A 1,153,433-nucleotide genomic window follows, 5' to 3' on the forward strand; every position below is an offset into this window, starting at 1 on the left:
TGTTATGCTAGTTTTCTGTCTTACTAAATTAGGTGGCAGGAACAATGAAAACTGTGATATTACCCTTGACTAAAAGAATCAAAATGTGTGGAGACAGTGGAAACCGATGATGACTAGATAGATGTTATGAGAGGGTTAGTCATAAGAGAAACGGGTTAAGAAGGAATGATCTGAGTGAAAACAGCAAGAATAGTCAGGTAGATAGGCTTGCGGATTGGACTGGAGTGGCACCTTGGGGCTAGTATAGCAGAAACTACTTGGAAGGTTTGGACGCTGTTACTAAACTTTCTAGATCTGGGTTGTAAATATTATATAATGTTAAGAAGAATTTGCTTCTTAAAAATAAAATGTCATTAACCTTTTCTATTATTCTCTTTTAAGAAATCAACCTCTGTTCTCTTACTCTCCCATTTCCAAGTAAAATGTAAGAGAAAGAGACAGTAATTGAATACTTCCAAGATTAGGTAATATTTTATAGGTTATTGATTTTAGAGCTAAGCATCTGTTATAATATTTAACTAAATGTGTTATAAATAAAAAGGGTTCTTTTCAGATATTTTCAGGGGAAAGTGGTGGATTATTAAACCATAGCAAACTTTGGTAGCTTGCTTTTTCCTTAGTAGTCCTTATAATTCTTTGGCTCTTTCTCATTTTATAAACTCTCCCTGGGTTAAACTCTGTGGTTTCAACTATCATCTATATGAAGATGACTCTCACGTCTTTATCCCTAGCTCCCAAGTATCCACACATATTTTCAGCTGCCTATTGGATATTTCTTACTGGGAGTCTAATAGGCAACTCGGATTTAATTTAACCCAAATTTATTCTTACTCCCCTCTGCTCTCAGCCTGTACTTTCTCTCTTGTATGTATTATCTCATTTATTGACACCAGAGCCCTTTTAAAGAACTAAATCTGAATTGTCAGTAATCCTTGAGTCCTCCCCTCCCCACTTTATCTTACTTTACACATTCATTCATTCAAGGAGTCCTCAATTCTAGTTTATCTTTCAAATCTACCTCCATCTCTCTAGCCATGCTCCCATAACCCAGCCTTCATTGTCTCACTTGAACAATTACATTAGCTTTCTTATTCACATTTCTCCAGCCTCTCTCACATAGCATCTTTCCTTCATTCAGTTTCCGAAGCTTCTTTCTGCTTTAATTGAAATTTTAAAAGCCACATCGAGTCCAAGTAAGAAAGTTCTGTGTCAAAGAGTATGAATACTCAGAATATATTTCTAAATAGTATGAAACTTGCAGGTTCATACTTTTATTTTTTTTCTAATGCAGTAGGTACTTTTTAATGTTAATTTGCAGAGTGATTCTGAAATGCAAATTTTATCATATTATCTTGGGTGTAAAATTTTTTAATGTTTACCTGTTGAGTGTGGGATAAAATCCAAACACTTTATACTGGAGTAAGCAGATCCCAGACTCCTTACCTAACCTGCATTCTAACCAAACCAATTTTCAGATTATGAAATACAAGGAACTTTCTTGTGCATCTATACCTTTTTATTTTTAAAAATTTTTTATTGGAGTATAGTTAATTTACAACATTGCGTTACTTTTTGCCGTACAGCAAAGTGAATCAGTTATACATATACATATATCAACTCTTTTTTAGATTCTTTTCCCATATAGGTCATTACAGAGTATTGAGTAGAGTTCCCTGTGCTATACAGTAGGTCCTTATTAGTTATCTATTTTATATATAGTAGTGTGTATGTGTCAATCCCAATTTCCCAATTTTATACCTTTTTATATGTTCCTCTCCCTCTTTAGAATGGTTGATTTCCTTTCTTCCTGTCTTTATTTGCCTGGAAAATTACTTATCCTCCACTAATGTTCAAATTTTACCTCTCCTGTGAAGCTTTTCTCAAAACCTCCAGGTATCTTTAGTACTTTCATAGCACTTTTGATACAACTCATAGTCATTTATTTCACTGTTTTAAGGGTATTTGATCTAGTCTTCTTCTTGGCTGTGAGTTGTATGAAGAAAGAGACAAGGTTATTCATTTGGATTCACTGTTTCCAGTAGATAGGTGCTGGGTACATGCTTGTCAAATGAAGGATCTACAGTAAAAATGTTGTAAATGTAAGTAAAAAACACTTATCTCTTAACTTTGGATATACAAATTCAAAATTTCTTTAAGAAGCACCTTGTCTTCTGATACTCAGAACTAAAGGCACATTTATTCAGAGGTCACACTTAACTCTTGCCATACTGAATATAATAGTTACATTGTAGTTAGAATAATTTCAAACCAGTTTTCTGGTGAGCATTTCTTAAACCGTGATTTCACAACCATGATGTTTTTACAGCAATATTATAGGGAGAATTAAAGCCCAAAATATTTAATGTAAACACAAGATTAAACATTAAATCATTATCAATTCTAAACTAAAACAAAATAGACATTAAAATTTTTTACATAACACCTACAAGATGTGCAGTAAGTTCTTCAAGTTAAAAATATTTTTTGTTTGTTTTTTTGCGGCACGCGGGCCTTTTACTGTTGTGGCCTCTCCCGTTGCGGAGCACAGGCTCCGTAGCCACGGCTCACGGGCCTAACAGCTCCGCAGAATGTGGGATTTTCCCAGACCGGGGCACGAACCCGCATCCCCTGCATCCGCAAGCAGACTCTGAACCACTGCGCCACCAGGGAAGCCCAATACTTTTGCATATATATTGTTAAATACTACTATAGCTCTTCTAAATTCATAATAAGCTATTTTTTCTTACATAAAGCAAAAGTTATAGTTTGTCTGGATATGATCATGAGAAATCAGTTGAATATATTAGAGAAAGCTAATGAATCTTGATGATTGAATTAGGAAGAAGGCAATAGTGAGAAGGCTACACCAGAGAGGTGCTTTAAAAGAGATGCAGAATTCAACAGTGTAAGACCAAAAGAAGATGATAAACTAGAAACATGACTACTAAAGCAATTTGGATTTTGGTGTTGTTTTTTCAAAGAGAAAATAAAATATTTCAAATGTCTCAAGTGCAGCATTAAAAACAGTATTCATGTGTGGGTATAAATTCCTGACTAAAATGTTGTATTTAATTTTTTTTAGGGAAAGCAAAATTCTTTACTCAGACCTCATTTTGTTCACTGGAAGTCACTGTTTGGGTGCTTTCCTTAATCTGTCACCATTCCCTACTCTGGAATAAGATAAGGTACGAGCTGTTTTCTTTCCTTCCTTTGGTTTTATCTTTACAGAGCTTTAGACTGTTAAATAAAAACTACATAAAGCAGAAAAACATACTACGTATTTTAGACTCTGAAAAGTTAACTCTGGTGACAAAGTTAATAGTTTTTACTGAATTTTGATGAATTAACCCATTATTATGCTTATCAATAAAAAAAGGTTCACGGCAAAGCTACTGCCACTTTATTAATGAGAGTTTTAAAAGATCAGTATAGCATTTTCCATGGGTGAAAACACTAACAAAATTTAAAATATAATTAAAAGGTCAGGCTGTTTATGCAAATTTTTTTAAAATTTATTTATTTATTTATTTATTTTTGGCTGCGTTGGGTCTGTTGCTGCGCGCAGGCTTTCTCTAGTTGTGGCGAGTGGGGGCTACTCTTCATTGCGGTGCGCGAGCTTCTCATTGCGGTGGCTTCTCTTGTTGTGGAGCATGGGCTTCACTAGTTGTGGCTCACGGGCTTCACTAGTTGTGGCTCACAGGCTTAGTTGCTCTGCAGCATGTGAACCCATATCCCCTGCATTGGCAGTCGGATTCTTAACCACTGCTCCACCAGGGAAGTCAGTTTATGCAATTCTAATAGCCCATATTTATAGCAACTTATGTGTAAAAGAAGCACATAATTAGTAGTAATACTGGTTGAATTCTTTTTTTGGCACTAAAATGTCTCTATGGCTGCTATTAGATGAATTTTACTTATTGGATATTATTGCTATGATTAACAGATTTGACACCAGATGACAATATATGTCAGTATAATGTAATATTATAAAAGAACTGACTTACAGAGGTTTACAGTCTACCTTCTAGTACTCAATATTAAATGATTTGCTTCTAAGTGCCATCTCCTTGGATTCCATGGGCTGCATATTGAATGTCTATGACTATTCACATAATATTAATGAAATTAAATCTTTCAACAAGATGTAAGCATTTTGTCTAGTTCATAATGAATACATGCTCTATGTCCTGTGGAGATAGTACGTGTTCAAGAAGTATAATTTTAGAGTGAACAAACACATAAGTAAATATACCTATAGCTAAAATCTCCCTGAATCCATTGTCCTTCTATGCTTTGGACAATATGTTTCCACAAACCTTACAATGAGTAAGTGGCTAGACTACCATTATTTAGTTTATTAAACTAAAATTGTTTGGGCCTTTAAATTTTTAAATTTTAATACAGTTAGCTAACACCCAGCTCTTACCATTTTACTTCAAATAATCATTCTATCAGGGATTTTGAGGTACTTAGAAGATATTAAATAAGCTGACAGTACAACTGTCATTTAGCTACTGTATTCCTCCAAACATGTCACAAATCAAGGTATTACTTTTTGTTTTGTTTATAAAGGGTAATGGAAACAATTCTATTTTTTATTTTTAAAATGAAAAATCACCTCATATTAATTCACTGTAATCATTCTTCATTAAAATTTATCCTTTTTTAGATTATCAAAGTATATACAATTTTAATGTAAGATCAATCTATTTGTGCCAACTTCATCATTTTGTAATGTGCCTATTAGAGACTAATTTCAGCTTTCAATAAAAATGGAATTATTAAGAAATGGTTTACTGTTACATCTAGTGAGTAATTCATCATGGCCCTAGGTACTATTTTCTTTGGTTTTCCATCTTAGGTTATAATACTGAGACATTTCCACTTTTATATTTCTACTTGAATTGCTTCTGCTTAATGGTTGATAAGCTTATCATTGCTTTGTTGTGATCCCCCTAAGTTTCACCACCTATAGTAGAAAGAAAACCAATGTTAGTTTGCGTATTTTACTCATTTAGTTTTTAACATCGGTTTTTAAAGAATTCTCTTTTATGCTACACATTCTTCACAGGGCTGCCCTTAAGTGTTTTCTTTCAGTTTGCTTCCTGCAACGTAATTTTGACAGAATTGTCACACTATCCACACCTAATACATTGGTAGCCTTCTTAGCCTTCTACTTCGCTTTTTGGTAGACTAAACGGAACAGCTGCCACAACGAACTTAACAACAGGAAGTCATGTGATCTTTCTTTACACTCCTATCTTTCAGGACTGACTTGGCTCCCTCTGCTGGTTACTAATATAATTCCTTTCTTAGTTCAATAGGGTACATATTTGTATTGGTGAAATATTTGGGGTGAATAAGCTTTGGTTCAATAATTGAGTTCAAATTCTCATGTCAGTTCTCTAGAAAATTTTGTGTTTAGCTAAGGTTTTAATCAAACTAGGTCTTAAACATCTTATAATCAAAAAGGAGCTGGTATCATGTCTGAAAAAAACCTTTCATTACACCTTTCTGTAACCTCACCAACATTACAATACTGAAAGCTATACTGAAATAAGGTGAAATGGTAATGAAATGTTTAAATTTTTCAAAATGTCTAAATTTTATCAAAACATTTCAGTATAACATAATTCTCATTTTCTGTTTGGTAGGTAGTTTTCATCCCACTGATCATAGTATATTGCCTCCCTTTTAATTCTATCCACAATTCTCTCATTCTAAAATTTCCCCCTTTTAAATTCTGTGCACAGTTTTAAGTACATTTATTTAAATATACAGATGAGCTAGGTGGCAAATGAAAGTTAACTATTTACATAAAGTTAAGAAGTTATTATTTACTTTGGCTAGAGAGAAAAGCCTTATTGAAAGTTTGTTATTTTTCAGGAGGAGTTTCATTTTCAGGGAATAACTTGTTCCTGTGATAATCACTTTGTGAAGGTAGCAGTTTGCTTTACACTCCTATGACTAGTTAATATCTCTTTTGAGATTGAAGGGAAGGTGGGAAGAAACAGAAAAACATTTTTTGCCTTTTATTTATTATTTTGTTGTATTGGGCATCTGAGATTAGAAAATGTGCTACAACAAATCAGTAAGAAAATAGTTATGGACCTAAACACACCAAATTTAGCTCCACTAGGAAAATAATTCCTTCTCACAACTTCAACCAAATTTGATGTTTCCACTGATACATAGTTTATTACCTACCTCTTACCTTAAGATCACCTTTCTGTAACCAATATCAAACTTCTCTAAAATATCCTAGTGCCTCCTCTAAAATTCCTCACTATTTCATAGGCAATCAGAACTTTCTAGCATTTTTCTTTTTCATTTTCTAAGGGGGGAAGTAAAGGAAAATCTGAACGGTAGATAAAACACTACTTTTTCTGGCCTATACCCAGAATAAAAAGTATTTACAAGGTAACCCACACACATAAATGGAATGAATGTTTATAAATACAGACTTTACCATGTGTGATGTACTCTTAGATTTTTCTATTCTTTCTTCTATTTCAAATATAAAATGCTAGTGTCAACCCACTGAATTTATTTCATGACCCATAGTGGTACATGACCCAGTTTTAAAACACTGGTCTAGAGGAGGTGCTTTGAAATGTGCATCATAAGCACTCCCTTCATATCTATTTTAGATGTTAAGTTTTTAATGGATTTTGTATTTTTCCCTCATTGATAAAATCTTTTTTTAAAGTGTTGTTCCAGATTAGTTTAGTATTAAAATGCGTGTAGAGTTTAATTCTCTGGTTCACATTCAGCATATGCATAGGTTCCATTAAGATGAGGCTTTCATGATGATGTAATGACCCTAAATAATTTTATATTGAATTTATATTTCAGAAGTGCACTTTTTGAGGGCCCTACAGTAATGCAATGCACAGTGAAACTTGCAATGTAGTATAACACAGAACTAGTCACTTTGATCCAGGAACATAAGGCATAGCTACACAAAAATATAAACAACAATATAGGAAAGTCACAGGATTATAAATGGATAGCATGAATAATAAAATCTATGAATTTAGAGAAAATCCTTAATTAGAGGTGAGAAGGATTAATGAAAAGACAAAGCCTGTTCTCCAAGGCCAACATGAACGAAGTCATTCAGGGGAAAAACCATTCATTTCTATCATCTTAACAAAAATGGATAAGATATGTTGAATAACTTTCATAAACACTATCACAAATTTGATAAAGGTATTTACTTTGAGAACTTGAAACATTCACAGACTATTTGATATTCTTGTAGCTCACCCTCAAATCAACATCTATAATTAATACTTTGTCAAAGTTTAAGATAAAAATCATCCTAAAAGTAACTTTAGTTATCCGATATGTGAAATAATTTTGGTAGTTTGAAATAATCTACGAAACATATATACACTACATGTCTATTTTTTCAAAATGTGTTCCTGTAAGTTAATTTTATCACTAACAAATGATAAAACTGGTAGAAAAAATGAGAAGAAAATTATTTCCTAAAATTTTTTATTCCTATCATTTTATGGCAAATTGTATTTATCTTAAAGAAAAATATTTTCAATAAAAATAATTCATAATTTGCCAATTGTACCAATTCCTGTTGATGACATTCAGTAGTTAATACTTAAAATCCGTTTTAAAATATTTTATTAAATCTTTTGCAGTTTATTGATCAAGAATACATACGGGAATATCCAGGAATCTCCTTGGCAAATAAAATGAGTAGTGCAACTCAGTACTTAAAGCAAGGAGGCAATATTAGGTCAGATTAAAGGTTTACTGGGCTACCCTACAAACTAAGAATTGATACATCAATGATCTAACAATGAAACGTAAGCCCACCATAAATCAACTGATTTTGGACATAAAGGTTTTAAAATGTAAGAGCAAAATAAATAGATGGTGGTGAGGAAAATAATTATTAAGCAAAAAGACCCCCAAAAAACAAACACCAAGAAACAAAGCAATGAAATAGAGAAAACACTAAGATTATATGAATAGTCTACATAAGATCTCAACTTGGATGCTTAAATTTAGGCAAGCAAAACACTTGATTTAATGGAGAAATATCCTGATATGCATTGGAACAATTTCATTAATTCTATGATTTGGAAAAAAATTGGTATAAACTATATACAAGTTAAAACACTTAAAGGCAGGGACCCTGTCTATTTTTAATTCACTAATGTTTAGGAGTTGCCTACTGTAAAGCTAATTACAGCACCTAGTTAAATCCTTAATAAATAAATGAGGGAAGAAACTAAAAAATATCTAAAATTTTAAATTAAATGCTACAATAATGCCAAGACTTTCATTACCTGGACGTGCAAAATTATCAGCTTACCAGTAACATTTAAGGAAGTATATAAGAAGATAATGGTGCTTCTCTAAGCAAATTGAAATATTAATATTTTGAAAATGAACAAAAAACATTCTGAACCATCCATATATTAAAGCTATTCTTTAAGATTAAAAGGTACACTTATAATGAACAAACGGATTTACTAAAGTATCTAATTAATTGTATTAATGGTTATAAAATACCTTTTCTTGTCCAAAAATTCCATACATGAAATATGATTATTTGTAATATCACTGCCAAAGGCTTATAGCATGGTTGTTAGTTTCCTGGCATTTGTATTTTTATTTAAAAGCCCTGTTTATCCAACCACTAGAAAATAAAAGCTCTCAATTTGTTTCAGTTTTCAAAAATCATTTATCAATTAATTTATTGGTATACCTGGTGCTTATCATAAAGTAAGTAAATGTAAATGAACAGCAAACTAAGAGGTGAATTAAAATATCCACACTAAGCCTGACCTCAGCATTCACTGAACCTTTTCTTCAGAAGGAAACTGTAAAAATAAATCTCACTAGCGTTTGCTTTGCTTGACAGCATAATTCAGTAGTAACCGAAGTAGCCATATGTGGTCCTTTAAGCCTCAGAAACACAGCACCTTTTGAATCTTTGTGCCGGGCACACATTTTGTGCCCTATAGATACTTGTTGAGTGAACTTTTACAGTAGTGCTGGATTTGGGCTAAGCCAACCAAATTTTCAGACTTTAATTTAGTGATTAAATGATTAAACGATTTTGCAAGAAAGAGGACTGGATGAAGAACGCAGGTTGTTGTCATTCAGGAAGAGAGCAAAGCTAACTGCGCCAGTATGCATACGATCATATAATCCAATAATGCACTGTCCTCTAGCAAGCCCATTTACAGAAACCCCAAAACAAATAATTATCATAGTTTGTGGGCTTCTGGTGTTGTTGTGGACAGCTTTCAATGTCTAGAAGTAGTACCGTTTCCTAGAACTTTGTAATAAACTTGCATTTTTTTCCCTAGGTTTTTTTTTTTTTCCACAAATCTTTCATAAAGTTCTCTGTATTGTGTTAGTATATACATATGTAAGGGACAGAGTTCAGAAACTGGTGTATGTGTGGGTGGGGTCAGGGCCCTTACAATCGTCATTCATTCATTAACCAAATATTAAGCATCTACTGTGTGTCAGGAATTATTTTCTCTACAAAACAACAGTGGAGAAAAAAAAAAAAAACACCTCGCCCTCCTAGAGCTTACGTTATTCTATTGGTTAAAACAGATAACGAGATAAACATGTAAGATATGTAGAACGCCTGAAGGATAAAAATGGGGAAAAGAGACCGGGAACTTGCAGTTTAAAGAGTGGCCACGGAGCCCCCGAGGACACAGTTGAGCAAAATCCTTAAGGTGAGGCAGCAAACTGTGGTCCTTGGGGAAAGAGCCTGGCCGAAGGAAAAGCCAGGACAGACGCCCTGCCTGCAAGGCGGCCGAGGCAGCCTCCCCCGGCCCTACCGCGCGCACCGCCTTTAGGCCGCGGTCAAGGCTTTGGCTTTTACTCCCAGCTAAACAATGGCAGGGTCTAGAGTAAAGGAGTGACAAGATCTGATTTAGTCCTTCGAGTGATGTGAGGCAAAAGGAATAACCTGTGGGGAAAATTTTCCTATTTACTTTCAGCGTACCGGTACATATGCATATATAATTAACATACCATTTAAGTAAACTCATGAAAATATAACACAAATTTCGTCCCGTTTGAGTAAAATTCGCTTACCTATGCACTTTTTTACCTGAAGAATAGCCCCCTTTTAATGTACAGAAGTAAACTTAATAGTGACCTGTACGGTAAAGTTATTCACGTGTTTCAGTCAGACTACAGGAGGCTTGGAACTGTACACATAATCACATTTGTACTCCAGCCTTGGCCAGTACCTCACTGTTTCGAACGTAAAAGAAAACGAAGTCTGAAATCGGCTGGCCCCAGGCCCCCCCGCGGCCAGCACTCCGCCGGCTCTCCCCGCGTGCTCGGCTCCACCCACACCTAGAGGGGGGCGCGGACCGGCTCCTCGCTCGAACAGCGTCGCCTACAGGCCCTTCTCCCGACTGCTAGGCAAGAGCCAAAACCACCGGCAACAAAATGCAAGATCAGAAAAGACCACATATTTCCAGAAATATATGCATCACAAACATGGTTCCATTTCAATCCAGCTGAGAACCTTCGTCTCCTCCACGCGTTGCGTTCTCACTCTTCAGAAATAATGCAGAGACGGGCGTAAAATCTGGCCTCTCAAAAGGAGAGAAAGCTGTACAATACGATACATCCATCCACCCGGCTGCAGGGACACCATTTAAAAAATGCTCGGTCGCCGTCGGATCGCGGGCGTCCTCTACGTGGCCGCCCCGAGCTCGGCTCCCAATAGCTAAAGACGAGCAGTTGGGGCGGCGTGCGCGGGCTGCGAGACGGTCCGGGACTGAGCGCCCCCCACGCACGCGACCACCACCGAACTCGGGCCCCGCTCCGGTCGGCCTCCAGGAAAATAAAGACCGGGAAGACCCGGCTCGCCCGTGCCGCAGCGAAAACGCCGCTCCGCAGGATCGACACTAAAAGGCAACATCCACAGCCGCCCCGAGGAGAAGGGCTTAGAGGAGAGCCGCCGCCGCCTCGCTGCCGGCCGCCGCCCGGCCCCGGGTGCGGTGCGGAGCGGAGCGGGCCGTGCGGTGTGGCGCAGCCGAAGACGCGAGCTGAAGTGGCGGCGGCGGCGCGGCGGTGGCGGAAGTGGAGTGGGGAAGAGGGGGTGGTTGTTAGTGTTTGGCGCCGGCGGAGGGAGTCATTCCTGCAGCTGCACTTCCGGTCGGCATTTTGTTCTGAGAGGGAGAGACGAAACGAGAGAGACACACACACAGGGCTCCTTCCCCCCCCGCCCTCCCCCCCCTCCCTCCGTCGGTACCGACTCACCCGACACCACCAAGCCGCAGGGAGGGACGCCCCCGCCGACTGGAGGATTGGTTCCCGGGCCGGCGGCGATGCCCCCCCGGTAGCTCGGGCCCCCGGTCGGGTGTTTGTGAGTGTTTCTATGTGGGAGAAGGAGGAGGAGGAGGAAGAAGAAGCAGCGATTTGTCTTCTCGGCTGGTCTTCCCCCGGCTCTACATGTTCCCCGCACTGAGGAGACGGAAGAGGAGCCGTAGCCACCCCCCCTCCCGGCCCGGATTATAGTCTCTCGCCACAGCGGCCTCGGCCTCCCCTTGGATTCAGACGCCGATTCGCCCAGGTAAATTCCTGCTCTTTATTTCGGCGGCGGCGGCGGCGCCAGGTCCTCAGCGTCTCTCCTCCTCGCTCCCCTCCCCGCCGTTTCCTTAGCGGCCCCAGGTCTCCTCCACGGGCGAGTCTAGAGTTCGCTCCTCTCTGGTGGCAGCCGCCCTGGGTGGCGGTGGTTTGGTACCCTCTCCCGGCCGGCGCCGGTGGCGGGGACTGGGCTCCTGCCGGGCGGCCGGGGAGGCGTAGGCCCGGCGGAGAGTGCAGGCCGCGGGCCAGCGGAATCTACTTGAGCTCGGGGATTAGGAGAGCTTCGGGCTGAGCGGAGCTACTGCTGGTCGGTGACAGGCCTCGCTCGGGAGAAGAGCCGTAGCTAGTGAGGAGGCGGAAACAATACAACTAACAGCAAATGTGCCTTGACCGTCCCCATATTTACAACTTTCCTGGTCCGAGAGTGGGGAACGTCCCAGTGAAACAAACAACCCCCCTTCTTCCCCCTGTGACCCCATGAAGGGAGGAAGTAGTTTCAGTTAGTGAGGCAAATGTAAATACTCAGACACGGATCCAGTGGTAATTCTTTTCCTGTGTAAAACTTATTTGGACGTTGGAAAGTTAATAAAGACTCATTTTCTTTTTAAAAAGAATGAAGTCGTTCACATGAATATTTCATATAGGAACCCGTAGTGTGGTAGACACTGCATATGACCCCCACCCACGCAAAGAGCTTTTATGTTGCTGTTTGACAGTGTGTTGCACATGGACTTTTTATTCAAAGACAAGTATAAAGTACTTGACAGGTTTACTCTGCCACTTTATACTTGTGTGCGTTGTATAAGGACAGTTTTAAACGATTATACATAACACACTTAGGTACTTCCTGATCTAAACGTGTAGAAGCTTAAAAAAGATTTTTTAAATGTTCTGAGAATTATGCTGAGATACAGGTACAACCAATTTTCTTTAGAAGGATAGAAATTAAGTTATGTTTAAAATCCCTGGGAGGTTAAAAAAAAATGTAGAAGGTGCCATCCTTTCATGTCAGGGCAGATCTTGAGGTCCCAGGATTGTCATTGGCTGTTTGTGCCCATGATGTTTGACTGTGTAATGAGAGAGGTGTCATTTTAATAGGTCAAATGTATCTGTAAATGCGGGAGAAAAAGATCAGTTGTATCTTAAATTCTAGTTTACAAGTAAGTTAAGTGTTTAGGTCTTGCTTATGGAGGCGTTGGTAATGTAGGTTGGCATAAGGGAAAAACCAATTTAAAAGTCCTCAGCCATACAAGTTGCACAGAAAAATAAATGTACCTGGGTTAGACTGTTTTGATACTTTGTCTCATAGTCACTGAAAGAAAACTTTCATTGCTTAAAATGAAACAACACTGATCAAAAAAGTCCCTTGTTTTATTAGTGGGTGTTAACATTGGTTCGAATTTTTTGTGTCTCATTGAATTATTATTGTCATTGTAGAACAAGTAACTTTTCTGAAGGTTGTTTTTGAGTTTGGCCCTCTGCTTAAAATAAATTGTTCCACATTTCCTGCAAACGTATGGATAAATGTTAAAAAGAGTGAAGTTAATATAGCTGTCACGTACGAGGCATGTTTTTAATGCTATAAATCCGTGTAGTAGTCAGTAGCGTGTCCGTGATTTGTATTGGTCAGGGAGCAGTTTGAATTTTAAAAAGCCTGAAGCTCCTGCTGAGCCCCAATCCCGGCCTCCCTCCCTCCCACTAATCTCCCATTCCTGTCTTTGTGCTGCCTGCTCCTGTTAGACACTGTTTGCTACAGGGCCTCAGGCCTACACTGGGTGGGGGGCACGCGAATGGGGGCTGGGGAAGCGGGGTGGGGGGGCGGGGGGGCGGAGAATACAGAAGGTAGGAACAGTTCACTTCTTAAGCGGAGGATTTGGGGGTGGGAGGCGGGGTAAGGGCTTCAATGTAAATGTTTAAAAGGCTCTTATATGAACCCGCGATTGTCTTTACAACTTTTATTTAAATAAAATACTGAGACGTATGTCAAGGGGTGAGCATACTTCTAAAGGTAATGGAAAGAGGAGTGCTGCTTGCTTAGTTTTCATCAACAGGAACAACTTATCTTTAGCGTTTTATATAGTTAAAGGGAGCTTTCTTGCACAGATGTTTAAATCAGTATATTAGATATCTATTTATGTGACTGATTTTTTATTGTGACTTTGGAATTAAAGTGAGTTAGTTCTTATCAGACCTTATTTTCCTAATTCTACATATTTAGTAATCTGTAAGTAATATAGGTTGTGTGGTAGCTTTTGTTCAGATACCATAAATATTTCTTTAAATTACATTGAAAATATTTTTTGTTTAGTCCAAACCAATTAAATAGATTACTTTTAAAGGAGACATTGTGAAACTTGAGTAAAACCTAAACTTGAACCTTTACGTTTTTGATAACTTAGTTGGAAGGAATAATTTGTGTTTCCCTAGAGATTAGGAATAGTCTGCTGTACCTCTCCTGTATTGGTCAGGATAGTCACCAGTGACTAATCTTGTATTTCCATTTTTTTTTTAATTCAGCGAAAGGAAACAACTATAAGTGTTCCAGAAATCTTATAATGCTGGTTATATTATAGGATAAATATTTCATAATATACTTAGTGAAATTTCAACAGTATGGTTTATTGTTTCTTTTGAGTCTGCAGAGTTACCAGTAACATAATAATTACTTGAAAAGAAAGTAGTTTTGAAGTATATCATGAAAGTCTAGTAAATCAAATTAAAGTTGAATAGTAAATAATTACTTCTAGTGTTTTGAGATGAGTATATTGGATGCTTCCTTTTGAAAGCCATTCAACAAATTTGTTTACTAAAGTTATTCGAAAGCTTTTTGAACCTGTGCTACGGATCATTATAATACTGTCCACCTTAAGAAGAAAAGAGTTATCTTCGAAGACGGACTATTTCAGGTTCTCTTTGGGGATGAAAAGTGAAAGTTTTCAGTATGGTAGTAAGCCTAGTTTTGGTTTTCTGCATAATGATCATTATTAAATTTCAAAAATATTATGAGCAAAGCTGTACCAATTCAGACATGAAGTTTTCTTTATTTGGAGCCAGGCTACCCAACTCAAACATGCATTTTCTAAGGCTTCCTAAACTAATTTCATATTTAATTTTTTGGTACCAATTCATCATCAAACTGCTATAGAAACATTTGAACCCATCTGTGTTATATTTTGACATACTCTATTGTGGTATTTTTACTCTCCCAAAATAAGGTGTAAAAATTAATAATAAAGAGTAAATAAAAACTAAAGAGTTTGCGTTTTACAGTTTCATTTAACTTTCCGCACTCTGTTGCTTATTAGGAAAAGCATAATTTGTAAGTAATTCTGAAATTTTTAAAATAATGTAAGATTTCATTTTTATATAGAGTGACTGGGAAGACTGAGGTAAATAAAAATTCTTTTCATAGAAATGTAACTTCAATTCCGTTTATCACATTTATTTGCCATAAAATGAATAGGAAATTACTGACTAGGAACTTTATAGAAGTCTGGTAATTAAGTGTTTAGTTGACATCTTTAATATCCTGAGCATACTAAGTTGGCTTGGTGGTAATGTACGGTCGTATGTAGCTTTTAAAAATCATTTAAAAATATACTTTTTGAACAGTTTTTTTCTATTTTTAGCAGATGTCAATAATTATTCTCTGTATTTTTAAATTGGTCCTTTTTCAGGGTGACCTGAGTTCATTCATAAATATTCTCATTTCCTTGAAAGGTAAATGACCAGTGTGATTTCCATTTTTTGATGAAAAACTCAGAGGCCACATGATTTGTAGAGATTCATGTAGTGACTCAGTGAGAGATTAGGTATTCTCTGACTCTTAATAGTTTCCTATTAGATTGTGTTGCTTTAAGAAACCTGTGAGCTTTGGTCATGAAGCTAGGTAATTGCTCAGTGCTGACACTGATGCCATTTGTGATTTTTTTCAATTATCTGAGTCCAAGGTTCTTTTCTCATCTCCATAGAGAGATATGATACTTGTGTTTTAGTTGTATTTTCCTGGTATGAAAATAGTACTTTTACGTTAGAAATCTTGACCTTGTGTGTATATATTTGGTGTTCAGGTGGTTAAGTTTATTTACATATGTCCCTCTTCAGGAGTGTAAGTGAACTAACTGTATGTGTAGTAAATAATGACTCCTTAAAGTTTTATTCTTATTCTGTTTTTTAACTACTAGAGTGGAATATTAGTGTTTCTAATTGATTTAAATGCAATTTTAAACACCAAGTCTGCAGTCGGTTTTAATGAATTGAGTTTTGTCAGATTGCATTATGTTTTAAGGCAGATTTCTTTCTATTCCCAAAGTGATATTACTAGGAGCGATCATTTCTTGATACAGCATTGCCAGATAGGTAAGATTTTGAGGGGTTATTATTTGCCAGGAATTGTGTTAACGTGTGTATGACCCGCCAATATTATCTCATTTAATTCTTCTAACAGGCTTATGAAATAGAAACAATTATCATCCACAATTTACAGATGAAGAAACTGAGGCTGAAAATGTCAGAAAATTGTCTATTGTCTTATTAGTATGATCTGTCTGATTTATTTTTGTTCTTAAGGACTTAGGATTCCACATTTCTAGTTTTAGTAAATTCTTAATTATTATCCTTTAGTTGCTCAGTTGAATCAGTACTTAAAAGTTATGTAGTCAAGGAAATTATGTACTTTAGGCAAAGAACTAAAATAGAATCCAGACTATATATGCTATATATATTAACAATAATTTCAATAATTTTGAAGTCAGCACATCTTTACTGCCTTACATTTTAATTTTGAGTTTGTTAATCTGAATTTTTTTACTTCTTTTAAGTTTTTTTATATTGAGTTGAAACTGTCAAAACATCTTTTTAGAAAGGGAAAATTGAGCTTTAGAGTGATTTTATTCATAGAAATGTATATGACCAATTAGTATTGTAGTAGATGAATCTATAAATTAGTATGACTAGTACTTTAAAAAAATTCCAATATTTATATAGCCAAAGAATGTGGATCGTTTTGAAGTTCTCAGCTTGGGAAGTTGTGCACTTATTCCAGAGCTGTTGCCATTACATACACTCTTATGGGGATTCCTTTAGTGAATACCTTTATAGACCTTGAGCTAGTATTTTTTTCTCATCCTTAATGGCATACATTTATCTTCAGGGGTGAATTTGAATTTTAGAGACAGTAAAAAAGTAATTTAGAACTTAGTTTAGGACAGCTAAGTTTAAGATCTTTTTTGTGTCAGGCATTGTGTTGAGTGCCTTACATTTGCAATATGTAATATTATTGAGTGATTCCCATGTGCCAAAAACTGTGCCAGGAGCTTTACATGGATTTTTCTCAATTCTTCAAGGTATAGTGTGAGTTTGGTTATATTTATTACTCTAAGATATTTCAGAAAACTGAGATATAGAATGATTAAGTGACTAAGGTCACACAGCTAACAAGTGGAAGAAAGTGGAGAAAGGACTCCAGAGTTGATGCTTAACCCACCAACCTTAACTACTACACTGTTTATCATGATTACCTCCCAACTATCCAATGAGGTTAGTGATAATGTTCTCATTTTACAGACAAGGAAGTTGAAGCTCATCATGTTTAATAACCTGTCCAAGGTGGCAAATCTAGCAAGTGTTAGAGATAGGATCCCAACTCAAATATGTCTAATTCTAAAACTTCTATTCTTTCCATTCTACCACTCTTGTCTCTTCAAGATTTATAATACTTTTTTTTGTTTGTTTTTTTGATAAAAAGAGTAGGCTTGATTATCAAGTAGTGAGACTTGTTTTTCTTGTGTGGCTTATAAAGCTATCCTATGGCTTAAAAAGAGGAATTCTAAAGTTTTTTGGTCATTTATAGCTGATTCATTATCTGATTACATTCTTTTAAAACACACCTTGTTAACTTTACACTGTATAAAATATACAAAATGTTTCTATGTACAGATGTGTATTCAGATAGAATATTGATGTTAAATATAATGCATGCTGTATTTTTTGAAAGTGTGGAAAAGCCACTTTATTTTCATAATATTGTGATTCTTGAATTATTTTTTATAAAGACGTTAAGCATTAGAAAATATTCTCAAGAATACACTAAATTTTTAACATAATTAAAGTAGGTAAATTTTTTTTGCCATCTTACGTTTGTGTAACATTTAACATGATACAGCAAACTCTTAAAAATTTTCTTTTGTATGTATTTGCCTTTTGGCAGAAAGGAAAAACTTTAAAAAGATGGAAAAACATGGAATTAGCAACATCAATTAATTTATTTATTAAAATAATTTTGTGTACTTTTACCTCTCCTGAGAAATTCAGAAGCTGTGACATAATTTTGAAATACTGGATTCCTTTTCGTTAGAATGAACACATTTGGGTCACTTATACTCTCGATTCTTTAGTCTTATGCCAATAAAATGCATATGTACTTCATAAGTACTGTTTTTAAAAAATAGTCATTGATTCTAGATACCTTAAAAACTAACAGTGCTTGAAACACTAATGAATTATTAAAACTCAAACTATAGTTTACTGTAAAAATATTAATATTTATGATGGTATATTTAATTTTTTTATTTACAAACAGACAAGTCCTTGAAAATAGTCCTAGTAAGGAAATAGGAGTTTTTTCAACACTGAGTTTTCTCAACACTGCTACTTGGCAACCCTTTCAGGATTTTATTTTATTTGTTGTTTTGCTTGGTTTTTCCCTATATTTGCTATATTTTATTGTATTTGGTTTTTTTAAATTGAAGTATAGTTGATTTATAATATTATGTTAGTTTTAGGTGTACAGCATATTGATTCAGTATTTTTGCAGATTATATTCCATTATAGGTTATTATAAGATAATGGGTATAATTCCCATGCTATCCTGTATATCCTTGTTGCTTATCTATTTTAACCCTTTCAGGATTTTAAAATCTACTTTTAGTTTTCTTTGTCTGATAGGATTGCCAGTTTCTACCTAAAGAAATTGATGATCTGAGTATAGGCTATACATAATTTAGTTTTTCTTTGGTAATGACCAAATTGAAATTTTACATGGGTATATATTGGCCCTAACTCCCATTTAAAAAAAGTACTATTCTTAAAAAATTGTTGCACATAACATAATCTTTTTCCCAGGTTTCTGCCTATGTCTCAGAAAACTCTTAAGGTTGAAAGTTGAAATGTAATGGCCTAAAAGCTACTGCTATCATTTTTTTCCCTTTGAGAAAAGAATTAAGAATCCAGTATTCATGCTGTAACCTACTCCAGGCTATCCTGAAAGACATATATGCAATATGCTTTTAATTTAACTCTACTAATATTCTCTTTCCCTTTTCTTATGTATCTCTTTCTCTCTCTGTCAGTGTCCAATCTTTATCTCCCCCTCTAAGCAAATTTTTACACAGCTTGGTGAATATAGGTGGTATTGTTAATGTTAATGAAACCTAGAGCAGTTTAAAAGGCCTCAGATTCTGAGATCTTCATAAGTTCAAAATATTGCTGGTGAAAAAGCATTGACAGTAACTGTGAAAATGTATATTAGGGTAGCATTCTTTGTTCTGGAGGTGTGTTACTTCTCAAAACGTCAGCTCAAGGACCAGAAATTTTTTTTTTTTTTTTTTGCGGTACACGGGCCTCTCAATGTTGTGGCCTCTCCCATCGCGGAGCACAGGCTCCAGACGGGCAAGCTCAGCGGCCATGGCTCACGGGCCCAGCCGCTCCGCGGCATGTGGGATCTTCCCGGACCGGGGCACGAAACCATGTCTCCCGCATCGGCAGGCGGACTCTCAACCGCTGCACCACCAGGGAAGCCCTGAATTTTTTTAAAGTAAGGCTTATTGAGGTATAATTTACACTATAAAATTCACTATTGCCGGTGTACAGTTTGATGAGTTTTGGCAAACATTATCTTGCAACTGCTGCCTTAATCAAGACATACAGGGCTTCCCTGGTGGCGCAGTGGTTGAGAGTCCGCCTGCCGATGCGGGAGACATGGTTTCGTGCCCCGGTCCGGGAAGATCCCACATGCCGCGGAGCGGCTGGGCCCGTGAGCCATGGCCGCTGAGCTTGCCCGTCTGGAGCCTGTGCTCCGCGATGGGAGAGGCCACAGGAGTAAGAGGCCTGCGTACCGTAAAAAAAAAAAAAGAAAAAAGAAAGAAAAAGAAGACATATAATATTTCCATCATCCCCAAAAGTTCCCTTATATCCTTTTGTAATCAGTTTCCTACCCCTAGTCTAGCCCCTGTCAGCCAGATCTAATTTCTCTTGCTATAGTTGTGTATTTTCTAGAATGTCATGTAAATGGAATCATACTTATATAGGCTTCTGGGTCTGGTTTCTTTCACTTAGCATAAGGCTTTTGAGATCCATCCATGTGCTTGCCTGTATTAGTAGTTTGTTGGTATCTGAATTTTGAAATTGAATTTGATATACTCTTTAACTTTGATACTACCCTGTCAAAAATACTTTAAATGGTTTTAGATATTTGTCTCAGATTTTGCAGCTGCTTTATTATTGGGCATAATTTTACTTGCCCATGTTTACCTCTCAACTCCAAAAATCTTGTAATTTACATTACTGCTGAGTAGCATGCATTTATACTAGCTAATTCTGTTAGGTTAGATGCTCTACCAAGTAGGTAAAATAGACATTGCCCTCTTTTTCATCATAATTAAAATAGGTAGCATCGTGTATTTTAAACATACAGCACATAGAAACTGGAACAATGGTGCAGTGATAACTTATCCAGAAATTGAGTTTACACTTTAGTATAAAATTGCTGTTTATACTAAAAATAGAGCATAGGTTATAGTGAAGAACAGTCATTGCTTCTCCTCTAATGCTTAAAGTTATAGAGAAGTAGTGTTATTTCCTGAAAGTTGGGGCAGATAATGATGAAAAAGAGTTATTTTATTTGACCACCTATTTTGTTCCCCCTCCCTCCTCCCTTTTTGAAACCGCTTTCTCTCTTGGGTTCAAGGATATCAGTCTCTCATTTGTAGACTCTTTTTGCTAGCTGTTCCATCTCTGAGCACTCCTTAAATATTGGTATTCCCAAGGTGGTTCTCTTCCTATTGATTTAATCTATTCATTTGACTTTTTTTACATGCTGATGACTCACATAGCTATCTCCAGAATATAATTTTCTTCTGAGACAGATCCAGCTGTCTTACCAGGCACCTCCTGATGTCCCATAAATACTATAAATTCAAAAGTAGTGTAGAAATCTGAACTCATCTGTCAGTTCTTCCCTAACCTTATCCCTTCCCACTCAAAAAGGAAAAACTATTCTTAGAACTATGTGAAGTAGGTTAATGTTCCCATTATTAACTCAAGTTGCCTAAACTAGAATCTTGGTGATAATGCTTGACCCTTCTTCTTTAGTGTATCTCCAAACGAGTTGTTTACCCAGTTGTTTACCCATTCATAGCACCTCCTTGAATATCACTTGAATCCATCCCTCCTTTACAGTTTGATTCTGAGAGTGGGTGTGTACGTACAGCTTGTTGGATGGAATAACTTATAGCATTTTAAGAAAGATTTAGAAGTAATTGTGCAAGATGTATTTAGTGTTAGGATACTTTTTGCTCATATGCTTGGGCTCTGATATTTAAAATTAAGGTGTAACTTTCAGTACCTTTCATGTTTTATAGCTTAAATGTTAATGTCTTCTGTACCCATTTCCTATCTAAAATCCAGAACTTCTTACTTTAGAGCCCAGTGTATCAAGTAGAACAGTTTGAACTCAGTCTTCTTTCCATACCTTACTTTTAGAGCACTACATTTCATGGGTGTGTACATTCATTTAAATACTGCATGTTTATGTGTTCAGGGGCAGAGTCTGAATTGAGAAGAAAATGAGAAAGTAGGAGCAAAGTAAGGCTTTTTAATTGACTTTCCTGTACTGTGGAAGCAAGTTTACTTGAATAATATTTTCATTTTTATTGCAGGTAACAAAACTAAAGAAGCAAATGCAGTGGGGATATGATACTGTTCAGTTGCTAGGCATGCAAACTTTTTTTTTTTTTTGGTGGTACGCGGGCCTCTCACTGTTGTGGCCTCTCCTGTTGCGGAGCACAGGCTCTGGATGCGCAGGCTCAGCACCCATGGCTCACGGGCCTAGCCGCTTCGCGGCATGTGGGATCTTCCCGGACTGGGGCATGAACCTGTGTCCCCTACATTGGCAGGCGGACTCTCAACCACTGCGCCACCAGGGAAGCCCCCATGCAAACATTTTTAATGGCAAGTCACATATACCGTAGCTCTATTACTTGTTTGTGAGTTTGGAAGTTGTTGCTCATGGTTTTGTATAACTTGCAATGTTTCTTCCTTAGAATAAGAAGTTATCTCCTTATTCCCCAGTTTGAACAGAAGGGTAGGGTATGCTTAGAGTTACTGATTTAAATAACCCTAAGTATCTCTTGTGAAGGGTATCTTAAAATGTGATGCTACCTTGAAAAATGAAGTAAATATTTTCTTCACTGTATCTAGAATTTATAACTAAAGAAATAATAGGTGCTGTATTTTGTTCTAGTGCTAATTGCCATGTTTTTGAGAAAATGGGATCAATACAAAGGCTGTTTACAAAGACTGACGAAGAACCTTGCCTAGTTATTGAGTTGTGGTGGCTTGCACATAGTAAGCATTCAACGAATAGTTGCTGAATACATGAATTTGAATTATATTTTAGTTTTGAGATATAGGACTGATTGGAGTGACAGAAGATACGTGGGGCTTGCTAAATATAAAGCAAATTTGATAGAAGAAAGAGAACACTGAGCCCGTAAAAGGTAGGACAGCCTTTAAAGCAAAGAATTGTGTAATTTAACTACTTGTATTTGGATAATTAGGTTTGTTTAGCTGGATAAGAGGAAGATCTATGTACAGAGTGTTTTTGAATTCTTTCTATTCTTTTATTCCCACTCCAGTTTTGCTTCTGATTTGAAGTATTAGCTCTGGACTTCCATCTTCAGTGGTAAGGGACAATGTAATAGGCTCAGGGATAAAATGACCTGCATAATCCAGATATGCATATTAGGACATGGAGGTGTTGGTGGGAAAGGGAGAGAGATATTATAGTTCTTCAATCGTTTCCAATTATTCATGGTTTTAAGCTTATGTCAAAGTGCCATTGTCCTCAGTATTGAGATGAGGGGGCCTAAACATTAGAATTTAAAACGACTTAGAGATTACAACATGCTTGTTACTATGCTGCCTCAGTGTTGAGCCATGTTGCCACCTAAGCTAATTATCATATGGTTTTAGTGATTCTGTTTTCAACTAGACGATAGCCACCAAAATTTTAATGTTCTGTATAAAAATTTCATACTTCAGCAACCCTCCATTCCCTTAGTTTTCTTGGGAACCAGAACTACTTATAGTTTGCTGGTATGTTAGGTAAGGCTAAATTGTGGGATTTAGAGCTTAAAAAATTTTAAGAATCTCAAAGCTAAAGCTTTTCCCTCTTTTTTCCTTTAATTATAGAAGCAGTATGGAAAAAAACTACATGCTATTTGGAAAATAGGAAAAAAAATATAATCTCATTTTATGTTTTTCCCTACTAGGTTTATAATAAAAATATTTATATGAATGTAATTATGGTTAAATATGTATTTATGGTATAAATATGTACCTAGTCCTGTTTTCAGGTTTTATCATAAAGATATTCTTAATTTTTTATATAGTGTTCATAAATATTTAAAATGTTACCCAACATTTTGTCAGTGGATGAACCGTAATTTTCTTAGTATTCTACTTTGGACATTTTACTTGCTGGCACTTCTTTCTGTACGAAAATGAGGCAGTGGAACATCTTTATATGTACAGTTTTTTTCCTCCTTTGGGGACTTTATTCATTTAGAGTAGAATTCCGTTAGTGGTAGTTAGGCCAAAAGGTTTGAATCTTTCTGTGGCGCCTAATATGTATTTCCAAAAATAGTTTTACCCTTCCATAATCTTTATTTTCATTCGCGTCTTAATTCATTCAGTGAATTCATTTCTATCATATGATGCACCTTTCCTATTAAGATTATTCTTAGGTCATTTAAATGCTCATCTTCTCCACTGTTGTGGCTGTGGTCTCTTTTCAATATATTTTTGAACTTCTTCATAATAAAAATAATGGACTTTTCAAACTGGGTATATCATTTTGGAGGTATTATATAGTGAAATTAGCATAGAATCTAGTCTGAATTAGCTACTAGCCAAGTGACATTTAGACCAGTCGTTAAGCCCATTTCTTCAGCTGTAAACTGAAGGAGTTCTCAGGTTTTAGGATTTTTGTGGACTAATAAAAACAAAGCAAAGGGGAAAAAAAGGAATTTAGATAAATGAAAGAAGAGAGTAGGTAGATCCTAGAGATACAGTTATAGTTAAGGGATCATCAGTCTTTTATATGCAGAAAAGTAGTAGGTAGATTTTAGATTGGAACGTACGAAAAAGAAAAGTCAGTTTTTTGGTAGGTCCTATTACTTAGACTTAATATTTGAGATATGAAACATCTAGTGTGATGTGGACTTGGCTGTGATCTCACATTCATTCTCTTGTTCATCAAACATCAAGTGTTTCCTCTATCTCAGGAACTATAAGGCATTACAAGCGGTGAAATAAAATATTTCACTCTTGCCTTCAAGGATCTTATGGTCTAATAATAGATAAACAAAGAATTTGTTACAATATCAAGATTAACAAAGAGGATACAGTAGGAGCACTGAGGGGGATCACCTGATTTAGAGATGGTGTATAAAGTAAGTTTAGAAGGCCATTAATTAGACTTGGGAGTCTGGGGCAACAGTTTGATTTTGGAAACTGCAGATGCTTTGATTATTGGAGCATAGGGCTGGAAAAGGAGCGTGCCAAGAAGATTCGAAGCTACAGAGAGGGGCAGGGTCCACATTATGAAGGAATGTATATGCCTTTAAGAATTCTGGGGCTTCCCTGGTGGCGCAGTGGTTGAGAGTCCGCCTGCCGATGTAGGGCACACTGGTTCGTACCCAGGTCCGGGAGGATCCCACATGCCGCGGAGCGGCTGGGCCGGTGAGCCATGGCCGCTGAGCCTGTGCGTCCGGAGCCGGTGCTCCTCAAGGGGAGAGGCCACAACAGTGAGAGGCCCGCGTACCGCAAAAAAAAAAAGAATTCTGCATTGGCTTCTGAGTTGAGGATTGATTCTCAAGTCTCATATTTCTGGACCTTGAAGTATGAAAGTTCCATTCACTAAAGATCAGGAATATAAGAGAAAGTTATAAGAATTGGAAGATGGGGTTATAGAGGAAGGGAAGGAGCTGATATTACAGTTTTAGGCATGTCAGTGGGACATTCAGGTTTGTGATAGATATGAGAGTCTCAATACTTCAGAGCTGAGAAGACATTAGGCTTTTCTTTGGCAAAGTCATAATTATGAATTGGTCTATTAGAGAATTATTTTTATAAGGACATTTCTAAATCTATGTAGACTTTTAAAAATGATATGTAAAATTTAAGTTTAAAACCATGTTGAAATCCTAGAATTTCTTTTATTACCTTAACTGAGAATATCCAAGGCAATATTCAATTTATTATTATAGTTCTCGTATAGATATACAAATTAGAATTAGCATATACCTTTTATTTATTTATTTTTTTAAACATCTTTATTGGAGTATAATTGCTTTACAATGGTATGTTAGTTTCTGCTTTATAACAAAGTGAATCAGCTATATATATACATGTATCCCCATATCTCTTCCCTCTTGCGTCTCGTTCCCTCCCACCCTCCCTATCCCACCCCTCTAGGTGGTCACAAAGCACCGAGCTGATCTCCCTGTGCTATGCACCTGTGTCCCACTAGCTATCGTTTTTACATTTGGTAGTGTATACATGTCCATGCCACTCTCTCACTTCATCCCAGTTTACCCTTCCCCCTCCCCGTGTCGTCAAGTCCATTGTCTAGTAGGTCTGCATCTTGATTCCCATCCTACCCCAAGGCTCTTCATGACCTTTGTTTTTTTTTTTTTTAGATTCCATATATGTGTGTTAGCATACGATATTTGTTTTTCTCTTTCTGACTTACTAGCATATAGCTTTTAAAGCCAACGTAAGTTGAATAACTTTTGGATGCTTAATAAGAATACAGTCTACCAAACACTGTATCACTTTTCACATTTTGGATGGAATAGATATTAAAAAATTTAGTGACTTGGTCAAATTGTTGTAGATACTAATAGTTATTTGAAAATTTCTTTCAAGGCTGACCTAGAAGATCTCTCCAAACAGTCTTAAATCAGGGTTAAAAGTAGTATTAAAAAAAAAATCTTACTTGGTTTAAATTACCAGAAGATAATAATACCATTTCTTCTTATGGCTTTGTTTTCCAGTGTATTGACTATTACTGTGAACTTAGGATAACAAAATGAATGTTCTTGTATGACTATGTTCTATTGTATAATGCTGTTCCTAGGGCCTTCCTGGTGTGTTTATCCAACTTAATCTGAAGACTGCGTCTTTAGTTGGTTTTATACTAAATGCATACATATTATGAGATCTTTAGTGAGAACTATGTTGCTTTGCTCATGAGGGGATTGTCTTTACAGATATAATTTAAGGCCTGCTTTTAGAATAATTAAATAAAAAATGAAAAGCAGTAGCTTTTCAAAAGTATTATATGCAGGAATAATTTTGAAGGAATCAAACTGATTTATCAAAAATAATTTACCAGGTCAATATCAAAATGAAAATGAGTGCTTTCCTAGGATCTAAGTACATTTAAGTAAATGTACTTTCTGGGTTTTTTTTTTTTTTTGGATTAGAGAGGTGGCGTGTCAGAATCACCTAGGGAACTTTTTCAAACTATAACCCTTTTATGGAGATGTAAGGTAAGTTTTGTAAGTTTCTCTATTAGCTAGTTCCTTAGTAATCATTCCACAAGAATTAATTGAATAACTATTGTGCTCTCAGCAATGAATTCTAGGCATTTGATGCTAGGAATATTTTTCAGCCTCCCTCTCAAAGTTTACATGGCTACCTAAGAGATGCCTCTATTTTATTTATTTATTTTTTCTACTTCTATTTTATTTTTTTCTATTCTATAAAAATATCATCTGTGAGGCATAAAGGAGCAAAGAACCATGGTGAACAGAGTTATTAATGACTTAAAATTAAAAATAGAGGTAGAATGGAGAGGTGTGTTGAATTCTGAAGAATGGAGTGTAGTTGCTGGATATGAGAGAGAATGTAGTAAAATCGAGGAAAGAAGAGTAGCAAATACTACAAATGAATTTGGCAAAAGAATTAGTGAGAAAAATTGAAGTTAAAAACTCAAATACAAGTTAGCAACAATACTTAGAATAAAATAAAAAATGATTAACTGATGGATCTGTTTGTAATGGTGGCTTATGTTTAAAAAGTTTACTCAAAAGTCAAAGTGCCTGGGGCTTCCCTGGTGGCGCAGTGGTTGAGAGTCCGCCTGCCGATGCAGGAGACACGGCTTCGTGCCCTGGTCCGGGAGGATCCCACATGCCGCGGAGCGTCTGGGCCCGTGAGCCATGGCCGCTGGGCCTGTGCGTCCGGAGCCTGTGCTCCACAACGGGAGAGGCCACAACAGTGAGAAGCCCGCATACCGCAAAAAAAAAAAAAAAAAAGTCAAAGTGCCTTATTTTGTATATGTTGGATGTACACTCTTACAAAGTGATGTGTAAAATGCTTGGAACTGTGCTGTGCACTTACAGTAAGTCCTCAGCAAATAGTTTTTCTTTTTATTTGTTAACAGCTACCTTTCTAATTGGTGATTTGATTAAAAACATACTTGTCAAGTATATTTCTAAATAAAAGTCTGATAGTTTGTGACATAATAAATTATTAGGAAGGTATTGGATAAGAAACAAAAAGTTATCAAATCAACTCAAGTTCATCTGGTATTGAAATGTGATAGGTACTCCTTCACAACACAACTTGGCTATATACCCCAAATCAAGTGAAGTATCCCAAATAATAACTCTACTTATACAAGGAACTTGATTTAACTCATTCTGTTATCTCAAGTTAATTATGCCTCTAAAGGTATTGTACTGTACTGCTGTGTATGGCAGTATACATATTTATACAATATATACAAATATATCCACTATATTTTGATAGCTCATTTTGTATTTTCCAGCTTCACACCTTTTAGTCAAAACATTTACCTCCTTTTCTCTCCATTTCTCCAAATCCTGCCTTCTTTCTATCAAGATCTTAGGGGGTTTTGGTTAGTAATGGAGGGAGGTAGCATATTAGAGTCACCTGGGGTTTTTGTGGGTTTTTTTTTTTTTTTTTTCCCCAAAGCTTACATTTTCTCTCTTTGCTCTTGCCCCAATTCATGTGATCTCTTCCTTTTCTAATATATACCTGTGTGTAGGAGTTAGTAATGAAAGTTATATGCTGACTCATCACATTTTCATATTGTATATCAAGCTACGGCTTATTTTGTTTCATTTTCACATTATTTATATTATCAATCAGATTATAAACTCTTTGAGGGCAGGATCTACTTGTGGTACCTTATAAAGTGTTTTGCCTGGAGCAGGCTTTTAGCAAGTGTTTGCTGATTAAGTGGCTCATCTGAACTAGTTTGAAAAGGTTTGGAAACTATTTCACATTCTTAAAAACCATAAAATTCACTCTTAAAGTGTACAGTGGTAAAAATTCAGTGGTTTTTAGTATATTCACAAAGTTGTACAACCATCATCACTATCTAGTTCCAGAACATTTTCATCCCCCCGAAAAGAAACCCCATACCCATTAGCAGTCACACTCCATTCTTCCCACAGCCGGTGGCAACCACTATCTACTTTCTGTTGCTATGGATTTCCTTATTCATATAAGTGAAATCATACAGTGTGGCTTTTTTGTACCTGGCTGCTTTTACTTGGTCATCCATGTTGTAGCATGCATGAGTAGTTAACAGCTTTTTATGGCCAAATAATATTCCATTGTGTGGGTATACCACATTTTACTTAACCTTTTGTCAGTTGATGGACATTTGGGTTGTTTTCACCTTTTGGCTGTTATGAATAAAGCTTCTGTGTTTTCAGTTCCCCTGAGCAGATACAGAGGAATGGAATTTCTAGGTCATATGCTATAACTATATGTTTAACTCTTTGAGGAACTACTAGACTGTTTTCCAAAGAGGCTACACGGTTTTTACATTTCCATTAACACTGAGGTTTACACTTTCTTGGCATCCTCTCTAATACTTGCTATTGTCTGTTTGAGTATAGCCATCCTAGTGGGTGTGCAGTGGTATCTCATTGTGGCTATGATTTTATTTTGGGCATCTTTTCATGTGCTTTTTGGTCATTTATATATCTCTGGAGAAATGTTTATTCTAATCGTTTGCCCATTTTTAAGTTGGATTACCCATCTTTTTATTCTTAAATTATTAAAATTTTAATATATTCCGGATATGTGTCCCTTATCAGATGTATGATTTGCAAATATTTTCTCCCATTCTGTGGATTATCTTTCCACTTTCTTGGTAGCATCCTTTGAAGTGCAAAAGCTTTTCATTTTGTTGATGTCTGATTTATCTGTTTTATTCCTTTGGTTGCTTGTGCTTTTGATACCATGTTTAAGAAACCATTGCCTAATCCAAGATCATGAAGATTTACACCTGTTTTTAGTTTGGGCTCTTTAAGTCTGATCCATTTTGAGTCAATTTTTTGCATATGGTACGAGGTAGGGATCCAACTTCATTCTTCTACATGTGACTATCCAGTTGTGCCATTACAATACGTTGAAAAGACTGTTCTTTTCCCATTGAATGGTCTAGGCACCCTTGCCCCAGATTAATTTAATGTAAATATAAGAGTTTATTTTTGGACTCTCAATTTTATTCCATCAGTCTGTGTCTCTCCTTTTGCCAATATCAAGCTATTTTGATTACTGTAGCTTTGTAGTAAGGTTTGAAAATGAGAAGTATGAGTCCTCCAACTTTTTTCTTCTTCCAGATTGTTTTAGTATTGTGGACAGTGTACCAGTGTTGCACTTCTTTTGTTAAATGTGTTCCTAAGCATTTTATTCTTTTTGATGATATTGTAAATGGGATTATTTTCTTAACTTCATTTTTCAGATTGTTCATTGCTAGTGTATGGAAGTACAATTGATTTTTATATATTCATCTTGTATCTTGCAACCTTGGTGAACTCCTTTATTAGCTCTAACTTATACTTCTTTCTCTAGGGACAATTTACATTTGTTCAATATGGTTCATTCTGTTCTCCATTCTTCCAGACACTACATGCCAACAGTAGTTACAAGACAGAATTTTTCCTGTTGTCCAGTTCTGCTGATTTGTGGGCAGGAAAAAAACCACACAAACTTGTACATATATGGAAAGTAAGATTAGATAGCTCAGAAGAAAAATTATGGTCACATTATGTCAAAATTTTCATTTAGTGCTATCTGGCTATAGCATAGGATTAAAAATCGAGGAATTGTGGTCTAGAACTTAAAGCAGTGTGCTTTACCTGTAGTAAGGGCCATCTCAAATGTTTGTTGTGGGAATAAATAAATGCTTATTATAACGATGTGTATATATGGATGCAAAATAAATTCTGTTGGTTAGTAATTTCTAAAGTCTTTGTCTTCCACTGGTCAATAAGTGATTTTCATTAGTGCATCTGGAAAGCTTGAACCATACGGAGTGTGGGGTGGGGAGATAAAAAGACTAGGCAAAGAGGGTAAGAGTATTAGGGAAGAGGAAAAGAAGGTAAGAGAGAAGAGAGGCAAGGAGGCAAGATTAATAAGTTGACTTTTGTTAATACAAGCAATATGATATAAAAAATATATCTGCTGATTAGAAACAAAAAAAGACAAACAGTGATAGTGCATTATTATTCCTCAAATTCAAACTTCTGTTTTTTTAACCTGAGTCAGAATTGAACCTAAAATGGCAAGTACATATATAAAAAGATGTTCATCATCAGTGGCAATTAAGGAAATGAAGAGGTATACTCTAGTTAGCTTATGATGTGTTCTGTTGATCAACAAGGATTAATCAAATGCAAAAGTACCTTAAAATTGTTCTTATAAGTTTTAGCTTCCATTAACATTAATAATGTTCTTATCACTAACCTTTAGGTGTTGTAATACATATAAAAATGGGTAGCATAGTTCTTCCTGCTCTCCCTCCCCCTCTTTAAACAAACATTTATCAAAAAATTTCTATATATTATTCGTTGTCATATTTAACACTCTTAGAAAAAACCTCCTGGAGTAGATATTATTTGCATTTCCTGGTATGGAAATTGAAGCCTAGGAAGTCAAGGTTATACAGCTTACACAGGAGGAAGGAGAATTTGAACCCAAGTTTTTCTGCTTCTAAAGCCTAGTTTTGAAATCTTAACTACTATACAAATACTGCTTCTCCATTTCCTTCGAGGAGCCTACACTGAGGTTGATAATGTTATACATAATACTCCTTGGATCCTTAAATTATAAATAACTATTAAATAAGTTTTAAAGCAGAATTTTAAAGTTGAATTTTAATTTTACTTCAGAAAATCTCAAGTCTTTGCTTTGGAAATCAAATATAGTGTTTGCCCATTCTTTTAATGTTGCTGTATCCCTCAGTTTTTGTGGTTTCAAAAATTTCTTTAGTGTCCTCACTTTGGAAAGTTGGCTCTTAAAACTCATGGAGTCAGGCTTTGAGTCCAGAAGCTAATAGACTCAGTAAAAGAGGAAGTCCTGGGAGAGTTCCTTGAATAATTTTAGGATGAGAAGTTTAGCTTAAAGAGATGATGGGTAAAAGTTAAGAGAAAAAGAATTCTGAGTTTTCTCTGTTTTGAAAACTTCTGTTTTACCTTAGATCTTAACCAGAGTAAAAAAAAAAAAAATAAGTGTAATGTGGTTACCTTATAAGTACTTAAAAATTAATATGTATTATATTTCTTTTGGATTGAGCCTCTATGGAAGTTTTATATCATTTGCTTTTTTGTTACACCTTTCTTGAGGAATTCCTCATTCAGTGCACATCTTTGTTTTGAGTTTGGTTTTGTTGAGCTTTGAACAATAGGATTCTGTAGAATGAAATTTAGCTTAAAGAAATCATCCAGAACTTTGGATGGTGTTGTGCCCTTCTAAAAATGAATTTTTAGATAGGTTTAGATAGGTTTAAAATAACTGATAATCCTTCCAAAGGATTGCTTTCTAAATCTTGGGTCAGAGACATACATGTTTGGCTCCTGATTTTGTGAACTTTTTCAATTTTAAGCCTCAGTCACCCTTTCTATGATGATTTATTTTTTTCTTTCCTCTTTTTTCATCAATTACTGTAAGTCTCTTATTTCATGCTGTTGAGAACATCCCTTCCAATGCATATCAGCTTCTTATTTTTAATTCTTAGTTTTTTAGATTTTAGGCCCATAGTGAATTAATTAATATTTTTCTGTTATTCAATATTACTTCTTTTTAAAAAAATTTTTTTATTGGAGTATAGTTGCTTTACAGTGTTTCAATATTTTTTTTTAAGGAGATCTTTTTTTAAAATAAATTTATTTATTTTGGCTGTGTTGGGTTTTCGTTGCTGCGCGCGGGCTTTCTCTAGTTGCAGTGAGCAGGCGCTACTCTTGGTTGTGGTGCGTGGGCTTCTCATGGCAGTGGCTTCTCTTGTTGCGCAGCACGGGCTCTAGGCATGCAGGCTTCAGTAGTTGTGGTGCATGGGCTTAGTTGCTCCGTGGCATGTGGGATCTTCCCTGACCAGAGCTCAAACCCGTGTCCCCTGCATTAACAGGCAGATTCTTAACCACTGCACCACCAGGGAAGTCCAGTGTTACTTCTTAAGTACACTTATACGCAGAGTTTTAAGTCCTGCTACTAATAAAATCAATCCCAGATTGTATCATCAGAGACTATGACTGCTGATAGATTAGGTGTTATTTTTAGTACTCTTTTGGGGGGACATTGTGACAGACTAGGGGTACTTAGTGCCTTGGTTGATGACATTATTGCTTCCTATACTTTGTAGAACCTAGAAGGAGCGAAACAGAAAAGAGTTCTTTTCAGTTCCTTAATGATTTAGAAAACAGAAGAATTCTTTACTAAAACCTTTAATTGCCTTGTTCTTAGCAATGAGGATAATTAACAGTAAAAGCAATAATGGCTAATATTTATTGAGCTCGCTGTTTTGAATATTTTACTTGCATTATTTAATTCTCACTACAATCCTTTGAAGTATACATATAATATTATCCCCACTTTACAAATTAGGAAACTGATGCTTACAAAGAATGTGACTTGCCCAAAGGATAAGAGAGGGAAGGAAATCTCATGAGCAATTCAGAGTTGGCATAATTAAAATGAAAATGTGCTCTCCTAAGTTGAATTAGACTCTAAGCTCCCTGAGGTCGAGAACTTAATATCATGTTTATTGCTTTGTTTGTATTACCTAACACAGGATTTGAGTTTTGCACAAGTGCCAGGCGTGTGGTATATACTTAGTTTTTTAAAATGAATAAATGAGGTTGTGAGAGGCTGGTTCATTAGCCTTAGCCATGAGTCCTCTGATGGAATCCATACGAATCTCATTTGCATTGCATACTTGTTCTTTTTCTTTAGACTACCATTTTCCCTGTATCTGGCAGTGTACCTGGCACGATTCTGTTCATTTTTCAAGTTCCAACTAATTCCATCTTTTCTGTTACTCCTTCTTTTCTCTTTTAGGCAAGATTTGTTGTTCCATTCTTTATCTGCCCATTTTTTTCCCCTTTAGCCTTTATTATAATACCTATTATATCATATTGTAATTATCTTCTTCCCCTATCCTGGGAATCCGTATAGGTCAGGAGAAGGGTGGTGGTAGACTGTGTCTTATTCATCACAATTAAATTCAACAATGAGTATAGTTTCGGGCACTTTAGGTGCTCACTAAATGTTTGGGGCTGAATGATTTCATACAAACAAGCTAAAAGTAGACTTGTAGGTGAATGTTGAGGGACTTTATTTCAATGCTGTCCTCTCTGAATTACTGTCATTCGCTTTGTGACTTTAGATTTTGAAAAATCATTCCTCTAAACTGCTTTCTTTCAGAAATAATAATTGAGGAGATACTGTTACTAGGGCTTTCTAAGAAGTTCTCTGACGTCCTTACCCTTTGGGGAAAAAGCTTTAAGAAAGGAGGAAAAAAATTTAATAAAAGATGTGCTCATAGATAAGCCAAATATCTAGGAATGAACAAGTTATTTAAGAATTTGAGTATAGAAAGTATATTAGATTAAATTTTAGGATCCTTAAATACAGGGCATAAGTCAGAATTACATTTGTTCTTACACATTGCACATGGAATTGTTTATGAGGTTCAGTAGAGATAATAAGAATAGAAGTGCTTATAAATAGGATAGTGTTATATGTTAGTTTCTGCAAAAGGAATTTTATTAAAATATTAAGATACTGTAAATTAAATGATTCTTAGGAATTTTGTCAAAAACCATGTTAGTTACCTATTGCTGTATAACAAGTCACTCCAAAATTGCACAACTTAAGACAGTAAACACTTATTATCTCCCAATTCCTGGTTTAGCTGGGTGCCATGTAAACTCTGGGTATCTCCCAAAGCTACACTCCTCCTACAGTCAAGGCATCATTGGGGGCTGCCATCATTACAAGGCTCAACTAGCAGAGGATCTGCTTCCAAGCTTACTCACTTGGCTCTTGGTGGACTCAAGTTCCTCACTGGTTATGGGCTGGAGACTTCTGTTCCTTGTCATATGGACCTCTCTGTAGAGCAGCTCACAATACAGCAGCTGACTTCTCTTATAGTAAGAGAGGATTCTCCTAACAGAAGCAACAGTCTTTTTAATAATGTAACCTCAGAAGGACATGTTGTCACTTTTTCTGTTACTGATTTGTTAGAAGCAAATCACTAGGTTTAGCCCACACTCAAGACGAGGGAGTTACACAAGGGCATAAGTATTGGGACGATGGCATCATTGGGGCCCATCTTGGAGACTTCCTACCACAGTGCCCTATGGGATTACTATAAGGATTTGAGTATTGCAAAAGTTAAAAAATGCAACAAAAATAAGAACAGGTCGGGAATTCCCTGGTGGTCCAAGTGGTTAGGACTTGGGGCTTTCACTGCTGGGTCCCTGGTTCAATCCCTGGTTGGGGAACTAAGATCCTGCAAGACACATGGTGTGGCCAAGAAAAAGAAAAAAAAAAAGAACAAGTTGAGTTTTTTAAACATACTTTTAATGCATAAAGGATAAAGTGCTTAAAATTATTAGTCAAGATAAATATGTAGTTTGTCAGGAATCAGTTGGAAAGGTAATAAGGAGTGAATTTGAGTAATCTAACTTTAAAGACAGTATTACTACAAAGTGTGCCTTCGTGGAATAGGGTCTTTTTTTTTGCGCGGTATGCGGGCCCCTCACCGCTGTGGCCTTTCCCGCTGTGGAGCACAGGCTCCGGACGCGCAGGCTCAGCGGCCATGGCTCACGGGCCTAGCCGCTCCGCGGCTTGTGGGATCCTCCCGGACCGGGGCACAAGCCCGCGTCCCCTGCATTAGCAGGCGGACTCTCAACCACTGTGCCACCAGGGAAGCCCCTCTGTGTTGGTTCTGATATAGAAGTATTTCCCTGGTTGAAGGAAATCCACTAATGGAGGATTCTTATTTGAAGATATGAGACTTAATAGTGGGTGATTGAGCAGAAAAGCCTACAGTTTGCTTATAAGATCAGGGTTAGACTTGACTTTGGAATACCTTCTTAAATTTAGTTTTTCATGTACGAAAAGGGCAGTTTCCCTTGTGCTTTTTTTTCCTTTCCTAAATTAGTCTTAATGAGGAATATATGTGACATATAAAGAAAACTGAGAAAGGCAAATAGAGAAAATATTTTGAAGATACCTATTTCTGAATTATTTTCTGGTTTAATATATTTTCAATCAAAATTCAGTGAAGTGTTGGGGAAACTTGAAATAACATTTATGTAATTTATCTAAAAATAAGAAAAAATTGAAAACTATGAGTTAATAGGGAAGGGAAAACAGACAGGCTTTACCATATGTTATAGCATATTATCAAGTGACAATAGCTAAAACATCACTATACAATAAATCATGATAGGTAGGTCAGTGAAACAGAGCAACCCTGAAATAAATCCTACTATCAACTTATCTCTGCAAATTAAATATATAATCAGTATAATATGTAATATATAGTATATAATATATAATAAATATACATAAAATATGTAAAAGAATTGTGTATTTTTAGGTCTCCCAGAACAATTTTGAATAATGATAGTGATACTAATAATATTATGATATCTTGGGACTCTGTTTTAAGACTAGTTTTAAAAAGAATAATTTAATGTTAAGCATAATCTTGGGAGCTGTTTACATAATTTTTCCTCTGTTAAAATCACTGTGTTGTCTTTATTAGTCTTTCTATTAAGAATGACTTTTCTTTTTTCCTCTCAAACTACTAATGCAGTGGCTTTTTAAAATTTATTCTGCCTGTGTTCATTGAATTTATCAATGAAAATAACAGTCTTGGTGGCTCCGAGTCTTCAGTGCTGTCTACTCTGATTCCATCTCCACTAACCACTTTAAAAGTTATTCAGTAAATAACTTCTTTGGCAAAGTGAGATGTCCAGGAACCAAGGATCTACCTGATGCTGTTCCATTCAGCTCCAGGTCTTGCTCCAGTGGGAAATAGATTTATAATGTTAAAAGGATTCTGGGGCTTCCCTGGTGGCGCAGTGGTTGAGAATCCGCCTGCCGATGCAGGGGACACGGGTTCGTGCCCCGGTCTGGGAAGATCCCACATGCCGCGGAGCGGCTGGGCCCGTGAGCCATGGCCGCTGAGCCTGCGCGTCCGGAGCCTGTGCTCCGCAAGGGAGAGGCCACAACAGTGAGGCCCGCATACCACAAAAAAAAAAAAAAAAGGATTCTGGTTCTCAAAGTCCCACCCCCCAACTTACACCACAGAAAGATGCCCAGTATACATTATAAGGCTATATAGTTCATCACTGGTCTTAAAATGATCTTAGAAGCGGAAGCCAGTAGTCCTCTTAGGTAATCTTTCTTTTACTGTAGCCTCAGACCCAAGCTTTTCTCCTTTCCTTCATTTATTTATTTGTTTGTTTATATGAAACGTACCACTGTAACCTGAACAGATTTTGTTTTATTTATTGTTAGCTTAAATTTGTTCTTTGCAGAAGGAACTGAGGTGAAAATTTGATTACAATATATGGACTTTTCCTCTCTCCCTAATAATTTTCCTTAAATTAGCTACCTACATTGATTAAAAAAACCCAATTTTAATTGACTTTGTTGCAACCTGACTTTTTGTTTTGTCAGTATGTAGTTATCTTTCTCACTAAGTCTTAAATAGAAAGTATACTTAATACTTAGTGAGTTCCAAGTCTGAGTATCGGAGAAAAGGGCCCAAACTTGAAGAGTGCTAGATTTTGAATATTTTCTAGAACTTTAACCTTTATGTTCTTTGAGGGAATGATAGCTTATTAAGCACTGTATTGCTATGGGAAAACTGATCCACAAGAAATACAAATGAGTTTCAGAGTAGTGCCAAAACGCTGTGGTGTGTTTCTTTGCACAGGTAATGATTGTGGTAAACTATGGATTCCACCTGTCTTGGTGAGCCATTTCAGGTGTCTGCATTCTGAAGCAGTGATTTTCAAACTTTGCTACATATTACAGTCACCAGGAGGGTGACTTAAAATCCTGGTTCCCAGCCCATACTCCTAACAGTGAAATCAGTATGTACAGGAGTGGTACCCAAGGCATAAGTACTGTTTAGAGTTTTCCAAGTGACTCAAGTATGTAGCCAAGTTTAAGAAACACTCTTGAGAGATGCTCACTGAGCATCTTTTAAAATGCAGATTATGATTAAGTAAATCTGGAGTAGGCACCGAGAGTCTGCGTTTCTAACAAACTACCAACTGGTATGATACTCCTGGTCTGTATTCCACACGTAGAGTAGCAAGGTTCCAGAGTACTAAATTGCCCAGATAGACTTTAGTTGTTTTGACGTCTTTATTCAAAAAGTACTTTATTCTGTTCTTGGTCTCATAATTGCAAGATATTTTGTTAAGTGAGTCCCATATGCTTTTTCTCTTTTAAACTTCACAACACACCTGCAAGAGTGTAGTACATGTTCGTTATGAAAAATTCAGATAAGTGATGAGAAGAAAAATAAAATTAGGTAGCTACCAGAAATTAAAATCATACTTTTTTATAGCTTTGTCTAAGACTCCAGATAAAAGTTAGAACTTTAAGAAGCGTTTCATTATGTTGTCCCCCTTAGGTAAAGAAAACAAAATACTGTGGGAGCAATATGGCTAAAACTGAAATGCATTTGCTCATAAAAGACCAGAAAATATATGCCAAAATATAATGCAGTTACAGTACATTAGGGTGACAGAATTATAGGTACTTGCTCCTTTTATCTTCAGTCTAAAATATTTATAACATGCATATATTTACCTTCACAATAAAAAGAAAAAAAAACCTTAGACTTCTCAAAAATGCCTGTGAAGAACAGGCCTGACTAAATAATTGACAATTCATATGAAAATCACCAAGATTTCAATAGATGAGCAAAGAATAGGTACCTACTTTCTCCTAAAAGAAGTGCTTTAGAGCTGATTTCCAGTGCTGACAAGGTACAGCAAAACTAATGTATTCATTAATTTCTGGTGGCACTTTGCAGCCTTTTGAAAGGCAATATGGTTAATGCAAAGAAAGATTATATTTAATATAATGGCAATAAAATACAAAAGTACTGTACACACTCCAGCTGCCACTATGCAGAATGTTTACACGCTGAAAGACAATTTTTTGAAGTAAAAGCCCTGATTTGAGTGTAAAGAGATGAGACTGCAAAATGCTTTAATATTTACCAAAAAAATTATTTAATCTTGCAAACTGTCTCTTCAACTTAAAAAAATCAAGTATGTTTAAGTTAATTTTACATATGATAGCCTTCTGACTAGAGCGTGAACAAACCACATTTTATATATTATGGATGCTTAGGTTTTATTTGTTTTTATGTTTCTGGCCCTCTTCAGTCTATGTCCTATAGAAGTTTCCTAAATAATAAACCAATTTCCATCGAGATTTGTTTGTAAATTTCCTAATATTAAAGAGCCAACCTTTTATTGAAGGTTTTGTTGTATGTATGTATGTATTTATGGCTGCATTGGGTCTTCGCTGTGTGAGGACTCTCAAGTTGCGGCGAGCATGGGCTTACTCCTGGTTGTGGTGCGCGGGCTTCTCATTGCAGTGGCTTCTCTTGTTGTGGAGCACAGGCTCTAGGCGTGCAGGCTTCAGCAGTTGTGTCTTGCAGGCTCTAGTAGTTGTGGAGCATGGGCCCAGCCGCTGTGTGGCATGTGGGATCTTCCCGGACCAGGGCTTGAACCCCTGTCCCCTGCATTGGCAGATGGACTTCTAACCACTGCGTCTCCAGGGAATCCCCTAGTGAAAGTTTTTTGAGCTGACTTTGTATGTGGTACAGTTACTGTCCAGATACTGTGTAGGGAACACAGAATTAGGACCACAAAGAAATTAAGATTTTAAGAAATAAAAAAGTATTAAAGATATTGCTTCAGAAATGACTGAAGAACTTTGGGCATCTTAAAAAAAATAATCTCTAAGTTCTGGTTTCAGTTTCTTCTTTCCAGTATCCAAGGTTGCATCCAAAATAGTGCAGCCACTGACAAACATATACCTTAAATCTTGGAAAGCAAAAACAGAAATAATCTATTCCAGTAAGCCACAACAGTCAAAAGTTGAAGCAGGGAATTTCAGAAGTAATAAGTCAGATGCAGTTTCTTTAGAAACTTGAAGCCTTAACTAAGGAACTTGGTAAAGGAAAAGAAACTTATAATATTGCAGATAGTTCACAAAGCTCAAATTGTTACTGTGTCCCCACTTGAACCTCTTTGACTGTCTTTCCAGGCTTCTTAAACCTGAAATTGAGCAGCGTACCCCAACTGTATATTTCCCAACCACAGATTGGGTGAGTTCTGTTGGCATTTTGGGCAAGACATTCATTGTGCTGGACTGCTCTGTGTTTCAGTGTCTCACTCACTATTGCCAGATGCATCCCTCAGGTATTATGAATACCAAAAATGCTCTCACAGTTTTCTGTCGGTTGATGAGTGAGTACCACCTTCTGTTGAGAATTTATCAGTCTAGTCTCTAGAAGAATGCCAGTTAGCTCTTTTAAAAATAGATTAACTTAATGTTGTAGAGTTTAGATTGAAACTTCACATTGGACATGAGTGAAAAGGATTAGAGTTCAGTGTATTGGGAGGGATTTGGGTCTTCTTTTTTCATTCCAACAATTGATGGTTTAGAAATGCAGGAGAGGACTTGTTACAATCTTTTTGGAGGGTGATTTTGCACTATTGTGTCAGTCTAAATTTTAAATGTCCATTACTCACTAACACCACTTCGAGGAATCTGGCCAATAGAAATCTTGGAGGGCATAACAATTCATGTTTTAGGATGTGCATTTGCAGTATTGGTAATAGTGCAGTACAAATACACAGAAGTTGAAAAAAACAAACAATTAACCAACAACAAAAAAGCCCACCCAACTAAGTGGATATAAATAGCAGTTAAATAGTTCATAGTATATACTGTACATCTACTTTTTTTTTTAAAGGAAGTAGGACTCTATATAGTGGATAAATTGTTAACAAATACTATACCATTAAAGGAAAAAAACAAGTTCGAACAGTATGATTATTGCAGTCCCAGTTTTGCAATAAAATTGTGTGTGCATTCAAGTATATGTGAGGCCTGGCAGGTGATTTTTGATACTGTTTAAATGAATAAATTAAAAAGTAGAGCCAACCAATTGTAAAATAGATGGCTAGTGGGAAGCAGCTGCATAGCACAGGGAGAACAACTCTGTGCTTTGTGACCAACTAGAGGGGTGGGATAGGGAGGATGGGAGGGAGATGCAAGAGGGAAGAGATATGGGAACATATGTATATGTATAGCTGATTCACTTTGTTGTAAAGCAGAAACTAACACAACATTGTAAAGCAGTTATACTCCAATAAAGGTATTTAAAAAAAAAAAAAGTAGAACCAAGACTTTCAAAGGTTGAGAACGAGACAGTGTAATACTTTCTTTGTTCTAGCATACAGTTAGTTCCCCTATCATTTAACCTTCATTTCATCCTTTTCCTCCATTAGAGAACCCAATTTACATTCAATAGAAAAGCTTGCTTCTTGAATCTCTACATCAAAAGGCTTGAAAAAGATCTAGTAGCTAATGGGTCAGCACTTTCTTCATGGGCCCCCTAGGCTCAAAATTAGTTTTTGACTATTTCTATCTTTCCTTGTACCTCTTCTTCACGGGTCCAACCTGCAAAACATTGTTCTCATATGTACCTTTGTTCTTATTGCTTTTACCCTAGTTCATATTCTCATTACTTTATGTTTGGACTATTATAGTAGCCTATGAAATTGGTTTCCTTTCAGCTTCAGCCCATTCCATTTCCCTGCTAAGCAGTGACTTCTGAGCATATGATAGTCAGGATTAGTACTGTTATCTTAAATGTGCTTGCAGAAGCAGTCTTGTGTTGTGTATTTTCAGCTGTGCACAGGATACCCCAATAAAAAAATGTTGCTTTTGCAATTTGTACCTCTTTGCTCTGTAAAGAAATAAACTTTCATCTCACCTTTTTTAGTAGTGGGGAGAAAAGGTAAAAGAAAAGGGAGATATAGAAGCTGTTACTGGGCTTCCCTGGTGGCACAGTGGTTGAGAGTCCGCCTGCCGATGCAGGGGACACGGGTTCGCGCCCCGGTCCGGGAAGATCCCACATGCCGCGGAGCGGCTGGGCCCGTGAGCCATGGCCGCTGAGCCTGCGCGTCCGGAGCCTGTGCTCCGCAACGGGAGAGGCCACAACAGTGAGAGGCGCGCGTACCGGGGGGGGGGGGGGGGGGGGGGGGGGGGGGGGGGGGGGGGGGGGAGAAGCTGTTACTACTGTGTTTCAGTACCAGTGTTCTATCCCTAAATAATTATTATATAAGCTTATACACTAACTCAGTTCTTCCAGGAGGAAAGGATGTTATTATAACCAAGATTTAAAGTAGTTTTATTTATGGGAAGAGCTTGCATGGTGAATTGTGTTTTAGGATAGAAATACTATAGTGAATAAGCATGTCTGCTCTTTTAATATCTTTTAAAGTCTTGGTTTGCTTTATTCTTTTGATGTCATTCATCTTCCCTTTGAGAAATTCTTAGCTAAACTAAGAGGAAAAAAGGATTTTGTTATTTGATCTGTGTCTTGACTAACATTGTATGAAGACTGGAGAAATCTGGAGAAACTTGCTTAGAAATGGTCAGGTGTCCTTTTGAGAGCAGATTCTCATTTAGAGGGCAAAAGAACCTCAAGAGCTTTTCCCCAAATGACACTTAGCAGATTCTGAGATGGCATCCCATTTATTACCATTCTCCCTTGAGAATCGGTTTTAATGAGCCATTATTACTAAAATAATATGTCATATTCCTCATGCATGTAGGGGCAGAAAACTGATTTAGAATAGTTGCCTTAGAGAAAGTGAGTTGGCAATAATTATGATTATTTTCTTCACACTCGTGCCCAAACCTTTCATATTCTTCAAGGCTGCCAACTGCCACCTCTTCTAGGAAATCTTCCCTGACTTCCTTCCAGCCTTTCCCACTCAGAAATAATTTCTCCCTCCTCTGAACTTACTTGGATCTTATTTATGACCCTGGTAGTTTTCCGCCTACCTGTAATTGTATGTGTACCTTTTAAAAAAATCTATATTCTGTACTGGAAACTCTTGCTAGAGCAGGGTATATGTCTAACTTTTGTATTTCTCACAGTACTTAATACAATACCTTGCACATACTGTAGAGGCTAAGCACATATTTCCTGATCAAAGTATTTGTTGTGAAATTTACATAGAATAAAGTTCATGAACTTCAGATGTCATTGTTCTTCTATCTCCATGAAATGTCTTTTGCCCCAGAGGAAAATTATGGCAAAAATTATAAAGCTGATATCCAGTGACTAAAGTGAAGAGAGTGATGTAACTGAAAAAAGTACCAGTGCAAGTCAAGAAGTGTCTAGAAATGTAGATAGGCAATCAGCTTTGTAAATCTGTGTAGGTGATGTTGAGTTTGAACTCTTTTATGTTCCTTAAAGAGGAACCATCAAAAGGTTTTAAGAGGTGAGTCATTTGATCAAATTTGTGTTTTGAATACATTAAACTGTTACAGTGAGGAAGGTATATCTTAAGATGGTAGCTGGGACCCAGTTAGGCTATTGTAAGAGGTCTAGGAAAGAAAAAAATCCTAAAATTCTACAACAAAGGCAGTATAGTTCGATAGAAGAGAATGGATTTAAGAAATATAGATTAAATTGATAGGTCATCTTGGTGTCCTAGTTGATGTGGGTTAAGGCAGAGAGAAGTGTCTTGACTGGGCTTTAGAGGTTAGATGAAGTGCCGATATTTGAGTTAGAGAAGGAATATAGGAGGAAGGAGAGAGTAGCATTAAGTTTTGTGGCTGAGTTGAGTTTTGAACATGCTACTGTAAATTTGAATTGTCTGTAGGACAGCCAGTTGAAGATACCCAACAGTCCGTTGGTTATATAAGCCTCAGGCCTAGGGAGAGTCATCAGTGTGCAGTTTCAAAGTAAGAGTGGTTAATGTTTACCTGGAGAGTATGTATTCTAGAGTTTAAAAACCCATTTCTTCTTCAGTGCTTTCTATGATGACCCCACTAGCCAAGATTTGTTATGGTTTACTTCCTATATTTTTTTAATTATAAAAACACAATCTCTATTAACTTGACTCTAATCATGAGGAAAAAAAGCAAAGCAATTAAAATTAAGGAGACCTCTATGAAACAATTGACATTAGCTCTTCAAAATATCAGTGTCTTGAAAGATTAAAAATGGGAATTCCCTGGCAGTCTGGTGGTTAGGACTAGGTGCTCTCACTGACAGGGCCCCGGGTTTGATCCTTGATCCCTGCTCGGGGAACTAAGATCCTGCAAGCCACATGGCACGGCCTCCCCTCCAAAAAAAAGAAAGAAAGAAAGATTAAAAACATCGGTCAGGAAACGGTTCTGGGTTAAAGAAGACTAAAAGAGACAATGACCAAATATAATGTCACCCTTGGTTAATTGATTGAATGATCCTGGATTACCCCTTTAGGGGACATTATTGAGGTAATAGGGGAAATTTGAATACGGACTATATAGCAGATAATTTTATCAACATTAAATTTAAGTGTGATAATTTATTATTGTATAGGGGAATGTCCTTTTTCTTCGGGTGAAGTGTCATAGTGAAACTAAATCAAGTGGTTCAGCATACAAAAAAAGAGTGTACAGGTAAAAAGAAAGGTGTAAAACAAATTGGGTTTGTATTGTAAGAGTTCTTTTTACTTATGTGAAAGTGTATTTTCATAAAATTGTCTAGTTTTCCAATCTTCCATTGGCTCTTAAATATTTCAGCCATGAAATGATAAACAGGTCGTTTCTACTTGTAGCCCATTAACCAGAACCAGTTGTATGGCCCTACCTTATTGGTAAGGGTCTGGGACATGTGGACAGCACATGGATACTTGGTGAGCAATAAATGTCTCAAATTTTGTAGTTCACCTCAAGAAGTAGTGAGCGTCGATAGTCTTTAAACCTATGGATAATGGCCATTGTTGCCATAACTCTGCTTATTAAACTGTAGGAAAAGTTTGTATTACTTTTAGTGTCAGGAAGTAGCTTATTACTTTTATATTAACTATTTCTCACATAACCCATTTTTATGTATTACCTTCAAAACTGTATAGTAAATGTAAACTGAATTTGAGGGAAGTTTAGTAATTTGCCCAGTTACAGAGTATATCATTTGGAGAACTTGTGTTTTGAGATTTTTGCTTTCCATTTTATTTTATTTTTTAATTAATTAATTAATTTATGGCTGCGTAGGGTCGTCGTTGCTGCGCGCGGGCTTTCTCTAGTTGCAGAGAGTGGGGGCTACTCTTAGCTGTGGTGCGTGGGCTTCTCATTGCAGTGGCTTCTCTTGTTGCGGAGCACAGGCTCTAGGCATGTGGGCTTCAGTAGTGTGGCACGCGGCTCAGTAGTTGTGGCTCGCGGGCTCTAGAGCGCAGGCTCAGTAGTTGTGGTGCACGGGCTAGTTGCTCCTCGGCATGTGGCATCTTCCCGGACCAGGGCTCGAACCCGTGTGCCCTGCATTGGCAGGCAGATTCTTAACCACTGAGCCACCAGGGAAGTCCCTGCCATTTTTAATTTTAATGATAGCTACTTTTAAGTACTACTTTAACCTCAGACTTTTTTGAGATTTTCAAAAGGGGGTTTCCTCAGGTTTTATTTTTTATTTAAAAATTTGCATTATTTACATTTAAACTAGCATTAGGTAGTGTTTTTTCAATGTGGTCTATCAACCACTTGTATATAACCCTGTATATAATCTTTCCTTTATTCTTAGGCATTTAACTTGACATTTCTCAGAGGTAAACATTCTAATGTATTTCTGAACAAATATCCAAAATGTTTATCTTAAATGCATGAAAAGGCTACATAGATTAATTAAACCTATATAAACTTTAGTAACATATTTCCAAGGTATGGTTCAAAATTAATTTCTAATATTAAAATTTTGCATAGAACTACAAATAATAGAAAACTTCATTTTGAATATCTAACCTTAGGATGTTTGTTCTAAATCTATTACAAACAAAATCAGTTAACCAGACTCCTTGGTTGACTTGATCCCTATACATACATCTTTTTATCAAATTAGGTAAATTATAGGCCAAAGCTCACGTTAGGTGAAGTTCTGAGGTCAGTATGGGTTCAGTACAGTCTTTTTGCCTCAATAATTCTTTTTTAAAAAAATTTATTTTATTTATTTAATTTTGGCTGTGTTGGGTCTTCGTTGCTGTGCGCGGGCTTTCTCTAGTTGCGGCGAGCGGGGGCTACTCTTCATTGCGGTGCGCGGGTTTCTCATTGCGGTGTTTTCTCTTGTCGCAGAGCACAGGCTCTAGGCGCATGGGCTTCAGTAGTTGTGGCACACAGGCTCAGTAGTTGTGGCTTGTGGGCTCTAGGGCGCAGGCTCAGTAGTTGTGGTGCATGGACTTAGTTGCTCCGCGGCATGTGGGATCTTCCTGGACCAGGGCTCGAACCCATGTCCCCTGCATTGGCAGGCAGATTCTTAACCACGGTGCCACCAGGGAAGCCTTGACCCAGTAATTCTTGATGGGAGTTTTGTTCTCAAAACAATACCCTTGCGCTTCCCTGGTGGCGCAGTGGTTGAGTCCGCCTGCCGATGCAGGGGACACGGGTTCGTGCCCCAGTCCGGGAAGATCCCACATGCCACGGAGCGGCTGGGCCCGTGAGCCATGGCCGCTGAGCCTGCATGTCCAGAGCCTGTGCTCCGCAACAGAAGAGGCCACAACAGTGAGAGGCCCGCGTAACGCAAAAAAACCAAAAAACAATACCCTTATGAAAACACACTGGAGCTGTATCCTAACTGTAGAATCAAAGGGAGATAGTTATTTTAATATTAAGAATGTATTAAGGTTTATATGCTTGAAACAGTAACTTTCTTTACCTTTTGTTCATTCATAGTCAAAAGAAGATTTTTTAAAAATAGCCACTCCTGTTCATCATTCTCATTTAAGTAGTTTCTGACCTTTCTTTTGACATAGAAATATGGTATAAATCTTATCGCATGGTAGTTTGCGGTAACACATGCCTAAGGCTCTTCATGGCACACCTTCATCTTTTGTGGAAGTGATGCTAACTGAACACATCAGAAATTCCTTGCATTTGTATCAGACTCCCTAAGGATCCAACTGTTAGCGTATAAGTAAGTGAAATCATATTTCATCATTTATTATCATTGGTAGGACACAGACTAAAAAGAAATGCAGCTGGTATCCATTTCTGTACCCAGAGCATTATCTCCAGTGGAAAATACATGTGAAATGACTGCACTCAGTTGCAAATGAATTGACATTGTCATTTTATTTGTGGCAGTTTTCCTTTGTTTTTTCTCCAAACCATCTATTTCCTGAAGAAAAGGAAAATTAGTGAAATTTCTTCTCTCAGTATACTTTATCCAAGTTTGAAGTTTCCTAATAAAAGTAGATAATTGCCTTCTGGAAGGTACAAGTTCATTTTGATGTTTGAATTTGTTTTTCTGGTAAGTTAGACAGATGACCCCTATTTTCGAAGTTATTTACTAAAGTATTGCTTTAATTGAGAAGAAACTGACAGCTTTCTCTGAAACTTTCAAAAATACAAGTAAGCACCTCGCCAAAGTAAAGCCATCTCATTATTTTTGTATTGGACATGCCAAGGGTTTTTTTTGTTAATTAAAAAAAATTTATTTATTTAATTTATTTTTGGCTGCGTTGGGTGCTCATTGCTGCCCATGGGCTTTCTCTAGTTGCAGTGAGCGGGAGCTACTCTTCGTTGCGGTGCACGGGCTTCTCATTGCGGTGGCTTCTCTTGCTGCGGAGCATGGGCTCTAGGTGCACGGGCTTCAGTAGTTGTGGCATGCATGCTCAGTAGTTGTGGCTCATGGGCTCTAGAGCACAGGCTCAGTAGTTGTGGCACACGGCTTAGTTGCTCCGCAGCACGTGGGATTTTCCCAGACCAGGGCTCAAACCTGTGTCCCCTGCATTGGCAGGCAGATTCTTAACCACTGCGCCACCAGGGAAGCCCGTGCCAAGGTGTTTAATACCAGTGTTTCACTAGATGAAATTGTGGGACAGAATTGTTAACCTCCCTTCCCCCCAGGAGGGGACATATTTAACTCAAAAAGGGTAAAGTAGGAAAGATAAAACTTGAGAATCAAAGACAGTCCTTCCATATGTTAGTTGACAGTATCACATTGATATATTTATGTCTTGCATTTATCTTTATTTCTCTTTTCACCATGTGCTTCTGTGAACTTTATTTTCATCGTTATTTGAAAAGCATGATTTTGAACGTGTCTTGTGATGAAGTTTACAGTGCTTATTGCAATAGAAAAGGAGCTTTTGATTTTGTAGGGAAAGTATGTGGCAAGTACATGACTAGTAAAACAAAATATTTTCATTTGAAGTAAATTTGTTTACATAAGCAGAGAATTCACTACTTTTTTCCTAACACAGCAAATTGATCCATATGCATGATGAAAAATCCTCTGACATTGACATATAGATTCTCATTAATTGCAGTGTTCACAGGGATAGAATTTTTTTAAGTACCACACAAACCAGGTGTTTGGTAGCCATCAATACTGGGCTGAATCATTAAGCCAAGTACAGACTTTAACAGAACTATGTTGGTTATCTTCTAAAATTGTCCTTTAAAACTTGTTTTCAGATATTCTAGTTTATCTTATTAATTCAAAATGGATTGTGACAGGGAGTCCATATAGTGTAGTCTTTAATGACTTGGACCCTGAAGCCACATTTCCTGGTTTGAATCCCGGCTCTGCCACCTACTAATTATGAAACTTTGGATAAAATGGATTGTTATATTTGAAACTCACTAAAATTTCTCTTGTACATTTGATGTTAATATTAATATTCTTTTGCCATTTTCAGGATATAGGCTCTCATCAGTTTTAGCTGTTGCATCAGGTAGCCTTTTTGGAAGGGTTAGGGGATACAAATAACGGAAAAATATAAATATTGCACATTATGTCCCTGATTTCATAGGAAAAAAGAAGTAGTTAAAAAAAGAAAAAGCTTCACAAGTGACACAAATGCAAACATTTTCAAAGACTAGGAAGACATAAATAGATGATGGCAGAACTTGAAAGGCATTTAGGTTTGTGTCACTTGAGAAGCACTTGTTGCAAGCATCTAATCGATTTGTGCTGGAAGCATTTCAACAAATAGCCATTTTAAAGAAAAACATTGGGTAAATAATGGTACACAGATGATACTCAGATATGGTGAAGTCGTACAGGTAAACCTTGCATTAGAAGTGAACGTTTTAGGACGTATGTGACTCTCAACTTTTGATATTTGACTATGAAAGTTTAGAGTTGATACTTTAATTTTTTAGTAGGGTGAATTTGGGATTTATTGACTGATATTCTTTGGATAATAAAGAACACATTAATGTAGAACAAGAAACAAATGGTAATTATAAGACTTTCATATCTATTTTGAAGCATGGACACAGCACATTATGTTCTTTGGCTATTAAAATAGACTCATTTTATAATTGTTTTCCAGCAAAGAATAACTTTGCTTGTTGCCATGGCCACCACCACCATTGCATTCCTCATCTCAATGGCTTGGCTACCTTATATATTTTCTTTCTTCCCCCCGCCCCCCCCCATTTTCATTTATTTATTTATTTATTTATGGCTGCATTGGGTCTTTGTTGCTGTGTGCGGGCTTTCTCTAGTTGCGGTGAGCAGGGGCTACTCTTTGATGCAGTGCGTGGGCTTCTCATTGCAGTGGCTTATCTTATTGCAGAGCACGGGCTCTAGGCGCGCGGGCTTCAATAGTTGTGGCATGCGGGCTCAGTAGTTGTGGCTCGCAGTTGCTAGAGTGCAGGCTCAGTAGTTGTGGTGCACAGGCTTAGTTGCTCTGCGACATGTGGGATCTTCCCAGAGCAGGGCTCGAACCCGTGTCCCCTGAATTGGCGGGTGGATTCTTAAGCACTGAGCCACCAGGGAAGTCCCAAGCTACCTTATATATTTTCAATGGCATCTTTAACTTGTGTCTGGGATCTTATATATGTTTTTGTTAGTTTCCTGTTTTTCTTCAAAGACCACCTGAGCCTTTTCTCTCATCTTCAAGTACTTAGTTGACTAGTTTTAGCAACTTTTGAAAAAGCTTAAATCATATTTAATCTTAAGGTTTAACCATAATGTTTAAATCAAACTTTGAAGGTGTTTAAGTCATACCTAGACTCAGAAATAGAGATCTGTATTCCCCAGCCTCTTCTCAACTTGTGCCATAGGCACTTTACTCTCCATTCCAGTTCTTTGTTTTAACTACTGCAAAGTTATCTTTTGATTTTGTCATTGTGGGCCTATGTAAATTACATTTTACCATGGGTCAGGTAAAATTTCTATTGCTGCCCATTTCCTACCCTCTTGTTTTTTGCATATGACCTTGGATTTTGACCCATTTCTTAAAAATTGTAAGTGTAATTTCTTTATTGTAATTTCTGTACTTGTCTTTTACTGTAAATATGCCTGTTAGATTGATTTTTGAATAAGGAAAATCATGCTATTCATAGTGTAGGTTAAATCTCATTTTGAGGTTACCCAATTTGGGAGTATATTCTTAGAAAGAAATTTTTGAGTCTATTAAGAGCTACGTGTAAAAACTGGAGTTCAATTTTCCTTTGGCTGTTAGCGAGTGTTACACTTTTTAAACTAGGGTGAACTGTGGGAAGTATCAAGCACACTTCTCCTTTCTCTGGGCTTACTCTGGCTTTTTTTCTGTGGTATTTGGGACTACTACACAGTAAAATAAAACTTATATTGGTTTTATTCTAGAAAGTCCTGGATTTGACTTTCCTGCTTACTCATTTTATGAAGTTGGGCAAGTAACAGTCTCTCTGAGATTAATTTTTGTTTTTTTTGCTTTTCTAATATATCACTTAATTTATCTGAAAGGGTTGTTATGCCTAGAGTTGATAATTTTATGTATCATGGCAATTTTGTTGACAAGATAAATGAAATGTCAAAAAGCAGACCCTTGTAAATTGGTTTATCTTCTTTACCCTTCCTTTGATAAAGGGGATTTTAAAGAATGTGAGTGGTGACAGGGTAGGCAGTATGTTTGTAGATTTGAACTACCGCTTCTTTCCACCACCTTTCAGTACTTTTAGGTACTTCCCAGTAATATTTCTGTAGACAGAGTTAAAGAAAACATTTGAAAGAAAATATTTGTTATAACTAAACTGATTAAAGTTGGCTTCTGTGGGCCAGTGATGCTATTCTCTAAGTTGAGAGTATTTATTGATATCACTTAATTTGGTAACTGAGTTATTTTTACATTTTTAAAAAAGGTTTTGTTAAAAACTACTTATCAGGGTCATCTGCAGAAATTGACTGTATCTCTCTTGTATAGTTCTTTTTTCTGTGACCTGAAACATACGGTATTTGTTTATATTACTTTACAACTTAGGTATTTCTTATAAATACTTGTCCTGTGATAAAGCAGAAACTAACACACCATTGTAAAGTAATTATACTCCAATAAAGATGTTAAAAAAAATACTTGTCTTGTGAAAACTCATATCCAGGAGAAATCCTTTTCTTCAGGCACAGAAGTTACTTATAACTTAGCTCAGTCTTTTAACCTCTTTTGGCATTCTGTGTAAAGTCTGTGTTATATACCAGCTGTTTGGCTTGAATATGATACTAAGGGGATATTTATTAATAAGTGATAAAACCCAGCTAACACTGGTAGGTGTCAAAGTGTTCACTACTATTTGTAGAAACTTGAAATATGGTAGTATGTGAGAATTACAGATAGAGTCTTTTCAGTGTTTAGTCTTATGAAGTGTAAGGTGAGATCCAGTTTCGAGAGTGTTTTATTGATGACTAATTTCCATTCTAGAAGTTCCTAATGAAGGTGGTTAAGAATTTTGTTTGCAAGTTCCAAGTTGTCTGCATTCTAATAATTGTCCTATAGATGGCATTGTTATAATTTGTTTGCTCATGCCTTTGCTTTCCAAAGACATCCCTTATTTTCATCTGTAGGACTTTCTGATTTGTTAATGTTTGCTTAAGTGATTAATGAAACTAGATCAGATAATACAGAATTCTGTGAATATAGCTGTTAACTTTGGATAACAGCTATTTTTCTCCTGAACTAATATCTGAATTTTTAATCTTTTAAGTGTTAAAACAAGTTAGCACAGAATAGTATTGAATTAAAATTAAATAAAATTATTTTATTATAAATTATTAATAAAACATTTGAATAATGTGATTTTAAATGTTTCTTAAGGAAATTTTATATAAGTTCATATAGTTTCATAGTTGGTCAGCATTATAGAAGTTTTTTAAAAATTGTGTTAAGTGGTTAAGAGCATGGGTTTTATTTATTTTTGTGTGTGTGTGTGTTGAAAGTCTTTTTTTTTTTTTAACATCTTTATTTGAGTATAACTGTTTTACAATAGTATGTTAGTTTCTCCTTTACAACAAAGTGAATCAGTTATACATATACATATGTTCCCATATCTCTTCCCTCTTGCATCACCCTCCCTCCCACCCTCCCTATCCCACCCCTCTAGGTGGTCACAAAGCACAGATGTGAACTCCCTGTGCTATGCTGCAGCTTCCCACTAGCTATCTAATTTACATTTGGTAGTGTGTATATGTCCCTGCCACTCTCTCACATCGTCACAGCTTACCCTTCCCCCTCCCCATATCCTCAAGTCCAGGAGCATGGGCTTTAGATTTGAGTCCGTATCCTCACTCTGTCCCTTTTGGCTGTATGAATTTAAGCAAATTGGTTAACCTCTTTGAAAGAGTTTCAGTTTCTACAATAGTCTGCAAGCTTGGTAAGGGCAGGGACACTATATTGTCTTGTGTACAGTTGTATTCAGTGTCTGGCACCTAGTAGATACTCAATAAAGTTTTGATGATGAATAATACCTACATTGCAAGATTGCCATGAAAATTAAGTGATGCTATGAATATAAAGCAGCTAGTATCTTGCATAGGAGTTATTAGCTGCCGTTGTTATCAACAATAACAGAAAACTCCCAGTCTAGCTAATACATGAAATAGATTTTCTTAGATTCTCATCTCATGTTCTCTTTAAAGATTTTCTTTCCCCGTCCTCATCCCAGATGTTTACATTTTGCTTCAGTTTTCTATGATATTTCCCAGGGGCCTCTGCCAAAACCCCTTTCTTTGCTTACTTTCAGCACACCGGTATCTTTGTTAATGTAATTTTATATATCTTATATCCTTACTATCATCAGGTTAAGAGAGAATAACTACATTTTTTAAAGAAAAATATTTTACATTGTTATTAAGCAAGTTATTTTGTCTGTGTACACAGGTATTTCATAAATGTAAAGCGGAAAAGTTAGAACACTTTTTCTGCTATATCATCTCAAAACTATTAACAATGTTTACTATCTTCACTGATTTTTAGATACATTATCTCATTTAATCTTTAAAATAACTGTGAATTGGGTACTATTATCCTCACTTTATATTTGAGAAAACCTTTAAAGAGGCTAAGTAAATAATCCAAAGTCATTCACTGATAAGTGGCGGAATTATAATTAAAACTCTATTCTCGCCACTATTCCATGTGGTTTGAAGGCTATTTCTTATTGAGGCTGAGCTAAGAGAAAGTAGGTACATCCTTGTTTCCTGTTCTATGTTCATTTTCCCATGTTCCACTCATATTTCCTGCTTGCTTTCTTTGTTTTTTCCTTCTTTCCAAATAGACCAAGAACACAGTATTCCATACTCTATCTTCTAGATTTCTAGGTCATAAATTTGTTTTAATTTTCTACTTTGCTTATTTTGCTAGGTGTTCATTTATGAATATTTTCTTCTCATTCTCATATGCATTCCCAAGTCCAGTTCATTCAGTACCTTCCTCATCCCCTTATTCCTGTGAGAATAAACATCTTTCCTGACTTAATCCCTTTGGCTTTCTCCACAAAAATCTTCCACTTTTGAGCACTTATCAGATGCATCTTTGTTGACATTTTAGTAATCTGTTTTGCAAGTGAGAATTGTTTCTTTTTATTGAAATTAATTACTTGATGTTGATTTTAATTAACTACACTTTTTCTTCTGGAGATTTCACTTTTGTCAGTGACCAAAAGCCGCTTCTATAATTATCTATCATGTTCCCTTAGATTAACTGAAACTAGAATTGAGTTAGCCTTAAAATGCTTCTGTCAGTCTATGCCTTTCTTATGGTAGCATTGTACCTGGAAATTATAGTAGGTTCTGAATACTAGTAAAATGAATGTGACAATAATTCCAGCATTTTATGTTAGTTACATTTTAGAGAAAATATAATTTGGTTGCCTTGTAATTTGTTTTTTATTATTTGATTGCTATGTTATAGGTCTTATATATTATTTTATGCCTTTTTCTAATAGTAATAGTAATAATTTAAAGCTGACTTCCTGCACTTGCCATTCACCACTGGGGCCCATACTGTGCAAGGTGCTTTGTGTATGTTGTTTCTGATCCTCAGTGACCATGTAAGGTTGCGGCAACTATCCTAGCTTTCAGATAAAGAAATAGACCTCAACATAGTTAATTGACTTGCATAAGTAATATGTGTATTATATTTGTATTCTTTGGTGTTCATCCCCTCACGTTCACTAATGTACATGTCATTTTTAAATTACCATTATTTGGTTGTTAAATAAAGCAATTTTTAAAAAGACTTTTTAAAGAGGAGTCTTAGGTTTACAACAAAATTGAGAGGAAGCTACAGAGACTTACCCTTTTCCCCCACACATGTGTAGTCTTCCCTATTATCATCATCATTCACCAGAATGGTACTTTTCTTTTTTTTTTTTTAAACCAAGGATGAACCTACATTGACACATCATAATTACCCAAAGTCCATTGCTTACCTTAGGGTTCACTCTTAGTGTTATACATTCTAGAGGTTTGGACAAATGTATAATAATGTATACGTATCATTATAATATCACACTGAGTATTTTCACTGCCCTAAACATTTTCTGTGCTCTATTTATGTGTCTATCTCTTCCTCATCTCCCAGTCTCTAGCAGTCACTGATCTTTTTTATTTACTCCATTATTTCATCTTTTCCAGAATGTCATATATTTGGGATCATACCATCTGTAGCCTTTTCAGATTGGATTTTTTCAGTTAGTAATATGCATTTAAATTTCTTCCATGTCTTTTCATGGCTTAATAGTTCATTTCTTTTAGCACAAATAATATTTCATTGTCTGGATATACCAGTTTATCCATTTACCTATGGAAGGACATCTTGGTTGCTTCCAAGTTTTGGCAGTTAGGAATAAAAATGCTATAAACAACCATGTGCAGGTTTTTTATGTGGACATATGTTTTCACCTTTTTTGGGTAAATATGAAGGCGTGTGATTGCTGGATTGTATGGTAATAGTATGTTTAATTTTGTAAGAAATTGTCAAACTGTCTTCCAAAGTGGCTGTACTATTTTGCATTCCCCCTGCAGTAAATAAGAATTCCTATTGCTTCACATCCTCACCAGCATTTGATATTTCAGTGTTCTGGATTTTAACCTTTTTTTCAGGCATGCATCAAGTAATTTTTAAAAACCAGTTGGCTAGATAGCATTATAACAGTGGACTCTGCATTTTTATTCATTCATTATTCTCATTATTTCCTTATTTGTGTATCACTCCATTACCTTCTTCCTAGGGCAATAGTACTACTTTCTCTTAATCACATCATTTGTTTTCTAGATGGAAGTTACATCTTTATGCTTTGGTTGATTAAATATTTTTAAATGTTGAGAAGTTGCTTGTTTCTTTGTAATTTATAAATTGCTCATTGTACAAAATATTCTTTAAATATAAAATGAGATTATGGTCCTTTTGCTGGTTACAAAAACCTTAGCATATTTTATTACATATTGAAATTTGCTATCATAATCACAGAAAGTTAAAGTAGTTATATGTTGTCATTTAAGTTTTAAGGAGTAAAGTGGCAAATAAGTTTGAAATAGTACATATATTTGGTTTCCAGAAAAAAGGAAAAGAAAATATAGGTTTATTAAATTTCTTTGTTGATGATTTAATAAAAATGTTACTATTTCAGTTATCTCTTGCTGTAACAAAATACCCCAGAATTTAATGTGGCTTAAATTAACAGTCATTTTCTTATGTCTCAAGATTTTGTGGGTCACAGGTAGAGCTCAGAATTGTTCATGTGGTGTTGATGGAGATTACTTGGGAGGTGTTCAACTGACTGGTTTTTATGGTCCAAGATGGGCTCACCCAATGAGTGCTACTTTAGTGGAGATGGCCAGAAAGCTAAGCTCAGATGGGACATCAACCAGAGTACAGAATCACAGACATAGAATCATCAGCATGACTGATTCATGGTAGTCTGACATTTGACATGGTGGATCAGAGCTCCCAGGGAGTATAATAAAATGCTTGTGTGGAAGCTGTAAGGTTTCTTATAACTTAGCCTTGGGAGTCCCAGGTCATTTTTTGCCATATTTTATTTGTCATGAAAGTCACTAAGGTCAGGCCAGATTTAAAGGGAGGGATATTAGACTTCACCTCAATATGAGGTCTAGCAAAGAATCTGTGGCCATTTTTAGTCTGCTACAGTGAATCACACCAGTTATCTGAGATTACACAAATTCAAGTGAAAAATGAATTGGTGGTAGAGCGGGCAACTGGTTTCATGTATTTTCTACCATGAACATATTTAAACAATTATTGTTAGAGCAGCTGTAACTGAAGTTGATCTTTCCCTGGAACTCAAGCAAAATGTTTATTGGTTTGATTTGAAAGGAGATGGTTTTTTAACATAAGAACTATAAATCCTTTTCCCTATAAATGTGTGTATTCTCTCTCTAATATTTGCTTTGTAATTAACAGTATAAAGCCATACACTTTTATCTCACATGTCTTGAATTCAAGAAGTTAGCTGTATGGAATGTGAAGAAAGACAAAAGACAAAAATCCCCTGCTCCATTTCTTAGCTTTGAGCCAACATTATATCTTTTTCACCAATTTATATTAAACACTTAAATATTATAAATAATGTTTCCTAAAATAAGATGCAGGCTAGTATTTTACTGAGCGAAGAAAAGAGTATTAAAGCACATTTCTGGTTAAGAAATACTATAATTCCTATTCAAAACTTGTATATCATTTTAAAGATTCTGGTTTTTATCCTGAATGAGAAAGGAAGTTATTGAAGGTTTTTGATCAGAGAGGAGTGACATGATGTGACCTATATTTTAATAGAATATCTGGCTGCTGTGTCAAATTGACAAGGAGTGGCTAGGTTAGAAAAGACCAATTAGAAGCCTATGAGGGAGGAAGGCGGCTTGGAAATGGTTGAATTCCAGATATATTTTGAAGGTAGAGGCTCATGATCCAGAAGTGGGGTGAGAAAGATAGAAGTCAAGAATAATAAGATTTTTGGCCAAAGCAACTAGAATGAGTTGTCGTTAATCAAAATGGGGAATGTTGCAGAAGGAACTGGTAAGAATAACAATATAAGGAACTTGTTTTGAAAATATTCAAGTTGAAGATGGCTATTAGACATCCAAATGTAGATGTCAAATAGGTGGTTGGATAGACCAGTCTAGTGTTCAGGAGAGAAGTCCAAGCTAGAGTCATTAGCATATATAATGTTTAAAATCCTTGAGACAGGGAAATCATCAAGGGAAAGTAAAGAAAGAAGGTGGTTGTGGAGATGAAAACAATGGTTGGACTAAGGATATGAAAGAAAGTAAAAAAGGAAGGCAAGAATGGCAGTATAAATGCCAGACAGGGTTGAATATAAAGTTAAAGTACTAAATCAGGTAAAGAGACATTTGGGAAATCAGGCAAAAACTTTCCTGAACCCAGCAAATAGTTAAATATATAAAGCAAAAGATTTTTTGAAATGTAAATACAACCTGATAAAATACAATTGTACAGTGTATGTATGTATGTGTATATGTATAAAAAGATGGATAGATATGTATATATTATAGAGATTTAGTAAATTTTAATACTAGACAGATCTAGTAGACACAATAGGAAGATTAGAGGTATTAAATAGAGTAGGTAACAAGCTCAATAAAGAGATATACAGAGGTTCAAAAATTTTAAGTGGAAATCTCCCCATTAATCTCAGAGGAAACGTTCAAATTTTGCTATCTTTTACCTAATTCCATTTTTTATCTTATACTAAGAAATGACCCTTTAATTCCTTCCTCCATCAAATATTTATTAATGCCTATCACATGCTATGCTTGATCAGAATATAGTAACAAATAAGATGTACCCATTTTCTGGCCTCCTACAACTTGATGTCTAAGAAGGAATTAAACAACTAGTTACAGAAATGGTTATTTCATTACAGTTTTGACAGATGCTTTTGGGAAGAGCACAGAATACTTTAGAATGTGTTTAACAGCAGACATAATTTAAGTCCAGGAAAGATCATAGAATGCTTTCTTGAGGCAGTGACCAGAGTAGAAATAAGACAGCATCAGGGATTGGGGAAGTAGTTTATACTTGAAGGAGCAGGTAGCTTTCCAGGCTTCCGGTGAAGCAGGAAGAAGACTTTCTGGAACTAAAAGGCAATGTGGTTGCATCATATTGAAAGATAGAACGGGTTACATGGATATGAGCCTGAGGAAGGAGGCAAGAAGTAAATTTTAAAAATCAAAGCAATATTTGAATTCCTGAATTCAAACTAAATAATCAAACTTGAACCAAACTAAATAATCTGTCTACAGTCAAGTGGAGTTGCTGCTTTGGGCAATCTCCAGCTTGCCACTTCCTTCTCCCACTTTCTTCTCTTCATTCTCTCTTCCTTCTCCTTATCCATCTTTGCTTTCACTCATTTAGAGTGACTCCATGGTCACTGGGCATTTGAGTTTACAACCCCTACTTTAAATATTAGTACATTTAATATGCCTCAGGCATTAGGAGCTCTAAGCACAGATAACACAAGGAAAAGAGCTTTGCATGATCAGATAATCCTATTTTGATAGAAAATTAGAAAAAGCCTTTTTCAGAAGTTAGTTTAGATGCATATCATATATGTGTGTGGTAAAGTACTTAATAGGCCAACAGTTAAGCATAACACTTATTTAGCATGTATAACTGCCGGGTATTGTGATAGGCATTGGGAATATAAAAATAAATGTTAGCGTTTGTGCCATTCATAATTTAACATGAAACTCAGAATTTTGTAAATGCAAAAATAGAAATACTCCATAGATACAAGAGGTAGCATGAGATTACACAAACAAATCAATTTTAGAAGAATAACTCAGGCAGTGGTTTTAAAAAGTAGACAGAGCAGGATGGTCACTTTGGCACTATTGTAATTGGAGTTGCCCATGAAGATTTGTGTGAAGATGCCTGATAAATAAGTTATTGCGTATATAGTAACACCCCAAGTAAAAATTATTCGGAACGTATTAAAACTACTTTGTTGACAGTGCTACTTCCTGTCTACTGTAGAGATAACTATTGTACAGACAGAACTACAATAACGTTGTTGGAATCAAGTGATTAGGCCACTTACAGAGAGGCATTCTGAAAATCAGTGGTTTGGGCTTTAAAAACTTCCTCAGTCATGTCTTTCACTTCTTCCTTCTTTCATTCCTTTCCCTCCCGCCCCTCCTCCCCTTCTCCCTCCCACCCTTCCTCCTTCCTTTTTTTTTTTTTAACCTGTAATTGTCTTAAGTTTTCCCTGTCTACAACAGTTTGTAGTCTTCTGTGTGAAGCTAGCACCAGATATTACTACAATCACTAACTCTGTTGCAGTTTCCAGTCTTTCTTAGGATGCCCATCCTGACTAACTCCAGTTCTTTCCAACTTTGCTTTTGTCTCTTTCATGTTTTGAAAATACTATGGGAATTTATTCAGGAAGATGGACTCTATTGGGCAACAGATGCTTTCTTTATCTTTAGTTTGTCAAATTGTTAAAAAAATCGGTCCCTGTAACTTTATAGTATAAAGTTTTTTGAAAAATATTTAGAAAATGTGTTTAATGGGGGGGGGGGGCGATACCACCCCAAAGGGGCTGAAAATTGGTTGGCACGGGGGACTCTTAAACAGTTGAGAAACACTGGTTTATAACCAGTGGCTGTAAGTCACATTTGAAAGAGAACAAGTTTGATTAGGTAGGAGAAAGATTCTAACATCTGGAAGGAATTGGACAGCAAAAGCTGAATTTGAGAAGGAATATTTTACTTTACATTGAATTGCACTTCATCTTGGTAAAAGGTGATCCAAAGCCAAATCTATTTAATCATCTTAAACTACATAAAAGTATAGCATACTTCTAATGAAGCATATTGTAGAGTCATTGAATTCTAATGAAGCATATACTGCAACCTGATTTCCACCTTCCTGGTTTCTTATTAACACTGTCAACAATTGTTTTGGTGATTTTTCTGTGGCTCAAAAAACAAGCATTATTATTTGTAAGGTTAAGAGATTACTTACTGCTTTTACTTAAAAGCCAATGTTAGTATTATGGAAATATATTTTTGTTGTTGTTGTTGTTTGTTACCTAAATTTTTTTTCCCTACCTAAACACTGTCAACCTTTTGACGGAAAACTTTCAGTCTATCAGAAACATTATAATTTTCAATTATTTGTACAGTTTCTTCACATTCGTTTAAAAGCTCTGATTTTTAGGTAAGAATATCCAGGTTTATTTATTTAAATTTTATTTTATTTATTTATTTATACTGTGTTGGGTCTTCATTTCTGTGCGAGGGCTTTCTCTAGTTGTAGCAAGCGGGGGCCACTCTTCATTGCGGTGCGCGGGCCTCTCACTATCGATCATCGTTGAGGTGTGTGGGCTCTTCACTGTGGTGTGTGGGATCTTTAGTTGCAACATGCAGGATCTAGTTCCCTGACCAGGGATCGAACCTGGGCCCCCTGCATTGGGAGTGCTGAGTCTTAACCACTGGACCATCAGGGAAGTCCCTATTTTGAATCTCAGTTTCTCCAATTATTAAATAATGTAATTCTCTTCATGAGGATGTTTTGAGTACTAAATGAGATAATCAATATGTAGAAGGCTCTCTAAAGTTTCCTTCCTTGTTTGTAGAATACAAAAGGAACCAACAATTGGGGTTACAAGAGATTTGTTCATAGGGTGAAAAATTAATCATTTGCTTAGCTGTTGCCTAGATATTTTCCCTGTTGATTATTTTTTATAATCTTCTACCATTTTCTTCTTTCAGTAAAACCATGGTCAGTGTACAGAAAGAGCAGGAAAGTTAGGAGACCGGAAAAGATTGAGAAGCTTTACAATTAACTTCCAAAAGTGTGCTCTTGAATGTGTCATTTTATCTCTTTGCTCATATGTAAAACAAAGGGATTGGACTAGGTTATTTATAAAGATGCCTTCCTTCTCTTAAGTGTCAGTGATTCTATTCAAAGTAAGGTAATTGTATTGAATGTAACTGCCATCATAGGGTAAGTGAAATAGTCTTTACATGCACGTGACAGTGAACTTGCTTAAATAACATGATTGCTTTCCTATTCCTCACTAGAAGTTTTAGTCAAGTGCAGGTTAGAGCTAGTTAATGCCACCAAATCAGTGTCTGTATTTGAATTCCCAGAAGTTGTTAGTATATGACTAATATGTACAGTGTTTTTTAAAAAAATTATGTATCATTATCTTTTTAAAGAAAAAAAATATTGAACTATGGAAAAACATATATAGCCAGCTCAGGGAGAGTAATTTCTCCAGTTGCATTTTTACAACTTTACTGAGGTATAGTTTACATGATATAAAATTCACCTGTTGCAAATATACAATTTAATGGTTTTTAGTAAACATTTAGAGTTGTGCAGCCATCAACACAATCCAGTTTTAGGACTTGTCCATCACCACCAAAACACCCCACAAGCCGATCTGTGCTCAGTTCTCACTCCTATACCCCTTCCCCAGCTTCTGGCAACTACTTATCTACTTTCTGTTTTTATAAATTTTTCTGGACATTTCATCTAAAGGGACTCATACTATCCATGTAGTCTCTTGCACCTGGCTTCTTTCACTTAGCGTAAAATGTTTATGAGGTTCATCCATGGCATAGTGTGTATCAGTATTTTGTTCCTTTTTATTTCTGAATGATATTTCATTGTGTTCATGTACCATATTTTATTCTTTCACTAGTTGATAGACATGTGGATCATTTCCAGTTTTTGACTATTATGAATAATGTGTTTTTGAACATTCATGGGCAAGTCTTTTTGTGGGCATATGTTTTCACTTCTCTTAGGTTCCCAAGAATGGAATTGCTGGGTCATATAATAAATTAGTTTTTTAAGAAACTGCCGAACTGTGTGGCTGTACCTTCCTACCAGCAATGTATAGGGTTCTGATTTCTCCACATTCTCCAAACACTTGTTCTTTTTGATTATAACCAATTTAGTGGGTATGTTGTAGTATCTCATTGTGTTTAATTAGCATATTCCCAGTGACTAATAATGTTGAGCATATTTTTGTGCTTATAAGTCATTTATATGTCTTATTTGGTGAAATGTCTATTCAAGCAAGTCTTTTCTCTTTTTAGATTGTTGTCTTATTCAGTTGCGAGAGTTTATCTGTATTCTGATACAAGGGTATTGCCAGAAATATGACTTGCTTATTATTTTCTCCTAGTCTGTAGCTTGTCTTTTTCTTGTCTTGTCTTTCTTGTCTTTTAAAGTGCAAAAGTTTTTAACTTTAAGGAAGTCTAGTTTATCAGTTTTATCTTGTATTCGTCATACTTTTTTATCTAAGAACTCTTTGCCGAAACCAAGACTCAAAGATTTTCTCCTGTATTTTTCTTAAATGGTTTTATTGTTGTAGCTCATACATTTAGGTCTTTGATACATTTGAATTAATTTTTTGTGAGTGGTGTGAGGTAAGGGTTCTTTTTTTTTTGCAAGTGCTATGCAGTTATCCCAAAACCGTTTGTTGAAAGACTATTCTTTCTCTCATTGAATTATATTGGCAGTTTCGTGAAAATTCAATCAAACATAAATATAAGGATGTTTTTCTGGACTCGCATTCTCTTCATTCAATTATCCTTATACTGGGGGCTTCCCTGGTGGCGCAGTGGTTGAGAGTCCGCCTGCCGATGCAGGGGACACGGGTTTGTGCCCCGGTCCGGGAGGATCCTACGTGCCGCGGAGCGGCTGGGCCCGTGATCCATGGCCGCTGAGCCTGCGCGTCCGGAGCCTGTGCTCCGCAACGGGAGAGGCCACGGCAGTGAGAGGCCCGCGTACTGCAAAAAATAAACAACTCATTAATTATCCTTATACCAATATTACACTGTCTTGATTACTGTAGCTTCATACTACGTTTTGAAATTGGGTAGTAAAAGTCCTCCAACTTCCTTGTTCTTTTACAAATTGTTTTGGCTATTCTCGGTCCTTTGATTTCCCTATAAAATTAGGATCAGCTTATTTCTATTTTTTAAAAAGGCCAGATGGGATTCTGAAAAGGATTGTGTTGAATCTATAGATCAATTTGAGGAAGATTGCCATATTAACAATATTGAGTCTGTTGGTCCATAAGCATGAAATGTTTCTCTGTTTATTTAGGTCTTTTTCTTTGAGCAGTATTTTGTAACATTGTATAAATCTTATATTTCCTTCTTTTCACATTTTAAAAATTGAACTTTTAATTTTGTGATAATTGTAGATTCACATGCAGTTTTAAGAGATACTGCACGGAGACCCCTTGTACCCTTTACAGTTTCCCCCAATGGTAACAACTTGCAAAACTATAGTACAGTAAGTATCACAGTCAAGATGTTGAGATTAAAACAGTCAAGGTACAGAACATTTCTGACATCACAAGGATCCCTTTTATTGCCCTTACCTAACTCCCACCCCTGCCTTCTCCAACCCTGATCCTTCTTTTAAAGGTTTTTTTCCTAAATATTCTTTGTGGTGCTATTTTGAATGGAATTGTTTTCTTAATTTCATTTTCACGTATTTGCTAGAATATAGAAATGCAGATGATTTTTGTACTGTTATCTTATATCTTGTGACCTTGCTAAAAGCTTGTTTATTGGTTCTTTTTAATGGTTTCTTAGGATTTTCCATATGCAGGATAATGTCATCTGGTAATAACAGTTTATTCTCTTAATTTTTTAAATTTAATTTTTAAAGTTTCTTATTTTTTGACAACACTGCGCTGGCTAGAACCTACAGTACAACATTCAGTAGAAGTAGTAAGAACAGACATACTTCTTCTGTTATTCGGGGGAAAGCCTTCATTAAGTATGATGTTAGCTGTGGACTTTTCATAGGTATCCTTTAATAAATTGAAGAAGTTCTCTTCTATTTCTAGTTTTTTGAGCATTTTTTATAATGAATTGATATTGGAATTTGTCATATGCTTTTTTGCATCTTATTAAAATGATCATGTGGTTTTTGTTCTTTATTCTGTGAATATGATGTTTTACATTAATAGATTTTCAGATCATTAAACGTACCTTGCATTCTTACGATACATCTCACTGGGTGATAACATATAATCCATTTTAATATGTTGTTGAATTCAATTTGCTAATTTTTTAAGAAGGATTTTTGTATATATGTTAATGAGGGATATTGATCTATAGTTTTCTTGTGTTTATGTCTGGCTTTGGTATAAGGTAATAATGACCTCATAGAATGAGTTATTTCTTAAATATCTCAAAAGCTTCATCAGTTAAACCGTCTGTTCCTAGGCTTTTCTTAGTACGAAGATTTTTAATACGTAGTTCAGTGTCCTTAACTGTTATAGATCTATTCAGATTTTCTGTTTCTTGTAGTCAGTTCTGGTAGTTGTGTCTTTCTAGGTTTTTCTGCTTTTTAATGTAAGTGCTCTGATTTGTTGGTTTAAAGTTGTTTATCATATTCCATTGTGATCCTTTTCATTTCTATAGGGTCCATAGTGGTTTCTTCTTTTCCATTTCTGATTTTGGTAATTTGTATCTGCTGTTCTCTTATTTTATTTCTTTATCATTCTAAGGGTTTGTCGATTTTCTTGATTTTTTTTTATTTTTCAAAGAACCAACTTTTGAATTCATTGATGTTTCTCTTTTGTTTTTCTGGGTTTTGTTTCATTCATTTTTACTGTAATCTTTACTATTTTTTTTAAAAAAATAAATTTATTTATTTATTTATTTTTGGTTGCATTGGGGCCTTCGTTGATGTGAGCAGGCTTTCTCTAGTTGGGGTGAGCAGGGGCTACTCTTCGTTGTGATGCATGGGCTTCTCATTGCCGTGGCTTCTGTTGCAGAGCACGGGCTCTAGGAGTGCAGGCTTCAGTAGTTGTGGCACATGGGCTAAGTAGTTGTGGCCCACGGGCTCAGTAGTTGTGGCCCACGGGCTTAGTTGCTCCACAGCACATGGGATCTTCCTGGACCAGGGCTCTAACCCGTGTCCCCTTGCATTGACAGTCAGATTCTTAACCACTGCGCCACCAGGGAAGTACTACTATTTCTTCTTGCTTTGGATTTAATTTGCTTTTTTCTGGTTTCTTAAGGTATAGAAACTTACATTACTGATTTGAGACTGTTCTTTTCTGATATAGGCATTTGAATCTATAAATATTCCAATAAATACTGCTTTAATTGTATCCTATAAAGTTTGATGTATTGTATTTTCATTTTTATTCAGTTCAAAATATTTAATTTCCCTTCTGCTATCTTCTTTGACCCAGGAGTTTTCCCAGATTTATTTCTGTTACAGATTTTTAATTTTATTCTGTTATTATCAGGAAACATCCTTTTTATGATTCTAAATTTGTTTAGATTTGTTTGTGGCCCAGAATGTGGTCAGTTTTGGAGAATGTTCTATGTGTGCTTAAAAAGAATGTGTATTCTAAAAAAAAAAGAATGTGTATTCTGAACAGTCTTTGGGTGGAGTGTTTTATAAATATAAATTAGGTTAAGCTGGTTGATAGTGTTACTCAAGTCTTTGGCATCCTTGCTGATTTTCTCTCTAGTTCTGTTTGTTCATTCAGTTTCTTTCTGTCACTTTTTGCCTCAGGTGTTGGCAGCTCTGTTGTTAGGTATGAGTGAATACATTTGTAAATGTGATATCTTACTGATGTATTTATTAACTCTTTTATCATTATGAAATACTCCCTCTTTGTCTTTAGTACTGTTTATCTCAAAGTCTATCTCATCTGCTATTAATAATAGCCACTTGAGCTTTCTTATTGTTACTGTTGATATGGAATAAATTTTCCATTCTTTTACTTCCAACCTGTTTGTATCTTTGAATCTAAAATGTGTCTTTTGTGGAAGTAATGTCAGTTGGTCTGGGTAGTTTATCCATTATTTTAATGTCTTGCCTTTTGAGTGACATGTTCAGTCTATTCCCATTTAATGTAATTATTGATATGATTGGATTTATGCCTGCCATTCTTATCTTACTGCCTTCTTTTGTGATAAATATTATTCTAGGGTACCATTTAAATTCTTCCTTTTTTTTTTTTTGCCACTTTTACGAGTTGTTTTTTAGAGGTTGCTGTAGGGAATACAATATGCATCTCAACTTATCACAGTCTACCTTTATAGTTGAATTTTTATCCCAATAGAGTAGTGGAAAATGAAAGTTAAAACTAGATTTGTCTAGAATGGTAGTCGTAAAGTATTTTCTCAATATTCATACATTTTTTAATACAATGATGATTCTGTTTTTATTTCTTTTTTTGTTTTATTGTGTTTTTTATTTGTTTTGTGTTTTTATTTGTTTTAATTGAGGCATAGTTTAAGTTTCAGGTGCACAACATAGTGATTCACAATTTTTAAAGGTTATACTCCATTTATAGTTATTATAAAATATTGACTATATTCCTGTGCTGTACAATATGTCCTTATAGCTTATTTATTTTATACATAGTACTTTGTACCTCTTAATCCCCACCTCTATCTTGACTCTCTCCCCCTTCCCTTTCCCTACTGGTAACCACCAGTGTGTTTTCTATATCTGTGAATCTGCTTCTTTTTTGTTATATTCACAAGTTTATGTTTTAGATTCCACATGTAAGTGATATCATTATAGTATTTGTCTTCCTCTGTCTGACTTATTTCACTAAGCATAATACCCTCCAAGTCCATCCATGTTGTTGCAAATAGCAAAATATCCATTCATCCATATCTTGGCTGTTGTAAATAATGCTGCTGTGTACATTGAGGTGCCTATATCTTTTGAATTAATGTTTGTTTGCTTTGGATATATACCCAGAAGTGGAATTGCTTCATCATATGGTAGTTCTAGTTTTAGTTTTTTGAGGACGTTCCATACTGTTTTCCACAGTGGCTCCACCAATTTGCATTTCCACCAACTATAAACAAGAATGCTCTTTTCTCCACATCCTTGCCAGTGTTTGTTACTTATGGTCTTTTTTTTTTTTTTTTTTTTTTTTTGGCTGCATTGCATCTTTGTTGCTGCGTGTGGGCTTCCTCTAGTTGTGGCAAGAGGGGGGCTACTCTTCTTTGCGGTGCATGGGCTTCTCATTGTGGTGGCTTTTCTTGTTGCAGAGCACGGGCTCTAGGCATGCAGGCTTCAGTAGTTGTGGCACACAGGCTCTAGAGCACAGGCTCAGTAGTTGTGGCGCACGGGCTTAGTTGCTCCGCAGCATGTGGGATCTTCCCGGACTGGGGCTCAAACCCATGTCCCCTGCATTAGCAGGTGGATTCTTAACCATTGTGCCATCAGGGAAGTCCCCTACTTATGGTCTTTTTGATGATAGCCATTCTAACAGGTGTGAGGTGATATCTCATTGTGGTTTTGATTCAAATTTCTCTGATGATTAGTGATTTTGAGCATCTTTTCACATGCCTGTTAGTCATCTGTATGTCTTCTTTGGAAAAATGTTTATTCAGGTCTTCTCCCTATTTTGTTTATTTTATATTTCTAAGCTATGATATTGTTCTAGTGTGTTTTCCATGGTAGTTAACTATACCTGTCAGTATTTTTTTTTTTTTTTTTTTTTTTTTTTTTGGCTGCGCTGGGTCTTAGTTGTGGCATGTGAGCTCTTAGTTACGGCATACGGGATCTAGTTCCCTGACCAGGAATCAAACCTGGGCCCCCTGCATTGGGAGCACAAAGTCTTAAGCACTGGAACACCAGGGAAGTCCCATGTGTCAGTATTTAATAGAGTTTATATCTAGTTAAAGGTGGTATCAGAAGCTATATTGAGTTCTATTATTATGTGAGTTTCATAGTTACAATAAATTCCCAGTTTCCCCATTACAACAGCTGTAGTAATGATATTTCTCCACACTGTTGCTCCCCAAAAGTTTTGTAAATACTCAGCATTTTTGTTTCTTATGTAAAATAAGCAAGTTGGACTAGTAATTGTTAATTTTTCTTCTACCTTGAAAATTTTCTGATTCTATTTAGTCAAAAGATCTGTGGAAATTATAATATTTAATTTGAAACATTTGCATGGTGGTTTTTTAAAACTTACCCATTTTGGGGCTGATATCTGATCAGATAGCAGTAGAGACATTTCTGGGCTTTGGTTTTAGAGAACTTAATCTCTTAATTTCAAGAAGAAAAAAGAGGCTTGTAAATTTATGAGCCGTCGCATGCCGAAAGTAGAAGTTTGTTTTTAATATCAACTTAATGGTAATTTTTGATAAAGAATTTAATTTTTTAATATAGTAATTAAATCTAAGACTGAGCAGATTTTAGTTGTGGTTTCAGAAATCAATAGCGAAAATTACCAGAGTCCATTTAACTCAGCACGGATAAAATACCAAGTGGATTTGATTTTTTAACCCTCCTGTTCCCTCATCAGCTGTACAGCATTTATGTTTGATAAGTAAGACGTTAGTAATATTACTAGCTTCTTATGGAGCTGTTTGGGGCTTTATTCTAGATTTTCCCAAGGATTTGAAATTATCAGTTTGTATAAAAGTTCAACTCTGATTTTTCTATTCTCCTTAATAAGGTTATTGAAAGGGGGGAGGAGAATTTTAGAGTTTAACTGATAGGTTTCTCTTGAAATGTGTTTCCCTTTCCAATAAAAACAGATTTGAGGCTGCTAATACAAGCTTAAGATGTGAAGATCATTGTTTTAAGGTCATCTAATTATGTTCAGTTATGACTCCCTGATGTCATCACCTTATATATGAACTTGCTCAGCATCCATATTTCAAATTCTTTTTACCTTGTGTTTGATTCTGTAAGGCTTTGAGTTATTTGTCTAATTCATCTTCTAGCAGTTTCCCACTGTTTTCATTTCTGTTTAACCTGCTAACCATATGACCATCATTTTGTTAGGTATTGTGGGAAAATGGAAAAAAATTAATGAGACAAGATATTTGCCCTTAAGGAGCCAATGAAATGATTAGAGAGAGTATAGCTATGCATGGCCAGATCCTGAGTTGTATGCATGTAACACAGGAATTCATTAAAGGAAAAGATAATGAACTACAGTAGTGGAGGAAGATTTCAAGGAAGAGGAGCTTGAAGAATGGGTAGAAATGGTTGGGTATAGAAAGGAAAAAGAACAGTATTAGGAAATGTATTGGTGCAAGATTTGAGGATAAGCATGTTTTGGAAATAGTGAAAAGACCAATCTGTCAAGAATGGACAGTTTATGTTGGAATAAAGGAAAATATAATTGAAGAAAAAACTAAATTATGGAAAGATTAAATGTGAGGATAAAAGCTTTGGAATTAAGTTTGTAGATGTTTTTATTATAGTTAATTATGGAAATAAATAATAAAAACAGTTGTTTAAAGGCAATTCATTGCATACCTTTATGAAGGACAACTGAAAGTAGAAAAGTATGGAAGTTTAAAAAAAAGACTAGCTCGTTGGTAATCAGAATAATCCAGATGCCTGAGAATGAGATTTTTTTTAAATGAGGGTTAGAGTTTGGGTGGATTTTTTTGTTTGTTTGTTTTCTGTTTTTTTTTTTTTAATATTTTTATTCATTTATTTTTGGCTGCATTGGGTCTTCGTTGCTGTGTGCAGGCTTTCTCTAGTTGTGGAGAGCGGGGGTTGCTCAGCAGTTGTGGTGCAGGGGCTTAGCCACTCTGTAGCATGTGGGATCTTCCTGGGCCAGGGCTCGAACCCATGTCCCCCCCCATTGGCAGGCAGATTCTTAACCACTGCACCACCAGGGAAGTCCCTTCTGTTTTGTTTTGATGCTTATAACCCAAGAGTTTGGATTATTATGAATGGGAACAGTGATATAAATTATAAGATTACAGGAATTGATTTTCATTTTAGAAGTGTTATTTGAGGTTCTGACACTTTGAGGGAAATGATTGTTGAATGTCAGACATATTGACACATTGGTATTGTAAGAGTTTGAAGTGCCAATGAAGAATCATGAATGAATTCTCATATAATGAAGCCATACAGGTCTTTCAGAATCCCATGAAAGTAAATGAATTTAGAGGAAGTATACATAGAGTTGAGTAGCTAGACTTGAGAAATGATGAAAGATAGTAAACCATTGGAGACAGTGGAATCAGTGAAGAGTTAATCAGTAAGGTACAAGAGAGAAGGTAGGGTTACAGAAATCAAAGGATTAAATTATTGCAGGATGGAAAGACTTATTCACAAGCAAAGTCATCCCTTGGTATCCACAGGGGATTAGTTCCAGGACCCACCATGGATACTCAAGTCCCATAGTAGGCCCTCTGAGTCCACAGATTTGCATCTGTAGATTCAACCAACTGCAGATCGTGTAGTACTGTATGCACTTTTGAAAAAAAAATCCACTCTGTGAGTGTGCCCCCACAGTTCAAACCAGTGTTGTTCAAGGGTCAACTATACTGAATGTTTCAGTACTGTTTTTCTTTACCCTGATACCCCTGTTTCTCATCTTATACCTTAAATTCAAAGGTCAGTCATAGGAACCCTCTTGCACTGTTGGTGGGAATGTAAATTGATACAGCCACTATGGAGAACAGTATGGAGTTTCCTTAAAAAACTAAAAATAGGGGGCTCCCCTGGTGGCGCAGTGGTTGAGAGTCCACCTGCCGATGCATGGGACACGGGTTCGTGCCCCGGTCCGGGAGGATCCCACACGCCACGGAGCTGCTGGGCTCATGAGCCACGGCTGCTGAGCCTGCGTGTCCAGAGCCTATGCTCCGCAACAGGAGAGGCCAAAACAGTGAGAGGCCCATGTACCGCAAAAAAAAAAAAAAACCAACCTAAAAATAGAACTACCATACAACCCAGCAATCCCACTATTGGGCATATACCCTGAGAAAACCATAATTCAAAAAGAGTCATGTACCACAGTGTTCATTGCAGCTCTGTTTACAGTAGCCAGGACATGGAAGCAACCTGTCCATTGATAGATGAATGGATAAAGAAGATGTGGCACATATATACAATGGAATATTACTCAGCCATAAAATGAAATGAAATTGAGTTATTTGTAGTGAGGTGGATGGACCTAGAGTCTGTCATACAGAGTGAAGTAAGTCAGAAAGAAAAATACTGTATGCTAATACGTATATATGGAATCTAAAAAAAAAGAGAGAAAATCGTTCTGAAGAACCTAGGGGCAGGACAGGAGTAAAGATGCAGACGTAGAGAATGGACTTGAGGACACGGGCAGGGGGAAAGGTAAGCTGGGATGAGGTGAGGGGGTGGCATGGACATGTGTACACTACCAGCTGTAGAGTGGAGGGCAAGCGCGTGCGTAGTGCAGGGAGATTGGCTCCATGCTTTGTGACCACCTGGGGAGTGGGCTGGGGGGGTTGGGGGGGGAGATGCAGGAGGGAGGAGATGTGGGGATATATGTGTGTGTATAGCTGATCCACTTTGTTGTAGAGTGGGGGCTAGCGCACCATTGTGGAGCAGTTGTACTCCAATGGAGATGTGAAAAAAAATTAAAAAATAAAAGTAGGGCTTCCCTGGTCACGCAGTGGTTGAGAGTCCGCCTGCTGATGCAGGGAACACAGGTTTGTGCCCTGGTCCGGGAGGATCCCACGTGCTGCAGACCGGCTGGGCCCGTGAGCCATGGCCGCTGAGCCTGCGCGTCCGGAGCCTGTGCTCCACAACGGGAGAGGCCACAACAGTGAGAGGCCCGTGTACCACAAAAAAATAAATAAATAAATAAAAATAAATTTAAAATAAATAAATAAATAGTCAGTCATACTCGCTCCCTTGCATACATCTTCAGTTCCTTTGGCCTTCTCTGTCTTGGCAAAACTACAACTATGGTTAAATTTCACTCTTAACAGCTGAATAGAACTGGAGAAAAATAGTAAAACCATGATGACTGGGGTACTCTAAAATAATAACAACAACAGTATGCGCTCAGTGCTCTCAGCATTTGTACCACACTTATTTGATCCTTTCACTTTCCTAGGTGACTATTTCATAATTTCTCCCCGTCCTTAAAACCTTCAGCATTTTCTCCCTCACTTTAATTTTAGCTGATGAACTTACTTCCTGTAATAGTGAGAATATTGAAGCAATCATATGAGAGTTTTCGTAAGTACTTGGCATTGCATTTATTTATCTATCTACTTACCACTCTCTATACTATATATGCTATAGAGTACATGTATACTCTATTTTCTCTCTGTCACTATAGATGATGAACTGTCCAAGTTCCTAAATCCAGCCCTTCCACTGGGGTCTCACTCCCTCGCATACTCAAATATATCACACTCCTGTATTCTCCCCTTTCCTTTGTCATTTTTTTCCCTCTTGATCATTCATTTTCATGAGCATACAAACATAATGCTATATCTCTCATTTTAAACAAAAACTTCCTCTTTTCTTGACCCTCCTGCTACTGCTCAAAATCTCAGCTCCCCTTTATAGACATTTGTCTGTAATTTACTCTTATTCCTCTCCTCCTATTTTTTCTTAACCTATCGTAAACAAGTTTTTGCTGTTATATTCCTTTTCTTTCTAAATTGGTCTTCTCAGGGTTACCAGTAATTATCATGCTGCCAAGTCCAGTGGTCATTTCTCAGACTTCAGTAGTAAGTGACACAGTGGAAGATGTTCTTCACTTGACTTCCAAGACCATATTGTATTTGAATTGCTTTTAACACCACTGCCAAAATAAAACACACTAGGCAAGTTTCAGGATTTCTCTTCAATCTTTTCTGTCCTTAGAATATATCCCAGTGCATTAGTTTACCAGGGCTGCTATAATAAATTGCCACAAATTTGGTGGCTTGAAACAATAGGAATTTATTCTCTCACAGTTCTAGAGGCCAGAAGTCTAAAATTAGGGTGGTAGCATTCTCATTCTCCCTCCAAAGGCTCTGGGGAAGTATTCTTCCTTGCCTCTCTTCCAGCTTCTGGTGCCTCCAGCCATTGCTTGATTTGTGACTGTGTAACTCCAATCTCTGCCTTCATCTTCAGGTGGCGTTCTTTACTGTGTGTCAGTGTGTCTCCCAATTCTGTCTTTCATAAGGACACGTTCATCAGAATGTTCATCAGAACGTGTCCTTATGGGCCCTGATTTAGGGCCCACCCTAAATTCAGGATGATCTTATCTTGAGAGTCTTACATTCTTACGTTTGAAAGACCCTTTTCCCACATAAGGTCACATTCATTGGTTCCAGGTGGACATATTTTGGAGGAGGCCACAATTCTACCCACCATACCCAGTAATGGTTTACAGTAAGAGCACAGTGGTGAGAATTACTTGGATAAAATTTTTTTGTGTGTGATGATGTTATTATTTGATAGTATAGTTACGCTGCATGTGTTTGATTTTAGGGTTTGCTTTTTTATTCAGTGATTTAATATTGATTTTTGAATGTAACATTTACATGGTTCAAAAGTCAACACTGTATTAGGAAGGTATACTCAGAAGTCTTGCTACAATTCCATTTCCACCTTCCCTATGGATAATGATTTCATTACTTTCAAATTTATCTTTCCTGATTTCTTTTTATAATTAAACAATACCTATATATAGTCTCATTTCTTCTTTATTAGAGAAAGATTGTACTCTGTATATACTTATTTGGTACCTTGCTTTTTCCTCTTAGTTTATCCTGGGAATTACTCTGTCTTGGTTCATAGTTATCTCTCATTCTTTTTAACTGCTATATAATATTCCATGATGCGGATGTACTATGGTTTATTCAGTCAGTTTCCCATGCTTGGACATTAGAATGTTTCTAAATATATATATTGTAAACAGTGCTGTAATGAATAATGCATATATGTTCATATTTGTGGAGGGTCAATTTCTAGAAGTGAGATTACTGAGGCAAAAGTTTTTATAAATGCATCTGTAATTTTGTTAGATATGCTAAATTCAACTACATTTTGCATTCTTACCAGCAGTGTATGAGAGTGCCTGTTTCTCCACAGCCTCCACAATAGTGTCTTAAAATTTCTCATTTATCAGGTTGGCTAGAATTCAAAAACTTGCTTTCTCAGTGTAGTTTTAATTCACATTTCTCATATATTAAGAGTAAGGCTGAACATCTTTTTGTGTGTTTAAGAGCATTTTATAACTTTTCTATCGAAATGATGACAAATTGATTTTGAATACTGATTCCACATTTTAACTAATTATTATATTTTGGGCCAGTCATTTAAGTTTGTTCTCATCTTTAAAATGAAGATAATGAGACATATTCATTGGGTTATTATGAAGATCAAATGAAAAATAAAAGGAGAAGAAAAGCAACTGGCACAGTGCCCAGGACATACTAGCAAGTGGTAGATACAAAATTTTTTCTCTCTCTCTGTGCTGCAGAATATAGGGCATATACTGCCTACAGTTAAGCAGTCTAGTAAGTGTATGGGGCGGGGGGGGACTTTTCTGTAATGGAGAATTTGTGATGTGTTAAATACTATAGGCAATGTTGCCTAGAGTAAGATGTTTTATTAACTTTCTGGCTTTCAGACTCTGAAAATTGCAATAACATTTTGCATAATTTATAGTTAGTAGAAATTTGGCACCATGATCTGCTCACTCATCCATGTATTACAGCAGCATCAGAGTTTCTTTTTGTAGAAGATTCTAACCTGCCTGAGTTTTCCATGTAGAAGTGGGACATGTTTTGGGTAAACTTCTTAAACTTCATAATGTTATCTTCTCTTCATTTTCCTTGCCTTGATTGATTGATTGATTAAACATATATTGCTGCCCTTAGTAATACTTCGTGTTTGTATTCCACCATGTACTCTGGACCATCTCAATTTTTCAAAAGCCCAGTTCTGAGAAAATGTAATAATGGAGGACTGCTTAATGGTGATATTCTGTCATTCCGCTGAATATTTAAAATTTTACTCTTAGATTAAACCATACCATTAGAGATCTGTGTACTTGGATAGATTGCATTATTTTGGCCTCTTGTAGATTTGCTTTTAACTGAATTGTGCATTTAGGATGTGATTTTTTTTTAAAGACATTAAAAAAATTAACTCAAAACAGATTTTTGGTTTTTTTAGGAATGCTTTCAAGGACTTTCTCCATTATGTCATCCAGAATCTTCTTTATGAGGACTCACTGGTAAAATTTCTCTCAGATTACAGTATCTTAGAAAAGCTGTACTTCTCCTGAGCAACTGATTCACTTTTTACAGGCACTGTGTATTTTCTTCTTTGCCTTGCTAACTAGGAGGCTTAAGCCACATTTGAAGGCCAACTCTCAGAGTTTTGGAGAGCAATATACGGTGCTTTACTGTGTGCTATTTTTATTTCTTTTCTTTGTCTATTTATTTTCTTTATCCCAGTGTATCCTTTGCCTTGAATCCTTCACCTATTTCTTTTTCATCCTATGTATTCTTCTGGTAAACTGCCTCAAATCTTTGTGGAACAACGCAGGATGTGGTATCTATGTTTATGAATGAATGGGTATGTGCATATTATACCTTTAGTTGCCCAAGCTAGAAGCTGTAAGTTGTCCTAGATTTCCTCTCACTTACTCTCCACATCCAAGTTGTCACCAAATTTATCTCTTTTATCTCTGTATATCTATCCCTTCCTTGCTGTTACCTTGCTGTGTCTTGATTCAAGTCTCATTGCTTCATTATTTTCTACCTTATTGTTCTGCCTACCTTCTGGCACCTTCCTACAAGTCTGGCACCTTTTCCTCTTCCACAGTGCTGCTACAGAGCATGTTCTAATATCAGAATCTGTTCATATCATTTTCTTAATACAAAAATCTTCTATGACTGCCTGTATCAGTCAGTCATATTTGGACTCTTTAATCTAGCACATAAGGCTTTTTAATGATTTGACTTCTGTTTAAGCTTTCCTCAGTCCACATACTTGTCATGCAGTTTCACACCTATCTACCTTTGCACTTGCTTTTCCCTCTGCCCAGAACACCGTTCCCACTCTTCATCAATTCGTACCAAGCTTTGAAATTTCATTACAGGTGACATCTTCCTCAAAAGGTTTTCACTGTCTCCCAGCCCAGTAGTTACCAGTGTGGTCCCTGGATCAGTAGCATTTGCATCATCCTGGAAAATTATTAGAAATGCTAAATCCTTGAGTATTACTCAAGGCTTATTGAATTAGAAACTCTGGGCATGAGGCCCAGCAATCTGTGGTGCCCATTAGTTTTCAGATTTTAGCATGGATCAAAACACTGGGGGGGGGGCAGGTGCTTGTTAAAATATCAGCTTCCATTTCTGAAAAGTCTTGGGTTGGGTGGGTGTGATGCATTGTATTAATAGCCCCAGTTCTTCACCCGTCCCTGCATCCAAGCCCTTTCCCAAGTGACTGTGTAGTTCCTCCCACTCTTAAAGAGGCAGAGAATATTTCCTTGCCCCTTGACTTTGTGTTTGGTCACAGGCCATGCTTTGACCATTGGAATTAGTGGGTGTGGCATGACCAAAGGCTTGTAAAAGCATTTGTAGGATTGGGCTTGCACTTTTTGTGCCTCTGCCATGTCTGAAGACCAACATGTCCAGCCTGGCCCACTGGTTCTAGGAGGAGATTGAGAGACTATTGTTTTAAGCCACTGAGTTTTCTGTTGCGTATATACGTAGGAGTGAAATTGCAGGGCCTAGGGTAATCACCTAGCAGATAATGCCCCTTATCCAAAGTGGTTGTACCCATTTTATATACTCCCACCAGCATTGTATGAGCATTCCTGTTGTTTACTGTGCTGTCATTCCAACAGTTGATTAGTCTTTTTAATTTTTAGTGAATCTCATTATGGTTGTAATTTGCATTTTCCTAAAGACTAATAAAGTAAAGCACCTTTTCATATGGAAAGTTGATCCAGTTTTCCATATTATGATCTAAGCTCTGTGAGGGCATACAGGGATTGTTGTCTGTTTTGTTCACTGCTGTATCCCTAGCCACAACAGTGCATTGCACATTGTAGGCATTCGATAAATATTTGCTGAATAAACAGTGTAAGAGCAGAACTTGATGAACATTGAATTGAGAATTTGCTGACTTTAGCTAATGATTTATTCTGTGACCATATTCAGGATACCTAACATCACTAGGTCTTGGTTTTCTTGCCTGTGTAAAATACAAGAGTTTGTTATCCCTGAGATATTTTTTGCCTTTGAAATTGTATGATTATGGAATTTATGAATTGCTTTTCACATTTATATTATTTTGGGACCCATGCTTTTACATATTTATTTTCTCTTGATTCTCTGTTTTTCATTTAATGTGCTGGACCTACAAACGGTACACCAGTAGCAGAGAGCACAACTAGCACTGTATCTAAATATTATTCTCCACTAAATAGAATCAGAGCTCCTCCCTCAAGAAAGGGCTGGTTTCCACTACTGGGATAGGGAAAGTATGAGATGAAGTTGGAACATCTTGCACTGGAAAGTAAGGAATCTCTTAAAGAATGATAGGGCATAACAGAAGGACAAGGAAGTCAGCTTGAAGGAGCTGCCACTGTCCAAATCTGGGACAATTTGAGCGTCAAAATAAATTAATAATTATAGATTGTAACCCATTCAATAAATAAGTTCCCAGTCCATACTGATATGAATGAATGAATGAATGAATAGGGAGGAAGGGATGTTCCATTACAGTAGAATGTCAACAAATAAATATAAAATCATTAATGGTGTTAAAATTCAGGAGTAAAAGTTCAATGGGAATCAGATATTTAATAGCTTCTCTCAAAGTCTCCACTAATTGCTTATTAACTAACTGCAAAGGGTAACTTTATAGTGGAGAACATGTCCCACACCACATTAAAGTGACCAAAGTTAACATCACCAAATTAGCAAAACAGAGGTATCAGGTGCTTCCTGATATAATGCACTAAGAACCTCTATGGTATACCTACCAAAAACGCATCACCTGAATCCCAAATCTACAGATTCTACAAAACAAGTCAATAAATACAAAGAAAGTTCAGGGAAGTAATCTAGATCAAGAAGACTAAAAGTCATGACAACTAAAAGCTATATGTGATCCTGGATTGGTTCCTGAACCAGGGGGAACAAAACAGTTAAAATTATGGGACAATGGATAGAATAGGGACATTGGATTAGATATTGTTTTATAAATGTTAAATTTCCTGATTTTGTAAAAGAATGTTCTTGTTCTTAGGAAGGTACATACTTAAGTATTTAGAAGAATGGACTGTGATATCTCCAGCTTGCTCTCAAATAGTTCAGAGGGATACACACACACACAGTAGGGCAGGGAGGAGAGAGGGATTGTGAAAGTTAAAGCAGGTGGGGCAAAATGTAAGCAGTTGGTGAATCTGGGTAAAAGTTGTGGCAGTTTCTTGTACTTGTATAGCAATTTTGTGTAACTTTGTGTAAGTTTGAAATTATACCAAATTTTAAAGTTATCTCTTCAACCTAAAAAAACCTTAAAAAATTAAAAACCTTTAGGAAAAACTTTAAAAAACTTAATGCCTATAAATTGCTTTGCAAAGTTTCTAAATCAGCTAGTCTGAACTTTTAACTTGGTTCCATAATAAAAGCCTGCAAAGTGAATGAACTAGGGATTGTATAGAACACACAGATTATAATTGCTTTTTAATGATTTTTTATTTTGAAATAATTGTAGATTCATAGGAAGTTGCAAAAAAAAAGTATAGGGATATCATGTACACCCTTATTACACAGCCGTCCCCCAATAGTAACATTGTACCTTACTACAGTTTCAAAACCAGGAAATTGACATTTATACAATCCAGCAGTTTATTCAGATTTAGCCAGCTGTGCCTGTACTCTCTTTCTGTGAACTTTTATCATACATGTAGTTACATGTAACCACTACCGTACTCAACATACAGAACTGTTTCATCACCACAAGTACCACTTCCTTGTACTATCACTTCATAGCCACACACCTGCACTCCCCATCTCCAACTTCTGGCAACCACTAGTCTGCCCTTCATCTCTATAATGTTGGTATTTCAAGAATGTCCCATAAATGGAATCATACAGTATATATTGTTGAGATTGTCATTTTTCACTCAGTATAATTTCCTTGAGATCCATCCAAGTTGTTGTATGTATGAATAGTTTATTTTTATTGTTGAGTGGTATTCCATGGTATAGATTTATCACAGTTTGTTTAACCATTCATGCATTGAAGGTTATTTGGGTTTCCAGTTTTTGGCTATTACAGATAATGCTGCTATGAACATTGACGTGCAGGTTTTTGCGTGAACATAAGTTTTCATTTCATAAATACCCAAGAGTGTTTTTTGGTTTTACTTTTTGGTTTTTTTTCTTACTTAGCATTTAGGTTTATGTTTTAAAGTTTATTCTGAGGCAGTTATTTTCATGCTTTATTTGTGACAAACCATTGTTCCTTATAGTCTTTTAAATCCATGCCTAATTCTGTAAACACAGTGATTTGAATTCAAGTTAATAAGGACTAAATAGAGTCTGTGTGAAAACGGAGAAATGGATTCAAAAATTAAGCAACTGCAGTTGCTGTGTTCAGTAACTAAGATATGTATGTAAATGGCCAGTAGATTACATTTTTTTTTTTTAAGTGGCATGAATCGAAATAAAAAGCCCCTTGATCTGGCCCATCAGGCTAGGTATGATCTAATTTGTATGTACCTTTTCTCCTTAATCTTGTATCAGTCCATCATTATGTACAACCACATAATCTTTTTTTCCTTTGTACTAGGCTCTGGCGTTCTGTAGGGACTTTAACATGCTATTCACCCACCCCCCACCCTGTCCCCATTTCTTCTTCCCCTTTTTCCTATCTAACTCTTATTCATGAGACTTCCTTAATGAAGCATGGTTACTGCCCACCCTCCAATATAAACTTGTTACAGTCTTGTCTTTTCTCAAAGTGACCAATTCTTTTCATCTAGGAAAAGAGCAAGGACTCCAGAATGTTAAGATCAGGGACTCTGGAATCAGACCTTGGGCAAGTCACTTACCTTTATATGCCTCAGGTCTTATTATCTTAAATGAAATTAATAGTAGTACCTGTTTGATAGGATAAGGATTAACTGAATTAAAATATGTAAATATGAATGAACTAAATATAAATTAATATGAAATTAAATATGTAAATCCCTTAGAACAATTCCAGGCATATATTAGATGCTAAGTGTCATCCATTATTATTGTTGTGAAATTTATCACAATATGTAATTATATGTTACATGGTGATTATTCATAATATCACTCCTATTGGACTCTCTAAGCTCTTTGAGGGTATTAACCGGGTCTGGTTGTTTTTTTTTTTTTTTTTTTTGCGGTATGCGGGCCTCTCACTGTTGTGGCCTCTCCCATTGCGGAGCACAGGCTCCGGACGCGCAGGCCTAGCGGCCATGGCTCACGGGCTTAGTTGCTCCGCGGCATGTGGGATCTTCCTGGACCAGGGCACGAACCCGTGTCTCCTGCATCGGCAGGCGGATTCTCAACCACTGTGCCACCAGGGAAGCCCTGTTTTGTTTTTTTTAACCACATTATACTCAATACCCACCATCTGTCAGATCCTATTCTAGGTGTTAGGTGCTAAGTGCATAACAGTGAATACATAAAGACTTAATGTTTTAAAAATCAAGAAATCAGGTCATCAAGAAAAAGGAAAATGAGTCCCTTACAAATTTCATTATCTACTGATAGGCATACTTAATATTATCAGGTACTGGTAAAGAGAAGCTGAACTACTTCCTCAAGTCCAGGCAATTCAGTATTCTGATTGAAATTGTGTTTATTTCAAGTTTACTTTGCTTTTGTGTTTACGTGTAATAGTGACTTGTGTCAAAATATTATTTGAGAAACCAATCTTTCTATTTTTTAAAAAAACGTTAAAATTTAAAAATATATTTTATTTATTTATTTATTTATTTATTTTGGCTGAGTTGCGGCATGCATGCAGGATCTAGTTCCCCGACCAGGGATCGAACCCAGACCCCTTGCCTGGGGGGAGCATGGAGTCATACCCACTGGACCACCAGGGAAGTCCCAAACCTATCTTTTTACATCCCTCTTTTCTGCGTACCTTCCTCCTCCCCACCAATTTTATCTAGATTTCTTAAACAACTATAAAAGTCCTCTATAACACACAAAGTCATTTTATTCTGTATTACTGTTAACCTCTACCTTAGGATATAGTTGATGTTACATTTTTTTAAGTAAACTTTCATAGAAAGTTTACTTTTGTGTAACTCATCATTATATAAATCAGAACCTCCACTTAAAATTTAAAAATCCATTTTTCCTAATGAAACATTAGTCAGACTGATAATGAGAGAATTTAAATAACCAAAAATTGTTTTCATTTTATGTACAGAAAGGATATGGCATTTGATGTTATAAAAATCTGCATTTTATGATTAGTTCATTTTTCAAAAATATACATCCTTAATTTATATATTTATGTCCTATAAAGTGGCATAGTGGGAGGAACCTAGTGGAAATTATTTAAAAGGTTCCTGTAGGTAATGTGGATGAGAAATTGCTTTTTCCATTTATTATTTCTTTTCCTATAAATTGAACTATTTAAAATAATTTTGAAATTGAGCTCCTTAATAAGGAGTTGTTTGTTATTGGTTTTAATTGACTTTTTACAAGGTTATCTTCCCTGAAAAGTTACCCCAATATCTTTTCCACATTCATTAGTTATATTATATAATTATTATATTTGGGTCTCTTGAATTCTTTTACTGGTTTTTTAAAAATACCAATTACAGAAATAGAGTCGGAGGGAAACATGGTGTCTCGGTCCATTTAGGCTGTTATAACAGAATAGCATGGACTGGGTGGCTTATAAACAACAGAAATTTATTTCTTAACAATTCTGGATGCTGGGCAGTCCAAGGTCAAGTTCCCAGCAGATTCATTGTCTTGTGAGAGAGCCCCACTTCCTGGTTCATAGATGGCCGTGTTCTTGCTGTGTCCTCATATGGCGGAAGGGACAGAGGAGCTCTCTGAAGTCTCTCTCATGATGGCATTAATCCCATTTGTGAGAATTTGACCCTCATGACCTAATCACCTCCCATGGGCCCCACTTCCAAATACCATCACACTGGGGATTAGGGTTCAATATACGAATTGGCGGCGGTGGGGGACACAGACATTCACTTCATGGCACATGGTTTAGCAGTAATAGGTCTGATAAAGAAAAGGCTTTACTTAATCCTGACTTAAATAAGAGACAATGATATTTTGTACCCAACAAAAAATTTCCCTTAATTAAAAAAAATTTGGAAACTTAACACAACATTTAAAATCAACTACATTCCAGTAAAAATTTTAAAAAAAAGAAAAAGCAAGATACATATGAAAAAAAAGCTGTTTATTATGGAAAACTTTGTACGTTCAAGGTAAACAGAAGAGTATAATGAATGCCCAGTGTCCATCACTCAGCTTCCATAGTAATCAACATGCTGTCATTTTAATTTCATCTATACCTTCACCCATTCTCTAACCATTGCTAAATTATTATCATTATTACTTTTGCAGTATTTTGGAATTTGGTAATATTTAGATATATTAAAAAATAGAAATCTTGGATATACTCATGTAACCAATATCTCTCCATGATACAGAACATTTTGATCACACCAGAAAGTTTCTATATGCCTCTTTGTAATCAAATCCCACCACCACCATCATAAAGCATATATTTATAAGTTGGATTTCATCAAAATTCCAAAAGATATTAAGAGAATAAAAAGGCAAAGCAAAAGATGATAAAATATTTTCAAATAGTATCTAATAAAACTTTTATATAAAGCATATATATCATGCTCTCAGAAGTCAGCAATAAGATTGCCAACCTCTACTCTAGACCTGTACTTACTGGACATCAAAGCAGAGATGTTGAGTAGGTAGTTGGATATATGAGTGTAGTATATGGGGGAGAAGTCAAAGTAGGAGACAAATTTTAGAGTCATCAGCATACAGGTGCTATTTTAAAATCATGAGATCAGGGACTTCCCTCGTGGTGCAGTGGTTAAGAATCCGCTTGCCAATGCAGGGGACATGGGTTTGATCCCTGGTCCAGGAAGATCCCACATGCTGTGGAGGAACCAAGCCCGTGCGCCACAACAACTACTGAGTCCACCTGCCACAACCTGCGCCTAGATCCTGTGCTTTGCAACAAGAGAAGCCGCCACAATGAGGAGCCTGCACACCACAACAAAAGTAGCCTCTGCTCACTGCAACTAGAGAAAGCCCGCAGGCAGCAACAGAGACCCAACACAGCCATACATACATACATACATACATAATATAAATTTTAAAAAATGAATGAAAAAAATCATGAGATCAGATGAGATCAACAGCAGAGGTAGGACAGGAAGATGAGAAGGAACCAAAATAGGATTCAGGAGTGGCCTATGTCCTATGAGGAAAAACCAGAAGAGTATGTTGTTCTGGAAGACATAAGATTGATCAACTCTGTTGAATGCTAAGTGAAATCAGATGAGATATGAGGTTTATCCATCACGCTTAGCAATGTAGATGCATGCCATTACTAACCATGGCAAGACTTCTGGTGGAATGATAAGAATAAAAACACATACAGTGTGGTTTCAAGAGACAAAAGAATTAGAGATGAATATGGACAACTGAAGGAATTTTGCTGTGAAAGGAAACAAAATTAAGCAGTTGTTTGATGAAGGGTATAGGAGTCAAGGGTTTTGGTGTTTTTTCTTTGTGGGAATAGTAGGAGTTATCAACATATAGATGTTCATATGCTGATTGGAGTGATCCAATAAGAGGGAAAATTGATACAGGAAAGAGAAAAGAGTTGCTGGAAGTGACATCTTTGAATGGGTTAGGGCAGAAGAGGGATCATTAATGCACATTATGCATGAGTGATCATGATTTTTTTGCATATCTCCTGTGTGTACCCTTTCTCAGTTGTTCTTCTGGGAACTTTAAGTAATGATCTTAAACTGTTGAATTGGAAGAATTTCCTAAAGTACTTGAAACATATCCATTTATTCTCCTACTGAGTGTCTTAAAGAATTTATTGTTCCTAGGGAGTATGTCACGTAATGAGGATCAAAATAACCAGACAGAGGACCTGGATAGGCATTTTCCCAACGAAGACTTACAGATGGCCAACAGGCATGTGAAAAGATGTTTGACATCACTAATCATCAGGGAAGTGCAAATCAAAACCACAGTGAGATATCACCTCACACCTGTCAAAATGGCTACTTATCAAAAAGTCAACAAATAAGGGAACTCTCATGCACTGTTGGTGGGAATGTGCAGCCACTGTGGAAAACAGTATAGAGGTTCCTCAAAAAAATAAAACTAGAACTACCATACAATCCAACAGTTCCACTTCTGGGTATTTTTCTGAAGAAAACAAAAATGCTAATTTGAAAAGATACATGTACCCTATGTTCATCACATTATTTACAGTGTATGGAAGCAACCTAAGTGCCTATTGGTAGATGAATGGATAAAGAAGATGTGGTTATGTATGTGTGTGTGTGTTTATACACACACACACATTTTTTATGGCTGATGTCATTTGCAACAACATGGATGGACCTAGAGGGTATTATGCTAAGTGAAACAAGTCAGACAGATACCATATGATTTCATTTGTATGTGGAATCTAGAAAACAAAACATATGAACAAACATAAGAAAACAAAAACAGAGATACAGATACAGAGAACAAACAGGTAGTTGTCAGAGGGGAGAGAGGTGAGGGGATGAGTGAAATAGATGAGGAAGATTAAGAGGTACAAACTTCCAGTTACCAAATAGATGAGTCACAGTGATGAAATGTACAGTGTGGGGAATATAGTCAATAATAATGTAATATCTTTGTATGGTGACAGATGGTAACTAGACTTCCTGTGGTGGTCATTTGAAATGTATAGAAATATCAAATCATTATGTTGTGCACCAGGAACTAATAACAGAGTGTTATGGGTCAATTATACTTCAAAAACAAACAAACTAGTAGAGAAAGAGATCATATTTGTGGTTATCAGAAGCTGGAGTTGGGAGGTAGGAAACTGAATGAAGGTGGTCAAAAGGTACAAACTTCCAGTTGCAAGATAAATAAGTACTAAAGATGTAACGTGCAACGTGATAAACATGATTAACACTGATGTATGTTATATATGAAAGTTGTTAAGCGAGTAGATCCTAAGAGTTTTCATCACAGGGAAATTTTTTTTTTCCTTTTCTTTGTATCTGTATGAGATGATAGATGTTCACTAAACTTATTGCGGTAATTAAAAAAAAAATTTCCAAGTAGCCAGAGTGTTTTTTTTTTTTTTTTTTTTTCCGGTATGCGGGCCTCTCACCGTTGTGGCCTCTCCCGTTGCGGAGCACAGGCTCCGGACGCGCAGGCCTAGCGGCCATGGCTCACGGGCTTAGTTGCTCCGTGGCATGTGGGATCTTCCCATACCGGGGCACGAACCCGTGTCTCCTGCATCGGCAGGCGGATTCTCAACCACTGCGCCACCAGGGAAGCCCCAGAGTTTTTTTGAAAAGATTCTTAGGGCAGCCAATTTCCAAATAGCTAACAGGACCAAGATGGCTACTAAGACTATTACATATTTTTATCATTTAATATTAATGTAGAAGTCTTCATGTGTTCAGGCTTTTCTTATATTTTATATGCATCCAAAAATTTGCTTGTGTATGTTTAAACAAAAAGAATTACAGACTTAAGAATCTCTTGCTTTCTAGTGGTGTTGAATGATCAATTCAGAAGAATCTGGCCAATATATTTGATGCACTAGAAAAAAAAAGTGAATTAAAGATTTTTACAGTAGTTGAAAGTGTGCCCTCTTGTGGACTGTTCAGTAATTTTACATAAAAGCATTTTCTCTCATATTTTAGATTAAATTAATTGTGTATCATCAAGTGTGTAATGGTCAAAAGTTGTAGGTTAGACCTACATCCAAATGTTATAGTTCTTTAAGACCTCAGCCTCATTTAGAAAGAAATAAAATGACCATTGTTTGGTTTTTGCATTTCTAATACCATTGTATAGGAAATCATCTTGTGATATGAGAATCAGTCTTGGGCTTCCCTGGTGGCGCAGTGGTTAAGAATCCGCCTGTCAATGCAGGCGGATTTGGTTTTTGCATTTCTAATACCATTGTATAGGAAATCATCTTGTGATATGAGAATCAGTCTTGGGCTTCCCTGGTGGCGCAGTGGTTAAGAATCCGCCTGTCAATGTAGGGGACACGGGTTCAAGCCCTGGTCTGGGAAGATCCCACATGCCGCGGAGCAACTAAGCCCATGCGCCACAACTACTGAGCCTGTGCTCTAGAGACCATGAGCCACAACTACTGAAGCCTGCATGCCACAACTACTGAAGCCCACGTGCCTAGAGCCCATGCTCTGCAACATGAGAAGCCACTTGCAATGAGAGGTCTGCACACTGCAACAAAGAGTAGCCCCCACTCTCTGAAACTAGAGGAGAGCCCACGCGCACCAACGGACACCCAATGCAGCCAAAAATAAATAAATAAATTTATTTTTTTAAAAAAAGAATCAGTCTTAAATTATATTGAGATAGGCTCTTTCTTTTGCAGTGGAAAAGAATGTGAGAAATAAAATTTTTGGTGTGGATGTATAGTAGTAACCCAAATAACTCATAGTAGCACTTGGAAATTTCCTCCATGGCCTCTATATTTAAAAAAAAGAAAAAAAAAATTCCAGGGCTCAGGACTATTTTCCTTCTGATGAAGCTTGCAGTTTTGTGTATTTTATTATCATTAGACATCATGTAACTACTCTTCACCTCTGTAAGTCAGTTTAACTGTCATAATCAAGGGGGACCTTTTAAAATAATGTGAACTTTTGTTAAAGTCAGTTCAAATAAAAATGCATGTGAAATAAATTGATAAGAACAAGCAACAAGACTGATTAGAGAAATATATAAAGTTACACTAATTGGTTTACTTCTCAATGAACATACACATATTCTGTAAAGTGCTTTTGAGGCACCCTAAGTCTCAACCAGATTTACTTCTTAGTGACTTCTCTTTCTCTTCATAATAGTACTCAATAGTGTAAATATATCCTCCTTTTACATATTAAATATATTAAGATATAAAAACATTACTGAATACACGTTATTGGTATCCAGCATGGTGTCTGCAGAGAGCTCAGGATTCCAAAAGCAAAGCATGTGTTTAGAGAGAGCTTTAGAGCTTTGATTTATTTTGCATTTTTCTTATTTAATGGAAATAATTTAGAACTATAGAAAGGAGGAAATGTTTTAAAGAAGTGAAAATTTTTACAGACAGCTGATTGGGAACTGTTTGAGCTAGGATTTGAAGAAGGTCTTTTGGAAGTGTCTTTAAACAGAATGTGAAAAATTCATTCTTAAATAGTAGGCAGCAAAAAGGAATCTGGAGGTAGCTTGATAAAGTGAAAGGATTCTGCTGGAGAGGTGCCACTCTAGGGAGTCACTGTTACCTATTTAAAATAGTAAATAGTACAATATGTATTTACTTACTTATTTATCTAGCTACGAAGGATTTAAATGCCACCTATTTCCCAAAAGAATTTGAGACAGCTTATTCAGCTTATTCTATTAAATGTAATATAAACGGAGACAATAAAAATGTACTAGTTTTAAGCCCTCCGTCCCTACCAAAGAAAAAAGAAGGAAAAAAAGAAATTAACATTACTAAGGAAGAAAAGTGCTAATTAGCTAAATAGTCCACACATATAAAATGTTGGTTTATTCAAAATAATGTTATAATCATGTAAGACAACATGTAGTATAAAGAATACTGAACTAGAAATCCAAACATCTGTAGTCTTGACTAGGTCACTTACAAGCTGTGAGACCTTCAACAAACATCTAGCTTCCCTGAGGAGCATTTCCTTTACCTTTTATTGGTTTGTCTTTTCTGTCATAGCACTGTAGATATTTCCCAGTTTTATGTCCTGCAGATACGCTTGAGAATGTAAGGTTTGGTTAGAAACACCTGAGTTCACATATCAGCTCTGCTGTGTTCTGTGTAGCCATAGGCAAAACATTTAGGCTCTTAGCCTTATTTTTGCATCTCTGAAATAGAGATCATTTTCACAATCCTCTGACTTTGGTAATTAAGGAAATGTATGTGTTAATGTCTGGCATGTAAGAAGTGCTAAAAAAATTTCCACTACGAAAGTTACCTGGTCTCTTGCCTGTCTCATCTGTTATTATAATTTAACTGTTATCAGTCTTCTATGGATCACTTCCATATTTATAACTGTAGTTCTGACCTCTTTTGTCGATTCCAGAATTTCCAAGTTCCTACTTTAGACATCTCCAACAACTGGATGTTACTTTGGCATTTTAATCTGAATGAATCCAAAATCAGACCGTCATTATATTTCAATATTGCAGTGTTCTTTTTTTTTTTTTTTTTTTTTTTGCAGTACGCGGGCCTCACACTGTTGTGTGGCCTCTCCCGTTGCGGAGCACAGGCTCCGGACACGCAGGCTCAGCGGCCATGGCTCATGGGCCCAGCCGCTCCGCGGCATGTGGGATCTTCCCGGACAGGGGCACGAACCCGCGTCCCCTGCATCGGCAGGCGGACTCTCAACCACTGCGCCACCAGGGAAGCCCAATATTGCAGTATTCTTCCAACAACTTTCTGCCTCTATTTTCACTCTGTACCACCCCATCTTCCTTATCACTGTTATTTTAGTCGTACTAAGTTCATTTATATCAAGGATATTAAAAAATCAACATTTCATAACAAATACCTTTGCAGGGTCTAATTCATCTTTCTGGCCTTATGCTCTGGCCAAAGTGCTTATTAATGTACCCTGTATATTCTGTTAGTCTTTAACACCTAGCACAGGGTCTTCATACAGTAGATTCTTAACATAAGTTTCATAAATAATTATACAAATATACCAGAGAAATCTGTGTACATATAGCAGCACCTATTAGAAGGCTCATTTAATGTTTTTCATTTTAATACATATTTTATATCATTGTTTTTCTGATTTATAAAATAATTGTCTAATAGTTTTTTAAATCCAAGCAACACAGATATAAATATTACAAAAATGGGAATTCCCCAAAATACCAGAATACATCCCACCCCCTAACCATTGTTAATGGTTAAAAAAATATATTCTTAAAGAAACTTTTTTCATGCCTATTATTTGTGTAAAAATGTATTTTAAGCAAAAATGGGCTTTAACTGTACACATTGATATTATTTTCAATTGCAGTATCTATATGAGAAGCTAACATGCATCTTCTCATATAGATACAATTTTTAAAAAGGGGGCTTCCCGGGTGGCGCAGTGGTTGCGAGTCTGCCTGATGATACGGGAGACACGGGTTCGTGCCCCGGTCCGGGAAGGTCCCACATGCCGCGGAGCGGATGGGCCCGTGAGCCACGGCTGCTGAGCCTGTGCATCCGGAGCGTGTGCTCTGCAACAGGAGAGGCCACAACAGTGAGAGGCCCGCGTACCACAAAAAAAAAAAAAAAAAAAGAAGAAAAACGGGAAAAAATGTTTTTCTCCTTGTGCTGAGAACTCTTAGGATTTAGATTTATTCTCTTAACAACTTTCCTATATATCATACAACAGTATTAGCTATAGTCATCATGTTGTACATTACATCCCTATAATTATAACTGGAAATGTGAACCTTTTGACCACCTTCCTCCAATCTCACGAGCCCATCCTCCACCCCCGTGTCTGTTTACTACAACTTTCATCTCTTTTTCTGAGTTTTGTTGTGTTTGCATGCACGCGTGTGTGTGTTTGTGTGTGTGTGTGTGTGTTTAGATTCCACATATAAGTGAGATCATACAGTATTTGTCTTTCTCTGTCTGACAGATTTCACTTACCATAATGCCTTCAAGATCCATCCATGTTGTCACAAATGGTTCAGGTTTTAATTCAATTATTGTTTTTCCTTTTCTCCTCCTGGAAGATATACTCCCTTTATAACATTCCCATAGCCAGACTCAGATTTCAGAGGGTAGAGACTGTTGCCATCTTGTTAACCATTGCACTTTGCTTGGCTAGCATAGTGTCTGACACAGTGACACAGAATACATATTTTGGATGCATCGTCATGAAGGGCTCAATACTATAGAAGCACAGTGTGTTCTTTTGGCTACCATTTATAACTCAAGGAGTAGCTAGCTAGCTGTGTGGGTTTGGATGAACTACTGATCTAACCTAGTATGACATTTTGAGACTATTTTAACTATCAGGTAAAAGGAAAATGCTTTAGTTAGGTCCAAAAGAAGGTGACACATATTTTCTGGAGAGCAATACAAAGTACAGTTTAATGGAATTTCACTTATTAAATTAAGGCAGACTGAATGGCTGTTATGGGAAAAGTTACCAAATTGATATCTTATATTCAGCATACATTTATCTCATCGATGATATGCTCAGAAATGGAAGAAATAAGGGGTTTGTGCTTGACAATATTTAATAAAATGTTATTATATTACGCCAGTTTTGAGAAGTTATTAACTCAGCATAAAATGTATGAGGGTGTTAACTTATTCTTTATAATTTTTTATCAAAGACTGATTTTCTTCAACGTGAGTTTTGCTTACTGCTCTATAGTCCAATCAAGACGAAAGTAAGAGTACTTGAAGTACCATAAGATGTGAACAAAGTACAAAATAGACGTGATTATAAATTATCAAGTAAGGAGTCTGATTCCGTAAAGCCATAGTCGCCTTACTTTATATTTACACGGTATAGTTTACTGAATTAACATTCATTTAAATTTGATATTTCAGTTGAGCTATAAAATAATATTAGAAAAAGAATGAGACATATCTGATTTATGAAAATTTCTGAGATTATGTGACAAATCAAGAAGTTTCCTCATTAAATAAAACTGGAATATTAGTACCTCAGGTTTATATAAGAATTGAATGAGAGTACATTTTATGTGTTTATTACCAGTTTTTATTATATAGTAGGTCCTCAATAAATGATAGTTATCATTTCTACCAGTTTTTCGCCACTAAAAGAGTGCAATTGTTGAGACAGATTATACACATTTTGGGGATGTGGGGTACAAAGTGGCTGTCCAGGAAAGTTTATCTACCATCAGATTATGAGATTGCCTTTTATTCCAAATCCATTTCATTAGGAAATCATAAATTTTGAAGTAAAATTAAATGAGTGAAGGGCTAGCTTTAAAAATCTTGGCAAGTGCTTAGAAGTTCCCTCCAGATTCATTATAATGGGCTGAAATGGAAATTTACCAAAATATCTTCCACTAATTAACAATTATTAATTGTAGGTGAGCATGCCTAGGACTGTTACACATATTTGTAATACTATGGTGAAATATATACTGGATAATAATTTTTAGTAGGTCTTTCAGAAGTAGGGAGTACTTGTATTGAAAGACCCCTTTCCTTTATGTACCTGTGTTTCTCCTCTGCTCCTCCGGAAGTGTTTTTCCAGTTAGCAGTAACGTTGTTAACTTTCTGGATCACTTAACTTTGTGCCAGGTAGTATGTCAAGTGATTTACATGCATTATTTTATTTCATTCTCATTACCACTTAAGCAGTGGGCTACTTTCTTTACTCTTCCATTTCTTTAAATCAGCAACTTTCAAACTGCTTTGATTTGGTGACCCATCATTAGAAAGACATGTTACCTAGACTCTCAAAGCAATGTGCAGTGTAGCCTTACAGTTCTATTCTCTCCATCCCTCTCAGTATTGATCTCAACCCACTAAATTTATTTTACAATCTACTAATCAGTCACCATTCACAGATTTAAAATAAAGCACTGCCTTAAACGACAGTTCTAAAGCATTCATTATAACCTTTCCCATTTGGTTACCATTTCATTCTGGACACATTCTTCCCCAGAGATAATGACTTTCAGCTTCAGTTTTGGTAGTTTCATGAAAGACAGTGTACTTTCACAGAGGCAGGTGAACCAAACACTGCCCAATCCAGAGCCAGAAATGCCATGTCTAATTAGGAGTGTGTATATTCACTTTTAGAGTTCTAAGAATGTTGTTTTTTTGATGGTCTTTGGTCACCTTCTAGCATAAGGCAGCAACATTTCTATAGATTACTCATATTCATTAAAATCTATGACCTTAGCTAAAATTATGTCTGTTTCTACCAGAATCTTCTGTTCTTCAAAATCTTCGACTACATGAAATTGTCACAGTTCAGCAGTATGGTGTAAATATTTGTCAGTAGCCAAATACTTAATTCATAGTTAAAGCACCAAGCAAGCACTGTTGCTCCCCGCTTTTTCCCCGCTTACTCCCAGGTTTGAGTTGACATCAGAGTGTTTAGATGCCTTTATTATATTGACTGAGAAAAATATTAAGGTTAGATTTATTAATCTTCCAATTCACACGTGGTAACTAAATATGTAAATCTTTTTAGGCTAAAAAAACCTCCAGCCTAGGGTTGGGTCTACTTTACATGTTACTCATCTGAAATTTAGGAAAATAGAATAAAGTCAAATAGCCCACAACAGAATCCCCTAGCATGTTGTTCTTTACGGGTTCCTATTCTCTGAATTAAATACTTAAACACAGTCACTTGTTAATTAATCTGCTTGAATGAATATGGCAATTTACATGTTCAATAGTGAGTCATATATGAATAACAAGAGGTTTTGTGCTGTTCTATACATAATTTGCATTCAATGATTTTTTTTCCCCATCAGTTACTAATCATAAAATGGAACTTTCTTATTAACCTAAACTTAGAAAAACTGTATTGTGGTTTTTTTTGTTGTTGTTGTTTGTTTTTTGCAGTATGCAGGCCTCTCACTGTTGTGGCCTCTCCCATTGCGGAGCACAGGCTCCGCAGCCATGGCTCACGGGCCTAGCCTCTCCGTGACATGTGGGATCTTCCCAGACCGGGGCATGAACCTGCGTCCCCTGCATCGGCAGGCGGACTCAACCACTGCACCACCAGGGAAGCCCCTGTATTGTGTTTTGATGACTCTGTCAGCTTTTAAATTCTAACTGATTTTTTTAAGTGCTTGATGCAACTGTTAAATATGCAGTGCTTCTTTAAACTTCTTTAGTGATTATTAAATAATCAAATTAATTACTTCAAAGTGTAAAGTCCATCGTGTAGCAAAAGGAAAAATAGAGGATAGCCAGTAGTAATTATATCTTTCCTATACTATTTCCTGTGCCTTTTCCCTATAGTGGGTTTCTACTGTCAAGTTTTGTGTCAGTCATTCATCAAAGGAAAACAGTGTTTTTTCCTTAGCCAGCTACTAGAAAAGAATGTACATATAAAAGTCATTAAAGGAATAAAAAGAAAAAGAAATGATTACTGTTGATAAAAAGACAGGATAGTTGTTATCTTTAGAAGGAGCTAGATTGCTAAAGTGGTTCCATGGATGCTTACTTTTTAACTGTTAAACCATACATATATGTTTTAGGAACTTTTCTCAGTATATCTCATATTTATAATAAAAGTGAGGAAAAAGAAAGTTCTTAATTTTAACTACTTATATGCTTCTACTTTTTTAATGAAAAAACTTAAATTGTAAAGTTGCATTAAGATGTAGGAGTAAGGGGAGTTATTATTATTATATCATTACACTGTTTAGAAGTTTTTAATTCAAAAAACTTAGAGGTTCTCTTAAAAGTTAATGACTGGGCTTCCCTGGTGGCACAGTGGTTGAGGGTCCGCCTGCCGATGCAGGGGACACGGGTTCGTGCCCCAGTCCGGGAGGATCCCACATGCCGCAGAGTGGCTGGGCCCGTGAGCCATGGCCGCTGAGCCTGTGTGTCTGGAGCCTGTGCTCCGCAACGGGAGAGGCCACAACAGTGAGAGGCCCGCATATCGCAAAAAAAAAGTTAATGACTAGCAGGTATAACCTAAAAAAAAAAACCATTTAAACTGTTTAAACTAAAAATTACAATTCAGTTTTCTATTTTAGCACTAGGTCTTAGATAATTGATGTAGAGCAGACTTCTTTTGTTCGCTGTTTGTTTTATAAGGCTATGTAATAAAACAAATCTTTTAATAATGTGTACATTATTTACTAGTAAGGCAAGTTGAAGCTAAATTTTTATGTATTTATGATGTGGAAAAGAAAATAGTGCTTGACAAAATTGAGTATCCCTGTCCGGTAATATAGCCTACTAGTTACACAGACTCTTGAGCCAGATTGCTTGGGTTCTAATCTTTGCTCCACAAATTACTTGAAACTTCATGTAAATTAATTTCCTCATCAGTAAAATGCAGAAAATAATAATACCTACTTTAGTTGGTTGTTGTGAAGACTAAATGAGTTATTGTATACAAAGCACTTTGCAGTGTGTAACATAAAGTAAGTAGTATATGCATGATGGCTATTATTGTTATATAGCTTGAGCAAACAAGAAAAGCAGAAAATTTTATTTTTTAAGCACTTCCTTAGTAGTAATATATTTGACATATTGTTACAAATAATTGTCTGTTTTTTGTTGCAGTGTTTGGGAAATGGGAAGTAATGACAGCTGGCACCTGAACTAAGTACTTTCAAAGGCAGCACCATTCCAGAACTTCAGGATGAATGGGGATATGCCCCATGTCCCCATCACTACTCTTGCGGGGATTGCTAGTCTCACAGACCGTAAGTTTGGTTATTTTATCTAATTTATGTTCTACTCTGACATTGATTTTTAAAGAGACTATAACATTAATTATTTGCAGCGTCATAAATAACAAAATGTGTAAAGATTTTAGATTTTGAATGACACACAACATTATTTTCTTTGGTTTATTGGCATAAATGTGAAAGTAACAGAATTAGTGTAGTCAACTAATAATAGATAAGACCTTAATTTCTGTTTCATGCTAAGGACCCATTAAGAAATGGTAGTGTGTGTTTGTTTAAAGGTCTTATATGATAAAGGGATAAATGCAAAAGTAAGGATCAAAGAAGATGAAACAAAGCATTAAGAAAAATCAAAACCAAAGAAGCATGGGTTTGCATATAGGAACTATTACAGACTTTTAAAAAAGTTTATGGAAATGGTAACTGAAACTGCCCTTCAAAGAAGAAAATTTGATAGCCCAATATAATCTGATTTTTTTTTTTTTTTTTTTTGCGGTATGCGGGCCTCTCACTGTTGTGGCCTCTCCCGTTGCGGAGCGCAGGCTCAGTGGCCATGGCTCACGGGCCCAGCCGCTCCGCGGCATGTGGGATCTTCCTGGACTGGGGCACGAACCCGTGTCCCCTGCATCGGCAGGCGGACTCTCAACCACTGCACCACCAGGGAAGCCCTATAATCTGATTTCTTAGTGACATTTATTTTGGATGTCATGTTTAGTAATCTTTTGGAGTTTGTCATAGATGTCAAGAGCCTATTTTACCCTGAACATTTAAGTTTAAGAACACCTTCATTCTCTTGAGATTTAGTTAGTGTAGCATAATATTTTAGGGACTCATTCTTTTGGTAGGCAACTGTAATTCTTAGTCCTGGGTAGTGGTGCAAAAAGCTCCTCACAATGTTAGTCCTTATCCTACCTGAATAAAGGGAAAAAGAGATATGAGAGGGGAGGGTAGACCGTGAGGAGATGACATACTTTTCTTTGTATAGCAAGCATTATGCAAGATATGGGGCTTCAAGAAGCTATAAGAAAATAACTTCAAGAAATGTTTTCATCTGTTTTCCCCCAAATACTATTTTTTTCTGTTATTAGTTTCCAGCTGGTTTAAGTGGGGGTAAAATAGATAACAACCTACAGCTTTGTAGCAGGGCTAGTTTATAAAATCTGACATAACAAGAAAGTAGCCAGTAGGGTTAGAATAACTCAGGTAAGAAAGCTTTTTAAACAGTCTTTAGTTTTGGTTATCACTTTGTTATAGGTAAGGCATAAATTCATATAATATGTAGGAGTACAGAATCAAATATACTACCAGGAATTTCTTTTGGGGGGGGGGGGCTCTGCCTGTTATCTCAGCTGTACCTCATTTTAAAAATTTGCCCAATAAGCCCTACTTATTAAGTAATAATTTGTTTCCAGTGTTTTCATTAATAAAAACCCTGTTATTACTCATTGTGGCTGAGTGGCATGATAGTTATACTATATAGGTGATTAGAAATTACACCAAAAACAAAGACACTGTAGTTAACTTTCTTAACTATTAGTTCAGAAAAATGAACAAATTTCATTTATATGAAGACATTAAATAACTGAATTTAAACTACTGTAAAACATTTGTGCCCTTTTGTTTGCTGTCAGAATAAAATGAAGAGAGACTATTTAGTAATTTATAACTTAAAGCAAAATTCCTTAGATATTTTTCTTCCTTCAGAATCCTATTCTGTGGACGTTGTTCTCCTACCAAAGTGAGCTCTTTATTTTTGTATTTATTTAATCTTTTAAAAACACACATTACTTGTCTATCTAGTGAAGAGTCAGGTATTGTTACCTGGTTTATTTATTTGTTTCTGATAAATCTTATAACAGAAATAATTAATATAGTCTCAATTCTTGGAAATTACTTAGTTTTTAACCCTACTTTTTATACTCATTTATTAAATTAATAAAGATTTAAGACATGAAAAGTTAGCACAGAGTTTTATTCTTAGAGAGTAGTATGATCCATGATGGTCCAAAGGACGTCTGGGGAGTTTTAATAGAGTTGTTTGGGGTTTGTTGGGGGAGAGACAGAATGCCTTTAAATAAATTTGTCACATTTATATTTATAACTTTTTAATCCCCAAATACATTTAAACACTAAAGAGATTTCTTTCTGTCACTCAGTTTCTAATAATCTGATTTTATTCCCAATAGTCCTGAACCAGCTGCCTCTTCCATCCCCTTTACCTGCTACAACTACAAAGAGCCTTCTCTTTAATGCACGAATAGCAGAAGAGGTGAACTGTCTTTTGGCCTGTAGGGATGATAATTTGGTTTCACAGCTTGTCCATAGCCTCAACCAGGTATCAACAGATCACATGTAAGTACAATCTAAAATAAAATGAAAAGTTTTGGTCTTACTAAGAGAATCAGTATTCCTGGTTTTACTTTTATTTCAAAAACATTTTAACACATAGTTTATTTTAAATTATTTGAATATCCAAGTGAGAATATACCCTTACTGCGATGAGATATTAATGAGATTTAAATAGGCCATAGTTATTTTGAGACAGTAGCTCTGACCATGTAATTCTATGAGGATCTTTTTGATTCTTATAATAATCTTGGGATTCATCAAGACGGATCTGTGCAGAGGTCTAAAGTTGCTCACGAAGTTAACTCCCTTTTTCCTGGAATTGCTGGAGTAGTTAGAATTTCCAGGCACTAGGGACTTTAACGCTGGCTTTATTTGGAGTAGGCTTATATGCTTTTCATGTAAAGTATAACAAGAACTCAAAGATTAACTTCAAGGAAGGCTACTACTTACTACTAGTGAGGACTAGTTTTTTTCCAGGATTTATCGTACAATCTGAACATAGGTGTGTATTTTCACACACTAGACTTTTAAAATAATATGCACTTAAATTACATAGCTTATTTACAGAACTTTTGCACAAGTATACTTTTTTTTTTTTTTTTTTTTGCGGTACGTGGGCCTCTCACTGTTGTGGCCTCTCCCGCTGTGGAGCACAGGCTCCGGACACGCAGGCCCAACGGCCATGGCCCACGGGCCCAGCCGCTCCGCCGCATGCGGGAGCCTCCCAGACCGGGGCACAAACCCGTACCCCCTGCACCGGTAGGTGGACTCCCAAACACTGCGCCACCAGGGAAGCCCACACAAGTATACTTTTTAAAATTTACTTTTTACTACAAAAGCAGTATATACTTATAATATCTCAACACAAAAATGTAAAAAAGTTCACAACCCACTACTCAGCGGTACTCATGTGTCCTTCCATTCTTTTACTGTTGTTTAACTTAAAGTTCATTATTTAGGGGAATGAGGATAAAGCACATTATAATGGAGAGGTCTCTGCCATTAGCTGTAGCACATACTTTAGGGCCATTTTTAAAGCTGATGAATTTATGTGAAATACTAAATGTGAATTTTCTGATGAGAAACTGAGAAATGATTGGTTATGTCACTCCAGAAATTCAACAATGTCTAAATATTATATCACTTCTTATACATGTACATCCTTAATCAAAAGTTTTCACCACATATTTAAAGAGATAAGGGAAATAGCACATGTATAGTTATGATTTTTATATGGAGAGCTGCTTTAAGAGCTCCCAGAAATTAATTTTATCATTGTATACCATCTTTATGAATCTTACTAGATTTAATGAGTGGAACAGTGATGTGTAGAATATAAGAATTAAAATACTGCCTATATTTAATTTTTTAATCATTTACCTTCCGTAGTTGTGAACTTAATTTGCTACTTACTAATTGCAGCTATTCTTAACCACTTGCTTGGTTTTTTTTCCCCTGATGGCTTTATTTGAGAAGAGAATAAAGAGGGGAAAATTATGTAACCTTGGGTCTTGTCTTAACCAATGTGGCAACATTATTTCATTCAGAGGACATTCTCAAAAAGACAGATCCACTCACACTCAGATGTAAGGGAGAAAATATATTCCAAGCCCAAATATCAACTTCTGTGCATAATTATCACCTCTACCCTTCCATTATTTTGAATAGTTTAGAATAGACACTATTTTCTCCTTGAAACTAATATGAACATTCTTAAATAAACTTATAGCTCCATAAAATAATGTTTGGGGTTCTTTTTTTTCTGTTTAAAATAAAATGGGGGGGTAAGAAGTCCGTAGAAGAACTCTCCTCTGTCATTTTTTTGATAATTCTATTTCTTCTAAGATTAACGTCTTCAAAAATCCACGAAACTGTTAGACATGCTTGTGTAATTTATTTTTATACCATAAGTCTTCTTGATTTTCTGCCTCAGCGTTTTCTGAATTTCACTGGTGAATTCTTAATCATCCATCACTGTTTTAATGTTTTGTATTTATTTTTTCAATGCCAGAGAGTTGAAAGATAACCTTGGCAGTGATGATCCAGAAGGCGACATACCAGTCTTGTTGCAGGCCATCCTGGCGAGGAGTCCTAACGTTTTCAGGGAGAAAAGTATGCAGAACAGATATGTACAAAGTGGTGAGGTTTTTAATAATTGAATTTCATAGTATATATTTTTTTAATGTGTTCCATATTAGAACTTGTTTCACATGTAATTAAGTTCAGGTATGTCCTTTAACAAGCTAGCTTGTCATCTGTTAATGCCATGTTGATACCTTGAATGAAGCCAAGAATGAAAAGGAAACTAAATGGATGTTAACATTCTTGCAGTTTAATATGTAACTAAATTCCTTGGGAATTAGGCAAAGCTTAATATGTGGTTTGCTAGATATTTCAGACTTTATTAGTTCAGTCAGTGAGAGAGCTTTAGGAATTTTTTTTATTTAAAAAAATCATAGAATAGATATGAAAGGAGTCTTTTCATTTATCAAATAATAAATAAAAATATCTGCAGAGCTTCTCAACATGTAGTACATGTATAAATAATTATACCAGGTATTAGTTTTAGTATCGATGGTGACTATATTCCTGGTTATGTAGTAACTGGTATAACACTTCTGTTGCCTTAGCAATAGAAAAAGGTTTATAATAAGTATTACTATTAAGGAAAATTCTATTTATAGTAAGCATTAGAAAACCCATAAAAAATGTGATATCCAACACAGATATGATTTTTCTGTAGTAAAGAAGAACCTTTAAGTTAGGAGCATTGTTCTGGTCTGAAGCTTACTGAATTTGGCAAGCCCAAGTACTTGCTTCCCTCTCAAGATTAAAACAGTCAGAAGGGAATAGTTTAGAGAACCCTGGAACGTCTAGTTTATTTAATTGGTTACTTGTATTCAAGAATATTGCCACATGTATTGACAGTACCTCCATAAAGCTTGGCATTCCATTTCTTAGTTTTGTTTTTTAATAGTATTACTTTGTTGATTCTTTATATTTGTGTGTAAGTTGTGTTTTTAAAGCAAATGCATAGTTACTATCCATTTCCCAAAGTGAATCCAGGGAAATTTCCTTTCAGGAAATCAAAGGTGGGTATGCAGGGCAAGACTGTATCTTCATCAGAACTAGTAAGCTAGATGGCAGTAGTAGGAGACAGATAGGAATGGTGAAAGGAAAGCTAGAATTACACATACTCTGGAAAAGTGTTGGAATGAAAGAAAATATGGAGAGATTGTTGATTGGAAGAAAGGCTATAGGCATACCTCGTTTTATTGCACTTCGCTTTATTGCGCTACTCAGATATTGCCTGTTTTACAAATTGAATGTTTGTGGCAACCGCGCATTGAAGAAGTCTGTCAGTGCCATTTTTCCAGCCGCATTTTACTTTGTGTCTCTGTCACATTTTGTTAATTATCGCAATATTTGAAACTTTTAAATTATTATTGTATGTGTTCTGGTGATCTCTGATTGGTGATTTTTGAAGTTACTATTGTAATTGTTTGAGGGCACTAGGAACCGCACCCATGTAAGACTGTAATCAATAAATGTATGTTTTGGCAGGACTGGCAGTTCCCCTCTCCTTGGGCCTCCCTATTTTCTGAGACACAACAATATTGAAATGAGGCCAATTAATAACTCTACAATGGCCTCTTAAGTGTTCAAGTGAAAAGAACAGTCACATGTCTTTCACTTTAATCAAAAGCTAGAAATGCTTAAGCTTAGTGAGGAAGCCATGTCAAAAGCCAAGATAGGCCAAAAGCTAGGCTTCTTGTCCCATACAGCTACCTAGCAAAGGAAAAATTCTTGAAGGAAATGAAAAGTGCTATACCCCAGTGAACACTTGAATGTTAAGAAAGCTAAATAACCTTATTGCTGATATGGAGAAAGTTTTAGTGGTCTGGGTAGAGGATCAGACCCATCAGAGCATTCCCTTAAGCCAAAGCCTAATCCAGAGCAAGGCCCTAACTCTCTTCAATTCTCCGAAGGCTGAGAGAGGTGAGAAAGCTGCAGAAGAAAAATTTGAAGCTAGCAGAGATTGGTTTATGAGATTTAAGGAAAGAAGCTATCTCCATAACATAAAAGTACAAGGCAAAGCTGCAAGTGCTGATGTAGAAACTGCAGCAAGTTATCCAGAAGATCTAACTAAAATAATTAATGAAGGTGGTTGTGCTAAACAAAAGATGTTCAGTGTAGACAAAACAGTCTTCTATTGGAAGAAGATGCCACCTAGGACTTTCATGGCTGGAGAGGAGAGTCAATGCCTGGCTTCAAAGCTTCAAAGGACAGGCTGGCTCTCTTGCTAGGAACTAATACAGGTGGTGAATTTAGGTTGAAGTCAGTGCTCATTGACCATTCTGAAAATCCTAGGGCCTTTAAGAGTTATGCAAAATCAACTCTGCCTGTGCTCTATAAATGGAATAACAAACCTGGATGACAAACATGTTTGTTTATAACATGTTTTATTGAATACTTTAAGCCCACTGTTGAGACCTACTTCTCAGAAAAAAAGATTCCTTTCAAAATATTACTGCTCATTGACAGCACATCTGGTCATCCAGGAGCTCTGATAGAGATGTACAACAAAACTAATGTTGTTTTCATGCCTGCTAACACAACATCCATTCTGCAGCCCATGGATCAAGGAGTCATCTCAGCGTTCGAGTCTTATTATTTTAAGAAATACATTTCATGAGACTCTAGCTTCCATAGATAGTAACTCCTCTGATGGATCTGGACAAAGCAAATTGAAAACTTTCTGAAATGTTTCACCATTCTAGATGCCATTAAGAACATTCATGATTCATGGGAAGAGGTCAAAATATCAACATTCACAAGAGTTGGAAGAAGTTGATTCCAGTTCTCATGGATGACTTGTGAGGGGTACAAGACTCCAGTGGAGGAAGTAACTGCAGATGTGGTAGAAATAGCAAGAGAGCTAGAATTAGAAGTAAAACCTGAAGATGTGACTCAATTGCTGAAATCTCATGATTAAAATTTAATGGATGAGGAGTTGCTTCTTGTGGATGAGCAAAGAAAGTGGTTTCTTGAAGTGGAATCTACTTGTGGCTGAGATGCTATGAAGATTGTTAAAATGGCAACAAAGGATTTAGAATATTACATAAGCTTTAGTTGACAAAGTAGCAGCAGAGTTTGCGAGAATTGACTCCAATTTTGAAAGAAATTTTACTGTGGGTAAAATGGTGCCAAACAGCATTGCGTCCCACAGAGATATCATTCATGAAAGGAAAGAGTCAATCAATGCAGCAAACTTCATTGTTAATGCAGCAAACTTCATTGTTGTGTTATTTTAAGAAATTGCCAGAGCCTCCTCAACCTTCAGCAACCACCATCCTGATCAGTCATCAGCCACCAACATTGAGCAAGACCCTCCACCAGCAAAAAGATTACAACCTCACTGAGGGCTCAAACAATGGTTAGCATTTTTTAGCAATAAAGTATTTTTAAATTAAGGTATGTACATTGTTTTTTTAGACATAATGCTATTGTACACTTAATGGACTACAGTATAGTGTAAACATAACTTTTATATGCACTGGGAAACCACAGAAAATTCATGTAACTCCCTTTATTGTGATATTCGCTTTATTGCGGTGGTCTGGAACCGTATCTGCAATATCTCCGAGGTATGCCTGTAATAGGAAATAGAATAAGGGCATTCAGTATAGGATAATGTAAATAAATGTAAGATTGAATAAAGGAAGTCTTCCAAGGCTATGTATACTTCATTTTTATAACATATCTCTAATAAGAAACTTTGAGTATTCACCTTTCAGTCACATATTTTGTGGTTTTTACTATATATGCTTATTTTTTAGTCTGAAACATTGTTTCATTTCTCCATATCTTACTTTGTAAAAACAAACTAGCATTTAAAAATTGATTCATTGCATGTTGTGATTTTTTTTTTTCTAAACATTTTCCATTTGGCTTTAAAATTTTAAAAGGTGATTTTTGGTTGTTAAATATAAATGTGAGTCACACATTTGGAGAAAATTTAATAATGTGCAAATCACTTCGTTCATAGTTCTTTGGATCTCTGAGAGAATCAGAAAGGACTACTAGTATTTCATTGGCTTCTTTTATTTATAAAGCCACTGCCTCCAAACTAGTAATTCCAGCTTGTCACAGTGATGACTGTTAATTCAGGAAAAAATACTTTTTAATTCCCATCTCATGGAGTCTTGCCCCCGTTCTCTCTCAAAAAAAAAAAAAAAATCAGCAACAGTAGTTATAGTAATTAAATTATTAAGCCATGGAATATATGATTCAGTACTGAATTTGAGTTGGAAGAGAAAATTCGTAAATTAAAATTTAGACTACATAGAAAACACGCTATTAGTGTTAGACTTAGAGGTGCTCTCATCTCATTCAGCCACTGTTGTAGAGCTAGAATCCTTTCTGTAGTTCCTGGCAAATGAACATATAACTTCTGTTTGAATGTTTCTGGTGAAAGGCACTTTTCATATCAGCAGCAGGAAATGAAATTTGGGGAAATAATGTGATACTTGAAACTCGCAGAAAGATTGGCTATACATATCATAAGAAAGGTCAGAGTTAATCATAGATTTTTATCTTTGATTTTAGAGTGTCTAAGTAGCTGAATTTTTCTACATCTCCTGTATAACAAAATGCCACTTACGCAACAGTTGAAGGAACAATGTCTAACTTGAAAAGAAATGTGAGAATCTGAAAGCTCTTCTCACACTTTCATTCATTAAACACATATTCATTTAATCCTATTTTATGGCAAGAATTACTGTGGAAGAAAGAACAGGAGCATTCTGTTGTTTGTTAACAGACTTTCAGATGGTAATTTCAATACCTCAGACTTTGGGCCCCTAAGTAAAGTACTTTTTAAAACTTAGGTCCGAATCACAATGAAATAAATAGAGTTGTAAAATTAAGCTCCTAAGGTGGGAGATGTATGTAATAAAGTATTCCATGTAATAGAAAAACCATCCAAAAGCCTGTTGTAGACAGAAGTGTGTAGTATTTGGAAAGAGGTTAGATAAAGCAACTTCTGAAAGTTCTTTTCAATTCTAAGGCTAAATGATAGGACAATAAGTAAGCAAGTAAATTTAAAAACAAAAAATTGTATCTCTATCTCTGTCCCTGGATTAGTTACATGCTAAAAGGATGTTTTGGTAAAATTGGTTGTACTTGAAATTTATAGTTTCTGTATTTTGCTCTTCAAAATTAACATGTTGGTCAAAAAGAAAAGAACAGAAAGAACTTTTGAATGTTTGTGAAAGAATGATTGATTTAAATCACTTAAAGAATGCTTTACCATTGGAAGAAAATAACATGTTTTACCATTTTTGTATGTTGTGTAGGCATGATGATGTCTCAGTATAAACTTTCTCAGAATTCCATGCACAGTAGTCCTGCATCTTCCAATTATCAACAAACCACTATCTCACATAGCCCCTCCAGGTAATGTATATATTATTTTATTAAGTACTATTTTCTGTAGTGAATATGCTTGGGAATATACAGTGTATACATACATTTAGGTAATGGTGAATTACGTGTAGTTAAAAAGTTTAGATGCTTAGCCTTAAATAGTAACCTACTGGGCTTCCCTGGTGGCGCAGTGGTTGAGAATCCGCCTGCCGATGCAGGGGACACGGGTTCGAGCCCTGGTCCGGGAAGATCCCACATGCCGCGGAGCAGCTGGGCCCGTGAGCCATGGCCACTGAGCCTGCGCGTCCGGAGCCTGTGCTCCGCAACGGGAAAGGCCACAACAGTGAGAGGCCCGCGTACCGAAAAAAAAAAAAAAAATAGTAACCCACATGAATATTTGCCTTAAAATGTTATATGTGGAAATGCTCTAATATACTAATTTAAATAAATAGTAACTTAATTTCATACAAACAAAAGAATGTGTTAAAATAACCAGCGTGTTTGAGATAAATAAGAATATTCATTGAGTAGAATTTAGGGAGCATGTAAAATAAATGAATTACTCCAGTTTTTACGAACTGCTTAATATAACTCTTAGATTATGAATTGTGAATGATTTTTGTACATTATTTATTTTTCAGAATTTTGCCATGTACATTTATTTTATACAAATTAGAGTTTGGAGAATTTTATGACAGTGAAATATCAAGGAATATCATATTTATTTCATTTCCTGATATTGTTTATTTGGATTTTGGGTTTTAGCCGGTTTGTGCCACCACAGACAAGCTCTGGGAACAGATTTATGCCACAACAAAACAGCCCAGTGCCTAGTCCATATGCCCCACAAAGCCCTGCAGGATACATGCCATATTCCCATCCTTCAAGTTATACAACACATCCACAAATGCAGCAAGGTAAGAAAGTTTCTTGTTTATTTACAGGGAATGCCTCTAGTTCCCCGCAAATTCATTTTTTTCTTTTTATAAAAAACACAAATACTAAACTGTATACTTTTTTGTCAATTAACATTTCTTTTAAACTGTGGCTTATATTATTAAAAATATGTTACATTTATTACTTAGGAAGTCATTTGGGTGATAAAAAGATCAGTGTAATTTGACTCTTTGGATTACCTTATTATATTATACAACTGAGTATATCTAGTTATGAAATTAGGAACTGCTTTATTTAGCTGCGCTTCTTTACAGTAGCACTAAGTCAAAGAAGAATTACGTTTTAATTAATAAAGTATATGTAATGTGAGAATTTTAATATCAAGTAGATACAGTACTGGTAGAGGAAAATTAATAATCTTGGATTCAAAATTTTCTGGGATTAGATTACTAGTTCTCATTTGAAGTCAATTGTTGATAATATGTCTTTTTAAGATCATACTGTGTTGGGATCTATGTCATGGCTATTAAATAATGTATTTACTAGTATATTGTACTTTTTTAGAGAAATTTTGAAAAGTACAAAAGATAATATAACAGATATCTGTGTTTTTGTCCCTCATAATTAACAGCAAATTTTTAACATTCTCAGTCAGTCATTAGTTCCTGTTTGTATTCTTGGTTTTTTTATTATGCATGGATCAAAACATGCATAATATTTCTTTGCAATCATTTATAAACTTTTATCTTACAAACTTTTAACTTAGTGTCATCTATTAAAACAGCCAACTTCTGGTTTTCCAAAGCTAGATAATGAAATGGTAGGTTGAGCCTATTTTATACAGTAAGTCAAGGAAAAACTTGGAGACAAATCACACCTTTGGAATAGACACCTCCAAAATTATAGAATTTAGTGTGAGAGCTGAACAGAAGTATGCATGTATATGGGCTCTTGATACTTGTGAAATATTACTCTTCTACTCTGGTATGCCGAAGTTATGTGAAACATTTTAAATGTAATTAATAAGAGGGAAAATATTGAAAGGACACATTTGCTTCATACGGAAATATCCACATAAATATGTGTAGAAAAAAACAAATTTTTACTCTCAACACTGTTGTTGTTTTATAACAAGATAAACCCAGCTTTTTCAAAAGAATAAGTTGAAATCACAAAATGAAAAGAAAAATGTAGTTTGAGGGCCTGTTCAGTAATGAGTCATTTCTTAGAAATTCTCAGATACTTGAGAGACCAAAAATATTACTAGGGATTAGCCCCACACAGATACCAAAATTATTATAAATAAGAAAATTTAATGTGGTAAGGAACAAATAGATTGGTAAATGGGACAGAAGTGGGTGCAGAAATAAGGCAGATGTCTGTGGGAATTTAGAGTTTGTGAAAGGTAATATTTAAAAAACACTTTATATTATAAAAATTTTAACCATGCAGAAAAGTTGAAAGAATAGCACAGTGAACCATTTCACCAACAGGCATTCTGCCTCTCTGTCCTTAAATACATCTGCTAGGAAGTCAATTCTCCTTTATAAACACCATGTGTAATAATTTACCCTTAAAAAAATTAAGAACATTTCTGTAGTATCATCTGATACCATCTACATTGTTTTCACCAGTTCCCTCAAATATGTCTTTTATAACCTTTTTTCCCCCACATATGATCTAATCTAGTTTCTCACACATTGCATTTGGTTTTTACATCTCTTTTGACTCTTTAAATCTAAACAGTCCCATACCCTTTCCCCATGACAGTAATTTTTGTTTGTTTGAGGAGTCTGTGCTACTTTTGTTGTAGAATATCCCATATTCTAGACTTCACTGTTTCCTCATTCTGTTGTTTAATTTGCTTAGACACTTCCTATATTTCCTACTAACTGGAAGTTATCTTTAAAGTCTCTGTTAGTTTCTAGTTGTATATTTTTGGCAAGGGTACTAAATAAGTAATGTTGTACACTTGATATTGCATCACATCAGAGGGCATATAATGGCAAGTGGCTTCATTATTAGTGACATTTAGGTGATGACTACTCCATGTCTTCTTTTATAAGGAACATAATATTTCTTTGCAATCAGTGAGCAATCTGTCAGGTGATATTTTGAGATCATGTAACTGTCCTATTTCCTATTACTCTTTATCCTAAAGGGTTTACCATCCAATAATGATTCTCTTTTCATCAGTTTTTACACTGGTCATTGGAAAATGGTGATTTTCCAATTTTGTCATTCTAAAGATGGTATTTTGAATCAGTGTGTAATAATAGATTGTTTAATAAATCATGTTGGATTGGCTGGCTAGGCATTTTGAAATTTTATTTGGATTCCTAGATCATCTAGAGCAAAAATGTTCTAGATGGATGAACTATTTACGTTTGTATTTTACGTCATAAAATTATAAGAAGAAGGGGCTTCCCTGGTGGTGCAGTGGTTAAGAATCTGCCTGCCAATGCAGGGGACACGGGTTCGAGCCCTGGTCCAGGGAAGATCCCACATGCCGCGGAGCAACTAAGCCTGACACAACTACTGAGCCTGCGCTCTAGAGCCCGCGAGCCACAACTACTGAGCCCATGTGCCACAGCTACTGAGCCTGTGCTCTAGAGCCCGTGCTCTGCAACAAGAGAAGCCACCGCAGTGAGAAGCCTGCGCACTGCAACGAAGAGTAGCCCCCACTCTCCGCAGCTAGAGAAAGTCCGCACACAGCAAGGAAGACCCAATGCAGCCAAAAATAAATTAATTAATTTAAAAAGAAATTATAAGAAGAAAACATGGGGTAAATTTTGGGTACCATAGGGTCGAGAAGGCCTTGTTTCTAAGCAGGACTGGATTCTAGAAATGGAAAAAAAAAACCAGATTAATTATAAATTTCTGTGTAATAGAGAACAAATAAGGACAAGTAAATTTAGGGAAAATTTTTTTTCAATATTTATTACAAAGTATTTTAAATATGGCAAGATCTTATGCAGGTTGATAAGAATAAGACAAAAATAGACTAAAGAATTAAACAAACAATTTACTGAAAAAGAAAAGCAAAGTGGATACGGAAAGATTTAATACATACACGAAAGTACAGTCAACCTGGCTCACAATTAAGGAGATGCAAATCAAAATTAAATTGAAATAAAATTTTATATCTACCAGATTAGTAACATTTTATAGTGTGCAGGGAAATTTGAACTTCATACAGTCTTCATAGGGACATAAATTGATACAACCATTTTAGAGAGCAGTTTGACAATATCTGTTCCAGTTTAAAATACATATACCTCCTTCAGTTGTTAAAAATCTATCTCCCTTATAAGTAGGGGTGGGGATAAAAATGCTCAGGCAGTTTTATCTCAAGTTCTAGCAAGCATTCATAGAAAAGATAGTCTATTCTTACATGGATTAAAGACTAAGTGTGAAAAAACAAAACTATGAAACTCTTGAAAGAAAATACCAGAGAGTAATTTTTATGATTTTGTGTTAAGTAGGGAATCTGAATGTCCAATACACATGAAAAGATGCTTGGCTTCACTGTTAATTAAGGAAGGAAATGCTAATTAAAGTGGCTATCAGAGACATTTCCCATCTTCAAATTGACGAAAATCATTGGCAAGGATATAGAGCAGTATGAACACTTATCTACTACCAGTAGAGTGGACATAAATAATTTGGAAAGCTATTTGTTAATATTTAGTAAGGTTTAAAAACAGGAATATCCAGCAGTTGCACTCCTAGACACATTTGTAAAAAAATCATGTATATAAGCATATACATTACAGCATTGTTTATGATGGCAAAAATACTCAAGCAATCTAAACTACTAACAAGGGACTTCCCTGGTGGCACAGTGGTTAGGACTCCACACTCCCAATGCCGGAGGCCTGGGTTCAATCCCTGGTCCAGGAACTAGATCCCACATGCATACCACAGCTAAGAGTTTGCGTGCTGCAACTAAGAGTTTGCATGCCACAACTAAGGAGCCAGCAAGCTTCAACTACGGATCCCGCCTGCTGCAACTAAGACCTGGTGCAAACAAACAAATAAATAAATATTTTTTAAATAAAAAAATAAACTACTAACACAAGGATGGATAAAGTGTGTACATAATGTAGCAGAATATATGTAATTATTTATTCAAAGTAAATGAATTTTAAGCTACATATATAAAAATGGATACATTTCAACACAATATTGAATTAAAAAGCAAGTTATAGGGCTTCCCTGGTGGCGCAGTGGTTGAGGGTCCGCCTGCCGATGCGGGGGACGCGGGTTCGTGCCCTGGTCCGGGAGGATCCCACGTACCGCAGAGCTGCTGGGCCCGTGAGCCGTGGCCTCTGAGCCTGCGCGTCCGGAGCCTGTGCTCCGCAATGGGAGAGGCCACGGCGGTGAGAGGCCAGCGTACCAGAAAAAAAAAAAAAAAAAAAGCAAGTTATAGAAGGATATATATAATACATATACCATTTATACAAAGTTATAATGTGCAAAACAGTGCTATGTGTTATTTAAGAATATATTCATTTATAGCAAAGGTAAAAAGGTATTCATAGTTAGAGTGAACTCTAAATTCAGTATAGTGGTTACTTTTAGGTAATAAGGGGAAGGAAATAGAGGAGAGGAATATGCAGATACATGGAGAGCTTCAGCCATATCTAATGTCTTATTTCTTTTCAAATATCAATCTGAATGACTTGTGGCAAAGTGTTAAGATTTGATCAAGCTCTGGATAGTCAGCCAGCTCATTATATTAGTCTTTGTAATTTATGTATGCTAAAATACTACTTGCGAACAATTATTATCGTCCTGTAAGAATTTTAACAGTTTATTTTTATAAAGCTTTTTTAAAATTCTTATTAATTTCAGCATCGGTATCAAGTCCCATTGTTGCAGGTGGTTTGAGAAACCTACATGATAATAAAGTTTCTGGTTCGTTGTCTGGCAATTCTGCTAATCATCATGCTGATAATCCTAGACATGGCTCAAGTGACGACTACCTACACATGGTGCACAGGCTAAGTAGTGACGTATGTAATATATTAGTTATCATTAAGGTAATAAAATAGTTCTAATATTTGTCTCATAACCTAGTATTTCAGTTCTGTAATTTGAAGGATATCTACCTTTTATTGAGGATTATACTGGGTCTGAAAATCTAGCTGTACCTGTAGAGCAGGATTGGTAAACTGGCCAGTAGTCTGACCCATAAACTGAGACTGATTTTCACAGTTATAAAGAGTTTAAAAGAACAACAACAAAGAATGTTATGTGACAAACTGTATATGATCCATAAAGCCTAAAATATATACTGTCTGTCCCATTACAGAAAATGTTTGCCAACCTCTGGCCTAGAGGTTTAGGTCCTTAATGAAATATACTTCATTTTTAAATGTTTGCTCACACAAAGATGTCCTCTTAAATAATGAGCCTTTATTTATTAGTGCTTAGCTCTTTTTCCCTCTAAAACTTGTACAGAAATTTTTTCCCTGAAATTTAATGTTGCTTTAATGTTACTGAAATATTCCACATACTGGAAATCTGTCTTGTCATTGGTTTGGTGGTATTATCACATAAGTTACATGTATTTAAGTTTAACAAAGATAACAGAGTCTTGAGGACTCTGCCCTCAAGACATTTACATTTACAGCCTGGTGGGATGTTCAGAGCTCCTTTGGTAGAAAATAGCAAACAAAAATGGAGCATACTAGTAATACCAGTTTTCTTATTCATTGCTATGCTTAGGCTGTTGATTCTTTTGGATACAATTTCAATTCTTCTAAGATATACCACGAAGAAAACAGGAAAGTGCAGAAGAATTATGCTTTTGAATACCAACACTTTACCTGTCAGTAATTTATGTCTTTTATTGGTTCTCTTTAAGATTTCTATAAAGCCTCTTCTATCATTCAAGATATAAATGTTATACTCTATTCCTAGGATGGAGATTCTTCAACAATGAGGAATGCTGCATCTTTTCCCTTGAGGTCTCCACAGCCAGTATGTTCCCCTGCTGGAAGTGATGGAACTCCAAAAGGTATCATTGTAACTAAAATTTCCTTAAATTTTTCACATTTCAAGTTCAGTAAAGAATTCAGACTTCTTAATGCAGTTACCAAAAATTGTTCTCTATTGTTTTTTACTTATTGTAGAAAAAAATGAACCTGTACTTACTGATACTGTTTTCAGATATATACAGTATCATTCTTACTAATAATCCAGTGGTCTTTTCAAACCACAATCTTTTTCATCTTTCTTAAATATTTGAAATTACTGATCAGCTTTCCCCAATCTTCACCCTCCCCCACAAACTTATTTTTTATTGAATCCACCCATTTTCCTCCTCCTCTTTTCATTGGTTTTTTTTTTTCTTCTTCATTAGCTCTTTTCTCTGCTCTATCATTTCTCAAGATTTCTATCATTAGATTTTTAATCTTCCATTGTACTTTTTTCCTTGGCTATTTTACTCAGTTTTGGTCATAGCTTTTGTTACTTTTGTGAACAGGACTCCCAAATCAATGTCTTTTGCTTCCAGTCCTGTCTCCCAAGTTGTAATTTTTCATTTTCAGACAAAACCTCCTCATATCTAGCTGGTATTTCAAATTCATGTTCAAAATTATACTCACTGTTCTTTCTGCCATTCCTGTTTCTCTTAATGCTATTCCAAATCCGGAATTATCTTGAAAGTCTTCTCTTACTTCTTAGGTAGTCATTTATCAAAATCTGGCATGTTCTATGTTAATTACTTCACTAGATCTCTTACACCTACTTTCATTTCTGCGTATTAAAATCGTATTCATTCTTCAAATTCTAAGTTAAATGGGTGATCTTCTATGGACCCTTCCCTGGTTTCCCCAGGCCGATAGTTTCTGTTTTTTCTAATAACTTACCCTGTACTATATTATGGACATGAATTTTATTTTATTTATCTTCAAATTCCCAAAGAACCTTGTGTGGTCTTCTGTGTATAGTAGAGTCACAAAATTCTGAGTCCAAGTTTGAGCTATTTTTTAAAATACTTAAAACTAAGGTCTAATAATTGGAGTCTTCCAAGTTTGTTGGAAGAGAATATTGTATCCACTGTAAAGAAATAGCTTTTAATTAATTGCAATATAGCTGATAATAAATTTTATCTATCTGTGAGAAATTCTAATTATAGACGTCTAGAACATGGACTGGTCTGCCTCATTGTAAAGATTTTTTTCCCATAGATAATGTTCCAACTCTTTGATCAGGGATATTCTTCATGAGGTGAAAGTTGAACTTTTATGAGCCATTCTGATTCAATAATTAGAATTATGAGCCATTCTAATTCTATAATTCTGTGAATTTCCAGACATAGAAATAACCCAGTTTCTGAAAGAGAAAACAACTTCCAGAGTAACTCTATTTGTACTTCAGGTGTCAAAGTTAGTTACATATCTCACAAGTATTTTCAGAGTAAGAAATAATCAGAGTGCCAGGGAGGAATAACAGTGGGATAGCTGGTTGCTCTAGATAACCAGACCATTTTTCCTCTAACTGTTGAGGATGGATAGGTGAGTGAATGGATGAATGGATTGTTAGGTGGATAGATAACTTTAGATAGAAAGAGAAGAGAACTTTAGAACAGTTAACCTCACGAACACATTAGTCATCAGAAGCCTCTATTTCTGTTCGTGAGGTTGTTTTCCACCTAGTTTTGAAGGTTGAATCCATCTTCAATTAGCCTAGTTTAATTTTTAGATAAATTGTTGGAATTTAAAGTTTGCTCTAAAATATATATAATTTGACATGTAAACTTTAAATAAAAATTATGTGTTATGATGTGTAAGATGTTATGGAAAACCCGAACGAACATTTTTTGGCCAACCATATAAAAGCACTTTTAGCTTGACTGATTTTTATAATTTCCTATGGGTTTTAAAAATTTTTATAATCTAATTAAAAGAAATGTATATATTATTCAGATACAATTATACTTTTATTTCTGAAGCATATTGATGCAGTTTTTCCTCATTGACAGCTTGTTAACTAGGAAAAATTTTCCCATTCGATTAGCTTACTTTTAACACTTCCTTATATCGTATAGTGTTTAATTTAATGGGATCTGGGCGGAAGATATTTTATTTGCTGGACCTGCATATTTTTCTAATAAAAGGAGGATTAGCAAGCTGAAGAGAGTGTCTGAACGATGTTAAGTGGAGGGAGAAAGAGAAGACCACATAAAGGTATAAATTAATACTTTACCACCAATTTGTTAAGTAAGTGAAGACTGATCATTGTAATTTTTCCCACTTCCTTTTTCTTATATCATTAAATATTCCTGAGAGTGTACACCCTAGGATTAATCTTTTTATTTTTTTGTGATTTGACAGACTTATTTTTACTTTAGACACGTCAGTTTTCCTAGATAATAAGTGAGAGAATAGAGATTATCATACCCAAAATATTTATGTTGCATCTTTAGAAATAGTGAAGTCTTTTGCCATTTTCAAGCTAAGTATTTATATTTTTTACGTGAAAAAACAGAAATAATACTGGTCTGGAAGATGGAATACTCATATTTTAATTCAAACCTGGATCGTCTACCAGCAAGCTAAAAGACCATGGGGGACACATCTTTAGGCTTTTGTTTCATATTCTGTAAATAAGTAGCTTGGATGAGATAATTTAACATTTTTTCTAGTGGTACTGTATTGTCACTTACTTAATATGTCTATCACATTGTCTGAAAATGTAAAACTAGCACAACCGTTCATTCCTGTTGAATTGTTTTTCTAGGATCAAGACCACCTTTAATCCTACAGTCTCAGTCTCTACCTTGCTCATCACCTCGAGATGTTCCACCAGACATCTTGTTAGATTCTCCAGAAAGAAAACAAAAGAAGCAAAAGAAAATGAAATTAGGCAAGGATGAAAAAGACCAGAGTGAGAAAGCTGCAATGTATGATATCATTAGCTCTCCATCCAAGGACTCTACTAAACTTACATTAAGACTTTCTCGAGTAAGGTCTTCAGACATGGACCAGCAAGAGGATATGCTTTCTGGTATGGAAAATAGCAATGTTTCAGAAAATGATATTCCTTTTAATGTGCAGTACCCAGGACAGACTTCAAAAACACCCATTACTCCACAGGATGTAAACCGCCCACTAAATGCTGCTCAGTGTTTGTCGCAGCAAGAACAAACAGCATTCCTTCCAGCAAATCAAGTGCCTGTTTTACAGCAGAACACTTCAGTTGCTACAAAACAGCCCCAGACTTCTGTGGTACAGAATCAGCAACAGGTATCACAACAGGGACCTATATATGATGAAGTGGAATTGGATGCATTGGCTGAAATTGAGCGAATAGAGAGAGAATCGGCTATTGAAAGGGAGCGCTTTTCAAAAGAAGTTCAAGATAAAGGTAAAATAGTCTCATTACTACTACTTCATGCTCTTGGCAAATAATTAATTATAATGTCAAAAAAGTTGTTTAAAGTAACTCTTTTTTTTCTCATTATATTTTATAATTTTTAATGTTTCTCCTCAATTATGGTTTTATTCCTAAAATGCTCATCCCTCAGCAGTTAAAGTCTTAATTTCATTTTTTATCTAAAACCACTATCTGAGGTATGGTAATTCTGTATAACACATCTGTCACCTGTTATATACCAAGTGATTTTATCTGTGCTTGTCTACTAAAATGAACATTAGCATTTCTATATTACATGTGTTTTCCACAAGTTATGTTAATATAATTTTGCATCTTCACCTTTTTTCTATCAAAACAAGGTTAACCGCTATAGAATTATTTTGAATCAGTACATTTAAGAAGTTTGTGTGTATGTTTATTATGCAGTTAGATTTTTTCACTTAGTTTCTAATTCTGTCATCTCTTAATGTGAATTTTTTTTAAGTAAAAAAATTAGGAAAGAATTTTAAGTTAATATGAAATAGCAAACTTTAAGAATCAGGGATCTTTTGTTGGTGATTATGGTTAAGTGTTCTCTTTTGTCTCACTGCTGTATTAGGATGGATTTTCAAGACACCTGTTCTATGAGTTTATGGGCTTGCTTTTTGTGCTTTATAAAAAATTATAATCAAAGCAAGTTTTGTTAATTTCTTGATTATTTGGTGAACATTATGTATAAAATCTCTTAAATTTTTAGAGAGACTAATGAATCACTGGTTGAAATTAGTAATTTATGAATTTGATGTCTCTACAGTAGATGCATATACATATTTGACCATTCAACCAAAGAATACTTTAAGATTTAATTTTATAGTTAAATATTCTAGATTGATTTATAGTTCTTAGAGTCTCTATTTGGTCATTATAAAGCAAAACTTCTTGATGTTGACTAGAGCTCATTTTTATCTGTGATCTTGTTCATTATGTGACAGGATCATTTCTAGATAATTGTGTTCCTCTGCTAAGAAACATGCTGAAGATTCAGATTATGTTTCCTGTCTATCATTTGTCTCTTTTTAATGTTACTGGAAAAACAGACTGTATTTGGTAATTGTTGTACTACAGTGTTTGCTAAGTGCATAAATCACGGGTAGATGCAAATAAAGGGATTGCTAGAAATCTTCATTTTATTGGCTAGGGAACTGGTGTTCCCTAGCAAAAAAACTGGTGTTTTTTTGTTTTGTTTTTAACTAGCAAATCATGGACGTTAAAGATGAAATAAAGTGTTGCTTGCCCTTTTTCTCTTTGCTGAGTAGTGTGGGCTTTAGGAAATAACTATGGCTTCCAATATATATCTCTTCCTCTAACCTCTTATAAAAGTATATGCATGTCAAATGAAGAGAGCAGTATTATTCAGCTGCTCTCAATAATATTAACCTTTCCAAAATTCCTGAGTCCTGTGACAGTTTTTCAGAAAACATATATAATTGTAATTTCTTGACCAAGAAATATTAGTTGCCTTGAGAACTGAACTTTTGCATGACGTTTTAATCTGTTTTGGAAAATTATATTCTTTAAAAGGAGTATAATCTTTTTTTAATGACCTAATTGTTGGTAGGAACGAAAACAGAGGAAATGGTGAACTTCTTTTGTTACTTTTTTGAACTTTTACTGTATCATATTTGTTAAAACCGAAGTTTTTACTTTTAAAAACTGAATGGAAATAAGGATAGTAAATAATGCAAATTGCATGTTAGCAAACTTATTTTAGACTACTAACTTTTCTTTGGGAGATTAAAACAAAATCGACAAACAGCATACTGTTCTTCCTGACACTTGTTATGTATATTTTAATTTTAATTATCAGTTTTCTCTAATCTCTGATGGTGTGACTATAACAAAGATAATTGAAAAGTTGAGTGAGCAAAGTTGACTTGCAATTTTGAAACAATGTAATTTGACTTACAGAGGTATCTGGTTCTATAAAGATTTAAGGGAAAAGATGAACTATCTGATTTTCAGTTTGATTTAGATGGTTTTTCCCAAATTGGTTATGCTGATTTGGCTGACCTCATATTAGTGCTGTCATCTCTAACTTGTCTTCTGACAGCTTTATTTGAAAACCTTTGGAATTTTAGGTACCAGCTAACATTTGTATCTTGTCTTTTTTTTTTTTTTTTTTTTTTGCGGTTCGCGGGCCTCTCACTGCTGTGGCCTCTCCCGTTGCGGAGCACAGGCTCCAGACGCGCAGGCTCAGCAGCCACGGCTCACGGGCCCAGCCGCTCTGCGGCATGTGGGATCTTCCCAGACCGAGGCACGAACCCATGTCCCCTGCATCGGCAGGCGGACTCTCAACCACTGCGCCACCAGGGAAGCCCTCTTGTCATTTTATATTCAATTTCCGCACTGTATGATGAGATAGTGTTTTATATATAAGCAGTTATCTTGAGATTTTGGAAGATTAAAGGGTTGGTATGTTGCTCTAAGTTTGTAGGTGAGGTCATAAATAAAAGTAAAGTTTTCTGAAGTGGTAGTCTTACAGTCGGCCCTTGAGAGATGAAATACTTCTTTGAAATGAATTTATCACTAGTTACCACTACATTTTAGAACTACTGTATATTGTAAAATTGATATTTACTGTATTCTAAGGTTTGGCACTGAGTACTTTTTTATAACTATTTTATTTCTGGTAGCAAGGAGCAAACAAGACTACTTGTGTGGTATACATGTTTTTACTGAGTGCTCTGTTCTAGGTTCTGAGCTTGTTTCCCATTATATTCATTTGTTATGAATGAATGAAGCATTCCCCTCAGTAGACCAGAAATCAAAAACCTGTACCTTGTAAATAGATTAGAAAGTTTGGCAAACATGGTTGTTTGATGACTATGGAATTTAGGAAAGGAGATAGAATACTCTTAGAAATATTTTACATAGGCTGTGGTATAACCTAATACACCTCTGTTCACACACAGAAGACACTTTTCTGGCTGCTAGATATTTATGTTCCTTTGGCCTGTTCTCTCTTCTTTGGAGAGATTTATATACACTGATAGGTTAATTCTGTGCAACCTAATATTTTATAATATTCCTAAAGGACCTTCTTCTCAATCTTTTGCTCAAACTTTTAACATCTGTAATTACGTAAATTAATTTCAAAAGGCTCTTTTTCTTTGCTTCTGGGATGAGCTGTCATAGACATTAATATCTCCATGTGCTGAAAATTCCTGCTTTCTCTTGTTAAAGAGGGGGTTTCTTTGTTCATCTTTGCCTGTTTCATCTTTTCCCAAGGTCCACTTTCCATGTTAGCAAGTATAAGGAATGGTCTAGCTTCACTAATGTTTTTTATGATGTTAAAATATTCTTACACTGTAACCCTGATTAGAAGTAAATTATTATCTATTGTCATTTGGAATAAGAGACTGGGATTTGGGACAGGAATAGGACAATTAGTCACTTAGCCTGTACTGTGGTTTAGGGATGGGATGTTTTCATTTTTTATAATTGGCTATTGTGTGTACAATTGTTCTGCTTTTTGCTCTAAGTGTTTTCATTTATCACTTGTAGATTTAGGCAAGTGATATAGTTTGTTTCGTACAAGCACAATTGAGTTCACAATTTCTTTAAGGGCCAGATATTATTTTCAAAATATCAGCATCAAGATGACATGTGTTGTTGATCTTAAAATTATATCTTTTTGTATGCATTTTCTTCAGGAACACCTGTATTTTGATAGCTAATTTTATGGTTCCCAGTGCTTTAGAGGGCTTACAGGTAATAGTGTCCCAAATATTAAAATTATTCTTCATAGAGATGGCTTTCCATCATTAGGTGAAGATTATTATGTAATGAAGACTGATAACAAAAGTGAATAGACAAAACTGACCTGTGCAGATTCAGAGCCACTTTACAGGAATAAGTTTATGGTGGAACTGAATCAGATGAAGTGAATCAGAACCTGTGTGCTCTTAACATATCCAAGAGTCCTTGCATCAGTAATGGAATTTTTCCAGGTTTTACAGAAGAGGTGTAGTACCTTTCAATAGTTGAAAAATTAAAACTTCGTATTTAGCAATATTTTATGCATAGTAGAGAAAATTATAAGATATTCCCCAATTTTCATACATGACTCATGTGCAAATGCTTTTCATGTTTTTATTATAAGTAATCATAGCATCTATAAAGATAACTAAATCGAACGTGATAATTTCTTTGAAATTAAACTCTTTGCTAAATTTCCATTTTAATAATGAAAGGTAAATTAGAATGAGGTTAACGATCTATTAATTATTAAGCATTTTATAATCTTTTAAAATTTAGCCTTCAAGGTATTTTAATGTTCTTCTGAAAGACAGATTGTTCATATTAATAGAAGGATGAGCCACGGATCTCTTAAGAGAGATCTTCAGATGCCTGAGATCTATGTTATTAATAGTTCTTAAGTATGCTTAGGTTACCATTTTAATGACATTCATGAAGCATATTTCATTGAAAAATATAAAAATCTTAGATTATACTATTTAAATTTCTAGATCCTTAAAATATTTTTTCTAAATGCTTATAAAAGTTTAAGGGATAAGTATAAGGTTACAAAGCATCCTGTTTTTGAGGTAATAATTATTTGGTGTGCCCTTTGGCAAGATATAAAGATGATCTTGTGTGGCAGAACATTCAAAAGCAAAATTCTGTAAATTAGTGTTCTAAGTGCTTTTTTCTTAGGTATTGATTCAGAAAGCTTCATATAAGTTCTTACCAGGTTAGTTTTAACTAGGGAAAACAGTTTAATGATAATGTACTTTATTATTATCATCGTGTAGTTATTTTGCAAGTGGAGTATATGTGATGATAGATTTGACTTCTGAATTACTGAAAAAGCAGAATGGCTTATTCTTCAAAAACTTACTGGCAAATATCTGAAGAAAATTTTAGTAATATTTGATTAGATTGTAAGCTATAAGGGACTGTTACTTCTCACTTTCAAAACAAAATGATGAAACTTTGGTGTATAAAAGCATCATTACTATTAAAAACATTTTTTTCAGAACTTGGTTCCCTAATATTAAGGGGCTGGTTTTTAGTGGTCATTTTGACTTTTCACCTGTGATCTTTTCCTTAAATGATACTGTATCACATTAATGAATAGTATAAGAGAATCTAAAGATTCTCCTGAATAAAAAAAAAAGATTAAAAATAACTTTTAAAACAGCCAGGCAATTCAGCAAGTATCATTAAAGCAGGCAAAGTCTCAGGGTTCTATAATGTTATAGTTATATATCATGTTATGATTCCTAAGACTTAATTGGAAATTCAATTTATAGAAAATCACCTAGGAGCCTCTTGAGTCAAGTGGAATCATGCACAGAAATACATAGCTGTTAAAAATACCATGGCATTTTATTATAGTGGTAGATTTGTGTTTGTGTGTATTTTTGTCTTTAAATTGCACATAAATACTGTAAATAATTTCTTATTAAGCCAGTATATAGACCCCTAGATCTTTATGTTGAAGAGCTGAAGCATTTTTCTTCAGTTGAAGTTGCTTAAGAAAGATAGTGTTTATCTAAAAAGTTCTTATATGCTTCTCATTTTTATAATTATGTTTCCTTGTCTAAAGATACTTCTAACTGTGTGTTAGCTTTTAAATTCCATTTGTGCTGTTGACACCTTGAAGAATTTGAATTCTGGATCAAAGGTTAATAACAAACTATTAAATTCTTTTTTTTTTTTTTCTTACTCTCCTCATTTACTTTTCTTCCAGTGGCATGATTTCTATTTTCTTTTGAGTTTTATTCTTTTCCATTCTTTTCTTACGTGTGACAAAAGCACCCTGTTTTGTATGTTGGCAGATTTGGGGCTCTTTGTAGTTTTTATTCAGTTAGCAGTTTAAATGATCTTTATACTATACTCGCTAATATTTATTGAGGTACAGCAAGCATAAATGTTTCCTCAAACCTTGGTTTAAAAGTATTATGCCATTCGTGCCTACTATTTTATATATGCGTATTGACATTTGCATTCACCACATTTTTTAAAAATGTGACTTTAAAAAATAGTCAAAGTCCATATGGTTTTTAATAAGATAAGAATATATGTCTATTACTGATACTGAATATTTATCTTTGAATTTCAGATAAGCCTTTGAAAAAAAGAAAACAAGATTCTTACCCACAGGAGGCTGGGGGTGCTACAGGAGGTAATAGACCAGCTTCTCAGGAGACGGGTTCTACGGGAAATGGGTCAAGGCCAGCATTAATGGTTAGCATTGATCTTCATCAGGCAGGAAGAGTGGACTCTCAGGCCTCTGTAACTCAGGATTCAGACTCCATAAAAAAGCCTGAAGAAATCAAACAATGTAATGATGCACCTATTTCTGTTCTTCAGGAAGATATTATTGGAAATCTTAAATCTACACCAGAAAACCATCCTGAGACTCCTAAAAAAAAGTCTGATCCTGAGCTTTTAAAGAGTGAAGTGAAACAAAACGAAAGTAGATTGGCAGAGTCTAAACCAAATGAAAACAGATTGGTAGAGACAAAATCTAGTGAAAGTAAGATAGAAACTAAAATTGAGATACAAACAGAAGAACCTAAACAGAATGAGAGCAGAATGATCGAATCCAGACAAAATGAGAGCACCACAGCCGAGCCTAAACAGAATGAAAACAGAGTGTCTGACACAAAGTTAAATGACAACAAACAAAATAATGGCAGATCAGAAACAACAAAGTCAAGACCCGAAACCCCAAAGCAAAAGGGTGAAAGCCGACCTGAAACTCCAAAACAAAAGAGTGATGGGCATCCTGAAACCCCAAAACAAAAGGGTGATGGACGGCCTGAAACTCCAAAGCAGAAAGGTGAGGGCCGACCTGAAACTCCAAAGCAAAAAACTGAAGGTCGGCCTGAAACACCAAAACATAGGCATGAAAATAGGAGGGATTCTGGAAAGCCATCAACAGAGAAAAAACCTGAAGTGTCTAAACATAAACAGGACATTAAATCTGATTCACCTCGGTTAAAATCAGAAAGAGCTGAAACCTTAAAGCAGAGACCTGATGGGCGATCTATTTCTGAGTCACTAAGACGTGACCATGATAGTAAACAAAAGTCAGATGACAGGAGTGAATCTGAGCGACATCGGGGTGATCAGTCTAGGGTTCGAAGACCAGAAACATTGAGATCCTCTAGTAGAAATGAACATGGCATTAAATCAGATGGTTCAAAACCTGATAAAATAGAAAGAAAACACAGACATGAATCAGGTGACTCACGGGAAAGACCATCTTCTGGGGAGCAGAAAGCAAGACCTGACAGTCCTCGTGTTAAACAAGGAGATTCTAATAAATCAAGACCTGATAAGCCTGGTTTTAAATCACCAAATAGTAAAGATGACAAAAGGACAGAGGGTAACAAGAGTAAAGTAGACAGTAATAAAACACACCCTGACAATAAGGCAGAATTTCCAAGTTATTTGTTGGGGGGCAGGTCTGGTGCATTGAAAAATTTTGTCATTCCAAAAATCAAGAGGGATAAAGATGGCAATATTACTCAGGAGACAAAGAAAATGGAAATGAAAGGAGAGCAGAAAGACAAAGTAGAAAAAATGGGATTAGTTGAAGATCTAAATAAAGGAGCTAAGCCTGTAGTAGTCCTGCAAAAACTGTCTTTGGATGATGTTCAGAAACTTATTAAAGATAGAGAGGATAAATCAAGAAGTTCCCTTAAACCTATCAAGAATAAACCATCAAAGTCAAATAAAGGTAAGAATACTTACTCTGATGTCATCTGTGTTCTAGTGAGTTTTCTCTTAAGTTTTAGGGTTACTATGGATTAAAAAAAAATGGAAATTTACAAAAATTGAAACACTACTGCGTGGAAAAAGAACAATATAAAACAACAGTGAAATTATTTGCAGTAATATAGATAAAAAGTTCTCATTGAAATTTCTTTTTCTCCCACCCCTGCTACTCACCGTAGTCGTGATTTTTACTGTTGGTTCACAGAGAAGAGTTCCTTTTGCTGTTTAATTATTTCAGTATTTTTGGAAGTTGCTTGCTAATCAAGTGAATGACTCAAATGGATGACTGAAATAGATGTATTTAACAACTTTTTAAAGTTATTTTGACTGTAGAGAGAATCCATTCTCTATAATGAGGTAATAAATTGACTTGAGTTTTAATTTCTGAAGTCTCAGTAAAGCTATGTGGTATACAAAACTCAATATTATAAATACTTTTAAGAATATTAAGTGTCTCTTAATATTGTTTTCTCACAGACCTATCTCTGAGTTAATTACTGATGAATAGTTTGAATGTATATAGTTTAGAAAGTTATGTAAAAGGTTATTTCATCCTTTTGTGTAGGAGGTGATTAGTTATGAATGTTTTATTTTTTAAAATATGTAGTTTTGCCCTTTTCTATGGAAGAGTAATAGGGAACGGTAGTTACCACTTAAATTGGGTTAAATCATCAGTTTTAAAGGTTTTTTGGTATTTTTATTTGTTTGGGGGTTTTTTGTGGGTTTTTTTCTCGTGGTTCTGAGTTAAATTCTCTGGTTACATAAGTAGTATTGTTTCCAGGAGGAAAAGAAAGTCTTAAGTGCTGAGAATACAGTGGCAGTTTGTATAGAAAATATAATTTTGTGTTCTTTTGTATACTATTTTTTTATATATGTATATATAAAATTTAATGATGCTGTGTGGTAAGACCTGTTTAGCCCGTGCAATATAAATAGATTGGGATATAGTTTTTAAGGCAACAGAGGTGATAGTTTATTTGATTTTTAAATTCACATTCTGTGAAAGAAGTTCATTAAGAACTTAGATTTATACCTATTAACGAATACATGAAACTCTAGAGTTGTGATGTCCAATATGACAGTCACTAGCCTCTTTAGGCTATTAAGTTTAAACTATATACAATTTAAAATTTATATTCTCAGTAGCAACATTTGACAAGTTTACCTCATTAAGGCAGAGAGAGAACATTTGCATCATCACAGAAAGTTGTGTAACTGCACTTAATGTATTAGGAGATACAGAAGGTGTATTGGTTATTAGTTTTGTAAAATGCCGTTGTACCTTCTCTATCAAAAAAAGCTCGTTGAAAACATAGTATTACTACTAAGAACTCTATTCGAAGAAATAACATGTCACGACTAATCTGTTTTCATTCTTGTCTTCTCAAATGTTTACTTTCTCACTGTAAATTTATTTGGTTTTGTCTTCCAAAAATGAAAAAAGAGTGCCTCTGAATCACTAATATTTGTACTATTTTAGTGAAGCTTTCAGATTTTAAATTACGGCTGTCAGATCTATAAAAATTAATTAAGATTTTAGCTTTAATTAATAGTCTTTAGTATTTAACTTGAATGCATCTTTTCAGAATTGTTTAGGTAAAAGAGCTCGTTAGAATGTAGTGGCTTGCACTAGAATTGTTGTCTTTTAGATAAAGATTGTCTTTACTAATTTTCACTGAAAATTTGGGAGTGGGAGTGGCTTATATATATAAACTAAAAAGTATAAGTTATACAATTGTAGAAGAGTCAGATGGAAAGATGGAAAGTGGTACCCTCTTGTCCCCTTGATCTAGACCATCTTTTTCTCCCCTGCCCTCTGTCAGCTTATTTATGCCAGCCTTGCTTTTCTAAGCTCTGTTCTAACAAAGAATCCTTACAGCTGAATATCAAGAAATGAATATAGCTCCTAATTAGTAACTGCTGTATTATTTCTCCTGGTTTTTTTCCACATGTAATTTCATTGCTTGTGAATACAAAGTTTTTAGTACTAATCCAGTGTTTTTCCTAAATATACCTTTAACACAAACATATATACTTGATATGTTGATGTTAGTGAGTAACTAATTCTGGGTGTGTCTGCCTGTTAGAGTATGGTGTTTGTGTGTATGCATGTGCATGTATGTATATACACACATATATCAATATATATGCAACTATATTAAGTGAACCTTTTCATCAATGCTTAGGTTCATTTCAGGATCCCACGTAGATATCTTTTTGGCTTTATACCATAGAATTAATATCTGCTTTTCAGTAATGTACTAATTTTGGTTTTATTTTAGATCTCTGCTACTAAGTTAACAATAACAGAGGTATATAATTGTGGATTTTTAAAATTACATGCATAGGAAGGCCAGTTGTGGATTACTGACCCTTTGTAGTACACGTTACTTGGTATTTCCTTTGGAGAGTCACAGAAAATCACATATTCTGACATATTGGTGTTTTTCTAAGTAAAAACTGAATATTGCTGGGATACTTTTTTCTTGATTCTTGGGGCCAGAATTCTTGGTAGGTTTTCCTTTCTTGGAAGAGCCATACAATTTCACCTGATATCCATACTTAAAATAGCCATCCTTTAGGGTAATTTTAAATTCCTTGAATATGCTTTAAGCTGGTAAATTTTGAATGGTAGGGGTATAGGTTACTTATTTTTGTCTGTTGTGTGAACTTATTAAATGTAAAGTGACATAGTTACATTTAATTTTATTTCTGTGGGGATCTGTGTATGCCCTAGTACCTAGCATAATACCTAGTACATAAAAAGAGCACATTAAATGCCTGTTGAATGAATAGACTGTATTGCTACCATGTTAGAAAAGGCTTTTGTGTGCAGATTAAAATTGTGTATTTATCTTTTATGTTCCCACCTGTAGATCCTAGCTCAAAAGCTACATACTTTTCAGCTATTCCCTGAACTTTGTAATACCTCTTTACAACCTGTCAACTACTAGTTTTTGTTAAGCTCCAAAGGAGACCTACTCATATTCATGTCTGTTTAATTTATTCTTTACCTTTATTTTGCTCTATAGCTGTTACAAGATTGGCTCAGAATCCCTTCTGTTCTGATTTCCTGGGGCTGTTATCTTCCCAGTCTTTTTACCATCACCTTGTTTCTTCCTTGCCAAGGGGAAATGGGAGTGGAGAACCAACATAACCTTTGTAAAAACTTTAAATTTAAAAAAGTATCTTCTATCTATTAAAATATACTTCAAGCAGTATATTAAATGCCAAAAATAATGTCTTTATGGTTAAAATATTTTTACTCATAATACTATCCTAATATACCCTAGGGTACAGTATGTCTCCAAATTAAAATATAAACATACCATCTTTAAGTCTGGTCATGATCATCAACTAATTTGCAGTATGTGTTGCTAACAGTGTATTATTTGTAATTACACACTATAACAATTTGATTTTGTTTTTTTTTTTTTTTTTTACAATTCCTGAGTGTCTCAAAATACCTAAGCTTTATATCCAAGGAAATCACTTTTTCTTCTTCCTCCCCTTACGTCCTTCTTAATAGTGTATTGTTTTCCATCATTTGCACTTACTGCCTTCAAGAATATAACATACCATCTGTTATTTGAGATCATGGCCTTTAAACTAAAAAGTTATCTAACAACTCTAATAGTCAACAGTGTTTAAAATATAGTGCTCATTTGATTAGTTAATGATTGCAGTCATTATTAGAGGCAGTTATTTCACGTCAGTTACTACTGTAGTTAAATGTTGATCACTAAAATTAGTTTTTGCCTTTTATGTAGCATTCATATTTTATGTAGCATTGAATTGTGTGTAGGACTCTAGGCTTCGTAAGTCTGAGAGAAAGTACTGTTTCTGAGAGTGAATTTTTGGCATAGTTTATTAATTCCTAAATCGAGAAATTCTCAGTAAAGTAGTTATGATTATAATATTCAGAATCCTTAATTATGCTGCAGTAGAAATTTACTTTGGCTCATTTGAACAATATATAAAATATTTTTCTAAAAACATTAAACTTTTAGTTTCTGTAAAGACTCTATTATTAGTTATATCTTTAGGAAGTTTTTGGAGAATATTTATTACAGAAGTTGGCATAATACACACTTGGCTGTTGTGATCTTAGAGCAATATTTTGAAAAATTTTGTCCATGATTTCTATTTATAGAATTTCTCTGGTTCAAATATTACTTAGTAGATAATTGATATAAATATTGATTTAAAGAGATTCATTAAATAGAATTTTTTCATAAAAATTAAATGTATTAAAGTTTGCTAGCAGTGTTCTCTTTCCTTCCCATTCATCATCTCAGGCCAGCTAAGGACATAGCTTCTATAAGGTTTTCTTATCTGTAGAAATAGATATATGGTTGAAGGGTGAGAGAAAACAAATGATTAATTCTGAGAGAACCTGCTACTATTTATGAAGAAATACTCATTATTCCAACATACTGAATTCTCTCTCATTCTAAAAAACGTTGTTGAAGCCCACCCCTACAAGAGCGTGATACAGATATTAAGATAATGAATACCTACTTGATAACTGTAACATAGTATGGTATATCATAGTATTATATTAAATAGTTAATATATTTTAATATTCTATATAGTATAATATAGTATGTTATATCTAATACATATTATAATGTGTTGTAGTATATCGAATAGGTATTCATTATCTTAATATCTATCAAGTTCTCATATGGGGAGGTTTTCAGTAGTTTTTTTGAGAATTCAGTGTGTTAGAGTAATACATATTAGAGTTAACAGTATATGCTGTACTATACAATGATGTAATATGATACAATATAATATGAATTTTTTAATATGGATCCTCTTCTGCACCCACAAAAAAATAGCATTCTTTGACTACTAACGTGCTAACTTTTGACAATTCTCCGTTAAGTATAATGTATAACTACATTATACATTGTAGTTCAGAGAGCACTGGAATCAGAGCCTTCAACAAATTATAGCCTTTCAAAGCTCTGATTCAAAGTTCATTCACTTTTAAAATAGAGAAACCAATTTTTTTTCCTACTTTGTGCAGTTATGAAGACCAAAGTGAATCTTATAGTCAGAGCTAAAATTTGTCTAGTTTTTTTATATAAAGAAATGCAGTCATCCCTTTTTTTTTTTTTTTTTTTTTTTGTGGTACACGGGCCTCTCACTGTTGTGGGCTCTCCCATTGCGGAGCACAGGCTCCGGACGCGCAGGCTCAGCGGCCATGGCTCATGGGCCCAGCCGCTCCGCGGCATGTGGGATATTCCGGGACCGGGGCACGAACCCGTGACCCCTGCATGGGCAGGCGGATTCTCAACCACTGTGCCACCAGGGAAGCCCAGTCATCCCATTTTAAATTGAATTTATCTAATGAAGTAAGTTTTTAAGATAAGTCTCACTTGTGTATACATACTTTATATTCAGTGTATATCTGAAAACATTGCTGCCATCATTTATTTCATTCCAGTGTTATTGAGATAAAATTAACGTATTGTTTTAGTTTAAGGCATATAAAATAATGATTTGATATGCAGTCATCTATTGGTATCCACAGAGAGTTGGTTCCAGGACCCCTCACATATGCTTTCAGGTCCCTTATATAAAATGGTATCATACGGTCAACTCTTTGTATCCGCAGGTTCCCCATCCACAGATATGAAGGGCTGACTATATTTATTTATTGTGAAATGATTACCACAGTAAGTTTAGTTAACATCCATCATCTCATGCTGTACATTGCATTCCCAGAACTTATTTATCTTATAAACTGGAAGTTTTTACCTTTTGACTGCCTTTACCAATTTCATCCACCTCCTACAGATTGCAAAAATCAGTCTGTTCTTTGCTTCTGTGAATTCTGTTTTTGTTAGATTCTAGGTATAAGTGAGATCATACAGTATTTGTCTTTCTCTCTCTAACTTACTTATCTTAGCATAATGCCCTCAGAGTCCATCCATGTTGTTGCACATGGCAGGATTAACTTCTTTTTTTGGTTGAATAATATCCCATTGTGTATATATGCCACATTTTCTTTATTCACTCATCAATGAGCTAAACAACTTAGGTTATTTTCCCATGTCTTGGCTATTATAAATACTGCTACAATGAAAATGGGAGTGCAGATATCTTTGAGATAATGGTTCCATTTCCTTCAGATATATATAACCAAAAGTAGAATTGCCCAATCATATGGTAGTTCTATTTTTAATTTTTTAAGGAACCTCCATACTGTTTTCCATAATAGCTGCACCCATTTACATTCCCACCAACAGTGCATAAGGGTTCCCTTTTCTCCACATTCTCATCAACACTTATTTGTCATTTTCATAATAACCATTCTAACAGGTGTGAGGTGATATCTCATGGTTTTGGTTTTCATTTCCCTCATGATTAATGATATTGAGCACCTTTTCATACACTTGTTGGCCATCTGTATGTCTTCTTTGGAAAAATGTCTATTCAGATCCTCTGCCCATTTTTTAATTGGATTCTTTGGTTACTTTACATATTGAGTTGTATGAGTTCTTTATATCTTTTAGATATTAGCCCCTTATCAGATATTGGATTTGCATATATTTTCTCCTATTCAGTAGGTTGCCTTCTTGTTTTGTTGATGGTTTCCTTTGCTATGCAAAAGCTTTTTAGTTTGATGTAGTCCCATTTGTTTATTTTTGCTTTTGTTATCTTTGCTTTTGGTAAAAATCATTTCTAGAACCAATGTCAAGGAGCTTACCGCCTATGTTTTCTTCTAGGAATTTCATTGTTTTGGGTCTTATATTCAAGTCTTTAATCAATTTTGAGTTGACTTTTGTGTTTGGTGTAAGATAGCTGTCCAGTTTCATTTTTTTGCATGTGGCTGTCCAGTTTTTCCAACACCATTTAATGAAGTGACTATCATTTCCCATTGAATATTTTTGGTGCCTTTTTGGTAAATTAATTGACCATATACGCATGAGTTTATTTCTGGACTCTCTGTTCTCTTCCATTGATCTATGTCTCTGTTTTTATGCCAATACCATACCACTTTAATTGCTATAGCTTTGTAATATAGTTTGAAATCAGTAAGTGTGGTGCCCCCAGCTTTGTTCTTCTTTCTCAAGATTGCTTGACTCTTTGTCTGTTTTGTGGTTCTACACAAATTTTAGGATTGTTTGTTCTATTTCTCTGAAAAATGCCATTGGAATTTTGATGGGGATTGGATTGCATTGAATCTGTAGATTGCTTTGGGTGGTATGGACATTTTAACAATATTAATTCTTCCAGCCCATGAGGATGGAATATTTTTCCATTTATTTGTGTCTTCTTCAGTTTCTTTCATCAACTATGTCTTACAGTTTTCGGTATATACATCTTTCACCTCCTTGGTTAAGTTTATTCCTAGATACTTTATTGTTTTTGATGCAGTTATAAATGGAATTATCTTAATTTCTCTTTCTGATAGTTTATTGTTAGTGTATCAAAAAAGAACTGAATTTTGTATATTGAATTTGTATCCTGCAAATTTACTGAATTTGTTTATTAGTTCTATCAGTTGTGGTGCAGTCTTTAGGGTTTTCTGTGTGTAATAACATGTCATCTGCAAATAGTGACAGTTTTACTTCTTTCTTTCTGATTTGGATGCCTTTTATTTCTTTTTCTTGCCTAGTTGCTCTGTCTAGGACCTTCAGTACTATGTTGAATAAAAGTGGCAAGAGTGGCCATCCTTATCTTGTTCGTGATCTTAGAGTGAAAGCTTTCAGCTTTTCACCATTGAGTATAATGTTAGCTGTGGGCTTGTCATATGTGGCCTTTATAATGTTGATGTACATTCCCTCTGTACCCATTTTGTTGAGAGTTTTTATTGTGAATGGATGTAGAATTACGTCAAACGTTTTTTCTGCATCTATTGAGATAATCATGATTTTTATCCTCATTTTGTTAACGTGTATCATTGATTGATTTGTGGATATTGAACCTTCCTTGCATCCCTGCAATAAATCACATTTGATCATGATATGTGATCTTTTTATTGCTAATATTTTGTTGAGGACTTCTGGATCTCTGTTCATCAGGGATATTGCCCTGTAATTTTCTTTTCTTGTACAAGGTACCCTTGTCTGATTTTGGTATAGGGTAATGCTGGCTTTGTAAAATGAGCTTGGAGGTGTTACCTCCTCTTCTATTTTTAGAAGAGTTTGAGAAGAATTGGTGGTGGAATTCACCAGTGAAGTCTTATGTCCTGCAGTTTTCTTTGTTGGGAAGTTTTTGGGACCAGTCACCTAGTAATTGGTCTGTTCAGATTTTCCATGTCTTCATGATTTAATCTTGGTAGATTATATGTTTGTCAGAATTTATTCATTCTTCTAGGTTGTCCAATTGGTTGGTGTATAATTGTTCATAGTAGTCTCTTACAGTCCTTTGTATTTGTGTGGTATCAGTTGTAATGTCTCCCCTTTCATTTTTAATTTTATTTATTTGAGTCCTTTTTTTTCTTGGTAAGCATAGCTAAAGGCTTGTCTACTTTGTTTATCTTTTCAAAAATCCAAGTCTTACTTTCATTGATCTTTGCTATTCTCTTTTTAGTCTCATTTTTGTTTATTTCTGCCATGGTGTTTGTTATTTCCTTCCTTCTACTAACTTTGGGCTTAGTTTATTCTTCTTTTTCTACTTTATTCTTCTTTTTCTAGTTCCTTGAAGCAAGTCAGGTTGTGCTTCTGTCATTTCTTTTTCTCCCTGTGTGTATATATTAAGGAAAGGATCTTACGATCCCTGCTCCTAGTTTCTATATTAGGTAGTAGTAAATTGTCACTTACATAAAAAACTTCTAAAAAAAAAGTTTCCATTTGTAGTTCTTCCTCATGGTAACTTGACAATTGTACAATGTCAAAACTATGATGCTTAAAACAAGAGTTTTCTTAAAATCTTTTCTCGTGCATTCTTCATTTGTAACAGTGTTCTTTCAGTTGCTTTAAACCAACTCCTTGGTATTTTGTCTTCATTAAATAAACCAATTTGCAGTGGCCTAAACTGTGCAGAATATAACTATATAGTGACTGCACTTGCAGGGTGGTTGGCACTTTGTTTCATACTGAATAAAGTATAACAGGATATAAATTGGGGTTAGGCAAACTTCTTGTGGAAAGACCCAGATAGTAAAATATGTTAGGCTTTGTAGGCCACTTATCTCTAACATTGTAGTACGAAAGCAGGCAAAGACAATATGTAAATGATTGTGTGTCACTGTATTCTAATGAAACTTTATATACAAAAACAGGTGATGGGGCAAATTTGACTCACAGGCTTTAGTTTGCTGAACATAATATAAATATAAAATTGAAATTTTATATAGGTGCATCTGATAACTAGATTCCTTATTCTATAGCAAATGAGACTCAATTTGTATTTCATACTATCATTTGAGTATTAAAAAGACTGATCTAGAGTTTTGAATTATTTTCCTATTTTTTATCTAATATTTATAAATATAATATGAAATTAGTCAAATATAATATTTTTGCCAGGATATTTAATATTTGTGAGCACTTAGTTTTATATAGTAGAATTATATGTTATTAGTATATTAATATATAATTGATATATTAAATATAAACATATAACAAGTGTATACAGGCTGAAATTACCTTTATATATTTTATACTCATTGCATGTCAATTATGAAATCTTCTCTCCCATCTTTTCATTTTGTGGATAACTTCTCTATAATTATCAATATAGAACAACTAAAAACTGCTTTCAGGATTTAAAAAATTTCTTTTAAAATTTTAAAAGCTGGAAAAATTTCTTGAAAAATTTCACAAATTTGTTCTAATGATTACACTAATCATTCAATAAATATTTATGGCCATTTTCAACATTCCATGAGCTCTGCTAGATGATGCAACTGGAACACAAGTCTGACTTTATCAAGCTTATGATCTCATTGAGGATATGGGTAACTAAAGATACAGTGACTGTAATATTGTTAAGAAAAAAGGTGTATATGAATCCAGAGGAATAAGGAATCACATGTGTTTTTAGCACAAGGGCAGAAGGAAAAAGCACTACAAGTTGAGAGAAGTTAAACATTTGGCTAATTTAGAGTACAATGTGGAAGAAGTAAGGTAAGAGTAGATTAGTTAAAATTAAACATTGTTTTACAGCCATTAGTAGTAAAAACATAATCAGAAAATATGCCATTCCTAGGGTTGTTAGAAAATGTTTTTCTAGAATATTATAAAATAAATGTTGCTAAAATTCTCTACATATTCAACCTAATGTAATAGTAGTTAGTTGAATAGCTAATAAACATAGTTTAATACTTTATCAAATTGATTAAAATATTTAAATAACAAATATCAACAGTGAATTTTGTTGTCCTTGATTTCATATTTTCTGGTTTCTTCTTGATCTTAAACATGTTAAATAGTTAATATTATTTTGAGCTAAATATTCCTTTCTAAAGTTTGGCATGATAAGTATATAATAGTAACGTTACCACTTTTCGAAAATGGTTAAATTCATGGCATCTACTTACTTTTCTCCCGAGACATATTGAATATCTCTTAGAAGATTTCCTTTCTAATGTCTTTCCCTTCCAGTCCATCCCACAAATTACTGGTAGAGTAACATTTCTAAAGTACATTCTGATTCTGTCCCTCCTCAAAAAGACTGTAACTTCTAAACCCTGCCTACTTTATAGGCTTACCTACTTTTTCTCCCTATTGAATATGATGCTCTGTCCAGAGCAGACAGCTGGAATGCTCTAAAATGGCTACCAATTCCTAGTTCTTGTCCCCTGTTCTCCATCCACCACCTCACTCCACCTCATCTCTGTTGAAAACCCACCGTGTTCATGAAATACCTCCTAATCCCTCACAATTATTGACCTTTTTCTTGTTTCCATAAAACATAACTTTTATTTCTTTAGGAAAATTCATTTCTTAAGTTGGTATAATATTAGCATTCATTTCCTTCAACTCCTGTTAAAAATACCTTTTACAGAGGTACAATGTAGTATACCTATCATTTTGCATTGTTTTCTTTACATTTACTGTCTCTGTACTAACATTGTTCATAATTATGCTTAATATGATTTACTCTTCCACTGTGTTCCCCTATGGTTGGACATTTTGATATTACAATAGATAAAACTGATCTAAACATCTTTCTTCATAGAACCTTTTGTTATACAAATTTGCTTGGAATAAATTTCCAAAAATGGTATAAATGGATTGAAGGATTTGAACACCATTTGCTGTGTGTTATGTATTCTACACTGTTAGCAGAATCTGAGTGTACACATTTCAGCAAATTGCAAGCAGATCTACAGAACTCAGAAGGAAAGCATAGATCATTTTATATCATTTCGAACAGTCTTATGCATAGCAGTTAACTCCTAAAGGCATTGCCATGTAAAGCATAGTGGAAAACTTGATCTTTTCAATGATGATCATGAGTCAAGAAACTTGTCTTGTTAAAAAAAGATGCATAAAGTGCTTTTTTTAGAAAGGTTTACATAAAAAATAGAGTAATTTCTGAGTAATCCAAGGTTTTATTGTAACAGGGCTTCAAAAGTGTAGTATTGGCAACTTTTATATCAGACTTATAAATGTAGATAATTAAGTTCTGTGATACAAGGTAGTGAATATCCTATCAACATAAGGTTCTATCAACTTAAGGTAGTGAATATTCTATCAGCTTATAATGAGTAGAATCAATTTGATTTGAGTATCTTATTTAAATTATAGTATATTTTTCACTGAACCCATAGTTTAAGAAACAGTGGGCTGGGAATTCTCTGGCGGTCCTGTGGTTAGGACTCCACGCTTCTGTCGCAGGGGGCATGGGTTCAATCCCTGGTCAGGAAACTAAAATCCCCCAAGCCGCCTGGCATGGCCAAAAAAAAGAAAAAAAGAAACATTGCGTAGATTAAGTTAGAAGGACCTTTTCAATATGAATTGATTCCTGTTTTGAGAAACATGGCAACCATAAAGTTTCAAGGCTTTCAGACTTTTTTGATTGTGACCTAAGACAAATAAGATGCATGTTGTGACCTAATATGCACATACAAACACATAATCATAACACCTACCTTTACTACAGGCATAACACTATCATCTTCTCTTTCATTTTAAACACATTGCTAGTCAACACCTCCAAAACTGATTCCACAACTTGCATATGGGTCACAATCTGCAACTTGAAAAATTGCTGGCTAAAATTTAAAGGGAGACTTGCCAGTTCTTAGGTTACAGCCTTCTTTATATAGTGATTATATAATGATGATTTACATTAGTTTCAGTAGTATTTCTCAAAGACCATCAAGAAGAGAATAGCTTTGAATTTGACCCCAATGACTGCTCCATAGCCACAGATGAATAGTCTTTCTTTTTAAATTAAAAAAAAATATAATCCTGAACAAGCTTCTAGCTAATGCTTAGGATTTCTGCCTCTTTACCAAAATTATGACAACTTTAAACTTGATTATCTCGTTATACATCATTTCTTTTTATCCCGAACCATCACAAAAAAGCATACCTTTCAGTTGTTTCTTGACCCTTTTCTCTAGAGGGTGTAGTCTACCTGATCCTCTCTTTCCTTAAATTAAGACCACCTCTTCAGTTATAAACAGATCCCACCCCCTTATTATCCCAATGACTGTTAACATCTACTGTAGAAGATGTGAATTTCACTCCCCTCATTTTCACTCAACCAAGGAGCCTTAGCACCAAAAAGTAATATCTCCTTTCTCCTCGTTTGCTATTGCTCTTTCCAAATAATTGATAAAATACACATGTCAAAGTTGTTCGCTAAGGTCAGTGTTTTGTGACCTCAAAACTTTTATTCATCAATATTCAATGTCCCTACATTCACTTTGGATTTTGGTTCCTAGTGCACAGTCTTCCTCTTCACCCCTGTTCTGCGTCAGGTTAAGTAATCTTGGGGGTGCCTGTGGAAGGAACATTCACTGTTCTGGTCTCATAGTTAAACCCCACATTTTTTTGGCTTCTCTTCACGTTACCTCCCTTTGTTTCTGCCTCCCAAATGTTAACTTTTTTCAAGGCTGTGTCATCAGCATTTCATACTCTTTGAATGCACTTCCTATCAGTGGCTTCAAATAAAGAAGTTGACTTGCATTTAGAAACCATTTGCACCAAAAAATATGTGTCTTCAAACCATATTAACTTAGGATTCCAAGAGGGGCAGATTGACAGCCTGCACTTCTGAACTTTTTTTTTCTTTTTGCCCCTGATTGAAGTAAAATATCCATTTGTGCTGGGTTATTGGAAGGATTGCCACTGAACTGCATTATGCCTACTTAAGGTTTTTTTATGACTTACCAAATTTAGAGGTTTCTGTGAGTTTCTTGGTTTGTTTCGGAACACCACTGGCTTCCATTGTCTGAAGCTTCAGTCCTAAAGAGTTCATTGATTGAAGTGATTTATTTTAATCTCAGGGTTGTTTCCCCATTTTAAAAAACAGACAAAACACAGTGTTATCAAATCAGTGACTCTTTGGGACTTTTAAGTCTTTTGATGACTTCTGGTTTTAATAATCTGGTAAATGTGCTAGCTAGTATGAGTGATTTATACTGGAAAACCAAGGTTGCTAAAATGTAGCACATCTAGCATTAAATGTATTCTTTAGCTTTATTAGAGCCAGATAACAGAGATACACTGTATCCAATGGAATATAAATCTTACAGAAGTGTGGTGCCAAACAAAATTGTAACTAAATGGCATTATCCCTCAAGCCAGTAAGTTAAAATTTTGTGGTATTTCAAACAACCTGATTAAAGCATAAAGTAGCTGGGATGAGAGAAATGAGGTGAGAAAGATAATCATAAAGTATGAGCAATCTGAAGGTTTTAAGAACAAATAACTCAGCAAACAACAATAATCTCGAAAATCATCAATATATTAAGAGGTAGCCAGTTAAACACTGTATTTGCATTATTTAAAGGACTATTTCCTACCTAATTCAGGGAAAAGAACATAACCAGATATGTTCTAGGGATCATTTGCAGTACTCACATTTATTCATTTCTGTTGAAGCTGAGTCAGTTATCCAAACTTTCATGTATTAAAGACCCTGAGTGTGAGTATAGGAATGTCGAGCATTTTATTGCTTATCCTTTATAATCAAGGGACCTGGCTGAGTCAATTTATAAAGTGTTTTATGAAAAGGAAGAAATACAGAAAATACATAAAACTGTGGAAGAGATATTTCTATTCAAAATGAGGCAGTCCACTTTTGGAGGACAGTATACTGAGAGACATTAACCATTGCTGGATTTTTTTTTTTTTTTTAAGTTGGTCATCTTTAGAAGTGGAACAGTTGGTCTTTGAATTATACTGCCATAACTTTCAGAGTTGTACAGAGGTTAAAATGATGTACAGAATAGTAGAGCTCTTAAATCTGATAGTATTATTTTTAATTTTGGGAGTAAGAAATGGTAAACTACAATGAATAAACTTTGTTGCCTGCTTTATCAGATATAAGACATAAATTTTCTATATTTGGCTATTGTGCTGAATTTTTTTTTTTTAAAGAGAGAACAAAGAGAGCAGAGTCCTTGTTCTTGGGATATAATAAACCATTGTAAAGACAGTGCAAGTACCCATACATATCTTAACCCTTGATTATTTATTGTATATTTATCTGCAGAATAATTCTATGATATTTTATCAAGTCAGCATATCTTTGTGAATGGAAATTTAAGCAGAACATAACAATTAGGTAAATCTGCTTCTTAAAAAATAAATCTCATGATGAACTAAAAGCCAAATACTTTGGGTTATCCATATTTATAATAAGACCCCAAAAGGTTATGTTTCATGTAGTACAAAAAAGAATTTCCATTAAAAAAAAATTGGAACTGTCTTCATTTGTTAAAATATAGCAATTCTGAAATTATACAGGAAGTACGTCTGTAAGTGAACATAAATTGTGAACCAAAGAGTCAGAAATCATTTATTGACCATCTGTACATACATACTTAATATTATAGGTCATGTGGAAAGGGGAAGATACATACTAGAAGACGTGATCCTTCCACCAAAAAACCACATATTTAGTTAGAGGTGCTCAAAGCATTAGGGACTTCTAAATGAGATGAAGAGTGTGTTTACCTTGGGGGTTGAAGATACGATCCAAAGCTAAAGTTGATTTTTTACCTGTGCTAATATTCTAAAAAGTGGAGCTCACTGATAAGATACAGTTAAATTAAGAAAGACAGAACAAAGAAATGTAACATGATTTGAAAATGACACAGATAAGTTAAACTCAACATGAATATGTCACAATTCCAAGCAGTGACATCTTTGGAATATTACCAGTCACGAATGTTACATCTTTGTTGGGTAAAATTGTTGCTATGTATGTCCTTAGAAGAATAGAGGTTAACAGTTACTGAAATAACTCCTTCATGATGTTGAATAAAAGTTTCACCATGAATAAAAAAAGGATTATTCTTCATTTGAGATTAATAACTTATGTTTCATACTCTTAAATTATTAGTATTGTATATTCTTGAGGCTTTTAAATTGTCTTAATCGGTACTCATTTATTTTTGGAATGATTTATTTTTATTCTTTATTATCATTTGAATGTTATAGTCTTAATGTTGATTATAGTTATTAGTAGTTCCTGCTATAAACCACTAAGGTACTCTTTGCTCCCAGTTCTTAAAATTTAGCAGGTAAGACATCATTTTTATACTTCCACTCAGAGATTTGCATGGGTAAGTTTAAATCGTCATCTTTAGTAGTCATCAAGGACAAATTATCCTGAATAAATAACTTTTGCTAGTTCTACTTTATTTTTAAGCTCTCAACAGGATGTTAAGAATTTATTTCTTCATAGCAGCTGTTTGTGTGTTTGTGTATATGTGTGTAGGATTAAATAGTTAATATTATGTTAATAGTTCTAATTGTATTATGTTGATATATGTTTATCCTGTCTTTACTCTTTCATGGAAAAATATGAACTTATTTCATAACAGGCTTGAATTTACTCTTTTCAGTTATTGACATTTATATATTAAAGTATTGTTTTCCATTTATCTTGCCTTTCATGTTCCTGTTATGTTCAGTTAAATGCATATTTTGGTTTATCTGTTTGAGGAAATTTTCCATAACAGTAAAGGCATTACTGTGCCTCTCAAATAGACAGTGATGGAAAGCATATAAAACTCTTGTCCCAGCCACCACACACGGCCACCAAGATGATAGTGGATGAGAAGCAGGTGTTAAGTAGAAGAGAATGAGGTGATGTCTTCCAACTCTTCTCATCTGTACTGACGGATAGCATTGCTTTCAAACTAACTCCTCCAGACCTCTATAAAACAAATTTGGGTGCTATCAAGAATGTGAGATGTACCCCCAACTACAAATACACCTGATAATACAAGTGGATCTCTAGTATCAGAAAGTTTTTAGTCAGTACAAACAAATGAAGGCACTAATTGTAGCAAAAATTGATGATATAACTACCCTCCATTGCTATGATAATAAGTATATATTTTAAAAGTTGCTATATGATGATATATGTATTAAAAACTGCATTATCAGTTTAGGGTTAAGACTGCTACAGTTGTAAATATGAACGTGTTTTATTAAAATACAAAGGTGACTTAGGAAACTTACATAAATATTAATATTTCATTTTCATTGTACTTAATTTAGTTAAAATTTCCCTTTTATCTTCAGATTTATATTTTTTCTTACCTTTTATTAATAGGTAGTATAGATCAATCAGTGTTAAAAGAATTACCCCCCGAACTCCTGGCAGAAATTGAATCCACCATGCCACTTTGTGAACGTGTGAAAATGAATAAACGCAAGCGTAGCACAGTTAATGAAAAACCAAAATATGCTGAAATCAGTTCAGATGAAGATAATGATAGTGATGAAGCTTTTGAATGTAAGTATCATATAACTTTCTTATTGCTTTAGAATTAAAAAGCAGATATGTTTGTTTCATTTATAATTTTGGGGGTTTAGCAAGAGTATAGTGATCATAATTCTTAATAATATAGTATAGCAAGTTTTTTTCTTTATACTTAAAAATGTGTGAAAGATGAGATCAGTTGGCACCAAGAAAAAATTTTTAATGAGTTATAATTAGTGTCAGATAACACAGGTATGTCTCTATATGCATTTATCAAACATTTATTGAGCCTCTACTATATGCTAGGCAGTGAGAATAAAAATATAACAAATAGGATGTGGCCCCTATCTTTGAAGAGCCTTCAGTCTAATGGGGGAAATATGTAAACAATTGTAGTACAGTGAGAAGAGTGCAATGATAATAGTAAATCCAGGGTGCTGTGGGAGCACATTGGATTGGCATCAAAATTATACTGGGGTTCAGAGAACGCTTACTGGAAGAGGTGACACTTGAGTTGAGTCTTGAAGGACACGTAGGAGATAGCCAGATGAAGAATTATTTTAAACCATACTATCACTAAATTATGAATGGATTAGCCACATTGCCAATTATCTGTGTGGTTTGGACCTGGCTTCTCCTTTTTGCCCAGCTGTGTCCTGGAATTCCTCCCTTGTTTCACTGTTTTCCAGAGCTGGCTTCTTCACTACACAGCTACCTCTCTACAACACTGTGATCACCTGTCTTTGCACTAGACTTGCTATACCTCGCCTGTCTTCCTACTGGTCCACTGAAAAAGTTCTTCTCTTTTATCCCTATCTTCCTTCTACTGGAGCAAGAGAATTGAGCCTAGCCAAGAGGGGTCAGCAACCTTGTTTGACTTAAACGGCATTCAGTGGAAACAGACTATGGGAGATCTTCACTTGTGTGCCAACTGACTTAGTCATTATGACCAAAAGAAGTGGGAAGACTACCAGTGTGTTCTACCTTTTCCACCTAGTGTCCGTAGATTGAGGTGTGACAAGCAAAGGCAGGAAGGACAGATGCATGCTGCCATTTTAAAATGTATATCGCTGATGGAAGCCCTTCACCTCCAGAGTTTTTAACCTATGTTCATTTACTCTGATCTTCTCAAAATTGTGAGCTCTTGAGCTATGAGCAGTAGATTATGAATACTGAACAAATCTGAACAAAGTTTTAAAATTGAAATAAAATATGGCAAAATTAATCTGACATTTAATTATATGTATAATTGTTATAATTTGTATTATCATGAGATGTATTTACATGCAGTATATTTCAATGACTAAAGCTAATATTTTTATTATAATCAAACATTTTGTTTATACGGGAACATCCGATCTGGAAAGAGAGAGGAGAAAGGAGATCTGGTGTCCTAGAAACTCACTCCCCTTTATATACATGCCTCTGCTTCACTTTCCTTCCTTTCCCAAAGGGAATAAGTAAAAAGGAGTTCCTTAATTGCAGACTGATTTCAAATCACACTTCAACTCCAGTTAATTGAGAGTGGCTACCTGCATTATTAAGCTGATGAGAATTTTGTAGCTACCTCACAGTTAAGTAAAAAGGGTAGCATAATCAGAAAAGCCCACCAAATGTAAAATAGAGGAGAGAGCCACACATGCCTCATGTTTGTCCTCATTGCAACCTCTGTTCTTTGCTTTCTATGATGAGAGATATTGTCTCATCTTACAGGAGCACATAATTTCATCTTAAAAGCCATGGATCTATGCCCAAGAATATTGAAAGCTAATATTAGTTAGGGAACCTGAGCTTCAGCCCCTGCTAGGAAAAAGAGAAGTTTCTCTGGGTTTTTCAAGAGACCTTAGAATAGTTCCCTGGGTTGGGGGTGTTTATTTCTGTACAAGTAACTATAGAAAAATTGACTCTGAGGCCACTGAAATAAGTGATGAAAGAAGCTGACATAAACAACCAAATAGCCATTATACCACAACAAAAACAATGTAATAAAAATAGAGTACAATACAAAATGTAAAAATATTATGAGAACATAAGTAGCAAGCATTATCCTGATTTGAGGGGGAGAGACCTTTTTGAAACAAAATTTTATTGCAGTTTAATCAAACTGGTTTCCTAAAAATCTAAAACTACGCAAAGTGTTTTGTTGAAAGATAGGGGGAACTATTAAGGGTTAACTTTGAAAGTTGGGCCACAAAGATTTGGATAGTCATAGCACAATTACAAAGTCTCTGGGTTGCTGGGGAAGGAGGAGGGGAGATATAAGAAGCTAAAGAGACACAGAGGTGAAATTTGGAAAGGGTTAGGGTGGAAAACACCTAAGTCATACTTTACATACCTCTCTGTTGAATTCTTCCCCTGCTTCTTCCAGGGTAACAAGACATATAGAGAATGGACAGACTAGTCATAATGAATTGGGATCTTGATAGAACCTTATTGCAGCATACAGTGTATCATAGAAGTTGTGGGGTTTTTCCCCTTAATTTGCCATTCCTTTTTTTTCAAGTTGCTTAGTTTAATGAATGTGAAAAAAATTCTCCAAGACCTATAAAAATTACCACCGATACAGCATATTGTATGTACTTGCTAACTATAAGATTTTTAAAGCATTTTCTACTCATAGAATTAAAGGATTGAAATAGATTTCTTACGAAATTAATTAAAATTCAGAAAGACTAACTAGGTCATATTTGAGGTCATAGAATACTACTTTCTGAACAAGTTTGCTTGTTAGTTGTCATTCCTGAAAGTAGGTATTTCGGTACTTGTTGAAAAAACATTTAGTGAATGCTATACATAAACGACCTGTTTCTCTGACACATGCATACACACCTACTTTTATTAGTATATGAGACAACCCCTCACTAAGAGAATGTTCTGGGGCACACTAATCATAAAAGGGGGGAAATCCTGCCTCTCCTTCATATATTTCATAGTCAAATTTTTGCCTAATTATGAAGAAAATCACTGAAGATTTAAATACATCCATAGGTCCTCTTGCTATGCCAAACCTATGGCCACAAAAAAGAGGAAACAAAATATCTTTGCCATGCTGTCAGTAGATTCTTGAATAGGAATAGCTAGGGCAGCATATAAAGGTAAGATTAGCCAAGATATAGACATTGATTACCCACACAGAAGGACATCGGCATAAGCATAGAGTGCATGGGCCAAAGGTTGGCATCCTTAAATCTAAGCCAAGTGGGGAACTAGGGACTCAAGCAAGAGTTTTGTCTTAAATACTTGGGTATTGATCATAGTTAAGGATTCAGAATAAAAGTGAGTCACAAGAAAGCAAGGGAATCAGATTCAGATTAACAGACTAGAAAGTAATTCACTGTCAGCAACATGTGGTCACACACCCAGTGTATGATCCCAAGATGTAGAACATATCAGTTTCTCTATCCTGGTTTTAACGTGGTAGTGCTTATACTCTAGAGCAGGTATAGTAAATGTTTTTCACTTGTATTCCCTCCAGTTCTCACTGGACAGGCGTTTCTAATCAGTCTTTCTTGCTGAAATATGGTGCTTTGTCCCAGGGCTCAGAATTATTCTCAACATTATGCTCTAGGCAGCTACAACCAGTTGATCAGAGTTGATGTGTCAGATGAGATCTGTTTGCCAGTTCTGCCTAGAGGCTCCTGTCAGTACTGATGATTTTAGCAGAATGCTTATACCTCTGGAAGAATGGGGAAGGGATTGAAGGTAACATACATAAATATGCTTACCTAGCATGCATAAGCTTACAAGTTGTCTCCTTGGGTTTAAGCAAGTATATTGTTGGAGAACTGAATTCAATATGTGAGTATTTACAACTATACAGGTTTATTCTGTCTTTGTAGTTTGCGATGTTAGGTTATCAGAGTTTGTTGAATTTATAGCTGAGTTGTGGGCTTAACTTGGCTGTTAATTGACAGTATGCATGGTTACCCACATTCTGTAACACTTTCTCAAAAATTTACTTTTCCGGGCTTCCCTGGTGGCGCAGTGGTTGAGAATCCGCCTGCCGACGCAGGGGACACGGGTTCGTGCCCCGGTCCGGGAAGATCCCACGTGCCGCGGAGTGGCTGGGCCCGTGAGCCATGACCGCTGGGCCTGCACGTCCGGAGCCTGTGCTCCGCAATGGGAGAGGCCACAACAGTGAGAGGCCCACGTACCGCAAAAAACAAAAACAAAAATAAATCAAAACCCGATCCAAGAAAATAATCGCAAATTATTTAACATCCAATTCTTATCAAAATAAACAAGCAAATAAACCAACAAATAAACTTAAAAAAAAAAAAAAAAAAAAAAAAAAATTTACTTTTCCTCCAAACCCCACTCCCCATCAGCAATCCAAATGCTTAAAGGTGTTTCTGGTTTTTATCCAAATTCTAGATAAAGTTTGTTTTATATGTCTTAATTAACCCTGAAGTTTAGATATTATCTTTACTGACTCACTGAATACCTCTTTGAAATGATCACTGTGGTTTAGTTCCCAGAACTTTCCTATCTACATTTATTAGCAAACCCATTTCATGTAAAATTTTCTAAATAAATTTTCTAGATAAATGCTAAAATAAGTGATACCATTTCTGTACCATAATTCATATTTCTCCTTAAACAGAATGATTCAGAATTTCCTAGACCCACACAATGAAGATTTTTTCTTCCATGTAATTCATTTTTAAAGTACAAGTTTTAATAGTCTTTTAAATGAGGTAAATTATTTGTCATGGGGATTTGCTTCTAGCCTCTAGGAAACGACATAAAAAAGATGATGATAAAGCTTGGGAATATGAAGAGCGTGACAGAAGAAGCTCTGGGGATCATAGGAGAAGTGGCCATTCTCATGAAGGAAGAAGGAGTTCAGGTGGTCGTTATCGAAACCGAAGCCCGTCAGATTCTGACATGGAAGATTATTCTCCTCCTCCCAGCCTTAGTGAGGGTAATGCATCAGTGTCAACGGATTTCTTACATAAGCTGATTTTAAATTTAGGACTTTAACTTTGAAGAATTTTTCTACCTTTTTTATGAACTAATAACTAATTTTTAATCAAGACAAAAGTTTGGATTGGCAGTGATTATTGTTAAAGTATTTAATGTTCAGGAAGAAAGTAGAAACAAATACATATATTTTAAGTTGTAATTTCAGTATTTCTTTTTGTTCATTTTAGTTGCTAGAAAAATGAAGAAAAAAGAAAAACAGAAGAAGCGGAAAGCTTATGAACCAAAATTAACACCTGAAGGTAGCATTTTAGTTTGTCTTTATTCAGTCTTCAACTTCAGTTTTCTACTTGGAATGTGGATAATAAGTTTTCGGGTTTTTTTTCCTCTGTTCCAGAAATGATGGATTCTTCAACTTTTAAGAGATTCACAGCCTCAATAGAGAATATTTTGGATAATTTAGAAGATATGGATTTTACTGCATTTGGTAAAATCATTTAAAAATATTTGTTTACCTCTAAATATAAACTGAATTTAAGATATATTTATTTACCTATGTGTTAAGCTTTCTGCCAGTTACTGTAGTGGATACAGAGGCATGGTCTGTGCTCTTAAGAAACTTGAAACCTAGCTGTGGAGTCAAGTCTAATTTGTGTTATCAAGTAACTGAAAACTTTGGTATAAAAATCAAGTATTAAATTAGTTAAGTGTTGATAGTGTTTTTTTAAGAGTCCTGAGAGTGCAGCTACCACAGTAGGTTAGAGTAATTAGGGAAGCCTTTATGCAAATGAAACTTGAATGGGCCCTAGATAAGATGGGTACTAATATGAGCAAAGATGCAGAAATAGGAACATATTTAATTTATTCTAAAAGCCAATATTTATTAAATAATTACTGTTTGTCAGTAGTATGTTAAGTGCTAGAGGTGCAGAGATAAATACCCCAACCCCTGGCTTTAAGTAATACAGAATCTAATAAGGAAAACAAAATAGAAAAGCAATCAGAATACAATAGGATTAATGTAATATTACATTTACTGTAATATGTAAAGGTCATATCTGTAGATCTAAAGGTGTTAGACTTATAAAAGGAACACTGCTTACAGTGTTTAGAGCTACTCTCAACAATTTTATGCCACTTTCAGTAGATGCAAACTAATTTATACAAAAGCTAGATGGCGTACAATAATTCTGATATTAGTACATCTATTTGAAAATGCATTAAAAGGTATATTATCCTTTATTTTAAAAGTATTTGTTTTTGTGACAGTTACTTGCCTAAATGTCATTAATGCATTTCCCCATTATTTGAAATATCTATCTCATCATTTCTAAAACTTTCCAATTCTGTGCTGGAAAACTGTCTACCGTGTCATTTAAGATCCCAACAGGAAGTCATATGGCACTCTCAAATTAGGATAATTTGAGAAGGAGTTATTTACAAAGAGACTAATTACAAAGATGGGGGCAGAATACAGCCAAAACCCAGACTTGGAACTTTTACCATCCCTACACCCAAAGGAACAAGGGTAAAGTGAAATCAACAGAACTCAGTCAAAAGGAAAAGGAAAAAAAGTTGTAGAATAGGTTGCCGTGAAAAAAGAAGTAATCTTTTGGTCAGAGGACATAGGCGGCTTGAGCAGACCTTGCAAGGAAGGAGTCAGGGATATAAATACCCTGACCTCACTCTCCTTCTCTTTGATCTTCTGACAGGGCAACCCACTGGCTGAACCCAAACAGAAGCCAGAGGGCATGGGAGACTGTTGATGTAGTCCATACAGGTCAGCCTCCTGGGGCAGAGAGTTTGGTTGAGAAGGGTCATAAAGTAGTAAAGATAAGATATCTCATCTTCCCATCTTAGTCAGAGCTCTAATTTTAACCTGTCCCCTTTCATTCAGGGTTTGCTTGAGGTTTACAGATGTGTCCTAGGATGTTATTTTAGTTTGTTTATATCTGTTTGTATATCCAGAAATTATTAAGAAGTAAAGCTTACTATTTTGAGCTGTTTCTTTTACCTAAACTCTGTGTGTTTGGATTGGTTTTCAGGTGATGATGATGAAATTCCTCAGGAACTGCTGTTAGGAAAACATCAGCTTAACGAACTTGGCAGTGAATCTGCTAAAATTAAAGCAATGGGTATAATGGATAAGGTATCTACTAAAGTAAAATTTATAACTTTACTTAATTGAAATTAAAGTTTTAAAGGTAAATTTCAAAGTTTATATAAAGTAAGTAATGATGAAAAGAAAATTCATGGTTGCCTTCTGAGAGTATAACAGAATTATTTCTTTATTAAAAAAATAAATTTATGTATTGTATTTATTTATTTTTGGCTGCATTGGGTCTTCCTTGGGGTGTACAGGCTTCTCATTGCACTGGCTTCTCTTGTTGAGGAGCACGGGCTCTAGGTGCATGGGCCTCAGTAGTTGTGGCTCTCGGGCTCTAGAACGCAGGCTCAATAGTTGTGGTGCACGGGCTTAGTTGCTCCACAGCATGTGGGATCTTCCCAGACCAGAGATTGAACCTGTGTCCCCTGCATTGGCAGGAGGATTCTTAACCACTGTGCCACCAGGGAAGTCCCCAGAATTATTTCTTAGGAAACAAACAAACAAACAAACAAAAAACAACAAAGCTTGAATCAAAGAAATATTCTGCAATCATTCTAAAGAAAGTAATTTTTGCATTGAAAGAGTCACAGTCCTGGATTTTTGTCACTGTTTATTTTTTCATTGTCTCACATATTTAGATTATTTAAATTCAGAAATACACTAAATTTTTCTTTGACATTTCCTTTAGCCATTTACATCGGTGAAAGAGTAAAGCCACAGTTTTAACACATTAATTGTTGGGGTTTTTTTTAGTTTATTTATTGAAGTATAGTTGATTTACAGTGTGTTAATTTCTGCTGTACAGCAAAGTGATTCAGTTATACATCTATATATATTCTTTTTCAGATTCTTTTCCATTATAGTTTATCACAGGATATTGAATATAGTTCCCTGTGCTATACCTTGTTGTTTATCCATCCTATATATAATAGCTTGCATCTGCTAATCCCAAACTCCCAGTCCATCCCTTCCCCACTCCCCCACCCCCTGGGTAACCACAAGTCTGTTCTCTATGTCTGTTAACACATTAATTGTTAATAAGTACAGAACCTCATTGCTTTAGGCTTTATAATGACTTTCGTGAGTTGTCTTTCCTCTGAGCTCTCTGTTGCTGAGTAGTCTCATTACACTAATGGAATAGCAGAATATTTCTTCATTAATAATAACTTTAAACAATAGTGACAGCATCAAGGGCTAGCTTCCCATAATCTTTATGAGCTACCAGTCACCCCCTAAACCACTGCATGATTGCTATGCAAATATAATTTCAAGACAAATCCTCTCTCCTCCTCTTTTAATCAGGCTCCTCTTATTTAGAATTATCTACTCTAAGTCTTAAGTTTCTTAGTCTATAATGCAGAGATAATGATTTGTTCTCCAAGAATAGTAAAAGAATTAATAGAAGACTATATTTACCTGAAGAATTTATCCTCTCAACAAATTAAACTTATTTACTGCGTTTTAAAGTAGACTGGGAAATATTTTAATGTTTTTTCCAAAGTTAAGATATAATCACTTATTCATTTTATATTCATTTATATTAGTTTCAGGTGTACAAGGTAATAATTCAATATTTGTATGTACTGCAAAATGATCCAACAGTAAATCTAGTTAACATCACCATACATAGTTACAGTTTTTTTTCTTATGATGAGGCCTTTAAGTTCTATTCTCTTAGCAACTTGCAAATATAAACTGCAGTATTATTACGTATAGTCACTGTGCTGTACGTTATATTCCTAGGACTTACTTATAACTGGAAATTTGTACCTTTTGACCACCTTCACCAACTTCACCCACCCCCACTTCCCACCTTTAGCAACCACCAGTGTGTTCTTTATATCTATGAATTCTTTTTTTTTAGATTCTACGTATAGGTGAGATCATAATGGCATTTATCTTTCTCTGTCTGACTTACTTCTTTTAGCATAATGCCATCAAGGTCCATCCATGTTGTTGCAAATGGCAAGATTTCCTTTTTCATGGCTGAATACACACACACACACACACACACACACACACACACACACACACACACCACATTTTCATTATCCATTCATCTACCAGTGGACACTTTGGTTGCTTCCATGTCTTGGCTATTGTAAATAATGCTCTACTGAACATGGGGGTGCATATAGCTTATGAAGTTAGTGTTTTTGTTTTCTTCAGATATGTACCCAGAAGTGGAATTGTTTGATTTTATGGTAGTTCTATTTTTAATTTTTTGAGGAGCCTCCATACTGGTTTTCCATAGTGGCAGCACCAATTTACATTCCTACCAACAGTGCACAAAGGTTCCTTGAGTTTGGTTTTTAAAGCTATATAGACATATCACATAATTAACCAAGAATTAATGTACTATTAGTTCACATTACTATTACTGTGTGCAGTGAGGGATATGATGATTTCTTTTGTATACAGGAATATGGCTTCAGTTTTCTGAAGTGCCAGTGCCAATCTTAGGTTTTATTTCATAAGTTCTATAGTTATATGTAGCTAATATTTCTATTTCGAAAGGTGAATTTGCTGAATACTTTCAAAGCATGGACAGTTTACCAAAAGTCTCAGTAGTTTAATCTGTTGTGAAATTATCTAAAGCAATATTTGGGGGAAATTTTTTCTGTAAGCCAGCATACGAATAATCAAAATGTACTTAATGTCAAGTTATTCTATTGATGCTCCCATTTGACTCTTCTGGCTGATTCCAGTAAGAGTCCTAGCTGCATGATAAGAGTCTAAAAGGAGACCTGTTCAATCAAGGGAATGAGTAACAGTTGCTTCCTCTCAGAATCTCTAAATCAACTATTAATCTTTTAAATATAGAAAACATTATTTGTAAGAAATGAAACATATTTTAAAAATAAGAAAAATTTCTACCAAATAAAGCAGTGTTATCACATTTATAACTTTTATCATTCTCAGATTCAGGCTTCTGTAATTCAAAATATTACCTGGGATTTTAAGACACCCACTAAATAACATTGTGGTGTGGAAACCATGTTATAATTAATTCAACAGATGAAATGTTTTGAGAGTGTGTGTTTGTGCCTGTGTGTTCGTATGCATGTTCAGTGTCACTTTAATAAGAACAAGGGACTAGACATCAGAACAAATTCAGTCTTAACTAGCTATGTGGTAAGATTTGAGTTAGTAACATACATATGTGCCCATTCTGTTTGCTATCTGTCTTTCAAAAAAGTAAGTAATTAAGTTCTCTACATAATCAGATTTTAGTAGAGGATCTAAGTAGGAAAGTTTTATTTTTCCACTCTTTAAGAGAGGGTGTTAATGCTGTATATTCCATTGGCCAAAGGGAATAATTGTACAGAATAGTTCTTGAATAATTTATTACATTTACCAATGATTGATGAAAGAATTTATGCTTCCATTTTAGCTTTCCACTGACAAAACTGTGAAAGTCCTAAATATCTTGGAGAAGAATATTCAAGATGGGTCAAAGCTCTCCACTTTGTTAAATCATGTAAGTTTAAGATCCATGTTGTTAATTTTACCCTTTCTATTGTTAAGATGTAAAATTTTTCATATGGAACTTTGATTTTTAGGGAAAATTCCAAATTTCATTAATTTGAGCTTGTTACCACATTTACGAGTTCACATTTAGCCTTGCAATTAGAATTGGATTTTTAGCTGTGCTGTTTAAAATTAATGTTACACATTATCAATTCACAGCTTTGATATAAATAAGAATAGTAACAGATGCAAAATCATTCAATTCAAAAGACCATTCTTTAATCTTACATTATGCTCTTCCTTTTCTAAGTGGATGAGTATTTAAAATGTCTTTTCATTTATAAAATGTTAGTAGGTAGTAATTCTTTTCCTTGACCTTTCCTGGAGAAATAAATAGTTGGAAACCTTATGGTGATTTCCTAATGTATCCTAAAATATTAATCCTTACGTATTGTTTTTATATCTAGCTCAAATGGTTGTTGAAAGGATATTAAATAAATTCATGTAACCTGCTTAACAATGTCTGGCATATTATAAGTTCTCAATAAATGTTAACTGCAACTGTCGTTACATTTTAGTATGTTTTATCAAAAGCAGTGGCAATGTGGTATAATGGTTTATGAACTGGGATCTATCTACCTTCCTAGCATTATAGCAGACTTTCAAAATCATATGTACATTTGAATTGATCTTGGTGTCTAACATTAATGAATTCAAACACTAATGCTTATAGGAATTTAATGTAAGAGATAAGGATTTGGGTTTTTTTTTTTTTTTTTTTTTTTTTTTTTTTTTTTTTTGCGGTACGCGGGCCTCTCACTGCTGTGGCCTCTCCCGTTGCGGAGCACAGGCTCCGGACACGCAGGCCCAGCGGCCATGGCTCACGGGCCCAGCCGCTCCGCAGCACGTGGGATCTTCCCGGACCGGGGCATGAACCCATATCCCCTGCATCGGCAGGCGGACTCTGAACCACTGCGCCACCACGGAAGCCCTGGGAATGTTTTGAGTTAATGAAATTTCTTTATTTTTAAATGACTGATTACAAAAGTAATGTATTATAGAAAATTTTCAAAACGCAAAAAGCAGAAAGGTTCAATTTTCATCCAACAGTAATCACTGTTAACAGTTTTGGTAGATAATACTTCCATTTTCATATGTACATACATACTATATGTATTTAGCACGTGCACTGGATTATATGTCGTGAGGGAAATGTTCTTGATGTTTGCAGAAGCCACAGGAGTGCTAAGTGATCTACATGGAATTTAAAAATGTAGAGAAATAATCTCAGGTGGTATTTCTATGCTTTATTAAATGTATCCATATTTTTCCAATGCCCTTTTAAAATTAGTTTTTGAATCATAGAAACTAAGGGATTAGAGGACCTGTAGTGGCAATATACTACATTTTTAGCCTACAAGTTTTATTTAAAACACTTTGGCAAGAAATTGTGGTAAATATCAAGAATCTAGAGTTCTGGAGAACTGGCTGACTCAGTTTTAATGAAATTATTTTAATTCCTGAAAACCTTAGCACTATTTAGCGTGTTGCGTTTAAGCCTTAATGTTTGATATGAGTGATGAACCTCCTAAACTGACTCTTCGAAACAGCAATTTCAATATCAAAGAAAAGTTACTTTATTTTTTTAAGTAGGTATGTAAGTAGTAAAATGAAAGAAAGTTAGAGATTGAGTTTTTAGGCATTAGTGATTTAGAAAGCCCTTTTGTGTTTTACAAATATTATACTTTTATTTATTCCTTTTCCCAATGTTATAAGCTTTGAATAGCATGCATACACAAGTATACCTAGAACATAAAGTTGATATTTCATAACTAAGGATGTGATAGAGGAATTTTCACTTTAAAAGTAAGATTAAAAGCACTTTTTCCCAGTTGTAATGCAGGTTGCTGATGTATAAATTAAAATTTAGTCTGTCAGTTGTTGAATTATCTTAGAAAATAAATTATGTTTTCAGTAGTCTACATAATCACTTTTTAATCTCAGTTTGAAAAATACAGTATTGTTGGGCTTCCCCTATGGCGCAGTGGTTGAGAATTCACCTGCTGATGCAGGGGACACGGGTTCGTGCCCCAGTCTGGGAAGATCTGGCATGCCGCGGAGCGGCTGGGCCCATGAGCCATGGCCCGTGAGCCTGTGCATCCGGAGCCTGTGCTCCGCAACGGGAGAGGCCACCACAGTGAGAGGCCTGCGTACCCCCCCCCCCACACACACACACAAATACAGTATTGTTGAAAAACAGTTATTAGGAGTGATTGAGTCGATAACATTTTACTACTTTTAAATAAGGGTCTATCCTTTGTTGTTAATTTTTCTTTTGTTCTCACAAGAGCGAGCAGAACTAAAAAGCTTTAATATTATCATAATGTTTTTAATCCCAAACACAAAATGATCTATGTATAATTATGATCTTTAGCGAAAATCGTAGATTTGAATAAATTACACAGAAGATAAACATAACTATAAGTTTGTTATTGGAATGTCATTTAGTGGTGAAATTACGAGATAAGAGTACATTATGTTTGGAAACATTGAAACAAAAATCATACTTAATGTAATATAAGTATTTGTACTTCATTCCTGATATTCTTTAAATATACACACATCATAACTCTCACCAAGTTTACAACCGTGAAAATCAAATATATTATAATTTTTAAAAAATATTTTAACCTATAAATGTGTTTATTTCCATTTCATTAACAATGTACTGTTTTATAGAATAATGATACTGAAGAAGAAGAAAGGTTATGGAGAGACCTTATTATGGAGAGAGTGACAAAATCAGCAGATGCCTGTCTTACAACTATCAACATAATGACATCCCCTAACATGCCAAAAGCTGTATATATTGAGGATGTAATCGAAAGAGTTATACAGTACACTAAATTTCATTTGCAGAATACACTTTATCCTCAGTATGATCCTGTTTACAGATTAGATCCTCATGGAGGTTAGTTTGCCCTTTTATACTGATGGTTTTTTAGTATAATATCAAAATTACCTGTTATATAATTTTACCACGTCAGATGGGTCAGAATGCAATGACTTAAAATGGCACCAAAATTGTTTGATTATATAAATTGTAATAAACACTGGCTTACATTTGACCAGAATATAGAACTTGTTTTAATCCAGTACTTGTTCAGTAATAATTTCTTTAGCAACTATTTACATATAATAAGAGGTAATTTCTACTGGTCTGAGATTTTCCCAGATAATAGTAGCTTCTGGTTCCATTTATCATTTCTCCCAAATTTTACCCAAAATATTATCTACAAAATGGATTGATTAAAGATATATAATTCTTTCTCTTATTTAAAGAGAGGAGGGCAAACTTGGATCTTGAATATCTACCGTTAATTACCTGTTGTTTAATTATTACAAGTTAATTTCAAGGGAAATATAATCTTAATATCCTGCTCCAATCAGTGGAAAAAAATAGAAATAAAGTAATTCTTAAGATGCAAGAATTTAGTAGCCATTGAAATGTACCATGAATTATCTGTTATAAGAATTTTGACTTTCTAACTGAATATTCCCTAAAGAATAATTTTCTCTTTTAATAAATAGACAGCTTTATTTGCCAGGTTTTATTTTTATATAGGGAGGAAAAAGGTGTGTTCTTTTAATTCAGAAAGCAGTTTTATTACTTTTTAATAAACATTATTAAAAGTTGATATATTCCTTGTTTTGAATTTTTTTTCATTTTAGGAGGCTTATTAAGTTCAAAGGCAAAACGGGCTAAATGTTCTACCCATAAGCAGAGAGTAATAGTAATGCTTTATAATAAAGTTTGTGACATTGTTAGCAGCTTATCAGAACTACTAGAAATACAGCTTCTTACAGATACAACAATTCTTCAGGTAAGTTTTTTTCAAGTATTTTCCATATTTCTAGACCAAAAAAATGAGAATAAGGGATCTAATTGAGTTCAGTATAACCTTGCTCACTCAATAATAATACCAGCACTTTGTTAATTTTTTCCATTCAGAGTATTTTATATCTAAATGGAAGAAATAAGAGTCTAGGGAAGTTTTAAAAAGAAACATTTGGGGCAGAAGACAGGTGAATGTAGTATAAATTCTAAACTGTAAATTATTTGAAAGATAAATGATCATTTCCTTTAAAATATGTCAGGATACTTCTTCCAGAACTGTGAACTATTTTTTGTTTTTTACATTCCTATGACATTTATCAATCCAGAAGTTAGAAATCAGAGGAATGACAGCTGTGAATGAAGGTCTGGGCTAATTTGCTTGAGGGTGAAAGGGAACAAAAGGAAAAACTAGGTGCTGATTGATGAGGGAAAAGAAAATGCTCTCAGTGTTTTCCAGAAGTTTATGAATGCTTTGGGATTTAGTAAGGTAGAATGTTACTGAAATCTATTACAGATGTGTACTGATTACTGTCTTTGTCTGTGCAGGTATCATCAATGGGAATAACACCATTTTTTGTGGAAAATGTCAGTGAATTACAGTTGTGTGCCATTAAGTTAGTCACTGCAGTAAGTATAATCAGTTCACATTTTTAGTTATCTCTCAGAAAAATAACAGTGGTATTGTTCAATCCAAATGTGCAAAGACTAATGCAGATTTGAGTTTTCTGTGAGGACTATTTTAGTATGCCTTAGATTTCGAACACTTCTAAATATTTAAAAATATTTCAGTTAATAATTCCTTAATATTTACTATAAAATCAGTTATTTTAAATCATTTAAATCTTGGCTTACATTTCATACCCAAGATATCATATTCCTCTAGATGAAACTAGCATACTAGGACTTCTACAAGAATGTCATAATTAATGATAGAAAAGTTGAGCAAATTAAGTCATTCATCGAAGATGATGAAAACATTTTCATTCTAAATGGCAGATAATATTTTTATCACATGGTATAGTATCATTTTTGTTTATTTTCAAATAATTATAACAAACTTAATTTGGAATCTTATAATTACTAAATAGGTATTCTCAAGATATGAAAAACATAGACAGTTAATTTTGGAAGAAATTTTTACTTCACTTGCAAGATTACCTACCAGCAAGAGGAGCTTAAGGAACTTCAGGTAACTAACTATAGCAAAGTCCGAGTATAATGAAGAACTCTATTGTACAGTAGCCATTATATATTTATTCTTTATCATTTCTGTCTGATTTTTATTTTAATGATGAAATAAAAGAGAGGCAGCTCAGTCTCAGAACAGCGTGAAGAATACCTTAGGTGTGAGAAATAACAATGCACATTTTAGAGACTTAAAAGTTCAGTGATTCTCAAGTGTAAAGATCTGTGGCAAGGATTTTCAGTCTTGGCATTATTGACATTTTGGGCCAGATAATACTTTATTTGCAGTGCTGTCCTGTACATAGTAAGATGCTTAGCAGCATCCTTGACCTCTACCTAATAGATACCAAAAGAAACTCACCTTTTCAAATTACAATCACCAAAATTTTCACTAGACACTGGGAAATGTCCTCTGAAGGGCAAGATCATCCCTGGTTAAGAACCATTGGCCTGTGAGAAGAGCAATAGGAAATACGGCTCCAGAGTCAGAGGCAGTTCAAGGATTTTATAAGCCTTACGAAGGAACTTGAACTTAATCCTTTATACAGTAGTAAGTCATTACATAATATTTTTAAAAGAAAGCTGAAAAATTACTCTAACAAGTATAGAAAATAGACATGACAATTAAACGCTCTTAATCACTAAGCACAGAGTAACTAAGGAATGTTATCCACTGCTGTGGTCAGCATTATTGCCTTTGTTGGCATAGGTAATCATCATCATTTTCATAACTATCATTATAATATTCCTGGCTGATTAAATGTGTTGACCTAGCATATAGGGTTATATTTAGATTGCTTTGAAGGCCGTCTTCTGTAAAATAATTGTTTTTATCTTAATTTTTTAGACTGTGTATTGATAAACATCTATTGTCCATTAAAACCTGAAGAAAAGCTATCAACATCTAAAGGAATTCTTATGTTTTTAACTATCTTTTAAACAAAAAGATTTAAAATTTGATTTTTTATATTCTATGTCATAAAATATTCTTTAACATAGAATATTTTATATTCTGTGTCACTCATACTCTAACATATGATCAGGAGGTGACTATGTAGCAGATTTTAATAAGAAAATGAATACCAGAATGCCTGGGCATTGGGAAATACTGAAGACTTCTCATTTTAAAAATCATTTTGAAAAATATTGGTATTTTTTGTTATAATTTTTCAATCTGCTGTACATATGTAAAGTATAGAATTTTATATTAAATGCATTTTTCCTTTGACTATTTTAATTATCTATGCATAGGCATTTAGTTGGTTTTTTGATAAGTTAGAAATAATTAGACTTAAGGACACTATTATAAGCAGTAAAGACAATGCCTAGAAATATTGATAAAGGAAGCATCCTCAAACTTTCAGATCATAGATGACATGTAAAATGAAATTCTCTTCATACTCTGTAAGATTTAAATATTTTCTTCTCCATTAAAGGTTAAACAGTAGTGATATGGATGGAGAGCCTATGTATATTCAGATGGTTACAGCACTGGTTTTACAACTAATTCAGTGTGTGGTACACTTACCATCATCAGAGAAGGACTCTAATTCAGAAGAGGACTCAAATAAAAAAGTAAGGAATCATTTGTAAGTTTTATAGCTGTGTATTTTTGTAGGAGGAAGCAACTATATTCTCTGCCATTCCTATAAAACTGAAGTTCTTAATTAGGGCTTCATGACTGGGCTTACAGATCCTTGTAGAGCATTAAACTAAGTTTTAGGAGACTTGAGTTCTTGTCCTGACTATTATATCCACCAGTCATGAAACATACAAATCGTTTTAATCTGAGTTTGTTTCTTCAGCTATAAAATGGGAATGATAATACCTAACAAGCCTACTATTACAAGTTGTAAGACTCAAGTGAGATATTGAATGTGAAAGTGAATAATATTATAATTATAATATGTAGTATCTATAATCACATATAGTAAATAATCGTTAATATAATTAATGTTCATGCAGAAAATGAGTTTATGCCCTCACTATTGAGTAACTTATAGCTAAGATTTGCTTTTGGTTTTGTAGCTCTTACCCATCAACACTTAAAATTTTTCCAAGTTTTATAGTTTTACCTCAAAGTTCAAAAGAAAGAGGGATAATTTTATTTCCTAAATCTGTTACAGTTGTGGCTGTGTGTATAGTAATACATAATAAAGTGACTGGTTAATAAAGTATAAAATGAATATCAAAAATATTCATTTGATATTCCCTGTTGTTCTCCCCTTCTCCTAATCTCACTGTTCTCTTTTCAGTTTTTCTTTCCTTACCATTGGTGAATGTTTATCTTCATCCATTTATTTATTTATCTGTATAAATTTGATACAGAATTTTTAAATTTACATAAATGATACAGTGACATATTTACAACTAATTTTTTTCACTCACCATTGTTTTTAATACATGTAACTAAGCTAGATTCTTTTTGATTTAGGTTAAACACATCATATATGACATACAACAACTTGAAGCAAAAGTTTCTCTAGATATACTTAGAAATAGAATATTATATCATAGTGTACATGCACTTTTAACTTCACTGGAACTTGTCAGTTTTCTCACTAAAGTGGTGTTCTGGTTTACATTCTTACATTTTGATTTTGCCTAGTCTGGTTAGTATGAAATGATACCATGTTATATTTTGCATTTTTCTGGTTACTAGTGAACTTTTTCATATATTTATTCACTTTTGGGGTTTCCACAACTTTGAATTAACTATTTATATCCTGGTCTTTAAATTTCTAATGAAGGAGTTGAATTTTTTTAGTATTATACTCTAACATTCCATAAACTTTGAGCTTGCAATTTTTTTTGAAATTCTTTTTGTGTTGATATTTTCAATCAAAATTGTTCTGATCATGATAAACAACTGTTGATATTTTATTTGTTAAACACATTCGTCACTCTTAACATATTTTAATAAATAAAAATGAACTCTATCAATATTTTTATTTAGTTTTTATGAAGTATTGAAATATATTTAGTATGCTAATTGTAGCTTCTCTTTTTATATATAATAGTTAAGATTTTTAGTATTTAAATGTATTGCCCCTATATTCAGTAATAACATGGCAATAGCAACTGAAATAACTTGTATGTTGGTTATTTCTTATATCTGTATAAATTCATTTTTCTCAATCTAGGTTGACCAAGATGTTGTCATTACCAATTCTTATGAAACAGCCATGCGAACAGCCCAAAACTTCCTTTCCATCTTCCTTAAAAAGTGAGTAAAATTAACATAATCTGATTTTTATTTTCGCCATATAGAGAACAGTTCATTTATTTTATGTAAAAGATTAATCCAACTTCCTGCCATAATCTGAACCTTGACTATATCTCCCTGACCCCTGATTTCCTTGTCTTTAAAATGAGGAAATTAGAATATTAAAAATCTAAAATTTTACGAACTTGCTCATATGTTGAACTCCCGAAGTTAAAGTTCCTGATTGAAATTCTATAATTTTTTTTTCAGTGAATTTTGGGACTTTCTAATTGAATAGGAAACCTTGGGGAGAGAGGTTTCCTTAGCTTTCATAAGAATATATAGTAATCTCATAGAAAAACAGTGGTCATTATTTAAAATGTGTTACACTTGCCAGAAAATTACTTAATGTCAATAAATGAATTAATTAATTCCCTGTAGTAGGGGAAAAAATGAAGATTGAGAAACAGATTCATTTTAAACCATATTTTATTTAATGTACTCTCTTATACCATGTTTAGATATGAGAGAAGAGGAAAACTTAGTTAACAAAGTTTTAGTCATATTGGTGAACATGTCACCTAAATTCACAGCCTTTCCATTATTTATCTTTGAACAGATGTGGTAGTAAGCAAGGTGAAGAAGATTACAGACCACTATTTGAAAATTTTGTTCAAGACCTTCTTTCAACAGTCAATAAGCCTGAATGGCCAGCTGCTGAACTACTCCTTAGTTTGTTAGGGAGACTGTTGGTAAGAGTATAGCATTTAAAGATTATTAGATTACTAGAAGACAACATAATGAGGATATACTCTGATTCACAGATGATGAATTCTTTAAAAATGTGTAAGGAAATATGACCATTGCATCTCTATTTTTGCATGTGCATAACTGTACATACACAATGCTGTCAGTACCTTGTAGAAACTTTGAAATGTTGTGACTTTCGGTGCTTTCATTTCATTACATAAGATAACAGTGCTTTAATAAACTTTTTTTTGTTGTTGTTTTTTGTTTTGTTTTGTTTTGTTTGGAGGTATTGTTAGTTAAAAGCATCTCAACACTGAGTCATAAGTTATTGTAGTTAATTCATTTCAAAGCATGAAACTGATTAATGTGAACTCTGTCATCTTTAAGAGTATTTCTAAAAACATGACACGTTTTAGTCCTAATGTAATATTGTATTAGGGAAATGCAACGAAATACTATTGTGATTTTTCTCTTTATCTTTAGACTACATTTGGACTTGTGCAATTGTTACAAAGTTTTGGGGACCTTACTTTTTGTCAGCTGGAAAACTTAATACTATTCTGAAACCAAGATAATTTTTCATAGGCATCAGAATTCCAGCCTAACAAATTCTTACTCAGTAATAATCCCATTTTATAGAGTTTAGCCTACATTTAAAGAAAGTGACTGTGTTCTTAGGAAGGTTTAATTTTATATATATATATTTTTAATGAAAATGTTTAAAATTCCAGAAGCTCAAAGGCAATTACTGGGAGTTCCCTGGTGGCCTAGTGGTTAGGATCCTGGGCTTTCACTGCCGTGGCCTGGGTTCAGTCCCTGGTCAGGGAACTAAAATCCCATACGCTCTGGGGTGAAACCAAAAAAATAAAATAGAATAACATTTTTTAAAAAGTCAGTTACTTCGTGGAACAATATCACAGAAGAAAAGAGTGTTTAAATTTCAAATAATACAACATAGATTTGGAATTTATAAGTTGCTATTAAAAATAGTATAAATTGGTTAAATTAAAACAAAATTATTTTTCATGTATAGGTTCATCAATTCAGTAACAAGTCAACAGAGATGGCTTTAAGAGTGGCATCTCTTGATTACCTTGGAACTGTTGCTGCACGACTGAGGAAAGATGCTGTTACAAGCAAAATGGATCAAGGGTCTATAGAACGAATTTTAAAACAGGTATTGAGATAAAGAATTTGAATTTTGGGGATAAGTAATAGTTAAATACTTTTTAAAGATATTCTTATGTTAGTGTTGCATTTCATTTTGTAGATTCAGAATAAAATCTTACTTCTTAAAATGGGCTTTTTCAAACACTCCACTGAGAAAATTTATACCGTAGGGTGAATTATGTGTAACAGGAACTTTCAGATGATTTATATAATCCTTAATTTACTTTCTTTTTGTGAACTACTGTTACGAATGTATGATGCTGTTTTCTATTTGGTTTAACAATACCTTTTTTTTTTTTTTAAACTATGGATGAGATGGTAGTAATACTAAAAGTTACTTAAGAAAATTGATAGGTAAATAATCTCTAATCCTACCATGCACAGTGTTTTCATTTTCTTTCTACTCTTTTTTCTTTTTTTAAAGTCCATAACCATATCCATTGCTGGGCATGACAAATGCCTCTAATTTTTTTTTTCTTGTTACTATACTTTGTATTTTGAAATAATTTTAAACTTACAGAAAAGTTTTAAGAATAGTACAAAAAGCTCCCATTAATCTTTCACCCAGATCCCTTAGTGGTTGACATTTGCTTTATCATTCTTTTTCAAAATATACACGCATGTGTATCTGTATATGCATTTTTATTTTCTTCTGAACCATTTTGGGCAGACAGGATGCCCCCATGACCCCTGAATTTCAAAGTGTGATTCCCTGGACAAGCAGCACCAACTTTTACATCACCTAGGAACTTGTTAGAAATGCAAATTCTCAGGACTCTCTGGAACTACTGAATCAGAAGCTCTGGTGGTGGGGACAAGCAATCTGGTTTAACAGATCCTCCAGGTGATTCTGTTGAATGCTGAAGTTTGAGAACCACGCTTTGTGTATGTTTTCTACGAACAAGAACTCTCACTTAAATATCCACAGTACAGCTATGAAAAGCAAGAAATTACCATTAATATAATACTACCATTTAATGGAATATTACTATTCCTGTTGTATTTAACAGATGATCATTTGTTGCTGTCATTATTGTAGCACTCAAATTGAACTAGATTTGACCAGTGGGAGCCCCTTTAAACTGCCTTTTGTATCTTTTTGATATCTTCCAATCTTTCCTTGAGGACTTTGTGGCACAAGATGTTTCAGACTCATCTTTTACTTTCCTTTTGCCAGCCCTGGAATCAGCCATTTCTCCAAGTGTTGCTGATTCCTTTCATTGAAGAATGGTAACTAGGTGATTTTCAGTATTTCTGAGAGTAGACCTAGGACCTCTTATTTGCCACATACGTACACTGTAAAACTTGAGGGGAGTGATCCTTGGTAGATATTTTTATGACTCTTGACATACTTCCAAAAAGCTTTTGGAACTTTACAGTGTACTAGTGTACAGTTCTATGACTAATTTCTGAATGTGTCCATTTCACTATACTCCAAGGACATAGGATATTCTATTCTAATCTTTGTTTTCTACTTAGATATATTCTAAACCATATATTTGGCATTTCACATGGTAAACCAGAGAATAAGCTATAGACATTAATGTCAACTCAGAGTTAATTTCTGCTTCTGTATTGTTCTTGACAGAACCAAAGACTCAGTCCCTTTCTGATTCTAGATCAAATGCTCAGCTCAGATATACCTACTGTATATTTAATATCCTACATGAAATAAAGTACTATTTTATGTTAATTGCAAATAAAAATATTTCCCTTTCAGAATGTTTTTTTAAAATAATATCCCAAAGACACATTCAGACAATAATTAGTTTCCATTTACTAGATTAAAAGTTTGGAGTTATCTCTTACCAAACAGAAAACCAGTGCTAGGACCTTCCTACCTCTGAAGATTTACATACATGTTGTTCTAATAATTATTATGTCAGCTACTTACAATCTTCTTTAAAGAAAGTTAACATGTAGTTCATAAAAATAAAGGCAAACCTCAGCTATTAGTACACTTCAGCTATCTATGTTTTTCAAAAATAGTATTCTTCTGTTTCTTCCTGTACTTATATTTTTATTTTTATCATTTATCAGATTTTTCCCTCAGATTTGTGTATGCAACTGGATGATTTGTTAAAGAACATTAGTAATATCTTTTTTGTTACTACTTGTTTTATTTTGTAGGTTTCAGGAGGAGAAGATGAAATCCAACAGTTGCAAAAAGCATTGCTTGATTACTTGGATGAAAACACTGAGACTGATCCTTCACTAGTGGTAGGATTCTATTCTCCCCTTTTTTTTGGAGAGCTTATATGTTTCTTTCAAACTTGGTCTGCAAGAAAATTGAGAAGTGTTGTGAAGAGGAAAGTTGTATTGGAATCTTTATTTTTAAAACAGGGGTACATGATAGTCTAAACAGAAAAGACTGATTATGGATTGATTGTCTTAAATGGAATTCTGGTACAGATATTTTAGTTTACTAAAATTGTGTAAAATGGGAAATATTTGGAAATCTTTCCATAGGTTATCCTTGAGACCAAGTGAGATCATTTGTCCAGGTGTTGCATGAGATGATCTGTTAGCATATAAAAAGAATATTAGAATTTTATATGTATATTTATTTTTAACTATAATCCTTAATTCTTCTGTTTTTTTATATATTAGGTATCCAGAATATTAGTATAAGAAGTTTATATGTAAAATTTATACACTATATTGGGGCACTTTTAAATTTTTTTTTTAATTGATGGGATATGCATCTAAAGAGGTTGGAGATAACTAAGCTGTTCAGCCAACTACTGCAGGTTTTCAGTCTTTGTGGAAAGGAACAGATTATACAGTGATGTATGTCAGTTATTTCTCAATAAAAATGAAAAAAAAACAGGAACAGATTAAAAGGAACAGATTATAGGTGTGCCTTAGTGTTAATATATTTCAATAATAATTGGCTATGTTTTTTTTGAAGAAGTGAGGTGAAATTTTGAAAATAACTAGTCTTCTACCTTCAGCATTTTATCCATGTGTTCTAAACTTTCCTAGTTGACCCATCATCTCTAATTTTACTGACTCGTTGTGTGATACCGTCCTTAGTTAAGAAGTTGATAGTATTGTAAGACTTAATACAGTTGTGTTTATAAAATTATCTTTTGACGTCATTGATATAACTCTTAGGACAAAGTAAAATAATAAGTTTTCTATCATTTAGATATTCTTAATGTTCTAGCTTTCTTAAAATCTGTCTTTATCTGATGGAAGATTTTTAAAGTAAACCTTGATATTTGTATTCCTGATTGTGAACACTATCAGTAGGTTGGAAATTTTGTTACTAATTTCATCAAACTCAAATCTCACCAAATTTCTTTCCAGTTTTCTCGTAAATTCTATATAGCCCAGTGGTTCCGTGATACAACTCTGGAAACAGAAAAAGCAATGAAATCACAAAAAGATGAAGAATCATCTGAAGGAACACATCATGCAAAGGAAGTTGAGACAACAGGTCAAATTATGCATCGAGCTGAAAATCGGAAAAAGTTTCTTAGAAGCATTATCAAAACCACACCTTCTCAGTTCAGCACATTAAAGTAAGATCCAAAGAGAAAATGTCTTTACTTTTTCAGCTATCGCTTTGATATCTGTTTACCTACTTTACAAAAAAATTAAATAAATTACAATTTAATGACTTTCTGTTGCAGGATGAACTCTGATACTGTGGACTATGATGATGCTTGTTTGATTGTTCGATACTTGGCCTCTATGAGGCCGTTTGCCCAGAGCTTTGATATTTATTTGACACAGGTAAACTGGACCAGAATTCCTTATACAATGAAATTGATTTTTCTAATTCTGGTTACTTGTGTTTGAGTATGATGTCTGTTCATTGTTGAGAACAGATATTTTAAAAAATCATGAAAGTAACATTTGTTTCTGTGTTCCATATTTGTTAAAACATCTTTGTTCTGCATGCCTTTTACCTATTGATTCTTGTTTTACAGATAAATGGATATGTATCTGTATGGTACAGGTAGAGTGATGGTATATAGGTAGAGTGATTGATGTAATAAAAATATTCAATTCCAAGTTATTATTTAAATGATATTAAATATCCTTGATTAAAGTTACAGATAGGAAGGTTTCAGTGGGGCTACAGGTTCTTGCAGATGAAGCATAGCAATAAAAAACAGGTTTAATTGAGAATGCCAGGGTAAAGGAAAGTCCCTAAAGCATAGAATGTCTTACCATGTTTTAAGTTAAAGCTTTGGATCAGTAAGATAACAGATCTTTTACTCACTTATATAAAAATTAAAGGAAAATGAGTATGATATTTATTTTATTTTTTTTGCATGTTTTCTTTCTATATTTTGTTAAATGTTATGTGTTCTAAAATTGATGAAAATGTCAATATTTGCTTGGCAGATCCTTCGAGTTCTTGGTGAAAATGCAATTGCCGTTCGAACAAAAGCCATGAAGTGTTTGTCTGAGGTTGTTGCTGTAGACCCCAGTATTCTAGCAAGGGTAAAGAGGAGCACAGATGATTCTTTTTATTTGAGTTTTCTATTCAAATTAACATATTAGTTCTACTTAGTATAAATTATATTTTCTTTATTTTTCTTTAGCTGGATATGCAGCGAGGAGTTCATGGACGATTGATGGATAACTCCACTAGTGTCAGAGAAGCAGCAGTAGAACTACTAGGTCGATTTGTCCTTTGTCGACCTCAGCTTGCTGAGCAGTATTATGATATGCTGATTGAAAGAATATTGGTATGTTTGTTATGTCATTTTTATTGTAATTTATGAGTATAATTTTGCCTTCCTAATGTCACTTTTTAAAAATGTTAAGCTAGGACTTCCCTGCTGGTGCAGTGGTTGAGAATCCGCCTGCGGGTTCATGCCCCAGTCCAGGAAGATCCCACATGCCGCGGCACGGCTGGGCCCGTGAGCCATGGCCGCTGAGCCTGTGCGTCTGGAGCCTGTGCTCCGCAACAGGATAGGCCACAACAGTGAGAGGCCCGCGTACCGCAAAAAAAAAAAAAAAAAAATTTAAGCTAGAAATGTAGATATCAACTATGTATTTATATTACCTAATCTGTAAACTATAGCAACTTTCTAAAGAAGGACATATTTCAAGAGGAGGGCTGCTCAATATTGTAAAACAGATCATTGGCAAAAATTGGATTCCTTTTTCCAGTTACTCTTGCCTTTTGATTATGCCAGTTTACAATGAGTAAATGATAGGAGCTACATGGCATAGTTAAATATTTTGGACAGGAATCTAGAGTAATTATATATGTATGTATATAAACAGGAAGAATTGTTTCAGTGAGAACTAGGTATAGAACTTCGGTGTCTGACAGTATTTGGGGTCATTATGTATATTCGCATGTTTCCTTAAAGCTGAATTATGACAAGCTCAGATACCTGCAAGTTAAACAAGAAAGTCATTTGAGTCTTAAGACCAAACTTAAGAAACACTATTCTAAGATATTCTTTTCTTCTATGTCATTGAATTCTCTGGCCCTGAAGTATTTCCCTGGAAAATAAAAGGAAACATTGGCGTTACAAAATATCTGTAGAATTTTCATACCACCCACTGCAGACATATTGACTTCTTCTGTAACTCAACAGAGGTGTGTTAGGTACAGGATTAGGTATTTCTGAAATGACAAGAGTTTATTTTATCACCTTTAGCCCAGTATTAGAATACAATGGGACTGAGAGTTACAGATAATTTCATCTTCAACTAGCATAAAATCTGGATGGAAACAAAGAATTTTAAGGAAAGAGTGGAAGAATTTTTTCCATTTTAGTGCCTCACTCTTTTCAAGAGTGAAGGACAAACTCCTCAGGATTTTCAGATATAATGAACTCTGACACTGTCTACCTTAGTAATGTATCCTAAAATATTTTCACAATTGCTAAATTGCATAACGGAAATAATTGTACACAATAAGTGTTCAATGCTTTTTATTTATTTTAAAAATGCTTTAATTATGAAAATTTGTAAAGTTAAAGAAAAATAGTACAATGAACACCCAAGTATCCACCACAATATTTCAACTCTATTTTTTTATATATATAAATTTATTTATTTACTTTTGGCTGCATTGGGTCTTCGTTGCTACGCACAGGCTTTCTCTAGTTGTGGCAAGCGGGGGCTACTTTTCGTTGCGGTGCGCAGGCTTCTCATTGCAGTGGCTTCTCTCGTTGCAGAGCATGAGCTCTAGGCACACAGGCTTCAGTAGTTGCGGCACGCGGGCTCAGTAGTTGTGGCTCGTGGGATCTAGAGCACAGGCTCAGTAGTTGTGGCACATGGGCTTAGTTGCTCCGCAGCATGTGGGATCTTACTGGACCAGGGCTTGAAACTGTGTCCCTTGCTTTGGCAAGCGGATTCTTAACCAGTGCACCACCAGGGAAGTCCCTCATCTCTATTTTATTTAGAGTATTCTCTAGCTCTTATTCACACACATCCACCATGACATTGACTAATTTAAAAAGGCCAAGCCAGAGACTTCCCTGGCAGTCCAGTGGTTAAGACTTTGCCTTCCAATGCAGGGGTGCAAGTTCCATCCCTGATCAGGGAGCTAAGATCCCACATGCCTAGGGGCCATAAAACCAAAGATAAAACAGAAACAATATTGTAACAAATTCAATAAGGAATTTAAAAATGCTCCACATCAAAAAATCTTTTTAAAAAAGGAAAATATCATAAATAAATAAATAAATAAATAAAATGGCCAAGCCAGTATTGTTATTTCCTCATGGTTTTGTTTCATTTAATCTGTTCCTTTGTTTCTTATACTTACTATAAGTCATAATATAGTGACAATGGTTTGAAAGAGGTTAAACATTTTTGTTAAATATACTTCATATGCTGTTGAAGCGCCAGACACTGTCCTAAAAGTTTCATGTTTGTTATCCCATTTAATTTTGGCAAGCTTGTACTCTAGTCTTGTGTTCAGTGCTATTTTATATTTTTCCATGTATTAGATATTATATTTTGAAAGCAAAGGCAACATAATAAAATAACTTAAATTTATAGTAACATTAATAAAAGAGCATATAAAAAGGAAATATGTAGACCATGTTTATCATGTTAATAAGTATATATACTGCTTGTTGGTATTTTCTGATTTCATTTCATCAAATTTCACACACCTAAGCATCTCAATTTTTCTGACTTTAAAATACCTTTCTATTCCTAGGATACTGGTATCAGTGTCAGAAAAAGGGTAATAAAGATTCTAAGAGACATCTGTATTGAACAACCAACATTTCCAAAAATTACAGAAATGTGTGTAAAAATGATTCGCAGAGTGAATGATGAAGAGGGCATTAAGGTGAGATTAAAACGTTGACTACTTTAAAATTCATTTTTTAATTAATGTTTTAAATAATTTAAATGTTTATTTTATATAAATTTCTTTAATTTACATATATATAAACTTTACAAGTGAATCATCATTTTAGATTGTAAATTCAAGAAGAAGACATACTTAGATATTTTTATTTCTAGATCTTGCATTAATTAATAAAATCTGATCTTATCCAACCAATTTAGCAATTATAACATTTAATGTCATTGTAGAGATTGCATTGTATATAGGAAATTTATTATCAAATTAAATTTATTTTGATTTTCAAATGGTATGTGCTTGGTTTTCTAAATTAGTAAATACTTTGTTGAAAGTTTAATCCTGAGTTCATTAGTGAATTTACATATATGTGATTGTCCCTATATTTCTTTTCGGGGTTTTTTTCTTTTGTTTTTTAACAACTTGTCCCCCAAAAGTAGAAAAAATGTGTTTTTAGTTTGATTAAAAGCATTTGAATGTGTACTCTCCAGAAGTTCTATACTAGGCATCGTATTACCCATTTAAAATCATTGCCAAGTTGAAAAAGATTATAATTTTTGTAAGTTAATTGCTGATTAAAAAAAAACCTGAGGACATCATCCCAATAGTTTCTGGTAATTTGTGTTTTGTTTAGTTATTTATAGGTTTTTTTTAAAAAAAATATTTCTGTTTTGGGCTTTAATGAGAATTGGGGGTTAAGAATTTTGCCACATTCGTTGTAGTTACTTAGTTTGAAATTTTTCTTTCTTCTAGAAATTAGTAAATGAAACATTCCAAAAACTCTGGTTTACTCCAACTCCACACAATGATAAAGAAGCAATGACAAGGAAAATTTTAAATATCACTGATGTGGTAAGAAGGACTGGCACAAGGGTGGTCCCTGTGGATGCAAACCTCATTGAGGTCTGCCTTGTCTTACAAAGGGAGAGACAATGACAAGATATTTGGTTATTCTCTACTCCATCACTTCCTTTATATTTCTGGATGTACTCAAGGGATGCAAGTAAAATAAGAGTGTTGTTTTCACCTAGCCCCACTTTTTGGCATCCACTGAGTTAAGCGCTGATATTAAAATTCTCCAGATTCTTCAAGTGATTAAAAACTGAAAGGGAAAGGAGAAGTAGATAAAAAGATAACAATGGCAACCTGAAATGAGATAGTAATTTCTACCTTTTTCAGAAAACATGAGTTAAGATTAGTTTCATTATGTTTAATTATACACATAAGCTACAATTTTTCTTGACCCAGAATACTGTTCATTTTGAACATAAGAAATTTTATATTATGGATTACATGATCAACTCTGTTTCACTAATGTCTTTAAATCTTCTATCTAGAAGGAAAATAAGAAGCAAACATTTCCATTTTTATTGTTTTTAGACCTTACAGATTTTTCTGATAGTGTGTGATTCAATAATACCGTTCAGAATGTGTACCATTTTTAAAATTTCAATACAGTAAACTAATTTCTTGAATGTTTTCTAAGATATTTTTAGAATAAAGTTCTTTAACATGGTAAATTATTGGCTCACTGAAAAAACAGTTTACTCTAAAAATAATTTTTTTAATTTAGAACATTGGGCATTTATATACTTGAGGCTACAGCATAGCAAAAGTATATTTTAAAGTTAATTTCTAACTTTGATAGTTTCACCATATTTCTCCCCTTAGGTTGCAGCATGCAGAGATACTGGCTATGACTGGTTTGAGCAACTTCTTCAAAACGTGAGTTTTTGTAGACTTTATGATTTAAAAGAAGTTTTTCAGTTATTTTTTAAGTATATACTTTGTGGTAGGGAAAATTTATTTCAATATATTAGGTTGAATGTTTTGGTTAATATCCCTGTTTAATGAATTGTTCAATTGCTTGCTACAAGTAAGTTTTCTAAATCACTAATATTGATATTCTGTCTTCCCATCCTTCTAGATAATTTTTTTATCCCTTTAATCTAGATGATAGACATGAGATCTATAAATAGGTATATAGATTGCATTAAATATATATTTACATTATTTGACATGTTATAAAATATGTAGAATTTCCTATAGTAGTGCAGGATTAAACCACAATTAGTGTTCTTTAAAAATTTTATAAATTGAGGGGCTTCCCTGGTGGCGCAGTGGTTGAGAATCCGCCTGCCGATGCAGGGGACACGGGTTCGTGCCCCGGTCTGGGAAGATCCCACATGCCGCAGAGCAGCTGGGCCCGTGAGCCATGGCCACTGAGCCTGCGCGTCCGGAGCCTGTGCTCCGCAATGGGAGAGGCCACAACAGTGAGAGGCCCGCATACCGGAAAAAAAAAAAAAAAAAGTTTATAAATTGAAATATGAATCTTTTTATTTAAGAATTTTCAAATAGAAGTACCCATCATCCAGTTTCAAAAATTGTTAGCAGTTTCCTAATATCTTATTTATCTCTATCCCTCCCCCATCTCTTTATTTTTTTATTTATTTTTCTTTTGGCTGTAATACTTTTAAAGAAAATCCCATACTTTGTATCATTTCACCCATAAATACTTTAGTATTGATCTCTAACAGAAATGACTTTAAAAAAAATAACCAGAATATCTTTATCATCTATATCAAAATAAATATTAATAAAATTATTTCCTAATATTTAATACCTAGTCGATGTTCACATTTCCCTGATTGTCTCAAAAATGTATTTTTATAGTTGGTTTGCGGTTGCTTTGGTTGACATGGCTGTTAAGTCTTAGTCTATAATAGTCAACCCTTCACTCCTTTTTTCATGCCACTTACATGTTTTCCTGTGGAGTGTCCCACATTCTGGATTTCATAGACCTCTTCTTTCTGGTGTCATTTAAGTTGTTCCTCTGTCCACCATTTTTTTCTGTAAACTCTTAAGTTAGATCTAGAGGTTTACTAATACTGAAGTTCAGATTCAGGAGTATAGACAGAAATACTTCACAGGCAATGCTAAATATTATTGCCTCACATCAAGAGGCACATAATGTTTAGTTGTTACATTTTCAGTGATTTTGATTGCCTGGTACATCTATTATACAGTCTTTCAGGACTGGTTTTAAATGATCATTACCTAGATTCATTATTTTCATTAAGAGTTCCAAAATACTGATTTTTTTCTAGTTATTTTATTTATTCCATGTTAATTAGCAAGGATTCTTCTCCAAAGAGGAATTTTGTCCTAATATTTGGCTACTGTAAAATATAGTTTGTACAGGAAGGGCAGGTGAAATACTTTATTCTTTTCCATTACTTAATCAAGTTTCAGAATGAGTTTTCCTGTCAATATCAGTGTGAACTAAAAGATTTTTGTATCTTTGTATTTTAATTTATTGCAATCATAATTCTTTTTGAAGCTCAAATTGTCCTGTCTTTGCCCAGTGGTAGTCCCTTCAAATCAATCTTGTATCTTTTTGGTATAAACTCATTACTCTTTTGTAGCCTGATTACTTTCTGCCTCTACAAGATGCCCTAGACTCAACTTATACATTTTCTGTCCCAAACCTGAAATCAGCCATTTTTCCAAAGAGCCCTGAATCCCTTTGGTGGGAATAATCTGGGTGCTGTGGATGTTCATTGCTAACGGGTTATCATAGCTTTGGGCCTTTTCAGAAGATAGATCTAAAAGATACATATTTCTTAGAAAGAAAAAAATAAATCAAGAATTTATATTGCTATTTTAAGTTCAAATTTAAGATTTTGAGATTCTGCTTCTTTGATTTTATTATTTCCTTTAAGCTAAAATTATTATTTCCAAGGAAATGGACATAATTTCCTATTTGCTTTGCCCTACTATATTAACAGTAAGATTACTGGATACAGTTTAAGATTTTTTTTGCATTTCTTTTTATCTGTAGCTCACTAAACATACCATTAAAAGTCTATCATGAAGTAATTTTTTCTGATTATGTCAACAGTTTACTATCTGTTAAGTCTATTTGTTTACTTTTTAATTTTTAATAATACTTTTAGTAATAAAACTAGCAATATTTTTAACAATAAATCAAAATTATTTTATTGAGGCATAATTTACATGCAAAAGTATTCACCAATTTTAGGTGTACATTTTGATTAACTTTAATAATTATTTACAGTGATGTAAAGAATATCACTCTTAAAAGCTTCCTTGTGCCTCTTTATAGTTGATCCTCTCCCCTTGGTCCTTGGAAAACACTGATTCACTTTTTGTCACTACAGTTGTCCCTGTTTTAGAATTTCATATCAGTAGAATCATACAACATGTAGTCTTTTGTGTTTGACTTCTTTTAACTAGCAGAATGTTGCTGGTGTATTAATGTTTTATTCCTTTTTATTGCTGAGTAGTGTCAATAGTATGGATGTATCATAATTTATTCACAAATTTATGGACTTTGGGGTTGTTTTCAGTTTGGACTATTATGAATAATCCTACTGTGAATATTTGTGTGCAAGTTTTTGTGGGGATAGGTGTTTTCATTTCTCTTGGGTAAATTCCTGTGATCGTAATTGTTGGGTCATGCGGTGAGTGAGAAACTGCCAAGCTGTTTTTCCAAAATGGCTGAACCATTTTGCATTTCCACCAGCAATGTTCCAGTTGCTTCACATCCTCACCAGTACTTGGTATTGTCATTCTTTTTAACTTTAGCCCTCTGATAGTATGTAGTAATATGTTGCTTTTAAAAAATTTTTAAGATGCCTTTTTCAAGCATCCTCATGTTGTTTGCCTCTGTTATCCAGTCTGTAATATCTTGGACTCTCTTCATCAGTCATCTTCCATTTTATAATTTTACATGATATATTTGACATCCTTTCCCTCCTAAGTCAAATAATTAGCTCTATATTATAGAGCCTTATGACTGTCTTAGTTATATTTATGTCAGCCATTCCAAAGGGGGCATAATCATTCCTAGAAAGCTCTACAACAACGTTTCATGTGATAATTATAATAAATGTTTAAGTAAGAATTAAGTATAGCTATCAGAAATATCATTAGTTAGTATTAATAAAAAGAATCTAAGATAATATCCCTGTGTGTTATTAGCAAGTTGGAAGTAGAAAAGAGAATGCTAGATTTATAACCTCTAAGCAGTATTTTAATATTCTTTATATCTTTACTCTCTAGTCCTCTTTTAGTTCATTGCTTTCTGTTGCTCCCTATTCATTGCTTTCCTACTTTAGTTTCTGCCAACAATTTAGTTTACCAAAATGACATTGTGACTTTCTGATACAGTCATTAGACTAGCAGAGTTTAGTTTAATGAAATAAAGAAAACTAAAAAATATTTATATAAACACATCTGATGGAGATATAACTACTCTTAGCAGTTGTAACAACACTGTGCATAAATTTTAAGAGAAGCTGAGAAGGATACAAAGAAGGGACTGCTGGAATTGTTTGAAATTCTTGAATCAGTAATTAGCACTCTTACTGTTTCCACATGGATTCATGTACACACATTCCATTCTGTCCAATTTCAGATATTTCTCATTATTATTTTTATGTTGGGTCGGCTTTGTATAGATCAGTGATTCCCAATTCATGGAACATGATTTCCTAGGGAAACTTGAAGTAATACATGAAATAGCTTCATACTTACACAGGCATCAAACTCTGTCCACTAACTACATATACACATTTTGTAAATGTATGGAAATTCAAATCCCTTATAACTTAATGAATTCATAGCTTTTTTGTGATTTTTTTTTTCAGTAGTATGTGAAAGAAAAAGTTCTATCATGAAAGTCCTTACCTTTTTTATATTTCTAAAAAGTGGTTCAATTAATTTAAACCACTGTCATAGCCTATGGTGGGTACACAGAATTAATTTTACAGAGCTACTCATTGTCATCTCTTATGATCTAAGACTATAGCCTTCTTTTAGTTTACAAGAAAATGCAGACAATGAAAAAACTTGAATAAACTATATTTCATCTGTTCCTGGCCTTTGTAGTCCAAAACAAGATCTCCTTCTTGAAGTTTACAATCAAATACTCTTATTGCCATCAGTCAGTGAATGAATAGAGAAACCGATATATCCATACAATTTGGTAGTGCTCTACATCATAAAGGAACAGACTGCTGATACATACAGCAGCGTAGAAGGTTAATGAAAACACTGCAGAATGAAGGAAGCCTTACACAGAGGAGTACATACTCTGATTCCATTTATATGAAGTTCGAGGAGAGGCAAAACTAATCTGTGTTGGAAAAAATCAGAGGAGTGATTGCAGAGGGCTAGGGATTGACTCAGAAGGGACACGTATTAGTCATGTTTCTCCAGAGAAACAGAACCAACAAGATACTGAGAAAGGAAGACAGAGAAAAGATTTATTATAAGGAATTGGCTTATGTGATTATGGAGGCTCTTAAATCCCACAGTCTGCCGTCTGTAAACTGGAGACCCAGAAAAGCCCCTAGTATGTAGTTTAGTCTGTGTCCTAATGCCTGAACCACGGAAGCTGATAGTGTAAATCCCAGTCCAAATGTGGGAGGAGACCAATGTCCCAGCTCAAGTACTCAGAGAATGGTTGGATTCTCCCTTCCTTTACCTTCTGTTCTATTCAGCCCCACCCACATTGGAGAGGGCAGTCTCCTTTGCTGAGTTCACAAAGTTAAATGCTAATCTCATTTAGAACCACCTTTACTTACCAATACGTCTAGTAATAATGTTTAACCAGATAACTGGGCATCCCTTGGCCCAGTCAAGTTAACACTTAGAATTAACCATCATAGTTCTACCCTTTAACTTGGCACCCATACACATCTCCTTAAACCATACTAAACCTCCAAACAGATAATAGCAAGGTCATGATTCTACCTAACATGATACATCTATCATGCATGTAACCAAAAATGCACTAACCCCATCCCCAGAAGAAGTCCGTGAGTGATGTTTACTCTTCTTGATATCCCATAATTTAAGTACTGGGATGTCAGATTAACAACATTTAAATACTATGATATGAAGTTAGTACCCTTTATGTTACGTGATAAAGGAATAAGGGGGGGAAGAAAGATATTTTCTCACTTTCCTTCTCGATCTCTCTCTCCCTTTCCCTCGCCCCCACCTCTGTACACACAACACACACACACGCACGCACACACAAATGTACTCTTGACAAAATAAGTAGGAAATACTCGTGGCAATTAAAGTCCTTATTTCTATAACTGGTAATGTGATCACAGCTGGTATAATACTAAGAGATGGCCTAAGGGATCTCTTGTATTCCAGACATACTCTTCCGTACCTCCATTATAGAGTAGTACTCCAATTTCTTCTTGATAGTCAGGATCAATCACTCCATCCAGAACCCTAACTCCCTTCTTTGTTGTTGATTCAGAAGCATGAGGAGCACACAGTAGATGGGTGACTGTACTAACTTTCAGTTCAGTGGGATTATGGTTGTGTCTCCTGGTAGACGCATTCCCTCTCTAGAACCTCTCTCTAAGCCAGCAGAGCATAAAGTAGCTGGAACAGAAGCAAAAATTTTGCTAATGGGTCACTAGGGGTAATAGTGAGTGATGCCCCTCAAATTTCCACCTCTTGATTCCTGGACTAATCCTGGCTATGGACTAAACAGCACCATGTATTGGTGCTGATTCAGAGCAGCCTGCTGGAGAATCTTGCCTGAGCCACTGCAGGATATTGCCACCTATCTGGTGCTGTGACTGAATCTTTAAAGGGACATTCCACATTCTATCAAGTCAGCTGTTTCAGAATGGTCGGGAACATGAGCATGGGCTCGTTGCTGCACTTCTTTTGCTGTGAAGTGAGTTTCTTAATCAAAAGCAATGCTGTTTAGAGTACCATTTTGGTAGATAAGGTATTCTGTAAGTCCACAGGAGATAGTTTTGGTAGAAGCATTGAATGCAGGAAAGTCAAATCTGTATCCAGAGTGTCTATTCCAGTAAGAACAAAATGCTGCCGCTTCCATGATAGAGGCAGTCCAGTGAAATCAACCTGACACCAGGTAGCTGGCTGATCACCACAGGGAATCATTCCATATGAGGGATTCAGTGTTGGTCTCTACTGCTGGCAGGTTGGGTACGCAGTGGTAGCCATAGCCAGTGTGGCCTTGGTGAGTAGAAGTCCCATGTTGCTGAGCCTATACATGGCCTCCATCTCTGCCACCATGGATAGTTTGTTCATGAGCCCATTGGGTGATGACAGGAGTGGCTGGGGAAAGAGGCTGATATCCTCAGAGAAGGTATCTGCGGAACACATCATCCTATCCACTTGATTTTTAAAATCCGCTTCTTCTGAGGTCACCCTTTGGTGAACATTCATGCGGGATATAAATATTTTCATGGATTTTGCCCATTCAGATATGTCTCCACATGCCTCTTCCCCAGATTTCCTTATCACCAACTTTTCAATCATGTTCCTTCCAAGTCCCTGACCATCCAGCCAAACCATTGGCCATGACCCATGAATCAGTATATAATCACACATCTCGTCATTTCTCCTTCCAAGCAAAGTGAACAACCAGATGCACAGCTTCAAGTTCTGCCCAGTGGGAAAATTTCTCTTCACCACTGTCCTTCAGGGATGTCCCAGAAAGGAGTTGTATTGCTACAACTGTCCACTTTGGGGTGGTACCTGCATATTGTGCAGACCCATCTATAAACCAGGCCCAAGTCTTCTCTTCCTCTGTTAACTGACCCTAGGGTATTCCTCATGGTCAGCTGAGGCCATAGGTGCAAGCTGGGAGAGAGAAGGTAGTGTAGCAGGAGTGGGAACCACAGGCATTTAGGCCATTTTTTCAAGTGCCCTTCAGCCTGCTCTGACCTAATCATGTATATACCAGTTACATTTGATGATAGAGTACTGCTTTTCACACCCAACTTTATGGCTTGATGAGTCAGAAAATACCCAGTTCATGACAGCTCGGAATGCATGATAATTTGGTGGCCCATGGCTAGGCATTCAGTGTCTACTGAGGCCCAGTAGCACGCCAAGAGCTATTTCTATGGAGGATGGCAAGGCTTTGCTCCAAAATCCTAAGGGCCTATACTGCAGTTCACCTACGGGGGCTTGCCAAAGACTCCAGACAGCATCCCTGTCTTCTGTTAACACTTCAAGCACCACTGGATCTGCTAGATCGTATTGCCCAAGTGTCAAAGCAACTTGCACAGCAGCCTGGAACTATTCCAGAGCCTTTTCTTTTGTTCTGGGCCCCACTCAACACTAGCAGCTTCTTAGGTCACTCAGTAAATGGGCCAGAATAATATACCCAAATGAGGAATTTGTTGCCTCCAAAATTCAAAGAAACCCACTAGGTGTTGAGTCTTTTTTTTGGTTATAGGAGGGACCAGATGCAACATCTTATTCTTTACTTTACAGTGAATATCTCAACATACCCCACGCCACTAAGCCCCCAGGAATTTCTTGAAGTAAAAGACCTCTAAATTTTTGTTGGATTTATTTCCCACACTTTGACACGCACATCTTACCAATAAGTCTAGTGTAGTTGCTACTTTTTGCTTACTACACACAATCAACATAATGTCATCAATGTAATGGGTCAGTGTGATATCTTGTTGAAGGGAAAGATAATCAAGAACATGCAAACTAAATTATAATGTATGGCTAGAGAGTTAATATACTCCTGAGACAGGGCAGTGCGGTGTATTGCCGGCCTTGCCAGCTAAAAGTAAACTGCTTCTGGTGGGCCTTTGACAGGGATGAGAAAAAGGCATCTGCCAGATCAGTAGCTGTACACCAGATCCCAGGGGATGTGTTAATTTGCTCAAGCACTGATACGTCATCTGGTGCAGCAGCTGCAATGGAGTCCCGACCTGGTTAAGCTTATGCTGATTCACTGTCATTCTCTAGGATCCATCTGTCTTCTGCACAGGCCAAATAGGCAAGTTGAATAAGGATGTGGTTGGAATCACAACCCCTGCATCCTTCAAGTCTTTGGTGGTAGCACTAATCTCAGCAGTCCCTCCAGTGATACACTATTGTTTTTGATTTACTATTTTCCTAGGTAGAAGCAGTCCTAGTGGCTTCCAGTTGGCCTTTCCCACCACAATAGCCCTCACTCCATTGATCAAAGAACCAATGTGGGAATTCTGTCAGCCTGTTAATATATCTATTCTAATTTTGCATTCTGGAACTGGTGAAATAACCAGAGGATGGGTTTGGGGACCTACTGGACTCACTGTGAAACAGACCTGAGCTATACCTTCATTGATCATCTGACCTCCATAAGCTCCTACTCTGATTGGTGGGCCACAATGATGTTTTGGGTCTCCTGGAATTAGTTCAGAGCCAGTGTCTGGTAATCCCTAAAAGGTCTAATAATTTTTTTTCCCCAATGCACAGTTAACCTGGTAAAAGACTATAGGTTCCTCTGGGGAACGTTGGAGAAAGGATAAACAGTATAAATTTTCAGTAGTACATGGAACTCTTTCCTCAAGAGGATTCTTCAGGTCTTCCCTGGTGGCGCAGTGGTTGAGAGTCCGCCTGCCGATGCAGGGGACGCGGGTTTGTGCCCCGGTCCGGGAGGATCCCACCTGCCGCAGAGCGGCTGGGCCCGTGAGCCATGGCCTCTGAGCCTGCGCGTCCGGAGCCTGGGCTCCGCGACGGGAGAGGCCACAACAGTGAGAGGGCCCGCGTACCGGAAAAAAAGAGGATTCTTCAAAGAATTCTGTGGATTGAATGTTTGTGTCTCTCCAAAATACATAATGTTGAAACTTAATCCCTGGTGTGATGGTATTAGGAGATGGGGCCTTTGGAGGATAATTAGATCATGAGGGTGGGGCCCTCATGAATCAGATTAGTGTCCTTCTAAGAAGAGACATGAGAGAAATTACCTCTCTGCTCTCTGCTGTGTGAGGATACAACAAGAAGACAGCCATCTGCAGGCTAGGAAGAGAATCTTCACCAGAAACCAACCATACGTTGATCTTGCACTTCCCAACCTTCAGAACTTTGAGAAATAAATTCTATTGTTTAATCCACATAGTCTATGGTATTTGTTAAAGCAGCCCATACTAAGAAATTGGTATCAATAAGTGGGGTGCTGCTGAAATAAATACCTAAAAATGTGGAAGTGACTTCGGATTTGGGTAGTTGATAGACACCAGAAGATTTTTGAGGTGCGTACTAGAAAAAAACTGATACTGCTGTGAAGACATTTAAAGGCAATTCTGATGAGGGCTCAGAAAGAAAAGAGAAGAGCTATAGGGAAAGCTTCCTTCTCTCTAAAGCATATATATAATCATGTACAGAATGTTGGTAGAAATATGGATGGTTAAAAGCCATTCTGATGAGGTCTCATGCAAATGAGGAACATGCTATCAGTCAACAGAGAAAAGTGAGTCTTTGTTATAACGTGACAAAGAACTTGGCTAAATTGTGTTTCTGTTCTAGTGTTTTGTGAAAGGTAGACCTTCAAGTGATGAAATTGAATGTTTAGCTGAGGAGATTTCTAAGCAAAGTGTTGAAGGTGCAGCTTGATTTCTCCTGCCTGAGCTTACAGTCAAATACTGTCTCTTCTCTGTCTCCATCAGCCAGTGAATGGGTTAAAAAAAACCCTGATGTATCCATACAACTTAATAGTACACCATATCATAAAGGAACAAGCTATTGATACATATAGCGACATAGGTAAATAATAAAAACATGCAGAATGAAAGAAGCCTTACACAGAAGAGTACATATTATGATTCCACTTATATGAAGCTCTAGGAGAGGCTAAACTAATCTATATTGGAAAAAAATCAGAAGAGTGGTTGCAGGGGGCCAGGGATTGACTGGAAAGGAAAATGAGGGTACTTTCAGAGGTGATGGTAATAATCTATATCAGTGGTTCTAAAAGTTATCAAGATTACCTGTGACTTGTTAGAAGTGAAATTCTAAGGCTTTACCCCAGATTTAATTAATCCATAACTCTGAAGTAGGGGCCCACCTAAACAAAGTCTTCAGATGATTCTGATATAAGTTAAAGATGAAGAAAGACTGTCCTTTATCTTGATAGGGAGTTTGACTTATATAGGTGAATACACTTAACAAAACCGGGCAAGTATACACTGAAGATCTGTACATATTTCATGTAAATTTTATCTCAAAAGGAAAAAAGAGGAAATACACTGATGTCTACAGCTTACTTTGAAATGCATCAAAAAGATGGATAGAGATGTGTATATGTTTACATATGCACACATATATACATATATCTATGCGTGCATATCATGGGGCTGGTTTAACATCACACGTGTGTATGATTTAACATTAAACAAAAAATAATCATGTCAGGATACAGGAGAAATCATTGATAAAATTTGAATGATAACTTCTAGTAAACTAGGAATAAAATCTGACAGAATAAACTATAAAGCCTAAAATGAAAATCATGCAAAATGGAAAGATATTAAAAGATCTTATCAAAATCAAGAACAAAAAGTATTCATCAAACATGTCAAAGTGATTAAAAATATATATGGAAAAGTAAAGAGCTGAAAATAATTGTCACTTCTGAAAATGCAGGGACACTGATGTGCCTTAACAAATATCAGGACTTATTTTTAGAGATACAGTAATTAAGGTAGCATGGATTTTTCAATAAATGAGACTGGGCCAAGTGGCTATCCATAAGGATTTTTTTTTTTTAATTCTTCAGCTCAGCAGTCAATTCCATATAGATTAAAGGAAATCTTTAAAACTTACAGAAGAAAGTATATGTGTGAATATATTTTTGACCTTTCTTAGGGAAGAATTTCTTAAGTCACAAAAGCCATTAACCTGGAAAGATTGATAAATTTCACTGCCTTAAAATGAGGAACATTTATGAATCAAGAAAACACAAGTCACAAACTGGGAAAGATATTTGATACACATATAACTAACAAAAGATCATTGTTAAAAATATGTAAAGAACTCCTGTCCTGCAAACCAGTATAAGGCAGGAGTCCTGGTAGGAAAACAGGAGAAAGTCATGAATAGGCAGTTCATAGAGGAGATAGCACACATGGCCTATAAGGTATTCAGCCTCATAAGTAATATAGGAAATACAAATCAAGACCACGTTTTACACCCATTTGACTGGCAAAAGTTGAAGTTAGGTGATAACAAATGACGGAGGAAAAGATGGATTAAATAGCATCTCTTTAACACTGGGGCTGAGAAAATATTACAACAAAAGTTTTTAAATTTAGTATTATTTCATAAAGTTGAACATTTCATATATCCTGTGACCCAGTAGTTCCACGCCAAGGTATATACCCAAGAGAATCTTGCATATGTGCACCAGGAGACAAGAATGTTCATTATGCCACTAAAATTTTAATTAGCCTGTCTTCAGAAGAATGGATAAATGAATTGCAGTATAGACATACAACGGCCTGTCGTATAGCAGTGAAAATGAATAGTTTCATGCAACAACCTGGATTACAGTTAGTGGCATGTTGAGTGAAAAAGGCACATCCCAGTATGATACCTTTCAGAAAGTTGAAAATCCAGCAAAACTATAAACAGTATTTAGCTTAGACAATTTTTTTTTAAGCAAAGAAATGGTAAAATTCCTGATAAGTGGTACCTTGAAAGTTAAACAGGAAGATGGGATAAAGGTAGCAGCACACTGGGAAATATAAGTTATTGGAAATATTCTTGAATTAGGTTCATAGTGCATCATTATATTTATAAGTAAATAAATTAAAAGGGCACATACCAGTATTGGCAATGTCATGAACTGAAATTTATGATTAATACTTTTATGTATACTTGATGTCTTGGAGAGCAGAAAGAAAAAACAGGCGAGGAGATTGTTTTCTACTCCTGCCTGAAAAAGACCAGACTAGCATATAATTTTAATAGCTGCTTAAGGTTGAGTTATAGAGCAAGACAAGGAGAATTTGCTGTTCAGAGTTGTAACTGGGTAAATTGAAGTTCTCTTGCTTTATTTCTTTAAATTGGAGGGAGCAGGGGAAATGTGTGTGATATGTTATTCTGATTGCTGTCAGTTTAAATCATCCACGCATATTGTAGTGAAAGTTTAAACTTGTGCTGCCCCATACTAGCCACACATGTTTTTTCATTTAAATTAACTTGAATTTTTATTTACTTTTAATTCCTCAGTTATACTATCCACACTGCAAGTGTTTTGTACCTGCATGTGGCTTGTAGCAGCAATAATGGGCAGCACAGATATAGAACGTACCCATCATTGTAGAAAGTTACATTGGACAGCACTGGAACTCTTGACAGAAATTAAACATTTCAATTTCTTTAATAGCCCCAGAATTGTATTAGCTATTCTTTATTAATAAAACAGATATACCTTAGATGACCTTACCATTGACCTCTGATTATTATGAAAGATTGGATTGGTTTTATTTTTTGGCTATAGTTAGACTGATCTCTTTTCCTCATACCGTTATTTGTAACACTTTTCTAACATTGTTTATTAATAACTTGGTAAAAGATAACGCAGGAAAGAAATCCAGCCTTGTGTTTTATAATTGCGAATTATAAGGTGCAATTCAGATGTAGTTACAATTATTTTTAAAATGTAATTAACCCATAATATACTTTTTTGAGACATCAAAGAACTTGAAATAATAAGGAATGGAATTCTCATTCTTTAAAATCATTCAACTAACATTGAGTGGTATTCTTAAGGGAAGGTCACCGTTCTCATTTCTCTCATATTCTACCTTAGGTCCTACACATAGCAATTTAAATAACTTCATACTAAAATTGTTTGAAAGTATCTATAAATTATTGGTTTATAAGATATTTTAAAAATATTTGTTACATATTTTTGTTTATTAATTTGCATTTTCAGTATTAAATTGTTAATAACCAATTGAAAAGCTTATTACTTATGGACACATTTAATGCGTTTATATTATTATTGTCTAATGAATAATTATACTGGGATTTTTTTTTTTTTATATATATACATATATAGTTGTTGAAGTCTGAAGAGGATTCCTCATATAAACCTGTGAAGAAAGCTTGTACTCAACTTGTTGATAACCTAGTTGAGCACATTCTTAAATATGAGGAATCTCTAGCTGGTAAGACATTTTATATATTGGTCGTTAAGTTGATTTTATAAGATACTTTAAAATACTTTGGGCACATTTCTCATTTTTGCCTCTAGCTCTGCTTAGCCTAATAAACTACTTCATTTTTAAATGAAATCTGTTTTTTGTTTGGTGTTGAATCCTAGGTTATATTGTTATGGTTGAGTAATATTATCTAGAGCAGTACAGTAAAAGCATAGGAATTATCTCTTCCACATATCTTTCAATAGCACATAATTTTAGATGTCATAATGAATAGGAATTTTTAAAGTAAGTCCAGGAGCTAATATGTATTTAGCTAAATGCACTCATCCAAAAACTGTTCAGTATCTTTTAAATTATATAAAATTTTCTATCAAAATGAAATTGTTTTAATTATTATTAAAATGTTTTTAAAAGTTTTGTAGTATATACCTAATATCATTTATAATTATTATATAAAATGTGCTTAATCTTGACCTAGAAAGCTGTTAATATTTTTTTAATTGAGAAATTCCTTAAATATTTAATATTTTATATTATTTATCACACTATCAGTCACAAAATTGAAGTTAATGAAAATATAAATAATTACATAAAACTATAAAAGTCATAATTGATATCTATTGCTTAAAAGCACACAAGACTAACATTATTTCCCATCCCCTAACGTATGTTAATGAGGAACATAGTCAGCCTAAGTCAGTTTTCAGAATTGGGGGCCAGTTGCCTCTATACAGAGGTATCATTTATGGTAAAATTGTTGATATTCTTTATATTTTTATTGCAGTTTTTTTTCTTTATTTTTTTTTTCATTTTCCATGTTTATCTCTTTTTCTTTGTATATTTTGTTGTTTCCCTTACTTTTCCCTATCCTAGATTTTAAGGGTGATACTGTTGTCACTTAATGTTAAAAAGTTTCTAATCTCCTCTAAAAACTCCTGAGAACCAAGAAACATTTTATCTCCTAACTAGCAACATTTTCCTCTCACCTGAACAGCATTTTGTTTACTTTTCTAATATAGCACTGGTCCACCTTCTTATCATTTCTGTCTTCTAACATTCTTCGCTACCACAGCAGCATCTCTTTTTTTTCCCAGTACCCTTAAACACAGTATCACCTCAGCTAAATTGTCTTTGTCCTCCTTTGCTAATTTTCTTTCCCATACTCATTTCCATCCAGTTTTAGATATAATCAACACCATGTTTATTCTGAAAATTCCATCTCTAAATTTCCCAACTTTCATTCTACTTTTTAACTTCAGTCCTACTCCCCTCAGTGTAAAACTTGCCTTCCCTAGTGCAGCCTCCTTGTCCTTTATCCTTAATATATGTAATATTATATAACAAAGAAAAAATGAAATGCAGGAAGTCTAGCATCATAAGAAATGCTAATCTGTTGTATTCAGGCATGTACTGAATCTATTCAGGGGATAGTATTGAGTAATTTAAATAATATTCTGTATAATTTCCATTGCCTTGTCATATTTTAGTGTCTTATTTCTCTGTTTGTTTTTCCAGACTCTGACAATAAAGGTGTGAATTCTGGACGATTGGTAGCTTGCATAACCACTTTGTTCTTATTCAGCAAAATAAGACCCCAGCTCATGGTTAAACATGCCATGACTATGCAACCATATCTTACCACTAAATGTAGTGTAAGTATTAGAGCTGTCCTATTTTTCTCTTATATAAACCATGTAGTAAATATTTTAAATTTAGAATTCACATTGTGTCATCCACATTTTCACTGACAGATGACAGTCATTTTCACTGACAGATCAACTGGGTTATGTACTCAAATGTATGTTCTAATATTTGTGGCAAGTTATCTACACACATCATTTTTCTGATGTATTATAAATAAAGTTCAAGTCCCATTTCTTTGTGAACTCCTCAAGCTAAATCCTCAGTAATGCTTAATAAACGTTGTAATTATTGTTAGGACTTAAAAGGTGAATGAGACAGAGTTCCTGTCACTGAGAAATTTACTGTCTTTTGGATTCTGATTTTGCTTTTCATTTGTCATTTTTGATATATTTTATTTATTTTTATAACATATCAGTATATTGAATATGGAAGACCTAGGATCGTCAGAGATGCTAGGCTGTTATTTTAAGTTAATATTACACATACTATGTTTTCCTAAAATCAAATGTGAAGATTAAATATTACTTGAGTAAGATAATCTAGCAATTTAACATGACAGCATGGTGAGTTAAATGGCTTATTATAACACTAAATTTTAAAATACTCTAAAAACCTATAAAGGTAAATAGTTTTTTACTTACTATGCCCCATTGTTCCTAAGGAGTTAATTTGAACTGTTTACTAAATTTGTTTTGTTGCCATGGTCAGGTTTTTTGGCAATCTGAATTAACAAATTCTAGGTGAAAATCTTCAGGATGTCCAGAGAAATTTTAAAGACTGAGGAAAGTACCAGAAGATAAATGCATTAAAAACATTATATAAAACAATATATAGGGCTTCCCTGGTGGCACAGTGGTTAAGAATCCACCTGCCAGTGCAGGGGACATGGGTTCGAGTCCTGGTCCGGGAAGATCCCACATGCCGCGGAGCAACTAAGCCCGCGAGCCACAACTACTGAGCCTGCGTGCCTAGAGCCCATGCTTCGCAACAAGAGAAGCCACTGCAATGAGAAGCCCACACATCCAACGAAGAGTAGCCCCTGCTAGCCACAACTAAAGAAAGCTCGTGTGCAGCAACGAAGACCCAATGCAGTCAAAAATAAAATAAAATAAATAAATTTATTTTATATATATATATATATATATATATATTTCTTAAAACAACATTTAATCATTTAATTCTATGTTTAGGGCTTAGATCTTGGTGTTAGATCCAGAAGTAAATTGATTAATAAGTAATCTGTGGCTAATAATAATAGATAATATTTATTAAGCACAGTGCCAAACACTGTGAAGAATTTTGCATACATTATCTCATTTACATTGTGAAGTCGGTACCGTTATTATCTCAGTTTTACAGATAAGGGAACAAAAGCTTAGAGAATATAACTGACTTGCCCAGTGTCACACAGCTAACTGGTCCCAAAACTAGAATTCAACACCATGGCTTGCCTCTAGAATCTGAACTATAATGGAGCCTTTATAAATTGTCCTCGTTTCAGTCAATATTTTTTAAAGAAAGGTTACTTTGAAAACGTTTCGTATAATTTGTTATGCATATATACATATTTTTTTATATACACCAATATAAAGTTGTATATAAATAAGGCCATCTCATAAATATAATAGACACATTTTTAAATTGTTTTTGTTTTTTATATCCTACCACCATCTTTATTCCTCCTCTTCTCAAGATAAGCAATCTGGAATATCCTTCCACTTTATCCATGTTTCTATAATTGCAGGCACACATAGACACATATACAAATTGGTTGACCAGATTCTTTAAAAATCAGGTCATGTTATATTACATATCTGTTAGGCATTTTTACTAATCTCAAAACAACTGATATATGTTTAATTCATCCTTTTGAATGGCTACATATTATTCATCTTATGGACATCCTGTGATTTCTTTAACCATTTTCCATCTTGGCAGGTATTTATTTACATTGTTTCCTATTGATAGCCACTACAAACAATTCCTTAATAATCATTCGTATTCATATACTTTTAAATACTGGTGCTTTTTTTCCTTTGGGATAGATTCTGAAGAATTAACTTCCCAGATTGAAGGAATTTTTTTTAGTTTTGGTTTTGGTTTTGAATAGATCTTTCCAGATTGCTGGTGGACATGTTTCATAGCCTCTTTGGAAACCAGTAAATGACAGTCTGTGTCATTTTTGTACTCTTTGCCAGTCTAACAGGTGTAAAAGAATATAGTTCATTGTTGCTTCAGTTTCCCGTCCCTGATTTCTAAGAAGGTTGAGCATCTTTTTTATGATATTAACCAATTGGACTTGATTTTCTGTGATTTGACTGTTCTTATCATTTGCCCATTTTACCTTTGAATTGTGGACCTTTTTTTGAAAACTCTTTAAATGTTTGAGGTACTGAACTATCTTTATGTATATTTATTTCAAATATTTCTTATATTCTACAGCTCTTTTCCTTCATGATTTACATCTTCATTTAAATTTTCCTTCTAGAATTTAAGATACTTCATTTACTTGATTTTTCAAGCCAGTTATGTTTCAAAAATTTTTTACTACATATTTTAAAGTAAAGTTTTGGCAGTGATTCTCAAATGAATTTATCTTACTTGACAAAAACGAATTTATCCCTACACCCACTTTAACTCATCCCCTGTTGCTTAAAGGAGGTGGGAGTGGCAGATGGCAGGGAACAATAGGATATCTTATGTTACTTAGAAAAAAAAAATATTCATCTTAGCCTTAGCCTATTTTTTTATTTAATCCTGTGTGTATCCTGAAAGGAAGGATGAATGTAAGGTCAGAAAGTTTTTAACCAGTGAGGTAATAATAAGCTCAAAGAGTTCAAAATGAGTGTCAAAAACCTGTTGCTTAAGAGTAAGGAATGAGGGACTTCCCTGGTGGTCCAGTGGTAAAGAATCTGCCTTACAATTCAGGGGATGTGGGTTCAATCCCTGGTCAAGGAGCTAGTATCCCACATTGCCACAGGGCAACTAAGCCCACGTGCCACAACTACTGAGCCTGCTTGCCGCAAACTACAGAGCCCACACGCCACAACTACAGAGCCCACTCACCCTGGAATCTGTGCACTGCAACTAGAGAAGAGAAAACCTGCATACTACAGCTAGAGAGAAGCCCGTGCACCACAATGAAAGATCCCGCCTGACTCAACAAAGATCCTGCATGCTACAACTAAACTAAGACTTGATGCAGCCAAAAATGAATAAATAAAATAAATAAATAATAAATCCTTTTTAAAAAAGAATAAGGAATGATAACTTGGCTAGATTAAAAAACATACGTTAAAACCTTAGTCAAGAAAGAAAGAGGAAGGAAGGAAGGGAGAGAAGAGGAAAGGAAAGAAAGAACTAGTAACTTCAGTTGCCTATGGGCAGGGACACCACTGGGTGACTGGAAGACAGGGGTGGGAAAGAGACTTTACTGTAAATCCTTTAATACCTTTTTTTTTTTTTAAATCACTAGCTTTTACTTTATTTATTTTTAAGATGTTTTATTTGGCTGTGCCGCCTGGCATGTGGGATCTTAGTTCCCTGACCAGGGATCAAACCCGTGCCCCCTGCAGTGAAGTGCAGAGTCTTAACCACTGGACCGCTAAGGAAGTCCCCTTTGTTTTTTCGTTTCTTAATGTTCTACCTATTTTTTAAACCACTTAGTTTTTAATCAGCTTTAAAACTTTTAAAATTAAAAAAAATTGTAATATAATGTTTTAAATTTTAAAATAAAGGAGCCTTATACCTAGTTCTGGGATTCCACATTTTCATCTATCATAAGAAGGGTTAACACAGGGCTTCTCAACCTCAGCACTGTTGACAATTAGGGCCAGATTATTCTTTGTGGTCAAGAGCTATTCTGAGCATTGTAGGATTTTGGGCAGTATCCTTGGCCTCTATCCACCAGATGCCAGTAGCACCCCCGTGACCCTGTTGTGACAACCAAAAGTGTCTCCATATATTGCCAAATATCCATTGGGGGGAAAAGTCACCCTCAGTTGAGAACTACTGAGTTAACATACCCTAGTTTGAAAAATACTAATCTTGAAAACGATACCAGTCTTGGTAAAATACTCTGTTAGTTAAACACCATTGTTCAGAATTGACTATTAGTGCATTTTAGGAAGAAAAGAGTAACTGTACCATTGTGATTAAGTGACCCAAAGATCACATGGTAAGTTAGTGACAGAGCTAGAATCCAGGTTCCTGTCACTATCTGCTGCTCTTCCCTTCATTCTTTAAAGAAGTTCTTTTCTAATGTTATTTTTGAAAAAAAGCTTTATATAAATATACATATATATATAAATAATACCAAACCTCCCAACTACGTAAAGCTATATATAGTTTGTTTTCAGATTTTGTTTTTCATAAAGCACTAATTTTATCCTTATAGACACAAAATGATTTCATGGTTATCTGCAATGTTGCAAAAATCCTAGAGCTGGTTGTACCACTGATGGAGCATCCGAGTGAAACTTTCCTTGCCACTATTGAAGAAGATCTAATGAAGCTTATCATCAAATATGGCATGACTGTAAGCATTCACTTTACCATCTCTGTGTTGATCAGTATATAATTCACAAATGATAATCATGTGTTTTTACCTTTGTCTTTAACTTTTGTCTAAACAGTAACATTTTCTCTCTTTTAGGTAGTGCAACATTGTGTAAGCTGTCTTGGGGCAGTTGTAAATAAAGTGACACAAAATTTTAAATTTGTGTGGGCCTGTTTCAATAGATACTATGGTAAGTTCAGTGCCTGGGCTTTAAAATTATTCTGCTAGATCCTGCAGTGTATACAGTTCCTTTTTAACACATCTGATAAAAGGTAGTATCAAGGGAATTATAAGAGGTGTGATCGTCCTCTCCAGTCTACTCTCAGAAGCAATATTTTCTGGTATCTTTTATATTCCCTTAATAACCCAGTATGTGGGCTTCCCTGGTGGCGCAGTGGTTGAGAATCCGCCTGCCAATGCAGGGGACATGGGTTCGAGCCCTGGTCTGGGAAGATCCCACATGCCACGGAGCAACTGGGCACGTGAGCCACAATTACTGAGCCTGCGCATCTGGAGCCTGTGCTCTGCAACAAGAGAGGCTGTGATAGTGAGAGGCCCGTGCACAGCGATGAAGAGCAGAGGCCGCGATAGTGAGAGGCCCGTGCACAGCGATGAAGAGTGGCCCCCGCTTGCCACAACTAGAGAAAGCCCTTGCACAGAAACGAAGACCCAACACAGCCATAAGTAAATAAATAAATAAAATTTATTAAAAAAAACAACTCTCCCAGAGCAACCCTGTATTAAAAAAAAATTAAAATAAAAAATAACCCATTATGATTACTTCAGAAATTTATCTCCTCTTAAGTAAATGTTGGTAAGTTTTTTGCCTACTATGTAAAATAAAATTTAAATATCAGTTTTTTCTTACATTAATTCTTTTAGGCTCAATGGAATGCCCTTATATTTCTAGACGTTTAATACTTAGAACCATTAGTAAAATTTAATTTTAATTTATTAGCAGTAATTATTTGAACATAACAATTTAAGGATAGAGGGTTTGTTATAAATAAATATTACTTATTTTATTAGGTGCCATTTCAAAATTAAAAAGTCAGCACCAAGAGGACCCAAATAACACTTCACTGCTAACAAACAAACCAGCACTTCTTAGATCCCTTTTCACTGTTGGAGCACTATGTCGGCATTTTGATTTTGATCTGGAAGATTTTAAAGGCAACAGTAAGGTAAAGATCCTAAATTAATTATTTAGTATGCTTTAAAAACAGAACTGTGTGACCCTGGGCATTGAAAATGACTGTAATGACTCAGGATGAAGGCGGCATTAGGGTAGTCTGGTTTAATTCTGAAACAGTGCTACTCAAAATATGGTCCTCAGACTGGCTTCTGATCCATGAACTGTTCGTTACCGGTCCATAGTAAGATAAGTTTACACAAGTTATATCAGCTTTATGTTAGTAGGCACACTGTTTATGTCAGCAGCAGTTCATTTTTTTAACATTCTCAATGAATGCCACTGTTCGAAAATTCATGGATTTTTAAATGTATTGGTGAATTATTCTTTAGTAAAGTTCACATGTGGAAGTTCTCGTTTGCTTTTAGGGATTTTTTTCTTTTATAGTTGAAAACCGGTCTAAGTTAACTCTTCCTTATACACTTAAACATGTTTTTTTTTCCCCCCTTAGGTTAACATAAAGGATAAGGTACTTGAACTATTGATGTATTTCACAAAGCATTCAGATGAAGAAGTACAAACAAAAGCTATCATTGGTTTAGGTAAGATAAGTCTAAATTTCTTCATATTTTTTAGTTGTTTGAGAGGTTGAGCAAATTTTAAAATGTTGTGAATTTAAATTGTTGAGTTATTTAAGTACGTTTTTGTTTAAAGTAGGATCTGGTATCGCGAATATAAGTCTGGGGATTAAAACAACTGGGTTCCATTATTCGTTCATCCAGTGACTTCCTGGGTGACTGAGCAAGTCATGTAACTTCTATTTGTCAGTTTCCTCATTAGTAAAATAGAGATGACAATATATTCTTCTACCCCTAATTCATAGGGTTTCATAAAAACATTCATTAAAATACTTTAATAAAGAAATGTGATATAGAAGAATTTGTGCTGTTGAATATTTTTTTAATTGTTCTTTTTCTTTGCAAAGTTTTGTCATTATATGTGTCTTTTTCTTTGCAAAGTTTTGTCATTATATGTGTCTTTTTCTTTGCAAAGTTTTGTCACTATATGTTTTTGTCATTATATATTTGTCATTAAATGTGTCATTATATGTGTTATTATATTTCACTCTTCTAAAGTGAAAACAATGGGCAGTCTACCCAAACTTTTATTTATATAGAAGCACAGGGTAAACAACCCCACAGGAACAATTTGGATGTATACTTTTCCTGTATTATTGTTCAGGGATCATTGATATAATAAATATATGTCTTTGCAGAAGGTTAGGTCTTTGTGGCTTATCTGGAAAAATATTGGTATATGGGAGAAATATGAGAAGGATAGAATGAAAGTACCTGAATTGAATGCACTGTAAAAAAATTAGAAGAAGAGCACTCTCTCCAGGTTTTTGTGTTGTTTGTTTTGTTTTGTACGAGTACATGTAAAGCTACTCAGTAAGGTTAACAGCTTATTTAGAAATTTTATTTTGGCAGCATTAGCAAGGTTTATAATTTAATATACATGGACAGTTGCTGACATTTCCAAGTCACCCAAACTTCATTAAATGTTTACTGATTTCTTTAAATAAATTTAAATCCTAATATCTTATTCCTCCTTCATCTCTTTCAGAAAATTACATATAACAAATATAGTGAAAATGCAAATCATTTAGTAGAGAGTTATATTGATAGAGTATTATCTTTTAAGTCAAATGTATACCTTTGAATATTCAATCTGGACATATATTCTATAAAATGGACAAAACTAATAGTGTTACATCTAATTCAGAGAACAAAGAGTGTAAATTTTAACTTGCAGCACTATCCAGAAAATAGTGCCTTTAGACTAGTTAATAAAAGACATCTTGCCTGGGCCATAGTTATCCTGTGTCACCTTGGGCTAGTTATCTGATCACTGTAATGCTTTGAATTTAGTTTGTTATTTGGCATCCATAATACTTGCTATCATCAAGGATCTTCATTTTATCTCACATAAATAAGCATTTTGTACAAATAAACATGGACAATATTATTTTGCTGCTTATTAACTTGTGGTTGTAGAATTCAGCATTGTGGCTTCAATTATAATGACATATGAGAAATAAATAGAAGATTTTAAGCTTTATTTTAGAATTATTCCATTTCATCAAATGAATATATTTCAATATATATATTTTTAATAGCTCCATGGTAGTACCTTCTGCTAGGGACCTAAAAAATGTTTGCGGACATTACCTCTTAAATCCTGAAAATATCCCATTGAGGTAGGTGGGTGGTAAATATTATTGTCCCCATTTTACAGATGGAGAATTGAGGCACAGAGATATTATGTGACTCACCTAAGGTCACACTACAAGTCAGTGGTGGAGCCAGGAATAGAACCCAAGACTCCTGACTCCTAATCCACTCCCCTAGCCACTAGGCCCTGCTCCCTCCTCAAGGTTTCCTCTTGTGTGAAATTCTCCTTTGAAATGCAATTTCTTGTTTTTAATTCATGGGGAAAGAAGTACCTGCTCTAATACTTCTCTAGGTAAGGCCACCAGCATATTCTTCCAGTCATTTTAAGTTTTAATTTTTGAAATAAGGAGCTGTTTATATAATTTATCAACATTTTCATTAAATGTTATATTTAATTTTAATATGAATATATCAAGAGAATTTTTGTTTTCTCTCTTCTTTAGGATTTGCCTTTATTCAGCATCCAAGTCTAATGTTTGAGCAAGAGGTGAAAAATCTATACAATAATATTTTATCTGATAAAAACTCCTCAGTAAATTTAAAAATACAGGTGTTAAAAAACCTCCAGACCTACCTACAAGAAGAAGATACACGTATGCAGCAGGCAGATAGAGACTGTAAGTAAAAACATACTTTCAGAAATGCACAGTGTAGCTGCAGTTAGCGTACCCTATGACTCTTTAATCCAGATATCTAATAGATAAGTAATTTTAGGTAAAGGAGTTTAGTTAAAGAAGAATCCTTCATAAACTCCCTGAAGTAGTTTATAAAATTTAATATATGTGCAGACGTTAACATTTTGATGCAGGGAGAGAGATTATAGTTCTCATCAGGTTCTCAAAGGAGTCTCTTAACAGACCCCCCACCAAAAAAAAAAAAAAAAATTAAGAACCATTGGGCCAGCTATAACATTTTGTGCTTTTGGTTGTGGCCTAATTTAGAGTATTTAGTAAAGTTAATTTATGTTCTTAGTATGTTTACTTCCTTTTGTAGGGAAGAAGGTTGCAAAACAGGAAGATTTAAAAGAAATGGGTGATGTTTCCTCAGGGATGAGTAGTTCCATCATGCAGCTTTACCTCAAACAGGTGCTCGAGGCGTTTTTTCACACCCAATCAAGTGTACGCCACTTTGCCCTAAATGTCATTGCATTGACTCTAAACCAAGGTCTTATTCATCCAGTTCAGGTAAGTATGTTTTATAGCAGCGGCACTTAGCAAAAGAGCCAAATTTGTTGCCATTTGAAGACATGGTGATTAGAAAATAAGTAGTTCTTTATTCCTCTTAGTTGTTGATTTGTTTTTTGTCCCAGACTCTTAAGAATCCAAGTTTTAGTCCATCTTTTAGGTTGTCTTTACTATGCAAAAGTATGCAAAAGAATGTATGCAAAATACCCATATATTCATAACATCTCTATTAAACAAACTTCCAATTTATATTTGTAGAATACGTACTCCAAATTATTTCTTCTGAAATGATAGATATGTTTTAATTGACATTGACTCTTATCTCTAAGAACCAACCGTTTGTAATGTCAAATATGTAATGTAACTGGGGTTAAGAGTATAATCTGTCTTAAACAGGGTGGATTTTAGTCCACAGAAAAATAACCTATATAATCTGAACTCAGTTCCTTCATCTTTAATTGGAAGTAATATCAAGTACCCAACACATCAAAACACCATGTGTAGACTAGATGATGTACTCAAGACATATTAGTACTACGGGGGATTGGCAGCTAATTCTGATGTTGTAGTATTCACCATCTGACATGTTCAGGAGAGTGCCACAGGGGGCAGAAGTAAATTTGTTAGATAACCGAAGCCTGTACCCTCAAGATTTTTATTTTGGCTATGTTTTGTGGAACTTTTCTAAAATATGCTCTATGTTATGCTGTGTTCTTCCCTGTGTCCTGAAACAAAACACAGTAATGCATATTTAGCCTATTCTTCATGATTCAGGGCAAGATTACTTAATAAAGTATACAGTACTGTGTTGATACTCTTGAATTTTTTAGATATTTAGAGCTCTTTGCTGGTATTCTAAATGGTCTCACGTGGTTGTGCTTTTATTATCTTCTTTTTTTCAGCTTTTCTTTTAAATTTTACAATTATAAAAAAATTGCAAGAGTGGTACAATAAACTTCTTTATACTCTTCACCTATATTTCACCATTTAACATTTTGCCACATTTGCTTTCTCTCTCTCTCTTCATACGTACACTTTTTTCCAAATCATTTGATAGTAGTACACTTTTTTCCAAATCATTTGATAGTAAGTTTCAGATATCATGATTCTTTACCTCTAAACACTTCAGCGTGTATTTTTTTAAGAACAAGGACATTCTCTTACAAAATCATAATGCAGTCATCAAATTCAGGAAATTTAACATTGATAAAATATTATCTAATATATAGTTGATCTTCATATTTTGTAAGTTAAGCTAATAATATTCTTTGTGGACTTCTCCCCCCCACCCCACCCCAATTCAGGATTTAATTCATGATGACTCATTTCAGTTAGTGCTGTGTCTACTTTTTTAAAGTTGTTTTTTGTTTGTTGTTGTTTTTCTGACCTCCTCACCTCTATCTAATTCAGATTCACTTAACATAGTAGTGGTGTTTCCTGACTTTTAGAAGTGTACAGTGAGTATGGCTGTTACCAAATTACTAGCTATCCAACTGTCTGACCATTGAAGCCATATTTAAAATCAACTTTGTGAGAAAAAATTTATATTTTTCTAGTTTTGAGTATGGAAAATAAATTACTTTTTCCCCCTCTATTATCTTTACATAGAAAATTCAGTCAGGCTTGAAAAATTATTGAATTACACATTTGTAGTATATATCATAATCTTAAATGGATATTCTTAGTCTGGGAGCCCTTTAGTTTTAAAGAACCTTAAAACCACACTGAAATTGCTTAAATTTCACCACATCATTTTCTTGCTGATACTCCAGTGCTTTTTTGCTTTAAGGGAAAGATTTAAGGGAAGATTAATAGTTTTTAAAAAAACACTAAACCATGGCATTTATAGGAAGGCCTAAAAAGCTAAATTCATATGTCCCAGATATATAGCAAGTTTTAACATATGTCAAGATACATATAGAGCTTTTACTACGGTGATGTCTTATGAATTCTTTATTTTTATTTCCAGTGTGTACCATATTTAATTGCTATGGGCACAGACCCAGAACCAGCTATGCGGAACAAGGCTGATCAGCAGCTTGTGGAAATAGACAAAAAATATGCTGGATTTATTCATGTATGTATTTTTAAATTGTGCAACCTAAATTTAAACATCATTCTTTGGTAAACGATTTCTTTAGCAAATGTCCTGCTCAGATTCATATTAGAATAAAATATTTTGCTTAGGTAGTTACTTTTAAACATGCAACTAGGTTTGTCCCCCGGGGTGTTTACTCTAGTTTAAAATTAACTGTTAAGATTGATCTAGAGGTAACAGTACAGCATGCACGCTGGATAAAAATCAGGATGCATGGGTTCTAGTCCCTACTGTGTATCTTGGCAGTGATGGCTCTTCTGGGTCTCCATTTGTTTCTTCTATAAAATGAGCAGATTGCAGTAGATGATCTGCAGTATTCCTTCCAGCACTTGCATTCTAGGGTTTTTATTATTTTAAAGAAAACCAAATAATGAAGTTTGCCTCGAACTATAATGCTCAAAATTATATTTTCAATTTGACTCTTCTAATTTCTGTGACAAAAATAAGGCTTTTATTGATTTCAGATGAAAGCGGTGGCTGGTATGAAGATGTCTTACCAGGTACAACAGGCAATCAATACATGCCTAAAAGATCCTGTAAGAGGTTTCAGACAAGATGAGTCCTCTAGTGCTTTGTGTTCACACCTTTACTCCATGATCCGTGGAAACCGCCAACACAGACGAGCCTTTCTAATTTCTTTACTCAACCTGTTTGATGACACAGCAGTAAGTATTAAAAGCTTATTATTTTAAGAAAATAAGTGTTCTATAAATTTTATACCTAAAGTAGTCAACTTTTAATAGTCAATATTTTTAAAATATTACCATTTTAGTAAATAATAGAGGCTATCTTAAATGTGTTTATTTAGGTATATGTTCATTGCAAGGCATACAGTCAAAATTGAAAGGGAAATTTTGCATGAGAATAAACACAACGAGGGATAAAGTATAATTGTGTTTCCATACTGAGTGTCTTTGATAAACTTTGATAGCAATTCCTTTAAGCATACCTTTAAATAAGCTACATTACTAAACTATCACTTCCAGGGATAGATTACATAGATAGATAGATAGATAGATAGATAGATAGATAGATAGATAGATAGATAGATAGATAGATAGATAGATTACATAGATAGATAGATAGATAGATAGATTACATAGATAGATAGATAGATAGATGGATAGATGGATGGATGGATGGATGGATGAAGTGAAATTTCTGTTTCTGTCAGACTCGAATGCTGTTAGAGTAACTATTCTAGGGTTTTGGCTGCTAAGATCCATGGTTGTTCAACCTGACATCCTTTAATGAAGAGCCCACTTTTGTGTAATTACAATTTTGACCCTTTAGGGGGCTATTGCACAAGTTGCATTGGCCAGGACCATAAGGCAAGAAAATAAAACATCCTGTTCTTTAAGCTTATCTCTTAATTTTTTCATTCATTTTATATCAATATTTATTCAGTATCTGTTTGCGTTATGGTAGCATTGTGCTAGGAGATGAAGATAAAATAGTAAATGGGACAGATGTGGTATCTTTCCACGTAGAGCTTACCAATTAGTGTATTGTGTTAAGCTTTAAAAAGAAAAGAAAGAAATATATTTTTCTTATTTTAATCACTTGATAGCTTGACTTTGTTGCTGTTCCAACACCAGATTTTTTCAATAAAGTAAAATTAAAATTACCAGAATGTAGATGTCTTATTAGACCTCTTCTTTTTAAGTACAACATGAAATTTTTTGATATATTATCTAACAAATAAATATAACAAACTTCTATTTTAGAAATACTTGGACTATAATTCAGTCATCATCAGGGTTGTCATCAGTATTAAGCCTTCGTTGTGTGTAAGATATTTAGATAGGAGTACAAAATGGTATGATATAGTGTTCTATTCCTCATTGGATCTTACCTTCAGTTGGAGGGATAGAACACTAAATAAAGGAACTAACAGTTAAGATTAGCATAATCTGAGTCCCATGTGGTTTGTACCCATACTGCCCTAGTCTTTATCTCTTTTCTGAGCTTCATTCCTACGTGGTTTCATTGCCTGCTATATATCATTAGCTGGATGCTCTGTCACCTCAGCATGCGAAATGCTAAACTGGAAATCCAGCTCTCATAATACAGTGGATGTCAGAGGAGGAACAAATCACTGAAGGCCTAGGGGATAAGATGGATCTACTCTTAAGGCAGGGCAGGTGTAAAAACATGAATAAAGGTACAAAGATAAGAATGTGTGGGAGGGACTTCCCTGGTGGTCCAGTGGGTGGGACTCCATGCTCCCTATGCGGGGAACTGGATCCTGCATGCATGCCACAAGTAAGGATCCCACATGCTGCAACTAAGGATCCCTCTCATGCCGCAGCGAAGATCCCACATGCCACAACTAAGACTGGTGCAGCCAAAATAAATAAATTTTTTAAAATAAATATTTTTTTAAAAAAAAGAATGTGTTGGAAATAATGAATAGATGTTATTTAACTGGAGCAGCAAGATCATAATGAGGCATAGTTAATGGAGGATCTTGTAGACAGTGGAAAACTTGAAAACGTTAAGTTCAGTGATGAGGACAGGTAACAAAGAGCATTTTAGGAACACAGATTTTTTAGCACTGTTTTCACATAGAAGGTAATAAGGGATTGACCTGTTACAATGAAAATTGGAAACAAAAGAATGGACAGTAGGAAAGGAAAGAAGAAACGTTGTGAGGAAGGAATAAATTAAATGAGAGTCTGTGAGAATAGTCAAAGGATAACTGAAATATTTTTGTCCTAAGCACCTAAAAGAACAGAATGTTGCTAAAAGCAGTTTGAAAAGGAGTTGGTTTGAGAAGGAGATGGAAGCGGAATAGTCAAAGAGCTAGGAAGAGAAAACTAAGGAAGAAGGTTTCAGGAAGGAGAGGAGGGTGGGCTTGTCTGTATTTTTCCAACTTTAACATGTAGGTATTGATACATATTTAAAAATAAAAAATAACGTGGGGTTCTCATGAATACTAATAGCAAGTTCATTCCATCTGTCCTATGGGATTTTTGTTATTACTACTGCTGATACTGTATTTTATGTTGTTTGGACATCAGGATAGGAGATGGTAGGAAGGAGTGTTTTTTAATTGCCTATTTTTTCTTTTTTTTTTAAGCTATAAATTTTTTAAAGGAATTTAAATATTAACATCTTTCTGTTATATTCTGTATCATCATGTAAATGCTGAAAATCTCAGTTTGTTACTTCTTTTAAAGCAAACAACTAGTAGTAACCATAATTTGCCAGCATTAGAGTTTTTTTGGCGTGAAACTGTGGTAACACTGTCAGAATGACTCTGATATTCTAAATTATGTACACATAGGAAACTGACAATTGTTTTATGAGTACATGAACTTTGATTTTTTTTTAACCCACATATTAGTACTATAATTACCACTTACTTTTGAAGGCAGAATAGTAACTGTGTGTAACTGATCTCCATATGGGTTAAACGTTTAGAGGCACAATGACAAATAATTATGAATTCATATGTATACTTTCTGATGTGGTATGGATTTATCATAAAGATTCTATATACTCTATAAGAAAACTTCAGGGACTCCCACTTGGGTGCACTAAAAAAGCTCACCCCTTCCCTTCTTAAGGTACCATGGTTTAAGTCATTATGAAATCTCTTAAAATGGGTTTAAGATTATTCTGTAAAATCCTTTTCTGTTCCACCTCCTCCCTTCTTCTTCCTTCCCTCTCCCTCTCCCCAACTCTCTCTCATTCTGAAATATTAACTGAGGTGAAAGTGCCCTGTAATATTTTTTCTAAAAAGGCTTTTGTGATGGATTTCTAGATTATCCACTAAACATGTGTACCTTTTTTTCTAAAATTTACAGAAAACAGAAGTGAATATGCTGTTGTATATAGCAGACAATCTAGCCTGTTTTCCATACCAGACACAGGAAGAGCCGTTGTTTATAATGCATCATATAGACATTACACTCTCAGTTTCTGGTAGTAACCTACTGCAGTCATTCAAGGAGGTAAGTTACACACATTACTATTCTTAATCTTTCAAAGTACAGGCATGCTATTTTCACTGTTTTGTTTCTCATTGTTCTTTTTATTTTCATAGGTATATAAAATCTTTCTAAATAAACTTAACTGAAATCTGGGTAGTGCTTGAATTGGAGAGAGGAAGTGGGTTGCCATTTCATTTCCATTAAGAAAGATCTTAAAACCATTTCATTCCAGATTTAGGTGGAATTTATACACACACACATGTGCGTACACACACATACATACACACACACACACACACACACACACACACACACACACACGGATTGTTCTCTTGATAAGCCATCCCAATCCTACTTCTTTATTTATCTCACTTCAAGCATTGCCCTTAAGTGTTTGGTGTTCATTCATATATTTATTTAAACCCCATTTTAAAACACTTTGCTATTTTATAAATCTGGTAATGCTGTAGATAATAGTAGTACACTTGAAGAAATACAGAATAAATATAAGTAGCTTACTTACAAGTAAACACAAAATTTATATTATTGATTTCCTTATCCCTGAACTCCAGCATCATAATGGAGTTGGCATATTGTATGCCTAAAATCTTTACTAAATTTTTTGTTGTAAACTTTATATCTTTTCTTTCATGGTTTTTAAGAAGGAAATATAATTGGTTTCATTGTAAAAGCACCTGGTATAGCCCTGGGTACATAGTAGGTGCACTCAGTAATTTACATTCTTTGTAAATTAATTGGAGTATTTTCATGTACCTGATGATATAAGTATATATCTCATTTTGCAATATCGTAGTGCTCAAAACTCAGCCTGGTCAAACTCGTAAATCAGGGAGATCTTTTTAATACCTAAGGGTTGGAATTACAGAAGTATCTAAACCCTTGCTACTTGAAGTGTGGACCAAGACCAGTAGCACTGGCCGCACCTGAGAGCTTGTTAGACCTGCAGAACCTCAAGCCCCACCCTAGACCTGCTGAAACAGAGTTTACATTTTTAACAAAATCTCTAGTTGTTTAATATGCACATTAAAGTTTGAGAGGTTAATAATTTCCCAGGAACTTGATCCATCATGTTATTTTACTTCACTTACTGTTGTACATATACTTGTATCTGTTTCTCCTGTTTTATTTCTTAGCAGTTACATTTTGAATATTGCTTTGTAATCTGGTCTTTTCCACCTTGAAACCAGCTGACTTTGTTTCTTTTTAAAAGCTAACAGTTTCATAAAGTACAAAAAACCAGAATTTAAGTATTTAAGAAAAGTTGTACATTATCTTGCTGAAAAGTTCTTAAAAGTGAGAGTTTGATAGAAGCTGGGGGAATTCAAGCCTATTATATTTTCCCCAGTTAAATTATAATTACTTCTTTTCCTCTATAATGGCTTACCTGTATACCAAATTGTTACTTCTAAAACTAATTTATCTTTTTCATTACTATCTTATAAGAAAATTCTTTCCCTTTGAATGATATTTCAGAATGGTTTAGGGGGGTGGCACAGTGGTTGAAGGAGTGGATTTTATTTAGTCTTGGAACATAATTTTTTCCCCCAAGGGTTACGTCCCCAGTTATTTATGGAAAATCAGAGGGTTTCAGTGTATAAAATATTAATAGAAGGATACTTTAGAAGCTGTTAAATGGAGCATATGTATAGTTGTAGTGGTATTTTTGTTTTATTATTTTTCAGACAGAATAATTTCCTCTTTTTTTTCAGTCTATGGTAAAAGACAAAAGGAAAGAGAGAAAATCATCTCCTGGTAAGGAAAATGAGTCAAGCGAGAGTGAAGAAGAAGTCTCCAGGCCTCGGAAATCACGGAAACGTGTAGATTCAGATTCAGATTCAGATTCAGAAGATGATATAAATTCAGTGATGAAATGTTTGCCAGAAAATTCAGCTCCTTTAATTGAGTTTGCAAATGTCTCCCAGGGTATTTTATTGCTTCTGATGTTAAAACAACATTTGAAGAATCTCTGTGGATTTTCTGATAGGTAAGGTTGCATAAGCAGTGAGAGAAAAAACTTGCTGTGTTCAAATAATGAACAAATATTGAAACCCAGTTTTGATTGCATGCTGAATATTAAAAATGCTCTTTTTAAAAAAGGAGTTTGTTCCTTTTAATTGCTATATACTATTTTGTTGTATAATCTACCATAATTTGTCCGTTCTGTTACTGAAGAGAGGAAAACTATTCCTCTAATTGGAGATAATGCATTATAAATTATAAATTAGAGGACTTAAATCCTTAATATCCTTAAAAAGATATTAGAGAATTAGGCTAACCTTAAAAATAGATAACAAATTCAAGAGCTGTGGGGACTTCCCTGGTGGCGCAGTGGTTAAGAGTCTGCCTGCCAATGCAGGGGACATGGGTTCGAGCCCTGGTCTAGGAATATCCCACATGCCGCGTAGCAAGTAAGCCCAGTCCGTGCACTACAACTACTGAGCCTGCGCTCTAGAGCCCGCAAGCCACCACTGCTGAGCCCGCATGCCACAGTTGCTGAAGCCCACGCGCCTGGAGCCTGTGCTCTGCAACAAGAGAAACCACCACAATGATAAGCACGTGCACTGCAACGAAGAGTAGCCCCCGCTCACTCGTAGCTAGAGGAAGCCTGCGCGCAGCAATGAAGACCTAACGCAGCCAAAAATAAATAAATTTATAAAAAATAAAGAGAACTATGAATGAAGAATAGATGCCAACCAACTAGGCTAATTTCTAATAGTCTAGCAATCTTTAAAATACACTATCAAGTAAGATAGAAAAGTACTAGTAACTTAGAGTGCACTATAATTTTACCCATCGTCAGTCACTATAGGTATCTCTTTTCTGCCTGTACCCATGGAATTTTGGACATTTTTCACATTCATTGAAACCCTATGAAGTCACATGTGCATAGGGACAGATAATGAAATGAGTAAAGTAGACCTGGTAGGTCAGTGGCAAAATGAAAAGAACATGTTTCTTCTAAAAGGTTTAGATATTACTCAGATGTTCATCAGCTTGTTGCCATGGAAGAGAGTGGGAACAATGTGGCCAGAGCTTCCATCTTTTCAAGAGAAGCTAGCTAATCCAGATTTTAATGAGAACTATCTTGATGTTAAATATTGGCAGCCACAGGCATACCTTGTTTTATTGCACTTCGCAGATACTGCATTTTTTGAAAATTGAAGGTTTGTGGCAACCCTGCATCAAGCAAGTCTGTCGGCTCCATTTTTCCAACAACATTTGTTCACTTTTTGTCTCTGTGTCACATTTTGGTAATTGTTACAGTATTTAAATTTTTTATTCTTATATTTTGTAGTGACATTTGATGTTGCTATTACAAAAAGATTACAATTCACTGGAGGCTCAGATGATAGCATTTTTTTAGCAATAAAATATATTTAAATTAAGATATGTTTGTTGTTTTTAGGCATAATGCTGTCACACACTTAATAGACTGTAATATAGTGTAAACGTAACTTTTATACACATTGGGAAACAAAAAAATTCGTGTGGTTTGCTTTATTGCAATATTTGCTTTATCACGATGGTCTGGAACCAAACCCACGTCTCCAAGATACGCCTGTAATTCAGAATAATGTAAAATCTTAAATCCTTAATAAAGTCTTGGGGCAGTGCTAAGGAGTTGGAAAGATTTTGAAACAGAGTTGTTAATAGTGTGAAACAGGTTTGTAAGCAATAATTCTGGTCACTGTGTAGAGAATGAATAGTTGGGGCACAAAACAGTAGAAGGAGGTAAACCAGTTAGTATTGAGTAATTATATTAAAATTGTCCTACAGTCACAATCATGGTGCTAAAAAATAGACATGAGAAACTACTTTCATTTAAATGATGCCTCTATTCAAGACAAATACTGACAGAAACAAGAGAATATTATTCTTTTTAATCTTTGATTTTGTGTCTTCCCTCTTTAAAATTATATTTATTTTGTATACAATTTCACTGGTTAAAATCTGTATAACAAAAAGTTTAATTATAAGTAAATAAAATTTAACTAGAATCAATTTAAATGTAAATGCCTCAAAAATTTTTTTTAAGTTAATGGTTTTGTTTTCCCAAAACAGTAAAATTCAGAAATACTCTCCATCTGAATCTGCAAAAGTGTATGATAAAGCGATAAACCGAAAAACAGGAGTTCATTTTCATCCCAAACAAACACTGGACTTCCTGCGGAGTGATATGGCTAATTCCAAAATCACTGAAGATGTGAAGAGGAGTATAGTAAAACAGTATCTAGATGTGAGTAGTAAAACCAAAATATATTTCATTTTGATAATGGCTTTCTTAAAAAGTAAATTCTTTTGAGACAGCTACCTCCTTTCATTGAAGGTATGCTTCATGACCCATCACTCATTATTGTTTATGTAGTTTTAATGAGTTACTTTAAGCTTGTCCTTCCCATTTCACCCACTGTACTATAATTGTTTTTTCTTAGGAGATACCAGCCCACCACTAACTTTATTTTAGTGAAAAGCAAAGTTTTCAGGCAAGTTTTAGAGAAAAGCTGTGCCCATATATGTATTTTTTTAAATTCAGTGTATTACATGGTTTATATTTCATCAAAGGAAAAACCATGAAAAGTCATCCTCCTGCCCTCTTCAGCCATTCTATTCCTCTTCCTTCTGGAAACCAATATTACTACTTCTTCATGTATTCTTACAGAAGCAGTACGTGTGTGTGTGTGTGTGTGTGTGTGTGTGTATGTATGTATATCTGTTACATATAGACCCACCTAAGAAGTATGTGAGTCAGTATGTGAGTCTATAAATTGTGCTTTTAAAGTGTCTTTAAGAACAGGCAAATTCAGGGAATTCCCTGGTAGTCCAGTGGTTAGGACTCCGTGCTTTCACTGCCGAGAGCCCGGTTCAATCCCAGGTTGGGAACTAAGATCCCTCAAGCTGTGGTGTAGCCCCCTCGCAAAAAAAGGCAAATTCAGAGAGTCAGAAAATAGAACAGAAGTTACAGGGGGATGGGGGGCAGGAATGGGGAGTTGGGTGGGGTTTTTTTAGATTTTGTTTTAACTTTTTATTTGGTATTGGAGTATAGCCAATTAACAATGTTGTGATAGTTTCAGGTGCACAGCAAAGCAACTCAGCCATACATATACGTATATTCATTCTCCCCCATACTCCCCTCCCATCCAGGCTGCCACATAACATTGAGCAGAGTTCCCTGTGCTATACAGTAGGGCCTCGTTGGTTATCCTTTTTAAATATAGCAGTGTGTACATGTCAGTGCCAATCTCTCTAACTATCCATTCCCTCTACCCTTCCCCCGCAGTAGCCATAAGTTCATTCTCTGAGTCCATTTCTGTTTTGTAAATAAGCTCATTTGTACCATTTTTTTTTAGATTCCGCATAAAGCAACATCATATGATATTTCTCTTTCTCTGTCTGACTTCACTAAGTATGACAATCTCTAGGTCCATCCATGTTGCTGCAAATGGCATTATTTCATTCTTTTTTATGGCTGAGTAATATTTCACTGTATATATGTACCACATCTTGTTTATCCATTCCTCTGTTGATGGGCATTTAGGTTGCTTCCATGTCTTGGCTATTGTAAACAGTGCTGCAGTGAACATTGGGGTGCATGTATCCTTTCGGACCATGTTTTTCTCTGGGTATATGCCCAGGAGTGGGATTGCAGGGTCACATGGTAGCTCTATTTTTAGTTTTTTAAGGAACCTCCATACTGTTCTACATAGTGGTTGTACCAATTTACATTCCCACCAACAGTGTAAGAGGGTTCCCTTCTCTCCACACCATCTCCAGCATTGATTGTTTGTAGATTTTTTGATGATAACTGTTTTGACTGGTGTGAGGTGATATCTCATTGTAGTTTTGATTTGCATTTCTCTAATCATTAGCAGTGTTAAACACCCTTTCATGTGCCTCTTGGCCATCCATATGTCTTCCTTGGAAAACTGTCTAGGTTTTCTGCCCATTTTTTGATTGGGTTATTTGTTTTCATGATATTAAGCCACATGAGCTGTTTGTAAATTTTGGAGACTAATCCCTTGTCAGTCACATCATTTGCAAATATTTTCTCCCAGTCTGTGGGTTGTCTTTTCATTTTGTTTATGGTCTCCTTTGCTGTGCAAGAGCTTTTGAGTTTAATTCGGTCCCATTTATTTATTTTTGGTTTTTTTTCCATTACTCTGGGAGATGGATCAGAAAAGATGTTGTTGCAATTTATGTCAGAGAGTGTTCTGCCTGTGTTTTCCTCTAGGAGGATTTATAATATCCAGTCTCACATGTAGGTCTTTAATCCATTTTGAGTGTATTTTTGTGTATGGTGTTAAAGAATGATCTAATTTCATTTTTTTACATGTAGCTGTCCAGTTTTCCCAGCACCATTTGTTGAAGAGACTGTCTTTCCACCATTGTATAATCTTGCCTCCTTTGTCATAGATTAATAGACCATAGGTGGGTAGGTTTATTTCTGGGCTTTCTGTCCTGTTCCATTGATCTGTAGTTCTGTTTTTGTGCCAGTACCATACTGTTTTGATGACTAAAGCTTTGTAGTATAGTCTGAATTCAGGGACCCTGATTCCTCCAGCTCCATTTTTCTTTCTCAAGATTACTTTGGCTATTTGGGGTCTTTTGTTGTCTCCATACAAAGTTTAAGATATTTTGTTCTAGTTTTGTGAAAAATGCCATTGGTAATTTGATAAGGATTGCATTGAATCTGTAGATTGCCTTGGGTAATGTAGTCATTTTGACAATATTTATTCTTTCATTCAAAGAACATGATATATCTTTCCATTTGTGTCTTCTTTGATTTGTTTCATCAGCATGTTATGGTTTTCAGAGTACAGGTCTTTTGCCTCCTTAGGTAGATTTATTCCTAGGTATTTTATTCTCTTTCACGCAGTGGTAAATGGGATTGTTTCTTGAATTTCTCTTCCTGATCTTTCGTTGTTAGTGTATAGAAATGCAACATATTTCTGTGTATTAATTTTGCATCCTGCAACTTTACCAAATTCATTGATGAACTCTAGTAATTTTCTGATAGCATCTTTAGGATTTTATATGTATAGTATCATGTCATCTGCAAACAATGACGGTTTAACGTCTTCTTTTCCAATTTGGACTCCTTTTATTTCTTTTTCTTCTCCGATTTCCATAGCTAGGACTTCCAAAACTATGTTGAATAAAAGTGGTGAGAGTGGGCATCCTTGTCATGTTCCTGATCTTAGAGGAAATACTTTCAGCTTTTCACCATTGAGTATGATACTAGCTGTAGGTTTGTCTTATATGGCCTTTATTATGTTGAGGTAGGTTCCCTCTGTGCCCACTTCCTGGAGAGTTTTATCATAAATAGGTGTTGAATTTTGTCAAAAGCTTTTTCTGCATCTACTGAGATGATCATTTGGGGGTTTCTTAATATCTAGATTTATTTATTTATTTCTGGCTGTGTTGGGTTTTTGTTGCTGTGTGTGGGTTTTCTCTAGTTGCAGCAAGCAGGAGCTACTCTTCATTGCAGTGCACAGGCTTCTCATTGCTGTGGCTTCTCTTGTAGCAAAGCATGGGCTCTAGGCGCGGGGGCTCCAGCAGTTGTGGCATGTGAGCTTAGTTGCTCCGCAGCATGTGGGATCTTCCCAGACCAGGGCTCAAACCTGTGTCCCCTGCATTGGCAGGTGGATTTTTAACCACCGCACCACCAGGGAAGTCCTGATCATATGGTTTTTATTTGTCAGTTTGTTGATGTGGTGTATCACACCAATTGATATGCAGATATTGAAAACTCCTTGCATCCCTAGGATAAATCCCACTTGATCATGGTGTATGATCCTTTAATGTATTGTTGAATTCGAATTGCTAGTATTTTGTTGAGGATTTTTGCGTGTACGTTCATCAGTGATAGTGACCTGTAATTTTCTTTTTTAGTGGTATCTTTGTCTGATTTTGGTATCAGGGTGATAGTGGCCTCACAGAATGATTTTGGGAGTTGTCCTTCCTCTGCACTTTTTGGGAACAGTTTCAGAAGGATAGGTGTTAGCTATTCTCTAAATGTTTGATAGAATTCGCCTGTGAAGGCATCAGGGCTGGGACTTCCGTTTTTTGGGAGGTTTTTTGTTTTGTGGGTTTTTTTTTTTGGCTGCGTTGGGTCTTTGTTGCTGCACGTGGGCTTTCTCTAGTTGTAGCGAGGGGGGCTACTCTTCGCTGCAGTGCGCGGGCCTCTCACTGCAGTGGCCTCTCGTTGCAGAGCATGGACTGGCCCTAGGCATGCGGGCTTCAGTAGTTGTGGTACGTGGGCTCAGTAGTTGTAGCTCGCAGGTTCTAGAGCACAGGCTCAGCAGTTGTGGCGCATGGGCTTAGTTGCTCCACGGCATGTGGGATCTTCCCGGACCAGGGCTGGAACCCGTGTCCCCTGCATTGGCAGGTCGATTCTCAACCACTGCACCACCAGGGAAGCCCGGGAGTTTTTTAATTACAGTTTCAAATTCAGTGCTTGTAATTGATTCATATTTTCTAATTATTCCTGGTTCAGTATTGGGAGACTGTACCTTTCTAAGAATTTGTCAGTTCCTTCCAGGTTGTCTATTTTATTGGCATATAGTTGCATATAGTAATCTCATGATCCTTTGTATATCTGTGGTGTCTGCTGTAACTTCTCCTTTTTCATTTTTCATTTTATTGATTTGAGTCCTCTCCCTTTTTTTCTTGATGAGTCTGGCTAAAGGTTTATCAGTTTTGTTTATCTTTTCAAAGAACCAGCTTTTAGTTTCATTGATCTTTGCTCTTCTTTGTCTCTATTTCATTTGTTTCTGCTCTGATCTTTATGGTTTCTTTCCTTCTACTAACTTCTGGTTTTGTTTGTTCTTCTTTCTCTAGTTGCTTTATGTGTATGGTTAGGTTGTTTATTTGAGATTTTTCTTGTTTCCCGAAGTAAGGTTGTATTGCTATAAACTTTCCTCTTTGAACTGCTTTTGCTGTATCCCATTGGTTTCGGATTGTTGTGCTTTCATTTTCATTTGTCTCTAGATATTTTTTGATTTCCTCTTTGATTTCTTCAGTGAACCATTGGTTGTTCAGTAGCATATTGTTTAGCCTCCACGTATTTGTGTTTTTATAGTCTTTTTCTTGGAGTTTATTTCTAATCTCACAACGCTGTGGTCAGAAAAGATGCTTGATATGAGTTCAGTTTTCTTAAATTTACCAAGGCTCACTTTATGGCCCAGGATGTGGTCAGTCCTGGAGAATATTCCATGTGCACTTCAGAAGATGTGTATTCTTCTGCTTTTGGATGGGGTGCTCTATAAATATCAGTTAAGTCCATCTGGTCTAATGTGTCATTTAAGGCCTGTGTTTCCTTACTGATTTTATGTCTGGCTGATTGGTCTATTGATGAAAGTGGGGTGTTAAAAGTCCCCCACTATTATTGTGTTACTGTCGATTTCTCCCTTTATGGCTGTTAGTATTTGCCTTATATATTGTGGTGCTCCTAAGTTGGGTGCAGATATGTTTACAATTCTTACACCTTCTTCTTGGATTGATTCCTTGATTGTTATGTAGTGTCCTTCTTTGTCTCTTGTAACATTCTTTGTTTTAAAGTCTGTTTTGTCTGATATGAGTATTGCTACTGCAGCTTTCCTTTGATTTCCATTTGCACAGAATACCTTCTTCTATCCCCTCGCTTTCAGTCTGTATGTGTCCCTAGGTCTGAAGTGGGTCTCTTGTAGACAGCATATATATGTGTCTTGTTTTTGTATCCATTCAGTGAGCCTGTGTCTTTTGGTTGGTGCATTTAATCCATTTACATTTAAAGTAATTATTGGTATGTATGTTCCTTTTGCCATTTTCTTAATTGTTTTTGGTTTGATTCTGTAGGTCTTTCTTTCCTCTTTTGTTCTCTTGTGGTTTGATGACCATCTTTAGTGTTGTGTTTGGGTTGCTTTTTCTTTGTTGTGTGTGTATCTATTGTAGCTTTTGGGCTTGTTCCCATGAGGTTTTGATATAGCAGTCTGTATATGTACAAGATTGTTTTAAGTTGCTAATCTCTTACCCACCTAGAGGAGTTCCTTTAGCATTTGTTGCAAAGCTGGTCTGGTGTTGAATTCTCTTAGCTTTTGCTTGTCTGTAAAGCTTTTGATTTCTCTGTGGAATCTGAATGAGAGACTTGCTGGGTAGAGTATTCTTGGTTCTAGGTTCTTCCCTTTCATCACTTTAAATATATCGTGCCACTCCCTTCTGGCTTGCAGCGTTTCTGCTGAGAAATCAGCTCTTAACCTTATGGGAGTTCCCTTGTATTTTATTTGTCTTCCTTCCCTTTTTGCTTTTAATAATTTTTCTTTGTCTTTAATTTTTGTAAATTTGATTACTGTGTGTCTTGGAACATTTCTCCTTGGGCTTATCCTGCCTGTGACTCTGCACTTCCTGGACTTGGGTGGCTATTTCCTTTGCCATGTTAGGGAAGTTTTCAACTATAATCTCTTCAAATATTTTCTCTGGTCCTTTCTCTCTCTCTTCTCCTTCTGGGATCCCTATAATGCGAATGTTGTTGCATTTAATGTTGTCCCATAGATCTCTTAGGCTGTCTTCATTTCTTTACATTCTTTTTTCTTTATTCTGTTCCATGGCATTGATTTCCACCATTCTGTCTTCCAGGTCACTTATCCGTTCTTCTGCCTCAGTTATTCTGCTATTGATTCTATCTTGCATATTTTTCATTTCAGTTATTATATTCATCTTTATTTGTTCATTAATTCTTCTAGGTCTTTGTTAATCATTTCTTTCATCTTCTCGATCCTTGCCTCCATTCTTTTTCCAAAGTCGTGGATCATCTTCACTGTCATTATTCTGAATTTTTTTTCTGGAAGGTTGCCTATCTCCACTTCATTCAGTTGTTTTTCTCAGTTTTATCTTGTTCCTTCATCTGGGACATAATTCTCTTCCTTTTCATTTTGTCTCTCTTTCTGTGGTTGTGGTTTTCATTCCACAGGCTGCAGGATTGTAGTTCTTCTTGCATCTGCTGTCTCAGGAATGGGGGGAGAGTATTGAATGGGTACAGATTGAGTTTCTTTGGGAGATGATGAAAAAGTTTTTGAAATGACTGTGGTGATGATTGTGCAAGTGTGAATATACTTACTGTCAATGAATTAAACACTTTAAAATGGTAAATGTTATGTATATTTTACCAGAATAAAAATTTTTTAACATTTTAAAAATATTTTCGAGATTGTCCTAAAAAGTAAAAATAAAGTCTTTAATTTTAATCTGCTTTAAAGCTGGTAGTTGAACACAACTAATAATGATTTTTTTGACCAAGAATGTAATGTACACAATGATTTTCATATTATTCATAGACTGCAAACCTTGTACTCTAAATTTGACATTTAATTTAGTTCTTTAAAATTCTTCAACATTTTTTGTTTCCTGTTGTATCCTCTTATCTTGGTGGAGAACAGAAAATGGGGGGCAGAAATGTTTAAAAGTCTGTCAATAATTAGTAATCACTTGGCTGCTTGATAACTTGGATCAGGGTTCGCAACATCTGGCTTATGGGCCAAATCTGGCCAACTGCCTGTTTGTGTAAAATAAAGTTTTATTGCAACAGCCATGCCCATTCATTTTTTTTATTGCATTTTGGCCTGCAAAGCCAAAAATACTTACTATCTGGCTCTTTACAGAAAATGTTTGCCAGCCCCCAACTCGGACAATAGCTAAAGTCTGTTTCACCCACACCAAAACACTACCATGGAAAACATTTAGGAAAAAAATTTTAAATAAAGGAAAACATTTGGGAATTTGGCAGTCTTGTTTGAAAAAATTTACTTAAAATTCTAAATTAACATCTAATTTTTGTAGTTCAAACTTCTCATGGAACATCTGGACCCTGATGAAGAGGAAGAAGAAGGGGAGGTGTCAGCTAGCACAAATGCTCGGAACAAAGCAATTACCTCGCTGCTTGGAGGAGGCAGCCCTAAAAATAATGCAGCAGCAGAGACAGAAGATGATGAAAGTGATGGGGAGGATAGAGGAGGAGGCACTTCAGGGGTGAGGCGGAGGAGGAGTCAACGTATTTCGCAGCGTATTACGTAAAATGATTTTTATGTGCTTATATATGTCAGTCTATTAAATGTACACCAAGTAATGTAATACTTATGAGAGAAAACATTTTGTAGATAGAAATTCTCTACTTATCCATTTATACATCATTTTGTAGAAAGTTTAACATAAAAGACAATAAAAAAGAAAAAAACAGAAATGAGATTTATCCAGCATAAAGGGTTATTAATTTTTCTTTGGATTGTATTAATGTGTGTTATCCTTTTTTATTGTTGATAAGTTTTATGTAGCTTTATGGTTCATATGTATATATAATTTTATATATCAATAAGAGTAAAGACACGGGTACAAATTAAGAGTTACATGGTTTTACAAGTATATGTTAACCCCTTGGCGCTGGCGGTCACGGTGCGTCTCATTGCCGGCAATGGAAGTGTGCTGGGAAATCCCAACTCCCGGCGTCAAGGGATTAAAAGCAATAAAAACAATAATTTCACTAAAATTATTTTGTGTAACACTTGGTCTTTTTTCCCCCCTCCCAATGTTTTAGTCATTGAGAAGGTCAAAACGAAATTCAGACTCTACGGAGTTGGCAGCACAGATGAATGAAAGTGTTGACGTCATGGATGTCATCGCTATTTGCTGTCCAAAGTACAAAGATCGACCACAAATTGCAAGAGTAGTACAGAAAACCAGCAATGGCTTCAGTGTTCAGTGGATGGCAGGCTCCTACAGTGGCTCCTGGACTGAGGCTAAGCGCCGTGATGGCCGCAAACTGGTGCCTTGGGTAGACACTATTAAAGAGTCAGACATTATTTACAAAAAAATTGCTCTAACGAGTGCTAATAAGCTGACTAATAAAGTTGTTCAGACTTTACGATCCCTGTATGCCGCCAAGGACGGGACTTCCAGCTAATGAATTTGTACATGCAGCCAAATTTACAGGAGTTTTTTTTTAAAGGCAGAAAAACTTGAAATATCAACATTCTGGCAAAAAAAAAAAAAATCAGTTTTATGAAGAGTAAGAATGGAACCTGGGATGCAGGAACAAAAGAAGGAAATGTTGGGCAAAACATTTTTGTGGGAGCTCCCTTCGCTGTTGTGCAGCAGAAACAGATTCTCAGTTCATTTTTACTCCCACTGTATTATAGTTTAACAAAAATTGTTTATATCTTGGAAAAAAAAACTTTCTGTTTAAAAAATAAACAAGTGAATGTTGGAAATTAGTCTGTTAATGTTCTTAATAAAGTGTTCTTGGAGTTTAACCTAGCAGCGGATGGCTTTCTTTAGCTTAGCCCAGTTTCCAGGGAAGCATTGTTTTTTCCAGGCTGTAAAATGGCAGAATCTCCTGGATATATAATTTATTCTGTTGGAAAAAAAAAAAAAAAGCATGCAGTATCTATGACCTATCTACAGAAGGAGTTTTTGTAAATGTAGATTTTGATGTATTAGGTCACCCTGAAAACAATACAAGAAAAGGGATCCCCAGGCAATCTGGTGGAGCGAATACTGCAATAAATTTTTTTACTTCTCTTTGTTACTTGTCTGTTTCCATTTGAATTTCTTATTGTAAAGATCTGTTTAAATCCATTTATATTATTTTGCAGTCTTTTATGTAAAATTTATTATATCACTGGTTTTCAAAACAAAACATAAAATATTGTTTATACAGTTTGTATAGGCTGACTTCTGAATAATTGGTATCTATTATTTTCATTCCCATAAGAGGGTGTAAACAATTAATTCCAGGGTTTTATTGTATCCTGCAATATTTAGTATTAACTATATATGATTTAGCACTGTGCCAAACACATTTTCAAGAGTACATTTTGATATAAAAAGAAACTATAGTTTATTCCTTGTATGCTTCAATTTCTTTCTAGTAATGTCATGATGGTAATATTTATTTTTTAAACCTTGGGGAAAGGTAACAATCATGCTATTTTGGAAAACTAGCATTTCTCTTAGTTAAAATTGTGCCATGTGTTATTTTCAAAATAGAATTGAGATGACTATGACACTTCATAATAACATTACATTTTTCACAAGTTATTTTTTAATGCTGAAAAAGGAGTAATTTTACTAGTTGAGATGTTTACTCATTTTCTATTCTAAATGTTTTATACATCTTTTGGGAGCAGGTGTCGTTTATCTGTTACTACAGATGGGGAGGTGGGTATTTAATTAGTTGATTTGCATAGTTGATGCTCAGAAATAGTAATGCCTAAAATTTATAGGGGACGAGGTCTGTTTCAAAGTTAAGTCTTTTTAAAAATATGTACTATTTTTAAGTCAGCTTTTTAAATCTGACCTCTAGAATGTTAAGTTTTATGAAATTGGCCAATAAATGAAGATACTCAATTTGTGAGGAAGAGTGACATTGCCATAAAATACCTTTCTGTGAACACCTATTAAACCACTATGAAAATAACTTTACAGGATCCATTTCCTATGTGGAATTATTTCAGAACATTTTCTTGAAGGAAATGTTTTCTCATTCTTCTTTTTCTTCCACTTAATTGCATGTTTCCTCTTCCTTTTTACCATGAACTATGTGGGGACAAAACTATTATAGATTGGGTTTTTTTGCCTTTGGAGTTCGTCAGCAAAAGATTTGAGGTGGCTTTTGAAAACAACAATGATATATCAATAAGAGTAAAATACCAGTTAGGAAAAGTAGAGTGTAAAACCCAGCCTCTAGAGTTTTAAAGAATAGAGATGTGGGTAGAAAAGAAAAAAAGCCAGCCAGTTTTGAATGTTGACATTCAGTGATGCATGGTGTCTTTTTTTTTTTTTTAAAGGAACATTTATTTATTTGTTTGTTTTTGGCTGCGTTGGATCTTCGTTGCTGCGTGTGGGCTTTCTCAGTTGCAGCAAGTGGGGGCTACTCTTCATTGCAGTGCATGGACTTCTGATCGAGGTGGCTTTTCTTGTTGCGGAGCACAGGCTCTAGGCACGCGCACTTCAGTTGTGGCACGTGGGGTCTAGAAACAGGCTCAGTAGTTGTGGCACACGGGCTTAGTTGCTCCGCGGCATGTGGGATCTTCCAGGACCAGGGCTCAAACCTGTGTCTCCTGCATTGGCAGGTGGATTCTTAACCACTTCACCACCGGGGAAGTCTCCATGGTGTCTTTTAATTTTTACAAAAACTCTGCTAGTTCAATCTTTTTTCTCCATTTTATAGATAAGGAAAACTGAGGCTCAGCACGATTCAGTAATCTTTTAAATGTTATAATAGGGATTTAAATTGAGTTGGATTAATTGCGTCTCACTACGCTAAGTTAATTGAACATCAAGCATTAAAGGAGATGATCCTTTCTGAAAGTAAACCAGTTCTTAAAGGATCCTTGGAGTATGTACTTAGGGATCCTATTTAGAGTAATGCTTCTGTTAGCTTGGTTGGTCATAGATGAATTGCTGTCTTCAGGGATTTTCCATCTATTCTAAGCTCCAATATTTTAGCTATTAATATATTAATATTGATATAATTGATGAAACCCTTAAATATACAAACCAAGGTTTTCAAAAAGTAGATTTCTCAAATGTGATTTTAGGTCTTAACACTAAAGTAAGTTAAGGCCTTGGCAGTCAATTATACAAAATCAAAATTTTGAAGTGTATTGGAATTTACAAATTTCAATCTATAGTTTGTTGATAAGTAGTAAGCTGTACCATGTTTTATTGATTTGTATTGAAAAGAGGTTATATTTGAAATGAACATTTCTAAGTATGCTTTCACTTTTTATATTAATATGAAATTTAATATTTTCTTATTTAAATTATTTGTTATTATTTTGACGAATGGGTCGTTTTTTAAAAAAATCCATACCAAAATACAAATGCAGAAAATAGAATTTAGTTATCTCTAGGAGAAGAAATTCTGAACTTTTAGGGGAAAGTAGTATATGGCTTATTCTGTTAATATGTTGAATATTTGAATTGTTAGCAGGTAAACTGAAGCACACAGCAATTTTTAACAACTGTAGTCTATTTCATGAAGACAGGTAAGTCTTTTTTGGCCAACCCAATAGATTTCATGACCAGCAAGCAAATTTATCATACGTTCATTTAGAAAGTGAATTTAACCAGGAAGGTGTATGGTTCTCCCTCCTCCACACACCATTTTTAGTTGCATAAAGCACTCATCCTGATCCTGGTCCCTATCTTAATGTTCAGGTAGTCTGCATCTTTAGAAATATTGATATCAACTGGAATAAGATTACTTTTGCAAATATAAAATGCATCAGATTACCCATTTAAAATAACAATTTGAAACATTCGATAGTAATTTTTGCTCTACAAAAGTTCTGCTTGTTTGAATGTTTTGCCTTGCTCATTTTAAAACTATTTATGAAGTTTAACCCTTAGCTAATTTTTGTCATAGAAGATACTTATTACACAAATTGATTTTATTTATGTGAAGTTTTTTTAAATTCACTTGTCCTATTGATCCCATCTGAGAAACATTTGTGTGTAAATTTGGTATGATAGAAAGGTCACTGACCAAATTCCAGTTTGTATAGTTTATTGACCAAGTGGTCATAAAATCCTCATACATTTTGCATGACAACCAAGAAAAAACCACCAAACCACCCTTTTTAAGACTCTCATTGTGTATGGCTTCGTTGCTCATAGTGATGCCATATGCACACAATTTTGTTTTCTCATCAGAGTTTAACTATTTTAACTTTTTGTTAATGGAGCCACCATGTAATTACCACTCAGTTTCAATCAATTCTGAATTTCTGATCAAGCTTGTTTGCATTATACCCTATACACTTCTCTCCCTCATTTTTCTGAAACAAATCCCAGGCATCATATTATTTCATCTATAAAAATATCTTTAAATGTTAAATACTCCTTGACCTCAAGTATCCAGTAAGTGTTCATATTTTCACGTTCCTCAAAAAATGTCTTTTTTTAGTTTTTAATATGTATCTTCATCTGCCTTTTATTTGCAAATTTTTCATGAAGAAAGTCTTTGGATTCTTAAGAAAATAGTTAATTCTAAATAGAGGGATAACAGTTATTTTCTGGTTTGTAATCATTTTTCTTACCTGAATTTATTGTACATTTGAGAGTCATTGTCTCTCATCCAAACTCATGTATTTATTCTTGAGCATGGATAACTAGAACAGAGGTACCATTACAGAGGTAATGAAGTAAGGAGATAGGTCTAGTTTTCAGACAGATGGTGATAAACATCCTTTGAATTCTACTTGGCAAATGCCAAGCAGGCAATTGGAGATAAAGAACTGAAGTAAGGAAACAGAGGTTTAAATAGATAACAGAGGATACTCTAGGATTATAGTCCCTCTATTAGAAACTTTTGTGTTAATTATTGTTTGAAATAAGTGGACTACAAACTGTGATTATTTTTTACTCTATAGTTCATAGGCATTACAGTTTTTGCTGAATGGAATTTTGCCTCTGTGTTTGTATTTGTTACTTTTTTCAGTCATTGTTTAATCTCAGTCACTTAGACCCTTAGAAATGAGAAGTTATTTAGTGTTATTTTGTCAAGTAGTTCTAGGGTCTTTACCTTTGACATTAGCCTTTCTTCTGCTAAGACATGCCTGTAAGTTTGGCTTGATCATAACTTGCCTAGAATTATAATTTAGGCTTACCCTTATTAGATTCAGATTCTGAACTAAAGGAAAGGGGAAAGTAATTATAATCTAGGTTTGTCATAAAAGCTAAACCAACAGTGGATCTGCACATTCCATAGTTTTAAAAATACAGAATTACACAATATGAGGAATCTCAGAAATCCTTTAATCCAGATGTTTTAACCACTTTGTAATTCATGAACTTCTTTGAGAACCTAATGAAAACCATAACTCTCTCTCCTTAGAAAACTGAACAAATTTATATCCAGAATTGTGAATACAATTTCAAGGGATTTATGGTTACCCCACCCAGGTCTATGTATGAATGACCTGACTTGAAAATCTATGGATTACAAGTTAAGAGATCCTTTCTAATCCAAACCCTTCTTTTTAAGGTGAAGTTGAAGCTCCAAGAGGTGACTTGTTACCTATAAGCTACATACTTACTTAGAGCCAAGAGCAACCCTCCAGATGTTCTTAATAAGGAAGATTTCATCTGTCAGGTCATTCTTCAGTCACCCGTTGAGATCTGAATGAAGGCTACTTGATGACTAAATATAACTTTTGAGATGCCTATCATCCTGTTAGATAAACGGATATGGTAAAATGCAGTATGTATATATATATATATTTTTTAAATTTATTTTTTGGCTGCGTTGGGTCTTCGTTGCTGCGCCCGGGCTTTCTCTAATTGCGGTGAGCGGGGGCTAGTCTCTGTTGCTGTGCGCGGGCTTCTCATCACAGTGGCTTCTCTTGTTGCAGAGCACAGGCTCTAGGTGCACAGGCTTCAGTAGTTGTGGCTCGTGGGCTCTAGAGCGCAGGCTCAGTAGTTGTGGTGCATGGGCTTAGTTGCTCCGCGGCCTGTGGGATCTTCCTGGACCAGGGCTCGAACCCGTGTGCCCTGCATTGGCAGGTGGATTCTTAACCACTGTGCCACCAGGAAAGCCCAAAATTTAATATTTTATGTGTTCTATTTTTAATTATCTTTTACATTACCTGGCTTGATATAGAAGACTAAAACTTGGATTGATGAGAAGTCAGAAAACATAGTCTGAAGCCATTGTTTCTGAAATAAGTGTTACATGAAGTTTGGTAAATAAAATCATTTAGCCATGCTAAGTGAGAACTTGAAGTGTGAGCAGCACAAGGTGTGGGTAGGAAAGTATCGAAAAATGAAGTTACAGAACTAAGGAGACGTAAGTATAGAATTTGAGAATTTAAATGTGTAGGGAGTGGAAGGACCTTAAGCAAGGGATTACTGAAAGCTCACTCTGGCTGCTACTAGAGTATAGATTTAAGGGTGTCAAGAAGAGGATATTAATGCAATATAGTCTCAGGGATGGTTAGAGCCTGAACTAGGATAATGATGGTAAGTAGGGATAAAGAAGATTGGAGAGATTGCAGATGCATTTAGGAACTAAAAACAGCAAGACTTGACAGTTGACTGATAAGGTAAAAGACAGTTGTCTAGAATAGCTATCGGGTTTCTCTAGATGACTAGATTCAATTTTAAATATGTTGAAAGTGAGTGCCTATGGGATGTTCAAGTGATGTGCAGAAGGTGGGAACATGACACTTTCGGGGGGACGTTTGGTCAGGGGCTACATTTGGGACTCATCAGCCACATAAGCTGTAGTTACAGCAAGCAGTGCAGAGCCAAAGAACAACCTTGGAGGCTACTAACATTTAAGGTGCAGCAAGAAAAAATGCATTTGTGATGGAGGCAGGTGAAATGATTAGAAGAGTCTGGGAAGAATCCAGAACTAAGATATTAGAGAGTTTCAAGAAGGTAGAGAGCAGCACGTGAAATGCCACAGTAAGACAGACTGAAAAATGCTTGATCCCGCCATTCAGGATGTAAATGGTAAATTTTAGGGAGAGTTGTTTCAGGGAGGATGAGAGCAAAGCCAGATGTGGTTGAGTTGAGAAATAAATGAGAATCGGAGAGTGGCAAGGGTGGGAAGAGAGACAACAGAGTACTGAAATGCTGAGTAGTGAAGTTAGAGAGAAAAGCAGATAATAAAGGGCCTAAAAAGCCATATTTAAGAGTTTGGAAGGGCTTTCAACAGATTTAAAAATCCTCAGGGCTGTGGTTCAGAAAAAGCACTCACTGGCTACAATGTGGAGGATTGTAAAGATGCCAAACTGCATTATTTTTCCCAGGAGCGCTCAGCTGCACAGCAGGAGTGACTCATCAGTGAGCCAGGGGCGGGAGTTTGTTGGGGGTGTAGTTGAAGAGCTGGATTGAGAGAAAATGGAAGGATCAAAGTTCAGAGGTCTCCATGAAGTGGGAGAGCAAGTAGAATGAGAGTGGCAGAAGTGGAATAGCGGAGTCATCACGTCAGAGAGAGGAGTGTGTGGGGTTTCTGAGGTAGAGTGGTTCTGGAAACCAGGTAGGGAATGTGACCGTAGGAAGGAATGAATCAAGAGAACAGGTGGAGTTTGGTACTGCAGAGATGAAGGAATCACAGGCTACATTCTGCACTCCTTTCCTGAGCTTAAAGCATTGGATTCTACCTCTTTTTTTCCTGTCATACTGTTTGTCTTGGAGATCACTTGGTATTGACATTGGTTCATTATTTTTAGTTTTGGCAAATTCAGTCATTTTACAAGTATTTGCTGAGTACATACTATCAGCAACAAACTGTGCCGGACCTATTGGCAACAAGCTTGTGTTTCTAGTGGAAGAGATAGGAAATGAACCACAAAGTACACAATTATACAGTTTTTAAGTTACAGTTGAAATGAGTGCTTAAAAGGAAGAGTAACAAATCATGAGAGTATGTAGCACTAAAATAGTCTGGAGGGCTGGGGGAGACAAGAAAGGCTTCCTTCTCCAAGTGAAACTAATCCTGGGATAAAGCCTGACATGTAACATATATAATAGATAAGAAATAATGTTGGTTGAACCACTGATAAAAGGGAAAACTTCTTTTTTTTTTTTTTTTTTTTGTTCCCAGCAGTTCATTCCTTAGGGACATGATGGTTGAACTCTATAAACGTCTGAGGGAAAAAAAAATTAGATGAAAGAAGGGGATGCAAGAAGAATCCCAAATTGATGACATGGCATATGCAAAGGGCCTGAAGAAAAGCGCATATCACTTAAAGCTTTGCAGTTCCTGTGAATGGCAGAGAAAAAAGAGTAATGATGAAGGTGATGAAATAGATGGGCCAAATCATGCTTTTGTAGGCCATGTTAAGGATGTCCTATGAGCAATGGGGACCCATTAAGAAATTAAGATGGGTGGGAAGTAGAACAGGGATTTGCTTTTGTGAAGTCAGATTTGCATTTTTAATTATTTATTTTAAAATTTATTGTATCTTACTTTACTTTGGCTTTATTGGGTCTTCATTGCTGTGCACGGGCTTTCTCTCTAGTTGTGGAGAGCGGGGGCTACTCTTTGGTGCTGTACGAGAGCTTCTCATTGCGGTGGCTTCTCTTGTTGCAGAACCCAGGCTCTAGGCACACGGGCTTCAGTGGTTGCAGCATGCAGGCTCAGTAGTTGTGGTGCGCAGGCTCTAGGGTGCATGGGCTCAGCAGTTGTGTGGCTCGCGGGCTCTAGAGTGCAGGCTCTGTAGTTGTGGTGCACGGGCTCAGTCGCTCTGTGGCCTGTGGGATCTTCCCAGACCAGGGATTGAACCCGTGTCCCCTGAATTAGAAGGTGGATTCTTTACCACTGGACCACCAGGGAAGTCACCTATTGACTTTTTTATGATAGATACAGACTTGGCTCTTATAGTCTTTCCCTCTCCTCCCAGTATGGATATCACTATATTTAATAAGCATTTATAATATAAAACTATGTAAATATTGTTCGATCAGAGCTAAGTTTACTGTGAATACATTTATTGTATATTCTTGTTTTCCTTTTAGTGAAATTGCTTTGCTTTTTCACTTACATAATTTCTTCCCCTTGGTTTCTTCTCTCTATAATCTCTTTTAAAAAATATTTATTGGCTGTGTTGGGTCTTCGTTGCTGTGCGCAGGCTTTCTCTAGTTGCAGCGGGCAGGAGCTACTCTTCGTTGTGGTGCACGGGTTTCTCATCACAGTGGCTTCTCTTGTTGTGGAGCATGGGCTCTAGGTGGATGGGCTTCAGTAGTTGTGGCACGTGGACTCAGTAGTTGTGGCTTGCAGGTTCTAGAGCGTAGACTCAGTAGTTGTGGTGCATGGGCTTAGCTGCTCCGTGGCATGTGGGATCTTCCTGGACCAGGGATCGAACCGTGTCCCCAGAATTGGCAGGCAGATCCTTAACCACTGCACCACCAGGGAAGCCCCTCTCTATAATTTCTGTTAGTCAGATATTATTCTTCCTGGACTGATCTCCTCAGTTATGTTTTTTGCTCTTTCTTTTTTTTTTTTTTTGGTCTTTTGAGTCTATCTTTCAGAGTTTTTCAACTTTATCTTCTAACTCTATTAAAATTTTTATTTCAGCTATATTTTAAATTTCAAAGAGATTCTTCTTGTTCTCTGATTGCTCCTTTCATACAGTAACTTGTTTTATGAATGCAACATCTCATATCTATCTGTCAGATTAAAAAGTAGCATTCTCGCCATTTGGAGGCCTGAGCTGAAGCCACAGCCAATGCTTCACGTGTTCAGATTTAAGGAGGCTGATAAATCACATTCCTCACTCCTTGGAGTTCTGATTAGAATTATAAACTGAAGTCAGATACAGATAAAACTAACAGCTTTATTGTCAGTAGAGCCGGAATAGAGAACATATTGTAGCCTGGACTGGCAGCCACAGTCCAGCTTGCTGCCATTTGCCCCAAATCTAGAGACCCATCCATCTGCTGGTGGAGTGCTCTGCAAAACAAACATTTAATCTACTTAGCTTCCTGATGTAGCTGCCCCTCACTCTTCAAAAGCCAGGAGGGACAAAGAAACCACACATATACTTGGTGAATATGCATGTATACTCGTTTTTAAAATGGGAATCAGTTGATGTTGAACTCTTGCCACTCACCAATAAGAAATATGTCTTCTTTATTAACAGAAATATGAGAATAGGGCTTCCTCTGTCATTGCCTGAGCCTTCCAATTTGTTAGCTTTAAAAAAACCACTCGTTCTATTTCTTGCATGATCTTTTTGTCTGTTATTTTGCTCATTTAATTTTGACTCTCCCTTTCATGAAAAGGGCTTTCTCTTTGTGTCAAGTGACGCCTGTCCTTTCAGGGTTTTGAGCAAGGTACTAGAAAGTTTATTGAAGCTCTTTATTGAAGCTCTGAAAGTTTATAGGTGGATTTCATCTGGTGAGCTCCACCCTAGAGCAGTGGTTGGCAAACCTTTTCTCTAGAGTCAGAAAATAAGTATTTTAGGCTTTGCAAGTCACATGGTCTGTGTAGCAACTATGCAACTCTGCCACTGATGAGCAAAAGCAGCATAGATATCATGTGAATGGATGGGCAGGTTGTCTTTCAGTACAAATTTATTTACAAGAACAGAAAGCAGGCCAGATTTGCTGATCTCTGCTCTAAGGTAATCAGGTGGGAAGTTGGACTCCTGCCTCTGGCATAGCTACTGGGAGCTCTCTGCATAAGAGATACAGAGATGAGGAGTTGCAGCTGTTCTAAGACTTACACCATGATTGTCTCACTGGGTCCCTTTTTGTGCTTGTCAGCTCTGAGTCTTAAATTCACTGTTCATCACTATCCTCTTCTGCACAAATTCTATCATGGCTTCCTCACCCTCTTACACCTCCTATGACTTCTCTCCTCCAGTGATATCTCCTCTCCAGTTCTCTTCGTTTGTGTTGATTTATACATTTAAAAATTCTTTTATTATCCTCTCACTTAGGTCTTAGAGGGAATAAAAATAATTTGTCAAACGGTAAAATATTTTACCATTTTAAAATTCTTAACGCTGGTTATTTTAATTAGCTTGTTTTTACCTTTACTTTGAATATATTCTAAATACTTTTAAAATTAGTATCAGTTTTTAAAAATCCTACATAAAAATTTTCCCTTCAACTAGGCAACTCCTGCCATGGAAGTTGGCCCTAGGCCCCATATATATAGATTCATTCCTAACCTACACACCAACCTTAACAGGGATTCTTTCCTCTCAGATGTTCCCCAGATTCAGTATTTGTATGAAAAAATGAAAGCATTAGTTTCCACTAGGGTCACCTTAATGACAGAGTCACAGTCCAAATGCTGAACACACATGAATGGTCAGGGTGTAAGCAATGCTTAAAGGAAACTGGAGTTCTGGAGGGCTACCAATGTGACTTCTGCAAAATTCCTTTCTCTCAGATTTCCTCAGTAAGATCCAAGGTTTGATTTCTTACAGAAAAGCTAAACAGGACACAAAGCATGGTACATAATTATTTGAATTGTTGAGAAATAGAAAAGGGTATAAGCTATAATGGCATGGTACATAATTATTTAAATTGTTGAGAAATAGAAAAGGGTGTGAGCCATAATGGTTTTTCGTGAATTCATCAATCACTTGAGCATAACTTACTATAGGCTAGAAACAGTAGGAGCTGAAGTAGGAAAAGAAAGGCTGAAGTTGGTGTTTTTAAGCCAGGTCCATGGATATAATTTCTTGGCAGAAGCTTTGTGTTTGAGCTTCCTTTGCTAACGGATTCCAAACTCAGCCAGAATAAAGAACAGGACACTCAGATGTGGCTTTAGTTTAGATATACATGATACTAAATGCTGTGTAACATATTTTCTAATAAAAATGTGAGCAAAATAATATTGTTTTGAGAAATTGGGGAATCCTTTTGATAACTGGAGGTATTCCCAAGCATGGTTAAGTGCTTGAAATCTAGATATGGAAACTGCTTCTTTTAACCCTTGTCTGTTTGGAAGGTATGCAGTCTAGACCCTTCCTTGTAAGGACGTTTCCTGTGTCAGGCACACTACAAAACTGTCATACTGCAGTTTTCTGAAGACTAAAAGAACATATTCAAGCTAGAGGCTGGAGACTGCCTAGGACCATCAGTCTTCCGCTGACATGCTCTACCCTCCTTCACGCCTTATTTTCAGGTTTGCTGTACGAATGTAAAATTGACTGAGACCAAGAAAAGACTTCTACTTGCAGCTATGACAGAGTTACTGGCATGTGACTGACTAGCCTGCATGCCCTAACCATAAAATTGGACAAAACATGTGAGGCAACTGCCTTTAGACACTGGACAGCAGCATGCAGTGCGAGACGGTGATCCCCGAGGAAAGAGAAGCTCATGGGGTAAGTCTCATAAATGCTTGGCTCTCTCCTTTAAGGGTATTATCCCTACTCCAGCATAACGAGCTATGTCCAAGCAGACCACAGTGGTCCCACTGAGCTGACAAGGCAGAGATCAAAGTGCAGGGTAGTAGCAGTGGCCAGACTCTGCAAGGCACCCAAAGCATCCAGCTCTTTTTTCTTCCTCCAAGGCTTTTCACAATACAGGGCAGAGGACAAAAGAAGACCTGGCCCACGTGGAACATGTTTTACTTAGAAGTTCAGGATTAGTGGAAGGTGGCTGGTTCCTTTTCATTCCACAGCCAAGCCCTACACAATTTTAGGGTATCTTTTAAAATGGAGTTCATTATTGAGCGTCTCTGGTGATTGTGATTTTCTTCACTTCAGTGAAAGAATTTTTTTTTCTATCAGGTTTACCCAGCTAAGGTTGTTTCTTAAAACTCAGGGAGTAAAGGATGAGGCAAGACAGAAGATTTTTATTGAAAGAAGCTTAAATATTGTACAAGCTTGGCTTGAAAGGTAGTTTATTTCATCATTTAAAAAATTATACCTAAATAAGTCAAATGCAAAAACATATAACACATCTATAGTTAACCCCTTTCCCTGGAAGGCAAACTTATGGAGAAATGTTTACTTTTCCTCTTAAAATGTCTAATCAAGGTAATAATATGCCTGCAGGTGGTAAATTCACATTGCTTCTTTCATTGCTTCTCTCCCTTAAACCCACAAATCTTTCAGAACTACAACACTGAGTTGCTGGCCTTTGCGTGGAAGCAGAGTGACATTCAGGTCTTATAGGTCCAGGGCCCAGTGGACAGACGGGCTCTTGTCCTCCACACCGGCCACCATATCTTCGACGGCATCCCAGTCAAGCTTGCTGAGGATGCTGCCCGTGCTCTCAGACAAGCTGTCCGTGCCACCCACCCCAAGAGGAGGTGCTGGCTTTTCTTCAGTTGGTGATGAGTCCTGTCAAATTGAGAAAGACAGTAAGTTGTGGTCCTAGCCTGAGAAAAAAAATAATGGAACATGAACTAAATTTTCCAAAGATTCTAGAGCTGCTCATCCACCAAACACTGAAGGAAATATGAAGGGAACCAGGGCTGTGGTTGCCCAGCACATCTGGATTGGCAATGGGCTGAGCATCACCTGACACAACAAGATGCTGGCACCAGGTCTGAAGAGTGGACCAAAAAGATTTTTATATCTATAGTACAATGATCTGTTCTTACATTTTTGTTGTTGTGTCTTGTTTTTTGAGTCTTTTTTTTTTTAGGTTAAAAAGAAAATACAGTCAAGGAAAATTCTGAATGATAAATGCTGGAATACTAAGCCAAAAGTGTAGATGCTTTGAATCGCTACTTCAAACTGACCTAATAATCTTTCAGTATGTCTACATCCCACTAAATAAATAAACAACAAAAAAAACCCCTAAAGAACACAAGGAACCACTAGGCAAACTGGAACCTGGAACAACGTGTACCTGTAGAAGGGAACTGTGACTCTCATAGAGAATCGCACGGATGTCTGAAGGTACCATCCAGGGGCTCACCACAGTCTCCTCTCTCTCATACTCTAAACATACCTCCTTGGTTTGAGGTGCAAGACCAGCACTTGTGTGATTTTTTGTACACCGCAGACAGGGAGCATTAGACCCTTTCAAGGGAAAAGAACAATGCATACATTAGGACTGATTCATTTATAAGTTTGTTACTTACAGTGACTTTTATCATCAAACCCAAAGCAGTCACACCTTACCTAATATTTAAATCACAAGGTCTGGATATGGTTGGCTTTAGGGTTCTAACAATTCCTGTTCTGTCTGTGTGAGAGAAGAAAATTGAATTCTGGACACCTCCTTTGTTTTGTTTTACTTTTTATTTTATATTGGAGTACAGCTGATTAAAAATGTTGTGTTAGTTTCAGGTGTACAGCAAAGTGATTTAGTTATACATATACATGTATCTATTCTTTTTCTTTTCCCATTTAGGTTATTACAGAATATTCAGCAGAGTTCCCTGTGCTATAGTAGGTCCTTGTTGGTTATCTATTTTAAATATAGCAAGCGTGTACACGTCAATCCCAAACTCCCAATCTATCCCTCCCCCCGACCCTTCTCCCCTGGTAACCATAAGTTCGTTCTCTAAGTCCGTGAGTCTGTTTGTTTTGTAAGTAAGTTCATTTGTATCATATTTTTTAGATTCCACATATAAGCGCTATCATATGATATTTGTCTTTGTCTGTCGGATGTACTTTTTGCTCAGTATGATAATCTCCAGGTCCTTTCATGTTGCTGCAAATGGCATTATTTCATTCTTTTTAATGGCTGAGTAATATTCCATTGTATATATGTACCACATCTTCTTTATCCATTCTTCTGTTGATGGACATTTAGGTTGCTTCCATGTCTTGGCTATTGTAAACAGCACTGCAATGAACACTGTGGTACACATATCCTTTCAAACCATGGTGTTCTCCAGATATATGCCCAGGAGTGGGATTGCTGGATCATATTGTAGCTCAATTTTTAGATTTTTTAGTAACCTCCATACCATTCTCCATAGTGGCTATACGAATTTACATTCCCACCAACATTCCTTTTCTCCACACCCTCTCCAGCATTTATTGTTTGTAGACTTTTTGACAATGGCCATTTTCACTGGTGTGAGGTGATGTCTCATTGTAGTTTTGATTTGCAATTTTCTAATAATTAGCAATGTTGAGCATCTTTTCATGTGCCTCTTGGCCATCTGTATATCTTCTTTGGAGGAATGTCTATTTAGGTCTTCTGCCCACTTTTTGATTGGGTTTTTTTTTATATCAATGAGCTGCATGAGCTGTTTGTAAATTTTGGAGATTAATCCCTTGTTGGTCACATTGTTTGCAAAAATTTTCTCCCATTCTGTGGGTTGTCTTTTGGTTTGGTTTATGGTTTCTTTTGCTGTGCAAGTTTTTGAGTTTAATAAGGTCCCATTGGTTTATTTTTGTTTTTATTTCCATTACTCTAGGAGACAGATCAAAAAAGACATTGCTGTGATTCACCTCAGAGTGTTCTACCTATGTTTTCCTCTAAGAGTTTTATAGTATCTGGTCTTAATTTAGGTCTTTAATCCATTTTGAGTTTATTTTTGTGTATGGTGTTAGGGAGTGTTCTAATTTCATTTTTTTACATGTAGTTGTCCAGTTTTCCCAGCATCATTTATTGAAGAGATTGTCTTTTCCTCACTCTACAGTCTTGCCTCCTTTGTCATAGATTAATTGATTAGTGATGCTGAGCTTCCTTTCATGTGTTTGTTGGCAATCTGTATATCTTCTTTGGAGAAATGTCTGTTTAGGTCTTCTGCCCATTTTTGGATTGGGTTGTTTGTTTTTTTGTTATTGAGCTGCAGGAGCTGCTTGTAAATTTTGGAGATTAATCCTTTATCAGTTGCTTCATTTGCAAATATTTTCTCCCATTCTGAGGGTTGTCTTTTCGTCTTGTTTATGGTATCCTTTGCTGTGCAAAAGTTTTTAAGTTTCATTAGGTCCCATTTGTTTATTTTTGTTTTTATTTCAATTACTCTAGGAGGTGGGTCAGAAAAGAGTGTTATGTTTTCCTCTAAGATTTATAGTGTCCAGTCTTACATTTAGGTCATGAATCCATTTTGAGTTTATTTTTGTGTATGGTGTTAGGCAGTGTTCTAATTTCATTCTTATACATGTAGCTGTCCAGTTTTCCCAGCACCACTTATTGAAAAGACTGTCTTTTTTCTCCATTGTATATCTTTGCCTCCTTTGTCATAGATTAGTTGACCACAGGTGCGTGGGTTTATCTCTGGATTTTCTATACTGTTCCACTGATCTATATTTCTGTTTTTGTGCCAGTACCATACTGTTTTGATTACTGTAGCTTTGTAGTTTAGTCTGAAGTCAGGGAGCCTGATTCCTCCAACTCTGTTTTGCTTTCTCAAGATTGCTTTGGCTATTTGGGGTCATTTCTGGGTTTCCATATAAATTGTAAAATTTTCTGTTCTAGTTCTGTGAAAAATGCCATTGGTAATTTTATAGGGATTGCATTGAATCTGTAGATTGTCTTGGGTAGTACAGTCATTTTGACAATATTGATTCTTCCAATCCAAGAACATGGTATATCTTTCCATCTATTTGCATCATCTTTGCTTTCCTTTCATCAGCAACTTATAGTTTTCATAGTACAGATCTTTTTGCCTCCACAGGTAGGTTTATTCCTAGGTATTTTACTCTTTTTGATGTGATGGTAAATGGGATTGTTTCCTTGATTTCTCTAATTTTTCACTGCTACTGTGTAGGAATGCCAGAGATTTCTGTGCATTAATTTTGTATCCTGCAACTTTAGTAAATTCATTGATGAGATCTAGTAGTTTCCTGGTAGCATCTTTAGGATTTTGTATGTATAGTATCATGTCATCTGTGAACAGTGACAGTTTTATTTCTTCTTTTCCAATTTGCATTCCTTTTCTTTTTCTTCTCTGATTGCTAGAACTTCCAAAACTGTGTTGAATAAAAGTGGTGAGAGTGGACATCCTTGTCTTGTTCCTGATCTTAGAGGGAATTCTTTCAGCTTTTCACCACTTTGTGTGATGTTAGCTGTGGGTTTGTCATATATGGCCTTTATTATGTTGAGGTATGTTCCCTCAATGCCCACTTTCTGGAGAGTTTTTATCATAAATGGGTGTTGAATTTTGTCAAAAGCTTTTTCTGCATCTATTGAGATGATCATATAGTTTTTATTCTTCAATTTGTTGATATGGTGTAGCACACTGATTTGCAGATACTGAAAAATCCTCGCATCTTTCGAATAAATCCCACTTGACCATGGTATATGATCCTTTTAATGTACTGTTGGATTTGAGGTTTTTCGTTTGTTTTTTGTCTTATTTGGCTGCATTGGGTCTTAGTTGCGGCAGGCAGAATCTTCACTGCAGCATGCAGGATCTTTCTTTGTGGTGTGAGGGCTCTTCGTTGTGGTGTGCAGGCTTCTCTCTAGTTGTGGTGCATGGGCTCCAGAGAGTGTTGGCTCAGTAGCTGTGCTGCACGGGCTCACTAGTTGCAGCGTATGGGCCCAGAATGTGCAGGCTCAGAAGTTGCAGGGTGTGGGCTCTCTAGTTGTGGCGTGCGGGCTCTAGAGTGCAAGGACTCAGTAATGGTGGCACAGGGCTCTCTAGCGGCATGTGGGCTCTAGAGCATAAGGGCTCAGTAGTCGCCATGTATGGGCTTACTTGCCCTGTAGCATGTGGGATCTTAGTTCCCTGACCAGAGATTGAACCTGCGTCCCCTGCACTGGAAGGCAGATTCTTAATCACTGGATCACCAGGGAAGTCCCTGGATTTCGTTTGCTAGTATTCTGTTCAGGATTTTTGCGTCTGTATTCATCAGTGATATTGGCCTGTAATTTCTGTTCTGTGTATGAGTGGTATCTTTGTCTAGTTTTGGTATCAGGGTGACACTGGCCTCATAGAATTAGTTTGGGAATATTCCTTCATCTGCAATTTTTTGCAATAGTTTCAGAAGGACAGGCGTTAACTCGTCTCTGATTGTTTGATAGAATTCACCTGTGAAGCCATTTGGTCCTGGACTTTTGTGTGTTGGAAGTTTTTTAATTGCTGTTTCAATTTCGGTGCTTGTATTTGGTCTGTTCATATTTCCATTTCTTCCTGGTTCAGTTTTGGGAGATTGTACCATTCTAAGAATTTGTCCATTTTTTCTAGGTTGTGCATTTTATTGGCATAGAATTGCTTGTAGTAGTCCCTCTGTATTTCTGTGGTGTCTGCTCTAACTTCTTTTTCATTTCTAATTTTATTGATTTGAGCCCTCTTTTTTTCTTGATGAGTCTGGATAAAGGTTTATCAATTTTGTTTGTCTTCTCAAAGAACAAGCTTTTGGTTTCATTGATCTTTGCTATTGTTTTCTTTGTTTCTATTTATTTCTGCTCTGATTTTTATGATTTCTTTCCTTCTACTAACTTTCGGTTTTGTTTGTTCTTCTTTCTCTAGTTGCTTTAGGTGTAAGGTTAGGTTGTTTACTTGACATTTTTCTTGTTCATGAGGTAAGATTGTATTGCTATAAACTTCCCTCTCAGAACTGTGTCCCATAGGTTTTGGATCATTGTGCTTTCACTGTCATTTGTCTCCAGGTATTTTTTTATTTCCTCTTTGATTTCTTCAGTGATCCATGTTGTTTACTATTATATTGTTTAGCTTCCACATGTTTGTGTTTTTTACAGTTTTTTCCTTGTAGTTGATTCTAATCTTATAGCGTTGGGGTCAAAAAAGATGGTTGACATGATTTCAGTTTTCTTAAATTTACCAAGGCTCGCTTTGTGGCCCAGCATGTGACCAATCCTAGAGACTGTTCCATGTGCACTTGAGAAGAATGTGTATTCTGCTGCTTTTGGATGGAATGCTCTGTAAGTATCATCAATTACGTCCATCTGGTCTAATGTGTCATTTAAGGCCTCTGTTTCCCTATTAATTTTAGGTCTGGATGATCTGTCCATTGATGAAAGTGGGGTGTTAAAAGTCCCACACTATTATTGTGTTACTGTTGATTTCTCTTTTTATGGCTGTTAGCATTTGCCTTATATACTGAGGAGCTTCTATGTTGGGTGCATATATTTATAAGATCGTTATATCTTCTTCCTAGATTGATCCCTTGATCATTATGTAGTGTCCTTCTTTGTCTCTTGAAACAGTCTTTATTTTAAAGTCAATTTTGTCTTATATGAGTATTGCTACTCCAGCTTTCCTTTGATTTCCATTTGCCTGTAATACCTTTTTCTATCCCCTCACTTTCAGTCTGTATGTGTCCCTAGATCTGAAGTGCATCTCTTGTAAACAGCACATATATAGGTCTTGTTTTTGTATCTATTCAGCCAGTCTATATCTTTTGGTTGGAACATTTAATCCATTTATGTTTAAGGTAATTATTGATATGTATGTTCTTGTTGCCATTTTGTTAATTGTTGTTGTTGTTGTTGTTGTTGTTTTTTTTGCGGTACGCGGGCCTCTCACTGTTGTGGCCTCTCCCGTTGCAGAGCACAGGCTCCGGACGCGCTGGCTCAGCGGCCATGGCTCACGGGCCCAGCCGCTCCGCGGCATGTGGGATCTTCCCGGACCAGGGCACAAACCTGTGTCCCCTGCATCGGCGGGCGGATTCTCAACCACTGCACCACCGGGGAAGCCCTTGTTAATTGTTTTTGATTTGTTTTTGTAGGTCTTTTTTCTTCACTTACTTTTATGTTCTCTTTTGATTTGATGGACTACCTTTCATGTTGTGTTTGGATTCCTTTTTTCTTTTTTGTATATCTATTGTAGATTTTTGGTTTGTGATTACCAAGAGGTTTTGATACAGCAGTCTACATAAACAGGATAGTTTTAACTTGCTGGTCATTTAATTTCAAATTCATTTCCAATATCCTCCATTTGTACTCTCCTAACGATTGCTGCTTTTGATATCATACTTGTGTGTGGATGGTTTCCTACCTTTACTGTATGTTTGCCTTTACTGGTGAGCACTTCTATTCATAATTTTCTTGTTTCTATTTGTAGCCTTTTCTTTTCCACCTAGAGAACTTCCTTTAGCATTCGTTACAAAGCTGGTCTGACAGCACTGAATTCTCTTTTGCTTGTCTGTAAAGCTTTTGATTTCTCCATCGAATCTGAGTGAAAGCCTTGCTGGGTACAGTGTTCTTGGTTGAAGGTTCTTCCCTTTCATAATTTTAAATATATTGTGCAGCCCCCTTCTGGCCTGCATACTTTCTGCTGAGGAATCAGCTGACAACCTTTTGGGAATTCCCTTGTATATTATTTGTTGCTTTTCCCTTGTTGCTTTTAATATTTTTCCTTAGTCTTTAATTTTTGTCAATTTGATTACTATGTGTCTTAGCATGTTCCTCCTTGGGTTTATCCTGCCTGGGATTCTCTGGGCTTCCTTGGACTTGTATGACTGTTTCCTTTCCCATGTTAGGCAAGTTTTCAGCTATTATTTCTTCAAATATTTTCTCAGGTCCTTTCTCTCCCTCTCCTCCTTCTGGGACCCCTATAATGCGAATGTTGGTGCATTTATTGTTGTCCCAAAGGTCTCTTAGGCTCTCATCATTTCTTCACATTCTTTTTTCTTTATTCTATTCTGCAGCAGTGATTTCCAGCATTCTCTCTTCCAGCTCACTTATCCATTACTCTGTCTCAGTTATTCTGCTGCTGATTCCTTCCAGTGTATTTTTCATTTCAATTATTGTATTGTTCATCTCTGTCTGTTCTTTAGTTATTCTAGGTCTTTGTTAAACATTTCTTGTAACTTCTCGATCTGTGCCTCCATTCTTTTTCCAAGAACTTGGATAAACCTTTTCTATCATTACTCTGAATTCTTTCTCATGTAGATTGCCTGTCTCCACTTCACTTAATTGTTCTTCTGGGGTTTTATTTTGTTCCTTCATCTGGGACATATTCCTCTGCTGTCTCATTTTGTCTGACTTTCTGCGATGTGGTTTCTGTTCTGCAGGCTGCAGGGTGGTAGTTCTTGCTTCTTCTGTCTGCCCCCTGGTGGGTGATGCTAAGAGGCTTGTGCAGGCTTCCTGGTGGGAGGGACTGGTTCCTGACCACTGATGGGTGGAGCTGGGTCCTGTCGCTCAGGTGGGCAGGGCCATGTCACGGGGTGTGTTTCGTGGGTAGCCATGTGCTCAGGAAGACTTTAAGCAGCCTGTCTGCTAATGGGTGGGGTGGGGCTGTATCCATCCCTGTTGATTGTTTGGCCTGAGGCACCCCAGCACTGGAGCCTACAGGTTGTTGGGTGGGGCATGGTCTTGGTGACAAAATGGCAGCCTCCAGGAGTGCTCACACCAAAGAGTACTCCCCAGAACCACCACTGTGTCTTGTCACCACACTGAGCCACAGCTGCCCCACCACCACCTCTGCAGGAGACACTCCAATAGTAGGGCTGGCCCAGGCTCTTACGATGTCACTGCTTTCTTCCCTGGGTCCTGGTGCGCACAAGACCTTGTATGTACCCTCCAATAGAGGAGTTTCTGTTTCTCCCAGTCTTGTGGAATTCCAGCGATCAAACCCCACTAGCCTTCAAAGCCAGATTCTCTAGGGGCTCCTACTCTGGTTGCCAGACCCCCAGTCTGGGGAGCCTGACGTGGGGCTCAGAATTTTCACTGCTGTGGGAGAGCTTCTGTGGTATAATTATTTTCCATTTTGTGGGTCACCCAAATTTTGTGGGATTTGATTTTATCGCAATTGTGCCCCTCCTACTGTCTCACTGTGGCTTCTTTGGATGTAGGATATCCTTTATGGTAGGCTCCAGTGGGTTTTTTTTTTTTTTTTTTTGGTCTATGGTCATTCAGCAGTTGTTATTCTGATGCTTTCCTAAGAGGTGAGCTCACTTTCTTCTCTGTCATCTTGACTCCATCTCCTCTGGCCACCTCTTTTGATTTTAAAACTAATGGTAACCGAGATTGGTTCGAGATGGCAGAGTAGAAGGATGTGTGCTTATTCCCTCTTGCAAGAGCACAGGAATCACAACTAACTGAACAATCATTGACAGGAAGACACTGGAACTCACCAAAAAAGATAGCCTATATCCAAAGACAAAGGAGAAGGCGCAATGAGATGGTAGGAGAGGCGCAATCACAAAATCAAATCCCATAACCAGTGGGTGGGCAACTTACAAACTGGAGAACAATTATACCACAGAAGTCCACCCAGTGGAGTGAAGGTTCTAAGCCCCATGTCTGTCTTTCCAACCTGGGGGTCTGGCAACAGGAGGAGGAATTCCCAGAAAATCGACTTTGAAGTCTAGCGAGATTTGATTCCAGGATTTCAACAGGACTGGGGGAAACAGAGACTGCAATCCTGGAGGGCACACACTAGTGTGTGCACTAGGACCCAAGGGTAAGGAGCAGTGACCCCCTAGGAGACTGAATCAGACCTACCTGCTAGTGTTGGAGGGTCTCCTGCAGAGGCGGGGGACAGCTGTGGCTCACCGTGGGGACAAGGACACTGGCAACAGAAGTTCTTGGAAGTACTCCTTGGCATGAGCCCTCCTGGAGTCTGCCATTAGCCCCATTAAAGAGCCTGTAGGCTTCAGTGCTGGGTCACCTCAGGCCAAGCAACAGGCAGGGAACTCAGCCCCACCCATCAGCAGACAAGCATATTAAAATTTTACTGATCTCTGCCCAACAGAACAACACCCAGCTCTACCCACCACCAGTCCCTCCCATCAGGAAGCTTCCACAAGCCTCGGAGAGCAGAAGCAAAAAGAACTACAACCCTGCAGCCTGTGGAATGCAAACCACATTCACAGAAAGTTAAACAAAATGAAAAGGCAGAGGACTATGTACCAGATGAAAGAACAAGATAAAACTCCACCAGAAAAAGGACCAAATGAAATGGAGATAGGCCACCTTCCAGAAAAAGAATTCAGAATGATAGTGAAGATTATCCAGGACCTCAGAAAAAGAATGGAGGCAAAGATTGAGAAGATACAAGAAATGTTTAACAAAGACCTAGAAGAATTAAAGAACAAACACCTAGAAGAACTAAAGAAAAAACAAACAGATGAACAATACAATAACTGAAATGAAAACTACACTAGAAGGAATCAATAGCAGAATAACTGATGCAGAAGAATGGATAAGTGACCTGGAAGACAGAATGGTGGAATTCACTGTGGTGGAACAGAAAAAAGAATGAAAAGAGATAAAGACAGACTAAGAGACCTCTGGGACAACATTAAACTCACCAACATTCACATTATAGGGGTCCCAGAAGGAGAAGAGAGAGAGAAAGGACCAGAGAAAATATTTGAAGAGATTATAGTCAAAAAGTTCCCTAACATGGGAAAGGAAATATCCACTCAAGTCCAGGAACTGCAGAGAGTCCCAAGGAGAAACACGCCAAGACACACAGTAATCAAACTGACAAAAATTAGAGACAAAGAAAAATTATTAAAAGCAACAAGGGAAAAATGACAAATAACATACAAGGGTACTCCCATAAGGTTAACTGCTGATTTCTCAGCAGAAACTACAAGCCAGAAGGGAGTGGCATGATATATTTAAAGTGATGAAAGGGAAGAACCTACAACCAAGATTACTCTACCTGGCAAGGATCTCATTCAGATTTGAGGGAGAAATCAAAAGCTTTACAGACAAGCAAAAGCTAAGAGAATTCAGCATCACCAAACCAGCTCTACAACAAATGCTAAAGGAACTTCTCTAAGTGGGAAACACAAGAAAAGAAAAGGACCTACAAAAACAAACCCAAAACAATTAAGAAAATGGTATTAGGAACAAACATAATGATAATTACCTTAAAGGTGAATGGATTAAATGCTCCAACCAGAAGACACAGGCTCACTGAATGGATACAAAAACAAGACCCATATATATGCTGTCTACAAGAGACCCACTTCAGACGTAGGGACACATACAGACTGAAAGTGAGGGGATGGAAAAAGATATTCCATGTAAATGGAAATCAAAAGAAAGCTGGAGTAGCAATACTCATATCAGATAAAATACACTTTAAAATAAAGAATGGTACAAGAGACAAGGAAGGACACTATGTAATAGTCAAGGGATCAATCCAGGAAGAAGATATACAATTATAAGTATATGTGCACCCAACATAGGAGCACCTCAATACATAAGGCAAAATGCTAACAGCTATAAATGAGGAAATTGACAGTAACAGTAATAGTGGGGGACTTTAACACCTCACTTACACCAATGGACAGATCATCCAGATAGGAAATTAATAAGGAAACACAAGCTTTAAATGCCACAATAGACCAGACAGATTTAATTGATACTTACAGGACATTCCATCTGAAAACAGCAGATTACACTTTCGTTTTTTTATTTTTTATAAATTGATTTATTTTTTATTTTTGGCTGTGTTGGGTCTTCATTGCTGCACGCAGGCTTTGTCTAGTTGCAGAGAGTGGGGGCTACTCCTCGTTGAGGTGCACAGACTTCTCACTGCAGTGGCTTCTCTTTGTTGCGAAGCATGGCCTCTAGGCACACGGGCTTCAAAAGGTGTGAAACACGGGCTTCAGCCGTTGAGGCTTGTGGGCTATAGAGCACAGGCTCAGTAGTTGTGGCGCAAAGGCTTAGTTGCTCTGCGGCATGTGGGATCTTCCTGGACCAGGAATCAAACTGTGTCCCCTGCGTTGGCAGGCAGATTTTTAACCACTGTGCCACCAGGGAAGTCCCTACGCTTTCTTCTCAAGTGCACATGGAACATTCTACAGTATCGACCACATCTTGGGTAACAAATCAAGCCTTGGTAAATTTAAGAAAACTGAAATCATATCAAGCTTCTTTTCCGACCACAATGCTATGAGATTAGAAATAAATTACAGGGGAAAAACGTAAAAAAAACTAACACATGGAGGCTAAACAATACGTTACTAAATAACCAAGAGATCAGTAAAGAAATCAAAGAGGAAATCAAAAAATACCTAGAGACAAATGACAACGAAAACACCACGACCCAAAACATATGAGATGAAGCAAAGTTCTAAGAAGGAAGTTTATAGCAATACAATCCTACCTCAAGAAACAAAAATCTCAAGTAAACAATCTAACCTTACACCTAAAAGAACCAGAAAAACAAGAACAAACAAAACCCAAACTTAGTGGAAGGAAAGAAATCATAAAGATCAGGAGCAGAAATAAATGAAATAGAAACAAAGAAAACAGTAGCAAAGATCAATAAAACTAAAAGCTGGTTCTTTGAGAAGATAAAGAAAATTGATAAACCTTTAGTCAGACTCACCAAGGAAAAGAGGGAAAGGACTCAAATCAATAAAATTAGAAATGAAAAAGGAGAAGTTAGAATGGATACCACAGAAATACAAAGCATCATAAAAGACTACTACAAGCAACTCTATGCCAATAAAATGGACAACCTGGAAGAAATGGACAAATTCTTATAAAAGTATAATCTTACAAGACTGAACCAGGAAGAAATAGAAAATATGAACAGACCAATCACAAGTAATGAAATTGAAACTGTGATTAAAAATCTTCCAACAAATAGAGTCCAGGAGCTTCCCTGGTGGCTCAGTGGTTGAGAGTCTGTCTGCCTGCAGATGCAGGGGACACGGGTTCGTGCCCCAGTCCGGGAGGATCCCACATGCCACGGAGCGGCTAGGCCTGTGAGCCATGGCCACTGAGCCTGCACGTCCGGAGCCTGTGCTCCGCAACGGGAGAGACCACAATGGTGAGAGGTCCACATACCGCAAAAAAAAAACGCAGAAAGGCAAAAAAAGTCCAGGACCAAATGGCTTCACAGGTGAATTCTATCAAACATTTAGACAAGAGCTAACACCCATCTTTCTCAAACTCTTCCAAAAAATTGCAGAGGAAGGAACATTCCCAAACTCGTTCTATGAGGCTACCATCACCCTGATACCAAAACCAGACAAACAAATCACAAAGAAAGAAAATTACTGACCAATATCATTGCAGAATATAGATGTACAAATCCTCAACAAAGTACTAGCAGACAGAATCCAACAACACATTAAAAGGATCATACACCATAATCAGGTGGGATTTATCCTAGGGATGCAAGGGTTCCTCAGATCAATCAATGTGATACACCATATTAACAAATTAAAGAATAAAAAGCATATGATCATCTCAATAGATGCAGAAAAAGATGCTGACAAAATCCAACACCCTTTTATGATAAAAACTCTACAGAAAGTGGGCACAGAAGGAACCTACCTCAACATAATAAAGGCCATATATGACAAACCCACAGCAAATATCATTCTCAATGGTGAAAAACTGAAAGCATTTCCTCTAAGATCAGGAAGAAGACAAGGATGTCCACTCTCACCACTCTTATTCAACAGTTTTGGAAGTCCTAGCCACGGCAATCAGAGAAGAAAAAGAAATAAAGGGAATACAAATTGGAAAAGAAGTAAAGCTGTCACTGTTTGCAGATGACATGATACTATACACAGATAATCCTAAAGATGCCACCAGAAAACTACTATAGCTAATCAATGAATTTGGTAAAGTTGCAGGATATAAAATTAATGCACAGAAATCTCTGGCATTCCTATACACTAAAAATGAAAGATCAGAAAGAGAAATCAAGGAAACAATCCCATTCACCACTGCAACAAAAAGAATAAAATACCTAGGAATAAACCTACCTAAGGAGGTCAAAGACCTGTACTCAGAAAACTATAAGACACTGATGAAAGAAATCAAAGATGACACGAAAAGATGGAGAGATATACCATGTTCTTGGATTGGAAGAACTGATGTTGTGAAAATGACTATACTACCTAAAGCAATCTACAGATTCAATGCAATCCCTATCAAATTACCAATGACATTTTTTACAGAACTAGAACAAAAAGTCTTAAAATTTGTATGGATACACAAAAGACCCTGAATAGCCAAAGCAATTTTGAGGGAAGAAAACGCAGCTGGAAGAATGAGACTCCTTGACTTCAGACTCTACTACAAAACTACAGTAATCAAGACAGTATGTTACTGGCACAAAAACAGAAATATAGATCAATGGAACAGGATAGAAAGCCCAGAGATAAACCCACGCACCTATGGTCAACTAATCTATGACAAAGGAGGCAAAGGTATATATACAGTGGAGAAAAAACAGTCTCTTCAATAAGTGGTGCTGGGAAAACTGGGCAGCTACATGTGAAAGAATGAAATTAGAACACTTTCTAACACCATACACAAAAATAAATTCAAAATGGATTAAAGACCTAAATGTAAGACCGGACACTATAAAGCTCTCAGAGGAAAAACACAGGAAGAACACTCTTTGACATAAATCACAGCAAGATCTTTTTTGACCCACATCCTGGAGTAATGGAAATAAAAACAAAAATAAACAAATGGGACCTAATGAAACTTAAAAGCTTTTGTATAGCAAAGGAAACTACAAACAAGACAAAAAGACAAACCTCAGAATGGGAGAATACATTTGCAAACGAATCAGCGGACGAAGGATTCATCTCCAAAATATATAAACAGCTCATGCAGCTTAATATTAAAAAAACAAACCACCCAATCAAAAATGGGCAGAAGACCTAAATAGACATTTCTCCAAAGAAGACATACACATGGCCAAGAAGCACATGAAAAGCTGCTCAACATCACTAATTATTAGAGAAATGCAAATCAAAACTACAGTGAAGTATCACCTCACACCAGTTAGAATGGGCATCATCAGAAAATCTACAAACAACAAGTGCTGGAGAGGGTGTGGAGAAAAGGGAACCCTCTTGCACAGTTGGTGGGAATGTAAATTGATACAGCCACTATAAGAAGAGTATGGAGGTTCCTCAAAAAACTAAATATAGAATTACTATATGACCCAGCAATCCCACTACTGGGCATATACCCAGAGAAAACCATAATTCAAAAAGACACATGCACCCCGATGTTCATTGCAGCGCTATTTACAATAGCCAGGTCATGGAAGCAACCTAAATGCCCATCGACAGATGAATAGATAAAGAAGATGTGGTACATATATACAATGGAATGTCACTCAGCCATAAAAAAGAACAAAATTCGGTCATTTGTAGAGACATGGATGGACCGAGAGAGACTGTCATACAGAGGGAAGTAAGTCAGAAAGAGAAAAACAAATATCATATATTAACACATATATGTGGTATCTTGAAAAATGGTACAGATGAACTGGTTTGCAAGGCATAAACAGAGACACAGATGTAGACAACAAACGTATGGACACCAAGGGGAGAAAGCAGGGGGGTGGTGGTGGGATGAATTGGGAGATTGGGATTGACATATATACACTAATATGTATAAAATAACTAATAAAAAAGAAACAAAAACAAAACAAAACAAATTTAAAAAGCAACAGTAACTACTAGGACAAGAGTCCAGGGAGGAGAAGCCACAGAAAAAAAAAAAAAAGGAACTCTGGAGAAGTTCCAAGTTAAAAGCTGGATGAACTCAGAGAGCTGGGCCTTCCTTGCCTCTCTCTTATGGAGAGTCTTGTGGAAGCTTCACAGAAGTGATGTTCTCAGCATCACCACTCGCGCTTCACAGCTACAATCTGCCTTTGGGCACAGGCATCAAGGTAAGTGCAGTAGCCACACATTATGGCCCCCTTCCTCCTTACTGAATATCAGTATTTGCTGAAAAGAAACATTCATCCCAGCTCGCGCCCACAGGCAGCTTACCGCATCAGCCCATCGACAGTGCTTCTCTGCATGAGGCTTGGAGGAGCTGGCCCCACCTAACACACTTCATGTTCCAAAGCCAGTATTACAGCACATTCTACCCCTACCAGGTGACCTGAAGAAACACCCGAGATGGGTGTATATGTGGGGTATACGATGGGAAGTAAACTCAGGTCCCAACAAGCAGGCCTGTGGCTCCTTGAAGAGGGGAAGAAGAGGTAACAGAGTTCTAAGGTTTGGGCCACCTGGTCTTTCATCTCTCTACCAACCTCATGTGCTAAGGATACCTCCAAGAAATAAGCACCACCACCCCCGCCACCAAATAACAGCAGTACACATTTTGGCATTTACTATGGGCTATGCATGCTACCTACATTCAGTCCGTTGAATTATCAGAGAGCCCCAGGACCTGGTCATTGGTCTTCTTACACATCTACATCCTCCCTCGCTGACCTCATCTAGTTCCATAACTGGAAATACCTACATGCTGACAACTCTCAAACCTGTATCTCTAGCTTCATAGTGCAAACGGCCTTCTTGACACCTTGACTTGGATGTGCAATAAACATCCCAATCTTAACATGGCCAAAATCAAACTGTTAATTTCTGCCCTATTCTGGGAAATGCTCTATGTTCCAAATCGAATGACTTCCCCCCATTTTTATTATTATAACCCTAGTCCAAGGAATATCTCTGTGCTTGTCTGCTGCCTTCTGTTCTTTTTCTCCCACATGTTCTAAAGTGTAAATTATATTATCTCTCTGCTTATTTAATTCCCTCCAATGGAGTCCCACTGGATGCAGAGTAAAATCCAATCCAGGCAATCTAGCAAGATTGCCTCTGTAGCAGAGCTTTGAACTTGCTCTTCTCTCCACCTGGAACTGTTCTTTCTTATTGTTACATGACAACCCCCTTTCCAACATTCAGCATCTTCACTCCAATGACACCTTCTCAAAGAGACCTTCAAGGTCTCCCATATCTTATTTTTGTGCTACCGTCTGTGTTGTTCCTGACTAACAGTGCCTGTTAAATAGCAGGAGCTCAACAGACTGCTGCAGAATAAATACTCTTCATGAAAGTCCTGTGGGGAAAGAGTTACTATCCCCATTTTGCAAATGAGGAAGGGTGAGGCTTAGGGAAGTTATGTAATTTGCCCAAGATGAGAGAGATGATCTATGCCCAGAACCTGAGCTAATATGTTAACTTTCTGTTCTTTTGGATGAGGGAAGAATAGTAAGAATAGTACTTAGAGGGCTCTTTTGGATAATCTTCACATCTGTAAGTGATAAACAGGTCTATTTATCTGGATCCCCAAGGTAGCAGCTTTCCAATAGCTTGCTTCTTGGATTACAGAGAGAAGGGTGGCAGTACAAGAGGGCTTAGGGATTCTTTTGATTAGCCCCAAGGGTCTGAAACAGAGATAAGGTTAACATCATTCTGTAGCACCTGTGGTCACCACTTTAGAATCCAATGTGAGGACTGTGCTCTAGTTGAAAAAGGGCTTTTTTTCCTGCTATTTAAAGACACCACTGAGTATTTTGGGGTGTGACTGAAAGTTTCATATTAAAATAATTATTTCAGTAAATATTACTAAGGAACAATTTTTGAAAAACTGTGAAAGAAAAAATATCTATGAATGCACAATCGGAATGCACATGTGAACACACTGTTAAAAAAAAAAAACATCTGGTAAAACAGAAAAGGTTGAGACTGAGGATAAAAAGAAGAGAAACCAACAGGTAGTTAAGCAGTATTGTAACTACAAGGGTAGGCTGTCCCTCCAGAGTAGATGGAAACAACGGAGGCGGGGTGCTGAAGTTGTTCGTTCAAGTGTTCCAGGTATGATAAGAGATTAGCAAAGATTGTGACCATTAACTAATCCCACACCTATCTCTGCTGCAATTAATTTGGTATCTAATCTTTGCTACTCTTGTTTAGTCAAATGAACATAATTACTGCCATCTAGAAAGAATGACAGATCATCACCAAGTTGGCTGATACTAAGGTTAATAAGCCTACATTTTAGGGTAAACTTTTACCTACGGGGTATCTACAAACCTTGAGAGGCTATCACTGGCTTTCTCTCACCTTGCTTTACACAGGAATGGCTTTGTAATTTCCTTCGCTTCAGATCAAAGTGCATTTCTCTAGATTTATTTGGGATATCCAATTCTGAGATAAAAATACAATATGAAAAAAATTCTGTGAAACAGAGCATGTGCAAAGCTTCTCCAGGTGGGGTGTTCCTACCGCAACATGGCCAGGGGAAGCTTTCTAAGGTCAAAGGTAAGTGATATATCAAGAAGAAACCCCACAGTGGAAACTAGTGGACAAGTGCACCAGCTTCCCCTAAAGTAGCATCTTTCTCTGTAGGAGAGTGAATGCCGCCTCTTAGTTTCTTTATTGCCAAACAACTCTATAGAGCCTTGCCTGAGGAGTCTGAAACTGAACAGTAAACCTGAATCCATTAGCTCCACCTCCCCTAGAAGAAAACCCTGCTCTTCCTCTTGCCCAACCTGTGTCAGTTATTAGGCCACAGTCTAGACAAGCACCCAAGCTAGAAACCTGGAGTCAAACTCTCAGAGGCTGGATGGACACTGGACAATGAAAGAGATACTTCTCTTTGCCTTTATATGGGCAAGGCCTCATGCTAGGTCATAACTCACTTCAAGAACACAAAACCCTGAGTCTCTGGAGGCTTCATTAATACAATCCAAAGGTACATATAATTTCAGCTATTTTCAAGGTAACATTGTATTTGGGGGCATTTTATCTGTTAAAATAAACATTGCTCCATATTTGCTTTGAAAAGAATAAAAAGCTATGGGGTATTCTAAATTAGAAAACATCTTAACAAAAGATTAAAATGAGAGACTTTGAAAGAAAAAACTAGCCTGGGATTAGAAAATTAAAAGCACAGGAAATGATGCTTCTAGGACTCAAACTAATCCCAGTAACTGGAGGCTTGGGTTTTAATGCATACAATGGGGGAAGTATGGAAAGAACCAAGTAGAATTTCTAGAAGGTATAGCCATTGACATTAAAACTTGATAAATGAGTTAAATAGCAGATTAGACACAGCTGAAGAGAGATGTGATGTAAACAAAGAAGAATCTGCAAAGAAAGGAGACAGCAGTGGAGAGAGGAATAATAACAGGAACAGATTAATTCACATCTCTCATCATTTTTATGGTATATATGAATTAGTGTTTTCATCATTATTCCCATATTTAGTTCTTTAATTCCACAGATACCTCACTGGATTAAATGAGATCATGCACATAAGATGTTAATACAATGCTTGGCATCAAGTAAGTTCTCTATAACTGCTAGCTGTTCTTTCTATTGTTCTAAGGGGATTTGAGGAGGCCACTTGGCTTCTCTACACCTCAGCTTCCTCAGCTGTAAGATGGGGATAAGAGTTGCCCTGACTATCTACCAGCGTTGTTACAGACAGCTAATAGGAGGATGAATGTGAAACTGTTTTTTAAATTGTGGAGAGTAACAGCAGTTGAGGGGTGGGCTCGGGGAGATGCTGGGGACTAAGATAATGACGTATAATTTCCCTCTCTCTCCATAAGAGCAGAGCTAATTGGGCCAAACTTATGGGTCTGTGTGCTCCATGGCTATGTGATCACAGCACCTTCCTGAGTACTTGTTTTTATGTTCAGCACTGTGCTTATTAAGCCCATTACCACCACCTAGCCACACTCTTCATACTGAAATCCGTATCTGACATTTCTAAGAGTGATTTATGATTAAAAAATTTTTAGTATTAAGCTCAAGAACTTTCTAATCTTTATCCCATACCTTTTCGGATGGTAACTGGAGACTGCACAGCCTTTCTTACTGCCACTTTGACTACACCACCTTTCCTCTGTATGGTAAAAGTAGCAGTTCCTATAAAGACAGGTGAACTTCTTTAGCCTTCCATATGCACCTTTCATGTTGTAAGTTCTTTGAGGACAGAAATCTTCTGCTTAGTAGGGGCCCAATAAATGGTGGTTGATTTGAACCAAGAAAGCAAAACAAAAGTGCAGATGAAGGAAGGGAAAGTCCACTTTGAGACTTGGTATCCTTATAGCACAACCATAGACAGACCTTTCTCATATGGCAAATGTGCCCTGACAACATCTCTGGCAACTGGAAAAGCCAGGCGTATAAGCCTATTTCCAGTAAACACCTAGACAAAATGCGAAAAGAATGATCAACTAAGGTTTCTTAAATTCCAGGATTAGTAGCAACCATTTACTGTTTATGTTATGCAAAATGTTTTACTTATGATCCTCAACAGCTCTATGTGGTAGGGTTTAAAAAACATATCTGAGAGCACAAAGAAAGCGGCAGAGCTGGGCTATGAACCTAGGCCTGGATGATTTCAAAGGCTAGACCTATTATTTATGCTTAGAATGCCTCTCAGATACTTATCATATAGTCCTTATATATTGTTTTTGACAGAATTAAACACAAAACAAGCAAAAAAAGAAAGAAAACCCTTAAGTTTAACGGTTCGCGCGTGGGTCTGAAGAAGTTAGCCAAAAACTGTATACTGCTTTACAGAAGACAGATGGTTGGGACTTCCCTGGTGGCACAGTGGTTAAGAATCCACCTGCCAATGCAGGGGACATGGGTTCAAGCCCTGGTCCGGGAAGATCCCACATGCCGCGGAGCAACTAAGCCCGTGTGCCACAACTACTGAGCCTGCGCTCTGGAGCCTGCGCGCCACAACTACTGAGCCTGCATGCCTAGAGCCCGTGCTCCGCAACAAGAGAAGGCTCCGCAACAAGAGAAGCCACCGCAATAAGCCTGTGCACCACAACGAAGAGTAGCCCCTTCTCGCTGCAACTAGAGAAAGCCCATGCGTAGCAATGAAGACCCAATGCAGCCATAAATAAATAAATAAACCTTTGACTTAAGAGGTCCAGGAAGCTGAGTGACGGGTCAGCTCAGATAATAGTTAGGCATATGGTGTTCTATGACACAGTATAAATACTACAATACCTGCCCATTAATATTCTTGAACAATTAATTTATAAATAGCTATTTTTAAGCATAAAAGCTAAATAGCCTTTTTTCCCCATTTATCCAGTTATTCAATTATTTCATTTGTTCAGTGTGAAGGGGTAACACAAGATGTAGAGAGTGTTGCTACCCTCAACACATTTAGTCTATCCTGGGACATAACCAAGTTTATAAGTAACTACAACATAAGACCTGTTGCAGTAGTGCCTCAAGAGGGGCAGAAACATATGACTGAGGGTTCAGAGGACAAAAAAAATAACTATATTAGTTACCAATGCTACTATTTGTCTCTAATATTCACAACTACCATGAAAGTTAAGTATTAGTTTAAAAATGAAAATATGGATGTTAAAATTCATTACACTGGGTTGGAAGAGCTAAAGAATTAAAATTAGGGATGTCTTCCAAGACACGGAGGGGAGGCATTTAAGGTATAAGGGAAATTTTCGAGGCAGGAATGGGAGCACACAGCATGTGTCTGGAAAACAAGCCTGCAAGTACTATGGATCATCTGGATTATATGCGGAAAGGAGGCTAAGGAGACGGAAGGGGAGGACACCTTAAAGGCCAGGGAGAGGGTTTGGACTTATCTGTGTGGGGTACGGGTCACTGAGGACCTCTGAGTCCCTGGGCAGCAGGAGCACCTCGTCAAGCATAGCTCAGCAAGGACAGGTATGGGGACCAAAGAGGGCCAAGGCCTCAGCCCAGCCAAGTGCAAGGTAACAATACAGGCCTGATATTGGACAGGTCCAAGAAAAAGACATATTTCCACATAATCCAAAACTTTTCCATCTGACATTAAGAAACCATGATTCAAGTTTAAAATCTTTTCCAATTTTGGATATTTCTTTTATTTAATTTTGGTAAATGTATCAGGTATAAAATAAAATTTAAAAAATTTTTTAAATGGTTACTATTTTGAAATTCTAGTTTAAAAAAGAACAGTGTTTTCTTATTGTAATTCATCAATCAAAAGCAAGAGTTAACCAAACTATAAAGTTCCATCAGAAAGACTGCAATATATGGATACTTCAATTTTCTCAGTTAACGTGCATACTTAAAGTTCAGGTTCTAGGTGTGGAGGCTCTAGATCCAGACTGGGTTTAAATCTAGACTCTACCACTTCCTAGATATCTGATCTTAGGCAGTTATTTCAACTTTCTCTGCCTTGGCTTTCTCTTGTTTGAAATGGAAACACAATAGTACCTTTCTCACAGAGTTGTAATTCAAGTGCTTAAATGGAACCTGGCACATTAGTTATTATTATACATTCTTAGCTGTATATATGCATACTACATGTTAACTATGATTATACATTTTTAAACAAATAAGTATGTTTTACTTTAGTAATCAAAACCCAAATATGGCAAAATGAACTAAAGGAAGGCTAGTAATAAATAACAGATACTATATCTTCAAATGTGGAAAAGGATATTCAAAAAGGGTAAAAACGATACTATTTCAACCTGTGCCTGTTCTATTCTTACTCTATGATATATCCATCCTGAAATCTATCAGAACTTGATTTGTAAAAATGCCTACATCTTTAGCCACACAAAAGAAATAGATTCCCAAATAAGTCACATCACACAGAACTGACTGTTCAAATTCTATTACAAAAAGACCATTAGTTTCCAAAGATTCCTAGGGTCTTCTCATTTCAAAGCAATAGAACAAAATCCCAGTACTGCTAACTCTTTATCAATCCCTTGCATTCTGTTGAAATGGGAACTGCTTTTCATTAAGATTTACAACTTTTACTAATGAAAACACAACTTTGGAGACAAGAAAGAATAGGTCCAAACTACACAAGATTAAAAAAAAAGTTTTCAGTCTTACCACATGGCCAAGGTGAGCCTTGAGTTTGCCCCAAAAGTCTCCCCTTTTGGGTATAACTTGGTTTGATGGATATATATCTGACTTTTCCAGGTCTATGTATTGGAAAATTGTGATCATGTCGATTCTCTCTAAAGTAGAAATTACACAGTTATTATATTCCTAGAATCTTCTATCAGTGATAAACTACAATATTTCAAAACAGTAAATTCCAGCTCAAATTAATACATTCATTTTGTACCTCAGTGATGCATTCAGTGTATAATTCTCCTCATATCTCAAACTTCACTCACTTTTTTCCAAAGAAATTGTTTTTATCTCTTTATCCATTTCAAATACTCTATACATTTGGCAGTTATTTATGTATTAAATACCATGCATTATTCTAGTAAATATTCAAGGGGAGTCTCTGCTCTTTTGATTACACCCCAAATTACACACACAGAAGTAATCTGATTACGTCTAGCTTTGTGTCGGGTAGCATTTCCTCTAGGCTCTTAAGTTATGTGATTATGTTTACAATCCTAATCAATTATTTTGTCAAAGGTGGTAATTTTTAACAACACTATACTGGCAATTCATTTCCTCCTTATGGGTCATTAACAAATATAATTTTGTGTTTGTCTGCCATATATAAGAAACTTTACACTTGGGTACTTTTCTTTAGTATCTATGTTTAATTAATTCTTGCCTAATGAACTAATATCCAAACCTAATGCACGTCATTAATTTAAGAAGAAACATATAACAGTATCTACAATTGAATCAGCAATAACTGGGTGGGAAGAAGTGGTAAGCTGGTGATGACTATCTGTTTCTACAAGAATGGAGCTAAGGAGAGAAACAGGAGCAGTTAGGAGGCAAATTACAGAAGGAATTATTAACAAAAACTACAGAAAAGAAGAAAACAGGATTGAATGGATATAAAAATTGTACTAGGCATACAGAGGTGCTTTGTTATATCTTAATTACACATTTAATGCCATTTTTGTCTTTTTCCTTGGGGATTAAAACTAATGAAGCCCTCATAATTATGGCACCATTTTCACCTTCAATTTATTATCCTAATTCAGAACAAGTCCACTGAACTTGAGTCACAACAGCGCTTCACACTTATCACGCTTGACGTTATCTTGCCAAATGACATGCCAAACCTTGTCTTACCCTCGTGGAGAAAGGGAGCATTGCCTTCTGGGAATTTGAGCAGGTCTGGGTTTGTTAGGCAATGGTTTCTGTGCAGTTGCTGGAAGCTGTACTGATTCAGATAACAGTTCATTCATCAGACTGTATGTTTGTGAGATTCGACGACTATAGTGGTCAGATAGTAGCAATCTTTAGAGAAAGAATTAAACATTTAGTAAAAGAGTCACTTTCAGTTCATATTTCTAGAGGGAACATAGTGTTCAAAGACCACCTAGCATTTATTTTCTTCAATGCATTTCAATACAAATTCAAATTTCAGATTTCTGAAAACCATTAGGAGGTGTTATTAAAGGCATGTATAGTTATGGCCTTTGGGGTATTTTCAAAATGCACATACATATCGGGATTGGGAGAGGGAGGGGAATAGCAGAAATAAGGTATAAAAATTGAATGGAATAAATAATATTTGAAAGCAAATTCCGAAAAAGGCTATTGGAGTCTCATTATTTTCCTTGCAGTTAGCTCCCATAATTTTCTGTTTATCAACAAAAAAAGGGACTACTGTGCAAACCAGAATCCCAAGGCATTATCTACGGCCTTGAGTGAGCAAGCAAGAGAGAGAATGATCAGGGTGCAACCACCAAAATCACCTGTCTTTTTCGTGCTTCATCTTTTGTCTCAGCCTGATTTCCCTCGAAGTCATGTAAAACTGCACAAGAAATAACCAGTTAGTTCATTACTGTAGTTCAAATAATTAAACCATTATGACCCTTGGAAAACATGAAAATTCCACTAATATATTTTAATAGGAAGTTAAAACATGATTTTGCTATTTAGTAAACAGTACAAAACATGTCATATTTGATGAAGCTTCCTACCCCAGCACAAAATATGAAAACGTTAAATTAAAGCATCATGTAATTAAAATAAAATCCAATTTAATAAATGGAATGCAAAGTCTATTTTAGTAGTTAACTAATGTATTTTCTCAAAAGGAGAGATCCTTATCAGCTGCATTTAAAATGGAAAACAGGAACATTTTAAGGATGGAGACACCCATAATTTGTACTCTGTCTTATGATTAATCTCACCAAGAGCTTGGTTGATAAAAGCAGAAATGAGTCAGACATTTAAAACCATCACTTTAATGTTTTAAAATGTTTACCAGAAACCTACTATAGTGGGTTCATTGTGACTTGTAAACTCTTCAAAACTTATGCACCACGGGGTAAACTGGCCAACATCAGCTATATATGTCTTATTCCAGAACATTAAAAGTTACTGTTGAATTACTAATGAGGTTAAGTCCTTTCACATACAATTGTGTATATAAAAACATACACACAGAAGTGGATTCACTTTCTCAAGGTCCTATACAGTAAGTCAACAATAAATTTAAGGTCTTGGGCTTCCCTGGTGGAGCAGTGGTTGAGAGTCCGCCTGCCAATGCAGGGGACACGGGTTCGTGCCCCAGTCTGGGAAGATCCAACATGCTGTAGAGCGGCTGGGCCTGTGGGCCATGGCTGCTGAGCCTGAGCGTCTGGAGCCTGTGCTCCACAATGGGAGAGGCCACAACAGTGAGAGGCCCGCGTAACGCAAAAAAAAAAAAAAAAAAAAAAAAAAAAAAATTTAAGGTCTTATTGATTTCTGATAAAAATGAAAACGAAAATTTTAATTAACCCCTCACTAGTTCCATACCTTTACCCAAACAGAAGCTAAAAATAAATAATTATTTGTGATACTGAAGGAGATGTCACAAAGTCTATGAACAAAACAGTTCCAATGCCCTCAGAGTTCAGTTATTCTAAATTTGGATACAATTCTGACCACCTGGGGAATCTGCTTGGCTGACAGGGAGGGTGATATGCAAAATCGCCCTCCACGGGGTGGAAGAGCACATATATTCACACATACTGTAAGATTCTGGTCTTCGAGTAGCCCTGAAGGTCATTACCATGTCCCCAGAGCTATCAACAAAATGTCATCTAACATCAGCATGCTCTCTCCAGACATAGGTAAGTAAATTACACTCTTTAAATACTAGTTCACCTACTTTTGCACCATTTGGTGCTGAAATGTGACAACCTTATCTGGAAAATTCACTTACAGAATATGTTCCCCTCATGATGCTGAAAAAAGATGAAGTGCTATTATATTTTATTTCAGATGACAAAGTAAAAGATAAACTATAATCCAAGTGTAATCTAAATGTGAGTTTCACAGTTATGTAATCATCAAAGTAACATTGCTTTGTTTCACCTTCTGAAGAAAAACACTTCTGACCTGGCCATGGTGATGTCCATAGTCAGGGCTCAGGAAACGAATGTTGACAGTTTAAAGGACAGTTGAAACACACACACAGAAGTGCCACTGTTCTGTTGGTTCATAACTAGACCATACTTTAATACATATTTTTATACATAACTTACGGAGAGAAAATTGATTTTTTTTTTTTTTTTTTGCGGTACGCAGGCCTCTCACTGTTGTGGCCTCTCCCGTCACAGAGCCCAGGCTCTGGACACGCAGGCTCAGCGGTCATGGCTCACGGGCCCAGCTGCTCTGCGGCATGTGGGATCTTCCTGGACCGGGGCACGAACCCGTGTCCCCTGCATTGGCAGGCAGACTCTCAACCACTGCGCCACCGGGGAAGCCCGAGAAAATTGATTTTTAAAATAGCTTTACTACACACATAGTTGTTCAACTGCCACTGATTTTCACTGAAAATTAAGGGAGTGACTCCAGCTGGTCACCCAACCTCTCAACCTCTTCATTTGGTTAAAATGCTAGAGCCATAGGATTTCCCTGGCTGTCCAGTGGTTAAGACTCTGTGCTCCCAATGTAGAGGGCCCGGGTTCAATCCCTGCTCAGGGAATTCTATCCCACACACAGCAACTAAGAGCCCGCATGCCACAACTAAGACCTGGCACAGCCAAATAAATTAATTAATTAATAAAAAAAAAAATAAAATGCTAGAGCCATAATTAGCCTCGGGAGAAAAAATAGTCTAAGATAGTTCAACAGAACATGGTTTGTAGAATTCCCTGCTACATTTTGTTACGGTAATTTCTTAACTTTCCCAGACTTAAGTAAAATGCCGACTTTTCTATCAAACAAAAAAATGCATCCAAATTATGTTAATCCTTTTCTTGAATACTTGCCAGGAAAAAAAATTACACATATTCTGTGATAATTCCATTACCCGTGATGCTGCAGACTTACTGGGTTGCTCCTGGGGCAGAAAGGATGATGTTCTTGCCTTCTCTTTTCTGCTAGCTGATTTAAATACTCTGCCATTCTTTCTTTTCGTTTTCTTTTCATCCAGACTTGAATCTCTTTTCTCTCCTTCTCAGTTCTTTGTGGACGTCTACCAGAGGAATGCTGAATCCTAAGAAATTTAACCAGCAGGGCATCACTTGATGTTAAATTTGTTATGGAGATAAAAAGTATCACAACTAAATACTGCTTCTTTGGACAGATTCTGCCCCATCTTGAAGAGTCATACACTCATGATGTCTAATCAACTTGCTACAACCTGTCCCTTGAAATCCACTGACAATGATCTCAGGTCACTGACAGACTCTTCAGTCTTCATCTTACTGCACTTCTCTATAAATTTGGTACAACTGGCTTCTCCTTCCTGCTTTAAACTCTCTCTTACCTGGGTCTTTCTCTAACTCTCAAAACACGATGCAGCCTCTTAAATTGGTGCCTTTCTTCTCTGCTCACCATGAGATATTAACGTCTTTAAAGGTTCTGGTTTGGATTTCTTCACTTATAATCTATTTCTGGACTATTTCAATCACTTCCAAAACATACTACAGAGATGACTTCTAAACTGATGCTTCTCTGGATCTGGCCTCACGTTCGTGCCCAGGCCGCACCTCCCAAGGGCCGACCCGAGCTAACAACCAAGCATGGCAGGGATGTTGTGGCTGGCCCCAATCTACAGAGACAGGACTCCTCTGATGGGCGATTTTGGCATGATGTCTCACCACTGACCCAGCTGAAACACGCTTAGAGCTATACTATACTCTAGGATTGCTTACCCAACCCTCTCTCCTTCACAGGCAGGGGTCAGAACTGCTTTGGGGTCTGATGCCTCACCCCACTTCTGATTTTTCCCTTCACAGGCATTTCTCTCAGTAAATCTTTTGTACATCTAATCCCATCTTGGCTTCTACACAAAGAGTACTGAGAGTGGCCAAAAAGAACAGGTGCTGTAGATGGGGATTTGGGGCAGACTCATCACCAAATATGCGAAGAAGACACCATGCTAATTGGAAGATGGGTCATGGATACAGACGATGTGGCTGATACTGAACATCTGCTTTCCTCTGAGAGACTGGACTCTTTGTACATGCCAGGCAGAGGGTACCCTACCCAACCAGCCCCCAATGAATCAATAAGCCAAAAGGCGTATGTATTCCAAAGAAGCATTAGTAGAAGAGGCAGCCTTTATTCTATCAGGAACGAGTTCTGGGCCCAGGAAAGGCTACAAGGAAAAACATTTTAACCTAATGTTCCAAGGAAAAGCTATTTAAAATGTATTCTAAGGGTTCATATTTAGGGTAAAGTACTATGAAATAAATCATTAATCCTTCTAAGAAGAAACAGGATTAAATCTATGTTGTACTCAGGATGATGAGACCTTGGGAAAACTCAAAGGATATAGATGTGCTGTATTAGTTAAATAAACCAGTCTATATATTGGAGGAGGGGCAGGAATGACATACATATCACAAATTGTATTTACAAAGGAAAAAATCTATTTTAAGCTTTGAATTCGTTTCTTAAAAAATCAAAAAATTAGAAATCAATTAGAAATCAAATACAGGAAAAACAAACTGTAAAAAACATAAATACATGGAGGATAAACATTGCACTGCTAAATAACCAAGAGATCACTGAAGAAATCAAAAAAATTTAAAAGTACCTAGAAACAAATGACAATGAAAACACAATGATCCAAAACCTATGGATGCAGCAAAAGCAGTTCTAAGAGGGAAGTTTATAGCAATTCAAGCTCACCTCAAAAAACAAAAAAAACCTCAAATAAACAATCTAACCTTACACCTAAAGCAACTAGAAAAAGAAGAACAAAGAAAATCCAAAGTTAGTAGAAGGAAAGAAATCATAAATATCAGAGCAGAAATAAAAGAAATAGAAACAAAGAAAACAATAGCAAAGATCAATAAAACTAAAAGTTGGTTCTTAGAGAAGATAAACAAAATTTATAAACCTTTAGCCAGACTCATCAAGAAAAAAAGGGAGAGGACTCAAATCAATAAAACTAGAAATGAAAAAGGAGAGATTACAACTGACACTGCAGAAATACAAAGGATCATAAGGGACTACTACAAGCAACTGTATGCCAACAGAATGGACAACCTGGAAGAAATGGAAAAATTCTTGGAAAGGTATAACTTTCCCAGATTGAACCAGGAAGATGGCTCAACCAGGTAATGAAATTGAAACTGTAATTAAAAATCTTCCAGCAAACAAAAGTCCAGGAAGAGACAGCTTCACAGGAGAATTCTATCAAACATTTAGAAAAGAGTTTTAACACCTATCCTTCTCAAACTCTTGCAAAAAACTGCAGAGAAAGGAACACTCCCAAACTTGTTCTATGGGGCCACCATCACCCTGATACCAAAACCAGACAAAGATCACAAAAAAAGAAAATTAGAGACCAATATCACTGATGAACAAAGATGCAAAAAAATCCTCAACAAAATACTAGCAAACAGAATCCACCAACAGATTAAAAAGATCATACACCATGATGAAGTGGGATTTACCCCAGGGATGCAAGGACTCTGCAATATACACAAAACAATCAATGTGATACACCATATTAACAAATTAAAGAATAAAAACCATATGATCATCTCAGTAGATGCAGGAAAAGCTTTTGACAAAATTCAACACCCATTTATGATAAAAACTTTCCAGAAAGTGGGCACTGGGGGAACCTAACTCAACATAATACAGGCCATATACGATAAACCCACAGCAAACATCATTCTCAATGGTGAAAAACTGAAAGCATTTCCACTAAGATCAGGAACAAGACAAGGATGTCCACTCTCACCACTCTTATTCAACATACTATTGCAAGTTCTAGCCACAGCAATCAGAAAAGAAAAAGAAATAAAAGGAATACAAGTGGAAAAGAAGAAGTAAAACTGTCACTGTTTGCAGACGACATGATACTATACATAGAAAATCCTAAAGATGGCACCAGAAAACTACTGGAACTAATTAATGAATTTGGTAAGGTTGCAGGATACAACATTAATGCACAGAAATCTATGGCATTCCTATATACTAACAATGAAAGATCAGAAAGAGAAATTAAGGAAACAATCCCATTTACCATCACAACAAAAAGAATAAAATACCTTGGAATAAACCTACCTAAGGAGGCAAAAGACCTGTACTCAGAAAACTATAAAACACTGATGAAAAAAATCAAAGATGACATTAACAGATGGAGAGATATACCATGCTCCTGGATTGGAAGAATCAATGTTGTGAAAATGACTATACTGCCCAAAGCAATCTATAGGTTCAATGCAATCCCTATCAAATTACCAATGCCATTTTTCACAGAGCTAGTATGGAAGCACAAAAGACCCCAAATAGCCAAAGCAATATTGAGAAAGAAAAACGGAGCTGGAGGAATCAGGCTCCTGACTTCAGACTATACTACAAAGCTACAGTAATCAAGACAATATGGTACTGGCACAAAAACAGAAATACACATCAATGGAACAGGATAGAAAGCCCAGAGATAAACCCATGCACATATGGTCACCTTATCTTTGACAAAGGAGGCAAGAATATACATGGAGAAAAAACAGCCTTTTCAATAAGCGGTGCAGGGAAAACTGGACAGCTACATGGAAAAGAATGAAATTAGAACATTCCCTAACACCATACACAAAAATAAACTCAAAATGGATTAAAGACCTAAATGTAAAGCCAGATACTATAAAACTCTTAGAGGAAAACAGGCAGAACACTCTAGGACATAAATCACAGCAAGGTCCTTATTGACCCACCTCCTAGAGTAAAGAAAATAAAAACAAAAATAAACAAATGGGACCTAATGAAGCTTAAAAGCTTTTGCACAGCAAAGGCAACCATAAACAAGATGAAAAGACAACCCTCAGAATGGGAGAAAATATTTGCAAACTAATCAGCTGACAAGGATTAATCTCCAAAATATACAGCAGCTCATGTAGCTCAATATTTTAAAAAAACAACCCAATCCAAAGATGGTCAGAGAACCTAAATAGACATTTCTCCAAAGAAAATTTACAGATGGCAAACAAATACATGAAAAGATGCTCTCAACATCACTAATCATTAGAGAAATGCAAATTAAAACCACAGTGAGGTATCACCTCACACCAGTCAGAATGGCCATCATCAAAAAATCTAAAACAATAAATTCTGAAGAGGGTGTGGAGAAAAGGGAACCCTCCTGCACTGTTAGTGGGAGTGTAAATTCATACAGCCACCATGGAGAACAGTACAGAGGTTCCTTTAAAAACTACAAATAGAACTACCCTATGACCCAGCAGTCCCACTACTGGGCATATACCCTGAGAGAACCATAATTCAAAAAGAGTCACGGACCACAATGTTCATTGCAGCTCTATTTACAATAGCCAGGACATGGAAGCAACCTAAGTGTCCATCGACAGATAAATGGATAAAGAAGATGTGGCACATATATACAATGGAATATTACTCAGCCATAAAAAGGAACAAAACTGAGTTATCTGTAGTGAGGTGGATGGACCTAGAGTCTGTCATACAGAGTGAAGTAAGTCAGAAAAAGAAAAATGAACCGTATGCTAACGCATATATATGGAATCTAAGAAAGCGGTACTGATGAACCAAGTGGCAGGGCAGGAATAAAGATACAGATGTAGAGAATGGACTTGAGGACACAGTTGGGGAAGGAGAAGCTGGGATGAAGTGAGAGAGTAACACTGACATATACATGCTACCACACGTAAAACAGATAGCTAGTGGGAAGCTGCTGCATAGAACAGGGAGATCAGCTCGATGCTTTGTGACCACCTAGACAGGTGGGATAGGGAGGGTGGGAGGGAAGCTCAAGAGGGAGGGGATATGGGGATATATGTATACGTATAGCTGATTCACTTGTTGTACAGCAGAAACTAACACAACATTGTAAAGCAATTATATGTCAATAAAGAGGTAAAAAAAATCACATAAAATATGGTCAATTTTAAATATTCTTGAACTATAAACATTTTAAGCAGGTTAAAAATGAATTATTCAATGATTACCTGGAGATGCTCCTCGCCTGTTGTTCTGTTAAGCCAAGCTCTTCACTGGAAACTCCATCTTTTGTTATAAGGTCATTGATAATGTCTGCGATATCAGTCAGTTCACTCATCTGGAGTGGATCTACTGAAACACTTCATTCCCAAATGCAGTATGAGAGATATAAATCAGTATCTACAACTTAATTACATTAAGCAAAAATGAACATGTAAAACTATGCTCTCCAAGAGTATAAAGGAACACAAAAAATGATAAACATATAACTAATTTCCTTCTATTGCTTTAATTCCAGTAATCTTCGGTGGAAAAGCCTAATCATCAATAATTGATAACTTCATATGCACTCTCAAAGGAGCAAACATAAGGCCTAGGGCACAACTGGGACAACTAGAACAACCTGTCCTGCCTATTGAAATTTAATACATAAGTAGTAAAAGAAAATGTAGCAAATGTAAGCTACTGTATTCTAATTACCTATGCTGAACAGTAAGGGACACAATATAATAATCCTCAGTTTCTTAAAACCAGAGGCCCCACCCCAGGGCCACTACACTGCTACCAGTCCGTGGCCTGTTAGGAACAGGGCCACACAGCAGGAAGTGAGTGGTGGGTGAGCGAGAAGCTTCACCTGCTGCTTCCCACTGCTCGCATTACTACCTGAACAATACCCATCCCCCAGCCCTGACGTCTGTGGAAAAACTGTCTTCCAAGAAACTGGTCCCTGATGCCAAAAAGGTTGGGGACTGCTATCTTAAAACACCCCATTCCCAATGGGAATTACATTCCTTTAATCCACATAAAATATGTAGTGTAGAAGTTTACATACATATGAACAACAAAATTTCCAGAACACATAATTTATACCTAACTTTAAGTAAAACTGTGAATTAATTCTTAAGATATTTACCTCTCAAATAATTCATCACTGTTATTCACACCTTAAAAAAAAGAAACATTACTATTAATAAAAATTTCAGGTCAGTTATTTTTTCTATTTTCGATTATTAACCTGATCTAGAAATTATATATACAGAAACTGAAATATTTTTAAACCTCCATTTGGTAGTGAATATTGTCCCCTTTTTTTTTTTTGCAGTACGCGGGCCTCTCTCATTGCGGAGCACAGGCTCCAGACGCGAAGGCTCAGCAGCCATGGCTCACGGGACTAGCTCCGCAGCATGTGGGATCTTCCCGGACTGGGGCACGAACCCATGTCCCCTGCATCGGCAGGCGGACTCTCAACCACTGCGCCACCAGGGAGGCCCCTGTCCACATTTTTAAATTATTACTTTTCTATCCAGAGTACTCTGAATAATACATTTTAGGAGGTACAATCTTTCTTTGCTTCATACACAGTTTAGAATACTGGAGTGAGATTTACTAAAAAAAACAAAAACCAAAAACTTCTGATGATCTAAAAGGAATACTTTTGGGAAAATATCTAATTTAACTCCAAGAGCCTTTACTTGGAAGAATATGCCCCAAAGAATAATTTTTAAACCTTGTCCAATATTAACAACATGCCTTTAAAGCAAAACACTTGGTCTACTCAATTTTCTGTATGTTTAACCCTCAAAGAGAATTGAGTTAATACAGGGAAAAGTGTCCTGACACCTCTTGTCAAAAACACTTCCTTGGGGCTTCCCTGGTGGCGCAGTGGTTGAGAGTCCACCTGCCGATGCAGGGGACGTGGGTTCGTGCCCCAGTCCGGGAAGATCCCACATGCCGCAGAGCAGCTGGGCCTGTAAGCCATGGCCGCTGAGCCTGCGTGTCCAGAGCCTGTTGCTCCGCAGAGGGAGAGGCCACAACAGTGAGAGGCCTGCGTAACGCAAAAAAAAAAAAAAAAAAAAAAAAAAAAACACTTCCTTGTTAAGATTTTCTTATCCTAAGATAAATACACCCTGCCTCTAAGACTTAGAACATCTACATTTTTTTTTTTTTTTTTTTTTGGTTTAAGGCCCATGTTCATCATGTCCTTTATTATATCATCCATGCTTATGTTTTTAATATTAAAACAACTTTGCTTTCTTAAGCACATGTTATTTTGTTTGTTAATCCTCAAATCAAGAATTTTACATTATCTTTGCTCTCAGAGTCTGGTCATTTGCAAGTTATCCGATAATGGTGTACATATGTACATATAGGCTAACGAGATATAAAAGATCTGACTAAGAAATGAAATGGATTCCTTTCATCAAAAGGCAGAGAAGTGTTATATTCAAATAACTACTTTTAAAAGTAGTTACAGGGCTTCCCTGGTGGCGCAGTGGTTGAGAGCCCACCTGCCGATGCAGGGGACACGGGTTTGTGCCCCGGTCCGGGAAGATCCCACATGCCGCGGAGCGGCTGGGCCCGTGAGCCATGGCCGCTGGGCCTGTGCGTCTGGAGCCTGTGCTCCGCAACGGGAGAGGCCACAACAGTGAGAGGCCCGCGTACCGCAAAAAAAAAAAAAAAAAGTAGTTACATAGGAAGGTTCTATCCTTCATTTTCAAACCATTTTTGGAACTTTTTCTTTGGGACAGGCTTCACAATTTACTAAACACAATGGAGCAGCTTCATTCCTTGACAGTCACAATTCCTTTTTTAAAAAAATTCCAAACAGTGACACTCAGCCTGATCATCTACTTCACTTATCAGAAACACCTCTGAATAACTTACAGCTGTTAACAAAAATTAAATCCATTCTCAGTGACTCAATTATTTGGCATGGATAAGGACACTCAGAAGAATTTGCTAAGAAGTGAAAGTCAATTGCAAAAGAGTAAATTTGAGCTCTTTGTGAGCACTAGAAGTGAAGGAATGACTGTACATCTTTCCAAGAAGCCAACCTTGGAGAAGAAAACACCCATTTAGGGCATCTAAATTCTGCACTTCTAAAAGAATACTAATTAGGTTTCTTTTAAAATTTATAATTAAACATTGAATACTAGAGAAAAAACATTTTTATTTATCCATTTGACATGTGTTATGACATTTATTGACACTTCTCCTTGTTTTTTTCCTCTTGCCTTAGAGTTTAAGAAGCTATTACAATCCTGAATGAATCATCGCCTTAACCTGGTACTCTCAATTTCTCTTTTCCTAGTACTTTCTTTCCTCCTGCCTTTAAACATAAGAGTTTATATATATCCCCAACTCGAAATGATCTTTGACTTCATTTCATTTATCTCATTTCTATCTTCATTTTTCTCATTTCTTTTTACTGTCAAAATTCTTAAGTTGCCTATACTTACAGCTTCTTAAGCCTGTCTTCATCCCCAACCTGGCTTCTTCTACCCTTGATATTACACTGAAAGTCCTCAAGTCCTTAAAAAAACCTCAGTCTTCATTTTTTACTTTCTGGTGGCATGTGAAACTGTTAGCCACTCACTTTTTCTTGAAAATCCCTTTACCAGAGTCTGCTCATCCATTTCCCTCACTAAAGGCAGGGGCTCCCCTTGCTCTCTAATGGGTGGCATTTCACAGGTTGGTCCTCAGTTTTTCTCCTTTTTCCAACTTTCTTGCAGAAAACTGATGCACTCTCTAAGTCTTAACTATATAATTAGGTAAAGGGCTCTTACATCTCTTTTTTAAGCCTAAAGCTCTCAGCAAGCTCTACTTCCTTATCAAAAACTAGATCCTAAATATGACATGGCCCTGCATCACCTTAAATGCTACCTGTAGTCCGAAGGTGCTCTAGAGTTTGACGTGAAGACCTGGTGATATCCTTGCTCTTAGTCTGACAATGCTAACCAGCCATTCACGTTCTCCTTCCTTTCCAACCACTTAGTCAGTGAGTATCATCAGCTGCCTATTCAGAATGTCTCTTGTTTCTTCTCCTTTCCCACAACACTGCCCAGGCCCTCATCACTGCACAGGTCAGATTAATTTAACAGTTCACTAACTGACCTAGGCCTCCATCCTAGTCTTCCTCCTAACCTCCACTGCTCGGAATTTACCAATGATTCCCAAGTACAAAATGGAGTTCAGACTTCTCAGATACAGCTAGAACCCACTAAAGCCTCTTTAACCTCATTTCTCAATTCTCCCCCCACCCATAAGAGGGAAAAGGAAAGATACTGGTAACCAAGAACCTACAGAAATCAAACAGATTCTCAGTTAACTGCTCTCTATATAGTACTTAATCTTCTCAACAACTCTATGAAGTAAAAATGATTATCCCCATGTGATGATGACTGAAATACAAACAGAATCTAGAAAGTACTTAGAGAAAAAAATTACAAAGTTTAAACCAGCTTGTTAATAGCTTTTGTTTAAATAACAGTAATGTCATTTAAAAATAGCATTTCTTAACTGATTATATTAAGTTAACAATGGTAATAAAACATACTGTAAACATTCAGTAGAATCATCATTATTGACCATAAATATCTGAGGGCAAAAAAAATATTTAAAGCCACTGTTAGTGGTCCAACTGTGATATTTAGTATGCCCTGCTATTATATGACACAAAGTACTTGTTAGGATCAAGGAATAGCATTTTGAATTGCCAGCTCCAAATGAAATGGAATGAACAGTGGCACTGTACTTGTCTAAGGTGCAATATCCTCAACTGTAAATTGGGGATAATAATGGTAGCTACGTCACAGGTCAGGCTTACACCAGGGTCAATGCATGTAAAACAACAATGTCTGGCACATGGCAGAGGCTCAATAAATTACAGCTATTATTTTGTTTTCAAATCAAAACTCTCATAATTGACAGAGTTGGAATTTCTTAGTTTTTATAAAAATCAAATATTAAAGTGTTATAGTATAATATACCAGTATAATGGTATAATACTCCAGTTGCTATGTGTTTAACATTAATAAGTTACACAGAGATATGACACATGCTTGCAGTGTATCTTATGAAGGTGACAAGATGACGTAGCTCTTCATGTGAATGGCACAATTTTTAACATCCCTTCCCCAAAACTTATAAGTATTGCAAAATGGCTTCACGAATCCTTCACAACTATATTCCTAGTTAAGTACTCTTCAGTAAGAGTATTGGAAAATAAGAGTGAATGAAAAAAGTTAAGAACGATACCAGGAGAAGTCAAATTCTGGTCACTGGAAAGGCTGACAGCTGAATCGGCAGAAGGAAACACACAGGTTTTCTGACTAGGATGAGTTTCCGTAGTTACTGAAATCTGTTCGTTGTTCCTTTGATCTTCTTTATTCATATGAGTCAGGAAATGCCCTATCCATAGTATATATTACAATTAAAAGAAAACAGTAGAAAAAAATCACATGGGAAAGACATAGCACCTAGCTAACACTTCCACATGGCAACAGACACATTAGAAGTTTACAACATATTATTCTGATAGCTTTCTATTTACCCCATAATAAAATGATTTAATACAATGTTTAAAATTTAAACACCCTCATGGTTAAAAAAAAAACTATTAAAGTTACTATCAACTTCAGAAAACACATCAGATTGAGCTACAGTGGATAGGCCCATGCCCTGTTATAAAACAAAGAAGAAATGCTAAATTAAAAAACAAAACAGATTAATACACAACCAAGACCTGTAAATAAAGAAATCTTCTGGTGCCATAAAAGCAAAAGGAATTCAAAGTTGGGCAATAAATGGACAATGATGCTGGCATAGTCCACGGAGGAACAGGAGACATGGTTTCTGCAGACTGCAGTGAGGGGAACTGAGCTACCTTCCTATGGCTCAGAGTGCTGAAGGACAGTTCTGTCCATAAAATGCGGATAAGAGAGCTTCCCTGGTGGCGCAGTGGTTAAGAATCCGCCTTCCAACACCGGGGACGTGGGTTCAAACCCTGGTCTGGGAAGATCCCACATGCCATGCGGCAACTAAGCCCGTGCACCATAACTACTGAACCTGCGCTCTGGAGTCTGAGAGCCACAACTACTGAAGCCTGTGCGCCTAGAGCCCGTGCTCCACAACAAGAGAAGCCACTGCAATGAGAATCCCGCACACCACAATGAAGAGTGGCTCCCGCTCTCCGCAACTAGAGAAAAACCCACACGCATCAACAAAGACCCAATGCAGCCAAAAACAAATAAAAATTTTTTTTAATGCAGATAAGAAAAACTCTGCCCTAAAAAAGCAGCAAAGAGGGCTTCCCTGGTGGCGCAGTGGTTGAGAGTCTGCCTGCCGATGTAGGGGACACGGGTTCGTTCCCCAGTCTGGGAAGATCCCACATGCCGCGGAGCGGCTGGGCCCGTGAGCCATGGCCGCTAAGCCTGCACGTCCAGAGCCTGTGCTCCACAATGGGAGAGGCCACAACAGTGAGAGGCCCGCGTACCACAACAACAACAACAACAACAAAAAAGCAGCAAAGAAGTTTTCTATCTCCGTGGATAGTGGACGGGAGAAAAATAAAAGTCAACTCTGAGAAACAGAAACCCCTGTTTTGCTACAGGCAAATGTGGGATATGAATTTATACTATCTATGTAGTACAGCAACTCCAAGCCAAAAATATATATATAAAAACTTATCCCCATTTTTTTCTACTTCAGTAACAGCAAGAAGTAAATATAAAACCACTCCAAAGAAAAACATATACAACCTAGCAGAACCACCCACTGCAAAATAAGCTCATGATAAAAAATTAAAACTCACACAAAGAAACAAGCAACCCTGAGGACAGTATGTAGACAAAAAATAGTATACAGACATAAAATATTACTAAAATAATTAAACTGATGAAAGAAGGTATAGAAACCACAATAAAAGAACAGGACAGAGTACATCCAAAGAACAGATAGATTTGAAAAAGAAACAAAACTTCTAGACATGAAGAATGTAGTCACCAAAATTAAAATCCTACAGCAAAGAAGACACAGCAGAAGAGAGAATTTGTAAACTAAGAGAGATCTGAGGAAACATCCTGAGCACATCATTGAGAGATAAAAAAGTGGAAATGAAGAAGTGATTAAAAGACAAGAAATAGACTGAGAAGTTCCAACATATCTCTAACAAGTGTTTTAGAAAACAGAACAGAAAGAATGGGGAGGAAGCAATACTCCAAAAGAAACCAGATGAAAAATTCCCAGTGTTAAATCGGCAAATTAAAGAATGATTCCTCCCAGGCTGGTCCCCTGTCTTCCAAAGCCCCCTTCAGGCGGCGTGGGTCCTGGGGGCATAGGAGGGAGACCTGGGGAGATCAGGAGAGGCAGGTGGGAGAGGCCCTCCAGGACCAGAGGAGCAGGAGAGGAGAGGAGGGCATTTGCCCCACCCACTTGAGGCCAGGAAACCTGCTGGGCTCCCAGGTGAGGTCCCCCACCCTCTGAGAACAGGGGTGGGAGGCACATCTGGGCCCTTTCTGTTCCTGGAGCCTAAGCCCCACCCCCCTCACAGCCCCCAGGGCCTTTTCCAGCCCTGTGGGTCCTGAGCATTGGCCCCGCCCACCACCCAAACCTCACCCTTGCTTAGGACCCACCAAGGCCTTTTCCCTGGTTTTTTTTTTTTTTCCCCCCTCTTTTCCCTCCTTCTCTTTTTTACTATTGTGGTACTGTTGTACCTTCTGGTTGTTGATTCAACTGTATTTTTATTTTTATATTCTTTCTAACATATCTGTTAGTTTCCTAGTCTAATTTTATTTTTTACTTTGTTATTGTTCTCTCTTTTTTTTTTTTTGCCACCACATATGGCTTGTGGGATCTTGGTTCATGAGCGGGAGGTCAGGCTGAAGCTCCTGCGGTGGGAGCTCTGTGTCGGAACCACTGGACTAACAGATAACCTCAGACCCCAGGAAATATTCATTGGAGTGAAGTCTCACGGAGGTCCTCATCTCAGCACCAACACCCAGCTCTACCCAACAGCCTATAAACTCCAGTGTTGGAAGCCTCAGGCCAAACAACCAGTAAGACAGGAATATAATCCCACTTATTAAAAAAAAATGAGATGGCAAAAAAATATGTCACAGATGAAGGAGCAAGGTAAAAACCTACAACACCAAATAAATGAAGAGGAAATAGGCAATCTACCTGTAAAAGAATTCAGAGTAATGATAGTAAAGATGATCCAGAATCTGGAAGTAGAATGGAGGCACGGATTGAGAAAATACAAGAAATGTTTAACAGAGATTTAGGAGATCTAAAGAACAAACAGAGATGAACAACATAATAACTGAAATGAAAAACATATTAGAAGGAATCAATAAAAGAAAAACTGAGGCAGAAGAACGAATAAGTGAGCTGGAAGACAAAATGGTAGAAATAACTGCCGAGGAGCAGAATAAAGAAAAAAAAATGAAAATAATTGAAGACACCCTCAGAGACCTCTGGGACAACACTAAACGTACCCACATTCTAATTATAGGGGTCCCAGAAGAAGAAGAGAAAAAGAAAGGGTCTGAGAAAATATCTGAAGAGATTATGGTCAAAAACTTCCCTAACATGGGAAAGGAAATAGTCACCCAAGTCCAGGAAGCCCAGAGAGTCCCATACAGGATTAACCCTAGGAAAAACACAACAAGACACACATTACGCAAACTAACAAAAATTAAATTCAAAGAAAATGTATTAAAAGCAGCAAGGGAAAAACAAAAAATAAAATATAAAGGAATCCCTATAAAGTTATCAGCTGATTTTTCAGCAGAAACTCTGCAGGCCAGAAGGGAGTGGCAGAATATACTTAACGTGACAAAAGACAAAAACCTGCAACCAAGATTACTCTACACATTAAGGGTCTCATTCAGATTTGAGGGAGAAATCAAAACCTTTTCAGACAAGCAAAAGCTAAGAGAATTCGGCACCACAAAACCAGCTTTACAACAAATGCTTAAGAAACTTCTCCAGGCAGGAAACACAAGAGAAGAAAAAGACCCACAAAAACAAACCCAAAACAATTAAGAAAAAGGTAACAGGAAGATACATATGGATAATAACCTTGAATGTAAATGGATTAAATGCCTCAGCCAAAAGACACAGACTGGCTGAATGGATACAAAAACAAAACCCATATATATGCTGTCTACAAGAGACCCACTTCAGACCTAGGGACACCTATGGACTGAGGTGAAGGGATGGAAAAGATATGCCATACAAATGGAAATCAAAATAAAGCTGGAGTAGCAATACTCGTATCCAATAAAATAGACTTTAAAATAAAGACTATTACAAGAGACAAAGAAGAACACTACATAATGATCAAAAGGATCAATCCAAGAAGATATAACAATTATAAATGTTTAGGTACCCAAAATAGGAGCACCTCACTACATAAGGCAAATGCTAACAACCATGAAAGGAAAAATTGACAGTAACACAATAATAGAAGGGGACTTTAACACACCACTTAAACCATAACACACCACTTAAACCAATGGACAGATCACCCAAAAAAAAATAAATAAGGAGACACAAGCTTTAAGTGACACAAAAGACCAGATAGATTTAATTGATATTTATAGAACATTCTACCCCAAAGTGGCAGAATACACTTTCTTCTCAAGTGCACATGGAACATTCTCCAAGACAGATCACACCTTGGGTCACAAATCAAGCGTTGGTAAATTTAAGAAAATTGAAATCATATCAAGCATCTTTTCTGACCACAACGCTATGATATTGCAAATGAATTACAGGAAAAAAAACTGTAAAAAACACAAATATATGGAGCCTAAAGAGCACACTACTAAATAACCAAGAAATCACTGAAGAAAACAATGAAGAAATTAAAAAGTGCATAGAAACAAATGACAATGAAAACATGATGATCCAAAAACCAATGGAAGGCAACAAAAGCAGTTCCAAGAGGGAAGTTTATAGCAATTCAATCTCACCTCAAGAAACAAGAAGAATCTCAAATGAACAATCTAACCCTACACTTGAAACAACTAGAGAAAGAAGAACAAAGAAAACCCAAAGTCAGTAGAAGGAAAGAAATCATAAAAATCAGAGCAGAAATAAATGAAACAGAAACAAAGAAAACAACAGTAAAGATCAATAAAACTAAAAGCTGCTTCTCTGAGAAGATAAACAAAATTGATAAACCCTTATCCAGACTCATCAAGAAAAAAAGGGAGAGGACGCAAATGGATAAAATTAGAAATTAAAAAGGAGAAATCACAACAGACACCTCAGAAATACAAAGGAATATAAGAGACTACCAAAAACAACTGTATGTCAATAAAATGGACAATCATGAAGAAATGGACAAATTCTTGGAAAGCTACAATTTTCCAAGGCTGAACCAGGAAGAATTAGAAAATATAAATGGACCTATCATAAGTAATAAAATTGAAACCGTAATTTAAAATCTTCCAACAAACAAAAGTCCAGGACCAGATGGCTTCACAGGCAAATTCTATCAAACATTTACAGAAGAGTTAACACCAATCCTTCTCAAACTCTTGCAAAAAATTGCAGAGGAAGAAACACTCCCAAATTCATTCTATGAAGCCACCAACACCCTGATACCAAAACCAGAAAAAGATATCACAAAATAAGAAAATTATAGACCAATACCACTGATGAACATAGATGCAAAAATCCTGAACAAAACACTAGTAAACAGAATCCAACAGCACATTAAAAGGATCATACACCATGATCAAGTGGGATTTATCCCAGGGATATAAGGATTCTGCAATATATGCAAGTCAATCAATGTGATAACACCACATTAACAAATTAAGGAATAAAAACCATAAGATCATCTCAATAGATGCAGAAAAAGCTTTTGACAAAATTCAACACCCATTTATGATAAAAACTCTCCAGAAAGTGGGCACTGGGGGAACCTACCTCAACATAATAAAGGCCATATATGACAAACCCACAGCAAACATCATACTCAATGGTGAAAAACTGAAGGCATTTCCACTAAGATCAGGAACAAAACAAGGATTTCCCCTCTCACCACTTTTTTTCAATATAGTTTTGGAAGTCCTAGCTACGGCAATCAGAGAAGAAAAAGAAATAAGGGGAATACTAATTGGAAAAGAAGTAAAACTGTCATTGTTTGTGGATGACGTGATACTACACACAGAAAATCCTAAAGATGCCACCAGAAAACTACTAGAACTAATCAATGAATTTGGTAAGGTTGCAGGATACAACATTAATGCACAGAAATCTCTGGCATTCCTATACACCAACAACGAAAAATCAGAAAGAGAAATTAAGGAAACAATCACATTTACTATCACATCAAAAAGAATGAAATATCTAGGAATAAACCTGCCTAAGGAGGTGAAAGACTTGTACTCAGAAAACTATGGAACACTGATGAAAGAAATCAAAGACGAAATAAATAGATGGAGGGATATACCATGTTCTTGAATTGGAAGAATCAATATTGTGAAAATGACTATACTACCTAAAGAAATCTACAGATTCAATGCAATCCCTATCAAACTGCCAATGGCATTCTTCACAGAAATAGAACAAAAAATTTTACAATTCGTATGGAAACACAAAAGACCCCAAATAGTCAAAGCAATCTTGAGAAAGAAAAATGGAGTTGGAGGAATCAGGCTCCCTGACTTCAAACTATACCACAAAGCTACAGTAATCAAGACAGTATGGTACTGGCACAAAAAAAGAAATACAGATCAATGGTACAGGATAGAATGCCCAGAGATAAACCAATGCACATATGGTCACCTAATTTACGACAACGGAGGCAAGAAAATACAATGGAGAAAGGTCAGCCTCTTCAATAAGTGGCACTGGGAAAACTGGACAGCTACATGTAAAAGAATGATATTAGAATACTCCCTAACACCATACACAATAAACTCCAAATGGATTAAAGATCTAAATGTAAGACCAGACACTATAAAACTCTTAGAGGAAAACATAGGAAAAACACTCTTTGACATAAACCACAGCATGATTTTTTTGACCCACCTCTTAGAGTAACAGAAATAAAAACAAACAAAATAAAAAACAAATGGGACCTAATTAAGCTTAAAAGCTTTTGCACAGCAAAGGAAACCATAAACAAGACAAAAAACAACCCTCAGAATGGGAGAAAATATTTGCAAATGAAACAACAGAAAAAGGATTAATCTCCAAAATATACAAACAGCTCATGGAGATCAATACCAAAAAAAGAAACAATCTAAATAAAAAATGGGCAAAAGACCTAAATAGACATTTCACCAAGAAAGACATAGAGATAGCCAAGAGGCACATGGAAAGATTCTCAACATCATTAATTATTAGAGAAATGCAAATCAAAACTACAATGAGGTATCACCTCATGCCTGTCAGAATGGCTATTATCAAAAAGTCTAGAAACAATAAATGCTGGAAAGGGTGTGGTGAAAAGGGAACCCTCCTGCACTGTTGGTGGGAATGTAAATTGATACAACCACTATGGAAAACAGTATGGAGGGTCCTTAAAAAACTAAAAATAGAACTACCATATGACCCAGCAATCTCACTACTGGGCATATACCTTGAAAATACCATAATTAAAAAAGAGACATGTACCACAATGTTCAATGCAGCACTATTCACAATAGCTAGGACATGGAACCAACCTAAAGGTCCATCCACAGATGAATGGATAAAGAAGATGTGGCACATATATACAATGGAACATTATTCAGCCATAAACAGAAACAAAATTGAGTTATTTGTAGTAAGGTGGATGGACCTAGAGTCTGTCATACAAAGTGAAGTATGTCAGAAAGAGAAAAACAAATACCGTATTTTAATGCATATATATATGGAATCTAAAAAAAAAATGGTACTGATGAACCTAGTTTCAGGGCAGGAATAAAGATGTAGACATAGAGAATGGACTTGAGGACACATGGTGGGTGGGGGGAGTTGGGCAAAGTGAGAGTAGCATCGACATATATACACTACCGAATGTAAAATAGTTAGCTAGTGGGAAGCAGCAGCATAGCACAGGGAGATCAGCTCGGTGCTTTGCAATGACCTAGAGGGGTGGGATAGGGAGGATGCAAGGGAGGTTCAAGAGTGAGGGGATATGGGGACATATGTATGCATATGGCTGATTCGCTTTGGTGTACAACAGAAACTAACACAGTACTGTGAAGCAATTATACTCCAATAAGGATCTATTAAAAAGATAAAAGAATCATTCCTACTCCCATATAGTATAAATAAAAAGAAATATACACCTAGACAAAATGTATCAAAAATGCAAAAAAAACCAAACATAAAGAGGAAAATCTTAAAAGGAATCAGAGATTAAAAAAACCCAGCAATTAGACAGACAGCGCATCGGTATTATAAACTCAGCAATTAGAGATGTCAGTGGAAAATGGAATAATATCTTTAAAATGCTGAGGTAAAATAAGCATCAACCTAGAATTCTGTACTTGGCTATAAGCCATCACTCACAAATTGTAGTAAAACTAAAACTATTTTCAAAGACTGGGAGAATTTGCTACTAACGGACTCTAGTTGAAAGAACTAATAAAGGAAGGAAGAAGAGAACAATCCTCGAAGAAGTGGATGCAAGAAGCAATAATAGCACAGAATAGAAAATGCCAGAGTGCATCTCAGGCAATAAGGACAAGTATTATTTGATGAAACTTGTGTTGTGGTTTCATATATTTATTGTTTACATATGTACACTATTCAATTTACAACTTTTTTTTAAAGAGAAGCAACTGAGGGGAAAGAAACTGGCAAACATGCTGATAAATTCAAATTAGTATTTACTTAAAAAGTACAAGACAGTGAAGTGGTTAAGAATCCAACTGCCAATGCAAGGGACATGGGTTCGAGCCCTGGTCTGGGAAGATCCCACATGCCACAGAGCAACTAAGCCTGTTGCCACAACTACTGAGCCTGTGCTCTAGAGCCCACAAGCCACAACTACTGAGCCTGCAAGCCACAACTACTGAAGCCTGCATGCCTAGAGCCTATGCTCTGCAAGAAGAGAAGCCACCACAATGAGAAGCCTGCACACAGCAACAAAGAGTAGCCCCTGCTCGCCACAACTAGAGAAAGCCCGGGCACAGCAACAAAGACCCAACCTAGCCAAAAATAAATAAATTATAAACAAAAAAAAAAGTTTAACAACAACAACAGCAAAAATACAAGACAAAGGAGACTAAGTGGGTGGGTTAAAAACAAGGTAGAACAAAAATACTAGAAAACATTATCAGAGAAAATGTGAAAAGGCATATCAGTGTTAAAAGTCTAAAGTCCTTATATTGTTTGGGAGGTAAATACATTCATCTCAACACTCAACTCTGAATGTTGAAAACTGAAGAATAATCACTAAGAGATTAAAAATAGAATATATAATTTCTAAACAAATAGGGAAAGAGAGAATACAGAAAACTCAATACAAGAGAAGGAAAGAAAGGACAGAAAGTAAAGAAAAAATATGGAGTAAATAGGAAGCACAAAATAAGATAACAGAAATAAGCACAAATATATCAGTAATCACAATAAATGGAAACTGATTATACATGATGATTAAAACACAAATTATGTAATTATTTAAAAGAATGAAATCTAGCTATATGCTGGACACAGCTACAACATAATCACTCAGCTTGAAAGTAAAGGGATGTCTAATGTACAGGAAATACAGGGAACAGAGGAACATGTTAAATGACACCACAGAGATTCAATTAGCAAATTACAGACTCCAAAAAATACTCAAGGACAAACAACGAGGTTTCTTCAACAAATAAACTAGAAGGGAAAAAGAGAGATAAAGGAGTAACACAGAAGTTAAAGGAAACTTTTAAGCCATCAACCAACTGCCATGTATAGACCTTATCTGGACTCCAACTAGACCAAATAAACTATTTTTTTAAATGAGGCAACTGGCAATAGTTGAACACTAATTAGATACATGACAGTATCAATACTTTTTAAAAAAGAAATGACAATACTATTATTTTTTAAAAGGAGACCTTATCTTTTAGAGATACATATAAAATATTTATGGATAAAATAATGTGCTGTCTGGAATTTGCTTTAAAATAATTCAGGAAAAGGTAGGAAGAGTGGGTGGGATACATTAAACAGGATTGGTCATGAGTTTATAAATTGTTAAAGGTGATTGTTGGGTACATGAAGGTCAGTTATACTATTCTGACTGCTACTGAAATATGCTTGAAATTTTCCATTAAAATTTTTTTAAAAATAAAAAGTACTAAAAAAGATATACCAGGCAAAAGAAAGCAGGAATGGACATATTAATATTAGACAAAATTGACTTTTGAGTCTAAAAAGCATTACTGGGAATAAAGAGAGTCATTAATGATAAAAGGGACAAAATACAACAAAAATAATCATCATGAACTGTATTCATTTTATAGCATAGCCTCAACTACATAAAGAAACATTTAACAGAATTATAAAGAGAAATAAATAATTCCACAATCATTGTGGGTAATTTTTAATGCACCCTTCTGAACAGTATAATTCAGAAGTCTGACTATTACATATGTGTGTGTGACTACATATATGAATTGATTTATTTATTTGTTTGGCTGTGCTGGGTCTTAGCTGTGTATTTGTTGCCACGTGTGGGATCTTCGTTGAGGCATGCAAGATCTTTAGTTGCGACATGTAGGATCTTTAGTTGCAGCATGTGCGCTCTTAGTTGCAGCATGCGGGATCTAGTTCCCTGACCAGGGATTGAACCCGGGCCCCCTGCATTGGGAGTGCAGAGTCTTAACAACTGGACCATCAGGGAAGTCCCCACATATGAAATTTTATGTAGGATTTTATGTAGGAGATGTATGTGTGTATATACATAAACCAACATAAAACGCTTATTCTTTTGAAATAAACATAGAATATTTACAAAAACTGACTGTATATACTGAGGGAAATTTTAACAAATATCTAAGAATGACATTATTATACACTCATCTAAGCACAATACAATGAAAATGGAAATAAATTACAAAAATATAGCCCAAGCTCCATAATATTTGGAAGCTAAAAACTCCTTTTATGAGCTAAAGAAGAAACCTTAATATAAACTGCTAACTATTTCAATCTGAACACCACCAAAAGATGTAACATATCAACACTCTTATCTGGGTCCTTTCAGAAACATGTTCAGCCTCAAATGCATTTATTAGAAAAAAGAAAAAAAGAAAGAATGAAGTTAGGAAAAATCCAACAAGGTAAGGCCCCAAAAGCAGAAAAAATAATAAAGCTGAGAGTAGAAATTTATGAAAAAGAAAATTAAGAAACAATAGAGAGCATCAATGAACTAAAACCTGTTTTTTGGCAAAATGCATTAAACTGCTGATAAGACTCAATGAGAGAATGTAGATGTAAACAACTATACAGTAGAAATTTATTTAAATACCCTAATTACACTCATTCAATAAGAAATGAAAAAACTTAATTACTTCACTATTGCCACGTCATTTAACCTGAACCTCAAATTCTAGCTCAGCTGATGACCACAGACAAACAAGCACCTCAGCACAAAGCTCTGTGCGACCCTCAGCAGTGTGTGGCCATGGATGTGGAGTGACAGAAACTAAGGTCCAGCCCACAGTGTCCACCTCTGGTACAAACGCCAGGGGAGGGTATAGCATCGGGCTTCTCGGAAAAAACACTGGTCTGAGGTGGGAGCCCTCATCTAAAAATGAGGGGATGGATGGCTTCAGCTCCCATAAGAAAACTATTCCCAGTTCTGGCACACCAAAAAGAAATACTTATTCTTTCAAAGAAAGGCTTCAATCCCACCCCCGACCCCTCACAAACCTTCTTCAGGAATGTGAATGGGTTTTGAAGGCAATGTTTTTTCAGATTCGGGGCCAGAAGACAGCTCAATGTGATCTACAGGTTCAACCTGTAGAAAAACATACACAACAAAATAACTGCTATAAATTTTATGGTTTGATAATTTCAAAACATCATAAACGATTTTATGTAGGTTTTACACATTTGTATTAATGCAACAAATGAAAGAATAGGATTAAATCCAATATGAGCTAAATGGTGAGAACTGATGAAGAGGAGTAAATTTTTACTTATTTTGTATCTTAACCGATTTAACCTTTTAAGAGGTTCAGGAAAATTGCATCATAAATTTTAGAATGGGGAGGAATGATAACTACCATCTAGACAAAGCTTTTCTTTTTTTTACATAGTTCACCTTTCTTTTATTTACTTTTTATTGAAGTATAGTTGACTTACAATGTTATATTAGTTTCAGGTGTCTAACACAGTAATTCAATATTTTTATATACTACACACCATACAAAGTTATACAATATTATTGACTATTTTCCTTGTGCTGTACATTACATCACCATGACTTATTTTTTTTTAAATAAATGGTAGTTTGTACCTCTTAATCCCCTTTACCTATTCCGCCCATCTCCCATCCACCTCCCCTCTGGCAACCACTGGTTTGTTCTCTGTATCTATGAGTTTGTTTCTGTTTTATATGTTTATTTGTTTTGTGTTTTAGACAGTCTCTTCAACAAATGATGTTGGGAAAACTGGACAGCTACATTTAAAAGAATGAAACCATTTTCATAGACCAGTTTCTTACACCATACACAAAAATAAACTCAAACTGGATTAAAGACTTAAATATAAGACCTGAAATCATAAAACTCCTAGAAGAAAACAGGCAGTATGCTCTTTGACATTGGTCTTAGCGATATATTTTTTGGATCTGTCTCCCCAGGCAAGTGCAAGAAAGCAAAAATAAACAGAGACTACATCAAACTAAAAAGCTTTTGCACAGCGAAGGAAACCAACAATGAAACGGAAAGGCAACCTACAGACTGGGAGAAAATATTTGCAAATACTATCTCCAATAAGGGATTAATATCTAAATTATTTAAAGAACTCATACAACTCAATATCAAAAAAACAAACAATCCAACTTAAAAATGGGCAGAGGACATGAACAGACATTTTTTCAAAGACAAAATAGAGATGGCCAAGAGGCACATGAAAAGATGCTCAACAGGCACATGAAAAGATGCTCAACATCACTAATCATCAAGGAAATGCAAATCAAAACCACAATGAGGGCTTCCCTGGTGGCGCAGTGGTTGAGAGTCCACCGGCCGATGCAGGGGACACAGGTTCGTGCCCCCGTCTGGGAAGATCTCACATGCTGCGGAGCGGCTGGGCCCGTGAGCCACGGCCACTGAGCCTGCGCGTCTGGAGCCTACACTCGGCAACGGGAGAGGCCACAACAGTGAGAGACCCGCGTACCACAAAAAAAAAAAAAAAAAAAAAAAACCACAATGAGATATCACCTCATGCCAGAGAGAATGGCTATTATCAAAGAGACAAGCATTGACAAGGATGTGGAGAAAAGGGAACCCTTGTGCACTGCTGGTGGGAATGTAAATTAGTGTAGCCACTATGGAAAACAGTACAGAGTTCTTCAAAAAAAATAAAATAGATCTACTATACAATCTAGCAATTCCACTTTTGGGTATTTATCTGAAGAAAACAAAACCTTTTATTTTAAAGATGAGGGAATAAGGCCCAGAGAAATTCAGTGACTTGCAAATCCAGAACATGGACTTGAACCTGTATCTTTAAGGCATGTAGTCGGTGTGTCCACGGTGTCCCTCAGCCTCTTCCAGACCTACAAGCTGTTTTCTTAAACTAAAATGGGCAAGTCAAAATCTTTGTATTTATGTGTGCATTATAATAGGGTGAGAACATTTTAAGCCAATATGCCAAACCTTTCATTTAAATCAATTCTATTTCCTTCAAAGTAGTCACCTCGGAAGAATACAGAGTTTGATCAACCATTTCTAAAACTCTTCTTTTGAAATTGTCTCCCAAGCTTGTGCTACAATTACTAATAACTGTTCCATTAGTAAGTCTTTATTATATGAACATGATTTTATTTCTGTCAGAATCTAAAAATGAGAGCACAAAGACAGCCATTAAATAAAGTTATCAATTGCCTGCCATGCACCAAGCAAAAGACATAATTCCTACCTTCCAGTTTGGAAAGGCTTGGGCTGAGGGGACCTGTATCAGAATTTGCGGGAACTTTCAAAAAATACAAGTGTGTGACCTACGCCCTCCTCCTTGCAAAGTCACTCCCCTTCCTCTCTCTCCACCCCACCCCTTTCAATAGGGCTGGCACGTGTATTTTGAAAAAGCATACCAAGTGATCTTGACATGCACAGCTGTCCTTTTATCTAATGACCCAGATCTGTGGAAATTCTTGAAATTCCTCCTCTGGCTTGCTTTCTCCTGAGCCTCTTCCTTCCCTCAGATTGTTCCTTCTTAAGCTTTGTTGTTGAATCCCCATCCTTAAAAGTTAGTGTACCCACAGAATTCTGACCTTAACCCACTTTTTCCTTACTCAATATGCTCTCTCTGGGTGAGTGCCCTCACTATTATAATTTGAACTTTCTCCTAACTGATAACTCTAAAATCTGTACAATCACCCCGGATCTAGCTCTTGAGCTCCAGAAGTATCAATAGATGTCCAAATGCCTACTAATCTCACAGCACCTCAAATTTCACATGGCCCTCACTGAAATCTCTGTCTTACTCCCCTCCCAAAAGACATACACTTCCTCTACCCTAGTTTAGAAAATGACTCCAACATTCACCCAGGCTGGAAATCTGGACTCTACTGTGAATCTCTGCATTATTCTTCACCTTGCCACAGCCGCTCAACCTCCGAATCCTGCTACATCCTCCCTCCATCCCCAGTGCCAAAGTTCAGGTTATTATTATTTCTTGGCTTGGTACTATTCACCAGATCCCAAACACCAATCAATAGACCTGATATAGAGCTAACTGATTAAGAATCATTTATGAAACTTGTTAATAATACAGATTCCTGGGCTCTAACCCAGACCTACCTAAAATCAGAATTTCATAGGTATGGGGCCCATGAGTTTGCACTTCTGAAAAGTTCCCAAGTTGATTCTAACAAACAGCTAGCCTAGAACTACTGTGACCCAACCAATCTCCCTGTTCCTAGTCTTTTCCTCTCCATTCTACTCACCACATGGCTGCCAGAGTGTCTGATCATATCATTTCAGGGCTTAAAATTCTTCAGTGGCTCCCTATTGCCTGCTTATAGAATAAAATCCTACTCTCTTGGCACGGCAAACAACACTTGCCATCCTTCCCTATCTGCCCTACCTACCTCTCCTGCCAGGCAACTTAAAGCCCAGTCCCATCAACTTGCTACCTTCCGCTAACATTTATATAGTTCCCTAAATACTCTATGCCATTCTGCTTTTGCTCACGATGTTTTCATCACCCCTTGCTCATCAAACTGATGAATATCAATTCATTATCAGTTCAAGAATCACCTCTACGAAGCCTTCTCTGGTGCCATAGCTTCACTTACCTATACAGTCACATATGTACCTGTGTGTCCTTACAGCAACCTGTTCACATGTATTTTTGGTGTATACATCTATCTTCTTTTATTAGATTCTAAGCTCCTTGAGAGTAGGGACTATGCCTTATTTACTTTCCTATTCCCAGAACTTAGCACAGGGCCTAGCATGTGGTAGAAGGTTGATAAATGTTTGTTAAAGAAACGAATGATTCATGGGCTCTGGAGAGAGTGAACAAGCCAGGAACAAGACTAGATTCAGGTGTAAGTAACATATCTGGCTTTAGATACGCTTAATAAACTACAAGATAAGGGATTTTGAAAGTGATTCCTTGGAATATGGACTTCCAAGGACAACTCTGACACTCAACATTAATTTGGATGTAACAGATCTAAACCTGGATTAAAAACAAAAAGGAAAACTAATGAAACACCATAATGTCATTACTTAATAGTAGTCCTGAAACTAACACAACATTGCAAATCAACTACACTCCAATAAAAATTAAAAAAAAAAAAAACAGTAGTCCTACTTGATATATTTTTTTCAGTATAGTTTCACATATGTTTAACCTTAACCTTTTAATTGTTAAATGTTTGGATTAAAGAAATGCTATAAACCTAATAAATTTATCTTTTAAAATATCACCATCTTAGCAACCTGGAATATTTGTTAGACATGTCACTGATGGAATTCTTTTCGTGCAAACCAATTTGCATTTCTCAATATAAGGCTTTAACACATTCAAAATATTTTTACCATTTGTTCATTAACCTTTATTTTATATACATTTTATTTTCTAAAAAAAAAAGACAGGATGTTTGTGCAAAGTAAGTAATTAACGTTTGAGACTTCCTTTCTATTGGTCTACCATGATATACCAATATCATAAACATTAATCTCTTTATTCTGAATACTTTTTAAAGATACAGAAAACTTCTAAAGTAATCCCATTGTATAAAATATCTGAAAGAAACAGAATTTAAAATATAAGAACAACGTTTGTAAAGTTATAAAAATCTTGCCGAAGAAAATGATGCTCAGTTATGAGCAAAACCACATTCTGGTTTTGTAATTCATATATTTACTTTCCTGGTAGGAAGCAAGAGTTCACTTCTTAAAAGCTTAACATTTAAGTGATTCTCAACTGGGAGTGATTTTGTCCCCCAGGGCACATTTGGCAATGCCTGGAGACATTTTTAATTATTATAGCTGAGGGGAATGCTACTGACAGCTAGTGGGTCAAGACCAGGGATGCTACTAATTATCTTACAATGCATGGGACAAACTCCCACAACAAAGAAATATCTGGCCCAAATGTCAACAATGCTGAGGTTGAGAAACCCTAGGCTAAAGAAACCAAATTTCCAATTATTTTGAAAAATCAAGAGTCTAAAATTATATCACACTACAAATTTAACAAGTAGGAAACAAACAAAAAACTAAAATAAAGACAGCCTACCTTAATACAATGTTGTTCTAGCATGATGTGTCTCCGGTAATTCTGCTCTATGTTTTCAGCAATGTTCTGTATTGCTAATAGCTGTTCATCAATTCTCTGAAGCTTTGAAGTGAGATGCTCTAGCCGGCGAGCTGCAGAGCTTGGCGCAGGATGATTGGCAGAGACATCCTGTAGTAGTTCCCACAGCAGGTAATCTGCGGCATCTGACTTTGAGCTTGGTTCCTTGAATCGAAGATCTGGCTTCGGAGTATCTAAATATTAATAAAGGTAACATCAGAATTGACTGCAATTAAAACAGAAGTAGATGCTGATGATCTGAATTTTTGAAGACCTCATTTTAAGTCAATATAACATTCCCTTCCAAATCAGTTTTAACTTAATATACTTAGAAATACCGTTTCAGCTTCTTGACTTCTGAGATTTGTCTTTGTTGTGAGATAAGAATACATAACAGTGTTACCATTACCACAAAGTTCCATATATAATGCAATTTGAATGTTACTTTTATCTTCTGCTACAAAAATACACTTCATCAAAAAGCAACCTTACTACTTTTATGAGGGTTTTGGTTTTGTTTTGTTTTTTTTGTGCTACGCGGGCCTACGCGGGCCTCTCACTGTTGTGGCCTCTCCCATTGCGGAGCACAGGCTCCGGACGAGCAGGCTCAGCGGCCATGGCTCACGGGCCCAGCCGCTCCGCGGCATGTGGGATCTTCCCGGACCGGGGCATGAACCCGCGTCCCCTGCATCGGCAGGCGGATTCTCAACCACTGCGCCACCAGGGAAGCCCTTTTATGAGTTTTTAAAACTCTACTTGAAAACCAACAATGTCACACAGTAAAACCTAGGTCCAATGTTGGCCATTACTGCTTCTATGTGGGCTCTTAGGCAAACATTAAACCTCCCAAGACCTGTATCAAAGCCAATGACTGACTCTACTCTTTTTTTTTTTTTTTTTTTTTTTTTTTTTTTTTTGGTTTTTGTGGTACACGGACCTCTCACTGTTGTGGCCTCTCCCGTTGCGGAGCACAGGCTCCGGACGCACAGGCTCAGCGGCCATGGCTCACGGGCCCAGCAGCTCCGCGGCATGCGGGATCTTCCCGGACCGGGGCACGAACCCGCGTCCCCTGCATCGGAAGGCGGATTCTCAACCACTGCGCCACCAGGGAAGCCCTGACTCTACTCTTAAGCCCAACTGATTCTTTTTTTAAAAAAAACATCTTTATTGGAGTATAACTGCTTTACAATGGTGTGTTAGTTTCTGCTTTACAACAAAGTGAATCAGTTATACATATACATATAGCCCAACTGATTGTTGTCCCAAATTTGAAACACTTTTGGCTTCTGGGTCTTCTCCTCCCTATCTCGCTCTCCCTTCTCAGTTGTCGTCTTGGTCTTCCCTTCTGCCACCCACTCCTTTTACCCTTCAGTATTTCCAGGGCGCCAGTCTCAGCTCACGTCTCTTCTCACTCCATCCACCCTCTCTGGGTGAGGTCTCAGATGCACTGCTGACTCTCACATCCAAATGGCACTTTCTGAGCTCCAGCCCTTAAATCCATCTGTATCCTGGTCATCTCAGTTAGGTTGTCCCCAAAGCATACCAAACCAAACTCATCACTTCAGCCCTTTCACCTTGCTCCTTCCCCCTGATTCCCCAGCTCAGGGAGTAGCACTATCATTCACCCAGTTTCCCAAGCCAGAGGCCTGAGACACATTCGAGTTTCTTCCCTCCTTCAGTTCCAACATGACACCAAATATTGAGGATCCACGTACCAATCATCTCCTCATTCCTACTACCAGTGCTTAGCTGAAGCTTTCACAACCAATGGACCCCAAACAGTATCCTTATCTCTAACTTATTTTACTTCTCTCTAGCCCAACTTCCACACAGGCCCTAGAGAGATCTTTTAAAACACAAATCTGGTATTTTTCCTTTTCCACCTGAAATCCTTCAGCATTTCTCTAATGCCTTCACCTTAAAAGTTCAAAGGTCTCTGTATGAGAGACAATGGCATTGTCTTTCCTTGGTCTACCCATCCAGCTCACTTCTCGCTATTTCTTTAAAAAACAAGAATTCCAAGCACACCGAACTTTAATTTTCTCAAACTCTGCAAGCTCCATCAAACCTCTGAGTCATTGCACAACCTATTCTCTCCATCTGTATGCACCTTTCCCTCGCTAGATCCTACTTTTAAGATTCCATTTAGGTGGCTCTCACCTAAATAGCCCCAATCCCCCCCAGATATGGATTAGATGATACATTTCCCAACAGTCTCATCCTTATCACTGTAACTGCACTTACCATGCTGTATCATAATCATCTCTTTACTTCCCTGCCTTCCTTCCCCCTGTATATGAGCCCAAGGACACAGAGCCTGGTATTATTCTCTTCTTCAGTCCCAATATATTGTCCCTAACTTAGTGTTGAGTGAATAAAGAGTTGGTCAAATGAGGATTATGATGCCTGTCCTACCTAGCTCATAGAGGTTTTGTGAAGATCAAATTAGCTAACAAAATACTCTGAAAACCGTGAATTACTAAACAAATGTTAAGTAGTGATTATATTTTCAGTCCCAGTCTAAGGAGAAGCTTCCCATGAGAAGATAAAGGTAAATTCCAGTATTGGCAACGGCAACAATCTTTCCCTACCTGTTTTGGCCCTACCCTTTTTTTAGCTTGACGCTTACAGTACTTTGCCACCTATCCTTCTTATTTCTTGGCAGCCTGCAGTATCTCCCTTATTCACGCAGGAAAGAATCTGGCGTGCAGACTTCAAGTAGAAAATACAGCAAAAAGAGATGGATATACTCAAAATCTGGAATGGCCTACATACATAATGAAACTAGTTTCCCTTCCTATGGAGAAACTGTTCCACTCTCACTGACTAACTGAAAAAAGATCACCTAGGAGGTGATTTTAAATACTGAGTTCCACTTACCCTGCAATGCTCTCCCTCTCCCTAGCAAAGCTCTGCTTGCTGTTACTGATAGTATTCCTACTGGAGATGGTTTCTAAAATAGTAAGCTACTGTCATTCAAAATGGTGAGGTCTCACTAAAACAGAAATGTATTGTTTGTTTGGCTTTTGCTTTTGTTTTAAATACCTAAGAACCCTGTCCCTCCCTTCTCCCAGCCTTTTCTTATAAGACAAATCTCACTCAACTCTACTGTGACTATATTCTGAGTCTTTAAAGTATACTATGTATATACCATGATGGAATTTAATTTCAAAATATAAAACTCTTCCTTTTAAATTGCCGTTTTTAAGTTCTCTTTAGTAATAGTAAAAAGGTCCACTGACATATTTTCATGACTGATCTCCCCAGAGAAGGATCTTCCAAAAGGTTGAATATAGACTTGATCTCACTGATGGAGGAAATTAACCTGTAGCTTATAGTCCTTTAAAATGCTGTCCTAAGATATTCTGAGGTCACAGGGAGATCAGTCCCATTCTAGTTTGTCAGAATTTCAAATGTCAAGTTGGTGTGAAAATGAAGGGAAACTAACAGGGTACTTAAGTAGTCACAGGCATTTGGCTAGATGCAACCCTCATGACAACCCTATGAGGTTGTATCCTACAGAGATGCAAGTGAGGATCAGATAAAGTTAATTACCTGCAAAAAGTCTCCAAGCTATTAAGTAACAGGGCTGGGAAAAGCCAGGTCTGTTCTATTTGAATCTACTGATAAAAGCCAAGGTCTTTTCATTTCCCCACACACTTCCCCAGCCTGAAAGACTGTCAGCTTCATACATCCTCCCTCCACTACCCATGCACCTAGCAGTCCCATGGCAGGGGAGAGAGAGGGCAAAGCCTTCAAAATCTGAAATGCTGGCACTTATTGTATACACAGCTGTAACATACATGCTCTAACACATCCTAAGTTTAAGTTTCCCTGCTACCCATCCCTTCCCTGCTCCTCACATCTCCTGAGAGTCTGCTGTTGATGCACAATGAAAAGGCAGTGCTGGACTTTGCACCCAAGCAGCTGATGACCACAAGGCTAGGTCCATTCCTCCCAACAGGTGTGGAAGCCAGAAGAGACATTAGGTCTCTGCTGCAGGAAGTCTGATTACATACTAGATTAATCTAATGATTCGCAGCATGTAATAAGTTTAGGTTTTGGAGAAACATTCTTCTAAATCTTGCAAATATTTTATAATAATGCAACCTGATTTATGACTATAAAACTGAATATTTTACTAACAAAGTACTATTGGCTACCAAGCCTGTGTATTTTCTATGTGCTATTCTAGAACTTCCCACCTTCTAAAATATGAGAATTCCTTTTTAACACCAAAACACTCATGAAATTCCACAGGATATTTATTTTTAGCCTCATTAATTGAGAAAAGACATGTAGTTTCCTTGCACAATATCCCTGGGTCCCCGGCTTGGAACCATGACTCTATCTCATTTACCTATCTGCCCCTACTCTCCTTAGCAAGGGAAAACCCCTTTTTCTGGTTTCCTCTGCAATGAGCAAGTTTTAGTGCTTATTTCTAATATAAGGGTAATTCAGAGAAAGGGGAAAGTTATGCTATAAATCTAGGGCATTCACCTTTGTCCTGCTGTATGTCTGATGGTGGAGGTGAGGTGATGCAAGGCTCCTTCACTTCTGGAATGCCTGCTCTCCAGCTTCTTCCATCCAGACAGGTTGGAGACACTTTTGCAGGTTTAAAAAATAAATCCATGGTGGAATTGCCATATTCTATCAAGAATATGAAAGGCATAAAAAGATTGATTCTAAACTTATAAACGAGGTATTTAAAAGATTAATAGAACATTTCTAAATGTAAACATAAACATCTAAAATTACAGTGAATTTGGACTTCCCTGGTGGCACAGTGGTTGAGAATCTGCCTGCCAATGCAGGGGACATGGGCTCGAGCCCTGGTCCAGGAAGTTCCCACATGCCGCAGAGCAACTGAGCCCATGTGCAACAGCTACTTAGCCAGTGCTCAGAGCCTGCAAGCCACAACTACTGAGCCCACGTGCCACAACTGCTGAGGCCCAAGTGCCTGGAACCCATGCTCCGCAACGAGAGGCCACTGTAGTGAGAGGCCCGCACACTGCAACGAAGAGTCTCTCCCACTCGCTGCAACTAGAGGAGGTCCGTACGTAGCAACAAAGACCCAACACAGCCAAAAATAAATAAATAAATAAATAAATACGTTTATTAAAAAATAAATGAAATATAATTACAGTGGATTTGGAGGACAGCTAAGAGACATAAGTAGGGGTAACAATGCTATCTTAAAGAATTTTTCAAAATGTTTTAAATTTATTTTAAAAGTAGAAAAAATTATTACCTTGACTCTTAAAATTGTACAGTGGAAGAGCTTTAGTAACTGAAGCTGCCATGTAATGTAATTCTGCAGAAGATGGGACTTCTAGATGATCGCTTTGCTGTTTGATACTATTATCATCTGAAGGCTCTTCTCTAACAGGTAATTTGTGTAGATCATCAGCTTCAATGTCAATCACATTTATGTAAGTGTGTCCAATCTGAACCAAAACACACAAAATCAAAGAGGGTTACATTCCTTTTACTTATAGTATGGCCACTCTACCCTACCCCTGCCCCAAAAAGGTTTAATTCTCAAGGCAAGAAGAGCTTATATAAGCCTAACTTAGGGCAAGCTGCAGGAAGTATGTGTGATGGTCTTAGTTTACAGTATTTGGGGGCACAACATTTAAATTTTAAACTAATTTTTGACCTTTCCAACAAATCTACGTAGATGAGATTTTTTGCCTCATTTCACCTATACAACTGAATAATGCAGATGACCATAATAAAATTTAGCACAAAGGTATTATTAAAACTTTTTATTAAAACTTCCAAATTTAGTACCGTTTCACTTGCTGAAGGTGACAGAGGTTTCTCTGATATTTCAGTGGAAAGTCTGAGATTCAGATATACGTCTGGTGCCAAAAGTTGAGGAACATTCAAAGATTCATGTTCTAAAAATAAGAAAAATCAGGATAGTAAAAATATCTGTAAATAGCTCTATGTCATTAACTTGGTAAGAAAAAGTTAGCAACAAACAACATCAAAGACATTTGTTGAAGGGACTTCCCTGGTGGCACAGTGGTTAAGAATCCACCTGCCAATGCAGGGGACACGGGTTCAATCCCTGGTCCGGGAAGATCCCACATGGTGCGGAGCAACAAGCCCGTGCACCACAACTACTGAGCTTGTGCTCTAGAGTCCGCGAGCCACAACTACTGAGCATGCATACCACAACTACTGAAGCCCACGCACCCTAGAGCTTTCGTGCCACAACTACTGACTCCATGCGCTGCAGCTACTGACACCCGCGTGCTCTAGGGCCCGTGCTCTGCAACAAGAGAAGCCACCGCAGTGAGAAGCCTGCACACCACAACAAAAAGTAGCCCCTGCTCGCTGCAACTAGAGAAAGCCTGCGTGCAGCAAAGAAGACCCAAGGCAACCAAAAAAAAAAAAAAAAAGGATATTTGTTGAAAATCTAAGTAGAAGTTTCATAGGTATAAATAAATTAAAGCAAATTCTATTCTATTCTAAGGGCAAATTACTCTAGAATAATTCAGAATTGATGCATATTGACTACTGCTTTTCTCATATGAATGACTCACAAGAATAATGAAATATCTAAGTCATACCAAGAAAATGCTATAATTTCATTTTTCAGTTTTTTTGTCATTTTTGCTTGTTTAAAATTTCAATAAGACCAGGCTTTAGGAAATTAATCATAACTAATTTATTTTTTGTACTTTCAACACTGTTTCTTGTTGTTTGTTCACTTGTTTAACCAGTTTTATTGAGATGTAATTCACCTCCTTTAAAAATGTACAATTGGGCTTCCCTGGTGACGCAGTGGTTGAGAGTCCGCCTGCTGATGCTGGGGACACGGGTTCATGCCCCGGTCCGGGAAGATCCCACATGCCACGGAGCGGATGGGTCTGTGAGCCATGGCCACTGAGCCTGTGCGTCTGGGGCCTGTGCTCCACAACGGGAGAAGCCACAACAGTGACAGGCCCGCGTACCGAAAAAAAAAAAAAAAAAAAAAAAAGAGGAAAAATGTACAATTCAGTGGTTCTTAGTATATATAAAGACCATAGCTAAATTTTACCACTTAAAATGTTTAATATCTTAATTTTACAAAAGTCATTAGCTTCTTATTCAAAACAATATAGAAGCCTGTCACAATAAGTCAGCAGTCTAACTCTGTGCCTTTTGTCCTACAACTCTAATCTTATTTCCTAGCATTGTATTTTTAATAGAACATTACTTTCAAATTTCACAAGCAAAATATAACTCGTTGCAATACTGAGTACTAGAAACTTGGCACCAAGGCTTGAATTTAAACCACATGACAACCAAAAAACTAGAAAAAAAGGGCTTCCCTGGTGGCACAGTGGTTAAGAATTCACCTGCCAATGCAGGGGACACTGGTTCGAGCCCTGGTCCAGGAAGATCCCCCCATGCTATGGAACAACTAAGCCCATGTGCCACAACTGCTGAGCCTGTGCTCTAGAGCCCACAAGCCACAACTACTGAGCCCACGTGCTACAACAACTGAAGCCCACGTGTCTAGAGCCTGTGCTCTGCAACACGAGAAGCCGCCGCAATGAGAACCCGACACACTGTAACGAAGAGTAGCCCCTGCTTGCTGCAACTAGAGAAAGCCCGCATGCAGCAACAAAGATCCCATGCAGCCAAAAATAAATGAATAAAGTAAATAAATTTTTTAAAAAACTAGAAAAAAGGAAAGTGAAAATACTTAAATTATCATTCTATCTCTATTAAATCAATTGATTGGTTTAACTGCTTTTTTTTATGGGGGTTGGTAACTCCTGTTTCAGCCATCATGCAGACAAAATCTTTAACTAGTCACGGTGTTCTCAGAAAAAAAAAGAGAGAAATCACACCTGATGAGGAAGAAATGATTTGCTGATTTTTATGACATTCAGAAACAACTTCTTGAGAAGCAGCATCTTTATCTTGTAGTCAGTTAGGAGATTTGGGACAAAAAGAGAAAACAGAAAAAATATTTCACAAGCACAGAAAAAGTTAAATACACAAGTGCAGATTTTTATATATTGTGTATAAAACGTGGTAGAAAAGTAGACTGACAGCATAAGAATTTAATTTTTTAATTAATATAATTTTAGATTTTATTACTATTTATATCCTGGGCCTGATCACCTGAATGAATACCAAACTTCTAGCAAATAGACTGCTGACTTTAGAAGACTACAGACCAGTCAAGTACCTCCAAGGCTTTCTCAAAGATACATTTAAGAATGTTTCTCAAATGCACACTCACCATTTGCATCAAAAAAATCTTATTAAAAAAAACCCTGTACATGCTCAACCTCATTCAGAAAGAAATAAAAATTAAAATAAGAGTTAGAGGCCTTTTTCTTTAATCTACTAGATTAGTAAAGGATAAAAAAAGTTAGCTAAATCATAGTGATGAATGACAACAAAAAAGGCTCTATGAAAGAAGTTACTCACTGAAGCATCATTCATAGGAGAAAAATACTGGAAACCACCTAATACATTCATTCATTACATTAATGAAGAAGTCTGTCAGGCAAAATTCCAAATAATAGCTCCTCCAACATTTATTTCCTGTATTTTTGGACACAGTTACATATATTCTTCCCACACTAAACCCAATCTAGTCCTTCTCTTCTTAACTCAACTTCAGAAGCCACAGCTTCAGGCCTCTCAATCTTAGGCATGAAATTCTAGTAAAGTCAATTATGGCACAGAGAACCCAAATTCAAAATATTATTTCTACCAGGACTTCCCTGGCGGTCCAGTGGTTAAGACTCCGCTCTTCCAATGTAGCGGGTGCGGTTCAATCCTTAGTCAGGGAACTAAGATCCTACGTGCCGCATGGTGCAGCCAAATATAAAAAATTTTAGAATATATATATATATATTATTTCTGCTGATTTAGGATGTAGTCCATGGCATTTTTAAACAAATACCTATTACGTTTTAATAAAGTTATCATAAATTCAATTTAAAATTTAATTTTAGTTTAAAATTTGTAAAGTATATACCAGGGCTGGGGACAAGAAGCTGGGATGAGTAATATCACATAATTTTATTTATTTTTTAACTTAAATATTTATTTATTTATTTGGCTGCACTGGGTCTTAGTTGCGGCATGCAGAATCTTCATTGCCATGTGCGGGAACTTTAGTTACGGCATGTGGGATCTTTAGTTGCAGAATGAGGGATCTTTAGTTGTGGCATGCAGGATCTCTCAGTTGAGGCATTTGGGATCTAGTTCCATGACCAGGGATCGAACCCAGGCCCCCTGCGCTGGTAGTGTGGATTCTTAACCACTGGATCACCAGGGAAGTCCCTATCACATAATTTTTAATTCCCTTTAAATCACTGTTTTTACAAAAAAGTTGAGATATATTAAATATTGCAAAATGTAATGAATTTTAAAAATTAAAGTGAAATAGCATTTTACCTGGGTCTGTATTTGTACTTGCATCCTGACATTCTTTAACTTTCTTTTTTACAGAGGCCATGAAATGCAATCCAGCTGAAGTATTAACATCATCCTGGAGCTTTTCTTAAATATAACAAAACATTGGAAGCAATCATATTACCAGGAGCCCTGAAGCAGAGTACCTAACTCAAGGGAGGTGAGGAAGTCAGTGTCAAGATGTTACCAAAATGGACTTTCTGAGTGAAGTGGTATCTAAGTTGACCCTCACAGGCAGCTCAGTAGAATTAAAACCAAAATTGTGAAGGACTCTGTATGCCCAGGCTAGAAACCTATTCTTCTGGCTGATGAAGATCCAGTAGAAGTTGTTGAGCAGGGAAATGATATGGTCAGACTGACGTTCTAGAGAAACCACCCCAGCCAGTGTGTGGAAAATAAATTTGAGTGGATAAAATTAAAAGTAAGGCAATCAGATAGACGAGGCTGCTGCAGCAGTTCAAATAAGTACCTAGTAATGGAGAGGAATAGAGGAGAGAGGATACATTTAAGAATTACAACGATAGTAAAATAGGCAAGAACTGGCTACTGACTGGTTGAGAGGGGGAAGGGGAAAGCAGAACTCAGAATAATGTGTGTTTTGATGTTAAGTTGGTAGTGACACAAATGGAGATAGAGAACACAGAAGAACAAACCAGTTGGTAGGGAAGGGATAATGAATTCAGACTGCACATGCTGTACCTGAGGTAATTTCCACCCTGGAGGAAACATTCAGCAGGAAGTAGAATCAAAGTCCAAACACTATTATGGGAGTTTGGGTTTAGATGTGGATATTCCTGGGAGAGTACCCAGGGAGTCTAAGTAGAATAAAAGAGGATCAATGATAGTACTTGGTAGTATAATAAAAAATATTTATATTTGGTCTTTGTCCTTGGTTCCAGGAACAAAACTCCTTATACCCTTGGATTTTCCTGAGTGGTAGGAGTATGTTTTGTTATTCATGATGAGCCCCTTTTGATCATATCTGAGTTTAGGCTAATGACTCCTGGCAGGCCCCTAGATAGTTTCAGGATGGGTGCTGGTCACCAGAGGAACCAACTCTCAGCTCCACCTTACCCCCACCTCCATGGAAGGGAGAGCAGCTGGAGTTCAATCACCAATGGCCAATGATGTAATCAATCATGCCTATGTAATGAAATGTCAGTAAAAATCCTGAGACAACGAGGCTAAGGGGGCTTCTAGGTTGATGATTAAGTGGATGTGCTGGGTGTTGGTGCGCCCAGAAAGGGTGTGGGAGCTCTGTGTCCTCAAACCCCATACCTTGCCCTATGCATCTCTCCCATTTGGCTGTTCCTGAGTTGTAGCCTTTATAATGAAACTGTAACCACAAATAAAGTGCTTTTGTGAGTTCTAGAGTTGTTCTAGAGAATTAGTAAACCTGGTGGGGGGGGGTGTCATGGGAATTCCTGCATTTATATTTGACCAGACAAAAATGCAGGTGTTGGGGGACCCCATTTGCAGCTGGTGTCTAAAGGAAATAGGGAGTCTTTTGGGACAGATTCCTTAACCTCTGAGGTCTGTGCTAACTCTAGGTTATTAGTGTTAGAATGGAATTGAATTATAGGACACCCAGTAGATGTCACAGATTTGGAGAATTGTTGTTTGGAATGACACAATATACATTAACTGGAGTACTACGCAGTCATTTTAAATGACACTGTAGAAGAATATCCAGTAAAATGGGAAGATATATACCTTAATACTAGTATGTAAAAACAAGTAAGTTATAAACAAGTAGAGGAGGTATTCTTTATATATATATATATACACACATACACACACACACATATATATTTATAGATATATATGAGCAGGGATATTCAGAAAATAAACCCTAGAAGAATATTAACACTGGTTATCTCTAGACAGAAGGATTATGGGAGATTTTATATTGGTCTTATTTTCTACTTGCATTTTCTGAATTTTCTCCAGTGAATATGTACCACCTTTGTGAAGAGAAAGAATGTTATCAAGAATGAAAAAGAAAATGGTTTTAAGACAAGTGCGTGGAAAAGAAGAACACCAGACAGATTAAGAAGCTGAGAAACAGAAGCTAAGCAGGTCAGTGAGGAGACAACTGCTCAGCACGCAGAGGCCTGATGCTGGGTCGTGGCTCCAAGAAAGGGAGGGAGCACCAGGTCAAGGATTAAGTGAAGGAATGGGGTAACAGACATGAGGGATAAATCAGGGGTGACTTCCAAGGTAAAAATCTTGTCCAATCAAATGAGTGGTGATACCACTAATAGAAAAATGCCAGTTTAAAATGTGGACATGTTTTTTTTGTTTTTGCTTTGACCACGCCATGCAGCTTGTGGCATCTCAGTTCCCCAACTAGAAATTGAACCCGGGGCCACCACAGTGAAAGCCCAGAATCCTAACCACTAGGCCACCAAAGAACTCCCATGAATATGTAGAATTTAAGGGGAAAGTAGAAAAGAGAGGGAAGATGTATACTTGAATGTCACCAAAAAAATTTAAGAGCTGAAGTCATGAGAGTGAATGGTTGCAGAGGCACCAAGAGTGTTTGTGTGTATATATGTGAAAAATACTGAAGAGAAAGGCTTGGGGAACATGTACATTCAGTGGCAAGAAATGAATTGACCAATTCAAGAAAGAAAAGAATTTACTATCTATAAACAAGTTCTTTTTTCTGAACTGATTCCTTTACTTTAATGTACATGTATTTTCTATGATTAATTTGACTCCAGGTGTGTTCTCCAATAATTTCCTTTTAGGCCTTATATATCAATATCTTATTTGAGATTCTAATTAATTGCATTGCTCTACTATAGGGGTTGGTAAACTCTGTAAAGGGCCAGATGATAAGTATTTTAGGCTTTGTGAACCATATGGTCCCTTTTGCAACAAATGGAACCTGCTGCAATGCGAAAGCTGTCATAGACAATGTGTAAATAAATGGGCATGCCTGTGTTTCAATAAAACTTGATTCACAAAAGCAGGTGTAATCCAGATCTGGTCTGTGGGCCATATTTTGTCAACCACTGCTCTAACGGATAACACATCAAAACAAACACATACACACCATCCTGTCAAAGATAACATGAAAATAATTTGGTCTCATTTTTACCTACACATTTTTATTTTTTGTTTTATCTTTTTTTCATATATCATAACTAACATTTTAACAGTGCTTACAACATACAACACTTACATAAACATTTCCACTTTTCCCAGTATCCCTGGGAAGTGGGTAGGTATCTACATATTTTTAGAAAGCTGATTTCAACTCTGAATGGAGACGTGACATTAATCATGCATATACATACCAAAAGGAATGTCAAAGTCTTCCAAAGGCTGGGAACCATGATGTTCTTGTTGCTCCTAAATGAATCCCCAAATGATCAAGTTATGATTGACTCAAAGACAGACATTATTTTGAAAAAAAATATTCAATAGCTATGAGAAATGTTGATTTTTTTAGGTATAGTTTAAAATCCTTTAATTCTAGAAATATTTATTCTATCAAATTATTTACTCTATCAAAGTAACTCCACAAAGATGCTTACGAAATTCACAAGTCAAACAATAAAAAAGAGGAATACCAATTTAATGCAGTTACTAAACTACAACATGCAATTCTCTCCTGCAAGACTAGCTTTAACTCACAAATAATATCAAAACTGTTCATGGACTCAACATTTTACTAAGTGCCTCTAGACATGTTCTTGAGGACTTACTGAAAAAAGGGTGCTAAGATTCAAGTAAACAAAACTATTTCTGTTTATTTAAACTCTTGTTGCAAATACAGGTAAATAGTCACCAAATTTAGAAGGAATGTTTGCAAAGATCTGATATAAAATATAGGTTGCATAACAAACCTATGTTTGGGAAATCCTAGAGGCACCTAAAAGAGTTAGGTGGAACTATCATAGGAGAAACCCAAATAATATGATAATATGCATTAAGATGTCATAGAAAAAAGGCAGAGTGATTTCAAATATAAGTCACACAAGCAGATGCTCTAAACTACAGTTTTTGATTTACCAACAAGTTGCTTTTCACATTCACAACTGTTTGTCTACTGTTGCACAGAGGGATGCAGCAGAGATTTATGTGCTTAATGATGTTAAGGTTTTCCTAGTCACAATCAGAAGCTTCCAGCAATCAGACGACTAGATAAACCACAGACATTCCAAATTCTGTGTACATGCAGACGAGGGAAGAATGTATTATAGTTTTTCTATACCTTGGGTTTCATAACTATTTCTGAATCATTATCATTAATGATGAAATCCTCTGGTTGGAAAGTCACACTTGGTTTTCTCCTTAGTTTCTCTGATCTTTTTTCTTGCAGCTCTTTTTCAGCTCGTCGTCTTTGTCTATTAAAAACAATAGTATAAAATATATTTTTACTATTTTAGTAACATCAGTTTTTCATTTGTATCATGCTATACAGTGGGACAGTTATCAAAATTCTGTCAATAAATTATTTTCAGTGCCATTTAATTAAATTAGCAAGATATTCTGCTAGAATACAAGCAAATATAAGCAGAAGTCAGGGACCCATGAAAGTTATTTCTAGTTCCTCTACTACTGAACTGACTTTTCTGTGTTAGTCACTAGAGTCCCAGGTTAGAGTTACACCTTTTAGGTAATTTTCAAATTCTCTTTTCTGCAGATTCTAAGCTGGCCCCAGAAACCCTACTGGATACCTCCATTCACCTATCTGAAGAAGTTAGGCAAACTCAGTCACCTCAGCAAGGAGGAAATCCCAGCAAGGAGGAAGGAGAGCCCAAAAAGTTAAGGGGAAAACTTACTTTGAAGAGGGTTTACCTGGAAAAGATGGAAGGAAAGACCATTTCTGGAAAGAGAGCACTGGTAGTAGATTTTAGGGTCTGATAAATGTGAAATTTTTAAAGTATTTTCTAGACTAAGTAATAATCTACCAGTTAATACATGCTTTGAACATCCATTATGAGTAAAACATTATAAATGCTCTTCATTAGAAATCAGAGCCTTCCTTTTTACATGTGCATTTCTTAGTGCCCTGAAACAATTCACATCACTGCTTCCTGTAAGAGTCTGGAGGATATGGTAAGATGAATAACAATAAACGTTACTTCAGTGTATTGGACAGTACATGGAAGATTTCATGATATCAAATACTTGTGCTGCAAAAGATGACTGCTCATCCTGTTAGAGAAAAATGTAAAAAGAAACCTCTAGCCTATGAATGCCAGGAGAGAATTCCTTAATAAAATGTAAAAAATAATAGTATTTGTTTCTCACATTATACGAATTTTTCTCATCACGAGATGTGTTCAAATGCATGACACTTGACAAGGAAACTGAATATGCAATTGTGTCAGGCTGGGAGGGTGAACCAGATAACTTCCGTCTTATAACTATATTGTCACTAATAATAAACTTGCAGGTATGTTTGCAGGTATATGCTCAAATAAAATTTCACTTAAAACTTGCCTTTTTTTACTGTCCTTTCCTTGTCTCAATTCAGATGATTCTATTTTGACCTGTAGAAGCTGGAGGTGTCCAGGATTGCCTTGTTCAAATAAATTATGTGTTAATTTCTGTTGCATTTGTTTAAATGCAATAAGGTTTTCAAGTGGAATAAGTTGTGGGTTTTGGTACTATAAGAAAGAAACAAAGCATAGTAATTTAAAATTACAAACCTCAATTAGGCAATATGTTAATAAAAAATTGAGAAAAACATTGGTTTTAATTAAACTAAGACGTGCAAGAGATAGAACATATCAAAGAAAACAAAACTGATTTTGAATGGTAAGACGAGTATGCAGATCTTAAAGTACAAATGATTTTAGAAATCATTTCCTGAGAATTTCAACTGGGCATTTTATTTCAGAAATTATGTTAAAAGTCCTCATCTTCTTAATTTCTTTTTCATATTAAAAATCTTCCTTCTTAAAATTATAAATGAAGTTATATAATGTCTAGCTTTGATTTAAAATTCTTTGGAATAGGGAGGATGCACACGGGTGGAGATTATGGATGGACCAGATTAGCAATATGTTGATAACCACTGATGCTGGGTGATGGTAACTTGGGGGTTCATTATACTATTCTAATTAAAAATATTTCTTTAGAATCTTCCCAAAATGTCTACTTTTCCACTCCTTTAATCCTTTCTTTTTTGTTCATAATACATTCAGAAGAAAGGAAGGCACGTTAAGTACTTTTTCTAAGGAATGACCATTTCTTTTCCCAGCACCACTTTCAAATCTTAAAAGTGTACCAGAGAATGAATTACTCAATTACTCAACTATACTGACTTACAAAACTAGAACCTGAACAATCTTAATTTCATAAATCAAAGGTTACAACTTTAAAGATGATTTGGTAGGTTTATAAAGACTTAATCTTTGTGTTTAAAGTATTTTAAAAAGATACAATTTTTTAATATGTAAAACTACTCACAGGTCTGGGTCTAAATTTAACAATTTTAACCTGTGGTAGATTTGAAGGGAATCATATCACAATTGCTACAAACCCCAAACAAAGCTCTCTCTCTAGACAGACAGATACACACACACACACACACACACACACACACACACACACACACACGAACACTGGTCATTTTATTTTACTTATTTCTTCTCTGAGCAGACTCTCAGAAACATCTTTTTGAAAGAGTCGAGAAAACTCTGGTACTGATAAATGAAAAAGACCTAAAACCTTTAAGGTACTCCATTATTATTTTAAACCAAATTTTGTATGTTATTTTCAACAACAGAAGCATTATTTCTTTAAAAAGAAGTGTGTAAGAGCTTTTCATTGAGTGTATATTTATGGTATGAAAAAGGCAGGACTGTGCTTTTGTATCACTCTGCAAAAATCATTACCATATTTTCTTGCGATAGACATGAATGAAATAGTGATAGTCTTGGGTATTTGCTTTCTTCTGCTACAGTTCTAATAGGTATTGATGGAAATGTAACTGATGCTCTTGAGGCAGAGGAAAATACAGAAGGAGGTTTAAGTTGCAGGTGCAATAATGGAAGTCCAAAAGAATTCTGAGGAGATATCTCAAAGGGCCCTGGCTTAACATCAAACAGTTTTTCTGGTTTTATAAATGTTGCAGAGTCCTGCTGAGGTGTCAAGTTTTCTTGTCCAACATACTGATCCAAGTTCACATGCTTAGGGACTTCTGTAATTATTGTTTCTACCCATTTCTTCTCCTCAACTTCTTTTTTTATGGCTTCAGTATTATGCTGGCTCAAATTCAAATGGGACATTGAAGTAGTGTCCATTGCTCTCTTTGGCAAAGGAAGCTGGAAGAAATCAGATAATCCCCAAGCCACTCTTGGCTGTGGCGGAGGACTGAAGTGAACTTGAGGAACTCTTTCTGTATGGAAGGAAAGGGGCTTAAATTCAGGCTTGGGCTGAAATTGAAGCAAAGGAAAACCATCACCAGGTCTGAAAGTTTTTGCAGTGGGGATAAGTTCAGGTGTCTTCCGAATGGCAGAAGACGTGGACAAAAGGTGGAGGTGAGTATTTCCAGCAGGGGCTGGAGACAATGAAGTGGTTGGTAAGTTCTGAGATGCTGGAGTTAGTCCTCTATTCTGGGTTTGGCCTTCTAACTGACAAAAAGGAACACTCCTATGTGGAACATTCTGGAAGAGAAAAAAAATATTATGTAAGATTAAAATATATTACGAACTTCTACTTTTTAAATGATGTTCAATATGTTTTGGAGGAGGTGGAATATAATTACTAAATAAGTTATTTACTTAAATAACCAACAAATGAACTACTAGGACAACTTTAATGGTATTTTAAAACGCATTACCTGTAAATTTCCATTACTATTTCCATCAGATTGCACAATTTCTTTATGGCAGTGTGGGCTGTTCTTGCCAGGCTCTCCGGTGTACTCTCCCATGGGTTGTAGTTTAACGAAAAATCTCTCCTTCAGATTTCTACTGGTGTCTTCAACATCATTACTCCCTCTTGTGGGGTTTGATCCTTGGCTTCCCACCAAATGCACAGACTGAGACTGCTGTAGAAGTTGATGTATATCTGGGAGGTTAGCAAAGGATGATCCTACTATTTGCATGAGGCTCATGAAGTTGATCTGTTGTAGCTAGGATAAAATAAAAATTAAAGAAACATCTTAAAATATAATGAAAAGAACGCAAAGAAGCAACAATAATTATCTGAGTATTCCAGAATAGTCATACTTCCATCTTAGTATCTGCTGGACCCATAAATGCTGAATAGGAAGCAGAGCTGGGAGAGATTGTTTTTAAAAAGGAAAATAAGAATAGCTTCCTGTCCTCAAGGAGCTGTCAACTAAGAATATGAACTCCTAGTGAGACTTGGGACTATCTGTAAAGCAGTTTACATAAACATCCCTGGGATCATAAAGGAGTGCTCTGATGGAGTGGGTGAGGATAATTAGAGAATTCCTAAAATGGGTATGCTGTGACCAGGTTTTCAGCAAAGAAAAAAGCAGAGATTAGCAACAGGTGAAGAGAGAGGAATTCCTGTGGAAGGGATGACCCGAGTGAAAGGCAAAGGTATGCACTGTGGCTGACAAACCTTGAATGACAGAATCACCTGAGGAGCATTTAAAAAGTCCCAATGGCCAGGTCACACCCTATACCAACAAAATCAGAGTATCCAGGGGATGTGAGCCAGGATTAGTATTTTTTAAGATGACTAGGTGATTTCAATGTGCAGAAAAGCTTGGGAACCACTAGCATGTACACTGGCTTAGATGGAGCAGGAAATTTATAGCTAATGAGGAGAGGTTAGTACAGTGGTTCCCAAACTGTAGCACACACCAGAGCCACCTGCAGGACTTCTAAAAGCACTCTTTGTTGAGCCCCATCCCCAGAGTTTGATTCCAGTAGGTCTGGGATGGCAGCCTAAGAATTTCTGTTCCTAATATCTAAGTGATGCTATGCTAATGGTTCAGGGCCCACACTTTGAGAACCACTGGACTTCTGAGAGTATGGTGGGAAAAGAGGGAAGATAAAAGCTGTCCATGGGGGTCTTTCAAGCCCAACAGAGGAATTTGCACTTCTTAAAACAAGCCAATAAGGCAACACTGCGGGTTTTAAAAAAAATGTAGGTTCCCTTCAATTACAAAAGAAATATATGCTTATTACAGAAAAAAAAAAGGATACGAAAATAAAAATGATTCATAATCTTATTCCCAAAGAAAACTAGTATTAACATTTATTAATGTATATCCTTTCATTCTTCGTATTTTTATTATTTTTTATTTATTTATTTATTTATTTATTTATTCTTGGCTGCTTTGGGTCTTCGTTGTTGTGGGTTTTCTCTAGTTGCGGTGAGTGGGGACTACTCCTCATTGCGGTGTGCATGCTTCTCACTGTGGTGTCTTCTCTCGTTGCGTAGCATGGGCTCTAGGCACATGGGCTTCAGTAGTTGTGGCACATGGGCTCAGCAGTTGTGGCTCACAGGCTCCAGGGCACAGGCTCAGTAGTTGTGGTGCATGGGCTTAGTGGCTCTGCAGCATGCGGGATCTTCCCAGATCAGGGCTCGAACCCGTGTCCCCTGCATTGGCAGGCAGATTCCTAACCACTGCGCCACCAGGGAAGTTCCATTCTTTGTTTTTTGTTGGTTTTTTTTTTTGCAGTACGCGGGCCTCTCACTGTTGTGGCCTCTCCCGTTGCAGAGCACAGGCTCCGGACACACAGGCTCAGCGGCCACGGCTCATGGGCCCAGCCGCTCCGCGCCATGTGGGATCTTCCCGGACCAGGGCACGAACCCGTGTCCCCTGCATCGGCAGGCGGACTCTCAACCACTGAGGCACCAAGGAAGCCCCATGCTTTGTATTTTTAAAACATGATTGATATCATATAGTATAAAATTTGTGCCTGAAATTTACTGAAGATTTTAAAGCAGCAAAATAAGAGTATTAAAACAATATCTGGGGGAAAATGTCTCAGAAATGCATATATGAGACAATGGAAGTATGAAGTTCTAAGAACCTAAGGTTGGCTACTGCTATAGAAATAGCAAGTATCTGTACTGACATACAATGTGGGCAGAAGAGTCAAGAGGGCATAGTAAAACACTGGATATGCATAGTGAAAGAAGGTAAAGATGACTCTCTAAGACAGTGATTCTTAATCTTCTCCAGAATTATCTGGAGAATTTGTTAAATATACAGGGCAATGACCAGCAAAGTCCCTAGGTAATCCCAAAAACAAGTTTGACAAATGCTTCTAAAACTTTAAGCAGGTAAAATAGGTTATGCTAGTAAATAGAAAAGGGAAAGAAGAGACTCAGAAGAATAAGAATAAAATCAGTTTCAATAAGTTCCATGGGACAGTGGGACATGCTGAAAAAGTATTCTCATCAAGACCCATAATTCAAAGATTTTTTTTTTTAGTATAAACATCCCAGCAACAGCACATGGGGAGCAAGAGCACATGGGGAGCAAGAGCACATGGGGAGCTGTCACGGAGGGCATAGGTCTCTATTGGAGGAGGGGTGAGGGCAGGGCATGAGCAGGGGTATGGGCATGCTAGGAGGATGGGAACAGTCCTGGCTGCCCCACAGTGGGATGTGTGAGGGTCTCTGGCCAGGCCACAGTCCACATGGGAAGACACCAATCAGTCACAAAGTCACAGGAACGCCACACAAGCCTGGCTGTGGGCCCAGGCACCAAACAGGCGCATTCACTGTTAAACTATACAGGATGAGATATGAGTTAATTACAAAAGAGTCGTTTTTATTAAAATCTGTACACATATTTGAAAAACTCACAAAATTAGTGCCCAGAATTATCCATATAAAAATGGTATACCGCATCACATAAAAGGATATGAGGGCTTCCAGGTGGCGCAGTGCTTAAGAATCTGCCTGCCAGTGCAGGGGACATAGGTTCATCTGGTCCACGAAGATGCCACATGCCGCAGAGCAACTAAGCCCATGCACCACAACCACTGAGCCTGCGCTCTAGAGCCCACAAGCCACAACCACTGAGCCTGCATGCCATAGCTACTGAAGCCCATGCTCTGCAACAAGAGAAGCCACTGCAATGAGAAGCCCACACACTGCAATGAAGAGTAGCCCCTGCTCACTGCAACTAGAGAAAACCCATGCACAGCAAAGAAGACCCAATGCAGCGAAAAATAAAATAAATAAATAAAAAAGAAAATTATACGATTAAAAACAAAAAGGATATGAAAGTGAACGCAGAACACATGAAGAGAAGAAAAGATCTGAGGGAAATTAATGTTTAAGGAATAAAATAGAAAAGGGAAATATTTTAAAATTGTTGGTAGACAGAGGAACGGATAACCAGGTGATAAAAAGATGATTGAAGGCAAAGTGAACAATACTTTAAAATGCAGCTGACAATTTCAAACCAAGCCAACATTTGGTTTGGGGATGATAAATGTGATGTGACAGGCTGTGTTAGAAAATAAACTTTGGGCACCTTTGAGCAGGGGCCACTGGTCTGGTTTGATTATCCCCACCTCACTTTTGTGAGCAGCTCTGCATCCCCAAGAGCTCAGTAAAAAAAAAAGTCGTCATGGGAAGTAGGGAACTCAGCCTAGACTCTAGTCCCTAGAGTTAGGACTTCTGAATAACAAAGCAAGAGTGCCCGAAGCAGAGAAGCCCTGCAATTTAATTTTAACTTGTCCGTCTCTGGAAGTTTGTTCATATTTTAAAACCTTACATATATATCATGTGTAGACTTACTTGTTTATATGAAGATGTGCTTACCTGAACTAATTTAAACATTTCATCTTGGAGCATTTGCCTAACAGAATCGGAATAATGTGATAACTGAGCCCTGGGTTCATTTCTCTGGGTTGGCTGAGCTGTTGGCCCAGGTGTTTGTGAAGCAACAGTGACTCTGTTTGATACCAAAGGTGGAGCTGAGGAAGATTTATCTTTACATGCAGAGATCCGTGCACTATGTGGAAGCATATAAATAAAAAGCACACATTAATCAAGAAAGAAACAAATTAGATGTCTGTGAGCTGAGTATTTTGATCCTACTTTTTTATTCTACTTTAAAAGCTTTCTGGAAGTTTTCAGGAAATTTAAACCCTAAAGCCGATCTCACTCTATCCCTCAGCCCCCAGACACATTTGTCATCAGCACAGTTATTCATCCAAATGCTGTAATTAAGGGACATGTAATGTCTAGTCAGCCATGGTCCCCTCCCTATGGTGTTACAACCCAGGACAGTTCTCACGTTCATTTTACTTGCCTGGTCCCTATAGGCATCTGAGTTTGAGACCTGTGCCATCATTCTGATTAGGTGTACAGAGTACATAATTTGGCTTAGGAATATATTTCTTGGACTAAATTTAATGATCCGGAATGGATTTAAGAAAACTGTGGAAAGTATGGGTTAAAAAAATGTTTAATTCTAACATGGATAGAGCAAACTCCTGTCGTTCTTCATTAAATGTGAAACAACAGTATTGTGAACATTTCATTTCCAAACAGAGAATTGATATTAATAATTAAACCCTAACAAAAATGCTTATTTAGAAATAAAAGTTAAAAATCAAAGTTAAGTTTTGTTTTATAAAATGATTGTTTGGGGATGATTCCTTAAAACATAGAAGGGACTCAATGTTGTACAAGCAAATCAATTTTGTAACCTAAATTAGGGAACAGGCACTATCATGTCCAAATAAACTGATCATTGTCTCTAAAAAGAAAATAACACATTAAACTGTGTTTATATTTATTTGGATTTACATTCATTCCCTTTCAGCAATAACATTTGCCTTTTATCAAGTATCTCACATCCTCAATAACAAAACTATATTTGGGAAATCCATAAAAAACAGGCATTACAACTGACTTGCCTATTTTAAGACAACTTTATTGGCCTTTGCTTTCAACAAGCAACAAGGAGATAAATTCTAATACTGGAGAATTTTTTTAAAGCAAATTTGTGCTATATCATTCTCCTATTTCAACACGATTTGTAAACACTAAACACACTGTTCAACTTCTGTAAAATAAATTCAGAAGACAACTGGATGACTCTTTTCTATGAGAGAATTAGAAGCATTTCATATGCTATTAGAGATCTGCTAGAGGCTGAAAATGAGCAAGAACTACATCTTTCAATAATATATCCACTACTTCTTTTTTCCAGAAAAGACTTGTTCTAAAATAGTTCCTGCATGTCTTTAAAACACAACTGTTAGAGGAAAATCTTTTACTCTCTTAGTTTTTGGTCAAGATGTTAGTAATTATTTCAAAATGGTACAGTAGGCATCATTTCATTCTCTTATCTATTTGTAATTATATCAATATGGTGCAGTATGCAAAAATTCTCACCTAGAAACTTCTGAACTTGTATCTACACCAAATGAATGAGGAGTGATGTGTTCTGGATCTATAAAGCCTTCGATCATACTATAATTAAAGATTAATAATCAATTAGGAAGCAAGATATTCTTCGCATTATCTAAGGTCCAGGTGATCTAATGCTCCGCGATCTAAGAGTCTAAACATCCTCTAATCTTCTGTAATGCTTAGCTCATAATTACAATCTATTTACATCTGTCTCTATAGCAATAGTAACAGATTCAAACAAAAGCAAAGAATATGTCTGGATGGCTTCAATATACGACTTGAACACTATTAAATGCTTGGCAACAGAAATAATATAATCTAAAATGAGCGGAAATGAAGTTAGCTGGGACCTCAAATTTTACCTAGGAAGAAGCAGACACTTTGCTCAGGAACACTACGGAGCCCATCATCACATCTGAAACTGTAATGACTAGTTTTTTATTAATAGAAATATCTATATTACTTGTAAAGGCACAAGACATTAAACATATTTTTTTGTTAATTATCCACAGAAGACCCAAACAAAAAAGAAGAGAAAGAAAATCTAATTATGTTGTCTCTCTTATCTGAGGTAATTCTAAAATTCTAAAACATCAAAAATTCTAAAAATTAAGAAATCATGCCCTAACTGCAACAAATGAAAACTGCCTTCAGCTATCCTTGAAGCAATAATAAGTTAGCAAGCAGAGTATGTGTCCATCAAAGCCCTATGGACAGTGTGCAGTAATCATACCATAACAGTGAAAGATTATACATATATGACTCATAATGATTCTTTACGTGACCCACGAAAAGTGGAATTAGTATGGAAAGGGAGTACCCTAATTAGCAGCTGAATAAACTCTGGTCTATTCATAGCTATATTTTACTTTAAGGTTGATAGTGACAGGAGAACAAAAAGCATTTTAGACATCATTATTTATTCCACTCTACCAAGATTTAGAAGTATAGAATTTACTAAAAATCATCACTACCATTACTATTAAATTGAGGTTACAATTTCACTAGGAACACAGTATCACCATAAAATATATATTGTCAATGATGAGGAAAAAAAAAACCCCTCTTCATCAAGTGAATCCCAGATAAGCTTTGAAAGCTTTCCATACTTTTTCCCCCTTACCCTTTCTGTTCAGTTGATTTTTCCTCCATACATGTCTCTAACAGTTCTTCCCCTGGACACTGAACCTCTCCTGTGGAATGCTGTTAAAATTAATAGTACCCAAAAAAGAAAATAGGTGAAACAAACAGGTATTACTGTCTTAGGTATCTTGAGTTTCACATTAGCCATTCGCCTGGAATAAAAACTGTCTAAAAGCAAGTGTGAAACCAAACATTAAAATGTACTACCAGTCCTGCTCTGACTAGACCTTTATACTGTGATGCCTTTGGCTCATCACCCTGAGCCATTGAGCATATTAAACTACAAAGACAAATGATGTCACTAGAAATCATTTACAATGTATTTACAATGTATTTGTTAATTACACACACATCACTACATAAGTAAGTACAACTGACCTTTGAACAACACTGGTCTGAACTAAGGGGGTGTACTTATATGCAGATTTTTTTCAGTAAATACACTACACCAAGTGGGGTTGGTTGAATCCGTGCCAGGTCCTGGAACCAATCCTCCATGAATACTAAGGGATGAATGGATGAGGATTTTTTTACTGCATGGGGGTCAAAGCCCCTAACTGCCATGTTGTTCAAGGGCCAACTGTACGCTGTGAAAGCAACTAGAAAATCAGGGGAAAAAAAAATCCTTCTTAAAGGAATTGTTTCAATTAAAAAATAGAGATGTCTGTGTTCTACCTGGAAATCCAGAGTATAGAGTTTTGAGAAAACAAATAGTACATAAAAGTGCATGTATGTGTAAAAACTGCACACTATTGCTGAATTATACATTCTGAATATGGAACACTTGCATCACTCTTGATTAAATTAATTTACTACAGCAGTTTATGAAATTAACATTTCATTGCCTGAAATTATTAGACATCTAACTAATAATAGAATTTCAGTGAAAAAAAATGCTGCATGGCTACACTCTACAATCCACAGTACACTTTTAAGAGATAATAGCCTTGGTTGGATATATTGAATAAAACACTATAGTGTTACCATAGCATGATTTAAGTAACTTTATCCACTACTTATAGACTTACTTCTTCTAAATGCTGTGGTAAAGTCTGCATCTGCATGTAAGAGGTAATACTGGGACTTTCAACAATTGCAACAGATTCTTTGGCATGCTCTACACGGAAACAAGAAGGAAGAGAAAACTGACCTTTTGAAAAATAATTTTCGTTTTAGAATGTTCAGAAATATTATACGAAAACAAATATAATAGCAGAAACATTTTCTATCCTCCTTACAAAAATATCTTTAAACACCTTGAGACAACCCCTCTTCATCAAGTGAATCACAGGTGAGCCTTGAGAGGCCTCATATCAGTGTGTATAACTCCATATAAAGCTCTGACAGTTTCTGTTTTAAAGAAGATTGCCAAGGAAAGGTTCATAGAATTGGTTCACAGCAACGAGGAGACCCAGGCCCCAAAACTGTATATTCAGGTTATAAGTTAATATGCTTAACGCTTCATAAATATTAAATACTCTTTAAATATTTGGCTTTAGGCTATTATAAACATGCCAATTTAGATGTAAGACTAAGTTATCTCAGATAATCATTCACCAATATCAAATTAGTAAAGTCAAACAAAAAGATTAGCTAAATGAACTGACCTTCAAACTCTGATGGGTATATATCCATTTCCTCCTTTGTAAATGTTTCTACTTCTAAAAGATCCTCCTCAATATCTACAAATTCTTTTTCAGTATCATCAGTGACAGAAATAATCTCATCATTGGTTCCTTTTATTTTGGGATTTTTTACTTCAGTTGGCATTCTACTGACAAAAATGAAGCAGCTAAAATTATAACTCATTCTTGGGAACAAAGAGCTTGCTTTCAATTGATTCAGTTTATTGAAAAAGAACAAACTAAGCTTTCGTATTTATAAAGTCTTTGTTTTTTAACCATGTATGGTAAATACTAGAAGCTTAATAAAAGGTTGTTCAATGAGTAACTGAATGTACCATTTTTATTTACTCAAAGGATTAGAATAATTTCGACTTTTCTAAATTTGCCATTTTCACAAAGGAATCTTCCTGCTACCAAGGCTTCAGCTTTAGTATTCAAAGATACATTATTTGTAGTATTACTTAATATGTAAAAATGGATGAGATGATTAGTTCAACTTCCTCTGACACAGGAAATCAATGAACATAATAAAGGGATCTCTTGGGAAGAATTAGCTCCTCTCTTACAAGATATAAGCTAGACCAACACGTAAAGAAACAAAATTTGTAATGAACTGTTAAAGTAGTTCAGAAAGCACTCACTTACTGCTTCTCTAGTTCAAAGAAATGGTCATTCCTCTAACTTTCAAGGGTTCAATTCTCCTTTAAGCCCAAACACCATCAAACAAGGTATTTGAAAAGGAAGGTATAATCAGCAACTTACTTCAAGACACTTTGACAAGATTCATTTTGATCATTTCTTTCCTCAGTCCCACCTTCAGTGGATACAACAGAACAGCCAGCATCTGTTTTATAATCACTCTCTATATTGGGTCCATTCTGAGGCTCAGGGTAATTATTCTCTAGCACCTAAAACAAACCATTTATAGTACTTAATATTCATTACTGAATCCCTTACTTTTCATTTTTTTTTAGATTATTAATACTTTCTACAGAACTTCTCCTGATTAAGTCTCTTATTCATTTACCAAGTATTTACTGGATTTCTAATACTCAGTATTTGATGCTGAAGCAATGACTAAGTCTCTATTCCACCCAGAAAAAATAAGCTTGACTACCTAAACAGTATTCAAAAGAAATCAGCCTTACAAACTTGAAAGGTATATCACCAGTGTTTTCAGACCACAGAACAATAGCAATAAAAATGTAAAGTTGCTTTCATTTCACTCTCTTTAGTTATAAAGACATTTAGTAATTATTTCAAAATGACATAGTGGGCAAAAATATATGCAGCTAAAAATACAAGGGATGTGTCTCTTTTGTTTTACTTAGAAATTTAGGTATGCATCACCTAGAAACACTTAAAATTTTCAATGACAACAAATATCACAGTATCTTCTAAACTACCTTACAATAATAGAAACTGATCTCAGAAAAAGGAAAAAAAAAACACAAAAAGAAAACATAAAACAAAACAAAATTTCTTAAACCCAGAATAAACTAGTTTAAAATGAAGGCAATTCAAAATAGAACAAATGAAGAATTAAAAAGTGTGGAGGCGTGTTGACCAAGATGGCAACACAGGAGGCTCCTGAATTCTCCTCCTCTCACAGACACACTGAATGTACAACTACACACAGAAAATTACCACTGAAAGAAATCCAGAAATTCACTGAGTGACTCCTACACATCAGGGGGATAAGAAAATACACATTGAAACAGGTAGTTAAGGCTGAAACACAATCTGACCATAAATCCCAACCCTCGAACAGTACCCTACAAGTGGGAGGGAACTTCTAACTTCCAGCTTCTGAAAAGCAAAGGGTTTTGGACCCTACATTTAGTGCCCAAACTTTTAAGACTCCTACTTGAGAGTCAGGCCCCCAAAACACCTAGCTCTGAGAGCCAGAGTCTTGTATCCATGAAACCCACAAGACAAAGAAGCAGTTATTAACAAGTGCCTGAGCACTCCACTGCAGCTGTCCCCACAGGGCTTAGCACAGAGGGGCGGGCAAAAACAGCCATCTCCCAGTCTTCCCCTGGAATGAGTCCATCTGCATACCTTGTAAGCTGCTGCCTGGGGATCTCATGTCTGAGCACTCATCTAGGCCTGGCTACAGCCCTCCCCAGAGACCAGGGAAGCCAATGGACACCTCCTCTATCTTCTCTATCTAGCCTGCTCCAAGTCACCAGTATCTCCCTAGAAGGAGCCTGTACACACATATGTTGCCCCAGTTTTTGCAGCTGCTGACTGAGGGGGAGGTCCCTGGATCACCTGCCTCTGACAGCCAGTAGAGGCTTGTATTCACAAGTCCTACAGTACTGTAGCAAACAAAGAAGCAGTTCTTAGTGGGTGCAGGAATACCCACAATGGCTATACATGTGGGCCCAGACCACAGGGAACAGGCAAAAATACCCATCTACCAGTTACTTCCCAAGAAGGGCTTAACTACATACTTTGCCACATGCTGTCTGAGGGTCTGGCTTCCAATGAGGTTGCATCTGGTGCTAAATGCGATCTACCCCTTTGGGACACTGACAGGTCTTTGCATAACCTCAATTACTAGGAATCACTAAGAACAAAGGAGGCTTAGATAATCACAAAGGTTTCAGAGACAACCAAAAGCTCAGGCCAGGCTAATTGATGATGTTCATCTCCTACATAAGACCACTCTGTTCAGACTGGGCGATGTGGCTATTTTATCTAATGCTCAGAAACCAACAGAGAGACTCAAAGAAAATAAAGAAACAGAGGAATATGTTCCAAACAAATGAATAAGATAAATCTCCAGAAACAGATCTTAATGAAAGAGATAAGTGATTTACCTGATAGATATCTAAAATAACAATCACTGAGATGAGGGGAACAATGAATGAACAAAGTGACACTTTCAAGGAAGAGATAGAAAATACAAAAAAAGTACAAAACGTATATTAGAGCTGAAGAACACATTAGCTGAACTGAAAAAGTCACTGAAGGGATTCAGTAACAGACTAAATCAAGCAGAAAAAAGGACCAGAGAACTCAAAAATAGGGAACTGGAATCAAAGAAGCAAGAAGGAAGAAGAATAAAAGAGTGCAGATAACTTAAGGGACCAATATATGCATTACAGAGGTCCCAGAAAGAGAGAAAGGAGCAAAAAGCTTATTCAAAGAAATAATGGCTGAAAACTACTCAAACCTGGGGAAAGAAACAGACATCAGATCCAGAAAGCCCAGAGAGTTCAAAATAACATAAATCCAAAGAGACCTACAAAGAGACAAAAGTTAAAAACAAGGAGAGAATCTTAAAAGCAGCAAAAGAAAAACAATTTGTTACATGTAGAGGAACCCCTATGTTACCAGTAGATTTTTCAGCAGAAATTCTGTAGTCCAGAAGGGAATGGCATGATATATTAAAAGTGCTGAAAGAAAAAAACTGCCAACCAAGAATACTCTACCCAGCAAAGTTGTCCTTCAGAATTGAAGGAAAGATAGTTTTCCAGACAAGCAAAAGCTGAAGGAGTTCATGACCACTAAACCAGCCTGACAAGAAAAGTTAAAAAGAGTCCTTCAAGCTGAAACAATAGATGCTAATTAGTAGCAGAAAAAATCTGAAAGTATAAAACTCATTGGTAAAGGTAAATATATAGTTAAATTCAGAATATTCTACTGTTGTAATGGTGGTGGGTTAAACACTCATAACTCTACTATGAAGAATAAATCACAAAAGTATTAAAGATAACTATAACTACAATAATTTACTAATGGATACACAATGTAAAAAGATATAAATTGTTACATCAAAAATATAAAATGCAGGGAGAGGGGCAGTGTAATAAATATGCAGAGCTTTTGTATGCATTTGAAGTTAAGTTACCAGCTTAAAACAGACTATTACAAATATAACTTGTTTTAGTATAAGCCTCATGGTAACCACAAAGCAAAAGCCTATAGTAAATAAGCAAACAAAAAACCCACAAAAGATTTTTTAAAAGGAATCCAAGCATACCTCTACAGAAAATATTCAAATCTCAAAGAATAGAGCAAAGAGGAAGAGGGAGTTCCCTGGTGGCCTAGTGGTTAGGATCTGCACCATCACTACTGTGGCCTGGGTTCAATCCCTGGTCGGGAAAGAAAATGAGATCCTGTAAGCCGTGCGGCATGGCCAAAAAAAAAAAAAAAAAAAAAAATCAGCAAGAGAGGAAGAAAAGAACAAAGGAAATACAAAACAACCAGAAAACAATTAACAAAATGGCAGTATTAAGCCCATATATATCCATACATATCTATAAATGATTTAAAAGTAAATGGACTAAATTCTCCAATCAGAAGACATGGGGTAGTTGAACAGGTTTAAAAAAAGACCCAACTCTATACTGCCTACAAGAGACTCACTTCAGCTTTAAGGACACACACATACTGAAAGTGAAGAGATGGAAAAGTATTTTATGCAAGAAGAAACCAAAGGAAAACAGGGGTAGCTATATTTAGACAAAATGAACTTTAAGCCAAAGACTATAACAAGAGACAAAGAAGCTCATTATATAATGATAAAGGGGCCAATTCATCAAGAATATACAACATCAATTAATATTTATGCAGCCAACATAGAAGCCAACACAAAAATTAACTCAAAATGGATTAAAGACTTGAAAGTAAGGCCTGAAACCATAAAGCTCCTAGAAGAAAGGACAGGCAGTTAAGCTCCTTGATGATGATTTTTTGGATCTGACACCAAAAGCAAAGGAAACAAAAGCAAATTTGAATTATACCTCAATAAAACTGAAAAAACAGAACAAATTTAGATACTACTGGAATTCTCCAAATATTAAAAAAATCCATGTCCCAACTACTTTACCATATAGAAATTTGTTTGCCAAGAAATTCACCTCCATCTTTTTCTGGAATACAACAGCAAGTACTTAATCAAAAGATATTTACGAAAAAAATACTTGCCTTGCAAACAGTTTGGTTAAAAGAGCAGCCTTTTACTTGCCACTGGGTAGAGAAAAGAAAGAAGAGCCCATAAGCATTAATTTCACTACTGATATCTATCTGCCTTTCTAGGTTTGGTCCTCCAACCTCATCTGCCAGATAGTATAAGAAAAGATGATCCCCTAATACATACAATGAGACATCATTAATAAAAACTGGACAGCTGCCCAGTCCTACCTCATCTGAACAAAACCCTAAAACTTTAAAAGGAAGTAATAGAAATGTAATACCACTTGTAATATCACTTAAAATTATCTCCTTTCTCCTCCTCATTTTTTTTTTTTTTATTTTGGCCACGCCACACAGATTGCAGGATACATCAGTTTCCCGACCAGGGATTGAACCCAGGCCACGGCAGTGAAAGCCCCAAATCCTAACCACTAGACCACCAGGGAACTCTCTCTTTTTCTTTTTTATAAACACACATGAAACCTCAAAACCTCACAGACTCTCTAAAAGCACTTTAACCCTAATTTATCATTTTTTAAGAATTAAAGGAACCACTTTAAAAAATTAGGTGATACAGGTTATAATCAGCATTGTCATTAACTTTGTTACTTAGTGATTCTTTATTAGATAGGGAAAAATATAGTTTTAATCTAAAATGAGAATTCTCATTTGTATGTAATTAACAATTCAAGTATTTACCTTAATAATGGCATTTTTTGCCTTATATGTAGCAAAATAGGGTTGTTTCAAAAGCCACAATGATGTAAGAATGGCAGCTGTAGAGGTCTTTACACGAATGACGGTACTGTACTCACAGGATGACGCAGTGTGACCAAAATCACAGAGCAGTCTTCTATCAGACCATCTTATCATCCATTCCAACAGCCTTCTTATACTGCCAAATGTGTTATCTAGTGCTAGAGGAAGATCTTCTTGAGGGTTAATATCGTTGCATTGAATTGCTTTGAAAATACATCTTCTAGTTTCAATAGACTTGGGAGTGCAAAAACTATGGTTTGACCATCTCTGTATTAAAGTTTTCTCTGCATTGTCATCTTGTATTCTGTAAACTGACTTCTGTTTTAAACCAAACAACCCACTCTTCCCTTCATTTTTATTGACTTCATTCAAAGGGTTCTCTAAAAAAGGCCTGATCCCTTGATTAACCAGTACAGAAGCTGAAAGTGTCTGGTTTTCTGATTTTTCATACTCATATGACTCAGGAGCAACAACAAAGCAAGAGCCAGCTCTAAACACATTCTGGCTTTTGGTTTTGCCTTGACGTCGTTTTAATGTTGTATGTACATCAAAAAGTAAAGAATTAAGTTCATGTTCTCTAAGATGTCCAGAAAAGCTAGTTAGAAATGGAATGCCAGCATCCTTGGAACCAAGTAGGTCTCTTTCAAGAACATAACTCAAGAAGAGTTCAAGGAATTTAATATATTCATCATCGTCACGTTCAAATTCCCAAACACCTATTACAGGAAGTGCATTTTGTAACAACTTTTCATGATCTTCTTTTCTTTTAGGGTTTTCCTTCTGATTACATATTTTCTTTTTTCCATTGGGCTTACCAGTCAATGTTAATTCCATGTGATTTGCGGCATTTCTATAGCAAAATAAAATTTAAAAAGACAAAATTAAATCATTTAATCACTAAAAATGATCTTAGCATTGACAATAAAAATTCTCTCTGCTGGTTAAGTCATACCTCTTGTTTTTTAATGCCTTGATAACCTATCTTTCAAATAAGGGGCAAAGATCTCTAAGTATTCACTCGAGCTGAACATTCTGAGTCCAAAAAATATAACAGATTAATATCAAAAGGTAAATTTTATGTTAAAAAAGATTAAAATGTGTTCACAGAAATTTCACTATTAAAAAAACATGACTTTTTCTGGAAAAAAAAAAAAGGTCCTCTAACAGGTCAGAATTTAGAAATACTGTACAAAGTCAATAAAAAAATCACAAGCCACCAATACACATCATAGTTTACGGTTTTCTGTTTCTCTCTTGCATCTACCCCTTTCAGCTTCCTTGTATGATATGCAAAAAGCAGGACTGCCCTCAGGATTCTTTACCACACAAAAGTTGGGTATTTTTCTAAACACTTTCTGCTGCTATTAACCTGTTGGGCAGGCACCTAACTGCCAGCCATAATTACTTTTAAATCTGTTTCCTTTCAACATGGTTCTTAGGGCAGAACACAGATCCGTAGTTCCCTCAATAAAAGAAAGCTTCCAGTTAGGCACCTGGGCTAAAGCCACCATGTCTCTTCCTATTAAGAATGCAAAATAAGCAGCCTCCAAGATATTGCTGTGCTAACACTGAAGTTGTCTGGTGAAACAAGCACATCACTTATGATACTACCAGATACAGTTTAAGCAGATGTTTGAAGTAGATATTATTTCACTTAAGCAAGATTATGGTTGATTATATAGTCTTTCAGTCATGAGAAGGATAAACTGCATTGTACATACTGAATTATAAAGAAAAAAAATCTCCTTAAAGCAAAGTAACAGGTTTACTGATAAGCAAGAATTTCTCAACAATTTACAGACAAGCTTGAAAGATGAATGTGCAAAAAGAAAATAAAAAGATGAATTTGCAAGTTCCTTCCCTGGAAACTCTAAAAATAATATAGCTAACCAAATAATCCTGAACTATTTAAGTCTAAGATTGCTAAAAGAACTAAAAGTCCTCCAGTGAACTCTAGAATTTCATCTACTCATTTTATTTTATACCTTCAGGTGGCAAGATTATTTTGTATCTCAGTAATATTTTAAATGGATTTTCAAATGTACAGTCTCATCTTACACTCCTAACATTCTTGTGGGTATGGAGGGTGGTAATAATACAATCAGTGAGGCTGCTGGAAATAAAAATCAGGTCATCAGTTGCATGAAAATACTGAAAGTACTTTGTTCCCCAAGGAAGTGAATGCTTTCTATTACGAGATCTCAATTGTACCTTTGAGAGAAATGTATCCTACTTTTTTCTTCAGCCAACAAAGCTTCTGAGAAAGTATCAGCTGTATCTGCATCACTGTGGACCAGAGAATTTCCTGGTTCTGTGAGTGTGCTCCTGCTCAAACTAGTTCCCAAGGAAAACTTGTCAAAACCTAGAACCTCAGCTGGTTTTTCTTCTTCAGTTGGTTCCCATATATTCATCTCAAAAGAACCTATATTTCTCTGCACACGTTTCAGAGCTTTCACCCTCACTTTATGGATAGAATGCATGATAACAGTCATCATTTCCTGAGTTTGGGGACCTAGAAAGAAAAGAACAAAAGGCCTTAAAGTTCATTAAAATGTTTCAACTCAAGACATAAAGGGATCCAATTCTGGTCCCCCCTGGAAATATGAAATCTAACTGATGGCTAAGGCTTAGTTCTACAATCTTACAGATCATGCTTTTTTTCAATATCTGTTAGAAAGGTATGGTCCATATTTTTAAGGTAGAACAGCAGAAGCTAGAAAAGGTCCATTAAAGAACAATAAAAGTGACTCCGTAAAAAAGTATGCCCTGGGGCTTCCCTGGTGGCGCAGTGGTTGAGAGTCTGCCTGCCAATGAAGGGGACACAGGTTTGTGCCCCGGTCCGGGAAGATCCCACATGCCGCAGAGCAGCTGGACCCGTGAGCCATGGCCGCTGAGCCTGCGCGTCCGGAGCCTGTGCTCCACAACGGGAGAGGCCGCAACAGTGAGAGGCCCGCGTACCGGGGGAAAAAAAAAAAAAAATGTAAATTTTATATTATTTATATTTTACCACAATTTAAAAAAATTTTCACATGGTCATCTTGAATGCATAGTATAAAATAAGGAGAACAGGGCTTCCCTGGTGGCACAGTGGTTGAGAATCCGCCTGCCGATGCAGGGGACACAGGTTCGTGCCCCGGTCCGGAAAGATCCCACATGCCGCGGAGCGGCTGGGCCCGTGCGCCATGGCCGCTGAGCCTGCGCGTCTGGAGCCTGTGCTCCGCAACGGGAGAGGCCACAACAGTGAGAGGCCCGCGTACCACAAAAAAAATAAAAATAAAAAATAAATAAAAAATAAAAAATAAAATAAGGAGCATAAATAACCATAAAAGGAGAATACTAGTTTTCAATAAAATAACTGCATTATACAAAGCATTATATATTCATTTTATATATTTTATCTTGTTTGATCCTCTTTCAATACATATTCATAAAGAAGTATTAATATACTCATTTTACAAATAAGGAAAAGAGGCTCAGAGATACTGAGCAACTTGCCTACGGTCACACAGTTACTAACTGACAGAGCCATGACATGAAGTCAGCTTTATCTGGTTCCAAAGCAACAGAATTGGTGCTTCCAAAATGGGGAAGTGCTTCTGACTTCTCATACTCCTAACTCCAAAGAGAAATGCATAAAAACATAAGCACTAGAAAATAAATGCTTTCAAAACAAAATGAGAATCTTCAGCAATTTATCTATCAGATATCTAAGAAATGACAAATAATACCTTTCACAACATTGTGTCTGAGTCTCTGTTGAAGAGAGTGATATTTTTCTCTTAAAGGAACCCTTATGTCCTCAGGATTGGGAAATGCTTTCACAAAAATTTCTGCTACCTTCAGAAAAATTTAAAAATGAGTTTTATGAGCATCATTCTTAATTATAAATAAAATTAAAATTCTTTAAAGTCTATGATTCTGATTTTGTTTATTTTTACCTACATTTACATTACCTCTCTGATTGGTGGCAGTTCTCCAATGAGGCTCAAAATTAGATCCTGAATAAGTTCTTCAATATTAGAAAACCGAGAGAACGGTAGCATTCTACAAGCCCATTCCACGGCACTGAGACAGTGCTCAACCATACAAGAATCAAACTTCACTCCGAGGTCCTAAATGGATATTGAAAGATATCATTTCCTTTTCACTTTAGACGGATAGACTAGATTCTTCAATCAAGCAATAATTTCCCAAGTAATATTTATTTTTCTTATTCCTGTGTAATTGATACCTTTTTTCCCTCCACGTTTTCTCTTGCCTTCTGATATTGCCTGCAACTATAGGATAACTTATCACGGACGTGCAGCATCCAACACAAAGCACAAAGTTCTCTGAAGCAACCTAAATCAGGAATGGAAATATGAAAGAAGACTGTATGAGTATATACATTAATACTATAACAACTGTTGGTTATTTTTTTTCCAAAATAAATGTCTTTATACTGTTGATTATAAAAGAAACATGCTCATCCTCAATACTTTATATAAAAGTTGTGGAGATCCTTACAGAATTTTTACACATATTATTCCAAAATATTTCATACATGTCATACTCACATGAAAATATTAAAAACATTTCATAGAGTAAATAAGCTACTCTATTTATTGGTAGTTTACTTGCTTTAAACTTAGAGTATATTGTAGATATTTTTCAAAGCCAATACACATAGCTCTACTTAATACCATATTGTTAACTTATTTGGAAAATCACTTATTAATAGGCATTTAAGGGACTTCCTGGTGGCACAGTGGTTAAGAATCCGCCTGCCAATGCAGGGGACAAAGGTTCGAGCTCTGGTCCAGGAAGATTCCACATGCCGCAGAGCAACTAAGCCCATGCACCACAACTACTGAGCTTGTGCTCTAGAGTCCACGAGCCACAACTGCTGAGCCCACGTGCCACAACTGCTGAAGCTTGCGTGCCTAAAGCCTGTGCTTCACAACGAGAAGCCACCACAATGAGAAGCCCACGCACAGCAACGAAGACCCAACACAGCCAAAAATAAATAAATAAATAAATTTATTTTTAAAAAATAGGCATTTAAGTTAAAAATTTTTCAATATTAGAAATATAATTTCCTGGGGCTTCCCTGGTGGCGCAATAGTTGGGAATCCGTCTGCCAATGCAGGGGACACGGGTTCAAGCCTCGGTCTGGGAGGATCCCACATGCCGTGGAGCAACTAAGCCCGTGCGCCACAACTACTGAGCCTGCGCTCTAGAGCCCACGAGCCACAACTACTGAGCCTGCGAGCCACAAAAAATATATATATATATAATTTCCAATATAAAACAATTTTTAATTAAAATACAAGTACACAAAGATGTATAAAATCATACTCTGTGTATACAGTTTTGCAACTATCTCTTTTTTTTCACCTAATGTATCTTAGATATATTTCCTTTTTTTTTTCCTGGCCGCACCACGAGACACGCGGGCTCTTAGCTCCCCAACTAGGGATCAAACCTGTGCCCCCTGCCGTGGAAGCGCAGATTCTTGACCACTGGACCACCAGGTAAGTCCCTCAGATATATTTCCTTGGTGGCAACGTACACATATGGTCTTTTCATTATCAGCACAGTATTCTATTACAAGAAACTTCCCCGAATCAAATGTAAAATATATCATTACTAATATTTAGTCCTAATTTATAAGCAAGCAGCTCATTTTGGACAAACCTATTACTTTAATGGACACTTCATCAAGCTTGTGGTCTCCAGTTGCCCCAGGTCGAAAGAATGCTACACCTCCCTTACAGAAATTAAGTAATGACTGAGGGAAAGGACTCAATGAAGGAAGGGATCCTTTCATTCGAATCTGAAAGTAAAGAAAGAATATGTTAATTACCAGTCATATAAGTCAATTTTTAAGCAAACTATAAAGCAACAAACAAGGCAGGTAAGATAAACCATAAAGAGTGGAAAACACAGCATGGTTCCCATACTATGTAAGAAAATATCCCTGAAATCACTTGTACTTTCAGAAATTTAGCTCACAAATTTAATTCAACAAATTCACTAGGCTAAATCTCAAAGGAAAAAAAAAAGGTTCTAGCCAAATTAACCTCTCTTGTCACTCAGTTTTGCCTAAAAAGTTCTGTATAAAAAGAATTTAATGCTATTTGCCCTGACTTTTCCCAAAGGAATAGTAAAGAAAATAAACTTAAGTATCTAACTCTACCTATGTGCATTACCTAAATACTAATACAGAAAAAGGTATATCTACATACAAAACTTTTAAAAACTAATCTATAAGTGGACAGAATTATAAAGTCATCATTTGGCAACTCCTAATAAAAAAATGACTCTAGTCAAGATCATCAATAAATGCTAAATTATGTAAAAAATTGATGGGTTGATGGAGAATGTGATAGTGGGTGGAACATGACCCAAATTCATTGATCCATCTCACTATCATGAAAAGTGAAAGAAAAAAACGTATGTGCAACAGGATATGCTGCAGAGGGGAAGTATACAATACCACTTATGAAGGATTCAATTCTAAGAAAATGTTAAATTGAATTTAATCAAACCTGTCTACTTTGATGAGGATAGATTAATTACCAGCTTATAGAAAATAAAAAGAAAGAGGAACAACTTAAATGACACTAAATGAAAAAATGACAGACCAATCCAAAATATGGTTCAGGACCAACAACCTAATCTAACAAATCAAGACTAGAAAATAAAAGAAACTACTGTGTGTTAAAAGGAAACTGTGATAGAATAAAAGAAAAGGGGGACTTCCCTGGTCCCACAGTGGTTAAGAATCTGCCTGACAATGCAGGGAACACGGGTTCGAGCTCTGGTCCGGGAAGATCCCACATGCCGTGGAGCAACTAAGCCTGTGCACCACAACTACTGAGCCTGTGCTCTAGAGCCCGTGAACCACAACTACTGAGCCCATGTGCCACAAGTACTGAAGTCCACCCACCTAGAGCCCTGGCTCCACAACAAGAGAAGCCAACGCAATGAGTAGCAAGTGCACGGCAAAGAAGAGTAGCCTCCACCCGCCGCAACTAGAGAAAGCCTGCATGCAGCAACAAAGACCAAATGCAGCCAAAAACAAATAAATAAAAATAAATAAACTTATTTTTAAAAAAAGAATAAAAGAAAAGGGATCTAAGAGACATAAACCTGGGAAGAAAAGGATTAGCAGTAGGCTTGTAATCTATTTTCTCCCTCTACTATTCGCTTCCAGAAAGACATGATCTAGTCAAATCCCCTTGTAAGCAAGCTAAGGACAGACTTCTTGTCAAACAAATGAACGGTATTTACCAGACATACAGAGTCTGTCTAGGCTGGTTATTAGAAACAAATCTAGAATGTATGGATTTATGGAGTATGACCCCTGGAAAATGTTACACAAGCTGTATAATTAGAGAGATATAAAAAGGAGATGTTAAATAACTGAAATAGCTCCCTTTGGTGTCATGACATTTAAAAAAAAAAAAAAAAACAGGATGGGCTTCCCTGGTGGCGCAGTGGTTGAGAGTCCGCCTGCCGATGCAGGGGACACGGGTTCGTGCCCCAGTCCTGGAAGATCCCACATAGGCCCGTGAGCCATGGCCACTGAGGCTGCATGTCCGGAGCCTGCGCTCCACAACGGGAGAGGCCACAACAGTGAGAGGCCCGCGTACCACACACACAGGAAAAAACCAGGACACATTCTTCTGCAGTGAGAAAAGACTTGAGGCAGTGTATGCAATTCCAGAGTTCGCTACATTTCACCTGTATCTTTTGGCTACCTATATGCTTGCAATTATTGGTGCAGTTTGACGCATGGATGAAAAACGTGTCTACACAAAAACTTATACATAGGGGCTTCCCTGGTGGCACAGTGGTTAAGAATCCGCCTGCCAATGCAAGGGACACGGGTTCAATCCCTGGTCCAGGAAGAGCCCACATGCTGCAGAGCAACTAAGCCCATGCACCATAACTACTGAGCCTGTGCTCTAGAGCCCGTGAGCCACAATTACTGGAGGCCCACATGCCTAGAGCCCGTGCTCCACAATAAGAGAAGCCACCGCAATGAGAAGCCCGCACACCGCAACCAAGAGTAGCCCCCGCTCAACACAATTAGAGAAAGCCCACACGCAGCAACGAAGACCCAATGCATCAATCAATAAATACACTGCACACCCCCCAAAAAAACTTATACATAAATGTTCATAGCAGCATTACTCATAAGAGCTAAAAAGTGGAAGCAATCCAAATGTCCATCAATGGATGAATAGATAAACAAAATGTTATATATCCATACAATGGAATATTATTCAGCCACAGAAAGGAATAAAGTACTGACTCATGCTACAACATGAATGAACTTTATTTATTTATTTTTTTTTTTTTGCAGTACGCGGGCCTCTCATTGTTGTGGCCTCTCCGTCGTGGAGCACAGGCTCCGGACGCGCAGGCTCAGTGGCCATGGCTCACGGGCCCAGCTGCTCCGCGGCATGTGGGATCTTCCCAGACTGGGGCACGAACCCGCGACCCCTGCATCGGCAGGCGGACTCTCAACCACTGCGCCACCAGGGAAGCCCCATGAATGAACTTTAAAACCATTATGCTGGCTTCCCTGATGGTGCAGTGGTTGAGAGTCCACCTGCTGATGCAGGAGATACAGGTTCGTGCCCCAGTCCGGGAAGATCCCACATGCCGCAGAGCGGCTGGGCCCGTGAGCCATGGCCACTGAGCCTGCGCGTCCAGAGCCTGTGCTCTGCAATGGGAGAGGCCACAACAGTGAGAGGCCTGCGTGCCGCAAAAATAAAAATAAAAATAATAAAACCATTATGCTAAGTGAAAGAAGCCAGTCACGAAAGGCCACATATTGTATGATTTCACTTATATAAAATGTCTACAGTAGGCCAATTCGTAGAGACAGAAAGTAAATTAATGGTTGCCAGGGGCTGGGAAGAAAAGGAAATGGACATTACTATTAATGTGTTCCTTTTCTGAGGTGATGAAAATATTCTGGAATTAAACAGTGGTGATGGCTGCACAACTCTGTGAATATACTAAAAACCAAGGGATTGTACATTTTTAAAAGGTGAATTTTATGGAATGTAATTTATATATCAATTAAAAAATGGTAAAGAAATTCGCTAAAATAAAGATTCTGCATTATATTAGTTTCCTTTTACTACCCTAACAAATTACCAGAAATCTGATGGCTGAAACCAACACCCATTTAATATCACACAGTTTTTGTGGATCAGAAGTCTAGGTACAGCTCAGCTGGCTCTCTGCTTACAGTCTCACAAAGCCAATCAAAGTAACAGCAGGGCTGCCTTCTTTTTTAGAGATTCTAGGGGAAATTTATTTCCAGGCTCATTCAGGTTGTTGACAGAATTCCATTCCACATGGTTACAGGACTGAGGTCCCCCATTTCCTTACTGGCTATAGGCTGGGGAAACATTTTCAGTTTCTAAAAGCTGCCTTCATTCCTCAGATAATGGCCCTCTTCAAACCAGCAAGGTTGAACTGAGTCCTTATCACTCTTCTAATCCTCCCTTGTGCCTCATTTCTCCTGCCTTCCTTTTCCACATTTCACTTGCCTAGAGCCTGTGCTCCACAACAAGAGAAGCCACCGCAGTGAGTAGCCCGCGCACTGCAACGAAGAGTCGCCCCCGCTTACCGCAACTAGAGAAAGCCCGTGCACAGCAACGAAAACCCAATGCAGCCAAAAAGAAAAAATAAAGGAAACTGTTTTCTACAACAAGCAATTTTTAAAATAAAGTTTCTTATAACAAACACTCAGGCTCAACAGATCTTGAAGCTATTAAAAACAATCTTTCAATAATACAGGAAAACTCTCTGCCCTTCTTCGTAAACATCCTTAAAAACACCTTTGGGATAACAAGATACAGAATGAGTATAGTTTTAATAGTTTTAACTTGTATTTTTATGGTAGCTGTATGCAAATTTCACAAACCTTTCTCTCTTAAAAAAGGAAAATTTTCAAAAACAACTTGATAAACAACTTCTGTCTCTCTTAGGGTTTCTACTAAAAAAAAGTTGTAAACTTTCGTTACATTTAGTAATTTAGTCAAGGGCCAAATTTTAGATTTTGGGGGCTAATAATATTTAGCTCCACATTTTACAGAGAGACAGACAACAGAGGAATTGCAGCTGGGTAAGGGACATATAAGCAGATGTCCCATCTGGCGGCAGATCAGGTAAGAATGCAGCTATATCTCAGCTGAAGTCAGTGTAGAAGATGACAGCCCCAAAATCAAACTGAACTGCCCATCTCTGAAGACAGGAAGGGGGAGATTCTGACTGGGGGTGACTACTGCAAGGAAATACACCACCAAGAACTAACTTTCCACGGTTTGACACCACAGAAGCCCCCACAGAACAGAGATAATGTCTCAGGAAGAAGTGGGGTAAACCCTGAACTAAGCTCAAATTTTCAATGATTGTGGGAAAAGAAAGTAACGGGGGAAAAAAAAAAAGTAACTGAAATTACCTGGAATTAACTGACTAGGTTACACTTTCTATTGTCAGACCACATGGGACTAACACTGAGCTCCAGTTCAGAGTCCTTATCTTTCAGCAGAAAGAACTCGGTCTGTCCAGGTTTCGTACTATAAATAAGCCTGAAATTTATGGATTTATAGGGCAGGACTCCTTGGGAAAATATCACAATTATAAGTATTAATAAATATTAGTATATTTAAATTGTTTACCATACTGTTACCGAGTCTAAGCTCATACTGCTTGCTGCACTACAGGCCAATAATCGAGAAATGAGTTCTTGGGGCAAGGAATAACGAATTTATTTATTCAGAAAGCCAGGAAACCAAGAAGATGGTGGGCTCATGCCTCAAAGAACCATCTTGCCTGAGTTAGAATTCAGGTTCCTTTTATACTAAAAGGGGAGGGAGTAAAGTCAAACACTTCCTGGTTCCCATCAGCCTCTGGAGGGCATGTGTTAGTTTCTTCCTCCCTGCAGTCATTCACAGGTGGGCCTGGTCAGGATGTTTCCTGTTAGCTAAAAAGAGGTATTTTAGCTTAATGCTCATTACCAGGGAAGCAGGGTTCCCAAAGATGGGTCATTATGTATAATTTAAGGTTAGCAGCAACAACCCTTTAGTGATTAACTTGTAATAGAGTACAAAAGGTTCTTCCCTATTTCAATAGCACATAAGTGACTAGGACATCTCCATACCTTCTGCATGACTTTTCTTGCCCATCTCAACTGCAAGATGTACCACTGTGCTACAGGAAAAGAACACCGAGCTGCCCGGAAAAGCAAGAGAACACGTTGAAGGATACCAGACACCTTTTGGCGATTATCTTTTTCAGCTTTTAAAAGAAGATCATCACCATCTTCCTAAAAAAAAACAATAACAACAATTTTAGTAGCTAGTAAAACAGAAACTTAAAATGTTACAGTGAAAATAAAGATAGTGCTTCTCAACGTAGAATATCCCTGGACATTTATAAAGGAAGTTTTGAGTCATGGCCTCAGAGATTAACTATAGCTATTTCTAGTGTCAAGGAAACACTTCTCTCACCTCGAACAATGTAAAGGGATAAGTCGACCCTAATCCCAAGTCTTCTGCTACAACAGTTGAAGCCATCACCCCTGACTCCATGGGTGGAATGTTACAGAGAAAGTTCCTTTCAAAAAGAATGACTTTTCCCTTCCTCTTCCTGGAAAAATTCCATTATATTTCAATGTCACCTCCTCTGTAAAGCTCTCCCATTCTGTGCTACTATGACCCTTTGCTCAGACTTCCATTATAGCTTTCACTAATCTATTCTTGCTGATTTACGTATCTGTTTCCCACACTATTGAGAACTACCCAGGAGCAAAGGCCTTGTCATACAGTGTATAGAGTAAACTCCAATATGTGGCAGGATCCAAAAAATGTTTCTTGAATAAACACAATTCAAGTCAGTAGCTACAGATTAATTTCCCAGAGAATGAGATAATGTACTATAAACATTTGCTTCCCCAACCTTCTCCTACCATTGTCACTTCTTAAGAGTATTCAGTTTTTATTTGGGTACCTGCCCCTCTCCTACATAGCCAAATGATTCAAGGAGAGCTGATTCCATTTCCCTAGCTGCCAAGGAAGGCCCTAGTCAACTGCTAAGCAGTACCTTGTATTAACCCTAGCCAAGGTGTTTGATTAGAGGACAGGGAAGTGACCTCAGTCGGTCTTACAAGAGTAACTCTCAGTACTCTTGCTTGGAATGCTGGGAGAGAAATACTTTTACTGCTTTTCTTTCTCCCCTTCACACTCCCTTTGGACATGGACAAGGTATCCTTAGAAGCTACTGGCAGCCATCCTGCTCCCACAAAGGGAGCCAGCCTTAAACTGAAGCAGACACCTTAGAAAACAAACTAAAAGAAAGAGCCCAAGTCTTCAGTAACATAACTGGGCTTCTCAATTATGCCAGCCAATATTTACCAAGTTTTCTGTTACTTACAACCCAAGGGGTTCTAACTGATACAGAGGGACATTTAAGAGAAATCCTACCATTGAAGATTATTTTACTAAAAAATAATAAAATGAAGTACTACTAAGGATAGTTACCAAACTAATATCAGCATAGCATATCCAAAAATATCTTAAATGCTATTTCTAATTCCTAAACCAACATACTGAAGACTCAGATATGAGAGGAAAGAGGAATTACTGAGAAATACCACAGACTACTTATTCTTTCCATTTGTAATATATTACACCTGAAATATCAACAAATGAAATATTTTAACCTGAAACGTAACTTGAAATATAACAATGAGAATACAGCAAATAAGTCTAAAAAAAGAAAAAAGTTGCTAACTCTGAAAAAGTAGTAAAGAAAATACCAGAATCAATTTAAACTGCTAATTGAATATTAAAACAATTTAAATGTAAATAATTTACATTAACACTTTAAATTCTAAAACCAGCTATGTTATGATTTTCAATAAGAGCAGAGGAAAAAAGTTCCTGAGAGGAATACAGTATTGCTATTTATAAGACAGAACTATCAATTGAAAAGTGTAGGAGAAAAAAATGACATTTCAAATCAAAGAAAAATCAAACTAAGTCTTTCAGAAGAGGCACAGACAATGAGATGAATACAAGACTAAAATAATGTATGGCTTGGGACTTCCCTGGTGGCGCAGTGGTTAAGAATCCATCTGCCAATGCAGGGGACACGGGTTCAAGCCCTGGTCCCAAAAGATCCCACATGCCACAGAGCAACTAAGCCCATGTGCCACAACTACTGAGCCTGCACTCTAGAGCCTGCAAGCCGCAACTACTGAGCCCACATGCCACAACTACTGAAGCCTGCGTGCCTAGATCCTGTGCTCCGCAACAAGAGAAGCCACCGCAATGAGAAGCCCATGAACTGCTACGAAGAGTAGCCCCCGCTCGCCACAACTAGAGAAAGCCTGCAAGCAGCAACAAAGACCCAACACAGCCAAAAGTAAGTAATTAAAAATAATGTATGGCTTCTAAATTCTGACATTCTTTTTGCTACCCTAAACAAATGTTTATTTTTTAAAAATCTGGATACAGAGAAATATCTCTTAATTTTTTAATTTAAATAATCTTAACATTTATTGAATGCTTACTATGTGTCCTATGCCCTAAAGTACAAGCTTCTACAGGATATCTCATTTAATACTCTCAATAATGCTGTCAGAGGTACTATCATCATCTTCATTTTACAGATAAGGAAACTGAAACATCAGTTTAGTACATTGCCCAATATTACACAATAAATAAAGAGCAAAGCTGGAATCCAGAAGTTAGCTTCAGAGCCTGCATTTTTAACTTGATGATTATTATCAAGTTGATTATTTTAAAAATTGGACAAAATCAACTTTAAATTAATTAAAAGATTAAGCACTAAGCTTACTTCACTAATAATAGCTGGCTGAGGACAATATAAAGGAGGAGCTGGAAGATACAAGCCGACCGGCACTAAGCCCCACAGTCTCTGACTGAAGTCCTTGGCAGAGTTCATCAGAAGCTGAAATGTCTCTGAAAGAATATCCGCATCAGCCATAACTGCTGCTTTCAGTACTTCCTGCACAGAACCAAATAGCAGATCTGCATCTTCTTCTTCAATGGGATCTAGCAAATACAAAATTAGGTAAAGTAGTTAAAATTTATATTATACTTTTCATGCTATTTTGTAGGATAAAATTTCATATCTGAAAAAGCTGACTGCCAAAAATGAACATATTGGTTGACATGCAAAACACCCAAACTTCTAGACAGAAACTTAATAAAGATTCTCTTACTTTTAAGATTAAAGGTAATCACAGCACAAAGACTTTTCCAAAATTATACAAGACACTGTAATAACAATTATATAATAAAAATACTCTTGGGATATAGTCGTGACTCAAAAATAATAATAAAAGAAAAAAATATTAATGGGAAAAATAAAATGTCAAGAAAGACTCCAAAATAATATACAACATTACATGAAGGCAGTGAGAGAGTAATTATTTTCTTTTTCATAATAGTCCATCACAGTACTTTTATAATAAAAAGGACTTGTGAAGCTAAAAAAAAAACCCAGAAATATACAGAATAGTCATACAGTATGGCTTCAATTATATAAGTGTATGTATATATGGAGACATGTTCCAGAAGGCAAAATGCAGAGATGCAGGTGACAGAATTGGAGACTTATACACTTTTATATTAGGAAATATTTTAAGCATACTTTAAGGTATAGAATATAATATGAAAACACTCACACACTGACTTTTCATCCTTGTCTGATATTAACATGTTTCCTACATTCAATTTAGATTAAAAAAATGTTGCAAATACAGCTGAAATTCCTTAGGTACCAATCATATTTCACTTCCTCTCTCCAGAGGTAGTCACTATCCAGAATTTGGTGTGGCTCTATTGAAACTCCTATTAGACATATGTTGTATCTTCCACAACATTCTATACAAAGTTTAACTTCTCTTTCATATTTTCCAACTCTTTTCTTTATATCTATACATTTTTATCTCTCTCTCTATATATTTTTTGTGTGTGTATATATACAGAGATAGATCAAATTCATTTTCCAGTTCACTAACCATCCGCTGAGTTTTTTGGGGTTTTTTTTTGTTGTTGTTATTGTTTTTGTTTTTGTTTTGTGGTACGCGGGCCTCTCACTGTTGTGGCCTCTCCCGTTGCGGAGCAGAGGCTCCGGACGCACAGGCCCAGCGGCCACGGCCCACAGGCCCAGCCACTCCGCGGCATGTGGGATCTTCCCGGATCGGCAGGTGGACTCTCAACCACTGCGCCACCAGGGAAGCCCGAGTTTTTTGTTTTTAAATCAGTTTGTTGAGGTATAATTTACATACACTAAAATTTATCCTTTTTAAGTGTACAGTTCAATGAGTTTTGTTTTTTTGTTTGTTTTTTAAAATATTTATTTGGCTACGCTAGGTTTTAGCTGTGGCACATGGCTTAGTTGTGGCATGCGGGATACAGTTCCCTGACCAAGGATGGAATCTGGGTCCCCTGCACTAGGAGTGCAGAATCTTAACCACTGGACCTCCAGGGAAGTCCCCAGTTCAATGAATTTTGGCAAATCTATACAGCCTGTAAGAACACTTTCATCACTCCAAAAAAGTTCTTATACCCTTTTGTTGTCATTCCCCCCTTACTCCCATGTAACCATTGATCTGTTTCTTGTCCCTACAGTGTTGCTTTTTATAAAATCACATAAATGGAATCACACAGTGTGTAGTTTTATTTCTGAGTTCTTTCATTCAGCATAATGGTTCTTCAATTCATCCATGTTGTTGCATGTTATCAGTAGTTTGCTACTCTTTATTATTTATTATTCCATTGTACAGATAAATTGCAATTTGTTCTTCCATCCACAAGTTGATAAGCATTTGGGTTATTTCAAGTTTTTGGCTATTATGCAAAAGCTGCTATGAACATTCATATACAGGTTTTTCAGTGGACCTATGTTTTTATTTTTCTTGAGTAAATACCTAGGGGTGGAATCTACTGACTTTTTCTCTTTGTTTCTGACCCCTGGAAATTTCCCTTACTTTCTTTAAATCTTAGCCTTTAAATGCATATCTTTATATTTTATCTAGAAACATATTGTATCTATGTATTTACTGTGGGAGAGTTTTCAGATCATCTAAAACCATATATTGCCAGAACTGGAAGTTCAGACTGGGAATTTTTTAGTCCTTTTTTTCAAAATCAACTTTCATGTAGATACATTATCTTTTCATTTACTGAAAAAAAATTTTGATAGAAAATTATCAAAGAAATTTTCAGTCTGATTTCCAAGTATTATGAATTCTTTCCAGAAAAAGAAGTTATAATTAATAAGCTCTAGGAATCTAGAGAAGTCTCACTCCTTAATGGAGACAAGCACTAATAAAACAAAACAGCTATCCTGGTTTTATCATTAAATATATGACTTTAAATAATGGACTTCATTACTTTTTGTCTAAATTTCCCCATCTTTAAAACAGACGAATTTTATAGGGCTCCTGGGTAAATCTATGTATTACATGTAATATTATATATTTTTTTATAATACCACTCAGAACTTTTCAAATTAAAAGCAAAAAACAACTCTATGATTTATGCATTAGGTTCTAAGTACCCCTCGATGTCTGACATTCTACAATTCTGACTGCAAAAGAAAACAATATAAATGCAGCAAAATACCACTAGTACAAAGAAAGGTTATGCATGGAAAATCAGAATATCATTCAGATACTGAACATTGTATTTTGAACTGCGTCAGTTTGGGATGCTCCCATTATTAAGAATAAATAGCAAAATTTTATTTTTGATAAGCTTATTACTTCAAAGCATTAATATATATGTGGGTACTTAAAAGCTTTTTAATATACCATAAGCTTTATATTAATTAAGCTGATACATGTGTCGACCATACATAGGTAACACACCTGTAAACTGTTTGTATTTTGAGCCCATTTCATTTTTTGCTTCCAAAGAGGCTGGCTGACCTAAAAAACACTGCAGTTTTTCCTGGAAAATCTGTGCTGGAGTCATATTTAACGGTAGATTCAGACCCTTTTTCCTGGACCTGAAATCACATCAAATTAAGGGAAAAGATTACAAATTTTGAAAAAAGGAAACATACACACATCAAGAGCTAAACATGAAATTTTAAAGAACAGAGAAATTCACCTTATTCATCCCGTATTTAGATAAGAAATAAGCAAGGAAATACTGTGAGGATAGTATTAAGGCTTTCCATAATTATGGTACTAATATATCTCCTCATCCTTACCTCCCACTGCTGCCCTTCATACTTACTCTATCCAAACCAAACCAAACTTGCTTTTGCCATATGCCTTTGCTCACACTTGGAATGTTCTCTCTCCCTACCGCTACTCAGTTTGTCAAGATCCCATCTTCCCTTCAATGCCCATCTCAAATGACATCTCCCACATAAAGTATTTCTTGTCCTTCCCTCACTTGATATTATTGCTCTCCCTACTGTACCACGGGCACTTTTCTTACCATACTATGTAAACTGTAATAATGTTTTGTCTTATTTTCTCTATTAAACTATAAATGCCTAAGCATAGAAACTATGTACCATTTAAGTTTACAATCCACTAAAATACCTGGCATAGAGCTTGATACAGAGTTACTTAATAACTAAACATACATTGAATTATTGAATTAAAAAATATAGAAGATACAGCAATACCATAACCTTCAGAATAGTTAAAATATAGGGATTAGTTTGATTAGCTTAAATCTCAAATCCTGTTTGGGAAAGACAAACTTTCCCATTGACTATAGGCCCTTTGAGGGCACTACTAACAAATTAATGTGCTAAATAGATGTTTTAACACCATAAGTAAGCCTCTGATCTGTCCAATACAATAGCCACTAGCTGCATATAGCTCTCAAAATTTAAATTAATTAAAATTAGATGGAAAATCCAGTTCCTTGGTCTTACTATCCACATTTCAAGTGCTCGATAAATACATGTGGCAAGTAGCTATCAGATTGGATAGCACATATAGAATATTTCCATTACTGAAAAAAGTTCTATTGGACAATGCTGAACTAAGGATTCCACAAAATGCGTAAATACCAGCAATGAGTGAAATAAAAAATATTTTAGATGACACCATCATACTTTCCTAAAAATACATACCTTGTGAAATTGCTATCATGTTTACAGAACAGTTGCAAGGCCACACCAATGGAAACAGACGTCTTCCAGTCTCCAAGTTTCTGTGCCAACCACACAGCTTCTGGAACCAGGCCACCAATAAATAATAATTCAAGGGCATATTCAACTGTCCACACATTAGAAAGATTCTGCTCTCTAACAACACTGGCCACCTTCGAGTGTTGCAGAGGAATAAGTCGAAAGGGCTGCTCTGTGAGTAAATTAAAGAAAATGATTTTACAATTATACATACAAGAACTCATACCTCCTTTTATAGATCTCTTCAATCAGTATTTCCTACACAAAACCACAACAAGGAAGATATATACAAAATGGCCTAAAATAATGCTTAACATATTCTAGAATAGTTTTTTAACATTGAACACTGTGTCTCTTTAGTCGGTCATGAAGCAAATGTCAGCATTCCTAAAAACATGAAACAAAGTAGACATAGAAACAAAAGAGACAGTATCAGAGTGCATTACACAAAATAAAGGTAAATAAGTACAGTTTAATGAAACTTTTTGGTCAGATAATATAAACGTACACACACACATAAATGTACCGGTCACAGTGTACAGTTTACTACTGTGGGCTGCTCTGAAATATATAGCTATTTCTCCTACTGCATTATGAAATCTGGAGGGCAGAGACTGCATTTTACCTGACTTTGCATTCCTCATAGTGTCATGGGATAAAAATCTAGTTTGAGGTAATACTCAAGCATATTAAATGTTCAATGTATTAGTATTTAACAGAAAGTAGAAAACTGTGATTTTCAGTAATCCTGAATAAATGACAAGATTTCAGTTTGGCCTGAGATTAAATACAAAGGGTAATAATATCCTTCCCCCCAGCCTTCTGTATCTTTCCCTAATTAAAGTAACTTGAATGAGAAATTTGAAAATACTATGACAGAACTGTTATCTTTTAAAAAATACATATTGCTAAGGTTTTCACTCATTCGCTCAAAATAAAACTGGTAATTAGTATATGTAGGTTTTTGCTCCTTGAAATGAAATGATTAGTTTCTTATGTGATCTGCATAGGCTCTGTCCACACCAAGCACTAACATTTTAGCTCTTTGACAAAGATATGGAAAGAAACGAAAAATTTAGTCAATAGATGACTGATTCTGCATAGGCAAACAGCCAGGAGACTGATGAAATTTTTCCAGTTTTTAATTCACTATGAGTAAGGCACTGTACCATTAAAAGAACTTGAATGATTTAATTTTCTGCAAATTTTACTGCTTTCACACAGCAAACATCATACCAAATAAGCAACTCAAATCCCCAATACATTCTGCCACTAGCTCTGATTTAAAAGATTAACATGGGGCTTCCCTGGTGGCGCAGTGGTTGAGAGTCTGCCTGCCAATGCGGGGGACACGAGTTTGAGGCCCGGTCTGGGAAGATCCCACATGCCGCGGAGCGGCTGGGCCTGTGAGCCATGGCCACTAGCCTGCACGTCTGGAGCCTGTGCTCCGCAACAGGAGAGGCCATAACACTGAGAGGCCCGCGTACCACAAAAAATATAAAAAATAAAAAATAAAATAAAAGATTTACATGAAATATATTCTAAGTCAAGCCTGCTAATATCATTTTTCAAGACAGAGGGAGATTAAAGAAATTAACATGAAATATATTCTAAGTCAAGCCTGCTAATATCATTTTTCAAGACAGAGGGAGATTAAAGAAATTAAAGTATATATACCAAGTTTCAGATATTTAAATTTCCAACAATCATAATCTAGTCTCGGGCATAGGAAAAGAACACAAAGCCTTCTCTCCTACTGTCTCCTCTAACTGGGAAGATATTTACATAGGGAATAAAAAGGTGTGTCTCTGAGCTTTTATGAATGTTTATGAATCTTCCCAGAAACAATTCAATAACTGTCACTTTTCTTCACAAAGTGTCATAAATATCAGTCTCCCTTAGGTATGTAAAGTCATCTGTAAAGATAAAAATCATTAGCAAAGAGCAAAAGTCCTATAAGTATGTAGGACAGAAAGATAAGAAATTGAGATAAATCTTCTGAATACCAGGATTGTACGTTTTTTTTTTTTTAGATTTTTCTAAAAATCACATGAGGGCTTCCCTGGTGGCACAGTGGTTAAGAGTCCGCCTGCCAATGCAGGGGGCACAGGTTCGAGCCCTGGTCCAGGAAGATCCCACATGCCTCAGAGCAACTAAGCCCATGCACCACAACTACTGAGACTGTGCTCTAGAGCCCACAAGCCACAACTACTGGGCCCATGTGCCACAACTACTGAAGCCCGCGTGCCTAGAGCCCACGCTCCGCAACAAGAGAAGCCACCACAATGAGAAGCCTGTGCACGGCAATGAAGACCCAACGCAGCCATAAATAAATAAATAAATAAATAAATAATATATTTTTAAAAATAAAAATAAAAACCACGAGTTCTGCCTCTCTCCTCCAGTGAAATTATATGGATTAAGGATACAATTTGTTATCAGAAACATTATTACCAAAAATAGGGAGCACAAGTAGTAAATACCTCAGTTGCCACAAAATAAAGACAGCTTAAATAAAAATCTATTGCAATAATTAGTGTTAAATGTACAAGGAAATTAGTAATATCCAACTGAGAGGTTCAGTCAGAGGAAAGCATAAAGGTGAGAGAAAGAAACACAGGCTGTTCTCGGGGAGAAAAGGAGGGAGTACCAGCTGAAACTGAGTTAGTGGCCAATGGTGAGGGAAAGGGGAGAAGGTAGATCCTGGAAAAACAGAGCACCTGTTTCTCTGTTTACACCAGCTCCCTAAGAGAAGCCATAATCAGGTCAGGGCCAACTTTTCTTCCCCAGGGAAGCAGACATCTATGAAAAGGAACCTCTAGACAATTTCCTTTCTGATCCTACATTACATATAAGGCTCTCTAGGGTCTAGAAGCTCCTGAAAATCCTGATGACACTAGAGTCTAACACTACTGTTGAAGCATCCAAGTGGGTGAGGACAGTCCTCCACTCCCACCCACACCCTGAGAAAATTACATTAGAGTCCGAACACATAGTTCAAAATCCACAGTTCTGTGATTAAATCTGATGACCACTTGTTGCTACTTCTATTAAACTTCTAATTATATTACATCTTGTACTACTCTAATCTATGTGTGCCTTGTACATGTTTATCAGTTCATGTTATTTCCTGCTTAAAGCCCTCCAATAACTTCCCATCGTACCTAAAATAAAATTCAGATTTCATACCCTGGCTTATATCACCTGGCCGTCTATCTCTGTCTTCATCTCATACCACTCTCTACCTCACCCTCTGTGCTCCAGCTACACCAGTCTTTCAGTTTCTCAGACACATCAAGTTTGTCCTTGCTCTAGAGCCTTTGCACAGGCTCAGCTTATAATGCTCTAAGTCCTATGTGTCCATGGCTGGCTCTTTCTTGTCATTAAGAGTTCAGCTTAGAGCTTCCCTGGTGGTGCAGTGGTTGAGCATCCGCCTGCCGATGCAGGGGACACGGGTTCGTGCCCCGGTCTGGGAGGATTCCACATGCTGCGGAGCGGCTGGGCCCGTGAGCCATGGCTGCTGAGCCTGCGCGTCCGGAGCCTGTGCTCCGCAATGGGAGAGGCCACAGCAGTGAGAGGCCCGCATACCGCAAAAAAAAAAAAAAAAGAGTTCAGCTTAAATGTCACCGCTGCAGAGAGCTCTTCCCTAAAGTCACCACCTGAACTACCAACTCAGTCACAATACATTTCTCTACTTCAGTTCTCTGCATAATAATTATCACCATTTGATAGATCTTTGTTTATATATGCATTTATTTAATTTTCCATCTCAATCTATTAGATGTACTTCCATAAAAGAACAGGTATTTCATCTGTTTTGTTCATGGCAGTTAGGATAAATCTGTTCCAAATGTCAAGACAAAACTACAGATGTTTTCATATATTAATTTCATATGGTGCAAGCTAATATATTTCAAGCACCTACAACACTACTTGAGATGTAGCAGGCACTAATAAAAATTATTGGAATGAATGAATATCATAGAAATCTGTGTACATGTTTATTTCCATTAGGGTAGGGCAGTTACCTCACACAGATTAGGTACATTTTGACTCTATTAATGAAATGATTAAATAGAGCAAAGAAAATGATCCAGATAAAATTATAAAAGTAAAATGTCCAAATAAAATTAAATTCTAAATTAGCATACTCAAAATCTGTTAAATTACCACATTTTTATAGCCCTTTTACTTTAAAAATGGAAACTTTATAAATGCCAATGTGTCCAAAATTTGCAATTTAAAAATACATATTCAATAAAAACAAGTCCAAAGCAATTACCTTTCTCAGATTATATTCATTCGTAAATAGTCACTTGCGTATCTCCTTAGCGTTCAGGCACTGAGCTAGAACAGTTTTATTTCCATAGACTAATGATCACCATATAATACGATTTTAAATATTACGTGCAAAAACAAGGTGAGAAAATTATTTGTTTACCTGTTTTAATATGAAGGGGAGGAAGAACATTCACATTGTGAGGTGGCAAAATGCAAAGCAGCTGATTGGTGAAATAGGCAGCCATGAAGCGAGCCATGGACTGGATAACCCTCACCGCCGCTTCAGGATGAACATTTCCAGTCACTCCAAACTCACAATGAGACTTCTCAGGAACTGAAGGACACCAAATGACCAAAGGAGATTCTGATCAAACTATCAAAAGTAGTAATATTTAAGTTCCCAACATTATTCAAGAAGAAAATTATAATTACAACTTTTTTCTGAGATGAACACCCATGGCCTACACAAGTTAATTTATAATAGCTAACTACACTTCTTGAAGACAATAAAACAAAAATAATTAGCTCATAATTATGAGCACATACACTTAGGAACTCTTTTAACCTCAAGCTACTAGTTTTATCTAAAAACATGGAAGGATCTATACAAACAATCCAGCCATAATGGACTTGCAAGTTTAGCATTTCATTATTTATTTTCCCTTCTTTCTTCCCTTTCTAATTTTCTTTCTTTAATGAAAGGAGGCAGGGTTTACTAAAAAGATAATCTGAAAAGCACCAGAGCAGTGATTCTTCATGCTTTTTTCTGTACCGTTAGGTCTGGATATTATGACATACTTCCATTAGTAAGAGTAAGTCCTTACCATAAGATTCTTCTGGGAGGTATGGACAAAAGGAACACGTGTAGTGGAGGGAGAAGGCAGGGGAGGGAGAGAGTTACATCACTATTTCTAGGGTGATTCTGATATAAACTAGTAGGAGCAAACATGTGTCATCCCTATTTGAAAATCAAAACTCAGTAATATAAATTAGCATTCAAATATATGAAAATAAACAGTTAAAACTATTAAACACAAATACTAAGTTAACATTAATTTTTATAAAATGTATGGCCCCAACAATGACAAAGTATCTTTCTTTCTCAGAAGTCACTTGGGGGAATTCCCTGGTGGGCCAATGGTTAGGACTCCGTGCTTCCACTGCAGGGGTCCCGGGTTTGATCCCTGGTTGTGAGAACTAAGATCCCACAAGCCATGTGGCACAGCCCAAAAAAAAAAAAGAAAAAAAAAGAAAAGAAGTCACTTGGTAGGTATTCACAATAATATTAAGTTCTATATGTGTATGGCCATTTCTATCTTGTCACTTCTTCGAAGCTTGTGCCTGGTTTCCTCTGGACTTAACCCCATGCCCCTTTTCCCTTTGCTGATTTTGCTTTGTATCCTTTCATTGTAATGAATCGTGGGTGTGAGTACAACTATATACTAGGTCCTGTGAGTCCTCCCTGTGAATCCCTGAACTTGGGGGTAGTCTTGGGAACTCCTGACCCAAGGGATATGATTAATATATGATTAATATACTCTAAACAACTGTCATTAAAAATTAAAACAAATACATTACAATAGGTTCAAGTTATCTTGAAATTTATCATCATGTTATGACAATACTACTAAAAAAAAAAAAAGAATATCAGTCAGTTAAAAAGTCACACATAAAAGTCTTCCACTCATACACAGCTACCAGTCCTTCTTTTGGAGGGCAATTTGACACCAGGCATCAGAAGTCTTAAAACCACGGATTCTCTTTGATCCTGTAACCTCATTTCTCAAAATTTAACCTAGAGATATTATTAGTAATGTTCATAAAAACTTATGTACACTAAAGCATTATTTAAAATATCAATAGTAAGTAGGTGGCACCAATCTAAAATGTGCAATAATGAGGAAAAGGCTTAAGAGGTTTTTAAAAAGAATACTATTTACATTGGAAAATATTCATCATAATATTAAGTTTAAAAGATTACAAAACAGAATATACATATATAAATGTATATAGACAAAAAAATGGTAGAATTAAGTGATTTTATTTTCTTCTTTAAACCTTTGCATATTTCAAAATTGTCAAAAATGAACTTGTATTACTTCTGTAATGAACACAAAAATTTAAAAAGACAAATATCACCAGAAGTAAGAAATCTATAAACAGTGGCTGCATATGACATCACTTATATGTGGAATCTAAAACGATGATACAAATGAACTTATTTACAAAACAGAAACAGACTCACAGACATCGAAAACAAATTTATGGTTACCAAAGGGGAAAAGTGGGGGGGGAGGGATAAATTAGGAGGTTGGGATTAACGGATACACACTACTATATAAAAACTAGATAATCAAGAAGGACCTACTGTATAGCACAGGGAGCTCTACTCAGTATTCTGTAATAACCTACATGGGAAAAGAATCTGAAAAAAAATGGATATACGTATAACTGAACCACTTTGCTGTACACCTGAAACTAACAACATTGTAAATCAGCTATACCCCAGTATAAAATAAAAATTAAATTTAAAAAAATGCAGAGAAAATATGAATACCAGAATAAAAATGTCATGGTATTCTACCAACTATCTCACCTCAAAACAACAACAACAACAACAACAACAAAAAACAGTGGCTGAAGCCAAAGAAACTAACACTGTTCTGACAAACTAGTGAAAATCAAAGAAAGGGTTTTATGTAAGAGATGGGCCCCACTTCTCAAACTATTTTTAGAAACCTTTGTAAACTAACTTCTTTTGATCACTATTTTCCATCAGTAAAATGTTCTAAACCAATAAATAATCAGTTATTAGAAAAAAACAAAACAAACAAAATTCCATTAGAGTCATGAACTCCATTTAGAAAGTTCTGATATATTGAGCCTTTCTGACACATTCATATGCATAGTATACATCTAATGGTTTACGACCGTATAAACATTATAACTATATTATGTGTTCATTCATATATATCTTTTACTCTGGTTACTGCTTAATTTAAATACACCTCTTTTAAAAAGGACAATCCAAATATTCTGCAGCCTATTAAGCAATTTTAAAGACTCAGAATACCTCAGAAAGTGATTTTCATCACTTTACTAAACAACCTTAAGCAACCATTAAAGAAAATACAAACATATCAAGGAAAAGTACTTGGGTACCTGCTATTATGTCTAACAAATAGGGCTGTGATACAACAATTGTATCAGTTCAGCAGGCAATTACTGCTAAGCCTAGAGACCCAAAGATTAAAAACAAACAAAAACATGATCCTTGCTGAGAAGATGACAGTCCAAAATTTACCACAATAGGGCAGAGCAACCAACTTTTATGTATAAGCAATTTCATATCTACACTTATAAATACAAATTACTAACATTAAACATACTGATTTTTGAAAAGCATACCTGAACAATCTTCATTTTCTTTTACAGGTAGGTGGGACCATAACAGTATTTCTCTTACTAGCTGATCACATAATCCTTGAGCATCATTTAAATTATAGTTATAGAGGTGGCAGTACAAAAGGGAAAGATAATAGCGTATCTGAAGAAAACATATCCTTCTTCCTCCTTAAACAGGGAAGAATTACACTTACGTTAAAAACATGTTAGCTAGGTAATGTTCTTGATCTGGGTGCTAGGTAGACAGGAATGTTCAGTTTATAAAAATTCATCAAGCTGTACATTCATGTTATGTGAACTTTTCTGTACCTGTTTTATACTTTAATAAAAAACAGGTAAGCAATAGTTTGTTCTTTTTCATTTTAAGTTCTGAACAATTTTATTTTCTTTGATTAGGCCCTAGGATGACTAAGAATTTATCCAAAGAGAGGTGCACATCCTCCTCATCTCGGTACTAAGGTCCACTAACGACATCTATCTCAAGTACACATGGTATGAAACAGAAGGGAACATGCTAAAAATAAAAATTTTTTTAAAACCACACAAGAAATCATACAAATATCAAACAGACAGTCAAAGAGACTTTCCAAAGGAGAAGAAACACTATCCAATAAGATAGGAGCCCCTGACCACTGAAGGGTGCTTAGGACTGAGACTGCTGGCTGCCTACTCCTTATCTATTCTTTCTGAGTAAAAGAATTCTAATTTTATTTGAGGTTACAATGCACACAGATCACAATTTCTTGCTAGATGTGGCCATGTGAAAATATGACAAGTTCTGAACCAAGAGATAATATTGTATAGAACTGCTAGAAAAGCTGCTTAAAGAGAGGTAACTCAGCTAGGAGGTACACCCTTTCTTGCCCTTCCTGCCTTCTTCCTTTCTGTTAACTAGATTATGTACATGATGCCTGGGACTTCAGCATTCATCTTAACTCATGTAATGGCCTTAACCTTTTTTTTTTTTTTTTTTTTTTTTTTTTTTGCGGTACGCGGGCCTCTCCCGTTGCGAGGCACAGGCTCCGTACACACAGCCTCAGCGGCCATGGCTCACGGGCCCAGCCGCTCCGCGGCATGTGGGATCTTCCCGGACCGGGGCACGAACCCGTGTCCCCTGCATTGGCAGGCGGATTCTCAACCACTGAGCCACCAGGGAAGCCCATGTAATGGCCTTAAGACTGGAAGCAACGCACTAAGGACAACAGTGTAGCAGATCTACAGGAGGATGAGTCCTTGATGAGACCACAGAAACACCCAATCAGCCCCAGACTATCAACTTCTGGACTCCTTTCCTAAGAAAGAGAAATAAACTTTTTTCTTGTTGAAGCCAGTTATTTTCAGTCTTCATTACAAGAAACCATACCAAATAGATACAGTTGGAAATGAAATTAAATGAAAAGGTCTACAATGAGACTCATTACGAAAACTTTTCTTCATGAGAACTTATCACCTTGAATGCCACTCTTCTTCATCCAGTTGGACAATCCCCAAATCTGAGAACTACATTAGACTTCTTTCTCTACTCAAGTCCAATTGATCAAACCTCTTAAATATCTGACAAATGTGATTTCTGTCCTCCAGTACTCTTGACGTTGCTTTGGTTCAGGACCCCTCAACTAACTGTCTTGCTTCTAGGTAAAACCTACATCTCTACACCACATTCCTACAAATGGTCCTCCATAATGTACTAAAGTGACCTTTCCAAATGGCCTATATTTATTTGAAAAGTTCTCTTTCTTACATAAAGTACCTTAACTGACCCCACTGTCTTCAGGATAAAATCTTAATCCCATGGCACTGCAGAATATCTTCCTTTATCATCTGTTCTCTACCTCTCACTTTAGCACTCACCACCCTATCCTCAATATTACACATTTCAAATAATCTGGTCCTATTAAAACTACCTGAAGTTTACCAAACTGCCATGGTTTCTCATGCCTTTTTGCTTTAGGAATGTTATATCCTTTGTTAAACCATTCCCACTCCTTCAATTGGACAATTTTCACTCAATTTTAAATGTCAGCTCCTCCAGGTTTTCCCCAGACTGATGTTTGCACTCCAGCTCAGACTGTGTGCTCTCCCAGCACCTACCATAAAACATAATTAAAAATATGCTAGTTGTTTATGTGATCTCTCCTCCAGATTGTGGACAACTTTAGGGTAAACTTGTTTACTTCAGTTATTCCTATTGCCTAATACACATAGGAGGCCCTCAATAAATACCGGTTAAGTAGATAAATTAATGAAACATACAAAGCCACATCAATCAGAAAATAAATTTAATAACTGGCCAAACCTGACCAGGTAGTAGTTGCAGTCAAGGATAGCTCCAAGGTCACTAGCTGAGAACCTCTGTCATCTCACTCATACCCTCAGCCCTATATCATAAAAGCTATCACCAGTTTCTAGAATCCGCACCCCTAGATTCTCATCAAAAATTCCATGTAGGGCTTCCCTGGTGGCGCAGTGGTTGAGAGTCCGCCTGCCGATGCAGGGGATACGGGTTCGTGCCCCGGTCCGGGAAGATCCCACATGCCGCGGAGCGGCTAGGCCCGTGAGCCATGGCCGCTGAGCCTGCGCGTCCGGAGCCTGTGCTCCGCAACGGGAGAGGCCACAACAGTGAGAGGCCCGCGTACCGCAAAAAAAAAAAAAACAAACAAAAACCTCCATGTAGGAGACCTTCCCTGTTGGTCCAGTGGTTAAGAAACCGCCTTCCAATGCAGCGGACACAGGTTCAATCCCTGGTCGGGGAACTAAGATCCCACATGGGCAGCTAAGCCTGCACACCGCAACTTCTGAGTCTGCGAAATGCAACTACTGAGCACCTGCGCTCCAGAGCCTGAGTGCCACAACTAGAGAGAAGCCCGTGTGCTGCAATGAAGATCCTGCATGCCAAAACCAAAACCCAATGCAGCCAAATAAATATTTTAAAAAAAAAACTCCATGTAGCCCATCTTAAGTCTAACTCACAGGAAATTCTTTTTTAAAAAATTTTTTAATCTTATTTTATTTTTGGCTGCGTTGGGTCTTGGTTGCTGTGCGAAGGCTTTCTCTAGTAGCAGTGAGCGGGGGCTGCTCTTCATTGCAGTACATGGGCTTCTCTTTGTTGCAGAGAACGGGCTCTAGGGGTGCAGGCTTCCGTAGTTGTAGCACTCAGGCTTGGTAGTTGTGGCACACGGGTCCAGTTGCCCCATGGCATGTGGGATCTTCCCAGACCAGGGCTCGAACCTGTGTCCCCTGCATTGGCAGGCAGATTCTTAACCACTGCACTACCAGGGAGGTCCCACAGGAAATTCTTAAAGTTGAATTACTTAACGGCAGAGAGCCTTAGCTCCATGTTTCTATAAGTCTGTAATAAGGTGACAAATTATCTGACCCATAGTTTCTCGTTTAGATACTTGCAGTCCACTAAATGACAAAATATATTTTTTTAAAATTTGGGATTAAGTCTCATTTTTTTCCCTATCAACAATCAATCACAGGTTCCATCACTAACCAAAGAAAGGACAGAGGAGCCTTATCTATGGATAAAAGAAAAAATTCTTGGTTCTACAATTTCCAAGACTAAGAATAATTTTAAATAACTATTTCTGACAGTAAAAGTACCTACAATATGTATTCTACTTGAGCATTAAGAAATTGTGAGCACTCAGAAATCTGAAATAATTTTTAAGCTCAATAGCATGCTAAAATATGCTCCTACCAATATTATGGCAAATATTATTCTTTAACACTCCCCTACCTTTCTCTTGGGTTTCTTGAAGAGCTTTCTTCCATAGTTGAACAGACTTTTCATATGATCCTAATAGGAAACACTCTTCCCCTACAAAGTTTTTAACCAAAAATTAGTGCTGGTTAATTAAGTTACTTTATAAACATGTACTTATTTTAAAATTTAGTGGATACAGCTCCGCCAGAAATTGTTTTGAAAAGCAAATAATTGCAACCAATTAATAAAGTCAAAGTCCAACTAACTATATCACTTATTCCTGGAGTTAGAAATTGTTTATAAGATACTGACCATTGATAGATTTAAGTTCTAAGGTCTGGTTCAAGAGAACTCCAGCAGTCTGCAATTTAGCCTGTATATGACATAACAGGGACTTGACAGTAGATGCTTCATGTGTCATCTTTTCAGTTAACTGTATGTCATCTTCAGGAACTCTTTGACTTAATTGTGATTGATACCATAAAGTTTTTCTGTACAATACTCTCCAGAGAACCATCAATCTGCACACAAAATTAGGTAATCATAAAAATCAAATTTCAGACTAGGGATAAGAATGAGTATAGCCTCCTCATTAGCCTTTTTTTTCCTGCAAGTATTCTTCACTGAGGTAATAACATGTATACAAACTGATCAGATTTAAATATAGCACAAAGTCCACTGATCAAAAAATGCATATTTTTAAAACTTTCATAAATGCTTTATGTACCTGTGGTCATTTTTCTATAGTGCTTATCTAAACCAAAATCCTTCAACAGTATCATGGATGCCCAAGACTAATAAAATACATGTGTTGAATAATATTTGGCATAAATCCTATAACATAAAATCTGTAATGCTGAGTGCTAATGGGTACAAGGTTTCTTTTGAGGGTGATAAAAATATTCTGGAATTTGTGCTAATAGTTCTACAAGCCTGTGACTATACTAAAGATCACTGAATTGTACACTTTAAAATGGAGAATTTTACAGTGTGGGAATTATATCTCTATTTTGAAAAAACTATAAAGCTGATGGTCTCCTAATATTAAAGTCATTATACCTGTGTCCTGGCTGTTGAACAAAATTTAATACTTGAGGACGAATCTTGAAAGATGAATTCCAAGACCAGTTTTTCCAAGCACCACTATCTTGAAACATTTGAAAAATGGGTACCACCAATGAGTCTTGCTTTGCTGTTCTACTTCCATCAGTTGACGCTGAAATAACTTCTGGTTGAAGACTGTATACGCCATTTAAATGATCAGCTACCATTCTGAGTAAATGAAAACAGGCTAAAAGCTTCTTTGAGAATAACTGATTCTGTTGTTGCTGTGTCAGCAAAAGCTTTATAGTATTTGAGGTCAGCTTTACCAAATGTCCTACATCTTGTCTGTATCTCATATCCCAGTACTGGATTGATAAACACTGATGAAAAAGTTGAAAGATACAAAGTACCCATGCATTATGTCTTGGGCTCTTGCTTAAAAAAAGATCAAGTTTGGGGAAAGGACATTTTATAAATTGAAGAATGTACAAAAAATGAGTGATACAAACTACTGTGTAATTTAACATTAATTTTTTTTCTGTCACATTTTTTGAAATTCCTATAGTCCATGCTGCAAGGAGATTTTTCTGGACAGAATGCAGTTCTGTAACAGTTTTATCTGTCTCCTCAGTATTATCTTTTGCATGTATGGTATCAAACATAGAAGCAAATTCCAATCTTCCTTCCTTGGCACTACTAAACAACAGATCATTCTCTTGGTTCCAAAAAGAAAATAAGTTGTCTGGAAAATGTTCGCCTTCATTAGTTTCTTCGGCTTCAAAATCCTAAAACATGAGTGAAAAAAATAATACTTAATATCATTTGATTCCTTACAAGTAGAATCACTTGAGTGCTCTCAAATTTCTCTCCCCTTTAACAAAAGAAAAAGAAAATATGTTTCTTGGAATAAAGTCAATACATAACTGTTCAAAGTAAATAAAACATTGTTACTAAGTACCTGCAAATCTGCTGTTTTTTCATTTAACTTCATTGTTTCTTCTGCCTGCAAGAATCTGGGAACAGTAGAATCAGCTAAATTTTCATTTCCGTGGTGTTTTAACAAGCTAGATCTTAGGGAATCCAGTGATTGCAAGTTCAGCCTCTGGCCTTTTGGCTATAGAAGAAAAAAGATTTCCAGAGCAAAATTTTATAGATAATTGTACTACAAACAATTAAAACATCTATAGATAACTGTATACAATCCAAGGCTGTCAGTACAGTTTTAAATTTGAAAGGACTAAGCAGTCAACTTTTACTAATGGTACCAAAAAGCACTATACCTTAGACAATATCACACTTCGGTATGTTTTCTCAAGCCTCTGTGTTGAATCAAGTAGAAGGGATCTCATGAGCACTGATGGAGACAGATTATCAAGAAATCGAAGGGTTGTGACCATGTATCCATCAGAAATAATGAGGTAGGGTAACCGTGAATGTGCTTTTATAGAAAATCTCTGTCTCATAGGGTCACTATCAGAAGCTGATGAATCTACAGAATTATCTGAATCTTGAAGCATAAACTGCTGTGGTCTAGCAAACAAACACCAAAATTCAAGAATTAGTAAGAGAAAAATCTTAAAGGAAACAATTACGCTATTCCAAAGAAAAAACAAAACAATTAAAAGTTCCAGAATGATGAAAAAGCAAATTAAATGCAAAAATATTAAATGTGCATATATCTGTGAGGAAAACATAAGTGATTAAATAATACATAGGTTTATGTGTTTTTTTAAAATTTCCCCAGCATTGTAGAATTGTAGAACTTACTCTGTCTTGTTTTTAATCTAGTTTTTTTTTTTTTTTTTTTTTTTTTTTTTATTTTTTTTTATTTTTGCGGTACGCGGGCCCCTCACCGCCGCAGCCCCTCCCGTTGCGGAGCACAGGCTCCGGACGCGCAAGCTCGGCGGCCATGGCTCACGGGCCCAGCCACTCCGCGGCATGTGGGATCTTCCCGGACCGGGGCACGAACCCGCGTCCACTGCATCGGTAGGCGGACTCTCAACCACTGCGCCACCAGGGAAGCCCTTTAATCTAGTTTTATACAACCTTTTTCAGAAAATAATTGAGGCAGTTCATTTTTACTATTAAAGAGTTAGTTACCTTTCCTTCTTACTATCTATTTAAATTTACTTATAAGAATATAATTAGGAGCTATGAGTATATTTGTTATTAAGGAGGAGAAAGAAAAGAAACAGAGGACATTTGGAGAGGATGGTGATAAGTATAATTTTATCAGCTTAAGATTAAATATGACTGAGTTTCCACATAAGTGTAGTTATTTATTGTTATGTTGGTGTACCTGATCCTGATTACTTAATGTCACTGATTATTAACTTTGGAGCTTTATAAATATAAAGAGAATAACAAAAATATAATTTTTTTTCTGGTTAAGAAACTAATCAAATATAGATTTTATTAGCCAAATGATCCACAATAGAAGATTGGTTTCAGAATGTACATGCTGCGAAATTTATAAAACCATTAAAAAGTGACTCCACGGGGCTTCCCTGGTGGCGCAGTGGTTCAGAGTCCACCTGCCGATGCAGGGGACACGGGTTCGTGCCCCGGTCCGGGAAGATCCCACAAGCTGCAGAGCAGCTAGTCCCATGAGCCATGGCTGCTGAGCCTGCGCGTCCAGAGCCTGTGCTCCGCAACGGGAGAGGCCACAACAGTGAGAGGCCCACATACCGCAAAAAAACAAAACAAAACAAAGAAGCAAAATAGTAAACAACATATGTCATATAATTTATTTTGCTTTAAAAAAGAAACTAATATTGTTATAAATGTTATATAAAATTTTTAAATTTAGAAGACAACATTAAAATGTTAATAATTGTTATCTCTGAGGAATAGGATTACAAGTCTCACTTTCTACATTATTTAGTTTTGTAACATTTGATTTTTAAGTTTTTTTAAAACAATGAATATGTATTACTTTTGTAATCAAAAAAAGCAATCCATTTTGAAAGGCCCTAAATACTAATTTTAAAGGAAAATGTGGTGAAATTTAAGTCAATTATGAATCAGACCATAAGAAATAAGGAAAAACTTTCACTGCATGAAGTGACAAGTTTTTCCATTAGAATTTTCTATTGCTAAAAATTAAGCAAAACTTTTTGCTAAATATAACCAAGGACACATCCCTCCTCAGTTTCTTTTCTATACAGCAAAGGGAATGGATTAGTTTCAAAGACCTTTTCCAATGCTTTTGATTTGTAAATCAGTGTCTATATGTGTCTAGCCATATATTAGTATCAACATCAATAATAGCAAATATTTACTGAGCACTTATTTTATGCCAGAACTGTGTTAAAGCAATTTATAATTATTTATTATCTTACTTCATTCCCTCAACTCTAAGAGACAATTACTGTCATCTTCATTTCACAGTAAAAGAAACAGAGTCTTAAGAATAACTTACCCAAAGTCACACAACTAATAAGTAGAAGAACCGAGGTTTGAATCTTGTTCTGACTCCAAAGCCAAAATGCTTCATGATCTCACAATTAAAAATTAAAATATGGCTAAATTCTAAAGTCTACTACCCATTTCCAATAACTTTTCTCCTTTTTCCCTCTGGGAGAAAAGGAGATACATATGCCAAGTTAATTTTTATCTAAGTGCTCTGCTTTTGAAACAATAAAAGATATATCACACTTCTCTTAATTTTTATATCAAAGAAGTTACTTTTTTTAGTGCTACTGAATATTTAAATAACATATACTTACATAGTCACAATGTCAAATTTTCACCAGGATTAAGCCACAAAAAGAAACAGAAGAAAACTATAAATAAAAAGCGGATATTGAGATGACAGACTCAAAGAAAGAATAAGACAATCTGAAAGATGAAATTATATTAAAAAGATACACAGTAAAGTAACACCAAAAGAGAAAAACTTCTGTAAATAAACTAAAACAATTCAAATGTCTCACCTATATGTTATTAGTGGGTGAAGAGGAATAAATTCTGCTGGCCCAAATTCTATAGAGCAACCAAACGTAATTAACGTTAGCAATTCACCTTGGCAGGTCAATAAAACCAGGGAGCCACGTTTTAACACACAAGCCAGAAAAAGACTATCATGAGTCCAGCTGATATCACCTACCCAGTAGGACCTAGAAAAAGCAAAACAATATGTTTAGAAAGGACTCTCTACAATGTCTTTGACAATTTACAATGGCCAAGAAGGGGTAAGATGCTTCAAAAAATAAGGTCAAAAGAATGAATAGTAGGCAAATGTCATATACATTTCATGTATTTTACTTTCCAGAAAAAAAAGTAAGAAAAAAGGAGTTTGCTCATAGACATCTACTCCATACAACATACAAATTAGAAATTTACTTAGATTCATAAGCAAATCATAAGATGAAAATAAGACATAACAAAGTAAAGTTTTTGTCTTACATTATAATTAGAACAACTTCTAATCCTAGTGGTGTCCAAAACTAAGATCTACTGGTAGATTTGAAGGTCAATACCACACCTGTCTTCTCTGCAGCCTGCCAGAGCTCCACTCAGTAGCCGACTCCCTCTTCCCAAAGCCATCTTTACTACTCCTTAACTATCTGATAATATTAATGTTTCTTTCATGGAGACAAAAAAAGTAGCTCCTCCTCATGTGAATGATGGACACCCTAAGTCAAAGAGACCACTGAACTGAGACCAGTAATACTTCTAGAAAGGAAATTTTGGGGAGAGAAAGAAAATAAAAAGGCAAAGCTGGATGAACCTGAAAACTCTGGAAATTCAGAGAGCAGCAGAGAAAACAATTCAGAATAGGAAACTAGGAGGATCCAAGAGGAAATCTTCCTACTCTATTATCCTTCATAGGTCCATGTGCCATCCAAAATCACCACTTACGGTACTATCCACCCGTATGCAGAGAATGCTAACTTTGTTAAAAAGCTAGAAACACCTCAGCCTGAGTATATAATGGTCTGCCCAACCCAGGTTTTTTCATTTCAGCCTCTCTAACTTAGCCCAGTATTTCTCTACCCAGTCATAATTCCACTCCTACCAAGATAACATAAAGAAAGAAAAGAGAAAAGAAAATGTGTTTATGTATCTTCCACCCTTCCTTAAAGTATTTAAGCCTTTCCTTATACACAGCAATTTTTAGAATCTATCAAGCACAAATGCTGAAAGTTGCATCATCTATCTAAACATCTATTTAGACACCTACTGAATTATCAGTGCCTTAAACTTATTAAACTATTAAAAAAGAAAATAAAAATACTATTTAGAAATACAAAAGAACCCTTACCTGATAAGTGTAGCTGGAACCACAGGATTCTTATTACTACATCCTTTAAGGCTACCACAGACTGTAACAAAATTCAGTGTGTTTATAAATAATACCTGAGTTGCCTAGAAAGAAAAAAAAAATTAAAAAACCATTAAAATTATTTTACTTATAATTCTGAAGACCTAGAGATCTACTAGATCAATGAACTACCTAGTCTTTGCAAACTGGCAAGATAATACTGACCACCTATAACTTTTCTCTCTTTTATACTACATTTTAAGAATATCAGTTACCACTTTGCCCTTCTTTCTTCCTTTTCCATTATCCTCTTTTCACCACTGAAGGCCAAATTCTGAAAATTGCGGCAGATAATGTAAATAACTTTACCAATTTACTATGTTGAGGAAGATCAAAAAACACCAATTTAAAGAATATAGGGCTTCCCTGGTGGCTCAGTGGTTGAGAGTCCGCCTGCCGATGCAGGGGACATGGGTTCGTGCCCCAGTCTGGGAAGATCCCACATGCCACAGAGAGGCTAGGCCTGTGAGCCATGGCCACTGAGCCTGTGCATCCAGAGCCTGTGCTCCGAAACGGGAGAAGGCACAGCAGTGAGAGGCCCGCATACAGAAAAAAAAAAAAAAAAAAAAAAAAAAAAAAGAATATAAAGTAATATTAAGGAAAAAAACTATACTCGGGAGAAAAGAAATCTCAAAACTGAACTAAACTCTCTTTTACAGGTTACTTCCAAGACAGATTACATTTACTGACCTTTGGGTCTTTCTGATTAAGAGTTACTGCCAGGGTAATACCGTCTCTTGAAAATGCAGAAATTAGAGCTCCTCTTGACTTTACTGATTCACATTTAGGAATCAGACTGCACAGAAGGTAATCTTGGTGTGCCCACTGAACATGGTATCTCAATGATCTAAGTAGTGAAATAATTGAAAACAGAAAGTATAGTAACTTTTAAATTAATATATACTTCATTACAAAAACTTACAAGGGTCCAACTAAATTCATACATGTGCACATATATTTGGGGTCTCATAGCAACTGTTCACAAGTTTCATCCAGGGCACAAAAGAGCAATTGCTAGTTAAACAAGGTCCACATCAGAGTTTTGCTAATAATGGCATGTTCTGTAGCCAGCCCCAAACACATCTGCACCCACTAAAGGTTTAGATACACATATTTCTACATTATTACGAAAATTTTTACAGGTATTAAATAGATGAGAAGAGGGGATTTTTAGGATAGTGGCAATGTTCTATATTTGATATGAGGATGGTTACAGGCATATGTATATTTATCAAAGTCCACCTAGTTGTACATTTAAGATTTGTTCATTTTACTTTATATAAATTACACCCAAATAAAATACTGCTAGCATAAAAAATAAAGAAAATAAACAGAAAAAAACCCAAAAAATCTCACTATTTTACTAAATCTAAGTCATTATATGCTTTTAATGCATTCTATTTCATTGGGCTTTTTAAAATAAATAAAATTACTTTTAATTGAAAAAATACTTGAGCATTTAAAAGGTACAGTAGTAAATTCAAGTTATTTCCTTTTCAAAATTCAACTGAATTGGAACTTCCCTGGTGGCACAGTGGTTAAGAATCCATCTGCCAATGCAGGGGACATGGGCTCAAGCCCTGGTCTGGGAAGATCCCACGTGCCATGGAGCAACTAAGTGTGTGCGCCACAACTACTGAGCCTGCACTCTAGAGCCTGTGAGCCACAACTACTGAAGTCCACACACCTAGAGCCCATGCTCCACAACAAGACAAGTGACTGCAATGAGAAACCCGTGCACCGCAATGAAGAGTAGCCCCTGCTTGCTGCAACTAGAGAAAGCCTGTGTGCAGCAACAAAGACCCAACACAGCCAAAGATAAATAAATTAATTTATTTTAAAAAATTCAATTGAATTACTTTTCAAAGGAGTTATTTTTATAGTCTTAAGACAAGTAAGACCATAATCTGTCTGCCTTACCTTTTATGTGTTCTTGATTCCAAGAAGGGAAACAAAATAAAAACAAGAAAAACTTTCTATAATAGACATTCAAAATGAAAAGTAAAGAAACAGAACAATACTTACAGGAAGAAAGAATTTGTAAAGCCTCAGAAGTTGATATTCACATTTCACTTACTAATCTTATTACATATTTATGGGCCAAAAGATAACAATGTTTTAAAAGGGATAGAGGGACCTCCCTGGTGGTCCAGTGGTTAAGACTCCATGCTTCCAATGCAGGGGGCACAGGTTCAATCCCTGATAGGGGAACATGCTGCATGGAGCAGCCACCCCCCACCCAAAAAAAAAAGCAGATAGAAAACAAGGAAGAAGGAAACATTTACCTCACCTTATAGATGTAAATACATTTTCATGCCACCGAATTGCTAGAAATGTTAACTTCAGGCATTCCCCAGAATAGAAGGTAAATGAACACAAGCAGCAGTCTCCAAATAACTGTAGATAAATTTAATATACTTTAGTATATAATTAATCTGAAAATAAATCAAGAGGACCTAGAGATTGTCATACTGAGTGAAGTAAGACAAAGAAAGAGAAATATCGTATGATATAGCTTATATGTGGAATCAGAAAAAAAAAAGAAAATGATACAAATGAACTTATTTACAAAACTGAAACAGACTCACAGACTTAGAGAACAAATTTATGGTTACCAGGGAGGGGGGTAAGGGTGGGGAAGAGGAATAGTTCGGAGGTTTGGAATTCACATGTACACACTGGTATGTTTAAAATAAATAACAGGGCTTCCCTGGTGGCACAGTGGTTGAGAGTCCGCCTGCCGATGCAGGGGACGTGGGTTCGTGCCCCGGTCCGGGAAGATCCCACATGCCCCGGAGCAGCTGGGCCCGTGAGCCATGACCGCTGAGCCTGCGCGTCTGGAGCCTGTGCTCCGCAACGGGAGGGGCCACAACAGTGAGAGGCCCGCGTACCACAAAAAAAATAATAATAATAAAATAAAAAAATAAAATAAATAACAAACAAGGAAAAAAAAATAAACTAATTAAACTATAAATAAAATAAACTAATCCCTGAAAGAACAGCAAAAAAAAACCCCAAACAACAAAAAAACCCCACATATTTCTCATCATAAATAAAATAAATGAAACGTATCAAGAGTCTGCTCATATTTTTATTCTTAACATGTAGCTTAACATTAAGCTAAAGACTAAGTAATTAATTTCTGAGGCACAGGCATATCTCAAATGGGAAATCAAGGTGCAGTTTACTCTCTTAAGAAAACACTGCCTTTACTCTGGCTATAACTGGAAATATTCTAATATATTTATTTTTTTCTTCTTTTACAGTTACATATTATTTATTTATTTTTAATTAATTTATTTGGCTGTGTTGGGCCTTAGTTGTGGCATGCGGATCTTCGTTGCAGCATGCGGGCTTTTCTCTAGTTGTGGCTCGTGGACTCTAGAGAGCACAGGCTCAGTAATTGTGGCTCTCGGACTTAGCTACCCTGCAGCATGTGGGACCAGGGATTGAACCCATGTCCCCTGCATTGGAAGGCGGATTCTTAGCCACTGGACCACCAGGAAGTCCCTATAGTTACATATTATTTAAATTAGGGCACTACCCATGGGAGTGGAGGAAAACAACAAAAGTTCAAAATGCAATTTCTAACAATAGTAGATTGGGTAATAAAATGTTGGTCCATACATACAAAGAGTACCATGCTGCTATTCTGAATGCTTTTAGTTAATGAACGTGTTATTTCCTGGGAATTAAATGGCTTACTTAATATCACTAATTCTAGCATTTTTTTAAATGCTTCCAACAAATATTTATTTATTTATTTATTTATTTATTTATTTATTTATTTATTTATTTATTTTTGGAGTATAGTTTCCTTACACTGCTGTGTCAGTTTCTGCTGTAGAGCAAAGTGAAACAGTCATATATATACATATATGCCCTCTTTTTTGGATTTATGTCACAATAGAGCACCAAGTAGAGTTCCCTGTGCTACATAATAGGTTCTCATTAGTTATCATTTTATATTTAGAAGTGTATATATGTCAATCCCAATCTCCCAATTCATCCCACCACCCCCTTCCTCTTTGGTATCCATACGTTTGTTCTCTACATCTGTGTCTGTATTTTTGCTTTGTAAATAAGATCATCTATACCATTTTTCAAGATTCCACATATATGCGTTAATATACGATATTTGTTTTTCTCTTTATTACAAAACTAGTTATATTCTAAGTCTAGGGAAAAGTATAACTAGGAAGCTCTAAGTTCAAACCATTTTTAATAAACATCTTTTAAAATGTGACCAAGAAATATAAAAATACCTTTTCCGTGATAATTTCACCATTACTATGACAATTAATGATGCCTGGAGATATACAGCTATTCCATTACACACTCTGCTCAACAGCTTCCCAGATGATATCTGTTCTTAGAGTCTGAGATCTCCACCACTTCTATAATACCCTGTCTGATTTGGATTTTACCTCATTTTTTATAAAAACAGCATGCACTACAGCTTCTTTATCTTCAGTGGAAGGCAAATGAACTGCTTCTTCAGGTATGATCTGGGACCATTGGCCCACCAATGAAGGGCTTTTAGAAGATAAGATACTCTTGAATTCCAAATGTTCCCAAAGGAATATGCATCCAGAAGGAGTTATAAGCAGAACTCTTTTCCCATTGCCAGATACATACAAGTACAGTCTCAAAGAGCTTGCTAGAAAACAACAAAAAAAAGTAATTACACCTCTGAAGTCTGAATTCCTACAAAAAAGTACAAATTTTATCTATTCTGACAATAAGGAACCTAAATGATGTTTCCATTCAGAATGTAAAACTAAGGCACTAGTAATAAACTAAAAGTACAAATTATAATAACATTTATCATGTACTCATATGTGATATTAGGAACCCACTGTTATCACAGATATGTTAGGCATGCCAGATTTTTCTTCTTCAAGATGAACTTAATTGTCACAAATAAACACCAAAAAAATACTTACACATATAAGGAAAAATATATATATATACAGATATATATATTTACACAGAGATATATTTCTTTTCCCCTATATATCAAGTTAAACCAATTTAAACAAATAAAAAACTCCCACCTACTGCAGCTTTAATCATTTCTTTAGGCTTTTCAGTTGCTTGTATAGTTTTCAAACAATCTTGATCTTTGTTCCAGAGGAAAAGCTCCCCTGTAGCAAGTACCCCAGCCAGCCAGGCATCTGCTTCCAAAAAGGAAACGCAATACTTATAATCTAACATTTCCCTTAATATTACTCCCAAAATAATTTTTTTTAAATGCAGTTAATCTAGCCTTTTGAAAATATCAGTACTACTTAACCATTACTGGACGTTGTTAAGACTGTAACATCCTTCAACAAAGGCTGAAGACTGGGAATTTTCTTCTTTGTCCTTCCTGATAGCAAATTAATTTCATTTATGAATTTATCATCCAAAAGAAAAACAGCTTCATTTTCCTAAGAGAAGAAACATGTGAGAGACTTAAGAGATGCCAGAAGTTAATTCAGCCTCTGACTTAAGTAAGTTATCCCAGAAAAGAAAACAAAGTGACATTTAAGAAAGATTGTATATTGGTACTACACATCATAAAATGAACAATAAGGTTGATTATGTAACCTGAAGATTTTTCATTCTATCTTAAAGTACCTCTTACTAGAATTACCAGGTAGGATGACCTAATAGTTGCACTGAGATTTCTTTGGAGTTTAAAATTATAGGAGTGTCTTCCAATTCTGCTAGCCCAAACTGAGTTACCTGCTGTTATCTCATCAATCTGAACAGTAGTATGGGTAAATTTTAAATTATTTACTTAGATTAAAATAGACATGGCTTCTCATTTCTGAAGCAGTGTCATGCTGCTCCGAGACTTCAGTTTTAGAAAACATCAAGAAAATAATCTGAGCTTAGTGGAAACCTTCCATTTGGGACACCACGCTGCTTCATCACCTGTGTGGGCATTCCAAGATTCACCAGGACATGAAACTCACCAAACATGTGCCTTTGCTCAAAGAGACCCTGTAGCTGTTAGTTTGCAGAGTGAAAGCCATGCTCATCCGCAACGATTGCAGAGAGGTCTTCTGGCTGTGCAATCTCAAAAACCAGGACTTGCAGGGTGAAGAAATTATGTCCCAGCATTCCCAGGAGAGCACAGCAGATGAGAGTGAGGATGATACATCATCCCAGGTCTCCAAGAGCAAAGCAACAGAGGACTGTGAAGAAGATTAAGCAAGTTTATGGAGAAAAGGAGCAAGAGCGTGATGAGAGTGGTGGCAACTCTGATTAGACCACAGAAAGACTGATGCTCCCTCGCCATCTCTGCCAGCCTGTTACCACACAAATACACAAAACCCTGTTCAGTGGGCAGGTGATCCTTCTACAGATGATATTGTATTTATTGAAGGCCACAGAACATTCTTTGATCTTACAGGCAAAGCACACAGTTAACACATATTAGAATTGATATTGTATGATTAAAGAAAAACCTACCTGTCCCAACCAGGAGACTCGTGGCCAGGGTTTTTTCTGCTTGATACTTGTTGAAGTCAAAACTTCTAATCTTATCTCCATGCTTGCTGAGATATCAATGACCAATTAAGTCAAAAGTCACAAGATGCTGTAAAAATCAAAATAAACAAAAAAATGATAATAGCCCATAATACTTACTGAGGATCTTAATTTAGAATTTTCATAAAGTTTTAGTAGATTACTTTTTCATCACCTCAAGTTAAAACTCTTTTTAAGGTAAGATGCTGACAATTTATTCAGTATCTCATCTTGAATAGTCAGACAAAATGTATTTGCTTTTCGACAAGTTATTTCTCAGACTATGAAGATAAACATGAACTAGGAGAACATCTTGACAATACAGTTTCTATGTGATTTGATTTTCTCAGTGTGGCAGATTGTAGTTTCCAAAGATGGCCACAAAAATACCTCCCATCCCATATGCTCTTCTTACACTTATGACTTTACTACTCCTCTCATTGAGAGCTCTGGTCTATGCCTCATCCCTTGAATTTGGGTGGTTTCTGACTACTTTGACCAAGAGTAAAATGGAAGTGATGCTATGCACTTCCCAAGGCTAGCTCATATACGGCAATACAACTTTTACCTTACTCTATGGAATAATCAATCACTCTTGAAGCCTTCAATCACCACATAAACAGTCAAACTGCCCTAAGTCACAGAGCTGTAAGAAAGTCCAAACTAGCTGACGTAAAAATGAAGCCCTGAGATAATATGAAGTAAAGGTGCCCAGCAAGTCCCCATGCTGGTTGTGGCGATAGTTGTGGAAGAGGCCACGAACAGTTTGTCAGAGCCCTATTTGGGTGAGGGAAGCATAATCTTGGGTGAATGGTCCATTCTTGAGTGAATCTTGGGAGGATGTTCACACGGTGGAAGAGCCTGGCACAGTGTATTGGAGCCAGGCACAGTGAGGACACAGAAGCCATAATGAAGGGGATCCCATAGACCAAACTGAGGACAATTTGAGCATCAAAACAATTACATTAATGGATTTAAAATCCATGGAATAGGGACTTCCCTGGTGGTCCAGAAGGTAAGACTCCATGCTCCCAATGCAGGGGGCCCAGTTTCAGTCCCTGGTCAGGGAACTAGATCCCGCATGCATGCCACAACTTAAGAGTTCACATGCCACAACTAAAGATTCCTCATGCCACAACTAAGACCTGGTGCAGCCAAAATAATAAATAAATATTTTAAAATAATAAATAAAAAATAAAATCCATGGAATAAAATAGGAAACCATGAATCCATATAATTATAAATAAGTAAATAAATTGAACATTTGATGAAAATGGTATATTTACATTGTTTCAAAATATCTCCCTATAAAATACTCATTAATTACAAAAGAGAAAAAGTAACTTTACAATGAAGAAACCAGGCAGATTCCATTTTGTCTAGTAATCAAAATGAAAATTATCAGAATGGGACAAATGGAAATCACGTGCCACCTAATACTTAAAATGAGAAAAACATCTCTGTGACATATGTACAAAGGAACACAACCCGAATCTAATCACAAGGAAATATCAGGCAAACCCAAACCGAGGGACATTTTACAAAATAACTGATCTGTAACCTTCAAAAGTTTCAAGTTTATGAAAGTTTTAAAAAGATTGAGGAACTGGTTCCAAACAGGAAACTTGACAACTAAATGCAGTCAGTAATTCTAAATTTTATCCTTTCACTATGAAGGACAATATGGGAGAACTGGAAAAAACTGAATAGGAAGAAAAACTGAGGATTAGATGGTTGTAATAGATGAATGTTAATTTTCTGATTTTGATGGTTGTCTTGCAGTTATGTAGGCAAATGTCCTTGTCTGTACAAAGTAGATACTAAAATATTCAGGGATAAGAGAACATCAGCTGTCACTCTCAAATGGTTCATGAAAAAGTTCTTTGTACTCTATTTGCAATTTTCTTGTAAGTTTGTGACTGTTCCAAATTGAGTCTTTTTAAAATTTTTAATATTGTGAAATCTTGAACAATGATGGCATTTGGTCATTGACCTGGATTGTATTTAATCACAGCCTTATTCCTTTTTTTTTTTTTTAATTTTATTTACATTTATTTTTGTATGGCATTTATTGCCAGGCCGTAAGTTTTTGTTTCTTCAGTTTCTTCTGTGATATCTTTTTCTTCTGTACAACCTCCTTTTCTGGTTTAGGAACAATCTGTTCTTTTTCAGTAAGGATCTTCTCAATGTGGCAGGAAGAGCACATGTATGGGTTGATCCGACTATGAGCTCTGTAAATCCTGTGCCACATCTTGGGGGCTTTGTTCACCTGGATGTGCTCAGTGACCAGAGAATCTACATCTAAGCCCTTAAGTTCAGCATTTTTGAGCATCTGCAGTAAAAACTCAACACTCTTTTTGGGTCACCGACCCTGCCTCCAGCCCCACTGTTTGGCCTGGGCACACCTACCAACTCCACCACTGTAACAACAGAATGGCACACATTGCTTCTTTAAAGTAACATCCTTCAGACGCTTGGTGGGTTTTCGGATATGCATACCCTTAACGTCCTAGGCAGTTTCCTGAGTGTGTTAAAGTGAACACCAAGATTTGAACCTCTTGATTTGCATGATTTTGTGGGGTTTTCTGGGTCAAGTGAATAGCGAACCATTTTTAGAGGTCACTTCAGACCACTTATGGTCTTATTCTTTATTTTTTTAAAAAATTCTATCTTCCAGGGCTTCCCTGGTGGCACAGTGGTTGAGAGTCCGCCTGCCGATGCAGGGGATACGGGTTTGTGCCCTCGTCCGAGAAGATCCCACATGCTGCAGAGCAGCTAGTCCCGTGAGCCATGGCCACTGAGCCTGCGTGTCCGGAGCCTGTGCTCCGCAACGGGACAGGCCACAAGAGTGAGAGGCCCGCGTACCGCAAAAAAAAAAAAAAAAAAATTCTACCTTCCTAATTCTATTTAGTTTATGAAATCCAAAAAAACTGAATTTATTTGGTATTATTAATGCCATATTTAATAATAGCTGAATTTTTACAAATAAAATAAGCTTTAAATGAAAGACTATTCAAATACTGCACAGAATGACCTATTAAGATGCTAACCATCCTCATATTTTATACTGTAACGTTATGTTTTTCAATTCCTCAGAACCGTAATATTCCAGATGACTACTTCCTTAGACACTTTATTTTTAAATAAATAAATAATTTCAAATATTTATTTTTAAATTTTTAAATATAAATATTAAAATTATAAATAAAATAAATTCTTTTAAAAGCGCTAACCAAATGCAAGAAGAATAATGGCATTCGAAAAGCATCATTTGCAGCTCCCAATGAAATAACACATCTAGTCAATAGTATCAGTGGCTGCTAAAACTATTAGGTGAAAGTAGATGAGGAACTCTATAACAAGTGGACTGACATGCCCTAAACCCACTAATGAATCTTTTTTTTTTAACATCTTTATTGGAGTATAATTGTTTTACAATGGTGTGTTAGTTTCTACTTTATAACAAAGTGAATCAGCTATACATATACATATATCCCCATATCTCCTCTATCTTGTGTCTCCCTCCCACCCTCCCTATCCCATCCTTCTAGGTGGTCACAAAGCACCAAGTTGATCTCCCTGTATTATGCAGCTGCCACTAATCAATCTTAAAATTACTAACAGTGAGACATTATATTCCCCGTGATATGATGCTTTGTAGACAGGAAGTACACACAACCATCTATGAAATATTCTTACAAAGATAGAAAATTAAAAACTGAACCTGAATCTGTGTCTGAATCAAACTACCAGTTGACAAGAAATAAAGAGAATGAAGGAACATATTGAACACACCAGGAGAATAAAATCAACCAAATTCAGAATGTAAGAAACTCTATAGGATAAATGATGTATACGTATGTGTATGGAGAAAAGGATATACATATATATACACACATACACACACATACATATATATATATATATAAAGAGAGAGGCTCAGTGGCTGTGGTACAAGGGCTTAGTTGCTCTGCGACATGTGGGATCTTCCCAGACCAGGAATCGAACCTGTGTCCCTTGCATTGGCAGGCGGATTCTTAACCACTGTGCCATCCGGGAAGTCCTCTGTATAGTTTTGACTTTTGGAATTATGTTAATTAAAACAAGAATGGGGGGAACTAAAACTTAATACAAAGAGAAATAAATAAATAAAATAAATTTTAAAAACCACACTGAAGAGAAAAAGGATTAATTCAAGCAACTTTTACGACAGTGTTTTGACTATATACTCTCAAACTAAAAATAAAAAGAACTACAAACAAACCTCAAATTCTTTTTAGTAGGTTTATTTTTCCTAGGGGTATGAGTATAGAAATTATGAAGCAATTTTGTGTGTATTGTAGGATTGAGCAAATCAGCAAATCGGTGCGCAACTGACCTTGAACAACTCGGGGGTTAGGGGCACTGATCCTCTGTGCAGTTGAAAATCCAAGTATAATTGATAGACAGCCCTCTGTACCTGCAGTTCCTTTGTACCCAAGGATTCAACCAACTGTGGATCTTGTAGTACTGTAGCATTTACTATTGAAAAAAATCCAAGTCTAAGTGGACCCACACAGTTCAAACCTGTGCTGTTCAAGGGTCAACAATATACTGACAACGAGAGCTAGCATCTTCATTGTGGAAGAAAGGGGAAACAATTACAGAACAGGGAAAGGTAAGGAAGAGCCCTAAGGGGCTGGATTAGAATTGGAGGTATAGTATAAAAATCATGATTTATAGCTCTGTCCTCTAAAAGGGCCTAGAAGCAATGACACCCCAGTAACCATGAGCAAAGTTAACACCCAGATCTCGGTTTCCAAATACCATTCTTCAGTAGGAGGAACCAGAGCTCCTAGGAAAACCCGGTGATTTCAGGGCTGGGGTAGGAAAGGAACAGAAGAACCTGGAACATCTTGTTGTTTCAAAGTGAGGAAGCAGACACACAATGAAGGCTGGGGAGGGGGCGGGTGGATGTCAAAAAGAAAGAGCAATGCGATTGGTGGTGTGTGGTAATTCTATTATTATTATTATTTTTTTAGAACCTCACCTCTCCCAGATATGAGAGATTCTGTCTATACTTAAGTATTTATGCCAGGGATTTGCTTTACAATACTCCCTTTACATCCTTATGAGTTTGTCAATTAAAATGTAAAGGATAGGGACTTCCCTGGCGGTTCAGTGGTTAAGACTTGGTGCTTCCACTGTAAGGGGCACGGGTTCCATCCCTGCTCACAGAACTAAGATATCACATTCCAGGAGGCCAAAAAAAAAAAAAAAAGTAAAGGATAAAAAGATAGCTAATCATTTCAAGATGTAAAGACAGAGCCCCACAGAATTTGATGATGGATGGTCTTCTATCTTTTACAACTCTGAAAATCACCTGTTATATAGCAAAGGTTATTTCTGCCTCATACCGAACTGGCACTCAAAACAATAATGCTACGTATGGATGGATACTAATAAACATCACGAAACAAGTCAAATTAGTTAATGGAAGAAAGAGATAAAAGTAAGCTCGATCACACTCACAAAATATGTGAGGAGAAACATGTTGTCTACCCCCCCCTCCAAAGTACCTTTATTTAAAACACATTGGCGAAAGCAGTTTCAAGAGAATCCAATTGACATATACACACTACTCTATTTAAAATGGATAACCAACAAGGACCTACTGTATAGCTCAGGGAACTCTGCTCAATTAAAAAAAGAGAGAGAGAGAGAGAGAGAGAGAGACAGAGAATAATCCAAGTTGTTCTGTGGTTTCCACCACAGACGAATCTAAGAAATCGCGTCCATTTCTCCGTGCTCAATTTATCACCCACTAAGGTCAAACACAGGAGCTTCCCCACTTCGCACAAGTCATCCCCAGGGGACCCCTCTGAGATTCTCTACCCGACCCTGCGGGACAGCGCCGCCCTATGCCCCGAGAGGTGCCACCGCGGTGCCCGCCCGCGACAGGGAGGGAGCTGGAGGACCCCGGTGCGGGGCCGAGATCTGGCCCGAACCGGACGTCGTTCCCAGCCATCCGGAGGGCGACCCGGGCCCCTCGGAGCCGCCGAGCCTCCGTCAGGCTGAGGGTGCGGCGGCCGGAGGACGACCCCGGGGAAGCTGGGGGACCGGGCAGTGGGAAAGGACGAGGGGGCTGGGTGCGGCGGGGGATGGCGGGGCTGGGGAGGTCGCGGGCGCGCAACACTCGAGGGGGTGAGGAGCCCGAGGACCCCGCGGGCCGGACAGCGTGGGGGGGGGGGGAAGCTGGGGCCGTGAGGGGCAGGAATCTGCGGGCAGTTACCTCCGCCAGGGTCCGGCCCGTCCGGGGAGGGGGAAGCGCGGGGAGGCAGAAGGCGAAGCCAGCAGCGCGGGGCAGAGACCAGAGGCTGACGGCTGAGGGCCCAGCCGCCGGCGCAAACGCGAGCCTGCGCCCTGTCGACAGCGGAGGTGGGGGAGGAGACGCGAGCGAGCGCCGCCAGTGCGCCTGCCCCGAGGCGGCCGGGAGCGCGGGCGGGAAGCTGCAAATGCTCCTCCCTCCTCTTATCCTCCTGGTCTCCTCGGGTTCCTCCCCGCCCCTTCCTCTCAGAGGTCTCGCGTCCCTTCCGCTCGGCCGCTCCTCCTCCCGTCCCCGGTCTCCTCCTCAGCTTCCGCGGGTCCTTCTGTGTTCACCGCCCCCGTGCGTTCCTCAGACAGACGACTTTGAGTGAGTGCCCAGGCGATGCGCGGCGCTCTACAGGAAACCGTGCAGTAACCGACTAAGATGTAAATCACGGGATGTCAGCACCCTAGTGGAGACCTCTAGAGACCTGAGAATGAACGGGTTGTACACTGCCCTCCACGGATCAAGTGGGCAACTTAAAGCGCTAAGGAAAGCGTTTCTGTACTCACACTCCTAGTGACTTCTGCTTATTTACGTAACTGTTTTCGCTCCTGTCCCGCTCCTGCGCACGGTCTGGAAACAGGCGGCAAGAGCACGCAGCTCGAGATCTATATTTGGTCTGGAAAAGCATTTTTCTGTAGCCTAAATTTGTATGCCTTAGGCAGGGGCAAGCTTTCCGTTCCCTAGCCGCCCTCCTCTACACTCACTGGCCTGGTGTTTGAAGGCATTTTGGCTTGTTACCTTTGGCTAGGCTAGGTATGTTCTGCTGAGTAAATCGCTCAGCCCTCTCAAATGGAAAGATATCGTTATCAGGTTGGTTTATCGTGGCAAGCAAAGGGTACTGGGCAGGAGGACTTCCCACAGCATCGTAAATCACAACTCTCCCTGTGTCTCGGTGTGGGATAAGTGGCAGCTGGGATAATGACCACTTAGCACCATTTACGTCAAAGGTTATAGAACTGAAGTGGTCCAAGGCTACTCAAATCACAAACATCTTACATAAGTCTTGCTGGAGTTAGCCCAAGAAGTCTGAAGCAGAACAAAGAAATCCTAACTTATTCCCACAATTGTGTGTTCCCATTTATGGGTCTTAAGATGTGATAACAATAGGATAACTGTGGCTGACTGCTGTGTGGCCATCAGACCTAGAGGTATTGGTACAATTCTGGAGTTGACTGTTGTGCACATTTATTCTTTAAAATTTCATGGGAATGCCTACAATTGGCTAAAATAGAAATTATTGTATGCCTATTATGAGTCATGTGTCAAACATGATGCTAGGTGTAAAGAGAGGAAGACGATGCTGTTCCTATTCAAAAGAGATTCATAGACACTTAAATTACAGTGCAGTGATAAATTTCATGATAGCAGTATGCACAGAACACATTTTTTTCTCTCAGGCAGATGGGCAGGTCAGAAGTATCTAAGCTAGGTTTTCAACAAGGAATAGTTCAATTTGAAGCACATTCATTTTGTGGTGCCTGTGGACTTGCAGGTGAGCAATTAGAGTCGTGGTTCAGAAGCCCAATGTAAGAACTGTAGATGTAGAACATGTAACCTAACCATCTGTCTCTCCATCAGCCTGCCCTGCACTTTTTTAAAGGTCACCTCTCTTTAACATATATAGATGAATAAGGGTTTAATGGAGAAGACCACTTCTTAGGAGAGCATCAGAGGGGTGAGGAGAACCAAAAAAGTGGTGTCAGGAAAGCATGAAATCCTAGGAGGGAAGAGTCTAGGAAGGAGTCTTCAACCATGTGAAAGTCTGAGTAAAGTGAAATAGAAATAAGCTAGAAAATTCCCCCATCAGATTTGATGTTTCATAGTTATAGTGCAAGATATATAATAACCTAGGTCCTTTAGGTAGCAGATAGTAAAATCAAATCTAACTAGCTTGAGCAAGAGAAGGAATTTATTGTAGGGAGTGTGGAGTATCCCACAGAATCTTAGGAATGATATCAATAACCAGTTCTTAGGAAGTACTGCAACCAGGACAGATCATAGACTTTCTCTCTAAAGCAATGCTATCCGGTAGAAATTTCTGTGATGATGAAAATGTTCTATGTCCACTTTGTCCGATACGGTAGCCATTAGCAATAAATGCTATTGAGCACGTAAAATGTGGCTAGTGCAACTGAGGCCCCGAATTTTTAATTTTAATTAAATTCAAATAGCCACATGTGGCTAGTGGCTCCTGTATTGTACAGTGCAGCTTTAAAGCCTTGCCATTAACATGACTCAGCTCCAGTTTTTCTCAGCCTGTGTCTCAGTTCAGAATTGCAAATCTCTTGGAGGGAAAAATGCAAGTGGTGCAGTTTGGGTAAGAGATCTACTCCTGGAGCAGTCAGCTATGGCTAGGATCACATAGTGCAGAAATGGCTGCTGAGGTCTTCTCTGTGTGTATCTGAAGCCATTCTACCCCGACAAGGGGAATCATAAGCTGAGGTCTATTATAAGGTGGAGTTGAGAGTTATTTAGGGTAAGAGTAGGCTGCCATACCAAAAATCCTCTACCATAAATTAGTGGCCTAGAGAACATAGGCATTTATTTCTTTCTTGTGTAACTGTTACAAGGTGAGTGATTCAGTTTGTTAGGGTAGCTCTGCTCCACACAATTATTCAGAGATCTGGGTTCCTTCGAGATACTCACTCTGTAATTCTCCAGTATCTTGTTGCCTAATCAAGACTGGGTTCCAGTGGATTCCAGCCAAAGGAAAGGAGAAAAAGAGAGAGCATACCCACAGTTTTGAGACCTGGGCCCAGAAGTGGTACACAGTATTTCTGGTTATGTTGTATTGGAGAGAACTTTATCACCTGGCCATACCTAACCGCAAAGCAGGCTGGGAAATGTAGATTAGCAACATACCCAGTAAGACTGAAAGAATGATTTCGGTGGTCAATTAGCAGTTTTCATTACAAGTGGTTAGAATATAAAAAATAGTAATACATATTTCCTGCCTTCAAGGGTATCACAGGTTTAGTGAGGAGATAAAAGAGTACGTTAACTAGCAATGAATAAGGAACATGCTGTAAGAACCCAAAGAAAAGAGTGACTTGAAACAGTATTCCTCAAACTTTAATGTACCTATGAATCATCTGGGAATCTTGTTAAAAATGCAGATTCTGATTCAGTAGGTCTGGGGTGGGTGGGGCCTTAGGATCTGCTCTCCTAAGAAGCCCCCAGGTGATGCTGATTCTGCCAGTCCTTGGACCGTACCTTGAGTAGCAAGAGGTTGCAGATGCAGCAAACACCACAGAGGGAATGGCGTTTGAGCTTTGTATTATGGTACAGTGATTAAGAGTCAAATTTTGAATGTTAGACATTTTACATTCAATTCCCAACTTTGACTTACTGGCTGATTTAAATTGTCTATCTTTAAGCCTAATAAAGATCTTAAGTAGTAGAGAACCCCACACAAACTAGATTTAGTAATAAGAGAAGTTGATTGTCTCATTAACCCAGAGGTTCAGCAGGTTTCTTGCAAGTTTTGATCAGGCAGGGCTCTTGTTCTATTTTTCTCAAATTCTCTTCACTCTGCTCTTTGTCTTCAGGCTGGCTTCTCTTGTAAAGTAAGAAGATGGCACATTTACACTTATTTTGCCAGAAAAATGTAGTTTTAAATTTTTTCTGCAATTAAACATTCTTCTTGAGCTTCCCACCCAATGTATAGCAGCGAAAGTCTTTACCTTGACAATTAATGGTACTTCCATTTCTTCTTTGGTAAAGTCTCTTTCAAATAAATGCTGTATCTTGAAGATTGTCTTTTTCTCATTCTACTCAATCTACAGAGTAGATTCATAAGTGATAGTGGTAGGAGGGGTTGCCCTAAAGGCAATGGGGGAAAGAGTGCTTGCATTCAAATTGTGTTTTTTATATTCTTAGTCATCCCTGCTTCCAGATGTCTGATGTTGGCTCCTGATGTTGGGTCTCTTGCATTGGTGTCTACTGTGGTGTCTATAGCTAGAGAGTCTCTAATTTCTCCCTTGATGATGCCACTATGCCCACTAAGGCTCAGCCACATCCTTCATTTGTCTATTCTGTTGCCTTTACAGTGGGGTCCCCTTGCTCTCAAGTCCCCCAGAGCATGTGAGAATGTTCTATGTCTTGAACTAGACATAATAGCTGAGAGCAGGTCAGGAATAATGACTAAACTCTTTTCTCTAATTATGACACGTTACCATGTTTTATTCTGCTGGGATCACCCCCTCCCCACATATTGGGAGAGGGGGAGCATCCTAAAGGATAATCTTTTCTGATAATTTGGAAAAGCTACTCTGCTCTCAACATTCTCGTCAACCCCATCCCCATGAGATTTTACCTTGAAATACGTGCATGTCTGATTCCTTGTTTCCACTAAGCCTGAGGGGCTTTCTTCTTCCTCCTGGAGAGTGTCCCTCTTATGTATTTTCTGAGTCGTCTCTTGATTGTCCCTGCATTGTGGCAAAATTCCATATTCAGACTTTAATGCATTGAATTTGATATAACAAGAAATTTAGAGAGTCCCTTTCTCTGTGAATAAAGGTGAATTTTTTAGTATGTGCAAAGAACGGATGTGTTACCCTGGAAGGCAGTGGCTGTTAGGCAGAGGGGGCCCAGTCCCTCTGAGGGTCTCTCAGCGGTTCAGGGTGACATCAGGAGCCGAATTGCAGAGCCTGAGACCAAGGAGTTGATTCACAGTGGCCTCTTTGGCTTGATGATGGCCCACTCTCAAGGCTTCCATGCCCTGATGCATACATGTTTGGCTGCTGACATACAAACAGAGGTGAAGCAAATGAAACATAGAGGCAAGATACCTCACAGAGCCTCGGGTGGCATTGCCCTTCTCCCTTGTGTCTGTGCACCTTCCTCAGGCGTGCGTGTGTCTTCTTACCCCCACCTAGGAAAAAAGAAAAAAATAGTGAACTATTTAGACAGTTGTCTCGCTAAGGAATTGAATAATAATGTTGCTTGGAGACTTGAAGCTGAAAACAAAACCTTTGTTCTAGGTGGTTTCTATCTTCTTTACAAAAGGGTGAATGCCATTGATTCAATGAATGAGTAGTGTGGTGGCTTTATAATGTGTCAACTTGGCTAGGCTGAATTACCATTCCCAGAATTCCCTTCCCTGTGTGTTGCTAGGTAGACTAGAACACAGGAGAGATTATTATGGGAGATTTGAGGGCAGAATGAAGCAGCAGCTATTTTGGAGCTCACATATGTGGTCACTTATCTGCTGGCTTACCTCACTGTAAGGCAGTGGGAGAACTTGCAGCTGCTCTAACTTCCTTTGGCTCCTCTTTCAGAGGCTCCAACTCCTGTGACAGGTGTAAATATTTAGCTCCAGGAAGGTCCCAGCCTCTGCAGGACACCAACACCATTAAGGTGACAAACAACAAGAACTGATAGGGATTTGGGTCCATCCTCATGAGCTCCAGCTCAAGCTTTCAGGTCCCAGACTTTCATTACTCTCTTCCACTTTGCAGCCATCTTCTCTTGCTGATTAACTGCTCTGTGAACTTCACACTCCAGCATCTGACACAAAGACAACAACTGTACAGAGACTATCTGAACCAACTCTAATGATTGCATAAGGTCAAATTCCTATAAACACGAACACACACACACACACACACACACACACACACACACACACATTTTCTAGTGCTTCTTTCTCTTTGATTGAACCCTGACTGATATAGTGTGCAAGGCAACAAGATTTAACAAATAGAAAATCACTTTCCAAAATATTCTTTTAAAATATCATCTCTGTTTTGGTAACAAAGAGGCTACAGATGGACGAGACCTTAGATTGTCACACCCTACTATCTAGAAAAAAAGATCTATTTCCCCAACCTGTGCTTCACTCTGATTGGAACAACTTAAGTCACATACTCACTTTGAGTCAATCATCTGGCCTTAAAAAAATGCACTGATTGCTTTAGGCTTTAGTTAAGTGTCACTGTAACAATGTGAATTGCAGGATTGCAGTGGCAATAGTTAATCCCAGACTTTCCCTGTCACCTGAAATGCAGCCATTTTACATTTTAAGTATGCCTTCCATTACTTGTCAGGTGGGAGGGTTAATTTATCACATACTTGGACAGATAATGAGCAGGTGGCCAGAAGCCATTTTGACTATTAAACTGAGTTGTATAATCAGTTGGAGTTGCCAGAGTTGTCAGAGACAAAGGATTTTCTCATGGCAAGTGCTATGGATCTGTATGTCATCCCAAGAGTAGAGACCATCCTCCGATTTCTCTTCCAAGGTTCTGCTTCAGAAAGTGGACCCAACAACTGTAACCTAGTAAATGAGGGGCTGTACAGGGATGCCTCAATAGTTTATCCAGCCACTGTTTGGACCTTATCTTTAGATGAGTGTAACAGTACCATCATAACATGCAACCTTTTAATTTCAAGTCTTAAGTTCTCTTCTTGTTTAAAAGGCAGTTGGAGTTATTCTACTTCCAGAAAACCCATCAGAAGGAAAAAGACAACCATTATAGAGGGAAAAAGTAAGTCGAATACTAAGACCTGGGCTGTCAGGACAGGAAACAGGAAAGAACATGTGCTTTTAGATAAGGTTCTGTATTTTGATTGAGGTGGTAGTTAAACAGTGTGTTCACTTTGAGAAAACTTACTATTCTATGATTTGTGTACCCTTCTGTACACTATTTCAAGTAAAAGTTTGTTTTTTATTTTTTAAAAATATTTTATTGGGCTTCCCTGGTGGCGCAGTGGTTGAGAGTCCGCCTGCCGATGCAGGGGACACGGGTTCGTGCCCCGGTCTGGGAAGATACCACATGCCGCGGAGTGGCTGGGCCCGTGAGCCATGGCCGCTGAGCCTGCGCGTCCGGAGCCTGTGCTCTGCAACGGGAGAGGCCACAGCAGTGAGAGGCCCGCGTACCGCAAAAAAAAAAAAAAAAAAAAAAAAAAATATTTATTTATTTTGGCTGCACTGGGTCTTAGTTGTGGCATGCAGGATCTTCTTGTTGCGGCATGCGGGCTCTTAGTTGCGGCATGCATGTGGAATCTAGTTCCCCGACCAGGGATCGAACATGGGCCCCCTGCATTGGGAGTGTGGAGTCTTATCCACTGGGCCACCGGTGAAGTCCCAAAAGTTTGTTTTTAAAAAACATGTTGAAAGCTACCATTTAAACAAAAATAAAAATTAAAGCGGTCCTCTATTGGGTCCCAAACAGATTCACCTTTAAAGGGTGAGTAGGACTTTGATAGCGAAGTGGAGAAAGATTATGATTTCATTTACATCATATGGAATGAATGTAGGACATATTCAGGGAATGTAAAGTGAGGTCCTGTGGCAGATTCTAAATACGAGGCATGTTTTGGGTGCTACCTTAGCAGACTCTCTCTTTGAGAACTGCTGTTCTACACACTCAGAGGTGGATCTTAGCAGCCATAACCCTGTCCTCTCATGTTGTCCCATCCCCAGCTAACTAACCAGCCCGATAGGACTTAAGGCAGTGGCAGATTGGTAAATATTTAACAACCTTCTCTAGGAGGTGGGGGAGATGTCATGATTTATAGTATTTGTTAATTTCTGTGGGGTATATTTTCCCACCATGACTGCTTTCAAGTTAAATCCTGACATCAACCGGCTCACAGATTTCCTGAAAATTTAACATTCAGCTCTCAAAACCCAGTACTAGGGGCCCCAGAATACCACTGACTTGACTTAAGGCGGGCAAGCCACAATCATCCTGAGAAGGAGAACAATCCTTTTGATAGATTTATCAGAAGAGTGAAGAAGTGTCTTTCCCATAAGCCCACCTCCCCTCACATCTCATTCACCTAGATTGAATCACATGCCCTGGATATAATGTGTCTCAGGTTTCATGAGACACAAACACTGTGTGAAGATGGGTAGGTTGTATTGGCTTTTACCTGTGAGGACCTACTCTGGTTTATGCAGGGGAAGGGAAGATAATCTAATGAAACTGGGTTCCTGTTAGGAAGGTGAAAGAGAAAATGAATGGATAGATTTTAAAATTTATTGTACCAGACTTCCCTGGTGGTGCAGTGGTTAAGAATCCACCTGCCAAGGCAGGGGACATGGGTTCGAGCCCTGGTCCAGGAAGATCCCACATGCCATGGAGCAACTAAGCCTGTGCGCCACAACTATTGAGCCGGCACTCTAGAGCCCATGAGCCACAACTAATGAACCCGTGTGCCACAACTACTGAAGCCTGTGTGCCTAGAGCCCGTGCTCCACAACAAGAGAAGCCACCACAATGAGAAGAGCCCACTCACCACAAAGAAGAGTAGCCCCCGCTCGCCACAACTAAAGAAAGCCCGCGCACAGCAGCAGACCCAAAGCAGCCAGTAAATAAATAAATAAATTTATTTTTTAAAATTCATTATACCAAGTTCCCTTATAATTAGGTACCCCAAATCAGGTTGCTAATCTGGAAGCTGAAGAACGGGTTATGAATAAACAAAAATATCCATTATACCAAGTACTGTATCCATTCTAAGATGCGCTTCCCGTTTCAACTTCTCAAACTGGGATGAGTTTTACAACAGTTGTCAGCCAGGTGGCGGTAATTGCCTTTGTATGCATGTCAAAATCTGCTAAATGGCTGTCAGCAGCTTGGCAGGAAATTCCTGAGTCATTAGTAGAACACTTTTTTTTTTTTTTTAAGGAATATATATGTGTATATATATATATTCTTTTTCATATTCTTTTCCATTATTGTTTATCATAGGATATTGAATATGGTTCCCTATGCTATACAGTGGGACCTTGTTATTTATCCATCCTGTATATACTAGTTTGCATCTGCTGATCCCAAACTCCCACTTCCATCCCTCCCCCACCCCGCCTTCCCCTTGGCAACTACAAGTCTGAGTAAAACACTTGTAAGAAATGCCTCATCACCATTTTTGATGGTCATAAATTGTTATTTTCAGGGTTTGTGAAGATTGGGATTTTACCCTACTCACAAGCTAACAAGCTCTCCTGTTACTGTTTTTCATGGATGCTGGCAGAAAACATCAGACTCCTGTGGTTAGAGAGAAAGGACTTTTATTTCTTAAGGCAAAAGCAGTAGGCAAAGTGTCAGTATGATATTCATGAGGTTCCCCGTGACTCCCAGTTTCCACAGGGGCAGCACAGGTGTCTCGATGGATGAAGAGGGTTGTGTTACAGGAGAGGAATGTTGAGCTGGAGGATTTCCTGCTTTTATAGTGAGTGACAAGTAGGGCCAGCTCGTTGTTTGGGACATTACCTCAGCAAAAAACCTCAGAAATGGCCCGGATAAAGAGCAGTCTGGGTTTTGCATTCTTGGCATATCCTGCAAGGGCGTAGGACACACAGGGTCCTGGAGGATTGCTTATCGCATCAGTGAGTCCAAATATAATTCAGAAGACTTGGTCTGATAGTGGAAAACAATCTAAAAAAGAATATATATGTATATGTGTAACTGAATCACTTTGCTGTACACCTGAAACTAACGCAACATTCTAACTCAACTATATTTCAATAAAAAAATTTTTTAAAAAGAGTGACGCCCCACCCCAAAAGAGTTAGTCTGTCAGTGTAAAATCGTTTTAGGAATACGTTAACCAATTTATTTAGCTTCTATTTTCTTTTTTATGAATGTGCAAAAATGATATAAAACTCTATTTTATAAATCTAAAGATCTCTCAATAAACATAAAATAAAGATTCTAAGTGATGAGTCTATTATGTCAGTTTGATTGGCAACATTTTTTCCTTCTTGGTAGTACATTAAAAAATGATTAATTGATGGCATTTGAGATTAAATGAAATATTTAATATTTCTCATCATTAGGCATGTCATTACTTTCACTATAAACTCTGTTTTTTATTACTGGAGTGTGGAAATACATTGTAGTCAATTTACCCTACGATGTTGCTAGCCCTCTTATTTTCTTATCACATTGTGTTTTTGTTTTGTTTTTGTTTTTGTTTTTTTTGCGGTACGCGGGCCTCACAGGCTCTGGACGCGCAGGCTCAGCGGCTGTGGCTCACGGGCCTAGCTGCTCTGCGGCATGTGGGATCTTCCCGGACCGGGTCATGAACCTGTATCCCCTGCATCGGCAGGCGGACTCTCAACCAGTGTGCCACCAGGGACGCCCCACATTGTGTTTTTGATTCACTTGGTTTTTCAAGATATGTGATCATGTTGCCTTCACGTGGAATTATTTTGAGACTTTTACTTATATTTATGCTTTTACATTATGAAGTTTATAGAATTCTTTTTTGTGTGTATCTTATTACAATTGCTAGCATCTGAATTATTGTGTTCACTAAAAATGGTGTCAGAATGGATGGACTCTAGTCCTTTTTCTTCAGGATATGAATTATACAAGAGAACAAATACACTGGCAAAACGTTAACTGTGACAATATGTGAAAACAATGGGTACTTTGATTTGATTTGCAAAATTCTTATAACTTATAAAAGATTGTGTTGTCCTGGTCTGGACATTGTTTTTAAACACATGGAATTTAGGAATTAATGTGTATTTAAGTCACTTCTCAGAAGTGACATAATCACATGGGTATAGTCTCCATTAATCTGAACCAGTACATTATTAATTCTAAAGTTATCATGTAAAGTTATTTTTATTATAAAATATGTATTAATTCAATTCAGCAAACATTTGGTGAGGCTCCTATTACATATAGACCATTTGTTAGACTGAGAAATAGATACAGAGAAGAATAAGACAGTCCTTGTCCTTAAAAAGCTCGTGTGTTGTTTTTTTTAACATCTTTATTGGAGTATAATTGCTTTACAATGGTGTGTTAGTTTCTGCTATATAAAAAAGTGAATCAGCTATACATATACATATATCCCCATATCTCCTCCCTCTTGCATCTCCCTCCCACCCTCCCTATCCTAACCCTCTAGGTGGACACAAAGCACCGAGCTGATCTCCCTGTGCTATGTGGCTGCTTCCCACTAGCTATCTATTTCACATTTGGTGGTGTATATATGTCCATGCCACTCTCTCACTTTGTCCCAGCTTACCCTTCCCCCTCCACATGTCCACAAGTCCGTTCTCTATGTCTGTGTCTTTATTCCTCTCCTGCCCCTCAGTTCTTCAGAAACTTTTTCATTTTCTTTTTTTTTAGATTCCATATATACTTGTTAGTATGCGGTATTTGTTTTTCTCTTTCTGACTTACTTCACTCAGTATGACAGTCTCTAGATCCATTTACCTCACTACAAATAACTCAGTTTTGTTTCTTTTTATGGCTGAGTAATATTCCATTGTATATATGTGCCACATCTTCTTTATCTATTTATCTGTTGATGGACACTTAGGTTGCTTCCATGTCCTGGCTATTGTAAATAGAGCTGCAATGAACATTGTGGTACATGACTTTTTTTTTTTTAACCTCTTTATGGGGTATAATTGCTTTACAATGGTGTGTTAGTTTCTGCTTTGTAATAAAGTGAATCAGCTATACATACACATACATCCCCATATGTACTCCCTCTTACGTCTCCCTCCCACCCTCCCTATCCCAACCCACTAGGTGGTCACAAAACAAAAAGCTGATGTCCCTGTACTATGTGGCTGCTTCCCACTAGCTATCTGTTTTATATTTGGTAGTGTGTATATGTCCATTCCACTCTCTCACTTTGACATGACTCTTTTTTTTTTTTTTTTTTTTTTTTTTTTTTTGCGGGCCTCTCACGGCTGTGGCCTCTCCCGTTGCGGAGCACAGGCTCCGGACGCGCAGGCCCAGCGGCCATGGCTCACGGGCCCAGCCGCTCCGCGGCATGTGGGATCCTCCCGGACCAGGGCACGAACCCGCGTCTCCCGCATCGGCAGGCGGACTCTCAACCACTGCGCCACCAGGGAAGCCCTACATGACTCTTTTTGAATTATGGTTTTCTCAGGGTATATGCACAGTAGTGGGATTGCTGGGTTGTATGGTAGTTCTATTTTTACTTCTTTTTTTTTTTTGTGGTACGTGGGCCTCTCACTGCTGAGGCCTCTCCCATTGTGGAGCACAGGATCCGGACGCGCAGGTTCAGCGGCCATGGCTCACGGGCCCAGCCACTCCGCGGCATGTGGTATCTTCCCAGACCAGGGCACGAACCCGTGTCCCCTGCATTGGCAGGCGGACTCTCAACCACTGCGCCACCAGGGAAGCCCTATTTTTACTTTTTTAAGGAACCTCCATACTGTTCTCCATAGTGACTGTATCAATTTACATTCCCACCAACAGTGCAAGAGCATTCCTTTTTCTACACACCCTCTCCAGCTTTTACTGTTTGTAGATTTTTTGATGATGGCCATTCTGACCAGTGTGAGGTAATACCTCATTGTAGTTTTGATTTGCATTTCTCTAATGATTAGTGATGTTGAGAGCATCTTTTCATGTGTTTGTTGGCAATCTGTATATCTTCTTTGGAGAAATGTCTATTTAGGTCTTCCGCCCATTTTTGGATTGGGTTGTTTGTTTTTTTGTTATCGAGTTGCATGAGCTGCTTGTATATTTTCGACATTAATCCTTTGTCAGTTGCTTTGTTTGCAAATATTTTCTCTCATTCTGAGGGTTGTCTTTTCATCTAGTTTATGGTTTCCTTTGCTGTGCAAAAGGTTTTAGGTTTCATTAGGTCCCATTTGTTTATTTTTGTTTTTATTTCTCTAGAAGGTGGGTCAAAAAGGATCTTGCTGTGACTTATGCCATAGAGTGTTCTGCCTATGTTTTCCTCTAAGAGTTTGATAGTGTCTGGCCTTACCTTTAGGTCTTTAATCTATTTTCAGTTTATTTTTGTGTATGGTGTTAGGAGGTGTTCTAATTTCATTCTTTTACATGTAGCTGTCCAGTTTTCCCAGCACCACTTATTAAGTAGGCTGTCTTTTCTCCACTGTATATTCTTGCCTCCTATATCAAAGATAAGGTGACCATATGTGTGTGGGTTTATCTCTGGGCTTTCTATCCTGTTCCATTGATCTATATTTCTGTTTTTGTGCCGGTACCATACTGTCTTGATTACTGTAGCTGTGTAGTAGAGTTTGAAGTCAGGGAGCTTGGTTCCTCCAACTCCGTTTTTCTTTCTCGAGATTGCTTTGGCTATCTGGGGCCTTTTGTGTTTCCATACAAATTGTGGAATTTTTTGTTCTCCTTCTGTGAAAAAGCCAGTGGTAGTTTGATAGGGATTGCATTGAATCTGTAGATTGCTTTGGGTAGTGGAGTCATTTTCACAATGTTGATCCTTCCAATCCAAGAACATAGTATATCTCTCCATCTGTTTGTATCATCTTTAATTTCTTTCATCAGTGTCTTACAGTTTTCTGCATACAGGGCTTTTGTCTCCTAAGGTAGGTTTATTCCTAGGTATTTTATTCTTTTTGTTGCATTGGTAAATGGGAGTGTTTCCTTAATTTCTCGTTCAGATTTTTCATCATTAGTATATAGGAATGCCAGAGATTTCTGTGCATTAATTTTGTATCTTGCTACTTTAACAAATTCATTGATTAGCTCTAGTAGTTTTCTGGTAGCATCTTTAGGATTTTGTATGTATATAGTATCATGTCATCTGCAAACAGTGACAGTTTGACTTCTTCTTTTCTGATTTGGATTGCTTTAATTTCTTTTTATTCTCTGATTGCTGTGGCTAAAACTTCCAAAACAATGTTGAATAATACTGGTGAGAGTGGGCAACCTTGTCTTGCTCCTGAACTTAGTGGAAATGGTTTCAGTTTTTCACCATTGAGAACGATGTTGGCTGTGGGTTTGTCATATATGACCTTTATTATGTTGAGGTAAGTTCCCTCTATGCCTACTTTCTGGAGGGTTTTTATCATAAATGGGTGTTGAATTTTGTCAAAAGCTTTTTCTGCATCTATTCAGATGATCATATGGGTTTTTCTCCTTCAATTTGTTAATACAGTTTATCACATTGATTGCTTTGCGTATATTGAAGATTCCTTGCATTCATGGGATTAACCTCACTTGATCATGGTGTATGATCCTTTTAATGTGCTGTTGGATTCTGTTTGCTAGTATTTTGTTGAGGATTTTTGCATCTATGTTCATCAGTGATATTGGCCTGTAGTTTTCTTTCTTTGCGCCATCTTTGTCTGGTTTTGGTATCAGGGTTATGGTGACCTTGTAGAATGAGTTGGGGAGTGTTCCTCCCTCTCCTATATTTTGGAAGAGTTTGAGAAGGATAGGTGTTAGCTCTTCTCTAAATGTTTGATAGAATTCGCCTGTGAAGCCATCTGGTCCTGGGCTTTTGTTTGTTGGAAAATTTTTAATCACACTTTCAATTTCAGTGCTTGTGATTAGTCTGTTTATATTTTCTCTTTCTTCCTGGTTCAGTCTTGGAAGGTTGTACTTTTCTAAGAATTTGTCCATTTCTTCCAGGTTGTCCATTTTACTGGCATATAGTTGCTTGTAGTAATCTCTCATGATCCTGTGTATTTCTGCAGTGTCAGTTGTTGCTTCCCCTTTTTTCATTTTTAATTCTACTGATTTGAGTCTTCTCCCTTTTTTTCTTGATGAGTCTTGCTAATGGTTTATCAATTTTGTTTATCTTCTCAAAGAACCAGCTTTTAAGTTTATTGATCTTCGCTATTGTTTCCTTCATTTCTTTTTCATTTATTTCTGATCTGTTCTTTATGATTTCTTTCCTTCTGCTAACTTTGGGGCTTTTTTGTTCTTCTTTCTCTAATTGCTCTTGGTGTAAGGTTAGGGTGTTTATTTGAGGTGTTTCTTGTTTCTTGAGGTAGGATTGTATTGCTATAAACTTCCCTCTTAGAACTGCTTTTGCCGCATCACATAGGTTGTCTACCTTTGTGTGTGTGTGTGTGGTAAGAGGGCCTCTCACTGTTGTGGCCTCTCCCTTTGTGGAGCACAGGCTCTGTATGCGCAGGTTCAGTGGCCATGGCTCACGGGCCTACCTGCTCCGCAGCATGTGGGATCTTCCTGGACCGGGGCACGAACCCTTGTCCCCTGCATCGGCAGGCGGACTCTCAACCACTGCGCCACCAGCGAAGCCCATCCCATAGGTTTTGGGTCGTTGTGTTTTCATTGTCATTCGTTTTTAGGTATTCTTTGATTACTTCAGTGATATCTTGGTTAATTAGTAGCATATTGTATAGCCTCCATGTGTTTGTATTTTTTACAAATTTTTTTCCTGTAATTGATATATAGTCCCACAGTGTTGTGGTCAGAAAAGATACTTGATATGATTTCAATTTTCTTAAATTTACCAAGGCTTGATTTGTGACCCAAGATATGATCTATCCTGGAGAATGTTCCATGAGCACTTGAGAAGAAAGTGTATTCTGTTGTTTTTAGATGGAATGTCCTATAAATATCACTTAAGTCCATCTTGCTTAATGTATCATTTAAAGCTTGTGTTTCCTTACTTATTTTCATTTTGGATGATCTGTCCATTGGTGAAAGTGGGGTGTTAAAGTCCTCTACTATGATTGTGTTACTGTCGATTTCCCCTTTTATGGCTATTAGCAATTGCCTTATGTATTGTGGTGCTCCTATGTTGGGTGCATAAATATTTACAATTGTTATATCTTCTTCTTGGATTGATTCCTTGATCATTATGTAGTGTCCTTCTTTGTCTCTTGTAATTGTCTTTATTTTAAAGTCCATTTTGCCTGATATGAGAATTGCTACTCCAGCTATCTTTTGATTTCCATTTGCATGGAATATCTTTTTCCATTCCCTCACTTTCAATCTGTATGTGTCCCATGGCCTGAAGTGGGTCTCTTGTAGACAGCATATATACGGGTCTTGTTTTTGTAACCATTCAGCCAGTCTATGTCTTTTGGATGGAGCATTTAATCCATTTACATTTTAGGTAGTTATCAAAATGTATGTTTCTATTACCATTTTCTTAATTGTTTTGGGTTTGTTTTTGTAAGTCTTTTCCTTTTCTTGTGTTTCATGCCTAGAGAAGTTCCTTTAGCATATTTATGAAACTGGTTTGGTGGTGCTGAATTCTCTTAGCTTTTGCTTGTCTGTAAAGGTTTTAATTTCTCTGTGCAATCTGAATGAGATTCTTGTTGGGCAGAGTAATCTTGGTTTTAGGTTTTTCCCTTTCATCACTTTAAATATGTCCTGCCACTCACTTCTGGCTTGCAGAGTTTCTGCTGAAAGATCAGCTGTTAACTTTCTGGGGATTCCCTTGTATGTTGTTGCTTTTTCCTTGCTGCATTTAATATTTTTTCTCTGTATTTAATTTTTGATAGTTTGATTAATATGTGTCTTGGTGTGTTTCTCCTTAGGTTAATCCTGTATGGGACTCTTTGTGCTTCCTGGATTTGATTGACTATTTCCTTACCCATATTAGGGAAGTTTTCAGCTATAATCTCTTCAATATTTTCTCAGTCCCTTTTTTTTCCCTCTTCTTCTGGGACCCCTATAATTCAAATGTTGGTGCCTTTAATATTGTCCTAGAGGTCTCTGAGATTGTCCTCAATTCTTTTTTTAAACAATTATTTTATTTTTTAAATTTATTTTTGGCTGTGTTGAGTCTTTGTTGCTGCACATGGGCTTTCTCTACTTGCAGTGAGTGGGGGCTACTCTTCATTGCAGTGCGTGGCTTCTCATTGTGGTGGCTTCTCTTATTGCAGAGCACAGGCTTTAGGCACGTGGGCTTCAGTAGTTGTGGCATGCAGGCTCAGTATTTGTGGATCCAGGGCTCTAGAACACAGGCTTAGTAGTTTTGCATGGGCTTAGTTGCTCCGTGGCATGTGGGATCTTCCCGGACCATGGCACAAACCTGTGTCCCCTGCATTGGCAGGTGGATTCTTAACCACTGTGTCACCAGGGAAGCCCTATCCTCAATTCTTTTCATTCTTTTTTCTTTATTGTGTTCTGTGGTAGTTATTTCCACTATTTTATCTACCAGGTCACTTATCAGTTCTTCTGCCTCAGTTATTCTGCTACTGATTCCTTCTAAAGAATTCTTAATTTCATTTATTTTGTTGTTTTTCATTGTTTGTTTCTTCCTTAATTCTAGGTCCTTGTTAAAAGTTTCTTGTATTTTCTCCATTCTACTTTCAAGATTTTGGATCGTCTTTACTATCATTACTCTGAATTCTTTTTCAGGTAGACTGCCTATTTCCTCTGCATTTGTTTGGTCTGGTGGGTTTTTACGTTGTTCCTTCATCTGCTGTGTATTTCTCTGTCTTCTCATTTTGCTTTACTTACTGTGTTTGGGGGTCTCCTTTTCGCGGGGTGCAGGTTCATAGTTCCTGTTGTTTTTGTTGTCTGCTCCCAGTGGGTAAGGTTGGTTCAGTGGGTTGTGTAGGCTTCCTGGTGGAGGGGACTGGTGCCTGTGTTCTGGTGGATGAGGCTGGATTTTGTCTTTCTGGTGGGCAGGACCACGTCCCGTGGTGTGTTTTGGGGTGTCAATGATCTTATTATGATTTTAGGCAGCCTCTCTGCTAATGGGTGGGTTGTGTTCCTGTTTTGCTAGTTGTTTGGCATAGGGTGTCTAGCACTGTAGCTCTCTGGTTATTCAGTGGAGCTGGGTTTAGCATTGAGATGGAGATCTCTGGGAGAGATTTCGCCATTTGATATTACATGGGGCTGGGAGGTCTCTGGTGGACCAATGTCCTGAACTTGGCTCTCCCACCTCAGAGGCTCAGGCTTGACACCCAGCCAGAGCACCAAGACCCTGTCAGCCACACAGCTCAGAAGAAAAGGGAGAAAAAGAAAGAAAGAAAGAAAAGTTATTAAAATTAAAAAAATATTAAATATAAAAAAATTAAAAAGTAATTTAAAAAAAAAAAGAGTGAAAGAAAGAAGAGAGCAACCACACCAAAAAACAAATCCACCAATGATAACCAGTGCTAAAAACTATACTAAAAAGAAAAATGGACAGTCAGAACCCAAGGACAAATGGCTAAAGCAAAGCTATACAGACAAAATCACAAAAAGAAGCATATACATACACACTCACAGAAAGAGAAAAAGGAAAAAATTAAAGAAAATATAAAAAGGAAGCGAGCAACCAAATCAATAAACAAATCTACTGATGATAATTAACTCTAAATACTAAACTAAGAGATACATAAAACCAGAAACAAATTAGATGCAGAAAGCAAACCCCAAGTCTACAGTTGATCCCAAAGTCCACCGCCTCAATTTTGGGATGATTTATTGTCTATTCAGGTATTCCACAATTGCAGGGTACATCAGGTTGATTGTGGAGATTCAATCCACTGCTCCTGAGGCTGCTGGGAGAGATTTTGCTTTCTCTTCTTTGTTTGCACAGCTCCCGGGGTTCAGCTTTCGATTGGCCCTGCCTCTGCGTGTAGGTCGCCTGAGGGCATCTGTTCCTTTTGGCAAGTCTGAGGTCTTCTGCCAGCGTTCAGTAGGTGTTCTGTAGGAGTTGTTCCACATGTAGATGTAGTTTTGATGTATTTTGGGGGAGGAAGGTAATCTCCATGTCTTATTCCTCTGCCATCTTGAAGGCACCTCCAAAGCTCGTGTTTAAGTGCTTTATTTACAATGACTAAATGATTCATAATAATTCATTCAAATGTTTGTTTTCATTTAATTGTAAAATGTAGTATATACACAGAAGTATATATAAAATACATATGTAAGATTTATAAAATATAGAGTAAATATCTATGACACATTACCAACCAGGTCAAGAAAGAACATTAACTTCCTAGAAGGCATGCACATCCCATACCCACGAAGTTCCCCTCTCTCCCCACAGCCATCTCTCTCCCTATTTTCTGGAAGTAACCATTAGACCAACTTTTATAACCTTGGTTTCTTTAAGGTTTTGCCACCTATGTATACATATCTAAACAATCCAGGGCAGATTTTTTGTTATTGTTTGTTCTTGAACTTTGTGTAAATGGAATCATACTGCATATATTGTTTGCTACTTAACTCTCTCTTAACACCATATTGTTGCTTATACTGGTATGGTACTTCATTGCATGACTATACTACAATTTATTATTTATTCAACTATTGTTGGAGATTTTGGTTGTTTCAGTTTCTGGCTATGAGTAAAGCTGTTATGAACATTCTCGTACAAGTTTTTCTGTGGACCTAAGTTTTTATTTCTCTTGAGTAAATATTTGGAGCAATAACTAGGATTACAGGGTCACAAGAGTATATGGTTAACCTTAACAGAAACTGCCGGTTTTCCAAAGTGGCTATACTGTTTTGCATTCCTACTAAGCATGTACAAGTTCCAGTTACTCTGTATCCTTGCCAATGGCCAATCTTTTAAAATTCTAGCCATTTTTGTAGATGTGTAGTGGCATCTTATTATATTACATTTCCCTTGTAACAATGTTGAGCATGTTTTTGTGGGCTTATTTGCCATTCAGATATTTTCTTGGGTAAAATATCCAAATCATTTTGCCCTCATTTATTTTTTTGGGGGTGGGGGTTGTCTCTTTATTGAGATCAAGTGTTTTATCAGATCTGTGGTTTGCAAATATTTTATTCCAGTCTGTGGCCTGGCTTTTCATTTTCTTAATGTGTTTTTTTGAAGAACAGATGTTTTAAATTACAGTGAAGTTCAATTTATCAGCTTTTTCTGATTTGGGTGTTTTTTTTGTCCTAAGAATTCTGCCTAAAGTCACAAGATTTTTTAAATCCAGATTTCTTCCAGAATTTTCATAATTTCACCTTTTATATTTAGGTCTGCAATGCATATTAAGCTAATTTTTGTATATGTTAGGAGGTAAGGGTTGAAGATTTATTTCCATGTAGATATTCAATGGTTCCTGCACCATTTATTGAAATGACTGTTTTCTCCTACTGAATTACCTTGCCACCTTTGTTGAAAATCCATTGTCCATATATGTGTGCATCTACTTCTGTACTTACTTTGTTCCATTGATGTGTATATCCTTATACCAATGTCACACTATCACAATTACTGTAGCTTTATAATAAAATCTTGAAATCAGAGTATATTCTCAAATTTTATTCTTTTTCAAAACTGTTTTGGCTATCCTAGGACCTCTGATTTCCATATAAATTTTAGAATCAGCTTGTCAGTTTCTATAAGAAAGTGTACTGGAAATCTGGTTGACAGTGCATCAAATCTATATTCATTTGATGAGAATTCATGGTTAATAAGTTTAGTCTTTCAATCCATGAGTATTGTATATTTCTCATTTAGGGTTTAATTTCTTCCAGCACTATCTTTTTTTTTTTTTTGTGGTACGCGGGCCTCTCACTGTTGTGGCCTCTCCCGTTGCGAAGCGCAGGCTCCAGACGCGCAGGCCCAGCGGCCATGGCTCACGGGCCCAGCCGCTCCGTGGCATGTGGGATCTTCCCGGACCGGGGCACGAAACCGTGTCCCCTGCATCGGTAGGCGGATTCTCAACCACTGTGCCACCAGGGAAGCCCCCAGCACTATCTTATAGTTTCCAATGTATAGGTCTTATATATATTTGGTTAAAATTAATCTTATTTAATGGTTTTTCATGCTATTTTCAGTATTTAAGATTTTTTGATTACTTGCTCCTAGTATATTGAAATGCAATTGGTTTTTATACATTGACCTTATATCCTGTGATCTTGCTAAACTAGTTCTAGCAGTTTGTTCTACTTAGTAGTTCTATTTTCTGTATATTCTATAGGATTTTTTTACATAATTATGTTGTTTGTGAATAAGTACACCTTTAAGTCTGCTTTTCCAATTTGTGTTTCCTTTGCCAAATTGCACTGATCAGAACCTTCAATCCTATGTTGAATAGAAACATTCGTATTTTGTTCTCAACTTTAAGGAAAAAGTGTTCAGTCTTCCACCATTAAGTGTAATGTTAGCTGTACATTTTTTCACAGATGTCTTTTATCAGGCTGAGGAAGTTCTTTTATTTCTAGTTTGCTGAGAATTTGATTATATTGTGCTTAGGTGTGATTTTGTGTCTGTCCTACTCTGGGTTCATTGAGTTTCTTGGATCTATGCTTCTATAGTTTTCATCAAAACACAAGGAATTTAGTGGTAAGGTAGGTGGACAGATACAGTGGACTGATGTGTGCCAAACATCCAGTTCTTCAGGAAAGCATTTCTTTCCTGTTATGTATAGTTTGGAAATGATTCTGTACCCCCAAACTGAGTCCATAACTCAAGCTGTGTCAATCAGCACCCTTCCTGGGACTTGTCTGTTGAATATACCTCTGGGTTAGATTAAATAGAATGAAGTAACTTGACACTGCCTGCACTCCCCCAGGGCTTATGGAGCAAACTGTAGAAAGACAAAAAAATAAAGATGGAAAGAAAAGCAGAACTGACCTAGAGACAGCCGTGAAGATATTGAGGTTCTGGATCTAGTCATGTGGAAGTAGCTCTATATTTGGACTTCTTAGTTTTGAGGGCCAATCAATTCTTTGTTTGCTTAAACTAACTTGAGATTCTTATTTTTATTTTTGTCAACTTCAGTGGAGTCCTTGTACATCACACCAGGAATCTGAAATTTCTTCTGAAGGACAAGGTGGGGGTATAATATATTTAGGTTTACATTTTTAGAAGAAAACTCTTGACTTTAGTGCAGGGAAAAAATGAAGATGAGGTCCAATTAGAGGCGGGAGAACCACTTAGACACTATTGTAAGCATCCATGTGAAATAGGGTACCTGATTAAATTCTAAAAAACTAAAATAGTGAGGTAACTGGACAGATATTTCTTCATCAAGTAAATAGACTTGCTTAGAAATTGGTGACTAACTGGATTTGGAGGGAGGGGAAGGAATTTAAAGATGATACCTGTATTTCTGATTTGAGTAATTAGATGATAAAGACAGGTAGAAAATAGAGGAGGAACGGGAGGAGGCAAAGGGCAGAGAGATAGAGGAATGAGTGCAGATTTGGTCACATTTTGAATGAGGATCTTTGGCAGTCATTCAAGTGGAAATGTTGATTACACAAGTAGACACTCAGGTGTGGGCTGCAGATATGATAGTCCTAGTTCCCACATGGCAAACTGATTAAACTTAAAAAGAGTTATTCTTCCTGCTAATAGGAGCTGCCAAAATACAAGAAGCATAGCTGAGTTCGAAAACAAATGTTTAATTTCAAACATGCCATAATGCAGAAATGTTTATTTGAAATGAAAAAGAGTAAAAATAGTATTTTAACTAATATGTGAAGCAGAACAACAAAACTGAATAGATTACATTAGTTCTTACAAATTTTTGGATTTAAAAAAGTCTTACCATTTAGCTTCAATCTCCTTATGAGGAAACTTTCCGTATGAGGAAAATAAAATTTCAAAGAGTTTAAATGATTTACTAGAAGACTCAAAAATATTCTGCAAAATTTTTTTATTATTAAGAGAATTTAAATGAAAAAACTGATAGAAAATGAAAGGAAAGCATGTGCCTTTCATGACCTTCAGGTTCAATGTTCTATTTCTTTATTTTCCTGATACAACTGTATCACTAGCATAATTTCCCCCTCATGAATAAGAGGAAAAAAGATGGAGGTGGGAAGTATCCTGAGGAAAAGAATGAGTAATATGTGAGTCCTGAGATGAAATCAACTATAAAACATATAAGTGGAGGAAGTTTATGTGGTTAGCAGAGAGGTTTTCAATGAACAAGTCACTAGTAAGTCCAGGTATATTATACTAAAGAAATGCTGAACATACATTTCATGAATTTCAGGATCAATATCCCATACCTTGTACAGTTAACTCAAAATAGATTTTTCTCTTTCCTAAACATTTTGCCATACTAAAATGATCTGTCTAAAATATAAATGTATGTCAAAACCAAGACTTTCAGTGACTCCTCATGGCCTACAACGAATGCACTTTCATACGTTCCACTTATTATTCATTGTCTATATATGTTTAATAGTCACTATAAAGAAATACTGTGTTGAATGAACACCAAGTTCAAAGTGTATAAATGAAGTGGATGAATGTGCTAGAACAATGCTACTCCAAGTCTGATCCACTTACCAGTTTCATCATCACATTGAAGGTGGAATATCTGTTTTAACAGGCTATTGAAGTGATTCTTACGAATGTTCAAGTTTTAGAAACACTCTTCTAGACAACTAAAAAGAAGGAGGGGATCTTAATTTCTCTTAGAAATCTTACCATCCTCCAAAGGATACTGAAAACATCTGCTGTGTGGTTAGAATTCTTAAACCCTCTCAAAAGATGTTATGTAATTGAAAGAAACAGGGTTCAGATTTCTGATTCTTAAGGACCATTTAGCCACATTAGCCCTAATGAAAGATGTAGCTTCATTATTTTCAGTTCAGTATACTTAACATATATATTAATGTGCTTAAATGTAAATGTGCTTAAAACAAAAACATGCAGCAGAACTGGAGTTGTGGCTAAGTACATCATTTAAGACTTTCATTTTAAGTAGACAAGACAGAATCTTAAATTTACAGAATTAACAATGTGTAGCATACATTCATTTTACATATTCAAAAAATCTAAACTTAGGGAACTGAAAAGCTGAAAAACATGAGAGGTAGTGGTACCTAATGAGTGGTATTCTGACATTCTATTAAATATTATAAATTAGAAGATTATAGGAGAAAGGGAGTTAAATTCTAAGAGAATACGGAAAGGGCAACCCATGGTCTTGGGAAAAAAATAAAAGTGGAAGGAAAAATATTTTCAAAATGTATTTTGAAAATTGTTAGACATACACTAGTGACAATAGGTAGAAGGTAATTACTCTCGGTAGCATAAAAGGTAAGAGGAAAGGAGTCCATGTTCTTGCTTTTTTGTTAGACCTAGTCATTCCCACCTTTTTCTCCCTCCCTGTTGCCATGACTTGGGGGCACTTGGTTTTGTCATCCTAATTTTGAAGATTAAAACCTATATTACTATTTTGCTTCATATATGGTGTGTCTTGGGTGAAACGTGTGTTGTGGTTATTGATGGGGGAGGGAGGAGGAGGAATCAGATAGGGAGCTCAATCCATAAACTAGTTGTATCCTCTAATGCAATGGTTCTCAAATCTGACATGTACCAGAATGTCCTGAAGGGCTTATTAAAACAGAGTGCTGGGACTCATCCCAAAGTTTTGGGTTCAGTAGGTTTGGGACTGGGCTGGAGAATTTGAATTTCTAACAAATTCCCAGATGGTGCTGATGTGATAGTTTGCTGTGTACATTTTGAGAACCACTGCTTTAAAGGAAGCAGTAGTCTCAGGCCAAAGAAGAGCTAGGTAAACACTGAGGGAAAACAGTATCTCCCTGAATAGGTTTTTAAGACATAGAACATTAGTTACAAGTTTATCACTTGCTCAAAAAACAACCAGGTGTGGGCTTCCCTGGTGGCGCAGTGGTTGAGAGTCCGCCTGCCGATGCGGGAGACACGGGTTCGTGCCCTGGTCCGGGAAGATCCCACATGCCGCGGAGCGACTGAGCCCGTGAGCCATGGCCGCTGGGCCTGCGCGTCCGGAGCCTGTGCTCCGCAATGGGAGAGGCCACAGCAGTGAGAGGCCCGCATACCGCAAAAAAACAAACAAAAAAACAAACAAACAAACAAAAAACAGGTGTGTATTACAAGGACTGTAACTGACCAAATCAGTAGTTGGAAGAAATTTCTTTCCAAGGTTAAACCCAAAACCTAAATAACTTTTAAAAACAGACAGTGTTTATTTGCTTATTTAGGAACTGTTGTAGAATCTAGTATTATGGGACTGGACCTGCTCAGCTAGCCTATTTAAGTTTTGATACTTGAACTAACTGAAACTGAATACTATAAATTCAAAATAAGAGTTTTTAATTTTTTTAATCTTTGTGTTAAAATCATAATCTTATTTCATTTGTTTAACCTGATTGAAAAACAAAAGAGTATTATGTAGTAAAAAAGAATTCACCTGTAAATGTACTGTCTGCTGATACCAGCCACTTATTAAAAAACACGTTTCTACTAAAATTATTCTTAAACTCTTAGATTTATAGCACCTGAAATCTGGACCCAGCTGAGCTTTTATTTTACAGATCAAAACACATGGATGAAAATACATTACAATAATTAATGAAGCCGTTCTAGTTTAGCCTGAAGAGATTTAAAATTCCCAGTGATAGCCTGTACTGCTACTGAGGAGCTCATAGACTGGAGCTCAACCAGATAACCACAAACAGCATCCAGGCAGAGATTTGTGAATCTTCTCCTGTAATGAAAAAGACACCTGATCAACCATCTACATATTTAGAAACATTTCCTCCTATAGGACTTCCCTTCAACTTCTGCTAACCTTATTTATTATAGTCCCACATGAGAGCAAGGATCATGTGATTAAGTAAATGGCAAATAAATGAAAATAGAGAAGGAAACTCAGGGGGTAGGTGGATTACCACATCACCACCATTTCCCTCTTGAAGATTATTATAATAAGAAGGAGGCAGTAAGGGATGACTCCTTAAATTAATATTATTTACATTCATTTGGCCTTTTCAAACAAATGTATCTTGAAATGGCCATTAATATCACAAATACATAATTGAACTTCCTAGGCCACTAATTCAAAGTGAAAGGAGTTTAGGAGTAATTCATTAATTTTATCCTGTCATCTTTAGAAAGACTTCAGGACAAGGGTTGAAAAATGGAAAAACTCTAACCCTTCATAAATACTGACTGATATCATTCAAATAGTTATTGCAAACATGCACAAGAACTTAAATCTCCCATACTTCTTTTAGTTTCCATATTGTGCCCCACTGTCTCCAAATTTGTTACCCAGGTATTTATTAGGTGCATTTAAAAGACTTTGGTATACAATAAAGTATATCTAATTCATACTTACCTCTCACAATTTAAAACTTGGCTAGGATTTTCAACATATCTTGTCAATAGTACATGTATACAATCCAAAAGGTGCAGTGGCTTCTTCATTCTGTTCCAGAAAGGATCCTATAAAGAAAAAATACATCATGAGTTGTAAGGCAAATTGTATCAACTGATTTTTTTAATCATTTATGTTAGTTAAAATAGTCATCAACGTCCAAAGCCAAATTTACTGATATTAAAATAAGCATTTAATATTATGTGGTTACTAAATTATATATCTGATTATGGTTAATAATGAATAGCACTGAAAACTTCATTGTGATGTTATTTAGGAAGAATATTTGATGTATCGATCCACTGAGTAGAGCTTATAAATTTCCTGCTTAGGAACCTGAGGTAAGAGAAGAAAATCCATCTCTTCCTGTTGGCTGTGACACCATTTTTACTTTGAACTTATGCAGACTTAATCCGATAGTGTGAATAAGAGACTAAATCAGCAGTCAGAGAATCTTAATTCTAGTTCTGGCTTCATCATTACTAGCCATGCGACTTGAGCAGGTTATTTAATCTCTCTGCCCTTGTCAGATGTGGTAGAAGATGGGGATACTACTACTTGCTCATTTCCCTCATGGGCTCATTGTGAGTTTTAATGAGATACACAAGTGCCTTGTAAAGCACTGTATGAATGTTTTGACGATGGTACTATAATCATGACTAGTATTAAACACAATCCAGTTCAACAGGTTTTGTTTGGTTTTTGATCTCAGGATAAAAATTACAAAATATACAGTCCAATAAGGTTAAATATGGTGAGAAAGATCATTAAAAAAAAAATTGAGGTACAGTCGACATATAACATATTGGTTTCAGGTGTACAATACAGTGATTCACTGTTTGCATTCACTGCAAAATGATCACCATAGTAAGTCTAGTTACCACCCGTCACCACACATAGTTAAATTTTCTTTTCTTGTGGAAAGATCTTTAAGCACTGATATTTTAGATGAGGTTACAGTGAATAAATACACTGATATTTTGTTCCTTTAAAGTAAATGAGGGGCTTCCCTGCTGGCGCAGTGGTTGAGAGTCCGCCTGCCAATGCAGGGGACATGGGCTCGTGCCCCGATCTGGGAAGATTCCACATGCTGCGGAGCAGCTGGGCCCGTGACCCATGGCCGCTGAGCCTGCGTGTCTGGAGCCAGTGCTCCGCAACGGGAGAGGCCACAACAGTGAGAGGCCCACGTATCGAGAAAAAAAAAAAAAAAAAAAAACCAACATAAAGTAAATGATAATTGTTCATGTATTTAGCCTGTTCCACTAAAAGTAAAGCATATATAATTATGTTTATTAATATTAAAAATATTTGATTTTTACCATGATATATAGCAAAGCAACTCTCATTACTGGTTTTTAAAAAGTCTAAAGCATAATTTGCTTAACCAATGAAGCAAATTTCTGATACAACTGTATTAGATGAGATACTTACAAACACACAAGCAAAATACTCTGCTCCTGTATCTAGAAAGTTAATTGATTTAACTAAATTATTTTATTTTATTTAACATTTTCCTTACCCGTGACTTGAACAAGTGATCATATACTTCCAGTAGTCTAGGTAATGGCACTCCAATTTCATTCATTGTCTGTATCACAAAACCCACATCCCAGTTCAAAGTGCAAACTTGCTGCTCTAAGAACTGCACAATAAAATCTGGGGAGAGAAAAGGACCAGAAGTTGGGATTGTTAACTCTTTTTTTGCCCCCAGTGTTACTGAGATATAATTGACATGTAACACTGTCTAAGTTTAAGGTATAAATGTGATAATTTGATACACATACATATTGCAAAATGTCTTCCACAATAAGGGTAGTTACCATGTCCTTCACCTCATATAATTACCATTTTTTTGTTTTTGTAGAATTGTTAACTCTTGATACTGAAAAGTAGGCCTTACTCATAATTGAACAGTATCTACAGGAAAATCTTTTAAAAAACAATTAAAAAAATTCTTCTAATAAAAAATAAGGCATATACTGAAATATAGGCAAACCTATAGAGCTAGAAAGTAGAACAGTGGTTGCCTAGGGCTGAAGGTAGATATAATTTCTTTTTTGGGGTGATGAAAATGGTCTAAATTTAATTGTGATGATGGTTGCACAACTCTGTAAATATGCTAAAACCATTCAATTACACACTTTAAAGCTATTAGAGAAAAAACTTATTATAGTGAATTTGGAAAACAGCAAAAGAACAAGAAGAAAATAGACACCATTCACAATTCCACTATTGGAGAGGACCCACTGATAATATTTAATATCTTGAAATACTATATCTTCAATTTAACAGCTTTTCAGAAAAGAAGCACTACTGCATCTAGATTTTAGAAATATAAATGTAATATTTATAAGATTCATAAGTTATTTATTTTGATGATTCTAATTGTGGTCCCAGTCTCATTTTTTACTACTTGTTACATCATAAATAAGATTTTTTGTTTTAAATTTATTTATTGATTGATTGTTGCATTGGGTCTTCGTTGCTGTGCGTGGGCTTTCTCTAGTTGCGTCCAGCGGGGGCTACTCTTCGTTGCGGTGCGTGGGCTTCTCATAGCAGTGGCTTCTCTTGTTGTGGCTTGTGGGCTCTAGCGTGCAGGCTCAGTAGTTGTGGCACAGGGGCTTAGTTGCTCTGCGGCATGTGGCATCTTCCCGGACCAGGGATCGAATGCATGTTCTGTGCATTGGCAGGTGGATTCTTAACCACTGTGCCACCAGGGAAGTTCCATAAATAAGATCTTAACAGTAACAATCAAATTCTTATTTATGGTACCTAAAATCTGAGACTGACCAATGTGAGTAACCATGGCTAAGAGGAGTCACTAGTGCCACTGAACCCGCATCTCCCCTACAAGTTACCATACAGAGATTCTGGAAAGGTAATAAAAATTCTGAAGACTCAATCTGTTCTAGTTTGAAGCCCCCTGGAACCTGTTTGCCATTGATAGAGTGATAGAAAAAGGAAGGCCTCTTCTACCCTAAATTTTATTGGGCTCAACAATTAAAAATCTTAAGTCAAAGCAGAAATACCCTCAAAAGGGATTGTGTACAATGTGGCCTTTTTGCTATTAAAATTATCAGGTTTCACACACTCATAAGACATATATATGCAGTTGCTCTTTATTTTCTCTTTATTTTCCTGATCAATGAAATGGCATGGCAGGTTTTTTTTTTTTTGGCATGGCAGTTTTTAATACTGTACTTACAAGAAATAAGGGTATGATTATAATAGTTTTATTTTACCATGTCCAGAGAATAAACCCTAAATCAGAGGTCTATAAACAAGACTGGATCTTCATATTTTAAAAACAATTTGATGTTATGTTATAAGCGTTTTCATGTTTCTCAACATTTTTCAAAAACACAAAGTGCTTATTTAACATTCTACTGTATGAATATATTTATGTTGAGTCTATTGTTTTACAACCGAAGAAGACATTATAGGTTGGCAAATGGCTTATAACAGAGTCTCCTACATAACAAATAGTCAGTATATCTGGTTAAGAAAGGAGTTCACAAAAATTACATTTTTAACACAACTACTTGCTATTCTAAAGAAAAATATGACCCCAATATAATAGGGGGCAGTTGAATCAACCACAGATCATCCAGGCACAAAAACATCAGCTATTTTTCCCTTCTCTTCAAGCGTGTATAGGGTTACCAATAATATAATCACTACGGTCTGTTAGTCAGACTACCCCAAGATAGATATATCAACTTGGAAGGTCAAGCAAAGAGAGTTTCATACCCAACTATTCATCAACAAATTCTGCTATTCTTTGGAGGTGTTTCTTTCTGGAGAGGTAGAATGAAACTGCAGAGCTAATAAATAGCAACAACAAAATGATTTTGCCCTACAAACCATTATTTTTCCATGTCAATGAAGAAAACCATCAAAACAAAAAGATAAAAGCCCCATGACCGTAGCTAAGGTTATGGCTTACCTAGAGGAAAGAAACGAGGTGTGCCGGCATACATCTTGCCAAGGAGGACAATCTTGAGACTAAGAGCATGCATCCTGTCTGGGGAGCTCAACGTCACACTTTCATTCAGTTCTGTAAGAAAGAGACATGTCAATAGAAACCCAAACTGTTTTTATTCTGAAAATTTTAAATTGACTATTTTATTCTGTTTCAAGGTACAAAATACTACAACTTGTAGGCACGTTAATATAATGAGCAGATTCTGTGTTTCTGTTACTGTCTGATATACTTTCCACTTACCAGGGCACTAGTTATGAGATTCCGAGCTAAGTGTCTCAGAATCCCTTATTAAGCAGTCTAAACCGCAAAAATGACACATCTTTTCTGAGGGTCCTGTCAAATATTTACTGGGATCATTCTCTACAGGATTGCCCTCCACCATATCAAGTACCCTCTCCTTCCCTCTGTTTAGGTATATACAATTCTCATGAGCCCTAAATATATGACCGTTAGCAGCCTGCATTCACTCTTCTACTAAGTCACTAAATAACATACAGCTAATACACCTATAAATGAACACTCACCTTTCTCTATGATATCTTGCCAAAGTGTCTGCACCAGTATAGGGTCTGAATAACCAGCACAATGAATTATTGCAAGTTTACATTCTGCAAGTTTAAATGGGTCAGCAAATTCCCCATAAAGCTGTAGGAGAAAATGCCAACATCCAACCAGAGATTAGTATTCAGAAATTAACAGTGAAGAACGCCCTGAAAGTTAAAAGGAACCGAAGATTTTATCTAAAGTTCCTAAAATATGATACAAAGATGTGATGACATGTAGGTGGTCATAATGCCAGATTAAGAATGGTAAATGCATGGAAAACACATTTAAACAGATTTCAATATGTGTGCCTTTTTTTTTTCTTGGCTGAGAGCAAGATACTGCAATGAGATTTCTTTTAGAATTAGTGTTGTCTAAACTAAGGTTTGAAAAATCACGGAAATACTGACAAATCTAAAGGTGCTTCGGGGTACTTAGAGAAATGTCCATGAATAATTGAAAAAGAAACTGTTCAGAAGGGTACAGAGTGGGAGAGGCTTGGAAAGTTAAGCAAAGATAAATTACTTTTTCAAGATAAGAAACAAGGCCATAAAATAGGTGGCAGGAGTTTTAACAAAGCCCCATGTGAGGCTGATAGATTCTTGATAGAAATTGGCCTGGAAAGAGAAACATAGCTTTTTCTAAGAGGGAGATACCACAGTGGTGATGTGTCAGCTCAGTGATGTGCTTCCAAAGATGGCTTATTTTAAACACAAAATAAAATGCAAAAGAAACAAGATAATAGGTGACTACTATAGGAATTTCACTTGCTTTTTTATTACCTTAGTTATGTCCATTAGCTCAGAGTCCAGCTGAGAAATTGCATCCTGTACAGAAGAATGATGGGAATATTGCCTTTGTAGTGTCTCTTGTATCTGAAGTTGGATCCTAGCAACCTAGTTTGGGTAGAAAAAAAATCTAATCTTAAGTTCTTCACGATAAATCACTAGGTACTTGAAGGAATGACTCCTAGTATCTGACTTTAAGTTTGTTAAAATAAAAATAATATATAAATAACAGCATAGTGACTACAGTTAATCATACTGTGTTGCATATTTTGAAAGTTGCTGAGGGGTCTTAAAAAGTCCTCATCACAAGAAAATAAACTTTTTTGTAATCATTTATGGTGACAGATGCTAACTAGACTTACTGTGGTGATCATTTTGCAATATACAGAAAAATTTAAACATTATGTTGTATACCTTAGCAACTGTTATATGTCAATTCTACCCGAATTTTTAAAAATGTATAAATAAAGACTTTTATCATAACAGACTAGCAACCCTTCATTACAACACAGAAGATTACACAGGGACTGTGCTGTGACAGAGAGCCTTTGCTACTCACCAACACCTGTTTCGCCCATGATTATAGCCAGACAAAACGGCCAGACTCTACTTCTCGGCCTCCTCTGCTAGGAGTATGGCCGTAAGACTATGTTCTCTTCAAAGGAATGTGAACAGAAGTACAGTATGCCACTTCAGGGTTGAGGTTTTTTAAGAGTGAATGTGCTTCTTACATGCTCTTTTCACCCTTCCTCCCTTTGATCAAAGAAAAAGGTAAGGCCATTGGAATGGTAGAGCCAGAAATCAGAACTTGGGAACGGACATCAACCAAGTGGAAGAAAGCCACATGCCAATCAGGAACACCAACTCTGGATTTTGTGAATGAGAAATGAGCTTTTGTATGTGGACCATTATACATTTTTGTGTCTCTTAGTAAAGGCAGTTTAGCCGACTCTACACATCTACTTATTAGCCTCCAGAATAAACGGTGAATGTGACATAATCTGCTTGGTGTTAGAATAGTTAGAATAAATCTTTAGAAATGCCAGAGAAAACTTTTAGATTACAGCAATGTCCTAGGACCCAAATGCTGTATCATTAAAATCTTTTAAAAGATTTATATATAAATATGAAAAGAAAAAAAGAAGGCATAAGAGATTAAAATTAATACTGACTGCTACAGACCTATTATTTACTAGGGGAAGAGAGGAAGTGGACTAACACGTGGCTACTAATCAATGTGGATAAGACTTAAGTGTTGTTAGCACTTACTTCCATTTTTTCTTCTAATTCATGAAGGAATTCACCATCTGCAGCTATTGATGAAATGGCAGTGGAACTTTTGGCACTAAGAATGGCACGAGCAATGTACTCTAGTCGCTGCTGAAGTGAAATTTCTGTGCTGGGGGGAAAATCCTTATTTTTATTCATGTGAATTCTTAAGGATCCAATATACATATATATCAGCTATGATGTACTATTTATGCCAAATTAACATAAAAGGCCATTTGAAACTTGAAAAATTAGAGGATTTCTAATAAGAGAGATCCACAATTTAAGTCAACACATAAATACTTATGTTTACATCCAAAAAGTAACTTGCTATTTTAAAACTTCAGTATATTAAAACTTGGATTATTCTAAAATTAAATCAAACTTTTAATTATTCCTCATATTCTTCACTTCTCTACCTTAATGCGGCAAATACTACATTGCATTTTCCACACAGCAACTAGAGTGACCTCTTAAAAACAAAAATCAGATCACGTCACACGCTTTCTTAAGACCCCCCAATCTCCTTTACCTACTCCTCCAACCTCATCTCATTCCTCTCTCGTTCACCATTTCCAACGCCACTGGCTTTCTTTTCTGTACGCTAAACATGAAAAACTTAAATCTGATGCAGTGCCTCTTCAGAGACCATCGCTTCTGTGCTTAAACCGCTTCCTCCATTTCTTTAATAGCTGCCTCTTCCTGTCATTTGAGGATCAATTTTAATGACAATTTGTCTGAGGCCTTCTCTGACCAATCTTAACTAAAGCAGCTCCCCACTCCCCAAGGCACTTTCTACTGTAATAGCCTGTTTTTATTGTATTTATAGAATCTGAACTTGTCTGTCTATGGTCTTTGCCCACTAGAATGAGAGCTCCTTAGGAGCAGGGATGGTGTCTATCTTGTTCACTACTCCCTTCCTCAACGCCTTGAATTATCACTGGTACTCAAAATCTATTTGCTGGCTGATTGACTGACAGGTGTCAGAAAGCCCTAAGCATGTATCCACCTCCACGATTACCATCTTCAGTCCTTTCTAATCCTCTATGTCCATCAGACCTGGTTCTTTGACATTATAAAGCAACTTGGCATTAAAAACAAACATACTAACTCATTAGTTGTTGGCAACCCCTCAGATAAACCAGTATTAAATAAACTTTTGATATCCTCATTAATGCCAATCTGAATCAGGAAAAAAATGACTTTCTTTTACTTTCAGAGAAGGTCTTACTTAAAAAACTGTCCTTCTACATAGTTATGGCTCCTATAAGTTTTCCCCTTCTAAAAAGAAACGGAAAGAAAGAAAGGATTAACTCCTTTCTCCTATCTTGCAAAGTACGTGTGTGGATGACAGGTAATTAGCACTGACCATCTCTTAAGATCAAATATAAAGGACTCTGTACCCTTAGGAGCTTTGCTTCTAAAAGGCTTTCCTTTACCTCCCCTCTCATCTCTTAAAAAAAACCCACTTGAAACAAACATTTTAAACATGAGTAATATTTTCAAATTATTTAAAGTAGAACATTCTATAGCCGCCAATTTACTTGGTGCAGCCACATATGTAAAAAGAGTGTCGTGAGGGCTTCCCTGGTGGCGCAGTGGTTAAGAATCCACCGGCCAATGCAGGGGACACGGATTCGAGCCCTGGTCTGGGAAGATCCCACATGCCGCGGAGCAACTAAGCCCGTGAACCACAACTACTGAGCCTGTGCTCTAGAACCTGTGAGCCACTACTGAAACCTGTGTGCCTAGAGCCCGTGCTCCACAAGAGAAGACACTGAAATGAGAAGCCCGTGCACCGCAACGAAGAGTATCCCCCCGCTCGCCGCAACTAGAGAAAGCTCGCACACAGCAAAAAAGACCCAATGCAGCCAAAGATAAATGAATAATAAAATTTTTAAAAAAGTGTAGTGAGAAAGAGAGGAACATAATAGTCGGAAAAAGATTTTATTGTGGAAAGAGATGGTAAGCTGAGAGCTGGTAAGACGTATAGGGTCTCTCACATGAGGAGGAAATTAGGTTATGTGTTTGTGTATGAAGTAGATATGGACAATGGGCACTGTTCTGAAAAGTTAAGAGGATTTCTGAATATTTTATAACAAGAATATAGTAACTGTTATAACAAGGAGCAAGGTCAGTAAATATTAATGAAAGGGCAAATAAGAGCCACTCTAGGGGGCTTCCGTGGTGGCGCAGTGGTTAAGAATCCACTTGCCAATGCAGGGGAAATGGGTTCGGGCCCTGGTCCGGGAAGATCCCACAGGCTGCGGAGCAACTAAGCCCGTGCGCCACAACTACTGAAGCCCGCGAGCCTAGAGCCCATGCTCTGCAACAAGAGAAGCCACTGCAGTGAGAAGCCCGTGCACTGCAACGAAGAGTAGCCCCTGCTCGCCGCAACTAGAGAAAGCCCACGCATAGCAACGAAGACCCAACACAGCCAAAAATAAATAAATAAATAAATAAATAAAGCAAAAAAACCAAATGACTATTATGACCAAAGACAGCAAGAAGACCAAAAATGCCTTGGGCCCATACATGCAATAATTACAACTGCATGAGCACACACACACAGATACACAAACTCTCACACTTGCTATTAGCCATATCTGGGTGATTTAAGTTACCATTCTGATTAACTTGGTTTAATAACAACCTTGTCTCAAACACCTTGTCCTAACTTAACCAATCTCCAGATTTTAGAAATAGCACTGCACTATTGTGGCAAAGAAAATTCCAAATGAAAAGAGGGTCAAATTAATGATCTGTCCAAAATTTTAAGTTGTCTTGTGATACGACAATCTAATTAGAAATTTCAGTGCACCCTTTAACAGGATTCTTTTTTTTTTTTTGCGGTACGTGGGCCTCTCACTGTTGTGGCCTCTCCTGTTGTGGAGCACAGGCTCCCGATGCGCAGGCTTACCGGCCATGGCTCATGGGCCTAGCTGCTCTGCGGCATGTGGGATCTTCCCGGACCGGGGCACGAACCTGTGTGCCCTGCATTGGCAGGCAGACTCTCAACCACTGCGCCACCAGGGAAGCCCTCTTTAACAGGATTCTTAACAATTCTCAATATATATGCTCCAAGACCTATTCAGTAATTTAAAGAGAGTAGAGGAAATTAGCCTGGAATTTGTTAAACGTTTAAAATTATAAAGACTTTGAGAAGTATTTTTTGCTCTGTAGTTAAGAATAGTAATTAAGGGACTTCCCTGGTGACACAGTGGTTAAGACTCCACGCTCCCAAGGCAGAGGGCCCGGGTTCAATCCCTGGTCAGGGAACTAGATCTCACATGCATGCCAGAACTAAAAGTTTGCATGCCACAACTAAGGAGCCAGTGAGCCGAAACTAAGGAGCCCACATGTCGCAACTAAGCAGCCTGCCTGCCTCAACTAAGACCCAGCACAACCAAATAAAAATAAATAAATATTAAAAAAGAAAAAGAATAGTAATTATTTGCTGTTAGTAGGAAAGAATCTAAAGACATACTTTAAAGAAAAGGATTTACAAGACAGTTTGAATAGAGTCCATTTAGTAGGAGGTATTTGGTACCTGCTACACATTATTAAAAACAAACAAAAAGAGAAAACTATAAACTTTAGGTAAATCCAAGTAAAAGCATAAAAATTCTATATATGTATAACCTGAATAAGGTTTTCTTTTTTGCGCGGTACGCGGGCCTCTCACTGTTGTGGCCTCTCCCATTGCAGAGCGCAGGCTCCAGACACACAGGCTCAGCGACCATGGCTCATGGGCCCAGCCACTCCACAGCATGTGGGATCTTCCCGGGCTGGGGCACGAACTCGCATCCCCTGCATCGGCAGGCGGACTCACAACCACTGCGCCACCAGGGAAGCCCTTGAATAAGGTTTTATTTAGTATCTGAAATCTGGATGTAACCAGATGTAGCCCAGTTATCAATTATTCATCACAGTGCGAATATTAGGCCATACCTATGCATGTCTGCCAATTTGGATAGGACACGAGCAGCATTGCTAAAACTTCTGTTCTTCTCATAATACCTCCAGAGTAAATCCATGTAACGAACTTTGTTTTGATCAACTTTGGCCATTCGGACTAGATGTGGCTCCAGAAATGGAGAAGCAACCTGGAAATTGTAAAGTTACTCAGAAACATTTTCTGACTACCCACTTGCTCTTCAGATAGTAAATATATCATTTTATAGGTGTGCCTTGTTTTATGAATACATAAGAAATATTATAATCCAGTAACAGATAAGAGAGGACAATTTTTCTCATTATAAATGATTGTTTTACCACAGTTAATCAAAGAATTGCATGATAGTTACATTAGGTTGATAAAAACAATTTATTATAATCCAATTACAAATCTTTTAATAAACTTTGAGAACACAGCTATTGATTCCTAGATTCTGAGCTCAAAAGCATCTTTGCAATTATCAAATGCCATATATTCATTTTACAGAATGAGGAACACTATGACTTAGGGTAGTGAAAGGACATTTATTTGTGAAGTGGCTTAATGGCAGAGCTAAGACAAAGTTCAGGTCTCCTAACTCATAATCCATTGATTTTCACCCCACAATATAAACAATCCCAATCAGCTTCTAAATAACAAGAAAACTAGACCAACAGACTACCTTGCTCACTAGGAAAAGGTATTACATTACTTGGCTTTTCACTAACACCCAATGGTTGGTACAGGGTGAAAAACTGAATTTCCTTATGACTATATATGTGCTTAACCCACTGAGTTATGCTACTTAAAAATATAAATTAACAACATTTGGTATAAAAAATATTTTTTACCTGTAGCAGTTTATCTGCAAGGTCAGCTTGTATTAGCCAATTATAAAGGGCAATACTAAAGAGTTCATCTTTGGATCTTTGAGACAATTTAAGCATTTGTTCAAACTAAAATAAAGAAAACAGTATAAATTAGCACAGTTAAAGGCTCGACATGACTCCTTAGCCTTATAAGCTTCTGATAAGAAATCAAGAATCCTTAAATGGTAAGTTCTAAGAGTTACTACCCTTTCCAAGATGGTTATGCCGCCACCACCACACAGAACATCTAAACATAGTGTATTTTCAGAATGAAAATATGCCATGTCCCTTACATGATGGCCTGCTTCTTCATTACTCAGCATATTGGGATCAGATGACAACACTGGAGGTCCGGGTTTTTTGGGGACGCTGGGAGACTGAGGAGCAGCCTTACTTTGATTTACCAGTTCTTGAAGTGTATCTGTAATACACTTGTAACTGTTTAATCTGAAAAAGAATGAAAAAGGAGCAATTACATGATTTAGTTATCAACTGGTTTATCTTATCTAATTGAAATATAAACTAAAGAGAATTTTGGAGAAAATACACACACACAACACAATTTGGTATTAAAAATAATACAAATCATTAGTTATCTGTTTTATACATAGTATCCATAGTTGAGAACCTACTGTGTAGCTCAGTGAACTCTACTCAATGCTCTGTGGTGACCTAAGTGGGAAGGAAATCCAAAAAAGAGGGAATATATGTATACGTATTGGCTGATGCACTTTGCTGTACAGTAGAAAGTAACACAACACTGTAAAGCAACTATATTCCAATAAAATTAAAAATAAATAAATAAAAATAAAAACAATATAAATCATATGCTTTTTCAATAGGTTTGAGAAGCACTTGTTTAAAAGGGTAAAGTCATAAAAATGAAACACATCTTAGATTGGTTATATATTTCCTTTATGGACATACTTTTTTTTTTTAAAGCAGTCTCTAATAATCTGTGAACATTTAAAAATCATTCTTTAAAATACTAATCTTCATCCAGAACCAGACACTGGGGGTAGGGCGGGTAAGGCAGCAGTTTTGTTTCCAAAATCATTATTGCATTTCAAATAGACATTAATACAATCTCAGGAAAACCAAACAGGCAAGTTCAAAAACATTTAGGTCCTTAAGAATTCCCACCAGGCTATAATTTTATCCCCAGGCTAATAATTAGAATACTGATTCACACCTTTGATAAAGCAAGACATTTTTAGGTGAAAGCATAATTCAATTTTATGAGTTGTACTTGAAATAATATTTTCCTAATATCATCAATCAAACTTTACACAAAGAAAAGTCTATATCCATAAAGTTGCATCTGCTAAGGTGATAAAACTCACCTTTCTTGGAAAGCCTGAAGTCCCACGATGTCTTCTTCTGGTTCTCCATGTTTATAGAAATGAAGTCCAAGACCCTGAGGATCTTTTTTCTCTGCAGCAGTAAGAGAGAGCTCCACTACACCCTCATAAAAACGCACTAATAGGAAAGACAAAGGACAAAGAGTTAAGGCATATTATTAAGTGGATACATTTTCCTTACATGGCTTATAAAAATACTGATCAAGGTTATTATGTTTACTACTATGAGGTTTCTACTGTATATCAGTCACCAAGGTGACAACATCATATAAAATATTTCTGATGAGTCTACTGAAGAACTAGGTTCCAACATGCCTAAAAGGCAGCTATTAAATGTATTTTCATTGCAAAAAAATTTCATATTTAAAATAGCAAAAAGGAGGGTTGCAGTTCCTTCCTTGATGGAAAAAAAATCTTAGGATTCAAAGTAGTACCTGTACTAACAGCTACTACATTATGTTAGATTTGATTTAAAGTAATTTTAAAGTGAGCAGACAGGTAGTATTTTTAAAATTAGTCAAAAGAATCTAAAGCACCTGAAAAATAAATGTAACCCAGAAAGCAATCTAACACAGGTAGTAGTTTAACTGGAATAGGACTGAAACCCCAATGTTAAAAATTTACACATTTCAAGATATAAAAAGAGCATTATAGCTTTTATAGAAGCTGGTGCAGTCATCAAATACTAAGACATAAGAAATGAATTCCCTATGTCATATCACTTGGGCTACTGAAAGCTGAAGGAAGATCTCCCTCTGAGTTAAGCAGGTGTGAGGAACATTTTGTTTCTCACCTTGTCTATACTGAGCACAAATACTGGACAGGTCCACTTGATTGCTGATTTTTTGATACTCCTTTAATGATTCCCTTAACATTCTTTCCTTTTCAATCTTATTTTGAACTTGTCGGGAACGCTGGAGAAGCTCATTTGCCTAGAAGTAGAGATGACAAGAACTTAAAAATATAGAAGCACATGGATGAAGCACATGGATGTCAATACAAGTTTTGTTTAGTGTCTAAATTTACATCTGGTTGATTATCATCAAAGATAAAAACAACTCTACAAACTTACTTCTTCTTAATTTTAGGCAGAAAAGTTTCTGACCAAAAAAATCCTAGCTATTATTAATTCCTCTCACAAATATGTAAGCAAGACAGCTTTTGACTGGTAAATCTCTTGCCTAGTCAATACATTATTGGTCAGCAGGCAGTCCGAGCAACAATGATTTTTAAAATTTTTTCACCTGTAGGAAAGGATCAATAAAAATTGCTCAATTAGTTCTAATTTATTACAAAGCTTTAGTGATTTTTTTCTTAATTTTTAAGGAAAGGCATAGTTAACCATTTTAAAAATACTGTCTGGAAATACTATCACAGATTCTTTATGAAAAATTTTTATACGGATTTTAAGAAATAATATATTCCAACGTCTTTCTTACACAGATGAGGATCCTGACGCCATGAAAGGTTAAAAGACCTACCCAAGGTCGTATGTCAAACAAAAGACAACAGTTCCTGATTACAATTCTAGTGTGCTTTCATCATACCACGAAACCTTCTGTAAGAAACACTGAAACGGGTAACAAAGCATCATACCTTAGAACAAACTGCATCATCAGTGCTATACAGAAGTGGGCAGATGTCCTGTAAGTGTAAACTAATGCCATCAACAGCAGCATTATCTCTGATGTAGCAGTTGATTAGAGAAGCAATTAATGCCCCGGTCAGTTCCTTGTCCCTGATTACCATATCTTTAAAGGTGGTGATTTTCAACTGTTCTTGAAATTCCTAGGAGTATAAAAGAAAATCCTCTTCTGATCAGAAATATAGGAATATTGTATTTCCACACAGAATGAAATTTCTTTAAAATTTAAAATATCATAACATTAATAGACTCTATAATTCAAAAGATAAAATATACTAAACTATAAAAAATAATAAAATTTTACAGATTTTCATAGAATCATTGAGAATTGTAAAAGAACCCACAGTATGCCTATTCCAAATCTCTCACTTTACAAATGAGGAAAGCAAAACCCAGGTGGAGTCAAAATTCGAGACAGGCCTCCTGACTTTAGTTTATTTTTCCAAAATAACATTTGAATTCTATTATTCAAGGACTTCTAACATTGGGGTTTGATCTTATTTAAACAAATCTGCTTGCTAAAATGGAGTTCTAAAGTATTGAGGTGATTTATACTATAGTAACATTCTGTTTAGTGATCTGACTGCTATTTCTTTTTTCTAAATTTCAGCAAATATACAATCTATGTTCAAATTTTTTGGATTAATATTTAATTTGCATTCCTTGAGCATACAGGGAAGAAAAGCTTTGAAGGTAGATCACAAAAAAGATACCTAGGCTAAAACTTGACCTACATTATTCTTAACAGCCAATAAAACTAAAAATCATTATTCTACCTGGCATGGAAAAGGAAATAGCTTTCATAATTAAACATATTAACTTGAGTTTTAAAAAAAAGGAAAAAAAAGTATGTGCTATTCTTTCTCAAATAAATGGACCTGGGGATTCCCTGGTGGCGCAATGGTTAAGAATCCGCCTGCCAATGCAGGGGGCATGGGTTCGAGCCCTGATCTGGGAAGATCCCACATGCCACAGAGCAACTAAGCCTGTGTGCCACAACTGCTGAGCCTGTGATCTAGAGCCCATGAGCCACAACTACTGAGCCTGTGTGCCACAGCTACTGAAGCCCATGCACCTAAAGCCTGTGCTCCGCAATAAGAGAAGCCACCGCAACGAGAATCCCGCGCACTGCAACGAAGAGTAGCTCCCACTTGCTGCAACTACAGAGAGCCCGTGTGCAGCAATGAAGACCCAATGCAGCCAAAAAAACACAACAACAACAACAACAAAAACTGAACTTATCAAGACTCTGTAGACTTGACTTCCATTTCATAGAAAATTCATGAAATAGACGAACAAGTTCACTACAAGGAAGGTAAAGACAACCTCAGAATGTTGGGATTCTATAAGATTGATGACCTGATGCCTACAAGGCAATAGCAACACCCCCCACCACCACCAAAAAGAGAGAGAGAAAGAGAGAGACAGAGAAAATTGCTCTAGACTGAGAGATTTAAGAGAAAAAATAACCAAATTCAATGAGTGAACCAACTGTTTAGATTCTGATTAGAATGAACCAATTTATAAAGATATTTTTAAGACACAGAAGTTTTATTATTTTAGATGTTACCCAAAAGAATTAGTGGTAATATTGCTAAATGTGACAATGACATTGGTATTCAAGAAAATGGCCAAAGGAATACATATTAAATCCACAGGAATGAAAGGACATGATGTTAGGGATCTACTTTAAAATAATCAGTAAAGAAAAAGAAAATAAGGGATAGATTAAGCAAAGTTGGTAAAATTGTGAAAATGTTGAATGCAAATAAATTGTGTATGGGGGATTAGTTGTTGTACTTGCTGTACTTTTGTGTATGTTTAGAAATGCTCACAATTAAATTAATAGGTAGAAATACATTCCCCCTAAATGATCTAACATTTAGATAAATGCAAATTACCTTTATCCTTAAAAAGGATTCCAATGAGACATCAAGAACCATTCATTTTCCACAGTAGCAAACATTTTTCTTTAAAAGTAGAATATTTAATTTTAATTTAGGTCCCTGGACTTCTTGAAATTACATGCAAAAATTTTATGTATGTGTCTGTATGCATTCTTTGAAGGTGGGGAGAAAGAGTTTTGATCAGATTCCCAAAGGGATTTGTAGCCCAAATAAAGGTTACAATCTACTGTTTGAAAAATAGTTTTGGTAAAGTAAGAGTTCATTCACATATCACAACAAAGTTCTCATATACTATATTAACTTGTGGTTTGTTTTTTTTTTTTAATTTTTTAATTTTTGGTTGCATTGGGTCTTCGTTGCTGTGCGTGGACTTTCTCTAGTTGCAAAGAGTGGGGCTACTCTTCGTTGCTGTGCGCGGGCCTCTCATTGCGGTGGCCTCTCCTGTTGCGGAGCACGGGCTCTAGGGCACAGGCTTCAGTAGTTGTGGCACACGGGCCTAGTTGCGCCACGGCATGTGGGATCTTCCCGGACCAGGGATTGAACCCGTGTCCCCTGCATTGGCAGGTGGATTCTTAACTACTGCGCCACCAGGGAAGCCCTAACTTGTGGTTTTGATAATGAATCCCTCAAGTTATCATGCTTTAGTGCAATTTTCTCATAACACATTAATTTGATCATAACCTAAATGCTTCCCAAAATAATCCCCTTCTGAACCTAAGTAAAAGATTATAGCTCACTCAAAAGCAAACAAACTAAGCACAGAATTAATAGTATGATCTTAGGGGGAAAATATCCTACCTTCTGAAGTTCTCCTACAATGGCAGTGAACTGATGTTCACAAAGAAGTTTCCATAAAGCCAGAGCCTGGTATGATTTTCGAACCAACTGCTGGATTGCCTGAAGTGAAACCTTTTCACTCAGTTGAGCCTCTAATTACAAAACACAACTCATGAAGTTTTGAAAAATGACAGGTTAAGTTGTTTTATTTTAAGTAAAACAACACTTTACCTCAAATAATGACAACTATAGTTAAGGTTGAAATCCTCATTGTTCTCCTTCCTCCCCTCATAGGCAACCGTGATCATGAGTTGTTGAATTTACAGTTTTATCCTCTCACTATATATAAGTGCTTCTGTGTGTATGCATACATAAACAGTAAAAATGTTGCTGTTTTTAGACAATTTACTCCATTGCTTTTTCTGCCCAGTTATATTTTCACAGGCTACCCATACTGATAAATAAAAATCTAGTATCAATACATTTATTTTAATTGCTGAGTGTTCCATTATGTAAGCATACCACCATTAGGTCCATTTTCCACATGAAGGACATTTCTGTTGTTTCCAATGTTTTGCTACTATAACAATAATGCAATAAATATCCTTAAAAAAGGTCTCCTCGAAAACACAGTCAGATTTTGCTACGACTGTTTTTCAAATTAAGATGTATTGGTGAATCATGAAATCAATTCAGTCAGTCATGACAGATTTATTTTTTTCCCCTTAAAAAGGAAATAGAATGAAAAAGGAAAAAAAAATATTAGAGTATAAAATAGGTATAGTTATTTCTTAAAATTTTGTTGTGTGTATATGCTTTTAAACATCTGGGTCATAATATAAAAATTATTACTTATTGTGGGAAAAATGTCTGATAAAGACTGTTCCTGAATGTATACCTAGAAGTGAAACTGCTGGCTTTGAATGCATATATATGCATTTTAACCTTTTAATATATATGATCAAATTGCTCTCCAAAGTGGTTATTTCAGTGTATACTGTCAGCAATTTGAATGCTCCACTCTGTATAAACCCTTACCAATGCTTATTTTGTCAAGCTTACTTGAAAAGAAGTACTGAAAGAAGAATTTACAAAATAGTGAACAGAAAACTAGGTCCAGCAGGAAGGAAAGAAAGTATGTTGGAACAAAAGTAAATAGCTGAGTCTTAACTAGCAAAGTTCTATCAAGAATAATTGGCTCAAATGATAGAAGGCAAAAGAACTTAAAAAAAAAACCTGAATGGCAGGCAAAATTTAAACAATATTTTATTACTATGCCAATTGACATCTGGAATAATTACTGGTTATAAGAACTTTTCAGTTCCCTTGCTGTTTCGTTAATTGTTACTTTTTTATAATAAATAAAAAAACACAACCTAACATTTGATTCACATTTTTAACTCTACAAGAAATACCACTTCACACACATTAGGATAGAAATATTTTTTTAAAAAAGAAAAAGAAAAATTATTGGTGAAAATGTGGAGGAATTGGAATATTTTGTGTACTACCGGTGGAAATGTACCAATACAATGGTATAGTTGCTATGGAAAAGTTATGGTGGCTCCTCAAAAAATTAAAAAACAGAATTACACATAATCCAGCAATTACACTTCTGGATATATAATAAAACAATTAAAAGTAGGGACTCAAATTTCTATCTGTACACCATGTTCATAACAGGATTATTCACAATACCCCAAAGACGAAGGCAACCTAAGTGTCCACCAATAAATGAAAGGATAAACAAAATGTGGTTGATACACACAATGGAGTACTATTCAGTCTCAGAAAGGAAGGAAATTCTGACACATGCCACTACACATGTGAACTCTGAAGACATTATATGCTAAGTGAAATAAGGCAGTCACAAAAAACCAAAAACTATATGACTCCACTTACATGAGGTACACAGGGTAGTAAAATTCAAAGACAGGAAAAAATAAAGGTGACTGTCAGGGGTTGGGAGCAGGGGAAAACAGGGAGTTACTGTTTCATGGGTACAGAGTTTCAGACTAGAAAGATGAAAACGTTCTGGAGATAGATAGTGGCTATATTTGCAATCACCATGCTACAGTACATCATGTGAACTTAACTTACTGAATGCCACTGAACTGTACACTTAAAAATGGTTAAAACGGTAAATTTTATGTTACGTATATTTTAGCACAATAAAATAATTCATTAAAAAAAGGTGTGTATTGGGGAATTTCCTGGTGGTCCAGTGGTTAGGACTCCTCGCTTCGATTGCAGGGGGCCTGGGTTCGACCCCTCGTCGGGGAACTAATATCCCACAGGCCATGGGATGCAGCACCCCCCGCTGCCCCCAAAAATAGTTTTAAAAATAAAAGTGTGTACCATGTTTTCTGGTGGAAGAAATGAAAACCTTTTATGAGCTGAAAGTTGTGGAAATACATGATGTCCATATCATCTTACTTTTCAAATCACACTAATATTATTTTAATAAAAATATTTGTTACCACAAACGATCTTATCAAGAGATGTCCACTGTTTTCTATTCACCTAATAAAACTTTTTACTGGGGTCATGTACATTTAACTGATCAGAAGCAATAATTTACCATGAAACTTCCTCTGCAGCTCCTGTTGCATTTGCTGGGTATTTCCATTTTCAGGGCGCATGAATCCTATCAGCCTCTGCTGCACTTTGGCAGTAGTACTGAAACAAAAATTCCAGAAAGTATATTCATAGGGTTGTGCAACTATCACCACAACTTAATTTTAGAACATTTTTACTCACTTTCCATTAGCAGTCAATTCTCATTTCCCCCGCCCTACCCTAAGCAACAGCTAATCTAATTTCTGATTCTATAAATTTGCCTATTCTGTATATAATGAACTGGAATATGTTGTAAATATTCTTTTCCTCTGTAGATTAGTGAAATAATCACTGACAAATCAATACAACAATTTACACCTGGAGCATTTTAATCTCTCAGATGCTTAAATTTTCACTGAGAGTAAATGGTTAATAACAATAGCTTCCATTTATCAAACACTTGCTTTCTGTCCCCACCAATGATTTAACATAATACAACAACTCTATAAGGTACGTATTATTAAGAATACCATTTTACAGATATGAAAACTTCTGGACAAAAGTGAAAAGCAAAGAACCTGCTGTCAGGAAATACTGGCCACTGAGAGAAGTGAGCTAATAAAAGCATTTGGTGCTCATTTGGTGAAGAATCTGATTATTTCAGCTCTTAATGCAACTTCAGGGTTGCAAAGAAAAGAACGATGAACTTAAACAAAAAATGTATATGCAAAATGGAAACAGACTCACAGGCATAGAAAACAAACTAGTGGTTACTAAGTGGGAGAGGGAAGAGGGGACGGCAAATTACAGGTATGAGATTAAGAGATACAAATTACTATGTAAAAAATAGATAAGCAAAAAGGATGTACTGTATAGCACAGGGAATTATAGCCATTATTTTGTAATAACTTTCAATGGTGTATAATCTGTAAAAACAATGAATTACAATGCTGTTCACCTGAAACCAATATAATACTGTAAATGGACTATACTTCCATTTAAAATAAAAAAGAGGGACTTCCCTGGCAGTCCAGTGGTTAAGACTCCATGCAGGGAGCACAGGTCCGATCCCTGATCGGGGAACTAAGATCCTGCAAGCCACGGAGCATGGCAAAAAAAAAAAAAAGTATGACTACTGAAGCTATAATAGGTACACTGTCAGATGAAGTTCATAAGTGATTATGTCACTGTTGTTAGAAAACAAAATTTTGAGGGTAAAAGCAATACAACTATACTATAAAAGAAACTGAGCAAATTCCCTTTAATCTTAAATCTGAACTGAAAAACAATACAAACTCATAATTTTGTTATATTAAAAAAAATAGGGCTTCCCTGGTGGCGTAGTGGTTGAGAGTCCGCCTGCTGATGCAGGGGACACGGGTTTGGCCCCGGTCCGGCAAGATCCCACATGCCACGGAGCCGCTGGGCCCGTGAGGCCATGGCCGCTGAGCCTTCGCATCCAGAGCCTGTGCTCCGCAACGGGAGAGGCCACAACAGTGAGAGGCCCGCGTACCGCAAAAAAAAATAAAAAATAAAAAAACCCCAAAACAACATACAGCATGACCAGTAGGAATTAATACCTCTAGCTGTAGTCTCTAATACCCTTTCCTACCAAAAGAAACCAGGGCTCCCTAGAGAAATGGCCAAATCCAGTTCTAGGGCAAGAATTGTACCAAAAGAGCCTGAAATGTCCTGTCATGCTAGAAAGAAAAGATGCTACCAAATACTGTCAAAAAGGACTCCAGAGCAGTCTGAAGAGGCAAAAGGTTGGGATAATTTTCCATTGGGAAAACAACCTGCAATGGAATTGAAACACATTAAATACGTTTGAAACCAGATTCACATAATGATACTAAATAAAAAACTCAACTGATGGTGCTGGCCAAGATGGAGTAAGCCTGTTACAGTCTCTCTCACTGACTACAACTGGGAACTTTGGACACTATACAAAAAGCAACTATTCACCTGAGGACTCTAATAGCACACAGATTGATGAGGGGAAGTCAAAACTCGAATGATAATCCATATGGAGGTGAGTATACTGGGTTCCCCCCCAACTCCTTTATCTTCAGGCTTTGTCCAAAGGTAAACTGAGTCTCAAAACAGTATGGTGAGTAAAACTCCCAAGGAACATTCAGCAACGTCTGGAAACATTTTGAGTCATAAATGGGGAGAGCTACTGGTATCTAGTAGGCAGAGGCCAAGGATACTCCTAAACATCCTACAATGCACAAGACAGCCCCCAGCACAAAGAATTATCCAGTCTACAATGTCTACAGTGCCAAGGTTGAGAAACACTGGAGCAGAAGAACTGAGAAAAGGGGGCCCTGTGGGCCAACATGTTTTGAGGGAATCAGTTATTTCTCTTGATGCTTTGCCCCAAAGGCACCACCACTTCTGCAAAGCTGTATGACAAGACAGGGAAAACTGGGAGGAAACACTGACTTTCTATCCAGAGGACCAGTAAAAGAGGCCTCTGGGAGCTAGGGAATATATGTGAAATCAGAGCAAGAAGAGGCTGGAGGAGGAGATCCCCTAATTCTGAGGAAGATGAACACAACTTCTGGGCTCACCTCCCAGGCTGTATGTGCACGGAACATACCCAAAGAAGCAAAGCAAAGATACCAAGACTCTGAAGACCACGCACTGTATGATTCCATTTATATGAAATGTCAAGAATATGTAAATCTACAGAGATAGAATACATTAGTAATCGTTTGGGGCTGAAGGGTAGAAATGGGGAGTGACTGCAAATGAACAAGACGGATGTGGTCTAAAAATGGATTGTTGTCATGACTGAAGAAATTCTATATATTTACTAAATCACTGAACCGATTTAAAACAAGTGAATTTTATGGTATGTAAGTTTTATCTCAAGAAGCTATTTAAAAATTCCCATACTCAGTGAGACTAATGTTGTGAGGGTTGGTTGAAATTAGGAAATCTCTTAATAAAGGTAAGGAAAAAAATTATACAATCATTTCTATAAGATGTAGACAATACATTTGACATACTTCAATACTCACTTTATAAAAATACTAAATAAAATAGAAATGGATGGATACTTTATCATATTAAACTATATCTAGGCATCTTTAGTGGGGAAACACTATACACTTTCCCATTAAAGTCAGGAATAAGAGCAGGATGCGCACCATTATCTCCACTCTTTAAATAACACTATGTTGCAGATATTAGCCTATGCAAACAGGAGAAAGCAACTAGAGTTAGAAAGAAAATGGTAGAACTATCTCTATTTGCAGATGACAGGATGACATATTTGAAAAATTCAAAAAACTCAATGAAAAAATCTACTAAAAACAGTAAAGAGAAATTAGCAATGTAGGTTACAGAATCGAAGGTTATAATTGAGGCTATAATTGTAAATTCAATAAACTGCTTAAAAACTATTAACAGAAGAATATAATGGTGGAAAAGAAAAAGAAAAAAAACACCTTCCGACTAAAATTCCAGCTATGCAGGAAGAAGGACAGTGGTAGAGGGCAGGGGAAGGAGGTAAGATAACAGATTCTGTTCAGTTATTAATGATGACTGAGATGTATATTTTTCAGAATTTAAAACTATCAGAAGAAGAAAAGTCATACATAAAACTTTTAAATCAATCCAGTAAAACGGAAGGGGAGAAAAACAAACAAACTCCAAACCACAACAAAGTCCACAAGTTCAGGATGGTGAGAAATAGATCAAACATTTAATTAACCCCAACAAAATGAGATGGGGTTAAAAAGACAAAGATTCTTAAACTGAATTGAAAAGTGGCAGGGGCTAGAAATCAATATATACATGTTAAGATACACTTAAAAGAGTTCTGAAGGCTAAAAATAATTGGTATAACCTTCTCAGGGGACAACTGAATACTACATACCAACATTTTTAAAAGCTCTTATATCCCAAAATTTTACTTCTAAAGAAATTCATCTGAATATTACTGAACAAGTACACAAACATGTATAAAGAATACTCACTGAACCCTGTTTATACCATCAAGAAATAGAAACAACCTAATTATGCATAGTTATACCATTAATTGCTTGAATATAATGGAATAACGTGTAGCCAATACAAACAAAATTTATTCTATTGATTTGGAATGCTCTAAAGAATATACTGAATGTAAACAATGTTTCACAAAAAGTATGCCTACTTAGATCCTATTTTTACAGTGGACTACTACTCAGCCATAAAAAAGAATGAAATTATGTCATCTGCAGCAACATGGATGGACTTGCAGAACATTATATTAAGTGAAATAAATCAGAGAAAGACAAATACTGTATGATATCACTTATATGTGTAATCTAAAAAATACACAAGCTGGTGGATATAACAAAAAAGGAGCAGACTCACAGATACAGAGAACAAACAAGTGGTCACCAGTGGGGAGGGGGTGGTGGGGTGGGCAACATAAGGGGAGGGGAGTGACAGGTACAAACTTCTGGGTATAAGACAGGCTATGAGGATGCATTGTAAAACACAGGGAATATAGCCAATTATTGTTTTAATAACTGTAAATGGAGTATAAGCTTTCAAAGTTGTATTAAAAAAGAAATGTATATTCATATATTCATGTATGTTCACATATGATTTGAAAGTTTATATTGTCATACTTCAAATTAATTCATCAGGGGAATGATGTGAATTTTTTACAAGCCCATATTACTTTTATAACAACAGCAACAAAAAATGTTCATCAGAAACATGTGTCCACACAAAAACTTTTATAGGAATGTGCATATCAGCATTATTCATAATAGCCAAAAATCTGAAAACACAACATTGTAAATCAACTATACTTCAATAAAAAACAAAAAATCAATCAAAACAAAGAAAAAAAAAAAGGTGAAACAAGACAAATGTGCATCAAATGATGAACTGAAAAATGAAACCAAGTACTGATATACACTACAATATATGAACATGACAATCTTATGCTAAGAGAAAAGCCAGAAACAAACGGCCACATACTGTATATCTGCATTTACATAAAAGATCCAAAATATGGCAGGTCCATAGAAACAGAGAGTGGACTAGTACTTGCCAGGGACTAGGTGAAAGACAACTTTGCAGTGTTACCGACTGAATGTTTGTGTCCCACCAAATTCATAGTAATCCCCAAAGCGATGGTATTTTTGGAGGTATGGCCTTTGGGAGGTAATTAAGTTTAGATGAGCTCATGAAGGTGGAGGCCCATGATAAGATTACTACCCTTCTAAGAAGAAACCAGAGGACTTGCTGTCTGGTTTTCTCTCTGCCATGTAAGGACACAAAAAGAAAGCAGCTGTCTGCAAACCAGGAAGAAGGTCCTCACCAGAACTTGACCATGCTGGCACCCTATCTCAGACTTCCAGCCTCCAGAACTATGAAAAATAAATGTTTGTTGTCTAAGCCAGTCAGTTTATGGTATCTTTGTTATTTCAGCTTGAATTGAGACACGGAGTGACTGCTAACGGGCACAGGGTTTCTTTTTGGTGTGATGCAAATGTTCTGGAACTAGATAGTGGTGATGATAGTTTAACCTTATGAATATACTAAAAACCATGAAACATTTTAAAAGGATGAATTTTATAACATGTAAATTAAATCTCAGGAAAAAAAAGGTAAATAAATCTTACTTATACCTACTTTGGATTTCCTAATGGTCCTCCTGTAAACTGGGAGTTTCTGTCTAGAAATTCTTGCAAACCTTTCAGTTCTTGTAGCACTGACTCCAGCAGCTGGGAGGGAACACTACTTTCAATCTGAAAGAAAGGAAATATTTTCAAACATTTAAAAACAATGAAAAAACAGTTTCTATAAAAAACATATATGCTATATACCCATAATTGAACATGAAGTTTTAATTCTGAGGTACCCTATCTTCATAAACAGTAAAGTTATTTCTTTTATCAATTTATACTTGGTGACCAGAATAAAGAGCTAGACACCCACATCCCTCCACCCCCTGCGGCTCTGGTTTTAATGAGGTATAATTTACAGACAGTAAAATACACAAATCTTAAGTGAATACCTTGATAACTTTTTACATCTTTATATAGTCACCACCCAGATCACAATATAGGGTATTTCCAACACCCAAAAAAGTTCCCTATTGCTCCTTTTCTAGTCATTAGTCATTCTACCTCCTAGGTAACCGGCCACTTTTCTTACCTCTATCATAGAATATAGACTGGTTTTGCCTGTTCGAAATTCACAAAAATGGAATCACATACTATGCTAAGTAAATACATTTTGATTCTGAGAAACTTTAAAACTTAGAACTTTAAAAACAGAGTATCAGAGTTAAAAAGATATTTAGTATCTTTCCATTTTAAAAAGAAAAAAATGCTTAAAATAAATTGCATGCATGCTTCACATTAAAAAAAACCCCTTAATACCTGAATTTATGATAGTACAAATTTCTGTGTTTCTTAAAGCACTCTGGAAAGTACGCCAATACATGGAAATTAGTGCTAGGTTTTTGGAGTTTGGGGGCATATAAGCAAAACATTAAATTGTAATTTTGAGCAATATTAAGTATTAGGACTGATTCTATTTAGCCCTCATAACATTGTTATGAGGGAGATACATTCTCATTTTGCTGTGAGATATCAGACTCTGAAATGTTCAGAAATTTACTCATCATTAGTAAGTGACAGACCAGAGATGTAACTCAGGGGGTGAACAGTTTACTGGACGAGTACATAAACATGTATATAAAGGAATAATCATTGCATGTTGTTTATAACATCAAGAAATATGAAACAATCTACTTCTCCATTAATAACATAAACTGGCTCCACAGAGATAATGGAATACTGTTATTTATATAACACACTTACTGCAGTTATCTCTCTGTTGCCACTCTTGAATACTCTCTCCACAACTAAACTAGCATCCCAGATGTTTCTGGAACAAAAAATGTTTTAATGATTGTGCTGTAGATGAATAAAAACAATTACAATACGTAGTAAATTCCTTTCTATGTGTTTATTTAGTTTTTAAAGTGTAGCAATGACTTCATTTAACATGTTACTAAGTTATCTGAAAGGACATAAAAAGCAGGAAAATTTCCAAACCTGACAGATCTAAGTCATTTCACATAATGAAATACTGTTGAAGAAAAATCAAAGACCCTGGGTAATAAATTATAAACAAGGAAGCTTATAAAGTGAGTTCTGCACTGTTTCACATTTTTAAGCAAATGATTCATATGAAAGCATACATCTCAAATCTAAGAAAAATACACACCAGACATGATAATTAAGTGGATCTGGTAGAATGACTGAAAAATGGCTGTAATTCTTTATCCCTCCCTTCATCTATCCTCCTTACAATATGACTCTGATGCCTCCCTTATAACGAGGAGTCTATTTCCCACCTTTTGAATCTGGGCTGGCCTGGAGATGTCCCGCTGCCAAGTAAGTCAGGCAGAAGTGATAGTAGACCAATTCTGAGCCTAGGCATCCTGAGGCTCTGCAAGTTTCTACTCTCTCTCATGGAACCTTGCCACCACCAAGTCTATGACCCCTGACTAGCCTGCTAGAGGATGAGAGACCATGTGGAGAACAATCCAGCTGTCCCAGCTGAGGCCATTCTAGACCAACACACAAACATAACCCTAAACATGTGAGAGTCCAGCCAAGAGTGACAGAACTCTCTTCAACCTCAGTGCTGATTTCAAATGCATTGTGAGCCTAGCCAAGATCAGAACTGCCTAACTGACTTGCAGACACATGTCACTGGGTTATGGGGTGGTTTGTTACACTACATATTAGTATGTAGATATACTTTGAAGATATATATACATATATAAAACACAGTAACACATATAGATGGTTAGATAATGAACTATAAGTAAAATTTAGTAGGGACAAATGATGTCTCAACTTTAAAGTTAAAAATGTTCAACTATACACAATAGAACAAGGTAAGCAACAGTTAATTATCCCATGAAAAACTTACCCCATGATTCGAGAAAAGTAAATGCAAATACCATTGTGTTTCCCAGAGTACACAATCTCTGGTCCAGCCATACAACTCATACTTGTGGCCTGAGTTGCTGGATTTCCCACAGCACACACTGGAGTTGACATAGCAGGAGGATGAACACCTTGTACACATGTAAGAAAGACAAATCTTAAAATTTAACCTTAAATGTTCAGAATTCTCAATAACCCAAGTCAGTTGTCCCTAGACCCATAGGTCAAAACAATTACAAAAATACTGAAGTAAATAGTTATTTAATTTGGTTTTCCTTGATAAGAAGAGAGATTTAGACTTGGAGAGGAACTCCCAAGTTGGCTTTCAAGTGTGGGCAATGCAGGATGAAAAGGAAAGCAAGCTTGCAATCACTGCACCTTAATGCTGGGAGTAAAACAGGACTAATTATACAGTTCAGGGCTGGTAATTAAGTCCTGATATTCAAAAGGGGGGCCTTCCAGGTACACTAAGTAAAGGCATTCATGGCCAAATGCCAATACTTGCTTGGATGCCACTTCTATTAAACTACATTATTTTCAGGGGAATAGGACAAGTTAATCTTTCCCACTCTAAGCATTAAGAATAATAATTCACAATGTTAGCTCTTCAAAAAGAACAGTAGTAGCAACCTAAAACAAAGAAAAGGGGTACCTTGAGATGGTGTTCCCAAAAAGGATGGATTCAGGTATGTACTACCACTAGGAACAGGAGAACCTAAAAAGAAAGAAGAATATAAAGATTTATAAAATTATCTCCCAATTTTTTTGTATCTGATCAAAATTAGACACAGGAATTGTTTCTAAGCGTAAGAATGAGGAGTGTCACCATCCATAATATATTCAAGAATTAGGGACTCACTTCCCAGCAACTTTCTAACAATCCCCACTTTGGAAAACATTGAGGTGGGAGTTTGTTATTAAATCACTCAACTATTTCCTTTTGAATAAATAACAAATGAGTTCTGTAAATACTACTGGTTATATCTGGTTATATTTTGTTTCCCAGTATACACTAAAGATTCAATATTAATATATCATAACACTAAGAGTCAGACATCTATAGAATTATTCCCTAATAATGCAGTAGCAGTAAAGAAAATACAATGAAATTTTTAATCCATTAAAATACGCTACAGGGCTTCCCTGGTGGCGCAGTGGTTGAGAGTCCGCCTGCCGATGCGGGAGACACGGGTTCGTGCCCTGGTCCGGGAAGATCCCACATGCCGCGGAGCACCTAAGCCCGTGAGCCATGGCCGCTGGGCCTGCGCGTCCGGGGCCTGTGCTCCGCGACGGGGGAGGCCACGGCAGTGAGAGGCCCGCATACCAAAAAAAAAAAAAAAAAAAAAAAAAAAAAAAAAAAAAAAAAAAATACGCTACAAAGCTTCTAAAATTCAACTCTATTAGAAACAGTTTCATTTCAATGTTTCATACTCACCAGAGTAGACAGGAGACCCCAGGATGGGACCAACATTACTCGGAGTGGGGAGAGTGGCTGGAAATCTCATCTGTGCTTCACCACCATACCTATTTTTATGACAACAGGGGCTGAGTTTTTTCAGTGAAACTATACATCTTAAAAGCTAGAACTGTTTCAAGTCCTGCTTAGCTTCAAAATAAATGTTTTAAACACTAGAGACTTTCCTGGTGGCACAGTGGTTAAGAATCTGCCTGTCAATGCAGGGGACATGGGTTCAATCCCTGGTCCAGGAAGATCCCACACGTCGCAGAGCAACTAAGCCCATGTGCCACAACTACTGAGCCTGTGCTCCAAAGCCCGCGAGCCACAACTACTGAGCCCGAGCGCCACAACTACTGAAGCCCAAGTGCCCACAGCCCGTGCTCCGCAACAAACGAAGCCACTGCAATGAGAAGCCTGTGCACCTCAACGAAGAGTAGTCCCCTTTCGCCATAACTAGAGAAAGCCCGCGTGCAGCAACAAAGACCCGGCGCAGCCATAAATAAATAAATAAATTTATTTATTTATTTATTTATATTTTGAAAAAAACATTAGAGACTTTAAACACATTGTGTTGACAGTGAAATATACACAGATACATAATAAAATACTTATTTAGTAAATGTTGACTTCAAATTGCTAACAAGAAGAATCATAAAGGACTCTGGCAATTTCTAAAAAAGAGTCTGCAATGCATAGAATGTATTTAATAAGTATATGGTACTGTAATTTTCATACTAGATTATGGTTAGACTACTCAAAAAATTCTTTTAAACAAAATTGCATTTTAAATTTATTCTTAGCTAAATATTTTCCAAACAATACCTCTTTGAAACCAAGTTTTCTTAAAGTGACTCAATCTCTCAATGCAAATGATACACATAAAGCAGAACTGGTAGTGTTTGAGGAAGTAGAAAAGACAGATGAGATAAACTGAGGTAGAAGACTAGACAAAAGAAGTTGGAGAAGAGAATCCAGAAAAAGAGTAACAATGCGTAAATTATGCTAATCTAGTTGCTTCCAGTAGTATTATCACCTTTCCAAATTAAATTTTACTAACTTGCCTATATAGTTGCTCAACTGTTTTGCAAACCCTTAAACAACCACATTAGCCAATGCAACCATTTAAAAAAAGTGGCCAAGAACAAAAGAAAAGTGATATATACCTGAAGAAAGCCCGAGTGGCCCAAGCAGATACTTCTCGGTCACAGGCAGCAGTGGAACAAGCAAGAATAAGGCAAGTTGCACAGGCCTGGTCTTCCTGTAAAAAAAGAGTATCTTTCCTTATGTAAAACATAAACATTTCAAAAGAAGTTCTGTTTACTTCTGTATCCAGTGTTTAAACCCGTGCCTAGCACAGAGCAGGTACTTGATAAATATTTGCTGAATGAATGAAATCAGCTGGTATGAGAAAGGAGAAGTAAACACTATTGGTTTTAAAGTTTACCATAGGCGCTGTTATTAAAGGATGTTCTTTTTTTCTTTTTATCTAGATTCTACTTTAGTTTCTGGTTTAGTCCCCCCCCCCTCAACCCCCGGGTTTTTTTCTCATGGTGTTTTAACCTTTTAGAAAATAACAATAATAGCTAACATTTATTAAGTACTTGTCATGTGCCAGGCACTATTTTAAGAGTTTAGAGCATATTAATCCTCACTCCACATATTATAATTTAATACACATTTTACACATGAGGAAATGGAAGCTCAGAGAATTCAGGTAATCTACTCTGATGGTGGACCTGGTAGTTTAAATTCAGAGTGTGTACATTTAACTTTGATCTGATATTCCTGATTTTAAACTAAGCATTCCCAGTTTTACCTCATCATTTCTAGTTGTGGCTTTAAAATACTAAAGTCCCCATCATTACTGCCTCAAGTTTTTTCCTCATATCATTAAGCAAAAAAAAAAAAAAAAAAAGTTTTTAATTAAAAATGTTATCTATAAATATCTTGTCCTTTGAATAAAAATACACATTCATTATATAATCTGAACATCACACTCGTACTAGTACACTTTAATAAGAATTTATCAAAAACAGAACAAAAATTTGAGCATTTACCATAAACCCTTACAGCATATTAATACTGCTCCCAAGTACCAGTACACATACAGTGATTAAGGCAAAGAAAGGAAGATTGGTATTAATCACAGTATTTTGATCCTAACTTACATAATATCATCACAATAAAAAAAAAGGTACAAATAATTACCTGATGTAATTTAAAGAATCTTTCAATCTCTTCTCCATCTCCACCCACATTACTCACAAGTAGATGCCTCAGTTGATCTACAGGTCTAAGTTTATGAAACATAAGACTCCCCTGAGAAGTTAAAAAAGAAAGAGGACGAATAATAGATTTATCAAGCATGGCTAGTAGCAACTGACCTTGCTACCTTATTTAATAAAAGCAATGAAACAAAAAAATAACTTCAAGAATACGAAGTAAACTGGTTAAAAAGATCATTTACATTTCAATTCCTAACCTATACTAGATCTATATATCCATGCAGAAAACTTAGTAAGAGAACACTGCCCCTCCCCCCTAAAAAAAAATAAAGCAAAAGGGTGCAGGCTCTGTCAGACACAAACATGTTATAAACCTTTACCTTATGCATGGTATTAGCACATGAATAGAGTCAGATAAGTGGAACAAAACAGAAAGTTCTAATATAGGCTCAAGTAAGCGCTACAATTTAATATATGATAAAAGCTGCCCCTCAAACTAAAGGATCTAAGTTAGATTATTCATTAATCATGTTGGCACAAGTATGTCCACTTTGGAAAAAAATGAAGCTGGATCCATATTCATACCTAAAACAGGATAAATTCCAAACAGACAGGACAAAATAAAACTGTAACAGTACTAGAAGAACTGGGTGAATTATTTTATGAACTTCAGAGTGCAGATGGCTTTTTTAAAAATTTTAATAGAAATCCCCTCCCAAAACTGAATATTTCAATTACTTATAAACTTATCCCCATGGGGAAAAAAAATCTCAATAAACAAAATAAGATGGCACACCAGGAAAAATGTTTGAGACTAAATCACAAAAAGTTAGTTTCCTTGACATATAAAGAGCCTCTATAAATAAAAAAGAAAAAGACAACTTAATAGAAAAGTAGATATAGAATAGGAAGAGATAATTCACAGAAAAATAAACACTAGAACAGTCAATCTCACTCTTAATAAGATGGCATATTGTACTTGCACAGGATGTAAGGAAACAAGCACTCAACATTCACTGATAGTGAATGTATGTATATATACAGGGAAACTGGCAACACCTATCAAATTGATAAATACACATACTTTTCGATCCAGTAGATGTACTTCTACAGTTTTATTCACACACAGGGAAAACGATATATGCACAAGGTTGCAGCATTATTATTATTATTATTTTTTTAACATGCAAATAGAAGTATATTTTCAAACGCCAAAAGAGCAACTTGGAAAATAAAATGAAAAACTTTCCCAAATTTGGTATGTACCCTTCTTGACTCTCTGTGCCCATACCACATAGGTTTTTTATTTTTTTAAACATCTTTATTGGAGTATAACTGCTTTACAATGGTGTGTTAGTTTCTGCTTTATAACAAAGTGAATCAGTTATACATATACATATGCTCCCATATCTCTTCCCTCTTGCATCTCCCTCCCTCCCACCCCTCTAGGTGGTCACAAAGCACTGAGCTGATCTCCCTGTGCTATGTGGCTACTTCCCACTAGCTATCTATTTTACATTTGGTAGTATATATATGTCCATGCCACTCTCTCACTTTGTCACAGCTTACCCTTCCCCCTCCCCATATCCTCAAGTCCATGCTCTAGTAGGTCTGTGTCTTTATTCCCATCTTACCCCTAGGTTCTTCATGACCCCCCCTTTTTTTCCCTCAGATTCCATATACATGTGTTAGCATGCGGTATTTGTTTTATCTTTCTGACTTACTTCACTCTGTATGACAGACTCTAGGTCCATCCACCTCATTACAAATAACTCAATTTCGTTTCTATTTATGGCTGAATAATATTCCATTGTATATATATGCCACATCTTCTTTATCCATTCATCTGTTGATGGACACTTAGGTTGCTTCCATGTTTGGGCTATTGTAAACAGAGCTGCAGTGAACATTTTGGTACATGACTCTTTCTGAATTATGGTTTTCTCAGGGTATATGCCCAGTAGTGGGATTGCTGGGTCGTATGGTAGTTCTATTTGTAGTTTTTTAAGGAACCTCCATACTGTTCTCCATAGTGGCTGTAACAATTTACATTCCCACCAGCAGTGCAAGAGTGTTCCCTTTTCTCCACACCCTCTCCAGCATTTATTGTTTCTAGATATTTTATGATGGCCATTCTGACTGGTGTGAGATGATACCTCATTGTAGTTTTGATTTGCATTTCTCTAATGATTAGTGATGTTGAGCATCCTTTCATGTGTTTGTTGGCAATCTGTATATCTTCTTTGGAGAAATGTCTATTTAGGTCTTCTGCCCATTTTTGGATTGGGTTGTTTGTTTTTTTGTTATCGAGTTGCATGAGCTGCTTGTAAATTCTGGAGATTGATCTATTAATAGGGGCCTAGTTAAATATGGTACATCCATATAAAGGAATGCCTTTCAAATATAAAATAGAATGAGAAAGCTCTTTATATATTAATATGCAAAGATATCTAAAATGTATCTTTGAAACATAAAAAGCAAAGTATAAAACAGTGCATACAATATGCTATTGTTTGTTTATAAACATACTTGTATTGTTTATATATTGATATCATAATATATCTCTGGAAAGATATAGATTCTGATGACATGGGTGTTTGTAGGGAGGGGACCCAAACCAGAAGGGAGATTTTATTGTGTATACCCCTCTGCTTACCAGTGGAATTTTGTCAATGCATTGCTACTCAAAAAATAAATATTAAAAAATTGTTTTTTTAACAAGTGAGGACTACATGATAAGAAATAAACATAGCTTGTTTTAGTAATTTTATGCCAAATACTGTTGATAGGAATACTACTTTAGAAAAAGTATAATATCAATACTTTATAAACAGCAAGTTCTTGGGACTTCCTTGGTGGCGCAGTGGTTAATAATCCGCCTGCCAATGCAGGGGACATAGATTTGAGCCTTGGTCCAGGAAGATCCCACATGCCCCGGAGCAACTACTGAGCCTGTGCTCTAGAGCTCTAGAGCCTGCGAGCCACAACTACTGAGCCTGCATGCCACAACTACTGAAGCCTGTGTGCCTAGAGCCCATGCTCCACAACAAAGAGAAGCCACCGCAATGAGAAGCCTGTGCACTGCAACGAAGAGTAGCCCCCCCTTGGCACAGCTAGAGAAGGCCCACATTTTTGGTATTTATAAACTATTCCTTAAGAATATTTTAAGAATAAACATTCTTAAGTACTTAGGTAAATGACTTTATTAAGCAACTACTGCAGAATACTTTGACCAAAATGTTAAATATGGCTTCTCTTCTTTTTCTCTCCACCTTAACAGATGACGTACATACCTGTGCTGAGAGGAGAACAAACTTCTTTGGAGGCAACATGTGCTGCTGTACAACAACGGGTGAGTCAGTTATGGGAATATGATCCTTATTTAAGGGTGTGATTATCTTATCTACTTTGAACTCATCTATTGCAGAAAGAGCCCAGGAATGACCATCAACACGAGTAGTCATCTATGTAGAAGAAATAAACGTTTTTTACATATTATTAAAGTTACATGAGGCAAAACCTTCTAAAAAGAAAAAAAACACAATCTTTAAATAATGTAGGGTTTAACAGATTAATAATAATACATTAGCACGAATATTCTCAAAAGTCTGTATTTAATTTTCTAATGTCTATTCTTTTAATCAGGCATCTTCTATGATAGTAAATGTTTTCATACCAGGAGACAAAGGCAAAATTTTCTTAGGATAAACTATAAATAGTATTTACGAAACTTACAATTTTTTCAATAACTGGAGACTATACCTTCTACCCTCTTTCCAGGGTAAATTGATCTACACTGGTAGGTTCAGTGCTTAAATCTGCTGACATACAGTTTCTGTTTTCTTCTGAAGTTATATCTGCTTTCTAAACTAAGATACTCTCTAAAAAAAGTGTCTAGTCTTTTAAAATACTTTATTATAAAAAATTTTAAACATTAATAAAATGTTGAAAGTACAATAAATGTCCATATGCCTGATACTTAGATTCAACAATTGATAGCATTTTGCCCTATTTGCTTTCTTCTTTCTATACTTTTTCATTTATTCAACAATTTGAAAGTTGTGAATATCATGTCACCACTAAATACTTTTGCATGCACCTCTTAAAAATAAGGATGTTTTCTAACATAACCACTATACTACTATCCTAACATGTAAGAATATTAACATTTCTCTAATACAATCTAATGCCCAGTCAATACAGAATTTTTCCATTGACCTAATGTCTTTTATAGCTGTTTTTGGGAGACCAGAATTTGATTAAAGTTCATGAGATATATATATATATATATATATATATATATATATATATATATATATATATATACATACACACACATATTGAAAGTCCACATTTGTTTGAGAACTCAAGTATTACAGAGATGAAGTGATATGATGTATAGTATCTACTTTAAAAGTAAAAATGATAGCTAGCGTTTATTGATTTATCGAGTGCTTCCTGTGTGCCAGGTAGTGTACCGAGCACCTCACACACATGAACTCATTTAATCCCACAACCACCCCACAGAGGTAGGTACTATTAAAACTGCTATAGATTAGGAAATTGAGGACCAGAGACAGGTTAGTCCTTTGAGTCACTGCTTTGAGGAAATAGAGCCAGATTTCAAACCTGCACCCCCTAACACTGTGCTCCCATCAAGACAGGGTTTATATCTTCCTGAGTTCTGAATCCTTACAGTCTGTCACATAATGAGGCACACAGTATGTGCTCAGTAACGTTCAAAGCATAAAGAATTTGAGAAAGGTGCTCCTTGCCTCCATACCTACCTCCTGACTCTACCCCAGCTGCTTAGGCCACATCGGGAACTTGGAAGAGCCCATTCAAACCATGCCCCCATTCCCAGGAATTGGTTCTTCCTCCTGCCATCTACACACACCTTTTCCCACTCCCCCTAACCTTTTCCCACTCCTCCTAACTCCCCTTCTGAAAATAACTAGAAGCAGCTAGTGACACTAGAACCAAAATGCCTTTAAAGAGATGGCTCCAGGGCTTCCCTGGTGGCGCAGTGGTTGAGAATCCGCCTGCCGATGCAGGAGACACGGGTTCGTGCCCTGGTCCGGGAAGATCCCACATGCCCACATGCTGCGGAGCGACTAAGCCCGTGAGCCATGGCCGCTGGGCCTGTGCGTCCGGAGCCTGTGTTCCGCAACGGGAGAGGCCACAACAGTGAGAGGCCCGCATACCGCAAAAAAAAAAAAAAAAAAAAAAAAAAAGAGATGGCTCCAAAGAGAGTCTCAGACATTCACACCCTAGTGGGGGTTGGTCTATCTCGTTTGATCAGCAGCCTCTGGGGGCAGGTAACATGAGCTATGCTAGGGCATCTAGGAGGACAGATGGGAGTGGAGTAGGGGATAGCAAGGGGAGTGAGTAGAGATGGCCTCTTCTCAGCATCTCCTGGGCTGGGGGCTTGGGTGGGTGGCCTAAGTGTGGGATTGGGCCAGGATAGGCTGGGGCCGCACCTCTCACCCAGGACCTCTCCACTGACTTCATGGTATACGTGATATTTACTTTTAAAACACAATCATGTGTTTGTGTGTATACATTTATATATGTGGGGAAGAGATATGAAACAAGATGGAGAAATGGGTAATTTCTTAATGTAGGGTTCAGATTACCATTCTATTTTTTGCATATATTTGAAATTTTCTATAATTAAAAGAAAAAACATTAAATATTAAGGCAGAACTACAAATTAAAGAGATCATAAGAATAAAATTTTAAGTCATAACTATAATGGATGGCCTCATAATGACTAAAAATATAATATATTTAAGTGGGACAAAGATCATTTCAGAAAAGATATAGGCATTTTCAGGTACATTATAAAGAACATTCTAAAAGGGTTCCAATGTTTTTGTTAGAGGTTTTTTTAACGAGTACCATAATGACTTCTAATCTCACAGAGGAAAAGCAAAAAATTAACAGTATATACTTCTTTTCAGTATGACTGCTAATCATATAAGATTAGAAGCAAACAGTAATAAATCAGAAGATAAAGTTTCTCATAATTTTATTCTTCACTTAAAATTATGTAAAAAATTCTTTATAATCTCTCAGGATAACTTACCTGGGTTTCCATCATTGGCTTTTGGAAAGGAAATGTATCATGGTTGACACACCACAAAATGTCATTATCTTCATTTTCTGAGGCTGCCATCAGTAGAATACCTAAAAGTTTAATATGTAAAATCTTATATGATGTCAAATAATATATATCCTCAATAACCATAATTATTATGATTTTTAGTGACATTAATAATTAGTGACATTAATACAGATACATAAATATACAGCATTAATCTTTATAAATAAACAAGTGGCAAAATAAACAAAAATAAATCCCCTAAAAGGATATATAATTAGTGCCAGGGTAGCATTATTAAGTGTTCTAGACCTTATACTGCACTTCTTTCACATAAACACAACTTTTTTATCCCACATTTTAACATTTCTAAAGTTACCATATGATCCAGCATTCCATTCTTAGGTATATAGCCAAAAGAAATGAAAATGTGTCCACTCAAAAACTTGTACATAAATGTTTATAACAACATCATTCATAATAGCCAAAAAATAGAAACAACCCAAATGCCCACCGAATGATGAATAGGTAATTATAATGTGGTACACTCACACAATGAAATATTATTCAGAAAAAAAAAAAAAAAAAAAAAAAGAACCTGCTACAATAGATAAACCTTGAAAGCATTATGCTAAGTGAAAGAAGCCAGTCCTGTATTTTCCAACTCCATTTAAATGAAATGTCCAAAAGAGGCAAATCCATAGAAACAGAAAGTAGACTAGTGATTTCCCAGGGCTGGGAGAAGGGGGAAATAGGGCATGACAGCTAATGGGTACAGGGTTTCTTTCTGCAGTGATGAAAATGTTCCAAAATTAGATAGTAGTGATGGTTGTACAACTCCGTGAATAAGCTAAACACTAATAGATTGTACATTTTAAAAGGTATGTAAATTATGTCTCAATTAAAGCTGTTATTAAAAATGCTATGAAGGTACATGATACAATGTACTTGAAAAAATTCTATTTGTAAAGGAAAGTTTAATTTGGGTGTTGAAAAATAAAATATTAGAAGACACAGTAGAATAAGCAGAGAAAGGCTTTAAAATGATTAGAAAATAAAAACAAATTGTTTTACAAATGCTTTCTCATATTGGGGAAAACCACATACAGATTTTTCAAGTTTTGATGTTTAACTCAAATCTCATTTTTAAACTTAATTATGAATCCAAAAGAGTTTGTTATTATAATTTCATATTTTGACAGGCAAAACTCTCCATATCCATAAAGACACCGACAAAGCAGGCATGGTATCAGAAAAGTCATTTTAAGTTTATAACAGTTTATAACTGTTCATAACAGTTTATAACACTGATTTTGACCAGTGAGTTCATGTACAAGGCTAATAAAACAATTTTAAAAGTACTTAGATATTTTAAAAAACTATATTTTTAATATATATGCCAATGAAAAAACTGAAATATAAGCTAATATAAAAAAAGAGTTCCTGGATTAAAAAAACCCAAAACATCCTGAACTTCATTGGAAATCTGTCATTTTCAAATGCCTCAAAATGCATTCTAATTTTAATAATTTTAAGAATCTAATATTAAATCTGATAGTATTTCAGAATTTACCTTTACTATAAAGAGCTTTATGTACTTTTGAAGGTTTTTCCACCGTTGAAGATGCTGAGAATCCAGGAGGTAAGCGAATGTGGACCAGTGTCAATGTATTAGGGCGTGCCCATGGCTGTCTGAACGGACAAGTGCTGAAATATAGTCTTACACCTGATGATGGGGTAAAATTATCTATCATTAACAGGAAATAAAAGACATGAGGTACATGTGTTGTTGAAACAATTCCACAGAAAAACATAGAACTCTGTTAAAGCCATATATCACTTTCCTGACTGATCTTAAATCACCATGCGTACTACCAGCTGAAGTGGTTCTAAGACATCACTTGGAATTGAGAGGTAAATTAACACATTTCAGTAGAAAGAACCTACAAGTATAAGACAAGGGAGCCTGTGTTCCAGTTCAGGCTCTGTCACTAAATGTTAGCCACTTTACCTTTCAGGCCTGGTTTTACATCTATAAAATGAGGAGACAGAGTGAGTGGAATCTTCTGATTTTTCAAAAGCCTTAATTTTATGAATTATTAATATGGCTTATAATTGATACAGAAGTAAAAACATATTTTCAGTCATAAATTTCCAAACCTGAAGATTATAAAAAGTTATCACAGTAATAGTACACATATAAATAAAACAACATACCTGCATGTGTGACAGCCAATAACTGACAGTCCAGTGATTCGGAGTTTTCAATCACCGCTATTTGAACAATTGGTTTAAAAACAGAACGATCTATGGTCCTAGAAGAAAGAAAAACTAAAGTTTATTTTAAAAATATATCTATTCAATTACAAGGAATATATTCCACCAGGATTTTTACATGTTTAAACATGCTAAAATAGTTTAAGGCTATTTTTTAGGAAAGTAGTGTAAAAGCAGCAAGAACTGGCAAAAACTCTTGAATGTGTGTTCTTTACATTAATATTGTTAGGGCTTCCCTGGTGGCGCAGTGGCTGAGAGTCCGCCTACCAATGCAGGGAATGCGGGTTCGTGCCCCGGTCCGGGAAGATCCCACATGCCGCGGAGCAGCTGGGCCCATGAGCCATGGCCGCTGAGCCTGCGCGTCCGGAGCCTGTGCTCCGCAACGGGAGAGGCCACAGCAGTGAGAGGCCCGCGTACCACAAAAACATTAATATTGTTAAGAGTAATCTTTTTTCAAAGACCATAAAAGAAGGCTAAATCCATTGAGTAAATGGTTAATGGGGAATAAGGTGTTCTTAGAGCATCAAAATATCATTGAGAAGATTATCACTAATTAAAAAGGGGGAAAAGTTCACATAATATATGTGATATTGGCTAAAAACAATATTATCCTGGGACTTCCCTGGTGGTGCCATGGATAAGACTCTGTGCTCCCAAAGCTGGGGGCCTGGATTTGATCCCTGGTCAGGGAACTAGATCCCACACGCATGCTGCAACTATGAGTTCTCATGCCACAACTAAGGAGCCCTGGAGCCACAACTAAGACCTGGCAAAACCAAATAAATAAATAAGTAAATAAATAAACAAAAACCAATGTTACCCTGAATCTATAGATAAGGAAAAAAAAATTCAGAAAATGGGATATTCTACAAATAACTCTCCTGCCCCTCCCCACTAAATGTCAACATTAAAAAAAGGCAGTAAGAGGTCCGTTTTATATTAAAGAGACTAATGACCAATGTAGCTCATGTGCTCTGGCTGAATGTGGAGAAAAATGTAAAGAAAAACAGCTATGAAAGATTTGGGAGTACTTTTAATATGGACTATATAATTAGGATAACATTATAAAATTATTAATTTTTTAGGTGTGGTAATGATAATGTAGTATATGAGCTTAAGAAATGGAAGCTGAAGGATTTAAGGGTGAAAGTCGTGTCTGCAACTTACTTTCCAATAGGTCTTAAGAGTGAGCAAATAAGGCAAAATGTTAACAACTGGTGAATTTAGATAAAGGGTATATCAGATTTTATCATGCTATTCTTTTCATTTTTCTGTGGATTTGAAAAAATCTTTCCCAAAAAAATTAGGAGAAGAAAAAGGAAACTTTGTTTCAAATTGCCTGCCTTGAGAATTTTTTGGTCATTGAAGACCAAGGAAAACATGCTATCACTAGGATATCTGGTTGTAGCAGTGATCCAGGCACACAGAAAACAGAAATTGAAAATCTGAGGTCTTTGTTAGGTGAAGAGAATTTCTGCAGCTAAGTCACTTGTGAAATATGAAAATAGCAGTGTATAGTGTCTGAAAACTTGGCTTTTAGGTTGGATCTCAGCACTTACTTAGGAGGTTAGACCTCAGGTAAATCATAACATCCCTTAGTTTCAGTTTCCTCAAGAATACAGTGAGGCTAATACAACTGTGAAATTCTGTATTTCCCGAAACGTATTTGTGTCCGTTATCAGACCAATGAAACTACCATGTAGACCTGTTAAAAGGGTGGAGTAGTTACAAAAGGGGAAACTTTGAGACTTGCAGTTTCCTAGTCATAATACCTATAATGCCTGCACAGACCACTTAGAGCATAATTTCAGACTCCAAGGAAAATCACAGGTCAAGCTGTCCTTTACACTGTAAAACCAGTCTGCCTTATGTTTCAAACCATACAACATAAGAATAAAAGGAAGCATTGCTAGCAACTGTTTCAACCATAACCTATGATGTCACCTCCTTCAACGTTTCTTATTTTCTGGAGATATTTCGAGGAGGGAATAATTTTAGTATACTGCATATAAATAATATAATAATGCTTGCAAATGAAATGCCTGAGAATAAATTACATATTACCTAGCAATGTTTCCAGCAGCAGAAACAATAGAATTCTGTGACACTGAGGCAACTCTGTTCATTCCTTGTCCATCATGGCCCAAATCATACACCTGTGAATAAAAAATCATACCCACTTAAACATGATTATAAACTGTATACACTTTATAAAATAACCTTTTAAATAAACTTTAATTAAATAAACTTTTCCTTATTAGGGATCTTTTAATTTTGGTACTTCATATAGGTATGAAAACATTCAGAGATTAACAATTTCATAAAAAGGGGGCCTTAAGAAGTGGTCCCGGTCCGGGAAGATCCCACATGCCACAGAGTGGCTGGGCCCGTGAGCCATGGCCACTGAGCCTGCGTGTCCAGAGCCTGTGCTCCGCAACGGGAGAGGCCACAACAGTGAGAGGCCTGCGTACCGCAAAAAAAAAAAAAAAAAAAAAAAAAAAAAGCGGTTTGGGTTTTTTTTTTTTTTTTCTTAAAGCACACAGTTCATAGGAAAAGCCCAAGAGTGACTAAATCTTGTTCCTTAAAAACAGGGATGTTCCTCCCCTCTTATATGGTGGTATAATATTATTACTTACCTGTATTACTCCTTTTTCCGATCGTGTATATAAAATATTTCTTGAATTATCAATTGCAATTTGAACAATAGGATCTAAAAATAAGACACAGGAAGAAAAAAAAAAGGAGGTTAACACATCAAACACAGTAGCTACTTACAAAAAATTAAAATTGCTGATTTACATTCAGGGCTTTTCTTTTGTTTTGTAGGTAAGTCTTAGGGTAGTTGCACAAGGACAAAGCCAAGAATCATTCAGGTCAGACAGCACGTGAAAAAAAGCAAACATCAAATACTGTGACTGGGTTAAGAGCATCACAAATAAGACCAAAAACAAGTTCCAAATTATTCATTCATTCAACATTTACTGAATGCTTACTATATGCTAGAAACACATAAAATAATTATACCTGGTCCATTCCTTCAAGAAACTTCCATTTTAGTTTAATAATTCATTGTGTAAAAGAAAATAATTTAAAAGTTCAGTCATATTAACATTTTTAGATATATTTATCTTACTTCACTGAAGCATTTTAAAATTACTTCACCTGCTTAAGTCTCTCAATTAAAAACTCAGATATATTCATTTTATGCTGGGAATTTCTTTCAGACCAGGCAGAACATGTATTAAATGTCTGAACGTCTAATTCTCTCACAAACACAGACACGGGTGGTTTAAGTATATATAGCTATTGTAGACACATGTTCTATGGCGCTACATTTATAGGAACTTGGGAATAAAACTCATGCTGTCTGTTTTATCATCCCTTCTTTTAAAAGGTGATATGAATATATAACAAATACTGTTTAGTAAGAAACTGTTTCAATTAAGAACGAGAATTTCTGAAGAAAATGTTAGGTCAGTGATTTGTTAAAATTGTTGTTTGCCAAATTTGTTTTCTACTCACCATCTTCTGAGAATGTGAACTGTAGTAATGAAGGAACAAGGAAAGAAAGTGCACTCTTTGAGTGGTTTATTTTCCTACACCTCTGGCTAAACCAGCCTGCTTCTGCCTTAAAAGAAAAAATGGAAAGACATAAGACTTGTAAATGTAGATACCTCCATCATAGCAACTATTATATACTCATGTTTATAAAGATTCTCAAATCTTAGTAAAATACCAATAATTGTAAAGTAAGACATACTACTCAAAAATAAGTACTGAGAAGTACTGAGTTCAGTCCTGTAATTAAAAATAGAAAATGTACTTAATGAAAATCAAATCACTGGTCTCAATGAAATCAGTTATGTCTATTCCAGCAACCTCAGTAATGCTGTTAGTGAACTCATTTTAATTATCTTAAAAACTCCTATTTGAAAGCAGTAAGGGAAATAATAAGCGTAGTTTATAAGTGTCAAACTACATAGGGTAGAGGTATTTTTACCTCTTCCCACTACTGCTAAAAGGAAATTAAAAAAATAGTAGCCACCACCATCATAATCTACAGTCTGCCCCTCAATGATCGAGTTTTACCATACTTAAATCTACAACAAAATCTTTTTTTTGTAGTTAACAAAACAAAGAGAAATTGGGTAAGGAAGAGATACACTATAACATAAAAAAGCGAACCTCAGTTCTAATCCTATCTCTGTGACTAATTAGACGTGTGCCTATGAGAATACTTGTCTTATCAGTTTCCTACTGTTTACCTTATGATAAAGGCAACAATACAGTAAGGGGGAAAAATAATGGAGCAAAGGATACAAAGACATTTCAGAGTAAACATAAATGACCAATAAATACATGAAAAGATGCTCAACCCAACTAGTAATAAAAAACAATTGTCTTCTATATGACTGGTCAAAATTAATAAGTTATAAAATACCAGGGTTAGTGAGAGTGAGGAGGGAGAGGAAAGGGATATAATCACAGATGCCTGCTAAGAGTCTAAAACTCTTAAGAGGACAAAATGAAAATAGAAAATTCAGTTTTAAATACACATATACTATAATACAACTATTAGAATTCTAAGCTTCCACACTAGAAAACTTCTACACGTGTGCACAAGGAGGCTTGCAAAAGAATACTTATCACACCATCATTTCTGAAAGGTATAATAAAAACCTAGAAGTCTATCAAGAAAGGAATTGTTCAATCATGTATCAATACATCCATTTTATGGACAATCATGCAGCAATCACAAAACATAACACATATCTATCTACCAGATACTGACAAGGAAAGACTCTCAAGGCACAGTTAAATGAAAAACTTATGGGAATTTTCCCAATTATGGGAATTCCCTGGTGGTCTATTGGTTAGGGCTCGCCACATTCACTGCCTTGGCCCAGTTTCAATCCCTGGTCAGGGAACTAAGATCCCGCAAGCCACACGGCATGGGGGAAAAAAAAAAAAAGGCAGAAAAAGGAAAAATAAGCCAATATGAAACAAAACTTAAGCAATAATACAAGTAAAAACATACATACACAGAAGTATACTATGTATTCCTATATGTGTATACACACAAATAAATACATATGTATTATCCATAGATATTTAAAGACACTTATAGGTCTTTAGAAATGTATGCATCATGTTCTACAAGGACATATACAGAACTGATAATGGCTGTTACCTTTGGGGGGAGGACTGGGTTTTACAGGTATGGTGTAGTCATGAAGGACTACAACTTTAACTGCATGTTTGATTACTTTCCATAAGAATATATTAACGTGCTATATAATCAGAAGATAAAGACTAAAGCTTATCAGAAACTAACACAGCACTGTAAATCAACTATCCTCCAATAAAAAAATTAATTAAAAAAAAAGACAAAAGCTTATCTATTCTTACTCCATCAAGAGGGAGGAAAACGAAAATGTTTACAAATGCCAGACTTACTTGGTATGCTATTTCATATAAACAGCCATCCTTTCCAGCCAAGAAAATTCTGCCATTATCAGTGGAAGTTATTGTTAAAAGGTAAGTATTATCAGTAGGAAGAGAATATAAAGGATCTGGAAGTAACTGCATTCCACCACACATACTGTCATTGAGAACTCCAGAACCTATTTTTTTTTAAAAGAAAGAATATAGGAATCACTTTAAGAGCTTTTTAAAAGTTTTAAAACAATCACTGTATTATCTTCAGAATTGATATTCTTACTGAATTCATGATATGCTCAAAAATTTAAAAAAAATGTATGTATAACATACATTTCAAAATTACTATAAAAAGTCTGATATGAACAGTTTCATAATTCATGTTAAATAGAACCTACAATATGTATATATAACATATGTAAAATATATAGCACATATATAACATAGTAAAACATCAAACAAAAAAACTAACCCGAAGTATTAAATTTTGAAAAAAAGCCTAGGTATATGGTAGTAATAATCATTAAGTTTTTCTTTTTTCCCCCCACCCCACCCCAATAATCATCAACTTGAGGCTCTGAAATTCAACATTATTTTACCCAAAATCTAGTAGAATGCAAAAGAAACCACTGAATGTACATGTAATACTTTAACTGATGGCTTCTTACTTTAAGGGAAAGAATTATATTTCAATTTTCCATGTTAAAATGGCCATTCAAAAAATAAAGAAATTGAAGGCAGTATTTAAAAATTACTGGGGCAACTATTTCTCTTCTACTACCCTTCCTTTATATTGGACATTTAAGAAATGTGCACTGATATGGTAAATAAATCCAAAATAATATCTGGTGGAGTTTTTAACCTGAAAGATACCATATCTACAGGGAAATTTTTTCCTAGGAGTATGAGCAAATAGCCCAGAAAGTTAACTTAGTGAAAAACATTAGTTTTCAATTATAATATTAAACTGAGCAACATATTTTTATTTTAAAAAACAACATGTGGGGACTTCCCTGGTGGTCCAGTGGTTAAGACTCCACGCTTCCACTGCAGGGGGCACGGGTTCCATCCCTGGTTGGGGAAGTTACACATGCCATGCAGGGTGTGGCCAAAAAAACAAACCCCCAAACCCCCCACAACATGCGGGTTGCTATACCAGTTTGCAAATTAGTATAACTGAGTCCAAGAATCACTACATCCACAGGGGTTGCCAAAACCAGAAGATGTCGTACATGAGGTTGAAAGATGCCTAAGATAAAGTAAACATGAGTTAGGCACTATTTTCTGGAAAACACCCATCATTTAAGCATTAACAGAATATGGTTACCTTTAATATGAGCTATGGGTTAACCAGCATATGAAAAGTGTGAAGGTAATTTAGTTAATGTTGATGCTAAAATATTACTACTTATGATCATTTAAATAAGTAGATATTAGTAAAAAACCAACCAAACAAACAAAAAACCCAAGTCTTAGACACAAACACTTCAGTATTTAATGACATTTAAAATTAGTGTTACAACACTCATAGTAGGGGACTTTAACACCCCACTTTCACCAATGGACAGACCATCCAAAAAAGAAAATAAATAAGGAAACACAAGCTTTAAATGAAACATTAAACAAGATGGACTTAATTGATATTTATAGGACATTCCATCCAAAAACAACAGAATACACTTTCTTCTCAAGGGCTCATGGAATATTCTCTAGGATAGATCATATCGTGGGTCACAAATCAAGCCTTGGTAAATTTAAGAAAATCAAAATCATATCAAGTATCTTTTCCGACCACAATGCTATGGGACTAGATATCAATTACAGGAAAAAAAAACTGTAAAAAATACAAACACACAGAGGCTAAACAATACACTATTTAATAACCAAGAAATCACTGAAGAAATCAAAGAGGAAATAAAAAAATACCTAGAAACAAATGACAGTGAAAACAGGATGACACAAAACCTATACAATACAGCAAAAGCAGTTCTAAGAGGGAAGTTTATAGCAATACAATCCTACCTCAAGAAACAAGAAACATATTAAATAAACAACCTAATCTTACACCGAAAACAATTAGCAAAAGAACAAAAAACCCCCAAAGTTAGCCGAAGGAAAGAAATCATAAAGAACAGATCAGAAAAAAATGAAAAAGAAATGAAGGAAACAATAGCAAAGATCAATAAAACTAAAAGCTGGTTCTTTGAGAAGATAAAATTGAAAAACCATTAGCCAGACTCATCAAGAAAAAAAGGGTGAAGACGCAAATCAGTAGAATTAGAAATGAAAAAGGAGAGGTAACAACTGACACTGCAGAAATACACAGAATCATGAGAGATTACTACAAGCAACTCTATGCCAATAAAATGGACAACCTGGAAGAAATGGACAAATTCTTACAAAAGCACAACCTTCCGAGACTGAACCAGGAAGAAACAGAAAATATAAACAGACAAATCACAAGCACTGAAATTGAGACTGTGACTAAAAATCTTCCAGCAAACAAAAGCCCAGGACCAGATGGCTTCACAGGTGAATTCTATCAAACATTTAGAGAAGAGTTAACACCTATCCTTCTCAAACTCTTCCAAAATGTAGCAGAGGAAGGAACACTCCCTAACTCATTCTACAAGGCCACCATCACCCTGATAACCAAACCAGACAAAGATGTCACAAAAAAAGAAAACTACAGGCCAATATCACTGATGAACATAGATGCAAATATCCTTAACAAAATACTAGCAAACAGAATCCAACAGCACATTAAAAGGATCATACACCATAATCAAGTAGGGTTTATCCCAGGAATGCAAGGATTCTTCAATATATGCAAATCAATCAATGTGATAAACCATATTAACAAATCGAAGGGGAAAAACCATATGATCATCCCAATAGATGCAGAAAAAGCTTTTGACAAAATTCAACACCCATTTATGATAAAAATCTTCCAGAAAGTAGGCATAGAGGGAACTTTCCTCAACATAATACAGGCCATATATGACAAAACCACAGCCAACATCGTTTGCAATGGTAAAAAACTGAAACCACTTCCTCTAAGACCAGGAACAAGACAAGGCTGTCCAATCTCACCACTACTATTCAACATAATTTTGTAAGTTTTAGCCAGAAGAAGAAATAAAAGGAATCCAAGTCGGAAAAGAAAAAGTAAAGCTGTCACTGTATGCAGATGACATGATACTATACATAGAGAATCCTAAAGATGATACCAGAAAATTACTAGAGCTAATCAATGAATTTAGCAAAGCAGCAGGATACAAAAGTAATGCACAGAAATCTCTTGCATTCCTATACACTAATAATGAAAAATCTGAAAAAGAAATTAAAGAAACACTCCCATTTACCATTGCAACAAAAAGAATACCTAGGAATAAACCTACCTAAGGAGACAAAAGACCTGTATGCAGAAAACTATAAGACACTGATGAAAGAAATTAAAGATGAAACAAAAGATGGAGAGATATACCATGTTCTTGGATCGGGAGAATCAACATTGTGAAAATGACTCTACTACCCAAAACAATCTACAGATTCAATGCAATCCCTATCAAACTACCAATGGCATTTTTCACAGAACTAGAACAAAAATGTTCGCAACTTGTATGGAAACACAAAAGACCCCAAATAGCCAAAGCAATCTTGAGAAAGAAAAACGGAGCTGGAGGAATCAGGCTCCCTGACTTCAGACTATACTACAAAGCTACAGTAATCAGGACAGTATGGTACTGGAACAAAAACAGAAATATGGATCAACGGAACAGGGTAGAAAGCCCAGAGGTAAACCCACGCACATATGGTCACCTTATCTTTGATAAAGGAGGCAAGACTATGCAATGGAGAAAAGACAGTCTCTTCAATAGTGGTGCTGGGAAAACTGGACAGATACATGTAAAAGAATGAAATTAGAACACTCCCTAACACCATACACGAAAATAAGCTCAAAATGGGTTAAAGACCTAAATGTAAGGCCAGACACTATCAAACTATTAGAGGAAAACATAGGCAGAACACTCTATGACATAAATCACAGCAAGATCCTTTTTGACCCATCTCCTAGAGAAATGGAAATAAAAACTAAAATAAACAAATGGGACCTAATGAAACTTCAAAGCTTTTGCACAGCAAAGGAAACCATAAACAAGACGAAAACAAAACCCTCAGAATGGGAGAAAATATTTGCAAATGAAGCAACTGACGAAGGATTAATCTCCAAAATTTACAGGCAGCTCATGCAGCTCAATATCAAAAAAACAAAGAACCCAATCAAAAAATGGGCAGAAGACCTAAATAGACATTTCTCCAAAGAAGATATACAGATTGCCAACAAACACATGAAAGGATGCTCAACATCACTAATCGTTATAGAAATGCAAATCAAAACTACAATGAGATATCATTTGACACCGGTCAGAATGGCCATCATCAAAAATCTAGAAACAATAAATGCTGGAGAGGGTGTGGAGAAAAGGGAACCCTCCTGCATTGTTGGTGGGAATGTAAATTGATACAGCCACTATGGAGAACAGTATGGAGGTTCCTTAAAAAACTACAAATAGAACTACCATATGACCCAGCAATCCCACTACTGGACCATAATTCAAAAAGAGAAAACCATAACTCAAAAAGAATCATGGACCACAATGTTCCTTGCAGCTCTATTTACAACAGCCAGGACACGGAAGCAACCTAGGTGTCCATCAACAGATGAATGGATAAAGAAGATGTGGCACATATATACAATGGAATATTACTCAGCCATAAATGATGTCAAATGAGTTTATGTACCAAAGCTGGATAATTTACAGTTTTGCAGAGGGCATTAAACCAGGAACAAAATTTTTAATGTTAATTCACTCTAAGGTATCATTTAACTTTAAAGAGTATGGAGTGGTATGAGATGTTATGTGTAATTATGACTCTCTTCATGTTATAACATCCAAAAATAGTGTGTCACCGATAAGAATAAAAGGAAGTATTCTTATCTTATGATAATGAACATGTCTTTATATGTATACGTTTGGGTGTTAAATGTCAGAAAATTCAACAAAGCTTCTATTATCACTTGGTTTTACTTTCACTGATGAATACCAAGTGGCACAAAGGCCACAATTTTTTGTTTCAGGGTTCAAGTCAATAAAGCTGAAGGCCAAGACCTTCTACTTAATGACTTCAAAATATACCTGATATTTCAGGATTTGATTTTAAAAAGCTTGAGCTTTATGAAAACTTATCAAAGATAACACCTTTGCTGCCAAATCAAAGACTATGCCATTTCAATTCTGTACTGAAACTTACATTTGAATATAACAAAATTTTACTATTTGTTTCAGACGGACAATTAATATTTATTATGATAGAGAGCATGAACAGGTGTTGACTTGTATATGAATAAACTTTTAAATTAAGGAACAAGATAGAGAAACATACAGCTGGGTAAAGACTGCTTTAAAATTCTATGTAAAGTAAATACATTTCCAATGCAATCACATAAAAACAGTGTATAAAACTGCATGTTTATATTTATGTGAATTAGTATAATTTCAAAATGGCTGTGACCTTCAAAATTCCTATTTAGGCCTTGTAAACAAGTAAATTTCATCTATTATTTCCTCTTGTAGGAAGCTGTATTCAAGTGAAGTATTTTAAATTTAAATCAATCAATTCTGCTTTTCAGTGGCTATGATAAAAGATCTAGTGTACTGAAGTTGAAATTGTAAGTTAAACAATGCTCGTGACTTAGGATTTATACTGAACTCTGTTCTCACTTCCATGGGCTTTCAGGACTAAAAAAGTACAGAGACAAAAATGGTTTTAACATTAAATTCAGTAATTAGTGAAAAATGTATAATGCAAAATCTTTAGGTAAATCAAGAAAGACTAACAAAAAGCAAGATAAAATTCAAGAATTATAGTTTAACAATTTTAAAGGCAGACTCACTTATACCATAAGGTGAGTAAATTGTTAAATATTCCTAATCACTTTTTATATTTCTAATTAGAAGTAATTTAGAACTTCAATAGGAAATTTAATTACTTAAAATATGTTATCATTTAGTCCTAAAACATTTGGAATCTTACAAACATAATTTAATCTTCGTATTCTTATTTCTTACCAGCTTTTGGTTTCACAAGCCCCACAGCAAGAATAGTCTCACTAAGTCCATCAAAATAGGCAAGGTCTCCTCTGTCAACAGTTGAAGAAAAACATGTTATACATGGAAAGGAAAACGTTTTATAATGTTCTTCAAGACTATAGAATATAATGAACCAGCAAACAAAACTGTTTTAGTTCCAAGACTCAGGCACACAGCTCTACCTAAGGCTAAGCATAAACCAGGAAAAAGGGGAATGCTGGTCCCCATTCCAAACGTTCCCCCACCAGGTTGCAAGTCTCAAGTAACAACAATCTATTGCTGCGGCAGGGGCATGAGGACCCTCTCAGAAGAACAGGCTCACATGGAGAGCCTATTGCTGGGGGAGAAACAGGAACACTGAGAAAAAAATCCAGCAACCCAATCTGTATGCTAAGTGCAAAATAATTCTAAAGGAATTTGAAACCTGTGGTCCACTGAAGGTAACCACTGCAACAACAAAACCAAACTCTGCTTAACTCCTGACTTGGAAAAAGTCAACTCCCTCACAATAAAGGCCTACCTGCTAGGCTCTAGTAAAGGAAGAGACGTGCCCATTTCTAAGGATAAAGGGTATTTATTGCAGTATTCACTGTCCTATACGTGGTGTCTGGCTTTGAGTAACATGAGCAAAAAAGCAAGCAAAAAAAAGCCCCACTGTTAAGACAAAGCCATCAACAGAACCTGAGTCAGATGTCTGAAGTATAAGACAGGAAATTTAAAATAAATATAATCAATATAGCATAGGCTCTAATAAAAGATGAGCAATGTGTATAAACAGGTAAGGAATTTCAGCAGAGCAATGAAAATTATTAGAAATAAGCCAGTGAAAATGTTAGAAATAAAAAGCACAGCACAAAGAATGTCTTATATGGACTTTTCAGTAGACTTGACAAAAGAATCAGTAAAAATGAAGTTAAAGGTCAATAGAAATTGTCCAAATTGAAATAAAAAGAGAAAAAGAAGTGGAGCATCCAAAATTTGTTGGAAAACATCAAGCAGTCTAACAAAAGTATAACAAATCTCAGAAGAGAAAGGAAGAGAACAGGAAAGAATACTTTAATAAGACAATGGTTGAAAATTTTTCAAAAATAACAAAGACTTCAAACCTAGATCCAATAAGCTCAGAGAACAGCAAGCAGGATAAATACCAAGGAAAAAAAATGATCCAGACTTTGAGGAAAACTTCTGGTTGTCCTGCAAAGGGCCACACAAGTGGACAGAAAACACCTACATGGCAACCTATGTGGGGCCAGGTTTCCCCATTTTCCCAATGCTGTGGAATTACACAGGCTCCTTCAACAACTGACACAGCCCCCAGAACTAACAACAATATTGGGAGAGCTGGGGATTAGAGAACAGTGAATTGAACAACACTACGTTTCTATCATCCAGATGGAATTAGGATTTATAATAGAAAGCTATCGGAATAACTGAAATTAAGGCGAAGGTTTTTACAGAATTGAATTTAGGAAGTAAAGATTTATATCCAGTACCCGTGCCTTGATTTTTTTCAATAAACACAATGTTCAAATAATTTTTCTTTAAATGAGTTTAGTTTGAACACACAATAAGGTTGAACCACACTTTCCATGTGGGCAGAGACTATGTTTATTCAGTACTGTTCAAGCACAAAAAGTGTCTGATACATGATATGCTCAATGTGGTTGTTAAATGAATACATTAGAAGACAGTGGAAATATAAAAATTTCATTAAAGTGAAAACCCTTTTCAACGAAATTATTCTCACATTTATCTATTTTGTAATTTTCTTGCATTAGGTTTTCTTGAAGAGATGAATGCCTAAATGAACAGGTTCTACTCTTTAGTATAAAAATGAATATGTTATGTGTAATATAACAAACTGGGGCAACGTTCATGATACATGAAGAACAATCAGAACCTTATATCACTACTATTATGACTATATATCATTTCAACAATAAAAATAGCTAGGAAAATTTCTAATTAAAAAAAATACAGCAAACAAAAATGGTTTAAGCTACAGGTTCTTATATAGTGTCAATTTTGATTCAATGACACTGTGTATATTTCTAACAAGTATGTCAATTACTCAGGAGCAAGAGTAACATCTTGGGCTTCCCTGGTGGCACAGCGGTTGAGAGTCCGCCTGCCGATAAAGGGGACACGTGTTCGTGCCCCGGTCCGGGAAAATCCCATGTCCCGCGGAGCGGCTGGGCCCGTGAGCCATGGCCGCTGAGCCTGCGCGTCTGGAGCCTGTGCTCCGCAACGGGAGAGGCCACTACAGGGAGAGGCCCGCGTACCACAACAACAACAAAAAAGAGTAACATCTTAATATGGATCTTCCTCTGGTTATCTCACCCCTCACCTAAAGATAATATGATGGAGAACTGGAAGGTGAAATTTTTCTCCAAATAGCCAAGAGTAAGATCATCAGATCAATAAACTTTATTTAAGCAAGAATGCCTTGGGACTTCATTCAGACTCTTTTATACACATTTAATTTACACAAGGTCAAACCCACAGAATAACAAAACTGTTAAGATACTTCAAAAAACTAACATCCTCCCACTCCATGATATGCAGGGAAAACAGAGGTCTTTAAAAATCTCAAACTGTCTCTCAAAGAATTACTGATAGACTATCATTATTATAGGAGTTTGGGAAATAAGACTGCTGCTACTCAGAGTGGTACCCAGATCCCCAGCATCACCTGGGAGCTTGTTACAAATGCAGACTCCTGAGCCTTAATGACTAAAACATAATCCACATTTTAACCCCATCCCCAGGTTGGTACGTATACTGAGAAGCACTCACCCGGATGTTAGAAGAATGAAAGATAAACCAGGCAGCTTTTAATGAGTAGAATACTAGTTGCAATAAAGATAATTTAAATTCTAATCATGCTAAAGCAAACCAGTCAAAAATACATACCCATCTTCGTAGTTCCACATGAATATGTCACTGTCGATTGTGAGCCAAGCTCTACTGATAGGAGGGAACACGCCCATCATGCAGTTACACTGCATATCTGAGGTAGTGTGGATGTAAGGTAGAAAGATTTCAATCTCATTTTTCTTAAACTTGTTTCAAAAGTTTGATTTAAAATGTATGATTAAGGGCTTCCCTGGTGGCGCAGTGGTTGAGAGTCCGCCTGCCGATGCAGGAGACACAGGTTCGTGCCCTGGTCCGGGAAGATCCCACATGCCGCGGAGCGACTAGGCCCGTGAGCCATGGCCGCTGGGCCTGCACGTCCGGAGCCTGTGCTCCGCAACGGGAGAGGCCACAACAGTGAGAGGCCCACATACCGCAAAAAAAAAAAAAAAATAAAATGTATGATTAAAAAATCATGACTTATTCACTCTTCAATCAAAAGAAATATCAATGAAATATCTTTATTTCCAATGGGTTTAATGAAAGCCATAGTGCATGACAGAAATACTTATTATAATTTCTAAATAAAGCTATCTGACCATTTAAAATGTACGCCAAATAACAAATGTAATGTTTTTGCCATTACTAACTTAAAAAAATATTGATTCTGAGTAATACCATTGGACTTTAACAGTATAAACTGTTTTACTGGACCAGTTTTTCCAATGGTATAAAAGAGTGATTAAAAAACAAAAAAACCCACAAAAAACAGGGACTTCCCTGGTGGTGCAGTGATTAAGAATCCGCCTGCCAATGCAGAGGACACGGATTCGATCCCTGGTCCGGGAAGATCCCACATGCCGTGGAGCAACGAAGCCCGCGTGCCACAACTACTGAAGCCCGCAAGCCACAACTACTGAAGCCCGCAAGTCTAGAGCCCGTGCTCTGCAACAAGAGAAGCCCCTGCTCGCCACAAGCAGAGAAAGCCTGCACCCAGCAACAAAGACCCAATGCAGCCAAAAATAAAAATAAATAAATTTATAAAAAAACAAGGAAAAACAGTCGGCATGCTAAAGTCACGGCCAGGTGTCAACCTACAAAGCGTCGTATAAACTGAAAAGCAGACACAGAATTATTTATGTAATTATAAGATAATGAAACAATTGTGAAAACAAAATAATTTCCAAATTAAAGAAATATCTCTTGTAGATAGTATAGTATTACCAGAGAATTAAAGAATATTAAGAAACTAAGCAAGGGTAGAGTAAATGATAAGGTGTATTATTTATTTAATAACACTATTTTACAAAGTCTCAGAGAAACAATGAAAATATAGATTAGATTTTACTAGTTTTTCTATTTATTTTACAAGCATTTTCCCTAATTTTTCATTTCTTTTTCTAAATCACACTGTATTGAAATATGAAGCCCTCTACCCTGAACAGATTAACATACTTTTAAAAGTCAGATTAAATTTTTATATAGCATCTTGATGTCTTTATTATGAGAGTTACAGACTGATTTTTATAAAAGCATCCTAGCAAAGAACTATAAATATAGTCCTTTTATAGGGTATGCCACACTTTAAGAAAAACAAATAAAATCTTATTTTTAGAGGATAAGGAAAGTCCTCTAACTTCTCAGTCTATGAAGATGGCATTAGTATCAATACTTCAGTTTCTTATACCTTTAGATACAGATTCTTACTGTATAATCCTCAGAAATACAATAAATTATAAACTTCAATTCTAAGACATCAGTAAGTGTAAAGACACACCAAAAACTTTTTGGGGGGGTATTTCCAGGAGAAAATACCTTGCAGTTTTATTTTAAATATTTTCAGAGCCACTTCCCAGTTTTAAAATGTTAACATACAGGAAAAAATAAAAACAAAAATCATGGGTCTTTGAACTGAAAGAGTGGTAGTAAAAAATTCCCTGTATAGCACTTAATTGTAAAGTAATGCCTTGCCATATATCATTCAAAAAAGCAAAGTTGCTTGTAAACAATTTACTCTCCTCAATGTCCCCAAACAATTAAAATGTGACTCAATTTTCAACATTCAATTTTACATGAAATTTTCTAGGCATGTGGCAAACTACCCACATACTTAAAATGTATTTTAAATAAAACCTTATATGAACTTATATACAATGTGCTAATTAAACACAAAACTAGAATTATAATAATGAGAATACCAATTTTTAAATTTTTTAAAGAGTTAAATACAAAGTAATAGGATACGTCCAAACTGTTCAACAAGTTCAGGTGGGAGAGGAACTCTTCGAATGGAACTGATCTCTGGCAGGTTGGGTACCGACAGCAAACCAGGTCCTTGTAGAGGATAATCCATATCTGACATGCCAGAAACAGTGGGATTATCTACAAAAAAAAAAATTTAAAAAAGTATTTATTAAAATAATAATGTATTGGGCATCAAATGGGCATACAGAAGTATTGCAAGCCACAAAAAAATTGTGCATCTGGTGCTAAAGGTATAGAGAGAATAAAGTAGTTCTGATCTGACACAAAGGATGCCTGAGAAATTCCAATGTTAAAATGAGGTGCAATTACTGGTTTTAACACTGAACAGAAGGTTATCTTTCACAAAGACTTTCTCCATAAGAAAAGAAATGTTTAGTTCAATAATTTATAGTGTTTTCCTATTATTTTACTAATCTGAAATGGGAAAAAAATTATAAAACCGCTTTGTTATTCTCAGATAAAAACAACTGTGGACAAACAAAACACTGACCGGGGGAAAAACAGCATTTCCTTTCCCACTTAAAAATTTATAAAGATTGAAACAATCCATGCAGGATTCCCTGGTGGCACATTGGTTGAGAGTCCGCCTGCCGATGCAGGGGACACGGGTTGGTGCCCCGGTCCGGGAAGATCCCACATGCCGCGGAACGGCTGGGCCCGTGAGCCACGGCCACTGAGCCTGCGCGTCTGGAGCCTGTGCTCCGCAATGGGAGAGGCCACTACAGTGAGAGGCCCGCGTACCACACCCCCCCACACACACCCCAGAACAAAACAAAAACCAATCCATGCCTTTTCCCATTATTTATCCACCCCCCACCCTCAGACCAATACACAAATAAAGGCATACCTCAGAGACGTTGTGGGTTTGGTTCCAGACCAGTGCAATAAAATGAACACGCCCAGAAGCGAGTCACATATATTTTTTGGTTTTCCGGTGCATGTAAAAGTTATGTTTACACTATACTGACGTCTAAGTGTGCAATAGCATTATGTCTAAAAAAACAATGTACACACCTTAATTTAAAAAATATTACTAAAAATGCTGTCACCTGACAAGGCAGGGGTGCCACAAATCTACTGTTAAAAAAAACACAATAAAACAAATCACAATAAAATGGGGTATGCCTGTAATACTACTAAAGCAATATTTTATTGGGGAGGGAGTGGGAGAGAATCAGACTACTCTATAAACTGCTCTCAACTGGCAACCTTCTTTTCCTCTAAAGCCCAGACACTAAGGGTAAGAGCAGGCAGGTCTATTCAGCCTGTCCTTCCTAGTCCTGAACAAGGTGTTTTAGTTTTGACTATTTACTCAGGCACCTTTTCAGCCTCTCTAAAGTACAAAGATGTTGGGGGAAACTGACATATAAAACAAATTTTTAAATGTATTATGAAAATTTTTAAAATTTATACAACTAGAGAACAAACGCAATCAATCCCTATGTATTGAGTATCCAGCTTCAAAAATTACCAGTAACATGCCCAATCATGTTTCATATGTCAGTCACTATCCACTTTTTTCCTAATGTATTTTTTGAAGCAAATCCCAGACGTTCCATTTAATCTTAAAACATAATTTTAATAGGACACTACACATGTTAAACTGCAGTAGGAACACAAAGGATGGAATTAATAACTCTGGTGAGGATATAAACCTCACCAGAGTTATTTCTGGTTGAGAGAGCCTTCACAGAGAAAGTGGTATTTAATGGAGTCTGGAAGAATAGCTTGTCAGGCAAAGAAGAACATTCTAGAAATGATGAAGAATACATGTAAAATGAAATCCTGAAGAGTGGGTTCTTATGGAAAACCTGTTAAATTCCGTATAACTGGAACAAGGAGGTCGAGAATAGGATGGAAGAAGGAAAGGAAATTTGGTTGAAGAGGTAGATGTGTGTAAAGGTGGATAGGTTGGACTGGGGTCAGATATGATGAGAATACCAGAATGTATGGACTGTTTTTACACCTTGCTTTCAGAAATCAGGAGTACAAAGGGAAGAGTGCTATTCAGGATGAGAGTTGCTAATAGGCCACTCGGTTCTTTTAAGACAAGTCCACTGGTAAGCAGCTGTCAGGAGTAAATACTCTTTGCTTTGTTCCTGTCTTTTCTCTGATTACAAGTCAATTAATGACTTTTTCTAAATCGTCAGAGCTGTCTTTTAGGTTTACATTGCAGATTAACCTGGTTAGATTATCTTGGTTCTTGGTTACCAAAAATCTTGTTTTTATCTTATTTACTCTTCTCCAATTTCCACCTCACAAAGGAAGTCACTTTTTTTCTAGCAACTTGTGTTATTCGATATGCCTTGAGGAGCCTGGCCTTAATTTAAAACCGATAAACAGAATATTTTACGGACACCTCTCTTTGTTGGCACAAAAATCTGCTTTACCCTCCTTGTTCACCCATCATCAGTGCTGATTTCCCTGTCCCCTTCCTTCATTCCGCTGGTAGTTCTTTTTAACACCTTTAAGGACTTCATATTACACTAACTCCATACATAATAAAGCATATCTCTGAGAGAACATAGTAAATTTCCAAATTAACTTCATATGCTCTTCAATTTTACTCCAACATTAATATGCGGTATTAAAAAGGATGAGAATTGGATCAGGTGATCCTTCTCATCTGGTCTTAGAGATACACACTTGGAGGCAATGAGAAGCTCATTAAGGTTAGAAACTTTGCCTCTTTCTGCTTCAGATGGGGGCTTGCTCCTCATTCCTATCCTCTCAAGTGCCTGTAATGAAGAAAGTGAGAGAAGGAAAAACATTGAAAATGGGCTCTTTTCCGCCCTTCAAAATGCAACAAACAGCGTCCCAGATCTCAGGATATCTTCGCTGATTCACCCTGCGGATAAGGACCTATTTATGGAGTCAGACGAGAGTCCTTTTGGCTGAGAAACAGTCACCAACTGGGCAACGATCACTCACTTGGGGCAGACACCATGAGCAGATCGGAAAGGTCCGGGTACATGCGGTCTTCTTGCAACTGACGGTCGATGAGCCGCCCCGCATTTTCCAAAGCTTCCTGCAGGGCTGCGGCCGACGTGGAGGCCGGCATTGCCGAGCCCAGCAAAGAAGACGGCATATCGAAAATCGGAGACAACAGCGACCGGAGAAAGTCAAAAACCAAGGAGAAATAAGAGAAAACCCAAGATGTTAGCTCGGCCCCGAAGCTTAGCGCGCGCGCGCCAAACAAGCGCCCCGGCGCCAGTGCATGACGCTATTCCGGTTCATAAATTGGGGAATTTGAAGCCAGCTTTTCGGCGCTGGGAAGAGGAAGCTGTTACAGGGGGCTGGACGTTGGGGGTGGAGCTAGTGAGCGGGAGGTTGGTTGGTTCTGGGCGGAGGGAGAAATCGGTGGTGGGAGTGAAGGAAGGGAGGGGAGGAGGGAGGAAGGGGAAAGGGGAGGGACAGGGAAAGAGGAGGGACTGGGGAAGGGGAGAGATGGGGCGGGGTCGGTAGGTGTGGGGAGGAAGGAGGGAGTGGGGTGCGGGTAAGTGGGAGCCGGTTAGTGCGGGGGCAGCGCAGGCAGCTCGGGTTCTGGTGGGTTTAGCGCGCGCTCGGATCTGAGCGCCTCGAGCTTCGGGTATCGGAAACCGGTAACTGGAACTATTTTGAGTATGCGTGTCAATTTGGTGCTGCAAATAACTTGTCTTCTGAGAGTGGATAGGAGTTGGTAGCTGTTTGTTAGAAAAAGTTTCCATTTAAACCAAAATTTCACTGGAAATGTGGGCTTCGGTGTAAATTAAAATTCATCAGGTTTTCTATTTGTGTCGTTACCATTTGACTTTGTGGTACGTTACTGTGAAAAATTATGTTTATGGAATCTTCACAGCGTGCAGGGACCTGATGCCTTGCTTTATTTCCCATTTCAGAGGGGAAGCAGGTGGTTCTAATTCACTGCTTCATCCCCAGCACATATTAGAGGGACTGGTATAGAGTAGGCCACCTAATATATCATCTTCTACAGCAACTGAATTCTGAATTTGTGTCAGGCATTGTACCTGTGCCGGGAATATCAAACTGAAACAACATTCCTCTTCTCAAGGTCCTTTATGCAGGGTCACACAGGCAAAAAAAAACCAGAGTGCATCCCCATATTTCGTCTATGGGGTATGTATTAACTGCAGTAAAAGGGTAAGAGAAATGAGTGAGGAGAGGCAGGATGGGCTTCATTTCATGCAGAAGGCAGCTGGAGTGGTTAAAACAAAGCAGTAGTCTTCAAAGAGCAGTTCTTATTTAGAATACTTAGAATTAGTCCTTATTTATAATCTCACCTAAGTTACATCCGATTATATTCATAGTTTAGCAAATCAATAGCTGAATTGCTCTGAATTGGTCTTTTGCTATTTGAATTACTTTTTACTGCCTCAAATAAAGAGTTGATTAAATTTCTGAATATTAAAAATACTGTGATATTACAGATCTATACATATAATTTAAGACTTCATAGCAAGTATACCAAGAAAAATTAGATTTGTGTTACCAGTAGATAAATAGGCAGAGGGGTCGCCAGCTGTCAGTTTTCTTTTATTTGGTAGACTACAGATTGAAAAATGACAGTCTGTCACAGGGTTGGTTTGTTTTTAATTTGAGACAAAAAAATACAATAGAGAGTTTTCAACTCTACAAATTGGATATCTAACAATACTAGTCTAATAGTCTTGCACACAGCAACAGCATTTCCAAGGGTCTAAGTCCAAGACCCTCCATTCATTTACATATTGCAATGGCTGCTTTTCAGCTGCAACTGTTGAGTTGAATAGTTGGTACACAGACCACATGGAACCCAAAGCCTCAGATATTTACCATCCAGCCCTTTATGTGAAAATTTTGCTGAAGACGGCTCAAGAATAAAGATTCTAAAACTTTTGATACCTTTACAAATTATTAAGGAGTCCAAAGAGGTTTGGTTTTTGTGTAGATTGTTGATAAAAAGTTAATCAGTCGATCTAAAAAAGAAATGGAAAATTTTATTTGTGCCAAGCTGAGGATTATAACCGAAACAACATCTCAGAAAGCTCTAAGGACTGTTCTGCTCATTAGAAATCAAAACACAGTTATATAAGTTTTTCGAAACAGAGGGCTGTACATTAAATGATGTATTACTGACAGTTTACACTATCCAGATCTAACCATCATCTTGGCCACTTTCTTTTCTTTTTTTTTAGATGTTGGGGGTAGGAGTTTATTAATTAATTTATTTTTGCTGTGTTGGGTCTTCGTTTCTGTGCGTGGGCTTTCTCTAGTTGTGGCAAGCGGGGGCCACTCTTCATCGCGGCGTGCGGGCCTCTCACTATCGCGGCCCCTCTTGTTGCAGGGCACAGGCTCCAGACGCGCAGGCTCAGTAGTTGTGGCTCACTGGCCCAGTTGCTCCGCGGCATGTGGGATCCTCCCAGACCAGGGCTTGAACCCGTGTCCCCTGCATTGGCAGGCGGACTCTCAACCACTGCGCCACCAGGGAAGCCCCTTGGCCACTTTCAAGATCAAGAAGGAACGTTATCTTTTAGAGAGTTGTCTTGTTGATGCTAAGGAGAATGTTGCTCTTTATGGTTGAGCAGGTATTTCCGCTGATGGAGGAGGTTTTGTTGATACAAAATGCATATATACAATGCACAGTAGAGGGGAGAGAGGAGGTCAAAAGGCAGATAAATGTTTTTGTGTTTGAATTTTTCTTGTCTTGTGATAAAATATGAATTTTATTTCACAGGGTTATTTTTGTTAATAATTGCTAATATCTCATAAAAATGAGAAATTTAAAAAATAACATTTAAAAGAATAAGCCTAATCCTTGTTAATATAAATAACACATATTTTATGAAAAATTGCCATAGTTTCTAAAACTAAACCATTAGTGAGAAGAATGCTGTTATTTTACATGTTTGCAAATCTCTTAAATGTTAGGCTAAATAAGAGATAACCAGATTCCATATCTCTTGGTACTTGTTTAGCTGAAGTACACGAAGAAAAGGGGGCCTCACAGAGTTATGTAGCTGGAAAAGGGAGTATTTTAATAACCTTTTTAGACACTTGTGAATATTTTCTGACATTATAACAAAACTTAACAAATGGTAGTCTCTTAATGGCTAGTTGTGACATGGAATTTGAAACCATCTTTAGAATTGTGAGGATTAAGTGTCACCTTGGCAGTAAAAAAAAAGTCTTTTTTTTCCCCTTTGGCTGCATTGGGTCTTCCTTGCTGTGCGCGAGCTTTCTCTGGTTGCTGCGAGTGGGGGCTACTCTTCGTTGCAGTGAGCAGTCTTCTCATTGTGGTGGCTTCTCTTGTTGTGGAGCACAGGCTCTAGGCACGTGGGCTTCAGTAGGTGTGGCGCGGGGGCTCAGTAGTTGTGGCTCGTGGGCTCTACAGAGCAGTTTCAGTAGCTGTGGCACATGGGCTTAGTTGCTCTGCGGCATGTGGGATCTTCCTAGACTAGGGCTCGAACCGATGTTCCCTGAGTTGGCAGGCGGATTCTTAACCCGAATAAGTGCGTCTTACAAAGTAAAAAGTGTTACATTAACTCCAGATAATATTCCCCTTCCCGTGGGTTCAATTTGACATCAGCTTCTGTGGCGCTTATACTCCGCCAGCCCGCTAGGGCGGCGATGCTTAGGAGGCCTCTGTCCCTCCGCGGAAGGTGCCGCTCTTGGCCTTGGCGGCGAGGCTGACGCTCGGAGGCGATACTTCCTGCTTGGTTTGCCGCTAGTCTTTAGCAGCTGTTCGGTCTGTGGGTGTTGCTGGTTCCGTGGCGGTTGGCCGACCATGGAGCGCCCCGGACCCAGCGGCGGTGGGTTCAGTGAGGCGAGCGCAGGCGGGGTGAGTCGGGCAGGGCCGGCGGCGCTGTGGGCGCCGTAGTAACAAGGCCTTTTCTCTTTTCCCAGTGACAGGCTCAGACGCATCAGGACCGGACCCGCAGCTGGCGGTCACCATGGGCTTCACGGGGTTCGGTGAGTGACTGCCCTAGGCATGGTCCCGTTTCATTTTGCAGAGATTTTTAAGAGCCGCAGGTTGGGAGGGGTGCCCCTTCCGCAGTGCCAAGTCCTAATTACTTTAGCTCTGATGTGTTTATCTTGCAATTTTTAGACACAGTCTTCTCCATCCGTTTTCTAACTCCTGCCTCTCTCTTGGGACCAGCTCAGGTGAAACTTATATGAGAAGGCTAGTGAGAAAGAAAGATTGCTTTGTGACCCACGCAGTGGAGGGTGTTGGTTGATGGAGGGAGTTGTCTCTGCGTCCTGAGACTGAGCGCTAACCACTGACGGTGGTCTGTAATAAGATGGCCCTTATGGCAACAAATGGGCCATTAGGTGATGTTATAATAGTAAATCTTTTATTAAGTTATAGTTGATTTATAATGTCATGTTAGTTTTAGGTGTACAGCACAGTGATTCAGTTATATATATTCACTTATATATGTATATTATTTTCCCATTTAGGTTATTACAAAATATTGAGTATAGTTCCCTGTGCTGTACAGTAGGTCCTTGTAGGTTAGTAAGTCTTTTTTGATTCCAGTTTTGGTACTCCAGAATCTTCATTTCAATCTCTCTTTTGTTCATTCATACATTCATTTATTCTGGTAACATCTTTTTTTTTTTAACATCTTTATTGGAGTATAACTGTTTTACAATAGTGTGTTAGTTTCTTCTTTACAACAAAGTGAATCAGTTATACATATACATATGTTCCCATATCTCTTCCCTCTTGTGTCACCCTCCCTCCCACCCTCCCTATCCCACCCCTCTAGGTGGTCACAAAGCACAGAGGTGAACTCCCTGTGCTATGCGACTGCTTCCCACTAGCTATCTAATTTACATTTGGTAGAGTGTATATGTCCCTGCCACTCTCTCACATCGTCACAGCTTACCCTTCCCCCTCCCCATATCCTCAAGTCCATGCTCTAGTAGGTCTGTGTTTTATTCCCATCCTACCACTAATCTCTTCATGACATTTTTTTTTTTTTAGATTCCATATATATGTGTTAGCATACAGTATTTGTTTTTCTCCTGACTTACTTCACTCTGTATGACAGACTCCAGGTCTATCCACCTCATTACAAATAACTCAGTTTCATTTCTTTTTATGGCTGAGTAATATTCCATTGTATATATGTGCCACATCTTCTTTATCCATTCATCTGTTGATGGACACTTAGGTTGCTTCCATGTCCTGGCTATCGTAAATAGAGCTGCAATAAACATTTTGGTACATGACTCTTTTTGGATTATGGTTTTCTCAGGGTATATGCCCAGTAGTGGGATTGCTGGGTCATATGGTAGTTCTATTTGTAGTTTTTTAAGGAACTTCCATACTGTTCTCCATAGTGGCTGTATCAATTTACATTCCCACCAGCAGTGCAAGAGTGTTCCCTTTTCTCCACACCCTCTCCAGCATTTATTGTTTCTAGAGTTTTTGATGATGCCCAATCTGACCCGTGTGAGATGATATCTCATTGTAGTTTTGATTTGCATTTCTCTAATGGTTAATGATGTTGAGCATTCTTTCATGTGTTTGTTGGCAATCTGTATATCTTCTTTGGAGAAATGTCTATTTAGTTCTTCTGCCCATTTTTGGATTGGGTTGTTTGTTTTTTTGTTATTGAGCTGCCTGAGTTGCTTATAAATTTTGGATATTAATCCTTTGTCAGTTGCTTCATTTGCAAATATTTTCTCCCATTCTGAGGGTTGTCTTTTGGTCTTGTTTATGGTATCCTTTGCTGTGCAAAAGCTTTTAAGTTTCATTAGATCCCATTTGTTTATTTTAGTTTTTATTTCCATTTCTCTAGGAGATGGGTCAGAAAGGATCTTGCTGTGATTTATGTCATAGAGTGTTCTGCCTATGTTTTCCTCTAATAGTTTGATAGTGTCTGGCCTTACATTTAGGTCTTTAACCCATTTTGAGTTTATTTTTGTGTATGGTGTTAGGGAGTGTTCTAATTTCATACTTCTACAGGTAGCTGTCCAGTTTTCCCAGCACCTCTGGTAACATCTTGAGCCACAAAACATATTTACTATCTCCTAGGTGGTCATGGCTACAAAAGTACTGTATACTTACGTAGTATTTTGGTACTTATTTTTGTTTCAGTTCTTTTAAAAGCTTTCTCCCTAATTTCAAAAGAACACATGTAAATAGCAGGAAAATACACAGAACCCAATAAATAAGAAGGAAGAAAGTAAAATCATTCATAATTTCATCATCTAGAAATCAAGACTTAAAAGTTTTTCCTGTTGTAAGATCGTATATATGTAGTTTTATATTATTCTTAATTATATAGAATTTCTTTAATTCTTAATATTTTGAGGATTTTCCCATATTATAAAATGCTTTTCCAAAACATGATTTTTAATGGTTGAATAGTAGAAGTGCTATAATTCATAATATTTTTAACTTTATCCCACATAGTTTCTAACTTTTATCAGTAATACTAAAATAAACATTTTTGTAAGTAACTCTTTTATCTCCTTTTGTAAAAGGAGTTTTATGCATATTTCCATAGGGTAGATTTCTAAAAGAGGGACTACTTTGATAAAAAATACAGATATTAAAAAGTAACAAAAAATTGGGCATATAGCTTTTAAAGCTTCTTGATATATATTGTTATCATGCTGTTCAGAAAGGTGGTTTCAGTTTGTAACAAAGTCAGTAGTGTGTAAGAAAATCATTTTTGCCATATTCTGGCAAACAAACACAGAATAGGTATTATTATTTTTTTAAAAAAGGCAGTAAAAGCAAATACAACATTGCTTCCAGGCAGGTTCAGGTTGTCAGAATGTCAGTTCCTTGTGGTTTCCTTATTTCCTTACTGGCTGTCCGGTGGGAGTTTCTTAGCTCTTTTAAATACTTGCATTACTTGTCTTCTTGCCCCCTTCATCTTCAAAGGAACTGTAGCCCTTCTCAAGTTTCAGGTCTCTCTGACTTCTGCTATATCTATTCTGCATCTTTGCTTGTAAGGGCTCCTATGATTAGATTGGACTGGCCAGGATAATCTCCCAGTTTTAAAGTCCATAACCTTAATTAATCTGCAGAGTCCCTTTTACCCTGTAATATATTCACAGGTTTCAGGGATTAGGATATGAACATTCTCTATTCTGCCTAGCACACCAGTGTTGTAGTTTCAAGGAGTAGGGTCTAGATGAATTACAGGAGGATGGGAAAGTTGGCTGGTTAATGTTATTTAGCGATGAGATTGTAATTAAAAATACCCTGGGAAGTAAACTCTTTCTTCATTGATATTTTATGGTTATTTTGTAGCCCTACTATAAATTAGGTAGACTTACGTGGTTATTGGTCAGTCAGTAAGTATTTATTGAGTACCTAAAGTTTGACCAGCTTAGTTCAGGAAAATCATAGTCTGCTACTTATTTTTGTTTTAGGGAAAAAAGCTCGCACATTTGATTTGGAAGCAATGTTTGAACAAACTCGAAGAACAGCAGTGGAAAGAAGTCGGAAAACACTGGGTAAGAAGTTCAGTTACTTGCTCTTTTATAGGATTAAATACTGTATCCAGCTTACACCAGTGTCCTACCAGTTATAAAATTATAAGACTGAAAAAAATTTCAAAATTGTTAAAAGACCATATGTGCTGGTTCCTTTGGAAGCAGACGCTTTTTTGTCTTTGTTTTTTTAAACACGGTCAAAGTTGCATCTAAACAGGATAAGAAGGTCTGAGAGCTAAAATCTTTTAGAACTGTGAGCTATGAACAAACACGGATTCAAAATTAATTTATAAGAATCAGAATAGTGGTTTCTTTATTACCTCTTCTCCCCACCTCTATCTGATTCTCATTTCATTTTTTTCTTTCCTGCTTACAGCGGAACCAGTATTTGGAAGGCTGGGCGAGAGGTGGCTCTCAGAGCTGTGTACACCACTGACCGTTGACCCAGACAGTATAGAAAATTGAGACATACAGTGAATGTGGCTGCTGCCGTTGAATCTCTGCATTAATAAGTTGTATCACACATTTAATGAAGGCCTTAACTTCCAGACTGTGTGGTTTGATACCAGGTGGTTAGCAATTCTAGATAACCACCTCAGGGTCTTAGAAGGAGACTGACTCCTCTACTGCTTTCTTTAGATCTGATTCAGATCATTCTTACGCTAGAGAAGGGATAGATGTAACCTGATAGAGCAGAAGGGGCTAGAAGCCAGAGATAGGACTCCTGGAAAAATTTAAGTGAATGTTATTCTAGCACTTGTCATTGCTGGTTTTAGAATGATAAATTATATAGCAGTAATATCTCATATTTGGGAAGTGCACTTGACATGAAATGTTTTTGGTTTTTGGAAGAATAACAGTTTTTGTTGTGTATGTGTGGTGAAAAGACAGCTATCTACATATAGTATGTATTTTTTTTAAAAAACACTTTCATTTCTACCTGCAGTGTAACATAGTAATGAACTCCCATATACCTATCACAGATTTAACTACTGTAACAGTTCATGGCCAGTGTTAGTTCCATTTACTTCTCCTCTCAGATTACTTTGACACAAATCCTAGGTACATTATTTCACCCATAAATATTTTAGTATGTCTTTAAGAGATAAGGATTTGGAAAAAATCTTAAACAAAATACTGTTACTATACCTAAAAATATTTAATAATTTAATATCATCAAACAATACGTAAAGACATGCTATGTGCAGCATATATACGAATGCATTATTCGTTTAATTTTTAAATGTTTTAGTGAACGCTTATACTGTTACAGTATAACTTTCTTGTATCAGTGTGTGATACAAAATGCTTTGAATAGGGATTGTCTTATTCCCCTACCTAAGTTTTATAGTCCCCAGTACCATGCCTTCCAAGATAGGTTCTCAATATATATTTGTGAAGACTGAATTGAATTTAAAACTGCAGTACTGCCTTTAAAAAAAATAAATCCAGCATCTTTGGAGAATGTTTTTATATGGCATGATGAATAGTAAAGAGTTTGGGATTTGGAATTGGATGATGCAGGTTTAAGGGTTAGCCCCATATTCCACTAGATGAATGACATTGGATGGGTTTTCAAATTTCAGATCCTTAATTTCCCCATCAGTTTGGTGGCAATGATAATAAGATCTCTCTCTTAGAAGATTCTTGAAGGAATTAAGATACTGGGCAGGGTACTTTTTAAACAGCAGTGTTATAAATATCACTTTTAATTCCTGTCATTTTTCTTAGTGAAGTATGTATGCATTTAGCACCTGAGAGGAATTCCAGTAAAGAGTTATTACATTTTTAAAATTTTGAAAAATTGTCTCAAGACCATGTACTCCTAATTGATATTTGTGGATGAATTAAATGCGTTGAGCTTTCTTGATTTAGTGTTACAGTCTTGGATATGGACTGCTGTTTCTACCCCTGATCTAAACACAAGAATCCAAAGTTTGACTTACTTTTCTTAAAAGTTAACAAATTCTGATATGGGCATATTTTATGTAATGATTGGTATTGGAGTCTTTTCCTGGGCTTTGACATCAGACTTGAGGAAAATAAGAACTTTGGTCCCTTTTAATGGCAAGTTTAATTGTCTGTGTATACGGACGTGAAATTTTGGTTGTTAAATGCTCTAACAGAAAGGATGAGTTACTGTAAAACTTCAATAAAATATGTGTTATGTAAAATGTCAGGGAATAATGTTTCAAATTTTTTTGTTAATAATCTTTTACTTTAAAAAATTAATTAATTAATTATATGTTTTGGCTGCATTGGGTCTTGGTTGCTGCACACAGGCTTTCTCTAGTTGCAGTGTGCGAGCTTCTCATTGCTGTGGCTTCTCTTGTTGCGGAGCAGGGACCCTAGGCACGCAGACTTCAGTAGTTGTGGCACGTGGGCTCAGTAGTTGAGGCGTGTGGGCTCTAGAGAGCAGCTTCAGTAGTTGTGGCACCTGGGCTTAGCTGCTCCACAGCATGTGGGATCTTCCTGGACCAGGGATCGAACCTGTGTCCCCTGCATTGGCAGGTGGATTCTTAACCACTGTGCCACCAGGGAAGTCCTTGGATAGTTTGCTGTTAACCTAAATGAGACTTGCATACATCTGGGGTGCTTTTACCCAAATGGCTGTCCAAAATTGGTAACTATCTGAGAGTAGAGAGTTAACAATAAATTGAGGTACTTGGAAGAATAAAATGAGGTGATGGGGGGTAGGTTAATTCACTTTTGTTAAGGGAACATATGGAGCATTTTTACAGTGTTTACAGTGTACTTGGTCCTACGTTCAGTAAAAATATATGAAAATCATCCCCTTGGTCAGGGAGCTAAACTTTATTGAATTATGTTTCATTTTGGTTTGTCCTCAGTCAACAATGAGGAAAAAAATATTTTTTTTCCTCAAAAATGTCTTTTCTTTTTTTTTTCTTTTATGAAGCAGCAGGTGACAGCAGAAGCCTCTCTGAATAGAAAATCCTTACTATTGTTAAAAAAAAAGTTAAATTTTAAATTAAAATGTTAGATCTTCATCAGGATGGGGCAAATAGTTTGGAGTATTCATCCACTGGGAAGGAACTCTAGTTAGGTGAGTGGGTCATAGTTTCCAGATAGTGTGGTGACAAGTAAGCAATAAAGGGCTATACTTTATGGCCCTTTGGAGAGAGAGGCAGGCTCACTGTTTTATAAGGTAGGTGGTAGTCCTTGGATAATATAACAGTCTCTGGAAAGTCTGGTCACATCAAGGAAAGTTGCAGTTGTGGAGCCTTGGTTCACTGCTTTGAGGCTTAATAGCTGTTACTTCTCTGCCTTGAATTAGTCAACTATAAAGTGAGGATAGTAGTATCTACTTCAACTGTATTGTATATTTGAAATTTGCTAGGATAGTAGAACTTAAATGTTATTACCCCCCCCCCCCCAAGAAAAAGGTAAATATGTAGGGTGATGGTTGTGTTCATTGACTCCATGGGGAGAATTCTATCACAATGTATTTTGTACCAAATCATCACATTGTGCACTTTACATATCTCACAGTTTTATTTGTCGATTATACTCCAATAAAGGTGAAGAAAAAAAGTTTCTACTTCAGGGATTGTTAGGAAGATTAAAGGAGTTAATTTTTTTTAACATCTTTATTGGAGTATAATTGCTTTACAATGGTGTGTTAGTTTCTGCTTTATAACAAAGTGAATCAGCCATACATATACATATATCCCCATATATCCTCCTTCTTGCATCTCCCTCCTACCCTCCCTATCCCACCCCTCTAGGTGGTCACAGAGCACCGAGCTGATCTCCCTGTGCTATGAGGCTGCTTCCCACTAGCTAGCTATTTTACATTTGGTAGTGTATGTAAGTCCATGCCACTCTCTCATTTTGTCCCGTCAAGTCCATTCTCTACCTCTGCGTTAAAGGAGTTAATTTACAGGAAATGCTTAAAACAATACCTAGTACATAGCATAGTAAGCTCCATGTATTAGTTGCTATTATTTTTGTTAAATTAAGGTTGATATTAAGATGCTAATGGTTACTTTCAAAGAAGTCATAGAAGACCTAATAAAAAATTGCTTAAATAAGAAAGGTTTAGTATTGCACAATGAAAAGAACTCTGGAGTGGGGCTGTTCTGTCTTCTGAGTCCTGATATGAAGGACATGAAGTTTTTCCTTTTTTTTCTGCTTTGCCAGCTTTAGAGTGTTGGCTTGTCCTAAGCTGACTTTCCTCATGTCTCAAAATTTTGTCAGCTAAATTTTGTTACATGCAGGTGACCACCTCCACAGGCTGAAAGGAGACTTTTGTATAACACTTTCTAGGAGCAAGAAAACCTTTCTCAAACGTACCTTCAGCTGACTTCCCCTCATGTATTAGCTGGTATTAGTGTGGCACATCAGTTGCAAAAACAGCCATTGCAAGAGCACTATGGTTGACTTGGAATCAAACTTCAGCCCCCCTGGGCAGGGAGCGGCCCAGGAGCTCCTGAAACAGTGTTGCTTCTTACCTAGGGAGAACTGTGGTTTTCTTAGCAAGGAGAAGGAGAGAAGTGGCTGTTGTGTATGTGGCTAGTAATGTGTGCCTTAGTATCATTTCCTGATTAGGGTCAGAACTGCCCCTAAGACCTGAGCCTACGGTCCAAATGTGGCCTTCCTTGCTTCACTCTCCAATCCCCTCTCACCCTGGAGGGAATGGAGGGAATGTCTGGAGAAGCAGGATGAAGGTAGGAGCCCAGCAGGCGCACTCTTAAATTTGGGCATTATCCTTCTCTTATTGTTTTCAGCCTCCTCCAGCATCAGAGTGCCGAACTGTTAACTCCTAATCCAATTTTTCCTAACAAAAAAATTAACCTGAGCTATGCCTTACCTCTTCCTGGAGAGTTTTATCTTCCATGTTTGAAACAAAAGACTAGTTGTTGACACTAGTTGCTGCCTATCTCCTTGTTACTCATCCTCTACATCCTAGCAACAAAAGACCTAAAGAGTACAACATTCCAATTAATAAGTGCCCTTTGATACCACTTAACTTTGGGTGTATTATTCTTCATTATTAACTTAAGAAATAAATGTTAAAGATTATCTCAGGTTATTGAGGATGGTGGCAATTGAGAACAAGCCTTATTCATATAATTAATTTCCTTCCTATGTGCTCCCCCCCCCCACCCTGCCCCAGTTGTTGAGTGAGATTATCAGAGGAGAAAGATTAGATTTCCTTGGATAAATTTTTTTTGTCTTTCCAAGGTAAACAACTCTGGAAACTAAATGTAATTCAGCTTTCCTCATAATTTTGGTAGGAAGTGTCTGACCAAAAATCCAGTTTGGGAAATTCAGAAAGGAATGAAGTACTGAATTTTTGGTTTAAAACATTAAAAGTAAAAGATGAGATTACCTAAAATCTTACCTTCGAATGCTTTCTTCTGGTCACTTGCCACATCTTTTTACATAGTACAGTCATGGTTCATATACTGTTCACATGCTAATTTTGCTTAGCATATCTGTTTATATTTTCTTAGATTTGTACATTTTCCATTACGATATATATATATATATTTTTGGCTGTGCTGCGTGGCTTGTAGGATCTTAGTTCCCTGACCAGGGATTGAACTCAGGCCGCTGCAGTGAAAGCACTGAGTCTTAACCACTGGACTGCCAGGGATTTCTCTTTTATCACTATTTTTATTGGCTGTATTTTATGTTATGTTGATTTGCAGTAAACTTCAATGATTTTCTCAGTGTTGGGCATTTAGATTGATAATTTTTTTGCTGTTTCTGGTAACATGTCTATGTTACATCTTTGTAACTATGTTAATTTGTAGCATTTTAAATAATAACAAATTTTGAAGCCTAACTGTTGAAAAAAATTTATAATCTTTTCAGAAGCAAGAGAAAAAGAGGAAGAAATGAACAGAGAGAAGGAATTAAGAAGGCAAAGCGAAGATCTTGAACCAACATCTTCAGGCTCAAATGTGGCCAGAGATTGCTCTAAATCATCTTCCAGGTGCTTGTCTTTCTCAAAAGAATGCTATTAAACTACCTTTTTCTAGGCGTTCATAACACAATTTAGGCAAAGTTCCTGATACTAAAAACTTGCATAATTTCTCCCATTTCAGGCAATTGTGTATGTCTAGGACCAGGAAAAAGTCATTTGTCACATTGTAAATCAATTGACTTTTTCTAAAGTATTCCAGATGTAGCATTAAAATCTATGCCTTTTGACTGCAGAGCATAACTAAAGTTGGAAAGATGTTGACAAGTTTATTATTTTTTTCATGTTTATTTTGTCATTTACATCTTTTGTCCCTTTCCCCAGACTCTGCATTCATAACCTTTTTTGGTAGGATCCTTTATGGAAATAGATAATAAGAAAGAATATAAATAGATGTACATTATAAAGTTTATCGAGTTATAGGAGAAAGCAGCCATTAAAATTACTTTAAATTGAAATTTAATACTATAACTTAATTACTAAGAAATTTAAATGATATAAATAGGTATATAGATATCAAATCTGGGTGGAATAATATGAGAATTCTAATGTTGTTTAGATATATTTTAAATCATCAAATTGGTTACATAAACTATTCATGGCAAATTTCACCAGTGGATTTCACTATTTCCTCTTTTTATGGTAGAAAAACATAAAATATCTAAATACACAAAATATCACTTATACTATGTAATTTCATTTTTTGTTCACCCAGAAGGTGCATTCTTTGGTATCTCAGTCTAGGCTCTTGAGCAGAATATCTCTCCATAATAGTGTTGGTTGGTCTTTTCTATAGCTTCTCTTTGCGGAGGGAGGGGATATTTATATGGGACTACAAGTCTGGTTCTCCCTTTTCATAAAAGTGCAAACTTAACATTTATTTAGTCTCTGAAGCATATGAGTATCTTTGCATATATTAGTAAAGAGCAGGGGTCAGCAAACTTTTTCTGTCAATGACAGATAGTAAATATTTTAGGAATTGGGGTCCATGTGGTCTCTTTCTCAACTACTCAGTTCTGCCATAGATGACACGTAAATGAATGGGCTTATCTGTGTTCAGTAAATCTTTTTTTTTTTTTTTTTTTGCGGTACGCGGGCCTCCCACTGTTGTGGCCTCTCCCATTGCGGAGCGCGGGCTCCGGACGCACAGGCTCAGCGGCCATGGCTCATGGGCCCAGCTGTTTCGCGGCATGTGGGATCTTCCTGGACCGGGGCACGAACCCGTGTCCCCTGCATCGGCAGGCGGACTCTCAACCACTGCGCCACCAGGGAAGCCCGGGGCTACTCTTCATTGCGGTGCACGGGCTTCTCATTGCGGTGGCTTCTCTTGTTGTGGAGCACGGGCTCTAGGTGGGCGGGCTTCAGTAGTTGTGGCTTGTGGGCTTCAGTAGTTGTGGCTTGTGGGCTCTAGAGCGCGGGCTCAGTAGTGTGGTGCACGGGCTTAGTTGCTTCCCGACATGTGGGATCTTCCCGGACCAGGGCTCGAACCTTTGTCCCCTGCATTGGCAGGCAGATCCTTAACCACTACGCCACCGGGGAAGGCCCATCTTGGTGATTCTAATGTGTAACATAAGGTGTGATTCCAGAGTAGTTTTATATTTTATTTTATGAATGTTCAGCATTCATTATATGGTGATCATTTTCTTCACCGTTTTTTTTAAAAAATGCACACTTATTATATATGTTATTTATTGTGATAATTTGAATTCAGTTCTGGAATTGGTCTTCTGCTCTCTTGCCTGTATTTCATTTGGTCCTATATATTTTAAATATGTTTTATGTTAGTTTTTCTCCTTTGTAGCATGTTGAGAGTCTGTTTCACAATGCATACAGATAATTTAAAAAACTTCTACAGTGTTGTTAAAATTTGGTTGAGAGAAAGACAGTAATCTAAAACTACCCTTTTTATTGGCTTAAAGAAATATTATAAGGGTGTAAGTTATCATTCAGAAATCAAGTACTGAGAAGAAATACATCATTTATCCTATGAAAAATAGCTGTAGGATAGTAGAGAAATACTGATATACTCCAGATTTGTAAGGTAGGAATCATTTAGACATTTGCATTTCCTTTTAAGAAAGTAGTACCAGAAACAATGAATTTTGCCTATGAATTTAATGAAATTGTACAACCATACATCTTATTTAATGCTTAGCTAAAATCTCACTTAAAAAGTCAGGTGGAAAAAAAAGTCAGCTGAGGAAAACGTTAGGATTGACTCAACTGTTTTCTCATCAAGTACATATTGTTTCTCAGGCTCTGGTTCATATTTGGGTACCACATTGAATCAAGGCATATTTTAAACATAGAATGTATTCTGTTTTCAGTCAGGGACATTTTTGGACATAATTTCATGGACTTTGTTTTTCAGGATATTGAAAATATGTTAAAAATGGTTCATTTTTTTTGGCTTGTGGACATTAGCAGCAAAAAGCCAGAAGCAGAATTAGAAGCTGATACATTTCTATCAAGTTTCATGTGGGTATTAGGCCTGCATAATCAGCCATGAAATCTATATGGATCTGTTTAGTGCTCAGTTCAATGATTATTTTTGAACTAGTTAACTGGGTTAAAGCATGGGTGCTAAGGATTAACATTTCAGTTTAGAGCTCTCTGTGGCCTTAATTTTGCATTAAGGAAGACTGTGACTTGTAACAAGTACAGTCAGAAATTTGTGATCTGATCACAAGAGAGAAAATTTGGGAGCATGAATACTTTAATACAGATTTATTCAGTCATTCAAGTATTTATTGAACATCTGCTGTGGGTTAGGCACTGCTTTAGAAATTGGGGATACAGCATTTAGCAAGTCAGATGAGATCTCAGTTCATATTGCTGTGGGGACATTTGAGGGGATGGATAACAGATTACAAACAACTAAATAACTAATCAAACAATATGATTTAGCAATGTTTGTAATAAAGGTCATCAAAGTAAGGTAATGGTGACTGATGGGGGTCTGTTTGAAAGTTTAGAAAGGGGAGTGTGTCTGAAAGCCTCTTTGAGGAGGTGACATTTGCGGATAACTGAATGATGAGAAAGAGGCCATGTAACAAGTGTTTTAGCAGAGGGAGCTGCAAGTGCAAAGACCCTCAGGCTGAACTAAGCTTCAAGTGTTCAGTTATGAAGAAGGCCTGTGGGGCTGGAGCACCTTGAGCTTAACTGTTGAAAAAAAGAGAAATTCTCTTTATGGAGATTTTCTAGCTCCTGTCTTTGTATAAGGATAACATGTATGTGAGTATGTATTCCTTTTAATATTGAACCTAGATGAAAATAAAAAGAAAAATCCCTTTTTTTTTCTTCAGTAGACATTGACTGCCTATGTCAGGCATCATTTAGGTGCTAGAGCCACAGCAATGAACACAACAGACAAATTTCTGCTTTCATTGAGCTTATATTCTAGAGATACTTCATTAGAAGGCAGTACACTTTGAATCCTAGAAAATATTTGATAGATTAATTGATATAATTAGGAATGCAATTCTCAGCCTTTTGGTATGGGGTGGGAGGTAGAGGGATGGTGGATGGTGGTGGCTTCGGAATGTATAGAGGTGTTTGATAAAGACTTTAATGAGAGTGTGTAATAGTCCTCAGTTGTGTTGGGTAGAAAAACAGTTGAGAATCAATATGATACTCCCTAGGGTAAGGTATCTTTACAATCCAGGAAAGCTATCTATACGTTTAACATTTTAGCAACTCAGCAAACTTGGATTAGCACTGAGAAATAATTTGCACTTCAGAAAATATATTGAAACATTTTGACAGTAATATTAACTTTCTTACATGACTGACTTTATTTGCTCCTATGGCAAACAGTGATCATATTCACATATAGTGAATAGAAGCATTGGTTTTCTCAGTAGTTTTCTATCTTATGGTGTAGTATCTAGTAGTTTTTCTTTCACATTCCAGTTGTTCTGCTGGCTCTTTATGAATGAGGATTATCTAATGGACCTCTAACGTGTAATTGCTCTGAGCTTTTGTCTCTGACTTTATATTTAGGTAAGATAGATAAAAGAAGTTTTTTACTTTCTTTAGGTGAAATAATATTTGAGTCACACATTCAATGTTTGAATTACAAATTTAAAAACATTTAACAAACGCAGTTGTTAAAAGGAGAGTCAGGGTTTCCTGAGAAATCAGTATTATCTCCAGAGTACGTTCTTTGTTTCAGCAAAGGCAGTGAGTTTCTGTTTCTGTATTTTCAGGGATACAAGCAGCAGTGAAAGTGAAGCGAGTTCTGAATCTTCTGATGATGAGTTAATTGGCCCCCCTTTACCCCTTAAAATGGCAGAAGAACCAGTTAATCATATGGAGGAAGATATCCTCGGTCCTTTACCTCCACCTCTTGGTGAAGATGTGGAAGAAGAAGATGATGATGATGATGATGATGATTCAGAAGAGGAGGAAGTAAGTATTTCAGTAGTAATTTAAGAATTCAGTGGAGTAGTGTCTTTATTTTATTTATTTATTTATTTTTCTGGTATGCGGGCCTCTCACCGCTGCGGCCTCTCTCATTGCGGAGCACAGGCTCCAGGCGCACAGGCCCAGTGGCCATGGCCCACGGGCCCAGCCGCTCCGCGGCACGTGGGATCCTCCCGGACCAGGGCACAAACCCGCGTCCCCTGCATCAGCAGGCAGACTCTCAACCACTGCGCCACCAGGGAAGCCCTAGAATGGATCATTTTTTAATACCACCTTTCGCTATTTGAGAGATTATTTTCAGTAATAATTATGAGTTGAAAGAAATAATAATGGTTAGAAGAGAAACTGACAGCCTTTGCAGATCTGTCAGTGACTTCTTCAAAATAGGCATTCTTTGCTTATTTGTGTTTACTACACAGTATACCAAATTTGTCATTCTATGTCTATTCATAGTTTATTAAAGAAAGCTTTTCATGCACACATGTGTATGTGTGTGTATATTAAATTAGGAAAAGAGGAACATAAGGATACATCAGGCAGTTTCATTAAAAATTTTGTTTTACAATAAATTTCTGAAACTGCAGTGTTGACCGTATCATTTTTCTTTTGATGTCAGTCCTAGTGGCTTTTAAATATCTCTGTTCTTAAAACACTTTCACTAAAATCCCGTCTTCCAGAAAATCCACCATTTTCTAATATATTTGGTAAAAACTACTGAAGTTTCTTCTGTAAAAATCAGAGACAATGGCTAAATAATGGCATATGTTGTCATTAAATGATCCATTGCTTTAGAATGTTTTTGATGAAAACAATTGAGGTGTTTAAACATTCCCATTTTGAATTCTTCTGCCGACCTAGTCTACCATATTTTGTCTTTTCCTCCTGGCATTGAAAGTATAGCAGAATGGAAGACTGTTTTTGTTTCTTTGACTTTATAATCATTGTTTATTTTGAACCTACTGTTTAAATGCAAGAACATGAAGTACACCAGGGATTGGAGATATGAAACCACCCTTGAAGTAAGCTTGAATGATTCTGAACCATTAAAAATATTATCTGAACATATGTGTAGCTGAGTATATTTGTGCATGTATGTGGTGCAGATAGTATAACTGGGAGTGCGCCAAACTAACTTCATGTAGAGTGCAATGTTTATTAAAAGATAAGTAATAAAAATATGTTAATTTGAAGCTTACATATGTGTTATCAAAACTCAGCACTAGGGGCTACCCTGGTGGTGCAGTGGTTGAGAATCCGCCTGCCGATGCAAGGGACATGGGTTCGTGCCCCAGTCTGGGAAGATCCCATATGCCGTAGAGTGGCTAGGCCCGTGAGCCATGGCCGCTGAGCCTGCGCGTCCAGAGCCTGTGCTCTGCAACGTGAGAGGTCACAACAATGAGGGGCCCGCATACCGCAAAAACAAAACAAAACAAAACAAAACAAACAAAAAAAAACAAAACAAAAACCCTCAGCACTAATCATAGCAAAAAACAAAAAAACAAATTTCTAAACTGACAATTTTATAATTGCCAGCACCTGGTGATAATAAAAAGTAGTCTCATCTTTAGTTGATTTTATTTTTGTTTTTAAATTCTCTAAAGAAAATGTACCCCCTTATTGGTCTGCAATACTACCACTGAAATGCTCTTGATATGCCATTGAAGACAGTGCAATCATTCCCAAAAAAGACAGGAAAGGGGAAAAAAGAAGTAGATGAAAATCTTGGTAAATAGAGATCACAAAATAAGATGGTAAGCATGAATACAAATACAGTTGACCCTTGAACATTGCAGGAATTAGGGGCACCGACTCTCTGAGCAGTCAAAAATCGGAGTATAATTTACAGTCAGCCCTCCATTTACATGGTGGCTCCACATCTTCAGATTCAACCAACTGTGGATCATGTAGTACTGTAGTATTTACTATTAAAAAAAAATCTGCTTATAAGTGGGCCTCTGCAGTTCAAAGTCATGTTGTTCAAAGGTCAGCTGTATATCATTATTCACAATAGATCTAAATGGCTAATCTTGCCACTTAAAAGACAAAACTTCTCAGATTAGATTAAAAAATTCAGGCATATTCTGCTTATGAATGATACATCTTAAAATGTAATGACATAGCAAGGTTGAAAGAAAAAGGAGTAAAAGAGACTATAGCAGGAAAATACTAACTGAAAGATAACTGATTAGTATTATAAAATTAATTTAAAGATAAAATGAGTGTCATTACTAATGGTAAAAGAAACAATTTATTCTCCAGGGAAATTTGATAGTCCTTAACCTGTGTGCATTTTAACACAATATAATCAAAGCAAAAATTGACAGAATTATAAGGAGAAATGGACAAACCTACAGTGATAATAGAAGATTGTTCAGAAACAATTCAGGAGTTGTTAAGATGGCGATTAGTAAGAGTATAGATTTTAGCAATACAAATGCACAAGTTTTATCTATTGAACATATATAGAACCTTCATCCAGCATTTTCTTTTCAAGCATACATGGGTAATCAGAAACAACAGCAACCACACATCTAGGCCACAATGTGTGATGGACAAGGAATAGATGTGTTTAATTATTTTGGGTAGTTCATAGAGTAGGTAATATTTAGATTGAACTATCATATGTGAGAATGACTTATGTTTGTTTGTTATGAATGTTTGTGAGCCCCCCAAATTCATATGTTGAAGTTCTAACCTTCACTGTGACTGTATTTGGAGATGAGCCTGTTTGGAAATAATCAAGGTTAAGTTAGGTCATAAGGGTGGGTCCTGATCCAAATAGGATTAGCCTCCTTATAAGAAGAGAGATACTAGAGAGCTAGGTCTGCACATAACAGCAAGAAGCTGGCTGTTTATAAGCCAGGAAGAAAGTCTGCAACAGAAACCAAATTTGCTGGCACTTGGTCATGGACTTCTAGCCTCCAAAACTGTGAGAAAATAAATTTTTAATCTTTAAGCCACCCAATCTGTGGTATTTTGTCTGAGCTGATAAATGCAGGTTTGCAATGCTGGCAAGGTACTGGGGAAGAGAGAATAGAAGTAAGAAGGGTGTTGTGAGGAGAAAAAAAGTTGCTATAGTGAGGACCTAAATGTGTGCAAGTACATGATAGTGTGGTGAAATGTCATGTGATTAGTGCATGGCTGTTATTTCTTACTAGGGAGAAGTGGAAAGATGAGGCTGATGAGATCAGATCCAGAGAAGAAATACAGTAATCCCCCCTTATCCAGGGGGATATGTTTCAATACCCCAGTAGATGCCTGAAACTGTGGATGGTACCAACCCTTACATATACACTATGTTTTTCCTATACATATATACCTGTGATAAAGTTTAATTTATAAATTAGGCACAGTAAGAGATTAACAATAGTAACTTATAATAGAACAATTATAACGATGTACTTTAGTAAGAGTTACTGGCATACCTTGGAGGTATTGCTGGTTGGGTTCTAGACCACCACAATGAAGCAAATGCTGAAATAAAGGAAGTCACATGAATTTTTTGGCTTCCCAGTGCATATAAAAGTTATGTTTACACTATTCTATACTCTAGTAGGTGTGCAATATAGCATTATATCGAAAAGAAAACAATGTACATACCTTAATTTAAAAATATGTTATTGCTAAAAAATGTTAACCATCATCTGAACCTTCAGCGAGTTGTAATCATTTTGGTGGTGGAGGGTTTGAAATATTGTGAGATTTACCAGAACGTGACACAGAGACATGAAGTGATCAAATGCATTGGGAAAATTGTGCCAATAGACTTGCTCCAAGAAGGGTTGCCACAAACCTTCAATTTGTAAAAAACGCAGTAAAGAGCAATAAAACAAGGTATGCCTGAATGTGAATGTGATCTTTCCCTCTCTCTCAAAATATATTATCGGACAGGTATGATGCCTTTTCTATCTTAACTAAGCATTTATCATGCACTGTGGTCATAACTTTTGCAGTTTGAGGTGCGACAGCAAAACTAGCATGAATTTCTTTTTGCTTCTTCATGAAGCAAAAATCTTCCAATGAAGATTGGACCTTTGACTTGGAACTGATAGGTGAGTAAACCCAAAGTGCAGCTATGCAGAGAAGGAAAAACATGCGTGGGTGTGGGGCTCAGAAGTCCCTTTGACATCTTATCATGGCTGTAATTAAAGTGTATCGGGAGACTGAATGACAGCTTTCTGGTTTTTTATAAGATTATGTGCTGGTTCTTTTTGGAAGTAAAACTTTAAGTCTTTTTATGGTGTGCCTTTCTTCTTGTAAACATAGTAAATAGAAAATGCTAATTAAATAACATGCAGGTCAAAACAAGTCTGTTGGTGATTTGTGCCTGTAACAGCTTCAGTTTTAAAGTATGCCCTAATTGATAATGCAATACTTTGTTAGCATTGTTAATGGATTAACTCTGAAACTTTAGATTGGAGAGAAAACAAGAGTGGGAGATTCCTTATTTCCTTTCCATTTCTCCTTCTATTTTTCTTTCCAACATATATCACAACCAGCATTTTCAAGACTAGGGCAGAGGTGATGGATGAAGCAGATAGTTTGGAAATTTGGAAACATTGTGAATGTGGCTATGCAGTAGCCTTCCTAGATTCAGGTAAATTATATTGGCCTTGAATGGAGGCCTTCGATTTTCAGACTTTGTGGTTCGATAGTAGACGAGTGGCAATGTCAGTCTGTTTTTTAAGTTCTGAGTGAGAACAAACTTTTCTACTTTATTATATTTGATATGTGGGATATTGGCAGCCTTCTAGATAAAACAGTAGTAGAATTAGAGATCATAGGCAAAAGAAATCTGTTAATTACTGTCTTGAATATGAATGTTATTGTGGAAAATAGACAAAGTAGCATGATTCATTTTATTTGCATTGTAGTGTTGGGCCTGTGTTGCAACGCTGAGTTTCAAATGTTTCTGGCCTTTGAATTTTGTTTTTGTGGTTGTTTGGACTTAGGGCCTAGTAATTCTTTGCTTGTTGATTCAGAAACTTGCAATTTAGTTCCTTCAGGAAATCAGTTTGAGGTAATGCTAAGCAAAATTATAAGAGATTGTTTTATATATCAGAATGCTAGTTATATTTTTACAATTTGGGATATGTCAGAAGTGTCCTGTCTACTTATTAAGGCTTAACCATTCTGTAGGTGCCCTTGATTTCCTTTCCTTTTTTCCTCTCATACTTGGATTCATCACCATCAACCTTTTGTATTTTTTGTTTCCTTTTGTTTTAGCCTTTTTCTTTCTACTTGCTCTTGGCTCTAAGCTTGCAAACATACTGAAATCTTCCTTTAAGTCAGTTTCCCCTCCAATCTACTGTCCAATTTCCTCTTTTTCTTTATCAGCTAATGTCTCGAAAGCAGTATTTATATTTGCCACCTCTGTTTCGTCACTACACAGTTTCTCCTTAAATCTTTGTTGTCAACTTCTGCTCTTACCATTTCATAGAGATCCCCAGTGACAAAATCCAAATATCCAAAGGCCCTTTCTCAGTTCTCATTTTGTACCTACCTCTGCATTATTGGACAAAGTTGACTTCTTCTTCCTTGAAACTCTTCCCTTGCCATTTCTCTATACTGTTGGCTTGCTGCCTATATCTTGACTGTTTTTTCAACAGATATTTATTGAGCACATCTTATGAGTCAGGTGTTAGGGATACAGCAGAAAATAATTTGCAGACAAATATGCAGGGATTTGCAGACAAATCCCTGCTCTGGTGGTGCTTACATTTCTGCTAGAGCCTCTTTTACTACTTCATATTTCCTTACATTTCTCCAACCATAAGCATTCCCTGAGGGTATGTCCTTGTGTACCTTAACATTTCATATTTGGCCTGGGTGGAGTTTCTTACATCTTCCTGTACTCTTGACTCTTATTCACTCAGAGCAACTGGAGGCATTACCTCATTTCATTTGAACTTCAGATTCAGCATTCTAACCACTCATGAAACATGTCCATATTTAAACTCCCACAATATTCTAAATTCAGCATTTAAGATCAAACTCAGGCATTTGCTTTCCCACTTGAACTTTGGCTGTGGTCACTTAGCTTATCTCTGTGCCTCTAGGATCTTCAGTCCCTTTTCCTCACTGCTGCAAGATTAAACTATTGATAACAGGAGTCATATTGCAAGTAATGGTACTCATTCCCTAGATGAGGGAAAATAAACTACTACAGCAAGTGGGTTTGGCTCATGGGGATTCCTGAATACAATTGATTTTTTTTGTTGCTCAGAAACTTGCAAAGCACTGTGACATTTTAGAGAGACATGCTACTTGGTAGGAAAGCAGCCAGATTTACATACTTGAGTGGCCAGATATTTCAGCAAGTATTATTGAAATTAATGGAAAAATATTTTTAATAACCCAGCGATTCTTAATCTGAACGTGAGAATCATCTTTGGTATAATTAAAAAACATGTATTTGTAGGTTCTGTAATCCAGAGATCAATTAAGTAGGACTAGGGTGAACCTGCCTCAACTCCTGCAATCTTGTGTTGTAACAAAAGGCTTCATAGGTTATTCTGATGCACCTCTTCCCAAACCACTTGTGACTGCTCACTTAAATAGTCACAGTTGGGGTCATAGGTTAACTAACTTAGGGTACCTTCATAGGTTATGATCTGTATCATGCCTCATGGATGCTTAAGGACATGGGCTATTGCTTACAAAATAATGTTTCCTAAAAACAGGGATATGGAATTGCTGCCATGTTTCTCTGTGCTAATGAAGCCTCTTTGAAGTTTTCATATAAAACATATAAGAGTATTCTTTCTCCCAGATAGCTTAGAAGTAATACTTATTTTGATTTTGATTTTTTGAAAAATGTTTCTTTTATGATATGTGAAGGTTGATGTCTCTGAAAAGCATTAGTGTTTAATTGCTTCTGAAGATGACATGGGAGAGATGGTAAATTCTTGGCCTTTTGAATCTCTCTCATTTTTATGTCTTTTTATGCCTATCTTGAATTATACCTATTAAATTATAATTGTTAAATTTTGTGCAGGGCTATGATGAGGTAGGTATTCTAGGAATTGAGCCAATAGCTCTGTCAGTTATCGAGACTATATTACTAAATATCAGGAGCCTTAAAAATGTTCATTTCCTTTAAACTTAGTAATATCACTTCTAGGATTCTAGCCTAAGGAAATTTGGAAAAAACTTTATGTACATAGATGTTTATTGCAGTACTGCATATAGTAGTGGTTTTCAGAATGTGTTCCGTGGAATGCTGTTGGGGGGCAGTTGTGGTAGCGTTGGGTCCCTCCCCTACACTCAGCAAGGTCAACTCTGTTTCATGTTAGTCTTGCTCAGAGCTTTCTCTTGACAGTTTCCATGTCTAAAATTTGAAAATAACTGACATATTTAAAATATTAGAATAATTAGAAATAATGTAAATAAATATCTAATAATGGGAGGACCAGTAAATTGTTGTGTAGTCATATAAAAGCATTATGTAGTCATTAGACATGTTTGTTGTTTTTTTTTTTTTTGTGGTACACGGGCCTCTCACTGTTGTGGCCTCTCCCATTGTGGAGCACAGGCTCCGGACGCGCAGGCTCAGTGGCCATGGCTCACGGGCCCAACCGCTCCGCGGCATGTGGGATCTTCCCGGACTGGGGCACGAACCTGTGTCCCCTGCATTGGCAGGCGGACTCTCAACCACTGCGCCACCAGGGAAGCCCTAGACATGTTTAATAAGAGTTTTCAATAGCAATAGGAAGGGACATAAAACTGTATAGACAGTATGATTTCAAAACTATAAATATTGCGTCTGTATGGAAATAAGCCCTCCCATTGCTAACTTCTGTATTATGGGAGTGAGGATAATGCTTATTTCTGCCCTATACTTTTCTATCCTTTTCCAGTTTCCACATTGATCATAAACTGTGCCTGTCATTAGAAACAAATGATGGGAGTACAAACAGCAGTCCTCTGTTATAAGGCAGTTATGACCTTAATTCAAAAATCTAGGACAGACATAGAAAAAAACCCAAACAGAACAGTATTGAATATAAAATGTCTTAAGTACTGGTGAGTACACTTACTTTTTTGTGTGTTTTACCTTGTTCCAAAAAGGATTTAATGAAGTGAAATGCTATAAGAAAGCATAAGTTAGGAAGAATGAATGAAAAAAGGAAAATCAAGGGACATTAATAAAGTTAATATAAAACACACAGGAAACAAAGTTCTGTATTTGCTATGGGTAAGCCACAAAACCTCGTCACCATTATTGATTCCTTTCTTTCCTTCCTACCCTATATCCAATCTCTAATTCATTAACTAGTCTTACTAGCTCTGTCTTCAAAGTTTATACCAGATCTCTCCATTTCTGTCTCCATTACTACCATCTTAGTCTAATCTGATGTCACTTCAATATCAGTAGCCATGTAAGTCATCTATCAGCTTCCGCTGTTGACCACTATGATTGTAATCCAGGCAATAAAAAGAGACAAAATACAGATATAGGGAGGCAATATAGAGTAGTGATTAAGGAAATGGACTTTGAAGACAGATGGAGCTCTTTCACTTTCAAGCTGTGTGACTTTGGGCATTACTTAACCTCTCTGTGTCTTTTTTTCCTCCTCTGTAAAAAAGGGCTAATAAAACACCTAACTTGAGTTGTGTGGATGATTGAATAAGTGAGTGAATATATTTAGAACCCTTAGAACGGTGCCTGGTATTTATCATTATGATCATCTATTTTAATATATAACAAATAGAGAATTAAAATTAACATGATTCCTAATAAAAACATTTAAAAATGAAACTAAAAGGGAACTTTAATATTGTATTAAATGATTCATTCATGCTTTATACCACCAGTCAGTGTTAAACATAATTAAGGAGCACTAGGGGTATTCCCTTTAAAATCAGAAATAAAAGATGGTAACTGTCACATTATTATATTATTCTAGACATTTTTGCTAATTAAACAAACTGAAATAATCAAGAGTATTAAAAGAAGTGAGAATATTGTTGTATTTGATATGACTCTACCAAACAACAAAAAGGGACTAATCAAAACAGATTAATAAGGGACTTCCCTGGTGGTCCAGTGGTTAAGACTTCACCTTCCAATGCAGCAGGCGCGGGTTCGATCCCTGGCTGGGGAGCTAAGATCCCACATGCCTTGCGGCCAAAAAACCAAAACGTAAAACAGAAGCAATATTCTAACAAATTCAGTAAAGACTTTAAAAAAAACAACAACAAACTATAAAAAAAACAGGTTAATAGTATCTAGTTTAAAGGGTTAGAATTGAAAAAGAGATAGCTGTTTTACAACAGGAACAACAACAAAAATTAGAAGTAAGCTTAGTGAGAGATGCATCTGAATGTAAATATAATATAAACACTATAAAGCTTTTCAGTACAAAAAAGAAGTAAGAACCACTAAATAATCAGTAAATATTAAATTTTTTCTCACAGAAGTTAAATAATTTGCCCAATTTATTCATTTACTCACCTCACTATTCAGTGGTAGAGTTTCTGTTCAAACCCAGGCTGTCTGTGCTTTTAACATGCTTTTAACATTACTGTGCTGCTTCCCATACTTGGAAGCCAGTGGCATTGAGCTTTGAGCCTTTGTTAGGTAGTGAACCTGTATATCAGTTAGTACATTATTGATTTGGCTGCTGGTGACAGAAAATGGAAAATAACAGTGACTTAAACAGATAGAAGTCTTTTTTTTTTCCTGTCTTACATAAATGAAATAAAGAATTAAATAGACCAGGGCTAGTTTGCAGGTCCAGGATATCACAGATCTATCCTGCTTCTGTCTTTTTGTTCTTCCATCATCAATGTGTGGGCTTCAACATGGACGCTCTAGCTATAGCCATTATTTTTGCAGTTTTGTCAGCAGGAAGGCAGAAGGGATAAAGAAGATTACTCATTTTGAACTTTCTTTCTGTCACATGAGAAATACAATATTTACTTTAGGGATCCAGGATTCTAGCTAAAATTCAATGCTTCCATTACAAAGGATGGATGATGGGGGCAGCAACTAGCAACTATGTAGTGTGCATGAATTTATACTCAGTGCTTGGTACTTTTCACTTATAGTAATGGCAAATTATTTATTTACTTTTAAAATCTTTTTAGACATTGTGAATAGTCCTTTAATATTGTATCAATATGACATACATGTATACTCTATTTATTTGATTTCATTTTGCACATTGTGAACATATTAGCTGCGTTTCTTCAAGGTCTCAAAAGATATAGTTTATGTTTACTAATGTAATCTTTAAACTCCTAGGATTTGGTACTATATTAGCATGTATGAATTTCATTTGAATTCCTGTCTGTTTCATCTTGCTATTTAGTTATTCTACTGTTTTTATTTCTTCTGGAATGAGGTGCAATCTTTATGATTCATTTTGTTAAGGAGAGATTCCATAAAACTAGTCTTGGCTAAGATTTAGTCAGGTTCGACTATATATGTCAAGTTCATTTACATAGAGGATCTTTGAAACGTTCATAAAGAAATGGAGGCATAGGAACGGATTTTTGTTTTTAACTTTACAAAAGTATTCCCAGTAAGATATCTTAACAAAGAAAGTACATTTTAAATGCCTTTACTTCAGGAGAATGTGCTTCTTTAGTGAAGCAAGTAATAACCGTAAACAAAATAAGCAATTGTCCCTCAATTGAATTTATGATTGTCATTTTTTCTAAAAAGAGTTTTACCTCCTCCCCACTTTCTTTTATTATTTCCCACAACTGACATATAATTCATTGTTCATTTAGTACTGGGTCTATCAGTAATTCAAGATTTTTTTTAAGGACATGTCTAATCTCTCATTAGAATAGGATAATATAGAGAAGGCTTGATTTGTAAATGTATTAGACCTCACCAATTCCTATTTGCCCATTAATTCTCTCTGACAAAAGAGTCTGTTAGTTTTGAGTGGACACTGATCAAAACTGTAATGCTTCCTTCCCATTTGTCCAGTTTCTGCTTGTTAAAATTCTGTCTAGTCTTTGGAGACCATTTCAAACGTGATTTCCTTCAAACAGCGTCTCCAGATGCCAGCTGCACGTGCTACTTCCAGGCCTGTTTTCTCCCTTGTATAACAAACTTAAGCTATTTTTCTTGTGCAATCATTACTTGTATTCTTGTGTTAACTACTGTGCCTCTCCTTTGCAATCCTTTGTGATGACCTTAGGTACAGGGATTTGTATATAAATAGTACAGTAGTTTTTAAAAACTTGCAACCTCTGGTGTAGTGCATTTAATGTAGTACATAGAGTAAATATTTGTCAGTTGGAATTGAATGTGTTTGGTTTTTATAATTGAAAACCTCATTTTATGACATTTGAGAGTGTTTTCTATTTTTTTTTTTTTTTTTTTTTTGCGGGCCTCTCACTGCTGTGGCCTCTCCCATTGCGGAGCACAGGCTCCGGACGCGCAGGCCCAGCGGCCATGGCCCACGGGCCCAGCCGCTCCGCGGCATGTGGGATCCTCCCGGATCGGGGCACGAACCCGCATCTCCTGCATTGGCAGGCGGACTCTCAACCACTGCGCCACCAGGGAAGCCCTGTTTTCTATTTTTGACATATAGTTTTTACACGGAAAATGGAAGTTGGGACAGAGGACTGAACAGAAAAAATGTGAGCATGAAAATGCAAAAAGACACCTGCTTTGTAAGAGCCATTATATATGCCTTGTCCTAAGCTTAAAATTTAGTTACGTAATAGTTTAATAATTGTAAGAACTGCCCCACAGTTGAATGAGATTAGTTAATTTAATCGTATAGACTATAATTACTTATGAACCTACCTTTTAAATGAGGCAAAAAAAAGTTGTAGTTTTCTCTTCTTAAAACAGTCCCACTAAGTTTAAAATGTGATTGTTTTGATTGAGGCATAATTATATATAGTAATGTGCACAGATCTTAAGGTTTCAGTTTGAACAATTTTGACACTTTTGTATACACCAGGTGTAGCCATCATCCCAAACAAGATACAGGACATTCCTGTCACCCAAATAGTTCTTTGTGCCCTCTTCTTGTCACAGACTTTTAAAAAATGAGCTCTTGATAGCACTAGAACTGGAAGGAAAATTACCAGAGAACGTACTGATTGTTTTACATTAAGAACTATATAGCTCCTGATTGTGGTTAATTTTTTTTAATATGCATTTTACTTCAGTTGCTGGTTAGTAGTTGCTTTAGTATTGCTGCTGAAGTCACTGGATTGGAAGTGTTAATGTTGTTTGTCATAATTTTTTTTGATGACAAGCTTGCTTTTCACTCATTTTTCCTTTGTTCCATTTTACTTATCTACAGTGGTAATAAAATTGTTCTTTCATATAGAATGCAAATGAAAATGGTATGCAAACCATAATTGAACTTTGCCAAACTGTACCAACTGTTAAGTAATTAGAAGTATTTAGTGAGTATTTGAATGTATATTATTATTTTACTTTGAACTGAATAAGTGAACAAAAATTCAAGGGGATAGAGTCAGGAAAGAGGTGAAAAATGCTTTTTAAACCATATCTATTATATGTGCATAATTATGATTTTTTTTTTTTTTTTTTTTGCGGGACGCGGGCCTCTCACTGTTGTGGCCTCTCCCGTTGCGGAGCACAGGTTCCGGATGCGCAGGCTCAGCGGCCATGGTTCACGGGCCCAGCCGCTCCGCGGCATGTGGGATCCTCCCGGACCAGGGCACAAACCTGTATCCCCTGTATTGGCAGGCGGACTCTCAACCACTGCGCCACCAAGGAAGCCCATATAATTCTGATTTTTATTTTAAAGGTAAAGAAGGTTGTAACATAATCAAATGGAAACTCTGGGATTATTGAGGATTTTCATTATCCTTGCTGTCCCATTTCCTGTTCCTGCAGAAAATTGAAAGTTGCATTTTTATGACTGTAACTGAAGGCTAGATGTAGCAGTGAGTTTTTAGTTGTGAGCACCTGTTTTCCATGAGCTTTCTCTGACTCCCTGGTTGGCACGTTCTGTGGTGGAGAGTCCAATTTGGGTCACCACTGTGCTTCCCTGACTTCTGGGCTGAGGCTTCTCATCCCTTGGCCTTGGTCATTGCCAACCACCTGTATCAGTCAGTCTCTTTCCCTCATGCATAGGCAAAGGTTGAAGAATTAAAAGTGGACAAAAACTCTTTTATTCTCAGGAGTTGATCTATATGAAGAATGAGATGATGCCTGTAAACACTTAACCTATGGATTGACACATACTGAGTACTCAAAATTGCTGGATTTTAACGTTTTCATCATCATTACCAATATTTGATTAATGACCAATTTTAATTCAATTGCAGCTGACTGGAAAAAAAAAAAGTTTTTAAAAAACAATGTGAGGAAACGTAATGATTTTGACTTCAGAGGAAAATTAGTGTTCTTTAAAACAGAGCAATTTAATTACACCTCCAAGATTCTGTCAGCAGAGGATGCTAGAAGCTCTATTCCAGAATCCAGTGAATGTGTTCATTACTATTTCCAAACTAATGTGGGAAGGTCTTCATTCTTTAAGATGGGCACCAGGGGGCAATAGAAGCATTTTAGCTTTGGGCGTGAATCCATTTTTTTCAACTGTCTCCTGTCTACAGTGGAAGGAAAAAAAGAAACTTATAAACAATGTCTTCTAAAAGTTGGAACAGGTGAGGTTTAGGTTGAGATTAATGTTGGAGTAATTACCTTTTTTTTGAAGAATAATGTAGAAGAATTCTTTATTCTTTTGTGATTTGAGAATATTAATGACAGTAATATAAAGTTTGTTTTTTTTATCTTTAAGCTTTTAAAATCACTAACAGATTCCTGTATAGAATAAGGCTTAATGGCAGGAATTTTAAGGATAGCTTCTTTATAATTTAAGTCTAAGGTCAAAGAAGGTTTATTTCTCTGATCTCCAGAGTAATCCAAACTTCAAAAAACACATATCAGATCTTGTCACGTCCCTGCTTTCTTTGTTACTTTCCTGTCAGTAAGCTCTGCAGTTTCTTCCTATCACATTGTTAAGAAATCCTCGTTCCTTGCCTTGATTTGTAAGGCCCTGCATGACTTGGCCTCTGCAGATCTCTCTGACTTGATCTCCTTCTACTCCTGTCTTGCTCACTTTTCTCTACCCATGTTGACTTTTCTGCTTTTCTTTGAACAGCTATGCTTGTTTCCTCATAGAGCCTTTCTATTTTGTCTTTCTTCTACTCGAAATAACACTCAGAGCTTCACATGACTCCCTCATTTCATTAGGATTTTTGTTCAAGTGTTACCTCCCTGACTACCTTATGTAAGTACTCCACCTCCATCCCACTGCTTTATGGTGCTCCATTATGTGACATTTTTGTTTATTGGTTTATTGTCTTTCTCCTCACAGTAATTTAAGTTTCCTGAGGGCAGTAACAGTGTCTCTTTTACTGTTGTATCCCCAGTGGCTTGACCTGTATGTGGCACATAGTAGATACTCAAGGAATATTTGTTGAATGAATGGCCATCTTTGGCTCTGGTTATAGTTACTCTCTTTCCCCTAGACATTTCATGGAATCAAAGCCAACTTCTGATATAGTCACAGTTAACCTTTAGAAACTCAGCAGCAATATTCCACTCTTACACTTCCAGTCTAGTCCTACCACAGTTCCCTTGTCAAAACTCTGCAGAACTTTTTAAGCTCCCATTTCTAGGTGGGCTTTTGTATCCTCTCAGGTGGCTTCTGAGAATGGTCCGTAGTATGGGTCCTTTCTGCCTCTAATCAAGGGTTTTTATTTTGTGCACCTGCAATGTGAATGACTGCTAGTATGGACCATTTTCTTTATTTTCAGTAATTAGTGTATAGTGGGGAAGATGCAGACAATATGCAGACAATACAAAGGGCAGTTAAGTGCAATGAAGAAGGCAGGAGGGTACTTTTTTTCTGACTGATTGTAGTCTCCTCAAATTACAAGTTGTTTTAAAATGTAAGTATTCAGCATTAAATTTTGGTAAACTTCTATCAGTATAATGGATATATAGTGAATTGCAAATTTCGCAGATGGAAAATTTCTTTAAGTCTATGAAGTGATATTAAGGATGTCCCTCACTCAAAGCCGTTGTCAAATGAGGATCTAATTAAGTTAGACCAGTTCTTTATTTTTAAATTTATTTAATTAATTTATTCATTTTTGGCGCATTAGATCATCATTGCTGTGCACCGGCTTTCTCTATTTGTGGTGAGTGGGGGTTATTCTTCATTGCGGCGCATGGGCTTCTCGTTGTGGTGGCTTCTCTTGTTGCGGAGCATGGGCTCTAGGCACGCCGGCTTCAATAGCTGTGGCACGTGAGCTCAGTAGTTGTGGGCTCGCAGGCTCTAGAGTGCAGGTTCAGCAGTTGGGTGCACGTGCCTAGTTGCTCTGCAGCATGTGGGGTCTTCCCGGACCAGGGCTTGAACCTGTGTCCCCTGCATTGGCAGGTGGATTCTTAATCACTGCGCCACTAGGGAAGTCCCAGACCAGTTCTTAATTGAAAAAGAGAAAATTGACAAGGGTGAAAAATGATTTGAATATTATGGGATTAAGAGCCTTGGAGAAAATTCACGAAGATTTTGAATTTTTTTTTGCAAAAACAGCCCGCTTAATGATCCTGCCAAAGTTGATCCTGTATAGTCTGTGATGCCATTTAAAAAAATTAATTAATTAAATTTTAAATATTCAATAAATTTATATTAAATATTATTATATATTATTATATTAAACATTTAAATTTATATTAAATAAATCTATTTATATATAAATAAATATTAAATTTATTTATAATTTAAATAAATTAAAATTAAATTTAAATAAATAAATAAATAAATAAATAAATAAATTTTTGGCCGCGTTAGGTCTTCGTTGTTGTGCACGGGCTTTCTCTAGTTGCGGCGAGCAGGATGTGCTGCCATTTTGTGTTGTGTAAATTTTAGTTGGAAAAATTACTCCCTACTTCTTATAAAGTAATACCTGATTCATTGTTTGTGGATTGTAAGATTTAGTGTATTCTGAGATTTGATGTAGTTACGACTTAATTTTTGTTAAAGTTTAAGTAAACTATTTAAAAATTTAAATTTCATTTTAAGATATTTTAGTCAAACCTTTTAAATGCCCCTTTTTAATGAAAATTTAGGTCTCCTTTTCTGTTGAATACTTATCTTGCAATCATGAAAAAAAGTTATTATGTTCTCCCTTGTATCCTTTATTATTTATTACAGCCATATACTTATCTTCTGTATTCACAGAACCCTTGTTCATTTCGCAAACAATCCCTTGGACACAGAACTTCTTTTCCCCTTTACCCAAGGATTTTTACTATCATCAGTATTTTATATGAAGTAATGAAATCCTCTTCTTCTTTTATTCCCCCTGACTCTCTCTGCTTATAACACTGCAGTTTTTTTTCACACTTTGTATTTTTGATCTTACGTTCAGCGGGTTGCATTATTTATACCTCATAGTTCTATTAATACTATTGTAATTGGCCCTGCCAAAGTCCTTCGCTTGTTATTTATCTATGTGTAATCCTCCTCTTTTTTATCTTTTGCTTTCATTTCTCTTTTTTTCCAGTTTCTTATGTCTTCCTACATATGCTTCACCTTTTGGCTCTGTTTCATGTATGTTTCATTTTACCTTAAAATTTTTTTTTAACATCTTTATTGGAGTATAACTGCTTTACAGTGTTGTGTTAGTTTCTGCTGTGTGACAAAGTGAATAAGCTATATGCATACATATATCCCCATATCCCCTCCCTCTCACGTCTCCCTCCCACCCTCCTTGTCGCGGCCCTCTAGGTGGTCACAAAGCACAGAGCTGATCTCCCTGTGCTATGCAGCTGCTTCCCACTAGCTATCTATTTTACATTTGGTAGTGTATATATGTCAGTGCTGCTCTCTCACTTCGTCCCAGCTTCCCCTTCCCCATGCCCTCAGGTCCATTCTCTACGTCTGTGTCTTTATTCTTGTCCTGCCCCTAGGTTCATCAGAACCATTTTGTTTTTTAGATTCCATATACATGTGTTAGCATACGGTATTTGTTTTTCTCTTTCTGAGTTCACTCTGTATGACAGACTCTAGGTCCATCCACCTCACTACAAATAACTCAATTTCGTTTCTTTTTATGGCTGAGTAATATTCCATTTTATATATGTGCCACATCTTCTTTATCCATTTACCTTAAAATTTAAAAAAGAAATTGCATGCAGTGTAATTAAATCCCCCCCTCCATGTTTTACTCTCAGTTTATTACTTTAAAGTTTTACTTTGAGTTACTTTATTTATTGATCTCATTTTGTTTTCTTTTGTCTCCCAACTAGTAAGTATTCTTAAGAACAAATGTCATGTAATTAATTTTTGCACTCCTCTAGATGTTAAAGAAGCTGTAAAAACAGACATCAGTTTTTCAGGTTAGTAGGTATAAGCACAGTATTTGAAAGTGAAACATCTCTGTTGATCTTTCACTCCTTCTGTTTACATGGGTAAAAGTGGAAGATTTGCATATGTCAATTTTGAAAAAGATTTCTTAGTGCTTTAATTCAAAAAAGTGCTTTTAAAGAATCTTTACAAAATCATTAATATTTACCGGTATTGATATGTCTTTTAGAAGAATTGTACTTTCCTGTTACCAAGATTTTAAAGTTTGCATTTGAGTACATTTTATATTTTTAAGTGCCAAATTGATAAAATAGCATATAAGTAAATATTAAAGCAGCACCAACAAAGCTTACTTAAAAAAATTTTTTTCTATAGACCTTGATTCTTATTTGGAGGGACATTTTGTTCATACTATTTGTGCTGAGTGCTGGAAGTACAGCTAACTGTGAATTTGAAATAAGACCAAGACCACCAAGTTGATTCAGGTAGCCTACCCAGGCAGCTGTTGTATAGTAATTTTGCCATTTCTCTACTCGTCTGGGTTGGAATCAGGGAGTCTTTGTTCACCTCTGCATGCCGCAGAACCTTGAGCACTACAAATGGGGTTTGAATTTTTTTTTTGATTAAATGAAGGAGTTAATGGCATAGTCTTGATTTTTACTCTCCTAAAAAGTGATGCTTGGGACTTCCCTGGTGGTCCAGTGGTTAAGACTCTGCACTTCTACTGCAAGGGGCACGGGTTTGATCCCTGGTCCAGGTAGTTCCAAATGCCACACAGTGTGGCCAAACAAACAAAAAAAAGTGATGCTCTAACAAACCAGGAATTCAGTGTTAAGCCACAGTTCAGTATCTGCAGTCCCCTTTTGTTTGATTTATGATAAAGAAATAAGCATATGCTCAAATCTAGAGCCCAGCAATAGTGCTGACAGTAAGTGGATACTTCCTTTGTACAGCAAAGTTCTAAGCACTTAAAGTGAAATAATTCATTTAATCCTCCTACTTCTATTATCCTCTTTTGAAGATGAGGAAACTGATACTCAGGGGCACTAACTTCCCCAAAGCCACAGTAAATGGTGGAGCCAGGTTTCAAATCTAGGGAAGTCTACTCCAGAATACATGTGTTTAACCAGTATGCCTTCCTTTACCACTGGTTGTGACCTATTTTCCTTCTCAAGGTCTCTCTCCTACACTTGTCTCATGCCCCAACCATACAAGCTATTAGCAGTCTTTGAATATGAGTACTCTTTCATGCATTCCCGCATGCTTTTCCTTCTGTGTGGACCCTGGTCAATACTTAGTACAACTCCATTCTCTTGGTCGTCTATGTAAGTAGTGCCCCTGTGGGTAACATTGTGACAGACCTGTCTCCATCAGTGAAGAACCTTTTCATTTTGCAGGATCCAATTTTTCTCATTGTGAAAGGAGTGCATTTTCTCCTTTTAAAAACGTTCACTGACAAAGTGAGAGTTGAATACCTCCTCCCTTATGCTAATTGTGTATTAGTTATATTCCTCTGTTATTTAAAAATTTTTATAACAGCTTTACTGAGATATAATTAATACCCTCAAATTCATAATTTTCAGATATTCAATTCAGGGGCTTTTAGTATAACCATAGAGATAGTTGTGCAACCATCACCGCTATCTCATTTTAAAACATTTTTATCCTTCCAAAAAGCAACGTTGTAGCCTTTTACTTTCATTCCCTATTCTCCCTCTGCTAGCCTTCCTCCAACTCTTGGCAACCACTAATCTACGTTCTATCTGTATGGCTTTACCTATTCGGGACATTTCATATCAATGGAATAATACAGTAAGTAGTCTTTTGTGACTGATTTCTTTCACTTAGCATAATGTTTTCAAGGTTCATCCATGTTGTGGCATGTATCAGTACTTCATTACTTTTTATTGCCAAATATTCTATTATATGGACATACTACATTAAAAAATGCATTCATTAGTTGATGGACATTGGGTGTTTACATTTTTTGAATATCAATTATTATGAATAATGTTACTATGAATATTTGTCTAGCATTATTTGTACGGATGTATGTTTTTTGTTGTTTTTGGGTGTATATCTAGCTAGGAGTGGAGTTGCTAGGTCATATGATAACTCTATGTTTAACATTTTGAGGAACTGCCAAACTGTTTTCCAAAGTAGTTGCACCATTTTACAATCCTATCAGTAGTTTGTGAGTGTTCAATTTCTCCACATCCTCACCAACACATTTTATTGTTTGTCTTTTTGATTATAGCCATCTTGGTGGATGTGATGTGGTATCTCATTGTGGTTTTGATTTGTATTTCCCTAAAGAATAATGATGTTGAACATTGTTCCATGTGCTTATGGGCCTTTTGTTTGTCTTATTTGGAGAAATGTCTCTTCAGCTCTTCTGCCTGTTTCAGTTGGGTTATTTGTTTATTTATTATTGAGTTATAAGGGTTCTTTATGTATTCTGGACACAAATTCCTTCTTAGATACCTGATTTGCAAATATTTTCTTTCATTCTGTGGGTTGTCCTGTCACCTTCTTTGATGGTATACTTTGAAGTATAATAATTTAAAATTTTGGTGGAGTCCAGTTTATCTGGTTTTTCTATTGGTGTTTGTGCTTTTGGTGTCGTATCTAAGTAGCCTAACCCAAGGTTGTGAACATTTACTACTATGTTTTATTTTGTTTTTTCCTGCAAGTTTTATAGTTTTAGTTCTTACATTTAGGTCTTTGGTATATTTTGAGTTAATTTTTGTGTATGATTTGACATAGGACACTCTCCTATTATTGTACTTGTCACAACTATGATAAAATGATCATTGTTGTGATAGTTATTTGTTTACAAGTGTGCACCTTCTGTAGTTTCTGAGCTCTGTGAAGACAGTGCCTTATTTTGGGTTTCCTGGTGTTCAGCATAGAGCACCTGGCACTTAGGCTTTATTAGGTACAGCTTACAGTAAGTCTGTCTGTGGCCTTGAATGTTTTATCTTGAAGATACAGAGAAGATTTGCATATGTCAATTTTGAAAAAGATTTCTTAGTGCTTTAGTGCTTTAATTCAAAAAAGTGCTTTTAAAGAATCTTTACAAAATCATTAATATTTACCGGTATTGATATGTCTTTTAGAAGAATTGTACTTTCCTGTTACCAAGATTATAAAGTTTGCATTTGAGTACATTTTATATTTTTAAGTGCCAAATTGATAAAATAGCATATAAGTAAATATTAAAGCAGCACCAACAAAGCTTACTTAAAAAAAAATTTGAAGATACAGAGAAAAATTTTTAAGCATAGATATAAAATATAAATAGTTAATAAATACGTCCTCATATTTTAGAAAGGATGGATAAACTCTGCTTGTGTATTTTTTTTCTCATGGAGTTCATGTTTATTTTCTTTTAAAAACAAACTATCATTACTAGGTAATTTATATCTTTAGTTAAGAATGAATATATTTGAGCATGTACTGTATGTCAGACACTGTGCTAAGTACTGAAGATGCAAATTAAATAAGACTTAATATCTGTCCTCAAGGATTTTACAGACTAGTGAGGAAATGACAAGTAAATAATCTACTTTTGTTCTCTAGCAAGAAATGCCCAAGAGCAATTTAAAATATTTTGTTGTAGTAGTGGTGGCTTTAGACATTATGGAAAGTATGATGGAGTGTAAATAATTTATTCCATATTTGGTGGGATGAATAGGGTGTAGAATTGCTAGAGCTAGGACTGTAGAATTAATACAAGAGAATCTATAGATTGGCTTTGGGGATGCCTTTAATTTTCACTATACCTTTTACAGTTGTGAAGCATATACATGCTTTTGCATGTATGCAGAGTTACATTAAATAATATATGGTATTTATTCTGCAGTGTTAGTTTTCAAGAGAGCTATAGTAGGGGAGAATGATTAAAATATATTTTTTCTCAGTACGAGGTGAATTTGATAAAAATTGATTATGTCTCAAGCTTCTTTTATTTTTCCAAATAAATTAATTCTCACTAATTTGACTGATACCTTGACATTTTTTATAGTCAAAATTAGTACAGTCTGTGCATCTTTAACTGAGTATCAAAAGATTGCCCAAGTAATAACTCAATTTTTATAAAAAACAGTTATGAAATCTTAAACATAACTCAAAATACTGCAGTGTATAACCCATGTTGAACTAATTCTGCACTGCATATCTAAGATTCTGAAAGTTGGTGAAACTTTTCTATCTCAAGGCATTTTATACCTGGTCTCAAACAATTTCTCAAATGTGTACTTTCAGGATAAAACCTTTATAGCCATAGGCTTGTAATAATGTCTTACTTATAATGGGGTTGTAGTTATAAAGTGTTTTGGCACATTAACTCACTTGGTCATCACGGCAACTCTGCGAAGCTAACAGGGTAAGTGTTACTATAGAGGAGGCATTATGTTGTAATGATTATGTGCACAGACTTTGGGGCCAGACTTCTAAGTTCAAATTCCTTCTCAGTCACTTACCAGTTATGTGACCATGGGACAAATTACTTAACCTCTCTTTGCCTCGGTGTCCTCATCTTTAAAATGGGGTGATAATAGGACTTATCAGAGAGTTGTGAGGATCAAATTACTTTGTATATATGTGGTGCCTTGAGCAGTGCTTGGCCCATAGTATGCATGTATATGCTAGCTGTTACTATTATTATTATTATTTATATACAGTAGATGGTTAAGGAAATAGAGGCTCTATGAAGAAGGGATTTTTTCATTCTTCCCACTAGTAAGTAACAGAATCCAGATTCTTGTCCTGCTCTTGCCTTGACTCTTTAAAACTATATGAGTTTTATTAAGTACCTGTTGAATGAATGGTTGTATGAATTGGAAAAAAAATCCCATGTTGCCTGGCAGTCTGGAAAATTGAATTATAGAGTGTAAGATTTTTGCTAAATTGAAAGTTAAATTTGACTTCCAAGATTTTCCAATGAAAGAGAAAGACAAATAGTATATGATATCACTTATATATGGAATCTAAAAGATAATACAAATGAATGTATGTGCAAAAGAGAAACAGACTCATAGATACAGAAAACAAACTTGTGGTACCAAAGAGCAGAGGGAAAGGGGGAGGGACAAATAAGGGGTATGGGATTAACAAATAAAAACTACTATATATAAAATAGATAAGCAACAAGTATATACTGTATAGCACAGAGAATTATTCCTATTATCGTGTAATAACCTATGATGGAGTATAATCTGCAGAAATACTGAATCACTATGCTGTATACCTGAAACTAACACAATATTGTAAATCAACTATACTTCAATAAAATAAAAGAAAATAAACATGTTACATGTTAGTCTTCTTGTTCCGGGGTAATAAAAAATTAACAAATGGAAAAAAAAGATTTTCCAGTTGAATATCTTTTTTTAGGTTATAGAAATTATCTTAAGGTATAAAATGTAGCTCAGGCAATATACTATCAAGCTGTAATAGGACTGGTGAACTTGTGTTGCAGTAAAGCGGTAATCTCAGAAAACTTTTGTTTCTCATACTTTATTATTATTATTATTTTGTCCGTGCCATGCAGCTTGCAGGATCTCAGTTCCCTGACCAGGTCATGGCATCGAAGGCCTGGAATCCTCACCACTAGGCCACCAGGGAACTCCCTGCTTCTTATGCTTTAATGTGCACATAAGTCTCCTAGGGACCTTATTAAAAAGCAGATTCTGGTTTAGTAGGTCTGGGAGAGGTCCAACATTCTGAATTTTAACAAGTTCCTGGGTGATGTCCCTGGTGCTGCTCTGTGGACTGTACTTTGAGTAGCAAGGCATTAGAGAGGCTTCTGTGAGAACAGTGTCACTATCAGACTGAGGTTTGTATTAATCTTTACTCCACTTACAAAAGTGCTTTGTTTCCCAAAAGAATCATTGTAACAAATTCTTATTCTTTGTAGATAAGAGGCTAAGGACTTGAAGTTTTGAGGGGATAATTAGCTCAAGTTGTGAAGATGTGAGAATGGTGTGTACGTTGTTGCCACTGACATGGTGGAGGTGGGCCTTTTTTAGGAATAGGACAAATGGTAAAACTCAGGGACTCCAGTCTGAGCTGGTGAAATTTTCCGTCTTCCTTTATAGTTGTAAAGGAAAGCCTTCTTCTCTTTTGGGTAGGGGTAAAGAAGTGGGAGGGGAGAGTTTCATTATAGGGGTCTTAGAAACCCAGATTGTTCCTTCTTAATTCTGGCAAGCTCAACCTCTGTTCTTCTATTCCTGCCTGGAGTGGTTAATTATGTGGGTAAGGTTGGGATCTTAATGCATACATTGATAAGTAATCAACGAAAAATAAATACCACTGCAAATGATAGGAATATTGATAGGCTCTTTAGAGATTAATATCTTTTGAGAAATTATCTGCTTTTTGATTGTGTGAAATGTTTTTGTTGTTTTTTTAAATGATATTTATTTTCTAGCTTTATTGAGATATAACTGACAAATAAAAATTGTATATATTGATACTTAACATGTATAATGTGATGGTTTGATATATGTATACATTGTGTAATGATTAGCACATTCAACTTAATTAACACATCCATCGCCTTACACAGTCACCTTTTTCTTTCTTTTGGTATGGCAAGAACACTTAAGATCTATTCTTTGAGCAAATTTCAGTGTTATTATGTATAGCACCATGCTATACATTTGATCCTCAGAACTTATTTATCTTATAACTGAAAGTTTGTACCCTTTGACTGGAAACTTCTTAAAAACATTAATTTTTCTAAACTTAACCTGGAATAACATTCTACAAATGAAAATTTCTAAAACAATATGTGTGAGGCTCTGAGAAGTTACAATTGGGACTAAAGGTGGTGGAGAAACACTGAAGGTTCTCAGTGAGAAATGCAGTAGGAAGAGTAATATCATGGTAGTGAGCAGTGTGGAGTAAAGTAAAGAAGATGGAAGTCAGCGAAGGACATAGGGTAGTGTTCTTAGTTCCAGATGTGAGTTTAAGTAGACCATGTCATCATAGAATGTCATGAATTACCTGGTCCAACTCTTTCACTTTTACAAGTGGAAAAGCTGAGGTTCTGTACAGTTAAGTGGCTGAGTGAAGATTACAAGAGGCAGTTAATGTCAGAGTCACGTCTAGATTTCAAGTCTTCGGACTTAGAGAGCAAATAAGAATAAAAGCTGAAATATTCATAAAATTTTAGGGTGTTAGGAAATGACAGGGCATATGTTCATGGTAGCTTTGAAAATAAATGTCATTTGATATAAATCCTGTTGGCTAATTACCTGCCATTGTTTTATGATAAATAAACATAGAAAATGGTCATCTTTGTGTTTATTGCTAATGTCATGTTTTTTTAAAAAAGTGATTTCTGATAAAATATAAGAATGAGCTATCCTTTTTGAGTTTCTCGGCCCTCACACAAGTATAAAAATTATCTAACAGTGTGCTCTTGTCATGTTACTAAGAAATGTTCTCTAAGATTTCAGCTTGCAATAGGGCATAAATGGTTCAAAGGTAATTTAGAAGTGGTTTAGGAATACTGCTAATTGAAGGATTGGAACCAGCTGTGAGATTTAGCTGGGCAATTGTCTTTCCTTTCTGCAATATTTTAGACATGTAACTTTACATTTTTGGAGGAAGATTTTAAACATTGGATAAATGATTTTTTTTGACGCTTACCTAACATTTATTAGAGTATTGAGAAGTATTCAGGCATAAGAGTATGCATCTTTTAATCTTTTTTTGTTTGCTTATGTGTGTTGTATGTATTAATTTTTTTTTTAGTTTTGGCAAAATACACATAATGTAAAATTTACAGTCTTAATCATTTTAAAAAATTTATCTTATTTTATTTTAATTAAGTAATTAATTCGCTTATGTTTGGCTGTGTTGGGTCTTCGTTGCTGCACTCGAATTCATTTGTTCAGGCTTTCTCTAGTTGCGGCAAGTGGGCATCTCATTGTGGTGGCTTCTCTTGTTGCAGAGCACGGGCTCTAGGTGCGCAGGCTTCAGTAGATGTGGCGTGTGGACTCAGGAGTTGTGGCTCGCAGGCTCTAGAGTGCAGGCTCAGTAGTTGTGGTGCAAGGCTTAGTTGCTCCACAACACGTGAGATCTTCCTGGACCAGGGATTGAACCTGTGTCCCCTGCATTGGCAGGCAGATTCTTAACCACTGAACCACTAGGGAAGTCCCAGTCTTAATCATTTAAAAATGTACAGCTCTGTAGTGTTACATTGTTGTGCAGCCAGTCTCCAGAACTTTTTCATTTTTGCAAAACAGAAACTCTATACCCATTAAACGACAACTTTCCATTTCTGTCTCTCCCCGCAAACTCTGGCAACCACTGTGCATTCTGTCTCTATGAATTTGACTACTCTGTATACCTCAGATGAGTGCAATTATACGGTATTTCTCTTTTTGTGAGTGGCTTATTTCACTTAGCATAGTGTTCTCCAGGTTCATCCATGGTGTAGCATGTGTCAGAATTTCCTTCCTCTTTAAGACTGAATAATATTCCACTGTATATTTATACCACTATTCCTTCATCCATGGATGGACACTTGAGTTGCTCCTACCTTTTGACTATTGTGAATAAAGCTGCTTTGAACATGAGTGTACAAACATCTCTTTGAGACACTGCTTTTCAGTTCTTTTGGATATATATGCCAATGGAATTGCTGAATCATAAGGTAATTCTTGTTTAAGTTTTTTTAAAAACTACCATACTGTTTTACGCAGCAGCTGCACCATTTCCCTCCAGCAGTGTATGTGTTCCAGTTTCTGTTCATCTTTGCTAAGACTTATTTTGTTTTTCTTTTTTTCCCTTAAAAATTAGCTTTTGTATTGGGTGTGAAGTGGTATCTCATTGTGGGTTGTTGTTTTTAAAAAAATAAATTTATTTATTTATTTTTGGCTGCGTTGGGTCTTCGTTAATGTGCGCGGGCTTTCTCTAGTTGTGGCGAGTGGGGGTGTTCTTTGTTGCAGTGGTTGGGCTTCTCATTGCAGTGGCTTCCCTTGTTGTGGAGCACAGTTGCACGGGCTTTAGTAGTTGTGGTGCATGGGCTCAGTAGTTGTGGCACACGTCCTTGGTTGCTCCACGCATATGGCATCTTCCTGGACCAGGGCTCGAATCTGTGTCCCCTGCACTGGCAGGTGGATTCTTAACCACTGCACCACCAGGGAAGCCCTCTCATTGTGTTTTTGATTTGTATTTCCCTAAGGATTAGTGATGTTGAGTATCTTTTCATATGCTTGTTGGTCATCTGTATAACTTCTTTGGAGAAATAACTATTGAAGTTCTTTGCCAAATTTTGAATTGGGTTTTTTTCGTTGTAGTTGTTGAGTCATAGGAGTTTTAAATATATTCTGGATATTAACACCATATCAGATATATGATTTGCAGATATTTTCTCCCGTTGTGTAGGTTGCCTTTTCACCGTGTTAATTGTGTCTTTTGATGCCTCGGTGATTTTTTTGAAATCTCAAGTCTTGTCAAATTACTCTACATGGCTCAGAGCTTAAATTTCAGATTCTTGGCATTATACAATCTGGCTCATAGCGAACTCTCTGGGTTAACATTAAAAAAAAATACACACACACCCCCTACACCACACATCCTTCTTCTTTTTCCTGCCCAGCAATTTAAACTCTAGCCAGGCAAAAATATTTGCAACTCAGAAAGTGTCAGGATTCATCTTATTCTCGCCTAGATGCCCTCCACATTCATCTAGGGAACTTCTGTTTTTCCAAAAGCATCTGAAACATCTCTTGTATGAAGCCTTTTCTAATCACTCTCTACTTCCCCAGGCACAGTGGAATTGAGCTCTGAACCCTGTGTATCCTTCTGTCATAGCATCTGAAACATTTTAGTTTGCCTGTTTGTTTACCTGTCTGTTTTGCTTTGCTGGACTGATAGTTCTTCATGAGCAGAGTCTTTGTTATCGGTCTTTTTATCTTTAACTTAGTTCCTGGTATGTGGTATGTAGTATATAATTAAATACTCAATAAATGTTTTGAAGTGAATGTGTGATTAGTGAGTGAGTGAATAAATGAATTAATTTGAAGAGTTACACCAGAATGGACTCTAATTCTGGCTGCTTATGGTTCTGCACTGGTAACTCTTTCCAAAGTGGTTTCTGGGAGAAAGTGACATTCATTTTCAAACTCCTGGTTGGAAATCCCCATTCTCTGTCCCAACTGTTAGCCACTTTGTGGTAGATCTTTATTACTGAGTAGACTTTTTATTTTGACTCATACTACTATACATATATAACTTTTAAAATTTATGACAAATTACCCCAGAAAGGTTATAAATGATTTGCAAGTCTTTTGAAAAACACTACAAGGATGTATGTATAGTACATCAGATGGAATTGCTCGTGTTATTCTAGATATGTTTGCTCTCATTGTTCTTACTGGGGTAAACGAAAGAGCCTGGGAAATAATCCTTTGGTTGGCATTTAAAACCAAACCAAAACAAAAACTGGTATCTTTTCCTCTCTTCCATTAAGACTGTTGCTCTTGTTATGAATTTTGGTAATAAATGACTTCATGGAAGTCTTGTAGTTTATAATGTCCCCTGGCAGGGAAATCTTGAAAATATTTTACTGTTACAGCAAATTTCACACTAAGCCATATTTCAAAAAGTCATTAGTAAAAGTTCTGGAAAAAGTACAGTCACCATCAAGTGATATGCTACCAAAAGATGGATTGCTACTATTTTAGATGATTTAGTTGTGCCAATTATATGGGCTTTTTATGAGTTACGCCCTACATGATTTCCAGTAAAACTTTGATTTTAAATGTAAACAATACTTATTTAAACATTTAATTCATTCCTAATGTAAATACTGAGTTCTGTATTCTTGTAAGTTTTTTCTTTACATGTCAGAAATTGTCTGTATATAGGCACGTTCTGCACTGAATTCAGTGAAATAATTTTCATCCTTCCTTCTGGTGACAGTGTTTTTCTTTCCTGAGTGATGAAAAAGGAATTGGTTATGAAATGATACTATAATAGATTCTCCTTTCAGTAAAACGTTTGAACTGTTCTCCTGTTTCTTTCAGGAGTACTTAGCACCTTTACATGAGTTTTTATTACTTACAAATATTGTCAACTGCAAAGGGAACAGTGGTTTACATAATTTAATGTAGGGGTAGTCCAGAATTCATTTGTTCAACTTTTAAATTATTTTTGAATTTGTGTTGGAATATTGGTATCTCTGATATTGGTGTGTGCAGGACTTTCCAAAACATAGTAAACCATACTGTAATGTATTTGTCTTGAAATAAACTGCAAACTCTCCAGCAGTTCCTTGGGTTACTATGAGGTAAGTGTTTTTGTTCAGTGCCTCTTGGTTCCTGATCTTCTTTACTGATCTGTGGTGGTAATGAACTATAGCCACTTCTCAGATGCAAATAGTTTAAAACAAAATTGCCTTTATTTCTCTATACTTGCAACTTTACATGTGCTTTTAGTCTGGGATAGAATCATTTGGTCTTCAAAGGTTTTCACTTTTGGAAAATATGACTCTCACTCACCAGGCTCACCTGATGGATAGCACCTACCGGTTCTTCTTTATGGACATAAACATTAATGTTTGAGGTAAATTAAAAATTATCTAATGTGATTTACGAGGTAGACATTGTAAGGGCCATTAATACACTCCAAAAACTCTTGTGTCTGCCATACACCAGGTGTTTTGTGGATTGTGGACCCAGAGACGATATATATATATATACACGGTCTTTGAGAAGCATCTCTTGAGTTTGGTTAAGGAGTGGTGTGGAGGGAGACTGGTAAAAAATTACAATGTATTATGATAGGTTCTGTGATAGAGACAAGGAGAGGGTGTCATGGGAGTGCATGGAAGGGTCATTTAACGCAGAGTTTGAAATGTTGAGAAATGCTTCCAGGAGCAGGTCACATCTGAATTGAGTCTTAAAGGGTGAGTAGGAATTAGCCAAGTAAAAAGGAAGAGAAGCCTGGAAATAGACTAAGATAATATGACAAGAGAGACAGGAGGCAAGCCTTAGAATAAGTGGTGGCTGTCATTTATTGAGTACCTACTTTGTGCCGAACTCTGTATTATGAGCTTTAAACCGCTTACCTCACAGTAACCTAAGGGGCAGGTGCTATTATCCTGTTTGCAAGTGAGGAAACTGAGAGTTATTACTCTTCTGAGGTTATGACATGGTTATTGAGTATCAGAGCTTGATTTTTTTTTTTGCAGTACGCGGGCCTCTCACTGTTGTGGCCTCTCCCGTTGCGGAGCACAGGCTCCGGACGCGCAGGCTCAGCGGCCATGGCTCACGGGCCCAGCCGCTCCGCGGCACGTAGGATCTTCCCAGACCGGGACACGAACCCACGTCCCCTGCATCAGCAGGCAGACTCTCAACCACTGCGCCACCAGGGAAGCCCCAGAGCTTGATTTAAAAACCCTAGATTTTCTGGCTTTTTGTCAAGGCTGTTTCCTCCCAAGAAAGAATAGTTTCAAGTTGGAGGAAATAGTTAAGTAGTTATCATGCTGTTGAAAGGTCAGACGTGCAGATTAAGTTCTGAAAAGTGGCCTGGGACATTTATAGTGACTTATTTATTCATTCAAGAAATATTTACTAAGAGTCCTTTAAGTACCAAGAACTGTGCTAGGTATTGGGAATTAAATGACAAGTGCCAAAGTGGTAGAGGTAGAGGGGTGAAAGAAAGTAGAGACAATGAGTGAACACTGTAGTGTGAGGAAGCTTGATTGTAAAGGAAAAGATAGTGGTACAGCAGTAAACCTAGGCGAAATTGGTGTGTGTGTGTGTGTTTTAATATGAGATGTACTATTTTTAAAATATAAATTTGTTTATTTATTTTTGGCTGCGTTGGGTCTTCGTTGCTGCGCACGGGCTTTCTCTAGTTGTGGCGAGTGGGGGCTACTCTTCATTGCGTTGCTTGGGCTTCTCATTTCAGTGGCTTCTCTTGTGGAGCATGGGCTCTAGGCGTGCGGGCTTCAGTAGTTGTGGCACGCGGGCTCAGAAGTTGTGGCTCATGGGCTCTAGAGCGCAGGCTCAGTAGTTGTGGCTCACGGGGGCTTAGTTGCTCCACAGCTTGTGGGATCTTCCCAGACCAGGGATCGAACCCGTGTCCCCTGCACTGACAGGCAGATTCATAATGACTGTGCCACCAGGGAAGTCCCAATATGGGACATACTTACATTGTTCATATTCTGAGGAGAAAGAGCCATGGTAGGGGAAAGATTTAAGATAAAATAGAAAGAACTAGTGATTGATTGGTTCATCAAGGATCCTAAAGTAGGAGGGAAGTTAGGGACCAAATTCCGTAGATTGCAGGTTTTTGTTTGTTTATTTGTTTTGGGCATGCCACGTGGCTTGTGTTACATGGCTTGTGGGATCTTAGTTCCCTGACCAGGGGTTGAACTTAGGCCCTTAGCAGTGAAAGTGCAGAGTCCTAACCACTGGACCGCCAGGGAATTCCCTGAACATGTTTAATTAAGTAGTTTGCAAGATAATCCTAACATGAATTTGTAATGGCTGTAGAATTTTAGTATAACTACCCCGCTGTTGGATAATGGAGACTTGACTAAACAATGAAACTGCTTATTTAAATGATCAGTGTGACCTCTTATGTCTGATTTATGCATCCATCTTCTTCATCTCTCAGTTATTCTGTCCATACCGTTTCTAACATAGCATGTATTATATTGAAGTAGAGTCACTGATGTTTCCCTCTCAGACCATATACTTCTTGGGAGGAGAGAGGAGTAGAGGCTGTGTCTAACGCCACTTAGCATCTGTATAATCTCACTTTAATAAAGACGTTGAGTCGATGAATCAGTGAATGACTGTTCCTTATTTGTACCATTTGAATATCAGTTTTTTGTTTTTTAATATTTTATGGGTTAAAAGGTATGTATCTATCCTGTGCAAATTTTGTTGTCTGTTATAAATTAAGTACTTTAAGGTATGCCCAAGTACCAGTGAAAAGAGGACTTAAAAAATTTTCCATATAGGGAGGACCTTATGGTTTCATACAACCTAAAGAATATCTTAGGTTTATCTTTTTAGAGATTTAAGATAAATTTATTATCAGCTCAAAGTGACCAATTGTAATCTGTCTAGAAGTGCAGAAATAAGGTATGCTCACACTTAAGAAAAATATTTTAATTTAATTTAATTTTTATTTATTTATTTTTGGTTGCATGGGTCTTCGTTTCTGCACGTGGGCTTTCTCTAGTTGTGGCGAATGGGGGCTACTCTTAGTTGTGGTGCGTGGTTTTCTTATTGCAGTGGCTTCTCATTGCGGAGCACAGGCTCTAGGCGTGCGGGCTTCAGTAGTTGTGGCACATGGGCTCAGTAGTTGTGGCTTGCGGGCTCTAGACCACAGGCTCAGTAGTTGTGGCGCACGGGCTTAGTTGCTCCGTGGCATGTGAGATCTTCCTGGAGCAGGGCTCAAACCCGTGTCCCCTGCACTGGCAGGGGGATTCTTAACCACTGCGCCCCCAGGGAAGTCCCACACTCAAACTTTTTACTTTCTATTTTTTAAAGTTTTGTGTTAAAAAGTCAATGATGCAATTTTTAAAAATTAAATTTCCTGTGAGTGTGGTATGTAGTTTCCCCAGATATGTTATATTACTCATCAGTGTCATGGAATTTTCTTTTTTCAGAATCCTGTCCAAAAGATCCCTGACTCGCATGAGATAACGCTGAAGCATGGCACTAAGACAGTAAGTTTTAAAAATTTAATTCTTTTCCCTCAATAACAGGGCTTTCATGGAAAAGTGAACTAATAAGATGTATTTATATTAAGGCCAATTATACAATCAACTGGTATCACAAAACTATAGACATTAAGGAAAATAGATTACTTTTCTGTTCAGTCACAATAACCATTGCATTTCATTTAAAATAGGAGCACTTACTGCCATTGTTATTGTTGGCTTTAAAACCTCTTTCTTTGATATAGGAACATTACAAGTGAAAGAAAGAAATGAAACTCAAATACTTTTTTTTGTTATGGTGTGGGAAAATTTTTCATTACCCTTGGCTTCATTTCTATATCAGTAAGAGGCCTGAGTTCATTTTTTAGGTGGATGTTGAGATAAGAAATGAACATAAGATAGTTACTGTATGGCTCTAAGATTATATTACTTAGATTTATGGATTATGTTTTTATATTGTCATATTTGTTTATGTTATTTAAAAATTAATGTAAACATTTTGAGGTATAAGATTAAATCATTTTATCTTACTGTAAAAAAAGATTTAATAATCTTATTAAAAATGATACTTTTTTTAAAGAAAGCAGTCTTTATTTCCATATCAAATTCAATATTAATATTACATAGATATAATTTCAAGACTCTGACATTTCTTAAAACCTCACCAAATACTGACAGACAGCAATGTCATATGGTTATAGATACTTCTCAGAGAGCAAGCCTGTTTCTGATTATAACACAACAGATATGTTAACTGATTATTTCATTTCTTAATTTAAAATGCTTAACAGAAAACCAATCACAACAAACATAGCTATAAAATTTTTGAATGTACACAATTGCATTACACACAACATCAGAAAGATACCAGACTGAAATGTTTCTTTCTTTCTTTTTTTTTTTAAACATCTTTATTGGAGTATAACTGTTTTACAATGGTGTGTTAGTTTCTCCTTTACAACAAAGTGAATCAGTTATACATATACATATGTTCCCATATCTCTTTCTCTTGCGTCTCCCTCCCTCCCACCTTCCCTATCCCACCCCTCTAGGTGGTCACAAAGCACAGAGCTGATCTCCCTGTGCTTTGCGGCTGCTTCCCACTAGCTATCTATTTTACATTTGGTAGTGTATATATGTCCATGCCACTCTCTCACTTTGTCACAGTTACCCTTCCCCCTCCCTGTATCCGCAAGTCCATGCGCTAGTAGGTCTGTGTTTTATTCCCATCCTATTCCCGTCCTACCACTAATCTCTTCATGACATTTTTTTTCTTAGATTCCATATATATGTGATTGTGTTACTGTCAATTTCCCCTTTTATGGCTGTTAGTGTTTGCCTTATGTATTGAGGTGCTGCTTTGTTGGATGCATAAATATTTACAATTGTTATATCTTCTTCTTGGATTGATCCCTTGATCATTATGTAATGTCCTTCTTTGTCTCTTATAATAGTCTTTGTTTTAAAGTCTATTTTGTCTGATATGAGAATTGCTACTCCAGCTTTTTTTTGATTTCCATTTGCATGGAATATCTTTTTCCATCCCCTCACTTTCAGTCTGTATGTGTCCCTAGGTCTGAAGTGGGTCTCTTGTAGACAGCATATATATGGGTCTTTTTTTTGTATCCATTCAGCGAGTCTGTGTCTTTTGGTTGGAGCATTTAATCCATTTACATTTAAGGTAATTATCGATATGTATGTTCCTAATCCCATTTTCTTAATTGTTTTGGGTTTGTTATTGTAGGTCTTTTCCTTCTCTTGTGTTTCCTGCCTAGAGAAGATCCTTTAGCATTTGTTGTAAAGCTGGTTTGGTGGTGCTGAATTCTCTTAGCTTTTGCTTGTCTGAAAAGGTTTTGATTTCTCCCTCAAATCTTAATGAGATCCTTAATGTGTAGAGTATTCTTGGTTGTAGGTTTTTCTCCTTCATCATTTTAAATATGTCCTGCCCCTCTCTTCTGGCTTGCAGAGTTTCTGCTGAGAGGTCAGCTGTTAACCTTACGGGGATTCCCTTGTGTGGTGTTTGTTGTTTTTCCCTTGCTGCTTTTAATATTTTTTCTTTGTATTTAATTTTTGATAGTTTGATTAATATGTGTCTTGGCGTGTTTCTCCTTGGATTTAGCCTGTATGGGACTCTCTGTGCTTCCTGGATTTGATTAACTGTTTCCTTTCCCATGTTAGGGAAGTTTTCAACTATAATCTCTTCAAATATTTTCTCAGTCCCTTTCTTTTTCTCTTCTACTTCTGGGACCCCTATAATTCAAATGTTGGTGCATTTAATGTTGTCCCAGAGGTCTCTGAGACTGTCCTCAGTTCTTTTCTTTTTTTTTTCTTTATTCTGCTCTGCTGTAGTTATTTCCACTATTTTATCTTCCATGTCACTTATCCATTTTTTTGCCTCAGTTATTCTGCTATGGATCCCTTCTACAGAATTTTTAATTACATGTATTGTGTTGTTCATGTTCATCACTGTTGGTTTGCTCTTTAGTTCTTCTAGTTCCTTGTTAAACGTTTCTTGTATTTTCTCCATTCTATTTTCAAGATTTTGGATCATCTTTACTATTGTTATTCTGAATTCTTTTTCAGGTGGACTGCCTAATTCCTCTTCATTTGTTAGCTTGGGTGGGTTTTTGCCGTGCTCCTTCATCTGCTGTGTGTTTCTTTGTCTTCTCATTTTGCTTAAGTTACTGTGTTTGGGGGTCTCCTTTTTGCAGGCTGCAGGTTCATAGTTCCTGTTGTTTTGGTGTCTGTCTCCAGTGGCTAAGGTTGGTTCAGTCGGTTGTGTAGGCTTCCTGGTGGAGGGGACTAGTGCCTGTGTTCTGGTGGATGATGCTGGATCTTGTCTTTCTCATGGGCAGGTCCACGTCTGGTGGTGTGTTTTGGGGTGTCTGTGGCCATATGATGATTTTAGGCAGCCTCTCTGCTAATGGATGGGGTTGTGTTTCTGTCTTGCTAGTTCTTTTGCATGGGTTGTAGAGCGCTGTAGCTTGCTGGTCGTTGAGTGGAGCTGGGTCTTTGCATTGAGATGGACATCTCTGGGAGGTTTTCACCTTTTGATATTATGTGGAGCTGGGAGGTATCTTTTGTTGTTGTTGTTTTTGCGATACGCGGGCCTCTCACTGTTGTGGCCTCTCCTGTTGTGGAGCACAGGCTCCGGACACGCAGGCTCAGCGGCCATAGCCCACGGGCCCAGCCTCTCCGCGGCATGTGGGATCTTCCCTGACTGGGGCACGAACCCGTGTCCCCTGCATTGGCAGGCGGACTCTCAACCACTGTGCCACCAGGGAAGACCCTGGGAGGTCTCTTTTGGACCAGTGTCCTGAACTTGCCTCTCCCACCTCAGTGGCACAGCCCTGATGCCTGGCTGGAGCGCCAAGAGCCTGTCCTGCACACGGCTCAGAATAAAAGGGAGAAAGAAAAGAAAGAAAGAGAGAAGAAGATAAAATAAAGTTATAAAATAAAAAATAATTATTAAGAAAAAAATATTTTTAAGTAATTAAATAAAAAACCAAAAACGGACAGACAGAACCCTAGGACAAATGGTAAAAGCAATGGTATACAGACAAAATCACACACAGAAGCATACACACAAGCAGTCACAAAAATTGAAAAAGAGAAAAAAAATATATATATCTTTGCTCCCAAAGTCCACCTCCTCAATTTGGGATGATTCGTTGTCTATTCAGGTATTCCACAGATGCAGGGTACATCAAGTTGATTGTGGAGATTTAATCCGCTGTTCCTGAGGCTGCTTGGAGAGATTTCCCTTTCTCTTCTTTGTTCGCACAGCTCCTGGGGTTCAGCTTTGGATTTGGACCCACCTCTGCTTGTAGGTTGCCTGAGGGCGTCTGTTCTTCGCTCAGACAGGACAGGATTAAAGGAGCAGCTGATTCGGGGGCTTTGGCTCACTGAGGCTGGGTGGAGGGAGGGGTACGGATGTGGGGCGAGCCTGCAGAGGCCAACGTGATGTTGCACCAGCCTGAGGCCGCTGTGTGTTCTCCTGGGGAAGTTGTCCCTGGATCTCGGGCCCCTGGCAGTAGCGGGCTGCACAGGCTCCCGGGAGGGGAGGTGTGGAAAGTGACCTGTGCTTGCTCACAGGCTTCTTGGTAGCGGCAGCAGCAGCCTTAGTGTCTCATGCCCATCTCTGGTGTCTGTGCTGATAGCCGTGGCTGGCGCCCGTCTCTGGAGCTCCTTTAAGTGGCACTCTGAATCCCCTCTCCTCGTGCAGCAGGAACCAAAGAGGCAAGAAAAATTCTCTTGTCTCTTCGGCAGCTCCAGACTTTTTCCTGGACTCCCTCCCAGCTAGCTGTGGCACACTAGCCCCCTTCAGGCAGTGTTCATGCCGCCAACCCCAGTCCTCTCCCTGGGATCCGACCTCTGAAGCCCGAGCCTCAGCTCCCAGCCCCCGCCCGCCCCCTTGGGTGAGCAGACAAGCCTCTAGGGCTGGTGAGTGCTGGTCGGCACCCGATCCTCTGTGCGGCAATCTCTCCGCTTTGCCCTCCGCACCCCTGTTGCTGCGCTCTCCTCCGTGGCTCTGAAGCTTCCCCCTTCTGCCACCCGCAGTCTCCTCCCAGGAAGGGGCTTCCTAGTGTGTGGAAACTTTTCCTCCTTCACAGCTCCCTCCCACTGGTGCAGGTCCAGTCCCCATTCTTTTGTCTCTGTTTTTCTCTTTTTTCTTTTGCCCAACCCAGGTACATGGGGAGTTTCTTGGCTTTTGGGAGGTCTCAGGTCTTCTGCCAGCATTCAGTAGGTGGTTTGTAGGAGCTGTTCCACATGTAGATGTATTTCTGATGTATTTGTGGGAAGGAAAGGTGATCTCCGCGTCTTACTCTTCTGCCATCTTGAAGCTCCGCCAGAGCTCTGTTTTCTATGTTACTCATTACCTTTCATATCCTTTTGGTGGATACTACAGGGAGTATATAAGCAGCCATAGAGATCCTGATCCTTTATTTGTTTGTTTGTTTGTTTATTTTTGGCTGCATTGGGTCTTTGCTGTGTGCAGGCATTCTCTAGTTGCAGCGAGTGGGGGCTACTTTTTGTTGCAGTGTGTGGGCTTCTCATTGCGGTGGCTTCTCTTGTTGCGGAGCATGGGCGCTAGGCGCAGGGCCTTTAGTGGTTGTGTCATGTGCGCTCAGTAACTGTGGCTTGCTGGCTCTATAGCACAGGCTCAGTAGCTGTGGCACATGGGCTTAGTTGCTCTGCAGCATGTGGGATCTTCCTGGACCAGGGATTGAACCCATGTTCCCTGCATTGACAGGTGGATTCTTAAACACTGAGCCACCAGGGAAGTCCAACATCCTGATACTTCAGAATGGTAGCATTGAAGATCTCATTTTGTCACTTTGCCCTGTCTTCTTTGCCATCTTTCTTCTGTCCTTAGATTAAAAAAAGTGAACTTTGTAGTTTATCCTGTTCTTTCCTGATAGAGGGTAATTGATCTTATATTTGTCAAACTGCATAGCTGTTTGTTTTGTACGTGATTATTTTATTTTACAGTCCTCCTTCCTTTTTTAAAAGGGTTATTTATTAAGTGTCAGATTTGTGCCAGGCACTGTGCTGGGCACAAGGATGGTCTTTGTCCACATGGAATTTACACTCTTTTTTTTCTCTTCTAGTTTTTAGAGTTTTTAACTCACTTACAAATAAGAAAAGCTGATACATGCTAACATAAATAATTTTTATGAAAAATTACTTTTTTGAAAGCAAAAAAACCCATTAATGAGGAGAGTGGTATTATTTCACAGTTTTGCAAATCTCTTTAATGTCTGGCTTAATAGAAGAGGGCTGGATTTATCATACCAGCTTTTTTGCATTCAGTCTTTTACAATATCACACATCCTGTAGCCTCTGGAAAAAAGGCAAATGATGTCTTAGTATTGTAAAAATAGCTTTGATCTTGAGTACACTTGAAAGGGTCTTGTGGACCCTCCAGATCACACTTTGAGAACCACTACTGTATTCTAATCTCCTCATTTTACATGTAAAGGCACTGGATATCAGAGATTAAGCAAGAAATCCAAAATTACATGGCCTGTTCATGATAGGATACAGATCCTAGAGGTTGGTCTCACTTCTCTTGGTTTGGATTCTCAATCACAAACCTGGGAAATATACCTTAATGGCCTGTCCTGTTCTCTCTAGTTGTTGCCTCTAACAAGGACTGTCACAGTATATTACTGCCCCCTACTCCTATTTTTTTTAATAAAAGAAAAGAGGAAAATCAACAAACATGATAAATTCTGCCATAGGCTTACTGTGTTAGTATTTGAATTAGAATTTCTATTTGAACTAAAATGATAAGGCAAATTCTGTTGCACTCTATTCCATGTAAGCTGCTGATGACAGACTGCACAGTAAATATCACAGGGAGATATAGAAAGCAGATTAACCATAGTCTCACCAATTATCACATATTCTGTGTCTGAATGTAATGCAGTCACATATCCTAGGAAAATTTTCACAAGAAAAGACTGAAAAGGTGGTGGGTATATTAAAAATTTGCAAATAAACTGGCAATCTTTTGGAACTTTTTAGATAAAATGGGAGTTTTTCTGAAATTAGATATTTTCCATTCCTTAGCCAGACCTTATTTTGTCTTTTTTAAAAAAAATCAAGGAATCTTCTTGGCCACTTAAGAGATCATTTCCTTTGTATCCTACCAGATGATCCAGAGAAGGATCATAGCCTTGTTCCTTTAAACAACCTAATTCCCAGAAAAGCTGGTCCAGTAGAGGAAATTGTTCCCAAGGAATATACTTCCTACTTTTATTTTTTTTTTAGATTCTACATTTTTTGGTTCTAAATTATGAATCATATCCATTTCTTTTTTCATTAATATAGTGTACATAATGGTAATTCTCTTCCTCAGTGAAAGAATTCACAAAAGGGAAATTCCTGGTGGTCCAGTAGTTAGGACTCTGCACTTACACTGCAGGGGGGGCACGGTTTTGATCCATGGTTGGGGAACTAAGATCCTGCATGCCGCGCGGCACAGTGAAAAAAAAAAAAAAAAAAAATTCACAACGGTGAACGTTTTTTAGGTGAAGAACTGCTTCTCCCCAGGTTTCCCTTTGGGCACATTCTTCCCAGTTTACCCTGAAGTCCAAATGACCACCAGGAAGTTGGAAACTGCAGGTTGCAAACAACACTGTCCTTTTCCCCAGGAGAACAGTGAGGATGCCTGCAGCTGGTCACCATTCCTCCCACCCTGATTCAGGGCCTCGGCCCCGGTGGCTCCACACTGGTGGTCATGGGGTAGGAGCGGAATTTACACTCTGGAGAGGAGGACAGGAATAGAATAGACAAGTCACAAATGAATTTGCGATTTCAAATTATATTGTAGGGAGATGAACACTGGTGGGGTTAGCTTTATCAGGAGGAGGGACACCTCTTGAATTTTAACAGGAGGGAAGAAGGGTAGAGTGGGCATGGAAGCAGGTAAGTTTGTAGTTGGTGGTAGCAAGTCACTTCTCAGACTTTAAAAACTAATGTTTATTTAGTTTTATTTTCGATTGTTTTAAGACATATTGTTCAGGCATTCAAATGATAGCTCTCATTTGTATGCTTTCTTTAACCCATTTAAGGTACCTTTCTAATTTAAACATATAACAAGTTATTCATTGTATTTGTATATAATTCCGTTATATTATGAAATCAGTATTCACAGGTAGTAATTGAAATGAGTATAAATTATTTTGTCAGTATCTGGTTTTGATTGCAGTAATTCTGTTATATTTAATTAACATTTCAAGTCTATTTGGAGGATTGATTTATAGTGCCTTTCTTTATATAAAACTATGATCCTTTTATTGTCTCATGTATATGATAATCAAATTTAATATTCCTAATGCAGTCTTTCCTTCTGAGAGGTCAGTAGATCCAGGGACTAACCGCTTTGACAAGAATGATAAATGTAGCTCAAGAACAGTGAGTTACACATTGGATATTTGTATGTGAATTGAACCTTGGAAAGTTCACAGGGAAAGCAAATATTTTATGGAACCAGTATAAGTGATATTATAATGTGGTTAGTTACTTACAAATTCAGCTTTAAAAATAATTGTTTAAGGTGACCAAATAATTAGCCAAATGCACAAGATAATAATTTCTACTTTGCTCTATTTTGTTGAATAGATTTATGGTTCCTATTGGCATTACTCATTTTGGGAGTTTTGGATTTATGTGTTATTCACTTAGTGATAGTCAAACAATCTTAAAAGACTTCCTCAAAATTGTTTATTGAAAAAGCTGAATTGTTCATAAGATTTCTACTTATATAGTAAAGCAACTTAGTTTATCATATGACAGCTATTCTGAGTACATGGTAGATAAGTTGGGATGAAGCTACTGATTAGATTAAAATATTTTCTTGTATTTCAAAGAAATAATACTCCTAATAACAAAGCCACATAATATAGAAGGTGCTTTCCATTTTCACTTTTCAGAAGTGACAACAGTGGTGATCTACAGTGCTTGTAAGGTAGGAGGTAGGGTTAAAGAAAGGAAATGGGGTTATAATAGACAATAAGTAGCTTTTCTCCATTTAAAAAAAAATTTTTTTTTAAATTTATTTTTATTTTATTTATTTATTTTTTTAAACCAGGTTTCTGCTTTGGGTCTGGATCCCTCAGGTGCCCGTTTGGTGACTGGAGGGTATGACTATGATGTTAAGTTTTGGGATTTCGCTGGAATGGATGCTTCTTTTAAGGCATTTCGATCCCTTCAGCCCTGTGAATGGTATGTATTATGCAACTTAATGCCTTCATATTTGAAGACAGAGTCTCTTGTTATTTGAATTCCGTTTATGATGATTTTTACCAAAATACGATAAGTTTACATGACTATATACTACATTCGTTATTCAGATGAAAGCGAAGTGTACCTTTTATGCTTCTTTTCTTTAGTAAATTTCCTTTAGTTTCATTAATTTATTCTCTAGTAAATTTCCTTTAGTTTCATTAATTTGTGTTTTAAAGACATTTTCTGTCTTTCATTGTTTTTTAAAAAATATATTAATTTAGAAATTGTTACTTTGCCTAGTTTATTTTAAAACACTTCATTAAATACTGTGTAATATTATATATGTGTGTACAACACATGTTAAGCCAAGTGCTAGTTGGTGCTGCATTGTGCAGGTATGGTCAGCTAGCATTATATTATAAAGGACTTTACATGTTGCTACCATGAGCCACCCTCTTATTTCTACTTTTGACCATCGTTGATCTTTTAGCATATTGGATATCAGAAATGGATTTTATTGGTGAAACTATCTGTTAACTTGCATAATGTATGTTGGAAATGAGCTTTCAATGATGAGATTTAAAAATATTCAAGATATGTGGATTAGCTGAATTACTCTGACTCAGTTTCTTACTCTTGCATGAATGGGGTGTAAATCTAGTTTTGCCTTCAACCTGAACTCTTAGGGGTTTTGTTTAATCTCCACTTGTAAACTCTGGATTTCATCAACTATATGGAGAAAGTTCCTGTCACTGGACTGTTGAGCGTTTGCTTCCAGTGAACCTTTTGTGGAAATGGTGCATCTAAACGAGATGCTGGGATTTTTTATCAAGCCTGCAGAATAGATCATATGAATTGTTTGTGCTTACTTGCCAATAAATATTTACATAATAAATATCTGTCTTATGTGGATCAGAATTGAGTCAGACCTCAAATTTCTCTGGCAGTTATATAGTTATCTAGCAAAATAACCTTGCTGACTGAAGTGGCTCTGGTCAGTGTTCTACAAATTATTATTGACTTGTAAAGTTTGAAGTCATAACTCTTAAGCTGTCTAGTAGTAAAGATTTGAGAATTCCCTAAATAGATCTTAACAGATATATGATCAATTGAAAGGAAAAAATAAAAAACCCGAGTATCTCCAATTATGGCTATATTTAAAATAGCTCTTATGATTTATAATAGTGACATTTAACTTGAGGTAGTATGATGACCTTTTTTTAAAATAAATTTATTTATTTAATTTATTATTTTTTTGGCTATGTTGGGTCTTCGTTGCTGTGTGCGAGCTTTCTCTAGTTGCAGCGAGCCGGGGCTACTCTTTGTTTCAGTGCGCGGGCTTCTCATTGTGGTGGCTTTTCTTGTTGTGGTAGATGGGTTCTAGGCACACGGGCTTAAATAGTTGTGGCTCACGGGCTCAGTAGTTGTGGCTCGTGGGCTCTAGAGCACAGGCTTAGTAGTTGTGGAGTACTGGCCTAGCCGCTCCGCGGCATGTGGGATCTTCCCGGACCGGGGCACAAAAACCCGTGTCCCCTGCATCGGCAGGCGGACTCTCAACCACTGCACCACCAGGGAAGCCCGGTTTTTCTTTTTTGATTACTGGTATTTATGATTTTTAAATTTTCATGTGTTTCAGTCAATTGCAGTCATTCTTTTTAAAAAAATTTTTTATTTACTTTTGGCTGCATTGGGTCTTTGTTGCTGCACTCAGGCTTTCTCTAGTTGTGGAGAGCGGGGGCTACTCTTTGTTGCCATGCAACGGGCTCTAGGCATGTGGGCTTCAGTAGTTGTGGTGCGCAGGCTCAGTAGTTGTGGCTCTCGGGCTCTAGAGCGCAGGCTCAGTAGTTGTGGTGCATGGGCTTAGTTGCTCCGCGGCATGTGGTATCTCCCCAGACCAAGGATTGAACCCATGTCCCCTGCATTGGCAGGCAGATTCTTAACAATTCTGCCATCAGGGAAGTCCCAGTCATTATTCTTTTTGATGTTTAAAGTGTCTCAGATTTGGCCATTGGGAGTCCCTGATTGCTATGTAGTTTTGACATGACCTCATTAGTCTTTAAAAGCTTACTTATTTTCTGGAACAGCGTGTTGTAGGCTTCCCAGTACATGCCTTTCCAGGTCCCAGAGTGAGCATTTCCCCACAGACACCTGTTTTGTTAGTGGGAATGGTATTCAGAGACCAAATCTGGATGCTACACATGTTCATTGATATTGGGGTATCATTACTTCTTGACCTTTTCAGTGGAAAGAGGTGAAAAATATAGATAAGTGTGTGTGTGTGTGTGTGTGTGTGTGCGCTTAAATGATAAGATCATATTGACATTTCCATTTCAAAATTTTAGTAAACTTTAAATTTCTGAATATTTTTAAATTTACTGAAAAGATGTACAGATAGTCCAGAGTTCAGGTATACCCCTAACCCAGTTTCTTCTATTGTTAACATCTTACATTACTATGTCACATTACATTTGTGATAATTAAGCCAACATTTGTACATTATCATTAGCTAAACGCCACTTTATTTCGATTTCACTTTTTTTATAAACTAATATCCCTTCTAAGATATTATATTACATTTAGTCTTCATGTCTGTTTAGTATCCTCTGGTTTATGATAGTTTCTCAGTCGTTCTTTGATTTTCATGACTTGACAGTTTCTAGGTGTATCGGTCAGGTATTTTGTAGAATATCCCTTGACTTATTTTTTAATGGCGTTTTTCTCATTGTTAGACTGAGGCTGTGGGTTTTTGGGCTGAATATCACAGAGGTGAAGTGCCCTTCTTGTCACATATCAGGGGTACATGCTATCATGTTTTTAAGGTTTCTCCACTATAGAGTTACTTTTTCCTCACCTTTCCATATGCCATTCTTTGGAAGCAAGTCAGCAAATACTGCTCACACTTAGTAGAGTGGAAAAATTAAGCTCTACCTCCTGAAGGGGGTGATAATTACATAAACTACTTGGAATTCTTCTGCAAGGAAGAATGTTTGTTTGTTTATTTATTCATTTCTATTATACCTTGAATTATAAGTCAATACTGTGTTATTTATTTTATTGCTCAGATTGTTTCAGCTGTGGCCATTGTGAGCTCTTTCAGTTTGCCTCTTGTGTTCTTTTCTTTGACATGCCTTTTTATTTGTCTGTTTGTTTATACTTCCTTACTTTTGGGTACTGTGAGATGTTCCAAACTCATATTTTCTTTACCCCTGTCCTAGAATTAGTCATATTTCTTTGGAGAATGATATCAGAAAAAAAGGATCTAGGCTCTTCCTGTGCTTGTTGTCCCTGGGGTGTCACTGCTTCTAGGCCTTCTCAACAGAGTTAGGAAGTTTATGCCTGTGTACTAACCTATGTATGTGCTGTATGTGTAATTGTTTCTGTATCCTTTTGCATTTATATTAAGCTAAATGAGTTCATACTGAAGTCTCTGACTCTAATCCAGTACACATTGATTCATTCTAGCCTTCCCTCTTCGTCTGTCTTGGAAACTTACACTTTCCTCCAGTGAGAAACCTCACTTCTACCTCCCATCCATTTATATATTTGTTTAACCCCAGTATACATGTAAAATAATTTCAGAATTATTAATCTGTATCCCCATTCAAATTTAAATTTAATATTACAGAATGTTTACTTAATGTCTTTGATTTTTATACTCAAATTCAAAGATAGAACATATTTTTGAGGAAGACTTACTAGTCAAGACCAGGAGTTGGCAAACATTTTCTGTAAAGGGTCAGATAGTGTTTTTGGCCTTATAGGCCACAAATGATCTTTGTTAAATTTATTTGTGTGTGTGGTGTGTCTATATTATATAATAATAAATTAAATTTTTAAATAAGGAAAAAAATGCAGTGCAGGTATTTACGTTTTTTCTTTCCTTTTTTGCTTTCAATATCATTCTCTTTATTTTATTAGCTCATTGTTCCAGTTTTGGATTCTGACATGCAGTATATTAATGATCAGACCCTTGGTTTTTGCCAATTGCAAATTTGATAAATGTGCAATAAGTTCTTATTCAATTGATAACTTGTTAAATACGGCAAGAGTCAGACTTTAGTATGACATTAGAAACCTTTCTTCGTTTTGACATTGATCTGTTAAACAACTTTTTAGATTAAGTGGTTCACTCACATGAGAATCCATGCATACCAATTACTCAGCTGAATTCTTCCATAACTTTTTTTTCACCCATCTACATTATTTCTATATCATCTACCAAGAAAACTTGAGGGAATTTGTTAACTGTCTTAAAGATATAAAAGCTCATTATACTGTTTTCAGACTATCTCCTCACCTGTAATAGCAGTTGTCAGAATTCGGCTGATATTCAGGAGGCAACATTATGATGAATAAGTGGGTTTCAAAGAGGTATTCACACACAAAGGACCCCCATAGCCATTCAGGAGGGAAGGCAGAAGTTCTAAGTTTATGGGTGAAACTGCAGTCAGGTATTCTGGATTTGGGGCACCTCTGATGAATTTCTCCAAAGGACTCTGATGCTGTAATATTCTTAGCCTGAGTCTCACTCTCCTGGGCCACCTTGGAAAGACTGATGTTAAATGTTTCCTTGATCTACCAGTATAAAAATCAAATTTTAAAAAATGCTTTTCTTTTGTTGTTCAACTTCTTTTTGATGCATCTTTCATTTTTTGTATTTTGAAGTCTGTTTAGTAACTTGTTTGGACTTTTACCCAGTATCAATATTAGATTTATAGATCTCTGGTTTCTAAAGTCTTCCTTTGTCATTTAGTGAAAATCATTACCACATTTTCTCTGATCCAATTAGCTAATCACTTTTTACTTTCTTTATGTTTCCTCATAGATTCTTAATAATTATATATATAGGTTTAAGAATTTAAACCTATATATATAATAGAATATAATCCTTGGGATCACAAACCCTTTGGTTGTATCCTCTATGCAAAAAAAAAAAAAAAAAAAGAAATGTAGATGAAGTAAAACTTGTCATTAAATATCGAGTAGTTTTGGATCACTTAGGTAGCCAAAATAAGAATTTCTTATCTTAGCCCTTTTAAAAATGACTAAATACTCTCTATTCTTTTCTTTTTAAAAACACTTCAGTTAATCAAGTACTACATAAGTAACATTTTCATACAGACATTGAAGCATTTCAGATAAAACTAAAGTTCTTCCTTTATCATCTTCATTTTAATCTTTTTCTCAGGTTTCATCACTGTTTTCATTATGGTGTATATTTTTTCAGGTTTTTCCATGCAGTTATCAACAAATATCAAATGTATCTATCCAAAAACTGTGTATTCTGTATTTATTTTCATAAATGGCATCAGATCATTGTTATTCCATAATTTTTTTCTCACTCACAATATCGCTTGGAGATTTTTAATAAGACTACATGTGTACTACTATATTCTTTCTAAGCGCTGCATAGCATACTATGTATAATTTACCATAGTTAAGTGATTTTAAAACTTTAATAGGCATCAGAACCATCTGAAGGGCTTGTTAAAATATTAAATGCTATACCTTACCTTTAGAGTTTCTGATTCTTTAGGTCTGGTGTGGCCAAGAATTTGCATCTCTAACAAGTTCCCACATGCTACTGGCGTACCTGATCTGAGAACATACTTTGAAAACCACTACACTGATTAGCTACTCTCCCCTTGATGGACTTGGGTTATGGCCACTTTTTCACTATTCTGAATAAATGATGAAATGATTACCTCTATACTGCATTGGGCATATGTGTAAATTGTGTGTTTCTCAAGAATAGATAGCAAGAAATGAAATGCCTTTTGTGCACATTTAAAAATGTTGACATTGTCAAATAACCGTCTTTTGATTATCCGTTTTGTGAAATGTCACATGGGTTGATCCCTGGGAGACAAGGGAGGCAACACAATTATGTGCTTTGCTATCTGTGCATGAACTGAGTAACACATGCACAGTGACCAATCAGGGACAGATTTTGGAGGAAGTGGTGTGATTGGTCATTGATCAGGATGCACAGCTTCTATTTATATAGTGATTTTTGGACTGAAGTGCTAGTAGCAAAATTTGTACTTTATGCAATTACTCACAGTTAATATACTGTAGTAACTGAAATTTGAACCATGTTGTTGGGGCCTGGTATTATTTATCTAAAGATGGCGACTGAAATTCATGCATATCAGAACCACGCAAAGCAAGGATTGCCTGTATTCGATATGCAAAAGTAAAAAAGAAACTCAATGGGACATATAGAATGAATTTTTTTTATTGTTGAGAATAAATTGTATTCCTCTACTCTGATCTTCTGGTCTGCTAACAGACTAACAAGTTAATCATTAGTTTGGAAACTTATAAGCCTGGTTCTTGCTTTAAGTTCTGGGATAATTTAGTCAATACAGTGTTTTTTAGTCAGATGTAACACAATTTCATATGTAGTAAGTATTGATTTAAGTGGTTGTGTACTTACATTCACTTTTGAGAAATTTTTTTGCAGGTTTAATTACTATATGATAATGGTTTTCAGTAGTTTGTTCATCGTTTGTGTCAGATGTTCAGTCTTTTCAAGCAGATGAATGCTACTATTTTTCATCAGGTGTTTGTTGCTTTAAAATCGCTATTCATATAAATGTTAAAATAAGTTTCCACTTCAGAAGTCCACCAAAGATCCATAACTAAAGACACAGTTGTATGGGGCCATGCATTGTGGAGATTGTCTTCCCAAAGCATTCTGTGAATGGGCACTCACTGGAACTGCTCAACTCTGTGACTGTTCAGCGTGAGGTCACTCAGCCCTGCATACTGCAGTAAATCCTGAGACTTGGCACATTACAGGTTTCTCAGATGGGGGTTTATGGGCATATTCTCAGGGGCTCATGAATTCTTTTTATTAATTTAGAAAATTGTTTTTTTCATTTTAATAACCATTTGGCACAACGCTAATGCCTGCATTTGTTTACCTTTGTGTTTAAAATCACCTGGGCTCAAATGCTCTGTTTGCTTTCAGTTGCCATGGCCTCATGAGGAGGGAGCAGAGACACCCTTCATATATAAATGCCAAGTGAAAGCCTGTTTTGTCATAAAGTGTTGTATGAACAAAATTTTCATAGTAGTTATAATAGAGACACTTGGTGGGAAGACTGGATCATCGCTATAACACAGCAAAATAGGCCTGTGCTAGTGCAGGCAACAGGTATTCATTAACTTGTTCAGCTGATGGCTGATTAAAGGACCGTGGCAGAAGGATATAATCAGTTTGTCTCACAATAAAGAAGTTGTTTCATTCTTTATAGTGTTGTGTCAGAAAACAACATCTTAAAATTAATTTAAATTTCATTGGTTATTTTGGTTTAGTATTTGCTTTAAAAAAATCACTTTATTGAGGTTTAATTTATATACCATAAAATTCACTCTTTTTAAGCGTGCAGTTCAGTAGTTTTGAGTAAACTTACAGGGTTGTGCAGCCATGACCACAATCTAATTATCATCACTCCAAAACAAACTTCATTCCCATTTGTGGTCACTCTCCATTTCTGCCTCCGGCCTTAGGCAGCCACTACTCTGCTTTATCGGTGTGCTTTTTCTGGATGTCTCATATGAATGGAATCATACAATATGTGGTCTCTTGTGTCTGTCCTCTTTCCCTTAGCATAGTATTTATGAGGTTCACCCATGTTGTAGCATATATCAGGACTTTTGTTCCTTTTTATGGTTGACTAGTATTCTGTTTTAGATAGATAGATAGATAGATGGCATATGGCATATCTATCTATCTAGCTATCTATGTATATATATATATGGCATATTTTGTTTGTCCGTTCACCATTTGGTAGACATTTGGGTTGTTTCCACTTCTTGGCTATTATGAATAATGCTGCTTGAACATTTGTGTACAAGTCTTTGGACATATGTTTCCATCTCTTTTAACCTAAACTGCAAATTGCTAGGTCATATAGTAAATTTATGTTTAACATATTAATAACTCGAAAGCTCTTTTCCAAAGTGGTTATACCATTTTACATTCCCACAAGCAATATATAAGGGTTCCAGTTCCTCTAAATTCTCACCAACAATTCCACGTCCCCCTGCCCCACTGTACCACGTGGCTCATGAGATCTTAGTTCCCCAACCAGGGATCGAACCCAGGCCCTTGACAATGAGAGGACAGAGCCCTAACCATTGGACCGCCAGGGAATTCCCTCAAGAGCATTTGTTATTGTTTTTTTGATGATAATCATTCCTGTGGGAGTAGAGTGATAAGTGTTTACTTTTTAAAAAAATTTCTTTTTATTTCTTTTTGACTGCATTGGGTCTTCGTTGCTGTGCATGGGCTTCTCATTGTGGTGGCTTCTCTTGTTGCGGAGCATGGGCACTAGGTGTGCAGGCTTCAGTAGTTGTGGTGCATGGGCTCAGTAGTTGTGGCTCGTGGGCTCTAGAGCGCAGGCTCAGTAGTTGTGGCGCATGGGCTAAGTTGCTCTGCGACATGTGGGATTTTCATAGACCAGGGCTTGAACCTGTGTCCCCTGCATTGGCAGGTGGATTCTTAACCACTGCACACCAGGGAAGTCCTGATCAGTGTTTTCTTTTAACTTCATTGCAAATCTATACTCTTGTAAGAGTTGTTAGTAAAAGGAGCCTAGTTATATGTTCATACTCAGTTAAATAATAATATAATAAAATTATTTATCATCACAAAGTGGTCTCTAAAATACTTTCCCATCAAAAGGAAGGTATTATTACTGAAATTAAATGCACTACCTAAGGCATTGAGGAAGGGTTCAGTTGTGGAACAGTTTTCAAAATGTACTGAGTTAAAAAAGCACAGTATGGAATAGTACATAGTTTTTTAAAAAGCTTGGAAAAAATAATATAGACTATTTGCTTATATATGCATTAAATATTCTTGGAAAGGTACACAAGCAACCAGTAACACTAGTTGTCTATAGGGAGAAGAACTGATTATCTGGGAGACCAAGGTGGAAGGAAAATGTGTTATTATTTACCCTTTTATATTTTGAGTTTTAGATACGAGGTGTGTATATTATTTAATACAGAGATAAGTTTTTTTTTTTGCTAGAGAACAAAGATATGTTCTGTTTACCTGATAGTAATATTAATAATGTATATCATTATCACAGCTAACATTTATTGAGCCTGGCTAAATTCTTTATATCAGTTAATTCTCCTAACTGCCCTATGTCATAGGTACGTTTGTTATCTCCCTTTGACAGTGTGGAAATGGAGGCTTAAAAATTAATTAGCCCAAGGTCATACAGTAAGTGATAGAACAGAGATTTGAATTCATGTATTCTAATTGTAGAGTTTGTGCCATTAATCACTATGTTATGCATAGGCACAGAGGGATTAAAACCATTTAGAGTAAGTGCCATCAGAAATAGTCAAAGGTGTGGTGTGTGTTTGCTTAAGTTCATTTATCGGTAAGCCTTACTTATTTTAACACTTTTTTTTTTTTGTGGTACGCGGGCCTCTCACTGCTGTGGCCTCTCACGTTGCGGAGCACAGGCTCTGGATGCGCAGGCTCAGGGGCCATGGCTCATGGGCCTAGCCGCTCTGAGGCTTGTGGGATCTTCCTGGACCGGCGCACGAACCTGTGTCCCCTGCATCGGCAGGCGGACTCTCAACCACTGTGCCACCAGGGAGGCCCTGTTTTAACACTTTATTTACTGCCTTTGCCAGATAACTGAAGTAATACTATTTTAGCTTTTAGGTAAAGTTTTAAAAATTAGTTTACAGCTGATACATATGCAGCATAATATTTCACATAATTGTTTGATAGATTAGTGTTTTTTTTCAGGCATTTATGCTTTCTTTTGTTTTTCATGTTATCAGTTGTGAAAAAGAAACTGAAGATGGATAAAGGTTCCTCTTATAAAACTGGATTCATGATTTGTGTATGAGTTAATGTGTAAAGAAGCAGAGTTACATAAATTTCAGTAATCATATCATTGTAACTATCTCATTTCTTCTGGCCAATAGCTCATTCATTGAATTCAAGTTAAGGACAAAATATTTTTGATTGAACTTTTTATAATTATTAGTGAATTGGTAAACTCACTGTATGAGTTTCCATAGTAATACTATTTTCGAAACTATTAGATTTTGCAACTTTTAGGGTAAGTAACCATAAGGCCAAATATGACTTTTTTTCCCGTAGATGTCACTGATCAGTGGCATCATTAATTAGGCTCTACTTGAGAAGAAAAGTATAATATCAAATCCATCTAGCTACTTCAGTTTTGCATAACAAGCTTTTTTTTTGTTTGCAGCTAATCTTGGATATCATCAATAGGAAAGAAAAAGTTAGAAGATAACTTCATTCATAAAATTAATAGGTTAATTAAATCACAAGTCATTCTTGGTATGTCAAGATAGTCCTAGGGATGACAGAACTTTCTTGTGGTTTACTAATTAGAAAGAAGGTTGTTGACATGGTCTGTATGGAAGTCGGTGTGGGGTCATGTGCATCACCAGAAAGCTATAATATGAGGTGAAAGGTGTGTGGGAAAGCACAGTTAATATTCTTTTATATATATATACACACATACTATGTACCTGAATATATTTTCTCCTTTGATATTTTCATTGTAAATTTATATAATCTTAAGGGGTTTTTTTGGCTTAATTTCCTGGGTTTCTGTTACCCTCTATAACCGTCATCAAGTTGCATAATTTGTGTATTTTGTCTCATTAACTGCAAACCAGTGACCTCTTGAGTTGTGTCTCAGCTCAGATGTCAGCTCTTCAAAGAGACCTTTCCTAATAATACTGTTAAAAGTAGCTTATCCTGTTCCATTGATCTATATTTGTTTTTGTGCCAGTACCATACTGTCTTGATTACTGTAGCTTTGTAGTATAGTCTGAAGTCAGGGAGCCTGATTCCTCCAGCTCCGTTTTTCTTTCTCAAGATTGCTTTGGCTATTTGGGGTTTTTTTTTGTGTTTCCATATGAACTGTGAAATATTTTGTTCTCGTTCTGCGAAAAATGCCATTGGTAGTTTGATACGGATTGCATTGACTCTGTAGATTGCTTTGGGTAGTATAGTCATTTTCACAACGTTGATTCCTCCTATCCAAGAACATGGTATATCTCTCCATCTATTTGTATCATCTTTGATTTCTTTTATTAGTGTCTTATAATTTTCTGCATACAGGATAGAAAGCCCAGAGTTTATCTCTGGGCTTTATCCCATGCACATATGGTCACCTTATCTTTGATAAAGGAGGCAAGAATATACAATGGAGAAAAGACAGCCTCTTCAATAAGTGTTGCTGGGAAAACTGGACAGCTACATGTAAAAGAATGAAATTAGAACATTCCCTGACACCATACACAAAAATAAACTCAAAATGGATTAAAGACCTCAATGTAAGGCCAGACACTATCAAACTCTTAGAGGAAAACATAGGCAGAGTACTCTGTGACATACATCACAGCAAGATCCTTTTTGACCCACCTCCTAGAGAAATGGAAATAAAAACAAAAATAAACAAATGGGACCTAATGAAACTTAAAAGCTTTTGCACAGCAAAGGAAACCATAAACAAGACGAAAAGACAACCCTCAGAATGGGAGAAAATATTTGCAAATGAAGCAACTGACAAAGGATTAATCTCCAAAATTTACAAGCAGTTCATGCAGCTCAATATCAAAAAAACAAACAACCCAATCCAAAAATGGGCAGAAGACCTAAATAGACATTTCTCCAAAGAATATATACAGACTGCCAACAAACACATGAAAGGATGCTCAACATCACTAATCATTAGAGAAATGCAAGTCAAAACTACAATGAGGTAACACCTCACACCACTCAGAATGGCCATCATCAAAAAAATCTACAAACAATAAATGCTGGAGAGGGTGTGGAGAAAAGGGAACCCTCTTGCACTGTTGGTGGGAATGTAAATTGATACAGCCACTAGGGGAACAGTATGGAGGTTCCTTAAAAAACTGCAAATAGAACTACCATACGACCCAGCAATCCCACTACTGGGCATATACCTGAGAAAACCATAATTCAAAAAGAGTTATGTACCACAATGTTCATTGCAGCTCTATTTATAATAGCCATGACATGGAAGCAACCTAATTGTCCATCGACAGATGAATGGATGAAGAAGATGTGGCACATATATACAATGGAATACTACTCAGCCATAAAAAGAAACGAAATTGAGTTATTTGTAGTGAGGTGGATGGACTTAGAGTCTGTCATACAGAGTGAAGTAAGTCAGAAAGAGAAAAACAAATACTGTATGCTAACACATATATATGGAATCTAAAAAAGAAATGGTCATGAAGAACCTGGGGCAAGGTGGGAATAAAGACACAGACCTACTAGAGAATGGACTTGAGGACATGGGGAGGGGAAAGGATAGGCTGTGACAAAGTGAGAGAGTGGCATGGACATATATACACTACCAAATATAAAATAGATAGCTAGTGGGAAGCAGCTGCATAGCACAGGGAGGTCAGCTCGGTGCTTTGTGACCACCTAGAGTGGTGGGATAGGGAGGGTGGGAGGGAGGGAGATGCAAGAGGGAAGAGATATGGGAACATATGTATATGTATAGCTGATTCACTTTGTTGTAAAGCAGAAACTAACACACCATTGTAAAGCAATTATACTCCAATAAAGATATTTTTAAAAAATAGCTTATCTCCCAATCCCTCCACCCACTCTATGCATTGTTCTGGTTTGTTTTCTTTATAGCACTTATCATTATCAGAAATGGTCATCTGTTTTTTATATTTTACTTGTATTCCAACACCTTTAATAGTGCCTGGCATATAGTAGGAACTTATTATTCATTAAATAAGCAATGAATAATGGAATCTTTTCATCCTTTTCTCCAAAAATATCTTGTTGTATGGATAAAAAACCATTTTCATCAGGATGTACCTATATATTTTTTTTTTTCAAAAAGAAAGGAAGTATAACGATTTCTTTTCCAGGAAAATTAAAAAATTTTGGCTTAAACCATATTAGTTCAGGGCAAATAAAGAACAGGCGGTTTTTGAAATCTCTGGCTCTGCATCATGATGCATTGGGCTTCAGGTCTCAGGTTGATATGTTTAGCTCTTTAAAAACAAAAAATAGGACATGGAATCTCAAGGTAACTGATTTGAGAGTTTTACTGCATCTTATGATTTCCGTTCACTTTATGTTCGAATTGACTGCCACTGAGCTGTAATTTCTACCTTTTGAAATGGCATTTGTAGTCCTTGGCATATATCTGTTAGTTTCTTCTTTTGATTAAATAGTTCCAGAGTTCAAAGGAAAAAAAAAAAACAACACAAAACCTTTACCCAGTATTTCATCTTCCTGAGTGAATCCTAGGTTAAGAAATTTAAAAATTTCTATTACTAGGCATAAGAATGGGTGAGTCATTGCTGTAGCCATTGGGCATAATTCTCTGTAAGTGGCTGAACTTGTGTCATAACTGTCAGTTATAGTGGAGATGGAAGGAAATTTCATTACTCTCCCAGATTTCCATTGAAGTATTTTTCCCCCTTCTTTCTTTTCCATAGCAGACTTATTTATGTAAAATTCAGTTCTACAACTAAGTATTAGTCTAGGGTCCATGTGCATGATGGGCAAGAATATGGATTCCATGTCATATAAGTCTGAATTTTTTATATTTATTTATTTATTTTTGGCTGTGTTGGGTCTTCTTCGTTGCTGCGCACGGGCTTTCTCTAGTTGCGTCGAGCAGGGGCCACTCTTCGTTCCGGTGCGCGGGCTTGTCACTGTGGTGGCTTCTCTTGTTGCGGAGCACGGGCTCTAGGCTCGCAGGCTTCGGTACTTGTAGCTCGCGAGCTCTAGAGCGCAGGCTCAGTAGTTGTGGCGCACGGGCTTAGTTGCTCCGTGGCATGTGGGATCTTCCGGGACCAGGGCTTGAACCCATGTCCCCTGCATTGGCAGGTGGATTCTTAACCACTGTACCACCAGGGAAGCCCCAAGTCTGAATTTGAATTCTGCTTTGACCAGTTCATTTTCTGTGTGACTAGGCAAGTTTAATTACTTTGACCCTTGCTTTATTTCCCTGCAAAATAGAATGAATAATTCCATTTCTTTGGGTTGTAATAATGATTAATGGATAATATATGCAAAATGTGTGGCACAATGCTTGGTGCTTAGTAAAGCACTGTAAATATTAGCTCTTATTATCTTAGTATTGTTTTAACGTGAAGGAATTTCAGTACACAGACTCACAAATTGTTGTCTTTAATGTATTACTTCCCATTACTAAGATTTTGTTAGTCTCATAAGATTGGATTGTACCTCTAAAAATTCAGACTACTGTTGAAGCTATTATCTGTCCTGATTCCCTTTTTAGGAGTCCTAGATATCCAGATCTATTATTTCTTCTCCATTTCTCTTTTCTTCTTTCTGACCCAGTTCTCTTTATCTTTTTATTTATTTATTTATTTATTTTTGCTACAATCTGTGAGAATCTCTTAAATCAATCCACGTTACTAATTTCTTACCATTTTAATTCAGGTCTTTATTGCTTTTAATGAACTTTTTAAAAGTCACATTTTTTCAGGTATAATTTACATACACCCACCAGAATTCATCCTTTCAAGTGTACAGTACTGCAAGTTATGAGAAATGCATAGTCATATTAACCACCACCACCACAATCAAGTTATAGAGCATTTTCATTATCCCAGAGAGTTCCTTCTAGTCACTTTGCAGTCATTCCTTTCTCCTGACCCCCAGACAACCACTGCTCTGATTTTGTTGTTGCCACTGTCAGTAGTGTTTCCCCCTTTTTATTGTTGTATAGTAGTCCCTTGTATGAATGTACAACAGACAGCTTATCTGTTCACCAATTGATAGACATTTTGGTTGCTTCCAGTTTCTAGGTGTTATGAATCAAGTTGCAGTAAGTGTTTACATATAGGTCTTTTTGTAGATAGATGTTTTGATTTCCTTGGGTAAATACTTAAGAGAGAATTGCTGGGCTGTGTGGTATGTGTGTTAACTTTATAAGAAGTTTCCAAACTTTTCCAAAATGCTGTACCATTTTGCTTTCTTAGGAGTAATATATAAGGGTTTTAGTTACTTCATGCTTACCAAATACTAGGTATTTTCAATACTTTAAAATTTAGCCATTCTTTTCCATGTGTAGTGATTTATACTTGGGTTTTAATTTAAATTTTCCTGATGAATAATATTGTTGAGCATCCTTTTATGTTCTTATTTGTGTTGCATCTGTCTTCTTTGGTGAAGTGTCCAAATCTTTTGTCCATTTTTAAAATTGGGTTGCTTTTCTTGGGTTGGTTGATAAAGTTCTTTATAAGATATGTTTATCACAAATATTTCCTGTTAGTCTGTGTCTTGCTTTTCATTTACATGATAGTGTCTTTTGAAGAGCATGTTTAACGTGCTTTGTTTAACGTGCTTTTATTTTTTATTTATTTATTTATTTATTTTTTGTGGTATGCGGGCCTCACTGTTGTGGCCTCTCCCGTTGTGGAGCACAGGCTCCGGACGCTCAGGCTCAGCGGCCATGGCTCACGGGCCCAGCCGCTCCGCGGCATGTGGGATCTTCCCAGACCGGGGCACGAACCCGTGTCCCCTGCATCGGCAGGCGGATTCTCAACCACTGCGCCACCAGGGAAGCCCTAACGTGCTTTTAAATATTGTTCTCTATCCTTGCTTATTTTCTGCTTACTTTAGTATAAGCCATATTTTCTTGAAACTTTTTAAAATAGAAATATTTCCACAAACGTTTATTAAATGAAAAACAGTTTTCAAAAAGGTCTTATTTTTGTAATGTATAACTTACATATTTCTGTCTTTCAGTTACTCGGGAGAGTTTAAGAGGTTACATTTTGGGAATGGACATAAATTTTGTAGTGGCAATGAAGAATTTCCACTTTATATGATACGGCAAAACAGCATGAATTACTTTTATAATTAAAAAGTTATCTTAGGGGCTTTCCTGGTGGCGCAGTGGTTGAGAGTCTGTCTGCCGATGCAGGGGACACGGGTTCGTGTTCCCGTCCGGGAAGATCCCACATGCCGCGGAGCAACTAAGCCTGTGAGCCATGGCCACTGAGCCTGCGCGTCCGGAGCCTGTGCTCCGCAACGGGAGAGGCCACAACAGTGACAGGCCCGCGTACCGCTAAAAAAAAAAAAAAAAAAAAAAAAGAAAAAAGCTATCTTACACTTTAGAAAACAAAAGATAAATAGGCAAAATTAAAAGACAAATTATAAGCTCATAAAAAATTGAAATACATACTGAAAGCAATGGACTGCTAACCATACATAATATATGAGTTTCTACAAATCAATAAAGGGGGTTATTTGAAAATTAAAACTGTCAAAGAAAATGAATTGACAGACAACAGCAGAAGAAATGTAACTGGCCAATAAACATGAAAAATTATACTCAACTTCACTAACAATTGAAGAAAAAAATTAAAATGCCAGTGATGTACTACCTGTCCCCTGTAAGACTGGCAAAGCTGAAAAAGATCTCTACTATCCTATGCGGTAAGAAGGCAAATGTGGGCAGAAGGCAAAGGTGGGATATTAATGTCTAAGCTCTTTTTCTAAAGAATAATTTGATAATATCCATCAAGATGGAAAATGTGAACTGTGATAAGATTTGGAGAAATAAGCACTTTCAGGCATTGTTGGTGGGAATGTAAATTGGTACCACTCTGTGGAGGGCAATTTGGCATTATCTTACAAATTATAAACACAGATAGATACTCTCACCAGTAACCCACTTTAAGGAACTTCTCTGACACATGTATCCATGCATGGAAATGACTGAGGAACAAAGTTTATTTATTGCAGCATTGTATACCATAGCAACAGATATGCTTTCTTGAATTTTAGTTTTAGCACTGAAACAATGACAGTCTGAATATGTCTTTTTTTCCTTAAAAAAAAATATTTCACAGCTATGTTCCTCATCTTTTTATGTTCTACAACAGAGATTAGCAAACTGTGACCAGAGGGCCAAATCTAGTCCCTGGCCTGTTTTTGTTTTTTAAACTTTTAAATTTAATTTAATTTTTTAATTTTTATTTTATATTGGAGTATAGTTGATCTTGGCCTGTTTTTTTTTTTTATGGCATTTGAACTAAAATTTTACAATGTTAAAGGATTATAAAACAAAATACAGCAAAGAAGAATATGTGACAAAAGATTGTATATGGCCTGCAAACCTTAACATATTTCCTATCTGGCCCTTTACAAAGGGAAAGTTTGCTGACCCCTAGTCTAGAAGCTCTTCCTTGTTATTTTACTCTCCTTGCCTGGTGACAAAAGCTGTGAATAGATTCTTCTTGTATCTCCTCACTTCCTTAAAGATAATAGCTTGTAGCTAGTGGAAGGAGCCTATGGTCTGAGGGAGTTTCAAGGGGCCTGCTTCTGGGAGTAATCCTTGCAAGGGTGTTTCTTCTTTATGTGATGCATATTCTGTTTTCCGGGAAGCTATTTTGTTAGGGTTCTGACTAGTTGGTGCATCTTTGTTTTGTTGACCCCTGTGTCATCTCTTAAACATCCTTTTTAGCTGCCAGCTGCTTAATGTGATAACTGTTAGGGCAGCCTTTCTACCTTGAGAATGTGCTGCCCTAGGAATTCTTGGTTTGTGGGATATTTTCACATGAGGCTGTCGTACTCTTTTTGGGGAAGTATTTTTCTAACCACTCTAGTTTTTTTCTTATAGAAATTTCTGGGTAGTTTTTACCTTTCAGTTCTTTCAGTTTCTAATTCTGATACATCTCCCTATTATGTTTTTCCAGGTTATTTCTTTTGATATTTGGACTAGGGAAATCTAATGTGTAACTCACATTTTTTGTAGAAGTCTTCTATTATATTTCCTGTTTTTAAGTTCTTAAGGACCCTGTCTTTACATTCTTTTTGCACTGTCTTCAGGATCTCCTCTACATTGACTGAATACATTTTAACATTCTTTGGTAATCTTTCACAAGTCCTTAATTTCTAAAGTCTTACGTTTATATTCTTCTCTTAAACTTCAAAGGACTTTATGGTTGTCATCATCTTTCTGTCTGACTTCACAACCTGAAGGTTTCATTGCAGTTAGTTCATTGTCCCCACTTCCTTCCTTCCCCAGTACTTGGTCCTTCTCTCCATCCTTACCTGTACACCGTACAAGTATTCTCCCTGCCTCTCCAGTTTCTTCCAGATCCCTCCTTCAGAATTCAACTCAAGCATCTTCCTTGCTTAAATCTCACTTAGAGTACTGAAGCAGTCTGTTTTCCCCCACTATTCATGCTAAATCCGCTTTCTGATGCATTTTGACTAAAACTCAAATGCTTTGCTATGATTTGTAAAGTCCTATGCCCATTTCTTCTCTTTTCTTAGTGTGCTCTAGCAAAACGGCTGAGGGATTTTACACAGTACTTTTCTTCTGCTTAGAATGCTCTTCCCTGTCCCTTGCTACCTGCTCCCACCTCACAAAATGGTTAGCTTATTTTTATGCTTAGGTTACCACCAAAGTATTGCTTTTCTAGAGAGGCTCTCCAAACTAGGGCTCTCCCCTTATTTGCTCCCTCAACACCTTTTATTCATTGTTAAATGCTGAGCTCCTGTTGTTCTGCTATTAGAATTAAGACTTGAATTATTCCTAACTCAGCATTATCTTAAAGGAAGCTATTGGGAATAATCAGAACAAGGACTTAGTTTTTGCTAATCATCCTTATTGGTTGGCTATTCTTGATCATATTTCTCTAATCCTCAGAAGATATGAAAATGTACTGTTTAGGCATTTAGGTTCATTGTCTTTTAGCATGGAACTTGTCTGTGAGACCATATAAAGTCATGAAGCTGATAATCTGCACTTGAGTGATAGAGTAATTTTATCACATTAATAAACAAAAATATACATTTTAATGGAAGGGAAGAGTTATTTGGCTTTAGTAAAATATTTAGTCCTGGATAGAAATTTTCTGTGGCTTTAGTTTCGTTTGACAGATACATTATTTTGTAAAATTATTACTAGCTTCCAAACCTTTAGTATGTGAGTAGGTATAAAAAAATCAGAAAAGGTGTAAGAATATGTCTCTTGAGCATTTTGGTTAGTAATAATTAAAACACATGCTAAACTTATACTAACTTAACTCATAATGAATTTGAAATATTCAATGTATTCAATTCAAATGTATTCATTACAGTTAGCTATCAAGATTTTATACCCCTCAAATAATCTTAAACAGCCCTTGGAAATAAAGAAGTAGTAATAATAGCAACTGCTTATTTCACATACTGTGCTAGCTGCACATAGATATGTATTGTTTTTAATCTTCACCCCAATCCTATAAGTATTGTTTCTCCAGGTTTTTTAGTGGAGGAAACCAGGACTCAGCAAATGTATAAAGCTGGTACATGAACTCTGTCTCAGGAGCATCTCTGCATAGTGCTACCGTCTAGTTCCATCTACTAATTTGGAAAAAAATGGGGACACTGAGTCTAGTGAAGCCAAAGGGCTTGCTCATCGTCACATAGCTAGTTAGCAGCAGAGTGAGGACTTGGATCCCTGGCCTCCTGACTCACATTCCAGTGCACTTTTCACTGTATCAGGACACCTTGGCTCCTGAGCCCCAAGTGACAGCCCCAAACAACTGTGATTATCTGTCTTGCATGTCCCAGCTTGTTTTGCTAGCAGAGCAAAAACTACTTAAAAGGATCCTCAGTCTTCACCTTCCCACTCACCTCCACTTAGACGCGTATACTCCCACTTGCCCCATGAATAACTTCACAGAAAGAATTGTGCAATGTCGCTAAGCCTTCCTCTGGTGTCAGAGTTACTCCCTAAGAGGACATTCACTTCCTCATGACTCCAGTTTACTGTCAGATTGGCTTTCGCCCTCTTCTCTTTGATCGGAATCTTAGTTGTTTAGGCAGGAATTTGAGGAGCAGATGTTATACCCCTTGAACAAGCCCTTTAATTCTCCTTAGTACTGTGTCTAATGACTCTTAATCCTGTCCTTTTAACTCTGTGGCTAGCAGAATTAAGAGCAAAGTGGGACAGGAATGGTGAGTTTGATGCTGAACATTTCATTTTAATGTTGGCAAAGAGAGCATGTGAAATGAGATAGAGGGTAAACGTTAGGCTTTCCTGTAAAGCTAAAAAGCAAGATGAATATTAGTGTGGGATTGCTGAGATTTTGTATTTCCCTCCAAATGTAAATAGAGCAATTTGGTAGAGCAAAGAGCCAGAGAAATGGAGCCATTGAACTGTTGCTACTACCCAGTCTTCTTAAATTTTGCTGTTTTTTAAGATTTTCATTTCCCTTTGGAAATGAAAATGGTTCGCCAGAAAAAACAAAAGTTATTGCGTAAAGTATTTGATCTTCCATGGTTATTGAAGAAAATTAAGACTTCTCCAAAATGGGAGTATTGTTTGCAAAGATACACCCTGTGAACTAATTGGTTCATTCTATTCTTACTTTACAGACTTTGGTCTAGCAGTCTGAACTGACTAATTATCAAAGATCTGATCTGTTTGTTCATATAATTAAAAAATTGCACTAAACGGCCTATAAATTTCTCAGTTCCGAATTAATTGCTTGAGATATGGTATATCAGAGACTGATGAGGAGAGAGAAATCACACAGTAAGTTGAATAGGGAAAGCTTATTATAAAGAATTACTACCTGTAACAGGGGATTGGCGTAATGAGGGATTTGGTCCTAAAAAGTAAAGTGAACTCTAAAGAATATAGGAATAGCAGATAAGAAGAGTAGCCTTACTCCTAGCATATAGATAGAATATTTAAGGAAGAGGCTTCCAGGATTGGGATCTAGACCTTATTTGTGAGGGCAAGGCTTTGGCTCACTAATGATAAAGAAGCTTCTGTGGTGCTGTGACAGGAGAACTTGCCAGAAACTTTTTTCACCAGTTCACTCTGGTACAAAACTGTCTGAGGGAGGTGCTGGGGAATCTACTGGATGCTGCTGGCTACTGATTGCTGTGCACACTTCAGGAGCCTGGTAGTGGAGAAGCCACACAAACTGTAGGAGTTGGACACTGGAAAAGCCATGTGTGGTGCAGGAACCTACCAAGAGGAGCACACAAGACCCAGGGAGGAATACCCCTTTCTTCTGCAGTGTCCCTCCAGCACTCTCTAACTTAACATAATGCCAGACTTAACATCATGCCACGTGGCCCAGGGAAAATATTTAAAGGACTCCAATCTATTTTTGCACAGCAGGCAGTGAAGGGTGAATTTGGAAATGAGAGGCAGTAGATGGACAACTGACACATTTGATCAAACAAATAATTTTATATTTTATTATTATTGATGCCTCCTACAGACTTAATTGAAATTTGGGACCCTGGTCAGAATCTTGCCCAGGACCTCATTGCTTTCCAGTGTTTCAGAAAGGATGTCATGAGGCCAGAGAGACTTTTCTTTTTTAGGAAGGAAGGATCCTGGGCAGTAGCCCCACCTTTGCTTCTGTAGGTTCCTTTTTCATGAGCATCTGGCTTGGGAGCTTCAATTTCTCATCGATCTTGGTCTCCTCACATTTTCACACATTCTAACCTCAGAGCTCACTCAGATCTTTGTTTGAATTATCTTTGCCATTGGAAGCAGTACTCTGAATTCATACATTAAGAATGGCCTTTTCCAGAATAAATATTTCAAAAAGTATCAGCTAGAATTTCAGCATTGTAGGAGAAACAGTCACTATAAATTTTGAGCAGCAGTTTCTAGTTAGTGGTGGCTCTGCATAAAGGCAGTTTCATTGGTAAGTATCCGATTTGGATCTGATAACCAACCAGGAAGAATAACTCTACTGAGGCCTAGTTAGACATACAGAAATTTTAGCTTTTTGTATATATTCTATTTTTAGAAAACAAAATTATCATGAGTTCATAGTTTTTTTATGAAATACCAGTTTATTTCTCAGCCTTAAAATTATAAACTTAGAAGGTAAATTGGACTAAATGGCCTAACATTTTGTTAAAATTCTTTTATCATTGAAGTTAATTTTATTTTGAGTTTGGCCTGTTAGGATAAATTAAGGAATTTAATTAATTTTGTAAAAAGATTTTTATTTATTTATTTAGGCTGCGCCAGGTCTTAATTGCAGCATATGAGATCTTTGTTGCGGCATGCAGAATCTTTTAGTTGCAGCATGCAGACTTCTTAGTTGCAGCATGCATGCAGGATCTAGTTCCCTGATCAGGCCCCCTGCATTGGGAGTGTGGAGTCCTACCCACTGGACCACAAGGGAAGTCCCTTTTAATTTTTTGACAGCAGAATTACATTCATAAGGGACGGTATATCTGAAGACAGCTTTAAAAAAAAGATGATCATTTTTATTTTTGATAGAGAAATTTTATGTTTTGGGCTTTGATTATTAAGTTGGTTCTCTACCAGAGGTTTTTTTTATTAAAATATAATTGATTTACAGTATTAGTTTCAGTTGTATAACATAGTGATTCAATATTTTTATAGATTATATACCGTTTAAAGTTATTATAAAATATTGGCTATTTTTCCTATGCTGTACAATATATCCTTGTATCTTAGTTATTTTATACATAGTAGTGTGTACCTCTTAATCCTCTACCTCCATCTTGCCCCTTTCCCCATCCCTCCTCCCACTGGTAACCATTAGTTTGTTCTTTATATCTGTTAGTCTGTTTCTGTTTTGTTATATTTGTTTGTTTTATTTTTAGATTCCACATGTGATAACATATAGTATTTGTCTCTCTCTGTCTGACTTATTTCACTAAGCATAATACCCTCTTGGTCCATTCATGGAAAAATTTTATTCTTTTTTTATGGCCAAGTAATATTCCATTGTGTGTCTGTGTGTGTATATGTATATATATTACAGAATTCTTTGAGCTTGTATATTAATATCTATTTAGGGTTTAATTATTTGCTTTCCATTCATATTTGTTTAGGGATATCTTTTTTAAGAGAATAACACCTGTGGTAGCATACCTTTAAGATTGCTCTGATGTGAGATACTTTACTTTGCCACGTGTGAAAAATGTAAGAGACTATTTTTTAGCATGGTAATAAAATTTTTACCTGAGGAGTTTACTTCAGTAGTCATTTCTAAATTTGTGACTGAAAGTCACATTTAGGGAGCTGCACAGAGGCTTTTTTAGTATTGATAGGTATTATTGTCCAAGTAGACTTTTATAGATTTCATTAGGTTTTCTTTTTTTTTTTTTTTTTTTTTTTGCGGTACAAGGGCCTCTCACTGCTGTGGACTCTCCCGCTGTGGAGCACAGGCTCCGGACACGCAGGCTCAGTGGCCATGGCTCATGGGCCCAGCTGCTCCGCGGCATGTGGGATCTTCCTGGACAGGGACATGAACCCATATCCCCTGCATCGGCAGGTGGACTCTCCACCACTGCGCCACCAGGGAAGCCCTGTTTTGTTTTTAAAGAACATTTTACATAGTTTAGTATTTCATTCTTCATCCGTCTTATGAGGCAATATGAATCTTCTGTTCCAAACTTGATACTGTTTTATATTTATTTCATATTGTTAACAGCTGCACTGTTCAGTTCATTAGCCACTAGCCACACGTGGCTATTTAAATTTAAATTAAATAAAATTAAAAATTAAGTTCCTTAGTTGCACTAGTGATATTTCAAGTGCTTGATAGACACTTGTGGCTAGTGGCTACCATAATGGACAGCATAGATATAGAATATTTCCATCATTACAGAAAGTCCTCTTGAAAAGTCCTGGTCTTATAGGATGTGAGATGGTGACAGACTCACATAGTCATCTCTCTGTCTGTGGGTTCCTAATCTGTGGATTCAGCCAACTGCGGATGGAATCCATGAATGTGGAACCTGCTAGTACAGAAGGCTGACTGTACTATGCCATTTTATATAGGTGACTTGACTGTCTGCAGATTTTGGTATGTGGGTTGGTAGTCGTGGAACCGATCCCCCTTGGATACTGACAGACGTGACTATATTGAAATTGTTGATGTGATAGCTTTCTTCCTCACAGAGGGTAGATTTTTTCATTTCACCATCCTAGTAATAATTTTCCAGGCTCTTTGAGAATTTTATAATTTACTCTTTTTGGTTAAAATAATATATAATTTATTTTGCCCTAACACTTATATCTGTATATTTTTCAAACCCTACGTCGTGGAGGTAACTACTGTTAACATTGTGGTATTTATCCTTCTAGTCTGTTTTACTCATATATGTAAATATTTTTATATTACAAAACTAGTACCATTCTGTACATATTGTTTTATAAACTACTTTTTAATGTTTATACATATCACAAACAGATATAGTTGGAATTATTCTAAAATTTATATCCATTTGACAAGCATTTATAGAACACTTCCCGTGTGCCATGTGTTGTTTTAGGTTTGGGGCATAGAACGCTACATAAGTATAGTTCTGTCCTCAGGGAGCTTTGGTTCTAGTGAGGGAAGGCCAACTATAAACAAAACATATATAATAACAGATGTTGTTAAGTGCTATGGGGAAATAACAAACAGCTCCATGCTTAGAAACATTTATATACCTTTTTAATTTGTACTTCTGAGGATTTCCTTTAATAACCTGTGACTGTCTGACACGTGGCCATAGCTGTGGTGGGTTCAGGATGTATCCCCAAGCATCTTGCCTGTAGACTGGCCTCAAGCCTATAAAGTAGTCTCATGGGCTTGTTCCTCCTAACTGTGGTCCCCTACACTGTCTGGTAATTGGCCATATTTTTAAATGTTTACATAGGACATTTGCATATATTTTGTGAAGTGTCTATTCCTTTTGCATGCTTTTTAGTGGGTTGTTGGTCATTTTTTTTTAATTGTTGTACTTTAGGAGTTCTTTACATATATTAGATAGGAATCCTTTGTCAGATACATGTTCTGAATATTTTCTCCCAGTCTTTGACTTGGTCCATTCATATTCTTAATAATGTCTTTTAATAAGGTTTATGAAATACTTGAGTTATTTTTCCTACTATATTCTGTAATTATAGAAAATCACATGAATCAACTGGATGTTAAACCCATATTGCCTTCCTTAAATAACTCTTACGTGATTGTGATGTATTTACATATTGCTGGATTCAATTTGCTAGTATTTTGTTTAGAACTTTTTTTGTATCTGTGTTCATAAGAGGTATTGGCTATTGTACAGCACCGGGAACTATACTGAATATCCTGTGACAAACCATAATGGAAAAGAATATGAAGAAGAATATATATATGTGTAGCTGAGTCACTTTGCTGTACAGAATAAATTAACACAACATTGTAAATCAACTATACTTCAATAAAATCTAAAAACAAAGGACATTTTATAATGATAAAAGGTGCAATCCACCAAGAAGATGTTTTAAATGTATTTGCACCTAATGATATACCTCCAAATATATAAAGCAAAAACCAACAAAACTAAAGGAAGAAACAGGCAAATCCACAGTCATCCTGGGAGTGTGGCTTTCCCAGTAACTGATATTGCAAAAAAAAAAAAAAAAAAAAAAAAAAACAGTAAGGAAATAGAAGACTTGAACAACATAATTAATAAATGACTAATTTACATGTTGTTCCAAAGTACATTCAGGCGTATAAATAACGCTTTTAAAATTGACAGGGCTTCCCTGGTGGCGCAGTGGTTGAGAGTCCGCCTGCCGATGCGGGGGTCGCGGGTTCGTGCCCTGGTCCGGGAGGATCCCACATGCCGCGGAGCGACTAGGCCCGTGAGCCATGGCCGCTGGGCCTGCGCGTCCGGAGCCTGTGCTCCGCGACGGGAGAGGCCACAGCAGTGAGAGGCCCGCGTACCGCAAAAAAAAAAAAAAAAAAAAAAAAAAAAATAAAATTGACATATACTCGTCTGTAAATCAAGTCTCAATAAATGCCCAAAGTCTAAATGTTGTCTAATCCCAGTGGAATTAAGTGAGAAAGCAATTCTAAAAAATAATTTGAAAACCACCAAATGTTTGAAAATTAAGCAATAATTAAGTAACTAATCCCTAGGTCAAAGAAGAAAACACAAGAGAAATTAGAAAGTATTTTTAATTGGGTGATAATGAAAAGACAATGGATTAGAACTTGTGACATGCAGCCGAAGCCATATTTAGAAGAAAATTTACACACTTAAATGCATATATTACCAAAAAAACATTTTAATGATCTAAACATCCATTTCAAAAAGCTAGAAAAAATAGTAAATTATATCCAAAGATCTCCAGAGAACAGAAAAAGTAGGAATGGTTTCCAGTTTTTTTCATGAGAACAGAAATACCTTGATACCAAAACCTGATAAGAAACTTTTGTTTATCCATCCTATATATGGTAGTTTGCCTCTGCTAATCTCAAACTCCCATTCCTTCCCTCCCCTACTCCACTTCCCCCTTGGCAACCACAAGTCTGTTCTCTATGTCTGTGAGTCTGTTTTTGTTTCATAGATAGGTTGATTTGTGTTGTATTTTAGATTCCACATGTAAGTGATATCATATGGGATTTGTCTTTGACTTACTTCACTTAGTATGATAATCTCTAGGTCCATCCATGTTGCTGCAAATGGCATTATGAAATGTCCTTTTTACCTTCATTAATGTTCTTTGCTTTAAAATCTACTCTGCCTGATATTAGTAAATATACCAGTTTTCTTTTAGTCGGTATTTGTGAATTATGTTTTTACATCCTTTTGCTTTCACACTTTCCTCTCTGTATGAAGTGTCTCTTTTAAGTGAAAGCTTATTTTTTAATCATTCTTACAAACTTTGCCTTTTAATTGTAATACTTAATTTAATTATATTTAATGTTATTGCTGGTAAGTTTGAGCATAAATCATCCATCTCATTCATTGTTTTCTATTTGTCCAGCCTGTTTGATTTCCCATTTACTGTCCTTTCCTTTGCATTACATTTTTAATTAATTAATTAATTAATTAATTTATGGCTGCGTTGGGCCTTTGTTGCTGTGCCGGGGCTTTCTTTAATTACGTTGAGTGGGCTTCTTATTGTGGTGGCTTCTCTTGTTGCAGAGCTAGGGCTCTAGGCTTGCAAGCTTCAGTAGTTGTGGCATGTGGGCTCAGTAGTTGTGGCTTGCAGGCTGTAGAGCACAGGCTTGGTAGTTGGGGCGCACAGGCTTAGTTGCTTCACGGCATGTAGGATCTTCCTGGACAAGGGCTCGAATCCGCGTCCTCTGCATTGGCAGGTGGACTCCCAACTGCTGCACCACCAGGGAAGTCCCTGCATTAATTTTTTAATACTATATATTCTCCTCTCAGTTGGCTTGTTAGTGTCTTTTACTGTTCCTTTAGTGGTTACCCTAAAGATTACATCATATATTCTAATAATAGACTGAAATTTTATTAAAAATTAGTTCTTTTACCCCTTCCCAGTCAATACAAAGACTTTAGAACATTTACTGTATGTAACTACATTTATCCTCTCCTACACTTTTGCAGTTCTTTTCATGTATTTCAATTTTATATATGGGTATGTGTGTGTGTATACATTTTAAATCCCATCAGATATATTATTGTTGTTTTATGAAGTCAGTAGTCATTGAGATTTACTTATATATCCTCCCTTTCTGTTATTTTTCATACCATACTCTCTCTGTATGCTTTTATCTGGGGTCATTTTCTTTCTTCCCGAGGGCTCTTTCCATTAGTATAGTCAGCTGTTGACAAACTCTTTTGGCTTCTATTTTTCGGGAAATTATTTTGTCTTTATTTTTAGTGATCCTATAATTCCATCTAGGCAGTTACTTTTATTCAAAGGTTTGAAGATATCATTGCGTTGTCCTCTGGCTTTTGTTGCTTCTTTGCAAAAGTCTTCCGTTAGTTTTATTTTTACCCTTTTGAAGGAATTATTTTCCCCCACTCTGGCTGTTCTAAACGTTTTACTTTTGTCTTTAAGTTTTCAGCAGTTTTACTATGATATGCCTGGATGTGGTTTTCTACTATCCTACTGGTGTTTATAATACTGAATCTCTGGTTTAGTGTCTTTTATCATTTTTCCAATGTTGACAGTCACCTCTGCACATTTTGCTTCTCACTCCTTCCATTCTGCAATTCCAGTATGAAACCTTTTTACCATATCTTATGTGTATCTTATGTTTTTTTCTGCATTTTCCATTTTTTCTCACCATGCTTCAATCTAAAAATGATCTTTTAAATGTTAATTCTCTGCTATTAAACCCATCTATTAGTTCTAAATTTCAGTTATGTATTTTTCATTCTAGAATTTCTTCATATTTCTTTTTTGTGATTTTCAGTTCTATATATAGGATCTCTACTATGTCACTTAATTTCTTAATTATAGTTATACAAAATTCTATGGCTCATGAGTTCAATATCTGGTTCTCCCAATTTCTGTGAACCTGGATAAAAATTTCTTTCCTTTCACTAACTTCTAACTGAAATTTAGCATTTCCTTTAATTATGAAAGTAGGCAACAAAGTCACAGGTGTACCTGCAAATTTCAGATGGTTTCATATCACATTACCATTGTTACAGGTATATTGAAAGATATATTGTTTATGATCATCACTGCTTTGAAATTACAGAAGTTATCAGACCTACCTCTAGGCCTAGTTACTTGATACATTAGTGTAGAAACTCCATATTATGTCACAAATTAAAAAAAAAAAAAAAATATATATATATATTTTTTTGCGGTACGCGGGCCTCTCACTGTCATGGTCTCTCCCGTTGGGGAGCACAGGCTCTGGCCGCACAGGCTCAGCGGCCATGGCTCACGGGTCCAGCTGCTCCGCGGCATGTGGGATCTTCCCAGACCGGGGCACGAGCCCGTGTCCCCTGCATCGGCAGGCAGACTCTCAACCACTGCGCCACCAGGGAAGCCCTAGTGTGTTTTTTTATAATGTGTTTAAAAACATGCTAAGAAGGGCTCCATAGACTTCAGACTATAAAATAGTCCAGGCCCAAAAAGTGGTTCTGTACAGAATAGGTAGATTGTGTCATTTCTCAGCTCAAAATGCTGTAGTGGGTTTCCTCTCATTTCTTCTAGAGAGAGTAAAACCAAGGTCCTTTTGGTGCCTTACCTGGCCCTCCATGATCTGCACCACCCCACTGGCTGCATTCTGACCTTATCTCTAACTCCTGTTCTTTTTGTTCATTCTACCGGCACATTGGGAACATACCAAGTATTCTCTTGCTGCAGGTCATTTCTAGTAACTGTTCCCTCTTCTTGGAACACTCACCCTGAAAATATCTCCATAACCTGCTACCTCAGTTACCTGATAAACTATTCAGTCACCTACTTCCTGACCACTCCACTTGAAATATTTATTCCTGCTCCCTTGGTACCTACTATCTGCCTTCCCCATTCTGTTTTTTCCCTGTACACTTATCACAGTCTTCCATATTACGTATTTTACATATTTATTAGCTTAGTATTGATTTTGGGAGGGGGTCTTAACCATAGGCCTCTGTTACTGGCGGGTTGGACCTTCAGCAATAGTTAGGTCAGCTTTGGAGAGTTGTTGTCATTCCCATGCATAACTTTCATCCCTGCTAGCACCACTGTTTCGTTTATGAGCCTATTGCATTAAGACTGGAGTGGATGATGACAAAAGCTAGCTAATGTCAACTGAACTGGCTAACTAACTTTGTCTGCATGGTTGTTCAATGCCTCTTTTTTTTTTTTGCGGTACACGGGCCTCTCACGGTTGTGGCCTCTCCCGTTGCGGAGCACAGGCTCTGGATGCGCAGGCTCAGCGGCCATGGCTCATGGGCCTAGCCGCTCTGCGGCATGTGGGATCCTCCCGGACCGGGGCACGAGCCCGCGCCCCCTGCATCGGCAGGCAGATTCTCAACCACTGCGCCACCAGGGAAGCTCTCATTGCCTCTTTTAAGGTTGATGCTCTCTAGGGTTAACGTGTGATACAAAGAGCTTGATTTTTGATGTCCACTTTCATATGTCTGTCTATGTGGATCTTCCCCACATCTCCTTTTCTCAGTCTCCTGATCTTTTCTAGGTTTTATCTCTCATGTCCTGGAGAGAGTGTTTCTAACCAAGGTAGTTTAGACATTTTGCTCACCTCATATAGTTAACATGTTGTCATGGAGATCATGGACCAGCATGAATTTCTTTGGATTGTCCAGGTGATCCAGGTCCCTTGGGACTATTTTAAGACAAAGGATTAGAAAATTTAACATACCCCAGGTTCAAGCATGTAAATGTATGCTGCTGTTGATTTACATATGAATGTCAACTGCTTTTGGTCTTCCTTCCCAGTAGAAGTAGAAACACCTGCTTTACTGGATCAGTGACTGCATAGTGCTTACCTGACAGAGAGCAATAACCCTGTCTTTATATGCTGCTAAATGGGCCCTCCGGCTTTCAGTCTGTAGTCTTTAATTGGTGATTAATCATCCTCAGCCTTTCATTGTCTTTCTTTTTTGTGCTGACTGCCCCTAGCAATGGCTGCCCAGTTCCATAGTCCTTTCAATTACTTCTTTTCCTGTACCTCTCAAATGCCTGAAGTATTGCACCAGCCAGTGCCTTCCGTTTGACCAACAGTTTTAGCAGTTGCATTTGCGCTGCTGCAGCTTATCAGGGACTATGTACCACCAGAGATGGGGTCCTCATTGCTAACCAGTCAGTGACTGACACCACTGGAGTGGACTTCATAGGTCTACTTTTGCTACCAAGTCTCTCAGTCCCCCAAAACATTTTGAAGCTTCAGGATTTTCATGTAGGAGGTTTGTTGAGGAGTGCTTCTGGGATCAACCCCTAGGAGAGAAGGTGCAGGGAAACAGCATTAGGAAGATGGAGGAACTGAATTGCCAGGTAGTTGCAACAGCAGCCTCAGCTGATTCTCACAGGGAGATCTGAAGCTGCAATAACCCTTCTGAGATATTCCCGATTGAAACAGAGGGCTGGACTATTTTACTGCACATTGACCAGTTATTGACTTTGGGATACTTTGGGATGGTAACATAATCTTAGATGAGGGAGTTCTCTGTGACTCAGGGAAATTCCTGAGGGTTTAGTTTAGTTGTAAGCCACCAGCAGGCCAAATCCTGGAAGCTTGGGGGAATGAGTACTTCAGTCCTGAAAGGATTGATCTGGGTGGCACATCGTAGCATTCACTACAGCCACAATGGCAAGATCACTTTCAGTGGGGATGGTGAGGGTGGAAAGGATACTACAGTGCTAGAGAAATAAGGAGGGAGATGAAAACTTGCTTAGATTGCTTAGATGTGAAGGGGAGGAGAGAGGGAGAGTAGTCAGAAGTTACTGAGGAGACTGGAAAGGGGTGGGATCCAGAATATAGGTAGTAGATATGCCTGGGGCAGGAAGAGGTTCATTTTCACCGTTGTAATCAAACGGAAGAAGCAAGAGAGGCGTTCAGAAGCAGATACATTTATAACAGTAATCAGAGGACGTTGAGGCAGTTCTTATATATTTCTTCTGGGAAAGAGCAGGAAGAATCAACAGCTACAGAGGGGGAGTTGTTTGGGTTGAAGATTTAAGGCGAGTAGAGATTTTAATAGATTGCTATGGAGAGTGGGAGGAGAGCTTAACAGGGTAGGCACTGGTGTTGAGTCAACCCATTTCAGGTTGACGTTCCTGATTTTGTAGAATTAACAATTTGTGGAGTTGTGTGACTGTTTTTCTGACAGTGCTTAATAAGTGAAAGTATAAACATGCTCAGTGTCTTACCAGACTGTCTTTGTTTTTTTTTCATAGCCATCAGATCAAGTCATTACAGTACAGTAACACAGGAGACATGATTCTTGTTGTATCTGGAAGCTCTCAGGCCAAAGTGATTGACAGAGATGGTTTTGAAGTAATGGAGTGTATAAAGGGAGACCAGTATATTGTAGATATGGCCAACACCAAGGTAAGTATGACACAGAATATTTTAGTGAATTTAATTAATGCAGTACACATTTACTAACAACTTGTTGGTGCTGCCATAATTTACCCCAAAAGTTAATGTCTTAAAAGTAATTTATTATTTCTTGCAATTTTGTGCATTGACCGGGAAGTTCTTCTGCTTCATAGTGTCAGCTGGGGCACTAGGATAGTTGTAAAGTCCAAAATGGCCTTTCTCTGATGGTTTACACCTGGTGCTCTCACCAGTGGCATTTCTTTTTCTCTTCCTCTTTCCCCTGCCCCTTCTCTCTCTCTCTCTCTCTCTCTCTCTCTCTCTCTCTCTCTCTCTCTCTCTCTCTCTCTCTCTCTCTCTCACACACACACACACACACGCGCACACACACACACGTTCTCTCCCTCCAACCCTGCCCCCTTTCTCCTTCCACGTGTCTAGTTTGGGCTTTCTCACAGTGTGGTAGACACTTAGTGTGGTTTGACTTGCTGCTTGGTGACTAGGTTCCATGAAGGATGAACATGGGAACTTCAGATTTCTTAAGGTCTGGTGTTGAGTCTTACACAGCCTCATAGGACCAGCCCAAATTCGGGGAGAGAGGAGAGAGACTTCACCATTTGGTGGGTGAATGGCAAGATCACATTGTAAGGTATCTTGGGGGTTGGGAGATATGAATGCAGCCATCTTTTGAAATACAGTCTACCACAAACCTACTATGTACTAGGCTTTAGGACAACAATGAAAGAGGGTCTCATCAATCTTTTTATGTAAAGGATTTTAGTGGTATAATGATATTTTAAAATTAATGTATATTAAATATCAACTGTAGTCCCAATAATGCTATGAAACTTAATGGCTTATTTATAATTGCTAACATACATATGGGTTGGCTGCTCTTGCCTGGGCTTGGCTCCAAGCTGCAGATAAGAGTGTAGGCTTGTTCCGTGTGACTATGTTCCTCCTTGTACTAACAGACTACCTGAGGGCATGTTTTTCTTATGGTGATGACAGAAATACAAGAAGGAAACTCCAACTCTGAAAGCATATTTCAAGCCATTGCTCATATCATGTCCACGAACATTCCACTGACCAAAGCAAATCACACGACCATGAGTAACATCTGGTCTCTAGTGAGAGGAACTGTAGTACCTCATGTCAGAGGTTGTGGATTCAGGGAGGGGTGATGGATTGGGAACAATAATGCAATTTTTAATTTAGTGACCACACTGTGCAGCACTTTGTGCATTCTGGATTTTAAAAGGTGTTGTTTTCTTAAAAAAATTTTTAAATTTTTGCGTTACGCGGGCCTCTCACTGTTGTGGCCTCTCCCGTTGCGGAGCACAGGCTCCAGATGCGCAGGCCCAACGGCCATGGCCCACGGGCCCAGCCGCTCCGCGGCATGTGGGATCTTCCCAGACCAGGGTACAAACCCGTGTCCCCTTCATCGGCAGGCGGACTCTCAACCACTGCGCCACCAGGGAAGCCCTAAAAGGTTTTTATTATGCATTATATCAAGTCTACCACTGTATGAGTGGAAATTAAGACTTTATGTAGTTTTTATATGTTGTAATATTTCTCTAAGTAAATCTCTCCTATACATAAATAAAAATGATTTAAAGATATGTTAAAGTGTCAGTGGATATGGTTGATGTAGAATTTTGAGCCTTCATTTGAATTCTGATTTTCACTCTTTCTTCCCCTCCTATCTAGTACCTTCAGGTTGTGCCTGAATCACCATCTTACATGAGATTTGATTGTCTAAGAAAATACACTCGATCCTCATTATTTGTGATTTCTGTATTTGCAAGCTCACCTACTTGCTAACACTTTTTTGTAACCCCCAAATCAATACTCACAGCATTTTCATGGTAATTTCCAGACATGCATCTGGCACAGTGTGGCAAAAAAACTTTTGAGCAAGGCGATGCTCCACCTTCTTGTTTCAGGTCTCATGCTGTAATCAGGTGTCCTTTTGGAAGTCTAGTTAATGCTACATTTTTCTTATTTTTGTGCTTTTAGTTGGTGATCTTGCTGTTTAAAATGTCCCCCAGGGCTGAATTGCTGTAGTCCTGTCAAGTGTTACCTAAGTTCAAGAAAGTCTTTGATGTGCCTAGTAGAGAAAATACATGTGTTAGATAAGCTTCATTCAGGAAAGAGTTATAGTGCTGTTGACTATGAGTTCATTGTTAATGACTCAACTATATATGTTAAATAAAAGATGTCCTTAAACACAAACATACATAAAACAAAGTTATGTATTGATTGGTTGACAAAAATGTGACCAGAGACTTGAAGTAATCTAATCCTGTATTTGATAATTCAGTGTTTGCAGAACTTTGTAGACCATAACTACTGCGAGTAATGAGAATTGACTGTAATCTATTTTAGGTGCTTTAGTTGAGCTATTGGAATAAATTAATACAGTGTGTTTCAAACTGCCCTCTGCTGAAGCCTAGTGAAATGCCTCTTAATTCTAATGAGGATCACAGTCTCATGCCTTTCCTTTTGTTTATTGACTGTTTATTGAGAGTCCAGTGTGTGTTAGGTGATTCAAACAGCATTCAAATATAATTTAAACATAATGCTATATGCAATTATATTGTAGTGGTGGCTTGAATAGTGTTTTTTTTTCCCCCACGTATTCCACTAGAGTTTCTCTCCCCTCATCTTAAAATCATTGCCCTAAGGATTCCACCAAAGATGTTGTTTTGAGGGTGATGGTGATAAGGAAATAAAGCAGATAGGGTTCCAGATCAATCTCCCTATCTTAAAGTCAAATAGTTCTGTTTTTATCTGTTTTATTTGAAGCTTTTGGGATCTAAAACTTTTTTTGTTTGTGGAAAGGAAAGCTTTAAAAACTCTTATTTAACTTAATATTTTTTAGTTTATGGTTACCATAGACAATTTTGCTTAAATAATATGAGGAAGAGAACTTTTTGCCAGTTTCTAAGCTCTTAATGATTTCAGCCTCTCAGGGCTTCTTACATTTTAAAAAGACTAAGACTTTGTGGATTTAGGTTTTAGCCAAGAAAATTTCAAGAAGAAAGAAATCTGGTTGGTTCTGTATCTGGTTGTTTCTGCAATTTCAGAAAAATACATATATATTTATTTCAGAAATATATATGTTTATATAAATATATATATATTACATAGAGTAAGATTATTGGGAAAGTAGGATGAGCGTGGATAAACAAATCTGTGTAGAAATGTAGGAAATTAAAATATTAAGTTAATTACCAATATGCAAAAACAACCATATATTCTAACTAAATATTATAACTCTCCCAATCTTGTCTAATATTATCTTTACTTTGATTTCAAAATCATGGTTAATATTTACTCTCTCCATTTTCCAGAAGCAAATATAATTAACTATTTGTTTAGGAAACATTACTTGTAACTTAATTGTAGTCTTTGGCTTGAGTGATGGGTTTTAGAAATGCAAGAATTATTATTTGAAAGAAGCAGATTTCATGGGACACTTTTTCTTAATTTCTAAGCTTCTTTTCTGATTCCAAGAGTAATTATTAACTTGTGGCTTTACTGGAAAGTTCAACAAGTAGGACATTAAAGGAAACTGTTAAATATATATGATCTATTATGATAAAACATTATGTACTTCAAACATAAACAGGCCTTTCTAATTAGATTATTAAATTGTTATATCATTAGATTTTTATCTCTAATCTTTGTGTCTTTGTGTGTATGTATATATTTCTTTTTGATGTGTACCTATAGTGGTACAGAATTTTTTTTTTGTTACATACTGCAACACAATGCATTACGGGGAGACTATTTATATTTATACCTTTTGAAAATAGTTTATTGGGTTTCTAACAGTAATTCTTATTGACTATTAAAAATTTGGAAAATAAAAAAAGAAAAAATACTCATAATTCTACTATCCAAATATAATCACTATTAAGATGTCAATTTCTGTATTTTTTCCTTTATGCCTCTGAAAAACATTTTTTTTGATCACACCGGAACCTTTACATCATTTATTGTTTGTTGCCACATTTTACATGTTCTGCAGTCTTGGGATTGTATGCCAGTGCCTCAGGGCCTGTAGTGGGGTGGAATGAGAGGCCTTAGAGTGTGAGTGAGGGGCAGCAGGCCTCCTCCTTCAGCCAGAGAAGTTCCAATTTTGTCTGTTTTATGTGTTGGAGCTCTCTGTAAGATATCCTTTGAAAATCAAGTTCTGCTGTGTCTTTAAACTATGAAGGTCACTGATCTGGGGTTCATGGGATTTATTGGTTATATTGTCTGGGAAAATGGGACCTTCTTCAGGTTTAAGTCATTAGGAAAGTTGGACAAGGATAAACAGGAATCAACCCTTAAACCATTCAAAAGCATGCTTTAAAAACTGTAGTTATATTGTCCTCTAAAACTTATTTATTCTAAACGAGAATGTTAGTACATTACTTCCAATCAGAGAGTGTTTTTCTTTTTTTCTGTTCTTTTTTTTGACCGCGCCCTATGGCATGTGGGATCTTAGTTCTCTTAGTTCTCTACAACGGATCAGACCTGTGCCCCCTGCAGTGGAAGTGCAGAGTCTTAACCCATGCACCGCCAAGGAAGTCCCAGAGAGTGTTTTTCTCTATTACTTTAAACTCTTAGACACATACTTTGCCTTCAGCTTTTTTCTTTTTCAACATTAAAACAGTTCTGTGCCATTTATTTCATAATTACTTGGCTAAAGTGGGAGGGTACAGGCTCAGGGGACACCAGAATTCTTGAATATTTTAGTGGGCCATCTCTCTGTGAGTGTACTTTAGTTATGGAGATTAGAAGCTTTATAAGGAATTCTGGGGAAAAGGTATTTTCAAATGCTGTATTTATCTTTGAATAGTACATGTAGTTATTCTGATATCCAGCCACTCCAGAAAATTGCCCTTATTATTTGGAGATGAAATATTTTAGTCATGTCCTTTTAATGGTAAATATTGTTGCTTAGGAGTAAAATATTGTAAACTGTGAATTCTAGGTATATTTTTATTTCCTTAAGCATTTGTAACTGAAGGTTTTAACTGCAAATATAAACTCTAAAAAATGCAGTGATTTAAAGTACATTGTGTTTCTTTGCAATTTCTGAATATTTCCAGAGCTTTTTATCTAATAGAAACACCATAACACTGGTTTCTATCCTTTTGACATATCCCCATCATTTGGGGGGTACTTTCTTACATTCTGGCACAACGAAAGTTCCTGGCTCACCTTGTACTTTTCTGTTCTGATTTCTCTAGCATTCCATGGCTCTTTTGCATAGGGAATTCTATTTACAATCAACATCTGAGCACTGGATATGTTCATTGCTGCTGAGGTGTTAATGCTTCTAGACTATTTCAGAAGCCAGAGCTGGGGCTGGGAGGATAAACCAACCAACCAAAAAATAAACAAAATATATTAAATAATCATGAGTTCACCCTGATATATCCAATTCTAATCCAAGTTCCTAGCCTTTCCCCATTCCATATTTGTATTTCACTTCTCCAGTGAGAAACGTGGCCTCCAGCATCACCAGTATATTTTCTCATTTCTTAAATGGTATAGTTCATAGAAAGTTAATTTCAGAATTGCTACACACACAGTCCTTGTAGGAAGAATTCTAAGAAGGCACCCAAGATTCCCTGCCCCTCCCCTTGAGTGGATGTGACCAATGACTATGATGAGATACTTCTGTGATGAGGTTATATTGTCTGGCACAGTTGTCTTTAAGAAAGGAAGATTATCTTCAGTGCATCCTGCCTAATCAGATGAGCCCTTAAAAGGGATTGGGCTCTTCCTGGCAAAAAAGGATTTTAAAATTCGAGGGATTTGACTCAAGGGGGATTCTCTGTTCAAGGCTTTGAAGATGCAAGCAGAACCTCAGTGATGAAGTTGGGTGCATAGCTATAGCCAAGGAGATTTCCAAGCAAAATGTTGAAAGTACTGCCTGGTTTCTTCTTGCTACTTATAATAAAATATGAGAGAAAAAAAGATAAACTGAGAGAAATCTTATTAGAAAGGAATGAGTACTAGATGATTTAGTTAATTTTGAACCTGTCCAGATGGCAAAGAATGTTAAAATGAAGAAATTGCTTCTGAAAGTGTGGCATAGAGGAAAAAAGCCTAGGGTGTGGCTATATAACCTTTTGCTAAAACCTCAGAAAGATCAAAAGGTCAGAATATTCAGTCACACTAAAGACTTTTTCAAGAAATGAAGCATGTGCCTCACAGATTTTCTCAAACAAACCAGGTGACCTCTAGGAAGCTTAAGGAGGTTATTTCTTAGCCATTTCAGCAAGGGCTATGGATAAAGAAGGGATTTCTTTTTCCCCTATTCTTTTTTTTTTTTAATTGGAGTATAGTTGACTTACAATGTGTTAGTTTCAGGTGTACAGCAAGTGAATCAGTTGCACATATATATATATATCCACTCTTTTTTAGATTCTTTTCCCATATAGGCCATTACAGAGTATTGAGTAGAGTTCCCTGTGTTATATAGTAGGTCCTTATTAGTTATCTATTTTATATATGGTAGTGTGTATATGTCAAGAAGAGATTGTTTTTGCAAAGATTTTGGGGCATGGCTTTGCCTAATTCAGATTCAACAAGAGAAAGCTTTTCATTTGCTGGCTTTGAAGGTGAAGGAATCCATGTGGCAAGGACACAGCCTCTAGAGGCTGAGAGCAGCCCCCAGCTGACAGATACAATGAAATAGGCATCTTAGTCCTGCACCCACAAGAAGTTGGATTCTGCCAGCAATCTGAATGAACTTGGAAACAAATGCTTCCCCAGAGCCTCCAGAAGGAAGCCCTACCGACATCCTGATTTTAGTCTACGAGACCCTGAGCAGAAAATTCTGCCTTCTGGATTGTGACTGGACTTCTGACCCCCAAAACTGTTAGCTAATAAATTGGAGTTGTTTTAAACCCCTAAGTTTGTGGTAATTTGTTACACAGCAATAGAAAACTAACATGGTTCTGCAAATACCAAACATACTAAGTAATTATGAAAGTCCCTGAGGAGGTGGTAGTGATAGAGATCAAACATAAGAGCAGGGCTTCCCTGGTGGCGCAGTGGTTGAGAGTACGCCTGCCGATGCAGGGGATACGGGTTCGTGCCCTGGTCCGGGAAGATCCCACATGCCGCGGAGCGGCTGGGCCCGTGAGCCATGGACGCTGGGCCTGCGCATTTGGAGCCTATGCTCCACAGCAGGAGAGGCCACAGCAGTGAGAGGCCCGCGTGCAGCACACACACAAAAAAACCAACCAAAAAAAAAAAAAAAAAACCATAAGAGCAGGAATTAGCTTTGAGTAGAAGAGGGTATTTATTTACACTGGGAACGGAGGGATAAGGATGGACTCATGTGCAGGTACATTTATAGGTGGTGAGCCTTAGATAGGCAGTTGAAGGTATCACCATGTAGTCACAGGGTCATTTCCTAGTTTTGTGTTAGGAGATGTTGGGATGAGGCCTTATGTAGAACAGTGAAGGCTTGGAATAGCTATTGAGGGCGTGAGAGGAAACTTGCTGGAAGAGTTGTGGGAGCATTAATGGCCACCAAATCTAAATTTGTAGGTAGTCATTCAGCATATTCGTATGATATCCCTGAGTCTATTCATGAGCCCGAGGTGTTTGAATGGAGTACAATGATGATGAGGAGGGGGTTATTCCATAATAAAAGTTGTGCATTGTAAGTACAGCAAAAGGACACTCAGGTTTACACTGAGTGATTGGTTGAAATTTAAGATGTTGAAAAGAAAGTTCTTGATTTCAGAAAAGGAACTATCTGTGGACAGAGTTAGCCATAATTGGGGCTGCTGAAATATCTTAGAAGAGGTCATTGGAGTTGAGTAGATCTAAGAAGAATGAATCGATCTCTTTGATGTCTTCAGATGGATTTTAAAATTGCTCAGGAATTAGAAAGATTTGGACTTCAGATTCCTTGATTCCTAGAAGTAAATGACGAAGAGTGTGATGGATTACAACAGGGGTCAGCAGGCTATAGCCTGTGGTCCAAATCCAGCCTGCAGCCTGTTTTTTGTAAGTAAAAGTTTTACTGAAACACAGCCATGCCCATTCATTTACTATTGTCTATGACTGCTTTTGTGCTTACAGTGGTAGAATTTGGGTAGTTGCCTCAAAGACCATGTGGCCCAGAAAGCCTAAAATAGTTACTATGTAGTCCATTAGAGAAGACGTTTGCCACCTCCCAAAATCAAGCTATGAACGTTTTCTCCAGCAAAATATATAGACACAAAATCTTGCTGGCAACTTCAGGAAGTTTGGTGATTCCTGAAAGCCCATGAATAGACTTTGGTTAAGAAGAACTTTTGGATTAAAGCTCTCTTCATAGGAGTTGCTTCTGTTAGCTAGCTCACCATGCCAAAGACATGGGTACTTTCATTTTTGTGGGTCACAGAGCCTTACTTCATTCAGTGACTACAAATGGCGCTTCGGCGAGGCAGCTATTTTACAGCTTTTGTCATGAGGCTGCCACAGGGGTATGGACTGACAAGTATTGCTCAGCACACCTCTGTGTGTGTTTGTGTATGTGTGTGTGCGTGTGTGTTAGAGGAAACCAATAGTCATCACAGTTTGATAATGTCCTCTCTGTATGCAAAGTTTAGCATATTATGAGAAACAAATAGATGTTTCATTCTTTCTACTAGGCTCTTTCCAGTTAAGACTGTTAAATAAAGGAGGGGAAAAAATTGTTTTTCCAGGGGTGTCTGCCTATGTTTAGATAAAGGAGAAAGAGCGAAAACCTAGTTTATTTGATGAAAAAGTATTTTAGTCACTGACTCTTCTTTAATAGGTGTCACTTAAAAATTTTTCCACTAATGTTAGCTGTGGTACTGAATCTGTTTAGTTCCATTTAAGAATCCTTAGTTGAACTTCATTTTTTGTTATGACTAATTTTCATCACTGTTTTAACACAAGGGTACTTAACATTCCCATTGCCTTTGTCATACTCTTGTCTTTACAAACAAGAAGCAACACTCATAGTCTTTTAGATTTCTTCAGTTTAACTTACTATTTGTTTTCATATTCTGTATATTCAACAACTAAGGTGACCACATTTTATCATGCTGTTCTATGTAATAGGTATATTCTTTTGGTCCTCTTAGAACTATCCTTTATATTTCAAGATGCTATTTCAACTCTAATCAACAAATATCGGTAGATGACCTGTTTTCTGGAGCCTGCCTTCAAGACCTGTATGGGCTGGGTCAGTTTTGGGGCTGTTGTTATGTCAAAGCATAGGAAGTGGATTCTAAGAACTGGACTGAGCAGCACCCATTGTGCTGAGAAAGGGTGAATCCCTGAGTCTGGGAGTGGGAGAGGAAGATGGTAAACTAGGAACTGACTGGGAGGTAAGGAGGCTCCACATTAGATTAAGAGGCCAGGTGGAGATGTCAGTGGAGGTGGAGCTGAGCTAAGCAGAGAGGGAGAATGAAGGTGTGGAGTAGTGTGCAAGATTGAGGAAGCCAAGGCAGTTTAGGATCTAAGTCCTTAAAGGTAGGGCATATCTTGGGGTTATTGGAGTGTTCCTTCTGTTGCAAATCATGAGCTGTTTTCCCAGAGGCAGATTATTAATGGGGTGAAACTAGATCAGGTACCTATTTACTTCTTGGTATTAGAAATTCTTTTTTTTTTTTTTTCTTAAATAAGCAAAGACTGGCAAATTTCTATTTTGGAAAGAGCTTAATGGGATCCCTGACAGTCCTATGATTTTACTATATGAGCCAGTTTAATTACTATCTTTTAGTACCTTAGGTGCACAGAATTGAGGGGAACCTAACTCACTTATCTGTTCATGGCGCCCACGCATCATGCCATTCATATCTGGTGGTCAGTTCTCATAATACTGTAACTCTCAGCAGTGTTTGACACAGTTGATTATTCTCTCCTTGAAACGTCTTCTTCTCCCTTTCCCTCTCACTGCACATCTGTTCCATTGGCAAAACATGTTTTACTTACAAAGCTTTATGAGTAAAGCTGCTATTAACATTGACATGTAGGTAATTTTGAAATTGGAAAGTGTGAATCCTTTAACTTTGTTCCTTCTTTTCATGATTATTTTTTAAAATTAATTAGTTTATTTTTGGCTGCATTGGGTCTTCATTGCTGCGTGCAGGCTTTCTCTAGTTGCGGCAAGTGGGGGGCTACTCTTCATTGCGGTGCACAGGCTTCTCATTGCAGTGGCTTGCAGAGCACAGGCTCTAGGCACGCGAGCTTCAGTAGTTGTGGCACGTGGGCTCAGTAGTTGTGGCTCGTGGGCTCTAGAGCACAGACTCAGTAGTTGCGGTGCGTGGGCTTAGTTGCTTTGTGGCATATGGGATCTTCCCGGACCAGGGCTCGAACCCGTGTCCCCTGCATTGGCAGGAGGATCCTTAACCACTGCACCACCAGGAAGGTCCTCATGATTATTCTTAAATTAATATTTTTTGAAATAATAAAATAATAAGAATAAAATAATAATAAATATTCTTGAAATAATAAAATGAGTCTTGAGATTTTTTGTTATTCTTTTATTTTCCATGTGAATTAGTTCTCTTAGTTTTCTTTCATCTTAGAATGTCTTTATTTCACCTTCACTTCTGAAGTACATTTTCTGTACATTTAACTTGACAGTATTTTTCTCTCGGTACTTTAAAAGTGTTGTTCCACTGTCTTCTGGCTTTCATTAGTTTGTTTTTTGTTTTCAGTTCATTTTGTTTGGAATTCACTGAGGTTCTTAGATCTGTAAGTTTACATTTTTCACCACTTTGGGGAAATTTTTAGTCATTATTTCTTCAAAAATATTTTGCACCTATCCTCTTTCTGAATCTTATATAACATGAATACTAAATCTTTTGATATTGTCTAATATTATTGTCTCTGCTCATTTTTTCCCTATTCTTTTTTCTTCCTATGGTTTAGATTGAATTATTTCTATTGACCTGTCTTCGAGTTCACTGACTCTGTCCTCTGATGTATCCTTCTGCTATTGGGCCCCTCCAGTGAAGTTTTAATTTCCATTATTGTATTTTTCAGAACAACCATTAAAAAAAATTAGTCTGTTTTTCTTTGCTGAGCCATGTCTATCTTTGTATTTGTTTCAAAAGTGTTTGCTTTCCCTTTTTGTATCATGATTGTAAACACTGATTTAAAGTAATTTTCTGAGAATTCTAACATTTGGGTCATCTTGTGGTTGACATCTTTTGTCTTATTTCTTGAGAGCTGGTTAGATTTTCCTGGTTCTTTTTATGTTAAATTTTGGATTGTATCCTTGACACTTTGAATACTGTGTTATGAGATTCTGACTCCTGTCTAAAACTTCTGGAAAATGCTAGAGGTTTTTTTACTTATGTGAATATGAGGTTTCTTTTTAGCTGACAGTTAATCTGATTAGTTTTAGACTGTATGTCTTGACCTGACTTCTGTGAGCTGTTTTTACTTCGGTATTGGTTTAATTTCCAAAGCCTTTATGCTTCTGTATGCTATTGTGGTTTGTCTCATGTGTGTGTTACCCAGGAGTCTGTGTGGAACCTTGATGGTAGTCTGCACCATCTTGAGATCTCAGTGCTTTTCTTCAGTTGATTCTGACAGGTTTTACATATATGTACCTCAGGAGTGAGCTCAGGACTTTTTGTACAGATTTAGATGATATTTTTCTCTAGATTTCTTATTCCTTAAGCCCATAATTTTCCCTTTACCCTCTGTTTTCAGAAGTTTTCTGTTCTGGTGTTCTTGCTGGAAAACCAGAGACTTACTCTTTTTGTGCTAAGTAGCAGTTCCTATAACTGGGTATGCCTTTGGGCAAAGCTGGAATGGGATGGGGAAATCAAGTTTTACCTACCCCTCAGCAGCTGCTTCTATGAGTTGGTGGGAAAAGAGAGTGCTGCTAGTCTGTGTTGGCATTATCCCAGTGTAAAGCACAGAGTATCAGAAGGTTTCTGTCCTACAAATGCTATTGTATGGTTGGAAGGCTTAGGCTTACTTTGTTGCTAATGTTGGCCTAGTAGAGAGCATGGGACATCAAAAGTGTTCTACCCCATTGAGGTTGCTGTCCTTTCTGCTTTTGGGTCACGAGAGGAGATGCCATGCCTCTTTGTTGCTGGCCTTTCCCTGGTGTAGGGTCAGGAGAGCCAATAGATATCCTCCCTGAAGGGCTTCTCCTGTCACCAGGGAGAGGGCAGTTACTGTTTTGTTGCTGGTGGTCATCTGCTGTAATCGCCTCACAGGGCCACTGCAGCTGGTTGGGAGGATGAGAAGTGCCACCTCAGAGCCACTGCTTGCTTGGTGTGAAAAGAGGCAGTCAGTAGTTCTTTGGCCCGTAAGGGCTACTTGCATTTCTGGTACCAGCACTGAGGGGAGACTGGCAGCTTTGTTCCTTGTGCTTGCCTGGCATAGGGTAGGTCAGTTCACAAGAGCTTTGTCTCCCAGGTGCTTCACTACTCTCCCTACCCACCACCCCTACTCTCTGGAGATTGCAACCTTTTCTTGGAACCCCGTCTATCTGCTCTTGCTCTCAGTTGTCAATGTGGGCTGCCCCGGAGCCTATGGCGGGAAGTGAGAAGGCAAAAAACATCCCCAGGAAACTCATCACCTCACTGCTCCTTGGGACCTGGGTTCTATATGCTTTTTGCTTGATCTTATCTACTATTCAGTGTCTTCTGGCAGTAACTTTAAAAATTTTTTTCAGAACTTATTGTAATCAGATGGAGTGATAGGATGGAATATGTATGTTCCATCTGGAGTGAAACTGGAACCTCCTGCAAAATATATTTTAATTCACTGCAGTTCCCTGATAAAAATTATGAGCGAGGATTTCAGTACCTGATCTTGCAGCGGAAGCTTACTCTACTTGACTTATGTGTAATGAGACTGCTAGAAGGGGTGAATGACACTTGATGTGAAATGTAGGAACAATGCCCCCAAACCATGCTACAAACCTGGTTTGCTGATAAAATCGTTATGGTCACTGCCGGACATTGAATGTCGCAGCTTGTACCACTGCTACTGAAGAGCAGGGAACTCTGTCTTGCAGGAGATGCAGTACTGCTGTCCTTAAGGAGAGTCCTCCTTCAGGTCTGAATGTTGTGTCTCCCCCAAGTTCATATGTTGAAATCCTAACCCCAACGTGATGTTACTAGGAGGTGGTGCCTTTAGGTGATGATTAGGTCATGAAGGCAGGACTCTCATGAATGAGTTTAGTGCCCTTATGAAAGTGGACAGAGAAACTTCTCTTTCCCCTTCACCATGTGAGGTTATAGCAGAAAGACTGCATATGTAAATTAGGAAGTTTGGACACTAAAACTGCCTTGATCTTGAACTTCCCAGCCTCCAGCACTATGAGAAATAAATGTTTGTTGTTTATAAGCCACTCAGTTTATGGTATTTTTGTTGTAGCAGCCTGAATGGACTGAGATAGAAAGAGGGTATCCTCATTGTCTTTGAGTCACAGCTCAAAATGAATGTCGTGGCTGGAGCTCAATTGCATTTCCTGTGTCGTATGTGTAAGGGAGGCTGGCAAAGTTGGCATCTGACTTGTTGCTTCTCTATGAGAGGTAGCCTCTGTCTTCTATGAAGAGTCATTTTTGGGGCGAATTCCCTAAACACAGAATGAGGTTCATGTTCTCCATGGCCAGAAAGAATGACATGTATTTATACAGTAACCCCATTCACACAGCTGCTTAGATCACAGGCATTGGCTTCATCTGTTATTATAGCCCAGATCCAATTCTTTAGGGAATCCAATTGTCTATGTCTTTAAAATGTATCCCAAATCTTCCGACTTCTGAACACTTTCTTGCTGTTCCCTAGTCCAGGCCACTGTCAATTTCCACATGAATCACATCAATATCTTCCCAGTTGACCCTCTTAATTCCTCTTTTTTTAAAAAATTATTTATTTATTTATTTGTTTTTATTTTTGGCTGCGTTGGGTCTTTGTTGCTGCGTACGGGCTTTCTCCAGGTGCGGCGAGATGGGGCTACTCTTCGTTGTGGTACACAGGCTTCTCATTGCCGTGGCTTCTCTTGTTGTGGAGCACAGGCTCTAGGCATGCAGGCTTCAGTAGTTGTGGCACGTGGGCTCAGTAGTTGTGGCTCACGGGCTCTTGAGCACAGGCTCAGAAGTTGTGGCACACGGACTTAGTTGCTCCACGGCATGTGGGATCTTTCCGGGCCAGGGCTCGAACCCGTGTCCCTTGCATTGGCAGGCAGATTCTTAACCACTGTGCCACCAGGGAAGCCCTCCTCTTTTTTTTTTTTGCAGCAGACTTTTCTTCACAGAGAAGCCAGAATATATTTTTTAAAGTATTTATTTTCATGTAATTTCAAATTTACAGAAAAGTTGTAAAATCAGTACACAGCTTTTTTATACCCCTTTTTCAGATTTACCAATTGCTAACATTTCACCCCATTGCTTTATCTCCCTCTCATCTCTTCCTCCCTTCCTCCCTTGACTAATATACAGTCTTCCTCCCCTCTCCCTCCTTTCCTCCCACCTCACTTATACACCCCACATTCACTCACATGCATATGTATATGCACATACATAAAAATTATGTATGTGAGTTTAATTTCCCCCAGCTTTTGAAAACAAGTTGCAAACATCATGCTCCTTTGCTCTTAAATTCTTTAGTGTGGTGTTCCTAATAACATTACATTTTTTTATATAACCATGAATTTAATGTTGATAAAATACTATTATCTAGTCTTTTCATCAGTTATCTTAATGATCTTGTTCCTGATTATTTTCTCACCAGTTCAATCATCATGACTTTTTGTCTTCTTTAATTCGGAATAGTTCCTCTGCCCACCCCTCCCCACCCCGTTTTGTTACTTTGATATTTTTGAAGACTGTAAGACAGTTATTTTGTAAAATGTAGAATTTGATTTTGCCTGTTTTTTCTCATAATTAGAGTCAGGGTATGCATTTCTAGAAAGATTGACCCACAAATGATATTGTACCCTCCTTACTTCCTCATATCAGAAAGTCGTGATGTCAGTTGCATCCCAGTATTGATGATGTAAACTTGGATCACTTGTTAAGATGGAACCTACCAGATTTCTTCTTCACTATAAAGTTACGATTATCTCTTTGTCCTTATTAAGCCATTTGCAGGGAGATTTTGAGACCATGCAATTACCCTGTGTATTATCAGACTTTCCTCCATTAGTTTTAGCATCCATTGATGGTTCTTGTCTGAATCAGGTATTACTGTCATGATTGCAAACTGATGATTTTTCTAACTCTATAATTTATCTTATATTTATTAGTATTCTGTAAGGAAGAGCTTTCTCTTATTTATTTCTTTATTATATTAATATGCATTCAAGGGTTCCTATTTTAGTCAATGTTTATAATCCATTACTTTATTTATTTTGATGCCCTGATTGTCCCAGGTTTAGCTGGTGGAAGCCTCTCCAACATGCATTTTATCTTTTTAGCATATCCCTGTCATTTTTGCAACACTTTCTTATTTTTTTAGCATAACCAAATGTTCTGTGTTCATCTTGTACTTTTCCTACCTCAGCCCCCAAAACAATCATTTCTCCAAGGAGCCCTGGTTCCTTTAGTGGAGAATGATATTTAAAAACCAGGATATCTGTGCTACATTTGCTGTGGTGTCATTGTTTCTAGACATTTGCAGCATATAAAGCTAGAGAATAATTTACAAATGTACATTTACCCTTAATTTTACATCTACCTATTAAAAACCATGAGTTCATATTGATATCCCCAGTTTCAGTCAAAAACCACAAAGTTCGTTCTAGTCTTCCCCTTTTCCACTTTAGTAACTCCCTTCTCCAACAGTGAGAAACTCGACTCCCATTATCTTCAACATATTTCCTCACATATTGCTTAAATCTTCATTGTATTGAAAGCAGTTTCCGAATTGTTAACACATACCGTTGCAAAAAAAGACGCAGACATATTAACTGGAGTGTAGTATTTATTTACCGTTCTTTTGGTCTTTAGACTGGAAGTATATATTAGTAGTTTCCTAGGACTACTGTAACAGAGTACCACACACCTGGTAGCTTAAAACAACGGAAATTTTTTCTTCCACAATTTTGGAGGCCAGAAGTCTGAAATCAAGGTATTCACATGGCCATGCTCCCCACAACGGCTCTGGAGGAATCGTTCCTCGCCTCTTCTAGCCTCTGGTGACTCTAGGCATCCTTGTGGCTGTGAAACTCCAGTCTCTGCTTCCATCTTCACAGAGCCTTCTCCTCTTTGTGTCTTCTCCTCTTCTGTCTCTTATAAGGATACTTGAAGATACTTGTTATCAAATTTAGGGCTGACCCAGATAATTCAGAGTGACCTTATCTTGAGATGCTTAATTATATCTGAAAATATTCTTTTTCCAAATAAGGTCTATTCACAGGTTCCACTGATTAGGACGTGGACATATCTTTTGGGGGGGGGGCACCGTTCAACCCACGACAGGGTGTATAGTTACTGCTGTTTTTCCTTTCAGTGTATTTGTTATTCATTTGAAATACAGTAGGGTTCATTTGTTTCAGTTTATATTGTTTTAGGTTTTTTCCCATCCTTATTTGTTTATTTATGAATATGTAAAACATTAACACAGGGTCAAGAATCAAATAAGAAGTTAATAGATATAGCATTACGAATTATGGTGACTATTATCAAGGAAATGGACAGGTTCTCTGGTAGAGAAGAACGGAATAGGCCATATTCACTTAGACAGAGGGCCAGGCAATACTCATTTGAATAAGTGGCATGTAAGCTGAGATTGAAAGAGTGAGAGTAAGCCAGTCACGTAAAAGTGGAAAAAGAGCTTTCCAGCAGATGGAAAAGCATGTGTAAAGGCCCCGATGTGGGGAAAGAGTCACATGTATGGGAAGAAATGAAAGAAGACCAGGGAGGTGTGTGCATTCTGGGCAAGAAGGAGCACAAAGTTAGGGAGGTTGTAAAGAAAGCAGGAGCTGGAAGATATAAGCTTTTGTACACTGTGGAAAGATGTTGGAAAGCCAGTAGAGGATAAAAAGCAGTGGCATTTTTAGAAGTATATTTTTAAAGGACGATATTGATTGCTTTTTTTGTGTGTGGGGGGTTACCTTACACTTTATTTTGTAAATTTTTTTGTATTTTATTTTTTTATTTTTGTATAGCGGTTCTTATTAGTTATCTATTTTATACATATTAGTGTATATATGTCAATCCCAATCTCCCAGTTCATCCCCCCCCCCTCCACTTTCCCCCCTTGGTGCCCATATGTTTGTCCTCTAAATTTGTGTCTCTATTTTATTGATTGCTTTGTGGAACACATTACACAAGAGTAAAAGTAGAGAGACTAGTCACAGGCCTGTCACAGTACATAATAACTGATGTAGGGACACGAGATAATGTTGGTTCATATAAGAGTTGTAGTAGTGAAAAGGGAGAAAAGTGGATAGAGTGGATAGATTTGAGATGTGCTTTGGGTTGAACTGACAGGACTAGCTAGTGGATTGAATCTGGGTGGGTAGAGAGAAGAGAGTTTAGTGGTTATTGGAGTCTTTAAGGATTACTTCCACGTTTGTAGCTTTAGCAACTAGGAAAGAAGTTTATTGCAAATGAAGTGGGCAGTAAGAATCAAGATTTCCCTATTGGGCCTGTTATGTTTGAAATGCTTATGACATGCAAATGGAAATGTCAATCAAGTTGATAGTTGAATATACAAGTCTTGAGCTCAGGAAAGGAAAATGGAATCTCAAACTTCCTATCTAGTCCCTTCAGGCAGTACTTCAGTCCATTCTTTCCTACTGCAGGAAGAGATTCCAGATCTCTGGTCCCTATTTGTACTTTTTTTAAAAAAGGAACAGAATGTCAGGAGTTGGCCAGATACTATTTGAGGCATTATGGGCAGCTGGGACTAGAGATGGGTCTCCAGGCCCATGTGTGGGTACTCCAGTTCTAATAAAGTCTTTCCAGAGACCTACATTTATTTTCCTTCTAAGTCATTTAAATATGAACATTCTCCTACTTTTAGTTTAGCTTTATTCTGGACCCTTTCAGAATAAGTGGCCTTGCCATTATTATACTAAAAAGCATTAGGTTCTTTTCTGCCCGATCGGAACCTGACTTATAGTATGAGACCACTATAACTTACTTTGCTACCTAGGAGGGAATTGTGTGTGTGTTTATGTTTGAAATATATACTCTGTGACTGATTTGGTATGTATGTCAGTTTTTATACCAACATCACAGTGTTTTTTGTTTGTTTGTTTTGTGGTATGCGGGCCTCTCACTGTTGTGGTCTCTCCCGCTGTGGAGCACAGGCTCCGGACGCGCAGGCTCAGCGGCCATGGCTCACGGGCCCAGCCGCTCTGTGGCATGTGGGATCTTCCTGGACCGGGGCATGAACCCGCGTACCCTGCATCGGCAGGTGGACTCTCAACCACTGTGCCACCAGGGAAGCCCCATCACAGTGTTTTAATTGCAGTGTTTTTGTGGAGCCAGAGGAATCAGACTCCCTGACTTCAGACTATATTACAAAGCTACAGTAATCAAGACAGTATGGTACTGGCACAAAAACAAAAATATAGATCAATGAAACAGGATGGAAAGCCCATAGATAAACCCACACACTTAGGGTCACTTTATCTTTGACAAAGGAGGCAAGAATATACAAAGGAGAAAATTCAGCCTCTTCAGTAAGTGGTGCTGGGAAAACAGGACAGCTACATGTAAAAGAATGAAATTAGAATGCTTCCTAACACCATACACAAAAATAAACTTAAAATGGATTAAAGACCTAAATGTAAGGCCAGACACTATCAAACTCTTAGAGGAAAACATAGGCAGAACACTCTATGACATAAATCACAGCAAGATCCTTTTTGACCCACCTCCTAGAGTAATGGAAGCAAAAATAAATAAATAAACAAATGTTACCTAATGAAACTTAAAAGCTTTTGCACAGCAAAGTAAACCATAAACGACGAAAAGACAACCCTCAGAATGGGAGAAAATATTTGCAAATGAAGCAACTGACAAAGGATTAATCTCCAAAATATACAAGTAACTTATGCAGCTCAATATCAAAAAAACCCAAACAACCCAGTACAGAAATGGGCGGAAGATAGCAATTCCACTACTGGGCATATACCCTGAGAAAACCATAACTCAAAAAGAGAAGAGTCATGTACCACAATGTTCATTGCAGCTGTATTTACAATAGCCAGGATATGGAAGCAACATAAGTGTCCATCGACAGATGAATGGATAAAGAAGTGATACATATATACAATGGAATATTACTCAGCCGTAAAAAGAAACAAAATTGAGTTATTTGTAGTGAGGTGGATGGACCTAGAGTCTGTCACAGAGAGTGAAGTAAGTCAGAAAGAGAAAAACAAATACTGTATGCTAACACATATATATGGAATCTAAAAAAAAAAAAAAACACTAGTTCTGAAGAACTTAGGGGCAGGACAGGAGTAAAGACTCAGATCTACTAGAGAATGGACTTGAGGACATGGGGAGGGGGAAGGGTAAGCTGGGATGAAGTGAGAGAGTGACATGGATTTAACATATACTACGAAATGTAAAATAGATAGCTAGTGGGAAGCAGCCTCATAGCACAGGGAGATCAGCTTGGTGCTTTGTGACCACCTAAAGGGGTGGGAGAGGGAGGGTGGGAGGGAGGGAGATGCAAGAGAGAAGAGATATGGGGATATATGTATATGTATAGCTGATTCACTTTGTTATAAAGCAGAAACTAACACACCATTTTAAAGCAATTACACTCCAATAAAGATGTCAAAAAAATAATAATAAATTTTAAAAAAAGTCAGAAGACCTAAATAGACATTTCTCTAAAGAAGACATACAGGATGCCAACAAACACATGAAAGGATGCTCAGCATCACTAAACATTAGAGAAATGCAAATCAAGACCACAAGGAGGTATCACCTCACACTGGTCAGAATGGCCATCATCAAAAAATCTACAAACAATAAATGCTGGAGAGGGTGTGGAGAAAAGGGAACCCTCTTGCACTGTTGGTGGGAATGTAAATTGATACAGCCACTATGGAGAACAGTATGGAGGTTCCTTAAAAAACGAAAAATAGAACTACCATACGACCCAGCAATCCCACTACTGGGCATATACCCTGAGAAAACCATAATTCAAAAAGATACATTCCACAGTGTTCATTGAAGCACTATTTACAATAGCCAGGTAATGGAAGCAACCTAAATGTCCATCAACAGATGAATGAATAAAGAAGATGTGCACATATATACAATGGAATTATTACTCAGCCATAAAGAGGAACAAAATTGAGTTATTTGTAGTGAGGTGGATGGACCTAGAGACTGTCATACAGAGTGAGGTAAGTCAGAAAGAGAAAAACAAATTCCATATGCTAATGCACATATATGGAATCTAAAAAAACGGTACCGATGAACCTACTGGCAGGGCAGGAATAAAGACACATATGTAGAGAACAGAGTTGAGGACATGGTGGGAGAAGGGCAAGCTGGGATGAAGTGAGAGAGTGGCATGGACATATATACACTACCAAATGTAAAATAGGTGGCTAGTGGGAAGTACCTGCATAGCACAGGGAAATTAGCTGGGTGCTTTGTGACCACCTAGAGGGGTGGGATAGGGAGGGTGGGAGGGAGGCTCAAGAGGGAGGGGATGTGGGGATATATGTATACATATAGCTGATTCACTTTGTTGTACAGCAGAAACTAACACAACATTGTATAGCAATTATACTCCAATAAAGATAAAAATAAAATAATTACAGTGGTTTTGTATTATGCTCCATCCTGAGTAGGGCTAATCTTCCTGTATCATTTTAAAGTTGTTTTTATTTTCTCACGTATTTATTCTTACAGATGTAATGTAGAATTAAGATTGTTGACACATTTTAAAGAATGGATTTTTTTTTCCCCATCCTCTTGCTTTTGCCTTGGTTACTTGTAAGTACTTTCTATTCTCCTTAATTCTGTTCCACTGATTTTTTTTCCCCATTGTCTTATTGTGGTTTTTCTTTTTGCTTCATTCCTAAAGAGAGGCTGTCATTACCCCCTCTCTTTCTTTTTAAGCACCTGTTATATGTAAGCACTGTACTAATTCCTGGGCAGGAGGGGTTACACGGTGAATTAAAATAAATGAAGTGAAATAAACAAAGCATATTATGAAATAAAACTGAAATAAAATAATATCAGTTTGTAATTAAAATAGTGTGCCTTGGGGAGGACTAAAAAGTTTTACTTTTAAGCATAATATGTCAGCTTTTGGTCAGTTTGTTTATTTTTACATTTTTAAAAGATTTTTTTCCTTTTTTTAAGGGTCATACAGCAATGCTTCATACTGGCTCATGGCATCCCAAAATAAAGGGAGAATTTGTGACTTGCTCAAATGATGCGTGAGTATTGTTGGTAATTCATCTAATACATTCATATATTTCAGTATTTTCTTTAACCTTTATATTGTAGCAATCTTGCCAGTAAAGTAAGAGATAGAATATTAGGAATCCTGATGTTTATATAGTCTTATTCTCAACTTTACCTTGAATTTAGCTGACAGTATAAGGTTTGCTTAAATAAATATGGAAGCTATAAAAATGAGAGTTGGAAGAAATTCAACTAGAGTTTATTAGGGAGCACAGTGGATCAGATTGATGCTGTTAAGTGGACTCAAATGACTTTAAACTTTGTTACTTTTTATAGTAAAGGCTGATTTCCATCTGAATCTAATAGCTTATATAAATTTGTTTTTTAAATGATGGTTCTTTTGAAAGTAACAACTGAAAAAATTGATTTAATGGTTATTCAGATTGTTTTTTCAAAAAATTAATTAATTAATTTGGCTGTGTTGGGTCTTTGTTGTTGCGTGCGGGGTTTCTCTAGTTGCGGTGAGCGGGGGCTACTCTTTGTTGCAGTGTGCGGACTTCTCAGTGCGGTGGCTTCTCTTGTTGCGGAGCACAGGCTCTAGGCGCGTGGACTTCAGTAGTTGTGGTATGCGGGCTCAGTAGTTGTGGCTTGCGGGCTCTAGAGTGCGGGCTCAGTAGTTGTGGCGCACGGGCTTAGTTGCTCTGCGGCATGTGGGATCTTCCCGGACCAGGGCTCGAACCTGTGTCCCCTGCATTGGCAGGCGGATTCTTAACACTGCCCACCAGGGAAGTCCCTATTCAGATTCTTTTGCATTATATTTGTTGGCTTAGGATTCAAGAGTATTACAGGGAATGTTTGAGCAGATTTTTCCTGAATTGTTATATTGTATGATTCATTTTTAGTATCAAGAGTAGTTCACAAGAATGAGTTATTTGTAATATTACAGAGAAAATTACAATGAAAAATCTTATAAATGAAAATACACAGATGGTATTAGGTGAAACACATATTTTATTTTATTATTTATTTTTAATAGATCTTTATTGGAGTATAATTGTTTCATAATACCGTGTTAGTTTCTGTTGCACAACAAAGCAAAACAGCCATATGCATAACCATGTCCCCATATCCCTTCCCCTTTGATCCTCCCTCCCATCCTCCCTATCCCACCCCTCTAGGTCATTGCAGAGCACCGAACCGATCTCCCTGTGCTATGCTGCTGCTTCTCAACAGCCAGCTATTTCACATTTGGTAGTGTATCTATGTCGATGCTACTCTCACTTCGCCCCAGCTTCTCCCCCACATCCCATGTCATCAAGTCCATTCTCTATGTCTACCTTTTTATTCCTGCCTTGCAACTAGGTTCATTAGTACCATTTTTTTTCAGATTCCATATATATGAGTTTTAGCATACAGTATTTGTTTTTCTCTTTCTGACTTACTTAACTCTTTATGACAGACTCTAAGTCCATCCACCTCACTACAAATAACTCAGTTTCATTTCCTTTTATGGCTGAGTAATATTCCATTGTATATATGTGCCACATCTTCTTCATCCATTCATCTGTCAGTGGAAGCTTAGGTTGCTTCCATGTCCTGGCTATTGTAAAGAGAGCTGCAGTGAACATTGTGGTACATGACTCTTTGAATTATGGTTTTCTCAGGGTATATGCCCAGTAGTGGGATTGCTGGGACATATGGTAGTTCTATTTTTAGTTTTTTAAGGAACCTCCATACTGTTCCCCCTAGTGGCTGTATCAATTTACATTCCCACCAACAGTGCAAGAGGGTTCCCTTTTCTCCACACCCTCTCCAGCATTTATTGTTTGTAGATTTTTTGATGATGGCCATTCTGACCAGTGTGAGGTGATACCTCCTTGTGGTCTTGATTTGCATTTCTCTAATGTTTAGTGATGCTGAGCATCCTTTCATGTGTTTGTTGGCTATCTGTATGTCTTCTTTGCAGAAATGTCTATTTAGGTCTTCTGACCATTTTTGGATTGGGTTGTTTGTTTTTTTGATATTGAGCTGCATGAGATCCTTGTATATTTCGGAGATTAATCCTTTGTCAGTTGCTTAATTTGCAAATATTTTCTCCCATTCTGAGGGTTGTCTTTTTGTCTTCTTTATGGTTTCCTTTGCTGTGTAAAAGCTTTGAAGTTTCATTAGGTCCCATTTGTTTATTTTTGTTTTTATTTCCATTTCTCTAGGAGATGGGTCAAAAGGATCTTGCTGTGATTTATCTCATAGTGTTCTGCCTATGCTTTCCTCTAAGAGTGTGATCGTGTCTGGCCTTACATTTATGTCTTTAATCCATTTTGATTTTATTTTTGTGTTTGATGTTAGGAAGCATTCTAATTTCATTGTTTTACATGTAGCTATCCAGTTTGCCCAGCACCACTTACTGAAGCGGCTGTCTTTTCTCCATTGTATTCTGTTGCCTCCTTTATTAAAGATGAGGTGACCATATATGTGTGGGTTTACCTCTGGGCTTTCTATCGTGTTCCATTGATCTATATTTCTGTTTATGTGTCAGTACCATACTGTCCTGATTACTGTAGCTTTGTAGTATACTCTTAAGTCCGGGAGCCTGATTCCTCCAGCTCTGTTTTTCTTTCTCAAGATTGCTTTGGCTATTCAGGATCTTTTGTGTTTCCATACAAATTGTGAAATTTTTTGTTCTGGTTTTGTGAAAAATACCATTGGTAGTTTGATAGGGATTGCATTGAACCTGTAGACTGCTTTGTGTAGTATAATCATTTTCACAATGTTGATTCTTCCAATCCAAGAACATGGTATATCTCTCCATCTTTTGTATCATCTTTAATTTCTTTCAACAGTGTCTTATAGTTTTCTGCATACAGGTCTTTTGTCTCCTTAGGTAGGATTCCTAGGTATTTTATTCTTTTTGTTGCAGTGGTAAATGGGAGTGTTTTCCTAATTTCACTTTCAGGTTTTTCATCATTAGTGTATAGCAATGCTACATATTTCTGTGCATTAAAATTCATTGCTTAGCTCTAGTAGTTTTCTGGTAGCATCTTTAGGATTCTTTATGTATAGTATCATGTCATTTTCAAACAGCGACAGTTTTACTTCTTTTCCTATTTGGTTTCCTTTTATTTCTTTTTCTTCTCTGATTGCTGTGGCTAAAACTTCCAAAACTATGTTGAATAATAGTGGTGAGATTGGGCAATCTTGTCTTGTTCCTGATCCTAGTGGAAATGGTTTCTCTTTTTCACCATTGAGAATGATGTTGTCTGTGGGTTTGTCATATATGGGCTTTATTATGTTGAGGTAAGTTCCCTCTATGCCTATTTTCTGGAGAGTTTTTATCATAAATGGGTGTTGAATTTTGTTGAATGCTTTTTCTGCATCTTTGAGATTTTTGTATAGTTTTTATCCTTCAATTTGTTAATATAGTATATCACATTAATATGGTATACCTCATTGTTAATATGGTATATCAATGTGATATACCATATAAACAAATTTTATCATGTCTTGCTTATGTTTAAGTCAATTGAAGTATCCTTGCCTTCCTGGGATAAACCCCACTTGATCATGGTGTATGGTCCCTTTAATGTGCTGTTGGATTTTGTTTGCTAGTATTTTGTTGAGGATTTTTGCATCTATGTTCATCAGTGATATTGGCCTGTAGTTTTCTTTTTTTGTGACATCCTTGTCTGGTTTGGGTATCAGGGTGGTGGTGGCCTCCTCGAATGAGTTTGGGAGTGTTCCTCCCTCTGCTATCATTTGGAAGAGTTTTAGAAGGCTAGGTGTTAGCTCTTCTGTAAATGTTTGATAGAATTTGCCTGGGAAGCCATCTGGTCCTGGGCTTTTGTTTGTTGGAAGATTTTTAATCACAGTTTCAATTTCAGTGCTTGTGATTGGTCTGTTTATATTTTCTATTTCTTCCTGGTGCAGTCTTGGAAGGTTTTGCTTTTCTAAGAATTTGTCTATTTCTTCCAGGTTGTGCATTTTATTGGCATATAGTTGCTTGTAGTAATTTCTCACGATCCTTTGTATTTCTGCCATATCAGTTGTTACTTCTTTTAAAATTTCTGATTCTGTTTTTTAAAAATTAATTAATTTAATTTATTTTTGGTTGTGTTTCGTCCTCGTTTCTGTGAGAGGGCTTTCTCTAGTTGCGGTAAGCGGGGGCTTCTCTTCATTGCAGTGCGTGGGCCTCTCACTATTGCGGCCTCTCTTGTTGCGGAGCACAGGCTCCAGACGCACAGGCTCAGTAGTTGTGGCGCACGGGCTTAGTTACTCTGTGGCATGTGGGATCTTCCCAGACCAGGGCTCGAACCCATGTCCCCTGCATTGGCAGGCAGATTCTCAAGCACTACGCCACCCGGGAAGCCCCTCTAATTCTGTTGATTTGACTCTTCTCCCTTTTTTTCTTGATTCGTCTGGCTAATGGCTTATCAATTTTGTTTATCTTCTCAAATAACCATCTTTTAGTTTTACTGATCTTTGCTATCGTTTCCTTCATTTCTTTTTCATTTATTTCTGATCTGATCTTTATGATTTCTTTCCTTCTCCTGACCCTGGGATTTTTGTTGTTGTTGTTGTTCTTCTCTCTCCAATTGCTTTAGGTGTAAGGTTAGGTTGTTTATTTGAGATGTTTCTTGTTTCTTGAGATAGGATTGTATTGCTATAAACTTCCCTCTTAGAACTGGATCCCATAGGTTTTGGGTCATCGTGTTTTTGTTGTCATTTGTTTCTAGGTATCTTTTGATTTCCTCTTTGATTTCTTCTTGTTTATTTAGTAATATATTGTTTAACCTCCATGTGTGTGTATTTTTTACAGGTTTTTTTTCCTTTAATTGATATCCAGTCTCATAGCATTGTGGCCAGAAAAGATAGTTGATACCATTTCAGTTTCCTTAAGTGTACCAAGGCTTGATTTGTGACCCAAGATATGATCTATCCTGGGGAACATTGGTACAATTTGTGTCAGAGAGTGCTTTGCCTGTGTTCCTTTTTAGGAGTTTTATCATGTCTTGCCTATATTTAAGTCTTTAAGCCATTCTGAGTTTATTTTTGTGTATGGTGTAAGGGAATGTTCTAACTTCATTGATTTACATGCAGCTGTCCAGCTTTCTCAATACCACTTGCTGAAGAGACTGTGTTTTCTTCATTGTATATTCTTGCCTCCTTTGTTGAAGATTAGTTGACCATAGGTGTGTAGATTTATTTCTGGGCTCTCTAATCTGTTCCATTTATCTATATGTCTGTTTTTGTGCCAATACCATGATGTAGCTTTAGAGTATTGTCTGAAGTCAGGGAGGGTTTGTTCTTTTTCCTCAGTATTGCTTTGTATTCCTGCTGTTTTAAGCCATTAAATTTTGAAAATGTTTTGTTATGCACCAGTTGTTAACTGACACAGATGATATTATTGCTTCATGTTATGTGGAATCATGGTTATATAGAAGAATGTCTTTTTTCTTAGAAGATACCAGCTAGTGAATTTAGGTGTGAAGTATCATGAGATATGCAACTTACTTTTAAATGGTATAACAAAAATAAAAAGGGCATTTGTGTATATTTGTGTGTGTTTGTGTGTGTGTGTGTGTGTGTGTGTATGTATATACGTAGGGAAAGAGAGAGACTGAGAATATAGATGTGACAAAATGAATGTTAGTGTAAATGGTGTTTATTGGAAAAGGTATATGGGTGTTTATTTTACTATTGTTTTAACCTTTTTGTAGCTTTGAACCTTTTCCAAATAAAAAGTTGGGAGGATCTTCTTAATATTGGCTTATGTGGAAGTCATCCATTCCACCCCCAATCTAAAAGTTGAATATAAGATGGGTAAAAAGGGTAGTGGGGATTATAGTTCATTGTACTCCACTTAAGTTTTTTCTTGGACATTTTTTCAATGTATTTTAATTTTCTGCATATCAGTACTGATTAAACTGTGAGAACCTAGTGATTAGGGATTGTAGCAGGATTTCCTGAGCTTGTTCCTAGTAATGCTAATACCTGTAGGGTGTCCATGGAGAAAGGGTTCCTTTGTCTTTCCCTTGGAGAGTTATAGTGCCAAGGACTAGAGATCTTGAGAAATATATTAACGAAAGAAAACAGCATTTTCTGGCCTTCCCTGGTGGCTCAGTCATTAAGAATCTGCCTGCTAATGCAAGAAACATGGGTTTGAGCCCTGGCCCGGGAAGATCCCACATGCCGTGGAACAGCTAAGCCTGTGCACCGCAACTACTGAGCCTAAGCTCTAGAGCCTGCAAGCCACAGCTACTAAAGCCTGCTTGCCTAGAGCCTATGCTCTGCAACAAGAGAAGCCACCGCAATGAGGAGCCCGCGCACCACAAGGAAGAGTAGCCCCCGCTCGCCACAACTAGAGAAAGCCCACGCGCAACAATGAAGACCCCACACAGCCAAAAATAAATAAAATAAATAAATAAATTTATTTAAAAAAAAAAACTCAAAAAGCTGTAAAATAGGCCTACACATGTGAAGACTTTCTGAGGCATGTTATACCATGGTGTAGTAATGTATAAATTATGAAAATGTTAAATTATATTCAAAACACCTAGAAATAAAAGGAAGCTAATATATTTTTAAAGTTTCCCAAAAAAATATTTAAATAGGAAAAAAAAAAAAACCTTTGGGCTATAGAAAAGTTTAATTTTCTGAGATCCATTTATATAAATCATCATTACTTGGAGAATTTTATAATTATATTTACATACGTTACTGATTATTAAAGTCAAGTCAAATATAGCAGCCTTCCAGCAAAAGCCTGTAAGACTCAGTGGTAAATTAGCTGCTCAAGGTCATGATGAGTGGTGGAGTACCCAAGTTCCCCTTGGTCTGGAAAGTGCATGCTCTTTCTATTATGCCATGCTAAAATTCACGAAGAATTTTAATTGGTATAATGCATCTTTATGAGCTGCAACGAAGTAAAAAAAGATTTATAATTTACTGAATCCCACCATGAAAAGCATTTACTGGTGGCAACCTTCATTTCCCAAAGTATATTCCTGGGAACACTAGGCACAGAGTGTAACTGATGTTGTTGGCTGTAGGAGAGAGAGGGAGTTGTATCACTATGGCTGGAAAATGCTGTTTTCTTTTTTTTTTTTTTAATATAAAAATTTATTTGTGGCTATGTTGGGTCTTCCTTTCTGCGCGTGGGCTTTCTCTAGTTGTGGTGAGCAGGGGCTACTCTTTGTTGCAGTGTACAGGCTTCTCATTGTTGTGGCTTCTCTTGTTGTGAAGCACGGGCTCTAGGCGCACAGGCTTCAGTAGTTGTGGCACACGGGCTTAGTTGTTCTGTAGCATGTGGGATCTTCCTGGACCAGGGCTCGAATCCGTGTCCCCTTCATTGGCAGGCAGATTCTTAACCACTGCACCACCAGGGAAGTCCCAAGTTTTATTTTTTAAACAACATTAATTTTTGCCATCTCTGGCAGCTAGGAGACTTTTTCTTGCTTACTTTCTGATTCTGGGCAGAGTTTTATACTGTCCATGCTGCCACGTAAGTAATGGTTCTTTTTGGGTGATCCCGTTATAGAAACAGAAAGTGTCCTGTTTTCAGATTTTAACTGAAGTTATTGTGGTGATCATTTTGCAGTAGGTACAGATATTGAATCATTGTGTTGTACACTTGAAATTAATATAATGTTATATGTCAGTTATACCTCAATTTAAAAAGAAAATATACTGTTTAGATCTTGCTTTTACACTATCTGACATTGCTTTTATCTAACTTAGTTCATTTGATCCTTTTATATAATTCTAATTATTCTAGTTATACCAGCATTTGTAAAATTAATAACTTTTATTTTCACTGTGTGGGTAATTAAAAATATGTCTATATATTTTAAAGCATTTGTTATAGAAATTTTACATGAAACAATAACTTCTTTGAATGATTAATGGGATTTAGGGTTTAGCTGTCAGTAGAACCTAAATGCCAAAAATGTTCCTATTCAAACTTTCTGATTGTGGTGAAATATGCTTATAATAAAAGACATAATTTACTCAGACACTTTTAAAAACTCTTTTTCTTCATGAGTTCTGGGAGTAATGAGAATCTATTCTGAAATTACTGCTGTAATTGAGATGTGCACATTTTCGTGTTTGATTTAGCTTCTATTGACAAGCTTTTTCTGTAGGCTTGAATGGAAAAAATGTAAATCTTTTAATTTTACCATAAATTCATTTGGTTCATATAAATTCATTCCTCTCAAAATAGTTTCCTTTTACTCAGCTCTATTTTATTTCTATTTATATTGAGAAAACACACAGTAGGTAAAAAGTCTGTAAGATTTTTAAATAATAATAATAGCTTACTGCAGAGCTACCAGGACAAATTCTTTAAAAGGTTAGGTTTAGAACTTAAAATTAGGGTTTATGATTGTGGTTGGGCTCTAAATATCACCATTCACCATTTTATGTGGATTAATTTGTTACACAGACTGTGGTTGGATTTTTGTTTTTTGTTTGTAATTAATTGTATTCTAAATGGAAAATGTCAGTGTTCTCAGTTCCTATCATGAAACATAATACAATGAAACACAAAATCCTGGAAACGTATCTTAATTGGAAAATGAAATGAACAGTTATTGAGAACCATGCAGTATTTGGAGCTCTAGAACTAGTTTTCTCTTAGGAATTGGTAAGAGCATAAAATAGGGCATTATTAATCAGTTATTTTGAAGTGACTGGAAAACAACTCACCAAAAACAGTCTAGACATTTATTAAGTATATTTTGATCTTGTGGTGATTGAAAGTAATTGGATGCTGGTCTGAAGAAGTCAGCACTAGACACAGAGGAGCAGTTTCACACATAATTTTACAGATGAATTATATATTACTCTGTTAACTGGTGACATGGTTTGACTCACTAAAAAACCCAATAATGTAATTTTTCAAAAAACTATAGCATAATTTTTTAGTGTTATTAATGAAACAGATGCAGAACTAAATAACCTTTTATATTCTTCTTTTTAAAGCTCAGATATAATGTCATTTATATTTTGTAACTCAAAATAAGCTAATAAAATATTACTGGGGGAGTTAAACTTACTCAACAGTCAAGAGTTATTTATTTTAATTTTATGTACATTTTAAGTTTTAAGCTCCTGTTATGCTTGAATAGCCTTTGTTTGATTTATAGTTTTCCTAGCACTTTCAGCTTACTTAGATAATATTTTCTGTCATATGTTTACAGTATAAAACTTCACCTTATGTCTCTAGGAATTATACAAAAATTTAATGTCACATTATCCTTGATTTAAGTTTTATGTAATTTTTATAAAAATGTTGCTCATGTGCACTGTATTGCCATACGTAAGAAGGGTAAGATGTTCATACCTTTAAAAATGTTGGCAGAAAGTTTGATAAAGTCCTCGTTTATGTTTTACTTTATTTGCACACTTTTCACAGTTGTTAATCAGTAGCTTGTTTTGGCTAAGGGAACATCAGTGCTGAACAGTAATTTCTATGTGGGGATTATAAATGGTGAGGGATGCTTTTTAGTATTTTCTTTATCTTGAAATCCATAAGAAAAACATTGTTAATTTCACCAGTATGTCTCTGTTACATCAGTTCCATTTTTAAAATATTTGTTTATTCACTTATATGTTTATTTTTAAAGGGAATATGGATGTTTCCAAATGTTGAAGAGTATACTTGTTTACTGGCATTCCTAGGTTAACTGAGGATTTGATAGAAGGTGGTTTGAATTTCTTCTGGGAATTTCTAAGCCAGGCAAGGTAGCGTCAGTACAACTGGTCCACTCCATGCGTGACTGAATGGACCTGTATGTATGACTAATGTACCAGTATTCTTAGGGTATGTGGTGGCCCTCTTGGCCATTTATGGAGTAGTTGTTTATGAAGAATATTGTTCTTGTGAAAACTGATGAATTGAATTTAGTTGTAGGAATGGGAATAAAAGATGTTTCCGTAGCTGGCATTTTTGCTCTTCTTGAAACTCATAATTCAAATTAAAATGTTTCTTAGTTTGACTCTGACTTTTTCTGAAAGTCTTGGCTACAAGTGATTTTTCCTTTTTATATTATCCTTTCCATTTTTTTCCTAAGCTTCTGTGACTACATGGCATATGTAGATGTATACTGTTTCTGAATCCCTTGTTTTCTCTTGTGTTGTATGAGCCTGTTGAATCCATTCCCAACTTTGAAAAAATTGTCGCCTCATCTTTTTAGTTTCATATTGACAGAGTTGATGAAGTTAGGATGGCATGTTATCAGGCACTTTGCTAGGAGGTGTGAATAATGAGTTGACTGTTTCTGTTGCTTCTTTTTAAATCTTCTAAGTTTATATATGACTTGTAAAACTATTTCTAAAACTATTTCTGTCTTATAAACTATCCTTTCTTGTGATGGTACTTCTAAAATCTGTCTTGATGAAAATGTTAAATTTGTTACTCCTTTTTAAAAAGGCTCCCAGTGAAAATAGTTTATTCTTCTCTTGGTAACACTTTTCTGTTATTATAATAGTAATAAAATCAAGTAGAATATAAAGTAGAAATAGCTCATAAATTGTTAATTACAAGCTTTCCTTTGATACATGTTTCCTTAATGGGCTGTGTTCTATTAATTTGAATAAAACAAATGATATTGTTGGAAACTTGTACTAACTTATCTATAAATAGAGCTAGCACAGACTTGTTTAACAACACTTCATGTGGTCATTACATTCTTGTAATAACAGTCTGTGTTTTCATGGAGGAAATAAGGCTCACTGTTGACATTTTTTCCAACAAAAATTTGGTTGCATAGCTTTATCTCTGCATAGAATAACTGAAGAGGTAGAGCAGCTTCTGGTTTATATCACATAACTATGTTGTAGTTAGCATTCTTTATCTTTCCTAGGCGGTTTTACTTATATACCCCAAATAGGCTGAAGATTATGATTCTTGTTCATAATGCATTACATAATTTATTTTTTCACAGAAAAATATATCCTTTGCAAACACAACTTTCAACGTTCTTAATTCCATTCTGCTCTTGTAAAATCATTTTGTCTATCAACCAGTAAATATTTATTGACAACCCACTGTGTGCTCAGGCTCACCTAGACTTTGTGGGTAAATAAAGCAGTTCCTGTTTTTGTAGAATTTAAAATACAGTGAGGAGATAGACCTTTGAGAATACTTACGAATAGTTAAGTAAATAATTATGCATGTAAAATGCTGTGAAGGAACAATATATGAGGAAGACCTAAAGCATACTGGAGAAAAAGCTTTTATGAGGTTGTGATGTTTAAACTGAGATGTGAAAATGAATGGTCATTGAAAAGAGGGGGATGCCATCCCAGACAGAGGAAACATCATATTAAAATGCCTGTTATAGGAACTGAGAGAAATCCAGCCTCACTAAAGCACAGCGAGCAAGATGGAGAGCAGCATGAGATGAATTTGCTTAAGTAGGTGGGGGCCAAATCATGCAGGGTCTTACAGACCATGTTGAACACATTTGGATTTTATTCCAAGGACAACTACAAGAGGTTAAAGGATTTTAAGCAGGGGAGTGACATAGTCAGATTTACATTAAAATGAATTACCCTAACATCTCTATGGAATAAATTGGTTGGGTGAAGTTCAGCGCAGTTGTAACCATATTCTAAGAATTTTATAATGAGTGGCTTTCATTCTGTTAGGTCAGTGATTCTTTTTTTTTGCTTTTAGGGTTTTCATACATGAAACATACTCCCATCAGTAACACTACTCATCATTTGTAGTGAATCTAATCTCCATCCATATGCTACCCACGCCTCAGGTGAGAATCACTGAGCTAGTCCAGCTCTTACCTGATAGGAAAACTGATGTTGAGAGAAGTGACTTAGACAAGGTCACGTAGGTAGTTAGCCAATGGTAGAGCAAGCACTTCAACCCACAGTTGAGAAAATCTTCCAGAGCCCTTTTCACATAATTTTTCTTAGATTTAGGAAACTAGCATCATCAATTAGAATGTATTTACTATGCACTGTGGATTGGCTATTGGACAACAAAATATATGTAGCAAATTCTCTAATATAAAGATATAGTATAGGAGATATAATGATGAATGAAACAGTGGTTTGCAACAGCAGTTTCATAGTGTGATCCAGGGACCTTTGGAGGTCTCTGAGATCTTCTTGCTGCTCTACAAGGTCAGAACTATTTTCATAAAAATGGTAAGGCATAATTTGGCTTTTTTCACTGGGTTGACATTTGCACTGATGACACCAAAGCAGTGGTGGGCAAAACTCCTGGTAACTTGGTCTTAATCAAGGCAGTGGTACCAAACTGCATGAGTAATCATTGTATTTACTGCCACACATTTATAATTATTTTAAAAATGCCAGTTTTACGTAAGGATGTCCTTGATGAAGCAGTAAAAATCATTAGTTTTATGAAATCTTAATACTTGAGTACGTGTCTTTACTGTTCTCTATGCCAAAATGGGAATGGCATATAAAGCACTTCTGCTGCATACCAAAACATGATTGTTTGAAGGAAAAGCACTTGCATGATTGAGTTGTGAGCCAACTTTCTTTTTCATGGAACACCATTTTTACTTGTAAGAACTGTCAACAGACAAATTATGGTTATTCATTTGGCAGACATTTTATTTTAAAAAATGAACAAAGTCACTATTATTTTAATGAAAACAACTGACAGATTTGTGTCCAATGATGAAATTTGAGTTTTCAGGTAAAATATAGAACATTGGAAATTTTAAAATATTTCTTTGAGCTTGACAGCTTCTTAGTACTTAAAGGGTTTTTGTTTTGTTTTGTTTTTGATGAAATCAGTTATATTAATGAGTATGTTTTTTTGGGTTTTTTTTATAATTGTTTAATGAACTATATCAACATTTTGAAGATTTTCATAGCCCAGTGACCAGTATTTTTTAAGTGACCTGTGCATGATGTTACAGAAAGGATCTCTGCAAAGTTTAAGATAGACCTATAGATTTTTTTTTTTTTTTTTTTTTTTTTGTGGTATGCGGGCCTCTCACTGTTGTGGCCTTTCCCCTTGCAGAGCACAGGCTCCGGAAGCGCAGGCTCAGAGGCCATGGCTCACAGGCCCAGCCGCTCCGCGGCATGTGGGATCTTCTCAGACCGGGGCACGAACCCGTGTCGCCTGCATTGGCAGGCGGACTCTCAGCCACTGCGCCACCAGGGAAGCCCAGACCTATAGATTTTAATGTGAGAATGTGTAAAGTGTATTGACTTAGTTTCAGATGCCACATTGCAGCTAACTTTTAAGAAACTACCCACTGGTTGAATTTTGGTGCAGTATTGAAGAATATCCACAACTATCTGAAAAGGGTATTAAAATACTCCTTTTCCCCACTGCATACCTGTGTGATGGATTTCCCTTCATGTGGTTTAACAAGAACAGCATATTGTAACAGGTTGAATACAGAAGTACTAAGTACTGTTCTCTACTAAAGTCACACTTCAAAGTGATTTGCAAAAATGTAGAATAGTGCTACATTTCTTACTATTTTTGTTTGTTCCCTCTGGAAAATAATTGTTATATTTTCATGTGACATTTTTGTTTATATATTTTTTTCATAAAACACACTAATATATGAGTTTGTTAATATTCTCTCTCTCTCTCTCTTATTTTTTTTTGGCTGCGCGGCTTGCAGGATCTCAGTTCAGTGACCAGGGATTGAACCCAGGGCAAGGCAGTGATAGCCCGGAATCCTAACCACTGGGCCACCAGGGAACTCCCTGGGTTTGTTGATGGTCTTAATTGAGTCAATAGATATTTTAAAACTTTGTGCTGTTGTGGTAAACATCTATAGGTAGGACACATACAAAGAAAAGCTCCTTGGGGTGTGTGGACATTTTAATGTCTGTTAATGCAATTTTATTAAATTGCCATCCATACCAGCTTTTAAAGGATTTCTTTGTCATAACACTTAGTTTAATTCTGCTTGTGGAATGCAGTTAAAAGTTATGTATTTACTATATTTTTAAAAAATATGTAACTCAGCATTTTTGGCAGCTCACATTTGAGCTTCTCCAGTTAGTACAGTCTATCTTAGTATATTAGCATTGGCAGAGAAAGCTATGTGTATCTTCAAAGCTCAATGTTTTTTTCATGTCACCCAGAGAATTTACAAAATATATATTTGTGCAATTTCGTAGGCTTGTTGCAAGTTTTAAATGTGTTAATATATGGAAAGCATAGTTCTTGGCACATAGTTGGTGCTCAATACAAGTTTACTTCCATTCTGGGCTTTTTATTTTCTTCAACCAAATGTGTTTAAAATATACAAGGCCAAGTTTGCTGTTACTGTAATGCAAAGCTTGGACCATAAATTAATTCAACATCTGTCATCTACTACCTATGAGAGCTTGGGCAACATACTTGCCCTTCCTGGACCAGTGTCTTTATCTGTAAAATAAAAGTCTTAGGCTGCATTAATTTAATTCTGCCCTTTCAATAAGCACCAGTTATCTATGTGAAGAACAATTCTAAAACTAACTACAGAGAAGTATAAAGCAACACTAAATAGGCTTTGATTAGGAAAGAGGAGTGAAAGCAGTGGGTACTGTAAAAATAGTTACCAACATGACTGTCCACTGTGGGGAATGCACGAAGAAGAGGCAAAAAGGGAGTCATACAGAAATGAAACAGATGATACCGATTTGGAGGATCTTTTCTCCACAGGCCAGAGCTAAGAAATTTTCTTCAGTTAAGCTCAGCAAATATTTGTTTTATATCCATTGTTGTGGGTCAGGAGCTGCCTTAGGCACCATGCTTTGAGCTGAATGCACAGAGATGAATACAACATGGTCCTTACTTTCCAGGGTGCTTCCCAGGCCCCCAGGATCATTGGGCACCCATAACACTATGATTTGCAGCAAGGACATGGGAGTGGCTCATTCTGGATTGTTTCTTCAGAGGTACATGAAGCCCTGTTTGCTAGGAAACATGGAACCCATAATGGAAGAACATAGTTTTCCTCTAGTTACTTTTCAGCCTGGGCCTTAGTTCAGACTCACCTGGGAAAGAGAAAGTTTTTTCCAGAGAGGATGGTGCTTGAGTCTTCAGTAAGTTGTAGTATCAATCACTGTATAATTTCCTATTTCAAAATAACCCCAACCTCAGCTTTTATGAAAACTACTTCAAACCAACAGAGTAGACCCTGAGAGTTGGTGTTTCTTTATATGTGTTATGGGCCAGGAGCTTTATATACTCTGTCTCACTTAATCCTCACAGCACTGGCTTGAAGAAGGAAGTGACTCACTAGGTCACACATCTATTTAGAGGTGGAGTAGGGATTGCACCTCATGCCTGGGTCCATTATACCACATTCCCTCGCTAGCTTTAGTTATCTTAAGCCCACAATCATCTGTATCCTGTTTACAATATCTTCCTTCAGAGTGGATGGTTGCATGGTAAAGCTGATCCTGGGGTAGTGCACTGTGTTCCAGACTCCATTGTGAGACCCCTTTCGGGTCATGACCAGCATTTTTTACAAAATAAAATCAAGTAGAAATTGTTATACCATGTCACGGTTAGTACTGTTTTGTTTCCGTTGTAGGTGTTGGAGGGTGAGTGGGTGTGTGAATGTGTGGGTCTTAGCATAAGGTATTTCCTGCTATGGGAAAGTCACTCCCAGTTTCAGTATAGGACATGATCACAACTTCACCATTGTGTCTTTTCTCCAGGCCTTGAAAATATTCCATATTCCTTTTAGTTACAAGGCAGTAAAATGTAGTTCTCAGCTTGGACCCTGGAGCCAGACTATGCAGGTTTGAATCCAGACTCTGCCATTTACAGTGACTCTTGGCAAGTTATTTCGTGTCTCCGTGCCTCTGCTTTGTCTTCTGTAAAATGGGGTTGTGTGAGCATTAAATGAATTTATATACCTAAAGTGCTTAAGATAGTGTTCATCTCATGGTAGCACTCCATAAGTTATCTGCTGTTATTATTGTTATTGTTAGTGTTGTTGAAAGGTTTATATCTCTCTCAGAGGGATTGTAGACATATTGACTTAACAACAGCTTTCCACAGCAGACAGTTGATTCATATGGTTAATTTATTGCAAACTTTTCATATGCTACAAGAATGCTAACTTTGCCACTGTTTTAGTACAATTCTCCCTTTGTTTATACACTGGGATTGTTTTTATTTGACCAACACCACCAAAGACAGCTACTAAGTAATGTACCTGTTTAAGAGTTATTGTGGAAAATAGTGAGCATGACTGTACCAGATCTTGGCCTGTGAAGAACTGGCTGTCTTTTTCGGCTGATTTAATCTTGGTCATAGTCCAGCATGGCTGGCTCATAAAATCTATGTTTATGCCCTGGCCCACTATGTTATAGAGGACTAAATAAGTACTGTACCTAGGCCCATCTGCCTCAAGCTCTGTGGCAGATTTGGAGTAAGATGTTTGGTGATCAGGGAAAGCCTCACAAAAGAAATAATGTTTGAGTTGAGGGTTGAATATTTGAGTTGAAGTCTTCTAGGAAAGTAGTTAAAGGAAAATAATTCCAGGCACCAGTAAGATTTCATACCAAACTCTGAAGCCCAGAAGTCTTAAAATAGTCACAGAAAGGAAGAATAAGCAGAAGCAGTGAACAGAAGAAACTCTAGGCTGTTGTCTTCTAGGTTATCAATTACAGATTTTTTTTTTTTTTTTCCGGTATGCTGGTCTCTCACTGTTGTGGCCTCTCCCATTGCAGAGCACAGGCTCCGGGTGCGCAGGCTCAGAGGCCATGGCTCACGGGCCTAGCCGCTCCGCGGCATGTGGGATCTTCCCGGACCAGGGCATGAACCCGTGTCCCCTGCATCGGCAGGCGGACTCTCAACCACTGCGCCACCAGGGAAGCCCAATTATAGATTTTTATAAAAACTTACTGGAAAAAAATAACCAAAGGTTAAATATGTGTTATAGAATTATTTGTATTATTTCAAATTATATTTTTTATATAACCAACCTTATAGTGAATAGTTAGCGACATTTTATTATGATGATCATTGATAGAATATTCTTTTGTTTATAGAATTGTGTGCTTTACCTCTTTTCTTCTTAGCTTTCATTAGCAGGTACCACCTAATGGCAGCCGGTAGAATTGCAGGCAGTAAATGCATTGGAAAAATTCATGACTTAGCAGGAAAAGCCCAACCCAGTTCACGGAATAATTAGTACATATAATGTAGTGATATGAGTTAATCTTTTTTCATAGATCCCTGTGGTGAGCATGTTGTGGAGGATGGGAGCCAACTGCCAATATCTTTATATGCAAATTAGTGTTATATTAGGAAGTATATATTGTTGAGGGATTACACAGGATTTAATATTTTTATTTTCTTTTTGAATTATATATTAGAAATGAAATCATTGAGATTTTGTTTTTAGACACAACCTGAATAACTTCCAAAAGAAAAGATCAGTTAACTTAAATTGGCTAGAAATATATGATCAGCCAGCATGAAAAGAAGTTAGCTATTGTTTCAAAACAGCAGAACTAGTACTTGACATTTATAAAGTTCATTTTTTAAAAAGCTTAACAAAATCACTCATGTTAAATTACCAACCAAGTAGCTTTTATAATTAATGCTCATGGGCCTTGAAGAGCATTGGCAAGGCACTGACCCTGAAGATCCACAATGAGTTTACCAAATATGGGTTATTTATTCTTCTTAGATAGTTTACAGAGACTAGGACTTCTGTAAAACACTATTTTTGTATGGGAATAATAGCCAATGTTATTGAATGCTTGCTATGTGCCAGATGCACTCTTCTGAACACTTTGTATGTATTAACTCTTTTAATTCTCTTGCAACAAGACACGTTGGGCAATTACAAGATCCCTTCTTCCTTTGTTTCTTCTCTTACCTACTTTTTGCGTAGGAATATGAAATCATTGCTTTGTTCTGGAGATTCACTTTGACAAAGGCTGGGAGGTGCTATAGTCTTAGTGGTAAGAGGAATGTTTCGAATTTGTAATAGTGTCAGTGGTGAGTCTTTGGTAGTTATATAGTTTCAATGTTAAGCATCTTCTAATAAGAACTTTAGTTTGGTTTATGATAATTCTAAGTATTTTATTAAATAAACATATTTCCCATGAGTAATCCATACATTAAGTAATCTACCCCACAAGAGTTGACTGTATAATAAAAATGAATTATTTACATTTCCATTGTGTGAACATTTAATTTAGATTCCTTTTGGAATTTATTTTGAAATATATTATGTATTATGTATATTAATTTATAATCATATTTATTTCTTAATATTAATAATATTCTTAATACACTTCCTATAAGAACTAGCATGACCACTCTGTTTCACTCTTAGTATGTCAAATGCATTGGCTGTTTGAGTTCCATTAATAGTAATATTCTATAAGAATTTCAGTCATTTTTAGATGCAAAGAAAGCCCTTTGGAATGTCAAATTTAAATGGATATTAGACATTTATTTAGGAGTACTTACTGTGATGTAACCCATCTAGATTTTCTGACAGCTTCCTGTTTACTTTTTAAAGCTACTGTATTGCATGTAGTTGCCATGTTAATATCTGTTGGCCCTAAATTTTTTGTTTTGAACTCAGCATATTTAATATTTTCCTTTGATTCTTAAATATCCCCTTCTTGGTGGAAGTTTATTTCCCTGTTCTTCCTTGTCTATCCGCCATCTGTGTTATTCATAGAGATAAGTTTAAATTCCTCTATAGAGAAAAGTAGGTGGCTCCACAGTGATCTCATTCTTAGTCTAGTAAGCCTAGTTTTGTTGCTTCCTTTTTTTCCCCTTATACCTGCCACCACCCTACGCTTAGCTAGAATATTAATAATTTATCTTCCTTTGATACTTATAATTATGTGTATTCTTACCCTATCTTCAAGCAAGACATATTGAACTTTGGTGTGGCATCACTTATTCTTCCCCCTTTTCCACTCATCCTCCCTCTCTCCTCCACTTCCTTCCCCTCTCCCCTGTTCTTCCCTTTCTCTTCTTCTATCAGCCACCCTCCTCCTCCTTCATCTCTCTCAAAAACAAATATTAATCGAGAGCATACTGCTATAAAGTTGTATAGAAATATTGACTTATTTGGGTGTTATCTGATGGCTGGAAATGTGTTCCTCAGTCAAAATAGAGAAAGCTTTTTGAAAGCCTTGGGAAATTATGGATTGGCTCTCTTTATCCTTCAATAACACCAAGCTTATTTTGTTTTTCTTACATTAAAATAAAATTTCATTTCTTTCACTTAGGTATTTAGTTTTGTTTTGACTGATGAACCTGTTTTTCAATGTATTTATTGCTTATGTCCATAACTTTTCAGAAGATAACTTTTACAAGTTTTTTTAGTACTTCCCTTTTGATGGCAAAATTTTCATATTTTAATTAGCCAATTTAAGCAAAGAGAATTAAAACCAAGAAAAGCCATTAATAACTGAGTTTTGCCAAAGTAGCTTGAATTATGCTTTTATATAATTCAAGATAGAGAGGTACAGTTACTATATTTATTTTTCATGTGATTAAAATACTAACATTGTAGTGGTTTGGGGGACTAGGTCAGAGCCAGATAGTCTTCAGAATCATTATTGATTAAACACTGCCTTAAGATGAATTATTATTATTATTTTTTATAAATTTATTTATTTATTTGGCTGTGTTGGGTCTTCGTTGCTACGCGCGGGCTTTCTCTAGTTGCTGCAAGTGGGGGCTACTCTTCGATGTGGTGTGCGGGCTTCTCATGTGGTGGCTTCTCTTGTTGCGGAGCACGGGCTCTAGGCACAGGCTCAGTAGCTGTGGCGCACGGGCTCTAGAGCACAGGCTCAGTAGTTGTGGCGTACGGGCTTAGTTGCTCCATGGCATGTAGGATCTTCCTGGACTAGGGCTTGAACCCGTGTCCCCTACTTTGGCAGGCAGATTCTTAACCACTGTGCCACCAGGGAAGTCCTGATGAATTATTTTCTTTCTACTGTATTCAAAGACATCTCTCTGACCTGTTGTGCCATGTATTTTTGCTGGTTAAAGTTATGTAGTTTTAATGACAGCTAGATCATCTAGTTCAGCTCCTTCTGCTAAACTGTACAGTTTATAAGCTGCAGCTTATCCCCTTTCCCAGAATTCTCAATTTAAAGTCAAATATGAGAGTGTGTCTGGTAAGCCAAACATGAGCTATTATCTAACTGTCTATATTAGATTGACACCTTTCCTTTTTTAAAAAAAATTAACATCTTTATTGGGGTATAAATGGTTTACAGTGTTCTGTTAGTTTCTGCTGAATAACAAAGTGAATCAGCTATATGCATAAGTATATACCCATATTCCCTCCGTCTTGTGTCTCCTTCCCACCCTCCTTGTCGCACCCCGCTAGGTGGCCACAGAGCACCGAGCTGATCTCCCTGTGCTATGCAGCTGCTTCCCACTAGTTATCTATTGTACATTTGGTAGTGTATATATGTCAGTGCTACTCTCTCACTTCGTCCCAGCTTACACTTCCCCTTCCCCATGCCCTCAAGTGCATTCTCTACGTCTGGGTCTTTATTCCTGTCCTGCCACTAGGTTCATCAGAACCATTTCGTTTTTAGATTCCATATATATGTGTTGCCATATGGTATTTGTTTTTCTCTTTCTGACTTACTTCACTCTGTATGACAGACTCTAGGTCCATCCGCCTCACTACAAATAACTCAATTTCATTTCCTTTTATGGCTGAGTATTTTCCGTTTTATATATGTGCCACATCTTCTTTATCCATTCATCCGTCTATGGACACTTAGGTTGCTTCCATGTCCTGGCTATTGTAAATAGTGATGCAATGAACATTGTGGTCCAAACTCTTTTTGAATTCTAGTTTTCTCAGGGTATATGCCCAGTAGTGGGATTGCTGGGTCGTATGGTAGTTCTATTTGTAGTTTTTTAAGGAACCTCCATACTGTTCCCCATAGTGGCTGTATCAATTTACATTCTCACCAACAGTGCAAGAGGGTTCCCTTTTCTCCACACCCTCTCCAGCATTTATTGTTTGTAGATTTTTTTTGATGATGGCCATTCTGAGTGGTGTGAGGTGTTACCTCATTGTAGTTTTGACTTGCATTTCTCTAATGATTAGTGATGTTGAGCATCCTTTCATGTGTTTGTTGGCCACCTGTATGTCTTCTTTGGAGAAATGTCTATTTAGGTCTTCTGCCCATTTTTGGATTGGTTTTTTTTTTTTTTTTTTTTTTTTTGATATTGAGCTGCATGAGCTCCTTGTATATTTCGGAGATTAATCCTTTGTCAGTTGCTTCATTTGCAAATATTTTCTCCCATTCTGAGGGTTGTCCTTTCATCTTGTTTATCGTTTCCTTTGCTGTGCAGAAGCTTTTAAGTTTCATTAGGTCACACTTGTTTATTTATTTTTTATTTCCATTTCTCTAGGAGGTGGGTCAAAAAGGATCTTGCTGTGATTTATGTCCTAGAGTGTTCTGCCTATGTTTTCCTCTAAGAGTTTGATGGTGTCTGGCCTTACATTTAGGTCTTTAATCCATTTTGAGTTATTTTTGTGTATGGTATTAGGGAGTGTTCTAATATCATGCTTTTACATGTACCTGTCCATTTTTCCCAGCACCACTTATTGAAGTGGTTGTCTTCTCTCCATTGTATATTCTTGCTTCCTTTATCAAAGATGAGGTGACCATATGTGCATGGGTTTATCTCTGGGCTTTCTGTCCTGTTCCACTGATCTATATTTCTGTTTTTGTGCCCGTACAGGACTGTCTTGATTACTGTGGCTTTGTAGTACAGTCTGAAGTCAGGGAGCCTGATTGCTCCAGCTCCGTTTTTCTTTCTCAAGATTGCTTTGGCTATTCGGGGTCTTTAGTGTTTCCATACAAATTTTGAAACTTTTTGTTCTAGTTCTGTGAAAAATGCCATTGGTAGTTTGATAGGGATTGCATTGAATCTGTAGATTGCTTTGGGTGGTATAATCATTTTCACAATGTTGATTCTTCTAATCCAAGAACATGGTATATCTCTCCAAATGTTTGTATGATCTTTAATTTCTTTCATCAGTGTCTTATAATTTTCTGCATACAGGTCTTTTGTCTCCTTAGGTAGGTTTATTCCTAGATATTTTATTCTTTTTGTTGCAATGGTAAATGGGAGTGTTTCCTTAATGTCTTTTACAGATTTTTCATCATTAGTGTATAGGAATGCAAGAGATTTCTATGCATTAATTTTGTATCCTGCTACTCTACAAAATTCGTTGATTAGCTCTAGCAGTTTTCTGGTAGCATCTTTAGGATTCTCTATGTATAGTGTCATGTCATCTGCAAACAGTGATGGTTTTACTTCTTTTCTAATTTGGATTCCTTTTATTTCTCTTTGTTCTCTGATTGCTGTGGCTAAAACTTCCAAAACTATGTTGAATAATAGTGGTGACAGTGGGCAACCTTGTCTTGTTCCTGACCCTAGTCAAAATGGTTTCAGATTTTCACCATTGAGAACGATGTTGGCTGTGGGCTTGTCATATATGACCTTTATTATGTTGAGGTAGGTTCCCTCTATGCCTACTTTCTGGAGGGTTTTTTAAATCATAAATGCATGTTGAATTTTGTCAAAAGCTTTTTCTGCATCTATTGAGATTATCATATGGTTTTATCCTTCAATTGGTTATATGGTGTATCACATTGATTGCATATATTGAAGAATCCTTGCATTCCTGGGATTAATTCACTTGATCATGGTGTATGCTCCTTTTAATGGGCTGTTGGATTCTGTTTGCTACTATTTTGTTGAGGATTTTTGCATCTATATTCATCAGTGATATTGGCCTGTAGTTTTCTTTTTTTGTGACATCCTTGTCTGGTTTGGGTATCAGGGTGTTGGTGGCCTCCTCGAGTGAGTTTGGGAATGTTCCTCCCTCTGCTATATTTTGGAAGAGTTTGAGAAGGATAGGTGTTAGCTCTTCTGTAAGTGTTTGATAGAATTTGCCTGGGAAGCCATCTTGTCCTGGGCTTTTGTTTGTTGGAAGATTTTTAATCACAGTTTCAATTTCAATGCTTGTGACTGGTCTGTTTGTATTTTCTGTTTCTTCCTGGTGCAGTCTCAGAAGGTTTTGCTTTTCTGAGAATTTGTCTATTTCTTCCAGGTTGTGCATTTTATTGGCATAGAGTTGCTTGTTGTAATCTCTCATGATCCTGTGTATTTCTGCAGTGTCTGTCGTTACTTCTCCTTTTTCATTTCAAATTCTATTGATTTGAGTCTTCTCTCTTTTTTTCTTGATGTGTCTGGCTAATGGTTTATCAATTTTATTTATCTTCTCAAAGAACCAGCTTTTAGTTTTATTGATCTTTGCTATCGTTTCCTTCATTTCTTTTTCATTTATTTCTGATCTGATCTTTATGGTTTCTTTCCTTCTGCTAACTTTGGGGTCTTTTCGTTCTTCTTTCTCTAATTGCTTTAGGTGTAAGTTTAGGTGGTTTATTTGAGATACTTCTTGTTTCTTGAGGTAGGATTGTATTGTTGTAAACCTCCCTCTTAGAACTACTATGGCTACATCCCATACGTTTTGGGTTGTCGTGTTTTCATTGTCGTCTGTTTCTAGGTACTTTTTGATTTCCTCTTTGATTTCTTCAGTGATCTCTTGGTTATGAAGTAGTGTATTGTTTATCTTCCATGTCTTTGTATTTTTTACAAATTTTTTCTTGTAATTGATATCTAGTCTCATAGCGTTGTGGTTGGAAAAGATACTTGATATGATTTCAGTTTTTTAAAATTTACCAAGACTTGATTTGTGAGTCAAGATATGGTTTCTCCTGGAGAATGTTTCATGAGCACCTGAGAAGAAAGTGTATTCTGTTGTTTTTGGAGGGAATGTCCTATAAATATCAATTAAGTCCATGTTGTTAAATGTATCATTTAAAGTTTGTGTTTTCTTATTAATTTTCATTTTGGATGATCTGTCCATTGGTGAAAGTGAGGTGTTAAAGTCCCCTACCAGATTGTGTTACTGTCGATTTCCCCTTTTATGGCTGTTAGCATTTGCCTTATGTATTGAGGTGCTCCTATGTTGGCTGCATAAATATTTACAATTGTTCTATCTTCTTCTTGGATTGATCCCTTTATCATTATGCAGTGTCCTTCTTTGTCTCTTGCAGTAGTCTTTATTTTAAAGTCTATTTTGTCTGATATGAGAATTGCTACTTCAGCTTTCTTTTGTTTTCTATTTGCATGGAATATTTTTTTCCATCTCCTCACTTTCAGTCTATATGTGTCCCTAGGTCTGAAGTGAGTCTCTTGTAGATAGCGTATGTATGGGTCTGGTTTTTTTTAATCTATTCAGCCAGTCCGTGTCTTTTGGTTGGAGCATTTAATCCGTGTACATTTAAGGTAATTATCAGTATGTATATTCCTATTACCATTTTAAAAATTGTTTTGGGTTTGTTTTTGTAGGTTTTTTCCTTCTCTTGTGTTTCCTGCCTAGAGAAGATCCTTTAGCATTTGTTGTAAAGCTGGTTTGGTCTTGCTGGATTATCTTAACTTTTGCTTATCTGTAGAGGTTTTAATTTCTCCATCGAATCGGAATGAGATCCTTGCTGAGTAGAGTAATCTTGGTTGTAGGTTCTTCCCTTTCATCACTTAAATATGTCCTGACACTGCCTTCTGGCTTGCAGAATTTCTGCTGATAAATCAGCTGTTAACTTTATGGGGATTCCCTTATATGTTATTTGTTGCTTTTCCCTTGCTGCTTTTTATATTTTTACTTTGTATTTAATTTTTGATAGTTTGATTAATAATTGTCTCAGCATGTTTCTCTTTGGGTTTATCCTGTATGGTACTCTCTGTGCTTCCTGGATTGACTATTTCCTTTCCCATGTTAGGGAAGTTTTAGACTATAATCTCTTCAAATATTTTCTCAGACCCTTTTTTTTCTCTTCTTCTTCTGGGACCCCTATAATTCGAATGTTGGTGCATTTAATGTTGTCCCAGAGGTCTCTGAGATCCTCCTCAATTCTTTTCATTCTTTTTTCTTTATTCTGCTCCTTGGGTATTATTTCCACCATTTTATCTTCCAGCTCACATATCCGTTCTTTTGCCTCAGTTATTCTGTTACTGATTCCTTCTAGAGTATTTTTAATTTCAGTAATTGTGTTGTTCATCACTGTTTGTTTGCTCTTTAGTTCTTCTAGATCCTTGTTAAATGTTTCTTGTATTTTCTCCGTTCTGTTTCCGAGATTTTGGATCATCTTTACTATCATTACTCCGAATTCTTTTTCAGGTAGGTTGCCTATTTCATCTTCATTTATTTGGTCTTGTAGGTTTTTACCTTGCTCCTTCGTCTGTAACACATTTTTTTTTTTCGTTTCGTTGGTTTTTTTTTTTTTTTTTTAAACGGGTGGTGCTGTATTCCTGTCTTACTGGTTGTTTGGCCTGAGACATCCAGAACTAGAATTTGTAGGCAGTTGGATAGAGCTGGGTCTTGGACCTGAGGTGAGGACCTCTGGGAGGCCTCACTCCGACTGATATTCCCTGGGGTCTGAGGTTCTCTGTTAGTCCAGCGGTTTGGACTCGGAGCTCCTACCACAGGAGCTCAGGACCAACCTCCAGCCTGGGAACCAATATCCCGCAAACTTTGTGGCACAGTTAAAAAAAAAAAAAAAAAAGGAAGAGAGAAAGAAAACAAGGAGCAGTACAATATCAAAGAATAAAAAAATAATAAAATTAGAAAGATAAAAAATATATTAGGAAAAATAAAAGAATAATTGAAACAACTGCAGCAAGGTAAAAAAAAAAAAAAAAACAACAGAAAAAAGGAAAACAAAAACGGGGGGATGACAAGCCAAAAGGAGAGAACAATAATAAAGTATAAAGAATAAAATAAAGTTAACAACAATGAATCAACAAGGTAAAACAGAACCCCAATCTAAAAGAGGGGGGGAGTCTTGGCTATGGGGGCGGAGTTTAAGGCAGGGGTGGAATTTAGGCAGAGGTGGGGTTTAGGTGTGGTGGGACCTAGACAGGTGGGGGGGGTGACGTTTGAGCATGGGGCAGGGCCTTTGCTTAGGAGCTGGGCAGAAGGGGAGAGGCAGCACGTGGAAAGGAGGTTGTCTGGAGTGTGGAGTTCCAGAGTTTGGAGGTAGGGCCCTGATGAGGGTGTGTGGGTGGGGTTTAGGCCCAGCATGTTGGAGGCGGTCTCTGAGCATAGAGGTGGGGCCCTGGCTGGGCGTGTAGGGTCAGGGCTTGGACTCTGAGCAGTAGGAGGGAGGTTCCAAGGGCAGAGCATTAGTCCCGGGAGCCCCATGCCTACGTGGGCAGGGAAAGCACTGGCTACGTTCCCCTCTGTTCCTTCATTCCTCTCCCCCACTGTCATCCCTCAGGGTCTCCCCTGTCCCAGCTGGACCCCTAACCGTATGTGGGTCCCACTGGGTGTAGGAACTCCTTCCCTCCCCCAGCCTCCCCTCAGGGGTGCTCGTCCTGGAAGTCTGGCCTTTGCTTTTGCTCCCCTTCCCTCCCTCCCACTCCCTCAGGACCCTCACGGCTGGAGGGGTCCTAGGTGAGCAGAGGATCAGGTCTGGGATCTCAACAGGTTCCTGGGAGTCCGAGTGGGCAGAGGAAGCCTGGCCACGGTCCCTTTTGATCCTCTGCCCTCCCAGTGGTTCCCCAATTTACCCCTTCAGGCGTGGGATCCCTTCCCCTCCCACAGCTGCCCCTCAGGGACGCTAGTCCCGTCCCTCCTCCACTTCTCCTCCCCCTTCATTGCCCCCATGCCATACGTCCTACCTGGTCATTGGGGGCTCCCCCCGTCGCCTTAGGTGTCTGCGGTCCCCCACTGGTGCCTGGTAGGTGCCCGGTACGTGCCCTAGTTGTGAGGAGACGTGAATTCCGCATCCTCCTAGTAAGCCATCTTGACTCCGTCTACCCACCTTTCTTTTTTGTCTTTTGTGCTATTTCAAATCTTGAAGATACATGCCCTTTGACAGAACATGCAGTTGTATTTCTTAGTTATTGCTGACTGCTATAGTATTTTTTCAAACCAGGCTACTGTGTATCTCAAATTATAAGTGAACCTGTCTGAGATGCTTTAATAGTTTCTAATAAAAAACAGGGACTAGTCCTATATGTTAGAAGCTTTGTGACAGTTGGAGTCATTTGGGCCTTCCCAGGACACCCCACTAGCTACTCATCATTTATTTTATTACATGACCAAGGCTTACAGAAGTCAGTCTTGAGGAAAAAAATACAAGTCAAAGCAATTTATCTAGTCATGCAGTGGCATTAACTGAGTCAGCCATGTGGTACATGGTACCCATGACTGGTAGGCTTCTGCACATGTTCATTGTTACTATATCAACCTCATACTTCCTTTAATTTCATGAGACAAGTTGTCTATTATACATACTGTTGGGGGAGATCTACTAAGAAGGATGGCTATGATTGGCTACTGCAGACCCATTGTGTCTCACCTCATGGGTATTACAGAGAAAGGCCATTAGGAAATAAAGTCTGTAGTACCATCCACGTAAGTGTTTTCTAATTATTTTCAACTCTGTTAATATTATCTCTTTAAATATTACTTTAAGTGCCATGAAAGCAGGAATATTTTGTACTTCTTTTATCCTCTGTAGGCTCTCTCGAAGTTTTAGAAAGATAGAATTAACCAATCTAGAGAACAGAGAGATAAGATTATTTTGGTCATCTTTAAAGCTATATTTTTGAGTTCTTTTAGAAATAAACTCTTTCTCACTAATCGATACCATAGAGATGGCATACAGTGTGCTAACAAAACAACTGTTTAATTAAAGTTGTATAAAATGTTTGTATAAGATACATAGTCAAAACACATGGTCATAACAGATAAGGTTAGCTACCTTGGTAGGAAAATGGACTGACAGTTCTCCAGAATCATGAAGAATTCATTTTTGGCAGCTGTTATGTTGGCATGGTGCTAAGGCTTGTTTTGTCCCCAACAAGGATAGGATTTACTGTAGGAGGGTCTCGGCAACAGGCCATATCATTATAAAGGTTATTTTTGTAAAGCAAGTCTCATTGTATTTGCAAAACTTAATCCTCTGGTGGATGGAATTCTTTTTATTATAGTTTATACTATGACATATTGCTTTTTTAGTAAAAACTAGAAAAGTTCTCTCTGTTGATTTAACCTAAAGGTAGCACCTGAAGTTGTAAGTGCATTTGCTGTTTATATATGTAAAAATTGTTTAATGTATTAGTGTGGAAAAGGGAAAAAGAACTCATGGGTTTAGAGAATTAAGGCTGAAGGGAACAGTGGCAAGGAAGAAAAGGGTATTTGAAGAGAATGGGATAGGGCAATCACTATAAGTACCCCTTGTACTGTAGCTACTCGAGATGCACTAATAGTCCAGGGTTTGCACATGAGTAGATGATGCCAAATGCATAATCAGATTTTGTGTAGTCAAGTGGTAGATTTTCTTTGTTCTTGTAATGACATTCTAGAAAAATCAGAGGACTTGGATTTTAAACCTAGAAGCTGCTTAGTGGCTTTGAGGCTCAATTTCCTCATCAGCCATTATGTGGGCATGGTAGATAGTTTTGGAGGAAGCTTAGCTCTTTAGACTGGAGATAGGAAAAAAGTTCCTTTTCCTCTCTTATTGTGAAATTTTGAGGCTACAGTTGGTATGACAACTGTATGAGATCTAATGGTGGTAAAACTTATGATATAAAAAAGAATTAGGGGGGGCTTCCCTGGTGGCGCAGTGGTTGGGAATCCGCCTGCCGATGCAGGGGACACGGGTTCGTGCCCTGGTCCGGGAAGATCCCACATGCCGCGGAGCGGCTAAGCCCGTGAGCCATGGCTGCTGGGCCTGCGCGTCCGGAGCCTGTGCTCCGCAACGGGAGAGGCCACAGCAGTGAGAGGCCCGCATACCGCAAAAAAAATAAATAAATAAATAAATAAATAAATAAAATAAAAAAAGAATTAGGTTATCTGTTTTTACTGCTATTATAGTTTTTATTAATAACTCCTTACCTTTTTTCATTGGAGTGTTTCTGAATTATGGTTTTAGAAAAGATTTTTTCTGTTGACGTTGACATTTTTCTAATTGGGTCTGTTTTATTTCAAAGGCAGTGTAAGTGCAGATGTTTTTATGCATAAACATTTGCAGTAACTCATGTAGTTAAAATTTAAATACAGGGCTTCCCTGGTGGCGCAGTGGTTGAGAGTCCACCTGCCGATGCAGGGGTCATGGGTTCATGCCCCGGTCCAGGAAGATCCCACATGCCGCGGAGCGGCTAGGCCCGTGAGCCATGGCCGCTGAGCCTGCGTGTCTGGAGCCTGTGCTCCGCAACGGGAGAGGCCACAACAGTGAGAGGCCTGTGTACCGCAAAAAAAAAAAAAAAAAAAAATTTAAATACAAAATAAACTATTTTAAACCTTTAGAAGTAGCATCACTACAAAACGAACTGCTTTATATGACAGTTATATGATATGATAGCATAGACGATAATCTTACAGATCCTGCTCTTTCTTGATGTCCCAGTTGTGGCAAATTAGTTCTGATATTATGTTATAAGGTAGCAATAAGACAGAACTATTAATATAGCTCGAGTTTTGGTGGGTTTGAAATATCTGCAAAGAGCTTAGAGGTTAAGGAAAAATTTGTTGTGATGTCAGCACAATTCAGATATATTCATCTTGATACACACAACTCTAAAGTCTAAATAAAAGTTACAAAGCAATTTACAACCTCAACAACTCAGGTCTTTTGCTAATCCCTTCTTTCTTCTTTTGGCTGCTTTGTGCAAGACTGCTTTTGTGTCATTAATAACTGAGCTGGTGAAATAGCTTAGCTGTTAGGCATATTTTGCTGCAAAAGTCATTTGCTTTTTTTATTATTATTTTTTAACATCTTTATTGGAGTATAATTGCTTTACGATGGTGTGTTAGTTTCTGCTTTATAACAAAGTGAATCACTTATACATATACATATGTTCCCATATCTCTTCCCTCTTGCGTCTCCCTCCCTCCCACCCTCCCTATCCCACCGCTCTAGGTGGTCACAAACCACCTAGCTGATCTCCCTGTGCCATGCGGCTGCTTCCCACTAGCTATCTATTTTACGTTTGGTAGTGTATATATGTTCATGCCACTCTCTCACTTCGTCACAGCTTACCCTTCCCCCTCCCCATATGCTCAAGTCCATTCTCTAGTAGGTCTGTGTCTTTATTCCCATCTTGCCCCTAGGTTCTTCATGACCTTTTTTTTTTTTTTTCTTAGATTCTTAGATTCCATATATATGTGTTAGCATACGGTATTTCTTTTTGTCTTTCTGACTCACTTCACTCTGTATGACAGACTCTAGGTCCATCCACCTCACTACAAATCACTCAATTTCGTTTCTTTTTATGGCTGATTGTATATATGTGCCACATCTCCTTTATCCATTCATCTGTTGGACACTTAGTCATTCCCTTTTGATCTTAACAAGATGAGCTGTAGTCATTTATCGTTAGAGTCTGTTATCTTGTTGAAAGAAGAACCTTGAGTAGATTTATTTTATTACACATCAGCTTGATGTGTAAAATTACTTATGTTGTCTGTATTTACAACTGTTAATTCCCAGGAAAACAGGTGTCTTTATATTATGTAGCCCACTGAAATTTGAACCCTTTTAAATAAAATGCATTTGTCAAGATGTCGAAATCTTCAATTTTTAGTGTCATTTCTGTGTTTTGAAGAGTTGTTTAGAAGCCTGTGGATATTTAGAGCATCAGAGTAACTGTCCAGGGAGATAATTTCCTAGAAAATAATAGACAAAGAGGTTTACAGATAAAAGATTTAAATATGTTCAGCATATTACCCTGGAATAAATAATTATTTTCTTTTTAGGAATTCACATAGGTAATGAAAATGTTTAGCATTATTTGCTTTTTATGAAAAAAATTGTTATTGAGATATAATTCACATATCATAAAATTTACCCTTTTAAAGTATACAGTTCAGTGGTTTTTAGTATATTTGAAGAGTTGTGCAACCATTTATTTAGTTTTTAAAATATTTTCATTGCTCCAAAATGAAACCCCATACCCATTGGCAGTTAACTGCCCATTTTTCCCATCCCTCAACCTGTGCTAACCACTAATCTACATTTTGTTACTTTTTGACTAAAATGTTGCATTGAAATTCAAGTAAATAATAGTTTAATACCAGTGATCTTTCATATTAATGAAATTCTGTAATTAAGTTCTATTTTATTAAATATTGGTAGCAGTGTTGCTAAGGTTTTATTTCCTTCATATTGTAAACAATAGTTCATCATCATATGTTTTAATTAGGCATAGTAGTACATTGTTAATTACCTACTGTTATTTTGCAAAAGTTTGTTGAATCTACCTTTTTTTGTTTTTATTTCTGAAAATTGGAGGTAAATATTTCTTTCCTTTAACCCACAAATTGGGATAAATAAAATGACCTTGATTGTATTTATCTTTGCTTAGAATACCTTTCTCTCACAGTACAAATAAGTATTTACATAGCAGTTATAATAGAATTTCTGTTTAAAATACTTTAAAATAAACTTTGCATTTTTTTCTCAGTCTTAGAAACATTCCTTTTTTGCACACAAACAGTTGACATTCTTTACTGATCATACTCATTTCTTCACTCATGCAAGCTCTTAAGGTCCTTGCTAGCTATGTGACTTTGGGCACCTGATTGTATGAATGATTAGTGGGTTAATTATCACAAATATGTGCCTATCATACAAGGTTAGTCTAGTTTTACCTGGTTTAAATACTGAGATTGATACTGTGAGGGATTGATACTGAGAGGGTAAGGGAATAGTTTTTGAAGTTGGCAGGTATACTGAGGATTTTGTTCATGTAGAGATCTGCTTTATAGTTCACCTGGGATTTAGTTCAGCTGAGAACTGTCAGAATCATCCAACGACTGTTATTGTATAAAACTCCAACGTGTATGAAGTGAAAAGATGTTGTGAAATTGATTATATAAGAACTCTGAGAAAAAGACCTGTTTTAGGAACATCACTATAAGACTTCTCTGACTCTTCTTAGAAAGCAATGACAGAACCTGGGGTCTGCAAAAACAAATAATAGTAGTTTACTGTGAGTGTTCCTACGGTAGCTGTTTTTCACTGTCTCTGTGATAATAAGCAATGGCAAATACCTTCAACAGCCAAGATACTAGAAGAACCCACAGGCGGAACAAGTCTCCATTCTTGAATTCATGCCTTACGTTTCTCCTCTGAATAGAAAATCAAAACATTATTTTTGAATTGTAAATAAATAAGAAGACTAAAACATTGGCATTGTTGTATATTGACAAGAGATGCTTGGAACATAGATCAACTGGGCAGGTGCAAAATGAGGATCATCATAAAAGTAGACATCACACTACAACTTTATTGTGGTACACAAAAATATAACCTAAATCCATGGTCTTAGGAGTATGCTTATATATAGATACACATGTTGGATTTTATAATAGCTCTCAGAGGAAGAATGGGTTTCACTTTACAAAATTTTGTTCTGCCTACAGATTTTTAAGAATAAATCTCTTTTATAACTTGATGCTCTTATGTAAAAAAAAAAAAAAAAAAAAAAAAAGCTATGATGTTTAAATAGTACAAAATAGGCCCCTGATAAGAAATGCTAATAATATAATTAGGTTCTAAGTTTTTTGTTTTATATTCAAAAAATTTCTTTTCATACTAAATAAGGTACGCCATGTGCAGCCCCCAAAAGATGCATTTTATTGCTGTATCTCATGCATTTTTTTCACTTGAACAGGCAGTTTTGTCCATGCCTGTAGAAGACTTCTTTCACTGTTCCCAGTTATCATGCCTGGCTTGTGTAATTGGGTAGTCATCAGAAAAAAGGCGCGGGGGGGGGGAGAATTTTTTTAACCTTTGAAAGTGATATCCTTTTCAGCCTTGGCAGGTCTCAGTGTTCTATCTTTGTCTCTAAAATCCACATCGGAAATGCTAAGAGTTCCTGTGCTGGAGTTAAGAGAGGTCGTTGTCAGGAGGATCCTGTAGCACTTTTCAGAAATTAGAGGGTCATCCAACAAAACTAGGCCACATAGTCTAAGGATCAAGTGCACCCAGTAATGTCTTTGGATTTGAAGATCTGCATGCTTTCAAGCTTATCTGTAATTTGGTCTGGTTTCTATTTACCTAATCAAGGCCAGCATAGTTTTTGTGGTTGCTGAAAAATACCTTAATAATATCAGTTTGCACATATGAAAGTATTTTTTCATTTTAATTTAATTTTCATTCTAGTAGGTTTCAAGGTTTATGTGAATTTTTCATAAGAACTCCTCATTTATCCCTACCCACCCAGTCACCAGGCTTCTTATGGTACTAGGGTCTAGTGAGTGATTTTGTCAGTGTTTTTATAGAATTTTATCTCTGTGTGCAGGTGCTTAGGAATTCCTTTTCCTGAATTATATAAGTACATGTTTTTCTTTATATTAAAAGGATCTGACTTGGGCTTAGCCTTTGTTTAGTTTAATTGAATCCTTTCACCAGTGATACAATGGACTGTCCTATTACTTTCTCAAGCCTGTTGATAGCACTCACAGTGAACAATTAATTAATGCACTGCAGTAAAAACACTAGTCTCTGAAATCAGTGGGGAATGATACCACAATAAGTGAGTTATCTAGTGTAAATCTTTTAACTTTCATTCTGATCATGAAAAGCTTTTTATAGTATACTTCTCTGCCTATAATATACTAAATGTTATTTAACTCCTTGCTGAATCAAAATCATCATTATGAGTATCATATATTGAACTGTACCACCCACAGGTAGATACATATATAGAGCCTAATAGTGTGGGGGGAGATCGATTGCAAAAAATGACCTTGATTTTTCTATCTATGACCATTGCAACGTGACTCTGCAGAGGTAGAGTTCTTTTACTTACTCTTAAATCTGGGCTGGTCTTGTAATTTGCTTTGGCTAATAAATGTGGCAAAGGTGATTGTATATCAATTATGAAGCTAAGCCTTAAGACACCTTGTGCATTCCTGCCTATGGAACCCTGTCTAGCAGTTATGAGAATTAGCTTGAGCTAGCCTGCTGGATGTGTCCCCATCAAGCCTGCACTCCATCCAAGAGCCAGCCAACCTCAATATATGTGAGGGAGGCCATTCTAGATAAGCCAGTCTTAGCTAATTTATCAGACTATTACAGAATCATGAGAGAGCACAGTCAAGATGGAATTGGCAACTGGCCTGTAGATTTAAGAGCAAGAAATGTTCAATGTTTTAAGTCCTTGGATTTAGGGTAGTTTATTATGCAACAGTGTCTAACTTTTGTACAATGGTTGGTCTTAGAACATGTTTCTTTGGGGGAAAAAAAGCTTCAGACATCAGCTTGCTTTTTGGTCAGTTGTTGGTTTCTTAGAAAGTCATCCTGAATAATATTTCTGCAAAATTAGTGAATCAAAGACAAGAGCAGCTCATTTCCATTGTTGTTGGCCACCTCCAAGTGTTTTTTGAACTGAATTACCCTCTTTCGAATAATCTGTTTCAATGTCTTTGGTGTCCTTTTACCATAGTATTTCATATATTATTTGTCCTGTTGACCTTATTAGAAGTGGAACCACAGGAAGTCCCCTGTCATCCTGTACCATTTTTAAATATTATGTGCGCTCAGTGTTTTGATGAAATGTGTTAAGGATTTCCTCATCATTTGTTTAGCCATAGCACAAATAGTTTTTGAGCTCTTACGGTATGCATAGGCACTGTGCCAAGGGCTTCTGTGAGCTTACAGTCTAGGAATATACTGACAAGTAACCAGCAAATTAAACTATAGTGGGATAGGAACACCTATGACAAGAACACATAAGAAGAAGCAGTTGGGCAGGTACATTAAAAGGTGCACAACATTACTAACCACCAGGGAAATGCAAATCAAAACCATAATACGATATCACCTCACACCTGTTAGGATGTCTGTTATCAAAAATACAAGAGATAACAAATGCTGGAAAGGATGTGGAGCAAAGGGAACCCTTGTGCACTGTTAGTGGGAATGTAAACCGGTGTAGCCACTATCGAAAACAGTATGGAGGTTGCTCAGGAAATTAGAAACAGGACTACTATATGTATGATCCAGCATTCCCGCTTCTGGTTATATATCCAAAGGAAATGAAACCCTTATCTTGAAGAGATATCTGTACTCCCATGTTCAGTACAGCATTATTCATAATAGCCAAGGTCTGGAAACTACCTAAGTGTCTGTCAACAGATGAATGTATAAAGAAAATGTGAGATATGTATGTGTGTGTGTGTGTGTGTGTATATATATATGTACTTACATACATACATATATATGTACTTACATACATATATATGTATTTACATACATACATGTACACACAATAGAATATTATTCAGCCTTAAAAAAGAAGAAATCTTGCCATTTGTGACAACATATATGAACCTGGGAAGACATTACTAAGTGAAATAAGCCAGATGGAAAAAGAGAAATACTGCATGTATCACTTACATGTGGACTCTTAAAAAAAAATTTTGAACTCAAAAACAGAGAGTAGAATGGTGGTTGCCAGGGGCTAGGAGGTGGGGGAAATAGGGAGAAGTTGGTAAAAGGGTACAAACTTACAGTTACAAGATGAATAAAGTCTGAGGATCCAATGTATAACATGGTGACTATAGTTGACAATACTGTGTTGTATAACTAAAACTTGCTGAGAGAGTAGAACTTGTGTCCCCCCCCATACACACACACACACACACACACACACACACACACACACAGAGTAAATGTGTGGGATGATAATTAACTCCATGGTGGGAATCTTTTTTACAGTGTATATTTATATCAAAGCATCACATTGTATACTTTATATCACAATTTTATTTGTCACTTATACCTCAATGAAAAAAAGAAACTTAAAAAAAGTACCCCATTCAAAAAAGAAAGAAAAAAAGGGGGAAGCAGTTGAGGGATCAATGGCTCCCCTGAAAAAATGATGTGTAATTTTAGATCTAAAGAGAGAGCGGGAATTAGCCAGAAAATGAGAAGAAAAATAGCATTTTATGCATGGGAAATCTATATAGGAAAACCTAAAGGCAAGAGAAATGGTCAAATATGACTGGATATATGGAATATGTAGGGGCTAGTGGCAAGAGATAAGTCCAGAATGTAATTAGGAATTGGATCACACAATGTGCTATGAGACATTATCCTTGTGGAGGGTAGTTTGGAGGGAAGCAAGACCAGAGGCAAGGAAGTCTAGGTAGAAGGGTTTTGGAGTAATTTCATGCAAGAGATGATGGGACCATAAATCAGGACAGTAGCAGTGGGATGAAGAGAAGTAGGTGAATTCAAGTAAAAGGCAAAATTGACAGGACATAGGGACTGAGTAAATGGCAAGTGTGATGGAGAGAGAGGAGTCAAGGATAATGCCCAAGGTTTTACCTTGGAGGACTGACTGGCCAGTTCACTGAGGTGGAAGGGCAGGGCAGGGGGTTTGGGAGGAAGACAGTTTAATTCTGAAAGTGTTAAGTTTGGGGTACCTGTGAAATTTTAAAGAAGTATCCAGAAGACAGTAGTTATTTGGCTCTCAAACTCAGGAATTACCTGTTCTGGAGATACAGCTTTGCAAGTCATGAGTATATGGTAATTGAAAACATGAGAAAAATGAGGCAACCAGGCAGAGGGCTTTTCATTTGTGGAAAAAAAAAAAAAGAAGGGCCTGGGACTAAACTCTGAGGAAATGACACTATGTAAGAGACAAAGAGGAGTCTTCAGACAGTACTGAGTAAAATTTGCCAGAGATAAGAGGAAGACAAAGAGTGTAGTGTCCCAAAACTAGGAGAATGTGTCAAGGATATGAGAGTGGTCATCAGGATCAAAAGTTGCTTTGAGATCAAGCAAAGTGAGATCTGAAGACTTGTCCTTTAGGGCAGTTAGGAACATGGCCTCTGTTTCTAAGCACAAGGTGTTCCTTCCACTTACAATGTTCTTTATTTCTTTTTGTATTGGAGTTTTATTGAACTCTCAGGCCTCTTTCAAGATGTTTCTCAAATGTCCCCTCTTCTGTGAAGTCTTCTCCCAGCAAAATTATTTCCTTGCTGTAGTTTCACAGCTAGTGTAGCCTATTTGAGCATTTTCACAGGTGATTTGGAGTTCATCTGTCTTGACAAAGTTCTTGACATAGTTCACTATCTTGACAAAGATAGTGAATTCCTGAACTCACCAAGTTTGTATTAGTTCTATTAGGGCTGGGGTCTTGTATTACTCCTCTTTTGCTTCTTAACACTCCACACAGTACCCAGCAAATATGTATTGCTTGATAAGTGCTTGATTTTGAATATAATCCTAGGCAAAAGCAGCATTTAAAATCGCACATTAACAGTCACTTTAAAACCAAAATTTCAAATAGTGCTGCATGTTGGATGAACTTTGTCATATGCTCTTTTCTCTAATAATACAATACAAATGAAATCCTGTTCTGTAATATGAATTATTGATATAACATTGAGGAAGGGGGTCGATAAGTAGCTTTCTATAATTGGCCAGGAATAGACTAATTGTTCTCTCTAATAAGCCCCTGGATCCAAAATGGTCTTTCACAACAGTGCCAGAATATGTAAGAGTCAGTAGAATAGTCTATTCTTTTTTTTTTTTTTTTTCCCCCTCCTCTTTTTTTGGCTGCATCATGTGGCTTGCAGGATCTCAGTTCCCCCACTAGGGATTGAATCTGGGCCATAAAGCCCAGAATCCTAACCACTAGGCCACCAGGGAACTCCCTGGAATATCTATTCTTTCCTAGAGGTTAGGAATAAATTTGGTAACTTCCAGTGGGTTATTTTAAGCCCATGTGTCCATTTGGAGTAAGTACATCAAACCATTTCCTGCTGAATAATTAAACTACCCCATGGATTTACTTCAGAAGAGAGTTACTCTTAAAATCCACTGGAGTATACTGGGGTAATAGTTACTTTTGACTCAGCATACAACATTTAAATGTTTAATGTATATAAAAATATGTGCCTTGTATTGTTGATTGTCACTTTGAAAATTGTAATATCCCTTCTTCTTCCTCCTGGTAATTTAAGTGTGTTTAATTTACTCAAATATGTTTTTTCTGTACTTTTTCTGATTCTTTTGCAGGGATGATTGTTTGTTGTATGTCTATGTAAAGAATATTCAGAGCTATAGGAGCAAAAATAATGACCTCTGTGATCGAAAAAAAAAAAAAAAAAAAGGCTAAGGTGTGTTAAGATCTGGTTTATGGAGTTTAATGGTTGTTTTAGATAAAAGGAGAAAGAAGGGACCAGCTCATGTTAAGCAAGGATTTCTAATTCCCAGGAGAAGTCAGTGATAACAGCTTCAAAAACTGCCCATAAATAAATTGCTGGACTGAGGGATTATGGCCTGTTCCTGACATATGTGTAAAATTATATGTAAAGGTCAAGAGAGCATCATTAATATGTATGACCGGATTCCAACTCTAGTAGACAATCCATTCCCTCAGGCATAAGATGAGATAGTTGAGCATTGAAGGAGAAACATGCTGTGTAAGCCTGTGTTGTGTAATGTAGTTGTGTTATGCAGTTGTATCCTTTGGTGTTGTGATGCTGGGGTGGGATTGGAAAGGCTTGGTGTACCACCAGAAAAGGGGCTACTGGATACATGTGGTCTGTGGGGCACATGAGAAGTTGGTGTACCTCTGCTGGGCATCGTAACCGTCCTGCTCAGTTGGTTGAGCCAGAGTGCTAGGAATTACCCCTGATAACTCTCTCTCCTTCTTTGAACCCCATTTTCACCAGTTCTGTGGATTCTACCTCTGAAAATCCTTATTGAATCCATTTACTTCTCTCATTTATTAGATAATATTTGAATGAATGAATGCATTCAACTGCCCAAATTCAAATCACCATCACCTCTCAACAGGTCTTTCACTTCTGTTTTTTTCCCTGCTGCAAACATAGTGATATTGTCTAAAAAATCACAAATAAAGTACCAGCTTAAAATGTCTAGGCTTTAGGCTAAGGTCCAAAATATTTATCATTTCCCACATGACCTTGCATAACCTAGTTCTGACTCTTTATTTCATCCACAGCAACTGGTTTTCTGGTCCTGCAATAACTCAAACTCTCTCCCACTCCTTGGCTTTAGCATCTGTTCTTCCCTCTTCTGGGAATGCTCTTATTTCCAGTATTCTGGTAAACTTTACTTCCTCAGATACACCTTCCGCAATCTAAATTAGGTTCCTCTGTTACACATTTGAAATCCTAGTACTGTTCTTGCAGAGCACTTGTTATAGCTGGGAGTTATGTAAGCAAAACTTCAGAGAGAGTTAGTTGTCTGTAGTCTCTGCTCTGTCCTCAGCTGTCATTTACCCTGCAGCCCATTCCAGTTCAGTTTTGATTCACACTGCTCCACTGAAAATGTCCTCTTCAGGATCCTCAATGACTTTCATTTTGCCAAATTCACAGGTAGTTCTCTCTCCTTTCCTTAGTTGACTTCTCAGCAAGCCTCATCACAGTGGACCATTTCCTTCTTCTCTTTTTTTTTTTTTGCGGTGCACGGACCTCTCACTGCTGTGGCCTCTCCCATTGTGGAGCACAGGCTCCGGACGCGCAGGCTCAGCGGCCATGGCCCACGGGCCCAGCCGCTCTGCGGCATGTGGGATCCTCCCAGACCGGGGCACAAACCCGCGTCCCCTGCATCGGCAGGCGGACTCTCAACCACTGTGCCACCAGGGAAGCCCATTTCCTTCTTGAAACATTCTTTCTTCTTGGTTTTTGTCGCTGTTTAACCTGTTCCTCCGGGATGCAGGTGCTGAGATGGAGAGAGGTGTGCAAGTGGCTTCTTGGGAGGAGGGGCTTCCCCGTGAAAGATGCAAGAGGAAGGGAGGAAGATTGGATAGGTCAAGGCTTCAGACCAAGATTTAATAGCTTTGAAAGAAAGTGGGAAGGAAGCAGAATTGGTCAGGGGAAACTTCCAGCTGTGATGCAGATCTAACGAAGTCCTTGGCAACCCTACTGGGAGCTCTGGAGCAAAGGTTCTTTGAGAAGAGACCTGCGTTAGGCAGACTTGGCCAGGCCATACTACCCATAGTGTGCTCAGCGATCAGCTGGGGTGACCTGGGGAGAATGTGGCTTTGGCTGAAAAGCTGAGCAGATCCTGAGGCTGTTAACAGCTGGAGGCTGTCAGTTAACTGCACTCCTTCCAACTGAATGACAAGTGATTTCTTGATGGGAGATCCTAGCAGCACACATCCACGACTTGCCACAGAGACACCTATACATTTCACTGTTTCCCCCTACTTACTAATCACTTCTCAATAGTCTTTGCTTTTTCTCCTCCTTTGCTCAACCCTTCAAAGTTTGAATGTGTCAGGGTTTGATCCTGGATGCTCCCCTCATTTGAACTCTTTTCCTAAATCGTATGGCTTTAAATACCACCTCTATCACCTCTGCAGTGGAGGTCTGCCCTCTCCACTGAACTTCAGGCTCCTAAACTCAACAACCTACTGGATAACTCCTCCTCCGATGTCTAATAGGCACCTCACCTCACTCTTTCTCACCAGAATAAAACCTCTTGGTTTTCTTCCCTAGACGCATACCACTTCTATTTTCCTCTGTTTTAGTAAATAGCATTACACCCATCAAAGCATTCCTCCAGACCCAGAATGTGAGAGTCATTCCCAGTTTCTCTTTCCTTTACCTTACTAGTCCTATCTGTTGCATCTCTGAAATATAACCTGTATTTGTCCGTTTCTTCTCCCTGTCTTGTCCAAGCCAAGATTCCTCATGTGGGCTCTGCAGTGGTCTCTTAACTGGACTCGTTTCTTCTTTTTTGTCTTCACAGAATACTCTAAAATGAAAGCTCTGTGAAGGCAAGGGCTTTACCTCTCTTGTTCACCACTGTATCTGCAGTGCCCAGAATAGGGCCTGGTACACAGCTGACACTTATTAAGTATTTGTTGAATGGAAGAATGAATGAATCAATTCTCCACTTCGAATTTATAATAAATCAGATGATGCCCTTTCCCTGCTTAAAATTCTCCAGTGGTTTTCCAGTTTAGAATAGAATCTAGACTAGAAGACTATGTATCTGGCTCCTGCCTGTTTCACTGACTTTATCTCACATCACACTGTGTTCCAACCACAGCACCCTTCTCTCCCTTCCTCGCACCAAGCTCTCTTTCTCACATTAAGGCCTTTCACCTGCGGTTCTTCTTCTTGGTAAGCTGTAAGGCAAGATACAGCCCTTATCATTCAGATCTCACCTCCAGAAAGTCATAGTGTCAGAGATAACTTTCCTGGCCATTGTATGCAATTTAGTAACCACCCTCCCCCCAACCTCCATCCCAATTTTGTCACACAGTTGTGTTTTATTTCTTTATACCACTTAATTCTTCTAGCTGTTTAATCTTTAAACTTTATTTTGACTTAGGGTACTAGAACAACTACGTTCTTTTTTATTTTTAATTAGTTGCTAGCTAGCCCTTCCTTCCGGCTCTGTCTACCAAACAATCTTTTCTCACCCCCAGTGTATCAAATGTAAGTGGGCCGAAGTAACTGGACCAGAGCCTCGAAAGTTGAGTTTAGATTATGGTCATTTTAGGAAGGCTCTTAGGTGCTCTCTGGAACTTTTTCCTATAGCCTTCTGATCTGTCAGGCTTTTCCTCAGGAGAGTGATCTCATCAAATTTAACTTTTTTCCTGAAAAAACATCATTTTTATGACAGGGTAAAGAGAGCTAGGCTAAAGACAGAGAACTTTGTCACCAAGGTTAGTTCTAGGGTAGACAATAGGTTATGATAGCCCAATTCAGGGCAGTGGTGACAATTTGGTGGAAAATAGGGAACAGATGTGAGGTGTGTTTCAGAATGAGATTCATCAGAACTTATCAGTCAGATATTCATTCAGTCATGAGTTACTGGCACCTACTCTGTGCTCTGTGTCACACCGTGGGCTAGGTTCTAGGGAACACTAGTGAACAAGATAGCTCACTTAAAAACCCTACAGAGAAGCTGTGGAGGAGAAAGACACTCATGAATTCATAATTATGGTTTATAATCAGTCATTTGAAGCAAACAGACAGGGTCATATCGTATGGCATGATGATGATGATGGTGATTAGAGAGACGTCAGGGAAGACTTCCAAGGTGATGCCATTTTAGTTGAGAACAGAGGAGAAGAGAGAAACAACTATGAAGCAAGATGATGCTCTAGACAGAAGGAACCACACGTGCATCGTAGGCATGGGGATGGAGAGGAAGGAGTCGAGAATGAATGAGACCACTACCTTGAGCAGTTGCATTAATGTTGATTCTCCCGAGTGAGGCTGGGAAGGTAGGAGGAGAAACCTGTCTGAGGAGGAAGATAGCACATTCTAATTTTGACATGTTCTAGATGCCTACAGGAAAACCACACGTCTGGGTGGTAGTTGGAAATATAAAAATTGTGGCCCAGGCACTAGATAGATACGTGGATAGTAAACTTAGGCCTGAGATTCATTGTATAAGGGATGGTTGAAGCCATAGGGCTTTGTATAATTACCTCAGAACCCTAACAAATGCCTGCTTAAAAAAATTTTTTTTAAATTTTTTATACCATTTTTAAAGGTTACTTTCCCTTTATAGTTATTACAAAATATTGGCTATATTCCCTGTGATGTACATCTTTGAGCCTATCTTTCACCTAGTAGTTTGTATCTCCCACTCCCCCACCCTTATACTGTCCACCTACCTTCCCCTCAGTGGTAACCACTAGTTTGTTCTCTATATCTGTGAGTTTGCCTCTTTTTTGTTATATTCATTAGTTTGTTGCATTTTTCAGATTCCACATATAAGTGATATCTTACAGTTTTTGTCTCTCTCTTGTCTGACTTATTTCACTTAGCATAACGCCCTCCAAGTCCATTCATGTTGCTGCAAATGGCAAAATTTTCAAACACCAACTCTTTAAAGGCACAGATCAGATGTGGTTCAGCAGAAGAGATAGGAACACTTAAGGGCAGAGAAGGAAAAGCTTCAAGGTAATGATAGATGTGCTTAAGTGTTGTATTTGGCAGCCAGGGAGTTACTGCTGGTCTCACAGAATTTAGTTTCAGAACAGTGCCAGAAACAAAAAGCAAAGTTGCATGAAAAACATGAAGGAGGTGTTGGTGGAGAAGGGAAGAGGTGTGGAGAGGCGGAATTAAGGGAGGTATCATTAAGGGTGGTGCATTGATCAATACAGGCAGAGTGGAGAGGAAGAATGAAGTTAATGATTTGAATAATTATAAACATATCAGGATTTTTGTTTTGCCTTTTTTTCAGGCTCTATACCAGACCATTGTCATTTTATTTTATTTTATACCTCTAAGTGTGACAAACCTACCGTTAGTGGAGACCATATAAATGTCAGAAAGCTGCAGAGTAACACTGGAATCAACATGTGGAGCAGTCTTTCAGTAGTTAACCATTCAGCGCCAATTATACCCTATTTATGAAAATTTAAAAACTTAACTGATTGCTTGCCTGTGTACCTCATGGTTCTTAGTTTTATTGAAGATCAAAATAAGTTTGTGTTTCTAGAATGATTAAGATACAATATGTTGGGTAATTTTCTTTCTAGAATTACATGCCATAAATTCAGTAAATTTATTTGAACTCATTTGCAAGGCACAGCTCTGGGTGCTAGGGACACAAAGATGTACAAAACTGGACTCTGTCTTTGAGGAGGTCTAATATGGTGGAGAAGAATGCATGGTGTAAAATATAGCCTGATATGACAAGTTTTATACAGGAAGTATAACATACTCAACCCTATAGAGGCACAGAAAAAGTGATAAATTTAGCCTGGAGAGGGGAATCCTCCACAGGTGGGCCCTGACCTGAATCTGTCCCATGTCTCTTCCACATGTTGTATTATCATTTAAATATAGTGTATTTGAAGTTTTATTTTTCCTTGCATAGTCTTAACCCTGATCTTGCTATTAAATTTCATTTCTCTAATTCCTAGTATAAGTGTTTCTCCAAACTCCATGTTCCTTGAAGGCACACAATAAAGAGACAGTGAAATGAGAAAATAAACAAATGAATGAATGTATGTAACTAGACTAATAGCTTCACAAGGACAGGGAAGTTTGTCTGTTTTGTTCAGTGCTGTATTTCTAGCACTTAGAGAGGTGCTTAGTCTGTAAGTAGGTCCATAAATACTTTTTGACTGAATGGAAGGAAAACAGAGAGAGAGAGAGAGAAGAAAGGAAGGAAAATTTTAAATATGTTCTCTTCTAGAAGAGCAAAGAAAAGAGAAAGGACAAAAAATCCAACTCTGACAACAATTTTGGAAAAATTAAAATTTAGAACAGTCAGAGATTTGATTATAGTCTGAAAGAAATTTGAATTTCACTGTATTAACTTTTTTTTTGGTTCATTATTGTGAATAATCCAACATGGTGTCATTTTCTTTCTTATAGCGTCAGCCCCTTTGGTGTCCCATCTGCTTAACACACAACAGCTATGGCACATTTCCATTCATCTGGGTCAGAAAGTAAAGAGACCTTTATGTTGACTTGGATATTACCTGCCACTGCTGTGGGTCCAATACAGTTAAAGACAGGAAACTTTTGTTTTTGTTTTCCCGAGAAATTGATGCAATCAAGCCCATTGAATTTGTAGCTTCTTTTTGAAATGCCCCTCACTGAATTCTAGAATTTAATTAACTGTCAGACATATAAGCATTTGCCTCAGAGGAATAGCATGTTGCTACACTCCTTCATTACTTCCTCACTCTTCCTATTAAGTTCTCATCACCATACCAGTCATTGGTTTTGATTTTTGACTGATGACTCTTGATTCAGCTTTCCTTAGAGAGTCTTAACTGGTCTAGGGCAGATCCTACTTTTGGAATTCCAAAGAATTAAATTTTTATCCTGACTTTGTAGTCAATATACCCATGAATTAAGAAAGCAGCTTTTTATTTTAACCTAAATTATCACCAGCTCAGAAATGGCACTATGTATTTTTTCTGTTGGTTTGTTAATTAATTTATTTTTATGTATCTTGTCTCATTCCAAGAAAGAATTCTGAGAAGCTCAAAATAATAATAGTAACACAACGTTATAAAAAAGAAAGCATTCAGGGCCATGGGAAAGTAAGAGTAAAGGAATAAAGTTAGTTTACGAAAAATTATTAGGAAGGTTTTGCTGCTCAGGGGGTAAAGTTAGGTTGTAGATTCAGCTCTGAACTTGCTATTGACCAGAGCAAAGCTGGAGACACGCTCAGTTAAGAGTCCTAGGATCCCCAAGGTGAAAACATACAGCTTTTCCTTTTAAAAGAGAGTAAAAGAAAAATGTTTCCCAGGGACCCTCATATAGGGAGCACTGGTCGATGTAGATAATATCCTCACAGTCAACACAACAGTAAGCTTATAATAATTGGGCATTTACTGTGGACAAGGCATAAGTCCTCTATGTACACTTTTTCATTCAATTCCTTACAATAACCCTGTGAAGTAATTATTTTCAGATTAGGAAAGTTAGGCCCTAAGAGGTTTAGTGACTTGTCCAAGATCACATAGGAAGTGGAGAGAAAGGATTTAAAAACAGCTAAATCTGACGTTACTGTCCTCACCTTTAATCATTTTTCTTTACTATATTCATGTTACTGTTTTTTGTTGCACCTCTCAATGTTAGTCAAAAGCAGAACCAAAAAATGAAATTCAAGAAAAGCCATTCTAAGAGGGGAGCAAAGCAATGCAGCCTAAATATACATTCAGCTCTCTGAAGATCTTACTTGGCCAGGGGTAAAATTTTGTCAACCTAGAGCTGTGTTCTTCACCTTTGTTGGATCTCTTTGATGATCTAGGGTAAGCTACAGACTTCTTTTTCAAAAAGTAAGCATAGGTACTATTTTAGGCAACTCACAGACCTCCTCTCTCTCTCACCACCACCCCCAAATTCACCCCCCAAAACTATACATGGATGTAGAGTTGGGCAGCAGAGGGTCTAAGACAATAAACTGATAAATATTAGGTGTGTCAAATGGAGACTTAACTGGCTGTTGAATATTATTAGATGGCTTGTCCCATCTTAAGTCGCAAGCAAGGAGATATTTCACTAGATTCCAAATCCCTCATCTCACAGTACTTTAGACAACTCCCAGGGGGTGGGGGAAGTGTAAGAAAACTTTTATTATTTAAATTTATTAAAGCAGTATCTGCCTTATTAGGACCTTTGATGGTCTCGCTACTTAGTTATAGGATGGGTCATTTTAGCAGTTGTATTCTGGTCCTTATTGCTCCTGGGGTAAATTTAAGTGTTGTAGCAGACCATTGTACTCAGGCTGATTAACTATAGGGACAGGTGAAAACCAAACTATGAAATCAAACCTTTTAATATTTTAGGAAGACGTGTAGTGATTGTCCCTGCAAACTAGACTAACAATCCTGTAAATAGTACTTTTCAAAGTCCCTATATTAGACACCTAGCAATATAACCCAAGAATTCTCTGCTTGCTTAGTAGTATCTGGCCCAGCTTTATACAATGATTATACAATCAGAGGTCTACACACAGTTATCCTTTAGGTATCAAGGTACTTTTACAAGCAGGTTGACCTGGATTAGAATCCTAACTCTGCCACTAACTGTATGACTGTGGACAAATGACACAGCTTCTTGTACCTCATTTCTAACATAAGAGTGATAAAGGTACCTACTTCAGTGTTGAGCTTAAAATGAGATAACGTGTAAAGCCCTTAGCCTAGTGGTAGTATAATGCAGACTTGATAAATGTTTAGCTTTTATTAATATTATTATACTTAAGTGGTAATCAGGCAGACGGTGAACATCTCTTTTTTTTTTTTTTCCGGCCATGTCGCGCGGCTTGCAGGATTTTAGTTCCCCAACCAGGGATCGAAGCCAGGCCCAAGGCAGCAAAAGCACCGAGCGCTAACCACTGAACAGCGAGGGAATTCCCATGGAGATTTCTTTATGATGACTCTTTATGTCACTGTAAAGGCATTAGGTCTGGAGAGCGTTTGGAGAGTTTGCTGAGTTTCAACCTGTTTTTATCATGGGCTCTCCTTGTGTATAGTACTTCTTTAGCGAGGCCTCCACTAGTGCCTTTTCTCCAATGACCTGTTTCTGATGGCAAAATGCTACTTGGGTGGTTCCCCCTGCTCTCTGGATCCTAGTAGTTCATAGCCTCTGTGCAAGGCTTGAAACTGTGTGTGGTGAGTTTTAAAACATTTCCTGGATTCACCTTGTTTATTTCCCCATTTGAACTCTGTGCATCAGCTGCTGCTAATTCTTCTCCAGGCTGTTCCTCCTCCCTTACACATGGAAAATTTATTCCCCTAAAGGTATTTTTAAAGAGTGTCTAACAGAGATTATTCAGGGGGAAATGCCTGGCTTATGAACAAATGTGTCACCGGTCTGGGAGGATGGGAGTGTTAGGGATGGGGGACAGAGAGAGGAAATTATAGTAATTGGAATCTCTTATCCTTGTATACTTTTGAAAGTGTTTTCTCATTGATTATCTTCATTGGAAGAGAAAAGTTGGTATTTATTTTGTTAAATAATAAGTACTACAATTCTGTAACGTAATATACTTTTTTGGGGGCAGGGGGGCGGTACGCGGGCCTCTCACTGTTGTGGCCTCTCCCGTTGCGGAGCACAGGCTCCGGACACGCAGTCTCAGTGGCCATGGCTCACGGGCCCAGCCGCTCCGTGGCATGTGGGATCTTCCCGGACCAGGGCACGAACCCATGTCCCCTGCATCGGCAGGCAGACTCTCAACCACTGCGCCACCAGGGAAGCCCCGTAATATACTTTTGATAGGCTTTCAAAGTCATTGCCTATTTTTTTTTTAACATCTTTATTGGAGTATAATTGCTTTACAATGGTGTGTTAGTTTCTGCTTTATAACAGAGTGAATCAGTTATACGTATACATATGTCCCCATATCTCTCCCCTCTTGAATCTCCCTCCCTCCCACCCTCCCTATCCCACCCCTCTAGGTGGTCACAAAGCACCGAGCTGATCTCCCTGTGCTATGTGGCTACTTCCCACTAGCTATCTATTTTACGTTTGGTAGTGTATATATGTCCATGCCACTCTCTCACTTCGTCACAGCTTACCCTTCCCCCTCCCCATATCCTCAAGTCCATGCTCTAGTAGGTCTGTGTCTTTATTCCCGTCTTACCCCTAGGTTCTTCATGACCTTTTTTTTCCCCTTAGATTCCGTATATATGTGTTAGCATACAGTATTTGTTTTTCTCTTTCTGACTTACTTCACTCTGTATGACAGACTCTAAGTCCATCCACCTCACTACAAATAACTCAATTTCATTTCTATTTATGGCTGAGTAATATTCCATTGTATATATGTGCCACATCTTCTTTATCCATTCATCTGTCGATGGACAATTAGGTTGCTTCCATGTCCTGGCTATTGTAAAGAGAGCTGCAATGAACTTTTTGGTACATGACTCTGAATTCTGGGTATATTCTCAGGGTATATGCCCAGTAGTGGGATTGCAGGGTCGTATGGTAGTTCTATTTTTAGTTTTTTAAGGTACCTCCATACTGTTCTCCATAGTGGCTATATCAATTTACATTCCCACCAACAGTGCAGGAGGGTTCCCTTTTCTCCACACCCTCTCCAGCATTTATTGTTTGTAGATTTTTTTGATGATGGCCATTCTGAGTGGTGTGAGGTGTTACCTCATTGTAGTTTTGACTTGCATTTCTCTAATGATTAGTGATGTTGAGCATCCTTTCATGTGTTTGTTGGCCACCTGTATGTCTTCTTTGGAGAAATGTCTATTTAGGTCTTCTGCCCATTTTTGGATTGGGTTCTTTGTGTTTTTTTGATATTGAGCTGCATGAGCTCCTTGTATATTTCAGAGATTAATCCTTTGTCAGCTGCTTCATTTGCAAAAATTTTCTCCCATTCTGAGGGTTTTCTTTTGGTCTTGTTTATGGTTTCCTTTGCTGTGCAGAAGCTTTTAAGTTTCATTAGGTCCCATTTGTTTACTTTTGTTTTTATTTCCATTTCTCTAGGAGGTGGGTCAAAAAGGATCTTGGTGTGATTTATGTCCTAGAGTGTTCTGCCTATGTTTTCCTCTAAGAGTTTGATAGTATCTGGCCTTACATTTAGGTCTTTAATCCATTTTGAGTTATTTTTGTGTATGGTGTTAGGGAGTGTTCTAATATCATACTTTTACATGTACCTGTCCATTTTTCCCAGCACCAGTTACTGAAGAGGCTGTCTTCCCTCTATTGTATATTCTTGCTTCCTTTATCAAAGATAAGGTGACCATATGTGCGTGGATTTATCTCTGGGCTTTCTATGCTGTTCCATTGATTTATATTTGTGTTTTTGTGCCAGTACCATACTGTCTTGATTACTGTAGCTTTGTAGTATAGTCTGAAGTCAGGGAGCCTGATTCCTCCAGCTCCACTTTTCGTTCTCAAGATTGCTTTGGCTATTCGGGGTCCTTTGTGTTTCCATACAAATTGTGAAAATTTTTGTTCTAGTTCTGTGAAAAATGCCAGTGGTAGTTTGATAGGGATTGCATTGAATCTGTAGATTGCTTTGGGTAGTATAGTCATTTTCACAATGTTGATTCTTCCAATCCAAGAATGGTACATCTCTCCATCTATTTGTATCATCTTTAATTTCTTTCATCAGTGTCTTATAATTTTCTGCATACAGGTCTTTTGTCTCCTTAGGTAGGTTTATTCCTCGATATTTTATTCTTTTTGTTGCAAAGGTAAATGCCTATTCTTAAAAGATGCAAAATACAAATAATATTCAGCTCTATTTTGCACTAGTTTTATAGGTATAGAAATTTTGCAGTATTCTCTCTCAAGTAAAATTATTACTTGAACCATCAATATTTATGGCTTATTAACCCAAAATTAATATGTGACCTTACCTGTCTTCAGTGGATCCATATAGATAACACTATGAAACATGAATGGGCAGTAGGTACAGTAGTTGATTTTTCTGATTATCTGAATATTGACATTAATTATTACTTAATCCTTTTGTGCTTTAGTTTTCCTCTGTAAAACAGGTGATAATAGTGCCTTCTTCATAGAGTTGTGAAGATTAAGTGATAAAGTACTTAGAACAGTGCTTGCTTTGTTATGAGTATGCAAATGTTATTTATCATGAATATTAGTCCAAATCTTAGCTTTTTTGCAGATTATTAATTCATTATTCTGAATTCACTATCAAACACATTTTGGGATTCATGATTTCTTGAAATAACCCTTCAAGTACTGGAGTTCTGTTGTAGGTTAATTTCTTAGAGATATTGAAAAGGTTCACATTTTTAGCATAAACTTCTAAAGGAACATTGACTTCACTACTTAACTCTACAACTTGATTAAGCATTGTTTAACTTTTCATTCAGGAAAAACCATCCATTCTCTTTCAAAAGAAGAATATTTATCTTATTTTCAAATTTGCAATGACTCACTCTTTGGCACATAAAATGTTACCTTTAGAATCTTTTGCAGATGTGGAGGCTGCTGCTTTTTTTTTTTTTTTTTTTTTAACATCTTTATTTGAGTATAACTGTTTTACAATAGTGTGTTAGTTTCTCCTTTACAACAAAATGAATCAGTTATACATATACATATGTTCCCATAACTCTTCCCTCTTGTGTCACCCTCCCTCCAAACCCTCCCTATCCCACCCCTCTAGGTGGTCACAAAGCACAGAGGTGAACTCCCTGTGCTATGCTGCAGCTTCCCACTAGCTATCTAATTTACATTTGGTAGTGTGTATATGTCCCTGCCACTCTCTCACATCGTCACAGCTTACCCTTCCCCCTCCCCATATCCTCAAGTCCATGCTCTAGTAGGTCTGTGCTTTATTCCCATCCTACCACTAATCTCTTCATGACATTTTTTTTTTTTAGATTCCATATATATGTGTTAGCATACGGTATTTGTTTTTATCCTTCTGACTTACTTCACTCTGTATGACAGATTCCAAGTCTATCCACCTCATTACAAATAACTCAGTTTCATTTCTTTTTATGGCTGAGTAATATTCCATTGTATATATGTGCCACATCTTCCTTATCCATTCATCTGTTGATGGACACTTAGGTTGCTTCCATGTCCTGGCTATCGTAAATAGAGCTGCAATAAACATTTTGGTACATGACTCTTTTTGAATTATGGTTTTCTCAGGGTATATGCCCAGGAGTGGGATTGCTGGGTCATATGGTAGTTCTATTTATAGTTTTTTAAGGAACCTCCATACTGTTCTCCATAGTGGCTGTATCATTTTACATTGCCACCAACAGTGCAAGAGTGTTCCTTTTCTCCACACCCTCTCCAGCATTTATTGTTTCTAGAGTTTTTGATGATGCCCAATCTGGCCGGTGTGAGATGATATCTCATTGTAGTTTTGATTTGCATTTCTCTAATGAGTAATGGTGTTGAGCATTCTTTCATGTGTTGGTTGGCAATCTGTATATCTTCTTTGGAGAAATGTCTGTTTAGGTCTTCTGCCCAATTTGGGGTTGGGTTTTGTGTTTTTCTTGTTGTTGAACTGCATGAGTTGCTTATAAATTTTGAAGATTAATCCTTTGTCAGTTGCTTCATTTGCAAATATTTTCTCCCATTCTGAGGGTTTTCTTTTGGTCTTGTTTATGGTTTTCTTTGCTGTGCAAAAGCTTTCAAGTTTCATTAGGTCCCATTTGTTTATTTTTGTTTTCATTTCCATTTCTCTAGGAGACGGGTCAAAAAGGATCTTGCTGTGATTTATGTCGTAGAGTGTTCTGCCTATGTTTTCCTCTAAGAGTTTGATAGTGTCTGGCCTTACATTTAGGTCTTTAATACATTTTGAGTTTATTTTTGTGTATGGAGTTAGGGAGTGTTCTAATTTCATACTTCTACAGGTAGCTGTCCAGTTTTCCCAGCACCACTTATTGAAGAGGCTGTCTTTTCTCCACTGTGTTTCCTTCCCTCCTTTATCAAAGATAAGGTGACCATATGTGTGTGGGTTTATCTCTGGGCTTTCTATCCTGTTCCATTGATCTATATTTCTGTTTTTGTGCCAGTACCATATTGTCTTGATTACTGTGGCCTTGTAGTATAGTCTGAAGTCAGGGAGCCTGATTCCTCCAGCTCCATTTTTCGTTCTCAAGATTGCTTTGGCTATTCGGGATCTTTTGTGTTTCCATACAAATTGTGAAATTCTTTGTTCTAGTTCTGTGAAAAATGCCAGTGGTAATTTGATAGGGATTGCATTGAATCTGTAGATTGCTTTGGGTAGTATAGTCATTTTCACTATGTTGATTCTTCCAATCAAAGAACATGGTATATTTCTCCACCTATTTGTATCATCTTTAATTTCTTTCATCAGTGTCTTATAGTTTTCTGCATACAAGTCTTTTGTCTCCTTAGGTAGGTTTATTCCTAGATATTTTATTCTTTTTGTTGCAATGGTAAATGGGAGTGTTTTCTTAATTTCATTCTCAGATTTTTCATCATTAGTGTATAAGAATGCCAGAGATTTCTGTGCATTAATTTTGTATCCTGCTACTTTACCAAATTCATTGATTAGTTCTAATAGTTTTCTGGTAGCATCCTTAGTAAGTATCATGTCATCTGCAAACAGTGACAGCTTTACTTCTTCTTTTCCTATTTGGATTCCTTTTATTTCTTTTTCTTCTCTGATTGCTGTGGCTAGAACTTCCAAAACTAAGTTGAATAAGAGTGGTGAGAGTGGGCAACCTTGTGTTGTTCCTGATCTTAGTGGAAATGGTTTCAGTTTTTCACCATTGAGAACAATGCTGGCTGTGGGTTTGTCATATATTGCCTTTATTATATTGAGGAAAGTTCCCTCTATGCCTACTTTCTGCAGGGTTTTTAACATAAATCGATGTTGAATTTTGTCAAAAGCTTTCTCTGCATCTATTGAGATGATCATATGGTTTTTCTCCTTCAGTTTGTTGATATGGTGTATCACGTTGATTGATTTGCGTATATTGAAGAATCCTTGCATTCCTGGAATAAACTCCACTTGATCATGGTGTATGATCCTTTTAATGTGCTGTTGGATTCTGTTTGCTAGTATTTTGTTGAGGATTTTTGCATCTGTGTTCATCAGTGATATTGGCCTGTAGTTTTCTTTTTTTGTGACATCCTTGTCTGGTTTCGGTATCAGGGTGATGGTGGCCTTATAGAATGAGTTTGGGAGTGTTCCTCCCTCTGCTATCTTTTGGAAGAGTTTGAGAAGGATAGGTGTTAGCTCTTCTCTAAATGTTTGATAGAATTCGCCTGTGAAGCCATCTGGTCCTGGGCTTTTGTTTGTTGGAAGATTTTTAATCACAGTTTCAATTTCAGTGCTTGTGATTGGTCTGTTCATATTTTCTATTTCTTCCTGGTTCAGTCTCGGCAGGTTGTGCATTTCTAAGAATTTGTCCATTTCTTCCAGGTTGTCCATTTTATTGGCATAGAGTTGCTTGTAGTAATCTCTAATAATCTTTTGTATTTCTGCAGAGTCAGTTGTTACATCTCCTTTTTCATTTCTAATTCTACTGATTTGCGTCTTCACCCTTTTTTTCTTGATGAGTCTGGCTAATGGTGTATCAATTTTATTTATCTTCTCGAAGAACCAGCTTTTACTTTTATTGATCTTTGCTATTGTTTCCTTCATCTCTTTTTCATTTATTTCTGATCTGATCTTTATGATTTCTTTCCTTCTGCTAAATTTGGGTTTTTTTAATTCTTCCTTCTCTAATTGCTTTAGGTGCAAAGTTAAGTTGTTTATTCGAGATGCTTCCTGTTTCTTAAGGTATGATTGTATTGCTATAAACTTCCCTCTTAGAACTGCTTTTGCTGTATCCCATAGGTTTTGGGTCATCGTGTCTCCATTGTCATTTGTTTCTAAGTACTTTTTGATTTCCTCTTTGATTTCTTCAGTGATCACTTCGTTATTAAGTAGTGTATTGTTTAGCCTCCATGTGTTTGTATTTTTTACAGATCTTTTCCTATAATTGATATCTAGTCTCATAGCGTTGTGGTCAGAAAAGATACTTGATATGATTTCAATTTTCTTAAATTTGCCAAGGCTAGATTTGTGACCCAAGATATGATCTATCCTGGAGAATGTTCCATGGGCACTTGAGAAAAATGTGTATTCTGTTGTTTTTGGATGGAATGTCCTATAAATATCAAGTAAATCCATCTTGTATAATGTATCATTTAAAGCTTGTGTTTCCTTATTTATTTTCATTTTGGATGATCTGTCCATTGGTGACAGTGGGGTGTTAAAGTCCCCTACTATGATTGTGTTACTGTCGATTTCCCCTTTTATGGCTGTTAGTATTTGCCTTATGTATTGAGGTGCGCCTATGTTGGGTGCATAAATATTTACAATTGTTATATCTTCTTCATGGATCGATCCCTTGATCATTATGTAGTGTCCTTCTTTGTCTCTTGAAATAGTTTTTATTTTAAAGTCTATTTTGTCTGATATGAGAATTGCTACTCCAGCTTTCTTCTGATTTCCATTTGCATGGAATATCTTTTTCCATCCCCTCACTTTCAGCCTGTAAGTGTCCCTAGGTCTGAAGTGGGTCTCTTGTAGACAGCATATATATGGGTCCTGTTTTTGTATCCATTCAGCCAGTCTGTGTCTTTTGGTGGGAGCATTTAATCCATTTACATTTAAGGTAATTATTGATATGTGCGTTCCTATTACCATTTACTTAATTGTTTTGGGTTGTTCTTGTAGGTCTTTTCCTTCTCGTATGTTTCTTGCTTAGAGAAGTTCCTTTAGCATTTGCTGTAAAGCTGGTTTGGTGGTGCTGAACTCTCAGCTTTTGCTTGTCTGTAAAGGTTTTAATTTCTCCATCAAATCTGAATGAGATCCTTGCTGGGTAGAGTCATCTTGGTTGTAGGTTATTTTCCTTCATCACTTTAAATATGTCCTGCCACTCCCTTCTGGCTTGTAGAGTTTCTGCTGAAAGATCAGATGTTAGCCTTATGGGGATTCCCTTGTGTGTTATTTGTTGTTTTTCCCTTGCTGCTTTTAATATGTTTTCTTTGTATTTAATTTTTGACAGTTTGATTATTATGTGTCTTGACATGTTTCTCCTTGGGTTTATCTTGTATGGGACTCTCTGTGCTTCCTGGACTTGATTGACTATTTCCTTTCCTATATTAGGGAAGTTTTCAACTATAATCTCTTCAAATATTTTCTCAGTCCCTTTCTTTTTCTTTTCTTCTTCTGGGACCCCTGTAATTTGAATGTTGGTGCACTTAATGTTGTCCCAGAGTTCTCTAAGACTGTCCTCAATTCTTTTCATTCTTTTTTCTTTATTCTTCTCTGCAGTAGTTATTTCCACTATTTTATCCTCCAGTTCACTTATCCGTTTTTCTGCCTCGGTTATTCTGCTACTGATTCCTTGTAGAGAATTTTTTATTGCATTTATTGTGTTGTTCATCATTGTTTGGTCTTTGTTTCTTCTAGGTCCTTTTGAAACATTTCTTGTATTTCCTGTATTCTATTTCCAAGATTTTGGATCATCTTTGCTATCATTACTCTGAATTCTTTTTCAGGTAGACTGCCTATATCCTCTTCATTTGTTTGGTCTGGTGGGTTTTTACCTTGCTCCTTCATATGCTGTGTTTTTGTCTGTCTTCTCATTTTGCTTAACTTACTGTGTTTAGGGTTTCCTTTTCACATGCTGCAGGTTTGTAGTTCCCATTGTTTTTGGTGTCTGCCCCCAGTGGGTAAGGTGGGTTCACTGGTTTGTGTAGGGTTCCGGGTGGATGGGACTAGTGCCTGTTTTCTGGTGGATGAGGCTGTATCTTGTCTTTCTGGTGGGCATGACTGCATCCGGTGGTGTGTTTTGCGGTGTCTGTGACCTCATTATGATTTTAGGCAGCCTGTCTGCTAATGGGTGGGGTTGTGTTCCTGTCTTGCTAGTTGTTTGGCATAGGGTGTCCACACTGTAGTTTGCTGGTTGTTGAGTGGAGCTGGGTGTTAGCATTGAGATGGAGATCTCTGGAAGAGCTTTTGCCATTTGCTATTACGTGGAGCTGGGAGGTCTCTCTCGGATCAATGTCCTGAACTTGGCTCTCCCACCTCAGTGGCACAGGCCTAAGACCAGCCAGAGCACCAAGACGCTGTCATCCACACAGCTCAGAAGAAAAGGGAGAAAAAAAAGAAAGAAACATAAAAGAAAATAAAGTTATTAAATTAAAAAATAAAAAATGATTATTAAAAATTAAAAAAAATTTTAAAAAGCTAATTAAAAGAAAAGAAAGAAGAGCGTAACCAAACCAAAAAACAAATCCATTAATGACAACAAGCAGTAAAAACTATACTAAACAAACTAAGAACCAAAATGGACAGACAGAACCCTAGGACAATGGTAAAGCAAAGCTATACAGACAAAATCACACAAGGAATCATACTTACAAAAAGAGAAAAAGGAAGAAAAAATCTATATATTAAAAAAAGAAAGAGGAAGAGAACAACCAAATCAATAAACAAATCTACCAAGGATAATAAACTTTAAATATTAAACTAGGATAAACATAAAATGAAAAACAATTTAGATGCAGAAAGGAAACCCCAAGTCTACAGTTGCTCCCAAAGTTCACTGCCTCAATTTGGGATGATTCATTTTCTGTTCAGGTGTTCCACAGATGCAGGGTACATCAGATTAATTGTGGATATTTAATCCACTGCTCCTGAGGCTGCTGGGAGAGATTTCCCTTTATCTTCTTTGTTCACACAGCTCCTGGGGTTCAGCTTTGGATTTGGCCCCGCCTCTGTGTGTAGGTCTCCTGAGGGCATCTGTTCCCACCCAGACAGGACGGGGTTAAAGTAGCAGCTGATTAGGGGGCTCTGGCTCACTCAGGCCAGGGGGAGAGAGGGGTATGCAATACGGGGTGAGCCTGCAGCGGCAGAGTCTGGCATGACATTGCAATGGCCTGCGGTGCGCTGTTTGTTCTCCTTGGAAAGTTGTCCCTGGATCACGGGACCCTGGCAGTGGCGGGTTGCACAGGCTCCTGGGAGGGGAGGTGTGGAGAGTGACCTGTGCTTGCACACAGGCTTCTTGGTGGCTTCAGCAGCAGCCTTAGTGTTTCATGCCCATGTCTTGTGTCTGTGCTGATAGCCGTGGCTCACGCCCATCTCTGGAGCTTGTTTAGGCAGTGCTCTGAATCCCCTCTCCTTGTGCACCCCGAAACAATGGTCTCTTGCCTCTTAGGCAGGTCCACATTTTTTCCCCGACTCCCTCCCGGCTAGCTGTGGCGCAGTAGCCCCCTTCAGGCTGTGTTCACACCGCCAATCCCAGTCCTCTCCCTGGGATCTGACCTCTGAAGCCCGAGCCTCAGCTCCCAGCCCCCGCCCGTCCCGGCAGGTGAGCAGACAATCCTCTCCGGCTGGTGAGTGCTGGTCTGCACCCGATCCTCTGTGCAGGAACCTCTCCGATTTGCCCTCCGCACCCCTGTTGCTGCGCTCTCCTCTTCGGCTCCAAAACTTCCCCCCTGCCACCCGCATCTCCACCAGTGAAGGGGCTTTCTAGTGTGTGAAAACCTTTCCTCCTTCACAGCTCCCTCCCACTGATGCAGGTCCCATCCCTATTCTTTTGTCTCTGTTTTTTCTTTTTTCTTTTGCCCTACCCAGGTACGTGGGGAGTTTCTTGCCTTTTGGGAAGTCTGAGGTCTTCTGCCAGCGTTCAGTAGGTGTTCTGTATGAGCTGTTCCACATGTAGATGTACTTCTGATGTATTTGTGGGGAGGAAGGTGATCTCCACATCTTACTCCTTCCCCATCTTGGAAGGTCTCTCTGAATTTTTGAATTTTATTTTATTATATTTTTTATACAGCAGGTTCTTATTAGTTATCTATTTTATACTTATTAGTGTATATATGTCAGTCAAAATCTCCCAATTCATCCCACCACCACCCCCCCAGGATCCTTTGCTTCTTATATTATGTACTAGACCCTGATCTCTCTTGTTGTTCGATTTAATGAAATAAAAAGATTTTTAAAATGCTTTGTAAAGAGCTTCAGGGTTATTTGGTTTATAAGAACAGGGCATAATTTCTGGCTAATAAGTATTTTGGTATATATTTTGAGTTGAGAATATTCAAATTTCATTTGATCAACTTCCTCATCTGAGATTTCTGAAAGTGATTCTCAGAAATGTTTAATTGTTGGTGGTTTTTCTAGAAATTTAATGAGACATTCAGCAGGTGAGACTAGAAGAGGATGGGGCAATTAAATGATTTTTAGTATATTTATAGAGTTGGGTAATCACCACAACGATCTACTTTATAATATGTCCATCACCCTAAGAAAAATCCATGTTTAGTCATTCTGCATTCTTAACCTCCAGACCTAGGCAACCTACTGATCTGCTTTCTGTCTATACACTTGCTTTTTATGGACATTTCAGATAAATAGGATTATACGATGTATGATCTTTTGTGTCTAGCTTCTTTCACGTAGCATAATGTGTTGTGAGGTTCGTCCATATTACAGTGGGTAGTGCTTTGAGTGGTAGCTCACAAATATATTTCTATATCAAATTCCTGGAACTTGTGAATGTTATTGTACTTGGAAAAGGGATCTTTGCAGATGTAATTGTTAAGCATTTTGTGATGAAATCATCCTGGAATATTCAGGTGGTCCCTAAATCCAGTGACAAGAATCCTTATAAGAGACAAAACAGGAAGACATACAAAGGTGGCAGCCATGTAAAGATAGACGCAGAGATGGGACTGTTGTGGTTATAAGCCAGTGAAGCCAATAGTGCTGACAGGCACCAGAAGCTGGAAGAGGCAAGGGGGAATTTTCCTGTAGAGCCTCCAGAGGGAGTAGACTTCTGGCCTCCAGAACTGTGACAGGATATATTTATGTTGTTTTAAGCTACCCAGTTTGTAGTTATTGTTATGGCAGCCTCAAAAAGGTCCTATACTATAGTATGTATCACTCCTTTTTCTTTTTTATTGCCAAACAAGTTGTTTTCCATTGTATGACAATTTTACATTTTGTTTATCCATTCATCAGTTGATGGACATTGGGGTTGTTTCCAGTTTTTGGCTATTATAAATAATGCTTCTATGAAGATTCATGTTAAAGTTGTTGCATGGGATATGTTTTCAGTTCTCTTGGGTGGATACCTAGGAGTGGAATTGCCGAGTTATGTGGTAAATCTCTGTTAAATATTTTACAAAACTGCCAAACTGTTTTCCCAACTGGCTCCACCATCTTAGCTTCCTACCAGTAAAGTATGAGGGTTCCCATTTCTTTACTTCCTCACCAACACTTATTACTATGTGTCTTTTGATTAATGGGTATGAAATGGTATCTCACTGTGATTTTGATTTGCATTTTCTTAATAACAAATGATGTCAGGCATCTTTTTATGTGCTTATTGGGCATTTGTATATATTCTTTAGTGCCTTACCCATTAAAAAATGGGTCACTTATCTTTTTATTGAATTGTAAAAATTATTTAAGTATTCTCAATACCAGTCTCATATCAGATATATGATTTAGAAATATTTTCTCCAAGTCTATGGCTTGTTTTTAAACTTTCTTCATAGTATCTTTCGAAGCATGTCAATTTTTAATTTTGATGATGTCCATCTTATCTTTGTTTTTCCTTTTATCATTTGTGCTTTTGGTGTCCATCTAAGAAATCATGCCCTAATCTAATGTCATGTTTTGAGTTTTACATTTATGTCTATGATTCATTTTGAGCTAATTTTTCTATGATGTGAAGTAAAGGTCCACAGTCATCTTTTTTGCATATGGATATCTAGCTGTCTTAGCATCATTTTTTGAGAAGACCATTCTTTTTCCATGAAGTTGTTTTAGCATATTTATTGAAAATCAGTTGGCCATAAATGTAAGGGTATAACTGGTTATTTGTTGTAGCATTTATTCCTTACTCTAAGTCTAGATTTCATAAGGCCTTATTTTAATAATTATAAGTATAAAACATTAACAAAAAATACATTTCTCCTAAATGCAACTATATTTTTACTGCAGTTACTTTGTGTGCATAATGTGGCTTATGTATGTTTATAAAGATTGTTGTGGGTTTATATAGAAAAGATACTTTCCCCATTTCTGTGGGATAATGCCTTTAATATTTGGGCATTTTTGAAAAGAAGGTTTTTCTTGTTGGATTTGTTCTGCGAAGAGAGCCAGCAAGTTTCAGACTCTTACATCACTCAAGTTGCTTGTGTAGTCTTTCGAGAAAAATTAAACCAAGATCTCTTAAGTGATTTCCATGCAAAATTAATGCTTCCCTTGACTTCTGCCAAATGCTGTGATGCATTTATGCAGCAGATGCCAGAAAGTTTAGAACTTGTATCTGGAAAGAATTCAAAATTTTAAGATAGAAAGCATTTGTAGCTGGGGCAATGTAATGACCCCACCTGTGTCTTTTTCTTGTCTTCTGGGTGTTTTCATTTTGTGTCCCTAAAGGCCCAGGCAGATCCTTCTTCTATTTTTAAATCTTTTTTTATGAAACACAGTTTTAATTTTACAAGACCAGATCTCACTCCAAGTTTCAAAATATGTGGTCTTCAGCATAAAATGTTTTGACAGATACCTAATGGCCTAGAATTTTAGCATCCGTTTTTTTCAGGCGTAAATTCAGAGAATCAGAGCCATAAAACGATAGTTTGTTATTAGTCACCATCAGATGCTGTGTAAATGTATATTTCATACATCTATATGCTAGGCTAGCTGCTTTTTCTTTCTGTTATATTGATAACTAGCTCAACCTGTTAATATACCACTGAAATAAATGGAACGTACTTAGTTGTTGGGTTTATTAGCTTTAATGTTTTATTTATGGTCTAAGAGGAAGAGCAGAAAGAAACTAGTATTTATTGAGTGCCTGCTGTATTCCAAGTACTGTCCTAGACACGTTTACATCCCTAATCTCATTTAATTCTCACAACCCCTCATTGTTGGTATTATTATCCCAGTTTTACAGATGAACTTTAAACAAACCAGATAATGATAATGATACTTTATAGTACTTGTGTGGGGCCTTTCATATCGTAGTTCTAAAGTATCATCTGACTTTTGCAGATGTTCAGTTATAAAAAAAGAGAAACTATCATAATTTATCTCCAGTGTTGCAGAGCTGAGGATAGAAAGAAAAGGCACACTAGGTATTTCTCAACTTTTTGTGCATATTAACTATGGAAAACATACTGAACAGAGACAAGTAAACAATACAGAATACATTCATTTGGGAGTAAGGTTTTATAATGCTCAGGTACAAATGGCATTGGAATAATTGGATATCCATGTGTTTAAAAAAACATATAAAACCTAATTCATACCACATATAAAACCTAATTCAAATAGATCATAGACCTAATTGTAAAACTTAAAACTATAATATTTCTAGATGAAAACATAGGAGAATTTCTATGACCTTGGGTTAGGCAAAGATTTTTTAGATACAATATAAAAAAATTGATAAATAGGACTTTATCAAAATTTCAAACATCTGCTATTTGCAAGACTGTTTAAAAAAAATGAAAAAGCAAGCTACAGACTTGGAAAATATTTGCCAAACACGTATCTGATACAGAACTTGTACCCATAATATCTAAAGAACTCCCAAAAAATAGTAGTAGAAAATAAACAACTAAATATTGAAAACAGGCAAAATATTTGAAGAGACACTTCACCAAAGAAGAGAAATGGTAGGCACATAGTACATGTAAAGATCTTCAATAGTCATTTAGGAAATGTAAATTAAAATCACACTAGCAATATGCACCTATTAGAATGGCTTAGAACAAGCTGATACTACCAAGTGCTGACAAGGATATGGAGTAATTGGAACTCTTATACATTGCTGGTGGGAATGCAAAATGGAACAACCACTTTGGAAAACAGGTTAGCAGTTTCTTATAAAGTTGAGCACATACTTCTCATATGGCCAGCAATTCCATTTCTAAGTATTTAGCCAAGAGAAATGACAACTTATTTTTACCAAGAAAAAAAAACCCCACAAAATTGTACATGAATATTTGTAGTGGCTTTATTTATAATCACCTCAAACTGGAAACAACCTGCTATCCTGCATTTGGTGAATGGAAAACAAAATGTGGTATATCCATATAGTGGAATGTTATTCAGCAACAAAAAGGAATGGACTACTGATATACACAACAACTTAGATACATTATGCTAAGTTAAAGAAGCAAGGCTGAAAAGGCTACATGCCATGTGATTCCTATTATATAATATTGGAAAAAGCTTAACTATAGGGATACAAAACAGGTCAATAGTTGCCAACTTTGAAGCTGGGGATGTGAGGGATTTTCTATAAAGAAACAACACAAGGTAAGTTTTGGGAGTGGCAGAATTATGCATTTGTCAAAACTCACAGAACTGCACATTTAAAAGGATGAATTTCATTGGAAGTATGTTATATCCCAATAAACTTTACCTACCTATCTATCCATCCATCAGTAAGAGAAGTCTATCCATAGGCACTCCAGCATTGGTTTGGTGGCTTTAGTGTCATCAAGGACCAGGGCCTTCTATTTTGTTGTTCTGAGATGCTGCTTGAGTCCAGAATCATATCCAAATTGCTGGCAGAGGAAGGAGTAAACAAGAAGGGGTGAAGAAGTGTCTGCAACCTTCTTTTAGAGACTTTCCCAGAGTTCTTTAATACCCTTCCATTTACACCACGTTGGTCAAAGCATAGTTGCCACATTTCATCACATGTATCTGCAAGTGGCTGGGAAATACAGACTTAGAGAAGAAAAGAGAATGGTTGTTGGAGTATGCTGCTAGCAGTATCTGTCACACTGCCGATGGCTTCTAGCTGTCACAGTGTTTTGTAACACTGAAGTTAAGTCTCCTGGATCTTCCACTAGGTTGCTTTATATCCTAAAGTTGCAGAGTGTCTTTCTTTCGTTCCTGTGTTCTGTTCCCAAACTCTTATTTGAGCTTACATTTTGCTAGTTAGTAGTTCCTAAAATTTAGTCAGTGCATTCTTATACTAGGCACTGGGTTTGACAGCTCTGAAAACTAGGGTTTGGTAACGTTAAACAGCTGATTAAGTTCCCAAGCAAAGCTTAGGGAGAAGACATGCAAAAGTTATTTAAAAAAAAAAAAAACAAACCTTCATTTGGAAAAAAATCATAAATATTTGACAGCAAATGCTGGCTACTTTAAACCTATACATTTAAAAGTCAGTTACATTTCATTGTATATTGGTTATATCTCAATAAAATTGATTTCTAGCTTAGATAGGCAGTGAATTTCTTTCATTCATTCAAAGCAATTATTGAAAACCTAGTATGTGTTATGTTCCTATTGGGTTCAAGAGATTTGGTAGAACTTCTTTGTGCATACAAAGATTTAAAAAAATAAAACAAAAACCAGACAGAGCCCTTGCTCTAATGGAACTCTTTTTGTAGAAGAAATAGATGTCAGTATGTGTAATTACAACTTATGTGATTGGTGTTATAATGTGGGAGTTAGAAGGTAATCTGGGAGTATGGGTAGAATGAGTTTCTGTCTTTTCCAGAATTGTTTTAGGCTGTTCCAAGTTGTTTACATTTCCATGTAAGTTTTAGAGTTAGCTTAATCAGTTTCTAAACCCCAAGGAGACTCTGCTGGAATTTTGATTGAGATTGCATTGAATTTAAAGATTAATTTGGGCAGAATTGAAATCTTAACAGTATTGACTCCATGAATACAGTATATCTTCTCTTTGTGTTGATCTTTTGTTTCTCTCAGAAATATTTTATGGTTTTTAGTGTACAGATACTACACATATCTTGACAGATTCAATATTTATTCATGTTATAAATGGTATTATTTTAATAATTTCAACATCCAGTTGTTTGTTGCTAGTCAATAGAAATAGAATTGATTTATGATTATTTACCTTGTATCCTGTGACACACTAAACTCACTTATTAGTTCTACTAACATTTTTGTAGATTCTTGGGATTATCTATATAGATGATCATGGGGTCTCTTAATAATGACAGTTTTATTTCTTGTTTCCAGTCTGTAAGCCTTTAATATTTTTTTTTGCCTTATTGCACTGGTGGGCAGCTCTAGTATAAAGAAAGGGTGAGGGTTTAAGATCATTGCCTTGTTCTCAAGAATAAGAGGAAAGCATTCAGCCTTTACCCATTAAGTATATTACCTGTAAGTTTTTCATAGCTGACCTCTGTCAGGTTGAGGAAGTTCAATCCTATTCCTAGAATGCTGAGAGTTTGTTTTTTGTTTTTAAATCACGAGTGGGTGTTGAATATTTTTTCAAATGCTTATTTTGCATCAATTGAGGTGATCAGATAACTTTTTTAGTCTGTTGATATGGTGTATTATATTGTTCAATTTTCAGTCCTTTCAATCCTCCTTTGCATTCCTGGTTTAAATAACACTTAATCATGTCACAGTATCATTTTTATACACTGCTAGTTTTATACACTGATATTTTGTTAAGGAATTTTGTGTCTGTGTTCATTGGGGATATGGATCCATAGTTTTCTTTTCTTGTAGTGACTTTGGTTTTGGCATCAGGGTAATGCTGGTCATATAGAATGAATTGAGAAGTGTTCCCTCTTCTGTTTTCTGAAAGGGTTTATATAGAGTTGGTTTCCTCCCTCCCCTCTCCTCCCTTCCCCTCTTCTCCCCTCCCCTCAGCTCCCCCGCTTCCTTCGTTCAGATGGTTTTTTTTTTTTTTTTTTTTTTTGGCTGTGTTGAGTTTTTATTGCTGCATGTGGGTTTTCTCTAGTTGCAGCAAGTGGGTGCTACTCTTCGTTGCAGTGTGCAGGCTTCTCGTTGCGGTGGCTTCTCTTGTTGTGGACCATGGGCTCTAGGCATGCGGGCTTCAGTAGTTGCAGCATGTGGGCTCAGTAGTTGCAGCACGTGGGCTCAGTAGTTGTGGCTCACGGGCTCTAGAGCACAGGCTCAGTAGTTGTAGCGCACACGCTTAGTTGCTCCGTGGCATGTGGGATCTTCCTGGACCAGGGATCGAACCTGTGCCCTCTGCATTGACAGGTGGATTTTTAACCACTGCGCCACCAGGGATGTCCCCCAGATGTTTTTATTTTTATTTTTTTCTTCCAGTTTTGAGATATAATTCACATGGAACACTGTATAAGTAAGTCTAAGGAGTACAGTGTAATGATTTGACTTACATACATCATGAAATGATTACTACAGTAAGTTTAGTGAACATCCATCATCTCATACAGATACAAAATTTAAGAAATCGAAAACGCTTGTTTCCTTGTGATGAGAATTCTTAGGAGAACTCTTAGGATTTACTCTCATACCAACTCTCATACATAACATACAGCAGTGTGAATTATATTTATCATGTTGTACATTGCATCCCTAGTCCTTATTTATCTCACAAATGGACGTTTGTACCTTTTGACTGCCTTCATCCAATTTCTCCACGCACTGCCCCTCGGGCCCTCCCCCCAACACACACACCAGCCGCCTCTGGTAACCGCAAATCTGATCTAGTTCTATGAGTTTGTTTGTTTATTTTTGAAGTATAATTTGCTACAACACTATGTTAGTTCCTGTTACACAACATAGTGATTTAATATTTCTATACATTTCAAAATGCTCACCAAGGTAAGTCTCATTACCATCTGTCACCATACAAAGATATTATGTAATTATTGACTGTATTCCCCAGACTGTACATTTCATACTTATGACTCATTTATTTTGCAATTGGAAGATTGTATCTTTAAAAAAATTTTTTAAATTTATTTTATTGAAGTATAGTTGATTTATGTGTTAATTTCTGCTGTACAGCAAAATGATTCTGCTGTACATATACATATATATTCTTTTTCATATTTTTCCATTATTGTTTATCACAGGATATTGACTATAGTTCCCTGTGCTATACAGTAGGACCTTGCTGTTTATCCATTCTCTATATAATGGTTTGCATCTCCTAATCCCAAATCCCCAATCCATCCCTCCCCCATGCCCCTGACCCCTTGGCAACCACAAGTCTGTTCTCTGTGTCTGTGAGTCTGCTTCTGTTTTGTAGGTAAGTTCATTTGTGTCATATTTTAGATTCCACATATAAGTGACAGCATATGGGTTTTTTCTTTCTCTTTCTATTTAGGAAGTTTATATCTCTTATTCTCCCTCACCTATTTCTCTCCTACCCCCACTCCCTCCCCTCTGGCAACCTCCTGTTTGTTCTCTGTATCTATGACTCTGTTTCTGTTTTGTTATGTTTGTTCACTTGTTTTGTTTTTTAAGTTTGACTTGTAAGTGAAATCATACAGTATTTGTCTTTCTCTGTCTAACTTATTTCACTTAGCATAAGACCCTCAGGTCCATTCATGTTGTTGCAAATGGCAAGATTTCATTCTTTTTTTATGGCTGAGTAATGTTCCATTTGTGTGTGTGTGTGTGTGTGTGTGTGTGTGTGTGTGTGTGTACACACCACATGTTCTTTATCCATTCATTTGTTGATGGGCACTTGGGTTACTTCCATATCTTGGCAATTGTAAATAATGCTGCAGTGAACATAGGGGTGCATATATCTTTTCAAATTAGTGTTTTCTTTTTTCTTTGGATAAATACCAAGGAGTGGAATTGCTAGATTATATGGTAGTTCTGGTTTTAGTTTTTTGAAGAATCTCCATACTGTTTTCCATAGTGGCTGCACCGATTTATATTCCCACCAACAGCTCACAGGGTTCCTTTTTCTCCACATCCTTGCCAACACTTGTTATTCGTTGTCTTTTTGATAATAGCCATTCTGACAGGTGTGAGGTAATATCTCATTGTGGCTTTGATTTACATATCCCTGATGTTGAGCATCTTTTCATTTGCCTGTTGGCCATCTATATGTTTTCTTTGGAAAAATGTCTATTCAGATCCTCTGCCCATTTTATTTTTTTAAATCTCCTGTAGTTTATTCTTGGTTTTTTGGGGTCTTTATAGTCCTGCATCTGGTCAGCCTGAGAGGTGTCAACTAGTGTCCATTCAAATGTGTCAAGTGGATAATTTGCCTTTCTGAGTCTTCCAGAGTCCCCAGATCTTGTTAACTCCCTTCCTTTTGTTGACCTGAAACAAATAGACTGTCAGATATTTCTCCAGCAAAATGGGTTTATTCGGGATCAGCAGAGAATTGCAATTCAAGGTCTGCCACCATGGAGCCACGTGCAAGTCCCCAGAGGCACGGGAAGGAGAACTCTTTTCTAGAGGGCAAAAGGAAATTGGGAGGGCTGTAGTAAACAGAGTCCATGTCTTTTCATTGGCTGAGTCCTTGCCAGGAAAGAAGAGGAGTCCTTGCTGGGAAAGAAGAGGAGTCTTTCTTCTTCCCATTGGGCTCTGCTGTTGTTGTAACTTCATTTGTCAGTTATCAGAGGCTTTCTACTGGGGCCACATGGGGCCACTTAAGAGCACTGTTGTGAGGAAGGCTGCTCTTTGTCTGGTGGAACTTTGTCCTGCCTCTGCCCTTTTTTTTTTTTTTTTAACATCTTTATTGGAGTATAATTGCTTTACAATGGTGTGTTAGTTTCTGCTTTATAACAAAGTGAATTAGCTATACATATACATATATCCCCATATATCCTCCCATCAGGTTGTTTGTTTTTTTGATGTTGAGCTGTATGAGTTCTTTGTATATTTTGGATATTAACCCCTTATGAGATACATCTTTGCAAATATCTTTTCCCATTCAATAGGCAGCCTTTTCTTTCTTAAGGTATTATTTCTTTCTTAAATGTTTGGTAGAATTCAACAGTGAAGTCATCCTTAGTGGGAGAATTTTAAACTATGTACTTAGTTTAAAATAATATAGGAATATTGTAGTTATTTATTTTTTATTGAGTGAACTTTGGTAGTTTGCCTTTTAAGGATATTTGTCCACTTGATCTAAATTATCAAATTTATATAAATTCATTCATAAAATTTCCTTATTATTCTTTCAATGTCATTAAGCTCTGTAGTGATAGTTCTCTTTCATTCAAGATACTGGTGTTTGATGTTGTCTCCAATTTCTGTTTTTTAATCATTCCAGCAATAAACTCATTAATTTTATTGATCTTCTCAAATAGCCAGCTTTTGGTTTCTCTACTGGTTTTCTGTTTTCTGTTTTATTCACTTGTATTCTCATTTCCCTCCTGCTAGCTTTGGCTTTAATATTCTCCCTTTTTTTCTAGTTTGAATTTTAGGTCATTGATTTGAGGCCTTTCTTTTTTTCTAACATATGTAGCTACTGCTAGATTTTTCCTCTGTGCCCAGCCTTAGTCGGACACCATGAATTTTGATATATTGTATTTTCACGTTTTCTGGCTTCAGAGCGTTGTCTAATATTCCTTGTGATTTTTTTCTTTGACTCATGTATTATTTAGAATTGTATTTATTAATTGCTAAATGTTGTGGAAGAGATATATTTCCAGATACATTTTTGTTATTGATCATTTATTTAGTTTTATTTTTTGAACAGTGTACATACTTTGTATGATTTCTGTCATTTTAGTGTGTTTAGATTTGTTTTCATGGCCCAGGATGTGGTCTCTCTTGGTGAATGTTCAATGTATAAAAGAATGCACATCCAGTTGTTGTTGGGTGAAGTATTATGTATAAATGTTAATTACCTCAACTTGTTTGGTACAGTTTTTGAGGTCTTCTGTAGCCTTACTGATTTTTTTGGAGGGGCAGAGAGATGTCTACTTGTTCTGTTAGTTAATGAGAGAGGAGTGTTGAAGTATACAGCTATAAGTATGGATTTGCATTGGAGAAATGCAAATCAAAATCACAATGAGGTATCACCTCACACTGGTCAGAATGGCCATCATCAAAAAATCTAGAAACAATAAATGCTGGAGAGGATGTGGAGAAAAGGGAACCCTCCTGCACTGTTGGTGGGAGTGTAAATTGATACAGCCACTATGGAGAACAGTATGGAGGTTCCTTAAAAAACTGAAAGTAGAACTACCATATGACCCAGCAATCTCAGTACTGGGCATATACCCTGAGAAAACCATAATTCAAAATGAGTCATGTACCAAAATGTTCACTGCAGCACTATTTACAATAGCTAGGACATGGAAGCAACCTAAGTGTCCATCGACAGATGAATGGATAAAGAAGATGTGGCACATATATAAAATGGACTATTACTCAGCCATAAAACGAAATGAAATTGAGTTATTTGTAGTGAGGTGGATGGACCTAGAGTCTGTCCTACAGAGTGAAGTGAGTCAGAAGGAGAAAAACAAATACCATATGCTAATGCATATATATGGAATCTAAGAAAACGGTACTGCTGAACCTAGTGGCAGGGCAGGAATAAAGACGCAGGCATAGAGAATGGACATGAGGACACAGGAGCAGGGAAGGGTAAGCTGGGACGAAGTGAGAGAGTAGCATTGACATATATACACTACCAAATATAAAACAGATGGGTGGTGGGAAGCTGCTGCATAGCACAGGGAGATCAACTTGATGCTTTGTGATGACCTAGAGACGTGGGATAGGGAGGTGGGAGACAGACTCAAGAGAGAGGGGATATGGGGATATATGTATACATATAGCTGATTCACTTTGTTGTACAGCAGAAACTAACACAGCATTATAAAGTAATTATATTCCAATAAAGATGTGAAAAAAATCTTATGAACCTATAAAAAAAGTATGGATTTCGTATTTCTTCTTTTATTTCTATTAACTTTGCTTTCACATTTTGAAACTCTGTTATTAGGGACGTATGCATTTAGGATTGTTATGTCTTCTTGATCATTTGAATCTCTATCATTATGAAATTTTCCTCTGTCTCTAGTTTTATTTCTTATTTTGAAGTCCACTTTAACATTAACATAGTCACTCTAGCTTTCTTTTGATTATGTTATGACACATCGTTTTTCCATTCATTTACTGTTAGATGGTTTAGTCTTTTTATTTATTTATTTAAAGATTTATTTATTTATTTTTGTGGCTGCGTTGGGTCTTCGTTGCTGTGTGTAGGCTTTCTCTCATTGTGGCTAGGGGCACTACTCTTTGTTGCAGTGCATCGGCTTCTCATTGTGGTGGCTTCTCTTGTTGTAGAGCACAAGCTCTAGGCACACGGGCCTCAGCAGTTGTGGCATGCAGGCTCAGGAGTTGTGGCTTGCGGGCTCTAGAGCACAGGCTCAGTAGTTGTGGCACACGAGCTTAGTTGCTCTGCGACATGTGGAATCTTCCCGGATCTGGGATCGAATCTGTGTACTCTACATTGGCAGGCGGACTCTTAACCACTGCGCCACCAGGGAAGTCCCAAGTCTTTATACTTAAAGGTTTTTGTGTGTTTTTTAACACAGAATCTTCTGAATTTTGCTTTTATCTAATCTAATCTGACAGTCTTTTCCTTTTAATTCGAGCTTTTATGCCTTTTCCAATAAATGTAATTACTGATGAGGTTGGATTTAAACCTACCATATTGCTATTTGTTTTATATTTATCCCATTGTTCTTTTAAATTATCTTTTCCTATTTTTTAACATCTTTATTGGAGTATAATTGCTTTACAATGGTGTGTTACTTTCTGCTTTATAACAAAGTGAATCAGTTATACATATACATATGTTCCCATATCTCTTCCCTCTTGCATCTCCGTCCCTAGCCCACTCTTCCCGGTGGTCACAAACCACGCAGCTGATCTCCGTGCCATGTGGCTGCTTCCCACTAGCTATCCATCCTACGTTTAGTAGTGTATATATGTCCATGCCACTTTCTCACTTTGTCACAGCTTACCCTTCTTCTCCCTCCACATATCCTCAAGTCCATGCTCTAGTAGGTCTGTGTTTTATTCCCATCCTACACCTAGTCTCTTCATGACTTTTTTTTCTTAGATTCCATATATATGTGTTAGCATAATGTATTTGTATTTCTCCTGCTGACTTACTTCACTCTGTATGACAGACATCAGGTCCATCCACCTCACTACAAATAACTCAGTTTCATTTCTTTTTATGGCTGAGTAATATTCCATTGTATATATTGCCACATCTTCTTTATCCATTCATCTGTTGATGGACATTTAGATTGCTTCCATGTCCTGGCTATTATAAATAGAGCTGCAATGAACATTGTGCTCCATAACTCTTTTTGAATTAATCGTTTTCTCAAGGAATATTCTCAGTAGTGGGATTGCTGGGTTGTATGGTAGTTCTATTTGTAGTTTCTTAAGGAACCTCCATACTGTTCTCCATAGTGGCTGTATCAATTTACATTCCCACCAACAGTGCAAGAGTGTTCCCTTTTCTCCACACCCTCTCCAGCATTTATTGTTTCTAGATTTTTTGATGATGGCCATTCTGACCGGTGTGAGATGATATCTCATTGTAGCTTTGAATTGCATTTCTCTAATGAGTAATGGTGTTGAGCATTTTTTCATGTGTTGGTTGGCAATCTGTATATCTTTTTTGGAGAAATGTCTGTTTAGGTCTTCTGCCCAATTTGGGGTTGGGTTTTGTGTTTTTCTTGTTGTTGAACTGCATGAGTTGCTTATAAATTTTGAAGATGAATCCTTCATCAGTTGCTTCATTTGCAAATATTTTCTCCCATTCTGAGGGTTGTCTTTTGGTCTTGTTTATGGTTTTCTTTGCTGTGCAAAAGCTTTTAAGTTTCATTAGGTCCCATTTGTTTATTTTTGTTTTCATTTCCATTTCTCTAGGAGATGGGTCAAAAAGGATCTTGCTGTGATTTATGTCGTAGAGTGTTCTGCCTATGTTTTCCTCTAAGAGTTTGATAGTGTCTGGCCTTACATTTAGGTCTTTAATACATTTTGAGTTTATTTTTGTGTATGGTGTTAGGGAGTGTTCTAATTTCAAACTTTTACATGTACCTGTCCAGTTTTCTCTGCACCACTTGTTGAAGGTGCTGTCTTTTCTCCACTGTATATTCTTGCCTCGTTTATCAAAGATAAGGTGACCATATATGTGTGGGTTTATCTCTGGGCTTTCTATCCTGTTCCATTGATTTATATTTCTGTTTTTGTGCCAGTACCATACTGTCTTGATTACTGTAGATTTGTAGTATAGTCTGAAGTCAGGGAGCCTGATTCCTCCAGCTCCATTTTTTGTTCTCAAGATTGCTTTGGCTATTCGGGGTCTTTTGTGTTTCCATACAAATTGTGAAATTTTTTGTTCTAGTTCTGTGAAAAATGCCTTTGGTAGTTTGATAGGGATTGCATTGAATCTGTAGATTGCTTTGGGTGGTATAATCATTTTCACAATGTTGATTCTTCTAATCCAAGAACATGGTATACCTTTCCATCTATTTGTATCATCTTTAATTTCTTTCATCAGTGTCTTATAATATTCTGCATACAGGTCTTTTGTCTCCTTACGTAGGTTTATTCCTCGATATTTTATTCTTTTTGTTGCAGTAGAGTGTTTTCTTAATTTCACTCTCAGATTTTTCATCATTAGTGTCACGAATGCAAGAGATTTCTGTGGATTAATTTTGTATCCTGATACTTTACCAAATTCATTGATTAGCTCTAGTAGTTTTCTGGTAGCATCTTTAGGATTCTCTATGAATAGATAGTATCATGTCATCTGCAAACAGTGACTGCTTTACTTCTTCTTTTCTGATTTGGATTCCTTTTATTTCTTTTTCTTCTCTGATTGCTGTGGCTAAAACTTCCAAAGCTATGTTGAATAAGAGTGGTGAGAGTGGGCAACCTTGTCTTGTTCCTGATCTTAGTGGAAATGGTTTCAGTTTTTCATCATTGAGAACTATGTTGACTGTGGGTTGTCATTTAAGGCTTTTATTATGTTGAGGAAAGTTCCCTCTATGCCTACTTTCTGCAGGGATTTTATCATAAATGGGTGTTGAATTTTGTCAAAAGCTTTCTCTGCATCTATTGAGATGATCATATGGTTTTTCCCCTTCACTTTATTGATATGGTGTATCATGTTTATTGATTTGTATATACTGAAGAATTCTTGCATTCCTGGAATAACCCCACTTGAGTATGGTGTATGATCCTTTTAATGTGCTGTTGGATTCTGTTTGCTATTATTTTGTTGAGGATTTTTGCATGTATGTTCATCGGTGATATTATCCTGTAGTTTTCTTTCTTTGTGACTTCTTTGTCTGGTTTTGGTATCAGGATGATGGTGGCCTCATAGAATGAGTTTGGGAGTTTTCGTCCCTCTGCTATCTTTATGAAGAGGCTGAGAAGGATAGGTGTTAGTTCTTCTCTAAATGTTTGATAGAATTCGCCTGTGAAGCCATCTGGTCCTGGGCTTTTGTTTTTTGGAAGATTTTTAATCACAGTTTCAATTTCAGTGCTTGTGATTGGTCTGTTTATATTTTCTCTTTCCTCCTGGTTCAGTCTTGGCAGGTTGTGCATTTCTAAGAATTTGTTCATTTCTTCCAGGTTGTCCATTTTATTGGCATAGAGTTGCTTGTAGTCATCTATCATGATGCTTTGTATTTCTGCAGTGTCAGTTGTTACCTCTCCTTTTTCATTTCTACTTCTGTTGATTTGAGTCTTCTCACTTTTTTTTTTTTTTTCACTTTTTTTCTTGATGAGTCTGGCTAATTGTTTATCAATTTCGTTTATCTTCTCAAAGAACCAGCTTTTAGTTTTATTGATCTTTGCTATCATTTCCTTCATTTATTTCTGATCTGATCTTTATGATTTCTTTCCTTCTGCTAACTTTGGAGTTTTTTCGTTCTTCTTTCTCTAATTGCTGTAGGTGCAAGGTTAGGTTGTTTATTTTAGATGTTTACTATTTCTTAAGGTAGGATTATATTGCTATAAACTAACCTCTTAGAACTGCTTTTGCTGCATCCCATAGGTTTTGGGTCATCATGTCTCCATTGTCATTTGTTTCTAGGCATTTTAAAATTTCCCCTTTGATTTCTTCAGTGATCACTTGGTTATTATGTAGTGTACTGTTTAGCCTCCATGTGCTTGTATTTTTTAACAGATCTTTTCCTATAATTGATATCTAGTCTCATAGAGTTGTGGTCGGAAAAGATACTTCATACAATTTCAATTTTCTTAAATTTACCAAGGCTTGATTTGCAACCCACTATATGATCTATCCTGGAGAATGTTCCATGAGCCCTTGAGAATAATATGTATTCTGTTCTTTTTGGATCGAATGTCCTATAAATATGAATTAAGTCCATCTTATTTAATGTATCATTTAAAGTTTGTGTTTCCTTATTTATCTTCATTTTGGATGATCTGTCCATTGGTTAAAGTGGGGTGTTAAAGTCCCCTACTGTGATTGTTTTACTGTCGATTTCCCCTTTTATGGCTGTTAGCATTTGCCTTAGGTATTGAGGTGCTCCTTCGTTGGGTGCGTAAATATTTACAATTGTTACATCATCTTCTTGGTTTGATCCCTTGATCATTATGGAGTGTCCTTCTTTGTCTCTTGTAATAGTCTTTGTTTTAAAGTCTATTTTGTCTGATATGAGAATTGCTACTCCAGCTTTCTTTTGATTTCCATATGCATGGGATATCTTTTTCCATTCCCTCACTTTCAGTCTGTATGTGTCCCTAAGTCTGAGGTGGATCTCCTGTGGACAGCATATGTACGGGTCTTGTTTTTTCATCCATTCAGCTAGTCTGTGTCTTTTGGTTGGAGCATTAATCCATTTACATTTAAGGTAATTATCGATATGTATGTTCCTATTCCCATTTTCTTAATTGTTTTGAGTTTGTTATTGTAGATCTTTTCCTTCTCTTGTGTTTCCTGACTAGACAAGTTCCTTTAGCATTTGTTGTAAAGCTGGTTTGGTGGTGCTGAACTCTCTTAGCTTTTGCTTGTCTGTAAAGGTTTTAATGTCTCCATCAAATCTGAATGAGATCCTTGCTGGGTAGAGTCATCTTGGTTGTAGGTTTTTCCCTTTCATCACTTTAAATATGACTGGCCACTCTCTTCTGGCTTGCAGAGTTTCTGCTGAAAGATCAGCTGTTAACCTTATGTGGATTCCCTTGTGTGTTATTTGTTGTTTTTCCCTTGCTGATTTTAATATGTTTTCTTTGTATTTAATTTTTGATAGTTTGATTAATATGTGTCATGGTGTGTTTCTCCTTGGATTTATACTGTATGGGACTCTGTGCTTCCTGGACCTGATTAACTATTTCCTTTCCCATATTAGGGAATTTTTCAACTGTAATCTCTCCAAATATTTTCTCAGTTCGTTTCTTTTCCTCTTCTTCTTCTGGGAGCCCTATAATTCGAATGTTGGTGCGTTTAATGTTGTCCCAAAGGTCTCTGAAACTGTCCTTAGTTCTTTTCATTCTTTTTCCTTTATCCTGCTCTGCAGTAGTTAGTTCCACTATTTTATCTTCCAGGTCACTTATCCATTCTTCTCCTTCAGTTATTCTTCTATTGATCCCTTCTAGAGAATTTTTAATTTCATTCATTGTGTTGTTCATCATTGCTTGTTTGCTCTTTAGTTCTTCTAGTTCCTTTTTAAATGTTTCTTGTATTTTGTCTATTCTATTTCCAAGATTTTGGATCATCTTTACTCTCATTATTCTGAGTTCTTTTTCAGGTAGACTGTCTATTTCCTCTTTGTTTATTAGGTCTGGTTGGTGTTTACTTTTCTCCTTCATCTGCTGTATGTTTTTCTGTCTTCTCATTTTGCTTTACATACTGTATTTGGGGTCCCCTTTTCACAGGCTGCTGGTTCATAGTTCCCGTTGTTTTTAGTGTCTGTCCCCAGTGGCTAAGGTTGGTTCAGTGAGTTGTGCAGACTTCTTGGTAGAGGGGACTGGTGCCTGTGTTCTGGTGGATGAGGCTGGATATTGTCTCTCTGGTGGGTAGGTCCACGTCTGGTGGTGTGTTTTGGGGTGTCTTTGTCCTTATTATGATTTTAGGCAGCCTCTTTGCTAATGGGTGGGGTTGTGTTCCTGTCTTGCTAGATGTTTGGCATAGGGTGTCCAGCACTGTAGCTTGCTGGTCGTTGAGTAAAGCTGGGTATTGGCCTTGAGATGGAGATCTCTGGGAGACTTTCGCCATTTGATATTATGTGGAGCTGGGAGGTCTCTCATGGACCAGTGTCCTGAAGTTGGCTCTCCCACCTCAGAGGCACAGCACTGACTCCTGGCTGGAGCTCGAAGAGCCTTTCATCCACACGGCTCAGAATAAAAGGGAGAAAAAAATAGAAAGAAAGAAAGAGAAAGAGAGGGAGGGAGGAAGGAAGAGAATAACATAAAATAAAGTAAAGTAAAATAAAATAAAGTTATTAAAATTAAAAATAATTATTAAGAAACAAATTTTAAAAAGTAAAAAAAAACAAAACCAAAAACAAATGGACGGACAGAACCATAGGACAAATGGTGAAAGCAAAGCTATATAGACAAAATCACATGCAGAAGCTTACACAAACACACTCACAAAAAGAGAAAAAGGGGAAAAAATATTTATCTTTGCTCCCAAAGTCCACCTCCTCAATTTGGGATGATTTCTTGCCTATTCAGATATTCCACAGATGCAGCGTACATCAAATTGACTGTGGAGATTTCATCCACTGCTCCTGAGGCTTCTGGGAGAGATTTCCCTTTTCTTGTTTGTTCGCACAGCTCCCAGGTTTCAGCTTTGGATTTGGCCCTGTCTCGGCGTGTAGGTCTCTTGAGGGCGTCTGTTCCCTGCCCCGACAGGATGGACTGAAAGAAGCAGCTGATTCGGGGGCTCTGGCTCACTCAGGCTGGGGGGAGGGAGGGGCACGGATGCAGGGTGAGCCTGCGGCGGCAGAGGCCAGCTGGACGTTGTACCAGCCTAAGACTCGCTGTGCTTTACCCCGGGGAAGCTGTCCCTGGATCACTGGACTCTGGCAGTGGTGGGCTGCACCAGCCGAGAGGGGAGGTGGGGATAGTTACCCGTGCTTGCACAGAGGCTGCAGCAGCAGCCTTAGTGTCCCATGCCCGTTTCTGAGGTCCGCGCCCATAGCCGCGTCTTGCACCCATCTCTGGGCCTCCTTTAAGCGGTGCTCTTAAACCCCTCTCCTCACGCACCCTGCAGGAAACCAAGAGGGAAGAAAAAGTCTCTTGCGTTTTCGGCAGCCCCAGACCTTTTCCCGGACTCTCTCCCTGCTAGCCATGGCGCACTAGCCCTCTTCAGGCTGTGTTTACGCCGCCCACCCCAGTCCTCTCCCTGGGATCTGACCTCCGAAGCCTGAGCCTCAGCTCCCAGCCCCTGCCCACCCTGGCGGGTGGGGAGACAAGCCTCTCGGGCTGTTGAGTACCAGTTGGTACTGATCCTCTGTGTGGGAATCTCTCCACTTTGCCCTCCTCACCCCTCTTGCTGTGCTCTCCTCCACGGCTCCGAAGCTTCCCCCCTCCGCCACCCGCAGTCTCCGCCCACAAAGGGGCTTCTAGTGTGTGGGAACCTTTCCTCCTTCACAGCTCCCTCCCACTGGTGCAGATCCCTGTCCCTGTTCTTTTGTCTCTGTTTTTTCTTTTCTCTTTTGCCCAACCCAGGTACGTGGGGAGTTTCTTGACTTTGGGAGGTCTCAGGTCTTCTGCCAGCGTTCAGTGGGTGTTCTATAGGAGCAGTTCCACCTGTAGATGTATTTCTGATGTATCGGTGGGGAGGAAGGTGATCTCTGCATCTTGCTCTTCCAGCATCTTGAAGCTGCCTCCTTTTCCTATTTTTGATAGGATTAATTTTTTGTTTCAATTTTTTCTCTATTATTATTTATTATAAAAAATGTCTTAGCGATTGCTTGACAGTTAGTAATACATCTTTAATGTAGCAAAGTCTCTATTCAAATAATATTTTACCATTTCAAATATAGTATAAACTGTATACTTTCATTCCTCCCTCCCAACCTTTGTGCTATTTCTGTCACACCTTTTACTTGAACATATGTTACAAACCTCACAATATGTTATTATTTTTGCTTTATAGCCATTTATCTTTTAAGGAGATTTAAATATTTTACATTTAATGCCTTTTACGTTACCCTCATTTTTACCATATGTGGCACTCTTCATTTCTTAGTGTAGATTCATATTTCCATTTGTGTCATATTTGTTCTTTGTGAAGAATTTCTTTTAACATTTCTTGTAGTACATATGTGATGGAAATGAGTTATCTCAGCTTTTGTTCTTCTGAAAAATCCTTTATTTCACCTTCTTTTGAAATAAAGCCAGAATTTCTATGGCTTTAGAATATTAGATTGAGTTTTTTTTTTCTTTCAGAACTTTAGAGATGTTGTTCTGTAGTGGTTTAGCCTGGATAGTTTCTGCAAAGAAGTTGCTAGTCTTTGTTTTTTCTGTATTTTTTTTTTCTCATCTAGATTTTATTCTAGCCTCCCTCAGTGGCAGTACTCCTTTGCCTGGGCCTGTGAGCAGGAGGGCATTCATTCTGTCTCTGCTCCAGCTCTAGGCTGCTATTTGTTGTTACTTGGTGGAAACTTGAGGCAGTCAGCTTCCCCCAGAGACAGGAGATATTTGCCTGGGCCTTAGAGCAGGACATCATTGTTTCTTAGTGACCAATTTTTTTCAGTGTGTTTTCTCGTGTGTGTTATAATAGCAGTACATTAACACATGTAATTTAGAAATTAATGTGTGTGTGGGGGGTGTATTATGTTCAACAGTTTTACTGATCAGAGTGTATAGTCAGAATTGTTTGGAAGCTACTGCTTTAGAGGGTCAGAACTAAGAACTCTGACAGATTTAAAGTGGAATTTGCCACTTGCTATTTGATTTCATGACAACACAATTTGGATGGTTCACTTTATTTTAGTGGGTAATCTCATTTATAAGCATAGAATGTTTTACAATGCACATTTTATTTAAAATATTATTTAAATATTAAATAAAAATTAAAAAACATTAATTAGATTTATATGCTTAAAAGGTGAAGCAGTCTTTGTGAACCCTTTTGTATTTTAAAATCCTTTCTTTTTTATAAATGAAAACCTCCTTATTTTTTTTTAGGACTGTGAGGACATGGGAAGTTGAAAATCCAAAGAAGCAAAAAAATGTGTTTAAACCACGGACAATGCAGGGTAAAAAAGTAATTCCCACCACTTGTACATATAGTAGAGATGGAAACCTCATAGCAGCTGCCTGCCAGAATGGAAGCATACAGATCTGGGACCGAAATTTGACTGTAAGTTAAGGACATTTAAGTCCTCTTTTCTTAGAAGAAAACTACCTTACAAAGCCAAACATCATGTTAAAATATTATGAAGGTCAATTTCCTGAGTTTAGCTCTAATTTAAACTTCAGTGTTAGTTGATAAAACATTGGGACTTCTGCAGTAAACAGCATTTTAGCAAACATTCCAGCTCAGTATTTTCCAATGCGTATTAGATTTTGTTTTTAAAATAAGCTAAACCTTTTGGTATAAAATTTAAAAAGCATAGTGCAGTTTACTATATGACATCTCAGTATACTTGATTTTGAAAGGGAAGGATTTGACAGTAATATAAAACAAGACTAAGCAGAGCACTAGAAAATACCCTTTAAAAGATTTGAGAAAACCATGAAATAGCAAGGACAATCCATCAGTTGTTATACAATTATTTCTTTAGTAATTTAAATAATATTTTGTTTTGACATTCTGTGACATTCCATTTGAATAGGTTTCAGATCTTTTTTCTTTTCAGTTTTTGGTCATTATTAGAATAAATAAACTTTGGAATTGGAAGGGATCATAGAATTCTGTAACCACAGAAATAATGAATAAGATAATGAATAGCCTTTGGCTAATTTTGTGAATTACCAGTAAGCTTTGAAAAGGGTTTTGTTGTATGCATAGATGGTAAAACAAGAATTTTTAAGTGGAATGATTCCAGATTACCAAAGTTAAAATCTACACTAATGTTATAATACAAATTGGTTACCTTATTTTTTAAAAAACTTTATTTTATTTACTTATTTTCGACTGCATTGGGTCTTCATTGCTGCGCACAGGCTTTCTCTAGTTGCGGCGAGCGGGGGCTACTCTTCGTTGTGGTGCATGGGCTTCTCATTGCGGTGGCTTCTCTTGTTGCAGAGCACGGGCTCTAGGTGCATGGGCTTCAGTAGTTGTGGTGCATGGGCTCAGCAGTTGTGGCTCATGGGCTCTGGAGCACAGGCTCAGTAGCTGTGGCACACGGGCTTAGTTGCTCCACAGCATGTGGGATCTTCCTGGACCAGGGCTCGAACCTGTGTCCCCTGCATTGGCAGGTGGGTTCTTAACCACTGAGCCACCAGGGAAGCCCCAGTTATCTTATTTTAATAAAAGGTGATGGTCAAATTATTAATTTAATAATAGTACATACTATATGCAGGCACTATTATGGGCACTGCAAATACTGTCGATTATCCAAAATTTCTGCCTTCATAGAGTTTACATTCTTGTTCTTTTTAACAATTATAAAAATAATTTTCTTTCAAATAAAATTGCCTATCAAACACTTACATTTTGAAAGGGGCCCCAGGAAACCTAGTTGTCTTTTCAGGCAGGTGAGTTAAAGTCAGTTTTCTTGGAATAAGGTAAAAAATAGTGATAGGAAAAAGGAGTCCATGTTGAGATTGCTGGAAATATCTTCGGCATTTTCTGTTTGTCAGATCTTTTTATTTGTTTTCATCTCCACTATAAACCCCATAATGCTTCATAACAGCTCAGAGATTTAAAAAATCCTTTGAATTGTAAACTGAGTTTTAACAAAGCAATAAATTTTTTAGTTCCTAGCTTTCATCGTCTCTGAGTGCTGTTGATTTAAACATAGAAATTCTAAAACATGAAGTTTTCTTATCTAGCTTTAATAGTGATGTGTTTGGTGTATATATATTTACATATATATATGCCTTTTCTTAGAAACCATATATTTTCATAAAGTTCAGTATAGATTTTAGAGATGGACCTTGCACATCTCTTGAAATAATTAGTATATCTCCTATTTCCCATTTTGTAGAAACCAAAGCTATTTGAATGCCAGTTCCCCCCCACCAAATCTTTTAAGCCATTCTTCTAATCACAGACTTTGGTTCTGTTTGTTTAATAATACATGAATGTAAAGCTAATTATACCATATCCTATTCATCATATTTCATTCATATTTTTAAACTTGCATGTGTGTGTGTGTCACCTGAAGACAAATCAAATTGAGAGGAAAAAACTTGCTAGCAGGAAACACAGTTTGATTAAAAAACAGCTTAAAAAATATTCTTAACTATTACTTTAGCAATAGTAAGTCATCTACAGGGAAACACTAAAGCTGGGGTAAGAAACCCTAATAACAATGGTTTTTTCCACATAGTAGCCAAAGAATTACATGGCAAATAATGGTTAATACATGTTTTGTGACAATTAAGTAAAGCTATCACAAGTGCCATGTTTAAGCATAGAATTTTCATTAGACAAATTGAACTTCAGCAAATTAAATGAAATGTATTTCTTTTCTTAGAAGTAAAGTGTCTGTCAGTGATAAATTCCTGTGTTCTCAAGACCTACCTTTATTCTAGAATTATGCTGGCTAGTATAGCAGCCACTAGCCACATGACTATTTCAATTTAAAATAATTAAAATAAAATACAATTAAAATGTTAGTTCCTCGGTCATACTAGCTACTTATTGGACAGCACAGATAGAGAACATTCTCATCATTGCAGAAAGTTCTGTTGGACATTGCTGCTCAAGAGAAGTGTTTGTTTGCCCAGCATCCCTCTCAGTCATATGATGCTCGGCTGTCTTTAAATTTGAGAGGAAGCCCAGTTCAGAGGAGCTTCTACAGGTCTGCGCTGCCTTCCTGCTCTCTCACTCCCCATTCAGCAGCACTTATGTGAGCAACAGCGAGGAGGCCAGTGCTTGGTTGGAGTAAAGTGAGGGAGGTGCAGAATATGGGGAGATGACGCTGGAGAGGTAACAGCATGCCCCCTGACTCAGGGCCTTTGCATATGTGGAACCCTTCAGCCTCCAACGTTCTTCTCTTGGGTGTTCACATGGCTTTTCCCCCTCACCTCTTTCAGTACTTTGCTCAGATTTTCACTTCTCGCAGGCCTTCCCAGACTCCACACTATGTACAATTGCAACCTTCACCCCACCAGGGGCACTCTCTATCCCTCTTATTTTCTTCCATAGGGCTGATCATCTTCTGACATACTATACTGTATATTTTACTTGTTTATTGAGATTGTCAGTTTATTTCTAAGAAGTCATTAAAAAATAGTAGCATAAAGTACTATCCTTATTATGTGAAAGCATAACGAGATAGAGATATGAGAGAGAGAGAGGGAGGGAGGGAGATACTGATGTTATTTTTCATGTATCCTTAATGATGTAGAAACACATAATCTGTGTTAACATAGATGGATTTTTGAAAACTGTTTTCATGTCTCTCTCACGTATAATTTCTGGCTTTTAAAATATTCCAGCTTGTATAGTCTTATGAATACCCAATGACTTCTTCTGTTCAAATAAAAACACCTACCGAATTCTTTGGACATATTTTGCTCAAAGCAGCATTAGTGCTCTTTAATATCTATCAGGAGTCCACAGTATGCTAGACTCTTTACTAAAAGAACATGCTGCACTTCCTTGTACTGCAGTCACTCTTTGTAGACTAAGATTTTGGCAGGAAAATGAGGACCCATCATCTTCATGGAGTTTTGCTTTCCCTAGATCCAGGTGATGGGAGGGAATAATATTGAAGTTTGATTTGGCAATAGGGTACTAACAGCAACTTGACCCGCTCTCCACCTGCCTGCCTCCTGCTGCTCCTTTGGCCTGCAACCCCAGCCCAGATTAGGAACATGACCACATGCTACAACCCCTTACCAGGAAAGCCTCAAGCCTGTGAGACACTGCAGAGACATTTCTCTAGCTCAGAGGTTGATCAGTGCCCACATTCTCTCAGCCATGCTAGAGAATGGTTGGTATGGTTCAGAGAAAGCTGGGGCAAGAACTAGTAATCACACCAGGAGATAAGCTTCTGCGCAAACAAGCCCCTGGTGAATAAGAGAACAGGTATGAAGGAGAAAGAATACAGAAAATAAAATCACCAGTAGTAGCTTGCATCCAGTGTTCCACAAATCTTTAAATGTCTCCAGTCACCTTCAGATAACCCAAGTTAAGATTAGGTTGATTTATGGCCTTTGACATCTTTCCCTTTATTTGTATGTGTGTGTATGTGTGTGTGTATGTGTATACATACACATACACACACACGTGTATATATATATATATATATATATATATATATATATATATATATATATACATATACACACAGACACAGAGTAAAATGTTTTGTTTTTATAATGGAGAATTTACAATTTGCTTTTTTTATTTGAGACTGTAACATGGACAGCCTTGTAATAATAGATATAGTTCTAATTGGCTTTTTTCAAAGTTTCTTTATTTAAATGGAATCATAATTTTATAAACATGAAATATACACTTTTCAAAAAATTATTATTACTATTACTGTTTTGTTAATTGCCTCTACTCTTATTATCCTATCTCTAACTCATGATGCTTGTAAGTTACCTGGTATGTATCTTTCTGTACTTTTCTCCATAGCTCTATGCCTGTCCATATATCTAGCTATCTACCTAGATCAGGAACATTTCACCTGGTGGTAGTTTTGAGAACCTACCGTTTCACCGAGAATGAGACAAATGACAAAAAGGTGTCTTTTCCCTTCTTTTTGCAAAGACCGATCGCACTTAACACTAATTCTCAGCTTTCACCCAGTATTAGTTGTTTAAGTTAAAGCAGTGAAATATTGACTACTGGGGGGAGAGAAGTACATCATAGAGGAAAAAATGATACTTTTAAACAATTTTTAAAAATCAAGTGATTTATAAAATGGTTCTAATATCTTCCTTTGAGGAAAAAAATGGTGTGTCTCTGTAAAAAATATAAAGAGTCATGTTAAAATTTTGAATATAGATTTCTGTCTTTTCATTAGGCTTAATACTTGGAGTTTAGAAAATATATATGGAGAGCTAAAAGTCTACCACATAGCTCTATAGCACATTTTTTGTAAATGACACCTGAGACGTACAATTACACTTTACATTACTTGGGGCTTTCATTCCATCAGTCCTGAGTTTCCTAAGTTCTCTACACACTTGTTTTCCTTATTCATGAAATGAGGGCATGATCCCACCTTGTCTGGTTATTTTTTATTTTTATTTTTTTGCGGTATGCGGGCCTCCCACTGTTGTGGCCTCTCCCGTTGCGGAGCACAGGCTCCGGACGCGCAGGCTCAGCGGCCATGGCTCACGGGCCCAGCCGCTTCGCGGCATGTGGGATCTTCTCAGACCGGGGCACGAACCCGTGTCCCCTGCATTGGCAGGCGGACCCTCAACCACTGCGCCACCAGAGAAGCCACTGTCTGGTTATTTTGAGGATTATATTTGGTAATATATTTAAAGCACCCAGAACACGACTGGCACATAGCAGGTTTTAATAACTGTTCTTCTTCCTCTTTTCTTTTTAGCTCCTAGGCGATTTACAGTTTTTACAGAATGGTGAAGTTAGATCTCAGGATGCTATTTAATTATGGCTGTGAAAGTGTCATGAATTTGAGTGTGACAGATGCTTTGGAGACTAAAAGTATGACTTAGGAAGATAAGAATGTAGATCCCCACTAGAGCCAGTCATTCAATGTATGGAAATACAACCATCGTCAATAAAGAAGATCTTTATATATCCATTGGTTAGTGTGCCTCAGTAGATATGAATTATAATTATTTTTAAAATAAACATTCAAGAGAAAACATATGACATACAACTTTTATTACATAGAGTTTTTAACATGGGTATTTTTCAAAGCTCATTTTTCAAAAAAATATGTCATTGATTCAAAACACAGATAAACCATCAAAACTGTGAAATTACTTGCAGGCCCTGAAGTTAAGTTCTGATTTGTCAATTATTTTAAGGAAAGCTTTAAAGTTTTACTTATAATGCTCTTGTAAAATGTCACATATTTTTGGAAGCAGCATTTGTAAAAATGGGAATATACTAGTTTCGAAAAAATCAGGTTAAAAGTTTTTCTTTTAAATGTAGATGATTGTTATCCTTGTATTTTTTTGTTTGTTTGTTTTGGCCGCAGGACATGTGGGATCTTAGTTCCCAGACCAGGGGTTAAAGCCATGCCCCCTGCATTGGAAGCATGGAGTCTTAATCCCTGGACTGCCAGGGAAGTCCCTGTTATCCTTGTTTTTTGAGGGCAGGAAAAATAATTGAATTTCAGACTTCCAGTTAAATATGGTAAGTTAAACAAGTTAAACACATTCATTCAGTTCTGTTCGCTCCTGAAACCCCACTAAAATGACAGAAAAGGAATTTTTAAAGCATAAATTCACATAGACAAAGAGAATTAGAGAGGAGATGACAGCAGGATAGAGAGGTCAAGACACTTTTGGAAGCTAGAAACCAGGTAATTGACTTAAAGTATTTTAAGTACTTTACATGTAATATTTTATTTTATCCTTACAACAGTCCTATGATAGAAGTAGTTACTGTCATTATTTTACAGATGAGGAAACCAAGACAAAAAGAAGTTGTGTTGCCTACCCAAAAGTACAGTTAGTAAGTGGTAGAACCGGAATCCAGTCCTAGGCAGTCTGGGGCAAGCGCTTACACAAGGTGCCAGCAAACTGTGGCCCATGTGCCACATCTAGCCCACCACCTGTATGACCTGCAAGCTAAGAATGGTTTTTACATTTTTAAGTGATTCTATTGTTTTCCTGTGGTTGCTGTAACAAATTTGCTAAAAACTTAGTGGCTAAAACAACACAGACTTCTTTTTTTTTTTTCGGTATGCGGGCCTCTCACTGTTGTGGCCTCTCCCGTTGCGGAGCACAGGCTCCGGACACACAGGCCCAGCGGCCATGGCTCACGGGCTTAGTTGCTCCGCGGCATGTGGGATCTTCCCGGACCAGGGCACGAACCCGTGTCTCCTGCATCGGCAGGCGGATTCTCAACCACTGCGCCACCAGGGAAGCCCCAACACAGACTTCTTACACTTACGTAGTTAAAAGTCTCATTGAACTAAATATCAAGGTGTTGACAGGACTGTTTTCTCCTTTGGAGGCTTCAGGGGAGAATCCATTTCCTTGCCCTTTCCACTTTCTAGAAGCTGCCCACGTTCCTTGGCTCATAGCCCCCTTCCTCCATCTTCAAGGCCAGCAACAGTGAGTTGAGTCCTTTTCACTTTGCAAAACTATGACTTTCTCTTCTGCTTCCGCCTTCCACTTTTAAAGACCCTTTTGCTTACATTGTGTCTCCTGGAATAATTGCCCTATTTTAAGATCAGTTGATTATGAATGTTAATTCAATTTGAAATCTTAATTCCCCTTTGCCAGGTAAGGTAACATATTCATAGGTTCCAGGGATTAGGAGATTAGAAATCTTTGGGGGGCATTACTCTGCATACCACAGTGGTTTATAAAAAAATCAAAATAAGAAAAAATATTTCATGACACACAAAAATGATGAGAAATTCAAATTTCAGTGTCCATGATGAAGTTTAATTAGAACACCCTTGCTCATTCATTTTTGTATTATCTGCGGCTGTTTTTGCACTACATTAGCAGAGTTGAGTAGTTACAACAGACTATATGGCCCTCAAAGCCTAAAATATTTTACTGTCTGGCCCTTTACAGAAGAAGATTTTGACCCCTGACATAGTGTTTCTAATCAGCTTTTAGTACCTTACTCTTATATATTAATGAAGAGACAAGGATCACCAGATATTTGAAGAAATCCTCTAACAAGAAATACAGAGACTAAAACAATCTCAGAGGGGAGAGAGAGAGAGATAATGTAGGAAACAGAAGAATATTTCAAGAAAAAAATTCTATATTTAATATTCTCAGAGAGGAAAGAGAATATTGCAGACAAGAAACTAAAGCAGAATACTACAGAAATTTTTTGAACACTTAGAGTTCAAGAAAGAGCTCTTGGAAAATAAATAGGTGATACTTGGGGGGAAATCCATAGGAGTATTGAAAGAAATAGTCAAGGAAATCTCCTGGAAAATAGCATAAAGCACAGTGAGAAAGAAAAGATGGACTTAAAGGTCAATTCAGGGCCCAATATTTGACCAGAAAGTTTTAGAAAGAGAAAATGTAGAGGAGAGAGGATGCAATTAGGTAAGAAATAATTACTACTGCCCTTCTCCCACCCCCACCCCCCACGATTACCCCCAAAAGTCTCAGAACTGAAAAGATTTTTTTTCCAGGTAGGAATTACTCATCAAGTGCTCAGCACAGTGAATGAAAAAGACATCAAACCATACGTCATGAAATGTCAGGACACCGGGGTTATAGAGAAGATCCTAAAACTCTCAGAGAGAGAGAAAACTAGGAAACATGTAATAGAAGGATGTTGGAGCCATCTAATTTAGGATGTTGATAAGACAGTTGGTCAAGATGTGTGAGATCATGGACTCCTAGCCCAATAGGGAAGGAAATGAAGAACAGGAGGGGCTGATATGTGGAGGGAAAGTAGAGAGATCACTTCATTCGCTCCACAAAAGTTACTGAGCACCTTTTCTCGTCCAAGTACTATTCTAGGTTCTGGGGATACCACAGGGAACAAAACAGAGACCCCATCCAGTTTGCTTTCAAAGGCCCTGAAGGAGCTGGAAAATTGGTATTTTGAGGATTTATCAGAAAACATGGTACAATCTTTTTTAGTGTTTTTAAGGATTTTTTTAAAAACGCTTTCTAAGCACCAAATTCAGCTGTCTTTTTACAGTCTCTGTTCTCCTTATTGACAGTATCACTCTTTGAAACAAACTTTTCTCCTGCCAACTTCCCTCTTGCCCTCTGAACTCCAGGTAGTGAGGCAATCTTGACATGTGTGACAATTACTACCTTCTTGTCATTATTATTCTCAGCCTCCTTCACTGGCTGTGTTTCCCACCGTCTCCATACTAGAGTAAAAGGACATCATCTTTCCTAGTCTCCTGTCAAGCAGATGAACTATTTTAAGCTCAGTTATCATTACTTGCAGTGACTGCTGACTGAATCTGTGGCTCTTAATTCCATCCTACACGTTCTTCTACACTCCGGAGGCGCATTCACTTGCCTGTGAAAGAACCCCACCAGGATGTTAAGCTCAAAATACCAGGACACAACTCCTCATCTCCTTTAGAAGTCACTCTTCCTTTTGACTTTGCTAGTTTTCTTAATTTATATTTCCATTTAGAACTTCAGGATATTCTCTATCTCCTGTAAATTCTATGTTTTAGTGTCCCTCACATCTGCCCCCTCAGTTTCATCTCTTTTGCCTTCACTCTACTTCTGACTTTCATCACCTCTCACCTCTGTTGTTGGTTATCCTTTCCCCTCTCTGTCCATCCTCTCTGTTTTACTCAGCCCCAATTTAAATCATGTTCAATGCAATAATCACTGCTTCGGTGCTTACCACATATTGAGGATAGTCCACGTTTCTGCAGACTGACACCTACAGCCTTTCAGTTTGTGTTTAACTTGTCTTTGACTATATCTCCCACAACTTTCTCCATAAATAGAAAAACTCCTTTTTAAAATCAGATTAGATTATACTCTGTTCTCTCCTCATCATCCTCTGCTTTACTACTTTACGTGCCTGTCTCTGTACTGACCACTGTACCCTGTCTGTCTCTCCTGCAAGCCCCCCACTACTGGAGGAGGTCTCACCCAGTGAAGAAGGCAAATCAGATACCATTCTCTCCATGATGCTGTTGCACAGTCATGATGGTATATTTATGGACTAGAAGATTATGTATCTAGGAGTGTAAATCCTGAAGACATTCAAATAACAGAATTAGGTCAAATGTTTAAAAAAATTAATCTTCCACTTAAAAATCTCATCTTTTTAATAACATAGTTGCCATAGTTTAACCCATGGTGATGGTGAATTTCCCCAGGCTGCAGAAATGTCTAGTTATTGACCTAACATTGCCTCACACTATTGAATAGGGAATGGGTAATTCAAATAGTGAAATAAAGCAAGATTCTGGTGTCTGCCTATCTCTTCAAACTCATCTTCTACCATTCTCCTTCATGCTCAGGAAACTCCAAGCTAGTTGGCCTCTTTCTATTCTTCAAGTATTGTTAGGCCTTCTCCACCTTGTAGCCTTTGTACTTGTTATCCTTGCTGCCTATAGGCCTTTGCCATGGTTATTGGCCTGAGTGTGGCTGCTGACCTCTCATTCTGGCCTCTGGTGAAATGTCATCTCAAAGAACCATCAAGCAATGTAGTAGCTGAGAATATAGATTAAGAAGACTGGTTCTAGAGCCAGACTAGACTACTGACTAGAGTAGTACTGCACTAGAAAGCAGGCTTTCTCCTGCTCCTGTTTCTCTGTCCCATTACTTTGTTTTATTGTCATTATAGCACTTAACACTGTGTAATTACTTTGTTTCATTTTTCATTTGCCTTCTCATGCATTTTGTCTCCCCTTAAGCTTCGTAAGGTCAGGGACTTTTTGTCTTATTTGCTATTTCCCCGTGCCTAAGAACATGGCATAGAGTATGTGCTCCCAGTTAATGTTTGTTGAATAAATGGGTGAATGGATGCTATCAGAGCATCATAGGTTTTATCTTGGACTAATTTCATTTTCGGTTGCTGTTATTCTTTTTCTTTTCTTTTTTTTTTTTTTTTTTTTTTTGCGGTACATGGGCCTCTCTCACTGCTGTGGCCTCTCCCGTTGCAGAGCACAGGCTCCGGACGCGCAGGCCCAGAGGCCATGGCTCACAGGCCCAGCCTCTCCGCGGCACGTAGGATCCTCCCAGACTGGGGCACGAACCCATGTCCCCTGCATTGGCAGGCTGACTCTCAACCACTGTGCCACCAGGGAAGCCCTGCTGTTATTCTTGTTTTTAAATTTTAAATTACTGTTAATCAAGCTTCATTGTTATCAAATGAATGTGTTGTTACAGGTTATTTGATTTAGCCTTCAGTATGGAACGATGCTTATTTGCATCAATAGTATTTTTAGCCTATTGTTTTCTAATAAATAGATTTTAAAGTGTATGATACTAATAAGAGCTAATATTTATTGAACACTTACTTTGTGCCAGCTGCTGTTTTAAGTGCTTTTTATATATGTTAATTCATTTGACCCTGAGGACAACACTGTGAGGTAAGTACTACCATTAACCAAATATTTTAGATGAGAAAACAAACTAAAGCACCACAGAGAAAGGTTTAACAACTTGTCAAGGTCGTGCAGCTAGTAAATTGTGGAGCCAGGCAGTCTGCACTAGAACCTTTACTCCTAATTGCTGTGTCACACTGCTTTATGGTTCAAAAATGAATGATCCTGATGGAGATATTCTAAAACTAGACTGTGTTGATGGTTGCACAACTCTGTAAATTTACTAAAAGTTGTTGAATTGCACACTTAAAATGGGTGAATTTTATGGTATTAAGTTATGCTTTGATAAAGCTGTTTAAAACGTAAATGATCCTTACTCTTTTGGTTAAAATGGATTATAATCTTTTCAAAACTGTATCTACAGTAAAACTTTAAACCCTGTGTTCTCTTGCCACTGGAAATGGGAGTAGATGAAGTAGGTAAACTTTTATCCTGCCGAAGTTGACTAAGGACAAAAAAGCTTGTGTCACTGTCATGTGCTCTTTGCAGGAAAGGATTTTTTTCTTCCTTACCTGTGGATTCACTGGGATGCAAGGCATATATAGGTATTTGTTGAATTAACTTTCAACAGTTTAATTTATCTGCACCCTAGGTATTTAAATTGTATCCAAAAGATCCTTGCTTTCATACTCTAATTTTGAAATATAGACCTTATGCAGTATCCTGAAAAAGGCAAAACTTATGCACTATCTCAATGCATAGACATTAACATATAGAAGGAAAAAATATAACTGATGAAAATAATGTGTGAAAAAATTCTTAGGTTTAGTTACTGATCAAAGTTGCTCAGGGAAGCCTGAAGGAAAATTAAAATTGGGTTAACATAGAATTTACTTACAAAGATTTGCAAGTATTTTTAAAGCATTTTAACTTGTGAGTAAAAACAGAAGAATCTTCCCCTGAATGTGGTAGAAGAAAACTTACATGAATATTTATGGATGTGTGTTGATATTTAGAAAAAAAAAGGAAATCAGTCATGAACCAAAAACCTCCAGTTTAAAATACAAGACTGCTGTTACTGAGTCAAATATATGCACATCATAACTAAGCAGTTAGTATAATCTTATATTTTCGTTATAGTGAATAAATAGACCAGAGGGGCTATGTAGATTCAAGAGAGTGATGTAATTTTTGTCACTACTTGGTAACTTGTAGGTAGCCAAAATAGTAAAGTGAAAGTAATTATGAAATGTCTGTAAAAAAGGTAAGACAGTTTTATCTGCATTTTTGTAATCATGAATGGAGACAGTCATTTTGTAACTCTGTTTTTAATTTTGTTAGACGTGTATCCAAAACATAGCTCATAATTTCCTCTGAAAACTTGGTCCCAGGAACCTCTTTAATTGCCCCCAAAGAAAGTTTATTTTGGTTAGTTTTTTCTGATTTAAAAAAGTAATCCATATTTATTTATAAAAATATTCATCTGAAGTAGAAAAGCATGAGAAGAAAATAAGTCACCTGTAACTTTACTAATCAGAGATGAACATTTCTAGATTCTTTTCTCTACTCACTTATAAGGTGTTGTGTGCCTTGCATATGTGTTTGTTTCAGTATGTAGGGGTTTTTGGTAGCCCTAATAATTAATATTCTCTTCTCCCTACATGGGTTCTAAACAAATTAATAAATAAGACTAATCACTAAAGCATGACAGATGAAGGCCAGAATCCACCTTTGTTACAGATGGTAGAGGAGGATGAAAGCCAGAAGTCCTTGCTGACTAACTCCTGAATTGAATAGATTTGCCCAGCCAGGCTGGCCCCAGGAAGACTCAGGGCATAGAGATGCAGAGGATAATTACCCATTAAGGGCAGCTTGTACCCAGGAAGGAAAAGGAGAGAGCTGAGCCAAGCACTCTCAGTGAATTCTTCCCACATTCGAGTCAGATTAATAAACTGCCTTCCTTTCTAGGGAAGAGTGAATGAGAAGTGGGGAAAGGTTGGGGTGAGAGGATATCAGATCAAGTAGGGCCTTGGAGGCTGTGTAAAGGAGTTTGAACACACTCTTCTGAGGGTAATGAGAAGCCATTAGACAGATTTTAGGAGAAGAATGACATCATCTAAGTTATATTTTTTAAGGAATCACTCTGCATGCAGTTATTCTCTGCACAGAGAATAACTACAGCGGGAGAAAGGTGGAGGCAAGGAGACTGGTTGGGGGCTGGCTGGTGCAGACATCCAGGTCATTTCTTGGACGAGGGTGGTAGTGTTGGAGGTGATGTTCGGTTTCTGAAGATTTTTTGAAACTAGAATTGACAAATGGGTAAAATTTAATGTAAAGGCAATTTTTTCACAGTATTTTACATGATGCCTTTTAAAATAGCTGTACACTGGTGTATGTAATATGGATGATTTGGAAAATGATTCCATAAAACACATTTGATCATTTCCTTTCGTGATGCCTGATTTTCTAATAAGTAGGGTATTTGAGGTTGAGAATTTGGATTTCATGAAAACCTGCCTTGATTTTGTGTTATTTTAGTTAATTTTGAACAGCTAATTTTATTATTTATTATTATTTTATATATTTATATTTTTTTAAATTATTTTATATTTTTTCTTTTATTATTATTTTATATCAATTGGCAATATGGAGAAAATACTCCCTAATTCTTAGAAGAAAAAAACAGAAGATTTTTAGTGTTTTCTATAGCACAAGCAGAGCCCTTTGCAGTTGTCTAGATAGGACTGTTATGTCGTCTAAAATGGTCAGACTCTGTAGGGTGACTGTACTCTCTAGAAAGCCTATATAAGGGATGCCTCTCTCTAAGAGAGATATTTCCTGAGCCATGTTTCTCAGCTACAGGACAGCTCTGATTTATTTTGTAAGCTGACGAGGCCAAACATTACTGTTTTAACCATTATAAACAAGATAGTAAATGTTAAATGTTCACTCAATAGAGCCACTAGTAGTGCTTTTATATACAGAAAATAGTGTCTGAGCCAAAAATGCAAAACAATTCTCTGGTCTACATGCATTCTCTTTTAACTTACTCTTTGATTCATTGCAACTGGAGAAGTGATGTAACCAGTGATGATTTGAGCTCCAAAACTCTTGGTGCTACAGTGATTCTTCCTATTTTGTTTTATTTTGTTTTTTCCGTCTTCTTTCTTCTATTAATTACCCAAGCCTTACCACATTTCTTTAAACTTCTCAGAAACTTTAATTTTTATAACGTGAGACCCAAATTAAAGAGCATTGCAAGATTCTGTTAAACCTCAGCAATTCAGAATATTTTAAATATTTACCAGTTTTGTTCCATATCAGAGTTTTTGTGGCTTTCAGCTCTATCCTACAAAGTAATGCAAGGATCAAATCTTAATTCAGAAGTATTTTTAAAGTTATTGCTCAAATTTATTTATAGTTCGTTTATAAAGAATTCTCACTCTAAACTGTCTGATTAAAGAATTTGGCTTTTTGCTGTAAACATTTTACCCTAGGTAGAAAACACAGATGCTCATGGGACAGGTGGTCAGGAAGCCAGTTGCTGTGTACATCATGTGGTTAACCCTGTTTTATTCTGAAAAATAGTTTTTATACTCTCTCAATTGGAAAATACAATAAAGAAAGGACTCACTTGTCTTGTAAAGCTGTGTACTCTTTATCCACAGTAAATTACATTTTACATTGTGACCCACTACGCACGTATCTTTGCACAGACTGACATACACACACACAGAGAACTGAAATAGTTTACCATAAAAGTTCCTAATCTTGCAATGTACAGTGCACTCTAATGTTTTTCATTCCATTTGATTTCATTTTTAAAAAGTACTGATCATAATCTATTAAATTGATCTTATGACCCACTAATGAGTTAGAATCCAGAGTTTGCAAAACACTTCTAAATCATGTCCCCAGTATAATTTGATCTTCACAGGTGAGGTAGGCAAGGCTAATATCCTTTTGAAACATAATTAAAGCCTGCACTTAAAAAACAGAAGCTTTGACTGAAGAAGAAGAAATGGTTTGGGGCACTGAGTGACCAGAGGTCATAATAAACACAATAGGCACTTGAATGGTGAGGGAGAGGAAGGGGAGCTGTAGAGATCTAGATCAGGAGGCACATGGATGCAAAAGATGCTTTCCCTGCCTTGGCATTTTTGCCTAAGCCCCTGAAGACATCTGGCATGCCACCAGAAATCACCTGTGGTTGGAACATACTCAGTTGCTGGTGTCTCGAAAGGCTGCCAAAATTAGTTTGCAAGGCCTTACCTCTCAGATTCCTGTAGTTCACCCCCAGAAATCCCATCCATACTAATCCAGTCTAGTTTCTCTAGTTAAGTCTATTTCCCTAACTTCATCTGTTTGCATGCTACTCTCATAATTCTTTCCTTGTCTATACAGCACCTTATTGTTTACTTAGTTAAAACTTGATTTATTTTAAAATTATAAATACTTTTTAAATTGAGGTAAAATTCACGTAACATACAATTAACTATGTTAAAGTGTACAGTTCAGTGGTATTTAGTGGTTTCACAGTGTTGTGCAACCACCACCTCTCTCTAGTTTCAAAACTTTTTCATCACCCCGTAAAAACACTCTGTGACCATTAAGTGATGACTCATCATTCATTGAAGGAAATAATTCATTCTGTACTATATTTATGCTTTAATTACTGAGATAGTGAATCAAGATTATAGACATGGTATAAAATTAAAACATTTTGCTAAGTTTAAATGGCCATAGCTAAAATGGAATTCTTTGTCATTGACTAGATCTAGTAGCCAGATGACATTTTGCTGTTTTATTTTTAAACCGAGGAAGATTTGCCTATAAACCATTTAGTAGCAGAGCAAACTTTCCAAGTGCTCTGAGTTAAAACATATGGAGGTACTAAAGATACTTGCATGAGGCTTGAATGTTTTCCCACACATAAAATGTGTATCTCAAAGAGGGAAAGATATTTTAGACATTTCACTAAAATACTAGTTTGAAATTATAGCAAATACATGGTAGTTATTTTTATATTGATAAATTAAGCATGCTTTTGTTTAATAAGATATAAGCCAAAAAAGTCTCTGCTGTATTCCTAAATCCACGTTCTTAAAGAAAGTGACCCTCCTGTATAAATCTGAAACTGATACAGGTGTGTGTGTGTGTGTGTGTGTGTGTGTGTGTGTGTGTGAGAGAGAGAGAGAGAGAGAGAGAGAGAGAGAGAGAGAGATATTTTGATAGCAGTTGCGTGTTTGTATGGGGTTTCCCCATTTACAAATATACACTTGGACCAAATACTTCTGTTTTATCTTATAGGAGAGTATTTTTTTAATATTTTGAAAACCAATACATATTCTGTGTTTTTCAATTAGCTAAGAATATTTGCTAAACTTTACTTTCTGTACTCTCTGTTACAGAAACAGTGGATAGATTGAATATGTTGTTTAAAGAGAATCTCTAGCCTTACCCCACACAGTAGCTTGCCATACCCCTCTTGGTGTGGCATTGGAGTGGGGTGATCTTGAGAGGGAGGCCTATTTTTTTCTCTTTCAGTAAGTGGCTGTAAGCAAGAGAAATGTATGATCAGACTTAAGTTTTTGAAGAATCTCTTTATTGTCTCTATGGAAGATAAATTGGAGGAAATTAAGGCAAGAGACAGTTAAGGCAAGGGGTTCAGTTAAGAGGTCTCAGGTGAGTCCAGTCCCGAATGAACGATAATGAGGAACTCAACCAAGTTTGTGGAGTGAGAATGGAGACCAGTCGAGAGCAGTGAATCAGAAAGGTATTTAGGATGTGTAGGACAGATATGACTTAAATGTTTGTGGATGAGGAGTGAAGGCTGAGTGACTGACTAGAGTAACTGAAGACCCATGCCACCCATCAGGGCAGGGAGGTTTGCCTGAAGAAATAGAGAGAGAAGGGAAGGCTGTAAGGGGTTTGGTTTGGGATGTGTCAAGTCACAAAATCCTGAAGTCCGTATCCAACTCAGTTGAATAAATGAATAAGTTTGCTAATTCTTAGGGGTAATTTACTAATATCCACGTCCATTACTCTCTTTTCCTATATTTTGAAAAATGCACTAACTTTTGCCCTGGGGCTGGATTTCTGTTTCCAAAACCTGACTGAGATCTGATTCTTTCCTCCATGATCTAGCCTAATTTCTTTGTTTCTGCTGATTGAATTACTATGCCTTGACCTATGCCTCTGTACCTGTATTACCACTTTGTTTAGCACCTCTGGCCCAAGTTTAATTATGATCCTTACCAACTCCCTTCCTGCCTTACTCACCTTTGGCTCAGAATCCCTTCTGGATGCATATCCTTGAGAGAGATGGTGCAGTAAACTTTATTGGAGGTGTATTTTCTCAGTGTCCCTGTGCACTGATTTTGATAGGGCATAGGAGAGAACACAGCACTGTAGCCTGGAGGAAGAGTACTGTATTAGGTCTTGTGCCACTGCTGCTTCAGAATTAGCTGTTTAAAGTAAGTCACTCAACCCCTCCATGCCTCAGCCTCTTTTTCTGTAAAATGAGTAGGTTGGGCTAAAGGACCTTTGAAACTCTACCTTCAGTTGCAAAAATTTGTCACAAAATTTACATCTGTAATATTTGACTCCGTAGAATTGGATTTGATAGAACTGTGTATCAAATACAGTGTATTTTAAAGAATAGATAAATTAAATCTTTTCTTTATAGAAATTGAATGTAAAAATAAATCTCAGTGAAAATTATTTCAGTAAAATTAAATTGAAAAGGGGGAAAAAAAAAAACCCTGAAAAAGGAAAATGGTTTATTTGTGCTGCTAAGATAATTGATAAAGGAATTAAATTAGCCTGATGGAGCTCATTCTGAAATATATTTTCTCCATGAAATTAATTGAAGTTGAGATAATTTGATTAAAATATATTTGAAAAAATATATTTCAAATATATTTGAAATGATGGGGCCATTTCAAAAGGACACAGGAGCCAAATTGAAGGAGCTCCTAATGTTCAAATCTGAGACAAGTCTATGAACTGTATCTGGGACAAGTCTATGAACTGTAATCCATAGAATAAAGTAAACATCCAGGAATATATATATACACACATGTACAAACACATGCATACATAATTTCTTACAGTAGAATTCCAATTAATGTAGAAGGAAAGACAGAAATAGGAAATCACTGTGGGGCAAATACCACAGTAATAATTATTGCAAGCAAGAATCATCAATGGATGCTAAAATTAGTAGGCAACAGTACGATGAGAAACAGGGTATTTACATAATCTCAAGGTATTTCCTCACAAGGTACTAACTACACAGGGAACAATAATGACTTTACATTGGAGGAACCTGGTAGACACCACCTTAACCAAGTGATTAAAGATCACATCACCTGTAACAAGACATTGCCACTGTATAACTCCTGATATGGTGCATGAGAAGGTATAGTGTCACTGCTGTTGTATTCTTGGTAAAAATATATAACTTCTGTCTAATAATGAGGAAACATCAGATAAATCCAAATGGAGGGATAGTCTGTAAAATAACTGGCCAGTACTCTTCCCAACTATCAAAGTAAACTATCCCAGACTGGAGGAGACTAAGAAGACACGACAACTAAATGCAATGTGGGAGCCTTGTTTCAGTCTGGACCAGAAAAAAAGATAGTAGTGGGAAAATTGGTGGAATTCGAATAAGGTCTATAGATTAATTAATAGTATTCTGCACTGTTAAGGTGCAGAAAGGGTATATAGGTATAGGTGATATTTTTGTAATTTTTCTATAAGTTTAGAAGTATTTTGAAATAAAGAGCTTAAAACATGTATTTTAACCTTAAAAATGATTTTGAAACAGCCTTGGTGTCAACATGGCAAGGTTAAGTCAACTCATACACCCTTTCCCCTGCCTGTACACTAAGCCTGAAAGTGCTAAAGTTAATAGATTTTGAAAAATTTGAAAGAGATAATTTTAGGGCAGCAGGAAGTTCTTTTTAATAAATGGCGAGGTAAATTTTTGGTCTTCAGCATCCCTGAGGATTAGTTAAAGCCTAAAAAAGAATGGGTTCAAGAGCTTCCCCGGTGGTGCAGTGGTTAAGAATCCTCCTGCTAATGAAGGGGACACAGGTTCGAGCCCTGTGTGGGGAAGATCCCACATGCTGCAGAGCAACTAAGCCCATGCACCACAACTACTGAACCTGCGCTCTAGAGCCCATGAGCCACAGCTACTGAAGCCCACACTCCTAGAGCTTGTAAGCTCTGCAACAAGAGAAGCCACTGCAATGAGAAGCCCACGCACTGCAAGGAAAAGTAGCCCCCGCTCGCTGCAACTAGAGAAAGCCCGCGTGCAACAACAAAGACCCCACACAGCAAAAATAAATACATTAATTAATTAAAAAGAGGAAAGGAATGTGTTCAAGAAGCATATGTGCATGCCGCAGAGCAACTAAGCCTGTGCACCACAACTACTGAGCCTGCGCTGTAGGGCCCCTGAGCCACAACTACTGAAGCCCCCGCACCTAGAGCCTGTGCTCTGCAACAAGAGAAGCCACTGCAATAAGAAGCCCGTGCACCACAACGAAGAGTAGCCCCTGCTCGCGGCAACTAGAGAAAGCCCACATGCAGCAACAGAGACCCAACGCAGCCATAAATAGATAGATAGATAAATAGCGCTAGCATACGTGCATATAAATGACTTATCTTTTGAGGGTGACCATCTGGAGGACGGACAGTCATGTCTCCTGATGCCATTAAATGAATTGTGGATCACATGAGTCTTAGTGGGAAGTAGAGGAGAGCCTCCACTCCAAAATCCCCAAATGCCAAATGCTCACTTTCCCAGCCTTCTTTGTGTTAATAGAATGCAGGTAATCAAAGTAGGCTTGCTTAGCCAATCAAATTCTCCCACTATGGCCTTTGATTCAGGAGCTAATGAGAGGGAAGAATTCATTCTTGTGTGGGAGTGGAAGTAGTGGCAACCATTTTAGGGGTAGCAGTGACCCTGATGGTGTCACATGCAACATTCTGAAGTGGTAATGGTGTCCTCTAGGCTTGTTCTGGGTCCTGAATCTGGCTGGGACCCTGGCTGTGCAATGTCTGCTAGTTCCCACACATTTTCTGAGCCTGGTTCTGTAGCCTCCCCAGCAATTTTAGGATGCACTTTCTATTCTTTCAGTAAATTCTTCTTCTGCTATAACTGAGAACTCTAACTGATAATGTACAGATCTGTTAATCAGAATATCAGGAGCAAGATAGAGCCCTTTAGCGTGTGATTTTAATGGATTTAATAACTGTTTCCTGTGATTTAGAGAGCTGTCTGGAACTTTAAAGTGTCTCCATCTTTCTTATTCTTTTAGGACACTAAAATGAGTTTATGTTGCAAGAGTTGTTTTAAGGCATGTGTATTTTTCAGCTCTTCAAGGTTTAATATGCTTTTATATGTATTATATTGAGCTAGTAAGTTGAGTTTGAGAGTCATTATTATGTAATGGTTAACAGAGTAGATTCTGGAGATATGCCTGGATTCAAATCCAGGCTCTGTCACTTACCTGAATAACAGTTTCTCCAGTTATGAGACAATAACAGCACCTACTTCTGGGCTTGTTAGGGGGACTAAATGACTGTGTGTGTGTGTGTGTGTGTGTGTGTGTGTGTGTGTGTAATTGTGTATATGTGTGTACTATGTATATGTGTGTATGCTTAGAGTAGTGCCTGGCAGGTAGTAAGCTCTCTATTTAGCTATTGTTGTTAATTTGATTCTCAGATCAGCTCAGAATCTATTTATATTTGCTTTTCTGAATGATTTTTTTTTGTCTTTTTTTTTTTTTTTTTTGCCGTATGCGGGCCTCTCACTGTTGTGGCCTCTCCCGTTGCAGACCACAGGCTCCGGACGCGCAGGCCCAGCAGCCATGGCTCACGGGCCCAGCCGCTCCGCGGCATGTGGGGCCTTCCCGGACCGGGGCATGAACCCGTGTCCCCTGCATCGGCAGGCGGACTCTCAACCACTGCGCCACCAGGGAAGCCCTGAATGATTTTAACATGTCAAGTTCTTACACCCATTTGTGTTTGTAGTACCTTTTCTTCTTGGTGAGCCTCGGTAGTATGTGTCTTAACAGAAGAAATTTCACGCTGTTGATGAAATCTGAGAACAGATTTTGTACATTGGTATGTTACAGAAGCAACTTGGTTCTTGACAGTTAATGGAATCTATTTAGCTGATTTGCTTCCAAGGGAAAGCAATAACTGACATCCCAACTTTAGAAGGAAATGAATTGGTTGTTTTCCAGAGCAAGACTAAAATATTAGCTTCAATTAATTATCTTTAAATATTTCTAGGATAATATACATAGCACTTAAAAGAAAAAAAATGTATCCAATTTAAATTAATGGAATTTTATAAGCCAGATGAACAAAATTAAGCTATTCACTGGCTGCCCAAGGGAGGGCTGAGTTAGAACGTTCAGAAGAAATGGAGAACATACAAACAACCCCAGAGAGAGTATTCATTTGAATAATGAACAACAGCATCATTGTGTCAAGCCTTTGAAATTCTTTCCCCCGTTGCCTATTGGAGTTGTTTTCCTTAAACAGTTATCATACCAAGATGATGGAAAAAAAACCTGAAAAACTTCCCTACAACTTCACACTTTCTGATCATGATTAAGACTTAGCAGTGCAATTTTAATCCTTAAAATATGACCATGATTGTTTTCCAGAGGATATGGACATCATTACCCACCTCTGAAGACTTGTCAAAACTTTCCTCAGAGTTTTATTGTGGTCAGTTAGCAGTTTATTAAAGGAAAGCCAAGGTGTTCAGTGGGGCTGCTAGTGAGACAGGAGGAAGTTAAAAAACTACTCTCAAAATACTTTTCCTGCCTCATTTGCAGATGTAGGAACTCTGATCTGTGAACTTTCTTTATGCATGAATGTTGTTGTAAGTCTTAATTCCTTCACTTTCTTGACTCTTAAGCTCTTTCTGGTCTGCGTTTGTTGTGCAGTTCTCTGTCAGTGGCTCTGGCCTTTTACATGTTAGTTGGCGCCAGTGTCATCTGTTTTGGATTATAAGCTCCTTGAGGGCAGTTACTGTCTTTGGACTTGGGTTCTGCGTCACTCTTTGATGATCATGATGATGAAGTGGTTTTCTCCTTTGATTTGAAATACAGTCGACCTCTGGTTAGTATATTCTGAGAATTAATAATATTGCAACTGTTTCTCAATATTTATATTGCAACTATCTCTCAATATTTATCTACTTTCCAATTGCCTGTGTCATATCAAAGCAAAAATAATAGCTATTTTTTTTATCATTTTCTGGGTACCAGAAGTGTGTTTGAGCCCTTTACATTTATTATTTCATCTAATTCTCACCACAACTTACTGAGATTACTATTATTTTCCCATTTTACACGAGAAAACTACGACTTAAAAAGTTAAATAGTTTGCCCGTTGTATATATAACTAGAAATGTTAAAGCCTAGAAAGGTCTGTCTGGTTCCAAAGGCACTGATTTCAACCACTGTATCACAGTTTTCTTTGATACAGTGGTCTCTATGGACATTTGTATGTGATATTGATTCTATTATGTCTCTGAAATCTATATTTAAATGTTTTTCTTTTAGAATACTTATAGAGAGTTATGATTATAATGGCATACCCTTGAAAAACAAGGATTTTTTTAAACTGATTTGTCTTCATTAATTAGGGGAAAATATCCTAAAAAGTCTTAATACCTATTCCATTTATCTAACACTGAAAAACCTGCATTAATAGCAGGTTAAATGCTTTAATGCTATTTAGAATATGCGAGCGAACATTCCTCATAGTAGCTGTCAGTGTGGATACATTTTGTTTTTCCATGATAATTCTTCTATAGCTATGTCTTAGCCTTTCTGATGTGGTATTCACTAGTCTTTGATAAATAGACTGTATTGTGTTTTCATTGAGAGAATGATGGAGTTAAAAATAATAACAATAATAATTTTAAAAGAACATGCTGACATTTAGATCTAAAGACTTTCTCCTCTAGGCTATAAAGTCTTAAAAATAGGTCACACTTTGGGTTTAAACTCTGAACAGATACTTGCTCTCTGTATTAGCTTACCTTTTGATCTTAGAGCAGCACTTATTCTTGACTTCAGTAAATTTTAAATTGTCCTTCCAAATTTGGAAATACTGTATAAAATGAAAAATCACCAGTCGTTTAAAGGAGACAATTAAAGAAACAAGTTTGTACTTTTCCGGTCTGTCCCCTTGAAGAATTAGAACTTTTCTTCAATCAGTGATTTAAGCTAGAGATATGAGGCATTTTAAAAGTCTTGGAAGTTCATGCTCACATGAATAAATGAGGTTTAGGGTAGTATCCTTAAAATTCTCTGTAATGTTACCTTTCATTAACCAGAGGACAGTAGAGTAAGAGTGTTTGTAGGCTATACCCTAAACATAGCCTGTTTCACTGAGTTAGCATGATTGTTAATTCACTTGTTTCCCAATAAGCTATTCATTACAGCAGAATTGCTGTGGGTCTTTTGAACTATTTTTCTTCAGTTCCACCACCACCACAAACCACTGAAGACATGACCTTCAGCCTTTTCTCTTTTATATCTCTTATTCACAGCATACTTCCTTATACTTAGAATTTCTCTTCTAGATTCTCCTGCCCAATACTGCCTAGTCCAGTAAGTATAAACCTCAGTCTCACTTCTCTCTTATAGTACTGGTCATTGAAACACTTATTTTTGAAAACGGACTTCTGTTGTTCTATAGTAGCATTTAGATGTCAGCTATTTGAGAAAGGCCTATTCTATGGTCAGAGCAGGTTGGTAGGGATGGAGGTATAATCAAAGCTTACCTTAAGTGTTCTAGATCTAGTAACTCAATATAATATTTGATTTAAATATATTTACAGGAGTTTTGAAAGCATGATTGCTAGAAGTGTGGTACCTGTTTACTTGAAGTAGGTATCCCTTATTATAAACTCCCTATGGTTACATCAGGGTAACAAGATGTTACAGAAAAACCGGAACGAACATTTTGGCCAACCCAATATTTATTTCAAGTTCACCTAACTCGGGATGATTTATTTCATAGTTCAGTTCTCTTAGCCCACTGTTTCTACCTCCCCACAGTATCTACTCTTCTGTTCCTCCTTATATTAATACTAGTTTCCCTCCCCAATGTGTTCTTTCTTCATCATCTTATTACTGAAAATAATAAACTAAATGAAGTTTAGAAAATCAGAATTATATTCTTCATCTTATTATTTATACTTGATGTTGTAATCATGATGTCTCTTGCCAAGATTTATAATAGGAGCACTGAGAGAGTTGTAAATGAGCATGTAGGTTACAGTCCTATATCCAGATATTTAAGGGGTTTCTTTTAAGATGGCCTAAAAACAGCATGAAACTGTCCAGAGAAGACACATACCTGGTGCTTATGACAACCAGGAAATGGGGGAAGTATAAGTAGAAAAGAGAACCCTGTTGGAGGCACAGTGCCTGCTGAGTACACAGTGAGCATGTGGGTTTTTTTTTTTTTTGGCTGCGTTGGGTCTTTGTTGCTGTGCGCGGTCTTCTCTTGTTGCGGAGCACCGACTCTAGGCACGTGGGCTTCAGTATTTGTGGCTCATGGCTCAGTAGTTGTGGTGCACAGGCTTAGTTGCTTCATGGCATGTAGGAATCTTCCACGACCAGAGCTCAAACCCATGTCCCCTGCATTGGCAGGCGGATTCTTAACCACTGTGCCACCAAGTCCCAAGCATGTGTTTTATACTGATTCACAAAGTACTGAAAGTGAAAAGGCTTTGTCCTGCTTTTCTCAGGAATACAAAGGACGTGAAAGGAAGAGTGGCATAGGAAAAAGAAGATCTTGCATAAGGAGAAAGAGCAATAAAAACTCAACCTATAGATGTTTTTAATGTCTTGAGTTTCTTTACTAACAGCTTCTAATTAATTTCATCAGATGTTCATAAATAGTGAAAATAGCCCAGTGGTCTCAATTCAACTAATATTTATTGTGTAAATGCTATTGGCAGGTCCATTATTTCATAACATTGTGGTCCAGATCAAAGTATGAAAACAATTCAATCATAGAGAAAATAACCCAGCATCCTCAGTTCAGCTAATAATTATTGCATAAATACTATTGCTAGGTCCATTATTTCATAAGATTATGATCCACATCAAAGTATCAAAATAATTCAAAACTGACCACAATTATGTATATGCATTTTTTTGGTTTGTTTGTTTGCTTTTTTGGTAATCAATAAGTAAGTGATGTGTTTTCTTAAAGAGAATGAAATCTCATTTGCCAGTTAATTTGTAAACCCTGAAGTATTTTGAACTTCTAATGGCAGTTCTTACTTCTACTAAACATAGGATAAGTGGTAAAACATTATTGTTTTTCAGGAAATGAACATTATACTTTCAAAAAAATTGTCACCTTCAATTTTTCATGACTTCCTTGGGCATTTGGGGAAATAATTTTTAGATTTTCTAAGGTATTTTAACCTTTACTCAAATGAAAAGACAAAATAAATAATTCCCTTTCTCACTTTTTTAAATAGAAAAGCTAGAGCTTTGTTATTGTGATGGTTGCTACTAAACAGTTGCAGAAAATGTAGTGAAATAGGTGGGGTCCTTCCTAGTGACATTTTATATGATTTGTGATTATCGTGATATTACACATACTGTAACCAGATACGTCCAGCAGGAGGCTGCCTGAATCTTGTGAAATTTCTTTGAAACCTGAGTTGATCCTTGTTCTTCTAGGAAGCTCATCATTTGTAAGAGAAAAACAACAGTTCTGCCTTTCGATAATCCCTGATATTTCCAGCCTTACCAAACCATGCCCTAGGTTAACATGAATTTAGGCACAACTGAAATTTATTTTAAAAACCTTGCTGATCAATAGAATACATTTATTGTCTTTTATTCTGTGTTGTGTCTGTGACACTTGAACTCATTTGGCCATTTTTCCTAGTTCACACTTTTCTACAGCAGCTGTATCCAAATGTCTGTATATTAACTGTGTGACATGATATGCTAAATGTCAGTGCTTTTCTCGTGAAAAGAGGTTATATTTTAGCTTTGAGTGCCTCAGACACAGGAGGCACTTAATAAATTTTAGTGATAGACTGAAATGTGTGTAAAAGAGAGGAGGTTTCAAAAATATAAAATAGTTCTATCTTGGAAACAAATTAGTTTTCCAGTTTTCTCCCCTCAACCTCCCAACCCCCAATACTAAAAAAAGGCTCACCAGTAAATATATATAGAACGATCAAGTGAAAAATCTTTATTTTTCTAATAATAATAAATACTAATAAACAGTAAATAGTATTTGCCTAATAAATACTATTCTTCAGAATCTTTACTTCTTTTACTTGCTTGACTAAGGTGGTGATAATATTTGCAGTGTATGAAGAGCCCTTAGGTTCTATTCCTAAAAGACCATGTCTTTCAGGCATGTTGGATTTCCTTCTGTTTTCACCTAAATTTATGAAGCCACTTCACTGTAAAGTGTGATGCCATAATTTAGAAACTCACTGTGATTAATCCCGATATTGACTTGAACTGGTTAATAGCTCTTTTTTTAAAGAATAATATTTTTCAGAAAGAGAGAGCTATTCTTTTCAAGGTAATCTGTTGGTAGCTAAATTGTCAGAAGTCACTGTAAAATAAAACATCAACAAACATGCTTACTACTCCTCACCAATTTTTTTTTTATTGTAGTATGGTTGATTTACAGTGTTGTCTTCACCAATTTTTTGTCATCTGGAGTTTATGGACAAAAATAGTGGTTTGGCTTTGAACAAAGCAGCGCAGTGAAGTTGAGTACTTCCTTCTTTGTAGTTTGTTACTTCTTTGTAATTTGTTATTCATGGGATTTTGAATTATAGCTAAAATAAGTGTGTCTTCTTTTTATGGAGAGAAAAGTAAATGAATTTTTCAAATATTAAGGTTTTATTTCATATATTTTATTCTTTTGATAAAGAAATTGGGGTGTATATATACAGTGGAATATTATTCATCCATAAATAACAATTAAATCTTGCCATTTGCAACAGTTGGATGGACCTCAATGGCATTATGCTAAGTGAAATAAGTCAGAAAAAGACAAATACTGTATGAGCTCTCTTATGTGTAGAAAAACTTATAGATAGAGTATGGATTGGTGGTTGCCAGAGGTGGGGGGTAGGGGACAGGGGGTGGGAGAAATGGGTGAAATTGCTTTTGTTTTTGTTTAATCAATTGAATAAAAATAAATAAATATGTTACAGCACATCTAAAAAAAAGAGGTCATTAGGAGCAAGAATTTTCTGTCATTTAAAATTTTATCTCTTACAGATTACATTCATCATATTGAATTTTGCTTTTCATTATCCTAATGAATTTTACTTTTAAGACATTAATTTGATTTTCATTATTAACATTGTCAGTGGATGAGAAATGATTTTTGAAATGATCTTTAGAAATAATTTAGATATGACATAAAACTAAACAATGTGAATTTTCAGTGATAAACTCCCTAAAATCATATTCCTGTATCCAGCTTTATAAAAATCAAATCAAATCAAAATTTTAAAAAGGTATTTTAAAAAGAGTGCTGTGTGTACACTAGAAAAGCTTCATGAAGCAAAAGGTGCCTGGACTAAAATATACAGGATCACTACAGGGCAGGCAGAGAGGGGAGAGGCAGGTTTTCTAAGTAAAGCACAACATAGGCAAAGGTGTAAAGTGGAAAATGGAAGTCTTTCCAAGTGATAGTGACCATTCGAGTTTATCTTGAGCAAAGGATTTTTTTTTAACATCTTTATTGGAGTATAATTGCTTTACAATGGTGTGTTAGTTTCTGCTTTATAACAAAGTGAATCAGTTATACATATACCTATGTCCCCATATCTCTTCCCTCTTGCTGAGCAAAGGATTTTTATCGGGAGTTGTAGGGAGTAAGTTCAGGAAGCTAGGTTAGGGCCAGACCGTGGAGGAACATGAATATCTTAGTGTCTCGTTTTAAACCTTCATTCATTTGTTCGTTGGTTCACTTATTTATTTACTTACTTTCTTACTTATTTACCTACTTACTTATTTTGCAGTGCCAATTTCTAAAGTTTTATGCACATGGAAGTAATATAATCAACAAAAAGTTTTAGAAAGATTAATTGGTTGGGGTTACATAAGATAGTTGGGATGAGAGAAAGGAAATCTCTCCTTAGCATAGTTATGATAACAACTAGGATGAAGCAGGAAAGCATGATGGGAAGTCAAATTTGTGGTCTTGAGCAGGTTAGTTAGCCTTTCTGATCCTGTGTGCTTTTTGCATCTGGACAATGGATGTAATAAAAATATCTTTCCTAATTGTCTCACTGGATTGTTGTGAGCAGAAAATGTGATAGCACACATAAAAATGCTTTTTATAAACTGTGAAGCTTAGATACATGTAGGCTGATACTACTTAGTAATATCATTATCATTATCAACATTTATTGGCAGTTCAAGGGATGTAGGCCATTGTACTAGTTACTAAAAGGAGACATTGGATGTGAGAGATGGATTATATCAAGGGATACTCAGTAAGGGTAAGCGGTGATGCTTAGTGACAGAAAAAAGTGTAGTAAGTAAAGTGAAATGAGGAAGTCAGGACTGGGAGCAGGTTTGGGGGTAAAAATGTGTGGGTTTAGTTCTAGAAATATTGATTGGAGATGATAATACATCTAAGTGGAAATGCCCGGTATCATTAGACATTAAAAGGCTTTGCTTGAGAGAAAGTTATAGAATACAGTGAGATAAAAATGGGATCATTTGTGTGGTAGATTATTGAAGCCCTGTGCATGCGTGAGCTCTTGGGCACTAGGTGTGGACAGGAGAGCAGACATTTAAGGGAAAACCATGCACATATTTGTTCCCTCCCGTTCTCTTATATTCTCTGCTCCCTATTTTGAGAAGGAAAAGAATTTGTCCTTTATAATTCCCTCCACTGCTCATCGACCCGGTCTTTTTTTTTTTTTTTTTTTTTTTTGGCGGTATGCGGGTCTCTCACTGCTGTGGCCTCTCCCGTTGCAGAGCACAGGCTCCAGATGCGCAGGCTCAGCGGCCATGGCTCACGGGCCTAGTTGCTCCGCGGCATGTGGGATCTTCCCGGACCAGGGCACCAACCCGTGTGCACTGCATCGGCAGGCGGACTCTCAACCACTGCGCCACCAGGGAAGCCCGACCCGCTTTTTTTTTAATACTGTCTTGAAACAGCAACACTTCCTTCAACAGAACTTCCTTGAGGGCTTTCAGAACATCAATCAACAGAATGTGCTTTATTTTTAGAGGGGCAAAGTGTTAAAGGAGTTAACTGGCTACCGACCACCCTCTTTGAAAGGGGAAAGAGAGAGTCTTTTTATCTGTGGATAGATTCCTCTCCTGCTTCATTTCTTGTACTGCTTTGGAGATTCTGGTACTAAAGTTGGTGTAATAGTGAAAAAGGCTGAGAATGAATCAGCCAATGTGGCCCTGGGAACAAGATATTTATTGGAGTCCAAATCCCTTAATCTGGGCCATTGCAGCAGGGCCATCTGGTACGATTGTTCAGGTTGTACCCTGCTTTTTAAGCCCTTGACAATCTGACCCCAGTAAGTTTGCTCTGCCTTCTGCATTTCTGTATTCTAACCAACCAAGTTTGTGTAATGTTTCCAGAACATGCCATGTTCTTTTCCACCTGACTGGACAGTTTCCTCAGCCTCAATATCTCCTCCCTGCCTCTGGCCGTGGAAAGCCACTCTCTTTGAGGCCCAGCTCAAATCATGTCTCTCTGTGAAACCTTAACCAGTCTGCTGGGAGCAAAATAATTGTCCCTTTCTGTGCTTTCCCATAACATTTTATATTAGGTATAGATAAGAGGTTAGGCTCCAGATTCAGACCTGGTAGATTTTTTTAAAAAATTTTTGTCTGTGTTGTGGGCTTTCTCTAGTTGTGGCGAGTGGGGGCTACTCTTTGCTGCGGTGCGCGGGCTTCTCATTGCGATGGCTTCTCTTGTTGCAGAGCATGGGCTGTAGGTTGCGCGAGCTTCAGCAGCTGTGGCACACGGGCCCAGTTGCTCCACGCCATGTGGGTCCTCCCGGACCAGGGATCGAATCCATGTCCCCTGCATTGGCAGGCGGATTCTTAACCACTGCGCCACCAGGGAAGTCCCAGACTTGGTAGATTTAAATCCCAACTCTAGTTAAGTATATAACCCATTTCCTCATTTGTAACATGGGGAGTTTTATGAAGATAAAATAATGTAAATAAAGTGCTTACCCTGGGCATGGCACATAGTAAGTGCTTAATAAGTGCTGTTTTATGGTGATTATTATAACTTGTAACAGTAACAGTGGTTTCATTCTTTGTTATTCATAGCTGTATACATTTTTATTTCCTTTGCAAGATTGGGAGAACTCGGGGGTCAGGAACCCTGTAGTAGTTACGTTGCTTGCCAGGGGGGCTAGTGCAGTATCTCATTTACAGTGGAACTCAGTAATTGAGGAGCCAATTCATTGTTGATATGGAGCAACAGCAACTGTCTGGTCTGTCTTACACTGAAAGCATAGCATCTTCAAATCCAAATTTAAAAGGATAACACTTCATTTTATTTCCTTTATAAATTACTGCCTGTTTTCACTCTGACCCCTCTCTCTCACAAATACCATGGTATCTGTACCTTAATCATGTCACACACTGACTCCTCTGTGTCATTACATGATTAACGTGTTTACACCCAAGGGCTAACTTTTCAGAAAGGAATTAGGACTAAAAATCATGTAGAGAAATGACAGGAAGCCTAAACTTGTTAACTTTTTGTTGTATAGGTGATTCATTGTTTTTAATTAAACTTAGATAATAGCCTCCAAAATTATGAAAATTGAGTAATGCAGTTAAAGATTAGTGCTCACACACTATTTCTGTTTTACAATGAAAATGGAAAACATTTAGGTACATGTGTTCTTACCTTCCTTTAAAATATTTTAGATGCTTGTCAAATACGATTTATATATTCACAGAGGATACCTTTTCAGTGGAAATTCAAATGGAACCAACTCTCTAATCCCAAATAATAGTGAGAAGGGACAGTATGAGTGTTAGGCTACCATACCAAACATTTGCTTGTCATCTCTAAACATATGGTGCCCCTTCCCATTCTTTGCCTTAGGAGGTAGTGTTCCTTCTTCCTAGAATATGCTTCTCCCATTTCTCTGCCTGGTGATCTCCTAGTTATCCTTCAAAACCCTCTACGTGTCGTTACCTCTGCAAAACATTCCTGCCCCCTCGGCTGAATTAGTCGCTTCCTGCTCTTCGTCTGCCTGTGTGAAAACCCATAGAGCTCCCACACATGAGGAGGGGGAAGGGTAAGCTGAGATGAAGTGAGAGAGTGGCATAGACATATATATACTACCAAATGTAAATTAGTTAGTGGGAAGCAGCCGCATAACACAGGGAGATCAGCTCAGTGCTTTGTGTCCACCTAAAGGGGTGTGTTAGGGAGGGTGGGAGGGAGACGCAAGAGGGTCCAACTGCAGTGAGCTTCCCTAAACACGTTCCATCTCTCTATCCCTAGCTTCACAATTAGGTTTTCCTAAGTGTTTAGAGAATGGATGAATTAATGAATGAGTTAATGAGTAATACAGAAATCCACAAGTAACCCAAAATCCAGGTGTTTTTTTTTTTTTTTTTTTTTTTTTTTTTTGCGTTACGCGGGCCTCTCACTGTTGTGGCCTCTCCCTCTGCGGAGCAACAGGCTCCGGACGCGCAGGCTCAGCGGCCATGGCTCACGGGCCCAGCCACTCCGCGGCATGTGGGATCCTCCCGGACTGGGGCACGAACCCACGTCCCCTGCATCGGCAGGCGGACTCTCAACCACTGCGCCACCAGGGAAGCCCCCAAAATCCAGGTTTTTGACAAGAGTGGTAGGCCAGCAACTGGTCCTCTCCCAACCATTTGCTAGGCATGTTTTTGTTTTAAGATAAAAATAAACATTTGAGGTTTTATTGCCAGTATTTTTCTTCCTACATTCCACTGGAAGACCATTTGCTTAAAGGGAGAGACTGAAGAAGAGAACTAAACACTTTGCAATCGATCCTTTTTTTCTTTTAAATCTTTATTGGAGTATAATTGCTTTACAATGTTGTGTTGGTTGCTGCTGTATAACAAAGTGAATCAGCTATATGTATACATGTATCCCCGTATCTCCTCCCTCTTGCATCTCCCTCCCACCCTCCCTAATGCACCCCTCTAGGTCGACACAAAGCACTGAGCTGATCTCCCTGTGCTCTGCAGCTGCTTCCCACTAACTATCTGACTTACATTTGGTAGTGTATATATGTCCATGCCACTTTCTCACTTCATCTCAGCTTACCCTTCACCCTCCCCATGTCCTCAAGTCCATTTTCTATGTCTGCATCCTTACTCCTGTCCTGCCCCTAGGTTCTTCAGAACCTTTTTTTTTTTAGATTCCATATATGTGTGTTAGCATATGGTATTTGTTTTTCCCTTTCTTGACTTACTTCACTCTGTATGACAGTGTCTAGGTCCATCTACCTCACTATAAATAACTCAATTTCGTTTCTTTTTATGGCTGAGTAATATTCCATTGTATATATGTGCCACATCTTCTTTATCAGTTCATCTGTCAGTGGACACTTGGGTTATTTCCATGTCCTGGCTATTGTAGATAGAGCTGCAATGATCATTGTGGTACATGACTATTTTTGAGTTATGGTTTTCTCAGGGTATATGCCCAGTAGTGGGATTGCTGGGTCGTATGGTAATTCTATTTTTCATTTTTTAAGGAAGCTCCATACTGTTCTCCATAGTGGCTGTATCAATTTACATTCCCACCAACAGTGCAAGAGTGTTCCCTTTTCTCCACACCCTCTCCAGCATTTATTGTTTGTAGATTTTTTTGATGATAGCCATTCTGACTGGTGTGAGGTGATACTTCATTGTGGTTTTGATTTGCATTTCTCTAATGATTAGTGATGTTGAGAGCATCTTTTCATGTATTTGTTGGCCATCTGAACGTTTTATATGGAAAATGTCTGTTTAGGTCTTCTGCCCATCTTTGGTTTGGGTTGTCTTTTTAATATTGAGCTGCATGAGCTGCTTGTATATTTTGTACATTAATCCTTTGTCAGTTGCTTCGTTTGCAAATATTTTCTCCCATTCTGAGGGTTGTCTTTTTGTCTTGTTTATGATTTCCTTTGTTGTGCAAAAGCTTTGAAGTTTCACTAGGTCCCATTTGTTTATTTTTGTTTTTATCTCCATTACTCTAGGAGGTGGACCAAAAAAGATCTTGCTGTGATTTATGTCAAAGAGTGTTCTTCCTGTGTTTTCCTCTAAGAGTTTTATAGTGTCCAGTCTTACATTTAGGTCTCTAATCCATTTTGAGTTTATTTTTATGTATGGTGTTAGGGAGTGTTCTAATTTCATACTTCTACAGGTAGCTGTCCAGTTTTCCCAGCACCACTTATTGAAGAGACTGTCTTTTCTCCATTGTCTATCCTTGCCTCCTTTGTCATAGATTAGTTGACCATAGGTGTGTGGGTTTATCTCTGGGCTTTCTATCTTGTTCCATTGTCTGGAAGCTTTTAATCATCTATGGGTGTTGAATTTTGTCAAAAGCTTTTTCTGCATCTATTGAGATGATCATATGGTTTTTTTCTCCTTCAGTTTGTTAATATTCTTTATCACATTGATTGATTTGTGTATATTGAAGAATCCTTGCATTTCTGGGATAAACCCCAGTATATCATGGTGTATGATCCTTTTAATGTGCTATTGGATTCTGTTTGCTAGTATTTTATTGAGGATTTTTGCATCCATGTTCAGAGATATTAGCCTGTATTTTTTTGGTGTGTGTGACGTCTTTGTCTGATTATGGTATCAGCGTGATGGTGGCCTTGTAGAATGAGTTTCGCGAGTGTTCCTTCCTCTTTTATATTTTGGAAGAGTTTGAGAAAGATAGGTGTTAGCTCTTCTGTAAATGTTTCATAGAGTTTGCCTCTGAAGCCATCTGGTCCTGGGCTTTGGTTTGTTGGAAGATTTTTAATCACAGTTTCAGTTTCAGAGCTTGTGATTGGTCTGTTTATATTTTCTGTTTCTTCCTGGTTCAGTCTTGGAAGGCTGTGCTTTTCTAAGAATTTTTCCACTTCTTCCAGGTTGTCCATTTTATTGGCATAGAGTTGCTTGTAGTAATCTGTCATGATCCTTTGTGTTTCTGCAGTGTCTGTTGTTCTCCTTTTTCATTTCTAATTCTATTGATTTGAGTCTTCTCCCATTTTTCTTGATGAGTCTGGCTAATGGATTATCAATTTTGTTTATCTTCTCAAAGAACCAGCTTTTAGTTTCATTGATCTTTGCTGTTGTTTCCTTCATTTCTTTTTCATTTATTTCTGATCTGATCTTTATGATTTCTTTCTTTCTGCTAACTTTGGGGTTTTTTTGTTCTTCTTTCTCTAATTGATTTAGGTGTAAGTTTAGGTTGTTTATTTGAGATGTTCCTTATTTCTTGAGGTAGGATTGTATTGCTATATACTTCCCTCTTAGAGTTGCTTTTGCTGCATCCCATAGGTTTTGGGCCGTCGTGTTTTCATTGTCATTCGTTTCTCAGTAGTTTTTGATTTCCTCTTCAATTTCTTCAGTGATCTCTTGTTATTTAGTAGTGTATTGTTTAGCCTCCATGTGTTTGTATTTTTTCCAGATTTTATCCTGTAATTGATATCTAGTTTCATAGCATTGTGTGGGACAAGATACTTGATACGATTTCAATTTTCTTATATTTACCAAGGCTTGATTTGTGACGCAGTATATGATCTATCCTGGAGAATGTTCCATGAGCCCTTGAGAAGAAAGTGTATTCTGTTGTTTTTGGATGGAATGTCCTATAAATATCAATTAAGTCCATCTTGTTTAATGCATCATTTAAAGCTTGTGTTTCCTTATTTATTTTCATTTTGGATGATCTGTCCATTGGTGAAAGTGGAGTGTTAAAGTCCCCTACTGTCGATTTCTCCTTTTATGGCTGTTAGCATTTGCCTTATGTATTGAGGTGCTCCTATGTTGGGTGCATAAATATTTACAGTTGTTATATCTTCTTCTTGGATTGATCCCTTGATCATTATGGAGTGTCCTTGTCTCTTGTAATAGTCTTTATTTTAAAGCCTGTTTCGTCTGATATGAGAATTGCTGCTCCAGCTATCTTTTGATTTCCATTTGCATGGAATATCTTTTTCCATCCCCTCACTTTCAGTCTGTATATGTCCCTAGGTCTGAAGTGGGTCTCTTGTAGACAGCATATATACGGGTCTTGTTTTTGTATCCATTCAGCCAGTCTGTGTGTCTTGGTTGGAGCATTTAATCCATTTACATTTAAGGTAGTTACCGATACATATGTTCCTATTCCCATTTTCTTAATTGTTTTGGGCTTGTTATTGTAGGTCTTTTCCTTCTCTTGTGTTTACTGCTTAGAGAAGTTCCTTTAGCATTTGTTGTAAAGCTGGTTTGGTGGTGCTGAATTCTCTTAGCTTTTGCTTATCTGTAAAGGTTTCTCTGTGGAATGTGAATGAGATCCTTTCTGGGTAGAGTAATCTTGGTTGTAGGTTTTTCCCTTTCATCACTTTAAATATGTCCTGCCACTCTCTTCTGGCTTGCAGAGTTTCTGCTGAAAGATCAGCTGTTAACCTTATGGGGATTCTGTTATATGTTATTTGTTGCTTTTCCCTTGCTGCTTTTAATATTTTTTTCTTTGTATTTAATTTTTGATAGTTTGATTAACATGTGTCTTTGCGTGTTTCTTCCTGGGTTTATCCTGTTTGGGACTCTCTGCACTTCCTAGACTTGATTGACTTTTTCCTTTCCCATATTAGGGAAGTTTTCAACTGTAATCTCTTCAAATATTTTCTCAGTATCTTTTTTTTTCTCTTTTTCTGGGATCCCTATAATTCGAATTTTTGTGCGTTTTATGTTGTCCCAGAAGTATCTGAGACTCTCCTCAATTCGTTTCATTCTTTTTCCTTTATTCTGCTCTGTGGTAGTTATTTCCACTATTTTATCTTCCGGGTCACTTATCCGTTCTTCTGCCTCAGTTGTGCTGCTTTGATTACTTCTAGAGAATTTTTAATTTCATTTACTTTGTTGTTCATCAATATTTGTTTGCTCTTTAGTTCTTCTAGGTCCTTGTGAAATGTTTCTTGTATTTTCTCCATTCTATTTCCAAGATTTGGGGTCATTGTTACTATCATTACTCTGAATTCTTTTTCACATAGACTGCCTGTATCCTCTTCATATGTTTGTTCTGGTCGGTTTTTACCTTGCTCCTTCATCTGCTGTGTATTTCTCTGTCTTCTCATTTTGCTTAACTTACTATGTTTGGGGTCTCCTTTTCATAGGCTGCAGGTTCGTAGTTCCCCTTGTTTTTGATCTGCTCCCAGTGTGTATGGTTGGTTTAGTGGTTTGTGTAGGCTTCCTGGTGAAGGGGACTGGTGCCTGTGTTCTGGTGGATGAGGCTGGATCTTGTCTTTCTGGTGGGCAGGACTGCGTCTGGTGGTGTGTTTTGGCGTGTCTGTGAACTTATTATGCTTTTAGGCAGCCTCTCTCCTAATGGGTTTGATTGTGTTCCTGTCTTGCTACTTGTTTCGCATAGAGTGTCCAGCACTGTAGCTTGCTGGTCGTTGAGTGGAGCTGGGTCTTAGTGTTGAGATGGAGACCTCTGGGAGAGCTTTCACCATCTGATATTACGTGGGTCCAGGAGGTCTCTGGTGGACCAATGTCCTGAACTCGGCTCTCATCACAGAGGGTCAGGCCTGACACCCAGCTGGAGCACCAAGACCCTGTGAGCCACACGGCCAGGTATGTAGGCATTTTCTTGCCTTTTGGGAAGTCTGAGGTCTTCTGCCAGTGTTCAGTAGGTATTCTGTAGAAGTTGTTATGCATGTAAATGTAATTTTGATGTATTTGTGAGGAGGAAGGTGATCTCCGTGTCTTACTCCTCCGCCATCTTGAAGGTCTCTCTTGCAATCAGTTCTTGATAGTAGAAGGTTCTCTTTAGTACTAATCATGTATTCTATCAGTAGGAGAAATCTTGATGATCTTTATGCATTTCATTCCATTATTTTCCCTTTAGCTAGTTCTTAGAAAATATTAGAAGTAGGCAATTACTATTTCAGTTTCTTGAGGTTTGGAAAAAAGTGTGTTCTAATTCCTCAGTAGAATATATAGAGAGATTTTAAGGTAGATGATTCTGTAGTTAGAAAAAAGATTATTAATACTTCTTGGCCGTTTGTAACCCTCTGCAATTAAGTAATAGCCCTAACATTTTTGTTTGATTAATCTCTCTGTTTTATTAACCACAGAGGTCATAGTTCGATATAGATTTCTATTTGATTTTCATATTTTTGATACTTTTATAAATATTTTTATTTTAATATCTAATTATTCATTGATTTTTCTGTTTTTCTTAGTTTATTGATTTCTGCTCTTTATTACTTTCTTCCTTATTTTCTCATCTTTTTCTAATTTCTTAAAGTGGGAGATTTTATTTGAGACCTTTCTTCTTTTGAAGGGTTTACACATTAAACCCTTTAAATTCTTCTCTAAATACTGCTTCATTTGCAGTGTTTTAGTTGGCTCAGGCTGCCATAACAAATACTATAGGCTGAGTAGCTTAAACAACAGACATTCATTTCTCACAGTTCTGGAGACTTGGGAAGTGTATGGTCAAGGTGCCAACAGATTCATTTCCAGGTGAGGACCTTCCTTCTAGTTTGCAGATGACAGCTTCTCATTAGTGTGTCCTCACCTCACATGGCTGAAAGAGGGAGAGAGGCAGGCAGCAAATTATGGTTATTGAACTGATCTCTCTCTCTCTTCTGATAAGGACACTAATCCCATCATTGGGGCCCCACTCTCATGTCCTCATCTAAACCTAATTACCTTCCAAAGGCCTACCTCCAAGTAACATCACCTTGGAGGTTAGGTCTTAACATATGAATTTTGAGGGGACACAAATATCAGTCCATAACAATTTGCATCCCAAAACGTTTGTTTTGCGTTTTCACTTTTAACGAATTTAAAATATTTTCTAATTTCCCCTTCTGTTTTCTTTTTGGGGCCATGGTTTATTTAGAAGCATATGGTATAATTTCCAAATATTTTGTTTTTCTGTTATGTTAATTGATTTCTACTTTAAGTCTTTGTGGTCTAAGAATATGCTTTGTAGGATTTTAACACTTTAAAATTTATAGTGTTTTTTTTTTTTTCTGGTCCAGAAAACAGTGTGCCTCAATAAATGTTCCATGTACACTTGAAAAGAATGTGTATTCTGCTCTTTGGGGAAGGAGTGTCTTACAAATGTCAGTTAGGTCAAGTTGGTTGATAGTATTAATCACGTCACCTATATCTTTACTGATTATGTGTCTACTTATTTTATCAGTTACTAAGAGAGGAGTGTTGAAATCTGCAACTGTAATTATAGATATGACTGTTTTTCTTTTCAATTCTATTTTTTTCTTCCTTTTTGCATTTAAGGCTCTTTTTGGGGGGTATGTACACATTTATAATTATGTTTTCTTGCTGAATAGACCCCTTCACCATTATATAATGTATCTCTTTCTGACAATATTTCTTATTCTTTAGAATATCTACTTTGTCTAATAGTAATATAACTACTCCAGTTTTTTTTTTTGATTTGTATTTGCCTACTGTATCTTTTTTTATTCTTTTACTTTTAAATTAAGCCATAGTGGATTTTTTTTTTTTTTTTTTTTTTTTTTTTTTCCGGTACATGGGCCTCTCACTGTTGTGGTCTCTCCCATTGTGGAGCACAGGCTCCGGACGCACAGGCTCAGCAGCCATGGCTCACGGGCCTAGCTGCTCTGCGGCATGTGGGATCTTCCCAGACCGGGGCACAAACCCATGTCCCCTGCATCAGCAGGCGGACTCTCAACCACTGCGCCACCAGGGAAGCCCCCATGGTGGATTTTTTATAGAGGAATAGAGTTGAATGTTTTTTTTAAATCTCATGTAACAATCTTTGCTTTTTAACTGGAGCATTTAGGCCTATACTATTCAATACATATGGCTATTTAAATTTAAACTAGTTAAAATTAAATTTAAAATTCAGTTCCTTAATCATAGCAGCCATATTTCTTGATCTCAACAGCTGCATGTGTCAAGTGGCTTCCACGTTAGATAGTTTGGGTCTAGAACATGGGCAGGTTTCCTTCGTCTTGCCTTCATAGCAAATAAACACTGCTTTGTGTCTGTAAGGGGTCTTGGGTGTGAGCAAGTGACCTGTCCTTTGCTTTTCTGTGTGACATCTGACCTTTGTCTGGAAGGGCAAGGGCAAGGAGGTAGGAGGGTTCCCTGCCCTCTGTCAGCAGTTGATTATTTTTGCCTTATGTCAAAGTAGTATCCGGCTGATGGCCCTGGGCCAGAGCCCATCATCTGTGCCAGCACCTACAGACTGTGGGAAGGGTCTTAGAAGCAAATGCACTTATGGATAGCCTTTCAGAACTCAACATACTGATAAATAGCAGGTCTTCAATATTTTTCCATTAAAAATCAGGTGAAAAGAAGCATTTAAGAGAATATTTTGAGCTTATGGAGATAGCACAGTTTTACAGATAAGTAAATGTTTTCCAAGGTAACGGTAAATGCTAAATACCTGGAAATTTTTTTTTAGATCTCAGTATTGGATCGCTAATAAAGATTGGTTTATGTCCATTCCCAAAACATATTTCTCTGCTTAAAGGAGAAAACTACCTGCCTTGATTAAAATGTTTTCAGTGCATCCCTGTGCTTATATTTAATGATATCTTACTAATAACTGAGTTACATCTTCTTTACTTCAAATGAAGACAATTTGTTTTGTCATGTTCCCTTAAGACAGTCTTTTTCTCCTCTGTGATACTGTGATTTATAATAAGATATATATATATATATATATATATATATAAACGTTTGGTCTTTGTCTCCAGTCCCTGACATAGGGCTCCTAAAACTCTTGTAAATTCCTAAGTGATAAGAGTACTGGTAAAATCTTTTGTTCCAATGAGGTGACTCAGGTGGGCTCCTGGATGGCTCTTGGATGGGGTCTGGTCACCACAAAGACCAGGCCATGATTAGAAGCTTGGAATTTTCAGCCCTGCTCCCCACTTCTCTAGAGAGGGGCTAAAAATGGAGTTTATAATTGATCATACCTATGTGAGGAAGCCTCCATAAAAATCCCCATATCATGGAGCTGAGAAAGCTTCCAGGTTGGTGAACACATCCATGTACTGGGAGGGTAATGCACTCCAACTCTGTGGGGACAGAAGCTGCTGTGCTTGGGACCCTCCCAGACCTCACTCTGTGTATCTGTATCCTTTATCATATCCTATAATAAATTGATAAATGTAAACAAGTATTTCCTAGGGTTCTGTGAATTGCTCTACCAAATTAGTTGAGCCCAAGGAGGTCAGAGACCTACTACTTGTGATTGGTGTCTGAAATGGGAGTGGGGTGGGAGCAGACTTGTAGGGCTGAGACGTTGACCTCCATATTGTCAGAATTGAGTTACATTGTAGGACACTGGGCTGTTGTCATGGAGAATTGCTTGGTGTGGTGAAAATCCCCCACACATTTGGTGACCAGAAGTATCAGAAGTGAAGTGTTCTGTGTGAATAGTAATGGAAAAATACAGATGAAAACTGAGTGGTTTTTTCCATATACATCCTCCATCAGCCTGTTGCTGTAGTGTGGAAATAAGGGGTGTTAGGTCTTTTAGTTTATTGGGAAAAGCTGGAAATCCCTAATTTCTTGAATGTGTATAGGTTGTTATAAATTCCTGTTTGTTTCTTCCACATTCTCTCTTCTTCAATTTAAAATATAAATGAAGATACTTTAAAAAAATTTATTTTATTGAAGTATAGTTGATTTACAATGCTGTGTTAATTTCTGCTGTGCATCAGAGTGATTCAGTTATACATCTATATACATTCTTTTTCATGTTCTTTTCCATTACGGTTTGTCACAGGATATTGAATATAGCTCCCTGTGCTCTACAGTAGGACCTTGCTGCTTATCCATCCTCTATATACTAATTTGCCTCTGCTGACCCCATACTCCCAACCCCTCCCTCTCCCAACACCCCTCCCCACTTGCCAACCACAAGTCTGTTCTCCGTGTCTCTGTTTCTGTTTTGAAGGTAGGTTCATTTGTGTCATATTTTAGATTCCACATATAAGTGATAGCATATGGTTGAAAATAGTTTTTTAAAAAATTCTTTTTCTCTGACAGTTACTACTTGGTCAGTGTTCATTTTTGTGGTTTTATTTGAAAGAGTGGCATCACCAGGATCATTAATAAATGTAATGAACAAGGAAATGTAGGACATTTTAAAAACAAGGAAATGTAAGTTTTTTAAACAGGTATTAAAAAAGTTATTTAAATACTTAGAATGTGAACTAGAGCATAATCATCTTGAAAGCAGGATAGTGTTTTTGTATCTGTTCCTACAAGCATGGCACAATGCCAGGCACCTTGAAGTCACCCAATAAATATTCGCTTCAAATTGATTTCTCTGGTGAGTGAAATTGGAACTCCCGCTTTTTTGAAGAAGTTAATACTATGCTCAGAATAAGTAAAATGTTGATACTATCGTTTTTAGTTGTTGTGAAGGCATCTTCTCTAATAAAGTGTACATTTCAAAAAGGGGAGAAAGTTTTACTTTTATAATTGAGCTGCCAAGTTAAAGTTGCATTACATTGACCTCAACTTTGATTTTGGGGGCCAAAACTGAAATTTAAATCAATTAACTCTGGGTCATAGTCCTTGGAGAAAAGACAAAAGATCATTTGACTTCTGCAGTATACATTTTACCAGCATTGTTAACTGTGCTTTATTTTTTGTTTTCTACCTAGCAACCCCAAGAGTGTGTGTGGTTCCTTTGCTTCCTCACTCTAGCTCTAAGTCCAACCAGAGAAAACCCACAATGTTTCAGGTTGCTACCGTTCCAGATTTATGATATATATTTTCTTCTTGGCCCTCCTTGCCTTTGGTAATCTCTTCCTTTTTCCTGTCCAGTTATCTCTGTCATTTCATCTCACGGGTATTTTCAAACTTTCCCAGCTCTTCTTGGTCCATTTTATAACCCCCTGCTCCCTAGTTAGTCAACTCCCCTCCTTAACATGGAAAAGTAAGGACACTAGGTTGGACTTCTGTCAGACTTTTCACCCTTATATGTATAAATGTGTCTCTGTGTTCAGACCTCCTTGGTCTCTCAGCCTCCTTCCTTGAAGTCTCCAAGGAAGAGGTCTTTCTCTTCTCCTTCCTCACTAATCCTTCCACCTGTGCACTTGATCACATTCTTCCTGCTTCCTCTGAGACTTAATTCTGTCAGTTACTCCCTTTCCTGTGTTTTTAACCTTTTCATCCCTACTGGCTCCTAGAAAATATGCTCAAGCTTCTGCTTCTTATTTATGTGATTTAACAAAAGCCTTCTCCAACTCTTCCTTCTTTCATTGTCAGTTTTCTACCCAGAGTACCTGATATTTGCTGTGTCCACTTCACAGATTCACTGCAACTGCCCATATCAAAGTCACTGAATACAACTTAAATTGTTCTCAGACATACTCCTCCATCACTCAGCTGCAAGCCCCACCTGTTCTCACCTGGACCACTGCAGGTGTTTCTTAACTCTTCTCCCTGCCCTCAGTCTCCCCTTTGACAGTTTATCTCTCCCACTGCTGTAGGGCAATCTTTCAAATTTACAAATATGATCATATTACCCCTCTCTCATTAAAACCCTTCAGAGGCTCAACATTGCCCATAGGTACAGATAAAAACTCCATAACACATATGAAGCCACTAATGATTTGACCTCCTGCTCTCCGGTCTTATGTGCTACTGATCCCTTCGTAGTACCACCTGTAGTTCCAAAAGTGATGTGCTGTTTCACACTTCTGAGCCTTTTATATTCTGAGCCCTCTAGGGGAGTAAAAAAAAATTTTTTTGTATTCCTAGTGATCTCCTCCTTAACCTTATAAGAGCACAGTCAAGCATCGCCAGGCTTTACCTGCTCCTCCACTTCCAACCTGTCACCATTATGCTATCATAGTAGAGTTAACCTTTGTCTTGTGGGTTTACTATGTAGTTTGTGGATACTGCCATTGTTTATTGCACAATGCAGTGCGAATATTTGTCTTTATGTTTGTCTCTCTTTCTAGACAGATCTCCTGGAGAGAAAGCCATTTTACTAATCTGTTGCTCACCTGCAACACCTAGCGTAGTGCCTTGCACATGGCAAGGACGCCATAAATATTTGTAGAAAGAGTGAATAAACAGTTGGACTAATTTCAGCAAATATTAATTGGGGCTTCTTCTGTAGGCTTAGTGTTACACTTTTAAAGTTAGATAATAAGTTTCAGATTGTATGTCTTTGATATCACTGTACTTAATGCTGGCTGCTGTGTCACACAGTTTTAAAGAGATCTAGAGAGCAGGGACGGGGATGTTTGTAGCTAGTGACTTAATACATTAGTCTATGTGAATACTTATTAGATCTTTCCCTCACATTGTCATGGTGCACAGTACAAGCTCATCCATACATTTCTTTCCTAACCAAATTGTACAAAGCTAGAGGAAAGATTTCATGAAATTTATCATTATTTTTCCTCTGGCTTCCAGTCTTCCTCTCCTCCGTCTCCATGTAGATCTGATGATTTACTCCTCTGTTCATGACCCTTCAATTCATTTGTTTCCCTTTTTCTCTATGTTAGTCACTTTCATAGCCTCCCGCTTTACCGAACTTAAGATCTTGTTCTTAGTTAGACTTCTCTCGAAAGTTTCTTGTCACCAGTAGAACGGTTCTACGTTCCTTTTGTACCTGCAGCTGATAACACACACTATTCTCTATTTCAAGCATATGGTTCCAGAGGGTAAACATAACAACACGCTGGTGATGTTTATGTCAAGTGAGCCAGTCTTCTCCAAGCATCTGCTGCACAGGCGCAGAAACAGATAAGTGGTTTCAGCTATTGGCTGCCAGGGGAACAGAAGGGTTGCCACAACAAACCCGGCAAACAACCCCAAAAGTTCCCAAGAAGCATGAACCCACACTGGTGGAAAATCAAAATTAGTAAAGGACTGTGACTTTTTGATTCTTGACCTTTGCTTTGTCCCCTGCGTCCCTAATGTAGAGATTGGACTGCTTTCTGCAACAACTGGGCCATGTATAGGAGGGTACGTCTGAGATTCGCTCAGCTTTTGAAGGAGAGTATTTGAAATTTCTCTGCTCACTCAAAAGTTGCTTTGTCGTAGCGTTGGATTGTTCTCCCCTTGGAAGCTTGGTCTTTTGACTGACACTGGTAAGGTTGGCTCCAAGGAAACCCAGCATCCTCTCTGCCCTGGCGCCACTGGGCCGCCACCCTCCGCCCGCACCACTCCCTCCTCCTCCCCCTCCCTCCTGCACCGCCTCTCTAGCCCTCTCTTGAACTGGCTGCCAGAGTTCACAGACAGCTGGGCAGAGAGTGGCTAAATCTGCCCAGCTGCCCGGGAAGCTTGGCGGCCAGGCTGAGGGAAGGAAGCATCGGCTCTCTTTGAAGGTTGGCTGCCAGTGAATCTCAGGCAGCTGGACTTCAAAGGGGGGACCGCTGGGCTTTCCCTCCTGTCTAGGCAGGTCATTCCACGGCCCTGTGCTTCCGGTGTTGGCATAGTGGCTTTCAAGTTCCTCCTCAATTAAAGAGCTGTACTGAAAGCTGCGCTTGTGTTCACAGTTGTGTTTTTTACGTGTTATAGACAGTCTAAGATCCTAACTCCTGTTACCCCAAGCTTAAGAGTAAAAGATGGAGGAGAAAAGGTAACATCATACAAAGGGCAACTAAGGAGATCCACAGCAGTTAGCAGGATTTCCTCATTGCTAGTTGTATCTTGTGTTATTTACCAAGTTTTAAATTACTTCAGGGACTCTTGGTGTGATCTTCTTGAGTAAAGGCTAATCAGCGTATACTTAGGGACTGAGTTGAGCTAGTGACCTGGAACTGGGTTTGGTCATGGACATTGGTTTTATCTGTTTCCAGAAACTGGTGTAGTGCTCACCCACTAGCCCGTACTTCACTCTCTTGCTGCACTTACCCACCTTTTGCCTTCAAATTCCCCTGGTGGTTGGGGAGAGGACTGGTTTAGTAAGGAAAGAATGAGGGTGCTGCACAGAGTCCAGGTCCACCTTAGTTGCAAATGAGGGTCAGGGTGGAGGGAGCCTGAAGTCAGAAGAGCCGTGAGTATGTATGAGTATAATGGTGTTACAAGTGCAGACCCTGGAGCCAGGCTGCTTGGGTTCAAATCCTGGCTCTGCCAGTTACTGACCACATGATCTACCTTTCTGCCCCACCATGCCCTCCCTGGAAGATGGGGATATAATAGTGCTTATCTCATAAGGCTGTTGGAGGATTCAAGGGGTTAATACATACTGTGCACTTAAGGACAGTATCTAGCCCAGAATAAATGCCCGATAAATGTTAGCTAGTATTATCATGTGCCAGATCCCATTGATCAGGACTAGAGGAGGTGAAAAAATGACTGATTTGTGATTTTCACTGCCCCTGTATGGATAAAAGACTCCCTTAGATGGAATTTGTAATAGAATTTTTCTTTTCCAGAAATCTGTAATAGTGTAAAAAAATGTCTTATGTAGTTTGAAGGAGAAAAAAGTTACTTTATGTTATCCATCTCTCTCCTTGCACTGCCCTTCCTAGGAGTATAAGGAGATGCAATTCATTTAGAGCCATTACTATAATAATCTACACACATCCAAAAGAAGCCTGGTTTAAAACATGGCTGTAAATGTAAATATAAATAAATAAATAAATAAATAAATAAATAAATAAAAGGTCTTAGTAAAGAGTACAGTTTCTGGAGTTAGAATCAGGGTTTGAGTTTTTGCTCTGACAGTTTATTAGTCATATCTTTTTGGGTAACTTACCTCGCTAAGCCTCAGTTTTCTTGGATGTAAAATGAGATAATAATGACATACACGACACAAGGCTTGTTTTAAGAATGAAATTAGAAAATGTTCTGTTTTACTGCGCTAAGTAGCAGCATGTTCAATAAATGTACCTGTTGTTACTATTACTATCGCCACCACTGTTAGCATTACAAGTTAAAAGTAGTATTGAATCACAAGGAAGCCTTCAGTTTACGCAACAATGATTTTACAAATAGAGTGCCTTTCCCTAAGATTTTTGTCCTCTCTAGATCAGAGGTCAGCAAACTACGGGCCAAATGCAGCCTGCCACCTCTTTTTGTAAATAAGGTTTTGTTGGAACACAGCCTAATCCATTTGTTTATTGTCTATGGCTGCTTTCATACTATAACAGCAGAAGTGAAGGGTTGCAACAGAGACTATAATCCTCAAAGCCTAAAATATTTACTGTCTGGGCTTTTCCAGAAAAAGTTTACTGATCCTTGCTCTAATATATATTTCTCCAATTAAGGTCCAGAGAATGTTAATTCTATTAGTGTTAGTAAGTACTTTCTGAAAAGAAGGGGAAAAAAATGCTAGTTCCACAGTCAAATAAGCTTTGGAAATGTTAGAGAAGTTGATTTATTCTAGGGCTACTACTTAAAAGACTTTGGCTTTTAATATACTAATGTGCATTGTGAATCTTCAAGACAAGGCCATGGCATACAAATAAACTCTAGTTTCCCAGGCTTGCTTGGCTATAGAACGACCCGCACCCCTCCACCCCACCCCTGGATCTGATGATGTTACACAAAGCATCCTCTGGGAAACCCTGCTTTGGGGCTGTCTCTTTAGAAGCACTTTCTTCTTAAATCATTCCTCTTGGTGATTTAGGTGATATCCTCATTTAGAGACCTACAAAATATCATATGAGATTCTGTATTGCCTCATTTTTTTCCCCAGTAAAATTATACTTTGTCTAAAATCACAATAGTAAAATATACCAGATATTTAAATGCTCTAATAAGATAATATCCCCGTCTTTAAATGATTCTGTATGATGTCTCAAAGGTTAGAAATGGAGTCTCGAGTCCAAAGTTTCATTTCATGCCTTCTTGAAATTCTGAAAGCTTAGGTTTTCTGTAGGGCTTTAACGTTTTTTTGCATCCAGATTTCTGAAGCATAAATCTTGAGTGCCTAACTGGGATACCAGCTGATCTCAGCTCGGGTTTATAAGAAGGGAGATTAATGTGAAGGTAATTTGTGCCTTAGCCCTAAGGGTTTTGTTTTATAGACTAAAGTAAACACCTTGAATTTCAAGTTGCAAGCACACAGGGAGCCAGAAGATTCCAGAGCAGTGGCATCATATTCTGTGTGTGACTCACACATCTCAGTGGCTGAGCTTTCTCCTGCAGCTGCAGCTTCCAGCTGGTGGTCAGAGCCGTAGGTAGTCACACACTGCAGTCACCTGGTTTGAGATGACCAGACAAGCATGTAATTGCAACATTGTCCAGTTATGAATGAAGGCTGGGCTATCTCTGCCAAATACAGTTGAAAAATAAATTCTAAGTCATAGCAGTTTTCTGAAATCATAGTGGTTGCAACAGTGAACCTGGACCAAGAGTGGAGAATCCTACTGAAGAATTCATCTCTGGTCATAAATGCTCATTCTCGCCTCCTCCCTCCCTCCCTCCCTCCCTCGCTCCCTGTCCCCGAGCCGCCCCCCACCCCCCCACCCCCACCTTTCCCATGAGCTTCCCCATTATGGCAGAGGCCAGTTCTTAGTCATTTTGTTGCCCTTTAAACCTGTCTTATACTTGCTGCAGTAAATGTTTTATGAAAGAATAAGAGGTCTTAAGTGTTTCTTTTCCTTTCCCAACTTGTGAATCATTTCAAGAAAATTCCACATCGTCTCTTCATTTATGTATCTCTGTGTTGTGTGTATAATGAGTCCTCAGTAAATGTGATTGATGTTGTAAATATGGATCCTAAAAATTTTATTATCACACTTTTATTTTATGGGGGATGATGAATGGACTTTTCAGAAACCTTTGTCAGATGTCATTGTCTTTTGTCTTTAAATTATATATTTTTTTAAAAAATAAAGGGTGGGAGGGAGAGAGAGAAGAAAGGAATGAGGGAAGGAAAAAACATCTTGGCTGGAACATAATTATCTTTTTAAAAAAAGTTAGAAACTTGGAAACCGTCAACTTACTATGAAATATGTTGTTTCCTTGAAACATGCTCAAAAGTTCAGAGTTTCATTTGCTATATTTATTATGTTCATCTTTTAAGCACCATGATTATGTGATACATAACATATTATACTGTACTCTAAGACTCATAGGGGTTCTTAGAGTTCAGATGATGTGCCTGGGAAAGAAATAATCTGAAGCTGACCTACTTGAAAGAAAGGATCAGAAATGTGGGGAAAGAACTCTCAGTAACATAAAGAAAAGCAGTTTAAACACACAACCCTCCCTTCTGTGACCTCCAAGAATGAGCTGTTTCCAAGCATTCACTTCTCTAATATTGTCTTCTGGAATCATTGTCTTAGTGTCAAAGAATATATAGAAGAAATGACTGCAACTAGTTGAAAACAGACTACAGCTACCTAGAGACAATGGTTATCTGAAGCAAACCCAGCGAGGATTAAGAAACATTGCTAGAGAGAACTTTTGGTCTCACAGGCAGATGCAAAAAGGCAAGAGAGGAGCGTAATGATTATATAAAGTACAAGACCTGGTAAAGTTGAATTAATTTTAATTATAGGGTTGCAGGACAGGTTTATGGTGGGTATTATTTGGTAGAATGCTAAGGTAGGGGGGCAAGAATTAACCTTCTTAAAACATTATTAATGCTTCTGTGGTATCGTCTGACTTATAATAATGTTTACTATCTTCTAAGCACTGTTCACATCCTTCATGTGTTGAATTAGTTAACTTTTGCTGCATAACAAACTACCTTAAAACTTAGTAGCTTAAAACAGCAAACATTAATTATTTCTCAAGATTATATGGGTCAGTGGGGCAGTATTTCTGGTCTGAATTGGCTTGGCTGATTTCTGCTGGGTTCTCTATTGCATCTGCAGTTAACTAACAGCTCAGTCAAAGCTGGATGGTCTAGAATGGCCTCACCCAGATGTCCTGCTGTTGGCCAGATGTCAGCTGGTGCTACAGGGATGACTGGACACATATTTCTGGTCATCCGGAGAGCATCTTGTGCTTTTTCACAAGGTGGCTAGGTTCCAAAAGCAGCAAGAGAGCAAGTCCCAATGTATATGCCTTTCCAGGTCTCTGCCTGTGTCTTGTTTGCTCATGTCCTCTGTTAGGGTTCTCTGAGAAGCAGATGCTAAGATGTGTAAAAGAATTATTGCTAAAACTCCTGTAAGAGAGAAGTGTGTGGGGAGCCAAAGGAGGCTAGAGAGTATCAGATGGTGATGCAGGTCTGACTCCTATGAAGGAAAGAGGGAAGGAACGAAGGAGGGTTGGCTAGGAAGAATCTCAGACTTCAGCACAGTTCTAGGAAAGCTTTGGCCAGGCCAGTGGGAACTCCTTGAGCCTAAGTCAACCCAAGGCTTTATTAATCTCCTCTAGCTATGTTGCTATCTCAGTTAGCATAGCAGGTACAATAGGGACTACTACTTGATTAAGTCCATAGTCAACAATCCTTTTGTGGAAGGACTAGGAGAAGAATTATTGCCCCACTGAGTAGCACTGTCCTTCCTCTTAGGAATCTGGCTACCTCTATAGTCAATCAGTTCCTGATCTGAAAATAGAGTCAGATATGGGAACAGAGCCAGGGATCATGACTTTTTATTGGGGCGACCACCCTCAGCTTCCTGATCCTCCATTTATCTCTCTTTTTCGTTGTAGATACTGAGCAGTACCTTTGCTATCTGCCCATCTCTTCTGTCCCTAGGAATGCCATGTTCTATTAACCATCTCCACATTTTTCTGCACATTGAGCCCCCTTGGCTGCCTCTCTGATCTTGTTAGTCATTATATTGCAGCCTCTTGGCTTCCAGCAATTAAGCACTGCAACCTAGCTTTTATTACTCTGGGCTTCATTATCCCCATGGACATTAATGGCCCAGCTCAGTGAGATTAGCCCTGGGCTGCAGAGGAGACCTTGGTGAATGGTACTTCTTGGTGATGCTGAACTGAACTCCTTGGTGATGCTGGCTCCCTCTCACCTGTATATTCCTGGTGGCCTTGGTGAATGGTACTTCTTCTGGGCTCTCCCATGAAAAATAATATTCTGTATTTTCTGACTTGACACAATATATCCATCCCAGCAAGCCCACTTCCCCCAGCCTTCTTATTCTCTTCTCTGTTGTCTGCCAGGACAATTGGGGTGTTTTTATTTTACTCAACATTGGCCATCACTTTTCCAGGCCTCTGTAGCATCCTTGCAGCAGGTTTGCCCCATCCCCTGGGGACCTTGTACAAAAATGTGCCCCAAATCAATGAGTCCTGCTGATGCAAGCCCCCTTCATTAAGGATCCTCAAAATCCAAACTCAAGGTACTTCATGGCTCCTGCCAGCAGCTGCGAGCTAATTCTTGCATCTCTTTTGGTGTGTGATCTCTTTCCAGCCACTTCTTTAGCTGAGTAATACTGGGATTCGGCACTAGTTATTGCCATAGAAGCCAGAAGAGGAGGTAGGGGCAGGTCCTAAGAGAAGTTACTGCTGCCTTGTTGGGGAGGGGCAGTTGTAGCATCTTCCAACCTAAAGGAATTGCTAGCTCTTACTAGGCAAGTGTGGGCCACCTCCGTATGCTGTGAGGGTTCAGGGGCGTCTGCAGATCTAGCATCTTACAGACATCCATCCAGGTATCCTATCCTTATGTTTCAGAGTCTCAGGTTTTCCCAGCTGGAGCCCTGCCTTAGAATAACAGACATGCCTTGGCTGAGCATTTAGGTATCTCTGGAGCTCTATAAATTGAACTACCAGATTGCTTTTGTTTGTTGCTCAGCTGTGTCTGGTCTTCCACTGCAGGAGATGAGGGCTTCTTTGAAAGCTACTAAAGGGGCCCTCTGACTCTTCCACTTAGTCTTTAACTGTTAATGGTGCTCAGTTTCTCATTGTCCCTCTGCAGGGATAATGACTTAGCACTAACCAGCCAACACTATTGTCTTTGTAGGTATCTTCCTCCCATATGTTTTTAAATGCCTAAAGTGTTTTTCCTGCAAGGACAGTCCCCTGCACTAGGAAGTTTTCCCAGCTCCCCTCCAGTGAAATCTGTAGCAGTTGGACCACAACCAAGTGCTCGAGTGTATCTGTGCTCCACAATCCACTCAGGACAGTGTTTTCTTTACCCATGAAGGAGGCAGTCCTAGATTTTTATCTTAACACCTGTGCTGTTGGATCACTCCAGGTACCACTTGTTAGTCTGGTTCCTCTGAGAAACAGACACCAAGATAGGGTTAAACATATAAGAGAATTCTTGGGGAAAGGCCTGTCAAGGGAATGGGGGTGAGGGAGGCTGAGAAGGCTGGAGAAGAGAGCATGATGTAGGCCATACCCCTAAGAAAGAGAAAGGAAAGAAAGGAGTGTTACATGTCCATCAGCTGATAAATGGATAATAAAATGTGGTACATCCATACAACGGAGCATTACTTGACAATAAAAAGGAATGAAGGGGCTTCCCTGGTGGCGCAGTGGTTGAGAGTCCACCTGCCGATGCAGGGGACACGGGTTCGTGCCCCTGTCCGGGAAGATCCCACATGCCGCGGAGCGGCCGGGCCCGTGAGCCATGGCCGCTGAGCCTGTGCGTCCGGAGCCTGTGCTCCGCAACGGGAGAGGCCACAACAGTGAGAGGCCCGCGTACTGTAAAAAAAAAAAAAAAAAAAATGAAGTATTGAAACATACTACAACATGGATGAACCTCAGAAACATTATGTCAAGTGAAAGAAGCCAATTACAAAAGATAGCATATTGTATGATTTCATTTATTTGAAATGTTCACATAGGCAAATATACAGAGACAGAAACTAGGTTAATAGTTGCTTAGGGCTGACAGATTCGGGGAAAAGAGGGAGTGATTGCTAATGTGTATGGGGTTTCTTTTTGGGATGATCCTAATGTTCTAAAATTGACTGAGGTAATGATTGCTCAGTTCTCTGAAAATACTGAAAAACATTGAACTGCATATGTTAAGTGGACAGATTCTGTGGTGTGTGAATTATATCTCAATAAAACTGTTATATTAAAAGAAAAGAAAAAGAGGATTATACAGAAAGAGTCTTAAACTGTAGCACAATGCCCAGAATGTTTCAATCAGGCTAATTAGGAGTCCTTTCTCCCCTGTGCTCAATCGTTGGTGAGGAGGGGCCCATGGAAAGCCTGGCCTTGTCACAGAGGTAGTGAGAGTGCTAGTCATTATGCTTTTCACAGTGGGAAGTCTGTGAGACATATTTTCTTGGCTATGTGTCCTATAATCCCAAACAAGTCACCTGTCCATACCCAGACTCAAGGTGTAAAGAAATACATGCCACATACTGATGAAAAGCAAAGCAAAGTTGTATTGCAAAGGAGTGTGACACACTTGCATTACCTCATTAAATTCTCCTAGCAGCTTATGGAGTGGGTACTATTACTAATCTCGTTTAATAGATGGCATAGGGAGATTAGCCCAAGATGATAAGTGGTGAAGCCTGGATTTGAACTCACCAGTCTGATTCCACCCTCTGTGCTTTTTATCATTATACCATATTTTCATACAATATATTAATTTGATTATCACAGAATCTTTTGCAGAGGTTTTATTGTCTAATTGCCTTTTATTAAAATGAAGCCTTCATGGGCGTAGGAAATTGCAAAGTACCTTTCTATGACAGTTCCTATATTTTTGTATACATTATTTTCATAATCCTTACTGCAGATCTCCAAAATCAGAGGAACAGGAAGACATTATATTCAGTCTGGACCTATAACTATTCTGTTTTTTAATCTTGGCATTAAAAATAATCCTGGAATATTTTTAATCCTGGTATGGTAAGTAAACCTAACATGATTGAAAATATAGAATTGATTGGAATTGCTTGATTATAACGAAGCTTGAAAATAGATTCTCAATGAAAAAGAAAATTTATATCTATTTAGGGGGACCTAAGAGTAGATTTGAGAGGACAGTTAAATGTTAGTACACCTAGTTTGTTAGATAGCCTAGCATTTGCTTCATCTTGCTCTAGGAGTTTGTGTTTCGGTAGCATGGTTGCATTTCAGCAACGTTCTGAGAGGAAGTGCCCACTATAGACTGAATAAATAAATGTGTGGTATTGACACAAGACAGGGAGATAGTAGGTCAAATGCAGCTCAGTTTCTTTGGGAGTTGGGGAAAAAGAGTAAGAGTGGGAAGATGTGTAGGGCATGTTATTTGAAAGATTAATAAACTGTGAAACAGAAAGATTAAGCATCTTGGCCAGGGTCAAACTAAATATAGTAAGCTGAAATTTTAGGTCAGGTTGGCTTGGCTCTAAGACCAGTATTCTTTCCACTAAATTTCCCCCCTATTTTCAGCACAGAAATTTATTTAAATTCTCTCTTTTTTAAAATAGTTTATTCCACTGTTTTATTGATTACAAAACATGTTTTGATCCTTTTGAGGGCTGTCTTTCCTCTTGCATTGATAGATACACACTAGAGCGATGGAAAGATATTGTGATCTAGCTAGCTGCTGGATGTAAACTCACTGACCTCTGTTACCACCATAGAATATTTGGATTATTTAAAATTACAGAAAGTGGTATATTTAAAACTTTGGGCTAGGCATCATATTTTTCTTTGAGAATTTGGCATACTTCCTTAGAGAGGAAAAACTAGAATTAGCATAGCCACAGAAGGCAGGACCAGGACTCACAAGTAGATGTTAGAAGGAGGGAGGCTTGGACCCAGTTTAAGAAAGGTGTTGCCAATTAGAGCCACCCAGACAAATGCACTGTTGTTGCTTGTGATGTAATGAGTTCTGTACTGCTAGAGACTCTGTGACCATCTGCTGAGAAGGGACAGTTTTACCAGTTGGAAGTTTGTACTGTATGATCTCAGAGAGGGCCTTTAAAACTCTAGGTTTTTGTGCTTGCATTTCCCATCACTCTGAATATTTGAGACTTGATGTTCTCCAAATCTAACATAAGGCACTCCTAAGAATAGGAAGCCTATATAAAGGAGTTAATAATCTCAACTTCCCTAAAGAATAATGTTCTTTGCCTAGGATGATTATAAAAGGAATTAAAGGAGAAGTTGCAGTTTTAGATTTCCCACATTATGCCAGAAGTATTTTTCAGTCAGGTTGACTTTGTTTTCAAAATGTGAGGGTATTTTTCATCACAGACTGCCCAAATATTGATGTTTATTGATATTTATGCAAATTTAAGATCTCCTCTGGCTATCCATTTTATTTCATTGGAATAAACTTTTGTTACTGGTTAAAGTGAAGTTAATAATTGAAGAGCACACTTGACATAAAATCTCAGTCGAAATGGAACTACCTGCTTGCTTTTGGGCTCATGCAGAAGTGTACATGATATGGTTGCTTTGGATTCTACACCTTTTAAGGTTCTTTATCCCACCTGACTGGTATATGATATGTACATATCTATATATATGTATGTGTATTTATATTTTAGAATATTGGTATTCATGATCTATTTTGCTCTATTAATAATAAAAAGTACATTTGATCAGTTAGTCGAATTATAAAATATTATGTATTTACCAGTTTTTGTCTTTTCCTAAAGAATCATAGAGCTGTAAGTGACTTTAGAAATCATCTAGTTCAATCCATTTATTTTACAGAAGATAAAATTGTGATCTGGAGAGGCTAAGTGATTTGTCCCCAGTCATACTGCTAGTTTTTGACTGAACTAAGTCCAGATTTCATATCTCCTAGCCCTGGACCAGTGCTCTTTTTGCTATACCACATTACCTTACTAGTAATTCATGAAGTGATGGGTCTTCCTTCTGTTAAGATGTATATATGTATTTATTGGCATTAAAAATAAATAAAACATTTTAAACAAATAAAAAATGAATTTCACTGAGAGGCCAAATATAAGTATAGGACTTTCTGGTAAACTGTTACTGCTGTAGTATCTTTCAAAAGCTTTATTTAGAGTTTAGGAGTTGATAAGTTGTTGAAATATAACTAAGTGGCATATTTTCCTTATTGAGATTAGTAGCAGAGTTCTGCTTTTCTAAGGAACAAAGAAAATATTTTCAATCTGTTCTACATGTGTCCAAGAATGATCTTTTAAAGATAAGCGAACCTAGTCACACTACTACTCTTCTGTGTAAAATCCCTTAGCAACTCCTTTTACCTTCAGGATAAAATTTAAGCCCTTAACATGGCCTACAAGGCGTGATCTGGGCCCTTCTTATGTCACCTCTCAGCTGTCCTTTCCCTCTTAGACGTGATTAACTTCTTTTAGTTCTTTGAATCAACCAGCTCCTTTCCCTTCAGGCCTTCCAATATGCATGTGTTGGTTTTCTATCGCTTAGTAACAGATTACTACCGCAAGTTTAGTGGCTTAAAAAACTACCAGTTTATCATTTCACAATTTCTGTAGGTAAGAAGCCTGACATGGTATGGTTGGATTCTCTTCTTAGGGTTTTAGGGTTTCACCAGGCTACACTCAAAGTACACTTGACCCTTGAACACATGGGGAGGTGTGGGGTTAGGGGCACCAACACACACTCCCCCCGCCACCCTGCGAGCAGTTGAAAATCCACATATAACTTTACAGTCTGCCCTCCATATCCATGGTTCCACATTTGTGGATTCAACCAACCATAGATCATGTAGTACTGTACTATGTATTTATTGAAAAAAAATCTGTGTATAAGTGGACCTATGCAGTTAAAACCCATGTTCAGATCCCTGTTTCTTTGATACATCTTTTAAGTCTATAGTGGCATGTCAAACGCTTCTCATTCTTAAAATCTCTCTTACTCTTCTGGCACATCTTTATGGCTTCCTTCTCTGTCCTCAGCCAGGAGAAAGCTCTGCTTTTCTTTTTTTTTGGCTGCGTTGGGTCTTCATTGCTGCGTGCGGGCTTCCTCTAGTTGCAGCGAGCGGGGGCTACTCTTCGTTGCGGTGCTCCGGCTTCTCCTTGAGGTGGCTTCTCTTGTTGCGGAGCACAGGCTCTAGACACCTGGGCTTGGTAGTTGCGGCACAGGGGCCCTAGGGCACGTGGGCTTCACTAGTTGCAGAGCATGGGCTCAGTAGCTGTGGCGTGCGGCCTCAGTAGCTGTGGCTCGCGGGCTCTAGAGCGCAGGCTCAGTGGTTGTGGCGGGCACATGGGCTTAGCTGCTCCGCATGTGGGATCTTCTCGGACCTGGGCTCGAACCCGTGTCCCCTGCATTGGCAGGCCGATTCTTAACCACTGCGCCACCAGGGAAGTCCTGAAAACTCTGCTTTTAAGGACTCATGTGACTCTTCAGTCCCACCTGGGTAATCCAGGATATAATCTCCCTATTTTAAAGTCGGCTAACTAGTAACCTTAATTATGCCTGGAAAGTCCCTTTTGCTAAGTAGAGTAACATATTCATGGGCATAACACCAGGGATCGCAGAGGTCATGGGGTTCAAAATTCTGCTACTACAATGCAGTGAGTGCCCTCTGACTGGAATAGCCTTTCTAGACCCTGCATCCTGCTCCTTCGTCTGCTTTTACTTTATCCACTGCGTCTCTGATTTCTTTTTGCCCCTCTTTTTTTTCCTCTCTTCTCGTGCTCTGATTAAGAACCTCTCTTTAGTGCTCTCAAATTTCTCTATACTTCCCCACTGTACCACTTGTCACTTTGTATGCTTATCTGTGTCCTTTCAGGGGGACCGTCTATCACCTCTGAGGAGAGAATCCATGTTTATCTCGGCACATTTGTGTTTCCCTGCTAACCTATGTATCTGCCATACAGTTGATTCCCAATATAAGAAAAAAAAAGATGAATCAGTGATTTATTTATATCCATGAAAGGAGGAAGCATGATTGCTGTCTTTAATATAAATTTCTAAGACTGTCACATGGAGGAAGAGAGAGGACAGTTTTATTATTTATTTAGTTATTTATTTATTACCATTTAACCTTCTGAAAATTTATTTAAATTTAAATTGTGACAATGGGACACAAGAATCATTAGAACTAACCTAGGAATATAGTGAAAAGAAATCTGAGTGTTACAGTTCCTCAAAAGGCCAAGGAAGCTCTGGTCCTTATTAAAACAGAAGGTCCGAGTTAAGTGATGTATTTGAGAAGACAATTTTAACTCAATATGTACAATTTTTTTTGAAGGCTTGCTTTTGTGAGGTAGTGTGTCCTCATTACTGGAAACTTTTTGGTGAAAGCGCAGTGATGGAGTGTCGGGGATATTATTGGGAGGCTAATGTACGTGAGCTCTGTTTTGTGGAGAGACCTACATGCTGTCATCACTAGTATTGTCCCTGGCCATTCACTGTGTAATTATCCAGCCTGGTGGATCTGGGATAATTGATTCCCTAGTACTTTGGCCTGTTCTGGTTACTGAATCATAACTGGGTGGCAAGATTAGTGTAGTAGAGTTACTTTTATAAGTCATTAACTGTTCAGAAGTGACATTGCAAGTAAAAAGACTAATAACATACATCCGTAGAGAAGGGGGTATAGGGTGGTGTTTAAGAGTAGGCTTTCTGGTTCAAACTCCTAGCTCGACCACTTACTAGCTCTGTGATTTTGGACAAGGTACTTAAGTCTCTGTGCTTAGTTTCCTAATCTGTAAAATGAAGATAATCTTCTAGAGTGAACGTGAGCACCAAAGGCAAGTTAGTAAAAGACTATAGTGCCTGTGGGGTATGGTAAGCATTGTGTAACAGCTAGCTGTCATCGTCATCAGCAACAAACGTTATCCTACAGGCACACTAAAGATAGTTCAAGACTTACAACCGTGTGCACAGTGTCTGGCATATACTAGGAATACAGTGATATTTTTGAGTTAATAATATGTTCATTTGTAATTTTTATTTATATTTATTCTTTCAGATAACTGTAGGAAATGGTTCCCCAAACTTTATAAGTATAATGAGAAGAACTAAATGCGGTGCTAATCTTGTGTTGCTCAGAGCTTGCTAAGGCAGTCTGAAAAATATCTCCTACTAGAACTTAACCTTGTCTCTTCTTTTTGCTTATTAAAGCAAATGGATGTTTTTTAAAGCCCTTTGAAATTTTTTCCAATATAAAAAAACTATCATCAGGTGAAGTTAATACTTTTCGTGTAGCTATATATCATTTTTTGGATGATAAAGTAAAATATTCTTGCCACAAAAATGTCCTCATCTGAACTCAGATGAGATGTTAACACTTTGTTTTGTCTTTGCAAACAGGTTCATCCTAAATTCCACTATAAACAAGCTCATGACCCGGGTACAGATACTTCTTGCGTGACTTTTTCCTATGATGGTAATGTCCTTGCCTCTCGTGGAGGTAGGTTAGAAGCTTTCTTTTTGATATGTTTCTATATATAAAATGATTGTATGTAACTCTAACAAATGTCACACTAATATCCTAGTGCTTAGTAAAGCTAGCTGTGCTTTTGTTAATGTACCTTTGCCAGTCTAGTTTTTTCATTAAAATGCATTTCCAACTTGGCAACATTATTTTATTAAAACTATCAAGCAAAATTTAGAAAATATGTACTTTTTTGCCTAAGTTTTCATTTTAGCTCCAAATTCCATCGGCATTTGGAGCCTGCAAGGATGACCATTGCCTCTACCTTATGGACTTTTGTAGATGATATTCTGTATTCTTTCTATATCATTTTATAGTTCTGGGTCTGGTATTTCAAACTCTTCTATTTGCTGACCATTTATTTTTTTTCAGTTCAAACACTAATTCAGTTCAGTAAAAAAAAATTTGTATACCTGGATGTTATTTTTTTTAATAGCTATGTAATTCTATGTGGTCATATTGTAAGTTTACCTATTCACACTCATGTGATTGAATAGAAATTGTTTCTAACTTTTTGCTAAATCTTTCTCACGTGAATAAGTAGTATGCTGATAGAAGGAAATAATAAAATAGTGAGGGCAGCTTATGCACAAAGCATTAGGGGGAAGTATGGGGCGTTACTGATGACCTTCCAGTAGGCCCATTTGGGGGGGGAGAAAAGAATCAAGGTAAGTAGGTTGGAGCCATGTTACAGACAGCCTTAAATATCACATAAAGGATTTAGTCTATTCCACAGGCCAAATTAATCTAGCAACACTGAGTTTAGTCATTCAGTCACTCATTGTACTGTATATTGAGCAACTGATCTGAGCTAAGCATTATGCTAGGTGCTTGGCATAAACTGTGGACATCGTATCAGGGTTCCTTTCCTGAAAGAATTTACAGCCTGATGTAGAGGGTATGGAAGTGAGGGGAACATAGAGTTGGCACAGCTCTTCCCTCAGTTTAACTGGTCCATGCCCGTTTACCCTTGGGAACTCTATCCAGATTCTCCTTCTTCCAAGGAAGCCTTCTATTGGTATGTTATACCCAAACTACCCTCACTTACATAATTTTTAAAAAATCAAAGCACATGCACATGTGTATATGTGCTATTTATGGTATGCCTGGCAAAGATGGATATGTATAAAACATATAAAATATATGTTTTGGTTAATCAATTCTAACCTGTTCTTTGAGTCCTAAGATGACTTAATTAAGACTATGTACTAAACTCTGTACTTACATCAGTGATTCTTACCCCAAGAATGTATCTGAATCCCCTGGGAAGGTTTTCAAAATGATAAATCCTCCACTAGGAAATTCTCACATTCACTCTCGCACCTCTAGAGTGGTATACCCCAATCTCCGAGGTAGAGTGGGGAAAGAAGAGGGGAATAACAGAGGAGTGTACTTTGAAAATTCTTCCTGGAGGATTCCGAAATATCCCAGCCCCACCCAGTTGATTATTACTGCCTTAGAAGTATAGGATTAACTCCATTTCAGTCAAAGCCATTTTAGTGATAATTTTTACCTTCCCCTTCCATCCTATACTGGCTGTTGGGTAACGTGTCGTCAACAGAACATGTATACTGTATTCCACCCATTCTCCTTCCTGGATGTATAGAATATGCCAGATGGAAGTCTCTCTGTTCAGCAGAGTCCCCAGAGTGTTGTAAGGTGCTCCTGCTAGCTCCAGAACCTTCCGGGTTAACTAAACTGTTTAATACAGATTAATGTTTTCTTATTGTTTGAGGATTGTGGGGATGTGTAACCTCTTTTTAAAGACTAAAAGCAAAAAGGTGAGTCTTACAAAGTTCTTCCAGTATAAGCAGGTCTCCAGTCCAGCCAGTTGTGGATTAGTGCACCTGCCAAAAGTTGGGTTTCAGAGTCAGGGTTGCTGGGGAGAGAATGGGGATTTTTATTGAACTCTCCACTCACCTCACTTGCATCTGGTACTGATTACTTATTGGACCCAGGGGTTGAGGCAGGTCTCAGCTGCAGACACTGGGGGAAAAGAACAGCAAAGATATTACTTATATGAGTTTTGGCTTTCATTATGAACAGGAATTAGTTAGTAGCCCTATAGAAATACTTCAAAAGTGATTCTTTAAAGAATATTAATTATACTTTAAATGGCTTGGAAAAGCTATACTACCCAGCAAGGTGAAGAGTGATAGCCACGGATAGAGTTACCCTGGAGGAAAAGGAATCACATTGGCTCACTCTCATTAATGTTAATGGATAGTTTCACCCACACAGTAGTGGGGAAAAGAATCTGTTGTGAACTGAACTATTTTCAATCCTGGTGGTTGCTAAATTAATATCTTCTTAAGAAGTCAAGTTATGTTCAAATATACCACAGGGAAACTACCATCTGCTCTAAAGTCACTCTTTAGAGAAGATTCTCCAGGGTTCCTTCTAGCCTGCAGATGCTACCTCAATCTGGAAAGTAATTTCTAGGAAGCTAGTTCATTATCATGTATCTTTCTACTGTTCTCACAACTACTGCTCTCAAGCTCCCTAGTTAAAAAGTAAAATGTGTTATGTGCATCCCCTTCCCTCCTGCCTCCTTCCTTTCTCTCTCTCTCCCTCCCTCCCCCGCCTCCCTCTCTCCCTTCCTTTTCTTATACACTAAGTTTTGCAAACTCTAAACTTGGGGCTGGTTCTTTTTTGCAAAATTTACTTTCTGCCTTTTTTTTTCCTTTCTCATTCCTCTATCAGGTGATGATACATTAAAATTATGGGACATCCGACAGTTTAATAAGCCACTTTTTTCAGCCTCGGGTCTTCCCACCATGTTCCCAATGTAAGTAGCATATTTTTAATATTCGATAATCACAAGAGAATGGAAAAGTAATTTTTTCATCTTCATGTTAATTTATAATATGTGTCTTAGATTTTCTAGAAAAGGGACTTGAAGAGTGATTGAAATAGGTTTTTTGAAAGATGAATTTTTATTATTCCTTTCATTTTGTACATTCTTCAGAATATAAAATTTTATTTTTGAAGTTGAAATGATGGCTGTTCATGTATTTGTGTGTGTGTGAATATATATATTGTATGCACACATAGGTCTTGGGGTAGTAAAAACATTTTAAAGGGTTGAATTGTTCTTTTAATAGTGTATAAATGACAGAGTAGGCCTGTCTTTTATTTGTTTTCTTTTAAAATTTGAATCCTCATACCATTAAAGCAATTCTTCATAGTTACTGAATATTATATGTCATTTTCTCAATTTTTTCTTATCATCATTTCAATCAATAATTCGGTAACCATCACTTATTCAAACTGTCTTGCTCTGGGTAGCTGAACACTGTTATCTGCATTCTACTAAGTCGATAACTGAAGCTTTAAAGATTTTTCTGCAAACAGCTGAGGTTGGGATTTGATCTCTAAGTCCTACAATTGGTGCCTAAGCAAAAATTTCTATTTTGGTAGAAATAAAATTTCTCATCTGTATTAAATAATGACCAACAAGGAGAGTGTGAAGGTAATGGAAGCAGCAAATGGAGGAAGCTGTATAATATTAGAGCACTAACTCTGACACAGTCTATTGCCCATGGCATTTATCTGTTAAGACAAACAGATGGATAAGCAAACATGAATTTATAGCCGATACAAATTTTTTGAGCCTTATGCCTGCTGCAAGTAATGCTAACTAGATAGCGTCTTTGGCTCATGTCTTAGATTATTCACAGTCAGGTGGCCAGACCTCTCATCACAAGAGCTGTTGAATCACGGCCATCAATTAGGTTCCAGCGGTACAAGCTGCTCCTCATTTCATGGTGCTTGACTTGACAAAACTCAAATTGTTTGGGAGGTAGTGCTGATAAAAATAGTTCCCAAACCGATCAAAATAATCACTACTTAGACATTAGCCATATACTGTCTATTTGTGTATAGACAGGGTCAATGTCTATGTTGAGTTTTTCCCACACGTTATTTACACTGAAAGATATTATAATGTATAGAAATTAGAGCACAGATTCTGGAGTCAGGCTGTCTAAGTTTGAATCCCAGCTGTACCACTTACTTTTGTGATCTTGGACGAGGTTTATTTAACCTCTTCCTGCCTCAGTTTCCTAATCAGTAAAATGGGGATCAATAGTATCTACTTCATAGGATTATTGTGAGTATTAAGTGAATTAATATAAGTGCCTGACTTACTATAAACCCTATGTAAGAGCTGTCTCTTATTACAGTGAGGTTGTTTATATTTTAACTCATTATCACTGCACTGTTGTGGCATCATAAGCCTATACTTATAAACTCTTTTTGTCTGTAGGACTGACTGCTGTTTCAGTCCAGATGATAAACTCATAGTCACCGGTACGTCTGTTCAAAGGGGATGTGGCAGCGGCAAACTTGTTTTCTTTGAGCGCAGGACTTTCCAAAGGGTGTATGAAATAGACATCACAGATGCGGTATGTGTGTTCTTTCCTCCCAGCCTTAAGAATGAAGTGAAGTTTGCCTCTTAGCTATTTTTGGTTTTGAAATAGAACGTTAAGTTCTTGCCCTTATAGTACAGTGGTAGCTGCTTTTTTTTTCCAACACAGGAATTATTAGTACATTGCATACTGGCTTATCTACACTTTTCCCTCCCCAACCCAGTATTTCCTATAGGCCCACACTTTAGTCAGAATTTCAGCTGGGCCTGGGATGTTTACCCGCTCTGCCAACCAATTTGAGGAGAGAAGAAGCCGATCTTCATGTAGCTTACAGAAGGGAGCTTCCCACAATGTGCATGTTTGTAAGGATTCAGGGATTATGGACAGAAGTGAAATGTTATGCCCTCAGAATGTGATGAAGTGTATCATTGTTTGAAAACTTTGACAGAATTCTCCTTGTTAGAGTTGTCATTAAGGTAAAGACTCAGCTTCCACTGAGGTTAATATCTATTTAGTTATTAGAAGTTTAAAACATTTCAGATTTAACTTCCACATCCGAAAAAGCCCCCTTTAGTTTTCTTTACATATTTATGTAAGCACTAAAACACCAGCATGTGTGCATTTATTCATTCATTCATTCATGTCTAGAGACTGGAGCCGTATGTAATATAAGAATAGTGAAGATTCCCAGAGGAAAATCTGAGTTCCTTTAAAGTCTTTGAAAGTATGTATTATTATTTAGATGGTAAGGCAAATCATTGTTATTTTCTGAGTATGAAACAGGCCAATTAATGTCTGTGCAAATTTTCTTTGGCTCATAGTCAAATCTTTTAGTAATATCCTATATCTTAAACAGTGCTCTTATGTAGGTTTCTTCGGTTGTTTCAGCTCTACGTAAACAGTTGAGACATATTATGTACTTAAATGATTCAGACAATTGAACAACTGTTTTTAAATCACCAGCAAAAAGCTCCTGTCTCTAATATTTTAATATTACTGTGGAGTCTTAAGTTGTAGGCACTAAATTTGAAACCATGGTATAGAGACAATGAACTAACAATGAGACTAATTCTAGATGAGTACTTTAAGTTTTATATATTCTAATCTCATGACATAATTTGAAATGTGCCAACACTAATAATACTTTTTGGGGGGGTGCATCCAGGAGCCAACTAAAACACTAGAATCAAAGAAGAACACTCCTGACTCTATAAACTTTAATCTCAAAAAATAAAATTATTATAATTGGTTGTTCCAGAAGTAAACTGGTTTGGTTTTGTTTTGTTTTTTTAATGCCTCTCAATGACTATACATCTCAGTATCATGGGGTTGTGTTTTTAAATTATAATTTAAATTGAAATGTAATTAAGGGATATAGAAGTATGACTGTACTTTTAAAGGCATGTGGATGTCATAAGTGTACAGAACACACTGTTTGTTGTGTTGCTCTGAATTGCTTTTCTAACTAGATGTTTTTCTCCATGGCACTTACCACCATCTCATCTATTATATATTTGTTTGTTTTTGTCTGTCTGCTTCTACCAGGATGTACGCCCATGAGGGCAGAAACTTTGTTTTGTTCACTGCAATATCCCCAATGCTCAGAACAATGCCTGGCACATAGAAGGTGCTTGTTTATTGAATGAGTGAATGGTATACTTGGGAAGTGCAAGTAATGCATACTGTAGAGCACAGGTGTGTCTTTGGAGAGTGAGGCAGGAGAGGAGTATCTAGAGATGGGAGGGTAAACTGACTTTGTCTACCATAATAAAGTGACTTTATCTTATGTTTTTTTGTTTTTTAAAGCAAAGGAATGACATATTCAGATCCAGGTCTTAGACATTGATTTTTATTGAAGTGGGAAGGTTAGATTTACAAGACGTAGTATGTATTTGTATATATATAATTTAGGAGACTGGGTCAGTGTTCCCTGCAATTAAAAGAAAACAAAAAATGATAGCAGATTTTAGAAGAAAGACAGCGAGTCTGTTGTTGGTACATTGAACTTGAACTGCCTTTAGGACCTCTGAGTGGAGATGTTCAGTGGGCAGATGGGTAGATAACTTCGGTGCTTAGAAGAAAGAAGACACAGTTTGGGGAGGAGTATTTATAGTTCATAGTTGAAATGTTGGTTGCTGATTAGTTTGATCATGGAAAGGGCATGGAGGATAGAGAAGATGAGCCCTAGGAAACCAGAGCATTTAAGGGATGAGCAAGTGAAGAGATACAAAGAAAAGAGTGAGGTCATTAAGGAAACAGAATTTATCATATATTGAATTATCTTAGAAAAGTCAGAAAACTGATTTTGAGACCCATTTTAATAGATGGATGAAGAGAGAACTTCAAATAGGGACAAAACCACACACCTTAAAGTGGCCTTTTAAATCATCGATTTAGGATTTGTTTGTCTTTTTTTGGTTGTTAACATCAGACAGCATTGTTTTCTGTTTATATTGTAGAACGGTATGCTAAAGGGACTTTAAACTGCTGCTTTGATCCCTATTTTCTCAAGTTTTAAGTCTTCTTGGAATGTAGAAAAATAAATTTCATTCTTTGGGATGGATAAAGAGGGTGGACACTTTGCTAGAAGGGCCAAAAAACACCTCTTTTATTTAATTGTATTTTTGTCATTAAAAGCCAGGATTGTCATTTCTTTTGGAAACACCACACTCTGCTATAATAAGGTACTTACTGTACTGAGTTTTAATTTAGCTAAAAGGCAGCATCTCATATTTTTACTATCAACATTTAGTTGTTTGCTTGTTTGACTAGGCATGGTCAATGGTGCTGTTAGGTCTATCCTAAAGCCATTTACTGCAGTAAAGTATGAATGACTGCATTTTCCCACACCCTTTTCTAAAACTGAATAAATCCCTAGATAGTTATATTCTGGAATGCCAAGCTCAATATAGATAGGGAGCCAAATATTGTTTTCAGTTAGGGAATGTTAACAATCTATACAATTAATTTCCTAACAACTAAAAACTGTCCTACAATCTTCACAATAAATAGCTTTTTAAAATATAACAATTATATTTTCCATATTTAGTTTTGAAACAAGCTTTAAAAATGGTTTTAATTACACTCTCTGCATTGTCATATGCTCTGAAAATTTTTCTTTCTCTATTCAGTTTAGAGACTCTCAACACTCTTCGCTAGGAGATGACAAATGTTTAACATTTACTATTTTTAGTGTGTGATGTTTGTACACATTTTACAATTCTGCTGAAATTATTTTTAGATGTTTCCTTTTCCTAGTCCAATTTTGTTTCCTCAAGTTTAAAAAAAAATGCATATCCTCATTTATCATCTACTTTGTTGTAATTTGAATAATGTGCTTAGCCTCTTTTCTAAGATAAATTCCAGAATATAATTTGATCTTGAATTTAAAAGCTCACCTTTGTCTTTGTGTAGATGGGACCCTAGAATATTTATATATTGTGTAAAAAGCTTCCATTACTCTATTTTATGTGAAAAAGCATAGGAGAGAAGGAATGGACTAAATGTAATTTGGAGATGACCTATCATTTTTTTAAAAGGTAATTATGTTTAGAAGAAACATAGAAATTTTTAAGTCTTTTCAAAGTTCCAGTTATTTCAGGAAATGCTGTGAAATAACATATAAAACCATTATTAGCTTAGTGATTTTTCATCAAACTATACTTTGTTGCAAAATGATTAATAGAATTTCCTTTTTTACTAATATAAATCAGGGGACATAGTTTATACAATTGTACTAGTATCTTACCATTTACACTCTTTAACCCAAGCATAGTGAAATGAAGTTGTTTTGACCTGGTATTAAGATGGTGGCCTCTTCACCTCAGTTGCTTTGGGCAGTAATTTAAGAGAGAGCAGACATTGCCTTGTGTAGAGAGAAGAAAAAGGTGGAAAGGAAAACAGCCAGAAATTTCACACTTGGTCCCAACTTCTCTTCTAATTCGTTTGTTTGTTTATGTAGTTTGGTGAGGGATCTCTGTTTCTGTAAACACTGAATGAACAAAGTGAAGAGAAGAAAGAGAAAAACTAAACCTTTATTTTTAAAACACAGCTATAGCATTTAGCACGGCTACTGAATGGAAGGGAAGGGAAATTTGCTTCGGCATTTTCAACTAGACTATCGTAGGCTTTTCAAAGTTGATTGAGAATCCTGGTGCCCATATAAGAAAGATAATAGTAAAGGTCTTTTAAGGAAGAAAATAACTCATTTGTGATAATCTAAAGAATATTTGATTATCTTTAGGAATGTTTTTTAACCATTGAAGAGAATAGATAGCAAAGAACAAGGATTATCTTAGAGTTTTGTTTCTTTCTACCACTATTTGTTCTCTGCAATATCCCTTTCCTGTGGGAGATGAAATCTGGATTATGCACAATTACTTACTTACTGCCTACCTACCTACAGGCTGTATCTCTGCCCCTTATTATCATGAGTATTGGTTGAAAAATACATAATTATTGTTAAAATTATGTTAATTAAGTAATAGTTTATATATTTACCAAAAGGTGGGGAAAGTTTCTTATTTCAGACCTACTTATCCGATTACGGAGATAGCCTACTGCATATATTGAGGAGAAGGTGAGGTCCATATTGTGTAAAAAAAAGAGATTTCTTTAAAAGAACAAAAATTTCCATAAAAAGACCAACTGTCTTTCCTTCTTTATATAGTTAGGTGAAGTTCTGAAGAGAACTTGAGTTCACATTATTTTTCGAAACATCATATCTTATCACATTACCCATAGACTATACCGAGGTATGACCTTTAAATTAATGAATTTTGATGTCCAAGAAAATTGCTATATGTGTCAATATATAGAATGACATATAACGTATAAAATGAAAGGATTAGCACTTCCATTTCACATAAAAAGTTTTTGTGTTCTTATTAGGAGAGAATATTGATATTTTAAATCCAAAGAGATTGAATAAGTATAAATGGATATAATGGGGCCATGAAATAATAGACCCTTCATGAATCTAGCTATGTATCTTAATTAATAAGTGTAAGGGACATGCTGACTCTTCAGACTACAATCACCCCATGTTATTTGTACATGTGAATGAGAGCAGAAAGGTCATTCAAATTAATGGGTATTCCAAGGAGTCCTCAGAATTGGCTTCGGAATGTGTCTTTGTTCTTATATTTGAATGCAGATAACGACTAATATGGGAATTTACTTCAAACTTAATGAATTAATGAAGCTGTGCCTGTGAAAGCTTGTCTCTGAAGGAGCTGAAGAACTCAACTGTTCTTCCATTTTGTACTGGGAATAGACTAATGATCTGTCTTACTGATAGAAAGTCCCAGCTCGGTCCGAATCACACGTCTTTATATATATATATATATATATATATATATATATATATATATGTATTTTATATTTTTTAGAAATAAAGGAGTCAAGCGGTGTCTTTGCCCAGTCAGGATCACATAAGGAATAGTAGTACACAGAGAGAACTTGAGCTATATGCAGTGCAAATGCCAACTGAAAATAAGCTTGAAAGAAAGACTATATTTGGCATTTATCTGCTTTCTAAAATATAGTGAAACCTTTCTAATGTGAAGCACAAGGGGATGGAAAAAAATGGGCTTTGAGTTTACTAGCTTTCCATTATCTGACTTTTATTAAAGAGCAATCAGGAAGCTTGATTGGCTAGGGAATAGCAGTTGCTTTGAAGTATGTATTATTTTGAATAAAGCAATATCAGCTTAATGAAATTCACTTTCTTGGGAGGATTAAACAATGTAGATTCTAGATGGGTTCTGATTAGTATGTTTATATTTAGTAAAATATGTCTGTTTTCCCACTGCCAAATGATAAGACAATATACTCAGTATAGGTTTATTGAGCATTTGCTCATCGGCAACTAAAAGGGTGTGTGAGCACTGCGTGTTTCCTGGTCTTCTGAGATATATGAATATTTGATAGGGAACCTGGGAGTAAATAGATGATGATGGAGTTTTGGTGTAAATTTGCCAACACAGCAGTTACAGGGTTCTTTTTCTAGCACTACCTTCTCCCAGGGTCCTGAGCCTGGTTATTAGGACAATGCTTTACTGTCAAGAAGCACAACGGTCAGTGCTACTTTCTGTAAGAATATTTTCTTTTTTTTTTTAAATTAATTTTTATTGGAGTATAGTTGCTTTACAATGTTGTGTTAGCTTCTACTGTACAGCAAAATGAATCAGCCATAAATATACATATATCCCCTCCATTTTGGACACTACAGTGCATTAAGTAGACTTCCCTGTGCTATACAGTATGTTCCCATCAGTTGTCTATTTTATACATAGTATCAATAGTGTATATGTGTCAATTCCTATCTCCCAGTTCCTCCCACCCCACCCCTTTCCCCCTTGGTGTCCATACATTTGTTCTCTACGTCTGTGTCTCTGTGTCTGCTTGGCAGTTAAGGTCATCTATACCATTTTTCTGGATTCCACATATATGCGTTAATATATGATATTTTTGTGACTTACTTCACTCTGTATGACACTCTCTAGGTCCATCCAAGTCTCTACAAATGATCCAGTTTTGTTTCTTTTTGTGGCTGAGTAATATTCTGTGGTTTGTATGTACCACATCCGTATCCATTGTTTTTTTTTTTTTTTTCATATCCATTCTTTTTTTTTTTTTTTTTTTTTTTTTGCAGTACGCGGGCCTCTCACTGTTGTGGCCTCTCCCGTTGCGGGGCACAGGCTCTGGACGCGCAGGCTCAGCGGCCATGGCTCACGGGCCCAGCCGCTTCGCGGCATGTGGGATCTTCCCGGACCGGGGCACGAACCTGTGTCCCCTGCATCGGCAGGCGGATTCTCAACCACTGCGCCACCAGGGAAGCCCTTCATATCCATTCTTTATCCATTCCTTTGTTGATGGACATTTAGGTTTTCTTTAAGTAGAGAAGAAAAGAGATGCCATTGGGCTATGATGGAAAAAAATATTGCATTTTTACCACTTTTGTGATTTGACTTACTAAATCCTTTCTTCAGATTCAGTAACTGGAACTCAGCTGGAGTCCCCTGCTAAGTTAGCCTCACAGTGTCCAGGATGGGGCTAGTGTCCGTAAGATGTGATTAAATTACTTTTCATTGCACCTAAAGGTATCATGCTATGGATGTTCCAGGACAGTAGTTCTCAGGATTTAAAGAGTGCAGTTGAGTGTTCATCTGTAGGCACGTGAGAATAGAGAGGAAGGAAACCACCAATTTCATGATGGTTTAACTGTTAATATGTACCTTATCAAGTCGTAAAATGTTTTACATAGGGAAAATGAAAGGAACAAGCTTAGTGCTGATTATTTTTTATTATTTTTAAAGTGTACAGTTCTATGATTTTTAACCCCTATAGATTCCTGTAGTTCCATCAATACAATCAGGATACAGAACAGTTAGTTCCAGCACCCCCTAAAAACTCCTTTGTGCCATCCCTCTATAGTCACCCTCTTACCCCCTCCCTCGCTCTCCGCTCCTTATCCCTGGCATTCAATGGTCTGTTCTTCATCACTATAGTGTTGACTTTTCAAGAATGTCATACAAATGGACTCATATAGTGTGTAACCTTTTTAGATCAACTTCTTTCAGCAGAATCCTTTGAGACTCATCCAGGTTAGTTGTCCGTATCAATAACTTGTTTTTATTGCTGAATAGTATTCCACTGTATGGATATAGCACAGTTTTTTTTATCTACTAAAGGACATTTGATTATTACTAATTTTTGGAGATTACGGATGGAGCTGCTGTAAGCATTCATATAGAGGTTTTGTGTGAATGTAAGTTTTCTTTTCTCTAGGGCAAATACCTAAGAGTAGGCTTGCTGGGTCGTGTAGTGAGTGTATATTTATTTTTATAAGAAACTGCCGAGCCATCGTCAGATTAACTGTCATTTTGTATTCCCACTAACAGTGTATGTGATTTTTACTTGCTCTGTATCCTCACCAACACTTTGTATTGTAACATTTTTTTATTTTATACATTCTAATAGGTGTGTGGAGTGGTTATAATTTGAATTTTCCTAATGGCCAGTGATGTTGAATATCTTCATGTGTCCATTTTCCATGGTTGTATTCTCTTGGGTGAAATGCCTCTTCAAGGCTTTTGCCCAGTTTTAAATGAGGTTGTTTGTTTCTTACTATTAATTTTGAGAGTCCTCTATATATTCTAGATACCAAGTTCTTGGGATATTTTCTCCCAGTCTGTTGCTTGATTTTTTCTTTTTCTTAATAGAGTCCTTTACAAGGCAAAATACGTTATTTTTTTAAACATCTTTATTGGAGTATAATTGCTTTACAATGTTGTTAGTTTCTGCTTTATAACATAGTGAATCACTTATACATATGTTCCCATATCTCTTCCCTCTTGCATCTTCCTCCCTCTCACCCTCCCTATCCCGCCCCTCTAGGTGGTATCAAAGCACCGAGCTGATCTCCCTGTGCTTTGTGGCTGTTTCCCACTAGCTATCTATTTTACATTTGGTAGTGTATATATGTACATGCCACTCTTTCACTTTGTCACAGCTTACCCTTCCCCATCCCCATATCCTCAAGTCCATTCTCTAGTAAGTCTGTGTCTTTATTCCCGTCTTACCCCTAGGTTCTTCATGACATTTTTTTTTCCTTAGATTCCATATATATGTGTTAGCATATGGTATTTGTCTTTCTCTTTCTGACTTACTTCACTTTGTATGACAGACTCTAGGTCCATCCACCTCACTACAAATAACTCAGTTTCATTTCTTTTTATGGCTGAGTAATAGTCCATTGTAAATATATGTGCCACATCTTCTTAATCCATTCATCTGTTGATGGACACTTAGGTTGCTTACATGTCCTGGCTATTGTAAATAGAGCTACAGTGAACACTGTGGTCCATGAATTATGGTTTTCTCAGGGTATATGCCCAGTAGTGGGATTGCTGGGTCGTATGGTGGTTCTATTTTTCGTTTTTTAAGGAACCTCCATACTGTTCTCCATAGTGGCTGTATCAATTTACATTCCCACCAACAGTGCAGGAGGGTTCCCTTTTCTCCACACACTCTCCAGCATTTATTGTTTGTAGATTTTTTGATGATGGCCATGCTGACTGGTGTGAGATGATATCTCATTGTAGTTTTGATTTGCATTTCTCTAATGATTAATGATGTTGAGCATTCTTTCATGTGTTTGTTGGCAATCTGTATATCCTCTTTGGAGAAATGTCTATTTAGGTCTTCTGCCCATTTTTGGATTGGGTTGTTTGTGGTTTTTTGATATTGAGCTGCATGAGCTGCCTGTAAATTTTGGAGATTAATCCTTTGTCAGTTGCTTCATTTGCAAATATTTTCTCCCATTCTGAGGGTTTTGTTTTCGTCTTGTTTATGGTTTCCTTTGCTGTGCAAAAGCTTTGAAGTTTCATTAGGTCCCATTTGTTTATTTTTGTTTTTATTTCCAGTCCTCTAGGAGGTGGGTCAGAAAGGATCTTGCTGTGATGTATGTCATAGACTGTTCTGCCTATGTTTACCCCTAAGTGTTTGATAGTGTCTAGCCTTACATTTAGCTCTTTAGACCATTTCAAGTTTATTTTTGTGTATGGTGTTAGGGAGTGTTCTAATTTCATACTTTTACATGTACTTGTCCAGTTTTCCCAACACCAATTATTGAAGAGGCTGTCTTTTCTCCACTGTATTTCCTTCCCTCCTTTATCAAAGATAAGGTGACCATATGTGTGTGGGTTTATCTCTGGGCTTTCTATCCTATTCCATTGATTTATATTTCTGTTTTTGTGCCAGTACCATACTGTCTTGATTACTGTAGCTTTGTAGTATAGTCTGAAGTCAGGGAGCCTGATTCCTCCAGCTCCATTTTTCGTTCTCAAGATTGTTTTGGCTATTCGGGGTCTTTTGTGTTTCCATACAAATTGTGAAATTTTTTGTTCTAGTTCTGTGAAAAATGCCAGTGGTAGTTTGATAAGGATTGCATTGAATCTGTAGACTGCTTTGGGTAGTAGAGTCATTTTCACAATGTTGATTCTTCCAATCCAAGAACATGGTATACCTCTCCATCTATTTGTATCATCTTTAATTTCTTTCATCCGTGTCTTATAATATTCTGCATACAGGTCTTTTGTCTCCTTACGTAGGTTTATTCCTAGATATTTTATTCTTTTGTTGCAATGGTAAATGGGAGTGTCTCCTTAATTTCACTTTCAGATTTTTCATCATTAGTGTATAGGAATGCTAGAGATTTCTGTGCAATTCTTTTTTTTTTTTTTTTTTTTTTTTTCGCGGTACGTGGGCCTCTCACTGTTGAGGCCTCCCTCTCCCGTTGCAGAGCACAGGCTCCGGACACGCAGGCTCAGTGGCCATGGCTTACAGGGCCAGCCGCTCCGCGGCATGTGGGATCTTCCCAGATCAGGGCATGAACCCGTGTCCCCTATATCGGCAGGCGGATTCTCAACCACTGCGCCACCAGGGAAGCCCTGTGCAATTCTTTTGTATCCTGCTACTTTACCACATTCATCGACTAGCTCTAGTAGTTTCTAGTAGTTTTCTTTAGGATTCTCTACGTATAGATAGTATCATGTCATCTGCAAACCATGACAACTTTATCTCTTCTTTTCCGATTTGGATTCCTTTTATTTCTTTTTCTTCTCTGATTGCTGTGGCTAAAACTTCCAAATCTATGTTGAATAATAGTGGTGAGAGTGGGCAACCTTGTCTTGATCCTGATCTTTGTGGAAATGGTTTCAGTTTTTCACCATTGAGCATGTTGTTGGCTGTGGGTTTGTCATAGATGCCCTTTATTATGTTGAGGAAAGTTCCCTCTATGCCTACTTTCTGGGGGGTTTTAATCATAAATGGGTGTTGAATTTTATCAAAAGCTTTCTCTGCATCTATTGAGATGATCATATGTTTTTTCTCCTTCAGTTTGTTAATATGGTGTATCACATTGATTTGATTTGCGTATATTGAAGAATCCTTTCATTCCTGGGTTAAACCCCACTTGATCATGGTGTATGATCCTTTTATGTGCTGTTGGATTCTGTTTGTTAGTATTTTGTTGAGGATTTTTGCATCTATGTTCCTCAGTGATATTGGCCTATAGTTTTCTTTCTTTGTGACATCTTTGTCTGGTTTTGGTATCAGGGTGATGGCAGCCTCATAGAATGAGATTGGGAGTGTTCCTCCCTCTGCTATCTTTTGGAAGAGGCTGAGAGGGATAGGTGTTAGCTCTTCTCTAAATGTTTGATAGAATTCGCCTGTGAAGCCATCTGGTCCTGGGCTTTTGTTTTTTGGAAGATTTTTAATCACAGTTTCAATTTCAGTGCTTGTGATTGGTCTGTTCATATTTTCTCTTTATTCCTGGTTCAGTCTTGGCAGGTTGTGCATTTCTAAGAATTTGTCCATTTCTTCCAGGTTGTCCATTTTATTGGCATAGAGTTTCTTTTTTTTTTTTTTTTTTTTTTTGCGGTATGCGGGCCTCTCACTGTTGTGGCCTCTCCCATTGCGGAGCACAGGCTCCGGACGCGCAGGCTCAGCGGCCATGGCTCACGGGCCCAGCCGCTCCGCGGCATGTGGGATCTTCCCGGACCAGGGCACGAACCCGTGTCTCCTGCATCGGCAGGCGGATTCTCAACCACTGCGCCACCAGGGAAGCCCTGGCATAGAGTTTCTTGTAGTAATCTCTCATGATGCTTTGTATTTCTGCAGTGTCAGTTGTTACTTCTCCTTTTTCATTTCTAATTCTATTGATTTGAATCTTCTCTCTTTTTTTCTTGATGAGTCTGGCTAATGGTTTTATCAATTTTGTTTATCTTCTCAAAGAACCAGCTTTTACTTTTATTGATCTTTTCTATTGTTTTCTTCATTTCTTTTTCATTTATTTCTGATCTGATCTTTATGATTTCTTTCGTTCTGCTAACTTTGAGATTTTTTTGTTCTTCTTTCTCTGATTGCTTTAGGTGCAAGGTTAAGTTGTTTATTTGAGATGTTTCTTGTTTCTTAAGATAGGATTGTATTGCTATAAGATTCCGTCTTAGAACTGCTTTTGCTGCATCCCATAGGATTTGGGTGGTCATATTTTCATTGTCTTTTGTTTCTAGGTATTTTAAAATTTTTCTTCCTCTTTGATTTCTTCAGTGATCTCTTGATTATTAAGTAGTGTATTGTTTAATCTCCATTTGTTTGTGTTTTTTACAGATTTTTTCCTGTAATTGATATCTAGTTTCATAGCGTTGTGGTCAGAAGAGATACTTGACACAATTTCCGTTTTCTTAAATTTACCAAGGCTTCTTTGTGACCCAAGATATGATCTATCCTGGAGAATATTCCATGAGCACTTGAGAAGAATGTATATTCTGTTGTTTTTGGATGGTATGTCCTATAAACATCAATTAAGTCCATCTTGTTTAATGTATCATTTAAAGCTTGTGTTTCCTTATTTATTTTCATTTTGAATGATCTGTCCATTGGTGAAAGTGGGGTGTTAAAGTCCCCTACTATGATTGTGTTACTGTTGCTTTCTCCCTTTATGGCTGTTAATATTTGCCTTATGTATTGAGGTACTCCTATGTTGGGTGCATAAATATTTACAATTGTTATATCTTCTTCTTGGATTGATCCCTTGATCATTATGGAGTGTCCTTCTTTGTCTCTTGTAATAGCCTTTATGTTAAAGTCTATTTTGTCTGATACGAGAATTGCTACTTCAGGTTTCTTTTGATTTCCATTTGCATGGAATATCTTTTTCCATCCCCTCACTTTCAGTCTGTATGTGTCCCTAGGTCTGAAGTGGGTCTCCTATAGACAGCATATATATGGGTCTTATTTTTGTATCCATTCAGCCAGTCTGTGTCTTTTGGTTGGAGCATTTAATCCATTTGCATTTAAGGTAATTATCAATATGTATGTTCCTATTCCCATTTTCTTAATTGTTTTGGGTTTGTTATTGTAGGTCTTTTCCTTCTCTTGTGTTTCCTGCCTAGAGAAGTTCCTTTAGCATTTGTTGTAAAGCTGGTTTGGTGGTGCTGAATTCTCTTATCTCTTGCTTGTTTATAAAGGTTTTAATTTCTCCATCAAATCTGAATGAGATCCTTGCTGGGTAAAGTAGTCTTGGTTGTACGTTTTTCCCTTTCATCACTTTAAATATGTCCTGCCACTCCTTTCTGGCTTGCAGAGTTTCTGCTGAAAGACCAACTGTTAACCTTATGGGTATTCTGTTATATGTTATTTGTTGCTTTTCCCTTGCTGCTTTTAATATTTTTTCCTTGTATTTAATTTTTGATAATTTGATTAATATGTGTCCTGGCGTGTTTCTCCTTGGATTTTTCCTGTATGGGACTCTCTTTGCTTCCTGGACTTGATTAACTATTTCCTTTCCCATGTTAGGGAAGTTTTCAACTCTAATCTCTTCAAATATTTTCTCAGCCCCTTTCTTTTTCTCTTCTTCCACTGGGACCTCTATAATTTGAATGTTGGTGCGTTTAATGTTGTCCCAGAGGTCTCTGAGACTGTCCTCAATTCTTTTCAGTCTTTTTTCTTTATTCTGCTCTGCAGTAGTTATTTCCACTATTTTATCTTCCAGGTCATTTATCCGTTTTTCTGCCTCAGTTGTTCTGCTATTGATCCCTTCTAGAGAATTTTTAATTTCATTTATTGTGTTGTTCATCACTGTGTGTTTGCTCCTTAGTTCTTCTGTGTCCTTGTTAACTGTTTTTTGTATTTTCTCCATTCTATTTCCAGGATTTTGGATCATCTTTACTATTATTATTCTGAATTCTTTTTCAGGTAGACTGCTTATTTCCTCTTCATTTGTTAGGTCTGGTGGGTTTTTGCCTTGCTCCTTCATCTGCTGTGTTTTTTTCTGTCTTCTCATTTTGCTTAACTTACTGTGTTTGGGGTCTCCTTTTCTCAGGCTGCAGGTTCGTAGTTCCCGTTGGTTTTGATGTCTGTCTGCAGTAGCTAAAGTTGGTTCAGTGGGTTGTGTAAGCTTCCTGGTGGAGGGGACTAGTGCCTGTGTTCTGGTGGATGAGGCTGGATCTTGTCTTCCTGATGGGCAGGTCCACGTCTGGTGGTGTGTTGGGGTGTCTGTGACCTTATGATTTTAGGCAGCCTCTGTGCTAATGGATGGGGCTGTGTTCCTGTCTTGCTAGTTGTTTGACATGGGGTGTCCAGCACTGTAGCTTGCTGGTCGTTGAGTGAAGCTGGGTCTTGGTGTTGAAATGGAGATCTCTGGGAGATTTTCTTCATTTGATATTACGTGGAGCTGTGAGGTCTCTTGTGCACCTGTGTCCTGAACTTGGCTCTCCCACCTCAGTGGCACAGCCCTGACACCTGGCTGGAGCACCAAGAGCCGTCATCCCCACGACTCAGAATAAAAGGGAGAAAAAAAGAGAGAAAGAAAGAATGAATATAAAATAAAATAAAATAAAATAAAGTTATTAAAAGAAAAAATAATTACTAAGAAAAAATTTTTTAAAGTAAAAAAAAAAAGGGACAGACAGAACCCTAAGACAAATGGTAAAAGCAAAGCTATACAGACAAAATCACACCCAGAAGCATACACATACACTCTCTCAAAAAAGAGAAAAAGGGAAAAGTATATATATATCTTTGCTCCCAAAGTCCACCTCCTCAATTTTGGGATGATTCGTTGTCTATTCAGGTATTCCACAGATGCAGGGAACATCACGTTGATTGTGGAGATTTAATCCTCTGCTCTTGAGGCTGCTGGGAGAAATTTCCCTTTCTCTTTGTTCGCACAGCTCTGGGGGTTCAGCTTTGGATTTGGACCCGCCTCTGCCTGTAGGTCGCCTGAGGGTGTGTGTTCTTCACTCAGACAGGAAGGGGTAAAGGAGCCACTGATTTGGGGGCTCTGGCTCACTCAGGCCAGGGGGAGGGAGGGGTATGGAGTGCGGGGTGAGCCTGCAGCGGCAGAGGCCAGTGTGACGTTGCACCAGCCTGAGGCGTGCCATGTGTTCTCCCGGGAAGTTGTCCCTGGATGCCGGGCCCCTGGCAGTGGTGGGCTGCACAGGCTCCCAGGAGGGGAGGTTGGATAGTGACCGGTGCTTGCACACAGGCTTCTTAGTGGCTGCAGCAGCAGCCTTAGTGTCTCATGCCCGTCTCTGGGGTTCAAGCTGATAGACGCGGCTCATGCCCGTCGCTGGAGGTCCTTTAAGCGGCACTCTGAATCCCCTCTCCTCATGCACCAGGAAACAAATAGTCAAGAAGAATTCTTGCCTCTTCGACAGCTCCAGACTTTTTCCCAGACTCCCTCCCGGCTAGCCGTGGCGCACTAGCCCTCTCCAGGCTGTGTTCACGCCACCAACCCCAGTCCTCTCTCTGGGATCCCACTGAAGTCCGAGCCTCAGCTCCCAGCCCCCGCCCGCCCTGCTGGGTGAGCAGACAAGCCTCTCGGGCTGGTGAGTGCTGGTCGGCACCAATCCTCTGTGTGGGAATCTCTCCGCTTTGCCCTCCGCACCCCTGTGGCTGCGCTCTCCTCCGTGGCTCAGAAGCTCCCCACCTCCCCCACCCGCAGTTTCAGCCAGCAAAGGGGCTTCTAGTGTGTGGAAACCTTTCCTCCTTCACAGCTCCCTCCCACTGGTGCAGGTCCCTTCCCTATTCTTTTGTCTCTGTTTATTCTTTTTTCTTTTGCCCTACCCAGGTACGTGGGGAGTTTCTTGCCTTTTGGGAAGTCTGAGGTCTTCAGCCAGCGTTCAGAAGGTGTTCTGTAGGAGCTGTTCCACATGTAGATGTATTTCTGATGTATCTGTGGGGAGGAAGGTGTTCTCTGCGTGTTACTCTTCGCCACCTTGAAGCTCCTCCAAAATACTTTAATTTTGATAAAGTCTAATTTATCAGTTTTTTATTTTGTAGAATGTAGCTTTGGTGTCACATCTAAGAACTCCTTGACTGACTCCAGTTACACAGATTTTCTTCTGTGTTTTCTTCTAAAAGTTCTGTGGTTTAATGTGGTTCATTTTGGGTGTGTGGTTTATTTTGAGCTAATCTTTGTGTAATAGAGTGAGATATAGGTTGAATCAAGGCCAGGGCTAGGGTCAGACTCAAGCACAAAATTGAAGGACGTATCAAAAAACTCAGTAATCACAGCAAATTAACATTTTAATGCAATATTATAAAAGATAAGAATTAATGCATAAAATTCATAATGAGTAAAATTCCAGTGCTTTAAATAAAAATGGGATCAGTCACAGTGCTATGCCAAACTGTACTGAAGCCTGAGGCAAAAGGAAAATTCAGCTGAACTGAGGCTGCCTTAATTTAAACTGTTGATCTTTTGTTCATTACAGGTGTTTTTGTCGGGTGGAGGGGGGATAGGGTGGAGTACCAGAGTGGGGAAATAGTAAACTCACTGCTGCTTCAGTGATACTTTGAATTCTGGGCTAATTCACCAATCCACCTACTACTATTTAGTTTTCAGAATCCTGAAATTTAGGTTTTATAATTGCATTCACAGGAAGAGACTGAGTGGAATGTGATCCCTCTATCTCACCCAGCACCAGGAGATTTTTGTTTAATTAAAAAAAATCATAACTGTGGTGGTAAACAACATGAAATAAGTAATGAAATAGTACAAATTGCAGCAAATGTGCCTAGGAGGAAGCTCTAAGATCACTGCACATTTGCAAGGACATTCATATTATAGAAAATAAAATAATGTCTTTGATCCTAGTGCTAGTCCCCTCTCCTACACTGGTAAAGGTTCCCTTCACGTAACTATGCCACAGGCAAAGCTGCTGGCCTTTGCCTCATTAGCTGCCATCTGGCATCAGGCATACGTTGCTCCGTGTCTCAGTATTATCTTCCAGAGTCCATCTTCTTGCCTACCTGAGGACTATGGCTCAACTCTCCTATATGAAAATTAGACTTTTAACAGAAGAGTTTACAACCTCCCTAAGAGTTCATTTCTGTGTATGAAATCCCATACCATCGTATCTTTTTTTTTTCATTATTTTTAAGCTCACATTCTCATGCTTAGAGCCCACATCCTTTACTCTAGTCCTCAAGGAATTGGAGAACAGCTGGTCAACATCCTCTATTTCCTTTAAGATTATAAAGTTGCTGTTCTGTCTTCTCTTGTCTGAGTGAACCAAACTTAGTTGTTGTTGTTTTAACATTTCCTTGTGGGTCATATTTTCTCAACACTTCTGTTATCTTTGGTACTCTTTTTCTCAGACATTTCTAGATTTTCCAGTGACCAAATTGGACTAAGGGACTCCTTGGTGCTGTGTGGGTGGGAAGGGCATTATATCCTATGGTTAGAACAATATATGGCACATGGTAGGTGTTTGGTGAAAATGTATTTGTTAATTTTGCTTTACCTTTTGTTATATTTTATTATAGCATGTTCTTATCGGGACTTACTATAATGGCCTATTCCGTACCAGCTTCTCTTGTTTTTGTTTTTTGTTAATAGTATTTTCTAATTAATTTGGAATTTCAGAGCATAAATATGTTTTCTTTTAGATTTGATGAAAGAAGTACAAATTTTAATTGTCTACTTCTTTAAAACTTGAGGTGATCTTTTTTCAGACTTACTAAAAATAGCTATGTTTTGAGTTCAGTGGAGGAAGCAAGTTTACTGTGGATGCTTAAAATACTGGTAATCTAAAACTGTAATGAATATAATTTGTTTTGGTTGTTATACTGTTAATGAGTATGATCTGTTTCCTGGATCTATTTTGTAGAACACACTCTGCTTTGAAGTAAAAATTATTTGTTGGAATTTGTCACTCTGTTTTATCAAAATTCTAATCATTATTCTTCCTTAGAATAGAAGACGAATTCTGATGTGCTTATCATTTCATTTGTTCTCATTTCCAGTCTCTTTTAAAAGAACAATTTATAAATTTAGCCAGTGGACTCTTAGTTCAGGAGCAGTTATTTAGATTCTCTTTTCAATATTTTCTTCTTTGAAATAATGTTTACTGCAGGAATCCAGATTCAAAACCTATAGTGAGTTGTCTTTTCCTATAATTATCTGTCTTGACAGTGGTCTCATTTTGGGAGTTACAATTAGATGATGAACCTATCAAATCCCGCTTCAGGCTTCATAAATCATTGAAGGCGGAAGAATGAGGACTAAAAGCAGGGCTTGTCCAGTTTAATAGTTTATTCATTTTCTAGTGTCATTTAACCTGCAACATGCTGTATTAAAAGGCATCTACTGCTTATTTGGTGTCAGTCTCATGGAAATGTTTTCTGTTTACTATTTTGCTTCTATTTCTAGTCCTTCAAAGCAATAGAAACAGTCAGTGTTTCCCTTTTGATTAGTTAGAAACTTTTTTTTCTTCTCTGCACAAGAGTTTGGTGTTTAATTGGCATTTAAACATATCTATACTTCCTAGTATAGACATAATTGCCACAAATGGCAAAACTGGGTGAAGAATCATCTATTAGATAACACAACCCTGAAGGAGAAACATACTTGATGCTATAAGATATCAAGAAAAGAGAACTTGATTTTGGAGATATGTAAATTTTGTAGGTGTTCAAAATGACATGCTATTCTTTATAAAATGTATAAACATATAATACAGTAATGACTAGTGCTTTGTTGTCCAAACCCAGCACCATATTACATCACACTGGTAGAAGACCATGTGAAGGACTTATATGTCTTGTAGGAATTTCTACCACGGATTTTCCTCTCCCAACCAGAATTTGATGAACAATCTTTGGTAACAAGTTTTCCAGCTGTTCTATCAGAATTCTGGCCAGACTTTCACAATTTATATTAGTGTGGGGAAGAAAGACTTCTAATTAACACATGTCCCAGGATCGTGTTTTTTCCTTTTTTGGAGTGATAGATAATGCTGTGTCTTGTATGATGAGGGGTTGTGAGACCCCCAAAGGGCTAAATAAAAGAGTATGATTTGTAAAACATCTTTACCTATACTATATTAAGACAAATAGTGCTTTACGTATCCTGTATAGTTCATCTTTGAAGATTCAGCTTTTTCTATAATTTTTTGGTTTTACATACTTGATGATTTCCAAGATCTGATCATATATATTTCTTATCTAGTAGTTAGGGATTTCAAGCTTTATCCATTTGTGCTTTGTTTATTTATATAAAGAAAAGATTTATGGTTCTTATCTTTATTCCCATCTTGAACTACTGATAAATGAAGAATGGTAAAGGGGTCTGGGTCTGTGTAGATTAGATGGAGAGAGATGGCCTTAGGTACTGCTTCCCAAGCTCTTTCACAAGCTGGTCCTCATAATAGATGATAATGTGTGATATAACAGACAAACCCACTCTTTGCTGGAACTGACTTGCCTGAGGCTCCAGAGCCCCAGGCCCCTCTCAAGCCTGCATGGCTCTGGCTCCGTATCTTGACACACTTGATCCATCCTGTGCCCACCAGTCGGAAGTTCTACAGGAATACTGGGAATGTGCCTCCAGTAAGCTCTGCTTCTTTTTTTTTCTTTAATTTTTTAATTTAATTTTATTTATTTTTTTATGCAGGAGGTTCTTATTAATGATCCGTTTTATACATATTAGTGTATACATGTCAGTCCCAATCTCCCAATTCATCACACCACCGCCTCCACCACCTCCAGTCACTTTCCCCCCACTTGTTGTATTTGCCTTGTAGGATCCACCACTGGTGTCACTCACCCTATGGACTCCAGCTTCCAGCCTCTTATTTGTTTCCTGCTCCCAGACTGTCATTAATAAGAATAATTACCAGATTTTCTTCAATCATTATTTGTGCTTTTTTTTTTTTTTTTTTTTTTGCCTTTGTAAGTTCTTCTCAAATAGCAGATTGGAGCAAACTAACATTTAGTGTTTTGAATTAGAGGAAGAAAATTGTGTTTAATTTCCTTACCCAAGAGACCTTCCATTTTCTCTGAGATCTTTTTCTCGTGATGAAGTTCTTTAGGCAAGTTTATTATCAGATACAGATGTGATTCATTTTGTGCCAAGGACAATTACCAGGTTCCAGATTTTTGCTGCTTGAGCAGTTACCTTAATTTTAGAGCAGAGGCTGTAAATAAACTGATTTTAATAAATGCATTTTTTCCATCCATTTGATAGGACTTAATTTGTTAATTAGATACCAGTTTTTAAAAAGCATAATCTGTGCATCTGTACCAAATATTTATGGCAGGAATAGAGCAACACTTTTCCTTGTTTGTTTTTTTTTGCAGCAACCCATACATTTATAAACGTGCCATGGCATTTTTTTCTTTTCACCATTGGGCTTCTATCTGGTTTATCAGAGAGAGAATTGTTTGGGGCAGGGAAGGGGGAAGGTTAAGAAGATTTCCAGCAAAGAGTGATAATTGCTACAAGTCTGGCCCTATGGTGGAAGTTCCTTAGAGTTGGAGGAATGTGGAGGAGGAAAAAAGGATAGACACGTGCTCACTTATAAGAGCGGAGGAAATGTCTTTAATCGTTTTTATTCGAGGGATGTCTCCATGGAGATCAGGTGGGTGTTGAGGAGTCTTATTTATTGTAGACTAAGGCTTACTCACCAGGTTTGCTTCCTGAACTTTAGAGGAATGAAACCCGATGGCCCATGCATGCTGCAAAATCATCCAAGTTTGGGAAAAGCAAGGCTTTGGGATAACAGGACAAATAGCCTGGAAGAGTTTAGAGATTTCCCATCTTACTCTTCTACCTCCCTGGCTCAATATTTTAATGTAAGCAGTTTTTTTTCTTTCTCTGTGAAATAAAACCTGGGCTTGTGCAAATCCAAAGAAAATTCTTTCTCTGGTACCTTTCCATCAATCATCTACCTTCTTTTTATTTGCTTTGGACTCGCATCTTGATGTGTGTTCTTAGTTTTGGGGATCAGCATGTACATGGCCTTTCAAATGTATTGGGTAGTCCTGAGGGTATCCACGACCGTAAGACTGCCTCTATGCAAGTGCGCAAAACTGTGTGGCAGTCTCCTCCCCAGACAGATGTTAGGCTCTTTATTTGAAATTTGGAAAATGCCCCTTCTCCCAAGGAATCACTGGGTTAGCTTATCCATTCTTGTGCTATGTGACAAAAACCAAACATGAAAAAACCAGACGGAGTTTCTTTTACAGTGTGGGTCAGCAGCTGCGAAGGATCAAGAAATGGTGTTTCATAATAATCATGATTAAGATATAAACTTATGAAGGATGTTAGGCTTCTTTTAGCATGTGAAGTAGAATAAGGGTGGTGTTTGGATATGTGCATTACGGAAGCTTAAGATGTTATGCAGACATTGATTTCTTTTATAGTAACATTTGTGAACTGGGGTAGTAGTTCCTTTTTCCTTCCTTATGATTTTAGTAATACCATCTGCTTTTTAGTATAAACTTGCTAAGACTTCTTTTTCTGGGTCAGGTGGGTTTGGAGATTTTTTTTTTTTTTTTTTGCGGTACACGGGCCACTCACTGTCGTGGCCTCTCCCACTGCGGAGCACAGGCTCCGGACGCGCAGGCTCAGCGGCCATGGCTCATGGGCCCAGCCGCTCCGCGGCATGTGGGATCTTCCCGAACCGGGGCACGAACCCATGTGCCCTGCATCGGCAGGCGGACTCTCAACCACTGCACCACCAGGGAAGCCCTGGAGATTATTTTAAATCTGACACATCCCTTCCTCCCCATCATCTTCTAAAACAGGCCTTTGCATAATTAGGTGGTATAAAGGAATGAGCACTGGAGTTGTGAAAACCTCCTTGCTGATCCCAGCTCCTCTGTGTACAAGTTATGTGACCTTGGGAAAGTTACCCAGCCTCCTACAAGCCTCAGTTTCTTCTTCTTGTGAAATGGGGGTGAGATAACTAATTTTGTAGTGTTGCTGTGAGGATTCAACTACTTTAAATAACATAAAGTTGCAGATACCTAATAGTTCCTTTCCTACCATGTCCTAAAATATAAATTTATTTCTCTCATTGATTTCCTCCTCTTCTCCTTATTTGCTTCCATGATTTCACTTAAAGTAAGCAAAACAAAACCACAGAAATAAATTATTTGGAATTTTTTGTGGCCTTTTTACTTTTGCAGAGGGGTAATTCCAAAATTCCTGTTTTGGAATCTTGACACTGCCTTTTGTACACAAAGTGCTTTCTTCTTCTCTGCCCCCCACCCCCTCTTTTTTCTCTGGTCTTCACAGAGAAGAAAGATCTCTGTGTTGAGCACATGAAAGTCTTGTAACTCGTTGTCATCTTGCTTGTGATCTCCATCGCCAGTTACTGTCTCCTTGTGGCTGCCACTAGAGCTGAGCACTTCTGGGGCAAACTGTGGTTTCTTTGCACTGTCAGATTATCTAAAATGACAGTAGGTTTTGGTTTAAAAGGCTAAACTGGGACTTCCCTGGTGGCACAGTGGTTAAGAATCTGCCTGCCAATGCAGGGGACACGGGTTTGAGCCCTGGTTCGGGAAGATCTCACATGCCACGGAGCAACTAAGCCTGTGCGCCACAACTCCTGAGCCTACGCTTTAGAACCCGTGAGCCACAACTACTGAGCCCGCATGTCACAACTACTGAACCCCACGCGCCTAGAGCCCGTGCTCCGCAACAAGAGAAGCCACCGCAGTGAGAAGCCCGCGCGCCTCAGCGAAGAGTAGCCCCCACTCACTGCAACTAGAGAAAGCCCGTGTGCAGCAACGAAGACCAAACACAACCAAAAATAAAAAATAAATTTCAAAAGACTAAATTTATATGGTAACATGGGGTTCAGCTTAGGCAGCTAGGGGAAGCCAGTGGTGGTCCCACGTGCTTCGGTAAGATGAAGTAGATTAGTGTAAGAATAAAACCCTTTATCGATTTAATTAAGCAAATCAGTATATTAAAATATGCAGACTAACTTCAGAATCTAGTTCTTTGCACTACAGTGGCCTTCTGCTTTCTCCTTGGTCCGTGCAGATCTCCTGTCATGACATTTTCCTCTGCTCCTTTAAGTCAGATGTGCTCTCTACCCTTCATGTGCTGTCACTCAGCAAATGTGTACGTCTGAATGTGGCAAGCCCCCAGCTACAGAAGTACCTCTTCAAGAACAGAGGATGGAAGATGTCTTTGGTGGATGGTTGACTGAATGAATGCATTCCTTCTAAGTAGTTATAGCTCATCTGTCTTCTGATAGCTCCTTGGGCTTCTAGCAGGCACGTGTCCCATTGTTGTTAAGTAAAACCCAGTCTGTGTGTTTGACAAGTTAGCAGCGCGGCAGCTCTACTTGCTCCTCAGCCTCGCTGCCGTCTCAGGGGTTGTTTGGTTTGGCAGGTGGCCAGCTCTCTGCTATAAGATGCATTTCCTTGACAGGACAAAGTGTGGAGCCGCATTAGCTGCAAAGTTTGCGAAGGTTAGCTGAACATACACAATAAATATTAATAAACAAAAAAAGCCCACCCACCTTTGACTTTGAATTCTGTTTCTTCAATCCATGTTTTGGAATCCTTGTAATATTTGATTAATAGCCAGTCTTAGGGTCATTGAGCCTTAAGTATCTTGCTAAGTCAGACTGCTCCCAGAGTCCTCACTGGCTGCTTTGGTGACTCACTGCCACAGTGGATGGAGCTCTGGAATGACTGTTTAGTTCAAGGGGTCTCATTTGCCTTCTCCTTGCTTCCATGTAAAAAGCCATGCGTGTGTCTAAGGGCATTAGAGGGTAAAAGCTGTGAACAGGAATAGAGGTTCAGTGCCCTGAGCTTGGACTCCCTGGAAAGCCGTCAGACATTGGTCTGTTGGCCTGGGCCGTTGCCTCTCTCTAACATTTACACCCTCAGCGTAGAGGGAGAGAGTAACAGTAACCTGCTGCCCCTGGAAACTGCCTGCTTGGCTGGGTGTCTTGGAATTTACCAGGCCTACACTGTGGATCTTTTCCAATTCTGCACCCTGCTCACTTGAAAACATATTTGAGAACCAGTAATCTTAGACTGCTTAGCCAGATCTCTAGAGAACCAAGGAAGAGAAATAACTTTAATGCTATGTCCTTAAAGTTGTCCTGGGGTACTTTGTGGGTGCTGAGATTTCTGAAGGCCCTTGAAAGCTCCTCTCACTCTCCTCCCTTGCTCTCTGGTCCTTGCACATCCCTCTTTTTAGGCCTGCATTGGGAGGGAGCTAACCCTACTCTGTTTGTGGGGTACTTGAGTATAATAATGATCTGGAGAAATCAAATTATCCCTCCTAGGTAGTAGTGAGTTTAAGTTGAAAATTATCTCTACCTCCACCTAGCAAAGCAATCCATTTAGGCTTGGGTGAACTGTAACTTTTAATTCATCCCTGCAGCAAATATTTATTGAGTTCCAGACACTGATCTAGGCACTTGGGATTCTTGGCTACGTAAAACAGACGAAGATCGGCCTGTGTGGAACATATATCCTAGTAGAGGAGGCAGACAATAAGCATAATTAACAGTAAACTATATAGTACTTTAAAATGGGATACATGCTATAAAAACAAGGAAAGTAAGGGGAGTTGTGTGATGCAGTTTCAAATAGGGTGGTCTGGGTAGTTATGACACTTAAGCCAAGACTTGAAGGAGATGAGTATTGGCTTGGATGAACTTATTCTAGGTAAGATATGAAGTTATGTTTGTGACTCTTTTCATGTTTCCACATACCTGGCCTTGACCATCTGGAAATTCCCAGTAGTCTAGGCTTGCTTCTCAAATTAGTCTCAGTGGCGGAGAACCTGGTAGTCATGTTGTGCTTTGCAGACCATGAGCTACTGATGCACTTAATTCCATCTTACCAACCAGGCACAGTTTTATGAGGAGAAAATGTGACTTTTTATACACATGCATTATAAAGTAAGTTTCATGAGCATATGCACAAAGCAACAACAACCCCACACCCTAAAAGTCAAACTTTGATTTCCTATTTTCATATTTTACTAAAAATATGATTTACTATTTTCAAGTTTTTCTGTTAATATTCCCTCACCATTATAAATGTTTTATCATCTTTTAGCACTTGTTAGTAGACATTGGGTATCAGGCACCACAGGTTTAAGAAAAATTGTGGAAAGAAAACTTAAAACTGTGAAAACCTGCCCTTTGAACTTAGTTTTCCCCCGACGACAGGGGAAACAACCACTCTGATTTGGTTTTCTCAATAGAACATCTCAGCGCTCTTCAGTGGTGCAGAGCTTAAGAACCACTCTTCTCGAATATTGTCAGACATGAATTAGAAGTTCTGCAGACTCTTCTACATTTCCTCCTTAGTTTCTCGGGAATATCAGAGTAGGAATTGTAGCCATTTAACTATATGCATTTTTTTTTTGGCCAGTCAGGTGGGAGCCAGAGTTTTTATCGAAAGGGGTTGCAGGGATTCCCAGATATTCTGTCTTAAGAAAAGAGCTGGATGGCTGGGGAGAAGAAACCAAAGAAATGCAGCCCAAGGTAGATTATTTGGGAGACAGAAATTCCATGATTTGCATTTTAGTATTAGAACAGAAAATGGCAATATCTAATTGTACCCTTTCCCCTTAGTCCTTGTACATTGCTTGGCACATGAGAGGTTCCTGATAATCATTGAATTAATGTTTCCACGCATTTCTTGCTCTATCAGAGTGAGATCTGCAGAACCCAGCACATGCTGTTTCTGCCTACCAACCTTAGCTTCATTTTTCCCCCTTAATTCCATCCCTGCCATCTCTTCCACCTCTGCCCTCTTACTTCAGCAAAAATTAAAAACAGGCTGTACTTCTCACTGAGAACTCGTGGTTCTTTCTGACCCCAGAGTACCACTTATTTTCCTTACCAGTGATGAACTCACAGGATCATAACTTCCAGTGAACCTTCTCCTAAGTAGCTTTTCATTCAGGTTAATGTCAAGGCTTTATATTCCATATCTCTGTTTGACTTCAGCTACTGACCTGCTGGTTTATCTCATAGATAGGGAGATATTATTCAATGTTTGCAAGTGTGTGTTGTTCCTGAAAGAGCTTTATGAGATTTCGATCTTTGTAAACTAAAAACAGTAACCACCTGGCCTCAGTATGCTGTCCAGAGGGGCATATTTATTGTGTGTATAAAAGCATGAAACACTGAGATCTAAATCTGCTTCAGTGGTAAAATGAACTGAGTTATGTGGGTTCAGCATTCTAAGATGCCAGCCTCATGTGACAGCTGAACTGGGAAAGCCCAACTTTGTGGTTTCAAGGCTATCAGGAAAGGAGAGGAGAGATGTCAGGAAGGGAGCATCTTTTTTATTTTTATAGAGTATCACACAGATAACAAGTGATAGAACAGAACTCAACCTCAGGAACACAACCCTATAGTTTGGAAGAAAATGCCCTAAAAGTTACAGGTAATCATCAGGGTGATATTCAGTTTCATAAACAAGCCATCAAAGTACCAGCAGAATTTTTTTCCATTTTTATGTGCCCTCTTTAGTTGACTACCATGTCTTTCCTTTACAGAGTGTCGTCCGCTGCCTGTGGCATCCAAAGCTGAACCAGATCATGGTGGGGACTGGAAACGGATTGGCTAAAGTCTATTATGACCCCAACAAGAGTCAGAGGTATTTCATAAGTATTGCCTGTTTTAGATGGATGACAGCAACTGGGGGTGGGTTTTCTTTTTCCACCCCCACTTTTATTTATTTCCCTCTTTGATGGGGATCCACCCTTTTAGAAAATGCAGCTGGCACAGAGTAAAGCCTCAAACTCCTAGTATTGTGCTTTAAAGAGGATTTGGATATCTCCCTTGATCCATACAGAATTCAAAGTGAAAGTTTCCTGGGGATTTGCAGTTCTTTAGCTGAAATGTTGAGTGCAAGGGGGGGAAAAGGCCTGCCCTCTTTGCATACCACCCTGGACAGTGGCATTAGCAGTGATGCATGTAAGGGATTAACAAAGCAGGGAACTGACCACTTATAGGAAATGGAAACGGCTAGTCTGTTTTGTTCCCTTTCTGTTTGGGCTTTTATCAGGTGCCGGTTTGGATGTTTACCAGGGTTGTTCTCTGCCAGCAGAGGAGGACAGCTCAGCTACTCTCCCTTTCAATCCCCTGTGTGTCCCAAAATGCCAAATTTAAGCATACCAGTGTGCTTCAAGGATCTGAAAACTTCACTAGAGGCTCAGTCAGTCTCTCAGTTATTTCTCTTTTCCTTGGGCGCAAGGGTAAACATGTCACCAACCCCCAAAAAAGATGGTTTTGTTTCTCTTCGTTAAGGTACAGTGAGTGATTAGCTCTTTCTTTAGAGTAAGCCTTGGCTAGATGGTACTAAAATTCACATGCTGTATTTACTGGGGTCCCCCATAAACCTGTTTTGAGCTCCCACGTTCTTTCAGGGGAAAGGAAACCCATCCTCTATTAGTGAATATGTATTGATTATAATTTGGCTCTGAATAGAAGCAGACAGTCCTGTTTCCTTCAGAATTTTCTGGAGTTGGAACCTTTGCCCTATAAAATAAAGTTATATATTGTGGTCTTTAAGAACAAATAGGATTTTGTTTGTTTTTTAATAAAGAAATTGAAAATGCTAATGTAATTAGGATGAGAGGAGGGAGTCTGTTTTACTTGAGAAAATAATAAACCCCATTTGATAGCACCCTTTAGAAGATTCCTATCTTTGGAATCTTTACTTTAAGAAATTTGCTTGTTTTTGTTTCTCCTGAAATGGATGCTTATTATTGCTAAGGAGAAGTGAAATGGCACAGGGAGATCAGCTCGGTGCTTTGTGTCCACCTAGAGGGGGGGGATAGGGAGGGTGGGAGGGAGGGAGACGCAAGAGGGAAGAGATATGGGGATATATGTGTACGTATAACTGATTCACTTTGTTATAAAGCAGAAACTAACACACCATTGTAAAGCAATTATACTCCAATAAAGTTGTTTTAAAAAAAAAAAGAAGTGAAATGTTCTAAGCACACTGTTGGTTAATCCCACACATTCTTGGGCTGTAGCCCCTTGGCAACACTGCCAAGCTGACTCAGTTCCAGATCACTTGTACTCTTGTATTTGAGTTGTAGACAAATGCCACTTGGGCTGTTGACTACCTAGGTTGCTTTCATCTGAGACATAAGCTAAAATTTGAACCCTATGACCTTTAGGGTGAAAAGGTTGATTAATGTCTCTTTAAGATCTTAATTTTAGGTTATTTCTATAGATTTTTTAAACTGGCCTTTTGTTTTCCAGTTACCTTTCTAACCTTCTCACAGAGTAGTAACCACTGCCTCAGACTTGCTTTCCCATACATTTAATCTCTCGTCACCAAGGGCTCCGTTGCCAGTCCTTAGAAAGTCAAGGACTTGGTGCGGAGGTGTGCACAGAGCATGTTCCTGAAAGTATCTAATGATCTTGACGTAGACTTTGTTTCTGAGACCAAATAAAGAAAATCGTTTGCTTTTACCCCTCTCAGGGGAGCGAAATTATGCGTGGTTAAAACCCAGCGGAAGGCGAAACAAGCAGAGACTCTGACCCAGGACTACATCATCACCCGTAAGTTGTTAGCATGCTTTCTCCATCATGCATCTGTCTTCTGTTCTAGTGTGCTGTTGATCTCATGGCTTTAGAGACAGAAAAAGCCCTCGGAGTTCAGGCATATATTACAAAATACCCCTTTCATGTGTTCAGGACTGGGGGTCATAGAATGGCTAACCCCTTTAGCTTCTGTGCCCCATCACGGAGACAGGGTTACTTCATGTAACTTTCACCCCAAAAGGGAAAAGCCTAAATTCTGTGACCATGTGGTAGACTGATCCAGAGACCTTTAGATATAAAATGAACTACCTGGGGTATGATCAGAAATCTTACCAGGACAGAGCAGCTTCTCTCGGGTTTGTCACACAACCTCGTTAATCTGGCAGGTTTTTGTTTCCCAGAGTCACAGTCTCAGACCTGTCACAGGTTGCGGCTAGGCAGGAGATCTTGGATGCAGCAGCAGTTGTCATTAGCAGATGCCCCTGTGGACTTTATCAGTGGCTCAGTCTAAAGACCAGGGGGCGCTGCACTGCTGGGTTTTCTCCCTGGTGGCTGGTCTCATGTAAGACCATGTCCCTTGGAGCTGATGATCAGTAAAGAGATCCGGTGACATTTTTTGCAAGAGTAGAAGTGTTAAAGTCGGTGTCATAACCAGTCTAACTCATGTGATTACATGCGGCCTACTTAAATTCCTGCAGTCGTTTGAAGTGAAAAGCTATTTTTCCCCCTCCTAAAAATACTGTTGTGTCGTGTTGCCTGACAGAGTGACGGGTGGCTGTGTTTCAGCTCCCCTGACTCAAGGTAGGCATATTATACTAGTGAGTGATATGGCCCTGGCCCAGGCTGGAAGTACGGGTAGAGGATAGGAGGGGTACTGGAAGTGTTTTTTAGGTGTTAACAGACATTTCTGTCATTCATATCATAAATTTCCTTTAAACCCCTATTATTCCTTTAACTCTCCCCCAGTTTTCTCTTTTAAAGGGGTTTTAATTTGCACATAAACATTCAAAGAAATTATTCTGGTACTTTTTTTGATCAAAAAAAAAAATATTTGATTCTATCCCCAATAGTCTTCTCCCTCTCCACCAGAATATCACACTGTTTCCCTTTTTAATACATATTTTCTTTTATATTCTGAAATTTAATTCTGACATTGAGCCACAGCAATTGGACAGATATCACTTTGATTTTTATTCCTTTGTCGACCATATTGAAGAAGGATTAAGTCCCCATCAAGTCACCACGTCAGGACTTGCATTCAAGGCAACCTTTATCCCTTAGTTTAGTTTAAACCTTTAGTTTCAGTGGGATAAGTGTTCCTCCCTTCCGGTTACTCAGTGCTGTCAACTCCTCCTGAGAGGTGGTCACATTTCAGAAATGTGTGAAGTGATTCCAGTGTTTATGAGGCATCTGAGGAAACTTCAGGGCTGACAGGCAAGCTGTTGGCATTATTCGCATTTGGGTCCTATAAGGAAAAAAAAAAAGAGGCAGTCCCATTAAGTGTTTCTTTTCAAAACCACAGAAATTAAGTTTAACTGCTGCCCATGGTTTGGGAGATGGAGAGCCTCACCAATCTTTCTGTGACGGTATTTGACGGCATTTCCTGAGCGCCATTGGTTGCCAGGAGAGGTGAACAGTGAGCCTGGTCTCACACGAAATTGCCTAATTGGTTGCAGTAAGACTGTCTTTTATTATTAGATGAAGGCTGTCATTATGACTTCCAGTTCATCTTCATTTACTCATGTGTTAGCTATGTTTGTGGATGGAAGGGTTATTATCATAATGAAATTTTTCTAATGTGACTTCTCGTAGCTCATGCTTTGCCTATGTTCCGCGAGCCCCGCCAGCGGAGTACAAGGAAACAGCTGGAGAAGGACAGGCTGGATCCCCTGAAGTCTCACAAACCGGAACCTCCTGTAGCAGGCCCAGGTGACTGTGATCTAACTAGTGACTTGCAAAGGGGGTTGCGGGGCAGGGTCGGGTAATAGATACAGAATTTGGAAGATCTTTTGGGCCTAGATGCCTGTCTTCAGAGATTTTACTAAATAGGGGTTTCCAAACGTCTTCTTGTAGCATCAGAACTTCTTGTGTAAAGATCTGATGCGGAAACCCGGTGCATAAACGGATAAAAATGGAGCTACTGTGCTGAAGTAGAGAGGAAGCCTGGAGCCCTTTCTACTTGGTCTCCAACTAGAGCCCTTTAGGTGACCTCGGTGGAACTCTGGGGCTCCTTGGGACCCAGTGTTAAAACCACTGCTCTCAATATTGGCTTAATATGCAACACTGGGTACTTTGACCAGAATTCAGGCTGGATTAGGTTTCACACAAGGCAGAAAGTGAACATCATTTAGTTCTGTGTTGATAAAATGGAGCTGCCCGTTTCCCTAGAAGATGAATAAAAATCCTTAGAGTTTCTAAGAAAGTAGGTACCAGAAGAAAGCAAGGTAGCATTGGCTATCATATAGCACGTACCTTTTCGAGAATCCCGTTTTCTGTTATCCCCTCATAGTTTCCATTTGTCCTATGTTCACATGTTTAAAGCTTATGACTTGTTCATTCATGTGAACCTGAGTTCTAGACCTATATCTGTTTGGCCTGACCCTTCAGCATTGAAAATATTTAATATACCAATCTCAGGTTTTTTTTTTCCATTTTCTCTGCCACCATCCTAATCAAAGTTCGTAAATAATATTATTGCCTGGATTATCGAAAAGCCCTTCTAACTAGGCACCTTCTCAAGTCTCTCTCCTCACCACCCTACCTTCGTTCATCTCACACACAGCTTTTTTTTTTTTTTTTTTTTTTTTTTTTAAATTTTTGTGGTACGTGGGCCTCTCACTGTTGTGGCCTCTCCCATTGCAGAGCACAGGCTCCGGACGCGCAGGCCCAGCGGCCATGGCTCACGGGCCCAGCCGCTCCACGGCATGTGGGATCTTCCCGGACCGGGGCACGAACCCGTGTCTCCTGCATCAGCAGGCGGACTCTCAACCACTGCGCCACCAGGGAAGCCCTCACACACAGCTTTTATTCCCAATTCCTGTAGCTTTCGTATTGCTACTGCCCCCAAATCTTCATAAGCTTTACACTGTCCAGTTGCATTTCCAGAGATTCAGAGTTCTCTTCAGTCTGAATCTAATGCACTTTTGAGCTTTACACCTCACCTCTCTCCTACTCTGATCTTCTCCCATGACTGTTGGTTCATTCCTGCCCCCAAATGCCCAGTGAACTTCCCTCTTTCTGTACTTTTGTATTTAAACCACTCTGCTCATTGAAAATAACCTTCTCTGTGTTCTGAGTTCTCCCAAATGGGATTTATCTCTTCCTACAGGCCCCCTCCCCCCACCAGATCAGCCTGAAGAGCTTTCTCCTTCCTCTCCATCCACTTAGTTACTGGCCATACAGATTCTTTGGCAGTTATTTCCTGCCTTATAAAATTAATCTTTTGGGCTTCCCTGGTGGCGCAGTGGTTGAGAATCCGCCTGCCGATGCAGGGGACGCGGGTTCGTGCCCCGGTCCGGGAAGATCCCACATGCCGCAGAGCGGCTGGGCCTGTGAGCCATGGCCGCTGAGCCTGTGCGTCCAGAGCCTGTGCTCCGCGACAGGAGAGGCCACAGCAGTGAGAGGCCCGCGTACTGCAAAAAAATAAAAATAAAAATAATAATAATAAAATAAAATAAAATTAATCTTTTAGTGCTACTTGACTTTTCATGTGGTGTGTTTTTTTGTTTTTGTTTTTCCTTTTTTTTTTTTTCTTTTTAATTTCCTAAAAAGTCATACATCTTCTGAGTACTGGGAACCAGGCTGGCAGTTGGGGATCCAGTAGGGAACAAATTCCTGCCCATGTGGAGCTTCCTGTCTAGAGCAATTACAGTACATTAAAATAATGTGAATCAGTCTGTTCATCTTGTTTTCTCTCCTACAAGGTACTTGGAAGATGGCAAGCCCTAAGATACGTTTGTTTAAGTCTAAAATAGCACCTAATGATCATTGGTTATTTTTATTAATTGAATTTCATGTGTTCATGCCTGAGGAATTTTTTAAGGCATACACATGGCAAACTATTTGTATTTCTTCCCACATTGGTGTCATTGTGTAAATTAAGCAACTAAGGCATAATAAAAAATGTCGCTATTTAAAAATGTTATGGGGAAGTTGAGGTTTGGTGATGTCCTACTTTGGTTTTGATTATCATAAATGAAAGCTGAAAGGATGATACTCAAGTACTCTTGAGATTTGTGTACTTCAAACCAAAGTCTGTGAGAAGCTTCAGAGTGCTCAAAACCTTGATTCTGTAGAGAATGACAAAAATCAGGTAAACCTGAATCCCTGACCCTACTCTGTCATTCATTTAACCGTCCGCCTTGGAAGCCAGCAGTGAGGGATTCTCAACCTTGTCAGATAAGCCCAGTGTACAAAAGGTGTATGCTCACTCCATTCCGGATTTGGGTTTTTTTCCTTTGGAACAGGTCGTGGTGGCCGGGTTGGAACCCACGGGGGCACTCTGTCATCATACATTGTGAAGAACATTGCTTTGGACAAAACCGATGACAGCAATCCCCGGGAAGCCATTTTGCGGCACGCCAAAGCAGCCGAGGACAACCCATATTGGGTTTCTCCAGCATACTCCAAGTAAGGAAACAGCCTTTTAAAATAGAAAATTTATTATGTTTAATGAATTGGGAAGAACATACGACGGCTGCTTTGAGGTTCTAGTTTCTCCATTTCTTTTTTATTCCTAAGCATGAAAAATGGCCAGGTACTCATGGTCCCGAAACCTAGGCATTTGTTTGTATCTGAGGACTCTAAACGGTAAATGTTTAAACCAGGCCAGTTCCATTAGATCTATAGCCTAGCATAAACCCATTATGTGAAACCCACTCTACCTGTGATTAAAAAAAAAAAGAAAGAAAATCACTGCCTGTCTGCATTATCTTAGTTAGGGAGGGTTAAAAGCAAATGAAAGGAAACAGTTTGTAGAATCTGTTATTGAGGATTAACTTTTATTTGTAGAGCTGTGTTTGTAAGTAACACTTAAACGTAGGCAGAGTAGAGCCTGCCTGCTCAGAGTCCCTCAAATAGCTTCGCATGTGTGAACATGTAGTGGTTCTTAAAGCCACTAAACCAGCTACGTTTACACTAAAGAACAGTAGTATTGTAGAATTGGCGGATTTTAAGTTTTTATTGTAAACTAACATTGGACTTACAGAAAAATCGTAAAAGCAATGCAGAGAGTTCATGTATACTCTTCACCCAACTTGCCCTGATGTTAACACCTTACACGGCCATAGTGCAATTGATTGGCAACACCATGAAATTAACATGGGTACAGTACTGTTAACTGAGCTACAGACCTTATGTGATTTCCCCAGTTTTTCCACTAATATCCTTTCTCTGTTCTACAGTCCTATCTAGGATCCCACGTTGCATTTAGTTGTTACTTTTCCTTTGTCTTCTCCAGCCATAACAGTTTCTCAGTCTTTCTCATCTTTCATGACCTTGATGCTTTCAGTGGACACTGGTTTGTTATTTTGTACACTTTCTCTCAGTTTGTGTTTGTCTGATATTTTCTCATGATTGGAGTAAAACTATGCATTTTTGGCAAAAATAACACAGGAGTGATGTTATATCCTTCTCAGTGCATCACATCAGGGGCTTCGTGTCCCTCAGTCTGATGACTGGCGATGATAACTTTGATCGTTTCGTTAAGGTGATGTCTGCCAAGTTTCTCCACTGTCAAGTTACTATCATTCCATTTTGAGTTAGTAACTTGCTTGGGAGTAGTATTTTAAGACTAGGCAAATCCTGTCTCTCAAACTTTTGCTCTCTCGTTTTATCATGCATGGATAGATTTTCCTGCAGCAGTTACTACTGTGGTGTTTCCCTAGTGGTGTTTTCTATTTCCCTCTTTTTTTCTACATGTATTAACTGGACTTCTACTAAAAGGAAGAATTGCTCCTCTCACATTTCTTTATTTTTCAAATATAAGTGTGGACTTAAAAATACTTTATGGGTTAAAATCCAATACTATCATTATTTAGTTTTGTCACTCACATTGTTCCACTTTTGGCCAATAGAACCTCCTTCAGAATGGCTCCTTTATTCTTTCAACAAGGTGTGGTTTTTTTTTTTTTTTTTGGTCTGTTCGTTTGTTTGTTTTTTAGCACGTCCTTATTTTCTGGCACCAGAAAATGTTCCAGGCTCATCTTTGTTTTTGTTTTTGTTTTGCCACAGTCCTAGAATCAACCACTTCTCCAAGGAGCCGTGGCTCCTTTAAGTTGGAGAATGATGTTTAGAAACCAAGAGGTTGGTGCTAGATGTACTCATTGCTATTAGAATGTCATTGCTTCTAGATCCTCTCAGCCAGCAAAGCTCAGAAATACATGTATGTATACTAACCTACACCTATACACACATATATATTTCTGTATGTAGCTATCTGCATGTATATTTTAAATAGTACGAGTTTAAACTGATGCCACTGATTTCAAACCTGTACCACAGGGTTCATTTAACCTTTTCCCTTTGCATATTTGTAACTTCTTTCTCCAATAGTGAGAAACCCAGCTCATACTATCTACAATATATTTACTTATTTGTTCAATTCTAGTCTACACCTAAAATCGTTTTAGAATTGCTAACCGCCACCCGCCCATGAGAAACACTTTTCCTAACTAAATTACAGCATTTGTGTACAGTTCTTCTTGTCTTTGTTATCCTTACAGTGCCTAGTCAAGTTACTTAGCTCTTTTCTTCTCCACTCCCATCAGTGTGGTTATGTTATTCATTGGAAAATAAAGTTAGGCTTATTTTTAGTGTTTATATTCCTTTATTTTTTAGGGTGTGGGTAGGGTATATGAACTGTTACTGTGGTGCTAGGGGTCAGAACTTTAAAAGAGATATACTCAGGGAAGTGTCACTCACTCTTCACCCCTGCTCCCCTATTCCAATACCCCTGCTTCTTTCAGTCCTTTTCCCACTCACCCCTATAGGTAACCACTCTCTTTAGTTTCTGGTTTATCTTCTTTTGCACAAATGTGAAGTTCTGTATTTTCTTATATTCCCTCCTTTCTTACATGAAGGTTAGCATGGTATAAATAGTCTTTGAGTTTTGTTTTTTTTTTTCGCTTAGCAGTATGCCCTGGAAATCACTCTCCATCAGTTCATAGAGCTCATTCTCATTCTTTTTTCACAGCTGTATAGTGCTCCGCTGCATGGATGTAACATGGTTTATTCCACCACTCTCCTACGTATGGGTATTTAGATTGCACCCAGTATTTTGCAATTACTAACACAGTAAATAAATTTGTGTATGTGTATTTTTGTATTGTTGGAAGCATATTCAGCTTTTCTCTTGATGTTTTTATGTATTGCTAAAGTTTTCTCTTCAATTATGAGAAAGCTGGACTCTGATTACTTTTCAAAACATTTATATGCTAGAAGAAAACCAACTTTATAAACCAACTCAACTTACATGTTATACTGATATTGATCCTCTATCTGCTGATCATTATGAGCTACTTGGCATAAAAGTAAAACACACTGTCTTAGCTTGGGTTCCTTACAAGCAGACCCTGAGATAAAGACTCTTACAAAGATGATTTAAGCCAAGAAAGTGCACAGTATTAAACAGAGTTCCAGAGAGGGTCACTTTGGCTTAGTCCTACAAGGTGATCCTGGAGACCCTGGTCAGAGCACACAGTAACTGGAGTATTTCACTCCAACATCTGTTGGTCCTTGGTGATGGCTAGAGATGGGATCAGGGGAGACATTTCAGGCTGTTCCAGCTATCCGGGGCTTTAGTAAAACCTGCCACAGCCCTCTGACAGAGAGAGGTCAGTGCTGCTGCTGCGAGTGAAAGCACCCTGCAGAAAAATGCTAAAGGGATTTGAGGGCCCCTGGTGGGGAGTACTGCATCCTTTGCTATATGTGCTGTAGCAGAACAGACTTTACTGTGTAACGTCAGTGGCGGATGTTTGCAACATGTATTAATAACCAGACAGTACAGATGGAACATCTCTGAACAAGTAGTTGGATAATATTACAACAGCTAAGAGGGTCATATCAAGGCTGGCCAACTAAATAGTTTGCATGTAGCCTTCATTTGTATAGAATCTGTGTGTGTATAAGCTAATATATGTCAGCACATCCTTGGCACTCAGGTACGCTTATAGATTATGCCTCTGACACTTCTGTTTGTAATGGAGTAGTTATTTTCTATTATTATTAGGGATCTTTTTATACTTCAAAAAACTTGTTTATAAGCATGCCAAAAATTAGCTGAGGAAAGAAGAGTAAATAGAGCCATGGTTTAAAATTTGCCAAACATAATGTGTATCATTTTGATAGCAAACTGATCCAAATAGACGTGTGTACATTTATACACAAAGTAAATCATTGAGGTGTCTCCACAAATATTGAAATAATACTGTTTGCTGATTAATGATTGATATTAGCAATATATAGTTCATAGAAAGGTGTCAAAATTACCACTGAAGAAAATGAGACACTGAGAAGGTAACTTTTAGAACCTACTGGATTGCAAGTAATTGCTAGAACCCAAACCAGGAACCTGGCCTTAGAACTTCCAGGTTATTGTTCTAACTTCTAACAACTAATTATTTTGATAACAAAATTTTCATGTCTGAGATTTTAAGTAACACATGCTCACAATTTTTTAAAAATCCAGCAATGCTAAAGCATAGACAATGGACATTTGAAAGCCTCCCTTTCACTTTAACCCCCAGTTCCTTCGTTCTACCACTTCTAGATACCCACTGGCAACAGGTTCTTGTATTTCCTGCCAGAGAGAGTCCATGTATAAATGAGTAGACATGTGTGTAGAAACATTTATTGTTTAAAAACAGCTATATAACATGTTTTACAAGTTGGTCTTTGTTTTTGATTGTTGGTTGGTTTTTTGCTTTATTTATTACTTGGGAGATTGGACTAGACCCGTTCATACATATCTAGCTCATGCTGTATACTTTCTTGATATTTTCCATTGTGTGATATATTATGCTTTTCTAAAACAGTACAGTATTGAAGGACATTTGCATTGCTTTCAGTCTGTTGTTATTATAAACAATACTGAAATTAATATCTTTGGACTCCTTGACCACATATGCAAAACTTCAAGAAATAGAATTGCCAAATCAAAAGATATCTGCATTTTAAATTTGTATAGTGTCCAGATTTCCTCCAATGAGAGTTTTTAACCAACTTACTCAATGTATCAGAGCTTCCTTCCCCTCATCCTTCTATCTTTGTCAATCTGATAGGTGAAACCTTGTATTCCATCGTAGTTTACACTTTCATTAAAAATTTTCTAGGCATCTTTTCATATGTTAAAAGCCTCTTTTTCCTGTGAACTTTCTATTTATGTCTTTTGCCCTTTTGTCTGTTGGTTGATTGGTCCTCTTCTTACTGATTTGTAAGAGTTCTTTATATTAAGGAGCTTAACCCTTTGTATGTCACGTATTGCAAATATTCCTACTAGTCAGTCATTTTTTAAAAATAAATTTATTTATTTTTGGCTGCATTGGGTCTTCGTTGCTGAACACAGGCTTTCTCTAGTTGCGGCGAGCGGGGGCTACTCTTCATTGCAGTGCGCAGGTTTCTCATTGTGGCGGCTTCTCTTGTTGCAGAGCACAGGCTCTGGGTGCACAGGCTTCAGTAGTTGTGGCATGTGGGCTCAGTAGTCATGGCTCGCAGACTCAGTAGTTGTGGCGCACGGGCTTAGTTGCTCCGTGGCCTGTCAGATCTTCCTGGACCAGGGCTCGAACCCATGTCCTCTGCACTGGCAGGTGGATTCTTAACCTTGCACCACCAAGGAAGTCCCATCAGTCATTTTTATTTTTAGTTTGTTTATGCCATTTTTCCCCCATGTGAAAAAAATTTATTTTAATGTGGTCTGATTTAGAGGGGTTTGCAGGCATAAAATTATATCATATGCAAATAATGATAAATTCACCTCCTCTTTTCCAGGTTTTATACCTGCTATTTCTTTATCTTATCTAATTGTACTGACTGGTACTGCCAGAACAATATTAAATAATAACAGTGATAGTGCACATCCTTTTCTCACTTTGAACTTGAACAGGATTCAGTTAAAACATATGTAATTGCCCTTTCTGTAGATGAAAAAAAAGTCAAATATCATGTTGTCAAATTCATATTGTTCAATTTAATGGTATTTCTCCGTAAAGCATGACAGCTTTTGAAAACACCACATATACAAGATGTTAAAGAGGAATTCATCTCTTTTTATTTTATTTATTCATTCAACAAAGATTTATTGAACACCTACAGTGTGTCAGGTACTAAGTTGTGGTTTATGAAGCTTATATTCTAGTGGACAGAGAGAGACAATAAGTAAATCTATAAGTGTTAGATGGTAGCAAGTGCAGTGAAGAAAAATAAAATAGGGATAAGGGGACATAGAGTAATCAGGGAGAAAGAGGGGCACTATTTTTAGATATGGTGATCAGGATAGAACCTCTGCTAAAGTGATCTTTGACTTGAATGAAATGAGGGAACGGGCTGTGCAGATATCCAAGGGAACAGCATCCTATACGAAGAAAACACTGTACAGAAATGAGAGGCATGTTCATCTGAAATAGATGCTGAATTTTATTGAATTCCTTTGTTGTATCTCTGTGTATTTCTGCTTTATTTTTGTTTTGTTTTGTGTTTTGGGGTTTTGTTTTGTTTTGTTTTGTTTTTGGCTGCACCTCGTGGCCTGCGGGATCTTAGTTCCCTGACCAGGGGACCAGGGATCGAACCCATGCCCCCTGCAGTGGAAGCTCGGAGTCCTAACCACTGGACTGCCAGGGAATTCCCTCTGTATTTCTACTTTGATCAATGAATGTGGTTATATTACAAAATTCTAGTATTGAATCATCCTCACTTCTTTGGTATGACCCTCACATGCTTATGGTTTGTTCTTTGTCAGGTGTTAGGCTGCCTTCATAAAAATTTTGTATGCTTTCCTTTTCTGTATATGCTCTCAAACTGTTTTGAATACCATTAAATCTACTTTGTAAAAATTTGATAGAATTTACCCATAAAACTGTCAAAGCCTGGTGCTTTTGTGGAGGGGAGGGTGAGTAGTAATTCCTTAATTTTTCTGTTTCTTTTCCATCCCCTCATGGTAAGTAGACTATCTGGATATTCTGACTCTTCTGAGTCTGCTTGGTAATTAATATTTTCTTGGAAAAAAAAATTCATCCAGATTTTCAACCTTCTTTAACTAGAATTAATTGAAGCAGAAATTGGTTTTGTTCATTGGTTTCTGTTACCTAATGACATTTTCCTGCATTGTAGGTGGTTTAGTGATATCTACAATTGAATAATATGCTAGTTTAATAGTAGCTCTGCAAAATGGGTAGAACAGGTATTTTTCATATCCTTACCTTACATGTGAGGAGACTGAAACCTAGAGACTGGCAATTCACAATGATTGCAATTAGAATTAGACTTCATTTCTCTTGATCCCTAATTTAATGAGCTTTTCAGAGGACTGTGATCTCTCTTAATATACACCTTTCTACTGCTGCATTTTGCTCCCATCTCTTTCCTTCCACTCAGTTTTGTCACCTTACATTTACTGCATACTAAGTTCATGGCACTGTCTGTGGCATGTGATTTGTTAGCCAGAATTGCAGTGCAGTTTCTCCTGTGTTCACCTGCTACAGTATACTGTTTACTGCCAAGTGGCAGTGTTTGAAGGGAAGCTAATATTTAAAAGGATATTTTCATAAAGGTCACTGTAATCGAGAATGTGTGTCTGGTTGTTTTTCTTCCCTGCAGTTGACGTGTGTCAGTGATGAAATGAAGATTTACTGTATCTTGCTTTATCACAGGAAAGCACAACTAGATGTTACACAAATCTGCCTGCCTGCACAGGTCACTCACCTTTATTCTCCAGTGATGAGAACAAAGAGTCTTTTAACGCTTTACCTTGATTGTTGAGTATTTAAGTTTTATTCCTGGCACTCACAATGTAACAACCATGAAAGTTTTAAAACACAGCAGGATCACAGAGGACTCTTGTTTAGCTATACATGGGCAGATTCAATTACAGTTTCTTGTCAAAAGATGTTGCTGGAGGGGAGGGGAAAGGAGCCGGCTGGGGAGTGGGCAGGATAAAGACCCAGAATGCTATTAGCTTACACATCAACAGGGATAGTTGTGTGTGGGAACCTGAACCCTGGCCAGTAGCCAGACAGCCTGACAGTTCTGTCAGCCATGGTCACTTTCCTTGCCAGATAAGCTGCCATTATTGCTGGTTCAGTCTATTTAATTTTCAGTGTGCGTGTCTTGTCTGATATGGGATATGGGATACGTGGATATGTGTATGTATGCATTAAAATATCATTCCCATCTATAAAGGATACGTTTAAGTCTTGTCAAGTTACTAGGCAGTATTTAAAGAGATCACTCTTTGAGTGAGTAAAGATTTATATATTATTTGTGCCAGGAAGAGACATAAACCCACAGAGAAAAATATTACTTTTTTTTGTGAGTTATGGTTACATGACTGATACCACTGACCACCGTATTCCTATGTAAGGGCCAGTGTTTCTCAAAGTGATTTTGTGGACTGTCTGTGTCAGAGTTGAGGGTAAGAGTGGGAAGGTTAAAAATTCAGATTTCTAGACTTCACCCCAGCTCATTTAGACTGAGAGACTGGGGCTGGGAATCCGCATCTTAAGAAGTTCTCCAGGTGATTATTTTGCACACTGAAGTCTGGTAATAAAAAAAAAAGTATAATTATTTAAAATAAACTACAAGTGATTAGCCCTTCTGAAAATTCAAATTTATGGAATAGATTATTTTGATTATAGAGATTCATACTGAAGACAATTCATTTACATAGAAGAGTATTTTCCCCCAGTGTTTTTAAAAAAACAGCAAGCTCCTATGTTGTATTTAATATGCAAATTATTTTATCAAATATATTCCACATATAACTTTTGAAAATGTGAAGTGAGGAACACCTGATAGCCAAAAGCCAGGTATATGGTAATAATGACACTTTTATATAGTAATGTAGAAACTTTATATATTATTCATTTAATCCTCACAACAGTCCTATGAGAAAAGTGGTATTATTGCTCCAATTTTACGTATGAGGAAATTGAGGCTTATACCTTGACCAAAGCCATACAGATATCAAGAAGCAGAATTGGGACTTGAACACAGGTGGTCTGGCTTCAAAGTCAGGCTTCTGCTTTTGACTACTACAGTGTACTGCTTCTCATCACAAAGCAACTGGTAGTAGTTATTGGAAAAGTTGAATAATAGTGAAGCCGTAAAGATTATTGTGTGGCATAGTGGAAGAACGCTAGACTAAGAATCAGAAGTCCTGGGGTTTAGTTCCTGCTCTGAGACTCACTTACCTTCACTGAGACTATTTCGCCATCTATGAAGTAAGAGAGTAGAGTTTCACTAAAGCCCAGCTTTCATATGTGTTTTTGAGTAAAATTGTGGCACACTGTTATATGTTTCATAAATGTGAGCTTAGAGAGGGTATTTTGAGGTTACCTGGACTGCCTCAGGCCCGTGTGCTCTTCAAAGATTTAATCATTCTAACGTGTTTACCCACTCACTGGTAAAGTAGCTAATGGTGATTTTAGAGGGTTCCTTTTGTTTTTCCCTCTTTTTCTTTTTTTTTCCCCCAGTTTCCACAGGTTTCATGTATGTCCCTTTCTCCACCCTCACCCAGTCTTTGAACTCTCACACAAGCATTATGAGTTAGTATGTCCTACTTAATGAGTCTGAGATGTGTTTAGCTATTTTCCAAAATATTATGTGTTCATTTCCTGAAGAAGACAGAACATTCTTTATCTAGAAATATCTTGTTGCCTCTCATCTTCTTATGCATCCCTAATATTTTTTATGTATAACTGAATCATTTTGCTGTACACCTAAAAGTAACACAACATTGTTAATCAACTATGCTCCAATATAAAATAAAAATTAAAAATAAGTAATTAAATAAACAAATAAAAATTATCTTTGATTAGCTCTTCACCAGAAAGAAGGGACCATTTCAAGTGGAATCTTTTGGTCAAGCCTTTATTTAATCTTAATAATTCTGCAATTGTGATGACTGGGTCAGAGTTCATCTGGGCCGTATTCATTCTAACAGGGTTAACAAGTGTGTCAGATTGTCAAGTCATGGCTATAATTGACTTTGGCTTTGAGGTTTTCCTTCATAATAAACAATGGGCTCTGAGCCAAAAAAGCTTGTGGTTGATAGTCACATACTGATGATTAAGTATTACAAGTGATTTCCCCTCATACTCATTCTGTTACCCTGGAGCTCACTTTATGCTTTTTGAATGAATCATATCAGGAGAATATCCATAACTAAAAAGAATTTGACCTGTGGACTTCCCATTGCAGCCAAAGACATTTTGAGACTTCTCTCTGGCCTGAGCACTCAAGGAGGAGTGTAGAAAGCCTAGGTTAGAGCTTAGTCGGAAGAGAAAGGACAGGACAGCCTTTGAATCTTTGAAAAGGACACTTTGATTCTCTTACACAAACATTGTATCCAAAAAATGCCCTTCGAAAAGATTACAGAGCGAATTTTTATTCATTACTGACTGTTCTATGCAAAATTCCTCTGGATGGAAACATTGAAGGTGGGAGTCGGCTTCTGTTGGGCTTCTGTCACTTTTCTGTAACACACAGTTGCTGGAAAAGACTCCCTTTGTACAAATAACTGAGAACTCAGTTTAAAAAATGTTCCAAGGGGGAAATTAATCAGCACAAAGTATCAGCTATTCAGAATGTATAGATTTGAGAAAGACATTTGCTTAAGCTTTTATATGTACTTCATGAAATATTAACTATTAGCAAATGCAGAGTTTACTGAAGCTAAAACAAAAAACCCATCAGCCCTCCTCTGATTAGTTTATTGAGTGGTTAGCAGTAAATAACTATGTTGCTATCTAATCTGCTCTCCTTTTCTTGGTAACTCTAGTAAACAAGATGACATATATAGTCAAGTGAAAAATGTTTACTATTTGCCAAGTGAGTTAATCAAACTGGAAAATACAAGTTTCACATCAGCCTTCTGTAAGTTTAAGTTTTCAGTTAACACTTAGAAAAATGGGTAAATGTAGACAGTAAATCAATGAAATAGTCTGGATAAAGCTGATTTCAGTAAGGTGGATGCTTTAATGGTTCTCAGCGAGGCTTACCTTATCCCCATTAACCTGTTGAGCACGCACAATGCTTTGGCTTAATGGAATGTTCCCCTTACCTTCTTTTTCTTCAGGTCAGTCCCTTTGTAGGCTTTCGTTTTGGGCAACTGAGGTAAGTCTGCCATGAGGTTGTAAATTTGAGTTGACAACTTCCTGTCTCTTGAGAAAGGAGGTAATAGAATTATGCAGGAACTGCTTAAATAGGAGGAGACAGGGAATGGCTGGTAATGGAAATGCTTTCTTGAAGCAGTAGAATGTATTTTTTGCACATTATTTATTTATATGTGTATTTCTTGAGTTACTGCCATGTCTTCAGTGCCCATTTGGTTTGGTTTGTTCTACTTCTCCTCATGGAAGCACCCAAAAGAGTCTATGTTAAGGGGCTTCCCTGGTGGCGCAGTGGTTGAGGGTCCACCTGCCGATGCAGGAGACACGGGTTCGTGCCCCGGTCCGGGAGGATCCCACGTGCCGCGGAGCGGCTGGGCCCGTGGGCCATGGCCGCTGAGCCTGCGCGTCCAGAGCCTGTGCTCCGCAACGGGAGAGGCCACAACAGTGAGAGGCCCGCGTACCGCAAAAAAAAAAAAAGAGTCTATGTTAAGATCAGTGTATAAATTCCATTTCTTCAAGCAGCCCAGAAAGAATACATTTTATGTAGCCAGTGACAAGGTTAGAAGGGGCTTAGAGGGGTTTGTTGTTTATTTGTTGGTTTCCTATTGGTTTTAAAAGTAGGAATTTCTGGACCAGCTTTTAAATGCTCTCAAAACATTTTATCTTTTTGTATGTGTCATTTTGCTCTTGCTTGACATTGTTGATTTATTTTTATAGTAGTTTTCTGTGCCAAGGGCAAATTAGGCCACCCCCAAGGAAGAAATCTCCTGGTTCTGTTCCTAACTCTGTTGGAAGTTGCCTAATCATCTCTGTTCTTCATTGTCTTGAAAAGTGGTGACTAAAGAAGTCTGTTTAAAATGCCCTAAATAATCCTGAATTGATTTTTTTTTTTTTTTGGTCTTCCTCATATATGGATTTCCAAAAAATCTCAAAAGAAAAACTGCTGGAAATAAATTTAAAGATAAAAATTGCTGACAAGAAAGAATAGCTACAAATTTTAAAGCTGTAATTCTCTCACTTTGCTTCTATAAAATACTGACATTCCCTAGACTAGACAGAGATATTCATTGTGCTAAAGTCAAATAATATTTTTTGAAGAACCTGGTCTTTATTCAGCAGGCAACATACAGCTCTTATGGAAGGTGCTGAACTATGCTGTAAGAATGTTGGTTTTGGGGGCAGGATGGATTGGAATGAGGGAAACTTCCTTCCGTGGGCCACGTCTCCCTTCACCTCCCCATGCCATACTCCTGAGAATGAAAGACTGCTCCTTAAAGGGTGGCCCTGTGAGAGTGCAACCTCAGGCTTCATTCCTGTAGCATCATACAGGGCCAGCTTCTCTAGATGTGAAAAATATTTTCCTGCAGTTGGAGGAAGCTCATCATGTGTAAAAGTTTATGTTAAGAAGACAGATTCTTATTCCACAGTCTGGTTTCAGCTCCCTGCTTTCAGAGCCTTTCTTTCCCAAGCAAAGGGAGGGATGGAGCTGCCAGCAGACGCTACGCAGTGTGCTCCACCAGCCAGTGCTGACAAGATAAGCTTAGAAAATTTTATAGCAATTTGATATATTTATAGAATCTAATAAAAATTTTGGATCTGTATTTTGTAGTCTTTTAATTTTTCTAGAAATATTTATCTGCAAGTGGTGGGAAATTAGAAAACAAAGTCTGGCCTTGCACCACAGATGGTTTGAGAAGCACTGCTTTAGGCATGGCCCCAAGTTAGAGGCTGAGGCCCTTTCCAAGGTGCCCCCTTTTTGTCCCAGGAAGGGGGTTCATTCTTCCTTATTCCCAAGTTCAGGAGCCTACTCTTTAGTCTTTTTAATTTTGGTAAAATACACATAACATAAAATTTACCATCTTAACCATTATTAAGTGTACATTTCGGTGGTGTTAAATACATTCACATTGTTGTGCAATCTCCAGAACTCTTTTCTTCTTGCAAAACTGAAATTCTGTACCCACTAAATAACCACTCCACTTTAATCTGTTGATTTTGTCTTTTGACGTATGGTTTTTAATTTTGGTGCAGAGTCCAGTTTACCTGTTTTTGTTGTTGCCCGTGCTTTTGGTGTCATGTCAAAAAAATCGTGGCCAAATCCAATGTCATAAAACTTTCCCCTATGTTTTCTTCTAAGAGTTTTATAGTTTTTGCTCGTAGGTTTAGGTCTTTGATCCATGCTGATTTAATTTTTGTATATAGTGTAAGGTAAGGGTCCAATTTCATTGCATATGGATATACAATTTCCCCAACATTATTTGTTGAAAGGAGCCTAGTTCTTACACTCAATTATTATCTACCTGGGCAGCGAAATGCAAGGAAAAGTGGTATGCAAGCATTGGTGGGAAAATTTGGACACTGATTTATGCCTTGATTTTGGCAATTTGGGGAAGCGGACCATGGCTATTGAATGCTAAGTGGAACATGAAAGCTAAGTCATGATTTAATGTTGTGTATACATAATATGGCTATTTTACTGACAACATTTTTATTAGTTCAAAAGTGGAATTTAAAATAAATTCATGGAGTTTCACAAAGAAGACCATTCAACCTTCCAAACAAGTTGATATCCCTTAAGTTAAAATACATGGAGAGGAAAAGGAAACTGTCATGGTCTGGTAATTGAAAGTGACAGTCGAAGTGACCCTGGTTTGAAAATTTTCTCAGTGAATTTTGCTGAGTTCAGTGCTCGGGGTGGGGGAGGTCACCTCCTTTGAAAAACTAATCTCTTTCTTTTCCTTTTGCCTTGGCGTCTAGGAAATTTAGTGCTAAGTTTTATGCTCAGTTACATACTTTTTTGTTCTTGACCTTTGACTCATTTTTTTGTTTTGATTTTCTTTATAAGTTAGTTACAATAAAATACAAAATGCACCCATTTCAGTTCTTGACAAATGTATACACCTGTGTAATCACCACTTCAATCAAGATTATAGAATGTCTCCATTCCCCAAAATGTTCTCCCATGCCTCTTTGCCATCATTACTCCCTTTCTGCCCCTTGTTAAATAGTTCCATTGATTCTGTGCCCTTCAGTGTTAGCCACCAACCTACTAAAAATACTTCTGGAAGTAAGTAGATTAATAAAAAAAAGTGACTACATAAATGAAATAGCCTTTTCAAGCTCTAGGTTTTCTTCCCGTGACCTGTCATTCAGTTTCTTTTTTTATATGCAAAAAAAGCAGCACTACAACTTCTTAAGTACTTAAGTCTCATTGCAGCTAACATTGATGAGCTATGAAGCATTGCCAGGTATCTTTAGAAGATCATGTTCTTTTTATTCCCTTAGAAATTAAGTAGCTAATTCTAAGGATTGTTTTTTTTTAAACTTCCAGCACATTTTATTACAAAATAGGTAGAAGAACATTATCTCAGAATAAAGGACAGTCATTTAACTTAAACACATTTTAACTCACGGTAAAATTCACAGTATTGCCTTTGGGGGGTTTTTTGCATTTTTTGGAATGTGTGGTTACAAACATCCTTATTACACACAGCACCGTGGATGATACTGAATGGGAGAAACCAGGCACAAAATAGTGAACACTCCAGGCATCATACAGAGACAGGACAAACACAGGTGGGGCTGATCTATGTGGCCAGAAGTCAGGATGTGGTTACGCTGGGTCTGGGGTTAGTAACTGGAAGGGAGTATGAGGGGCTTCAGAAGTGCTCGTCATACTCTGTTTCTTCATCTGGGTGTTGGTTTCACGACAGGTCCAGTTTGTGAAGACCCAGAAGACAGTACATTTATGAAATATGCACTTTTCTGTTTGTATTATACTTGAATTAATGTTAAAACACACACTTCATCATTGTCTACCCTGGGCCTTTAGTCCTTTGGGACCCACTAATCAAGTTCAACCTCCACATTTGGAAGAGGAAGAAACTAAACCCCTGAGAGGGGAAACACCTGTTCCAGGTGACAGAGCAAGTCAGTGGCCAAACTGGGAATGAATCCCCCGCCTGAGGCTTAGCTCAAGGACTCCTTACAGCTTCAGGCTTCCAGAGGATTTTTTTAAACCAGACAAATTTGTTCCTGTACAGGTTTGTCTATACCCAAGGGCTCGACATCTTTGCCAGGAGATGAAGTATGTCAGGAGCACCAGTTGCCTTGTTGTAGCGCATGTTAGAAAGCCAGCGGCCCTGCTTTCTAGTAACTCAGCAACTCATGACCTATGAAAATCTGCAGCTGGTTTTGGAAATGTTAGGGCTATGACTTGTTTATAGATGTCATAACAGTGTCTTGAAGTGACAACAAGAAATTTAACCAACTGGATTGTGTATGGGGACAGCTTGAGCTCTCTAGGCAGGTAACTGGAGAGACAGGAATTGTGACTGACTTATGCACGAGGAATTCTAGTACATGGCTTGCATCAGAACAACGTCAGCATGGAATGTGGATGGTTTATACTTCTTCCCCAGGATAATAAAGGAAGAGCAAGAGGTAATATAAGGTTTTTTTTTTTGCCCTCCAGTTTTATTGAGATATAATTGACATACAGCATTGTATAAGTTTAAGGTGTACAGCATAATTATTTGACTTACATGGATCATGAAATGATGACTGCAATAAGTTTAATTAATGAACATCCATCATCTCATACAGACACAAAATTAAACAGAAAGTTTTTCCCCTTGTGATGAAAACACTTAGGATTTACTCTTAACAACTTTCATATACAGCATAAAGCAGGGTTAATTATATTTATTATGTTATACATTACCTCCCTAGTACTTACTTATCTCGTAAAGATATTACATAATTATCAACCCTATTCCCCACTCCATACATTTCACACAGTGTCTCATTTATTTTATAACTGTAAGTTTGTACCTCTTTATCTCTCTCACCTATTTCTCTCCTCCCTATACCTCCCCTCTGGCAACCACCTGTTTAAGTAATATAAGGTTTTAACCCTGTTTCACTTGCCAAATAAAAGAAATTACTGACATTATTTCTACCATTCTGCAATTACCTTGCTATTATGAATTGAACTCTAAATGATGATGTTAGCTAACGTATTTCATCTTCAGATATCATGCTTTAATGTTTCCTCATAATGCAGTAGAGCTGTTTTTAAAAGGAAATCAGCAGTAGCATGACTGAAAGGGGCATAAATTATGACCATTTGATATTTTCTTGCAATTATTTATATAATTATTATATAATTATTTATACAATTATTTATATAATTTTCTTTGCAATTTATATTTATATAATTATATAATACAATTTATATTTGTATAATTATTATATAATTATTTATATAATTATTTATATAATTGTATATTTATATCGTTCACCTGTGTGAACGATATAAAAAGGAGTGTCATTGAACCAGATATGTTTACAAAACACAGCAGGTCCCTAATGCAAAGATTGCTTGATGTACCGTGTGCCAGTATTACAGCAGTGATACGCAGTGATATGTCCTAAAATGCTTGTCATTTCCATGCATTGATCTGGGTGTTTGGTGGAAGGAATGTTCATTTGTTTTGTTTTTTATTTATGCTGACAGGCCCAAATTACTATATATGTTATTTATTATTTTAAACTCATTAAATAAGAGAACTGTTGACTCAGATTCTCCTATTTGTGTGCACCATAATCATGTGTATTTGGACTACTGTACTTAAGTCTAGGAACAGCCCAGGGAGTTATAAAGACTGTGTAGATTCTTGCTTGGTGACTATAGTTTGGCCCCCTGAACAGTCCTGGTTAAACTGAGGGTGTTTAACGGATGTATGAGTTTCCACTGACTTTGATACATTTTCATTTTATTTAAGGAAAGGACAACATACATAGTCTGCCACAGAAGGAAAAACCTTTAAAAGAATCTGAACATAATTAAATTTCCATTATCCTTTTCTTTGCCAGCAGTTTAATGATTATCTGCTAATTGAGATATAATTGATTCCCCAACTGTGCTTCCACTTGTTGAAAGTAGCAAAGTCTAATGCACACTTGCTGACTAAACTTTTCCTCTCCTCTTTAACTTTCCTTTAGGACTCAGCCCAAAACCATGTTTGCCCAAGTTGAATCTGATGATGAGGAAGCAAAGAATGAGCCGGAATGGAAAAAACGTAAAATTTGAAGAATCTCGTGTGAGAGCTGTTTGCATGAGGGGGAAGGATGTTGAACAGGTTTGGGGTGTTTTTTTAATGAAATAAAAATACATTTTTATGATCAGGTTTTTGTCCTTCGTATTATTGAACCATTCAAAAGATTGGTAGCTACTCTTCAGTGAAATTGTGCCTACATTTTCTTACCTACAACTATTAAACCGTATTATAAGTAAATAAGAAACAGATTCTTAGCTTATTACTAAGTACTTTAGGTATTTGGAAACTTTATTCAACAGTGATTGGTCTTGTACAGATTGTTATAACCTTGGGGGAGGGGAAGGTACATTGAGCAATTCTAGGAGCACAATATGGAAATGGACATCAAAACGTTTAATATCTCTGTATAATTTCACGGCAGTTGTTTACATGACTAAATAATTAGGCTGAGTTCAAACTAAAAGTATTACCATACTAGGAAAAAACGTGTATCTGATTATCCTTCAACATCAGAAAGCAGTGATTAGGACTTAAGGAGCAGGCTCTGAAGTCAGACTGATGTGGGTTCAAATCCAGGCTCTGCTCTTTACTGTGTGGGTCACCTTGGGAGAGTTATTAAGCTTCTCTCTTCTAGACTCAGGTGATAATAGTATAACCTTCATAGGTTTGTCAAAAGGATAAGACATCCTTGTAAAGTGTTTAGTATAGTACCTGACACGCAGTAAATATACACTAAATATTTGCTTTTTTAAAATAGAGCTAATGATATTGACTTTGCCTGATTTTTATCAATATTAATTTTTAAAAGTATAGAAATGCTTTGTGAATGTAAAAGCTGTATGAGTAGAAGACATTAAAAATTATTCTGGGGCTTCCCAGGTGGCGCAGTGGTTGAGAGTCCGCCTGCCGATGCAGGGGACATGGGTTCGTGTCCCGGTCTGGGAAGATCCCACATGCCACGGGGCGGCTGGGCCCGTGAGCCATGGCCGCTGAGCCTGCGCGTCCGGAGCCTGTGCTCCGCAACAGGAGAGGCCACAACAGTGAGAGGCCCGCGTACCGAAAAAAAAAAAAAAAAAATCATACTGAATGGTCTTTGTGCTTTTGACTAGAAAACTAAAACAAAAGTTGGCAGTTTGTCCAAAGTAATAATGAGTCAATAGAATAAAATCCTATTTCATTCTCAAGCATGAAAAGGGCCACTTGTGTTGTAACAGTAAGAAAATGATCTTCGTGCTAAATTTGCCTTTTTCTCCCCTGACTTCACATCGACCTGGGGTAGTTTTTGCGTCATCTCCGCGAGACAGCTCAGGTTTTTTAGTACTCTTGCCTTCTGCCCTCCTACTCTCATCTGTCCCAGTGAATTAAATAGTTATGAAAGTGAATGATGGCCCAAAATGTGTATCAGAAAGCGCCTGGTTCTACAAGCCTCACGTACTACGCTCCCTGACACCCTTCCCCCGAAATCCTTTTTAACAACCCCTTGAACTCACACAGATTTTTTTTGTGTCTACAGTTCTGAGGTGGCAGCGGGCATTCTTCATAGATAAATCCTAAAAACCTTCATTCTTTTTTTTTTTTTTGCGGTACGCGAGCCTCCCACTGTTGTGGCCCCTCCCGTTGCAGAGCACAGGCTCCGGACGCGCAGGCTCAGCGGCCATGACTCACGGGCCCAGCCGCTCCGCGGCATGTGGGATCTTCCCGGACCGGGGCACGAACCCGTGTCCCCTGCATGAGCAGGCGGACTCTCAACCGCTGCGCCACCAGGGAAGCACAAAACCTTCATTCTTGTAAGCCATTTTCTGTCCTTTTCTTCTCCCATCCCCAACTCCATCCGCATCCCCTTCCCTGTCACCTAGCTTAATAGGTAAGAAGAGGAAGAACTAACATTTGCTGAGTGCCTACTCTCTGATGACTACTTTTTTAATCTCTTTACCTGCATTAGCTCATTTAATCCTCACAAAAAAACCCATGAATAGGTAAAATTGCTAAACCCACTTTATAGATGAGACAGAGGAAGTCCAGAATATCAAATAATCTGTCTGAGATTACATTTATGGAATACAGTATGAAGATACCCAAGATCCCTAGACATCAGTAATTAACAAGTTACTGCCCCAAATTTCCTATTCTTGTTGAAATACACTTCATCCAAAATCAATTACAGACTAATATTTTGTTCCAGCTGCTTAGGATTTGTAAATGTATTGCTTCTTGGTTAAAATTAAAGCATTTCATGTTTTTTCCCATCTTAACATAAACATTGCACCATATGGAAGTATTCGTCTTGCACAGCCAAAAGTTGCAGTGGAGGGCTGGAGGGCGGAATAGAAACTTGATCATAGTGGTCTTGGCAGAGTCTGCTATGAGGTAAGGGAAGGGAAAGGCAAATTTAGCATGAAGATGATTTTTCTCATTGTTACCCACAGCACAAGTGGCCCTTTTCATGCTTGAGATGATCTATCTCACTTGGGAGAGTTTTGTAAAAAACTGATTTTTTCCACACGAGATTATCAAAATATGCATAAGACTCTCCAGTCTCAATTTTGGTGACCAAGGATCTGAGAGCTGGGGTTGGACAAAGAGTGGGTGCTCACTTCATCCGTTGTTTCAGTGCCACCCTCACCCCCACTCCCACCTCATTTAATCACTTGCCAATTTCTATCCGTGCTGTCTTCTGAATCTCTGGTATTTGACCTCCATATCTTTCCCTACTGCCCCGACTAGAACTGAGACCCCCTTTTATCCCTCACCAGGACCTCAGGAGCCTCATTTCCAACTCATCTCTCTGTTTTTCATTTGGTCCTCATCTAATCCATGTATTTTTTTTTTTAACTCTGCCCATCAGAATTAGCTTTCTAAAACCAAACACTATCATTTCGTTCCTCTGCTTAGAGCCTTCCAGAGGCTCCATGTTCTATCTCTAACCCATTTGTGTGGCCCTGAGGGCATCGACATCCAGGATTCGGACATCCAGGATTCAGCCTCTCGTGGTCTTTCTTTTTTAACTGCTGCTGATCTTACACATGCTTCTGAGATCCACCGGCACTGAACCCAGAGGTACCATGCTTTTTGGCACCTGAATGCCTTTGCACATGTCCCTTTGTTGTCTGCCTGTTTTGTTTGTTTGTTTGTTTTTCGGTACGCGGGCCTCTCACTGTTGTGGCCTCTCCCGTTGCGGAGCACAGGCTCTGGACGTGCAGGCTCAGCGGCCATGGCTCATGGGCCCAGCCGCTCCGCGGCATGTGGGGTCTTCCTGGACCAGGGCACGAACCCGTGTCTGCTGCATCGGCAGGCGGACTCTCAACCACTGCGCCACCAGGGAAGCCCTGCCTGTTTGTTTTTGAACATGGGAACCACTTCACCTTCTCTGACCCGTCTTCCATTACCCATCCAGGCCTACAGTTGTTTGCTCCCTCCTCTGCCCCATAGTTGCTTACGTATCTCTCCACTACAGCCTTCTTTTATGTTGCGTCATAAATGTGTACATGTATATGGCTTGTGGGCCTGAGTGTGTCTGTTTCCCCCACTGGGAAGTAGATTGTAAGAACTAAAATACATTAGGTTCTGTGAATATTTAATGAGTTTGTTTCGAAAAATGAGAGGAGCCATATTTTATTCATATTGGTATTTCTAGATCCTAGCCCTGTGAAAGGGCTTAAAAAGGTGCTCATTAAATATTTAGCAGAGGGAAAGGAGAAAAAAGGATGGGGAGAGAAGAAGGTGTGAGAAGTGCTTCTGCCTTGCAGATGGGAAGGAGTAATTTTTTTTTAACGTCTTTATTGGAGTATAATTGCTTTACAGTGTTGTGTTAGTTTCTGCTGTATAACAAAGTGATTCAGCTATACATATACATATATCCCCATATCTCCTTCCTCTTGCGTCTCCCTCCCACCCTCCCTATCCCACCCCTCTAGGTGGACACAAAGCACCGAGCTGACCTCCCTGTGCTATGCAGCTGCTTCCCACTAGCTAGCTATTTTACATTTGGTAGTGTATATATGTACATGCCACTCTCTCACTTCATCCCAACTTACCCTTCCCCTTCCCCGTGTCCTCAAATCCATTCTCTATGTCTGTGTCTTTATTCCTGTCCTGCTCCTAGGTTCATCAGAACCATTTTTTTTTTTTTAGATTCCATATATATGTGTTAGCAGACTGTATTTGTTTTTCTCTTTCTGACTCACTTCACTCTGTATGACAGACTCTAGGTCCATCCACCTCACTACAAATAACTCAATTTCATTTCTTTTTATGGCTAAGTAATATTCCATTGTATACATGCACCACATCTTCTTTATTCATTCATCTGTCGATGGACACTTAGGTTGCTTCCATGTCCTGGCTATTGTAAATAGTGCAGCAATGAACATTGTGGTCCATGACTCTTTTTGAATTATGGTTTTCTCAGGATATATGCCCAGTAGTGGGATTGCTGGGTTGTATGGTAGTTCTATTTTTAGTTTTTTAAGTAACCTCCATACTGTTCTCCATATTAATACCGAAGCTTGGTCCATATCCCAGCTGGCTGCTTTACCTTTCTGTGTTGGGATTTACACAGGTAACTGGGTTGTACACAGGTAACTGAGTTGTTCACAGGTAACTGTTGTTGGCTCGAGGAAGAAGCAGGATTGTAAACAGGTGTCAGTGCTGTTACAGGGTTGGCCCAACAAGACATAAGCCACCATGATGCTTGTCCTGAGTCACCAAAGATCTGAGATGCCATAGCATGGGGTTCTTAATCTGGGCAGGGTGTCAGCGAACCCCCTCAAAAAACATAGCATATGTTGCCTTTGCTCATGTACATCTTTCTGTAGAGAGGATCTCTAGCATTAATTAAGACTCTGGGATATTAGGTGTTGCTAGCAGCTCTTTCATCTCCCAAGAGGACTGTGTAGAATTGGGCCATTCTGACTTGAAAACCAGAACATAACTCTCATACACATTCACAAACACACAAAATACCAGACAAAACAAACTAAACTAAAAACTCTAACACACTGTTCTTAATCTTAGGCAGTTAATCTTATTGCTTTGTAGACCTTACCTCTATTCTTTGAAAGATTATTAGCCTTCTGTCCCACTAAAAACTAAAGAGTTCAGCTTCATGAGTACATGAAGGCAGCATCCAAAGGTGAGCGTTTCTTTATGTGATCTAAGAGCACATATTATGAGACTTGGGCCAATTTGGGAAAGATTTTAAGAATCAATATGACTATATCAGGCAACTGTGAGCCCTTCTGTGTTTGATAACCCAAGACTCGGATATGGTAGGAGGAAGGGAGGGCAACCAGGTGCCTGCTTAGATGTATACATGCAGCCTGGGTCAGAAGTCCTTTAGAGGTGATATGTTTCATCCATTTATCAGCCTTCTTGTGTGGGAGGAGATCAGGAAATGGAGGGTTGTTAATAGACACTTTTGAAAAGTATCCATCTGGAATGGGGGATACCACAAGCCACCATGACTAGCACTCTAATTTTTACCTGATACCCTCACCAAAGAACTGAGGGAAGACCAGGCCAGGAGCAAAGTGCCTAAAGATGAGATTGTGTGTGTGTGTGTGTGTGTGTGTGTGTGTGTGTGTGTGTGTTTATGTGTGTGTTTAGAGGTCTATAGGTAGAGAAGGGGCTTTGAGGACAAAGAGAAGTTTGCTATTCTAAGTAGTTTTCTGAATTATCAGAGAGTTTATATTGAGGGTCAAAGGGGTCAAAATTGACTTGTAATGGTGATAAAAGATGGCCACAGGTTCTTTGACATTTCTCCCATCAAGAAGATCCCCTCCCCTTAAATCTGAGCAGGCTCTGTGATGACATGGCCAATAGAACATGGCAGAAGTGGTGCTGTTGCCAGCTACTAGGACCAGGCATTAAGAAACTTGCAGTTTCTACTTCTTTTCTCTTGGAGCACTTGTTCTTTTTTTTTTTTTTTTTTTTTTTTAATAAATTTAGTTAGTTAGTTAGTTTTGGCTGTGTTGGGTCTGTTGCTGCGTGCGGGCTTTCTCTAGCTGCAGCGAGCGGGGGCTACTCTTTGTTGTGGTGCGCGGGCTTCTCGTTGCGGTGCCTTCTCTTGTTGTGGAGCATGGGCTCTAGGCACGCAGGCTTCAGTAATTGTGGCATGTGGGCCCAGTAGTTGTGGCTTGCGGGCTCTAGAGCGCAGGCTCAGTAGCTGTGGCACTCGGGCTTAGTTGCTCCGTGGCATGTGGGTTCTTCCCGGGCCAGGGTTCAAACCTGTGTCCCTTGCATTGTCAGGCAGATTCTTAACCACTGCACCACCAGGGAAGCCCTGGAGCACTTGTTCTTGAAAGCCGGCTGCTATGCTGTTAGAAAGCCTGAGCAGACCCATGGAGAGGCCCATGTGGAGAACTGAGGCCCCTGGCCAAGAACCCCAACTGAGCTGCCAGCCAACAGCCAGCACCAGCATGTTATTATGCTATCTTAAAAAGCAGATCCTTCAGTCCCAGTTGAATCACATCTGATATTGTTGCATGAAGCAGAGATAAACCAGCCTCTACTGAACCTGGCCCAAAATGCAGATGAACGAGAAAAATGAATGATTATTATCATTTTAAGCAATAAGTTGTGGGTTGGTTTGTTTGGCAGAAATATATAACTGGAACAATGTAGAAGAGAAAAAGAAATTCAACCATTCAAATACAAATAGTGCTAATATTTTGATGAATTACTTTCTAGTTTTTTTCTTTTATGTACAATTTTGAGACATTTTCTCTTAATAATATTAAATAGGGTATATTTTTTACTTTTTATATAAACATGTAAATTTTCTACATTATTACAAACCTCATATATAATTTTAGAGGCTATTTAGTAGTCCATTATATATATATATCTGCTATACTTAATCATTCTCCTATTATTGAAAATACAGGTCGTTTACAGATTTGCTATTATGAGCAGTGCTGCTTTGTCTTAAGATCTATGCCTAGAGTTTCTTTATGTACATAGGATTTTTTTTCTTAAAATTGCTTACCAAAATGGAATTATGGGGGTCAAAAGAATTGACTCATTTTTGCTATGAGAATGACTGACTGTAATCTTGGTAGTTACCTTATCAGTGGATGCCCAGTTGGAGAGGCCAAAGATAATTCTCAGAAATATTCCTAGTTAATTGGGTTGAATAGTGTCCCCCCAAAATTCATGCTCACCCAGAACCTCAGAATGTGGCCTTATTTGGAAATGGGGTCTTTGTAGATGCAATTAGTTAAGATGAAGTCATAGTAGATTAGGGTGGGCCCTAAATCCAAAGGCTGGTGTCCTCATAAGAAGGTCATGTGAAGACCCAGAGAGAGACACATACAGAGGAGAAAAGACCATGTGAAGATGGAGGCGGGTATCGAAGTGATGTGGACAAGTCATGGAACTCCAAGGATCACTGGCAACCAAGAGGCTAAGAAGGGGCAAGGAAGGATCCTTCCCCAGAGCTTTCAGAGGGAACATAGCCCAGCTGATGTGTCCTTGGTTTCAGACTTCTAGCCTCCAGAACTGTGAGAGACTAAATTTCTGTTGTTTTTAGCAACCCAGTTTGTGGTAATTTGCTAAGACAGCTGTAGGAAATGAATACACCTAGCAATTAGATGTGAGGTACACTTGGTTCCAGGTGGGCACTTTTCAAGTCTGCATTTCACAATTCATTAAGGGCCCAGGAAGAGAAAAAAGTTCACAGGTAGACTTTCAAGGTCTAACATCAAAGTGTAGAGTCCTGTTTTCCTCCCTCTCACTGTACCGCTAGCCCCTGCAAGGCCCCAGCTGTCAGTATGGACTTATGATGGTGGTTGTTTTAAGCCACTAAGTTTAGGGGTAATTTGTTACACAGCAATAGACAACTAATACAATTTCTAATGCAGCTAATTCAGCTTACATTTTGAGTATCTAGGGTGGGTTCATTAAGAATTTGTCTTAAAGCAGTGAGGTCTTGGCTCTTCTTGATGCAATGGGGGTGAGAGGACAGATTTTATTCTCTAGGATGGGAAGACTGTCATGAACCACTTGGGACATGCCCAGAGAGTTTAGCTAAAGGGAATAATTATAATATTCTTTCGTTCAGTTCCCTTGAGTTAGTAGAGTGGCTGTTCCTTCCTCATTTTCGCCTCAGTCAACTTCGCTGGCAGGGTTTTCCTGAGCTGCTGTGGCTTCTGCGCTTGGATCCTCAGGACAGACAGATGCCCAGCATTGTAGCCTCCTAATCTACAGTACCCATGAGGCTGTAAGCCTATGAATAAGTCTGCCTCACGGCATTTTTATTCTGAGGCACCAACGGCTGAATAACGGATGTTGGTTTTGCTGTTTACAAGTCACTTCAGAGCCTGGGTGGCTGACGACGAGACTCCCTGCTCAGATCTGCCCGACAGAGCTGATGTGACCAGATGCCTGGTGCCTCTCCTCAGATGTCTGGCGGCAATCAGCCATGGCAGAAGATAAAAGTGTGATGGAAGAAAACTTACTCCGTTAATCAAGGAGTCTTCATCAGTGGCTGGTATCATGGAAGTGACATGAAATATGAAGGCAGAAGTTTGGGGTTCATATTTCTCCTTTGCTATTTAGTAGTTTTGTGAGTTTAGGGAAATCAAATAAACTGTGAGCCTCAGTTTCTTCATCAGTGTAATGGGGATGTTGTTAATCCCCCAGCCTGTATCCAGAGGGGTGTTTTATGGTTCAAATGCGGGGGGCTGGGGGTGCTTTGCAAACCATAATATGCTAATATAGTTGTTGGCTCTTGTGTTTATTTATTAGTAGTATCTCACTGAGTGTACATGAAGGGCATATTTTTAGAAAACAAACCCAAATCCGTTATCAGCCCCATAATCAAGGAGAATGTCATTCTGCGTGTTTGAGAGGTTGCCGTCTAATGTGGAAGTTACCCAAGATTCGGCTAAGGCTGTCTTACGGGGCCTCTGGTCCTGTTTGATTCAGCTTCTCATGGAGCCAGCGGGGACCCTGATCTACCTCCTGTTGGCCTCACTGCTGGCCACGTTCAACTTAATCAACAGTCCTCATGGTGCTGGTGGTGACAGCATCTGAAAACCATCCAAATTTAGAAAAATGGGGAATTATCTTTTGCATTTCTCATAGGCTATTTTGTTACTGTTTTTTTTTTTAAGAAAGGGGAAGAAACAGAATTGCCTTTATATTTAAATTATAATTACAATCATATATTGGCAGCACATGTGAACAATTTAGTCGCAAAATTATGATGGAAAAAGCCTGCAACAAAGGAAGTTTGCCTAGACAATGATCCTATGTCATAGGCTATTTTGATAGTGCTTTTTTTTTTTCTTGTTTGGCCTTCTTTCTCGAAAGCATTAAAAAGTATCGTGTTCGTTTTGTTGGGTATCGTGTGGTCTTTTCCTTTGACCCTACTGCCTCTTGTTTATGAAAAATAGCAAGTCAACTGTGACAAATGGCCAGCAGCGATCTTGCCTTCAAAGTACATAGACATTTTTCTTCTTATTTTGTTTTAAAATAACAAGTTATTTTTCCTTTTGGGAAAATATCTTATTATTCATAGATACATAGCATAGAGAAAAGCTCTGAAGTCAGGAGACTTGGGTTCAAATCCCAGACTGAGCAAGTTACCTAAGTTTTTTTGGAGCCTCAGTGACTCTTGGAGATGTTATGAGGACCAAAGTGTGAGAGCTCTTTGCAAACAATGAGAAGCTCACAAATGTTCTTATTACTGCTGCTTTTTTCAGCAGCATCCTAGCAGGCAGACTTTTCGGACATTCTGGTTCAGGATATTTCTTGGAAATGCTGTATCGTAGCATATGTGTTTTTGATTTGAAACAGGAAAGTCCTGAAGAACATGTGGCAGATCTGTTTCTTTACCTCAAAAATGTGGAACCCTATTTTTGAAATCCAGTCCCTACCTGCTCATTACCCACCAACAATTAGGGTCCACCCTGAAGTTGGAAACTAGACAATAACCTGAGGCTTTCTTCTGCTGATCTGCCCCTGTGGCCATGTTCTTTATTTCATCCAGCTCCAAGGCTGGCTGAACCCCAAAAGTGTCATGTGTAATGACTCTCTTTCACCAGACAATGTGTGACCTGGAGATGAGACTCATGAATCTCCTTGGGGCCAGATGTGTGGTCCTAACCCATCTGTGCCTGGATTTCCTTGCATCTTCTAAGATCTTTGTCATTATAAACCGTCAACAACAATCAACATTATTCTTATAATTTATGTGTAGTTAGCTTTCAGGTTTTCCCCTTTATGGAGGATCATAAGACTGTAAATAATGAGAAGACAGAACAGCACAACAAGCAAATGTTACTGCTTTTATCTCTGGAGATTCTGACAGGCAGTCCCTCACCATTGCCTCATTGTGCCCTGGGAACTGCATCACAGCATGGGCTGCGGCAAAGCAGACCCTGGTCAGGCAGATTATATTTTACCCATAAGAACAATGTTGTAATTGGGAGGCGGGGGAGATCAAGGACTGAGCATCCCATAAGTTATCGTTATGACTACCTATGTATCATAAAATCCAAAGAAAGTGGTAGAAGGCCGTTAATGTGATAATGTGATAGAGCGGAGCTGTAATTAGAGACTGTCAGACTTAGAAAGGATATTAGAGACCATCTACCGTGAGGCCCATATTTTACAGATGAGGAGACTAGAGCTCTGAGGACCAGCCACGTGTGCCAGGACACACTTTTAGTTAATGGTAGAGCTGGGACCACAACACGGTCTTTGATAGCAGTCCAGTGTTCCTTCAGCTCCACTATTCTTGAGGTCACTGATTAGAATGAGACAGACCCAGCTTAGAATCCCAGCTCTGCCATGTGTTGTGAACTTGGGCAAGTTATTTCGCTTCTTTGACCCTCGATGCCCCCAACTATAAATCTGAGAAATTAATACTTAACTCATGGGGTTGTTGTCAAGATTAAACTAGATAATTAACGTAAGAACAAGACTTAACCAATGGCCAAGACAATGCTCAGTATGTGAGTTATGGTTTTGCAAAGGGCCAATATACCAGGGAGTATGCATAAATCACTTTACCAAGACATAAGTTTAACCTAACTGAAATTAATTCCTCATCAATTCTAATCTTCTCTCAGCTTGGTTTGCCTTTTATCAGCCTTTGAGTGGCTTTCAGAGGTAGATCTGGATTACCTACACATCTTTCAAATGCAATCCAGAGAAACTGATTTCAGTCTCTCCATTTTACCTTGCTAACTATCTCAGCCATAATTAGTCATATTGGAGTCTTTCCATTAATCTGAGACTTCTACTTACAATTCAGGCATTGGAGAATCCAAATATTTAGAGGCCTCACTAAGGACTTTAGATTCTGAGGATTTTGAGTATAGGTCTCTCTTGAATCTTCCTGATCTCTTTTTCTCTCTTGCCTCTTTTTTTAAGCCACTAAGAATTTCAAGGCTGCTTTGGAAGAAGTAAAGGAGAAGTGAAGAAACAACCCAGGACCACGTGAGGGGGAAATGCTGGAGGCGGGAAGAAGGGGCGCTTTAGCTGGTTGCCTTGGGGGCAGGTGTGGAGGCTCCGGTGGGTTGCAGCAGTGTTGGCGGTGGACCGCCGTGGGCTAAAGGCACTGGGCTGGGGGCAAGGCTGCAGAGTAGGAGTCTGATAAAGGAGGGGAGCAGCGAGAGGCCGAGTGCTGAAGTGCCGGAAGGTCTTGTGCAGGATTAGAAGGGGCAGCTGGCTTCCCCCCGGGTCTTTCCCCGGGTGTGCTGCTCCGCAAGACCCAGAGTATGAGCCATGGCAGGTGAATCCATCTGAGATTCAGACGAGGGCCGCACCTAAATCCCAGAGCGTGTGTTCACACGGGGGGCATCTGAGGGTGGACTGAGGTTTCTCCTCTGCACCACTCAGCTTTCTGCAAATCCTGCCTCTTTCTCCTGGCCATGCCCCTTAGAGGCAGGGCAGCGAGAGAGTTTCTGTTTTGCTCCTAAAGAAACCGAGGGACAGGGACTTAAATTAGCAGTGTGGCTAAGCTGACCCTGGGACCAAGAGTTTGTATACCTCAAGGTGGCATTTTATGGGCATTGTTTATAAATATCCCGTTGACCCTCAGACACAGGGAAAGTGATCTGGTCTTAGAAAATGCCAGATCACAGATCCCGCAAAAGTCAAACCCATGACTGGGGTGTAAGTCATGGGCTTGGGCAGCATCTGTCTGGGTGCAGCATAATTGTGGCCGTTGCTGCATTACTAACCTCTCGCTCAGCCCTTTGTTGAAGCAACCATTCTTTGGCAAATGGGGTTTGGACCCTTCCTTCCTTCTAAAATCCAAAATGCCATCAGTGATATCCTTCTCCATACTGCCCATTTTGACAGCTTGTGGTGTCTTACCAGCTGCTGAAAGAATGTTGCCTGGAGGGAGGTTCTCTGCGTTAAGACACACTGTGGATTCAGCCTTCCGGTGTATGGTCTTGCCATAAGAGGGTGATCCAATATCATGAGAAACTGATTCTAAAATGTTAGACTGCATCAGAGTCATCTGGGGGACAGTTATTAAAAATACCAAATCCCAGGCATTCAAATTCGATATATTCCCAGGGCAGGGCCCAGGAATCTGCATTTGTAACTAGTGTCCTGAGTGACCCTGAAACAGGGCATCGTGGACTCTCCTCCGTGAAGCACTTCTGAGGAAGGAACACTTCACTTTCCTTCTGATTCTGAACTGGGGTAAATCTGGAGACTTGGTGCCTCAGGTGCCCTGAAGACCTTGACAGCAGCCTGGCTGAGCTGAGAGAATGGCTGCCTGATCTGAGAAGCCCCAAGGAGTTTTTCAGTCTCAGCCCCACTGCAACCTCTTGATCCTCTATTTTTATGACTGCAAAATAAAGCACCTCATTTTTCTGTTTGTTTTTTAAAACTGAAGTATATTTGATGTCCAATATTATATACAACATAGCGATTCACAATTTTTAAAGGTTATATTCCATTTATAGTTATTACAAAATACTGACTATATTCCCTGTGTTGTATAATACATCCTTGTAGCTTGTTTATTTTATACATAATAGTTTGTGTCTCTTAATCCCCTACCCCTACCTTGCCCCTCTCCTTTCCCTCTCCGCACTTGTAACCACTAGTTTGTTCTCTTTTATCTGTGAGTCTGTATCTTTTTTGTCATATTCACTAGCTTGTTTCATTTTTTAGATTCCACATATAAGTGATATCATACAGAAGCACCCCATACTTGGCGTTCTTAAGAGGAAAGGTACTCTATGACAATAATGTTGATAAAAAGTGTGCTAACTTAAACCTAGATACAATGTAATAATAGCTTTCACTTTATCTTTTGATTTTCACAGTAAACTTACTTGAATTTCACATTAAATTATTCCACTCATGAAGTGGAAGGCACAGAGATGTCTTCTAGAGCCAGCAGTGACATCCATCCTTCCATTACCTTGCAAGTGGAACTTAAGGTTGGGGTCCTGCTTTTTCAACTGTCCATTGAAGAATCTGCATGGCTGATTGACCTCACCAAGGAGACGGGGTGTGGTGTTTGAATTTCTTCACTCTCTCGTCTGCCCAAGCTCTCACAGAACTAGATCTGGACCTGGAACACGAGCCAATCACCAGGATGGCAGTCTTCCTGGTAGGCCCACCTGCCTTTCTGTATTCAATCCATGGAGTATTATGTGGCTATTGATAATGATTATTGGGTATAGGTGTTGCCACTATTACCTTAATCCAGAGAGTTACCAAAAAAGAAGTTTAAAATGACCAGGAAAAACACAAAGTGGCCTGAACCAGGACAGGGGCTTTGGAGATGAAGAGAGATTTTGGCTTTTGGAACAATTTGGTGGGTTCATGTTTTTGTGGCGGCCATGGATCCAGGTGGCCCTGACCACCCACCCCCATCACTGTCTGCCAGGGGTTGTAAAATGGTTGCTTACCAACTTGTTTGGTTTGGTTCCCATGGCATTTGTGTGTGTGTGTGTGTGTGAGCGGGCCCCTGAGCTACACTCTCAATACACATGATTTTATTACTCAGAGGAACGTGGCATTATTTTTTATTGTGCATTACTTGCCAAAATAAAATACAGATTTTTAATATCTAGTGGGTACGTGCTGGTCCACCTGAACCGTTGTTAAATTGGTGAAATCTTCCTGTTCTCTTTGGTAAATACTTTCCTGAGTACCCTTAGTGATCCCTTCCTCCGGGGGGGCGGGGGGACATTCCCCGATAGCACCCTCAAGCCCAGTTCCCTACAATCTGGCTATAAAGAGGTTCCATCTGGCATTAAGGGCTTCAGGTCCCCACTCCATCGCAAGTTCTCACATCCATTTGCTGACTAATCCTTGCCTTGAGCCATGATGGCTGTTAACTACTTTGACTGTCTCCCCTGCTTTAGGGGACAGTCTGTGGCCTCTGGCCTGGACCATGCAATCTTGCCTCTGGAGCAGGGGATGTATTCTAACACAGATGACTTTGGCGTTTGTGTTGATTTTGTTTTTAACTTTTACGTATAAAAGCTCTTTTATTTTTGGAAGTGTTTACATTTCCATAGCACAGCGCTAACCCTGATCAGCGCTAACCCTGATCAATCTGGAGAGGATTAAGTAAATTTTTATAACTTAAGGGAAACAGGAAATTATTTTTAATTTTTGCAGCTCCAACACATTAAAATGATGTGATTTATTTTTTCGGTTTTTGAATGCCATTCCAGAGACATGTCTAAGTTCTTTAGAGTCAGCATCAGGTAGCAGTACAGCTTAAAAAAAGAGAGATAGTAATAATAATAAAATACCTATTGTACTTTCTAAAGCCAGCCTGTTTGCCTTTCCTTCACAAACAGCCCATCTACGTGAGACTTAAAGGCCAACCTTAGAGGAACCTGCTGTTTCTCCTCCAAGAAATTGTTCTGCGTCTAGAGACACATGTGTTCCGTTTTAATTAGAAACCGGTGGGGCACTGGGCCGGCTGGCCGGCTGCTCAGGCCATGCTGGAAACCAGAGGGCTGAGTGGAGGCCAGGGCGTCTGAGCATATCTCCAGGGTAAGATATTTGGTTACATAAGGGGGGGGAACTATGGCCAGTCCGCCCATCTGGAGAAAACTTTCTGGGTGGCAGGAGCTAAGGATAGGGTGAAAGAAAGTGATACACTGGGGAGAGAGGTGAGGTGAGGGGAAGAGGCCAGGCCCTAGCCGCCTGTGTCAGCCTGAGGAGGTCAGCTTTGCCTCTCCCCTGCGTCTACCCGTCTACCCCAAATCATGGTGGGACTAAGTCGTGGTGGGGTTCACTTGGTGCCTGTTTCCACGGCTCTGCAGCTCTCCCTCCTCACGACCACCCGGATAAACCCACTTCTCACCACACTGGCTAACAGGCTGACCCACTGGCCCTCCCTCCAGGTTTTCCTGAGATGGTAGCATTGAGAGAAAGGCAGGCTCTTCTGAATTCCTCTCCCTCTGAAGCAGAGGGAGTAGCTTCCCCGTCTCCTCCCCCCACAGTTGGACTTGGCCTGCTTCTATAGCTCCTGTTTCATCCCATCCTAACTGGGGCTTCCAGACCTCTCTTCCCAATAAGATGTGAACCATATGACGCTGATGACCAGACCTTCCACTTGCTTGTAGAGTCAGCCTCCGGTGCCATATCTGCACAAACTAATTCAGTAAGTGGAATACATGTTTGTCAACCAAATGCAGGCAAGATCCAGGCTCGGTGGGAAACAGCACTGACATTATCGTGTGCTTTTGCCACAATCATGCCGCTTTCAAGGATGGAAAGCGTAGTTAAGACCTTGAGGTTCGTGGGGAATCAAGATTAATGCATCACACGGGACGGAAGATTGAAGCAAATAGGGTCAGTAAACTTTCAGTCACTGAATGGTTTAAGAGCTGGGAAATTGGTTGTTGCTTGATGGTGAATAGTCGCTCAGATATATGCGTGACCCTCAAATGTCAGTCTCAGACATTCTGGACAAATCAGCGTACCATTTGTGTAATTTATATTCATTCTGATTCCACGATACATTTTTTTGCACACTGTTGCCGCTCTGTTGGAATTAGTTGAGCTCGTTTATCGAGCTCTCGCGGCGGGCCGAGGCCTGTGGGAGCCGCGTCGCGGGTATGAACTATCACAGCGGTGCTGGGAGACGGAGAGTGTCCTCACTGCGCACGTGAGGGTCAGGGGCTCAGACTGGACCCAAGGCAGCATGGCCCTGTGCTCAGAGAGACTCCGTTTCCAGGCTCTGCTACTTATAATTATGGGACTTTGGGGAAGTTACCTAAATGTAGTCATTAAAACCAGAATATTTGGAAAGAAATCAATGTTTGTCTTGGCCAAGCCATGCTGGGCCAGTGCAGTTAGAGGAACAGTGGTATGTGAATGACTTGCTACGCGTCAGATGCACACATATTTGCGAGAACTTTGTGACCTCTTTGTTCCCGTTCTCTGGGATGTGAGAAGGCTCTAAAGTCGGCATACTTTCAATTGTGCTAGTTCCGGAGTTGGGAAGAGCCTGTTCAACTCACAAGCTGGGCAGGCCTTTCTCTTGGACCAGAAAGATTTATGACCTGATCAGCCAAAAGCCCCACCACAAAAACCTCATTGAGCTGGTTACACATTATCTTCCAGATATCATCAGCTCAGATAAAAAGGACCGTCTGGCCGCCTGACAAGCATCCATTGGCTTCTGCACAGTGTATTATTGTACAGCGCTTCCTCAGGAGCTATAATTAGGTGATGGTGTAAGGAGTCCACAGCGAACATTTGAATAGTGACTCTATTTGTTTCATGATGTCACTAGCTCACTCGAGTCCCTTCTCATCATATGGCCTTCGCTGGAGTGTGGTTGGAATTCAATACACATGAAATCAGACCTTCAGTGAGTTTTCTGTGAAGTAATGATAGCACTTAGGATGAATCGTTTGGGACAAGAACCTTTACGTACCTGAAACATTATGACTTAAGAGCCGAAGTTCTGGGAACCTCACTTTTTAGCTCTTTAATCTGGACCAGCCCCTCAACCTCTCAGAGGCTTCCTTTGTTCATCTGGAACTTGGGATTCAAGGTACTAGTTCGTTCGGTGGGTTATAACGTATAGTGTATAAAATACCTGCCTTTCTTCCCGCCAACCCCAGTCAGTGACCACGTCACGTCCTAAACATTCCACCTCTCAACTCCTTCCACGTTTCTCTGTATTCACGGCCACCATCCTGGGTCCAGCCGCTTTCCTCTCTTGCCTTAGACCGTTGCACTAGCCTCTTGGCTGGTGTCACTGCACCCATTCCTATATTCCTCTTATAGACTGGCTGCTTCCACAGTGATCTTTCAGGACAATTGCCTGGAACATAGCCTCTAGCTTAAAACTTGGCAGTGGCATCGCTGTGCTCTTAGGACAAAGACCCGGTTCCTCATCTTGACCTGTAAAGTTCTGCATGATCTGTCCTTGTCTGCATCACGAAGTTCATGTCACGCCACTCTTCCCCTACCACCAGCATTCCAGCCAAATCAGTTTATTTTCAGCAACTCAAATACATCAAGAGCTCTCCTCTTTAAAGGCACTCTGCACTGGATGTTCCTTCTGTCTAGCACATTCTCTACCCCTTCTTCATCCCCTCCCTTCCCTGCCAACTCCAGATGCTCCTTCAAGGACCACTTCCTTGGGAAATGCCACTTCCTTGGGAAATCCTCCTGAGACCCCCCCCACCCCTACCCCCCATTATATATAATCTCCTGATAAATTGTCAAACACTTCTTCCCGGCATATGTCACAACTCCAATTAAATAATTACCTGGGAAGATATTTGTTTAAAGCTATCTCCCTCTCTGGACTGTTTCTAAAAGCCAGTCTTATTCCCAGTACACTAAGTGACACGTGACACTCACGGATAAAACATTGTGGAGGGGATAAAGCTTGTTACTCCTCTCAGCACTTAATGCAGTTGAACATTCTTGGGGCACCTTTGCTATTTAATCTCCAGCTTCCTCTTAGTTGAGGACAGATAGCTCTGTGTGAGGGAACCCCATCTCTGGGCTTTCTTGGCCGCTGAGGGCTGGGTGGAAAGCATGGCAGGAGTCAGGAAGAGTCACTGACCTGCTGAATGTCAGAGCTAGAAAGACGTTTAGGGTTCAGCAAACCCCATGGCCACATTTTACAGATGGGGAAACTGAGGCCAAGAGAAATTGTATGTTATGCCGAAGAGCAGAGCTAAGGAGTGGATTCAGTGACCCTAAAATATTGTTTTCTCAGGCATTAATACACCCATAGAAAAGAATATATACATGATTTGTAGAACATTTTCTAATTTTCATTTCTATGACTCCACTGATCTTCATAGCAGCCTTGGGAGGGAGGAAGGACAAGCGTTGTTCACCGTCATTATACAGATGAGGAAACAAGAACAGAGGGTGTAGGTGATTTATACCTATACGCAAGGTCAACCCAACTTACAAGTGCAAAACCTTGACTCCCTGAGCTTCTGGTTCTTGGATGCATCTTTTCCCTCCTGTATTGCTCTCTTCCTCTTACAAATAAATACTTGGGTAACTCCATTTCTGGTAAGAAATGCATGGGCCAGGGAGCACCAGCTGGGAGCAAAGAAAAATTCTGTTTCTTTCTCTTCCTTGCTTATTTAGTGGCTGTGATATCTGTGACCCAGGCTTGCCTCTGTCAGGTGACACTGCATAAAGTCAGAGGGTGTGATGGGAAGAGAGTGTAAGCGCTGCGGATTCAGCCTCATCTGGGCTTAAGCCCTGGCTCTGCTACTTACAACTGGGTGACCCTAACCAGCTGAACAGGAACCTCTCTGAGCCTTAGGTGTCCAGCTATAAAATGCAGGTACTGGCTGCCTCTCCCTAGCTTTGTTTCGGATTAAATGAGGTAGTGCTTATAAGATACAGAGAAAACAGAAGGCACTCCGAAAACACTATTTATCCTAACAACCAAGGCAGCCTGGAGCAACAAAGTTGAGAAGGAAAATGTCAGAAAAAGCCAGGCTTTGGATCGAAGAGGTGTGGGGAGTCGTCAGAAGGGCAAAATGAACCCTGGAGGCGTGGTTGGAAGGGGAGCAGCTTGGCGGGCTGAGGCAGATTGTATTTTAGCTGCAGTCTCGTTGGCTGCCTCCTGAAGTCATGAGTCCCGGTGTGTCCTGCTGCGTGAGGGTGTGCCTGCTTGTGGGGGTGGGGGGCTGGGGGGCGTGAGTGTGGAGTGGGGGGTGGGGGTGCTGGGGGCAGGTGGTATCCCAGCTGCGCCCCCTCATCACCAGCATCATCAGTACATTTCCACGCAAGTTACCTTTCCCATCTCTGCATTTGGAGGGTGAAAGTTAAAAAAGTAAATGGGAGAAAATGTTTATAAATGCATCCGATTGTCAATCTGAAAATGGTTCCATTCTTAAAGCCATTTGGGAGCTTTTGTTCCTCTAAGCTGTGACTTCACAAAATGCAGCCAGAAATGGTGATTTAAGGAATCTATTCAACTGCACTAACGCTATTTTATGAGTACCTTTCTTCACAGTCTAGAAGTTGATGTCTAAAACACCATCCCTAATGGTTAAACTAGAAGATATAAATTGAGGATGGTTTTTCATTATCAACATTTAAATAAAAATTTCACGGCAGACTCAGGAGCGAGGTGGAAGGGTTGTGGAAAGAGGTGACAGGTGATCAAAGTAGAGAGACCCAGTCAGAGAAGAAAGAGCCCAAGTCATTCCTGTGGAGAGTGGCCTGCTTCTGAGGCAGAAGTCATGGCCTTGGGGAATTTACCAGGTCCAAGGGCTGTGCCTCAGCCCACAGGCTTTGTCACTGCATTTTGTCCACAGATCAAGGGCAAGTCCAGGGGCAGACCCATCCTCCCCAAGCTCCCAAGACTGAGATGAAAGCAGAAGCTGGATTAGTTAATTTCCGGCGCGAAATCACCATGGCAAAGGTCCAGAATCCCCCATTGGCATAGCAAGCTCATTCTCTCCTTGTAGCAGGCAGCCATGGAACCCAGTTGAGTCAGAGGAATCGAATGTCTAATGGGGAGGGAGAGAGCATCTGAGTCAGCCCTGCCACCGGGGCCCCACGGCACCAAGTCCCCAAGCCAAGGCTCCTCTTCCTTTGGGAGGACACTGCCCACATCTGCATCTGTGAGAGCTCTGTTCCCGTTGCCACCAGACCCCATTTTAAAGGGCACATCCTTTTTTTCTGAGGAGAAGACAAAGCTTTCTCTCCTCCACAGAGTTGTACAGTCATGTACTTTCCAAAGATTGAAAATGATGAATCCAAGTTAATAAATGAGATATTCAGGATGTCAAGGAAATTGAGGCATGTGCATATTCCTTGAAATGTCTCCTACGTGCAAAGGAAAAGAAAGCAAGTGATGATGTTATGGCATGTGTGTGGATGGGAGAGGAAGGTGGTCTCTGGACTGCTCTGTCTACCTTAGGTTAGTTAAATTGTTGAGAATAAGGAAGCAAGCAGTAAGTGTCTAAGTGGTGGTGGTGTGTCAATATGATTCACTGTCTTCTCTGGGTCTGGCTCCAGGTTCCCATTCTCCTGCTTCCACCCACATCCCTGGGATCCATCCACCCAGTGGCATCAGTGATCACATGGGTGCTGGTGACCCGTACCTCTCTATCCCCTTCCCTTTTCTGCTGAGCTTGGGGCTCGCCTTCAAGTCCGTCTTCGCCTTCAAGTCCGATAGGCAGCCTAAGTGCACCACATCCAACGTGGTGAACTGGTCATCAAGCATCGGTGGACACCTACTGTGCCCGCCAGTGGCTCCGTCAATCCCATCATCCAAACATAAACGTGTGAATGAGTCACAATCCCACCTTCCCTCTCGGCCCTCAAATCTAACCTGTTACCACATCCAGTAGATTATTTCTTCTTTCCATTCATCACACTGGTCTCCTCCTCTCCTTCCCATCCCAGCTATTATTGCCTCGGTTCAGACCTTCAGCCACATCTTTCTCCTGGGCTGTTGCAGTTGCCTCCTAACTTGTGTCACTGTCTCTCCTCGTATCTCCTCCAAGCCGTACTCCACGCTGCTGCTGCAGGGATCTTTCTGCAGCTCACACGTAATTACGATGTGACCCTCAAAGCTTTGTGTCACCTGCAAGATAAAGTCCAAACTCTTCACTGAGGCAGGTGAAGCTCACCTGGACCTGGATGCTGTCCATCTCTCCAGCTTTCTCTTTTACTTCACTTCTCTAACCTCTTCACTCAGTACACGTTTATCACATACCTACTTTGTGCCAGGTACTGTGTAGGTGCCGGAGACACAGCCAGTAAAAATAACTATCATCCTGTACCTTATAATCCGTCTACACCAAGCACGTGTTTTTCCAGCTTAATGCCTTTGCTCACTCAGTTCTCTCTGCTCCTCCCCTGAGACTGCACATCTACTGGCAGGAACACTAATCCTTCAAGCCTTGGCTTAGGGCCCCTTCCTTAATGGAGACACCCCAGAACTCTCCTTTCTCTGTGCCCCAACTGCCTTGTATACACAGGTCTTTCCTGTGCTCAAAGTATTCCGAGCGCCACATCCCACCTGTGTGACCTTGGGCAAGTACTGGCCCGAGGTTTCCTCATCTGTGAAATGAAGACAATGATGATATTGCAGGAAAGGCAAAACTCTATCTCTCTTCATCTTAGGTTTTCAGTTGGGACTCTTCAACAAAAAGATTAGCAGGAGAAAAGCAGTTTACTAATGCGTGCAGCCAGCACACATCACTCGGGAGAAACCTGAATAAAAAGTAACTCAAAGTGTGGCTTAGAATTTCAGCTTATCTAGCATCTTCAACAAAGAACAATAATGCTGGAGAGAAATGACAGGACAAAGGAAAGAAGCTGCAGGCTTCCAAGGGTGGCAAACTATGGGAAGGTAAATAAATGGGAGGGAACTAATGGAGTGAAATTTGTTTGCAGATTCCTCTGGGGCTATCTCTGGTCTGATAAGAATCTGTCTCCAGTAAAAGGAGAATTTATATTGTGCTTTTAGACAGAAAAAGGGAAACTTCTTCTGAGTTTGTAGCTTCTTAATTGCCTTTAGCTCAAGATGATTTTTGTATCAAAGAGGCATATTTTGGGGTGACGTATTCTGGTTTCTTTCAATATCAACTTCATAATGTTGTTTTAAACATAGTCTGGCCCATTGTGCGCCCAATAAATATTAGCTGCTGTGATAACGATAGTGATGATGGCAACAAGGGAGAGAAAAATGGTGCAGCCACCGTGGAAAACAGTTTGATGGTTTCTCAGAGTTAAACATACAGTCATCACATGACCCAGCAGTTCCATTCCTAGGTATATACCCAAGAGAAGTGAAAACACATATCCACACAGAAACTTGTGCACACAGAAACTTGTACACAAATGTTTACAGCAGAATTATTTGTAATAGCCCAAACCCAGAAACAACCCAAGCGTCCATTGACAGGCGAATGGATAAACAAATTGTGTATAAAATACAAAGGAATACTATTCAGCCATGAAAAGGAAGTTCTGATACATGTTACAACTTAGATGAATCTCCAAAACATTATCTGTCAGATGCCTAAGGGATGAGTTGGGGCTTGTAGAAAACAGTCTTCTAACAGCTGTTCCAAAGTGATTCTGTTAACAGAGACCTGAATTACTAGGATTTGGATGGAAAAGGGGGGAAGTGGTCCCAAACGACAGGTAGCGTGAGAAGAGGATCAAGCAAATACCAGGGAAGACGGTGGGACGGGGAGATTCTTGTCAGCACTGGTAAGAGGGTGGCAAGGAAGGAGGAGGTGGGCAGGGTGCTATGGCCACCACAAGGAGGGTGTGTGACCCACTCTGTGGGGAGAGCCCTGAAACCAGGGTAGTGAATGAACAGTGAGACTTGCAGCAAAGGGATTTGGGAGGATTTTGTGGCTATGATGTAGAAGTCTGGAGAGAAGTAAGGCAGCTGTAAGGAAAGACTTCAACTGTGGGGAATGCACAGGACAGTGTGCCAGGTGAGGCTGAAACAGTCAGTCTGTGGGATTCAGTAGAGTCTGCACCTAATAGCAGGGGGAGCACCACCAGCCCAGGTTGAGATGGTGGACGCTATGGTGTCCTGTAGGACAGAGATGAGGCTGTGAGAGGGGACCACAGACCCCCTTACTCAGGGTGTATCTCCTAGTTCTCCGATTCCTAGAGTTCACTAGACATGATCTCCCTTGGGTTCCTGCAGCCTTTGGTACCTGCCTCAGTTTTACCTTGTTCTTCTGTCTTAGTAGGTTGAGAGCATCTTAAGGGCAGATGTCTTGGTCGCCACACAGTTCAGGCAGGAGGCACTCACTCTCTGCTCATTTGGTAGAATAGCATCTCATTATTTAGGGAATAAGCCTGCCTTCCAGATACCCTCAGAGAATGAAAATGCCTTCCCAATTGATGGTTACAGATGGCATTCATAACTTGTTGTCTGGTGGGGACAGGAAGTAGAACTCATAACCATCCTCCAGAAGAGGAATGAATAAGTCCCTAGGAGAGGTCAAAGGTCATCTCTTTTTTCTTTCCTTTCAGCATCTGCATTTTTGCATGTGGGGGTGCATTTTGGTGGGAAGCTTGGAAGGGCTCTTCTCGGATAATGGTATGTTTGAGCTGGGAAGGGTTGGAAGAACGTGAAGAGACTTCGTATGTGATGAAGCAGAAAAGAACAAGGAAGAGCTTGGTTTATTGGACTTTACCATGCAAACAGGCTGGGCCGCAGGCATTGGTAGCAGTGAGGCTGTGATCAGGAAACCTTCACTTGGCTGGGTCTCTGCTGCTCCTGGGAGGCCCTGGGCCATGCGGCTGCATTTCGGGGCTGTGCTTAGTGGACTGGTTGCAATAGTCAGTGTTACAGATGCCCTGGAGCTTCACTTCTGGGTTCTATGTTCCTGGGGGTTTGGTGAGGGGTGGACAGGATACCATCTGCTCTTCGAGCCTGTGTTACTTGCCTGATAGGGCTTTTCATACAAATTTTTCAGCTTTCAGCATTGTCTGCTTATGACTATTTACCCTCACACTAAGGCCAGGAAGGTATTCAGAAGCAGCCTGGCCTCGCTGAACATAATCCCAGATTGATAGTCTTAAACTACTGTCTTCACTGTGTCTCTCCATTGTAAACGTCTCCCATGGTCTGCATTGTTGCTACCCAAAGCATGGTTTGAGGACCAGCAGCACCTGTATCACCTGGGAGCTTGTTAAACATGCAGAATCTCAGGTTCCATCCCAGACCTGCTGAATCAGAATCTGCATTTTAACAAGCTCCCCGGGTGCTTTGTATGCACATTGAAGTTGGAGGAGGTCTGGTTGACATAGACTGAGATAAGCACAACTTCTTAGCTGACCCCATATCACTCATTGCCCCTCCAAATAAATATTCACTCCAGGATATCTTGATCTAAATCAGCTTGGTGCCCTTAAAAGCTCTCTCTTAACATGTGTGCTTCTGGCTTTTAGTTTCAGACTTCATTCTTATTTTTGTGTACAGAAATTTGTCCAGTACTTATTCTTCCATAACTGATTTCTCCTAAGATGCTGCCTTTATTTCCCCATTATTCTATGTCCCACAATCAACCCCATGTCTTCCCCACTTCCACCTCAAGCCTAAAATTCCAGAATGCTACACCATATGAGAGCCTACTGTCCCTTTCTTTGCCTGGGCATGAGTTGCACAACCTTCAGAACATACCATGTTTTTTCATTCACACTTCTGTATCTTTGCTCAGCTGGGGTCACCTATGGAAGTCCTTTTACCCCTTGGCTCATGCTTTCAAGGTCTAGCTGTTCCCACATGACTTGCTTGAAGCCCTTCCTAGAGACATCAAAAGTATCAAGGCCACACTACTCCCTCCTTTTCTCCAAACTCAGATAATTTGCCTATACCTAAGATTTGGGTAGTAAATCCTATGGACCTTTGCACTGAGGTGGCAACTGGTTTATACATTTACTAAGAAAGAAGACAATAGTTTTCTTTTTTACCTTAACTTTTGAAATAATTTTAGATATAAAAATTGTCAAAATAATAAGAAGAGAGCTCCCATATACCCTTCACTCGGCTTCCACTAACCCTAACATTTTCCATGACCATGTACAGTGATCAAAACCAGGAAATTAACTTTGGTGCAATACTATTAATGAAACTGCAGAACTTATTGAAACAGATTTCTCCAGTTTTCCTACTGATGTTCTTTCCCTGTTCCAGGATCCAATCCAAGATCCCACCTTGATTTAGTTGTCTAATTTAGTTGTCTCCTTAGTCTCCTCCAACCTGGGAATAAGTCTTCTGTCTTTCCTTGTTCTTCCCATTCTCAACACTTTTGAATATTGCTGGTCAGCTATTTTGTAGAATGTCCTTCAATTTGAGTTTGATGCTTTCTCAAGGCTAGTTTGAGGTTTTGCATTTTTGGCAAAAATTACACAAGGGTGATTTTGTGCCCTTCCCAGTGCATCGTTATATCAGGGGACATGATATCAATATGTCTTATTACTGATGATCTTAGCCTGCACCACCTGCTTAAGGTGGTTTCTGCCAAGTTTCTCTACCTGTAAAGTTACCATTTTCTTCTTTGTAATTAATAGCTATCTTGGGAGAGATTTTTTGAAATTATGCAAATATCCTTTTTTCCTCAAATATATGCCCACTATTTTTAACATCCATTAGTGGATCTGCCTATAAAACATATCACTGTGGCATCCACTGTGTATATATATTCATAAACGCTCTGTTGTGTAAGATAAGTAAGCCCCTATTTAAATCACTACAGTAGGGTTTTCTATTAATTGGACCTTCTTTGAATTGTCTTTCTAATGGGGTCCATTATAACGGGATTTTAATCTTCTAGATGGCACAATCAAATAAATAAAACAGTCCTTCATCCATCCAATATTCCTTTTTTTTTTTTTGGTAAAAATGTTGATTGCCCATCTTTATATTTCTCCCAGTTATGCCCTAACTGGTGTCCCCTACTCCCTGCTGTTTTGTTTGAATTATTATGTGAACTGTTTTGTGCTGTTTGGGCCAAATGAGTAAGCCAAGGTAGGAACGTTAATTTTTTTGAGTAGATGGTTGTCAAAATCAATCTGACAAAAGAGGTGCCAAATTGTTTTGCTGGAATGTGCCATCAGAGAAAATGCCTCTGTCATGGACATCTGTTGTTTGTGCCTGCTCAGTGACCCTCTTCCCTACCTGAGGTCACAGCACACACTTCCCTTTGCAGATTCTGCCCTTCCATGTTCTTAGTCCATGTGGTTTAGTGGAGCTGGCCCACCTGATGGTACCATAGATGGGCACATTCCCTAGGCTGGGACAGAATTAGCCATCCCTCTGGCCATAGTAACTGACTGAGAAATTGGCGTCTGGCTCTAGCTGGCCAGTCAGAATCTCCTCCAAGATCTTTGGTGGCATTAATCACTGGGTATTTTAAGAGAGTGGGATCAAAGCCTACAGCTTTCACTGGACCTCTTTGCCACCATGTGGGGATAAACAGACTGAGAATAAGGCCAACACAGTGGAAGACAGTAAAGTGGGAGAGAGTGAGAGGGGCCTATTCCTCATGATGTCAATTGATCACCTGGATCTAGCTTTTCCTGAAGCGATCCACCTCAGGACTTTGCAGTTGCACGAGCCAATCAGTTCCCTTTCATTGTTTGAGACACCTTGAGTTGAGTTTCTGCTGCTTGTAACTCAAAGTCCTGACAAATAAATATTCTTTTTGAGCATCTGCTACTTGTGAGGGCACACGCTTGGGGCTCTTCAGGATTCAAAGACGAGTCAGATGTGGCCCCTGCACTCAAGGGGCCCTCAACCTAGCACAGAACATAAGATCAGTGCACAAATATCCACAAGTGAAGGGACCCATGCGGTCAGCCTGATCCACCCGTGAAGAGCTTGGCTGTAGGACCACAGTGAAGTGAGTGATGAATACCAGCTGGCGGAATTTGGAGCACTGAAGCAATGAGGGACATTATTCCTGGCAGAGGGAAAGGCTTGGGCAAGGGTCCCATCATGGAAAGTGTAAACAGCTCAATGTATATTTTGAGGTTCTATGGGGTCATCCATAGCGACTGAAGGGTAAAGGTTAGGCTATAAAGGAAGATTCGGGGGACAAAAAAAAAAGAAAAAGACTAGAGAAAAGATTTGTTGGAAACAAGTTGCGGAGGCTCTGATTGGCAGTCTGAGGGGTCTGACTAGCAGCAGGAAGGTAGAGCTGGATCTTGAGTAGAGAAGTGAGGAGAGGAAGATGAAGTTGGCAGCAGCAAGCAGAGCTGGAGGGGCAGGGGACCAGGGAGGGGCCGGTGCAACCCGCGGCTCCTCCTCAGTGCAGAGCTGGGAAGGACCAGACGGAGAAAGAAGGCTGGAGGTGTGTGGAATCCCAGCCGCTGAGAACATTCTGGCGAGAGGCTTTGGCCATATTTGCTCAAGAATCTTCCTCATCGTGTCATTTGAAAGCCAAACTTTTTATTTCATGCTAAACATTGTTAGAGGGAGCGTGGCAGATCCCTCCTGAAGGCGAGCCAGCCGGCCTGGCACACGCACGTTTAATGGCATTCCAGACCTCGGGGCCTGGCAGACGCCCTCGGAACCCTGCCCCGGCTCCGGCTCCTGCCTCACCCACAGTTAGGATGTCAGGACCAGCGTTCTTCTCCTTACGTGGTGACTTCCCGAGTGGAAAAGGTCCATCATGAGACTCCGACCTTCCTCCACGTGAGCCGTGGACAGCTCGGCCTTCTTAGAGAGGCCGCTGCTTTGGCCTCAGGCTCGGTGCCATCCTGTTCGCACCTTCACTCCTCTCGCTCTCCCCGCCTCCTCGCCGCCCAGTCTTGAGCAAGCTCTGTCTGCACCGCCATCGCTAACCCCCAAGCGATGGGGGATGATGGTCCAAGTCACCACCATCACTCGTGTGGACTCCTGCCTCAGCCTGGCTGGCCTCCTCACTTCCATGGTCTGTAGCTCAACGAAGCAGCTAGAACAGTCCCTTATCATCACAAGGCAGATCCTGTCGCCCCTCTTCTTAAAACCTCCCGATGGCTTTCTGCCAGAGTCAGAAGAAAATCCTAAATCCCTATGGAGGCCGCAGGGACTGTACGTGATCTGACCCTTGGTTATCTCTTCAGCTGTATTTCCTACCACCCCCACTTCCCTCTGAGCCTTTCTGCCCTCTCCTCTGCCTGCCTCTGCTGACCGCTCTCTTTCTCTTCGTGCCTCACCATAACAGAAGCTTGTATCTGTCAGAATAGGCTAAGGCATGCTGCAGTAACAAGTAACCTCCACATTTCAGTGGCTCAGATAACACAGGGCTACTTCTCATTCACCAGGCCATGTCTGCTGCAGGTTGGCGGAGTGGCCTTGTTCATCAGAGTCACTCCAAGTTGACTGGGCAGCCACCTTCTTGAACGTTTCTGGTGGCCATACTATAGAAAAAGAAAGAGATTCTTGAGTCTCACCATGGCAATTAAATGTTGGCTCAGGAGAAGCCCGTGCCACTTCTCCTCATGCTCTTTGGTCAGTCACTGGCCTCAGTCAAGCACAAGAGAACCCAGCTGGGTAATCTCACCACATAACCAGGAATGGAAGGGATCTGTCTTTATCTGGTGAACGACGCAAATGAAGACCACGAGAGCTGATTTTTCTGTGTGTGTAGCCTGGATTAGAATCCCTTGGAGTGTCTTCCGGCTCAGCAGTTGTGAACTATGGTTGGCCAGCTGGGTAAAGAGTGAGGACAGGGGAGGAGGGTTGGTTACTTCTGTTCAGGCTCTGGGAGAAATGAGAACGTGGCTGAATTTAGCTGCTCACTGGACCAGTAAATGCCTGTAAGAAAACGTGATGGTTATTTCTCAGGTCCTTCAGGCCAGGGGTGCCTGTATACCAGTGGTGGGGTGGAAAGATTCCTTTGCCCAGAAATAACTTTACTACCGGTGTCTGCAGTTCTTCCACTAGAGGTCTATTCCTTTGGTTCTAAAATAGCATTTCCCAAGTTGTGTCCAGCAAAACACTTACATTAGACGTCACCAGATGCTCCTTGGTCAAATGAGGTTGTGAGATGCTGAGTTAAACAACATGAAACGTGTTTTTCCTCTGCAGGTCTTCTCAGGGCCTTGTTTGATAGGTAACGTGTACTGTTTCTTCCTGAGATGGAATCAGACTATGCAGCATTTCCCCAATTTTTAAAATCAAGGAACTCTTGCCTTCATGGATGCTCCCCTAGTGTTCACCTAGACAGTTTGGGAAATGCTAGTCTGGGAGCCTTTTCAGTCCTATGGAGTCCCCTGGGGAAAGTAGACATCCCCAGGAGAGGCTCTCCGTGGGAGAAGGAAAGCAGTGCGGACAAGGTTTTGAGAGGATGGGACTCCAGAGGGGCCTGGGGGTGGGGGACAGAGTGTCTGAAGGGGAGAGGTCAGGTGCCAAGATTATAAGTGATCGTGTCTCCAGGGCTGGATGTGGAGCTGGAGCCCACACCTCTCACCGCCTGCAGCCTCTCTGCTGCCCAATGCCGCTCACCCGTCCTGCTCTCCAAAGCTCCGGCCTTGCCCCATCTCCACCTTCTCCAGCCACCAACAAACCAGGATACCTCTAGTCTTGATGGCTTAGCCCTCGAGTCCCTGCTGCCCGAAATGTCCTCAGCTCCAATCGGGGAAATTCCTATACTCTGGTTTCTCTTCAGATTGTATAAATCTTTCGCCTTTTAACTCTAGTCTGGGAAATTCCTTCTCTGCTTTAATAGCCTGTCAGGCAGGCCACCTCCAAGAAGCCATCTCTGATACCTTTCCTCACCCCACAGCCTCAGCTGGGTTTATTGTCCCTCCAAGCTCCCATAACACACTGCAACTCTTAAGCATCACTGCCCTCATCACTTTGCATTTTAATACTCTTATTTCTGTCCCTCTAATCTGGGAGCCCCTCAAGGGCTTTGTCTTTATATCCTTATATCCTCCTCTCGTAGGAGATAGATACTCAATAATTAATTGGATGAATGAGGCCCAGGCACGTACAGGAAGTGTGTTAAAATCCCCTACAAGTCCCACTTGAAAGAATTTCCCAAGTTAAAAGAATCTATTCTACATGTTTGAAAATCTCATCTTGTGTGTCCCGTCCACCTCTGCTGGTTCTGTCACCTCCTGGGGCCTGAGGTCTTCTCTCAGCCTTTCTCTCCATCCGTCCTTCTGTCTACCTGTTATTCCCTCTGTCGCCTTCCCCTCAACTACATCTGACCCGACTCACCTGATTCGCATCCTTTCTCAAGAAGAGCGAATGAGTCTTGGACTGTTAATGGCTATCCTTAAGTTTATGTTTTCCTAAGCAGGAAGTAAATGCAAATATCTTAAGAAGACAATCTAACTTGAAAGGTGAGAAGAAGTGGGGTTTTTTTTTGTTTGTTTGTTTTTTTGTTTTTTTGTTTTTAGTTCAAGGTTGGCTTTAATGATTGAATGAGAAAGGGAAAACTAGAAAAAACTTGCAGGTAGAGAACCTGGACAGGTTGTTGGCAGCCCAGCCAGGGCTGAGTCATGACATTTGTGGGTCGGAGGCCCTTTTGCCTTTGTGGGCCCCTTCTCCAGAAAAAAATGTTAACAATTACCAATGACTGCACTGGTATATAAAGGCGAATATAACCCAGGCTGCTTTGTTATTCCATATTCGTTATTGTTACATTCACTTTTTCTTCCGATTTTAAAAATAGTAAAAGTTAAACAGTTTTTGGATCTCAAAACATTTTGTGGCCCCTAGGTACGGTGTCTGCTGTGCCCTGTGTGATGAGGAAGTCAGCTCCGAGCGCACCACCCTGCCTGCTACACCCTGAACACACACTGCCCTTCCATCCTTTTGTGTCACACTTTTCTTCCACCTGGAATGCCTGTCCCTCAACCCGCCCGTGCCCTTGGCCCCGTCTACCTGACAGATTCCTGCTCACATGCCAGTCCCAGCTTGAACGTCGCTTTCTTTTGCCAGATTTAGCAAATTAAAATATAGGATGCCCCGCTGAACTTCAGATATACAATGAGTAATCATTTTAGTAGGGTTAAGTCCCAAATAGCACATGCCCCAAATATTGCATGAGACATAATTATACTGAGAAATTATGCATGTTTATCTGAAATTCAAATTATCTGGGAAGCCTACTCTGTAATTTTCCCTGACTCATTTTTTTTTTTTTTTTTTCAGGCTTTCTTCCCACCTGCTGCTTGTGGAGGCATTCTGGCACTTTCCACGCACCCATCACTGCACATCCTCCACCCCGTCTGCACTCCCATCATCATTATCCTCACCTGCCACGGGGCCAGGACGTAGCAGTGTATTAGTTGTCACATATGAGTAAGTGGGTGCTTTCCTCTTATTTCCCCAACTTCTATTTATTTTCAGGGATGACTTGGCAGGATCTGGTTTTGATTTCATTCAGTATGTTGTGTAGGGAGATAAGAGTCAAGTTAACTACTGTGTGGGATTGCAGTAACACCCTTTTAACAAAGATGTGCCCCAAGAAGACACTTGGGGCTCAGACACTTCACAACCTGATGGAAAAGAGCCTGAGGCCCGTGGTGGGCACTTATCGGCCCCTCCCTGCCTCCGCGCTCCGAAGAGGTAGAGGGTGCGAGGGCTCAGGCTCCCTCCTTCCCGCGATACTGGGGTCAGGTAGCAAATCAGCTGTGGCCCAAGAGGGTCCCTGTGTGTGAAGGGGAGGGGCTTTCTGTTCTTGAGACTTAGGTTCAGGGAATTCTGATTTTCCATCTTAACTTTTGGGAATGGATTGATTCTTTTAAAAGTTCTCTTAAACTGTTACTTTGGCATCTGACACACAGGAGAAAACCGGCCCGAGATGACGGTGGGTACAGCCCCACAAGACCGTCAGAGCCTGGTGTCTGGGCTCCTGGTCCCGTGCTCTCACACCACCCTCAGCAGCAAGGACTCAGAGTCAGACGCCCAAAGAGAGAAACATTCCTCTGAGGACCACTCTGAGGGGCAGCCAAACTATGGACCAGCCAAAGCACTGGTGGTTCCTAACAAATTGAACTGGGTGAGTATTTGCGGTAAGCACGGCGAGAGTTCCTTTTCTTATTGCTGCTAAGAATTTCCCAGCTTTCAACTCTCCCTTTCTCGGTTGAATGAAATTTCCAAAGTTGACCACTTGTTCATCATGCTGAACAAGAAACCCACAATGCCCAAATGTCCATAACGTGTGTGCGTGTGTGTGTGTGTGTGTGTGTGTGCGCGCACACACACGTGGGGAGCTGCCCAGTAGTTTCTGACTCTTATTAATCTCTAGTCCCGTGCTCTGCTCATCCTGATGCTTATAGGAGCAGGCAACGTGGCCCAAGGTAGTTTAGAGGGACGGGCAACAGGTGTTATGAGAAAGAAAACAAAATCATGGGCAGTTTCATGGTCCCATCCATCTGGGGAAGTCTGCAGGCTCTGCCCCTCCTGGACGGTCACAAGGTTCATTAGTTGAATAAAGGCTCTGTTAAGTTCTACACTTCTCTTTCTAACATCAAAAAGACGTTATGTAACTCAATGTTTTCCAGACTTGTTTGATCAGAGAACTACCCCATTTTTACGAGCATCTCACCTGGTTCATCATCCTGGGAACACGCTTTGGGGAAATGGTAAAAGGAGTGGAGGTAAGCAAGAGTTCGCATTCCTCTCCAAGCTTTGCACCAGAATCTGGCTTAGAGAAAGTGAGCTGGCCTCAGCTCTGCCCTGGCAGAAGGACTGCAAGTGCCCACAGTGGGTACCAGCCACTCTACCTGGGGGACGCTGAGTGTCGGGAAGGGGAGGGCATTTCCTGTACTTCCCTGACTCTGGTCCGCTGGAAAGCCTAGGCTGGTGGCCACTTAGAAGAGTCTTAAGAGTGTCAGAGTTTCATTTTGGGTTTGAAACGCTGTACAAGGCCGCCTTTTAATAGTCACAATGCCGCCCGTGACACAGCATGGGGTGTGTGTCATCTGAGGAGGAAGCATGCTCTCTCCCCGCAGTCCAGGGCCGTGGCATTTCCTCTCTTCAGTGTGTTTTTCTTGCCAGCAACTACTAAGCCCAAGGCCACCGTTTGCACAATTCCAGGGATTCTGCTACTTTGCTGCAGAGAACCCACGTGAACGGCGTCACCCAGGGTTGTGCAAAGCGGTGGTGCAGTCCAAGCGCTTGCCTGCCGCAGGGTTTTGCCAGGACAATCCTATCTATTTCGTAAGTCCCGCCTCAATGTCACCTCTAGTTAGAGCATGCCCCTGCTATTTACTATTATGATATCCTGTTTGTATTCTTTACAAATGGTGACTCATTTATCGACACCTGGATCCCTACATATTTTTACTTTTTTGAATATTGTCTGTCTCCCCCTCAAATAAAATATCAACTCCACAGGGTTGAGCAGAGTTTTGTTTGTTTGTTTTGGCCACTGTTGGATCCCTGGTGCCTTGGACAGTGCCTGCACAGTGTCGCTCGCCCCAAGTACATGTTGAATGAATAAATGAAGAACAGCTTTGCAAGTTCTTCCCCAGTTGAGTGGTGATTGGTTGTGGAGAGTTGATGGACAAGGGCCACTGACCAACCAGTGGGCTGAGTGGTAGTGAAGGGCACGGCCTTCCAGCCTGGGCCAGTCATGGTCCGGGCAGGTGAGGAAGCACAGAGGTACAGAGAGCAATAGAAATGAGTTTTTATTTGTAAAAAGTTACAAAATAATATTGTACAAAAATAAAGTCTGTAGAGAACTTTGGTTGTATAACACAAACGACCGAGACAGATCAGTCAAAACTTCCAAAGAAGTGCACTCCTTACTGGATCAGATGGTAATCACAATGATAGAGAAAAATCACAAACTTTACCCTTTTGTGGATTTGGTGGAGCGATTTGCTTCGGTTAAAACCTGCTTATGGTGTGTAGGTGATGCTGGGAACAAGCTGTCAGCACCCGTTGAAACCCACTGACCCTGTGGGCAGAGACTCTCCATGGGGAGCTGGGGCTGAGGCTGACCCCTGGGGACACCAGCCGCCAGATCAGCCAGGACTCTCTGAATCGGACAGATGATCCTGGGGCTGCATCAAACTGTGCTTCGTGAATGACTGGTCAGCTGGGTCTGTCCCTATTTTGAGCAGGCTGCTTCTCAGCAAGGTCCCTGCTTGGGCCCCAAGAAAGGACAAGAGGGAGGCCCCTTTCCTCTATTTCCGAGTCGTGCAAGGGGAACAGAAAGGACAGAGGGGGCAGACGATGGAGAGCTCGGGTCTTTTGGGGCCGGGGGTGGGGAAGGGATGTCTGGTAACTGCTGCTTCTTGGTTACTTTGTAAAATTAACATGATTATTTGAGGGAGGCCAGTAGGCTATTTAACAGCTAAATCAGTCAGAGTTTGGGGCTAATAGCCACCACGGTAGTGATAGATGATCTCTCTGATAAAACTCCCTTTTATGAGATGTGTAACAAGCTCTACAGTAGGGCTCAGTGCATTGAGCATGGGTCAGCTGCCAGACAAATCCATGATCTGGGGCGCTTAGGAGGGGGTTGTTCTCACCCTACACCTCCACCCCGTCAAAGGCTTTCAGCATCCAGGTGGCAGGGCGTGTGTGCTGAGGCTGGCCCAGGCCCATCTTGCTTGTCCACCCTTCCAGGGCACCTTCTTCCGAGGGAGGGCAGCAACTGGTGGCTTTTTTGGCAACTGGCTGACCCCACTTCCGGAAGGCCAGGAGCACTCCTTGGCTGCACTGGGGCCGAGCATGTTTCTCAGGAAGGTGGTGGATGGAAGGATAGAGGAAGAGTCGCCACAGTCAGGGCAGAACCCTGGCTACCTGACAGGATTGTTACTTTGAGGTCTGCATTGAATCCAGGACGACCTACTAAGGGGACTTTAACCTTTGATATATATGGTTATGCATATGATAGACAGATACACGTGGAGGGGAGTGAGAGCTTAAATACAACAGGGAGTGGAGCACACAGCCTATCTGCTGGGAGACAGAACCGTGAAGAGATGAAGCCGAGTGCCCTGGTCTCTGTGTCCTGCTCCCGAAAAGGGGGCCGGTCAGAAATGTTCCTTCTGACACATTTCTTCTCTAAAATATGAAAACAGGTAAGACGCTGAGATCTGGGGGAATCACACGAGAACTCTTCTTAAAAAAGGTAAAGTAAGTGATTTTTTTTTGCCTAGCGAAAAACTTTTTAATACTTTGAAAAGCATGGACCCTTGTTCCCAATTAAAATTTCCTTTGTCACCTTCTTTTGCATTTCGCGAGCACATATACTTTGGCACCTTTGAAAAGAAACTTTAATAAATAAGGGAAAAAAGAGAAACTCATTAGTGAACGGTAATAAATAACAATAACTTAAATCTCAATAAATATTTTCTCTATACTTCTGTATCTGAAACAGATGCATTGCATCGAGTAGCTTCTCTGGTCACTGGTGACCACGCATAACGGAGCTGGGGTGTATGTAACATCTGTCTCTCTGTAAACCGAGAGCCCGGCGGCCTCCCCGCCCCGGTGCAGCTGGGGGCCTTCCCCCAACGCTCTCCTGCAAGAATTCTGCCGAAAACCACAACTGGTTTCCTGTTTCCAAGGACAGAAAGGAAATACCTTCAGGTTTGGTTTTAGTCATGAGGACAGCCTTTCTGGTTCCTAGCCAACCTCTTCCCACCTCACACACCATGTTTGAAATCAATCACCCACTGTTCCCCAAAACGCTGGCTGGAGTAAACCTCAGGCCTGAACCTTCAAAAGCAAAGGTTACTACCTCTCATGTGTGTCTTTGCTTTTTTGTTTTCCTCCTTGCCGGTGTATGTCTCCACTGAGTGACAGAAAAATAAACCTTTCTTGCTTTCAGCAGTAAAACACAATGACAGGGAATGACACCAGGAGGACCATTTCCCTGGTGTCTCCAGACATGTGAAAACAAACCACAGGAGATACACTGGTTTGGTTTCAAGTGCATCCGCAACTGTACCCGTGACCGGCGACGGTGGACTGTATCGGATGAAACGATGGCAACACCCAAGCAGGGACACCAGCCCTGAGCTTCTGGTGACGCTGGCCGCCATCTGGGAGAATGCAGACAGCTGTTTTCTCTCTCTCCCGCCCAGTTTTCGGTCGCTGGATCTTCCTCTGCCAGGCTCCACAACGGCTGCCTGCCTCCTCCTCCTCGCCTCCTTGGTCCTTATCTTCCACTCCGGGCAAACATTTTCTGGGAACCTTGGTCCCTTTCTTTGCACTTTGTGGCAGGAATGCAATACACAGCGGTCTCTGGAGCGGGAGTCAGATACATCCACAGCGTTTGGCGGAATGCTTTCTCAGAATATGGTAAACCAGGTTATCGTCTAAAAAGGACAGGTCGTCATCGAAGGCGAGGGGTCTGCAACACGCCTGCCCGACTTTGTCACTCACCAGCCTTCTATTTTTGGACAAGTTTTTTAATATTTTGTCATACATTGTCTCGGCTGCATCGCATGAGCCGCTGCAGTACCTGAAAATGAGTTCCTCCTTGGTTTCGTAGCCCAAACCCAAGTCAGTGACATTCAGATGCACGGCAGTTAAGACGCACCCCCGATTTCGGCCCCTCTGGCCCCTCCGGCCTTTCCCTCGGGAACTCTCCGGGCTGGCGGCTGCAGCCTGCCGGTGGCGCTCTCGGCGAGGAAGCACGGCCATTTGTTTATCTGGTGACCTTTTCAGTCTTCTAATGGTGGCTTGTATAAAATCCATGACATCATCAAACTGATCAGGATAATCCTCTGGCATATTTGCTGTGCAACAAGAAAACAGAAATGGCCACATGAGACAACAGCAACGACCATTTCGAGGAGGCTCCAAGATCACAGTGTCTCCTAAAGGCGTCCAAGCTCGGCCTCACGGTGAAACTGCCAGCTCAGGGGCCACCATCACCCACTCCACCCCGACCCTGAGGACACAGGCCGGAAGGTACCCTCTAAGACTCCGCGGAAGGAAGTTCATCACTCGAAAGAGGAGACTGACACGGGGGAGGGGGTTTGTGTGTGACACCCTTCCTTCTGAAAACAAATCCTTAGAAGTGGAATTGCCATTTGAATAACATCTGCCATTTTGTAACGCGTCTGTATTGAGGGTGCTGATGCTGATCGAGGCCCCTTCTTCTTGTTCTGATAATGTAACCTACAGCTGTGGTTCTCAAATGTGAGTGTGGATTGGGGCTATGCTGGGATGCTCACGGAAATGCAGAGTCCTAGCCCGACCCTTAAGGGAAGCGTGGGGAGGGGCCAAGGAATCTGTATTTTTAACGAGCCCTGGAGAAATTCTGATGGGGGTGGTCCATGGAGCATACGTTGAGAAACGCTGTCTTAGAGGGTAAAAGAAGGATTAACCTTGGATTGGGCTTGGAAGACACTGCTACTTTCACCTGGAATACCGAGGCGTGCTCTTTCCTGAAATCCACCCCGACTTAACACCTCTGCTCAGCTGAGTGGGACGAGAACCATTTTGACAGATCACATGAAAAGCTCTTGAGCTCAACTATATTTTAGAGCTTCCTTAAAAAACATTAAGCCTACTTTTCACTAACACAGAGGCTAATTTACCACTTCTCTGGATTAGCATGACTTTAAAAATATATGGTCATACTGTAAGATGACATTAAAAAAAAAATTTTCATATATTTTATTTAACCTTATATTTCTTTTTTTTTTGAGTGTTTACAGTTAATGTATTTTCTTTCTTTTTTTTTTTTTTAACATCTTCATTGGAGTACCATTGCTCCACAATGGTGTGTCAGCTTCTGCTCTACCACAAAGCAAATCAGTTATACATATACATATGTCCCCATATCTCTTCCCTCTTGCGTCTCCCTCCCACCCTCCCTATCCCACCCCTCTAGGTGGTCACAAAGCACCGAGCTGATCTCCCTGTGCTATGCGGCTGCTTCCCACTAGCTATCTATTTTACCTTTGGTAGTGTATATATGTCCATGCCACTCTCTCACTTTGTCACAGCTTACCCTTCCCCCTCCCCCGTGTCCTCAAGTCCATTCTCTAGTAGGTCTGTGTCTTTATTCCTGTCTTGCGCCTAGGTTCTTCATGACCATTTTTTTTTTTTTTTTAGATTCCATATATATGTGTTAGCCTATGGTATTTGTTTTTCCCTTTCTGACTTACTTCACTCTGTATGACAGTCTCTAGGTCCATCCACCTCACTACAAATAACTCAATTTCGTTTCTTTTTATGGCTGAGTAATATTCCATTGTATATATGTGCCACATCTTCTTTACCAATTCATCTGTTGATGGACACTTGGAGGTTCCTTAAAAAACTAAAAAATAGAACTACCATATGCCCCAGAAATCCCACTACTGGGCATATACCCTGAGAAAACCACAATTCAGAAAGAGTCATGTACCAAAATGTTCATTGCAGCTCTGTTTACAATAGCCCGAACATGGAAGATGACACTTAAATGTATCATAGCAGTACATGGACTGAGACGCTGTTTGTGGGCAGATGGTGGGAGGGGGGTGTCCAGCCTCTGCTGCGGGCTGACACACGACTCCCACTGGCTTTGGTTGCAAAGAGGACAAGAGATGTGCATTTTAGGGAGATCACATGGAGGAATGATTGAGGTGATGCTTCTATGATGTTTGAGACCTTTGGGCAAACGCGTGAATTTTCAGTCTCTTGGCATTTTCTGCTGTGTTTCAAGCATTTGCTTTGGCTGATCAAGTAAGAGAAGAGGTACTTTGAACAACTGAATACACTTTTAAAAGAGGAAAGCAGTTCAAACTCCCATTTATTAGGTACTAAACCTTTTATGCTCCCCACCCAATTTTCAGGTAATTTAGTATGTTTAAGGTTATATGTGGCTTAGGACAATATGCCACAAAAGAGTTGTTAGCAAGAGGGAATTTTTTTTGCCAAGCCCATGTTAAAGCAGAGAAGGGTTACACTGTGCCTAACCCACATCAAATTGTTTTGTTATGAACAAATTGTTAAAACAGATATCAGGTATCCTGTTGTGTAAAACATAATCCAGCTAAGGCAACTTAATCATATCTATTTCTGTTTCTCTCTCTCTCTCTGTCTCATCTGTGTGTGTGTGTGTGTGTGTGTGTGTGTGTGTGTGTGTGTGTGTGTGTGTATGCAAAACATATGACATATAGTAATGAAAAGAGTGGGGATGGTGTGGAATTTCCAGATCACCTTGTTGTCCTAAATGTAAAATGTAAAATTTGGCACTGGATGGTTCTGTGCACAGAATTCTGGAAGCTGCTTCCACTGGTCTGTGCCCCATCGCCTCTTGCCCCCGAGCCCCTGCATTCCAGCTTTACCCTCCTTCAGTCTGTTTTCCACCTGGCAGCCAGAGCAACACTCTTAAAACTGTTAATGCAGCTCATGTCCCTCCTCTGCTCCAAGCCCTCCAATGGCTCCCCATTGCCCTTGGCATAAAAGCCAAAGTCCACACTGGCCCAAGGCCCTCCCTGACCTGGCCACCCACTCCGTCCCAGCCTTCGTTACCACTGACCTCGTATGCAACTTCCTTCTTCCTTACTGCCTCCCCCTCTGGCTTCTCTGGCCTACTCACTGTTCCTCAAACACAAGGTTTCTTAACCTCAGCACTACTGACATTTTGGGCTGGAACGTTCTTTCTTGTGGGAGCACTTGAGGATGTGTAGTCGCATCCCTGGCCTCTACCTGGGAGATGCCAGTAGTATCCCACAGCCCCATCCCAACAGTGACGAACTAAAGTGTCTCCAGATATTGCCAAAGGTCCCCTGGGGGCAAGATCATCGTGGTTGAGACCCACACAGATCAGAACACAAACAGGGACTCAGGCCCTTTGTGCTGGCTGTTCCCTCTCTGCCTGAAACACCGTTCCTGCAGAGTACCCAGTGGCTCACGCCCACATCCCCTTCAAGTCTTTGCTCAAATGTCGCCACCACCAAGCCCCACCTTGACCTCCCTGTTTCAAATGCAATCCCTCCCAAGCCCGGATCCAGACCCTCCTGCCCTCTTCCCTCCCCAGCATAATACTCACTACCTTCCAACACACTGTCTAACTTTCCTTATGTTGACTACTTGTTGTCCGTCTTCTCTGAGCGAATGTCACCTCCACGAGGCAGGGACCTTTGCGTGGCTTGCTCACCAGTGGATCCCAGGTGCCTACAATAGGATCTGGTCCCTGGAGGCCCACAGTGATTTCTGAATGAGTTAGGTCACTCTATGAGGGGAGAAAGAGAGTCCTTAATTTATCCAGGGGGCACTTGGGCTTCAGCTGAGAACCGCACCATGATGAAATGAGAGGCTCCAAAATAAAACGCCTCCGTCACGCAGGCAGCCGCAGTGCACCGAGTAGCACCGTCACCTCCCTCCTGCGAGTGAATAAGCAGCGCTAACCAAGCTCACTCCCTTGCCAGCTTCCGGCAGCTTTAAAGTGTCAGCTCTCAAAGCCCACTTCATCCTGAGGATTCAGAAAGGTTCTGGCTCCATGGGAGTAACGTTTTCTCAAGAAGGACTGGAAGAGTGGGAGAGCATTGGAATCGGAATTTGTCGTTTCCTCTGAACCGCTTCTACTGGACTTCCTTAGGAAGTTTCCTTCCTCCCTCCCTCCCCCTCTCCCTTCCTTTCCTCAGCTGTTTTAAAAAGAAAAATGTTGAATCGATAAAGAAGATGTGGCACATAGATACAATGGAATATTACTCAGCCATAAAAGGAAACAAAATTGAGTTATTTGTAGTGAGGTGGATGGACCTAGAGTCTGTCATACAGAGTGAAGTAAGTCAGAAAGAGAAAAACAAATACCATAGGCTAACACATATATATATGGAATCTAAAAGAAAAAAAAAAGGTTCTGAAGAACCTAGGGGCAGGACAGGAATAAAGACACAGATGTAGAGAATGGACTTGAGGACACGGGGAGGGGGAAGGGTAAGCTGGGACAAAGTGAGAGAGTGGCATGGACATATAGAAACTACCAAACGTAAAATAGATAGCTAGTGGGAAGCAGCCTCATGGCACAGGGAGATCAGCTCGGTGCTTTGTGACCACCTAGAGGGGTGGGAGGGAGACTCAAGAGGGAAGAGATATGGGGATATATGTATATGTATAGCTGATTCACTTTGTTCTAAAGCAGAAACTAACACACCATTGTAAAGCAATTATACTCCCAACAAAGATGTTAAAATTTTTTTTTTTTTGCCACACCAAACGGCTTGCAGGATTCTTAGTTCCCAGACCAGGGATTGAACCCAGACCACAGCAGTGAAAGTGCCACTGGACCACCAGGAAATTCCCTGAAAATTTTTTTAAAGCACTCTGCATTAAAGACATGAACTACTTATTTCAAAAAATGAGTTGCTTATGCTATTTGTGACTTTTTTCAATAATAAGCTATAAAAGAGGAAATTAGGTGTGCTCAGTTTCAAAAACCCATGCTTGAATAGAAGTCTGAACTTCCAAACCTAGTATGTTAGGGGTGATTAGTCAAAATACAGAAAAAAAAAGGTCTTCAAATTCCTAAAGAGACTCTGTTTTACAAAAGGATCCACATGATGGGGTCCCTGGCTCTTTTCAAGAACTCCTGAATAGATCATTAACTTAAGAACCTGGGAACATGGAAGTTAAAACTGATTGAGAATCAGCTGAGGATTAATCAGAAATAAGGATGAAATATTACTAAAATTTTAACATAAACGAATGGGAAAACATTAGACTTACAAAGGTTCAACTTACACTGGTTTAGAGACTCATTAATTTATAGAACATGATAAATTACATAATTTTATATTACTAGGGTTATAATGATGATTTGAATCAGCATTTATAATGTTCTTATTTATTGCCTGACACTTTCAAAGTTCTGGAAAAATGTTGTCCCTCCTTTTTAAGACATTTTGACCACATGACTCTGTCCACTGGCTTTGCTTGCCAGATAAAATACAGAATACCTAGTTAAATTTGAATTTCAGATAACTAGCAAATAAATTTTTAGTATAAGCAGTCCTCAGTAATGTTTGGGACATACTTATCCTTTGTTATGAGAACGTTTAGTTCCTTTTTCTTTATTTTAATTTCTGCTTGGCCTTTTTGGGGTGATGCGTTATAGCAGTGTGAATGCACCAAGTACTTATGCTTTTGGGTGAGGTGGTGAATGGATCATTAAGTCTGAATTAAAAGGCTTCCAGGCACCTGGGAAGCAGTCAATCTGTGTTTGATGTGTTAAACTAAACAGTGTAGGGGCTTCCCTGGTGGCGCAGTGGTTGAAAATCCTCCTGCCGATGCAGGGGGCACGGGTTCGAGCCCTGGTCCGGGAAGATCCCACATGCCACGGAGCAGCTAAGCCCGTGCGCCACAACTACTGAGCCTGTGCTCTAGAACCTGCGAGCCACAACTACTACTGAGCCTGCATGCTACAACTACTGAAGCCCATGCACCTAGAGCCTGTGCTCTGCAACAAAGAGAAGCCACCGCAATGAGAAGCCCGCGCACCGCAACGAAGAGTAGCCCCTGCTAGCGTACTAGAGAAAGCCCCCGCGCAGCAATGAAGACCCAATGCAGACAAAAATAAAAATAAAAAAATAAAAAGAAAGAGTGTAGCTAATGAGAACTGCTTTTGATGGGACATCTCCCTCGTACCTTGTCGTTAAGGTAGAAATGTTTATTTAAGCCTCAGGTTCAGGACGTAGGTGATTCTTATTGAACCGAAGGGATTCCCCCCTGCCCCCTTTCTTCTCTTTCTTGAACCATAGAGGAAAAAATAAATATTTATGCTGAAAGTTTTACATGGATATGAATTTTGGAAACTAGAAAAGGGCAACATTATATTTTCTACACCATAGAGCAAATTGGCCTATCTCTTCCAACTGAATTCCTAATCCCAGGCCTTTTGCTGCTGACTGAGTTCATTTCTAAAGAGACCTCAAGTTATCAACACTACGCATTTGGAGGGGGTATTGTGAGCCATGCCCCCACTGAGCCAATCTTTAGGGTCTCTGCAGAGGCCTCACACAGGACGCAGGCAAGTAAACTCCCTGGGAGACCAAGAAGCCCCCCCAGCTGGAATTCACTGAGCCAGGAGCAGCAAAGGGGTTGGGTTTGGATTAGTTCCCCAAATTAAGACTTAATGGCATATCACTTTCTTTATCCTATAAAGGGCTTGGCAGCATGTCAGCTACACAAATGGCCCTCGTTAGTATGAACTTTGATAGTAAAATACTTGCAAAGCACAAAAGAGGAGCATCGTTTTTAAAAAGTAAGTCAAACACTTGCCCATTTCCCAGACCCACTTGGACGCTAGATCTGGGAAAACATGGACATCTAAAAGATAAAGTTTTCGAAAAATCAAAACGCTCAAATGCATTTAAGTCATCCTTCAGGGTGCAACTAAATATTTTGGCATTATTCTATTTAAAATATTTTAACTTTGATGTGTCCTTTGTATAAACAATGTTATTTAAACAAATGAAACCTTCTACAGGGCCAGACTCTGGGAACAAACCAAACCATTCACTGCAGAGACTTTGCCCGCCTCGATTATGGGAAAACAGTAACATTACCTCAGGAACAAAGGCCTGGGATATTGACTCTCTGGTTAAAGTTAATTGAGTTTTTATAGGAACAATGGTGAGACCTCAGAGTACTCCTTGTAATAGCTGGAGCAAGAAGCACATAATTCAAATCATTATCTTGGCTAAGCTGGCATTTAGTGGACAAAGTATTCTTTTAAATGTTAGATTGTTTTTTTAAAGAGTATAGGTTAATTATATATATATATATTTTTTTCAGGTTAATTATATTTTAATCCAAGGGGTCATTTTATACTCCTATTGGGTTGTCCCCCTCCTCACCTGGCCTGGCTGGGTGTCTAAGCCAGTTTTCAGCCTGTCTTTGACCCGTGGGCCCATGAGGGAGACAGCGCAAGGTTGTGTAGAAAGCAGTGAGGAGGTGACCCCTTATCCGGAGTGGGGTGGGCCCTGAGGGGCCCAGGAAGGAGAGGGCTGGACCCTCGCACCCACAGTGGGCCTCTCCTACAGGAGCCGTCTTCCAGGCCAGAACTAGCCTCAAGGATGCAGAGGCTCTGGAGAGAAGGCCCAGGTGTTTCTCACTCTGGGGAGGACCCACCTCTGTACTTCAGCGAAAAACATCCAGCTTCTGTGTACTGGAAGGGCAAGGGTTAATACGCTGAGGTCCGCAGGGGTGACCTACTGCCTAGGTCAAGGCCACACAGGCGAGAGGCACATCTTCAATCAGCGCCTGGGTGCCCTCGCTCCAGGTGGTGCCCAGTTCTGGGGTGGGTTAGACCCTGGGTGTGAGGCCAGAGATGCTGTGCCTGCAGAGCCTCTTCTGAAAGGCTGTCTGCAAAAGGAGGCACGTGAAACCCCCCCGCCAGGGGGGAGGGCATTTAATCTGATATTCGTTGCCTACCTGTACCCCAGGTAAAGTACAAATTGCTCTGTAGACCAAGTATATAAAAAAGAGAAGTTCTGTGTGTGTGTGTATACACACACACACACATATACAAACATATATGTGTATATACACATATACACATGCATGTTTACATGAAAAGATCAGCCTAAGATTTATGTAACCTCTCAAGAAAATTCCCAACTAATGTCATTCTTTAGAGTGCTGTTTTTGCTTTTCAATAATGTACAAACATGATTTTCTTTCACTAATATTGCAGTATTATGAGAACTACATGATGGAGTCTAACCTTTTTTTTTTTTTTTTTTTTTTGGTACGCGGGCCTCTCACTGTTGTGGCCTCTCCCGTCGCGGAGCACAGGCTCCGGACGCGCAGGCTCAGCGGCCATGGCTCACGGGCCCAGCCGCTCCGCGGCATGTGGGATCCTCCCGGACCGGGGCACGAACCCGCGCCCCCTGCGTCGGCAGGCGGATTCTCAACCACTGCGCCACCAGGGAAGCCCCTAGTCTAACCTTTAAAATTCCCCACATTACAAAAAAATATGCATCATCTTCTATTTGAAATGACAGCTTCCTTGATGTACTTAGTATGACCAGTGTAAAGGTGGGATGGATGCCAGCCAGCATGAATTTTAACCCTGACAACATCCCTGGCAAGGCTAAAGTCGGGGTCGCATATTTATCTCTACTTCATGGATCAGGAAACTGAGGCTCAGAGAAGGTAAATATCTATCTGCCCAAGGCCACGTGGCTCATAAATGTAGACTCAGCTGGTTTTGGTTTCAAAGCTCAGACTTGTTCTAGGGCTCCAAGCTGCTTATCTGTTTTTAAGTAAACATTCCACTACGGTGCAGCTTGTCTAGTCTCGGGTGTGTGGTGACTTACTCTGGAAAGAGTGCAAGATATGCTGATTTCACCTGCACGCATTTACCACATTCAGAACAGGAAGTGAGAAATACACTTTCTATTGGAAAGTTCAGCGTGAACTGAGGTACATGAAGTAGATTCTAAAGTTAGGCTGCCATGGACCACAGAACACAGTAAATCGTCTCCAGAAAGGGAAAAGCATGCCGTTCAGGGGCATCTCTCCCACATCCTGGGTCTTGCGTATCACCCTAAGGCAGAACTGGCAATTTCCCAGTTAAAACCGGAAAACCGGCAGCCAAGGGCGGTGGCAGATTCAGACAGAGAGGCCCCGTCTCCGGAAACTCCTCAAACTCACGCTGGCACCGAGTGATGAAGTCTCACTGCAGAGCTGGAGAGGACAGAGCCTGGGATTCCAGTCCGGGGTCAGTCCCTGCCCAGCCTGTGCCCTTGGACGAGCCACTGGACCCTTCTGAGGTCGGCTAGCCCCTCTCGGGGGCCTTCCCCAGTGCTAATGCCCTAAGATGCGGACAGTCTAAGCCTTGGGGTCGCCCCCGTCAGGGAGAGGACTGCCTATGCTGATGCCCCAGCTGCATTCTGCTACCCGCCACCATCAGGGGCCCCAGGAGACCCCAGGAGAGGTGTTTTAGGTTCTAGCAGTTCTCAACCTTTGCTGTTTGCCTCTTGGTTCAACGTCTTGGTTACACCTGAAATAACCAAGTGCCTCTCAACTCACCAAGTCATCTTCCTATGTCTTATTTAGGAGAGGTGAAGAGATGTGTAGAAAGGGCCCTATACTTGTGTCTCAAAGCACCCAGGTTCTAGTGGGAGGTATCCTTACACCCCAGTCTCCATCTGTAAAGGTAGAGAAGGAGCCAATGACCTCTGAGGGGACACAGACACCCACATGCTGTAATCCTGCAGTCTCCCTCACCCAAGTGGCAAAATTGCCATTTTCTCAAAATCTCTATTTTATTCATTTCTGGTTTTGCTGCTTGGTCTTAGGACTCTAAGGCTAGAATCATCCACGGCAACTGCTACCAAATGCACTGTAAGAGCCCCACAGCTTGTCTTGGGGGCTGTTGACCCTTGTTTTTTACTTGACCTTCAGGGACCTCTGAAACGTGGGGCGTTAGTTCAGGAGAGTGTTGCAGTTCTCTGAAAACTTCAAAGTTCTGTCATCTGCTACTGTTTAAAAGTGTGGACTTTGGCACGTATTTGAACTAATTAAAGCACCCACGGATCCCTAAGTACTGGAATGCTGAGGCATCTCGTATCATGTGACGACCACCCTTCCTTTCCTATTTTGGACAGAATATTCATCTGGCATTACATAGACCATCCTGGTCAGAGTGGACTCGGGTTAACTTCAAGAGGGGTCCATAGCATCTGTTCTCCCATGAACAATCACCAGCTGAGGCAATTTACTAAGTCTCTGTGACCCCTGCCAGAGCTACCAGGGCATTCTCTCCATGACCAGTGGTTTGCTGGCAATAAAACATGACACAGGTTTATTTGAAAAGTATTTGCGTTGTAAAAACACCAGTGTTTTGTTGTTTTAAAAAAGCATTTCTGGATCCTCTCAAGACAGAAGAAAAGACCAACCAGTTCAAAATACAGAAAAAGAAGCCTTGGGTATACTTTTAAAGGCCATTTGCCCACCAGAATGCCATTTTAGTTACCAGATCCACCTTCTTTGACCAACATCCCCCATACTTACTAGCTATACCATGTCTTGACTACTTATCCTACAATTTAACTAAGAAAACTTGTCATCACTGTAATGGAAATTACTCTATGAATACAAATAGCCAAAAACTTCACTCAGGAAAGATGGACTACATTCATTTTGTTACTCAGCTTCTAATTGCCCTGCTCTAATTTCCACCTATGTGGTCCATACTTTTTATTATAGTGATGTTAATAATTTTATGATAATACAGAATGGCTCCCCTGAGGGGAAAAGGTCCATCCTTCTGCTTTTAAGTCAGGAAAACACTCAATAGGGTGTCCATTTGTTAGCTAATCCATGAACACCTGGTGTGAGCTAAAAGCAGACCACAGCCAGCTGTAAACACCTCATGCTCGAGTGCACACCAGGAGACCTGCTACTGCCCTTATAAAACACTTAACAGGGGAGGGAGAGAAAGTTACCCAGTAGGATGAAGTGTACAAAGCGCCCCTTGGGAAAATAATCCCTTGAGATGTTCTTGGAGGGGAAACCCCAAAGGAACCTGGAAAGCAAAAGAACCTGGCTTCTTCCTTCCCACAAAGCCCTGCCTGCAGCCTGAGAGGCCGCATGGTTCCACTGGGTCCTGCATTCAACTTCCCTGGGCCCTTCCCAGTGGGCCCACCTGAGCAGTGGGTAGAAGGAACTCGAAGGGCCTGAGGGACCTGGGCAAGAAGAGGAGGGATTAAGAAGCTGAAAGGAGAGTAAAGGGGGTGAAAGAAAAGTATTCTTTATCATTTGAGCCTGCCTGATGTATTCCTGTGGTCAGATGTGAGGAGGGACTTTCTACCCCTTGGTGGATGAATTTACTAGAATCTCAAAGACTCTTCGGGTAATTAGCTAGACATATTCAAAAACGGCTGCAGCTACAAAACCTCCACGCCTGACTTTTCTCCTTGCTGACGTAGCCAGAAGAGTTTCGTAGGAGAGAGGTGGGCTGGCAGGAAGTGATGTCATGTGGTATGGTCAAAAGAGTGAGTGCTCCCTCAGGCTTTCCTGGGTCCAGTCTGGTTAAGTTGATTAACCCTGTGCAGCCCCGATCTCCCCGGAAAGTGGGGAGAGTTACACGGAATGGAAGAAGATTTTCGGTTCAGCGCCTGAAAGTACTTAACAAACGGCACCCAAAGTAAGTCCCTGTGCCCGTTCTTCACTGACATTACACTGGAGGCAGTGGCGTGAAGACCAAGTCTGCTGGCTCTGGACAAAGGAGATGCAGACACTGGCCCCTTGTTTGTCCAGCACGTCCCGTGGAGGAGAAGGCCTGGAGGCCCCGGCATGGTGGTCTGTGGACAGAAGGCGCAGGCCTGTCTTGGGAGACTGGGCTGCCTCTTCTCTCTTCCTAGATATGCCCCCAAATGAACCACACAAACACCAACTGACTCCACAGCCCATGAACGATATTTTGTGTCCACCACGGCATAGATCGGTGTCTTCAAACTGTGGCATGCATCCCTCTGGGGGTACATGAGGACTTTCTACAGAGTCTCTGGGTAGTTTTAAGAGAAACAGTGTCCAGATCCTCAGATTCCACACGTGCTGCGTCCTAAGACTGGTCCACCTACGAATACTCCTGCAGCCATTTCTCCTCTCAACAATCATCCGTCTGCCTTCCTGCCCATCTCACTCATTTAACCGCGAGGCACTGTCTGGTGGATAGACACCTGTAAGGACAGTTCAGGTGTGCATGGCTCCTTGGGATAAACCGGTATCGGTGACTCGTGATGTGAGAACACGTCATCATGAACTTAGGATTCCAAAGATGTGTACCTGAATCTAATCATGTGGAAACAATCACACAAATCCAAACCGAAGAGCTGTCTGCAGAACAGCAGGCAAGACAGTCTAGACTTCTCAAAATGTTGTGGGAAAAAAGGCTTGGGAACTAATTCTAGATTAAAGGAGAATAAAGAGACATGACAATCAAATGTAAGTTGTGACCCTCGATTAAGGGAAAAAACTATGAAGAACATTATTGCCACAACTGGGGGCATCTGAATATGGACTATCTATTGGATAACAGTATTGTGTAAATGTTAAATTTCCTGAGACTGATAACTGAATTGTGGTTATATAAGGTAATGTCCTTGGCTCCTAGAAGGTTCATGCTGAACTAGTTATTATTATGTTTGCAAGTAATTCTCAAATGGTTTAGGAAAAAAAATGAAGCAAAATGCTAATGAAAGGTCAGTCTTGGTGAAAAGGGGACATGGGTATTCATTGTACTATGAACACTTACTGAAGTTCCATATGAATGAATCAAGAAATATCAGAGTAGGTGGTTCCACATTTCATTCTGTCCAGGCACTCATGGCAAGGCATGGTGCTTTATTTGTCTGTCTGTCCATCCACCCATCCATCTCTTCATCTTATAATTAGGATCCAGAGGTGTGGTTGTTGTCATGGACGTATACCAACATGTGCATTTGAAGTGAAAATGAAGTTGGACCTTTTCTGCCCAAAAAATAAGCTTACTTGAGCTGATTTGTTTAATAATTTTCCACGAATTGAATAAGTTACATTTGCAGCGCCAAGGTTTTGCCAAAAATAGATTTGAAGCACATATCTAGTTCCCAAATGGGCTGGAAATTGCATCTGCTACAACTATTTAAACTTGTGATAAAATTGCAGATATCACTTTAGAAGTAGGCAATACTTTTTCCACATAATTTTGTAGGTTTGCAAGCAAAAAAGTTTGAAGGCTTTAAAAACCATGCTCAGTTATACAATCATACAAAAGTGGGTTTTGTCTCTACTGAGCTAAGCAGTTGATTCCCAATAGTGACCCAAGATCTGTGTATGCAAACCCACTCCTGTTCCCACAGAGGCGATCACTCTGGCACGTGTGCAGTCACCCTTGGCTTCCCAAGTGGACGCTTCCTTCCCTGGGCGGAACAGAAGCCACCCGTGGACAAGTGCCTTCTCGAAGGCCTCCCAAATGCCATCAGCCTATCAAGCATCCTAGGAGACCTCACTTTGTCCCGAAGAGTTAGGGAGCCTTCTCTCACTGCAAAAAGCATTGATATTATAGGACTGTGCAGAGAAATACATGTTTCTCTCCCTAAAATGTCCTGATTTAGACTTCGAAATAGCCATAAATAATATGAGCCTAGGCCCACTGCAGCCGAAACAGGGATCAAAGAAAGGGCCTCAAGGAAATATAATATTCCTTGCTTCTTTCTATTAGTTTGCTCATTGATTTTCCTAGAAATACGTGTTTCAGTTAGTGAATACATTTTTAGCAAGCCAAGGTTTGTGTTTTCTTAATCTACTAAGTATGAGAGCAGCCTGTGTTAAGCCAGCATTATTGGCTTTGGGACTAGAAGTTTGAGGTTTGCTGACTTCACCACTTATTGGATTTGTGACCTTGAGCAAATCTCTAGGTCTCATTGCTTCACCTGTACAACGGGGATAAATAACATCTCCTCTTGTCCAGTATAGCTCAAGCCTACTCGATTTTAGGACAGTATGCAAAACCTATTTGTTAAAATAACAAATGCTGGAGAGCGTGTGGAGAAAAGAGAACCCTCCTACACTGTTGGTGGGAATGTAAACTGGTGCAGCCATTGTGGAAAACAGTATGGAATTTCCTCAGAAAACTAAAAATTGAATTGCCATATGATCCAGCAGTCCCACTCCTGGGCATATTTCTGGACAAAACTATAATTCAATAAGATATACATGTATCCCTATGTTCAAAGCAGCACTATTCACAATAGGCAAGACATGGAACAACCTAAATGGTCATCAACAAATGAATGGATAAAGAAGATGTGGTGTATATATATATATATATATATATATATATATATATATATATATATATAACGGAATACTACTCAGCCATAAAAAAGAATGAGATAATGCCATTTGCAGCAACATGGATGGACCTAGAGATTATCATAAGAAGTGAAGTAAGTCAGAAAGAGAAAGACAAATACCATATGATATCACTTATATGTGGGATCTAATCTAATGTAAAATATGACACAACTGAACTTATCTACGAAACAGAAATAGACTCACAGACATAGAGAACAGACTTGTGGTTACCAAGGGGGAAGGGGGGAGAGGGAGAGATGGTTTGGGAGTTTGGTATTAGCAGATGTAAACTATTATATATAGGATGGATAAACAACAAGGTCCTATTGTATAGCACAGGGAACTATATTCAATATCCTGTGATAAACCATAATGGAAAATAATATGAAAAAGAATGTATATATATGTACAACTGAATCACTTTGTTGTACAGCATGCTGTATAACAAAGTGAATCAGCTATACATATCCATATATCCCCATATGTCCTCCCTCTTGAGTCTCCCTCCCGCCCCTCTAGGTGGTCACAAAGCACCCAGCTGATCTCCCTGTGCTATGCGGCCGCTTCCCACTAGCTATCTCTTTTACATTTGGTAGTGTATATATGTCCACGCCACTCTCTCACTTCGTCCCAGCTTACCCTTCCCACTCTCTGTGTCTATTACAGGATATTGAATATAGTTCCCTGTGCTATACAGTAGGTCCTTGTTGTTTATCTATCCTATATATAATAGTTTGCATCTGCTAATACCAAACTCCCAATCCATCCCCCACCCCCTTTTCCCCTTTGGTAACCATAAGTTTGTTTTCTATGTCTGTGAGTCTATTTCTGTTCCGTAAATACGTTCATCTGTATGATACTAACTTAAGTTTTAATTTGTAGCTCTTCACTTATTTGAGGATTAACAGGTTGATTCAATTGTGCTTATACCTAGACACTTTAAAAGTAAGGGCACACTTCAAAATGAAAAATATGCCTATGCTATAGACTCGTGAAGCTTGGGACGTGAGTAAGTTTTGCCGCAAGAAGGCTTTGCAGTGAGATCCCGCTTGCTGCCTCCTGCTTGCTTGAGACACTCCGGCGGCACCCCGCTGCCATCAGAAACAGAGCAAGCACCTTCTTTTCCTGGATTTTACAGTAACTCATAATCTGGGTATCACCTACAGAGATATCCTAAATTTCACACTACTTCCCGCCACCTGTTCTCAGGACTTGGCGACGAGTCTGGCCTCCTCCTTGTATCCACCACCTGCCCCTTCCCCATATCGTGATCACAAATTTGCCTATGCTTCTCCTTGGTCTGGAATGTGCCCTTTTCCCTTTCCCTTCCTTTCCTAATACCCATCTTTCAAGTACCAGCTCAAATCCCCCCTCTCCCCCAAATTCTTTCCTGCTATAATCTCCAAATCCCAGTGACTTCATTGCTAGGAATTCTTACCATGACCACAGCTAACATACATGCCTTGATAGACATAGCTATCTCTCGGACTGACAGTCCACCCACCCACCCACCCATCGGGCTATCCATAGTTTACAACTAGATCATAAGCTATTTAAGTTCACAGTTTTGCCTTTTAGATGCCCACACAGCACCTAGAGCATGAAAGATATTTAATACTTGCTTCCTGATTGAGCTCAAGTGATTAATTAAAGAATACGTGTTTTAATTGAATAAAGGGCCTATGGACCATTAAGTGCTAAAGAAACAAAGATGAAAGGGACATTAGGAGGGGAAAATGCCAGATAGCTTTTATTTTTCTATCAGTGAAAGTAGAATCTTTTGAGAACAATTCTTTGGCTGTTGGATCGGCCTAAGGTCCTAAGACTGGCCAATTCAAATTAAGCCTGAAATAGATTTCTCTAAACAGCAACAGTTTGAAATAGGTCTTCAGACTGAGGCCAGAATGAGATGTTGGTCTCAGATCTCAAGTGAGAAATCAGTGCTTCCTAAAAGCCTGACATGCGATTTCCTGATTCCAGGACCCCTATCCCAAGTGGCACAGCCCTTTTTCAGCTTAGGGACCTTATTAAAGTATCATCTATTCATATAGTCCCTAAAATAATAAGAAGCAATAGATGGACGGCACTTATTTATTCTGAACTCTGAACCCACAACGTTAAATTTGAAAGCTTATAATTTAACCAGCTTATTGCACTAGAAGATTTCTTAGCCGAATAACAATGGGCTGAAAGTTTACTAAATTCAGTAACAGGTTTTTTTTGCTGAGTTTGTGAAACATCTGAAATATCCAGGTGGGATCACTTAAAACAGAAATACTCTATCTCAAGACAGGGAGCCTCCAACTCACAGCCCCCTTATCACCTACCTGTAGGGATCTTAGTGTGCCCTGGCTCCCTTCTTCCCATGGGGAGGGGGGTCTCCCTAACATGACCATGGGAATCTGGTGGGAACAATTCCATAGGAACTATGTGGGCTCAGAGAATGGGGAAGGGAAGGAGCTGTGAAACCTGGGAGGAGCCAGGGGGAGCTGACCCGGGGGTAGAATCCCAGGCAAGACTGGCCCGCCTACGTGCTGACCAACTGACTGTCTCTGGGACCCAAAATAGCCTCCCAGCAAGGTCTGCGTTTCTTTCACTCTCCATGCTTTGTCGGGCTGCTTGAAATTCCACCAGTTAGAGCAATGGCTTGGCAGGGGCTGAAGTGAACGTCTGTGGCGGGAGAAAAGGCATTCACTGGGTGCATGCTGCAAGGAGGAGGTTGGCAAGTACAATAGTTGTTTATGGGGCACAGGTTTTACAAAGCATTATCTCGTTTAACTCTCACAGCAGCCCCAGGAGGCGGGATGAACAGTATTCCTACTTTACAGATGAGGAAACTGCGCTTTAAGAGCTGTTAAGTAACAGCTGGGTAAGTGGCAAGCCTGGGATCCAAACCATAGACTGATCTGAACGTGTGAACGTGAGCTCTTGCTTGTTGAAACTCCATGATTTGCTCTATGCCCTCCTTCTGCAGATTATGGGACCTGGCAACCTGGGAAGAGACTCTAGCCCAATAATATTGTGAATTGTATCTCAGTTCTATCACGGTTTACACAGATTTTTGTGGGCTAGTCTGGGAGCTTGATACCTTGATTTGTAAGATGGTTTCTCTAGGAAAATTTGTGACTGGCTACCAAACTGGTAGAATATAACCCCATGAGATTACAATAAATTGTGAATTACCTGCAATTACAATTTAAGAATGCTCAGTGTTTCTTCTAGTTGGTTTCCGGTCACATAGAAAGCCCACCTTTTCAGCCCAAGGTTCTTCATGTTTAATTTTAGTTTACAAAGCTACCAAATTGCACCACACACTGTACCTTTACTAGAGAGTACATTTCATGAGGACAGGGGCTTTTGCCTGTGTACCAAGGATTCCCTAGCACCTAGGACAGTGCCTTGCACGTACAGGCACACATTAATTACTTGTTGAATGAATACGTGCTTTCAGATCACAAATTTTTAAAAACCATCCTCCTGCCATCATGGAACTCTGGCACTTTGGACAAGCTGCTTTACATCTTTAGGCTTGGGGACCATAGGAGTACCTTTGGGCTCTAAAATGCTATGACATCTGTGCGTATAACCTTCTGGTTTCGCTTTTTAGATGCCTCAGGCCTGCTCTAATCGCCCTTTGGAGAAGATATGGGTAAAAAGCAAAATAAAAAAAAAAAAAAACAACCAAAGATGGTGAAAGGGAAAAGTCTTGGATGCCCCAAAAGGAAAATCACAAGTCTTTGAGTTTAGACAAGTTCAAAGTTGCTACGGGAGGCAGCCACAGTCCATGAACTTTATTGTCAACCTCTAGGCAAACGAGTAAGCCAGTTATGAATTCTACTTGGTTGGTTCAGCTCATGATAATGGTAGGAACAGAATTCTGGCTGTTTCATTTATATTGGAACCAGCAAAATACATGCAACCTCAAAGGTGTGTGTGTGGACAGGGTGCAGTCCAGTCCCCTTTAAACAGCACAGAATGACTCAAGGTGGCATGAAAGAGCCTTTGCTCAATCACTAAGTTACAAGCATTTGAAAAGAAGATGGACCAGTATGTATGGTACTTTCTATTTTCAAATGAAACGAGTGAATGAATGTTTTTCTACATAAGCCTTAACCAGTTGCATGGCGTACAGTGCAGGATATAAATGTCGGCGCTGTGACAGGAGCATGTTGACAATGGTTGAGTGTTCAAAGTCTGCACATTGTCATTATTCCGCCTTCCCCGCCTGACAGCTTGCTGCCGAATTGAACATACCTGGAAAGAAGTCAATTTGGCTTAGAACGCAGCTCCCTTTCTCTTTGGGAACATTTCTCTTTCAAGGATCTATTGGGTCTTCCCATAGATAAAACAGAATCAGGTGTGTTCTGCTGGTTCTAATGTAAACACAGTGGTCAGAATCTTGTCCATTGATGACTTAGCGTCAGTTTTGGAAGAGGGAAGTGATCTCCCTTTCCCCAGAGCCCCCAGCTACCGCCTTACGGCTACCTTGCTTGCTTTGTGACTGCCTGTTCCTTACATGAGGCACGGATTTTCTTAGGGTATTATCAAGCCATAGGGATTCAACCCTGACTATACATTAGACTCACTTGGGGAACATCTAAATATCTAGATGCCCAGGCCACGACCCAAACCAATGAGATCAGAATCTCTCCCGGTGAAGCCCAGCATCAGCAGTCATTAAAGTTCCCCAGGTGAGTCCAGTGAGCAGGGGACTTTTCTTATGAGTCTTTTTCCCAAAGAAAGGTTAGGGTGGAGTGCGCAGGTGTGGGGGGAAGTTCTGGGGGTGGGCAATCTCATGGTCATTGGCATTTTGGAGCGGAAAGGCCTTCCTGTAGAGCTATAAACTGTTCATTGAGTTCTGTAGTAAGTAATTTGTCCAAGGTCACAGAATTAGCCAAAAGCAGAGCCAGCACCAGGAGCCAGCATTAAATAAGCCTAGGTAGACAGGGTACTAATATGCTAATTAAACCTCCATGAATTCATCAGCTTCATAATCAGGCACAGTCATTTTTCTCTCCAGAATGTCTTGGTTAGAAAACGATTACCTTCCACTGTGTTCCTGTTCCTCTGACCTAGGCTGCTTGAACCAATGAAAGGCCACTTACTCAGCCCTCGTGGGTACAGTTCTGAAGACAGTGGCACTAAAGGGCATTTTACGTTTCTACTGCAGAAACATTGTATACGCTAAGATGGAAACTCGTGGTTGAAACCACAGCCTTTAAAAATAAGTTTATACAACTAATGGACAGAAACTCTTGGAACAGTTCCTTCAGTTTCAAGGGATCAACTGTGTTCTCTTTCTAACCCTAAGTCACTCTTGAAGTCTTAATTTGCCTTAGAAAAATGCACTTTTTCTTTTCCCTGGGACTTCTGGAAGGCGATGCTTTAATTGTTGTAATTAAGCATAAGATAAGCACATCACATTTCCTGGGCGATTTTTAGCCCAAGGCCATAGGTTTGGGGGACTCTAGCATACAGTTGACTCTGGGACCCTTTCTACAGTGCATGTTTCAAATGCAAAATAGCCTGAAGGGTAACAGGAGTGGTGAGTGGTTATGGTGACACTTTAGTTTGAGGTTGTGCAAATTCTCTGCTGCTACCTTTGTTAGCTACATACCTCCCCAATAATCTCTAACTTGTGATGAAGCATACTCTGCTTTATGCAATAGATAAACTTCTCGAGAGCGGAGGGCAGATTATATCAAATCATAGTTGACGTGCCCTGATAATCTAAGACAGTTTTGAGAGGCAAATCACAGACTCGTTTCCTAATATTAATAACCTGGCCTTTTCTTCAGAGTTAACACTGTGTGTTAATGTGTGGAGTGAACGATGGTTTGTTTGGTTCTTTTCCCCCTAGCCCCAGCTAGCACTATGCATCGTTGTCTTTCTAGAACTGGAACTTTTCTGAACAGATCTGACACTGCCCAGATGCTTGTTCTGGAAATCAAGGCCCTTCTGTGTTTTCTCTGACTCTGGCTTGGTTTTGTGAAACCTCAGCCTCTTCCCTTGCAAGGGCAGTTTAGGATGGAAATGAAATTGTTTTCAGAATTCGGCACAGCCAGGTACACCCAGAGAAAGAGGGCTTTGGAAGAAAAAACGGGTTGGGGTGTGTATATGTGTGGTGGGGAAGCAGAGGAAAGGAGACAACTGAGTGTTCTCCTACGGTGGTGGTGGTGGTGGTACTGCTGGGGAAAACAGCTGTTCCCCGGAACGCTAAATGAGCGGCAGGAAAATGTGTTACCCCCCGTGCTGGGCAAAACCAGCGCGTGACACATACAGACTAGGTGTCGGGGTCCGGGGTTACCAAGTCGGTGGCTACGAACCGCGAGGGGGCGTCGGCGCCAGCGCGGCTCTGCCCGGGGTCGGGAGGCCACACTGCGGTCGGGGCTGACTTGGGGTGCGTGCGAGCGGCGGGTGGGGTGAGCCCCGCGGGGAGGGAACGGTTCTTACAGTCACTGCTCGGCGCGAAGGGCGCGCGGCGGCGGCCGAGGGAGCGGTCTTCGGCGGGCGCCTCGGGAGGCCTCTTACCGGCGGGCAGCGGGTAGGCGGACGCGGTGTGGAGCAGCACCAGGCAGACAGCCACGACATCCCATAACTTCATCTTAGAGTCCCGTCCGGCGGCGGCACCTGGGCGGGCGGGCGGGCGGGCGAGAGAACCGGGGAGAGCGCGTTAGGCCTGGACGCCGAGGGCCGCCGCGCTGCCCGGGGCGCCTCGGCCGCGCGGGTCCTCGGGGCTCCCCTCCAAACTCGGCACCGCCCTCCTCCCGGACCGCGGCAGCCCGGCGATTCCCCGGGCACCCCCGCCCCCCTCCTTCCTTCCCAGCCGCCTGCTCGTCCCCGCTCCTGGGTGCACCTCCCTGGCGGCCATCCCACAAGTGCCCTTCTCTTCCGCCACCGGATCCCAGGGGTCGGATTTTCGAGCAGCGCCGCTGCCCCCGCCGGTACCAACACGACGACACCAGCACTGGCGCGCAACCCCGCTCACCCCCGCGCTTCCTGGGGGGGGGGGACCGGGCAACCCTCACCCTGTGCTTCCCGCCCCGTCCAGCAGCTCCCACAGGCCCCGGGGAAGAGCCCTGGACCCAAGCAAGAGACCAGCCTTTTATTTTAGGAATAAAATCAAGTGCGGGACCGCCCGGGGTCCCGATCCTGCGCTCAGCTAGGCGGAGGCTGGCTCTGCGGCACCACTAACCTCGCCCGAGCTTTACACCTCCCACTTAACTTAGTATTTTGTCGTCGGAACAAGAAGTTAGTAGGGACTTGGAGACTTTGGGGCTGTCCGGGGAATATCTGCGTTAAGTTACTTCACTTCCCAAAGCTTCAACTCGGTTTAAAATACGACTTCCATTTCTTAAGGTTATGAATATTAACAGAGGAAAAGGCCTAGCCAAGCAGAAAGTAAGCGCTCAGTAAGTGCTTTAGCGTTACTGTTAGGTAGCGATTGCCTTTGTCTTGAAAATGTTCGTGGTGACCCCGAACGCCTTCTTTATTTTTGCAGTGTTGCGAGACTCTGGCCTTAAATCCCTTCCCCTCGCACAGGAGTTGCGAGCTCCCCACGGCCGGTCACAGCCACTCCTGGACAACTGCACCCGGTCCGGGACGCTACCAGGAGGTCTAGACCAGGAAAGGGTGCGCGGTGGGGCTCAGGTCCTCTGAGTCAGGGGCCTCCGTTTGGTCTGTCACTCCGCACACCCCTAGAAAGGAGGGTCACGCAGCAGGGGGCTGGTGAGGAAACAGGCCCCCTCAACTCGGGGCCAAGCCCCACACAATTAGGAGGTGGCGGGAGACCCGGGCGCCTTGGGGTGCGGTGTTACCCACTGCCTCCCCAATGCCAGTGTTCCGTTTACAAGGGCTACGACGCTCATGCACTTGATTATCCTCTTTCCTCCAAATAAAAGGGATTCTTAGGAAAATCTCCTTGAACTTTTTCCGTGGGAGAGAGTAAGAGTTTCCAGGTAAAAACAAAAACCTCGGCCCCTTTCCTCTCCATTAGCAGCCAGGAGCGCCCGCCTCCCTTCCAGCAACCGCCCCCCATCTCCACCCAGAACTCCCGCCCGGCTTCCGGTGCAGGCCACCCGGGGAAGCGTTTCATTCGACCGCCACCTCCCACTGCTGCGGAGACGAATGCATTTTCCATCCTTTGGGCGTCTGTTTGTTCGCTATGCAGCTGTTGGGCTCGGGGAGTCTGTAGGGACTATAGGAACTCCGAAAACCTGCAGCTCCGGGCGCCCCACGCCCCGCTGGCTGATTTACAAACCCGGGGAAAAGGAAAGGCTCTGGGTTGGGGCGCGGGGGCCCAGGCAACACCTCACCCAGGCCGTGCAAAACGAGCCCCGCGAGGCGCTCGAGCAGAGAGGACTGGGGAACGCGAGGCCTCCCGCTCCCTCGCCGAGGGCCCGCTCGCCGGTGCGTGCGAACTGGCTGGCGGCCCTGAGGGGCGGGGAGGAGCGGGATTAATGCGCTCTCCCAAATCGCGGTGGCCGCGGGCAGGAAGCGACAGAGGCACCAGATTTCCCTTCCGCATTAAGAGGGTTTTTCCTTTTTTACTGCTTGGCCGACGGAGGGCTTTTTAAATTGGACGTGGAGATCCTCAATTAGAAGTGTGGCGAAGCTGGCAAAAGAGTTCAGCGGAAAACTCCCCGCCTGGCCAAAGGAGGCTCCCGGCTCGGGCTCCCGCCCTCCGCGGGGTGCGGCGCAGGCCACGAAAAGAGCTCTCCCACCTGCCCCGGACGGGGAGGGCGCATTCTTCCCTCTGAGCACGGCCGGGGCAGGCTGCAGCCGGAGCGGCTCTTTAGCTCCCGGTATTTGCCGAGAGGAGCAAGAGGACGGAATCCGGCGGCTCGCATTCACAGCGGTCCCCGCAGAGGTTTTCCCCACACCCCACACACACCCCGCGGCTTCCCTGATGGTCTCTTTATCGCTTTCTTAAAGCACATCTGTCCGACGTGTTTCTGCCGCAACCGTCCGCCTTTGCTACGAGCGCGAACTGCGGAACGCGCTGCCACGTGCGGTAACCGAGCTCTCCTCCCGAAGTCGGCTCCGCCAGGTGCCCCCGCACCCACCCTCGTACCCTCCAGGCTGGTTCCCCTCTGCGCCCAGGACTTACGCGCCCGACAGGGCAAAAGGGGAGCGTCGCGGGCGCCGGCACCTGGTGGTCCCCAAGTCCAGGGCGGAAAGGGCGTCCCAAGAGCCAAAAGTGCCGGCAGAAGCCGCCGCTCGCCGCGGGGCGCTTCTGGGTTCCCAGCACCAGAGGGCACCAGAAACCGCCGGAGTCCTGGAGCGCCCACGCGGCTGGGGCTGCGTTGTCATTTTAAGCATAGAACCGATGAACGAGCACTCCCCCTACAATCCTTCCCCAGATGCAAATTACCCCCCCCCCCCGGAACTTCTGGATGTCCTCCCGAGCATCCCTGCTTTTCAGGCTTCTAGCCCTCTTCACCCCCACTCCCTAATTTTTCTTTACCCACCTCACTTAAGCTGGTTCCTCGGCAACCTGCTTTTTGAACTCCCCCCCCCCCCCCGCCCCGAGTCACGGTGACAGCTTCAGCTCGTGTGAGCGCTGCCGCCGCCAGCGCCTTCTTGTGTCTGGCAGGCTGGGAGGTTTGTCTGGGCTTTGCCTTCGAGATCCAGGTCTCAGGAGGAGACAAGGGAGGCGGGGGTGGGTGGGTGGCGGCGTGCTGTAACTCGGGGGCTTTCTTTGGGGATAGGGACAGAAGTTGCTGAAAAGATGAACTGCTTTTCTTAACTGTGTCTTGTGTCCTGGACGGACGGAGGACTTAACTCTGTCGGGCCCAAGACCAGAGGAGGAAAAAGAATGAGCGCCGCCTTCTGCAGACAGTCTGGGAAGGGGTCTGTCTGTTAAAGGGCCCGAGGCCGGGTGCCAGACCCAGGGGCAGCCGAACCCCTTGCGAGGGTGGGCTGGGGACGCGGCGGGCTCCCCAAACACCTGACACTTGTTGAAAAGGCGACACTGTCCCTGAACCCCGCCGAAGCGAAGACGTGGCGAAACTGTGAGGGCGAGACCTGGTCGCGGCTGGGCGGAAGCCCAGCAGCTCCCCTCTTGCAGGGCTTTGCGGGAAGAGGTGCGTGCGTCAGCTTGGCAGCAGCACCTCTTCCTTGGGACACTGAAGTGTATGTTCAAGATGGCCTAGATGGGTGGGGCGGGGAGGGAGGTCCAGGAGGGAGGGGATATATGTATACATATAGCTGATTCACTTCACTGTACGGCAGAAACTAACACAACATTGTAAACCACTTATACTCTCCCCGCAAATATACTGTGGAAGAGTGGAGTGCGCTCTAGCACATCCGCGGCAGGGCTCGGAAGAATTGTGTTTGTCCCCACCAATGAGCAAAAGTGTTGCGAGCGCGGGGCTGGGCAGCTCCCACGGGCCGCGCACGTCGGCTCTGCGGCCGCGTGTGCCAGCCCCGAAACGAGGGAGGCGTCAGGAGGCTGGGGGTTCCGGCGAGAGTCATTCCCCGCCCCGAAGAGGGTTCGTTTTCACCCGCCGGGTCTGGAAACCAAACGACAGCGAAATCAGCCCTGAGGCTGTGCCAGGGTGGCGGCGGGGGTGTTACTGGGGGAGGTGGCACAAGTACAGACGAAAGTCATTCAACCCATCACCGAGGTGGCTTCGGGGAGACCTTGAGAAGGTTCCAGAGTCTGCTCGAGGCGGAGGCCCTGGTCCTGGACGGTTCAGGAAGCCCGTCTCTTAAGCTTGACGGGGATGGTGAGGTGGGATTTCGGGCATTAGGAAAGTGCCAGCAACCGGGTTCCGACTAGGGCTAGGAATGTAGATTTGCAAGACCGCTCCGGAGGAGGTGAGCTCTCTATTTTTAGGTTCTCAGCACCTTTGCAGCAGTTCCTCCCGGGGCCTACACTTTTCCTTGGAACAGACCAAACCCAGTTACACTCCCGGTAATGATATCTATGCAGCTGCGCGTCCACAGAGAAACCCAACTCTGGTCGTGGTGGGTTCAAAGGCGATTCCAGTCCCGCACCTTCCCGGGACTTGACGGAAGAGCACCTCGCCGAATCGGGGAGGGACACTGCCCCTGTCGGATATGCCCGGGTCCAGAGGCAGCAGGGGCACCAGAGATTTTTGCCCACGAGGAAAGGCAACCTGCCCCTCCGCAAACCCAGCCTCTCCCCGGTTCCACTTCTCTCTCTCTCTCTCTTCTGCCCTCCCGGCGCTTCGGTTCCCTCTAGTGTCCCCTCTTTCTAGTCTCACCGCCTGCTCTGGGGTCCAGCCGCGCCCCCTCTGTCTCCAGCGCCGCACAGCCCGACGCGCCCGCTGGCGACTCAGGCGCCACCCGCCCGCTCCCCCCAGGCCCGCTCCCCGGCTTACCTCGGATCCGGTCTCCGCAGACCTCCAGTTGGACATTAACTCCAGGAGCCCCAAGTCCCAGCCAGGAGAGCCATCCGGGCCGAGGGCAGGAGCGCGGAGCCCCGCCCGATAGGTCAGGGGCACGAGTTCGCAATCCTGAGGCTGCTCGGGGCAGCAAGGGCGCGCAGGAGGCGGCGGCCAAGGCTCCCGCCGCCGCCGCCGCCGCCGCTGCCGCCGCCGCCGCGAGAAGGGCGAGGGAGGCAGACAGCTCCCCCGCCGGCTCCCCGCAACCCCAGAAGCCGAGGTCCGAGCAGCTGCTGCTGCCTTGGGTGCGGGGTGACAGGGCTGCGCGCGCCGCGCTTTTAGCCCGGGCTGCGCGGGCGCGGGGCGCGGCGGCCGGTTCAGCGGCGGCGGACGCGCTCTGCGCCTTCTCTGGACGCAGCGCCTGGGAGCACGAGACGCGCCGGGCTGATGCTGCCGCCGGAGCTGAGGTCTGGCCTGGAAATCCGAACGAGACACCACGTCAACCGGCGCCGAGAGTCCCGTGAAGACATGAGGGCGCCAGGAGCGCAGGCTGGTCCTTGAGAGCCCGGTCCGGGGGACCGGGGTGGGGGAGGGGAGGCGCGGGGCCCCGTGAGGGGAGGGGTCTAGAGTCAGCGGTGGCGGGGAGGGAACGGAGAACAGTGAGGAGGCGCCCGAGCTCCCGAGGCGGGGGCTCGGGGTGCGAGTGGGTGACGCGAGGCGCCCCTCCCCGGGGTGCAGGGAGAGAGCGCTCAGCGCGTGGAGACGCTGCCGGGCTCGCGCCTCCTCCTCGCCGGGTAGATCCGGAGGAACGTGCGGAGCTCTGCGCAGACGAACCGAAGGGAGCAATCCGAACTTGACCGCGGCGCCCGCGCCCGGTTTCGCCCTCGCGCCTCGCTCTCTGAGCCGGGGCTCTGTCGGGTAGAGGGCTACCCTGGGCTTTCCTCGCGCCTGTCGAAGCCTCTCCTTCCTCCTCGGGTGTCTAGCCCTCTGGCTTTTCTGCAGGGCAGAAGGCAGTGGCGAGGAGAACAGCTGCTGGCCGGAGTTCTCCTAGCACTACGAAGGAGAGATGTGCAGCGGCCCAGGGAGGGAAGCCGAGTGTTCGCCAGGGCACGCTGAGAGTGGGGAAGAATTTATAGGGCTCTCAGTCCGTGACGTGCCCTCCAGTGGCTTTTCTGATTCGCTTTCTGACCTAAACACACATTAGTTTAGTCCCCATGCTAAGGCCAACACGGTCTCCAAATATCTGCTGGCTGAAGTCAGAGGCTTTGCATATCATGTATTACATGGCAGGCAATGAAGAAGGCTTCTGAGGCTGGCCCGCTCCTCAGTCCTAGGCTCCATTTTCATGCTGTTGTAATATAATACCAGACGTGGGGTAGGCACATACATTCAGAATCCCAATTCCAGAGGCGTAAGATCACTTTATCAGGAACAGGTCGGGGGAGGTTGGACTAAAACCTGCTTTCATCCAGATTTTCGAAAATGCAGATGGGAAACCTAAGCAAGCACTCCCTTGGGTGCTGCGTTTCCAGTGAGCAGGGGCCCAGCGCCTATTCCTGATCTTTGTGAGACCTTTTAGGAATTCCTTTTGTTGGTTTGCTTACCACCAGAAACGCCAGAGCCTTCTTTTGTAGAGGACATGAGGAGGGCAAGTCCTTACACACCCCTGCACATGACTCTCCCCATAAATCCGTTTCATTAACCCAGGGCATGAAATTAGCTCTACCTTTAAAATAAGGTACTGAGTAAGGTATGTCTTTGCTAAGCAGAAACCTGTTTTCCGGAAGCCACTGGACCTGGATTCAGTGGGACCTCTTTTATTTTATTAGTTGGGGCCAGGGAGAGCGTAAACAGGCTCAGTTTACATCCATGTACCTCTTATTTTATGACTCATCCGGTTGTTGGGGAGTATGTGTTCCTCGAGTAGCTGATACAGACGATAGACAGGGGGGAATGTGTGTGGCAATGTTGGGGGAAGATCCTATATTATTAAACCTAAAAGTCAAAGATCAGCTACTTTGGAGGTTTGTCAGTGAAGCTAGTGTGGGAGAGAAATTGTTCTTACTAAGGTTACTGTGATTTAAGATTAAGCGGAGTGAAAATCAAGTCATCCAAACATACCTTAGCTGAAATGAGGATGCCTACTGTAGTTCTGCGGAATGTGACATTTCCTTCGTTGGTAGATTACCGTAGAAATGTAGATGGACTTGGAAATGGCATGAGCTTTAATATTTTTATCCTGGTTGAACATTGTTTTTGCAATTCGAAGGTGACCGTTGTCAGTGTGCTTACCGTGAATGATTTCTTCATTTCCAGAAGGCTTTTCGCCGAGGATGGCCATGCCTTCCAAGCACTTGCAATGATTTAGTGCTCCTTATGTGCCAGGCAGAGTGCTAGACCCTGGGAATTGTGCTTGACTGGGCTTTTGGGGGGGTTGCAAAGCACAAATACCACTGAGTTTACTCTATGTAATGGGAGTTCCCTGTGGAAGGAAGGCTGACCGGAATCTCCGCCACTCAGCCACGTGTCTCCGAAAAGCCTTCCGGAAAGGCCACCCGGCCTCACGAAAACTGGATTGAAGTTCAGGAGCTGGAAGGTCATTCAGGATCCGGCTGTGTGACTGGGTTATCTTGCTGCCCCCTGAGCCGTAGGCATCTGCCGTCCCTTCTAACAGGCTTAGCCGCCAGGGTGATTCAGCTCCTCTCTCTCTGTTTTTCTCTGGGTGTCTCTGGGCTTCCGCTCCTGCTACCAACTGCTCAGCTCTCTGTTGATCTCACTTCTAAACTCCTTTAGTGAAAGGATCTAATTGGCCCTGCCGGGCACTAACTAGGTGCTTGAGATGGACTGAGCTTTGGAGTCAGGACATACGGGTTACTGGATACCCTGCAGCTCAGCAGCCCTTGGTCAGGTGCTTCTTCCCAGGCTAATCACCCATGTTCACGTTGTTGGGTTACGTGGTTCAGAGACTGGCCACCTTCGCTTAAGAGCCTTCCTAGAGTTCCTTCTTGCCTTCCCTCCACAGCAGTTGGGCCCCCAGAAGTAACCGTGTTAATGGCAGGCACTTGGAGTTTAACAAACCTCTGTCTACTACAGGACTGAAGGATGAATAAGATACAACTGCTGGCTCTCCGTACGCTTACCATCTCTAAGGAGAGGGAGATGTGGACATAAGTAATCATAGTATAAAGTAGCAAATGCTGTGATAGAGGTATATATGAGGTGCTCAGGTCTGATCTTTACGTGGCCAGTGAAACCCTGGAGAATTGCAACCACATACCCATGCCTAGGCCCTATTCCTGGGCAGTTAAATGAGAATTTCTTGGGTAGTGGAGCCCAGGAATTGATATTTTGTTTTAAGTTGTTCCAAGTGCAGCCAGGGTTGAGGGGTTAATTAGCTTTTTTTTTTTTTTCAGTGATTCTAATCATTTTCATTATTATCATTCTTTCTGAGAGCAAAACTAAGAGGCTCCCCTATTTTGATAGGTTCTAGGACGAAGACTCTTCCAACGTATTAAATCCTTTTGAAATACTACTAATTATCTTAAATAGTAATATAAAGGAAAGTACAAAATTAATTTAAAGAAAATACTCCTAGTTTTGAAAGAACATGTATTTGCATGATTACAACATTCAGATGACTGCAGAAGAGGTGAAAAAGCCTAAAATGTTTCAAGATCCCTGACCGCAAAGCCCAACGTTTAAAAGTACTATAATTGATGTTGGCAAAAATCTCCTCAGACCTTCACAGACAGTGAAAAACAAAGCTGCTTCCAAAGCGAGTAGCAGGAAGCAAGCATTTGGTGTCTTGGGGACAAGGGGGATGGCCTGATGTCACCATCTCAAAGCCCCCAAATGCTGGAAGTAGGGACCTCCCCCCCCCAATAGCTCTGTGGCTCCATCTTCTCGTTTCTCGAGGAAACAAAGATAGGTTTGATTTGAAGCTGTTCCTCAACAAAGTCCAGAAGAGAACCACTTTCGCTCTGAATAGATGGATTGTCCCCTGATAAAGTAACAACAACACACTGCTAAGAATTCTCACAGGGTCCCTAGGTCTCAGCCTCTCGTCTGGAAAACGCTGCCAGAGAATCAGAAGGAGAGAAGCAAGTATTGTTTAAGCATCTCATCTCCTCTTTGAGAAAAAAGTTTCATACCCTTACTAATTTCCCATTTCACTGTCATCCTCTTCATCAGAACTTACTGTGGATCTTTAACTGAAAGATGTCAGAAATGATGAGTGCTCTCTGTGACCCAGGATCATACAGTCCGGGGGAAGAGAAAACACAAACGTAAAATGCTTAAAAAAAAATACAGGGTATCCTGAGGCTGTGGGCCTCGAGAATGACCATATTTGTAACTCAAACTGGACCTTGGTTGGGGTAGGTAAGCAGAGAGGCGAGGGAGCTGGGGGGGGGCATTCCAGGCTAGGTGGAGGGGTCTCTGGGGACTCAGTGCTGAGTGCTGCGGGTCAGCCTTTGGCCGTTCACAGAGCATCCTCCCGGAGCTCCCAGTGGAGCTTTGCAGCTGCTTTGCCTAGAAGGGCCAGGACCCAGGCCCTGGACTCCCTCATAACATGGGTCATGACGGCTGAAACCGAATCCATCACTTGAGCAGGGCAATTTCCTTTTCAAAGTCACCACTTTATTGGGCAGGGATTTGTTTCACGCTTGCTCACTCTTTCACAGTCATTTTCACCAATGATACGATTACTCTTTAGGGAAAGATAAATGTGCTATCCTTCAGACCACTTAAAAAAAGAGAAAAGAAAAAAAGAACAAGGGAGAAATGGACTATTGGCCTCTTTGTAAAGAGTAAATTGTAAAGTAGCTAAATTCTTTGGAGTAAATTGTTTCTCATAAGAAACCAATTCTGACATTGACATGGTAGATTTATCAATGACTTCCAGCAGTTTCTTTTACAGGGATCAGATTGTCTAATTATCCATAACTTTGTTTTTGGTTCTTAGGATTACTTTATGGGACTCTTTGGGTAATAAAACTTTAACCAGGTAAGAGGGTTACAGCAGACTTTGTTACTCTGCACATGGTCTAGTGGCTTAGATCCAGGGTTGGCAAACTTTTTCTCTAAAGGGCAAGCGTTTTCTGTAGATATAGTAAATATTTTAGGTTTTGCAGGCTACAGTTTCTCTTGCAGCCACTCAACTCTACCCTTGTATTGCAGAAGCAGCAATAGATAATATATAAATGAATGGGCACAGCTGTGTTCCCATACAGCTTTATTTATGGACACTGAGATTTGAATTTTATGTAATTTTCACGTCATGAAATACTATTCTTTTGGGTTTTTTTGCTGCAGCCATTTAAAATGTGAAAACTACCCTTAGCTCTGGGACCATATGAAAGCAGGTGGTGGGCAGAATTTGGCCCGAGGGCTATAGTTTGCTGACTCCAGTTAGGTTGAAGTTGTAACTCTGAGGAGATGTATCCCAGGCAGAGCACAGTGCTAAATAGATTTATTATTATATATATAATAAAATAATGTATTGTATATAGATAAAATAAATGTTTAATTATATATATATAACATACACAGGGTCTCATCACAAAGGCACAGAGATGTGTTGAGAAAGAGAGATTTGAATGGGGAATCAAGACACCTGCATCCTAATCCTTTTGTAGACCACCTAGTGCTTGTTGCAGAGCTTTGGGAGGCTTCCTAAAGATGTGAAATCACAGGCAATAGCTAGAGATACTGCCAAAGTGGACGGTTGACGCTGGGGCAAGCACTCAGCATTTGGACCTTCAAGCCAAAACATTCCAAGGGGCCACTTTGCCATGTATTAATTGCATAACACAGACTTCAATCTAGAGTCTTCTCCTTTTGCCTAAAATAGACCAACTATTTGACCATTTCCAACTTTGGCAACAAAACAAGAAGACAGCCTTCTCTTCTCTGCCGTCATATCCCCGTCCCCATTGCCTTCTCCACTTTTCCTCAGTGTGGGAAAACAAATTAATCAACCAACGAAGCCTCATCAATATTTGCGGACTTAGTAGAAGCAAGTCTGTGAATTTTGTGGTTTCTTAGGTGTTTTAAGCCACTACGCAAAGCAAATATCCTTCGTTGAATTAGCAGCAGGGCCAAGACTGGAGGTGGCTAATTTTGTGTCCTAGGCACCTCACTTGCCTCACCTCCTCCCAATTAGCAGAAGTTTCAAGTTGAGAGCCCCAACTCCTGGGGCCTAGTTACGAGGAAGACAAGCCAAGGACCAGGCAAATCGAGTTGGAGCTCCGTCCCTGACAGGCGGTGGGAGCTTAGGAAACTCCTGACATCGCCAGCCTCACCTATTTTTCTCTTCTTGCTTGTGGTCTCCGTCACCGGGATACTGTGTGAATAGATGAGATGACAAATCAGTTTTTCTGAGTTCATTAATGACTCCCTGGGAATAATTTATATTACACGTATACTTTCCGGCCACTGGGGTGCTGTTTGGTAAATGACTGCCCTCCTGCAGTGCTCTAAGTGAAACCCTAGAGACCCAAAAGAGGTAACACCTTCCTCCAAGCAATTCGATTACTCCTGGGGCATAATTTACACTCTGATCTGGCCGACCATGTGTGTGAAGTGCTCGGCATTCTTTGAGAGAAAGTCAGCTTGAGAAATGTAAAGAATTAATATTACAAAAAGCACATTTGCAAACCATTCTTTGAGGGACCCATCATGTAACTTTTTGCAGAACAACCCCATAAGTTAGGTCATTGTTATCCTTTCCAGAGTCACTCTCTATCCAGTGCAGGATCAGCGCATAATATACCCGACGTGAATTTAGGGAAGCATGTATTTGTAGAATGACTTCACTATTCAAAAAATAATGGATGAAAGGTTGGAAAGGGCATTTTAGACATCCGAGTAAAAAACAAAAGGTAAAAGTAAGGTAAATGTAATAAAGCATCTGCTTTACAGTGCTGAGTAGTAGCAATATTACCTAAATGAAATGGATCACTTTTTTATACAAACACAGGGGCACTGACTTATGAGGATGTGGCATCCATTTCAAAATGGTCATCTGAGGAGACTATCTGTATATTCTGATAAGAAGCTATTGCTCAAAACACTTTCATGACATAGGAATGTGATTGTTCATTCATCCAACATAAATCGTTTAGGCATCTCTCTTCATAAGGCCTTGTGTTGGCAGCTGTCAAGGGACCTAAAAAGGCATGAGATAGCATCACCGTGTTCAGTGGTGGGAATTAACTGGATTTTGAAGATGAGTTTAATCTGGGGCAAAGGCCGAACCATCTGAAATAAATTCTAGTGATAGAGGTGGGCTAAAACCAAGAGAAGGTAATTTAGAGACTGCTCTTCTGGGATGGCCTGGTGGTTAATTGCAGTGATGGGCTCTCTGTAGCCATGCTGTTTGTCATGTGACTTTGCAGACGCTCTTTTACTATAAAGGTGGTGTCCATTTCCCCATCCCTTGAATCTGAATCGGCACTGTGACTTGTTTTGGCCAGTAAAATGTAGTGGTAGTAAGGGTGTGCCACCTTTGAGCGTAGGACCCAAGAGGCTAATATGTTTCCATTTACTCTCTCAAACCTCCGCCATTACTGTGAGAACATGCTTGGGCTAGCCTAATGTAGGATGGGAGACAGGTGACAGCTAAGGTCTGCTGAGAGCCAGCTGACTCCTACCCCTACTGCCCCCACCCATGTAAGTGAGCCTAGTAAAGATCAACAGAGCTGCCTTTCTGACCGCTCCAGAGAGATGGGCAATAAGTACTTCCTGTTGTATGCTACCGGGATTTTGTGGTTGTTACACAGCATCGTGATGGCAACAGATAACCGATACAACTTGCAAACTGATTCCAAAAGAGGAACTCACAGTGTTAAGCAGGAACAACAATGTTCCTGGATTTAAGTGGTGTCTCCAGGTGACTGTGGGAGACAGTCACCTGGAGACACCACCCTTATTTTTGGACAGTTGGGCCTATTGGATGTAGCCTTTAGGTTCTTTGTTAGAATTTTGGAAGAGCTATTATCCCCTGGTTTGCTCCTTTTTGATTCAGCAACTTTCCCTCAGCTTGTTTAAGGTTTGACCATTGCTGGAATTAACACAGCTGTTTGTGTTTACTTCTTTGCTTGTCTGCTTCTATCACATGAGATGTCAGGCCAGCTCTTGGAGCCTGGTAATTACCATGGAACCAGGCAGCAGAAGGAGGACATAAACATAAAACATTGAGTTCTTTGGGTGACAGGGAGCCAGGAGCTCTGAAGTCCTAAAATGAAACTTTTATCATGAAGCACCCATGCCTTTATTTGATGATGATAGTGGGGTGAGTATACTTTTAATTTAGAACTCTTAAAGGAATCTTTATAGACCAGCATCTTGCCTCTGCTTTGTAACAATGCAGAGATTTATGAACATGGCAGACCCATGTTGTCTGGAATAAAGTTGGCATTGTATCTTTTAAGGCATATTTTTGGGGTTCTATGAAGTGGTTTAAACCAAAGCCACAAAAATGAGAAAAAATTTATTTTCAGATGGATTTTAGTAGACTGCCGACTCCTCGCGATAATAGGCTAAAGATGCATATTTTTTTAAAAAATCCATTTTAACAATTAAGTGGTTTAAAAATTTTCCTCCTCATGATCCATGGAATTTCAGGTTCAACTAGTTTTGGGCACAAAATATGTACTAGGTATTGTATTCAATGTTTGTATATATATTTTCTCACTTAGAAATATATTGTTCATTAAATATTATGATACAAAGATCAAAACAAGAAAACACTTAAGATATAAAATGATGTGTTTGTTTTACATCTGCTTTTTATATTTGCATAACCTTGGTTTATATAATATGGTTGCCCATAATCTCTCTATAGAGGAAGTCTTTGTATGTTTAGCACCAAATTTAGCATGATGCATTGACACTTCTGTGATGGCCACTCTCAGAAGAAAAACTCCTGCAGCCTGGCATGACTGGGATGTTAGTTTTTCTTTATGATTGAGGGACTGTTTCATCAAAACATTGTTTTAAACAGATGTGTTCTGGTGTTTACAGAAGGGAGAATTTAAGCCAGACTGATTAATTAGCAGTTAGTCAAGATGTTTCCCTGCTCCTATCTGGGTAGTCTGGGGATTATGAAGCTGTCAGTAGGTTATATTCAGATGATGAAAAAAATGACAAACAGCAAACCAAAGTAAACCAAACCTCAGATCATTGTGCTGGGATATAAAATATGGTGTCCTAAATGCTCAACATGTTTTTTTATTGGAACATGAGGGTTTTTTGTTTTGTTTGGTTTGGTTTTTTTGAGTGGGCGTGATAGGAGTAACACAGGGGAGAGCAAACTTTTTCTGTAAAGGGCCAGGTAGTAAACATTTTAGGCTTTTGGGGCCATAGGGTCTGTCACAGTGACTCAACTCTGCAATTGAAGCATTAAAGGCTATAGTGTAGACAATAGGTAAATGAATGAGCATGACTGTATTACAATGAAACTTTACTTATGGACATTAAAATGTGAATTTCACATAGTTTTCATGTGTCACAAAATATTACTGTTCTTTTGGGGTTTTTTTCCAACCATTTAAAAATGCAAAAAATATTCTTGGCATGCTGGTTGTACATTTGGATCATGGTTTGCCAACCTTTGGACTAAAGTGAAGAGTCTTGAATTCATTTTAATTTTTGTTCTCTTTGTTTTTTCACGCGAGACTAATTCTTTTAAAGTCTTAGTTTCTATATTTGTAAAATGAGGGATAATAGTGGCACTATTTCTTTCCAGGATTGTTGGCAGGATTGAAAGAGGTAATGGATATGAAAGTATTTTGAAGAATGTGACGTGCCATGCTAATCTAACATACTGACTATGTTGTGATTTATATCAGGAATGAGTTTGGTTACAAGTAGCTGAGAGCTGGATTAACAGTGGCTTAAGCCATAAAGACATTTAACATTCACTTACCTGGATGTGCAAGGCCCCGGGATTGGTGCAGTGGCTCCATGATGTCATTCGAGACGTGACGTTTATGTTCTATATCCTGCTAATATCCATGTGTCTGCAATACCTCCTTTCATAGTGCAAGACGGATGTCCTAACTCCAAAAGTCGTGTTCTCACAGGACAGTGTCCCAAACAAGAAGGACGAAGGGAATGGAGAGAAAGGACATCTCTTTCCAGCCCTTTCTCCTTTTATCAAGGAGGAAAATCTTTGCCAGGACTCCACCAGGAGCCTTCCCTTCACATCTCATTGGTCAGAACTGGCTCATATGTCCAAACTAGGCCAACCTCTAGCGAAGGGGAAGAGGACTGATAGACTCAGGTTGTAGACCAACCATGAAATCAGCTTTGGGGATTGAGTACAATACTGCCTGAATGGATAGTCAGGGTCCTGCTAGCAAGGAAGATGAGGGGGACAACTCATGGTTTCTACTACATTACTTTCTTCCCTTTTACAAGTGATGTGGCTGGCATCAGGTGAGGGAGTAGCTGATGAGCTCATTCCTGAAGAATGCTCAGATGAATCTTCCAGGTGCCATACAAGCTGTCCTCATAGGCATCTACAGATGGAGGGAAGGCTTCTTTGAGGAAGCAATGCTTGGTCTGAGACCTGCCATGTAAATAGCAGTTAATTAGGTGAAAGGTAGAGTGGGATGGAAAAGGCATTCCTGACAGAGGTACAGGGTGTGTGTTGACCTGTCCATCTGTCCAGTCTGACCATCTACCCATCCATCCATCCATCCATCTTTACAAAACAATATAGTAACAAGTGATCACAGGGCTGCCAACAAGTAGAAATCAGCTGTTTTCTAAGTCTATAAGGAGTTAGTCTTCTAACTGCTCTGGGAGACCACAGGATTATGTTTTAAAAAAATCCTCAGAGAACGTTAAGAGGTTATTTTAAGTAACAAAGACGTGAGACAATTTCAGCCCTTCCTCTTGCTCCCGCTGGAATGGGATTTGCATGTGTGAACACCTAGAGGCAGCTTTCCCAGGTATCGGCTGTGCTCTTTGTCCCCCCCCCCACCACCGTGGAGAAGGTGCAGATTGAAGGGGGTAAGACACATGCACCAGCAGCCTAGTGCTGCTTCCATGGGAACTGCAATTTGCAGTTAAAAATTGAAGCAAAATCCTGCGTTAACAGGGGAATTTATCTAATTTTACATGGAATTACTTTTTCCTAGTGCTTTTAGGATCCACCAAAAAGTAAAATTCAATATTAAAAAGTGGGAATTAATTGGTATCTATTTTACATAAAGAGACTTTACCATCTCATTGTAACCTGTGAGAACAGTTACTTGTACTGAAATCAGGGGTAGTTTGTGGGCTTGTTTTTAGTGATTAGCAAGTTATCCATTTACAGCTGTTGTCAGATTAATGGTAAGAGTTCTACTGAGTTCACAGAACCTTGGTATTAAATTTATACCCGGAATGAGCTTAGAGATCCAATGCGGTTCTCATTTTACACAGGAAGAAATTGAAAGCCAGATAGGTTAAATGACTTTTTTCAAGCCATTTAAAAATTTATGCCCCAACTCACTCCCCAGGCTTCTGTGATGGCTGTGCCAGTAGAGGACAGGCCAGGCCTGGGGTGTTCTAACTCCTGGCTCACTATGAGGGACTTTGGAGGGTGACTCTCTGCACTCAAATCCTTGATATTTACCAGCTCCATGACCCTGGAAAAGTTGTTTAACTTCCCTTAGTCTCACTTTCTTCATCTATCAATATAAAAGGGTATAATAATTGTATCCACCTCATTGCATTGTTGTAAATGTTACAATGCCTGAGCAGAGTCAAACCTGTAGTAAATGCTCAGTAAATGCTTTGCCAACAGAAAGGGGACAGAAGTGACTGTAGGTCAGTCCTGAATGGGACTTCAAGAGGCATGGCAAACTTCCTCTGCTTTCTTATGCCGCTGGACTCTACCATGAGAAAACCATGTCCCGGGAGGCCAGTCATCCCAGAGAAAGGAGACAGATGGGACACATCTGAACTATTAAGACTAATGTCACCATGCACGTTCTTCTACAAGTCTTTTTGTGAGCATCTCATTTATTTCTTTTAAGTGTGTGCCTAGGAGTAGAATTATATTAAAAGCAACCAAACAGCTTTGCAAAGTGGTTGCACCATTTTACACTCTCACTAGCAATGAATGAAACTTCCAGTTGACCTGCATCCTCGTCAACATTTGATATTGTCAGTCTTTAATTGTAGCCATTCTAGAGGGTGTGTGATGGTCTCTCATTGCTGGTAGCCTACTGAGTTGAGAAAAGTTTCTTGCTTGTTTGAAGACTTCTTCTAATACTAACTTCTGAGTCCTCTGTTTCACTCTCAAGGATGGAGCTCAAAAAGTCTGACTAAGCCCAGACCCAGACTTGACACTCAGCCTTGCTCATTGACACCGCCAACTGGAGATTGGCCAGACCAAGCACCACATACCCCAGAAACACTCAGCCAGGTCACTGGGTAGTTGGTGAACCTTCCAGGTGGCCATGCTACTTAGATGCTAAAGCTCCTTCTCCTAAGTAGCAGGTATATCTGTGAATGTGATGTGGAGGTATTGAACATCTTTTCTATACCTTATGTGTATTTAATGAACAGCAAAAATTCACACTTTTTGGTGGACTAAATCACATTGCACGTGTGTAGCTCGCAGAGGAGGAGCCTGCTCAGGGTTTTGCAGGGGGTGGCGAGCACAGAATGCTCTGTCAGTCACTGCAGGGAGCTTTCTTAATCATCTTCCTCTCCCTCTTCTCCCCTTTCTATTTGCACTTTCTATCTCTGCTGTCTCCCGTTCTTTCTCCTGTCTCTCCCTTTTCTCCTCTTCCTCCTTGATTTTCCTCCTTTCATCAACTGAACAAGAGTTGAACAAAACATCTGAACACAAATTTGCAGTCACCAGAAAAACTCAAACCCCTGAAATGTCATGTGTATACCCTAATCCTGGATTTGATACAGAGCTGCTTTATTTCATAGATAATTTTAATATGTATATTATTGAGTTCTCTTTTGTCCTGTTATTGCTTCATGTAGTTACTTCCATATTTCTAGAAAACCCTCATAATTGTGATTCTTAGTGTCAATAGTCCATTGTATTAACACACCAGACTCCTGAGCCATTTCATCTAGTAGCTACACAATATTACAGCATATGGATATTGCAGAATTTATTGGACCAATCCCCTTTCATTGGACATTTATATTACTTTCAGTTTGGAGCATTAATGATAATGCTATAGGAAATATCGTTTTTACGTAATCTTCATCTGCATTTCTACTTATTCCTAAGAACTAAGTTCTAGATGTGGAATTACAGGGTCAAAGGGAAATGAACCTCTTAAAATGTTCTTTCCACACACAACAAACAATATTCCACAAAGACCCGACATAACTTTGCTACTAAAATTAATATACAAGAATGTCTATTTCATGGCAAATGAAAACTTTAAAAAATTGTATAATTAAAACAAAAATATATTTTAAAAAATTACCAGCTTTGCAGAATGTTCCAGGCAGTGGTAGATGCTGTTGAGTCAGGACTAGGGTTCGGACAGTGACAGTAGGTAAGATTTCTCAGTGTGCCTTTCTCAGCAGCAGGCAGTTGCTGGCTTCTTCTCCCTTCCTTCCTACCATCCTGGTGGTCATTAACGCTGCTCCCCAAATCTTTCTGGCTCTGTGACTTCCAGGCACAGGGTACGTTTTCACTTCCTGGCCCCCTTGTAGCCGGGTGACTGTAGTTGGGTCATCTGACTAGCTCTGGGCCATAAGATGTGAGTGGAGGTGATGTGTATCACCACCAGTGCAAGCGTGTAGTTGCTGGCCTGAGGTTGTGCAGATCTTTCCTCTCCCATGTGCCTGGCTGCAGATGATGGGGATGTAGTGGAGTGAGAAAGATGCCTTTTTCTTGACTTTGAAATTTTGGTAGTGTTGCTACCACAGCATAAACTAGCCGGTTCTCAATGCAGTACCTTCTCCTCCCTCTCTTCCTCCTGACATTATTTATGAGTAACTCACCCATATCCATCATATCGTCATAAGGCCTTTGCCATGAGCCTAAGGGTTGGGAGTCAATAGAAATGGATCTGAATTTCATATGATGGAGAATTGACATAAAGTGCTCATATACAATTATTACTTAAGTTTTAAAAAACCCTATTTGATGGCAAGTAAACCAAAAATAAGCACCTTTATTTACTCAGAGAGGTTCAAGAGCAAATAGATTGATGGTTGCAGGGTGAGAAGGTAGTAGGAAGGGAAGAGATATTGATGACCAGCTCAGCGAGAGATGGAAGCCTGACCAGTTGGTACCGTAGAGGCACCAGTCTAGTCTGTAGCTTTGTTTCCCAAGGTAATACAAAAAGGCTAAGCCCTTTATTACTCAAGAACCTGCCTGGAGAGTTTTATGCTGTGTGCATAGATAGGTTGTGTGTGTGTGTGTGTGTGAAATTGTGAAGAAACCACATGTGCAGTGGAAAATCATGCCCCTTATAAACAGGCTGAGCAGGTCTTGATACAAGACAGGTATCTCTCTGTTTACAGAGATACAAATGCTCCTCTGTTTACAGCGGAGCCCTTTCATGCGGGCGTGATATATGGAGGATTTAAACCATTGAGATTCTTTGTGCTAACAGACCGTTCATCTTGGATTTTCCAGGTTTCCAGGTTGTCTTCAAGGAGTATACCATTGGCTCTGAAATTGGCTGATGTGTGGACAGATACATGACAAGTCCCTAAATTATCAAGTTGCAGGAACTAGTCATTTCAGTGCCCTAGTGGAGTCTAGTTCTGCCCCAGCCCTGCTCCCGTCCTGAGACGCTGTCACACGGTCAGTGTCAGAGCTCCTTGGCTTCCAGATGTCAGAGCCTCTGCTCGTCCTATCTCCTTCTTTAGCATCAACATTTTCAACTACTTTTTCCTACTTCTCTTTCTTTTTGTTTCTGTGATACATCCAAACCTTGGCTTTTCCCTAGAGGGCAACGTGGGTCTTCTACATAGAAGTGCATGGCTTCCCAAATTGTGCTTGGGGGCTCTTTCTTTCATTTTTAGACTTCTGGGGAGCTCAGACACTTTGATTGTTGGATTGTGTGTGTGTGTGTATATGTATGTGTCCCCTTACCACCACAGAAAAGACGGAATATATGTTACAGCATTCTCTTTTAAATTAAAGTAAGTTAAAGTCTCCTTTAGAGAATGCTTGAGAATTTCCCTGGAGAGATGTCCCAGGATGGCATCAAACATCCAGATGTGGGAATTATTTTCCTGGAGGCGCTCTGGGATGAAACTTTTCCTCTTTCCAGAATTCTTTCTTTCTAGCCCTGTCTCTAACAGTTTATCATCCACACCAGAATCACCAGGGTGGTAGTTACTATGCAGATTCCCAGGTCACACCCCAGATCCACCGAGTCGGCGCTTTGGAGTCTCTTCTGGTCAGGGGCGATGGAACCAAGCACCATTTAGTGTTTTCACTCATTAGTCCTCACATATTTATTTAGTGCTAATTGCCATGTGCCATGTATCATTCTAGGGGCACTCTACCAAACTTTGCATTCCTCAGCTTTTTGTCAGATATGAAAAATGAAGCTGAGGTTTAACTCCCAAATTATCCCCAAATAGGCCGCACCAGCAAAATAATTAGGAGAATTAAGGCAGCTCTCTCCCTTTCTCTGAGTATGTGCGTGCCTTTGTTTCACATATGCATATATGTGGGTTAAGGACTTTAGCTTGTGTTTTCCAAACATGTGTATATGACTTATTTATTTCATTTATGCATTTGCTTATTCATTCAGCAAGCATTCATCCATTCATTCAGTCAGTCAACTAATATTTATTGTAGGCCTGCTATGTGCCAGTCTAGGTGGTAGGGATACAGTGATAAACGAGACAGAGCTCTTATTCTCACGGAGCTTTTAATTCAGAGTAGACAGTGTTTTTATGTACTTATTAAACGAATAACTATGATTTTACAATTTACGTTTCTGGGAGAGATTGGCAATTCAACAGCATGCGAATTAGAACACAGGAGCTCAGCCCCTTGCTTTCCTCTTCCTGGCTTTACAAATGTTCTTTTCGGCAAAGATGCCTTCCCAGACGTTTCATTACATTTGAAATATTTATACACATAACTGGGGAAAATGAATTAAAACTGTGAATGCTACGTGGCACTTAAGTCAAAATAGGAAGTTAAGTTGCCCGGCTGTGCATGTTGCCTGCTTCCCATTAGGAAACCCCTTTCAAGATAAACCTTCCCAGAGCACCCACTTCAAAGAGGTTCCCGGTAATGCTGTGTTTCAAATGTGTTAATTGGACCTAACTGCAAACGGCTGCCAGTTTAGCCACTTTTTGGGTTGGCTTTCACCCACTCTAGACCTAGGTCATCTTTTTGGTTACATTATCTTCATATTGGGATCTTAATATATTTGTTGTAATCTCAGAATGTGTCGCCATTCAAAGGATTATGAGATAAATAAAAAACATGGAGACAACATATTTGTCAAGCCCTGCGGTCACTTCCAAGTACAAAAGTATTTGAGAGCAGATGCCCTATATGCCACACTGTGTAGGGTCATGGTACCTCACTTAAATATATGGGAAATTTTCCAACCACAACCAAAAAAAAAATTCCATGGTGTTTGCTGGCTCTTGTATGTAGGTGGAAGCGCTGAACGATCTTTTATTGTCTATTCTCCACCACTTAACTATTGAATTTTAATGCCATTGTAGGAAGGAGGGAAAAATAACAAATACTTATTATTTTATTAGGTGAATTGCTGTCAGATCTAGTTTTATAGAACATTGACATTTCTCTCGAAGCACTTGTGGTAGCAACTTACTGGTTAAATGTGAAGAGGTGGTTTTCAAAATATTTAACAAGTAGTTAAGGCATGAACACTGAGCAATTAAAAGGAACACTCATTGGCCATAATAAGTGGCGTGGCTGTACTGATGCATAGTTGTGTAGCAACCAGGGGTTCATTATCCAGCAAGTTATAACAGAGGGTACTGGGACGTGACCCTGCTGGGATTCAGTATGGAACACGCACCTCAGAGTTTTCTTGCCCTAGGAGTGAGAGAGCTGGGGTATCTCTACCCACTCCCATTTGACATTGGTTGAAGGTTGCTTCCTGGGCATTAATTCTCTAACATTTCTGTCCTGCTGTTCAAGTGGCAAAGTGGGCTCTGGAGAACTTTGCCCTTATGTAAAGAAATGCTGGTGCTGGCCATTGGAAGTCAGGCTGCTGAGTACTGGAATGGTATGGGCCCAGGGGTATGTATGGGTGGTCCACCAGCTGCATCTACTATGGGGGTAGGTGGGCATTTGAGGATGTTGGTGGGGCTAAAATGGGGACCATGAAGTATTTCTGTCTCTGTATTGGGCACATCAGTAGCAGTAGCCTTCCTGAGACTTTGAAACAAATTGGTCCTCGGAATGTGGCCTAAGTTCAATGGGACTGAGGGATGGAGTATATAGTGAAAATGATGATGAGAAGGAGAATAATATAATTAGCTCTTACTTATTTTTATGTGTTCTCACTGTATGATAGGCATGGCTTCCCCATTTTCCAGGTGAGGAAACTGAGGATTAGAAGTGTCGAATAACTTGTCTGGGGACACACAGGTAGAACAGTAGAGACAGGATTTGAATTCTGGCTTTTCTGACTCTATATCACAAACTCCTGAAAGTATGAAAGGTTTAACACAAAACCCTTCCCTTTCCCTTTCCTTCTCTTCTTCTCTCTCTTCTGACAAATATTTTGAGTACTTACTAGGTGCCAGACGCTGTTTTGAGCACCACACAGCACAGAAGCAATTTTGGTCCTTTTTGATCCAGAGAGTCCCCCCATTTTCCCTTCCCCAGGCCCTCCACTAACTTTTGTGAGGCCCTGGCAAGCGTAAAAATGGAGGCTTATGTACCGTGTCTAAATATTTAAAAATTGTCAATCAAGCTGACCGACTGTGAAATATGTTCCATCCTCCTGCCTCGACAAATATACCCGCACAGAGGCCAGGCTGAAATTAAAATTTGTGGACTCCTGGGGTGCCATGCAGGAATGTGGTGGCTCAGGGGCTGTGGACTCCCTGCCCTGGCCTGCTGCCTGCTCCGCGTCTCTTCCTCCCCTGGAAGCGCCAGCCTGCACATCCCAGCTCCATCCCTGCAAACGGCCACCCTGTGGCTACTTCTTAGGGGTGTGATTACTGGAGGCGTGGCCTGCCCTTGGGAGATCTGGCCTGGAGAAGGCCCTGGAAGTGGGCTCAGGACCGGGCAGGGAATTCTGGGGTCTCTGGTACCCAAGGCATGGTCTGGAAAAGGTGTAGGTTCCAGGTGGGCATACTTCATGGAGTGGAGCACCCGTAGTGCCAGGTCCAGGGCCCCGTTTACTGGGCCTAAGAGCAGTACTGCCCCCTGTTCTAGTCTCTCTTCTAAAACTCACCTTCACCTGCCTTTTTTTTTTTTTTTTGAGATTTGGCCTTCTGAGGATTTTCTTTTAAGATAAAACATGGAATTCAAATGCTCCACTTGTTAAACAGAGGGATGGTCCGCTGAGCTGGACAGAGGGTAGGTGTTGGGGAAGGAGGAAGGCGGGGATTGTGGAACGGGACCTGCTGGCCTGGCTCCCTGGGGCCTTGACCAAGTCCACACCCAGCTGCTCCCGTCTGCAGAGGGCGAAGATAGGCAGCCCGGCCCTCTGTCCTGAGATCTGATGGGCTCATCCCAGACTTCTGGAAGTAGCATCAGCTCTTCAGCCTATTTACTTCTCCAGCCATAATGATCCAAAGTTCTGGATAAACTTCTGAAACACTCACATAAGCAGTGCTTGCCTTTACTAGGTCAGATTATCCTGGGGAAGTCAGATAGAAGGGTATCTGACCCGAACAGTACGTGCTCACGCTATTCCTGGGGAAGATAGATAATATTTACTAGAACTAGGACTGGAACACACGCTGTTGTGTTCAGTAGGTGATAATAATCTTTTTTAAAATTAATTTTTACTGGAGTATAGTTGATTTACAATGTTGTATTAGTTTCTGGTGTACAGCAAAGTGAATCGGTTATCCATATACATATATCCACTCTTTTTTAGGTTCTGTTCCCATATAGGTCATTACAGAGTATTGAATAGAGTTATTAGTTATCTATTTTATACATAGTAGTGTGTATGTGTCGATCCCAATCTCCCAATTTATCCCTCCCACCCTTTCCTGCTTGGTAACCATAAGATTGTTTTCTACATCTGTGACTCTATTTCTGTTTTGTTAATAGGTTCATTTGTACCATTTTTTTAAGATTCCACATATAAGCGACCGACAATGATCTTTATCAATTCAGTTAGTACTAATTGCAGGTCTATCTATTTGTTTGGGTTTCCACTTCGGGTGATTATTATCTTCTGGGCACAGGTAGCTAACTACCAACAGGTGTGCCTCTTAGGGAATCACTAGGAGATCCAGGGTGGCAAGAGCTTATTTAATATGCCAACGTCGGTGTGGTGGCCGGCAGGGCGCTGTGATGGGCGAGCTTCTGCAGTCACACCCGGGCTCCCTGGGCAAGAGTTCTATGAGTGCCATGCTGATGAACTCACTAGTGGGTTGCCCTGTGGGGACTGCCCAGGATGGAGATCAAATAGAAGGCATAGCCAGACCTCAGGGGTCCATGACTCCTGTGAGGGCCTGAGTGGAGCTCAGTCAGCGGAGCCCTGGCCAAGCCAAGAGAGCTCCTAGCAGACCTTGATCAGCTGCAGACTTCAGCATTGAGGCCTTCCGGGGAGGACCAAGAGGATGTGGAGGATGGTACAGGACCTGCACATATGAATCTTGGGGACCAAGGACCTCCCTTCCCTTCTGTGCCATCACCAGGTGAAGTTAAACTCTTCCCCCAGAGGTCATCTTGGAGAAGAAGGGAAAGTTGGGGAGGAAAATTGCAAGACTGAAATATCCAGGAGGCTGTTTAAATTATTGGGTGGGCTGATGTTTTTCTGTCTCTACATAGTAAGGTGAAGGTCTCAGGAGAAAGATGAGATCAGTTATAGAAAATAAGCTGCATTTTCTTTGTGTAACTAACTGTAGGGGACTTTTGAACTTGCTAAAATTGTCTTTGCTCTGCACCTGTTCACCCATGCCTGCATGGAAGAGTGAGTGTACGTGCACGCGCACGCGTGCACAAATGGCACTTCTGTAAGTTCTCTCCTGCCACCATCTCCCCCCAGGAGTCTATACCCACAAAAGCATCAGTGAAGAATGTAGGATTTCACTCAGGAATTCCAAGGGGAAATGAGGTTTCATTGCACAACCCACAGCAAACAGGCTCATCACCCCCCTTCACTGCTGTATTTCATCATTTCTAAGATGTGCCTTTTTCATATTTGAATAATTGCTATCTCTGAAACCACTTACTGTCTTAGTGCGATGGTGTGTCATAGTATAATTGGCAGCATTTTCGTAGCAATCCATAAGATTATGGTGTGTCTTTCATTAGCATCTTCTTATGTTTGATAAAATTCTTCTGCTTTGCTGTCCCTCCTCAGCTACTCCCAGAGATTTACCCACAGAGGGAGTTGAGTAGAGTAGTACAAAGAACAGATTCTAGGGTCAGACCGTTGCTCACTGGCTCCACCATTCACTAGCCAGTATCCTTGGGCAAGTTGTTGAGCCGCTCTGGGCCATGGTTTCCCCATTTGTGAAATGGGGATAATAGTACTGACCGCTTCATGGGGTTGTAAGCAGTAAATGAGTTGATACATATAGAGAGATTGGAACAGTGCCCGATCGTGGTAAATACTAGATAAGGAGCTACTCTTATAGTTGTTACCTCTTTAGGCCCCTCCCACACAGGCCCAGGCTCCAGTGGCCTGTTGCTTTTTCCTTCCTTTCTTATTTTATGAATAGTAGTTCAGTGACTACTGTTTGCTATTTGAACACCTCTTGAGATCTTACCTCTCCTCCCCAAGTGGCTTACTTGAATATATCCTCTAAACACATCTGTTCTCTCTTCTGAGCAATAATGAGAGAGAAAAATTGCTCAATGTGGAATTGAGCCTCCTGGATATTTTTATCATTATTTCTGAGGCATCTATGTTGGATGTAAGAGATAGTGAGGTATGAGCTTGACGGGAGTGGAGGAATTTTGTTGGGGAGCAGGAGGAGGTAGGATGGGAAAGATAAGTTGGAGCCATGGAACCAGATGGCCATTTGAAGGATCAATAGGATATTTCCCCAGTACATCTCCTGTAGCCTTTGTGTTTGACAACAGCTGTCCATGCTGTGGACCCCAAGTCACGCTGGCTGGCCCATGTAGGTGGAGAGGCTTTCCCATTCTTCAGATCACTCTGTCGGGGTGACAACTGCTTCTTCCCACATATAAGGCTGGTCTTAGAAGAAGTCAGTGGATGTGAACTGGGAGATTAATTTGGGCTTAGGTGAAAGGTGGGGACTCAGGAACAAAATTTCCGATATCCCGGCCTCACAGAAAGATAGACAAAAACAGAGCCACCCTGGCACATCTGGGTCTGAGGTGTGTCATAGGTCTGAATGCCCTTGTAATATTTTCCAGACCCTTGGTGCTGGAGTTTGCATGGCTGCAGCCCTGGTTTTCTCTTCAGTGAAAAATAATCACTGGACCCAATAATCAGCTCTAGTAAGTGGAAAATTTCTGCTGTCGGGTTAGTACTCCCAGCTCTGGAAATCAAACCCTCTAGAAGCAGAGGGTGTCTTAGCACAGGATGACTAGTACCCCAACTGTTAGTTCATTTTGCTGGTGACCTTGTCAAGAACAAATAGCTTTCTAGCGTGTCACCTCTGGAACACAGAGTTTTTGAATGAGGATTAAAAAAATACTGTTTGGTTTCATTTGGGGTTTAATGAGTCAATGCTTTATCTTACAATGAGTGTTTATAACCAAACCTAAATGTGCGTAGGGTCTTGAACTCCCTTCCCCCCAAGTATTTCCTATTTGTTCCCAGAAAAATTCCAAGGCCAGATTTTGTTATAGCAACCAGAGGCAAATATCAAGACAGTAATGAAGAGCAAACTCGGGGAATGGCTTTCCCTCCAGTGTGGCTTGAGTTTCTGTAGGGCATCCATCATCTGCGTGGGATCTAGTGGAGTCCAGCTCTGCCGGCTTCTGGGACCCGTGCTCTTCTAGGAAGCGCATCTCTCAGGTGCCGAAAGGCTGACTTCTCGGCTTTGCCCCTCAGGCTTCGCAACCTGTCGTGTGTTGATCATTATATGTCAAGTTTTCAAAATTAAGTATATTGAATTATTATCATTCCATCATGCTTTTCCTCTGAGGAGTTTAATAAATAAGCCTGTTGTCCCCTCAAATGCTCTTTGGAAGGAGGCAAGGTACATATGAGTAAGCAAACAAAACAACGAGACGAGAGTCTTCAAGTATCTGCCCACAGCATCCCTCGTACTGTTCCTTTCCTGTTTGTCCTCGTCGTCTTGATGCTGCTATGAGGTCAGACTCCTTGCTCGTTGGTAAAATCGTCTCTATTCTCCCTACAATCCATCCTTCTTGCTAAAAGCACTTTTGAGTTTCGAATCAGTTATTTTAGGTGTTGGCTCTGAGGAGCAGTGCGTTGGCTAATGTTTCACAGCGAGCTCTCAGAAATAAAATCGCCGTGGGAATTCCCTTGTGGTTCAGTGGTTAGGACTCCATGCTTCCACTGCAAGGGGCGTGGGTTCCATCCCTGGTTGGGGAGCTAAGATCCCCCATGCCATGTGGCACAGCCAAAAAAAAAGAAAAAAGAAAAAAAGAAAAAAAGAAAAAAATTGCCTTGGTTTGTAGAGTGTGCCAATATCTGTGGTGTAAATACTTCCACGATGGCCAATTTCTAACTATCAGAGTAACCTTATGAATGTGGAATTGAAGAGGGATGCACGCAGACAAGTCTAGGGGCATAGAGTAGCTTGCTGCACCATCCCACTCATCCTGTGGACTGGCCAAGCTTCTCAACCTCGGTACTGTTGACACTTTGGGCTGGATAACTGTTGTTGGTAGCTGTCCTGTACCTTGTAGGATGTTTAGCAGCATCTTTGCCTTCTACCCACTAGATGTCAAGAGCATTATACCCTTGCCCCCCAGGATGTAGCAAAAATACCTCCAGATGTTGCCAGATGTACCCCGAAGGGAAAATCAACCTCCAGCTCTGGGTCATTCTGCGTGGATGGTGTTCAGAAGGTCCATCGTCAGACAATAGGCTTTTACCAACTGTTCTTCACGAACCACTTTTAACATGCACTTGAAGAGGTTCTCTTGGCATTTTGGACATGGTGTTGAAAAAAAATCAGAATTCACTTCCTTGAGGAGTCTTGGGAAGAGTGATATCATAAAGAATTAAGGCACCAAGACAAAGCACGGCCACTAGGGGAGCATCAAGGTAATTCTGTGGACTGGATTGTAGAACAGAATAGATCATGATGGACTGTAGCAGTCCCCTAGTCCAGCCTTGTCTTTGTGTGGATGAGAGATGAGACTCAGAGGCAAGGAGGCCCTTATCCGAGGGCACAGAGCAAGCTGTAGACGTGCCCGGGAGGTGGTGTTGTAAATGTTATGAAACGTCTCTGTGACATACTGAGGATGGGACTGACTCCAGCTTGTAGCTATGAGTGTTTTGTAAGCTTTGCAATGTTAGGTTTTGATAGCCATATTTCGACATCTCTCTGTCCTTAACTTGCCTCCTCTTCCCCCAGAAATATCTGCTCATGAAACCCATATGATAATGAGGGACTTCTTTTTCTGATAGGATTATTTCCAAGAGTTTCAGGAGTGAGTAGTTTACTCAAACGATCTATTCAGGAGGGTCAAGCTACTTGTCATTAAAGAACAAATGTTGAAGATTGTCACTGATTCCCCTCTCCTTTCTGCCACATCTGCTCTGGGCCTTCTCATGGACGAGCTATCTCAGGCTATCCTCAAATGATTTAAGAAGAGGACTTCTGGAAGAAACTGACTTTCCAGTCGAAAAGTTAAAACCACAAAATTAATGTGATAAGACCTAGGGAAGCCCTTCCTAGTTTGCATTGAAATGTGTTTTCAATACACAGAGGTGCCCAGTCAGAAAGGAGATACTTGGGAGGGATGATTTTCATCAGCAGAGTTCCTTGGCTTTGGAAGTTCCAGTGTAATTAGGGCAATCACATACTAGTAAGTCAATACACTCACTTCAAATGCCAATAAATTGGGCTTAAGGAGGAGAGCAAGTCTGCTTTTCTTAGGGGATTGAGTAAAAGTGAAAGGAGTGCTTTGAATCATGGATCCTTAAAAACACATCAACCTTTGAAAAGAAGTAAGATTTGGTGATTTTATATGGAATAATTCATCACTTTATTCCAGATTATTTTTTTATAATAAGAAGGACTGACGCCTGAGAAAATTTTCCATAACGAGAGTTCATTGCCTCGTGCATCTCACATGGTCCTTTGTCACACCCGCACACGGTCCACAGCGATCATGGAGACCAACCCCATGGGGTTACCTTACAACAGTCCTTCAAGGCTCTCTGGGTAAAGGGGGTCTGTTGGATTTTTGCTTTCTCTTCCCAGAGGACACTCCAAGCTCAGCATCTTAATCAATAATACAGGGGTGTCAGGTATGGGTAAGGATAAGAGCGGGGGTGTATTTTGGGTTCTGGGGAGCATTTGCTGCAACTCTGTATGACACTCCCTACTCAGTGATGTTCAGGTCACACAGGGAAAGGCCTCATGGGTGACTGGAAAAAAGTTTTTTCTTTTTTTTGACATGGATTTTGAATTGACCTAATCTTGCTGCTTTTTTACATTGAAGCTATCTACACAGCAACTAATGACTTTCTTAAAAGGAGTTAACACTTTATTGTGTAATCTTTTGGAACTGTTTCTGCATACGTTGTCAAGAACTCTTCAAAAGGATCATTATGCATCTTACCGAATTACTGTACAGAGGAACACACCAACATACACTCCTACCTTCTGTATATGAGCACCTTATTACTGTAGTAATTTAAAAGGTCACTATGTTGGGGAATAGTATCTCATTATTATTTTAAATGATGATTTCTAGTACCTGTTTTTTTTTAAATTAATTTATTTTTGGCTGCGTTGGGTCTTCGTTGCTGCTTGTGGGCTTTCTCTAGTTGCGGCGAACGGGGGCTACTCTTCGTTGCGGTGCACGGGCCTCTCATTGTGGTGGCTTCTCTTGTTGTGGAGCATGGGCTCTAGGAGCGAGGGCTTCAGTGGTTGTGGCACGTGGGCTCAGTAGTTGTGGCTCGCAGGCTCTAGAGCGCGGGCTCAGTAGTTGTGGCGCACGGGCTTAGTTGCTCCGCGGCATGTGGGATCTTCCCGGACCAGGGCACAAGCCTGTGTCCCCTGCACTGGCAGGCGGATTCTTAACCACTGCGCCACCAGGGAAGTCCAATCTCATTATTATTTTTTTTAGAATTTACATAATTCTAATGAGATTATCATTTTGCATGCCAATTTTTTAAATTAAGACTTTTTTTAGGACTTCTCTGGTGGCTCAGTGGTTGAGAGTCCGCCTGCCGATGCAGGGGACACGGGTTCGTGCCCCAGTCCGGGAAGATCCCACATGCCGTGGAGTGGCTGGGCCCGTGAGCCATGGCCGCTGAGCCTGCGCGTCCGGAACCTGTGCTCCGCGGCGGGAGAGGCCACAAGAATGAGAGGCCCGTGTACTGCATAAAAAAAAAAAAAAAAAAAAAGACTATTTTTAGGGCAATTTTAGGTTCACAATGAAATTGAGGGGAAGGTACAGAGGTTTCCCATATGCCCTTATCCCAACACATGCATAGTCCCCCCGTTATCCATAGCCCCCACCAGAGTGGTAGATTTGTTACAATTGATGACACATCCTCATCACCCATAGTCCACAGTTTATACTAGGGTTCACTCTTGATGTTGTACATTCTATATATTTGGACAAGTGTCTAATGACATGCATCAATCATTATGATAATGGACAGAGTATTTTCACTGCCCTGAAGTCCTCTGCATTCTGCCTATGCATCTCTCCCTCCTCCTCCCAACCTCTGGCAACCATTGTCCTTTTATGATTTTTTTTTTCAAAGTGGAAAAGGTAGGAGTAACAGCTTTCAGTTCTAAGGAAATGTTCTATTAACCTTCATAAGCCGTAGGAAGTAGGGGGCAGAATTGAGGATCAAACAGAGTCAAGAATTTGATCTGTAGTATTTGCCCTTGAGCCGACATCAGAGATTTCCAGAGCTTAGCACTGAACCTTTGCAACATTGCCCACAGTACAAGAGCAGTGCCCAGAGATGCCAAGACATGAGCAGTATTGGTCCTTGGAAATAGCAGATTCCAAATAGCTGTCTTACTAGACTATTCCTTCTGAAGATCTGTTTGTGCCAACTTCTTGGCTTTGTCATATGATCCTCCCTGGCTCTGCAACACAGATGTGAAAAGTGAAGGGAGCATGCCATTGAATTTCATTTCTAAAAGGGAAAATACACAGTTACCTTTGGGACTTTATTTTTTCTTTTTCCGGTATTTTTAAAATTGGAGTATAGTTGATTTACAATGTTGTGTTAGTTTCAGGTGTACAGCAACGTGAATCAGTTATACAGATATCCACTCTTTTTAAGATTCTTTTCCCATATAGGCCATTATAGAGTATTGAGTAGAGTTTCCTGTGCTATAGAGTAGGTCCTTATTAGTTATCTATTTTATATATAGTAGTGTGTATACGTCAATCCCAGTTTCCCAATTTATCCCTCCCCAACTTTGGGACTTTTAAAGTAGTAATATTCCCCATATGTATCCGTAGCCATATGTAAAAATAGATCTACAGTGTGGTGTATACATATATGTTGCTTCTCACCGTAAAATGGTTAAGCCTGATGGGCTGTTTCAGGCTAGATTTTGGGGGTTGGCTGGATGCATCAGCCAGGATCTGGTCCTCAGTTTGTAGACTGTATTGGGGGATCCATTCATCCCATCTAAACTCATAAGCCTGTTTTACTCATCAGAACACCTTACCGGACTGTGAGGTCCTTGGAGATAAGAACTCATAGCTTATTTTGTAACCTTAGTGCCTAGCATAGTGCCGGGCATGTAATAGGTTCTTTTTTTGAAAAAGTGTCTTAACAGCTTTATTGAAGTATAAGTGATGAGAATCAATTACACATTTTTAAAGTTTTCCATTTGATGAGTTTTGATATATGCATACACCCCTTAAACATCACCACAATCAAGATAACGAACGTGTCCATCACCTCCAAAATCCCCTTGTGTTCCTTTGCAGTATTTCTCCCCTTTTCCACTGTTCCCAGACAACCATGGTTCTGCTTTCTGTCACTATAAATTAGCTTGAATTTTCTAGAATTTTATTTAAATGGAATTATATGACACATACTCTTTTTTTTTTGTAGTGGGGGGAGGTTCTGGCTGTGTTCACTCAATGTAATTATATTGAGATTCATGGATGTCGTTCTATATATTAATAATTTGTTCCTTTTTATTGCTGAATAGTATTCCATTGCATGAATCATAATAGGTACTTAACAAATAATAGGTACTTAAAAATTATGTTTTAAAAATATAATTAGGGCTTCCCTGGTGGCGCAGTGGTTGAGAGTCCACCTGCCAATGCAGGGCACACGGGTTTGTGCCCCAGTCCGGGAGGATCCCACATGCCACGGAGCGGCTGGGCCCGTGAGCCATGGCCGCTGAGCCCGTGCTCCGCAATGGGAGAGGCCACAACAGTGAGAGGCCCGCGTTAAAAAAAAAAAAAAAAAAAAAAAAATTAGGGGAAGAGTGGATAACGGGGATACCACTGTATTTCCACTAAGCATGTTCACTTAGGAAGTCAAAATAGAAATCGGGAGATGACTTGGCATGGTAGAGACTTTCGTTATCATTCAGTATCTGTTCTCCCTTCTCTCACAGTTTGGCTGGGCACAGAACTGTCTAGAATAAAGTTTACATTCCCTAGCCAGCCTTCTGTGCAGCTAAGTGTCGCCATGTGACTAAGTTGTGACCAATATGATGTAAACAGAAAGGGTGTGTGAAAGTTTTAAGAAGTCTCCGTAAAAGAAGGGGGATTTCCTTTGCCTCCTCTTCCTCCCTCCTGCCGCCTGGAATGTAGTCATAATGTCTGGAGCTCTAGCAGCCATTTTGGATCAGAAGGGACCTTGAGACTGGAAGCCACTCATGGCAGAGCAATAATGTAGAAGTAGCCTGGATTCCTGAGATCATAAGTGCTGACCCAGCTCTGGACTAACTACTTCCAGACTCCACGACTGTGAGAGAGAGATAAACTTTGGTCTTGTTTAAGCCTTTTTGAAGACACTTTTCTGTCATTCTGTTTATTGAAGCCCAAACAATCCTTGTTAATACAGTGGTAAGGATAGAATTAGAACAAGAGGGAGTTTGATGTGGCTGAAAGGTAATTCTATCATGCTCATGTGTCCATCTTCACTCAAAGGATGTTTCTGAGTAGAAACTTGACATCAGCTACTGGAATCTCTTTTGGTGAATTCTAGAAAAACACTGACAAATCATTGTTAACAATTCTCCTTTTCCCACCATGCAATTCACTCCCATCTATTTATAACCATCACTGACATTAGACTTCTCAAAATTATAACTTATTTTAGATTTATTTGCCTTTAACTTGGTGGCTCTCTGCTGGGATATGGGGTTAGCCTAATCTCATTAAAATTTTTTAGAAATAATAGTTAGGGTGACTTATTTGGAAATGCTCTCTATAGATGTCTGGTCTCATTTATCATGTATGAATTCTTATGTTTAATTCCTACTGATGGTTTAGCTTGTGATTCTCTCTCTTTTTAATTTGAAATATTTCAAACATACAGAGAACATATGTCCAGATGTCAAATATCTGGCAAACATGACAGTGTAGAACCGTAGCTGTCAACTTTATTGATTTAGCAGTGGAATCCTTTTTTCAAATGGCACTGTATGCAGAATCCCATTATATAAAATAACAGAGCTTCCTTCCATGGTTGAAGCAGAAGTGGAGGGCTTGGAGACTCACTGGATAAACTTTCTCTTTCCCTTCTCCACCGTGGAGGTCTTTGAGATGTGCTCACAGAGCATGAAGGCCCTGTGAATGTAGCTGAAAACCACATTTAGAATATGTTCAAGATCCAGAAAGCAAGCTAAACACTGTTCTGTTCAATCAAAATAGGTGACACAATGCCCAAATGTTTAAGCCCATTCGTTTAGTTCATAATGGAGCCTGTAAGACTCTCATTCAGATCTCTGTGCTCTTATTCTCATCACAGTTCTAGCAAGCTTTGTAATCTGGTTTCCCAGTCATAGAAGAATAGAACAACTCAGAGCGGGAAGACACAAACATAGCCAGACATGACTGGTAGCAGTTAGACCAATGAGAGGGGAGGCTAGGATGTTGAAAAAAGACAAACACAAGTCATTAAAAACCACTTTCTGAGGTCATTTAGGGTAGATGTACCCTTCCTAATTTATTCCAGTGGGTCACAAAGGCATGATTTTATGTATTTTTATATGCGTGCATATGTGCGTGCGTGTGTGTGTGTGTGTATTTAGTGAGAGTGGGTGTATTGCAGTATATAATATATGGTATGTACATATGCCTACAGTATTTTGCTTGGTGTTTATGACTATGACTCTGAGAAGAAAAGTCCCTCTTATCTTTTATATTCTGTTTTATCATAATATCCATAATACTTATTGAAATGATTATTATATGCCACCTACTGTTCTAGTATTTTATGTTGTTAACTTATTTAACTGTGCGCACTAGTTTATGAAGTAGAGACTATCCTCAGAGACACAGAGAAGTGAAGTCCCTTGCCCAGTGTCACGCAGCGAGCATGTGTTGGAGCTGGAATTCAAACCCAGACATCCTGGCCCCAGGGCCCATCTCTTAATATGTACCATATCTGAGGAGAATTTCCCATGTTTAAACAATAAAGTGCAAACATCTTGTAGCTAGCAAGTTTTTCTGTTGTCTGGAAAAGTCACTTATCCGGTAAGTGGGAAACTCACTTGTCTTCCAACAATCCTGGGAAAATGAAAGAAAAAATTGAATTGAATTGAATCTGGAACCCAGGTCTCCTAATGTCTTATCTAAAGTGCTTTCCCCTCTGCTTTGTGGCTTGTCAGGAGGGCCCCAGAGAGGCAGGCTAACTTGAGAAGGTCTGAGTAATCAGAAAATACCCCACAGTCAGACTTGGCGGTGGAAGTGAAACATGTGGACCTACACTGCCTGCAGGATGATTGCGTTTTCGTTTATAGTACTGTCATCTTCCTAGTGGTTCAAGAGGTGTTTTGGAGTTGCCATAAAGGCTACTGTAATTTTTAGAGGCATTTTCTTTCTGGCCTGTGTTTATATATTGTGGTGGAAGAGTCAGAAAGCTTCAAGCTTCAAAAGTGAATCCTGTTTCAAGTTACAAAAGTGCCAGGATGTGGGCTGCAGTTCAGCATGTGTTGCCTCCGGCACTGGGATTGGCTTGGCTTTATGTCCAGCTTTGGTTGCTGTTCTTTGTGCTCGGGATACAGAAATTGCCTTGGCTTTTCCTATTGTTATGCCTGTAGGTATGGACTCATTTCCATCTTTCTGGAATGAATCATTATTTCAAAGGAAGCTTCTGACTGTAAAAGGTCCACATATTCTGAAGGAGACCCAGGAGCACATTTTCTCATAGGGCTGATGTCTTAATCAGTTTGGGCTGCTAGAATTGGATAACATAGACTGGGTGGCTTAAACAACAGTTATTTCTATAGTTCTGGAGTTTGGATGTCTGAGATAGGGTGCCGGCATGGTCTGGTTCTGGTGAGGACCTCTTCCTGGTTTACAGATGGCTGCTTCCTTGGTGTATCCTCACACGACAGAGAGAGATCATTTCTCTTATGTTTCTTTTTATAAGGGCACTAATACCACTATGACCTCATGACCTAATTACTTCTCAGAGACCACTTCCAAATACAGTCTCACAGGGGATTAGCGCTTCAGTATATGAATTTTGAAGCAAATATTCAGTCCATAGCAGCTGGGGTGTTAATTTATTATACATTTTCCCTTCAGTGTTATTCTCATGATTGCTGTAAGTGGATGGGTCACATGCAACATATCACATACACATACACATGGTCCATCAACCAGGTTTTAAGGCAATTAAATTTCTTACTTTTTTTAAGAAGATAAATAAGTCAAAATAAAACAAGTAAAAATGCTCAGCACATTTGCTGAACTCTTAGGAAAATCAAATTCCTGATAATTTCTTAATCACACCACACTGTTTCAGCTCAATCCTACTTAATCCCCTCTTCCCCATACATGCTCGCCTGCTGAACTTCTAGTCAACTTACAAATCCCAGCTTCTATATGACCACTTTTGTGTTATTTCTGAACATTGAACATATCTCTATTACAAAACATATCTCAGGGAGTAGTCATTATTTGTTGCATATCCACTGCCCTTATTTAGGTGTGAGTTTTGTGAAGGTAGGATTCATACCTTATGTATCACCATACCTTTGCACATAGTAGGTGTGGTGTGCAGAAATCTAAGGTGGTCTCCAAGATTCCTACCCTCTGGCATACACACTTCTCCTTGCTTGTGGATGGAGCCTTCTAATATGAGAGGTGTCATGCCCCTGCTAGGTTATATTATGTGGCTAAGGTAAGGGGTTTTGAAAATGTAATTTAAGTCCCAAATCAGTTGATCCTGAGTTAATCAAAAGGGAGATATATACAGGGTTGGCCTGTCCTAATCAGGTGAAGGCCCTTGAAGACGGACTGGGCCCTTCCTGAAGGAAGAGATTCTCCTGCTGGCTTTGAAGAAATAATTAGCCATGTGTTAAGAGCATGGGTCCGCATGGCAAGGACCCAAGTGTGGCCTCAAGGAGTTGAGAACAGTTCATGGCCAACAGCTATCAAGAAAATGGGGATACCTACAGTTACAAGGAATTGAACTCTGCCAACAACCTGAATGAACTTGGAAGTGGATCCTTCCCCTGTCAAGCCTCTGGATGGGGATGTAGACTGGCTGACACCTTAACTGCAACTTTTTGAGAGCCTGAATAGAGACCCAGTTTAGCCACGCCCGGACTCCTGACCCATGGAGACTGTGGGATGGCAAATGTATGTTGTGTTAAGCCACTAAAGTTGTGGTGATTTATTATACAATACTAGGAGACTCATACAGTTGGCATTTCTTAAATGTTGGTCATATTTAATTTAATCAGGGGCTTAGAGTATTTAAAATGAATCTTCACTAACGTTTTGGTCAACTTTGAGAATGTGGACATCTTAGAGAGTTGCTATTTCCCTTTGAGCCTTACACCCACTCAATCAACTTCACACACTGCCAGGGTTCCCACAAATACCAGCTTCTGATCGTCTGGAAATAGGAAGTGAGATTCTCTCCAGCCATCATTAGTATTCTTGGGAGGTAGAAAGGATAAAAGTTCATGTTGAAACGAGACCACCGTCATTTTCTCAGTCTGCTCACTACGTACAGAGCTCAGGATGATTAGAAAATGTAAAACACATGTGAATGGCTAGAGCCTCTTTAGTTAAATCCCGTTTACATAGATCGATTTTCCCAAAGGGCAGAAGTTAGCTAAACTTAGGCAATTAAAAACAACCCAGCAACCAAACACAAAACTAGAACCTTTGGCAAAAGTCAAAAAACATGGATGAGTTAAACCATATCAGATGTAATGGTTTGTTTGTTTTTTTTTTTTTTTTTGCGGTACGCGGGCCTCTCACCGCTGCGGCCTCTCCTGCCGCGGAGCGCAGGCTCCGGACGCGCAGGCTCAGCGGCCATGGCTCACGGGCCCAGCGGCTCCGCGGCACGTGGGATCCTCCCGGACTGGGGCACGAACCCGCCTCCCCCGCCTCGGCAGGCGGACTCCCAACCACTGCGCCACCAGGGAAGCCCTAATGGTTTGTTTTAAGACGTGTTTGGTTTGTTGTCTATACGTATGGGTGTTTTTTTTTAAGGCAGATGTAAAAGCAGAACTTGCAAGATCTTTAGCTACCGAGATGGAAGTCCAGTATGTGGGGTTTAGTTCCACCAGAGCAGTCGATACGATCAGATCACTGATGACCCAGGTCAGGGACGCGCTACCAGTTCTCTGCTCCATTCCAGAGCCAGCTCAGGGTCTGTGGCAACAGAGGGGCTGTGAGTGTGGCTGAAGACAAAATTAGACCAACCCTGGCCTTGATGTTTCACCAAGAGCAAGTACGCAGGACCTTGAAATACCTCCTTAGGGGGACCCTCCTTGCTGTTCTGCCATGGGAGCAAAGAACAAACCTTTTGGTCCTGGAGCTTCTTTCCTCTCGTTGCCAACATTTTCAATTTCATTTGCCCTTGGCTAAATGTAGCTTCCTGTTTCTAGGAAAAGAGGCCAAAGAGCCTTTTGAAGGCCTCACAGACAGTCTCAGAAGGCTTCATGGGCAGCAAACAACTCCGAGCGAACAACAGTTTGATGAGTTAAGTGTAAACGGATCAGAGACATATGGATTACATTTTTGGGGCAATACACATGGGCTTACAATGTAAAGCAGGGCATTGATGGGGGGAGTGGATAAGAGAATGCTTTGAAAAATGTGGTTTGGGTCTTGCCAATTGCAAAATGTTTGAAACAAATAATCTGAGATGTTTTGCCCAGCTTAGAGCATGGCTGGATTCACCCTTTCCTTCTACTTAGGTGTCATTTTCAGACTTGGCACACACGCCAGTGTTGGTTTGGGTCTTGGGTAGATTTTTTTAAATGCAGTTATTTAGAAGTATCATTGCATGTGATTTCTGTGTATTCTCTGAGTGTGAAGGGTGGGGTGGTGTTGGAGAAGAACTGGGCGTTTAGAAACATTTCTCTGCCTCTAGGCTAAACTGCTTCTGAACCCGTCTGGTATATTTCTATTTGTGGAGGATCCCAATCCAGGCTGTGCTAGTGAGGCAATGTGGCAACTTGAGAAAGTTACTTAACCTCAGTCTTTCCACCTGTAAAACGGGGATAATATTACCCACCACAGGGCCCATGGAGGTTGACATGCTGGATGGTGTAGTGTTAGGACTACGGATATAGGAGGCATATTCCTGACCCTTGTGTGAACTTGGGCAAGTTCTTTGGCCTCTCTGTGTTTTAGTTTCTTCATCTGTATCATGGGGAAAATGTTAGCATCCACCACATAGGGTTACTTTGAGAATTAAGAGTTATCATAATTAAAGAACTTAGCACAGTACCTGGCCCATTATAAGTGTTTGGCAAATGCTAATAGTCACTAGTTGTTTATAATTTCTCTTGTTCCATGAAGCCTTTGGATACTGTAGAAAATAAGGCAACTTCACGTTGAGTTGGGGGACAGGGCAGCACCTCACTCCATCTGCAGGGCTCCCCTCCAGCCCATGTAGCTTTTCTTACTGCTTCAGCTTGTAGATTAATTCTTGATTTCCTTCACCCCCAATTAAAAAGCAGATAGATGCCTCGGTCTAAAATTAGACTCATCTTTTTCTCCCTTCTGGTATAGAACATTTCCTCTCATCTCCTTTACCACCATCTAATACCCAGAGTCACTTTGTTCAAGAGTCCAACTAAATCGTACTAGAGTGTGAGAGAATGCCGGGGACTCAAATGGCAGAAAATCATGAGCTCAGAGTTGTGTTGCTTCAACACATTGCTTCTCAGTCCTTCTTGCACGTTAGGATGAACTGGGGAATGTTAAAAAGGTAAGAGAGGTTTTGAGGGTGGAGCTTGGGCATTAGTAAGTTTTAGAACTCTCTAGCTGCTTCTAAGGTGTAGTCAGGGCTGAGAACCACTCTGGCTAAGGCATTCAGTGGGCATTGCAGGTGCTTCTAGTGGTCATTTATGACCCCTCCCCCTTTGAACTCATTGGCCCTTCCTTTGGAGGCCAGAAAAGACCTGATTTCTGTCCTCCATGCAGTGGGCCAGCTTTCCTCTGGGGCTCTGTCTTTGGGTCGGCAAAAGCAAGGCCACTTCCTCTTGGAACCTCAGGCAGGCTCTGGGTCAGAGCTGCTGCTTCCAGGCGGTTGGTGTTTCCCACCCGCACCCCGGCTCTGCTCTGAGGGACTTGTCTGAATCCATCCCTTCTTTGCCTGCCTCATGCCTTCTAGCTGCTGTTTCTCTGCTCTTCCTCTCTTGATCAGCCCAGTTTTGCTTCTTTCCGTCCTTTTTGCTTCTTGGCCACTACCCTCTTCTGCTCTGTTAAACATAGTCTTAGAGGCTGTGCAGTGGAGTGAAGGAAGACGGGACTTGGAGTCGGAGCTGGGTTTAAATCTCTCCTTGGGGACTTCCCTGGTGGTCCAGTGGTAAAGAATCCGCCTTACAATTCAGGGGACATGGGTTTGAGCCCTGGTCAGGGAACTAAGATCCTACATGCCGCGGGGCAACTAAGCCCGCGCACCGCAACTACTGAGCCCGCACGCCTCAACAAGAGAGCCCGCGTGCCACAAACTACAGAGCCCACGCGTCCTGGAGCCTGGGTACCACAACTAGAGAAGAGAGAACCCACATGCCACAACTAGAGAGAAGCCTGCGCACCACAAGGAAGAGCCCGCACTCCTCAACAAAAGATCCCGCAGGCCTCAACGAGGATCCTGCGCGCTGCAACTAAGACCCGCCCGATGCAGCCAAAAATAAATTACATTAATAAATCTTAAAAAAAAATAAATCTCGCCTTGGCTGCTGACAAGTAACTTAATCTCTCTGGGCCTCAGCTCCCCATTTGTAAAATAGGAATAATGTTGTCTAGATGATTCTATTGCTGTGAAAATTAAGGGAGATAAGGCAGGGGTATTTGTTGTGGTGGTGGCAGCAGGTGCCTGCAGTGGTGACAGTGGTGGTGGTGGTGACGGTGGTAGTGGTGGTTTTGGTAATGGTGATGGTGGTTTGGTAGTGGTTGTAGTGGTGACCGTGACAGTAGTGTTGGTGGTAGTAGTGGTGATAGAGATGTTTGTCATTGATGGTGACCGTGGTGATCAAAGTTCAGTCAAGAAAGCAGAACCTAGGAGGAAAAGCCGTTCAGAGGAACCGCATTGGAAGCAAAGACTGAAGGGTCTTTGTTTGCATTGCCTGAGGCCATGGGAATCGTTGGTTGTATTAGGTAGCATTTGATCAAGAAAGCACAGCTATTCTGAGTGACATGGAATAAGGGATTCACTATAGAGGGTAGAAGCTTCCTCAACACTGTAACTCCTAATGACCTAGAGGAACTAGAGGGAGCATCTGTGGCCTGAGGACGTTGACCACCAAAGAGACCTCTAGGTCCAGCTGGAGGATGTAGATACCAGGAGCAGAGAGGAGGGTCAGCGCCAAGAAAAGAAGCCATTGAATGGGACACCAGAGTGAAGCCAGAGGTGCACCAGGATCCCAAAGAGGGCCAAGTGTTTGCAGCCTTACCCAGCCCATGATTGTGAAATCAAGGATGAGTACGAGAGAGGTCCAGTCTTTGGCGTGCCCTCAGCTTGTCTCTAGTTACGCAGTTAACAGGCCACCCTCTTCCTAATACTCTGGCTTCTGAAGCCTTCATTTACTAACAGATAGAATTATGATCTTATTTTTATTTTGTAATTTGCAAATTTTCTTTATCAAAGCTGCATTTAGAATTTGGCTTGACTATATGCTCTCCCATTGGTCTGTCACTGCTCTAATCTACATCACATATACATGGGTGGCAGGAAAAGAAGTAGCTGCGTTTGAGTTTTGTGCTGTGAAATGAGTGGTTGGAGATTTGGTAGTCAGAATCATATTCTCCACTCCCTCTTTTTCTTTATTTACTTTGCTTCCTGGTTTGTGAATACTTTCTCCAGTTGCAAGCAATTTACACAAATGGTAAACTATGTAACTGCTGTAATCTCTGTAACTATGACTAGAGACTGAAAAATGACCAGTTGTCATCAGATATGAAAACTTGTAGAAAGGGTCCTCTTGCTGGTGGCCTCACGCCTGACACTTCTCAGATGATGGACAAGTTATTGTAATTATTTGCACCTCAGCTTTCTCATCTGTAAAATGAGCAGGTTGCCTTACGTTTCATGCTGTGTCTCTTGAAGCCCTGGGTGTTGCTAGAGGACTCGTTGGGAGTTTGGGGTTGCGAAGGGTATGGGGTCCAGGCTCCCCACATCTCTAACTCAACTAGCAAAGAGCCACTTATGTCTACTTTACATATTTGGTTTCTGTGATAGATTGGATTACTGGTCACCAATAAGTCACTCCCTTTCTCTCTCCCTTGGAGCAGACCACATTCTCCTGTCCTACTGGTTTGGGGCTTGGCCATGTGACTTACTTTGACTTACTTTTGAATTATGTATGGAATGTGAGAGGATGTGATGTTAGCAGAGACTTTAAACATGTACTTGCCTGGTTTGGCTTGCCTCTTGTGCTTTTCTGTTTACTATGAGAATGCGCCCACAGGTAGCCACTGGGCAAAGAAGATGAGAGATGTGTGGCGCAGACCTAAACCCAACCCATAGCCTGAAGCAGAACTTCCCCAGCCAAGTCCCATCCTGACCAGCTTACCATCAACCTGCAGATCTGTAGGCAGAGAATAAACGTTGTTAAAAGCATTCTATTTGGGGGTGGTTTGTTACACAGCATCACTGCAGCCGTAGCTAATACAGCTTATAAATATGTTTTAGTCAATAATCAGATCCTTTGGTTTAAAACAAGTTTGAAAAGCACTGGCTTTGCTGATTCTCCAGCTCCTCCATTCAGTTCTAACATCTTATGTTTCTTTCTCTATGTGTATATAGGAGAGGGAGGGAGAATGAAAGGGTTTTGGAAATGAGAAAAATCTTGTGGAAAAAAAGAAAAGAGAAACTGTTTTTCTTTTAGAGGGATGAGGAGGTTGTTAGGGAGCAGAGGTAGGTACATCCACAGTTTAAGTAGGTTTTATTTCTTCTTTGAATCCTCCAGTAAACAGATTTCTCCCCTGGCATTATTTCACACTGTTAAATTATTTCATCCTTTTTTGTGTTCCATTTGCACAATCTCTGAAATCCCATGAGGAAGGTGAAAGAATAACATTGCACATAGCCCTGGGTTGTGTTGTGTTTATTTCAGTTCAGGATGGGCCATTCGCTTGGGCTTAACCTTGTACTGACCTTTTTGAGTCCAGACAAGATGGCAAAGCTTTGCTAACAGATTCAAAATCATACTCTTAAGGAACAGAAACAATTTACTTTTCCAGCCAAAGACGTTTTCCATTCTCATTAGTTGTGTTCCTGGTCACAAATGAGGTTCCAGGGAGATAATTTTGAGGAATTCATAGACTACTTTACTGCTGAAGTGCATGCATAGATACCCTGGGGTCTTAAACAGTTGGCATCCCACCCCAAACTCTGGGCTTGGAGGGAGGAGGAAGGCTTTAGACTATTTTTAGGCTCATTTTTGCTCCAGCCCTTTGCAACATGGTTTCATTTTACTCCTAAAGTTTTGAGAACGTCTCAAATGTACATGTAAAACCATTGTCCACAGCCAAGAAAAAGCAATATTTGTATGCCCTCTGTTCTAACAAATAATTAAAGCGTTACTATATCATGTTTGAAGATAGGTTGCACAGCACTTTGGATCAGATCATGGAAGGATGGTTCTATGTCCCAGAAAGAGTCTTTGTGGGGTTTGGGACCCCAGCACGAGGCAGGGTAGGCTGGGTTTGAGGCCATCTCTGCCATCAGCCTGTGCTCAGGTTGTGTCTTACACTGATGGCCATCTGAATCTGGGTATCAAGTGATTCGCTTGCTTGTTTATACTTTGAGGACAACAGAAACTGCTTAATATTTAATGCCAGAAATTGGCACTGCCTGTGCATAGGGAACTCTGCGGTTGTGCTCTGGAGGACCTGAGTCTATGACCCACAGTGCCATGTAGGACTTGAGGAGACAATTTATTTTAGGTTGATTAATGAGTATCTAGCAAAAAAATGTGCCAATAATTGTATTTATTGAGTGCCAGGAGATTTTAAAATAAAAGCCCTTTTCTGGTAACCTCTAAAAAGAATAAAAGAATATGTACCTAGCCAACTATAGAAAGGGAAGATGGAATTTTAAAAGATAAAATCAATTTAGATAAAGGCAAGCAAATAGTAAGGTGGGATATTTAAATCCAAATGAGTCAATTATTACATTAAATGTTAATGAACTACATATTACAATTGAAAGGTAAAAGTTGTCAGATTGAATAAGAAAACAAAACCCAAGTATATGCCCCTTACAAGTTGACATACTTCAAAATAAGGTGTCTACAAATGGCCACAGCTTTTTCTGAAAGCAGCATGGTGGTATGTACCAAGAGTCATAAGCTTGTTCACACTCTTTCATCTTTTAAGTCCTTATAATAGTTAAGACCTCAGAGTCTATAGTGGGATAGACCCTAGTTCAAATACCATCTCTGCCCTGTACAAGCTGTGTGATCTTGGGCAAATGATAATCTTTGCATTTTCCATCTGTAAAAGGAGGGTAATTAGTACTTTTCCCAAAGGGATTTTTTGAGGAGTCAGGATATTTGGCGTAAAAAGTGCTTAGCCCAGAGCCTGGCATGTGGTAACTGCTCAATAAATATTAGCTGTTATAATCACCGCTACTGCTGTTTTTATTATCAGGGAAATAATTATGTCAGGGATATAATTAAGCTAAAGGAAAGTGTTGTACACATAAAGATGTTTATTGCATTATGTCTATAAAAATAAGAAATTAGATGGGAATTCCCTGGCGGTCCAGTGGTGAGCACTGCCTGGGTTCAATCCCTGATCAAGGAACTAAGATCTTGTAAGCTGTGCAGCGTGGCCAAAAAATAAAAATAAAACAAAAAATTAGAAACAATTTGCAAGTCTCATTCACTCATTCAGTCATTCAATTCAACAAACATTTATTGAGATCCTGTTATGTGCCAAGCATTGTTTCCCACTGTTTGGGAAAGATCCCCTGTTCTTGTGATGGGGAACGTATAGCTAACCTGTGGGGCAGTAAGTCAATGGAATGCTCTGCAGCTGTTAAAACAATAGCAATGAAGACATGGAAAGTTGTTTGTAGTATCAGTAAAATTGAAAAGTAGAAGAGGAAAATATGGATACCTTAAAATATGTGTGGGTGGAGCATTTGAAAATGAAAATGGTTGAAAGAGTGGTGGGGTCATGTGTTTTGTTTTGCAATAATATATGAAATGTTTTTACAGTATTATGAAAAAATATATGTGAGTAATCGAGAAAAGCAAATTGGCACAAGAAAAGCCTCTTATGGTTTAGGAATCAAAGTGAGGCCTGTAGGCAGAAGAGGAAATTGCCTAGATATCAGGGAAGGAAAATTTGCTATTTCAAAACAGGAATGACTGCTGCAGCTTCTCTGTGTGTAGGAATCAGTGGGTTTCATGCCAGGGGAACGTGTTTTTTTTTTTTTTGTTAAGGAAACCTTATTAAACAGATGAGAAAAAGAGGCCCCGAAGCCACTAGGAAGGGAGTGTTCAGACTTAAACATGTCTATTTAATAAAGTAACAGAAATTTTCCATTTTCCCTTTGGCAGTTTGTGGGTAGAAGGAGACAGCGGGATTTAGAGCCTGGAAAACTGGGAGAAGATGAGCAAGAAAAGATCCAGCTAGAGAGGGTCGAGAGTGGTGGGAACAGAATAGCAACTCAAGAAAGCTGGTGACCAATATTCAATTTTAAGCTATTTTCTGTTATGTTTTTTCCAACCTTCAGTCACAATATGATTATGCACAGAAGTGATTCTCCATTCATTTGGGGAATGAATTGGGGGAGGGCGTAGTGTCCGAGGGGAGGGGAACACACACAGGTGCACAGAGAAAACCATAAATGCAGGAGGCAAGACGGTAAACACAGACCCAGAAGTCCCTGGAAGGGAAGATTTATGTGAGGTGGCCGGGAGACCCTGAGTGACCTTGCCATGCCCCCACTTAGGAGTCTGGAGGAGAGCACTCTACTCCCATGGGATGGGGGCTCAGGCCATTTGTTTGGATATTAAAAGAAGGCTGGTGCCATAGGATGGACATTCAGAGTTCACATACACGGCTGATCTGAGGGGTCCTGGCCAGAGGTTACCTTTTTCATGTTGACCCTTCTTGGAGCCTTGAACTACTTCATCGCCATCGTTAGCAATACAATCTTTTGCAAATGGACACCACTCAACCTAGAAATCCTGCTGCTTTAGGTGCGGCAAGGTCTGGGAGAAGTCCTGACTTTCCATGAAGCCCTTAGGGAGAATGGGTTTGGCAGATCACTTAGCCATTTAGGCAGGAGGTTGTGCAGGTTTTGATGGATGGTGGCGCGGGGAGTGAAGGAACAACAAACGGACATGAGTAAGAGTGATTCTAGGGTCCCAAGGCTGGACAGTGTAGGATGGAGGTGGTGGAAGGGACAAAAAACAGGGAATGGGGTCTAGATCTGCTCCCAGGGGACCTTGTGACAACGGCCCTTTTTTTTTTTTTTTGGTGCTAGGCGGGCCTCTCACTGTTGCGGCCTCTCCCATTGCAGAGCACAGGCTCCGGACGCGCAGGCTCAGCGGCCCAGCCGCTCCACGGCACGTGGGATCCTCCCAGACCGGGGCACGAACCCGTGTCCCCTGCATTGGCAGGCGGACTCTCAACCACTGCGCCACCAGGGAAGCCCCGACAACGGCCCTTTTAGGAATGGTGCCCAACTTCAAGGCTTCTAGAATAGCAACCCTGTGTGGCCTCGGTGGACCAAGGAGGGGCTGGGTGGGAGCCGTCTGCCCCAGGTACAGGGCACAGGGGAGGGGGAGGGGAAAGGGGGGTACAGTGTCTGTAGAGAATTCAAAAACAGTAAGAAAACAAACCGCATTTTATTATCATCACGTGTCAACAGTTCCAGACACGGTGGTGATAAATACCCCTCCGTGCTGGGACAGCCGGTTCGGGCCATCCCTGCTCCCTGGGTCCACTGCCTCTGCTGTGGGATGGGGACCAGCCGAAGAGGGGAATCCAGAAGGGACACTTGCAGGAGAGGAGCCCGGATCCCTCCACCTGGTAAATGAGAGACTTCTCAGGACTGGATTTGAAAAATGTGAGCCTGGCCAAGGGCGGGACAGGAAAATCCTCAGAAGAGGCAGCTGAGCAGAGGTTAAGCAAACTTCGGTGCCAAGCCGGTGGCAGCTTGGTATACAGGTGGCTCACGTCCTCTGCGAGCGCTCAAGATTCATGTCTTTTCAGAGAAAACAAAAGATGTAATCTCAGCTGTGATGGCAGGCTAGTGCCTCTTCGGTGAAAGATCACGGCCCCAGCAAGATTTGGAGAGACTATTCTAAGAAAAGCTGGAAAAGGAGCATTTGGTCATCCTATAGACCCTGGGGCACGCCTCAGGGCTGGGAGGAAGCCTAGATCCCTTCCTAATCCAACTGTGTATAAGGATGGAGGCCAATAAAGCTTAGATGGGCAGTTGCCAGAGTGTGGTCCTCTAGCCAGCAGCCTCAGCATAACTTGGGCACTTGTTAGCAAAGCAGATTCTCAGACCCCACCTCACACCTACCGAGTCAGAAACTCTTGGGTTGGGGCCAGCAGTCTCCATTTGAAGAAGCCCTGCTGGTGATTCTGATGCCTGCTAAGCTTTGAGAGCCACAGATTCAGAGTGGGCTCTGGGGTTTGTTTTCCTCTGAGAGGTGGTGACAGTTAACCTCCTCCTCCTTCTTCCTCAATCCGGGCACCTGGGACTTGTGGGGCTTCGAGGGTGAATGATAAGACAGGGTTAGGGAAGAAGACACAGGTGGGTTTCTGTTTGTTTGTTTGCTTTTAGTTTTTATTCGTGAACAGCGTTAGTTAGCTACTGGATCTGTGGACTGTATTGTGAAAGATTCCAAAGACACCTCAATAATTCCATTCCAGTGTCTCATTCTTCTTACGTTTGGAAAATGTAATCCAATGGTCTTACCCAGTCCTTAGTGTTTGGGCAAGTTCTTCCAATTGTCTAACGAAATCCCTTCTACTGTACCTGCAGATCTTGAGGGAATGCGACCCTAGAAATGAGAACTTTCATCACAAGGTTTTTGATCCTAACATTCAAAGCTGGGCCCAGGCAGCCCTGTGTGTAGTGGACACTGCTGCTCACCTGGTGAGGCCCTGGGGCATGAACAGTGGCCAGGATCATCACACCGTGTTGGGAGGCTGTGTAATGAGGTAGAGAGCACGTGAGTTTTGAGAGTCAGATAGGCTTAACACTGCGCTCTCCTGTTTATAAGCTAGATGGCCTTGGGCAAGTTCTTAGTCTGTCCCGAGGCTCAGTTTGCTCATCTCAAAATCGGGCTTAATTCGCTAAAGCACTGCACAGTCTTGGAGGTACGGGTGTGATATGCTTGTTCATTATGACTGGAAGGTTCCAGCGGGGACGCTAGAGAGGGGTGCAGGGGGCATTGCATCCCTCCCTTTACAAAACCACTTGCCAGGCTTATGTTGTACTTTGAACATTTTGAATTTTACCCTGAGGGCCTTTGCATGTAGAGCCATCCCTGTGCTCACAGGGTGGAGAGATACTTCATGTGTTGATTTAAGCATGTGAGATGCTGGGGTGAGACAGCATCATGTCTCTGAGGCTTTCTCGGAGTCTTCCAGGGCAATATCTCAGTTTTTGCAAACTTGTCCCCACAGACGGCATTGCCCCTACTGAAGGCTGAGAGACTCTGGTGGGTGAATGCAGCCCATGCGCTGTGCTGATGGGGGAGTCATGGTCAGGATGGCTGTGTCTAAGAGTGAGCAGTCAGACAGGAGGCAGCTGTGAGTCATCTGAGGTCACTGGGTTTAAAGGCAACTGGGAGAGGCTGGTGTGTTGGCCATGGTGGGCACTTCTTCCTGCATCAGATCCCATGGACTGCCTTCCACGTGTCAGGCGCTGGTTAATGAGACGGGAGAGGTCCCATCCTCAACTTGTTCACAGTCCAAGGTGGCCTTGGGCAAGAGTTGTCAAAATGTCTGCACTCCGTGTGTGAAAATGACCGGAGGAGAGGTTTTTGGGCTTATGGGGTATACGCCCACTCCCCAAAGATGTCTGCGTCCTAATCTCTGGAACCTGTTCTATTACTTTTCGCGGCAAAAGGGACTTTGCAGAAGTGATTGAGTTAAGGACCTTGAGATGGGGAGATTATCCTGAGTTTTCTGTGTGGACCCGATTGAATCACAAAGGTCCTTCAAAGTGGACGAAGAAGACAGAAGAGATCCAGAAGGTGGTGTTTCTGTGGAAGAAGGGGGCTGCCGTGTGAGAAGTATTCAGCCTGCCGTGGCTGGCTCTGCAGATGAGCTGAGGAATGGGGCCAACAGCCAAGGAATGCAGGCGGCTTCCAGAAGCTGCAAAAGGCAAGGAAACAGATTCTCTGCTAGAGCCTCCACGAAGGGATGCAACCCTGCTGACACCTCGATTTTAGCCCAGTGAGACCCATGTCCACTTCTCACCTACAGACATGTACGATAATAAATCTGTGCTGTTTTAAGTCACTAGATTTGTGGTAATTTGTTATAGAAACCATAGGAAACATAAATGAAGCTCTCTGCTCCCGTAGTTAGGCTAGGGCTCCCTGTTTGTCCCCAACTCTGAGAAGAGGCCCACAGTCTCTGTATGTGAGGTCTTGTGTTGGGTTGTGGGGCTGACTGGCTGCATTAAATCTCTGGAGGTCCCGGGTTGCGTGCGGTGGGAAGTCCAGATCCAGAGGCCAGCAATGCTCGTAGCCCCACTTTTGAGGATGCTCTTGGGGTACCACAGAAACCACCACGTGGCAGGTGGCATGGAGAGATGCAGCCCCAGTGGAATTTTCCAGGTCTGTTCCAGAACAAGTCAGGCAGGAGAGGCTCAGTCTTGACCTAAACACTGCATCTTTCTTGGGTCTTAGACATCCTTTGCTGTCATGGAGAGAGCACAGGACTTAGGCTTGGTTCTGTCCCAGCCAGATCACCTAACGTGTTGGTGCAACCGTGGACAAATTACTTACCTTCTCCTAACCCTAGTTTTCTCACTTATAAATATGCACTTTACCATGTCGTTATGAGGAAGGCTGTTACAGCATATAAATAAGACAATCTATAAAGCGCCTGGTAAATCGTGGAAGGGCGAACTTTTCCGAAGAAGGACAACTGTGAGGTTCTGTCCAGCTTGGTGACTGGTGGTAGAACCAAGTGTGAACACCTTCTTGCTGGCTCACGTGGGAGCCATGGTTTGTCAGAGATCTGGAGCTGTTGGGGGTGCCTTCAAGCAGGCAGCCCACTCCGTAGCCCCTTTGAAATAAGATATGCAGCTGGTCTCTTCCTCCAGGTTTTAGGGAAGGGACGTGTGACGGGAAATTGCACAGCCCAGGGCATTGTTGGGTCTGGCTTCTTTGGGCCTTAGTGGTAGCACTAGCAGAGAAGGAGATCAGAACAGCTTGATGAGCCTTGGAAAGCACAGCCATCGCCCTGGCCGATGAGTCTTCAGGAGAACAGGCATCTTTCGGCCTCCTTCTAAGCCCCTGGAGTGACACTGCCAGGCCTCTCCATGTCGGGTCTATTTTCCTGACATTAGCATCCTTCCATAGCCGATGTGCTTCTGCGGGGCAAGACAGAGCACCTGATGTCCATCCCCGACTCTAGGCAGCTCTCTGGTACCCAACACCCTAGAGTTAAGCGAGAGCTGCTTGGGAAGGCAGAGCTGGAAAGGCAGAGTCGCCAAGCAAACCTCTTTCTGGGGCTTCCACCTACTGCCTCTTCTACCTACCTCCCAGCCCGCGGCGTCAGAGCCCCTCAGGCTGGACCCTTACTCATGTGCTCCTGGGTAAGTGAGAGTTTACAGTAGACAACCCAGAGGACTGTGCTCCAGAACTTTCTGCCTCCCTAAATTTGAGAATAAGGTGAGAATAAGAGTATGTTTGTACCACTTCTTGATTTCCTCTTAATTCTCATTTCCCTTGAGAGGCTAACGTTTCTGTGCTTTGCCCTTGGTCATTAACTGCAGTTAGCTGCCTTTCCAACTTTCCCTGAGGTTTTATCCTCCATTTGATAGCAATTTTTCACAGAGAAACAAGTTTTTAAAAATCACCTACCGGAATCACTTCGTACGGGTCATCTGTGAGTAATGGAGCTGAGGCCAGTGTGGTCCTGGTCAGCTGGCTGGGCTCCTTTCACCAGTTCCTCAGACACGCCAGCCTCAGATTGGTACCACAACCAAGTTATAGATCACTACATTCCCTAGGACTTTGGAGTTGCTTCGTACTGGGGGTTTGAAATGAAACTGGTACTCTGCAGTGCCCACATCCCATCCTTCCTCTCTACCCCTTTTAACCACTTCTGTCCTTATCACCTAGGGGCTGGGTGGTAGGAAAGGAATCTGATTGCCCTAATGCAAGCTAATCTACCTCAGATGTTTGCACATCTATGCAAGTGGATTTTGATTTAGTAAAGGATCAAATGTGGATGAGGTTTTCTTTTAGAATTGTTATTTTGGGGGATTATTTTTACTCTGTATTTGTGTAGTTTGTATACTCTTTGGGCTATGATTTTTTTAAAAGAAGAACTGCAATGGCCATTAGGAAAAGAATACCCACTGTACATTAGGAGTAAGAAAAATGAAAGAAAATTATTTGAATGTAAACTTTAAGCATTCAGAAGATTTTTATTAATAAGTGAACATGTATCATTAATAATAAAAATAATCGTTAACACTTATTAATAATAAATAATAATTATTAATTATATTAATTTCTAAGAAGATGGAATGTAAGTTTTTTGTACCAAGCATAGTTCTAGGCACAGGAGAATACTATGATGATATCAAGTCTTCCTCTTTAACTCTCTAGGTCTTTCTACCTTCCTCACCATTCATACAAATATGTCATTCAGCTCAATGATGCTTATGTGAAACCTTGAACAGGTGCCAGATTAATTTTTTTTTTAATCAGTTTTCTTTAATCAGTTTAGAAATGGTTCTGAACTGGGGCAATTTTGGTCCTTCAGGGACATTTGACAGTGTCTGGAGAACCAAACTAGATGCTACTGGCATCTAGTGGGTAGAGGCTAGGGATACTGCAAGACATTTTATAATGCACAGGACAGCCCCAGACCCCTACCCAACAATGAAATATCTGGGCCAAAATGTCAATAGTGCTGAGGTTGAGAACCCTTGCTCTAAATCATGAGTTCTTCACTGCTGGGAGCTAATGTATAATGAGAAATGCTACTGGTGTGGGTGCACTGAGTTTGGCCCCAGAGGTAAGAACATTTGGGATTCTGTACTCTGGCTTGTAACTACAACATCAAACCCTGTAATACTGCCCTGTCTTTGTAGATGGTAGATGGTACCATGGTTATTTGCTGAAAAAAATCTATCTTGAGTCTTCCCGACTTGCTGTGTGACCTTGGGTAGATCACTTAAACTCTCTGAGCCTTAATTTCCTCATATAAAATGCAAAGTTTGTAATATATGATCTCTAAGGTACTTTTCAGTTTTTACGTGCTATGCCCGTAACAGTGAATGAAGCATGCAAAAGCTGTCCTTCCTGTCCTCTAGTGCTTATACTCCAAACTCCCTGGTCGGCCATTCCTTCAAATCAGGGTGACCTTCCCTCTTGCTCCTCCTATTATCTGATCAGTTTCTGAGCCAATTTTTTATAAAAATGATGCAATCTTAAGGCCCTGGGCTTTCAAATAGCTCTTGGTAAGTTAGAACTCAATAAATATTTCATAGTTAAACCCAAAATAGCAACCTGGCTCCTCCCTCATATTAAACAGATTGAAAAATTCTCCTCAGTGGGGAGTGGTGGGAAAAGAATATCTCAGCAATTGAAGACATATGTGGATATGGCAGTTTTATTCTCTGGCTATATCAAAGAGACAGACTCATAAAGTGTCTTCAAGGATGACCTGCCAATATCAGCGCTTTGGTCCAGATAAATGGAGTCAGAGGTAAAGCACATGTATATGTTTGCATTTTGGGAAGGAGAGGCTGTAGCTTCCCAGTCTTTGTTACATGACTGTGTCTAAATAAGCATGTTAATAAATCAGAACTCAGTAATAAGCCCTGTCTACATAAGTTTAATAATCCTCTCTGACTTGAAGCCAAGTATCAGGACTGGAAACAGTTGATTGAAACTGGTCCCTTCTGTGAAAGCTAAAATTGGTGAAATAGAAATATCCTTCTGAGAAGTTAAAAGACTTCTCATTTACAACTAGCTACTGGAGACATTAATGAAGACAGAACTCCAAAAGCCAAACAATTACTAACCTTGTCCATAGAAATTTGTTCTTCTATTATGGATTTGCTAATAGTTGGTTAGTCCTGGCCCTTAACAGTGATCAAATGTGGACAGAGAAGTAGTAAGCCATGAACTAGGAGAAGAGGATTTGGAAAGAACAGGCTTGGGCCTGCTCCCATTGGCCATTGACCTTTCAGAAGCCCATTCTCCTGCCCATCAGATTATTCTGGGCAACCTTCCCCAAATCCAGCCCATTGTGTAGAACTCTAAGGCAAAGCTGGCACTTGGAAACCCCAGTTTTATGAATGTCTCAGTTACAGATTTCTGGTCTTAATTACAGGGTTGGAGAAGTGATGTGTGTTTTCTAAGATTAGCTTTTATACCAGCTACTGTAACTGGCTAGGCTCTAGTCTTGCAGAAGCAGCCTGGCAGCTGGAGAGAAATGACTTTATTTGATGGGGCAAAGAGTCATTGGCGTGTTTGGGATAAGCCTTTTACAGAAACCCTTTTTGGTTTATGTGCGCTAGCTGGGGATTTTGACTTGGAAAGGAAAAAAGGTAAGTACATGATAGTAGTGGGTCAGTTATATTTTTAAAAGTTTGGAAGTTAATGATTTGATGCCCAGTCTGAGAACTGTTATAGCATAGGATCCATTACTACCAGATGTTTTCCTCATCCAGCATATGTTACTGAGTACCTATAACTGTTCCTGGGCTGTGCAAAGGGGATGCAGTGGTGAACCACCCAACATAGTCCCTGCCCCCATGGGTCTTGCAGTCTCATCTTTGCCCAGTTATTTTCACTTAAATTTTCACTATACAGTTTTCAGTATAGTGCTTGTATCATTTATTGATTGCCACAATAATATGTGTAACAAACCATCCTGAAACTCAGTGACTGAAAACAATTGGTTATTTATTAAGCCTGTCAGTTACCAAGACGGCAGTTTAGGCTGGGTTTGTTTGGGCAGTTCTTCTGGTCTTGGGCTGTCTAGCATGATAGTCTCAAGGGGTGGCTGATCTAGGATGGACTCAGCTGGGAGGTTCTTCTGGTCTCAGCTGAGTTCACTCACATACAAGTCTAGCAGTTGATTGGCTGGGGCCTTTGGGGGCATTGGGCCATGTGTTTCTCATCCTCCAATGGGCTAGCCCTGGCATTTTCTCCAAGCAATTGCAGACGAACAAAAGCAAAAGTAGAAACACTTGAGTGCTTCTTTTTAAGCTTTGGCTTGTATCAAGTCTGCCCAATGTTCAAAGCAAGTCACAAACTGAGAATGAAGGAGTGGGGAAATATGTGCCCCCTTTTGGTCGGTAGAGCAGCCAAGTCACATTGCAAAGGCCGAGGATCCAGAGAGGGGTGAAGGGTTGGAGCCATAGTGGGATGAGTCTATCCCTGTGCTTGTTGATGATATGGTCAGCATTGTCTTTTTATTAGTAGAAAAGACAAGTATGTGTATCTATGTTTATTTAAATATGTTTTTACTTCAGTTTAAGATGAAACACTACTATCTTCAGTAGGAAAAAATAATTAGTTAAAAATACTTTATAATAAAAAAAAGTACATGGAAGAAAAAAAAGGCGGCTTTAGGAAGTTTGGGATAGTGGGTGGACTTACTAGCTATGAAAGATCATTTGTTCTGGAGTAGGATGGGGAGAGGGAGATAAAGGTCGAAAGTTAGGATGGAAATAGATTGTGAAGGACCTTAACCTTCAAACGGAGGAGCCTGGACCTTGCCTTTTAATGTAATAGGCACATGTTAATATTAAAACAGGGGGTGGAAGTTGAAAGTGACATTGGAGTGAAATAACGTGAAAGTGTAGACTTGTCTAACTGCTTGTTTTCTGCTTTTATTGAAACGCTAATGTCGGTGGGTGGATGGAAATGCTGTAGTGTGGGGTTTGGCTAGTTCTAGAGAGTTTACATGAAACAAAGTGCCCCAGCCACTCACTTGGTGAGTCTAATGGCTTTGCTCTTTTCTGTAACTTCTTGCACACTTAAATATTGTACAGCTACTATTAAACATGTGTGTTTTTTAGAAAGGGGACCAGGTAAGTCTAGATAAGATGAACAGATGATCATCTCCTCCAAATGCAGGAAAAACACTTTTAAATAAATAAAAAATAAATTTTACCACTAGCACAGGAAGATAGATCAATCTCTCTATCTCTAAATTTATACCTAGTAAATGACGCTATGCCGGAATGTTCATCAGTATGTTTATATTTCGTACAAGTTAACTTTTCAGGGTTGAGGTTCATGTTCAGCCAAACCTTGCTGGAGTTGACATTTGTAATCAAGGCAAAACGTTTTTCTTTTTCCTTTTTTTCCCCCCAGGCTGAAGCAACAAAATCCATTGCAGTCAAGCTGTGGTTCTCAACCTGGGCTGCCCATTAGAATCATCCAGGGAGCTTAAAAAAAAAAAAAAAAATTCCAGTGTCTAGAGTCTCTGAGTTTAGGGCCCAGGCATCAGGATTTTAAAGAGCTCCCAGGTGATTCTAGTGTACCAGCAAGATTAAGAACCACTGCAGTGGGTGAATAAACAGAATCTTGGTGGCGTGGGCTTTTCTTTGCTGGGCTTTCAGCTTTCACAGCATGTTTTCTGCCAGTGCCTCTGCGCTAACTATCCCGTCCCTGATTCCTAATCCTCCCTGTAGCTGTGGCTTTCCCGGGAAGCCACTACACAGCAAAGCAAATTCTCTGCAACTGTGCTTTGCATTACCCTCCCTTGGTTTCTGCGGCCCGCCTACCGGCTTGCTTGTTGGTATCCGCTCACTCGTTACCCACATGTGAAGCGGAGGTGCAGAGCCATGCCAGGGGCTCCGGGAACGCCGGCACACCGGGTGCTGTGACCTGGAACCCATGAGGCTGCACTCAGTCCCTTTCAGCCGGGCTTTCAGGGAAGGCTACCCTCCTTGGGTCCGGTGAGGACTCAGCAGGATGACGCGTGTGTAATGGCGGATTGAATGGGCTGGACTCACTGGGGAGAAACAGAGGGCCGCGTTATTCCTGCCCACTGTTGCTTTTCAAACAAGTTCTTTCGGCTTTTCCTTCCCTGTCCCTGGAAGTTTCCGTAGGTGTTTGATCACTTTCGGGTATTTTAGGCTTGCTTTCTGGTATTAAAATATTATGATCCAAATCAAAATTTCAGGTTTTCTTCCAATTCAGAACTTCGAGGTCCGATCCAGCCTCGGGAACTTGCAGTGGGGAAGGGTAGAGTGTCCTTTGTTCTATGATTTCTCTTTCTTGCTGTTTCTTTCCTCTTCTGTCACTTATGGTGCTGCTGCTGGTTCTTTGTGGTTTTTAATCTGATATTAGTGCAGTTGAATTCTGGGGCTGATGCCCTCTGGGTGTCACTACTCAGATACTCGTGCATGCTCGCTCTCTCTCTCTCTCTCTCTCTCTCTCTCTCTCTCTCTCTCTCTCTCTCTCTCTCTCTCTCTCTCTCTCTCAGTGCTTTCGTGGGTCTTAAGAGATATCCTTTCCCTAAAGGGGTGTCAGGCACTGCCCACTGTCTCATTCCCTGACTTAGGGCTCACCCTCCTATTGACCACCTATGGTTCCCCTCTCCCTACTTCTGATCTCCTACCTCTGAGCTTCTGGTTATGGGATCACTTTACCTTTGGGGTTGCATCCTTTCAAGGTGGCTCAAGAATACCTGTCCTCCATGATGGTAACTGCTCCTGAGAGATACTTTGTAGTCTTTGCCCACCCAACTCTGGAAGGACAGGCTGCACTCAAACTCTTTCATGTCCTGCTCTGGTTGTCGTGTTCAATGGCTCTGTTTCTGCACCTTCTTGAGCATCACGCTGGGGGACAAGAGTTAATCTCTCTTTCAGGCAATTATATCCACCCTCTAAGGTTTGGTGGCAGTGGAGGATGTCTCTCCCTGCCTCTCCACTGAAATGAATGGGATTCTTCAAGTATAAGGTCACAGCTCTATTCCAAGAAGTCCATGCTCCCCGGTCTTCCTTTGATTATTTTTATTTCCTCTTATGTACTGGCTGAAGGTAAATGATGGACTATAGGTCACAGAATTAGCCTTTCCTCCTCTTTTTATATCTTGAAACAATCTCAAACTTTCAAACACAATTGGAAAGATAGTAAGTACAAAGAACGTTTTTTTTCCTCTGAACCTTTTAAGAGTAGATTTCCAACTTGTATCCTATCACCCTGGAATATTTTAGAGGAGATTTTTCTACAGAAAACATTTTCCTGTGTAACCACAATTCAAGCCTCAAAATCGGGAAATGAATACTGATACCTTGCTATCATCTAATCCTCACACCCTATTCAAGTTTTTCCAATTGTCCTAATAATGTCCTCAGAGCAAAAGGGTGCAGTTCAGACTCACAGGCTGCATTTGGTTGTCATGTTTCTCAGGCCTCCTTCAGTCTGGAGGCCTGAGACACATACCTTGATTTTTATCACCTTGACACTTTGAAGTTCACAGGCCAATATTTTGTAGCACATCCCTCAATTTAGATGTTTGATGTTTCCTTGTGATTATATTCAGGTTAGGCATTTCTTTGGCAGGAATACCACAGCACTTAGGTTATGTGCTTTTCATTGCATGTTACCAAGTGGCCCAGACGCCTCTTTATGTTATTACTGGTGCTGTTACCTTTGTTTGCTTGATTAAGTTCATGTCGTCTAGGCTTTCCCACTGAAAAGGTACTCTTTTTCCCTATGTAATTAATACGTATTTTGTGGAGAGGTGTTTTGAAACTGTATAAACATCTCATTCCTAATCAAACATTCAATAGATTCATCTATTTATTTACATTTGTACAGACTCATAGTTTCTCATTATATTGAACATATTTTAATTCTCCTTCTTGTTTATTTTGATGCTCAAATTGTCCCTGTTTTGGCCAGTGGGGTCGCATTCAAGCTGACTTCCATTTTCCTTTCACATAAACCCTGTCATCGTTTGAGTGCTTTCTGGCACAGTAAAGATGCTCTAGGCTCGTTGGTACTTTCTGCCCCCCAGTCCTGAATCAGCCATTTCTCCAAGGAGCCCTGGTCTCTTTTAGTAGAAAATTGTATTTAGAAGCCAAGATCTGAGGGCTAGGTGTGCTCATTGTTATTGGGATATTTCTACTCCCCGGCCCTCTCTATGGCCAGAGCTAGAGTCTATATATACACATTTGTCTATCTATTGAAAACCATAAATTCACACAGGTGTCTCCAGTTGGAATCCAACCCCAGGGTTCAGACTAGCTTTCCCCCTCTCTGTATTTGTAACTGTCTTGTCTAACAATGAGAAACCTTGCTTTCATTAGTAATTCATTTATTGATTTCATCAATGCACTTGTATATCTCCCATGTCTGTTGCCATCACCTGCCCGATAGGGCCACCCTCTTCACTCTGTTTCAACGCTGATACCCTACTGTGGGCCAGTGTGGCTTCCTCCATCTCTGCTGCAGAACCTTGCTCGGCCCCAACAAATGGCCGTAGGACTGAATTATTCAGAAAGGGAATGGAAGTTCAAGGGGCATTGTACCAGTTTTCAGTCACCAGTTAGGAAGTCACATAGATATTCCTGCACAGGGTTCCTAACCTGTCTGTTGTTCAAAGACCCCAGAGGGTCCAGGTAGAGAATTCAGGGGGTCTGTGAAATTGGATGGAAAAGTTTTAACTTTGATGGCAAATAATTACATCTTTATTTTTTAACTTCTAACTGAATGTTACATTTCCCTCAATTATGGATGTAGGCAACACCACAGTAGTATCAGCAGTGCCTGTGACTTTGTCAACAACGGGAATCACACATATTTTCATGTCACATTGCAGGTGGTGCAGAAACTATTATTTATGCTCCTTGCTACTTTTAAAGTATGTTAATTATGAGACTCTCCTTTCAGTCTTATTATTTGCTGTGCTAAAATGAAGACATCTGCATATTATGATATCCCAAAATTATTTAAAAATTATTTTGATAATTGTCTTTTAACATATTTAGTGTCCTTTATAATCCTATATATTTTATTTTGTGCATTAAAAATAATTATCCTGAGGAGAAGCCCACAGTCTCCGCCAGATTGCCAAAGGAGTCCAAGGGAACAAAAATGGTTAGAACCTCCAGCTTAGCACTTCTTGTTTGAATATGAAAGTATTTTCCCTGATTATTTTAACATTGGGGGCCTGAACTGGATGAGAAAATGTCCCTCTAAGAAACCGTGTGGCACACCTTGAAATCATTCCCTTGGTAGGTGGAGGGTCACTTCTACGTATTAACAGTATTAACCTCCTGATACACGTGGCCTGTTCTGCCTGCCGGCTGAGCGTGTTTCTGAGGCCAGAGGCCACGCTCGGGCAGGGACGTGTGGGAAGCCATTGCTGGGTAAGAGGCTGTCTGCAGGTGACCTTAGGGATGAGCTGAAGGGATATAGATGGGCCCCCAGTTGGGTCGGTCAACCCCATACTCTTCTCTCTGGGCCTCAGCTTCTTCCTCTGTAAGTCTCCAAGGTCCTCCTTGAGTCTCAGATGCAATTTGAAGCATATGCTTAGCCCTGGAGAGGGACAGAGGGCACGACTGGAATGGAAGAGCCCGAGACTTTACGTCTTCTCAGGTGGCAGGGTTGAGTGTATGTCTCTCTGGCCCTCCGCTATATCCTCCCCTCTCCCCCCTGAGGTACCAGAGTTGAGGAGAGGAGAAGGAAGGCCACAGAGCTGTAATGGGGTGGGTGGTGGTCAGCCATTTGGGGGTGAGTCTGCCTCTTCTTCCCTTCCTCAGGGCCCCAGAAAGACTATTCTGCAAATGAGCTGTGCCATCTCTGATCACTCTTCCCCAGATTGGGTTTCTAGACCTTCCCAACACTCAGGTTACTGCTTGGTCTGGTTCAGGGTATCACTTTCTGTGACACCCTCTCTGTAAAGCCTCTTGGGTACTGTCTCCCCTGAGGTTCTTGACCCACATACTCAGAGAACAGTTGGCCCTCCTGGGCAGAAAAGCAACATAAAGTGAGTGGGTGAAGCAGGAGGTACATCAGAGGACCTCTAGGGCCTCCATTTCTACTGTTTCTATTTCTATTACGGGGACTCCGTGGGACTAGCAGATACGTCAGACCTGATGCAGCCAAGTGGCTGTTTTCCTTCCAAGTGACCACACTGGGAGTACCGTTGCTGAAAACATGAGTTGCTTTTTTTTTTTTTTTTCCTTTCCCAGAATTGTTTTATAGAGCTGGTGTATTAACCACAAAAGAGAACTGCTCATATTGCCTTTTCTTCCCATCTGGCTTCAGCAGAGACACTATTACTTTATTTACCAGGCTTCAGTCCAGGTGGCTTTTTGATGATTTCCAAGTCTAATTCACCCACCAGCACTGAAGATAATAAATACCTTCCACAGAGTTCTTTCTGTATTCCAGGCACCGTGCTAAGCATACTTCATGAATTTTTCCATTGACAGTCCTGTGAAATACTTGGCAATTATTTTTTTTTTCATTTTTGCATACAGATAAACTGAGGTATAAAATAGTTAAGAAGCTTGCTTGAAGTCACGTAGCTATTAGAAGTAGAAAATCTGAGATTCAAACCTGGCAGTAAAACCAGAGTTGGGGCTCTTAACGACTGATGAGTTTCTTATTAATTAATGGATTTAATTAATCCGTTCAATAATATTATGTGTCAGGCACTGTTCAAGACACTGAGGATTCATCACTGAACAAGACAGACAAAAATTCCTGCCCTCTGGGAGCTTAAATTCTAGTGGAGGAGACAAATAAAGAATTACATACTAGGTAAGAGAATTACATGGTATAATAGACTGTAATTTAGAAAAATAAAAGCAGGTTAACGGGGAATAGGATGGCTAGGTGGAGGTTGAAACTGTAAATGAGGTGGGCTGCATATGCCATTTGAGAAAAGATTTGAAGTAGTAGAAAGAGTGAGTGAGCCATGCTATCCAGAGAAAACTATTTCAGGCAGAGGAACAGCCAGTGCAAAGGCCCTGAGGCAGGAGTATGCCTGGTATCTTTGAGAAACAGTTGGGTACACCTCCAGTTTTGAAGGGACTTCTAGACCGTTGTGAAGACTTCGGCTTTTACCCTGAGATTAATGGGAGGAAAATTGCAGGATTTTGAGCACAGGTGTGATATGATCAGATTTCTACTTCTACAGGATCACAGTTTAGAGAATAACTGTAGAAGGACAAGGGCAGTTATCTGTTATTACAGATAGACATAACCAGACCCTGTTGCAGATACTGCCAAGACATGATGGTGGTTCAGACCAGACCTGGAAGGCATGTCTGTGCAGTCAGCATTTGCTACCGGGTGTGTTAATTTTTCTTCAAATTGGGTGAGGCCTGAGTAAAGAGAATTTGGAGGGCCTGGCCATGTCTCTCTATAATAAAAGATTTAGAAGCAGCAGGATAAGCAGGAGACTGTGGCAGAGAAAACAGTCACCAGTGTGGCTGCTCATAGAGCTCTCAAAGGAACCTTGGAACAGGAGTTCCATAAGAGGAGGCTCTAGGCTAAGAAGAGACTCAGACTAGCCTAAGAAAGGTCAAGAGAGGACCCGAAACAGGTTATAAGCTGCAAATTGGGAAGGTAGAGAAAAATGCAGAGGAGAGCTGGTAAACCTGTGAAGATTTGGCTCCTTTGATTCTGAAGGGCACTAGTGTCAATGTTCATACAAAGTAGGTGAGGGCCCATGTCAGACACGGGGTCCAGGCAGAGTGTGGCCGGAGACTGGCGGTCAAAGGTCCATTTACAGTCAGGAAGGTGGAGCAGAAGAAGAGTCCTTGTGGTTGAACATGGGCTGGGGCTGGGGATCCATGGTCTGGAGAAGCAGGCGGAGAGGAGCCACCAGCAGTACATCTGGCTGTGACAACTGAGCTCAGGTCTCTGGCCTCTGTCCTGGTGTTCTGGAGCTTTTTTTCTGAGCCTAGTCTAAGTGTTGGCATGAGCTGCAGTGGATCGTGTTGCAACTCAACACCAACGTAGCCTGAATGCAGAGGTTTTGAAATATTCCTGGGATGAGTTCTGGTTCTTGTTAGTGGCTCAGGAAGTTTTAACTAATGACTAACATGGGGTTTGGGGCTATCCGTCGGTTTCTTTTATCCATGCACTCTCTTCCTGTTGGCAAGGAGAGAGAGGAAAGGTCAGCGGGAAGCTGGTGGGTTCGGGAATGCCAAATGTGGAATTGGGGAGACCCAGAGATCACAGAGCTGCTGGCAGAGCAACAGCTTTCACGGGCCTCATTCCCAAGTTCCCTCATGGACATGGGGCTGGAAAAAGGAAGGAGGAAACAAGGAAATAAAATCATGCCTTGTATTTCAGAGGATAGCAGATTTAGTCATTTTTTAAAAAATTGAAGTATAGTTGATTTACAATGTTGGGCCAATCTCTGCTGTACAGCAAAGTGACTCAGTTATACACAGATAGACTTTTTTTTTTTTTTTTTTTTTCTGCCGTACGCGGGCCTCTAACTGTTGTGGCCCCTCCCGTTGCGGAGCACAGGCTCCGGACGCGCAGTCTCAGTGGCCATGGCTCACGAGCCCAGCCGCTCTGCGGCACGTGGGATCTTCCCGGATCGGGGCGCGAACCCGCGCCCCCTGCATCGGCAGGCGGACCCTCAACCACTGCGCCACCAGGGAAGCCCAGATAGACATTTTTTTACTATTCTTTTCCATATGGTTTATCACAGGATATTGAATACTGTTCCCTGTGCTACACAATAGGACCTTGTTGTTTATCCATTCTACAGGTAATAGTTTGCATCTACCAACCCCAAACTCCCAGTCCATCCCTCTCCCTCCCCCCTCCCCCCCCCCTTGGCAACCACAGGTCTGTCCTCTATGTCTATGAGTCTGTTTCTGTTTTGTAGACAGGTTCATTTGTGCCATATGTTAGATTCCACATAGAAGTGATACCATATGGTATTTGTCTTTCTCTGACTTAACTTCACTTAGTATGATCATCTCTAGTTACATCCTTGTTGCTGCAGATGGCATTATTTTGTTCTTTTTTGTGGCTGAGTAGTTTTCCATTGTCTATATGTACCACATCTTCTTTATCCATTCATCTGTCGATGGACATTTAGGTTGTTTCCACGTTTTGGTTATTGTGAACAGTGCTGCTGTGAACATAGGGGTGCATGTATCTTTTGAAAAATAATTAATTCATTAATCAATTTTTGGCTGAGGTGGGTCTTCATTGCTCCACGCGGGCTTTCTCTAGTTGTGGCAAGCAGGGGCTACTGTTTGTTGCGGTGCACGGGCTTCTCATTGTGATGGCTTCTCTTGGTGCAGAGCACGGACTCTAGGCACGTGGGCTTCAGTTAGTTGTGGCACGTGGGCTCAGTTGTTGTGGCTCGTGGGCTTTAGAGCGCAGGCTCAGTAGTTGTGGTGCGCGGGCTTAGTTGCTCCGCGGCATGTGGGATCTTCCTGGACCAGGGCTCAAACCCGTGTCCCCTGCGTTGGCAGGTGGATTCTTAACCACTGCACCACCAGGGAAGTCCTGAGGGGTGCATGTATATTTTTGAATTATAGTTTTGTCTGGGTATATTCCCAGGAGTGGGATTGCTGGATCATATGGTAGTTCTATTTTTAGTTTTTTAAGGAACCTCCATACTGTTCTCCATAGTGGCTGTATCAATTTACATTCCCACCAACAGTGTAAGAGGGCTCCCTTTTCTCCACAGCTTCTCTAGCATTTGTTATTTGTAGACTTTTTTTTTTTTTTTGCGTCACACGGGTCTCTCACTGTTGTGGCCTCTCCCTTTGTGGAACACAGGCTCCAGACGCGCAGGCTCAGTGGCCATGGCTCACGGGCCCAGCTGCTCCGTGGCATGTGGGATCCTCCCGGACCAGGGCACAAACCCGTGTCCCCTGCATCGGCAGGTGGATTCTCAACCACTGCGCCACCAGGGAAGCCCATTTGTAGACTTTTTAATTGCCATTCTGACTGGTGTGAGGTGATACCTCATTTCAGTTTTGCAGACTTAGTCATTTTTAATTCAAAGATGATCTGGCTTATTGCATGTAAACCACACACCAAACTTTGAATAATGGGAACAGACATGAAAGAAAAGAAAGGGGGGCACTGATGATGACTTACAGAGTGGTAGGACCCCAACCTACAGCCCTGGAATAATGGGGACCTTGGGCACATGCTCAGTGCTAGTAATGGGGGTGATGTGCTCTCTGCCTCCTTAAGGACCAAGGGAACGAGCCCAGCCTGCTCGACCTAACTTGCCGCTGCCCTATGATGTTGATATATCTCCACTTACTGGTGTGAGGGCCTGGGCACTGGGGAAAACCTCCCTCCTCAACTCTAGGTCAACAACATTTCTTCGGTTCAGAGGACTTTGGACACCATCTTCTGGTTTTGCTGCTTCTAGCTCACCTGGGAGCATCAGGGAACATAATCATGGTCCCTGAATGTTTGAGGTGGAAAGGACCTTGGCAGGCACCTCATGCAAACTGTCATTGTAATGATGAGAGTCAAGAACCAGCAAGGCCCAATGGCTTGACCAAGGTTCTGAAGCTCACTGTTCCCAGAACTTGTACTAGAACTCAAGTTTAGCATTTTAAAAAACTTATCTTGGTTTTCCTTTCAGCAAATATTTATTGAGCACATATTGGATCCTAGGCATATTGGTGAACAAGATAAAATCCCTGCTCTCAAGGGGCCAACGGTCTGGCAGGGGAGATCGTCATTAACCAAATAAACCCATATATAAAAAAAGTATAGGGACTTCCCTGGTGGCGTAGTGGTTAAGAATCTGCCTGCCAATGCAGGGGACACAGGTTCGAGCCCTGGTCCGGGAAGATCCCACATGCCACGGAGCCACTAAGCCCGTGCGCCACAACTACCGAGCCTGCGCTCTAGAGTCCGTGAGCCACAACTACTGAAGCCCACCTGCCTAGAGCCCATGCTCCACAACAAGAGAAGCCACCGCAATGAGAAACCCGTGCACCGCAATGAAGAATAGCCCCCGCTCACCGCAACTAGAGAAAAGCCCGCGCACAGCAACAAAAACCCAACACAGCCAAAAATAAATAAATAAAATAAATAAATAAATTTTAAAAACCACAAAAAACCAAAAAAACAAGTATAGATGTTGATAAGAGCCAAGGGAGATAAACATGGGGGAGACACAGGGACTAGATGAGGGTTTCAGGGCAACTCGTTTTTAGACAGAGGTCAGTGAAGTCCTTGTAAGACTACTGACCTCCCCTGGCTTCCATCTAGACAAAGGACATCACCATCTACCCAGCTGGTGGCTCAACCTCTGAACCTAGGAATCATCCTTGATGCCTCTCTCTTTTAATTTTAATTTTATTAGAATATAGTTGATTTACAATGTTGTGTCAGTTTCAGGTGTACAGCAAAGTGATTCAGTTGTACATATACATAAATTCATTCTTTTTTAGATTCTTTTCTCATAGAGGTTATCCCAGAATATTGAGGAGAGTTCCCTGTGCTCTACAGTAGGTCCTTGTTGGTTGTCTATCTTATATATAATAATGTGTATATGTTCATCCCAAGCTCCTGATTTATCCCTCCCCCTGATGCCTCTCTTAACTCACTTCCCATGTCCATTGCATCAGTAACTCAATGTAGACCAGTTGTCCTAAAACCGCCCCTTTCTTTCCACCTCCTTGGCACCCACCACCCCCAGCACAAACCACCATTCCCCTGCACTTGGACAACCACGATGGCCTGATGCTCCTCTTCCTCCTACAATTCATTCTCCATACTACAGCCAGACAGATCTTTTAAAACATAAATCACAACTTGTCAGTCACCCAGGTGAACTCCCCAACCACCTACCACCCATGGCACCTCATCACACCTGGAATGAAGTCCAAGTCCTGCCTCATTTTCCCATTCTCCCTTCCCTCTCTCAGCTCCAGCTACACTGAGCTTCTTGCTATTTCTTCTGCAGTGCAAGCTTGTCTAACTTGCCGTGTTTGGAAAATATCAACAAAGGCAGTTCCTTCCTAATGCTTCATCTTCCATATGTAACCAGACATTAAGTAGGGAGACCATATGGCTTGGGTCAATGTTAGCAACCACTTTTACTCTCAAAATTGTCCCAGTTTGGGCAATGAGTTATGTGGTCATCCTGTCATGAAGGATTTCGGGGTAGTCTGTACATGGCTTCCTCCATCTCCCCTTCTCTCTTCCCCTTCCTCAAATATATGTAGAGTAGCTACTTGGTACGAGACATGTACTTAGTGCTGGAAGGTGGAGATACCTGAAAATAAATAAGCCTTGGTTATGCCATCAAGGAACTTTCAAACATCTGCACAAACACTGAAAAAGAAAACAAGGCAAAATGACAATGATATGACCTAGACATTTTCAGATTCGATGTTTGCTATTCTATAGACAAAATGGCTCGATATTGGCTTGAACATTTTACAGTTTACCCAGATGTTTGGTACCACCTAGACACGGCCTGATGTCCCCCTCTTCAGCAGTCACTCTCAGCACCCCCCTGCCCCCTTTTCTCTCTCGTTTGTTCCTATTACTCAAGGCTTGGCAGGTTTCACGCGTGCATCATGTCAGAACTTCTTCACATGGAATGTGATTAAGACCAAGGCCTTGGGTCTTTCCTGCCTTCTGACAATTCACTACATAATTTTCTTGTTCTTTCTCTGTTCCTTCCAGACCCAAGTCAGCCAAGCGGGATCTAAATTAGCTTCTTGATGGCTCTTGTATTCCTGCCAAAAGTGTTTTTGATGGCTTAGCCTTTGAGTTCCTTGTATTCTAGCCTCTCTGTGGTGCCCTTGGGGAAGCACACTGAGGCTTCCCTACCCCTGGAGTGCTGTTTGTCTGCCGGACTCCCCTACTACAGGGTTAGGAAGCCCACCCTCCACGTGGGAGCCCAGAGAGGCTCCATGTGTGATTCTGAGAGAGGTCAGGGTAGGGGTGAGGATTGGAAACACTTAACCTAGTCTTTTCGGAGAAGTGCTTTCTGGTGGCCTTCCGTCCCTCCTCTTGGCTTTGCTCTTTGTGTTGAGTTGGTGACTGTTTACACAAGATGGCATGAGATGGCCAAAATCTCACTCCTCCCTCAAGTGACTCCTTGTTAGCCTATGTTGAATTCTTAGAATGCCACCTCTAGTTTTACTGTCTGTTGATCTTGATAAGGGATAACCCGTTAGCTGGCAAATGATCAGGTGATAATTAAATTAATGGAGTGACGCATCATCTCCTGTCACCTTTAGGGACAAAGGACACAGAAGACTGGTATGTTTTTGATGAGCATAGAGGAGGTTTAAAGGAAATTCAGGATTATGGGGCTCCACTGGGCATGGGGAGTACCTCTGGGCCAAGATCAGGTATTTGAGCATATGAGGGAGGGTCCTAGAGGAGCCGTAGGCATACAGATGGAATGGTGGAGGCATTTTAAGGACAGACTGACTAGGGTGAAGCCTGGTACCCTGCTGGCTCTACTCATAGCATGGCTGGGAATGGGGTGGTGATGCTGTGGGCAGGAAAATGCATCTTTCCCTTTGCCTCTCAAGAGGCTGTGGAAGTGGGGTGGGAGAAGACTCTACACTCCATGCTCAGGAGGGATCCCCCAGGTTAAAGGGAGATGGAGAACCGGGGCATGGCAGACAGTGCATCTGGCCTCAGGAGAGTGGGCACATATAATGACTCAGGACCTTCAGCAGATAGAGAATTTCCCACATGTTCTTAAGGGCAGCAGGTCATATTTATATAAAAGTCAGAGCTTACAGGCTTCCTTCGTGGCTCAGTGGTTCAGAATCCTCCTGCCAATGCAGGGGACATGGGTTTGAGCCCTGGTCCAGGAAGATCCCACATGCCGCGGAGCAACTAAGCCTGTGTGCCACAACTACTGAGCCTGTGCTCTAGAGCCCACAAACCACAGCTACTGAGCCTGCGTGCCACAACTACTGAAGCCCGGGTGCCTAGAGCCCGTGCTCCGCAACCAGAGAAGCCACCGCAATGAGAAGCCCACGCACCACAACGAAGAGTAGCTCCTGCTCGCCGCAACTAGAGAAAGCCTGCATGCAGCAACAAAGACCCAACGCAGCCAAAAATAAATAAGTAAATAAATAAATGTGTATATATAAAAAAAGTCGCAGCTTACATCCATGCCCTCTTAAGAGACTATAGCACAGGGAGACATGACTTTCACCGAGAACATAGGGGATGAGACTTGAATCTGGTTACAGGAAGTACTTTATTCCAAGGCGTTATTGGATCCAGATGTCCCTTGTCCCGTAGAGGCTGCCTGGATGAACCTTCCCACCAAAATCTGTACTTTCCTAGGGCAGACAAAGGCCTGTGGGAGAAAGAGTTGGGATTGACAGGACAGTCACCTAGGATAAGGATGGGCTGCCCTGGGCTGTCCACAGGGTGAGATGGAGTGAGTCACAGTCCTGCAAGAGTGTGAAGGACTTGGCTTTTCCCAGTGGGGGCAGGTGATCTGGAGAGGAGGAGGGAAGAAGATGTAGGTTCAGCATTACTTTACTGGAGGAAGGGAATAACCATGGAATAATAAACCATATAAATGGAAAACATGTTTCCTAAAATGAGGTTGTACGTCAGCTACAGACAGGACTCATGAGAAATTCTTTTGTGAGGACGAAGCTTCACAAGAATACATACATACATACACTGTTTACATACATGACTTGTTCAGTGCCTGCATGTGTGCTCACATATATACACCTTTATACACAGAAATGTATACATGTCAACCCCACGTTTATATATACACATGAATGTATACACACATATATAATATTGGTGTTAATTTGCTACAAATATATGATATACATGCTCACATATCTAATATGGAGATACATGATAAGCCAACTCCTAATTATCTATCATTATCCACTCTTTTATCCAGGTTTTTCATCCAAGAATGGCTTCTTCCTCTTACCAAGTATAATTCTGCAATCACCACTTGGTCTGTGTTTATGGAAAGTAATTATATTGTAATTGCCATTCTCCTCAACCGAAATGCTAAAAATTAATTGCAAAAGAGAAGAACAAAAATTTCTAACACAAAAGCCAAATTATTTATTCTAAAGTCAGATAAAAATGAAGTTTTTAGAAATGTGCCATTTGAATTTATTTGCATCTTCTTGATTATTGGTATAGACTAAATGTTTGTGTTCCCTCGAAATCCGTATGTTGAAGCCCTGACCCCCAATGTGATGGTACTAGAAGGGGGGGGGCTTTGGAAGGTAATTAGGTCATGAGAGTGGAGCCCCCGAGAATGGAATTAGTGCCCTTACAAAAGAGACCCCAGAGAGCTCATGTGAGGGCACAGTGAGAAGATGGCTGTCTATGAACCAGAAAGTGGGTTCTCACCAGACACTGAATCTGCCAGGGCCTTTTTCTTGGACTTCCCAGGCTCCAGGAGTGTGAGAAATAAACTTCTGTTGTTTATAAGTCACCTAGTCTATGGTATTCTGTTATAGCAGCCCGAATAGACTAAGATAGTGCTGATACTTGTAAGTTGGCTGGGTTTCACTGGTGCTCTAAGATCTTTCTTTTTTCTTGCCTTTTCTGGCGTAGATGAACTGACTTGTGCTAGCTGGGATCATCGTCAGCATGACAGGAAGAGTCAGGTGTGAGGCGTGGCTCACAATCCTCAAACCTGCTTTTGTTGCATCCACACACGTGCACGCGTGCGCACACACACACACACACACACACACACACACATAAAACCATACACTTGTGTTTTAAGTGTCTGGTCTTTAGACCTTGAAAACTTATAATAAAATTGAGGACAACTTTGTTCTGCTGAGTCTTTCAAGCCTCTGGCGATAAAGTGCTGTTTTCAGCAATTGCGTCTATTATTACAATGTCCACAGACTTGGGATTGGGTAGGGGCTTCACTTTTAATGCCAAAAAAGGCCTCCTCTTGGGGTATGTATTCAGTTGCTCCAAACTGTTGGGGACATAACAAGTGGAAACTCTCTGGTGGGACTTCTAGAAGGAAATTAGGAAGGAATTTAGGAAATCTAGAAGGAAATCCAGCCTCTCAGGCCTCTGGAACCAATGAACAATTCAAACTTAGGAGAACTAGGCTTCTAGGGTGTGGAGTTTTTTTTCTTTCTTTTTTTTTTTGTGGTACGCGGGCCTCTCACTGTTGTGGCCTCTCCCGTTGCGGAGCGCAGGCTCCGGACGCGCAGGCTCAGCGGCCATGGCTCATGGGCCCAGCCGCTCCGCGGCACGTGGGATCTTCCCGGACCGGGGCACGAACCCGTGTCCCCTGCATCGGCAGGCGGATTCTCAACCACTGCGCCACCAGGGAAGCCCTAGGGTGTGGGGTTTTCCTGGAAATTGAACGTTTAGAAAAGAAACCCTTTTGTCTCAACTATTTGATTGAAAAGCTTAATCAAATGTATTAATATCCTTCCTGGTTAATTCTGTGACTGGAATTGGATCTTTATATCATTCTTGGGGATTCTACAGAGAGACCAATGCATTTGATAAAGAGATGAAGCGATAGAAGAAAGTTCAGAACCTTTTCCTTTCTTCCTAAAGTCCTGACATCCATTTCATTTCTTGTTATCGTGATGATTGTCATAACAATTGTGAGAAGCTCTACTACTAACACTGCCACTTACCACTTCCTGAGCGCTTTACTCATCCTGCCGCTATGCTGAGACCTTTTACGTGCAGCAGCTCAGGAAGCCTCACAACAACGCATTTTACAGCTAAAGAAACTGAGGCTCATGGGGCTTGAGTAACTAGCTCAAGGTCTTGCAGCTGGAGGGCTGTGAGATTCAGTTCAGGTCTGACACCTAAACGTGTGCTCTTAGTCACTGTAGCTTTTGCTTCTTTTCCTAAAAGAGATCAAAATGAGATTTTAGCAAGTTAGGTTAATAGTTGCTGTACTATATATATGTATGTGTGTATTTGTTTTTAGGTTCATTAAGGATAAGCCTAAGTATTTTACTGAACTCTTTTTTGCCCGATTACACAGTTAAAATACTTGGATCGGTTGGGGACTCTAAATCACCATCCCTTAAATTTCTTGCTCTCTTGGAGACTCTTGCAGTTTTACTCTTATTTATTTATTTATTTATTTATTTATTTATTGCTGTTCCCTTTCCAGTAACCTGGAAGTTTTTTTGTATCAGCAACTTTTGCAATGCCTAAAGTCTTTTTGCTTAAGTGTGAATGTTGGCGCCTTCGGGACTAACAAGCAGATATTTAAAGTTTCCATCAAGGGCTTCCCTGGTGGCGCAGTGGTTGAGAATCCGCCTGCCGATGCAGAAGACACGGGTTCGTGCCCTGGTCCGGGAAGATCCCACATGCCGCATAGCGGCTGGGCCCGTGAGCCGTGGCCGCTGAGCCTGCGCGTCCGGAGCCTGTGCTCCGCAACGGGAGAGGCCACAGCAGTGAGAGGCCCGCATACCGCAAAAAAAAAAAAAAAAAAAAAACCTTTCCATCAATTTCTTTGGAAATAGCAGAAGAATTGAAAAACTGGAATTTCCCTCTCTCAGTAGTTTCCTTCTAAAGGAAACCAACCTCTGGGGATCTTTGCCAAGAATAAATACAGAGAAGGTATTGCTTGCGGAACATTGTCCTTGAGTTCAGACAGCCTCCTCCTGTCTCCTGGCCCCAGGGTATAAATAGAGGGAGACACAGAGGAGACTGGCAGAGATCTTGCTGACAGCCCTTCCAAACTTCCAGAAAAGATGACTCGCTGCCTATCGAAAAGTCTGCCTCGTGTTTGTACAGCTCCCCTGTCCCCTGTGGATGAAGATTCTTTTTTAGAGCAGTGGCTTCTCTGAATTCCCCTGGTGTCTTTGTGTCCATCCATCCGTTCCCTTAGTAAACGTTTACCAGGCACTGGGGATGAGGAAGTGAACAAGGTCTTGCTTTTAACCCTGGGATCTCCCACTTTACTGGGGGAGACAGAACATAGCCAGATGACAGCATGACAGTATGTCCTTGGAGAATGTGGAGGAAGGCCTTGGGAACAAAGGAGAAAGAGCCATAGGTTCTACCTGGGGGAATCCAGGGAGGCCTCACAGAGGAGGTGACATTTGAGCTGGGTCCTGAGGGTTAAGAAGGAGTTTATCAGGCAGAGGGACCGGCAGAGACAAGAGACCTGATTTGCTAAACCGGTGATTGTATTTGGAAAATGGTGACCTGGTGAGTGTAACGGATTCATTCCACCATCCATTTCCATGAAAGTCATAACTTGTGTTCTTGGGTGAGAAGAGAGAGAAGCAAAGCACAGAATCCCCACCTCTGCCTCATTTGGCAGCTTCACTCTGCTCTCTTGTTGAAAGCGTTGAATTTATTTGCTTCCCACATCTGGCCTTCCAGGCTGAAGCCCTGAGCATTTCTGCTCCCCTTCTTTTCCTATCTACATTTTCTTTGGACACTGTTTTGAGGGATTTAAAAGACGAAGCTTCCATTCCACTGACTTCACTTAATCAAAAGCCTCTGTAGCCACTGGCAGTGGAGCATGTCTTCCTCTCAGCCTCCCCCGGAGCCACACTAGGAGGTGGGAGATGGGCCGGAAGTGTCTGTAGTGTGATAAGTGGAGGCCGACGTTGCCTGTCCTGAGCCAGTTCTTACTCCTCTGGTGGCTGTGTCCCTTGAGCTACCCCAGGCCCTCCATCCTTGGGGGCTTGCCCTTGGCTGGGGCTCTGCTCTCTAGTGAAGATTTTCCTCGTTCTCCTTGGAGACAGTCATTTTCTGGGCCTTTGTCCTTGGACCGCCAGCCCTAACTATCCGTTCTCCATCCACTCTGCTATGTTTGCTGTTGTATTCTCTCTGATCCTTTGGGTCCCAAGTTGGTGTCTCTGTGTGAGTGGGGGAGTGTGTGCATGGGGGCAGGGCAGGGGAATGGGATCATTCTGGATTGGGGAGACAGGACAGGAGAGAGAATATATAGACTTACACTGTAATGAGTTTGGTGCGAATGGCCTTTAACTGCCAGTGTTCATGGAACGGGGCCCTACTGTTAATAACTCCAAAGATTAGGCAATTAAGCACTGCTTGATTTTAGCATGAATTTCTTAATTGAACTCTGACTGCTTTCTTGTTTGGTCAGGAACCATGTGAAATTTCAGAGTTTTCACTCTGATGCTTTTGCAAAAATGTTCCTGTAAAAGGGTTTCATCTTCAAGGAATTCATGGAAAAGACTCTGACAAGTACAGATTTCTGGTAACTGACTATACTGCTGAACTGAATGAATAAGCATTTTTAGAACTCTAATGGAAAACTGATGAATTCATAAAAGTGCTAACAAAAGATCAAGATAAAAAAATTAATTACATGGGACTGAGTGAATTGATGAGGATGATTATAATTTTTGTGACTTTCTGTTTGAATAAAAAAAAAATCCCACGAGGACTCAGAGGCAGAAAATATACAAATCAATTTTCACTGCAAAGTAAAGGAGCTGTTACAGTGGAGGATTACTGGACTGAATGTCAATATTATGACATAGTGTGAGTGTTGTTTCGTGTTTGGTAATTGCAATCATTGTTGCTTTTGTTGTGGTCATCCGTTTACAATGCTTGGTGTCAGTTTATTTATCTCTAGTAAAATTAAAATACAGTGTGTGTGTGTAAAAAAAAAAGAATAAAATGCAAAAGAATAAAAGAGAAAAAAAATTTCAGTGTTTTGAAGAGTGCTGGGTTCCCACTAGTCCTGCTGCATCCTTGTGAGGTTGTAAAACCAGGAAACTAAACTCAGGTGCGAGAGTTAGGAAAGATTAGGATTGCATCAGCCTGACCCTCCATCCCAGACAAGATGCTTTATTTTTGGACAAATCCGTGGTCCAGCCTTGTTTCGCTCAGGTATTCCTTATCAAGCTGTTTTACCAGCTCTTGGAGTAGTTGTAAGCAACAACAGCCCTGGCTGTCATTCTCTTGAAAACATGCCTTCACGCCAGGCAGGGGGCTTCCTTGGTAGGAGCCAAAGTGAACCACCTGTGATACAGCGCCCCTATCTGAGCCAAAATGAATGTCAGGTGGACGAGTGAGCCTAGAGCCAGGACCATCTGTCCTAACCTCTGGAGTCCACATTGGTCAACAGCCTTTCCAAGGACATATGCTAAATGGGAGGAATAGCACTAGACCCCTGGGCTTGCTAATTCCTGGCCCTGTGCTTCTCCGGCTCACTGAGCGGCTACCGTATGTAGGGGAGTGCTTTTTCAGCTACCACAAAGTGATTAGGTTGATTCTAACCAACCACTCATTACTTGAACTTGCAGTGGTTCTCAGCCCTGGCTATGCATCAGAATCACCTGGGGAGCATTTAAAAAATGGCCCACAGGTCTCACTTGACCAACTGGATCTGAATCTCTGCATGTGGGTGACCCACCTACCCCTGCCGGGCATGAGCACTCTAAAATAATTTTCCAGCTGATTCTAAAAATGCAGAGAGGATTAAGAACCCCTGTTCTAGAGTGGAGATGGAAATAAAGAATCTTTAGTTTGCTGACTGGACAAGAGTTTACTAAAGCAAATTTAATGTCATTCATTGCCCTGAGAAAATAGTCCTCTCTCCAGGAGCTGGTTAAAGCCTAGAGCAAATTTTTTTCTCACCCCCAATTTGAAAATGTTCCAAGTATTTCCTGACTATTTCAGAAAGGGATCCTCGTAAGATATCTAAAAGGCATCTCAGATTTCTCAGGCCTGAGATGGAACATGCAGATTTCTATCTCCCACCAGCCCAAGTACATTGCCTCCCTCGTCTTTCCCAGGCCAGTAAAGGGAGACTCCATCATTTCACTTATTCAAGCCTAAATGCTGGGGGTCATTTCTGAGTCCTCTTTTCCCAACCCCCATACTGTAAGTTAGCAAATCCTACTGACTTTACCTTCACAATATATCCAGTTCTTACTAGCTCCATTGTTGCCACCTGGTCCAAGCCACCCTCACTCCTCATTTGGATCACTGCAATGGCCTCCTAACTGGTCCCCTGCTTAGAGTGAGACCTTTGTCCTTCTGAGTCTATTTGTCACATTCAGCAGTGAGGACACTCTTTGAAACACATATATCAGATTATGTCATTCTAAAGCTCAAAACCCTCCAGTGGATTCCCATCTCACTCAGAGTGAGACTTTGCCAGACCTTGATGATCTTTCTGACTTCACCTCCTTCCACTCTACGCCTTGGTCGCTCTCTTTCTCAGCCATACTAATTTCTTTGCTGTTCTTTGACTGTTGAATAGGTCAAGATGCTTCCCTCTCAGGGCCTTTGCACATGGTATTGCTTCTACCTGGAACCTCCTTGCTGTGACTATCCAAGGGCTCACTCCTTTACTGTATATCTTTCAGAGCTCTGCCCAAATGGCATCTTTTTAAAAATAGATATATGTTTCAGGTGTCAAATATAGTGATTCCTAATTTTTAAAGGTTTTACTCCATTTATAGTTATTATAAACTATTGGCTATATTCCCTGTGTTGTACAATATATCCTTGTAGCTTATTTTATACCTAATAGTTTGTACCTCTTCCCTACCGCTATCATGGCCCTCCCCCCATCCCTCTCCCCACTGGGAACCACTAGTTTTTTCTCTTTATCTGTGAGTCTGTTCCTTTTTTGATATATTCACTGATCTGTTTTAATTTTTAGATTCCACACCAAATGTCATCTTATTCAGAGGGGCCTTTCCTAATCATATTTCAAATAGAACATTCTACCCAACTCTGACAGTCTCTATCCATTTTTATTTTTCTCCATGGCAGTTATCACTACCTGACACATGTTTTTTTATTATTTTGCTTCTGGCCAGTCCTGGAAAGTAAGCTCCAAGTAAGCAGGGCTTTGTGTTGTTTGCTGCTGTATCGTCAGTACCCAGAAGAGTGCTTGGCATCTGGCAGGCAATACATTTTTACCAAATGAATGAGTAAATGTCTGTAAGGGTGGATGCGCGGCGAGTGTGTGTGTGTGTGTGTGTGTGTGTGTGTGTGTGTGTGTGTGTGTGTGTGTGTGTGTGGTGTATGCTATGTTGAACCATATGTAATTGTAAGTATTTGACCACTTTTGACATTTGTCATTACTAGACAACATGGCACCTCGATGATCATTTATAATTCAACTCTATTTTACGATGAGATCCTTTGAGACTGTGCAAGGGCAGATGACTTGCTCTGGGGACAGTTAGTGATAGGAATGTGTTTTTCTTTTATGAGCAAAAGGTTTTTGAAAGCAGAGCACCCAGATAATATCAATCAGCAGGGCACATGGGATATTTGTCCTTCCCATGCGTTATGGTTTTTGTCTTCATCTCTGAGCAGGCTAGGCAAAATGCTTTCAAAGAGATTTTCACCCCCTTTGGGTAGGCTAATGCTTTCCAGAGCACTCTTAGAGAAGGCTCAGAGCCGCTCCTGCACCACTGTCAACATGGGGTCCTTCCATACTGCCTGAGTTAGAGCCAGGAAGCACCTTGAACTTACTGCTTTGGCCTTTGGCAAGAAAGCTTGCAGCTGGGTGACTTCACGAGTCAGCTGTGAAGTCTGGACTTAACCACAGGTCTTGAGCTAGGAATGCTTAGTGCATGGCTGGAGCCACATGGCTTTTTAATGCAGAAGTCTCAGCTCTGCAAGACTTTCACTCCCCATCTGTGCCAACACCCCTTCCTGGGAATCACGCCCTGTATGGGGGGCTGGGGGAAGATCTCAGTGGCCTTCCCTATGAAAAAAATCAGGCAGGAATGTTGAAGTCCTTGGAGTGTCCACTATATAGTGAATTTGACTAGTTTCATCTGAAGTTTCTCAATGAATAGTGTTTGATGTGAATTTATTTCTTAATAAAATTTACTAGAGGGGAATGGGGCTGGCGAGGAGACATTTGGATTGATTTTCAAACAAATCAGGATTTGAGAACAATTCGAGATGAGGGCTCTCATGCTGATGCTGAACAAGCAGTGAGAGTCCTTTTCAACAAAGCTTGCAGTTCTTTTTACATGAACTGTTTCTCTGAATTATCTAAGGGTACATCTGGCGTCCCCTGGAAAGCTTTTTGCCCCATGGAGTAAAATCTTGCTACAGACCAGCATGCTCAGATTTGGGTCCTTGTATTAATAATTTCTCTTAAAGCTCCCTAAATGACAGGCTCTGTTTGATGGAACATAGTTCACAAATTTTCTCCCTGAATTTTGTACCATTGGACTTTTACACTGGCATACATAACTTTTCAGGATGTCAGTACTGGAAACCCAGAGCTCTGTCTGCTGAGGTGCAGAAAGGTTTGCTAAACTCATTCTATGCCCACAGAGTTAGTGGTAAGAGTTAGATTTTCTTAAGTCTTACTCAGTAGCTGCCTATGCTTGGATATCTGACTACAGAATTTCCTGTCAGGATTCCACTGTCTGTAGGAGATGGGAACCTGTGTATGGGTTCACTTCTTTGGTCAGCTCCCATATCCTCTGTTATGAGCTCTATAATGTGCTCCTTACAGAGGTGGGACTGCTTTCCAGTCTGGAAATATGTCCAGAGCATGTGATCTGTGTTCTTCACGCTACAGTTTAAGCTTTGGAGGGCGTTTCTAGACTGTACTGCCTGGGTTCAAACCCCACCTCTGTCAGTTGTGGGACTAGGGGCAAGTTAGGTTCTTGCCTCAGCTTCCTCATCTGTGAAGTGGGAATAATAACAATCATAATAGTGACCTACAGTGTTTTTGTGGGGATTAAGTGAGCTAATAGAGGCAAAGTGTTTATAGCCCAGCACACAGCAAGTGCTCAATAAATACCATTTTTTAAAATTAATTTATTTTAAAATATTTATTTATTTGGTTGCATCGGGTCTTAGTTGAGGCAGGTGGGCTCCTTAGTTGCGGCATGTGGGCTCCTTAGTTGTGGCATGCAAACTCTTAGTTGCGGCATGCATGTGGGATCTAGTTTCCAGACCAGGGATTGGACCTGAGCCCCCTGCATTGGGAGCACAGGGCCTTAACCACTGCGCCACCAGGGCAGTCCCAATAAATACCATTATGATTTTAATAACATCCCAACCTGCCTACAGTTAACCAACTTCCCTTGGTCATCGGTGACTGTCTCCATTCCATCTGCTTCTCTGAGGCAATTACATGTCTGTTCAAATCATCTCTCAGGTTGGATCATCCACATGTGCCTTTGGTATGTCCTTCATTTCATAGGTGCTATGTGATGGAGCTTTCCTTGAGTGTCCTTACTTTCTGTACTTCCAGAACATTCTGGCTCATTCAGTTGTCAGCCTGGAAGTACCGTTATGGCCACCTTCCTACTCTAAAAAATTAATGCTTTTATTGATAATATCAAATTAGAGAATTAGTATGTCTATAAACAACCCATGGCCCCATTATCCAGACATAAAGCAGTTTAATAAGTAGAGGATGCTCACTGAAAAGCCCTCCAAGTGTGGGGCTGCTTTACCTCAGGAAAAGCAAAGCTCTATCTGCTCCATGAATTATTCCTGTCACATGTGGCGCGAGGTGGGAGCAAAGGGCCCAGCAATCCCAGGAGCAGGTGAGGGGCTCTTGGACAGCACCTAGTGAATTCAGATCCAGTCCAAGAGGCAAAGGACAGAGTCTCAGGACGAATTAAGCATTAGGATATCTGAATGGAAGCCACAGAGAGTCCCAGAATCCTACCTTCAAAACAGGACCCCAAGGTCCTGTCCTACAAGGTAGGGGAGGCCAGGCAGATGGGGAGGCAGGCAGCTCAGGGAAGGGTGCAGGGCAGTGGTGCAATTTCTTTTTTTTTTTAGTGGAGCAATTTCTGAGAAACTTCATTGGCTGCAGCTGCTTTCCCAGGGTATGCATTCAGGTGCTGTGGCAGGACAGCAACAAGCCATACCTTGTAATTCCAGAACCACTTTTAGGGCCTGGCCCATCTGTGTAAAGGATCATTACAAGTGGATATAAGCGTGAGTCATTCCTCAATAAAAGTCTCAATCTACCTGTGACTCCACAGCAGGTAGGAACTCAGTTAATGCCGTCCCTCTGGTTTCCGTGCGACGCTTTCTTCTGGTTCCCCTCCCACCTCTTTGGTATCGCCTTCTCAGTCTTTATGCAGGCTCCTCCTTTTATTTTTATTTCTTATTTTTTTAAACATCTTTATTTGAGTATAACTGTTTTACAATAGTGTGTTAGTTTCTCCTTTACAACAAAGTGAATCAGTTATACATATACATATGTTCCCATATCTCTTCCCTCTTGCGTCACCCTCCCTCCCACCCTCCCTATCCCACCCCTCTAGGTGGTCACAAAGCACAGAGGTGAACTCCCTGTGCTATGCGGCAGCTTCCCACTAGCTATCTAATTTACTTTTGGTAGTGTGTATATGTCCCTGCCACTCTCTCACATCGTCACAGCTTACCCTTCCCCCTCGCCATATCCTCAAGTCCATGCTCTAGTAGGTCTGTGTTTTATTCCAGTCCTACCACTAATCTCTTCATGACATTTTTTTTTCTTAGATTCCATATATATATGTGTTAGCATACGGTATTTGTTTTTCTCCTTCAGGCTCCTCCTTTTAAATGTCGGTGTTCCTCAGACTTTTTAGGGTCCTTTGCTTCTCACTCTTCCCCTCCTGGCATAATCTTCTATATGTTTCTCTTTTCTCTTAAAAATTCTATTAAAAACTGTTCTGAAAGACTTAAAATGCAAAAACCAGCGTGCTACACCTTCTACTCCTACTCTATGTGCATTTCCACTCTGTGCAGACAATACTTTTAAATTCTTTTGGCAGTTTCTTTCCATAGTTGTCTCCTTATTTCTGTAATATTTTAGACCACTAGTTCTTCATTCATCAATTTCAGGCAATGTCTGAAATTTAAAAATTTCTTCCAGTGTAGATGAGGATGTAGCTCCATTGCATCTACCTGCACTTCCCTTTCTGATCCCCTAAGATAGTTATATTTTTTGTTAAACCAACTATCAGCATTTACAGTGTTACTACATTAATATTATTCATTTTTGACCCAAGAGGAGGATTTTTTCAAGTGTTTCTGTTTATTTTATTTTTAAAATTTTTATCGGAGTATAGTTGATTGGCAATGTTGGGTTAGTTTCTGCTGTACAGCAAAGTGGATAGGTTATACATATATCCACTCTTTTTTAGATTCTTTTCCCATATGGGTCATTACAGAGTATTGAGGAGAGTTCCCTGTGCTATACAGTAGGTCCTAATTAGTAATCTATTTTATTTGTAGTAGTGTGTATATGTCAATCCCAGTCTCCCAGTTTATCCCTCCCTGCACCCCTAAATGGTACAAATGAATTATTTACAAAACAGAAATAGAGTCACAGATGTAGAAAACAAACTCATGTTTACCAGGGAGGAGGATTATTGATAATATTTACTTTCTAGTATCATTTTTATTTCTCCTGGAGTCAATAATTGCCCCTAATTCTCACTTGCAGATTCTTCAGTACAAGTATTCATTATTTCTTTTTTTCTCCTTGAGTGCTGCATTATATCTGGCACAAACCTATCAGTTTTTCCCAAATGCTCAATTATATCTGGTCACATTTCAATTCTCCCTTTTTCCTTTTCCTCAATATACCTTCCACCACAGTTCTCCTTCCTTCTACTCTGGTCAGACCCCTTGTTCTCTCAATCCATTGGGTAATCCCATGTTTGGTGGATAAATTTTTGAAAGCTTCTAAAGAAAGAGTGCATGGGAGTTACATTTTTTTGAGTCCTTGCTCAACTAAATGTTTTAAATTTACCCTCGCACTTGACTGGAAGTTTGGACGAGTCTGGAATTCTAGATTCAAAGCTGTTTTCTCTTGGAATTTTGAAGGCATTCTTTCATGGCCTTCTACATTCCTGCATTGCATTTGATAAGTCTAATGCCATTTGTTTCCTTAATTCTTTTTCTTTTTTAAAAAAATAGGCATAATCTTATAAACTATAAGACTTCCATTTCTTATCAAAATGGAAAAATATTGAATGTATAAGCTGTATTTACAGATACATTTGCCCATGTAACCCCATCCAGGTCTTGAGAGGAAGAGAAGATATACACTTGCCATCAATCTAGATTCTCCCCCATTGTTTCTGCTCCCCTCCGTTTATCCCCAAATATATATATATTTTTCAGTGTATAGCCATCTCGAGTCCCAGACACATCAAAATTCCTGTGGGAAACACCACCTCAAAGTCAATACACCCACGACAAAACTCATCACCTCTTCCTAACCTGTTCTTCCTTCTGAGTTCTCAGTCTTGGTGAAGGGCATTGACGTTCATCCAGTTGTTCAAGCAGGAACACAGAGAGTCATTCTTAACCCCTCCCACTTCTTTACTCTTACATAACATCATCCCCAAGTCCTGTTCATTCTTTCAATGTCTCTCATCTGTCCCCATCTCTTCACTCTCACTGCTAGATTTTAGAAACATGTTATTATTCATCTCTACTATTGCAATAACTTCCTTCCTGTTTTCTCTGCTTCTCATCTCAACCAACCCCTTCTGATCCATTCCTCTTACTGCTGCCACAGTGCCTTTTCTGACATTGGCATCTGAGCTCCATGAGGGCAGGAACTTTGTTCACCTATATATCCTCAACTCCTTAAACAGTGCTTTGCTCTTCCTAGGTACTCAGTATATATGTGTTGACTGAAAAGGTGAGTAAATAAATCTGATCTTGACACTCCCTTGTCAGAACCTTCCAATGCTTCTGCCCCTCTCCCCATCACCTGTATGATAATCTCTCAACTCCTTATCATGACATGATCTAGCACGGGCCCAAGCTCAGTTCCCACTTCTTCCCAAATCGGCCTTTTTTTCCCCTGTGAACACTGAATAACTTGTTCTCAGAGAACATCCTGTTCTCTCAGGCCTCCAAGCCATGGCACATGCCAGCCCCTCTGTCTGGGACACCTCCTGTTCCTTTGCCTATCTGTCAAGTTGTAATCCATTACTAAAGTTTCATCACAAGAGTTCTCTCCCTGACAGAGGCTCTTCTGGAAACGTAAGGCAACCTCAGACTTTTCTTTTTTTATGACCTCATCATACATTGTATACCTTCTATGGAAGAAATGAGTACGTTTATCAATCTCCAGTTCCACTCTACTTCTGAACCTTCAGGAAGCTTATACTTCCCTGGCCCACTGAAATTATGTATAGCCAGGGACTCTCTCTGGCTCATGATATATGAATAGAGTTGTGCTGAAGTATATTTAAGAGCTGGAGTAGGATTCTCCATCTCCCTCTCTCTCTGCCAAGACAACCAACTACACTGCACACAGTGGAGTCTCTGTTAGCCTGTGTGTCTGAATGAGGATGAAGTGGAGCAGACCCCCACTCCCCCACCCACCTGCTCCTGATGGACATATATAATACAAGCAAGAAATAAACCTTTCTTGTTTTAAGCCACTGACATGTTGGGGTTGTTTGTTACTGCAGCATAACCTAATCTATCTCGACTAGTACACTTTCATATAGCCATTACCCTAGCTCTCGACATTAGTTTACCTTATCTTTGAGGTCAAGGACTTTATCATTATATCCTGTTTTATAACCACTTAAAAACATTTGTTAGCTAGCACTCGGCTAGAAAACTTACTATTTTTTGCAATGTATATGGCTCAGTGCTAAGGATTTTACCCATGTTATTTCATTTAATCTTCATAACAACCCTCTGAGGTAGGGATGACTATTAACATTCTTCGGAAAAGGAAAGAGGCTCAGAGGGGTTTAGTGACTTGCTCAGTGTCACACAGCTGGTGAGAGGCCATCAAACCCAGAAGATCTGATTCTGAAGCCCACACTCGTTCCATCGCCTGCAACCTTAGGAGTAACAGAGGGGGAACACACTGCCTTCTTGGGGGTTCCTGTCAAAGTAGACATTCCTGTCATGAGCCTTGTAAAGGACAACTAAACAAGCATTGAACAAATGCAAGAGTTGAGTCACTAAATAAACAAAATTGGAAACATGTTTTTAGCATCGAATGGGAAATGGAGAATGCGTCAGATAACCCTCCGGTTCTTGAGGAAGAGCCAATCACATACTGTGCATTCACCAAAAGCACCATCAGTGGTTCAGAATGAAAGCTAACCCAGAGCACTGCTTGCTTGGCCCAGGTCTGGTTGGCATGGCTGACTTCTAGACCAGTTTCCTCAGTAGCCTCTGTGAACTTGAACTAATGATCAACGACAAGGCACAGTCCCATGGCCCAACCTCTAGCCTTAGAAATGCATTCTCAGAAACACATTCCTGCAAGAATGAGTCAGCTGGCAGCTGACTCAGGCAGCTCGTAGATGATGTGCTGAAGTGGATTGACAGTGGAATGAAGACATGCTCAAAGCCCCACAGAAGCATGGGTGACACCGCAAGACCCACTGAAGGAACAGCCACAGCTAAGGAGCTGGTGCCTCAGACCAGAGAGCATTCCAAGAAGAAGGCACTAGCAGCCTGGGAGGCAAAGGGGCTGAATGCCAATGACCGTGAAATGGATGGTTTCCCACGTGTGTAGGAAAACCACGGGAGCGAACCTCAGAGTTGGACTTGGACCAGAATATTTCTCATTTCCTTTACACTGTTATGCTTGATTCTCCATTATCTTTTATTTGTATTATGGGTGCTTTCTTGCTAGTCTGAACTTTGATAGTATATAACTTTCATTTGGTATTTTTCAGGTATTACTATATATATTTGAAGGCAAAGAGCAGGGCTTATATAGCTTTGTAACTTTCTGGCAGGGGGCTTCACACATTTGTAGCTGTTGGCTTATGTAGCTTGTGTCTCCTATTTGGGGAACAGCTACTGGTCATGAATAGCATCTTTGATCTTGAGAATATTAAGGACTCCCTGGTGGCACAGTGGTTAAGAATCCACCTGCCAATGCAGGGGACACAGGTTCAATCGCTGGTCTGGGAAGATCCCACATGCTGCGGAGCAGCTAAGCCCGTGCGCCATGACTACTGAGCCCGTGCTCTAGAGCCCACGAGCCATAACTACTGAGCCTGCGAGCCACAACTATTGAAGCCCGCACGCTCTCGGGCCTATGCTCTACAACAAGAGAAGCCAGTACAACGAGAAGCCTGTGCACTGAAATGAAGAGTAGCCCCCGCTCACCACAACTAGAGAAAGCCCACAGGCAGCAACAAAGACCCGACACAGCCAAAAAAAAAAAAAAAAAAAAAAAAAAAAAATATATATATATATATATATATATATATATATACATATATATATATGTTTAAAAAAATAGAATACATAATACAAGTATCCTTTGCTAATCAAATTTACTTGGATCCTAGTTTGAACAGTAAGTTTAATAAAGTTATTTGGTACCTGGGTTTTGACAGTGAATAGTAAGAGTTTGGATAACAAGGGTGTTTTGACTGAACCCAGGAATTTTATTTATAGAGGTGACTGAGTGATGACACAGAGAGGTCAACGCTGTTGAAAGACGTTTATTACTTATAGTTTTCAAGAGGAGGGGACATACCATGCAATGCAGGGCCACATGGGAAGCACCAGGGCTGGTCCGAAGGTAGAAGGAGAAAGGAGAAAGCATGGGCAGGAGGCTTTATTGTGATTCCTTCAGGAAAGGCATGGCAGGGAGGGATAAATATTTTAGGACTGGGTAGTTTGAATAATTATGGCAGGCTCCGCGCTATGGGGTGATCTCTAGTTGTCCAGTATCTGGCCCTGGGGTGATTTAGGGCAGAGGAAAGAGTGGCTTGGTGTGTGTGAATTAGGTAAAGGAGATGGTTGAAGAACGTGGGCTCTGGACGGATTTGTTTGCATATGAAAGGCATAGTCACAGGTAAGTTATTTTCCATCTCTGGAAACTAGCTAACCCTGGAGGGGCAGTCTCTCCCCAGCCAGCCAGGTCCTCAAGATATCAAAGCATTATAAAATATAGAAAATTTAAGACATGATTAATACAAAGGGCCCCCGACCTTTACTTCTGTAGGGACTGGTCTACAGAAAATTCTGAGAGCCCTTTCTTCTACACTGTGCAATAGCACGAGAGTGGGTGTGATCATCCCCATTTTATGGATGAGGAAAGGAACCGTGTGCCCCAGGTCAGGCAGCTGGCAGAGGATGGATTAGAGATTTAATCTTAGCTTCTGCCACTGCAATGTGAGGGATTATCACACCTCAGCAAAGGGGACAATCTTGCTCCATCTCTGCTTGAGGCAGCACTGAGATTGTTCAGGAGCTTGGAATGTGAATGATGGTAATTAGGCCTCTGAGGTTAGCGCAGGCTAAGGAGGAAAGGAAGTTCTTATCTGGGCTAGTGCTCATAGCCCCTGCCCTTCCTTTGTTTTTGGCTTTGGTGTCACCTGGAAGGGTTGACTTTTTTCCCCTTAAACCAAACTTCCAATGTGGACATACATCAGAATCCAAGGCAAGGCCTGAAACCCAAGGATTCTGCAGATTGAGCATGTCTGTAGCTACTTGGAGCTGCCTGTAGGGGAGCAGATAGTATTAGGGGGGTGGTCAAGCTGTGCCCACTGAAGTGTGCCCATAGCTGAACACTTGAACCAAGACCAGTGGAGAGGGGCCCAGGATGGGGAGGCAGCTCCTTTGTGACATGTTTGGCTTGGAAGGGACGGAAGATTCCACAGGGATGGGATCTCTGTGTTTCTTTCCTTCCCCAAAAAGACACTTCCCAGCTTTTTCTGTGTTGTTGACATACTGGTGACTTAAAACTTCAGTATCTATTTGTTTTAGATGCTGTGTGAAAGCAGGATGGTTGAGAATACACTGTTTGCTTAAATAACTGCCCAGGGCTTCCCTGGTGGCGCAGTGGTTGAGCGTCCGCCTGCCGATGCAGGGGACGAGGGTTCGTGTCCCAGTCTGGGAAGATCCCACATGCCGCAGAGTGGCTGGGCCCGTGAGCCATGGCCCCTGAGCCTGCGCATCTGGAGCCTGTGCTCTTCGACGTGAGAGGCCCGCTTACTGCAAAAAAAAAAAAAAAAAAAAAAGAGAGAGAGAGGGTGCGGGGAGAAAGAAAAGAGGGAGGAAGGAAAAGGCAGGAGGAGGGAAATTTTCAGGTTACAAAAAGACTTTAATAAATAACTGCCCAGAGGGTACTTTTAAATTCCAAATAGGTTGCTTTTGGGTACATTACAAGGGCCAGCTGAGGGAGGCTGCTCTTTAGGAGCTAGATAGGCCATGTTGCCCAAAGTAGAGTAGATTTTGGGTGTGGAGGCTCTGGGGTGACACTGTTGACCTTCAGATCTTGACACTGCCACTTTCTCCCTGTATGACCCTGGGAAAATGACATAACAATAAGAGCTAACACTTGACAGCTTTTGTCATGTGCCAGGTACTATTTCTAAGCCCTTTGCACAGATGAACTCATTTGGTCCTCAGAAATCATCTGGTGAGGAAGGTACAAGTATTGTCCCCATTTTGCCAGTGGAGACACTGAGGCACAGGGAGGTTCTGTAACACGCCAAAGTCGGACTCCTTAGTCAATGGCAGAACCAGGATTCAAGTCCATGCGGTCTGGCTCCAGAGCCTGTGGTCTTAACCACTGTGCTCCACTATTGAACTTGAGCTTGTAGAATTTTTGTTTCCTTATCCATAGTGTGTATTATCATAATCCCTGCTGCATGGGGTTGCTGAGGGATTAACTGAGATAATATATGGAAAGAGTTTGGCACATAGTAAGTGCTCAGTAAGTGTTTGCTCTTGTTCATCGTAAAGCAGTGTGTCCCCTTCTCTTTTTGCCAGCTGTCTTTCCTTGTGTCCCCTCTTTGTGGACATAGGAAGTGGGTGGAACTAGAGCGCTTATTTTACAAAAATACATTTAGAAAAGAGAAATATCCCAGAGCATATAATAACTGCATGAATGTGCTGTCATCCCTGGTGCCTCCTGACACCGGTAAACCTCCAATGCAGATCACATACCACCTTTCAACCATACGTGATCCACCCATGTGTTAAAACCAGAACAAGTCTGTCCCCTGCACAGTTTCGCCAGCCACACTCTCTGCCCAGCTGACGGGGTATATCCAGAGCACTGCGTACAGAAGCCCTAGCTGCACCTGGCGTGACTTGACCTGGGATGGCACCCAGGCTTGGAGGAGGAGGGCCTTCTCATGGGTCAGGGTTACTCTTTACACTCTCTGCTCACCTGCGACCCTGCCCCACCTCCAGGTGTCCAGATGGATGACATTAGTCTATTAGGGAGAAGGGGGTCTGAACACTTTCCCTGGTTGGGTTCTATGTAGTCAACAGAGGAGTCGGAGAATTGAAATAATGATCTTGGCTAATTTTCCAGGACTGTTCCAGTCACCTAAGCAGACACCTTGCCTCTCTTAACTCCATACCCATCTTTTTTCTCCCCTTGGTTGTCCAGACAGGATGAAACAGATTTCTATCACTGTAAAAAAGAGTTTAATGAGATGTAAGGGAAGATTCTTGTCTGTAACACTGATTAAAAGGTAATGAGAAGATGAAAAATCTCCATCCACGAGGACTTTAAAAACCTTTAAAACGTTTTCCTAGTTAAAAGAACATACACGCATTCCTATTTTGAAAACATAAGAAAATATCAGTCAATTCTTCCATGCTCCAGAAACAATCCTCTATCACCATGAAGTACTTTTTAGACCCATTAAAAGTTATGCCTATGTATATTTTGTTTCACAAAATTGAGATTATTCTGTATTACAGGACATTGTCTTATTTACATATTATATTTTATCAAAAAGTACTCTCATATCACTAGCTGTATTTTTTTAGAAGCATGTGGACACTTTATTAGGGCAGACAGCCACTGGTCTTGAGTGGTTTGCACTGAGAAGCCAGGGCTTTGGATCAGGAAACCGATGAGGATATAATCCTCCTTCACTTAGCAGACACTGTCTATTAATACTGTTTGTGTAAAGCATGTTTCCATGATAAAATTCTAGTATCAACTTTGGAAGGTTATTTCTGAGTGTGGGAGGTATAGGAAAGGCAGAGAAACTGAGAGAAGTGAATGCAGAGGGAAGGTTTGGGTGCATCTGATGGAGACCCACGAGGAGCTGGGAGAGTGAGGATTAGGGGCTGGGGATCTGATCCAGACAAGGATGGACAGCTCACTGGGCTTGAGGCATATCCATCAGCCCTGTGGTGAGCGGAGGGGTCTGGTGGTCCCGGTCAGCGCTGATTACCATGCATTTCCAGATCTCTTTCCAGGCACATGATGGGGTGGAACTTCCCTGCTCCCTTGTGGTTTGTATGGCCACGGGACATGCTTGGGCCAATGAAATATGAGTAGAAGGGACGTGTGTCCCTTTTAGGTGGAAGCTTTTAGAGCTCGTATACGGTTTCCCATGTTCTTTCTGCCCCAGTGACTGGCAATGCTCCAAAGGGTGGCAGACCCATCCGGGTCCCAGAGCAAGGATGACACAGACCAGAGCCCACAAGTGACCTATAATGGACACTCTTCCTTTGAAGGAGGAAGCAGAGTATGCTCATGGGTCCTTTCAGGGGGCTGACATGATGCAGACAGATGCTCTGGGTAATGGTATTTGCTCCTGTGGACCCAGATATTAATTTAGAACAAAAGATGAAAGAGGCTGAGCCTCAAAAGAGGCTAGAGTGATCCTTCCCAACAGAACATATCAGAGAGAAGAAGACCAGAGGGTCATAGGGGCTTCTAGAAGCCACAGAGAACAGACCTGATGTGGGCCCCAGTGGTTAACTACCACATCAATGCAACTGTGGTTGCTGGGTGTGGGACCCCGGAGTAATAGAGCGGCACTGGAGAAGAAATTCCAGCCTGGGGCCAGAGAGGGTGAGTTAGGGTCCCACCTGTGACGGTTAACTTCACGTGGCTATGGTACACAGTTGTTTGGTCAAACGGTAGTCTAGATGTTGCTGTAAAGATATTTTATAGATGTGATTAACATCTGCAACCAGTAATCCTTAATCCTGCAATCCTTACTTTAAGTAAAGATTATTCTTGAAAATGTGAGGTGGTCACAGCTAATCAGTTGAATGCCTTATGAGCAGAAACTGAGGTTTTCCAGGGAAGAAGAAATTCTGTCTCAAGATTACAAAGTTAATTCCTGCTGAGTTTCCAGCTTGCTGGCTGGCCTGAAAAATTTCAGACTTGCCAGCCCTCACCATCATGTGAGCAAATTTAGAGCCAATTTATATGCCTTAATATAAATCCCCTTATATATACATATATGTATGTATTTATTTCATAACTATATATCTATATATCATCCCTATTTATATTATCTATCTATCTATCTATCTATCTATCTATCTATCTATCTATCTACCTACCTACCTACCTACCTACCTACCCTTAAGCCTTTATGGTTCTTAAAGAGACTTGCATAAATTCCACCAGGCTTGGCCATAATACAGGCCTGAATCTACCTCAGATTAAAACTTTAGCAGTTCTCAATACCCAGTCAGTGTGGGAGGTGGTGGATTACCAAGAGAAGGAGTAAGGAAGATGCCTGAGGAACTGAGCAGAGGGAGGCCTAGTGCTTGACAAGCACGTCTGCTTGTCGGTCTGTCTATCTATCTACTTTATCTATCTATCTATCTACCTACCTACCTACCCACCTGTCCATTCATTCAAAAGTTTTTTATAAAAATTTTTATATTAAAAACAATCAAATTAATAGCTTTAACAAGCCCAGGAGATCCACCCTCTGGCTACCGAATGATAAAGCCCTGTTACCAAACCAGAGCAACTCAGCATTTCAAACACTTCATTTTGCCACAGTTCTCATCCCCCTCAAATCGTTCCTCAGTCCCATTAACCAAAAGCCACAGTTGCTCTTCAGGGATTTTTTTTTCAGGCTTTTAAAAAACCTTTTCCCATCCCAAAGCTGTTCCATATGTATAGAAAGGAGCTATCAACTTGAGTTCGCATTCTTGCAATCAGGTTCCTGGGGGACAGACCACAGGACAGAAAACCATATCTTCATGACTGTTTTCCTTGGAAACCGAGTGGAAATTTTCAGGGAACTCAGTTCTGCAAACACACGTTGGTTGAAGGTAAAGTTGTGAAATGGGCCTGTTTTGTAATTCGCTTCTTTTTTCAGAAATCCTTCTGTGTCATCTTCCCTTCACCTCTACCCCAGGTCCCCCCCTCCCCTAACCCTACTTCATGTCCCTTTGTGCCCTCAGCTTGCTGGTAATCAAACCTTCTCTGCCTACCATTGTCTAGACCATGCCTGCCTGAGCTCAGACATTTCCTCCCTGAACCATCAACCTTTCCCACTGCAGTTGGGTCCCATTTTCAAGTTCGTAACACCAATGAATAAACTTACCCTTACTAAGGTGCTAGCTTGTTCCCACCTAACTCAAGGAGTTAGCCCCACTAAAAGGCCTTGTTCCATATCAACTACAAAGAGAACAACCCTACTGCACAATATCCACCCAAGGGTATAGTCAGGGACCCATATGTTCCCTAAGCTCCCTTAATGGGACACTATCTCCCAGACTCTGTAAGTCCCAAGTGACATGGGACACAGTGTATTGGTTACCGATTGCTGTGTAGCAAATGACCACAAACTTAGTGGCTTAAAACAACACAAGTTGATTTATTCATAGTTCTATAGGTCAGAATTCTGGGATGCTGTGGCTGGGCTCTTAGCTGAGGATCTGTGATGATTAATTTTCTATGTCAAGTTGACTGGGCTAAGTGATGCCCACACAGATGGTAAAAGATGATTTCTGGGTGTGTCTGTGAGGGTGTTCCTGGAAGAGATTAACATTTGAATCAGTAAAGAAGATGACCCTCCCCAGAGTGGGTGGGCATCATCCAACTGAGGGCCCAAATAGCATAAAAAGATGGAGGAAGGGACCAGAAAGCCTACACAAGCCACTGAACCAACCTCACTCACTGGGGGCAGACAACAAAAACAATGGAAACTATGAACTTGCAGCCTGCAAAAAGGAGACCCCAAACACAGTAAGTTAAACAAAATGGGAAAACAGAGAAATATGCAGCAGATGAAGGAGCAAGGTAAAAACCCACCAGAACAAACAAATGAAGAGGAAATAGGCAGTCTACCTGAAAAAGAATTCAGAGTAATGATAGTAAAGATGATCCAAAATCTTGAAAATAGAATGGAGAAAATACAAGAAAAGTTTAACAAGGACCTAGAAGAAATAAATAGCAAACAAATAATGATGAACAATACAATAAATGAAATTTAAAATTTTCTAGAAGGAATCAATAGCAGAATAACTGAAACAGAAGAACGGATAAGTGACCTGGAAGATAAAATAGTGGAAAAAACTACTGCAGAGCAGAATAAAGAAAAAAGAATGAGAAGATTTGAGGACAGTCTCAGAAACTTCTGGGACAACATTAAACACACCAACATTCGAATTATAGGGGTCCCAGAAGAAGAAGAGAAAAAGAAAGGGTCTGAGAAAATATTTGAAGATATTATAGTGTAAAACTTCCTTAACATGGGAAAGGAAATAGTCAATCAATTCCAGGAAGCAGAGAGAGTCCCATACAGGATAAATCCAAGGAGAAACATGCCAAGACACATGTTAATCAAACTATCAAAAATTAAATACAAAGAAAGTATATTAAAAGCAGCAAGGGAAAAGCAACAAATAACATACAAGGGAATCCCTGTAAGGTAAACAGCTGATCTTACAGCACAAACTCTGCAAACCAGAAGGGAGTGGAAGGACACATTTAAAGTGATGAAAGGGAAAAACCTACAGCCAAGATTACTCTAGCCAGCTAGGATCTCATTAAGATACAACAGAGAAATTAAAACCTTTACAGACAAGCAAAACTTAAGAGAATTCAGCACCACCAAACCTGCTTTACAACAAATGCTAAAGGAACTTCTCTAGGCAGGAAACACAGACCAGGAAAAGACATACAAAAACAAACCCAAAACAATTAAGAAAATGGTAATAGGAACATACATATCAATAATTACCTTAAATGTAAATGGATTAAATGCTCCCACCAAAAGACATAGACTGCTCAATGGTTACAAAAACAAGACCCGTATATATGCTGTGTACAAGAGACCCACTTCAGACCTAGGGACACATGCAGACTGAAAGTGAGGGGATGGGAAAAGATATTCCATGCAAATGGAAATCAGAAGAAAGGTGGAGTAGCAATTCTCATATCAGACAAAATAGACTTTAATATAAAGACTATTGCAAGAGACAAAGAAGGACACTACATAATGATCAAGGGATCAATCCCAGAAGATATAACACTGGTAAATATTTATGCACCCAGCATAGGAGCACCTCAATACATAAGGCAAATGCTGACAGCTGTAAAAGGGGAAATTGACAGTAACACAATCATAGTAGGGGACTTTAACACCCCACTTTCACCAATGGATAGATCATCCAAATGAAAATAAATAAGGAATCACAAGCTTTAAATGACACTTTAGACAAGATGGACTTAATTAATATTTATAGGACATTCCATCCAAAAACAACAGAATACACTTTCTTCTCAAGTGCTCATGGAACATTCTCCAGGATAGATCATATCTTCAGTCAAAAATCAAACCTTGGTAAATTTAAGAAAATTGAAATCATATCAAGTATCTTTTCCGACCACAACACTATAAGACTAGATATCAATTACAGCAAAAAAACTGTAAAAAATACAAATACATGGAGGCTAAACAGTGCGCTACTAAAAAACCAAGAGATCACTGAAGAAATCAAAGAAGAAATTAAAAAATGCATAGAAACAAATGACAATGAAAACATGATGACTCCAAATCTATGGGACACAGCAAAAGCAGTTCTAAGAGGGAAGTTTATAGCAATTCAATCTCACCTCAGGAAACAAGAAATATCTCAAATAAACAATCTAACCCTACACTTAAAACAGCTAGAGGAAGAAGAACAAAGAAAACCCAAAGTCAGTACAAGGAAAGAAATCATAAAGATCAGAGCAGAAATACATGAAATAGAAATGAAGAAAACAATAGCAAAGATCAATAAAACTAAAAGCAGGTTCTTTGAGAAGATAAACAAAATTGATAAACCCTTAGCCAGACTCATCAAGAAAAGAAGGGAGAGGATGCTAAGCAATAAAATAGAAATGAAAAAGGAGAAATCACAACTGACACTGCAGAAATACAAAGGATTATAAGAGACTACTACAGGGCTTCCCTGGTGGCGCAGTGGTTGAGAGTCCGCCTGCCGATGCAGGGGACGCGGGTTCGTGCCCCGGTCTGGGAGGATCCCACGTGCCGCGGAGCGGCTGGGCCCGTGGCCCATGGCCACTGGACCTGCGTGTCCGGAGCCTGTGCTCCGCGACGGGAGGGGCCACAGCGGTGAGAGGCCCGCGTACCACAAAAAAAAAAAAAAAAGAGAGACTACTACAAACAACTATATGCCCATAAAATGGAAAACCACAAAGAAATGGACAAATTCAAAAAGTACAATTTTCCAAGACTGAACCAGGAAGAATTAGAAAATATAAACAGACCTATCACAAGTAATGAAATTGAAACTGTAATTAAAAATCTTCCAACAAACAAAAGTCCAGGACCAGATGGCTTCACAGGCATATTCTATCAAACATTTAGGGAAGAGCTAACACCCATCCTTCTCAAACTCTTCCAAAAAAACTGCAGAGGGATAAACACTCCCAAATTCATTCTACGAAGCCACCATCACCCTGATACCAAAACCAGAAAAAGATACCACAAAAAAAGAAAATTGTAGACGAATGTCACTGATGAACATAGATGCAAAAATCCTGAACAAAACACTAGCAAACAGGATCCAACAGCACATTAAAAGGATCATACTCCATGATCAAGTGGGATTTATCCCAGGCCTGAAAGAATTCTTCAATATATGCAAATCAATCAATGTGATACATCACATTAACAAATTAAGGAATGAAAACCATATGATCATCTCAATAGATGCAGAAAAAGCTTTTGACAAAACTCAACACCATTTATGATAAAAACTCTCCAGAAATGGGCATAGAGGGAACCTACTCAACATAATAAAGGCCATATATGACAAACCCATGGCAAGCATCATACTCAATGGTGAAAAACTGAAGTCATTTCCACTAAGATCAGGAACAACACAAGGATATCCATTGTCACCTCCCTCATTCAACATAGTTTTGGAAGTCCTAGCCACAGTAATCAGAGAAGAAAAAGAAATAAAAGGAATACAAATTGGAAAAGAAGAAATAAAATTGTCACTGTTTGCAGATGCCATGATACTATACATAGAAAATCCTAAAGAAGCCACTAGAAAACTACTAGAACTAACCAATGAATTTGGTAAGGTTGTGGGATACAAAATTAATGCACAGAAATCTCTGGCATTCCTGTACATCAACAACAAAAAATCAGAAAGAGAAATTAAGGAAACAGTCCCATTTACCATTGCAACAAAAAGAATAAAATACTTAGGAGTAAACCTGCCTAAAGAGGCGAAAGACTTATACTCAGAAAACTATAAAATACTGATGAAAGAAATCAAATGACATAAACAGATGGAAAAACATACCATGTACTTGGATTGGAAGAATCAATATTGTGAAAATGACTATACCACTGAAAGCAATTTACAGATTCAGTGCAATCCCTATCAAACTACCAATGGCATTCTTCACAGAATTAGAACAAAAAATCTTACAATTCGTATAGAAAAAGAAAAGAACCCGAATATCCAAAGCAATGTTGAGAAAGAAAAACGGAGTTGGAGGAATCAGGCTCCCCAACTTCAAACTATACCACAAAGCTACAGTAATCAAGAGAGTATGGTACTGGCACAAAAACATAAATATAGATCAATGGGACAGGATAGAATGCCCAGAGATAAACCCATGCACATATGGTCACCTAATTTACGACATGGGAGGCAAGAACATAAAATGGAGAAAGGACAGCCTCTTCAATAAGTGGTTCTGGGAAAACTGGATAGCTACATGTAAAAGAATGAAATCAGAACACTCCCTAACACCATACACAAAAATAAACTCAAAATGGATTTAAGACCTAAATGTAAGACCAGACACTATAAAACTCTTAGAGGAAAACACAGGAAAAACACTCTTTGACATAAACCACAGCAAGATCTTTTTTGACCCATCTCCTAGAGTAATGAAAATAGAAACAGAAATAAACAAATGGGACCTAATTACACTTAAAAGCTTTTGCACAGCAAAGGAAACCATAAAAAAGAGAAAAAGACAACCCTCAGAATGGGAGAAATTATTTGCAGTTGAAACAGACAAAGGATTAATCTCCAAAATATACAAACAGCTCATGGAGCTCAATATCAAAAACACAATCCAGTTAAAAAATGGGCAGAAGACTTAAATAGACATTTCACCAAGGAAGACATACAGATGGCCAAGAGGCACATGAAAAGATGCTCAACATCACTAATTATTAGAGAAATGCAAATCAAAACTACAATGAGGTATCACCTCATGCTGGTCTGAATGGCCATTATCAAAAGATCTAGAAACAATAAATGCTGGAAAGGGTGTGGTGAAAAGGGAACCCTCTTGCACTGTTGGTGGGAATGTAAATTGATACCACCACCATGGAAAACAGTAGGGAGGTTCCTTAAAAAACTAAAAATAGAACTACCATATGACCCAGAAATCCCACCATGGGGCATATACCCTGAGCAAACCATAATTCCAAAAGAGACATGTACCACAATATTTCATTGCAGCACTATTAACAATAGCCAGGACATGGAACCAACCTAAATGTCCATTGACAGATGAATGAATAAAGAAGATGTGGCACATATATACAATGGAATATTACTCAGCCATAGAAAGAAATGAAATTGAGTTATTTGTAGTGAGGTGGATGGAGCTAGAGTCTGTCATACAGAGTGAAGTAAGTCAGAGAAAGAAAAACAAATACCATATGCTAATGCATATATATGGAATATTAAAAATGGAACTGATAAACCTTGTTGCAGGGCAGGAAAAAAGATGTAGACATAGAGAATGGACTTGAGGACATGGGGTGGGAGGAGGAAGCTGGGGCAAAGTGAGAGTAACATCAACATATATACACGACCGAACGTAAAATAGTTAGCTAGTGGGAAGCAGCAGCAGAGCACAGGGAGATCAGCTCGGTGCTTTGAGGTGACCTAGAGGGGTGGGATAGGGAGAATAGGAGGGAGGCTCAAGGGGGAGGGGATATGGGGATATATGTATATGTATAGCTGATTCACTTTGTTGTACAACAGAAACTAACACAGTATTGTGAAGCAATTATACTCCAATAAAGATCTATTTTTTAAAAAGTCTATAGGGGGCCTGCAAAGGCTAAAATATTTACTGTCCATCCCTTTATAGAAAGAGTTAGCCAACCCCATTTTTAGTGGATTCCTTTTAAAATGCAATATGCACATTTAACCTATCAAATTATTAAATTAATCAAAACCTTTGTCTTCTTTATGGATAAATCAAGGCCCTTAGGATATTATAGCTCTACTTAACCCTTGCCACATACATGTTACTGTAGTCAGAAATTTTAATTTTATTTTTTTAAAACTTTATTTTGAAAGCTACCATATGATCCAGCAATCCCACTCCCAGGCATATATCCAGAGAAAAACATGATTGGAAAGGATACATGCACCGCAGTGTTCATTGCAGCGTTGCTTACAATAGCCAAGATGTGGAAGCAACCTAAAAGTCCATCAACAGAGGAATGGGTAAAGAAGTGGGGTACATATATAGAGTGGAATATTACTCAGCCATTAAAAAGAATGAAATAATGTCATTTACAGCAACATGCATGGACCTGGAGATTATCAAACTAAGTGAAGTAAATCTGACAGAGAAACACAAATATCACAGGATATCACTTATATGTGAAGTCTAAAAAAATTGATACAAATGAACTTAATACAAAACAGAAACAGACTCACAGACTTAGAGAATGAATTTATGGTTACCAGGGGGAAGGGTTGGGGGGAGGGATAGATTGGGAGTTTGGGATTTACATGTACACACTGCTATATTTAAAATAGATAACCAACAAGGAAAAAGATAATAACGTGTTATGAATAACTTTATGGCAATAAATTTTACCTTAAAAGAAAAAAGAATTACTATTTCCTTTTGTTATTCTGTAGAGCTGCAACTGGCATGTTTTATTTGAAAATTAGAACAAATTGAAGCAGAGAGTGAAGCTCAAAGTGAGATTCACCTCAAAGTGGGGTGATGATTCAATGGCTAATCCTTTATTAAGACAATAATGTTGAGCTCTTGGCCAGAGGACACATCTCCCATGCTCTCCTGGCAGGCGCCGTTGAGTACGAGGGGCTGACTGGCCACAGGCAGAGCTGACTTTGTACAAAGATGGAAAGAACGTTGTGCCAGGCAGGCAGCCTTACCAGGTGCCTGAAATTCATCATGCCCAGAAGATTGGGGTTCAGATGACAATGTTTGATATGGAACCCAATGTTCAATTGGACACGTGCTTGACCAAGCAGAGTGTAAGAAAAACACAAGAAAAATGGGTGGAGGACAGAGGAGGAAGACCCTGAGGACAGCATGGCTGATGGGCCTGAGGGCTAAAGACATAAGAGGGATAGACAAGGACAGACAAGAGAGCTGTGGGCACCCAGGAACTCCTGTGAAAGTTCCCATGCAATTCTCCCCCTTGCAGAGAACGCCCCTCATCATCTACAGCCCCTCTCCCATGATCTCTCTCGAATAGTGATTCAATGAGTTCACCAGATTTGCTGTCAGATTCCCAGTAGAATAAGGGTCAGGTAGGTTCTGAAGGGGAAACAAGGAAGTGAAGCCTGAGTTGCCTTGCTAGAGAACTTCTGGAATAATCCATTTTTGTTGGCCCAAAAAATTTAGACTTTTTCTAGAAGAGGCCAACTTTGTGACCTGGTTGTAAGTACCCTTTTGATCAGCCCTTCTAACATTGTGCCAGGTGCAGTAACATGGCTTTGACAAAGCACAGAATTCTAAAATGTTAGAGCAAGAAAATATTAGGGATCACTCAGTCTAGAGGTTTTTGAACTTTTTCTCTTTTTAAAGCAGTGCAATCTTTTTTTCAAAAGGAATCAAACCAAGAAGTCCAACATGAAATAATTTATAAATGGAGCAGCTCTGGTTATCCCTAGTGGCTCTTCTGAAACAGCCCGGTAGAGAGGTGAACTGATTTTGCCAAAGTCATCCAGGCTGGGGAGGAATTCGGCAGGCCCCAGAGTTCTGGTCTCTCATACTCAATCCAATATTCTGTTCATTGCACCATGTATCATTAAATACTGACTTGACAACCCACAGAGCTGAACTGCAGAGCTACTGGAATGAAGGTGTAATGTGGTGCCGCTATTGTAAAGTTATGGAATAAACATATTTTTTTTCCTTTTTATATTCCGAGGAGCAAAGATAAAACATGGGATGTGGGGGTTTCTTGCAGACCTGATTCCGGGGACATTGAAAGGACAAGGCGTTCACTGTGCTAGAAGGAAATTCTGCTGTTTGAGTCCTTTCATGTGATGTTAAGTCCCTGTTTTGTTGCTTTACATCCATATCTTTATTTTCAAAATTCATGGTACATATAGTGTGTACAACATCTACACACAGTTTAATAATAAAAATTATGAACACCTGTGGATCTCTCCCGAACCCTGCTTAAGAATGAGAATATTTCCAAAACTATTGAATCTCCCATGTGTGCCCTGCTCCTATTGAATCTCCCTGTCTCCCCAGCCACCAGTCTGAATCTTGCCTATTTTCTTGCTTTTCACTGTAGTTTTACAACCATAGATTCATCTCTAATCAGTATATTGTTTATTTTTTTGTGTGTTTTAACTTCATAGAAATGGAATCATTTCTTGTCTTGCTTCTTTTGCTTAACATCATGCTCTAGAACATTATTATCATTGCAGAAAGCCATATATTTAGATATTTATCTAGATATTTATCCCTGAAGTTGAGTGGAGATTCACCCATGCTGTTTATCATTAGTATTCATTGCTGTGTAATGTTCTACTCTCTGAATAACCACCATGCATTTATTCATTTTACAATTGCTGGATATTTGGTATATTTCTAGTTTTTCGCTTCTATAAAATGCTTCTGTGAATATTATACATATTCTCTTGTGTAAGAGCTGCTCTAGGGTATACACCCAAGAGTAGACATGTTGGGTGGAGGGTGGAAATATTTTCGAATTTTATCAGGTAAGAACTAATAACTTCACTTTCTTCTCCCTCTCTCCCTCCCTCCTTCCGTCCCTCCGTCCCTCCTTCCCTCCCTTTCTTCCTCTCTTCCTTCCTTCTTCACTTCTCCTTTCTCTTCCCTCTCTTCTCTTCTTTCCTTATCATTGGAACTCAGGTGTTTAAATTGGATTAAACACAATCTTTGGCTCATGACACACTCTCATCATTGGACCGTACAAGGTCGTCCCTATCTATCTATCTATCTGGACATCCATCCATCTATCTAGCCAGCCATTCATCTTTTTACCTATTAAAAACATACCATCCAACCAATAGGCAAATCTTTACCAATTATTTAGCAATTATTTGTGTCCTCTTATCCTATCCTGGTCCTTTGCCTTCCCTTCAGAGGTAGCCACTATATTGAATTTTGAACTGTAATTTTTTGTTTGCTTTTTAGGAAAAGTTATTTTTGCATACATATACACCGTGATATATTTATCAACCATGGTGTAGAAAAATTATCCCCAAATGCTAGTATCTTAAAACAACAATTATCATTTATTATCTTAGAGTTACTGTGGGTCAGGAATTCAGAGCGGGCATAGTATGGGTGGCTTGTCTCTGCTCCATGATGTTTTCTATGATTTCAGTTGGAAGACTCAGATCCTGGGGGACTGGAATCACCTGAAGGCTTGGCAGGGGCTGGAGGACCCACTTCTAAGGTGGCTCCCCGACATGGCTGCCAAGAGGTTTCCTCTCCATATGGGCCTCTCTACATGCTGCCTTCTCTCAGGGCTGTTGCTTGTCCCCATGACATGGCAGCTTGCTTTAGTGAGCATATCAGCCATTGTTTCTTCTAGCCTAGATGCCATCTCAAACAAACGTGATGAAAATCATAACATTTCTCCATCTTCTTGTTCAAAGATAGATAAAGATCTTGAATTTGTGGGAAAATAATCCAAACTATTCAGGTGGAATAACAGACTCTGGATTACCAGATACAATCTAGAAAAGGGCATGTGAGCCAATGAAGACACTGGCTGCAAAAAGCCAATGAATTCTGGTTGTCATTTAAGGGTGTCGGAAACTAAACAGCATTGTCCTACCATCATGGAAGAGAAAGATGGGTTCACCCCAGCAACCGTGGTGCTGCTTTTGAGCCCAGACACTGTGCCACAAGAAAGAAAAAATGCATCTGGAAGAGAATGGTTATGGGGAGATAAATAAGATCTAAGCATGAATATGGGAGAGTGAAGAGATGGAAGTGGGTAGGGAGAGGCAGGAGCTGGTTTTATGAAAACAGAGTGAAAAGGTCAGTATTATTCAGCCCAGAAAGGTAAAGTGTTAGAGGATGCCATAATGAAGAGGACACAGATGTCCTGAATTTCTAAAAAAGTAGTCTTTGAAAGGTATGCTTTGCATAATATAAGGAAGTCCCACTTCATATAGTGGATAATGCACTTTTGTTTCTCACTACTCAAGAATTGAGGCAATCTCTGAAAATATAAATCTATAAGGCTAATATGTTTATGGTTGATAGAGCTGGCTATGGAGGGAAGAGGTTTTTTGTTTTGTTTTGTTTTTGAGTTCTGGTCTGACTTTTTGAGTTCACAACAAAGGGGACAACTCTGACCTTCCATGAGATGCTTTTTGGGATCTCTGTCACAGCTAGTATCCTGATCCAGAAGAACAGCTTTTCTGTTTTTATAGAAGAATTCACAAGTCTCAAACATCTTCTGATCTCTCAGGATTAGGTGTGTAGGAGAATCCACAGGTGATGTAGCATTTCGGGGTAGTGATATGAGGGCTAGTGCTCTGACAGCAGTTGGTAGTTCATACTTTTTTTTTTTTTTTTTTTTTTTGTAAAAAGTGGAATGAGGGGAGCTAGGCCCCAGTGATTGGCAGGGGTCACAGAGAATACTGTGGGCTCACAAATTACTGCTGATATCCAGCAACACTGGCCAGCAAGTTTGAACTCTGTGTGGATGGAATAAACATTGGGACAGAGTAAGAAAGAAAAAACCCAATGAATTCTGTTAAATAAGCCTCTCTTGGACCCCAGTGCAGTTGTTTTCATAAAGAAACCCATATGGCAATGGACAAAAATGAGATTGTTTTATGTATTTAACATGCAGCATCCAGAAAAATCCAAGGACTATTTAATCTTGGGTTTCTAGCTTCCTTCTCTAAAAATAATGCATCACATCGTTCAGCCATCTGAATCAAGTATCCAGGGGCATCTCGATCCAACAACCACACTTCCCTGAATTATTTTATAAATGGTAGAAGTGTCTGGAAGTTTAATGCCACAGGATCATGTGAATATAGACGGGTTGATGTTTAAATGGATCCTCAAGCCTCAGGAGGGCAGGTACCGTGTCTAGTTCATCATTGTGTTCTGGTACCTATCTTAGTGACTGGCACATAATAGACGCATAAAATAATTGGATTAATAATTAATAAGTAAAGCAAGGATGACTTGGGGTTTTCTTTCTATTTATAGTTACGTGTATTAAGTAGAGCTATTGGGCTTTTATATCTTAATTTGTCCCATCTAATGGTTATTTAATTCTGAGATATTTTCAACATGGTTTAGTTTATTTCTTAAAAAAAAATGAAAAAAAAATCCAAGTAGTTAATTTTGGTGGAAATGAGCATCTGAGGGAGATGGAATTGGATTCTTAATTGGTGGCTCTAAGAAAATTCATGCTTGAATTCTTCTGGGGTGAGAGAGTATCACCCTCCAGATCTTAAGAGTTCTTAAAAGGGAGGTGTAGTATTTCAGAAACAACCCTTTCAAGCCCTAATGCCTTTCTTCAAAGGCTTTTAAAGCACTTTGTCTTTAACAAGGCCCACGTCTACCTCCTGCCCAGCTCACACACATGCCTCCCTTTGAGGTCAGTAGAGGCTAATAGTGCTGAGAAAACAAGCCAATGTATGTAGTGGAGGTTGCAACTTAGTCTTATTTCAGTCTTGCATGTGACTGTATACCTGAGACTTCAAAGAAGTCTGTGTAGGCCAAAATGAAATCAAGCATGAGGTCCAAAGAACAGCAGCTGTCACATGAAGGGAACTTAGGTCTCACATTAGAGCCCTCTCAGAATGGAATAGTTTGCCACAGATGGTAGTGAGTTCCTCATCATGGGAGATATTCAAGCTGAGGCTGACTGACCACTTGATGGCAATGCTATGGTTGTGGGGCGAGCAGGACCTACCCTGTAGGTGGAGAAACCAGCTTCATGGTCTATAAGAATCCTCATCCCTCCATGACTAAGAGTCTATGAAATCAAGTCTACCTCTTCTTCCTGGAATAGGCCATCATAAATCCATGATTTACTGGGACCCTTATCCACCCACATTTCCCCCCGTTACTCAAGTTTAGTGAGAAAGAGGCAAGTGACTCCACCTCCAATAACAGTCTATTTGGCATACAAATGAATTAAAAATGGAGCTCCCAGGGACTAGGACACATTTATTACTGCTATTCCAAATGAAGACCCTGGGTTGGGAAGGATTCTGAATCACCAATGATTTGGTTAGATTTCCTATTCTAAACTTGTCAAGGCAGGACATGACACCAGTAGATTTTATCATGGTTAATCAAGTCATTAATTGTCAGTGTTGAGTGCATTTGCTTCAGGGAAATAATTGTGATTGTTTAGTCTAGTGCGAGGTTCTGAAACCTCAGCATGCATTAGAATTACTTCCAAGATTGTTTAAAGACAGACTGCTGAGCCCCACCCTCAGATTTTCTGATTCAGTAGGTCTGGAATGTGGCCAGAGAATGTGCCATTTTAGCAACTTTCCAGGTGTATTAGTTTTCTAATGCTGCTGTAACAAATTATCACAAACTCAGTGGCTTAAAACAACACAAATTTATTATCTTAAAGTTCTGGAGTGACAGAAGTCCAAAATGGATCTCACTGGGCTAAAATCAAGGTGTCGGTAGGGTTTTGTGGAGGCTCTGGGGGAGAATCCATTTCCTTACACTTTCCAGCTTCTAGAGGCTGCCTGCCTTCCCATGGCTCCCTTCCATCTTCAAAGCCAGCAATTGAGTTGAGTCTTTCTCACGACGTCATCTCTCTGGTTCTTAACTCTTCTACTCTCCTCTTCCCTTGTATAAGGATCCTTGTGATGACATTGGACTCACCTGGGTAATCTCCTTATTTTAAAGCAAGCTGAGTCACAGCCTTAATTTCATCTCCAAACTTAATTCCTCCTTGCTGTGAAACATGATGTATTCACAGGTCTCAGGGGTTAGGACATGGACATCTTTGAGGAACATTATTCTGCCTATACTGTAACAGGTGATGTTGGTGCTACTGGCCTGAGGTCCATGTTTTGAGAACCTCTGGTTTAGTGACTCAAGGGACTAATCAAAGGCTGCAGAGTGATGGAGAAGATTGCTTGTCGATAAAATTGTGCAGGAACATGCATGTCTTATGGAAAATTAGCATTTTGTGTGGTTTAAGATTTTCTGAAACTTTTATGCAAAATAATACTTTGTAGAATATTAATCCCAAGATTCCTGTGGACATCCAAATAGGAAGCCTATTTCCCAGGACTCCAGTACTCTGCCCTGCCCCCATAAGTCTAATTCACCCCTTGTGCTTATATTGTCTTTGCTTCTGTCATGATCATTACCTGTCACGTTGTTCCCCTTCTTTTTACCTGTTGAGACCCTGTTCCTTTTTAAAACTCTGGAGAATCCCTCTGCCACAATGCCTTCCCTAATTGCTGAATGTTATCTTGCTAGTTTACTAGATGCCCGCACACATGAAATCATTTGTTCCCGTAACAGTGCTGTGATGTGGGTAGTTTCTCCATTTCGCAGATGGAGAGAACAAGGCAGCAGCAAGTTTTAGTAAGCTGCTCAAGTCCACTCAGCACTGGCAGGTCTGGGGACTCAGTTTCTGCAATGGACTAAATGTTTGTGTCCCTCAAATTCATATGTTAAAGCCTAACCCCCAGTGTGATGGTATTTGGAGGTGGAGCCTTTGGGAGGTGATTAGGTCATGAGGGTGGAGTCCTCATGAATGGGATTAGTGCCCTTTAGAAGAGTCCCTAGAGAGCTCTTTGGCCATTCTGCCATGTGAGGACACAGTGAGACGATGGCACTCTATGAACCAGGAAGCAGGTTCTCACCAAACATCAAATCTGCAGAGGCTGTGATATTGGACTTCCCAGCCTCCAGAACTGTGAGAAAAAACTGTCTGTTGTTTGAGCTGCCCAGTTTATCATATTTCTGTTACAACAGCCCAAACAGGCTAAGACAGTCCCTCAAGCTGTGACTCAGGATCTGAGCTTATCCAGCACTGTGAAGGATGGGCATTTCTTTGAGGAATTCCTAGCTAGTGAATTCTAGGTTGACTGACCAAATCTCAGCCTCAGATGAGCAGGATATCCTCTGGAGTCTGTGACTTTCTCTTTAAGCTCCTTCCTTGTCAGTCTATGTCAAAGGAAAACTATTGCTTGTTATACTGCTCTTTATTAGGTAGCAGTTTTTGTTGTTGTTGTTGTTTTTCATTCTTGTAAATGGCTGTAGAGTTCCTTGCTTGTGAATTTAACTCGTCAAATAGGAGCACTGTCATTATAAGTATTATGTGTAATTGACATGAGCTGCTCTGGTTCAGAGCTTCATTCCTGGAGTTTCAAAGAAAGACTGTTGTAATGATGAGTATCACCGATTTGGAGAAAGGTTTATTACAATCAGACACTAACAGTAATGTGTTTTCTGCAATCTGTAAACCTTGTGTACCACGACATAGGTGGTCATTATTTTTTTCTTTCACTTAAAAAATGTCTTGATCATCAGGCCCATGATTCTGATCTGGGTGAAAGGTTATAAGATTAGACTAGCTCCATGGGATAGGAGAGGGAAGAGGAGGGCCAAAGACCTATAAAAAATAACCCCAGTGTAGTAATTTTGTAAAACATTTGTATGAGTAGACAGTGATTCATCACCAGTCTTTTTTTTTTTTTTTTTTTTTTTAGCAAGTGTATATTTTATTTTGGGGTGGGTGAGTGGGAGAAAAAGAAAAAACAATGGATGAGCATGAAATTAAGACATCCTGATGCCTCCTCTGGTCTTTCTCTCCTCTGGTTTTTCTTAGAAAGGATCCCTCTGCATTCATTTCCTTGAGGATGTGAATGAATAGGCTGAGATCAATAAACATTTTCCTGCTGGTTGGGAAAGCTTGTTGGGTCAGGCCTCTGAGTGGTCATGAGACAGTGTCCTGCCCAGCAGGTGTGTCCCTGAAGTGCATCTGTCATCAAAAAGGAATTCCTCTTCATTGCAGATGAGGTGTGATTGCTTGTCAGGTGAGCGAGTGCCCGTAAGCCCTGGATCCCTGCCAAGCTTGTGCGGGTTTGGCTGTTGGAAGTATACTGGGATGTAAGGGAACATACCATTGTAAACCCAGGGAGTGAAATTCACTGTAATGTGATTACTGCCATGATGAAAGATTCATTCACTTCAGATTCTTAGGTTATGCTTTAAACATTCAGAAGAAATGTTAAATTAATTGACTAAAATATGAAAATTCAACAGAAGTTTTTAATGTTCTCCACTATGTCCTGAAGCACTGTCAGAACATGAAATTAATACGGTAAATTTCCTTCTGAGTAACAGCCAATGAGTATCCACAAAACCGACAAACAGACTTCTTAATTTTTCACTGGTTACCAAATCAAGGTATTTCTAGAAGAAGAGAACCAGTTTCAAGATCAATGGGTAATAGTGACTTTAGGAGATACCATGATCATGGTGGTGATGAAGAAAAGAATAGTATTTAACATTTATGGAGTGTTCTTTACATGTATGACTACATTTAATCCTTGAACAACCCAGTGAGGTAGATGCTATAATCTCATTTCACTGATGACGAAATTGAGGCTTACAAAGCTTAATAAACTCACTCAAGGTAATATAGCTGGTGAGTTTCAGAATTGAAATTCAAGCCAATCATTCTGGCTCCAGAAACTGTGCTTTATTTACTATCTCCTCATATTACCAGGAGTAAGTTAATTCTTTTTTTCTCTCTCTTTCTCCAGACTTCATTCTTTTCCATTCCTGTTCATTTTCTTTATATCATTTAATTTTTCAAGCATTGAATAAGCACTTGCAAGGTGCTAGGCATGATGTTAAGAGGCAAAGATTCAAAGAGGAACAAGGCTCAGATGCTACCTGCAAGAAACTTGCAGGTATCTTTGCTTCTTTACTGCCACTTTCTCCTCTTCTTCTTCTTCCTCTCTCTCCTTTCTCCTCCTCCTCACCTACATCCTCAATGGCAGACATAACAGATGACTGGGGCTACTCTACCAAGACTTGAGAATTTTTATTCTGAATGAACATTAACTGCTGAAGGTAGAAAAAGCTAAAAGGCATCTATCCCTTGGCCAGGGAATTCTGACAGGAGAAAGGCAGATCTGAAGGGAAATGGTGCTAAAAATACCACCAAGATGTGAAGGATAGACTGATAGCCAGAGTCTTCAGAATGAGACAGTGTGAAGCTGGAGAAGGTGAAAATAACATTTGGTCCATGAACACTCCCAGAGTGATAGTGATCTGCTTGTATGTGTCTACAGGGTGAGTGCACACAGGAAATGAGATGGTTGGGCAGAGTTCTTCAGATTAATCTGCCGGAAAGATTAAGGAGGGCAGGGAGGGGAGGAAGGAAAATTATTGATTGTAATTCCTAAATAGATCTTTTGATTGTAATTCCTAAATAGATCTTCTTTTGTTTGTTTCTTTTTTGGTAGACCTTACATGCCATTTCATACTCTGGGCCTGCTCGTAAAAACCAAGGGAAGGTGTTCTTATTTGAACTATTTTTGGATGTTCCCTTTGCTTTTAAAATGCAGACTTCCCAGGGATCTAGAGAAACCCCTATGAAATCATATGGGCTCCAGTGGCGGAACACTATCTTTTTCTCCAAATGTTTTATTCCATTTGTCTCAAATGACCAGAATTTAACGAGATTTGAGTTCATGGCTTTATTCCCAAGATATACTGCCAGATCAACTGAAAACATGCATGTAAAATCACTTTCTAAAGGATTAAAAATGGTCATGAAATCACTTTATGACACTGACCCCCAAAGCCTTACCCTTCCTGCTTGGATATTTTATTTAAATGATCTATTCTGAGATTGTATTTGTTATTAGAAGCTTTGCAAAGGCCTCTAAAATGAGTGTTAATATGGGGTTCCTGCATTTGTAGGTTTCTACCTTTTTGGATTGTGATGAATCACTGTGCTCCTGGCCATTTCTTCCAATGAGAGGTCTCCTGAGAATGTGGAGGTCTCTCAGTGGGCCTTGCTCCCCTGGAGAGGCTGCAGTTCGCAGATGCTAAATTAGTCAATGTTCTCCAGAGAACAGAATTAATAGGATACGTGTGTATCCTATTGATATATCTCTGTGTGTGTGTGTATGTGTGTGAGAGAGAGGGATTTATTAATTTATTGTTTTACTGATTTATTAATCATGAGATTGCAGTGGCTAGCAAGTCTGAGATCTGTAGGGAGGCCACCAGGCTAGAAACTCATGCAGAATTTCTATATTGCAGTCTGGAGGCAGAATTTCTTCTTCAGGAAACCTTGGACTTTTCTCTTGAGCCCTTCAACTGATTGGATGAGGCCCACCCACATTATAGAGGGCAATCTGCTTTACTTAAAGTCTACTGATCATAAATGTTAATCGCATTCTAAAAATACCTCCATAGCAATATCTAGATTAGTGTTTGACCAAACAGTTGGGCACCATAGTTTATTTAAGTTGACACATAAAATCAGCCATCACAGATGTCCAGGCAGAGCCCAGGGTCTCTGGGGATCATTTTCAGAGCTGAAGGATGACAGGGCTTGTCTTAGAACTAAGGTCAAACCCACGTTGTATGGTTGTGACCTCTTACCTAACTAATATACACTATATGTCATGGCGGATCAATCTAGTCTATCTACAGGGCCTGGCCTGAAAGTGAGGGAGATGGAGGATGCCAGGTGGCAGAATAGATTCATGTACCTAAATCACAGAAAGTTAAGGTGAGAGTACTCCAAGGAAGAACCTTTGGTAGCACATTTGGCATCTTTGTCTAGGTTAGAAAAAGGTCCCCCTTCCTCTGAGTGGGTGTAGCCTCTAGCCAGGATGCATGGTGAGTACTGGAAGTCACCCCTCACCAGACACCTTAGCCAGGTGTCCTCTTGTCGTAAGCAACCTTCCCAACCCTAGGTATTGGCTTTGTTCACTGTTTCATAGGTGAGAAACTGACTCTGGATATTGATGATCTTGCCAAAGGGTGTGCCCTTTCTGAATTTAGAATTCTGGATTTGGAATTCTAGATTCTAAAACTAGAGTCTGAGTGGACTGATGATGTGTACTTATTCTTTGGGAGAGGGAGCCATAGGAGGTCTGGACAGGAAAGAATCCTCTTCAAAAGTTCTGTCACCCTACCTTTCAACTCACCGATTTCAGAATCACTTAAGTTGACTACAAAATAAAAATGCCCTCTGAGAGTATTGCCTTATTCATGTATTAGCACTGAATGACTTCACTCGGGCGATGATAGTGGTAATTCTTTACATCTAAAAAATACCTAATGGTTTTCAAATACACACAGTATTTTATTCCCAAGATTGCAAGGATTTCATGGCTGCTGAGGACTTTCTTGCGGAAATTCATAGTTAATACTCCAAGAAGCATTAAAATTTTTTTTCTAAGCATACTTTCTATTGAAGTATAACACATATCTATAAAAGCATACAAATTGTAGGTGTAGAGCTCAATGAATTTTTATAAACTGAATACAAGTTTGTAACCCCCACCAGATCAAGAAAGAGAATATCAGCAGTACCCCAGGAATCCCCTTTCTCTAAAAATGTCATTGCTAAACTCTTCCTAAAGACCCAGTTCAAAGAGATCATAACTCTAGTATAGGTCTCAAGGTGAAGAAGGAGAATTTAGTCAAATCTGTGCCTCACCGCAGGATAAGGTTAATTTGTGCTCAGCAAGTTAAGGATGAATGAGACAAGTACTAAATAATTCCTGGCTTTAATTGCTTTTAAACCTTCTTTAAACCTTAGAAATGTTTATTTCCTTTGACCCAATGATTTTGTTTCTTGGAATCTATCAGAGACTCAGAGAGTTTTATACAAGTTGAGAAATAGGATTCAACCTAAGCATTAGTAATAAGGGCTGAATTAAATCAATTTGTCATTGACTGGTAAATGGAATATTATGCAACGATTAAACAAATAGGAATCTTTGCTTAAATGCTCATGATACAGTGAGAAGTGAAAAGGGAAAGGTACAGGAAATGTATGTATATTAGACAATAATTATCTCAATTTTCATTAAAAATGTCTGAACAGTTGGAAGAAAATTACATGAAAACATAAACAATGGTGGTCTCTAGGTGTGAAATTGTAGGCAATTTTATTTTCATGTATTTTGTTTTATGTACTTTTTTATAAATTAACTATTTCTAAATGAGTATATTACTTTAGTAATATTTAGAATGTTGTTTTAAAACCATTTACCTTAAAATTTTTTTTATTTTATTTTTTAAAAACATTTTAATTGGAGTATAATTGCTTTACAATGGTGTGTTAGTTTCTGCTTTATAAAAAAATGAATCAGTTATACACATACATATATCCCCATATCTCTTCCCTCTTGCATCTCCCTCCCTCCCACACTCCCTATCCCACCCTTCTAGCTGGTCACAAAGCATTGAGCTGATCTCCCTGTGCTATGTGACTGCTTCCCACTAGCTATCTATTTTACATTTGGTAGTATATATATGTCCATATATACACTACCACTCTCTCACTTTGTCCCAGCTTACCCTTCCCCGTCCCTGTGTCCTCAAGTCCATTCTCTAGTAGGTCTGTGTCTTTATTCCCGTCTTGCCCCTAGGTTCTTCATGTCTTTTATTTTTTCTTAGATTCCATATATATGTGTTAGCATATGGTATTTGTTTTTCTCTTTCTGACTTACTTCACTCTGTATGACAGAGTCTAGGTCCATCCACATCACTACAAATAACTCAATTTCATTTCTTTTTATGGCTGAGTAATATTCCATTGTACATATGTGCCACATCTTCTTTTTTTTTTTTAACATCTTTATTTGAGTATAACTGTTTTACAATAGTGTGTTAGTTTCTCCTTTACAACAAAGTGAATCAGTTATACATATACATATGTTCCCATATCTCTTCCCTCTTGCATCACCCTCACTCCCACCCTCCCTATCCCACCCCTCTAGGTGGTCACAAAGCACAGAGGTGAACTCCCTGTGCTATGCGGCAGCTTCCCACTAGCTATCTAATTTACATTTGGTAGTGTGTATATGTCCCTGCCACTCTCTCACATCATCACCGCTTAACCCTTTCCCCTCCCCATATCCTCAAGTCCATGCTCTAGTAGGTCTGTGTTTTATTCCCGTCCTACCACTAATCTCTTCATGACATTTTTTTTTCTTAGATTCCATATATTTGTGTTAGCATACGGTATTTGTTTTTCTCCTTCTGACTTACTTCACTCTGTATGACAGACTCCAGGTCTATCCACCTCATTACAAATAACTCAGTTTCATTTCTTTTTATGGCTGAGTAATATTCCATTGTATATATGTGCCACATCTTCTTTATCCATTCATCTGTTGACGGACATTTAGGTTGCTTCCATGTCCTGGCTATCGCAAATAGAGCTGCAATGAACATTTTGGTACATGACTCCTTTTGAATTATGGTTTTCTCGGGGTATATGCCTAGTAGTGGGATTGTGGGGTCATATGGTAGTTCTATTTGTAGTTTTTTAAGGAACCTCCAGACTGTTCTCCATAGTGGCTGTATCAATTTACATTCCCACCAGCACTGCAAGAAGGTTCCCTTTTCTCCACACCCTCTGCAGCATTTATTGTTTCTAGAGTTTTTGATGATGGCCAATCTGACTGGTGTGAGATGATATCTCATTGTAGTTTTGATTTGCATTTCTCTAATGATTAATGATGTTGAGCATTCTTTCATGTGTTTGTTGGCAATCTGTATATCTTCTTTGGAGAAATGTCTATTTAGTTCTTCTGCCCATTTTTGGATTGGGCTGTTTGTTTTTTTGTTATTGAGCTGCATGAGTTGTTTATAAATTTTGGATAGTAATCCTTTGTCAGTTGCTTCATTTGCAAATATTTTCTCCCATTCTGAGGGTTGTCTTTTGGTCTTATTTATGGTATCCTTTGATGTGCAACAGCTTTTAAGTTTCATTAGGTCCCATTTGTTTATTTTTGTTTTTATTTCCATTTCTCTAGGAGATGGGTCAAAAAGGATCTTGCTGTGATTTATGTCATAGAGTGTTCTGCCTATGTTTTCCTCTAAGAGTTTGATAGTGTCTGGTCTTACATTTAGGTCTTTAACCCATTTTGAGTTTATTTTTGTGTGTGGTGTTAGGGAGTGTTCTAATTTCATACTTTTACAGGTAGCTGTCCAGTTTTCCCAGCACCACTTATTGAAGAGGCTGTCTTTTCTCCACTGTATTTCCTTCCCTCCTTTATCAAAGATAAGGTGACCATATGTGTGTGGGTTTATCTCTGGGCTTTCTATCCTGTTCCATTGATCTATATTTCTGTTTTTGTGCCAGTACCATACTGTCTTGATTACTGTAGCCTTGTAGTATAGTCTGAAGTCAGGGAGCCTGATTCCTCCAGATACATTTTTTGTTCTCAATATTGCTTTGGCTATTTGGGGTCTTTTGTGTTTCCATACAAATTGTGAAATTTTTTGTTCTAGTTCTGTAAAAAATGCCAGTGGTAATTTGATAGGGATTGCATTGAATCTGTAGATTGCTTTGGGTCATAGAGTCATTTTCACAATGTTGATTCTTCCACTCCAAGAACATGGTATATCTCTCCACCTATTTGTATCATCTTTAATTTCTTTCATCAGTGTCTTATAGTTTTCAGCATATAAGTCTTTTGTCTCCTTAGGTAGGTTTATTCCTAGATATTTTATTCTTTTTGTTGCAGTAGTAAATGGGAGTATTTTCTTAATTTCACTCTCAGATTTTTCATCATTAGTGTATAAGAATGCCAGAGATTTCTGTGCATTAATTTTGTATCCTGCTACTTTACCAAATTCATTGATTAGTTCTAGTAGTTTTCTGGTAGCATCCTTAGTATTCTCTATGTATAGTATCATGTCATCTGCAAACAGTGACAGCTTTACTTCTTCTTTTCCTATTTGGATTCCTTTTATTTCTTTATTTTCTCTGATTGCTGTGGCTAGAACTTCCAAAACTAGGTTGAATGAGAGTGGTGAGAGTGGGCAACCTTGTCTTGTTCCTGATCTTAGTGGAAATGGTTTCAGTTTTTCACCACTGAGAACAATGCTGGCTGTGGGTTTGTGATATATGGCCTTTATTATGTTGAGGAAATTTCCTTCTATGCCTACTTTCTGGAGGGTTTTTATCATAAATCAGTGTTGAATTTTGTCAAAAGCTTTCTCTGCATCTATTGAGATGATCATATGTTTTTTCTCCTTCAGTTTGTTGATATGGTGTATCACGTTGATTGATTTGCGTATATTGAAGAATCCTTGCATTCCTGGAATAAACCCCACTTGATCATGGTGTATGATCCTTTTAATGTGCTGTTGGATTCTGTTTGCTAGTATTTTGTTGAGGATTTTTGCATCTATGTTCATCAGTGATATTGGCCTGTAGTTTTCTTTGTGACGTCTTTGTCTGGTTTTGGTATCAGGGTGATGGTGGCCTCATAGAATGAGTTTGGGAGTGTTCATCCCTCTGCTATCTTTTGGAAGAGTTTGAGAAAGATAGGTGTTAGCTCTTCTCTAAATGTTTGATAGAATTCACCTGTGAAGCCATCTGGTCCTGGGCTTTTGTTTGTTGGAAGATTTTTTTTTTTTTTTTTAATTTATTTAGGGCTGTGTTAGGTCTTTGTTTCTGTGCGAGGGCTTTCTCTCGTTGTGATAAGCGGGGGCCACTCTTCATCGCAGTGCGCGGGCCTCTCATTATTGTGACCTCTCCCGTTGCGGAGCGCAGGCTCCAGACACGCAGGCTCAGCAGTTCTGGCTCACGGGCCCAGCCGCTCTGCGGCACGCGGGATCCTCCCAGACCAGGGCTTGAACCCATGTCTCCTGCATTGGCAGGCGGATTCTCAACCGCTGCGCCACCAGGGAAGCCCTGTTGGAAGATTTTTAATTACAGTTTCAATTTCAGTGCTTGTGATTGGTCTGTTCATATTTTCTATATCTTCCTGGTTCAGTCTCGGCAGGTTGTGCATTTCTAAGAATTTGTCCATTTCTTCCAGATTGTCCATTATTGGCATAGAGTTGCTTGTAGTAATCTCTAATAATCTTTTGTATTTCTGCAGTGTCAGTTGTTACATCTCCTTTTTAATTTCTAATTCTATTGATTTGAGTCTTCTCCCTTTTTTTCTTGATGAGTCTGGCTAATGGTTTATCAATTTTGTTTATCTTCTCAAAGAACCAGCTTTTACTTTTATTGATCTTTGCTATTGTTTCCTTCATTTCTTTTTCATTTATTTCTGATCTGATCTTTATGATTTCTTTCTTTCTGCTAAATTTGGGTTTTTTTTTGTTCTTCCTTTTCTAATTGCTTTAGGTGCAAAGTCAGGTTGTTTATTCGAGATGTTTCCTGTTTCTTAAGGTATGATTGTATTGCTATAAACTTCCCTCTTAGAACTGCTTTTGCTGTATCCCATAGGTTTTGGGTCGTTGTGTCTCCATTGTCATTTGTTTCTAAGTACTTTTTGATTTCCTCTTTGATTTCTTCAGTGATCACTTCGTTATTAAGTAGTGTATTGTTTAGCCTCCATGTGTTTGTATTTTTTACAGATCTTTTCCTGTAATTGATATCTAGTCTCATAGCGTTGTGGTCAGAAAAGATACTTGATACGATTTCAATTTTCTTAAATTTGCCAAGGCTAGATTTGTGACCCAAGATATGATCTATCCTGGAGAATGTTCCATGAGCACTTGAGAAAAATGTGTATTCTGTTGTTTGGGGGTGGAATATCCTATAAATATCAAGTAAATCCATCTTTTGCAATGTATTATTTAAAGCTTGTGTTTCCTTATTTATTTTCATTTTGGATGATCTGTCCATTGGTGACAGTGGGGTGTTAAAGTCCCCTACTATGATTGTGTTACTGTCGATTTCCCCTTTTATGGCTGTTAGTATTTGCCTTATGTATTGAAGTGCTCCTATGTTGGGTGCATAAATATTTACAATTGTTATATCTTCTTCATGGATCGATCCCTTGATCATTATGTAGTGTCCTTCTTTGTCTCTTGTAATAGTGTTTATTTTAAAGTCTATTTTGTCTGATATGAGAATTGTTACTCCAGCTTTCTTCTGATTTCCATTTGCATGGAATATCTTTTTCCATCCCCTCACTTTCAGCCTGTAAGTGTCCCTAGGTCTGAAGTGGGTCCCTTGTAGACAGCATATATATGGGTCCTGTTTTTGTATCCATTCAGCCAGTCTGTGTCTTTTGGTGGGAGCATTTAATCCATTTACATTTAAGGAAATTATCGATATGTATGTTCCTATTACCATTTACTTAATTGTTTCGGGTTGTTCTTGTAGGTCTTTTCCTTCTCTTGTGTTTCTTGCTTAGAGAAGTTCCTTTAGCATTTGTTGTAAAGCTGGTTTGGTGGTGCTGAACTCTCTCAGCTTTTGCTTGTCTGTAAAGGTTTTAATTTCTCCATCAAATCTGAATGAGATCCTTGCTGGGTAGAGTAATCTTGGTTGTAGGTTTTTTTCCTTCATCACTTTAAATATGTCCTGTCACTCCCTTCTGGCTTGCAGAGTTTCTGCTGAAAGATCAGCTGTTAACATTATGGGGATTCCCTTTTGTGTTATTTGTTGTTTTTCCCTTGCTGCTTTTAATATGTTTTCTTTGTATTTAATTTTTGACAGTTTGATTATTATGTGTCTTGGCGTGTTTCTCCTTGGGTTTATCCTGTATGGGACTCTCTGTGCTTCCTGGACTTGATTGACTATTTCCTTTCCTATATTAGGGAAGTTTTCAACTATAATCTCTTCAAATATTTTCTCAGTCCCTTTCTTTTTCTCTTCTTCTTCTGGGACCCCTATAATTTGAATGTTGGTGCATTTAATGTTGTCCCAGAGGTCTCTGAGACTGTCCTCAATTCTTTTCAGTCTTTTTTCTTTATTCTGCTCTGCAGTAGTTATTTCCACTATTTTATCTTCCAGGTCACTTATCCGTCCTTCTGCCTCAGTTATTCTGCTATTGATCCCATCTAGAGTATTTTTCATTTCATTTATTGTGTCGCTCATCGTTACTTGCTTCCTCTTTATTTCTTCTAGGTCCTTGTTAACTGTTTCTTGCAATTTGTCTATTCTATTTCCAAGATTTTGAATCATCTTTACTATCATTATTCTGAATTCTTTTTCAGGTAGACTGGCTATTACCTCTTCATTTGTTAGGTCTGGTGTGTTTTTATCTTGCTCCTTCATCTGCTGTGTGTTTTTCTGTCTTCTCATTTCGCTTATCTTACTGTGTTTGGGGTCTCCTTTTTGCAGGCTGCAGGTTCGTAGTTCCCTCTGTTTCTGGTGGCTGTCCCCAGTGGCTGAGGTTGGTTCAGTGGGTTGAGCAGGTTTCCTGGTTGGGGGGACTAGTGCCTCTGTTCTGGTGGATGAGGCTGGATCTTATCTTTCTGGTGGGCAGGTCCACATCTGGTGGTGTGTATTGGGATGTTGGTAGCCTTATTATGATTTTAGGCAGCCTCTCTGCTAATGGATGGGGCTGTAGACCTGTCTTGCTCTTTGTTGGGCATAGGGTGTCCAGCACTGTTCGTTGCTGGTCCTTGAATGAAGCTGGGTCTTGGTGTTGAGATGGAGGTCTCTGGGAGATTTTCGCCGTTTGATATTATGTGGAGCTGGGAGGTCTCTTGTGGACCACTGTCCTGAGGTTGGCTCTCCCACCTCAGAGACACAGCCTTGACACCTGGCTGGAGTGCCAAGAGCCTTTAATCCACACGGCTCAAAATAAAAGGGAGAAAAAAATAGAAAGGAAAGAAAGGAAGGAAGGAAGGAAGGAGGAAGGGAGGGAAGGAAGGGAGGGAAGGAAGGAAGGAAGAAAGGAAGGGAGGGAGGAAGAAAGGAAGGGAGGAAGGAAGAAAGGAAGGAAGGAAGAAAGGAAGGAATGAAGAAAGGAAGGAAGGGAGGAAGGAAGGGAGGAAGGGAGGGAAGGAAGGAAGGAAGAAAGGAAGGGAGGGAGGAAGAAAGGAAGGGAGGAAGGAAGAAAGGAAGGAAGGGAGGAAGGAAGGGAGGAAGGAAGGGAGGAAGGAGGGAAGTAGGAAAGAAAGGAGGGAAGAAAGGAAGAAAGGGAGAAGACAAAATAAAGTAAGATAAAATATAGTTATTAAAATAAAAAATAATTATTAGGAAGAAAAATTTCTATTAAAGAAAAAAAAAAAAAAAACCGGGTCGGTCTAACCCTAGGACAAATGGTGAAAACAAAGCTATACAGACAAAATCTCACACAGCAGCACCCACATACACACTCACAGAAAGAAAAAAGGGGAAAATAATAGTATATCTTGCTCCCAAAGTCCACCTCCTCAACTTGGGATATTTCGCTGTCCATTCAGGTTTTCCACAGATGAAGGGCACTTCAAGTTGACTGTGGAGCTTTAATCCGCTGCTTCTGAGGCTGCTGGGAGAGACCTCCCCCTCTCTTTGTTCGCACAGCTCCTGGGGTTCAGCTTTGGACTTGGCCCCGCCTCTGCGCGTAGGTCGTCCGAGGACGTCTGCCCTTCCCTCAGACAGGACGGGGTTAAAGGAGCAGCTGATTCGGGAGATCTGGCTCACTCAGGCCAGGGGGAGGGAGGGGCACGGATGCGGGGCGAGCCTGCGACGTCAGAGGCCGGCGTGACGCTGCACTGGCCCGAGGCGTGCCGCGCGTTCTCCCGGGGAAGCTGTCCCTGGATCCCGCAACCCCGGAAGTGGCGGGCTGAACAGGCTCCCGTGAGGGGCGGTGTGGAGAGTGACCTGTGCTCGCACACAGGCCTCTTGGTGGCGGCAGTAGCAACCCTAGCGTCCCACACCCGTCTCTGTTGTCCATGCCGACAGCCGCGGCTCGCGCCCGTTTCTGGAGCTCCTTTACGCGGTGCCCTTAATCCCCTCTCCTCGCGCCCAGGAAGCAAAGAGGGAAGAAAAGGTCTCTTGCCTCTTCGGCAGCTCCGGACTTCAACCGGACTCCCTCCCGGCCAGCCGTGGCGCACTACACCTTCAGGCTGTTTTCACTCTGCCAACTCCAGACCTTTCCCTGGGATCCGACTGAAGCCCGAGCCTCAGCTCCCAGCCCCCGCCCGCCCCGGCGGGTGAGCAGACAAGCCTCTCGGGCTGGTGAGTGCTGGTCGGCACAGATCCTCTGCGGGAATCTCTGCGCTTTGCCCTCCGCACCCTGTTGCTGCGCTCTCCTCCGCGGCTCCGGAGCTTCCCCCCCGCGCCACCCGCGGTCTCCACCCGCGAAGGGGCTCCTACTGTGTGGGAACCTTTCCTCCTTCACGGCTCCCTCCCACTGGTCCAGGTCCCGTCCCTATTCTTTGGTCTCTGTTTATTCTTTTTTTCTTTTGCCCTACCCAGGTACGTGGGGAGTTTCTTGCCTTTGGGGAGGTCTGAGGTCTTCTGCCAGCGTTCGGTGGGTGTTCTATAGGAGAAGTTCCACGTGTAGATGTATTTCTGATGTATCTGTGAGGAGGAAGGTGATCCCCGCGTCTTACTCTTCCGCCATCTTCTCGCTCCCCCCTGCCACATCTTCTTTATCCATTCATCCTTGGATGGACACTTAGGTTGCGTCCATGTCCTGGCTATTGTAAATAGAGCTGCAGTGAACATTGTGGTACAGGTCTCTTTTTGAATTATGGTTTTCTCAGGGTATATGCCCAGTAGTGGGATTGCTGGGTTGTATGGTAGTTCTATTTTTAGTTTTTTAAGGAACCTGCGTACTGTTCTCCATAGTGACTGTGATATAAACCTTTTGAAAACTGAGACTATAAATGACATGGAGCCAAACCAATGGTAGGCATTCTTAATATTTTTATCATCTTGAAACACCTTTGGAACCATTAAGAAAATATATACTTATCTGTAGTGTGGGTTTCAAAGTAGGTGGGCTTTTGTTTTCTAATTCTTCAAAAATTGATCATCTATACAGCACATGCTTGGTAATTCTCAGTCAGAATACTCTATCCCCTAACTATTTCCATTAAATAGGAGAAAGAGTTTAAATTATTTTTCCCTTTGCCCTTGAAACCCCACACCCAATATATAGCAAGTGCATGCTCAGGTGTATTTGTCCAGTTGTTCAAGTGAGGGTGGGTGGAGGTGGGATCATGGACTTGGAATGAGTTTTGTAACTTTGCAAACTTGAGAAAGTGAGCAAATGTCTTTGTGCCTTGGTTTGCCTCTAGGCAATGAAGCCCAGAGACGTGCTGATTTTTAAGAGCTGAACTGAACTGCAAGCTTGTGGGTGCGATCACAGAAGAGGAGAGGGGGAGAGAGACCTGGCACCTGGAGTGCTGCCCCGGGAGAGCATGGTTGGTCGAGAAAGGAAGAGGCCTCTGGGCAGAGCAGACAGTCCTCACGCCATGGTGGAGGGGGCATGGAAGGTGAGTGATTTTCTTTGCAATTGTAGAATGCTAGGGGTCAAAGAATCCTCAGTGATCATCCCACCCAGCAAACTCATTTTAAGATAGGCAAACTGAATATAAGACAAGTTAGTCATCTGGCCAGGAGAGGGATCTAATTAGCAGCAGAGGCAGGATTTAAACCAGGTCTTTGATCTCCTGCTCCAGCATTCTTTCACAGTCTTATGCCAGGTAACTATCTAAATGGAGTGACTCTCCACGGATACCTGTGGGAAAAGAGTGTCTTTTCCCAAACCACTTTATCAAGTGGCACAGCCTTTCCTTAAGAGCTGCAGCCCATCTGCTGCCATTTTCAGAAGCCAATATCACTTGCTTATTCCTTGGGGTTTCCTAGGCCAGCCCCATGGCTTATTACATAGTCAAAGGGTAGGAGAGACTGGTTGCTGAGAAATACAAGGTTTGAAGTTTGAGGACTATTTTATGGTTTGGGTTTGGCCAGAAGCTAAACCCGAAACAATGATTTGCGGGCAAGTAGTTGGTTTGGGAGGTGATCTGGAAAACACCACTAGGGGAGCGGGAAGTGAGACAGGGAAGGGAAGAAAGCCAGTAAGTGGTGTGTGATCACACCAGCTACCACTGTGGACAACTGGAGCTCGGCTCTTTGGGGGACTGTGTAGAATATATTTCCTTAGAGTAGGCTTTTTCAACCTCAGCACTTGACATTTTGGGCTGGATCATTTTTTGTTGTAGGGGGCGTGTTGTCAGACGTATAAGCAGCATTCCTGGCCTCTACCCACTGAATGCCAGTAGCATCTTCCTGTTCCCACTTCCCCACCCCCCCCTCCAGGGTTGTAACAGCCCAAAAGGTCTCCAGACATTGCCAAGTGTCCCCTAGGGGGCAAAATTGCCCAGGGCTGAGAACCACTGCCTAAGAGTTATTCCATTCAAGGGATGAGAAAACTGGTACATATTTTATCCTCTGACCCCCATCCAGCTTTGGTAGAGAATTGTTTCTGAGGACATTATCTCTCTGAAACTCATTGGCCAAACATGCTATCTTGGTCAGAATAAAAGTCCACAGGCAGAGATTTGGCAAGTAAATAGCTCTTGGCATTTATAGTAAGTTCTGAGGGTATATGGGTGGGGTACAGGCAACACCTACTTTTTGTGGCCATCTAGGGATCTGCTTCATCATTCATTCATTTTGTCATCATTTCTTCATTCATTCTACGAATGTTTATCAAAGATCTATTATGTTCTGGGAAACAGGCAAGACACAGGAGATCCAATGTTCAATGGTGAGCCAAAAAATGGACACAGTTCCTGTCCTATGTCATTAGAAGTAACAGTCTAGAAGAGCAATGAGCATTAATCAGATAATACAAATGTATTTAATAACAACTGTGATAAGTGCTAAGACAAGATACACAGCATGGAGATAAATCATAACCTGTGGCTGTTCCTCTGACACTCTACCTTTAGGAGCTTGTCACTCATCGTTCCCTCTCCCTGGAACTTTTTTCTTCCAGAAAGCATTGCATGGTCCTTCACTGCATTTGGAGCTTTGTTAGTTGTCTCCTCTTTAGAAGGGAATTTCCTGACAACTTTATCTAAGATAGTGCTCCTGTCCTTTTGCCTTTTACCCTATTTATTTGTGGTCCTTGCACTTATCGTACCCATTAGAGGATTTATATTTACTGTTTATTGTCCCTGCTGCCATACTGACTATTGCATTTCCTTTATGCTCCCAGCAAGTAGGATAATGCCTGGCACTTAGTAGGTGTTAAAAAAGATTTGTTGTATAAATAATCTAGAGAGATTGACTTGGTTGGGGAGACCAGGGAAAAGTTTCAGAAGAGAACAGCAATAAGCCAAGATCTAAAAAAGGTAGGAATTATCTGGGTGAAGAGGGTAGGAAAGAGCATTCCAGAAAGTGGAAGTGGTATGTGAGATGGCCCTGTGGATGGAAGAAGCATGGTCATCTTGAGGAACTAAAGGAAGGCCAGTGTGCCTGGGGCAGAGAGAGCAGGAAACCATTAGTTAAGATTTTAATCTTTAGAGTAAAAATATGAAGAAGCTATGAACGTGTGTTGATCAATGGAAAGTTGGGCATGGGAAGGTGGATGATGGGGTGGGAAAATACAACCAGATTTCTTTTTAAAAAAAAAATCTTTATTGGAGTATGCTTTACAATGGTGTGTTAGTTTCTGCTGTATAACGAAGTGAATCAGCTATACATATACATATATCCCCATATCCCCTCCCTCTTGCATCTCCCTCCCACCCTCCCTATCCCACCCCTCTAGGTGGTCACAAAGCACCAAGCTGATCTCCCTGTGCTATGCGGCTGCTTCCCACTAGCTATCTCTTTTACATTTGGTAGTGTATATATGTCCATGCCACTCTCTCACTTTGTCCCAGCTTACCCATCCCACTCCCCGCGTCCTCAAGTCCATTCTCTACATCTGCATCCAGATTTCTATTTTAAAAAGATCATTCTGGCTCCAGAGTGTAGAATATTGGAGAGGGACAAGACTGGATGCCATCATGGTGGTATGTTTCATCCTCACATCTTTGTACCCATCTGGTTGAATAGTTGTGTATACATGGAAAATTTCAGGTCATGTGTCAGGGGCTCATGTATGTATGTCCTTAAATTCCCAGAAATGGAAAAAGCATCCTTCTCCCCAAGAGCTTCCAGAGAACCCTTCCTCCCTGTGCTCCTCATTGGTGTTCATGCCTTCAGAATGTCTCCAGTTTGGGTTGAGGAAGGAAGAGTTGTCATTGCCCCCATTTTAGTGGATGATTCACCTCCTGGGGTCCTAGCTCCTTAACTAGTCTGTGTGAAATCAGGCCTTGTCCTGGATCGCAGGATCTTGTGGAGGACCATCTTATTGTTAACAAATTTGATGCCTTTTCCAGGGGAGGTTAATCTATCCCTGACTGTTGCAATTGGCCAGTGACTTGCTCTGTCACATGAAATGTGAGCAGAAAGGATGTGTGCCACTTCTGAGACAGGAGTTTTCAGAGTCAGAGCATGGTTGTCTGTGTTACCTTTTGCCTTTGTAGGCATGCAATAAATGTTTGTTGAGAAAAGATGAATGAAAGGAAAAAGCCCCAGTTAAACTGGGATAGCCAAGGCCTATTACCAGTTTCCACTAACAAGCTGTGGCACAGCTGTTTTGCTATTCTAGTGGCCACACATGTTTCTTAAGGTTCCTTGCATTTCTAAGACCCTGTACAGATACGGTAGAAGTATAAAATGATGATTTTGGGATGCTTATTGGAAGTGTTGCACCTGCCGGCTAATGGGGAAAAGACTTGAGTGAGGGATGGAAGCACTGGTAGGCAAGTTATTTTGGAAAAAATAGCCCTTCAGGGTGGTCGCCTGAATAGTAGGTTTTCTCTGGAAGCTGTATTCCATCACTCTTTCTCAGACTTTACCCCTACTGAGATCAGAAGAAGGGCCAGAGAATATTAATTCACTGAGGAGCCTCAGGACTCTTCCCTGAGACCAGGAAAGAAGGGAAATGTTCCTTCCAATTGCTGTCAAAGTTTATTCTTAATAGGTGTTCCTTGTAATCATTGTTTTGGTGACCTCAATCCCTGGAGTCACCTCCTTGGGGCAAAAGGATGCCTTAAGCGGGGAGTTGACAGGCCTGGGATGTGTCTGAGGTTGGTAGGGGGCCGTCGCTGTCTCCACTGGAGCCAGATGTTTTCCAGCCTTTAACCTATGGTGATCTCCAATAAGAGTCTCGGACAACACCCAGTGCCATCTTGCAGATGTACTGATGCTTCAGGCCCCATGGGTGCCCCAGCTGGAAGAGTCTTGTACAGAAGAAGAAGTAAACTTCACACTTAGTTCAGATTAAAACTGCGCTGTGGTGCAAGCAATGGGATGGAGTGAAAGGGACCCGCACATGCCCCCAGAAGACTCCAGTGCTCTCTGCCTTTCATATCTCTTGTGCTTTCTGCAGCTCGTGTCAGATTCCTTGGACCCTCAGCTCTGTGCACGTGTACCTGGGCTGCCCCTCCACTGCCAGGGGTGTGTTACCTAAAACCAGGCGCTGACCTGAGGTCAGGAGCTCTTGAGTGTTTAATCTCTCTGCTGTTCATGCCTAGCTGGGTGGCCTCTGAAATATTATTTAATTTCTCTGGGTTCCGATTTCCCCAATTGTGTGGTACCGAGTGACCTCTCTGTGACATTTCATTGCCTACGAAAAATGGAGTCATTCGAATGTTTAGTCTTTACCTAGAAGAATATATAGAAGTGTTTCTTGCTGGGGGATGATTCTGTGAATCTAGGGTCACAGTTTATCTTCTCAACTAGGGCAAGAATTATAACCATAGAAGATTATACCGTAAGAAAAAGGAAAGTTTCTCCCTTGCTAAAAATTAAAGTTGTGAAACTTACATTTATAATTTTGCCCTGATTGCTCAGAGCCAATATAAATTTAATTGCCAACTGCGTTAACCTGATTGTTAGCGTATTTTCATTTTCCTTTTGCCCTTTAGTCCTACTTTTCTATTTTATTAACCTTCTTGGTTTGACAGGGTATAAGTAAATGCAAAAACTAAATGAAATTACGCATAACTTGAAGGGACCTTATGGATTGTTAAATCCAACTATGCAGTTTACAGACTAAGCAGCAAAGATCTGGACAGAAGGGACTGGAACAGGTAGCCTCAGCTTGTGAGTTACAGAGCCCTGACTTCTGATTCGAGGCAAATACTTGTTCCTCTATTCCATGATGACTGCCCTTCTTAGAGAGTGGAGTTTACCTATGACAATGGGGACAAAGCAACCGTCTTTGCTTGAGTTGCAGGAGCAGGATTTTTTTTTCCTTCAGTGAAGACAGCAAAAGAGATGATTTATTGTATACGTGATACATTCAGCCACAACTGAGAATAGAACTAGCCCAGAAAGTCACAGGTCCACGGCAAAGGACCAAAATGGACTGTGTTGGTTTTTTTTGCGGTACGCGGGCCTCTCACTGTTGCGGCCTCTCCCGTTGCGGAGCACAGGCTCCGGACGCACAGGCTCAGCTGCCATGGCTCACGGGCCCAGCCGCTCCGCGGCATGTGGGATCTTTGCGGACCGGGGCACGAACCCGTGTCCCCTGCATCAGCAGGCGGACTCTCAACCACTGCGCCACCAGGGAAGCCCGGGGACTGTTTTGATACGAGCAAGGTGGTCAAGGTGATCCAAATGGCCATAGATGGTCTAGATCCATTGAGACAAATTCTACAGTAGGCGTGCAGTCCAGCAACTTTTACCAGCATCCTTGGCCTCTGGCTTCCCTTGTTTCTGCTCCTGTGGCTTGCATGGGTGTACAAGTTTACTTGGACCTTTGTCTCACTTTTCTTCTTCAGGCTGCACATTCCCTTCTTCCTCCACTTTGCTCTCATGGCACAGAGGTTTCTCAGAAGATGACTCTAATGCCCAGGAGCAGGATTTTTAGAATGAAACTGATTCTGGGACATGTTACAGAAAAATCAGTTAATTTGTGCTGATTAGGTCACACTTGGTTATACTTGTGACTCTAGGTTATAGGTTCCTCTGGAGCCTTCTGAACCTGGTGGGCCATTTCTAACTGGATGAAAATTACCAACCTTTGTCTTCATCCTGATGAAAATTAGCAGTTCGTCTTAGTTTCATAGCCACAGTGTACAGCTATGACGGTAAGTATATTTTCATTCATCTAGTTGAAATATTTAGGGAGTACCTATTATAGGTCTAGTACAGGGGCTCAATCAATTTTTACATATAATATATATGTGCTAAATATTTTTATCGGTAAGTGTAATATATTGTGTTTATGCAGGTAAATGTAATATATTCTGGTGAATGTAGAATATATAACAGATCTATTATCTGTCTATGCATATTTTTTGGAGGAATTCTGTTGCCTGGCTTCCTCATATTCCTTATATCCTCAATTCCCATATTTTCTTCTTGACTCACTGTTTTCCTCTAATACTAAAGTAGAATAAAGGAAACCATGTGATGGAGAAGGTTGTACACAGCACAGTTCTCAAGGGCTTACTTATATCTGGTCAGCTATGAGGAGCAATCTTGCAGTTCAAATCAAGTCATTACCCACCTAATGACATCTTGCCATCCTTAACTGACGGCATCCTAAAGCTTTAGGTGAAACAAACCATCTTCTGAGTGCTGAATTTGCAAACAAATATATATGAAAAATAGCAATAAGATCACAAAGATGAATCAAACAAATTGGTAATTTTTATCTCTAGTGTGGGGTAAAATGACAAGACTGAATCGTCAAGAAAGATGCTTAACTCTCCTTATTGCTGTTGTCTCCTAGGACATACTGTGATGTTGTGGCATGGGAATGCTATGCTTTATATTGAAATTCTTTCAGTTCTCACTGATACAGAAAGAGTGCTAAATGTATCTCAGTAGATTATAATATAGCAAGCATCCAGAGTAATTAACTTCTTTATCATTTGGAAAATTAATTGGAAAAGACACTACTAATTTTGTAGGTAATCCCTCTCAATGGTAATATTATAAATATTTAAGTGTGGTTAACATAATAGTAATACCACATATTTATGTATCATCCTATCTCCAAGGAACTCTAAGTGAGTTACAAATTATTTTTAAATCCACTTGTAGCTCCCAGATTCTCTGGGAAGCAAGCAGGGACAGGTTCTATGAACACTGTTTAAAGACAAGGAATTTGAGATTCACTGAGTGGCAAATCCAGACTCATCCAGGATGTCAGTGTCTGAGTTAGACCCTCTTGGTACCCATGTCCTTCCTCTTTTGTTGTTTTCAGTGGGGGCCTAGAGCCTTCATTTTTATTTGATCAACTTGCTTCCTTCCAGCTTGCTTCCTAAACACTGTCAGGCCACACTCTATTGCATGAAGTTCAAGGCAAAAATGGAATCTGTGCTCTTTAGTGAGGGATTGAGACTATTTTGTGCTCACAGGGAATTTTGCCAACAATCACAAACACATTGTTCTGGGTCAGTCTCTTTTTAAATATTTGGTGGATAGCAAGAATAAGGATTCACTGGATTCTAGAATTTTACCAATGGAAGGGAGGTGATGGGGTAGAGTGGACAGAAGAACACTTACCTGTGATTCAGGGATCTGGGTTCTAGTTTCAAGAGAGATCTGTGAGTTGATCTGGAGCCATGAGAACCTTCCCCAGGAGATGGGGATTCAGGAAGTGAACTTGATTTGTAAGGAAAGGCATAACTGGGCCCTTTAGCACTGGATCCTTTCTGTAAATTCATAGTTTCCCCCTCCTCTCTAGCCACTATTACAGGCTTTTGGAATTTTTAAAAAACAAAAACAGACCTAGTAATAATTGCTACCATTCTTGAGGCCTTTACTCATGTGCAGTCATTATTCCCTTTTAACCTATGACCTAGGTTTTAGCTATGTGACCTTGGGCAAGTGACGTAATCATTCTGGGTCTAAGTTCCATTAAATATAAAAAGGAGCAGTTTGACTAGATCTAGTGGTTTTTAACTGGATCCTGTGAGTCTCTAAGCATCAGGGGAGACTCCTTAGGAGCTTCTGAGAGCATCAAAGAAGAAGCTACATCAGCAGATTTCCTCAGGCCATCAATCCTTTACCTCATTTTCAATCATAGGAGTTTTTCTTTTAATCTGTGTTAAATAGGGCATTATTTGAAAAAAGACTTCTCACACAGAAAAGTTTAGTTTTACTTCTGTCAAAATGGATTAAAAGAGATTGGATTTGCCATTCCACCTGAAACAAAGGTATAACATATGAAACAATAGTTTTCAAGACAGTGGACTTCAGCCCATGCATATGTAGAAATTACCCAAGTCCAGAGAAAGAACCATCCTAAAGGATTAGGAAGAATAAGCTGACACAGGACCAGAAATAATGCCTGTTCCCACCAGCCAGATTGGAGAGGCTTACAATTCATGGAGCATTGGGTAAAGTACTCAGAGAAGTCTTGTCTCAGCAGTGGGAAATAACTGGCCCTAGAGTAAGCACTGCTCTGGTGCTGTCTAACAAGTCTTGAAAGCAAGAATAAAAGGCCAAATTGTTTCCTTGTAATTTAATTGTACCCCTGAGTAAGCACAAAAATATTTATAGAATACAAAAATATCTAACACCAAAGTAAAATTCACAATGATTGGAATCCAATAAAAAATTACCAAGCATGCAAAAAAGCAGGAAAATACAACCCATAATGAGGAGACAAATAAATCAAAACTGACCTAGAATTGGCACAAATGTCAGAACTAGCAGACAAGAACATTAAAACAATTATTATATCTACATTCCACATGTTCAAAAAGTAAACTAGAGACATAGAAGATATTTTTTATTTTTTTATTTTTATTTTTTTGGTTTTTGTGGTACGCGGGCCTCTCACTGCTGTGGCCTCTCCCCCTGCGGAACACAGGCTCCGGACGCGCAGGCTCAACGGCCATGGCCCACGGGCCCAGCCACTCCGCGGCACGTGGGATCCTCCCGGACCGGGGCACGAACCCGCGTCCCCTGCATCGGCAGGCGGACTCCCAACCACTGCGCCACCAGGGAAGCCCAGAAGATATTTTTTAAAAGCCCAAATCAAACTTCTAGATATGAAAGCTGTAATGTCTGAGGTGAAAAATACATTGGACGGAATTAATAGCAGGCTAGACATTGCAGAAGAAAAGACTGGTGAATTTGAAGACATAACAATAGAAACTATCAAAAATGAAACAGAAACACACAGAGAAAAAAAATTAAAAAAATAAAGACATCAGTGAGCTGTGGGGCAATGTCAAGATGGTGTGTGTGTGTGTGTGTGTGTGTGTGTGTGTGTGTGTGTGTGTGTAAGTATATTTGGAGTCTCTGAAGGAGAGGAAGGGGAAGGACAAAAAATATTCAAAGAAACAATTTGATGAAACCTATAAACCCTAATATATTATTTTTCTCTTGTAATAACTAATTACCACAAACTTAGTGGCTTAAAAATGACATAAATTATCTTATACAGGCACCTTAGAGATATTACAGGTTCAGTTCCAGACTATTGCAATCAAGCAAATATCACAATAAAGTGAGTCACACAAATTTTTCAGTTTCTCGGTGTGTATAAAAGTTATATTTATATTATACTGTCTAAAGAAACAATGTACACACCTTAATTTAAAAATAATGCTATTAGGGTTTCCCTGGTGGCGCAGTGGTTGAGAATCCGCCTGCCGATGCAGGAGACACAGGTTCGTGCCCTGGTCCGGGAAGATCCCACATGCCGCGGAGCAACTAAGCCCGTGAGCCATGGCCGCTGAGCCTGCGTATCCGGAGCCTGTGCTCCGCAACGGGAGAGGCCACAACAGTGAGAGGCCCGCATACCGAAAAAAATAAATAAATAAATAAAATAAATAAATAAATAAAAATAATGCTGTTAGACAAATGGTACTGATAGATTTGCTCCATCACAAATCTTCAATTTGTAAAAAATGCAATATCTATAAAGCACAGTAAAATGAGGTATGCCTATAGTTCTAGAGGTCAGAAGTCTGAAATGGATCTTAGGGACTAAAATAAAGGTATCAGCAGAGCTACATTCCTTCTGGAGTCTCTAGAGGAGAACCTGTTCCTTGTTTATTCCAGCTTCTAGAGGGTTTGCAATCCTTAGCTTGTGTTCGTATCACTGCAGCTTCTTCCATTGTCACATCTTCTCTGACTCTGGCTCTCCTGTATTCCTCTTATAAGGGCCCTTGTGATTGTATCATGTTCACTTGTATCATTCAGGACAATATTCCCATATAAAATCCTTAATTTAATTACCTATGCACGTCCATTTTGCAGTTTACGATTACATAATCACAGGTATTATGGTGTGAATTGTGTCCCTGCAAAAGGTATGTTGAAGTCCTAACCCATGGTAACTCTGAATGTGACCTTATTTGGAAATAGGGTCTTTGAGGGTGTAGATAAGATACAAATTAAAATGAGGTCATACTGGAGTAGGGTGGGCTCTTAATCCAATATGACTTGTAGGTAAGAGAGAAGACAGATGTAAAGAAAGGGGGACACAATGTTAAAACACAGACACAGGATAGATGACCATGTGAAGACAGGTAGAGATTGGAGTTAAACTGCCACAAGCCAAAGAACACCTGGGGCTACCAGAAGCTGGAAAAGGCAAGGGAGTGTCCTCCCATAGATTTTGGAGGGAGCATGGCCCTGCCAGCATCTTGATTTTTGGGGTTCTAGCCTCCAGAACTATGAAAGAATAAATTTCTGCTGTTTGAGCCACCTACTCTGTGGCAGCCCTAACAAACTAATACAATAGGTTTCAGGGATTAGAATGTGGATATTCTTGGGGGACTATTATTCTACCAACCATCCAAGAAGCTCAGGAGACCCCAAGCCCAAGAAACACGAAGAAAATTACACCAAGGCATATCAAGATTACGTTGTCAAAAATCACTGATAAAGAGAAAAATCCTAAAAGCAGCCAGAGGAAAAAAGACACCTTAAGTACAGAGGAACAAAGATAAAAAAGCAGATTTCTAATCAGAAACAACATAAGTGAGAAGACAGTGGAACAATATCTTTAAAGTACTGAAAGATAAAATCTGTCAACCTTGACTATACCCAGCAAAAATATCCTTTGAAAATGAAGGCAAATAGGCATTTTCAGACCTTCAAAGGCTGAAAGCATTCATCACCAGCAGACCATAACTATAAGAAATGTTTCAAGTCCTTCAAGCAGAAAGAGAAAGATCCCAGATGGAAATCTGGATCTGTACTAAGGAGTGAAGAACAGCAGAAATGGTAACTACATGTGTAAATAGTAAGATTTTGCTCCTTATTAGTAATCTTTTAAAAATATAATTGACTGTCAAAAATAATAGCTATGTAGTTATTACCTTATAAAATATGTAAAAGGAAAATGTGTGATGACAATACCACAAAGACCAGGAAGGGAGAAGTAGAAGCATGCCATTGCCAAGGTTCTTATACTATACATAATGAGGTATAGTATAACATGAAGGTAGACTGTGATAAGTTAAAGATATACACAATATTCTAAAGCAACCACTAAAATAACAAAACAAAGAATTATAGCTGAAAGACCAATAAAGAAGATAAAATGGAATCATTAAAAATAATTAATCCAAGTCAGACAAAGAAGAATGAATAAATAAATTGTGGTTTAACTTCACAGTGGAATACTACTCAGTAATGAACAGGAGTAAACTGGTGACACATGCAATTATATGGATAAATCTTGAAATAATTATGCTGAGTGAAGGACCAGAGAAAAATGTGTACATAGTTATGATTCTGCTTATATAAAATTCTAGAAAATGTAAATTAATCAACAGTGACAGAAACCAGATCATCGGTTACTTGGGGATGGGAGAGTGAGGCAGGTAAGAGTGGGAGAGAGAGACTGCAAAAGGGTATTAGGAGATTTTGGGGAACTTTGGGTGTGTTTACTCTCGATTGTGGTGATGGTTTCACAGGTGGATGCATATGTCAAAACTTATCAAATTATGTACTTTAAATATGCGCACTTTATTGTATGTCAATTAAACCTTTGTAAAGCTGTTTTAAAAAACGAATCATCAGACTACTTGATATCTAATTTCTCTTTCTGTTCTAAACAATGAACAAAATTTCTAATGAGGGAATTACTGATGGTAGTGTAAATTATTATGCTCCTTCTAGAATGCAGTTGGAAATATGTATCAAGGTCTGTAAAAATGTTCATATGCTTTGCCTCAAAATCCCATGTTTGGTAAACTGGTCTAAAGAAATAATGGAAAAGACGGAACAAGTATTATGGAAATCCTTGCAACCTCTCCTTCCCACTCCAAATCTTCAGAAATGGCAAAAATCTTGTTTTAAAAACTACTTGAAAGCAAGAGTCTTCAACTGGTCAAAATGTATTCGTTGAATTTCAGAAAGATGGAAGATATTTGGGATCACATTGAAGAAGCAAATTACAGCCCAAAACCCGTGCAGGAGAGAATTCCCGTCAAGGTGCGTGTGGCTCCAAGGATGCTTCTAGCTGAAAATTTGTTGACTTTCAGAGGGCTGGGAAGCAGTCCCCCGGGGCAACTGATAGGGTGATCAGTTGGGGTTCTGCAGCAGAAGGCACCAGGTCGGTTGACCATCTGCAGTCTCCCTCTCCCCTGCCTCTACCCCTCCCAGGCAATGAGCAACCCATATGTCTGTCCCCTTAGGCAGGAACAGTGAGTGAGAGGCTGTGTGGGGCCTTTGGTGGCTGTGACATGCAGGTGAATCAGTGAGCTCCCACATCGGGAGATAACTGAACATCTGTCCTGAGGGACAGCACATACTGTTCCTCATCCAGGTCACAGGAGACAGGCTAGAGGTCACACTGCACAGAACGGCATGTCCGGCTCTCTCCCACAAGCAGGCTAAAGACACACAAAGGCTGAAATGAAAGGAATGGAAAAAAATATATAAAGGGAAAACGCTAACCAGAATAGAGCAAATTTGGCAATACTAAGATCAGACAAAAGAAAATTCAAGGTAGATATTATTAAAATAGCCAAAGAGGGCTTCCCTGGTGGCGCAGTGGTTGAGAGTCCGCCTGCCGATGCAGGGGACACGGGTTCGTGCCCCGGTCCGGGAAGATCCCACATGCCTCGGAGTGGCTGGGCCCGTGATCCGTGGCCGCGGAGCCTGCGCGACTGGAGCCTGTGCTCCGCAACGGGAGAGGCCACAACAGTGAGAGGCCCGCGTACCGCAAAAAAAAAAAAAAAAATAGCCAAAGAGGACTATTTCAGAATAATAAAAGTTATCAAACAAACCTTTATAACCCTGACAACATTGCTTCTAAATATATAAAACAAAAGCAAATAGAAATGACAGGATAAATAGATCCACAATCACAATAGACTTTAATATATGTGTTTTAGAAATTCAGAAATCAAATACACTAAAAATAAGTGAGGATATAAAAGATTTGAATAACACAGTGAATAAATTTTACGTATTTATCTCCAATGAACAGCATTCCCTTTATTCACAAGAACATTAAACTTTCAGAAAAAAGTGACATGGATTAGAAAATGTTAACAAATTAAAACATAGAAATAACATAGGCCACATTCACTGATCGTGATGCATTAAAATTAGAAATTGAGAAGGAAAAAAACAGCAACCCCCCAAAACCAAAAACCAAACTATATTTCTTAAATATAAAACTATACTATAGAAAGCCCATGTCTTTGTAACATCTGAGTTAAAGAGGAAATAAAAACTATCTAGAAATGCAATATAACAAAACACAGTGTGTTAAAACCATTGATATGGCCAAGACAGCACTTGCATAAACATGTGTTATAATTGTACTTATTAGGAAAAACAAGGAAGACCAAAAAATGAATGAACTAATCTTTGAAATCAAGAAGCTGGATACATATGAGAAATATAAACTCAAAGAATGTGAAGTGAAGGAACTGATAAAGATTAAGGGAGAAATTATTTACAGAGAAATTAACAAATAAGAAGTTAGTAGAGTTGCCCTGGAAAAAACAAAAGCTGATTCTTTGCAAAGCGCTGTGCATTCTGGTCTCATATCCTCATTCCATTGTTACTCCTTCCACCTCCATCAAACCCAGTGGGCATCCTACTACATCGCTACTCAGAGGCCCTGAATATCGAATATAAAGTACTACTTTACTGTGGCAGGTAACATTTATCTGTTTGTTCTATTGAAGTCTACAGATGATACTTTAGAAAATTTGAATACAGCCTGTGGAGTTGTACACTTGGAAGTGTGCGCAAACCCCAGCATTCTTGAATTTACTGTCAAAAATCTGGTACTTATAAACCCATGGGTTTCTTTCTTAGGGTTGAAATCCTTCTTTTGTGAGTGAGCCCCACAGGAGGAGAGGAATGTGCATTCACTTCAGAATCTATGAAGCCCTGCCCATGGGGCTGTAAGGGTTTAGGTGAGGTGGGCACTCCTGCTTTTCTTTTGATTCGTGTGCTTGGCTTCTCACCTCCACTTCATGCTCTACAAAATGGGTGGCCCTGGGAAAATTTGCAAAGGTCAGTTTTTGCATATGTTGTCACATTCCTAACCCTTTTCAGCACCATTGAAGTACCTAGTGCATTCCACTTTGGAGCCCACTGAGCTAGAATGGGACCCTAAATTCTAACCACTTCTTCCTCCATCCAACTTATTAGTCCCATGTCTCATGCATGGGACTAATATCTCTACTATATCCAAAAAGCAGATAACTAATTAGATAAATGATTCGAATTTAGAATGCCGGCATCTAAAAGCAGTCTGAGAAATCGTCACTGTCCTCAACACTTTAAATCCGTGCTCCCCACAGAGAGCTTTCTGACTTTCATCTTTTTTTTTTTTTTTTTTTTTTTTTTTTTTTTTTTTTTTTTGCGGTACGCGGGCCTCTCACTGCTGTGGCCTCTCCCGTTGCGGAGCACAGGCTCCGGACACGCAGCCTCAGCGGCCATGGCTCACGGGCCCAGCCACTCCGCGGCACGTGGGATCTTCCCGGACCGGGGCACAAACCCGTGTCCCCTGCATTGGCAGGTGGACTCTCAGCCACTGCGCCACCAGGGAAGCCCTGACTTTAATCTTTTGAATATCCCTACCAGCCAAGTGGTTTTTGTTTGCCTTTAACTGTGTAGTATTTGCGATCAAAACAATGAGAACGTTGACATGCCCCTACCCCCGTTCTGAGGTGCTTCTCCTATAGAGATGTAGTCTACTAGGGAGAATCACTGATACATAGTGCACGATTTGGGTTTGCATTTGGCTGTATGTAACAGAAGCATAAATACAATGGCCTAACCCAATAAGGTTCTTCTGAATTCCCAGGTAATAAGTCCAGAGGCAGAGAGTCAAGCTGGGACTGCTGCTCAGGGAAGTCACCAGAGTCAAGTTCCTCACCTGGGCACATGGCTTCCCTGATAAATAGGAGCTCTGCTAGTATGGAAGACGGGAAGAATAGGTGTCTGCATCGGAATCAGCATAGTCCAATCCCCCCATTTCATAGATGAAGAAACTGAGATCCATACAATTTCAGTGACTTGTCCAAGGTCATGAAGCTATTCAATAACAAAGGTTAGGTTAGAACTCAAGACCCAAGACTTCCTACTTGACGTTCTCAAAATTCCCCCAAACTGGACATGCTGGCACATGCTTCTGTATTTTGCAGATGCCATTCCCCTTTCTTGGGACCACAGGACAACATGCCTGCCCACCTCAACCATCCTGAAGTGTCCCCACCCTCACTTGACCCTACTCATCTGATCTAATGCTTTCCTTGACTTGAAAGTAGCAATTTCAAGAACTTGGGGAAAGTGGTGTTGGGTTTGTGTTTGACCTGAGGGTTAAGTCTTCAAATCATAAATTTTTTTTTATTGAAGTATATTTGGTTTACAATGTTGTTAGTTGCTGGTGTACAGCAAAGTGATTCAGTTATATATATATATATATTCTTTTAAAGATTCTTTGCCATTATAGGCTATTATAAGATACTGAATATAGTTCCCTGTGCTATACAGTAGGTCCTTGTTCAGTTCATCTATTTTATATGCAGGAGTGTGTATTTGTTAATCCCAAGCTCCTAATTTAGCCCCTTTCCCCCAAATCATATAATTTTTAAGCCCCCTCATAATGTGCATTAACCTAGTGACAGCTCCTCCTTACCCACCTCACTCTCTTCTTCTGTCCATCTACCATTTCCTTCTCACTGCTCACCAAGATCTGCTTTGCACTTGAGCTCCAAGTGGCAGGGCTGCCTTTGGAGCCCAGTTCCCACTACACTCTCTGTTCTTATACCTCAGCCTCCAGCAGGTGAGTTAGAGGAGTTCTGGGGGGTCATAATTCTTGTGGGACTCACAAGGCCCTCATGGGAATTGAACATTGCCAGGACAAGGCCCCTCATTTTTCTCATCTTTGGATTTCTCACAGCACTTTGCACAGGTACTCACATGCAGTAATTCCTCAAAAAAATATTTGCTTGGTGAATGGCTCCTCAGAAAACTTCCAGGAGTGAGATCTGGGCCTTGTAGAGATGTGCCTTGCCTAGTGCCTGGTACCTGGTAAGCCTCCTGGTGTGATGTCTGCAACTTACTTTCAACTATTTCAGCATTGGTATTATGGTATTTTCTGAGTGTTGGTTTAAGCTACAGTCTAGAGATGATCAGTTGCTCTAATCAGGAATATATACTCCGGGGTAGTCAGCTTGTATTTAATCAGAAAAGCCACACTTCAGAGGTCCCTTCAATAAGCCATCTCCTATTAGAAGCATTACTAATTCGCACAATGATTATTATGTTAGTAACGATAGTGGTATTCAAGAGAAGTGGGTGGCCTAAGTATTTTTTGATGTATTTCCCTCTCTTGTATAAGAAGGGTATGAGAAATTAGTACTGTCTCAGGGATGGTTTTGTTTAACAACAGGCTCTTTGAGGAAATGTGTAGTGTTTGCTGATTATTGTGGTGTGAATACTCCTACCATGGTCCAACTACCAACATGAAGCCATTAAACAAGGAGTTGGGAAGAGATGTGTTCATCATACATTTGCCTGTCCAGGTTTCAAACAACTGGCCACTTACAAAGACTTTTAACCCAGATATGGCAGCTCTTCAGCTATTCTCATTAACCTAGACATTAAGAGGACCGGTCTCTGAAATCCTTCAACTTCAGGTGCTGCCCCTCTTGGGATAAACTTGACTCAAAACTATGTACTACAAAACTCTGAAAAAGCAAGTCAAAGGGACATTAATGGGTACATTACCTCTGGGGACAGCTAATCCTTTTGCAGACCTTCTGAGAGTCTGGGTGGGACACACCTAAGAATTGTCTCATCAAGGGTCATGAAAGCTGAGGTATTCATTCATGAGCTGGTGAATGAATACCTCACTGGTTGCAAGGGCCAGGCGTGCTGCTGAGTCTAGAAAAAAAAAAACATAGGCAGAGAGAGATGCAGGTCCTTGAGGGAGGAAGGCTTCGGCACCTTTGAGAACCGTCTGCTGGAGCCACAGATGCCCTCCAAGTAAGCTCAGGGAATATGGCCGGGGCTGGACCTACAGCAGGGCAGACTGGCCAGCCCCCAGCGGAGGAGCCCCCCCAACGTCCTGGCAGGGCACAAGGACTCCATTCCGGCCAGGGCTGTATGGGAGGGAATGAACAGGAGGTCAGCACCCCTACTCTACCCTGTTCTCCGGTGACTGGTCTTGTACTGGAGCAGCGGTGGGAGCTGCAGCCCAGGGTGCGGGGGAACTGAAGCGAAATAGTCTTAATCATTGACTAGTCCCCTGGAATATTGACTAGTGATTTGGGAGAATGTCTGCCTATTGGGTCCTCACCACTACCCACTTTCACTGCGTGGGAAAGAGGGACCCAATTGTGTTCCCAGAAATCTCCCCAAACTCCCACACATTCTTCTTTGAAACAGGGAAGCCGTGTCTCCTCTAAATCCCAAGCATTGCCACTGTAACCCCTTACACCACATCAGCAACAGCAAAGAACGTCAAACTTTACAAGGAGCAGCTCTGTATTTCACTTCTCCAGGCTCTTGTCTCTTCAAGGAATATTTGTTTGTTCTGTATCTTAGCTGGCAGTGCCCCCAGGCTGTTGAAGGGCAAGGTGCCATCTTTAAAAACTCTGCAGAATAAAGCAAGACCTCAGCAAACCCAGAAGACATTAGCAGTTGCCTGAGGTCAGGTACTTTAAATGAACATCAGCTTCTCCATCATGAGAAAGAACCTCCAACTGAAAATTAAATCAGCCTAATAATAAGCATTTGTTTCTCCCACAGTACACACTAGTTGGTAAATCTGCCTTCTGCCTCCAGGCAGTACATTTTACTCATTTCTGGCTGCATTCTTGTCATCCCAGTTCAATATGGAAATTTTTGTCCTGGAGCTAATTAGTTTCAGCTGATACTCAGCATCACACTTGTTGGAGATAAATACAAGTAGAGTAGCCAGGTCGTGTGATGGAATCTTTTTTTTTTCTGTGTAAGTTTATGCCATCCTTACTGTCTTCTTTTTCTACATTTCTTTAAAGATGAGAAAAGAAACCTTAAATCTTATGAAATCTGTCAGTGTAAGAGGACAAGAGCTTCACAGGAAAGATAAGAGGGAAAAAAATCATTTGTTAATCCCCAGGGCAGGTTCTGAAGGAAATGTACGGCTTTATTTCTATTGCAGGAATATGTGAGATAGAAGAAAAAAAATCCAGCCTTGGCATACATAATGGGCCCTGTTTGCAGCCGACAGCATGAGGTTTCTGCACCAGGGACCTGAAGACTTGTCAGTGTTAATAAAACGAAGTTTTCCTGATAATGGTTTTGGTACACTTTGTGCAAGCATGTGCTATTCCTAGTGTTTGGTTAGAAAGAGACTATAATATGGAATGTATTATACAGAAGAGCCAAAAATAACATGTGTCTTGCAAATAGGGGGAACGATCTCATTTCATCTCTTAACTTGACAGCATCTTTTTTTTTTTTCTTTACTGGAAGATTATAGTTTTGTATAGTTTACAGAAATTGCATGTGATTTTAGACTCAAATGGGATCTACTTAATAAGACACACAGGCAATTAGAGAACTTGGTTGTAATCACTTCTGAAACCCCAGAAGGTTCACATCGGCTGGGCTGAGTTGCTGCCTTCCTAGGCTTTCTCGTTTCGGAAGCTGAGTAGAGGAAATCACCACTGCCCACATCATGTATATAGATCATCTCTACCTAGCAGTACAGATGTTTTTGAACTTCGTGCTGCTACTGCTTGGGCAGATTTCTCATTTCCAGAATGAAAATTATGTTCGCCAGGGATTGGAGTTTGGTGGACACAGAAGTTAAGCACACTGGCAGTTCATCTTAGAGATCATCTTAGGGAAGAATGAATGATTAGGAAAGAAACCCCAGTTTTCTGTTTTTAATTTTATGTAGCAGAGGAGTTACCTGTCTCAGCTGTAATCTAAGCCCGCCAACTTAATTTTTGTGTGTGTGTGTGGTACGCGGGCCTCTCACCGTTGGGGGCTCTCCCACTGCGGAGCACAGGCTCCGGACGCGCAGGCTCAGCGGCCATGGCCCACGGGCTCAGCCACTCCGCGGCATGTGGGATCCTCCCAGACAGGGGCATGAACCCGTGTCCCCTGCATTGGCAGGCAGACTCTCAACCACTGAGCCACTAGGGAAGCACCAACTTAACATTTTTAACCTTCCAAATGTAGGAACTCTTCTACAAGTCCAAAATGTGCCAATATGAAGGTACCATTTTGGCAGATGTCTCATGACAAACATGTTATTGTCATTAGGATTTGCCTTGCTCTTGGATCTCCTTCTGTGCTTTAGCTGTTTTAATCAGTTGAACTCCATATTTCAGAAGAAGCTGGTATTCCCTGCTTGACTGTGCTTGATGAACTACCAGTCTTCAGTTCTAATCATCATTATTGTTTGGTTAGTGATCACAGTCTTTGATTTCAGTGCTCCTATCTATTGGCTGAATCATCTCTTGGATGCCCAGGAAGAGTCTAGTTGGATAGACAAATGATCTGTCATTTAAGTAATTCTGATTGTTTATAATGGGCAATATTATGGTGGTAGAGATGGTAGTGGTGTTAGTGATAATTGGTGATGGAGATGGTGGTGTTATTGGAGGTGGTGGTGGCGGAGATAATAGTAGAGGTGATGGTGGCGGTGATGGAGATGGTGGAGCTAGTGAAGTGGTGGTGGAGGTGGTGGAGAAGGTGGTGATGGGGTGGCGAGACTGTTTTGCCAGGCTCAGTCTTTGGAGGGAGTTATAGATAGGAGGCACTGCAGCCTTGCTATTAATGATGGTGGTCAAACCGTTACTATTTAAGGTGTGGTCCATAGACTTGTGGCAGTGACCACCAGCCAGCTCTTTGTTAGACATGTAAAAAAAGCTTAGGTTCCATCTCAGACCAATTGAATCAGAATCTGCATTTTAGCAGTACTCCCAGGTGATTTATATGTACATTAAAGTTCCAGAAGCACTGGTCTGAAGGAGAAATAGCTACAAATACCCTTTACTCTCGTGGCACCGTGTTCCTGCCCTGCCTCCTCCCACTGAGGGAATCTCAGCCTTTACCTGCATATAAGATAAGGGAGGTCAATGTTTAGCTGACCAGTAGAAGGTTGTTTGGGCTATATTCTAGGGTCTAGAGTCAGATTTAAGTATGGATTCAAAAGAAAGCTGTTCATGCCCTGAAATTTGAGATACCCCAACTAAATATATCTTGTCTAAATTTGCCATGGTGCCTGGAGCGCTCATTAGCTTGACTTTTCAAGAAACACAGCCTTTTAGCAGGAACAAGACATTTGGGTACCACACTGAGGCCTTGATTACATTATCTGATTACTGTATTAGAACCTGAGGATCTTGGGACCATGACCTGCTCCATATAGGTTCCTTAGGGAAGTCTGTAGAGAGCTTGCCTACCTTGCCTGATAGTGGAAACCCATGGCAGAAGGCACACACATACACACACAGACACACAGACACACAGACACAATCCAGATTAATTACATTAGCAGAAATTCCTGTGTAGCATTAGTGGTGTGTGTGTGTGTGTGTGTGTGTGTGTGTGTGTGTGTGTGTGTGTGTGAATTGTGTGAGGAGAGACAGGGTTGATTTCTACACATATGTTATGGTTATGTATTGCCATATAGCAGACTACCGCCAAGATTTAGTGGCTTAAAACAGCAATCATTTATTTTTGCTCATAAATCTATCATTTAGGCTGTGTTTGGTGAGGACAGCTTGTTTCTGCTCCACATAGCACCAGCTAGGTTGGTCCAGTTGAGACCGAAAGATATACTTCCAAAATTACTCTCTGCCTGTGAGCAAGTTGGTGCTCAGCTAGGGCTGTCAACTGGTGTCTTGGTACCTCTCCATATGGGCCCATTTGCTTGGGCTTCCTTACAGTATGGTGTTTGGGTTCCAGGAATAGATGTTCCCAAGGACTTGGGCAGAAGCTGTAGAACTTCTTATAATCTAGCTTCTGAAGTCTCAGATGCTATTTTCTTATGATTGCCTTTCTTTTTTGTGGGTGTCCTTTTCATACATATATCCCAGTACTGGTGTATTTTTCTTCGGGAGGGGGCAGCACTGGTGTGGCATTAGCTAAATGAATAAATATATTTTTCCAGCACTGATGCTGAGAAATTTCTAACCTGGTCTTCCCCAGCTTGCTCAGGTACTGTAAAATGAGGAAAAACAAAGCACTGTACAAATAATAAATTAATAGGCTATGTTATAGAGCACTCTAAAAGTAGGGCTGGGTTATGAGGAGCAGGTTAATCTGAGGCCAAGAGGGAAAGAGTCAAGGAGGTCTTTGGTTGAGGCTGAGCTTACAAAGATTAGGACTCTGATTGATTAAACTACACTTGGTCTCACAAGGCAACTGTATACTGAAATAGTGAGTAGAAGAAAGAGTTTAAGTAGAAGTTACCCGTGGAGGGGATCTTCCTCGAATGATACTTTCACCTGGAGGGCCTTCCCCAGCTTAAGAACTTATCATGGCTTCCTACTCCCAAGTTTGGCTTTCAAAGTTCCCCATAAATGGACCTCACAATAACTATCCAACCATCCTCCCACAAGCCCCCAACATTCTTGGCCTAAGCCAGCAGCATCTCTTCAAGGCCCTGACTTATCAAACTGTATGAAGCTTCCTTGCCTTTGCTTAGTCTGTTCCCCCAGCCAGAAAAGCTCTCTGACTTTTTATCTAAGAAAATCACGTTCCTTCAAGAAGTCCTCCTTCTCCCACAGAATCTTTTCTGACCACTCTGACCACTATGGAGTAGTTTTTTCTTGGAACTCTGATAGTCTTATCAGCGTAAAAAATAGTCTCAACTTCCCTCAAGTTTCCATTTCCCCCACTGGGGGAGGGGCTCCCTTTTCTCGTACCCCTTATTTCCAGTACTGAGTTTTCCTCTCTGTCAGTCCCAATCCAAACACCATTACAAGAAACACCATGCAAATGCAGGTGTTTAACGATACAACAGGCTTATAGTAGTGTCTTTCTCAGGGATATTTGCCTTTTAACTAGTGACTGCACCTTTGACCTAAATCAAATCACCGTATATTTATTGAGAATCTACCACGCGCAAGGCCGTGTGAGGGCCTGTGGAAGGGCCAAAGCAGTGTTAGACATGACTTGCCCCCAAGGAACTTAAAATTTAGCTGGGCACTATATATAAAATAGATAACTAAGAAGGACCTACTGTATAGTACTGGGAACTCTACTCAATACTCTCTAATGGCCTCTATAGGAAAAGAATATAAAAAAGAGTAGATTTATATATATGTATAACTGATTCACTTTGCTGTACACCTGAAACTAACACAACATTGTAAATCAACTACACTCCAATAAGAAATTAGAAAAAAATTTAGCAGGCAGAAGAACCTAATATACATTAGAAACAATAAAATACGAGTTTAATGGTAGACTGTTGGTTTTGAACGTAGGGTAACTTATTAAGGTAAACTCACCGCCAAGATGAAATGTCAGGGGTGGCCAGAAGGGCATTTTTCTGCTGCCATGCTCGGCTCTTCCAGGTGCTTCATAAAGATGCTCCATGATTCCGCTGGATGGTGGGAGTGGTCTCAGCGAAGCTGTGACCCAGAGAGATGTGGAGGGTGGAGGAGGTAGTGGTGGTAGGTGGGGAACCCCGGTGGAAATCCTCACTCATGCTTGCAGGCGCGGCCAGGGGACTGAGAAAATTATAAAGGAGGTGTGAAGACACAGCAATGTCACTGGACTCCACTTTGGTTCCGCAGCCAGGGTTTTCATGTTTCTTCACCATGGTGATATACCTGCTGTCCAAATGATACTGCTGCTGTTTGGAGGAAACCGTCATCACGATTTTCAGAGAATGACAATCTGAATTTGAGCCATGCTCAGAAACCTCCAGAAAGTCTACTTCCCTTTAGCTCTTTAGAGGGAAACAGGATATTTTGTGGTAGGTCAAGAAATGAGGAAAGAAAAATAGTAGGATGGGGAATGGAAATAATCAAAAACAGACCTAAGGAAAATGGAAGAGGGTTAAGCAGGGGAGGCATGTGGCATCCATTGAAATGAGACAACTTTCCTATCTTTTAAAACACATTTTCCAACTTTTCATATATACAGGGAGACCACACAGTGTTTGTCATAAAAGTCAGTAGGATAGATTTCTGGACTTCCTCCACTCTCTCTATTACCATGGACCCCACCCTCTCAAAGAAACAAATCATGGAAGCAAATCGGGGTGGTAGGAGGCTAAGTGACTACAGAAGAATCCCACTAGCTTCACGTACAACTGGAACTGAGACATTTAACGCTAGGCCAGGCTTGCCACCAAGTCCCACAGAAAGCAAATACACACCCGGTGTCCTAGTCACAAGTTAGTCCTGAACCAAGGCCCATTAGTGACTTGTAAACCATTGTAAACTGTTGGTACAGTTACTACTTCATCTAGAACTAGGTAGAGGCAATTTTAAGGGGGCTTATTTATATCATTAGCTAACTGCTGGTTCGTTCATTCATTCCTTCATTTCATCAGTACAGTCTTGTCCTTGTGCTAGACTGGTGGTCTGTGTGTGTTTTCCTTACACGTTGTATTGTTAGCTTCTCAAGGAATATGGATGGATGTAGTGTATTCCATATACACGCCTGACTTATAAGAAAACTTATCACGTGAAATCATCTATGCTAGTTTCCCCTTCCAGCTGGCTGAAAGGGAGATGATGCCCAGTGAAATTGTGTAATTTTCTTTTGTTATCATGTCTTTATTTAGTTTAAGTATTTGGGTTATGCTGGCCTCATAAAATTTTTCGGAAAGTATTCCCTCCTCTTCTATTTTCTAAAAGAGTTTGTGTAATGCTGTAATTATTACTTCTGTAAATATTTGATAGAATTCACCAGCGAAACCGTCAGGGCCTGGGGTTTTGTTTGTGGCAACGTTTTAAATAATGAATTCAATTTTCTTAATAGCAATGGGGCTATTAAAAATTTTTACATTTTGCCTCAGTATTGGTAAGATGTGTTTTTCAAGAATTTGTTCATTTTATCCAAGTTGTGGAATTTGTTGGCATAAAGTTTTTCATAATGTTCATTTCTTACCCATTTGATGTATTGGATTTGTGGTGATAATGCTTCTTTTATTCTTGATATTGGCAATTTGTGTTCTTAATGAAACTTTGGAGACCAAATGTTGATGATGCTGAAACCACAAGATGGAATAAACCTTGGTCTTTGAATCACATATTGGTAGAGAGCTGCCAACTAATCAGAAAATCTGCATCATATTGTTACATGGGCAGGAAAGAAACATCTTTCTTTCTGATTTGGGGGGTTGGTTTGTTATAGCAACTAGCATTACCTTACCTATTGCAGATCGTCGTAACTGGTTTCTGTGTTCATATTCCTTGCTCTACTGTGACCCCTGGAGGATAGGGGCCATGGTAATACTGCTCTTGGTATTTTTTCCAGTGCATAGTGCAGCACTTGGTGAATATTAGGTTCTCCATAAATGTTTCTTGAATATACATGAATGACTGAAATTGGTCCTTTGTGTTTGGAGCCTTGAGGTATTCTTTCCCTGGGATGGGTGACTCAGCTCCAAGTTGGAGCTTCCAAAAGCACGCAGTATTTGCTGGCTGCATCTTTCCCATCATCCTCCTTTCCCCTCCCTTCTTCTCACTGCTTTCTGTGTCCTGTCTTCTTTATTCCAGAACTACACCTGAGGGTCACTGTAAGAGACCGTTTACGAAGGTAAAATCTCTTCAATTCGGATCCCACTACAAGGGAATTCAGAATAAAACAGACATGGGCTGGGCTTATGTTTGCTTTTGTTTTCTCACCAAAACATACTGAAAAAAAAATCTACCCAGCAAATAACACCACCACTTAGAACTTTATGCAAATGAGTATATAAAAATTGATCCCACTGACTTTGATCTGTTTGGTGAATTTTGTTTCAATTTGCATTTTTAATATTTTGATGTGGACCATTAAATTTTTTTTTTTTAATTTATTTTTAGGCTGCATTGAGTCTTTGTTGCAGTGCGCAGGCTTCTCCTTTTTTTTAAAAAAACATCTTTATTGGAGTATAATTGCTCTACAGTGGTGTGTTAGTTTCTGCTGTATGACAATGTGAATCGGCTATATGCATATGTATATCTCCATATCCCCTCCCCCTTGCATCTCCCTCCCACCCTCCTTATCCCACCCCTCTAGGTGGTCGCAAAGCACCGAGCTGATCTCCCTGTGCTATGCGGCTGCTTCCCACTAGCTATGGAGAAGATAAAAGAAAATACTCTTAAGTTGATAAAGCCACGGGAAAATGTATACCCACATACACTGCTAGCAGAGTGTTAATTGGGATTGTTTCTCGGAGGGCCACATTATACTAGGAAAAAATCTTTAAAATGTTTGTACCCTTTGACCCACAATTCTTTTTTTTTTTTTTTTTTTTTTTTTTTTTGCAGTACGCGGGCCTCTCACTGTTGTGGCCTCTCCTGTTGCGGAGCACAGGCTCCGGACACGCAGGCTCAGCGGCCATGGCTCACGGGCCCAGCCGCTCCATGGCATGTGGGATCCTCCCGGACTGGGGCACGAACCCGTGTCCCCTACATCGGCAGGCGGACTCTCAACCACTGTGCCACCAGTGAAGCCCAAATAAGATTTTATAATCCTTCATTCCTCTGGATTTTCCACACAACTTTTTTTTTAGTTTTAATAATATATCTTATTTACCCCAATATCTCCAAAATATTATTGCTTCAACATGTAATCAGCATAAAAATTATTAAGAATAGTTTACATTTTTATACTAAATCCAGTGTGAATTTAATCTTATAGCACATCTCGATTTGGACTAGCATTAATTCTTTTTTTTGTTGTTAATTTTTTTTTTTTAATTGAAGTATAGTTGATTTTCAATGTTGTGTTAGTTTCAGGTGTACAGCAAAGTGATTCAGCTTATAAACAGAGACACACACACACACACACACACACACACACACACACACACATTTATATTCTTTTTCAGATTCTTTTCCGTTACAGGTTATTACAAGATAATTGAATATAGTTCCCTGTGCTATACAATAGGTCCTTGTTGTTTATCTATTTGATATATGGTAGTGTGTATCTATTAATCCCATACCCCTAATTTGTCCCTCCCCCCTTCCCTTTCCTCTTTGGTAACCATAAGTTTGTTTTCTATGTTGTGAGTCTATTTCTGTTTTGTAAATAAGTTCATTAGTATCATCGTTTTATATTCCACATATGAGTGCTATCATATGATATTTATCTTTCTCTGTCTGACTTACTTCACTTAGTATGATAATCTCTAGGTCAATCCATGGTGCTGCAGATGGCATTATTTCATATTTTTTGATGGACATTTAGGTTGCTTCCATGTCTTGGCTATTGTGAATAGTGCTGCTATGAACACTGGGGTGCATGTAGCTTTTTGAGCTAGAGTTTTCATCTTTTCTGGAAATATGCCCAGGAATAGGAATCATGTGGTAACTGGATCATATGGTAACTGGATCATATGGTAACTCTATTTTTAGTTTTTTAGGAACCTCCATACTGTTCTCCTTAATGGCAGCATCAATTTACATTCCCACCAACAGTGTAGGAGCGTTCCATTTTCTCTACACCCTCTTCAGCGTTTATTATTTGTTGACTTTTTGATGATGGCCATTCTGACCAGTGTGAGGTGACACCTCACTGTAGTTTTGATTTGCATTTCTCTAATAATTAGCAATGTTGAGAATCTTTTCATATGCCTGTTGGCCATCTGTCCATACAGATGGCCAACAGGCATATGCGGGCCTCTCACTGTTGTGGTCTCTCCCGTTGCGGAGCACAGGCTCCGGACGCGCAGGCCTAGCGGCCATGGCTCACGGGCTTAGTTGCTCCGCAGCATGTGGGATCTTCCCGGACCAGGGCATGAACCCGTGTCTCCTGCATCGGCAGGCGGATTCTCAACCACTGCGCCACCAGGGAAGCCCTGTCCATACACTTTTAATCATTGTCATCAACAAGCAACAAAATGCTGAACTTGTCCCTTTCTTGTGCACGTGCTAACAGTCATTAAAAAAAAAAAACCCACTGGAGTCAATTCTTTGGGATCAGACTTTGGACAAAATGGCCTGCGTAGTCCACAGCCTGGATAATTTGCCTCTGGACTCTGGATTCTGTTCTGAATGTACTTTTCAAAGTGTTCAGTTTCTGTTTTCTTTTACTCTGTCCAGTAAAGGAGACTCAGACTGTTGTTTAACAGTTTCTGCCTGGGATCAATCTCAAATGACCCAGGTTTTTCTGTCTTTTATCCTATACATCAGAATCATAATGCGCCTCCACCAAATGTTTGAGAGCTGTAATTCACCCCAGGGAGCTCAAGACCAGTCGCTTTGTGTATATGGTGACAAGTGTGTCAGCTAAGATCGATGGGCCGCCTTCTATGTCAGGAGCTTCCTTGCTGAAGATGGGCTGTTGTTACATGCACCCAAATCCACACCCTTGGGATATGCCAGTGCCAAGTCCAGACTCATGGACAAATAATTATTATCATAGTAATGTAACTTCAAAGAAGGAGGGGAATTCTGTGGCCATGAGATCACAGTAGATCTGAATGCAACTTCTGCAGTGTTTCATTAGTTTTCCCTGCAACAGCCAAAGAAGTGGCATGCGTGAGGCTTTCTGGCTCACAGATTTGCTGTGCTTCTGGAAAAACAACAACAAAACCCCCCAAAACTGAAGAATTAAGAAATATGTTTATGGTACCCATATCTTAAGAAGCTTTTACTTGATCTTGGCAGGGCAAGCCATTGTTCTAACAATTGAAAACTTTTTTTTTTTTTTTTTTTTTTTGCGGTACGTGGGCCTCTCACTGTTGTGGCCTCTCCCGTTGCGGAGCACAGGCTCCGGACACGCAGGCTCAGTGGCCATGGCTCACGGGCCTAGGCGCTCCGCGGCACGTGGGATTTTCCCGGACCGGGGCACGAACCCGCGTCCCCTGCATCGGCAGGCGGACTCCCAACCACTGTGCCACCAGGGAAGCCCCGAAAACATCTTTTTAAACTGTTTCCAGAAAGCATTTGGAAACATGCTTTCCAAATATGTAACCCCCAAGTAAGGTTACATATTTACAATTCAGCTCTAAGCCTCAATTAAAGCTGTTGTTGTATAGCGTTTACTGCCTCAGCCTGACACCATAATAATATTATACAGTATCCGAAGATATATAATGAGATGAGTCTCTAACATCTGCTTATACTCAGAAAACAAAGGAGAATTGGAAGGCTGCATCCGCAACACTTGTGAAGCACCTCCTTTACTTGCTGGAGGCACAGGGTGGCTTTTCCCATCGATTGTCTGCCATCCGGGGGCAAGAGCAAAATGATCCGGAAGAGGTTGGAGAAAGCTTACCATAGATAGGCTGCTCCTTCTGGGAACTTAGCTGGACTGAGCTCGTTACCTCATTAGGGGAACCATTTGTGAGCTCCTCCAGAATAGTTCAAGATTGTGGTTTGTTTTTTTTTTTTTTTTTTTTTTTTTCGGTACGCGGGCTTCTCACTGCTGTGGCCTCTCCCGTTGCGGAGCAGAGGCTCCAGACGCGCAGGCTCAGCGGCCATGGCTCACGGGCCCAGCCGCTCTGCGGCACGTGGGATCCTCCCGGACCGGGGCACGAACCCGTGTCCCTTGCATCGGCAGGCGGACTCCCAACCACTGCGCCACCAGGGAAGCCCAAAGATTGTGTTTTTAATTACCATTTCTTTTTTTGTGGCAAGAGCATTTAAGGTTTACTCTCTGAGCAACATTCAAGAATATAATACACTATTATCAGCTGTAATCACTGTGCTGTACATTATATAACCAGAGCTTGTTAATCGTATAACTGGAAGTTTGTACACTTTGGCCACTATCTCCCTACCTCCACTCCCCTGCCGACTCTGATAATCACTGATCTACTCTCTGTCTCTCTGTGTTTGGCTTTTTTAGATTCCACATATAGGTAAGATCATACAGCATTTGTCTTTCTCTGACTTATTTCACTTTGTATAATGCCTTCATGGTTCATCTAAGTTTTTGCAAATGGCAGGATTTCCTTCTTTATCGTGGCTGAAAAATATTACATTGTATATGTATACTTCATTATCTTTATCCATTCATCCACTGATGGAGCGTTAGGTTGTTTCCATATCGTGGCTATTGAGAATAGTGCTACAGTGAACATGGGAGTGCAGATATCTCTGTGAGATATTTATTTCAATTTATTTGGATATATAAACAGAAGTGGGATTGCTGGATCATATGGCAACTCAATTTTTAATTTTTGGAGGAATCTCCATACTGTTTTCCATGGTGGTTGTACTAATTTACATTCCCACCAACAGTGCACAAGGGTTTCCTTTTCTCCACATCCTTGCCAACACTAGTTATCTCTTGTCTTTTTGATAATAGCCATTCTAACAGGTGTGAGGTGATATCTTATTGTGGTTTTGATTTGCATTTCTCTGATGATTAGTGATGTGGAGGTGTTAGCTAATGCTATGGTGATAATCCTTTTGTAATATATAAATGTATAAAATCAACATGTCATACACCTTAAACTTACATAATAGTATATATCAATTACATCTCAATAAAGCTGGAAAAAATCTTAAAAACATATAAATAATACATAGTTGTATTTTTAAGTTAGTTTATTAAATAAGAGTCAGTGATTTCCAAATGGTGGAGAATACTCCAGAAGTAATGCGTTTTTCTGACTTGGATCTTTGCTCTAATCTGCTCTTATCTCGAATGTTGTCCTCTGGAACCGAGTGATAGTGAGTGATGTTTTTGTTTGTTTTCTTTTTTCTTAAGATTTTTTTTTTTGAAGTGGACCATTTTTTAAAAGTCTTTATTGAATTTGTTACCATATTACTTCTGTTTTATGTTTTGGTTTTTTGTCCGTGAGGCATGAGGGATCTTAACTCCCCAACCAGGGATCGAACCTGCACTCCCTGCACTGGAAGGTGAAGTCTCAACCAGTGGACCGCCAGGGAAGTCCCTGGGAATGATGTTTAATATGCCTGTCTGACACTTTTAGCAAGAGACCCACTTGGAAAGAGGTTCAAGATGGATCTACCTTATGCCATGCTCTGCTTTTCTGGGGTCATACTTTATAGGGACAAGGATCATCATTCTCAATCTTCATTAAATAGGAACTTGAGAAATGATGAAGGGAAATTACATATGAAAAGAAACACATCAGGTAGGGGAGGGAATAGCCAAAATGGAACCCATTGTGACTGCTTTCTGATCTGCCAGGCAGTGCTGTGCTCTTATCTGTTTAACAGAACTGTGGGAGAAAATATAGTTGGCTTATTAATTAATTGAATGAGAGGAAACAGTAATGACTATAGTGGTCATTCATTGGTTGACTTTCTAGTGCTTTCCAGTCTTACCCTTTCTCTTTTCTAATGGAACTCTGAATTTCCTCCCTTGCAATTTATTGGGATTTATCCTAGTTTAGATACCCCTGGAAGCAAACCTGACACAAAGATTTAAGTAAAAGTGGTTTATTTGGGAGGGATACTGGTGGGGAAGTGGGAAAGTGCGGCAGGGAGGGGGAAAGTCAGTAAAGGGTGTATTAACCAATCACTGTGGGCACCCGGTGCTCAATGCCCCTGGGAACTCTGGAATACTCTGTAGAACACACCTCAGAATCCTTCCAACTGAAGAGTGAGGATGCTGGGATATTTATCTGCCAATTCCCTGCTAATCCTTAGTTGAAGACTGCTTCTGGGACCATTAACTCTGGAGTTTCTAGCTTGTTCTGTGCATGGGCCAAACATTTTCTTGTGGTCGGGGGGTACGGGGGGAAGCTCTCAAGCAGAAAGTAGTGGGTGTTTGCAGTGAGCAGCCTTGGGTGAGTAGATTGAGAGTTGAGGGGGAGATGTGTGGGCACCAACAGTGACTCAGCAGGACCTGACTCCACCCCCATCTCAGGAGGGGGGCCTTGATTGGCTCAAAGCAATTGACACAGTCCCTCCCCTTAGACACTGTGATTGGTTTGCTGTTTGGGCACCTGACTCAAATCGGTCTATGTCAGAAATGCAACTCAAATTCCAGACTTTAGTCAGCTGTTGCAAGAGCTGACTCTCTCTTCTCCATTAAATGTGAAGAAGCAGGAAGCCCTGGGAATTGCTGGCAGCCATCTTGGGAGCAGCCCGAGTCTGAGGACGTGTGGCCAAGACTGGAGGAGAGAAACAGGGTCCCGATCATAGGAACTAACTGAGCCCTGCATTAAGGTTCATACAAAGCTGCATACAGGCTGCTAAGGGCTGCTGTGATAAAGTATCAAAAACAAGGTGGCTTAAAACAATAGAATTCTACTATCTCACAGTTCTGGAGGCCACAAGTCTGAGGTCACGGGGTCAGCAGGGCCAAGTGCTCCTGGATTGCTCTGCGGGTGGGGCAGGGGGGAATCTTTTCTTGCCTCTTCTAGCTTCTGGTATTTGTTGACAATCTTTGGCATTCCTTGGCTTGTAGATGCATTACTCTAGTCACGGCCATCTTCTCTCTGTGTGTCTTCCCGTCTTCTTCCTTCTGTGCACCTCTGTGGCTATGTCCATATTTCCCCTTTTTATAAGGATGTCAGCCATATTGGATTAGGGCCCATCCTAATGACCTCATTTTAACTTGATTACCTCTGTAACGACCCTGTTTCCAAATAAGGTCACATCCTGAGGTAGTGGAGGTTAGGACTTAAACATATATTTCTGGAGGGACATAAAACAACCCATAATAGAAGCCAAATTTATTCATTTATGATAGGAAATAAGTCTGTTTTGGCTGAAGGATATTTGGGTTGAGACTCTATGTGGTCTGCAATGTCATCTTACTTACCAGTTCCTTGATCTATGGCTATGGATAAAACAAGACAGAACAACCAAAGCAAGTGGGGGACTTGCTGTCTCTGAGCTAATGTGGCTGGTGGAGCAAGCAGTAGGATTAGAATATGCACTGCCGAGGCGCTTGGTAAAATGCGCAGAATGGACCACCATTCATTCATTGATACGACATGTATTTCCTAACATCCCCTCCTCCCCAGCGTGCCAGATACTGTTCTAGGCATTGGGAATATAGCACTAAATAAAAAAGACGTGCTTTCCTGCCCTCCGTGGAGTTTATATTCTAGTAAGGGAGACAGATAATAAACAAGAGAAATGGGTAAAATGTAGAGTACGTTGGATAATGTTACAAGGAGAAGGAGTATCAGGAGGCCTGGAGTTTTAGATGGAGAGGGCAGACAGGGCCTCACCAGTCAGATGACATTTGCATAAAGACCCAAAGGAAGTGATGCAGTTCTTCATGTAGTGAGTCCTAATGGGAACATGGTATACAGTCTAGGTCTAACTAGAAGCACAAATGGGTTAAAAGCCAGAAAAGCTTACCTAGAGAGGAGGCACTCTGTTTCCTGAGGGAGTTATAGCTAGAAGCTTTTGTGTTTGAAGGGAATTTGTTTTATTTCCACCTGGTCCATCTTGGACACCTGGAGAACTCTGCGAACCACTGAATCTGTTTGCAGGAAATGAGTTGTGGCAAAGGTTGAGTCTAACTCATGACAAGCTGAATGTATCTTTAAAAACTTTAAAAGCTGAGACATTATAAGCTTTATGAGCATTCTCTCTGACTTTGAGGTTTCAGTGCTATGAAAAAGAAAGAGCAGGACCAAGTCTAGGTGTAATGTCCCTTGGGACTTATTATTTTTAACAGCAAAATATTGATTTTTCTAAAACATCCAAATATGCAAGGTGTGGCTTAAAGGCTGGATTGATTCCACAAGCACCCTATGAAAATTGGTTGTATTTCTTTTAGTTGTAGCCTCCTAAGGTCTTATGGATGGTAACAAATATCACACAATGCTTTAGACTTTGTCAAATATACTGATTGTACAAAAGGACTCTCCATGCTCCAAACTGATGTTGAGAAGGACAGTTTGTCACTTTGCCAATTTACATCACTTAGCATGATATTTTTTTACAACTCCAAATTAAGACAGCAGCCATCAGTTAAGTAAACAAAGCATTTACTCTAGTGCAGATGGTAAACATAGTTATATTCTACTAAATTACTTATTGTTCTTAGATAGTAGCTACATGAAGAGCAGATACTTGTGAGTTTTCAGTGTCCATGGTATTAGTGAAAATAGTGCTTGGACATAGGAATAAGAAACTTCAAAAATGTCCCCTTCTCTTGCAAAATTAAGTTATAGAAATTTACAACTAATGTGAGTTATTAAAGGTTCAATTCAAGATGCTAGAGAGAGAGAGAGAGAGAGAGAGAGAGAGAGAGAGAGCAAAATTCAGAGGCATAAACAATAGACAAGATTGCTCCTCTCTGATGTAAGTCTAGAAACAGGTGAGCGGTCCAGGGTGGATAGTGGGTCTACTCTCTGAGGTCACCCAGGACTAGGTTTCTTCTATCTTGTGGTCCTGTCATCCTTTAGGTTGTTCTCCTCATCTCCCTGGCTGAAGCTGTCTCACCACCACTATGTTTGTTTTCCAGCCTTTAGGAAGATAAAGGAGCAATTAGAAGAGAAGCAACTATTTTAACATGACCTGCACGTTGAACATGCTCTTTAGCTCACATTCAGGTGGCCAGAGCCTAGCTGCAAGGGAAGCTGGAAACATCTCTAGCTGTGTGGACTTGTTCCCTGGCAAAACTCCTGGGGTTCTGTTATCCCAAAAAGCAAAACTTAGAATGGCTATCAGGAAATGTTTAGCTGAAGTAAAAGTGCTATGGGTTCTCTCAGGAGAAGGAATGAAATTTGGATGTTAGGGCTGATAAACTTTGGGAGGCATTCATTTACTTAACAGCTGCCATGTACTGAGGAAATGATGTTTTCTTCATGGTCATACAGTCCAGCTGGAAAAATAGGCAATTAAATAGAAATTAATAACATGTGAAGACGTTTGGCGATTGGGGAGATACAAATATTGCGAGAACACAGAGCAGAGAGGGCCTATCCTAGTCTAGGTGCAGGAGGATCGGTGATGGTTTCCTGGGGTGATCGATGCTGGGCTGAGACTTATGTGCAGGGTCCCATTTGGGTAGAAAGTAGATATTGTTATAAGGGTGGGAATCAGAGATACAATGTAGCTTTAATGAATCTTCCAAAGATGGAAGTCATTTACAAGGCTGCTGCAAGGAATCTTAACCCAAGGCAGGAGCAAAGGGAAAGCTATGTAGAATTTATCCAGAAAGGAAGGAGGATTACAGAGCTTGGAAGAAATTTTCTTGACACTGATCTTGTAGCAAAGTAAAGAATCATGATGAGCCCCAGATTCTGGGTTATCTGCAGTAGTTTGAAACATGGACCTGGTTATTGTTCGGCTGCAAGCACAAATAAATCGATCAAGCTTTTCAATAAGAATTAGAATATTCCTATAATTCCCCATTGATCACGTCTTTTAGAGAGGTAGGAAGTGGTAGGAATCACATCTGTTTGGTTGTTTGACACCAAAGTCTAAGCTCTCCTAGTGTTTATCTGGTGTTTCTTTACTAAAAAATGTTGTAAGTTTGAATCATGATGAAATCTATTTTATTTGGAGAGTTGCTTTTGAGAATGGATAGCAAATTGTCCTGAAAAGAAAAAGGGGAAAAATATTACAAGATAATGGTTGGGTAGGACAGGGGAACTTAAAAGTTTTTGTTAGTTTGGAACAAAACATCTGATTTTTTTCTGTTTTGGAGCAGGATATCTCCTTTTCTCTGTATCTCTTTTATTAGGTTTTGGTTTAAGTGCAGGTTCTGAGCTGCAGCATGCTTTGAATTTTACCTTTTTAAAGATCATTTATTTGCAAGGACTTATTGAGTGCCACGGTGAAGTGTTGCTAGATATTGCCAGGAATTGCAGGCTCTGAGTGTTGCTAGGGGCTAAGTGTTTAGGCTATGACAGTGAAAAAAGGCAGACTTAATTCCTGCCAAAATAGAGCACAGCCCTGGAAATTGAGACATGCCACTTGTCAGCTTTACTTCTGAAATGCTGTGTGTCTTTGGCCAGTTATTCAACCTCTCTCTTCTATGAAATTCCTGACCTATAATGAGAATGATCATAGTACTGTCTCCCCCATTTTCACTCTTCATTCCTATCCTCTGGCAAAATTCTACCGTATCCAGTTCTTTCACCGTGGCTAGGACATGATTCATCTTTGACAAAACCAAGTGTGAAAGATACCAAGAGCTTCTCCTTTCTGAGGCTTCTTGGAGAAGGATGACTCTGAAAGTACTTGCTAGAAAGAGAGATGGTTTTCCCATGGCAGGCACTCCATGTTTTTACTCACAGATGGAAGCTTAGGTATCCCTTAGAATTCCATGCCCAGCTGAGGTCATTTCCATCGTCTACTACACTTTAGAGACATTCTGAATGGAAGAATGGAAGGTAGGGAAGTTTCTTCTCCCAGCATTTGGCAGGAATAGTGACATGGAATGGGTCTTAATGAATTATGTGCCAGGCACTGTTATATATATTACCTCATTTTTCATAAGGAGCAAACCAACAATGAGACATTATTATTCCCATTATAAAGATGAGTAGGTTGAGGTTGGGAGAGGCTAAGTAACAGCTGATAAAATGTAGAGGTAGGATCCAAACCCCTCTCTTAGACTGCCATGTCCATGCTGCCTTCCACCAAAATGTTTTTCCTTGAGCTGATGAAATCCAGACACTAAAAGTCTGGCTGGGTTAGCCCTGCTCCTTTCAGGAATCTAGGTGAGTCTCAGCTGTCTGGAAGAGCAAACTCCTCCAAGGCTGGGGCAAAATGGGACAGATTGGAGCTGAGAAAGGAAGTTGGCTGCAATGTTGTTGCTCAAGCTGCTGTCTTACTGGCAAGAACACACCATTTTTGTTTAGCACGTGATCGAAGTTCATTACCCTGTTTTCCCTTCAGCTGGACCTTAAAGATACCAATAAGACATTAAAAATTAAAAAGAAATTTTCTGTGGTTTTGAAAACTTGTTCCAAATTTATGCCCGGGCCAGGTCTACAGAGAATGTGCGTGATTGCCTTACACACAGCAGAAGTTGTTCTTGCCCTGTGTGTTGTGCTGTAATTTATCTGACTGTGGGTCTCCAGAGGGCAGGGGGGTACACCTCAGTCATTATAGGATCCCAAGCATCCAGCACAGTATCTGGCACACAGCTCAGCAAATGTCCATTGAAATTAACTGGTATCCCCATTCTTGTCCATGACTAAAGAAATTAAATTTAAATTCAAATAGACTTTCTTTGTTATAAAGGAGAAATAAAGATGTTAAAAAAAATTCAAATAGACTAATGCCAGTCAAGTCATTTCCAGCTCTCTCTGTTCCTGGGGAGAGTGTGGACTTGGTTTACTTTGAGTTTTATTTAGTTTTAGCTGGAGGGACGGCATTGTCTTTGTGCCATACATACCCCACCTTCTTTAGGGGAAAGCCCTCTAGTTGAGGTACATGGATTCCCCGTGCCATGCCTCATGGTCCACCAAAGAATTTGACAAGTGGGTAGTAACGTTTGTAACATGTCCATTTGGTCTGTGAATGTAACTGCCAAATTTGCCAAGCCAAAAAAAAAAAAAAAAGGAAATTTGGAGAGAAGTTAAGGGAAGGCCATAACAATATTGAAATATATTAAGTTTGAAGAGCTACTTGGGAAATGGTTAACTTCTCACTAGCACAGGGAGAGCAGAGAGAAGCGCATGAGTGGAGGATAGCTGCTCTGTGGTCTGAGCAGGTCTGTTTGCATTTTTGCTGGTAGGGTTCCTATGGCCTTTTTTACTGATGTTGGTAATGCTCTGGTGGTTAGTTTCAATGATTTTTTAAATTGTGATTTGTAGATCAATCTCTTACATGGTTGTTCCATTTAACCTGTATTCCCTAGGTTATTTCTTAAAGCAATTTACTGAACATTACCTAAATTGAACTGCATTTACTATCCCTTGACCCAATTACTTAAGTGGTCCACATCTATTTGATTTTGATTGTATGCTCTGCCCATTTGCTTTCCCTCTAATTTTACTCTCAGTTGCAAAAGAGAATGGTTCTGCTGTCCCTTCCTTCCCACACCACTCTCTGTATGAACAGTGCAACTCATAAAGGCAGCTGTTCTAATTTGAAAAAATCCCAGTTCTTCTATCTGAGTATGGTTTTACTTGAACAATTCAATTCTACCAAGATTTATGGAGTGCCTACTTTGTGATAGGAATCAGCTAAGAGCTATCTGCTTGCCCCCTTTCTCCTTTGGAATGAGTTTGCTGGGCAAAGGTCTCTGATCTCTGAGCAGGGAGTCCTAGCTCTGGATCCTATCAGATGGTTTTCCAACACCAGTTTCAACTCCTGGGTTCCTTTCTACACGTCTCTCACAGTGCTCAGCAAATTGTGCATCACGATGGTTGACTGCCATCATTCATGTGTCTGTAACTTCTAATTCATGATCTAGCCCTGTTTCTTCAGGTGTTCTTCTATCATAGTCCTTAGACTAGTTTCTACTCTTTGTCTCATAACATTTGTATAATGTGCTTGGTCCTGGTTCATGTCTTGAATTATTAAAAAAAAATGTCAGTATCAATACAATTTGTCACTTCCCACCCTTAGAATTTCCTCTTTAAACTTCTGAACTCAAGGAAGATTCACTATCTCCCTTCATTCCTCCTAACCCTTGTAAACCAGCACTGTGTTTTTATTGGCCTTCAAACTTGTTTAAGTAGAGCTAGTGGTGGGAATGGAAATGTCTTTCTCTGGGAAACCTGACTATTTATACTGCAGGAGGAAAGGCATCTTTAAACAGGGCTCCCTTCTGGTCTTTTCCGATTTCTCTCCTGGTGTGAAAGTAACGTTTTGTTAATCTTTTCCATTATTTGTTAATTCCCATGTCCCTCTTGGGAGGTCAACGCTGCTGTCACCAATTTGTTGCTTAAATCCTATTACAACCAATTCTCCACTAACCCACAGAGAGCCCAGTCACAGTTGGAGCTCTCCTCACTTGCAATGTCCTACCCTATGGAGTCCCAGGCTGTACAAACAGGATTCGACCTGTTCTCATGAGGCAGAGGGAAATCTTGTCTAAAGCCACTTAGGACCTCAGTAGCTGAAAACCCCGAAATTCCAGATTTGGGAATATTTGATTTGATCACTCAGCCATGCCATAGTTCAAGCCTCGGGTTATATTTTGAGTGACAGCAATTTGATTCAACCATGACATTGAACAGGAGATTGAATTACCAGGGTGTTGAGTTTACTGAAGGAAAAGACAAAACAAAGTAGGCGAAATGGTAGCAATGGAGAGAGGCAGAATTTGGTAGCAGAATGGAAGGAAATGGAATTAGCCTGTTATTTGAAAGAACTGAGACTGTGGAGGTTATGCTAAGGAGCCCATGAAGTGCTTTTTAAAATTTTATGTACAATTCAGGGCCTTTGTGAAATGCTTTCTGTGCTACGGCAAAAATAAGGTCCTGTTTCTTAGCCAAAAAGGAAAAAAATAAGGCATATTAAAAAAAGAAACTAACCGTTATGTTTTAAAATATGATCTTTCGTCTTAAAAATGCTTCTCCTTTTCTTTCTTCTTGGATTTATTCTATGGCAAATGGAAGAGAAGTGTCTGATTACCCTCACCTTTTATCCCTGCCCTTTTTCCTGGTGGGGTCCGGATTCCACTAGACTCTAATTGGTGTGAGGATATGGCCATTTGGCAAATAACTGGAGGAAACATGATATTTTTTGTTTGCAGCTGTATTGTATTCCAAAAGGAAATGTGGTTCTATTACAAGCTCGCTATATAATCTTAAATGTCCGGGCTCTGATACAACTGTGCACTCATAAAAGGGGGAACCCAGGCTTGGTGTTTTGAACATTAGGTGCTAAATGTTCTTTTCACAAAATATGCTGTTTCTCTCCATTGGAGATTCAAAACTTTGTGTAAAGGATGGCTTTCCGTTCTCTCAAGAACTAAAGAGGAATATCTAATGTAAACACTTAGTCTTGTGTGAATCATTTCATCCTTGGATATAAGAGGCTTTTGAAATAGGTTCATTTGAAGGCTTTAAGTTTATTTTGTGTGCAAAATACAACGTTACAGAGTTTTCCAACCCTCGTGTCTGGTAACAGCATATTTGACGATAGGAGATCGATTTTCTCTATTCACTCTGTCAACTAAACATGTTTCCCCTTCAATCATTTGTCTCAGTAGAATGAAATGGTTACTTTTGGCATTTGGCATTCATTATAGTAGCTTGTATTTTTTCCAGATGACTTTAGTGTATATGTCAGCACTGTGTACATAGAGCTCTATTTTTTTTTAAATAAAGCAGAATTCAGTCTAACCCTTTTATACAGAGGAAAATAAAGCCATATGGAAAGATTTCATTTTTCAAATGTATTTTCAGCAGACAGAAAATTTAAATTTGGCTTTTGTGGAGAGCAGGTTGCATTTGTTTCATGTCGTTCTCACTGTTGACTCTGAGTTTGCAGAGTGTGGCACTGACTCTTGGCTTTGCATCACATACAACGTACCTCTTGCCCTAGTGTTTGGACAGATGTGAAGAGTAAGGGGGACTTGAGCAGATATTTCAGACAGCCAGACCAAGTCATACATTCTTGGAAACTGATGCAATCTAGGTTTCAGCAGAAACTGTAAAGCCCCAAAGGCATTTATCGGTTCCACAGTGAGGCGTTGGGGGCTCTCAAGCCAAGCAGTGGCATCTGCAGCCCCTGCTGGTTTGACACTTACACGCCAGCTAGAACAGAAACCCCTTTCTCAAGATAGCTGGATTACCTTCATCTGGAGATCTGACCACTTTGTAGAATTTGAAGAAAACTCTCACAGAATCATGGAATAAAGATGTCAGCCAAGAAATGTTCTGGAAGACATCTGCCCTATATAGGCGTGTAATAATCTTCTGTTTGAAAAACAAAAATCATATATAGTGTAGCTTGTAATCTATATTTTTCTTGAGAAAGAGAATGGCTGTGAATAGAAATACATCTGGGTCTCTTTAAAATACCAAGCACCTCACTCATTAATAAATGTGTAAACATTGATTGTAATCAGCCATGGTTGGGTGACATCTCTTTTCGCCTAAAGATGGGTTTACAGCAGGTTGGAGATTCGGAGGACATGTTGCCAGAGATGGAAGCTCTACGGGGAAAAACAGATTCCGATGTGAAAGGCACAGCCCTAAAGGAGAGCATTAGGGGAGATTTCCTTTACCAGTGGACTGCTCTTGAGTATTTCATTAAGAAGAGACTAGTGGGGGCTTCCCTGGTGGCGCAGTGGTTGAGAGTCCGCCTGCCGATGCAGGGGACGCGGGTTCGTGCCCCGGTCCGGGAAGATCCCACATGCCGCGGAGCGGCTGGGCCCGTGAGCCATGACCGCTGAGCCTGCGCGTCTGGAGCCTGTGCTCCACAACAGGAGAGGCCACAACACTGAGAGGCCCATGTAAGGCAAAAAAAAAAAAAAAAAGAAGAGACTAGTGGCTTGGATAGTATGGAAAAAGCCAGGTAAGCATATTCAAAACTGTGTTTCTTAAAAAATGATTGGCAGCAAGTGTAGATTAATACGTAAGATTCAATAAAAATTTGAATTGAAAGCAGCTGTAAAATTATTAAAAATCAAGTAAGAAGGGACAGTATTTTCTTATTTTTAGCTGTTTCATTTCTTCTGGATTCTTTTTATTTTGGTTGTATCTAGCGGTTCATAAACAAGACTTTTGAGCTTTCTATTTTATTATGAATAACATTTAAATGTTTTGATATATCATTGTTTGTCTTCCCTTGGTATTCTTGGTATCTAATGTAAGGTATTTTAAATTTCAGGTTGCGAGTGATTAGTGAGTGGGATAATCTAATTTAATGGTTTGTGACCAGAATTTTTTCTTAATGTTTTACTGAAGTGTGATTTACGTACAGAAAAGTGCACATACAGTTTGATACATCTCCACAAATTGAACACACCCATGTAACCAGCACTGAGATCAAGAGGCACCAGCTCCCTAGAAACATCGCCCCCCACAGTGACTCCGTCATAGCACTACCCCTCCAAAGGTAACCCACTGTCCTGACTTAGAACAGCGTAGATTTTCGTTTTGGCTGGTTTTGAACTTTATATAACTAGAATCATAAAGTATGAACTCTTTTGTATCTCACATTATGTGTGGGAAATTCATTTATAATATTGCAAACACTTGTAGTGCTTTATTGTATGAATATACTAACCTTTATTTATCCATTCTACTGTTGATGAGCCTTTGTGTAGTTTCTGATATTGGGCCTTATGAACATTTCTTCTGTTCATATTCACTTCATGTTCACTTCTGTGAACATTCTAAACAAGTCCAGTGGTGGACGCATGTATTCATTTCTCCTGAGTATGTACCTAAGAGTGAAATTGTTGGGTCATTGCATATGGTATATTCCACTTTAGTGAACCCTACCAAAGAGTTTCCCAAAGCAGTTGTCCCAACTCAGAATAGAATACCGTAGAATAAATAGAAATAGAATAGAATGGAATGGAAAAGAAAATGGAAGCCTGTATCACATGCTGTAGTGGTAATTATTGTTTCTTCAAAGTTCCATTTAATTATACAGATATTTATGTTTGTACTAGATCTTAATATGAAATGCATTTCTTTTTTTTCTGAGTTTCCACAAAGAAGTTTAAGAAGCACTTGTCTAATCTTAAGACTCAAGTTCAAACAGTTATATTGACTGTATTGCTTTAACAAGTAACAGAAATTGCCCTGGTGTCAGTGAGTAATAGAAAAGACTTTGTCAAGAGTAGGGAAATCATAAGTTCTTTCAGGATCTGAACCAACTTTCAATAATAATAATATTTAGAAGTATGCTGTGATAAGAGCTGCACAGAGAAATGAAAGCATGAGGTTGAATAATCACTTGTGATTCGGGGGCAGTCAAAACAGCAACCTGGGTAATTTCATGAGATCATTTCTGGTCTTGGGTACTGAGAGTGCTTGTGGAGTGTCCCTTAAAAGGTCACTCCTCACACACAGCTCCAGCTTATCCAGCTCTCAACCAGGGAAATCAATCACTCCTCAAGTCCAAGGCAAAGGGCTAATTCCATCATAAGAAGGAAGATGTGTAGTTTACATACAAAACATATTTGCCTGCGTTTCCTGATCGATCACCCAGAGTGGTTAAGACTCATTAACAGACATCATGAGAGAGTATAGCATAGTTGACTGCTTGAGATTATACCCTGCTTCTACTACTTACTACCTATGTCTCCCTCCCGGTTCTGATTACAGGGGGGCGGCACCTATTGCGTATTGTGGTTCTATCTTTTAGGCTTATGGTTCTATTAAAAGTACAACTCTAGGGGCTTCCCTGGTGGCGCAATGGTTGGGAGTCCGCCTGCCGATGCAGGGGACACGGGTTCGTGCCCCGGTCTGGGAAGATCCCACATGCCACGGAGCGGCTGGGCCCGTGAGCCAAGGCTGCTGAGCCTGCGTGTCCGGAGCCTGTGCTCCGCGACGGGAGAGGCCACAGAGGTGAGAGGCCCGCGTACCGCAAAACAAAACAAAACAAAAAGTACAACTCTGATCATGTCATTCCCTTGCTTAATATCCTTCAGTGATCCCGTTGCCTTTAGGGAAAATTCTTCATGTGGCTTACAAAGTCCTGTGCCCTCTGGCCACTCCTTACATTACCTGTCAACTAACATTGCCCCTTGCTTTCAACCACATTGAACTCCCTTTGGTTTTTTTTGGGTTTTTTTTTTAACATCTTTATTGGAGTATAATTGCTTTACAATGGTGTGTTAGTTTCTGCTTTACAACAAAGTGAATCAGTTATACATATACATATGTTCCCATATCTCTTCCCTCTTGCATCTCCCTCCCTCCCACCCTCCCTATCCCACCCCTCTAGGTGGTCACAAAGGACTGAGCTGATCTCCCTGTGCTATGTCTGCTTCCCACTAGCTATCTATTTTACATTTGGTAGTGTATATATGTCCATGCCACTCTCTCACTTCGTCACAGCTTACCCTTCCCCCTCCCCATATCCTCAAGTCCATGCTCTAGTAGGTCTGTGTTTTATTCCCCTCCTACCACTAATCTCTTCATGACAGTTTTTTTTCTTAGATTCCATATATATGTGTTAGCATACGGTATTTGTTTTTCTCCTTCTGACTTACTTCACTCTGTATGACAGACTCTATGTCCATACACCTCACTACAAATAACTCAATTTCATTTCTTTTTATGGCTGAGTAATATTCCATTGTATATATGTGCCACATCTTCTTTATCCATTCATCTGTTGATGGACACTTAGGTTGCTTCCATGTCCTGGCTATTGTAAATAGAGCTGCAATGAACATTGTGGTCCATGGCTCTTTTTGAATTATGGTTTTCTCAGGGTATGTGCCCTTTGGTTTTTTGAAAGTGCCAAACTCTATCTGTCTTTAAGGACTTACTGTGGGAAGTTCCCTTTCCCTCTTTTGTGCCTGGCTAATTGCTGCTCTTCTTTCAGGGCTCATCTAAGATGACACTTTCTCTAGGAGGCTTTCCCAAGGTGTGAATTATTTGTCCTTGCTCCTATTGATTCTTGCTGTTTACTAAATATGCTGTATTGTATTTGCTTATTTATTTTCTTCCTCAGAGGATGTCTCTCTTATTCATCTTTGTATCTTTAAAAGTGTTCATCAAGTCAATCATGAAACACAGTGTATTCTCTGAAGGGTGGATTTGCAGATGACTTTTCATTTCTTTCTACTTATCTGTTGTGACTTACTTTTCTACAGTGAACAGGAATTATCTGTGGTACAAAATTGTAAAAGTTTGAAATGAGTTAAACATCAAAAAGTAAATTAAAAAAAAAAAAACCCAGGGGTTCCCTGGTGGCACAGTGGTTGAGAGTCCACCTGCCAATGCAGGGGACACGGGTTCGTGCCCCAGTCTGGGAAGATCCCACATGCTGCGGAGCGGCTGGGCCCATGAGCCATGGCCGCTGAGCCTGCGCGTCCGGAGCCTGTGCTCCGCAACGGGAGAGGCCACAACAGTGAGAGGCCTGCATACCGCAAAAAAACAAAAAACAAAAAAAACCCCAAAACCCAGATAACTGCAGGAAAAGGATAAAGTTGGTACCTATTAGTGAGTCTGTTATCTGTGGCTGGTGTTTAAAGGGTGATAGAATTCAGGGCCCCTAGCAACCCCTATCCCAAGCTTATATTTGTTAGTAGGATTTAGGGTGTGGAGATTGTAGGGTCCAGCCTATTAAAGGCAGGTGGAATCAGAGAGGATATGCGTATGATTAAAGAGGGAAGGGTCATTTAGGAGAAACAGATGGGAACAGCTGTGAAAGGTCTTTGGAAAACTGGAAGAAACTAAAAGGTTTGCAAGTATAAGAAAAAATAGGAGCTGCAGAACCAGGAAATATGAGCAAAATCTGGAGGAATAAGAAGTACAAAGTACAATATAGAGAGAAGAGGGATAAAGGAAAAAAAAGAAAGGAAGAAAGGAATAGGGCTCAGTAGGGAAAAAATATATCAGAAAGATATGTAGGGAACAGTCAGGAAGGAGTAGAAGTTAAGATTGTTGACATGTCCTACCCATTGCGGGACATCTGGTCTCCTGCTGGTGGTAGATCTGCCTCATTTTCAGCCCTCCAGGTACAGCTGTCACAGCCACAAGGTGCTGGAGGGATTTCTGAATAGTACCCTTTGGGTCAATCTTTTCTTTGGGAGGTTTTGTCTTCCAAACTTAAGTGCACTGGGCCTCTGGTGTGAGCCATTTATTTACGTTTTGAAATGTGAGCGTTACCTGTGAACTTTCCCTACCCTGCTGTATCTGTGTGCCTGGGACAAAAGACATGACTTCGCTGTCAGTGCACTGAAGTATGCAGCCTGCCTGCAGGTCAGGTCACAAAGCAAAGCTGTTTAAAAAGTATGGGTCTCCTCTCGGGAGACAGATGTGTGTCCATGCAGCATTTGTCAGCTGTGCTAAAGATGGAATTGAGGACAGAAAGGAACATCCAGAACACTGTATGAATGGAAGGGTGCCATAAAGTGTTTTAAACTGGTGTGAAGTCAGGTTTGAAGTGTTGAGGTCAGAGGGTAAGTTCTCTTTCCCTTGGAGCCTATGTCATTCTCTGGCAGAGTTTCAGAAAGCTAGCTGTGGTAGGTACAGAATGGCTACACTGAGACTCATTGTCCGTGAGTCTTCCTGCTAGTTTACCAAGGTGAAGCCTATGGTACAGAGTCCAGGGTGATCATATTTCCTTGGGATTAGGAGGAAGTAATGGTCATACTGTATCATTTATTTTCTTATCCTGCCACAGATTCTGCTTTTAACCATGGGCACTTGGTCTTAGAAATACACACTCTTGGCCACTGTCTAGTGAGTCTGACTAATAAAATTGATCTTGAAGCTGAAAGGGCTAAGACAGGTGGTTAAATTGCCTGTTATTTGAGGGGAGGAATTTAGCCTTCATGAGATGATCAAATTCAATATATGGAACAACATGGGTTGAGTAGGGCAAAACTTACTTTACATTGTGGCCTTGAATTTATTTATGAGGCTACAGAGATGATTGTTGAGTTTGGTTGTTAAATTGGTAAACAATCACAGAAAGTAGAATTGGGCAGAGCTAGGATGGCCCACTGGCTCCAGGGACTCATCCTTTTCTGCCTTTGACATGGGTTGCAGTCAACTTTCCAATTTTTGGTGTTGCTCTGCCATCGGAATGATTCACATCTAGTACTATGTATTTCAGTCCAGAGTCTGAATGTAATATTTAATGACCCATTATGGAAACTACTCTGTTTGTAGATACCCACACTCATCTGGAAAATATTGAGACTCATTCATGTCTCTGCCTTTGGGAAACAGTTATGATATTGTGGAAATGGCATGGATTTAAGCATGAGATTGTCCTAGCTTCAAATCGGAGCTTGACCACATACTTACCAGAAAACCTTTGACCATTTATTTGACCTCGTAGCTTCAGTTTCCTTACCTGTAAGATGAGGATAATGCTATCTACTCATGCAATTGTTGTGAATGTTAGATTGGAAAATGTGTATATATTAGGGTTCTTCATTGCGTACAACAGAATTTGCTTTCACTAATTTAAGGAGAAAGGTATTTGTTAAGGGATATTAGCTCACAGAATTGTTGGGAATGCAGAAAGAATGGTCTTCTAGACGGGGCTGGAACTGACCTGCTAAGAGAGATGCTGCCACATTGAGTCCCAGAACCAGGTTGCCTCTGCCCTCATCAGAACTTGATAAATCAAAAGTGGTCATTGCTGTTGCCATTCCTGGAAGAGCCAAATGCTTCCACCTTCATGCTTCCTGGAAAAGCTGGACCCACATGAGTGGCCTCCACATCTCACTGTGCACTTCTCTTCCCTCCAGTCCTAGTATGCTTTTCTTCAAAGAGTTACGGTCCTTTTACAAAGATCACTCCCAAGTGCTTTGCATTTTGCCCTCTGATTGTTGTTGCTACCTTGCTACCCAGAATGACTTTCCTTCTGCTGTCCGCCCATCAAAATCCTAGTGACCTTAAAGACATAACTCAAGTTCTCCTGTTCCAGGCTTCACAGAATTAAGTCATTCCTCTATCCTTCAAAGTTTAAAATGACCTCTGTCTGATTACCTCAATTCTCAACTGTTGTTGTCTTTACCTTTTATTTTAAAATTTTATTGTGCAAATTTTTTTTTTTTGCATTTTAATCTGTTCTCCTCAAGTAAATTATAGGTTTCTTGATAGCAAAGATACCTATATAAAATTTGGCAGTCTCTGTAGTAATGAGCACATGGTATATATTCAACAAATGTTGTTGATAACAAACCAGCTGGACTGTTAACATACTTAAAACTGGCTCCATTAGGAACTATAGTGGATGCTGTGAAGAGCTACATAGATCCAACTTCAGGGCTAAAGGACTTATTCCTCCATCTGTTTTACCTTAACTTGGGATAGCTCTGAAGGACCATCTGGCTTCAGGGCTCCCTATGGGTTTGGTTTGGTAGAGGTGTTTGTTAAGACTATATCACAGCCCAACTTCTCCCTCTTCTCAATCCCTGCTTCTGAGTCCCTTCTTTTCCTTAGGTGCTAATCTTGGGAGCGCTCCCTTTTAAACTTCCTACACACTTATCTCAGGGTGTTTTCCTGGGAATTCAACCTGCAACAGGAACTGTGTGATAAGATAAAAATAACAAACGATTTGAAGGTTCTGAGCTTTGTTTGATGTGTTTGAAAGAAAAAGAAGTTGTTCATGTTTCGGCAAGTTTTTTTATGCCTGCATATTTGAAACCAGAGGCATGTAATTATTATTATTGTTGTCGTTATTTTCAAATGAGGATCTTAAAAAGAATCAGTGACTAAGGTGTGTCTTTGCATTCAGGTAGGATCTACCACCTTATTCAAAGAGCGATACATGAAACCACAATTAGGATAGTTTTAACATGTATGTCTTATTTTCTTACAAGCAAAAACTTTGAAAAATTACTGATGGGTACCGCCTGATGGAAACGGAATATACCATAATGTTGATAAAAGACCATTACTAATTTGAGCTTTCTAAATGAATTTGAAAAATGGAGCAAAACTAGAAATAATAAGAGCGTAAATAAATGTTTAAAAATTAATCGAATTTTCAAAGACTCGCCATCAATTTAATATAAATTGTATTTATTAACTTCATTGTTTTGCAGTGAGAAATCATGCATCTGGGAAGATATTAATTGTTATTTTACAATGATCCTATTTACAAACGGAACTAGGTTTCTTATGGAATTTGTAATTATCCTACATGTGTAACATGGCTGTTCCCCACCCTCCCCCAGATCAGAGTCATGCAGCTAGAAGCAATCTTAGATTTCAGCCAGTGAATCTATATCTCTCAATTTACATATAAAAATAAAGGAAATGAAAAAACGTGTCCAGAGTCAAGATCCGTCTAATAGCCAAGCCAGGCATCTAATCCAGGATCTTCAAATTTCATCCATTGTGTGTGCTAGCCCCTTCCCTGTATCTGTCTTTGAGAGATTATCTATGTAAATTATCTCTCACTCAGGGCTGAAGGACGATTTTTATTACTTTTTATGCTATGCCAAACAATTTGAGGCATTCACAGGTCAGAGTGTCTGAATTCCATAAAATAACAAAAGCCCAAACAAATTTAATTCAGTTAAAAGATTGATTTTTTTTTTTTTTTCGGCCTCCATGGTGGCCAGCAGGTGGGTTGACAGAAATATTTACTTCTCCAATTACTATTGTTCCTGCTCTGATGACATCTGTTTGCTTTGGCATAAACAAATACAAAGAAGACAGAGGGGAGCAATAACCTCTATCTTATATGTAATTAAGTTCAACTCAAAGGCCAAGTAATAAAAGAAGATATATTTTTGAAGTGTCTCCCACTCCACTCTCCATAAATCAGCTTTTTTGCATCAACCTGACCTGCTCGGAGAGACCTATGAACCTCTGGCTTGTTCCTCTCACTTGAGGTTGAGAGGCTGGCAAATGTTGACTGGCCATGGGTCCTCAGTGGGGCTGTGTTTCTAGCTTTGTTTAGAAACTTGGAATGGTTAATCAGTCTTCTGGTGGGGAAAGAGTGTGTCTATCAGGTTAGCCTGGAACCAGAGACAGAGTCAGTGGCAATTGGGCCCAAAGTAAATGGTGATTTTGCTTTTATTTGGCTAATTTTCTTCTCCATAGACAGTCAAATGGGCGTATAAAATAGAGTAAATATTTTGGCCATATTTGGTTGTCTTCATGAATCAAATCTACCATGTACTGTTCTGTCACCTCTAGAATGGTCAAGGCTATCCAGAGCTGTTTTCCTACAATCTGTGTAACAAACAAACACGATCTATAACCAGAAAACAAAAAGGCAAATGGAAGTATATACACCTATTCTAAGAGTAAACTTGATATTTGACTCCAATGGAGTTTAAGGTCTCAGTACCTACATACTTTTGTTGGGGTTCTAACACATTTTGGAAAAATAGTTTTGGGGGCTCTCTATGACTTTCTCAACCCCAAACAGACCTTGCTTGTAACTGTTATGCATCAGATAATAGAAGCTTGGTTTCCAGACCCCGACCCTTTAGTGATAACTACCTTATTAAATACAATTATTTCTTTAAGGTGAAATAAAATGTCAGCTTGAAGTTGTGCAGTTGCAACCCATCTTGGGAAGGACTCACTCCCTAGTTCTCACACGATGATGTTTATAATTATTTTCATTTCCCAACAGACCTTGATTACTGGCAGATAGATCATCCCTGACATGCCAGCCGGAGTGTAAGTACACGGGTCTCTCTAAATAGATATTCGTTTTTCCCAAATGCAGTCTTCAAAGTTTTAACTTTTACCAATAACACTCCATTATATTTAGGGATTACCACTATGCATAGTGAGGTTTTATATTTGTACTTGTGAGCCTCAAAGTTACACAAATCACAGAGGCCAGGTCTATATTATTGCACTAATGCTACTACAGTGGCCATTTATTGACTGTGGACCATGTGCTAGGCACTTTGTATATACTATAGTTAATCCTTTCTATAACGGAGCAAGTTAGGTGTTATTATATCTATTTTATATATGGAAAAACTGAGAGTGGAAGAAATGAAATAATCTAGCTGGGGCCTCACAGCTGACTTGTAACAGACTTGGGTTTCCATGCCAGTTCTTTCTGGGTTTAAAGATCTTAATTTTTCATTTTTTCACTCGGAAAATAATATCTGTGCAATGCAAATAATTTGGGGATGGATTAATCTAGCCATTTTCCATATTGTGGTTGAATATAGAAAATATTCTGCTTTCCTCTTTCTTCTTTTGTAAACGGTGTGAGTCACACCCTTTGTCTCTAGACCTAATGTGGTAGCTCTAATACTTAAAATCACAAGCCATCCATGGGAATGGTACAATAGTGCCTGGGTTCAAATTCCATTTCAGCCACTTACTAGCTGTGTGACTCCGGGTAAGTCACTCAGCCCAATCGCACAGGGAGCTCTGTAGCCTAAATGACACTTCAGGTTTGTCCTGCCTTGAGGTAAGATTGCTGAACTTTGATACTCCCTCACTGGTCAACTATTGGCTAAGGGCCAGGAAATGGAGGAGGGAAGAGAGGTTGCAAAAGTCCATGTGATCTGCACATGTGACAAAGTGGTGTTGCTGGTGTTAGTCACTAAAACATCAAGAACACAGGGACTGTGGGATACACAGAACTGGCCAACCAGGTCTGAGGGTCTGGCCAGAGCACAGGCAGGGTCCTGTGCCATGTGGAAATCATTGCCCCATTTATCTCATGCTCTGTGGGCATGTCCTGTGCTATAGGAATGGCTGCCTGGCAAGACTGCTCAGGGCAGACCCTCACTGCTCGAAAGCTGTGGTTCCTGCCGCTTTTGAGGGCACCTGGGATCCTTTTCTCCCTCTGTCCTCTTCCTGCCTTGATAAAGCAGAACCTTGGCCTGGTGCCGAGACAGCGGGTATCTGAAGAAGAGTAAGTCAAGGTCTCTGCCATTTGCAGAGCTCACTGGCTTGTGGGAGAGGCAGCCATATATACAGTTGGCTAAAATAATTCCTAAAGACAACATTGGGGCTACGAAGCACAGTGCTATGCAAACACAAGGGGAGGAGTAGAGAATTCCAAATGGAGCTCTGAGGGAAAATTCATGGCAGTGGGGGCATTTCAGCAGAACCTTGAAGGATAAATATCAGTAAGCTTTTCAGATGGGAAAGAAAGGGAGGGCCCTGCAGATGGAGGAAACAGCATGAACAAATACTGTGAGAAAGGAAGCGTGTGGTTTGCTCGGGGCAATGACTAGTCCACTGGCTAACTTAGTGCCGTGTGAATCAGGAGAAGCAGGGCCTTGATGCTGTGGAAACTTTCCCACGAGGACAGGGCTGTCGCCGTGACCAGCTTCTACGGCCATGGTGCTGCTTGCACTGGTTTCATTACATTATAGCAAAGGTGTGCTTGGGAAACCCTCCTCATAAATGACTGAAAAAGGAGGTTCCCATGGAAGTTTCTGTTGACAGCCAATGACAATGGAAATAACATTCCAAACTGAAGAGTAAGACCGGGATGTACAAAGCAGTTGACTGAAAACTTAAGACCTTGAACCCTTCATCCATATTGAGGATGTAAAATGGTCTAGGAGAGGGGTACATTGGAAAATTTGTGGAGATCATTTTTGGGGAGAGGAAGTTCAACCCAAAGGAATCTCCCAGAGGAGTTGTTCCCCATCCTCTTCAAATAAAGAGAAACGGGCTTCTAGGACACCCGTTGGACTTGTGTGTCCCTTTAGGCTGTTCTTGTGTCTGACATCACCCGGAAAGCCCCAAAGCTGAGGTGGACAGGCTAGTTGCTCTGGCCTGAGGAGTGAAGGAGAGTTTGCTCTGCGGTGAGATTGATTAGCACTTTCAGAGTTGTCCGGGCAGATAACAGGGTTGCAGCAAGAGATAACTAGTGTGGTGTCTCCTTACGTCCTCTCTGAAAGGAGGGGCACCCAGACCACAGCAGAGAGAAGCTGGAGGCACAGCTGGATTTCTTAGGGCTAAGGAAGGAGTAAGCCACCACCGTCAGAGAAGGTGGCAGAGAAATGCATTCTGCTGGTGCAGACCTACAGTTATGGAGCATTTCCAAAGAACCCAGAAAAGTGCCCATGAGAGATTTATCTTGAGACGCCTGCCAGGTCCTGAGAGTGGCAATGCTGAAGTATCACAGTAAGATCAGTCAAGTAAAAACATACCTGCCTGATTTCCTTTACTTCTTCCATGACTTCTCATTCTGAGGTGTCAGAAAACACATTTAACAAACTGAAGGAGGAGGAATAAAAGTGCTGGGCCATGGAAGAGGGAAGACATTTTCTTTAGGCCCTTTCCCTGATCTTAGGCTTCTTGTGTATAGTTAGGCCCTAGCTTGGGGTAGGGGTGACGGGGGTAGGGGGGGAAAGATTTAACTTTATAGCAAGCCTGACATTTACATGGGATTAGACATTTATAATAATGGGTTGAGACTATTTAAATTTCTTAAAGCTTATCAGAAAAGTTGAGAGACTGCCCAAATTTTCATCCAAGGGCTTCCACCAATTAAGCTCCACTGAGTAAGTCATTTTATGGCTAAATCCTCTGAGTTATGCTTGTTTAATGTAGTGGTGACACCACTAATTATTCTTAAAATTGTTTCCATGAGAAAAACTCACCCAGTTCCCAAAAGATGGAATACAGCATATCAACACACCCTATTTGCCCATGTTAGGTAATACGATGATGGTTATAAACATATGCAAGCCACTGAATTAATGATTCTGAAATAAGAGCCAAATAAGTGATCCTGGCTACTATTATCACCCCGAATCTACAGTGAAATGAAACACTGTCTGCAAGTGAACTGCTTAAATGGGCTCAGCATCAGATAGGTGGGATCTTGCCACCAGAGTCCAGGTCTTCACCTTCCTTCCTCCACGTTGAGCCACAGACCCTTCGTTAAGTTCACTACCTCCTGCCATGCCCCTCAACAGGGCACTGACCCCACTGCTTCCCAGTCAAAGGCAAGGAGACATTACTTTTCCCCAGTGGGGTTCTGCTAGGCCTTCAGGACCTGAATAAAAGGCAGCCCAGATGCTCACACTCAGGGAGTGACTACTTTGTCTGAGCTCTTCTAAGAACTATGTGCTAAGTAGCACATAGTTAAACAGCCTGTGGCGGGCTTCCCTGGTGGCGCAGTGGCTGAGAGTCCACCTGCTGATGCAGGGGACACGGGTTCGAGCCCCGGTCTGGGAGGATCCCACATGCCGCGGAGCGGCTGGGCCCGTGAGCCATGGTCGCTGAGCCTGCGCGTCCGGAGCCTGTGCTCTGCAACGGGAGAGGCCCACGTACCGCAAAAAAAAAAAAAAAAAAAAAGAAAAAAAAGAGCCTGTGGATCTTATTCAGTCCTGCTTAAGCATTTTGTAGAGCAAAGTTTTCTTCTAGATGGAAATCTGCACACTTCAGCCCACTGGTCAAAATCAGCCCGCTGCCTGTTTTTCTGTAGCCTGTGAGCTAGTAATGGTTATTATTTTCTAAACATTTGGGGGGGAAAATCAAAAGAAGAAACAATATTTTGTGACTTGTGAAATTATATGAAATTCACATTTCAGAGTCCATAAATAAAATTTTATTGGAACACAGCCACACTCATTCATTTACATATTGTCTATGACTACAATGAAAGTTGAATACTCTCAACAGAGACCATATGGCAAAGCCTAAACTATTTACTATCTGGCCCTTTCCAGAAAAACGTTTGCCAATTCCTGATCTAAACTATGACACTATCTCCTACTTCTTATTTTTTCTTGATCCAAGAAGGCTCTGTTTGCCATGCATTAACCATTTTTGATTCTGTTGTTTAGGCTGCAGCAATCATGGGGTTGCTGATTTAGAAGATGAACCTTCCCCTGCTAAATGATTTCAGTGTGATACAGTGGGCAGAGCACTCGCAAAATTAGGACACCTGGGGTTTAGGCTTGATTCTTTCATTAGCCTAGAGACTCTAGGTAAGTCAGTTCACCGCTGGGGCTTTGAGGAATGAACTGTTTAACAGGTTTTCAACCTGCGCTTTGAGGAATTCTGGTCAGTCTTTGAGTCCTTTCGGGATCAAATAGACAAGGGGTTCCTAGTACCCCACTACTTGATCTTCAACCAGAGTCCTCTCAAGAGTATGGACTTTACATAGTGGCCATTTGCATTCGATTTTAATGGATAGAAAGAACTGGCTACTAAGCATTTTTGGAAAAGCCATAGAATCAGATCATCCCCAAGATCCCTTACTGTCCCATGAGACTAAAAGGAAGGAAGAGCTTTTGGGATCTGATACTACTCAGACGTTTAAGCCATAGACAGGAGATGCTGATCGTCAAATTCTAAATCCAGCTTGTTGGCATATTATGTAATAGTCCACCTGTTTCAGTTTTCCCATCTGGACAGCAGAAATGGCACATAACTGGGTTCTCCAAAACATATGGTAGTTATGGCAATATTTACTATTTGGAGAAGGAATGGTAGCCTGGCTAGTTTATTCCAATTTTTGGCATACTAAAAACTCACAGATGTGGATTCCACCAGGGAAGCTGAAAGGTGAGAAGCATCTTATTACTTTTGTGTCAACCCTTGGGGTTGACAGAGCTTTGATAAGCAATTCTCTAAAAACAGTTTGAAATCAGTATTACTTAACATACTCAAGAGTAGATCGGTATGGTTTTAACTGGTGAAGTTCGTTAGAAAAGCCTAAAAGGGTGGAAATAATAAGCCACAGTTTTCCCTGACTCCCTAATGTAGACATGACTGGCTATTTTTAGATGCATTATCTTTGAGTTGATAAACATTTTCAGTTATTATCTTAAGAAGGCAAGCTTAACTGAATTTTCAGTTCACATTCGCTGTGTTTTATGCCCGTTTATAAATGAGCGTTCATCCGCCCACTCAAAAAGACTAATGATAGAAGGCAGGCAAATTGCTTAAGATACAGATTTGATTTATTTTTACTAAATAGTGCTTAATAGTGGGTACATTGGAGAGATGGTACTGATAATTTTTCTACAGTTAAATTTTGGACGTACAAGTGAGTGAAGAAGTAGAAGGGATGGTCAAAGGAAAAATAAAAGAGTCCATTAAATTTTATTTTAAATAGGCATACTCAATTTATTCAATGATAACATATTAACCCCCATATACCAAGCACTGTGGTGGATATGACAATGAATTAATTAGACAGAGACTTGAATTCAAGGGACCCACTGTCTGGAGAGGAGTTCAGAGGGAAGGAATGGATCCTCTCTGTTTAACTCAGAAGATACCACCCTTCTCTGGACCACCAACCATTAGCAACTTGGGGCTCAGCTAGTGGGGAGGGCTCAGCTTGATGAAAACATTGCATGAAATGGATAATTCTCTCTCATCTTTTTCAGTGCTCTTCCCCAGCTTCCAGTTTTGACAGCATTGACTTACCTTTCAAATCATCTTCAGACAGATTTGAGGAGGCTCCATGGGCTTATAGTCCTATCCATTCGTCACGAGGTTTGGAGCCATGTCTGTAATGGAACATTTGAGAATAGAATTGTGGAAGCTCTGAATCCAGATCTTCCCACTGTGATGTTTTACCATCAGGGTTCCCAGGGGAAACCTGGGTTCCCCAGCCCTGGTCTTCAGTTGAGACTGAATTGTTGGCTCTGCCCCCAACTGCTCTGTTACTCCCGGCCAATCACTTGATTTTCTTTCTCAGGCCCCTGGAGGGGGTGGTGAGGGCCAGCCCTTCCTCTTCCTGCTCTCCCTCACGGTATTATTGTGGTACTTCACTGGAAGATAGCTCTTAATTTGCTTTTATTGGAAGCTTCCATGAAAGTATATGGCCAAGATAGAGAAGGCATGGTGGAAATAAGTATCCCAAGTTTTACAGTTACATTGGGGTGGCTAGGGGGACGGAGGGTGTATTCCAAAGCCTGGTTCAATCTTTGGAGTTGGGGACTTGGAAAGGAACTTGGATTTTGGAGGGTTCGAACTTGTTAGTTCTTGGCCAAACACAACTTTCCATTCCTAAGGAAGAAGTCTATAAAAAGGCCATTTGGACTTCAAAGAGATGATATTTTGATGCATTAAGTGTACATATGAATCAGAAACATGTGGATTAAATTTCCCTTTCGAACACGTGGCCTTGAAAATTTCAGGGGAAAGTGTCTGGCAAAGTGTGCCTGGGATTTGGATAAAGATGGAGCTTTTTTTTTTTTTTTTTCATGTTTGAGGAGTTTTATCTTCTTCCACGTGCCCCTGTGTGATGTGATTGACATAGCCCTGATGTACACTCAGAGGGTGGCAGGGGAAATTTTGCCTTCTGGCGAATACATATTGAGTTATGAAAGGAGAGGAGGACATGGACCTTCACCGGAGGGGTCACTGCAGTTTACAAAAACCCCAAACCCAACCAAACAATTTTTTCCTGGAATAAGGGCATGGGAAAGCAAGACACCAATTACACTGACAAGTGCTGCGGGACAGCTGGCTCTGTTTCAATGACTATGTCCTAGCCTCTCAGTCCAAGACCGCCATCAATATTTGTGTGACCTTTGCTAGACAGCCTGTAAAGAACTCAGAAGGAAAGCCAGCCCTTCTGAGCTTGGCTGCCAAGGCACTGGTCTCTGCATAAACTTTGGTTCATCTACAGTTCACTGGCTATAGTATGTATAGGATGCCTTTTTGGGTTCTTCTAGAAGAGCCTGCCTGTGTCCAAGAGGAGCTAGAAAACTTGACTAATGTCAGCTTCAGTGCAGCTCTCCAAGGTGAATGGTAATGACCTTCCAATCAAATAAAAGAGGGCTTACCATCTGTCTTAGGGAAGAATATAGAGACCAAATCATTGTTTGATCAAAGGTTACACTCAACATTCTTTCTTTCTTTTTGTTCTATGATAGTGTGTTTTTTTCCCTGAATATAAATAATTCTTGCTCATTGTAGAAAATTTAAAAAACACAAACAACTATGCTGAAGAAAATAAAAATCACCAGAATCCAATAACTCAGTCACCATTAACATGGACAGTTTTCCATGTCATTAAGTATTTTTCAAAAACATTACATAGCCTTTTCAAATTCCATAGTCTGGATGTTTCAGAATGCATTTGACCAATCTCCTATTGTTGATATTTTAGTTTCCTTTTTTTTTTTGTTATGATAATGCAGAGATAAACATTCCTAAACATAAATCTGTGTTCCTATCTCTGATTATTTCCTTAAGGTAGCTTCCTAGTGAGGAGAATGCTGACTTAGAGTATGTGAACATTTTTATACATTTTGATATATTATACCAAATAGATTTCCAGGAAGGTGGCATTAATTTATTTTCCCACCTGCAGTGCACTTGAAGGCCTCATCCCTTCTTTGAAGCCATTACAGTTTTAGAGGGCACCCTCTTTCTTCATGCACAGCCTCACAAATGGGGATATTTATGAATCCTTTGCCATGCTGAACCATCCAGTAAGAATGGCAGTGACCATGGTTGCCAACCACTGAGCCCTAGAAGAGGGGAGAGTTCTACAGAGCATTTCAAAGAATCTTGTTGGCTTTAGAGCATATTGGCTAAATTTTTCTTCTCTCCAAGTGCACCAGGGCTCCAATTATCCCTTCTTTTCTTTGAATTGCTCTAAGAATCAGCATAGCTTCTTCCCTGGGGACTCCCTACAAAACCAGCTCTAGGTTGAAATCATGGGGTGTGGGTTCTCTTCCAAGCCTATTGAAGAGTTTATCTCCCAAAGATACAGGGACCATACTCTTGACTTTCCAACCCAGTGGGGTCCAATGGGAACTAGGATCTGGGCCAGGCAGTATATGGCCTCACACCAGAATGTTCTTCTCTGCATTGGCCAGAGATGGTTACCCACTCCTTGGCTCTTAGTCCAGAGTTTCCTGAACTGTATTGTCTCATCAGTCCTTCCTGGCTGCAAAGCCAGTGGGTCTTCACATCAAGCAGATGACACTTTGCAAGGGAATGGCATTCCTGTCTCAGGCATTAAGTGGGAGATGCCTTCCAGAATCATGATCCCAACCCTATACCATTTAGGCTCCTGGGTCAGCTCTCCCTTCCCCCATGGCTACTGTATGTTATGAATGCAAATTAGCATCAATATTAGTTTGAGTAACACATACATAGGGAAAGTAGATTTTCTGTTAAGCAAGCCATCAATTAACAAAATTCAGCAATTTTGCTAAATCTACTCTCCTCATTAATCAAGTGCTTAGTAGCATCTGTGGAAATATTACAGAAACAATATTTTTAAAACATTTTAAAAGGAAGAAGAAAGGGAAAAAGAAATTTCCATTTACTTTAGCCCACATAGTGTTCTGACAGACATAATTAATGATATAATTTCCTGAATGTCCAAAGGACCTGCTTTTTTTCTTTAAACATATAATGCACACAATATAACAAAAAACCCAAACAGGTAATTAAAGTGTTTCCCATTTTTAACGAATAAACCCTTCAGAGACCTGTCAGGCAGCATCTGGGTTCCACCGCCCACTCTTTATTAACTGACATGTCAAAGAAGAAAGCCATATCATTTTTATGTTCCCATGGCACAGAAACTAATTTGGGATATTTTAGGCCAGGGAGATTTATAGATCAGCATCAGAAACTTCTCTCAGGTTCCTGAGAGAGTAGTAACATTCCAGGAGTTGGATGGATTTAGTATCCACCCTGTTTAAAATATGGGCTCCTGTCAAACCTGTGGGTATCCCTGAGTAACCTTCTATTATGGCCCAGCTGTTCCTTAAAAGAAGCTGTGGAGAATGTCAGGACACTGCGGCGGGTCTCCCCTCCTTTGCTGGGTCACCTTGGGGAGGATTGGGTTGAGCAGAAATTCTGCAGGAGGCTTCTGAGGCCCTCAGGAGGATCACCGGCCAAATGCTGTTGATGGTGGCCCTTGAGGTCGAGCATTTAGTGGAAAGGGAGAGAAAGAGTACCTGGGAATCAACACTTTGGAGCAAACACCACATCTTTCTTTAGATCAGCCTTCATGGGGATCCCAGGAGGAAGGAAGTTGACGTTTCAGAGCATCAATGAAAAAGAAAATCATACCAGGCTAAATAGAGGATGTTTTTGTTAGATTTTTAGTGTTAGAAAGAACAAATATTTGTTGTTCATTTGTTGGCCAAGGAGGAATAAAGGTATAATTTTCATTTGGCTGGATTACCTACTAAAAAAAGCTTTTAATACTTTGTGTGCCACATTTCCCTTTTTATTCTAATGAAGGTGACAACAAAATGCTTCTTTCTGACATCCTTAACCTGCACAGCTAGATCTTCAAGGAATACCTCCTAGAATAGGTGGCTTTGGAAACCGAGAGGCTTTGATCTCAATCCTTCCAAGCTGTGTGACCTTGGGGAAAATTGTAACCTCTCTGGGCCTGATTCCCTAAACTCAAAGTGGGGATAATCACACTGATTTTTTTTTTTTTCCCTGCGGTACACGGGCCTCTCACTGTTGCAGCCCCTCCTGTTGCAGAGCACAGGCTCCGGACACGCAGGCTCAGCGGCCATGGCTCACGGGCCCAGCCGCTCTGCAGCACGTGGGATCCTCCCGGACCGGGGCACGAACCCGTGTCCCCCGCATCGGCAGGCGGACTCTCAACCACTGCGCCACCAGGGAAGCCCAATCACACTGATTTTATAAGACTGATTCAAGGATTCAGTGAGATAATACAAGTAAAGATTTTAGTATCGAACACATGGTAAGCCTTCAATGAATGGGAGCTTTTAGGATGATTATCAGGGAATCACCAGGAGAAATAGAAATAGATGACTGACTGGATGGAACATATGAAGGCCAAAAGCAAGGTTGCAAGAATTGCTACTATTTGCGTTATAAAGAAATGTGATGAAAGTCCAGTCACGTCTTAGCTAGTAAACTCCATGAGAATGGCTTCTGTGTCGTATTTTGCTCAACATTGTATTTCTAGTGCTTGGCATATAGTAGTGTATATGGTGTGACCATTTGGTGAAGGAAGGAAGGAAGGGAGGGAGGGAGGGAGGAAGGAAGGAAAGGAGGGAGAAACACTAAGTTCCAGTTCAAGTCTTCTAATGGATTAGGGATTTCTCTAACCCATTCTGATTTCTCTCTTCTCTTAAATTCACTGCCTGACCTATTTTTGGAAACTTTATCACATTCTCCCTTGTACTGATATTTCATAGTACTGTGTGTGTGTGTGTGTGTGTGTGTGTGTGTGTGTTTGTGTGTGTGTGTGTGAGACAAGACTATGAACTCTGGAAGGCAGGAGCTATGCCTTACACTTTTCTTGAGTTTTCCCCTGGCCTCCCCTCACCACTCCTGACACCTCAAACAAACAGCATCCACCGGCACACATTAGTGACTAAATACATACATGCTGAGTTGAATTGCAATAGTGCAGTGCCTTAGTGGAGGGAGTCAGCAAACGCAGTTACAGATTTGTAACTAGAGATTTGTAACCAGAGATTCACACTGCCCACAGGACAGGCTGACTTTTATATGCTCTCCTGATCACTTCAGGAGTCTCGGGGCTTGGCATGTGCCCACTTGTCTTCTTTTGCAGAATATCTCCACCAATCTAAGCAGGGTTGCCACGGGCTTAAGTTCCCTTATTGCCTTGCTGTGTAACACACACTCTCAGAACGCTCCTGCTTTAACTTTGGTTGACACCAGTTCACAAATCTATGGCAACAGAGAAAATCCTGCTGCTTTGCAATCACTGACTCTTTGAATAGGCGAGCTATTATTCATGGGTTTCTCCAGGAATCTGGTTTCAAAGTTGAACAGGTATGAGGAATATGACTCCTGTCTGATCATATTTCATGGCCACCACAAGTAGCTGCTAAGAGATTTTGCTTAAGGCTGCAGCTGGGGCTAGTTGGGTGCCTGCCAAGAGCAGGGGCATGATATATTTCTGTGGTGTATGTGGATGTCTGTTTTCATAGGTATGGTATTTATATATATTGCTTTGGGAATTGAGGGGAAGGGTGTGAATACTCTGTTTTCCTCCATAGTGGTTTGTAGGTTGATTCTACTTTCTGCCTATATGGCTTCCAACAGGACCCTAAAGACTACAGATCCTCAGAAAAAGCCAGAATGGGATGGTGGTGCCTTCAGGGAGGACAATTATGCATGTCATTCATGAGGCTGGGGTAGGTAGGTACTAGACATAGGGGTATGACTTGTTGATACACAGCTGTCACAAATAACCACATATGTTCCTACATTTTCTCTGGGAGCTTCAAGTTCTGTTTACACTGGTGGCCTCACTCATCAGCCTGCCTCCATCTGAATACCTGCATTAAGGGAATGGCTTGCAGGAGATTTTCAACGTCACCCTCCCCGCTTATTTAAGAAAGATTCTATAGAGAAGATAGGATTTCAGGAACTGCTTAAAGAAAGGAAAAGAGGTGTCTTGGTGACTCAAGCCCTCTATCCAACTCTATTTTCCAATTCTTTAGCATAAACTTTGAGTCCATCTTTAAAGCACCTGACATAGTGTCTAGCTCAGTGGTTTTTATGTACTGAACCCTCCTTAAATATTTGTAAGTTTTCGTGGTTTAGAGTAGTAAAGAATATCCTATGCTGCCTATAGGTACTTTTCAGACAACTGGAGGTTAAAAACAGAGGAAAGAGACCACGTGTGTGTGTGTGTGTGTGTGTGTGTGTTTATATGTACACGTGCACGTGTGTGTCTTAGATTCTGAGGAAACTTTGGATAAGGAAGGCGGTAGTAGCGGTGCCTCGAGCGCTCATGATGTGCCAGGCACTCTACCATGGCTTTGCAGACATCGTCACATCCACCGCTCAGGTTCTCACAATAGCCATGAGGCCGGCATTATCATGACTCTCATTTTACAGATGAGGAACTTGATGTTTCAGAAGGGGAAGCAACTTGTTCAGGATCACACAGCTAGGAATTGACAAAGTCAGGATTCAGATTCAGGTGTTTCTCACTCTAGAGCTGGAGCTCTTCCTACTGTTACACTGTCTTAAGTCCTCCAATAGGTTCAAAGACACACATACACATGGGTATGCATGCACACATGCCATCCCCACGCCCAGCCCCATCCCTGTTCCTGTCCCCACCCGCTCTGAGGATTGAGGACCTTTTTCTGTGCTGAGCGAACTGTTCCCTGAACACAAGCTCCTGGTTCTGAAAGACCAAGTGAAGCACGTTTAGGGACTCGGAGGTCTTTAGGTGGAGTGGACTTGTGACTGCCCTTTCTCAGTTGTGTGGGACTTACACAGAGGTCCATGAGCTCAAAAGCCATGTGGTTTTCTGCGGCTGCTCCGTGGCTGATCTGCAGGGACTGGTCCCATATCAGATTCCTGGAAGCGGACAGTGGGTGCCTGCAGATATGTCTCTTCTGATAGGGGTGGATGGATATTTGCCTGACAATGTATTGGTGGTCTTTCTCGTCGTCTCTTTCACTTTCCTTCCACAATAGCTGCAGAGCATCTTGATCTGTTCCCGAGGATTGGGTCTGTAGTCCTTAGACCACTGACCATAACTGCTTCTGCCCTAATCATCTTAGAAACCTGCGATTTGGTTCTAATACTCCACCCAGGAGCAGAAAGCCAGCTTAAATATCTCAAAGAATAGCTCATCAAGTGATTAAAGAAACACTTTGCAAACTGAGATCAATATCCTAAGCTCAACTCTCACTTAAAGTCGGACCACCAATATAATCAACGTCAGTAGGCATTATCCTGCTGCATCAGGGAGACTCAAGCCATGTTATCCTCATGTGGGCTGCATACATAAGAGGGGTTTAAGTGAGTGGAATCTCAAAGAGCCGAGGAATTCCATGAATAACTCGTCAGTCAAAGATGACAATAAAATGTCAACTAGCTTAATGGAGTTGGTCACCTGCTGCTTCCAGGAAGCTTGTTAATTCAATGTATCAGCTCCAGGAAGATGCTAGGGACCGAGGTCATGCCTAGAACTCATAAGGACCTATATTGAATTCTGATGTCTTTAGTCTATCACCTCCTTTCAGCGCATGTACAACAGGATTCACTGACCCCAAAGATGGGTGTTACGGTGATATAAGGAGGCTGTTATGAACTGGCAAAGAATAGACTCAGTGCTGAAGAAAACTGGTTAAGCTACAATCTTGCTACCCTCCTACAGTCTTGGAGTCCTGTGCTTTGAGATGTCTCTGTATTACCGGAGTAACCAAGGCACGACATTGGACCCTGATGTTTAGTTTTTAATGTAGAATTCAAGAATCATCTTGTCTCAAATTGAAACACATTTTCTTTTTATTTTAATGTTTTAAAATTGAAGTACAGTTGATTTACAATGCTGTGCCAATCTTCTGTACAGCAAAGTGACTCAGTTGTACACAGAGATACATTCTTTTTTAATATTCTTTTCCATTATGGTTGATCACAGGATATTGAATATAGTTCCCTGTGCTATACAGTAGGACCTTGTTGTTTACCATCCTATATATAATAGTTTGCATCTGCTGCACATTTTCTTTTGTGTATACCTGAATTCCTTATTAAGTCTTCCTTGATCGAGGAAGAAGCAATAGTAAATTCCCCCTACATTACCCACTCTCAACCCAAAATTACTCTCCTAGCTCTTGATGAATATATCACCCCATGATAGATAATGTTTACCTAGAAATTTGCCTCTGCAGGGCGTTGAGTTTGTATGGATGTTGTCAGAGACATTTAGAAGATACAGAAATACAAAAATCAGATGGTGTGGCTCTATTTGGAACCTAGACCCAAGAACTGGGGTTTAAGTGTTATTCACTTATAAGTGTTATTCACACTGATAATAATGCAGTCACGGCCTGATGGTTCCACCTACAAAGCAAACGTTCAGGAAAGCAGGATTACTTTTGGGAATGGCCAAGTCATCTGAGAGCACCTGCCTTTTGTGAGTGATCTAATTAGCATTCTTGAGGCTACACAGCTACAAGCAATGGTCCAAAAAGTGTAGGTCTGTGTGCGTACAGCAAGCAGGTTTATTTAAGAAGTTTCTCAGGGCCCTGGGGCACTATTGAATATCAGTGGCCAGTTCCAGGTTGGGAGCGAGGACAGTGTACAATTACAGGAGGGAGTGTCGACATTTTTTGTGTCTAGCTTGCTATCTAAGCAAGCTGCTTGGGTAAACATCTAAATTTTACAGGCTTTGAACATGTGGCACTCTACACACATTGGGAAGTTGAATTGACTGGTAATTTTTTTTTTTTTTTTTACTTTTTTTAAATGTTATTTTTGGCTGCGTTGGGTCTACGTTACTGTGTGCGGGCTTTCTCTAGTTGCGGTGAGCCGGGCCTCCTCTGTTGCGGTGCACAGGCTTCTCATTGCGGTGGCTTCTCTTATTGTGGAGGGTGGGTTCTAGGTGTGCGGGCTTCAGTAGTTGTAGCACGCAGGCTCAATAGTTGAGGCTCATGGGCTCTAGGGCACCGGGCTTTAGTAGTTGTAGTGTGTGGGCTCTAGAGCGCAGGCTCAGTAGTGGTGGTGCACGGGCTTAGTTGCTCCGCGGCATGCGGGATCCTCCTGGACCAGGGCTCAAACCCGTGTCCCCTGCATTGGCAGGACTCTCAACCACTGCGCCACCAGGGAAGTCCCTGACTGGTAATTTTAAATGAGGAGGATTTCTTGTTGAATTCACTAGAATTTCCCTGTCATATGTTTTAGATTTTCAAAGCAGTGAACCAGGAGGCCTGGAGCTTCCAGTATTAGGGAACTGAATGTGAACAATGCCAAAGAGCAAGATCTTAGAAAATTAAATATTCTTTTTAACACTGGTAATGCTTATCACTTTAGAAGGCAAATGTTCTACTGGGGGACTTTTGTGCAAAGCTAATTGGATCCAGTTGCCGTCCTCCTCTGCCTGAATCTGACAGAATCTTGATATGGCTTTATTTCTTACCTTTCTGCAGCATGATTTTTAATCTTGTTTTAGAAAAATCTATTTTGCTGTTATCTTGTCCCTATTCTCATGACTTTCATTTCCAAGTTGAAAGAAAGAAGGAAAGGAAGGAAGGAAGGAAGGAAGAAAAAAAGAAAGAAAGAAAGAAAGGAAGGAAGGAAGGAAAGAAGGAAGGAAAGAAGGAAGGAAGGAAGAAAAAAAGAAAGAAAGGAAGGAAGGAAGGAAGGAAGGAAGGAAGGAAAGAAGGAAGGAAGGAAGGAAGGAAGGAAGGAAGGAAGGAAGGAAGAGGAAAAAAAGAGAAAAGAAACCAATCCGGTCTACTTTAGATTAGCATAATGGGTCCCCTGTATGTTTGACTTTAGAGTTGGCATTAGTCAAATTTGAAGGTGAATCCAAAGGTCTGGATACAAGGTCAATGGAAAAGTGGAGGACTTAGAATTTTCCCACAGTAAATGCAATAAACAATTAGCTTAAATAACTCCCAAAGGCATTGTAGGAGAGCATTGTACAAGTGATTCCACAAGTCTTTGTCTTCTGCATCCCAGACTGTTCTGTCAGGTGCCTTTCCCTCACCTCCCCTTTCCTTACACAACTTAATTTTCCCAGCAATTTCTGTCCCCCTCTGTGGATTCAAGTAATACTGCTGTAGTCCATGCAGTTTGGACTTTACACCATCCCTGCATTATTCTATCCATGTCAGTTCTTCCTCTTCATTGGAATCATAAGCTTTCCTCTGGGCTAGTTGTCTGGAGTGAGGAAGGCACCTGGTCTTCCTTTACTTTTCTGAACCTCACAGGATCCACAAAATCATGCACAATAAATAGTTATGGATTAATTCAAATTTTATAATGAGAAGGGACTAGGACCAAAAGAGGCAAGAGTACTGGTCCCCATGCCTCAGTTTTTTCATCAATAGGATGAGGGTAATGGATAAAATACAGTAGTTTCAATTTTTTTTTAACAGTGGAACATTTTCTCCCACATGAAGTCTCATTTTATCTAAAGTACCAGTAGGCAAGAGTTTATTAAAATTTCTATTTTAAAAGTTTGCATTTATCATGGTTATTACAAGTCACTTGGCACATGCAGTGAGGCTTTCTTTATGAATGCAAACATGGAAGTCAGGGGTTTTAACTGCAACTAATACATCAGCACCGTATTTATTGCTGTGTTCTGCTTAGATTATACAATACTGAGAAAGCTCCCATTTACACAGAGACTATTTGCAAATAGGAGCAGGTTTTCTTTTTTAAACACATCACCTTGTCATTTCAGGGAACCCACCAGTTAAACACATCCAGAAGATGAGAGAACATTTTTTATTTGCATTTTAATCACTAGTAACTTGTAATGCCTGACAAAACTCATAATCTCAAAAGTCAGATGTAAAAGCACTCATATTTTATGAATGTGAAAACTGTAAGAAGTTAATAATACATCTCACTGTATTATTTACTTTTTGTTATACAGTTGATAGAGACACTACAATAAGATATGCTTACGACATGCAATTTAATGAATATTAATTTCATTAAAATATAAGCGTAAGCAGAAGATAATTAGAAACTCATGAAATGGTACAGTTAAGATTTGTACATTTTATTTAATGTGAATTTAACCTAAAAAAGGAACAATAAACAAATACCGGACTCTGGTTTGATAATATGCATACTGAAGTTTTTAGGAGTTAAATGCTTTGATGTCTGCAACTTACTCTGAAATACATCAAAGAAATTAAATGAGTAGATGGTTGGATAGAGTTGGGTAGTTGTAGAGATACATGGTGAAACAAACATAGCAAAAATGTTACCTGTTCACTGTACAGTTCTTTCAACTTTTCTGTATGACAGTTCTCACGTTATCAGGGCAATGTAACTGGAAAGGCAAATCTTTATCTGAAATGGAAGAGTGTATATCAAACATGTGACTTTAATTCACATACAGTATTGAAGCTTTTTTTGTAAATGGAATTCCTCAAAACTTGGATGACCTTACGCCACTCTTGAGGGTGACAGTCATTCAGCTGATTCCAGAGATGGCAGTGTGGGTGGGGTCATATCACTGATATCAGTCCAGTGAAAAGGTGGTAAGTTACATTCTGCGGTGCCTAGAGCTTCAGACTGTGTAGGTACCTGCCCAAATATCAGAACCTGAGAGAAGACAGATAATTCTATACTGTCCCAGGTTTCATTTCCAGTCCAGCTTGGAGAATAGCACTCATAGCAGCGAAGATCTCCCCTTTACACAGTCCCATTGCCCCAATTCCTCTCCTCTTTCCTAGGGGATGGCAGATCTCATCCTCATCAGCACAAGGGAACAGGTGCGGCTATACACTGCTGGTAACTTACAATTTCAACTGAAGTCTCCCTTTGTGGAGGAAACTCATTACTGTTTTCCTTTTCGGGTGCCCAGGAAAGGAGAGGTTGAAAGGAAGCTTTACTGAGTCCCACATCCAAACAGGCAGAGATGCTGAGGATTAGGTCAAGGGTCTTCTTGATGATGCATCTTACTCCTTGGCTTCAGAATGGATAGTTCAGATGCAGAGAAGAAAAACCAGAACTTACGCACAGCTAGGATGGTCTCTAAACTGGTATCCCTGTGCCTGGTTTCTTTTCCCTTCATTCTGTCCAATTTACGATATTCAGTTTAATCATCCTACACTTTCCGTTCTGCTTTTGTTCCCTTAAAACTCTTCTCTTTCAGATTCTTCAGTGGCTTCCCATTACCTACAGGATAAAATATGATCTCTTTAACCTCTCACGTAGGAACCTCACACTGAGGGCTATGGCTCTAATCTGTCTTCTTGGATTTAATTTCCTCGACTCTTTAGGAACTCCTTATGCCTCAGCTTGATTGGTTCCCACTGCTTCCCCCTACTCCCTGCGCTTCCTAAATGTGCTGTAGAAATTCTGTGAGAGCTTTGCATGTGCTGTTTCCTTCCACCTCGTTCCTCCAAATCCAATTAGCTAAGGTAGTCCTTTCTTACTCTGAGTTTCTGCATCAGTTACAAATACAGGATCAGGATGCTTTGGGCTGTGAGTAATCGAAAACCAGGGGTCAAGTTATCCTAAACCAGTGGTTTTTAAGCTTTAGCATGCATCAGAGACCCTGGAGGCCTGTTAAGCCACATATTGCTGGGTTATACTCCTGCATTTTCTGATTCACTAGGGCCGGGGTGAGACCTAAAAGTGTGCATTTCAAACAAGTTCCCAGGTGATACTGATGCTGCTGGTTGGGGAAACACACTTTGAGAAACACTGGCTTAGATAACAGGAAATGTGTTGTCACACTCAACAGGAAATCTAGAGCAGTGGTTCTCAGACTTGGCTGTACAATATAAAAAACTGGGAATATTTTTTAAAATCCTGATAACCATACCTCACCACTTACCAATTAAATCAGATCCTCCAGGGCTGAGACCCAGGCAACAGTAGTTTGTTTGTTTGTTTTTTCTGGTACGTGGGCCTCTCACTGTTGCGGCCTCTCCCGCTGCAGAGCACAGGCTCCGGGCGCGCAGGCTCAGCGGCCATGGCTCACGGGCCCAGCCGCTCCGCGGCGTGTGGGATCTTCCCGGACCGGGGCACGAACCTGTGTCCCCTGCATCGGCAGGCGGACTCTCAACCACTGCGCCACCAGGGAAGCCCAACAGTAGTTTTTTTTAAATATATTTTTTTATTTTTAAAATTAATTTTTATTGGAGTATAGTTGTTTTACAATGTGTTAGTTTCTGCTGTACAGCAAAGTGAATCAGTTATACATATACATATATCCCCTCTTTTTTGGATTTCCTTCCCATTTGGGTCACCACAGAGCATTGAATAGAATTCCCTGTGCTATATAGTAGGTTTTCATTAGTTATCTATTTTATACACAGTAGTGTACATATGTCAATCCCAGTCTCCCAATTCATCTCACCCCCCATATGTTTGTTCTTTATGTTTGTGTCTCTATTTCTGCTTTGCAAATAAGTTCATCTGTATCTTTTTTCTAGATCCACGTATAAGCAATATTATATGATATTTATTTTTCTCTTCCTGACTTACTTCACTCTGTATGACATTCTCTAGGTCCATCCATGTCTCTGCAAATGGCACGATTTAGTTCCTTTTTATGGCTAAGTAATATTCCATTGTATATATGTACCACATCTTCTTTATCCATGCCTCTGTTGATGGACATTTAGGTTGCTTCCATGTCCTGGCTATTGTAAATAGTGCTGCAGTGAACATTGGGGTGCATGTATCTTTTGGAATTACAGTTTTCTCTGGGTATATGCCTAGGAGGGGGATTTGCTGGGTCATATGGTAATTCTATTTTTAGTTTCTTAAGGAACCTCCATACCGTTCTCCATAGTGGCTGTATCAATTTACATTCCCACCAACAGTGCAGGAGTGTTCCCTTTTCTCCACACCCTCTCCAGCATTTGCTGTTTGTAGATTTTTTGATGATGGCTATTCTGACCAGTGTGAGGTGACACCTCATTGTAGTTTTGATGTGCATTTCTCTAATAATTAGTGATGTTGAGCATCTTTTCATGTGTTTGTTGGCAATCTGTATATCTTCTTTGGAGAAATGTCTATTTTGGTCTCCCACCCATGTTTTGATTGGGTTGTTTGTTTTTGTGATATTGAGCTGCATGAGCTGTTTGTATATTTTGGAGATTAATCCCTTGTCAGTTGCTTTGTTTGCAACTATTTTTTCCCATTCTGAGGGTTGTCTTTTCATCTTGTTTATAGTTTCCTTTGCTGTGCAAAAGCTTTTAAGTTTCATTAGGTCCCATTTGTTTATTTTTGTTTTTATTTGCATTACTCTAGGAGGTGGGTCAAAAAAGATCTTACTGCAATTTATGTCAGAGTGTTCTCAGGCATCAGTAGTTTTAAGAACACTCCAGGTATTTACAATGTGCAACCAAGGTTTAGATCCACCGGTCTAGCAGTTTTGGTTATTTCGTGAATCCAACAGTGTTGTCATGGACCATGCTTCTTCCATCTTTCTCTTCTACCTTCCTCTGGGTGTTGGTCCTTGTTGACTCTTCCCTTCACTGTTGCAAGTTGCTTGCACCTATTCAAACCACACCTCCTTTCAAAATACTGTCCAAAGTTCAGAAAAGGAGGAGAAAGCACCTTCTTTCCTTTTGTCTTTTTAAACCTAAGGAAAAACTTCCCAGAAGCTTCCCAGCAGATGCCTTCTCACATGTTTGACCTGAACTAAGTCACATGACCAACCCTATGCCAATCACTAACTATGGAATAAAATAATTGGCTTGACTTAGACCAATGGTTCTCACCCTTGGCATACATTAGAATCTCATGGAGGACTTTTAAGCCTATGGGATGCTGGGACCCATGTCCAACCAATTAAATCAGAATCTTGGGATTGGCCTCAATCACTGGGATGGTTAAACCACTCCCCAGGTGATTCTATTGACTGGGCAGAATTCAGAACCATTGGTTTTGACCAATCAAGTTTCCCCCACTAGGGCTGTGAGGAAGCTCACCCTTTAGGAAAACACATAGCCACCTGATAGGTGAACAGAGTCAAGGTTCTCTTAGCAGGGGAGGAAGGGTAATTGCTATTGGAAAGGCCACTGTCACTCATGGGATATCCATATGCTGCCATGTACGGTTAATCTTCATTGCCTGGATTCACACCCTCTTTAGAGTGAGACTCTGCTCTACTTCTTTATAGCCCCGACAAGTTCTTATCTTAGTGCCCTGCACAGAGTAGGCATTCAGTACATTTTTATTTTTATTTATTTTTTTTTTATTTTATTTTTTTTTGCGGTACGCGGGCCTCTCACTGTTGTGGCCTCTCCCGTTGTGGAGCACAGGCTCCGGACGCGCAGGCTCAGCGGCCATGGCTCACGGGCCCAGCCGCTCCGCGGCATGTGGGATCTTCCCGGACCGGGGCACGAACCCGCGTCCCCTGCATGGGCAGGTGGACTCTCAACCACTGCGCCACCAGGGAAGCCCAGTACATTTTTATTATTAATTTCATTGTCAATCTGCTGGGTGATTCACTAAAGGAGTAAAGTTATTTTGCCTGGACATTTAAACCTGCCAGAAGGACTGTTTCACCTCCCCCATCACTGAAGCATTGAAAGATCCCACTCTGCTCCTTGACTGGTGTATCTGCCTCTTGACCCTGCCATGGTTTTATATGACAGGGAAATTCCACACTCCCGGCATGAATGCTTGGCCTGACAGGGGCCATGCCAGGAGCTGCTGTGGCGTTTCTGTGTGCCTGCTTTTGTCCTCAGGGTGGTGAGGGCCAAAGCTTGTCCCCTAAAGCCAACTGGGGCAAGTCAGCTCTGGGGCTCTTTTGTGTGATGAGTGCATTTAGATGCATAGCAGAAACTTTTCCCCCTCTGCTGAGAACTTGACATTTCCCTCTCGCGATGATTGAATAAGCACTGGAAGAGTGAAGGGTGAAGAGACAGACTGACAAGTCTAAATTAAAGGAATTGCTGGGGGTGAGGGAGGGCTGGTTGTGACTTCAGAAGCACAAACTCTCTTTCATTCAGCAAAAGCCCCTGCACAGCGTCTCATTCACATCTCCTACAGAAGAGAATGTCCAGGAAGGCTTGCCCTGGGGAGGCTTAGTTGGCATGTTAACCTGTACGCTGTTTCATATGGGGCAGGAAAGGAGGAGGTTCTAAGGGCAAGGTCTGTGAAATAATCACTTGGAACATTTCTTTTCCAAGGTGGGAGGAAGGTGTTCGGTCGTTAATCATTCCCTTCTCTGTAATAAAGTCTGAAATAAAGACTTTAAATTCTGTTACACAAAACCCGATTCTCAGGGAATGTTGCTTCTCATTTCTTTCCTTTCCACACTCATAATTAATCTGGCCACCCCCTATTAATGACTCCGTTCTTCGTAATTGGAGACATTTACCGGTAGAGCTGCCTTTCATATACTCACCATGGAGGGCTGTCACACATCTAACAAATATTAGTATCAAATTCACTGCATGATACGCAGAAAATGACCATTTCTTTGCTATCATTTTTCTCTTAATTAAAACTCTTTGCATCGCCACCACCTTGTAGATAAAAGTCTTTGCAGACTGATTTCAGGGACAGTTTTCTTCTAAGGATTTGGGGAGGAGGCTATAAACATATTGCAGCATGGTTGAAGCCGACACAAACTAAAACCCTCTTCTTCGGAGAGGTAGGTGAACCCAGGTGGATTCACTTTGGAGGCCCACAGCTGGCAGTAGACTGAATGGTATTCATCTCTCCTTTGTTTTCAATAACGTTCCCTGAGACCTTTACAAAGACAGCAGGACAGCTTTATGGGGCCAGATTAGGAGCTAATGTTTGCTCTGCCAATTGCTATTTCCTATAAATCTTACAAAGACCCTTGCCATGCTGTTTACAAAGATGCTGCATCTGCGTGGCAGAGCAAAGGATCGGATTCCTTTCCTGAAACTTCATTAAAGGGCAACGTTCATCCTTCTTCCATGAAGAATTATTGTAAAAAGTGAAAACTCTTCCACATGTGGCTAAAGGAGGGGGCAGTGGAGAGTGTGTTCCAGAGCCCGATACAGCTGCCTTTAATTTGCCTTGTTGACGGTCGTCCAGGCTCCCGAAGAGATGGCAGCCTCCGATCCTCCTCGTTTCTTTCTGAAGAATTCTTATGAAAGTGTAAAGTGAGTATACATTTGCCTCAAATCTTAAAAAAACAAGGAAACCTCGGTTTTGCTTCCCCCAGTATATCTCGTACTGCTAATTGGTTGGCATCCAGGGTGAGGAGACACAAACTACACAAGTGAATTTTCTGGTTCCTGGACACTGGTGGTGGATGAGTGACAAAGAGGGGAGCATTATGCTATTACTCCACTTCTTGGGAGTCGAGGAGAAGAGAGAATAGCCAAGTTACTCCTCCATTTCCCACCAAAGAGCCGCCCTGCCTGCCTGTCCAATTCCTCAGGGTTTGTGGGGAGGAGTAGTTATAATAGTACCTTCGGGATCTCAGAAACACTTAGGGATTTGCAAGGATTTCGATCGTAGCTGTTCTCTGCTCCCGGGGAGCGTCTCCTGGCGGGGCAGACAGGGGCAGTCAGTGGAGGCGAGTGGGCACCAAGCGAAGTTCTGGGAGCCCTGACGGGAGCAGACTTGTGGGTGTGGTCCTGGCAGAAGAGGCTGAGACCTGATCCCGGTACTCCCTGATGCTGCAGGTGGTGGATGGAGGACTTCTTCAACTTTCATCCTCATCTCTTGGTCTGGAAAATAGGGATGATGCCATCGGACTACTCAGGATTTCCAGCACAGTGACTACCTAGGAATTTGCCAGTAGGAAATGCTGAGTGTTCTGACTGTTGATGTACCTGGCTTCCCAGATCTGGGAGCTCACCAGAACATCTCCATCCACAGAGCTTTCACCAGGCCCTTCCAGGCCTTTTAGTCTAAATCCTGACCATGTCCTGACAAGACTTTTTGCACCTTAGCTTGTTTGTTAACTCTCAAGGGACTGTGAACATGCAAAGTGAAAGCCAACTGTATATTTGTAGCTTTGTTCCTTGTGGCTTTCCTATTAAATAGGAAAGAAATGGAAGAGATGATTTAACGTCTCAAAAACTTGCCCTTCTCTTTGGGTATTTCTTCCCCTTTGGGTGTCAGTTGCCTTCTGACTCTGTCAGCCAAAAGAAAAGGTTCAGTGTGCTAATTTGAACAACCTTAAAAAGAAAAAAATAAAGGACGATCTTTATACATTGTTATTTGCCTATGGGTCACATATTCTTATCTTTTGGCTGACTTCAGTATTTACCTTTTCTACTGCAAATGTGCTGCAGTCTTGTGTAATTCAGCCAGAAACAGCCTTCCAATCCACTGGAGCATACGCTTTGGTGTTCTTGAACCATCGTAACTCTACCAAGCCGGTATTCTATTCATCATTTTCAGCTTGGAGCAGTCTTCCTCTTGTGTTCTTAGGATTCCTGCTGGTCTCTCCTCTCTTGACCTGGAGGACAGGAGTCAACCTTACCCAGAAAATCAACAGCAGACCATTAAGGCAACCTTTTTGTAATGCTTGGAGCAAGATTAACTTCTATCACGTAGAAGGATGAGCCCAGTGATTTCTCATTACTGTCCTTCACGTGCAGTGAGTGACATCTGCATCACCAGGCTCCTGCTGCATTTCTGGATGTGTCCTGTCCTTATACTCAGTCTACTTCTAGCTGTGTGACCTTAGATGTCACTGTCATTCCACCTCCAAGTCAGCTGGGGGAACTAGATGGAGGTTCAAGATAAGAAAATGTCCCATTCTGACATCTTTCTGCCTTGTGTTCCCCCAAATAGCCGAATGTAAGTGGGTGGCAGTTCCCAGAAGTCAGAGAGTGGGAATAATGCTAATGGCAGAAATGTCCTGAAACTCTTCAATTTCTCCTATCTTATCCAACCACCACCTCCCTACAACCACCTGTGCCAAATCCTCGTATATCAAGGGCTGAATTACAGAGTGGCAATAGATCCTTCCAGGACTGTCTCCGAGGCTCATCACTATCCTGGATACTCAATATGTGTCTAATTCAAGGATGTTCTCTTTTCGTGTCTCAAGTTATTTATTCTCTTAGAGCAAGATCTTGGAGTCATAGAACCATGAATCCTGGAATCATAAACCATGGACTCTTGGAAGCTGTGATTCATAGGCTTTGTGACTGTCTACCTCTAAGTAGAATGTACTGAAACTTCTCTAAAATTTATGCAATGGATTTACATGTCTATGGCATTTCACATGCCGTGCTATTAGAATAGGTATTGTTTTTCAATTTTACTGATGAAGGGAACATTAGAAGTGAATTAGTTTTCAAGCTTTTCGACCTCTCAGTGCAGGGAGGACCCTGAGAGATTGTGTAGTAAGTTTTTCAGAGGAGGAAATGGGCTCTGAGGGGGTTAAGTGGATTGTGCAAGGTGGACGCAGTTGTCAGGCAGGGTGGGGCCACTTTCAGGTGGCCATGACTCTGCTCTTCCTGGAACCATGCTACCTCCCTACAAGGTCGTGCTTATGCAACAGTTACCATGAGGCAGATTCAATTCCAGTTGAGACAAATCCATTTTGTTTGGTATAAGCAAACCTCATCATATTAAGAAGAGCCTAGAAATGTAAGTCTGAATCATTTTAAAATGCTAAGCAATATTGACACTTCAAAGGGACTCTATGGAACTCTTTTTGTTCATTATCATGGTCTGTAAGTCTTGCTGTATTTAAGGGAGCTAGTTGCTTTATGCCTTAAGGGTGGCATAAATGTTGTGAATCTGCGGAATCCTCCTTTCCTAATGGCATTCTTATGAAAAAAGTGTGATCATGGATGACATGATCATAAACTAGGTAAGATTTATGTGCACTTTCTCCATGCAACCTCACAATTTTAAGACAAAATCTGGGACTCCTGAGGGTAGGAAAAGGGGCAGCAGAGTTATTGAACTTCCCCAGATTCCAAAAACACAAGTCACTCAACGATGACCTCTTCCCTGACTATCCTAAAGAGTCTAGACATGGCCTCATAGGAACAATACCACTTGTTATAGGCCAGAGGACAGAAATCCATTTGAATTTCATTGTTAAAACCAGATCAGAATTAGTTCTGGTCAGGCTGCAGTAAGAAAAGGAATTAATACTAATGAGTTGGAAGAATGTAACTAAGCTTGCAGCTAAGGAAAACAAATACATTCGGAGAGATTAAAAGATGTGAATTTTCCTCATAAAAGGAGGGGTGGCACCTAATCCCCTTTTCTACTAGGTTTATCACATGCAGGTGTGTGTGTGTGTGTGTGTGTGTGTGTGTGTGTATTTCATCTTCTCTAGATACTTCTTTCTTGGTTTTCTTGAGGCTAATTTAGACCATATTTGATAATATGTAAATGGTTCCAACCATGGCAGTGTTCAACAATTAAGCACCTGTGACCATTCCCCTGGCTCTACAGAGATTACAGGTGCCATGATCGTCCCCGTCCATTTGGAAATTGTAGTGACAAATTGTGTGGTAAAGTCCTTCCTTGTGAACGTATGTTTCTCATCAGATTTGGAGACATACTGATTGCTGAGGTGAGGGCAGGGCTTTGAGCTTGACTGCTTCACTGCTCATCCATGCCTTCCTTTTATTGCCTTTCCTGTTCAGGAGCTTCATAGTTTTTCAAAGCCCAACAGCATTCCTAAAAGTAGAAGGAAGAGTGTTTGTTTAGCTGAATTAGGAGAAGTCTCCCAAGGCCAATAAAGTTTTTATTGAGCCATATCTGGAAGGACTTAAAAAATTAAGTGGATTTCTTTATTTTGTGCTTTATTATTTCTTTATATCCCTTTGAAAAGGTAATCTGTACTGAGGTTCAAGCTGGTTGATGTCCGTTGAGAAGTGAGACATCATTAATAGGACAAAAAGAGAGGAGGAGCCTGTGGGAGGTGACACTTGAACATTCTGGGATAGACAGATCATTTGGTTGAACTGGGAAGGGAGAGTCTGAGAATTTCGTCAAGTCAATGACGGGTTTTTGTGACTCTTTCTGGGTGTATGGTGTGTCAGATGGTGAGGACTAGCTGGGGAGTCTAAAGGATTCCTGGCAAAAGGTAACAAAAATGGAAGGTGTGCTAGATGGAACAATAAGTAGGGAGAAGATGGGGGTAACCTTATCAATAAGGAAAAATTGGGAGAGAACTAAAGCGTGCCAGCACCGTATCACATAGCTGAACTATGATAGGGTTTCGAATATGTGTGTGTGTGCTGTGTGCATGTGTAGTCATTACGAATATAAACATTTTTAACCTAATTTTTGCTGAATGCTTACTGTGTACCAGACACTGTTCTAGAGTCAGTGATTTCAATCTCACAAGACCTTTTGTCCTCTGGATTGTACTTAGCTTTCTGTAAGCAAGCTGGACTTGCAGATGCAGGATTACGCTTGTTTGCCTACAATGGAATTTTAAAAAGCCAACAAGCCACAAAGCATATAAACCTGCTTACTATTGGATTCAAAGCAAGTGTTATTATCAATCGTTTTTTATAGAAACACAAAGAAGTTAAGGAATTTGTCCAAAGTCACACTGTTAGGAGTGGAAATGGGGGGATTTGAACCCAGGGACTGTGGGACCAGAGCATGGCTGCTTCACCACTGTAGTACTTTCCCTCTTTACAGGCACTGTGTGATCTTTTCTTTGTCATCATACCAAAATGCACATAAAAGGATGTTCAGGGAAGTATCATTTATATAGCACTTTATTGGAAAATATCTAAATGTTCTACCAGAGGAAATGGTTGAATAAATTTTGGTATGTTCCTGAGAGAACACTATGCAGCTGTGAAAAAGAATATTCTCAAAGAACGGATATGGGTACTAGGTAATGTTAAGTGGAGAAAGCAGGCAACAAGTCTGTATGAATAATTTGATGTCAATTTTTTTTTAATGATGATAAAGGGAAAAAAGTGAAGATAATCTAATGGTGTATTAGTAGATGGACTACGGCTTAGTCTTCCAATAGAATACCACACCTAGTCCAGCAGAGTGAGAGTGATTGCTGTGTATTAACATGGGTAAGTCCTAAAACATGCTGCTGACTAAACAAAGCAAGGTACAAATGATGCATATGACGTTATATCATTTATGCAAAAATTTAACGTGTACAAAAGCAATATACATTGTTATGGATGTATAAATACATGGTAAAAGTGTAAAAATACATGCAGGATCTATACATACCAGCTTCAGGATGGCACTTCTTGGCTTCTCTTAGGAAGGAGAATTGGATAAAGTTGGGTTTTAGCTGGCCCCATTTTATTTTTAAAGAGAGAGAATTGAAGCACATATGGCAAAATGTTAACGTGTGTTAAACTGAGTGATGTATGTAGGGTGGTACCTAGGTTTCTTTTATACTACTTTTCTGTACGTTTGAAATATTTTATAATTAAAATTTTATGTATATATATAAATACATACACCAATATATATGGAAGAGACTGGCAGATAGGTATCAAAATATAAACAATGATTACTGTTGGAAGATTATAAACACTTATTTTCTTCAAGTTCTGTATTTTTCAAATTTTCTATAGTAAGCATGAGATAATAAATAAAAACAGTTGATGACTTTTTAGAAAGTATCAATATTGGAGGCAAAGAGCACTGCCTTGGAATCTGCTCCTGTCACCGCTTTGAAACCCAGCCCTGGTTAGATGACTCATTTAGCTGCTTGGAGGCATAGTTTTTTTCCCCTCCACGGTGGTGGTGATTGGAGTCTGTGTAGAGGTAGGCTGCATGCTCACTAAATCTATTTATTTTTCCTGGTAACCTGATGCCTAATTGGCCCACGTGACTAACTCTCCCCAGTGCTGTGGGAGTATGCAGTTAGGACTGAGTGTACCTTCTCTGAAGTTTCCCTCTTCCCTCTAACTGCTGGCTGGATGAAGCCTAGGGTGCCTTGAAACTCTTTTTTGAGATGGTGGAGCCACATTGTGGAAGTAGCCTGGATCCCATGTGTCACCACTTGGAGGAGGGTGGTCTAACCAGGAACATACACATTGGATTTTGTGAGAACAAGAAATAAACTTTTGGGGTTGTTTGTTACAGCAGTTGGCCTACTCTGACCAATACATCTCTAGGGTCCCTTCAAATTCTCATATTTTATGAATCCAAAGAGGCCCTTGGTTTCACGTTATTTTTCCATTCATTTGACTCAGTGAGGTTCACTAGTCTCAAGGACAAACTAACTTAAACCATAAATTTGGATGTGTCCAGAAATAATAGGTGAATAATAATAAGTGAATTGAAAAGATAAATAATAACAGAAAGAAGGACAGGGGCAAATTCAGAACCAAGTAAGTTTGACATGTGACCAACTTGAGGCTGTTATGTTTTTTGCATTTCCTGAGGACAAGGACCTGAATATCTTTTTCTCTTTATAACCCCTATTTTTATATAGCATAGGCACTTAATCAGTACTGTTGGATGAATGAATGAATGTGTGGGAAGATGCTATCAAGTTCTGATGGTCACACACCTTGAGAAGTGGTGTGTGTCTCCCCCAAATTCGTGTTGAAATCCTAATCCCTAAAGATGATGGTATTAGTAGGTGGGGGGCTTTGGGAGGTGCTTGAGTCCTGAGGACAGAGTCCTCATGAATGGCATTAGTGCTCTTATAAAAGGCTCCAGGAGACCCCCTAGCTCCTTCCACCATGTGAGGACACAGTGAGAAGAACCCTTATCAAAGGCTATCGCCTTGATCTCAGACTTTCAGCCTTCAGAACTGTGAGAAATAACTTTCTGTTGTTTGTAATCTACCCAGTCCGTAGTATTTTGTTCTATCAGTCTGAATGGACTCAGGCAAGAAGCCAGTGCTGCATCATTTCTGGGGTTATAGTCACCTGAACTCAGTCCTGTCGCACATGGATGATGTGCCCTTTCAGCTTGGTGAGGGGAGTCAGACAGATGACTCTGGACCGGGAGGGCTCGGACAGGCTGGGTTAGAATCCTCTAGCCTCTGCCTCTGCCTTAGACCTTCCGTGCCTCAGTTTTCTTAGATATAAAATAGGGATAAAAGTGCTACAAAACTCCTAGGGTCATTTTGAGAATGAAAGAATTGAATGGAGATGAAGCACTTAACATAGACCTGCCCCAAAGCTGAGTAACTTGGAGTTAGGACATGAATTCAAAGTGACCCTAAGTTATATCAAGATAAGACTTCCCCCTCCCCCCATCTGATCTACCACTGTCTCAGCCAGCAATGTGTTGGCCTTGACAAGATGTAGCATTGCTCTATAGTGTGCGCCAAAATTGCCTTATTAAAACATCATCAAGGTCTTCCCTGGTGGCGCAGTGATTGGGAGTCCGCCTGCCGATGCAGGGAACACGGGTTCGTGCCCAGGTCCGGGAGGATCCCACGTGCCACGGAGCGGCTGGGCCCGTGAGCCATGGCCGCTGAGCCTGCGCTCCCGGAGCCTGTGCTCCGCAACGGGAGAGGCCACTGCAGTGAGAGGCCCGCGAACCACAAAACAAAACAAAACAAAAACATCATCAAGTCATACTTGCATACTCACTGATAAAGAAATCAGTGGTTTTAACGTAGTAGGAGTGTGGGTGGTGTGGGAAGTTTCCTAAAACAGACATCCTATAGGGTAACTTCTTAGCTGAATGACTTAGAGCAAGTGACTCAAGTTCTTGAGTTTCATTTTCTCATCTGTAAAGTAGGGAGAGAAAACCTACCTACCATGCAGGTTACTGTGAGGATGAAATCAAAACAGTGTCCCTGAGGCTCAGTGCCTGGCATGGAGGGGGTCACTCTTACCCCTCCCTGTCACCTCTTTGAAACCCAGCCCTGGTCGAAGAGCAGAAAACATTCCTCCGGTTTTTATTCAGAACACTGTGGTTTTGTTAAAACTCAGATACTTTGGGGGAAGCTTTTATTTACTTATATTTTGTGTCCCCAAACACCCATTTTCCTGAGGGGAAATGGAATCTGTCTGGTTTTGATTCACTTACACTCAACTTGTTGGTATTGTTTTGTAAGCGCCAGCCAATATCCAAGTAGTCCTTGGAATCTTCTTTTAAAAGCTGCATTTTAAAGTCTAGGAAGTTTATTTTTCTCCCTTCCTTCCTTCCTTCCTTCTTTCCTTCCTTCCTTCCTTCCTTCCTTCCTTCCTCCCTCCCTCCCTTCCTTCCTTCCCTTTCTTTCCTTTCTCCTTTTTCAAAAAATGTTAAAAGGAAATTGGACTTTAGCACCAGTTTGAGTTTGGGTTTATTCTCAGTGTATGACTGGCTTCCAACAAATTTGGTAAAAGGTACACTTTGCCATTCCTGGTTTGAAGATTTCAGCTCAATTTCAGTTACTCATGAAAAATGTTTTCATATTCCAAGCAAAGAGCACGTTTGTGTGTTCTGTTGCTGTTTTAGTGGATCATGAAATTGTTGCCTCTTTGACTTTTGGTTTGCCACTTAAATGAAATAAATGAGCACCTTTGCTGCATATTTGCATCGTACTGGCTTTCCATTGACCCCATCTTCATTGATTTGGTAGAGGGTTTGGTGGAAATTGGTAAGAAGTTTCATGTAGTCAGTCAAGAGAAATTACATGTAATTATCCTAACCTATACTCAACAGAAAAACAGGAAAGAATTGGACGCTACCCTTGGTGTAGAGGGTTTCTCAGAGATTTCTAATGGGTAGGACACCAGTCCCACTCTCTACCGAGTCATTTTATCCACCAAGCCGGTATAGTAAACACAATCTCGAGACAATGCCATGTACTTTCCATTGTGTAGTAATAGGTTTCGTCTGCTATTTCTCCGCTAACAATTGTTCATTGTTCATGCTGCTTCAAGGTTTAGAAATTGAATTTTCTCTCTGGTTCCCAGGGGAAACAGGGAGACTGAAAACAAACAAGGAGATAATTTCCACATGTGTAGCAGCCATTTCATTTGCCAAACTGTATATTTGTGTATTTTAAGAGATGAGTTTGCAACAGCTTAGATTTTTGTATAAATCTCAGGAAGGAAATGAAATCTCCTCTTGAATTTGCATTTGGCTGCGCTTTCTGGGCAGACACGGTATTGAGTACTCATTTCCAGGCAAGGAATGTGTATTTCTGGTTTCATAAGAGGAACAGTAAATTTCAATCTTCTAGCCTTCCACTTTGCTACTGTCTGGAGGCAGGGCATGAGATGTCACATTGAAGACTTTTTAAAAAATACCAATCTCCAGTGACTGTATTATTATTTTTTAATAGATCTTTATTGGAGTATAATTGTTTCACAAAACTGTGTTAGTTTCTGTTGTACAACAAAATGAATCAGCCATATGCATGCATATATCCCCATATCCCCTCCCTCTTGTGTCTCCCTCCCACCCTCCCTATCCCACCCCTCTAGGTGGTCACAAAGCACGGAGCTGGTCTCCCTGTGCTATGCGGCTGCTTCCCACTAGCTAGCTATTTTACATCTCCACCTAGATTGTGAGCATTTTAAGGTAGATAAGGGAGACTTGTAAGTATCAAATTGTTTTCTTTGCACCTGTACCTAAATTTTCATATAGCCAAAATAGCCACAGAAGATTTGGGTGGAGGGGTTAAACAACCCTTGAAACTCTTCCTTGTTTAATTTAACTAGGTCGGTGGAGCCCATTGAGGGCCTGCCCACCCAAGGCAAAAAATGGGAATGAAGCCCCCCCAGATATCGTACTAACAAAGGTGGGGTGTGAGAGGAGTGGAGTTATGTTTATGGTTTGTCTGTTTTCTTTTTCTTTTCTGAATTCTTATGCAATGAATGTATGTGTGTATCTAGATCTTAAGGTTGTGTTTACCAAAAAGATGAGCATATATATTTGTTTTTCTTAGAAATCAACCTATAGACAAATGTATAGAATGCAATGTACAAGTTCTTATCATTCGACCCTAATCATTCTGATCTCTAGAGACCAGAGTTGGTTTTGTGGGTAAACTTCCAGACTTTTCTCAGGTTATCTATGTGTAATGGTCAACATTGTATTGAAGGAGTGGGACTTGATAGAGTACAGGTAGGAAACAGATTGCCTTTGCTGTCTCTGTCAATGTGATAAGCAGGTGCACTTCAACTTTCTTGGATACTCATCTAGATAACAATTCCTCCAGTCCTTTCAAGTCCCAAGCAAAATCCCCAGGCTCTCTGGCTCTCTGCACATGAGGGGGTTCTGACAGCTTGAGGGCATCCTCTGACAAAAGCTGCAGGTGTTGCCGGGGAGAATGCAAGCTAACCCCTGGAGCAGGTGTGTGAATATCCTCAAGAGACGGGAAGGATATGAGCAGGGAGTGCTGACAGCATCTCTACAGGTGGGGTCCCTTTTAAAATGATCCTGGCTGGCTCTCTCACATGTGGTCCAGAGAGAACACACATGCAGTTTGGCTGCTGCTCTTTGGAGGAGGGCAGTCTGCTTCAATGCAATGCCTTCAGTGCCTGGCCCTCCCTGGGCCACTGGATCCAGTCTCTTTTGCCAGTAGATGAATTTTGATCATAGATTAGTCTGTACTCCTATACACTCCAGTGTTCTGAGCAATCTCCTTGAAGCGCCCCTTATTTAGATTGAGGTGAAGATGGAAGTACTACCCCAACATATCATTCTAAAGAAATTCTTTCTCAGCCTTGTCAATTTCAGTCCTTTTATACTCTTGAGGTGGGTGATGGGCTAACGGTTGTAGTGGATGCCTCCTTTCCAAGTCCTGTCTAGGTGGTAGAGCAGCTCATTTTGAAATGTGAGAGCCCTAATCACCTATTGCTTTGTTCTGAGTCTCTTGGAGCCTTAGACAAAGCTGAAAAAGAGTTTCATTTTAACCTCTTGTTACAGACCTAGAAATTTTATCATTTTCCATAAATTAGAACATATTAATGTTCTGCAAATTGCTGTCTCAATTACTTAGCAATCTTTTCACGTCAGATGATGTTGAACTGCCTCATTCATTTTAATGAAAGCAAAAGATTCCATCAGGTAGACCAGCTGTAGTTTAGCCATTTCCCTATTGATAGGTTGTTTACAATTTTTGGATCTTTTAAACAATGCTGCTATCAATATTTTTGTACTCACATTTTTTTTTGCATGCGTGTACACATGCTAGTAATTTCTCTAGAATAGAGACTTAGAAGTAAAGCTAAAGGTATGAAAGGTGTGCACCAGGAAGTTTTTGCTAGATTCTTCCAGAGTGCCTCTGCAAGGGTTGTAAAAACTACTTTCTCCAGCAGTGCCTAAGAGTACCCATTTCCCCGCAGCCTCACCAAATATTTTCACTGTTTTTAATCTTTGCCATTTTGGGGAGCCAACAGTAATCTCACTATTTTTTTATTCTGTATTCCCTTGGTTACTAATGATGTGAGTTATCTTTTCTCATGTTTGTCCACGTGTATCTGTGCTCTTTGAATCAACATATCCTTCTCTAGTTTGGAGTTCTAAGGTCTTTACCAACCTCTTGTAGTTCTAAACAAGGGAGAAATGGCAAAATGATAAAGGAGAGATAAATTGAAGAGATTTGGTGAAAACCTGGCCCAGCTCCACAAGGACAATGGCGGAATTTCTACCACTCAGATTTTATCACCTTTTTTTCTAAAGCTCTTGGCAAGTCTGAGTCTGAAACATAGGCTACCTTTTTTTCTCAAATTGACATATGTAATTTATTAGTAAAATTTCAACTGATTTTTTGTATTCAAGAGCACATGCAAAATTACTTTGAGTCTTAAACCCAAGTAGTTGCATGCATGCCTTTTGTCTCTTGGCCCTTATTTTACACATATTAAAAATTACTAAAGGCATATTGGGTTTAGAGGAAGAACCAAAGGAGATTATTTAGGAACACCTAGCAGCCATGGCAACATAGAGGGGTCATGTACTCTCCTCAAAAATATTCCACTTACAGGTAATGACATACATTTGCTAAACAGCCCCAAGCTAACCCAAGAAAGAATAGACAGATGGTTTGAGGTGCGTCAGGAATAGGATTTACAAAATAGATTATAATTATGCTGGAAAGTAACAGCAATCATTGTAAAAAGATGGAACAGACTCACTTTTTGCCATGGGGCAGAGGAGAAAGGAGGGTTTTAAATTGCTGCATGTGAATTAGAGTTGGCTCACCAAGATACATAGGTCTCTGGGTTTTATAGATTTCTCTAGGCACTTGTATAGATTATATGACAGGCCTCTAGTTGGGTTTCTTCAGATCTGAAGCAGGGGAGTTGCATTCTAGTTATAGACATCCCTGATGGTGTTGGCCCTATTTTACTTGTGTTTGGCATGCTAATCTGCAACCTTTACTACCCAAACATCATTATCATACTACTTGAACTGTCAGTTGAGAAGACATTGGAAAGAGCCAGCCTGTTTATTCCTGAATGTGTATTTTTGGCTGCTTGAAATAGATTTTCAGCAAAGGAGGGTACAGAATACCTCCCATGTATGATTGGCCTATTTTCTCATTAGCCCAAATCATAGCCTTTGAAGGTGTAATGAATGAGTCTGTCTCTGCCATGAATTTTATTTTATTTATTTATTTTAATTTTTAAATTTTTTTTTTTTTTTTTTTTTTTTTTTTGTGGTACGCGGGCCTCTCACTGTTGTGGCCTCTCCCGCTGCGGAGTACAGGCTCAGCGGCCGTGGCTCACGGGCCCAGCCGCTCCATGGCATGTGGGATCTTCCCGGACCGGGGCACGAACCCGTGTCCCTTGCATCGGCAGGCGGACTCTCCACCACTGCGCCACCAGGGAAGCCCTAATTTTTTAATTTTTTAACATCTCTATTGGAGTATAATTGCTTTACAATGGTGTGTCATTTTCTGCTTTATAACAAAGTGAATCAGTTATATATATACATATGTCCCCATATCTCTTCCCTCTTGCATCACTCTCCCTCCCACCCTCCCTATCCCACCCCTTTAGGTGGTCACAAAGCACCGAGCTGATCTCCCTGTGCTATGCGGCTGCTTCCCACTAGCTATCTATTTTATTTTTGGTAGTGTATATATGTCCATGCCACTCTCTCACTTTGTCCCAGCTTACCCTTCCCCCTCCCCATATCCTCAAGTCCTTTCTCTACTAGGTCGGCATCTTTATACCCATCTTGCCCCTAGGTTCTTCTGACCATGTTCTTTTTCTTTTTCCTTTTTTTTAAGATTCCATATATATGTGTTAGCATATGGTATTTGTTTTTCTCCTTCTGACTTACTTCACTCTGTATGACAGTCTCTAAGTCCATCCACCTCACTATAAATAACTCAGTTTCATTCCTTTTTATGGCTGAGTAATATTCCATTGTATATATGTGCCACATCTTCCTTATCCATTCATCTGTTGATGGACACTTAGGTTGCTTCCATGTCCTGGCTATTGTAAATAGAGCTGCAATGAACATTTTGGTACATGACTCTTTTTGAATTATGGTTTTCTCAGGGTATATGCCCAGTAGTGGGATTGCAGGGTTGTATGGTAGTTCTATTTTTAGTTTTTTAAGGTACCTCCATACTGTTCTCCATAGTGGCTGTATCAATTTACATTCCCACCAACAGTGCAAGAGGGTTCCCTTTTCTCCACACCCTCTCCAGCATTTATTGTTTGTAGATTTTTTGATTATGGCCATTCTGACTGGTGTGAGATGATATCTCATTGTAGTTTTGATTTGTATTTCTCTAATGATTAATGATGTTGAACATTCTTTCATGTGTTTGTTGGCAATCTGTATATGTTCTTTGCAGAATTGTCTATTTAGGTCTTCTGCCCATTTTTGGATTGAGTTGTTTATCTGTTTTGATATTCAGCTCATGAGTTGCTTGTATACTTTGGAAATTAATCTTTTGTCAGTTGCTTCATTTGGAAATATTTTCTCCCATTCTGAGGGTTGTCTTTTCGTCTTGTTTATGGTTTCCTTTGCTTTGCAAAAGCTTTTAAGTTTCATTAGGTCCCATTTGTTTATTTTTGTTTTTATTTCCATTTCTCTAGGAGGAGGGTCAAAAGGCTCTTGCTGTGATTTATGTCATAGACTGTTCTATCTATGTTTTCCTCTAAGAGTTTGATGGTGTAAGGCCTTACATTTAGGTCTTTAATCCATTTTGAGTTTATTTTTGTGTATGGTGTTAGAAAGTGTTCTAATTTCATTCTTTTACATGTAGCTGTCCAATTTTCCCAGCACCACTTATTGAAGAGGCTGTCTTTTCTCCACTGTATAGTCTTGCCTCATTTATCAAAGATAAGGTGACCATATGTGCATGGGTTTATCTCTGGGCTTTCTATCCTATTCCATGGAGCTATATTTCTGTTTTTGTGCCAGTACCATACTGTCATGATTACTGAAGCTTTGTAGTCTAGTGTGAAGTCAGGGAGCCTTATTCCTCCAGTTCTGTTTTTCCTTCTCAAGATTGCTTTGGCTATTCGGGGTCTTTTATGTTTCCATACAAATTGTGAAATTTTTTGTTCTAGTTCTGTAAAAATACCAGTAGTAGTTTGATAGGGATTGCATTGAATCTGTAGATTGCTTTGGGTAGTAGAGTCATTTTCACAATGTTGATTCTTCCAATCCAAGAACATGGTATATCTCTCCATCTATTTGTGTCATCTTTAATTTCTTTCATCAGTGTCTTATAATTTTCTGCTTACAGGTCTTTTTTCTCCTTAGGTAAGTTTATTCCTAGATATTTTATTTTGGTTGCAATGGTAAATGGGAGTGTTTTCTTAATTTCACTTTCAGATTTTTCATCATTAGTGTATAGGAATGCAAGAGATTTCTGTGCATTAATTTTGTATCCTGCTACTTTACCAAATTCATTGATTAGCTCTAGTAGTTTTCTGGTAGCATCTTTAGGATTCTCTATGTATAGTATCATGTCATCTGCAAACAGTGACAGCTTTACTTCTTTTCCAGTTTGGATTCCTTTTATTTCTTTTCCTTCTCTGATTGCTGTGGCTAAAACTTCCAAAACTATGTTGAATAATAGTGGTGAGAGTGGGCAACCTTGTCTTGTTCCTGATCTTAGTGGTAATAGTTTCAGATTTTCACCATTGAGGACGATGTTGGCTGTGGGTTTGTCATATATGGCCTTTATTATGTTGAGGAAATTTCCTTCTTTGCCTACTTTCTGGAGGGTTTTTATCATAAATCAGTGTTGAATTTTGTCAAAAGCTTTCTCTGCATCTATTGAGACGATCATATGTTTTTTTCTCCTTCAGTTTGTTAATATGGTGTATGACGTTGATTGATTTGGGTATATTGAAGAATCCTTGCATTCCTGGAATAAACCCCACTTGATCATAATGTATGATCCTGTTAATGAGCTGTTGGATTCTGTTTGCTAGTATTTTGTTGAGGATTTTTGCATCTGTGTTCATCAGTGATAGTGGCCTGTAGTTTTCCTTTTTTGTAACATATTTGTCTGGTTTTGGTATCAGGGTGATGGTGGCCTCGTAGAATGAGTTTGGGAGTGTTCCTTCCTCTGCTATATTTTAGAAGAGTTTGAGAAGGGTAGGTGTTAACTCTTCTCTAAATGTTTGATAGAATTCTCCTGTGAAGCCATCTGGTCCTGGGCTTTTGTTTGTTGGAAGATTTTTAATCACAGTTTCAATTTCAGTGCTTGTAATTGATCTGTGCATATTTTCTATTTCTTCCTGGTTCAGTCTCGGAAGGTTGTGCATTTCTAAGAATTTGTCCATTTCTTCCAGGTTGTCCATTTTATTGGCATAGAGTTGCTTGTAGTAATCTCTCATGATGCTTTGTATTTCTGCAGTGTCAGTTGTTACTTCTCCTTTTTCCTTTCTAAATCTATTGATTTGTGTCTTCTCCCTTTTTTTCTTGATAAGTCTGGCTAATGGCTTATCAATTTTGTTTATCTTCTCAAAGAACCAGCTTTTAGTTTTATTGATCTTTTCTATCATTTCCTTCATTTCTTTTTCATTTATTTCTGATCTGATCTTTATGATTTCTTTCCTTCTATTAACTTTAGGTTTTTTTGTTCTTCTTTCTCTAATTGCTTTAGGTGTAAGGTTAGGTTATTTATTTGAGATGTTTCTCATTTCTTAAGGTAGGCTTGTATAGCTATAAACTTTCCTCTTAGAACTGCTTCTGCTGCATCCCATAGGTTTTGGGTCGTTGTGTTTTCATTGTCATTTATTTCTAGGTATTTTTTGATTTCCTCTTTGATTTCTTCAGGGATCTCTTGGTTACTAAGTAGTGTGCTGTTTAAACTCAGTGTGTTTGTATTTCTTACAGACTTTTTCTTTCCTGTAATTCATATCTAGTCTCATAGTGTTGTGGTTGCAAAAGATACTTGATACGATTTCAATTTTCTTAAATTTACCAAGGCTTGATTTGTGACCCAAGATATCCATCCTGGAGAATGTTCTATGAGCACTTGAGAAGAATGTGTATTCTGTTGTTTTTGGATGTTGTTTTGAATGTCCTATAAATATCAATTAAGTTCACCTTGTTTACTGTATCATTTAAAGCTTGTGTTTCCTTATTTACTTTCATTTTGGATGATCCATCCATTGGTGAAAGTGGGGTGTTAAAGTCCCTTACTATGATTGTGTTACTGTTGATTTCCCCTTTTATGGCTGTTAGTGTTTGCCTTATGTATTGAGGTGCTCCTTTGTTGGGTGCATAAATATTTACAATTGTTATATCTTCTTCTTGGATTAAACCATTATGTAGTGTCCTTCTTTGTCTCTTGTAATAGTCTTTGTTTTAAAGTCTATTTTGTCTGATATGAGAATTGCTACTCCAGCTTTCTTTTGATTTCCATTTGCATGGAATATCTTTTTCCATCCCCTCACTTTCAGTCTGTATGTGTCCCTAGGTCTGAAGTGGGTCTCTTGTAGCCAGCATATATATGGGTCCTGTTTTTGTATCCATTCAGCCAGTCTATGTCTTTTGGTTGGTGCATTTAATCCATTTACATTTAAGGAAATTATCGATATGTATGTTCCTATTCCCATTTACTTAATTGTTTTGGGTTTATTATTGTAGGTCTTTTCCTTCTCTTGTGTTTGCTGCCTAGAAAAGTTCCTTTAGCATTTGTTGTAAAGCTGGTTTGGTGGTGCTGAATTCTCTTATCTCTTGCTTGTTTATAAAGGTTTTAATTTCTCTGTCAAATCTGAATGAGATCCTTGCTGGGTAGAGTCATCTTGGTTGTAGGTTTTTCTCTTTCATCACTTTAAATATGTCCTGCCATTCCCTTCTGGCTTGCAGAGTTTCTGCTGAAAGATCAGCTTTTAACCTTATGAGGATTCCCTTATGCGTTACTTGTTGTTTTTCCCTTGCTGCTTTTAATATTTGTTCTTTGTATTTAATTTTTGATGGTTTGATTAATATGTGTCTTGGCATGTTTCTCCTTGGATTTATCCTGTATGGGACTCTGTGCTTCCTGGAGTTGATTAACTATTTCCTTTCCCATATTAGGGAAGTTTTCAACTGTAATCTCTTCAAATATTTTCTCAGTCCCTTTATTTTTCTCTTCTTCTTCTGGGACCCCTATAATTCGAATGTTGGTGTGTTTAATGTTGTCCCAGAGGTCTTTGAGACTGTCCTTAATTCTTTTCATTCTTTTTTCTTTATTCTGCTCCACAGCAGTTATTTCCACTATTTTATCTTCCAGGTAACTTATCCGTTCTTCTGCCTCAGTTATTCTGCTATTGTTCCCTTCTAGAGAATTTTAAATTTCATTTATTGTGTTGTTCATCTCTGTTTGTTTGCTCTTTAGATCTTCTAGGTCCTTGTTAAACGTTTCTTGTATTTTCTCCATTCTATTTCCAAGATTTTGCATCATCTTTACTATCATTTTTCCGAATTCTTTTTCAGGTAGGCTGCCTATTTCCTCTTCATTTGTTAGGTCTGGTGGGGTTTTGCGTTGCTCCTTCATCTTCTGTGTGTTTCTCTGTTTTCTCATTTTGCTTAACTTACTGTTTTGGGGGTCTCCTTTTCACAGGCTGCAAGTTCGTAGATTCCTTTGTTTTTGGTGTCTGCCCCCAGTGGCTAATGTTGGTTCAGTTGGTTGTGTAGGCTTCCTGGTGGAGGGGACTAGTGCCTGTGTTCTGGTGGATGAGGCTGGATCTTGTCTTTCTAATGGGCAGGACTGTGTCTGGTGGTGTGTTTTGGGGCGTCTGTGGCCTTATTATGATTTTAGGCAGCCTCTGTGTTAATGGATGGGGTTGTGTTCCTGTCTTGCTAGTTGTTTGGCATAGGGTGTCTTGCACTGTAGCTTGCTGGTCATTGAGTGGAGCTGGGTCTTGGCGTTGAGATGGAGATCTCTGGGAGATTTTAGCCATTTGATATTACATAGAGCTGGGAGGTCTCTTGTGGACCAGTGTCCTGAACTTGGCTCTCTCAGCTCAGTGGCACAGCACTGATGCCTGGCTGGAGCACCAAGAGCCTGTCCTCCACATGGCTGGCCCTCGGTCCCAAGGATTGTCATGGCTTTGGCTGGTGGCGCCCCTCCAGAGCCGGCAGCCTCAGTGAGGCTGCCCTCCCCTCAGGCTCCAGGGCAGTTCAGTGGCGGCGGAGGGAAGAGACCCTGAGCCAAGGGTCCCAGCTCTGTGGAAACACAGGCTACATTCTGGGCACCTGCCCTGAATTTTAAATTTCAAATCTCTCCTTTTCAATTCAACTAAGAATTTAGAAAGATAGTATTTCCTCTTGGGAGTATTTTGGCATTTTCCAAGGGAAAAGAGAGAGAGATTGTCATTGAGGATTTGCTGATAATGAGAAGAAGGTGGTCACAAAGAAAAGACTGGAGATCTCAGAACTTGGGATGCAGTTGAAGCTTCTTTGTGTGGTTTGGAATTGTCCCCATGTAAGCAAAGGATGGATTTGGCCTTTAGACTATATTTCCGTTAGTCCTGGAGTTTGACAGCCAGTTCCCAATGTCAGCCCACCACAAATCATGTGAAACCTCCAAGTTGGCACGGCTGATCTCTGACTAATGGGGAAAACTACCCAATGAGAATTAACAATCTTGCATCACCAATCAAAATTCTTCCATTGCCTTTCATGTGGATAACAGAACAAGACTTCCAGAAGGAGTTAGGACTGGTTTTAACATGGCCTGTTGGTCACTGAGACAGGAAATATTTAACATGAATCAGACTCATTTGTAATATTTTTGAGTTTTCTTGATCCTAAGGTTTCCTGGTGTTAGGATTATTGAGCACTCATTTAGCCCTTTAATGTATCGAAAAAAATGTGCCCTCTCATCATTCCTGGATAGACACATTGGCTGATTTGACTCTATCATGGTTTTAATTTGTAACAGATTTTTCAACTTAACACTTTTGGAGAAGTGGGTCTCTTAAATGTTAAACTAAGGAAACCAGTCCTGGCCAACTATTCCAAAGAACAGTGTTGCTATCATAGGCTGAATTGATCCCAGATGGATTCTGGAGTGGGAGGACTAACAGTTACGTAAAATGGCCTAAATCTGAATTACACAGTGGTGACCCTCTGGAAGAAGGCTGACCCACAACCACGTGTCCTCAGAGTTGGGGCATAGATACTATTTCCTTTGGAGTTTGGATGGCATGAGGTGGTCAAAATGATTTGAAAAATATTAAGTTAAGCTGGCATTGGAAGATGGCATAGTTTGAGAACAAATGCAGCAACTGAGGCAGTAAACTTGCCTTCGTCGTCATTGATGTCAGGAATTACAAGCTAAGGGTCCAGGATGGAGGTGACTTATCCTCTTTACCTTGCCTCTTTAGACTGTGTTGAGAAATCCTGCTTTTGTACGTTTGCTGCCATGTCTTTTGGTAATAATGACATCTGAGCAGAGGAAGACGTGGTTGTGGCTTTCTGACTCCTCTCTAACCAGGATGATAAATATAATGACAATAATGAAAACATCCAGAGTGCTTCTTTATTTATCTCTCCATGGGAACTCATAAGATTGAAGGAGCTCGCATTTAGTGGATTTCCCTGGTAGGAATATACACAAACAACACCAAACCCACAGGATCTATCCTGGACCAGACGACCCATGTCTGATCCCAGGTAACTGGAGGATCCTGAGCAGACTGTGGGGTTAGATGGGACTACCTCTTCATTATTCTCTTCTTAAGGGGCATATGAACTGTGTACTGAGAATGGATTTTTCAGGACACAGGCTATAAAATGTATAGGAATGTATAAGAAATGACCAAGAACTGATCTCAGGTGGCCTTGGCCTGCAGCGGCTTGAAGCAGGGTTTCAGTTCCCAGCCAGTGACTGAGGTCGGGTCATGGGGGTGTGAGCACCGAATCCTAGCCACCAGGCTAGTGGTCAGTGACAAGGCCCTGGCCCTACAGCTTCACAGAAAAAGAATTCCCACAAAGATGGAAAGTAGTGAAACAAGTAAAGAATTTATTAGGAAAAAAAAAGAAATAGAGTATGTGTGGTTAGACACACGGGCGGGCTCAGAGAGAGAGTCGCGCCCTTATGGCAGTTTGAATCACTTCTGTGGGGCATTTCTTACGGGTTTCCTTTGACCAATCATTTCAATTTGCCCGGTTCAGAGTCCATATTTAGTGTATCTCAGGATTTTCCCATGTATGCGTGCACATCTCTTAGCTAAGATGGAGTCTATCGAAGAGGCCTACGGGTAGGTTTCACCACTTGGCGTCACTCCCTTTTTGATCTCCAATGAGCCTTTCTGCACATGTGTAGTTGGGGAGGTCTCCTGACTTTGAGAATGAGGAATATGTGGTCTCTTACCTTTTATCTGGGCAGGGCCCAGCCTTCTCTCTCAGTTGTCCTGTTATTCCCATCTTGGAGTATCAGTCCACAAGGAACAAACTCAAAACGTTTGCCCTGAGGGCCCATCTATCTCCTGCCTCAGAACCAAGGTCAGAATAGGGGGGGTCAGATGAATTCCTAGTTTTATCCAACATTAATTTAATACTGTAGAGTCAGGAAAGCATTCAAGGGAGGTGTGCTCTGTAAGGTCACCAGAGGGAAATTTGAACAGTTTTTGGACCAAAGCTGAGATTGTGTGCATTTTACAATATAGTCAACAGGAGAATATTAACATGTGATTGTGTAAAAAATGAGGGTTGTAATATCTCACAGATACTGCCATTATCTGTGATTTTCACGGCAAAGTCAACAGGAAAACAGAGGTTGTTGAATCTACTAGATTTTTTCCTCTGTTCTCCAGTCTGCCTTCCCTCCTTCACCTAGAAGCACTTAGGGAGCAAGCACTTTCTGATTACTCTCCTTATTCTGATTGCATCATTGGTGGACAGTTTAATTCTCAACTTCCTCCTTGGCTTACCCCCTCCTTGGTGTTCCTTGGAATCAAACACCATAGTCAGCTGCAACAAATCCTACTCTCAAACAGATTCTAGTCCTTGCTGTTTTGTTTTATTTTAGTACCTGTATTTCTAACAAATTCTACTCCAGAAAACATGATTATACAACAGTAATGCTAAGCCTTGTGCCAGACATTTTATATGTATGATCTCGTTTACTCTTCAGAACAATCTTATGAAGTAGGCATAATTACTTTCAATTAACAGATGAGAATTCTGAGTTCAGTGGAAGTCGAACACTGTCCCCAAGACCACACGGGTGGTAAGGGGCACTTGTAGAATTTGGACCCAGGGCTGTGGATTTCTTGACCACTGTGTTACAGTAAGATCTTAGTTTTATAGTAAAAGTGACATTGTTTATTAAAGAATAATGATGATTATTCTTATGGTAACACTTATTTAAATTTCAAATTACTCTCAGTTCTTCCTAAATATCAGCCCACTCTATGGAATCAATTGGTATTTTAATTCAGAAATCTGAGCCTTAGTCCAACTCCACATGTTCTTATGATAGATCTGAAATATGATAGAACTAATGACTGTTTCACCTCTTCTCTCCCCATTTACAGGGCCCTCCACTAATACATATGGTCTCTTGGTACAAACTCAAAAAGGGGCCTCTCCCCCCAAGCAGAAGACGCTTTGTGCCAGGATGCTTATTGGACAAGCCTGAGCTGGATCTCAACCTCTAGTTATCCTCTTGGCTGGGGCCAAAGGTAAAATGTGGAGTGCGGTGAGTCAAGGATCCAAAACAGTCGCATTTCAGAGAAGCATTGAGATATGGATATGTGCATTTCATATGGTCATATTTTATGAGAAGCAGGGTGTTAATTGATAAAGGAGAACTAAAACAAATATCAAAGAACAAAGCAATTAGGCCTGAACTGCCAGAGAAAGGGGAAGACTTTCTTGGGATCAATAAAAGCCCTAATCTGCTTCTGAAGCCCCAAATTTTAACCTTCTGGTTAAACTCTTGATAAGGTGTTCAACTTGTCTGTAATTCCTATAGAAAGTCATTCAGCAATCTGCATGCCTCAGCTTACATCTCCCTCAAATGAGGCTCAGTGCATAGCAAAGTGTTCAAGTAGGCCAACTAATAAACCCTCATCTGATTTCTCCCTAGACTCTCATGTGAATAGAGCAGATATTACTCCAAAATATGGGTATAACTATGGCACCAAAGTAGGGTTCTGACTGGCCATTATACTTGGATCTAGAAGAACTTATAAAACAAGTTAGGGTATTTTCCTTCTTCAACCAGGTTTATAAAGAGTAGCCCAACACCCTGGGCAAGGGTGTTACAGGAAAGAAGTATTGCACTTTTTTAGGGCCTTTTGGTCACTCTAATTTTGGACACATACCTTACAACATACAGGAGGCATGCACGAATCAGCACTCAGAAATGCCCTGGCTGACATGTCTCATGGCTTAATTATAGCAGTGCACATCCGCAGCACAGCACCAGTGTCTTGAATGATTCCCATAGCAATATCCACACTCTGGTCTCCCTCAGGTTTCTAGGTATTCAGCCCAGAGATGGGTACTGATATGCTGTACCATAATTATAGTTGTCCTACCAGTAGATTCCATTTCAACTTTTTGGAGTTCTCAATAAAATTATCCAGAAGTCCTATACCTTAATTCTAATCCAGTGTTTTTCAAATTGTAGCTTGCAACCCATTAATGGATTTGAAATCAATTGAATGAGCCATTACTGGTGTTTTGGGGGAGAAATGGCATTAAATAGAATAGAAGAGAGTAGTAAATATCAAAGTGGACTACACATAATAAAGATTAGTATTGATGCTTGAAATGTTCTCTATATTCCATCCAAGACGTAGCATTCCATATAAGATATACATTTTTTCATCATAAATCTCTTAAATCAGGAGGAGTTTTGTTACAAACAACAGTTTTTTCTTTCTCAGTGGTACAATTATGGTTTATCTTGCAATTGACGACAACTCAGATTTGTGTATGTGTATATTGGGTTTCAATGTAAAATGTGTTTCTCTTTGTGGGTCATGGCTGGAAGAGCTAGAAGCAGACTTGGTTTAACCCAGCCTTTCCAGGTTGCCTTCTCCACTGGAAGTTGGACAGTTAGTCTCTTGCTGCCTGTAGACTGTACACAGAATTTCTGAGCCTCCAATGTCACCCCATTTCCTGATGAGGAATGGCTGTCCTCCCTCCACAGGGAAGTATGCATTCCAAAACTAGTCATCTCTATGTAGTCTCTCTTTGGATGTTGAAGATGATTCAGCCAGGATGGTAATAGTGTCAGAGATCTTGGGTAATGGGGCTTCTCTGGTCTGATCCTCCTGTCTACTGTTCATGCCAATGCCTCCCCAAAGAGACTTCTTGGTGGTAAAGCAGGCTTGCAGGTGGAAGAGAGAGAGATGCTTCTAGATTTTTCTTTTGTGAACACTACCCCCTAAGCCTACCTGTGGTTTCTCCTGTTAGCCAGGGCTTCCTGTGGCCAACAGTGAGGGTTCACTAGAGCAGCAGACTTTTAAGGTCCTTGGTATTTCTCATATCTCAGGTGGTTTCTGCCTCTTTCTCAGGCTGACAACTCAGTAGGATTCCCAGCATCACTTACAGAGGGCAAGTCACAGGGCGCTGCTGAGCCCTCTGGCTCAGATACTGTCCTTTATAGATATGTAAGGGAAAAATGTCTGCATTACACCAGGGACCATAACCCTACCTCTCTTTTGCTCTCTCCGGAAACGGAAGTTCTTAACCCAAAGGAATGAGCCACTTAATGGGAATTTTTAGATTCTGTGGCTATTGAGAGGAGAGGTGTAATTTCCTGTCATTCCTTGGGCCCTGTACCTACCCCAAATCCTCCCCCTTAGAGAGTCATCTTATCAATGTCCCCAAACACTGCAAGCTAGAATCTTAAATGCTGTATAAAACCTTAAAACCTCTTGTGTTTGACTCCAAATTTGTTCTGTCTGCAAATCCTGCCCACTTTCCTCAAGTTCAAGTGCTACCCTCCCCAACAATCTCTATCTTGACTCCAACCACATAGAATCACCTTGTCTCTTTCTGCACTTTATGTAAGTGGGACTGTACAGGATGTGCTTTTCTGTGTCTAGCTCCTTTTATTCATCATTATGTTCATGAAATTCATCCATATTTTTGCATGTTCCTGTAGATCACTGGTTCTCATTGCTGTAAAGTATCACATTTTTGTGAATATACCACAAATTAGTCCTCCATTCAACTACTGAGGGTATTCGGGTAGTTTCTATGGTTTACCGATTGCAAATAGTGCTGCTGGGAACATCCTAGTACCTTCTAGGATGTATACCTAGGAGTAGAATTAATGAGTCTTAGGGAATATATATTCAGCTTTAGTAGATTCTGAAAGTGGACTTTTTCATTTCAGCCATTCTGGTGATTGTGTAATAGCATTTTATGTGGTTTTAATTTGCATTTCCCTGATGGCTAATGGAGTTGAGAATCTTTCCTGTGCTTATTGATTATTTGGATAGCTTATTTTGTGAATCGTCTATACATTTGTCTATTAGGTTATCTGTCATTTTCTTATATTTATGAAAGTTATTCTGGATGTGAGTCCCTTATCTGATGTATGCAATTGCAAATATCCTTTCCACTGTGGAGTTGCCTTTTAATTCTCTTAATAATGTCTTTTGATGAACAGGTGCTCTTAGATTTAATATTGTCTAATTTATCAATTTTATGTTTAATGTTTTCTGTGTCCTCTTTAAGAGCTTTTTGCCTACTCCAAAGTCACGAAAATATTTTCCTGTTTTAACAATTTTTTAAAAAGGTCCAATTCCTTCTTTTCTGCCTTTTCTTCTTACCTTTACTTTCCTTACTTTTCTTGCTTTCTATGACTCCCCCTTTTCCTGTTTCTCCTTTCCTTACTTCTTTTTTCCCCTCTGTTTCTCTGTCCAAATAAGCATCATAAGAAAACCTTTCATCTTTTCATTATGAAAATCAGATTCATCCTCAGCCTAAAATATTTCATGGTCTACCAAAGCTTTCAGGATAAAGTTGGAATTTCTTAGTTTAGGAATTAAGTTTATAATGATCTTTCTCCTGCCTACCTCTCTGGCCTCCCCTGATTACTGTCTCCCCCTGAAACATACTCTTCATTCCAATCATATTGTGATATTAAAGTTCCTAGAGATATCTGCTTTTCTATGCTTCCATGCCTTTGCATATGCTGTTCTGTCTGCCTGGTACACTCTTCCTCCTTTTCTTTTTAACTAATTACAATTCATCCTTCAAAACTCAGGCGAACCAAGTTTTCTCTGGTGATCCTTCTGCTCTACACATCTGGTTTAGCTGTGCTTTCTTTGCTTCCTCAGCATCCTGGGCATATCTGGGTTATGACACTTATCACACTCTATCATTTTGCCTGTCTTTCTCCCTCATTGGAGTCACAAGATGCTTGAGAGCAGGACAGGGTCTTATTTGCCTTTATGTGTCTAATGTTGATATGCCTGGATTGTAGAAGATGCTCTAAGTGTTGAGTAAGTACATTTGGAGATCAATGCAGCCCTGCTTTATGGCTGAGGAAAACAGTGGATGTGAAGCGATAACCAGACCAAACTAGAGAAAAGAGATGGAATTTATTGAGGATACACGCACCAGCATTTTCTGTTATTGGGATCTCTTGATTGAGAATTCTGTGTGGAGCTTTCCCACAGCATATTTATTTTGCTAGTAAGCTCTGCACCAGTTCTTTTTCTTATCTGTTCTCTCTGGAAGTTTGTGGTTCATTTTGAGAGAACTGGCAATATTTAAATGCTCTGGTAACATCGTTACATCAGTTCCCTTTCTGTACACCTTGTCAAGAGATTTCCTAGCCATTCATCTATCTTAAGAAAAAATAAATGAAATCACTTTTGCTGCTCATGTCTTTCATTTTTTGTTAAGTGTTATGTTATGTTTTTATTTAATTAATTATGAATAAGAATGTGTGCATATGGTTTAAAGTCAAAAGGTGAGAAGGATATATAGTGAAAAGATTCTTCCTAAAAGCCTCACTTTAACAATACCAAATGTTGGGGGAGATCAGTTCAAGATGGTGGAGTGGAAGGATGTGCGCTCACTCCCTCTTGCGAGAGCACCAGAATCACAACTAACTGCTGAACAATCATCAACAAGAAGACACTGGAACTCACCAAAAAATACCCCACATCAAAAGAGAGAAGAGGGCTTCCATGGTGGCGCAGTGGTTGAGAGTCCACCTGCCAATACAGGGGACGCGGGTTCGTGCCCGGGTCCGGGAGGATCCCACAGGCCGTGGAGCGGCTAGTCCCATGAGCCATGGCCGCTGAGCCTGCGCGTCCGGAGCCTGTGCTCCACAATGGGAGAGGCCACAACAGTGAGAGGCCTGCATACCACAAAAAAAAAAAAAAAAAAAAAAAAAAAAGAGAAAGAGAGAGAGAGAAGAAACCACAATGAGATGGTAGGAGAGGCACAATCACAATATAATCAAATCCTGGGTGGGTGACTCACAAACTGGAGAACAATTATACCACAGAAGTCCACCCACTGGAGTGAAGGTTCTTAGCCCCATATCAGGCTTCCCAACCTGGGGGTCAAGTAACGGGAGTAGGAATTCCCATAGAATCAGACTTTGAAATCTAGCGGGATTTGCTTGCAGGACTTTGACAGGACTGAGGGAAACAGAGACTCTTCTCTTGGAGGGCACACACAAAGTAGTGTACGCATCAGGACATGGGGGAAGGAGCAGTGACCCCATAGGAGACTGAACCAGACTTACCTGCTAGTGTTGGAGGGTCTCCTGCAGAGGTGGGAGGTGGCTGTGGCTCACCACAGGGACAAGGACACTGGCAGCAGAAGTTCTGGGAAGTACTCCTTGGCCTGAGCCCTCCTGGAGTCCACCATTAACCCCACCAAAGAGCCTGTAGCCTCCAGTGCTGGGTTGCCTCAGGTCAAATACCCAACAGGGAGGGAACACAGCCCCACCCATCAGCAGACAAGTGGATTAAAGTTTTACTGAGCTCTGCCCACCATATCAACACCCAGGTCTACCTACCAACAGTCCCTTCCATCAGGAAGCTTGCACAAACCTCTTAGATAGCCTCATCCACCAGAGGGCAGACATCAGAAGCAAGAAGGACTGCAATCCTGTAGCCTGTGGAACAAAAAATACAGTCACAGAAAGATAGACAAAATGAAAAGACAGAGGACTATGTCCCAGATGAAGGAACAAAGTAAAACCCCAGAAAAACAACTAAATGGAGTGGAGATAGACAACCTTCCAGAAAAAAGAATTCAGAATAATGATAGTGAAGATGATCCAGGACCACGGAAAAAGAATGCAGGCAAAGATTGAGAATATGCAACAAATGTTTAACAAAGACCTAGAAGGATTAAAGAACGAACACCTAGAAGAATTAAAGAACAAATAAACAAAAGAATTAAAGAGATGAACAATACGATAACTGAAATGAAAAATACACTAGAAGGAATCAATAGCAAAATAACTGAGGCAGAAGAACAGATAAGTGACCTGGAAGACAGAATGGTGGAATTCACTGCTGTGGAACAGAATAAAAAAAGAAGAATGAAAGAAATGAAGACACCATAAGAGACCTCTGGAACAACATTAAATGCACCAACATTCGCATTATAGGGGTTCCAGAAAAAGAAGAGAAGGGAAAGGACCAGAGTAAACATTTGAAGAGATTATAGTTGAAAGCTTCTCTAACATGGGAAAGGAAATAGCCACCCAAGTCCAGGAAGCACAGAGAGTCTCAGGAAGGATAAACACAAGAAGAAACACACTGAGACACATAGTAATCAAATTGACAAAAATTAGACAAAGAAAAATTATTAAAAGCAACAAAAGAAAAATGACAAATAATATACAAGGAAACTCCCATAAGGTTAACAGCTGATCTTTCAGCAGAAACTACAAGCCAGAAGAGAGTGGCATGATATATTTAAAGTGATGAGAGGGAAGAACCTACAAGCAAGATTATTCTACCTGGCAAGGATCTCATTCAGATTCAATGGAGAACTCAATAGCTTCACAGAGAAGCAAAAGCTTAGTGAATTCAGCATCACCAAACCAGCTCTACAACAAATGCTAAAGGAACTTCTCTAAGTGGGAAACACAAGAGAAGAAAAGGAACAACAAAACAAACCCCAAACAATTAAGAATATGGTTAATAGGAACATACATATTGATACTTACCTTAAATGTGAATAGATTAAATGCTCCAACCAAAGGACACAGGCTTGCTGAATGAATAAAAAACAAGACCCATATATATGCTGTCTACAAGAGACCCACTTCAGACCTAGGGACACATACAGACTGAAAGTGAGGGGATGGAAAAAGATATTCCATGCAAATGGAAATCAAAAGATAGCTGGAGTAGCAATACTCATATCAGATAAAACAGACTTTAAAATAAAGACTATTACAAGAGACAAGGAAGGACACTACATAATGATCAAGGGATCAATCCAAGAAGATATAACAATTATAAATGTATATGTACCCAATATAGGAACACCTCAATACATAAGGCAAACGCTAACGGCTATAAAAGAGGAAATCGAAATTAACACAATAATAGTGTGTTACTTACACTAATGGACACCTCACTTACACTAATGGACAGATCATCCAGACAGAAATTTAATAAGGAAACACAAGTTTTAAATGACACAATAGACCAGAAAGATTTAACTGATATTTATAGGATATTCCATTTGAAAACAGCAAATTACACTTTCTTCTGAAGTGCATATGGAACATTCTGCAGGATAGATCACATCTTGGGTCACAAATCAAGCCTTGGTAAATTTAAGAAAATTGAAATTAGAGCAAGCATCTTTTCTGACAGAGCTATGAGATTAGAAATCAATTACAGGGAAAAAAATGTAAAAAAACACAAAAACATGGAGGTTAAACAGTACGTTACTACATAACCAAGAGATCATTGAAGAACTCAAAAATACCTAGAAACAAATGACAATGAACACACGACGATCAAAAACCTATGGGATGCAACAAAAACAGTTCCAAGAGGAAAGTGTATAGCAATACAATCCTACGTCAAGAAACAAGAAAAATCTAAAATAAACAATGTAACCTTACACCTAAAGGAACTAGAGAAAGAAGAACAAACAAAACCCAAAGTTAGTAAAAGGAAAGAAATCATAAAGATCAGAGCAGAAATAAATGAAATAGAAACAAAGAAAACAGTAACAAAGATCAATAAAACTAAAAGCTGGTTCTTTGAGAAAATAAACAAAATTGATAAACCATTAGCCAGACTTATCAAGAAAAAGAGGGAGAGGACTGAAGTCAATAAAATTAGCAATGAAAAAAGAGAAGTTCCAACGGATATGCAGAAATACAAAGCATCCTAAGAGACTACTACAAGCAACTCTATGCCAATAAAATGGAAATACACAAATTCTTAGAAAGGTATAACCTTCCAAGACTGAACCAGGAAGAAATAGAAAATATGAACAGACCAAGCACAAATAATGAAATTGAAACTGTGATTTTAAATCTTCCAACAAACAAAAATCCAGGACCAGATGGCTTCATAAATGAATTCTATAAAACATTTAGAGAAGAGCTAACACCCATCCTTCTCAAACCCTTCCAAAAAATCACAGAGGGAAGAACACTCCCAAACTCATTCTATGAGGCCACGGTCACCCTGATACCAAAACCAAAGATACTACAAAAATAGACAGTTACAGACTAATATCACTGATGAATACAGATGCAAAAATCGTCAACAAAATATTAGCACACAGAATCCAGCAACACATTAAAAGGATCATACACCATGATCAAGTGGGATTTATCCCAGGGGTGCAAGGATTCTTCAGTATATGCAAATCAATCAATGTGATACACCATATTAAAAAATTGAAGAATAAAAACCATATGATCATCTCAATAGATGCAGAAAAATCTCTTGACAAAATTCAATACCCATTTATGATAAAAAAAATTCTCCAGGAAGTGGGCAAAGAGGGACCCTACCTCAACATAATAAAGGCCATATATGACAAACCCACAGCAAACATCATTCTCAATGGTGAAAAACTGAAAACATTTCCTCTAAGATCAGGAACAAGAAATGGATGTCCACTCTCACCACTATTATTCAATATAGTTTTGGAAGTCTTAGCCATGGCAATCAGAGAAGAAAAAGAAATAAAAGGAATACAAATTGGAAAAGAAGAAGTAAAGCTGTCACTGTTTGCAGATGACATGATACTATATGTAAAGAATCCTACAGACTCTACCAGAAAACTACTATAATGAATCTGGTAAAGTTTCAGGATACAAAATTAATGCACAGAAGTCTCTGGCATTCCTATACACTAACAATGAAAGATCGGAAAGAGAAATGAAGGAAACAGTCCCATTCACCACTGCAACAAAAAGAATAAATTACCTAGGAATAAACCCACCTAAGGAGGTAAAAATCTGTACTCAGAAAACTATAAGACCCTGATGAAGGAAATCAAAGATGACACTAACAGATGGAGAGATATGCCATGTTCTTGGATTGGAAGAATCAATAGTGTGAAAATGACTATACTACCCAAAGCAATCTACAGATTCAATGCAATCCCTATCAAATTACCAATGGCATTTTTCACAGAACTAGAACAAAAAATCTTAAAATTTGTATGGAGACACAAAAGACCCCAAATAGCCAAAGCAATCTTGAGGGAAAAAAAAACGTAGCTGGAGGAATCAGACTCCCTGACTTCAGCCTATACTACAAAGCTACAGTAATCAAGACAATATAGTACTGGCACAAAAACAGAAATAGACATCAATGGAACAGGTTTAGAAAGCCCAGAGATAAACCCACACACATATGGTCACCTTATCTTTGATAAATGAGACAAGACTATACAGTGGAGAAAAGACAGCCTCTTCAATAAGTGGTGCTGGGAAAACTGGACAGCTACATATAAAAGAATGAAATTAGAACACTCCCTAACACCATATACAAAAATAAACTCAAAATGGATTTAAGACCTAAATGTAAGACTGGATACTATAAAACTCTTAGAGTAAAACATAGGAAGAACACTCTTTGACATAAATCACAGCAAGATCTTTTTTGACCCACCTCCTAGAATAATGGAAATAAAAACAAAAATAAACAAATGAGACCTAATGAAACTTAAAAGCTTTTGCACAGCAAAGGAAACTATAAACAGGATGAAAAAACAACCCTCAGAATGGGAGAAAATATTTGCCAATGATTCAACGGACAAAGGATTAATGTCCAAAATATATAAATAGCTCATGTAGCTCAATATTAAAAAAACAAACAACCCAATCCAAAAATGGGCAGAAGACCTAAATAGACATTTCTCCAAAGAAGACTTACAGATGGCCAGAAGGCACATGGAAAACTGCTCAACATCACTAATTATTAGAGAAATGCAAATCAAAACTACAATGAGGTATCCGTTCACACTGGTTAGAATGGGCATCATTAGAAAATCTACAAACAACAAATGATGGAAAGGGTGTGGAGAAAACGGAACCCTCTTGCAGTGTTGGTGGGAATGTAACTTGATACAGCCACTATGGAGAGCAATATGGAGGTTCCTTAAAAAACTAAAAATAGAATTACCCTATGACCCAGCAATCCCACTACTGGGCATATACCCAGAGAAAACCATAATTCAAAAACACACATGCACCCTAATGTTCAGTGCAGCACTATTTACAATAGTCAGGTCATGGAAGCAACCTAAATGCCCATTGAAAGATGAATGGATAAAGAAGATGTGGTACATATATACAATGGAATATTACCCAGCCATAAAAAGGACCAAAATTGGGTCATTTGTAGAGATGTGGATGGATCTAGAGACTTGTCATACAGGGTGAAGTAAGTTTGAAAGAGAAAAACAAATATCATATATTAATGCATATATGTGGAACCTAGAAGAATGGTACAGATGAACCAGTCTGCAGGGCAGAAATAGAAACACAGATGTAGAGAACAAATATATGGATACCAAGGGAGGAAGCCGTGGGGGTGGTGGTGGTGGTGGTATGAATTGGGAGATTGGGATTGACATGTATACACTAATATGTATAAAATGGATAACTAATAAGAACCTGCTGTATAAAAAATAAATAAAATAAAATTTAAAAAAAAGACACATGCACCCCAGTGTTCATTGCAGCACTATTTACAGTAATCAGGTCAGGGAAGCAACCTAAATGCCCATCGAAAGACAAATGGATAAAGAAGATGTGGTACATATATACAATGGAATATTACCCAGCCATAAAAAGGACCAAAATTGGGTCATTTGTAGAGATGTGGATGGACCTAGAGACTGTCATACAGAGTGAAGTAAGTCAGAAAGAGAAAAACAAATATCGCGTATTAATGCATATATGTGGAATCTAGAAAAATGGTACAGGTGAACCAGTTTGCAAGGCAGAAATAGACACAGATATAGAGAACAAACGTATGGACACCAAGGGGGAAAAACAGGGGGAGGGGTTGGGTGGTGGTAGTGGGATGAATTGGAAGATTGGGATTGACACAGGTACACTAATATGTATAAAATAGATAACTAATAAGAACCTCCTGTATAGAAAAATAAATTTAAAAAACAATACCAAATGTTGGCAACGAAGTGGAGCAACTAACTAGAACTCTTATGTACATGGGAGTGTAAATTAGTACAAACACTTGGAAAGCTGCTTAGAAATATCTACTAAATCTTAAATACTTTTACCTGTGGATCTAACAATTCCTCAGAAATGAGTTTTTGTAAGTCCTCCAAAAGACTCCTTGAATACTACCAGAATACTCCTAGAAAATTATATTCATTATGTCTCTAAACTGAAAACAATGCAATGTTCACCATAAGTAGTGGATATACAAACTATGGTGTATTGATACATCATTTATTCATATGCAATGGAATACTACATGGTGATGAAAAAGGACTGCCACATGCAAGAACATGGTTGAATCTCATAGCCATAATGTCCAATGAAAGAAGCCAGACATGAGAGATTAGATACTGCATGAATCCATCTATATTGTGATCTAGGTCAGAGGCCAGTTGTCTTTTGGGTCTGGGAATTGACTGGATAGGAACAGGGGGTGGTGTCCTCTGGGGTTCTGGAAATGTTCTGTATTTGACCAAGGTTGTGGTTATAAGGGTGAATACTTATGTAAAAATTCATTGAACTGTTCACTTAAGAGTTGCACACTTTACCTCAATAGAATAGTAAATAATAATGTTAGAAACACACCCACAAAAAGATTTTTTAAAGTCTCTTCCTATTTTCCAAGGTCTCCTCCCTACAGATAACCAGTATTATCACTGTTTTTGGTGAACCCTTTCAAGGATATTTTGTGCAAGTATAGACAAATGCATATATAAGTACATGCATGGATATTTAAATGTGTGTATGTAATTTTTTTTTGCTGTTTTATAAATAGATGATAGCTTTTTATACTGACTGTTTTGTTCCTTTCGGGTTTTTTCCTCAACAATGTTTTGGTATATAAGTTTTATGTATTATCACATAAGTGATAGCCTGAATTATTCTCTACCCTGATCAAAGAAGAATGTGGTAAAATATAAATAGAAGGAATGATGGTAGATGTTGTAAACCCGTGAAGTCTGCTTTCTATTGATTATTTCAGTGTTAATGGCAGTGCTACCCTGGAACTAACATTAAAGCAAGTTTAGACTTAGAATTGGTAGATAATTTAAAAAATAACCATTCCAGAGACTTGTAATTTTCCAGTTCTAGTTGAAATGGTTTATGTCTTTTCTTCAAATTGAAGTGTGGAGTGGTCTTCATTAAGTAATAGGAGATTTAAAACTATTTTCAAACTTCCTGAGCCCAGAGACTGTTTGGAGGCTCAGTTTACTCTTCAGGTCTAAATGAATGTCCTGAAGCCATCAGTCAAGCATAATTTTTGAGCACGTGCTGTGCCAGATGCTGTCTCACTGTGTGGTCCCCTGGCCTTCCTTCTGTGCATGTGACGGGGCAAGGGCTCTCCCTTTTCTTAAAAGGCCACTGGTCCTAGGGGATTAGGGTTCTACCCTCTTGACCTCGTTTAACCTTAATTACTTCCTAAAGACCCTATATCCAAATACAGTCACATTGAGGGTTAGGACTTCAATTTATGAACTTGGGGAGGACATAGGTCAGTCCATAGCAGTTACTAAACCTACCTGAAAGCTTGTTTCCTCTTCTGTAAAATGAGGATAATAATATTTGTCTCATTGCATCAGTGGTAGGATTGAAAGATATATGGCACACCAAAGGTATCTGATGTTTGTTTACTTTTGTTTTTTAACTTTCTTCCTTTGGAGAGAAAATAGTGAAAGTGAGGACTGTCCTGACTCTGTGGCAGTGTGTGGGCTTATTGATAGAATCCTAAAGCCAGAAGGTCCCACAGCATTTACATGACTTGTCCAAGGTCACCTGTTAAGCGAGTTATAGAAATCGGACTGAACCCTAGGTCTTAGGACCATCGGGGCTGTGTTACACTGCACTGGATGACCTATTTTGCTCAGGGTTGACAAGAGTGGGAGGACTTCTCAGCAGGCTTAGATTTGTCTTGGGTATTTCACAGCGATGCCGCCCCCAGACACAGGCAGGCGTTATGGGCGGAGGGGAACACTATGTGCCCTGTGGAAAGCTACCCTTTCATTGGATTAGTGAACTGGGCTGGCCTCTTCTGCTATGCACCGCTCTGGCCTCCCAGTATCTAGTTTCAGAAGAGCATGACTGGCCCACACACAGGTCAGGGAGACAAGGTTGTGGGGGGGTCAACAGTGTCCTTGGGGAAAGGGGACTGTGCTTCTCGCCAGGCGGGAGGCATACACCAACTGCGCTGTAAAGCACACCAGCTCAGGCAGCTGAAATAATTTGCCCTCTAAGGGCTTTGTGTTTTGAGGGCCAACATCTGCGATTGAATGACTCTCTCCTGTTACTCCACATGGCTCCTGTTACCCCATCTTTCCAGCCTGCATAAATATTCTCTCTCTAGCCATGGGTGGCTGGGTACAGAATCCCAGACTGACTGGTGAGAGGGTGGAGAGTGTCCTGCTTCCCAACTGATAGGATTTAAGGGGCAACTGTCCTCAAAGAATCCTCCAGTACGGTGGTTCTATGTCTGAACTCCCACCATTAGCAAGGAATTCTTTTGTGTGCTGAAGGCTTTGGGGCTGGTCATTATCATCTCCCTTGGAGACTTCAGGACCACTGGGTAGGATGAGAGGAAGCCGGTGAGTCTCTGTTATCAGGCAGCTGACAATGAGATCCCCTGAAGGGGTGACACAGAGTAGGCTGAGGAACGGTGAGGTTGAAAGGCAACCTGCCATGAGTTGATCTAACCCCTTTGACTTACAGTCAAGGAAACCAAAGTAAAAAGACTTGTCTGAGGTCACACAACTGGTTAGGACAGAGCCAAGCCTGATACCCAGGCTTTTGACTTCTGCTTCTGTCTTATTTATTTGGTATAAGCAATGCTGAAGAACACAGGTGCTGCAGAGGAGTGAGACCTGGAACACAGGGACTGGAAAGGCACCAAAGACAAGCTCTGACTGCTTCCCAGCTGCAACTTAGGCCAGTCCTGGTGTCAGCGCTCGTGCAGGAAATCCATGCGTATAAACCGAGTCCTACTCCAAAAGTTCATTCTTAGGTTTATTTCTTGAATCACGGGGCTTGTTTTCCTGGGGAAATACTAGTTTAAATTTTTTTTTTTTTTTTTTTTTTTTTTGCGGTATGCGGGCCTCTCACTGTTGTGGCCTCTCCCGTTGCGGAGCACAGGCTCCGGACGCACAGGCTCAGCGGCCATGGCTCACGGGCTTAGTTGCTCCGCGGCATGTGGGATCTTCCCGGACCGGGGCACGAACCCGTGTCTCCTGCATCGGCAGGCGGACTCCCAACCATTGCGCCACCAGGGAAGCCCTAGTTTAAATGTTTTAAATGGTGAATTAGGTTCCCAACATCTTTCTACAGAAACCTGTTTAGTTGATGCAGTACCTGGAGGGAAGTATTAATAAGAGTATTTCAATTAATCCTGCTGTTCCCAGTGAATTTAAGGTTCTTGCCTCATCACAGAAAGAGTTCAGAAATGAGACAGGGAGGTCAAGAAAGTAAAGTGAGGATTTATTTAAATAAGAATACACTCAGAGGGAGAGCAGGCAGACAGGTGAGGAGCTGCTGCCCTGGGCTTCTTTGGCAAGCTGGTTATGAGGGGCTTACAAATGAAGGGGTGGAATATTCTCTGAGGAAGGAGTTTGGGGGTCATAGTCCCTGATTTTCATCCCAGCTCCATCTTCCCAAGGGGAGGAGGGCTTTTCGTCCTTATTTAGCTTAGATCAGAAGTGTCATGGTGTCGGTGCATGATGGGTACTTCTTATCTGCAAGTCTAATTTTACTGTAATGACAGCAAAATGAGCAACAGGTTGCATTTGGATGCAGGAGATTCCCGCCTTTCCCCACCTTTCTTTGTCTGCCTTCAGGACACTTATCACCCAAAATGTGTGGTTTCCTGTCGGGGTTCCTGCTTTTCTTTGTCTGCCCATGGACCCCTGCTGTTTACAAGCTGCATGATTTCCTGCCACCTGGCCCCTGCCCCCCCTTCTCTGCTCATATCTAGCTACCTGCCTGCTGTAACACTACCTGACAATTGTTACATTATTAGTTCTATGGGAATATATAATATATAATGAATTTTAAATCAAGTTAGAAGAAAGATATTTCCCGTACAGGACAGGGGTAGCTCTCCTAGGACAGAATCTGGAGGATGGGACGGGGCACAGATTAGGAAGGGGTGGGGAGGGTGTGCAGCCATACTCTCTGAACCTCAGCTGTAAAATAAAAAATAGTAGGAATAATGTTGCCCTGCCCACTTCATAGGCTTGACTGAAGGCTGGAGTGAGATAGTAAATGGAAAAGCGCTTTGAAAAAAATAATGAGAACACTTGTCTAAGGTAAGACCTTTCTAGGTCAGCCACTCCCTAGCTGGTTCGATGGGGTGGTGGTGCTATGGGGCTATGTTCAGGCCTCAATTAGTAGCAGTACTGATGGTAATAACAACTCCAGTAGTGACAGTTAACTAATTTGTACAGAGAGCTTTCTAGTTGCCAGCTATGGTGCTGGTGCTTTATACTATTAACTTATCATACTCATTGTAATGGTTAATTTTATGTATTAACTTGGCTGGGCCACAGTACCCAGATATTTGGTCATACAGTAGTCCAGATGAAGGTATTTTTCAGATGAGATTAACATTGAAATCAGTAGACTTTGAGGAAAGCAGAGTACCTCCCTAATGTGATGGGCCTCATCTAATCAGTCGAAGGCCTTACAATTCTGAGATTTCCTAAGGAAGAAGGAATTGAACCTCCAGACTGCCTTCAAACTCAGACTTGAACTGTAAAACTCTTGCCTGCCAGTCTGCTCTGATTTCAGACTTGGCAGCTTGAACAATCCCGTGAGCTAATTCCTTAAACTCGATCCATCTTTCTGTCTCTGTCTCTGTCTCTGTCTCTGTCTCTCTCTCTCTCCACACACACAGACACACACACACACTCGTATGTCATGTGTTGTTTCTCTGGAGGACTCTGACTAGTATACCCAATTAACAGGGGAAGAAACAACATAAACACGTGAAAATAGAAAACATAAAACACAGGAATTTTCTTAAGTAAGCAGATATGGCAGAGACTGGGTTTGTTCACCACGCCAGTTTCCTTTTCCCTCTGGGCCAAGCTAGACTACACTTCCCAGCCTCCCTTGCCGATAGGTGAGATCATATAACTGAGTCTGGTCCATGGATGGTGTGTGAGAGCGAAATACACCTCTCCAGACCATGCTCACTCTTCCCTGATCTGCTGACTCCAAGGCTCTGGGTACTGGCAGGGCCATGGATGGAATAAGCCCGAGTCCCTGGATAACTTCATGGAGCCAGGCCTCTTAGCCAAAAGCACACCGTACAGCGACCTGAGTGAGCAGTACCTGTGTTATGTTTAGTCACTGAGATTTGGGGGTTTACTTGTTCATTATAGCACTTTCCCTGACAAATTTAGTGATGGAGCTGGACTCAAATCTAGGCCATCAGTATCCGGAGTCTGGATGCCTCATCTCTGTACTGATCAAGGGTTCACTCATCAAGAACTCAGAGTAGGAAGTATCTCGTTCACTTTTGTCTGCCTGCTCCAAAAACGGAGGATACCTCAAAGGTACAGAACACGACATCCTGAAGCAGGATCCTGAACACCATCTGTCAGGTGCCCGAAGCTAGGCAGAGGCAAGTGAGCCCCAGGTATGAGGGGAGGGAGAGGAGGAGGAAGGGGACCAAGTATGCACTGGGTCAGTCTGTTTCCTTATTTCCCTGGATGCGGTCTTTGTCTTCCCAAGCAGGGGAGTTCCTGGCTCGTCACTAACGAATAAGCGAGGTCCATTTATGCCAGAGTAGACTGTGGAAACACACAGCGCGTTCTGCCCATTGCCAGCCATTGCTCACAACGTGGTGCTTTTGGCCCAAGCTCAGTTCAACGGTGGAGGAATGAACTGTCACAGGGCTGCCCAAGGAAGCTGGCACAAACGTGTTTTTCCACATAAAGTTTGCCATCTATAAACAAAAATCAAGGTTCAGGGGAATGAGGGCTGCTTTGGTTTCCCTTTTCTGTGCGTTGTCGACTGCTCAGCCACTCTTACCTAGGATAGTCACCCTGTCCCATCCAGGGCAGTTATACTCCTTGGATTTGTCCAGGGTCAGAAAACCTAGGTGGGCAGGTAGCAGATTAGGCTCTTGCGGCCAAATGTGATTTAAAGGAGCTGACCGAGTCTCTTTACCCCATAGAACGAAGAAATCCCTGCAAGGAAACTTTGAACTAGAAAGGGATACAGCGGGACGTGTTTGCTTCTACTGAAGCTACCCCAGAAATCCTGCCCATGTTTGTGTGGAAAGGTGACCTTGCACACAAGCTCAGGTACAAAATCTGAACCTTGAGGCATGTGTGGTCTGGCTGAGTCTGTGGGAAGAAGTTGTTCAGTTTAGGAAAACGTGAAGTTAAAAATTTAGTTATAACAACTATATGAGGTCAAAAGACTTTCTGACAGACTTTTCACTTTTCAGCTAGTTTTAAACTTTCAGCTTCTCTCTAGTCCACTTTTTTGAAATTAAAAGACAATTAGAGTAAGTCTTTGTTTAAAGTGACCAGTTAATTTGTTTCCACCACAATGACCACTGACTACCTTTGTTTAAATAAGACAATGGTTGATTTCCTATTGCATAGTAGAATTCAAGTATTTCCAATCAGCATGCCAGATTTGGGGGCATGAGGTATGTGGTTTCACAAAGCTTTCTATGTACCTCTGATCTTTCCAATTCTACAACTCTGGATTTTGTTTTTGTTTTTGTTTTCTGGTGAATTGCTGGATATTTATTGAAGCTTGAAACAACCAAGTTTCTTGATTGTAAGCAACAGAAGTAGGCTTTGGTCAATGTCAGGTAAATGGAGATTTGTTTATTTATGTTAGGAGTCATCAGCTTTTTTTTTTTTTTTTTTTTTTTTTTTTGGCCACGCCACATTGCATATGGGATCTTAGTTCCCTGACCATCAGGGATCGAACCTGTGCCCCCTATTGTGGAAGCACAGAGCCTTAACCACTGGACCGCCAGGGAAGTCAGGAGTCATCAGCTTTGATGAGAGGCTGGGAGACCAAGTTTGAAAATGATAGGAACCACCATAGACCCAGCAAGCAGGAAGTGGGAAAAAGAGCAACTGTCTCTGTCTCCTAGCAGGAACCAAGTGTCTGGGATGCTATCACCACTGCTGCCTTTGAAATTAAGGTGACCTCCAGATGTCCCTAGCTGTGGTAGGTAGGATTCTACAGAGGCTCCAAGATTCCCATCCCGTGGTTATTCACTGGCACACTAATCTAGGTACTGATGTGAAAGGATTTTGCAGATAAGAAGTCCAAAGTCAGTTGACCTTAAGATATGGAGATGATCAGGATCAGCCTGATCTAATCATAAGATCCCTTTAAAGCAGAAGAGGAAGACAGAAGGGGAAGTCAGATTCAAAGCGTCAAAAGGGTGCTGTGTGCTACTGCTGGCTTTGAAGATGGAGGGGGTCATATACCAGGACCATAAAATGACTGCAAGAAGCTGAGAGTGACCCCTGGCCAACAGCCAAAAAGGAAACAAGGAACTCAGTCCTACAACTGCAAGGAACTGAATTCTGCTAGTAACAGAAAGAGCTTGGAAGAGGTGTGTCAGATGAGAACATAGCCGGGCAACATCTTGTGAGATCCTGTATAAGCCAGGGTTCTCCAGAGGAACAGAACCAACAGGATATACATAATTACAGTTGACGCTTGAATAACTCGAAGGTTGGAGCACCGGCCAACCATCCATATAGTTGAAAATCAGCATATATTATAATTTTACAGTTGGGCCTCCATATCTGCATTCCCACATCTGCAGATTCAAACAACCTCAGATCGTGTAGTGCTGTATTACATATTTATTGAAAAAATGTGCATATCTTACCTGAATTTGAACTTTGAACTCACACAGTTCAAAACCATGTTGTTCAAGGGTTAACTGTATATATAAGAGGATATTTACTGTAGGAATTGTCTCACATGATGATGGAGGCTGAGAGGCAGATCATGTCACATGATCTGTAAGCCAGAGACCCAGGAAAGCTGGGGTGTAATTCAGCCTGCGTCCGAAGTGTAAGTCCTAGTCCAAGTCTGAAGGCCCAAGAACCAGGAGTACCAACGTCTAAGGACAGGAGAAGACAGATGTCCCAGCTCAAGCAGAAAGCAAATTGCACTTCCTCCATCTTTTTTTTCTTTTAACATCTTTATTGGAGTATAAATGCTTGACAATGTTGTGTTAGTTTCTGCTGTATAACAAAGTGAATCAGCTATACATAAACATGTAACTTCATATCCCCTCCCTCTTGCGTCTCCCTCCCACCCTCCTTATCCCACCCCTCTAGGTGGTCTCCTTAGAGCTGATCTCCCTGTGCTATGCAGCTGCTTCCCACTAGCTATCTATTTTGCATTTCATAATGTATATATGTCAATTCTACTCTCTCATTTTGTCCCAGATTCCCCTTCCCCCTCCCCACGTACTCAAGTTCATTCTCTACATCTGTGTGTTTATTCCTGTCCTGCCCCTAGGTTCATCAGAAACATTTTTTTTTTAGATTCCGTATATATGTGTTAGCATACGGTATTTGTTTTTCTCTATCTGACTTATTTCACTCTGTTTGACAAACTCTAGGTCCATCCACCTCACTATAAATAACTCAATTTTTTTCTTATTATGGCTGAGTAATATTCCATTGTATATATGTGCCACATCTTCTTTATCCATTCATCTGTCAATGGACACTTAGGTTACTTCCATGTCCCGGCTATTGTAAATAGTGCTGCGATGAACATTGTGGTACATAACTCTTTTTGAATTATGGTTTTCTCAGGGTATATGCCCAGTAGTGGGATTGCTGGGTCATATGGTAGCTCTATTTTTAGTTTTTTAAGGGACTTCCATACTGTTCTCCATAGGGGCTGTATCAATTTACATTCCCACCAAGAGTGCAAGAGGGTTCCCTTTTCTCCATACCTTCTCCAGAATTTATTGTTTGTAGATTTGTTTGATGATGGCCATTCTGACCAGTGTGAGGTGACACCTCGTTGTAGCTTTGATGTGCGTTTCTCTAATGATGAGTGATGTTGAGCATCCTTTCATGTGTTTGTTGGTAATCTGTATATCTTCTTTGGAGAAATGTCTATTTAGGTCTTCTGCCCATTTTTGGATTGGGTTGTTTGTTTTTTGATATCGACTGCATGCTGTATGAGCTGCTTGTATATTTTGGAAATTAATCCTTTGTCAGTTGCTTTGTTTGCAAATATTTTCTCCCATTCTGAGGGTTGTCTTTTCACCTTGTTTATGGTTTCCTTGGCTGTGCAAAAGCCTTCAAGTTTCATTAGGTCCCATTTGTTTATTTTTGTTTTTATTTCCATTTCGCTAGGAGGTGGGTCACAAAGGATCTTGCTGTGATTTATGAGCTAGAGTGTTCTGCCTATGTTTTCCTCTAAGAGTTTGATAGTGTCTGGCCTTACATGTAGGTCTTTAATCCATTTTGAGTTTATTTTTGTGTATGGTGTTAGAAAGTGTTCTAATTTCATTCTTTTACATGTATCTGTCCAGTTTTCCCAGCACCACTTATTGAAGAGGGTCTTTTCCCTATTGTATATTCTTTTCTCCTTTATCAAAGATAAGGTGACCATATGTGCATGAGTTTATCTCTGGGCTTTCTATCCCGTTCCATTGATCTATATTTCTGTCTTTGTGCCAGTACCATATTGTCTTCATTACTGTAGCTTTGTAGTGTTGTCTGAAGTCAGGGAGCCTGATTCCTCCAGCTCTGTTTTTTTCCCCTCAAGATTGCTTTGGGTATTCGCGGTCTTTTGTGTTTCCATACAAATTGTGAAATTTTTTGTTCTAGTTCTGTGAAAAATGCCATAGTTTGATAGGGATTGCATTGAATCTGTAGATATAGTTTTGGGTAGTAGAGTCATTTTCACAATGTTGATTCTTCCAATCCAAGAACATGGTATATCTCTCCATCTGTTTGTATCGTCTTTAATTTCTTCAATCAGTGTCTTATAGTTTTCTGCATACAGGTCTTTTGTCTCCTTAGGTAGGTTTATTCCTAGGTATTTTATTCTTTTTGTTGCAGTGGTAAATGGGAGTGTTTCCTTAATTTCTCATTCAGATTTTTCATCATTAGTGTATAGAAATACAAGAGATTTCTGTGCATTAATTTTGTATCCTGCTACTTTACCAAATTCATTGATTAGCTCTAGTAGTTTTCTGATAGCATCTTTGGGATTCTCTATGTATAGTATCATGTCATCTGCAAATAATGACAGTTTTATTTCTTCTTTCCTGATTTGTATTCTTTTTATTTCTCTTTCTTCTTTGATTTCTGTGGCTAAAACTTCCAAAGCTATGTTGAATAATAGTGGTAAGAGTGAGCAACTTTGTCTTGTTCCTCATCTTAGAGGAAATGGTTTCAGGTTTTTACCATTGAGAATGATGTTGGCTGTGAGTTTCTCATATATGGCCTTTATTATGTTGAGGAAAGTTCCCTCTTAGCCTACTTTCTGGAGAGTTTTTGTCATAAATGGGTGTTGGATTTTGTCAGAATCTTTTTCTGCATCTATTGAGATTATCATATGGTTTTTCTCCTTCAATTTTGTTAATACAGTGTATCACATTGTTTGATTTGCGTATATTGAAGAATCCTTGCATTCTTGTGACAAACACCACTTGGTCATGGTGTATGATCCTTTTAATGTGCTGTTGGATTCTGTTTGCTAGTATTTTGTTGAGGATTTTTGCATCTATGTTCATCAGTGATGTTGGCCTGTAGTTTTCCTTTTTTGTAACATCTTTGTCTGGTTTTGGTATCAGAGTGATGGTGGCCTCGTAGAATGAGTTTGGGAGTGTTCCTTCCTCTGCTATATTTTAGAAGAGTTTGAGAAGGGTAGGTGTTAACTCTTCTCTAAATGTTTGATAGAATTTGCCTGTGAAGCCATCTGGTCCTGGGCTTTTGTTTGTTGGAAGATATTTAATCACAGTTTCAATTTCAGTGCTTGTGATTAGTCTGTTTATATTTTCTATTTCTTCCTGGTTCAGTCTTGGATGGTTGTGCATTTCTAAGAATTTGTCCATTTCTTCCAGATTGTCCATTTTATTGACATATAATTGCTTGTAGTAATCTCTCATGATCCTTTGTATTTCTTCAGTGTCAGTTGTTACTTCTTTTTCATTTCTAATTCTGTTCATTTGAGTCTTCTCCCTTTTTTTCCTGATGAGTCTGGCTAATGGTTTATCAGTTTTGTTTATCCTCTCAAAGAACCAGCTTTTAGTTTTATTGATCTTTGCTATTGTTTTCTTTGTTTCTATTTTATTTATTGCTCCTCTGATATTTATGATTTCTTTCCTTCTCCTAGCTTTGAGTTTTGTTTCTTCTTTCTGTAGTTCCTTTATGTGTAGGGTTAGATTGTTTATTTGAGATTTTTCTTCTTTCTTGATGTATGATTGTATTTCTATAAACTTCCCTGTTGGAACTGCTTTTGTTGCATCCCATAGGTTTTGGATCATCGTGTTTTCATTGTCATTTGTCTCTAGGTATTTTTTGATTTCCTCTTTGATTTCTTCAATGATCTCTTGCTTACTTAGTATTGTTTAGCCTTCATGTGTTTGTGTTTTTTATGTTTTTTTCCCTGTAATTGATTTCTAATCTCATAGCATAGTGGTCGGAAAAGATGCTTGCTATGATTTCAGTTTTCTTAAATTTACCAAGGCTAGATTTGTGAACCAAGACGTGATCTATTCTGTAGAATATTCCATGTGCACTTCAGAAGAAATGGTAATCTTCTGTTCTTGGATGGAATGTCCTATAAATATCAATTAAATCTTTCTGGTCTATTGTGTCATTTAAAGCTTCTGTTTCCTTATTAATTTTCTGTCTGGATGATCTGTCCATTGGTGTAAGTGAGGTGTTAAAAGTCCTCCACTATTATTGTGTTACTGTTGATTATCTCTTTTGTAGCTGTTAGCATTTGCCTTATGTATTGAGGTGCTCCTTTGTTGGATGCATGTATATTTATAATTGTTATATTTTCTTCTTGGATTGATCCCTTGATCATTATGTAGTGTCCTTCCTTGTCTCTTGTAATAGTCTTTATTTTAAAGTCTGTTTTATCTAATATGAGTATTGCTACTACAGCTTTCTTTTGATTTCCATTTGCATGGAATATCTTTTTCCATCCCCTGACTTTCAGTCTGTATGTGTCCCTAGGTCTGAAGTGGGTCTCTTGTAGACAGCATATATATGGGTCTTGTTTTTGTATCCATTCAGCCAGTCTGTGTCTTTTGGTTGGAGAATTTGATCCGTTTACATTTAAGGTAGTTATTCATATATATTTTCCTATTCCCATTTTCTTAATTGTTTTGGGTGTATTTTTGTAGGTCTTTTCCTTCTGTTGTGTTTCCTGCCTAGAGAAGTTCCTTTAGCATTTTTTGTAAAGCTGGTTTGGTGGTGCTGAATTCTCTTAACCTTTGCTTGTCTGTAAAGGTTTTAATTTCTCCGTCGAATCTGAATGAGATCCTTGCTAGCTAGAGTAATCTTGGTTGTAGGTTTTTCCCTTTCATTACTTTAAGTATGTCCTACCTCTCCCTTCTGGCCTGCAGAGTTTCTGCTGAAAGATCAGCTGTTAATCTGATAGAGATTCCCTTGTATGTTATTTGTTGTTTTTCCTTTGCTGTTTTTAATATTTTTTCTTTGTATTTAATTTTTGATAATTTGATTAACATGTGTCTTGGCATGTTTTTCCTTGGATTTATCCTGCCTCGGACTCTCTGCACTTCCTAGACTTGATTAACTAATTCCTTTCCCATGTTAGGGAAGTTTTCCACTATAATGTCTTCAAATATTTTCTCAGAACCTTTCTCATTGTCTTCTTCTTCTGGGACCCCTATAATTCAAATGTTGGTGTGTTTCATGTTGTCCCAGAGGTCTCTGAGACTGTCCTCAATTCTTTTCGTTCTTTTTTCTTTATTCTGCTCTTCAGTAGTTATTTCCACTATTTCATCTTCCAGGTCACTTATCTGTTCTTCTGCCTCAGTTATTCTGCTATTGATTCCTTCTAGAGAATTTTTAATTTCATTGATTGTGTTGTTCATCATTGTTTGTTTGCTCTTTAGTTCTTCTAGGCCCTTGTTAAACGTTTCTCATATTTCTTCCATTCTACTTCCAAGATTTTGGATCATCTTTTCTATCGTTACTCTGAATTCTTTTTCAGGTAGACTGCCTATTTCCTCTTCATTTGTTTGCTCTGGTGGGTTTTTACCTTGCTCCTTCATCTGCTGCATATTTCTCTGTCTTCTCATTTTGTTTAACTTACTGTGTTTGGGGTCTCCTTTTCACAAGCTGCAAGTTCATAGTTCCCATTGTTTTTGTTGTCTGCCCCCAGTGATTGAGGTTGGTTCAGTGGCTTGTGTAGGCTTCCTGGTCCCTTCCTCCATCTTTTTGTTCTATTTGGGCCCTCCGTTGGATGATGCCCACCTACTCTGGGGAGGGTCATCTTCTTTACTGATTCAAATACTAATCTCTTCCAGGAACACCCTCAGAGACACACCCAGAAATCATGTTTTGCCATGAATATGGGCATCCCTTACCCCAGTCAAGCTGGCATAGAAAATTGATCACCATAGACTCTGAGCTAAGAGCCCAGCCAAAACATCCCAGAATCTGACCTATAGAACTATGAATAAATAAACTTGTGTTGATTTGAGACACTAAGTTTGTGGTCATTTGCTATACAGCAATTGGTAACCAATACACTTATCCCATGTCACTTGGGACTTACAGAGGCTGGGAGATAGTGTCCCATTAAGGGAGCTTAGGGCACATACAGGTCCCTGACTGTACCCTTGTGTGGATATTGTGCAGAAGGGTCATTCTGTTTGTAGTTGGAAAGTAAGCTCTAAGAATTACCTTCTTCCATTGTTACACACTGTGGTAAAGTGCTGATTTCCCAAAATGAAATTGGGATGTGGTTACCAAAAAAGGGAATGCAACTAGGTAGCCCAGGTAAACGTCTGGCCACAGAGTTTTCCTCAGTGAATGTTCTGGTGTACCTCCTGCTCAGCCTGCCTTTGGCTGCTTTATGGCCAGTTTGCTAACCACACCTATGTTCCTAACACATCCCTTCTTATTTGCAAGTCTGTCATGTAAAAATGGGGATAAAGTGTTGTGTCTTAAGTGTTAATGTTTCAGGATAAGTGGTGCGAGGAAGGGGCTGTAAGTTTGGGAGTCTAGACAAGTGGGTTTTAATCCCGGGTTTTCTGCCATGTTACTTTGGGCAGTCACTGACACACAGTAGATTTAAGCTGCCTCTCTGAAAACTGAAGGACTGTGATGAATGAAATCTATGGTCTCTTCTGGCTGGAAGCGCTTCTGATTGTCTGTCTTAAATTCATTCATTGAGTAATTATTGAAAGTTGTTATGTGTCGGGTTCTAAGGATAGAACAGTGAGCAAGACTGGCAAGGCTTCTGAAGTACAGGGTCAACATTACATAGAGGTTATGGAAAACTACTCCAAAGAGATAATATCTGAGTGGTACTTGGGGACCTAAGACTGGGTCTACTATGAGATTATGAACAATGGATTAATTACCAGGATGTTGAGCCAATATGATGGGGCACAGCCTAGATACAGCCCATGGGTCTTATTTAGCCTGCTGCTTGCCTGTTTTTGCATGGCCCTTGAGCTAAGAATTGTTTTACATTTTAAATGGGGTATTTGTTTTCTAGGACTGCCATAATAAAGTATCACAAACCGAATGGCTTAAACAACAGATTTATTATCTCACAGTTATGGAGGCTTAGTCCAAAATCAAGGTGTCAGCAGGGTTGGTTCCTCCTGAGGGCTGTGAGGGAGGATCTGTTCCTAGTTTATTGTAGCCTCAGGCATTCCTTGGCTTGTAGGCAGTGGTCTCCTGTGTCTCACATATTCCCTCTATGTGTTTGTCTCTGTGTACAATTTCCCCTTTTATAAGGACACCCGTCACATTGAATTAGGGTCCATTCTAATGACCTCATCTTAACTTGATGACCTCTGTGAAGCCCCTATTTCCAAACAGGGCCACAATCTGAGGTACTGGAAAGTGGGACATCTATGTTTTCTGGGGAGGAGGAGGATGGGACATGGTTTAACCCCCAGCAACTATAAATTTTAAACAGTTATATATGAGTACCAACAAAATATCCTCAATTTTACCTCTTGGCCCACAAAGCCTAAAATATTTGCTATCTGATTCTTTGGTGAAAAGTTGTCAACCTTGATCTAAATCATCGGCTCTCAAATTTTAGGATACATCTGCCACTTAGAAGGCCTCAGTTCCAGAGTTTTGAGAATTGTGATGCTGATGCTGCTAGTCTGGAGGGTGGTTCCCCAGTTCTGGTCCTTGGATGTGCCACATCATCTGGGGAACTTGTTGATAGTACAGATTCCTTGTGCCCCAGACTTCGTCTGTCAGAATCTCCAGAGATGGGGCCAGAGATGATTCTAGTATGCATCAGAATGTGGAAACTATTGGTCTAGTGTAATTACCTTAGTCAGGAAGAGCAACCAATGAGATTATTCCTTTGTGGTTGGATTGGTTGCTTGGGCCTCATCTGTCTGTGGGAAATCAGGGCATTGGGGAATCCTGTTCTTGTCAAAACTTGTGCTGAAGGAAAACATCATCAAGAAATGTCTGAATTCTTCCAAGGCCAGAGATCTTTGTTTAGGCTGTTTCATAAATATTATTAAGTGGCTTGTCATCAGCTCATGGTAAAAAAATGACATATTGACTGCAAACTCAGTTGGAGCCAACAACAACGTAGGACATCTGCTGAGAGACCCCAGGCTTTCTGGGCTGCTCAGAGAACCCTTTACTATCCAGACCACAGACGATAACAGTCCCATGTATCCTGGGCACCACATGCTGTGACTCCTGGTCTGTTAAGCAAACTTCAAGAGCAACACTGACACACTGGAATATTTCCAGGGGAGGGAGATAAGGGATCTGGAAACTATGTTCGGGAAGGGAGGATTGAAAGAGGGCTTGTAAAATGGTTGCCTGCAAACCGAATCCAGTCACAGACATGTTATGCTCGACAATTCTAGTGATGCTGAAAACCCAGCCTCTGTACACTGGTGCTGAATCAAATCTCAGAGACAGAGTTTTGGGCTGAGTAGAAAATAATAGCTTTATTACTTTGTCAGGCAAAGGGGGACACAGAAGGCTAATTCCCTCAAAACTGTGTGTCCCAACCCCGGGGGAATTTCCTGAGGAGTTTTATAACAATGATTCAAGGGTGGGGTTGCTGATAAGGAGCAGGGTGTGTGCAGGACCTGCATTCCTTTAATCTGGATTTAGGTGGTCTCCTGATGGGTGTCTGTGGTTCTAGAGGTTATCAAACTGTGACTTTCTCTCTGGAATAAAGAATGCTTCATCAAGTAATTAACATCTTCCATTTGTTGGGGGTTTTAGTTCTGCAGAAGAGCTCAAAGATATTGTTATGTGTATTCCCCAAGGCAGAACCAGGATCTTGTCCCAAGGCTGCACTATTGTCTCTTGACTGCTCCTCCCCTTGTCTCTGCATCCCCTCCCTTCCCTGATTAGCAACTGCTTGAACCTGCCCTTTGGAACTCTGGGAAGGTCATGGAGGCTGAAGCCTCTTCCCTACAAACAAGAAATGGGGAGCACAGAAAGGCTTCCATGCCCAGGAGGCCCATAGGGTCCTGCTTGGTTTTCACTAGTGGTTAAGTGTTTTGAATTGGAGTGCCTTTGGGCCAAGCACTTACTCTGGCCAGATCCACAACCTTTCCACTTCTTATTTCTTTATGCCAGCCCCACTCAGAGAGATTTGTTACCTGCTGCTCTCTGGGCTCAGCAATTTGAAAAATCTCAAAAGGAATAAAGACCAGAGCTATTTAAAAATATCTAAGCACATGGACTCATGTACCCAGTATCTGTTGAGCACCCACAGTGTGCCAGATGCTGGGGGTCCAGCCATAAGTAAGATAGCTCAGTGTGGCCCCTGTAAGAGCTAAGATTCTCTTATAAAAAAGACATACAAAAAACAATGGCAAATTGTGATGAGTGCCTTGAAGGAAACAGCAAGGGCATAAGTAGAGAACACTAAGGAACATCTTAGTTTGGATGGTGTGGTCAGGGAAGTTCCTGGCCACTCCAAAAGTGTGGGAAGACTTCCATGGGAAGGGGAAATGTGTTAATCCTGGTTTTCTTCTAAGAATGAATAATGAATCCTGGGAGGAATAGTTGAAAGGGAGATTTTATTTCATCCTAAGAACAAAGTTTCCAATTTGAGCTCTCCATCGATGCATTAAGAGGCCTTTTGAGGTAATGAGGTTTAAGACAATAGAAATGGTGGAGCTGGACACAGATTCTTAATAGGTGGAATTGTAAAGGTGGTGGAATGAGAGGATTTCGTTATCTCCAAAGAGATTCCTTGCAATTCTGAGCTTCTTTGAAGTGGTGTGATGACAATAGTATAAAACCAGAGAAATCCTGTTTGGGGCTCAGATTACACATAATCTCTAGTGGGATTATCTTCACATTTCACAGGCAAACATAATGAAGATATGTCTGGTTCCACAGAGAACCGAGTACATAGACTGTACAAATTGGACCTTGACATGGAAAAATCCTGAGGCACTAAACTGATTTTTTTTTTTTTTTCCCTGTACGCGGGCCTCTCACTGTTGTGGCCTCTCCCGTTGCTGAGCACAGGCTCCAGACACGCAGGCTCAGCAGCCATGGCTCACGGGCCCAGCTGCTCCACGGCACGTGGGATCTTCCCGGACCGGAGCACGAACCCATGTCCCCTGCATCGGCAGGCGGACTCTCAACCACTGCGCCACCAGGGAAGCCCTAAACTGATATTTAGAAAAGTGATTTGAAATAGTCAATCCATTGTTACTCTAATTATGTTCTTCTGAAGGAATGGATTTGAACTGATCTGGTGGTGCAGTGTCTGTGATCCTTGAAAACTATATATTGAACCATGTCCAGATTATGGAAAACCCAAGTAGCCATTCTGATCCCTGCTGTTTTTCTTACAAGCATGTTTGCTTTGTGGGTGATGCTGAAAACGTGGCCTCTGTGCACCTGTGCCGAACTGAATCTCAGAGTTTTGGGTGAAGTAGAAAAAAATAGCTTTATTGCTTTGCCAGGCAAAGTGGAACACAGCGGACTCCTGTCCTCAAAAACTGTGTCCCAACCCAGGAGGATTTGGTGAGAAGTTTTATAGCAGTAGTTCAAGGATGAGGTTGCTGATAAGGTTAGGGTGTGTGCTGAACCTGCATTCCTTTAATCTGGCTTCAGGTGATCTCCTAATCTTGATGAGCTTCTCTGGTTCCTTTAAACTGGAATGAAGAATACTAACACCTCTCATCTGTTTTTTGTTTGTTTGTTTGTTTGTTTTTAGTTTTCTAAAGAACTCAAAGATATTGTTATGTGTATCCCTTGAGGCGGAACCAGGACCCTGCCCCAAGGCTGCACTATTGTTTCTTGACTGCTCCTCCCTTGTCTCTGCATCCCCCTCCCTTCCCTGATTAGCAACTGTTTAAAGCTGCCCTTTGTAACTCAGGGAAAGTCAGGAAGGCTGAACAGAAAGGCTTCCAGAGGTGCCCAGAGCCCCATAGGGTCCTGCTTGGTTTCATGGGTGTTAAGGGGCCAACCTAGAATCAGACCCCTGGAGCCAACAACTGAGGAACGATGTGCTAGTTCCATTAATACAAAGAATACCTCCTGGGGTTCAACCATCAGTAAAGGTGACACTGGGGTTGATTGCTCAGAAAACAAACACCTCCCTCCTGACAACTTCAGCTCCTGCCTACTTCCACCATTTTTCTCTCAGGCTATCTTCTCTCCATTAATAATAATCAGTAACTACTTATATGAGAATTGCCGATATGCCAGACACTATGTGCTTCCTATAGATTGTCTTCTTTAACATTCATAACAATCCTTTCTCCATTTTACTGATGAAGAAATTGAGGCCCAGAGAGGCAGGGTTTCCAGCCTAAGTCACAGAGCAACTCAGAGGCAGAGACAAACTTTGTGAATTTAGGTTTGCTTGGCTCCAGAGCCCAGCTCTTTCCATCAGGCTGCCACTCATTATCTTTGAGGGTGATCACTGACACTAAATTTTGATTGTCATTTTTTTATGATAAAACTGTTTAGAAATTCCCCTTGGGCAGACTCTGGTAGCAAACATAGTCAGATTGCTAGAGGGGGAATATCTCAGGTTGTGTAAAAACTTATCTTGGAGAATCTTGTTCTATGTTTGTCTGTTTTTTAAAGTAAATCTTTGAGCATTTGCTTAATTTTATATTACTTTTTGTGTGCTTTTCCCTTGCATTGTGAAGTCATGTTTTATAATAGATTCAATATTCTGGGTAGAGAATAGAATCTACTGTTTAGTGTATCTGTGTGTTTTTCATGTGGTTAAGTGTGCTTGCTTTCATGATCATTTTCTTTTTTTTCTCCTTCCTATATCGATAACTTACATAGTACAGTGAAATGCACAGATCTAAGTATAATGGGTTTTGATGAATGCAGCTACTCCTATGTTGCTATTAATATTCATTATCATGAAAGGTCTTTAGTGCCACTTTCTAGTCCATTTCTTCATTCGCCCAGAGGCAACCCCTGTTCTGATTTCTATCAACATATATTTGTTTTGCCTGTTCTTGAACGTAATGTAAATGAAACCAGACAGTCCATAGTCTTTTGTGTCTAGCTTCTCTTACTCAGTATAGTCACCTATATTGTTGCGTGTGTAATTAGTTCTTTTTCATTCCTGACGAGAAACCCATTGTATGAATATAACACCATTGACTTATTCATTCTTTTTGATGGACATCTGGTTCATTGACAGTTTTTGGTGATTATGAATAAAGCTGCTATGAACATTTGTATACAAGTCTTTCTGTAGGCATCAGCTTTCATTTCTCTTAAGTATATTCCTAGGAGTGGAATTGTCATATCATAGGTAGGGTATGTTGAACTATATAAAAACCTGCCAAACTGTTCTCCAAAGTCATGGTATCTTTACACTCTCACAAGCAAAGTATGGGAGTTCCAGCTGCTTCATATTCTCACTAACACTTGATATGGTCACTCCATGATCATTCCCATATAATTGTTTTTTGCATACTATAATGTAAAGAATGAACATTAGTTTTTTTCTACACACATATTCACTTGGTCTAGCACCATTTGACATTATAGCACCATTGCTATTTCCCCATCAAGTTCACTGAATTTTGTTGAAAATCTATTGATCACATCTCTGTGGGCCTATAATGGACTCTATTCTTTTTCATTTTCTATTTGCTTTTCCTCCTGCCAACACAATATTTTAATTAATGCAAATTTATAATGTCTTACTATCTGCAAAAAAAACCTGCTAAGATTTTGCTTGGGATTATTTTAATCTATAGATTAATTTAGGGAGAATAGATATCTTAACAGTAATGAATTTTTCAGTCCTTGAACATTGAACATGGTATATCTCTCCATTTATTTTGAATTTTTCTCAGCAATATTTTTGTAGTTTGCAATAATAGAGGGCTTAAACATATATTTTAAAAATATATTTAGGTATTTGCTGCCATTATAAATGATATTTTTAAAATTTTATTTTCCAGGTTTTTTTGTTGCTATGATATAGAAAAGAAATACAGTTGATTTTTATATATTGCTATTTTCATCCTATGACCTTGCAAATGCACTCAGTAGTTCTAGTAGTTTTTTTCATTCCTTTGCATTTTCTACATCCATAATTATATTTCCTGAAACAAAGATTATTTCTTCCTCGCCAGTCTCTATGCCTTTATTCTTTGTTTTAAATCTTTCTTTTTTTTCTGGCACATGCATTTAAAGCTATCACTTTTCTTCTAAGCATTGCTTTACCTACATCTCACAAATTTTGATATTTGTGTTTTCATTATCATTCAGTACCATTTTATATACTCTATTTCATTTCTTCTTTGACCCAAAGATTATTTAGAAGTGTGTGGCTTAATTTCTAAATATTTGAGGGTTTTTCTAGTTATCAATTTATTATTGACTTCTAATTGAGTTCCATTTTGGAAAAAAAATATACTCTCAGAATTTTAATTTCATGTACGTCAGATTATTTGATATTTACCCACTTATCTCTGACATTTTAATGCTTTTTCTTTGTGTACTTAACTTTGGCTATTTTCTATTGACTTATCTTTGAGTTCACTGATCTTTCTTTTGTTCCACTCTGCTTTTAAACTTATTCATTACATTGTTTTTTTTTTTTTAGCTATCATATTTTTCTATTCTAGAATTTCTCTTTGGGTCTTCTTTAGAGCTTGAGTCTCTCTGGTGAAATTCCTTTCTTTTCACCCATCTTGTCCATCTTTATATATTTAACATAATTCTTTAGCATATTTAAAATAGTTATTTTAGAGACATCATCTACTGATTGTAATATCTGGTTATCAGAGGTCTGCCTCTATTGACTCTTTTATTGATTGTGGGTCACATTTTCATTCTTCTTTGTATGTCTCATAATTTTAAATTATATATCAGACATTTTGCCTAAAAGAACAATAGGGACTAAACTGGATTGTATCTTTTTGTTTTGTTTTTCCCGGAGAGGGCTTCTCCTTTCCTTTGTCTAGAAGCTGGGGAAGGGAATTTTATCCAGATCCTATCATGAGTTTAGCTGAGCTGGGGTTGGGATATAACTTTAATTAGTTTTAGTTTACCTCTTGCCAATGAGATTATGATTATGATTTCTCTTGGCCTTTTAATCTAACTCCTAGATTCTTGCTTCATATCTCGGGGGCTGATGAATTTGGGATTTTCAGTATTTGAACTAGAAGGGGATTTGTTTGCAGCTTTAGTTAGTTTGATTTCACCTACAGATTCAACTCTAGGAGGCCTCTGGACTGTAAGTAGCACAAGAGACTGGGAGATCACTCTCTACCTCCAGCTCAGCCCCAACTGCTGCTGGCTCAGCAGAATTCCCAGTGGGGAGAATTGCTGTTTTGAGAGATGTATTTTTGTGTTTGGGACTCATCCAGATTTTAGTATTTCATGCTAGCCCACACTGTTCTTAAAAGTTCAGGTGCTTTCTCCTCATTCCAGCAAAACTTGCCATGTCTATGTCCAGTTTACTTTTCCATCCCCCTGTACTCAGGCTATGCAATTTGCCCCAAGTATGAAAAGAATCACCATTTTTTTGCTCTTCTTCCAAGGGCATGTTCCTCTTTGGAATTAGTTTACTTAGACTTATGTGTGTGTCTAGTAGACTTTGAAGGCTTTTAAGAAGAAAAGAAAAATAGAATTTTTAGTTTATCTATGATTTTCTTTTGTTATGATAAAAGTGATAATCTTTATGGCTTTCTATATCATAACCAGAAGTAGCATGCCCATGGTTTCTTAGAATTTTGTCTTAGATTAGCTCTGGGAAGCAAGTGTAAGGCCTCAGAGCAACATAAAGTAATCACAATCCTGGATTTAGACTTATTTAGATTTTGAATGCCAGTTGCCTGAGTCATGAGCAGTATTTGGCCTTGTAAAGTATTACTGTTGTTTTAACCCTCCCTCCCTGCACCAAAAGCAATTAGTTTTACTGCATATGCTTATTCTGTATGCTGCTTTCCTTCCTCAAATCTATTTGAAATCCTAGTGATTTTTCCTTCAATCCAGCTCCACTGGTACAGTTTGATCTATGCTACCATCATTGCCAGATAATAGCCACAGCTTCTTCCTGATGTTCTAGCTGGTTTCCCCATAGCCCCTCTGGGTCCCCTCTAATCCAGTCTTCACACTGAATTCAGACTAATTGTTACCAAAAAAGTAATTCTGACCACATCACCCTCCTGCTTAAATTCTTTCAATGACTTCCTATTGCTCTTAAGGTACAGACAAAACTCCTCAGCATGGGCTCACTGGCTCTATCTTGTAACCCACCCCCTGTTTTCCAGTGTTCCACTGGCTTTCTCTTAATCCCTACTCTCTTTGCTTTCTCCCACCTCACAGCCTCTTTGCACATGCTGATCTCTCTCCTTGGGATAGCCTTCATTCCTGTTTTTACCTAGTCATTGCCTGTCATTTTTTCCTTTCAGATATCTCCTCAATGATCACTTCTCAGAGAAGACTTCTCTGACCGCTCTGATTTTTTCAAATCCTCCTATCTGTTTTCCTCTCACTTGTGGTTACTTGACCCAGTGATGAATTTTGTATTTGTTTGTAAGATTATCTATTTATTGGCAATATCCTCCATTAGACTAGAAGGTCCAATGAGGGCAGAGAAAAATAATTGTTTTCTGGATCACCATTTCATCTTCAATGCCTAGAACAGGGACTGGCATTAAATAAAGTGTGTAGAATGAATGGATAACACATTAATACATTTGGAGAGAATTGTAATTTTTTTTAACCTGGGGTCTATTCTGTAGATGGTTCCTATGTCCTATCTATCTATCTATTTGTCTATCTATCTATCTTCTTATCTACCTACCTACCTATCATCTTCTTCATCATCATCCTCTATCTATTTATTTTGCTTTCTAAAGTCTTTAGAACAAAGCCCTTGGACTCCAGGAATTTGTCTTAAATCAGATTTAAAACATAAGGCTACATATAAAGTAGGAAGTACACCTACTTCTAAACTGTGAGTTGACCATGCTAAGTGTTATTTGGTTCACTATAGCAAAGGAATATGTCTTACGGAGTGATGAAGGAGTTCTCTAATTCTTTCTTTGCAGGCTACATTGACATGTTTTTTCTCTTGACCTGGATCACTAGAGTGGATGGGAACTGAACATTTGCCAATTAATTAGTGACTTAAATCACTTGTGAAAATGGCTGTAAAAATTAACTCAAGCTGACATAGCTGAATTTTCAAATGCCATCTAAACATAAGTGGTGTTTTCTTTTTCTGTGGTGGTGTCCAAGGAATTGTGGTCAAGACAATATCATTGAAGACCTCCCCCTTCGAGTTCTTCTTCAAAGACTGGGTCTAGTTACCTAAGCTATTCTTTAATTATCTCCAGGTTTCCAATTCCATTCCTCATCAGTCTTTTAATCCAGTGTGCAATTATTGGCACTGAAAATGGTGGAATTGTAAAGGAAACATCTCTCCTTCAAAAGTTAAGAAGATTGAGTTTCACACTCACATGGGAGTGATTTTAATGTTTTGCTTCCTAATAATTTTTTGGCGTAACATCTCAAATGCTACTGGCACCCCAAAGATGACTCAGAGATGAGAAACTCACAAGTGTCTCTCTTAGTGGCCTTGCCCTAGCATTTTAAACCTCAGGGAAAAATAGCACACATGGCCACACTTTCTCATATAAGTTTGAGATCCTCCACCTCTCCATCTTTTTATACATAATAAAATATATTGCTTGAGTAAAGGCATGAAGACATAATTAGACTGTCTGCTGAAAGGAAGGAAGCAGTCAGCTGCTCCCTGCCATATCTTTTTATTTTTGAAGAACAAGTAAATAAGTTCAAGAAGGACCAGATTGTATCTTTAATACTTAATTTTCTTGACATTTTAATATGATTAACTGAAATTGAGCCAATCTGGAAATGGTTTAAAATGTCAAGAAATGCCTACTTGTGTATTGCACATGTATGTGTGTGTGCACACACACAGATGCATGTTACATATATTATAAAAGAGGATAATTACTCTGTGACAGGACATGTTTCTAAAGAACACAGATCTCAAGAAAATGGAATTATAGCTCTGACTACTAATCCCTAAGCATGTTTCCTCTTTTTACTATTTCTCTTTTCTGTATGTGTGTAAACATGTGGTGATCATAGGGAGAAAGCTGTACCAGAAGCCTTGAACAAGAATCTTAATACTATTTTATTTTTTTCACACTTCTTTTTTTTTTTTTTTGGCGGTACGGGCCTCTTACTGTTGTGGCCTCTCCCGTTGCGGAGCACAGGCTCCGGACGCGCAGGCTCAGCGGCCATGGCTCACGGGCCCAGCCGCTCCGCGGCACGTGGGATCCTCCCGGACCGGGGCACGAACCCGCGTCCCCTGCAATGGCAGGCGGACTCTCAACCACTGAGCCACCGGGGAAGCCCTTTTTTTCACACTTCTTAAGGAACATTATTAGGGAAGCTCTTCTTTCTCAGTATTCACTTCACATAAAATCCTTAGCACTGCATTGGTAGAAAAACAGTATGATTTTCTTTATATTTACTAGTTCAACATTTTTTTGAGCACCTGATATGTACAAGGTGTTATTTTGGGTGCTATTAATTATATATAAACTTGGAAAAAATTACAACTTTACTTGAAAAATACCATTGATCTACTTTTCTCTGTATTTCTTATATCCTGATGACTCATGTCAGTGGTTGCTAGAAGAGACTTAATGAAAGAGAGGATTTTGTGTCTTATGACATAGCAAAGATAATAATAAAAATAAATTAATAACTAACACTTATTTGGGGATTAGTATATTTACTGTACTATGTACTTTACATGTATTATCTCATTTAATCCTCACAGAAGCCCTATGAGGTCATAAGAATTATTATCCCCACTTTACAAATGAAGCAACTGAGGCGGAGAGTTCAGGAAAGTTGCCCAAGGTTACACAGCTAGTAAGTGGCAGAACTGAGACAAATAAGCTAAAGAAGCACAAAATGATATCCATAGAGCTTGGTGATGAGAGCTAATTTTTGCAAAATAGACATGACCCATAGGAAAAAAATGATTCCTAGCACTTTTATGGACAAGAAACCAAGGCATCTTAAGAAGTCCCAAGTTTATTCTGCACTTTTCAGAAATATTTATATGAACCCTTTTAAAACTCAGCAGAGAGGCAAAAGTAAACAGACTAGCCAGGAGAAAATAAAAATTCTGGAAACAGATCCACATATAGATAACTAATTTGTTCTTCACAATGTAGTATAACAATAGAAGAAATGATAGATCTTTCAATAAATAGTGGTAACAACAAAGTCTAACGTTTGCAATGTTCCAGGCAATGTTCTAATTCTTTATGTGTTTTAACACGTTTCATTGTCAAAACCATCCTGTAAAGTAGGACTGTTATTTTCATCTCTATTTTGTAGATGAGACATAGAAAAGATGCCTAACTTTCAGAGGTCACAAAGGTACCAGTCTGGCTCCAGAGCCAGCCCTTTTCATCACCAGACTGATAATGTCTACATTAGGAATTCTGTTTAACCAGTTAGAAAATAGTAAGGTTATGGCCTGACCTCATATCTTAAAACAAAGTAAATTCTAGATGAATTAGGGATTTAAAAGTAAAATATGAAACAATAAATATACTAGAAGAAAATATAAAACAAAAGTTGAAATAATTGGTGTGGGAAAGGTTATTTCTCAAAAGGACATTTAAGACAACAATCCAAAAAGAAATATTTTATAGTTTTGATTACATCAAAATGTAGAACTTTTACATAGCAAAACAACAAAGAAACAACTAAACACCACCATAAACAAAGTATAAAAGAAAATGACAAATGAGAAAAAAGTTACAGCATTTGACAGATACAATTTTAGTATGTAAAGATGAACAGCCAATTGAGAAATGAACCAGGATATCAACAGGTACCTAATTAAATCTTAACATAAAAAATTAAATATCAGTGGATAACTGATGTCAGAATAATTTCATTCTTGGTAGTGCTCAGAAAGATACTTATTTAAACAATGAGATGTTAATTTTGCCTGTTGAAATGGTGAATGTTACTATTTGTTGTTGAAGTAGGTTATGAGAAGCTGGCATTGCTATATATCACTGCTGGAAATATAACTGTTGGGGAAGGCAATTTGGCAAGATGTCTAAAAACCTTAAATTGTGATTTTTTTTGACTCAACCATTCAATTTTTAGGAATTTATTCTTAGAATATCATTTTACACACGTGTAAGAATGTATGTACAATTGTGCTAGTTGAAGTATCGATTTTAACAGTGAAATGGTGCAAACAACTATAAAACCAGTAAGAGGGGATTGGTTAGATAAATGAAGACAAAAGTTTTCATTGAAATCTGTACATCAAAATTGGAACCATGCTCTGTATATCATTTTATAATCATATTTTAACAATGGAAAACATGGTTCCATGTTGTGGTTAACACCTATTGTTTGCTGGCTAACATCAATTTCTCCTAATTCTTGGTAGTAGCATCCCATGATTCCTTTGGGAAAGCACCACTTTGGTTTGATTTTTTTTCCCCACCTCCAGGGTTGGAAGCTGGTTGATTTAAGTAACTAATCATGTGGTGTTCTCCTAGCCACAGTGATGTTGCAGAGGTGAATACATCATATAAGCATACATCTAGCAGGGTGTACTTCATGACTTTTGCTGGGAACTGTTGGGACAAAGACTGGTTTAATTCTTATTTTCTGTTTGCTATTGAAGAGGCAAGTGGCTTTGGGAGCTGTTGCCAGCCATCTTTGCACCATAAAGAGGGAGACCAAGGCTGGAGCTAATGGAGAGATGGGAAACGGTGAGAGAAAAACCAGGTCCTCTTCACATCCTTGAGCCCTGATAAAGCCTGGTTTGAAGTAAGTATTATGTACCACCTCAGACTCTTCCGGTATGTGAGCCAATAATTTCTTTTCCCCTTCCAAATTTTAAAAGCCAGTTTGGGTAGGGATGTCTGTTTCATGCAATTGAAAGCATCCTAACAAATGCACATCTCTCTGTTTCAAACATATAATATACTATATACTTGGGACACACTGATTACAATTCTAAGTAGCAAGTGGTGAGGATGAAAATATGTATTTATTGAAGCAGAGGCTATAGCCAAATATCAGAATCATTGAAAGAATATCTGGACTATAAGAATAAATCTGAAATTGTATGCAAACATGTCAATTATTATCATAGTCTCATTATTAATATTTAATAGTCCAAAATTTTAAAAATTATTATACTCTAGGAACATTACAGTAGTCTCTCAGAGCTGGCAACTTCTAGATGGTTCTTTCAGCCACTATTCTGTGCATTTTAATACTGAAGAGAGGGCTCCTTTCAACTGGGACATTTACTAATATCACCAATCATTTGTGCACAGCAGAATATAATTCAGGCACAGGTTTCAACAGTGTGTTTTCTAGAAGGAACTTTTTTCCAACATTCATAAGTTTAGCAAATCTCAAAAATTCTTTAACTTTTTATACTGGTAGCTATAGCAATAATTTCAACAAACTTTTTATTTAAAATATCTTCTATAAGTTTAAAGACTGTAAAGAATTGCCTTTTTAGAGAATTCTTATAAAGTTTATAATTTAAAAATTGGATCAATGAAAACAAAATGTGTCATATGGCCCATTTTTCTTTAACCCAACTTGTTCTATGATTTATATTCTTTATAGTTCTTATTATGTATGGAAAAAAATGGTATATTATGGATGTTATGGTCCATGATTTAGGAATTCTTTCTCCTTGTGAAATTTTAAGGTGGCAGAGTTTACATAATAGTTTCAATTCATCTTTAAAAAAATGAAGAATTCCAAAACAGAATTTTTTCCTAAAAACATCATGGCCAAATAGAATGAAATAGCTGAATATTAATCTGCCTTATATTTTTATTTAACTTTTTACTAACATGCTTTGTTCAGGAAGGATAACATGATCTTCCTAAGTTATCTGACTAATTCATTCTCTATTAATATTTGCATTATTTATTCTATATTAATGTATTAGTAGTTTAATATTTATAAAATATTCCCTTATTTAAGCTTTTGAAAGTTTCCAATAATCATTTTAGTGCATAAAATTAATAACTTTTCTAACCATTCTTATTATTATGGCACTTTTCTCTCTCTCTCTCTACACACACACACACACACACACACACACACACACACACACACACACTTGCAATATTTGTATTCCAGCTGTTAGAATTCCAATATATAAAGCATATACAGAGATTTCCCCCTCCTGGTTAAATCTAAAATGCTTATGTATAATTTTAGGTGAATAATCAGATAACTGGAAATTTGATTATGCCTTATTCAAGTTACTGACATTATTGTCAGCTAGATGTAATGGTAATCTGTTCTATCACACAATCACTGAACATGCAGGACTTCAAGGTTGTCTTCAGGGCCAAGGCCAGAGATGAAACCAAAGAGCAGATTTTGGATAAATACTGAGTGAGGCCAAGGTCCAAAGTCGGTGTATCATGTATGTATCATTCTTAATAGCTACATTTTATGACTGTACCAGCATTTACTTAACCAGTCTCCCAGAGAAAAATGTCTGAAAACACATGCCCCAGAGTAACAGTGTTTGTCTCTGGGTGGTGGAATTACAGATAATTTTTTTCTCATTGCTTATCAGTATTTTCCACATTTTTTTTACAATAAACATGCATTACTTGAATAATGATGAAAAAACATAGAAGTCTAAAACTTCTACAATTTAGAATGAATAATAAAACAAAAACCCAATTTATAAAAACAACATCACACTAAAAAAGCAAAACAAAACAAACAAAAACCCCAGAGGTACACTGGGCAATCCCTTTTGGTAAGACATTGCCAGGACTTATAATAGGAAGTTTTTTCTTAAGATGTATCTTCAGTTCTTCTTGCTGTTAGTTAAGCCCTTCATCAAAGGAGACAGGGCAGCTGCTAATCCTCATCTAAATCTACCTCCAGATTATATTTCCTTCCTTCTATCATCTCATTTTAAGCTAAATTTTCTTTTTAATGTCCTTTCACCACAGCCTTATTCTGAGCAATTAAAGCATTAAGAGTATAGGAACAAATTCCACCTTCAAGGACGCATTCTTACTCTGTTTTATTGCTTTGAACCTCATTGGCAGAATAACTAAAAAGCTTGTTGAAAATAGGCTTTGAAACACCAATTTGAAAATGAATCCTAGGACCTAGCAAATAAACAGAGCTGGATTGGTTAGTACAGTTCTACCCTGGAGGCTCAAAGATAGAAAAATCATTTGAGAAAAAAACCCCATTACACACACACACACATGTACGCATGCACATGTGTGCACACACACGTTTTCCATATATATTCTTTTTCATATTTCCTGCCAGAAAATGCGGGAAAAGTCACTGCCACATTGTGTTAGGCCGCTCACTGGAAGGAAGCACAGCCTTTTCTTGGGGTGGAAGCAGAGAAAAGGATCTGGCACATCTTCCCAGTCAAGGCATTTAGTTATTCATGGTCTGATCCAGGCAACGCAGGTTCAAATTCTGGCCATGTCTGTAGAATTGAAAAAACAAAGCAAAGCAAAATGGAAAAAAGTTCACAATCAAGAGTCACCAGCTCCCTGTTTTTCAATATTGGTCCCATTTTCCTGTGGACCTTAGAACTAGTTTACAGCTGGGCCTCAGTAAAGAATTGTGGATACGTTGCTTGATCCATTCCACCAGGCAGTTGCCTGCAAAGGAGTCTTCGTGATGATATACATAGCCTTTGAAAATTTAATAAATGATATTTTCTGGGTTTACTTGGAATTTTCCTCTTTTTCGAGCCCCTAAACTTATGGATTCAGATCAAAGTTTGGGTAGGAGGTAAGTGGCTGACTACAGACACGCTGCTATATTCCTGGCTTAACCAATAACGGATAAAGTAATGAAGTGAACACCTAGAGGAACAACTGCTTGGATCAGTTACTCACCCCATAACCGTGAAAATGTTGAATATGAATTGTGAATATGAATATTGAACTCTGACAATAGATGATATGCTTTCTCTGATGGGGTTATTGAATGGCTGCAGATTGAACTCCAAGTTATAACTTTATTTTATGCAGTAGAGTAAATAATTCTAATTGGGAGAATCCAAAACACAACTATTATATCAGAGAACCCAATGAATTTGCTTGGCATACACGCTCAATGACTCGAGACCAAGGTCCTTTCCTTTTTCAAAACTGGAATTAGAAACCTTTAGGCACAATTTGAAAGAACTCAAAAACCTTTCCAGTTCTTTGGTACATTGTTGTTTTCCTTGGTTTACGGGGGAAGTATAGAGTATATTAATTTAAGACTGTAATTTAATAGATATAAGCCAGCTATTCAATCTTGGAAAATATCATATCCCAAGTATTCCACTTTCCTGTAAGTTTTAGACTTGGTGCAGAAACAGGCGGCGATGGGAGGAAAGACGAGGCTCATCTAAGTCATTGAAATTTGATTACCATCTTGCTCAGAACATTCCAGCCAAATGAATGCATCAGGTTGTCATCGGCCAGTGGGCCCAAGATGGGCTATGCCCAAAGGTGGAGCTATACCACCAAGGGCTCTAATCCAAAAACACAGTGGGATTGTGTCCAGGAACTGAGCTCCTGCTGCCCCTTGAGCTGGCCTCAGACAGCTCTGTGGTGACTGCTGTTGTCTAGGACCCTGAGCTTATTGATACAACTAACGTCGCCAGGGTTGAGTAGAGCAAACTGTTAGTGCCTTTGCCTAGAGTGAGGCGGTTGCTATGGAGAGGTAGTCTAAGAGGGGCTCCTGGACCCAGCTTCCCCAGAATCTTCTGAGGGCAGGCTAATTAGAGTTGACAATGTTACCATGGTCCTCTAGAAACCTAATAGGACACACATTTTTTTCCAGTAAGTGAGACAATTGCAGAATCCATATTTCATAAATGCTCAAAAGGAGATCTCACACACACAAGAAAATAAACTCATAATGAATAGCCCTTTGGGGGAAAAATTGTATTTTCAATTACTGTGTTCACATGGCCTTCCACTTAATCTTGAACACTGTTGTCGGAACTGGGCTAGAAGCCAGTTCTCAAAATAGTGTAAATGGGAAATATTTAGGCAACCCTTGGGATATACACTAGGTGTGTTTGGTTATTGTAACACATTTCCCTTTAGTACTTTCAAAGTACATGTGATGGATTATGGAGTGTGAGGTTATTATAGGAAGTGTCACTTCCCTGGTATGACATAGCTGGGCTAGAGGTTACCGGAGTCAGAACTCACGGTTAGCAAAATCAGGGTACATGTGCCTTATCTGGGGAATATGTTCAAAAATGACAAAATCTTTCAGTGGAGTAGAAAACATATTTAATTCATCTGTAAAATGGGGAGGATTGATCTCTGAAGTTATTTGCAGCTCCACCATTTTATGACGGAGATCTATTTTTAACCTGTTAATTTCACATTGTCTGTAAAACAGGGAAAATAGTAGTAGGTACCTTGAGTATCAACCTCAGCATTGACATGAGGATTAAATTAGTTAATATATGAAAATTACCTACACTGGAGCCTGGCACATAGGATGTTCTCAGGAAGTATTAGAGGCTGTGATTGTTCTTTTTATTGGTATGTGTTTAGAGACCTCTTTAAAACCAATACCACAGAGCTCGTGCTGGGCCTTCTGCCCCCGTACCTCACACACAGCCTCATAAAAAATATAAATTTCTTTCAATAATGTTGCTATTGCTCAAATATCTCCATATATTGTCTCTAAAATGAAGACAACTGCTGATAGAATTAAAGTAATTGAGATATGTACCAGAGGTACTTTGTAAACAAAAGAGGGCTATTCAAATATAACAAAAAATTGAGGGTTGCTTGTTGCTAGTGTAGACACCCTCACAGTGAAATCGCCCCAATATCCATCTGTTTTAAAATGTAGGTTTTATTATTAGTCAGCTATGGTAAGGCCAACAGATCAGGAGTTAAAGGCCATTGAAAAGATAGTTTGTCACTCACAGTTCTAAAGAGGAGGGGGAATGTCACGTCCTATAGGGCCACTTGGGGAAGAACCAGGGTTATTCAGGAGACAGAAGTAATGAGGGGGAGACATGGGCAAGAACTCTATTGTGGTTTTTGCGGGAAGGAATGGACAAGGCTGGGTAAGCAGGCTGGACAGATTAGGATTGGCTAGTTTGAAAAATTTCAGCAGGCTCCAGGATGTAGGGACTGTCCCTAATTGCCTGGTACCTGGCCCTGGAGTGATTAAGGCGGGGGGATATGGCTCATCCTGTGAGGTCTAGATAAAGGTGTTAGTCGGTAGGTATGGGCTCTGGATTGGTTGGTTTATTATATTTGAATAGTCCTTTTTTGTTTACAGAAGATCTCATGTACACCTTCTCAACTGATTTAATTCTGTCAGCAATTGTCTTCATTTTAGAGACAAAATTTGGAGATATTTGGAGATATTGGATGGAAAGTATTCTCTCATGGGAGTTATTTACTACCTCTTGGAATTAGCTAGTCCTGGGAAGGGCAATTTCTCCAGAATCAGCAAGGCCCTGGATGCCAGAGCATTAAGAATACAGAAAATAGGGCTTCCCTGGTGGCGCAGCGGTTGAGAGTCCGCCTGCCGATGCAGGGGATGCAGGTTCGTGCCCCGGTCCGGGAAGATCCCACATGCCACGGAGCGGCTGGGCCCGTGAGCCATGGCCGCTGAGCCTGCGCATCCAGAGCCTGTGCTCCACAACGGGAGAGGCCACAACAGTGAAAGGCCTGCGTACCAGGAAAAAAAAAAAAAAAAAAAGAATACAGAAAATAAGAAAATATAGTTAATATACCGTTTCATAGTTATAGCATCTTTAGTTTCATTGTTTATTACCTAGAGGGAGGCTAAGAAAGTTTGGATGAGGATGGAAATCTAGAACTTTAGCTGGAGTGGAAGGCATCTGTCCTTACCTAGTCCCCTGGACTGATTTTGAGATCCTGGTGAATAAAAGGGATGTGTAGCAGACAATGATGAAACTTTCCTTATCTAGTCACAAGAGATGCTTACAGGTAGGTCCAAACAGAAACTGTGGCATGGAGTTGGAGAGAAAACCATCCTTCCCCATCTTCTCTCTTGGCCTCTCTATATGATTTGGCCCCTTTCAGATTTAAGAGGAATTAGAAGATTTGGAGCCTTGAAGTGCCCCTGGGGCGCGGTTGGGCCTTGGTGTTCCCAGGACAGGCAGTAGTAGTCATAGGACTTTTTCCAGTGACGTTCTAGGCAGATGTAAAAAAGTGGGGGCCAGAGAAGAATGAAAACAAGACAAGCACATGTGAGGAATCTTTTTGGACACTTCCAAGAATAACTTGGAGGTCTACCCTATGCCCCCAAGCCAGTAGACATTTAGGCAAAACTATAGAAGATACTATTTTATTTCAGAACATTTTCACTCGTTCAATAGTTAGCCAATATTTATTGAGCCCCTTTTATCAGTTACGCCAGAAAATTCATCTTATTCATCTAACAGCTACTTCTAGCATTTCCCCTAAATATGTATTAAACAGGTTGACCAGCAGCCCCCCCCCCAACACACACACACCCTTTCACTAAACCTGGTACCGTAGTCTGGATCTGCTGAGAAATAGATGTGCAAGGAAAAAGAGGAAGCAAGGAAGGCAGGAAAAGCCTTGAGGCTGTATTGCAGGTCTGACACTTGTGGAAAGAGAGAAGGAAGGAAGAAGGCCTGGGTGAGAAGAATCTCAGACTGCAGTACAGTTCTGAGAAATGTTCAGCCAGCCTGATGGGAAGCCCTTGAGTCCCATGTCTCTCTGGGATAGGCCTGCCTTCATTTCCCTCCATGCTCAGTCATGGCAGAAATGTGGTGCATCCCAAGGGGCAGTAACTGGGGCCATCATTCAGAACCTCTCCTGGCTAGTGGGACTTCTCCCTCTCACCAGCTCCACCCCTATCTCATTGTCCCTCCCCTGCTGGTCACTTCTAGGGCTGCCCTGATATGCTAACCTTTCTGTACCAAGATTTATGGTGTGTCCATCATGTACCGCCCTGCCACTAGTTCTCCACTAGAAAAAAGTTGGACCACATAGCTTCACAGGAGGGTTAAATGTTGACAGCACCTCTTAATACCTAAGTGCTTTGCCAGGTGATTTCACTTTATCTTCACAACGGTGATGAAGGAGTAATATCATCCCCATTTTTTCAGGAGGAAATCAAATCTAGAGGGATTAGGTAACTCTGCTAGGTTCACATCTTTAACAAGTGGCCAAGCCAGATTTTAAACACAAGCATTTTCCCTACAGACTGTTTGCTCTTTACCACCACGCAAGACTGCTTCAGCCGTAGAACCTTCAGACACTGCCCTCTTGGTAAGTCTTGAAATAGAGAAAACTTCTGGAAAAGAGAAAAGTTTTGCTCAATGCTCCTTACATGATGCCACATAAGTCACTGCTTTTCAAAATAGTTTGGTTGAATGTAATTGGTTGTGAGCAGTATTTCAAAAAATTAAAATGCAAATAAAAAAGAATGTAATAGAAGAGAAAATACCAGAGGGCATGGCATATACAAAAGTAAATGTTGTTCTAGTAAACTTCTATTTCAGTTTTATATGTGTGCATATATTTGTGTCTTGTATGGTTAATGTATGTGTATATGCATACATATTTGTACATGAGTACTGACATCTGTAAAATTGCACAGACAGTGTACTCCTTTTTTTTTTTAATTGAAGTATAGTTGATTTACAATGTTGTGTTAGTTTCAGATGTATGGCAAACTGATTCAGATATATATATATATGTCTCCTTCAGATTCTTTTCTGTTATAGGTTATTATAGGATATTGAATATAGTTCTCTCTGCTATACAATAGGTCTTTATTGTTTATTTTATATATAGTAGTGTGTATCTGTTAATCACAATCTCCTAATTTATCTCTCCTCCCCTCCCTGCCCCCAGACAATGTACTCTTAATTGTGGGTCAGGGTCAGATGACTTTGTTTCACACTTGGGTGCTGGATCAATCTCCTTCCTCCTTTATCTGGCCCTAGAGGAGCAGAGAGCTGGTAGATAGCTACACTGGCCTGAGCTCAACCCAGCCCTCTGCTTAGGACTCCTGGCCTGACTACTAGAGAAGCAGAGGCCCCACAGGCAAAGCTGTGCTCCCAGCAGATGTTCTCCTCCACTTTCTCCCTGCCCCCTCCATTTAGCACACCCTGAAGGCAGGGTAGCAACTTGGGCCAGACTCTAACCAGGCCTTATCCCTGGGGAATCTCCACATTTACAGGGTACAAAAAAAGTGGAATAATTACTTACAAAAGGAGTGTGTAATTTAAATATTAGTGACATTCACATGTTGACAGAATATGAGCCCTTTTCCAGTGGACAGGAACAACAGAGATAGATCCTAGTTAGCAAGAAGAATTGGTTAAATTATAGCCCAGTACAACATTGTCTCTAAGACCAATCTGTGAGTAGTATCATGAATTACAAAGTGAATTTGACAAAATGTGAGGGTGAAATTCTTTTGGGTTTTTTTTTGTTTTTTAAAAATTATTATTATTATTTTTTTAAACATCTTTATTGGAGTATAACTGTTTTACAATAGTGTGTTAGTTTCTCCTTTACAACAAAGTGAATCAGTTATACATATACATATGTTCCCATATCTCTTCCCTCTTGCATCACCCTCCCTCCCACCCTCCCTATCCCACCCCTCTAGGTGGTCACAAAGCACAGAGGTGATCTCCCTGTGCTATGCGGCAGCTTCCCACTAACTATCTAATCTACATTTGGTAGTGTGTATATGTCCCTGCCACTCTCTCACATCGTCACAGCTTACCCTTCCCCCTCCCCATATCCTCAAGTCCATGCTCTAGTAGGTCTGTGTTTTATTGCCGTCCTACCACTAATCTCTTCATGACATTTTTTTCCCTTAGATTCCATATATATGTGTTAGCATACGGTATTTGTTTTTCTCCTCTGACTTACTTCACTCTGTATGACAGACTCCAGGTCTGTCCACCTCATTACAAATAACTCAGTTTCATTTCTTTTTATGGCTGAGTAATATTCCATTGGTGAAATTCTTGCTCTTTATCCTAAGCATCAGAATTTCTAGTTAGTTATGACTCTGTCAATAAGGTAGTTGAGACCAGGGCTGCTGTGATCAGTCATTGGCCAATAATCATGAGAGCTAACATTGGTTAGTACATGGTAACTTACCAAATGAACATATTCTTGTAAGCTCTTTGATATAGATTGGTACATATTCCTCATAACAAACACTTAGATTTTATTATTATCTCCATTTTGCAGTTGGGGAAATTTAGGCTGAGAGGTTAAATAACTTGTCCATGGTCATTCATCTAATAAGAGATCTATTGATTGCTGTGATAGAGTGACTGCAGAAATAGCCCCAGTTCTCCCAAAAACCTGTATCTGCATCCCTTGCAATGTGACTGCCACTCCTACTACAGGGAAATGAAGCCTATTTTTCTGCCTGTTGAATTGAGGCTGGCCTTGTGACTTTCTTTGGCCAATAGATATGGTGGAAGTGACTGCATGTGGTGCCTAGGCCTCAAGAGGACATGCATGCTTCTGCTTTCTCTTTTGAGCGCCTGCTTCTACCTTGGGAACAAGCCTGGGCTAGTCTGATGGAGGTTGAGGGGCCACATGGAGCTGAGCTGAATCATCCTAGCTGAGGCCAGTCCAGACCAGCCAGCCCCTCACCAGCCCACCAACCTACTGACTGCAGATCCACGAGCAAACCCAGCCAAGACTGGCCAACCCTGGCTCAGATCAGCAGAACTATCCAGCCAATCCACTGAGTTTTAGGGAGATTTGTTATGCAGCATTATTGTGGCAATAGATAACAGGTACAGTTGCCTCCCCAGTCATTTCTTCTCTCTGCTTTGAAGGCAAAATCTGCTTCCCACAACAGAGGTTTAAATGGCATATGATCACTTTTCAAACATTTTTGCAGTTAGGGTGATTCAGTTCTGGTAGATGTACAGGGAAGTCAACTTGGTGGGAGGGTATGTGGGGAGGGAAATAATTCTGAGAAAACATTTTCCTTCATGAAAAGAAAGAACCTAGCAATGAGATAGAGATCTCCTTTCTTCCCTATCTGCTTTGAACACTATCACACTATCATTAAAAATAGACACTGGAGCAACAGCAGCCATTTTGTGACCATAAGGCAAGAAGCCTAGGAACAGCAATCTATCACATTGGAAAGAATGGAAAGCTAGGTTTCTGACCACATCATTCAGTTGCTGAAACAAGCCTGGAAGTGGCTCAACTTCTTTTTTACTATTTAAGCTATTGTGTTTGGGCTAAGTAAGTCAATGTGGGAACCAGAGTCCAATTCTAGGCAGTCTAGTTTGTAACCATTATGCTGAATTCATGGAAAATTGAGTGTTGTTAAGACTATTAGAGCTCTGGACTTGAGAGACCCAAGTGAATATTGATTGTTGTCATGGACAGGGCTTATTGTTGGTAAACACTGGAGTGGTCCCCTGTGAGGATCCTCAGTCTTTTGGATAACAGCACCACTGGGGCCAGAGCACAAGCTTTCATGGGGGAGTTAGAAGGACACCAAATCTTTTCTAGAGACTCTGAAACAGCAGGAGGGAGGAACCGTAAACCCCACCCTCTACCACAAACCCCACCCAATATCCCTGCACCGCTCTAGTCCCTGGGCCCAATTTCCAATGACAACAAAAACCTTTCTAAATTTGTTTTAACATTTGAAATTTCTTCATATTGTTTTGATTCATTAAATTGCCATAGTTTATGTTTGCTTTATCACAAAATTACTTTGCTATAAATATCTTTGATCTTACAGATCTAATCAAGAAAAACAGGCTTTCTCTATACAGAAGAACCTCTATCAGACTTCACCTGAATCCTGCGTTCATTGGTTATACTATCTCTTCAAATCTAAGCCCAGGGACATTTCTACCCTGGCATTTCTGTCTCTTCTACATCCCGCCTGAGTGGTCATGTCCTTTGGTTCAGGCTCCTTTCTTGTTTCCCTGGAGTCTAATTTCTATTGATTCCCTCCTAGGAGCAATAGGTCTCTCCACCTCCTCTTTTTCCTGTATCATATAGCTCCTGATCTGCCTCAAACACTCCTGTCTAATCCCCACTCCTTGCCTGGGTCACCCCAGCCAGCCTTGTCTTTGGCCACCCACAGCCCAAGTATATCCATTAGTGGACTCATTTATCCCTTTTCTTGTTACACAGCTAGAGAAAATCTCAGTTAGATCAATCACAGTTTTTATCTTAACAAAATACAGTCCCTCCATCCCCTTCCTTCCCACACCTGACCCCCAACACACATAAAAAGTCCAGCATGAAAGTTGGAGGTGGGGAAAATGAGAGGACATCCAGATGGATGTGCACTTGTGGAAAATGCTAAGCACCCTGTGTTTATCTTTTAGCAGGGCAAAGGACATGGGGCGGGATGCGGGAGCTGTCATGCACAAAGATATCAGCATTCAAGATGAAAAACTGAATCCCTTCCTCGAGGCATTCCACCTGCCTAGCAAACAGTTGTTTTCTTAAGTAGGTAAGACCTCCCAGATCCTGGAGAGAAATTTGTACCTTGTGTTTGGAAGACCTTTCAGGAGCACAGCTTGTGTGGGCATTTTGAAGGAATGGCTCCTCTTTTTTATGTTTCCTGCAAACTGTTAACTGGGCTCTTGCAGAGAAAGAAATACCCAATCTAGAGCCATCAGCCTGGAGTATTAACGAAAAAGAAAAAAAAAAAGCTGCTCACTACTTGCTCTTCAGAGGCTGCATACAATGATATTGACCCAGTTTTAGCATTATAATTGCCTGCCAGCCTCAGGGCAATTTCCCTTTGCAGTAAGGGACTGTACCATCCAAGCCATCTAGAAGGCCTGCGAAGGACATCCATATGGCAAGTAAGGGTGAAACACACCAAGACCTTGTCCAATCTGCCATATACCAATTTTTGTTTCAAGATGGAAAAAGCTATGTAGACATGGGTTCTCACCACAGCAAGGCCAGCCTGTTGTCTCCCCTGAAAACTTGAAGGATGGAGTTCACCAAAGTGAATTCCATCTAATGTCAGCTTTGCAGATTCAGAAACTCATGATCAGCTCACCGAGGCTTTCAGAGGTGGGCTTGTGTTAGCCAAGTTCACATGACTGATATGTAAAACTGGTTGTGAGCTAATATATTTACAATAAAAAATTATTATCACAGTGCCTTGAATGCACAGGACTGAAGCATTGTCTCCCTATAGAAAGACTTGCAATTGAAGGAAGTCAAATTATGATGAGAATACCTCTAGGTCAGCACCAAATCAGATGATTGAACCATTGGATGGCATGAGACAAAGATTGTCTGTTACCCTTCTTGCTCTGTTTTAGGGATGATCTTCCTGATGGGACCAGAAAACTCAAACTCCACTGGCCGAGGTGCCCTTTCCCTTTGGACAGTACTCTTCCTTTCTTTGTTTCTTAGGCTGGTTGACAACTCTCTGTAGATATGATAATATATTTAGTCAGATCACACCATCTAGTCTATCAGGCCTGGGAGCCCCTCTGACTCTTAAGGTGACAATGCATATTTCTGTTCTGATCTATTATATATTGATTTCAAATTATTTTAAAATGTTATGGATGATTCCATTTCTCTCATTTTCAAGGTCTTAGGGGACACTGTCTTACCATTAAGTACTGCCAGTGGGTTGTCCAGCCATCCCTCTGCTTGGAGATCAACAAGTGGGCCCCATGTCTACCAGGTGTCCCTCTCAGCTCCATTATTTTAATTCTGTGTGGTTCTGTTTCCTTCTTGGGTCTTTCTAAAGGCTCTGTAGTTTCATGGGAAGACCATTGTCCCTAATATTTCAGCTGGTGTTAGAGATTCTCTATACCCACGTGTCGCTAGAAAAGTTCAAGGAACTTTGCTAATTGGATCCACTGTCATTTCATTTGTAGCCCAATGCTGCCCAATAATCATCTTATTCAACTCAAGTCTTCTCCGTAGCATTCTCCTCTGAACAATTTCCAAACGCTTTCCATTTTCCTCTAGCCTTCAAACTCACTTCTCTACCCATGGCTCCTAACGGAATATTACAAATATCTGAATGCAAGCTTCCATGTTCATCCTAAAATTTCCATCATCTTCTCCTCTTTTTTTCTCAGAGGAAAAAGTATCCCTTCTCCTCCCAAACATCAGTCTCATATTATACATAAGTCCTTGATCCCATCTTTTCCTAGTTTTTCCAGGATTTTGTTTCACTATTCTTATTTCCTCTCACTCCTTGTCTTACAAACAAGGGCAGGCCATCCCATCTACACATAATTTTTTACCTTAACTCTCCACTCTCTTGAGTTTGCACCTTATCTCTGTGCCCTATCATTTACCCCCAGCATCTTACAGTGAGGGCTAATTGCCTGCCTCCATTTTCTCACTGCTATTCCCCAAATCCCTTTCAGTCTGGGATTAACACCACTGCTCTACCGAAACTGCTCTCTTGAAGGGAGGAAGGGGAAGAAAACAGGCAAAGAGCTTCATGCTGTGTCTAGAAGTAAATCTGTCACCACAGGGAACTATATTCAATATCTTGTAATAACCTCTAATGGAAAAGAATCTGAAAAATAATAGATATATAGAATATTTATATCTGACTCACTTTGCTGTTCACCCGAAACTAACACAACATTGTAAATCAACTATACTTCAATAAAAATAAAAGTTGGTGTGATCGTCAACACACAGCTGGGGTGTACATTATAATTTAGGAAAGTAAATTCCATTTACTACAACAAACATATTCTAGCAAAAAGTACTTTTATAATAAACATAAAGTGTCCAAATATAATTTTTACAACGACTAGGTAAAGGAAGATTTGCAGTTATCATAGCTTTGTAGTCAGGTTTACATTTAATGGGAGATAACTATAAAACTTTTGTGGTTAAAAGCAGAAAAATCACAGAAGAGCTTCTTGCCTTTTTCAATAAACAATTCAATTTTATGATGACAAGATACAGAGTATGTATAGATTTAACTTAAACAGGAACTTTCCCCACCTGGATATTACTTCTTATTCTTTGTGTCTTATAGTAACTGGTGTGTAAAATTCTCTATATTTTTACAACCAAAGATGATTCTAATCCAAAACCTTGATGTCTTTAAAGAACTTTTGTCAACAGTCTTTTCTGTCCAAATTACTGTTTCTTTATTAGTTCCTGCTTGTTATCTTACAAACAAGCTCACGTCTTCCAATTCCTAAAAAGTTAAAAAGATCTTAGCTCAACCCTGCATGCTTGCCTTTTCTTATTCTTAAAATTAATCTTGAAGGTAAAGGTAACATACACTGTTTATCTCTACCCGCAAATTTCTTATTTACCATTGTGGTCCATGACATATTATTCAAAAATGATTTTAAATGAGATTGAATCAACGTTTTAGGGGCTTATAAGTTTTTATTTTCATAGAATTAACTTTACTTAGCACCAACTATATTTCAGGTACTCCATATGTGTTCTCTTGTATAATAATCATAACTATACTGAGGTGGGTACCATTTCTTTCATTTAATAGTAGAGGAAAAAGATGTTCAAAACATTGCACAAATGTCACCCATCTGGTGACAAAGTCACCCATCTAGTAAGCGTGGAGCTTGGATTCAGCCTGTAACAAGTCAGGACTCCTAGTTGTAAGCAACAGAAACTAAGGCTGACTGATTTCAGCAGAGAATGAATTGATCATATTGTTAGGTAGTTCACAGAACCCCATGCAAGTCTAGAGACATGGATTTAGGGCTGTATAGCTAGGGGTGATCCTCATCCAGCCAGAGGTGCATGGATGAAGACAATTCTGGCAGCTTTGGATATTGTAGCTTTTACTGTTGACACTGCCAACACTGCCAAATGGACACTGGATGACCTCATCAGTACCAATCTTGTCACTACCCTAGGAACTTAATATTTCTGTAACTACTGCTACAGAGAATTTCTTGTGGTTCCCTGATATGAGGTATGTTTGTCTGACTGGCAGAACCTAGGTCATGGGCCTGCATCCTAGCTACAAGATTTCTTGGGAAAGTAAGTTTCTGGAATTTTCCATGTTTGTAATGGGAAATAGGTTTTGCATCCCTTTAAGAATCATAGTTTGCGTTTGTGTATGTATTGAGGGATAGGGGTCTCAAATAAAGGAAGTTGTTTTCATATATTAGACGGTCAAAAAGAGAAAAAATTCCATTACCAGAGCTCAAATGTGTCTGACTCCTGGTCTTTCCTTTATACATTGAAACACCTTGAAAGTCACTAATGATCTCCTATTTGCCAATTTTAGTGACTTTATCTCTCATCTTTTTTAACTGCTATAAAGATTTGACACTATTGAATATATCTCTTTCCTTTCTTCCTTCCCCCCTCCCTCCCTTCCTCCCTCCCTTCCTTCCTTCCTAAAAAGAAATTGAGTTATTGTTTATGCAAAACAAAAAGAGTAGAAGAAGAAAACAATAAAGAAAAGAGCAAAATTCAATGGAATAAAAAATAGAGAAAACCAATAAAAACAAAAGTTGGTTCTTTAAAGTATTAATAAAATTAATAATCCCACAGGGAGACTGATAAAGAAAAAAAGAGAGAAACATAAATTAGATGACATCTTTATATACCCTACAGACATTAAGAGAGCGATAGGGGGATATTATAAATTATTTTATGATGATACATTTGACAACTTCGAATAATGGACAATTTGCTTGCAAAAATCAACTTCCTGAAATTATTAAAAGTAAAAACAGAAAATGTGACTATTCCTGTATTTGTTAAAGAATTCAAGTAATTAGAAGTCTACCCAAAAAGGAAATCCCAGACCCAAGTGTATAATTCATTTGTGAATAATACCAAACATTTAAGGAAGAAATAATACAAGGATTAAAACCCTTTCAGAGAATAAGAAGAGGGAACAATTTCCCATTTATTTTATGAGGCCAGAAAAAACCTTAATACCAAAACTGGACAAGGAAAATTAAAAAAAACTATAGACCCTGTGAAGCTCATGAATATCAATGAAAAAATTCTAAACAAATACAAGCAAATAGCAATATATAAAAAAAGGTAAAACATAATGACCAAGAAGGGTCATGCAAGTTTGGTACAGTATCAAAAAAATTCAATCAATGTAATTCACCACATCAAAAAATAAAGGGAAAAAACTGTGTGATCATATATATATATATATATATATATATATATTTTTTTTTTATTTTTTATTTTTTATTTTTTTTTTTGCGGTACGCAGGCCTCTCACTGTTGTGGCCTCTCCCGTTGTGGAGTGCAGGCTCAGTGGGCCATGGCTCACGGGCCCAGCCACTCCGTGGCATGTGGGATCTTCCCGGACTGGGGCACGAACTCGTGTCCCCTGCATCGGCGGGTGGATTCTCAACCACTGCGCCACCAGGGAAGCCCGATCATATATATTTTTTAAATTTTATTTTATACAGCAGGTTCTTATTATATATCTATTTATACATATTAGTGTGTATATGTCAATCCCAATCTCCCAATTCATCCCACCACCACCGCAACCCCTCCCCCACTTTCCCCCTTGGTGTCCATATGTTTGTTCTCTACATCTGTGTCTCTATTTCCTCCCTGCAAACCAGTTCATCTGTACCACTTTTCTAGATTCCACATATATGCATTAATATTCAATATTTGTTTCTCTCTTTCTGACTTACTTCACTCTGTATGACAATCTCTAGGTCCATCCATGTCTCTACAAATGACACTATTTCATTCCTTTTTATGGCTGACTAATATTCCATTGTATATATGTACCATATCTTTATCCATTTGTCTGTCAATGGGCATTTAGTTTGCTTCCATGACCTGGCTGTGGTTAATAGTGCTTCAATGAACATTGGGGTGCATGTGTCTTTTTGAATTATGGTTTTCTCTGGGTATATGCCAAGTAGTGGGATTGCTGGGTGATATGGTAATTCTATTTTTAGTTTTAAAAGGAACTTCCATACTGGGCTCCATAGTGGCTGTATCAATTTATACTCCCACCAACTGTGCAAGAGGGTTCCCTTTTCTCCACACCCTCTCCAGCATTTGTTGTTTGTAGATTTTCTGATGATGCCCATTCTAACCAGTGTGAGGTGATAACATCATTGTAGTTTTGATTTGCATTTCTCTAATAATTAGTGATGTTGAGTAGTTTTCCATGTGCCTCTTGGCCATCTGTATGTCTTCCTTGGAGAAATGTCTGTTTAGGTCTTCTGCCCATTTTTGGATTGGGTTGCTTGTTTTTTTAATATTGAGCTACATGAGCTTTTTATATATTTTGAACATTAATCCTTTGTCTGTTGATTCACTGGCAATTAATTTCTCCCATTCTGAGGGTTGTCTTTTCATCTTGTTTATGGTTTCCTTTGCTGTGCAAAAGCTTTTAAGTTTCATTAGGTCTCATTTGTTTATTTTTGTTTTTATTTCCATTACTCTAGGAGGTGGGTCAGAAAAGATCTTGCTGGATTTATGTCAAAGAGTGTTCTTCCTATGTTTTCCTCTAACAGTTTTATAGTGTCTGGCCTTAAATGTAGGTCTTTAATCCATTTTGAGTTTATTTTTGTATATGGTGTTAGGAAGTGTTCTACTTTCATTCATTTACATGTAGCTGTCCAGTTTTCCCAGCACCACTTATTGAAGAGACTGTTTTTTCTCCATTGTCTATCCTTGCCTCCTTTGTCATAGATTAGTTGACCATAGGTGTGTGGGTTTATCTCTGGGCTTTCTATCTTGTTCTGTTGATCTATATTTCTGTTTTTGTGCCAGTACCATATTGTCTTGGTTACTGTAGTTTTGTAGTATAGTCTGAAGTCAGGGAGTCTGATTCCTTCATCTCCATTTTTTTCCCTCAAGACTGCTTTGGTTATTTGGGGTCTTTTGTGTCTCCATACAAATTTTAAGACTTTTTGTTCTAGTTCTGTAAAAAATGCCACTGGTAACTTGATAGGGATTGCATTGAATCTGTAGATTGCTTAGGTTAGTATAGTCATTTTCACAATATTGATTCTTCCAATCCAAGAACATGGTATATCTCTCCATCTGTTTATGTCATCTCTGATTTCTTTCATCAGTGTCTTATAGTTTTCTGAGTACAGGTCTTTTACCTCCGTAGGTAGGTTTATTCCTAGGTTTTTTATTCATTTTGTTGCAATGGTGAATGGTATTGTTTCCTTCATTTCTCTTTCTGATCTTTCATTGTTAGTGTATAGGAATGCCAGAAATTCCTGTGCATTAATTTTGTATCCTGAAACATTACCAGATTCATCGATTAGCACTAGTAGTTTTCTGGTGGCATCTTAGGATTCTCTTTGTATAGTATCATGTCATCTGCAAACAGTGACAGTGTTACTTCTTTTCCAGTTTGTATTCCTTTTATTTCTTTTTCTTCTCTGATTGCCATGGCTAGGACTTGCAAAACTATGTTGAATAAGAGGGGCAAGAGTGGACATCCTTGTCTTGTTCCAGGTCTTAGAGGAAATGCTTTCAGTTTTTCACCGTTGAGAATGATGTTTGCTGTTGGTTTGTCATATATGTCCTTTATTATGTTGAGGTAGGTTCCCTCTATGCCCACTTCCTGGAGAGTTTTTTATCATAAATGAGTGTTGAATTTTGTCAAAAGATTTTTCTGCATCTATCGAGATGGTCATATGGTTCTTCTTCTTCAGTTTGTTAACATGGTATATCACATTGATTGAATTGTGTATATTGAAGAATCCTTGCATCCCTGGGATAAATCCCAGTTGACCATGGTGTATAATCCTTTTAATGTGTTGTTGGATTCTGTTTGCTAGTATTTTGTTGAGGATTTTTTGCATCGATATTTATCAGTGATATTGGACTGTAATTTTCTTTTTTGGTAGTATCTTTGTCCGGTTTTGGTATCAGAGTGATGATGGCCTTGTAGAATGAGTTTCGGAGTGTTCCTTCCTCTGCAATTTTTTGGAAGAGTTTGAGAAGGGTGGGTGTTAGCTCTTCTCTAAATGTTTGATAGAATTCACCTGTGAAGCCATCTGGTCCTGGACTTTTGTTTGTTGGAAGATTTTTAATCACAGTTTCAATTTCATTACTTATGATTCGTCTGTTCATGTTTTCTACTTTTTCCTGGTTCAGTCTCAGAAGGTTGTGCTTTTCTAAAAAATTGTCCGTTTCTTCCAGTCTGTCCATTTTATTGACATATAGTTGCTTGTAGTAATCTCATGATCCTTTGTATTTCTGTAGTGTCAGTTGTTACTTCTTTTTCGTTTCTAATTCTGTTGATTTGAGTCTTCTCCCTTTTTTCCTGATGAGTCTGGCTAATGGTTCAGTTTTGTTTACCTTCTCAAAGAACCATCTTTTATTTTTATTGATCTTTGCTATTGTTTTCTTTGTTTCTATTTCATTTATTTCTGCTCTGATCTTTATGATTTCTTTCCTTCTACTAACTTTGGGTTTTGTTTGTTCTTCTTTCTCTAGTTCCTTTAGGTGTAAGGTTAGATTGTTTATTTGAGACTTTTCTTGTTTCTTGATGTAGAATTGTATTGCTATAAACATCCCTGTTGGAACTGTCTTTGCTGCTTCCCATAGGTTTTGTTTGTTTGTTTGTTTGTTTTTGCCGTACGTGGGCCCCTCACTGTTGTGGCCTCTCCCGCTGCAGAGCACGGGCTCCGGACGCGCAGGCTCAGCGGCCATGGCTCACGGGCCCAGCCGCTCCGTGGCATGTGGGATCTTCCCAGACTGGGGCACGAACCCGTGTCTCCTGCATTGGCAGGCAGACTCTCAACCACTGTGCCACCAGGGAAGCCCATTCCCATAGGTTTTGGATCATCGTGTTTTCATTGTTATTTGTCTCTAGGTATTTTTTGATTTCCTCTTTGACTTCCTCAATGATCTCTTGGTTATTTAGTAATGTACTGTTTAACCTCCATGTGTTGGTGTTTTTTACGTTTTTTTGCTGTAATTAGTTTCTAATCTCATAGCGTTGTGGTTGGAAATGATGCTTGATATGATTTCCATTTACTTAAATTTACCAAGGATTGATTTGTGACCCAAGATATGACCTATCCTGGGGAATGTTCTGTGTGCACTTGAGAAGAAAGTGTAATCTGTTGTTTTGGGATGGAATGTCCTATAAATATCAATTAAATGTATCTGGTCTCTTGTATCATTTAAAGTTTCTGTTTCCTTGTTTATTTTCTGTAGGGATTATCTGTCCATCCTCTTTTATGGCTGTTAGCATTTTCCTCATGTATTGAAGTGCTCCTATGTTGGGTGCATGTATATTTATAATTGTTATATCCTCTTCTTGGATTGATCCCTTGATCATTATGTAGCGTCCTTCCTTGTCTCTTGTAACATTCTTTATTTTAAAGTCTATTTTATCTGATATGAGTATTGCTACTCCAGCTTTCTTTTGATTACCATTTGCATAGAATGTCTTTTTCCATCCCCTCACTTTCAGTCTGTATGTGTCCCTAGGTCTGAAGTGGGTCTCTTGTAGACAGCATATATATGGGTCTTGTTTTTGTATCCATTCAGCGAGCCTATGTCTTTGGTTGGAGCATCTAATCCATTCACATTTAAGGTAATTATTGATATGTATGTTCCTATTACCATTTTCTTAATTGTTTTGGGTGTTTTGTAGGTTCTTTTCTTCTCTTGTGTTGCCCCCTTAGAGAAGTTCCTTTAACATTTGTTGTAGAGCTGGATTGGTGGTGTTGAATTCTCTTAACTTTTGCTTTTCTGTAAAGCTTTTGATTTCTCCATCAAATCTGAATGAGATCCTAGCTGGGTAGAATAATCTTGGTTATAGGTTGTTCCCTTTCATCACTTTAAATATATCATGCCACTCCCTTCTGGCTTATAGAGTTTCTTCTGAGAAATCAGCTGTCAACCTTATGGGAATTCCCTTGTATTTGTTGTGTTTCCCTTGTTGATTTTAATAATTTTTCTTTGTCTTTAATTTTTGTCAATTTGATTACTATGTGTTTTGGCGTGTTTCTCCTTGGGTTTATCCTGCCTGGGAGTCTCTGCACTTCCTGGAGTTGGTTGGCTATTTCCTTTCCCATGTTAGGGAAGTTTTCAACTATAATCTCTTCAAATATTTTCTCGGGTCCTTTCTCTCTCTCTTCTCCTTCTTGGACCCTTATAATGCAAACGTTGGTGCATTTAATGTTGTCCCAGAGGTCTCTTAGGGTATCTTCATTTCTTTTCATTCTTCTTTCTTTATTCTGTTATGCCACAGTGAATTCCACTATTCTGTCTTCCAGGTCACCTATCCGTTCTTCTGCCTCAGTTATTTTGCTCTTGATTTCTTCTAGTGTATTTTTCATTTCAGTTATTGCATTGTTCATCTCTGTTTGCTTGTTCTTTAATTCTTCTAGGTCTTTGTTTAACATTTCTTGCATCTTCTCAATCTTTGCCTCCATTCTTTTTCCGAGGTCCTGGATCATCTTCACCATCATTATTCTGAATTCTTTTTTCTGGAAGGTTACCTATCCTCACTTCATTTAGTTGTTTTTCTGGGGTTTTATCTTGTTCCTTCATGTAGTTCATAGTTCTCTGCCTTTTCATTTTGTCTGTGTTTCTGTGAATGTGGCTTTCATTCCACAGGCTGCAGGATTGTAGTTCTTCTTGCTTCTGCTGTGTGCCCTCTGGTGGATGTGGCTATCTAAGAGGCTTGTGCAAGCTTCCTGATGGGAGGGACTGGTGGTGGGTAGAGCTGGGTGTTGCTCTGGCGGGCAGAGCTCAGTAAAACTTTAATCCATTTGTCTGTTGCTGGGTGGGGCTGAGTTCCCTCCCTGTTGGTTGTTTGGCCTGAGGCGACCCAGCACAGGAGGCTACAGGCTCTATGGTAGGGCTAATGATGGACTCCAGGGGGGCTCATGCCAAGGAGTACTTCCCAGAACTTCTACTGCCAGTATCCTTGTCCCTGTGGTGAGCCACAGCCGCCCCACCCATGCAGAAGACCCTCCAACACCAACAGGTAGGTCTGGTTCAGTCTCCTATGAGATCACTGCTCCTTCCCCCTGGGTCCTGATGTGCACACTACTTTGTGTGTGCCCTCCAGGAGGGAGTCTCTGTTTCCCTCAGTCCTGTCGAAGTCCTGCAAGCAAATCCCACTAGGCTTCGAAGTCTGATTCTCTGGGAATTCCTCCTCCCATTGCCAGTCCCCCGGTTGGGAAGTCTGATGTGGGGCTCAGAACCTTCACTCCAAGTGGGTGGACTTCTGTGGTGTAATTGTTCTCCAGTTTTTGAGTCACCCACCCAGTGGTTATGGGATTTAATTTTACTGTGATTGCACCTCTCCTACCATCTCACTGTGGCTTCTCCTCTGTCTTTGGATGGTGGGGTATCTTTTTGGTGAGTTCCAGTGTCTTCTTGTCGATGATTGTTCAGCAGTTAGTTGTGATTCTGCTGCTCTCACATGAGGGAGTGAGTGCACATCTTTCTACTCCACCATCTTGAACCAATCCTGATCATATTTGTAGATGCAGAAAAACACTTGATAAAACTCACCACATGTTCATGAAAAAAAAATCTCAGAAAAGTCGGAATTGAAGAGAAGTTTTCTGATCTGATAAAAGCATTTTCAGAAAACCTAGAGCAACCATAAAATCTAATGGAAAACTGTTGTTTTCCCTTTAAGGTAGAAATGTTCCCTCTTATCACTTCAATTCGACATTGCACTGGAGACAGCCAGTACAATAAGGCAAGAATAAGAAGTAAAAGGCATAAACATAGGAAAGAACAAGTAAAACTATCAACTCTGTTTATTTACAAATAACACACTGGTGTACGTAGAAAATCCAGTGGAATCTACAGAAAAGATAAAAAGGAAGGAAGTAAGGGAGGAAGAAAGGAAAGAAGGCCACTGCAATTAAAAATCCAATCTGTCAGGACCAAGGAATAAAAAGTCAAAAATCATTTGCATCTTTGTTTACTTGCAACAAACAATTGAAAAATTAAAGAAAATGCCATTTATACATATCTAGGAATATAGTTAGTGAAATATGTGCAGACCTATATATTGAAAACTATAAAACATTGCTGATAGAAATTTTTAAAAACTGAAGTATGTGGAAAGATATTTGATGCTTATTGATTGGAAAACTCAATATTTTTAAGATTAGTTAATTCTCCCCAAATTGATCTATTGACTGAATGCAATTCCAATCAAAATCCCAGCAGGAGTTTTGGAGAAGCTGACAAGCTGATTCTAAAATTTATTTAGAAATGCAAAGACTTAAAATAGCTATCATACCTTGAAAAAGAAGAACAAAATTGAAGGACTCACACTATCAGATTTCAAGACCTACTAAAAGCTTCAATAATTAAGACAGTGTAGTTGATGTAAGAGTAGACAAATAAAGTCATAAATTAATGGAACAGAAAAGAGAATCTGGAATAGACGTATATATATACAGTCCATTAGATTTTTAAACAGAGTCAATTCAATAGGGAAAGGAAAATCTTCAATAAATGATGAAGCTGAAACAACTGGGCACCTGTACAGGGGGAAAAAAAGGAACTTTGACTCTTACATCATACAATGCATGAAAATAACTTCAAATGTGAAAGCTTAAACTATAAAGCTTTCTAAAGGGAAGAGGGAGGAATATTTTGATGATCTTGAGATAAAGATTTCTCAAGATATATAAAACACTAATTATAAAAGAAAAATGGTAAATTAGACTTCATCAACATTAAAAGCTTCTGTTCATCAAGAGACATTGTTAAGAAAGTAAAAAACCAAGCCACAATCTAGGAGAAAATATTCATAAACATATATCTGGTAAAGAACTGGTATGCTGAATGTACAAAAACTCCTACAAATTAAACTTTAAAAGGACAAATAATCTAAACTAAAAGTAGAGAGATGACTTGAATAGGCACTTCACAAAAGGAGAATGACCAATAGCCTGTGAAAAGGTACTGAGCATCATTAGTCAACAGGGCAATGCAAATAAAGACCAGGATGAGATACCAAAATGATTAAAAATAACAAGACTGCTGCTGTGGATGTGGAGCATACAGCTCTTGTGGGAATATAAAATAATTCGACTCCTTTGGAAAGCAGCTTCTCACTTTTGAATGAAGCTAAACATGTATCTATCCTATTACCCAGTATTTCCATTCCTAACTCTATTGCCAAAAGAAAGGAATGTATCTATCCTACAAAAAGATTTATTCAAGAATGTTCATATCAATTTTATTTATAAGAGCCCCAGATTGGAAACAACCCAAATGTCCATCAACATTAAAATGGAAAAGCTGTTGTATACTATTCAGCAATAAAAACGAAAGAAGTTCTAACATACACTACAACATGAATGAAACACAAGGACACTATTGTGAGCTAAAGAAGCTAGATAAAATAGTAATACTGTATTATTTCATTTATATGAATTTTAAGAACAGGCAAAATTAATTTATGGTGCTAGAAATCAGAAAAGGATACAGGGTTATTTACTAGAAAGAGACACCAGGAAGTTTTATGAGGTGATTGAAATATTCTAGGGGCTTCCCTGGTGGCGCAGTGGTTGAGAGTCCGTCTGCCAATGTGGGGGACGTGGGTTCATGCCCCGGTCTGGGAAGATCCCACATGCCGCGGAGCGGCTGGGCCCGTGAGCCGTGGCCGCTGGGCCTGCGCGTCCGGAGCCTGTGCTCCGCAATGGGAGAGGCCACAACAGTGAGAGGCCTGTGTACCGCAAAAAAAAAAAAAAAAAAAAAGAAATAAAAAAAAAGAAATATTCTAAATCTTTGTAGGAGTGATGGTTACACAGGTCAAAGTTCATTGAGCTGTACACTAAAATTTATTAATTCCACTCTATATAAATTAAATCTCAGTATCTCTTAGCATTAAAAATCAAAATTAAAAAAACCTCATAAAAGCCCTATTGTAATAATTTTTTTCATATTTGAAAACATCTGGTTATTATTATTACCCAGTGTCTTGCTGAGTTCTGATGTTTTTGAAGCACACTGTTGTTTTTTCTTCTAACTTTGTAGCCATTTTTACATTATCTTCTGGTATCAAATGTTGCTGCAGAGAAGATAGAGGTAAATTATAATAGCTGCCTCCCCACCCCGTGAGGTGATTGGTTATTTTTCTGTATAGATAGATAAGAATTATCTAGAAATTCATTATCTTAGTAGTACAAGTGGTCTCTATTAAAAAATTTTTAACAGATTGATATGATCTGCAGGTTGATTTTTTTTTCATTCCAGTAAAATTTGCTTGTATTAGATCATTTAATACATTTTCTATCCCATATTTAAAAATTCTCCTAGGAACACTAATTATTCTCATGTTGTATTAATTTTGTTTTCTATATCAGTTAGCTTCTTTTATTGCATTTGGCTTTTTGCCTTTTATTTTTTGAATTTGCAGTCACAGTCTTATATACCGTTAAGTTTATTTTTAGGTGGGTCTAGTCTATTGTAGTCTCAAATTTAATCAGAGATGATGCTATTTTCTCCTTCAGTTTGTTCTCATGGTTCTGTAACTTTTCTGTTTATTTCATTCTGTTGTGAGACATCACTGAATCCTAACCACTAGGCAACCAGGGAACCTTCAGTCTGTTGTTTAATCATCTTGACTATGGGCCCTTGTTTTATGGAATTTATCTTCTCACTGAGTTTTCTGTAGCTCAGAGCACTTGTGAAGAATTTCCCTCTGATTTTTATTTGTTTTTGCATCCAAGTTGGTTTCTCTATCTTTTGCATTCTAGATATGTAGCTCTCCGTGTGTGTGTGTGTGTGTGTGTGTGTGTGTGTGTGTGTGTGTGTGTGTTTGTGTGTTTATGTGGATGGTTCCCGGAGGCTAATTTTCATTCTGCTCAACTGTCCTCTTGGTCCACACCTGTTATTTGCCCTAATGTAGTGTAGATGTCTTCTTGCCTCTCTTACCTTTTGACACTCATTTTCTTCCTGACAAGCCACAATTTTAGGACTGGGACTTTCTTGTTGTTTCCACTTTTTCTTTAGGCATAGCAGGACATGACAGAGCCCAGCTGAGGTACTATGCAGAGTACCTGCATAGAATACCAGGGTTAGCATGCCCTGGGTTAGAATACCAGAGTTCAGCAGTCATTTCTAAAGTTGTTAAATGTTTATTAAATGTGTGAAGGCTTTCTTCACTGGGTTGAGGAATGTGTTCTAGTCCTAGGGGAGGGTACCCTCAAACTTGGAATCTATTCCCGGATTTCATGTTTAGTCTTGGAGTCTTCAATGCCATTACAGAGCATATAACTCACTGTTCATTTCCAATATGTTCCAATATTTTCTATGACTTCTTATTCAGAGTTAGCTTCTCTCCCAATTTTGGGATGAGAATGAGATGTTCCTGGACTTAGTTTGTACACCTGTGAGGCTCCCGGGGATGGACAAAGAGTTAGGAGCCTTGCCATGGTGAACTGTGTCACTCCGCTATAACGTTTTCTGTCTCTTTCATTGGCCAGTTTTTTTAAGCTGATGATACAGGGCTATATCCCTTGCTATATCCCTTTCTGGTTTGATTGCTGCAGTGAAATTTTGGGGGCCTGTTTTTTTACTGTATCATTTTGTTGATTTCAATAGATGGGGGAGGGATATTCTTATGATATGGCTTCATTCTACTTGTGCAACCTGGAGGTCCGGCCTGCTCTTTCCTCTCTTGACATTTTTTAAAAGTTGTTTTTCTGCTCCCCAACCCCCTTTCTTACTGCCTCTCAATCTCCTTTCTGGCTTCTTTGCCTATACCAATTAAGACATTTTCAGAGGTCATTTTGCATCCCCCTTCACTTTCCCATCCCCTCATCTCCCTTACTCTCTGATCTAATCTCTTAATATGCTCTTTTATAACCTCCTAATTCACTCCCATGCCTCATTAGTAATGTCTAGGCAGATATCACTCAACTTTATGTTTCATGCCCTTACCTGTCTTCTATGGGCTGGTCTCATTTTCAACTCTTTGCTGGATGTCTTACTGTATGACCATCCCACTACAACCTTAAACTTGAAATATCCACAAGCAAGCTTACTGTATTTTGTTCCAAACCAATGCTTCCTTCTATTTAGTTTGCTCTCACTTTTTCAGGTGTAAAAGCCTGGGGTCTTCTCTGATTCTCTTCTTTCTTGGCCCCCTTTATCCAATTAGTTAATGAATCCTTTCAACTGGATTTTTCCTCCTCTTTATTTCTACTGCCATTATCCTAGAATAAGTTTGGATTTTTTTCACTTGAACTTTGTGATAGACATTTAACTGGTCTCCCTCCTCTTATTTCTTCCTCTAATAAATGCTCAACATGGCTTCAGAGATATCTTACTCTAAACCTTCCATGAGTACCTAACACCTTTTCCTGATATTCAAAGACCTCCATAATCTTAACCCAGTTTTTAATGTGAAGCTTATTTTTCCACTGTCTCTCACCTTAAATTCCAACCAAAGTCTATTACTAAGCATGCCCTGTTCTTTCTAATGTTTAAAACTTTTCATGCAAGGCCGTTTCTCCCATTTCATCTCTCAAAATTTTACCAGGTTTTCAAAATCCAAAACAAATTTTATCTCCTCCATGAACTTTTCATAATCCACTGATTTGGAAGTGATTCTTTCCTGCCTTCTCTAAAGTCTTATCATTCTTTATTACTCTTCACATTTGATCATTGTGAACATGTCTTAGCCTGACCCAAGACTGTCAGTTCCTTGTGGGGTGGGGACCAAGGTTATGGGAAGTTGTAGCATTTAGGGGAAGATGTGATATAGTAAACTTGGACTTAAGTATTGTAAAGCCTCAATTCAAGGTCAAATTTGCCACCTTGGGTGTTTGGGTAAGTGACTTACCTTCCCTGAGCTTTACCTTTTTCATCTTTAAAGAGATTGTTGTGAATATTAAATGAAATAACATGTATGAAAGTGCTTTGTAAATTATATATATATACACACATACCTATGTATATGTATATAAATAGATAGGTAAATTAAATATAGATTAAGGTATTGCTAATTTCTTCAAATTCCCCCCAAGCATCAAGCCTGATAGTTTATGCATAGCATGTCAATAAATGTTTACTGATTGAAAAGAATGAAATATACCTAGCTGCGATTATGCCTGGCTCCAGAACACCAAGGAGATGCTAATGGGTAAGGATAAGTATAGAGGAAGTTGATAGCTTGTATGGTTATGCCAGAAATTTACCCAGCTGGACAACTGCTTAAATGCCTCATCTAAGATTTCATGAATGGTGCAGAGGACCTGCCTAAATGGAGGCAAATGGCTGAAATGGTGTGTTCCAGTCACTTCTAGCTCCTGAAGTCTAGTCTTTCACAGAACAACATAATAGATGTCATATGTAAAAATGAAATATTTGTTTATCAGTAGCTATTCTATATATGTACATATATACATTTCAGATGTGAGTTTATGCTAAATATATTTCATGTAAATATAGACATTTATCTCCTTAAATGTTTCCTTATATAGTCTGTGGCCATTCGTTCAATCACCATTGTTCCTCTTTTCCAAACTCCCAGTTTTCCAGTAGTGCTCTGTTTATAATCGAAGACAGCAAAGCTAGTGTATTCACATCAAAGCTAAATAGAGAATGACAAGTACATGAGAATGGCCATTAAGTAATTCCCGTAATAGCTGAGATCATCTGGATCGAATCCTGTGAATGTTCAGATTTCCCATGCCAGCTTCTGCTTTTCCTCCAGAACCACATGCTCAAATGTTTTAAAAATATTCTAACTTTATAGGTCTTTTAAAAGTCATGTTTCATAGAAAACTGTCTTTTTGGAGGGAAATCTTAATAAAAGCTAAATATGTATTCTGAGAATCTGCTTGCGATGTGATAAATCTAAGACCGTGTTTGCAATGATGAACTGAATGTTCACATTCATTTTGCACCTGGACGAAATTTTGGGCAAAAAAGTGCGTAACATCCCTTGTCCTAGACAGAGCCTAAGCTAGGTTCCTGATTCACATGCTTAAACCACGCCTCTGAGCAGAAGCCTATGTGCACAGGGAATGGAGACACTTTCTTGGACAGAATTTGTCCTAAAGGGAGAGTGAAGCAGGACATGTGCGTCCCAGTAAGAAGCCAGTCCCTCCATGAAATGATGTGTTAAGTCCTGGGGATGGAGGAGATTGGGAATCAAAACTCTGGGAGAGACTTGGGGCGAAGCCACATGATGTGGAGAGGGCAGTGTTTCCCACTTAACCACAGCAGAAACTCTGCCACCTCCAGAACCTCGACGTGTCAGCATGGGTGGAATGGAAGTACCCAGTGGGACAGGGAGCAGTGCCCTGTGGTGGGAGCCAAATCTAGAAGGTCCAGAGGGCAGTGCACAGGGAGGGGCAGAGACAGCCAAGCCCAGCAGACACAAGTGTGTGCAATGGTGGTGACACATCTTTAGGCACTGGAGATGGTGGCCGTGACCTGCACACAGCTTAGCAGGCTTGGCAGGGATGGCATCAGTGGGGGCCAAGCAGTAAAAGAGGAAAACATGTGTCAGAATATTTCTTTGAAAGATGCCCACAATGGATAAAATGCTTGGGAAAGTTTGTTCAGAACAGAGGGAGGAGAGAAGACAAGTACTAATCTTTGAAGAAGTTTAGGAAATATTTAACCATTTTCATTTCATTTATTCTTTTTAAAAAATACTTGTTGAAAGTACCAACTCCGAATCTGAAATAAGGCACAATCTGAATCTACTTATGTAATTTTTATTAAGTGCATCACAGTCTATTAAGTGTTTTCAAGGAAAATATTGAGCCTGGCAAGTCAAATATTTGACTTTCAGTTTCATAAGTGAAAACAGATTTTATTCACCAAATCGCTGTTAAAGACACCTTAAATGATTGCAAATTTTAAATTAAAAAAGCCTCACTGTTGTCGTAGATCATCAGATTATGGGACTGAAAGTATCCTACCAAGGGTTACGAGGGGTGGCATAACTTATGATGAAAACGTAAGGGAAAATTTTAAAAGTGGGAGAATTTTACAAAAATGGGAGATGACAAAGATGAAGGATACTGAATAGAGCTCTTAAATACATCAACCAGCTAAGATAAGTAGTCTTCTACAAGAGGTGCTGTTGATGTGAGTTACCACCACTAACGACAGCCTATATTCTGGTGCCCCAATATTAATCACCAACTCTTTGTCACCAAGGACTAGTGAAATCCTTAATCAACTGCATTCTGGTTAACTGGACAGAGAATGTAAACAGGTAACGTGATTGAAACACAGTGAGGGATAAGATAGAGGCATACACAGAACATATATGGAAAGAGTACACAGAAAAATCTTAAAAAAAATTTTTTTTTACTTTTTAGCAGTTTAATTGAGATATAATTGACATAGAATGAACTGTTCATATTTGAAGTGTACAAGTTGATAATTTTAGGCATTTAGACAATTGTGAAACCATCAACAAAATCAGTATAATACACATTATACACAAATTTTCTTGTGCTTCTTGATAATCCCTCCCTCTTTCCTTTCCTTATCCCACCTCTACTGCTGTTCCACTGTCCCCAGGCAACCAATGATCTGCTTTCTTTCACTATAAATTAGTTTCCATTTTCTAGAATTTCATATAAATGGAATCATACAGCATATACTTTTTTTGGTTTTTTTTTTCACTCAGTGTAATTATTTTGAGATTCATGTACGTTCGTTGTATCAATAAGGGAAGGCATTATTCTAATTGAGAGCTGAGGTAAATTTGTCAGAGATGAAGCTTGAGTCTCATAGGATAAGTGATATTTAGCCAGGCAGAAGTGGGTGGGAAGAGTGTCCTAACTAGAAGAGATAGCAAAGGCAATGAAGCACGCGCATGCGTGTGTGTGTGTGTGTGTGTGTGTGTGTGTGTGTGTGTGTGAGTGTGTGAGAGAGAAAGAGAGAGTGTCTTGGGAGTGGGGAAGAAAGTAGTACACGAGGGTGGCCGTAGTGCTAAATTAAGGGAAAACAGAGCATAAGAGATCAAGATAAAGAGTGCAGGATAGCAGGGCAAACTGATGTCACTGATGCTGAAAACATGCTGGAAGACTTAATAAAGAGGAGAAAAAGTATACGTTGGATTGTATGATGCTAATTAAAGTCATTCAAGTGACCTACTTTTTATTTTTACTTAATTTTCATCTGCCCAACAGGATGTGTGTATATATATAATATGTATAATGATATAAATCATATATCATCAATTTTATATAATCAATAAATTGTTTGATTATATATAATTATAGGTTATATAATTATATATAGGAGCACTAAATTTGATAATATGTAATACATATCATCATGTATATTACATATATAATATATAAAATCACTAAATTTGCCAGGTTAACTTTATTGTAAATTTGATTGGAATGCAGCTGTAAGCCCCGTACTCATAGGTCAGTATTATTTTCTTAATTGTTCAAGTAGCCCTGTTGCCTGCTCAGGCATACGATGATTTTCTCACAGTTTAAATAATACTTACATGGACTATTGCAAGTGTATAATGCTTTTGGTCTTGCATGATTCATACCTTCTCAGAACAGTTTAGTTTTTATGTAATTTGCTCCCTTTTGGCGAGCAGAGACGGTCTACGACTGGGGAGTCGCAAGGCCTGGCTCTCACCCATTCTCTGACCAACTAGCTGGGGGGCCTTGTCAGAGGCTATGTCTTCTTTTTCTCATTTTGAAAACGCAGGCTTTGGAATTCGTATTTTCCAGGTGCTTTTCCGGGGCAGTGCAATACGGTGACAGCATGATAGGACCAGGACCCAGGGCTCCTGGCTGGTGGCTCCAACTCTCCTCAGTGTGCCCTTTGAAAAGTAGGTTGGGACTCAGTCCTCTCATCTGTTCATGGGGGATAATAACACCTGCTCTGCTGGTTTCATCAGAATGTCACCTGGATTAAATGAGACTGAGCTGGAAAGTAAAGCTAGTAATAGTGTTGTCCAGCTCTAAAGTTCATTACCAAGGGCCATGGGGCTTGAATGACTTTCCCAGAGAGTCTTACTTTTCCTAGTTCCTTCCTGTTCTTTTAGATGAAGAGGTTAGATGAATGTTGTAGTGTTACTATGACATATTGATCTGTTTATAACATACATAACAATAATATTTAATATAGTATCATTCATCCTACAAACTCAACAGTGTGTCTTAATGCTCAGTCTCCAAGAGTCCAGAAATATCCTTTAGGCTCTCAGTTGCTGTGTGGTTTATGAAAAGGATAAAGCAAAACATGTTTCTTTGAGTTAGCAGAATGGCAGAGCTTCAGTATGGTCTTTTGTAGTAGGAGCTACCTAAATTCAATAAATAAATAAATGAATAAATAAAATACAGTGCCACTTTCAGAACAGAGGTCACCATTTACCCTTGGACTGGGAGTGGGAAGAGGTGAGAGTAGGGAGAGGTGAGACTGACTCAGGAAATTAAATTAAACTATAAATAATGGCAGACCCTGATCCCGTCATCATTTCTCACCAGACCCAATAAGACTTTGAAAGGAGGACTCTGTGGAATTCATTTTAAGTCTTGGAGAAACAACATGCAATCTAATATCTGCACATAAAAATGTTGGGGTAGGTGGGTAGGTCAGGAGATGTCAGACAGTGCTGGGGTCACAACCTTGTTCCCCAGACCTTTCCCCATTAAATACGTTTAGATGCAGTCAGCCCTGATGGTGACAATGCTATGATTGGAAGTTCCTAGAACTACCTATTTGGGGTGATTTTTCTTATGGAAGTGGCATTATTTTTCCAAATTTATTCAGCTAGCAGAAGAATTTTATTGCAGTTGAGTCAGACTATTAGTTTAGAGACCTCCAACTTAAAAGCTCTTCTTTTTCAAGTAAGACCCAGAGAAGTAAAGGGACCTCCTGGACCACCCCCCCCTCCCCAATTAAGAGCAGAGTGGAGACTTGAAATGCCAGATCAAGCTGCTTGTTTTACTCGTTCCTTTTTACTTTGCACAAATACTTATTCGGCCCCTATACTGTGGAAGGCACTTTACAAACCCTGTAGGAATACAAAGCTAAAAAAAAAAAAAAAAAAATAGGGCTCCTCGGGAGGCATCCAATAGAGACAAGTATAGACGTAAACTCCAAGGCAGAGTGAGATGAAGTCACTGTTGGTGGCCACCAACCTACTGGGAAGAAATATCACTGGCTTCATGGAAGAGAAGGCATTTGAGAAAGATGGCAGAAGCTTGAAAGACAAATAGGGGTGGGTGGGAATTGATCAAAAAGTGCAGAGGAGTGAAAACAATGTGTTTTTTCCAGTTTGGCCAAAGAATGGTGGAATAGCAAGGGCTGAGGCTGGAAAAGTATGCTGGGGCTGTGTTGTAAATGGTTTTGTGCTGGGCTTTGGGGTTTGTATTTCAGTTGGTAGCCAGCGGGGAGCCTGTCTTGTCTGGCTGGAGGCTTCTTTGTGGGATTGAAGTGATTGCAGGCTTGAATGATTAGAAAGTGGAGGCTGGGAGCTGGGTGAACAGGATGGAGTCCACGGAGACTGCTAAGCAGAGATCATGGGGGCATGAAGCGGGATAGGAACTGAAACTCAGAGGAAGAGAACAATTTAAAAATTACTGTAGAGATAAAGTCAGCAGGACATGGCACCTCATTAGATGAATAGGTGAAGAAAGAAGATGAGGGTTTAGGCATCCAAGATAATTGCAAGAGAACTGGGATATGTAGAAAGAACATAATGATGCATTTTGAATACCCCTGGGAAATACTGCAAGAAGAGGGTTCCTGGTCACAAGAGAGAGAACATGGGGGTAAAATAATAGGCATTTGTATTAAATTGCCTTTTCCGGTGGTATTCGGCTGATCTTGGAGGGAAGTGGAGAAAGAAGAGCCTGGGGGTTCCCCGGATGAGATGGTCTAAACAGGACATTATTGAACTGAGGGATTTGAAGTTTGGGCTGAATGGGGATAGAAATGCAACCAATGGTGCTAAAGGATGAGAATAGTACAGAGAAGCTTAGGTTGGGGGAGGTTTGGCTCAGTAGAATTAGAAAGATGGCAGACAAAGAGATAGCAGTGTGTGAGGAGAAATCCAGAGCTGGCGATCTTGGTGGTGGAGACGTCTTGAGTGATGAGAAGAACTAGTGTGGAACTGGGCCATGTTGGCTGATGCAAAGACTGGAATTGTAGGTGTCAGAGAACTGGGAGGTTGTCAGTGGACAGTGAAAAGAAAGTCCCAAGAAAAATGTTCTAATAAAGTTCGTGCCGGTGGGGTTGCAGGATGAGGGAAGGCTGTGGCTGTATTTATAGTCTCGCAGTTTTATTGCTGCCGCCTTAATTCTATGTGAATTGAGACAACGTGGAGCTTTCTCTTGTTTTATACAATCCGTGTGTTTTCTCATGTCTTTGAAATATGCTGGATGTAACGTCTTTTTCTTTTATTTTTCTTTGTTAATCCTGTTCCTGGGGAAACATCTACTGCAATGTTTTCTGCCAGCTTATATTTTTCTTAAATTAATCATTACTATCTCTGCCAAGGTTAATCTAAATACCTCATACCTGGACTGGAATTTCCAATACGAAGTTCATTCCTCTGGCCGAAATAGCAAAGAAGGGCAAGGGAAACAAGTAAGAGAGGCTTCAGGTTGGGGGTGGGGCGGAGAGGTGGCGGGGAGAAGGCAGGCAAACAGATGTTAAACCATAGTGGATGCCATTATTTATGACTTCAGCGTTTGAAAATTATATCAAAGCCAGAGTTGGTTGGTTTTTGTTTATTTGGGTGGGTGAGGTTTTTCTTCCTTGGATGGTCTCAGGAGACAGAGACATGGTGTCAAGACAGAACTTTGTCTGGACAAGGATGTGAATTGAAAGGAAAAAAAAAAAATAACCCAGACTTCATGTTTTGCTTTGATTCTACAGTGCTGAAGTTCTACACTCATCAAAGTTGCACTAGAACCTTTTCTAACATCCGTATGTGCTGTGTCCCTATGTACAAAATAAGGAACGCTTTCAGCCTCAAATTTTCTGAGATGGTATCACACCCTCTGTAGGGATCGTCCCTCCCCTTTTCACTTTTCCGGTTAGTGGTGGTAGGAGAGAAGCAAGGAAACCCCAGATGCTTAATTAGTCTATTAAACCCACTTATCATAGAAAGCTTGCCTTGTTTGGTTCAACATCTAAGCCCTATACCATTCAAAATCTTTCGGGATTTTATTGTGGTAGAGGAATTGGAATGACAGTTTGGTGCTGCTCTGTTTCCTCCAAGCTTTGTCCTGGTCAAGCCAGAAAGGTGCAGCTGATTTTTTGTGGCTGCCACAAAAGGAGTCCCTGCAGGGGCAGTGAAAGCGTTATTGCTGGAGGAGCTGGCTGGGTGCAGCTCTCCCTGTGGGTGAGCCACTCGACTGAAAGCAGAGAGGCCAGCAACCTAATGAGAAATACAAGTGGTTTCTAATGAAGAGACCTTGGCAGGAGGTAAAAAGGCAAAATCTGGGCCTTGGAACTTCCAGTTTTAAATTTATACTCTGGCTTTAACAACTAAAATCTCACCTTTGAATGCAAATAAATAACATCTATTCTGTTCTTTCTTTGAAACATTCTTCTGCAACCTTTTTTTTGTGTGTGTGTGTGGGGGAAAGGTACATGGAAGGAGGAACAAATAACTTCTAAAATATGCAAGGGTGCTCTGATTTAAACCTCATTGTTTAAATTCTTTAAGACAATTTCCCCCTTATTGAATGGAGGCTTGGGTGAGGGATTGTTGTATTTTTGTTTTCTTTTTGCTTCATGCTAATGAAATCTCTCTTTCTATTTATCTTTCATAAGACCATGTTTCATCACTTATAAATGGGATTTTCTTTGGTCAGATGAATTTGTATAACTTAGCTAACCTTTGAAAGGTGGGGAAAAGGAAATAAGTTTAAAGAAGAAAACCTGTGCTGGACTGAACTCACACACACACACACACACACACACACACACACACACACACACACACAGAGGCATGCACTACTTCTTTCACCTGGAGACCACCAAGATCGTACGGTTGGTGGAGAGCTGGTCTGGTTTTTGTTTGGATTGGGTATTTTTATTTTTAATATTTGTCTTCTGAGTCAGAGGTGGTTATCTCTTAAAAGAAAAAAGTGATGGCTTGAAAGCTGGGTGTTTGTGCTTTCCCCTTGGAAATGTTAACATTTAAGTAGCCTTCAATGTGCTTCAAAGTTAGCACCCCACTAAGATAAATTAGTGACCTTCCTCCAACCCCACCCCTGCCCCCATGCTCTGGTGCAGTTACCTCGCCATGGCTGGCTGGGAGCCCCCTCTGGCCTGAACTGGGTGGTTCAGTAGGAGATTCGGTCAATCTGGGTGGCATGAATGTCTTGCCAGGACAATGGTGACTTTTCATGCCCATTTAGTAATCTGAAGAAGGCAGCAGCCTGTCCTGGAGAGGAACCTGCTTCTGTTGATACGTTTATTAGACTTCCGGAGGTGGGGAGTGGGTAGGAGTTGTGAGGAGTGGGGATGGGGAGTGACATGCGGATTGCCTGGAAATTTACAAGTCCGTCTGAACCTGATTTATTGAGACTTTATGAAAAGTTAAAAAAAAAATGTCAACTATCCAGTTTCCTGACACATGAGGTTAAAGATTGATAAAAATGAGGTTTTTCTGTTTCAAACCCTGACCCTGATTACTGAAAGACCCTATTCCTATCACAGCTTATGTTTCATGGGAGTTTTAAAGAGCATCTTTTTGTAAAATTCTAAACTTTCTCTACCTTTTCTTGTCTTGTCTGTCTGCTGATTTGGACACCCTGCTTTATCTCTATCTATCTATCTTTCTATCTATCTATCTATCTCTGGCTGTATTTGTGGCTTGCACAGTCTATACAGACACCAGCATGGTGTCAATGGGGACAAGACTGGTATCTTTTAACCACCATGGGAGGTGGGAGAAGTGTCTCTGTACCACTGTGCCAGGATGAGTTATGCAGAAGAGTGAGTGGTTCCAGCATCCATCTCCCGCTGCTGCCTGAAATACAATTCAAATCAGATGACCTCCCAGGAGCGTCTGTGTTGCTGTCTGTACACTGATGGCAACTCTTGTCTCTGCAATTCTAATAATTATCAGCATGTCCACTGTCCCAAGCCTCCAACAGGGAAATCTTTCTGCTGGAGGCTACAGGCACTCCCACCCCCGGGCACTGTGGCATTTGTAGTGCAAACAGCACAACTGGGCTCAAAATTCAGCTCAGCCAATCACCTACCCTCTCTGAGCCTCCGTTGTGTTGTCTGTGAAGATGTGGAGGTTTATGCCTCCTCCCAAAAGAACTGTTTTGAGCTTTAAGGAAGCTAACTAGTGGTTCTTCTATCATAGTGTAGGTGCCGGGATAAATGTTAGTGAGAGCAGTAAATAGAACAGGCACAACTTGTGATATAGTCGAGGCACAACTTTATTTTTGCTTCCCTTGGTGTGTTTAAACTTTATTTGGGATGGTGGTGGTAATGTTCCCTTAAACCAGATGAAAATCAGGCAGGTCTGTGACTTTTATGCTCATTCCCTAATGACAGCCTTGAGTTCCCTTAAGTCACATAGTCTTGAATCAGAAGACAAAAAAGCCTACACTGGTAATAGTGAATATTCTACACTTGACCTGGCAGCAAATCTCCCCTCCGCCTGTTACGGGTCAGAGTCCTTGGCCTTCCTTAACCAACAGAAATTGATAAGAGGCCAGACAGGAAATTCAGGCAAGGCTTTATTGGGGCCCATGCTGCAGCAAGGGGGGCGGGCAAGAAAAAGTAACAGGTTCCCTTGCTAACTCTCTGAGCGGGAGTCGGGGAGAAGTTGGTTCCTTATGTGGGGTGAGGGGAGGGGTGTGTCCAGAGGTCAGGCCAGAGGGTTGGCTTAGGTGGCCTGCCCACCCCTTTGGTAGTATTGAGTGCAGGGGCCATGCGTCATACCCTGCTTTTGCTCCCAACACCCTGCTTTTGCTTCTGGCACCTGAGAAGTGGCAGTTGGTCTTTTTAGTCTTTTTGTATCTGTCCTCCATAATTTGTCCCAACTGTGCATGCATACAGTTATTATTAGTCCCTTATAGTTTCTTTGTATTTTGTTGCTTGCAGAGATGTTTGTCCAGGTGCAAGCCCTGCAGCACTGCAGCAAAGTGTCCAAGGACCCAGGTCCCAGGTCCCAACCTGTCTCACACCCTTGATGCTCCCCTGTGGTCCTGCAGTCTTTCTCGCCTCAGCTGTTTTCTTCCTTCCCCCCACCCCCTCAAAGACTATTCCCCCAGATCCCCTTGCCACAGAGGTGGGATGGGATAGGGTGGGGTGGGGGAATGAGATAAGTGTAGAGAAGCTCCTAATCAGATTCTTGGGGCCTGGAGGATTACTGAGACTTTCCCTCCTGGGAGACTCTGCAGGGCTCCTCTCTCTCCTTCAGCTCCCTGGACCCAGATGGCCCCAACTGTGTTCTGACTTGGCCTTCATCAGTCCAGGGCAGCTGGCCATCTGTCTCCAGCCTCCTGCTTTCCCTAATGAAGTCTTTCTCTGTGTGGCCCCAGCCCATGACAGTGAGCCGGGAAAGACCCTCATGAGGCCCTCCCCAATCCCACTGGGAAGGTGGGACAAGAGAGTTCAGAGCACAGGTTTTTCCAAAGATTTCCTTATAACGTTCTCTTCATTCCGTTCTCTGGTTCCTGTTTTACGCTCCAGGTTCTCATAGCCATTCCTTGAAAGTGTGTGTGTGTGTGTGTGTGTGTGTGTGTATGTGTGTGTGTGTGTATGTGTGTGAGAGAGAGAGAGAGAGGGAGAGAGAGAGAGGGAGAGAGACAGAGACAGAGAGAGAAAGAGAGATGGTGGAAGAATCTTCTCATATCCTTCTTGTTATCCTGATATTTATCATATTGACACCTCAGTCTAAACTGAGGCAGGAAATTTCCCCCTTCCTGCATAAACACACTGGCCGTAATTTACCACAAGGAAACTTTGATTGTTGGCAAAGATGTAGCAGAATGGGACCTGAGCAGTGTTGACAAGTTGATGCCCCAGTGCAGATGAAGCTCATGATTAGGGCAGTTGATAAGAAATTGGTATTTGATGATATTTCAACATAGCACTGAAGTCATGAGGATGAGGAAAAGAGAGAGCTTTGTTGAGTTTAATTTATTGTCTAGTTTTGTTTTTGTTTCAGATTTCATGAGTGTTGGAGGAACAGGGCAGCTTAAAGCCTCTGATATTCTTAGCAGGCCCTGAGGGTCTGAGAATGTTCCAGATTTCAGTTTATATCCTACCAGAGGCTTGGTCCAGGCCGGGCACACCCTTTGCACGTCAGCCCAAACGTGGAGTTTGCAGCCTGCCTCTGCGGCTCGAAGTCCTCTGCGTGGCTCGTGGGGCCCTGCTTTGGTTTGTGTTTTCTCTGTCCTCTAGTCCAGAGCCCACTGACAGGTCCCTCAGGCTGGAGAAGCTTCTGTGTGTTGGGAGATGGGCCCTATACTCCCTAGGGCCTGGCCCCCTTACCAGAGGCCTGGGAATGCCCTTTTACACACAGTGAACACTCAATAAATGGTAGCTACTATTAGGTCTACTCATTTTGTAGCTTATTTCCTACCTTGAGGAAGTCTTACAAACTATTAACAAAGATTTGAGTTCTTTTCAAAATTATCTTCATTAATTCTTAAGTCACATATAAACCACAACTTTAAATATGAGCAATCCAAAATTTTCGAATTAAAAGTTTTTTTTGAATTTTAATAAGTAAATGTTAAACAGTAATAATTATAAAACAAAAAATCTAAAACAAAACAGAAAATCCTGGTATGTAGCTATCTGTTCTGAATCTTGCTTTTCCCCTCATTTAAACTTTCATGCCTTTATTTTTCTCTTTAACTCTGTAGCACCTGTAGGTTCATCTTTAAACATTTTTTAAAATATCACATTTTAAGATTAATTTTCACAAGATGATCCAATTTAAAACACCATTTCTAAAACATTTTTTAAAATTTGAAGGTGAAGGTAATTTTTTCTTAATTTTTTTTTTTTTGGCTATTCTTTCCCACAAAAGGGTCATTGGGGTTATCAAAGAGAAAGAATAAACAATTTAAATACCTTGCTTTTAAAAAGTATTTTAGAAGATTTTCTGCTGCACAGTCTATAAAATTCTAATGGACTCCAGACCTAAGTTCAACTAATTTACAGTTAAGTTTGGTGTGTGTATTTGGGATCCACAGCCTGAGTTTCAAGTGCCATTAAAAGTAACCATGGTGGGCTTCCCTGGTGGCGCAGTGGCTGAGAGTCTGCCTGCTGATGCAGGGGACACGGGTTCGTGCCCCAGTCCAGGAAGATCCCACATGCCGTGGAGCGGCTGGGCCCGTGAGCCACGGCCACTGAGCCTGTGTGTCCGGAGCCTGTGCTCCGCAACGGGAGAGGCCGCGACAGTGAGAGGCCCGCGTACCACACACACACACAAAAAAGTAACCATGGTGAACGTATTGATTCAAAACATCTTTGCCTGTACCCTTGATTTTTTCTTTAGGATAAATGATCAGAAGGAAAATGACTGGATTAAAAGGTGTGCCCCTTATTAAGGTTTTGTTGAATATCATAAACTTGCATTCCTAAAAATCTGAACCAGTTCCTATTCTCACCAGCAGTAGATAAGAAGGCTCATTTCCCAAATACTCATACCATCACTTGTTAATATCATTTGTCTAATAAGTCTAATAAGTTAAAATGGTATCATATTTCTTTAAACATACAAGTTTATGCATTTTACTAGTGAGGTTGAGCATTTTAAGTCTATTTATTGACCATTTATATTTCTTATTTTATGACATATGATCATGTCCTTTGACCATTTTTTTAGGTTGTCCTCCTTTTCTTACTGATTTATAAAGCTGTTTATATATTAAAGAATAACATCCTCTCAAAGATACTACAATAATTTTTCTTACTTTTTTTCTTTATTTTTTAACATATTGTTTTTCGGACGCACTGGAATTTTAAAACTTTTTTGCAACTTAAAGTTTTCCTTTATGGTTTTATTCCTTTCCTTTATGATAGGTCTTACTAATCTCAAGTTTCCATAAATATTGTTTTAAAAATATCTAATTCTTTAAGACTTTAAGCATTAATTACTTTGCTTTTCTAAATAGATGAACATTTATCCCAGTACCACGTATAAATCACACCAAGAATAGTTCCTAGTATATAGTAGGAACAACAAAAAAAAATGTTTGGAATCAATGAATAGAATTTTAGCTACATTCTTATTTAGGAGTTAATGTGAGTTTAATCTAGTACTTCCTTATATTTGGATAATGAAGAATAGATTGAAATATTCATGTGTATTGCAAAAGATCACAAACCTTGATGGAATTAGCCTGTGTATAAGAGGAACTAGACCATGGATATCATGGAGTCATTCCTCTATGTGATAAGAGCCACTAGTTATCCTGTAACAAATGCTAGAAAGAATGGGATCTTTTTGACAGGATGGCAGACCCTGTTGGCTGCCTGCCCAATGGCTGTTCCCCACTTTTTCTTTGGTACTAGCAACTCAGATATTATTTACACATGGGTGAGCAATATGTTCAGGGAAGCTGGTCCCAGGGTGAAAATCATAAATCATCTAACCATATAATAGTAATCCTCATACTTTTTTGTCAGTAATTGGTTTAAAGGTGGGCATGTAACAACTCAGTCCTGGTTAATGGGCTCTGAGGGAAAGTCTACTGGGTGCCTCTGGGAAATATTCACATTCTCACAACAAAAGAAAGATGTACAAGGGGAGTTTCCTCCCACTACCTTCCCCAACACACACACACACACACACACACACACACACACACACACCTTCCTCCCTTTGGATATTATAGTGTGAGGCTGTGATGCTTGGGGCTGTGGCAACCACCTTGCCAACATGAAGGGTGATGGACTGAGTCTTAATAGTTTTGACTTTCTAAAATAGCCCATTCTCTAGACTTCTTGTTATGTGAAATGATAAACCCTCCGTTTAAAAATTATTTTTAGCTTTTTTTTTTAATAGCGTTCCATACCGTTCTCTTGGATGAGTCACTCAAACTTTCTGGGGTTTAGTTTCTGTGAAATAGCATGGGTGAGCTGACTGGCCGTCATGGTCCTATCCAGATCCCAAACTCTATGATTCCAGCTGTTGCCTCTGGAGCATCTTTCTCATCTTTATTCTAAAAGAAAGACTTGAAATCCTGAAATACAGAGAATGATAATTAACACCTGTAGAGTACATTTCACACACGTTATCTCTTGTAATCTTTATAACAACTCTGAGAAGTAGAATAGGCATACTCATCTGCAGGTAAAAAAAAAATTGAGGCTCAGAGACACACCCAAGATCTCTCTGCTAAGTTGGCTGAGCTGAGACTTAAACAAACCCAGCTTCTCCGGCTTCAGTTCCATTCCTCCTTCCCCTGTGCCTCACAGCCACAGGCACCATTATCTTTGGTTGGTTTATAGCAGCAGACAAACTTCCAATGTGATTAATTTCTCCTTGCTGTCTGGATGATCACTGATCACTCTGAGAACAACTCCACGAGCAGCCAGAGAGTCCAAAAGGAATGTTACCACCCACCAATGGATTCTTTTTTTAAATGAACTTTACAGGGTCAGGCTCTGATGTTTATATGAAAGGAGATAAAGTACACCTGTTCTTCTGGGAATATACTTTAAGGAAAGGAGAATATATGACTTATTTTGGATAGGATATTTATAACCTACTAATCTATAAACTAAATGATGAATTACCTAAAGTCAGAGCTCTGCAGGCCCTGGCAGAATAGAGTTTACACCCTGATCATGTGGTCCCAGCATGAGAGGAAGAGGAGAGAGATGGTTATGACAGGTGGGGATGGTCTCTGTACTCATCACAACTTGTTGCTGACGAGTAACTGCTGCAGAACCTGGGGACATATACCTGCTGTCTCCGTCTCCAAAGCATGTGGTCTTTATAGCCACAGGGAGGCTGACATTGTCTAGGCCTCCCATTCACTTTGTAGGTGAGGAAATTCCCTTTATGGTCATATCCTGAGCATCTAGCACAGAATCTGGCCCATAACAGGCACCCAATAAATATTTTCTGCATCCTGCTGTTGATGAATGAAGTTGAAGCCTAAAGAGGTGAAGTGCCTTGGTCAGAGTAAAAGAACTAATAAATGACAGAGCCCAGACTTCTGGTCTCCTCGGGCTCATCTGGTAGATTTAACTCCAGTAAAACTGGAAATATGGACTTTGTTGGAGGTCAGAAATATCACTACACATGGGAAAATCATTGTTTTAATTCTGTCTCAAAATGCCTGGGATCCAATATAAATACATCATTCATTTAAAAAGAGGCCAAATATATCTTCCAGGTTGAGTAGCAACGTGAGTAGAATGGCTGGAATAGCTCTGAGAGCATTTAGTTATGGAAATCTGCCTGTCTCCCAGGGCTCCACAGAGGGTCCAAGGTGTCAGCCTGAGCAATCCCGTCTCTATGGCTGGGGAGACCTTGGTCACCCTTAGAAAGATGCCCACTGGGCCACAGGCATAACTTCCTTACAGCACCTCAGTCTCTAAACACATGTCAATGGCTTAAACATCATCCCATGAGCCACTTAAAGATGAAAGAATGGTACATACTGGAAACAGATTCTGAAGAGATTACATCAAGGATAAGAGAAAGGTTCAGCCACTTGGTAATGAAAGAGAGGAGGAAATGAGAAAGGACTACTACCTCCTTGAGGGCAGGGAATGAATAGTGTTCATTGTATCAGGCACAGAGCAGGCAAATATTTACTGAGTGAAAGAACATTACTGTCTTATATATGTATGCATATATTGATGTATTACATGTATATCATTGGTTGGTTGGAGAAGACTCTGTCTTCCCTGGTCTCTTCTAGCTGAATCACTGACCATCTTTCTTGTTTTGATAGTAACTCAGGGTCTCCCAAACGTGGAGCCTGACACGATCAATCCAAATGGTCCCACAAATGGCTCTGACTGGCAGAGAAGATGTGATGCATAAATGTAACAAGATGTTTTCTAAAGGCTGCTGGTAGAGAAATTTCTTCTCTCTTCTATGGAGGCCACCTAGAGAGATTCCCTCTCCCAGGGCCATTGCATTGCACAAATCCAGAGGACACCGTTGGCATCGTGTTGAATTCAGTTTTCCATCAGTGGTGTACCCTGGAGTTGTGCAACATGGCAGACCTGCCAGAGGACATACGTGAAGAAGCATATATTCCCCAGAAACTGCTGGCAGCCATCTTGGGGGGGCAGCCAGCTTTAGGGTTCAACACCACATGAAGACAACAGATTGGAGAGCTAGGATGGAACTGGGCCTTTGGTGACACTGTTGAGATAATGTCAAGCCTCAATGAACCTTTTTATTTCATTAGCAGGTGGCACCAAATTTCCCCCACTGTTTAAATCTGTTTGAATCCGGTTTTAGTATTACTTGCAACCGAAAAGGTCCAAAAGGACACACACAGAGCAATGGATATCTTAGATATGTAGCATTAGTCTCATCAGTGTAGACACTCAGGTCAGACCACTTGGATCTGAGAGAGGTGATTTTGTCCCAAGTGTCCAATTTCACACCCTATTTATAGTCACCAGATAATTACCCAGTGTCTGTTTCAGCTCGGGATGGACATGAGAGCATCTCTACACATTTAACAATTCTCTTCAACAAACTTTAGCAAAACTTTCTTTACACCAGGCACTTTGCTAAGTGCAAGGTCATAAAATATAAATGTAAGATATAAATGTGTTTAAAACATGAACAAGACAAGAACCTGGCCTTTAGGAACTTACAGTCTCCTGGACAGTAGGGGGTTGTAGGCGAGGTAGGCAAAAGAAGGAGGCCTCCCGTCATATAAGGCATGATTGTGAAGTGAAAAAAGCGAAGGGCAAATACATTTCCTAGGACAGCAAAACTAACTCCAAGTTGGAGCTTCCATAAAGAGGTGAAGAATAAGTTTGCTATGAGCTGGACTTGAAGAATTCACAGAATTTCCATAGCCAGCCATAAGGATAAGGGCAATCCCAGGCAACAAAGGGTACGAAAAGGCCAGGAGGCAGGAAATTACAGATGAATAATCCAGTGTGGCCAATTTTGGTGTGTGGGAGTGAGGTAGTGACAGATCATGCTAGACGGTAGGAAGAGCTCAGAGTGTAGGGGGCCCTGGAAGGCTTTTGAAGGAGCTGGGCTTTATTTAATGATAGAATAGTATTCATACAAATAATAATAACATATATAAATATATATATATATACTATATACACACACACACACATATATATATAATGCTTTTTTGTGTTAGGAATTTGTCTAAGAAGTTTATATATATTACATGGACTAATTTAATATATATTAAATTAAATATATAAATTAAATTTCATATATAGATTAAATTAGTCCGTACATCTTATTATTCTCATTTCACAAGTAAGGAAACTGAAGCACAGAGAGGTTATGTAGGTTATCTGAGATCACACTGCTAGAAAGTGGTGAAGAAGGGAGTGAAACCAAGGCAGACCGGCCCCAAAGTCTGAGGACTCCAGGGTACTCAAAAGAGTAGTGATGTGGCTCTGATGACCCAGGCATTAATGTGGAGGACAGACAGCAGTCACGCTGTCCCAGTAGCTCAGGTAAGAAACAACAAGGGTCTCACTAGGTCAGTGGCAGAGAGAAGGCAGAGGAGATGGAGTGGAGAGAGAGATACAAAGGAGGGAGACTCCGTACAAGAATTGTAAACCAGGGCATCGACCTCGCAGTCTGGCCTGCGGTGGTTTACAGATTGAGCTTTGGATGCATTTTGATGGAGGATGCACTCTCGGTTTTCCCATAGTCACACCCAGACCCTTCCTATATTTCTCTCTCCAGCCTGACTTTTGTAGGCTAATACATTTATGATCCCTGTTGCATAGAATTTGATGTTAGGGATGAATGAATGAGTCAGAGATGCATCGGAGACGTCTAGCTTGAGAGCAGCATGGGTGGTAGTGCCATCACTGATGCGACATAGCATAGTGAGAGGCCAGGAAGAGAGGACTAATTGGTCAGCCTCTATGTGGAAGTGAGAGATCTACGGGGCAGACTTGTAGATGGCCAGTAGGTATGCAAATATAACCTGAAGCCCAGGACCGAGAAATGGTTTCTCTTCAACTAGAGAAACTAGTTAAAGTCATGAAGGAAGTGCAGAGTGACATGAGGGCTGGGTCCATATACCTGAAATGGACAGGTGACTCATTTTCATCCGTTTTAATCATTCAGTTAGATCCTATCATACTCGGCAGGCTTTAACCATACAGATTTAATCCAAATAAACCAGTGGTTCTGGACACTGGCTGTACATTAAAGTCACCTGGGGAGTTTTCAAAATGCTGATTCCAGGCTTCTTCTCTCCCTATCCATGATTAAATTAGAATCATCTGGGCATGGGTATATAATTTTTAAGTTCCCCCCATGCCAGGCAATCTGACAGGTAAGCAATACCTGGAAAGCTTAGCAACAGATCATAAACTTTGCAATAGAAAAAGGGAAAAGGAAATGGAAGGGGAATGCCAAGCCCTTGTCCTAGAAAGGCTGTGGTATTGTGCCCAACACCTTGCCTGGAGCAAAAGAGAAAGTCAGCTATTTGGTTAATCAGGGCAAATTACTGGACCCACATAGGATCTGCAATGGACGATAGCAAGGCTTAATGCTTAGACCCTAAATATTGTATGGAGCCTTATTTAACCCTTTCTTCTAAAGCCAGTATCGGCCCCCACGACAGAAGTAGAACTGAACCTGCTGGTGGCAGGCAAGTGGCCCAGAAGTGAAAAGAGAGGAACTCAAGATGCCAGGAACCTGATGGAATACTAATGCTTTTTAATAGCATGTGGTGAACGTAGCTCATCTTTGACTATAGAAAAGCAAACTCATCCTCAAAATAAAAGCAATAAATAGATGAATAGATAAAAGTGCTCCAAGTGACTAATATGAAGCTGGGGGGACACCAGTGTCCCAAACTGTCCAATTGAACACTGTATTCACTATGAATGCAAGTAAAACAGAGTTCACCCAATTCTTTTTTTTTTAACATCTTAATTGGAGTATAATTGCATTACAATGGTGAGTTAGTTTCTGCTATATAACAAAGTGAATCAGCTATACATATACATATACCCCCATATCCCCTCCCTCTTGCATCTCCCACCCTCCCTCCCTATCCCACCCCACTAGGTGGTCACAAAGGACTGAGCTGATCTCCCTGTGCTATGCGGCTGCTTCCCACTAGCTATCTATTTTACATTTGGTAGTGTATATATGTCCATGCCACTCTCTCACTTTGTCCAAGCTTTACCCTTCCCCCTCCCCACATCCTCAAGTCCATTCTCTACGTCTGTGTCTTTATTCCTGTCCTGCCCCTAAGTTCTTCAGAACGTTTTTTTGTTTTTTTAGATTCCATATATATGTGTTAGCACACAGTATTTGTTTTTCTCTTTTTGACTGACTTTACTCTGTATGACAGACTCTAGGTCCGTCCACCTCACTACAAATAACTCAATTTTGTTTCTTTTTATGGCTGAGTAATATTCCATTATGCATATGTGCCACATCTTCTTATTAAGTAGTGTGTTGTTTAGCCTCCATGTGTTTGTATTTCTTACAGATTTTTTCCTGTAATTCACATCTAGTCTCATAGTGTTGTGGTTGAAAAAGATACTTGATATGATTGCAATTTTCTTAAATTTACCAAGGCTTGATTTGTGACCCAAGATATGATCTATCCTGGAGAATGTTCCATGAGCACTTGAGAAGAATGTGTATTTTGTTGTTTGGGGATGGAATGTCCTATAAATATCAATTAAGTCCACCTTGTTTACTGTATCATTTAAAGCTTGTGTTTCCTTATTTATTTTCATTTTGGATGATCTGTCCATTGGTGAAAGTGGGGTGTTAAAGTCCCCTACTATGATTGTGTTACTGTCAATTTTCCCTTTTATGGCTGTTAGTGTTTGCCTTATGTATTGAGGTGCTCCTTCGTTGGGTGCATAAATATTTACAATTGTTATATCTTCTTCTTGGATCGATCCCTTGATCATTATGTAGTGTCCTTCTTTGTCTCTTGTAATAGTCTTTGTTTTAAAGTCTATTTTGTCTGATATGAGAATTGCTACTACAGTTTTCTTTTGATTTCCATTTGCATGGAATATCTTTTTCCATCCCCTCACTTTCAGTCTGTATGTGTTCTTAGGTCTGAAGTGGGTCTCTTGTAGACAACATATATATGGGTCTTGTTTTTGTATCCATTCAGCCAGTCTATGTCTTTTGGTTGGAGCATTTAATCCATTTACATTTAAGGTAATTATCAATATGTATGTTCCTATTCCCATTTTCTTAATTGTTTTGGGTTTATTATTGTAGGTCTTTTCCTTCACTTGTGTTTCCTGCCTAGAGAAGTTCCTTTAGCCTTTGTTGTAAAGCTGGTTTGGTGGTGCTGATTACTCTTAGCTTTTGCTTGTCTGTAAAGGTTTTAATTTCTCTGTCAAATCTGAATGAAATCCTTGCTGGGTAGAGTCATCTTGGTTGTAGGTTTTTCTCTTTCATCACTTTAAATATGTCCTACCACTCCCTTCTGGCTTGCAGAGTTTCTGCTGAAAGATCAGCTTTTAACCTTATGAGGATTCCCTTATGTGTTACTTGTTGTTTTTCCCTTGCTGCTTTTAATATGTTTTCTTTGTATTTAATTTTTGATGGTTTGATTAATATGTGTCTTGGCATGTTTCTCCTTGGATTTATCCTGTATGGGACTCTCTGTGCTTCCTGGAGTTGATTAACTATTTCATTTCCCATATTAGGGAAGTTTTCAACTATAATCTCTTCAAATATTTTCTTAGTCCCTTTGTTTTTCTCTTCTTCTGGGACCCCTATAATTCGAATGTTGGTGTGTTTAATGTTGTCCCAGAGGTCTTTGAGACTGTCCTTAATTCTTTTCATTCTTTTTTCTTTATTCTGCTCCACAGCAGTTATTTCCACTATTTTATCTTCCAGGTAACTTATCCGTTCTTCTGCTTCAGTTATTCTGCTATTGTTCCCTTCTAGAGAATTTTAAATTTCATTTATTGTGTTGTTCATCTCTGTTTGCTCTTTAGATCTTCTAGGTCCTTGTTAAACGTTTCTTGTATTTTCTCCATTCTATTTCCAAGATTTTGCATAATCTTTACTATCATTTTTCCGAATTCTTTTTCAGGTAGACTGCCTATATCCTCTTCATTTGTTAGGTCTGGTGGGTTTTTACGTTGCTCCTTCATCTGCTGTGTGTTTCTCTGTCTTCTCATTTTGCTTAACTTACTGTGTTTGGGGTCTCCTTTTCACAGGCTGCAGGTTCGTAGTTTCCGTTGTTTTTGGTGTCTGTCCGCAGTGGCTAAGGTTGGTTCAGTGGGCTGTGTAGGCTTCCTGGTGGAGGGGACTAGTGCCTGTGTTCTGATGCATGAGGCTGGATCTTATCTTTCTGGTGGGCATGACCGCATCCGGTGGTGTGTTTTGCAGTGTGTGACCTTATTATGATTTTAGGCAGCCGGGTTGTGTTCCTGTCTTGCTAGTTGTTTGGCCTAGGGTGTCCAGCACTGTAGCTTGCTGGTCTTTGAGTAGAGCTGGGTCTTAGCATTGAGATGGAGATCTCTGGGAGAGCTTTCGCTGTTTCATATCACGTGGAGCCAGGAGGTCTCTGGTGGACCAATGTCCTGAACTCAGCTCTCCCACCGCAGAGGCACAGGCGTGACACCCGGCCAGAGCACCAAGACTCTATCAGCCACACGGCTCAGAAGAAAAGGGAGAAAAAAAGAAAGAAAAAAAGAAAAGAAAAGAAAGTTATTAAAATAAAAAATAATTATTAAAAATGAAAAAATTAAAATGTAATAAAAAGAAGAAAAAAAAGAGAGAGAAAGAAGAGAGAAACCAAACCAAAAAACAAATCCACCAATGATAACAAGCGCTAAAAACTATACTAAACAAACAAAAACGGACAGACAGAACCCAGGACAAATGATAAAACAAAGCTATACAGACAAAAATCACACAAAGAAGCATATACATACACACTCACAAAACGAGAAAAAGGAAAAAAATATATATATATCGTTGCTCCCAAAGTCCACCGCCTCAATTTTGGAATGCTTCATTGTCTATTTAAGTATTCCACAATTGCAGGGTACATCAAGTTGATTGTGGAGATTTAATCCGCTGCTCCTGAGGCTGCTGGGAGAGATTTTCCTTTCTCTTTTTTGTTTGCACAGCTCCTGGGGTTCAGCTTTGGACCCGCCTCTGCGTGTAGGTAGCCTGAGGGCGTCTGTTCCCGCTCAGACAGGACAGGGTTAAAGTAGCAGCTGCTTGGGGGGTCTGGCTCACTCAGGCTGGGGGTGGGAGGGAGGGGTACGGATGAGGGGTGAGCCTGTGGTTGCAGAAGCCAGTGTGACGTTGCACCAGCCTTAGGCGTGCAGTGTGTTCTCCTGGGGAAGTTTTCCCTGGATCACGGGACCCTGGCAGTGGCGGGCTGCACAGGCTCCCGGGAGGGGAGGTGTGGATAGTGACCTGTGCTTGCACACAGGCTTCTTGGTGGCTGAGGCAGCAGCCTTAGTGTCTCATACCCGTCTCTGGGGTCCGCACTGATAGCCGTGGCTCGCGCCCGTCTCTGGAGCTCTTTTAGGAGGCGCTCTGAATCCCCACTCCTCGCGCACCAGGAAACAATGGTCTTTTGCCTCTTCGGCAGCTCCAGACTTTTTCCCGGACTCTCTCCCTGCTAGCCGTGGCGCACTAGCCCCCTTCAGGCTGTGTTCATGCCGCCAACCCCAGTCCTCTCCCTGGGATCCGACCTCCAAAGCCTGAGCCTCAGCTCCCAGCCCCCACCCATGAGCAGACAAGCCTCTCGGGCTGGTGAGTGCAGGTCGGCACCGATCGTCTGTGCGGGAATCTCTCCGCTTTGCCCTCCACACCCCTGTTGCTGCGCTCTACTCCACGGCTCCGAAGCCTCCCCCTCCACCACCCGCAGTCTCCGCCCGTGAAGGAGCTTCTAGTGTGTGGGAATCTTTCCTCCTTCACAGCTCCCTCCCTCTGGTGCAGGTCCCATCCCTATTCTTTTGTCTCTGTTTATTCTTTTTTCTTCTGCCCTACCAAGGTACGTGGGGAGTTTCTTGCCTTTTGGGAAGTCTGAGGTCTTCTGCCAGCGTTCAGTAGGTGTTCTGTAGGAGTTGTTCCACATGTAGATGTATTTCCAATGTATTTATGGGGAGGAAGGTGATCTCCACGTCTTACTCTTCTGCCATCTTGACGGTCTCTCAGTTCACCTAATTCTAATTATTTAAAATAAGGTATATTTTTCTGACTATAAAAGTAATAGATGTTCATTATTGAAAATTTTTAAATTGAAAAGGACAAAAGAACATCAAATTCACTCAAAATATTACTACTGTGGATAACCGTTTGGTTGTATTTTTCTCTGTTTATTTTAAAGTACATGCATATATGACATGTGGTTGACATCATGCTATATTTAAATTTTACTTTTCATCTTACGTTATATCATGAGAATTTCTCTGTGTCATTAAAATGTCTTTGGAAACAGAATTCTAAATGGCTTCATAATTTTTAATTTCTATGGCTGAAATATAATGTACTAATCTTTGAGCACTTATATTTTTTTGCTTTTTTGTATTAAATGATCCTGGTATTCTTTGTGTCCAAATTTCAAATTAATTTCATAGGCCAGATTCCTAAAAGTAGAAAGACCGAGTCAAGGAGCATGAACATTTTACAGGTATAGCAATTCTGGCTAGTCATGCAAAAACGGGGTTATTGGAAGGAGCTAGGAGGAGCTCTGAAGTTGAAGAACATGGCGGATAACCTAGAATCAGGAAGGCAGCACCTAGAGTGCTCTTCAGGCTCGGTCTCCCTGACCCCCGCTGCAAGAGTCTGATTAGCTGAAGTCAGACCCTGAATCAATCAGCAGATAAGGCACACAGACAGACAGACAGACACACACACACACACACACATACACACACGCACGAGGGGAGGCATTGTGAGCACAGCATCCACCTAAACCTGCGCCCATTATATGAAGATTCCTAGAAATGAAATTCCTGGGTCAAAAAGTATGCATATGTTAAAAGTTCTTAACAGAAATGGCCAAACTTCTTATCAGAAATGTTACCAATTTATACCCTCATGAGGTGTGTGTTTGTATCTCAATCCTGTATCTGGCATCTATTTATCTATCTCCTCCAAAATTTGATAGGTAAAAAACTGTATCTCTTTCTGTCATTTTAATTTACTTTTCTTTTTTAACTTGCAAATGTTCTGAACATATTAGTGATCAGATATTTGTATTTGCCCTTCCGTGAACTGAACCTTTGTTTCTATCAGTCATTTATTGATTGGGGTTTTTGCTATGTGAATTTTTCGAAAGCACCCATCTACACTCCCTCATACCAGAACTCTCTGCAAGGTTCTGAAATAACCATATAGTTAAGTAAAAGCATTTGTTCCCTTGAATAATGCAAATGGTTTCAGTTTATACTTCATTTGCCTCTTTAGTGTGCCAAAGATTTGAATCTTATTCCAAAAGAATGTTAAAAAAACCCCATAAAATCTCCATATAAAAGTCTTAAAATTTTCCTTTATTAAACATGATTTAAAAGCTTTGATTTGTGAAGTACTAAAAAAATCTCTTTGGCTTTTGTGGGAGTTGGGGACACGGTCTTTCACTAGCTGCCAGTTGATTAGTACTAGAAGAAAAAAACTTACCTCATGTAGACAGAAGAATAAACCTATCAAAGATTAGCTATCAGAGTACACAGCCTGAGCTGTTTATGGGTAAGTCAAGGAAGATATCAAAATTATGGGGTTTTTAATTATCTTTAAATAACTCTTGCTGTACCAGGTCAGAAGGTCCTAGGTTTTATGTTTCTAAAGAAAAATCAGTTGAGGCTAAAGCAGTTTTTAGCTCCTTGAACTTGAGACTGTCACCTTAATCAGGAGAAGAAATCTGTGAAAAAAAAAAAAAAGGAACCTTATCATTAATGATTGTTTCATTATGTAAGCCAAAGAAGGCATTAAGGATCAAATGCAGACAAGACCAAAATCTCTTTTTAGGTACTCCTTCCACTTTCTCCTCCACCCTTACCATTCTGTACATTTATACAGCCAGATGGTTCCAATTCATAAGGCTTATCACAAATGTCCCTTTTGCAGTGGGCTTGATAAGTCCAAAAAAAGACTCAAGTGTGTTGAGTCTGAGGTCTCAAAACATTCCTGGTGATTTCATTAGTTCTTAGAATCAATGATGAGCTTGTAAAATAGCTGGGAACACCCCAGAGACAGGCTCTGTTTGAATTCATGTCCATCCTGTCCCAAGGTTCTATCTTCTAACTTTACAGGGTGGGGGAGGGAAGGAGAGCAGAAAGGGAGAAGACAGCTGCATGTAGAACTTGCCTTCAGTAGCCTGGCCCACCTGACCTGCCCCTAAAGGTCCAGAGCGAGGTGAGGGCAACATTAGGGACTCTTGCAATTAATTTGGATATTTTTCATTAAAAAGTTCAAAAAGAGAAGTCTCCAAGGTAAGTTTCCACACTCCAGATGGCTCTCTACCATCCTCTGTGACCTACATTTCCCTCATGACTGCAAGATGGCTGCAGGGCCTCCAAAATCATGTTCTCACATGGCTGCCTTTCAAGCAGAAAGGGAGGGAAGAGGGCAAAAAGGCTTTCCTTCTAACTAAAAATAGAACTACCATACGACCCAGGAATTCCACTCCTGAGTATTTATATGAAAACACTCATTTGAAAAGTACATGCACCCCAGTGTTCCTAGCAGAATTGTTTATAATGGCCAAGATATGTAAGCAGCCTAAATGTCCATCAACAGCTAAATAGATAAAGAAGATGTGGTATATATATATATATATATATATATATATATATATATATATATATACACACACACACACACACACACACACACACACACACACTACACCATTTGCAACAACATGGATGGACTTGGAGAGTATTATGCTAAGTGAAATAGACAGAGAAAGACAAATACTACATCATCTCACTTATATGTGGAATCTAAAAAATAAAAGAAACTAGTGAATGTAACAAAACAGAAACAGACTCACAGATACAGAGAATAACTAGTAGTTACTAGTGTGAGAGGGGAGCAGGAGGAGCAAAATAGGGGTAGGGGATTAAGAGGTACAGACTACTATAAGCTACAAAGATATATAGTACAACACAGAAAATATAGCCAATATTTTATAATAACTATAAATGGAATATAACCATTAAAAATTATTAATCACTAAGTTGTACACCTGAAACTTACATAATATTGTACATCGACTGTACCTCAATTTTTTTAAAAAGGCTTTCCTTCTTTGACTGGCTACTCTCTATCAGGAAAAAAATCTTTCCCAGAAACCCCGAGCCGACTTCCTTTTGTATCTCACTGGGTCACCTGACTCAGAACTGGGTCACCTGACTGCCACTGGCTTCACAGGGAAAGTTGAATAGGCCTATTGTAATTGGTTTAGACCAGATGCGTTCATCTCCTGGGGCCGAGCATATGATACCTGGACAAAACTGGGGCTCTGCTACCGAGGAAGGTGAAGGACTGACTGCCAAGAGGCAACCTCCAGGGACTGTCCCGATGCAGTTAATAACACCTTCCACTGGCAAATCACTTTACGAAGTAACCTTCAGTATGTGGCATGGCTTCATATTATAAGATTAAAAAGGAGGAACCAGGAGACAAAAACAATGTATGTGGTGGTGATGGTGGGGTAGTATTAAGAAAAGGGAAGATCACGTGGACCAGCTCAAAGCCAAGAAACAACTTTCCTAAGTACCTCTTATGTGCCTGACATAGTGCTGGGCTAGTGTCAGATTCCAAAGCCCCACAAACGTGTGCTGTGAGCCTCATCTGCAAGGGAATTGCAAGCTGTTGTGGTACCAATGAGAGACCAGTAGGAATCAGAACATTACTAAGGTCTAAACTGTGTGGTAGAGAAAATAATGGCCAGGGGAGTTCAGGGGGAGAACAGATCATTGCAGTTTGGAGTCTGGGGAGGGCTTCAAGAAAGAGGTGTGTTTGGGGACTGGATGGGATTTAACTGAGCAGAGAGGACATTCCAGGTGGGAGAACACTGCAGATCTGGGGCAAGGGCATGTCAAAGGCTGCAACAAAAATGCATGTGTGTTTGGGGGTGGGAGGGCCCGCCAGTGAAGAAACCTGAGTTTGGAGTACATTTGGAAAGCTGCTACTTGAATTCTTGGAATGGTAGCATTCAAAAGTGCACCTCTGAGAGCAAAGTGGTGTCTGACAAGCGAGGTTTTGCTTCATGAATTTTCCTGGTGGAACATTTTTGTTGTTGGCAGCACGGTTTTGCCTCTAATGCTTACAGATAAGAAGCTCTGAGTTCATTGGTTGAAAATGTTGCTGGTGGGGTAGGGTGGGGCTGGGGTGTCTCCTTCTGGGGACAAATGACCATTTGTTGTGCAGGAAGATGGCACAAAATCAGACATTCCTTGTAGCTCCGTCCCTACTTACACAGCGTGGCATTCAAAGAAATAGGTAACCTGCTCAGGCCCTCCTTGAGAATTAACACCCATCTTTATCACAGATTTTCTTGAAGGCTGCTTATAACCTCTCTAGATATCTTACCCTTATCCCAGAGATTTCCCCTCTCGGCAGCAGCTGAAACGCCTTCCTCTCTATCCCCCAAACAACATGCTTCCATCCTGCTGACTCCCAGATTCCGTGTTCATATACATCACAGCTTTCTCCAAGCCTGTACCCTCTCTCTCTGTGTGTGCACAGATCCTCAATTATTGACTTGACTCAAGAAATCTGCCCAGGAAAGAAGAGCTGGGAGCTGATTGGATGAGACTGGCTGCAGGGGTGGGGGAGATGGGTGACTGAGAAACTCATATATAAATCACTTTTATCTCTGTTCACATCTAGTCCAACAACCTACAGACTTAAAAGTTGTTTTATTGTGATAAAATATATATGATAAAATGTGCCACTTCGTTTTTAAGTGTACAAGTCAGTGGCATTAATTATATTCACAGTGTTTTCAAAAATGCCACCCAAGTCCAAACAGGAAGGGGAGAGATACCCCAGCTTCTCCCACCACGTGCTACCCCACCACTAGCTGAACCTAGTCAGAAGTCACCTGTTCTGAGAATGCTCATGGGAGTGCTGTCTGCAGGAGCCTTCCCTGTTCCCTCTGTCTTTCCCCTCCCCTAACCCCCACCGGTGATGGAAAGCAGAGCAGAGAAGGGTGCTGCAGAATGGATCTCAGGCTATGTAGAGGCCCGGGAGTTGCACACAAGGAAAGCAGGACCCTCCCATCATTGGAGTGCAGGGATCTGATTTGGGGTGTGCTGTTAAAATAACAAATTCCATAATGATAACAGTTTTACAATTACTGAGGATGAGCTGTATGTGAAGGAGACTCCTAGGCTCTTTGCATGTTATGTAGTTTAAATTCATGGAAAGACCCAGTGGTGTTACTGTGACTGAGTAGTTTTAAAGACAGGGAGGGGCTTCCCTGGTGGCACAGTGGTTGAGAGTCCGCCTGCCGATGCAGGGGACATGGGTTCGTGCCCCGGTCCAGGAAGATCCCACCAGCCACGGAGTGGCTGGGCCCGTGAGCCATGGCCGCTGAGCCTGCGCGTCCAGAGCCTGTGCTCCGCAACGGGAGAGGCCACAGCAGTGAGAGGCCCGTGTACCACAAAAAAAAAAAAAAAAAAAAAAAAAGACAGGGAGAACGAAGCTCAGTTAAGTGGATTGTCCAAGCTTGTAACTGGCAGAGCCAGAATTGACATCTGAGCACACCTACCTCTGCCACCCCTCACCGGAATCTGTGCTCCTGACCATGAGGTTTGCTGCTTCTCAGAAAGGAAAATTGAGACTAACAGTTTTGTGAGACCAAAAGGAATTCTCTCCCTGCTGCTACTGCTTCCCACCTGGCTGACTGTGACCCCCAGAAAGCCATGGAAATGTGAGTTACCCCCAACCAACATGTCACAGAGAAGATGGGAGGAATGGGGTGGTGACTGGAGAGGGGAAATATGAAAAATATTCTGCCCTCTGGGTCAACTTGCTAATAGTTCTAGAGGTAATTTTGCCTTCTCTCCAAAATGAAGAATGAATGAGTAACCACGTTGAAATTTCCTGCCATTCCTTAGAAGCAAGGGGCAAGAGGCTCAGCTAGACAGTACAGTGACCGAGAACAGACCTGAGGAGGCCCACGGACAGGCTGGCCTGGCACCAGGCTGCAAAAAAAAAAGTTGAATATTTGGGGGAGTTCTGAGATGCCCGTTATGATGTTTGACCCATATGTGTAGCTTCTCCATGCTACCATCCTTTTGTAATCAGCTCCCTACATAAATTCTCCCTGTGGCGGTTGACTTCAGGAGTCTTTAAGGAATAAGATGAGCTGAGGCACCAAAGCGCCTCCAGTGAGGGGAAATATTACTCAGGTATAGGTGAGTTACTCAGGTATAGGTCCAACAGGATCTGCCCCCCATACCAATCCCTCTTCACCATTCTAAGTTTCTAAATTCATTTTCTAGTACTCTCTCCCTGGCTCGTTTGCTCCAGCGACACTGACCTCTTTGCTGTTTCTTGGACATGTTAAGCATGATCTTGCCTCAGGGCCTTTGCAGTTGCCTTTCCATCTGCCTAGAACCCTTTTTACTCATACATCTGGTTAATCTCTTCCTTATCTCTTTTAGGTGCTCTACTCAAAAGTCACCCATATCAATGAAGCCTTCCCTAAGTATTCTATTTAAAAGAACAAGTCCTTCTCCATTGTATTCCACTCCCCTGCTTTTTCCTCCATATCCCTTATCACCTATTCCAAAGGTTCTCAAACTATAGCAGGTATCAGAACCACCTGGGGTGAGGCAGGTAGGCATATTAAAACCCAGATTCCTGGCTCCGCTCCCAGTTTCTGATTCAGAAGGTCTGGGGAGGGCCCTGAGAATTTGCATTTTTCAGAATTTCCCAGGCGCTGATGCTGCTCGTGGTCCCAGGACCACATTTTGAGAACAGTTGCCATATAACTATCCATCCATCTTTCTATCTAGCTACATACTAATGTATATACTTCAAGTGTGTTGTCTTTAAGTCACATATTAGATTTTAATCATTTTAAAAACTGATATTTCTATAACTATAAGCTCTTTTCTCTCTTTATATTATTTGCAATTACCTCCCCCATTTAATCAATCATAGAGTTTTTCAAAAAAACAGCTTTCACTTTTCATACTCATTATTCTCTTTCTGTCTCTTTGTTTATACCTGTGATCTTTCTTCTTTTCTTCCTTCTTATTTCTTTATGTATACCTTATTACTCTTTACCTTCCTGAGTTGAATTCTTAGCTCATTTTCCATCTTTCTTGTTTTTCATTACATATATTTAAAGCTCTCCCTAGCCCTCTAAGCACTGCTTTAGCTGCATCTGACTAATGCTGAAATGTAATGCTTTCCTTGCCATAAAGCTCTATATTTTTAGTAACTTTTCTATCTGATTTGCTCTTACATCCAAATGTTCTTTAGTGGTATCTTTTTTGGTTTCCAGACATATGGAATTTTTTAAAACTGTCATTTTATGAATTTTTAATTTTATTGCAGTAGGTCAGAGAAGTTAGTCTGTGTGACATTGGTGCCTTGAATCTTTTTTCTTTTTTTCATCCAAGAACATGTCCAATTTTTGTGAAGTTTCATATGAGCTTGAAAGAATATGACTTTTGTTTGTTGGAAGTGAAGGTATACATGTATATATGTTAGTGCTTATGGTATTGAATATGTATATAATAGCAGTTATATTAATATATCTTAGCACCTCTTAACCATGTTATTAAAATCTTCTGAACATGTGTTTGTTTGCTGTCTGCTAGACCCACTATTTCCTTCCCTCTGTTTACTTCCCTCACTTTTCCTTCTGAGATTCCTATTAGAATGATGTTGACATTTCTGTTTATCTTTCATATCTAACTCTTCTCTCATTCTTTTCATCTCTTCAGACTTTCTTGACACGTACTGGGATAATTCTTCAACCTGAACATCCAGTTTGCAAATTTAGAATTTGTATCTGCTGTTTCCAGGCCCCCAGTGAGAATAGGCATAGGAATCATGCCAGGAAACATGAAGGAGAGAAAATGACACAAATAAAAGCTGTCTCCTGGAGGCTGGCTGGTGCTTCAGCTGTGTCCCAGGCTCTCTCTAGCGTGACCATCATCATCCCCATGCCCCAACCCCCACCCCCAGCTACTGGGTCCCAATCAAGACTCTCCCCGAGCATTTCTCATGATGTTTGTGTTATTTGGCTGAGCACACTTGAGATCCATCAAACTTCTCATTTCTTCTGTAGCATCTCCAACCCTGGGATCCATATGGAAGCCAGCAGTCATGAATAGTCAGTTCATGTCCATCCTGGCTTATCTGTGGGTCCCAGTTCCCTGTTTTTATAGCCACTGCTTGTCTTAATTTTATTCTTTTCAAAATAATGCAAGAAGAAAATACTGAGAAGTTTGGGATCATTTTATTAGCAACAAATGTCTGTCAATATTAATTTATCCCATGTGTGATATATGAGTGAGTTAAGTGCCAAACTATTAAATTCAACTTAAATAACAGGAACAGCAAAGAATGAACTGAATTCTTGGCTAGTAGAGTAGCCACATTTTTCCAGCAGACTTGACCTGCTGAAGTTCAGAGGTCTGGAGTGAAAAACCTTAACAGAGGTTCAGACAAGTACCGAATCTGGGAGGACAAGTTTCTCAGGGTAAATTCCCCAGGATTTTAGCAGAGTGGTTTCTCCATAGAGTTGCCAGATTTTGTAAATAAAAACATAGGACACCCAATTCAATTTGAAAAATAGCTTTGACTGCCAAATTTTTGTAATTTATTTCAAAAATAGCTGAACACAGGACATTTGAGGAGTCCTGACAAGGTCAACATATGACACAGAAGAAAATCATTAAATACAGGTCCTATCCTGTGTATACAGGCCTGGCAACTCTATTTCTCCATCCATTGGCGTTACTAGACTTCCACCAGCCTAATGGTCACGATGAGAAACACTTTCCTTCCACAAGTTTGATCCATGACCACCTTGGGAGAGACTATTGGAAATCAGGACCATTCGGGAAATTCCAGGATGAGTATTGCATAACAAGCAGGCTTTCTTTATGGCAGAAGTCTTCAACCCTGGATGTATATTAGCGTCACCTGGGGATTGTATTACCAAAAAACAAAAACAAAAACAAACCCAGGATGCCAGTAAGATTTAAATTTCAGAAAGACAGGAAGAATTTCTTACTGTAAGTATGTTCCAAATACTGCAAAGGATACACTTAAGAGTAAAAAAGAAATTTGTTGTTTATCCAAAATTCAAATTTAACTGCATATTCTGTAATTTTGTTTGTTAAATCTGGCAACCTTACCTGGGGAGTTTTGGAGACATACCCTTGCCTGGTGGGACCTCTCTCGGTCGGGTTAAGAATCCAGGTGAGGCTTCCCTGGTGGCGCAGTGGTTGAGAGTCCGCCTGCCGATGCAGGGGTTACGGGTTCGTGCCCCGGTCCGGGAAGATCCCACGTGCCGCGGAGCGGCTGGGCCCGTGAGCCATGGCCGCTGAGCCTGCGCGTCCGGAGCCTGTGCTCCGCAACGGGAGAGGCCACAACAGTGAGAGGCCCGCATACCGCAAAAAAAAAAAAAAAAAAAAAAAAACAATCCAGGTGATTCTAATGGGCCGCCAGTGTTGGTCCCCGCCTGCCCATACCCCCAGCCTAGAGTGAAGCATCTCAAGCTTAAATTTTATGTAGATCATCTGGGCTTTGTCCACGTGCTGATTCTATCCTTTGGGGTGGGGCTTGCGATTCTGTGTTTCTAACAAGCTCCGGATGATGTGGGCCCACAGGTCGCGGACCTTTTTTGCTGAAGAGCTGTTTAAGAGCGCCTGTCGGTTAGACAATGCTAGATGGGGTTGGGGTGAAACCCTACAGCTATTGAGAGAGTATCAGTGCCCCCTCACCATCCATGACTGTCCAGAGGAGTTTGGTGCATTTTCCTGGCCTTCTTCTCACTGGCACTGCTCTGGAACCAGGTAAGAGAAACGGCTGCTTTGTCCCCCTTGTCTTAACAAGACCCTAATGGTTTCCTCGCTGAGTATAGGGTGTACCTGGGTGCAGGGAGCAAAACCCGGTGTGTGTATCTGGGGATGAGCCCTGGGATGTGGGGAGCAGTGGCGGATGCAGCCCCCCGCCTCCCAAGGAGCTACACTCTGACCCCACCTGACTTGCTTTTTTTTAAAACTTATTTTATTGAAGTACAGCTGATTCACAGTGCTGTGTGCATTTCTGCTGTACAGCAAAGTGATTCAGTTATACACACACATGTATGTATTCTTTTTCATATTCCTTTCCATTATGGTTTATCATAGGATATTGAATACCGTTCCCTGTGCCATACAGTAGGACCTTGTTGTTTATCCATCCTGTATATAAGAGTTTGCCTCTGCTAACCCCAAACTCCCAGTCCATCCCTGCCCTACCCTCTTCCCCTTTGGCCACCACAAGTCTGTTCTCTGTATCTGGGAGTCTGTTTCTGTTTCGTAGATATGTCCATTTGTGTCATATTTTAGATTCCACATATAAGTGATAGCATATGGCATTTGTTTTTCTCTGTCTAACTTACTTCACTTAGTAAATGATCATCTCTGGTCCACCCATATTGCTGCAAATGACATTATTTCATTCCTTTTTGTGGCTGAGTAGTATTTCATTTTATATATATATATATATATATATATATATATATATATATATATATATGCTCTCTCTCTCTCTCTCTCTCTCTCTCTCTCTCTATATATATATATATATATATATATATATATCTCACATCTTTATTCATTCATCTATTGATGGACATTTAGGTTGTTTCCATGTCTTGACTGTTGTAAATAGTGCTGCTATGAACATAGGGGTGCCTGTATCTTTTCGAATTATAGTTTTACCCGGATGTATGCCCAGGATTGGGATTGCTGGATCATAAGGAAACTCTATTTTCAGTTTTTTGAGGAACCTCCGTACTGTTTTCTAGAGTGGCTGCACCAATTTACATTCCCACCAACAGTGCAAGAGGGTTCCCTTTTCTCCACACCCTCTCCGGCATTTATCATTTGTAGACTTTTTCATCATGGCCATTCTGACTGGTTTGAGGTGATACCTCATCGTAGTTTTGATTTGCATTTCTCTCATAATTAGCGATGATGAGCATCTTTTCATGTGTTTGTTGGCCATCTGTATGTCTTCTTTGGAGAAAAGCCTATTTATGACCCCACCTGACTTGGCAGCCTCTCTTTGCCCAACGGAAGCTGGACTTTGATCCTCAGAAGTAATCTAACGCAGAAAGGATTTTAGACCCCTTAGAGCAGCCACTTTAGCCCTGCAGAGAATCATGGGATTTTTGCAGAGGTGCATAACGTGCGAAACAGATGGTGTGGATGGATGTGTGTACACGTGTGACAGGAAGCCTGTAGAAATAGATCAGATGGGGTCTGTGGCGCTGGTGTGGAGCTGGGGGGAAGGGGGAGCTTTAGGTGTGTCATGTTACTGAGTGGAGTTCCTGAGGCTTTGGCTCCTTCTATCAGCCAGATCCTTCCCCCAGCCCCATTGCTTCAGAGTCACTGTGCACGCGCACGGGCACGCACAGCCTCACACACGCTTTCTTTTTTCAACTCTTACACAAAGTCTAAGTCTGGGTCCCTGTTAAGATCACCAGGAGAAGGTCGGCTCATTCCTCTGGGGTTGTCTAGCCCAGGTTATCATCTTTTTTTTTTTTTTGCGGTATGCGGGCCTCTCACTGTTGTGGCCTCTCCCGTTGCGGAGCACAGGCTCCGGACGCGCAGGCTCAGTGGCCATGGCTCACGGGCCCAGCTGCTCCGCGGCATGTGGGATCTTCCCGGACCAGGGCACGAACCCGTGTCTCCTGCATCGGCAGGCGGATTCTCAACCACTGCGCCACCAGGGAAGCCCTCAGGTTATCATCTTTAAAGGAATACACACGACAAGGACCGGTCACTAACAAATGCTGTCAAATGAGGAAACTGGAAATACCATTCTGAAAGCTACCACATACCACCATTCACCAGAACTGCCCTCAGGATACTTCAGAGAAACGGGACCAGGTGGACTCCTGTTTTTGTCCCTCCAAGGATATGGGGGCAGAATAGTCAGAAAAGCAATGTCGCTTGGAGAGTAAGATTTTTTTTTTTTTTTTTTTTTTTTTTTTTTCCCCCGGTATGCGGGCCTCTCACTGCTGTGGCCTCTCCCGTTGCGGAGCACAGGCTCCGGACGCGCAGGCCTAGCGGCCATGGCTCACGGGCTTAGTTGCTCCGCGGCATGTGGGATCTTCCCGGACCAGGGCACGAACCCGTGACCCCTGCATCGGCAGGCGGATTCTCAACCACTGCGCCACCAGGGAAGCCCCGAGAGTAAGATTTGATTCGTGGCTCGGTTTTTTTCACCTAACAGTGGGAGAACTTTTGACAAGACCAGCGGCTGGCCTGACTTCGTTTTCCACTCTAAACATTGAGCCAGTAATACTTAAGAGGGCTGCTGGAGGGTTAATGAGAAGTTGCAGGTCAGGGCCTGGCACAGTGCCTGGCCTGAGAAAACTGCTGATCAGCCAGTTCTGCGTATGGGGGGTGGGGAGATGCTGTTTCCGTGATAACTTCAAGGTCTCCTCCTCTCTAGTCCTTATTCTCACACACGTGCTCTGAGGGAAGAAGGCAGCAGAAAGCAGCAAAAACTGCCGCTCAGAGAGGACTGCAAAGCCATGTATCAACGCCCAGCTCATGTTTATGAAGAATGGCATTTATAGCTGAGCATTTGCCAGGGGAGCGTACTTCAATAACACAAAACAAATCACACAAAAATACCAGCACACACACATCCCTCAAAAAACTATTTACTATTAATTTTACAAGAAGTTCACTGGACTGTTGAAAGAATGTTGAAATGAAAAGTCACTTCTGAAACATCTCTCCATGTCTAGAAACATTGTGGTGTATTATTAACAGTACTCATTTTAATCTGGAGGCTCTTTGCCGCCCCCGCCTGCGTGACTGAATGAGGAAATACTCCAGTGTGTTGAGCAGGAGTATTGCTGGTTATCTCCTCTGCGAACATTTGTTGATTCCAAATGAATCATCGCTTTGGAATATCAAGAAATGCCATTTACCGATTAGACCCAACAGAATTTTACTCAGTGAACTAATTGTTTGACAAAATGTGCCAATGAAGCTGGGAGAGATTTGTTTCAGAAGCTGGGGTTGCCCTAATTTTCTTTTTAATTTATGATTGAAATAACAAATGTGTCTTCTTGTTTTTAAATGCTCATAAACAGAGGAGAGAATTTTATTTTCAGCCTGATCACTGTGGCCAGACATAGACTGTGTTGTTTTTGTGAATAACAACCAAACTCACACAGTCCAGTGTAAGTGTATTTTGGTGTGTGTCTACCCATATACGTGTATATGTTAGAATATAAATATCAATTACATATACACAAAATATTGTTCAATACTTTGTGCTATAAATATTTAAAATTATCTCTCTGTATAGATTTGATTACTGGACAACCCCTAAAAATTAAGTGATTAATGAAAAGATGCTCAACATCACTAATTATTAGAGAAATGCAAATCAAAACTACAATAAGGTATTACCTCACACTGGTCAGAATGGCCATCATCAAAAAAATCTACAGACAATAAATGCTGGAGAGGGTGTGGAGGAAAGGGAACCCTCTTGCACTGTTGGTGGGAATGTAAATTGATACAGCCACTATGGGGAACAGTATGGAGGTTCCTTAAAAAACTAAAAATAGAGCTGCCACATGATCCAGTAATCCAACTCCTGGGCATATATCCAGAGAAAACTCTAATTCAAAAATATACATGCACCCCAGTGTTCATTCATAGCAGCACTATTTACAATAGCCAAGACATGGAAGCAACCTAAATGTCCACTGACAGATGAATGGATAAAGAAGATGTGGTATATATATATATATATATATATATATATATACAACAGAATATTACTCAGCCATAAAAAAGAATGAAATAATGCCATTTGCACCACCATGGATGGACCTAGAGATTATCATACTAAGCGAAGTAGGACAGAGAAAGACAAATATCATGATATCGCTTATATGTGGACTCTAAATAAATGATACAAATGAACTTATTTACAAAACGGAGATAGAGTCACAGATGTAGAAAAGAAACTTATGGTTACCAGGGGGGAAATGGGGGAGGGGATAAATTGGGAGATTGGGATTGACATTTACACACTACTATATATAAAATAGATAACTAATAAGGACCTACTGTATAGCACAGAGAACACTACTCAGTATTCTGTAATGGCCTATATGGGAAGAGAATCTAAAAAAGAGTGGATATATGTATATGTATAAGTGATTCACTTTGCTGTACACCTGAAACTAACACAACATTGTAGATCAATATACTCCAATAAAATTTTTTTAAAAAGTGATTAAGGATTCTTCAATGACAAGGGGAGATAGCAAAATAAGGAGGTGAAAAAGTTGTAAAATGGTATTAGAGTATCATCCTAGGTTTGTAAAATTACACACACACACACACACACACGGAAAAAATACATAAGCAAAAATTAGGGTACATAATAATATGTGACTGGTTGTTATATCAGGGTGGTTGGATTACTGGTGATTTTGTTTTCTTTGGGCTTTTTTGTATTTTTTTGCATTTTCTTCAATAAACATTTCTTTTTTACAATCAGAAAGAAAAATCCCACAACAAATGGTACTCTTAGGAACTGAAGTGGAAACCCCAGTGTTTTCTATGTCTGCAGGTCAGTGAGCCACTTTGCCTCCTTGGTTTTGTAGCTGAGACCTCCCGGTTTCCTCAGCTGGCCTGGAAGGGGCTGAGGGGAGACATCTGCAGCAAGATGGCAGAACCTGAAGAGTTCCTTCCAGCTGCCTTGTACAACAAAGAGACAGAGATCTGACCGCACTTAGACTTCGTACCTAAAGGTCAAAAAGGCTAAAGTGACCCCTGAAGCCACAGAAGCCTCTGAAAGGTCCCCATGCTTGGCTGATGTTCTTTTATCACCATGTTGAAATTCTTACAAATTTTTGAACAGAACCCTGCACTTTCATTTTTCCCTGGGCCCTGCAAATGACGTAGCTGGTCTTGCCTGAAACCCTGATCTCTCAAGAGCAGAATCTATGTTTATAAAAGAAAAACAGGGCTTCCCTGGTGACGCAGTGGTTGAGAATCTGCCTGCCGGTGCAGGGGACGCGGGTTCGTGCCCCGGTCCGGGAAGATCCCACGTGCCGTGGAGCGGCTGGGCCCGTGAGCCGTGGCCGCTGAGCCTGTGCGTCCGGAGCCTGTGCTCCGCAATGGGAGAGGCCACAACAGTGAGAGGCCCGCGTATCAAAAAAAAAAAAAAAAAGTAAAAACAAAAAAAGTAAAACAATAGCTTAGTTTTTCCACTACTTCAAATGCCTGGTTTGCAACATCCCAGGTTGAGTGTCCTTGGAACACTGTATTTCCTCTGTAGCATCTCACACTCTCTCTGTACATTAAAAACACATAGTTACCTCAACAACATTGGAGGCTGATGGTGGCTGGCATTCAGCTTCTGGACCAACTTCTTCTCCTCCAGTTATGTGGTTCTTTGGAGTGTGGCTGGTGGGCGATGTTCCTGTCCCTAATGGGGACTGTGGGGACACATGTGTGTCCCTTCTCTCAAAGAGTTCACAGCGACCTGGTGTTATCAGACCCTGGGAGAGATTGTCCCACTCTCCACTTTCTAGGTCCTGTGCCTTTAAGATTTGCGCCCCATCAGATTGCTCTCTCTCTCTTTTTTTAGTGGCTTTACTCAACTCCAAAAAGTGGCATCAATAAAATTCATCTGTTTGCTGTGTTGGTGCGCTCTCTAAAAGAAAAAAAAAGTTTGCATTGCATTCTGAATTACTTTTTTTTTTTTTTTTTTTTGTGGTTCGCGGGCCTCTCACTGCTGTGGCCTCTCCCGTTGCGGAGCACAGGCTCCGGACGCGCAGGCTCAGCGGCCATGGCTCACGGGCCCAGCCGCTCCGCGGCATGTGGGATCTTCCCGGACCGGGGCACGAACCCGCGTCCCCTGCATCGGCAGGCGGACTCTCAACCACTGTACCACTAGGGAAGTCCCTGGAAGCCCCTGACTTACTTTTAAGGAAATTGAACATTTAAAATGGAAGACGCATAACAGGCTCATTCTTGACTTAATCTTTTGCAAGCAAGAGAAAACTGTTCTGATATTTTTGGGCCTGCAAAATATTTAGAACTGCATTTACAATATTTTTATTGAATAAAGTACCAGTCTGCAGCGTGCACCCTGTGGCACTCGTCTCCCTCTGCTGCTGGGGCCTTGGGGTCTGTGGTAGCCCCCCTCGGGCTGCACTGCATTCCCCGCTGAGCCCCGGGCGGGTCACATCCGCGTGGGCTCACCAGCTCCGGAGCGCTGGCCTCGGCCACAGCATGCCCTGATTAGTCTTGCTCTCACTCGACCCTGTCCCAGGAATGGCTTCTCTTATTACAAAGTATCATCCTACCTCAGCTGTTGAAACCTGGTCATTTCGCACCTGCTTCGATGAATTCGGAGTGACTTGTGTTTTTGATGAGCTGCTCACTTCAGAAATTCACCACTCTCCAGTAATCAGCACTCGCTCCCCACTCAAGCTTGTCCCGGCTCAGCCTTCTCGGCAGCACCAGAAGGAGGCCACTTTTAAGCCTCTGTTCACGTTAAGATTCCCAAGTCATGATTTTAAGTCTGCCTGAAAACTTGAAGTGCCGTAATTGACAGAGGCTCAAAATTGGATCCACAGCCTGACCTGATGGGCAACGGCCTTGCCGTCATACTCCCAAGTCCTAGAGAGTCAGCTGGAGCAGATGTAATGCAGAATAGAACTGTTGTCTAAAATTAAAGTAGAAATCTGGCTCACCTTCTCACCCCCGCTTGGGGGGATTTATTTGTTTGTTAGCCCGTCATGAAATCGCTGCCTGCGTTCTTTTTTTCCCCCCTCAAAGATTTTTCAACACCACCAATTGCTGGAAATACCAAAATGCCAGGAGCTCCAGGGCACTTCTGGCATTTTAGGGTGGGCTCAGACCAGGAAATACTTCAAGTTTGGTAAGGGAACCTGATCTCTCGAGGTTTCCAGCCCAGATAGCTTTGATATCCCAACCCTCACTAGTCTTGCTGAGGACAAAGCTGCCTTCCTCCCTTTGTCTCTTGGATGAAAAAGAATTTTCTCTCAGGTCAGATTCAGACAAATTGGCTTTGCCTCTTTTCTAGATTCTCTAGAGCAGCATTCGTAATCTGTGTGGTCTGTGGTATCTGATTATGAGTACGTGTGTTCATGGGTGGGTGTCTGAGTGTGTGTGTGTGTGTATGTGCGTTCACACACACGGCATAGACTGGAGCGAGGATCTTCCAAATCATAAATTCACTAGGTTTATACTTATGACCCTAGTGGGGAATTCAAAACATGAACAGTCAGTAGCACCTCCTTGGGCTTCTATTGACTGACAATGCCAGCATTTAGGGCTCTGAGAATTCCTTTCCTGCCCCTCAAGTGTCTCCTTCCAGAGAGATCCAGAAAGGCTCAGGCTCATTCCTCGGGTGGAATATGCTGGGCCCAGGAAAAACCCAGTCCTGATGTCTCTCCTCCCAAGCAAGCCCTCATCAGGGACCAGCCTCAGGAAGCACAGGGAGCATACGCGCCCAGCCGTCTGTGCTTTTCCCCTGGCTCTGTGCCTTCACCTGCCAGTGGATAAAGGTACCCACACCTTGGTAGTGCTCTTTCACTCTTCTCCAGAGCATGGCTAGGCTCAGACACATACTCCAGGCTTGATAGCAGAGATTCTCACGTGTTAGGGCACACCAGACTTGCCTTTTCTCTTGTTAGAAGTGCCTATTCCTTTATTCCATTTCTAGAGATCCTGATATGAAAGCTTGGGAGTCGAGTAAGGCATCTGATAAGTAGCAAGCCACCTCTCCTTCCAGGTGATTCTGATGCAGGGGGCTCACAGACATCGTTTTGAGAAATGATGCCTAACAGTCTTTAGATTACATCCTTATTGGAGAAATGTAAATACCAGGTAGTACCAGTATTAAATATCAAAATAATAAGTAGTGATTGTATTGTGAGTTTCTGAGTTAACTGCAGTTTTGGAGTTGTCTGAAACTCTTTGTTGGCTGAATAATCTCTTCTCTTCTCTACACTTGGATCTCTGAGTTATGGGACCCCAGAGATAAGGAGACCCAAAGGTATTAAATGGTTAAAATCTAAGTATATCAATGAAATTAAATGATGTTATCACAACGTACAAAAGTGAGAAACTTTTCTCACGGTATGTTTGGGGTGGACTGACTGCAGTGTACAAGACAGACACTTTGGGAGTCCTCAAAGAAATGACATCAAAGAGATGGACAGTCATCTTCCAGGGTCACCAAAACTACAATGAAGAGCCAACTGGGAGAGACGTGCCATTTGTATTAAGAAAACATGGGTAACACAGAAAATGACAAGTGTTGGCCAGGATGTGGAGCCATCAGAACCCTCACACACTGCTGGTGGGGATATAAATGGTGAAAGAAAGCAGGGTGTCAAGTCCCCATTGTTAACCATAGAATTACTATATAACAAAGCAATTTCACTCCTAGTTATCTACTCAAGATAAATGAAAAGATATGTTTACACAAGGCCTTATATGTGAATGTTCAGAGCAGCCTTACTTATAATAGCCCCCAAATGGATACAACCCAAATACCCATTAAGTGATGAATGGATAAACAAAATATGATATAGCGTGGAATATTATTCAGCAGTAAAAAGGAATGAAGTACTGATACATGCTACAATATGGATGACCCTTAAAAACATTATGCTACTTAAAGAAGCCAGTCACAGAAGACCATATATTGAATAGGCAGCTCTACAAAGACAGAGATCCAGTGAGTAGATTAGCGGTTGCTTAGGGCTGGGGTGGGAGGAGCTGGAGAGTGATTATAAATGGGTTTGAGATTTCTTTGGGGGATGATGAAAATGTTCTAACATTAGATTATGGTGATCGTTGCACAGTTCTGAACATACTAAAAACCAATATCCCTGTTACATGGGTGGATTTTATAATATGCAACTTATATCTCAGTAAAGTTTTTGGTTTTCTTTTTAAGCCACTCTGGACAGAAAACATAAATAGTTATTTCAACTGTAAGCCCATAATAAAAAATTACAAGGGCAGACCCTCCAAACTGGACATCATCATTTAGATAGAGCCTAGTAGCTTGGTCCAGGGTTTTTATTTAATGATGGTTAAAGATTCTGCCAAGCAATGCCAAGTTCACAGCTGGTCTAGGAGAGTAAGTTATCTGGTGACAGGCTTCCTGGACCAAGAGGCTCAATGTCCCTGAGTGATTGGGCCCCTGCACCCCACTGCAGCTCAAGCACACACTTGAGGGCAGAATTTCAGCAGTCCCGTGCTGAGCTTAGAGTGTTTTGCCTCTGACTCGTTAGCTAAATCTGTCCCAGGCAACAAGCCATGATCCAAAGAGGATCTTTGTAAGAACTACATTACTTGTATAAAAACCTTTCCATTTTGAAAAATTGCCCCAGGTCCACCTGCACTTGTAACTTTATTTGGGCCATTTGGCTGGAAAATGGATGGAATTTTTCAACACGACCATTTTAAAGCTTGAAAGATAAACTCTTTTTTTTGGTTCTACCTCAAATATTCCACTTGTTGCTAAGATTCTGCCAGTAAAAGTTGAGCTTCACCCTGAGAATTATTTACACTGTCTTCTATAATTCACTCTGGGTATTGTCATAACCTTAGAAATGGAACCTCTTGTTCAGCAACTTCAAACTTTTTAAGTTGTAACATCCTATATTTGTTCAATCTCATGAAATCTCCCTACTCCTCTGCAGAGAACCTGGATACGAGTCTGAATTCTAAACCTTGACCCTGTTACAAAACTGTGCAATCCGTTTAGAAAATAATAAAAATTAAATAGGGCTGGACAGAACTTCAGGGAAACCTTGCTTGGTTCAATCCTTTCATTCTGCAGATCAAGCAGATCTCCTTTAGAAGATTATGACCAATTCACAAAGCTAGTTATTTCAAGCCTTGGTTGGTTCATCCTTGAAATGGGGTGGATAATATTTTCCCTTCATTGTTATTGCTTCATTCATAGAATTGTTGTGAGGATAGAGTAAGATTATCTATATAGATGTGTTTTGAATAAACTTTAGAAGAGCTAAATAAATAGTATTTTTCATAAACACATGCACACTCAAATTCATTTTATTCTGGGAAGGTTTTTTTCTCTACTGAGCAAGTCTGAGACCCTGGGTGGGGGGTCACATCATTAGAGTGGGTACCCATTGCTCTTGTCTGATGAACATCGGCTGATGAGGATAGGGGAGTTAAATCAGTTTTTCATGTCCAGGAGGGAAGCTGTATTTAATAAACTGTTTCCACGTATATTTTAAATATTCATCAGCTCTGTAATTTTTCACTGAGATTAGTTTGTAAGAGCTGGAGCAGTAAGGGAAAAGCTTTGACATGATTTCCTAAATAGGAAGAAGAAGGCATAAAGTGAAACTGAGCTGCCATGATGCCAGGGTAAGAGTTACCTCCATGCAACCACTGGAAAGGGTCTGCCTTGTGGCAAAGAGTTGGTGCCAGAAAATGATATTGGAAAACTTGAAATAAACGTGAACTGTTGATCTGAAGATAGGAAGATGGGACAATTTGACTCCTTGGTTTTAATTTGAATTGACGGGATATCTCTGAGGATTATATTATGTTATGGTAGCAGTGACAGATTTCCAAGCCGGTGCAATCATGGAAATTGTATCAAATGTACCCGTAGCCAAGTGGAATGATACGTCTTAGGGGAGCAATCAGGCTGAAGTACTACAGAAATATACAAAGAAACTCCCAGCTGCAAAGTACTTGAATGAAGTGAGTAAAAACTTGAATGAAGCTAAGATTGCACAGGAATGCACAACTCTTTATATGTCCTTAAAGAGAAAAAGTCCAATGCTTCTGTCATGCTCAGTAAAGCTAGTTTGCCTTAGAGGACCAAGGAAGAATGAATTCCACCTTTCCTCTAGCTAAGAGAGAGAAATGCATTTGTTCTGGTAGATTTTCTGCAAAACTGAGTGAAGTTTAGAATGAGACTGTAATCTTTGTACTAAAGCCCACAACTGAAAATGTTTTCTGTTGAGTCCAAGTGAAGAAAAAGTTTTGGAGGCATTTGCTCAATCCATGCTCCCCATCTCTGAGAACCCCTCCTGCCACCATCTTTTGGGATGGGACCCAATGGCATATCTTTATTGTGTGACCTCTCCTTGATTGTCAGAGCTGATTGGACCAGTGGGGGACACCCAACACAGGCTGAACCAATCAAATCTTCTTTTCCCAGAATCTGGAATTAGGATTCTAAGGTGCTGGCCAGATTCATCTGAACTTTTGAGCCAGACTATGATGTATAATTGCATCTCAGGCAGAGGCAGAGAAAGCTGGTCTGCAGAAAGGGAAAAAACAGAATGATGCAGATATGCAGACAAAAGCAGAAACGAGATCACGTGGCCCCAGAGAGATGGAGAAAGTGACTGGTTCTGACAGCTTTACAGTTTCTGGTCTAATTCCTTGTAAGACCCAGCTACACTTCCTGTCCTAAGATGAATAAATTTGCTTAAGCTAGTTTCAGCAGGTTTATGTTACTTTCAATCTAACAAGCCTTAACCAAAAATCTTGGAAGTCTGTAGATGAGAAGAGATTGGATGGTTCTCTTTTATTGTAAAATAGCCCTCTTGAGCCCTAAAATAGTTTTTCTTGCATATTTTGTTTTAGAAAACCTTAAACTATTAACACATTTTTAAAATGTCTTATGAATATCATTCACATTATTACATACAAATGCCACTTAGCCAGGGAAGGCATGATACTTAGATTCCAGCATAGTAGGGGCTCCCTAAATATTTGTTGAAAGAATGAATTTTTGACAGATATTTACTAAGCCCTATTCCAGTACTGAGCTAAGTCACATATTAATCCTGTATTTCCAAAATTAGTGATTAATGTTCTTGGAAAATTGTTGTGCCTTTCAACAAAACGTAACTGAAACATTTTATGGATTTGCTAGAACACATGGCCTACATATGCCATGTAGTTATATTTGCATTATTTCCATATAAGAGATTTATTGTCTCATAATAGCAGTTAGGAGAGGAAAAATAGTGTTGGGCCTTTGAAGACATAGTTTACAGAAAGAACCAGCAGTTGAATGTTCTATATGGGAAAAACTTAGTTTAGAATTGTATTCATTTCCATTACTGAGATGCTCCGTAGACACGTAAATGTAAGGTTAAAATTCTTTCCCTTCATTTTAGAGTTGGACCTGGAATCAAATCCCATTACGTGTCTGGGGAGATGAATTTAATGCTTCCCTAAATTGTATGACATTGTTTCCAGAATTACCTTGCAATGGTTTGTGAACATCATCTCTGCTGCCCAGAAGGAGAAAAAAATGTTGATCTCTACTGGTTACCTTTACATTAACAAGTGACTCCACCTGAGGTTGATTTAAGGGGCCCTTAAGGACACAGATGGGCTTCATTAACCTCCGCTGACCTTCAGACTGATCGAATCCAATCATTTAATGGGATAAATGGTGGTCTCTGGTTATTCCCACATTAGCTACACAGCCTTTTGGCCTAGAAACTTTCTGAAAGTTTGTGTGGCAAGAGACGTTTCCTGAAAATGTTTAACTACAGCTGCCCATTTTTGAGCCCCCAATTAACCATGAAATAATTCCTAGTCTATGATTTTATAAGGATCGGTGCTATATATTTTCTAAAGCTGTAGGCCATTTGAAGGTTTCCCTTTGCCCGAATTTATGTAAAAAAATGTGATTTTTATTAGCAATATTATTTGTTATATACAATTTAAGTAATAACCTAAATACTGAGAGTACTAAGTTATTTTAAAGATGTGAAGGAAAATCACAGGTAAGGAAAGTTTGTTTTTTGGGTTTTTTTTTTTTTTTTTCTAACATGCAGAGTTAAATTTTCATTTGGTTCAACGTATTTCTAGAGAAATAAATAGGTCTGTATTTATTGCCAGTCATGGCAGCAAAGCTGTTTATGGGAAAGCAAAGATGTTTATTTCCTGATATCTGTAACAGGAAACGTGTTCAGCTACAAGAAACACCCACCCCCCACCTCGCCCCTCAAACAGTGGCTTATACAAACTAGGAGTTTCATTTTCCTCACCTTTCAAAAAGTCCAGAAGTAAGTGGTTAATGGCTTTGGCTCAAAGGCTTAAAGATACCAAGGCTAATAAGGTATGTGGGAAGGTCAGGGAGGAATAAAGAGGTAAATGGTGCAGGTCCTCAGGTCTGTCCTCCTTAAGATCCACCTGTCAGACTTCAGCTCACACCCCCTGCGCTAGAACCTGGTCTGCAAGAGGCGCTGGGAAGTGTGGATTTATAGCTGGGAGCATTGCACCTCCCAACAAAATTAAGGTTTATGAGGAAAGAAGGTCAGTGACTAGCAGGTCTGCTCCAATATCACTACAAAGTAAAGGTAAAGAAAGCATACTAAACTTCCCTGGAAATTAACACCTCGCTATGGATGAACAGTCCTGAATGTATCTAGAACTTGCTCGAAGCTGTTTCAACTTTCAGCCGATCTGCTTTTTGAGGGAAAAGTCAATAATGCTAGAAACAAACTCGAAAGTGGTCGTTTCCAAGTTAGTCTCTTTGGGGACGATAAGGAAAAGCACAGTGGGCAGCCAGCTCTGAAACTTCACTGTTGTCTGTGGTCCTCGCTCATTCCCCAAGGAGAAATCTGGGAATCATTAGTACTTGGAGAGACTTGCCCCTGCCGTCCGTGCTCTTCATCCCTCCACAGACATACGTACATGTGCTCAAACCTTTCCTACAAATGAACTTCCGTCTCCCCACTATGTGCCAACCTCTGTCCTTGAGCCCCTTGGCGTTCCAAATCTTGGCCCTTCTCGAAGGTTCAGGATATACGACGCTTTGTGATTGAACTGAAGCAGGAATTTAAATCCTATGTATGCAGGAGTGGATTCGTTTTCAGTGTTTCTCAAAGTCAGGTTCAGCGACCACCTGCATCAAAGCCCTCGGGGTGTTTGTTAAAAATGTAAATTCCTAGACTCCAGTGATACATTTAAAATCCAAATCTCTTGCGGGGAGAGCTGAGGCAATCTGCTAGGGTGATGTGAGCCCCAGAAGGACAGAGGTTCTCTGTTTTCCCTCCACTGCTGTATCCCCACTGCCTGGCACAGTGCCTTTCATGAGGTTGGCACTCAACAAGTATCTGTTGGAGATAAGTAAACACTTATAATGCTTCCTATGTACTGGGCACTGTTCCAAGGACTTTTTTATGTCCTTATAAAAGACATATTTAATCCATATAAAAACCTTTTGAGATAGGCACTGTTTTTATCCCCATGGAACAGATGCGAAAGCTGAAGCACAGAGAGATGAAAGGTCTTGCCCAGGGTCTCAGTTTGTAGATGGTGGAGCTGAGGTTTGAACTCAAAGCTGTGGGAGTAGAATTAATGATTGACATGGAACTGAAAAATATTAGGTTGGATAGTTAACAAAAAGAAAGAAAAAATTACTAAAAATTCTAGAGATTTGTGACAGTCTCAGAATGCATCTCTCAAGACTACCAGGAGATGATTACAGTAGTCGCTGGAGATACAAAGGAGAATAAAGTGGGAGGAGACAGACAAGTTAACAGGGAAATTATAAAACCGTGTGGTGTGTGCCATGAGAGAGGCTGGCTCAGCATGTGCTGGGAGCTCTCGCGAAGCCAAGAGAAGGGGTGGGAGAGGCAGCTGAGTGGGGCTGTGTGGAGAGTTAAGACTGGAAGTTGATGAAGGGAGTTGTTTGCCTTGATGAGAACACTCAGGGAGGAGCAGAGAGTGATCCAGAGCAGAGATGGGCTGCTCAGAGCACAGGGGGCAGAATTAGAAGATGGACCAGCTCAGGAGCCTGCGTTCATCCAATATCCAGTCATCCTGATGAGCGCTAACAAGGCCAATAGTTACTGAGCATCCATCTATTATATGCAAGGGACAGTGCTCTACTCATATGTGCGTTATCTCACCTCATCCCTGCTCTAGTCCTATCAGGTTGTTTGTATTCCTGTTTTACAAAAAAATAGCAGGACAGGGCTTCCCTGGGGGCGCAGTGGTTGAGAGTCCGCCTGCCGATGCAGGGGACACGGGTTCGTGCCCCGGTCCGGGAAGATCCCACATGCCGCGGAGCGGCTGGGCCCGTGAGCCGTGGCCGCTGAGCCCGAGCGTCCGGAGCCTGTGCTCCGCAATGGGAGAGGCCACAACAGTGAGAGGCCCGTGTACCGTAAAAAAAAAAAAAATAGCAGGACAACTGACTTAGCCATTCATAGGAAGAAACTAGATAGTTCATAAAATAGTGTGGAACCTTCAAAATAGCAGAAAGAAAATGTCCAGAAAAAGTTACTATAAAGAAACATAAATGGTACGCCAAATCTGATGACGTTATCCTTTCAGCGGGATTCACTATCTTTCCTCCTTAATGCACGCATTTGTCAGTGCCATTCTACTAAATGTCAAGTTCATGTGTGTTTCAGGTTTCTGCTACTTCTGAGCATTTCTCCAAAGGTGAATGTTTCTTTTATGAATGGGATGACTTTCCCTTCAATGCAATTTGTTTGTCATAGATGAAGCAGAAACTTTCTTTTGTCAAATGGACAAACCAAGATGGTATGAATCTAAATGTGGAGTTTACAAGTGGGTCTGAGGTGTCTGTGTGTGCATAAGTGTATGTTCTCTTCAGCGCTTACAGGGATGGCGGGTGTTTATGCTCAGAGGATACATATAAAGGTCACAGTTTCCCAGTTTCCTAGTCAGAGTTTCCCAATTCTCACCTATGACTCTAAGCTTTTATTTCTCTGTGATTTTAGGAAAGGTGGTAGACATCAAGTTAAACATTTTTAAAAGAAAGAGACCTACTTTATTGTTTATAAAATCCTTGAAATTCATTATATGTTCAACGCTTAGCAAGAAATTACCATACGCCCAAATACAGTGATTTTTAAAAGCCTCCAGCAAAACAAAAATTGGCATAAACTTCATAAGTAATTATTAGAAAAAAGTCTTAAGCAAACAGATAATTTAGCAAATTACTAAATTGATGAATGGGTTTACAGAAACTGCTCTCTGGAGAATTGACCTAGAGTTCTTTCTTCATGTAGCAGTTAGAATTAGGTTGGATAGCTTATAAAGAATACACAATGTGGCTTAAGATAGGGGCTTCCTTTTTCTCTTCTGTAAAAGGACAGGGAGGTCTTCTTAACAGGGCTGTGATGGATGACTATAAGATCATCAGTGTTCCAGGCTCCTACTATCTTTCTTCTTGACTATCCTTAGGGGTTGTCCTACATCCTCGGGGTCACTGCATGATCCAAGATGGCTGCTAAAGCTCCAGCCATCACTTCTAGGTTTTAGACAGGAGGAAGGTAAAAGGGAGATGGGAGGAAAGGACAAAAGGGCATGTACCAGCTGCCTGTCCCTCTTTTAAGGAGTTTCCCTTAAAGTCCCACCTGACAAATGCCACTTACATCTCAGAAGCCATCCTAACTGCAAGGGAGGCTGAGAAATATATTATTTCAGTTGGGCACATTGCTTTCTGGAATAAAATTAGGGTTAGTTTGGTAAGAAGGAAAGAGATAATGAGTAGACAGCCTCGGCCACATTACTGTACCAAAATCCTGAATTTGGGTACATCAGGGCCCAAATTTTAAGTAAAGAAGGAAACTCAATGTCATCCTTTGGGCGCTTACAAAAAGGATGAGTTCTCATGTCATGGGCCTAAGAAAGAGACATTGACAACCCAGCAGACAGCTATCAGTCTAAAGTCATAGAAGCCCTTCTACTTGAGTGAATAGTGAGAAGCCAGCGGAAGAGATTTCTTTGGCCTTCATGCTAATATTTGCCTGAGAGTCACCAGACATACCCCAATCCCAAGTCATAATGATAGAGCGTGACAGAAAAGAGAGTTGAAGAAGGCAGATTACTATCATTCCCCAAACTTCCAGGGATGACCATGAAAAAATATATATTTTTTCTCATATACCCTTGCTGAGATTTAGCTCAGATATGGAATTATTTGTGATGCAGTGTAAATAGTTGTATCAAGTTACAGCATAAACTGTTGGATCATTTGAGCTCTCAGCTGAGTTGGCAGGTTTGGGATGAGGACATGGGCCTTTTCACATAAAGCCTAAACTTCAGCACGAGAAGCATGATGTGAGTGGAAAGTGCTCAGTGCAAAGGATGAGCTTCCTGCCTGATGCGTAGTTCTTCCAAAACCTGATGCTACTGCCCCATCCTGGCTGAGGCCAGTGATTTGTGCTACGTCTCCAGTAGTGGTGTAGAATTTCCACTCTGATACTTGTACTCATGTTCGAAAATTGGTTTAGGATCTGCCATAGCTGCAAGCATCCTGGAAACAGATAGGCTGAACTTGTGGTGGCGACACTGCCAGGGACAGTCCCCTGCTGTCTGTGACTTGTGACTTTACAAAGATAGGACCCACCCAATAAATCAAAACGATTGACAGCTGCTACCTCCTTCCTAAAGTCTTTGGATTGTACTTGCTTTACCAATTCTACCTCCTCCTTCCTCTTTCTGTTTCCTTTTTCCTTCCACATAGAACCTTTTGTTATTCTGATCTTTGGTACCTAAATCACCATCGGTTCATGGTCCGCTAAACATACTCTGGACCAGGCCTGTGTTTCCTTTGATATATTGTGCTCTCTGAGTTGGAGAAGATTTTTATGGTTTGCCCAAAACTGTGCTGAAGTACCTATGATTGAAAAAAAAAAGATAAATTCTTGGAAAGGTAACTGGGGGAGAGAATATCGTGACAAGAGTGCAATGGGGAAGACAAAAAACTCTGCTGTGCAAGGGGCCTCTGGGGCTGGAGTGGGGAGAGTCCTCAAGAGCAAGCAGGACTGAAAGCTGGGCATCACCTCAGTCAGAAACTCCACGGGATGGGGTCTGAGCACTGCCTTTCCCGACGGCCTCTGCGTGTCAGCCATGGACCTGCATCCTCCAAACTAGAAGCTGCTAGACACATTACCTGCCTCCAGAAAGAAACTTCAGACATCAACATTGCTGTTGAAGGGTTTATAACTGTGTCAGGACTTGAATTTGGGGCTAAGAGTTTGGGGGTGCTTGTGGCGGAGACGATGGAGGATCTGGAATGCTATTCTACCAGTTTCCACGAAGATGGGGAACAGCACAGTGTAACAGGAACACAGCGTGAGCCGCACATGTGATTTCGATTTTTCCAGTAGGCACGGTTCAAAAAGTAAAAAGACACAGGTGAAATTAACGTTAATAATAATGTATTTATTTAACCCTATATATCCAAAATAGTATCATTTCAAAATGTAATCAATGTGAAATATTAAGATACTTTACAAGCTTTTCTTTTTCTGCATAAAATCTATAAAATCTGGTGTGTATTGTCTACTGACAGCACATTGCACTTCAGACCAGCTGCATTTCAAGGGCTCAATGGTCACACTTGCTAGTGGCTGCCATATTGATCACAGCTGTACGAAGATCCATTGCTTCAATATATCCAAGCTACTTTCAACTCTCTTCCTCATATCCTCCGTCTCTCTCTGGTCATTTTGAAATCTTTGCCTTCTTTCTACTTACCCCCTTTTCCCTAAGTTCTTTTCCAATATTCTCCACTCCTTCTCTCCCTCCTTTTCTTTCTTATAGCAACGACCTGTATAAATCACTTCTGGACTCATTAGAAATGAGAAGAGGGCCAGGACTAGGGCCAGGAAAAAAGGGACAAAAAGAGCTTAACTTTGTGATACAATAGAAGGAATATATGACAAATGGTATGCAGTTTTAGCCCAAACCACACCACCTCAAGCTCCAGGAAGAAATAATATTTCTCAGTGAATTTTGTACAGAAAGGAGTTCATTAAATGAATTTCATTTATAATGAAAAGAAATACTAATTCTCCTCTGTGATTTAATTCCTCCATGCCCACGTGTATCAAATTTTCCAGTGGCAACCATGCTGGTTTTCTTTACCAAAACTGAATTTCTTTTAGTTGCAAAGAATCTATTTAGTTGCTCACTCGCTTATCTTTATGAACTAGCATCCAAGCTCGTGCAGAAGGTGTACGAAGCGTTCTCAGATGCTACACTCCTCTTTGTCAATAGAAGACTCCCAACTTATAACCATGTTTCTTAGAAAAGAGGAATGAGGAGACTTTCTTTCCCCCCTCCATCTTCCTTCTTCTTCTCTGATGTTCAAAGACAGCTGAGCAGAGCCTGAGTGGTCACATAGCGAGGTGGTTGTCCAAAACTGTGAGCTGTGGGTTTTGTTGGGGATGAAAGCTATTCTTCAAAGTCTTGAATGTACAGGAAGCCCAGCCTGGGCTCCGAGGGACATTAGGTTTTCCCCCAGTTTCCTTATTTCCCTCTGGTCCTACACTACTACCTATTAAGTCCATCAACGATTTTTTTGGTTGATTCTGGGCAGCCTTCCTAATGATCCCAACTCTTCTTCTTGTTGGGATGCATTATGAATGTAAAGATCATTTCCAAAGTTTGGGTTTGGCACCCTATTGACATACTGCCTCCAAGTGCCAACCCATTGAGTTAAAATAGGCCAAATCCATTATTCAACTTCTTCACTAGAAATCAGTTGTTTCGCTGAATATTTTAACAGCTCATTCTTGCATTTAGATATAATTTTGGTGAGGTTGCCTTTTCCTGTCATATGCTGGTTTGACATTAAATCTCAGCTTTCTTTAGTTTTCGCCTCTCTGGCTACACTGAGCCAAAGCTTTTGTTGTTTTCTGTCTAGCTTATCCACCACCCACTTCGTTTGACCTTATAAACATGTTAAATAGATTTCTCGGATAATGACCATTTTAGCTGGCAACTTCCCGTTTAGATATTACAGCAAATTAGAGGGCAGAGCAAAAGGCGCTAAGGGTCATGAGACCCTGGATAAATATAGTCAGACCACTCAGCCTCCAAAGGACAAGGCTGCGTTCTGATCCCAGTTTACTCGTTGACTCAGTGAGTGATTCTGGGTAGGGAGAGTAAAACACTCACTGATTTCATCCACTGGTGACTCAGTCATGTTGATCTCGATAATGGGGGCCAAAGAAGGAGCTTACTGTCACAAAGATACCTCATTTCCATCCTGGCTGTTTCACTGTTTTCTGGGCTTGCCTCTGAATTCAAACTGAGCCAAACAAAGACGCCCTCTGTGCACTATATACTGGGTGATCATTGAGGTGACTGGCCTGATCGGCGATGAGAGGAATGTCTCTAAAGTTTAGCCAATGGGCAAATAGGAAGAGCTGGTCAACCTGATATTAAAAGGTAGCCTTGAAAAGGTGGCTTTGTTCAATTTGGTGTTACGTTGATGGGATGTGCTTCCCTCTCTGTGATCTCAGTAACTGCCCAGGTCCACAAATGATTCAAACTTTCAGTTAGAAGCCTGATGAGGTTCTGCTCAGCACCTAACACAGCCTTTGGCACATACTAGATGCTCAGAGAATGTTGAGAGTGAGCGAATGGATAAAGGATTGAAGAATTAGGAGCGATTACCTTGTCAGTGGCCACATCTCTGACAGCACCTTTCCTTGGGGACTTGATTTCCCAAGTGTCAGAATTGTCAGATCTGAACTTCTTCAAGTCTTCTTTCTTTTTCTGAATTTTAGAGCAAAGGTTTTTTGCAAATTGAATTATAATTGACATACAATATTAGTTTTAGGTATACAACTCATGACTCAATATTTTTATACAGTAAGCATTTTCAGTTACTTGCTGGCCATCTGATGGGTCTTTTATGTTCATTTGTTTGCAGGAGATCATACTTTTGTGACCTAGATGGGAAATCTTTTGGCTAACTTTTCACTAGTCCTTATTAAATAAACTTAGCTTATCTCCCTTCTCATTGCCCAAAATGTATTTCCATCTTTTCGGAGGTAGAACAAGGGAATGAGAAAGTATAACACATAAAACTATATAGCAATTTGATGAGCAACTACGTTGATTTTTTTCAAAATGCAGAAAACTTGCAAAGCAAAAAAGCAACTGGTGAAACAAATTACAAAAAAAGTTGGCCAGTTCATACTTTTCCTTTAGAGAAAGAAGCAATTTCATACGGATGAATGACGTTATATTTACTAGTTAATAAACACATTACGACCGCATACTATATAGTTCTTTTACATTTACTGACCCCAAATACCTTTATATTCTCATAAATATTGCCTGAGGCAAATGGGACAAGTGCAATGTGCTACTTGAGCAGAGGTGGTAACTGAGCTTTCTTTCAAGAATCTTATTTTTTTAATTTTTATTTATTATTTTTTAAATTAAAATACGGTTGATTTACAATGTTGTGTTAGCTTCAGGTGTACAGCAAAGTGATTCAGTTTTATGTAAATATATACACACACATATATATATTCTTTTTCAGATTGTTTTCCATTGTCTTTTATTATAAGATATAGAATATAGTTCCCTGTGCGATACAGCAGGTCCTTGTTGATTATCTATATTATATATAGTAGTGTGTATCTGTTAATCCCAAACTCCTAATTTATCCCTCCCCAGACCCTTTCCCCATTGCTAACCATAAGTTTGTTTTCTATCTCTATGAGTCTGTTTCTGTTTTGTAAATAAGTTCATTTGTATCATTTTTTAGGTTACACATATAAGTGATAGCATATGATATTTGTCTTTCCCTGTCTGGCTTGCTTCATTTCGTATGTTAAACTCTAGGTCCATCCATGTTGCTGCAAATGGCATTATTTCATTCTTTTTTTATGGCTGAGTAATATTCCATTGTATATATACACCACATCTTTGTTATGCATTCATCTGTCAGTGGACATTTAGGTTGCTTCCATGTCTTGGCTACTGTAAATGTTGCCTCTATGAATATTGGGGTGCATGTATTGTTTTTGAATTGGAGTTTTCATCTTTTCCAGATATATGTCCAGGAGTGGGATTGCAGGATCATATGGTAACTCTATTTTTAGTTTTTAAAAGAACTTCCATACTCTTCTCCATAGTGGCTGCACCAATTTACAACCCCACCAACAGTGAAGGAGGATTCGCTTTTCTCCACACCCTCTCCAGCATTTATGATTTGTAGACTTTTTGATGATGGCCATTCTGACCAGTGTGAGGTGATACCTTATTGCAGTTTTGATTTGCATTTCTCTAATAATTAGCAATGATGAGCATCTTTTCATGTGCCTTTTGGTCATCTGTATGTCTTCCTTTGGAGAAATGTCTGTTTAGGTCTTCTTCCCATTAAGGATCTTGTAGTCTGTTTGGGAAACTAAGGGTGTATATAAAAGTGAGTAACACGGGGCAGATTCTGAGTACCCATTAAATGGTAGGAGTTCAGGCAATGGTGATACCACCTCACTGTATCAGGGAAGCCTTTCCAGGGGAGGATGTGTTTATGAATTTAAAGGATTAGTGAAGCTATAGCAAGTGGAGAAAACTGACTTTGGTGGATCAGGGATGCAGAGAAAGGGGCAAAGCCAATACCAATAAATCTAATGGTTTTCCAGATTCCTTGAAATGTTTTGGTCAGATCAGTTTCCAAGTGCACATTGTAACTTATGCTCTGTATGTACTGATTGTACTGAGTTTGAGTCCCGGTGTGACTCTCAGAAAACCAGATTCTGATAGGTTCCTGAGATAGCACTGAAAGCTATAGAACAACCCCCAGATAAAGGATCCAGCATCTCTGACAAGGAGAGTAGGAGACACTGCCCTGCACTACTCAGATCCTCTCTGGTTCATTTCTCCATTTCGGTGTGCCCTTCTTTCCCCTGGCTTCTGTGTGATTTTGTTTCTGTGTTCACACCTGTGACTCTCTCCAAACACTGCCTCTTTGCCTTTGAGCTTGAAAGCCAGAAGCACCTGAGGGCTTATATATCCCTAAGCCACCCCTACCCAACGACTGACTGGCAAAGGAGAGTGAAAGCCCAGATCTATCGCCTCAATTTGGAATAAATTTGGTGGTGTAATTCACACTCCAGAGTTCTGCTGAAAGATCAGGCTCAAATAACCTTTGTGAAATTTTCCCTAAAATCATAGGCCTGCTTGGACTTCCCCCTTCCCTACCCACCATCCATCTTCCTCTACCCCCTTATGAAACAAATCTTCATTTCACAATCCTCATCTAGAAAAATATCCTTAAAATAAGGAAACACGTTTATCTTCTAGTTTGGGTTTAAGGTCTCTAAAAGAAAACCAAGAGGGAGGGGATGATGATACAGCTAAAGCAGAAATTAATCTCTCATTATTTTCCGAGCACAGGAAGACTCTACTCTGCCTCCTTTCTTCTCCACTGTCCCCTCCCCTGTCTCTGTTTTTGAGTCCTTCAAGGCACAGTCAAATACCACCTTTGGAAATGGTAAACTCTGATAACTAGTTCCTGAATACAAATGAACAAGTCATCCCCTCCATCCCCACCCTCCCCAATACAATCTGTGTTCAGGACATGCAGTTTGGAAATGACGATGATCATAGTCACATAATCATAGTCACAGCCTTATTTCACCACTCTGTACCCACGCATCCTCTTGCTCAGCCCATTGATGGTTACCAGGAGGCAGCTTGCCAGGAAGGAAGCCAGCTGTGGCGGCTGCACAACCCCAGGAGCCAATCCATCAAGAAGACATTTGTGACTTTTGGGCGTGGGGGTGAAAGGGAACAAAAGTAGTGTTTGTTTACTTGCATCATGGGAACAGCATTGCGAGAAATCACTCCTGACCAACCAGTTCCAGTTGGTGGAGCCCAGGCTTTGAAGACCATCTAGTTGCCCATAAGGAAAGATACCCAAGGGATGAATCCACCACCATGACTTTCTCTTTTCTTCTGTTTGATTTTTTCAGAAGGAGTGTCAGTCCCGTGACAGGCTGTACTCATGTGATGATTACTCTATTGTGAACTCACTGACGCTAATGGCGTACAGACTTTACAAAGTTCGATTGTTTTATAATATCCCCAAATTAATACTGAAAGCATTTCTGGGAAGAGGAAGGGAACTACTGTGACATATGGGCCAAATCGGATGATTTGTCTGAAACTGATCAGCTGAATTTTTACCTCCTTTGTCCCCTAATTCCTTGAGAAATGAGAATTGATCAATGTTACGTCTAATTATTCTAAGAGAGAAATAATTGATAGCACCTTACACTTAAGAAAGGCCTTCTTTGATGACCTCAAAGTTTGTCACACAGACTAGGACATTGTAAAATCACTAGAAAGTCAGTTTGTATCTCATGAATTTTGAGTTATTGGAAGTTCAATCTTAATAATACTAATTGTGAATTGACTGAATTCCAGAGTACTTTGTACAAAAATTCATACTGAAAGAAATGCTACCCTAAAAGATGTTTCAAATGCCTTGATTAAAATTTAGATATGTGGGACTTCCCTGGTGGCGCAGTGGTTAAGAATCCGCCTGCCAATTCAGTGGACATGGGTTGGAGTCCTGGTCCGGGAAGATCCCACATGCCGTGGAGCAACTAAGCCTGAGCACCACAACTACTGAGCCCACGTGCCACAACTACTGAGCCTGCGCACCAGGAGCCCGTGCTTCGCAACGAGAGAAGCCACTGCAAAGAGAAGTCCGCGTGCCACAACGTAGAGTAGCAACCGCTTGCCACAACTAGAGAAAGCCCACATGCAGCAACAAAGACCCAACTCAGCCAGAAATAAAAATTAATTAATTAATTAATTTTTAAAAGTAGATGCTGTTTCAAGGATGCAGCCTTGAGAGAGTAAGGTGGTGTTGAGACTATCTGAACTGAATATAGGACTGAACCCCTATATGAACTTTTAAGATTCTGGTGGCTGGGAGTGGCGATCTACTCATCTTGCCTCCACCCAAGACAAGCCTCAGCACTACAATAAGCCCCCTACATATGAACCTTCAAGTTAAGAACTTTCAAAGATGGGAATGTGCATGCCAGCCCCTGTATGCCAGCTCCTGTACTGTACTACTGCACTTTTCAAGCAGCTGAACTTTACTTGAACCAATTCTTAACTCATAAAAAAAGAAATCAGGAGAGGGCAGACAGCAGAAGCAAGAAGTACTACAATCCTGCAGCCTGTAAAACGAAAATCACATTCACAGAAAGATAGACAAGATGAAAAGACAGAGGGCTATGTACCAGATGAAGGAACAAGATAAAACCCCAGAAAAACAACTAAATGAAGTGGAGATAGGCAACCTTCCAGGAAAAGATTTCAGAATAATGATAGTGAAGATGAGCCAGGACCTTGGAAAAAGAATGGAGGCAAAGATGGAGAAGATGCAAGAAATGTTTAACAAAGACCTAGAAGAATTAAAGAGCAAACAAACAGAGATGAACAATACAATAAATGAAATGAAAACTACACTAAAAGGAATCAATAGCAGAATAACTGAGGCAGAAGAATGGATAATTGACCTGGAAGACAGAATGGTGGAATTCACTGCTGTGGAACAGAATAAAGAGAATGAAAAGAAATGAAGACAGCCTAAGAGACCTCTGGGACAACATTAAACACAACAACATTTGCATTATAGGGGTCCCAGAAGGAAAAGAGAGAGAGAAAGGACCCAAGAAAATATTTGAAGAGATTATAGTCGAAAACTTCCCTAACATGGGAAAGGAAATAGCCACCAAAGTCCAGGAACTGCACCAAGTCCCATACAGGGTAAACCCAAGGAGAAACAAGCCGACACATAGTAATCAACTCGGCAAAAATTAAAGACAAAGAAAAATTATTGAATGTAGCAAGGGAAAAATGACAAATAACATACAAGGGAACTCCCATAAGGTTAACAGCTGATTTCTCAGCAGAAACTCTGCAAGCCAGAAGGCAGTGGCATGATGTGCTTAAAGTGATGAAAGGGAAGAACCTACAACCAAGATTACTCTACCTGGCAAGGATCTCATTCAGATTCGAAGGAGAAATCAAAAGCTTTACAGACAAGCAAAAGCTAAGAGAATGCAGCACCACCAAACCAGCTGTACAACAAATGCTAAAGGAACTTCTCTAAGTAGGAAACACAAGATGAGAAAAGGACCTACAAAAACAAACCCAAAACAATTAAGAAAATGGTCATAGGAACATACATATCAATAATTACCTTAAACATGAATGGATTAATTGCTCCAACCAAAAGACACAAGACTGCTGAATGGATACAAAAACAAGACCCATATATATGCTGTCTACAAGAGACCCACTTCAGACCTAGGGACACATACAGACTGAAAGTGAGGGGATGGAAAAAGACATTCCATGCAAATGGAAATCAAAAGAAAGCTGGAGTAGCTATACTCATATGAGATAAAATAGACTTTAAAATAAAGAATGTTGGGCTTCCCTGGTGGCGCAGTGGTTGAGAGTCCGCCTGCCGATGCAGGGGATGCTGGTTCATGCCCTGGTCCGGGAGGATCCCACATGCCGCGGAGCGGCTGGGCCCGTGAGCCATGGCCGCTGAGCCTGCGCGTCTGGAGCCCGTGCTCTGTGGCGGGAGAGGCCACGGCAGTGAGAGGCCCGTGTACCACAAAAAAAAATAAAAATAAAAAAAAAAATAAAGAATGTTACAAGAGACAAGGAAGGACACTACATAATGATCAAAGGATTAATCCAAGAAGAAGATATAAAAATTATATATATAAATGCACCCAACATAGGAGCACCTCAATACATAAGGAAAATGCTGACAGCTATAAAAGAGGAACTTGACAGTAACACAATAATAGTGGGGGACTTTAACACCTCACTTACACCAATGAACAGATCATCCAAAATGAAAATAAGTAAGGAAACAGAAGATTTAAATGACACAATAGACCAGATAGATTTAATTGATATTTATAGGACATTCCACCCCAAAACAGCAGATTACACTTTCTTCTCAAGTGCACATGGAACATTCTCCAGGACAGATCACATCTTGGATCACTAATCAAGCCTCAGTAAATTTAAGAAAATTGAAATCATATCAAGCATCTTTTCTGACCACAACGTGATGAGATTAGAAATCAATTACAGGGAAAAAAACGTAAAAACCACAAACACATGGAGGATAAACAATATGTTACTAACTAACCAAGAGATCACTGAAGAAATCAAAGAGGAAATCAAGAAATACCTAGAGACAATGACAATGAAAACACGACGATCCAAAACCTATGGGATGCAGCAAAATCTGTTCCAAGAGGGAAGTTTATAGCTATACAAGCATACCTCAAGAAGCAAGAAAAATCTCAAATAAAAAATCTAACTTTACACTTAAAGGAACTAGAGAAAGAAGAACAAAGAAAACCCAAAGTTAGCAGAAGGAAAGAAATTATAAAGATCAGAGCAGATATAAATGAAATAGAAACAAAGAAAACAGTAGCAAAGGTCAATAAAACTAAAAGCTGTTTCCTTGAGAAGGTAAAAAAAAATTGATAACCATTAGCCAGACTCATCAAGAAAAAGAGGGAGAGGACTCAAATCAATAAAATTAGAAATGAAAAAGGATAAGTTACAACAGACACCACAGAAATACGAAGCATCCTAAGAGACTACTACAAGCAACTCTATGCCAATAAAATAGACAACCTGGAAGAAATGGACAAATTCTTAGAAAGGTATAACCTTCCAAGACTGAACCAGAAAGAAATAGAAAATATGACCAGACCAATCACAAGTAATGAAACTGTGATTAAAATGCTTCCAACAAACAAAAGTCCAGGACCAAATGGCTTCACAGGTGAATTCTATCAAACATTTAGAGAAGAGCTAAAACCCACCCTTCTCAAACTCTTCCAAAAAATTTCAGAGGGAGGAACACTCCCAAACTCATTCTATGAGGCCACCATCATCCTGATACCAAAACCAGACAAAGATACTACAAAAAAAGAAAATTACAGTCCAATATCACTGATGAATATAGATGCAAAAATCCTCAACAAAATACTAGCAAACAGAATCCAACAACACATTAAAAGGATTATACACCAAGATCAAGTGGGATTTATCCCAGGGATACAAGGATTCTTCAATATACACAAATCAATCAATGTGATACACCATATTAACAAATTGAAGAATAAAACCCATATGATCATCTCAATAGATGCAGAAAAATCTTTTGGCAAAATTCAACACCCATTTATGGTAAAAACTCTCCAGGAAGTGGGCATAGAGGGAACCTACCTCAACATAATAAAGGCCATATACAACAAACCCACAGGAAACATCATTCTCAATGGTGAAAAAATGAAAGCATTTCCCCTAAGATCAGGAAAAAGACAAGGATGTCCACTCTCACCACTATTATTCAACATAGCTTTGGAAGTCCTAGCCACAGCAATCCGAGAAGAAAAAGAAATAAAAAGAATACAAATTGGAAAAGAAGAAGTGAAACTGTCACTGTTTGCAGATGACATGATACTATACATAAAGAATCCTAAACATGCCACCAGAAAACTACTAGAGCTAATCAATGAATTTGGTAAAGTTGCAGGATACAAAATTATTGCACAGAAATCTCTTGCATTCCTATACACTAATGATGAAAAATCTGAAAGAGAAATTAAGGAAACACTCCCATTTACCATTGCAAAAAAAGAATAAAATACCTAGGAATAAACCTACCTAAGGAGGCAAAAGACACTGATGAAAGAAATTAGAAAGAAATTAGAGACGATACCAACAGCTGGAGAGATATACCATGTTCTTGGATTTGAAGAATCAACATTGTGAAAATGACTCTACTACCCAAAGCAATCTACAGATACAATGCAATCTCTATCAAATTACCAATGGCATTTTTTACGGAACTAGAACAAAAAAATCTTAAAATTTTTATGGAGACAAAAAAGACCCCGAATAGCCAAAGCAGTCTTCAGGGAAAAAAACAGAGCTGGAGGAATCAGACTCCCTGACTTCAGACTATACTACACAGCTACAGTAATCAAGACAGTATTGTACTGGCACAAAAACAGAAACATAGAACAATGGAACAAGATAGAAAGCCCAGAGATAAACCCACACACCTATGGTCAACTAATCTATGACTAAGGAGGCAAGGATATACAATCGAAAAAAGACAGTCTCTTCAATAAGAGGTGCTGGGAAAACTGGACAGCTACATGTAAAAGAATGAAAGTAGAACACTCTCTGACACCATACACAAAAATAAACTCAAAATGGATTCGAGACCTAAATGTAAGACTGGACACTATAAAACTCTTAGAGGAAAACATAGGAAGAACACTCTTGACATAAATCACAGCAAGATCTTTTTTGATCCACCTCCTAGAGTAATGGAAATAAAAACAAAAATAAACACATGGGACCTAATGAAACTTAAATGCTTTTGCACAGCAAAGGAAACCATAAACAAGATAAAAAGACAACCCTCAGAATGGGAGAAAATATTTGCAAATGAATCAACGGACAAAGGATTAATCTCCAAAATATATAAACAGCTCATGCAGCTCAATATTAAAGAAACAAACAACCCAATCCAAAAATGAGCAGAAGATCTAAATAGACGTTTCTCCAAAGAAGACATACAGATGGCCAAGAAGCACATGAAAAGCTGCTCAACATCACTAATTATTAGAGAAATGCAAATCAAAACTACAATGAGGGGCTTCCCTGGTGGCGCAGTGGTTGAGAGTCTGCCTGCTATTGCAGGGGAGATGGGTTCGAGCCCTGGTCTGGGAGGATCCCACATGCCGCAGAGCAACTAGGCCCGTGAGCCACAACTACTGAGCCTGCGCATCTGGAGCCTGTGCTCCACAACAAGAGAGGCCACGACAGTGAGAGACCCGTACACCACGATGTAGAGTGGCCCTCGCTTGCCACAACTAGAGAAAGCCCTCGGACAGAAACGAAGACCCAACACAGCAAAAATAAATAAATTAATTAATAAACTCCTCCTCTCAACATCTAAAAAAAGAAGTACAATGAGCTATCACCTCACACTATTTAGAATGGGCATCATCAGAAAATCTACAAACAACAATTGCTGGAGAGGGTGTGGAGAAAAGGGAACACTCTTGCACTGTTGGTGGGAATGTAAATTGATACAGCCACTATGGAGAACAGTACAGAGGTTCTTTAAATAACGAAGAATAGAATTACCATATGATCCAGCAATCCCACTACTGGGCATATACACAGAGAAAACCATAATTCAAAAAGACACATGCAACCCAATGTTCATTGCAGCACTATTTACAATAGCCAGGTCATGGAAGCAACCTAAATGCCCATCGACAGAAAAATGCACAAATAAGTTGTGGCACATATATACAATGGAATATTCCTCAGCCAAATAAAGAAACAAAACTGAGTCATTTGTTGAGACGTGGATGGATCTAGAGACTGTCATACAGAGTGAAGTAAGTCAGAAAGAGAAAAGCAAATATCGTATATTAACACATGTATGTGGAACCTAGAAAACTGGTACAGATGAACCAGTTTGCAGGGCAGAAGTTGAAACACAGATATTGAGAACAAACGTATGGACACCAAGGTGGGAAAACCGCGGTGGGGTGAGGACGGTGGTGTGCTGAATTGGGCGATTGGGATTGACATGTATACACTGATGTGTATAAAATTGATGACTAATAAGCACCTGCTGTATAAAAAAATAAAATAAAATTCAAAAATTAAAACAAAAAAATACAGTAACACTAAAAAGAAAAAAGAAATCAGACCTCAGGTGTCTATCCTGAAGTTGATCACATTCCTGGGATCAGGACAAGTGATCATCCTTGGGGGAGAACTCATTTAATTTAATCGTTTTGCTGTTCTCTTCATCTACCATCTCCCTTGTCCCTCCAACTTCCACTCCTACATATTTAATATATGCCCTTCCATTCATTGTTCACACATTTATAGACTTTTAAAAAATAAATTTATTTATTTAGCAAATAAATTTAAAAATTAGGTATACTATCATTAGCACTGCCTTCACCTACCATTCCAAGAGAAAGCATTTTTTTTTTTAAAGAAAAGTTTATTTTGGCACAATTTGGTCTTAGTGATTCTCTATGGTTCCTCAAGGATGGGGCTTTGTAATCACAGCTGAAGGGAGCTTATCAATTCTTGATTAAATGAATGAGTGAACAGAATATAATATCATCAATCTATCCATTCATTTATCATCTTTAGTACCTCTCTCTTGAACTATGCTTCCTAAAATATTATTTACACTGTGACTGCTTTTATAAAATTCTTTTAAAGCAAAGGTGAAATTCAGTTTAGTCACTGTCTTATTGAAAATACCAAATTAATAAAGCCTAAATTTATGATATTTGACAACTTTATAGTAGTCGACATCTATAGAATAGATTATCTAGACTTTCATAGGATCTATATGACATCTACAGGATGTCCAGCAAAAGAGAGGCTGCTTTTGCTGTGTATCTTTTCTTATCTGTAAAGAAATTTTCTCAGAACACCCCCAAGAAAATTATTATGTATTACTGGCCAAGATTGGATCCATGCTCCTCTCTAAACCAATAACTGGCAAGGGAGATGAAATTATAATAGTAAAGATTAATCAAAATTTGCTTCCTGAGTCATGTAAAGAAAGGGTGAAGGCCTGAACCAAAGCAAAGGAAGGGAGGCATGGACGATGGCCAAGGAACTGGAAAACATCTGCTCCAACTGCCTTCCTAGGAACCTAGCTTCTTCTGCCACTGCAGTGGGGAAAGGTGTGTTCAAGGTGTGTGAGGTGACTTTTTGTAAGGGTGGCTTATAAGTAAAGGCATGGGGCTATTAAGTTATGATTAATGGATGAACATACCCACCTCCCCAAAATGTCTAACTGATGAGTCTTCTGAAAAGTCTTACCTTATTCCTTTGGGTTAAATTATTTTCTACAGAATAAAAGTACCTAATAAAATGCATGTGAAATTTTAGAGTCATATAGCACAGTAAATGGGATATTTGTTTAATATTTATTTAGCAACTTTCTAAAAGCATCTAATAGCAGGGCACTATGCTAGGTGCCGTGGGAGATACAAGAATACATCATAAATAGTCCCTACCGACAGTCATTTGGTTTGAGTGAGCTATGTGCACAAAAAACAAGGTAGAACGTGATGCCATAGAGATGTGGCTGGCTACTGGAGTTTAGAGGTAGGAACTATAACTTCTGAATAATGTAGAGAATGGAAAGAGGATGGTGGAGAAAGTGGTATTTGAATGTGTCTTGAAGGACTGAGATGGCAACAGGGGGAAGGACACGTGAGACATAAGGGTTTCGTGGGGCGATGAGAACCATGGAAAAGAGATCTCCTTTCCCTGAAAGAAGTTGGCAACTCATGGTTGGCCTTTGGTGCAAGGCTAAGGGGTTTGCTATTTATGACAAATACAGAGAGGATCCATTAAAGGCATTGAAAAGAGATGACTTTTTAAAAAAAAATAGAATTTATTTTTTTTAGAGCAGTTTTATGTTCACAGCAAAAGTACAGTGAGTTCCCACATATCCTTGCTCTCATGCATGCACAGCTTCCCCGGTATGAGCATCTCACTCCAGAGATGGTACAACTTGTTACAAACTACACTGACACATCATTATCACACATCATTATCATCATTATCCAAGTCCATAGTTTACATTAGCGTTCACTCTTGTATATTGTGCATTTTATGGGTTTTGAAAAACTTATAATGCCATGCATCAACCATTATAGTTTCATATGGAATAGTTTCACCGCTCTAAAAATTCTCTGCGCTCTGCTTGTTCAACCCTCCCCTTTAAACCCTGGAAACCACTGATCTTTTTACTGTCTCTATGGTTTTGCTTTTCCCAGAATGTCATACAGTTGGAATCATACAATATGTAACCTTTTTAGATTGGCTTCTATTAGTAATCCATGTCTTTTCAGGCCATGCCTCTTGAACTTTTATTAGTGAAATTGTTATAGTTTTGATTGGTGAGTAAATTGATGGGGGAGGATGATAATAGACTATGGCAGTAGTAAAGGCAGTTATTTATTCATTAATTATTTGAAAGGACCTAGCTGGAAACAGGAAATATTTATCAAATACTTACTGTGTGCTAGGCTTTATGCTAAACAATGTGGGCAACAAAAAATAGAAGCAAGCACAAGCCTTACTTTTTAAAAATTGAAGTAGAGTTGATTTACAATGTTGTGTTAGTTTCAGGTGTACAGCAAAATGATTCAGCTGTATATACATATATACCTATTTTTTTTTCAGATTCTTTTCCCTTATAGATTATTACAAAATATTGAGTAGAGTTCCCTGTGCTAAACAGTAGGTCCTTGTTGGTTATCTGTTTTATGTATAATAGTGTGTATATATTCATCCTAAACTCCTAATTTATCCCTCCCTCCCACCTCCACAATGAGCCTTACTTTTAAAGAGCTTCAAACTTTGGAGGCAAAGCACATACACAAATAACTAAAGTTTGTTCACCCATCATTCGCTTGGAGGAATAGACTTTCTTGTGCCTTTTAGATAAAATGCTTTGATCACAGCCTAGAGCATGTCTTGGCACCCCTTCTGTGCTTTGCATACAGAGTGCCCTGAACCCACAGGGCATGTCCCCAAAACAATGAGTAAGTCACTTTTGCTAGAGCTGAAGGAGTATATCTTCCTTCAAACAGGATGGGTAGGGGTCCCAAATGTTTTTTGTACTCAGGAACAGTTGACAGACTACTGACCTATTCAGGGATCCCTTGTTTCTCCTGCTGTATTGTCCTCTCCAGGTTTGAGGAGTTAGAGTACTCAGGAGCTGGCCAGGACTAAAGCTTATAGCTAAGCTTCCCTTTGACATTTTATTGCTACCACTTAACAATATCCAGGCTTTGTAAATGGTCACAAAAAATAGTATTTTATCAGCTTTGAGAAAAGCTCCATCATGGGGAGAAGTCTTTGCCACATGTGTAATTTCACTGTCAGTTTCTTAGACATGGTTGCATTTGGAAATGCTTTAGTTCCAGCCCATTTATGTTATCTTGGAGAAACAGTTCCATTCTTCCAGTCTCATTGGTTATGTCCTTATTCCTCTTTGATGTCAGAGCTTGGCTGGATTATTCCAGTTTCTTGTCATCCATGTTTCAACAAAGGCCTTTAAGTAGGCCTTTTAGAACAAGATGACTACAGACCTCATAGAAAGCAAGGAAATTGTTCTAAGATACAGATAAAATGGTCCAAGACCAGTAAGACAGTGGGAATAGGATCGTCTTCCCTACTGCTTCTCTATATTCCTAAGCACCCCTCTAACTTCTGGGTCATAGATGAATTAAAATGAAAAACTTACTTTTCACATCTCCTTATTCCAGCCCAAATTCTTACACACAATTATTTCTTATAATTTCCTCCCAGAATTACAAATATTTAAGCTGACATAGACAAAGAAAAAATTAGAAAAGAGGATAAATTCCCAAATCAGTTCTTTGAAAATATCTACAAAATAGAAGAAGGAAAACAAACAAACAAACAAAAATACAACCCTTGTAAGCCTGATTAAGGTTAAAAAGAGCAAAAAGGTTAGGAATGAAGATGGAAATGTAATATAGATTCTAATGAAATTAAAGTAATTATGAGATCATTTCCCAATGGCAACAAAGTTGAAAACCTAAAATAAATGTATAGACTGGTTCTGCTTACAGTATAAACAAGTAATCCCCTACCAGACCAACCATAAACTACAGAGCAAATAAAATCAGCCACTCAAAGGCACTGGAAAGGTAGATTCAGGGGACAGATTTTGGATAGTCACTTAGAAGAAGGAAACACTATGGGGTGAGTTCCCTCCTCTTTTTTCTGAAGGCTGGTTTCAGTCCATAACATACAGGGTGGCAAAAACTCTGAAAGAAACTCTCAATCTTGTTGGCTTGTAGAACCAGAGGATTCAGGGCAACCGCAGCCACAAGAAAGTAAAGAGATTCCTGGAAAGAGCCAGAAAGGGAGAGCTCCAAGGTCTGAGTGTGAACTGCTCAAATCTCTGGCTGACCCCTCAGCTATTACAAGAGCAGACTAAGAGGCCCATCTAAGGCTAAAAGAATGGAACTGAGATTTGCGGTGCTACCCAAGAGATAGAGTGTGAAGTTTGAATCCAACCATCTTGATTGCTGCTAAAACAAAGAAATTAAATGCAGAGTGTCTACAACTTAGCATTGCAATAATCAAGGGACAAACAAAGTTACCTGACAAAGAAAGAAACAGGAAAATGTGACCCAGTTTTTGAGAAAGGAATCCTAAGGTAGCTTACATTTTGGAGTTAGCAGATGAATATTTAAATCGGCTATTTTATATATGTCCAGTGATATGAAGAACAATAGGTTCAAAATTAATGAAAAGATGGGACATTTCAGCAGGAAATAGAAACCACAAAAAAGGATTTAAAATTAAAAATTTTTTTCCATCCTAGTGTAGTGTCTGTCCCTATTTCCAAGAGATCTGTCCTTTCCTGTTAGAAATATCATCAGAATGATAAACAGCTGAATTTCTTTAGAAGTATGACTTGTTCTTCTGTAATTACCTAGAGCTTATTTCTCCTTTCTGTGCCTTTTAGCTCCTTGTTCTTCACCTCACCTCTGGCTCTTGCTAAAGTAGAATTTAGAGTGACCAGCATCTTTTAAAATCAATAACAGCAACAGTAAACTTGTAGGCAAGCTTTGAGGACACCATGCTGTATAGTTTGGTCTCCTGGTGCTTACATTCGAATGGAGTAAAATAATTTAATGCAGGGGGTTCTCAACTTTGGCAACTTGGAAACACTTGGCAAGTATTTTTTTTAATGCCTGGGTTCCTCCCAGAGGTTCTAATTTGGGGGATCTGGGGTGCGGCCCAGGCAACAGCATTTATTAAAAGCACCCCCAGACAATTCCAATGGGCAGCCAGTGTTGGTAGCCACCAATTTAACGTTGTTACCCATCAAAAGAATTAAGAAAAGGATGTTTGGGGCAAAGGAATTATCAAAGGAATATATCCTGAATGTGAAATTTCAGACATTGTGGCTTTTGCATAAAGGAGATAGTTTGGAGTTTAGGGATGAAAGTCCGTCTGTCACCCCTCAGTTTACACAGTGTAGCAAGTGAACGTTTGGTTGGTGGCTAAGATCAGCTTGGCCCCAAAGCTTTCTGATCAAAATTCCTCTTATATCCTGACTACAGATTATATGGTCGCATTAGTTACCATTTACTAAGTGTTACTGGCACATTATCTTATTGGATTCTCACAAGGATATTGTGAGGTAGGCATTCTGATTTCCACTTCACGAACGAAGAAACAGAGAGGGCAAGCCACATGCTGGAGCCCACATAGCTCGGAAAGGGAGACAGCCAGTTCTTACATCCCAGACCCACTCAGCCCGGAGGCTCTACAGACCCCGGTCCATGCTGCAGCCTAGGTAGGGACGCTGCTTTTGTATCCTGAGTTGTGCTACCCTAAATTAAAAATAAGCCCTCTCTTCCTTCTCCTGGAACATTAGCAGCATTTCCATCCTTCACTCTCTTTTCAGAAATGAGAGTTGAAGAAAAACACTGTATTGCATGCTTCCTTTCCCCCGTCACCTGCTCTGCTGAGGCCACCAGAGATATTTGCGGCTGAACAAAATCAGGAAGTGGCTGACGTGTGTCTTTGTGGTTACCATCCGCTTTTTCTGTGCTCTTTCTTTCCCTTTGTGGAATCGAGAACGTTTAGGCTTTTTAGGCAAAACTTTCTCTCAGGAAAGGGTAGGGTCAATCCATTACACTACAGTGTGAATGACTGATAGAGTCCCACGTGCTGCCTTTCCCAGGGTCAGTCACATTTTAACAGGGGACAAAGAGTTCAGTTTGGGAGTCCGATACATGTGGACTTGACTCTCAGGCTGCCGACTGGTTATGTAATGTTTGGCAAGTAACCTAACCTGTCTTAGTGTCAATTTCCTCATCTCTAAAAAGGGAAGAAGACCTCAGAGGGCTGTGATGAGGATTAAGAAGATTTGAGAATGCACCTAGCATGGTGCCTGGCACGTAGTAGGTGCCTGTTAAAGGTTTGGTCCCTTTTCCTTCCATCTCAGTGGCAGAAGTGATGCATCTGTTGGGCAGGAATGAAAGTGCTTGGTGCTCTGTTGTTTTAGAGATCCCTCAACAGCAGATGGCCTCCGACATCCTCTGTGCCACAGGCTACACAAGTCGTTGTTGAGGAACACACTGAACTTTCCCCACTGTGAGTCACACACACACACACACACACACACACACACACACTCCATTGTTGTGACACAGATGATTTCACATAGGCAGGTTGGGACTGTATTTCACATCCAGGCTTTTCATCAGCCCTTCCTTTCAATCCTGAAGCTTCCCTGGAAACCTATTTGCGAACGTTCATATCTCACCTCTGATGCAGTAAGTGTTTGGATACATTTTGGACAAAACAGCTACCCCTTGGTCCTTCTTTCTACAGAGGTTGAACTGCAGCTCCTCTGAATGAAAAACTAGCAGGTGTGTTCACAAAGAACGTGGCTGAAATGCAAATACACTTCGGAGTTCGTGCTAAAAGGCGACTGTTATTAAAGAACAATGCAAAGCTGCTAATTACCAAGCTTTCACAGAAGCTTTGTGCACAAGCTTGACTTTCATTA

The 1,153,433-nt window shown here is 38.9% G+C and overlaps 5 protein-coding genes, 1 non-coding gene and 2 pseudogenes across 13 annotated transcripts; 2 read left to right on the forward strand and 6 right to left on the reverse strand.

Annotated features, from left to right (window-relative positions):
* Positions 1 to 11,144: 11,144 nt before the first annotated feature.
* On the forward strand, positions 11,145 to 212,192 carry NIPBL (NIPBL cohesin loading factor). Of its 4 annotated transcripts, none has more exons than XM_059060224.2 (47): positions 11,145 to 11,587; positions 94,029 to 94,171; positions 96,343 to 96,508; positions 98,517 to 98,644; positions 103,864 to 103,963; positions 104,699 to 104,850; positions 109,688 to 109,848; positions 110,759 to 110,855; positions 113,582 to 114,208; positions 120,324 to 121,949; positions 138,695 to 138,877; positions 143,574 to 143,768; positions 143,998 to 144,069; positions 144,165 to 144,254; positions 145,813 to 145,916; positions 149,269 to 149,355; positions 152,085 to 152,316; positions 153,078 to 153,229; positions 153,790 to 153,870; positions 154,332 to 154,432; positions 155,865 to 156,003; positions 157,572 to 157,654; positions 158,253 to 158,385; positions 159,417 to 159,560; positions 161,684 to 161,773; positions 162,866 to 163,080; positions 163,192 to 163,294; positions 163,913 to 164,011; positions 164,113 to 164,259; positions 166,701 to 166,835; positions 167,604 to 167,702; positions 168,522 to 168,575; positions 181,729 to 181,837; positions 183,347 to 183,483; positions 187,872 to 188,012; positions 188,130 to 188,223; positions 189,063 to 189,217; positions 189,677 to 189,767; positions 191,843 to 192,016; positions 192,393 to 192,583; positions 194,553 to 194,660; positions 195,146 to 195,346; positions 198,494 to 198,640; positions 200,350 to 200,624; positions 202,703 to 202,877; positions 210,452 to 210,681; positions 211,203 to 212,192. In XM_059060224.2, the coding sequence occupies exons 2-47, from the start codon at positions 94,108 to 94,110 to the stop codon at positions 211,207 to 211,209; spliced, it is 8,094 nt and encodes a 2,697-aa protein (XP_058916207.1). In that variant the 5' UTR covers positions 11,145 to 11,587; positions 94,029 to 94,107; the 3' UTR covers positions 211,210 to 212,192. The 4 variants fall into 4 exon arrangements, with proteins under 4 accessions (XP_058916207.1, XP_058916206.1, XP_066886986.1 ...); XM_059060223.2 differs by having other exon boundaries at positions 210,452 to 210,640; XM_067030885.1 differs by lacking the exons at positions 11,145 to 11,587; positions 94,029 to 94,171; positions 96,343 to 96,508; positions 98,517 to 98,644 and adding an exon at positions 101,702 to 101,942 and having other exon boundaries at positions 210,452 to 210,640.
* TRNAG-CCC (transfer RNA glycine (anticodon CCC)) lies at positions 60,150 to 60,222 on the reverse strand. The gene has a single exon. It is a non-coding gene; the product is annotated as a tRNA-Gly (tRNA).
* An 11,723-nt stretch (positions 212,193 to 223,915) lies between the features above and the next one.
* On the reverse strand, positions 223,916 to 357,986 carry CPLANE1 (ciliogenesis and planar polarity effector complex subunit 1). The gene is made up of 54 exons (XM_067030886.1): positions 357,732 to 357,986; positions 351,404 to 351,530; positions 350,238 to 350,373; positions 349,999 to 350,118; positions 349,369 to 349,601; positions 347,232 to 347,338; positions 345,632 to 345,788; positions 344,882 to 344,985; positions 343,551 to 343,733; positions 340,896 to 341,145; positions 340,574 to 340,729; positions 339,631 to 340,400; positions 338,884 to 339,092; positions 338,605 to 338,685; positions 334,866 to 335,030; positions 331,618 to 331,791; positions 327,120 to 327,348; positions 325,891 to 326,030; positions 322,848 to 323,065; positions 320,149 to 320,313; positions 314,655 to 314,793; positions 313,210 to 313,319; positions 312,932 to 313,090; positions 312,707 to 312,815; positions 311,190 to 311,490; positions 308,919 to 309,828; positions 306,475 to 306,543; positions 304,056 to 304,201; positions 303,276 to 303,439; positions 302,697 to 302,785; positions 301,649 to 301,728; positions 300,508 to 300,585; positions 298,924 to 299,116; positions 295,001 to 295,294; positions 294,054 to 294,824; positions 292,654 to 292,820; positions 291,419 to 291,551; positions 290,499 to 290,553; positions 287,176 to 287,280; positions 285,609 to 285,680; positions 283,552 to 283,661; positions 283,010 to 283,205; positions 282,259 to 282,408; positions 277,702 to 277,952; positions 272,653 to 272,740; positions 261,037 to 261,189; positions 256,913 to 256,943; positions 256,008 to 256,139; positions 250,900 to 251,065; positions 248,331 to 248,389; positions 247,702 to 247,869; positions 246,541 to 246,668; positions 224,939 to 225,111; positions 223,916 to 224,424 (listed from the first exon to the last, which is right to left on the reverse strand). The coding sequence occupies exons 2-54, from the start codon at positions 351,482 to 351,484 to the stop codon at positions 224,251 to 224,253; spliced, it is 9,801 nt and encodes a 3,266-aa protein (XP_066886987.1). The 5' UTR covers positions 351,485 to 351,530; positions 357,732 to 357,986; the 3' UTR covers positions 223,916 to 224,250.
* On the reverse strand, positions 353,529 to 354,070 carry LOC131754532 (large ribosomal subunit protein uL22-like; annotated as a pseudogene).
* Positions 357,987 to 382,699: 24,713 nt separating the features above from the next.
* Positions 382,700 to 443,220, reverse strand: NUP155 (nucleoporin 155). 2 transcript variants are annotated; one of them, XM_059060239.2, is made up of 35 exons: positions 442,901 to 443,220; positions 439,949 to 440,086; positions 437,765 to 437,861; positions 434,831 to 434,901; positions 429,853 to 429,945; positions 428,715 to 428,881; positions 426,780 to 426,885; positions 425,894 to 425,967; positions 425,322 to 425,413; positions 423,198 to 423,295; positions 422,554 to 422,706; positions 420,966 to 421,066; positions 418,171 to 418,341; positions 414,861 to 414,971; positions 413,816 to 413,910; positions 412,629 to 412,717; positions 411,846 to 411,908; positions 411,177 to 411,324; positions 410,054 to 410,120; positions 408,858 to 408,973; positions 403,237 to 403,334; positions 400,677 to 400,807; positions 397,923 to 398,114; positions 397,120 to 397,258; positions 396,309 to 396,444; positions 395,259 to 395,412; positions 394,948 to 395,052; positions 394,111 to 394,265; positions 390,160 to 390,289; positions 388,885 to 388,998; positions 388,084 to 388,204; positions 387,521 to 387,631; positions 385,094 to 385,230; positions 383,536 to 383,642; positions 382,700 to 382,902 (listed from the first exon to the last, which is right to left on the reverse strand). In XM_059060239.2, exons 1-35 carry the CDS (start codon positions 443,055 to 443,057, stop codon positions 382,764 to 382,766), a joined length of 4,176 nt encoding a protein of 1,391 aa, XP_058916222.1. In that variant the 5' UTR covers positions 443,058 to 443,220; the 3' UTR covers positions 382,700 to 382,763. The 2 variants fall into 2 exon arrangements, 1 of the variants encoding a protein (XP_058916222.1); XR_010840103.1 differs by lacking the exon at positions 388,084 to 388,204.
* On the forward strand, positions 443,055 to 746,277 carry WDR70 (WD repeat domain 70). 3 transcript variants are annotated; one of them, XM_067030887.1, is made up of 18 exons: positions 443,055 to 443,127; positions 446,852 to 446,917; positions 450,344 to 450,427; positions 456,248 to 456,368; positions 460,565 to 460,766; positions 492,759 to 492,818; positions 501,412 to 501,545; positions 533,207 to 533,360; positions 554,648 to 554,724; positions 633,551 to 633,725; positions 691,932 to 692,031; positions 694,759 to 694,843; positions 696,323 to 696,461; positions 722,767 to 722,867; positions 724,710 to 724,789; positions 726,584 to 726,700; positions 729,238 to 729,400; positions 746,098 to 746,277. In XM_067030887.1, exons 2-18 carry the CDS (start codon positions 446,899 to 446,901, stop codon positions 746,183 to 746,185), a joined length of 1,899 nt encoding a protein of 632 aa, XP_066886988.1. In that variant the 5' UTR covers positions 443,055 to 443,127; positions 446,852 to 446,898; the 3' UTR covers positions 746,186 to 746,277. The 3 variants fall into 3 exon arrangements, with proteins under 3 accessions (XP_066886988.1, XP_058916249.1, XP_058916250.1); XM_059060266.2 differs by lacking the exon at positions 443,055 to 443,127 and adding an exon at positions 446,631 to 446,757; XM_059060267.2 differs by lacking the exon at positions 443,055 to 443,127 and adding an exon at positions 446,653 to 446,771.
* On the reverse strand, positions 499,385 to 500,060 carry LOC131754753 (nucleotide triphosphate diphosphatase NUDT15 pseudogene; annotated as a pseudogene).
* A 35,688-nt stretch (positions 746,278 to 781,965) lies between the features above and the next one.
* GDNF (glial cell derived neurotrophic factor) lies at positions 781,966 to 808,325 on the reverse strand. 2 transcript variants are annotated; one of them, XM_059060279.2, is made up of 3 exons: positions 808,182 to 808,325; positions 803,284 to 803,460; positions 781,966 to 782,777 (listed from the first exon to the last, which is right to left on the reverse strand). In XM_059060279.2, exons 2-3 carry the CDS (start codon positions 803,432 to 803,434, stop codon positions 782,293 to 782,295), a joined length of 636 nt encoding a protein of 211 aa, XP_058916262.1. In that variant the 5' UTR covers positions 803,435 to 803,460; positions 808,182 to 808,325; the 3' UTR covers positions 781,966 to 782,292. The 2 variants fall into 2 exon arrangements, with proteins under 2 accessions (XP_058916262.1, XP_058916263.1); XM_059060280.2 differs by having other exon boundaries at positions 803,362 to 803,460; positions 808,182 to 808,255.
* Positions 808,326 to 1,153,433: the final 345,108 nt, after the last annotated feature.

The sequence above is a fragment of the Kogia breviceps genome, chromosome 4 (genome assembly GCF_026419965.1).
Source record: "Kogia breviceps isolate mKogBre1 chromosome 4, mKogBre1 haplotype 1, whole genome shotgun sequence".
Classification (NCBI taxonomy): Eukaryota; Metazoa; Chordata; class Mammalia; order Artiodactyla; family Physeteridae; genus Kogia; species Kogia breviceps.

Excerpts from the sequence above, each read along its gene's own strand:
- NIPBL (XM_059060223.2), top strand. The coding sequence starts at position 94,108 with ATGAATGGGGATATGCCCCATGTCCCCATCACTACTCTTGCGGGGATT. Across the intron at positions 157,655-158,252 it reads CTTTCCATCTTCCTTAAAAA|ATGTGGTAGTAAGCAAGGTG; the intron begins GTGAGTAAAATT and ends ATCTTTGAACAG. Across the intron at positions 164,012-164,112 it reads ACCCCAGTATTCTAGCAAGG|CTGGATATGCAGCGAGGAGT; the intron begins GTAAAGAGGAGC and ends ATTTTTCTTTAG.
- CPLANE1 (XM_067030886.1), bottom strand. The coding sequence starts at position 351,484 with ATGGAGATAAGATTAGAAGTTTTGACTTCAACAAGTATCAAGCAGAAA. Across the intron at positions 338,686-338,883 it reads AGAACTTAAATCTATCAATG|GGGAAGAGTGTTTCCTATTA; the intron begins GTCAGTATCTTA and ends AAAACTTTGTAG. Across the intron at positions 314,794-320,148 it reads CAAGAAAAGTCATGCAGAAG|ATTCGAATGAAAGGATCCCT; the intron begins GTATGGAGATGT and ends CTTTACTTTCAG.
- NUP155 (XM_059060239.2), bottom strand. The coding sequence starts at position 443,057 with ATGCCGTCTTCTTTGCTGGGCTCGGCAATGCCGGCCTCCACGTCGGCC. Across the intron at positions 426,886-428,714 it reads TATATGAAATAGCATACCAA|GCAGAAGCAGGCTGGTTTAG; the intron begins GTAAGTCTGGCA and ends TTTTCTTTTAAG. Across the intron at positions 398,115-400,676 it reads TTGTAGGAGAACTTCAGAAG|GAATTTCAAGAACAGTTGAA; the intron begins GTAGGATATTTT and ends TTATACTCCTAG.
- WDR70 (XM_059060266.2), top strand. The coding sequence starts at position 446,733 with ATGGAGCGCCCCGGACCCAGCGGCG. Across the intron at positions 554,725-633,550 it reads GTGACTTGCTCAAATGATGC|GACTGTGAGGACATGGGAAG; the intron begins GTGAGTATTGTT and ends ATTTTTTTTTAG. Across the intron at positions 692,032-694,758 it reads TGTCCTTGCCTCTCGTGGAG|GTGATGATACATTAAAATTA; the intron begins GTAGGTTAGAAG and ends TTCCTCTATCAG.
- GDNF (XM_059060279.2), bottom strand. The coding sequence starts at position 803,434 with ATGAAGTTATGGGATGTCGTGGCTGTCTGCCTGGTGCTGCTCCACACC. Across the intron at positions 782,778-803,283 it reads CTTCGCGCCGAGCAGTGACT|CAAATATGCCAGAGGATTAT; the intron begins GTAAGAACCGTT and ends CTTGTTGCACAG.